The following is a 1,153,433-nucleotide window of genomic DNA, read 5'->3' on the forward strand; positions in this document are numbered from 1 at the left end:
TTTTATAGGCCTTACCTTCCCAGCAACCTCTCCTCCTCGCTTCTCTAAGCCTCCGACTCCCTCCCCTCCTGATTTAATCAACAGGTCCCTAGGTGAGTGCCTTTAAAAAGACTCCTTACTTTCCCTCCTCTTTATACTTTACTCCCTTCCTCTCCCGACTTTACTTTAGGTGGAGAATTAAATTCTCCACCACAGAATCTTGTTATTCTTGACTTATTATTAAACATATAAGCGACTGCATGATGGTCAGTCAGCAGGGTAATTCGTTTGCTGGCCAGGTAGTGCCTCCAGTGCCACACTGCCTCAACAATGGTCTAGGTCTGAACCATACATGGAACATAACAGAGAGAGCTTGCCTTGGATCTCCATCCCCTAAAATGATAAGAAGATAAAACAATTTGATTTAGTGTGTAAAAGTAGAACACACATTTTTCTTGCTTGTTTTTCCTTTGTGTGAAGCTATTGTTTTATGGTTTTATTGTATTGTATATGTTGAATATTTATTGGTTTTGGAGGGAAGGGGGAAGGGGGGGAAAAGGGGGAAAATGCCACTGTATATATTTAATAAGAAATGTTTGTACATATTTTGGTTGATATGGTTCACAGTGTGAAAAATAAAAAAATTATTAAAAAAACAATGGCCTGGGCCTCCTCCTCAATGGAGGACCATGGAAAATGCAGGAGAAAAACGCCATGGGTCAGCCCGCTTGAATAAGGGTGATGGCTAGGGTAAAGATGGAGGCATAACTTTCCACCTGGAACACTTTCCACCTGTACTGAAAGAACAAAGATTATAACCTACATTCATCCACGGCATGCATCGTGGCCTTGGTGATGTCTCCTTTGATGCAGGTGAAGGCCACTCAAGCCTCTGCTGACAGGTTTCACCAGGGGTCAAGCCTTGTCTGCGTAGTTGGGGACCCACTGAGTGTAATGCAAAAGAACCCCAGGCACCATTTCAGTGCCTTTAGGCTGTGGGGAAGTGGGAGTTCCAACAGGGGACGCATGAGGTTGGCATCAGGTTCAATGACTCCATGTTCCACAACACAGCTATGGATGGCGAGACGTGATGTATGGAACACACATTTATTTTTATTACAGGTGAGGTTGAGTGCCTTGGCCGTTTGGAGGAATTTTTCTAAGTTTGCGTCATGGTCTTGCAGGTCATGACCGCACATTGTCCAAATAGGGAAACGTGTTTTTGAGCTCATGCTGGTCTACCATTCGGTTCATTTCCCTCTGAAAAACAGAGACTCCATTGGTGACTCTGAAGAGGACCTGTAGGAAGTGGTAGAGGTGGCCGATCCCCTTGAATGCAGTGTACTGGCAGTCCTCTGGGTGGATAGGGAGCTGGTGGTATGCTGACTTTAGGTTGATGGTGGAGAATACTTAGTATTGAGCTATCTAGTTCACCATGTTGGCAATGCGGTGAAGTGGGTGTGCATGAAGCAGTTGATAGTTTCACTGTAGTCAGTCACTATGCAGAGTTTTCCCGTTTTTGACCACCACGACCTGGGCTCTCCAGGGGCTAGTACTAGGTTCAATGATCCCCTCAGCTAGAAGCTGTTTCACTTCTGATTTGATGAATGCCCTGTCTCCTGCTCTTAGTAGTGACAGCCTTACAGTTAGGGGTGAGATTGGCGAACAGAGGTGGGGGAGATAGCCAGAGGGTGGACAGCCCTCAGGTCGGGTGCGGTGGGTGGGTAGCGGTCTGCCGCTTGGGTACGTACAGAGGGGAGGGAGGGTGGTTTAAAAACTGGTTGTGAACCATGAGGGGAGGATGGGGCCTGTCGAACTCCATAGTGATGGTCTTGAGATGGTACTGGAAGTCCATCCCTAGTATCATGGGCATGTAGAGCTGTGGCATCACAAGCAGCTTAAAGTTTTTATACTTCGTGCCATGAATAGTCAGTGTCATCATACAGTAGCCGCAGATTTCTGCCGAGTGTGATTTGGAGGCCATAGATATCTTGCAGCTCACCAGGAGTGTATAAAACTCTCTGTACTCCTGTTATCAAACAGACACTTTGTTAAGTGACGATTTACATCCACGTCTATCATTGAATGGGCGAGCTGGTGAGGGCTATCCTGGTTGAGTGTGGTCAATGCCAGTACTAGGTCAGTGTCCAAGTTGCTGTCCAATCCGGACTGGTAAGGTGGCGACCACGATCCATTCTGGTAAGATGGCGGCCTCCATAGCACGCATGCTGTATTGTTGCTCGGGGGCGGAAGTGACACTGGCCAAGATGGCAGTTGTCCCACTGCCCACACGTAGCGTGGCTAGGGAAAGGAGAAGGTCTGGACTTACAAACTTTTGCATAGTGTCTCTTCTTTCCACATCCTGAGCATGACACTTCCTTGGCTGGGCAGTACTTCTGAGGGAGCTTCTGTTGGCCGCAGAAGTAGCACTTTGGGTGGTTGGTGGCAGCTGAAGTGAAATCCAGGGACCCCCATGTGGCAGCAGCTTGTGTGGGGGTGGCCTGGGACCTCGCGTCCCAAGATGGCGGCACCCGCGTCCCCCATGAGACAGCCACGTCGTCGGAGGAGAATGAGTGTTACAGAGGGCTACATCCAGCTTTATGGATATCTCAAAAGCCCTCTGCAAGGTCAGTTTGTCCTGTTCCAGCAGCCGCTGGCGAATATAGTCTGATTAGATGCCTGCTACACAAGCGTCCTGGATGAGCTTGTCTGTATAGAGATCTGCAATAACATCCCTGCAGCCGCAGGACCCGAAAGTATTCTTCGAGAGGCTCACCAGGTTGCTGGTTTGCTAGTGGCCAGGAGATGTCTCATGTAGACCTTCTTCGTCCTAGGCCTGTACTGGTTTTGGAGCTTGTTCATTGCTTCTTCATACGTAGTGCAGACCCTGATTATTGTGTAGGCGCAGTGGCCGACCTGCGATTGTAGTAGACGCAGCTTGTTGTCGTCTGATTCCAGGACCTGAGTGAAGGCTTTCAGAAAGTCATTGAAACAGTGTAGTCAGAGCTCAAATTAGTCAGAGGCTTTGGACGATTGCGGATCAATGTCCAGCTTGTCCGGCCTCAGCAACTTGTCCATTGCGATAAAAAGTTATGGGAATAAAATTGATACACTATTAATAACTTAAAAAGAGTGGTAGCTATTAGACAACAGGCTTTTTATTCCCATAAGACTGAACGTGTCCTGTTGCTGCCCCAATTCCAGGATTTGCACTGGGGAACAGATTTAGGTATAACCACCTTTATTAGGGAGTGCCAAGGGGAGGATTCACAGGTTTCGGAAGCGGGCCAGCCATACACACTGAGACAGTACAAATGGAACAAATAGCATTACCGTGGTATCACCACAGAGAGAGAGAGAGAGCAATTTGATGCACAGAGGGAGATTGGCATTGTCTGGAAAAACACTTGCGTCACAGCATTCAAGATTAACAGGGTGTGTGCAGACTGGGAAAACTGCATTTGTGTTTATTATTATTATAACTGGATAATGCAGGATACAAAGACTGTAATGCTAATAATGTTCATAAATAAATAAATAAATAAATACAAACCCAATGACAATGGGCAGATTAATGAAGTGCAATAATGGATGTGACAATGAACACAAAAGTGTTGTTATTGTTGGTTTGAAGAAAAACAAATTCATGCCTGATTTTATATTGGCAAGTTGCTGCACAGCATACCTTACTTTAAATTTAACAAAAGTCTCATTAGATAGAAAAAGAATTTTAAAAAACATTGTGCCTTCACCTTAATAATGAGTTAAATGTTAATATTTTGGAGCTTCCTGAAATAGATCTTACAAAAAAAATCATTGGGAACAATATTGACAGGTTAAAACTTAGGATTTTCACTCATGCATGTTTTTCTATGTGGATCTTTCTAGAAATAGATGGTCTTCTTGAATTGCTCTGATTGTCCATTCATAATTATATAGTATATGGGATGTACAATTCTCTCCCACCTTCACCTGGTCAGCCAAATTAACATTGAGTCCCTAGATGAACTATGTATCTCCTAATCCAAAGTGAGAGCCCGAAACTGGGCCTCCATAAATTGAGGCAAAGATGGGAGTCAGATATAGGAACAACAATTCCTGAATGATGCTGCTCTGACTTCTGACAAGACAGCATGACACCAGTTATTAAGGCCAAATATAGGCTGGTGCAATACAATTTCTTGTGCCAGCTATACCTTACACTGCAAAAATTGCATAAAGTTAAGCCATAAATCCCAGAATTATGTTTTAGATGCGACATAGAGACAGAACCTTTGAGCATTCAACCTGGCTAGGCGCCAAGGTAAGACCCTTCTGGGTAGAATTGGTGAACATTTTGGGAAAAAAATGACAGGGGTGGAGTGTCCACAGTATCCTGCACTGTTCCTTTTGGGGGATATTGTGGACATGAGTCTGATTCTGTCCAAACACCAGGAAATGCATAATGGTCTCTTGGATATCTGACTCTCAGCTAAGCACAACACAATAGGACATGGAGATGCAGAGCTGTGTTCCCCTGGAGAAAATTACCTATAACTTGAGAGGGAGACTCAACACGTTCTTTAAGGTGTGGCAGTTATAATTGTGATACATTGAGGCACGAGTGTGATTAACCTTCCCACTGCCTCTCTCACAAGGAAATAGTGGACAATATTGCCACACCATAGGCTCACACAAGTCCAGGAATGTCAAGAACGAGAAAATAATTCAGAGGCCTGGCCAGCACCCCTCCACCTCCCCCTTTATTGTGTATTTGCATTGTTATCTTTAGTAATTGATAATGTTAATATTTGGGTGCGAGGAGAGGGGGAAAAATAAGGACTTGATACAAAATGATCTGTAAAAGGAGAGGAGTGATCCTGTGATGTTTGTAAAATTTTACTTTATAAATAAAGTACAAATAAAATTTTCAAAAACTTTAAAATATAATTCTTATAAAATTAAAATTTTAGTCAGATCATTGAGCTTGATGGTCCTGCGCAGGTTTTTTTTGATGTCAGGCTCCAAATTGAATAGAGATAGTCAAAGGACATCTTCTTGTGATATCAAGTCTGTTCCTGGATTTTGTCAAAGAAACTACGTGCCTGAATCCACATTCAACTAATTATGTTGAGGGAAAGGCAATGACAATATTTCGGCCTTTTCATATAGTTTTCACAAGATAAAGGAACAGAAGCAGGCCACTAGGCCCATTGAGTCTGTTCCATGACTCTACACTTTGTTTCGATCATAGTTCTGTGCCCCCCCACCACTTAAATGTGCAGTGGGCCCCGGTGGAGGGGGGGGTCGCATTGCCTTCATTGACAATGGTTGAGGGAAGGGGTTGTATTGTCCTCATTGAGAATAATTGAGCAAGAGCATTGTAAAGAGCATTAAAAAAAAATGGAATTGGAAGTAGGGCCTTTGTGCCTGCTTTACCTCTAAATACCATTGTGGCTGATGAGTATTAGTTATTTCCTGTTTTCCAGCCTGATGCCCATAACACTTGATTAATCTGTTGTCCATTAATTAATCTATCTCAACCTTAAGCATGCTTAATGCCTTAATGACTTGACCAGTGCTGTGATGAAGTGTTTTGAAAAACTGGTGAATTAGAATTTAATGTCATGAACAATTCATGAAATTCATTGTTTTCCTGCAGCATTAACATTCAAACATTCACATAAACCACCTTACAACAATAAATGAAAAATGATATTCCATGAAAAGTAAGGCAGTCTTTGGTTCACCGATTATTCAGGAATCTGGTGGCAGCAGGCAAAGAGACATTGAGACATCTTTAGGCTCCTGTACCTTTTTCCTGATGGTAGCAGAGTGAAGAGGGAATAGCCTGGGTGGTGGGGGTCTTTGAGGATAAAGGCTGCTTTTTCAAGACACTACCTCATATAGACGTCTTTGATGGAGTGAAGTCTGATGCTTGCGATGTTGCAGGCCGAGTTAACAGCCCTCTGGAGTTTATTCTTGTCCTGAGTGTTGGCACCTCCATACCAGACAGTGATGCAAACATCCAGAATGCTCTCCATGGTACACCTGTAGAAGTTTGAGTCTTCGGTGACATACTGAATCACTTCAAACAGCTCAAAGTAAAGCCTTTGAAGGTGTTGAAGCATATCAGCTCCAGTCTGAGTGGCGACATAGATCTGTTCCAGTTTGCCTATTGCAGCAACAGGTCTACAGAAGATACCATCTCACTGGCTCTACACTAAGTCCTGGAACACCTGGACAGTAAAGATGCATTCATCAGGATACTCATTATTGACTACAGTTTGGCATTTAATGCCATCATCCCCTCAAAACTGATCAGCAAACTCCAAGACCTGGGACTCAACACCCCACTGTGTAATTGGATTATTGATTTCCTCATCTCCAATGTGGATTGGTAAGAACATCTCCTCCATAATCTCTATCAGTACTGGAGAACCACAGGGCTGCATTCTTATTAGCTCCCTGCTCTACTCACTTCATTGCATTCGGTTTACAATTCTTTATTAGTTTACATGCGTACATTGTGCAGTTTTTTTTTTGCACTCCCAATAAGTGTAATTCTGTGTCACTCTCAGGGAAAAGAATCTTAGGGTTGTATCTGATATCATGTATCTAACTTAATGACATTAATTGTTGAGAGCGTCACAGATTCACAATCTTTAATTCCCTTAAGGATCTTGCATATCTAATTCAGATACATAAAATAGTACAGAACAGGCTCATTGGCCTGATGTCTGCGCTGATTTAATTAAATCAAATCTGCCTGTAATTGATACATCTCTCTCCATTCCACACATACCCTTAACTGCTACTATTGTACACATCTCCACCTCAACTTTAGGCACCCATTTCATACACCTGTGTAAAACTCCTGACCCGGACATTCTTAAACTTTCTCCTGATGGAAGATAACCTTGCATTCTTCCAAATGCCAGCAATTCAATCTTTTCTCATGAGATAACTTCAGCATCTCTTGAATCAATTTAGTGAACCTATTCTGCATTAGTTTCAAGGCAACCTCTTTTGGAGATGCAACCTTTTCCAGCAATAGAGGTAATTTTGTTCAATTGAAACTTCCAAACTGGGCAACATGTCAAATGATCAGGGTGGATAGGGCAGTGACAAATAAATGAAAATCAAAAGAACTAAAGATGCTGGAAAATATTCATAGATCATACATGCTCTTCTCAATCAAATCTTCCTCGTGTATCAAAGGAAGTTTCCAAATTATCTTCATTAGTGAAAGAAGGATCTTTACAACAGTCTTTTGAATGTGTGGTATTAGTGGATTTGAATCACGTGAATGTACAAGCTTTTAAATGGCATTAAAGTGCTGTGGGCATTTATAGGAATTATGATGTAAAAAGTAAAAGCAATTGACTAGATTGGTCTAGTCATTCTGAAGAGTATCACATAGAGAAGAAAACAGAGTTGATATTACAGGTCTGAGGCCCTTTGTCGGAACTTAAGGTTAAGAGTATAATTATTTCATGGCAAGAATGGAGCCAGGGAAACGGGGAGAAAAGTGGAAGAAAAAAAGTGAACAAAATGATACAATAGTATAGGACTTTGGTGATTAAATGATTAAAAAAGTGTGTATGGCAAAATAGGATAAATTTAAAAGAGGAGTCTGAGGTGCTATAATTTACTATAGTTGAAATATTACTAATCTAAAAAATTGGAATGGTGATTATGATTTGAAGTTGTTGAATTTGGAATTTTTTAATATTAAATGTTAGACTCCACATCTAAAAAATAATAGAAGCAGGATATGGCTATGCCTCACCCTAGACCTGTGTGTTATGCACATCCTACTATTCCCAAAGTGACCAAAAATATATTGATTTCAGCTCAGGAATATATTCAATAGCTGAGCATCTATATCCTTCTGAGGTAGAGAGCTCCAATTTTACAATACACAATGAAAGTAACTTCATTCATCAGTGGAATGGTAGGAGTGAGAATCTAACCAAAAAAGTCAAACCATCAGAAGCCCAGGGTTAAACTTGCAGATAACATGGAGGTGTTCATTATACACATAATCTAGGGTAACATTTCACTGCAACGCTGAAAGAAGTCAAACCTTATTTTCTCTCAGGGAGATGTAATGCCTGAATTCTTCCTGTTTTTCACCTAAACTTCATCCATAAATCAACATCTCTGAAACAGATTACTTGTTTTATTTTAATCTTCCTGCTATTTATAAGATCTTTGTTTATTGCAAATTAATGTAAAATAGAATGAAATGTATAACAAACACCGAAACAGAAGTGAAAGTATTTTCATTATACTGCTACCTTGAGTTCATGGATTAAACAACTTTTTTTTACTGCAGACCAAACCTCCTATGAACTGAAATTTTCTCCAAGCACATGCTGTGAATGAGTTAAATATCTAAACGTTAATTTCCAATCTGTAAGTATAGTTTATTAATCTCTGGAGAATACAGAATGCCTATCAGATTATCTTGTTCCTTCCAGAGGAGCAAATAATGACCACAAGACCAATACCTAAAAGTGTTAGTTACAAATCAACAATATATTTTGTTTTAGTCTAGAGATTGTTAAAATCATTTCATCATGACCACACAGTCTTAGAGAGTCTATTAAATATACTCTTGGAAGTAATTATATGTTCTCTCTGGCAGACATTCAAGCCTCCATATTTGTATAGAATGTAACAATTTTGAATCAAAAGAAATTGAATCAATCTCCAGAACTAAGAACAACTGTAAGATCCCAAAGATTTAATTAAGACAAAATATCTGCGTGTAAGGCTAATAAACATTTTATCATACATCAGGGTTCCAGTCACCTGTTCATGCTCCAATTCCAGACAATTCATTTCTCATTTGGAATGATTCCACTATATTTTGACCAGTTTCCAAGTCTTCCTTATCTAGTTCATACATTCAGCTTGCTTCTTATACTTTAATTTGAAACTTAGTAGGAATAGAAATGTTTACATATCATTTCTCTTCAACATTCACTGAGAGTTTTCATCAAACATGAGTATGGTTCCAGGTTTTTAAAAACTCAAGGCTTAGACTATATATCTATCTACACGTTGCCTCTTAATTGGGCTTCTTCATTCTGTGATTTAAAAAAATACACTGGTTTCTAGTGAATTAATCTTCAAATTCACACTTATTTTGAGGCAAATAACTACACCAGCCAGCATATCAAGACTGCCATGAAGAACGCACACCACAGTGTGACAGAGTATATAGATATGTTTTTGGGAGATAAATTTGGAAAGGGTTGTTAGAGTAGGTTACATACAAATTCTTTAAAAGAGATCTTATTTGATATACTGTAGCTGTGCTAATGCTGGACATATTGGCTCCACAGCTTTTGCAAGAGCTTTGGAGAATGCTCAAGAGACTTCACTAATGGACTGTTTTTTACAAAAGGCAACAAAAGATATTGTTGGAGCCGCAAATTGTCTGGAGATGTTCTAAGAGGGTCATGTGGTTTTGCAAGCAGAGAGAGTCAAACAGGCTTTGTCTGTGAGAGAGAGAGAAAGAGAGAGAGAGAGAGAGAGAGAGAGAGAGAGAGAGAGAGATATCACTTCTACAGTGTTAAGTCAGTAGAAGCATCTGGGACTGGAACAGGACAAGTTGGCAAGCTTGTGGAAAGCCCCATTTGGAAGACAGCCTGGTCAAATTCCTTGTGGTTCATACAAAAGGAGAGGACTGGCTTTTAATGTTTCACTTGGAATAACAGAAACAAAAAAGAACTCTGTGGTCACCTGAAAGAAAGAGAACCCTGGAGAACCCTGAAGGGGCAAGTTTGTCAGCAAAACACTGAAGTGGCTGATTATAAAGGAATCACTTGTGGATGTCCTGGAACAACAAATCTCTTTCTGAAAACTGACAAGAACCTTCCTGAGCAGTAACTATTTGCCTTTCAAACACCAAAGCCTGGTGAACTTTAGAAATGTTAAATTCTACGCACAGTATAAGAATTGCCTGCAACCAGTGAACTTGGAGGAATGAGGTGAGATTGGACTGTGAACCAAAGAACTTTTCTGAACTTACATACACATACACTTAGAATTATAAGGGGGTTAAATTAAATAAGTCTATAGTGATAATTTAAAGTTTAATTCTATTTTCATGTTTCTTTGGCTTGGCTTCGCGGACGAAGATTTATGGAGGGGTTAAGATAATTAAAAGCAACTTTTGTTGAAGTAACCATTTGTCTTTGGAGAATATCTATTGCTGCTGGGTTTTGGGGTCCTTTGGGCTCATAACATCTTATGGGGGGTCATCTAGGATTGGAACCCAGGACCTCTAATTTAAGTCATCTGAGATTTGACAGGTCATTGAATACACTATTGAAATTGAACTTCTAAAGGACCACAGTGGAAAGTCCACTGACTTGCTGCATCACAGCCCAGTTTGGAATCTCAAGTTCTCAGGAATGCAGAGACAGCAGAAAGTGGCAAACCTTGCCAAATCCATCATGGGCACCAACCTCCCATTCATTAAAGACATATGAGGCACTGTCTCAAAATGGCAGCCAACATCCAAGTTCCCTGGTCACAGTCTCTTCTTGCTGGCTTCCTCAGGTAGAAGATGCCTGGTCTGGCACATCTAGGTTCAAGAACAGTTTTTTTTTCCCTGACAACCATTAGGCTCTTGAAACTCCCCATACTACCATAACCATAGACGACTCCAGGACAAAGATCTGCCTGCACAACAGAAACTGTACATTTTTTGCACTAACTGCATCTGTGAATATTTCTTTCTTTCCTTTTATATTTATCATCTCCCTTTTGTATCATGTTGCATTGTGGTAACTTAATTTTGTATTAATGATATTGGTGTATCTTTCGTATCTTTGTGCAGCAATAATTTCAGTGCATCCTGTATATTGTACTTAAGTATATGACATCACAAAAGCAGAAGAATTATAACAGAGGTAAACAATCCAAGAACCAAACTATAATAAAGTTAAATTTTTAAAAATTGGTTTAAGTTTAATAGAAGATGTTTGTACTGGGAAGTTAGCCTAGAACCTGTCATTGAAAATGGACTTGAGGGGGAGAAAGAATGCATAAAAAGCCCGAATTGTACATCTGGAAATAGGATCTAAAATGAATGCAGTATTAGTTTGAGGTAAAGTCGAGGAACAAGTTATAGAATTCAGATATTTAACGTTGGTCAATCATACCTTATAATGTTTTCTCTTTGGCTTGGCTTCACGGACAAAGATTTATGGAGGGGGTAAAAAGTCCACGTCAGCTGCAGGCTCGTTTGTGGCTGACCAGTCCGATGCGGGACAGGCAGACACGATTGCAGCGGTTGCAAGGGAAAATTGGTTGGTTGGGGTTGGGTGTTGGGTTTTTCCTCCTTTGCCTTTTGTCAGTGAGGTGGGCTCTGCGGTCTTCTTCAAAGGAGGCTGCTGCCCGCCAAACTGTGAGGCGCCAAGATGCACGGTTTGAGGCGTTATCAGCCCACTGGCGGTGGTCAATGTGGCAGGCACCAAGAGATTTCTTTAGGCAGTCCTTGTACCTTTTCTTTGGTGCACCTCTGTCACGGTGGCCAGTGGAGAGCTCGCCATATAATACGATCTTGGGAAGGCGATGGTCCTCCATTCTGGAGACGTGACCCATCCAGCGCAGCTGGATCTTCAGCAGCGTGGACTCGATGCTGTCGACCTCTGCCATCTCGAGTACCTCGACGTTAGGGGTGTGAGCGCTCCAATGGATGTTGAGGATGGAGCGGAGACAACGCTGGTGGAAGCGTTCTAGGAGCCGTAGGTGGTGCCGGTAGAGGACCCATGATTCGGAGCCGAACAGGAGTGTGGGTATGACAACGGCTCTGTATACGCTTATCTTTGTGAGGTTTTTCAGTTGGTTGTTTTCTAAGGCATTATTAATTCAGCAATGGTGATATTAATGCAATGTTCATTGCTTATAATAATTTTATGCTCAATGATAAAGGTAAAGGCTGCATTCTCTAAAGGATACTCAATACCTGGCTGTCAATTTAGAGCCCTTTCAAAGCCATAAAATTCCACTAAGTATTGCTTTGAGTTAGATCAGATAGAGAAGTTTACAAACTGAAATATACCTGCAGGTTTCAAATTACAGTAAAACCCCTGGTGTCCAGCACCTATGGGGATTGGTAGATGTCAGATAAGTGAATTTTTCAGTTGCTTGAGACTGTGCATGTGTGGATTGGCAAACTAATGGCAAAGCACACTAATTTTAAAGTTACATATTTTTTTAATCTACTTATTTTCCACTTTTTTTTGCCAGTTGCTTGAATTCTGATAACAGAGGCTTCACTGTTCATTACTGAAGTAGGAAGCATACTCTTTAGCTCCTAACCATTTGCTAGGGAAAAAACAGATAAATCTATTACTTTTAGAAAACAATTCTTTACAATTGATCTATTTTGGACATGGCTTTTTTTTAATGCAAAGCATGTTCATACACCTTTATTTAAGATTATTTACAAAAAAATTTAAACTGAAGAGCAATCAAATGGAGTTGCTCCTTTTTAATTAGAACGGGAAGAGGCAATATACCACTGTCAAACATAATAATGAACTTCTACACAAGATTGATATACATATCAATTACTTTACTGCATTTAGGACTATCCTGACCACCAGCATGTGTATTGATTAGGGGTGAATTAAAAATCAAATTGATTCTGAGGCCCTGAACCAGGTCCACGAAGGAAACCTATAGGAAATAAAAAGCATCAAATATGCAATGGGTCAACTGGTCTTTTGAAGGTGTCAGGAACCGAATCTGAATTTCCATCGAGCAATGGTAAATTACAAACTGAAAAGTGGTTAGCAACTTTCCCATTTAGCTGTACGTTCCAAACAAATCATCTCAGTAGCAGTATAATTTAATCTGTCTTCTCTATCCCTTGGCACCAGCTCTTCTAAAGCTCTTTCTTCATTCTATAAATTGCACTCTTCAATTTTCATCCAACCTTCAACATCTTTCTCACCAAGTTAACCTCCATTGTGCCAGGACATTTCTCATCTCCAACTTACCTTGCTGAATTCATAGTTCTGATTCTTTAACCACTCGCTCATATTAATACTGATTCATACTATCTTGGATATTGCAGACAGTTCTCTCTAGAAAACAAGGGACTTAAGTGGTGTTTATATATCCTAGCTCACACCAAGACACAAGAGAAACTTGTCCGTGAACTACTCTTTGCAGATGATGCCGCTTTAGTTGCCCATTCAGAGCCAGCTCTTCAGCGCTTGACGTCCTGCTTTGCGGAAACTGCCAAAATGTTTGGCCTGGAAGTCAGCCTGAAGAAAACTGAGGTCCTCCATCAGCCAGCTCCCCACCATGACTACCAGCCCCCCCACATCTCCATCGGGCACACAAAACTCAAAACGGTCAACCAGTTTACCTATCTCGGCTGCACCATTTCATCAGATGCAAGGATCGACAATGAGATAGACAACAGACTCGCCAAGGCAAATAGCGCCTTTGGAAGACTACACAAAAGAGTCTGGAAAAACAACCAACTGAAAAACCTCACAAAGATAAGCGTATACAGAGCCGTTGTCATACCCACACTCCTGTTCGGCTCCGAATCATGGGTCCTCTACCGGCACCACCTACGGCTCCTAGAACGCTTCCACCAGCGTTGTCTCCGCTCCATCCTCAACATCCATTGGAGCGCTTACACCCCTAACGTCGAAGTACTCGAGATGGCAGAGGTCGACAGCATCGAGTCCACGCTGCTGAAGATCCAGCTGCGCTGGATGGGTCACGTCTCCAGAATGGAGGACCATCGCCTTCCCAAGATCGTGTTATATGGCGAGCTCTCCACTGGCCACCGTGACAGAGGTGCACCAAAGAAAAGGTACAAGGACTGCCTAAAGAAATCTCTTGGTGCCTGCCACATTGACCATCGCCAGTGGGCTGATAACGCCTCAAACCGTGCATCTTGGCGCCTCACAGTTTGGCGGGCAGCAACCTCCTTTGAAGAAGACCGCAGAGCCCACCTCACTGACAAAAGGCAAAGGAGGAAAAACCCAACACCCAACCCCAACCAACCAATTTTCCCCTGCAACCGCTGCAATCGTGTCTGCCTGTCCCGCATCGGACTTGTCAGCCACAAACGAGCCTGCAGCTGACGTGGACTTTTTACCCCCTCCATAAATCTTCGTCCGCGAAGCCAAGCCAAAGAAGATATCCTAGCAAAAATAACCCTGCATCTATCACCATTCTTTGTCTCCATATTCCACTTAGAAGCTTTTAGCAGAGCCCAAGGTTGCTCGAAACTCAAATGAATCCCACGGCAGGTCATACCTCTTGAAGCATTTAAGAACCATTCCTTTTACCCAAGGGTCAAATCTGCTGTATATGACTTTAATATTTAGTGTTTAGCTTAACCCTCTTACATAAATTAAATGGACTTTAACACATCTAGAGGGCTTCAGATACCTAGGCATTATTATCACTCCCTCTCTTAAAACTGTATGAAGCCAATTATGGAAAGTTACTGAAGGAGATAAAGGCAGATATGCTCTCTATCATTAATTGGTAGAATTAAAACTGCTCAAATGCTGTTTTTATTCCGATCTTTGCCAGTAGGAGTTCCTATGAATTAATTTAAAACACTTGACAAATTGCGATGAAGATTTGTATAGCAAAATAAAAAAACCTAGAGTTAGTCTTAAGACTTTGTTATCAAAACAAAAGGGGGCCTTAATTTGCCCAACAGTAAATATTACTATTGGGAATCACAGCTGAGAACCCTGATAACATGGATAACAAATGATAATGGAAACAGGTTGGGTGAATATACAGCAAAATTCATGCCCCAGTATTTCTCTGGAAGCCCTCTCATTCCTAAGACAAGCAAATTGGAAGAAATTAAAAATAGATAATGAATGGATTAAATTCACAATGAAAACTTGGATGGCTATTAGAAAAACAACAAAAACAAAAACAACAACAAAAACAACTACTCCTACCCTGGGGGAAAAGGTGCTGGCTCTCTACCTTTTTTATGCCTCTCAATCTTGTAGATTTCTATTAAGTCTCCTCTTATCCTTCTTCACACCAGAGAAAAGCCCCAGCTCTGCCAACCTTGAGATACATTTTCCAATCCAGGCAAAATCCTGGCAAATCTCCTCTGGACCCTCTCCACTTGTACATCCTTCCTGTAATGAGGTGATCAGAACTGAACACAATATTCTAAGTGTGGTCTCACCAGAGATTTATAGAGCTGCAACATCACCTCACGACTCCAAGAACTCAATCCCTAATGAGGCCCAGCATACCACAGGCCTTCTCAACTATCCCATTAACCTGAATGGTTTAATTTTGAAATTTAGTTAAAGGATTATAGACTTGAGGTACTTTCGACATCAGAACACTGACCTACTTTCAAGAATCAGCATTGATCTCATTACACTGAGTAACCCTATAAATGACAAGTCAGGTAATATTTAGTGGTAGACGAAAATAATCTGTAGATGCTGGGATCTAGTGTAGTACACAAATGTTGGAGAAATTCTGCTGGTCACAGTGGAAGTAAAAGGCAGATGACATTTTCTGCCTGGGGCCTTTCTTCAGGGATCCCAAGAATCCGACATGGCCTGAATAAAAAAGTGGGGGTAGGAAAGACAGAATAAAAGCTAAAGGGGAGAGATAGAAGAGAAAGATGAAAAAAGTGATAGGGCAGAACAAAGGGTAGCTCTCTGATAGAAGGGAAGGAGGTTGGGGAGCTGGAGGAAGGGACACAGGGATTAGCACCTTTATTGTCTGCTTCAACAGCAAGGATCTCTGACTACTGTAATTTCACACTCCAATGCCACACGGATGTCTATTTTCAAACTTTTTCTTTCCATTCGTACCACTAAGTAGTCCCTATGCCATCGGTGATCTGTGATTAGTAAGGGATTGCTTAAGGTGGTATGTGAGTGGAGAAAAAGGTTGAGAACCACTGCTCTAGACCCAATTGTTACTGAAATATTTTGCTTGAGAAAGATAGTCATTGACATATTTCCTTTGGAATTATGAAACCATGCACATAACGAGTTAATTAGGTACAATTAAAACAGTGGTTTTAAAATTTTACTTTCCACTCGCATTCCACCTTAAGTAATCCCTTACCCAATCAGAGCACCTATGGCATTGGAATAACTTAAGGTGGTATGCAAATGGTAAGTGGTCTATAGTTTTCTGTACTCCTGTTGAGGCTACACACAAGTTGGAGGACCAGCATCAATATAACCCTCCAATCTTTCATCTATCTCCTTCCTTCTATCAGAGCCATCTTTCCATTAACCCTCTGCCCATTTCTTCTCAGCTTTTCACTTCTAGCCTCCTACTAGTACCCACCTTTTAACCATCACCTTGTGTTCCTTCCCCTTCTCTGCCCAACCACCTTTTTTATTAGACATCACGAGTCTAATATTTTCCATGGATGCTGTCTGATTTGCTGAGTTTCTCCAGTACTTGTGTACTGCAACTAGATTTGGTTCTGACTTAAGTAGCAGAGAATACAAGACAGCAGCATCATGGATAAGATTGGTTACCTATAATGTAATCAGGAAAGAGGTTTGCATCTAGAAACTAATTTAAAAACGTGTGAATTTGACAATTCCAATAAAGGAAATTCATCCGATAGCTGGGCAAGAACTGCATATATTACTCCATGTAGTCTCACCAACAACTTGTACAACTGCATCACAAGGTCAACCTTTGCACTTAATACCCCATTAATGAAGGCATGAGTGCCTACTTCACCACCCTGTTCACCCAAGTCACCTTCAGGGAATGATCCACATGTACTTGCCTCTAAGACTACCATTTAGTATGTAGTTAGCAGTACACTAAAAAGACAAATATTATTGCAGTGGATTTTATTTCAGATATCACAGGAATAGCTGTAAAAATTAGGCACAATGTGGAATTAAGCAAATGCTTCCACAGATTCCTGCAGACAAATTCACTAGGCAAAATACAATAGTCCAGCACTAATTCAAGCTTGTTCCAGTAACCTGCTGCAGTAACAAAGTGGATACTCAAAGATCACTTAAATACAATTACAAATATTGCCTGCAACCCACACTTCACAAGATATTGCCACTGTGCAGAATTATCCATTAAACTTTATTTATTTTTATTGTATCTATGTGTACAAAGGCTGCACTTGAAGTGCCTCAACATTCACAAGTGATTTAAGCCAAACATTTAAAGCTTAGTATAGCAATTTAAACTGCAGTGCTGTGCTCATTGTTCACTTCCCCAACCCACCATTCAAGACGCTTTGCAAAGAGCCACAGCAGTGAAGCGGACTTCTCCTTGGTCACGTTCCATAAATTGTCTGCATACTTTTGCTGAATCCTGCAATGATAGTTAATGGTATTAGAAAAGCAGAAACCCAGAACCATTTTGAATTTTTTAAAGTTACAACTTCCTCGCATGTTGACCATTCATTGAGGTTTACATTTGTTGAATTTCAAATACAAGCAACAGGTGTGAAAAAGGTTCTGACCAAGTTTAAGCACTTTTTAAGACAAATTTTTACTGAAATATCTTGTAATCAAAATCATTGTGGAATTTAGAATTGAAATTTTTTCCAAAACCCACCTGTAATAAATCATTTATTTCTCCATGGTCAATTGGGAATGGCATTCTTCCATCTTTTTTGCAGAAAAAGGAAAAAGGTTAAGCTATGCAAGATATTACAAAATTAATTATGCAACAAAACCATTTACATAGCACTTCAGAGGGAAAAGTCACAAAGCAAATTTTTTTGAAAATTTTATTTTTCTATTTTTCCTAAACAGTCTCATATCTAAAAAAAATTCTTTTTAATGTATTTACACTTCTTAGATACAAATACTATGTCAGCTTACTTATAATTTCCCTCCCTCCAAAACTTTGAAAATTAAACAACTAAAGCAATTAAAGTGACAAACAGAAAAATAGTAAAAAGAAAAATTTCAGTGCATCGCCAGTCTTTCTACTTCCACTCTGAGGTGCTTCACTGCTGTTGTCTTTATATATTTTGTTAGGTTTTTAGAACTGCAGCCATTGTTTTAGCTGCGCACCAAAGTGCTCAAGATAAGGTTGCCATACTTTGGCAAAAGTATCGTACTTATTTCTTAAATTATATGTTATTTTCTCCAAATTTATATCCAGAATATACTTAGTACTTCAAAGTGAGAGACCAAAACCAGGCCTGCAAAGATCGAGGGAGGGGTGAAAGTCAGACTTGGGAATAATGATCAATGAAGAGTGTTGGTCAAATTTATGTAGAAAAAGTGTAACTGGTGATCAAAGCCAGACTAAGATTGGAACCATACAATTTCTTACACCAATTATATTTTACACCACAAAAATTACAAAGGAAAAAAAAAAATCAGATAATGGAAATGTGTTTCAGATGTAGGTTAGAAATTGGTATCTTTAATACACTGCACATGGATCTGCGCGAAGGTGAAACCCTTTTTGTTGGAATTTTATATTAACTAGGATTATGGGAACAAACTTCTCGCTGGATTTGGAGATGTATTTATTGGGAAACTTGGAGGACATGGGCAGAATATTAACTAAATTCCAAATTAAATTTGTAGATATCGCCCTGTCAGTAACAAAAAAAGCACTGCAGTCACCTGGAAATCTGACTCCCACTGCTCATCATTCAATGAACCACGCAGATGCTTAACTGCGTGCCCATGGAGAAAATAACATCATAAAGCAACCTGATGCAAAGTTGACTTGTTTTACAATGGGAACTCCAGAATTTATAAAGAACATTAATGAATATCAGAACTACGACCACATCTCAGCTTAACTCAAGAAAAATCAACTGCAAATGTTCCGTTCCCTCAGCTACAAGGCTGCACAAGCTGTTCACGTCACTGCACACTAAATTTCAAGTATTAAACCTGACCATTACTTCAAGTCAACTCCTACCTAAAACAAAGGTTAGATAACAAAGGTACAAGGATCCAACTTTATATAAAAGTTAACTATAGTTTTATACTGAAGGTCAAATTTTCGTACAAGATTGTTACCTAATTCATAGAGATGTCCATCTACACCAACAAAAGTAATGAAGTGAAAGTTGATACCATCTTCATGTATCTACAGAGAATCAGAACTAGGATTTAAATATCATACAGTAATTCAAGAGAATCTTATTCAGACATTGACATTTGAAAATCCTGTTGCAAGTTCTGGAGCATTGATCTAGAGACTTGCTCAAATCCCACTTCACATCCAGGAAATTTTGGTTAATTTGGAACAGATAAAGGACTGTTTACGATTTATGTTGAGGCTCGAAGAGTCCAAGTGTGCTGCAATTAAATTTGCTGATGATACCAAGCAGATTAGAACTTTGCAAGACAGACCCAACTAGCAAGGCGGGAAAATCGCACTAATTTAAGCGGCCAGGCAAGTTGGCAGAGTACAAATTGGGAAAGCAAGAGCTTTGCTACTTGGGGTTGGGGGTGGAAGCAGCAAGACAATGTTATTGTGCAAGAGATCAGAGGATCCTGGTTTCGGGATTTGCTAGCAATTGAGGGAATTGAACAAATGGCCTTCGATGCAAGAATACAGGACAAAATTAAGGAAATTGCACCTGGCATGTTGCAGCTTCTCTCCATATACATGCATAGTAATGAAAGGCATACAAGATTCACCAAATTGATTCCCCTGATTAGGAGGAATCTTCTGATTGGAGTCTTTTGAACATTGGTGGAGGGGGTGGGGTGGGGAGGGGTGGTGACTGGTGGATGTATTCCCTAATGGGCATTTCATTTCAGAACTCCAGGAGTAATAAGGCTGCATTTCTCAGTATTGTGCATCTTTATACTCCAGGTAGTTTCATTCAATGTTTTTAAGGATCAGTTGATATTATAACTAGACAGGAGTTGAAGGGTTTGGAGAAAGTGAGAAAAGGGTTAGGCCAAGACTGGATCAGCCAGAAGACTCATGGTGGCGAAGACTCAACACTCAAGTGGTTTCCTCTTGGTGCTTCTGGTTCAAGTAAATCCACAGGTTTTTTTGTTTTTTTTACCCGCAACAATCCAATTCAGATCATATGGATTTATCCCACTTGTCAAAAAGTAACATCTAAATTTTACTGACAAGTAGCAGCCAAGAAGTTGGATGCAGTGTGGAAAGTATGGGCTCACAGTAGACCAGTGTTTCTCAACCAAGGTTCCCCGGAACCCTAGGGTTCTGCAAGAGGTCGCTAAGGGTTCCGCGAGAAACAGTGATAAATAGACTAATGCATTTTTGAGTAATTTTTGTTTAATTTTATATTCATAATTTTACTATACACAGATGGAATATTGTAGGAAAATCCTTGATTATAATAAAGGCTTCAACCTCTTATTTGAAATGAAAACCTCAGTGTGAGGTCTCATAAACGAGCAGTATGATTTTTTTTTGCATTGCCAATAAATTTGACAAAGGGGTCATTTTTTCCTTAAAAGTTATCAAAAAAAATGTTTACCACGTGAATGAAAAAAATATAAGTGATAGATATTAATAATGGTATATAATAATTTTTATGTAGGGGTTCCCTGAAACATGAAAACTATTTCAAGGGTTCCACAAGGGTAAAAAGGTTGAGAAACGCTGCAGTAGATTGATGCATAGAAAACTGCAGTAGTTTAACTTGATTTTAAGTTTTTCTTCCCCCACCCTACCCAAAAAGTGCAAATCCATTTCAGTTACTTGTGGTCTAGTCTTGATCAAGAATAAGTAGGGCAAAAATCTTGCAGCCACATTAGAATGTTGGCTAAGCAAACAGGAATGCCATGCTCAAAATGTCAACCATATCAACATCGGTTTGCTGTTAAAGTCCATTCAATAACTGAAGATGTGGCATTTTTATTACAGCAGTGGGGAAAAAGGAATAAAATAGCTGTTAGTATCATTCAATTATCAAAAAAGTTTTTCTCTCAAGCTACTTCATAGCACATCAAGTTTGTGAAGCAGCAAAAGGAAAAAACAGCTACTCTTGCTTCATGGTTGAAACTAATCCTGTCTCACGGGAAAGAATATGGCCAAGTTATCGTGACCAGATCCAGAAATACCAAATATCTATCCCAAGCTAAGGCAGAATTGTCTTACGATATCTCCATTGATGATGATATAATGCATCAACTTGTAGGAAAGAGGAATGGGGAAAACAAAACTCAAACCAGGGCACAGTTAAGTCAATGACAAATATCTGTCAAAGTTTGCAACTAAAGAGAATTAGAGTCAGGCCTATCTTGACAGTGCCACCAATACATGTAACCCTAGTCAACAAATCACAGAACTACAGAGCCATCCCATGTCTGTTAACAGAATTGCAACAGATGCCAATAGAAACCCATTTTCAATTTTAAAAGGAGCAAGGCCAAATCCATTCAAGTTAAAATGTTTAATTTATTCAGAAGCTATTACAGAAGAAACAACTTACCTGGCACTCTCCTTCTTCTGCAGTAGCATCATGAGCTGCATGTATCTCCTGTACAAAAAAAGTCAGGTGAGTAAGTTTGAAAATGAGCTTCACATTGCAAAGATAATTAGGTCTTAAATTTAGACATTACCTTATTTTGTTCCAAATGCTTAGCTCTTTCTTTTGCTGAGAGATTTGCTGTTTCATTGAAAAATTTCTTCAGTATTGATCCTTCCACTGTAATACAAAATAGTTATACTCTAAAGGTCTGCATTCAACCAATAGTGAAACCCCAAACCACTCTTTTTCACCATTACCCCAAGTTCATTAGAACCTCCTGTTTGGAAAAGAGGCAGAGGAAGTCATTGAGGAAACATCTTAAGACCAGTGACTACAATTTAAATAGTTTTGGAAAAAGACTGATTCTTAAAAACTAAATTGGGGGGTGGGAGAAGGAAGACACCTAATTGTCATGGCATTAACAGAAACTTGTAATGATTAATTGAGAGGATATTAACTGATAAGCAGAAGGCTTTTAAATGCAAGATAGCTAGTCAAAGCCAACACACTTCTGTTAAAGTGAAGGGCACAGAAACAATGATGATGGATTAATGATCTGGTCAGGAAGGTCAAATCAACCTGGATCAAGAAATGTAGAAGTGCGCTCGAGGGAAATGCAGTGGGCAAACTATAGATGGAAAAGGAAAATCCCACAATTTTAGAAGTACATGCAGGGCAAAAGATCAACTTTGAAAAGATTAATGTTTCAATCTATTGGCATGGGGCACAGGAGAAAGGAGAAGCCTTACATGGCTACTTCTCAATGGTGCTTGGAGGTGCAATGAAAGCTAGGAAATACAAGACAATAATGTCTTGAAACACATCCACATTACAAGAGGTGATTGTAGCTTTAAAGCACAAATGTAGATAAATCTCCAGGGCCTGACCAAGTAGATCTTGAAAGATTTTTGTAAGTAGAGTTATAGGGGATCTAGCAGAAGCTTGTATCATTGTTAACTGCCAGCAAGGTATCAGAAGAGTGGCTAATATTTTGCCTTCAAAGGCTGCAGGACATGCCAGGAAACTACTAGTTAGTCAATCCAACAGTGGTAGGAAAGTTACTGGAAGGGATTCGGAGAGAATGTGTATTTGGAAAGTCAGCATGGTTTTGTGCATCAGCAATTCATGCCTCACAAATTTGAGGTTTTTGGAAGAAACCACCAAAATGTTTGAAGAGATCAGACAGGGATTGATAAAATGTTACATGGACCAGAATGATAAATTACAAGGGACCCAGGACAAGCTAGGCAAGTGGATAAAGAAATTGGCTTGGTGGTAAGAGTTTGAGAGCAGAGATGGACTGTTGTTTCCCTCCCCCCACCCCCAGATTGGAGGTCTGTGACATATAGTAACTGCACTGCAGGTATCATTACTGGGTCCATTGTTCATCGATGTTAATAAAAATATAGATGTCATGGTATGGATAATACCAAAATTAGTGGTATAGTGGACAATGAAGATTTAAAATTACCAAAGAATTTAGAAGAGGTGGGGAAAGTGGACCAAGCAATGGCAATGTAATTTAACTGAGAACATGGTGTTGTTTTGCCAAACGCACAGAAAATGGAAGTGATCTGGAGAGTGCTGTTTAACAGAGACTATGGTACAAGTACATATAGGTAGTCCCCAACTTGCAACCATAATTGGGACCGAAGGATTGGTCATAACTCTGATTTGCCCTAATGCATATGGCTCAACAAGGTCTTTAAGCAATTTAAAAAAACCTTTTCAACTAATGAACCTTGAGAATGTCAACATATGCACAGTACCTTTAATAAAGGCACTCAAGACATGAATTTCTAGTAAGTAATAAAGCAATTGGCCTCAGGCGTGAGCATGCCTCGGGCTGTCGGTGTTAGATGGCTGGAGTGGGCGGGGGGGGGGGGGGGAAAGAGGGAATATGTGCAGGTGAAAACTTACATAGGTTGGAAATCGAAGGCTACCTGTAGTTAGAGTGAAGATTTTTGGCATACTAGCCTTCATTAGTCAGGGAATCAAACCAAGAGTTACCATTGTACAAGACATTGAGACTGGACTCGGAATATTGTGCACAATTCTGGTACTTAGCTACAAAAAGAATGTCATTTAGGTTGGAAGAGTGCAGAAAGATTCACAAGGTACAATGTGCTTGGAATGCTAGAGTTACAAGGAAATATAATTAGCCTATTCCGCCCCCCCCCCACAAAAAAAGCATAGGAGACCAAGAGGTGTAGACAGGCAAAGTCAAGAGACATTCCCAAGCTCATCACCTCATGCAATCTACATGTCTGTCCATGGTTTCATGCAACATCTCATTCTCACATAGGAATGATTGTTTATGGCCTCATGCAGCACCCCATTCCCACAATGATGTCTGCCCATAGCCTCATGCACTGCCAAACCGAGACTACCTGCAAATTTAAGGAACACCACCTGGGCACTCTCCAACCAAATGGCATCCATTTCCCCAGTTTTCATTTGGCCCCTCCATCTCCCCTTTCTTCTAGCTCCCTACTCCTTTCCGTTCTGAGCTCCCTCACCCCCCATCACTTCTTAGCATTTTCACCCCCCTCAGCCATAACCTCTTGTCTGTATGTCTGTGCTCTTCCACCCCCCCCCCCTCTTTTTTATTTGGGCATCTTCCTCCTTTGCACTCATACCTTGACAAATGGCTCTGGCCTGAAACATTGTTTACTCTTTGCCTTCTATTGATATGCTACATAACCTGCAGAATTTGTCCAGCACTTCTATACTGCATAGGCAAGGCAAATTGTTAGCTATTTACCCAGGGTTGGGAGTCTATAATACATTTAGATACATGATTGGAATTGTTGAGAAGGATATGGGCAATTGCAAACAAATGGAACCACTTCAAGCAAATAATTTGGCCCAAAGGACTCATTTCAGTGTTTTATAACTATAACCTAGAAAATGCAAGTAAAACAGTTATAAAAAAATCTTACATGAATTGGTTCTATTAGCAGAAATGTACAATGCCCATTTAATGTAGACCTTGGAAAACATAGGCAGCAAATTACTTGGCTGGTGAAGAAATATGGTTTCCTTTTACAAAAAGTTTCGATACTTATATAATTGTAAAAATGTTCTAGGCAAACTACTTACCAAATTCAAGTTTATTTTGATTGTTGGCCACTGTGTTAACAAGTGCAATAGTGCCACAGGAATTTGAAATTGACTGCACCACAAAGTAGACTTTAGAGTCAATACCCTTCCCACTTAGTTCTGATGTTTGACGGTTTCTGTGAGATTCATGCTGCGTGGTAGGAAGAACAACAGTATTAGCCATCTGCATTGTTATTAGGTGCTAGAGCAATACAAAACAATACAGTACAGGCCCTTTAGCCCACAATGTTATGATGGTCCATCATCCTTGCTGCCTACAGCCTTATTCACTTTGGGAAATCCCAAGCCAAGAACTTGGAAAGTCAAGCCCCAAGCTGTATGAAAGGGAACAATTGTTAAATTGTTGGTTTCAGAAAGGACAATTAATTGAGTGCACCTTTTTGTTGCAACATAGCCAAGATGATCATTCTGTACATAACCAGATCATTTGCCACATTATTCAAGTAGTCCACATTTTCAAATTTTAGACATTTGACATGCAAGTTATCACAATTTAAAATCCAACGCATCCAAGGGTAAATATGCAAATTGGCTTGCAAAAAATGTTACAATATCTTGTAATGAACTAGAATGAGCAGGAGAAGTTTTGTCAAGAGTAGACATCATGAATGTTGGAATTTGGGGCAAAAGACAACCTGCTGGAGGAATTTGAAGGATTCCTATTCAAAACATCAACCTTAAAACTTTCTCCCACTGGTGTTGCCTGCCCCACCAAGTTTCTCATGCAGAACTTTTTTTTTGTACTTATGGTCAAAAATTAAAATGACTAAGCATCCTTGAGAACGTCCCCTAGACCCAAAAGGGTCTCAAACAACAATTGAAAAATACAATTTAAAAATATGCAGTTGGCGAGACCCAAGCATAATGTATCAAAAATCCTTTCATGACCGGTTTAGACAACTGAACACAAGATTCTAGGACAATGATTTACTTAAAACACATTATTTAATTACATTGGGAGTTCTGGGCATTGCTACAAGCGCCAGCATTTATTACATTGTTGCAGTACGCTTGGAGGGAGTGGGCAGAACCAGTGCTAACAGCTCCCATCTTACAGCAGCTAAACACAACAGCCTCCTACCTACTGGCAACTAGCCACGACAGCCATGAGGCATAGTTATTCAGCAGTCCTTGTTGGTCTACTGAGAAGCCCTAGCCTATTGAACGTCGTTGTCATGAGGTCGTTGGCACTTCAGATTTCATGACATCAGGTCACATGTTGTGTGCCTGATAACACCAATAAATGCTTTTCTCTCCGCTGGCTGACAACTTCAGGTGTGATCTCGTTATTTCAACATGATGGTGTCTGAGCACTAACATCTTCCGCCACAAAATTACTCAAATTGCTCTTTTAGATGGCAACAGAACCCCACCTTCTTGATCAGCTACAGAAGGCAAGTCCACATTTGATGGCTAGCTTCAGAATTTCAAACTGCAATGAAATACATTTCCAGTCCAAATGGTGACTTGGAAAGCAACTTATAGGAGGTGTCCATATGCTTCAAAAGCCCTTTGCGTTTGTGGTTGCAGAGGTGATGTCAGAGTGGCTGCCAGCACATTCTGTAGATGGCACATGTTGCAGCCACCACACTGGCAAGAGGGGGAAAGGATGTTGGTCTTCCATCTCTTGAATGGGTCACGATTTATTGATTGCAGCTGATGTCAAAATGCAAGTTACTCACAAGAGTCCCTACCTTCAGCATACTCTTCAGAGCCACTATTTACATCTGGTGCATTTGAGTTTCTAGTCAGTGGCACAAACCAGAAAGAATGCAAGTGGAAACCCAGATTGTCATTGTCTGGGACTTGCGGCACTAATATTATTTGCCTCTTCTTTCTTTGGCTTGGCTTCGCGGACGAAGATTTATGGAGGGGGTAAAAAGTCCACGTCAGCTGCAGGCTCGCTTGTGGCTGACAAGTCCGATGCAGGACAGGCAGACACGATTGCAGCGGTTGCAGGGGAAAATTGGTTGGTTGGGGTTGGGTGTTGGATTTTTCCTCCTTTGCCTTTTGTCAGTGAGGTGGGCTCTGCGGTCTTCTTCAAAGGAGGTTGCTGCCCGCCAAACTGTGAGGCGCCAAGATGCACGGTTTGAGGCGTTATCAGCCCACTGGCGGTGGTCAATGTGGCAGGCACCAAGAGATTTCTTTAGGCAGTCCTTGTACCTTTTCACCTATCCAAATGCACACATGGAGTGATTCATTTGTCAAACTACAAATAGAAGTGAATATTGAGCCAGAATGGAAGTATCCCCACTGACCCTGGACGTATAGTTGCAAAAGATGGTTGGAACTCAACCAGTGCTGGTGAACTTGCGTTAGCATTGTTCTGAATGACTGAAATAATCATTGCAACGTCTAAAATGTGGAATTTCAGCCATTGAGGCATTTTCACCTTTATGCTCATTTGACAAGAGTTTTACCAAGGTTCCTTTATGTTCACATTGACAAACATTCCTCAATTCAAGAATGTGGCTCCACAGAGCATGGACCAAGGCCATACTAGTTCCTGCAAAACTCCAAATGGGTTAACCCAATAACCTGACCACTGATGCTAAACACTTGAACTGTGTGTAGACTAGATAGCAATTGGAATGTTCCTGCTTTTTATTAAACAGGACCTACCTGGGTACTTTATCCACATTTTCAGACAGATGGCTGCTTGGCTATAGGCATAATTAACTCTAGAACATGTCTTCAGTACTATAGGCAAAATATTGCGCATTATCACTTGAAGGGAATTAAATTGGTTGAAGACAAGCTGATATTAGGGAAATATTGTGGAAGATTACAGATAATCAGTACTACAAATTCCCATGTCTGAGTGATGACTGGATCAATTCCTGCAAACTGCATTAATAATCTCTCACTAAATGCAGTATTGGCATCCACTTTTTTAAAAATAACTGCAGAACCTCTGGTTTAGGATGCAGTTTTGAAAGCTCAACAATGCAATACAATGTGACAATCGAATACCAGAAGTAATGCAAAAGGGAGATAACATTGCTTGCTTTCAGGGAAATTCATAGCCTTATTAAAACAGTTCAAGATACACAAACTGCCAGTACAACAAGAGCTAAATCAAGGCTTCACTATTCACCACAATTCAGATGATCAGACAAATTCCAGTTGCACATTCATACTTATTGAATACCCATTTTGACATGAGAACTCACTTCCTACCATCAGCTTTGAGCCAGTTTGATGAAGGGAATTGGACAGCTGACCTTTCAGTTCAAAGTCCTGCTCTGGTTTTGACCAGAAACAGCTACTGCTCAATCTGCTTCATGAATGCTGCCTGACCAGTTGACTTCTTCCAACAATTTAATAGTATAAAAAGATTTTTTTTTTTTAAATCTTGTCCCTCAAAGGCAACTTTAATGTCTTTTGAAATCAGGTCTTACTGCAGTCCATTTTGTTGCAGCAAATCCAAAACCATGCCGACAGCTAACTAAATCCCAAAATTTGCAGGTGTCATCAAAATGTTAAAAAGGCCAAATTAGGTAATCTCGCTGGATGAATGCATTTGGAAGTGGTGGAAGATTTGGCCATGTATAATAATTGTGTCCACAATTATTAAAGGGCAGAGATGAGGTGAAAGTCAAAATCCCATACGTTATTTGGAAAACTCTCACGAAGACAATGATTTCAGAGCTGTTAAGTTGTGTAGAAAACCAAGTCAGCCCCCACCACCCCCCCCCACCCAAAATTGATGAAGCATAGTGAACTGCAGGAATTTTTTTTAAACCTCTCGTTGAGAAAATTGTGGTCAAGTAGAACTGCCTTTCATCAATGAAATACATTTCAATTAAAAGCTTTCACCTTTAAACACATTTACCTGTTGCTGTGAAATCTGAGTTGCATTTCAAAAAGTAGAACACTTCAGACTATTTGACATAGGACATCCTTAATTAAGGATCCAACTCTATTGGTTATAAATCTAGTTCACGAGCTCAACGGCTTTCTCTCCATCTTCTATCCATTTTGCCCTTGGAGTGAAGAATTCATCCTCAAGTGGTTCTCCAGGTTCCATTTGAGACTTAAAACCCTTCAGTTCTCCTCCCTGACGACAGAATAGAAAGCTGGCTTTTGGAAATAATGACCCCAATATTTTTTTTAAAATAGTGGACATGGGGTCTGACTCGAAGAAGAGATCCACTTCTTGAAATCTGAATGCTTCACTTACTAGTTAAGAGAACATCAATAAATCAATAGGAACATCAGAAGTAGGATCAGGAGTAGGCCAAAAATGGCCCATCGAGCCTGCTCCGCCATCCAATACGATCGTGGCTGATCTAATTTATGACCTAACTCCACCTACCTGCCTTCTCCCCATATCCCCTAATTCCTCTATCATGTAAAAATTTATCTAACCGAATTTTTAAATATGTTTCATGAGGCAGCGTTTAAATTGTTGGCACAAGGTTGTAAGGGATACAGGAATGTGAGGAGTCAAGCAAGTGCTAATTAAGAATGAAGTAAGGTGAAGGGATACTGGAATGTGAGGAGTCAAGCAAGTGCTCATTAGAAATGAAGTATTATGGGTTAAATCAAGGTGAAGGGATGCTGGAATGGGAGGAAGGGTTATAAAAGTATAATAAAATAAGGATCTTCAAAACAGGATAGCAAGTAAATAGCTTTAGCAAGTCTTGGGGATTGATTAATGAGCAAAGAACAAAGACATGATACTTCCTGGCTAACAAGTTTGCAGGAAGGCACATAAACTGATAAGAAGTTAGAATCCACGTGGGCGGAATTAGCTAATGCTAAACCAATCCAGGAGGCAGAAGAATGTTAGGGGGAAGGTATCTCTGTACTGAAATGAAATGTATAAAAGTTGGGTCAGCCTCAGTATCTGTGTGTATTCCCAGGGGAAGCACCCAACTTTGCATTGTTGTAATAGTAGAATAAAAGTTCTTTGTTCTCAGTTTTAGTCTCGAGCAAATTCTGTGAAGGTACTTCTGTTTCTCACAAGGTCACACTCAGAAGATACGAAAATATTTGTTTCATCCACATTATGAGTAGGCAATTCGAAGATTGCATCATTATAAATTACTGACATTGTTAGTATCATTCTAGAACCTTCCCACCCCTATCAAACTCTCTCTCCTCTGCACAAATATCAACTCTAAAACCCTGAATGATGTCCAGTGTAGATGCAATTCGTTTTAAACAGTTTTTTTTTTAAATCTCCATGTAAAGTACACCAAATTACAGCAGATTGATAGAGGCCATTTTCCTCTGCATCCATCCATCCATTGGGTTTCCAGAGCGTCCCATTCACCGCACCGGAGATGAACAGGGGGCTTATACCTGTTGGCTGAGGGGAAACAGCAGCAGCAGAGCACACACTGGCGTTGGGACCATGGAGAGGGATTCGTTTTCTAGACCCAAAACGTCGACGAACTTCCAGCTCGAAGCCACACCCAGACGAGAGAGGCACTACGCAGAAGGCAAGGTTTTAAATGATCAGACTGTGCAAATATCAAATGACACTTTTACATCGACATTTCTCATGTCATGGTCGTAATAGCCTAATGTCGTCAATGGCCTTTCAGCTCAGTCGAAGGGCAATGTGCATGCACTCAGTAGCCCTTACGGCCGCACCCTTTACTAATCCACTCAACATCAGGTAAAACATTCGCCAAGAGGGGGGAGAAAAGAACTTGTGCTTAACTTAAAAGGGCACCGAAGACCTGTCTCGACCACAAACGAGGGCGATGCCCCGATGTTGCGCACTTACTTGATTCAGCATCTGCAAAAGGGACAAATCACCGCGTTAGCCACAAAACCGTTCATCGCAACCCGGCTGCCGCCGCCGCCCTGCCGCGGTCCGCTCACCTCGGGGTTGATCTCCATCGGCTTCCAGTCCATCGTCGCAGTGTTCGGAACCGAGCTTCAGCGCACAGCTCCCGGCGGCGGCGGCTCCGTGGGCAAGGGTGGGTCGAGACGAGCAGCCGCACGCCCTGGGCGGGGCTTTAAGACCTCACCCGAGTGAAGCCACTGCGGAAAAAGGTGGGGGGGGCGAGATCGGAGCCAAGGGACCGCCGGCCACGTGTGCTCCCTTTCCCCACCTTTCAAGCTGGGGGAGGGGTTCCAAACGCTTTTCATCTCCACCGGCCCGGCATGCTGACCCCTCCCGATCTGTCTGGACAATCCGATCGATTAGAACACTTGCAATCGCGGGGCCGCGGTCTATCGTTCGAGGTTCGGGGGGTTGGAATCATCTGCGACGGACCTGAGGGGACGCAATGCGCATTTCCACGGCGAGCAACCGCTGACCCGTGGCACTGGCCTGGCAAACACTGCGGCGCAAAGGAAGGGGGCAGCTCTCGAACGACTCCCTGAGCTGGGATTCACCCTGGGTGCACCCACCTTCAGCGTGCCGATTATTTCCACCCCAGTCCCCGAGTGCATTGAATACTCGGTGTGCACGGTTCCGAAATGGCCCTTAAGCTAAATAGAAGTACCCAAAGCAACTTCCCAGCCCATCTTTCCAGTTGTAGTGGAAAATATGCTATGATTTGTCTGCGTGAGCCTGGCAATGGCTAGTCAACACACGGAGATCCGATCCCTATGTGGAGACTCGTGCAATGAAACCAAATTCGTGTCCTGTTTATTTCTTCGTAATTTGTTATTTTGATGACTGCATCGTACTGCAACATATCAGATCAGATACTATTTGTTTTCATGTAATTAAACAGAAATGCAATCCTACACAAAATTGCCTTGTCTGCCATAAAGCACACAAAAGACTGAAAAGTCGTTAGCATTGCCCAACGCCCTTTACCGTCAGAGAAAGAGCCAAAACAGCGTCCCCTCACAGTCACTCCCGCGGGCTCTAAAGCGCATAAGACTCCAGTTCAGTGCAAACCATCTGCAATCCGAGCCCAGATCCAATCTTCCTGCAGAAAGAGGAAGCCTTCAGCACCTTCGAGAGCCCATCTTGCCCTCAGCACCCTCTTGGATCCTAATCATAGGTGTATCTAGGCTAGGGCACGTGCCCTGGGTGCCACTGGCAGGGGTGTGCCACTGTCCTGCCCAATAACCGAGTCCCTAACCCAACAATGAATCTCCATCCCAGGGTGTAGTGGTGCCAGGGCTCACTTGAGCACCTCTGGGCTGCTTTGGGGATGCTCTGGCACCTCGCTCAATGCGGGATCAAGGGGCAAAATGGCTGTCTTCCTTCCCATAATCTGCCACGCAGCTGGAACTGTTCTACCAGCGGCAGGAAAACACAGAGCAAGGTATGCCACTGATCCAATACCTGATTTTCATGTGCCTTGTGCGAGTCTTTTGACCTCAAGTCACCAGCAACCCTCAGCCTGTGTGGATTCCTTTCCCGCATTGCCAACAATCTGCCACCTGTGTGTGGCCTTCAGCCGCAGAGCACCTCGCTGGTCTGCCATCGTGGTAACCACACCTTAGGCTCGTGTCCTCTGCTTCTCCTTCTCAATAGGGGTGTTTTCCCATTACAGGTGCCCTGCACCAGTGCACTGTTCCCACGGAGACTGCAACCCCCTCATCACCACTACTGAACACAGGCGCTACCATCTTAGGCCCAGACCTTGTAGGATTTAAAATAAAACTACATTGTTTCCTTTAATAGGCCATTTAAAGCCTGTACAGAGCTGGCGGCAGTAGGACCTGCTGAGTCTCCGCTCCCCACTCTCCCCGGGACCACACTAGCGGCACTGCTACCATTACAGCAGCTCTGGCGGCACCACCACTTTTTTGTACAATTTAAAAGCTAAAATCTAATTGTATTAGAATGTAGATACATCTTAAAGGATGCTATGTTCACAAATTAAACCTTGATTTTTCAGAATTAACCCTTTCTCCCCAAATTTTTGAAATACACTCATTATAAGTTTAAAAATGATTGTAATCACAACTGGTGATCCTTTCTGTGCTCATTGTTTGAAAGAAAAATCACTGACCTTGACTTTTCATTGATGCTGCTTTATTTATGATGGAGTAGAATTTGATCTGCAGATCAAAGTTCAATCATATTTGTAAAAATAATATACTCTTTGCAAAAATAATCAAAAAAATTATCATATTACATTTAATGTAATAGATCAGATGCTTGTATTTTTATCTCCAATATAATTTAAATGTCACTCCAGAACACATTACAACTGCTGAATGTCAAGATAATTCAACATTATCCATTTTTATAAAATTATCAGAATTTATATGGACCACAATTAACAACAATTAAATATGAAATTTAGCAGGTCAAAAGAAAATGTAAACTATAATGGGAAAAAATTATTATTTTACGCCTGATTGATATTAACCAGTCAGTGTGATTATGGGGAGAGGCAATATTGGAGTCGAACCCATCTTTGATCAATGTTCAGGAATGGGACATTCTCAGCTTGGAATTCTGTTGAGACTAAGCATTGTGCTTGAAATATCTATTCATTATGAAATAGTTATGAGAAGATTTTTAGTTACCACTGATCGAAATGTAATGGAACCTTAGAACATATTATATTTGGTCTTGACAAGATCTTCATAACTTGCACATGAAAATTCTCAATTATTTCAATTAAAATTTTTAATATCCAAAACATCAGAAGTAAAAAAAATTCCAGAATACTGATAAAAATTTTTGTTAAAATATTTAACTCGTTTCTATTACATATAAACCGAAACTGATAATCTTAATTATTATCAAATGGACACAAAAGAATTCATACTTTATTTTACAATATGTTTTGATCCCTCACCTGAATTAAATATTCAGCAACATTATGGTAGCAAACCTTGAGAACACAGTACTGTAATAAATGCTAACATCTATGGAATTAGCAAAAAAAAAGCAATTTGAAATCCCAAAAGGATTATTCCAGGTTATGACTGGATGATCGAAAGGAAATACAGTTGACAATTTTTCATTTATAAAAGTTAATTAGAACATTTAGTCCCTCCTTTGAAAGAGCTTCAATGGCATAAGACACTTGCTCTGAATGTACTGTGCTGTAAATATTTTTTGAGATATTTACTCTTCTGGTGATCTTTCCATCAGGAATAGCTAGATTTCTGAATACCCATCTGATAAGATTTGTTTCTTTGGATTTATCCCCTTATATTTCCCCACAAAATCTTTATCCTGGTTATATTTCAACACAATGATGGATTTGACTCCAGTGTTGCCTCTGCAATGTAATGAGCAAGGAATTATAAACTTCTCAGTCTAATATCTGTTTTAGGAATATTTCAAAGACTATAAATAATATTGGACACCCTGAAGACATTCAATCAGTCAAAAAGCCAGCATGAAACAGCAAAAAAATCTTGTCTTTTTTAATGAAGCTGTGAATTTTCAACTGCTCATTATTTTCTCATTAATATTAAGAAAATTTAGAATGTTTTTTTAAATTTGTGGGTGTAAGACAGTTACTGTTTTCTGCGTTATTCAGAATTTCAGAGAGCTAACATTGATACATCTTGGGTTTTGGAGAGCAGTCTGTGTTCCTGATCTCCCAAATGAACATAATCAAAATTATTGATCAGTTTGATTTTAAAAGAAGAAAGTAATCCATGTATCGGACTGAAATTTCCAGCCTGAGTGTAACAATCACAGTGTGTGATGCTTGGCTAAATCTCGATAATGCTGTGACGTGCATAGCACTGGTTTCATCAGCCTGTGCAGGAAGTCACATGACCTGTCAGCATGAAATGCACTTTAGTCACTGTTCCAGAAAATCTGATTTATTAATTCTGGAGGCATGACTGGCACCCAAATTCCCTTTATTAATAAGGAATGCAGAAATAAAATATATATATATATATATATATTAGGACTGAGTTAGATCACAGTTCATTTGGTTGATTTAGGATTTTGGAAACTTGGAAGCTACGTTGTAAAATATATTAAGGAATTTTAATATTAGTCTAATAAACAATGAACAATAGACAGATACTGTCTCTCTCAAGGACATGATCAATTACCACATTTCTGAATATTTCAACAAGATCTAACAGTTTTATCAAATCTTTCTCAGAGCTAGAGAGCAAGAGAGGAGTGCAGCACGTCAAATGACTCAAAGACTTGTTAACTCAAACCAAGGTTTTAATCAGCAAAAGACTGGGGTGTATTACAGCACGGTCGATCAGTCCAGACTGACCTGGGTCTGGTTATGAACAGCCCTTTATGACCCGCCAGTAGAGGTGGCTATGGCTCTCAGCCAATCGCAACAGCTATAAGCAAATATATACAAATATACATTGGTGATAGTATTCTGTACTATCACAAGGAGCAAAACTGGGGTGTGTAGGTAGGTGAGGTGGAGGAAAGGTACAGAACATGAGGGCAGATGTCAAGATGAAAGAGAGAGGAGTGTAGTTCCACAATGATATTTCTCTGCATTGGAACAAAATCTGTAGATTTATAAAATAACATGGGAATGCTAGGCAGAAAACATCAAGAACTCTAAAGCCACTTTTGATATTTTAAGTTCAATGCACAAAAGTGATGGAGAAACTCAGCAAGTCAAGCACCATTCCTTATGTTGCGAAGATAGTAAAGATCGGCTCAACATCAAGGGCTGAAGGGCATGTATTGTACTGTATCCAGTGATGTAACCAGTGTTTCGGCTCTGAGCCCTTTGTTAGCTGCATGTGTCCCAGATCATTAAAGAGATTGAAAATAATCTGAGTTCATTGTAGACTTATGATTGGTTTCAGGAAACTTGCATACACCATATTATTGAACATAAATAACAAGTTCTCCCATTATAACTACTTATGGAACTCTACGTCCTCCCTGAATCCTAGACTGAGTTTCTAATGCTGCCCCTCCATCATCTTTTCAAATATTGTCCCCAACAACCTGTCTGACCCCCTATATATCCTGTTCATCTGCCCAACCAATTCCTGATCCTCCCTCTGAAAAACCCACCATTTTGCAATGCTCTGAATAATCCCTTTTCCATCCTTGGTCTCATTGTCCCATAATTAATAAAAATATTCCCTCACTGTTAGATACAGATCCATAAAACGTTACGGCCCTTGTAATATATGCCGATCCATTTTTATGCCTAATCCCATTGACCTGTACCCAGTTCATAGGCCTCCATAATTCTCTCATCCATGTACCTGTCCAAATTCTTCTTAAATGTTAAAATTGAGCCTGCATTCACTACTTCAGCTGGCAGCTCATTCCATACTCCCACCACTCTCTCTGTGAAGAAGTTCCCCCTATATTCCCCTTTCACCCTTAATCCATGTCCTCTGGTTTATATCTCACCTACACTCAATGGAAAAAGCCTACCTACATTTACTCAGTCTACATCCCTCATAATTTTAAATACCTCTATCAAATCTCCCCTTTTTTCCACCTCACCCACCTACACACCCCTGGTTAATCTTTCCCTGTTACTCATTTTGTGAAGTCCGGGCAACATCCTAGTAAATTTTCTCTGCACTCTTTCTATCTTATTGATATCTTTCCTGTAGTTAGGTGACCAAAACTGCACACAATACTCAAAATTTGGCCTCACCAATGTCTTATACAACTTTACCATAACAGCCCAATTCCTTTACTCAATATTTTGATTTATGAAGGCCAATATGCTAATCCTATCTACTTGTGATGACTCTTACAGGGAATTATGTATCTGTATTCCCTCTGTTCTACCACACTCCTCAGTACCCTACCATTTACTGTGTACATCCTTTCTTCATTTGTCCTCCCAAAATACAACACCTCACATTCGTCTGAATCAAACTCCATATGCCAGTTTTTAGCACATTTTTCCAGCTGGTCTAGATCCCTCTGCAAGCTTTGAAAGCCTTCCTCACTGTCACAAAACCTCTTCATCTATAAACTTCCTAATCCAATTTACCACATTATCACCCAGATCTATCAACTAGATGACAAACAATAATGGTCCCAGCACCAATCTCTGAGGCACAACACTAGTCACAGGCTTTCAGTCTGAGAGGCAATCACTCTCCATCACTCTGACTTCTCCAGTCTAGCCAATGTTGAATCCAGTTTATCATAAATACTGAGCATCTGAACTTTCCTGATTAACCTCCTAAGTGGGATCTTGTCGAAAGTCCATGTTTACAACATCCATAGCCTTTCCTTCATCGCATTTCCTGGCAACCTTCTTGAAAAACTCTGTAAGATTGGTTAAATATGACCTACTATGCACAAAGCCATGTTGACTATCCCTAATCAGTCCCTGGCAATTCAAATACTTTTATATCCGATCTGTTAGAAAACTTGCCAATAATTTATCTACTACTGATGTCAGGTTCATCGGTCTGTAATTTCCAGGGTTAATTTTGGAGCTGTTTTTATACAATGGAACCACAAGAGCTCCCCTCCAATCCTCCAGCACCTCACTGGAGTCAAAGGACATTTTAAATATTTCTGCCAGAGCTCCTGACATTTCTACACTAGTCTCCCTCAAGGTCCAAGGGAATATCATGTCAAGCCCTGGGGATTTATCTGCCCATATTCACTTTAAGACAGCAAGAACTTCCTCCTCTTTAATCTGTCTAGGTTCCATGACCTCACTGCTAATTTTCCTTCTGTCCCTTAACTGCGCCAGTAAGTGAATACTGATGATATGCTTCAACTACTATGATAATCACGTTATTACAGAAACCAAGCTGGACAAGAGCAGCAGGAAGAAAGGAATATCACCATCTGGATGGAGGTTTCATCTCTAAATCGGGTCCTTCATTGTTCCTGGATCTAAAACATGGAACTTTCTACTCAACAGAACTATTGGGAATATCTTATCAAAAAGATATGAGGCTCAAGAATGTAACTGATTGCAACCTTCTCAAGGCTAATTAAGAATAGCCAAGAAATGCTGACCTTGCCAATCAAACAAATTAATTGTTCTGTACATGTATGCCACTTTTGGATGACCTTATGAACATCTTTTTCAATTTTTTCATCTCAAATAAAGGTAGGAATTTAGGGCAACCATCTTATTAGCAGGATCCTCCCTTTTTGATTTATCTCCAACTGATGCACCCAGTGAAAAAGTAGCCTTTGAAGTGACCAGGCCCAAAATCTGATTTACGCCTGCCTATCGTGTCTCTTTGGAGAGGTGCTATAAAAAAGATATGACCAAAGCCCTTTCTTCTGTTGAGAGTAATGTAATTCCAGGTTGGAGCTAATATAAATGTAATCCTCTATTTATTGTGAAAGTCAGAAGAAAGCAGCAAGCAACAACTGTTTTTATTTTCTATTTTAACATGGGTCATTTATGTGACATACTATTATCAGGATTTGCAAGATGAACTTCTTTCAACTTTAGTCTCAGACTAAGCCAGAGGCCACTTGTCATTCAGCAGTCCAGGTGTTACTGGAAATGTCAGCAGAGCCTGGATGGAAGTCGCCTTCTGTCTGGAGACCCTCAATCTCAGTGGTGTGGTGAAGGGTGGCTTAGCCAGGAAGTGGATAATTGGAAGGCAGCCAACATGGGAGCTGGCAAACAATTCAGTCAGTCTGGCGCCTTTTGATCTGTGCATCCATGATCAGACAATACTGTCCATCTTGTTTAGTTTTACTGTTTTCATGCATAGACTAATAATAGTTTAAACATTTCTTTAACTCTTTAAATTAGATATTTTTTGCTTCTTCCCCTGAAGAATTTAGCAAGTATTTACTTTTGGTAAGATAACTGTTATCATTATCAAGGATGTGGACAATACTAAAAATAATGCAATATTTAGGAACACTATTGATGCTATAGAACACTATTATTGATCTATATAAGAGTAAATAATTTGCATTTGTCTTTTCATTATTTATTATACAAAGAAACCATTAGAGATCACAGCATTCAGTGTGTTACAAAATGGCTGTGTGAGGCAGTGACTCAGCAATGCATTTAGTTCAATTAATATATTTATCAATTTCTGACCAAAAATGAGCAAGATGATAATATGAGTAAAATTATTTACCCTGTGAACACTGAGGTTGCACTTATATGTAAATAAAAATAAGAAATGATTTTTTTTGCTTTTTTTCTGTCATATGCTGTGATTAGGGAAACATTATATTTTGACTGTGTACAATTCAGAATTATGCATTTGTAAGATATTGCCCACTTAAAAAAGATCAACATACTGAAAACTTTATAATGTGTCTGGTTAATAGCAAATTTCCAAAGGCATATTATTGAAGTAAATGAACAAATCGGTCTACCCATTTATATATGACTTTTTATACCAATGAATTAAAAGTTAAGAAAAAGTCAAACTTATATTCCAACAACATGGAAGGAGAACATTTGGCCCATTTTGTCCAGGCTGGCTTTCAGAAAAGTAATTTAATTTGTCCCTTTTCTTCTCTGCTTATTTTGATGTGCCCCTGCAGCTTTCTCTCACTCTCTGATGACTGTCATCTATTCTTTGATTATTTTTGTTATTGACCTGTACTAACTACTATTAATCTACAGTAGTACCAACCTACCAGCACATCTTTGGGAAGAAGGAGGAGAACGTATCAGAATAAAAATTTATTGTCTTGAACAAGTCATGAAATTTGTTGTTTTGCTGCATCACATATAAACTACATTACCACAATAAATAAAAATAGTGCACAAAATGTCAAAGTAACGCAATGCAGCGGCTCACTGGAGGCTTAATCGAACCGGCTTGGGAGGTTCTGAGTGACCCTTACTGAACTTTGACTTGACTACGCCTGATCATTTTCTCGTTCTTCATTTTGCAGTGCTGAGGCAAATTGCTGGAGTTGCTACAGTGGTGACCCCGACAGGCCCAAACAGATTTTGGACCCAACACGGACAATGTAGTGATTTCGCTCAAACTGCCTGTCTTTTGGACACTCAACTTGAAGTTTGGTTTGGGAAGGCTAAGGCGCAGTTCCACATTCGCCAGATAGAAGTGGACACCACTGAGTACAATAATGTGATAAGCATTCTCAACCAGGACATGGATGGTTGAGTCGTGGATTCCCTTCGGGATCCACCAGCTCTCGGCAATTATGAAGCCCTAAAAGCTCTCCTTCAGATTTACAGTCTCTCATGATGCGAGCGAGCTGTACGGCTCCTCCATATTGATGACCTAGAGGACCACGCCCCTTCGAAGGAATCATACACAGGTCTGATAGCCTGTGGGCTTCCCTGCTACGTATGGTGCCCAAATCCACGGGAGGCTGGTGACCTTGCAGGGATTACAGGCGTCTCAATGATGCTACCACTGCAGTCTACTACCCTGTGCCCCATATATAGGACTTTACAGCTAATCTTCATGGGGTCAGGATATTTTCTAAAATTGATGGTGTGTGGGTACCACCAAATACCTATAAATCCAGAAGATGTGCCCAAGACCGCCATCATAACACCATTGGCCTCTTCAAATTTTTGAGAATGCCTTTTGGTCTCAAAAATGCTGCACAAACATTCCAGTGACTGATGGACGCAGTGGGCATGGCATGGATTTCCTTTTTGTATACTTGGACTCGTCACCAGCCACTCCCACAAAGAGGACCTGCAGCATCTGCGTTGACTCTGCTACCGCCTGCAAGAGTGCAGGCTAAGTGTGAACCCTGCCAAATGCAAATTCAGACAGTCCTCTATCAAGTTCTTGGGACATCAGATCAGTAGTTGGGATGTCTAGCCTAGCAAGGTGGAAGCCATCCTCTAATTCACAAGGCCTGATACCATCAAAGGGCACCAGGAATTTGTGGGGATGGTCAATTTAGATAATTGCTTTCTACCCTCTGTACCTCCTATCATGAAACCCTCTTCGACCTCATGTCCAGCGATGCCAAAGAATTCAAGTGGCAAAGAAGACGATGGTAGCATTCCAGCAGATCAAAGACGCCCTAGCGAAGGCAACATTGCTGATCCACCACAAATAGATGCATCAACTGCCTTGACGATAGTCACATCCGACATGGCAGAAGGTGGGGTCTTGGAACCATATACCAATGGACAATGGAAGCCTCTAGAATTTTTTTTAGTAGGCACCTCCACCGTCCAGAAACTAAATAGAGCATATTCAATAGGGAACTGCTGGTGCTGTACCTAGTGGTCAGACACTTCTGCTATTTTTTGGAAGGCAGGGACCTCATAAAGGCATCAGATCCCTGGTCAGCCCACCAGCAATGTTACCTATCTTACATATTGGAATTTCAACCAGGATTAAACATATCTCTGGTAAGAGTAATGTGGTGGATGATGCCTTGTCCCGCTCTTTCATTCAAGCAGTATGTGCCCTCTCTCCGCCAAAGCACAGCGCCAGAATGACAAACTCCCAGCTTATAGAACTTCTGTCATGAGCCTGCAACTCAAGGATGTAGCCTTTGGGCCACAAGGTACCACTCTCCTGTGCAACGTTTCCACAGGTCAGCCTCGCCCTATCATCCCTGCTGCATGGAGGCATTGCATTTTTGATGCCATTCATGGACTGTCCCACTCCTTCAGATTCACTAGGTGGTCAGAAGCAGTTCCTATGATGGACTCAACGACCGATTCATGTGCCAGAGCTTTTATTTCTGCCTGGGTATCTCAGTTCGGCCTACCCACACATGTCACCTCTGACAGAGCCCCACAGTTTACCTCTGCACTCTGGGACATTTTGTCACGACTGTTCAGAATGCAGTTCCACCACATGACAGCCTATCACCTGCAGTTCAATGGCCTGGTGGAGCAGTTCCATAGGCACATGAATGTCACTGATGGCCCACTTCCATGAACCTGATTGAGTGAACCAACTGCCCTTGATCCTCCTGAGATTAAGAACGGCACCCAAGGAGGATCACAACTCCTTATCAGCAGAGTTGGTTTATGGAGTCTTGCTCATAGTGCCTGGGGAGTTTGTGCCCACAACACGCGGACAGGAGGTGCCACCAACTGATGTCTTAGGGAGCGGCTTGGAAAATTGGTCCCAGTCCCCTCGTCAAGGCATGGAAAAATGGCAACCTTCATCGCAAAGGAACTCTGGGACTGTGAGTTTGAGTTTGTAAGTAGAGGTGCACATGGCCACCCTTAAAGAGGCCGTATGAGGGCCCCTTCAAAGTGCTATGAAACAATTGTACATCTTGTGTACTGGACCTTGATCGGCCCTTGCCATGACCCACAATGTGAAGGCGCAGACGACCGCCCAAGAATGGTGGACAATAATGGCATCATAGGTTCAGCCTTCTATAGTCAGTTCTGGGAGGGGTGTCATGTAGCGGCTCATCAGAGGCATAATTGAACCAGCTGGAGAGGTTCCAAGTGATGTCATGACGCCGCAATGCAATAACGTCATTTGGAAAATGCAGGGTTTTAAAAAGCTGTGCGTGACACTGTTTGAAAAAATGACTTTTACTGAACTTCAACTTGACTGCGTATGATCATTTTCTCGTTCTTCTTTTCGCACTACGACACAGTTGCTATAGGTTCATTTGTTCATTGATCATTCAGGAATCTAATAGCAGTAGGGAAGAAGCTGTCTTTGTGCTGCTTGTGTTTGTCTTTAGGCTCCTGTAACTTTTTCCAGATGGTAGTGGAATGGAGAGGCATGGCCTGGGTGGTGGAGATTCTAGAGGACACCGCTTCCTGTAGATGTTCTCGATGGAGTGAAGTCTGGTTCCCATAATGTCACATGTCCAGTTAAAAACCCTCTGGAGTTTTTTATTTGTCCTGAGAGTTGGCACCTCTGTACCAGAGAATGATGCAACCAGCCAGAATGTTGGTACACCTGTAGGAGTTTTCAGGAGTCTTTGGTGACATACCAATTCTCCTCAAACACCTCACAAAGAATAGATGCTGGTGAGTCTTCTTCATGATTGCATTGACGGAGACTCCAGGTCACATCCTTGGAGATGCTGACACCCAGGGATTTGAAGTTCTTGATCCTCTCCATTACTGAGCCCTTAATGAGGACTGGGTCGTGTTCTCCTGACTTCCTCCTGAAGATCACAATCATCTCCTTGGTTTTGCTAATGTTGAGTGCAAGGTTGTTGGTGTGACACCACTCAATGAGGTGATCTATCTCCCTCCTGTATGGTTCCTCATTGTCATTTGTGATTCTGCTGACAACAGTGGTGTCATATGCAAATTTGTAGATAACATTGGAATTGTGCCTGGCCATACAGTCATGGATGTATAGTGAGTAGAGCAGTGGGCTAAGCACACATTTTTGAGGTGCGCCTGTGTTGATAGTCAATAAGAAGGAGACATTGTTCCAATTCGTACTGACTGGTCTTCCGATGAGGAAGTCAAGCATCCAGTTGCAGAGGAGGGTGTAGAGGCCCAGGGTTTGAAGCTTATTGACCAGTACTGAGGGAATAATGGTGTTGAAGGCTAAGCTCTAGCCTATGAAGAGCAGCTGTATGTATGAGTTGCTGTTTTTGAGGTGATCCAGAGGTTAGTGGAGAGCCAGTGATATTGTGTCAGCTGTGGAGCGATTGTGACAACAGGCGAATTGCAGTGGGTCCTGTTAGGTCTGCTTTGTTCAAGAATGAGTGAGTCAGACACCAGACTGAGTCGAAATCAAGGTTCTTTATTACCGGATTGTAACACTTACAACTAACAGTGTTAGTTGGAGAAGGCGCATTCTCCTGATATCAGCAAGTGGTGTTTTTTTATACCTCAGGACACATACTTAGTAAATTATCATACCATTACACTGTCCAATGAATAAGCTGTTGCTACCCTTCACTGTTAGTCTGCTGCTCATCAGCTTGTTAGTGCCAAGCTTATCTTGAGTGTACAAGGTCACATCTGCATTCTGTTACTCCTTAGTATTGGGTGACTCCTTCTCCGGTCCCATCTCATGATGTTTTTACCTTACAGTCCCCAGACCAGACCAGTTGGCATATATCCACATATTCACAGAAAGAACATACAAACCCTGTGCAGACAGCAGTCAAGCAGCAACCCCAGGACCCTGGATGAGTTTGGTGGCAGCACTAACTTCTGTGCTTTTTTTTTGCACCAATTAAGTTAATCCACAACTTTCTGTATTATATAGGACAACAATGCAAAAAAGAATGCAGGTGAGTTTATATTCAAGATTGTTCCCAAAACATACAAATCAATGAGGCTTTGAAGCATAATTGATTCATATGTTTTGGGAATGCCCTAATTTAGAAAAATTTTGGAAAAACATTTTTCAGACTTTATCAAAGATTCTAAAGATCAAATTAGAACCATGCCCTCTCATTGCATTGTTTTTTTTTTCCCTGAGAAGAGGATATACTCTTGACTTCAACCCAATTTAAAATTTTAGCTGTTACCTCGTTCATAGCTAGATGAGCAATTTTAATGAAATGGGAGGATGAGTCCCCACCTACTTATGGCCAGTGGTTACATGATGTCATGTCCTGTTTAAGCTTGGAAAAAATTAGATACAACATTAAAGATAGAAAGTTTCAATTTGACATGATGTGGGGCCCACTCACAGAATACTATAATAATTGGAGGATTTACGAAGTCTGGATGCTCCAGAGATTCTCTGTTTGATATCTGAAGGTCGCTACTCGATCCATATTTTTACATTTCAGCAAGTTAGCCTTGTTTAGAGGGAGGGGTTAGATTAGTCAGAGTATTCTTGTTTTTTTTTTATTTTTGCTTTTTTATAGATTAATTAATCAAATATGGGTTTAAATATAGCTCTCATGGATCATATCATTAATTAAGATAAAATTTACCCTTTGTTTATATTTTTTCACAACTTTATTTATTCATTCAACAAGGTTATTACAGTAAAAAAAGTACATATTGTGAACAATAAAAAAAATTATATAAAAAAGAAGAGAGAAAAGAAAAGAACCCCCCCTCCCCCTCTCAGCCAGAGCCAAAGAGCCAAAGAGAAAAAAAAATGAAATATAAACTGAAATATATTTACTAAAATCTAATCAAAGTAAATTTAAATGTAAATATTCTGAATATAAAGACCACTTATTTAGAAAAAAAGAATAATTATCATGTAAAACATACGTGATTTTTTCCATTACCAAACAAGTTTTCATCTCATTATGCCATCTATTAATATCATTCACATTAGCATTTTTCCATGTACTTGCGAAACATTTTTTTTGCTACAGATAAAGCTAAATATACAAAAGCAATCTGAAATTTATCTAATCCCAAATCTTTCAAAGGCTTCAACTTACCCAACAAAACTATTGTCGAGTTTAAAAGTATTTTAATCTTATACAAATGTTCTAAAAATAATTGAATTGCTTTCCAAAAAGATTGTATATGTACACAAACCAAACAGCATGAAAAAAAGTTCCAACCGAATTACCACATCGAAAACAAGAGTCTGATTCATTAAAACCATTTTTTAAAAACTTTTCAGGTGTTAAATACAATTGATGTAAAAAATTGTAATTAACCATTGCATAACAAACATTTATCAATCTAGTAACACGATCATGACAGATATCTAACCAGTCATCCTCAGAAAAAATAAAATTAATATCCTTTTCCCATTTAATCTTCGATCTATCCCATCCCTTTTTTTCCACACTCTCCTGTAATATTTGGTACATCAATGAAATATATCCCTTCTTTGGTACATTCACAAGAAAAGATTCAAATTTAGTCAATTTAGGTAAAGTCATATCTCTACCAAATATTTGTTTTACTAAGGATCGAAGTTGATAATAAACAAATAAAGAATTCTCATTAATACCAAAATCTTCCCTCCTTTGATTAAAGGATAAAAATTTACCTTCTTTAAAACAATCCCCCAAGTTTTTTTATACCTTTAGATTTCCAATGTAATAAACATTGAAAAAGGAATAAGTTGATTATTATATAATGGTGTTAAAGTCAATAATTTACCCTTAGAACCTATCGTTCTATTTTTATTCATCCATAACTTCATTAAATGCTTTAGTATAGGCACATTATATTGTTGTAATAAATTTAAATTCCACCAAAACAAAAATTGATGTATTTCAAATTCAAAACTATTCACCATCTCAATTTTAGCCCAACTAGGGGGCCGTTCCAAATCCATTAAAGAACTAATAAATTTAAGTTGAGCTGCCTCATAATAATTTTGAAAATGTGGTAAATGTAATCCCCCTAATGCATATTTTCAAGTTAACTTATTCAAAGCTACTCTCGGAAATTTACCCTTCCATAAAAATTCCCTAATCATTTTATTTAAATCTTGGAAAAAATTCTTATTAAGTAAACACGGAATTGACTGAAACAAATATTGTATACGTGGAAAGATATTCATTTTAATTGTATTTATTTTTCCAATTAAATATATTGGAAGATCCTTCCACTTAATCAAATCAGCTTTGATCTTTTTCATTAATAGTACATAATTTAATTTATCTAAGGATTGATAATCAACATCCACATTTATACCCAAATATTTAATTCGATCAGTCCACTTCAAATTAATAATATACTTATAAACTGAATAATCTCCTTCACCTATCGGTAAAATTTCACGTTTTTCCCAGTTAACTTTATATCCAGACAAAGATCCATATTGTGTTAAACATTCCTTCAAGTGTAAAAGTGACTGAGCTGGGTTTGTTAAATACACCAGTACATCGTCAGCAAATAGATTAATTTTATACTCCTCATCTAAAACTCTCATACCTTGTATCTGTGTATTTTGTCATATCAGCTGTGCTAAAGGTTCAATTACTAACACAAACAAAGCTGGAGACAGAAGACAACCTTGTCGTGTTGAACGAGTTAATTTAAAAGGTTCTGAGATCTGACCATTTGTCAATACCCTGGCTATTGATTTATTATATAAAGCTTTAATCCAACCAATAAAAGAAGGACCAAACTTAAATTTCTCTAAAACTTTAAATAAAAAGTTCCACTCAACTCTATCAAAAGCCTTTTCTGCATCGAGAGATATCACCATCGGATGGTCAGGGCACTGTCACTATTTATTAATCAAACTAATCACTCGAAGAATATTATCTGAAGCATATCTATTCTTTATGAAACCTGTTTGATCAATATGTATCAACTTAGGTAAAAATTTAGCCAATCGATTTGCTAATACTTCAGCTATTATTTTATAGTCTACATTTTACAAAGAAATTGGTCTATATGAAGACACCTTCAAAAGGATCTCTATCCTTCTTAGGAATTACAGTAATTAAGGCACTAGAGCACACATGTCAAACTCTGGCCCGCGATATAATTATATTCGGCCCGCAAGATCATATCAAAAATGTATTAGAGGTGGCCCGCTGGCCGCCGCGCCAGTATAGCACATGCACAGTAACCGCTGTGTCCCAGGGTGAGAGAGAAAGAGAAAAATCCTGGTCCTTGAAAAGTAGTGGTGGGTGGTTTTATAAACACGCTGTCATGTCCCCCCGCCCACCTGCCCACCTGCCCACCCGCCCACCGCAGCGCGGCATGGCCGGTGTCAGGGGAAGCCAAGGCCGCTTCCCAGCGCCCGGAACCCCAGTGGCACAGCGTTTCTTGGAGCTGCAGATGGAGTCGGGACGCCGGAGGGAAGATTGGGGCTTCCCGCCGGGCAATGGGGGCGCCGGCCACCGGCCGCCCTGCGCCTTCCCACCGGACCAGCGGCAGGTGCCCGGAGTACACGTGGAGAGCGAGGCTGGTCGGGCAGGTAGGGTGGAACCTCCCGCCAATCTCGGGAGTGGCGTGGGCTAGATCGGGATTAGCCACGCTCATCTGCTCCTCCACCGCTGACCGGGATCCCAGCGCGGTCCTGAGCGCGGAGACTGCCCTGGAAAGGTCCTGGGACACCGGCATGGAAAGAAAAGGGGGTCCGGGAGAAACTCAGCAGGTCAAGGGAAGTCCGGGAGAAACTCAGCAGGTCAAGGGAGGTCCGGGAGAAACTCAGCAGGTCAAGGGGGGTCCGGGAGAAACTCAGCAGGTCAAAGTGGGATCCGGGAGAAACTCAGCAGGTCAAGGGGGGTCCGGGAGAAACTCAGCAGGTCAAAGGGAGATCCGGGAGAAACTCAGCAGGTCAAAGGGGGATCCAGGAGAAACTCAGCAGGTCAAAGGAGGGTCCGAGAGAAACTCAGCAGGTCAAGGGGGAGGGGTCCAGGAGAAACTCAGAAGGTCAAGAGGAGGGGGTCTGGGAGAAACTCAGCAGGTCAAAGGGGGTCTGGGAGAAACTCAGCAGGTCAAAGGGGGATCCAGGAGAAACTCAGCAGGTCAAAGGAGGGTCTGAGAGAAACTCAGCAGGTCAAGGGGGAGGGGTCCAGGAGAAACTCAGAAGGTCAAGAGGAGGGGGTCTGGGAGAAACTCAGCAGGTCAAAGGGGGTCTGGGAGAAACTCAGCAGGTCAAGGGAGGTCCGGGAGAAACTCAGCAGGTCAAGGGGGGTCCGGGAGAAACTCAGCAGGTCAAAGGGGTATCCAGGAGAAACTCAGCAGGTCAAGGGAGATCCAGGAGAAACTCAGTAGGTCAAGGGGGGTCCGGCAGAAACTCAGCAGGTCAAGGGGGGTCCGGGAGAAACTCAGCAAGTCAAGGGGGGTCCGGCAGAAACTCAGGGGGGGCCTGACCTCGCCAGGACCGTTGCCCACTCCCCCTCCCTGCCGCAGGCCGACCCACGACTCACGGTGACGGTGCCGCTGATCCGCCGAGATGCCGCCCTGCAGCGAGAGCCGATGCCCCCGCACTGTTGTTGTCCAACCCGATCGCCCGCAAACCCCGCCCTCCCGCACACAGGCCTGAGTAAGTATTATGAACTTTAATCTCAGGATAAAACGATCTTCCAATAGTTTCATGTCACAGTGATAAATATATTCCTGGTTAAAAATGGTCCTGCACCTGGATACAAGCTCATTAGGCATAAAACTTGAAAAGTGTGTAAATCAAAGGATATCTGTACCAATGGAAAAAGGGCATGGCAAATAACCCTGCTAGAGTTCATGCCCACAATCAGTCCCCCATTTGATTGTTTCAGGAATCATGTTATTCTCCCACATTCTCAATAGCCCTCAGATTTTACTATTCGACACTAGCAACATTCGACAAATCCTCTATAGAGAAATTATTTATTGAATATTTTATTTCTCATTTGTTAATGCTTCTGGAAAGAGTTTATCCAAAACTATTATTAAACATTTATTTTAATAAGAAAAAGTTTAACATTACATATGTTGAAAGAAGAGAAAACATGCAGATGTTGTTGAAAATTTTCGATAAACATTTAGTTTGGCCCTCGACTTAGTCCAAGTTTTTAATTTTGGCCCTCTGTGAATTTGAGTTTGACACCCCTGCACTAGAGCATGATTCAGGTAGATCATAATGTTCATTAATCTGTCATAGCACATCACCAAACACTGTAGATAAATCATCATAAAATACCTTATAAAATTCAACCGAAAACCCGTCATCACCAGGTGATTTTCCATTCGGCATTTCCAGCATAGCCAATCATTCTTTGTTGTATTTTACTTATGAGAGTTCTGAAAAAATTTGTGCAGCTTCTCGTTGGAGATTTAATACGATGTTGTTAAAAAAGTGAAATTTATTGAATTTTTTAAAAAAACATCAATTTCTTTTTGAAAGAAAATGTTAACTCTGTTCAAAGTAAATTTATATTGTGGGATGCTATGAAAGCTTACTTGAGAGGTGAAATAATTAGTTTTACCTCTAAGGTTAAAAAAAACTTTTTTGACCGAGAGCCTTGAATTAGAGAAACAGATTGATGAATTAGAAAAGAAATTTCAGAGAGATGTGACAGAAAATCAGAAGATAGAGTTGTCTATATTGAAATTGAAATACAATACGTTGCAATCTTATCAATTTGAATGCTTGATTAATAGATCTAAACAATGGTATTATGAATGGGGTGAGAAAGCGCAGTTAAAGAAAGAACAAGTATCAAGGGTTATTAATGCAGTCAGACGAAATTCGACTGTTACTTACAAACCTCGTGAGATTAATGTTGAGTTTTATTCATTTTATAGTAAATTATATACTTCTGAGGAAAAACAGGAGCAGATCGATTGACTCCTTTTTCTTCTTTGGCTTGGCTTCGCGGACGAAGATTTATGGAGGGGGTAAAAAAGTCCACGTCAGCTGCAGGCTCGTTTGTGGCTGACCAGTCCGATGCGGGACAGGCAGACACGATTGCAGCGGTTGCAAGGGAAAATTGGTTGGTTGGGGTTGGGTGTTGGGTTTTTCCTCCTTTGCCTTTTGTCAGTGAGGTGGGCTCTGCGGTCTTCTTCAAAGGAGGCTGCTGCCCGCCAAACTGTGAGGCGCCAAGATGCACGGTTTGAGGCATTATCAGCCCACTGGCGGTGGTCAATGTGGCAGGCACCAAGAGATTTCTTTAGGCAGTCCTTGTACCTTTTCTTTGGTGCACCTCTGTCACGGTGGCCAGTGGAGAGCTCGCCATATAATACGATCTTGGGAAGGCGATGGTCCTCCATTCTGGAGACGTGACCCATCCAGTTTCCTCTCGCTTCGTCTGACTGCAGTTTTCCAACATTGAACCTCTTTCTGGGGGCTTTATTGTTCCTGGGCTTTGGCTTGAAGTGAAGGTTGAGCTTGCAGCGAACCAGCCGGTGGTCAGTGTGGCATTCCGCGCTAGGCATGACCCTGGTGTGGAGCACATCTTGTTTGTCACTTTCTCGCACCAGGATGTAGTCCAGGAGGTGCCAGTGTTTGGATCGGGGATGCATCCAGGTGGTCTTAAGGCTGTCCCTCTGCTGAAAAAGGGTGTTTGTAATGACAAGCCGCTGTTCTGCGCAGAGCTCCAACAGGAGGCGCCCATTGTCGTTGCACTTGCCGACGCCATGCTTGCCCAGGATTCCTGGCCAGGTTTCTGAGTCTTTGCCGACACGAGCGTTGAAGTCGCCCAGGATGACAACCTTGTCGGCTGTAGGGGTACGTTGGATGAGGTTGCGCAGGTCGGTGTAGAACTTGTTCTTTTCTGCTGGTTCCGCCTGGAGGGTTGGAGCATAGACACTGATGAGGGTGATGTGACGCTTGTTTTGAAGTGGGATGTTGAAATTACCGGTATTAGAAGAAGATATATTGGAGCTGGAGGCTCCTTTTACTGATTGAGAAATTAAATTGGCTATGCTGGAAATGCTGAATGAAAAAATCAACTTTTTTATATCAATGGTTTGTTTAATATAACTATATAGCCATATAACAATTACAGCATGGAAAAAAGCCATCTCGGCCATTTTAGTCTGCACTGAACCAATTAATCTCCTCTAGTCCCACCTACCTGCACCCTGCCCTTAACCCTCCATTCACCTCCCATCCATAAACCTATCTAATTTTTCCTTAAATGACAAAATGGACCCTGCCGCCACTACTTCTCCCAGAAGGTCATTCCATACAGCCACCACTCTCTGAGTGAAGAAATTTCCCCTCATGTTACTACTAAACTTTTGCCCATTAACTCTAAACTCATGACCTCTTGTTTCAATTTCTCCTACCCTCAAGTGAAAAAGCCTACCACATCAACTCTATCTATCTCCCTCATAATCTTAAATATCTCTATCAAATCCCCCCTCAACCTACACTCCAAGGAATAAAGACCTAATCTGCTCAATCTTTGTAATCTAGATTCTGAAACCCAAAGTAACATTTTTGTGAATCTTCTCTGCACTCTTGTTGATATTCTTATTATAATTTGGTGACCAGATCTGCACACAGTATTCCAAATTTGGCCTCACCAATACCTTGAACAGTCACAACATCACCTCCCAAATGCTTTGATTTATAAAGGCCAGCATACTAAAAGCCTTCTTCACCACCCTATCCACATATGATTCTACTTTCAGGGAATGATGAACCGTTATTCCTAGATATTTTTGCTCCACTGCATTTTTCAATGTCCTCCCATTTACTACGTATGTCCTGTTTTGATTATTCCTTCCAAAATGAAGCACTTCGCACTTCACAGCATTAAACTCTATCTGCCTTCTTTCAGCCCACTCTTCTAAGCAGTCCAAATCCTTTTGCAATCTTTGAAAACCTTCTTCATTATCCACAATTCCACCTGTTTTAGTATCATCCGCATATTTACTAATCCAATTTACCACCCTATCATCCATAATGTAAATGACAAACAGCAATGGACCCAATACAGAACCCTGAGGCACACCGCTTGTTACTGGTCTCCAGCCTGACAAACAGTTCTCAACTATGACTCTCTGGCAGCTGCCTTCCAGCCACTGTTGAATCCATTTGTCTATCTCAAAGTTAATACCTAGTGCTTGAACCTTCCTAACTAACCTTCCATGTCGAACCTTATCGAAGGCCTTACTGAAGCCCATATAGACAACATCCACTGCTCTACCCTCATCAACATTCCTAGTCACCTCTTCAAAAAATTCAACAAGATTGATCAAATATAACCTTCCACACACAAACCCGTGTTGAATGTTCCTGATCAGACCCTGTCTTTCCAGATTCTTGGATATATTATCTCTAAGAATGCTTTCCATTAACTTTCCTAACACCGACGTCAAACTTGTAGGCCCATAATTGCTAGGCTTGCTCCTCGAACCCTTTTTAAACAAAGGAACCATATTAGCAATACGCCAATCCTCCAGCACCATACCCATCTCTAATGATGTTTGAAAAATCACTGACAGAGCCACTGCTATTTCTTCACTAACTCTCTCAAGGTCCTGGGGAAAATCCCACCTTTATATGATTCAAAAGCTCCAGTACTTCCTCTTTCTTAATCACTACATTTTCCATAATTACCCTCTTTGCTTCCTTTACCCCACACAATTCAATATCCTTCTCCTTAGTGAATACCGAAGAAAAGAACTTGTTCAAAATCTCCCCAATCTCATTTGGCTCCACACACAGTTGTCTGCTCTGATTCTCTAATGGACCAATTTTATCCCTCAATCTCCTTTTGCTATTAACATATTAAACTTTTTGGATTTATTTTCACCCTGTTTGCTAAAGCCACCTCGTACCTTCTTTTAGCTTTTCTTATTTCTTAAGATTCTTTTTACATTCAATGTATTCTCCACACATCTCCTTTATTCCTTGTTTCTTATATTTATTGTAGTCTCCCTTTTTTTTGAACCAAGTTTCCAATATCCCTTGAAAACCATGGCCCTCTCAAACTTTTGACCCTGCCTTTCAACCTAACAGGAACACAAATATTTTGTACCCTCAAAATCTCACCTTTAAAAGACCTCCATTTCTCTACTACATCCTTCCCATAAAACAAATTATCCCAATCCACTCATAAATCCTTTCTCATCTCCTCAAATCTAGATTTCCCCACTCCAAAACCTCAATCCTAGGCCCTGACCTATCCCTTTCCATAATTACATTGAAGCTAATGATACTATGATCACTGGATCCAAAGTGCTCCCCAACACATACCTCCATCACCTGACCTATCTCATTGTCCAACAGTATATCCAACACTGCCTCTTCTCTAGTCAGTATCTCTACACATTGCTCTTAAAAACTATCTTGCACACATTTTACAAATTCCAATCCATCCAGCCCTTTCACAGAATGGGTTTCCCATTCTATATTTGGAAAATTAATATCTCCCACTATGCTTATTACAAATATCTGCTATCTCCCTACAAATTTGCTCCTCTAGTTCTCACTCCCCATTAGGTGGTCTATAATACACCCCTATAAGAGTGACTACCCCTTTCCCATTCCTCAATTCCACTCATACAGCCTCCCTGGATGAGGCCTCTAATCGATCCTGCCTAAGCACCGGTGTAACATTTCCCCTGACAAGCAATGCAACACCACCCCCTCTTGTCCCTCCAATTCTATCACACCTAAAGCAACAAAATCCAGGAATATTTAGCTGTCAGTCACATCCCTCCTGCAACCATGTTTCACTAATCGCTACCATGTCATAATGCCAAGTGTCTATCCACACCTTCAGCTCATCCACCTTTCTTACAATGCTCCTAGCATTAAAGTAAATATATTTCAGAGATTTCCTACTACTTAGTCTCTGTTTACCCCTATCTTTACAAACAACTATATTATGTTCTTTTTCTATCATCTCCCCTCCATCTTCATACAGAGGATCTTCCTATCTTCCTATCCTATCCTGCCTATCCATCCCGAAATTTTGTGTACATGCCTTTCCTGTTTGAAATCTAACCTTCTCCTTCACTTGGTTCCCTCCCCCCAAATATTCTAGTTTAAAATCTCCTGAGCAGCCTTAGCAAATGTCTTCCCCAGGATCCTGGTCCCCCTGGAATTCAAGTGTAACCCGTCCATTCTCTCCAGGTCCCACCTCCCCTAAAAAGGGTTCCAGTGATCCAGAAACCTGAATCCCTGCCCCTTCTTCCATCCCTTCAGCCACGCATTCATCCTCCACCTCATTCTGCTTGTGCTCTCACTGTCGTATGGCAGAGGCAGTAATCCCAAGATTACTCCCTTCACAGTCCTTCTTTTCAGCTCTCTGCCCAACTCCCTGTATTCACTTCCTCCCTTCGTTATTGGTACCTACATGTATCATGACCTCTGGTTCATCTCCCTCCCACTTGAGGATATCTTGGACATGAGCAGCAGCATCCCAGACCTTGGCACCAGGGAGGCAACCACCATCCGGTTCTCCTTACTGTGTCCACAGAATCCCCTGACTATTGAGTCCCCTTTGACTATTGCCTTCCTCTTCCTTTAACTACCCTTCTGAGCCACAGGGACCAACCCTGTGCCAGAGGTACAGCCACTGTTGCTTTCCCCAGCTTGGCTGTCCACCCCCTCCCCCCAAAGAGGAGTACCTATTATTGAAGGTTATAGGCACAGGGTTCCTCTCTTCCCCTTCCCGCTCCTAACTGTGACCCACATCCTCCTCCCGAAGCCCTGGTGTGACCACCTGGCTGTAACTCTTATCCATGACTTCCTCATTTTCCCTGACCAGGGCAAGGTCATCAAGCTGTAGCTGCAGTTCCCTAACATGGTCCCTGAGAAGCCTCAGCTCAGCACACCTGACACAGACATTGGACGTCCGGGAGGCTAGAAGACTCCAAGAACTCCCACATTTGATACTGAGAACAGCAAACTGCTCTCACACTCATTCTTTCTCTCTCCCCTTCCTCAAGTGCAGAAGAAACAAATAAACCACCCTTACCTTAATGCAAACAAGCTCGACCTCTACCTCTACTTGCCGAAGCCTCTAAGTCCCACTCCTTCTCTGGGTCAAGCCCTGCGAGACAAAGCCTCTAAGTTCCACTCCTTCTCTAGGCCACTCACTTGCTGGGCTGCTCCTTTACCTTCCTTTTATTGGCCCTCTACCAATTAACCCTGGCACTCTCTCCTTGCCCCTCCTCCACTGAACTCCTCTATTTTGGATCCACAGCTACATTGGGATATATTATGAGAAAGGGATAAACAGTTAATTACCATATTCATAGAATTTGATGTCTTAAAGAAACAAGTCAAATAAACAATTATGGATAGGTTTTTGAATTACATGTTTAATTTGTGATATGTATACGATATGACCTGTTGTTTGTTTTATTCGAGGACTTTATATGTAGGATTTTTATGTTTAACTCAATAAAAATATCTTAAAAAGAAAAATAATCAAGACTGATATTAAATATCTTCTTCAAAGAGGTGAAAAAGATGATTGATGAAGGCAGTAGATGTTATGAACATGGACCTTAATAAAGTTTCCAGCAAAGTTGCTCATTGTAGGTTGATGCAATTGAGGGACATGGGATCCATGGAGATTTCTGAGGTTGGGTTCAAAATCGGGTTGGCTATGAAGACAGAGGGTGCTGGTGGAGGGTGTTATTCTGATTGGAGGCATGTAACTAGAGGAATTATTGCCGGTACCTCTGTTGATTGTGATCAGGTGCGTGATCCTTTATCCGGAACCCTTGGGGGAGAGTGTGTTCCGAATTTCAGATTTTTCCGGATTTTGGAAAGCCAGATTTAAGCCCACCCGAATTGTGCTGCCATATCCACCCCCACCCCCTTCAAGTCATGCTACCATTTCCACCCGCCTCACCCGCCCGACTCGCGCTGCCGGTCTCCCCCCCCCCCTTGCCCACCCGACTCACGCTGCTGGTCTTATCTCATCGCCCGCATGACTCACGCTGCCGGTGTCTCCCCCCGCCCACCCAAGTCACATTGCCAGTCTTTCCCCCACCCGCTCAAGTCGCGCTGGTGGTCCCCCCCCTTGCCAACCCAACTCGTGCTGCCAGTCTTCCCTGCCTCACCCACCCAACTCGCACTGCCGGTGTCTCCCCCTTGCCCAAGTCGCGCTGCCAGTCTCTCTTCCCCGCCCGCTCAAGTCGCACTGCTGGTCTCTCCCCCGCCCACTCGAGTCGTGCTGCCAGTCTCTCTCTCGCTCACCCGAGTCGCGCTGCCAGTCTCTCGCCTGCCTGCACCCCCCCCCCCCCACCCCGACTTGCGCTGACTTGCCAGATTTTGGAGCTTTCTGGATTTTAGATGTCCGGATAAATGATAGTGTACCTGTATATACATTATACGTGATTTAGAGAAAAATGCGAGTGGATTGATTAGCACAAAGATAACACAAACATTGATGGAGTTGTGGGTAGTGAAAAATGTTGTTAAAGGATTTAGCTGGAAAAAAAAAACAGATGGTAAAATGGTCAGAAATGACAGAGTTTAAATGAGTCGAAAATGAAGTGTTCAAATATAAAAGGAGAATATACAGTAATTGATAGATCCCTGAGAAGCACTGATGAATAGAGGGATCCTGAGTGTGGATAGGGATATGTAGATAAACAAGAAGACTGCTGGAATAGGTTTGTAAAGAAGTCGTACGGCATACTTATCTTCATCGGGCAATTATGTAATGATGAATCAGTAGGATGGAGATCAAGAATCTGGTTGAATGGTGCTAGAACAATCTTGCTCTCAATGTCAGCAACAAAGAGATGATCTTTGACTTTAGGAAGGAGAAGGCAAGAAATCAGATGGTTGTCTTCATTGACAGGATGGCAGTGGAGAGATTTAGTAGCTGCGGGTTCCTGGATATTCACATGTTAGAAAACCTCTCCTGACTTCTATGTGAAACACCTCTACTGTATAAGAAGATTCAGCATGTCATTGAATGTTACAAGTTTACTGTGGAAACTATACTGACTGGTTGCATCACATCCAGATTTGGTAACAAATGCTCAGGAACACAGAAGTCTGCAAAAATGGCAGACATAACCAAGTCCATGCACTGACATCCTGTTGATGGAAGACATTACTATGAGGAGCTGTCTCAAGATGACAAGCAACATCATAAAAAACCCCCATCTTCCTTGTCATGCAGTCTTCCCTCTGCTACATTCATGCAAAAGCTTGATATCTGGCACTTCTTGGTTCAAAACAGTTTTATTTTTCAGGCACTTGAACCTCTCTATACTATCCTACCTTAACATTGCTTCTGGATCACCTTAGATCTGTCTGAACTATTGTAATATCACATTTTTTGTACTGATATCAACTGCGAATTTTCTTTTCTTCCTTTTATATTCATAATCTTTTTTTTCTCCCCTTATATGATAATTATTTGTAAATTGTTGTTAGTGTGTTTTATGTACCTGGGAAACTGCAGAAAGTCAGTCTCTAATTGTATCTGTACCTTATACATGTATATGACGATAATCTTTTCATTCATGCATTCTAAATTCAGAATGTCATGTTGCAGTTGTAAAAAAGATTCACTGGCTTCACTAGGGGGGTGTGGGGGATGCGGACTGTACCAGGTGACACCAAAATGACCGTCTATAACACACATGTCAAACTCTGGCCCGCGGGCCAAATTTGGCCCGCGATATAATTATATTTGGCCCGCAAGATCATTTCAAAAATGTATTAGAGGTGGCCTGCCCTGCAGTGAGAGCCGATGCTGTTTTTTGGTAATGTCACCCCCACCATCCTCCCCCTTCATTGCACATCCTTCCCCATTGTAACACGAGAAATTGTAACACGAGAAGTCTGTTGATGTCATCAGCCGGCAAGCCAGTTGGAAGGCTCCCGCACAACCAGTCACTTCTCCCACCTGTTGAGCGGTGCGGCGGATTGGCGAGCGCCTGTGATTTCCTGTCGGCGCGACGGGCATGGCAGGCTGCGCATGGCCCCCGGGCAGCGCAAGCCCCGCGTGACTGGCACCGGACGACCCTTCCACAGCACGAGCGCACTTCTCCCGGTCGCCACGGCCTTCAGCGCTTGCACCCGCGCGGACCCCAGGGACGGCTGGTTCGGCCCTGCACGTGAAGAGAGAGATGGTGGCTGTCCGCAAAGGCTGATCGGCAGCGCGCTGGGCCTGAGTGGGTGGGTAAGCAGGGGTGGGCAGAAGGTGTAGGTGAGGAGTAATGGGCAGGGGAAGTTATGGTTGTGCGAGGGGCAGTTAGAGGGAGGGATGAGTAGAAGGAGGGGTGGATAGGGAAGAGGTAAAAGGGGTGGGGCAGGGTGAGTAGGGGAGGGGTGATTAGAGGGTGAGAGACGGGTAGAGGGAGGAACAGGTTGAGGGGAGAGGCAGTAGAGGGGCGTGTATAGGATGGGGTGGGTAGAGGCAGAGCGAGTGGAGTGAGGGGTGATTAGAGGTTGGGTAAAGGACTGGTCAGGTAGAGGGATGGTGGGTCGAGGGTGAATAGAGGCCTAGAGCCTGAGGAGTGAGCAGGAAATGCTGAGTCCTGATGCAGGCCAAAATGGACACAGCCTGTGAATGCTGACTACATCTCCACAGGGACCAAATAGGTTTCCCTCAGGTCAAGCAAAGGGTGAACTTGAGCTACTGACCTGTAATATTATCCTCCTAAAGTTATATTCTAAAGTTTAACATTACATATGTTGAAAAAAGAGAAAACATGCAGATGTTGTTGAAAATTTTCAATAAATATTTAGTTCGGCCCTCGACTTAGTCCGAGTTTTTAATTTTGGCCCTCCGTGAATTTGAGTTTGACACCCCTGGTCTCTAAAATTTTTGTGCAGTGTTTCCGCAGAAATTTTTTTTATATAGATATCCCTGTAATTAGTTATAACAACAAAAACATTTTCAAACGACTCTGAAACTTCCAAAGTCATCTGCCACTAGTGGCTTAGACCACACCTGGTCCATAGAGGGGGGGGGGGGGGGTACCAGTACGGTGGGGTTTTTTTATATTCAAAAAGAGTTTTTTAAATTTTTTTAATATATATTTAGTAGTTTTAAGGGTTTTTTTTTAGGAGCTTTTAATTTATGTAAGGGTTAGCTGTGTTGGGAGCCACAATAAGTAATTTGAATTTTGCGACATTTAATGTTAAAGACCTTAACCATCTAATAAAATGGAAACGAGTATTGGACTATATTAAAAAAATGAAGGTGGACATTGCAATTCTACAAGAGACTCATTTAACCGAGAAAGAACATTTGAAACTGAAACAGGATTGGGTAGATCATGTGATAGCATTATCTTTTAATTCCAAGGCTAGAGGGGTAGCAATTTTGATACACAAAAAAGTGCTTTTTATTTTGGAATCTTTTTCTGCCAATGCAGGTAGAGTGTTGAAGGTTAATTGTAAAATATTTTCAGAAGCTTGGACCCTGATGAATGTGTGTGCACCAAATGAAGATGAAGTAGAATTTGTTACCAATACATTTTTTAATCTGAATCAATCGAACGAGAATATTTTGGTAGGAGGGAATTTCAATTGCCGTTTGGATCCAATACTGGATAAATCTCCAAAAACTGTGAAAAAAAACTAAAATGGCTGAAAGAATAATTGAGTTGATGAAAGATGTAAATTTAGTGGAAATATGGAGATGGTTAAATCCGACTGAAAAAGATTCTTCATTCTATTCTGCCCGCCATGATTCATTTTCTAGAATTGACTTACTTTTTGTATCAGCACAATTACAGCGTAGAATTGCTGAATATAAGTGTAGGATTTTGTCTGATCATTTGTTACTATTAATTTCATGTACTAGTTCTGAGGTGGTAGAAATGTTGTTAAAGAAATCTGAATTTATTGAATATGTTGTCTTGGGTAAACTTATACCTCTCATTTTGTTCATTTTAGATTGGTCACAGTGTTTGAGCTACCGAAAGAAAATAGACACACACACCGAGAGCAGTTCAGTTTATACAAATGTTTATTACTAATTCAAAAGCTGATTTCACACTACAATATGCAAGCCCTTCCCAACTATACTTATCAACGCTTGGACTGGTCCCAACTGCCGAAGCGAGGCAACGACTGCACACTTGTAGTAGGTTGTCAGGGCGCTGGTAGCAGCTTCTCCACCTCCCCCGACCGGGACATTGCTTGGACTCTGGCTGTTCTTCCTTCTTGACAAGGGGTGTTCCCACCCCTCGGAGAGTCTAAACTTCAGCAGCAGGACCACAGGCTTATATACCCCAAAAACAATTAATCATGCGCCTACTCCTTCTAATATTTGTCAGTCAAAATCAAAATTGAACATTACATTCTACAATTTAGAAGATTAATTATTATGGAACCAGGATGTTATAATTTCCTGGTTTATCTCGTAGATACAAAGACTTATTAAAACTTCTCGAGCAAGACAGGTTGTGACCAATTCGTCAATTTCAGAGTGTTGCATTTGACAACTGCTTTCCCTGGGCCTCACAGTGGAATTCCATTTCAAAGTGTATCTTCAGATAAGTCCCCATGGCTGAGTTTAATTACATCTGCTAGTTCTGAAAGTAAGGTGACCTGCGTGTGGACCCAGTGTCGTCAGTTCCACATAAGCAAAAAGCATCTAGGTACATGGTTTTAATCCTCCATTACATATGTTAGAGATCAGATTAGCTTTTTCTTGCAAACAAATGAAGGCTCACTACAGAGTAAATTTATTTTATGGGATGCTTTAAAGCCATACTTAAGGGGTCAGATTATTAGTTATACATCAAGAATGAAGAAACAGTATTTGGCAGAAAGTCAAAATTTGGAGAAAGAGATAGCGGTGTTAGAGAAGAACTTTCAGAAGAGTTCAACTGAAGGTAATAAGGTACAATTATCTAAATTGAAAATACATTATAACACTTTGAAAACTTATAAGAAAATGATTCAACGATCGAAACAACATTATTATGAGTTAGGTGAGAGGGCCCATAAGGTCCTAGCCTGGCAGTTGAAGGCTGAACAAGTGTCTAGGATGATCAATGCAGTCAGGAGAAACTCAACGATAACAATGAAATTAACAATGAATTTTGTACATTTTATCAAGATTTATATACATCTGAGGGGACTCAAGATACTGAACAGATTGAATATTTTTGGCTAATTTAAATTTACCTTTGCTAAATTAAAAAGATATTAAGGAATTAGATGGTCCATTTACTGATTTAGAGCTTAAGGAGGCATTGCAATCTATGCCTAGTGGGAAATCCCCAGGAGAAGATGGATTTACAATGGAGTTCTATAAAGAATTTTATGATTTGTTACCTCCTGCATATATAGAACTACTTAAACAAGCGACAGAAACAGGTTTATTTCCAGAGTCATTCTCAAGGGCGTTAATAATAGTTAATCCAAAGAAGAATAGTGGCTTCATATAAAAGTGGCTTCATATAGACCAATATCTTTATTGAACGCAGATTATAATATTGTAGCAAAGGTATTAGCGAACAAATTGGCTAATTTTCAACCCAAATTAGTACATGTGGATCAAGCAGGTTTTATCAAGAATAGATATTCAGCTGATAATATTACTAAATTGATTACAATAATTAATGCATCAAGATGGCAGCTCAACCAACCAATGATAGTAATGTGAGACACGGTAAAAGCTTTTGATCATGTTGAGTGGAATTTTTGATTTAAAGTGTTAGAAAGATTTAAATTTGGACCACTCTTTATTGGTTGGGTGAAGGCATTATTTACCTATTCTTCTGTCCAGGTGGTGATGAATGGACAGGTTTCACCTGCATTTAATTTGTCTAGACTCAATACTGGCAGTTTGTACTTTTGCAAAAGAAAAGAATTCCATTTATATATAAAATGATGTACTTTAGTCTCAGATATCTGATCCAACTCCACCTTTGCTCATACTGGGCGTTGATCAATATCAATCGTCCTATTGATAATTTTTAGTTGTGCTACTTCATAATAATTCTGAAAATGTGGTAAATGAAGTCCACCTAAATCATACCTCCATGTCAACTTCTGCAGGTTGTCCATTATCACTAGCCTCATTTGCATTAGTTATAGAACAATTGGCTCAAGCGATAAGACAGGATGTTAATATTAAGGGAATTAAAATAGGTGAACAAGAGTATAAAATTAATTTGTTCACAGACGATGTGTTGATATATTTATCTTATCCTAGAAATTCTTTAAAGCCATTACAAAATTTGCTTGCTGAATCAATCTGGAATAATTTCGGGTTATAAAGTTAACTGGGATAAAAGCAAGATATTATCGATATCAGATGAAGGTTATTCAGACTGTAAACAGCTTATGAAGTTTAGATGATATAATAAAATTAAATATTTAAGGGTAATAGTAGATAGAGAATATCAAAAGCTGTATGGTTTAAATTATGTACCATTATTAAATAAGATTAAATTTGATTTAAATAGATGCAAAGATTTGTCTTTAACTTTGATTGGAAGAGTAAATTATATAAAAATGAATATATATCCTCATGTTCAATATCTTTTTCAGTCCATTCTGTATGCTATACCAAGGAATTTTTTTAAGGAGCTAAATAAAGTAACTTGATTTTATGGATAGGTAAGTTGTCAAGAGTTTCCCTGCAGAAGTTGACATGGAGGTATGATTTAGGTGGACTTCAATTACCACATTTTCAGAATTATTATGAAGTAGCACAACTAAAAATTATCAATAGGACGATTGATATTGATCAACGCCCAGTATGAGCAAAGGTGGAGTTGGATCAGATATCTGAGACTAAAGTACATCATTTTATATATAAATGGAATTATTTTCCTTTGCAAAAGTACAAACTGCCAGAATTGAGACATCTAATGGATATGGTATAAACGGGACCAAATTATAGGAACTAAAGGTAAAATTTCAGCCAAGACACCATTATATCAGAATAAAATAATTCATTTGTTGTTTAATAACCCCTATCTGAAAGATTGGGAAATGAAAGCTGTGAAGTTGATGGAAGATTGTTTTGAAGCAGGTAGGTTTATTTTACTAGACTTAGAGAGAAATTTGGGATATGATTGAATTCTTTATTTGCTTATTATCAAGTTTGAGATTTATTGTTAGAAAATCTTGGATGAAATTTGGTTTTACCTGGTCAAACTAAATTTGAGATATTAATTGCTGATAAAGGAAACAAAGGGTTTATTTCTGAGATGTATGTGTACTTACAAGAAAAGATGACTAAGGCTGATGTATTTAAAACGAAGGACAAAAGGGAGAAGGATTTATCTAGTACATTATCCTGGGAGGAATGGTCGAATATGTGTGTTGACAGTGTTATGAAATTAATTAAGGTGAGATATAGTTTGGTTATTTATAACTTTTTACATTAGTTGTATTCAACCCTGAGAAGTTTTTTAAAAAAATGGTTTTAGTTCTTCGGATTTGTGTTTTCGATGTGGAGAACAGACAGGTACTTTCTTACATTCAGTATGGGTATGTACAAAAGTTAGACCTTTTTGGGAAAAAATTATTAAGTCTTTGGGAGATTTATTTAAGATAGATTTGCAACTTGATCTGTTGGTGTGTTTAATGGGTTATATGAATACATTAACGACAGGTTTGCGATTGGACAAATCTCATATTGCATTTATATGTTTAGGGCTGGCAATAGCTAGAAAAGGTATAGCTGTTTTGTGGAAGAATGATGTTGAATTGAATATACAATGATGGCATAATGAATTACAATCGTGTCTTTATTTGAAGAAGATAACTTATAATTTGTGAAATAATTATCCTTTTTTTGTTAAAATGTGGAATTTATGTTTGAAATGTATGGATTTGGATATAAAGTAAATGTTTTTTGTGGTGGAAAGGGTTGGAACATCAAGCAGCAAATATTAAATACCCAATATAATTGTTTTTCATCTCTGATGGGGGGGAGGGTAGGTTGTAGGGGGTAGGGGGTGGTTGTAGGGATTTTTTTTGTTAGATTATTTTGTATGTATGTATTTTGCAAAACTTATAAATAATTTTTCATAAGCCCAGCTTACATGTATCAATATACCTACAAGGCTAAATCACTATGCTAATTTTTGAACCTTTTAATGCACTCCAGTCAGGGCTGTTATTATGACCCAATTATTTTACTTTGCATCACATGGTTTCATCTGCATGTGCTACTAGCACGTGCTGTTATTTTTGTTGCTGCCTGTGTTTTGCCACATTTTATGGTGTTTTAGTTACACTATTGTGATAATTAGTATTTGTGAACCTATATCAATAACATTTTTGAGAATGAAGTAGCAATTAAAGGAAAAGAAGGTGAAAAGTCAAGAAAGGATTTCTTTCAGTTACTAATAATGATTTCACAAAACAATTTTGTTGTCAGTATTCATATAATCTAAGAAATCTTACATTTAAGCAAGTTATTACTATGTTTATCACATTTTATTCTATAGTTTTACAAATATTGCTAATTTGTCTTTTTTGATTTAAAGGTGTAATTTTAATCTCACTACTGTTGCCATTACATTCAGTGATATGTGGGAATTGCAACCACCAGCGTTGTCTCCGCTCCATCCTCAACATCCATTGGAGCGCTTACATCCCTAACGTCGAAGTACTCGAGATGGCAGAGGTCGACAGCATCGAGTCCACGCTGCTGAAGATCCAGCTGCGCTGGATGGGTCACGTCTCCAGAATGGAGGACCATCGCCTTCCCAAGATCGTGTTATATGGCGAGCTCTCCACTGGCCACCGTGACAGAGGTGCACCAAAGAAAAGGTACAAGGACTGCCTAAAGAAATCTCTTGGTGCCTGCCACAATGACCACCGCCAGTGGGCTGATAACGCCTCAAACTGTGCATCTTGGCGCCTCACAGTGTGGCGGGCAGCAACCTCCTTTGAAGAAGACCGCAGAGCCCACCTCACTGACAAAAGGCAAAGGAGGAAAAACCCAACACCCAACCCCAACAAACCAATTTTCCCCTGCAACCGCTGCAACCGTGTCTGCCTGTCCCGCATCGGACTTGTCAGCCACAAACGAGCCTGCAGCTGACGTGGACTTTTTACCCCCTCCATAAATCTTCGTCCGCGAAGCCAAGCCAAAGAAAAGATGTGGGAATTGCAATTTATGAGTAGCATTTAGTACAATAAACATGACTCTATGTTGTCTGGTACGGGAGGAGGTCCATGGAGGTGTGTGGCGGGTGGGGGGGGGGGGGTGGAGGAGGTGGTGACACCATGAGTTACCACACTAGGTGACAACAACCGTAGTGAAACCACTGAAAACATTTGTTAGGTCACATCTGGTGTGTTGTGTGCAGTTCTGATCACTGCATTACAGAAAGGATGTGAAACCTTGGAGATAGAGCAGAAAAAGTTCAGCAGGATGTTGCCTGGATTAGAAAGTGTTAGCTGTAAGGAGGGGTTAGACAAAGTTGGAACATTGAAGGCTGAGGGGTGACCTGAGAGAAGTTTATAAAATTATGAGAGGCACAGACATGATAGAGATTTTTTTTAAAAGGTAAAAGTCTCAAATACTTGAGGCCCTAGCTTTAAGGTGAGAGAAGAAAATTTTAAAGTAGATATGTAAGACAATTTTTAACAGTGTGGTAGGTGACTAGAATGTGCTGCCAAGGGAAGTGATAGAAGCAAATATGACAGCAATGTTTAAGAAGCATTTAGACAGACACATGAGTAGGCAGGGAATATAAGAATGTAAACCAAATGCTTGTAGATATGTAGTTTAATTGGCATCCTGGTCAGCATGGATATTGTGAGCTGAAGGGCCTGCTCCTGAGCTGTACACTTTTGTGTTCAACGTTAAATGAATGGGAATAAAGAGACAACAGAAGACTTTTCAAACACTTGGGCATGTTTCACCATTCTTGACTCTGTATGTTGACTCTAATTACCCTACTTTGATCTACGTCGCTCATTTACCTTGCCGAGATATCTATTAGATTTTCTTTAAACATACCATGGATACATTTCAGGCTAGTAACTCAGAAGCCTGGACTAAGAAATGAGAGAAATGAGCTCAAATATGCTGCTGAAAAGCCAAAGCAAAAAAAGGACATGCTGGGGATCTGAAAAAAATACATACATCAAATGCAAGGGATGCTTGGCTGGTCAGGTAGTGCCTGTGGATAGAGCAACAGTTCAGGTTTTGAAATGATGATATATTGTGGCAGCTGTGGGATTTCAATTCAGTTAGCAATCTAAAATTAAAATCTAATCAAGTTGTTAAATACTGGGTCGCTGTAAAAATCCATCACTAATATCAATCAGGGGAAAATTCTAGCCTTGCATGACTTGATAAATAATTGTGTGCCCAATGAAATGAGCTAGTAAGTCATTTTTGGAAGATCTAATGATAAGAGTTTATTGTCATATACAGTACATATGTAGTAGCGAGCTTGGCGAGGTGAGGCCCGGAAGGAGCAGCGGACTTGGTGAGTTAAAGCCCAGCAGGAACAGTGGACTCAGCGAGGCGAGGCCCGGCAGGAGCAGCAGACTTGGCAAGGCAGGAGCAGCGGATTGGGTAAGGCTCGGCTTGGGGACAGCGGTGAACTTTGCGAAGTGAAGTTCAATTTTAATTTCAATTTTTAATCTTTTAGCAATTAGAATAAGAATTAGAATAGAGAGAGAGAGTTGGGGGGGCAGAAGAGAGAGTGTGTTGGGGAGAGAGAGAGAGAGAGAGAGAGAGAGAGAGAGAGAGAGAGTTGGGGTGAGTGTGGATATGGCAGCCAAAGCAGGGGAATGCTCCTCTTGCAGGATATAAGATGTTAGGGAAGCTAGCGGTATCCCTGGTGACTTCATCTGCAAGAAGTGAATCCAGCTGCAGCTCCTGGCAAACCAAGTTAAGGAATTGGAGCTAGTGTTGAATGAATTCTGGATCATTTGGAAGGCAAAGGGTGTGATTGACAGGAGTTACAAGGACACTATCACAGCTAGGAGACAGGTGGAGTGTAAATGGGTGATGGTTAGGAGAGGGAAAGGGAACAGGCAAGCAGTGCAGAGCACTCCAGTACCATTTTGGATTCTTTTGTGGGGGATGGCCTACCAGGCACAAGCCACAACGATCAGTTCTCTGGCATGGAGTATGGTCCTGTGGCTAAGAAGGGAAGGGAGGAGAAGAGGTGAGCTGTAGTGATAGGAGATTCCACAGTTGGGGGGAAGATAAGAGGTTTTGAGAAGGAGATTAACTCTTGTCAATCACACCCTCTGCCTTCCGAATGATCCAGAGTTCATCCAATGCCAGCTCCAATTCCTTAACTCAGTTTGTCAGGAGCTGCAGCTGGATGCACCTTGTAGATGAAGTCGCCAGGGATACTGCTGGCTTCCCTTACAGTCCACCTCCTGCAAGAGGAGCATTTCCCTGCTTTGGCTGCTATATCCCAGATGGTATGTTGCCGCCCCAGTGCCAGGGTCCAAGATATCTCAGATTGAGTTTGTGACATGCTCAGGAGGAAGGGTGAGCCCCTAGATGTTGAGGTCCATGTAGGGACCAACGATGTTGGTAGGAAGGGTGAAGAGATCCTGCAAGGAGAGTTCAGTGAATTAAGCACTAAGTTGAAGGAAAGGACCTCCAGGGTTATGATCTCGGATTGCTACCCGTACCATGTGCTGGTGAGGTTAGAAATAGGAGGTTAATGCAGTTTAACACATAGCTAATGACATGGTGCAGGAGGCAGGGCTTCAGGTTTCTAGATCATTGAGCTCTCTTCAAGGGAAGATGGGACCTGTTCCAACAGCACAGTTTGGATCTGAACTAGAGGAGGACAAATATCCTTGCAGGCAGGTTTGCTAGTGCTGCACTGGTGGATTTAAATTAGATTTTCAGGGGGAGGGGAACTAATGTGCCAGAACAGTTAGAGGAGAGAAAAGATTATGATAAAATTGCATGCACCATTAGAAGTCAACTGTTGAATGTGGTGGAAATGTTCTCAGGTTCATCTATTTCAATGCAAGGAGTATTGTATGAAAGGCAGATGAGTTTAGAGCATGGATTGGCACATGGAATTATGACATTGTGGCCATTAATGAAACTTGGTTTCAGGAGGGACAAGACTGGCATCTCAATGTTCCTGGCTCCCATTGCTTTAGAAGCGATAGAATAGGGAGGGGGGGGATCAAAAGTTGGAGGAGTGGCATTGCTCATCATGGAAAATATCACAGCAGTGCTCAGGAAGGATAGGCCAGAAGGCTCGTCTACTGAGGCTATATGAGGCTGAGGAAAGAGAAAGATATGACAACACTCATGGGGTTGAATTGTAGACCGCCCAATAGTCAGTGAGAATTGGAGGAGCAAATTTGTAGAGAAATGCAGACAGCTGCAGAAAACATAAAGTTGTGACATTAGGAGATTTTAATTTTCCTAATATTGACTGCGACTCCCATACTTTAAAAGGGCTGGATGGCTTGGAGTATGTCAGTTGTGTTCAGGAAAGTTTTTTAAATCAATATATAGAGGTACCAATTAGAGAGATTGCAATATTGGATCTCCAAGTGACACAAGTATGTGTAGGGAAACATTTTGGGTCCAATGATCATAATGCCATTAGTTTCATTAATTATGAAGAAGGATCGGTCTGGACCTCAGGTTGAAATTCCAAATTGGAGAAAGGCTAAATATGAGGAAATGGGAAAGGAATCTGAATACGTGGATTGGGATGTTGTTTTCAGGCAAGGTTGTGCGAGGTAAGTGGAGGACCTCCAAAGGCAAAATTTTGAAAGTACAGAATTTGTATGTTCCTGTCAGGATCAAAGGCAAGGTTAGAAGGTATAGGGAACCTTGACTTTTTTTTTTAATTTTTTATTTTTCACACCATAAATCACATTAGCCATGATACACACTTTTTCATTTTCACACATATACAGTGACATTTTCTCCCCCCCACTCCCTCCTCCCAACCCACCCCCCCCCCACCCCCCCCCTATCCATTTAAGGTATACAATCTAGGTTACATTAAACCAGTCAGACAATGTTGTCACTCAACAAAAATACACCAGAAATTCTACTGAGTCCATTCTTTTCTTTCCTTCTCCTTCCATCAACTTAGGTAATGATTGTCCCCGGTAGGTTTTCGCTATTGTATTTAATGTAAGGCTCCCATATTTGTTTGAATATTTCAATATTATTTCTTAAACTATATGTAATTTTTTCTAATGGAATACATTTATTCATTTCTATATACCATTGTTGTATTTTCAGATTATCTTCCAATTTCCAGGTTGACAAAATACATTTTTTTGCTACGGCTAGAGCTATCTTAACAAATCTTTTTTGTGCATCCTCCAAATCAATTCCAAATTCTTTGTTTTTTATGTTACTTAGGAGAAAGATCTCTGGATTCTTTGGTATATTGTTTTCTGTTATTTTATTTAATATCTGATTGAGATCTTCCCAAAATTTTTCTACTTTCTCACATGTCCAGATTGCATGAATTGTTGTTCCCATTTCTTTTTTACATCGAAAACATCTATCAGATACTGTTGGGTCCCATTTATTTAACTTTTGAGGTGTAATGTATAGTTTGTGTATCCAGTTATATTGTATCATACGTAGCCTCGTATTTATTGTATTTCTCATCGTTCCAGAACATAATTTCTCCCATGTTTCCTTTTTTATCTTTATATTTAAATCTTGTTCCCATTTTTGTTTAATTTTACCATTTGTTTCCTCATTCTCCTTTTCTTGCAGTTTAATATACATATTTGTTATAAATCTTTTGATTAACATTGTATCTGTAATCACATATTCAAGGTTACTTCCCTCTGGCAAACTCAAACTGCTTCCTAATTTATCCTTCAAGTAGGATCTCAATTGGTAATATGCCAGCGCTGTATCTCCAGTTATATTGTACTTATCTCTCATTTGTTCAAAGGATAAGAATCTACTTCCTGAAAAACAATTTTCTATTCTTTTAATCCCTTTTTTTTCCCATTCTCTAAAGGAAAGGTTATCTATTGTAAAAGGGAGTAACTTGTTTTGCGTCAATATTAGTTTTGGTAATTGATAATTTGTTTTATTTCTTTCTACATGAATCTTCTTCCAAATATTGAGGAGATGATGTAATACTGGAGAACTTCTATGTTGTACCAATTTTTCATCCCATTTATATAATATGTGTTCAGGTATCTTTTCCCCTATTTTATCTAATTCTAATCTCGTCCAGTCTGGTTTTTCCCTTGTTTGATAAAAATCTGATAGGTATCTTAATTGTGCGGCTCTATAATAATTTTTAAAGTTTGACAGTTGTAAGCCTCCTTGTTTATACCATTCTGTTAATTTATCTAGTGCTATCCTCGGTTTCCCCCCTCTCCATAAAAAATTCCTTATTATTTTCTTTAACTCCTTGAAGAATTTTTCTGTCAGCTGTATTGGCAATGCCTGAAATAAGTATAATATCCTTGGAAAAATGTTCATTTTAATACAGTTTATCCTTCCTATTAGTGTTAGTGGTAAATCTTTCCAATGCTCTAAATCGTCCTGTAATTTTTTCATTCGTGGATAATAATTGAGTTTATAAAGTTGGCCGAGATTTTTGTTTATTTGTACACCTAGGTATCTTATTGCCTGCATTTGCCATCTAAATGGAGATTCCTTCTTAAATTTTGAGAAATCCGCATTATTCATAGGCATTGCTTCACTTTTATTTACGTTTATCTTGTAACCTGACACTTTTCCATATTCCTTCAATTTCTTATATAATTCTTTTATTGATAGTTCTGGTTCTGTTAAGTACACTATAACATCATCCGCAAATAGACTGATTTTATATTCCTTGTCTTTTATTTTTATTCCTTTTATATTATTATCTATTCTTATCAATTCTGCTAGTGGTTCTATAGCTAACGCAAACAATAAAGGTGATAGTGGGCATCCCTGCCGCGTTGACCTGCTTAAGTTAAATTGCTTTGATACATGTCCATTTACTGTCACTTTCGCTAACGGTCCCTTATATAATGCTTTAATCCAATTAATATACTTCTCCGGTAAACTGAATTTTTGCAATACTTTGAACAAATAATTCCATTCTACTCTGTCAAAGGCCTTCTCTGCGTCTAAAGCAACTGCTACTGTAGGTGCTTTATTTCCTTCTACTGCATGAATTAAGTTAATAAATTTACAAATATTGTCTGTTGTGCGTCTTTTTTTGATAAATCCAGTTTGGTCTAAATTTACCATTTTCGGTACATGCTCTGCTAATCTGTTTGCTAATAGTTTAGCTATTATCTTATAATCTGTGTTTAGTAAAGATATTGGTCTATATGACGCTGGTGAGAGTGGATCTTTCCCTTGCTTTAGTATTACTGTAATTATTGCTGTTTTACATGAATCTGGTAAGCTTTGTGTTTCATCAATCTGGTTGATTACATCCAGGAGGGGCGGAATTAATAAGTCTTTAAATGTTTTGTAGAATTCTATTGGGAATCCATCCTCTCCTGGTGTCTTATTATTTGGTAATTTTTTTATTATCTCTTGTATTTCTACTATTCCAAATGGTTCTGTTAATTTATTTTGCTCCTCTATTTGTAGTTTTGGTAGTTCAATTTTAGTCAGAAATTCATCTATTTTCCCTTCTTTCCTTTCGTTTTCAGTTCGGTATAATTGTTCATAGAATTCTCTAAAGTTTTCCTTAATTTCTTTTGGATTATATGTAATTTGTTTGTCTTTTTTCCTTGATGCCAATACCATTTTCTTAGCTTGTTCTGTCTTAAGCTGCCATGCTAGGATTTTGTGCGTTTTTTCACCCAGTTCATAATATTTCTGTTTTGTCTTCATTATATTCTTCTCCACCTTATATGTTTGTAGTGTTTCATATTTTATTTTTTTATCCGCCAATTCTCTTCTTTTAGTTGTATCTTCCTTCATTGCTAATTTTTTTTCTATATTTACTATTTCCCTTTCCAACTGCTCTGTTTCCTGATTATAGTCCTTCTTCATCTTGGTTACATAACTTATTATTTGCCCTCTAATGAATGCTTTCATTGCATCCCATAGTATAAACTTATCTTCCACTGATTCCGTATTTATTTCAAAATACATTTTTATTTGTTTTTCAATAAATTCTCTAAAATCCTGCCTTTTAAGTAACATGGGGTTTAATCTCCATCTATACATTCTTGGAGGGATGTCCTCTAGCTTTACTGTCAATATTAAGGGTGAATGGTCCGATAGTATTCTAGCTTTATATTCTGTTTTTCTTACTCTATCTTGCATACTAGCTGATAACAAAAATAGGTCTATTCTTGAGTATGTTTTATGTCTAGCCGAGTAATATGAATATTCCTTTTCTTTTGGGTGTTGTTTCCTCCATATATCCAAAAGTTGCATTTCTTCCATTAATTTAATTATAAATTTGGTTACTTTGTTCTTTCTGTTAATTTTTTTCCCAGTTTTATCCATATTTGAATCCAAATTCAGGTTGAAATCCCCTCCTATTAATATGTTCCCTTGCGTATTAGCTACCTTCAAAAAGATATTTTGCATAAACTTTTGATCTTCTTCGTTAGGTGAATATACATTGAGTAGATTCCAAAACTCCGAATATATCTGACATTTTATCATTACATATCTCCCTGCTGGATCTATTATTTCCTCTTCTATTTTAAATGGCACATTTTTACTAATTAATATAGCCACTCCTCTTGCTTTTGAATTATACGATGCTGCTGTTACATGTCCTACCCAATCTCTCTTTAATTTCTTGTGCTCCAATTCAGTTAAGTGTGTTTCTTGCACAAATGCTATATCAATTTTTTCTTTTTTCAGTAAATTTAGCAGTTTCTTCCTTTTAATTTGGTTATGTATTCCATTAATATTTAAAGTCATATAGTTCAACGTAGCCATTTTATACTTTGTTTATCTTCCCTTTCCGTTTTTCCATCATTACCTTTCCTCCTTTTCCATTTCTGTTTTCTTATTTTAAACCCTTTATAAGACAACATTCCTAAAACAACAAACATTTTCCTTATTCTCCTATTTAAAACTTCTTTAGCCCAAATCTCCCCTTCCCCTCCTGAGTTGTCCTTTATCCCTTGTCGGACAACCACATCTCCCCTCTCCATTTGGGTTTGCGAATTCACTCGCAAGCGTCAACTGATTTTGCAGTGACCGCAACTCCTCCCCACCCAGCCCCCCCCAGAAAAGATTTCACTTTTCATATGTAACAAAGGTCACTCTTTTAGTTCCCTCCTTATTCCCTCTATTCCATTACCTTCCCTTATTAATTCTTGTCTATACTATCTATATTTTCCTCTAAATACAGATACATTCACGTATGCACATTATACATATACACTCTTATACCTCTTTACCCACATACATATCAATAGTGATCATTTTTACTCTCATTACACGTCTTCATCCCTCAGTCTATTTTGTAATTGTTCTGCAGATTTTCGTGCTTCTTCTGGATCCGAGAATAGTCTGTTTTGTTGTCCTGGAATAAATATTTTCAATACCGCTGGATGCTTTTGTATAAATTTATACCCTTTCTTCCATAAAATCGCCTTTGCTGTATTGAACTCCTTTCTCTTCTTTAGGAGTTCAAAACTTATATCTGGATAAATGAAGTTTTTTTGCCCTTTGTATTCCAGTGGCTTGTTGCCCTCTCTTACTTTTTCCATTGTCTTCTCCAGTACCTTTTCTCTTGTAGTATATCTTAGGAATTTTACTAAAATAGATCTTGGTTTTTGTTGTGGTTGTGGTTTAAAGGCCAATGCTCTATGTGCCCTTTCTATTTCCATTTCTTGCTGTAGTTCTGGACATCCTAGGATCCTAGGGATCCAATCTTTTATAAACTCTCTCATATTCTTGCCTTCTTCATCTTCCTTAAGGCCCACTATCTTTATGTTATTTCTTCTGTTATAGTTTTCCATTATATCTATTTTCTGAGCTAACAGTTCTTGTGTCTCTATAACTTTTTTTATTAGATTCCTCTAATTTCTTTTTTAAGTCCTCTACCTCCATTTCTACTGCTACTGCCCGCTCTTCCATCTTGTCCATTTTCTTTCCCATTTCTGTTAAGGTCATATCTATTTTATTCATTTTCTCTTCTGTGTTGTTTATTCTTCTTCTTAAATCATTAAATTCCTGTGTTTGCCATTCTTTAAATGACTCCATGTATCCTTTAATAAGAGAAAGTATATCCTTTATCTTGCCTTTCCCTTCTTCTATTTCACTGTACTCTTCCTCTTCCTCTTCTTCTTCCTCTGGGTTGGCCATCTGTTGTTTCTTTGTTGCCCTTTTCTTCTCTTCTTTCTTGTTTCCATTGTCTTCTGTGTTCTCTTCTTGCTGCAGATGTTCTGCAGCTGTCGTTGCCGGCTGTGGAGATCGACTCCCCAGCTGGTCACCCCTCCCGTCGGTGTGTTCTTTTTCATGCGCACCGCGCATGTGCGAGGAGTCGCGCTTGCGCGGTTGCGCACTTTTACTCGGCTCAGCGAACCATTTTTGTAGTCCAATTTCTACCGACCTGAGGGAGCGGGTTTCTCTCTCCATCGCGGGCCTCTTCGTACAGGTAAGGCCTTCTCCTTCTTCCTCCGTTGTCTTCTCTTCCTCTCTTCTTACCGTTGATTTCGATTTTTCTTTTTTTTTCGCCATCTTCTGTTCACCTTTATACTCACTTTTCTTTAACTTTTATTTCTGTGCCTTTCTGTTTTCCTTTGTTTTTTCTGACTTTTCTGGAGAGGGCTGGAGTTCACCGTCCGGCCACTACTCCATCACGTGACTCCCCCAACCTTGACTTTTTTTGACGGACATTGGGGATCTGGCTCAGAAAAAGAGAGAGGTGTATAACAGGTATAAGCAGCATGGAGAAAATAAGGTACTTGAGTATAAAAAATGCGAGAAAAATCTCAAGAAAGAAATCAGGAAGGCAAACAAAAGACTTGAGGTTGCTTTTTGACAATGTGAAGGAAAATCCAAAGGGATTCTATAGGTATATAAAAAGCAAAAGGATAGTAAGAGACAAAATTAGGCCCCTTGAAGATCAGAGTAGTTGGATTTGTAGGGAGCCACAAGAGATGGGGGAGGTATTAAATGTTTTTTTTTCCCCTCAGTATTAACTAAGGAAACAGGCATAGAGTCATGGGAAATAAGAAAAACAAGCAGTGAGGTCATGGATTAAAGAGGAGGAAGTGCTTGCTGTCTTACAGCAAATAGGCCTAACAAGATATTCCCTCGGATATTGAGGGAGGCAAGTGTAGAAATTGCAGGGCTCTGACAAAAATATTTAAAATGTCCTTCATCTCAGGTGTGATGCCAGAGGATTGGAGGGTAGCTCATATTGTTCAGCTATTTAAAAATGTCTCCAAAAGTAACCCTGGAAATTATAGGCCGGTGAGCCTGATGTCAGTAGAAACTACATTACTGGAAGATGCTCTAAGAGATTGGATATACAATTATTTGGATAGTCAGAAATTGATTATGGATAGTCAACATGGTTTTATGTGTGGTAGATCGTGTTTAACCAATCTTATAGAGTTGTATGAGGAGATTACGAGGAAAGTTGACGAAGGAAAGGCTATGGGTGTTGTCTACATGACTTTAGCAAGGCCTTTGACAAGGTCCTGCATGGGAGGTTAGTCAGGAAGGTTCAAACACTAAGTCTTCATGGTGAAGCAATGCAGTGAACTGGGATTCACTGGTGGTATGTTGAACTGATGGCTGGCTTTGCCTCCTGGCTCCACCCCCATCTGCTCACATATAATCCTGGTTTCCCACCTAAACACAGAAGTCTTCAAAAGACTATTGTGAGACCCTACTCTCAGTGATAAGCTAATAAAAGCATTTGTTCTCCCTCCAGTTGTGAGAGCTTTTATTCACTCTACAATTTTATTAGCTTAATCCTTAAACGATGGAAGCGCTACTCAAGTCTGGTTTGCTGCTGATAGACCCTCTGTCCCCCAATGCGGCTGAAGAGTTCATGTACTGGCTAGACTGCTTTCAGGCCTACCTGAACTCGACCAGAGACATCTTTCACATTGATAAACTCAGGAGGTCTGCGCTCGTTTCAAGGGTAGGAACAAAAGGGTATGCAGTCATCAGGGACTGCACTACATATGATGCTGCCATCGAGATATTGAAGGCATGGTACCTGAAGTTGCAAAATGAGGTCCTAGCGAGGCACCGTTGGCTTTATGTTGCCAACGGCCAGGAGAGACCATCAATGACTACCTGCTGAATCTGTGGATGCTTGCCAATAAGTGCAGGTACTAAGCGGCTACAGGCTATGTTCATTAGGAAAAACAGATCCGGGACACTCTAGTCGCGGGGGTTCACTCGAGGTACATGAGGCAGCGACTACTCAAGTCAGGTAAGAAGGACCTGGCTAGCCACATTCAACTGGCCAAATCACTGGAGCAGGCCAAGCTCAAGAATGACGACCTCGAAGCCAGCGAGCTCGCTCACTCAGGTGACCTCTTCCAAGGACCAGCTTCTCCCACTACCCCAGTCCTAACAGCTGCTGCTTCCCATTCTAAGGAGCTCTCCCATGCTAGGGAGTGCTTTTTCTACGGCAAGACCCAATCTTATTGCCCAGCTAAAGACTCAGTGTGTTCCAGTTGTGGCAAGAAAGGGCATTAGGTGAGGGTTTGCTGCGCAAGGGGAAGCCCGGGGAAGTCTGCTGCCTGCACCGCTCCTAGATCTGATTCCAAACCCAAGCTGTCTCCCTTGAGTTCACGCGAATCCACTTGCTGTGCTACACGCTGATGGAGGGTGGCAGTGGCAGTGAGGAAATGGCACGAAAAGGCTCAGTGGCCATCTTGCCATGACCCAAATTCAAATTCGGTGCCATCATCATCAGTGGAGGAAGGTGAGCGGCCATCTTGCTGCGCCACAAGATCGACTCTATCTTACCCACGCAGGGAAACCCAGAATGGTGGGGGCCACACGAGTGAGGAGTATGGTGTCCGAGCCTCAAGGGTCGTAGATCAGGACAGATCTCATCAGCTCAGCAACTCCATAGTGATTGTGAAGGTAAACGGACATTCCACTAAATGCCTAATTGACACAGGCTCTACTGAAAGCTTCATAGACACATGGACTGTGCAAGAATATAACCTAAAGATGTATCCTTCCAATTATCACATATTCCTTGCATCTCATTTGCATTCTATGCATATTCAACAACATTGTATGGGACATCTTTTATTTTAAGGGGAGAATTCTGTAAGATTTGCCTTTATGTACTTGATGAATTGTGTGCTCTGGTGTTGTTGGGTCTGGACTTCCTGTGTCACCTTAAAAGCATGACCTTGGAGTATTCTGGTCCGCTCCCCTTGTAACAGTTCAGAACGGAGGGCCCCTAAAATCAGAACCCATACTGAATATCGACCCCCCCCCCCACCTCTCTACCCGAATCTATCCTCGGACTGTAAACCTATTGCTTCCAGGACCAGGAAGTACGGCACAGCAGATTGAGATTTCATACAGTCTGAGACACAGCGTCTGCTCGATTACAGTATCATCGAACATAGCACCAGCTTGTGGAGAGCGCAAATGGTAGTGGTAAAAGGGGAAAACAAATCCAGGTTAGTAATTGACTATCTTCTTCTTTGGCTTGGCTTCGCGGACGAAGATTTATGGAGGGGGTAAATGTTCACGTCAGCTGCAGGCTCATTTGTGGCTGACAAGTCCGATGCGGGAGAGTAATTGACTATAACCAAACTATTAATAGGTACACATTCCTGGACACATACACCCTCCCTCGAATTTCAGACATGGTGAATGATATTGCGCAGTATCAGGTCTATTTGACCATTGACCTGAAAGCTGCTTATCACCAGCTGCCAATCCATTCTGAGGACTGCCCATATATGGCATTTGAGGCTAAAGGTTGCCTCTATTAATTCCAGAGGGTCCCTTTTGATATTACTAATGGGGTTTCTAGTTTCCAGAGGCAGATGGACAGAATGGTGGATGCGTATGGGTTGAACGCTACTTTCCCCTACTTCGATAACATCACCATCTGTGGCCATACCCTGGAAGACCATGATGCCAACCTCCAGAGTTTTCTCTACATGGCAAAAGCCCTGAACCTCACTTATATCTCTAACAAGTGTGTGTCCAGGACTAAACATCTGGCTACGTGGTGAAGAATGGCAACATTGGCCCTGATCTTGATAGGATGCATCCCTGTTCCCAGGACCACAAAGGCTTTGAGGAGATGCCTGGGATTTTTCTCATATTATGCTCAGATGGTCCCTCATGTGCTGATAAAGTTCACCATCTCTTAAAAGCCACTAATTTCCCCCCTCTTGGCTGAAGCCCAAATGGCTTTTAACTAACTCTGGAATCACATTGTGAAAGTCGCCATGCACATGATGGACGAGAATGTACCTTTCCAAGTAGAAAGCGATGCTTCGGACATAGCCATGGCAACTACCCTCATCCAGGAGGGTAGGCTGGTTGCATTTTTTCTCTGACATTACAAGGCCACGAGCTCCAGAACCCATCTATGGAAAAGGAGGCTCAAGCCATTGTAGAAGCTGTGAGACACTGGAGACCCTACCTGGCTGGTAGGAAATTTAAGCTCCTCACTGACCAGTGCTCTGTTACATTCATGCTTAATAATGTCAAAAAGGCCAAAATGACAAGATTGCTAGGTGGAGGATCGAGCTCTCCATTTACAATTATGACATCATCTATTGGCCAGGATCCCTTAAAGACCCTCCAGATGCCTTATCCAGAGGAAGCTGTGCCTCTGCACACACCAGCCAACTGCGGTCTCTACATAATGAACTCTGCCATCCAGAGGTTACCCACATGGCTCATTTTGTCAAGGCGTGCAATGTGCTCTACTCCATGGAAGATGCCAGGGAAATGACCAGGTCTTGCCAGGTCTGTGCGGAGTGTAGGCCACACTTCTACCGCCCCGGAAAGGTGCAGATGATCAAGTCATCCAGGCCCTTCGAACAACTCAGTATTGATTTTAAGGGACCACTCTCCTCCACAAATGAGAACACTTTAATCCTCTCTATCATTGATGAGTACTCCCACCTCCCGTTCACCATTCCATGTCCAGACACATCCACTTCATCAGTCATAAAGGCCCTAGATTCCATTTTTGCCCTGTTCGGGTATCCCAACTATTTTCATAGCAACTGGGGCTCATCCTTCACAAGTGGTGAGCTACGTCAGTACCTGCTGGTGAGGGGCATCACATCCAGCAGGACTACTAGCTACAACCCCCGGGGGAACAGACAGGTTGAAAAGGAGAACGCCATGGTCCGGAAGGCTGTCAAACTGGCCCTGAACACACGCTGGTAGGAAGTCCTTCCTATGGCGCTCCATTCCGTCCCATCACTACTATGTACCGCGACCAACGCTACTCCTCACGAGCTCCTATTCATTTTCAAAAGGAGGTCAGCATCGGGAACTACACTCCCAACCTGACTCACCACTCCTGGTCCTATCCTTCTCAGGAAGCATGTGAGGAGAAGCAAAATCGACCCCCTGGTGGAAAGGGTGAAACTACTCCATGCCAATCCTAACTATGTCTATGTGGAGTATCCGGATGGCAGAGACAACACCATCTCCTTCAGGGAACTGGCACCCACTGGAACAGAGGGTCCATTGCTTCATGTCCTGTGAGCCACGGAGCTCATTTTCACCACACCCAGTTAGGGCCTCAGAGGATCTGGTTCAGGAGAAAAGTGCATCCCCCTCCACCATTGAGCTGGAGACCCAGCCCGCCTCTCCTCCCTCACAAGGGGATCAGGAAACCCATGGAGCCCAAGACCTCCCCAATGCTAAGGCGCTCCACCAGGATCCCAGACCCCCAGACCGCTTAAATCTGTACATTTGTAAATAACTGTATATTTTTCAACTTTTTTTTCTGAATCCATGTTCTCTGTCTCATTCACAGACCCTAAATTCTACAGGAAGGGGTGAATGCAGTGAATTTGACAAGGTCCCTCATGGGAGGTTAGTCAGGAAGGTTAAAACACTAGTTCCTCATGGTGAAGCAGTGCAGTGAACTGGGATTCACTGGTAGTGTGTTATGCTGATGCCTGGCTCTCCCTCCTGGCTCCGCCCCCATCTGCTCACATATAACCCTGGTTTCCCACCTAAACCCAGAACCCTTCCAAAGACTATTGTGAGACCCTACCTTCAGTTATAAGCTAATAAAAGCATTTGTTCTCCCTCAAGTCGTGAGAGCTTTTATTCACGCTACAAGCAGTGAACTGGATTAGACAATGGCTTTATAGGAGGAGCCAAAGAGTAGTGGTGGAGTAGGAATGTCATGTTAAAGTTGTGTAAGACATTGGTGAGGCCAATTTTGGAGTATTGTGTGAAGTTTTGGTCACCTAACTATGGGAAGGATATCAATAAGGTAGAGTGCAGAGACAATTTACTAGGATGTTGCCTGGACTTCACAGACTAAATTACAGGGAAAGGGTAAACAGGTTAGGACTTTATTCCCTGGAGCATAGAATAATTTGATAAAGATATTTAAAATTATTAGGGGGATAGGAAGAGTAAATGAAGATGGGCTTTTTCCATTGAGGGTGGGTGAGATTCAAACAAGAGGACATAGGTTAAGGGTGAAAGGGGAAAAGTTTAGGGGGAACATGAAGGGGATCTTCTTCATTCAGAGAGTGGTGAGAGTATGGAACGAGCTTCCAGCTGAGGTGGTAGATGCTGGCTTGATTTTAATGTTTAAGGAAAATTTAGACAGGCATATGAATGGGAGAGGTATGGAGGGTTATGGACTGAGTGAAGGTCAGTGGGACTAGACAAGAAAAAGTGGTTCAGCACAGACTGGAGGGGCCGTTCCTGTGCTGTAATGTTTCTATGGTTCTACAGTTCTAAATGCATGAAAATTCTTACTAGCTGAAACCAAACAAATATGTAAGAAACACCAACTAAAATAGTATCCAGTATATTACCACAATATGCCAAGATAAAAGAAAGAGATAAGAAATATAAAGAGGATATATAGATAAATATCCACAGTTTGCAGTTAGTGCAAAAAAAAAACCAGAGGTGTTTCAATAGTGCGTGCAAATCTTTTTGGTGGTCCAGGACCAGTTTAAGGTGAGTGCTATGGTAGTCCAGGTAGGTTCAAGAGCCATTGGATAAAAACTGTTCTTGAACCTAAAGGTTGCTACTACCTGAAAGTAGCAGCAAGAAGAGGTTGTGACCAAGGAGATGGGGGCTGTTTAATATATTGGTTGCCTTTTTGAGGCGGCATCTCACATTGATATCTTCAATAGATGGGAGGTTGGAGCCCATGATGGACGTGGGTAGGGGTTTACCACTTTCTGCAGCTTTCTGGTTAATAATGAGTGCATTTAAACAGAAGGATGAAACTAGACCAACCACCCTACATTAACCAAGGCACCAAATTTGGAAAAAGCAAAAATTTTCTGCACAGTTGATCTGAAAGTCTTCCTCATAAAAGCAACTGAGAGACCTCACCACAGACATGTCAACCTTACTATATTTGTTTCAGATCCAGACCCTTTGGGAATTGATGATGCTCTTACAGAGTAAAGTCATAGAGTCTATACCATGGAAACTAGTCCTTTAGCCGATCTTGTCCATGCTGACCATTTAGTTCCATCTGCCTGCATTTGGCCTATATCCCTCTAAAACCTTTCCTATCCCTGTACCTGCCTAAATGCCTTTTAAACACTACCACTGTCCCCACTTCTACCATTTCCTCTTGCAGCTTGTTACATATTCCCACCACTCGCTGTGTGAAGAAGGTTCCTCGGAATTCTTTTAATTTTTTTTTCCATCTCACATTAAATCTATGCCCTCTAATTTTAGATTCCCCTTCATTGGGAATCAAAGACTTACAAACAGCATGCCAGATTTCTCCATCGAAGTTGCTGGGAATATCCAAAATGGATTATTGAGATGAGAAAAAAATTCTTTGCTCAGTGAGTGGGAATCATCAGAATTCACCTACCAAAAGGCAGTTCCTGAAAGCCTTCATAGCAGAGATTTATAGATTTTTATTGGATCGGCATGGTTAACGTAGTGGTTAGCGCAACGCTATTACAGTCTGAAAGATGCATTAGAGTCACACGCTATGACCACTCTGACACTCCTTCCCTAAACCAAAAATTCTACCACCAAGAAAGGCTAAGAGAGCAAGTGCATGTTCTGCCCCAAGTCACACACCACTCTGAGTTGTAAGTGTATCATAATCCTTTCGCTGTCAATGGGACTAAATCCTGGAACTCTCTAACCTACACCAATGTGAAACCACCTTCAGGAGAAGTACTGAAGCAATTTAAGAAGGCCGCTCACTAGCACCTTCTCAAGGTGATTAAGTATGGACGAAAAAAAAATGATGGTCTTTCCAGTAAGGTATACTCCTGAAAAATGGATTAAAAACTAGTGCCTGATAGGTTAAGAAGTAGATCACAAAAGTCTGTAGACACCATGGTTCCTCCAGATCTTTCAAAATGTCTGCCTTCTTCCACAAATGTGGCTTCCCCTCCACCACTATCAACTCAGCCCTCACCCGCATCTCCTCCATTTCCCGCCCATCTGCATCTCCTCCATTTCCCGCCCATCTGCCCTGGCCCTTTCTGCCCCCAGACACAACAAACATTGAATCTTCCTCATCCTCACCTACCACCCCACCAGCCTCCACATCCAATACATTATCCACCAGAATTTCCGGCACTCACTGCAAGATCCCACCACCAGACACATTTTTCCTTCTCCTCCCCCGCAGCCTTCCACATGGGCTGCTCTCACCATGATTCCCATGTGTACTCATCCCTCCCCACCTATCACCTGCTGGCACCTTCCTCTGTGGCTGCAAGAGGAGCAACACTTGCGCCCACGCTTCCTCCCCCCACCATGGTCCAGGGCCCCAAACAGGCCTTTCAAGTGAAGCAACACTTCACGTATAATCACAGGACTTATCTACTCCATCTGGTGCTCCCTTTGTGGCGTTCCCTACATTGGAGAGACCAGTCACAGGGTAGCGCTATCGATCAACCACATGAGACAGAGTTGTGATTAATAGGCTTTAATCACCTTAAGACATCAACACATCTCACATGTTGCTGGCCCAGTTCCAAGGCAGGTACTGAGGGAGGAGTTTGGGTGTAACAGCTTTTATAGGGATTTCCGCGAGGGGGGAGTCACAGGTTCAGGGGGCGGGCCAGCCCATACAATACATGCATATGTATACATACATATGTACAGTGGTTGCACTACACGCAGATTGGGATATCGCTTTGCTGAGCACCTTCTCTCCATCTGCAACAAAGGCGACCTCTCAGTAGCCAACCATTTCAATTCTGAGTTACACTCAGAGGTGCCCATGTTTGTCCATGGCCTTATATACTATCTCACCCTGACCACCTACAGATTGGAGGAACAACACCTTATTTTCTGTCTGGGCGCTCTCCAGCCAGAAGGCGTTAACATTGATTTCTCTGCTTTCTGCTAGACACTCACTTTTTCCTTCTCCTCCCCCTTTCCTGTCTTTCCAGTTCTCCCCTCCTTCCCCCTTACCCACCCAGCCATCCCTCCTCCCCCTCACTGCTGCTGTTCCCTTCTCCTTCCTTCACCTATTATCTCCTGCCTTTGCACCCCCCCCCCGCCACCTTTTTGTTCCGCTGCCAGCATTCTCTCATACCTTAATGAAGGGCTCAGGCCTGAAGCATGGGTTATGTATTTTTGCCTTTGCTACATAAAGGGCACTGTTTGACCTTCCTGATAGGTTAAGTCTGAGCCTTTATCCCACATGTTCCTGCTGAGTGTTTAAAGCATTTTCTGTTCATATTTCAGATATCCAGCCACCATTTTCTATTTGGGGGAGAGAGTTCCATATTTTCACTCCCCTGTGTGCAAACGCTGTCCAATTTCACTTATTAAATGCCTACTTCTGATATTTTAATCATGTCCACTTATTTTGGTCTCCTCCACTAAAGGAAATCATTCCTCAATATCTATGTATTTAATGAACTTTGCATTTGAATTTCCCTTAAGTAGTGAGTAACAACACTGTATTGGAAATTTGATTGGAGCAGGTTTCTTTTAAAAGATTACCCAGTTTAGCTTTGGTTGTCAGCTTTTTAATTGCTGTGTTGAATTTTGTCTAGACACTGAGCATGACATTTTTTTTTTGTGCACACATCCAATGCTAGTTTCAGAAGTGAAGTGGAAGTTGAAGGACATTGGCGTTAAAGGCAGGCTTTAATGTGGGTCATCTTCAGTCAAAATTAATTGTGCCTCAGCTTTAATACTGTTACAGTTAAATTGACTGTCTTGTTCATTTGTTTTACAACAGAAAATTGCAACAGCTCAGGAATGGCGTCAAGAGCTTATTTCTACCAATTGCACAGAGGTGCGTAAATATTTATTGGATTTGATCCAGCTTTGTGGGGCCAACCGCTTTATCAGAAAATATAGACACTGGCAAGCTGGAAACTGCAAGCTATCAGTTTGAACTGGTCCTGCAGAATTTTGCTTCCAATCAGCTAATGATTGAATTATTACTCTTGCAGCTAAACTGCTTCACAGAGCATCTTTCCCTTGAAGACTGATGAATCAACTATCAGTCACAAAACTGGAACATAACTTTGCATGATTCTATTCAGATGAACAATTATACAGTTCCTTTATACTTCAGTAAAGGCTGAAAACAAATTGGATCAAATCACAGAGAAGTTTAACAAAGAACATGGAACATTTCAGCCCATGATGTAAACTCCACAACAATCTAACCATTACCAACTTCTTTGCCCATATATCTCTATATTTCTTATAACCATACACCTATCTGATTCATAAATATCCCTATTGTACTAACTTTCACCACCATATCCAGGGATAATGCATTCTAGACACCCGCCACACTCTGCATAAATGTAACTTGCCTCAAAAGTCTCCCCTAAACTTTCCTCCACTCACCTTAAACCATAAATTCTCAAGGTGGGGCATGGGAATATTTTGGTGGGGTGTGGGGCTTAATAATATTTTAGTGAGGTATAGGAATATTTTGGGAAATAATTAAAAAGTTGGTTTGAAAAAATAAACTTATGTCCAATTCTATTGGTTGAATAAGTGTGAGGTAACTGATGTTGGTGACTGACTTCAATGATAGATTTTGTGATTTAAAGGCAATGGATTTTCCCTCTTGGTTAACTCAGCCATTGCTGGTGGACTTATCTGAAGTTCCAGTGCAATACCAAGAGGAGTTATCTGAGTTGCAACCTGATGAATCTGTGAAAACTCTGTTCAAAGTGAAAGGAATCATGATGTGGCTGTCTAATGAGATCGAAAAGAAATACCCAAACTCGACTACTTTAGTAAGGGAACTATTGAGACATTTTCCATCATCTTATTCAGAAGAATGTGGCTTCATTGCTGTTAGTAATTTGCTACAAGCTAAGAGAAACTGACTGGAAATGACAAAACATGGAGATTTGAGGTTGAAACTAACAAAATTAATCCCTCGAATCAAAAAAATCTGCAGCCAGCATCAGGGACAAGGTTCCCACTGAAGTGACGACAATTGTTGAATGTGTGTTTGAGAAGGTTGACATATTGAAGTAGTAATTGAATATGAAATATATGTTCCAGTGTATTCCCGACCTTAATTGCATTGAAATGCACTTGCAGTAAATTATTTAATTAAAACTTTTTTGAATATATAACCTTTTTCTGCTAATTGTGGAGCAAGTGTTTTGTTGAAAAATTAAAGTGGGGCCTAGGGCAAAAAAGGTTGAGAACCTCTGCCTTAAACAGATATTTTCTGGTATTGGCCATTGCCACTCTCGGAAAAAGGTGTTGGCTGTCCATCCTACCTTTGCCTCATAATATTAGACATCTCTATTAAATCACCTCTAATCCTTCATTGTGCTGAAGAAAAAAGTCCCAACTCGGTCATAAGATTGTTCTCCAATCCAGGAAACATACTGGTAAATGTCCCCTTTATCCTCTCTGAAGCTTCCACATCCTTCCTATAATGAGGCGACTAGAACTAAACACAATACTACAAGTGTGGTCTAACCAAGGTTTAATGGAGCTGGAATATTACCTCATGGCTCTTGAACTCAATCCAATTTAAGGGATAAATTAGCATAAAAATAGAAGATGTTTCAATTATTGAACCTGAGATAATATGATACTGAAAAAAGTAGTGTTCACAGGAGCTTTAAATAAAGCTATTTAAGCTAATCAATTTGGTGGATCTTTCCTGGACTGAACACATGAAGAAAGTACGTCTGCACCTATACTACCTCAGGAGATTGCAGAGGTTTGGTATGGCATTGGAAACCCAGGCAAATTTCTACAAAGGTGTGATGGCAAGTGTGCTGGCCAACTGCATCACGGTCTGGTATGGGGCACCAATGCCCTTGAGTGTAAAGCCCTGCAAAAGGTAGTGGGCACAGCCCAGAACATCACAGGCAAACCAATTTCCTACCATCAAGAACATCTACAGGGAACGCTACCATTGGAGAACAGCAGCAATCAAGGATCCATTCCATCCAGCACTTGCTCTGTTCTCATTGCTACCGTCAGGCAAGACGTACAGGTGCCACAAAACTTGCACCACCAGGTTCATAAACACCTGCTACCCCTCCACCATCAAACTCCTCAATGACAAACTCAATCAGGGACTCATTTAAGGACTCCTACTTTTGCACTTGTTTGTTTTTTTTCTGCTCTCTGTATTGCACAGTTATTTGTTTACATTTGCTTATTTGTTTACATGTGTACATTGTGTATAGTTTATTTTTGGCACCAAGTCTGGCTAGCCCGCCGGAAAAAAAATCTCAGGGTGTATGTGATGGCATGTATGCACTCTGACAATAAATTTGAAATATTTAAAAATAACAAAGTTCCTCTGCATAGAATTTACTTTATAAAATATATGGGTACCCTGGCATTGCTGTGCCCTCTGTATATCATATAAAAGTACTCAAGACTGTGGCACAGCTGGAGGAGCTGCTGCCTCATGACACTGGAAACCCAAGTTCAATGCTGACCTAAGTTCAAGTTCAAATTTATTTTCAAAGAACATACATGACATCACACACAACCCTGAGATTCTTCTTCCTGCAGGCCAGGCAGAATTCCTACTTATCCATAGTGTAAACTGTTCCCAAGAAAAAAGTTGGTATACAAAAGAGAGAAATGTAAACAAAGAAAAAAAATGTAACCCAACTAACTGTGCAAATACAGAAAAAAGGTATTTATTGGTCTTCAACAGCCCTTTATGAGCACCTGTTGTTAAGAATTGACACTATTGTACCTTTCAGGTTCCTAAAATGAATTTTCTTTATCTCAGGCACAAACAACACAACCTAACTGGGATAATGTCATTGGTTCCATTTTTAAATATTAAATGGATTTTTTTTCAATATGTTTAGTGAATCAATACTATTTTTAATACCTGTTTATGATTCATTTGTGACCTATTGGCAATTCACTGTGTGATGTTAATTAACTTGCATCCTTCACTGGTTAAATTATCTTGATTTCTCAAGATTCAATTTATTGTCACGTAATAAAACAGCGTCATATTACACAAAATCTTGTCGCTGAGGAGGACTTTGCCGACTGAGCTGCGCAGCGGGCTTTGGACTTGAGGTGAGGGGCTGTACACAGCTTTTGCTTGCTATAAGGCAGACAGATTGGCCATGGGCAGAAATTGCCTGAAGTGCCTCTTACAATCAGAAAAAGAGAAGCAAAAGAGAGTCCCCCAGAGCTATCAAGTGTCCATCGATTCGCCTCCAATGCTCCTGCAGCCATAAAGAGTCCAAAACATTGGCAACCCGAGCACTAGATCTGAACCTCCAACATGATCAGAAACCCTTCAGCATCCCCTCACATCCCGGTTCCAATACCTGGTACCCTTTCAGCCAGTAATACAAATTATATATGCTGATAATTGAGCAGTTACTAAATAATGATATAAACCTGAGATCTTTTGACTTTTGGATCTTGGGCTCTTTTTCATCACAAATTTAATTTCTCCACTATAGTCTTTTATAGGATTCTTATATGGCATTGAAACAAGCCATTTAGCTCAGAGTCAATGCAGGTGTTTACAGCTCCTCTTGAAGCTCCTTTTCATTTTTCCTCATTCAAATCTATGTGTTACTCTCTATCTCCTTATCCGTTAGCTTCCTCCATTCCCTTCTCCTGCAGTTGCCATTTTGTACCTCAAGAATTTCCTCCTTAGCCTTCTCTGTCTCTCCATTTCTCTTTCCCTCTTTAAAGCTTCCTCTTTAACCAAGCTTTCAGTCATTTGTCCAAATCCCTTGAGCTTCTGACTCAATGTCAAATTCTGGGAACCCAACCCCTCACACTTTTAATGTTTCCATCTCCCCTACATGTTACTCCAAACAGACACCAAGATTTTGCGAGTGGATCTTGATTTTGCTGTTAGCTCTGAGAGCCAAAGTGAAGTACAATACAGAGACCACTCCAATCATCAAGCTCTCATTTTAGACAGTTCCATGAACTCTCTCCCAGATTCTATCTCTCACTGCACACTAAGGGGTATTTATGGTGGCCAAATATTCTAACAACCTGCATATCTTTGGGGTTTGGAAGCAAATCGGAGCAGCCAGAGGAATCATTTGTAATCACAGGGAGAACATTTAAACTCCACAGACACACCACAGCAGGTCAGGATTGAATCCAGGTCACTGAAAATCAAGACCTACTCCGTCATATGGGAATCCTAAACATGGCATTGCTTCAGCAGGAAAACACTGGCAATTCTGTGGAAATCTTCCAGTATTCCCTCGCAAAATCTTGGTGTCTGTTTGGAGTAACATCTGGGGGAGATGGAAAAATTAAAAGTGTGAGGGGTTGGGTTTCCAGAATTTGACATTGAGTCAGAAGCTCAAGCGATTTGGACAAATGCTGTGGGGCATCAGGTCCTCTAATTATGGACCTTAACGGGTTGCACTACCTTATCAGCCTTTATAGAACTGCACTTTGAAATTGGAGTGGTCCAGAACTCCAATAAACCAGCAGAAACATTTAGCAAATCCAAAGCATTTATATTAGGAAGTTCAGCATGAGGAAATTGTGGTAGGTTGGATCTGATGTACTAATTTGAATAAAGCCATATGAGGCTGGAGGTCAGATATAATTGTGAAAAAATTCTCTCTGCTGAGACAGTGAGTGGTAATGAAGTCATATTTTTTGTGTTACCATGGCTCTCAGCTGGAAGCTAAATGATTAGTAGAGAAGCAGTCATAAGATGAGAGCTGATTCATTGTCAGCCTGGCATGCTAGTTCAGGTTTATTGTGTAAGATATAGCATTGATACAAGCACATATATCTGGAAACTCACTATCTAAACAAAATGACAAGATAAAAATCAATATCAGTAACGTTATTGTGAAGCTTCTTAACATGCCACATCATATTCTTGCAATTTGAGTTCAAGATGAGTAAATTAGAGAACACATTAAAAATTCAGGGGACAAATCCCCAACAGTCATTTTCATTTCTGCATTTTACTCATTGGATCCCCTAGAATTTCATGGAAAGGCCACGTTCATTTAAAAAAAAATTAAATTTAAATATTTAATTTTAAAAATTAGACATGTAGCACAGTAATAGCCCACTTCAGCCCACGAGTCCTTGCCACCCAATTTACATTCAATTAACCTGCACCCCTGGTATATTTCGAATGGTAGGAGGAAACCAGAGCCCCAGGGAACTGATCGCTGGTGCTGTAAAGGCGTTGTGCTAACAGCTACGCCCAGTGTGACAACCTGTGTGAGTGTGCCAGTCAGCCTGACTAATCATCATGCCTGATTGTTATTTCTATGATCTTCATTCTTCCAGTAGGGGTCACCAAGGAACAAACTAAAGATTTATCTGCACACACTGGGCAATGGGAAAAACAAAGTGCTGGAGACATTCATAAAGTATCTTTGCAATTAAACTCATGTTAATATTGCATATTAGCTTGCTTATGCTGTGCACAGATGATGCCTTATCGGTCACATGCTTTCTGTACTTTCACTTTGTGTTTGGATTGAATGGTTAATCTGACTTAAATTGTAAAATTTATTATTTGAAATAAAATTAGTGAGCAATTAGAAATTAATGAACTCATTATCAGGGACAGGCAGTAAGTCAAATTTAACAAATTGATTTTTGTTTAGCATGGGTGCCCATACATCTCAAGCAAGTGAAATAGGTGTGATGAATAAGACATGCAGACTGTTTCGTTAGGAGTCTGCAGCAAAGAAATTCAGGCATGCAGTAGAAGATAAAATACAGCATGGACAAAACGATTGCTTAACAAAAAGAAAACAGTTAGATTAATAGGTGTTGCACAGATTAATAAAAAAGTTCAAATTGTTTACCCCTGGTATAGAATTAAAATATATTTTTGTTCTGAAAATATATATGATTTGGGCTTAGTAATTGTAGTGTATGATATTAAATTTCCAACATGAAATCAGTCAGGTGGTTAAGTGAGTGATAGAAGACTCCTAAAGTCTTCAACAGGATGTAGATTGATATGTAATAGCTGGGGGGTAAAAAGAATTGTTGGATTCCTAAAAAAATAAATATTCATTTATGTCTCATATATCCATTTTACAAAGGTATTCGTTCCTAACTAAATTTTAACGTGGAACGTGCTTGTCATATTTGTATAGAGAATGTTTACATTGTGTGCTATAATACTTCCAGGTAGAAATGGAAGTGCTTTTAAATAATGCACATTGGCAGGAAAAACAAGGGATATAATAAGGCAAAGATTCAATGAATCCTGGATGGTCAAAAGCAGTGTTTCTCATCCTGTGGTCTGCAAACCACTGGTGGACTATGAATTTCTTATAGGTGGTCCATGACAACATAACAAACACAAATATTACTGATATAATAAACAAGTAATATGCAAGAGAAGGTTGTAAATTTTACAACAAAAAAAAAATATTCAAAAGGTTTTCCCAAGAAAACAAATTTTCCTACCAAAACAAAACAAAAGTCCTGTTGGACTGGGAAATGGATCGAGCTCGACAGATTCCTTCCCCCTCCCTCCACAACCGGTGTCCCATGGGTTTGTAACGTGGTTTGCAGTAAGTAAAAGGTGGTGTGTATGGGTGAAGAAACATTGACAACCACTGATCCAGAGAATTAAATACCTGCTTCCTTGAAAATTCAACTGCAGATAGATAAAGATACCAAAATAGTTTGATACAATTTTGAATGTTATAAATGGGGTTAGAGAATAGCAGAGGAGAAAGTAATGATAAATGTGTAAAAGGCAATGATCACAGGTGGGGACAGGGTAGAATATTTTGTAAAGTTCATAGAAAGCACATTTACTGCATAAAATGCATAAAGTATCTTATAAAATTATCAGAAATGTCACTAATTCTAGTGACACCAAAAAAGTTAAAAATAAACAACTATTTTCAAAATATTGATTGCTTTGATGTGGTGATTAAGGATATAGGTCAATTGATAAAGGATTGACAAATTAAATATGTCACTTACGGATTATGGAGTGGGATTAGGAGATTACTTTAAAGAAAGATGTTTCAGTGTTTACTACCATGCTTTATGGTTAAAAATGTTGAGATTAAAGCAGTAAGTTGATTTAGTGTTGGTTCAATACAGCAGAGAGCCTCAGGACAAATAACCATTGTCTATATTATTAAATAAGTCTCCTTTTCTTTTTCCCCCCCCAAATTTTGTGAAGAAAGTAATACTTTTTATGGAAAGCTTGAGAAGAATTTGCAGTGACCCTGGCAGAGATTTTTGCATTATTGAAGATCAAAGTTTCAAAGTTCAAATTTATTGTCAGAGTACATACGTGACATCACATACATCCATGAGATTCTTTTAATTGCAGGCCTGGCAGAATTTCTAATTACTGATATCTGTAACCTTTATTCAGGAAGAAATAAATATAAACAAAAGAAAGAAGTGTAAGAAAACTGTGCAAATAGAGAATTCAGAATCAACAATGAGCAAAGAATGAGTCCTTCAATGGATCTCTGAATGTGTCTGTTTCTTAGAAGTCTGATGGTTGAGCAGTTGCATCTATTCCTGAACCTGATCGCACCTGTACCTCCTTCTTGATGGCAGCAGTGAGAACAGAGCATGACTTGGGTGGTGTGGATCTTTGATAATTCCTGCTGCTCTCTGACGGCAGCATTTCATGTTTATATTCTCAATGGTGGGGAGAGTATGGCCTGTGATGTACTGGATTGTATCCATGATCTTTTGCAGGGCTTTTCATACCAGGTCAGCACACTTTCCACTACACATCTGAAGAAGTGTGCCAAGGTTTCTGATGACATATTGAAACTCTGGGAACTCCTGAGGAAGTAAAGGCGCTGATGTGCTTTCTTCATTATAGCATTAATATGAAGGATTTAGGAAAGGTCCTATGAGATGGTGACCCCCCCCCCCCCAGGAATCTAAAGTTGCTTACCCTTTCCACCACTAATCCCCCAATAATTATTGGATCGTACACCTCTGGGTTTGCTTTCCTAAAGTCTACCATCAGTTCTTAGTGACATTGTTTTTGTACACCATTCAGCCAAGTTATCGATCTCTCTCCTGTATTCTGACTCAACCCCCTGTTTATACAGCCCATGATGGTGGTATCATGAGCAAATATGTATATGGTGTTGTGGTTCTACTGAACTGAATAATCATAGGTGTAAAGCAAGGAGAGCTTGGGGCTATGTACACAACCCTATGGTGCTCCAATGTTGATGGAAGAGATGTCCTTGCCAATCCGCACTGACTGGGGTCTGGATGTAAGGAAATCCAAGATCCAGTTGCACAGTGAGTCCCAGTTCTTGGAGTTTGCTGATCTGTTTTGAGGGGATGATGGACAATGGCACCATGGTTAGTTCTGAGCCCAGAAGGGAAGAGAGGTCAGATACATCATAGTGAGCATAGCGGAAAGCCCAACCCTGTTAAATTGACAGTAATCAGGACCTGGGTTTCAATCCCATGCTGTCTGTAAAGAGTTTGTAAATTCTCCCTGTGCCTGTGTGGGTCTCCTCCGGGTGCTCCAGTTTCCTTCCACCATTCCAAATAGGGTTTTAGGTTAATTGAATGTAATTGGGTGGAACAGGCACATGGGCCGAAAGGGCCTGTTACAAACATCACGGTTACAGGCTCATGTGCCATATGTCTAACATTTTTTTTAAGTTAAAACTGACAAAAGACAAAGGAGGAAAAACCCAACACCCAACCCCAACCAACCAATTTTCCCTTGCAACCGCTGCAACCGTGCCTGCCTGTCCCGTATCGGACTCGTCAGTCACCAACGAGCCTGCAGCAGACGTGGACATACCCCTCCATAAATCTTTGTCCGCGAAGCCAAGCCAAAGAAAGAAGAATAGTCATGGGGATAGATTGCAATGCAACAGGAACACAGAGTTAATTGTTACAAATAAAGGGCTAAAGATTTTACATTTTGCATAAGAAATAAAGTGGATGACCTTGTAGTACAGCTACATATTGGTAGGTTTAATGTTGTGGCTATCATAGAGTTGTGGCTAAAGGATGGATGTCATTGAGAGCTAAATGTCCCAGGATACACAGTGTATCAATAGGTTAGGCAGATTTGTCAAGGGGGTGGTATAGCTCTGTTGGAAAAAAACATTAAATCATTAGAAAGAGGTTACATAGCATCAGGAGATATAGAATCAGTGTGGGTTGTTAAGAAATGGGAAGGGTAAAAAGACACTGTTGGTGTTATACACAGACCTCCAACAGTAGTTCAGTAGCTGGGATATGGTCAACAATTTGGAACAGCAGATGGATAAGGTGTGCCAGAAGAGCAATGTTATGTACTCATGGGAAATTTTAACATGCAAGTAGATTGGCAAAACTAGGTTAGGATTGGATCTCAAGAGGGAGATTTTGTAGAAAGACTAAGAGATGTTTTTTTAGAGCAACTTGTCAATGAGCCCACAAGGGGTTAGGCAGTACTGGAATGGGTAATGTGTAATGCACCTGAAGTGATTAGACAGCTAAGCGTAAAGGACCCATTAGAGGGCAGTGATCATAAATGATTGCATTTAAGATTTAACAAGGAGAAAATAAAGTAAGAAGTTAGTATTTCAGAGGTATTTCAGTAAAGTAAAGGAAAAGTAATGGTAGCATGGTTGGCATAGCGGTTAGCACAATGCTTTTACAGCGGCAGCAATCGGGACCAGACTGGGATTTGAATCCCTTGCTGTCTATAAGGAGTTTGTATGTTCTCCCCATGTTTGCATGGGGAGTTCCCTCCCACTGTTCAAAATATATCAGGGGTTTAGGTTAATGGGGTGTAAATTGGGCAGCATGGACTCATGGGCCAAAATGGCCTGTTACCATGCTGATTCTCTAAATTTAAAAAAAATTAAAAATACAGTGGCATGAGAGAGGAAACAGCCAAAGTAGATCAAAGTAAATTGGAAGAGGGGACTAGTAGGGAAGAAGGTAGCATTGCAATGGATGGAGTTTCTACAAAAATGGGGAAGGTGCAAGGTAAATACATACCAAAAAAGAGGAAATATTCAAATGGAAAAATGTTACAACTGTGACTGACAAGGGAAGTCAAAGCCAACATAAAAACAAAAGAGAGGACATACAAGGAACCAGAAATGATCTGGAAGATAAAAGATTGGGAAGTGTTTGAAAACTTACAGAAGGTGACTAAAAAACTCACAAGGAGGGAAAAGAAGTATAAAAATAATATCAAACAAGATACAAAAAGCTTCTTCAAGTCTATAAACAGTAAAAGAGGTAAGAGATGATATAGGACCACTAGAAAATGACGCCAGAGAAATAATAATGGGAGACAAGGAGATGGCAAAGAAATTAAATGTGTATTTTGCATTAGTCTTCACTGTGGAAGACACTAGCCTTGTGTGATGCACTGTAGTGACAGTAAGCAGACATAAGATTTCAAAGACTGAGCAACAGGCTTTATTCTACTTGAAGTCTCTGTTGTAGTTAGCTGCAATTCCATGTGACTGATCTCAAGGGGCCAGAGTGGCTGGCGTGGTGCTGCGTGGTAGAGTGGCCGGAGTGGCGGGAGTTGGAGCATGTGTGAGGCATTGGATGGGAGGGGGGTCATTCCCCATGGTTTGAGTGTGTCCGGAGTGGGGAAGGTGCGGCAGTCCTCCTGGCCCTTAAGTCCAAGGGCTAGTCTGTAGAGTACTGGCAGGACACCCACCCTGAAGCGCTCCATGCCATCAGGTCACTCCTGTGCACGGCTACCAACGAGATCCCCCACAAATGCCTGTTTTAATTCCCCAGGAAAATGGAGACTGGAATCTCACTCCCAGCATGGCTCATGACCCTGGGACCAGTCCTCCTGCGTAGACACTTATGGGCCCACAAGGCCAATCCCCTGGTCAAGCAGGTGTTCCTCCTACACGCCAACCACAATTACGCCTACATTAGGTACCCCAGCGGCAGGGAGGACACTGTCTCAACCAGGGACCTGGCACCAGCAGGAGCACCCACTGTAACACCACAGCCTCCATCGCCCTAGGACCATGCCAGCACGATGCACCTCCCCTGCCCCGGACATCTGTGGGGCACCCAGGACCATGTCGGGCTGCTGCGCCTTCCTGACTCTGGACACACTCAAACTGTGAGGAATGACCCCACCCCACACCCATCCAACGCCTCATACATGCTCCAACTCTGCCCACCATGGCCACCCCACTGCACTGCACCACGCCAGCCACTCCAACCTCTGGTGATCTTCCTGCAGGTACACAGGTCCACACCATGTGCCATATGTCCAAGGGTATCAGGGAAGGGAAGTGAATGCAGTTTCTATTTCAAGGAAGAAGATTCTCAGGAAGCTGAATAGTTTACGGGTGGATAAGTCTCCTGGTCCAAATGGATTGCATCCCCGGGTCTTGAAAGAGGTAGTGATAGAGATTGTGGAGGCATTGGTAATAATCTTTCAGGAATCAATAGATAATGGCACGGACCCAGAGGACTGGAAAAGTGAAAATGTCACTCCACTATTCAAGAAGGGAGGTAGGCAGCAGAAAGGAAATTATATGCTGCTTAACCTGACATCAGTGGTTAGGAAAATGTTAGAGTCAACCTTTTTTGACAAACCTATTGGAATTCTTTGAGGAAATGCAAGCAGGCTGGATAAGGAAGATACAGTGGATGTGTATCAAGGTTTTTCAGAAGGCATTTGACAAGGTGCTGCACATGAAACTACTTACCAAGATAAGAGCATATGGAATAACAGGAAATGTAGGAGTGTTTTATAGAGCATTGGCTGGTTGGTAGGAAGCAGAGAGTTGGAATAGAAGTATCATATTTCAATTGGCTGCCAGTTGCTAATGGTGCTCTACAGGGGTTGGTGTTGGGGCAGCTTTTTATGTTATCCATTATCTGGATTATGGAATGAATGGCTTTATGGCTAAGTTTGCAGACAATACAAAGGTGGGTGGAGGAGCAGGTAGTATGGAGGATACATAGAAGGTGTAGAAGGATTTAGGTAGATTAGGAGAATAAGCAGAGAAGTAGCAAATGAAATACAATGTCAGAAAGTGTATGGTCATGCACATTGACACATTGATAGAAAAAATAAACAGGTGGATTTTTTTTTTAATGGGGAGAAAATTGAAAATACCCAGATACAAAGGGACCTGGGAATCCTTGTGCAGGATAGCCTGAAGGTAAACTTACATATTGAGATGGTAGTGAAGAAGGCAAATGCAATGCTGGCATTCATTTCAAGAACAATATAATGTAAGAGGACATATGTGACATTGAGACTTTACAAAGCAGTGGTGAGATCTCACTTGGAGTATTATAGCAGTTTTTGGCTCTTCACTGAAGAAAAGATGTGCTGACATTTGAGAGGGTTCAAAGGATGTTCGCTAGGACGATTCCAGGAATGAAAGGGTTATCCTATGAGGAGCGTTTGACAGCTCTTAGCATGTATTTGTTAGAAATTAGGAGAATGAGGGGGATCTCATTAAAACATTTCAAAGGTTGAAAGGCATGGACTGAATACATGTAGAAAGTTTGTTTCTCATGCTGGGAGAGACTAAGACAAGAGGGCACAACTTCATGATTGAAGAGTGTCTGTTTAGAACAGAAATGCATAGGAATTCTTTCAGCCAGAGGGTGATAAATCTGTGGATATTTGTTGCTGCAGCCGGTTGTGGAGGCCAGGTCATTTGGTGTATTTAAGACAGATTGATAGGTTCTTGATTAGCCAGGGCATCAAAGGTTATGGGCAGTGTGGCTGAGTGGGAAAATGGATCAGCTCATGATTGAATGGGGAGGCAGACTTAATGGGCTGAATAGCCTATTTCTGTTCCTGTGTCTTATGGTCCTGTGGTGTTGAATGCTGAACTGCAGTCAATAAAGAGCATCCTAATGTCTGCTCCTTTGCTGTTCAGATGTTCCAGGGTTTTGTGTAGAACCAGTGAGATGGCATCTGCTGTAGACCTGTTGCTGCAGTTGGCAATTTGGAATGGATTCATGTCACCACTCAGACAGGAGCTGATAGGCTTCAATACCAGCCTCTCAAAACACTTCATTACTATGGAAGTGAACACTACTGGTCAAAAGTCACTTAGTCAGGTTACCAGCTCTTTGTGGGCACCTATATAATTGAAGTCTATTTGAAAAGATGGTTACCATGCCCTGGCAGAGTGAAAGGTTGAAGATATTTGTGAATACACTATTTATTCAGCACAGGCTTTCATTACTTGGCTGGGTACTCTGTCCAGACCAAGTGCTTTCCTTGGATTCAATCTCCTGAAGGCAGTCTGCAGATCATCTTTGGATACTGATCATCAGGGGAGATGGGTTGCTCAATGGTTCTTCTTTATTCTGGTGGTCAAATTGGGCATAGAAGGCATGAGTTCAACTGTGAGCAAAGCTTTGCAGTCTCTTATTGCACCAGATTTGGTTTTATAGCAGGTAATATCATCCTTAGCCATGGGTGGCAATTGCAGGGTGAACTGCGGCGGCCTCGGCCCCGGTCCGGGCAGTATGGACCGACCTAGGAGGGGAGGCAGGCCCCTCCAGCCCGGGTAAGAAACCTGCATAGGAGAAGGCCACTCCGATATAAAACCTACGACCCAAGGACCTCGCTGCCACGTCCCAGCTTGCTTGGCCACGGCACACGAACCATGGGTGTAAAGGGTGGGGCCAGTACTGCGCGCACTGCACTCCACCTAAAAGCTCCTTTGCGCAGGCCCGAGGACAGGTCCACGTCCTCCCCCTCCACGTCCTCCCCCTCCACGTCCTCCCCCTCAAAAGATGCTCACAAACTCAAGCTAGCATGCTGGAACATCAGAACCATGCTAGACAAGACTGACAGCCACCGACCTGAACGTCGGTCTGCCCTCATTGCACATGAACTCCTCAGACTTGACATCGACATAGCCGCTCTCAGTGAAGTCCGCCTGGCAGATGTAGGCAGCCTCCAAGAACGCGGCGCGGGCTACACACTCTACTGGTCTGGCAAGCCTTCGGATGAACGACGCCTATCTGGTGTAGGCTTCATGGTCAAGAGCTTCATTGCCTCCAAACTCGAAAACCTTCCAACAGGCCTCTCGGACCGAATCATGTCCATGCGACTCCCACTTCAAAACAAGCGTCACATCACCCTCATCAGTGTCTATGCTCCAACCCTCCAGGCGGAACCAGCAGAAAAGAACAAGTTCTACACCGACCTGCGCAACCTCATCCAACGTACCCCTACAGCCGACAAGGTTGTCATCCTGGGCGACTTCAACGCTCGTGTCGGCAAAGACTCAGAAACCTGGCCAGGAATCCTGGGCAAGCATGGCGTCGGCAAGTGCAACGACAATGGGCGCCTCCTGTTGGAGCTCTGCGCAGAACAGCGGCTTGTCATTACAAACACCCTTTTTCAGCAGAGGGACAGCCTTAAGACCACCTGGATGCATCCCCGATCCAAACACTGGCACCTCCTGGACTACATCCTGGTGCGAGAAAGTGACAAACAAGATGTGCTCCACACCAGGGTCATGCCTAGCGCGGAATGCCACACTGACCACCGGCTGGTTCGCTGCAAGCTCAACCTTCACTTCAAGCCAAAGCCCAGGAACAATAAAGCCCCCAGAAAGAGGTTCAATGTTGGAAAACTGCAGTCAGACGAAGCGAGAGGAAATTTCCAGGCAAACCTCAAAGCAAAGCTCGACGTTGCAACCCGCCTCACGGACCCGTCCCCTGAAACCCTCTGGGATCAGTTGAAGACTACCATACTGCAATCCACTGAAGAGGTACTGGGCTTCTCCTCCAGGAAAAACAAGGACTGGTTTGACGAAAACAGCCAGGAAATCCAGGAGCTGCTGGCAAAGAAGCGAGCTGCCCACCAGGCTCACCTTACAAAGCCGTCCTGTCCAGAGAAGAAACAAGCCTTCCGTCGCGCATGCAGCCATCTTCAGCGCAAACTCCGGGAGATCCAAAATGAGTGGTGGACTAGCCTCGCCAAACGAACACAGCTCAGCGCGGACATTGGCGACTTCAGGGGTTTCTACGAGGCTCTAAAGGCTGTGTACGGCCCCTCACCCCAAGTCCAAAGCCCGCTGCGCAGCTCAGACGGCAAAGTCCTCCTCAGCGACAAGATCTCCATCCTCAACCGATGGTCAGAACACTTCCAATCTCTTTTCAGTACCAACCGCTCAGTCCAAGATTCCGCCCTGCTCCAGCTCCCTCAACAGCCCCTAAGGCTAGAGCTGGATGAGATTCCCACCCTGGATGAGACATATAAGGCAATCGAACAACTGAAAAGTGGCAAAGCAGCAGGTATGGATGGAATCCCCCCAGAAGTCTGGAAGGCTGGCGGCAAAACTCTGCATGCCAAACTGCATGAGTTTTTCAAGCTTTGTTGGGACCAAGGTAAACTGCCTCAGGATCTTCGTGATGCCACCATCATCACCCTGTACAAAAACAAAGGCGAGAAATCAGACTGCTCAAACTACAGGGGAATCACGTTGCTCTCCATTGCAGGCAAAATCTTCGCTAGGATTCTACTAAATAGAATAATACCTAGTGTCGCTGAGAATATTCTCCCAGAATCACAGTGCGGCTTTCGCGCAAACAGAGGAACCACTGACATGGTCTTTGCCCTCAGACAGCTCCAAGAAAAGTGCAGAGAACAAAACAAAGGACTCTACATCACCTTTGTTGACCTCACCAAAGCCTTCGACACCGTGAGCAGGAAAGGGCTTTGGCAAATACTAGAGCGCATCGGATGTCCCCCAAAGTTCCTCAACATGATTATCCAACTGCACGAAAACCAACAAGGTCGGGTCAGTTACAGCAATGAGCTCTCTGAACCCTTCTCCATTAACAATGGCGTGAAGCAAGGCTGTGTTCTGGCACCAACCCTCTTTTCAATCTTCTTCAGCATGATGCTGAACCAAGCCATGAAAGACCCCAACAATGAAGACGCTGTTTACATCCGGTAGCGCACGGATGGCAGTCTCTTCAATCTGAGGCGCCTGCAAGCTCACACCAAGACACAAGAGAAACTTGTCCGTGAACCACTCTTTGCAGATGATGCCGCTTTAGTTGCCCATTCAGAGCCAGCTCTTCAGCGCTTGTCGTCCTGCTTTGCGGAAACTGCCAAAATGTTTGGCCTGGAAGTCAGCCTGAAGAAAACTGAGGTCCTCCATCAGCCAGCTCCCCACCATGACTACCAGCCCCCCTACATCTCCATCGGGCACACAAAACTCAAAACGGTCAACCAGTTTACCTATCTCGGCTGCACCATTTCATCAGATGCAAGGATCGACAATGAGATAGACAACAGACTCGCCAAGGCAAATAGCGCCTTTGGAAGACTACACAAAAGAGTCTGGAAAAACAACCAACTGAAAAACCTCACAAAGATAAGCGTATACAGAGCCGTTGTCATACCCACACTCCTGTTCGGCTCCGAATCATGGGTCCTCTACCGGCACCACCTACGGCTCCTAGAACGCTTCCACCAGCGTTGTCTCCGCTCCATCCTCAACATCCATTGGAGCGCTCACACCCCTAACGTCGAGGTACTCGAGATGGCAGAGGTCGACAGCATCGAGTCCACGCTGCTGAAGATCCAGCTGCGCTGGATGGGTCACGTCTCCAGAATGGAGGACCATCGCCTTCCCAAGATCGTATTATATGGCGAGCTCTCCACTGGCCACTGTGACAGAGGTGCACCAAAGAAAAGGTACAAGGACTGCCTAAAGAAATCTCTTGGTGCCTGCCACATTGACCACCGCCAGTGGGCTGATAACGCCTCAAACCGTGCATCTTGGCGCCTCACAGTTTGGCGGGCAGCAGCCTCCTTTGAAGAAGACCGCAGAGCCCACCTCACTGACAAAAGGCAAAGGAGGAAAAACCCAACACCCAACCCCAACCAACCAATTTTCCCTTGCAACCGCTGCAATCGTGTCTGCCTGTCCCGCATCGGACTGGTCAGCCACAAACGAGCCTGCAGCTGACGTGGACTTTTTACCCCCTCCATAAATCTTCGTCCGCGAAGCCAAGCCAAAGTAAGTAATTTAGAAAGGGCAAAAAAAAACAAGCTAGGAACTCGATAGACCTAGTGGCCTGCTTCTGTTCCTTTATCTTGTGATTTTGTAATATTGTAAACTACAAGCCATCATGCCACCATGCCGTGATGCCACCATCATCACCCTGTACAAAAACAAAGGCGAGAAATCAGACTGCTCAAACTACAGGGGAATCACGTTGCTCTCCATTGCAGGCAAAATCTTCGCTAGGATTCTACTAAATAGAATAATACCTAGTGTCGCCGAGAATATTCTCCCAGAATCACAATGCGGCTTTCGCGCAAACAGAGGAACTACTGACATGGTCTTTGCCCTCAGACAGCTCCAAGAAAAATGCAGAGAACAAAACAAAGGACTCTACATCACCTTTGTTGACCTCACCAAAGCCTTCGACACCGTGAGCAGGAAAGGGCTTTGGCAAATACTAGAGCGCATTGGATGTCCCCCAAAGTTCCTCAACATGATTATCCAACTGCACGAAAACCAACAAGGTCGGGTCAGTTACAGCAATGAGCTCTCTGAACCCTTCTCCATTAATAATGGCGTGAAGCAAGGCTGTGTTCTGGCACCAACCCTCTTTTCAATCTTCTTCAGCATGATGCTGAACCAAGCCATGAAAGACCCCAACAATGAAGACGCTGTTTACATCCGGTACCGCACGGATGGCAGTCTCTTCAATCTGAGGCGCCTGCAAGCTCACACCAAGACACAAGAGAAACTTGTCCGTGAACTACTCTTTGCAGACGATGCCGCTTTAGTTGCCCATTCAGAGCCAGCTCTTCAGCGCTTGACGTCCTGCTTTGCGGAAACTGCCAAAATGTTTGGCCTGGAAGTCAGCCTGAAGAAAACTGAGGTCCTCCATCAGCCAGCTCCCCACCATGATTACCAGCCCCCCCACATCTCCATCGGGCACACAAAACTCAAAACGGTCAACCAGTTTACCTATCTCGGCTGCACCATTTCATCAGATGCAAGGATCGACAATGAGATAGACAACAGACTCGCCAAGGCAAATAGCGCCTTTGGAAGACTACACAAAAGAGTCTGGAAAAACAACCAACTGAAAAACCTCACAAAGATAAGCGTATACAGAGCCGTTGTCATACCCACACTCCTGTTCGGCTCCGAATCATGGGTCCTCTACCGGCACCACCTACGGCTCCTAGAACGCTTCCACCAGCGTTGTCTCCGCTCCATCCTCAACATCCATTGGAGCGCTTACATCCCTAACGTCGAAGTACTCGAGATGGCAGAGGTCGACAGCATCGAGTCCACGCTGCTGAAGATCCAGCTGCGCTGGATGGGTCACGTCTCCAGAATGGAGGACCATCGCCTTCCCAAGATCGTGTTATATGGCGAGCTCTCCACTGGCCACCGTGACAGAGGTGCACCAAAGAAAAGGTACAAGGACTGCCTAAAGAAATCTCTTGGTGCCTGCCACATTGACCACCGCCAGTGGGCTGATATCGCCTCAAACCGTGCATCTTGGCGCCTCACAGTTTGGCGGGCAGCAACCTCCTTTGAAGAAGACCGCAGAGCCTACCTCACTGACAAAAGGCAGAGGAGGAAAAACCCAACACCCAACCCCAACCCACCAATTTTCCCCTGCAACCGCTGCAATCGTGTCTGCCTGTCCCGCATCGGACTTTTCAGCCACAAACGAGCCTGCAGCTGACGTGGACTTTTTACCCCCTCCATAAATCTTCGTCCGCGAAGCCAAGCCAAAGAAGAAACTACAAGCCAGTGAACGTAACATCAGTGGTGGGAAGACTGGAGAGGGGATCCTGAGGGATAAGATCTTCCAGCATTTGGAAAGGTAAGGGATGATTGGGAGTAATCAGCTTGACCTTGCATGTGGGAAATAGTGTCTCATAATTTGACTGAGTTTTTTGATGAGTTGATGAACAGGGCAGGGCAGTGGATGTTGTCTATATGCTCTTTAGATAAGACTTCAACAAAATCTGACATGGTAGACGAGTCCAGAACGTTAGATCACATGGGCTCCAGACAGTTTGATTCAAAATTGTCATGGTGGAAGGAGTCAGAGGGTAGTAGTGGAGGCCTCTGACCATTGTTGTTCCATAGGGATTGTTGCAGCATCCACATTTGTTTTCTCTATTAATGAAGGTACAAGGACTGCCTAAAGAAATCTCTTGGTGCCTGCCACATTGACCACCGCCAGTGGGCTGATATCGCCTCAAACCGTGCATCTTGGCACCTCACAGTTTGGCGGGCTGCAACCTCCTTTGAAGAAGACCGCAGAGCCCACCTCACTGACAAAAGGCAAAGGAGGAAAAACCCAACACCCAACCCCAACCAACCAATTTTCCCCTGCAACTGCTGCAACCGTGTCTGCCTGTCCCGCATCGGACTTGACAACCACAAACGAGCCTGCAGCTGACGTGGACATTTACCCCTCCATAAATCTTCGTCCGCGAAGCCAAGCCAAAGAAAGAAGAAAGTAACACAGTATGTTTGCAGATGGCACAAGGATTGTTGGTAGAGTGGACAGTGAAGAAGGTTTCAAAGATTACAAAAGGATCTAGTTCAACTGAGTCACTAGAAGGGGAATGGAGTTTAACTCAGACAAATGGAAGGTATTGCAGTTTGGTAGGTTAAACAAGGGCAGGACTTACATAGAATATAGTAGGGTGCAGCAGAGTGAGGTAGAGCAGAAAGGCAAGAGGCCTGGGTCCATTGTTCCCTGTATTAAGCTGGAAAAGACTGCAGAAATGATTCATGAGGATGGTTTGTTACAAAGTGAAGCAGGGTAGACTGGGATTCTTTTTGCTGGGTAATAGGATGCTGAGATGTAAACATCAAAATGTATAAAATTATGAGGGCCATAGATGAGATGAATGGTCACAATCTTTTTCACAGGTAGGCAAGTCCAAAACTAGAGGGTAGAGATTAAAAGTGAGAGGAAAAAGATTTAAAGAGAACCCAAGGGGCCACTTTTTAAACAGAGCAGGTTGTGGGTATATGGAATGAGCCGCCAGGAGAAACTGTAAGGGTGGGTATAATTTCAACATTTAAGACATTGAGACAGAAGCTTGGATTGGATAGGTTTGGAGGGACATGGGCCAAATGCAGGCAAATTGGACCAGCTGAGACAACTTGATTGGCATGGAAAAGATGGGCCAGAAAAGTCCTGTACAACTTCACATCATCTCAGGAGATAAAACAACTAATTTAGCAAAGGCAGAATTCAGATCTTTACGTGAACCATACAAGTATAAACTTAGTGGGTTATTGTGGAAGCAAAAATCAGAAGACATGTAAAGAGGGCTTCCAGTTCAGCACATCTATTTTACACTGACAATGTCACAATCTGATCTGCAGAGCTTCAATGTAAACAAGCAAAGATATAGGATGAACTCTGCTACCGACACAACTTTTTAAATTAGTTTGACTGAATTCTGCCATAGTATTTACATGCAGTGAGCCAAAAAGCTAAAGAAAATACAAGTTGATTATCTTTGAAGAAGAACTTAAACCAGTGGTTCTCAACTTTTTTTTTCCCACTCACATACCACCTTAAGTCATCACACAGAGCAACTATGGCACATAAGGGATTACAATGTGAGTGGGGGGAAAATGGTTGAGAACCACTGACCTTAATGTACATCCTCGTGGCAGAGATGATCAACTTTATTGACCTTTGATTCTAAGCAAGATCAAACTTCCTGCAGCTTGATTCTTTCCAAGATATCCAATTCTTGTTACTTTTCCCTTACATTCTGATATTTTTCCCATGGTAAGAAATTATTTGCATTCTAATTACTGGAGAACTTTGGTGCTTGGTAAATATTGTATCTTCGGCTAAAACAGAGCCACAGAAGTTTATTGTCAGACACAGAGGCATGTTGCATGGTAGGTGAATAAATATTTTGATCTTGGGATTGCTGCGTGAAAATTCATGAATGCCCAATTGACAATGGAGCAGGAGCAAGTAAATGGGCTTTTAATTAATTTCCTGTGCTGTTCCATTGTGGAGTACATCAAGGAATCTAGCAGCTAAGGACATGGAGATTATAAGGGAAAGTGGCCCACTGCCAGCCATTGGGAACCAGAACATTAGATCAGGATCTGGTGGGGGATGGAGGCTGGTTCCAAGAAGAGTCATGAGATGGTGGACTGTGCTGAGAGGAGTAATAAAATGGGGCCTATGAGAAAAAGGGGTAATTACAGTGGCTGTTGATTGATAGGTGTTGGATCTATGTTGGGAGTTGACCTAACAATAGCCACTCTCAAAATGAAGTGATCTAATATCCCAGGCAATGTTGTAGAGGAGAATGGCACAGCGAATGTTGTCACTGGGTGAGAATCGGACATGGAGTGATCTGTGGCACAGTGCGCTTGATCACCTACGTGGAATTGCTGCAAAGTCATCATAAATGCTTTTCCTTCAAGAAAAAAATCATTTTTGTGTGCATAGTGCTGGAAAATACACTTCTGCCCAAACAATTTTGTAGATTTGAGTTCTTCAAATAAACCAGGTAGGTTAAAGGATTTATATTTTTTGGGGTGAAATAACATTCATATTTATGCCATGACCAGGATGCATTTCATACAATGGGACCAAATAATTTTAACCTTTGTATTTAGTTATCTCATTAGCATCTATTCTTAACCCTTAATCTCTAACAAATGGATTTTTGTCACTTTGCTCAATTGAACAACTTTTAGTCTACATCGGGGATTGAAAAACAAGTATGCTTATCATAATTTTTCACTGCTGCCACTCAGAGAAAATTGTCCTACAATCACAAATTGTTGCCCTATTTTTTTTTTACAGTGATGACAGCCATTGCCTGGGATATTAGATCATTTTGAGAGTGGCTATTGTTAGGTCAACTCCCAACATAGATCCAACACCTATCAATCAACAGCCACTGTAATTACCCCTTTTTCTCATAGGCCCCATTTTATTACTCCTCTCAGCACAGTCCACCATCTCATGACTCTTCTTGGAACCAGCCTCCATCCCCCACCAGATCCTGATCTAATGTTCTGGTTCCCAATGGCTGTAAAAAGTGGGAGTACATTGGTGAGTGATACAAGGCTAGAGGTTACAGATGGGGAGGAGTTCTACTCAGAAACCTTGAAGTGCAGGTTTGCCCAAGTACTTTATTTTAAATGTAAGGCCATGTGTGATTTTATTTGTGTCTAAATATTAGCTCAGATGTCAGGCTTAGCAGCTTGTCCAACAACCAAAGAGCAGGTAGGTTTAGTTGTGCTATTGATTGCAGGTAAGTAAAAGTTTATGGGAGGGGGTGAGATCAGGAAAATTGTGAGTTGGTTCCAATGATAGCTTCTAAGTAACTTTTGATGTTTAAAATTACACTGTTGAGTTCACAACCCCCTTAATTACAAATGGCATTGCATGGATCAACACATTCCTGATTTCTGCACATCATAATACTGAAGTTAGGAATGCACAGGTCCTCCCATTCTATCACTGAACTAATTAGTGAGTCCAGCTGAGCTGAGGGATTGGATACCTTCATATCTAACTCTCAAGTTTTCCAGCAACTGCAACTAGCATATGAAGCATGATGAAGTTTGAAACAACGGGTAGGTTGACCTGCATCTTTTTTATTTTTTATTTTTTTTTTATTTTTTACACTATAAACCATACTGACCAAAATACATAGACATTTTTCTCTTGAATATATATAGTGTCATCTTCTCTCCTTTTCCCCCTCCCTTCCCTCCCTCCCTCTCCCCCCTTCCCATTTATTCAAAGTGCAATCTATAAGATACATTAAACCCGTTAAACAATGTCGTCACTTAATAAAAATAAACAAGAAATTTTTGTCTTTTACTTTTATATACTGAGTCAGTTCATTTCGTTCCTTGACACAAGTTCAAGTAAGTGGTTTGCTTTAAAAAAAATTAAGTTTGTTGTTTCTAATTTCCACAACATAAATGGGTTGCTATTTTTACTATTGCAAAATAATATTAATCTTTTGAGATGGGCTCAGAGGATCGTAAAACCCCAGAAGCAATAGAAATTCACCAAGACAAATAGTCACTTAAACAAAAGTTGCTTTTAATTATCTTTAAACATGAAAACAGGATCAAACTCTAACTTATTGCTATTAATTTAACTTAACCCCCCTTCTAATTCTAAGCACACGTGTATGTAATGCGTGTATAAGTTCAGAAAAGTTCTTTGATTCACAGTCCAATCTCACTTCTCACTCTTCCAAGTTCACTGGTATCAGGCAATTCTTATACTTGCACACAATTTAATATTTATGAATTTCACCAGGCTTTAGTGCTTGAAAGGTAAATAGTTACCACTCAGGAAGGTTCTTGTCAGTTTCCAGAGAGAGATTTGTTGCTCATTGGACACAAACTGATTCCTTCCAATCAGGCACTTCAGTGTCTTGCCAAAGAAACTTGCCCCATCAGGGTTTTCCAGATGATAACCTCTTTCTTTCAGATCACCACAGAGTTCCTTTTCTGCTTCCCTTATCTCAGGTGAAACATTATACTGCCAGCCATTTGCTCTTGTATGGACCACAATGAATTTGAACAGGCTGAACTAAGAACTCACAACCTGTCTTCAAAATGGGGTTTTTCCACCAACTTGCCAGCTTGTCATGTTCCAGTCCCAGCTGCTGCTGAACTGTAGAAATGAATTCTGAGAGAAAACCATATGACCCTCTTAGAACAGCAAACTGCATTCAAACTGCGCCCCGGGCCCAATCTTCTGAGTTCGTTCACCTGTTGCTTTCCAAAACAATAATCCATTACTCCATAGCATGCCCAATTAACACCTACTTGTGAACTCCTTATAGGCATTCTTCAAAGTTTGTGCAAAGGCACTCGGAGCCTGAATTGTCTGACTTGAGCAGAGCTCTGGCATTTTAAATAAGATCTGTGTTGTGAAGTGTTTGTGTCCAACATTAAGAAACCTGCCACAATTTATCTCCTTTAAAACATATCTATATACAATATAAAATATAACATAATCAGTCACACTTTTAACAAGTATTTAAGTCTGTTTCAATGCCTTTAAACATTAACTGTCAGCAATAGAAGCAGCTCATAATGCCTTTGATATCATAAGTTGTTAAAAGGCTTTCAGGGTGGTTCTGGTTCAGAAAATCAGGATCTGCTTGAGGCCAAGTTGCTACTTATTGTAGGACTCCAGCACTTGCAGGGCAGCCACAGCAGCATGACCTGGGGTTTGATTTGAAGCTATAAAATGCTAGTCTTGGCTTGGCTTTGTGGACGAAGATTTATGGAGGGGTAATGTCCTCGTCAGCTGCAGGCTTGTTTGTGGCTGACAAGTCCGATGCGGGACAGGCAGACACGGATGCAACGGTTGCAAGGGAAAATTGGTTGGTTGGGGTTGGGTGTTGGGTTTTTCCTCCTTTGTCTTTTGTCAGTGAGGTGGGCTCTGCGGTCTTCTCCAAAGGAGGTTGCTGCCCGCCAAACTGTGAGGCGCCAAGATGCACGGTTTGAGGTGAGATCAGCCCACTGGCGGTGGTCAATGTGGCAGGCACCAAGAGATTTCTTTAGGCAGTCCTTGTACCTCTTCTTTGGTGCACCTCTGTCACGGTGGCCAGTGGAGAGCTCGCCATATAACACGATCTTGGGAAGGCGATGGTCCTCCATTCTGGAGGCGTGACCTACCCAGCGCAGTTGGATCTTCAGCAGCGTGGATTCGATGCTGTCGGTCTCTGCCATCTCGAGTATACAGAGCCGTTGTCATCCCCACACTCCTGTTCGGCTCCGATTCATGGGTCCTCTACCGGCATCACCTACGGCTCCTAGAACGCTTCCACCAGCGTTGTCTCCGCTCCATCCTCAACATTCATTGGAGCGACTTCAAAAATGCTAGTACGGCTCTGGGAATAGCACAGGGATCCAATATGCTTTGGTTTTCTGTGTTCTGATGTGTCCTTTCACTCAGTGATGTTTTTTTGTTTTTGTTATAGCTTCTATAATCTCCCTAAATAAATTTTTAACAGGCTAAAGATTTTTCCAAAAAGTGGAGACTGCTTTTGTTATTGAATTTATTTAGCTCTGTTGGAAGCAACATGGTTAGAAGTGCTGGATTGGAATGCACAGATAAATCACAAGAGATTTCATTTAATGATGTAGCTGCTATTTTCTACAAATGTTGATGCTAAAAGGAAAATTAATCAACATTGCCTAAAATTGCTTGTTTGTTCACACTTCTGAAGTGCTCATGATTATGATTCATTTCATGTAACTGTGTTCCTGTTTCAACTATACAACTTAAAATAATTTCTAGACATTACATGAAGCAATTTCTTCATTGGAATAAACCCAATTTCTTGTTGCTTTCTAGGAATCTTTTACTTTCAGTGAGGAGCTTGGTGTAGAGTACTTGGCTCCTCATTGAAAGCTCAGTAAGTGGAGAGGGTCACGAACTTCAAATTCCTGGGTGTCAGCATCTCTGAGGATCAGTCCTGGAGCCTTCATGTTGATGCAATCACGAAGAAGGCTCACTAATGGCTAGGTGTTTAAGGAGGTTCGGTATGCCACTGAAGTCTTGTGAAAACTTCCACAGGTGTATCGTGGAGAGCATTTTGGCTGGTTGCATCGCTGTCTAGTATGGAGGTGCCAACGCTCAAGACAAGAAAAAACTTGGCCTGCGACATCACGGGCACCAGACCACTTCATCGAGGACATTTACTAGAAGCAGTATCTTAAGAAAGCAGCCTCTATTCTCAAGGACCCCCACCACCCAGTACATGCCCTCTTCACTCTGCTACTATCAGGTAAAAGGTACAAGAGTCTGAAGACAAGCACCCAGTGGTACAAGGACAGCATTTTGCCTGCTCTCTTCAGATGGCTGGATGATCAATGAACCAAAGACTCTGCCTTGCTTTGACTATTCATGCACTATTTTTATTTATTTTTGAAGGGTGGTTTATATAAATTTGCATGATGATTTGCTGCTGCAAAACCAACAAATATTGTGACTTGTTTATGACAATAAATTCTGATTCTGATTCAAGCATGGGGGCTAGAATCCTGCTGAACAGTGCCTCAGACCCCATTCTTATTCAGTGCAAATCATTATTTGGATCATAAGACTGTTGAATCTATTCCATAATGTAAGAGCAAACACAGTAACCTAATCTTTCATCTGATATTTGAAAACTAATATGTGGCATTACATAAGAATATGAACTGATCTGTAATTTTAGCAGTCTTGTAAGTAAATAGCTCGGGAATAATAAAATGTTAAATCTTTACGAGCATAAAACAGTGACCAGGATTAGTCTTCTCTCAAGAAATAAAACACGAAAGCCCATGGACACCATGGTTGCAGTAAAAACACAATGCTGAGAAGATGAGTTTCTCCAGCAGCGTTTTTACTTAGATCTCTCTCAAATCCTTCGAAGTACTTTTGAAATTTTGGCCAAAATGTTATCTATTTTAATTCCAGATTCCATTCCGAATTTGCAACTGAACAGTTTTTTTAATGATTTGTTTTATTTCCAAATATTGTGTCTTTTTAAAACCTGGATAGTAGGCCAGATAAAATTCTATTTTCTGAAAGGTCAGGTCATACAGTGTGGTACCAGACAAAAATATACATTAAGGATATAAGCAAGGAGGTTGGGGAATGCTGTATGGTGCTGAAGAGCTGTTGGTGCAGATTGAATAGATATAAGATTGAAGGTTATATTAATCTGGGACATATTGCATGAGAGCTATATTTATTACCATGTGCAATCATAAAGATGCAAATAGAATAGAAAGGCTGGGGGAGTGGGAGGCTGCTGTGAGGATGGTGAAGTTTGAGAGGCCATTTCCAATTAATGTTAAAGGCAGTTAAAAAAGCAACGCATGTTTAGAGAGAGGTCCTGGGTAAAGAGAAGCAGAGTGGAAAGATTAAAGGACTGGGAGTGGAATTAAGAAACACCAGCTGAAGGAAAATATAGTGGAGACCAATGCTAAGTCCATGAGATTCAAGGTATTTTTATTTTACTTTAGATCAGCTAGAGATCTTTATGAATGGAAGTGAGGAGGTGAATTACTTTAGGTGAAGGGTGTTTTTATTTCAGTATGATCTAGAATTATAATTAAAGCAGTTAATTCATATCACTTCAGATGACAACAGAAAATGGAGAAATAAGCACCTTTGCGACTTTACATATGAGTATTAAAAGGGAAAATCAAACCAGTTATAATGAAAAAAATGACCAAAAGATTCAGAAGAAGAATCATGGCACCAAAGAATAAAGTTTGTTGCTTGTTTTAGGAATCATCATACTTAACCTGGGCTGTTGGCTTCACTGTAGTTAAGATGAGATCACATTATTTAAATACATCGGCTGGGTGTTCTAGCAGGCATAATGAAGAGACTCAGTGTAGTCAGCTGAAGTTCTTTGAAACGAGACAGTTTATGTTTTGCTGCCTCAAGCTTCAGAAGTATTTTAGGTTGAGGCACAGGCCCTGAGATTCTTCTGAGCACCAGGATCCAGACCATTGGATAGGCCAAAGGTAGTGAATTGACATGTGATGCTACCCTAAATTACCTATCTTTTAAGCTTGAGACCTTTTTGTGTGCCTTCAGATTTACTCATCCAAAATTCTAATAATTTCAGCTTTGAATTTGATGTAAATTTCACATTTCCATTCTAGGTCCCTTTCAGAGCAAGCTCTGGGTTGATGTGTGCCTTCAGTACAAGAAAGGTTTGTTAAAATTCATAGGTTAATTTAAGAATTACTCATTGATAATTATTTTATGCAAAAATAGCATAAAAATCTATTGCAGTCAAATTATATTTTACAAATATTCTGCTTTCAAAAATCCATTCAGTCCATGAATTCTCAACAAAAGATTACAAATTCTTTCTCAGGCACATTTCCTTATGTTAATTACAAAAAATCCACTGTTCAAAGAATCTATGAAGTAAAAATGCCTTCAAGTCACTGTTTTACCACAGCAGATGAGATTTGAACTGATTTTAGAATTATCTATTCAAAACTGGATAATTAAAATGAAACCTCGTCCTGATTAGGTTGCTGGAGAAAGTACAATTCAAAATGTATTTAGCTGCAAGAGGCAAGGGTCACAGACAAGGATAAATGACTAAAAGTAAAATGTAACAACTTTAAAAGCATTATAATAAAAGGCACCTTGACAGCAACAAAACATTAAAAATGAAAATCAAGATGGAGAAATAGATTCTGCAGATGAAGAAATAAAGAGATAAATTGCTGAGCACTGCTTATCTTGCTGTAGACTTTATGGGCCAGTTTCACAGACAGGTGTGTCTGTAATTAGGTTATTATTTTTAGTTTTGCTGTTCACACCTTTAAATTCTCACTGATAAAGAGAAAAAAAAGGCTGATAAAGAGAGGCTGACATTTTTTTTTGCTAAGGCATGATTGTCCATTAGAAAAACAAACTTTCAATCAGAATCAGAATTTATTGTCATGAACAAGTCACAAAATTTGTTGTTTTGTGGCATCACAGTGCAACTACCTTACAAAAATAAATTCAAATAGTGTACGAAAAGTCAAAGTATTACTTGAAATATTAATTTCACTTCAGTAAGATTATGTATGAATCAGCAGATATTTATGTTTCCACCATCCAATAGAATACAGATTAATCTCTCCGATGACATGAAGTATACAACTGAGGCATTTTCTGTGTCAAGAATAGAGACCGTCATTGTCAAACCTTTAATGACTATTTATATTTCACTGATGAGGATAACTTTTTTAAAAAATCTTAGAGGCAACAGCTTTGAGTGTGATGTGTAAAGGATCCACAATAAATCATTAATAGATCTTGCATTTGCAGTGAACACTCTTCAATTTACAAACTGACTTGATAATTCTCACACAATTCACAGAGGAATATTATGGTTCTCAGATAGCAGAGATGGCTATCCCATTAATTGGTGCATTTTGCAGTACATTTTCTTGGTTGCATTGTTGGATTATCTGATTTATCTGCATCAAACCCAAGCAAGGATTTTTCAAGATTGTGCAAAATATGTGTAGTTCTTTGAGAATTTTGCCATGTGACCAACTTAACTTGGTATAAAAATATTTACGGTACAACGTTCCAGAGAGGGTTTGCCTCTGGGGAGATACTACCTGACATTGTGTTAGTAAACATACAGAAATGCTGAAGAAACTCAGCAAGTCTCGCAGTGACCATAAGAGGTAAAGATATATTACCGATGTTTCAAGGTAGGTTTGAAACATCGATAATATATCTTTACTTCCTATGGACACTGTGAGACCTTCTGAGTTCCACCAGCATTTCTGTGTCTTTACTATATCCCAGCATCGGTAGACGTGCGTGTTTTACTATTAGTAAACAATAAATTTCACAGTAGAAACGTTCTGCCCGTCTCCCTGTAATTTTGCTTAATAAAGCAATTTGTTAGGTTCTGCAACGTGTCACCCTTCAGTATCTTGTTGAATGAATGGGAGAAAGAGTCATGAGATATGGTGTCAGAAATACTAGTTAATTAAACTATTAAATGCGAACATAGTATCTGATTCAACACAAGTGATCAGGTTTGATCCCTCCCACTTGGGACATAATGCAGGCATGGGATAAACGGTATATGATTCAATTAAAATTATACACCAAAGCTGCAAAATATCTAGGCAAGTATTCTGAACATGAAATGTAGACATGGACTAGCTTACTTTGTGAATCACTGAATAGTAGAAAAAAAATTAGAAAGAAAGCAAATGTAGATGATGAATGTTGGGAGGACAAAAGATGGAAGTCCATGTCAAGAAGTGCAAAACAAAAAGGGGACTGTAGATCAAAGTTGAAGTACTATGGTGAGCAACATGAATGGATGAATAAAACATTCTGCACAGGGAAGAAAGTGTGCACGATGTGAAATGGACAATCAAAATGAAATGAAAATGACATTGAAAGTTTTTGGAATAGATGAGCTGTTTATGGACAGGGTCAGACTCAACCCAAGCATCACTTCATCTGTGTCACTCTCAAATGAATGGCAGGCTGATGAGATACCACAATAAAAATAATGCAGGAATGTAGGTGCCTACAAGAAGACAGGCACATTAGTACCACAGACCTGCCATCACAAATGGTTGGTGACACCATGAGGATGAAGCCAATAACAGACTGATGATGGATAGGGCAGTAAGCAGTGATTATACAAGGCACAAGACATTGCAAATTATACACATCAAAGGAGGTTGTCTCATACCAAAGGGAATAAAACTAGCCATCTTCCAGGACAGTGAGTGAAATGAAAGAAAGATTCTGAGAGAGGTTTTGTGACATCTTTGAATATTAGTCATCTGAATTGTTAATGTTTTTAATTTTGCTCTGTGTTGTGGAACAGATTGCAAATGCTCAGTTATATTTATTGTAGAATTTTTATTTGAACAATAAAGATGAAACCAATCTCTTCAACCAAAACTTAATTTAAAGGCAAATTTAAAGATACCAGGAGGGCGTAGTAGTAATTACATTGTGTTCTCCATTTTTAATTATTATCCAAGAGATCACCATTCATTCAATTCAAGGAACTCGTATACCTTTATGGAAGATGAAGTTCAGCAAAGTAAAATGGGGTGAAAAAAATCAGTAGGTTTGGCAAATAAATCCCATGTAATAATATCAATATTCATGCAATGCTTGTGTATATTTTTGTTAACAAAATGTGTCAGTGTAAATGTTTGATTAACATGAATATACCTTTATTAGGTTCATAGAAGGAAAAGAAATAATTGTATTCATTTTCAGGGGAAACCAAAGAATTAATTTCCTCCTGCAAAATTAGATGGAAAAATGTAGCTACTGCTGAAATAAATAGCTTAACTTGAAAGCTAACTTAAAACAAATTATTTGATTAATCAGTGTCAAAAATCAGCACCACAGCATTTCGAGTTTCTCGAAGGCCACTGAATCGACTCCTTCTGGTTCAAAAATCTTATGAAGGTAGTGATAAGCTCCATTAGTCTGTCTATACTTAATATTGTCTTACTGCTGTATAAATAGTAATTGCAGTCTAACCATTAAAATTAGAAGCAGCTGTTGGCCATCCTGCCTTTTGTGACCATGGCCCAATGTACAAGAATATCTATTAGCTTGAGTCTGCTCTCTGCAGAAAATGCGGCCTTTGTCTCATACACTTTCTGAGACGATAGCAGTGTTTTAGATTTTCCATCTTCTCCATCATTCTGTGTTTTTCAGTGTTTCAATGCTATCTTCCAAATGCTAATGAATGTAGACCAATCTTACTCAATCGCCCCTCAAAACGCTCATTCTCAAAATCAATCCAATTAAGCTATGCTCCACTGATTCTAAGCAAAGTATATTGTTTCTCAGAGTCTGAGACCAGATTGTACATAGTACACCAGGTGTTGTCTCACCAAAGCTCTGTAGAAAAGCAAAAAGAATTTCTTATTATAATGTCCCAGCTCCTTGCATAAGTCCAGCATTTAAATTGCCTTCTAAAATGCAAAATGTTTGCGATGGTGAATTGCTTGTTGCATCTGAATGATCAATGTTTGTTTTTTCCATTTTCACATGATAGACCATCTGCCACTTCCTTGTCTACTTTCTTTGTCCTCATCATGGCTTTCTTTCTCTCTTGTCTTTGTATCAGTACCCAAATTAGCAACATAACGTTCTAATATTTTATTTTGTCATTAATATGAACTGTGAATAGATGATCACCAAGAAACAATCCCTGAAGCACCCCATCAGTAACAGAATGGCTGGTATGAATAGGCTTGTTTAGACTATATGGTCTGTGCCTTTAAGTGGCCTCTATCTGTTCTTATGCCCCTCAACTCACAGACCCCTTATTTTGTAATAACAACTTTCAATGAAATATTTATGAAATAACTTTTGAAAATCCAGATGCAGGCAGTCCTTAGGTCAAGGTTAAGATTCTGTTCCCGCCAACCAACTTTTCTGTGAATCAGAAACTTTCATGTGAATTTTCTACAGCTACTCATGTTGTGTCATTCCACATACACTTGCTATATAATTCTTACATTTCATTGAATAATTTCACCAACCCTACCCATAATTATACCATAGTCAATCAGTAATGAATACCATGAATCATTTTATTATTCTTATGACTTGCTTAAAAATGCATGAAAAAATCTGCATAAATTCAGGGGTTTTTTTGTAGTCAGATTATTTGTTACCTTTCATTACTAAAATAGCGGTGTTGCTGGAGCTGCTGTTATGACAGTGATACCTGCTGATATGGTCACAGGAGAGTGGAGAGAGGATATACAGTGTTGGTCTGAAGGGTTCAATTGTCTGATGCCAATGCCGGCGGCCTGTTAAGAGGAGTAGACGGTGTTTTGGAACTAAAATCTCGCAAGTGCGGAGTCTGTGCCCACGATGGCAGCACCTGTGCTTGGCAGCGGCCACAAGAGATTGCAGACTCCAGAAGAGCAGCGGACCGGCGCAGGGGACCATAAATGGGGAGAACAACCCGCATTGAGAAGAAGCAGAGGAGATTACCCTACAGGTCGGTGACCACAGCAGGGGGCTCAGCGGCTAAAGGACCCACACAGGCTGTGGGCGACTTGCAGTCGAAGGACTGGCACAGGTTGCAAGTAGCTGGACATCGGCTCATGAGAACCAGTTATTGAAGCTGAGATTTGAGATGATGCTGGGAGCAACAAGGGCTCCCAAAGGGCCTCTGGCACTGAAGGCTTCCTAAGTGCTTCAGAGGTTTGGATCTGGAGCTCAAGTTGCTGATGAACCGAACAGGGGTCTGTGCAGCTGCAGAGGCTGCAGGAGCACTGGAGGTGAATCCATGGACACTCAGTGACTCTCTTTTGCTTCTCTTTCTCTCATACTGTAAGGTTACACTAATTGCAGGCAGAAGGCAATTTTGTGTGATATTACATGTTCTGCACCATTACATGTCAAAAAAAGAAATCTTGAATCTTGTAATCCAGGGAACTTGAGGTAGCCGCAGTTTTTTGATTTTATGTTCTGCAGAATCTCATCATGGTACATGATCTTTCCAATATTGTAGAAATCTGAAAAGCCTGAAGCTACATAAAATATTTGCCCTTGGCCTGCTCCTCCACCACCCCGCACCAATGCTTTAACTCCCCCTCATTTCAATCTGTTGTCCTTTCCCCATCACCATTGTGCACATGGTCTCCCACTCAACTCACTAAATGCTGCAATAGCCCTGCCATCTTGATTCCCTCTACCTTCTCACATTAGTTAACATCCTAAACCACTACCTAAAGTTGTTCTTTATTGACTACAGATCAGGTTTTAACATCCATCATTTCAGCAAAGCTCCAAGACCTGAGCCTCAATACCTCACTATGTAATTGGATCCTGGATTTCCTCACCTCACGACACTTTTCTGAATCCTTGTGGGAATAGATCTATTTTCCAATAATACATGAACATGAACATAGCCCCTGCCTTAAGTGTTTAATTGAGCAAGAAATTCATTTGCCAGTGATGTTCAAAGGAAAATAGCAAAACAGACTCCTGACATAGCTGGGCATCTAATCAATTTATTTGGATGAATTGACTATAGGAAAAAATTATCCACTATCTATCCTGCTAAAGTCTCTCTGAATTTTATATACAGGTAGTCCTCAACTTACGACTGTATTCTGTTCTGGGCGACTGGTCATATCTCGAAATGGAAGCAAGTCGGAAACTCACTGTATCCGTTTTATCCTTTGTCAAATACAACATGGCGGCTACCAAGGCCAGCTCTCATGAGAGGTTGGCTACCTCTGCCATAAGCACTATTTTCCATAGATAGGCTCCTACTTTCTCCCCAAAAATGTAATTTTTATATTTATTTATATTTTATTTAGTTTTTAAAATTTATACAGTATTTTTTTCGGTTGTATGTATGAATGATCGTAAGTCGCATAGGTCTTAAGTTGGGGACTACCTGTATGTCAATGTGCTTTCCACTCAGCCTTCATCACGTTAAATTGATCAATCAAATCTCAAGAAGCAAGTTCCACACAGATCGGGGAGAAGAGTTGAAAAAGGAGCACTCACAGGAGTCAGACCTTTAGCAGACCAATCAAATCGTAATTCATTACCAGCAATGAATAAAAGTAATGCAGGCACAAGTGGAGTGGCCATTCCATGAATGGCCCAGTGTAGAAGTAGTGAGTTAGAAGCTTTGGCAAGCAGAGGCTGAGAACTTTTTACAGGTACAGGTAAGATCTTTTCATAGTGACCCAGAGTAGGTAGTGGAGATGGTAGCTAGGGCAGTGGAATGCTCCTATTGCAGGATGTGGGAAATCTGGGACAGCACAAATGACAACAACTGCAAGAAGTTCTTCCAGCTCCAGCTCCTTAGGGAGTGTGTTTGGAAACTGGAGCTTGAGCTGGATGAACTCCAAATCATTCGGTGGGGGGTGGGGGGGGGGTGCAGAGGTAGAGATAGAAGCTATAAGGAGACAGACACACCCAAAAGGCAATAAACAGGTAGCTGGGTGGCTGTTAGGAGAGGAAAGGGGAATAGGGTGTCAGTCATTCCCCTCAACCCTAAGTATACTATTTTGGATACTGTTGAGGTGAATGATCTACCAGGGACAAGTTGTAGTGGTCAGGTCTCTAGCACAGTGTGGCCCTTCAGTTCAGAAGGGAAGGGGGAGTGGAGAAGAAGAGGAGAGCGATAGTTATTGGGGATTCAATAAGAGGCTCAAGCGGGAGGGTTAGCAGCCAGATGATGAGGTCCACACTGGTACCAATGACATAGACAGGAAAAAGGATGAGGCCTTAAAGAGGTAATATAAGGAGTTAGGAAGACAGTTAAAAAGCAGGACCTCAAGGGTAATAATCTCTGGATTGTTGCCTGTAGCATGCACCAGTTAGGGCAGGAGTAGGAAGCTATAGCAGATGGATGCATGACTGAAGAGTTGGTGCAGGAGGCAGGGGTTCAGGTTTGTAAATCATTAGACTTTCAGATATCCCGCTCAAGATTACATGCCTGCAGGCGTGGCTAGCAGAATCCATCTGGCATGTTTAGGTGGCCACAAAATGGATGGCTTTCTGGCACCTAAATGTGCCAGCTGACTGCTAGCCGTCTATCAGCGTTACCCAGCTACTCGGGACAGCAGTCTAGGCCCCGCCCACACTGCACTGATGTCATAGCAGCGCGTTGGGCTGATCCACCGAATCAGAAGCATGGAGGACAGAAGGGAAAGGCTTATGGGGATGTTGTCTGCCTGTTTTTGCATCCAGGATAAGACACGCAAAATACTGTGTAAGGTCATGAAATGTGTTGATGTTGTTATCAGCTCCACGCGATCTGAACAGCGCGTAAGTGAGATCAGAGTACAAATACTGCGCAGGTTGTTTGCAAGCACACAGCAGATGGAGCTGGAAAGGCTTGCGGCGCATAGGCATCGGAGACAGATGCGGATGCGAATGCTTCATCTCACTCAGCTGGCCATGATCACAAATCGGTCTCTGTGGAGTTTGAACAGATCCCAGAGGGCTGCATTCTGGAATAATGTCATCACCAAATTTGATGATAACGAGTGGAGGAGGCACTTCCGTATGACGCGGGGCACCTTCAACTTCATGCTGGAACTCATTAAACCTCACTTGCAGCCTCATAGACCAGATGGCCTGCATCCATTGGTCCCTGGAATTCGACTGGCTGTGACCCTGTGGTGGTATGCAACCCCTTGTGAGTATCGATCCATCAGTGCCATCTTCGGGATAGGCATCAGCACTGTGTGTAAAGTGGTTCATGAGGTGACAGCATCTTTGAAGGGTGTCCTTGGGAAGTGTTTCATCTCCCTGCCAAGTGGTGCACGGCTCCAGGAGACAATTGATGGCTTTGCAGAAAGGGGCTACCCCATAAGTGCTGGCGCCATAAATGGGTCACATATTCCCATTATCACTCCCCCGCGTAGATCCCTCGGCTTACTACAATCGCAAAGGATGGCACTCTGTGGTTCTGCAGGCGGTTGTTCACCACAATTTCTGGTGAGTTGAAGCCTCTCTTTTTTTTATGGCATCTTCCTTATCCATGTTCACTGGTCCAGCCAATCTCATTCGTTCTGTTGCAGCTTCTCAGATGTTTCTGTGGGTTGGTCTGGCCTCACGCATGACGCACACATCCTTGCCAACTCCCCTCTGTACAGGAAGGCGGAGGATCAGGATGGATACCTCTTTGAACGTGACGTGAGTGAATACCCTTTCACACGACTGGCGGTAATGTATTTAATTCCTTGTGGCTAAACAGGCAGGTCGGTGCACTAATGGCATCTCTGTATTTTTCTCCAAACAGGTGTCCAGGAATGTTGATGGAGTGGAGGTCCCAGCTCATCTTGTGGGCGATGCAGCATACCCCCTTAGAACTTGGCTGATGAAGGGCTTCACACAGCATCAAGTTCTGGATCCAGACCATTGAAGATTTAACAAGGCACTGAATTCTGCTCGGAAAGTGGTGGAGCATGCCTTTGGGAGTTTGAAAGGCCGCTGGTGCTGTCTTTCCAGGCGTCTTGATGTTTTCACTGCGTTTGTCCCAGATGTAGTGTTTGCCTGCTGTGTGCTGCATAATTTATGTGAACTCAACAAGGAGAACTTTTTGCCTGAGTGGCAGATGGTTCCAGCAGATATCCCAGCACCCTGTTACTGCCCTCTTAATCTGGCTCCCATTCCTCTGCCAAACTAGTTTAAACCCTTACCACCAGCTCCAATAAACCTGCCTGCCAGGATATTAAACCCCACCCCCCTCCTGTTCAGGTGCAACCCGTCCTTTTTATACAGGTCATACCTCATCCAGAAAATATCCCAATAGCCATTTTCAGGTGGCCACGAAGCCCGAATGTAAAGCCGCACAGAATACGCCTGTGCGGCTGTCGGGTGGCCATCTGAAAATGGAAAAGTCGGCCAGGGGGATTACTCACCAAACTCTTCTCTGAACAGGTCTCAAACTGGTCTGATACCGAGGTTAGGCTTCTGCTGCTCAGCTGAATCTATTAGCATTGTCAGGGCAATTGAGATCGCCTCCTCGCAGGATAGCTTCGCAGAGGCATCTCAAGCTGCCAGCACCATAGAAGATACACCAGAGATTCTGTCCCAGGAGGTGCAGGACTCCATTGAGGACGCAGCTGGCAGAGCCTGGAATGGCACCCAGGAAACCATATCACCACCCGCAGACTCAGCAAGTAGCAAGGCATCATTCCCACTGATGGACACAGCTCCAATAAACCTGCCTCACTTGATGCTGCAAATAGGCTAGTTACACCTCTCAGAGAAGGGTTTGGTGAGTAACCCCCCAGATGGTTTGGCATTGCTGGAAGAATTCCCAGTCCATTCTTCCCCTGCCACTCCTACGCTTGTGGTCTAGAACAGCATGAAATATTTTCCTTAGATTTTTCAACTTGGTGGCTACCTGAGTCTTGGTGCGTGCATGGCCACTGGCTGAGAGTGCAGTGGCCACTCTCTCATATGTGGCACCATCCCTCACAGTCCCCGTCAGCTCCTTCTCCTGTGCCTCCTGTGTTAAAATCTTCAGCAGAAGCCTAACCTTGGTATCAGACCAGTTTGAGACCATGGGTGCAAAAAACTGAACTGCACTGATCACCACGAGATTGCTAAATGAGTGTTGTATTTTCAAAAATCGCGCCCAGAGTCGATGGCTGATGACGTCATCACGAGGTCATCAGCCCGCCCCCCCGGCAGCCCGGCCACTTTCAGCTGCCACACTTGATGCTGCAAACAGACTAGTTACACCTCTCAGAGGAGGGTTTGGCGAGTAACCCCCCGGCCGACTTTTCAAATTTCAGATGGCCACCCGACAGCCGCACAGGCATATTCTGTGCGGCTTTACAGTCGGGCTTCGTGGCCTCCTGACAACGGCTATTGGGATATTTTCTGGGTGAGGTATGACCTGTTCAAAAAGGACGGGTTGCACCTGAACAGGAGGGGGTTGGGGTTTAATATCCTGGTAGGCAGGTTTATTGGAGCTGGTGGTAGGGGTTTAAACTAGTTTGGCAGAGGAATGGGAACCAGAGTAAGAGGGCAGTGACAGGGCAGAAGATGTACAAGAAGATACACTGTGTAGTGAGATCGTGAGGAAGGATAAGCAGCAAAGGGGGGAAAAATGCAAGCATTAAGGATTTAACTTGGAAACAAAATTGGAAAAGATGATAAATGCATCACTAAATGCCCACAGTATAAGAAATGAAACTGATGATCTAGCAGCATGGCTGGAAATTGGCAGGTATTGCATTGTGGCCATCACTGGGTCATGGCTTAAAGGAGATCACAGCTGGGAACGAAATATCTGTCGATACACAGTGTTTTGGAAGGACAGGAAGGTAGGCAGAGGGGGTTGGTTGGTTCTGCTGGTTAAAAATGGAATTAAATCTTTGGAGATGAAAACATTGGATTAGAAGATATAGAATCCTTGGCGTAGAATTAAGAAACTGTAACGATAAAAATACCCTAATGGGAGTTGCATACAGGTCTCTAAACAGTAGCCAGAATATAGTGTACAAACTATAGAGGGAGATAGAGAAAACATGTAAAAGGGCAATGTTACAATAATCATGGGGATTTCAATATGTATGTTGATTGAGAAAACTAGGTTTATACTAGATCTCAAGAGAAGGAATTTATCAAATGTCTTCAGGATGGTTTCTTAGAACAGCTTGTGGCTGAGACGACCAGGCAAATGACAATTCTGGATTGGGTATTGTGCAATGAACCAGAGTTGATCTGAAGGTAAGGGAACCCTTATGAGGGAGTGATCATAATACGAGAGAATTCGCTCTGCACTTTGTGAGTGTGAAACTATAATCAAAGATGTCAGTCTACCAATGGAATGAAGGGGACTACGGAGGTATGAGAGAGGAACTGGCCACAGTTGATTGGAAATGCACATTAGCAGTGAGGACAGCAGAGCAGCAATGGCTGGATATTCTGTGAGAGATAAGGGAGATACAGGACAGGTATATTCCAAAACAGAAGAAATATTTGAATACATCTGTGGCTTACAAGAGAAGTCAAAGTCCAAGTAAAAGTAGAAGAATGGGCAGACAAGGTAGCAAAAATTAATGGGAAGATAGAGGTCTGGGAACATTTTAAAAGCATACAGAAAGCAGCTAAGAAGATTTAAATAAATGGAAAGATTTACCGTTAACTCTATATGGTAGGGTGAATTGTATAAAAATGAATGTATTTCCTTGACTTCAGTATTTTTTTCAAACTATTCCTTGTAATATTCCTAAAAGGTTTTTTTTAAAAGATTTGAATACAGTTGTTAGGAAATTTTTATGGAAGTGTAAATTAGCAAGAATTTCTACACACAATTAACATGGAAATATGAATTAGGTGGATTACAACTTCCAAATTTCTTAAATGATCATAAAGCTGCTCAATTAAAATTTATTAATAGAATGTTTGATTTGGATAGTCCTTCGATTTGGGCAGATATAGAATTAAATAGAATTGATGAAGATAGAAGAAATCAATTTGTTTATAAATGGAATGTTAAATGATTAAGTTTATATAAATTGTCTATTTTATCTCATTTGATAGGTATTTGGGATGAGATAAATAAAGAAATTGATAATCAAGGTAAAATATACTCCTTTGTATCATAAATCCCCCCCCCCCCCCTTTTACGGTTAATAATTACCTTCTTAAGATTTGGGATCAGAAAGGAATTAAGATGATAAATAATTGTCGTGAATTAAGTCATTTTTATCATTTGAAAGAATGAAAGAAATATATCAAATACCAACTCAGACTCTTTTTTTGTTATTATCAAATTAAATCAATGTTACATGATTATTTTGGGAAGTATTTGTTTTTACCTACAGAGTCGTAATTTGAAATGTTGGTTCGTGATAGAGGGAAGAAAGGTTTTATTTCTGAAATTTATAAATTATTGCAACAGAAAATGTAAAATCGATTTGCATAAATCAAGACTTAAATGGGAGAAAGATTTGGGAGTTGATTTTGATAGAGATCATTGGAAGATTATTTGTAATTATAGTAAGACAAAAATTATAAATGTCCGGTATAGGCTTGGAACTTATCACTTTATACATCAATTATACTTGATTCCGGAGCATTTGAAAAGATATCATTTGAGTTTTTTTTATTTGTGTTTTCGATGTAATGGTCAGAAAGGTACATTTTTACATTCAGTATGGTTTTGTGACTCTTTTGGTCTCAGGTTAAGGATTGTTAACAGAATATTTTGAAAATAAAATTTTCTTTTGATCCAAAAAATTTTTTAATTGGGGATATTAGTTTGTTATATAAATTGGATAAATTTCAATTAGCTTTTTTTGAGATTGGCATTGGCAGTGGTGAGGAAATGCATAGCTATTTCATGGAAAGATCAGATGGAACTTAATTTACAAAGATGGCATTTGGAATTAATGTCTTGTGTCCCGTTGGAGAAGATAATGTATAATTTAAGGGATAAATATTTTGTTTTTAAAAAAGATTTAGAGCCCATATTTGGATTATTTCAACTGGAAAATTTGAAAGTGGGGATCTGGTTATAGTGGGGTTTCAATAAAAGAATTGGTATTCTCTTTTTTCTTTCTTTTTCCTTCTTTTTGTTTCTTTTTTTACTTTTAGGGGTAGGTGGGTATAGGGGTAAGATTGGAGGATGGGGTGTATTTGTAGGGGTAGGGAGGTGGAGAGGGTTTTGGGTTTTTTTCTTAGCATTTTTAGTTTATATATATATATATAAAATCCATGTTAGAATTAAGATATATTGTATTACTGTATTATTCTTGTAATAATGGTTGTTTTTCTTCTAGATAAAATATTCAAAAAAAAGGAAAGCAACTAAGAAGGTCAATAGGTAGGAAAGATGAATTTTGAAATGAAGCTATATTAAGTATATTAAAAGGGATACTAAAAGCCTTAACAGTATATTAAGTTAAAAAAAAGAGACAAGAGTAGATATAGAACTGATAAAAAATTATATTGGAGGAATTGTAATTGGAGACAAGGAGATATCTGAGGAAATTAATGAGAATTTTGCATCAGTCTTTGCTGTGGTAGAAATTTCTGACTTTCAAAAGTGTTAAAGGAAGAGGGTTGAGTGCAGTCACAATCACCAGATGGTATGAAAGAAGTAGCTATAAAGATTGTGGTGGCATTGGTAATCATCTTCCAAGAATTAATAGATTCTGGCATGCTTCTGGAAGACTGGGAAATTGCAAAAGTCACTCCACTATTTAAAAAGGAAGGGGAGCAGCAGAAAGGATATTACAGACCTGTTAGCCTAAAATTAGAACTTGGGAAGTTGTTAGAGTCAATTGTCAAGGATGAGGTTATGGAGTACCTGGAGGTGCATGATAAAAACGTCCAAAGTCAGCATAGTTTGCTTAAGGGAAAATCTTGCCTGACAAACCTACTGCAACTTTTTGAGGTGGCCACAAGCAGTCTTGACAAAGGAAATGCAGTGAATGTTTTCTATTTGGATTTTCAAAAGGCCTTTGACAAGGTGCCGCACATGAGGCTGCTTCACAAGATGAGAGCCCATGCAATTACAGGAAAGATACTAGCATGGGTAGAGCATTGGCTGATTGGCAGGAAACAGAGAGTGGGAATAAAGGGATCCTAATCTCATTGGCTACTGGTTACATGTGGTGTTCTGCTTGGGTCAGTGCTGAAGCCACTTCTTTTGTTAATGATATGGATTGAGGAATAAATGGCTTGGTGGCTAATTTTGCATATGATACAAAGATAGATAGACTGGCAGGTAGTGAAGAGGAAATGGAGAGTCTGCAGAAAGACAGAGAGAGAGAGAGAGAATGGGTGAAGAAATGACAAATGAAATGAAGAAAAGTGTATGGTTATGCACTCTGGTAGAAGGAATAAAAAGACAGACTATTATTTGGATGGGGAGAAAATTCAAAATTCAGAGGTGCAAAGGGGCTTGGGAGTCCTCATGTAGGATACCCTATAGGTTAACCTCCAGGTTGAGTCAGTGGTAAAGAAGGCAAATGTAATGTTGACATTCATGTCTCAAGAAATAGGATACAAGAGCAGGTATATGATGTTGAGACTTTATAAGCCACTGAAGTACGGAGTACAGTTTTGGGTTCCTTATTTAAGAAAGGATGTGTTAGCATTGGAGAGGGTTCAGAGAAGATACACAAGAATGAATCTGAGAAAGAAGGGATTAATATAAGAAGAATGTTTGAAAGCTCTTGGAATATACTCCTTGGAGTTAAGAAGAATGACCTCAGAATCATTTTGAATGTTGAATGGCTTGGACAACGTTGCAAAGTTGTTTCCTATCGAGGGGAGTCTCGGACAAAGGGGCACAGCTTCAGGATTAAAGGGTGCCCATTTTAAAACAGAGGCAGAAGAATTTCTTTAGCCAGAAAGTGATGAATCTCTGGAATTTGTGGTTGGGTGTATTTAAGGTAATAACCTTCTGGAGACAGGTCAGCCCATGCTGCATTCAAACTCCCTTTGAACTTGGCCACAAATGAAAATGCCACATGCAATATCAGCAAAGGAACTGGGATGGCAGAAGTTCTAATATGGCAAATGATTGTTTGGGATGAATGTACAATGTCTCACAAAGCAGCATTAAAAGCTCTGGACAGGACACTGCAAGCTATCTGTGGAAACAAAAGGACAATGGGAGGAGCCATTTTAGTTTTGGCTGGAGATTTCAGACAATCATTGCCTGTTATTCCAAGAGGCACGTGAGCAGATGAACTTAAGGCTTGCCTAGTCATCATATCTACGGAGAAACATTAGAAAATTCTACCTTTCTACCAATTTGAGAACCCATTTACATGGAGATCAGTTATCTGGGCAATTTACAAACAGCCTATTGCAACTAGGCAATGGCAAAATCAAATTAGATGCACAAGGAACAATTGACATGGGACCAATCAGTACAAAAGTATCATCTGTTGATAAACTGAAAGCAAAGGTCTTTCCAAAAACTACCAGAATCACAGGTGGTTGTGTGAAAGAGCAATATTAGCTCCAAAGAACAATGCTGTCAATGCCATCAACCACACAGTCTTTGCAGCAGCCACTTGATAATACTCACTGCTACAGGTCAGTTGACACAGTTATTGATCAGACTCAAGTGGTCATCTATCCCAAAGTGTTTCTAAATTCACTGGAACATCCAGGAATCCTACAACATTGTCTCAATGTTAATGAGTGAGTGTGCCATTTTGTATTGCTGCCTTCATGCATCCTTGAATATGTGTTCCAAAATCCCCCGTTTCCTCAATATTCCCTCGGGTGCAACCGATCATTGTGTATGTCCTAGCCTTATTAATTTTCCCAAAATGCATTTCCTCACATATATCATCTTCTCATGCTCTTCCATTATTTAACAATTCATTAGTCATTTTGTAGCCAGTTTAGCCTCCCTTTTCTTCCTTCAAGATGCTCATTCAAACCTACTTCTATAATCCTCATCTTCCTTTTTATTCCTTTAACCTAAACCATTTCACTCTAGCTTTAGAGTGTGACTATTTACATTACATTATGTTTTTTTTGTAAAACCCATCCTGTCCTGGTGAATCTTTTCTACAGCCTTTTTCAGTTTGACAACTTTCCCCCTTTAATTGGGTAACCAGAAACGTATGTACATAATTCTCCAAGAGCAGCCTCACCAAGGTCTGTTACATCTGTACATGACATCCTAACTCTTGTACTTAATGCTATGATTGATGAATGGTTAACAGCGTCTACCTCTGTTGCCACTTTAAGGGAATGTACGTGCAACCCCCATTCTTAATAATCTACTTGCCTCTCTTTGTTCTAAAACACTTACTACAGCCCTGCCATTTACGATGTATGCCTTTTGCCTTGGTTTAACTTCACAAAATGCATTATCACACATTTATTCGAGTTACATTCTATCCACCATTTCATGTCCCATTTTCTCAGTTGATCTAGAGCCTGTTGTAATCTGAAATAGCAATTTCTATTTAATATAGAGAAATTGTGAAGTATTTTGAAAAAAATTCCACTGTATTCAAGCTATTAAAGAGATGCAAGTTGTTGGGACAAACATAAGTCTAATAAGCTGCTCAACAGTCACCTATTGTGTGTAAACATTTGAATTTAAACAGACATATTGCTGTTAACTTGGGAAGATTGTAGCATCAACCAATCTTAAATGACAAAATCTCATAGCCCTCAGAGAAAAGAAATGTGCGTTGCTTTCACATTTCTCTTTCGTAGTTGCTTGTGATGCCCTACTTGTAAAGTAGGGACCATGTTATCAAGATTAACAAAAGAGCCAGAATTAACAAGTAATTTTATTTCCTGCCTTTTGTTTTGTAAGGTTGCTTGGCTGTGATTTTCTGCTCTTTATGAATAAGATTTTATCAAGCATGTTTATGGTATATTTGCAATACAGATATTTTACTGTCAGTCTTGTAAACAGATGCTGAATTTATTAGATCCATCTGCTTGAAAAGAATAGTGCCTCTGCCAACTAGTGCGGCACCACAGAGAGGGAGAGATAAGGCAAGAACAGGCAAGACCTTTCTATAGACTTGCCTCGAGCTTGGTCCTAATTAATGAGCAGGTCCAAGGAGAGATATAGCCTGCAGGTCTTACCATTACAATGTTCTCAGCAGTAAACTTATAATTGGCTTTGCAGTACTGACCACCAGTCTTTTCTATCTGAAGATAGCTTTAACAGCCTATTCTTGATTTACTCTTTGCCATTCATTCATCTGGAAATGAGACAGTTATAATTCATAAGAGTCTGCCAGAGAGCCATTGGTTTCTTCTAATAACCACATTTCCTTCATTTGGTCTCTTCCTTTTCAAGATATTTTGTTTATGTCATTAATTTTTCCCTACATTTTAGATTTTGAAAGAAAATACTAGATTTTTGGGCTTTGAAAATTAATTCGCAGAGGACCATTTAAAAGTAGGATAGCTCAGAGGCTGAAATGGGCACTTTGAAGGGTTACAAAACTATTGATATAAATGCAAAGGTGGGGAGAAGTGAAGCTCTGAAAGGATTTGAAAACCAGAATGATAATTTTAAATCAAGACGTTGCTTTTCCAGTGACATGTAAATGTCAACAGCCACAAAGAATATGTGAACTGGACATTGTAACTTGGACAGCAGAGTTTGGATTTTTACAGAGAACAGAAAGAGGGAGACAAGCCAGAGAGGCTTAAGTCTAGAGGATGAATTAACATTTAAGTTGCAGATGAGCTAAGGTAGAATTGGATTAAAGGAAGTCAGATAACATTGTGGTAGAGGGAATATTTTAATATTACACCAGGGAAGAATTCAGCCATTACTGCTAACTTGCTGATGAATTAAAAACATTCCGTTACATCGTGAAAAAGGTACCGGCGTCTGAAGATGAGCACTCAGTGGCACAAGGACAGCTTCTTCCCCTCTGTCATCAGATTCTGAATAAAAAATGTACCACAGACACTACTTCACTTTGTCTTTTCCTTCCATTATTTTTATTTATTTTGTAAGGTGGTTTATATAAATGTTTGTGACACGTTCATGACAATAAACTTTGATACTGATTCAGAATGCAAGAAGATGAATTTCAGCAAGTTTTGTACCTTGTTGTGTAAACTCAACGATAAGAGAAAAAGCCATGAAAACAGTAGCTTAAATCTTTCCAATATTTTGTTGGGAGAAAGTTTCTGCCGAAACATTATTTGATGTAAAAAAAAAAGTCTGAGAATTTAGAGACAATGGAAGGTCAAATGTTATCAAGCAACATAAAATGGTGCTTTACACAGAGACTTTCTCCCTTTTACTTGCAACTGAAGATATTTATTGCTAGGCCTGATTGTGTCTTTATTAGAGCCTACCAAGTAACTGGACAGATTCAGAGCAAGACACAAGGCCATCAATAATTAAATACTTGTATTGTTCGTAAAAAGGAAATGCAATAATGTATTATAACAGTAACGTAACATCAGTGCCTGTGGTTCTGAGTGATATGTCTGAGGAGTGGAACGTAGGTCCTTAAGGAGAGCTAAGAGGTAATATTGTGGAAATGGGAAGGGAAATCATTGCTAGTGATTATCAAGGTTCAAGCATCCATTATTGTTATGTACATAAATACACAGAATTTGTCTACTTATGTTTGTTTGTAAGGGCACACAAAGACAAAACTAGTCCAGCAACCCTATCAAGAAAAGAAAGGAAAGCAAGAGAGCCCCTCAGAGACAGAGTGTTGGTGGACAGCACGATCTCCTCCAATGCCACTGCCTCCAGCACTCCCATAACCGCCGTAGCCACACAGCCTCCTGTCTGTTTCAGAAATGAACCTGAGCTACAGGCATCTGTCACCTCACCCTCTGGTCACCACACCCCTGATATGATTAGGAAGCTGTCCATGCCTGAGGGTCTTCGAGAGAAGGCTGTAGGTTCAAGAGAAAAGGAGGTAAATAAAAAGAATTTAGAAAAGCATGAGTAGATAAAATCTGAAATAAAAGAAATGTTGTTAGCTTGAGTCCAGGAATGGATGAACATTTTACTTTCAGACAAAAGCCTAGGAGGTTTAAGACTTCTTATCAGAAAGTCTCAATCCAATAGACAATGAATTCTGCCTTACAATAAAAAGCATCTTTGGAAGTCCTTTTGTCATTTCGTGTTGGACATATATATATATATATATATATATATATCTATCATTAAAAAGTAATAATCAAAAGGCAGTTGAATGCGCTTGTGTCCTGGTCTTTCAAGTGACTATAACTAATTATATGACACTGATGAAAGCAAACTCTTGCTAAGTACATATTGGGTATAAAAATGACTAAATTGCAAAACAGCCAGCTATCTTGCTGGATCAAAAGACCAAGTCAGTGAAAAGTATTTTAATTGGCCAATGTAAATCTCGCCTCATTTTCCCCAAACAGTTTGAACTCTTGCAAGTTAGACGTGAACAATAAACATCCCACTGCATTTTATCATGCAAATGATTTACAAATAAAATTAACAATTTTCTTACAGTATTTTAACACAACTCATCTACTTTGTGCAAAGAAACATGTCTAATTCAGAGATTTAGAAATTAAAAGATGTGCCAATATTTCTAAATAGTTTATTTACCCAAGCCCACGCAGAAACAAATATAAACACATGTGCCAACATTTAACAGAAGAAATGTTTGATCCTTATATGCTTAAATTAAGATAAAGAAACCAGAAATGTAACGTTATTCTTTCCTTACATCTGCATTTCACTGTGGGGAGGGAAAAGGTTTGGTTGTAGCCTATGTCTGCAAATATGTAGTGTTCTCTTATAGCCACTAAATATTACATATGCTTATGTCTACATTATATATTGCTGAATAGTTACTAAAAGCTTCGTTATATTTGTCTTAATAAAAGCTGTCAGAAGCAATGAAAATTTAATGAAAAGATTGAGAAAGTCCTTTATATCTCATAATTAAAACATTAATGAAAGTACTAAGGCGTGACCATCAATGTTACCAGTGGGACTATGAATCTAGTGAAGAATTAGATTGCACATCGTGTCTCAAGTTAAGAAGGGAAAAATATATTACCATTTGTATTAACATCCTCCACAGCCAAAGAAAAAGTCTGGTCCCCGATGTACTTTTCTGAATAATTATACACCAGCGGCAATATATAACAGACAAAAGCACATGTAACATTCATTTAGTGACTCTGGTGGATAACTATGGTATTTGCCGATAGTGGGGAAGATTATAACTAAAGCTCTATCCTCCCCATGGACATGTGTGTATAGGGGGAGGAAATACTAGATTTCATCCATTTATCATCTTAATCTTTTTCCTTTTATAAATATTTTTATTGAGTTTAACATATAAACTTACATACAAAATTTTAAGGAAAATGCATGACAAGTCATCTCATATATATATATATATATATATATATACACACACACGCACAAGTACAAATAAAATGGATGGAACTACATTACAGTTCCTTAATCCACAGAAGAAACAAGTTATTGAATTAATCTGAGGTAATCATGTTAAACTCATATTTGCCAAATTAATCTAAATAAAAATTGATTAAAAAAAAACAAAAAAAAACTAAAAACTAAATGTAATCTATCCCCTACCTCTATTCAAGGTAACCTTTGTAAGAAAAAAGGGAATTTATGGAACAGATAGCAACCTCCAGACAACAGTTAGAGAATCTCCAGAACATTCAAAATTAATAATTCTTCCAATCATGGTAGTATTTTATGAATGGGCCCCACATCTTTACAAAATGACACTTGCTATCTTTAATGTTGTATCTAATTGTCTCCAAGCTTAAATAGGACATTACATCATATAATCACTGTGCACGAGTAGGTGAAGAGTCATCTTTCCATTTCAATAAAATTGCTCATCTGGCTATCAGCCTGGTAAAGGCTAAAACTTTCTCCTGAGTTGCAGACAGAAGTATATCTGGTTCACATGAAAAACCAAACAAAGCAATTAACAGACATGGTTCCATTTTGATCTTAAAAATTGCTGATAAAGTTTGGAAAATGGCTTTCCAAAATCTCTCTAAATTTGAGCATTTCCAAAATATATGGATCAGTGAAGCTTCAAAAATTTTACCAGGAATGCAGCAAGATTGCCCATTAAGACCTTTGGTTTTTGATATAGAACCTTTAGCTGTTGCTCTCTGTCAGTGTAGAGAATTCAAAGATATAACAAGATGTGGAATTGAACATAAAGTATCTCTTTATGCAGATGATTTATTGCTTTTTATTTCAAATCCTTAAGTTTCTACACCAAATATATTGACTTTGCTTGCCCAATTTATCCAGTTTTCCGGTTATAAATTAAATTTACATTAATGGTGAACTTTTACCCTTAAAAGATCTTTTGCAAACTATTCTAATTTCCCATTTAAAATAGTGAAAGATGAATTCCAATATGTAGGAATTACAATTACGAAAAGTTACAAAAATTTAGTGGAAGAGAACTTTTTGGTATTACTCAATAAGATTAAACTGCTATTATCAGGTTGGTCACCTTATCTATTACAATGATGGGTCATATTAATTTAATTAAAATGAACATTTTACCTACATTTCTGTATCTTTTCCAAGCTTTACCAATTTTTATTCCTAAATCCTTTCTTAGCTCATTAGATTCGGTTATTTCTACTTACATATGGGAGAGGGAGAAAAAAAACAAATAAATAAAGCCCATCTTCAAAAGACTAAAAGGAATATAGGATTATCACTTCTAGATTTTAGATTCTATTATTGGGCGATTAATATATGTAATTTACTTTAATTATTACATTTGGATAAGTTAGTTAATCACCCCTTCTGGGTAGAAATGGAACTGCAGTTGAAAAAAAAACTTCTAACTTGGCAATTTTAGGATTTTTTTTTCCATTTCCCTTTTCTAAATTGACACATAATCCATTAATGTGAATATGGGCTCGATTTAGATAATTCTTTAGGTTTATTAGTTTTTCTATGGCTAGTCCCATTGTAGATAATCATCTTTTTCAGGCACATCTGCTGGACTTAGGTTTTAAGGAATGGTATAGATTAGGAATCCAAAGTTATTTTTGTTTGAGATAACTGTCTTTTTTGAACAATTATGATCCTAATTTAATTTTTCTAACAGAATTCTTTTAGAGATTAACAAGTTAAACATTTTATTCAATCAAAACTTTCTGATATTTCTCAAATATTAATATTCTTGACTCATCTTTAACACTTTTTTTCCACAGTGGATTAATATCATATATTTATAATGATTTATTGGATTTAAGATCAGCCTCAATAGCTGGGATTAAAAACGATTAGGAATGAGATTTGAACATAACATTTACAGATGAAGATTGGTACTTTACTCTCAGTCTTCATTTTGTGCAGGGCTTTGCTTATTACAATTTAAAGTGGTACATAGAACACATATGTCCAAACTTAAATTATCTAATTTTTATGCAGATATTGATCCTCTATGTGAGAAGCATAAAATTCTTATCTTAATCTAAATGTGCCGATATTTCCCACCCAAAACAGGGGATCTATGCTATATGAAATCAATGCCACAATGTCATAAGTATTGGGCATAGTACCCTTTGGAAATTTCACTATAAGTATTAGTATCTAATTAGAATAATTATCACACATATTTTAATTCACAGATGTTTGCCTAAGATATTTCTTTGTTTGGTATGAAATAATAAGTTCATCATGTTGAAATATCATTTTAAAGAATGATAAAAAAATGTTTATTTGAAAGAGACATAAAATTTAAGATTAGGCTATGGCCCCTTCTCAATCATTCAATAATATCAAAGTTCATCTGAGTTTATCCTCAACTCTGCATTTCTGTCTATCCCTGTAAACTTTTACCTCTTGTTTATCAACAATACAATCTTGCCAGCCTTAAAAACATTCAGACTGCTTCCACCTTAAGGAAGAGATTTCTAAAAACTCTCATTATTCTGAGAGGTTTTTTTTCTTTATCTCTCTCTTAAATGGGTTGTGCTTATTTTTAAACAGTAGAGCTTTTTGTACATTCTTCCCCAAGTGAAAACATCCACTCCACTTCCATCCTATCAAGGCCCCCTACTTTTCAACCATTTTGGTTCAGCATCACACTATATTTTGCATGAAATGAATGGGTGGGAATAATTAATGGTTAAGAGACAGATAGAAAAATTTTCAGAGAATGTCACAGCTCTGGACTGCTTAAATGTAATATATTAGGACATCAGTCAGATGAGGATTCCATTTTAATTAATAGAATACATTTTTTAAGTACATTCAGTTTATCCTTGCTCTTTTTTCTGGAACTTGATGTTACTTCATATGAGTTTGAAGTGTTAATGTTTTTCTCTTCTCACATTTTTAGCATTCCTCTTTTAAAAATAACCAATCTCTCCGTCAATGCAGAGACCTAAACATTTGCTCTCCAATGTAATTGAATGATCTGTTGCCTCCAAAATCTATCTTAAAACTCTTTGCTTGGTCCTTTTAGCTTATGTCTCTTTCACATACCAATACAGCTCTAATCAAAATTACAGATTAACTTTTTTGTAACTGCAACAAGGGTAAACCACCTCTTTTCATCCTTCAGCCTTTGAAATCCTCTTTCAACAACCATCCACTATGTCCAACTTTTGGAATCACACATCTGGCTGACTCACTATATTCAGAAAATCACTTGTTCTTCCAGTTTCCAATCCAAACTCTAACTCTTCCTAATCAAGACTCTATCCATGGCTTCCTACATGCATTATCTTTGCAGCATTATCCAAAAATTCAGCATCCCGTGTTTTGCTTTGCCTTGAACTGTTTCAATTCTTTTCTCTCCCCAAATTTTAAAACTGCTTTTCTGACATTGCCATGGAGCAGAATGACTAGAAATTTCTTTAAACGAAATATTGAGAAAAGCCAAACAATTTGATTCAGGCTACAAGCTCTATTTTCTTGTCAACCGAGTTAATCCGTTGCAGACTATTTGGAATCATCGGCTGCGTTTTACTTCCGAGGAATCCTGCCTGATCTGCTGAGTTTCTCCAGCACTTTTTTTTGTGGTCGGCACAGATTTTGGTTCCCTTCGTCCAGAAGACTATTTGTAAGCCTGCAGTCACCTTTCATCCTGAAATTAACACCAAGCTGTGAAAGATTTCATATTATGAAACTATAAATTATTCTTTCATTAGATTACCACCAGATATCTAACTTTTTATACAATTTGATTCACTTTGATCCTCTCTTACACACGCATAAGAGATTATAACGTGCCGTCAAGACACTCATCCGTAAAGAATGATGGAATTTCATCGCATGAATGAAGCCGTTCGGTAATAACGTGCCGATGCTCTCTTTCGAGAGGAGGATCCTGCTCCATTTTCCATCTTTCACCATACTTTAGGCTTTGGTGATTCAAATATTTCTGTGCCTCCGATTAAGGAGACTGCATTTTAAAAAATGCAATAACATATTCCCTATCATTCATCCCTTTTAGGGAAAAAAAATCTTATTTCTTTTTAAAAGTATGGTTGCAACTACTCGTTCATGGTAGAAATACGACCTGAAACAGAAAAAAATAACATTTATTTTGCATAAGAGGTGCCATAAATGACCACGCCAAAGCCGAGTTGCGATTTCTAGATGTGCAACACACGCCCGTGACAAACTCTCCTCCAGCTCCAGCTCTGAACTCCCACGACGATCTTCACACGCTCCCCGATGCCAAATCCCCCTCAGGCATGATTTCCCCCTGTTTCCGCATTCCCGGGGAAAAGGGTCACTTCCGCCGGATTGCGCATTGCCTTGGAAGAAGGAGGGGGGTGGTGAATCTCTTCCGGGATTGCGGCTGAGTTTTGGAACCTGGAGTTGGGATGCTGTGCTCGGCGCGCGGAATGTGAAGAATTCTGTGCCGGCAGCGCGGGGACGTTCGGCGCGAGCCTCCGAGGGCGCGGACGGTACCGCCGAAACGGCGGTAAGTGGGGAGGTGTGGAGGGAGGGTCGCGGTGCTTCTGATAGCGGCGAGGGGAGGGGAGGGGAGATGGAGGGGAGGGGAGGGGAGATGGAGGGGAGGGGAGGGGAGATGGAGGGGAGGGGAGGGGAGATGGAGGGGAGGGGAGATGGAGGGGAGGGGAGGGGAGATGGAGGGGAGGGGAGGGGAGATGGAGGCGAGGGGAGGGGAGATGGAGGCGAGGGGGGAGATGGAGGGGGGGCGAGGGGAGAGGGAGATGGAGGGGGGGCGAGGGGAGAGGGAGATGGAGGGGAGGCGGAGGGGGGATGGAGGGGAGGCGAGGAGGGGGATGGAGGCGGAGGCGAGGAGGGGGATGGAGGCGGAGGGGGGGATGGAGGCGGAGGGGGGGATGGAGGCGGAGGGGGGGATGGAGGCGGAGGGGGGGATGGAGGCGGAGGGGGGGATGGAGGCGGAGGGAGGGATGGAGGCGGAGGGGGGGATGGAGGCGGAGGGGGGGATGGAGGCGGAGGGGGGGGGATGGAGGCGGAGGGGGGGGGATGGAGGCGGAGGGGGGGGATGGAGGCGGAGGGGGGTGGGATGGAGGCGGAGGGGGGTGGGATGGAGGCGGAGGGGGGGGGATGGAGGCGGAGGGGGGGGGATGGAGGCGGGGGGGGGGGATGGAGGCGGAGGGGGGGGATGGAGGCGGAGGGGGGGGATGGAGGCGGAGGGGGGGGATGGAGGCGGAGGGGGGGGGATGGAGGCGGAGGGGGGGATGGAGGGGAGGCGAGGAGGGGGATGGAGATTGCAGCAGGCGGTGTGAGAGGCGGACCCTGACTGCGGTTTAAACGGGGTGTCAGGTGGGAAGTCGACCCCGATTCGGCGTGAGTGAGAAATAGCCACGACAGCGGTGATTTGTTCAGAGGCGCGGAAGATGCGGGCAGCAGCGAACGTTTCTGCTGTGGAGAGACCAGTGCAGCGCTGGGTTAGCGCTGGCTGCGATGGGAAGGTGCTGAGTACAATTCCGAAGCCCTGCGCCACTTTAAACACACACCACACATTGCAGACACCGGAATCCAAATCATATCTATTTTTCAAAGCTGACTCGTGGAAGCGCTGAAGATGTCGGAGGGTTGAGTCCGGGGGGTGAGGCAGAATTGATCGTGTTCTGGAGAAACGGGTGGACGAGGGGGGAGAGAGAGAGAGAGTGTCGGACGTGGAGAGACGATCAGAGGGAGAGGAAGGGACAGCGGGGACTGAACCCTGGAGTGTGGCTGCAATTTGGTGAATTCGTCCTGTTCCACACGGGGCAATTTTGTTAAAAGTTAATTGTTGTGAGAGCTCGAGGCACCAGCGGAATCAGCAGGGAGAGAGAGAGAGAGAGAAATACCAGCTGCATTTCAAGGCGAGGGCGAGGTTAGTCTACTGTTTTGTTTCGGGCACAGATGATTGAGGAGAGCGGTCGGTGGTGTTACATCGTTCCTATTTTTATTGTCGAAAGATCTTATGGATACGTAATTATGAAGGGGGGGGGGTGGAAACCACTGGAGGAGGTTCCAAATATTAATCCATTTGGAGCAGTATTTCCAAAAAGGAGCATACATTCGGCTGTATGTTTCCGTGGAAGCGCTGAGCCTCCAGATCGTGCGTGTTTTGCTGGCTTCCATCTCGCTGTCTGCTCCGTTCCCCATCTGCTGCAACCTGATCATTTGTGTCTGCACCTTTTTGGTGCATCGCCCTGCGGGATCGATGGTTTTAAATCACATTGCAAATAACGGATCATCGGCTTTTGAGTCACTTAATTGGCTCTCACAATCTCCCCCCCCCCCCCCCCCCCAGGAAAGTAGGTAGTGATTAGCGCTATTCAATTGCACGTCTGGCTAGTGTTGGACGTTGTAGTGTTTAGTAGCCCTGCTCTTGATTTCAACCAGTTGAATTTATCCAGAGAAACGGCACACATTTATTCCTTCCTTGTAAAGCCACGTAATCACATACAAACCTTTGTGGCTTTATTGGTGAGGCAGGTAAATGGTTAAAGTGAAATATTTGACTTATTGAACGCTTTGACTCATTCTCGTATTTTAAACATTGTTGGCTGTTTCAATAGAAGGCGAGAATATTATTCACTATTTTAAAACTCGGTGAGTCATTTTTTAAAATATCTCGCGGATTAGTCCTGTACAGTAATAGAGTGTGTTCGAAAAAATTGTCAAATCTCTCTCAACTTTAAATGATCTAAACAGAATATTGAATTTTAGTCAACAAATGTTGTCTTCAAATGTAAAACATAAATTCTACAGCAAGTAATTGATGATAAAATTTTCACTTCATGTTAATTTTGTCTTCACAATGTGTTTAGACTTCAGGTGTAATCACCTGCAAATTACGTTTATGCTTGAAACCATTTCTGTTTATTTTTTTTAAAGAGAGATTCAGACAAATCAAAAAAAATTGTTTCCACTCCTGCTTCCTTTTGCCTTTTTGATTTACCAAACAACAATGGCTTATTCCTTTTGCTTCCTCACAGAGAGGTCCCACAACTTGGTAGCTGACCTAATCAAAACTGTCAATACAAAAATATTCAAGCATTAAATCACAAATCATTTGTGCATATCAGAAAGTGGCACGGTTGGCGGTTAGCGATCAGGACGGGGGTTCGAATTCTGTGCTGTCTGTAAGAAGTTTGTACGTTTACCCTGTGTCTGCATGGGTTTTCCACAGGAGCTCCAGTATTCACCCACCATTCAAATCATACTGGGGGTGTATGTTAATGGAATCTAAATTGGACTGCATGGACTTGTGGACCGAAATGGTCTGTTTCCATGCTGTATGTCTAAATTAAAATTAAATTAGAAATTAAGGGTTCTATTATGTGATGTACCCTGATTGTGAAATAAATGTTCTGCTGATGCTTCAGATCCTATTCTTGTCGTCCTTGGAATTGTAAGAACACAATAATTATCTGGATGAGCTTTTTGGTGCTTCCTGTACCTGTAATATAAAATGAACTAATTTGATCACTGTTTGCTTGTGTTTCCTTTCTTCCTTAATGGGTGGGTGGTTGAGGTTGTACACATCCTCCTGGTCTTTGTAAATCCTTTGTGCTTAAAAATGGCACTACTGGTTGTTATTGTCACATCTGCTATTCTTTTAAAGGAAATAACATTTACAGATGTATATTAAAAATGTTATGAGATCCTTAAGAGGGAATGAAGATATTTTGATAACATTCAACATTTTTTTATTTTTGAAAATCACATCTGTGGCCTGTACAGTGTGAATTAAAATTGCAGTGATTATGTAGAAATTTATAATACAAAGAAGTGGTGGTGTCCATTCCAGTTTAAAAAAAACAATAACTCGGCCTTCTTTGAAACTGCAGTAATGCCAGCAAGCTGGAAACCAAACCCATTTAATCAGATGACATGCATTTCCCCCTTGTTTCTTTAATGAATCAGTCAGAGCATTATTGGACTATGTGACAAGTGTAAATTAGGAATTGTATTTTTCATGTAAATTTCTATTTTTTTTTCTTACCAGCTCTCACCAAAACTATAGATTAGTATCAGAATCAGAAATAGATTTTAATTTTGAATTGTTTGACTAGAAGAAATCATTGCACTTGCTATTTCATCTTGTACATCTAGTGCAATTTGAAAGTTTGTGGATTTAGCAAATCAGCTATATCTGTCGGTCTTCAGGAATCAAGTGATGAATCATTTCAGTTTGGGGGTTGCATGCTCTAATGTTGGTAATGCAGGTTATTTAGTCCATCTAGCATTTCACCAGACCTTGTCTAGCAATTGTACATTTCCTCTGAGTTTGTTCATTCCTGATCATCAGACATTTAAGCATTATTTCAAGGCATTTTAAAATGCTGCACTTTTTATATCAGGATCATTTAATGTAATCTCATGTTAAATACTGTAGCTTCATCTACAATTTTACAGCTTTTGCTAAGTTAGAAGCTGAATTTAGCATTGGTTGTCTTCACTTTTTTAATCTGAAATGCACAGTAAAGTTTCTTTGTTTAATATTCTATTTTAGGATCACAGTTCAATTTGACTCTGTGATGAAGTATGAAGATAATGCAAAGATTGAGGGGGGAGGTTGTTAGGAGGAAATGGAGAGGGTCCAGAAAGACTTGGATGGATTTGGAGAATGGACAAAGAGTGGAAATGAATTTCCATGTTGGAAGGTACTGTATATAGTCAGGCATGTTGGCAGAATGAATAAGACTATTATTTAGATGGGGAGAAAATTCAAAGGTGCAAAGGGACTTGGGAGTCCTCATGCAGGATACCCTAAAGCAGGGGTTCCCAACCTTTTTGTTCCTCTATACCCCTTGGGCATTTTTATAGGTTCCTGTGTACCCCTAAAAATTAAGGATAAAAAAAAAGGATATTGAGCAATCTGACTGCAGATACCATGTATTGTACAGTAGTGGTTATTCTCTCAGACCCAATGTACCCCCTGAAAAGTGCAAATGTACCACTGGGGGTACATGTACCCCAGGTTGGGAACCCCTGCCCTAAAGGTTAACCTCCAAGTTGAGTTGGTAGTGAAGAAGGCAAATGATGATATTCATATCTAGAGAAATGGGATACAAGAGCAGGGAGGTGATGTTGGAGCTTCATAGACACTTGGAGTAAAGGGTACAGTTTTGGGTTTCTTATTTAAGAAAGGATATCCTGGCATTGGAGATAGTTCAGAGCAGATGCACAAGAATGATTCCCTGGAATAAAAGGATTAGCATATGGTTCAACGATGGCTAGAAGATAAATGCCAGAGAGTCATGGTGGATAACTGTCTGTCAGGATGGAGGCCGGTGACCTCAGGGCTCGGTGTTGGGTCCCTTGTTTTTCGTCATTTACATTAATGATTTGGATGATGGAGTGGTAAATTGGGTTAGTAAATATGTGGACGATACAAAAATAGGGGGAGTTGTGGATAGTGAAGATGGTTTTCATGGACTGCAGAAGGATTTGGACTGCTTAGAATAGTGGGCTGAAAGGTGGCAGATGGAGTTTAATATCGATCAGTGTGAAGTGCTTCATTTTGGGAGGAATAATCAAAACAGGACGTATCCAGTGAAGGGGAGGGGATTGAGGAATGCAGAGGAACAGAGAGATATAGGAATAATGGATCATCGTTCTTTGAAAGTGGATTCTCATGTAGATAGGGTGATAAAGAAGGCTTTTGGTATGCTGGCCTTTATAAATCAAAGCATAGAATATAGGAGCTGGGAGGTGATGTTGGGACTGTTCAAGGCATTGGTGAGGCCAAATTTGGAATACTGTGTGCAGTTCTGGTCTCCAAATTATAGGAAGGATATCAATAAGGTAGAGAGGGTACAGAGAAGATTTACTAAAATGTTGCCTGGATCTAGAATACAAAAAAAGATTGAGTGGACTGGGTCTTTGTTCATTGGAGCATAGAAGGTTGAGGGGAGATTTGATAGAGGTATTTAAAATTATGAAGGGGATAGACAGAGTAGGTGTGAATAGGCTCTTCCCCTTGAAGGTAGGTGAGATTGGAATGAGGGGTTATAAGTTGAGGGTTAGGGGGCAAAAGTTTAGAAGTAACATGAGACGAAACTTCTTCACAGAGATTGGTGGCTGAGTGGAATGACCTTCTGGAAGAGGTGATGGCAGCAGGGTCAATTTTGTCATTTAAGAGAAGGTTGGATGAGTGCATGGTTGAGCGGATTGAAGGGTTATGGACAGGGAGGGGGTAGGTGGAACTAGAGGAGTTCACTTAAATCGGTGCGGACTAGAGGGCCCAATATGGCCTGTTTCTGTACTGTAATTGTTTTATATATGGCATATGAGTAACATGTGAAGCTCTTAGAATGTACTCCTTGGAGTTCAGAAGAAGGGGGGCCTCATAGAATCATTGACAGGCTTGGACAGGGTGGCAAAGTTGTTTCCTATGGAGGGGAGTCTACGACAAAAGGGGCACAGGTTCAGGATTGAAGGATGCTCATTTAAAACAGACGCAGAGGAATTTCTTTGGCTTGAAAGTGGTGAACCTCTGGAATTTGTTACCGTGGGCATCTGTAAAGGCCAAGTAGTTGGGTATATTTAAGGCAGAGATTGATAAGTATCTGAATAGCCAGGGTATCAAAGGTTATGGTGAGAAGGCAAGGGTGTAGGGCTGAGTTGAAGAATGGATCATCTCAGGATGGAGTGGCAGAGCACACTTGATGAACTGAATGGCCTACTTCTGCTCCTATATCTTATGGTCTTATTGAAAAATATATGTAGACATGCACTGTCTGTTTGAATATGATATAGTAAAGTTTATTTGACCTTTTTATTTTGCAAAAATTGAAATAACTGTCCCATTCATTACCATTTTTAAAATTGGAATCCTCTATATTTAATACTTTGAGACCTTTTTGTGGCTTATATTTATTTGTATATGTTCTTATTGACCTACATTAAGATGCCCAAAGAGTGAATACTTGTTTGAAAATGATCTTGTACATTCTTATTCACGGACATATTACCAGTGATATTGAGGATCCATGACTAGTAATTCTGCATTGAATGATTTGTGAGTACATTAAAGTGTGGAAAAGGATAATGAAATCTGAAACTGCTGTTGGTGAAGGTCTGAGCCTCATTATGGCAGGATGACCTCCCTTATATGTTGCCTGCAGCAATAGAGATTGAAGGTCATGCAGACAGAAGGTGCCTTGAGGATTTGCAATTGCATGCTTTAAATCACGCTGGTATAGGGCTTTGGGCAAAATTGTTAATTGTTGTAAATGCTGAGAGACTACAATTTTCATGGCTGAGAAATGCAATTCATGCAAGAAATTCCATATTTGAGCATCATTAAACTTAATGTTGATCACCTGTATGAAGTTTATTTATTGATTTAAATGTAGAGCATTATTTAATTTCTTGGCTAGAAATAAAGCTTTTTTTAAATGTATGGAATCTGCCACTTGGTTAAACAAAAGGCTCTGGTGCACATTCTAGGTATGTTCTTTTCACCAGCAGGCTGCAGTTTAACAAGTTGAAGTTCCATTCCTCAATTTCCCCAAAGAATCATTTGGGGATTTGGATAGAAAGAAACTTTCAGATGCAAAGAATGCTTGGGTTTGCTTCATGGTTTCTTAGCTTTTGCTGAACCTCAGATCAATCCTTGGTTTTGTCATCTCCAGATTTGGCAAACCTGGAAAATCCTTAACCCTCTGCAAACCAGTTATACCAGAATTTATTTTGCCCATATTCCAATCCACAACAAATCTTGCACACTCTATTAACCTTGATCTTAATGGCTTTGGGTAGGTCTCTATGTTTGGGGACTTTATGATTTTATTTAATTCCACATCTAAAACTTGAATGAGTTCACTGTTCAATTCAATGTTCCTCTTGTCACTGTACACAGCATTCTGCAATTGAAACAGTGAACATCTTGAATTTTGAAAATGTTGTTATTATAGTAATGTGGCGGTACACCATTAGGCAGGAGAACCGACCCCGCTTGTCATGCACGTGGCGGGGCAGCTGGCCAAAATGGCGCCGTCGGGGGTTTCCAACCTCGGCACCGGGCTAAAGCCCACGTTTGGCGACCCACGTGACGTCCCGATGACGGCAGGGCCCCCCAGGGTAGTTCTCAGCCTGGTCTGGGCTGGGAGTATAAGACCAGACAGGCAGCCTGCAGTAAATCAGTTTTGCTCACTGAACTCAACCCGTCTGGTTGTGCGATCCTTCAGTTAGCAATGTAGCCGCCACTATAATTGGTGACCCCGACAGGTTCAAACGTCTTTGAACCCGACATGAACGATCCTTCGATCAACGCTATAGCCATCAAGCTTCCTGACTTCTGGGTTCAGGAGCCAGAGACCTGGTTCAGCCACGCAGAGACTCAGTTTCATCTCCGCCAGATTTCATCGGATTCGACCAAGTTTTACCATGTGGTCACCGCCCTGGACCAGGCCACTGTGAAACGAGTGCTGCACCGCATTCAGCACCCACCTGCGGAAGATAAATACGGGACCATCAAGCGGGTGCTCACCGGCTCCCTCGGACTCTCCAGGCGCCAGCGTGCCGCTCGGATGCTGCACCTCGACACCTTGGGGGACAGAACTCCAATCAAGTTGATGGATGAGATGCTCGCGCTCATGGGCGATCACACCAACTGCCCTCACTTCGAGCGCATCTTCCTTGACCATCTGCCTGAAGACATCTGGACGTTACTGTCCCAGGAGAGCGTCGTCGACCCTAGGAAGGTTGCTCAAAAGGCTCAGGAGCTAAGGCTCGAATGATTCCCGGAGAGCTCAGCAGTCCAGCAGGTTACGAGTCACGGGCATGACCACGCCAAGCCTTCCTCTAGCGCTGCGGTGGAACACCCAACCCCTGCAGGGGCCTCAAAGAGCATAGCTAGAAGCAAGCCATCCACTTCAGGTCTCTGCTTCTTCCACCAGCATTGGGGAGCCAAGGCTTGGAAGTGTCGTCAGCCCTGCTCGCTGTTAACGGCTGCAGCGGCTGGCCAAGAACACAGCCTTCTCAACCTGTGGGATTTATTCAGCAGCTGATACTTCCTCATCGACACTGGGGTCCAGATCAGCGTCATCCTGACCACAGCCATCGAGTCCTGGAACCAGCCTTGAGGACCACCCCTCCGTGCAGCCAATTCGACGGAGATCCGAACGTATGGAGACAAGACCGTCCACTTCCAGATCGGCCAGTGGAAGTTCTCGTAGAGGTTCACTGTTTCGTCCCTCCAAACCGCCATCCTGGGTGTCGACTTCCTCCACTCCCATGGACACCTGGTCGACATTCGAAGTAGGCGATTGGTAGATGCCCGTACCTTCCAATCTGTTCACCTCAACACCTCCCGCACAGAGCAGCTGCAGATGGCCATGGTCAGCACGGCCAAGGACGAGTTTCAGCGTACCCTGGATGAGTTCCCGTCCCTTCTCAAGCCACAGTTCTACGCTGGCTCACCACGCCACGGGGTGTTTCATTACATCCCCACCCAAGGCCCGCTGGTCCATGCCAAGGCATGCCAGCTCCCGCTGGATAAGTTCCAGATAGCGAAGGAAGAGTTCTCGTATCTGCAGGAGCTGGGGATCATTCGACGGTCCGACAGTCCTTGGGCCTCACCACTCCATCTGGTCCCGAAAGCCACTGGCGGCTGTGGGCCTGCGGAGATTATTGACAGCTTAACAATGCGACAGTACCTGACCATTACCCGATCTCTCACATCCAGGACTTTACGGCCAACCTGCAAAGCGCGAGGGTATTCTCCAAGGTCAACCTGGTGCGCGGGCATCATCAAATCCCGGTGCACCCCGAGGACATACCCAAAACGGCCATCGTCACACCCTTTGGCTTGTTTGAGTTCCTATGCATGCCGTTCGAGCTCAAGAACGTCGCCCAGACCTTCCAACACCTTATGGACACAGTGGGCAGGGATTTGAATTTTGTATTCATTTACCTGGATGACATCCTTATCGCCAGCAGAGACCAGGCACAACACAAGTCTCACCAGCGCACCCTCTTCTTTTGACTGGCCGACTTCGGCCTAATGATCAATCCAGCCAAATGCCAGTTCAGGAAAGAGTCCATGCAGTTCCTGGGCCATACCATCATGGCTGAAGGAGCCATACCTGCCGCTATGAAGGTCGCTGCAATCAGGGAGTTCCCACGCCCAGACAACCTCAAGGGGCTGCAGGAGTTCGCGGGTATGGTCAATTTCTATAACTGCTTCATTCCAGGCGCTGCGCGCATCATGCAGCCGCTCTTCGCCCTCATTGCGGCCAAAGACAAGACACTCCCCTGGACTCCAGAGGCTAGAGGGCATTCGAAGCCATGAAAGATACCCTCGCGAAGGCTACCCTGCTCGTCCACCCACGCACCGACCTGCATATGGCGCTCTCCATCGATGCCTTTGCCACAGCCATCGGTGCCGTCCTGGAGCAGCAGGTGAATGGACAGTGGAAACCACTGGTATTCTTTAGCCATCTTTTCGCATGCCAGAGCACAAGTATAGCGGTTTCAATCATGAGTTGCTGGGTGTGTTACAGGCACACCAGAGAGCCCGTACAAGATTTTGAACACGTCCGGGAACGGTTCAGTGGTGCGTCATTTCTGCTATTTCTTGGAGGGGAGGCCTTTCACCATTTTTACCGATCACAAACTCCCTCACTCAGGCGCTCACTATGGCAAGAGATCCCTGGTCGGCCTGCCAACAGCATCACCTGTCCTTTGAGTCGGAGTTCACCACCGACATTCGGCACAAGGTGGGGAAAGATAACGTGATCGCCGATGCACTCTCACAACAGGCCATTTGCGCACTGAAACCTGGCCTCTACTTCGACCAGCTCGCCTGGGACCAGGTCCAACAAGGAGACGCGGGCCTTCAGGACTGCCATCTAGGGTCTGCAGTTCCAGGACCTCCCTACTCCTCATGTTGAGGGCACCGTCCTGTGCGATGTTTCCATGGGCATCTCACGACCAGTGGTTCCCCAGCATTGACACAGGCAAGTCTTCCATCATATCCATGACCTTTCCCACCCTTCCATCAGGTCCACAGTCCGTATGGTGGCAGAACGTTTTATCTGGCACAGGCTTCGGAAGCAGATTGCGGACTTGGCCAGAACCTGAACCCATTGCCAGCTTTCCAAGGTACACAGGCACTCCAGAGAGCCCGTACAAGATTTTGAACACGTCCGGGAATGGTTCAGCCACATAAATGTGGACATCATCGGACCCCTACCTGTTTCCCGAGATAACCGATACTTTTTCACAGTGGTAGACCACACCACTCGTTGGCCTGAGGCAATCCAGATGCCTCTACGGACTCCTGCTCTCGAGCGCTTTTGAACGGTTGGGTTGCCCGGTTCGGCGTCCCAAACCATCTCACCAGTGATTGGGGCGCCCAGTTCACCTCTGCGCTCTGGGCACAGCTCACCAACAGGCTGGGGATCGAGCTACATCACACCATGGCCTATTACCCACAGGCCAATGGGCTAGTCGAGCGATTGCACCGCCACCTGAAGTCGGCACTTATGGCCTGCCTCACCGGCCCCATCTGGGTGGACAAGCTGCCTTGGGTGCTCCTGGCCATCTGCTCGACACCCAAAAATGACCTACAGGCGTCATCAGTCGAACTGGTCTATGGTGCACTGCTAGCTCTACCCGGTGAGTTCATCAACGCTCTTCACAACCCCCAGCATTCACCGCACGGTCTACATCCCTGCCTCTGGGCCCAGTTGGACTCTTTCACACCCCCACCGCTGCCCAGACATAGCGCATTGGCCTCTTACGTTCCCAGCAAGCTGTGCTCCGCAGATTACGTTTTTATCAGGCAGGGCCTATCCACAGCACCTCTACAAAGACCATACAAATGGCCGAAAAAGTCCTCCAGCATTCAGGATCCACTTTCACACTGGACATCGGTGGTAAGAGGGAACTGTTTGCGGTGGACGAGTTAAAGCCAGCCCATTTCGACCCCACCGAACCAGTAGTTGTGGCCCAACCCAAGAAGCGAGGCCGCCCTGCAAAAAAGGACACTGGCGCCAGTTCTGGGGAGGTGGGGCTGTGTGGTGGTACGCCATTAGGCAGGTGAACTGACCCCGCTTCTCACGCACGTGGCGGGGCAGCTGGCCAAAATGGTGCCATCGGGGGTTTCCTTTCAACCTCTGCACCATGCTCAGAAGCCCGCGCTTGGCGACCCACGTGACGCCCCGGTGACGTCGGGGCTCCCCAGCGCCGTTCTCAGCCAGGTCCGGGCTGGGAGTATAAGACCAGCCAGGCAGCCTGCAATAAATCGGTTTTGCTCACTAAACTCCACCCGTTTGGATGTGCGATCCTTCAGTTAGCAGTGTAGCTGCTGCTACAGTAACATATTTGAGGTGTTCTAGCAGGATCCTTGCTAAATGACATATGGGACAGTGATACATTGGCAAATGTTGGGATAAGACAATATTTTGGAGTTGCAAATAGGTGGTAGGTGCTAGTAAATAAAAGATTGAAAACTCAGTGGAATATTATGATTTAGAAAGCTTTACTTTGGATCTTGGGAGGGAAAGTATTAACGGCTGCTCAACAGAGTTTGTGGTGTGGCCTGATAGAAATATTAATTTTCCAACTATTTTCAAGGAAAAATATTTACTTATTTACTTAAAGGTGCTATATAACTGCAGATTATTGTTGTTAATGCGATGTTAACAATGAATGCGAGGGCAGCCTATGATGCAGTGTATAGGAAACTTGATTTGAACTGCTAATCTTAAAATTAGGATTAGTTCAATGGCAGAAAACTAGTATTAATTGCTCATTATCCCCTCTCCATTGTTCGTTTACTATAATGATGTCATTAACTCCACGGTAATTGGAAGTGTTGGCACAGATTTCATTTGAATTGCATCATGCTTTTTGACATTGCCATTGTGATATTGAATATATGGCATGTTGTATCGAACAGAGAAAATAGCAATCCAATTAGCATTTTCTTTTTTTTACACTCCTCTGACCCCTCTGCCCCCTTCATACAAAGTAAAACACTGTCAGGACTGAACAAGGTAATTAATTTCTGAAGATTCTTCTTCTGTCTCTCAGGATCAAGGATGATTTGCTTCTACTCTGGTTTTATCTGACAGCTAATGAGGCCAATGTGGGAACTGCAGACTTCCACAGATCGGGTAGAGGGGGCTAAAGTGTGGATGGTTTGTGAGATGGAACATCACTTTTTATGTGAACAGAAGACTCTGTGTACAAATTCCAGCAAATGGACAAATAAATAGTTAATGATAGAAGTTAATCCATGTTTGGAAAAAAGGAAACATGCTTTACTTGTACTGCTATAAAAAGTGGATTATTGGAGCAGATGTGGTGATGATGAAAACTAGCATTTTATAGGAAGCTTGGTGGGAGGAAGTGTAATCAGATGATAAAATAGAATGCCATAGGAAAACAAATCTAAAAGGACATCTGGTCTTGTACTCTTCAACTTAGTATGATGCATTGGTACTCATTTTAAAGTGATTTTGCCCTTGATAGTGCAATGTTTGGATGAGGTTTAATTTGGCAAATAAATTGCACATCACAAAGGTGTTTTCTAGGTTTCAACATTTTCCATGATTCTCACTGAGAAAATCATCCTCCTTTAAATGATTCAGTTTACTTGTAAGATGCATCTTGTGATCAAGACTTTTGACCTCTTTAAGTATAATTTCAACAGCTTGTTGGTCGTTTATTTACATACTGATTTACTTTTGAGTCATGTTTATCTAATCCCTCTGCCTATGTTTATTGGACCAGCTGCAAAGTTTTACATGAATCGTGTGTATGTTGTTCCAGATACTTAGTCATTTCCGCAGTACTCACTTCCCTTGAGCGATTCACTATGTAGGAATTTAACTTAATTACCACCTGTTGAACTCTGTGGACTGCTACGTAGGTGAAATTGAAAACCTTGCATATCTGCATTACTTGTATCGTACAGAATCCAAGACCAAGAAATCCTCCCTACAAAATTGAAAGAATTGCGCACTCTGGAGGACTTTCCGGAGTATGTAATTTTGCAGAAATGCTACATATTGGAATGCAGCTGTAATATTGTGTGCTCATGACATCTCAATGGCTTCAGTTCTGATGCAAGTGTCATGACCTCAGTGGTCCGCGAAAGATTCATTTTGATTTTGTCCTTTTCCTAACCTATGTGTTATCCTTTAACAATGCCCTCTATTTTTCATTATCTGTGCTGCTATCTTTAAAGATCTAAGTGCATAAGAAAACAAGAAATAGGAGCAGGAGTAGCCCATTGAGCTGATCTGGCAGTGGACTCCATTCCATCTACCTGCCCTTTCCCCATACTCTTAATTTTGCTACTTTGTAAAAATCTATCTGTGTCTTAAATATACTTAATGAGGCTGTCTCTACTACTTGCTTAAGCTGAGAATTCCACAGATTCACAACTCTGGGAAAAGTAAATCTCCTCATCTCTATTATAAATTATTCTCCTGAATCTTGAAACTATCCCCGAGATCTAGTCTCACCTACCAGTGAAAACCACTTTCCTGCCTCTATCTCTTTCATAATTTTGTTTCTATGAGATCCCAACTCATTCTTTGAATTCCATTGAGTATAGTTCCAGGCAACTCAATCTCTTCTGTTATGTTAACTGCTTCATCTGGAATCAATCTGGTGAATCTCCTCTAAAGTATGTGCATCTCTTCTCAAGTAAGGAGACCAGGTGCAACTCACCGATAACCTTCATGCAGTACTCCAGGTGCAACTCACCGATAACCTTCATGCAGTACTCCAGGTGCAACTCACCGATAACCTTCATGCAGTACTCCAGGTGCAACTCACCGATAACCTTCATGCAGTACTCCAGGTGCAACTCACCGATAACCTTCATGCAGTACTCCAGGTGCAACTCACCGATAACCTTCATGCAGTACTCCAGGTGCAACTCACCGATAACCTTCATGCAGTACTCCAGGTGCAACTCACCGATAACCTTCATGCAGTACTCCAGGTGCAACTCACCGATAACCTTCATGCAGTACTCCAGGTGCAACTCACCGATAACCTTCATGCAGTACTCCAGGTGCAACTCACCGATAACCTTCATGCAGTACTCCAGGTGCAACTCACCGATAACCTTCATGCAGTACTCCAGGTGCAACTCACCGATAACCTTCATGCAGTACTCCAGGTGCAACTCACCGATAACCTTCATGCAGTACTCCAGGTGCAACTCACCGATAACCTTCATGCAGTACTCCAGGTGCAACTCACCGATAACCTTCATGCAGTACTCCAGGTGCAACTCACCGATAACCTTCATGCAGTACTCCAGGTGCAACTCACCGATAACCTTCATGCAGTACTCCAGGTGCAACTCACCGATAACCTTCATGCAGTACTCCAGGTGCAACTCACCGATAACCTTCATGCAGTACTCCAGGTGCAACTCACCGATAACCTTCATGCAGTACTCCAGGTGCAACTCACCGATAACCTTCATGCAGTACTCCAGGTGCAACTCACCGATAACCTTCATGCAGTACTCCAGGTGCAACTCACCGATAACCTTCATGCAGTACTCCAGGTGCAACTCACCGATAACCTTCATGCAGTACTCCAGGTGCAACTCACCGATAACCTTCATGCAGTACTCCAGGTGCAACTCACCGATAACCTTCATGCAGTACTCCAGGTGCAACTCACCGATAACCTTCATGCAGTACTCCAGGTGCAACTCACCGATAACCTTCATGCAGTACTCCAGGTGCAACTCACCGATAACCTTCATGCAGTACTCCAGGTGCAACTCACCGATAACCTTCATGCAGTACTCCAGGTGCAACTCACCGATAACCTTCATGCAGTACTCCAGGTGCAACTCACCGATAACCTTCATGCAGTACTCCAGGTGCAACTCACCGATAACCTTCATGCAGTACTCCAGGTGCAACTCACCGATAACCTTCATGCAGTACTCCAGGTGCAACTCACCGATAACCTTCATGCAGTACTCCAGGTGCAACTCACCGATAACCTTCATGCAGTACTCCAGGTGCAACTCACCGATAACCTTCATGCAGTACTCCAGGTGCAACTCACCGATAACCTTCATGCAGTACTCCAGGTGCAACTCACCGATAACCTTCATGCAGTACTCCAGGTGCAACTCACCGATAACCTTCATGCAGTACTCCAGGTGCAACTCACCGATAACCTTCATGCAGTACTCCAGGTGCAACTCACCGATAACCTTCATGCAGTACTCCAGGTGCAACTCACCGATAACCTTCATGCAGTACTCCAGGTGCAACTCACCGATAACCTTCATGCAGTACTCCAGGTGCAACTCACCGATAACCTTCATGCAGTACTCCAGGTGCAACTCACCGATAACCTTCATGCAGTACTCCAGGTGCAACTCACCGATGACCTTCATGCAGTACTCCAGGTGCAACTCACCGATGACCTTCATGCAGTACTCCAGGTGCAACTCACCGATGACCTTCATGCAGTACTCCAGGTGCAACTCACCGATGACCTTCATGCAGTACTCCAGGTGCAACTCACCGATGACCTTCATGCAGTACTCCAGGTGCAACTCACCGATGACCTTCATGCAGTACTCCAGGTGCAACTCACCGATGACCTTCATGCAGTACTCCAGGTGCAACTCACCGATGACCTTCATGCAGTACTCCAGGTGCAACTCACCGATGACCTTCATGCAGTACTCCAGGTGCAACTCACCGATGACCTTCATGCAGTACTCCAGGTGCAACTCACCGATGACCTTCATGCAGTACTCCAGGTGCAACTCACCGATGACCTTCATGCAGTACTCCAGGTGCAACTCACCGATGACCTTCATGCAGTACTCCAGGTGCAACTCACCGATGACCTTCATGCAGTACTCCAGGTGCAACTCACCGATGACCTTCATGCAGTACTCCAGGTGCAACTCACCGATGACCTTCATGCAGTACTCCAGGTGCAACTCACCGATGACCTTCATGCAGTACTCCAGGTGCAACTCACCGATGACCTTCATGCAGTACTCCAGGTGCAACTCACCGATGACCTTCATGCAGTACTCCAGGTGCAACTCACCGATGACCTTCATGCAGTACTCCAGGTGCAACTCACCGATGACCTTCATGCTCTTAAATTCAATCCCTTTAGCAATAATGACAATAAACTATGATTTATTGTCAAGTTCAGCTCCAAGTCCGTCTATATGTTTGCTGACGACATCATCATTTCAGGCTGAATTATTGAAATGATAAATCAATGCACAGGATGGAGTTTGAGAACCTGATTGGGTGATGCCAGAGTGATATTACCAAGGACAAGGAATTTATAGCTGATTTTTAAGCAGGAGAAGCCAAGCAACCACTCATCTCTGCATTGATGGGGCAGAGGTGGAGAGGGTCAGAACGTTTAAGTTCTAGGGGGTCCATATTTCAGAAGACCATTCCTGGAACAACATCAACAAGGTAACTATGAAGAAGGCATACCAATGCCTCCAGTTTCTAAGGCATGACATCGGATATTTCTATCTAGCTTTTATAGGTGCACTGTGAATAGTATACTGAATGGTTGCATCACAGTCTGGTTTGGAAATTTGATAGCCTAGGAATGTAGAAGGCTGCAGAAGGAACAAACCTAGCCAGATCCATCACAGGCTCCAACTCCTATCCATTGCAGTCATAATAGATGAGGCACTGCTGCAAGAAGGCAGCCAACATCATAAAGAACCCCCACCACTCTCATCATAACCTCTTCTCAGTGGTATAGAAACCTGAAAACCAGTTTCTTGAGGTTCAAGAATTGTTTCTTTCCAACACCTATTGGACTCTTGAACCTCCCCTTGTTACACCAATCATGGACTGCTCCAACAGCACAAATGGACTGACTACACTATCACTGATAATGTATGTCATCTATCTATTTTGTCTTTTTTAATTCAATTAAGTTTACGATTATAGTTCTTTTACAAATACCTGTTTGACTGCAGCAAGTAAGAATTTCAATGCTTGTGATATTATTAAGGCACCCCTAGGTCCCTTTGCTCCATAAATGCTTTAGGGCACTGCTATCAACAGAGGAAGACCTGCCCAGGTTTAGTTTACCCAAATACAGCACTTTCTACTTCTCTGAGTTAAAATGCATCTGCTGTTCCTTAGCCCAGTTCCTTTGCCTGGATCCTGTTGTAAACCAAGTAACTTTCTTCATTGTCCACTGTAGTGCATACTTTCATCTCATTCTTCTTTGGCTTGGCTTCGCAGACGAAGATTAACACTTGCCAAAGCATCCTAGTCCAAATCATTTTTGAACCGTACAAAAAGCCAGGGTTCTACTTCTGAACCCTGAGGCAATCCAGTGCGCTAGTCTGAAACACTGCCCTCCACAACTACTCTGAATCCTATCACTGAATCAGATTTTAATTAGTCCCAATGAGGTCTTGTCACTCTTCATCTCTGGAATATCTTGAGTGTCTTAAAAGTCATCTAGCTTGAACATGCTGCACTATTTTATTCTGCTTGCTTATGTGTTGTTTGAACCATCATTGAACTGCCTCTCTAACCCTTCTAATACATACATTTCTTTTTTTTAAATAACATTTAAATCTGATTCTTTGATCAAATTTCTGGACAACAGTCCTGTTAGAAATTCCTTTTGGATCTTGTGCTGCTGAATGAACGTTGTCCAGAGTATTGTTTGCAAGATTCTTCTGAGCAGACTCATGAGGTCCTTTCCATAAAATCAATGCAGTAAACATGGGATTTCTTTCAATGATTAGTCGGCTCTAGCTCTCCAGCCACCACAGGCTTGACGGAATAACATCTTGGTGCACATGTAAGAAGGTCCAAGTCAGCTGTTATTTGAATGTAATAATTTCATTTGTGCTTTAATTGCACTTGTCCATTAACTTAAATTAGAATGAGCTAATCAAGTTATTTAATGCATGCTGAGACATCCTAACTATATTTTCTGTAATTTTGTGCAGCATGAATCCTGAATGAATGTGAAATTCTGAACAAATTGTGTAATTAAAATAGTTTTGCCAGGTGTTTTGATTCAACAAGCTAATACACCTTTCTTTATAGCAAAAGGATTGTGAACCTGATTTTTTTTTTCTTGCTCATTTTCTCCATTGCTTCCTCTGTCTCTCAGATGGTAGTTACGGAAAACTAATTTTGCAATCACCTCCTGCTCAGCAAGGCAGCTTTTCTCAGGAGGATGGATTATTAAGGAAGAACACATCTGAGGACTGATAAGACTCTTTCCATAAATGCAAGCTAATTTGTGCTGAAACCTGTGACTGGAGATGTGAACTAAAGCTTGCATTGCAAGACCAGTGCTATTAAACAACTGTCGTGTGTTTAGGGACACTGGGTTGTTTCTACATTTAAATTAAGGTCTTCTGTTTTGATGTATTGTGCTTTTGTTTATTATATTTTCTCTGATACAACACTTTCCTCTATTTCTCCAGACCCAAAAGCAATTGAATATATTTTGTTTCATATGTAGTTCAAAATAGCCATCTTCCGTTCAGTAATTTTTGTTAATGCATGCTGTGTTGTGATTGTATGCACCATATCTGGTAAAAGTATTGCTCTAATATGATCTATATACAGTGGTTGAGGTGGAAGCTATACAGGATAACTGTGACCTGATCTTTTCACAATCCCTTTCAAATCCATGACCATTTTACCATTGTTCTGGTTAGGCTGCACTGTAGAGTACATGTTAAGAATTGTGAAATTGGGTGCATTAGAAAGAGATTTGGATTTATTGTTAGAGAACGTACATGACATCACATACAGCCCTGATATTTTTTCCTGTGGGCTTGGCAGAATTACCATTAATGGGTAGTACAAAAATAATAGTGTAACTATATAAACAAATAAAAAACTATAAATAGATAATAAATGTAAACCAACTGTGCAATACAGAGAGAACAAAAAGAAAATCAATTATGTGCAGAAGTAAGAGTCCTTAAATGAGTCTCTGATTGAGTTTATCGTTGAAGGTTCCGATGGTGGAGGGGTAGCACCATTCCTGAACCTGGTGGTGTGAGTCTTGTGGCACTTATACCTCTCCTGATGTTAGCAGCGAGAGCAGAGCATGTGCTGGGTGGTGAGGGTCTTTGATGATTGCTGCTGCCCTCTGACAGCAGCCTTCTCTGTAGATGTACTCAATAGTGGGAAGGGTTTTGCCTGTTACGTCCTGGGCTGTGTCTCCTACCTTTTGGTCGGCTTTATGCTCAGGAGTATTGGTGTCCCCTTTCCAGATTGTGATGCAGCCGATCAGCACACTTTTCACTACACCTTTGTAGAAATTTGCCAGGATTTCTGGTGTCATACCAAACTTTCGCAAACTCCTGAGGAAGTAGAGACGCAGATGTGCTTTCTTCATGATGCCATTGGGTCCAGGAAAGATCCTCCTAGATAGTGACTCCTAAGAACATATATTTGCTTACCCTCTTCACCTCTGATCCACCAATGATCACTGGATTGTAAACCTCTGGCTTTCCTTTCCTGAAGTCAACAATTAGCTCCTTAGTATTGGTGGCATTGACTGCAAGGTTATTGTTGGTGCACCATTCATCCAAGTTTTCAATCCCCATCCTGTATGCTGACTTGTGCCCTTTATAGAACTCACTGCTGTGGTATCGTCGACAAATTTGTTGATGGTGTTATTGTTGTACCGAGCTACACAGTCCTGGGTGAAAAGTGAGTAGAGCAGGGGGCTAAGAACAAAGCCCTATGGTGCTCCGGTACCGTGGATGAGAAGTTCTTACCAATCTTCACTGATTGTGGTCTGGAGGTGAGGAAATCCATGATCCAATTACACAGAGAGATGTTAAGTCCAAGGTCTTGGAGTGTGGTGATCAGTTTTGAGGGGATTATGGTGTTAAATGCTGGACTGTAGTTAATGAAGAGCATCCTGATGACTGCATCTTTACTGTCCAGGTGATTCAGGGCTTTGTGTAGAGCCAGTGAGATGGCATCTACCACAGTCCTGTTACTACAATAGGCGAAATGGAATGTATCCATGTCACTGCTCAGACAGGAGCTGATATGCCTTTCAAAACACTTCATTACTGTTGATGTAAGTGCAACTCGTCGATGGTCATTAAGGCAGGTTACTGCACTTTTCTTGGGCATCGGTATGATTGATGCCTGTTTGAAACAGGTAGGTACCATGCCCTGCTGGAGAGAGATATGGAAAATATCCGTGAATACCTTGGGAAGTTGGTCAGCACATATGTTTAATACTTAGCCAGGTACTCCATCCAGGCTGGATAATTTCCTTGGTTTCATTCTGTTGAAGGCAGCACACACATCATCCTCAGATAGGAACAGTATGGGATCATCAGGGGAAGTGGGAATGCAGAGGGGTGGTTTTTCACTGTTACCATCATCAAATCGGGCGTAGAAGGCATTGACTTCCTCTGGGAGAGAAGCTTTGTCGTCTGCTGCTTTACCAAATTTGGTTTTATAACAGATTATGGCACTGAGGTCCTGCCACAGCTGTCGGGTCAGCCTTCAATCAAGGATGATGCTTCTACTCCATTTTTTTTGTAGTTAAGGCTAATGTGAAAATTGCAGTTTGGCACAGATGGTGCTTGGAGAGTGGTGTTCTCCTCCTTCTTAGGCCCTTGTGTTCCCAATACAGAACCTTGAGATTCTCAGTACCATCCCAATTACTCCTTTTCCACTTTCAGTGATAATGGGCAGATTACAGATTCACAGAGGGTTTTGTATCTTTTCTAGGGAAGCTTTGAATTTTCATCCATCCATTAAACTCTTTCCAAGATTTTGCTCCTCTCGAGTGTCAGGTCAACAGATATGACCAGTCCAACGGATGACCCTTTCATGTTTGCTTCATTATTCATTTGCTTTCAAATTCTTTTAACCAACAAGAGTCAATTTCAATGAAAGCTGGTATCAAATAAGACTTATAATTTTGCTAACATTCTTGTTGATCTTTATTTCTTGTTGCAATGCAGCACTTGCTTCCAACAAACTTCCCAAGGGAGTGGAGCTAATCTGAAGAATTTAAAAAAAAAAATCTAAAGTAGACTTAGTCACAAAAGGAAAACCGTTCAAAGTCTCTGCCCACCCTTAGTTTTGTATCCATACATTGTTATCACTATACATTGTTATATTTATTTCTATTTACACCAATGCCACCACTGTGGCATCTTATCATCACAGCCCCCCCCCCCACCCACCCTTTGTTTGAGGGGCTTCTAGTTCTTAGGCTCTCAGTGACTGGTAATGGAATAGCTCTAGATCGTGGTCCTTCTCTACTGTGCCCTCGCTATGGCTATACCAAATCTCAGTGTGTCCCTTTGCACATCGTCCTGCAGCCTGGAATAGGCCAGTCAACAGGATACCCGCACCAACATCTCCAGGTGATGAAAGACAATCCAGTTTCAGGCAGTCTTTACTGAATTGATGGTCTTCCAGCAGTTGTGCACGTCAGACTCTGTGTTGGACCCCAGGAATAGCCTAAAAATCAGAGCATCCTCTGACCTGTTGGTATTATTACCTATAATCCCCCTTTGTCATCGGCATAACTTCACTCTTGTCCAAATCTATTTTATACCCAGAGATATTCTGATAATCCTCTCGGGTGGTCCTCAGCCTGGCCAATGACCCACCCCAAAGTCTGTCAAATATACTAACTCATAATCAGCAAATTTTGTATTCCTCCTGACCCACCTTGAACCCCTTTATGTCTGGATTCTGCTGAATGGCTTCTGCCAGCGGCTCAATGGCCAGTATGAATTTTGGAGACAATGGAGAGCCCTGCCTACTGGACCTACTCGATGGAAACTCTCTAGACATTTGCCTGTTCATATTAACTTTAGCTTGGGGTTTATAGTGGTGTCCTAACCCAATTAATAAATGTTTGTCCCAGTCCAAATTTCTCCAGTACCTTGAACAAAAAAAATCCCACTCCAATCTGTTAAAGATTTTCTCTGCATCCAGAGCTATGGCCGCTGCTGGATCCACCCCTAACTATGCCAGATATACCATACAGGTGCTTAAAATTTTATCCGGAATTCTGAACACTTTCCAATAATGAAAACTCCCAACTGCCTCGCTCCTAGCACCTCACCCCGGCCGTCCGTCGGTTCCCCCCCACCCTGGTGGTCTGTCGGTTACCCCCCACTCCTGGCAGTCCGTTGGTCTCGCCCCCCCCCCCCCCAGCAGTCCTTCACTTACGCCTTCTCCCCCCATCTAACTCCAGACGCAGCGGCAGGGGTACAGTGCTGCCAAGCCTGGAGTTCACTTGCGGCGGCAATGGCGGTGGCTGGCAACGGCTCAGTGCGGGAGAAATGGCTGTCTTTGTTACCCATAATCCCCCATTCAGTTGGACCTGCTCTGCCAGTGACAGCAGTTCCAGTTGCATGGGCAATTATGGATAAGGAAGATGGCCATTGCTCCTGAATTGAGCCAGTCACCACCTGTTTCTCTCCCACTGGGTACTTGGGGCCAAGAGTCACCTTTCCACCGAAGGTAAGAGGCGGTGTGGGCAGGGGTTTGAGCCAGTTTTATTTTGGAAGTTTTACTTTAAAATTAAAAAAAAAATCATGCTGGTGATATTATGTTTTTTTTATCTAAATTCATTTAACGTCCCTTGCCCCTGTTTTGTGTGAATTTTTTTTTGTTTGAAGCATCACATTTGCTTAAAGAGACTGCCGTTTTAAAATGATTCTGAAATTGGGAAGATTCCAAACAACTGCAGGTGTTCAGTCCCAACAATCCCAGTTAAAAGGTTAGGCACCTGGACAAAGCAATCGAGCTATGTTGTTTGCTGATTGCCTCTTTTTTTGCAAATTTAGCTTGATCGGGATTTGTTAATTTCGGCAAATATACTGCCAACCTATTGGCCAATGCTTTTGCTACAATTTTGTAATCAGCATTCAATAACTAGATGGGCCTTTCAGAGGAGGGATGCAATGGGTACCTGTCTTTTTTTGGGATCACCGTAATGATTGCTGTTGAGAAAGACTCCGGAAGGGTATGTGTCTCCATTGGCTGATCCATCACCTTCATAAGAAGGGGCTTTAAGAGATCTTTGAACTCTTTTATAAAATTCCACAGGGATACCATCCTTCCTCGATGATATTTTAGCCTGCAATGAGCCCAAGGTTTTTTCAATCTCCTCCAGACAACTCTACTTGCATAAGTGCCCAATAGATTAGTGGGTGAATACTGTCTGCTTCCAAAATCCAAAGTGGCATTGATTTTAGAGGAGAAGAATTTTGGAAGCAGCATTAGCTATCAAGTGTGTTCTTTCCCTGGATCATCAATCAACATTTTATTTAATGTTCTCACTTCCAATAGCATTCCAATAATTGAAGAATGCTTTATTGAAGCATTTAGGAAAAGGAGTAGAATATGAAATGTGTGCAAGATATGATGCAGCAAAGGGCAATTGTTTGAAACGGAACAGTTAAAGTGATGCAACCTATATATCTGCAAATTGTAAGAGCATATTAATATGGTCTTACATGGCAGAAAGTGACGAAAAGGTAAAGGTTCCATTATTGTCACGTAATACTACATTTAGAATGTACCATGAAATTCTCTAACTTTTGTCTACCATAAGGCAGACAGAGTGTCGTCACTTCCAGAACCCCTCACAGAAACCTACAGCACCCGGTGTTCCTAGATGGTCTCCCTTCCAAGTACTGACCAGGTCTAAGCCTGCTAAGCTTCTGAAATCAGGCAATCTCAGAATAAATTATTTTTAAAAAATCTTACTTTCTCCACAATGCACATTTTTATTGAGCTGATTCTCACCGAGTAGAACAAACGCTTATTGTGAGAAACACGTGTTGGTCTTGTGCTGGTGTGGGACTGTGTGGGTCCTTTTTGTTAAAATTTTAATCTGAGCTTGGTACTATTGCCACTGTATTGTACCATGAAAGTACCCCAGTGACTTGAAATCTTATTTGTGTAATGGAAGGTGAATTATTAGTGAGTTCCTTGCTCATTAATGTAAATGCCTGCCTGTGGTGGTATTTTACAAGTAAGTTCCACACAGAAAGAGCATTTGAAAACAATCCATTGGCCTTTCTTTGTTTGCGCAGACCTTGTGCAGCATAACGGTCAAAAGAAAACTAACCATATATTTATTGATATGAGATGGCTAAGTTGCTCTAAAGTTCTGGAGGACCATCTTTAACATGTACTCTCTTTTTATTTTTCAATCTTTTTATTAATCATATAACTAATACATGAGGAGAATAGAGTACATAATCAGAAAGGTAAAAATATTACTGACATCATATAATGTATTACACCACAATTAACTTTTTCTGATTTCCTCACACTGAAATCTTCAAAAAATAATTCTTATTATACAAAACCCCACCTAATCAAATTTTAAAAAAAAAGAAAAAGACTGGGCAGCCTATCCTGAGAATTTTTAAATAAAATTTAATCATCTGGACTTCACCAACAAAGAAAAGAAATAAAATATTGTTTGGAAGGGAAAATAAGTCATGTGGAAGTAATTTATAAAAGGTCACCAAGACTCTTCAAATTTAACAGGAGGCTTGTGTATTCTTTCAAAGATCTAATTATAAAATTGCAGAATATGACATGGTAATTTTAACTGATTTCTCTTTGTAACTCTGCACTCTGTTTTACATGGTGCGTTTGTGTTTGGGTTGATCTGGATAGTGCACAAAATGAAGCATATTGCTGTACTTTGGTTCATGTGTGAATGTACTTGAACTGAACTGATTATCGAGGACAGTGATGCACATCTAAGTATGAATATTCTATGACTTGAATAGGATTTGGAGCTTTAAATGTTCCTGTAAAATTGATGCTTTTGTTGTTTAGGATCCTTGAGTTTGAAGGTGCTGTTGAAGTGAGCCTTTTGTTTCCTTCTCCAGAGATCTATTAAATTCAACTCTTTCATAAAGGCCAGGGTAGTTTTGGTTGCCCTGGCCTTCGTTACCGTCCTCGCTGACATATCCAAGATCAGATCCAGACAAAAGTTGAAATCCCCTCCAATCAAAACATCCCCAGACCCCTCTGTTACTTTCAAAAATATTTTTTTCATGGCTTATACATTCATGAGTGTCCATAATTCTGAGTATATCTGACAATGAATCATCACAAATCTCCTAGCCAGGTCAATGGACATGCCCCAGGCCACCACCGGAACACTTTTACCTATGAGGATGGCCACTCCCCTGGCTCTGGAGCTAAAGAAAGATGTCACTACCTGACCCACCCACCCCCCTTTTAACTTTATGTATTCTTGGTTTGTGACATCGGTCTACTGTAGAGACACTATATCCACTTGTATTTTTTTTAAGTGTGCCAAAACTCTTTTCCTCTTTATCCTCCATTCAGCCCATTTACATTGAAACTCACAAACTTGATTGTCTTATCCATTACCCTAGAGCCTCTCCATCATTTCCCTCCCCTTCCTTCTTTGATCATCATTCTTATTCTCCGTCCAATTTTTCCTCCACAGATCCCTGATGCAGACGACCATGCTCCAAATAAAACCTGGACAAACTAGAACCAACAAATCCATAAAATAAATAGCCAAAAGATATCCCCAAATAACCCCCTCCATTCTCCCATCCTTCTTGACTCCCCCCTGCTTCCCCTAATGGTACCAATATCCAAGGTACTGGTGCCATCTCCCCCATTATTTTTGAATGTGCCTATTGCACCCATCTAACTCCTTCACTATTTCCACCACCCCCCCCCCCAGAACTTCCCACATCAAATCTTTATTTAACTTCGACATTCATATTTTTAAACAATAAAACATTCCCATTTATATTCTTATGCTTTGCAATATATACAACCATTAATTTCCCCTTTTATATTATTCTTGAGAGGATATTATGGTGGGGGGTGGGGGGGAAAGATTCTTTATGTTATATACCATTGTTGAGAGAGATTGAATTGTTTGGATTTGTGTGATTCTCCGAAAATCAAAATAAAATATCCAAAAAAAAAGTGAGCCTTTTGAAGCAGCAAAATACATTACATCGAAATAAAACAATGGTAGATCATAAGTTCAATGTCAAGTTATAACAATGCAGAATTAGTTGTTTGGCTCTTTCAATGAGTAATCCAATTATTTGCTATTTTTCTCTTTCCCTCTTCTCCCCCCTCCCCCTCACTCACCCCCACAATACGCAGACAATGTAAACACTAGCCCTCAAAATTCTCACTTCAGTTTGCAGACTAAAAGCTTAAATCTTCCAAATATTTACTTTACTTTTAACACTTCTTTTATGAAAGTTTTCCTGGGCATTTTTTTTACCCAAGTCATTGGGAAGGTAGCTTCCAATATGGCATTGCTGACAACTATAGGTCAGATGAAGAGCATAAGCAGTGCAACAAGTTGGAAAGGACAAGACCTCTGTCAGTTTTGTTTTGTTTAGGTCAATTTTAGAGATGCATTCATTATCTAAACATCAGTAAATTGCATATGCACAAGTTGTAGTTTTTAGATATGACTTTAATCAAGTGGAAGATCGTGAAGAGCGAAACTGTTATTCCTATATGCTTGTTCATTGGTGCCAGATTTGTAAAGTTGGTCTTCTAAATATTTTCATTAAATACTGAAAACAGAAAAACACTTGGCTACAGCATAGTGTTTCTGCAAAATTTCTCATCCAAATTGAGCTCTATGAATTATGACTGAGCTTGGATTTATTTCAATGTTTGATTGGAACTTTTCAACCACTATAAAATTGTATATTTAATATTATCAAAATACAACTTGTTTGTATGCCTCTACATGCATGATGTATGTAATTATTTGGGGTAATATACTTCAGATATATTCAAGATTTTAGGTTCCTATTTTTAGTTCCTTGGCTGAGGGAATTTTGCACTGTTCAAAGCTGTCGACTTTTGGCGAGAAACTAAGGCCACCTGTCTTTTGCTGCTGTTTCAAGAGAGAAGAGAGGTTATGATTGTTGCTTTGGCCAATGTTTATCTCTCAATTAATATCACAAAATTAGATTGCTTTTTTGTTTGAAATTTGTTATCAAATTAGCTGTTGTCTTCTGACTGAACAATGATTACCTTCTATATTTAAAATATTTGGAATGACCTAAACCTCAGAAAGCTGCTGTATAATTTTATTTTCCTCAAATTCATAGTATTAAAAAAAATTCTCTGTAAATCTGAAATTGCTTTAATTTTGATTCTGAGGCACTGTCACCCAGGCAGTTTCTAGTCAGTGACACCCAGTTTTTGCAATTTCTTTACAGAATTCTACTGGGGTAAATAACAAAAGTAAATCACGCTGGCAGTGAGAATTGCTGGTTGACTGAAATCCAGACTGAAGCAAAACCAATATGAAACAGCTTTAAAAACATCATGCCCAGATCATGTTGATGACTAACTGGCAGTCAGTAGAGCATGTGGGAATTCTCGCTTGCCAATGAGTCTAGAAGCATTCTGTATGTTGTGAGCTAAGGGGCTGGATTGTATTGGCTGTCAGCTTTATGCCAGCCATAGCAGGCACTTCAAATGTGGCTTCGTTCATTTGTATTGGTGAATGCCATTTAAAATGCAAATTTCTTATTTATATTTCTGCTGAACAGTAGTTTTACATATTCTAAAATTGTTTTAGTAATTTTGTTTATTTGATCTATTTTTCCAACTGTTTCTAAATGTCTCTGATATCAGGAGAATTTGGAAATGCTGAAAAGACCCGATTACACAAAGTATGAGCATGGTTTTCCTTTCTGCTGTTATTGGGCTACTGTGATATGAGCAGTATGTTAAAGTTTGTGTGGCCACTGGGCTGCCTAGTCCATTCCTTTACTCCCATGAGCATCCCTCCTCACCCATCTCCTGTAATATTTATTTATAGAACGTGCAAGGTTTCTGTGAGGAAATAGAAATGCATGAAAGTAATCTCATGATGGTGAATGCAGACAAGAGGTCCATTCCTTCCTGAATTTCTCCTGTAATAGTAAAATTTATAGGTAGTATTTTTAAATAATAAGAAGCCCTAGTAGGGCTGATAATATTGACGCGTTCCTTCATAATCTGAACTGACTTGGATTTTCTTCCACTGAAGAATTAGGGCAGCATGGTTGGTGTAGCGGTCAGCCCAATACCTTTACAGTGCCAGCAATCTGGACCGGATTGGGGTTCGAATCCCGTGCTCTCTAAGGAGTTTGCACATTCTTCTCGTGTCTGTGTGGGTTTTCTCCTGAAAATTGGTTGATTGGGGTTGGGTGTTGGGTTTTTCCTCCTTTGTCTTTTGTCAGTGAGTTGGGCTCTGCGGTCTTCTTCAAAGGAGGTTGCTGCCCGCCGAACTGTGAGGCACGGTTGGAGGCGATATCAGCCCACTGGCAGTGGTCAATGTGGCAGGCACCAAGAGATTTCTTTAAGCAGTCCTTGTACCTCTTTGGTGCACCTCTGTCTCGGTGGCCAGTGGAGAGCTCGCCATAGAACACGATCTTGGGAAGGCGATGGTCCTCCATTCTGGAGACGTGACCTACCCAGCGCAGTTGGGTCTTCAGCAGCATGGATTCGATGCTTGCGGACTCTGCCAGCTCGAGTACTTCGATGTTGGTGATGAAGTCATTCCAATGAATGTTGAGGATGGAGTGGAGAGAGCGCTGATGGAACTGTTCTAGAAGTCGTAGGTGATGCTGGTAGAGGACCCATGATTCGAAGCCAAACAGGAGTGTGGGTATGACAACGGCTCTGTACACGCTTATCTTTGTGAGGTTTTTCAGGTGGTTGTTTTTCCAGACTATCTTGTGTAGTCTTCCAAAGGCGCTATTTGCCTTGGCGAGTCTGTTGTCTATCTCTTTGTCGATCCTTGCATCAGATGAAATGGTGCAGCCGAGGTAGGTAAACTGGTTGACCGTTTTGAGTTCTGTGTGTCCGATGGAGATATGTTTGAAGTAAAAACACAAGATGCTGAAGAGGGTCAGCAGCTCAAACAGTGTTCTTTATTTTTCAAAGGTACAGATACATAACTGACATTTTGGGTTTGAACCCTTCATCAAAGTATGAGAAAATGGCAAGAGGCATCCGAACAAAAGGGGTGGGGGGGGTGGCAAAGGGAGGAGATGATGCATGATGAAAGGAGGGAGGGGTCAGCAGCAAGGAGGGGGGGGGAGAGAAGGGATGGAAAGACTGGAAAGAGGAAAGGAAGAAAGGGCGAGCAGGTTTAGTGGAAAGCAGTAAAGTTAATGTTAATGCCATCTGGCTGGAGAGGGCCCAGATGGAAAGTAAGGTGTTGTTCCTCCAATTTGTGGGTGGTATAGTACACAAGGCCTTGGATAGTCATGTAAGTGTGGGATGTGACTCAGAATTGAAATTGTTGGCTACTGGGAAGTCAGTATTGTGGATGGAGAGGAAATGCTAATTGAAGCAAATTTTTTTTCCCTTCTGCAAAATCTGCTACTGGTCTCTCTGATGTAGAAAAGGCCACAAAGGGAGCACCAGATGCAGTAAATAAGTTCTCAGGATGTGCAAGTGAAGTGTTGCTTCTTTTGAAAGGCCTGTTTGGGACTGCAGATCATGGTGCGAGGAGGAAGTGTGGGCGCAAGTGTTGCACCTCCTCCTGCAGGCACAGGGGAATGTGCCGGTGGTGTGATGGGTGGGGAGGGATGAGTGCATGAGGGAATCACAGAGGGAGCGGCCCCTACACCAGGCCAAGAGGGGAGGAGATGGAAAAATGTGGTGGTGGGATCCTGTAGTAAGTGCCAGAAATTCCGGTGGATAATGTTTTGGTAATGGAGGATAATAGGGTGGTAGGTGAGGATGAGGGGATTCTAAGTTTGTTGTGTCTGGGGGAAGAGAGGGCCAGGGCAGATGTGCAGGAAGTGGAGGATATGCGGGTGAGGTCTGAGTTGATGGTGGTGGAGGGGAAGCCATGTTTGTGGAAGAAGACAGACATTTCTAAAGATCTGGACTGAAAGACCTCATCTTGGGAGCTAATGCGGTGGAGATGGAGAAATTGAGTGAAAGGGATGGAATCCTTGCATGGGCTAGGGTGTGAGGCGAGCTCCTCTAGCCAGCAATGTAGAAAAGGTTACAACCTGATATGTGGAAGTGGGAACTCGTCCCACTTCTGGAAATATCATTCCAAAAATAGCAGTTAATGGGTTAGGTTGCAAACTGATATCCAATATAGCTGACGAAGTCTTAAAAATATCTATCCAATACCTCTTCAACATAGGACATGACCAAAACATACGAGTTAGAGAAGCCACTTCTGACTTGCATCACAATTGGGTCTAATGTTAAAAAATACAGGCCAATTTGTCTTTTGACCTTTGAGCCCAATGTACCACTTTAAACTGAATCAAAGAATGGCAAGCGCATATAGAAGAGATATTAACCAATCCAAAGATTTTCTCCGAAGGAGTGGCAACACTGGCATATGATTTTCATGAACTACATGAAAATCATATGACTATGACTATGGGGACAAGATACTGAACAAGTACAGAACATAATTAGGCTGTGAGAGTTGCAATGTTTTTGAATACATAAAAGGAGGTGAAAAATTTGACTTAGAGATAGCTAAGTTGGACAGTTTATATGTGAAGACTCCCAATGAGGTTTTTGCCATTAGATGATTTCTTCAGAGAGTTGAAAAAGTTAAAGAGAAACTAATTTTACAAATCATAGTGTGGAGCAGTATGGAAACGAGGCAATGCGTGACGTGTTCATCATCGGCTTTGCCTCACCTGGAAAATCCCAGCGTCTCTTAGAAAACAAAACACTGGACTTAGTCTGCTTAAAACCAATCTACTGTGTTAGATGTAGCTCAACACAACGATAATGATGGATGCACTACCCTGGCAGCCCATACAGCTGCAATAGCGTATCCTGAACCATCGCAGGTACCGCAGGTATGTTTGAAGGATTCTTTAGCAGGACTGCCTGATAACCTTCCAGTTGCTCTTGAACAACCAGCTGTGGCTGTCACTTTATAACCATATAACCACTTACAGCACAGAACAGGCCAGTTCGGCCCTACTAGTCCATGCCGTAGCAAATCCCCACCCTCCTAGTCCCACTGACCAGCACCCGGACCATACCCCTCTAGTCCCCTCCTATCCATGTAACGATCCAGTCTTTCCTTATATGTAACCAATGATCCCGCCTCGACCACGTCTGCCGGAAGCTCATTCCACATCCCCACCACCCTCTGCGTAAAGAAATTTCCCCTCATGTTCCCCTTATAATTTTCCCCCTTCAATCTTAAACCATGTCCTCTAGTTTGAATCTCCCCCTTTCTTAATTGAAAAAGCCTATCCACATTTACTCTGTCTGTCCCTTTTAAAAATCTTAAACACCTCTATCAAGTCCCCTCTCAATCTTCTACGCTCCAGAGAAAAAAGCCCCAGTCTGCACAACCTTTCCCTGTAACTCAGACCCTGAAATCCTGTCAACATTCTCGTGAACCTTCTCTGCACTCTCTCTGCACTTATAATACAAAATGTTTTCCTTCTGTGGTTTCTCTTACTGTTCATGAGATAACTGTCCAGCACACAAGGTTACTTATAATAAATGTGCCAAGAAGAGACATTATGCCTGGGAATGCAAGTCTAAGGCTTCACCAAGCTCAGTGGCAACAGTGGTTAACTCTCAGGTGTGTCACAAGGACTCACTCAAGCCGCAACCTTGGTGTCTGTGAATGGTAAGAGGTTAAGTGCTCTGTTGGATTCATGCAACACGAATGGTTACATTAGCGAGAAAGTCACACAGGAACTAAAATTAAAGGTTCACCCATCCAGTAGAGTCATTACGCTATGACTCAGAAAATTTTAAACACTAGTTTCCAAGGATATGTTGATGTTGACGTAACTTTCAGTCTTCATAGCCAGTCATATGCTGGCACACGACTTGGTGCATTGAAGGACCTACACATTGATTTAATACTTGACCAGGATTTTCAGTGTCCGCGTCTGAGTGTGAAATTTAAATACAGAGGACCCTTGTCTGAGCTAACTGTGTATGCTGCCGATCATTAGTCCACTGACAGCAGCAGAAATAGAAGAGCCACCCCTTTTTCCAAACATCACCAAGCTGTAAACCGACTGCTGCCTAATCAAGATGCTTTAGCAAAGATGATCAGGACTTGATTGCAGAGGAAATTCACCAATTACTTACAGAAGGCATAATTGAGACGTGCATATCATCATGGTGAGGCCAAGTGGCAGTGGTGAAGGATCCTACCCACCGACACTAGAAGCGAATGTGTGTGGATTATTCAAAGACAATCAATCGATTAATACATGGAATTGGATGCTTACCCCTTGCCAAGAATTGACAAAATGGTGAACAAACTTGTAAAATAGTGTTCTCTACCATTGACCTGAGAATTGCCTACCACCAAGTGTCACTGAAGGAGTCGAATAAGATGGATGTTTATTCCAATTTTGTAGGATTCCATTTGGAGTCACAAATGGGGTAACTGCCTTCCAGTGAGCTATGGATAAGTTAGGGAAGAAAAACTGCAAGGTGCCTTTCCTTACTTTGAAAATATCGCTATTGCTGGACATAAACAAGAAGGACATGATCAAAATGTAAAGGAATTCTTAAAGGCCATTATTCAGAGGTACCAAACACTTTATGATTCAAAGACTGTGGAGTCTGTGAATTCCAGTAAGGTGCTTGGATATTGTGTGGGAAATGGTATAATTGAGCCAGATCCTGAGAAACTTTGCCCACTACCAGAGCTTACTCCACCAGAAAATTTGCAATCCTTTAAAAGGATGACGAGTTCCCACTTCCACATATCAGGTTGTAGCCGTTTCTACTCAAGATGTTTGCTTATTATGCCAAATGGATTCATGGGTTTTCTAACAAGATTCAAACTGGTGGTAAATATAGAGAAGTTTTCAATGGATGAAAAGGCCATGAATGCCTTTAACTTACTAAAGAGAGAGTTGGAGGAAGCCACTCTGCACTCGGTGGATGAAAACTTGCCCTTTTGATGCATCTGATGTGGCTATTTCTGCTGGATGGCCTGTTGCATTCATGTCAAAGATGCTACAGAAAGTGAATTGCAGTACCACATTGTAGAGAAAGAAGTGACTGCCATCATTGAGGCAGTGCTCAAATGGAACCACTACCTGGCACGGCACCACTTTATCTTGGTTACTGATCAGGGTCTTTATGTTTGATATTAAAAGGGTACAAAGATAAAGAATGCAAAGATTCAAGAAAGGAGGCTGAAACTTAGTTACACAAAGTACTGTCCTGGGAAAGAGAATGTGGTCCCTGATGCATTTAGTTGGAGGTACAGTTTTTCCAGCCTTTACCACCTCCACACTCGCTGACATTCACAACAGACTTTGTCATCTAGGAATAACTTGGCTGCTGTATTTTGTTAGAGCAAAGAATCTCCCCTTTTCTACAGAAGATGTCAAGAAGACTTGTGCTTCATGCAGGGTCTGTACTGAAGAAAGGTGACAGTTCTATCACCACCGAAGGATTCTTATCAAAGCACAAAACCTATGGAATGGCTTAGTATTGATTTCAAGGGACCCTTGCCTACACCTTCATGTAACCCATATCTACTTCTAGTAGTTGATGAATACTCGTGTTTTCCCCTTTGCCTTTCCATGTCCAAATATGCATGCTACAATAGTGATCAGATGCCTGAATCTGCTATTAAGCCATTGCGGAATGCCAAATTACATACATTCTGATCGAGGCACCACCTTCATGTCTAAGGATCTGAAAGATTCTCTCCCAGAAGGGGCTTACCACAAGTTATATGACCTCATACCACCCAATCAGGATTGGACAGGTAGAGACGTTCAACGGCATCATATGGAAGGCAGTCTGTTTGCTCTTAGATCATGTAACCTGCCCGAGAAGCATTGGGAACTAGTACTTCCTGAGGTACTACACTCCCAAAGATCGCTGTTGTGTACAGCAACAAATGCAGTTTCCCATGAACAGTTCTGTGCATTCCAATGCTGCTCATCCCATGGAAATTCACTGCCATCTTGGCTAATGACCCCTAGACCCATACTACAATGAAGGTTTGTGAGAAGTAAAACAAGAATGAACCACTTGTAGATCAGGTTCCGAATCAGAATTCAAATTCAGGTTTTATTGTCATGAACAAGTCGTGATTCCGTGTTTTGCAGCACTATGTTGTGAAGAGATATTGAGTCTACCTCACCTCCAACACCTTTAATCAAAGTTGTCTCCCCTATGCCAGCCTTCTGATCAAGAGTTAAAATATTTTCCAACAACGGTGACTGAGCAGCCCCAGTATCTCTAAGAATTTTAACTGAATCTGTGATTCTCTCTCCTTTATTGAAACTAAGCCCTCTGACACAAAAGGTTTGAAAACATCCATGACGTCCTTACCAGGTTTGGAACTTCTGCTCCCCTTAAATTCAACTGTCTGAATACATGCTTGTGGTAAAACCGCCTTTTCTCGTCTCTTTTTCAATACGAGACAATTCACAATAACATGATCAGGTTTCTTATAAAAATGACATACAAATCCAGAAGTTCTGTCCTTTCCCATGTTACCTTCAAATTTTCTCTTAACATTCTCCCCAGACATAATTTCAGGCTTACTCGTCTGTTCCACATTAACTCTCTGAAAATGCCCTACTGTTCTGAAATGTATGTTTGTGAATCAGGGCAAATTCATCCGCTAATCTCGCCGTTTGCCGCCACATCTCCATGTCTCTTTCATCCAGGTATAATTTAATCTTATTTGGAACACATCTTTTAATTTTCTCAATTAATATCAATTCTCTTAATCTGTCAAAATCATTATTTATTCCTTTTGAGGCGGACCAACGGTCAAAACATACAGATTTTCCCAGAGCAAAATCCATATAAGATTGATTCCATGTTTTCACCAAACTCCTAAATTTTTATCTATATGCTTCTGGAACCAAATCATAAGCTTTCAATCATAATTTTCTACTTGCTCTGTCGTCAAACTAGAGCAGGAGCCTGCAACCTTCAGCATTAAAAGAGCCATTTGGCCTGTTTCCCACCAAATAAATCCCATCTGGAGCCGCAAAACCAGTTTGATCCCTAAAATGAACAAATCACCACATATATAGTTTTATCACACTTATGCTATATATGGACTATAACTTGTTACATTTATGAAATAAAGGAACTACAAACAGAAAACGACTGACATTTTATTTCTGTTTGTAACAAAGCAAAACAACAAATTCTTTTGAACTCTTTTTTAAAAAAAAAAGACACTGGCACATAAATTTCAAATAAAATGCACAATGCGGGCCTGTTTGTGTCCATCCCTTACTTGTGGATTAAAAAAAAAGAAATATTCGCTTTAATTAAAAAGAGGAAACAAAAAAATGCCAGTTTGTATTTTATTCTGAAGACTGCCATCATCCATTATTTCCTCAGTCGCGTAGCTACAGCAGTCAACCACCAACCTAAATATAAAACATAACTACATCAGTTCGGGGTCCAATATAAAAATGTATATTTGCAAAATAGTAACTCATTAAATGATTTATTTCACCTGGTTAATGTGACTTCTGCTCCTGAACCTCACTGCACAGCTGATCAATATCAGGACTGTAAGACATCACTTTGATCTTCACGCAGGATTGCATGCTGTCCGATTTGGGGAGGTTTTCGATTTCACTCCATTTGTGCTTCTAAGCAAGATTGACCTTATGATGAGCAACATCTTCAAGATCAGCTGTCAAGCTTCTGAACTCAGACACCCATAAGTCTTTGTCAGCTATATCAGCCAGTTCGATCTCAGGATTGGGTTGACTTCCAACTGAACTCTCAGAATATTTCCCCAAATACAGTTTGCATTGCAATGATTGCACGCTGTAAATGCTCATAATTGATCTGATTGTGTGCTTCTTTGAACTCTCTCAAAGATGGGAAGTGAGACAGCGTACCTCTCTGTACACCTCTAGCAAACACTCATTTTGCGCTGTCATTTAACACCAAAACCTCCTCCAGCATCTGCAGGGCTGTGCCTCCTTTCCCCTGAAGACTTTTGTTCAGCATGTTAAGGGGCACTGTCATATCCACCACGAAGTGCAGCTTTTCCAGCCACTCTGGCTGTTTTCGCTCCGGAAAGATGAGCCCTTTGTTTTCAGGAAAGTTTTTACAAGCTTCCGACATGCAGCAAACCGCTTCAGCACCTCCCCTTTGGACAGCCACCGGACTTTGTTGTACAGCAGGAAATCAGAGTATGTACTTTCAACTTCTTCCAATAATGAACGGAACTATCGGTGATTTAATCCTTTTGCCATTATTTTGTTCACTATCTGTATGACAAGATTCATCACTTTTGTGCCTTCTGGAGGAAACGTTTGAGCGTACATTGCCTCTTGATGCAGAATGCAGTGAAACATCAGCAGTTTTCTATCTAGCGACTTCTGCAGTAAAGTGACAAATCCCTTCTGTGCTCCTGCCATACTCAGTGCCCCATCAGTTGCTACTGACACAAAAGTGGGTGGTGTTTATTTCTTTGGTCTTTAAACAATCTAACAGCCTCAAAGATGTGTTTTCACCCCCCACCATGTTTGGCCTTTAAGTGGTATCAACTTAATGATTTCTTCCTGTGGCCCAACAGAGTTCATATAGCTGCATAATAGTGCTATTTGCTGAATATCGCTTACATCTTTAGATTCTTCATAGGCAATTGAGTACGCAGGAGCCGAATTAATGTCCTTAATTAGTTGACTGGTGATATTTGCTGCCATTTTTATGGTCCTGTCCTTGACAGTCTTTGCAGAGAGTGTATATCTCTGATTTTCTGAACAATTTCACTCTTGTTTTTGAAGTCTGAGAATAGATATTCTGATATTTTGATAAACTATTCTTTTATATATTCTCCATCTGTGAACGGCTTGCCGTGCCTGGCTATCTCCCGAGCTGGCACAAAACTAGCCGAAGTACTTGAATTTGTAGATTTTATCTACTTCTTCAAAATATTTTTACTCTGATCAGCTTTCCGTAGCAGTTCTGAAACTGCTCTTTGTCTTTCATCTCCAGATGGGTATTTTTCAGCAAAAGCTGTCTATTTATTTTGGAAATGTCTTTCAACATTTGATTTTTTTTTGTTGTTTGCTAATTTCTCGCCATATTAAGCATACAGGTAAACCAGCTTTGTCAGCAGTGAAAGCAAATTAATCTGTCCATGAAGCAATAAATGCTCTATTTTCATCAGAAACTTCTGGTTTGGATTTATCCATGGTTAGCTTACCGGGGGTCGAAAGTTCAAAACAAGTCACTTGCCGGGCGGCAACAGGTGATGATACAGTGGTATCAATCACTTTTGATCGACAAAATATTACAACACATTTTATTTTAATGTTATAAGATCACCTTAATCTCTGAAATAATAATTATTACCTTGATAAAATTAACTAAATAAAAAAAAATTTAAATAAAATATCCATTTACCATATTCACATTATTTTTTCAAAGCCAGAGGGAGCCACGACAGAGGGATGAAAGCTGCAAGTGGCTCTGGAGCCATGGGTTGCAGACCCCTGAACAAGAGTATGCTGTTTGCGCTTTTCCATTCAATACACTTTGGAGCCTAAGAAGCCATTTTTCTTTTGGCCATCTTTGGCTCTCAAAAGCTGAAAATATGTATCTATATTTCCCTCATCAATAGGAGGAACTAGATATACCTCGACTAGTCAAAAACCTCTCCCCAGGATTTACAGCCTCCATTATCTTGCTTCCCTCCATCTCAATTTTTAAATTTTCTAATTGAAACTGTCTGTTCCTTTCAATTTCCTCCCTCCATTTTTCAGCTCCCTCTAACTCATATTTCCTCCATTTTTCAGTTTCCTCTGCCTCGTATTGTTGTCTCTGCAACTCAGAATTCTATTTCTCTCTTTTTTCTTTCACCCTCAATTTCTCCAATTCCAATTGCAACTCAAAAGATCTATCCTCTGGAAAATTATCTAAGTCTTTCTCAGCAGATTTTCCCTCACCTATATAATATTTCACTATAATCCTCTGTATTTGTATTTTCCTCATCCAATGCTTGACTTCAGTCAGCTTTAATGCCTTAGAAATAACCATCAGTTCCACTTTTCTCTTGCTCTGCAGTTCAGCAGGTGATGGTTGTGACAAAAATGTATCAACATCCATTGCTGCTGTTTTTCCACACTCAAGCTTTAAATTAGTTTAAAAAAACAATTAACTAATAAATCACAAAAACTCCAATTTTCAATCCAAACGGACGAGTCTCCAAAAATGTTACAAGCCCAGAGGACCCCATAACACAGGAGCAATAGATATTCACCAAAACAAATGATTACTTAAACAAAAGTTGCTTTTAATTATCTTTAAACATGAATTATCTTTAATCACACTTTAACTTACTACTATTAAATTAACTAACCTAACAACCCCCTTCTAATTCTAAGCGCATGTATATGTAAATTCAGAAAAGTTATTTGATTCACAGTCCAATTTCACTTCTCATTCCTCCAAGTTCACTGGTTACAGGCAATTCTTATATAATGCACAGAATTTAACATTTATAAAGTTCACCAGGCTTTGGTGCTTTGGTAAATTGTTACTGCTTAGGAAGATTATCATTTTAACAGCATTAAAACAAACTATTAGCGATAAAGCCAATGGAAACCATTTAGAAAGAGATTGTTTCACATAATCTATCAAAGGAAGAAAGTTACATTTATATAGATCTTTAAAGTTTTGGTAATTTTAACCCCAAGATAGGTAAAATGGTCTTTAACCACTCTAAAAGGCATGTGATTATAAACTGGTATATGCACGTTTATTGGGAATAATGCGCTCTTATAAAGGTTGAATTTATATGTGGAAAAGCTATCAAATTGAGAAAGCAAAGACAACATTGGAGGAATAAATGACTCAGTATCTGAAGTGAATTCCATCTCCTTTATTAATTCTTTGAATGTCATTGGAATCCTGAAGTGGCATTGCTAGGGGATCTCAAGCTACATTAAATAATAAAGTGGTATGAAGACTTCCTTGTCTAGTTCCTCAAAATAACCTAAAAAGTGAAGATTTTTGATTATTAATAATTACAGTAATGGCTGGATCTTGATAAATCAAATTAATGGGGGGCGAGGCAAGGTGGCGTAGAACAAAAACGTGGGATCTGCCTCTCCCTGACTGGATTAATTAATGCCCGAAATTTAAAGACTGTTAAAATATAAAAAGTCTACCAGATAGAGTATTGAGTGTTGGGGTTACAAGAAATGAAGAAAGGAAGAGGTCAGAAGTAAAAAAAAAACCGAGTTATTGAAAATGTGAAGAATCTGGGCTTACTGTTCAGAAGAAGCAACAAAGGTCGATTTATTATGGAGCCGAAGTCCCAGAGGACGTCTTCACGGGAATCTGAAGGTAGGTCGGCCTCTCTGAAGTTGTGACTGATTAAAGATGGCACCGACGCAAGGACCCTGGAGGTCAGCCAGGATGTCCACGGGCGCAATGCGACTAATGTGACTGAGGGTGGTGAGCTTAGTGGGGCCACCTCAGGCCATGAGCAGATGAGTGTGGTCGGCAGCGTGCTGATGTGCAGCAATGTGCCGACTGACACTACCGCACGACACGACAGACCCTCTGGGCATGCGCACAACGTCGTGTTTCAGCAAAGCCTTTGATCGATTTTGTGTTGCGGGACAACCCGCTCCACATCGTGCTAACGAGGTCAGCCTGACTTGGACTGGGGTCCAAACCCACAGCAGAGCAGCCAGTGAAGAAGTCTTGGTACTGGAAGAAGAAGAGGAGCAAGTTGAATATCTGGATGAAGATGATCAGGAGGTATTACTGATGGCAGCAGAAGCAATAGAAGGTAGGCCCAGAACTACAAAAATGGCTTCTCCATTTAAATCAGTCACCTCACCTACTTTAACAAATCCTTCACCTGGACCAGATGTGGTTACAATGTTTGAAGAGTTAACAAAGCAAAATGAAAATATTATGGCCTATATGTTAACTGGTTTTCACAATATAGATGAACAATTTATCGAAGTAAAAGGGAAAATGTCTTTTATGTGTGGAGATATTGCTGCTATGAAAGTGGACCTTAATAAGTGTCTAATTGCAGTGGATGAAGTACAAGTGAGATGTAAGAAAGTTGAAGATAGAATGAATGGATCAGGTTGAAGAATTGGTAACAGGATGGGATGTTCAGAAGAATATCTTTCTGCAAAAAATTGATTCATTGGAGAACCAAAGCCGACGAAACAATGTCAAAATAGTTGGACTTCCTGAAGATATTGAAGGACAGGACCGTACAAAATTTTTTTGTAAATGGATTCCAGAAATGTTGGGGGTGGAATCATTTCCAGAAGGATTGGAATTGGATGGAGCTCATCAAGCATTAAGAAGGAAGCTTTTTCCGGGGCAACCTCCATGAATAGTTTTAATTAGATGTTTAAGATATCAGGACCGGGAGACAATTTTACGTCTTGTGGTACAGAAAGCTTGTGTTGATCCGAACCCAATAGTGGCTTAGGGTAGCAGGGTTTTCTTTTATGCTGATTTAAGCCAGGAGATTATACAGAGATATAAAGAGTTTAATCAGGCTAAGATGGTGTTGTGGAAGATAGGTTATAAATCAGCATTTAGATATCCAGCAGTGTTGAAAGTGTTTTATGGGCAATATCAATATCAGTTTTTGAGAAAGCTCAGGATGCACTAACCTTTGCTAATTCTTTGCCAGATAACAAACTGAGCTATGATCTGTCAAGGAAACCATTAGTCAACATTGCCAAGGGTAAGAATGGAAATGGGATGAAGAAACTGGAAACAGCACAATTGGTTGAAGTGGTGGAAGACATTCAAAATCAGCTTGGAGAATAAAATGATGGATTTTTTTTTGATGGTCTGGTCGGGGAGGGGTAGATGACCCTACTGAATTCTAAGTCATCTGCCACTACTGGTATTGACCACACCCGGTCAACGAGGGAGGTCCTGCTTTGCACTTTTTTTTGGGGGGGAGGTTTTTATTGTGTTAATTTTAAGTTTTGTTTTTGTGGGGTCTTTTTTGTATTCAGGAGCCGTAACTTAGTTTGAGGGTTGACTGTGTTGGGTGCCACTCTATAGCGTATAATGAATAATTTAAATTTTGCGACATTTAATGTTAAAGGGCTAAATCATCCAATAAAACGGAAACGTATTTTGGACTATATTAGAAAGAAGGTAGATATTGGATTTTTACAAGAAACTCATTTAACAGAGAAAGAACATTTGAAATTGAAGCATAATTGGGTAGGTCATGTGATTGCCTCCTCCTTTAATTCGAAAGCCAGAGGGGTTGCAATTTTGATAAATAAAAAAGTACCTTTTGCTTTAGATTCTTTTTCCGCTAATGCTGGTAGAGTGTTGATGGTTAACTATAAAATATCTCCAGAAACTTGGACATTGAATATTTATGCACCAAGTGAAGATGATGAAGCATTTGTTACTGATGCTTTTTAAAATTTGAATCAATCGAATGAGAATATTTTGATAGGAGGGGATTTTAATTGCTGCTTAGATCCATTGTTAGATAAATCTCCAAAAACTGTGAAGAAAACTAAAATGGCCAAAAGAATAATTGAATTGATGAGAGATTTGAATTTGGTAGAAACTTCGAGGAGACTGAATCCAACTGAAAAAGGTTTTTCTTTTTATTCTGCTCAACACAATTTTTCTAGAATTGATTTATTTTTGGATTCAGCACAATTGCAGGGTAGATTTACTTCTGCTGAATAATAAGAATGGAATATTATCATTCATTGTCAGTTTCTTGTGTGGGTACTGAGGTGGTAGAGACTGTGTACCATTGGAGATTTAATGAAATATTGTTAAAAACATCCCGACTTTGTTAAGTATATAAAAGATCAAATTGTTTTTTATTTACAAATGAATGAAGGTTCAGTACAGTGTAAATTTGTTTTATGGGATGCTTTGCAATCATATTTAAGAGGTCAGATTATCAATTATGCAACAAAAGTGAAAAAACAGTATTTTGTTAGAGAGTCAAAATTTGGAAAAAGAAATTGCAATGTTAGAGAAAAAATTCAGAAGAATTCCACTAAAGATAATAAGATACAATTATCTAAATTAAAACTTCGTTATAATACTTAGCAATCTTGTAAATATGAAAAAAGATTCAGTGATCAAAACAACGTTATTATGAACTGGGAGAGAGAGCCCATAAAATTCTGGCTTGGCAGTTGAAAACTGAACAAGTATCAATAACGATTGATGCAATTAGGAAAATTTAAATTAATGATGAATTTCTTAAATTTTATCAAGGTTTGTATGCGTCTTAAAGTACTCAAGATATGGACCAGGTTGATTCTTTTTTATCTAATTTAAATTTACTGTTATTGAATGAGACAGATATTAGAGATTTATATAGTTTATTTACTGATTTGGAACTTAAAAGAAGCACTGCAATCAATGCCTGGAGGGAAATCTCCTGGAGAGGATGGGTTTACAATGGAGTTTTAAGAAGAATTTAATGATTTGTTATTTCCGGCATATATAGAAGTTCTGAAACAAGCAACCGAAACGGGTTCATTTCCAGAATCTTTTTCAAGGGCATTGATAACAGATATTCCAAAGAAAGTGGCTTCATATAGACCAATATCTTTATTAAATGTGGACTATAAAATTGTGGCAAAGGTATTAGCTAATACATTAGCTAATTTTTAACCAAAATTAGTACATGTCGACCAAGCTGGTTTTATTAAAGGTAAATATTCTGCTGATAATATTACTAAATTTATTTCAATAATTAATGCTTCAAGACAACAAATTAATCAACCGATGAAACATAGAAGATAGGAGCAGGAGTAGGTTATTCGACCCTTCGAGCCTGCTCCGCCATTCAACGAGATCATGGCTGATCTTAAAGTTCAATACCCCATCCCCGCCTTCTCTCCGTAACCTTTAATACCCTTATATTGAAGAAATATATCTAATTCCCTCTTAAATATATTTAATGAACCTGCCTCTACTGCCCTCTGTGGCAATGAATTCCACAGATTCACCACCCTCTGGGTAAAGAAATACCTCCTCATCTCGGTCCTAAATGGTTTGTCTATTATCCTCAAACCATGTCCCCGGGTTCTGGATTTTCCCATCATTGGAAACATCCCATCTGCATCCATTCTGTCCAGTCCTGCCAGAATTTTATATGTCTCTATGAGATCCCCTCTCAATCTTCTAAACTCCAGGGAGTACAATCCCAGTTTGCGCAATCTTTCCTCTTTAGTCATTCCTGCTATTCCAGGTATCAGCCTGGTGAATCGCCTCTGCCCTCCCTCCATTGCAAGAACATCCTTCCTTAGATAAGGTGACCAAAACTGCACACAATACTCCAGGTGGGGTCTCACCAAGGCCCTGTACAGCTGCAGTAAGGTATCCTTGTTCCTATACTCAAACCTTCTTGATATGAAGGCCAACATACCATTTGCCTTTTTAACTGCCTGCTGTACCTGCATGCTCGCCTTCAGAGACTGATGTACAAGTACCCCTAGGTCTCTCTGCACTTCCCCATCTCTTAATCTATTGCCATTCAAATAGTAATCTGCCCTCCGGTTTGTATTACCAAAGTGGATAACCTCACATTTATCCACATTGTAATGCATTTGCCATGTAGCTGCCCAGTCCCTCAATTTATCCAAATCACACTGGAGCTTCCTGACCCACTCTTCCGTGCACACAACCCCTCCTAGCTTAGTGTCATCTGCAAATTTGGAGATATTACATCCAATCCCCTCATCCAGATCATTAATGTAAATTGTGAACAGCTGGGGTCCCAGTACCCCACTGGTCACCGCCTGCCACTCAGAAAACGAGCCATTTATCCCAACTCTCTGTCTTCTACCTGCCAGCCAGTTCTCAATCCACATCAATACTTTGCCCCCAATCCCATGAGCCTTGATTTTGGAAGCCAGTAGTTTATGCGGGACCTTATGGAAGTCCCATCTATTTTACCTGTCACCATCTCAAAGAATTCCAATAGATTTGTCAAGCATGATTTACCTTTTGTAAATCCATGTTGACTCTGTCCGATCCCTTCTCTGCTAGTCATATGCTCTGCTATTACATCCTTAATAATGGATTCCATAATTTTGCCCACTACTGATGTAAGGCTCACCTGCCGATAATTCCCTGCTTTTTCTCTACCCCCCTTTGATATTAGCATTAGATGCAGAAAAAGCCTTTGGCTGGGTTGAGTGGAACTTTTTATTTAAAGTGTTAGAAATATTTAAATTTGGTCCACTTTTTACTGGCTGGGTTAAAGCTTTATATACTAGTCCCTCTGTAAGAGTGATGACAAATGAACAGATTTCTCCGGCATTTAATTTGTCTCTATCAACTAGACAGGGTTGCCCACTTTCGCCAGTTTTGTTTGCTTTGGTAATATAACCTCTGGCTCAAGCTATAAGGCAAAATTCTTATTTTAAAGGAGTTACAATAGGTGAACAAGAGTATAAAATCAATTTGTTTGCAGATGATGTGTTGATATATTTGTCATATCCTAAAGATTCTTTAGAATCTTTATAAAATTTGTTAAATCAAAATGGTATGTTTTCAGGTTATAAAGTTAATTGGGATAACAGTGAGATATTAACTATGTCTGATGAAGATTATACAGATTGTAGATGAATTACTAAGTTTAGATGGACTAACAAAATTAAATATTTAGGAGTTATAGTGAGTAAAGAATATCAAGATCTATTCTTCTTTCTTCTTTGGCTTGGCTTCGTGGACGAAGATTTATGGAGGGGTATGTCCACGTCTGCTGCAGGCACGTTGGTGACTGACAAGTCCGATGCGGGACAGGCAGGCACGGTTGCAGCGGTTGCAAGGGAAAATTGGTTGGTTGGGGTTGGGTGTTGGGTTTTTCCTCCTTTGTCTTTTGTCAGTGAGGTGGGCTCTGCGGTCTTCTTCAAAGGAGGTTGCAGCCCGCCGAACTGTGAGGCGCCAAGATGCACGGTTTGAGGCGATATTAGCCCACTGGCGGTGGTCAATGTGGCAGGCACCAAGAGATTTCTTTAAGCAGTCCTTGTACCTCTTCTTTGGTGCACCTCTGTCTCGGTGGCCAGTGGAGAGCTCGCCATAGAACACGATCTTGGGAAGGCGATGGTCCTCCATTCTGGAGACGTGACCCACCCAGCGTAGTTGGGTCTTCAGCAGCGTGGATTCGATGCTTGCGGACTCTGCCAGCTCGAGTACTTCGATGTTGGTGATGAAGTCATTCCAATGAATGTTGAGGATGGAGCGGAGACAGCGCTGATGGAAGCGTTCTAGGAGCCATAGGTGATGCCGGTAGAGGACCCATGATTCGGAGCTGAACAGGAGCGTGGGTATGACAACGGCTCTGTATACGCTGATCTTTGTGTGTTTCTTCAGGTGGTTGTTTTCCAGACTCTCTTGTGTAGTCTTCCAAAGGCGCTATTTGCCTTGGCGAGTCTGTTGTCTATCTCTTTGTTGATCCTTGCATCCGAGGTGAAATGGTGCAGCCGAGGTAGATAAACTGGTTGACCGTTTTGAGTTCTGTGTGCCCGATGGAGATGTGGGGGGGCTGGTAGTCATGGTGGGGAGCTGGCTGATGGAGGATCAGTTTTCTTCAGGCTGACTTCCAGGCCAAACATTTTGGCAGTTTCCGCAAAACAGGACGTCATGCGCTGGAGAGCTGGCTCTGAATGGGCAACTAAAGCGGCATCGTCTGCAAAGAGTTCACGGACAAGTTGCTCTTGTGTCTTGGTGTGAGCTTGCAGGTGCCTCAGATTGAAGAGACTACCATCCGTGTGGTACCGGATGTAAACAGTGTCTTCATTGTTGAGGTCTTTCATGGCTTCAGCATCATGCTGAAGAAGATAGTAAAGAGGGTTGGTGCGAGGACGCAGCCTTGCTTCACGCCGTTGTCAATGGAGAGCTCATTGCTGTATCTGATCCGACCTTGTTGGTTTTCGTGCAGTTGGATAACCATGTTGAGGAACTTGGGGGGGGGTCATCCGAGGCGCTCTAGAATTTGCCAAAGCCCTTTCCTGCTCACGGTGTCGAAGGCTTTGGTGAGGTCAACAAAGGTGATGTAGAGTCCTTTGTTTTGTTCTCTGCACTTTTCTTGGAGCTGTCTGAGGGCAAAAACCATGTCAGTAGTTCCTCTGTTAGCGCGAAAGCCACACTGTGATTCTGGGAGGACATTTACGGCGACACTAGGTATTAGTCTATTAAGGAGAATCCTAGCAAAGTTTTGCCTGCAATGGAGAGCAGCGTGTTTTTCATGCTCTGCTGGGACCAAGGAAAGCTGCCTCAGGACCTTTGTGATGCCATCATCATCACCCTGTACAAAAACAAAGGCGAGAAATCAGACTGCTCAAACTACAGGGGAATCATGCTGCTCCATCAATCATGCAGCCAGGTTAAAATGTTGATTGCTAAGTTGATGATCTGTCTTGCAGAAATTTCCATGTGTCATCAGGAGAAACAAACCAGTCAGGGGGATTATCCTTCAGAAAGATCTTCAGATGTGCTGGAGAGCGAAGAGAAGGTGGATATTGCTTACGATATAGCTCAGATATAACTTCTCTGTATTTAGCTCTCTCAGCAAGAACTTCTTGAGGGTAATCTTCCACAAAATAAATTTCAGTTTATTTGTAGAATAGTTTTCCACATTTACAAACTTCCTGAATAATTGCTTCTTTGGTTTGAAAGTTATGAAAACAAAAAAAAAAAATCACTGGACGAGGTCCAGCTTCAGTAGATGGTTTCCTTTTTAAAGCTGGGTGTACTCGATCCAGAGACAGGATTTTCTTATAAACACCCTGGATATCTCAGCCAGCATATTAGTCAAGAACTTTATGGAATCTTCAGTTTCTCTATCTTCAGTCAATCCAAAGATACGCAAATTCTGTCTTCAACTTCTAGATTGGAAGACCCTCATTTTGGGAACAGTTATGGCACTGATGGAGAAATTAAGAGAATGAGATGGAATCCTTGCAGGGGACAGGGTGTGAGGCAGTGTAGTCCAGGTAGTTTTGGGAGTTGGAGGGTTTGTAATTATGAAATTATATAGTTACATTTTGCTCAGGGTGCTCTATCAATGGACTGCAAGTTCTCCCAGTTGTTGGTGTTGTGTAATATGGAGATATCATCCTTCCAGACAGTTCTTAAAGAGACATGTAATCAATGTTATTATTGCTGTGGTTGATGTTGTCCCATGGTGGTACAATTAATAGAGTGACTACCTCACAACTCCAGCAACCTGGCTTCCGCCCTCAACTCTGGCACGATCTGGGTGCAGTTTGTACATTCTCCCTGTGACCACGTGAACTCCCTCTGGATGCTTCAATTTCCTTTTGAATCACAAAGATGTGGGCAGGTAGATTATTGACCGTTGCTCGGTATGTCATATTGTAGAATATGGGAGGAAATTCTAGAAATGTGGGAAAATTACAAAGGGAATAGCACAGATTTGTAAAAATAGTTACAGGAAAGTCAGAGCAAACTTGATGGACCATGGAGGCATTTTCAATCTGCATTATTCTTGGGGGGTGGGGGGGGGTGAATGGACACTAGAAGCTATATAGACTTAAAGGTGTATGAAGTAAAAGGTTTTAATGTTGTGTTGCCCTTGGCAGAGATGTGCATTCTACTGGGTGCCCTTTAGTTCAAGATGGTTTGTGTGCCAAAATATTTTCTTTTGTATTTGAGAAAGATAATCAAAGATTGAATTATTCCTGCAATTTAAAATACATTTAGCTGTTTCAAGTTTTGTGCTTTTAATTTTTTTTTAACAAAACATCTGTTTTTGAAAATTGAAGTTGGCAATTTTTTTTTGGGGGGCCGGTTTTGCAAATAGTCAGCCTTGCCCAGGGCACAAAATAGTCTGGCACCGGCCGTGCATGTATGACAATGAGCTTGTCATCATGCTTTTTTAAAATTTGTCTCTGCCACTGTAATAATTAATTTCTTCCTGAATGCAGTACGTTTCATCTACAAAATGAACTGCTGGACAACCTCTTTCGAGTCTGCATCCTCGATCCTCAAGAAGGATGAGGAGAGTAGGCAATTGGAACACCATGGACTATAGGATTGCTATATAAATACAAACTTGGAGATGATATTTTTGCTGCAGTAGAATAAATCATTAATAACTTTAGAGATCCTTAATAGGATGCAGAATACTGGGTATTAATTATGTAGTGTTAAGGAAGGTGGAAGGTAAATGGATTTAGCAGTTGATAAATTCCAAAAAAGCCATTTAATGCTTAACAACAAAAGAATGCCAACAAAATCCATATTGAAATGTAAATAGTTCAAGCATATTTATTACATAAATGTCTTGGTGTAGGCAATTTTTAGAGGCTAATGATTGTTCCTGGCAGGTTTTTTTTGTTTTCACTACTGCAAATATGCTAGATTTCTACAATTATGTTGAAAAGTATCAGAATATGGGCATTCAATACAGATTACAACAATTAATCCCTCTCAGTAAGTTGATTGCTTTTTACGTGTAGATCTGATCATTAATAAAGAATCATGATCGCATAACTGAAGGAAATTTATATTCGGTTACAAATTCATTTACTTTTGGCTTCTAGAGTCATTTAATTTTCTCTCCCCAGGATGAAATGCAATAATAACCGTTTCTTTTTTCTGGTAATTAGTCTGAGTATCATCTGGCATCCTTTGACTCTTTTACTTGCAGTTCATCAATGACTGCATTGTTGCTGCATCCAGCACCCCTGTAGAACTCAAATTCCATTACCCTTCCTGTCATTTTCCACACTGCTTCTCAGCATGTGGTCTATTTCTCTCTTTTCCCCTCCTTTTCCTTCTGTGGATTTCTCCATTTTGGGAAATGTGCTAGTCACAAACATGGATTACAAAATCTTGATCTTATTTGCTCGTACTCTGTCTCCTATAAGGTCTCTACTATTCTTCCAGTCCCAGAAATAAATATGAAATCTAAATCCGATGTCTGCTGCATATGTACTGATTAGACTTTGAACACTGGTACATCTGAAATGCCTTCTGTGCTGAATTGTGGCTTTCACTCCACTATATTGTCGTAGTGATAAATAATATAGTTCGGTTATCGACTATAATGCCTTGCAGGATAATATAGATTGATTATCAATTGTAATGGGTGGCATGTTGCGCAGAACTACAAGGGAGTAAAAACTAGTAATAGTCGAATAAAAATGAGCATATTTGAACTCAACCTAAGAGTGTTGACTTTATTTGACCTCAGGATTCGACACATATCTCCTCTATTTCATACACCTCTGCTCACATTCCCTATCCTGGACAGAGCAAAAACAGAGTTCCCTTGGTGCTCACTTCAACATCCTTTGAATTCTCTGACTTTAGGTAGCATATTCCTGCTACTCCTCTGTCTGTGATTTTTAGTTCAGTCTTTGCACGTGAGGTGAAATGCGCAGTATTGGAAGCATAAAGTGTGTTAACATTTGAGAATTGGAACAGTTGATTAAAGAAAGAATCAAGTCAGCAGGAGGAAGAGATTGAGTATAACTCCGTGTAAGGATATGCACCAGTGAGACTTGTTGAGTTGTCTGTTTCTCCATTGTTTATTTTAATGTGGCTTTCATTTTGCGAAAATTTTGTACTATCTTCTTTTGGCAAGGAAATCTTAGAAATATTTGGCAAGTCTGTGGATATTTACTGCATCACATGCTGATGGATTCAACATTTTCTTTGAGATCATATTTCTTCATTTACATTTGTCTGCCAGTTGTCTTAATTAACAGCAATGCACTTTTACCATTGTTACCCTTTAGAAAAATTGGAACAAGAGTGGACCATTAATTAGGCCTACATGCTCCCTCATTCAGTATGATTATGGCTGATCATCCAAATTCATTGACATGTTTCAGCTTTTTTTTCTCGTATCTCTTGAGCTATCTTGCCCTTAAACAAAAAAATGTGTTCATTTCCTTCTTGAATATATTTAATGATATAACAGCAGAGACTGTTACAGGTTCACCATCCTCTGGGCAATTAAATTTTTTCCCGACTCAGTCTTAAATGACTTATCCCTGTACCTTTTAATGTGTTATGGTGGTGCACATGTTTGATGGATAGGCCAACTGGCTCTGTGTGTCACATGCGCGTCTGTGGAGTAGCCTCATCAAGCATGGCGCTGTGCATTTGTTGTCTCCAGCAGAAGCTCCAGGCCAGCATACGCACGGACTGTGCAATGATGTCTCATGAACGCAGCTTCTGGCGTAGGGCAGAACTTCTAGTGACCTTAAAGTGCAGTGCACGAAAGTGAAATAAACTTTCGAGTGAAGACAAGCCCACCGAATGCTGGTCTCTTTTTTCCCACTCTGCTAGTGCTCGCTATGTTGGTGACCCTGAAGGGTTCAGATGTCTCTGAACCCCTCAGCACGGATGCTGCAGGAGTTAACACAGTAGCGCTAAAACGACCTACTTTCTGGACACTCTGCCCCCACACCTGGTTCGGACAGGCGGAGACACAGTACTAGATGAAGCAAATCATCTCCAACTCCACTAAATATGACCATGTCGTCAGCTCTTTGGACCAGGAAACTGTAGCCAACGTAGGCAACCTCGTACAAACCAACTGGAGGAAGGTAAATACAATGTGCTTAAGTCGATGCTCATCAGCACTTATGGGCTCTCCAGGCATGAGAGGGCACCCTGGCTCATGTACCTGGTCGGCCTGGGAGACAGATTGCCATCCGCCGTCATAGATAAAATGATTGCGCTGGCAGAGGGCCATAGACCATGCCTTATGTTCGAGGAGGCATTTTTAGAGCAGCTGCCAGATGACATCTAATTGCTGCTGGCCGACGTGGACTTCAGTGACACCAGAAAGGTAACGGCCAAAGTGGACATACTTTGGTGAACCAAGTGTGAAATAGTCCACCATCAGCCAGTTGATCCACTCACAACTGGAGCTGCAAATGAAATCCCCACCATCCCAGGTCCAACAATGTCCCTGCAGGTCACACAAGGGACCAGACACCAAATGATGTTTCTACCACCAGAGTGGAGGACTGATGCCCGAAAATGTCGGCAGCCATGTGTGTTTCTGGGAAATGCCCAGGCCAGCCACCGCTGATGGCTTTGGCAGCCAGCCACATAGACAGCCTCCTCCAAGTCACGGACAAGTCCACGGGTTGCGGGTTCCTGGTTGACACAGGCGCAAAAATCAGCATTACCTCACCGACAGCATTCAAGACCTGCACAAGACCCCGCGGCTGCAGGCTGCCAACAGCTTTTGGCTATCAAGACTTTTGGCAAACGGTGGATGGCAGTCCAACTGGAGATAATACCTTCTGCTGGGACTTCACGCTTACATCAGTACAAACACCACTCCTGGGCACAGACTTCCTGAGGGCACACGCCCTGCTAGTCGACGTAAAGGCTAAATAACTGGTGCATGTTCAAACTTTCCATATCTTCCTTCTTGAGGAGGCAGTAATGCAATCCCCATAACTTTTCTTGGTATCGAACCACTTCAACAAGTACAGCCGCATTTTGGCCGAGTTCTTGGCAATCCTCAAGCCTCAATTCACATGCACCATGCAAAAGCATGGCGTTTAACACTACTTCACCACCCAGGGACCACCCCTCCATGCACGCACCCGACGCTTGCCTCCAGATAAGCTGTAACTGGCAAAGGAAGAGTTCAAACACATGGAGAAATTGGGCATCATCCGTAGGTCTGCAGCCCATGGGACTCACTGTTACGTATAGTCCCTAAGGCCACTGGCGGCTGGCGACCGTGTGGGGACTACAGGCACCTCAGCGATGCTACCATCCCAGACCACTACCCGCACCCCCACATTCAGGACTTCACAGCCAATTTGCACGGCTCATTTTATCAAAGGTTGACCTAGTTCATGGCTATCATCAGATCCCCGTGCATCCTGACGACATCAAGAAGATGGCCATCATCATGCCTTTTGGCCTCTTTGATTTTCTGCACATGCCCTTTGCTGTTCTAAGAGGGTCGTGTGCTTTTGCAAGCAGAGAGAATCAAACAGGTTTTCTCTCAGAGAGAGACACACACACACACACACACACACACACACACACACACACACACACACACACACACACACACACACACACACACACACACACACACACACACACACACACACACACACACACAATTAGAAAAACAAAAAAGAACTCTGTGGTGACCTGAAATAAAGAGGTTATCATCTGGAAAACCCTGAGGGGGCAAGTTTCTTCGCCAAATCACTGAAGTGGCTGATTAAAAAGGAATTAGTTGTGGGTGTACAGCCGACAACAAATCACTCTCTGAAAACCATCAAGAACCTTCCTGAGTGGTAACCATTTATCTTTCAAGCACCAAAGCCTGGTGAACTCTATCAATGTCAAATTCTGTGCACTATATAAGAGTTGCCTGCAACCAGTGAACTTGGAGGAATGAAAAGTGAGATTGGACTGTGAACCAAAGAACTTTCCTGAACTTACACACACATTACATACATGTGCACTTAGAATTAGAAGGGGGAGGGGGGGTTTAAGTTAAGTTAATAGTGATAAGTTAAAGTGTGATTCTGTTTTAATGTTTAAAGATAATTAAAGGCAACTTTTGTTTAAGTAACCATTTGTCTTGGTGAATATCTACTACTGTTGGGTTTTGGGGTCATCTGGGCTCGTAACAATGCCAGAAAAAGAATTGGATATAAATGATATTACTGATGTCCTATTTCTTTTATCACCTCCCAAAAATATCTGAACTTTTCTTGATTTTCTTTTAATTTGGCACCAATTAAAATAGCAGTGGAGTTTGGAAATATAAAACAAAACCAGTTAATATTGGAAATACTCAGAGTCCAGGCAGCATTTGAGGCATTTGTCCATAGATGCTGCCTGACCTTCTCACCATCTTCAGTACTTTTTATTACGTTATTCTGAATTTCACATGACATTTGGTTATTATTAATCTATGCCTTTATTTCTTGGCTTGTTTATAACACCATTTTTTCATAACTTTAATCTCGAATCATGAACATGTCACAAAATTTCATTGTTTTGTGGCACCCTCACAATGCAAACATTTATGTAAACCACCTTTCAAAATAAATTTTTAAAGAAAGTACAAGAAAAAGTCAAAGTAAGGCAGTGTCTGCGGTTCATTGTTCACTCAGGATCTATTTATTACTATAGATAAAATACTACTGTATCAAAATATCCCTCTAAATTGTACAAAGTTGTAATAGTAACCGTCTGTCATGTTGACTTTGGTGGTTATTATTATTTGAAAATAAGTAAATTATATAGTTTCTGAAAAAAATGTAATTAAAGTTAGTGCCTTAAAAAATATCTGTTGTATTAATTAACAGTTGGATCCATTTGAGTGAATCAGACCTAAAAAAACAATTAATTTTGTTATTAATGGCACTTGCAGCTTCACGGTATTCTTCACTCTACTTTCTGTGCATGAGAATCGATTTTGTTTTTTCTTTTAAAACTGCTTTTCTGAAAAGGTTTTTGGATGGATAATGCTTATCTTGTTAGCAGCACCGACATATCAAGAGTCAAAAGTTCATAGATTCAAATTCTGTTCCAAAATATGAGTTCTTATATGAGAGGATTTTAAAAGTGCTACAAAAGGCACCTTTATCAACGTCAACATTTCCAGGCCTAAATGATTAACACTTCTGATTTCTATTTACAAAAATGGTAGACTTGTTGTGAAAATGGGTATGAATGATGACACAAATTTGGATTTTTAAAATAACATAAAGGTGCTAAATGGCCTTTTGTGGTGTGTAAGCTAGAGTCTTATTTAACGGTAGCTAATTGGTAATATGTTATTGGCTTGGGTTTGACTATTTTCTCGTAGCATCTAAACCATTTTCAGAGGAGTGGAGAAGTGATGTTTTGCTGCTCAGCATTTGTCATCGCTGAATAAAGCAGTATAATTTTAGCAAATTATCATAACATTCTCTACTGTTGTTAGTAAACAAATTCACTGACCGTAAGTTTACTCTTCCATGAGAAAGTTTACTGCAAAAATATTTTATTCTGGCAACTAGGGGTTATTCACTTTATTGTTAGGTGTGTTCACACAGCTGTGCTGTCTCTCGTGGAGAGCCATTCTTATTTCTTTAGGTAGTAGTTGGGTGTTGTTACCAGTTTACCTGTCTCTCGTGGAGAGCCATCCTTATTTCTTTAGGTAGTAGTTGGGTGTTGTTACCAGTTTACCTATCTCGGCTGCACCATTTCATCAGATGCAAGGATCGACAATGAGATAGACAACAGACTCGCCAAGGCAAATAGCGCCTTTGGAAGACTACACAAAAGAGTCTGGAAAAACAACCAACTGAAAAACCTCACAAAGATAAGCGTATACAGAGCCGTTGTCATACCCACACTCCTGTTCGGCTCCGAATCATGGGTCCTCTACCGGCACCACCTACGGCTCCTAGAACGCTTCCACCAGCGTTGTCTCCGCTCCATCCTCAACATCCATTGGAGCGCTTACACCCCTAACGTCGAAGTACTCGAGATGGCAGAGGTCGACAGCATCGAGTCCACGCTGCTGAAGATCCAGCTGCGCTGGATGGGTCACGTCTCCAGAATGGAGGACCATCGCCTTCCCAAGATCGTGTTATATGGCGAGCTCTCCACTGGCCACCAAGACAGAGGTGCACCAAAGAAAAGGTACAAGGACTGCCTAAAGAAATCTCTTGGTGCCTGCCACATTGACCACCGCCAGTGGGCTGATAACGCCTCAAACCGTGCATCTTGGCGCCTCACAGTTTGGCGGGCAGCAACCTCCTTTGAAGAAGACCGCAGAGCCCACCTCACTGACAAAAGGCAAAGGAGGAAAAACCCAACACCCAACCCCAACCAACCAATTTTCCCTTGCAACCGCTGCAATCGTGTCTGCCTGTCCCGCATCGGACTTGTCAGCCACAAACGAGCCTGCAGCTGACGTGGACTTTTTACCCCCTCCATAAATCTTCGTCCGCGAAGCCAAGCCAAAGAAAGAGTTGGGTGTTGTGTTGAGATTTGTTTGGGGTTCAGAAGGAAATGAGTCCAGACATAGGGATTGGATAACTAAGGATTTATTAACACAGAAACAAACAGGCTAGCTACCCCAGCAACAGTGCAGATCAGGGGCAATTAACAGCACAAAGCAAAATTAGCAATTTACAAGCAGTCAGAACCTAAACCCAGCAGCAGCATGCAATCAGAAGCAGTTCCAGGAGAGAGGAGTATTCCAACCCTGGAATATACCTGTAGGGAAAGGGGATCTTACACATGGGCTACCCACAGGGATATACATGCTCCCATACCCCTGATAATTGGGAGCATGGCTACAATATCAGTATCAGCTGTGTCTACAGATGATTAGCTTAAGGGGTTGCTAGTCCCTTACCTGCAACCACTTGGCAAAGAGAAAATAAAACGGAAGTGCTGCAATTTATAACTTCCCCTGCTCAGCAGGAGCTGTGAGGTACAGGGCTGGCCAATGGGAGTGCGTGCTCTGGCTGGTGGGCTCACACCTGATTGGCAGGCTGGAGAGGCTGGATGGTGTTGATGGACAGCTGGATGTGGCTTCAGACATTACAGGAGATGGTTACTGTATGTAACATTGGGTCTGTGTGTTTGTGTATTTCATAAAATTACCTTTTTATTTCTGTATAATTCAGCAAGTAGATTCAAGGGATAATTGAACCAAAAGATTAGAGGGCTCAGGGTTTTCTCAGATAAATTGTGTTTTCTGTAGAAGGCAGAACTTCCATTCTACTGTAAACAATTTTTATTTTTAGATTCAAAGCCCAAATGAATTGTGTTGCGTGTCACATTGACTCCAGAAGTGGGCAACTTGTTTTGTTCTTTGATTGAATGGCGTATATATCCAGTTCATATGATTATTTGGAAATATTTTTTTATTAAAGATGATCCCCAATATCTAACATCAAAAGATTCCTAATTACTACTCAAGGAGCTTTTGATAAAATGATGAAGGGGAGGGATGTTGTTGTCTTGGGTTTCACTCCTGTGCACATAAGCTAACAGCTCTCCACAAATTCAGTATTCAATGTAATCATCATTTTAAATTGGACAATGAGCAGTATATTTGCAACAAATCACACAAGTACCTTTGCAGGCACTTGGGAAATATAGTTGAGGTACATGCTAGATTGCTAAGAGATTGAAGCTAAGATCGCTAGTATGAAGTATGAACGCTACATACTTGTTATTTTTTTCTGAAATTGTATTTTTCTAGCAAGTTTCTACCCAAATGGTACTGAATGAATCAACACCGGATACCTGTAATTGAATGTGTAGACCTTTGTCGGATAGAACATGTAGTCCAGTGTGGTTTGGAGTGATGGGGATGGTTAATTCAGAATGATCTTTCCAGCAGTAATACAAATATAAAAAGCTTTCCAAGTAAGACTATCACTTTATGAAGGCAGATTCTTACTTTTGCCCTGCCTTGCTTCTCCCAACTCGCCAGTGAAGCTTTGGGGACCAACCTGGAATCAGTTGTATCCTAGCCTTTAGAAAAGATTTGTGCAACTGACATTAAGAACATGACTCATGTTTTAATGCTCTAGTGCTCTCATAAAAGCTTTTCAGCAATCTGATTAATCCCACTTATTTTTCTTTCCTGCATTCCCTTTCTCATAATGAACAAATCCACCTTATTTCCCCTTTCACCTACAGTAGACAATTAACCTACCAACCAGCATGCATTTGGGAGGATTTCTAAGGAATTACAGGAAGAATGTACAAACTTCACAAAGGCAACACTGGAGTTCAGGATGGAACCCAGGTGATGGGTGGTTTTACCTGCTGCATTACTGTGGCAGCCTATAAAAGTTTATTTATAATATTCATTATTCATAGTTAAAAGTACAATTACACAATTTTTAAAAACTATGTCTACAGGTAGTTTTTTGAGGCCATGTGTATGCATCACATTATTGACTTGTTCACCATCTGCAGTCAAATATGAGAAATACAACAAAGTTGGTCATTTTGTGTTTCAAATTCTTTCATGCCATAGATAAATTATTTTCCATTACACTACTGATTTGTCAGGCAAAACAAGGAGATTTTATTATTTTTTTTATCAATTAAGGTATTAATTAGAATTCTACAAAAGTTAGAGCTGATCAGTTTTTTCCCCCCTCTCATTTCCCATCTATGCATCCTGAAAATGTTGATGGTGGAGTTTCTTCAGAAATTATTGGAGACTTCGAACTGCTGGTATCTATTACATGAGCTAACAGTGAGGAGTCATTGGAAAGCTTGAACTTGATTTGACTCTAATGTGTATGTTCTACTGGCAGTCATTAATTGATTCTTACATTTATTTTAAAATTAAAAATGTTTACTGTGTCAATTTGCTTACAGTTTATATTTTCTCTTGGCTTAAGTTTTATTTATAATCTAATTTGAACAAACTTGAGCTTAATCTCCTGCTGACCATCCACCGATTGATGGAGATAAATTGGGCTTCTTTGAAATTTAGGACATCTCCAAGATGATGGCGATTCAGAAGCAATTCAACTTTCAGTGACATATTAAGTATTCCAATAGTAAATGAGGCAGGTCTGCAATGCTCCAGGGGATTTGTCATGCTTGGTCTGTCAGTATGTTTCACTCATGGCCTTAATTTTCAATAGGTTAACCCCAATTAGAAAATGAGCTTCTAAATTTCTCATCAGGTAGATTTTGTGAATGCTTAAATGTGATTTACTTTTCATGCATGTTGGATACCCTCAAGCTGAAATTAAATTTGTTTCCATGTGAATTGTGATTGGATACATGTTCAGATTCTGATTTCAGATTTTTTTTTGTCAGAGAAAATACATGACATTATATACAACCCTGAGATTCTTTTTACTGCAGGTCAGGCAGGATTACCACTTATTAGCAGTGCAAAAAAAAACTACAAAATGTACACATGCAAACAAATGTCCAATATAGAGAGGAGATAAAACAAACAATAGAGTGCAAAAGTAAGAGACCTTAAATGAGTCCCTGATTGATGTTCAGAAACCTGATAGTGGAGGGTTAACAGCTGTTGGTGAACCTTGTGGCATCCATGCCATCTTTCCTGATGGTAGCAGTGAGAACAGAGCATGTGCTGAGTGGTGTTCATCAATTTTTTTCCTTGCTGAACAAAAACTGTTGCTGAGCCAATGCAGACTGTGTGGTTATGGTGTCCATTTCATTTGATTTAATTGTAGAAATGATCCTATTGAGAAAAGCTTAATCTGACATTTTCTGCTATTTCTAATGTTGACTTCTAATTTAGACATTCAATGGTAATGTGAGTAATCTTGGATATGAAATCCAGAGGGAAGAAATAAATTGTTTCCATGATGGTTGTGTTATTGATTGTATTGTATTAAGTGCCCTTTGGAAATGCAAATAAATTGTTTCTTTTTTGTATTTTTCATAATACCAGTGTTGAACTGCATGCACTATGGTTTTTTTTATTTAATCAAAGAAAAATGTTAGTTATCCTCCATCCTTTGGTATGGCTTTTTCTAATTTTTTTCCCTCTATTATGTACTGTGTAAGGACATCTGCAGGGCAAGAAACATCTGAATTTTTTGCACTGCATTATTCCCCCCCATTGTGTTGTGAAGAATAACACAATTTATATTTTTCTTTTGTTTTGCAAGTTTGCAGAAAAACTACAAATCAGCTTGAAACATATGTGGAAGAGTCAGCTAATTCTGTCAATAACTTTGCTCTGTGATCATGGGCACAATTAGTTTCTTTGGTTATCAACAAAACAAGGCTATTTAACATTTCTAACAGTCCAAATAATTTTTAGTGCCGTGAACAAGGTGTGAAATTTACCAAAATGGCAACAATATTTTGCATAAATAATTTGCAATAGAAAAAACATTTACCAATTGCTTTGCCCACAAAATAAAGCAAAACTTCCAACTTTTTAATATTTGAAGAGGGCAATTTACTTATGGTTGTTTACAAGTTCTCAGGGTATTTTTAAATTTTTCTTAATTTTTAAAAAAAATTAAGGCAGGACTTAAAACACAGAATTTATAGTCTATTGCTGACCTTCTGACAAAAATATTGTTCAGGATTTCATAAAATCTTGCAGTCTTTTGGCTGATTTAAGAGATTCCAATATTTTGATCAGAAGTTGATGTATTACACATTACAGGTGTTATTGTGTATATGCCCCATGGTGCTTTTCTCTTTAGTTAAATTCCACATCTTGTCTACAATATCCAACTACCTATTGATGTATGAGTTTGTTAATTTCGACTATATGTGTGGACTATAAGTAAAATTATGTTTTATTGTAGGTTGATTTCATGAAGTGGTAATATTTAATGTATTTTTCTGATGGCAGACTTTTGGGAGAAGTAGCTCAATCTTGAAAATGCATTTTAACCCCTTCAATTTTCTACTCTGTGTCAGAGTGTCACCAAGCAGCTAGTTAAATTAAAAATGTTGACACATTGGAGAAACTCTCAGCAAGCTTTTTGACAGAGATTAGATGTATAGCTGTGGAATTCAGGGGAGGAGCAAAGGGCTCAATGGTTGTGAATCGTAGAATAATACAGCTCAGAAACGGGCTCTTTTGGCCCATCTCGTCTGTGCTGACATGATGCCTATCTATGTTAATCTGTATTATGATCATATCCCCTATACTTTTCCTATCCAAGTACTTGTCCAATCTTTTTAAGTGTTGTAATTATATCTGCTCAATCCAGATATTCACCACCCTCTTTGGGAAAAACTTACACCTCAGCATTCTAAATTTTACCTCTTCGTATTAAACTTGTCTCTTCTATTCCCAGAGGGGGGAGAAAAGGCAATTTTAAAACCTTTACAAGGTCACCCCTCAGGCTCTGACATTCCATTTAGAATAATCCCAACCTATACAATCTTTATTTATAACTACAGTCCACCAGTCCAGGCAACATCCTGGTGAATCTCTAACGTACTTTTTCATTGCTATCATATTCTTTGTGTAATGTGGCAACCGGAAATGTATACACCTCTCCACATGCTCTGACCAACCCCAAGTCCCTCTGTGTGTCAATGATCTTGTTTTAAATATTTTTTAAAATTTTTCACACTGTGAACCATATCAACCAAAATATGTACAAATGTTTCTCATTAAATTCACACAGTGGCATTTTCTCCCTTTTTTCCCCCTTTTCCTCCCTCCCCTCTTCCCACCCCCTCCAAAACCCATAAATATTTGACATATACAATACAATAAAACAATATCTTCACACAAAGGAAAATAAAAAAGAAAAATGCATCATCTATTTGTTACTGAATCTAGTCGTTTTGTCTTCTTATCATTTTCATTTTAGGTGATGGAGGTCCTAGGCAAGCTCTCTCTGTTATGTTCCATGTATGGTTCCCAAATTTCTTCAAACAATGTGACTTTATTTTTAAATTATATGTTATTTTTTCCAATGGATTTTCCATTTATTCATTTCCACGTATCATTGCTGTATTCTCATGCTCTCTTCCATTTTCCATGACATTATACATTTTTTTGCTACTGCTTAGGCTATCATAATGATTTTTTTTGTGCTTTATCCAATTTGAGGCCTAATTCTGTACTTCTTATGTTACTTAAAAGAAAGATCTCTGGATTTTTGGTATGTTATTTTTTGTAATTTTATTTAATATCTGATTTAGTTCTTCCCAAAACGTATTCACTTTCGTACATGCCCACATTGCATGTACTGTTGTTCCCATTTCCTTCTTACAGTGAAAACATCTCTCTGATAATGTTGAATCCCATTCTTTTAATATTTGAGGAGTGATATATACCCTGTGTAAACAATTATACTGTATCATGCGTAACCTTGTGTTTATTGTATTCTTCATAGTTCCAGAACATAACTTTTCCCATACTTCATTTTTTATCTTTATGTTTAAATCCTTTTCCCACTTCTGTTTAGGTTTATAGTTTATTTCATCATTTTCCTTATCTTGCAGCTTAATGTACAAGTTCATTCTTCTTTGGCTTGGCTTCGCGGACGAAGATTTATGGAGGGGGTAAAAAGTCCACGTCAGCTGCAGGCTCGTTTGTGGCTGACAAGTCCGATGCGGGACAGGCAGACACGGTTGCAGCGGTTGCAGGGGAAAATTGGTTGGTTGGGGTTGGGTGTTGGGTTTTTCCTCCTTTGCCTTTTGTCAGTGAGGTGGTATCATTGTGTCTGTAATCACATATTCAAAGCTGCTTCCTTCAGGTAATCACAAGCTATTTCCCAATTTATCCTTTAAATAAGCTTTCAACTGATGATATGCAAATATTGTACCATGAGTTATTCCATATTTGTGCTTGAACTGTTCAAATGTTAATAAATTATTTCCCAAAAAACAATTTTCTATTCTTTTGATTCCTTTTCTTTCCCATTCTCTAAAGGAAAAGTTATCTATTGTAAAAGGGATTAGTGGATTTTGCGTCAATAATAATTTTGGTATTTGGTAATTGTTTTTTTTTCTTTCTAAGTGGATCTTCTTCCATGCATTATGTAAATGATACAATACTGGTGAGCTTTTAAATTGCATCAACTTTTCATCCCACTTATAAAGTATATGTTCCGGTACCTTCTCCCCTATTTTACCTAGTTCTATCTTAGTCCAGTCTGGTTTTTCCCTTGTCTGGTAAAAATCTGATAAGTACCTAATTGTGTGGCTCTATAATAATTTCTAAAGTTTGGTAACTGCAAACCACCTTGGTTATACCTCTCTGTTAATTTATCTAACGCTACCCTCGGTTTCCTCCTTTTCCACAAGAATTTCCTTATAATTCTTTTTTTCTGTTAAAGGAATTGGTAATGTTTGAAATAAGTATTATATCCTTGGGAACATGTTCATTTTAATGCAGTTTACCCTCCCTATCAACGTTAGTGGTAATTCTTTCCAGTATTCTAAGTCTTCCTGCAATTTCTTTATTAGTAGCTGATTATGTAGAAGTGGCTTAAGTTGATACCTAGGTATCGGACTGTTTGTGCTTGCCATTTAAATGGTGATTCTTTTTTAAATTCTGTATAATCTGCGTTACTCATTGGAATCACCACTTTTTTTTTGTTGCATGGAGCTTGTACCCTGATATTTCTCCATATTCCTTCAATTTCTTATGTAATTCTTTTAACATAGAAACATAGAAACATAGAAGATAGGAGCAGGAGTAGGTCATTCAACCCTTCGAGCCTGCTTCGCCATTCAACGAGATCATGGCTGATCTTAAAGTTCAGTACCCCATCCCCGCCTTCTCTCCGTAACCTTTAATACCCTTATACTGAAGATATAGATCTAATTCCCTTTTAAATATATTTAATGAACCTGCCTCTACTGCCCTCTCTGGCAATGAATTCCACAGATTCACCACCCTCTGGGTAAAGAAATTCCTCCTCATCTCGGTCCTAAATGGTTTGCCTATTATCCTCAAACCATGGCCCCGGATTCTGGATTTTCCCATCATTGGAAACATCCCATCTGCATCCATTCTGTCCGGTCCTGCCAGAATTTTATATGTCTCTATGAGATCCCCTCTCAATCTTCTAAACTCCAGGGAGTACAATCCCAATTTGCGCAATGTTTCCTCATAAGTCATTCCTGCCATTCCAGGTATCAGCCTGGTGAATCGCCTCTGCACTCCCTCCATTGCAAGAACATCCTTCCTTAGATAAGGTGACCAAAACTGCACACAATACTCCAGGTGTGGTCTCACCAAGGCCCTGTACAGCTGCAGTAAGGTATCCTTGTTCCTATACTCAAACCCTCTTGATATGAAGGCCAACATACCATTTGCCTTTTTAACTGCCTGCTGTACCTACATGCTCGCCTTCAGAGACTGATGTACAAGTACCCCTAGGTCTCTCTGCACTTCCCCATCTCTTAATCTATTGCCATTCAAATAGTAATCTGCCCTCTGGTTTGTATTACCAAAGTGGATAACCTCACATTTATCCATATTGTAGTGCATTTGCCATGTATCTGCCCAGTCCTTCAATTTATCCAAATCACACTGGATCTTCCTGACCCCCTCTTCCGTGCACACAACCCCTCCTAGCTTAGTGTCATCTGCAAATTTGGAGATATTACATCCAATCCCCTCATCCAGATCATTAATGTAAATTGTGAACAGCTGGGGTCCCAGTACCCCACTGGTCACCGCCTGCCACTCAGAAAACGAGCCATTTATCCCAACTCTCTGTCTTCTACCTGCCAGCCAGTTCTCAATCCACATCAATACTTTGCCCTCAATCCCATGAGCCTTGATTTTGGAAGCCAGTCATTTATGCGGGACCTTATCGAAGGTCTTTTGGAAGTCCAGGTACACCACATCCTCTGGCTCTCCCCCATTTATTTTACCTGTCACCATCTCAAAGAATTCCAAAAGATTTGTCAAGCACGATTTACCTTTTGTAAATCCATGTTGACTCTGTTTGATCCCTTCTCTGCTAGTCATATGCTCCGCTATTTCATCCTTAATAATGGATTCCATAATTTTGCCCACTACTGATGTAAGGCTCACCAGCCTATAATTCCCCGCTTTTTCTCTAGCCCCCCTTTTTAAATAGTGGGGTAACATTAGCTACCCTCCAATCCATGGGTACTGATCTATCGAGTTCTGGAAAATAATTCTTAAAGCATCTGCTATCTGAATGGCCACTTCCTTAAGTACCCTAGGATGTAGGTTATCAGGCCCTTGGAATTTATCTCCCTTCAATCCCATCAATTTCCCCAAGACCATGTCCTTAGAGATACTGATTTCTTTCAGTTCCTCCCTTGCATTATTCTCTGTTTCCCAACATCCTTGGGAGGTTATTTGTATCCTCTCTTGTAAAAACAGAAATAAAGTAAGAATTTAATTGGTCTGCCATTTCCTCATTCCCCATTATATATTCTCCTGATTCCGACTGCAAAGGACCTACTCTGGATTTCAGCAACCTTTTCCTCTTGACATATTTATAAAACCTTTTGCAGTTGGTTTTTATATTTGCCGCAAGCTTACTTTCGTAATTTATTTTTGCTCTCTTGATTAATCCCTTTGTTCTCCTTTGGTGCATCTTGAACTGCTCCCAGTCTTCGGTTGTGGTATTTTTTTTGGCCAATTGATATGCTCGCTCTTTGGACCTAATGCTGTCTCTAATTTCCCTTGTTATCCACGGTTGAGTCACCTTTTTTGGTTTATTTTTATGCCAAACCGGTATAAACGATTTTTGCAATTTCTCCATTAGATCTGTGAACACTTTCCATTGTCTATCCACAGTCAACTCCCTCATAAACACCACCCAATCAATCTGATTCAACTCCCGTCTCATACCATCATAATTCCCTTTATTTAAATTCAGGACCTTAGTCTCGGTTTTAATTTCATCACTCTCCATGTCGAGTGAAAATTCGATCATATTGTGATCGCTCCTACCCAAAGGGCCTCGTACAACAAGATTGTTGATTAACCCCTTATCATTGCATAATACGCAATCTAAAATGGCCTGCTCCCGAGTTGGTTCCTCGACATATTGGTCTAGATAACCGTCCCGTAAACATTCAAGGAATTCCTCCTCCTCAGTATTATTGATATATCTGGTTCTGTTAGGTATACTATGATGTCATCTGCAAATAAGCTGATTTTATATTCCTTCTCCTTTATTTTTATCCCTTTTATTTTATTTTCTATTCTTAACAGTTCTGCCAAAGGTTCTATTGCTAAGACGAGCAATGAGGTGGATAATGGACATCTCTGTTTAGTTGACCTACTTAATTTAAATTGATTAGATACATATCTATTTACTGCTACCTTTTCCAATGGTCCATTATACAATGCTTTGATCCAATTTATGTATTTTTCTGGTAGATTGAACATTAATACTTGAAATAAGTAGTTCCACTCTACTCTGTCAAAGGCTTTTTCTACGTCTAAAGCAACAGCCACTGTTGGTTTCTTATTTCCTTGAACTGCATGAATTAGATTAATAAGTTTACAGACATTATCCGCTGTTCCTCTTTTCTTAATAAATCCATTTTGATCTTGTTTTACTATTTTTGCTACGCAATCACCAATCTGTTTGCTAATAATTTTGCTATTATCTTATAATCTGAGTTAAGTAGACATATTGGTCTCTATGATGCTGGTGTTAATGGATCCTTCCCCGTCTTTGGTATTACTGTAATTATTGCTGTCTTACATGAGTCTGGCAAGTTTTGTGTTTCTTCTACCTGATTCATTACTTCCAGGAGAGGAGGAATTAATAACTCTTTAAATGTTTTATAAAATTCTATTGGAAATCCATTCTCTCCTGGTGTTTTATTGTTCGGCAGCTTTTTTAATGTATCCTGTACTTCCTCTATTTCAAATGGTTTTATTAGTTTGTTTTCTTCCTCTTCTTGCAATTTCAGCAGTTCAATTTTAGCTAAAAATTCCTCTCTTTATCATCTTTCCCCTCGTTCTCTGTTTGGTATAATTGTTCATAAAATTCCTTAAAGTTTTCATTAATCCCTATTGGGTTATATGTAATTTGTTTGTCCTTTTTCCTTGATGGCAATACAGTTCTTTTAGCTTGTTCTGTTTTAAGTTGCCAGGCTAATATTTTATGTGTTTTTTCTCCCAGTTCGTAATACTTTTGCTTTGTTTTCATTATGTTCTTCTTCACCTTGTACGTTTGTAATGTCTCGTATTTTATTTTTTTGTCTGCCAATTCTCTCCTTTTCGCTATATCATCCCTTTTTACTAATTCCTTTTCTGTACTTACTATCTCCCTTTCCAAATGCCCTATTTCCCGATTGTAATCCTTTTTCATCTTAGTTACATGATCTTTGATGTAAAAAAATACATTACGTCGCATTTGTCTGGAGTAAATTACATTTGTTATCAATGCATTTAACTTCCGAACTGATCTGTATCACACTTGTATCCTTTGGCAACCGTCCTGTTATTTGCATCTGCAATTTTTAAGTTGTCTGTAAACTTAGTAATCAATATCCCTACATTCTCTTCCAAGTAATTCTACTAACAACAAAGGTCTTTGCAACAATCCCTGTGGTACATCACTAGCTACTGACCTCTAGTCAGAAAACACCCTCCCACCACTACTTTCTGCCTCTTCACCAAGCAAGATTTGGGGGGCGTGGCAAGATGACGTCGGGAACAGACGTGCCTTCCACACCTCTCCTGACTCTGATTTATTGTTTTGTCTTTAAGTGCCAGTTAAATTTCTTTTAAAAGTTTATAAATAATAAGAGGTGCTGGATTAATACCTAAAGGTTTATATGCAAAAAAAAAAGGTAAAAGAAAACATTAACAGACTGTTAAAAAACTACATTTTCCGAAATTATCTGAGCCGACTTGTTTACAAGAAGCCAGGACTCAACGTAGAATGGATCCAGAAGAAGACGTACAGAATTCGGCATTGAAACTCCGTTTTAAACCAGTAAGGCTCTCTGAAGGTCGCTTTCAGCAGCTTTCAGAACAAAGAGCTGGCCGGGTGCCAGTATTTCACACAATGTCCACTGTGAGTGCTGTTACTGAGACTTTGACAGTTGAATCAGCTGGGGCGCCACCAGCTGGAGAGTTAAAGAGCTGTCATTCAACTGCTACAGTGGTGGCGCTGCAAAATGCATCTTCAATTACAACGGTTTTTCCAGACATCGATTCAGTGAAGATGATTAAAGAGATTTGGTTTAAAGATAACCCTGATCTTCAGTCTCCTGGCATTACTGGGGGGACTTTGAGAGGGATTTTTATACGAAGTCAAACTGCTAGAAAAGATACTAAATTAAGGGAAGGGACAGAAGATTCTGTGGTGTCGAAGGAACAGCAAGACCCCATTATGCCTGAATCTACTTCTGTTGAAATGTCTGTTAAGGATCTTTAAGATAAGATATATTCTGTATCGAGTCACTTAGCTAATTTTGTGAACCCGTTTATTTCCAAGATTAATGCGATGGCGGAAGCCATTAATGGAGCTTTTAAGCTTGAAACCATTGAAAGATTTGAAATGTGTGATCAAGGTTTAGTCAATGCACAGGATCAACTGCAAGATGAAAATAGAATAATTGAAACATTGCAGATCCAAAATAAAAATTTAGCAAAAAAGGTTGATTATTTGGAGAATCAATCTAGATGGAACAATGTGAAAATTGTTGGTTTGCCAGAAGGCATAGAAGGACCAGATCCAAGAAAATTTTTTACTGAATGGATTCTACGAGTGTTAGGACAGGATAAATTCCCTGAAGGTTTAATATTGGAACTTGCTCATAGAGTTTTAAGAAGAAAATCTTTTTCAGGACAGAATCAAGACCTGTTCTGATCCGTTGTTTAAACTATTGTGACAGAGAGACAATTTTACGTACGGCTATTAGAAATGCCCAGCAAAATAGATCTCCTTTGATGGTTCAGAATAATCCTGTTTTCTTCTATCAAGATTTGAGTCAAGAAATTATGTTTCAACGACGCAAATTTAATTCTGTGAAAGAACGGTTGTGGGGAAAAAAGACATAAGGCAACATTCAGGCATCCTGTGGTACTGAAGATTTTTCAGGATGGAAATCAGCCAAAGTTCTTTGACAATCCTAAAGAGGCTATGGACTTTGCTCAGTCTCTACCAATCATGCAGTTTCAGGAACGATGTAGTCCTTCAAGGTCTCCAAAGAGAGTAGAGATGTAAGGTGGGATCCAGATTTTTAAAAGAAATGGAAGCAATGGTGACCGAAGTGGTAACGTTGATTTAAAAAAATAAATCTTTTATTTTTTTTTGAGAAAAGTTTAAATAGTTTAAATAATGATAGTTTAATGAAATGGGAGTTGGGAGAGGGAACTGGGTGGGCACTAGTTTCCAGAAGTCATCAGCTACCTGTGAGTTATTTCACACCCAATATTTTAGGGGAGTTACCGCTTTGGGCAGTTTAAACAGGAGGAGGTAGTCGTGACCTCCGACCTGTTTTTTTTTCTTTTTAATTTTCGGGTTAAGAAGTGAAGGTTTTTTTATTATTTTTTAAAAAATAAATAATTTTTTTTAAACTCTTTTTGTTTTCTGATTGTAATTGAGAGGGAATTAGGAGGTTTTTTTTTCTTTTTTTTCTCTCTTTTTTGGGGGGGGGGTTTTCTCTTTATTCTCTTTTTTAAGAGGATGATGTCACAGAAGATAATAAGTCAAAAATTGAGGATGTTGAATTAGATGAAGGGGAAGATGAGGGGAAAGGTGATAAGAAGAAAAAGAAGAAAACCAAGTACAAATACATTGAGGGAGAAGAGTTTAATAAAATTAAGTTAATTTCGATAGAGAATTTTGAAGATGTTATAAATGAAGAATATGGAGAATTTTATAAGAGTTTGAACTTTTTTTTCTTTTTTTTCCTTTTTTTATATAAGGCGAGGGGAAGGGAATAAAAAGTTTATCTGATTGTTTTTCTAAGGGATGTTTTTGTTCTCTCGATGAATTATAAAGGAAACTTGGTATTAATAGAAATTCTGTATTTATGTATTATTAATTATGATTTTTTGTATAATAGATATGTGGTTGATATATGATTTTAATATTTGAACTTAGTTTTAAAGTGGATTTCATGTGTTAAATACATGTATTATGTTTGATTTAAATATATGTTTAAGGGTATTATTTTAGTATTGATATTTTTTTGTTGTGAGTAATATTTTTTGTTGTTAAGTTTTATCCTTTTTTTGTAAGTGGGATTTTTTTCTATTTTATTTACAACATGGTTAATTAATTCTTCACTCTTTATTTTGGGGGGGAGGGTTGGACTAATTTTAAATTAGACGATTAATGTTGTGTTATAATTATTGGGGGGTTAATTTGTGTAGTTTAATGATATAGTATTCTAATTTTTATTATCTTATTTTTTATTATTTCTTTAAATATAATTTTTATTTTATTCATGTTATAAAATTTTAAATAAAGTTTTAAAAAAAACCAAGCAAGATTTGGATTATGTTTGCCAACACGGCTCTGATCCCATCTGCCTAAACCTACTGGATCAGCCCACCTCGTTAGATGAAAAAGATCTTTATTCAACACAGTCAGGCCTTCTGAAGAATCTATTTCTCCTCTCCTCATGACTGGCACTCTTATTAATCATCCAGTATACATCTTGCACCCCCTGTGCCATGCTATCATGTATTTCTTGGACATTTGACTTTAACTAACATGTATGCCTTTGGGGTGCATCTGGTGAATTTCAATTATTTCTAAACGTCACTAAAATTCTCTACTCCCTTCCGCTTTAACTCACGCCTACTATCTCCCTTGTGTGTGCCCTTGTTGAGGGATGGTTTCCTAAATATGCAACAGCTCGAGAGTTAATTGACAAAACAGATGTGTCTTGAACTTTGTGTCAGGGATATGTATTTGATATTGTGTTGATTTAGAAGATGGCCATTTAATGCCTTTCCTTTTCTCATATGTGGGTTTCAATGAGAGCCAGTTAACATAAACATTCATTTGTAGTTTTCTCTTGCTTAGTTACAGTGATACAGTATCAGAATATTCCAGACCCAGTGACTAGTTTCAATGGCTTTGAAGTATCAGTGTATGCAAAAATGTGAACAAGTTAATTTTTGAACAGGCATTCAGTTCAAGTCTGACTTGATCTGACTACATATACAACTAGAAGAAACAACATTTCTCTGGACCACTGTGCACATCTACATACACGATACACATCACATGATTATTACATGTGTAAGATATAAAAAAATAATTTTTTGGGGGGATAAATTACTCTGTTACAATGACTGTTACATTAATTCCACAGGATGTGAGAAGAAGCTATTTTCAAACCTGGCAGTTTTGATTTAATGCTCCTGTATCTGATGGATGTAAGTCAAAGATGCCGTTTGATGGATGGAAAGAGTCCTCAATAGTTTGTTTAGTCCTATTTAAGAAAAGCTGGTGAACATCATCAATCAAAGAAAAGGAAACCCCTGTGATCTTCTCAGCCATTTTGATGATCCTCTGTTTTGAGTTCTCATCTGGCGCTTTGCAGCTATCTTAACATTACCATGATACAGCCAGGACACTCTCAATTGTACTTCTATAAAATTTTGCAAGATGGTGGCTTGTAACCTTGCCCCCCTCAACCTTTGGAAGTGTAGGCGTTGCTGAACCTGCCTGAGTTGTGGGTCCGGGATCAGTCATGCATTATATGAATACCAAAGAACTTTGTGCCCTACGATCTCCATTTTGGAGCCACTAATGTGTAATTGAGAGCAATTGAACATCCTTCTCCTGAAGTCCACAATCATCTCTTTTGCTTTGTCCACATTGAGACTTGGGTTGCTGTTCTCGCACCATTTTATGTCTCCCAACTTCCTCTCTAAGCCAACTCATTGTTTCCATTGAATTGAACTGTTATATCATCCACAAACTTGTTGATTCTGTTTGAACTGAATCTTGCACTGTAGCCATGAGTCAGCAGGTCAACAGTAGTGGGGTGAGCACAGAGCCCTGAGATACACCAGTGCTCAACGTGATGGCACTTGAGATTTTGCTGCCAATCCCAACTAACTGTGGCTTTTAGGTCAAGAAATTCAAGATACAGTTGCAGAAAGCATCGTTGACTGAGGTATCATCATGTTGAATGCTGAGCTCCCTCATTCCATAACTTCTGAAAAGTATCCATGCTGAATAATCCTACCTTCACTTCCTTCATCAATGTTCTTTGTGAACTCCTCAAAAAAATTATTGGATTTGTGAAGCCTGATCTCTCTTGCAGAAACTCATGCTGTCTCTTTCCAGTCATGCCCTGTTCAAAGAACACAAACCCTGTCCCTCAGAATCCTTACCATTGTCTTTCTTATTGATGTCAGATTCACTGGTCTGCTTCTTCATGTCTTATATCTACTACCCTTTTTGAGGATTGGGACACCATTAGCTTTCCTCCAATCTTCTGGTACCTTGCCATGACTAAAGATGATGTAAAAGTCTCCATCTGAGACCCATCAATCCTCTCCTTTGCTTCCTTTAGCATCCTGGGATAAATCCACTCAAGCTCTATGGATTTATCCACCCTAATATAATCCAATATTGCTAACATTCCCCCCCCCCCATCCCTTCCTGATATATGCTTCAGAATGTTAGCCAATCACTCCCTTAACTCTCCAGCCTCCACATCCTTCTCCCTGATGAGAAGTATTCATTTGGGACCCAATAAAAAGAGGGAAAAAAAAACTGGAATCACTCAATATGCCAGGGAGAAGAAAACATTTTCATGCAAAAGATGCTCAATGTTTTGGGCTGATACCCTATATCACATTGTTCTCCAAAATGCTTTACTGTGCACTTATCAGCATGCAATCCGGCTCCCAAAATGGCGGACATACTGCTACAAATGTGGGAGAAAGCCTGCGCATAAGAGGATGTTTTTGTCCTATCTGATAACGTCACTTCTGGCCCAAGTGACGGGAACAGAAGTGTATAAAAGCATGAGTTAAAGGTCTGAATAAATCAGTTTTGAACTTAGCTCTACAACATCTACACATTGCTTTCTTTCATAGCTCAGTGAGTCGTACTTCACTACATTGGTGAGCCTGAAAGTCCCAACAACATTTGGACCTGAGGATAGAGAACTTTTCTTTGCTGCACACAGTTTCAGTGAAACTGCCAACGATTTGGACTATCGAGACTTATTACGTCCAACAGGGTTGCCCAGTTCACCTCAAGCCCAAGGACAATTTAAACGCCTCATCCGCAGAACTGGTCTACAGTGTGCTCCTTGTGGTACCAGGAAAATTTGTGCTAGCCCAATGGGGGCAGGAGGAGGCATCCGCAGATGTCCTAGGGAAACTCCCATGAAATACTCTGCACTTTGGCACCTGTATCAACATCATAACACGGTTAGACTAGGACCTACGTATCCAAGGGCCTGCGAGACTGCAAGTTTGTTTTCGTACAGAGGGGAGTGCTCCGGTCACCTTTGAAGTGGCCGTATGAGGGACCTTTCAAAGTAGTAAGGCACAATGGTTCCATGTGCATTTTAGACATAGGAGGGAGAGGGGAAACTTTTAGAATAGACCAACTCAAAGCAGCCCATCTGGATTTGGACCCAGCAGTTGAGGTTTATGCACCACAGCGCTGGGGCAGACCGCCCAAACAGAGACAGATACAGGCTTTGGACGGCTGGACCGTGTTTGCTGGTAATGGGAGGGGGTAGGGGAGGGGGTCATGTGGCAAACCACTTACCGGCAAGTGAACTGGGTCCCAACATGGCAGACGCACTACTACATGCTTGGGGAAAAAACCCGCGCAAGAAATGGATTTATGTCCTATCCAATAACGTCACTTCCTTCCCCTGCCAAGGGGATGGAAGTGTATTTTTTTTTTCTTTGGCTTGGCTTCGCAGACGAAGATTTATGGAGGGGGTAAATGTCCACGTCAGCTGCAGGCTCGTTTGTGGATGACAAGTCCAATGCGGGACAGGCAGACACGGTTGCAGCGGTTGCAATGGAAAATTGGTTGGTTGGGGTTGGGTGTTGGGTTTTTTCTCCTTTGCCTTTTGTCAGTGAGGTGGGCTCCGCGGTCTTCTTCAAAGGAGGTTGCTGCCCGCCAAACTGTGAGGCGCCAAGATGCACGGTTTGAGGCGATATCAGCCCACTGGCGGTGGTCAATGTGACAGGCACCAAGAGATTTCTTTAGGCAGTCCTTGTACCTCTTCTTTGGTGCACCTCTGTCATGGTGGCCAGTGGAGAGCTCGCCATATAACACGATCTTGGGAAGGCGATGGTCCTCCATTCTGGAGACGTGACCCACCCAGCGCAGCTGGATCTTCAGCAGTGTGGACTCGATGCTGTCGACCTCTGCCATCTCGAGTACTTCGACATTAGGGATGAAAGCGCTCCAATGAATGTTGAGGATGGAGCGGAGACAACGCTGGTGGAAGCGTTCTAGGAGCCGTAGGTGATGCCGGTAGAGGACCCATGATTCGGAGCCGAACAGGAGTGTGGGTATGACAACGGCTCCGTATACGCTTATCTTTGTGAGGTTTTTCAGTTGGTTGTTTTTCCAGACTCTTTTGTGTAGTCTTCCAAAGGCGCTATTTGCCTTGGCGAGTCTGTTGTCTATCTCATTGTCGATCCTTGCATCTGATGAAATGGTGCAGCCAAGATAAGTAAACTGGTTGACCGTTTTGAGTTTTGTGTGCCCGATGGAGATGTGAGGGGGCTGGTAGTCATGGTGGGGAGCTGGCTGATGGAGGACCTCAGTTTTCTTCAGGCTGACATCGTCTGCAAAGAGTAGTTCACGGACAAGTTTCTCTTGTGTCTTGGTGTGAGCTTGCAGGCGCCTCAGATTGAAGAGACTGCCATCCGTGCAGTACCGGATGTAAACAGCGTCTTCATTGTTTAGGTCTTTCATGGCTTGTTTCAGCATCATGCTGAAGAAGATTGAAAAGAGGGTTGGTGCGAGAACACAGCCTTGCTTCACGCCATTGTTAATGGAGAACGGTTCAGAGAGCTCATTGCTGTATCTGACCCGACCTTGCTGGTTTTCGTGCAGTTGGATAATCATGTTGAGGAACTTTGGGGGACATCCGATGCGCTCTAGTATTTGCCAAAGCCCTTTCCTGCTCACGGTGTCGAAGGCTTTGGTGAGGTCAACAAAGGTGATGTAGAGTCCTTTGTTTTGTTCTCTGCACTTTTCTTGGAGCTGTCTGAGGGCAAAGACCATGTCAGTAGTTCCTCTGTTTGCGCGAAAGCCGCACTGTGATTCTGGGAGAATATTCTCGGCGACACTAGGTATTATTCTATTTAGGAGAATCCTAGCGAAGATTTTGCCTGCAATGGAGAGCAGCGTGATTCCCCTGTAGTTTGAGCAGTCTGATTTCTCGCCTTTGTTTTTGTACAGGGTGATGATAGTGGCATCACGAAGGTCCTGAGGCAGTTTTCCTTGGTCCCAACAAAGCTTGAAAAACTCATGTAGTTTGGCATGCAGAGTTTTGCCGCCAGCCTTCCAGACCTCTGGGGGGGATTCCATCCATACCTGCTGCTTTGCCACTTTTCAGTTGTTCGGTTGCCTTATATGTCTCATCCTGGGTGAGGACCTCATCCAGCTCTAGCCTTAGGGGCTGTTGAGGGAGCTGGAGCAGGGCGGAATCTTGGACTGAGCGGTTGGCACTGAAAAGAGATTGGAAGTGTTCTGACCATCGGTTGAGCATGGAGATCTTGTCGCTGAGGAGGATTTTGCCGTCTGAGCTGCGCAGCGGGCTTTGGACTTGGGGTGAGGGGCCGTACACAGCCTTTAGAGCCTCGTAGAAACCCCTGAAGTTGCCAATGTCCGCGCTGAGCTGGGTTCGAGCTGAGCTGTGTATAAAGCACAGGATAAAGACCTAATAAATCAGTTTTGAACTCGGCTCTACAATGTGTACATCACTTTCTTTCATAGCTCAGTGAGTAGTACTTCGCTACAATATATTCATTTTTATAGTTTTGCTAAGGATACAATGGGAAATTATAATTTAGTTTATTGTATCTAGTCTCATTTGTTTTCTGTTTGAAAATGGTAAGATTGTGCATTTATAATGCAAATATTTTGATATGACATTTTGTGATGTGATCTACTTTGCACTTTGTTGTCCATTGTTTGAGAACTGTAGACTTGGACTTTACCTGACCATGTGTCTGCTACTACTGATCTCAAATGTAGGTTCCAAAATTATTCCCTGCCATTGAAGTTTCATATTTGCTGGTTGTGCAAGAAAGCTAAAGTTGGTTTGTGATTTTTCGATTGGTAATGTCATGCTCAGCATAAGGAATTAGTCTCACATTTTCTGTAATTGTTCTTTTTCATGACATTTAGTTCAGTGTATTTTTTATTCAAAGGACGAGGTTGTTAACCATCATTTAGTTGTCCATTTCTAAGCTCTCCCCACCCCCCCAACCAGCGACTGTTTGGGTGAGTGTTGAAGGAACAGCAAAAATATTTCAGAATGGAATGGTGCAGGGAGGTCCACATCCACTCGTTGATCAGTTTAATTCATTGGAAAGCCTGGATTATGTTCAGAATGTTTTTTTAATAGATGGCATCGCAGAAGTTTCTTTCAAACTATAGTTTTGAATTAGATGAACCATTTTCGAATGCAATGTGATCTTTTGATTTTGGCCGTCAAGTGACAAGTTGTAATAATGGGAAACATTTATTCTTAATTGTAGGTGTCGAACATCTGTCAAGTATAACGATAGACCAAAGAATTGAGTATGATTCTGCCTACCAATTATTGGAGCTAGCAGATCACATAAGAAATGTCCTGAATTTAAATAAAGGGAATTATGATTTTAAGCTTGCGGCAAATATAAAAACTGACTGCAAAAGCTTTTACAAATATGTCAAGAGGAAAAGGTTGGCGAAATCCAGAGTAGGTCCTTTGCAGTCGGAATCAGGGGAATATATAATGGGGAATAAGGAAATGGCAGACCAATTAAATTCTTAGTTTAGTTCTGTTTTTACAAGAGAGGATACAAATAACCTCCTAAGGATGTTGGGAAAAATAGAGACTAATACAAGGGAGGAACTGAAAGAAATCAGTATCTCTAAGGACATGGTCTTGGTGAAATTGATGGGATTGAAGGCAGATAAATCCCAAGGGCCTGATAATCTACATCCTAGGGTACTCAACGAAGTGGCCATTCAGATAGCAAATGCTTTAAGAATTATTTTCCAGAACTCGATAGACTCAGGATCAGTACCCATGGATTGGAGGGTAGCTAATGTTACCCCACTATTTAAAAAGGGGGGCTAGAGAAAAAGCGGGGAATTATAGGCTGGTAAGCCTTACATCAGTAGTGGGCAAAATTATGGAATCCATTATTAAGGATGAAATAGCGGAGCATATGACTAGCAGAGAAAGGATCAAACAGAGTCAACATGGATTTACAAAAGGTAAATCATGCTTGACAAATCTATTGGAATTCTTTGAGATGGTAAAATAGATGGGGGAGAGCCAGTGGATGTGGTGTACCTGGACTTCCAAAAGGCCTTCGATAAGGTCCCACATAAACTACTGGCTTCCAAAATCAAGGCTCATGGGATTGGGGGCAAAGTATTGATGTGGATTGATAACTGCCTGGCAGGTAGAAGACAGAGAGTTGGGATAAATGGCTCGTTTTCTGAGTGGCAGGCGGTGACCAGTGGGGTACTGGGACCCCTGCTGTTCACAATTTACATTAATGATCTGGATGAGGGAATTGGATGTAATATCTCCAAATTTGCAGATGACACTAAGCTAGGAGGGGTTGTGTGCACGGAAGAGGGGGTCAGGAAGCTCCAGTGTGATTTGGATAAATTGAGGGACTGGGCAGATACATGGCAAATGCACTACAATGTGGATAAATGTGAGGTTATCCACTTTGGTAATACAAACCGGAGGGCAGATTACTATTTGAATGGCAATAGATTAAGAGATGGGGAAGCGCAGAGAAACCTAGGGGTACTTATACATCAGTCTCTGAAGGTGAGTATGCCGGTACAGCAGGCAGTTAAAAAGGCAAATGGTATGTTGGCCTTCATATCAAGAGGGTTTGAGTATAGGAACAAGGATACCTTACTGCAGCTGTACAGGGCCTTGGTGAGACCACACCTGGAGTATTGTGTGCAGTTTTGGTCACCTTATCTAAGGAAGGATGTTCTTGCAATGGAGGGAGGGCAGAGGCGATTCACTAGGCTGATACCTGGAATAGCAGGAATGACTTATGAGGAAAGATTGCGCAAATTGGGATTGTACTCCCTGGAGTTTAGAAGATTGAGAGGGGATCTCATAGAGACATATAAAATTCTGGCAGGACTGGACAGAATGGATGCAGATGGGATGTTTCCAATGATGGGAAAATCCAGAACCCGGGGCCATGGTTTGAGGATAATAGACAAACCATTTAGGACCGAGATGTGGAGAAATTTCTTTACCCAGAGGGTGATGAATCTGTGTAATTTATTGCCACAGAGGGCAGTAGAGGCAGGTTCATTAAATATATTTAAGAGGGAATTAGATATATTTCTTCAATATAAGGGTATTAACGGTTACGGAGAGAAGGCGGGGATGGGGTACTGAACTTTAAGATCAGCCATGATCTTGTTGAATGGCGGAGCAGGCTCGAAGGGTCGAATGACCTACTCCTGCTCCTATCTTCTATGTTTCTATGTTTAGAAATGCTGTGTTTGAGTAGTATGAGGATTTTGTGTTTCTTGGAGCAAAGGAGACTGAAGAGAAAGTTAACTGAAGTCTACAAAAATATGAGAGATGGGTGAGCTATCTCTCTCAATGTCAATAACTAGGATAAATCAATTTAATGTTGGTAGAATAATTGAATGGGAGTTGAGGAGAAACATGTTTTGCAGGAAATTCTGCAGATGCTGTGGTTGAGTGCAATATACTAAAGTGCAGGAGAACCTCAGCAGGCCACGCAGATTTGAAAGGAAGCAAAAGGATATAATAACCATTTTGGTGAGCCCTTTGTCAAGGTGTGAGCAGAAAGCAGGCAGGTTCCTTAATAAAAAAGTAAGGGTAGGCAGGAAGGGGCAGGGTAAATAAAGAACACAGATTAATCATGTGTGTATTTAATGAGACTGCCTCAACAGCTTCCTTGGATAGAAAATTTCACAGATTTACTGCTCATTGGGAGGAGCAGTTCCTTCTCGTATATCTCTTAAATCTGCTTCCATGAATCTCAATGGTATGTTCCCTAGTTCTAGTCTCGCTTACCAGTACAAACAACTTTCCTGCTTCTATCTTGTCTATTCCCTTTCGTAATTTTACATTTTTATGAACCCTCTCATTCTTCTAAGCTCCAGCCAGTATAGTCCTGGTAAACCACCTCCAAGGCCAGAACATAATTTCTCAAGAAAGTTCGACGACAATTGCTGCAGAACCTCTCTGCATGTATAGTGGGCAACTTTTTAATGCAGTTCCACATTCAATTTTCCCACTCCCCTTCATGGTTAAACAGCACTACTGTCTGATCCAGTGCTTCTCAACCCTTTTTTTGCCCTCGGGCCCACTTTAATTTTTCAAAAAATTGTATGCCTCACAAATAGTGGGGGAAAAAAGTTATTCATGCTGAAGAAGTTTTGATTAAATAATTTACTGCAAGTGTATTTCAACGCAATTAAGGTCAGGAATACACTTGGACACATATTTCATATTCAACTATTACTCCAATATGTCAACCACCGCAAACATATATTGGACAATTGTCGTCACTTCAGTGGGAACCTGGCCCCTGACGCTGGCTGCAGATTTTTTTGATTCGAGGGACTAATTTTCTTAGTTTCTTTATTTAGATTTTCTTAAATCTCCATATTTTGTAATTTCCAATTGGTTTATCTTAGCTTGTAGCAAATCACTAACAGTACTGAAGCCACATTCTATTAAATCTTCTTCTTCTTCTTTGGCTTGGCTTCGCGGACGAAGATTTATGGAGGGGGGAAATGTCCACGTCAGCTGCAGGCTCGTTTGTGGCTGACAAGTCCGATGCGGGACAGGCAGACACGGTTGCAGCGGTTGCAGGGGAAAATTGGTGGGTTGGGGTTGGGTGTTGGGTTTTTCCTCCTTTGCCTTTTGTCAGTGAGGTGGGCTCTGCGGTCTTCTTCAAAGGAGGTTGCTGCCCGCCAAACTGTGAGGCGCCAAGATGCACGGTTTGAGGCGATATCAGCCCACTGGCGGTGGTCAATGTGGCAGGCACCAAGAGATTTCTTTAGGCAGTCCTTGTACCTTTTCTTTGGTGCACCTCTGTCACGGTGGCCAGTGGAGAGCTCGCCATATAACACGATCTTGGGAAGGCGATGGTCCTCCATTCTGGAGACGTGACCCACCCAGCGCAGCTGAATCTTCAGCAGCGTGGACTCGATGCTGTCGACTACTGCCATCTCGTGTACTTCGACGCTAGGGATGAAAGCGCTCCAATGAATGTTGAGGATGGAGCGGAGACAACGCTGGTGGAAGCGTTCTAGGAGCCGTAGGTGATGCCGGTAGAGGACCCATGATTCGGAGCCGAACAGGAGTGTGGGTATGACAACGGCTCTGTATATGCTTATCTTTGTGAGGTTTTTCAGTTGGTTGTTTTTCCAAACTCTTTTGTGTAGTCTTCCAAAGGCGCTATTTGCCTTGGCGAGTCTGTTGTCTATCTCGTTGTCGATCCTTGCATCTGATGAAATGGTGCAGCTGAGATAGGTAAACTGGTTGACCGTTTTGAGTTTTGTGTGCCCGATGGAGATGTGGGGGGGCTGGTAGTCATGGTGGGGAGCTGGCTGATGGAGGACCTCAGTTTTCTTCAGGCTGACTTCCAGGCCAAACATTTTGGCAGTTTCCGCAAAACAGGACGTCAAGAGCTGAAGAGCTGGCTCTGAATGGGCAACTAAAGCGGCATCGTCTGCAAAGAGTAGTTCACGGACAAGTTTCTCTTGTGTCTTGGTGTGAGCTTGCAGGCGCCTCAGATTGAAGAGACTGCCATCCGTGCGGTACCGGATGTAAACAGCGTCTTCATTGTTTAGGTCTTTCATGGCTTGGTTCAGCATCATGCTGAAGAAGATTGAAAAGAGGGTTGGTGCGAGAACACAGCCTTGCTTCACACCATTGTTAATGGAGAAGGGTTCAGAGAGCTCATTGCTGTATCTGACCCGACCTTGTTGGTTTTCGTGCAGTTGGATAATCATGTTGAGGAACTTTGGGGGACATCCGATGCGCTCTAGTATTTGCCAAAGCCCTTTCCTGCTCACGGTGTCGAAGGCTTTGGTGAGGTCAACAAAGGTGATGTAGAGTCCTTTGTTTTGTTCTCTGCACTTTTCTTGGAGCTGTCTGAGGGCAAAGACCATGTCAGTAGTTCCTCTGTTTGCGCGAAAGCCACACTGTGATTCTGGGAGAATATTCTCGGCGACACTGGGTATTATTCTATTTAGTAGAATCCTAGCGAAGATTTTGCCTGCAATGGAGAGCAGCGTGATTCCCCTGTAGTTTGAGCAGTCTGATTTCTCGCCTATGTTTTTGTACAGGGTGATGATGGTGGCATCACGAAGGTCCTGAGGCAGTTTTCCTTGGTCCCAACAAAGCTTGAAAAACTCATGCAGTTTGACATGCAGAGTTTTGCCGCCAGCCTTCCAGACCTCTGGGGGGGATTCCATCCATACCTGCTGCTTTGCCACTTTTCAGTTGTTCGATTGCCTTATATGTCTCATCCTGGGTGAGGACCTCATCCAGCTCTAGCCTTAGGGGCTGTTGAGGGAGCTGGAGCAGTGCGGAATCTTGGACTGAGCGGGTGGCACTGAAAAGACGATGGAAAATACATCAATAGTTCCCTTGGTAAAATGGTCATTTGGATTTTTCTTTTCAATCTCGATAGACAGCCACATCATGGTTCTTTTCACTTTGAACAGAGGTTTCACAGAATCATCATGTTGCAACTCATAACTCCTCTTGGTATTGCACTGGAACTTCAGATAAGTCCACCAGCAATGGCTGAGTTAACCAAGAGGGAAAATCAATTGCCTTTAAATCACAAAATCTATCATTGAAGTCAGTAACCAACATTTTCAAATGGTCAACATGACACTTGTAGCAGTGTTAGTTACCTCACACTTATTCAACCAACAGAATTGACTGAAATTTCTTGCAGAAATATTCCTTTGGCATCATTCTAGAAGTGTCATGAAACCAAATATCTTTGTTTTTGCATCAACGAGCGTCATATTTGCTACTTGGAGTTGCTTGTTCAATGTACTTAGTTTCTCAAAAATGTCCGTCAAATAACTCACATAAGCTTTGCCAGAGCTTCATTTCATTTCAGGTTTGTTCTTCAAAAGCTCGCTGAGGAGATCAAACAGTTGTAAAAACCTTTTGAAGCAGTTTCCCTTTGACAACCATCTTACCTCAGTGTGAACCAATAATCTCACATGTTCTGCATTTTTATTGACACAAAACTGCTTAAACAGATGTTCAAATTTGACATTAGCTTTGATGGTATTGATACACTGGATCACAGAATGCAGCATCTTGTGTAGAACAGGGGAAACTTTCTTGGCAACTAAGTTTTCTTGGTGGATAACACAATGCACAACCAATATATTTGGATTTTCATCCTTCATTAATTTTAAACATCTTGGTTTTTTTTACCCATCATTGCAGGTGCAACATTTGCAGCACAAGATACAATGTTTCCTTTTGGTATTTCATTTTCATCCAAATAATTTTTGAGCTTGCATTAGTGATTGTTTCTAATGATTCACAAAACAACAATTCTTCTTGAAACTTCTCCTGATCAAATATCTCTTGTATACCAATAACAGAGTTTCACTGTACTGTGGTAGATTCATCAAGTTGTATTGAGAACTTTTGTGATTTCAACTTCTCAAAAAGCTGTTTTTCAACATCTTGACCCACATCATATATTCTGTTACAGACAGTACTATTACTCAATGGCTTTGCTCAGACATCTTTGCAGAACTATTTTGAGAAACCATGGTATTGCAGGTTTAATCAGTTCCTCCCCAATCGTATGATTCTTCCCATGTTTTGCCAGAGAAATTTCATAACTAGCTTTAAGGGTGCAATTCAGGGCTGTAGTTTGTGCAGCGAATAATGAAGTAAGTTTTGATCTATTTTCAAACTTCTCTTTCAGTAATTAAAAATATTCCCATTTTGACTTGACATGGTTAGGATGTTTTACCCTCAAATGAGCTTCAAGATGGCCTGCTTTCATTGATTCATTTGTCAAAGTCTGTTGACATAAAAAGCAAAAAGGTGCACATTCATCGTGCACAGCAGGTATAAACCCAAACTTCACTGAAAATTGACGAGCCTTTTGCTTGCTTGGTCTGCTCATTTTGAACCTACAACAGCGTGAACTCCCAGAAACAGATTAATCAATATTTTATTATGTCTTAAAATTGAAAAATATGATAAAAGTAATGATCGAATCAAAGGAAGAATACTGACTTTGAAAAAAAAATACTAGTGCGTTTTCTGACATTTTTTTTCTCACAGAGCGTGCATTAAAACTGCACTAGCCTCATGCTTCACTTTCTGGGATCCCTATTATTTTCCCCGATTTTTGGCTTCCCTCTCAGGCTGCCTCCTGGGGCCGACCATCGCCCTCCCCCCCCCCCCCACCCCATCCATCCATACGCTAGTGCACAAAGATGCATACAGATACAGATCTTACTCAATACTGAACTTGAAAAGTAAAGGGGTATGGACGGAGATGTGATTGTTGAGATCATTTGGAATCCTCATCAGCAATGAGATAATTTGGAATGGATGATAATAAAACCGGTTAGAAAAAATATAATTATAATGTTAACCAAGGATAACAACAGTTAAAATAAAAGAAACAATGGAGAAACAACAGAAGAAATATCGGAAGAGCAAAAACACGTTATGAATATCAAAAGAACAAAGTGATTTTGGAAGTTACCACAATTGTGATGTACTGACAGTGTTTCCAAGTCACATCGTTCACACCAACATAACAAGTTTATTTTTTCAAACCAACTTTTTAATTATTTCCCAAAATATTCCTACAGCCTACTAAAATATTATTAAGCCCCACACCCCATTGTATGCCTCATCTTGAGAATCTATGGTCTGTCTGATCATTCCTTGCTATTAGATTCCTTCCCATTCCCACTGTTCATCCTACTTAAATTCTCATACCCATTGGAAGTGATTGCTCTAATCACATATCACTGAACTCAATATTGCCTTCATGTAAATTCTCAATTCGAGCTTGCATGATTAGAATGACTTTTGATAACACTAAAGCTCTTGTTGGACTTCTACTGAGAGTGGTTAGGCATAGTCCTCACTGATATTTTGCAGCAACAGTTGATAGAAAAATGTTAATACTTAACCCAGAAAATGCTGCATGCCTATATGAACAGCTGACATTCAACTCCAATTTATGGCTTTTTTTTTGGTGATTTTTTTTTTGCCTTGGCAAATTCTGGATATTTTATGTCGCAAATATGCCTCATTTATTTGCAATTGCTGAAAAGGTTTAATTTGGTATTATATGGCAGGCAAACAAATGGAATGTTATCTGATACCTCAATATGAGGTAGAGTTTAGACCTAGTAGCAGGAGGTGAATGGATTTTGGCTGTGCCTCTTGTAGAATTGGCTTACCTCTCCTCTAAGTGTGGTTTTCCCAAAAATATCTCTGCCTGGTTTCAAAATGATTCCTTCTTGTATCCTCCTGAGACTTGCAATTGTGCACTAATAGTTACGGACTCCTAATTAGGTTCTGTGGCATGAAGATGCGCTCCCTATGCTGCTCCATGATGCTGTTGCATTATTATATTTTTATTGTTTGTTTAGCAAGTTATAACTGGGTGAGAGTACAAGATCCACAAACTCATTCATTTTAAAATGTATTGAGTCCTTGCTGCCTGCAGTCATGTATTATTGTAAAAGGTAAAGGTTCCATTATTGTCATGTAAATACTACATTTAGAATGTAACATTTATGAAATTCTTTTAAATTTTGTCTACCATAAGCCAGACAGAGTTTCCACTTTGACCAGCGCCCCTCACAGCACCTGATGTTCTTAGGCTGTCTCCCCTCCAAGTACTGACTCGCCCTGTGCCTGATTAGCTTCTGAGATCAGACCATCCCGGGCATAGTTAGGCTATTAAGAGTACTAGGTTTGTTGTCACATTGTGTTTTTTATTGTCTGCTGTTAAAAGAAACAGCTTGTGTCACAAGTGTGAAGAATTGTCCCATTGTTGACAAGTCACTGCTATCTACAAAGTAAGTCTGTGGATGTATTTACAGTTCGTGTTGTGGGATTGCAGGTAGGAGGTACTTTATTTAAATAAAACTGCTTCAACTCCAGAATATTATTTTAACGCACTAGAATATTTTTGGAGCAACTGGATATAGTATTTTTACATCTCTTTCTCTTTCCGGGTAAAATCTATGTCAGTAGGTTAAAACTCTATTGCAATTTTGAATCACTTTTGCTCCTAAAAGGACTTGATCCTTTTAATCTCTCTTGTATATCTTTTTAATTCATATAACACAGTGCATCATTATTCTTTCTTTGGCTTGGCTTCGCGGACGAAGATTTATGGAGGGGGGAAATGTCCACGTCAGCTGCAGGCTCGTTGGTGGCTGACAAGTCCGATGCGGGACAGGCAGACACGGTTGCAGCGGTTGCAGGGGAAAATTGGTGGATTGGGGTTGGGTGTTGGGTTTTTCCTCCTTTGCCTTTTGTCAGTGAGGTGGGCTCTGCGGTCTTCTTCAAAGGAGGTTGCTGTCCGCCGAACTGTGAGGCGCCAAGATGCACGGTTTGAGGCGATATCAGCCCACTGGCGGTGGTCAATGTGGCAGGCACCAAGAGATTTCTTTAGGCAGTCCTTGTACCTTTTCTTTGGTGCACCTCTGTCTTGGTGGCCAGTGGAGAGCTCGCCATATAACACGATCTTGGGAAGGCGATGGTCCTCCATTCTGGAGACGTGACCCACCCAGCGCAGCTGGATCTTCAGCAGCGTGGACTTGATGCTGTCGGCCTCTGCCATCTCGAGTACTTCGACGTTAGGGATGAAAGCGCTCCAATGGATGTTGAGGATGGAGCGGAGACAACGCTGGTGGAAGCGTTCTAGGAGCCATAGGTGATGCCGGTAGAGGACCCATGATTCGGAGCCGAACAGGAGTGTGGGTATGACAACGGCTCTGTATACGCTTATCTTTGTGAGGTTTTTCAGTTGGTTGTTTTTCCAGACTCTTTTGTGTAGTCTTCCAAAGGCGCTATTTGCCTTGGCGAGTCTGTTGTCTATCTCGTTGTCGATCCTTGCATCCGATGAAATGGTGCAGCCGAGATAGGTAAACTGGTTGACCGTTTTGAGTTGTGTGTGTGCCAACTGTAAAAATGTAAAATATAAAATGAGAACTGACCTGAGGAAATTAACCGTCTGATCCCTTCCAGCATGCCTGGAAATCATGGTCATAATTTATTGAGTATTCACATAAAACATTTGCTTATCCTGAAAGCTGTAAGATCTAATGAGGTGGGTAGGTAATGCCTTTTGTTTCTTGACAAAAGTTAAAGACAGTTATGATCCATCACCCCCCCCCACCAATCACATCAACAATAAATCTTTTATGGTTAGCCCAATTTACTTGATGCTCTAACAAATAACAATTCTCAGAACTGATGCAATGCACAAAGGTGCTTGAAAAACTTAGTGGATCACACAGCATCTATAGGATGTAAAGGGTAACCAATGTTTCGAGTATGAGCCATTTGTCAAGGTCTGAGCCAAAAGCAGGCAGGTGCCTGAATAAAAAGGTGGGAGGTTGTAGGGGAAGGAGTAAAGGCCAACAAGTAAGAGGCCATGGGTGGAAGAGTAGGAGAGAAGAAAGCTAAGAAGTGATTGGGAAGGGGGGAGGGAAGGGAAGGAGGGGGGCAAGTTGGAGGAAAGAAGTCAGAGAGAGACTCTGGTCAGGGGTTACATGGAAAATAGAGGATGTCATCTAGTTGGAAAATGCCCAGATTGCATATTTGGTGTTGTTCCTCCAATTTACAGGTAGCCTTGATTTGGCCATGTATGAAGCCAAGGATAGACAGATCAGTGAAGGAATTATGTGTGGAATTAAAATGGTTGGCCACTAGAAGGTCATCTATTGCATCTGGTACTCCTGTTGTGGCCTCCATTACATCAGAGAGACTGGGAGATCATTTTATTGAGCGCCTTCACTCTGACCACGGCAATAATTGCTGAAAAAAAGTACATGGCTATTTTGGGGCTGTTGGACAAGTGGTCATTCCTACTTTTCCATTTTGTAATTTGTCCCATCCTCTTCTGATGGGTTTAACTTCCTGGGACACTGACAAGTACCTTTCCTTATGAGTCCATGAAACAACTTGTGCAGCAACTTCAATTAAGTTTGTGTTTTCCTTTATTGCGCTGGGTTAAGTGGCTGCAATGTCATCTCAGCATCAGGAAGATATAATTTGAATCCTCTATGAACTGTGATGAATCACTATCACAAAAGGCATCACTTGCACTTTTTAGTTGAGTAGAAAATTTTCAAATGTTACAGGGAAACTTGTTCTGGACACTAAAGCATGGAACTCAAGTAAACTGATTAAAAATTAGCTCTAAAGGGAAAATGCAACAGATCTGCTAATTTTAATTACTGGCATGAACTTGGAAGTTTGTAGAAATATGAAATGCTGGATTCTTTAGCCCATCATATCAGCTCCTTTTTTAGTAGGATTATCTAGCTATCATCACTCCTCTGCTTACTCGTGGCTTGTATTATTCTTCCTTCAACTTTAACCAACTCTGTTGAACCTGAGTCCAACAAATAGTCAGGCAATCTAATATGCTCAAGGTCGGAACAAGTCGGTTTTCAAAAGCAACATTCCTGTGATGACATGGATTCTTTTGCTGCTTGCTGTGTCCACTGGTTATCAACCTGTTGTGTGACTGCAACCGAACAAAATCATTCATAACTTTTGGAAGCCTCTATCAAGTCTTCTCCAGCATTCTCTGACTTAAGGAGAACAATTCTGACTTCTCCAGCTTTCTGTATATCTTGATCCTTATTCATATAAAGCTACACCCTCTCCAAGACCTTTGCCTTCTCAAAGCACATTACTGAGAATTTTCCAGCAAATGCTTAACCATTGTTTAACAAAGGTTTTGTATAATATTCAAAGATCTTGGAAGATTTTAAAAGCCTTCTCCACTTCTCCCACAACCTTCAGAATATTTGTAGACATTTACACTCATGTATTTATCAGGGTGACTGTGACTTCTGGTACTGCTTCCTGCTCTTGCAGCATACAAAAATTTTTCTTCAAGTTTGCTGTCAGCTTTAACTCTACTCTCACTGTTCTCAAACGCTTTGCATTCTTGAGTACCACAACTACAAACATGTGGACCTCCACTGCTACTTTGATTTCACTTCCACCCATGCTGCTTCTGGCAAGTCCGTTATTCCATTTTCAGTTTCGGTCTCAGTTGTATTTGTTCTATGTTGATTCCATACACATTTGTCTTTTTCTCTTGATCCTTTTTCCCTATTCTGCTCTTCTCTCCATTCCACTGCATTCGCCTTCCCCCTATAGTTGACAGGGCCATCAATCTTTTCTAGTATTTTGGTCCTTTTCCCCTTTCCTCCCACTGCCCCTCATATTCTCAGCCCATAATGGCAATACAGTTCCTGTTGTCCTTGTGTTCTATTGCAGTAACTTCCATGTTCCAGTTCAGCACTGTGAAAGAAAGAGTCACATTAGTTCATTCCTCCATCTCCTTCAATAGCCATATGTCTTCCCAAAGTACCATACCTTTTAATCAACATCCACTTTCTTACTTCCACCTTTGGCAGCATCCAGGGTCTTGGGCATACTTTTCAGATGAAGCATTGATATGTGAGCATATGTTGAATTTGGTCCTAATAATGTGATCTCCTTTATACTGCAAAAACCAAGTGCAGATTTGGAGATGACCTTTCACCCCTACTCAGTCTATATGCAACTTCCATTTACTGGTCATGTAAATTCTTATAGCCATTAATATTCAGTATAGTTTTAGGTCGTGTGGTAATTTAACATACTTATTCAGAGAATTTATTCTATGTACTGTGTAGCTGCTACATGCAGAAGAACTGCAGTGGTGTGGATGAGCATATCCCACCAAATAATTCAGGGTTTTCCCCAACCAGGGAACAATGAAATCTGTGAACAATGACATCCAGAGCCTGCTGTGAGTCAGATCACAGATACTTAAGTCCGCAGATCCAGATAGCTACAGAAGGAGCAGGTATGACGTATGGGAAGCCATCTCCTGGGTGAAGTGGAGTTTGTGGATGAAAATGGAAACAACGAAGAATACTTGTCAGCTGTGGCAGAGCCTAATGACATAACCTACTACAAAACCAAATCTGGTGCAATAGGAGACTGCAAAGCTTCACTCCCAAATGAGCTCAATGCCTTCTATACCTGATTTGACCACAAGAACAAGAAAGGACTACCACTCACACCCTATGTCCCCTGGTAATCCTCTTCTGTCCACATCGGAGGATGACGTGTGGGCTGCCCTTCAGGAAATCTGAGGAAAACATCTGGTCGGGATGGAGTATCCTTCTGAGTATTAAAAATCTGTGCTGACCAACTTGCCAATGTATTCATGGATATCTTTAACATCACACTCCGGCAAGATACGGTACCCACCTGTTTCAGACAGATGTCAATCGTACCGGTGCTCAGGATGAGTGTAGTAACTTGCTCAAGTGACTGTCAGTCAGTGGCACACACATCAACAGAAAAACATATCAGGTCCTGTCTGAGCGGCAATGTGGATCTGTTCCAATTCGCCTATCGACGGATGCCATCTCACTGGCTCTATACCAAGCCCTGGAACATCTGGACTACAGTTCGGCTTTTAACACCATCATCCTCTCAAAATTGATCAGCTAACTCCAAGACCTGGGACTTAACACCACATTGTGTAATTGGATCCTGGATTTCCTCACCTCGAGCCCACAATCGGAGAGGATTGATAAGAGAATCAGAAATAAATCTGAACATCTCCACAATCTCCATCAGTACTGAAGTACCACAGGGCTGCATTCTCACCCCCTCCTCTAATCACTTTACACCTATGACTGTGTGGCTCGGTAAATACCATCTACAACTTCTTTGACGATGCCACGGTAGTGGGTTGCATAAAAAGGGGAGATGAGTCAGCTTACAGGAGGGAGATGAGAACTTTGCTGAAAGGTGCACCAACAACAACCTCGCATTCAATATCACCAAAATCAAGGAGCTGATTGCTGACTTCAGGAAGAGAAAACCAGAAAAATAGTGCTCATTGGGGGTACATAGCATCCACTTGTTCCTCTCTATCTCCTTCTTCTTTCTTTGGCTTGGCTTCGCGGACGAAGATTTATGGAGGGGTAATGTCCACGTCAGCTGCAGGCTCGTTTGTGGCTGACCAGTCCGATGCGGGACAGGCAGACACGGTTGCAGTGGTTGCAAGGGAAAATTGGTTGGTTGGGGTTGGGTGTTGGGTTTTTCCTCCTTTGTCTTTTGTCAGTGAGGTGGGCTCTGCGGTCTTCTTCAAAGGAGGTTGCTGCCCGCCAAACTGTGAGGCGCCAAGATGCACGGTTTGAGGCGATATCATGGGACCTGCCCATCCTGAATCAGTGCTGTTTCCCAGAAGGAACCATTTCTATCCAGATATGCTGCTGTTTCTTCTTTCATGATGGCTTTGAGCATTTTCCTGACTACAAACATTTAGCTAATTGGCTTGAATTTGTACACCTTCTTCCTGCTCCTTTTTTAAACAGTGTTGTGATATTTTCTTCCTTTCAATCTGCCCACAGTCCAGAGAACTTGGGTAAATTATCACCAATGCCTCTACTGTAACCTCTGCCATTACCTTCAGTACCCAGGGCTGCATTCCATCACCACTTGGGGAATTGTCTATCTTTGATCCCACCACTAGACACATTCCCCTTTCTGGTTTCCACAAGGATTGTTCTCTCCATGACTCCAATGTCCACTCCTCCCTCCCCACCAATTGGCTCCTTGGGACTTAACCCTGTGACTGCAGGAGATGCTCCACTTGCACCCACACCTCCTTCCTCACCACAATTTGAGACCCCAAGTGAAGCAACATTTCACTTGTGAACCTGCAGGAGTCATCTACTGCATCCAGTGCTGCTGCTGTGGTATCCTCTACATCGGAGAGACTGGACACAGACTGGGAAATCGCTTTGTTGAGAACCTCCTTAGCTCTGTCTGCTGCAAAAGGATAGATCTCCCAATGGCCACCCATTTCAATTCCCCACCCCATTCCCTTGCTGACTTATCTGTCCATAGTCTCATGCACTACCAGGTTGAGTCCACCCACAAATTGAAGCCTGAGTCATTTGAGTCAGCACCCTCCAACCAGGTTACATTAAATCTACTTCTTCATTAAAGTCCCCTCCTCACTTTTCCCCCAGCTCTGTATCCTTTCCCTGTCTCCTTTCGCACAAACATGATAAATTCATATTTTGTCCCTTATCATATCCAATTAACACCTTTTGTTGGTCTGGATTCTGCCCCCAGCCAGCATTTTCTGACTTCTGAGAATTTCTGAGATTTCCTGCTTCTGGCTCATTCTGCTAATTCCTTGAAGAAGGGCTCAGCCTGAAACGCCAGCAATATATCTTTGTCCTCTGTAGACACTGAAAAGACCAGCTGAGTTCTTCCAGCTTTTTGGTGTGTTTTTACTATAATCACAGCATCTGAAGACTTTCGCATTTCACCCCCTCCCTTGTCTATCTTTGGGCCCACTAGTTTGGTCATCAATCCCTCTCCTGTGATAGCGATTGTGTAGTGGTCCTCACTTCCTATAGCATTTTGTCTGGGGCATATTAGAAGTGCCTTTCACCATGAAGACAGCCAAAAAGTAGTTGTTCTGCCATTTCCACATTATCCAATAAAAATTAATTCCCACTTTTTCACTTCCAAGGAACCTATGTGTCTTCTAGCCCAGTGGTTCTCAACCTTTTTCTTTCCACTGACATACCACTTTAAGTATTCCCTATGCCATAGGTATTCTGTGATTAGTAAGGGATCGCTTAAGATGGTATGTGGATGGAAAGAAAAAGTTTGAAAACCACTGTTTTAATTGTACCTATTTGACTCATAATGTGTGGTTTCATAACTCCAAAAGAAATGGGCCAGTGACAATTTTTCTCAAGCAAAATATTTCAGTAACAATTGGGTCTAGAGCTTCCCTTCCCACTCACATACCACCTTAAGCAATCCCTTACTAATCACAGAGCACCGATGGCATAGGGATTACTTAGTGAGTGGAAAGAAAAAGGTTGAGAACCATTGCTCTAGCCACTCCTTTCCTTTTTTATATAATTATTAAAAAAATTTCCACTATCTTTTTATATTTTGAGTTCATTTACTTTCGCAATCCATCCTCTCTTTATTGCTTACATAGTGGTTGACTTCCTTTTTAAAAATTTCCCAATCTTCAAGTTTCCCACTACTCTTGCCAACTTTGTATGCATGAGCTTTTAGTTTGACGTCTTCCATTATTTCCTTAGTTATTGAAGGCTGGCTCTCCACACCCTTAGTGTCCTTTCTCTTGACTGGAATATAGTTTAGCGAAGTACTGTAAATAATCTCTTTGAAAATCTTCCACTGATGTTCAACTATCCCACCATGTAACCTGTGTTTCCACTCTACACAAGCTAACTTTTCCCTCAACAATAGCATTATCCCACCTCCCTTATCTTGCTGTCTATCCGTCCATATTACCTGATAGCCTCCCAAATTTAATTCTTAATCATCTCCATGGAGTACTGCTATGGCCACTAAATCCTACACCTTTGTAATGATATGTGCCATAAGTTCATTGACCGTATGGCAATTCCCCAAGTGCTGATGGAATGCAGCCCAGGGTACTGATTGTACTACAGGCATTCAGATAATGTGCTCTTGTACTCATTGACTTTTTAGAATCTAGTAATTTTTGTGTCATGCACATGACTTTTCCATACTCTGCTCTTACTTTTTTCTAACTTTACTTTGGACTCTGCAGTGCTTCCCTCTATCTTACTGCCTGGATTCTCATTCTTTTGCCATGTTAGTTTAAACTCTTCCCCAAGAGCACTGGCAAAAATGACCCTCACGAACATTGATCCAATTGTAAATTGTCCTCCCCAGAATCAGTACCAATGTCCCAGGAATCTGAAACCCTCCCTCCTTCACTGCTCAAGCCATATCTTCATCCTAGCTATCCTGCTGTTACAACTCTGACTAGCATGTAGCACAGGTTATAATCTTATTTATCTCCTAGCACCCAAATTTAGCCTGTAGAACTTTATCCCACTTTTTTTCCTATATCTTTGGTACCTACATGCACCATGACAATTGGCTATCACCATCCCCCCCTCCCCCCCCCACCAATCCAACCCACCAGCCACATTCAGAATGCCTTGCAAAAGGTTTGAGATATCTGTGACCCTTGCACAAAGGATGAATACACCAACATGAAATCCCATTTGTGGCCACAGAAGCCCTTGTCTATTTCACTTACCACGGAATCCCAACCACTGGATTGCCCTCCTGTACAGCACCACATTCATTCATGGTGTCATGATCTTGGCTACTGCTGCCTTTCCCCAATGAGCCATTTCTCCTAACAGTATTCAAAGTGATATATCTGTTTTAGAAGAAAATTGCCTTCAGGAACTCCTGCATTACCTTCCTCCTACTGCCCTGTCTGTTGGTCACCCATTTCCCCTTTTTTCCTTAGGCCCTTAAACTACAGTGTGACCAACTCCCTAATCATGTTATCTACAATATTGTCAGCATCATGGAAACTCCAAACAGGCCTAAGATTCATAACTTTCTGGGGAAATAAATTTTTATCTCATCCTTATCCTGAAAGGCAGAAGATTTATTTTGAGATTCTGAACCTTATCTGGCTAAAATGTTAACTCTGTACTTATCTTGTCAAGTCATGTAAGTACTTGTATGTAGCTACAGGATGTAGTATGGTGTATAGGGAGATTGTATTTCTGAAATAGAACTTGTTATTGAAGATGGGGAAAATGTGATGTAAACCTAATCAGTATGCATCAAACCATAGTTATACATACTTGAATGATCATTTCTTATCAGAGTTTATTCCAGCATTTATTTTATCTTCCCATGGAGTAATTGGCTTCAATTTTTATTATTACTGCAATATAAATGAGATATCCTTCTTTCATGATCCTATTATAGACCCAATAGTGGGAAATACAAATAGCTTAAGATCTGTGGTCAGTTCAATTGAAGATCAGAAAATGGTTCCTCCATCTCTAGTCCACTGATGTTGAGGAGAATCTACATCTTGGATAGTCGTGAGTTTCTAAACAACTGTGTGCGGGCCTGTACAAGTAAGCTTATCTATAATTGATGCTGGTACAATGAAATCTGCCACCTTCACCCTGATCTCCTCCATTCTGATCCTCATTTTAGTGATGCAAATTTGTGTGGATTAGCTGGTCAATAGGTTTAGCCATGCACTTTTGTACTCTGTCTGATTTCCCTGAATACGATGAGTCTACCATGACTGATACTGGTATGTAAGATGACACTCTTGTAGTCTTTATTCCAATGCAAATTGTCTTCTTAAACACTTCTTCCTTGTTTCTTCCACTTTCATCTCTGACATCAAACAAATGTATGGGGGCATTAGCAATGAAATTGTCATCTATTCTGCCTCCTCTTTCCCCTCATGGCTACTCGATCTTCATTTAGCATCACCTATCTAGTCTTTCTCTGAACTCATCTTGACCATGCAGCTCATCTGCTATTCCTTTGACCCTGTTCCCAAAAAAAAATGATGACCCCCCTTTTGTTTGCTGATTTTGTTAAATCTCTGGTCTTGGCTACTCTTGACCTCCTTTCAAATTTGCATTATTTATTTCCTCAAAAATACACAATTTCTTCACTATTCCAGATACTGCCCTATCTGTGACTCCTTTTTTCCTCCATTGATGGGTTATAAATATTGCAACAATTTAAAAGTTACTATTAAAGTGACTGATGGCAAGAATAATCTATCCCTTCTTTGTCCTTTTCAACTTGTATGCAGACTTTGGTTAATTACATTATCCTCCAATACGTTTCCACCATTATCTTGCTGGTTGCGACTTGTGATATCAGTATCACTCTCGCCATTACTGGGAAATCAACTATGAGGCATTTTTCTTACTTTTGGTGTCCTTAAAATGTTATTCTGTGACCTTGTGTATTTCTCATATATCCACTGTCCCTCAGAAGCATTTGCTGAAACTCAGTGCCTCGATGTGTGCAATCAGCCTTCTCTTCTGTGATTCTTCAAGTACCTCCAAATTGAGCTAGTTAACCAAATTTCCTTCAATTTGATAATATGAGAACCAAAGCTATAGTTTTTGGTCCCTGACACAAGATCATTACCTTGCCACCCAATCTCCCTTTCATTTGTCTGAAACTAAACTAGTCTGTTCCTAACTTATGTTGCCTGAGATGGTTCAGACTTCACCATTGGTCTATTGCAAAGACTTCTTATTTCCATCTGAAAACATCACCTAACTCTCACATGCCTCAATTTACCATTGCTAAGACCTTCACCCATAGTATCTTTTGACCTGAATATGTATTCTGGGCTGGCCTCCTTTGCTTCTTGGCATTCATTCTCTGTAAAGATTGTTATCCAAAACTCTTACCCTTGTCTGAGCTTCCATTAAGTCAAATTCACCCATCACCTTGGGACTTTTAAGTTTTGGTTTTATGACCATCCCAAATTTTAGATGCCAAAATTTTGGGATTCCCTGCCTGTGGATTACCACCTGATTCCCTTTTTTCTTTAAGCCACTCTTTGTAACTTTTAAGGTTTCAGTTATTTCCTCTAATTTTCTTTTTATGCCATATTTACAATTGATTTATAACATTGCCATTAAATTCCTTCACAAACTTTATTGTGTTGTAAGTGTTACATAAAGATAAATTGCTGTTGGAGGAGGAGGATTACACCAATTTCAGTGAAGCCATGAGTTAAGCTCTGTGTGCATCTGATCTTACAGGTTACTTTGTGAATTTGCTTTTCATATTTTAGACCTAAAACTAAGCCTTAACTTTCCATTCAGTTGGATTATACAAAATCTATGGTCTGTGTTGGGAGTACACAATGTAAACAGTGGAAGGAATGTCCCAAACTGCCTCATCATCTATGTCAGAATGCAAAGAATTGGAGTAGAGATAATTCACCTTCGAATCTGAGAGACAGCCTAAGAATAAAGGAAGTATAGTATGTGGGGCTCTTAAAATCTGTGATCCAAGGTTCCTGCTGCATGACAATATCACCCACCTCCCAAGCTGTCGGCGGAACATGAGGTAATCGTTTTTTAATCTTGCGTGCTCCAAATTTCATGGAATGGTCTGAACCCTGAAAGTCATTGGTATAAAATCTATAATTCAGTAATGGCTCCAAGAAAATAAAAAATGAAGATGCATCCACAGAATATTATATTTTATATTATAATATTTGTCTGGTCAAGTTCTGTAAAATGCTTTGGGTCATTTTACTGCACCCAATGGACTAAATAAGTGCAAATTTCTTAATGAACACAGGTTGAGAATGCTCTTGTGCTTTGATCCTATTTATGAATAATTTTTGCTTAAGAATGGAATATTGTAAATCAAAAATATATCAAGAATATTTGAGTGCAATTTGAGGAAAATCTTGTAGCTTAGATTGGACAAAGTGTCTAACTTGCAAGTATCTAAAAAATATCTATTGGAAATCTTAAATTTAACTGACAATTATTCAAAAGGAGCAAAATTCTCAGGATTAAGTAAATCTTTGTAATTTTTAACACCTGATGTATACCATTCCTTAAAGCTTGCATCATTAAGAGAAGTGGTTTTCCACAATGGGCCTCTCCAGGGAAAAACCATTTCAACCAAAAAATTTTTGATTTGCAGTTTGTTCACAGTGGATTAATATCACATATTTACAATAAGTTACTGGGAACGGGATCTTAATATAACCATCTCAGATAAGGATTGGCGTTCCATTCTTAGTTTGAATAATGATTTGTTATTTTGTGCAAGGCATTGTTTATTACAATTTAAAGTGGTACACAGAATAAATAAATTATTTTGTTTTATGTAGATGTTAATCTATTGTGTGAAAGGTATAAAATTTTAGAGGCATCACTAATCCACATGCTTTTGGAATTTATCTGAGAAAATTCAGGGAGAACATTTTTAATATTTTATCATTGATTTTTAAGACTAAAGTAGGTCCATGCCCTTTAATTCCCTTGTTTGGCTTTATTCGCGATTAGACTATACCTTTTGTCGGTATCTCAAGAGAAGGTTTTAACTTTTAGTGTGCTGATAGCCAGTCGAGGAGTTTTAATTAAGTGGAAAGATGAACTTCCACTGACTCATGGGCAGTGGCTACATGGAAAAAATTAGATACAATATCAAAGATAAAAAGTTCCAGTTTCCAAAGATATGGGATCCATTCATAGATTTTTATCACATACATTACATACACGTGCGCTTAGAATTAGAAGGGGGTTAAGTTAGGTTAGTTAAGTTAATAGTAATAAGTTAAAGTTTGATCCTGTTTTCATGTTTAAAGATAATTAAAAATAACTTTTGTTTAAGTAAACATTTGTCTTGGTGAATATCTATTACTGCTGGGTTTTGGGGTCCTCTGGGCTCGTAACACATGGATATGAATATTGTTGCTTGGATATTTTAAATATAAAAGGTTTGCCTCAAATCCCAATACATTTTAACAAAGTACTGGTATGTATTTGAAATGAGTAATTTTAGTGGCTTAAATCCTGACACATGAAATGGTGGCGAACAATGTGTATGAATTCTTTGTTTTAATTTGCAACATCAATTAAAAGGAAATCCTGAGGAAAACCCAGCCTTGACTTCCTGTATGAGTATTATCTACCATCATGTTTTCTGCTCCACTCTATCAGAGAAACATGCCTACTTTCATCATTATTTTCACCACACATTAGGTTGGTGCCAATCTAGCTCATTGAGAATCACATGTCTCTTGAGGCATGTAATTGTCTTTTGCTGAAGGATAAACTATCTGCCAGCTGCAAATTGAAGATATTTTGTTTGCTTTGTAATTTTATTATTCAATTTTTTAAAAATTGTAATGCAAAATCAGTTTCTTGTCATTAGCATGCCAAAGAATATAATAGGATGTATTTTGTAGAGTTCCAAATCACTGTTAAAACTCAAACCCACAACCACTGAAAATAACCTAGCTGTGAATAATAATGTACTAAGAACGCTAGCAGATCTTGCTAGAATGGCAGACTCTGTTGGACTGCGGACCAGTTAAACACCGCGGGAGTTATGAGCAGTTGATGCTCAGGCCATAACCTATGGGACCTACAGGCCTCAAAAACACTGAAGTGGTGGGGGGGGGGGGGGGGTGCAATAGGTTAAACTATGCCGGGCCTTGATGCCTCCATTCCTTAGAATCTTTCTGGCCAATGTACAATCCTTGGAAAACAAACTATAAACTCAGAGCTAAATTACATCAGAGGGACATAAGTGCTGTGTGATATGGCTCACAGAAACATAGCTAAATGAAGTGATACTGAGCATGGCATTACAGCTTCACCTTTCTCTGTGCTTACCGGACACTGGTGTCAGGAAAAACCGGGGGAGGTGACGTTTATGTCATCGTTGATTCATCATGATGCACAAACATGACGGTTATGCCCCAGCTCTGCTCCCCTGACCTAGAACATCTGGCAGTCAAGTACCACCTATTCTATTCGCCAAGGGAGTTCTCTGCCATCATACTGGCTGCAGTGTACATTCCACCTCAGGTTAGCAATGGAGGGATCAGCAGCTACGAGACAGCACACCCTGATGCCTTTCCGATCATTGTAGCAGACTTTAATCAAGCCAACCTGAACTACCACCATTATGTCATCTGTGGGACCAGAGGAGCTAGCACACTTGATCACTGCTACACTACCTAGAGGGACAGCTACCAAGCCATCCTATTAAAAAATCTTTGGCAAGTCTGATCATTTTGCTATACTTCCACTCCTGGCATACAAGCAGAGACTAAGGACCACAGCACCAGTGGTGAAGACAGTGAAAGTATGGTTGAGGGAAGCAGAGGAGCGCCTGCAGGATTGATTTGAGTCAGCAGACTGGACCATACTCAAGGACTCCTCCTTAGACCTGAATAAACATGCAACGTGTTACCGACTTCATCAAGATCTACATGGATGAGTGGGTGCAAACACACACATTACAGGAGTTTCCCAACCAGAAGCATTGTATGAATCAGAAGATTTTCAACCAGCTGAGGGCAAGATCAAGGACATTTAAGACCAGTTATCCAGATCTCTGCAAGAAATCCAGGTACAACCTGTGGAAGGCTGTCTCAGCCACAAAGAAACAATTCTGGAGGAAGCTAGAGACAGAAACTCACCAGCAATAGCAGGGAATTCAGACCATTTCATTCTACAAAGCAAGGTCGAACACCGTAAATGGCTGTAATGTTTCACATCTGATGAGCTGAACACCTTCTATGCCCAATTTGAGAAGGAGAACTCGATTAGTCCAATTAGATAAACTAACAATAAATATGTTGTAATATTAGAATGAGGTGAAGTTTTCCGAGGGGAATTTCCATTTTATTCATGCATTGTGTATAAGACTATGAATAAATCATTTATGATTCATATTCTGGATTGCATTATCTAAGTTATATAACTAATATGTAGACAATATATAACATTAAATATTTCTCACTACCAAATGAATAAAAATATTTTAAAAAGAAAAGAGAAGAAGAACTAAACAGTGCCTATGAGGCTCCCTACAAAGGCTAAAAACCCTGTGATATTGGTCACTGAGGTCGATGTCAGAACCTTATTCAAGAGGGTGAGCATTCAAAAGGCATCAGGTCCTGATGGCGTACCTGACAGGGTACTAAAAATCTGTGCTAACCAATTAGCCTGAGTGTTACGGACAGTTTCAATCTCTCACTGCTGTGGTCAGAATTTTCCACCTGCTTCAATCATCCCAGAGCCCAAGAGGAGCAGAGTGAGCTGCCTCATTGACGATCGCTTAGTAGCACTAGCATCTATTGTGATGAAATACTTTAAGAAGTTGGTCGTGGCCAGAATTAAAACATACCTAAATAAAGGACTGGACCCACTGCAATTCACCTACCATCATAATCACTCCACAGCAGATGCAATATCACTGGCTCTCCACTCAGCTCTGTATCAACGGTACACCTGTAGATGTTTGATGACATACTGAACATCTTCAAACTTCAATCCGAGACAACAGCAACTCGTACATACAGTTGCTCTTCGTCGACTACAGCTCAGCCTTCAACAGAACTATTCCTCATTGCTGATCCACAAACTCCAAACCCTGGGCCTCTGAAACTGGATCCTTGACTTCCTCATCAGAAGACCATTATGAATCGGGGGAAAAAACTCTCCTTCTCACTGATGATTAATACAGGTGCACCAAATATGAGTGTTTGACCTCTGCTCTACTCACTCTCCACCCACGACTGTGTGGCTAGGCACAATTCAAATCCTATCTACAAATTTTCTAATGACATACAGTTGTCAGCAGAATTACAGACAGCAATGAGGAAGTGTACAGGAGGGAGAGAGATCAGCTTGTCGAGTGATGTCACCACAACAACCTTGCACTCAACATTAGTAAAACCAAGGAGATGATTGTGGATGATAGGAGGAAATCAGGAGAACACAAACCCGTCTTCATCAAGGGGTCAATGTTGGCGAGGGTCAAGATTCAAAATCTCTGAGGATCTGTCCTGGAGTCTCTAGGTTGATGCAGTCACAAAGAAGGCTCACCAGGGGCAATACTTGATGAGGAATTTGAAGATGTTCAGTATGTCATCAAAGACACTCAAACATCTACAGGTGTACCGTTGAAAGCATTCTGTCTTGTATCACTATCTGGTATGGAGGTGCCAATGCTCTAAATTTAAATTTAATTTTTAAATTTAGACATATACAGCACAGTAACAGGCCATTTCAGACCACAAGTCCGTGCTGCCCACTTTACACCACATTAACCTACACAGTGGGTGGAAACTGGAGCCCATGGAGAAAGCCACGCAGACACAGGGAAAACATACAAACTTTTTACAGACAGCGTAGGATTGGAACTGCGGTCCGATTTCAATCACTAGCTTTGTAAATGTGTTGGGCTGGCCGCTACGCTAACCATGTCACCCTGGACAAGAAAAAAACTCCAGTGGTTTGTTAACTCAGCCTGCAACATCATGCACACCAGTCTCCACTCCATTGAGGACATCACCAAGATGTGGTGTCTTAAGAAAGCATACTCTATCCTCAGGTACCCATATCACCTAGGCCATGCTCTGCTACCATCGGGTAAAAGTTACAGGAACCTGAAGATGAGCACTCAGTGGCACAAGAACAGTTTCTTCCCCTCTGCTATCAGATTTCTGCGTGAACAAAACTTTAACGAAGACTCTATCTTGATTTATCTTTTTCTTGTACTTTTTATTATTTATTTTGTAATATAATTTATATTAATGTTTGCACTGTGATACTGCCACAAAACTGGTTCTTTGACATGTTCATGACAATAAATTCTGATTCTGTCAAGTGCTAAAGATTCTTGATTTAACTAATAGTCTTTGTTTTCCCTCTTCCCCCACCCCCACTGTTTTGCCTCTTAGACCCTGACTGGACATGTTCAAAAGTCAAATAGTCAGGAACAGGGTGCAGTTGTTTCTGGTGCCCTGCTCTTGGGGCTGCCAGCAGAGGTTGTCCCGGCTCTGACCACCTCCCTCCCTGGTTGCCTGCCATGGTGCTGCTGCCCCCCCCCCCCCCCCCCCCCCCCCCGGGGCTGGACTCGACTCCTACCAAGTCGGAGCGGGTTGGTGCGGCAGGCTGGGCCAGTATGCTTTGTGGCTCCGGGCAAACTACACGGCTGCCGTGCATTCACAGAGTGAGCCCTCAGTGAGATAGGGAGTTGTGTTTCCCAACATGTGAAGACAGACTCTGGCAGACTGAACGGACAATACCAATGGAAGGACTTATGGTCAAGAAAGTGGTCTCTGCAAGTGTTGTGGAACGCGAAGAGCACAAGACACAGAAGACGTCCTGGTCATCCACTATGCCTAGTCCCATCTCCAGCCATCTCGGCTTTTGTCCTGCCACTGGATTCACATGAGATTTGGGAAGAGAGAGTGAGGCTGATGCAGCACAACTCTCCCTCACTTTTCATACCACCATGAGATCCTTTTTCTGCAGGCAAGGCAGAATTACCACTTATTGGTAGTGCAAAAAAATCTGCACACAGTGTATACATGTAAACGTAAAGAACTGTTAACAGATAACAAATGTAAATAAACCGATTGTGCAATACTGAGAGTTTTTTTTTAAATGCTCAAGAGTCCTTAAATGAGTTTGATTGAATTTGTGTTGAGAAGTCTGATGGTCGAGGAGTAGAATCTGTTCCTGAACCTGGTGGTACGAGTCTTGTGGCACCTATACCTCTTTCCTGATGGCAGCAGCGAGAACAAAGCATGTACTGTATGGTGTGGATCTTTGATCATTGCTTCTCCTCTCCGATAGCAGCATTCCCTGTAGATGTTCTCAATAGTGGGGAGGGTTTAGCCTGTGATGTTCTGGGTTGTGTCCACTTCTTTTTGGAGGGCTTGATGTTTGGCGCTCTTGGTGTCTCCATACCAGACTGTGAAGCACCCAGTCAGCACACTTTCCACTACACATCTAAAAATTTCCCAGGTAACTCCTGAGAAAGTAGAGATGCTGATATCCTTTCTTCTCAAAGCCATTAGTGTGTTTAGTCCAGGAAAGACTCTCTGAGATGGTGACTCCCAAGAACTTCAGACCAAACACTAGCCCCTGCCACCAACTCACCAGAGCTCCCAATGCCCAGGCCGCTGACCTGAACACTGCCCCCGGCCGCCAAATTCACGGAGCTCCCAATGCCACAGCCACAAACTCTAACCTGGGCCCCGACTATCTATTCACTGGAGCTCCCAACACTTCGACCACCAACTCCAGTGTTGACCCAATCCACCTAGCTGCAGGAGATTCCAACGCCATTGCTGCCTACTGAGCCTTGGCTGCCCTCGAGCCGGAGTTTCCCATGTTGACTCCATCCACGTGTCTCCCGACATAGACTCCTACTATAGTCCTGATCTCACTATTGGATCCCACTTACTCATCCCCCTCTCTGTTCCTTATCCTTCCCTACCCCCCCCACATCTCTCCTTTTTCCTCCTTCGTCTTCACCTCTCTGCTGCCTGCCTCTTCTCCCCAACTCCCTAACCCTCAGACCTCATCTCCCTCCTCTCTCTGGTTACCCACCTACCCCCTTCCTTCCCCCTTTAACCTCCCCCTCTACCCTCCCCTCCCCTTCTCACACCCCCAACCCCTCCTCCCCTTCAAATCCTCCTAACACCTCCACAATAACCGATTCCCATTCTGACCCCTGCTTGGTTTTTACTATCCCCTCTGACCTTCTCCTCTCTGAGACGGAACGCTCAGTCCACAGCAGAGGCCTCACCCTCGCCCCCCCCCCCCCCCCCCGCCCACACTACAATTAGGTCCATGCATAATTAGTTCCATGCATGCCACGATGCCGAACTCTTCTTCGATCGCCTCCGCCTTGGGGCTTACTTCCTTGACTGTGACTCCTTCCCCAACCCCCTCCCCCCACCCAAGACCCCTTTATTCTAATCCAGTGGTTTTCAACCTTTTTCTTTCCACTCACATACCACTTTAAGTATTCCCTATGCCATCAGTGCTCTGTGATTAGTAAGGGATTGCTTAAGGCGATATGTGAGTGGGAAAGGAAGATTGAGAATCACTGCTTTAGACCCAATCGTTACTGAAATTTTTTGCTTGAGAAAAATGATCATTGGCCCATTTCCTTTGGAGTTATGAAACCGTGCACATAACAAGTCAATTAGGTACGATTAAAACAGTGGTTTTCAAACTTTTTATTTCCACTCACATATCACCTTAAGCAATCCCTTACTAATCACAGAGCCCCTATGGAATAAGGAATACTTAGTGGCATGTGAGAGGAAAGAAAAAGGTTGAGAACCACTGATATATGAGGTGCAACACTTGTCCCTACACCTCCCACCCCCTCACCACGGTCTAGGGCCCAAACAGGCTTTTCAAGTGAAGCAACACTTGTATATCCACAGGATTTTACTGCATCCAGTACTCCCTTTGTGGCCTTCTGTACATTGGAGTGGCCAGTCACAGACTGGGAGATTGCTTTATGAGCATCTTCGTTCTGTCTGCAATCGTGACAGAGATCTCCCGTAGCCAATCATTTCAGTTCTGTGTACACTCCCATTCTCACATATTTGTCCATGGCTTTGTGTACTATCCCACCAAGACTGCTTGCAAGTTGGAGGAACAACACCTAATTTTCCGTCTGGGCACTCTCCAACCAGATGACATTAATGTTGACTTTTCCAGTTTCTGCTAACCTGCTCATTTCTTCCACCTCCTTCGTCCCCCTTTACCGAGCCATCCCTCCTCTCCTTGATCACTGCAGTCCCTCCCTCCCTTCTCCACCTATCACCTCCTGCCCTTGCGACCACACCACCCTCCTTGTTCAAGCCAAAAAGTCGGTTATGTAATTTTACCTTTGTATATAAAGGACACTATGACCTGCTGAGTTTCTCCAGCATTGTGTTTTTACTTCAACCACAGTATCTATAGAGTTTCGTGTTTTAACTTAAATTTGCTCACCCTTTCCACCTGTCCTATTTGTGTGGGTGTTTATTAGCTTTCCCTTTGCACATCGATGATGTAATGCAGGCAGAGTTTTCTCTAGCTTCCCACCATAAAATTTTATAAAATTGACAAAAGGCTATCAATTGTATTGGATTTTAAAATTACAACCTTAAAAACAGTGCTGCACTGGACACTTGCATTAGATTTGCGCAAGGTCAGGGAGCAGGTTCTCTTAATGTGAAGAGTACCTTGCAGCTTATAATCACAAATTCTGCCCATGCTGCGTGATTATGTGCAAATATGGAACTTTTGGTTTGCATGCCCTATAAAAACTTTGCAGTGCATCTTCTGCTGTGACTGGGCCTCTGAAGGAAATAATGCTTAACTACACTGGACAACCAAGATTTTGCTTCCTGTACACTTTTGGGTGTATTTATGGATTTTGGGCTGCTGATCATTAATTTTTTCCTCTCACGTACTGGGTTTTTTTTAAGATTATACTATATTTTTGTGATTTCCTGTCATTTTTTGCCAACATGCTTCAAGCATACAAAACAAAGAAGTGGAACATGGTGGCAAAATTCATTTTTTGGATTTGTCCTCCTTGCTGATCTTGGTGAAGTCAGTGACGAACATAGTGAAAGGTTTCACCAGGACATTGTATATGAAATAATGGTTTCAGGGCAACAAGGCTGGTCGACTATTGTTGGACACTGACATGAGATGCATCAGATGCTGAATACAAATGAAAATCAGTGGCAAAACACTTTTAGGTCAGTTGAACTAATGCGATGTGTCAGCATCATTATGCAATTAAACCTGCTAAATTCAATAAAAGTTAATTTCATGTTTCTTCAACTTCCTAACCTGAAATTGTCTTTTGTGTTCAGCTTGAAGTTGTCTATCATAGTTCTCATTTTTTTTCAAGAAAGCAAACCTTTTAAAATAGTTGTTGTTCATTGCTATTGGAGCTGGCTTGGGCTTGGACATGATGTGTACTCATGAATAGAGAGGAGCATTATGTAAAGGTTTCTGCAGCATGGATTGCTGTCATCATTCAAGATCCAAGATAGGAAGAAGACTTGCCTTGATGGGGAACAATGTTAAATTTTGCTCGAATGCTGGATTCCCTGGAAGCAACTCTTAAGGAATGAGCTCATCAATTTGCAGTCTGGTGGATCATTGCCCATCCTTTAAAGCCTGCACTAGCAGTCAAAATCCACATAATTTTTGAATTGTTTATTTGGTGGTGTTTTTTCCCCCCACATTCCATGCATCAATAAATATAAGGACATATAAATCTAGAGTCAGCTGAATACATTAGGATTTTAACTTACAGGGAAAATTTCTGGCTCTGTCTCAAAGGCTGCAGAGGCTTCCCAATTTAATATTTGCTTACACCAACCAATATAAATTTTGCTAAATTATCAAGCATTTGTGTATAAATTTTGCACCTTTGTAAATGATGTAAAAGGAATCCTGAAATTGTTGTTTTGGGGAAATCAATGGTGTTATATGGACATATTAAGATTGTCCATTTCTGAAATTTGCGACACAGTAATAAAGCATACTGCTTTAAAAATGATTTTACTAGCAAGTTTAATATTTTTGCACTTTTGTGTGTTAATACTTTGATGATGGGAATTTCAAACCACTTGCACTGCATTCCATTTCCATCCAGCAATAAGCCAAACTAGTCTAGAATTACAGCTGCCAATTTATGATAACATTTTTATTGAACAGTTGCCATTTTCATCAATGTTCAGAGTATCAGGAAGTAGAATTTAAGTTTTAAACTTAGACTAACATGAGTCATTGAGCAAACAAGGAATTGTGGAGGAACGCAGCAGGTCAGACAAAATCAATGAGTAGAAGTGGTCAGTCAACTTTTCACGTCTGAACCTTCACCACTTTTCTGCAATTTAATTGTATATCTGTTCCTCTAATTTGAGGCCTATGGTATGACCGAACAAAGTGTTTGCTCGTCTCTTATTTCTAATTTTTTCCCAAGTACTGTGACAGATTGTTATATTTTATATTGTATGTAGATATTGTTATGAGCCGAAAGGATCCCAATAGCCAGCAGCAATAGATATTCACCAAGACAAATGGTTACTTAAACAAAAGTTGCTTTTAATTATCTTTAAACATGAAAATAGAAACAAACTTTAACTTAACCTAACCAAACCCCCTTCTAATTTCAAGTGCACATGTGTGTAATGTGTGGTAAATTCAGAGAAGTTATTTGGTTCACAGTCCACTTCTCATTCCTCCAAGTTCACTGGTTGCACCAATTCTTATGCTGTGCACAGAAGTTCACCTGGCTTTGGTGCTCGAAAGGTAAATGGTTACCACTCAGGAAGGCTTTTGTAGGTTTTGTGGAGAGAGATGTGTTGTTTCAGGACATCCACAACTGAGGTACTTCCCTCAGTCACTCAGTGTCTTGCCAATGAAACTTGCCCCATTAAGGTTCTCCAGATGATAATCTCTTTCTTTCAAGTTAGCACATAGTTCCTTTCTGTTTCTCTTATTCCAAGTGAAACATTGTCCACTCTGGAGCTTCTATGTCAGTTCCAGCAAGCTTCTGCTGCTTGTCCCAGCTTTCTCACTCACACACACACACACACACACACACACACACACACACACACACACACACACACACACACACACCACTCTGAACCTCAGTCAGAGACTGCTTTCTCCCTCTGCTTGCTAAAACCACCTGACTTTCTCCATCAAACAATAGAAGTCATTCTTCTGGTTCATCTGTTTTTATGTAAACAAGAATCCATCAGTGTCCTCTCTGAGCACTCTTGTGAAAAGCCATCATGTCTCTGCTGTTGCTTTAAAGACTAGTCCATTCATTCCACAACTCAGTCCAATTAACACCTACTTGTGAAATCTCCATAGGCATTCTTCAACATTTCTGTAAAGTAACTCTGTGGACTTGAAATCTCCAGTATTTCAAATAAAATCTGTTTTAAAGTGTTTGTATGTAACCTACTTTAACTTTTCCCAATTTATCTACCAAAAATATTTCTATATATTCTGTCACAATATGTTTTAAAGGAGATAAATTATGCATTTTTTTTAGTTAGGTCACAAAAAATACAAACACTTCATAACACAGATCTCATTTAAAATGTCAGAGCTCTGCTCAAGCCCGACAGTTCAGGCTCTAAGTGCCTTTGCAAAAACTTGAAGAATGCCTATAGAGACTCCACAAGTAGGTGTTAATTGGACATGATGTGGAGTAAAGGATTATTGTTTTGGAAAGCAACAGATGAACAGACTCGGAATATTGGGTCTGGTGTGGCTGTCTGTCTGAATGCAGTTTGCTGTTCTAAGAGGGTCATGTGGTTTTCTCTGTGGGAGAGAGAGAGAATTCAGTTCTACAGTTCAGCAGCAGCTGGGACTGCAACATGATAAGCTGGTGGAAGAACCCCATTTTGAAGACGGGTTGTGAGTTCCTATTTCAGCCTGTTCAAAGCCCTTGTGGTCTATACAAGAGGAGATGGCTGGCTGTATAATGTTTCACCTGAGATGAGGGAAACAGAAAAGGAACTCTGTGGTGACCTGAAAGAAAGAAATCATCATCTGGAAAACTCTGATAGGGCAAGTTTCTTCGGCAAGACACTGAAGTGACTGATTGGAAGGAGTCAGATGTGTACAACGAGCAACAAATCTCCCTCTGAAAATCGACAAGAACCTTCCTGAGCAGAAACCATTTAGCTTTCAAGCATCAAAGCCTGGTGAAATTCATAAATGTTAAATTTATAAAAGAGATACCAGTGAACTTGGAGGAATGAGAAGTGAGATTGGACTGTAAATCAAAGAACTTTTTCTGAACTTACACACACATATGCTCTTAGAATTAGCAGAGGGTTAAGTTTAGTTAATAGAAGAAATAAGGTAAAGTTTGATCCTGTTTTCATGTTTAAAGATAATTAAGTAACCATTTATCTTGCTTAATTTCTATTGTGGCTGTGTTTTGGGATCCTCTGGGCCTGTAAGAATACTCTCATTAGATGGTTGCTCTAAAATGCCTTCTAAAGTCCTACTGTGGGGTTTGTTGTTCCTAATCAATTTCTTAACTTCCCCTTTCTATCACTTCTGAAACTTGTATATCACGAAAAATTAAGCTCCCAGTCCTGTGCTTCGCTCAGTTATATTTCTGTGACCATATTCAAAGGTTCCTTTTAATGTCACTAAATAGTACATTCTAAATGATAAAATGCACGCTTTACTTCAATTTTTGTCTGCTGTAAGGCAAAGAATCGCAATCAGCATTGCTTAGAGCTCCTAATATGAGAAAGAGAAGCAAAAGAGAGTCACATCAGAGATGTTGGATTAACCTCCATTGCTCCCTCAGCCTCTGCAGAGCACAGACTCCATTTGAAGCCATTGGCAACCTGTTGTGATACCTGGTTCCTGTGAGCTCATCTCCAACAGCCCGCAGGCTGCAAGTCACGAACAGTTCGCAGCCTCTGTGGGTTCTTCAGCCACTGAGCCTCTCCCTTGTCCACTGCCACATTCATCATCTTGTTTGGTCTTCACTTACACTTTTCTTTTTCAACAGAGACTTTTCTCCGTTTCTGGGGTCTGTGCTGGTTTGTTGCTCCCCTGGCGTCCATAACCCTTGTAGTGTGTGGCTCAGCACAGGCACAGCCATTTTGGGCATAGACCCCGTGGTTGCAGGATTTTTTTAAAAAGTCATCGTCAACTCCTTTAACAGTCTGTTTAAAGCCTGTGCAGAGCAATCAGACCATATCCAATTAACTGAAATTTTGTTCCATAATTGCTTACTTTTGGAATTGTGGTTATTGCTTTGCAATCATGTTGATATTGTGAATCTAAATTGTCCATAGTACATATACTGCAGGGAATATACCCAGAATATGTTGGTATCCAAAAGGTTCAAGTCATGTTCTTGTTTAATGAAATCATCTGTACAAATTGTTCAGCTCTATGCAAGTAATGGTGTTCTATATTTTATAATTAACTTATTGTTTTGTTTAATTGGAATGGACAATATTGTCATGCAAATTAAATTCTAATTAAAGAAGAATTGAAGTAGTTTTCATAAATAAGTGCAAGCAAAAATGCATCAATGAACAGAGATTTCTTTGTTTGATGGGACCAGGATTTCCTCCTGTTCCTTTATTCCCCTCAATACTACATTTTAACTTATAGTTAGAGTTCTATCTTAATGTCCTTGGCAGCATGAGAAATAAATTTTCTTTACCTTTACCTCAAATGCAAAAGCAAAATTATTTGAATGGTGAAATCTGAATTTTAAGTTTTAGGCTCCAGACTTGAGAGATTTTCTGTTTCTAATTTACCTTCTACTCAATGATTTATTTAGTATCAGAGGCTAAGAGGTGATCTTTTCTCAGGATAAATGATTATGGAATTAATGGGCGTAACTTTAAGATGAGAGGCAACTTTTTCACCCAGAGATAGTGTTTGGAATAAGCTCTCAGGAAGTAGTAGAAGTGGGAACAATTGGGACAGACAAACGACATTTCATTGATGGGTAGGACTGAAGAATATGGAACAAATGCAGAAAAATGTGCTTCAGAGGATGTTTCATTTTCTACAATTCTCACTCTATTAGTCATTTAAGCATTGGATAAACATTATTTACTTTGGTGAGATTAGAAAAATGGTTATCAGAAGGAGACAATTTCAACTGCAGGTTGGGCCAGATCATCCAAACATCTGGGAATAATTACTGGTGCTTGTCTTCAGTTCTATGAATTGAAAAATGAAGTGAATCGTTAGTTATTCTGATCACTGAAACAGTTGACCACCTAACATCCTGCCTATGGTGCATCAGGTTCCTTGCCATCCTGCTGGGAGCCAGGGATTTCTTCACCAGGGGGCAGGCACCTGGGTCAGTGATCAAGGATCTGCTGATTACTGAGTGGCGAGTGGCCACTATGTGAGTGGCCACTAACTTAGATTGCAACTTGCAGAGGGAGAGGTGGAACAAAGTCCAGAGGGAGCGTGAGGAGTATATTTAATGGTGACAAGATGTATGTGGTTTAAATGGTTAAGAGTCCTGAATTAATCTTATGTGAGTAAAATAATGGTGCCTTTGCTCCATTCTAACTGATCACACACTGTAATTGTGTAACTATGCTCTCCCTGTTTTATTGCTATACCATATGTGGGTTGAAAGGCTGAACTGCTCACAAAGTGAACTTTCTCACTGTACCTCAGCATGTGTCAATAAACATGAACTTTAACTTGGAGTTGTAGAAGGAGTATAGTGTATAGTGCTGATCTAATACTCTTGTTAATGGGAGCTCAGATAATCTTTATGCATTTTAAGAGGTAAAGTAGACTACATTCTTGTTTTATTATTAGATATGCCCTTCCTCCCAGCAGGTTGACATGGGAGGAAGGTATTTACTAATGAAGTCACTACTATCCACAAGGAAAAGGACACAACTAGAAAATGTCTCCAATGATTCTTTATTGACCACCTGGGAGGATTGAGCACTGAACAATATCATCACACAAGGTTTGCCTTGTCCAATAATGATCCACTGTCTCAGAGAATGTCAGGTATCTTGAAGGAGTTGCTTGTTTTGAATAGTGTTGGTGGTGAAAACCTTGTTCAGTTTGCTGTTGAGGTGTCAAGGATAGTGTGAATGGAATAGGTTCCTTGAAACCATGTGGCAAATTGGGGCTTTGGGGGAAGTTTTGTTTTATAGACAATATGTGCTGGATTAGGCCATTTGGTCCATCGAGCCAGCACCGCCATTCATTTAGATCATGGCTGATCTTCCACTATCAGTACCCTATCCCTGCCTTCTCCCCAGAAGACTTAATTCCCCTGTCGGCAAGAACTTATCCAGAGAGCCCACCTCTACCACCCTCTGCGGCAAAGCATTCCACAGACCAACAACTCTGGGTAAAAAAATTATTTCTCATCTCTGTCCTAAAGGGCCTTCCCTGTATTCTTAAACTATGGCCTCTAGTCCTAGTCTTCCCCAACCTTAGGAACATATAATCAGTTTCTATCATGTCCAATCCATTAATAATTTTATCTCCCCTCTTCCTTCTAAATTTCAATGTATACAACCCTAGTATATCCAACCTTTCAGTATATGTCAATCCCGCCATCCCAGGAACTAACCTTGTGAATCTATGCTGTACTCTCTCAATAGCGAGAATGTCTTTCCTTAAATTAGGATTCCAGAACTGGACACAATACACCAGGTGTGGTCTCACCAGGACCCTGTACAATTGCAGAAGGACATCTTTACTCCTATACTCTATTCCCCTTTTTTATGAAGGTCAACGTGCCATTTGCCTTTTTAACAGCTTGTTGAACCTGCATGCTAGCTTTTAGTGACTGATGTACAAGTACACTTAGATCATGTTGCACTTCCCCATTCCCTAACTTGACTCAATTTAAATAATAATCTACCTTCCTGTTCCTGCCACCAAAGTGGATAACCTCACATTTATCTGCATTAAACTGCATCTTCCATGCACACATAGCCTGTTCAAGTCCCCCTGCATTTTCCTTGCATCTTCCTCACACTTCACACTGCCACCCAGTTTCATGTCATTTGCAAATTTGCTAATATTATTTATAGCTCCCTTATCTAAATCATAAATATATATGATAAACAACTGAGGACCCAGCACCGGGCCCTGTCGCTCTGCCATCCTGAAAGTGACCCGTTAATCCCAACTCTTTGTCTTCTGTCTGTCAACTAATTTTTTATCTATGTCAGCATCCTACCCTCAATATCATGCTCTCTGATTTTGCCTACTAATCTCCTATGCGAAACTTTATTAAAAGCCTTCTGAAAGTCCAAGTACATCCATGTCCACCCTCCTCACCACATCCTCAAAAAATTTCAGAAGATTAGTCAAGCATGATTTTTCCCTTCAGAAATCCATGCTGACTTGTAATGATATTATTATTACTTTCTAAGTGTTCTGTTATTTCTTCTTTTATAATAGATTCTAATATCTTCCCCACTACTGACGTCAGGCTAACCAGTCTGAAATTGCCTGTTCTCTCCCTCCCTCCCTCCCTTCTTAAAAGCAGTACAACATTAGCCACCCTCCAATCCACAGGCACCTATTCAGAATCCATAGAACACTGGAAAATATCGACCGATTCGTCCACAATTTCAAGAGCAACCTCCCTAAGCACCCTGGGATGCAGTCCATCAGTCCCTGGGGACTTATCAGCCTTCAGTCCATTCAATTTACTCAAGACCACATGGTTCCGAATTTGGATTTCCATCAATTCCTCCATTACCATTGGAATTTCTATCAATTTCTTTGATACCGCAGGATCTCTACCCCTTATTTGACCTTTACTTGTATCTTCCCTGGTGAAGACAGATCCAAAGTATCTTTTAAACTCATCAGCCATTTCCTTGCTTCTCGTAATAATTTTGCCCGTTTGTTTTTAAGGGCCCAATTTTGGTCCTAACTAATTTTTTTCGTCTTTACATATCTAAAGAAGCTTTTACTATCCCCTTTAATATTATTGGCTAGTTTACTCTCATACCTCATTTTTTCCTCCTGTATAGCTTTCTTCTTTATCTTTTGTTTTTCTTTGAAGGTTTCCCAATCCTTTAGCTTCCCACTCCTCTTTGTTATTATACTTCCTCTCCTTGGTCTTGATACTGTTCTTGAATTCCTTTGTCAGTTACAATTGCCCTTTGCTCACCTTAAAACCTTTCTTCCTCTTTGGAATGAACTGGTCCTGTACCTTCTGAAAAATGCCCAGAAATACCTGCCATTTTTGTTCCACGGTTCTCCCAGCCAGAGTATCCTTCCATTGTATTTTGGCGAGCTCCTCTCTCATGGCTGCATATCCCCTTTATTCAACTGTAATATTGATACTTCTGACTTTCTTTCCTTCTCCCTTTAAAATTGCAAATTAAAACTTACCATATTATGGTCACTAACCTAATGGCTCCCCTATTTCAAGGTCCCTTATCAAATTCGCATTGTTACACCGAACACCAAATCCAGAATTGCCTTCCCCTCTGGTGGGGTCCATCATGAGCTGCTCTAAGAATGTATCCTGGAGACATTCTACAGACCCACTTTCTTGCAGTCCTGCACTAGCTAGATTTTCCCAGTCTACCTGCATGTTGAAATCCCCTATAACAACTGTACCATTACTATTCTGACATGCCAATCAATTCCTGATTTATTCGACCTATATCTGAGCTACTGTTTGGGGGCCTGTATATGACTCCAATTATGGTCCTCTTGCCCTTGCAATTCCTCAACTCTATACAAACAGACTCTACTCCATCTGCTTTTATGTCGCTCTTTTCAAGGGACTGAAAATCATTCCTCACCAGCAGAGCCACCCCACCCCATCTATCCACCTGTCTGTCCTTTTAATAGGGCGTATACCCTGGAATACTGATTTCCCAATCTTGGCCCTCCTGCAACCATGTCTCCGTTATTCCTAGAACATCATACCCTCCAATATGCAGTTGAGCCTCAAGCTCATCCATTTTATCTCTTATACTACATGTGTTCATGTGTAATTCCTTTAATCTGTTACTCCCCAAATCACCTTGTTACCTAACACACTTGGCTATACTCTCCGATCCCTTTGTGCTCCTTCTGCCCTTTTAATTTCACTGCCTATCTGAACTTTTCCTATTTTCTCTTTCCCATCCATTACCCTATCACTCCGGTTCCATTCACCCTGCCAAATTAGTTTAAACCATACCCAAAGCTCTATTAAATCTGCCCACCATGATATTGGCCCCTTTTGGGTTCAGATGTAACCTATTTTTCTTGTAGAGGTCATGGGCTGGTGTCACAGGAACCCTGGCTGAAGTGTCTGCGGTGATCAGGGGGAGAGAGGGGTCATTGTCAGGGCCCAGGGTGGAGAAGTTGGGGGGGGGGGGGGTGAGAGGTTGCTGCCATGGGGGAAGAGACTGATGTCACGGGGAGGGGAGCAGAGGGGTCGCTGCCACGGGTTGGGGGAGCACGATTGTTGGTGGGAGGGAGACTGACAGCTGGTGGGGGGTATGGGGGAAACTAGTTTGTGACGCATCACTTACTGCATCTTTGCGAGGGCGGGATACCCCTTAAATTGCCGGGTTGGCAATTTACTGGGGCTATCCCCCCCTCAACTTAAAAGGTGCCGGAGGCACCTTTGCCCCACTAATCGGACCTAGGTCCCAGGAGGGCTAGCCAGGTGCTGCAGTTTCAAAGCACCTAATGGAGTCCCCTATGACCACTTCCTTCCCTTCTGCACCACAGCTCCAGGTTCAGTGCTAGTGACCTGGTCACTGTGGCCATCCTCTCAGGTCATCTCCCTCAACAGCATCCAATACAATATACCTGTCGCTGAGAGGAATAAACATAGGGGTGCTCTCCACTATCCTGGTGTTTTTCTTCCCTCCCCTGACAGTTGCCCATTTACCCAACACCTCTAGTCTAGGGGTATCTACCTCCCTGTACGTTCTATCAATTACCTCTTCACTCTCCATAATGAGCCGCAGGTTATCAAGTTGCAACTCCAACCCCCTAATTTGGTCCTTAAGGAGCTACAACCCAGTGCAGGTGTGACCACTGGGGAGGGTGAAGGTTCTAACAACCACCTCCTCACTCTCCCTAACAAGCCACAGGTCTTCAAGCTGCAGTTCCAGTTCCTCAATTTGGTCTTTAAGGAACTGCATCTCCATGCACCTGGCACAGATGTTGCCATTGGGAAGGATGGAATTCACCCATGGTTCCTATATCTGACACCCAGAACAGAGCACTAACCCATTAGGCATGACACTGAATTCTATATTAAACTTATTAAGAAAGGCAAATAATACAGCTTACCTTTCTCTTCACCTGCTTTCACCAAAGCCTGGAAGACCCACTCCTTCATTGCGCCACTCACTCGCTGGGCCACTCCGTGTTCCTCCTTTCCTTTTTTTGGTCCCTTACCAATTAAACCTGACTGGTTTATGTACTTAACGTTCCATTGCTGAGCCAACACACCTCCTCCTTGACCTCCTCGTCACCCAACTAGGCCCCTGACCAGTAAGTTTACTTTATGTACTAACTGCCATTTACTGCCTGGTTCATTTGTATTCTTCTTGGCATGATTAGCAGAGTTGATTTAATATAGTCAGATTTCAGATTTTATTGTCAGGGCATATATATATCACATTGAAACCTGTGATTCTTTTCCTGCGGACGAGATAGAACTATCACTTATTGGTAGTGCAAAAAAAAACTGTATACAAAGTACATGTAAACAAATAAAGTAATGTAAACAACTGTGCAATACAAAGGGGAACAAACAAACAATAAAGTGCTATTAGTGTGTTGGATCCAAGAAAATCCCAAGAACTTAAATTTGCTCACCCTCTCCACCTCTGATTCCCCCAATAATCACTGGATCATACCCATCTGGTTCTCCTTTCCTGAAGTCAACAATTAACTCCTTGGTTTTGGTGACATTGAGTGTGAGGTTGTTGTTGGTGTACCATTCGACCAAGTTTTCGATCTCTCTCCTGAATGATAACTTATTGCACCTTTTTATACAACCCACTACTGTGGTATTGTCACCAAATTTGTGGATGGTGGTGTTGTACTACCTAGCCACGCAGTCATGGATGTAAAGCCTCTTTGTTGGGTACCTCTCTTCCATTTAGTTTTTCCAAGATCAATAAGGATCTATCTAATTCAATATTCAAAAGTGTATTGTGAATCTGGTTCCAATTTTGGAAATTTTTAAATTTAAATAAACTTTATGGGGCATGGCCATGCTAAGGACCTAGTCATGTATTGGTTGAGCTCACCATGAAGAGTACTAAATAAATGGTCAAAACTTGAAAATCAAGATTTTCTCTATTAAAAATGGATAAAACTAACATAAAGAAGCCAAGACAGCAGAGAACAAAGATTGAAAAAGCTCTTATTCAACCAGGATCATCAGGTGAAAGTCCGAAATGGAACGATACCCCCCAGAACCAGGTAAAACTGGAAAGTCAGGTCAGGAATTGAACATCATCCTGGAAAAAGCCTAGTTTTTCATGCTTTTTCATCAATTCAAACTCTGCATGACCCATTCTCTCCATCAGGTCTTCAACAATCTCTTTTATTTTGGTCATTTTCATCACTGGAAAAAAAAGCCAAAGAATGGGAGTTGAATAAACAAGGCCTGCTTGACCGTATGGAGAACTTTAGTCAACAAAATAATGTCAGAATTATTGGACTAAAGAAAAGAATTGAGGGAAGTGATCCCATTAATTTTTTCCATAAATGGATCCCACAAGTGTTGGGAAAAGACAAATATGGAGGAAAAACTGCATATCAAGAGAGCTCACTGAACACTTGGAACCAAAAGAGGTGGCGATCAGAGACCAAGACTAGTTCTGGTGAGACTTTTAAGTTACTGAGAACGGGAGATCATTCTGGGAGCAGCATATGATTACTCAAAGCAGAATAATGGCCCGCCTGAGGTTGATCATGAAAAGGTTATTTTTTTTTCAAGATTTTAGCCCAACTTTGATAAAACAAAGGAAAGAATTTGAAGATGTGAAAAGACAGCTACTTGTTTAAAAAAAACCTTGAAATACTCAATGATATATCCTGTGACTTTGATGGTCGAAGTAGCAAGGGGGATCTGGTGATTTTTCAAGACCAAGAACAAGGTAGAAGAATTTCTGCAAAGTTTGTATATTTAAAAAAAAGAATAAGGTTGCTGAGGGAGATGATTGTGAAAATATTTATAATGGAACTAAGTAAAAGATTTTTTTTATTTTTACTAAACCATCTTGTATTTATTATTTAAAAGTAAAGTGTATAGAAATGTTCACAGAGAGAGCTCAGTAAAAGAAATAAAATCTGGGAAAAGTGGTAGCAGAGTAGAGACTCCAGTCTAAGGGGGAGAAAGGCACCTGGAAAGGAGTAGCAAAAAAAAATGGCACTAAAGGGAGGGGTTCTTCTTCCTTCCTAGGCTTTTATCGTGGGCTTTCGGGGCTCTATACCATCAGGGCAGATTGTGTTTATCTTAATGGGACATGATCACTTTATTATTTAAAGAGTCAGAGATTTTTACTGTTTAAAATACTGTTTAAATATGGCTAGAACATTAAAATGTATTAGTTCTAATGTTAATGGAATTAACAGGAAGGTGAAGAGAAAATGGGTCTTCTTGGCATACCAAAAAAAAAATTAAAGGCAGATAGAGTCTTTTTACAAGAAACCCATCTTACCAAATTGGAGCATGCAAAATTAAAAAGAGGATGGGCAAGGCAGGTAATATCGTGTTCATTTGGATCAAAAGCAAGAGGTGTAGCAATTTTAATTCATAAAAATATAACCAATCAAGCTGGAAGATTTGTCATGACACACTGCAAAATTTGTGCAAAATCATGGATGTTTATGAATATTTATGCTCCACATTATGCTGATGAAGTCTTTATGAAGAATATTTTTTTTAAAACCGCAGGGGGAATAAAAAACATATTGATTGGAGGAGATTTCAATTTTTGTTTAGATCCAATATTGAACAAATTAGCAAGAACAATAAAAAGGTCAAAAGCTGCAAAAATGACCTTTTCATTCTTACTCTCTCCCACCTCCTTAGCGATTACTTCTGGGCATCAGTTTAAAAGACTGTTTCAATGGACTTTTAAGACAGAATTTTGGAATGAATTTCTAGAATTGTGCCTAAACTGTAATGATTTGGATATCCCACATACATAAGTATATTCCTGGATAGTTGGGGTTAAGTAGCTAAGTTGTTACATTATTAGTCATTATTAATAAATATATTGTTTGAAAAAAAACAGTAACAGTGAATTTCTATTGCTGCTGGTCTGTGTTGTACGAATGTATCATGAACATTAAATGAGGTACCAGACAATTAGAATTGATTCCCTTTTTAGATAACACCTTGATTGAGCTTGCTCCTATCTCATATTTTCTTTCAACTTTGAAGTCACGTTTATTTGTTTTTGTACCATAAACCTTGCAGTGTACAGTGAAAACAAAATGGTGTTTCTCTGGACCATGGAGTTGGTTATTTACATAGATAAATTACCTCAGAAACTTTCATAAATATCATTTATAAATATCATGTTACATATGCTAACCCCATGTCCCCGGAGTACAGAAGCCTCATGGCTTTGGGGAGGTGGTGGTGGGGGAAGCTGTCTCTTAATCTGGTTGTGAGGATCCGCTTCGTTACCCCTTCCCGAATGGCAGGATGGAGAACAGATTGTGGGAGAGTGTGTGTGGAGTCCTTCACGATGTTTATGTCTTTCTGCAAACAGCTGCCGTTTTAAATGTGCACCATGGCAGGGAGAGAGACCCCAATAATCCCCTCAAAAGTCTTTATTATCCACTGCAGGGACTTGTGTTCTGAGATGGTACTTTTCCTGAACCAGACAGTGATGCAGTTACATAGGTTGCTCTTAATACATCCCCTGTAGAATGTAGTGAGGGTGGAATCTGAACTTTCCTCAACCTCTGCAGAAAGTAGAGGCATTGTTGGGCCTTTTTGGCAATGGATCTGCTGTTGGGGGACCAGGAGATATTCTCCTCCAGGCGCACTCCAAGGAATTTGGTACTCTTGAGTACCTTGACGGTGGAACCATCGATGGTTAGTGGAGAGTGGTCCCGCTGGGTTCTCCTGAAGTTGATAACCATCTCCTTTGTTTGGTTGATGTTCAGGTGTAGGTTGTTGTCTCTGCACCAGTCCGTTAGTGATTGCACCTCCTTTCTGTAAGCTGGCTCATCATTCTTGCTGATGAGCCTCACCACAGATGTGTCGTCAGTGAACTTGATGATGTGATTAGAACTGTATTTCACTGCACAGTCGTGGGCCAGCAGGGTAAACAGCTGAGGGCTGAGCACGCAGCCCTGGGGCCCCTCCCATGCTCAGTGTGATAGTATTGGACATGCTGCTTCTGATCTGAACTGACTGAGGTCTTCCAGTCAGGAAGTTGAGGATACAGTTACAGAGAAAGGTGTTTAGGCCCAGCAGGTTCAACTTCCTAATCAGATCCTGCGGTATGATTGTATTGAATGCTGAGCTGAAGTCTATGAACAGCATTCGAATATACAAGTCTTTATATTCCAGGAGGTTGAGGGCTAGATAGAACATGGTGGTATTGGCGTTGACTGTAGATTGGTTGGGACGATACACAAACTGCAGAGGGTCAAGTGAGGGGGGCAGCTGAGCCTTGATGTGCTCCATGACTAGCCTCTCAAAGCACTTCATGATGGTGTATGTGAGTGCGACAGGACAGTGGTCATTGAGACAGCACAATGAGGGTTTCTTCAGCACAGGGATGATAGTGGCCACCTTGAAGCACGTTGGTACGATGGTGCTGCTCAGGGAGATGTTGAAGATGTCTGTGAGGATGTCGGCTAAGTTCCATCGAGTCTCTGTCAACTTACAACACATTTTTCCTTCATTTTCTGGTAATGTTCTTTATTTCATGCCCATCAATTCCATCCTGATTATCCTATCATCCAGCGACACTAGTTGGACTGCATAATAGCCAATTGACCTATAACCACATCTTTGGGATGTGGGAGGAAGCTCGAGCACCCAGAATAAACTTGTGTTCACATTGAGGAATATACAAACTCCTCACAGACTGGATCAGAGATCAGAATCAAACTGAGGTTGCTCCAACAGAAGCACTCACCATTATGCTCAATTTCTCACATTTGCTGAAATGTACAAGTTTACAATTAATTTTGAGATGCTACTGATGCAAAGTAGCTTTGTCCAATTTCTCTTTTGAGAGAAGTACCCAAGATCACACCATTCTATATTACTTAATTGATAGTTATTCTGCAATTTCAATGGACCCATTATTGTTTATTTATGTAGGACTTCTTCTTTCCACCTCACCTTCTTAATCTATGCTCTCCAATAAAAATAATGTGCTGGCGATGTAAAGTAATGTTAAAAACATTTTAAACAGAATTAAAACCTAGTTGATTACATAGTGTTTGAATATTTTCTCATGAGAATCGAATATATCAACTGGTCAGAGCATTATATTCAAGAAAATAGTCCTTTGATTCATTCATTGTGTAAGCCTAACGCACACGGGCACAGTAAGAAGGTCTCTCAACAAAAAAAAATTAGTTCCTTGAAGCACTTGTCGACTTGCAGTTTTTCTTATTACGTGTTAAATCCAAATTGCTGTGGCATGAACATCAGAGAGAAGGGGAAGGCATTAGACTGAAATTGCAGATGGTGTCCTATTGTCTCCTCATCCAGAGATGAGATGCATTGCAAAATATAATGCCTTCCTGCTCCCATTTGTTTTTAAATTCATGTAATTTTAATTTACTGAAGCTGGTGGCTTTTACAGAATGATTTTCTGTCACAGTGTTTGGTGATAATTGGACTGTTAGTAATTAAATAACTTGCCCACAGAGTGATGAATGACGTACTCTACTGTGATTAACTGTTCAGTGAAAATGCTTAGAATTGTTAATTAATGACACTTTTAAGAAGCCCTGCAAGGATGATGAGAGGAATGTAAGTAGAGTGCCAGTGTAGTTCTGAATTTAATGAGATATTTGTGCATCTTTCATATAATAGAATTGTAAGCAAAAAGTTAATGATTATAAACTAGGAGTACATGGAGGTAGGGAACTGTAATTAATTTGTCAGGCAATGTTTGTTGCCTATACAGTGCTGGGTTTACTTTTTGAGTTAGAAGTCACTCAGTAGTATTTTGACCTTAATGTTTCGATTAAGCTTAATTAAAAAAAAATATTTATTTCTACAAAACTTCATTTAATGGACGTGGAGCATAGATTACATAGAACACAACAGCATAGTACAGGCCCTTTGGCCCTCGATATTCTGCTGAGCTATCTCAACAACATTTTTTTCATACTGTTCTGTAACTTCTGCGTGGTTGCTTGCTGCTGCTGTGCATCTGTGGCACTTACCATTGCATGCATGCACACAAAAGCCGAGAGTTTTCAGGAAGACCGGATGCTTGGGTGGTTCGGTTGTCTAGCATCCTGATTTTTACTACGTTGATACAAATGGGTTGAAAAGCTTCCTTCTGTGTTTCCAAATTTTATGAAGTCATGAGATTTTTCTTTATAATATATTTTTATTAATTTGAAAGAAAGTAATATTACATGTTATATATAGAATAGGAAATAGTAATCAATCTTAATGCATTAACATAGAGAATATGAATCATAAGCTAATTATATAAACATTGATCATATTAATAAAAAACTAATTAGAGGAGCTTCGGTTCATATTCTATTTTTAGAATATGATTCTGATAAGATACCTATACAAGTAATCTCTTCTATGTATTAAGAAAAAGAAAGCAAAATGGAAAAACAAGAATGAAGAAGAAGAAAGAAAAAGGGAAAAAGGAACCCACCCCCCTAATACTGTCAACAGCAAAATAAAAGCTAGGGATCGAGTGAATAGTACCCAGAGCACTCAAGCCTGTGCAATCAAATTATGACAGTAATCCATGAATGGGCCCATAATTTGTCGAATTTAATAATAGTTTCTTTAACACTATATCTGATTTTCTCCAAGCTGAAACAATATATGATATCTTGTATCCAACGCATATGTGTCAGTGGTAGACTATCTTTCCATTTAATCAAAATTGCTCATCTGGCTATCAATAAAGTAAAAGCTACAACTCTTTGAGTTAGGTTCAACAAAATATTTTCCTGTTGAGAATAACCAAAACATATTAACCAGTGGCCGTTTTCACACTGCAAAGTGATCCTACTTTGTCTGGGTAAAATTCCCAGGAATTCAGGATCTCCCAGGCCTTTCACATCACAGTCTAAATTCTCAGGAATTTGGCTCCCTGGCAATCTGTGGGGTGGGGGGGGGGGGGGGTCCTGCCCCAATTGAAGATGTGTTATGCACTCACAGGAATAAAATAAAGTTCACCCCCCATCCATCTGTCGGTTGCCTGTTTGCTCACTAGCTCCCTTCTTCTGCTGGCCTGCACCCCCCCCCCTCCCCCAGGTATGTCGCGACGGTGGCACAATACTGAATGAATGTCCAACTTCATTTCCCATAATCTCTCGCAGCCTGAACCGGTCTGGGAAATCCAGCAGCGTGAGGCATTATGGTTAATGAGGCTGGCCTTTCATCCTAACTGTAACTTAGTTCCTGAAGTCTGGTCAACATCCTTGTAAATCTTCTCTGTACTCTTTCTATCTTATTGATATCTTTCCTGTAGTTAGGTGACCAAAATTGCACTCATTACTCCAAGCTTGTCTTCACCAATGTCTTATACAACTTTACCATAACATCCCAACTCCTATACTCAATACCTGTGTTTATGAAGGCCAATGTGCCAGAAGCTCCCTTTACAACCCTATTCACTTATGGCGCCACTTTCAGGGAATTATGTATCTGTGTTCCCAGATCCCTCTGTTCTACCACCCTCCTCAGTGCCCTACCATTTATTGTGCATGCCCTTTCTTGGTTTGTCCTTCAAAAATGCAACCCCTCACACTTGTCAGCATTAAATTCCATCTGCCATTTTTCAGCCCATTTCTCCAGCTCAACCAGATCCCTCTGCAAGCATTAAAAATCTTCTTCTCTCTCCACAACACCTCCAAACCTAGTGTCATCTGCAAACTTGCTGATCTAATTTACCATATTATGATCCAGATTATTGATATAGATGACAAACAACAATGATCCCTGAGGCACACCATTCGACATAGGCCTCCAGTCTGAGAAGTAATCATCCACCACTTCTCTCTGGGTTCTCCTGTCCAGCCATTGTCAAATCCAGTTCACTACTTCACCATGAATTCCGAGCATCTGAACCTTCCTGACTAACCTCCTATGTGGGTCCTTGTCAAAGGACTTACTAAAGTCCATGCAGACAACATCCACAGCTTTTCCTTCTCATTACTCAAAAAAACTCTATAAGATTGGTTAAACATGCCCTACCACGCACAAAGCCATGTTGACTATCCCTAATCAGTTTCTGGCTATCCAAATAATTGTATATCCGATCTCGCAGAACACCTTCCAAAAATCCATTTACTACTGATGTCAGGCTCACCAGTCTATAATTTTCAAGGTTACTTTTGGAGCCTTTTATTAAACAATAGAACAATATGAGCTCCCCTCCAGCACCACACCCGTGGCTAGGGACATCTTAAATATTTCTGTCAGAGCCCCTGCAATTTCAACACTAGCTTCTCTCAAGTCCGAAGGAATATCTTGTCAGACCCTTGGGATTCATCCATCCTTATTTGCTTTAAGACAGCAAGCACCTCCTCCTCTTTAATCTGTGTAGGTGCCATGATGTCACTGCTTATTTTCCTTACTTCCCTTGATTGTGCCAGTTTCCTGAGTGAATATTGATGCAAAAAAAAAAATTCTCCCCATCTCTTTTGGTTTCCATCTCTTAGCCATACATAGCTGACCACTCTTATTTTCAAGAAAACAAATTTTGTTCCTTTCTATCTTTTTGCTCTTAATATACCTGGAGAAATCCTTAGGATTTTCCTTCACATTGTCTGTCAAAGCAACCTCATGTCCTTTTTTAGACTTCGTGATTTCTTTCGTGAGGTTTTTCTTACATTTTTTGTATTCCTCAAATTCCTCATTTGTTCAATGTTGCCTATACCTGATACACACCTCTCTCTTCTTCCAAACTAGATCTCTAATATCCCTTGAAAACCAAGATTCCCTTTGCCAGCTAACTTTGCCTTTAATCTTGACAGGAACATACAAACTCTGTACTCTCAAAATTTCATCTTTTGAATGTCTTCCTCTTGCCTCCATATCCTTGCCTGAAAACAACTTATTCCAGTCCACACAATCTAGATCAGGGGTAGTTAACCATTTAATTTTTAAGCATACAGTATGGTAACAGCCCATTTCAGTCCACGGGTACCTATCGGGGATGTAGGTTAATTGGGCAGGATGGACTTGTGGGGTGAAATGGCCTGTTGCCATGCTGCATGTCTGAATTAAAAATTAAAAGGATGGCCACCCTGGTGTTGATCCTCTCTCATTTCCTCAAAATTGGCCTTTCTCCAATTTAGAATCACAACCCGATGCCCAGATCTATCCTTCTCCATAATTAATGTGAAACTAATATGATCACTGGACCCAAAATTTTCTCCTACACACACTTATCATTTGCCCTGTCTTGTTCCCTGATAGGAGATCCAGTATTGCACTCTCTTGAGTTGGTTTAGAAAATGTTCCTGGACACATTTGACAAACTCCATCCAACCCTTTTACAGAATGGGAGTCCCAGTCAATATTTTGAAAGTTAAAATCTTATGTTTTCTGCAGCTATCTGCTATCTCTTTGCAGATTTGCTCCTCCAAATTTTGTTGACTGTTGGGTGGTTTATAATACAACCCCATGAGTGTGGTCATATCTTTTCCATTCCTCAGCTCCACCCATTTAGCCTCAGTAAATCAGCTTCTGGTCTGTCCTGTCAGAGCACAGTTGTGATATTTTCCCTGATGAGCAATGTCATCTCCAACCCAGCCCCCACCCATTTAGCCTCAGTAAATCAGCTTCTGGTCTGTCCTGTCAGAGCACAGCTGTGATATTTTCCCTGATGAGCAATGTCATCCCCAACCCAGCCCGTTTTATCGCACCTGAAACAATGGAAACCCAGAACATTGAGCTGCTAAGACTGCCCCTCTTGAAACCAGAGTTTCACAAATGGCTACAATGTCACAATTCCACATGTGGATCCATGCTCTAAGTGTCTGACTTTCCTACTACACTCCTTGCATTGAAAGTGATGTACCTGAGAACATTTCCACTATATAAAAATGTATCGAACCCAGAGGACCCCAAAACCACAAGGGCTTTGACCAGGCTGAACGAAGCACTCACAATCCGTCTTCCAAATGGGGTTTTCCACAAACTTGCCAGCTTGTCCTGTTCCAGTACCAGCTGTTGCTGCTAACTGTAAAACTGTAGAACTGATCTCTCTCTCTCTCTCTCTCTCTCTCTCTCTCTCAGAAATGCCTGTTTGACTCCCTCTCTGCTTGCAAAAAAAAACACATGACCCTCTTAGAACAGCAAACAGCACTCCCAGATACCTGCGGCTCCGAACCTTCTCCTCCAAGTTCTTTCATCTGTTGCTTTTCAAAACAACAGTCCATTAGTGAAGTCTCTTGGGCATTCTCCAAAGTCTTTGCAAAGGCTTTTGACGCTGGCCTGTCTAGCTTGAGCAGAGCTCAAGTATTTTAAATAAGATCTTTTTGAAGTGTTTGTATGTGACCTACACTAAAAAAAAACTTGCCCCAATTTCTCTCCCAAAATCATATCTATAATCTCTCGCACAACCTGTTGACTTCTAAGGTAACGTGCAATTTTCACCATCTTTTCCTTCCTCCACTCTTCTATCTGCTCTTGGCACTCTGGTTCCAATCCCCCTCCAAATCTAGTTTAAACTCCCCAGAGTAGCACAAGCAAACCTTCCTGCAAGGATATTAGTCCCCCTGCAGTTCAGATGTAAACCATCCTGCTAGAACACATCCCATTTTCCCTGGAAGGGAGCCCAATGATTCAGAAACCTGAAGCCCTCCCTTCTGCGCCTTGTATTAAGCTGCATTATCCCCCATTTCTAAACTCTGGTAGGTGGCACAGGTAGCAATCCTGAAATCACAATTATGGAGGTCTTGTTGTTCAACTTGGTGTTTAACTTCCTGAAGTCTCCTTGCAAGACCTCCTCATTCTTTGTTCTGTACATGGACCATGTCATCAGGCTGCTCACCCTCCCTCTTGAGAATGCCATGAAATTGATCTGAGATATTTCAGACCCTGGCACCAGGGAGGAAACATACCATCTAGGATACTCAAGTTCTTCCACAGAACCTCTTATCTGTCCCCTGAACTATGGAATCCTCTATAACTGCAGCTTGCCTCTTCTCCCTTTCCTTCTTAGCCATTGGACCAGATTCCGTGCCAGAGACCTGATGGCTATGACTTGCCCCTGGTTAGTATTTTCTCCCCAATCCCTCCCCCCCCCAAACAGTATCTAAAATTATATGCTTTTTATCGAGGGGTACAGCCACAGGGTGCCCTGCACTGTCTGTCTGTCCCCTTTTCATCTCCTGACTGTCACCCATCTATCCTCTTCCTGTGACCCTGTAACTCCTGTCTATCACCCCCTCTGCATCAACTTCAGCTTCATTTCCTTAACTTAGTTTGTCAGGAGCTGCAGCTGGATGCACTTCTCACAGATGAAGTTGTCTGGGATACTACTGGTCTCCCTGATGACTCACATTCTGCAAGTGGAACATTCCTAGGCCTTAGCTGCCATTCCCATTGTCTATGACTTGAGGAAAACATATATAAACCTGCCCTAACTGGTGCCAACCTGCTGAATCCTTTTTCTTCCTTGAAATATGGTGGCCCTTACTCACTTCAACTCCTGAACCACCACATCAGCCCCTATTTGCTGAAGCCTCTTGAACCGAAGCCTTTCCAATCTGACTGATGATGACTGTCCCTTCAATGACGGCTCTGCTATGGAGTCCCTCACTTTTATAGTGATGTTTGGGTCACCTGACCTCTATTGCCTTCAACTGTTGAATTCAATTGCCCAAACTTGAGATGCTGATTTTCAGGTCTTTGTGTCTTCTACCTAAACATAGCAGTGAGAAGAGGTTGTGACCAGTGTGATGGGGTTCTTTTATTAAGGCACATACGACATGTAATGGCACAGCATATTTAATTTCTGTTTTTAATTCCATATTGGGTGGCTGGAAGGGCCTGTTACCGTGTTGTATGTCTAAATTTAAATGCAATGTCCTTAAGAATGAGGAATGTATTTTAGTTTGCCTATTTTTTAAAAAATGTGTGAAGTACAGTTCTTTGTGATCTGGTGTCTTTTGTTGCTGTTATTGTCAAGTAGGTTTCATCTGTTCAGGAGAGGAAGTTGACTTTGAAATCAAATTCGATTGCAACCTGTTATGAAAGTGCTTTTGGTTTATAACTCTTGCCATTTTTGCACACTAGCTCTTTGTTTGTAAAGATGTATAGAGCTTGTTCCTTCATGATTCAGTGACATGTCGAAGTATGCATGGTTTTATTTATCCTCTGTGGTACAGTTTGTAAATATTTCAATGGAAGACATTTAATGGTTTTTTTTACTCTAAATTTTAAATTATTTTTATTTTTCAGACATGAAATTCCCTTGAGCAGGGCTTACTTGATGCTATAATGTGTTGACCAATCACGATGGGCAGACGATACCCAGGAACTTATCATCGTCCAAATAGTGAATGTACGTATGGGTGCGGACAATCATTCCCTTTAGTTCTTTAACTTTGCTTCAAAAATATTGATAGAAATGTTTTGCTGTTTCTCCTGGAATATGAATTAGTACTATCATTTGGAATTTCTTTCAAGGTATGTTCGTTTCAATGATATGATATCCATAACTGATATCTGCTGTGAATTACTGTATTTGTAAGTAACTTTCCTATTAAATTGGAGGCAGATGGGAATGGAATAATTTTAATCGTGGTGATCTCCTGGGAATATAAATGATGCAATTGGAACAGTTATGTTCTGTGGGTTTGGGTTTAATTAAAAAATATCAGCATTTGTTTTACATTTGTTTCCAAAATCACTTGAAAATACAATTCAGACTTGACAAAGTACTTTTCGTTTATAGTATGGAAAAACCAACATTTTCTCATCGTTTTATCTGACCTTGAAGATGGTGACCTCTTGACTTACTTGGGTTCTTGTGGGGAAGATAGTCACGCAACTTTTTTTGTACACTGCTAGATTTGTGCTTCTCCTTATCACCCTCCAGCAACTGTCTCCACCTTCACCTTCTTCAACCTGGTTTCATCTGTCCCCTTTTTTCTCTCTTACACATTCTTACCTGCTTCAGTTGCCCAATTCCACACCTGCAACTCCCCCATCCTCCACCCCTCAATATGCCAGTCACATACTGCCCCCTATCTCATCTCTCCCCATATAATGGATATCTCCCTTCTGCATTTTCAGTCTTGGTGAAAGTGCTCTGACCAAAACATTGACTTTCCATTTCCCTCTACAGATGCTGCCTGTCCCACTGAATCCCTCCAACAAATCTACTCTCTGGCTAATGAAATTTCTCCACATCTGTTTTTAATGCTCCAGATGTCTGCATTCTCTTGTGTTTCTTTTCCCTATCTCTGTTATGCAGGATTTTGCAAGTTTCAGACCTAATGCCAATGTAGTAACTACAATATGTTTTGAAGTTGGGATGGTATGTAATTTGGGAGCAATATTTCCATTCACCTGCTGGTCTTCTCATCCTTGTAGGTACAGACCCAGGTTTGGGAGTTACTTTTGAAGTAGAGCAGGCAAGTAATTGAAGTGCATTTTCTAAATGATGCTCACAATGGATGGGGGAGTTGCAGGTGTGGAATTGGGCAACTGAAGCAGGTAAGAATGTGTAAGAGAGAAAAAAGGGGACAGATGAAACCAGGTTGAAGAAGGTGAAGGTGGAGACAGTTGCTGGAGGGTGATAAGGAGAAGCACAAATCTAGCAGTGTACAAAAAAAGTTGCGTGACTATCTTCCCCACAAGAACCCAAGTAAGTCAAGAGGTCACCATCTTCAAGGTCAGATAAAACGATGAGAAAATGTTGGTTTTTCCATACTATAAACGAAAAGTACTTTGTCAAGTCTGAATTGTATTTTCAAGTGATTTTGGAAACAAATGTAAAACAGATGTTGATATTTTTTAATTAAATCCAAACCCACAAGTGAACAGGGCAATGAATATTCAGGGAGTTTAATATGCTTGAAAGAGTAACAATGAGTAGTACTTGGTATTTGATTCTGAGTTTGTATTGCTGACAGTTCTTCATTTGCTGGTATGCAGTAATTAAAGTAGCATTAGATCTATAATTCTATGATGAGATCATGATGTCACATCAGAAACCCACTATTATTGGTATTTGGAGTGTTGTTAAAATAATTAATTCTGGTGGCATGATAGCTAGCGTAGCAGCAGAAGGGGGTGGGGCTTAAGACAGAATCGCCACCTGTCACAGCGGGTCTCTGGGGACATTTTAGACCAACTCAAAGATGGTGCTGGGCTACCTTCTTCTCCAAGAGAAAGCCCGCAAACTGTGGGGATCGTCGGGTGACGCGATGACGACACTTCTGGTTTCAGGCCAACCGAACTGAAAATGACTTTAAAAGCCTGTGTAACTCGAGATTAAATAGTTTGACAGTTACTTGATTAAGTGTCAGTCATCTTTCCTTAGCCCCACAACTGGCAGCGCTAAATTAGTGACCCCGACAGGGTGCTCAACGGTAATTGAGCCCCATCAACGGAGCACAGCTCCACATCCCCAGTATGAGTGAGGCAGCAGATCTATAGGCAGTAGCATTTAAGCTCCCCAGCTTCTGGGCACATAACCCACTCTCCTGGTTCCAGCAAGCTGAGGCTCAGTTCAACCTAAGGAACATTACCAACACAGCCACTAAATACTGGCATGTGATAGCCTCACTGGATGAGCACTCTGCTGCCAAGGTAGATGAGTTTATTAATAACCCGCCCGCAGATGGACAATACAATGCTTTCAAGGCACACATACTCGCTACTTTGAGTATGATGGAAGTAGAGCCTGCTCCACCTCGAAGAACTGGATGACAGGGCGCAGTCTTAGCTGATGAATGAGATGCCTGCTCTAGCAGACAGGCATTTCGATTGTTTAATGTTCAAGACAGCCTTTTTGGATCGCCTTGCCCACGATATTGCCCTGCACCTTTCTTCATCCCATTTTTCCAACCCGCGGGTAGTGGCAAGCAAGGCAGACATACTTTACCAGGTGCCACAGCCTCCGGTCTAGAAGTTCCAACAAGTTACCTTAGACATATGCAGTTTTGGCATGAGATCGGTGAGGCTGCTATTAGACATGCAATACCAGTGGCCCTTCACGCCAGTGGCTGTATGTCAACCTATCCTGGGTACAGATTTCACAAGGCCGCACAACTTCTTAGTTGACGTTAAAGGACATTGCTTAGCGCATGCCACTACTTTCCACATATGCCCACTCTCCTCTAGCCATCACCTGGCGGCATGCTGCATGTGCTGACACTGGCCACCAATGATTTTGCGAATGCTCTCGCCAGGTTTCCTGAGCTCCTTACCCCAGATTTCCATTTATATTTCCCCCCACCATGGGACCTCCCCTGCATTCCAAAACCCACAGACTACCTCCCGACCGCCTTCAGCAAGCTAAAGAGGTATTCCAGGCAATGGAGGAATTAGGAATTGTCAGGAAGTCAGATAGCCCCAGGCATCGCCTCTTCACGTGGTCCTGAAGACATCGGGTGGTTGGCGGCCTTGTGGCGATATTGTCTGCCTAAGACACCATCATCCATCTATTCAGTCTTAGGTAGACAATATCCTGTGGCTTCTCCTGCTGTCATACTGTTTATTGAAATTCTTATTTTGTTTCCCAAGTATTTGACCCTTGGCTATGTAATTTGATTCACTGTTTCCATGTGTTGTGTTGACTTCAAGCTTGACTTTTCCACCATTTTGCAGTCCTACTACCACAGATATTCAATTAAAAATGCAGATATATTTGCAATAATGTTAGGAAAGCCAAAGAGATGATTGTGGACTTCAGGAGGAAATCAGGAGAACACAATCCAGTCCTTATCGAAGGGTCAGCAAATTCCTGGGTGTAAACATCTGGGAGGATCTGTCCTGGAGCCTCCATGTTGATGTAAATAAGAAGGAGGCTCACCAGCGGCTATACTTTGTGAGGAGTTTATGCCACTGAGGACTCTCAAATTTCTACAGTGTACTGTGGAGAACATTCTAGCTGGTTGCATTTCAGTCTGGTACAGAAGAGCCAACGCTCAGGACAAGAAAGAAATTCCAGAGAGTTTTTAACTTGGCCTGCGACATCATGAGCAACACCCTTCACCCCATCGAGGACATTCCACAGGTGGTGGTGTCTTAAGAAACCAGCCTCTATTCTCATGGACCACCACCACCCAGGCCAAACCACTTTCACTCTGCTACTATCTGGAAAATGTTACAGGAGCCTGAAGTTGAGCACTCAGCAGCACAAGGGCAGCTTTATCCCCGCTGACTCTGCAATTATTAGTTTGAAAGGACTGCAGTGGCTTTGCTTTGTCTCCAATAAATCATGTACCTTAAAACTAATCTTGAATAAGAAGCAGACCAATCTCATTAACTTAATTTAATACCATAAATAATTTAAAATAACACTTTAAATTAAGTTGTTTCGAGATTCTAACAATTCAGAAGATAAAACTATAAGTTTGATGTCTTAAATGTAATTTCCGTTTAGATTGTATCTATGTTGCAGTCTTACATTAATTTTGGGCAAGATGTACTGGCTTTAGAGGTAGTGCAGAGAAGGTTCACTAACTTGATTCCAGGGTTACCCATTGAGGAGAGAATGAGTTGTCTGGGACTGTACTTGCTGGAATTTGGAAGAATGAGAGGGTATCATATAGAAACATATAAAATTCTGAAAGGTATAGATAAGATAGAGGTAGGTAAATTGTTTACTTTGCTAGGGGAGACTAGATCTAGGGGACATGGCCTCAAGATTCAGGGTGGTAGATTTAGGACAGAGATGAAGAGGAACTGCTTTTCCCAGAAGGTGGTGAATCTGTGGAATTCATTTTCCATTGACCTCAATAAATATATTTTAAAAAAGATTGGGATGGATTGTTACATAGTAAGGGAATTAAGGGATTTGGTGAAAGGGCAGATAGGAGGAGATGAGCCTATTATCAGATCAGCCATGATCTCATTGAATGGTGAAGCAGGCTTGATGGGCCAGATGGCCGACTCCTGCTCCTATTTCTTATGTCTGGATGCCCTTTTTTTTTTACCCAGTTAATATTAAATAAATATTCAGAGCAAAGTGCTAAAGGTGGCAGTGTTTTATTTGATACAGCAGATGCTCCATTAGTGCAGAAAACTGAGAGGAAATGTGGCCTTGACGTGATTAGCAGTATTCACTCCATTTTGGCCTTGAATCTTTCTTCAGATCACACAAGGCTGCAGGTGCTTCCCAGAAGAACTTGCTACAGGTTATTGGCACAATAGCAAGTGGGGCAATTTCTTTGGTCTCTGGCACGTTTGATTTGTTTTAACCTTTTGCTTTAGGTATTGAGATGGGAAGCTTGAAAAACTAGCTCACTGTTTTCCATTGGTGCAGCAGTGGTTAAAAAAATTGCTGAAGAATTAATTTTTTAGTGTGTAAGCCCTCTGTACTTTGAAAGGGGAGGTCGCAAAGAACCATACAGCCCTGTACATCAAGAAAGATTTGGTGCACCAGTACTTGTTCTATCTCTCTATCTGCAGTTCTAAAATTACTAGTATTGGTGAAGCTGTGGACAGTATAGACATATGAATGTGAAAGGGTTGGAGAGTTATCTATCAAAGAATACAACAGGATATAGGTCTGTTGCATATGTGGGTAGAGAAATGGCAGATGGTGTTCAGCCCAGACAAGTGTGAGGTGTACCTTGGGAGTTCAAATGCAAGGGAAAAGTATACAATCAATGGCAGAACTCTTTAAAGCAGTGGTTCTCAATCTTTTTCTTTCCACTTACATACCACTTTAAGTATTCCCTATGCCATAGGTGCTCTGTGATTAGTAAGGGATTGCTTAAGGTGGTATGTGGGTGGAAAGCAAAAGTTTGCAAACCACTGTTTTAATCGCATCTAATTGACTCGTTATGTGCATGGTTTCATAACTCCAAAGGAAATGGGCCAATGACAATTTTCCTCAGGCAAAATATTTCAGTAACAATTGGGTCTAAAGCAGTGATTCTCAACCTTCCATTCCCACTCACATACTACCTTAAGCAATCCCTTACTAATCATGGAACACTGATAGCATAGGGATTATTTAAAGTAATATGTGAGTGGAAAGAAACAGATTAAGAACCACAGCTTTAAAGCATTGATGTGTAGAAGGATTTGGACTCCAGGTCTGTAGAGCCTTGAAAGTGGCCATGCAAGTAGATAGGGTGACAAACAAGGCTTGCTTTCTTCGTTCAAAATGCAAGTACAAAAGTAAAAAGGTAACGTTGCAGCTATAGAAAACTTAGGCCGCCTTTGGAATATGTGTGTAATTCTGGTCTCCCCCTTTACAGAAAGATGTGGAGGCTTTGGAAAGAATTCATAAGAGGTTTACCAAGATGTTGTCTGGTTTGGAGGGTAAAAGTTATGTGGAGAGATTAGACAAACTTGGACTTGTTTACTCTGGATCCTCAAAGTCTGAGGGAGACCTGATAAAAGTTTTATTAAATTATGATAGCCTTTGATGTTTTAGACCAACCATTCCCAACAGCCTCCCCAAGGCCACAGCACATTTAAGTTTGGGGGTGGGGGGGGGGGCAGTCGCAGACTGAAATCATAAAATTTCTTTCATGAGTCCTTAGGGGGCCATAGTAAAAAATGTTTGAGAATGGCTAGGTAAGACTGTCAGATCTTTTCCCCAGTGTAAAAGTTTATGTTCTAGAGAACAAGTTTAAAGTGAGGTTTGGGGGCGGGGGGATGTTTAAAGGTGGACAAAATGATTTGGCACAGACTAGAAGGGCCAAAGGGACCTTTTTCTGTGCTGTAATGTTCTATGTTTGGAGCAAATATTTTACACAGAATGCTGGATTCCTGGAACGGGCTGCCAGGGATAGTGGTGGAAACAAATATATTTAAAAGGCTCTCAGATAGGCACATGAATATGAAAGGGTTAGAGAGATATCTGTCATGTACAAACTGCAGAGTTTTAGTTTGATTTCGACATCGTGTTTGGCACAGAAGTGGGCTAAAGGGCTTGTTCCTGTACTGTTCTATGAATAAACTGCACAGGTTTATTTTCATTTTATAATGAATTGCCATAAATAGGTTAAGTAAAGACATAACAAAGTCACATTTGTCCTGTTTGTCGGTGCTGTGTTGAAAGTTCATTTCTGAACACAGGCCATTTGGAAAACAGGCTATCTAATTTTTGCTGACAAGTTAATATTTGATTTGAACTAATTTTTGACATTTGCACTGCTGCAATGTCTCATCCTGTTTTTTTTTTCTCTTTGGTTTCTTGCTGCTTGCAGGAGATCTGTCTATTTAAATAGTTGTGGCTGGAAAAGTTCCTCACGCAAGGCAGTAATGAAAAGTTTCCTGTGGACTTGAGGTTTACTTTTAAATTTCAGCAGTGCTCTCAGCTCTTCGTGCAACACTGTTAAGCAAAATAATGTTATAAACAAAACATTTTGTGCAAAATAAATGTAATGTTTGTAATAGATGTGATATTTAAGGTCTCATTTGGGCTCTAGCAGTCTGAGAGTTTGTAATTTAACCAACTGACTCTTTCTCTTTTGGCCTATGGTCGTGGTCGACCATGGGTATTATGCTTCTGGTAGTCACAGTGGAGCGGTCTCTCCAAGGCGCAAGCCAGAGCAAGTTGATATGGAGATTCATCTGTTGCCCACACAGTAGGAACCCACCACCCCCCTGTTCATTCTAATGACAGGTCCAAAGGAACGATGAAGGTCTATACAGTTTGGTACCAGTAGCATTGCAGGAGTTGCTGAGCCGCCTTCAGAACTCTGGCTCCAGATTTTTCCTCCGGGTTTACTCCCAAAGCCTTTCCCATGAGTGGGCATAGCCACAAGGCAGCAGAGGTCTGAAATTGAAGTTTTCCATCTTCTAGATGAGTTACCATTCATGGTTAATGAGCCCCATCTGCAACTGGTTTCAAGGCATCAGTGGCCTGTCCTTGCCCTTTCTGTCAGTGAGAACAGCTCCACCGGGCATAAGAACTATGCCACACGTGAAGGCCAGGAGTTGTCGGAGACTGTTTGAGTAGCCTGCGATGAAGAGCATTTGTGAAGTAGTGGGAGCTTTTCCCCACTAATATCCTTTGGTTATGACAACCTTTAGAGCTGACTGACTAATCAGTTTAATTCCCATGTAGAAAGACTTCTCACTGTTTAGTGGTAAATTTGAAGTAGTACGTAGCGTGCTACGTAGGGAATTGCTGTACTCTGCATTAAATGTAATTATTTAACATTGCTGAGTTTGATTTGGCAGCATTACCATATAAAATTGGAAGCTCTGAATAAACTTTATTCAATGAAACATGAAAGTCTGCAGATTCTGTGATGGTAGTAAACACAAAAATCTTGGAGGAACTTAACAGGTCTTGCAGCGTCTATAGGAGGTAAAGATATACACTGTATAACCAAATTTTCAGGCCTGAGCCATTCTCCAAGGTATGAACAAAAAGCAGACAGGTATCTGAATTAAAAAGCTGGGCGAGAAGGAAAGAAAGGACTGGGAAATAGATAATTGGACATGAATAGGAGGGAGAGGAAAGATGAAAATTAATCAGAGGAGGGAGCATGCTTTCCACCACACATGTAGAAATTTGCTAAGGTGTCCGATGCCATACCAAACCTCCACAAAACTCTGAAGAAGTAGAGGCTCTGACATGCTTTCTTCATTAGTGTGTTGGGTCCAGGAAAGATCCTCCGAAATAGTGATGCCCAAGAACTTAAATTCCCCTCCCCTCCTCAGATCCCCCAATGATCACTAGACTGTACACATCTGGTTTTCCCTTTCTGACGTCAACAATCAGCTCCTTGGTTTTGGTGACCTTGAATGTGAGGTTAGGGTTAGGTGTCAGTGCATTGCTGACTTATTGAATCTTTTTATACAACCCACTATCATGGTACTGTTAGTGAATTTGTAGATGGTGATGTTGTCGTACTGAGCTACACAGTCGTAGGTGTAAAGTGAGTAGAGCAGGGGGATAAAAATGCAGCCTTGTGGTGCTCTGGTACTGATGGAAATTTTGGAGATGTTCTTACCAAATATCATTGTCTGGAGTAGAGGAAAACCATGATCCAATTACACAGTGGGGTGTTGAGTCCAAAGTCTTGGAGTTTGCTTATCAGTTTTGAGGGGGTAGTGGCGGTGTGAGCAGTGGAAGAAACACAGCCACCACGTTGAGGGTCGTTAACGACTATTTTTATTCAAATCCAGCACGCCCCAAAAAGGGCAGCATGAGCTCAGTCACCTGGTGCATTGTGACATCATAATCGCTGCCCAGGGTGTGCACTGGAAGGGATGTTGGAGTCAGAGAGAAACCTCTGAGGACGCCATTTCCCCATGGCTGCCCTGCCACATGGCAATACAAGCGGGGCCGGTTCGCCATGTGGATGTGCACCGCCACACAACCCCCCCCAGAACCGGCTATGTGTCCTGTCACTTTGACGGCCAGTCCCGGTGCTTGGGTGTGGCTGTCTGGACTGGCTGTGATGTCCAGATGGGCTGCCTTCAGGTGGTCCACCGTAAAAAGTTCCTCCCCCCCCCCCCCCCCCAACGTCCAGGGTGAAGGTTCCGCCGGACTGGTGCAAGACTTTGTATGGCACCTTGTATGGTTGCTGTAGCGATGCACCTTGTGGTCCCCTCCGCATGAAAACGAACTGGGCCAAGTTGAACTCTTTGGGGAGATGAAACGGCCAGGTGCCGTGGTGTGCCGGGAGTGGGGGAGCTAGGGAGGACAGTCGCCTGCGTAGGTCCGCCAGCAGGTTTTTGTCGGTGGCCGTGGTGTCAGTGTCTGGGCCGAAAAACTCACCCGGCAGGGAAAGCGGTGCGCCATAGATCATCTCTGCTGCTGAAGCCTGCAGGTCCTCCTTGGGTGCCGTCCTAATCCCGAGGAAGTCCCAGGGTAGTTCGTCCGCCCAGTCTGGTCCGGAGAGCCTGGACTGCGGGTGGCATGCTGTGGTGTGGTGGAGCTTGACCCCCAGGAGCTTCGCCATATGAGTCCCCAGCGCTGGTGATAGAAACACCAGGTTGACTGGCCCTCCTCTGGCTTGATCTTGGGAGTGGCCTGTGGTCAGCTGGCTCCTGGTTATGCCACCTGGTTGAGGGCTGCCTCGTTCTCCCTCATTGTGCGCCAGACGGCATCTGCATGGGCTGCTGCTCTCCTCGGGTTCGAGAAGCCTTCATCTGTTCCAGGAATATCTGGTCATGGTTTTCCGCCAGGGTCAACATTTCGTCCATCAGCGCCGATGGACTACGGTCCCCAAGCCCATCTAGGTGAAGGAGCCTGGAAGCCTGTTGCTGGGGAGTTAGCCTGAAGGTTCCAAGCAGCAGGTCTTTGAGGGCAGTGTACTTGCCTGTAGCCGGGGGGTGGTGGATGTTGTTGTCCACCCTCGCTGCTGTATCTTGGTCCAGAGCGCTCACGACATGATAGATCATTGTGGCGTCTGAGGAGATGATGTGGTGTTGAAATTGTGCTTCTGCCTTCCCGGTCGGTGGGTCCAAAAGGGGGGAAGCTTGATGGAGACAGCGTTAACCTCTGCTGAATCCTTGGTGTTTTGAGTCCTGAAAAATGTCTGGGCTCGTCAGGGTCTCCACTGTGGGAGTGTGAGCAATGGAAGAAACACAGCCACCACGTTAAGGGTTGTTAACGACTGTTTTTATTCAAATTTAGCATGCCCCTTTAAGGGCCGCATGAGCTCAGTCACCTGGTGCATTGTGACATCATAACGCTGCCCAGGGTGCGCGCTGGAAAGGATGCTGGAGTCAGAGAGAAACCCCTGACGACGCCATTCCCCCATGGCTGCCCCACCACGTGGCAATACAAGCAGGGCCGGTTTGCCATGAGGATTATCCACAGGATAATAGTTAAAAGCTGAACTGTATATATGCATCTTTGCTGTCCAGGTGTTCCAGTTCTTTGTGTAGAGCCAGTGAAATGATTTCCTCTATGGACCTGTTGTCTCAATAGGCAAATTGGAACAGATCTATGTCACTGCTCAGACAGGAGCTGTTAATGCTTTACTACCAGCCTTTCCAAGCTCTTCATCACTGTTGATGTGAGTGCCACTGGTCGATACCACACTTGGATCTCCATCCTAACGTACCTATTTTCAAAGTGCTAGAAACCTAAACCTGGGCCCCAAGAACTTACTGTACACTTCTACCTGCCCTCCACTTGCATTCTTGCAGCAAAAATACCCCCATATGCTTTGATGTGGGAAGGGAATTGATATGGGCTGGTGTGAAGAGTTCACTATTCAGTGCTCAGATGTGGGGCTCAGGGATGTACGCTGGCCTTGATTCTCATTTGCATTGATTTATTTTGTGATACGCTTCATGAAATGCATCCCAAGCATTAAAGGAGATACCGGACTATTGGAAATAACTCATTTTTTAGATAACACCTTGCGTATCTTCAGCAAATGTGGATATTGAAGTTGTTCCTATCTTGTATTTTCTTATAACTTTGAAGGAGGTCCCAGATGTACACAGGTGTAATTATACCCATTTTAGATAAAGTAAATGCAACAACCATGCCAGTAGTGGAATGCTTGAGATCAGTGAAGTAGGTCGTGGAGCAGGCGTCACGCTCTTGCATTTTGTTCCTTATTCTTTTAGTTTATGTTTCTTTTGGGCTCTTCTTAAGTTCTCTTAAGGGGTTTTGGCTTTAACGATATTTTGTTCCTTATATTTGTTTAGTTTATATAACTTGTTTGTTTTAGGGTACAGGAGGAAGGGAAGAGGGGTAGGGGATAAAATAGACTATATGATGTGCACTATGGTTGAAAAAGAATGTTGTTTAATTGGATTTATAGGAGTCTTTGAAAATAAAAAATAAAATGTTAAAAAAACATGCCTGGTTCATTCACATTTTAACTGTAATGTAATTGTAAATTGTAACTGTATATTACAAACAGCAAGGGCCCCTGCACAAATTTCTCTGGTAGATCAATAGCTACTGTTTTCTAATTACAGATACAATCTTCTACCAACGCTCTCTGCCTCCCATTACAAGTCAGTTTTGGATCCAATTTACCAATTTGCCGTGGATAATTTGGCCTCATTGAAATTCATGTAGTTTGCTGAAGGCAGAAAAACTTGTAACATTAGAGTGTACAGACAAGCAATTGAATTGCCATGGCTCTGAAGGGTACAGGCCAAGTGCTGGAAATGGGACTAGTATTGATGAAACTTGGTGGGCTGAATGACCTTTTACTCTGCTGCATGACTGTGTGACCATGACAGGATCCTGAGTTTTTTTTTAAGAATATCTGCACTCAACTACCACAAAAGTTTCAAAGGCCAGGCACCACTCAGAGCTAGAGATGCAGTGAGTTTAATGTGCACATTAAATGAACAGCAGATATAACAGGAGATGGTGATGGTTTAATCAGCACTACTACTAGAATGGTGGTGCAGCAAGGAGAGCTGCTGCCTCACCGTACCAGGGACATGGCTTCTCAGATGTTGCATTCTCCCTGTTGCTGTGTAGGTTTCCTCCAAAAGCTCTGGTTTTCTCACACATCCCAGTAATGCGCGAGTAGTTTAATAAGTAACTGTAAATTTTTGTACTGCACCTGCTTGACCATCACATTGGATTACTGGAAGGATGTATGTTTTACTATGGCACAAAGTCTTCCAGATATTTCTGTTGAACTTTCTTGTCAGGTCCAGAAAAGGCAATCCAACAACAGAAGTATCTGATGGATTTTGTATCACAGTAAAATGCACAGTGTTGGATAATTATTTGGAGATGTACTATTTATCCCCCTTGTTTTTCATTATCAAAGGGCCTTTAGCATGCGTCTTATGAAACTTTGTGTGAACACGTTTTAAGAAGTGCATTTTGTAATCAACTGATTTTTGGGAATATATTGTTTTGTCACAATGAGCTTGAACTAGTTGCCTGGGAGTAGGTGTGCAAAAAAAGGAATACTCTGTCCTCTCTTTTGCTTAGTAGAGCACTTTCTTACTTTAACTGAAAAGCTAGACTCCATAATCTTAAAGTGAAATTGATATAAGAACTCCCTCCTTTCAAGAGAAACCATGTTTTCTGGAGTTCAGAAGAATGCAAGGAGCTCTCATTGACATGCATAAAATTCTGTAGATGGCTTGACAAAGTAGATGCAGGGAGGTGGTTCCCCTGGCTGGTGTGTTTATCAATATATTTATCATTTCAAGTTTTAATGAGGTGAAATATTGCATAGTAACAGGTTATGAATAGTCTGAACTCTACAGCCCAGAGAGTTGTGAATAGTCAATGAATTCATTCATAACTAAGATTGATAGCTTTTGATGAACATGTTAAAACAGAGTGGAGAAAGAGTGGAATTGATCTAGAACAACGAACTTGATGCATTATTGGTTGCATCATGTTTTATGGAATTGTACAGCACAGAAAAAGGTCTTCTCGCCCCATTCATCCAAGTCAACCAAGATACCTATCCACGCTAATTCCATTGGTTTACATTCAGTCCATATTCCTCTATGCCTTTCCTATCCACGTGCTTGTCTAAATGTCTTTTAAATGTTGTTATTGTACCTGCCTCTAATTAATTCTCGCAGCACTTTCTAGGTAGCCACTTCTCCTTTTGTGAAAAAATAGCCCCTCACTTCCTTACTAATTTTTTTCCTCTCTTATCTTAAGCTGTACCTCAAAGATTTGGAACCCTCTAACCTAGGAATAAGATTGTGATGACCTTTCCTGTCTAGGCCTCCTATGGTTGTATAAATCTCTATAAGATCATCCTTCAGCCTCTAGAATTCTTCGGAAAACACTCCCAATCTATTATCTTTTTTGTTATAATTCAATCCAAGCAATATTCCAGTGAATCTTTGCTGAATCTTCTCCAATTTCGTCACATCCTTTCCATAGTGTGGTAACCAGGGCTATACTAGTTATTCCACGTGCAGCCTAACCAATGATTTGTGCAACTTGAGCGTAATATCCCAACTCTAGTACTCATTGCCTAGGGTGTTCAAGGCAAGCATACCCTAGCCTCCCTCACCATTCTGTGTACCTATGTCACCACTTTCAGGAAATTATGTACACTTACCCAAGGAATCTCTGTGAGACAACACTCCCCAAGGCTTTACCCTGGTTTAACTTCTCAAAATGCATCACTTCACATTGGTCTGAATTCAATTCCATCAGTCATTCCCTTACCCACTTTCCCATTAAAATCAATATCCAGTAACCTTAGACAACCTTTTCACTGTCCATTGTGCCACCAATTTGGGTACCTTTTCCCAATTAATTAATTTATACAATGAAGTATAAAGGACCCAACACCGATCTCTGCAGCACACTGCCGATTATGAGTCTCCAATCTAAAAAGCAACTTCCACTCTCTGCCACCTCCCACTGGCATGTGTCTCATGATTATATTCTGCATTTCATAGTGTTTCTATTGGCATTAAAATAGTTTCTGCTTGCATTAACTAAAAATATTCAAAGCATAGAGATTCAAGGCCATAACAAATACTATGAAAATTTAGTGAGAATGGGAAGACAAATCAGGAAGGGTCTGCATGTTATATTCAAGTCTTCAAGACACTATTTAAGATGAGAAATATTTTACAATGCTTGAAAGGAATGAATATTTAATGCCTTTTGAGTCTAAAATTCTATTTGGGTGAGCTACAGAAGATAAAGTCGCTGGAGAGATGAAATAAAATAATTCTTTTGCAGGATTTTTCTTGTGAATAAGTAGATTTAAATGAATCACAGGTAAAAGGTAATACATTTTAGGCCTTTCATTTATTACTTTGCACCCAAAATGGAAAAGAAATAATTGTAATTAAATTTAAGCGATCAATAACAGACCTTATGATCTTATCAACACTTTTAATAATATTTATAGTTCTATAGCACTTGATTTTTAAAAATTAGCACAGAATCTGTACTGTGCTTATAACCTTTTCTGTTTAGAATTTCCCCACTGCACCATCCTCTATTTTTCTCAGTTCCATGTACCTATTTCTTAAAAGATCCTATTGTTCCTGCCTCCACTACTCTGTGTGGATAAACTTACCTTAATAACAATAATTACCTTGCATACTCTGTATGCACCTTGAAATCCACTCAACATTCTTGTAATTTTCCTCTGCACCCTCTCTGTAGCATCCATATATGTCTTGTAATGAGTTGATCAGAACCGAACACAATATTCCAAGTGAGGTCCAATCAAGATCACGACTCTTGAACTTGATCTCACAGGTAATGAAGGCTAGCATACCATACACCTTAATAACACTGTCAACCTGTGCAGCAGCTGTGAGTGTCCGAAAGACACAGACCCCATTATCTCTCAGTTCATAAGAACATAAGAAATAGAAACAGGAATGGCCCATTCAGCCTGTTGATGCTACTCTGCCATTCAATAAGATCATAGCTGATCTCATTATAGCCTCATCTCCAGCTACCTGCCTTTTTCCCATATCCCTTAATTTCCCCTACTATGCAAAAATCTATTCAGTCTTGCCTTAAATATGTTTACTGAGGTAGCCTCCACTGCTTCCATGGGCAGAGAATTCCATAGATTCACCACTCTCTGGGACAAGCAGTTCCTCCTCATCTTCATCCAAAATCTACTTTACTGAATCTTGAGGCTATGCCCCCAAGTTCTCATCTTATCCTCCAGTGGAAACAAACATCCCTACCTCTATTCCTTTCATAATTTTATATATTTCTTTAAGATCCCCTCTCATTCTTCCAAATTCCAGCAAATATAGTCCCAGATGATTCAATCTCTCCATATAGGCTAACCCCCTCATCTCTCGAATCAATCTAGTGAGCCTCCAAGGCCAGTATATCCTTCCTCAAGTAAGGAGACTAGAACTGTATGCAGTACTCCAAATGTGGCCTTACCACTACCCTGTGCAATTGCAACATAACCTTCCTGATCCTAAACATAATCCCTCAAGCAATGAAGGGCAACATTCCATGTGCCTTCCTAATACCCCCCTGCACCTACAAACCGACCTTTTGTGATTCATGCACCAGCACTCCCAAGTCCTTCTGTACAGCAGCAGGCTGCAATTGCTTACCATTTAAGAAATAATCTGATTTTCCATTTTTCCTTCCAAAGTGAATAAACTCACATTTACCAATATTGTACTCCATTTGCCAAGCCATTGCCCATTGACTTAACCTATCTATGTCTCTTGGCAGACTCTCTGTATCATCTGCACAATTTGCTTTTCCACTCAGTTTTGCATCAGCAGCAAAATTAGATGCATTACACACGGTCCCTCTTCCAGATCATTAATATACATTGTAAACAGTATGGGCCCCTGCGACATACTGCTCACCATTGATTGCCAGCTAGAAAAACACCCGTGTATCCCAACTCATCATCCCCAACTCTATACATTTTTACCTTACAGAAAAGCCTTTTATGCTGCATCTTATCGAATGCTTCTGGAAACTCAAGTAAATAAATTCCACCTGTTCCTCTCCATCTACCGTGCTCGATATATCCTCAAAGATTTTCATTAAGTTTGTCAAACAAGACCTGCCTCTCTTGAATCCATGCTGCATCTAACCGATTGTTCCAATTCATTCCAGATGCCTCTCTATTTCTTTAATGATGGCTTCAAGCATTTTCCCCAACTTCAGATGTTTAATTAACTGTCCTATAGTTACCTGCCTTTTTCCTACATCATTTTTTGAATAGTGGTGTGACATTTGCCATCTTCCAATCTGCCAGGATCTGTCCAGAGAATTTTGGTAAATTATCACCAAAGTGTCATCTATAACCCATTTATTTCAATTCCCTGGGATGCATTCTGTCATGACCAGGGGACTTATCGATCTTTAGGCCCACATGTTTGCTCAGCACCCCTTCTTTCATGATCACTATTGCATCCAGGTCCTCACTTCCCATCGCACGCATAACCTATGATAGTCATTTAAAGCTTCTGCCATTTCCTCATTACCCATTATCAATTCTCCTTTTTCATTGAGCAGTGTTTGTTGACATTGCTCAGAGTCCTCCCATTAACATTGCATTCTACCTTCAAATTTGACGCTGCAATGAATTACTTCACACTTTTCTGTGTTAAACTCCATCTGCCACTTCTCACCCAGCTCTGCATCCTTTTGTAACCTCTAGGAACCCTCCAGACTACCCACAACACCAGCCACTTTCATGTCATCTGCAAACTTACTAACCTAACAGTCCACTTCCTCCTCCAGGTCACTAATAAGAATCAACAAGAGAGGGATCCCAGAACAGATCCCTGCAGGACACCACTGGCCACCTACCACTATGCAGAATATAAACCAACTACAACCACACTCTGCCTTCTCTGGGCATGCCAATTCCATATCCACAAAGCAAGGCATTCTTGGATTCCATGCCTCCTTGCTTTCTGAATGATTCTTGCGTGGCGGGGCCTCATCAAAAGTTTTTGGGAAATCCACCACTCTGCCTTTATCAGTGTACTTTGTTGTATTCTCAAAGAATTCATTCAGGCTCATGAGACACAACCTTCCCCAGATGAAGCCATGCTGACGATCCCTAATCAGATTATCCCTCTCTAAGTGGTTGTATATCCTGTATCTCAGGATCTTTTCCAACAGCTTGCCCATTACTGAAATAAGACGCACTGGTCAATAATATCGTGGGTTATTTCTACTCCCTTTCTTGAAAGGAGAACAACATTTGCAACCTTCCAATCCTCTGGTATTTCTCATGTCTTCAATGATGATCAAGGTTCCTTTTATTGTCATGTAATAATCCATAAAGCAAACAAAGAGTTGTCATGAGCATTGCCTGGCTCTGCTAACAAAAAAAAGAAAGAAAAGCAAAAGAGAGTCCCCTTAGATACACTGTGTCTGTGGATTCACCTCCAGTGCACCCATAGCTTCTGTGGCTGTACAATCTCTTGATCAAACCATTGGCAGCCCAAGCTCCAGGGTCAAACCATCTAGCCTTCCTTCAGTGCCTGAGGCCATTTGGGGGCCCTTCTTGCCCTCAGCACTATCTTGAATCCCAGTTCCGATACCTTGTTCCCATGAGCCAGTCTCCTGCAGCCTGTGTGAGTACTTCAACCATGAGTTGCCAGCAACTCTAAGCCTTTGTGAGTCCTTCGACCATGTCACCAACCTCTTGCAGCCTGCGTGTGTTCTTCAACTGCTGATTCCCTTGCTTGGTCTGCAGCTGTGGTCATGCTTCTTGTAGGGTTATTTCCCATGCTTATTCTTCTCATTGGGGGTGTTCTCCTGTTTCTGGTGCCCTGCAGCCTTTCATGGTGCACTGCTCAGCACAGACATCACCATCTTGGAGACCCATATCAGGCGTGGCAGGTCTTTTTAAAAAAAAACCCACCATCACCTCCTCTAACAGGTAGTTAGGCATCACCACTGGGCAATAGGACTCTGTGGAGCAGCGCTGTGACTCTGCTCCCCACTCTCCCAGTTCCAGATCAGCAACAGCATTGCTGTTACAACAGCTCCAGACTAACTGCCATTTTTAAAAAAATCACCACCAGTGGCTCAGCAATCTCCTCCCTTACTTCCCTCAGTGCATAAATCTCGCCTGGTCCTGACGTCTTGCCTAACTTCGTCCTTTTCAAAAGCTCCTGCACATCCTCTTTCTTAATGTCAACGTGCTCAAGCGTTTGTCCCCTTTAAGTCATCTTCACAATTGCCAAGGTCCTTTTCTCAGGTGAATACTGAAGCAAAGGACCTCCACTACCTCCTCTGACTCTATGGACAAGTTTCTACTAACACCCTTGATGGATCCTATCCTCATCCTCTTGTTCTTCACATATTTGTAGAATGCCTTGGGGTTTTCTTTAATCCCTGCTCACCAAGGCACCTTCTCACTCTCAGTTGTTCTCTAGAGCTCTATCAGTTCCTATCTTCTTAAATCACTTGTGAGCTTTTCATCCTTTCTCTGCCTCAATTGAATATACTTGTGCAGAGTGCCATGCAAATGTTTTCTACGCACTTGCCAGACTGTTAATAAATGTTTTAAATTTAAATTTTGAATTTTGGCATACAGCATGATGACAGGCCATTTCGGCCCATGAGTCCACGCCACCCAACTTACACCTAATTAACCCTATATCCTTGTTATATTTTGAATGGTGGGAGGAAACTGAACCTCCCGGGGAAAACCCATGCCTACACGGGAGAATGCACAAACTCCTTACAGACAGTGTGGGATTCGAACCCGCTCCAGATCACTGGCACTGTAAAGGCATTGTATTAACTGCTACACCAACCGTGCCACCCTAATCTTCCGTACCTTTCCCCCGAGTACAACTTCTCCCAAGTTCCAGGTGAACAGTATCATAGTTTCACCTACCCCAATTAAATGTTTTCCCAAATTGCCTGTTCTTGTCCTTCTCCAGCACTATGGAAAAGGAGCAAGAGTTATTATCACTTTATTGAAATGTTTGTCCACTGTAAGATCTGACACCTGACCTGCTTGGTTTCCCAATACCAGGTTGGGTGTAGCCTCTCCTCTAGATGGCGTGTCTACATATTGTGTTAGGAAAGCTTCACACCTTACAAATTCTATACCATCCCAACCCTTCACTCTAAGATGGTGCCAATCAATATGATGAAAGTTAAAATCATCCATCACTTTTCTAGAATCTGTTTTCCTATCTACTCCTTTATGTCACTGTTACTATTGGGGGACCCATGATATAAACCCAGTTGGGTTAATGATCCCTTCCTGTTCCATAATCTGTAGACAATCTCTCTACTACTTTCCCCCACTTTCTGCAGCTGTGATAGTATCCCTGATCAGCAATGCCACTCTCCCACCTCTTCTCCCTCCCTCCCTGTCCTTTAAGGATCTTAAACCGGGCACTCTAAGCAGGGAGCCATATCTCTGTAATTTGTGATTCCATCATTACATTTGATCAGTTATAAATTCTGAAACATAAAAAGCAGCCAGCATGTGATATGGCTTTACCTCAAAGTAAGTACAAGGCATCATATGTGACTATCTTTTGAAAATAGCTCATGTTAATTTGTCCCTTCACTGCATGAGCGATTGCTGTTTGTAGTAGAACATTTTACCTTTTCCACTTGGAATGTTGAGGCTTTTTTTCTTTGGATTAGAAACAGTCCCTGTTAATATCAATCTTGCTGTATAATTCCACTTTTGGTTTACCTGTGACTTGTGTAAATCTCTTCTAATCGCTCTCAAAAACTACTAAACAAAGAAGATTGCTTGTGGCTTAACTCTCTGGCCTCACTGATTTATAATAATTTTGAAGGCATGCAGAACTAAAATGCTGAAGAGTAACCGATGACTATTAAGTTTATTACTCTGCCTGTCATCATCCAGCCATTTCCGATCATGTAAAAGTGATGGGGGAGTAAAAGACTAATGCCCCTTTTTTGTGTGGAGTGCCTTGTCAAAGCTAAACCAAAGAGGAGGAAACTCAGAGTGATCTTAAATAAATAGGGGTAGTCAGAATCTCATAGAGGCTATCACCTTTTATAGCATTTGTTATCTCTCAAATGTCTTTGACTCCTAGGTATAATACAATAGTGTGATATCAATGGGTTCTTGCAACTGCACCACCATCACTTTACTGATCATTCAACACAAATTCTGGGACATTTACCTTCAGGTTTTATCCAATTACATTCACCTTGCTTTTGCTTTCTTTTCATTCTGGTTGGTGCTATATCTTGCCCTTTAGTCTTGACTTCACCTGAATCTTTCTAAACGAAACACCTCTTCCTATTCTATATCCCTTGTATTTCTTCGGATTTCACCTGAGCACATTTTGCTGCCCTGCACAAGTTCAAAATAGCACTTGACATAATAAGTTAACTTGAGAAAATAACGTGCAGCTGACATGATTTTTTAAAATTTTTTACTGCATGACATTAGGCTCTGAGGGTGGTGCACCTTTGAGGAGACCTTCCCAACATTCAGGTTGTAGAGATGATAGCTTGGCAATGGGGGAGAGTGGGAGGGAAATTCTCTATAGAAATACAAACCTCTCTGCTCATTGAGCCTGAAACTCTAATCATTGTGAAGTCCTGGAAGAATAACTTGAGGCCTTGATAAACAATACAGTTTGGATTCCAATTTCCACCATGAGAGCAATGAAATTCAACTTAATTTAGCTAACCAGGAATTAAAAGTAACAATGGCAATGAAACTAACAGGCTGTCACAAAAAAAGGCTGGCCCAGTAAAGAAGGAAATCTTGTACCAACACTGATTTACCCAGTTTACACACAATTAAAGAAAACACCCACTCATGTCTTTCAGCACAAAATGGAGTCGACTCTTTATTCCCTTCAGACAAAACACTGAATTCTTCATCTCACCAAACACCACCCAGCCTGTGACTTTTTCATTAGCTCTCTGCCCTATGGGTGTTCCTGATGCTCTTTCTCTCCTCCTGCAACTGAGATGTATCCTATGTATACAGCCATCTCAGGTAGCCTGCACATGTATGCTATTACTCCTGTAGATTGGCTCAGATGCATCATCGGCGACCGGAACGCTCCTGATGTAGGTAAATACATGACCACAACAATCGGAAGCCTTTTCTGGTTCAGTCAACATCTAACTCCAATCCCAGAACCGTCAAGAGTTATTTTCTCAAGCTAAAGTGTTACAACTTCATGTGCTATTTTGAACTTGAGGGCAGCCAAATTGAGAGAAACCTGGGCTCAGGACTCTGAGTCAACCGAGCAATAAAAAAAAAAATGGCTGACAATAAATGTTGACTTTGATAGTAATATTCTCATTGTGCAAATTAATTTTTAATAATTCAAACAGAGTTGTAGCTCTTCAAGAAAATATAAGCTAATATTCTCACTTAGTTGTAAATAAAATGGTTTAAAATTCTGTTGCATGCAATCTTCAAAGTTTAGATTTATAGACAGAGTACATATATGATATCATATACAACCCTGAGATTTTTTTTCTGCGGGCCAGACAGAAATCTTGAGAAGATTTTAATGTCAAACACAAATGTATCAAACAATGTCATGCTTGCACTAGAGAGATAATTAATCAAAATTAAAATCTTTGGGTGGCCTCACTAATTTATAATAATTTTGAGGGGCAAAGCTAATCAAATGCTATTTTTTGCTTATTGAAAGCTCAATATGTAAAATTGGATTCTTTAGTTCTCTTTTGTAATTAGTTACAGTTTGTTTAATCTTTCATAAAAGCACCCAAATATGGACTCTTGGCTTTTCAACTGGTGTTTTCTTTCAGACAAATCATTAAATGAACAATAATTCCAATATAAAACTTCATTTTCCCTCATTCATTGTGAGTTCTTTAATCATCTTAATTCAGAAAAGAACTACTTCCTCAGGAGTTTGCGGAGGAGCTAGTGGAGTTGTTCAAGTGAACCGGTACGGACTTGAAGGGCCGACATGGCCTGTTTCCGTGCTGTAAACGGTTAAATGGTTATATGTTGCATCTCTAAATTTTTAAGTTTAGACATACAGCACAGTAAACAAGTCATTTCAGCCCATGATTCCATGCTGCCGAATTTAAACTCAATTAAGCTACACCCCTGATAAGTTTCAAACAGTGGGAGGAAACCAGAGTTCCTGGAGAAAGCCCACGCAGACATGGGGAGAACGTACAGACAGCTTGGGATTTAAACCCCAGTCCAATTGCTGGTGCTGTAAAGGTATTGCGCTAACTGCTATTCTAACAGTGCCACTCTTCATCCTTCAGCCATCTCATGTGACTTTTCACATCTTTGGATGACTGGTTTACTAAGGAGGGCTGCATTTTAGATGGAGCTGGTAACTGGATGATGATAGTCTCATCTTGTCCTGGTTAGCTTGACATTTTTGGAAACATTCAAATTCAATGCTTTGGATGATTGATGTGTAGTTACTCTGTAAAATGTGCATTGAATTGTGAAGCAGAAATTGGGTATGTGCCTTGGATTTGAGACAGCTGCTGCTAAGGTTCTCAAAACAGCAGTTTACTCATCAGACTTAATTTAAACATTGACATTTCGACTTTTGGTATTTTGTAACAGGAAGAAATGTGCAAAAGCTCTGAGAAAAACCTTTTGAGGGGATTAAAATAATAAACATACCTCAGTAAGACCTACTATACTATAGTTGACATTTTCTTTAACTCTAGCAAGATATATGAATAGTTCATCTTAATTCTGGCTTACATTGCCATCTTACAAATGTAAGAAGTGATTCTGCATATTTAAATACTAACTTTGTTTAATGCTTTCCCTGAAAGTGAAGTGTCATGCACCATTGAGATGAATTATGATTCTCATGGAACTAATTATTTTGTTAACTTTATCTAGCTAAACCATCATGTAATTTCATGAGATAATACAATAGCATGAAGTAGTTTTAAAGATTACAAGTGAATCATGCAATAATTCTTAACTGGTATATTATATATAAATATGTCTTTAAAAGAGATTGTCGGGGTTTAGTATAGGTCACTTCACAAACAAACACTGCACAAAAGAGATCTTATTTAAAATGCAAGAGCTTTGCTGAAAGAGGGATGTCATGACCACCGTGTCTTTACAGAAACGTTGAAGAATGCCTATAGAGACTTCAAAAGTAAGTGTTAATTGGACTGATGCTGTAAAGTAAATGGACTATTGTCTTTAAAGCAAAAGATGGCCTGGGTGAAATTGATTCCAGTGCCAGCAATCTGTCTGGTTGCAGTTTGCTTTGCTAAGAGGTTTTGCAAGCAGAGAGAGAGAAAAGACCAAACAGGCTTTCTCTAAGAGAGAAAACTGAGTTTTGCAGTGGCTTTTGAAGGCTGTAACATGGCAAGCTGGCAGCCTGTTGAAATCCCATTTTGAAGAGAGGTTCTGAGTTCAGCCTGTTGAAAAACCCTTGTAGTCCTTACAAGAGTTAGAGTGTTTCTCTGAAATAAGGGAAACTAGAGGAACTCTGTGGTGAACTGGAAGGTTATCATTTGGAAAACCCATGATGGGGCAAGTTTCTTTGGCAAGACATGGAAATGGCTGATGGGAGGGATCAGTTTGTGTGTGTCTAACAAGTAACAAATCTCTCTCTGAAACCAACAAGAACCTTCTTGAGCGGTAACCAGTTACCTTTAAGCACCAGAACTTGGTGAAAATTCATAAATGTTAAATTCTGTGCACAGTATAAGAATTGCCTGATAATGGTGAACTTGGAGGAGCGAGAAATGAGATTGGACTGTGAATCAAAGAACTTTCCTGAACATAAACACTTTACATACACATGCACTTAGAATTAGAAGAGGGTTAAGTTGACTTAATAGTAATAAGTTAAAGTTTGATTCTGCTTTTATGTTTAAAGAAAATTAAAAGCGACTTTTGTTTTAGTAACCATTTGTCTTGGTGAATTTCTATAGCTGATGGGTTTTTGGGTCCTCTGGACTTGTAACACATTATTGTGACATTCACCCGAAATTTTAGTTTTCAACACATCAACAAACTGTTCACAGCACTGAGAAAGGAGTTACACCCAAGACTTGCGAGTTTTAACAACCTTATGAAATTTGGGTTTCAGTTCAATTCAAAGTGAACATTATTTGCTCAATCCTTCCATGTTAACTTGGGCATGGAAATATCAATCTTGACATTTTAGTGTTATATCATACTTGGTCTGTCTGCATGATAAATTTTTGTTACTCCCAGATGCTATAAAGTTTGTGATTTGATGCTTGCTTTGCTTCCTTTGTTTTGTTTTTTTTTGTGCAATGTTTTTGTTTAATTGAATGATCCCTTTTTCAGATTTCATATAACCTATACTCCAGTCTCCTCATTGTTGAAGCCCTGTGATCCCTATCAGAAGTGCTTCCAGGTCAAAGTAAGGTTCTTTCTTTTGAGATTTTAACTCGTGTTCCAGATAATGAATTGTTAAATGAACCTCTGGAAAAAAAAGAGCATGGTGTACAATAATTTCAGCTTGTGGAAATTGATTCGGGAGCACGGTATTTCCTATAAATTCAAACAAGTGGCTTTTTACATCGACCTCATGTTTTTTCCCCTCATTTTCCTTATTTATTGGTGTGCTTTTATGGTTGCTATTCCTTTCTGCATTTCTTTCACACCTCCTTGCAGCTTTCAAGATTGATGTCAGCTTTTTGAATTTATTTTATTTGTAAGTATTACTTGGCTTCCTCCCAGTCTATATACTCCTGTTATCTAAGAGCATTAATAGGTGATTTATTTATGGGTCTTTGCCAGCAATAATAGATGATTTAACCCTTCTATATGGGAAAACTGCTCTTAGCATCTTAATTCACATGTTGTTAAAGAAATTCAGCCTGTAGGGAATTGTGGGTGAAAATCCAAGGTGCTGCTTCATCCGAAATGTTCAACTCCATAATACTGTATACACTTGAAATGCGCGCTTGTAAAGTACTCCAGTTAAATAACATTCTTTTGAATTTTCAAGCTGAAATGGTCGAATTTATTAGCAGAATGGAACTTAAAAAATCATGGAAAGTTTTTAGTTTTAAATTAATCAGACTTTACTCATTGAATAATAAAGCCAAAATAATTGCATTCTGAATTATTTGTTCCACATGAGTAAATGAGTTAGCATATAAGTAGAATGGCATGTCTAAATTAACCCCCATGCAATGTAGCTGCCAGGAATTTCATAACTGGACATTTTATTTTTTTTTACATTTAATCATAACCATATAACCATTTGTTTGCTGTGTTTATTCTAATTCAATTCCTAACAAATTGCCACAATTATTACGCTTCTGCAATTGGGACATCAGTCGGATTGCAATGAAAGTACATCTTTTAGGAAATTTTCACAAGGCTGAAGGTAAATAATTTTAGTTTCAGTTCAATACAATCATAATTTTCAACAGAATTTCTAGCTTTATTAATAATGATGGAATTTAATGATGAATTTAATGATATCAAAGAAGAGTGCATTAAGACTTCTTAATTCAATCATTAAGAATCTTGTCAGATGTATTTAATTAATTTGAAATTATTGTGTAATTTTACATTTGAAATTCATCATCATAGAATTTCCAGTTGAGCCTTAAACAGGAATTGAGGCAAATGGGAAAAATACTGTGTGCTTGAAAAAAGTTCATATTAATGATCCCATTTTAATGCCCATATGTCAATCATTTAGTGTCATTAATGCTGAAAGCCTTAAAATAAGTTAATCATAGTTGATGTTCTGATGACATCGTCTACAGGATTTTAATAAAATACTTTTGGAGAAATAACTAGCTTTTTAAAAAAAAAAAAATTAACCCTTCTTCCTTGGCATGAGGTTATTTAGGAAAAGCATCCATAGATGTTTGTTGACTTCAAGAATGGTGTAACTGACTTTAGCTAACCCTAACCCAATCAACCTTCACTGAAACCAAATGATTATGTGATCTTGTAATATACTTCTGCAATTGTCAGAGATAGTAATAAATATGTTTGCATTTTGGTATTGACAATTACTATTTCTTCTTTTGCAGTTGAAGAGTCTTTGGGCACTATGTCAGTGTTTCTTGCCCCCGCCAACAGCCAAACTGATATAGTGAATCGCAACAGTTCAGCTACGCCACCAAATACACTTAATCTTCGCTCTTCCCACAACAAGTTGGTAAACTCTGAAATACAGAACACAGAAATCAAGAACAATACCCCAAAATGCAGGAAGAAATATGCCTTGACTAACATCCAGGCTGCAATGGGCCTGGGTGACACAACAGCAGTGTCATTTACAGCAAATAATACCAATTCCAAACTGGCGAAGAACGGAGAAAATCAGCTGCGTAAGGCAGCTGAGCAGGGCCAGCAAGACATGAACAAGAATATCAATACAAACAGTGTCAAAAATATAATTTCAGAAAAGTTGGAAGGTAAGGAACCAAGCTTACAAGACTCATCTTGCACTGAACCCTTGACGTCACAACCAAGGAAGAGCAAGAGCTTTCTGAATTACTATGCAGACCTGGAATCATCCACTCGTGGATCAGAGCAAAATTATACCATCGACTCAAGTGAGGAAAGTGCTGGCCTGTCTCATGATAAAACTATGACAAGCAATGATGTGGCCTCAGATGAAAGTGTATCTGCCAGTCCTGAAGATTGTCAAATGGCTACTATTTCCTCCAGTTCTGAAACAAAGAAGGCTCCATCCAGATTTGGAGGGAAAGCTGACTGTGCATTAAGTAAAATGCAGAACATGGGTCCCAGTGATGAAGATTCAAGTTGGACCACCCTGTCACAAGACAGTGCTTCATTGAGCTCACCTGAAGAAACAGGTATAGAAATACTTTTTTTTAATACATTCATATGTTGATTGTATTGTGATCAATAATTATATACAATGCTTTATAAATGCATGTTTCCCAGAAGTGAACAATTGCTTATATTTAATTATGTTGCATCTTAATAAATTCTAGAGCCACAGCAATGTGGTTAACTCCTAGCTACACTCTGAAATGGGCAAGTTAGCTACTGAGATCAAAAAAAGTAGCCTTGGACATATGAATGACAGTGATGCCTTCATCTCATGAATAACTAAAATAAGAGTTGCATAAACCCAATATCAAAGAGAAATTAATACTGAAACGCTTGTACACAATCTTACTTGAAATTGCAGCTGAATTTGTTTGAATGTTCTGCATTGTATTGCAATTTATGGTGTTGTAAATTAGAATTCATTCGGTTGCAGCACAAGGTCAACATCACTGAGGAAGCAATTACGCAGCATTGTTTCTGCTCGTGCATCTCAATACTTAGAGAAAACATGCAATGTGTCCAATGTGAAATTCTAGATTTGACACGAGTTTGCAACTCATACTGGAAAGCAGAAAATGCCACAAATGCGAGAAATGTTTTTTTTAAAAAAGGAAAATGCAAAATGCATTCAGCAGATCAGGCAGATTTAAGAAGAAAAACAGAATCAACGGTTCAGGTCAGTGACCTTTCATTGGACCTAGAAAAATGAAAAATTGAATATATTTTGAGTTGCAGATGAGAGGCACGAGTGTAGAGAAGAATGAAAGGCTGTGGTATGTTGGTGGTGATCAAGAGAGACAAGTGTAGAGACGAGTGTAGAGAAGAATGAAAGGATGTGGTATGTTGGTGGTGACCAAGAGAGACGAGCGTAGAGAAGACGAGCGTAGAGAAGACGAGCGTAGAGAAGACGAGCGTAGAGAAGACGAGCGTAGAGAAGACGAGCGTAGAGAAGACGAGCGTAGAGAAGACGAGCGTAGAGAAGACGAGCGTAGAGACGAGCGTAGAGAAGACGAGCGTAGAGAAGACGAGCGTAGAGAAGACGAGCGTAGAGAAGAATAAAAGGCTGTGGTATGTTGGTGGTGACCAAGAGAGACGTGTAGAGAAGACGAGTGTAGAGAAGACGAGTGTAGAGAAGACGAGTGTAGAGAAGACGAGTGTAGAGAAGACGAGTGTAGAGAAGACGAGTGTAGAGAAGACGAGTGTAGAGAAGACGAGTGTAGAGAAGACGAGTGTAGAGAAGACGAGTGTAGAGAAGACGAGTGTAGAGAAGACGAGTGTAGAGAAGACGAGTGTAGAGAAGACGAGTGTAGAGAAGACGAGTGTAGAGAAGACGAGTGTAGAGAAGACGAGTGTAGAGAAGACGAGTGTAGAGAAGACGAGTGTAGAGAAGACGAGTGTAGAGAAGACGAGTGTAGAGAAGACGAGTGTAGAGAAGACGAGTGTAGAGAAGACGAGTGTAGAGAAGACGAGTGTAGAGAAGACGAGTGTAGAGAAGACGAGTGTAGAGAAGACGAGTGTAGAGAAGACGAGTGTAGAGAAGACGAGTGTAGAGAAGACGAGTGTAGAGAAGACGAGTGTAGAGAAGACGAGTGTAGAGAAGACGAGTGTAGAGAAGACGAGTGTAGAGAAGACGAGTGTAGAGAAGACGAGTGTAGAGAAGACGAGTGTAGAGAAGACGAGTGTAGAGAAGACGAGTGTAGAGAAGACGAGTGTAGAGAAGACGAGTGTAGAGAAGACGAGTGTAGAGAAGACGAGTGTAGAGAAGACGAGTGTAGAGAAGACGAGTGTAGAGAAGAATGAAAGGCTGTGGTATGTTGGTGGTGACCAAGAGAGACAAGTGGTTTGTTAATGAGATGAAAATGGAGGAGAGAGAAAAAAGTTTTAAAATAATTATGCAAAATCATAGTCAAATGGCAAGAATAATAAAATATAACCAACAAAGTATCATATTTTTGTGTAACTCTAACTTTAATACTGTAGTATGTAAAAATCAAGCTATTTAGGTTTTCAAAATGCAATAGGATACAGGATTATAGAGGTAGATATTTCAATGGCACAATGCAATTTTTTAAACTTTGTCTTTCTCTTGCATGACTTATTTTTTCCAAATTATTGGAGCATAATTAGCAACTTATTTGTTACTTTACTGAACTAAAAAAGTTGCACTTTGCTTCCTTGTTGGTAATTCTCACATATATGGAATTTATTATGGTTACAGAACAGATGCAAATAATGCACATCAGTTAGATGAAAATTAGTGTCTTATTACATTTGATAGTAAACTTCACTTGATAAGCTTTACATTATGAACCTCAAGACTCATTGTGGGTTGTGGACTAATCCGGTGTTTGAATAAACCAAAATTGCGATGCTAGCATATAATTTAATGAAAGTGGTTTAAAATCTGAAACATAATCAAGTAAATCAAGGAATTGGGTGCATAATACAGTCTGGAGTACTTGGCGTGATGATACTTTGACTGTCAGCTGAATCAAGGATGAAAGCACGAGTCATGCTCTTGGAATAGGGGCAGAGCCATTGTAGTCCTGCTTGATTGGTGAGTCCTGTGACCATCTGCTCAATTTTTGGGTTTCTTTTGAACAACCTCCACCTTATCAGCCATTTTTCAGACTGAAGTCAATTAGCGTAATTCTGTAGTCAGATTACATCTTGTAAGAATTAAGTAAATTGTTTCTAGTTGTTTTGGACTCGTCTGCAGGTGTGGATCTTTGTTATGCCATGAAGGATAGGATTATCAATAATATTGTGCAAAATGTTCACTGACATTGTAATTAAATATTCTGCTCATTTATAGCTAGAATTTGGCTCATTTACAATGAGAATTGTGTGCAATGTAAAAAGAAAAAAAAAGGTTGTGCAATTAAAAAAGATGAAAAATTTGATTTGTGGCTTTGGAGAAAGAGAAACCATTTTCAAGCATGAATGTTTGGGTGGCATGGTTGTATGTGTTATAATTCATATCTCACAAATTCAACAGTTTTTTTGAAGAGGTAAGCAAAAGAATTAATGAAGACAGGGAAGTAGATGTTATCTTCTTAGACTTTTGATAGGCTCTTCCAGAAGTTTGGATCATGTGGATCCAGGAGAAGCTAGCCAATTGGATTCAAAATTGTCTTGGTGAAAGGACCCAGAAGGTGGTTTTTCAGATTGGAGGCTTGTGACCAGTGTTGTGCTGCAGGAATCTGAGCTGGTTCATTGTGGTTAATTATCAATATTCATGATTTGGATCAGAATATAGCTGGTTTGGTTAGGAAGTTTGCAAATATCACCAAAATTGATGGTATGGTGGTCAATGAAAGAAGGTTTTCTAAGATTACAACAGGATCTGCATCAGTTGGTAAAGTAAGCCAAGTAATGGCAGATAGAATTTAATTGAGATGTGCAAAATAATGAATTAAACCAGGGCAATACTTGCACAGTAAATGATAGGGCCCTGGTGGATGTTGTTCAACAGAAATACCTATAGGGGTACAGGTAGTTACATAGTTACCTGAAAGTATTGACAGTGATAAACGACGAGGTGAAGCTTGCCTTCGAAGATCAGGGTATGTTGTGAGTGATGGAACAGATTCCATGGGTTTCGAAAGCAAGGACTCTGAATGAAGTCTGACAGTAAATGACTTTATTTACAGCAGACGCACATGGTAAGATTGCAACAGGGATAAGACACACATGCTTACACACACAACAATGAATTAGAGTACACAGTGTTGTTATATACAATCAAGGAAAAGAAACAATATGACACCTGCCACCCCTTGAGTAAGTGCAGACATGGCTGTATGCTACTCGGGACACTAAGATGCTCCCAACTCTTTCCTAGTGCACATTTTACCAAACAATTTATCCTGCAACATTCCACGGTATTTGTCCTGGAGTGAAACAGGGTGGTCCCTCGGAGATGGCTAAAAGAGAGGCCAGCACATGTGGCATACTTAATAGTACTGGAGGTCTGGGGAGTCCATCCCAGGCAATCTACAGGAATGCAATGGCTCAGTGCCAGCAAGGTCTAATTGATTACAAAGGCCAATGGCCCAAGGCCAAATACAAAGGTACTTAAAGGGGCCAGTGGTCAGATGTGCACTGATGGGTGAGGTGGAGACAAATCTTGATTGACAGATGGTTTGTCTTCTGACCAGGTAATGAGCAGTGGTGTCACATGACAGCCATGACCCTCCATAATACAGGGTATTAAGTACAGGAATAGGAATGTCTGTACAAGATGTTAGTGAGACCACTTTTGGAGGAGTGTGTCTATTTTAAGAAAAGGTTCATGAGAATATTATCTGGATGAGATCTTGAGTTAAAGGAGAGGCTGGATAGAACATTACAGCACAGTACAGGCCATTCAGCCCACAATGTTGTACGACACACTGTAGGTAAACCTTCTCCACAATAATCAAATTTTTCCCAAACTCACACCTGTTTTTCTTGCATCCAAGTGCCTCACTGAGAGTATTTTGAATGTCTCCATTGTACCAGCCTCCACCATCATTGCAGGCACCCACGATTCTGAGTAAAAAAATACTTACCTCTGATTTGCCCCTAATCATTCCTCCACTTACCCTTTAACCAAAGACCTCTGTATTTGCTATTGTCACCCGAGGAAAAAGGTACTGGTTGTCCACCTATCTAAACCATTCATAATATTATATTCCTTTATTAAGTCACCTCTCATCCTTCATTGTCCCAAAGAGAAAAACCTTGGCTCTGTCAACTTTGCTTCATGTGACATCAAATACTATTTATTATTATGTATTAAAACATAAATGTCAAATTCTCCAGTCCAGGAAACATCCTGGTGAATCTCTTCTGCACTCTCCCCAAAGCTTCTTGTAATGAGGTGACCAAAACTGAAAGTCTAACCAGACATTACCTATTCAACTTGATAGGTTTAAACTTTTTTTCCCTGTATTAAAAAAGGCTTAGCAATGACCTTGTAGAGATATATAAAATCATAAGGAGCATCAGTAGGAAAAATGGTGACAGCCTTTTTCTCATAGTGTTGAAATCTGAAACTAGAGGGAGAAAGATCTGAGGGTTAACAGAGAGTGATTAGTATACGGTTATTTCTCTCTTTGTTTACATTTTTCTCTCTTGTATCTTTACGACAGTTTTTTGCATGACTGATGAATAGAAATTCTGCCTGGCCCATACGGAAAAGAATCTTAGGGTTGTATGTAATGTCGTGCATGTCGTGCATAAATCTGAACTTTGGAACGAGCTGTCAGAAGAAAGCTGCAGAGACTGGTATAATTCTGACATTTAGAAACCATTTAGACAGGTTCGTGGACAGGAAGGGTTCAGAGGGATATGGCCAAATGAGCTTGGACAGACAACTTATTTGGCATGGTTGAGTTGAGCCAAAGGGCCTGTATTCATGCTCCATAATTTTATGACTAGATCCACACAGATATTTTGGAATTTCACAACGTAGCTCCAGCAAGTTAGACTTTGAAATGGAAGCAAAGTTCTGAACTTGCTGGCTGCTCATCGGTGGTAATTTTCTGACCATCCTTTATTTGCATGGAATCCATTGGGAATTCCCCAGAAGATGAGGGGGAAATCTCCTGCCAAACAACATATCTATCCATTTGGATGGAGAATGGCTTTGAAATTCAATAAAGGTCATTTCCTTTTTTTTAATTAATTGGGTTTGCTTAAATACTTACTGATTGAATGAGCTTGTATAATTTTAATAATTCAATAGCTTTGGAATTCTTTCAGATGGATCTGGTTGCCAGGATCATTCTAAGTCCGAGGCAGGATTAACAGGTGGCTGATCCTGTATACTGTTTCATAGGTAGAATACAATTGGGTCTACCAACCTGTTAGCATCAGATCACTAACTGCACAGAAAATTGTAGTATGAGATCAGGATTAAATCAGATGGCGTTAATATTGACAGATTTAGAAAAAGCAAATGTATATTTATTTTGTAGATTAGTAATGAGTGCAGGTGACTTGCTGCTGGCCTCAAGTATTTGTCTGAGTTCTCTGTAAATCTTCCAGTATTAATTTGGAACAGCAACCTAAGGAACCAGTGTCTGTTAATCTTTTTCTGTACTCTGCATTGTTGTGTCTAGTGCTTTTAATAAAAAGAAAGTTGACATCATGATGTGCTGAACGAAACGAGTGTATTCTTTATTTATTTGTAAACTGTGGGAAATCAGTGTCATTACTGTCATTGTGAATTCACACACCTAATTTAAAATGGATGATGATGAGGATAAACTCCTTACAGGAGCAGATGGGGAGGTCAAACTAAAATCCCCTTCCCCCTTTTTTAATTTGAAATATACCAGCATGGTTCATGATCCTTGAAGCGCATTTCTCTGCCCCCAGTGTGACGAGCCAGAAGACGAAGTACTGTTTACTTATGGAGCATCTTCCAGAGCAGACTGCCTGTGAAGTGGAGGGTGTCTAAGTGGATCAGGATGGTGATCTCCCATACAATATGCTTAAGGAAGTAGAGCTAGTATGCTGCACTACGTTAACCTTGCCAGACGTGTTTGTGAATCCGAGTCCAAGCAAAACGCTTTATGATCTGGCTAGTTATGTTGATCGTCTTCAGGAAAACATGAGATTGACAAATAATGTACAATGCTGTACCCATGTGTTCCTCTGACACGATGCTGTTTGCAAACCACTTCAGTCCATTTGCGATGGTCTTTTTCAGGTCTTGTGATGCTACCTGAAGACTTTTGAGATTTGACAGGAATGGCAAAGCTGACGCGGTGTCCAACAACAGGTTGAGGCCGGCATATATCGACGGTCCATGTTCTGCATTGGAGCCAGAGTCAGAGGGCCAGTTGCACCCTTGCCATTCGGACGCTGCAGTGCTTGTCCTGCACTATCATATGAGGTTGGGCTGAACGGTGGACTATTAGGTAGCGGGACAGTTCCAATCAGTCCTCCTTGCATGGCTTGTGGGGTGGGGGTTGTCGCAGTCGCATACTCACCATTGTCAGAGGTGGTGCCGGCCACTGTTGATGATGTAAGCCATGCGAGGTGCAGGGGGGTAATAGTGAGCATGCGCATGTGTGTTAAGCGTCAGTATAGGAGTGATGAATCTCAGATGCAGGAGGAGAGTGAGAGTGGCAGGATCACCTGTGTGGCAGTGAGCCAATGAGAAGGACAGAGGAGTATAACTCGGTGGTGTTAGGGGAGTTGAAAAATGTAGCATTGTATCTAGTGAATAAGAAAAAGATTAACTTCATGGTATGCTGAAAGAAATGAGTGAGTGTGTTCTTTATTTATTTGTAAGCTGGGGTAAATCTATGCTGTTACAACTCCCAGGTTTCTCTACTTCTGAGAATATGAACTCAAGGTGTGTAGTTGTAAAAAAATTTACACCTTGTGTAACATCTAGTTATTTGAACACACAAGTTTCCTATGCTGCACGGATGTTTATTTTCCTACTGTTTCTTTATGAAGACTTAATATCGGGTAATGGAAGAGATAGAGATGTAATCCCTTTCTGTTGTAGCATGATACCAGATTCTACTGAGTTATAGCCAATCTTGTGATGATTCCATCTTTGTTGCAGACATGTTCATCTGAGAGATGAAAAATGCAGCATCATTTGCACTGAGCTCCATATTTAAACAAATGTAATCAAATTCTTTTTCTATAACGTGCATCAGAGTGTATCTAAAATGCTGGACGGCTGATCTATAAAAATAGTATATAGGTATGCACTGCTTAACGTCCACAATACATTCTGTGAAATTGGATGTTATGCGAAGTGGATGTTGTGCGAACACCATATTAAGTACTTAGCAAAGCTATATGGGATACTGTAGCGTTCCTGTAAACATTTTATTTCCAAGTAGGGATCAGTTTGGGGACCGACACAGGGCTGTGGGCAGAGAGCAGGGTAGAGGGATCAGTGTGGGGACCGACACGGGGCTGTGGGCAGAGAGCAGGGTAGAGGGATCAGTGTGGGAATCGACACGGGGCTGTAGGGAGAGAGCAGGGCAGTGGAATTAGTGTGGGTATACAGTATACAATTTCCCAGAGCTAGCAATTGCTTTTTCTAAATTGCTGTGGACTTGCTCGTGGTAACTGAATAATTATGGGATTACGGACACGTATGCGGTCAGACGTTGCCCAAAAGGATGTTAAGCAGCACATACCTGTACATCATATTTTATTTAAAGCCCTTTCACTTTATTTATAACCTTACAATTAATTGTTGGAGGATAATGCAAACAGGTGATTTGTTAGTTTGGACTGATTGACATTAGTATTGGGCTTAGTTTGAATTATTGATCAGAAAGTGGTGAAGGTCTTCTTGGTGAGAGCAGCACTCTAGCTAATAGAAATTTTTCTACTAAATCAATTTATAGTGTAGCTGAAATGCGTCTACAGCAAACTGAAGGTTAGAAACCCAAACAAGATTTCTATTTTGCAAGATTAGTGGTTAGCATTCTCAGAGAAGTTAAGCTGATTCATTGAATTTTATATTTAATGTAAGTGACTGAGAGAGAGAGCAGCAAGCATTCTGTACTTGTAGAGAACGCTCATTTACGTTGAAAAGCATTGCAGTGACTGATAATTGAATCCCACTAGTCAAAATGTACAATTTCAAAATGTCAACCCTTAAACAAAATCATTCAGTAAATACATCAGTCTTGCCACTCAGAGACTATTTTGTGATGAGTGCTTTGTATGAATATGCTGCTATAACTTTCCATGGCTGTTTTTCATTTTGTTGATTGAAGATGACTGGCATTAATGTTGGGAGCTGTGCTTTGTTTTAGTATTCAAAGCGGAAAGGTCTGGTGGAGAATAACGTTACATAGTTTACTGTGCTATAATTAAATCCTTATTGTGTTCATTTTGTTACTGTGTATGTTGATGGGTCACTAATGTTGCTTTTGGAGTATGGAATTAATGGGCATATGCAGACTTGAAGTAAAATGATGCTGGTAGTAGATCAGAAGCTAACCTGGAAAGAACCGAAGGATAATGGTAAGTACAGTACAGATCAATTCCATTTATGTTTGAGTGTGTCCAGGATCATGCCTTACTGGTGCTCGATAACAATAATACGAAACACGTTCTTGTTCTTGAGAAACTATTATTAGTTTTGCAAAAAATTGTTTTTTTAAAAGATTTATCAGTTTTTAAAAAAACTAAGTATTTTGTCAGGATATCACATTGAAATGAAGCACAGGTCAAAATAATATTTGAATTGTATTGAGAAATAAAGACAAAATTTATGCAAAAACTTCTATTTAGCAATGCAGTTTAAAGTCTATCAATTAAAAAAAAACTGCAAAATAAAAAAAAGATATTGAGGAATAATCATGTTTCTATCTGATGAGTAATTGGATTTTTTTAAAGAAACACATAGCTGGTTAACTAATTTTATTTACTTGGGCAACAAATTTTAATCTGAAAGCTTCCTCTTCTATTTTCTTTAGGTGCAGCATATTCTCTGAATTACGTCTGATTTTCAGATTATTCCAAACAACCATGTAAATTTGCAGCCTTTTGAAATAAAGTTAATGTTAACATGGGGAGCAGCATTCCTGCTTTCCCAAACCCACACTGGAGTTAACCAAGTATGCCTTTCTTGGCAGCAGTTGTTTGACCCTGATTACCCTGGAACATGACAGGATCATTAGCGAAGGGACCAATTAACTTCAAAGATTATTCTTCCTACTACTCAAAACTGGAAATAAGGCTATCTTAAGCTGTCATCGAAAACATTAAAAAACATTGCGTAAGGATTTTTTTGAAGAGAGCAGACCTGCTGGAAGTTCCTCAGAATAGTTTATTTACAAAATTTCATAAATAGAAATTTATAATTTGAATGAACACAGAATTAAAAATAGTTGAATGTTTAAATGTATACATAGTGTGATTATTCCCCTTTGACGTGGTAAATAATTATTTAGAGCAGTTATTCTCAACCTTTTTTTTGCCAATGGCTCCCTGACGACTCTGCTCAAAGTTTATGAGCCCACTTCCTGAGAAGCAGTCAAGTTTAGTTGGTTCCTTCCATACTTCTCTCCTACTGATTACTTAATAAATATTTTACGATGTCTGTCATGCACCCCCGTCCCCCAAATATGCTGTGGCTTCTAGAGGTGATTGAGGAGGGGAGCATGGGTGGGTGGGGTGTATGGCCCCCATTGAGAATTAGTGATCTTGAGATTGTACTCTGACTGCAGAATATGGAAATCACTAACTTAATATGGTTCCCTTGTTGTGAGATTTTCTGTATCAACAGAGTTGTCCTGTTTCCTCTCAAAGAAGGGTTTAAAATGAGGGGAGCTATATTCTTGTAACTGAAATGTACAGGAATTTCTTCTCGTAGGGAGTGGTGATTCTCAAATTGTCCACCCAGGAAGATTGTGGTGATTATGTCATAAGAAGTATTTAGAGATCTTTTTTTTTAAAGTTGGTGAATAGGAGGCTGTGTGAGCTACCATAGAAGATTTGAAGCATAAATCATTCTTAATCCTATTGAGCAACAAGGCAGGCTTGAGGGGCAACATGGTGTACACCTATTCATATTTTCGTATTTAAACTTGTCTTTCTTTCCTTCAGTGTAATGGGGTTATGCAGTGGGAGGCAGGGTGGAATTGAGTACAGAAAATAAGAGCTGGTTAAAACTAACACTGCTCACAAAGATATGATCACAAGATAAAGGAACAGAAGTAGCCCACTTGGCCCATCGTGTCTGTTCCATGACTCTACCCTAAGCTGAACTATACTCACATCTAGTTCCAAATGCCAGCTTTTTCCCTATATCCCCTGATGCTCAGACCAATTAGATACATCAATCTCCTGCTTAAACTCTCCCAGTGATTGGGCCTCCACCGCTGAACGCAGCAATGAGTTCCACAAATCCATGACCCTCTGACTAAAGAAGTTTTTTCTCATCTCTGTTTTAAATGGATAACTTTAATTTTAAGACTGTACCCTCTTGTCCTTGATTCACACACCAAGGGAAACATCCTATCTACATCCACTCTGTCAAAACCTTTCAAAATTCAAAATGTCTCTGAATCCCCTCTCATTCTTCTATACTCCAATGAATACAATCCAAGAGGTGCCAAATATTCCTCATACGTTAACCGTTATATTCCAGGAATCATCTTAATAAATCTCCTCTGCACTCTCTCCAACAACATTACATCCTTTCTAAGATAGGGGGCCCAAAACTGCACACAGTACTCTAATTGAGGTCTTACCAGTGCCCCATAGAGCCTCATCAACACCTTTTTACTCTTATACACTATTCCACTTGAAATGAATGCCAACATAACATTCGTTTTCTTTACTACCAATCCCACCTGGTCATTAACTTTTAGGTTTCCCATGAGGACGCCATTTGTACTTCTGAGGTTTGAATTTTCTCCACATCCAAAAAATACACTGCCAAAATGTATAACTATACATTTCTCAACATTTTTTTGCCAAGTCCTCTAAGCTGTCTATATCCTTCTGCAACTTTATGGTTTCTTCAAAACTTCCTGCTCCGCCACCTATCTTAGTGTCATCTGCAAATTTGACCACAAAACCATTAATTCCACAATCCAAATCATTAATATAAATTGTAAACAGTAGCAATCCCAAGACTGACCCCGGTGGAACACCGCTTGTTACAGGCAGCCAACCTGGACAGGATCCCTTTGTTTCCTGCCTATCAGCCAATTTTCTATCCAATCTAATATCATCCCTGTAATTCCATGGGCTCTCAACTTATTAAGCATCCTTGCAGCTTATTAAGCCTTCTGAAAATCCAAATATACAACATCACAGCCTCCCCTTTGTCCATCTGAGATTTCTTCAAAAAATTCTAGTAGGTTGATCAGGGATGATAAAAAAAACCATGGTTTAAAACCCATGCTGACTTGGACCTGTCTTGTCATGCATCTCTCGGTATTTCATAACCATGTCCTTGAGGATCGATTCTAATACCTTCCCAACCAGGCCTATAGTTTCCTTTTTTCTGTCTCCCAAATCAGTAGAACCACATTTGACACCTTGCAATGTTCCAATCCGATGGAACCAGGCCAGAGTCTATGGATTTCTGTAAAATCATCACCAATGGGTCCACAATCTCCAAAGCTGCCTCTTTTAGAACCCGTGGATGCAACTCATCTGGTCTGGGAGAGTTATCAATCTTTAATCCATTAATCTTTTTAACACTATTTCTCTAGTGATCCTAACTGCATCTCATTCTATTCCCTGAAACTTCTGTCTGTCAGATATATTGCTAATGTCTTCCACAGTGAAGAATGACATAAAATATCAATTAAGATCCTCTGCCATCTCTTTATTACCCATTATAATTTCCCCAGCATCGTTTTCAATTGGTCCTATATCTATGCATGTCTCTCTTTTACTCTTTATGTATTTTTTAAAAATTCTTATTATTTTATATATTGTTTGCCAATCTCCTTTCATAATTCATCTTTTCTTTCCTAATTTGTCTCTTTCTGTAAGTTTAAATCATTTAAAATCAATTTATCTATATATCTTTCTGTAATAGATCTATCCTAAATGAATTAATACTTTTCTTAATCACCTGCAGCCATTTTCTTCTATTGAAATCCATAGTGAAGCAAGTTGTTTGTTGGGATTCTCTATCATAGGTGGTGAGAATTGTGACAACATTTTGGTCAATTGTCAGCCTCCTGAAGAGTTTTGTATTAGAAGTTAGAAAACATCAATGGTCAACCATGAACCAGACATTTTGGACTTTCACCGAGGGATCCCAGAGTTGCTCAGTATCCAAAGGGGAATGAGATTTCTCATTAAAATTTTGGCTAATAGATTCCGATTTCTTGTCAGAATACATGCATGATATCAACTCTGAGTTTCTTTTTCCTGTGGGCAAGGCAGAACTACCACTATTTGCAATAGGAGATGTTATCCTACAAGATTATTCATGCCATTTAGGAATTGCTTCTTTATGTTAGTTATATGAGAAACATGGCTTGCAAATCACAGGTAGCAATTGATTAATAGTTAAGTCAATTATTTTGGTCAGTTGTAAACAGTCCTCTCAGTTTTCCTCAACTTCAGGGCTACGTATGTATGGCTGTCATTGTAATATCTGGGAAAATAAGATAGGTGAATAAGCCCTGTGGTAACTTGGTCCAGATATACAGCTGTCCATCATAAGAGAATGCAAAAAGATATTGACTGTCCAGATGCAGTGGGACTGCAAAGAGGGTATGTTGTAAATCTACTACTTTAAAGACAACGCCGTTCGCCAGAACCAGACTTAATGTCATGGCATGGTTTGGGGAAATCGGATGCATGGGTGCCACCATGCCATTCTGGACTCAGAGGAAAATGACAAATAGCAGCAGGCTATGGGAAGGGGAGCAGCGATAATCACAGACTTTCCCACCTTAGTTCGAACTTATAGCATTGAACAAACCCAAGTACGGAACATACTTGCCCAGTAGATATGAGTAAGGTGATTGAGTGCTGCACCCTCCAAAAGGAAATGGCACAGGATTTTTGGGAGATAGTTACAACTGCTTATCGGACATAAGCAGGTGTACAGATTTATAACAATGGGGGAACATCAGTGCCATTTAATGCCATATTGATGCAGTGTCTCCCTGGTAAAATGTCCACCTTAATAAAAAAATAATCTTGACTGGGCAAAAATGTAAGAGAACAACAATGGCGTGCAGTGCTGGCCATCTGATCTAATGGTAGGGAACAAGAATGAGTAGAAAAGCCAAAATTTAAGTTTGAATTTCCTTTCCGACTGTATGATCTGACTCTTGATGATGACGACTGAGTTATAACTATTGTCCCAATTGGTCAGACTCACGAGATGACAGAGAACCAGCCACAGGGAAACAAATCTTGTGGGTGCGCCTCATACATAGTCATGGATACCTACTTCACAAAACTCACAGGATCTTTAATTCTATAACTTTTTTGGGTTATAAATATTTCTTGCAGTTTCCAAGGACCATTTACTTCATGCTATCATGCTGGTTTGCCCACCTTGCCCTTGGGTTTGGAATGGTTCTGTTTGGGAATATCCTTTTTGTCTTTTTGTTTCCTCATTTGGGGCACATTCTCACTGCTTTAAGCTCTCTCCACTTACCAATGCTCCTCTCTTTTTTCTTCTTCTTCCTCCCCTTCGTCTGAGATGAACAGGGTGGTTGCAACGGAGATGTGTCTCTGTACTGGAGGTGACGCAATCGGTGATGGGGCTGGTGCATAGGAGGGAGGGCAAGCCCACTGAGGATCCAACGATTTCTTTTCATCATCCTCATGTACAAATATGATTGCTATGCCTGACAAGGGGTCCCCAGGGTTCCTTTCGCATTAATTTACTCACCATCTGGCACCCTTGTTGTCTCCTCCTTTGACTCTGTTCCCTTTCTTTTCTCACTTGTTGCTTATTGCGGCAGTCACACTCTGACTGCAATACCTGCCAGATTTTCTGGTTTCCGTCCAGAGTACATGCTTCTGTTCCCCCTGCTGCTTGCCTTTTCCCTCCAGCTTTTTTTTTGTCTCTTCCCACTTCTTGTGGGCCTCCTCTTTCCATTCTTTAATTCTTGTTTTCCCCACTTTTTTCCTGCAGCTTTTTCCCAAATATTCTGCCTCTGCTATAGTGCCCGTGTTCCACGTTCCCCTTTGGGCCTTGCCTCATTTCCTGATCTCTTTGTCAAAACTGCCGACACATGAAGGTACCCCTTACTATGATTCGGATGTGAGTAATACATTTGTTGTACCTGGGTGCCACCATCATTTTTGTCCATAGTCTATCCCATTTCCCTAGCCTGATTTCCAAAATGATTCTCACAATTAAAATTTAACCAGGTTAACAAATCTAAGCAACAATAGCAAATATTCTTCTTAACTTTTCTTCACTCTCGGATTCTTTTTGGGGATCTCGGCAGGGAACCAGATCAGCCTCAGATGAGGGACCACAGTGTTCCTGGGAGTCAGCTGTGGAGTCCGGGCTCGAGGGTCCTGGAGACATACTGTCAACTCTGTCCAAAGTCCCAGTTTCCTTGTGGCCTCTTAGTTCATCCCGGGCAATCATCTCAGCGAGAACCTGCCGCGCTGTAACAGAACAAACTGCAGAACACAACCAACTTTATAATATTACACCAGCGGGAGCAATGGGTAGAAAGAAGAGTAGATGGTATCACTCATTTCCTGCACTGAGCCTTACTCAAAGTATACAGCATTTTGGCATACCATATATGGTCCCTTTTGGTGGTGCATTTTTCACAAGTTTCTTACACTGGTTGTTTTGACGTGGATTGGTTCCTGTTTCTCATTAGCATATGCTTTTGTTTTTTCTCATTGGAATGTAAATTAATTACATCAAACAGTTAATCACGTTAATAATTAATCTCGTCAAACAGTTAATTTTAAGTTTCAGTCCTTGAATATTTAAGGTGATTTCTCGAGGTTTTGTTTTTAAGATATATCAGGCACCTTTATGTTTATGCAAGCAGCCTTGGTTTCGGTCTTAATATCTAATGCTAATTCTTTATCTGCAGGGCTAATCAAACCTTTATCACACAAAACAGAGGAACCTTCCCTTAGTGTTTGACATTGCTGTGTGATTTTTTTTCTGCATTCTTTACATTACTGGTCAATAGTGATTAATGCGGGATACTACTCTCTTGTTGGGAATGGGTATGATTGACAGCTGTTTGAAGTTTGTGGGTACCACGCCCTTCTGGAGTGAGACAATGAAGATATTCATGAATACATTGGTAAGTTAGTCTGCACAGATTTTTAATATTTGGGCAGGTACTCCTTCTGGGCCAGATGCTTTCTTCGGATTCACTCTCCTGAAGGCAGCATAATCCTCAGATGTGGACAGGAATGGGTCATCAGAGATGTGGGGATGGAGAGGAGTGGTTCTTCACTGATACTGCCATTAAGTTGGGCTCCTCTGGGAGCGAAGCTTTGCCATCTGCTACTTTACTGGATTTGATATTGTAGCAGGTTATAGCATTTAGAGTTAATGATTTCTTTCTTTACACAGAGAGTGTGGGTGCCTGGAATGCATTGCCAGTGATGGTGGTGGTTTAAGAGTCTTTTAGGCACATGGACGGAAGAAAAATAGAGAATTATGACATGGTTTAGTTTTTTTTTGGTAGGTATATATAGGAGGGCACCAGATCAGGGGCAGAAAGGTCTGTACTATGCTGTAATATCCTATGCTCTGAAAGATATCTTCTACCTGCATATGAAGAATTTATTTTTCTCTTGAAATGTTTGAATACTCTAATGTAAAGGGAAAACTTGTAATGGTCACTTTTATCGTATCCAATGATTGGACGTATCAATTTGATTAAAATGAACATTTTACCTAAATTTCTCTATCTTTTTCAAGCTTTACCAATATTCATTCCTAATTTTTTTTTAAATTCAGTAGACTTGTTCATTTTCTCGTATATATGACAAGGAAAACAGCCTCTCATAAATAGGCTCATCTTCAAAAGACTAAATGGAACAGGGGACTATCATTACATAATCTTAGATTTTATAATTGGCCAGTTAACATGCGTAATCTACTTTCATTGATACACTACTGAATCGCCCTTCTTGGGTAGAAATGGAATAGAATTTCTCTAAAAAATTCATCTATGTTAGCTATTTTAGGTTCTTTCTTACCCTTTCCTCTTCTAAATTGATACATAATCCTATAATGAGAAATAGGTTGAGAATATGGACAAAATTTAGCAAATTTTTGGCCATAAGAGTTTCTCTCTTGCCAATCCTATTATAGATGACCATCTTTTTCAACCTGTGTTAGATGCATGATTTAAGAAAAGGTTTAGATTAGGTATCAAAAATTATAGAGATCTTATTCAAAAGAGTTTTGCTTCTTTTGAACAAATGAAAGCCAAATTTCAACTTTCCAATAGATATTTTTTTTAGATATTTACAAGTTAGGCATTTTGTTCAGTCTAAGCTTTCTGAATTTCCTCAAATCTAGAGAAAAATTATTATTGATATACTTTTTGTTTTGCAGTTCTCCCAACATGGATCAATATCAATTATTTATAATAACTTATATATTTAAGAGCAACTTCAATGATTGGAATTAAGAGTGATTGCGAATGCAATTTGAACATATCTTTTTCAGATCAAGATTGGTTTTCCACTCTTAATTTGATTAATAAAATCCTCATTTTGTGCTTGACATTGTTTGCAACAATTTAAGATGGTGCATAGGATACATATATCCAAAGTCAAATGAGCTCGTTTTTACTTAGACGTTAATCCTCAAGGCGATAAGTGTAAAATCTTTGAAGTCTGTTTTGGGAATGCCCTAATTAAAAAAAAAATTTGGAAAGATATTTTTTCAGACTTTGTCAAAGATTTTAAAGATCAAATTCAGAACCATGCCCTCTCATTGTTTTGTTTGGCTTTCTCAAGAAGAGGATATTCTCTTGACTTCAGCCCAAGAGAAAATTCTAGCTTTTACCTTATTGATATCTGGAGGAGCAATTTTAATGAAATGGGAGGATGAGTCCCCACCTACTCTTCCCAGTGGTTACATGATGTTATGTCCAGTTTAAGCTTGGAGAAAAGTAGATACCACATTAAAGATGTAAACTTTCAATTTGACAATGTGTGGAGTCCATTCATAGAATACTATCATAATTAGAGAATTTAAGAAGTCTGGATGCTCCAGAGATTCTCTGTCTAATGTTTGAAGGTCGCTACTCGATCCATATCTTTACAATTCTACAAGTTAACCTTGTTGAGATGGAGGGGTTAGATTTGTTTTAGGTATTTTTTTTCTTTTAAAATTATTTTTATTGTTTAATCAGAAAAATAAACAAAAAAGCAGTAAATCAATTACAATGATATCTTTGCAGATTTACAAATAATAACATATGGTACAGTTGCAATGCTACTTAATTCTAAATCCAATAAATGGTAATACATAAAATGTTATAAGAGATAAGTAAGAAAAAATGAAAAGAAAAATAAATAAAACCCACAGCAATCAAGGTTAAAATTCATATTGTATGTAGTATTAAATCTAAACAAATGGCCGCAGGGAATCCAAGCAAGCACACACAGTGATATTCATCATCGCACATACTTAGTCCAATTATGGAAGGGAGCTATAAATGGGCCCCATCTTATCAAAATAAATCTTGATTTTTGTGACATTATGCCTAATTTTCTCCAGATTTAAAAAGGACATATTATCTAATTGGTCATGTGTAGGTGGGAACTCATCTTTCCATTTTAACAGAATTGCTCTTTTTGCTAATAAAATGGAGAATGCTATAACCTGTCTTTGATTAGAAGATAAAATAATATTTATATCTTTAGAAAAACCAAATAGTGCAATTACCAGACATGGATCTAAAGTGATCCTAAATATGGTTGAAAAAGTTCTAAAAATGTCAGCCCAATGTTTTTGCAAATTAGTGCAAGTCCAAAACCTATGTAACAAAGTGGCATCGAATATTTTACATTTGTCACAAAGTGAATTATATCAGAATAAATTTGAGCACATTTGACTTTGGAGAAATGTACACGATGGAGCACTTAGAATTGAATAAGACTATGTCCCACGCACAATGATGAATCATACATTTTTTTTAGATGAACTTGTTAAACATGGGCTTAAATATGGTTGTCATGGATCATATTATCAATTAAGACAGAATTTACTCTGTTTGGATAAAGGGATTATTTTCTATCCTGAACTATATTGGAATATATTATGAGAAAGGGATAAACAGTTAACTACCAAATTGATAGAATCTGATGCTTCAATGAAATATTGTTAGATAAACAATTATGGATAGATTTTTGATTTACATTTATATTTAATTTGTGATATCTATCTGATATGACCTGTTGTTTGTTATATTAGATGACTTTGTATGAAGGATTTATATGTTAAACTCAATAAAAATATTTTTAAGTGAAAAAGAAAACACCCTCTGACATTACTTTAATATTTTACAACTGTACACTTGACAAGAACCTTTTGTCCTTTGAGGTTTAATGTGCGCAATTTGTGAACTAACTCTTTCAGATGATCGATAGGAGGAAATCTCCTTGGATAGTCACGTGATTGCTTTTCTGAAAGACTGCAGGAAGGCTATCCAGTTGGTTACCATAGCTGCAAAGTGTGCTGAGCTGAACAGGCAGAATGCACCAAATGAGCACCCTCTGTTTCATCTTGTTTGCAATGAAAGTGTTTCGCCAGCCACAACCAGGAAGTCCGCTTTCCGTATGTTTTTGTCCAACCACTAAACATTTTGTGGGGTTTTCTTTTATTAATTAACCTGCAAGTGAGGGAATTTATTGTTGTGTTCGTAATGATGCTGGGGAAAGATTATATGCTGGCTATCATTATCGTGAATTATGAGGGTAGGTAAAACTTCAGACATCTTGTTCTGCATGTGGAATGATTTGGAGTTTAATTATTTAAAAAGTAGGCCTTATCTATAGCAATGCTGTAAATGATGAGCGCCATGGAGATTTGGGAATTTTACCTATTATCCATGACTAGGATTGCAAGGGACCAAATTGCAAAGCTGCCTCATCCAATTGGTTTTATAGCTCTATATTTTTTAGAATGTAATATGTGAAAACCAACTGCTGAACCAATGGGCAATAATTTTGTTTGCAATGTAACCTGATAAGGGGTAAAATAATTGCTTTGTCACTGATGAGATCAGGATATGGCCATTTGACACTTAGTTTTATTAGTACTTTGAATTTTTCTTTATTCACAAGTAATTTATAACGATATTAAAGCTGTTTCATTAACTCTTCAGTGTTGTGTTCTTTGGAGTGAACAGGAAGTAATTCTCTAATTTTGAATGGATAATTCAAGGACACTTTTGCAGAGAAGGGAGTTTGACTTGAGGATAATAACAGAAATTATAATGCCATGTTCATGTTTTATTTAGATGGAATTTAATAGCTAGGCACTACTGCTGTAGAATTAATGTAATATTGACCTTGAATATGATAAAGACTGCCATGTTCTTATGGAGTAATCTTATACACTTCTTTGGCTTATGTGGAATTTGTATCTAAAAGGGGCATCACCTAAACTGTGCAGGCCCAACTGCCAATAATTGAACTGTAAATTCTCAGTCTTATGCTTCTACCTCCGTTTATAGTTCAATTTTGTTTATGGAGGTTGTGTGAAGCAGTTTATTTTCCAGCGAGGGTATAATGAATCTGAGAATCAGGTATGCATTGGGTTTGTAAATGTGTATTGAATGAATACTTAATTGCAGGGCTAAAACTATTTCTGCTGCAAAGTTGTTTGAGTCCTCGAAGCCCACGATATGCAGTGGTTTTTGAATATGTGGTCACTGGTCATATCAAATGTTTGGACACCACCTCTGGAAGCGTTAAGGCCCTTTCATGCAAAGAAAAAGCTCAACTGTAAAGGCAGAGGTTGTCTGCCCTTACGTTGGGAGACTTGCCTTCTTGAATGTGCTGTAGCTGGCTCCAAGGTGTTGACTGCAATCCCTCTTGGGTAAAGATAATAGGCGGAGTGTTGCACTCCTCCACCTCACATGAAGTGGCTGGTTAGGGGCGGGCTGATGATGCCATCAACCTGCGACCCATCTATGACCCCCTCAAAGCAGGGGCAGTTGACAGGAGCAATCAGAGCAGGAGCAGCTGACTGGGAGCAGGAGGGGTCAGCGGGATCTGTCAGGCAATGGGAACCATTGGGGCAGGGTCAGTCATGCAGACTGTGACAGCCCTGCCAGCCACTCTGGCACCTCCCTGGGCCACTACGACCTTCAGGGCTGCTCTCTGCGGCTCAAAACGCGGCAGACCAATGGCCATCTACCCTACCCATAATCCCCCACTTAGCTGGAACTGTTCTAAGAACCACAGAGCAGCCAGAGCAGACTGTGACAACCCTGCCAACCACTCCGGCACCTCACTGGGCCTCTACGGCCTTCAGGGCTGCTCTCTGTGGCTCAAAATATGGCAAACCAATGGCTGTCTTCCCTACCCATAATGCCCCACTAAGCTGGTTCTAAGAACCACAGACCAGTTCTAGCTGCTTGGGGGGTTATAAGTAGGGAAGACTGCCATTGCTCTGCCGTGTATTTATGATGGGTGGCGCTACAGCACCAGTTGCCCCATCTCCATCAGCTCCAGAGGGTGCTACAAGGCGCTACTCAAAGTGAATGTGGCGTAGGAGCAGCCTTTTAGAGCTGCTGCTTGAAAGGTAAGTTTTATGTTTTCCCTCTACACTTGTAACCTTCATGAAAGGGCCTTTTGTCATACTTAAACATGAGTCGTTCATGCAGTATTAGGCTTCACAAAGCACATAAGACTTGATTTGATGAAATGAAATACAGAAGTCTCCAGTCACTATGTAACAACACAGAAATAATGGAGGAACTCAACAGATCTTGCAGCATCCATTGGAGGTAAAGATGTATAATTGACCTTTTGGGCCTCATACCTTGAAGAACGGCTCGGGCCCAGAAAGGTATGTTATGTATCTTTGCCTCATGTGGATATTGAGAAACTTGCTGAATTCCTCCAGCATTTCTGTGTTTTTGCTTTGATGAAGACCTGGGTGTGCTAGCCAAAACCTTGTGCTGTGGCTGTGATGCTGCTCTCAGGTCCCCAGCGCTGTATTCCAGCCTGATTACTGCCTTGGCTCCACCATGCCCCCCCAGCACAACATTGTTAGGTCTTGATTGATGGCCCATTCTCACACACAGACATACACATTCTCCTTGGCAATCCACAACTTTTGTTCTTTTTGACTTCTGCAGTGTTGGAATCAGAAGATGAAAGATCTTGTCCATATTATCTACAATGACCTGTTCCGTTGAACTCAATACATTGGCTTGTTCATGCAGTAGAAATTTGTACTAACATATCCTTGCACATTCTTTTCATTGGCCTGGTGTGCTGAGTATATTTTGCAATGTGTTAGAATTGATGAGTTGTTCACTTCTTTAATAGAAGTCAAGTTTCGGTTAAAAGGCAAGCTATTAATCTGTGATGAGTAGCCAACATAATAAATTTAATTTATAGGAGCAGAAATAGACTATTCAGCCCATCAAGTCTTCCCCTCCATTTAATCATGAGCTGATCCATTTTCCATCTGAGCCCTGGCCTTCTCTTCATAAACTGATGCTCTTGCTAATCAAGAACCTGTCGATCTGCCTTAAATACAACCAATGACCTGGCCTTTGCAACCACCTGTGGCCACAAATTCCACAGATTTACCACCCTCTTGCTAAAGAAATTCCTCCGCATCTCTGTTCTTACTGGATTCCCTTCAATCCTGAAATTGTGCTCTCTTGTCCTAGACTCTCCCACATGGGAAACAACTTCTTACATGTCTTAAATAATGTTTAAACTCTTGTCTGCAATAGGTAGATTTAGCTATTGAATTGGATGATATCCTTTGCTTTTAACAATGCTGGTAAATAATTTAATTTGGTGTATCTGGCTGTTCAATGTGCCCCTGATGGTATAGAATTCAATAAATGGATGTTGGGGAGGATGTGTGAAGCCCCATAAGCTTTCCCAGTAGTGGCAACTGCAAGCATGTAACTACAGTTGACTTCTGTGTCATAATCAATATGACTGAGGACAATGGCAATATGAGAAAATCAAATGATTTTAATGCCTTTAATGTACAAGGAACGGCCATTGTGTTGTTCTGCACTGCCTGTGCATATTTTATTACATATTCTATATCATTATGTAATCTTGACTGCATGGGATTTTGCTGGAGCATCCATGCTTTTAATTGATATGAAAGAAGTTTGATTTTACTTGTGATTTAATTTATACATGCACGTAGTTGAACATTTAGATGCATAAACAGAATGTTTGAATAACATGTCATTCCTCAGTGCATTTCCACCCACTTTGTTAATCTTCACTCAGTTCATTTACCAGATCCATCTGAGACTAATTTGAAATAGACAGTTATGACTGACAGGACAAAGCAATACAACAATTTGTACATTAAGAGTGGGTAAATAAACATTCCAGTATTTTGTGATTTGCTGCCTTATTTTAGAAATTCATGTATTTCAGTTCAAAAGTGTGCAATATAAAGGATGGTTTAAGATTAATAGTATTTGATTTACATGTTAAAATTTTTGCATAATGCATAATCATTTATTAGGATGAGAATGTGCCTTCTGGATGACAGGAGTGAGAAGCCAAATTGATGGTTGCTTTCAATCCTACAGACAACAGAAAAGTAATATTGTCTTGCTGCAACCTGGTGTCGGGGAAGAAGGTGAAAGGCCTGTTTCCTATACCTCACAGGAGACATGGATTACAAAGTGTAAAATTGGAGTACACAACAATTAAAAATAACTTCCACTAGTTCAGACCTTTCATGCAGCAACACGTGCTGGGTGGTTCTCAAAATCAATATTAAACAAAACAGTAGCACCAAGTCTTCAGGATGACCAATAGCTGTCAAAGAAATTGGTTTAAGGAACACATTTTAGGCCATCTTGTTGGAAGAAAGAAGTAGCAGGGTTGTTCTGGAGTGTTGGACATTAATAAAGAAACCAGGACCACTATTAGTGGCATGATTAAAGTTAGAGATAATCAAGAGGCCAAATTTATATTTACTATTTTAACTCAAAAGTCAAGAAATATTAATGTTGAGGCAGATTCACATTGTCACCTTATTGAGTAAAAATTTCTAGATGACCAAATATGGCAATTTTGTACAAAATATTAAAAAGAGGAAGATAGATTGTATCCAGTTATTTATTTCTCCTTTTATCTAGGAGAGATGGTGTGATTTGATGGTATTTAAAAACACAGATGAGAGCTAGTCAAACAATCTTGGCAAAGCTGTTCAATTTCTGATGAACCACAAAACAAATTGCTGGAAGAACTCGGGCCAACTCTTCAGGCTATGGCCTGCACTGAGAATTGAAATGTGAAGGGAAGATAACCAGTATAAAGATGTGAGAGGGAAAGATGAAACGGGGGTTAGTGGGTGATAGATTGTACTAGGTGAGGTGATAGATGAAGCCAGATGAGGGAAGAAAGAGGCAGTGGCTGGGAGGTGATAAGTAGGACCAAATAAGGGAGAACTGATGGGTAGATGGAACCAAATGTGGGAGGTGGTTTGGAGGGTAAGGTAGATGTGTGTGGGTGATGGGCCAATGGAAATGGGGAAGGTGAACAAAATGACTGGTTAATACACCTAAATTTATAACTAAGATGTACTATGCTCTCCAGAATGAAAGTGCAAAACCAGGTTTATAGTGATCAAGAGAGAGATGGGAGTCGGATCTAAGTGTTGCAATAATGGAAAGATATTGGTCTGATTGGTGTTTGGATAGCATGACATCAATTATAAATTCAAGATACGGATTAGTGCAATATAATTTCCTACACCAATTATATCTCAGACCACAGAAGTTGCGTAAATCAAAATCTGAAATATTGGAGGATGTGTTTTAGGTGTGGGACAGTAATAGGAAAGTTTTTACATGTTACATATTTGTGTATGAAGGTGAGACCTTCCTGGAAGGATATTACTGAAATATTAACAAGGATAAATAAGCAATAAGTTAACTAAGTTCCAAATTTCATTTGTTAAAATAGCCTTAGCAGTGACCAAGAAATGTATTGGAATTACTAGGAAATCAGACTCCTTAGCACGATGGACTGCTGAGATAAATAATTGTATACCTATGGAAAAAATTACATACGACTTAAAGAGGAAATATGACATATTTATCAGCCATATTTGGATCATATAGGGGACCAATTATAACTACAATAATAAAAAGGACAATAATAGATCCTATTATAGTATAAATGCAAGTCATTTCTCCATATTGAATTTTTTTATGAACAATATAAATGTGAGTCCTGACAGGGTATGGATTTATATTGAAAAAAAGGAGGGGAGAAGGGTTGTTTTGTTTTTCTTGTTTTTTTGTAAGAAAAAAGTTTAAAAAATACTTTGATATTGGAAAGGTTACTATGTGTATAGATATATATATATATATATATATATATATACATACATGGGGAAAACAAACAAAAATTAAATATTTTACAAAATATTGTCAGGGAACATTTCATGAATATGTAACAGTCTATTCCCTTCAAATATGAAGGTAGGTGGAAGAGCAAGTAGTATTGAGGAAACAGGGAGTCTGCAGAAGGTCAGAAGATTGGGAGAATGGACAGAAAAGTGGCAAATGAAATACAATGTCAGAACGTGTATGATCATGCACTTGGAAGAAAAAATAAACGGGCAGACTATTTTCTAAATGGGTGAAAATTGAAAATATCCAGATGCAAAGGGACTTGGGAGTCCTCATGTAGGATTGCCTGAAGTTGAACTTCCATGTTGAGTCAGGGGTGAAGAAGGCAAATGCAATGTTGCCATTCATTTCAGGAGGAATAAAATACAAGACCAGGGATGTGGTGTTGAGGCTTTATAAGGTCCATGTCATGGACATGGGCCCCCAGATTCCTCTGCATATCATTGCTGTTAAGACTCCTATCATTAACTTGATACTTTCCTTTGATATTTGACTTCCAAAGTGCAGCACCTCACACTGGTACAGACTGAATTCTATCTGCTTTTACTCTGCCCATATATCTGATACTGATCTATATTAAGATAAATTCCAAAAAAAAGGCTAACAAAATGCTTGCTTTTCTGACATCTGCTTCAAACCAGATAATCCTGTAAACATTTATTTCCTATTTGATCAAGTTATTGTGAAAGTAATTTTGAATAATCAGAATTAACATCATTCTGTAAAAATAATTGAAAATTAAAAACTTGACTTATCCTTATGAATTAATGACACAAAAATTGATAGGTTTGACAGTTTGAGTTTTATGGGTCTTTTGGGTCACTTCACAATTGCAATGAAGATTCCATCAATTGTTTATAGTTTGCTCTAAAGAAGTGGAAAGTATCAGTGGAACAACAAAGACGCTTGGGTTGATGAATGGAAACATCTATGACATGGAGAGGGTAATGATGATTTAGGACTGACAGTTCAAAGCAGGCAATGCTCTGGAATTTTCATGCGTGAATAATCAGTTGAACATTTCTAAAATGAGATGAATAATTTTTTTTGATTGTAAGGAAATTGATACAATGAATACACGGATAAAGAAGGAAAGTGGAGTTGATTTCAATCAGCCTTAATCTTACTTGAATAGTGGAACAAGAATAAGAGAATACTTGCCAAATTTCTTGGCTGAAATTTTTTATTGCTGAACATCTGCATGATGATATGCAAATTTTAATTTAACCATTGAGTCCACCACAAACTTAATGCCACTGATGCCAACTTTCTTAATCTTCTTTGCTGCAGTCTTGCACCTGAACTTATTCAATGATCAAATGGGGTTGCTTTGCAGGAGAAGTGAAGAACTATTTAGTCTTTGACATCGCTATACCAGATCCAAAGTCACCTCTAACTGAACAATGTCTGCGTATAATAAATCCATGATAACGGATACTCAGGCTGAGCTTCAAGCCATTATTAAATTCTTCATCAAAATGTTTGAGAAAATGGGCCTTGTACTAAATGTCTGGAAGGTAAAGGTTGTCCCAGTGCACAGTACAGCATCCCAACAAGCACGATCATTTTTATGTCTCAGCAGCCATCTCACTCAGCAAGGAAAGTATTGATGATAAAATTCACTACCACTACCCATACCCTCACGCGGACTTTGGCCAACTGAGCATTATTAATCAATGCTCTCTTATTCGAGAGTCAGCGGTCATGTATAATTGGCATCTCAAAGCACTGGTTATCCAAGCTGCAGTGGCAATCAGAATTGAACACAATACTCCAAATGCAACTTAACAAAATTTTCTATAGATGAATCTTAATCTTCGTTAGTCTTGTGGTCAGTGTGCTAACCAATGAGGGGAAACATCTTCTTTACTACCCTATCTATTTGCATGGTCATTTTCTAGGAGTCACAGACATGAGCCCCTAGATTCCTCTGCATATCACTGCTGTTAAGACTCCTGTCATCAACTTGATACTTTCCTTTGATATTTGACGTCCAAAGGGCAGCACTATTACTACTGCCAGTCTCTGAAATCATATGGATCCATTGACAAAATAGGCAAGTATTTTCACCTGGGTGAAGATCCTCAGCATGGCAGTTCTTATCATGCTTAACCAGCTTTGAGGACATTACAATCCTCAAACCAAACTCCCTACTCCAAACTTTGTTATATCAAGGTTAGGAAAAAAACAAATGAAAAATATTCTCAGACTCTTCAAAATGGCGTGGTTAGTGCAATGCTAAGCCAGCCAGTTTCAAATCTGATGCTGTCTGTAAGGAGTTTGTATGTTCTCCTGTTATGCTCATTCTTTCAAAAAGAACGGATTTACTTGGGTTTAAGACTTAACCGACTTTATTTTCCCTGTCCCATGTCACCTCTGGTTTCTGTTCAACCATGCACATTGCATGCTGGGAAATAGTTCTTATTTACACAACAATACATCTTTCCCCTTTTTTAAATTAAAAAAAAACACAAACACATTACTCTATCTACATAACAACAGTATCTACATTCCATGGTCAGTCTCTTTCTACCAGTTGCATCTGATGACTTCTGGCTTCACAAAATCGTTCACGTTCATTCAGGGCATCCGCAAGATTCAGCTGAAGTTGAGAAATCCATCCTGTTTATCAGCAACTTCACAAACAGATACCAATAGCTGTTGATTTTGCTGTTGCAGTTGCTCAACATTACTATACCACTAGATGCTGAGAAATCACTTCAGAGGAACCTCTTCTATCAGTACATAAAATGTGTTTCATCTTCACGTAAAATATGTTTTCTTCATGCATCTTCTAGTTCTGTCAAAAGCACTCTATTTTTCTGTGACAGATCTGACACTTGCATTGGTATCTCGGATTCTCCCTGTTGAGTAATGAAGCATTCTTATTCCCCTCCTCATCCTGGATATTGACATCAACAGCAAAGAGAAGAAAAGTCTTCACTATGTTCATCCAACCATGGCTCACTGCAAGCATGTGAGCTGTCTAGCCTGACTGGCTTTGGCATTCACATCTCCTTGGCTAAATAGTTCATCCACAATTTTCATATCTTTCTCATTTTCCACTGCAGTGAGCATGATGGGAGTGTAGCCTGCTTTGTTCTGCTGATTAATATAGTATACATTTGCATTAAGCAGCAGGTTCATAATTTCAAAATTTGAGTGAGACATGCTGTAATGAAGGGTAGTATTGCCATTTCCATCAGAACTTCTGGTAATGTTTCGGGTCGCTTCATTGTTTGCTGCAGTTTCTGTCCAACAAGTTCCATACAATGCTGTGACTCTATTTTTGTCTTCTCCCTGGTGTGAAAAATCATCCTTACTTGCCAACTCATTTTCCAGTTTTTCATTCATGTCATGCAATGAGGTTGATTCTCTCTGTACATTAAGGTATTGCTTCTCCAATGTAGTTATTATCCTTTCTTCCATGAGTGTTGTGTGCTTATCTTCGGTCTGTGAAGCCATTATGGAAACTCTTCACACGTCAAGCACTTCGCATGCACTCAGACCTATAATGGCTGTAATCTCCTTTCTACAATCAGTGGCTGTGACTTTAGATGCTGCCCTTTGTGTTTGAAGGTCACCATACAGCCCCCTTTTACTGGAACATTCCCTCCAGTGTAGCCTGTCACTTTTAAATCTTGCTCTTTACAGTGAAGATCTTGTAATTATACATAGATAACAGATTCACCTGGTCTCTGGTGTGGATCTTAAATGGAATTACTGTCTCATTTACAGTCACTGGAACAATCCATTCTTTTTTGCCAGCAGTAGTCTGTAGTGAATCCACAAATAATTCCTCCACTTCTTCATCCATTGTGTATACCTTTCTCATGGTATCCCCTGCTTTGCAGCACTTAGCAAAATGATTCTTCTTCCCACATCTATAGCAGGACTTTCCATAGGAAGGACACATATTTGGAATATGTCTACCTTTGCATCTGCTGCATTTGCTGTTTGTCCTTACCTCTGCTTTGTTGTTGCTTTGGGAAACTCCTGGTTCTCTGTTTTGCTATATCTATCTTGTGTAGCTCCTTAACTGTTGTGTCTATCTTGTGCAGCTCCTTAGCTTGTGCTCGTGTGGTCTCTCCTGTCCTACACAAATTCACAGCCTTTTCCAGAGACAAATCTTTTTCACGCAACAGTCTTTCTCTAAGTCCATTATCTAGGATTCAGCACACTGTTTTTAGTGAGCGAGTTTTTCAAATCTCTACATTCACAGAACTTACTCAGTGTGTGAAGCTTGACTAAGTATTGGTCAAAGCTCATACCTTGTTTTTGGTCACAGGAGAAAAGCTTGTATCTTGTAACAAAATATTCCTCAAATTATGTCATCAGTGTCCAACGTGAAAGCTGTCTGATCAATTTGAAAACTATTATAAATGTCCAAGGCATCTTCACCTATCGCGTGCAGAAACATAGATGTTTTCTGTTTTCCATCAGTCTCTCCCATTCCACCAGCTTCTAAATAAATGTTGTATCTCCGTTTGAGGCATTTACACTTATCTGCTAGATTGCGAGTAAACTGCATTGATGTGGGAGGATTTAACTTATCCATGCTTATGAACTATTGTCTTCTCTTACTCAGACAGATACTTCTGATACCATGTTATGCTTGTTCTTTCAAGAAGAATGACTTATGTGGGTTTAACACTTAACCGACTTTATTTTCCTTGAGGTACTTCAACTGATTTCCAACCAATTTTAACCGACAACCCCCGTTTCCGGGCAACTTCCGGGAAATGTAATTCTTATTTACACACTCCCTTTATTTATTCACTCCCTTTGTCTACATGGGTTTCCTCCCACATTCCAAAGATCTATGGGTTTTGTCAGTTGATTGGTGTATTTGGGTGGCATGGTTCAGAGGCTGGAAGGGTCTGTTATGCTGTATCTCTAAAATTTAAAAAAAATGCAAGACCCTCACAGATTCTTGTGAGTCAGAGCCCTGTAGCTGTTCAGGGGAGAAGAAGGATGTGGTAAACACTGAACATTTAGGCCAAGAGTACACCAAACTTGTTTGCAGACAGCAGAAGGAGAATGGAAAAGCCTAACAATTCTGTCAAACACACCCTTCCTCATTGCAGAGAATACGGTTTCAGACTGATTCAGCAGCCATCATAGAATTTACAGAACTGCAGTAGAAGTATGCCATTGTTAATCCTGAGGAGTGAAGCAGGCATAGTGGGCTAGGTAGCCTACTCTTGCTCCCATTTTTGTTAGAATTTCCATTTTCATGCCTCATTATGCAATCAGTTTTGTTGACGTTCTTTAATTCATTCTACTTCTTGTCCCTGACCCTGAACCTGTAATCCTGTCCATGTCTTCATTATTCCACAGTCCTTATAGAGTTTTATAAAGTGCAATTTCAGGACATGCTATTCAGTTGTTTATTTATTTTTCATGCAGAATGAAGTCATTCAGCCTATCAGAATATAGGCTGACAGTGCTATCCTTCCTTTTCTTTTACTGTAAGTCTTGAAACCCTGTTAATTATTTTGTGACAATTATACTGAGGTTTTCCACAGCAATTAGTTAACCTACCAGCAAGTCTTTGGGGTTTGGGAGGAAGTCTCCACAAAAACACAGAATCTGTAATATGGATATAATTAACCCATAATATAAAACTCCAGAATTTTTTTTATAGGAGTTTAATGTTGATGTTGACAAGTTTAAACTCAGTCTATTCAGTATATTGACCAAGTTATTTACTATAGATTACTACTGGTTACAAGTACAGCATGCTGCGGATGACTTAATTGGATGTAGGTTGGAATTGACCACAGCTGATTCATGTTGGGAATTAAATTAATGGTTAGAGGCAACAATAATAATTGCTTAGAGCAATTGTTTTCCTGGTATACCTGGGAAATATTTCTGTTTTCACAGATAATCATGTCATATGCTTTAAAAAAAAATTTTTTTTTAATTGTGTCCACTGCTTTAAAATTTGGTATAACGATTTAGTGTATAAGTGATTTGTAACAATATTTTTCCACATAAAAAGTTAAGAACAAAACATAAATAAAAAGGAGTTCATTGCACTATTCTCCTTTAAATCAGCTGTAGATTATACGGTAGTTTTTCAGATTCTTAAAACTCTTAAAAAGTTCCATTATGTTACTGAAAAAATGCATTTTGATGGGGTGTTTTTGATTTGAAATTCTAAGCAGTTTTTTTGTTTGAATTGGAATATAATAATTTTCAAAACAATGAGAATCCAAGAATTAACCATCTGAAATAACAGACTTCTTGAAATACTGCAAAGCAGCATATCATGTAAAACCAAACCATATGTCTACATCCAGTGACATGATCTGACCCTAGAGTTTTTTTTTTAAATCGTTTACAACATTTTAAAGACATAATTTGTAATTTAATATAACCTGTTGGAGTCTACATTTCCATTCAATGTTTCTGTATACATTTCTAAATGCTGGGGAAGAATTTTTAACCAAATAGCAAGAAATTCCCCTTGCAGCAAGCAGGTCATGTAATGGATGTGGCACAAAGAAGAGCATCTTATCAACACCAGATGGAAACGTACACAGTGTTGAATCTGTTGAATAAATTAAAATCTGAATAGTCTTGAAAACAGTGTTATCAGTGAAGGAAGAAATATTTTTTTGGCAGCAGTGAGTGAGGTAGCCTTTTCAATTGTAGTCCCAGTGTGATGTGGGAGAAAAATCACTAAGCTTGTGCACAGCAAACTCCCATAGGAATAAGTATTGTTGACACAGTGTAACATAGAACATTGCTGCATAGTACAGGCACTTTGGCCCACGAGGTTGTGCTGACCAATGGAAACCTACTCAACAAACTAAATTTTCTCCACTTTGCTCCCATAACCCTCTTTTTCTTGTATTCATGTAGCAGTGAAGATTATAACTTTTGGGTGTTTCATTGCTATAGGTGACTGCATTTCAAGGAATTTAAGAATCATTCAAAGGAATAATTACATTGTTTACATGGTGTGTACAGATAGAATAGGTACAGTGCCCTCCATAATGCTTAGGACAGACATGACTACTTTAATATACATACTATTGCTATGTCTCAAACATTATCATGCTCTGAAACAAGGAAACTAAAAAAAGTGCTGTAGTAACTACAGTCAAAACCAAAATGTGTACAAATAACTTTGAATAAAATCTGGAACATGGACTTTAATCACGTGAATTGTTTGGCTACAAATGTAAAACTGTCGAGCACAGGGGCAAATAAAGGAAAAGAGTCTATTTGTCCCAAACATTATGGAGGGCACTGTCATTTGTATATATGGTCAAGCCACATATGTGACTTGAATGCTGCCTGCTGCAGCCTGCTGACTAAATGAAGTAGTCTATGTTCTGAGCCTCCAAAGCTTGACTCGTTTACTTCCTGCCTAGGCCAATGTCATGGATCCACAAAATGTGATTTCAAATACTGAGTATTAGGGATGAAGTCAACATACTGGGGCAAACCTTCCTCCAAGATCCACCCAATCTGCTGGCATTTAAAAATCCTTAGCTGGCCTTACCAGTTGCAGTCATTCCCCTCAGGGACATCTCTGCCTGGCTGGTCAATTTCTCATGAAGTCCAAGGGGGCAATGCCATGCAAATTTCCCTGCTCTCAGCCAGTGAAATCTGATGCAAGCAGCGCTGGGTTAGAATGGAGAAAGGTTAAGTGAAATATGTCAAATTATATTAATTATTAAATTACTAATTAAATTTGATATTGAAATTTGATTACTTTTAATTGTCTTTTTTATTTGCATAGTTTTACTTTAATTAAAAATTTGCAATGTTGAGTCATGTTGACTTAGCTGGTTGGGCTTGGATATGTGTATTGTCAACTGTTAAAACCTTTTGTGAGTGAAGTCATCAGAGACGGCTCCTGCACTTCTTCACCCAACGTAGATCTGTTGGGTACCAGGCTCCTGCAAGATCTATGACACGTTGAAGGAAGTATAATTTATTCTTCTGTTAAAGCACCTGGCAAATGGGGACAAAAATGAGTCTTTAAAATTCAAAATGGAAGGGCTAACTGATTCACTGCAGTAGAGCGAAAAGAGATTTGATGGATGATTGTTGCATATATGAGGGACCAGTGGCAAGCTTGAAATGGCAATATTTCACTGAGAAGAGACTGCCCTGTGAAATTGAGGTTGCATTCACCTCTTGTCTGAACTTTCCTGAGGGCCTTCCTCCTGAAGACTAATGACGAGCTTTTGTGGAGGAGCAGCACCTCGTAAATTTCCTTTAAAACTCAAAGCCTTGTCTCCAGGTTTGTCATTTGTCAATGCTGTCAAGGTTTTTAAATGGCATTGAGTGAAACATTTTAAAATATTTAAAATTAAATAAAGATTTATATTTTTGAAAAATGTCGGAACATGTGAAAAAATATATCCAATTAATACACTTATTAATTTAAAATAATTAAAAATTTAACAAACAATTTTTTAAAAATGCCCTGCATTAGTTATGTTCAATAGCATAGAAGGGAAAGAATGCAAGTTACTTGCATATATCTGGACAGTGGAGGAAGTTGATGTGGTCATCATCAGTGAAAAAAAGAAGGGATTTAACAAACAAGTGCCTCAACAAATGTTGTGCTGGAACATGCATGTCATTTTGTTTAGTTGTCCCTCCCATTTCCAAAGGCAGTGGAAAGATATTGAAAACTCTTGGGTTCCATAGTTCTTTGGACAATTTGAACTTGGTGAGTTACCTGAGCAATAAATAAAAAATGAGGTTCCCAAGACTTCAACAACATTCTCACCACTGCTTTCACAAATATTTTAAGATCATTTTAACTTTGTTTTAAAATTGGGTGTATTTAAAATTGGGTGTATTTAAAAGCTGTTGAAGATCCAACTGCGCTGGGTAGGTCACGTCTCCAGAATGGAGGACCATCGCCTTCCCAAGATCGTGTTATATGGCGAGCTCTCCACTGGCCATCGTGTCAGAGGTGCACCAAAGAAGAGGTACAAGGACTGCCTAAAGAAATCTCTTGGTGCCTGCCACATTGACCACCGCCAGTGGGCTGATATCGCCTCAAACCGTGCATCTTGGCGCCTCACAGTTCGGCGGGCAGCAACCTCCTTTGAAGAAGACCGCAGAGCCCACCTCACTGACAAAAGGCAAAGGAGGAAAAACCCAACACCCAACCCCAACCAACAAATTTTTCCCTGCAACCGCTGCAACCGTGTCTGCCTGTCCCACATCGGACTTGTCAGCCACAAACGAGCCTGCAGCTGACGTGGACATTTACCCCTCCATAAATCTTCGTCCGCGAAGCCAAGCCAAAGAACATAGCCAAGGTAAAAATAGCCATGGTAAAATTCCTTTAAATATATATTCTACATGCATTCCTTTCTAAAATCACAGATAAGATGGAGGAAAACTTATAACAAAGATGGAGAAAGGTAATGAACTCTTGTGCTGTCTGTTAATGAAAGATTAATAATTCAGAAATCTTTTCCTGCCCTTTTGGGGATGAAATATCAAACAGAACACAGTGTTTGTATTATTTATATCTGTATGCTTTTTGCATCTTGTACTTGGCATTCTAGATGGTTGAGGGGCAGTAGACGAAGATGACAAGCAAAACTCCAAATATACAGGGTTAACTGGCTCAGGCCTCCTGATTTGGCAGTTGGGGGACTGGAATATGTGTTGCTGGAGATCTTGAGGCTGTGGAAAGTAGGATATTGGTTGAAAAATTTAATCTGTTTCTTGTGCCCCCAGCAGTAATAAGTTGATTTCTCTCAACTAATTTTTTGAAATCGTTAAGTCAGTTCTGTAGTTCATCCTAAGCCTTAGCCATAATGGAAATCAAAACTCCAAAGGAATCGTTTGCCATTCACTTGCAAATGAAGTTTGAAGCAATTATGTTTAACTGCTTATTTTGGGTGTATTCTAGTGTTTCAAAGATTTTCACATGTTCCCTGTAACCTCGTGGGTTACTCTTTCTCCATGCCACCTGGACCTGCAAATTCTTTCCATATCTATACTGCTTGATTGATTAATTGTCTACTGCAAATTAACATGGGTTCGTAGCTAGTAGGAGTTAGGAGAGAGTTGATAGATGTGGAAGAGAACAGGTAACAGAAAATAAATGGGATTAAGAGAGAGGATATTGTTCTTCCATTTCCTCCAATATATACTTCCATTCTCACAGGTCCTTCTCATCTAATTTTAGGGGCTGCAATGTCTGTCCTTTTACCTTGTCCCTTCCCATCATCCAGGACCAAAATATTCTTCCCAGATGAAGCAGTAGTTCACTTGCACTTCATGCAATTCATTGTACTGCGTGGTGCTCACAATGTGATTTTCCTGCTGCTTTTTGAAGAAACTAAATCTGGATAGGGGGACAGCTTTGCAGAACATGAGTGTCAGTTGCCTGACACTTAAGTTCTCCATCCCACTTCCACTCAGACTCCAAGTTTTGGCCTTTTGCACTTTTCCAGAAAAAAGAAACTCCAGGAACAACATCTGATACCCTGACTGGGCCCACTACATCCCTCGACTTAGTGGATTCAGCAGGTTCATGTTATTTGCTTCTATAGTTTGTGTCAGAACATTTCAAACTGTAGTGCAACTCTATTTTATGTTCTTCACCGATGCTGCCTGAAATTTTCAACACCTTTTGATTTACAACAATGTCATTTTGTATCTCACAGTTGCAGAACTCTATTTCCTCTTTTCTGCCTTCATTTATCATCTATTTACATCTCATGTAGATAGAACAGCAGCAATTTAAACATCTTAATCACAGGATATCAGCTGGCACACCGCCACTTGTGGAACTTGGTCTCTCTTGTTCACTCGATGAAGGTTTTCCCTTGGTTCTTTTCACCCCTCTTTTGTAACTTAAAACATATTTGATATATGATACAAGGTAATTTATACAGGTTTTCACAGATGATGTCTGACCTTCCAGAAATGTTGTGCATTCTCTGTTTTTAGTTCTGATTTCTAGCATCTGTGGGTTTTAGATTTTCATTTACAGGTGAACTTGGTCTTGACTCCAGTACTGTACATTTTCTAGCAAGATTAAGCAGGACCATAAACAAAAATTCCAGTCCATTGCCACACAGTACAGTACCCCATAATCCGAAACGCTTGGGACCAGACGTTGTTCAGTTTTTATGGGTTTTTTTTTTCAGTTTTCAGAACAAAACCAAAACAACCACAAAAACAGCACAGTAGCATCAGTAGAATATTTGAATCAGTGGTGAAACAACAACATCAAACAATGACATGAAAATTCACATGAAATAATGTTTAATGCTGTCTTGGGTAAACGTGTACCTCTCACTTTGTTCGTTTGAGATTGGTCACAGTGTTTGAACTACCGAAAGAAAATAGACACATACACCGAGAGCAGTTCAGATTATACAAATGTTTATTACAAATTCAAAAGCTGATTTCACACTACAATATGCAAGCCCTTCCCAACTATACTTATCAATGCTTGGACTGGTCCCAACTGCCGAAGCGAGGCAACGACTGCACACTTGTAGTAGGTTGTCAGAGCGCCGGTAGCAGCTTCTCCACCTCCCCTGACCGGGACGTTGGCTGGACTTCAGAAGTTCTTCTTCTTCTTGCTGAGAGATGTTGCCACCTCTCGGAGAGTCTCTCCCTTCAGCAGCGGGACCTTGCCTTTTATTACCCAAAAACTGCTTACCCAAGCACCTATTCCCAGCACAGCATGAAAGTTAAGCAAGCAAGCTAGCATGCTAGGTTAATTAACGAATAACATAATTTTCAGCTTATCATTTTTAATACAATGGTTTATTCTACATCAAGGCTAGGCTCTGACAGTCTGTGACCAAAACAAGCAGGAAGATTAAATGTTTTCGGTACACAGATGTCCTTTCTTCAGATAACAGCATCTCTGGCTCCTCGGTGGAATTTTGCTTATGTCTGCTGAGTCTAAAAACAATTAGGTTCTCAGCCTTGCAGAACCCAAAGCTGCAAGTTTTAAAAAAAAGGTTCTCAGCTCTGCAGAACCAAGAGCTGGAAATTAAGAAAAAACAGGTTAACTAAAATAGGTTAGAATCTTCCATTACAAATGCATATAAAAAAAATCTCTGCCGCCAGTCCCTGACACCTCCCAAACACTGCTGCTGGTCTCTGCTCCTGCCCAGAGCCCAAGGTCCCCGCTCCTGCTCGGGAGCCCAAGGCAACTTCTTCGATACTTATGGCACCGCACCCGATGTAGAGAGTGGAGTCACTGTCGTTGACTCCGGCTGCAGCCAGTGGTGAAGACTCGGATCCAGCTCCGTTTGGCACCGTCTCGGCCAGAAGGAAAGATTTGGGTTTTTTTTTTGTTCATCAAACTGGCGCCCACAGAGTGTCAGAGCCCCACATGGGCAAGTCAAGTGCTGAATTTTTTTTCCCAGTTGTGACATCATGTCAGCACTATTAAAAAAAAGTTTGATTTTTGGATCTTTTTGGTTTTTGGAACTTCAGATACTGGCTTCTCGACCTGTAATGTATTCTGAAAATTAAAAGATTCTATTTTCATCTTGTGGGATGAGGATTAATTTTTAAAAGATGCTAAATTTATGGTGAGTTGTGCCTTTTGTTATGCTTTGGATTTGAATCAAACCATCCTGGATTCACAGGAACTTTTGCATCCGTTTGAGGAAACGTATCGGTCCAAAAATCAGGAAAAAGACGAATGAGCTAAAATATAGTAGCTAAACTAACTTGGCAACAACACTCCTGCAATCCACAAAAGTTTAAGTTGGAATAAATTTTCAATTGGGTTAATGCCTTCTCAATTCCACTTTCCACAGACATATGGAGTGATCAGTCATTTCCGACTGACCCGGATCTCCCACCAGGGTGGAAGAAGATCACTGATGTTGCTGGTATCTATTATTGGCATATACCAACAGGCACTACCCAGTGGGAGCGACCAGTGACAACATCTGCAGAGGTCCCAGACATACGAAAAGGGTCATTGAGTTCAATAACCCCTTCTCCCACTCCAGAAAATGAGGTAAAAAAAACCTCTTTTGATACTTTAAGATCGTTGGAAGATTTTATTTTCTAGTTTTCATAATATTGACAGTTTTTTTATGTTTCAAACTAAGAGGAAAAACTTAATTCTCTTAATTTTTATTTCTTTTCCCTGTATTGTGTGTTTTCCCTCTATATCCACTCTTCTCCCTGCATCATCTCCATGTCTATATTGTCTGTATAGTGAATAGGTAAATCTGTTCACTTCTTTCTTGACACCTGCCATTGAAGCCCTTGAACTGAACTGTAAATGGCATTATAGGTGTTTATATAAAATATTAAAATAAAACAAGAAAAATATTTTATGCAATATAACATTATTTGGTTATATCTGTATGCTTTCAAAATGTTATTTAATAGGTTTTTTTTTTAATTGGTGGTGCCAATAGTCAAGTTTTGATTGTCACCAGCAAGACAGTAGATGCTTATCAATGTCACTCTGCTATTCCTTCACTCACCATCCAGGTGATGTATTTTCGGAGAGGAACTGACAGCAGACACAAGACCGTTAAATCTGCAGCAAAGCATTTTGCCACTTCACTGTGTCAACTTGTTTGGTTTTAATTTGAACAGCAAAGTGTAAATTCCTGGACTCCAGGTGTTTGCCAAAATCCCCCACTGGACTCTGATTTACTCCTTTGCCCTCAGTACCAGAGCCAGAATGAACCTTTAGTGGTCTTGCTGGTCTATCTAGTGCCAGCCTTTGCAGCTATCCCTCCACATAAATGTCCACAGGCAACAGTGGCTGATGCTGTGGCCCTGTCCTCCCACACCTCCATGATCAATCTCACCAATCTTCTCTGCTCTTTATAAATTTTTGTGATATGAAATATATTTAGAACACTGAAATGATTTAACTAAAATGATTTAAAATGCTTTTAACTAGTTACATTTAATATAAATTAAAATTTAAAAAATCCACTTGCCTTCACAATTTTTCCAAATAGATCTGTGATCCCATTCAAATGAATGGAACTCTTCCTCATGTGTTGCTCATAGTTGACGTAAAGGAGAAGGGGCCACCTTTGAAACATGTCCAGCCTTTCATTTCTGTGCATGTGACCTTGATCCCTATTCAAACATCAAGCCTAGGGACAGTTTGTCAGATTCACTCGTGTCTGATCTCCATCATCTTCCCAGCTTCCACAGTGCATTATACAATTGTGTAAGTCAAGAACAGACTAATCTATAGTGGGGATCTTGCCGATATTCCTTTTCCAAGATGCCAGGCATAGGGAATATACTTTTCAGACCTTCTGATCTGCTATTTAACATGTATCTTTACTAAGAATGAACTGAAATGAACAAAATGTAATTTTATTCTACTTGGTATGTGTTTACTTGAGTGAACAGATTTCTTTATGCTTTCTAAATGTTCCCTTATCTTAGTTCATAAGTGTTCTATCATTTAGCACTGTGATTTTTATTTGCCGCAACTATTAGATTTTTACACTGTTTCAATATAAAAATATTGTCCATAAGAGCTGCAGAAGATTATTCATAGCTGCTTTATTTATTGGTTCCTTGCATACAAACACTCAAGTAATTTTATCAGTGCATGTTATATAATTGGCCCCACTATAAGTTGATCGTTTGAATTGCATTTACTTGTTACTATTCCCAAACACCTGCTTTTTCAATTCTTAAATGTTTCTGCATTACAAAACACAATGTAAAAAGATGTTTCTGTTGCCATCTGTTTTAAATCATGTTTGTTCTTGAGCTTGTTCATTTTGATGCTTCCAACATGAGACAATGCCTTCAAGATAGGACATAACATTTAAGGAAGTAAAATGTTTTGTTGTAAATTTGCTTTTTGTTTGAATGAAAAACATTCAAGTTAATTTGCCTAAAATAATGTCATTTTTGCCTATTCAGTAACAGTGGCACAGTCTATACAGTTCTTTCTTATAAAGAATGTAAAAGTTGACCAACCATATTTTTAACTTTTATCCACTTGTCCTATCTGGGAAGGAATAGTGGAGTTCCATCTCCAAGGTAGAAGTATTGCAGTATTACCTTCTGTCCTAAAGACAAATTATCACATAGTATTGGATCTACAAAAGAGTTGCTGTTTCATCTTGATGGGATGCAAAGATGTTGCACCTGTGTTATTGACCAGTAATTCATTAGAAACCCATAGTATCGTGATCTGTAACTGAAGCGTTGAGAGTATCTCTCTTCAGGATGACAACCACAGCTTGCTTATATTCCTTTAACAAATTTAAAAAGTTGCACGAGTACTTCACAGAAATTTATCATGATTTGACATTAAGACATGATTTTAGGATAGAAGACCGTGGTCAAGGGAAGGATCGCCAAAAGGAAAGAACAAGAGACAGAGAAATTTGGAACAAATTAAATAATCAGCTGGGAAATTTCAGTGTGTCTGTGGAGGTGCAGAGATGGTTTGGGAATTGAGATCCAAAGCTTAAACACTGGGCCTGTACCTTTCATTGTGTGCAGTACTTTGAGATGTTCAAGGTGTTTATAAAAAAAAAAGTTGGTTTATTTTCCTTCTCAATTTGTTGTATTTTTAATTGTTGTATAATTAGAGTTGATTAAAAATTATATATCACACAAACTTTTAAAAACAAAACCTCCAGTAGTTTTAGTTGAAATAGTTTTGAAGCATTTGGAAGTTGTATCCCTAATTGCTTTAGTGTGCTAACCGTGCTTGTATTCTGTTTACATGCAAATGTACATCTTCCTCTGTGATTAATTGTCCATCTAGAAACCATGGACTGACTTTGCTGTACTGAATGGTGGAAAGATTAATAGTGATATTTGGAAGGCAAGTATTTTATGAAATATTTTTAATTTTTTTTTATTTTAACTGTTTTGTTACAATTTAACATCTGAATTCATTTGGGTGTAGAGGATAAAGTGCAGGTTCATGTCACACTCAGGGCCAGCACTACCATTAGGTGAACCAGACAGCTACCTAGGGCACAGACCTTGGGGTGAGGTGGGGGGGGGGGGGGGGGTGCCGTTGGGAGATTCCAACAGCTCTGGCACCTCTCCGTCAGTGGCATAGCTAGGGGTGCAGGGGGTGTAAAATGTGAGTAAGATGTTTGTTTTATTTTGAATTGATTTGCAAATTGTGCCCTACAGTTTATGCAGGCCGAGGGGAGGGCTTGGAGCCAGGCACCGGGAGCTTCCAACACCTGACTCCAAACCCTCCATTGTCCCCGCGGCCTACCTGCAGGTGTGTGTGTGTGCGTGTGCGTGCGCCAGTAGGCCAAAGGGAGGGTTCAGAGTTGGCGTCAGGAGTTGTGCGCCCGTAGGCCGACTGCCAAGGGCAGAATTCTGAGTCAGGCGCTGGAAACTCCAGTCACCGGGAGTCCTGACTCCAAATCCTCCCCTCAGACCTCACGAGTCGCTTAGGCTACTTTAACATGTCAACAGCAGGGATTCACTGAAGTGGTTGGCTCCCTTGTTAACAGGAGTTGCTCAACAAAAGATGAATTAGCCATCAGGGGTAGTTTATGTTGCAGCAAGGTGACTCCACAAAACGGGGACGGTCCAGACCAGGATGAGATAGCCAGAGATGAGTGTAAAGATCAGTGTCACCTTTGTGGTCAGAGATGGTTGGAGTAGAAATGGAACCTTTGGGTAACTCTTTGTGATCTCCTTCTCTACAGACTGCGCAGACATTATGCCAACAAGCTGTCCCTTTAATTTAATAGCCCATTCATATCCACATAATAGGAGCCCCCTACATTGTGTGTGTGTGTGTGTGTGTGTGTGTGTGTAAGAGAGTGGGTGTGTGTTGAGAGAGAGGGTGTGGGTGAGGAGGTGGGTGAGAGGAGTTCAGTGTGTGGGTAAGAGGGGGTGTTGGTCCAAATTTTAGCATTTACAGTCTCAAGTATGCCTCCAGTTGACTTGAGATTCTCTGACTTTCAATTTATTTGGTGATCCTGTCCATTTCTAATTGTTAAAATATGATGAGTCAGAGCCTTTCATTCTAAGCTGGCAAGTTTTCCGAAATTCGAGTAAAATTTGCAGCATTTAATAGTTCAGTGCTTATTCTCCATTGCAGAGGGTTATAATTTAGCTGGAGCTTTTGCTCCAATTGTATTTCTTGATTGTGCAGGTTCCTGAAGTTGTATGAAATGTTTGTATTTGCCAGTAGCTATGAATCTGTTGTACAAAGCAAAGGATTATTTCACGCTATGTTAGCAAATCTATTCAGCTAAAAAAATAAGATTAGCTTACGTGGTTGTGCGTGAAAGTGAGGCCATTTTGGCAAGAAATCTCAGAAAAATTAACCAGGATAACAGGAGTGTCCTTCACAGGTAACCCAGAGCTCTATCTATTAAGTAATTTTATTGAAATAAGTGACAAATTGACCAAATATCAAATCTCATTTAGAAAAATAGCATTGGCGGTAGCAAAAAGTGTATCACGATCACTTGGAAGTCTGACGCCCCTCTACTTATAGCACAATAGACTGTGGAAATGAACAGCTGTATAACTATGGGGAAAAAAAATCACATATAATTTAAAGAATAAATATGATACTTTTGTAAAGGTCTGACAGCCATACTTGGACCACATGGGGGGGCCCCAGATACAGTAACAAAATGGAACAAAAAAAGATATTAAAGTAACTATTTAAATATATATATATATACAAAAATGTAGTTTCCCCAACTGTACTTTATATAGTTAAGCTCAGATGATAAGTGGATCTGTATGTATGGAAAGGAGGGAGGGACTGTTTTGTTTATTATTGTGTTTATGAGAAAAAGTTTAATATATTGTATATTTAAAATTTATTATGATTCATTTATGAAAAAAATACAATATTAGTCGATCTGGAAGGCAGAAATATTTGCTTGATTGTGACATGCACCAGCTTAATCTGAGTATTTATTAATGATGCTAAATAGCACAAGTGTTTCAGGGCTAATAATCTTGTAACTAACCTCATGAAGTACTCCATATTTTGAAGATGAACAAGAATTTCTTTTGTCACAGGATCTCCATGCTGCCACTGTACATCCAGATCCAAGTCTGAAAGAGTTTGAGGGAGCAACATTGCGCTATGCCTCTCTGAAACTGAGGTAAAGCATAATTGTTTTACAGAAGTATTGCTCTGGATTTTATGTACAATCAGTTTTGTTCGTTATTTTGAGTTTACATATTGACGTTTCTAATGTTTCTGTAGAACAGTACCACAGTCAGAAGAGGACGGTTCCTGTACTATCAACAGTGACCCAGAAGCAAAGGTATTTTTTTTTCACTGCTATTTTCATATTTCAAACTTCAGGCCTGTAAATTATATCACACGGGATTTAAAACAATTGTTGGCAGACCAATGCTGCTCTTTCCTTTATTTATTTGTTTTCTTTTTAACGAAAGAGCAATTGTGTCCGTCAGTTATGATACACTTCCTGGAGTCGCTAGTCAAGTAACTTTACTTACTGTTCATGTTCGCACGGTAGGACGAGATAGCGTTTTTCCAGGATCATGGAGCTTACTTACATAGATGTAAGTTAGGAAAGTAGTTAACACGTTAAAATATCAAGGTACACTATCCACATTGTTTCCCACTCTGGCACAAGGGCCTGAGTGCTTCAGTACCTCCTGCCAGATGGCAGAAGGGAGAACAGTATATATGCAGGAAGTGTGGAGTCTTACCCAATGTTTATTTCCGCCTGCATCAAGTGTAGTAGGTGTCCTCATGCTAGGAAGAGGTTCCCCAATGGTCTTTTCCACTGACTTTACTATCCTCTGCAGGATCTTGCGGTCCAAGATTTCCAAACCAGACAATAATACAGTGGCACAGGATGCTCTCGATACATCCTCTAGAATGTAGTGAGTATGGAGGATGGGAGATGGACTTTCCTCAGCCTTCGCAGGAAGTAGCGGCGCTGCTGGACTTTCTTGGCTATGGAGTTTGGGTTAAGGGACCAGGAGAGATTCTCTGCCAGTGGTGCTCTGAGGAACGTGATACTCTTGACAACCTCAATGGTAGAGCCATTAATGGTCAGAGGAGCATGATCTCCCCAGGTTCTCCTGAAGTCAACAACCATCTCTTTTGTTTTTTTTAACGTTCAAATAGAGGTTGTTGACTCTGCATCAGTGCGTTAGTATCTGCACTTCGTCTCTGTATGCTGCCTCCTCATTCTTACTGATAAGGCCCACCACTTTTGCGTGTGATGATGTGGTTCGAGCTGTGTTTGGCTGCACAGTCATGGGTCAGCAGATTGAAACAGCAGTGGACTGAGCACCCAGCCCCGGGGAACCCCTATGTTCAGTTTTGGAGGTGCTGTTTCCGATCCAGACTACCTGAGATCTCCCTGTCAGGAAGTTTAGAATCCAATTGCAGAGGGAGGTGTTTAGACCCAGCAGGCCCAACTGGGCGCAGTGATGTTTTCAGCTAGTTGACCAGACAGTAGTTGATCAGGTTTGCACCTCACGCCTCACGATTAACTCTTATTGGATGCCTGACATTGTACTTTCACTGCCAGGATGACACAGGGAGCATAGTAGCCTTATTACTGTGGTCATTCACACAACACAGACATCTCTGACAGTTATCATAAAACTCAAACCTTGTCCATAAACTACTGTGATAGCTTTCAGATAGCCCATACTGCCAGAATGCCATATCTATTGTTCTAAATATCTCTGATTTTACCAGGAAGCTAGAAACTGTCAAAACTCATTTAAAATGGTTAAAAAAAATTTTGTATAGGAGGTGCTCAATATAGAATAAGAAATCAGTCACTTGCATGGCACAAACATAGTAATACAGAAGATGCTGATGCAATACCACTAGCTGTTATTTTTCTGTGGAAATACTGATTAGCCTTTAGTGTAATTGTTCCATTATTTTCTGTTAACATGAGCTACCGGTGTCGATTCTTCTGTATTTGTAACCTACTGGGAATGTTAACATTTTTGGCAATGAGATGACCATATTGAATGTCAACAGTCATCACAAGATACAAGAATAGAATTAGGCCATTCGGCCCATTGTGTCTGCTCTGCCGTTTAATCATGAGCTGATCCTTATCACAGCCCCACTCCCTGGCCTTCTCCCCATAACCCATGATGCCCTGGCTAATCAAATAACTGTCAATTTCTGCCTTAAATACACTCAATGACCATGCTTCCACTGCTGCCTTTGGCAACAAGCTCCACCGACTCACAATCCTCTGGCTAAAGAAATTTATCTGTATTTCTATTGTAAATTGACACCCTTTTATCCTGAAATTGTGTCCTCTTCCCTACCACGGGAAACAACTTTGTCACATCTATCCTGTCCAGGCCTTTCATCATTCGAAATGTCTCTATGAGGTCCCCCCTCATCCATCTGTACTCCATCGAGTACAGTCCAAGAGCCGACAGACTTCCTCATGTACTAACCCTTTTACCTCATACCTCCTGCCACTGAGCCATGGCCTTCCTTTCCTTTTGGAATCTCTCCCTACATGAAAATGTTCCTTCCCATATTTACTTTTTTATATTTTATTTAATATAAAACCACTTAGCAAACTTATCACAATATTTCAAACTGAATGCAAATACATGTGGCATTTTATATATATAAAAAAAGAAAGTTTTTAAAATGGCCAACCTCTGCTCCTATATATTGTGGTCTTATGATCTAAAGGTGAATCATCTCGAATCTGTGCCCTATTATAGAACTAGCCCCTCTTTGCAATTGTATTTGGAAATGAAGCTTTACTTTTGACCAAAAATTGTTATTGTGGCCTTCATTCTCTAGTTAGTGAGCCATATGATTTTAAGAACTTGAGATATTCCGTTAAGGTATGGTGTAGGACCATGTTCATAGATGTGTTCTGATGAATATCTATATAGAAATGTGATATGGAAAGATTAACCGATTTAGCAATGTGCAGATAAATTACTGAAGAACTTTGAATTAAAACATATACAGCAGTAAACATAAAGGCACATTGGAATTGCATGAAAATTGTTCATTGCTATCTTGGGGGGAGAAAAACTCATGTTTTTTTTTAATCCATTGTCTCTTGTTTTTTGAAAATCTCCACGAGTTTGATTGAGCCCAACTATTTTGCTGTATTATGGTTTGTACAATCTTGAATAATAATAATAATAATAATAATAACAATTACAGCACGGAAACAGGCCATTAGGCCCTTCTAGTCCGCACCGAACCAAACACAGGAATTCATCCTGTATTTTTCTGCATTTATTTTATTTGACATGGTGATGTACACTTGCTAGTGCATTCATTTGTTTATTTTAAGCCCAAATAATGTCAGTTACAATTTCCTTTGAAACAATAAACTTTGCTGTTTTTGTACAATCTTAAATTACATTTTCAATGCAAATCCTCTTATGAAATAAGGACCAGTGTAGTTGGAAATTCTTTAACTTGTTCACCTTTTCTCAACAAACTTGATTTCATCTGTTGGTAGCCAAACACACAATTCTTATTGCTAATATGGCTGAGATGCTTTAAATATTCTTCATTGCCATTTGATTTTAATCCCCTTTTCTCTCCTTTGTCTTGACTTCTCATCTTAGTTATTCCTATTAACATCTTAACTGCCCATACCTCCTGCCACTGAGTCATGGCCTTCCTTTCCTTTTGGAATCTCTCCCTACATGAAAATGTTCCTTCCCATATTCACTTTTTTATATTTTATTTAATATAAAACCACTTAGCAAACTTATCACAATATTTCAAACTGAATGCAAATACATGTGGCATTTTATATATATAAAAAAAGAAAGTTTTTAAAAAAAGACAAGAAAACCACAACAGGAGGACTTCACTTTCTGATACTTTTAAATATATATTCATTGAGACCTATAGGAGAAAGGGAATGTTCGAGATTCATTTAAAATTTAATACCAAGAATTTATAAATATGGGCTCCTTTTTTCACAGAAAATGTGATATTTATCATTTAAATTGTAAGTAATTTTCTTGTGGATAACAACTCCAAACTTCTACATGCCTTCTATCCATTCCCAAATCAGTATCCGACTTCCAAGATATAACAATACATTTTCTAGCTATTGCCAAAGCAATTCAAACAAATTTTACTTGATATATATTCAACTTTAATTTAGGTTTAATTCCTCTAACATCTCTCAGTAAAAATAACATTGGATCCTGTGTGAATCTTACTCCAGTTATTCATTCTAATAAATTACCAAAATCAAGCCAAAAAGGTTTAATTGTGGAATACTGCCAAGTCGAATGCTAAAAAGTACCAACTTCTTGTCTACATTTAAAGCATAAATCTGAATAAATGTAATTCATATTATATAACTTTTGCAGTGTTAAATATAACTGGAATAAAATTATATTGAACTAACTGATATCTCACATTTATTATACTTTTCATCTTCTCTCTACATATCTGAATCCATCTACATTCATCTATTTGCTTATTTAAATCTTCCTCCCATTTTTGTCTTGATTTATGAACTCCTTCTTATCAAGCCTTCTGTTGTAATAATTTATACATCTCTGAAATAAATTTCTTTACATCCCTATAATGTAATAATAATAATTCTACTATCTCTGCTGGCAATACTAAATCTTGGCCAAATATTTCACACAAAAAATCTCTTGATCATAACAAAATTTTGTATTCTCCAATATCAATTTTTCTTTCATTCTACTAAAAGTAATACATTTCCTCACTTCAAAACAATCTTTAATTTTCCTAATACCATAATCTTGCCAGATTTCTAGAAATTTATTTTCTATAGAAAATGGAATGTCTATTTTTAAATAGAGGTGTTCTTCCAGACATTCAACCTCTTCCTCCAATCTCTTTATTAATTTTATTCCCAAGTTCAATTAAATGCTTCTTTATTTGCTATTAACAATCTTGCATTCCATTTATAAATAAAATATTGTGGATCAGTTTCTCTTATTTTATCAAGTTCTATATTTACCCATGCTGGAACATTATTTAACTCATGCATTATGTTAATAAATCTCAAATATGCTGTTTTATAATAATTCGTAAAATTAGGAAGCTGTAAACCTACTAACTTGTATTTCCATGTCATATTCACTGTTGCCAGTGTTGCTTTTCCATCTGAAATGGTCTCTTGTGAGTCAGTGATAGGTAAGGCAATAAGTAATGCTTGTATTGTTGTCCCCCACCTATTCCCTATCTCCACTTTCAATGAATTTCTTGATTTCCACCCTTATGATTAAAAAAAAATCCAATCCCACAACACTCACAATTGTTTGAGATCATATTTTCAACTGGTTAGGCTTTACCCTTCATTAACCAGTTATGCTCTTCACAAACCGGCTTTACACTCCATTAACTGGCTTTATCCTTCATTAAAATATACAATGCTGATTTAATCTGTGAAATCCTAACTTTTTGTATTTTTTTTATGGAATGTGTTTTGATTTTTATTGTTCATGTGTTCTCTATTCTTGTGTACCTTTCAATTTATTTTGGAAAAGTATTTCATTGTTTTTTTTGCTGTCAATTTCTTTTCTACCTTTCTTTATTTAATCTTGTTTTATTTAATAAAATTATAATTAACATAATTATATTCTGGTCTAAAATAAATTAATTGACAGTGGAAATAATGCAGAAAATTCTTCCTCAATACAAGCATATGATTGACAATAAAAATAAGCGTATTCCTTTCCCAAGCCCATATCCTCTACAGGGAATCAAAGTTCTCCTAAAATGGAACTTAGTTATGCCAGCCCTTAAAACAACAAATCAAATCAAAAGTCCCATGTAGAGCAAATTAAGAATGGTGAAGGAAATTAAACAAACAGGGCGGATTAATTACCTCCTGTGTCCCTAAGCTGAGCTTTTTAAGGTCACCCCTCACCTTTCATTGAATAAAGTGAAATTGTACAATACCCTCACATATTCTGTTTATCCGCTGGATATGTCCTGGAAATATACAAGTTGGTGTTGGTTGCAGAATCGGACATTTTGGCACAGGCTCTTGCATTTGGTGACGGACATGGAATGTAATTGATTATAATTTTCATTAAATATAATAAATATTAAGCATTGATTAAAATTGTTTCTTGTTGCTAACAGGCTACAATAATTTATTCAATTATATTTATTATGAAACAAGGAGTTGTGCTTTGGCCTGTCGTGTGGGACCCTGCACTCAGGACAGCGGCCATTGCTCTATCATGTCAAGCTGACCAACAAGGCATTATGGGCACTGAAGAATTTGCATTGAGTCAACAGGATGGGGGGCCAAATGGGTGGAGGGGGCCGAATGGGTGGAGGGGACCAGGTGGCAGAGGGGCACTGGGAGCAGAGAGCGATTAAGGACCATAAGGGTATCAGTGTCCAGTCCCAGGCCCCGGGACAACCTGCCTCCGCTACCCCAAAAGGGCTTGACGACAGGTTTCCCCCCCACTGTCCACCATCGCCGCTTACTCACTGCCAAGCACTGGTAAGCTCCAGCGCCCACAGAAATATAGTGATAGTTAAGAGTCTTTACTTCCTGTGGATGCTGCAAGAGCTGCTGAGTTCCTCCAGCATTTCTGTATTTTTACTTTGCAAAAGAAGTATAATCCCCCTCCCCCTCGGGGTGCCCAGTGTGCAGATGCAATGGAGCATGATTGACAGTTTTCATTGCCGAATACATCGTGGAGAATGGGACATGTGGTGGCGATTGACCTGGAGGTGGTTTCCAAAGTCGAGCATTGGTGGAAGATGGGGAGCGGGCATGAGTGGGCTGTGCTGTGTGTGATGATGTCATTAAGGGAGATCACATGGTTTAGTTGCAGTTCGTGTACTTTTAAGGCAGGCAAGATGGAATAGTTTCTGTACAGCTTTGCATTGTGGGTAAAAACACTGACATCTCTCTTGCTGTGTTAAGAATTCTGCTCTGACAACACTGTACCCTGTCGGTTTTGACGGGTCCCCTTATCTTCTGGGCCCCTAGGCTTCAACCTACTCAGCCTAATGGTTAATCTGCTACTGAGGAGATTCTAAGCACATCTCTGACCTCATTGATGGTGGGGCCCTGCATGTGACTGCTACAGAAAAGGGTGAAGTTTCCTTAGCATGGTTCAACCAAAGTGACCAAAGAATGATCATCTTGAGACACCCACTATCATTGGAGCCATTTTCACTTAATTCAATTCACCCCATGTGATATTTTAATCCTGTACCTATGTTGGCAGGTGACCATTACTGTTGTAAACTGAATCTCAAATGGTGACGAGGCAAAGTGTATGAAGGTGACAGAAAGCTTGATGTTTAAGCCAGGGTAACAACCTCTCAATATCTCCAATATGAAGGAGCTGGTAATTAATTTCAAGAATTGGAGGGGTAGCATATCCCTGCATATATAAGTTCTGCTGAGGTGGAGAGCTTCAAGTTCTTAGGAGTAAGTGTCACCAACAAACTGACTTGATTCAACCACAGTAACACTAGACCAAAAAAACGCACCAAAAGTTCTACCAGCAATTCCAACGCACCAGGTTTAATAATTCAATTGCCCAGGAATGCAGAAGGCAGCAAACCTAGCCAAGTCCATCAAAGACTCTGACTTACCATCCATTGAAGACATCTATGTAAGGTGATGTTGCCTCAAGAAACAGTCAACATCATATAGGACCCCCATCACCTTGGTCACAACCTCTTCTCAATGCTATAGAACCATAGAACACTACAGCATAGAAACAGGCCCCTGCAGCCCTTCTTGTCTGTGCCGAATCATTTTTTTACCTAGTCCCACTGACCTGCGCCCAGTCCATAGCCCTCAATAGCTCTTCCATCCATGTACCTGTCCAAATTGTTAAAATTGAGCCCACATTCACCACTTCAGCTGGCAGCTCATTCCACCCTCTATCCATTCTGTGAAGACGTTCCCCAAAACCTTTCCCTTTCACTCTTAACATATGTCCTCCTATTTGCATCTTACCTACCCTCAGTGGAAAAAGCCTAACTACATTTACTCTTAATATCCCCTTCATAATTTTAAATACAGGTAGTCCCTGGGTTAAAACTGTCCAATTTACGAACAACCTGTAGTTACGAACCAACAAGCCAACCAGAAGTAGAATGGCGTCAACTTCCGATTTGAATGTGGTTGAGTCATAATTCTGATAATGATCAAAAATTATTAAATTTTATTAGTACTGCTTCACCAGCAGTCCCCACACTGATCCCACTGCCACACATCACCCTCTACAGCCTTCCACCAGACCCCACACAGATACCATTCTCCCACCAGCCCCCACACCGATCTCAGGGAGGGAACTGGAGGGGAGAAGAAGCAGCGGCGTACACTATCGCAATACCACTGTTAGGCTACGTCACACGCGGCCTGGGCAAAGAAGCGGGCGGGTGAGGCGTCACTGAGGAGGTGGGGGGGAGCAAGGAGCCGGGTGCGAACAGAAGGAGTGAAGATACGGGAGGGCCATGGGGTATCTGTACTGTAGCCATCTCTCCATCATCTTCTCCTGTATGTGTTAGCTTTATGTAGTTACTTTAATTATTGTGTACAGTACCATTATTACCTGTATTATTTACTGCATTATTATATACTGCTATTATGTTTAAGATGTTTTAGTGTATTGATGCTAAATAAGGACCGTATGTACCTGTTCCGACTTGCATACAAACTTGAGTAAAAGACAGACCTAGGTAATGGAATTCAATTTTAACCCGGGGACTGCCTGTACTTCCATCAAATCTCCCCTCATTCTTCTAAGCTCCAGGAAATAAAGTTCTAACTTTCCTTGTAACTCAATTCCTGAAGTCCAGGCAACATCCTAGTAAATCTTCTCTACACTCTTTTCTATCTTATTGATATCTTTCCTGCAGTTAGGTGTCCAAAAATGCACACAGTACTCCAAATTTGGCCTCACAAATGTCTTGTACAACTTTACCATAATATTCCAACTCTTATACTCAATACTTTGTTTTATGAAGGCCAATATAACAAAAGCTCTCTTTACAAGCCACTTTCAGGGAATTATGTATCTATATTCCCAGATACCTCTGTTCTATTGCACTCCTCTGTGCCCTACCATTTACTGTGTGTGTCCTTTCTTGTGTTACACCTCACCGGCAGCAATTGAGATACACCTAAACAGAAAGGTTAAGTTTAAAACAAATTTTATTAACAAATTAGCGATAATAGAATTATATCAATAAACTTAACCCCCGAACATAAGCCTTTATGGCAACTCTACATTAACCACAGATATTTACAAGGTGTATGTGGAAAAAAACCCAGACCATTACAGTCCAAGCTCAAATTGCCCCCCAAAAAAAACTCCCAAAACAAAACCTCAAGTCAGTTACGTCAAGTCCGTCAGTCAAAAAGGAACAGCTCACAGAGTTTGGTCTCCAGGCTTGGGATTCTTAGTTTGGTCGCATACTGGTCTTTTAGTTAGACCTGGAGACACATGGCCATGATCACTGTAGACTTAACGACTTTCCTGAGTTTCGAATGTGGCAACAGCCTCCTTTGATTCTTCACACAGGAATTTACACCCAATGACATCCTAGTCACGAAATTCACCTCTCCGAAGCCCACTTTAGGGTAACCAATTAACGTAGTCAAGTGATTCCTGTTTCATGAAGTCCTCCTTTTGGTAAGAGACTGGGGAAGCCCAGGTCGGACGGACACACACACACACACACACACACACACACACACACACACACACACACACACACCCCTCTGTCAGGAGAATAGTGCTGGCACCTGTAGTTACAGTGACTCAAGCATCATTCTCCCACTTAAACTATTGGGTGAGCACACTGACAGTCTGACTGACTGCCCTCCAACCAACTGACAACCTGTTCAAAACTCAGCACACTGGGCTCTTCAACTGCCACAGTGCGTGCCTTCAGCTCCCCCTATTGGTGGAGAGAGGTTGACAGCAGCGGGCGTGATCTCCGTGAGCCCACCAGCTTCCAGCGCATGACTCTCACACTTTTAACAGCTGCCAGCTTTCCTAGCGCTACATCAGCGCTACAGCAGCATATTTCTGTCTTTGTGATTACTGAAACTAATACAAATTAACAGTTTAAAAACTGCATGCATGAATAAATATTATTGCATTTAATATGCATTTCTTAAAATATATATAATTTTTTTTGTTACAAAATGTGTATGTAACAATAAAAATGTATGTGTGAATTTTGTTCTTGTCCTGTGTCACTCAAGCATATGAGCTTTATCGTTTGTGGCTCTTACATTAAGCAAGTTTGGCCACCCCTGCTTTGTCGATGCTATGATTTATGAAGGCCAGCATACCAAATACCTTCTTAACCACTCTGTCAACACGAGAATCCACCTTCAAGGAACCCTGTACTGTAACTCCAAGATCTCTTTGTACGTGTGCTCCCCTTTACTACATATGTCCTCCCCTTTACTACATATGTCCTATTTCGATTATTTTTACTGAAATGAAGCACCTCACACTTCTCTACATTAAATTCCATCTGCCATCTTTCAGCCCAACCCTCCAGACAAACCAAATCCCTCTGTAATCCTTGAAAACCTTCCTCGTTCTCCACCACTCCCCCTATTTTCGTATCATCTGCATATTTACTTACCCAGTTAACCACCCCATCATCCAAATCATTAATATAAATTATGAACAACAGGGACCTAGCACCAATCCTTGAGGTAGGCCGCTCGTCACAGGCTTCCATCCTGACAGACAGTTATCCACCATGACCCTCTGCTGTCCCTCCTCCAGTCACCTCTGGACCCATCTTACTATTTCTCTATTAATCCCTAGTGACTGAACTTTCCTTACCAACCTTTCACGTGGAACTTTATCAAAAGCTTTGCTAAAATTCAGATAGACTACATCAACTGCCCTACCTTTATCCACCTTGTCACTTTTTCAAAAAACTCAACAAGGTTCATCAAACATGACTTCCCCTTCACAAACCCTCCTGATCAATCCCTGCCTATCCAGATATTCATACATATCATCTCTAATACCCTCCATAACTTTCCCTACCACTGAAGTCAAGGATGGAATGGAATGTAGAATGTGAGTTCTTATTCTGCTTTCTTCACTTGCTGATAATATTCTTAATAAAATTACTGCAACTATCAGAGGAATAACAGCTGCAAACTTCGTTTTTGTCATCTCGGTTCCCGTTCAAATGCTCCCATTCAAAGAATAGGTATGCAGAGAATTCCTATCAGACCCATTGGATTTCAAATGTTTTGTGAGCTTGCAAATTCTTAATTATTCCCATTGACCTCAAACAGACTTAAAATAAATTATCCAGTAAATAATGAGTTATTAGAAGGACCATCGTCTTCCCAAGATCGTGTTCTATGGCGAGCTCTCCACTGGCCACCGAGACAGTGGTGCACCAAAGAAGAGGTACAAGGACTGCTTAAAGAAATCTCTTGGTGCCTGCCACATTGACCACCGCCAGTGGGCTGATCTCGCCTCCAACCGTGCATCTTGGCGCCTCACAGTTCGGCGGGCAGCAACCTCCTTTGAAGAAGACCGCAGAGCCCACCTCACTGACAAAAGACAAAGGAGGAAAAACCCAACACCCAACCCCAACCCACCAATTTTCCTTTGCAACCGCTGCAACCGTGCCTGCCTGTCCCGCATCGGACTTGTCAGTCACCAACGAGCCTGCAGCTGACGTGGACATACCCCTCCATAAATCTTCGTCCGCGAAGCCAAGCCAAAGAAGAATTACATTGCATATGATGTTGAACTCAGTAAAATGAAAATGATCACTTACGTTTTGTTGAATATATTTATTTTGTGTTTAAATAAAATTGCACTGCATCTTGAACTAATAATTTTTCATCCCACTTTTCGTCTCTCCATTAATCCAATGAAATTTATTTTCCCACCAGATTTTTATTCCCCTGACTTTCCTTAATATTAATGGCTTAATTACCTTAAACTCACATTCCAGAATCAAAATCAAGAGTAATTGACGTGAACAAGTCCTGAAATTCGATGTTTTGCTGCAGCATCATAGAGCAGACAGACATATTATAACTATCTTACAACATTACTATAAATAAAACAATTAAAAATAGTAGTGCTCCAAGAGGAAGGTGGTGTTTTTGTTGCATTGATTATTTAGGTATCTGCCAGCAGGGAAGAATCTGTTCTTGTGCCACCGAGTGCTCCTCTTTAAGCTCCTGTACCTTTTTTCTCAATGGTAGACGAGTGAAGATGGCGTGGTGTGAGTGGTAGGGATCTTTGAGGATAGAGGCTGCTTTTTTAAGACACCACCTCATGTAGATGTCCTCGATAGAGTGAAGTCTGTTATGTCACAGGCCGAGCTTTTTTTTTCATCCTGAGATTTGGCGCCCCTGTACCAGACAATGATTCAACCAGCCAGAATACTCTCCATGGTACACCTTTAGAACTTTTCGGTGACGTACCAAATCTCCTCAGACACCTCACAAAGTATAGCTGCTGGCAAGCCTTCTTTGTGATTGCATCAATGTGGAGGCTCCAGGACAGATCCTTGGAGATGTGGACACCCAAGAATTTGAAGTTGCTGACACCCTGTAATTTCCTCTAGAATGGATGTCTGGGTGCTGATGGAGATAGCATTGAGAATGGTATGTTTTTCAGGATTAGTGCCCAGTATAAATACAGAATGAATTGGACACCTGGTATTGACAGAGTTTTATCTTCCTCCAGATACTTGGGCCATTGGCCAGAATTTTGTATTCTCCTCTAAATCTCATCTTTATTTAGCTATTCACTAATTTTTGGCTTATGGAAAGTGCTTTTTATTTTAATCTTTAACTTATTAAATATACAATTTTCTGAATGGTATTTTAATTGCAATTAGCATGTCTGCATTTTATAAGAAGACACGACTATGTTAATAGCAGAGAAAATAGCAAAGCAAATAGCACAGCAAGCCACAGCAGTGTGGAGGAAAACGGTAAACATTTAATGCAGAGGTTCTTAACCTTTTTCTTTCTACTCACATACCACTTTAATTAGTCCCTATGCCTTCGGTGCTCTGTGATAGGTAAGGGATTGCTTAAGGTGGTATGTGGGTGGAAAGGGAAGGTTGAGAATCACTGTTCTAGACCCAATTGTTACTGAAATATTTTGCTTGAGAAAAATTGTCATTGGCCAATCTCCTTTGGAGTTATGAAACTGTGCACATAACGAGTCAATTAGGTACAATTAAACAGTGGTTTTCAACCTTTTTCTTTCCACCCACAATACCACCTTAAGCAATCCCTTACTAATCACAGAGCACCTATGGCATAGGGAATACTTACTATGTGAGTGGAAAGGAAAAAGGTTGAGAACCACTGTTTAATTGTACCTTTTATTCAGAATATTAGTTGGACCTTTCTCAACTCAAAGATGATCATCCTGAAGTGTAATTTCTCTCACCCCAGATGCTGGCTGTTTTGCAGTGCATTTTAAGCAATTTTTATTTTTATTTCTGACTTCTAACTTCAACTTTTGCCATTTTATGGTACAAAGGTGCTCTAACTTGCCAAGGACTGTCAGCAATTTCTGTACCAGACTGGCTGCGATCTCTGGACTTGTAAAACAATTGAAATACTACTAAGGCAATCTTAAGTATTTGCCACTGGTAATAAGTTTTGAAGGACTGGTATTGTTTTCCAGTGAACTGGTTTATGTAAAGGAAACTGGTTGAAATCAGTGGAAGTGCTCTAGCAAAGGACAAAAATTGGTCAAGATTTCTACAATTGATTATGTGCACAAATTTTCTTTAGTAAATCAGGAGTTCAATCTAAACTACTTCTGAGCTCCACAGATGTCTTGGACATACTATGCGCTCTCATTTTGATTGCACCAGAATACTTGTTTCTTCATGGTATGTTGCAGCAGGACACCTTTAGTTGCACTGCATTTCTCAAGGAAAACTGGGTGTTTAGCCTGCACTAGTTTGGATCTTGTTTGGGTTCAGTGCTTTTATTCATTTTAATAAACAGGAGTAGCTCTATGAAAGAAATATATATCATTTTTTTAAAACTGAGCTAACAGATATTTAATTGTTTTTAAGTTTTCACTTTTAATTCATTTTCTAAATTATAGAACAGCATTTCATGATTTTTCTGTGGAGAGGGACATAGCTTAACTCACTGTCAGTGACATTGTTAGGTGCTGGCTTTGGAGATTCAGCTGGTGTGTAAAAGTTGGTCTTTTTCTGCTGTAAAGATCGCTGACAGCCACAGTGGGACCTTACCTATCCAAAAGATGGTTATAGGAACAGCAAGTATGAATGGCTCATTGCTTGGCTGTGTGGTCAGATGTGCACCATGGTTAAACAATGACTCAAAGGAAAATTCATGGTCACAAAGTAGTGTAGGGGTCTAAATTGACTGTGAAGTCTCATCACCTGCTTTGGCTTATAGGGGAGAATGCCTCCTATTGCAGGGATCTACTAACCTACTACCTATGCAGGGTATATTACAAACTATTGCAGGGATCCCAGCATGTAATGCAGTTTATCATTTATAAATGATAAAGCTCAAAATAAGATGCATGAATTTTCTGAGATATCCTTGATTGTTTGTGGTGGCAATGGAAGAAAAAAGAGCATGGCTACATACCATTTCTCCAGGGATTAATTTGAATTGGCGGTGTATAACCAGGGGAGCTCTGCCCAAGTTCCTTCCGATGTGGCTGTGCACAGTCTGCAAATGCAGGAGATTGGCTCCATCTGCTGGTTCTTCAACATAATGCATTATTTAGCTGAACACAACCTGCTGGAGAACCGGAGTCGAGCAGCATCAGTGGGAGAAAAAAGAATGGTCAAAGTTGTCGGCTGGAACCCTTCATCAAATCTATTATGTTTAAATGTTTTATATATATATGGGAGACAACAATCCATCTATCAGTTTCAGTTAATTAGGCTTGCCCTTACATGTTTAATTTCAGAATATGTGGGCTGAGAAAATTGTGGAATGGAAACTAAGGTAGTTCAATGTCAGTTAAGGCACATATGAAAAGAAAGAGAATTTGGATCAAGGGAGAGAGAACTAGAGTCAAGAACAGTTTTTATTGTGTTTCTTTAAATATCTAAGAAAAAAATCCAAAACTGTTGTTCCATAGTTTTGATTTCTCATTTCCAATGCCAAAGTATTTGATAGTATTTACCACATTGCATTAATTGTACTTGATTCATGACGACAACATAATTTAACAAGTCTATTTCATAAATTCTATGCAAGTACAGCAACTTCATCACATTCAGTAAACCAAAGAGTAACATAGTAAAACTTTCACAAAACTAACAACAAAGGGTGCAGGGGAGCTTCTTGGAGATTGCCACAGTATCTCTTCTTTGACTTTGAAGTAATTCTCTGGTAAGCAGCCTTTCGCTCTGTTAACTCTTTCCAGTCTGATCTTTGATGAGTTTTTTTTTAAATGAGCTTGCAGAGGAATCTGGACCAGCTGGAAAAATGTGCTGTAAATGGCAGATGGAATTTAATGCAGACAAATGTGAGGTGTTGCATTTGGAAGGACAAACCAAGGAAGGATAAACACGGTAAATGGTAGGGCACTGAGGAGTGTGGTAGAACAGAGGGATCTGGAAGTACAGATGCATAATTCCCTGAAAGTGGTGTCACAGGGTTGCAAAGAGAGCTTTTGGCATATTGGCCTTCATAGATCAAAGTATTAAGTTCAGGAGTTGGGATGTCATGTTAAAGTTGTATAAGACATTGGTGGGGCCAATTTTGGAGTATTGCATGCAGTTTTGGTCACTACAGGGAAGATATCAGTATGTTAGAAATAGTGCAGAGAAGATTTAGTAGGATGTTGCCTGGACTTCAGGAACTGAGTTACAGGGAAAGGTTAAACAGTTAGGACTTTATTCCCTGGAGTGTAGAAGAATGAGGAGAAATTTGATAGATATATTTAAAATTATGAGGGGAATAGACAGAGTAAATGTAGATTGGCTTTTTCCACTGAGGGTAGGTGAGATACAAACCAGAGGACATGGGTTAAGAATTGAAGAGGAAAAATTTAGGGGGGACATGAGGAGGAACTTCTTCACACAGAGAGTAATGGGAGTGTGGAATGAGCACCTAGCTGAAGTGGTGAATGTGGGCTCAATTTTAATATGTAAGAGGAATTTGGACAGGTACATGGATGAAAGGGCTATGGACTGGGTGCAGGTCAGTGGGACTTGGCAAAAAAAATGGTTAGGCATGGAGTAGCAGGATCGAAAAGGCCTGTTTTTGTGCTGTAATGTTCTGTGGCTCTACAGCATAGTAACAAATCCTTCCAGCCCACAAGTCTGTGCCATTCAAATACTCCAATAACCTATAACCCCTGTATGATTAATTTTAAAAGGTGGGAGGAAACCCCCACAGACACGGGAAGAAAGTACAAATTCCAGATTTGAACCCGGGTCACTGGAGCTGTATTAATGGTGATCCTAACCGTCCTGCTGACATTGACCATGACTCACTTCCACGATCACATTTCTTTCCTTAGCCAATGTCTCAGACTACTGGAGCACCACGGTTGGCGTAGCAATTAGCGCCACATCTTTATAGTGTCAATGATCGAGACCGGAGTTTGTCTGTAAGGAGTTTGTACGTTCTCCCCATGTCTATGTGGGTTTTCCCTGGGTCTCCCAGTTTCCTCCCACCAGGGGTATAAGGTTAATTAGGTGTAAATTGGGCAGCACAGATTCATGGGCTGAAATGGCCTGTTACTGTGCTCTTTGTCCAAAAAATTTTTAATTAATAAAAAATTTCCCTGCACTGAGATGTAACACAAGCCTGTGGAACAATATCTGCAGTCTTCTTGATATAATGAAGAGCTATCTGCCAACTTTTTTTTTCTTTTGCAGTAAGCATAAGGTCTCGTCTAATTGGACCTGCCTCATTTCTTCAATCTATCACTGAATTTCCCTTGGTTTCACCCATACTTCACTGCTACTCTAGACTGACATTTCTTTCTCTCAGGTCTGATGAAGGGTGTCTTATTAGAAATGTTAGCTGTTTCTATATTGACAGGTGCCTGCCTGACCTGCTTCGTTTATTTGTCATGCTCTGTTTTTGTATCCTATTGGCTTTGTTTTTTTTTAAATCTTGACTCACATATGTCTGGCCTCCTGGACAAGTTCTACCATTTTACCAACATCTCGTTATACAAACTAAGAAGCTTAATGTGGTGAGAAGTACTGTCATTAACTCATTTCAACGCATCCCAGACAACCTCCCACACTCACCTTTTTCTTCCACGTGTTCCTAATTTCTGTCTTAGCATCTTTCCCTTTTGCAGTTCTAATAAAGTATCAGAGAATGGAAGGTTTGGTTCTATTTCCACAGATAATGTCTGACCTAACTTTTTTTTACCAATATTTTCCAGTTTTGTTTCAAATGTGCTATTAGCAACATTGTTATTTTGACAGAGATTCTTAGTGATTATTCCAATAATGGATGTCTGTGCTAATTATTACCAGTATTATTTATTCTATAGTGTATTTAAAGAAAGACAAAATTACAAAATTAATTTAGTATTCTTCAAAATATTCATTGTGCAAATGAAAGAATTGGAAAATGTAGTAAAATCTTAATAATTTAACATTAATTTCTAAATTGACTGACAAAAAATTGGACATTTAGCTATTTTATGAAATAAAAAATATTCTATTACAGAATCATATGGATTTCATTTTGTTTAAACACGTAGGTTTAAAATAACTTATTCTTCAGATCTAGTTTTTGAGACTGCATGTATGACTTTAGGTAAATCTGAACAGAGAGAGCAGGAGAGCTTCTTTGAGATTACCAAAGAATCTTTTCTTTGAATTTGATTCTATGCTCTCTGGAGGCAGTTCTTTCACCCTGTTAACCCTCAGTGGTTTCTCATTCCAGTCTGTTCTTCGATGAAATTTTTTTAAAAATTAAATATACAGATCTAAATCAGATTTAGTCATGTTAATATCATAATTCAGCAAATCTAATATCTGTATTCAAAATCTAAATGAAACTAGCTTCTAATTGTTTTTCAAATAATATATTTATTTCATTGTTATTAGGCTCACCATTATAACCAATGTTCTGGTTAGTTTTCCCCTATTAGTTCAATGAGTTTGTTCAATTCCTCCTTTATCTCTTGTGGTCTATACTGCATTCTTTATGCTGGTATATGCTGCATTTTCTGGACCTGCCCATTCTCAACAGCACATTTAAATGAAAGCTTTGTTTTCTTTCACTTCACACACGCAACATAATTTTTAAAAATGTTTTTACGTAGCTGGTAGGAGAGAAGTATGGAAGAAACCAAAACTTGACTGCTTCACAGGGAAGGGAGCCCAAGGGGGTCATATCCAAAAAAAGGTTGAGAATGGCTTGTTTGGACAAAGCCACAGCTGAACACAGTGGATGGTTTCATCCCTCTTCAAAATCAGAATTTGAGCTACAATTGTCCATGGATTAATTAATAGGCCTGAAATGCTTTCAATAAATTGAAGATCTTTGAATAACTAATAATAATTTCTCAAATTTAGACCCTCTCCTAAATTTATATGTCACATTGTGATGAAAGCTATTCCTCAATAAAAAGGCTGCTCATAGCTTTTCATTTCATTCCTCTTGTTCTTTAAAGTTACTACATTACATTTATTTGTTCTAATTTAGCTAATTTTGTACAACTTTTTTTTCCACTGCTTTCGGATGTACAAATTTTCTCATGTTTTTGCACATTACATAGCATAAGTTGCTGCAACTACCATATTTTCACTAAGATTTTACGTGCATTATATGCATGTGTGCATTATATCAAACGATATTAAAATATTCTCATATACAGGTAGCATGCAAACGTATATACCGCATGGGTGTAGTATTCTAAATTCCAACTTAAGAGATTTGCATTTACTTGGAACAGGAGACAATACACATTCCAAGGTCCCAGGATCTGCCACAGTTAATCTCCCACAATTTACAACCCATTCAACTTGCACCAGACGTGTCAATCATGTCCTTCTGCAAGGTCCATCTGTAAGACCATTGTCTCAGAGGCACTTGATATGTTAATATCCTCCCTCAGGGGATGGGTCTGAGCATTTAACCTTGATAAGAGGCAGTGCCCTAAGCAGAAATATCCTTTTTTTCAGCACTCAGGCCAAAGAGATATTCCAAAGACAACTGTCGGACTCTGGCTTTACCTTACTCTTAATTTAGTCTATGTGTAGTCTGAGTCCAGCGTGTTCTTTGAATGACGTGATAGGAGAAGGTATTCGGTTCAACAATCAGTTTATTACACAGCACAAGAATAAAGCTTAACAGAGCTCTGGTTCAGTTGTTAGTTCATAGGTCACCTGCACAGTGAGCTATTCCCCAAGACTGACCCCTATTGTCCAGTTGGCTCAGTTTATATAGATCAACCTTATCATACAGAACAAAAGTTGGCTTCCTTTGCTAGATTTTTTTTGCATAAGGGTTATCACAAGTCATTTCCTGTTTTGCAGATATCTGGGGTGTAGCACTCCCATCTTAATCCTCCAGGCCAGACTATCCTGTTGATTTGATCAGAAATTAATTCATCCCCAGATATTTCTAATCACCATTCTGTTCCTGTCTGGCCAATTTCTGCTGTTCTCTTTAACACCTCCTCATGCCTTAATCTTCCTCCTAGACTGGTTTTCCATTCCCTTTGTTTCTTGCAGGCCATTCTTTGTTCTGGTCTGGCCTGTGTCTCCTGTGCTACTCACCACCTCCTTCAGTTTGAGCATTCCTCCTAAATCGTTTTATGCAATTCCTCTCCCTGTATTTTGGAGCAGACAATTTTGCTCAGCCAACTTTGCTCCATGCTGTGATTGCCACTTAATCACATTCCTTTTTCCCTGAACCATGCAGTAAATATACACTTATTAATTAATCATTTATTTCATACTGTTTTAACCCCTAGATTCCAACAGTCCCCCTTTTGGTCTCATGAAAATGAGACCAACCACCTGTTACCTTATTAGACCGAGACCTCAGGAGTTATTGCAAGGGCCGGCATCTCTGACCTCTTGTAGTCACTATACTCTTGGGAGGGCAGTAGTGACAAATACATGCCTTGGGGTCTGGGGATGTCTCTCTGTGACAACGCTCGTTGAATCAGGCACTGGAGGCAGGGAAGGATGCACGGGATCAGGACCAACGCCAACACCACAACTCCAGCAACTAGCATTGCAGTCTGTATCCATCCCCAGGCTCCAGAGAACAAGTTTCCCAGCCATGAGCTGCCCCAGGGTCGCCAGGTCTGAACCGGGACATGAGCTAATTTGCGAATGCCAGATGAAATCTCTTTTACTGCTTACCCATTGTCATCGATTTTTAAACAACAATTAGTGAGATTCAATTTCCCACACACTCCCCCTTCAGTGGCTAACAAGTAGTCTAAAGCTAAGCGGTTCTGAAACACCGTGGCCCTAATCTGTTGCTGCTCTTCTGCCAACAGATCAAGGGCTGCGGCGGTGTCATTGGTGATAATTTCCAAAATAGCTTGTAAACGAATCAGACGGTTTAACATGTAAATTGGGGTTCGATATCCCCAGGACCCATCCTGGGCCCAAGTGGCAGGTCCATAATAAGAAATAATGCACTCTGGAGGCCAGTCCTCTCCCCACTCACCGATCTTTAAATCCTTCTGGCGGAGCCCCTGATATACACGCGCTGCTAACTGATGGGAGTCGTTCTGTGGTAACAGCACAAATTGTGGTTGAATGATACCTATACAGCACGTTCCCCTCCAGTCTGGCTCCAAAAAAGTGTAAGCCGTATTCCCACAAATCCAATATAAACCCTCTGGGGCAAATCCGTGTGGATAGGGATGAGCCCAAAATTGTCTGAGTGAGGGAACCCCTTCATATGGATTAACGCCCGTGCAATTCCATACCCCTTTCCCACGGGAGTTATCTGTTATAGGTCTGCAATGTGTTACCTTCTGTGGGGATAGGAACCACCGGGGTCGCTGAGGATGCCATCGAGGGAACTTCCCCAAGATCTTAACCCTTGTGCACCTCGAATCTCCTTTATAATGCTTGCCTTGCTCCTTCCTGATACATTCCTCTCCTAATGGGTGATTAGCTAGATGCCATGTCTGGCGGGGGCGCGTTTCATCTGCCGATCCGTGAAAACTCATCAACTCCCACACTTCCAGGGGCTCCCCGCTCCATGGCCATGATCCATCTCTTGTGGGTCCCCCACATACCCAACAGTTTTTAACCCCCAAGAGTTCTGCCGTAGTTTGGCAAAGGTCTACCCATCTATTGTCCCCTACTCTGTGAGTGGCAGCCTGGCGTTTAGCGTTGGCATAGATATCCCCCTTATCTCTGTCCCATACGTATGGTTGTTTTCTCTTTTGCCACATGGGGTCCCACTGTATCCTCTGAATGGGAATTGAGCCCCCTTTCTCCTTATCTTGGTCTCCCTCCGGGGCACAAAACCATGTTACTCCTTGGGGACAGCGGTCTTGATTTGGCGTGAACTGTAAAGAGCCCTTATTGAATTTAACATCATACACTTGTCCATTATGCACACACTTACGTCCCGTGTGAGTCCCCACACAGTGTTCAGGAAAGTTAGTCCAATCAGCAAAGTACTGTTCTTTTTCGTTGTGCGACCCCCAGGCCGAGTGCACACACTTTATACAGTGGTTTTCTACTCCAGCCCCTTCAAGGGCTCGGAATACCAGTACCCATAGTCCCCACATAGTATTCATCCCAGCTCCTTTCATTGTTTTGATGCCAAAAAATTGATTATGTCGTCAACCACTGATACACAGTCACCATAGTCCAATAGTCTCTTTAAAAAAGGGACATTAAGTGTTCTTAATCCGTGGTTGCTTCACAGGTTCTCAGTCACCTCCGTTCGAATCTGTTCCAGTGTCCGTGTCGGTGGGTCCGTTGCTGCACACTGACTCCAATGATACCACGTCTCGCCTTTTCCTTGTAGTCGAACCGCGTGGTACGTCCTCTCCACCACTCTGTAGGGTCCTGTCCACCTGGGCTCCGACCACTTTCTTTTGATGACCTTTAGCAGAACCCACTCCGTGACTGAAGGTATCGGTGTTTCCCCTTCTCTGTTGGGACTTGTGACCTGTTGTGAAAAATCTGACACCAGAGCCGTTAGTTTTTCATAATAAAGCTTGCATCCCATTGAGCTTACCTCATTCTTCGTAGTCTGAATTCCGGCTCCCGGTCCTGGAAACTGGTGCCCTATTTGTAGTTCATATGGAGTAAATCCTGTCACAGAACTTACCGAGCTCCTTATTGACATTAATGCCAGGGGCAACGCATCCACCCAATTTAGTTTGGTCCGTGCCTGTACTTTCCCGATCTTACCTTTTATTGTTTGGTTCATCCTCTCCACTTTCCCTTGGGATTGCGGATGGTACACCGTTCCAAAGGCATGTTTCAATCCCAACATTGCTTCTACCTCCTGTAGATCATTATTCTTAAAATGACTTCCATTATCAGACCTAATTTTTCTAGGAAATCCGTGTCTCGGAATATACTGGTTGATTAGGAATTTACATACCGTCCTTGCATCTTCTCTTTTGGCAGGGATTGCCTCCGGCCACCCTGTGAACACATCTACTGCTACTAAGAGGTATCGATAGCCACTTACCCTCTCAATCATGTCCGTATAATCAAGTACGATTTCCTGCCCTGGTAACTTAGGTAGCGGGAACTGACCTTCATGTGGCTTTACAGTCGCCTTGACATTGAAGGTTATACATACCTCACACTCTCTAATATGATTCTCCACCATCGCCGGCAGGAAGGGGTGCCACCAATGTATCAAGTACCTTATCATCTGCTTCTTTCCACAGTGTGTTAGCCCATGCGCCTCCTCGAGGAGGGGTTTCATGAGTCCAGATAGTAAAACTGGCCTCCTGTCTATCGATCTCCATAGTCCTTGATCCTCGGTTGCCCCCCTTTCCTCCCATACCATCCTTTCCTGAGGTGATGCCTTTGCTTGTTCCTGTATTATTACTTCTACCCTACATGGTGGTAATAAGTCATGTGCTGTTCTGTCTGCCTGTATCATAATAAACTGAGGGCCGTATCCTGCTGCCCTTTTAGCGGCCATGTCCGCTTCCTGATTTCCCCGAGCCACCATCGTATCTGTTCTATCATGTCCTTTACATTTAAGAACTGCTAATGCCCTTGGTTTCAGGAGGGCCTTAGCCAGTTTCCTAACATCCTTCTCGTGTTTAATTGGGGTCATTGCTGCTGTTAAAAACCCACTTCTAATCCATTGACTAAGTTCAACCTGTATTGTCCCTACCACATATGCCAAGTCTGTATATATATTGACCTCCTTCCCTTCTGCCCATTCTAATGCTGCTATCATTCCCTGTAGTTCTGCGAGTTGTGCTGACTCCTTTCCTCTCACTGTCCCTGTAATGATTTCTTCAAATCCTCCTGTAGTTTTTCATACCACCGCATAGGCAGCTTTCAATCCATCTGTGGGGTGTCTGTAACAGCACCCATCTGTAAACAAGGTTTCATCTGGTTCTCTTAAGGGAGTAGCCTGTAAGTCAGGTCTTATTTTAATATCCTTTACTACCCTCTTCTCACAACAGTGTGGTTCTCCCTCTCCCATATTGTCTGCCATGTTAATGCCTTCATGGGTAAATGTAACATTTGAAGCATTCAGGATCTTTTCTAGTCTCGTCTGCCTTAGCGAAGTCATTGTAAATGCTGTCGAGCTCACAAATGCTACAATACTATGTGTTAATACCGTCAGGCCATGTCCCATTACTATGTGTGCCACCTTTTGTAGAATCTTTGCTACTCCCGCTGCATGTCTCGTACATGGTGGGTGTCTGTCTTCCATCGGGTCTAGTGTGATACTCACATACATGAGCACACATCTTCCACCCCCTTTTTTCTGAAAAAGAACACCATCAATTGTGTGTGCTTTTTCAGAAACATCCAAAAAGAAAGGTAGTTTATAATTTGGAATCGCCAAATCTGTAGCTGTTGTAAGAGCTTGCTTCAATAGAATAAAACTCATCTCAGCCTGCGCAGTCCAATCAAGTGTAGTTCCCAGATTCCTCCTCCCATGCTCATTCACCAAAGTTCGCAGTGGATGTGTCAACTCACCATACGATGGGATAAACTGCCTACTATAACCTGACAAACCCAAAAACAAAAGCATCTCCTTTACTGTCTTTGGTTTTGGATGATGTAGTATCGCTGTTCGATGTGCAGGGGAAGTCCCTGTGCCTTTCGCTGAGACCATTCTCCCTAAAAAGGTGACCACCTGCCTGCAGCATTGCAGCTTTGAGCGAGAGACTTTAAAGCCTGCCTTGAACAGCTGCACTAGCAGGAGACAGGTGGCCTCCAAACAGGAAGTATGATCAGGTGCTGCTAATAGGATGTCATCTACATACTGGATCAGAACTACCCCACCTGGCAGTGCTAGCCCCCCCAGCTGTTCTTTCAACACCTGATTGAAAATCCCTGGAGATAAAATAAAGCCCTGCGGAAGCCTAGTATACCGCAACTTTCTACCTCTATACGTGAACGAAAACACATCTCTTAATGGTTCTGCCAGCGGAAAGCAAAAGAAAGCATTCGCTAAATCTATGCAAGAGAACCACTTGTGGTTAGGGGTTAAAGCAGTCATGGCAGTATATGGGTTTGGTACTGAAACTGTGGGTGTTCTCACAATACCATTGATGCGCCTTAAGTCATGGGCCATCCGATATTTGCCCGTGTCTTGTTTAGGAACAGGTAAGATGGGTGTATTCCAACTAGAACACGAATGTTCCAACACCCCTGAATACATAAGGCCATCAATGGTCTCTCCCAAACCTTCCTCAGCTTCAGGTTTGTGGGGATACTGCATCTGCCAAATAGGGGTGTAATCTGACAGTTCGAAGGTTATGGGATCAACCTGCTGACAAAAACCCACATCTGCTGGTCCCATTGACCACAGGTTCTCAGGGAGAGAATCTAGCATAGGGGCCAAGTCGGGGTGATCCATCTTCTCTCTACCATGAAAGCGTTCAATCTGTCTATGCTCAAGGAGGACTCGATCATATGTCGGAGACAAAATTCTGTATGCCTGACCAGATGAGGAGAACTGCACTGTCGGTATTTGGGTGTCAGACCAGTCACTAAGGGACATCAAGTTCCGACACATCGGTCCCAAATCTTTTGCCTGGTGAGTAGTGCCAATTGCAAGGGTGACATGAGGAATGGCCTCACCTGCCATCTCATACCATTCCAGCTGTTCAGATGTCAGTGCCACCGTAGCGGCCACTCCCTCCTTTCCTACCACTATGTAGTCCGAATTAATCTCCCATTGCATGCCCTCTACCTCTCCATAAAAGGCATGCTGATACATTTCATCCCCATCCCTATCGTAAAAGAGAGTCATATGGGGGGGGGGTCCGAGGGAGGGGTATACGGGTGTAACGTCTGGATCCACGGCTTCCATTGATTATAAAACTTTAGCAGCCCTCCCTTCTGTGGGTCCTCTGGTTGCAACAGCCCCCAGTAAATGTCAGCCCATTGTCCCTCACACACGGATCCTCCAGCTGCCGCCAACAACATCTGAGAACTGGAATACAGTGTAGTTAATGAACAGTTCATAGAATATCCATTTGGAAAGGTGACCTCTATTCCGCTGGGTCCACAAAGGATCGATGCTCCGCACTTGACCAACAGGTCTCTGCCCAAGAGATTGGTAGGGCACCTGGCTGACAAAATGTATTGATGTGTAAAAGTCTGTTCCGCCACAGAAGTGACTAGTGGTGTAGAAAACGGCAGATTTTCTGGTGTACCCGAGAACCCTATCAGCTGGACGCTAGAGGATGATGTTTTATCTTGAAATTCAGTGCCAGTGAGTGTTGAAAATCTGGCTCCCGTATCCACTAAAAAGGATACTTCCATGTCCATTACTTTAATCTGCAGGAAAGGGTCTGCCAACCTAGCCTGCTCGTGGGTGCTCGGGCTCCGTCACTGTGGGCAATATTGCTCCTCCTCTGTCAGCAAAGGGAATTGTCTCTTCGGAGCTAGAGCCGCATAGGGTGCCTGATGTACTGGGGGTGGCACTGACGATCTCTGGGGCTGGACCCAATGCTCATTTTGTGGAGGTCCATATCCCCTTCTCCCAGTGTCCCGAGGATCCCAAGCTAGGGGGCAGTCTCTCTTTCAGTGTCCTGGCTGACTGCATACAAAACATATGGCTGATTGCATTCGTGGAGCACCCCGACCTCTCCCTCTTACTCAGAATCCCCCCATTGGACCTCCCATTCTGGCCACATAGGTGGGACCCGGTGCCCAATATGGGGCCGGGTGCCAACTCATATTATTCCCTTGTGGTGGCTGCGGTGGCTGCTGAATCATCTGGTTCGCACCCTTTGAGGAAATCTTTTTTGCCTCATTCGCCTTTTTCCTAGCCTCTTCCAATTGAAGCTTAAGGAGTTGCACTTGTGCCAACTCCATAGTATGTTTGTCCTCCTTTTGCTTAGCCCTGTAACGCTTCATGTGATGGGTCAAATGTTTTTCCCATTGCTCACTCGAGCAGCCAGGAATATCAGGGTTATTCTCTAATGCCTCCCTAACTACAGCTGGCAGTCCACTCATTACTGCAGCCCTAAAGAGTGTAGTCTGCAAGGGATCTGTGGCTGGGTGTACTCCTGCTTTATCCGTCCAACTCTCCTTACACTGACTCAAAAAGGTCAAGATCTCCTCATCCTCTGACTCCTAGACTGGTTTTCCATTCCCTTTGTTTCTTGCAGGCCATTCTTTGTTCTGGTCTGGCCTGTGTCTCCTGTGCTACTCACCACCTCCTTCAGTTTGAGCATTCCTCCTAAATCGTTTTATGCATTTCCTCTCCCTGTATTTTGGAGCAGACAATTTTGCTCAGCCAACTTTGCTCCATGCTGTGATTGCCACTTAATCACATTCCTTTTTCCCTGAACCATGCAGTAAATATACACTTATTAATTAATCATTTATTTCATACTGTTTTAACCCCTAGATTCCAACACAACCAAGATCAAAATTTTGAATTTTGTCACTTTTAATATACCCAATTCCCAATTTGTCTGTAAATTGTACACGTGTTTCAATGCTGCTATTATGTTTCCACACTCACTATAAATTGTGCACATTGTTTATTGCTGCTACTACTTTCCCGTGCCTGCTATAAATTGTGTGCATTGTTTATTGCCAGTACGACTTTCCCTCACCTGCTAAAAATTGTGCACGCTGTTTCAACATGTTTTTAAAAAATCTTGTACAGCATGCACATGTACATAACGCACAGTGGGTTACCCGAATAAAAACGCATATAATGCGCACGCGTTATACGTATACTTTGGCTTGGCTTCGCGGCCGAAGATTTATGGAGGGGGTAAAAGTCCACGTCAGCTGCAGGCTCGTTTGTGGCTGACAAGTCCGATGCGGGACAGGCAGACACGGTTGCAGCGGCTGCAGGGGAAAATTGGTTGGTTGGGATTGGGTGTTGGGTTTTTCCTCCTTTGTCTTTTGACAGTGAGGTGGGCTCTGCGGTCTTCTTCAAAGGAGGTTGCTGCCCGCCAAACTGTGAGGCGCCAAGATGCACGGTTTGAGGCGATATCAGCCCACTGGCGGTGGTCAATGTGGCAGGCACCAAGAGATTTCTTTAGGCAGTCCTTGTACCTTTTCTTTGGTGCACCTCTGTCACGGTGGCCAGTGGAGAGCTCGCCATATAACACGATCTTGGGAAGGCGATGGTCCTCCATTCTGGAGACGTGACCCACCCAGTGCAGCTGGATCTTCAGCAGCGTGGACTTGATGATGTCGACCTCTGCCATCTCGAGTACTTCGACGTTAGGGATGAAAGCGCTCCAGTGGATGTTGAGGATGGAGCGGAGACAACGCTGGTGGAAGCGTTCTAGGAGCCGTAGGTGATGCCGGTAGAGGACCCATGATTCGGAGCCGAACAGGAGTGTGGGTATGACAACGGCTCTGTATACGCTTATCTTTGTGAGGTTTTTCAGTTGGTTGTTTTTCCAGACTCTTTTGTGTAGTCTTCCAAAGGCGCTATTTGCCTTGGCGAGTCTGTTGTCTATCTCATTGTCGATCCTTGCATCTGATGAAATGGTGCAGCCGAGTAGGTAAACTGGTTGACCGTTTTGAGTTATGTGTGCCCGATGGAGATGTGGGGGGGCTGGTAGTCATGGTGGGGAGCTGGCTGATGGAGGACCTCAGTTTTCTTCAGGCTGACTTCCAGGCCAAACATTTTGGCAGTTTCCGCAAAGCAGGATGTCAAGCGCTGAAGAGCTGGCTCTGAATGGGCAACTAAAGCGGCATCGTCTGCAAAGAGTAGTTTACGGACAAGTTTCTCTTGTGTCTTGGTGTGAGCTTGCAGGCGCCTCAGATTGAAGAGACTGCCATCCGTGCGGTACCGGATGTAAACAGCGTCTTCATTGTTGGGGTCTTTCATGGCTTGGTTCAGCATCATGCTGAAGGAGATTGAAAAGAGGTTTGGTGCGAGAACACAGCCTTGCTTCACGCCATTGTTAATTGAGAAGGGTTCAGAGAGCTCATTGCTGTATCTGACCCGACCTTGTTGGTTTTCGTGCAGTTGGATAATCATGTTGAGGAAGTTTGGGGGACATCCGATGCGCTCTAGTATTTGCCAAAGCCCTTTCCTGCTCACGGTGTCGAAGGCTTTGGTGAGGTCAACAAAGGTGATGTAGAGTCCTTTGTTTTGTTCTCTGCACTTTTCTTGGAGCTGTCTGAGGGCAAAGACCATGTCAGTAGTTCCTCTGTTTGCGCGAAAGCCGCACTGTGATTCTGGGAGAATATTCTCGACGACACTAGGTATTATTCTATTTAGTAGAATCCTTGCGAAGATTTTGCCTGCAATGGAGAGCAGCGTGATTCCCCTGTAGTTTGAGCAGTCTGATTTCTCGCCTTTGTTTTTGTACAGGGTGATGATGGTGGCATCACGAAGGTCCTGAGGCAGTTTTCCTTGGTCGCAACAAAGCTTGAAAAACTCATGCAGTTTGGCATGCAGAGTTTTGCCGCCAGCCTTCCAGACCTCTGGGGGGATTCCATCCATACCTGCTGCTTTGCCACTTTTCAGTTGTTCGATTGCCTTATATGTCTCATCCAGGGTGAGGACCTCATGCAGCTCTAGCCTTAGGGGCTGTTGAGGGAGCTGGAGCAGGGCGGAATCTTGGACTGAGCGGTTGGCACTGAAAAGAGATTGGAAGTGTTCTGACCATCGGTTGAGCATGGAGATCTTGTCGCTGAGGAGGACTTTGCCGTCTGAGCTGCGCAGCGGGCTTTGGACTTTGGGTGAGGGGCCGTACACAGCCTTTAGAGCCTCGTAGAAACCCCTGAAGTCGCCAATGTCCGCGCTGAGCTGGGTTCGTTTGGCGAGGCTAGTCCACCACTCATTTTGGATCTCCCGGAGTTTGCGCTGAAGATGGCTGCATGCGCGACGGAAGGCTTGTTTCTTCTCTGGACAGGACGGCTTTGTGAGCCTGGTGGGCAGCTCGCTTCTTTGCCAGCAGCTCCTGGATTTCCTGGCTGTTTTCGTCGAACCAGTCCTTGTTTTTCCTGGAGGAGAAGCCCAGGAATTGAATCACAGCACTCACTGTGACTATGTTGGCTCTTTGAAAGCTAGTTAATTTAGTTCCATGCCTCAGCTGTTTTCCATGACTTTTTAGATTAGTGCTGCAAAAGATAGTGGACACAGCCCAGGACATCACAGCAAAACCCTCCCCACCATCAAGAGCATCCATGGGAAACACTGCCGTTGGAGTGCTGCAGAAATCATCAAGGATCTACACCACCCAGCACACGCTCTGTTCTCATTGCTACCACCAGGAAATAGGTCTAGGTGCCACAAGACTTGCACCACCAGGTTCAGGAATAGCTGCTACCCCTCCACCACCAGACTCCTCAACTATAAACTCAATCAGGGACTCATTACAGGACTCTTAACTTTTGCACTTTATTGATTGTTTTTTCCCTCCTCTCTGTATACCACTCTCAATTATTTACATTCCTTTATTTGTACGTACACAGTTTTTTTGCATTACCAATAGGTGGTAATTCTGCTTCGCCTACAGGAAAAAGAAATGTATGTACTCTGAAAATAAATCTGAAATATGTTGCTTTTGAGGAATCTGATATATTGTCTTTCTCAGTTGTGTCTTCCAAATGATTTGTCAAATACTTGGGGAATAATTTTGGTGCTTTTCTAAGGTAAAGATTCTGTTAACTCAGATCACAAGTATAGATATTCTAGGGAGTCAAAAGAATATCTGCTGTAAATGTTAGCAGGTACTGAAGGGCATTGCATATTTTCATAGTCAGATTCTAATTATTGTCAAGTTTGAAACCTGAAGGACTGCAGAAATCAAATTAGCTGGTGGTGATCAGGTAGGAGTATAGTCCTTAGAGGAGGCTGTAGGGCTACAGTAGAGATTGGTGTGTTCAGTATGGCTCATGATGCTGGGATAGGAGCAGGTTGAATCTTGGGTCGAGGGTGTGAGATTGGGAGTTGGGAAGGGAAGTTGATTCTGTGGACAGAAGGTAAGGAAGCCTCAAAGATTTATATGAATTGAATATACGTGATCCTGATACATTGCTGCATGATGGGCTCTCCAGGTACAAGGCCTAATGTCCCTGCTACACTTCTGGAAGAAATAGGATTAACATAGGTTATGTCAGAAGGATAAAGGTTATACCTGAAAGTACATAGTTGAATTTCTAGAGTGGTCCAAATGACCCTAGAATTTCAGGAAATATTAATTTTATTTTTAAATCACTTCTTGCTGAAAACTCATCTGTGCAATTGAATTTCCAGATCTAAAGCACCAGCTATTCCCCCAGCTTTATTTAAGTAAAAAGGTCAGAATTAATCTGCTTTATTGTGAAGCAGTTCCTATGATTGCTGCCTCAATTCACTTGACTAATTTGGTCGTCTTCAGTTCTTTTGCACATTTTATTTTAAACAAAGCTCAATGAACAGAAGCAACATGGGTAGGTTAGGGTTAGGCTTCCACTTGGATATGTTCAGTCCATGAAAAACAGGAGAAATTGAGTGTGGAGTTACACTACAGATGCTGGGCCAGATGCTAAACACAAATGTGCTGGAGAAACTCAGCAGGTTACAGCATCTATCAGAAAGTTTCATTTTTTTCCCAGATTCAGTTTTGATCATTACTGTGCTACCATTTGCCTTCATTCATCATTGATGAGGTGGAAGGATTCAGTCCTAGTGTTGCTAAATGCCACTAACCCAGATGGTATCTGATTACCAATGCTTATTTGCATTTGCTCCACACTTCATTCTCTTGTTCAAATAGGGTCAAAAGATTCATTTTAATTCTGACATGTATCATAGTGTTGCGTTAAGGACCAAGAATAAAAGTCGCTAGGAAACAAGGGGAAATCTCCTTTGTTAGTCATAGCTGAGACAGAGGAAGACAGTTGCGGCTGGTGGAGGTAAATCACCTCAACATTGAAACATTATTATAAAAGTTGTTCCATGTTGTTAACTAAGTAAACTGTTTCATTGAGGGCTTATGTGTGAAGGTTGTAAATGTTTGATTAAAATATCGTTAACTTTCTCTTATTGAATACATAAACATTGGAGGTTACAAAGTTAAACTGAGATTATTTGAGGTCTAGGTTTAACACTGAGTGAGAATGTAGCTACTAGACCCATGTAGTTATGTATTGTATAACTGAGGTCTAAAACTGTGAGTATAGCCACAAATATAGAAGGATGGACATCAACATATGAATGTAAATGAAAATATGGTGAGACCTGGATCACACAGTATTAGCAATTTCTCTTGTTATCCAGAGTTATATAATGATAACCTGTAAGATGAGGACAAAAGTCACGCTGAAAAGATGAGCCATGTTTGGTGAATGCCACTGATGGTCGAGGGTGGATGTTTGTTCTTTATAATTTGGGTCAAAGTGCTGCTGTTGACGACTATTGTGGCTGACACAAGTATCAAGATTCCAGCACCAAGATTAGACTGAGTGCCAAACATAGCATTAAAATGTATTTGCTGTCGTGGAAATGGACTACAGTTAAATAATGTAGCACTTCTTTATCAATTCTGCTAGATTGCCTTTTATTTCAAAAGAAAATGTCAGATTTGATTTTATTTTAGTGTGCATATGGTTGTTAATATTTTATATTCTTTGTATATATACATTTATGATTTACACTAAAATTTACAAAATAACAGCTATATTTTAATTGTTCCAAATGTTGCTCTGCAATAAATAAGATTAAATGTTAGTTTTATTAAATGCTATTAAGTGTTATGATTCATTGCTATACATGGTAGTCACTGAGCATTTAGTAGGTCAAGTGTTCTGTCTTTATAATTTCCAATTAATCACAGAAGAAATCACATTCTTTTCATGTTTATCTATGTTATCCATCAGTACTCTAATATTGACATACAACTATAATTTTAAATTATTTTTCAGATAGTCGCAAAAAAATTCTTTATAATTTAAAACTGGTAACTACTAAAGCTGCATAAAACATAAGAACATGAAGCCCGTTGAGCCTACTTCACCAATCAATAAGATCGTGGCTGATCTGGCCATAGACAGCTCCTTTTCCCCTTCACCCTTAATTCCCTGACAATGCAAAAATCTATCTAACTGTCTTAAATTTAATGAGGCAGCCTTTACTTTTTCCTTGGGCAGAGAATTCCACAGATTAACTACTCTAGGAAAAGCATTTCCTCATTATTGCCATCCTAATTCTATTGCCCAAACCTTGAGACTATGAACTCCTCCAGTGCTACTCTCACCTATCAGTATGAACAGCTTTCCTGCCCTATCTTGTCTACCCCTTTCATAATTTTACCTATTGCTATAAGGTCCCCTCTCATTCATTTGAATTCTAACTTATCCCAGAAAACTCGATCTCTCCTCATAAGATAGCCCCTCACCTCTAGAATCAACCTGCTGAACCTCCTCTGCACCACCTCCAAATCAAATATATCATTCCTCAGTAAGGAGACCAGAACTGCACGCACTTTATATTTACATTATCGCTCTCATGTTAGTATGTAATTTGTGTGTTATTTTGAAAAATATCAGCTTTTTATACCAGACACATCACCACCCTGGCACAATCAGTTTTTGCTGCTCCCTTTAGGCAGAAGATAGAAAAGCCTAATATCCAGCACTTCCAGGTTCAAGAATAGATTTCTCTGTCAGTGATCAGGCCTTGAACCTCCCAGTACTATGCTAATTTTAATCATAAATTAGACCATGACCTCCAAAAGGTCTGAAACATCACTTCCTGCAACTGCAAATATTAATTTCTATTTATTATCTTTTTCTGTATCGTGGCATATTGTGGTAATTTCGTTCTTGGTGTATCTTGCGTACCTGTGTAGCGACTGCAAGTAAGAATTTTGGCACTTCTATACATTGAGCCAGTCGATTATTGTATGAATATAATAACTTGCATTCTCATGTTGACAGAAGAATCCTGTAAAAAATGTTTTAAATAAATCTTATTTTCGTTGTTCCCATCAAATTGGGGCACGGGAACCTCCTTCCCTTTGTCCTCCCCTCCTGCATCTCAGCTCTACTCACCTAATTTATCCTCTGTATCAATGCAGGGAGCACATAATGTGGCCATGTTGCCCATTCAGCACAAGTAATCACTGTCAAACTTTTATTCCCAGATTTTTGGCCCAAAAGAGGTCTGCCAGGTGCATTCTTAGGATAAGTTAAAAACACATTGCTGAAGAAACTCAGCAGATCATATAGAGTACTTTATATAGCAAAGATAAAGATACATCAAGGTATGAAGAGAGGCACCTGAATAAAATGGTGGGGGGAGGGGTAGTGGGAGGAGCTCAGGCTCACCACCAAGAAGTCCTGGGTGAATAACGGAGGGAGGGCTCATCAGCAAATAAGAGCAGAGGAGTTGGCTCTATGAATGGAGATAGAGGTGAAGGAGAACGGGGAGTGGTCCAGCAGAAACCAGAGAAATCAATAATTAATGCCATCCAGTGCCCAGAATGAATATTAGATGTTGCTCCTCCAATTTATGGGTGGCTTTGGTTTGGCAGTGCATGAGGCCATGGACAGACATTCTTGGGATGAGAGTTGACCTATCAAAAGAAGGCCAACAGCTTAGATGGTATTTCTTGGAGTTTAGAAAAAGTAAATGGGTTCAACAAGGTGGATTTTGAGATGTCTTCACTAGTGGGAGAGATTTAAGGTGCTGAACATTTAAAACAGAATAGAAATTTCTTCATAATTCTTTTTAAATTTAGACATACAGCATGGTAACAGGCCCTTTCAGCCCATGAGTCTATGCAACCCAATTGACCTATATCCCCGCTATATTTTTAATGGTGGGATGAAACGGAGTATCCAGATGAAACTCATTGTAATCAGTGCTGTGGCAGATTTGAATCCCAGTCACTGACATTGTAATAGCATTGCACTAACTGCTGTGCCAACCACATCGCCCTAATCATGTAGTGAATCTCTGGAATTTCCTTGAGGGTGGTAGAGGCCGGTCATTAAAAACACTTAAAGGTAGGGATAGATAAACTTTGAAAGGTTGAATTGAAGACAATGGGGCATGGCACAGATGGGAAGCAGGCAAAAGAATGCCTGGGAGGGAATGAAGACACTAATGATAACATAAAAGGGAAATTAATAAACACAAATAGATCGTGTTATATGGCGAGCTCTCCACTGGCCACCGTGACAGAGGTGCACCAAAGAAAAGGTACAAGGACTGCCTAAAGAAATCTCTTGGTGCCTGCCACATTGACCACCGCCAGTGGGCTGATATCGCCTCAAACCGTGCATCTTGGCGCCTCACAGTTTGGCAGGCAGCAACCTCCTTTGAAGAAGACCGCAGAGCCCACCTCACTGACAAAAGGCAAAGGAGAAAAAACCCAACACCCAACCCCAACCAACCAATTTTCCCCTGCAGCCGCTGCAACCGTGTCTGCCTGTCCCACATCGGACTTGTCAGCCACAAACGAGCCTGCAGCTGACGTGGACTTTTACCCCCTCCAAAAATCTTCGTCCGCAAAGCCAAGCCAAAGAAGTAAACAGCAACATGCAACAGAACTAATCAAAGTGGATGGTGAAATTTTTAGGAATTGTTAAGATCCTAAAAGAGGGCTTTGGTTTTACAGAATCATGAAATTAAAGTGAAAGCAAACAGAGCTAGAGTGTAGCATTTAAAGTGATAAAAATATAAAGCAAAGGGAGTAAATAACTATTAAACTGGTACCTTCAAAGCATTCATTTAAAATCCTGCCAAAAGAATGCGATAGGAGAATAATTTCAGCACAAGAACGTGTCAGATCTTGCTGTACAACAAACATTGGTGTATGTAGGATTTATAATGGATTTTAGTAATCATAGAAAATAAATATTTGAAAAGGGAAAGATTAAAAAGGTGTGGAAAATGGCTGAGATAGGATGAAATAAATATTCCTTTCAAAGCAATGTTATACATGAGTCTAGCTTCTTTTTATGCTGCAGTGGACAACTTAATGAATTTGGATCGTCTCCCATTCTCTCTCATAATCTTAACCTTTTGTTGAATCTTAGCTGCAGTGCAAGTTTATGTGAATCATTATCAAGACTTGAGCAAAATTAATTTTCAAGAATATAAGTAAAGATTACTTCAGATACCAGACTGAGGTTGTTTTGAACTGTCACGTATGGGGGTTTGAATTTAAAAATGTTTTAGTTGGGGGTTTAAACTTTCTTCTCTCTGATTTACAGCCGAAAGTTACGATGACTTTTGATCTTAAATTCATTCCCAGTCAGCTGAATAGAAAATGTTCCCTCATCCTGCACAATTGATAATTTGGGTCTGAGGTGCCATTGGAATAATGCTGGGAGAAATGGCTTTGCTGTGAATGTATTAAAGTTAAGGAGCATTGACCTTGTGAAAAGAAAATTTATTCTGCATTCATCTGCACCTGACCTGGAAATTTTTGACACTGACACAAAGTGCCCAAAATCTTGACTACAAAAAAAACTGAATGCAAATAAAGTATTTATACCTTGGAATACAAGAGCTGCCAATGCTTGAGTGTTTCACTCTAAGCAGCTCTTGAAATCATTTTAAGAGGCAGTGGTGTTCATGAAGGTAGATTATAGAAGTGTAATCTGGCAAAATCTGTCTTTCAATATCTGCCTTGCTAAAGTATTCTGTGTTTGAATCTTTGCTGCAGTGATTGATTTAAGTAGTTTAAATTTGCTTCCAAACTTTTTTTTTCCACCACAGAATAGTCACAGCATCATGTTATTCCTATAAATCTGTTTGGTAAATTTATCAGATTATTTAAAGTCATTGAGGATTGTTTATTATCCATATTTGTCACTTCCAGGTATCTCTTCTCTATGTGAGCTGATTTATGTAAAGAGAATAAATTTTGGCTGGCTTACAGGCAAATGTGTCTGATAATGTTTTGAATTTTTATAAAAATGCATCCTATAAATGAAGAACTGGCTTTAGACTCTGCTCTAAAGGTTCAAGGAGTCTTAAATCAGAATCAAATTTATTGTCTTGAATAAGTCACAAAATTCGGTGTTTTGCAGCAGCAGCATTTATTCATTCATGGCCCATTCCTTCGCAAGCGAAGATGAACACGGTGCCTTGTAGCTCTTCTGTCCTCACAGAACTTTTGATCTGGTTTTCCATGGAGCTTGAGGCACCATGTGGCGGGGCAAGGACTTGGAGGCGAGTACTTGCCCAGGACGAACACCTCCCTCTGTGTCCCACACCACTGGGCCTGGCAGAGTGCGAGGCATGACAGGCAGAGTGACACGGGATTGCCCCGCAGTGGTCTGTTTCAAGACCGTGCTCGCTGGCTGTTGTCCTTACGGATCCGCCCACCGAGTTTGCTGCTGCAGACCGCTAGGGAAACTGTTTCCCGCGCTCTGTCATAGCTGCCAACCCCTGTTGCCAGACTGACATGTGCTATTTGCCCACAGCTGGGGCTCTTTCCAGGTACTGACGAGCCCGGGGATTTGTCAGAGTTACCTTCTAGCCTTTGCCTGAAGAGGCAAAACCTGCAAGGCACCAGGTGACAGCATCATAGTCCAAACATTCATATAAACCACTCTTACAATGTTTAAAAAAAAAACAAAATAGTGCACAAAAGTAAGGAAGTATCTTTGGTTGATTGATTATTCAGGAATCAGGTGGCAGCGGGTGAAAAGAATTTGTATAGTGTTATTACAGCTCTTATTGAATGCCATTGTATGGTCCATGATTTAGTGTTAAATTGGATTCACAAATTAGAGAGCATCTTTTGTAAGATAAATTCTTCCTTGATCGAATCCAGAATTTTAATTCTGAACAGTGAAACCTGAGACATACCTCCAACTGTTGCCAATTTATTCTGACAGTGAATTTGAATGTGCTCTGTTTGGTAACATACTTCAAAGCATGACTAGATAATCAAACTTAAGCCTTAGATTATAGTATTTCAAGCATGCTACTGAACGTCTAATTTATTCTAAGTCAGCTGGGTCCAAACCTGTATTTATACTGGCAGGTTTTAACAGAGCCTTCTATATCATCAAGAAAGAGTTATTCCTTTGACATTGTTGCTAACTCCCCCATTTTGTAGAGGTCAGTAATCTATTGAATACCAGAATGATTGTGCTGTCTCAGCTAATGCATTGAAGGGAAGTGAGTAAGGTCAGTGTTGAGTTCAAGAGCTTGAAAGTGACTTTGTCTCTCATAATTCTGCAATGCCAGTGAAAACATTATATAGCCTGTAAAAAGGAACTGACGGGGTGTTTAAACTAAAATCCTCCAATTGCGGAGGTCTGTGCCCAAGATGGCGACTTCTTTGCTTGGCAGCAGACTCCCAGGAGCAGTGGACCGGCTCAGAGCACCAGAAATGAGAGGACCATAGTGGCGTCCAGCAAGAGGCTCAGCACCTGAGTGACCCAAACAGGCTTCAGGCAATATAAGGCCAGGGGACCTGCACAGGCTGCGGGCTGCTGGAGACTGGCTCATGGGAGCCAGATATTGGAGACAGGCTTCAAGAGTTTTCTGAGGGCAAAAAGGACTCCCGACAGATAGTGGACTCTAGCTTCCTGATTGTGTCGGAGGTTTAGATCTGCATCCCTGGTTGCTGATGAAGCGAATAGGAATCTGTGCAGCTGCAGAGGTTATGTGAGCGCTGGAGGCGAATCCACAGACACTCAGTGACTCTGAAGGGACTCTCTTTTGCTTACATTTCTCTCGAACTGTAAGGGACTCCGGGCATCACTAATGGCAACTCTTTCTCTGCATTTTGGCAGGCAGAAGGGAATTTCATGCATTATTACATATTCTGTGCTTTTACATGACAATATAGGAATCTTGAGTACCAGGCCAGGCAAGTATAAACAAAAGGCAGATGTTGTTTGAAGTTCTGTTGTAGTAGATTCTGTCCACGTGATGGCAGTATTGTATAACAACAAGATTGGCTTTCATACTCTTACCATATAAAATTATAGCATACAAACAGGCCCTTCAGCCTTTCTGGTCTGTGCTGAACTATTTTTCTGCCTGGGCACACTGACCCCTTCCATCTGTGTACCTGTCCAAATTCTTCTGAAATGTTAAAATTGAGCACATGTTTGTAACGGGTTTGCATAGAGCATAGAAAAAGAGACGACTCACGGAATTGTCATCCAGCATTTATTTGTTGCCTGCAGAAGACAATATAACATATCAATTGCCTTCTCGGTTTTCTTCATCTCTGCACCTTTGCTCTCTCATCAGTGCAACTAACTGACTGTGTCACCGTTTTCATTCTTCTTCTCAAACTACACACAGATTCTTGAACTTAACTTTTCAATATGTACTCAACAGTATATACAATTTTAGTCAAGAGCTATTAAGATTGACAGGAAAACATTTCAACTAAGTTACAAAATCTTCTCAAACCATGAAAAACTGTACAAAAGTGGAAACAGTGACACCTGGTGGGTGAGTTAAAAAACTGCATAGGGTTAAATGACTGACCAGGATTATAACAAGGAAAATCCATACCTGCAGAAGAGTTTATAACACATCAATTGGCTTCTGGTTTTCCTTCCTTTCTGCACCTTTGCTCCAAAGCATGCAAAATAACAGAACTTTCACTATGAAATCTCAGGAACACTACATTGGTCACCTTACCAGTTGCATGGCAATGGCTCCAAAAACAAGTTAAATAAAAATGTTCTTAAAACTTACATTAACACTCAAAACTAGCTGTAAAATGTAATAATATTAGCAATAAACAATATACATTAAGACTGACAACATAAAAAATTTAATTTCCAAAGAAACAAATAAAATAGCCCGGCAGCATTTTTCCCACACATAGCCTCATCACAACTGACAGTGTGAGAAACAGGAGGGGAGGGGCTTAGGAAGTGCAGAAGAGGTGTTGTTGAACCACAACAATCGTTCCCACTGGAAACATTATTAAAATAGCAGTAATTACAAATAACTCTTTGAGATAAAATTCCTAAATGTTGAATTGGGAATAAAAATTATTAAAATGTATTTTTAACTCTGTAACACATTTACCTCTTCAGCTGGCAGCTCGTTCCACATGCCCAGAACTACTCTTCTATGATGTAATTTGGTTTTGTGTTGGAAGATTTCAGATTTATTATCAGTGTACATACATGTCATCACATACAAGATTCTTTTTCCTGTGGGCGAGGCAGAATTACCACTTATTGATAGTTTTTTTTTAAAAACTGTACTCAACGTACACATGAATACAAATAAAGAAATAGAAACAAACTGCAATACAGAGGGGGTAAAATCAATAAAGTGCAAAAGTCTTTACAAAGAAAGAAATAGAGATATGTCTAGGTACTTTACAAGCTAATAAGCACCTGTGGGAAGATGGGTTCTATAGACAATTCAAAGATTTGTTGATCCACTTTTGATGGATGTGTTAGACCAGGTGGTGGAGACCCAAACCCTCCAGAAACTTTTTCCACTGCTATAATTACAGTGCTACCAAAGAAAGGTAGAGAGACCCATTAAAAGTCTCATCATACAGACCAATATCACTCCTGAATGCAGACTATTAAATTCTAGCAAATATTGGAACATTTTGTAAATTTATAAATTGGATAAAAACTCTACATCTTAGGCCACAAGCTAAAATTATAACTAATAACCAAATGTCATCTATTTTTTTCCCTTGAGTGGTCAGGGGTGTCCTCTATTTCCAGCAATATTCTCCTGCATTATTGAACCTCTGGCAGAGATTATAAGAAGAGATCCGGATATTAAGGGCTTCCGAGTTGGATGGGAAGAACATAAAATTAGTTTATTTGCTGATGATGTGCAAAATACGTCTGACCCAGCTGAATCACTGATCAGATTACAAACAATATTAGAAAAATATGGCGGATATTGGTTTTATTTTTTCCGAGGATGATTGGTTAGATATCTGTTATGATAGTGTAACTAGATTGATAAATGCACATTATTCAATGATTAACTATAATTTTCTACATCAATTATACTTAACAACTGAAAAATTAAAAAAGTATGGTTTTCATGAATCAGATTTGTGTTTTAGATGTGGTAATTCTGTTGGAACCTTTTTTATGCTGTTTGGTCATGTGTCATCTTTTTGGAAGAAAATTCAATTGTTTTTAGAATACCTGTATAAGATTAAAATACCTTTAGATCCGACAGTATTTTTATTGGGTAGTTTGAAACCTCTGAAAGGTTTGGGATTAGATAAATTCCAACTTGCTTTTGTATATTTAGCTTTATCTGTGGCAAAAAAAAGTATTGCTAGTACGTGATTGATATTAATAGATGGCATAACAGGATGATATATTGTTTAATAATGGAAAAAATTACATTTTTCGCATGATAATTATAGTTTTTTATTAATAAGTGGTTGTTATACTCAGAATATTTACATTTCAATTTATGTTGATTAGATCTTAATATGTATGTTTAATTTTTCCTTAATATTTTTTATTTTTTCTTTCTTTATGGCTCTCCTTAGGAGAGTTGGCTGAAGGGGGGGTTCTTTTCATTTTTTTTTCTATATATATAAAAGATAACTTTCATGTTTATGGTTAATTGTTGTGTGTTATGTACTATTTGTTTTTTTAACGAATAAATAAAGCTTTAAAAAATGGAAGAATATTGGGTTACATAATAAATATAGACAAAAGTGAGATACTGCCATTGCAAATTTTTGATTATGAAAGATATCAAAAAGTTAGTAGATTTAAATGAAAGAAATATGAACTAAATATGTAGAAATATTGACAGACGATTTACAGAATTTATATAGGCTTAATTATATCCCTCTATTAGAAAAAATAGAAAAAGCTTTACAGAATAGGAAAGATCTGCCGATCACATTAATAGGAAAGGTAAATTGTATAAAAATGAAGATAATGCCAAGACTACGATATCTCTTTCAATCAATGCCTATTTTAATAACTAAAAATTTCTTTAAATTATTACATAATTGTATAAGACAATTCCTATGGAATTACAAAGTACCAAGAATTACACTGGAAAAGTTAACATGCAACTATAAATTGGGAAGACTTAGACTCCAGGATTTTAAGAAGTATTATCTATCAGCACAAGCAAGATTTCTATCATTTTTCTTAGAAGAAAACAGTCCCCTTTGTGGATTTGAATGGGACTGAAGGAGGAGACAATGAAGGACTTTATTTTTAAGTGGAATGTTAAGTCAATAACAACAAAAAAAATCCTATATACATGATTAGAATATGGCAAGAAATAAATTAATGTATCAGGAAAAATGCAGGTATATCACTGAGGATATGTAAAAATGTACTACTGCCTATGAATCTGGGTATCAAAATATTGAATTCATGGTATGAAAAAGGAACAAGATCCATTGATGATTGCTCTATGGAAGGATCTCTTATGTCTTTTGAACAATTAAGAAATAAGTATGGAGTAGCTAATGGGGCATTCTTTTGCTTTCTCCAGTTAAGATCATTCTTAAGAGAAAGATGGGGACCAAACTTGGCCCCACCTGAAATTAGTGAGATGGAACGAATGATTTGGCTGGGGAACACCCCAAATTTATATGTAAAATGTACTTTGGTTCTCCAAAATGAAAGTGCAAAACCAGGTTTATAGAGATAGGAGTCGGATTTAGGATTTGCAATAATGTAAAGATGTTTATCTTATTGGTGTTTGGATAATATGGTGTCAATTTTAAATGCAAGATAAGGATTAGTGCAATATAATGTTCTACACCAATTATATCTCACACCACAGAAATTACATAAATCAAAATTGGAAATATCGGAGATGTGTTTTAGATTTGGAATAGAAATACGAACATGTGTATGTGCTACGTGGTCGTATATGAAGGTGAGACCTTTCTAGCAGGATATTACTGAAATACTAACAAGGATATCACGGGTAGCCTTCGCAGACGACCCAGAGCTTTATCTTTTGGGCAATTTTATTGAAATAAGTAATAAGCTAACTAAATTCCAAATTTCATTTGTTAAAATAGCCTTAGCTGTGGATAAGAAATGTATTGCGATTACTTGAAAATTCGACCTACTTTAGCACGATGGAGGACAGAGATGAACAATTGTATACCTATGGGAAAAAAAATGTATAATCTAATGATCAAATATAATGTATTTATAAAAGTATGGTGACTATATAGGGTTCTAAATATTTTTTTTAAAAAGTGCTGCTATTTATATATTTAAAAAAAGTAACTTTCCCAAGGAAGATTTTCTTTTTTTTAAAGACCCAACTTGTAAGCCCTGACAATGTACGGAATTATACTGTTAAAGGGGTGGGTGGAAAGGTGTTGTTGTGTTTTGTTTTGTAAGAAAAAGTTTATATATCTTGAAAATTGAAATTTTTGATATGCATATTTATGAAAAAACCCAAAAATTAAATATTTTTTAAAATGGGGTTGTCTGTTCTGCTGGCTATAATTCTGAAATTCCACTTATACATGAAATCATTCTACACCTTCACTTTCAGAGAGTGCATTCCAATTTGTACCCAGGAGGGGGTATCATCCCTCTCAAAAAATAAATCTCATTTCAAATTAGGCAACCTGATTGATGCCTCCTAACTTGTAATCTCATGCTAACTTTTCCATGCATAGTGATGTGGATCCTTGATGATTGCTGCTGCTCTCTGATGGCAGCATTCCCCATAGATGTTCTTGATAGTGGGGAGGGTTTTGCCTGTGATGTCTTGGGCTGTGTCCACTGCTTTTTGCAGGGTTTTCCATTCAGGGCTATTGGTGTCCCCATACCAGATCATGATGCAGTTGGTCAGCACACTTTCCACCACACATCTGTAGAAATTTGCCAGGGTTTCCGATGTCATTCCAACCTCCGCAAAATCCTGAGAAAGTAGAGGTGCTGACGTACTTTCTTCACAATGCTATTAGTATGTTGGATCCATGAAAGATCCTCTGAGATAGTGACTCCCAAGAACTTAAATATGCTCACCCTCTTCACCTCTGATCCCTCAATGATCACAGAATTGTACATCTCTGATTTTCCTTTTCTAAAGTCAATGATCAGCTTCTTGATTTTGGCGACATTGAGTGCGAGGTTGTTGTTGGTGCACCATTCTGCTAAATTTTCAATCTCCCTTCTGTATGCTGACTCATTGTCCCTTTTTATACAACCCACTTACTGTGGTATTATCAGCAAATTTGTAGTTGGTGCTGTTGTTGTACGAGTTACACAGTCATGCATGTTCAGCGAGTCGAGCAGGGAGCTAAGAACGCAGCCCTGTGAATGCTCTGGTACTGATGGAGATTGTGGAGGAGATGTTCTCACCAATCCTCACTGATTCTGGTCTAGAGGTGAGGAAATTCAGGATCCTATTACATAGTGGGGTGTTGAGTCCCAGGCTTCAAAACTTTGAGGTGATGATGGTGTTGAAAGCTGAACTGTAGTTGATAAAAAGCATGCTGATATATGCATCTTGGCTGTACAGGTGTTCCATGGCTTTGTGTAGAGGCAGTGAGTTGGCATCCACCATAGACCAGTTGATACAGTAGGCAAATTGGAACAGATCTGCTCAGATAGGGACTGATGGCTTCAAAACTAACCGTTGATGTGATGAGTGCTTCTGGTCGATAGACATTTAGACAGATTACCACACTCTTCTTGGGCACTGATATGCTTGACATCTGTTTGAAACAGGTGGGTACCATGCCCTGCTGGAGTGAAATGTTGAAGATATCCATGAATACAATGACAAGTTGGTCAGCTCAGGTTTTCTATCCTCTGCCGGGTTCTCCATCAGGACCAGATGCTTTTCTCGGGTTCACTCTCCTGAAGGCAATCCACTTGTTATCCTTGGATATGGACAGGAGATGATCATCACGGGACATGGGGGTGTGCAGTGGTGGTTCTTCTTTAGAAGGCAGTGAGTTCATCTGGGAGTGGAGCTTTGCTAACTCCAACTGCACCAATTAAGTTTTATAGTTATAATAATTGCAGTTTATTTCTTTAGTTCTTTAATACTGAAATTAGAATGCATTCACCTTTAGAGATTTTAGTAGCAAATTTTAATGTGACACTAAAAGCGAATTATTAATGCAAAATCAAATAGTTGAATTCATCCTTTATAAAGCAATGCTGGAACCCTGATCAGTTTGAATCTTTGAATCTAAAACATGCATCCTTCAAAATAAATGAGAATAATGGAAGTCCTTGTTTCAAAACTGTATTTTCCTTTCTTCACAGGACCTAATTAAACCTGTGGGATTAGACAGTATTATAGCTGTGTAATTGACAACTTGTGCGCCAAGGCTAGGATGGCCCCTTCTGTCAGTCTTCACCAGGACAGCCAATGACTGTGTATAATTGCTCTTAATCCAAATTAGACACTATCAGACTGGCCTTCTCAGTGGTCGTCTGGTCATTTCTACCCATTTGGATTGAAGAAATCATTAGTTGTGACATCTGCTCACCAATGTTCAGTTTTACCTCAACCAGACTGAGATTTTGAGGATAATCCTTTCACTGAAAGGGAAACATTTTAGAGCTGTTATCCTCAAAATACAAATCTGCCTTTTATGGACGAACCCAATGTGAATTTGTAGAATTTTATACTGTTGATGACATCAAACTTGATAGCTATCAAAACTAACTGAGAAAAAAATAAAACTTGGCCTATTATTGAAGTACTTTGCCTTGGTTCTGATTAATGTATCATCTATAAAGTATGATGAGACAGGAGGTTATTATCTGCATAAATGCTGCAAAATGTTTGGAATTTCTGTGTGAGCCCACAAGTCCTGAAATAGCTGGGCACAGTTTATTGGTAGTTTCATGACCACAGATGTTCATGGTGTTTTACGGTGGAGTACAACATTGTGGCAATTGTCTTACATTTACATTAGAGAATCTGCTTGCTAAATCCGCACCAATTGAGTAGAATTGGCTATGAGGGATCAAGACTTCAGGAGTTGGTTTTTAAAAAAAAAAATATTTATTTAAATGTTGTTTGCCTAAGAATTTCTTTTAATCAGAAATGCTTGAAAACATTCAGAGATGTTGACAGGTTTGATAGCCAGTTTAGCAAGTGAGCATGACATAGCCAGGTTTCTGGGTGGCACTTGCTCTGATTCTCTTAAGTTTCTTCTGCTGCAATGTTAAGGATGTCCTATTTTTGAATACAAACTGGTAGTGTGAGTTTTCAATATGTAAGAGTGAACTTCCCACATGGGTCAGATGCAAGTAAAACCCAGGAAATGATATTGAATAGAGGGCTACTAAGCTTGGGAACATTTTGTCCTTCATTTTAAATAGAGAACCATAGATTACATTTAAAATCTGTGTTGTGCAATTTTGATTGAATTTGTTGAGATGTACAATTAGTTCATGAACTCCAAGTCATTAACAAGAGGTTATACGAATACTACTAAGGAATGTTCTGTTCTCAAAATCTCCTCATCCATAAAATTAGAAATTTATATATCTGCCATCAGATATATAATCATAATTTTGCTTTATTATGGAAGAAATTGTTTTGTGAGAACTAAAGGATTTGGTATGTTTACAGATATCAAATTGCCTTTATTGGCAGTCAGTTTCCCGATCTGAATTCAAACATTGACCATCTTTGCATCAAAGTTAATGAGGAGAACTGTTTAAACAAAATCTGTTTAATTAAAAAATATATTTGTTTCTTTAAAAAATTGGAGCTGAAACCAAGACCATGATGATTGTGCACTGGACGTTTATGATGTTACTTTAATTAATTCCCGATTGTTTTGAACTGCAGTGTTTCGCTGTGCGTTCCCTGGGTTGGGTGGAAATGGCAGAGGAAGATTTGGCGCCTGGCAAGAGTAGCGTTGCTGTGAACAACTGCATTCGGCAACTCTCCTACTGCAAAAATGACATCAGGGACACAGTTGGGATTTGGGGAGAGGTAAGGGAGAGCAACTAATTATCATTCTTAATTATTGTAGGTTTAAGGAATGCATATTGGTTCAGCTACATTTGGAGTATTTTCTGCTGTCCAGGTCACTGTTGTAGGAAGGATGTGGAAGCTTTCAAAAGAGTACAAAAGCAGTTCACCAAGATGCTGCTTGTATAGAGTAATGGATATAAGGTTGTTTGCCATATTTGGATGGTTTTCTTAAGAGTGTTGAAAGATGAGGAGCGACCTGATAGAGCTATCTAACATTACCAGAGCTGTAGATAGTCAGAGACTATTTTCTTGGGTGAAAATGTCTGATACTAGAGAGCATAAGTTTGAGGTGAGGGGAAGGGAAGTTTAGAGGTGATGAATGAGCCTTTTTTTAAAAATTGAGAATAATAGGTGCCTGTATCGTGCTACTTGGGTTTTGGTGGAAACAGATGTAATGGTAACATTTAAAGGGTTTTGAACAGGCAGGGTATGGAGCAATGTGGGTTAGATTTAATTTGTCATTTATAGAATATATAATTTAAAAATCTATAATCTGATGGCCTTCCTTCACTGACCTGCAAGACGACCTTAAATGCATGCTGAGTGTAAAAGAAATGACTGGGAGAGATGATACAAAACTTGATTGTGGTGATATAATTTTAGGAGTAACTTAAAGGAAGAGGGACAATAGGTGTAGTTGGGTTAGTTTATGGAGAAAATGCATGAGCATGGGCCACATCTGGCTGTGGATGGCATTACAGAGGCTGTTGTCAGAGAAAGGAATGTTAAACAAAGAAGAAATGTTGCAGGCAAATTGAAGTGCGAGATACTTCAAGCCCAATCCAATATTTTCTTTGTTACCTGAGCCAATACTTTCCAGGTCTATGATCTCTGCCAGCTAAAACAGATGAGGGTCACTATTTTCCTTTAAATTCACTTGGACAGCATGCAAACATTGTTTTTAGCTCATTAAATAAATAGTCATTTCTAAAGTAGCCCTGAATGTTTTACTGTTTATATGAATTTTATGTGATGAGAACTATTAAGACAATTAAAATATATTTCAAACAGTTAGTAAAATGGACAATAAAATATTAATACATTCAAAGGAACAGCAGAAGAAATTATCCAGACCGTCTTAATTTTGTTCTAGTTCTGCACAGTAAAAAAGCAAATTCAAAAATTAAATTTTTATTTCAAAGATGCAGAGAAAGATCTTGGCTTAACGGCTGTTACCATGAAATTCGTAAACATTATTCTAGCTGCTTGCAACTTACAATTCATTTTAAACCTTACAAGACTGGACCCTAATTATTATATGTAAAAATAATATTACCATTACAAAGAAAAAAAATCAAACATATTAATACATCGGGTAAATATTCAAAAGAAAGTTAAAGTTAATCATTAAAGCTTTCTGCTTCTTGTAAAATTAGTAATGGTCTGTTCATAAAACCATTTTTAGTTTTAATCTGCTTTGCCTGGCCATATCCGGTACTTGAAAATTACTTGGTAATTTTCAAGGTATTCACTTTACTGAGGGCACAAGATGGGTCTTCTTTCTCTTTCTCTTTTTTTTCTTTGTCTTCTGCGGTTGGTTATAGAAAAGGTAGGGCTCAAATGACATTGGATTCTCAAACTCATCAAAAGCCACTCTGGCTTCTATTGTCTTTTCCTGTAATTCCTGATCCAATTTTGCAGCTTCCAATTCAGTCTTGACAATTTTCTGACAAGTTATCTTGAAGTCTTTTATTAGGTTCTCTCTCTGCATTTAATTCCTTCAAAAGGAGAGTAATTTTCCCATTATCTTCTGAGAAGTTAGTAACTTGATTTGGAGTGAAAAGGTTATTTGATGCATTGCTCCCTCTGCTTTCAGGCCTTCTACAGCATACGCGAGATGTTTGAATTTTTTTCACCTTGCTTCTTGCATTGCTGGAATGTAATATTCCTTTAATTGTGTATTGCTATTAACTGGGTTCATTCTTGATTGTTTAACATAGTTGTCTTATGTCATTTTTTCTCTTTCAAAAAAATTAATCTCCTCTTTCAACTGTATGCATCTTGATAAGGCTAAATCCTTTTCTTCAGTAACTGCATTCATTTCTTTAGCACTTGTTCTTTTCTTCCTCATGGTTTTACGAATCCTATTTACAATTAATTCTTCTTTCTTGTCAACTGCTGTCTGATCTTCTCTCTGGGTTACTTTCAAAGCTGAAGAACCATCAGGTTCAGTTTTGTTTCCAAGTACAAAGTTCTTTTGGTCACTGGAATATCCAATATTTCTAAGTCCTTTTTTAATATTTTTTTTACTCTGAAGGCAGATGCACCATATTGTCAATGTTTGCTCCTTTATACCATCAGTGCAATTTTCTGTGTTTGCCCGTTTTAAAACATACTGCAATATTTCTTCATTGATCTTGTTTCCTAGTGTATATGGGCTACAAAAGCTACTTTCAGATTTGTTCCCAGACATTTGTCTCATTCCTGCCCCAAATTTAGCTTTCCAGAAATAATCCCCAACAGTATTTGCAGCATCTTCTAATACTTCATTTACATCCATTTTTTGACGAAAACAATTTCTTCTTTACTGTTGGTATTCTTTTGAAGATTTTTGGTTGTTATCGAAGTATTCAGGAAAGTCTGTTTTGAATGGTTGTTTCAATGATTTATTGAGTTTCACAACAGATATATTAACAATGGTTGTCGACTGATTCTGAGTCATATCATTCTTGCTCTCTAATGGTCCATTAATTGTCCTTCCAAGCATAGTTTTGATAGTGTAAGGTCTATTTCTCACACTCAATATTGCTTCTATTGGTTCCAGAGCCTTTGGTACATCAAAACCAATTAGCATCTCTATCTCAGAGCTATCTTCCAGTATATAAACCTTCCACAAATATGACCATTGATCCACCTCACTTTGATGTGGGATGTTTCCATTGTTCACAGGCATAGTCTTCTGTGTGTATGTGCCTGGAAGATCACAAAAATCATTACTGTGTATCAGCAACCTCTAATCCTGAAACCATGTTAGTTTCAATAACCTTTTCTTGTCCCATGGTTTTCAATGGAATCCTTGACTTTTTACTTCAAGATTAAGCTTTTTCATAAGCCCTACAGTGCCAAATGATGCAGTGCTTCCTGGGTCAGGAAATGCACATGTACGTACCATTGCATTCCTTTTCTTGGCATTAACTTGTATAGGTACTATTAAGAGTTTGCAGTTATCTGTACTGGGCCCAGAAAGACCATTGTCAATACTGAAGCTTCAGTACTGTTTTCGTCTGCTTCTTTCCTTGACATTTGTTCCTTTTCCATATTCATTTCCTTGAAGATATGTAGTATCTTAGGATGTTTTTGACTACATTATATCGCAACTGAGTCACTTTTTGCAGTTTTTGCTGATATCTTTTACACAGACAGCCAAAACACTTTCTTTTCCTTCAAGAAAGTGTTTTTTTCATTGTATCTTCTTTTCAATCTGTGCACTTTTCCAAATCATGCTTATCATTACATAACATTTCTTCTCAATAGGCAAACCATAATTTTGCTTAATTTCTTTGTCCACCACTGTCAGAGAGGTGGCAAATGTACTTTTTTTTTTCAATTTTGGTTGAGAATATGATTTGGACCTCAACTTCTTTACTCACTGTTTGAGTAGCTTTAATTCCATCTTTGATAATGTCCACTTGTCTTTCAATGATTTTGACCACGTCCTTAAAAGTAGATGTCACCTAGTTTCTTCTTTGGTAGTCACCAAATTGACTTCTCCATAATTCTCTCATCTGGTTGGGTAATTTACCTACAATGTTTGCCATATTCTGAGGTAGGTTAAGTTCTTGAAGATGGCCAATGTCAGTCATGACGTTGCAAAATCCTGTTAGAAAGAAGGTGTAAGTTTGTAAACCCTTCATGCCCTGTGATATCATTGACAACCCAAAAGAGCTTTCTGTAAATAATCTCTAGAAATTCTATACTTGTCGCCAAAATGTTTCTCCAGTATCCACTTAGCCTGATTGATTCTACATTAGGATGCATATGTTGGCAACTCTTTACAAGTTCTTGTGGTGGTCCTCTCGTGAAATGCTTTATAAAAATATATATATATATATATATATATATACACATAAAATCAATCCTCCTGCCTTTGACACTTAATTTCAATACTTAATTCAAAGTTTTTCATAAACTAATGGGGGTCACCATTTAAAAAAAAAGAAATCTGTAACTGCATTAATGATGCAGCTATCTCATGTTGTCTTGTCATGTCTAGGTATACATTATTTTTTTCACCCAATTTCTAATACTTTTGGAAGTGCCTTGTATGACACTCCAATGTATGCCATTTGGCTCTCATCTCTCTCCAATATGGCCATCTTTGGGGTTTGAGATCTGGCTCCTTGCATCAACCTGAATAATTCAGGATTTTGCACACCTCACATCCATGGCATTGGCTCATCTCCGAGTCTTAATCTGCTTAGACCATGACCAGGCATGTCCTGCGGTTCTAGCACTGGCTCAGCTCTTTGCCTAGAATTGTCTATTTCAAGACTAAGCCCATATTGTGAAATGTTGCACTGGCTACAGACCAGTACTTTTGATGTTCTTTGATACATCCAGAAGGACAAAAATATCTACAGTCCCTTCAAAAGATGGAATAGGTGCCGTACTACTTTAGGCTGTGGTAGAAGATTGGAGGCCAGTCGCATACACATCAAGATCTGAATGTCAATATGTTCAGATAGAGAATGAATGTCTAGGTCTGGTCTGTGGACTTGAATAATCCCACAGTTATGTGTATGGTCTACAGAGACAGACCATAAGCCATTAATAGCCATCATCAAGAAAAATCTCAATGAGATGTCACTGCAAATCCAGACGATGAAGAAGCTACAATATTATTGACTTTGAATTGGTGTTCATACCAGGGAAACTTATTGTATTGGCTGATGTGTTGTCCAGGGCAATGACTTAGAGTGAAGCACACAACAAGAGTTCCACAGAGACAGATGTGAATCTCCACATGAACCTGATCACCGAATCTCTTCTCGTTTCTGACATGAAATCCAAGCAGACCTCAGCTGAAAAAGAAAAGGACACAGTTCTACAGAAGGACATCAAGAATCTGAATGAACAATGGCTGAGAGGTGAATGTCAGCCATAGTACATCTGAACAGAGCTGAGTGTTGTCAATGGTCTTCTACTCAGACAGATTAGAATTATCATTTCTCAATCACTGCAACAAGATATGCTGAAAAGGTTGCATGAGGGACATCATGGAATAGAAAAATGCAAGAGGAGGGCCTGAACTGCTGTTTATTGGCCAGGGATAAATGCTGACATTGACAGGATGGTTTCAACTTGTGAGACCTGTCTGAAACATCATGCAAAGCAGACAAAAGAACCCATGATCATAACTGACTTACCAGTGGAACCATGGGAGAAAGTTGGGACTGATCTGTTCCACATGGATGGAAAGAATTACTGGTTATTGACTATCTATTGAACTATCTTCAGATAGTGCTGCATTCTAATATCTGCTGCCTGTGTGATCAAATATATGAAATCTATCTTTTCAAGACATGGAATTCTTCAAATTGTCTACAGTGACAATGGACCATGCTATAGTTGTAGAGAATTCCAGAACTTTGCAGAAGAGTATGATTTTTGACATGTGATTTCAAGTCCTCTGCGTCCACAAATGGTAAAGCAGAGAAAGGAGTTCACATAGTTTAATAGCTGTTCAGGAAAGCACAAGGCAGTGGCTCAGATCCTTTTTTAGCTCTGTTGAGTTACTGAGCTTCTCTACTTGAACATGGCATGTGACCCACTAAGCTTCTGATGAGACGTAGACCATGCAGCACACTTCTCTACTCTGCAGACCCAAACAAGAATAGAGATGTCAAACAGAAACAAAAGCATCTGCAAAGGAGACAAAAGACAAACTATGACATCAGCTAAGAGCTTAGGGGCACTGGCACAACATGACACAGTGAGACCCAGACATTCCAACACCTAGGACAAGAAGGCCACATTCTAGAGGAAGTAAAGCCAAGATCCTACACTGTCAGAACAGAAGAGGGTCAAATACTGAGGAAAAATCAAAAAAGCCTGCTGAAAACACAAATGATACTGCAAGAACAGACAAATGCAGAAGATCCAGCCTGCACAGTAACAGAGGAAATACCACCAGTGCTAGACAACCGTGGACCTGTGTTGAGATCCACACGTGTTATCAAAGCACCTAACAGACTGAATCTCTAAAAGAAAAAGAATTGCATGCTTAAAATGTTTGTGTAGCTGATGTGTTTACGTGGAACTTTAAATTGAAATGAATACTGTTTGTGTGTAATGTTGCTAGATTGAACATCTTAAGGGAAGGGGATGTGGTGATAGAGTGCTAGTGATATTTCTGACCACCAGAGGGAGTCAAGAATGAGTGTTGCACCTCGGATTAGATACAAAAAATGGCTGCACCATGAGGTCTTGAGTTACAATAAAATATTGTTAATATAAAAGAACCCATATTTCTTTATTACTTAAAAAAAATCAATAGAAACACTGCAAAAATTGGAAGTAAACAGAAGGTTCTAGAAACATAGTCAGCAGATCAGGCAGCATCTGTGGAATGGAAAGGAAAACCTAGTTCACTTTTCAGGTCAGAACTCTGCTTCTCTTTCCACAAGTTCTGTTTGATCTGCTGGGTGCTCCGAGGTTTGGGAGAAATGGCTGATTTTTAAACCTGAAACATGATAAGGCTAATCTACAGTTTTAAAGTTGATACTCACATTCATTTTATTATTGAATTGCAGGGTAAGGATATGTATCTCATCCTGGAAAATAACATGCTGGACCTAATTGACCCCATGGATCATTCCATTCTGCATTCTCAGCCAATTGTGAGCATTCGGGTGTGGGGTGTTGGTCGTGACAATGGGCGGTGAGTGATCTGTTTTAGAGATTTTCATGTTGCCATCTTGTGGTTGGCGTGCAGCAGTTAGACTAATAAAGAGGAAAAAGGTTTAAACCCTTTCTCTGGGGTATTCTAGTTTAGAAAGTTAGGTTCAAATCCTTCCAAATGTTTGAATGTCGAACGTTTAAATGTAAATAGATGGCTGGCTGGTTTTGTTCAGAAAGCAGCATCATCAGGAAATATAGTTTTGCACATTTTGTAGTTGTGAAATTGACAGTTTACAAAACTGTCTCATTTTACTGCCAGGCTTTGTACATTTTTATGTTGCTCATTTTGTTCATGTTATTAGCACTGAAAAAGCTGAAAATAATGCACATTTTGTTGCATTTCCATGAATGTGAATTGTTTACAGTGGTATGAATGAGGAGAAGTAAACTCCATGAGCCGTCAAATTTGCTTCACCGTTTGAAAGAGATCATGGCTGATCTGATTATATCTGTATGTCCATGTTGCTGTGTACCTGTGATAACCTTTTACCCTCCCTCCCCCTTACCTGTGGATGTATGGTAACACTTTAAATCCCCCTTAACCTGTGTACCTGTGGTAACCTTTTACCTTGCCCTTGCCCACCAAGTATTTATCTTCCTCTGTATTAAAGATTTGAGGACTTGCTTTCTCAAATTCACTGGAAGGAGAATTCTAAAGATTCATAACCCTGAGAGTAAAACATTATGCTTCCTCGTCTCAAATGAGCAGCCACTTATTTTGAAAGAGTGATTCCTAGTTCTACATTCTTCCACCAGAGGAAGCATTCGCTCTACATCCACTCTGTTGATGGATCTTAAATGCTTCAATCAAGACACACTTCTAAATTCTAGTAAAAAGAGCCAAGCATACCTAAAGTTTCTTCCTAAGACAGCCAGCCCATTCCCATTCCCGTACTAATTTAGTAAACTTCCTCTGAACTGCTTTCAACATATTTTCTTGCCTTAAACAAGAATTGTACATAGTGTTCTAGATATGTCTCACCAATGCCTTACATAAATGAAGCCCAGCCTCCTAACTTTTGCATTCAAATCCTCTAAAAATAAACCTCTGTTCGTTTTCCTAATTGCATGCAGTACCTGTACCTGAGGCTTTTGCAAATCCTGCACTAGGGCATGTAAGCAACTCTGAATCTCCGAACTCTGACAATCATCCACCATTTAAAAAAAAGCTTTTATGATGTACCTGCCAAACAGCAATTTCACATTTTTCCTACTCATTTCATCACATGGATTCCTTTGCAGCTGCTTTATGTTTGGCTTGCAAAGTTTAGCAATAAGATCAGTAACTATTTCTTTGGTGCCATCACCCAAATCAGTATACAACACACTATCAAATGCCTGTGGCAGAGTGAGCAGTGGAAGAAACACAGCCATTACCTTGAGGGTCGTTAACGACTATTTTTATTCAAATCCAGCACGCCCCTATAAGGGCAGGATGAGTTCAGTCACCTGATGCATTGTGACATCATAATTCGCTGCCCAGGGTGTGCGCTGGAAGGGATGCTGGAGTTAGAGAGAAACCTCTGACAATGCCATTTCCCCATGGCTGCCCCACCATGTGGCGATATAAGCGGGACCGGTTCGCCATGAGGCTGTGCGCCGCCACACAACCCCTCCCAGAACCGGCTATGCATCCTGTTGCTTCGGCAGCTGGCCCCAGCACTTGGGCGCAGCCATCTGCACCAGCTGTGATAAGTCCAGATGGCCTGCCCTCAGGCGGTCCACCGTAAAATGTTCCTCTCTCCCCCCAACGTCCAGGGTGAAGGTTCCACAGGACTGGTGCAAGTCATTGTATAGCCCCTCGTATGGTTGCTGTAGCCAGTGCACCTTGAGGTCCCTTCTGCACGAAAACGAACTGGGCCGAGTCAAGCTCTTTGTGGAGATGAAACAGCCGGGTGCCGTGGTGTGCTGGTGATGGGGGAGCTAGGGAGGTCAGTCGCCTGCGTAGGTCTGCCAGCAAGTTTTTGTCGATGGCCGTGGTGTTAGGGTCTGGCCCAAAAAACTCACCTGGCAGGGAAGGTGGTGCGCCATAGACCATTTCCGCTGCTGAAGCCTGCAGGTCCTCCTTGGGTGCCGTCCTAATTCCAAGGAGGACCCAGGGTAGTTTGCCCACCCAGTCTGGTCTGAGAGCCTGGACTGCGGGTGGGATGCTGTGGTGTGGTGGAGCTTGACCCGCCAGGAGCTTCGCCATATGAGTCCACAGGGCATACGTGAACTCCGCCCCTCTGTCGCTAGTGATGGACTCCAAAACGGGTGATCCATTGGATGACCAGAGTCCTGGCGCACGTCTCCACAGAGGCCTCCTTAATCAGGATGGCCTCCGGCCACCTTGGGGCCCAATCCACCACTGTGAAGAGGTAACAAGCCTCCTTGGATGCCGACATGGGCTTGATAACATCAATGTGGATGTGTTGGAATCTGCGAACTGTCGGGTCGAAGTTCTGGATGGGGGCTCGTGTGTGTCACTGGACCTTGGAGGTCTGGCACCTGGTACAGTTCCTGGTCAGTTCTGCCACCTCCTTATTCAGCCCGTGCCACACAAACCGCTCCGTGACCAGCTGCACGCTTGTCTTTATCGCTGGGTGAGCGAGATGGTGGATCAAACTGAAGACCTTCGCCCTCCAGTGCTGCGGGACTACCAGGCACGGCGTGCCTGTTGAGACGTTGCAGGAGCTCCTGGTCGAAGACGCTGTATTTGAGCTCCGGCGGGCGCAACTGCTTGCTGAAAAAGGCCAGCGGGAGCAGTGGTGCATCGAGCCACTTTTCCAGAACCCCCCCCCCCACACTGCCATAGCTGAGTCGTCCACGGAGAGCACCGTGTGCGCCTCCGGCCGTGCGTGTACCAGCAGTCTGGCGCTGGCTAGAGCCTTCTTTGTCACAATGAAAGCCCTGTCCGCCTCCTCTGACCACGATAAAGTCTTTTCTTTGGTGGCCTTGAGCGCGAACAATGGGCACATGGTATGCGGGGCTCCGGGGATGAAACTATGGTAAAAGTTCACCATCTCTGCGAACTCTTGGAGGCCTTTCAGGGTGGAGGGTTTGGGGAATCATTGAACAGATGCTACCTTCTCCGGCGCTGGCGCAGCCCCAGCCGCCGAAAAGGTGTGCCCCAGGAACTGGAGGGACTCCTTGCCTAACTGGTATTTGGCCACGTTGAACATGAGGCCAAAGTCCGCCAGCCGGGCAAAGAGTATGTAGAGGTGGGCTTTGTGTTTGTCACGGTTGTGACTGGCAATGGGAATATCGTCCAGGTAAATGAACACAAAGTCCAGGTATTTTCCAACTGCGTCCATGAGGCGCTGGAACATTTGGGCCATGTTCTTTAGACCAAAGGGCATACGTAGGAATTCGAAGAGGCCAAAAGGGGTGATAATGGCCGTCTTATCCACGTCATCTAGATGCACCGGGATCTGATGGTATCCCCGCATGAGGTGCACTTTGGAGAAGACCCATGCGCCGTGGAGGTTGGCGGAGAAGTCCTGTATGTGGGTCACCAGATACCTGTTGGGGGTGGTTGCATCATTCAACTGACAGTAGTCCCCGCGTGGTCTCCAGCCCCCGGACAATTTCGGGACCATATGGAGTGGCACTTCTGGAAAAAAATTTGTCGATCGGCTGTTTCTTAATTGCTTTGGTATTTCCAGTGTTCAGTTGGGGGAAATACACAAAATTGCTGGGAAAACTCAGCAGGTCCTGCAGCATCCATAGGAGACAAATATAGCCAACATTAGAGCAAATTTCTGCATTGCATATCCATTTGTAAATAAACTACAGTTAATTTAAGGAATAAAAAGTTTTCTTCTTTCTATAAAGTTTTGAAAAGATAAATTATGCAATATATGCTTGCACTGTATTCCCAGGAAATGTGTGGCAATTTAACATGACACATTGAAGTGTAGCTATCAGAGAATGCAATACACAATGTCCGTGGCTTATGAATGCATTAAAAAGTACAGCAAAAAAATTTTATCAGTTCTTATCCTGGGGTATAGTGTCAAGGTAATGGAAGACTATTTCAGATTTGGATGAAAAATTATTTTAGCTGTGGATCTGATTCTCTGAAATTCAATGTACAAGATTGTGCTTCATTTAACTAAATTTAAGGCTGAAGCTGATAAATTCTTTGGAAATTGTTAAGAATAGAAAATCATCCATGATCTTAAATAATGGAAGAATGAGCTTTAATGTTATTATGAGCTACTCCTGTATTATGATTACATCATATATTTTCACAAATGATACAAGGTTACAGTTAATACTTTTATTGCAAACCAGGGCACATATTCTTCTATAAAAAGTTGAAATGTGACATTTATTTTTAAGTTAACCTATCAGGCTTACAGATTATTATTCTTTTCATTGGCTTGGCTTCGCAGACGAAGATTTATGGAGGGGTAAAGTCCACGTCAGCTGCAGGCTCGTTTGTGGCTGACAAGTCCAATGCAGGACAGGCAGACACGGTTGCAGCGGTTGCAAGGGAAAATTGGTTGGTTGGGATTGGGTGTTGGGTTTTTCCTCCTTTGTCTTTTGACAGTGAGGTGGACTCTGCGGTCTTCTTCAAAGGAGGTTGCTGCCCGCCGAACTGTGAGGCGCCAAGATGCACGGTTTGATGCGATATCAGCCCACTGGCAGTGGTCAATTTGGCAGGCACCAAGAGCTTTCTTTAGGCAGTCCTTGTACCTCTTTGGTGCACCTCTGTCTCGGTGGCCAGTGGAGAGCTCGCCATAGAACACAATCTTGGGAAGGCGATGGTCCTCCATTCTGGAGACGTGACCTACCCAGCGCAGTTTGATCTTCAGCAGCGTGGATTCGATGCTGTCGGCCTCTGCCATCTCGAGTACTTCGATGTTGGTGATGAAGTCACTCCAATGAATGTTGAGGATGGAGCGGAGACAACGCTGGTGGAAGCATTCTAGGAGCCGTAGGTGCTGCCGGTAAAGGACCCATGATTCAGAGCCGAACCAGAGTGTGGGTATGACAAAGGCTCTGTATACGCTAATCTTTGTGAGGTTTTTCAGTTGGTTGTTTTTCCAGACTCTTTTGTGTAGTCTTCCAAAGGCGCTATTTGCCTTGGCGAGTCTGTTGTCTATCTCGTTGTCGATCCTTGCATCCGATGAAATGGTGCAGCCGAGATAGGTAAACTGGTTAATGTTTTGAGTTTTGTGTGCCTGATGGAGATGTGGGGGGGCTGGTAGTCATGGTGGGGAGCTGGCTGATGGAGGACTAATTATCCATCACTTTGTATTCAGCTTCCCCGTGTATTAATGATGCTTAAAAAAACTTGGCTTCATTTTGCACCTCTGTACTCCCTGCTGCCCTCAAGCTCTACGACTTTACTACAATCACAGCGACTGCAAACTTTCATGTTTCTCTTGATTCCATTTTCCCTGGATGATTGAAACAATGTGTTATACCTGCAACAGGATCAAGGGATGTGAGCGAGTTTTGAACATTAATTTGTATTTGACTGAGTCACAGAGTATGGAAATTATAAAATATAAGACCTGTTGTTACTGGTTTGCTGTCATATGATGTTAGCTAGGAGAGAATGAGGATCATAATGACAGTTAATATACTATTTGATATTTGCTTTTTCTTTGCAATTGGATATGTATTAATGGCCTAATGTTTATTTGTTTTTTTTTAAATTTAGACTAATTTCAGCCTAAAATTTATATGCATTGCTGAGACAGCAGTTCATGCCACTGAACTGTGAGTGAGTCCCAGGTAGAACAGTTTATGTTGGATTATTTATCCACATATTCCAGTTTGAAGATATTAATGTGTGGATAAAATTGTCAAATTGTCTCAAGCATATGCTAGTCCCTTGGCTGCTGAAGAAGACAAAATATTCAAGGCTGTAAAATCACGTTATGCTTCAATAACCTATCCAGGATCAAAGGTAAAACTTTGGAAATGCTGGCAGTATGATTGACATGGAATATATGGAGTTCATTCATTAAGGCCTTTAATAAGATCTGAATGGTCCAAAAAATTGACCCCATGTGATCCAGGGCTATTTGGATCCAAAATTGGCTGAGTAATTGGAGACAGAATTGATGGACATTTTTTTGGTAATTCAAAGCCTATGACCTTTGGTATATTTGTTGTATGCATTAACAATTTTCATATGAATGCAAGAGATGAGATTGGCAAGTACAGAAATGACACAAAACTGTTGGTGGTGTTGATGGTGAGGAGAGTAATCTTAAGCTACAAGATGATATTGATGAGTTGGTAAGATGAACAGAGCAATGGCAACCAGAATTTAATCTTGATGAATGTGAGGTGGACTAACAAGGCCAGGTTGTATGTAATAAATTGTATAGACCTACTAAGTATTGAGCAAGAGAGGGACCTTGGCGTACAAGTCCAAGGATTTCCAAAAGTCACAGCACAGGTCAATAAGATGTTTAAGAAAGCAAATGGGACATAAATTCCATACCTTGACAAATGAAAGCAAGAGCAGAGAAGTCAAGATGCAACTTTGTGAACTATTTGTTTGGCCATAGCTGGAGTGCTATATGAGTTTCTGGTTGTCACACTTGGAAGTAATTGGACTGGAGAGAATGTCAAGAAAATTCACTGCTATGTTGTCTGGGATGAAACCTGGGACAACCTATGTTGTCTGGGGAGAGATGGGATAGATTGGAATGTTTCCCTTAGAATGCAGGGGGCTCAGGGGGGATTTCATTGAAATTATGATGAGCATAAATAGGATAGATACTGAAATGTTTCTGCATAACAGAGGATATAGTTTTAAGGGATTTGGGTAAGAAGTTTAGAGGAGATCTTACCCAGAGGATGATTGGAATCTGGATACACTGACTAAGGAGGTAGAGATTCACAATATTTAGGAAATATCTGGATCTCTACTTGAGTTGCCACAGATTTGAAGGTTTTAGACTAAATGCTGGAAAGTGGGATTAGTATTGATGGATAAAGAAATACAGAAGCTGCAGAAGCTAGAATCTTGAGTAGATGGAGAATTGCTGGAACCACTCAGCAGGTCAGACAGCATCCATGGATAGAAATGATCAGTCAACGTTTCAGGTCTGAACGATTTATTGAGTCCTGATAATGGGTCTAGTCTTGAAATGTTGTCTGACCATTTCAACTCATGGATGCTGTCTGACCTGCTGAGTGGTTCCAGCAATTCTTAAGACAATGAATATATTGTCATATACATTGTGCAATATACATATGCACCAAAATTTTTACTTGCTGCAGCCAAACAGGTAAAGATTAAAAAGCCGTGGAAGCAGTTCTTTTTGAGGCATTGGACAATCCATGATTCGTGTAACTAGGGGTAGTGTTCGAGGGCCTGCTAATTGTTGGAAAGAAACTGTTCTTGAATCTGGAGGTACTAATCATGAGGCGCCGTAACTTCTACCTGAAGGTAGCAGTGAAAAGAGGTTGTGATGAGGATGATGGGTTCCTTTCTGGTGTTAGCTGCTTTTTTGAGGACTCACCTCACAAAGATATCTTCATTCAATGCGAGGTTGGAGCCACTGATGGACCTGGTGCAGCCATCTACATTTCTGGACACTAAACCTGCCAGTATACCTTACACATTGCAAAGTATTCAATGCCAAATCTCCTTACAAAATGTGACTTCTTCACAGTTGTGTTGGCTCTAGGAGAGATCTTTTGATATGTGGGCTCACAGGAACTTGAAGGTACTAATCTTCTTCTCCTCCATTCCATCAATGTGGATATTTCTAAAATCAGCAGTAAGCTCCTTGGTCTTGGTGACATTGAGAGCAAGTTTGTCAGTTGGCACCAACCAGATTTTCCATTTCCATCCTCATTTCTGATTTGTCACTTTCAGTTATTCTGCCAACAATGGTGGTATCATCAGTAAATAGATTCTTTGCATATGAATATTTGGGGGGTGACATGGGCATTAAAATAGGTACTTCGATCCTCTATGTCCGATTGTTCAATGTCTCTGATGAGTAAATGAGGTTGGATAAAAATCCACAGTAAAGAGTTGTGCATGATTATTTCCAAGCAGAATCACATTTCTTGTTCCATATATTTTTGTGCCTGGTGTTAATCTGACTGATGACTAATATTCTCAGAGTAGTGGGTACTTGACAAGTGCTTCATTGCTAGTCAAACGCTGTCACGATGACATTTAGCACAATACGCTGGATCAGTACCAGTCTGAGCAGGTCCCAGATCTTTTGTGTGTTGGAAAAGGTGGCTCCTTTCCAACTAGTGCTCATTCAAATGTTGTTGACTTTATTCCCTGCCCTGCAATGTTCCATATTGGAATAATCAATCCTGCTTTCAGCCAGTTCACCAACCCTGGTACAAGAGTGTAATCAAAACAAGTGTTAACTGAAAATACATTATTATTGATGAACAAGGCCAAAAAAAATTCTATTACATTACTTTAGTTTATTTCCAAGACATCTGCACCTGCGTTATCAAGCCCAAAGGTTGTCTGAAGGTGATGTGGTTTAAAATTAGAGGCATGTATGGACCAAGAGAAACAGATTGCATTCTGTCTCAATTTATACCCATGCATTTTCTTTTGTGTATAAAATTTAAATTTGGCAGCATTGTTAGTGAATAAAAGTTTAAGTTCATTTGAGAAAATAAAATTAGTTGTATCGTTGGCTGGCAAAGCTGTAGGCTTGTAGGTATGTTGGCACTTCTGATTGGATGATGTAATTACTGTGTGACTAGTTACTTTTCAATCTTCTTCAGCATGATGCTGAACCAAGCCATGAAAGACCCCAACAACGAAGACGCTGTTTACATCCGGTACCGCACGGATGGCAGTCTCTTCAATCTGAGGCGCCTGCAAGCTCACACCAAGACACAAGAGAAACTTGTCCGTGAACTACTCTTTGCAGACGATGCCACTTTAGTTGCCCATTCAGAGCCAGCTCTTCAGCGCTTGACGTCCTGCTTTGCGGAAACTGCCAAAATGTTTGGCCTGGAAGTCAGCCTGAAGAAAACTGAGGTCCTCCATCAGCCAGCTCCCCACCATGACTACCAGCCCCCCCCACATCTCCATCGGGCACACAAAACTCAAAACGGTCAACCAGTTTACCTATCTCGGCTGTACCATTTCATCAGATGCAAGGATCGACAATGAGATAGACAACAGACTCGCCAAGGCAAATAGCGCCTTTGGAAGACTACACCAAAGAGTCTGGAAAAACAACCAACTGAAAAACCTCACAAAGATAAGCGTATACAGAGCCGTTGTCATACCCACACTCCTGTTCGGCTCCGAATCATGGGTCCTCTACCGGCACCACCTACGGCTCCTAGAACGCTTCCACCAGCGTTGTCTCCGCTCCATCCTCAACATCCATTGGAGCGCTTTCATCCCTAACGTCGAAGTACTCGAGATGGCAGAGGTCGACAGCATCGAGTCCACGCTGCTGAAGATCCAGCTGCGCTGGATGGGTCACGTCTCCAGAATGGAGGACCATCGCCTTCCCAAGATCGTGTTATATGGCGAGCTCTCCACTGGCCACCGTGACAGAGGTGCACCAAAGAAAAGGTACAAGGACTGCCTAAAGAAATCTCTTGGTGCCTGCCACATTGACCACCGCCAGTGGGCTGATAACGCCTCAAACCGTGCATCTTGGCGCCTCACAGTTTGGCGGGCAGCAACCTCCTTTGAAGAAGACCGCAGAGCCCACCTCACTGACAAAAGGCAAAGGAGGAAAAACCCAACACCCAACCCCAACCAACCAATTTTCCCCTGCAACCGCTGCAATCGTGTCTGCCTGTCCCGCATCGGACTTGTCAGCCACAAACGAGCCTGCAGCTGACGTGGACTTTTTACCCCCTCCATAAATCTTCGTCCGCGAAGCCAAGCCAAAGAGTTACTTGGCAGCTTTGTTAAAAAAGCTTCTAGGCTGTAGGTATGTTGGTACTTCTGATTGGATGATGTAATTACTGTGTGACTAGTTACTTGCAGGCTTTGTTATAAAAGCTTCTAGGCTGTAGGTATGTTGGCACTTCTGATTGGATGATGTAATTACTGTGTGACTAGTTACTTGGCAGCTTTATTATAAAAGCTTCTAGGCTGTAGGTATGTTGGCACTTCTGATTGGATGATGTAATTACTGTGTGACTAGTTACTTGCAGGCTTTGTTATAAAAGCTTCTAGGCTGTAGGTATGTTGGTACTTCTGATTGGATGATGTCATTACTGTGTGACTAGTTACTTGGCAGCTTTGTTATAAAAGCTTCTAGGCTGTAGGTATGTTGGCACCTGATTGGATGATGTCATTACTGTGTGACTAGTTACTTGGCAGCTTTGTTATAAAAGCTTCTTGGCTGTAGGTATGTTGGTACTTCTGATTGGATGATGTCGTTACTGTGTGACTAGTTACTTGGCAGCTTTGTTATAAAAGCTTCTAGGCTGTAGGTATGTTGGTACTTCTGATTGGATGATGTAATTACTGTGTGACTAGTTACTTGCAGGCTTTGTTATAAAAGCTTCTAGGCTGTAGGTATGTTGGCACCTGATTGGATGATGTCATTACTGTGTGACTAGTTACTTGGCAGCTTTGTTATAAAAGCTTCTAGGCTGTAGGTAGGTTGGCACTTCTGATTGGATGATGTCATTACTGTGTGACTAGTTACTTGGCAGCTTTGTTATAAAAGCTTCTAGGCTGTAGGTAGGTTGGCACTTCTGATTGGATGATGTAATTACTGTGTGACTAGTTACTTGCAGGCTTTGTTATAAAAGCTTCTAGGCTGTAGGTATGTTGGTACTTCTGACTGGATGATGTAATTACTGTGTGACTAGTTACTTGGCAGCTTTGTTATAAAAGCTTCTAGGCTGTAGGTATGTTGGCACTTCTGATTGGATGGTGTAATTACTGTGTGACTAGTTACTTGGCAGCTTTGTTATAAAAGCTTCTAGGTTGTAGGTATGTTGGTACTTCTGATTGGATGATGTAATTACTGTGTGACTAGTTACTTGCAGGCTTTGTTATAAAAGTGGTGAACATTTAAAATCAAATATTGTTGCAAAAGTCTGCAATAAATGATCGAAAATTCTTCAAAATAAAGAATGAGATTAAATGAATGAGAATTTTTTTTTAAATTTTCCAAAACCATTGGAAAAATGAATGTGGGTTAAGAAAAAGTGCAAGTGATAAATTAGAGTGTAGAATGAAGAAATCCAAAGATTTTAAACTTGTATGTTCAATCTGCCTTCACTGAAGTAGACACAATAAATGTCAAATAAAATTTGGAGAACCAAGGGTTTAATGACTGTAAGGACATTGTGGTCAGTAATATAATTAAAGAGAAAGTACTAGAGATGTCTCCGCTCCATCCTCAACATCCATTGGAGCGCTTACATCCCTAACGTCGAAGTACTCGAGATGGCAGAGGTCGACAGCATCGAGTCCACGCTGCTGAAGATCCAGCTGCGCTGGATGGGTCACGTCTCCAGAATGGAGGACCATCACCTTCCCAAGATCGTGTTATATGGCGAGCTCTCCACTGGCCACCGTGACAGAGGTGCACCAAAGAAAAGGTACAAGGACTGCCTAAAGAAATCTCTTGGTGCCTGCCACATTGACCACCGCCAGTGGGCTGATATCGCCTCAAACCGTGCATCTTGGCGCCTCACAGTTTGGCGGGCAGCAAACCTCCTTTGAAGAAGACCGCAGAGCCTACCTCACTGACAAAAGGCAAAGGAGGAAAAACCCAACACCCAACCCCAACCAACCAATTTTCCCCTGCAACCGCTGCAATCGTGTCTGCCTGTCCCGCATCGGACTTGTCAGCCACAAACGAGCCTGCAGCTGACGTGGACTTTTTACCCCCTCCATAAATCTTCGTCCGCGAAGCCAAGCCAAAGAAAGAAAGACTAGAGATGTTAAGGAATTCAACCCAGACATATATCCTGTTAGCCTGCATTCCAGAATTCTAAATAAGTAGCTGCAGAGAACAGGTGCATTACTGATGACTTTCCAACATTTAGATTCCGGAACAGTCCCAGCAGGTTTGAAAGTAGCAAAGGCAGCAGTGTTGCTGTGAAAGGAGGGAGGAAAAAAAAAGACCATTAGGTTGACATCTGTTGTTGGCAAAATTATTGAATCCTTCATTAAGGACATTGAATTGCTCTGTGTACCCTGTTACAATTAGAAAGAACAAACATGCCCCTAGGAGAAAAAAAAATACTTTTTTTTGGAATGTAATGCAAAAACCTGAATTTTCAAAAGCTACTTGGTAAGGTACCAATCATAAAAAAGGGACTACTGACTTAGAAATCTGTTTTAAGTATAAAATTAAAATATAGTCAACACAAATGTGACTCAAGCCCAAATAAATATTTTTCCCAAAAAAGCATTGACATTAATATAACAGTTGTAAATATGCTGGCAACTGTCCAGCAAATCACATTGACCTCGAGCAATTGCTGAGCCAGTTCTGCATGGCATGGTCCTCACTGACCCAACCACAAATGATTCATAAGAGTCTACATCTGTCCTAATTAGGGACCAGCACATATAATCAGATTGTGTCATGTTTGGCAAACCAGGACTTCTAGTAGTGTCTTAGCGTAAGTCTCTATCACTTAAACAGAGAGCAAGAACAAAATATTTTCAGATTCAAGTGGGACTGTTCACAGTTTATAATGACTTAGCTGAAAAAGATTGAGTAAATGTGAGTTTGCTAATGCAATAAAGCTGGATATGAAAGTTAGCTGTAGGGATGATGCAAAGTTTCTGCAAAGATTTGGGTATCAATTAATGTTATAAAAAGTGAAATTACCATATATTGTGGCGTATAAGTCGAGTCGTGAAAGCCAAAAAATTGCTCAAAGGGAAGGGTCAACGTGTATGCTGGATATACTTCTGAGACCTTAAAATAGAAAATCGCCGATTCGGCGTACAAGTCAACCCCTGCCAAAACAAAAAGAAACCCGACTGTGACAGATTTTAAATGAAATGTTTATTGAAAACAAAACACAATTAGAACTCTTCAAGATCACTATCATCATCTCCAAAAAAACTTTTGAAATCACTCTCGCTATTACTGTCTGAGGAAAAGATGGCAGCAAGCACATCCATACTCTCACTCTTTAAACAGTCATGATATGGGTTCCAATCTGTATCTGATGACGCAGTTTCAGCTTCATCATCAGTGTCCTATAAGGCATCATCTTCTGTGCCATCAATTGCACAAGAGATCCTGCATTTTTTGAACAATTTTATCACAGTCTGTACTTTGTCCCATGCCTTGAGTACAAAGCCACACAGCACATCGAGTGATGCAGCATGCATTGCCCCGCCTTTTGTAAATGACTTTTCTGCACTCAACATTCATGTATTCCGTTCGTCATGCACATGGTCTTTGAATGGCTGGTACAAGCAGCTATCGAGAGGTTGCAACATAGACGTCAAACCACTCAGGATAACCGCCATGTAAATGTTACGTAGTGCTAATCTATTTTTAGTTTTCTCTGTTAACTGGTTACAAAACATATCCCAGGCCAGCAAACATAATCCGCCTGGCCACTTGCTCCATAATTATCCATCCACAGTTTAACTCCATTTTCATCCATGCAGCCTTTCTCACGAAAATGTACAAAAATACCTGAAGGGAATTTTATTTTTGGTTTACTTTTGCATTTTAAAATTACCATGGGTCTTAACTTTATCCTGTTGGTCATGCATGATAACACCACGGTAAACATGGTCCTTTCATGGCCTGTACTTCTGAAATGCACAGTTGTAACACCTTTCCATTCCACGGTTCTATTGCCTATCATGTCGAAATTCATAGGCATTTCATCCATTTTGCCAATGCAAACTGGTGTTTCTGCCGGTTACGAATAATAAACTGGTGAAAATGTACAACTTTATGATCAAGATCTTTTGGTAGTTTCTGAATGATTTTTGTATTTTTATGTAATACCAGATTTTTCCTGTTCATGAAACAGTTTCACCAGCCTACTGCAGCTTTAAAGTCTTTACTGAGGTCTGGGGGGTGCGATTTTGCCCACTGCCGTGCAAATGTTCTTATTTTATTTCAGGTGACTATGTAGCAAACTTGCCTCTGTTCATGTACCCAGTCTGCAACGTGATTTCCCAACTCTGGCCAACAAGTGATTCCACTTCTCATGGAACAATGCCATTTTGATATTTTTATTAAAGTCTCCTCTTCATCCCTCCAATCTCTTACTAACTTCTCATATCCATCAAATTTTCTTGCAGCAGTACAATGTTTTGTTTTCTTGGCCATTTCAATCACTTTCAATTTGAAACTCGCTTCAAACTTGCGTCATGTATTGTGTGGTTTCAATGTGCCCTCTATGGTATCGATACTGGGGTCAACTTATATGCCATAAAACCCTTAAAATCAGGCTGAAAAAGGGGAGGTCGACTTGTGCTTCAGCAGAAAGAGTAGTAAACGTTATTTATTTTTAAACAGTGAGGAGCTAATAAGTGTTGGTGTTCAGAAGTGTGTTCAGTCATGAAATGCAAAAAGAAAATGTATACATAAAACAATTTTGGCCTTTATTGCAAGATTATTGGAATACAAATTTAATAAAGTCTAGTTAAGAATTTCTAGAGATTCAAGGAGACATCATTTAGACTGTTGTGTGCGACTTTGATCTTCATAAAAGAAGAATTTACCTGGAGACAGTGAAACGTAGATTCACTCAATTGATTCCTGAGTGGAAAGTTTGTCCTTTGACTAATCTTTGGCTTGGACGCGCGGACGAAGATTTATGGAGGGGGTAAAAAGTCCACGTCAGCTGCAGGCTCGTTTGTGGCTGACAAGTCCGATGCGGGACAGGCAGACACGGTTGCAGCGGTTGCAGGGGAAAATTGGTTGGTTGGGGTTGGGTGTTGGGTTTTTCCTCCTTTGCCTTTTGTCAGTGAGGTGGGCTCTGCGGTCTTCTTCAAAGGAGGTTGCTGCCCGCCAAACTGTGAGGCGCCAAGATGCACGGTTTGAGGCGTTATCAGCCCACTGGCGGTGGTAAATGGCCTAAACGCTTTGAAGTTTAGAAGAAAGCAAATTATCTCAGCAAGGCTAATACAGGGAATGACAGGATGAATGCTAAGAGGTTGCTTCCTCAAAAAATGTGTTTGCCACCCTAAGTTATGTGTCTGACATTTGGCATTGAGATGAGGAGGCATTTATTTTCAGATGGTTTTGAAAATTTAGAAATTTCTTGGGCTGCGGATGTTCAGATGTTGAGGTTGGTAGATTTTGGACACTAAGTGAATTGGAACACATGGGGATTGGCCAAAAAAAATCAACCTTTCGGAACAGGAGTAGCCTTGATCTAATTGTGTTGCAGAGGGCACATGGTTGGTCCAAGTTTACATTACTGTTTACTTATGGACAGAAAATAAATGCAGATAGCTCAGAAAAATAGATATACCTATTTTTGAAATACTGTATGGTGTTAGATTATTGAATTGATTATTTTACTTACCTATTATCTGAGATCATTAATTAATTAAATTTCAGCTAAGATTTTTGTTAAAATAATTAATTGGCTAAATCTATATTGGGATATAGTACTATGGTATAATGTCATCACTGTGCTAAAATTGAGATATGTCGAGCTATTCCCAGCAATGGTTTGTTGATATGTATTTTTTAACCCAGAATTTATGTTTTTTCATTCATACACCAACAACCAAAACTTGAAATCTCCAGTCCCTTACGCAATTTTACACTGACTACCGGAAGTGCGGTAAGTAAAGAGGCGGGACTTGCAAATACATGCTATTCATTAACCCATTGTTGCGGACTGCCTGCAGTTCAGTGCCTGCAGTTCAGTTTAGACTGCCTAGGGGTGCCACAGGAAAATGTTCAGAACAGGAATGAGTCACTCATTTCTGTTCTGAACTTTTTACACAGCCTGCGTTGCAGGAATTTTGCGATAATTTCCCATTTTGCAGCGGCTGTGTAAAAACTATATTCATTTCTTTGAACCAAAGCTCAATCATATTTTATCTTTGTCAATGGGTTTTTTTGTTGCTTTTTTTTTGCAGGGATCTGTCTAGTTATTCTTCAAATTCTTTTGCACTTGCAGTGGTGTAAACTGCTTACTTTAAAGCATCTTAGTCAGCAGAAACTTTGCATTGTCATCAGGAAAAAAGTTGGGTTGAAGATAAGAAGTCATTGTGTCTCTTTGTTCATGCTCTTTTACTGAGTGCTGGCAACAGACAAAATACCTATGCATGTCAGCCAGTTTTTACAATCATTTCAAAGGTTTAATTTTGTAGTTAACCAGACATACCCTCGAGACTCATTTGATATAACTTCTTACATAGTTTACTAATGAAAGTATGATCCAAGAAAATATTGGCAGCTCAAATTGTATCTTACAGTAATTTAGTCTTATTCTGATATATGGTCTGTGGAATGTATTGAATGTGTTAGTAAAGTTACCAGTGATGATTCCTTCCTAACTATGGAGCAAATTTTTCAATTTATGTGCCAATTTCTTTCAGCAAGCAAGATCAATTTAGTTTTTTATTTTAATCCTCCTTTTGTGCAATTAAGATTTTTTCTAAATTCATCATTTACCTATTTATCAATGTTCAAAATTGGCCTCAAAGGTAAATATATACAAAGTGGGATCACAACAGTTTTGGTTGAGTCTCATTTTCCCTCCACTCATCTTGAGATGCAGTGTAGCTGTATAAAAAATGAAGACTGAAATAAAATTTGGAATGCAATGTTTTGGCTTTTACTTAGGCTATTATCAATCATATTTTGCAATTGCCCATCAAATTTCTTTGACAGTAGTTCTATACTAAGTCATCAAATTTCTAATATTCAAATTTCTTTGGTTGTCTGGTGTATCATTAGGAAATAATCACCTGCACCAAATCTTCTGATTTGTATTTGTTTTGAGGGTGAACATTTAAAGGGAATATGTTGTTCTGGCACAGATATTCTGTTTAATAACAGCCACACAGGTACATAAAGATAAATCAACAAGTGTAGTACAAATTAAATTACCACAATATGCCAAGAACCAGACAAAAAGCTAAAAATAGATATTCTCAGCTGCAATTTGTGCAAAAAAAAAGTGCAGACAAATCTTTTGATGGTCTTAGAATAGTTTAATGTTAGGGTTAGGATAACGTGGCAAATTCAAGACCCTGATTACTGGTGTTGGGTGGTTGGGGGAGTGGGGGGGGGGGTGGGGGGGGGGGAGTGTGGAAGCGTTTCTTGAACCTAGAAGTGCTGTTTGTAGCTTTTGTGCCATTCACTCTTCCCAGCCTTTCAACCTCTATTTTCTTCCAAAGATGTTACGTTTATCTTCTGTTTTTCTCTTCTATTTAGTTGAGCTAGGAACCTTTTTTTGAAGAAATCATTGTTGGCAACAGGTAACAAAGGTAATCAGTGATAAGTGAAAGTGAAGTTGAGCTGTAGATTCCCATAGTCTGCAAGAAGAGGATATATTACAGAATAGCACTTGTCAGAAGAAGGTAATAACATGAATAAGCTAACCTGAACTGAGAATTCAGTTGCTTTAAAGCCAGTACGTAGTCAGGTTGTCATTAGATTTTGAAAGCAAGCAATTGTCTTCCTCTTAAATTAGATTAAAATATTTGAGCAAGATTGTGGTTCAACAGTGACTATGAATTTTAAATGGCATTTTTATTGCAAGGATCCATTGAAATATATGAATATTTGAAAAATTAAATTTCATGAATCTGCCATTAAATTACTGAATAATTATTCCAATTTCTTATGGGGATAATGACTCCATTATATTGCAGATAAACAAGAAAGTCTGCAGATGTAGTTTAATACATAAAAGTGCTGAAGAAACTCAGCAGGTTATGCAGCATTCTTTATGGCAAAGAAATATATCCCGTGCTTTGGGTGTGACCCTTTGTCAAGGAATAATCAAAAAGGCAGGCAAGTCTCTGAATAAAATGGTGGGAGGAGTGGCAGGGGGAGGAGTACAGGCCCAAAGGCAAGAGGTTGATATGGGTGGGAGGGGAAAGTGATAGAGGAGGGGACAACTGAATGGAGATGGAAGGGGGTAGGGAACTGGAGGAAAGGAAACAGAGGAATAGGGAAAGAAAGTGTGACAGGTGAGAGGCCTAACAGAAACTGGAGAAGTCAGTGTTAATTCATACAGAATGCTAGGTGTTCCTCCAATTTGCAGGTGGTCTTGTTTGGCAGTGCATGAGGCCATGGACAGACATTATATGGCAACTTTTTAAAGTACGATAAACATCCCAAGCCACATTATAGAAGTGCTGTCAAACTAAAATGTTGAGGCAGTGATACCTAGGGAGACTTTGGAGAAAATAGTCAAAAACTTGATCAATGTGAGAGAGATGGGAAAGAGAAGAAATTCAAGAAAAGGGTTCCAAAGTTTAGAGTCTTGGCAGCTAAATATGCAGCCTTCAAGGGTAAGCAATGAAAGGAATAAGCAAGAGTCTAAATTAATGAAGCACGGATATCAGGGCAAGTATTAAGGCTGGAAGAGCATAAATAGTTCAGAAAACAATAGGACTGGATACAGAAGGTGAGTAGATGGAAAGACGATGGAAAGATTTGTAAACAAGGTTGAGAACCAAAATGGGCACCTGAGATGATACAGTGAAGATATGGGAGCAGGATTTATCTGTTTTGAGTGTGGAAAAAGAGAGGGTGTTACAGAGATGTTATAGAATAATTAGACTTAAAGGTCATAAAGGTGTGAATGAAGATTTCACAGGCAGAAATTCTGGGATGGGCTTAAAATCCATTGTTGCTGTAGGGGTATGGATTGCAATCTTTGGGTACAATTTTGTTGCATTCCAACTGATTTATTTTGTAAGTTAAGATTTGATTTATTTCTGAATGGCTTCCACTGAGGAATTTAGTTTCCCCTAAGACCCCTTCCCCCAACCCTGTATTATTTATATTCTTTGAGTAAGATACTGAAGTTAGACTTTGAATGGCAGAACTGAGACCTTGAACCTAAAGGGATAAGGAAAAAGAGTTCACAACTCCTCAGCAAATCAAGATAATTTAAGTGAAATTAACATGTTTAATTTAACACTTGATAATTTGCCATACCTTCTTGTTATAGAACAGAATACAAATGAACTGCAGTCATTTTAGCAGCTACCTATTTGCTGGAAGATTTTATAACTTGGTGAGTTGATTTAATTCCTATACATTGCTTTTTAAGGTCAAGAATCTCCTTAAACCTATCCAGTAAATCACTGATCATCTTTTCAAGGTATGACATGTGTTGCTTTGAACAGATCTCTTGATTACAAAGCTAATCTGACATCAGTACTGGGGGGGGGGGGGGGAAATACAAATTTTGTTGTACTTAGAAAATATCAGCTATTCCCAAAGCTTTTGATATTTTTATGAAATAGAAATCATCTTGTTTACTTTAAGGAGGCCATTTTGTCCATCAGGACTATATAAGGAATTGATGGATATGTTGGTGCAGGAAAGGGTCAGTGAAGTGAAAGATCAACCATAATCTCATGAAATGGTGCAGCAGGTGAGAGGGCCTGCTGTTTATATTCTAATACTTCAACCAAGGTGACGGGTCAATATAGTTTTGTGCTGCATTAATAAACTAATTTGTTATGGACAGGTGAAGAGGTTGGAGAAGGGGGTATGTGAGAATGGAGGGATCATGTTTAGTAATTTGGGCCATTGGAAGGGTTGTCATCGTGCTTAATTAACAAATATTAGAGCATCAGTAGTGCGTTGCAGATGTTGGGACTAAATACTGAAAAACTGAACACACTGTCTGATTGTCTGATCTCAGAAGCTAAGCAGGCTCAGGTCTGGTCAGTACTTGAAGGGGAGACTGCCCTAGGAACACCAGGTGCTGTAGGTTTCTGTGAGGGGCACTGGACAAAGTGGCGACTCTCTGTCTGTCTCACCATAGTCCAGTGGTTTTCAACCTTCAGTAACAATTGGGTCTCGAGCAATGATTCTCAACCTTCCCTTTCCACTCACATCCCACCTTAAGCAATCCCTTACTAATCACAGAGCACCGAGGGCATAGGGATTACTTACAGTGGTATGTGAGTGGAAAGAAAAAGGTTGAGAACCACTGCAGTAGACAAAAGTTAAAGAATTTCTGTACTGGTATGTTACATTCTAAATGTATTACATAACAATAATGGAATTTTTACCTTTACCCTTTTGAACTAGAGTACTTTGGGGGTAACTTTGCAAAACAGACTTAGCATTAAGATGGTATATTCCCAAATTCTCTGACATTTACAGATGGGCACTAATTTATGGCTTGTTGCAATCCCCATTCCTATAAAGTGTTTTTTTTTAAAGATGAAGGCAGTATTGGGTTACAATAGCAGAGAGCTATATGTTACTTTGAAGAAAAAAGGTTAATTTGCAACTGTAGATGCCACTGGACAGAATCTAATTGAAGTATAGTAAAACATCATTAATTCAGCAGACTTGGAAAGTTATTGCTGGACTGGCAGACTTTCTGGATATTAAATATCCCATCACAAATTTAATTCACTTTTTTTAATATGAAACAGTATAATTATGATTTTTCTGATGAACCTGGTCATTTTAAAGAGCCCCTGTCAATGTAAAAACTCACCTGGTGAGTTAATTTTACTGTTTTAAATTAATTTACCGACACGTTGTAGCAGCGGCTACTCTGTTACTGAATGATCTCACAACCAGACGGGTTGAGTTCAGTGAGCAAAAACTCATTTATTGAGGTCTTCCTGGCTGGCAGACCCCAACCTCTTCACCTGTCCATAATGAATTAGTTTATTAATGCAGCACAAAACTATATTGACCTGGCTGAGAACCACATCGGAAGCCCTGATGTCGCCGTGGTGTCACGTAGGCCACAGAGAGCGGGCTTCTAAGCCTGGTGCCGAGGTCGGGGAGAAACCCCCGATGCGTGACCGATTTGCCTGCCTAATGGCGTGCCGCCACACAACCCCCCTCCCCCCCACCCCCAGAACCGGCGCCAATGTCCTTTTTTGCCGGGAAGCCTAGCTTCTTGGGTTGAGCTGTGACCACTGGCTCGTTAGGGTCGAGGTGTGCTGGCTTTAATCTGTCCACAGTAAGCAGTTCCCTCTTACCACCGATGTCCAGTGTGAAGGTGGTTTCTGAACGCTGGATGACTCTGTACGGCCCTTCGTACGATCTTTGAAGGGGTGCTATGGAAGGGCCTTGCCTGATAAAAACATACTCTGTGGAATACAGCTCGCTGGAGATGCAAGGGGCCCGTGTGCCGTGTCGGGGTGGTGGTGGGGGTGTGAAGGAGTCCAACTGGGCCCAGAGGCGGGGAAGTAAACCATGCGGTGACTGTTGCGGGTTGTGAGGTACATTGATAAACTCACCAGGCAGGGCTAGCTGTGCACCATAGACCAGCTCAGCCGATGATGCCTGCAGGTCTTCTTTGGGTGTCGAGCGGATGCCCAGGAGTACCCAAGGCAGCTCATTCAGCCAGTCGGGGCCGGTGAGGCAGGCCATAAGTGCCGACTTAAGGAGGTGGCGCAATCGCTCGACCAGTCCATTGGCCTGTGGGTGATAGGCCGTTGTGTGATGCAGCTCTATTCCCAATTTGTTGGTGAGCTGTGCCCAGAGCACGGAGGTGAACTGCGCGCCACGGTCTCTGATGAGGTGGGTCGGGACGCCAAACCGCGCAACTCAACCGATCAAAAGTGCTCAGGAGCAGGAGGCCTCGGGAAATGGGTAAGGTGCCGACAATGTCCACATGTATGTGGCTGAACTGTTCTCGGATGTGTTCGAAGTCCTTCACAGGTGCTCTGGGGTGCCTGTGTACCTTGGAAAGCTGGCAATGGGTGCAAGTTCTGGCCCAGTCCGCAATCTGCTTTTGAAGTCCGTGCCAGAAGCAGCGTTCTACCACCATGCGGACCATGGACCTGATGGAAGGGTGGGAAAGGTTGTGGATATGGTGGACGACTTGCCTGCACCACTGCTGGGGAGCCACTGGTCGCGGGGTGCTCATGGAGACATTGCACAAGATGGTATCATCACCGAGAGGAGTTGGGAGGTCCTGGAACCGCAGCCCCGTGATGGTAGTCCTGAAGGCCTGCGTCTCCTCGTCGGACTTCTGATTTGGGGCAAGCTGGTTGTAGTCTAGGCCGGATATCAGCAAGCAAATGGCCGGTCGGGAAAGCGCGTCGGCTACCACGTTATCTTTCCCTGCCTTGTGCCGAATGTCGGTGGTGAACTCTGACACAAAGGACAGGTGACGCCGTTGGCGGGCTGACCAGGGATCTATTGCCATAGCAAGCGCCTGAGTGAGGGGTTTGTGGTCGGTAAAAATGGTGAAAGGCCTCCCCACCAAGAAATAGCAAAAATGACGCACAGTAAGGTACATGCCCAGCAACTCACAGTCAAAAGCGCTATACTTGTGCTCTGGTGGGCGAAGAAGACAGCTAAAGAATGCCAGTGGTTTCCACTGTCTGTTAACCTGCTGCTCCAGGAAGGCACTGATGGCGGTGGCAGAGGCATCGATGGAGAGCGCCATATGCGCCAAGTGCATGAGTGGACGAGCAAGGTAGCTTTCGCGAGGGCAACTTTCGTGGCTTCGAATGCCCTGTTGGCCTTTGGAGTGTCTTGTCCTTAACCGCGATGAGGGCGAAGAGCGGCTGCATGATGCGTGCAGTGCCTGGAATGAATCGGTTATAGAAGTTGACCATATTCGCGAACTCTTGTAGCCCCTTGAGGTTGTCCGGGTGTGGAAACTCTCTGATTGCAGCGACCTTCGTAGCAGATGGTATGGCCTAGGAACTGCATGGACTCTTTCCTGAACTGGCATTTGGCCGGGTTGATCATTAGGCCAAATTTGGCCAGTCGGGAGAAGAGGGTGTGCAGGTGAGACTTGTGTTGTGCCCATTCTCTGCTGGCGACAAGAATGTCGTCCAGATAAATGAACACGAAATTCAAATCCATGCCCACTGTATCCATGAGGCGCTGGAAGCTCTGGGCGGCATTCTTGAGCCCGAAAGGCATGCATAGAAATTCAAACAAGCCGAAGGAAGTGATGATGGCCGTTTCGGAATTTGATGATACCCGCGCACCAGGTCGATCTTGGAGAACACATTCGCGCCATGCAGGTTGGCCATAAAGTCCTGAATGTGAGGGATGGGGTAACGGTCAAGTACTGTCACGTTGTTAAGCCATTGGTAATCTCACAGGGGCGCCAGCCACTGGAGGCTTTTGGGACCAGGTGGAGCGGCGATGCCCAAGGACTGTCGGAGTGTCGAATGATCCCCAGTTCCTACAGATGTGAGTACTCCTCTTTCGCTATCTGGAGCTTAACTGGCAGGAGCTGGCGTGCCTTGGCATGGACTGGCAGGCCTTGGGTGGGGATATAATGAAACACTCCTTGGCGTGGTGAGGCAGCAGAGAACTCCACCTTGAGGAGAGACGGGAACTCGTCCAGGAAGCGCTGAAACTCGTCCTTGGCCATCAGCGGCTGCTCTGTGCGGGAGGTGTGGAGGCGAACGGATTGGAAGGTACAGGCATCGACAAGTCGCCTGCCTCGGGGGTCGATCAGGAGTCCATGGGTGAGGAAGATGTCGACACCCAGAATGGAGGTTGGAAGGGACGAAACAGTGAACCTCCATGAGAACTTCCACTGACTGATCTGGAAGTGGACGGTCTTGTTACCATACGTTTGGATCTCCGTCGAATTGGCTGCACGGAGTGGGGGGTCCTCGAGGCCGGTTATGGTACTCAATGGCTGTGGCCGGGATGACGCTGATCTGGGCCCCGGTGTCGACGAGGAAGCGTTGGTCGCTGATTGCATCCCACAGATAGAAGGCTGTGTTCTTGGCCAGCCATTAACAGCAGCCGCCCTAATCGTTTCCCTGGAACGAGCAGGGCTGACAACACTTCCGAGCCTTGGCTCCCCAGCACTGGTGGAAGAAGTAGAGACCTGAAGTGGATGGCTTGCTTCTAGCTATGCTCTTTGAGGCCCCTGCAGGGGCCGAGTGTTCCTCCGCAGTGCTAGAGGAAGGCTTGGCGTGGTCATGGCCGGGACTCATAACTTGCTGGACTGCTGAGCCCTCTGGGAATCGTTCAAGCCATAGCTCCTGACCCTTTTGAGGGACCTTCCTAGGGTCGTCGAAGCTCTCCTGGGACAGTAACAGCCAGATGTCTTCAGACATGTGGTCAAGAAAGATGCGCTCGAAGACTGGGCAGTTGGTGTGATTGCCCATGAGCGCGAGCATCTCATCCATCAACGCGATTAGAGATCTGTCTCCCAAGGCGTCAAGGTGCAGCATCCGAGTGGCACGCTGGCACCTGGAAAGGCCAAAGGATCCAGTGAGCACCCGCTTGATGGTCCCTTACTTATCTTCCGCGGGTGGGTGCTGAACGAGGTGCAGCACTCGTTTCGTGGTGGCCTGTTCCAGGGCAGTGACCACATGATAAAACTTGGTCGAATCTGATTAAATCTGGCAGAGGTGAAACTGAGCCTCTGCGTGGCTGAATCCAGGAGTCAGGAAGCTTGATGGCTATAGCGTTGATCGAAGTGTCATTCATATCAGGTTCAAAGGCGGGGGGCGTGGCATGAAGGCGTAGAGTCTAGACGTGTAATCTCAACCTCTCTGGCCAGACTTTTAAGAACCCGTTTTTTACTCCTTGTTTTCAAGTTTAAATTTTTTTTTAAACTTAGTTTAAACTATCAAGGAACTGTTATGGCCATTAATGGTAAAAAGATTAAACCTCAAGTGCAGAAGAAACTACATTTTCGGAGTGCTGAAGATTTAGGGCCTAAACAGCCTGCTACAACTTCAGCTTTAATTTCTTCCGTGTTTAAACCACAAAGATTGCCTGTGGGAGTTGAAAAATGACTACTACTCACCTGGAGAAGGACATTGCTGGAATTACCCGTTCTCAGGAGGAAGGTGCGTGTGCCCCCGAAGTGGATCCCGACTCTGGCAGCCTGCCAACTTTAACAGAGGGAGCACGCAAGAAGACGACTCCATTGCTTGAAATGCCTCAGGAAGTACTCCAACCTGAATATCTTGATCTTTTCCGTGAGTTTTTGCAACAACGGGTTGCTGGGGGAGCCCAGCATCGACCCCCTGAGGAAGTCAGGGTGCTGCGCTGGGAGTCCAGACCCGTAGTAAAACTGTTAAACTACCTGTTGTTGAGATGCAGCAGGAGCTGCAGTTACCTGGTTCTGCTACTACACAAGAGAAAGCAGGGCTGAGCTTTTCTGAATTACAATGTAAACAGCTAAACGGTATCATCCAGCCTATGTTGAATGAAATGACTCAAAGGCTCAGTTTAGACCTGAATACAGTTAAAATACGTGTGGAAGCATCTTGTCAAGATTTTTTAAAAATTCAGGCTGCTTGAGTGGTGGAGGTGGAAAAATCCGTTAAAGAATTGCGAGAACATGAGCGGGAGTTAGAGAAGAAAGTAGATTATTTGGAGAATCAAAGTAGAAGGTAAAGATTGTTGGTTTGCCAGAAGGTATGGAAGAACAAGATCCTCTTCGTTTTTTTACCGAATGGATTCCACAAATACTGGAGCAGGAATTTTTCTCTGGAGGTCTGGTATTGGAAAGAGCTCATAGAGCCTTAAGAAGAAGACCTCTGCCTGGTCAACCACCAAGACCCGTGATAATCCGATGTTTGAATTATTTGGACAGAGAAACAATACTTCGTCTAGCAGTGCAAAATGTGAGACAACGACAAGCTCCGTTAATGATTCAGAATAGTAGAGTTTTTTTTCTATCCTGATTTGAGTCAAGAGGTTATTCAGCGTCGGCGTCAATTTAATCCAGTTAAAGAGGTTTTGTGGTGTAAAGGCTATAAGTCTACTTTTCGCTATCCGGCAGTGTTGAAGGTGTTTTGTGGAGACTTTCAACCTCGGTTTTTTGAGAATGAGTGTGAAGCAATGATTTTTGTTGATTTGTTGCCAGATGTAAGAGGACAAAGACGTAGTCCACCATTGTCTCCTAAAAAAACTGGTTGTCCTGGAAATGGAAGAAATGGGAGAAATGGGAATGGAAAGAGTCCAATTCCTCTTGAAATTGGGTCACTGAGTTTGGAATCTCTTTGATGAATAGAAGAACTTTCTTATTCTTACTTTATTTTTATGTCATTATGAAATTTTGTTGTCATTCTTTGTTTGGCTGGGGAGGGAGAGATTTGCTCTATGTTCTATTAGTCATCAGCCACTGGTGGGTGATCCACACCCAAGTTTTGTTTGGGGATTACTACCTCTTGGTAGTTTTCTTTTGGGGTTTTTTTTTTTTACTTTATTTTTTTAATTTTTTAAAAATTTTATTTTATTTAGTTTTTAGTTTGTGGTTTCTTTTTCTCCTATTGGAGGGCCTATTTATTTTGATTTGAATCTTTATATATCGATATTGTTAGTTTTTAGTAATATTAGTGGATTTGTCAAAGTTGAAGTTTGCTACTTTTAATGTTCGGGGTTTAAACAGTACAATTAAGTGTATTTAGGCGTATATTAAGAAAATGAAAATTGATGTCGCTTTTTTACAAGAAACACATCTGAATGTCAAAGAAAGTATGAAATTGAAGAGGGATTGGGTAGGACATGTATATTATTCTTCATTTCTTTGGCTTGGCTTCGCGGACGAAGATTTATGGAGGGGGTAAAAGTCCACGTCAGCTGCAGGCTCGTTTGTGGCTGACAAGTCCGATGCGGGACAGGCAGACACGGTTGCAGCGGCTGCAGGGGAAAATTGGTTGGTTGGGGTTGGGTGTTGGGTTTTTTCTCCTTTGCCTTTTGTCAGTGAGGTAGGCTCTGCGGTCTTCTTCAAAGGAGGTTGCTGCCCGCCAAACTGTGAGGCGCCAAGATGCACAGTTTGAGGTGATATCAGCCCACTGGCGGTGGTCAATGTGGCAGGCACCAAGAGATTTCTTTAGGCAGTCCTTGTACCTTTTCTTTGGTGCACCTCTGTCACGGTGGCCAGTGGAGAGCTCGCCATATAACACGATCTTGGGAAGGCGATGGTCCTCCATTCTGGAGACGTGACCCACCCAGCGCAGCTGGATCTTCAGCAGCGTGGACTCGATGCTGTCAACCTCTGCCATCTCGAGTACTTCGACGTTAGGGATGAAAGCGCTCCAATGGATGTTGAGGATGGAGCGGAGACAACGCTGGTGGAAGCGTTAAGAATTTATCTTTTGAATTACAATCAATGGAGGAAAAGGCAGGATGTATTCTTAAATTAAATTGTAAGATTTTTAATGAACTTTGGACTTAATATTTATGCCCCAAATGAAGATGATGAAACATTTATTTTGGATGCATTTCTATATCTGGGTCAGGCTAATGAGAATGTTTTAGTTGGTGGTGATTTTAATTGTGTATTGGAACCTTTATTGGATAAATCTCCGAAGAAAATTAAGAAATCTAAAATGGCAGTTCAGGTTCAAGCATTGATGAAAGTTCTCAATTTAGTGGATATTTGGAGACATCTTAACCCGACAGAGAAGGATTTCTCCTTTTATTCAGCTCGACATGAATCGTTTTCAAGGATTGACTTTTTTTTAGTATCAGGAACATCTACAGGGGAAAATACAACAAGCGGAATATAAAAGTAGGGTGATTTTGGATCATTCTTTGTTATACTTTACATATATAACTTCTGAAAAAGTTCAAGTGGCTTATCGTTGGAGGTTTAATATACTGTTGTTAAAAAATGTAGAATTTATTGATTTTTTGAAAGAACAAATTAATTTTTTTCAAAGAAAATTCTAATTCTGTTCAAAGTAAAAATTTTTGAGAGGACAAATAATTAGTTATACTTCTAAAATAAAAAAGAATCGATTAAATCAGAGTCTTGAGTTAGAGAAATGGATTAGTGAGTTAGAAAAGGAATTTCAGAGAGATGTTACAGAAGATCAGAAAATAGAATTGTCCAGGTTGAAATTGGAATATAATACTTTGCAATCTTATCAATTTGAGTGTATGATTAATAGGACTAAACAACGATATTATGAATGAGGAGAGAAAGCACATAAGGTATTGGCATGGCATTTAAAGAAAGAACAGGTTTCGAGAACTATTAATGCTGTTAGACGGAATTCATTTATTACGTATAAACCTCGCGAGATTAATGATGAATTTTGTTCATTTTATAAAAAATTATATACATCTGATGGAAACAAGAAAACGGATCGATTGATCTTTTTCTATCACAATTGAACTTACTGACATTAGAGGATGTAGATATACAGGAGTTGGAGGCACCATTTACTGACTCGGAAATTAAAATGGCTATGATGGAAATGCCGAACGGTAAATCGCCTGGTGATGATGGATTCTCGGTCGAATTTTATAAAGTATTTTATGATTACCTCTCTACAGTGTTTGGAGATGTACTACGCCAGGTCGGAGAATATTATGAATTGCCTGAGTCTTGTTCTAGTGCTTTAATTACGGTAATTCAAAAGAAAGATAGAGATCCTTTGAAAGTATCTTCATGTAGACCGATTTCGTTGTTGAATGTAGATTATAAAATTATAGCTAAAATTTTGATGAATAGATTAGCTAAGTTTTTACCTACGTTGATCCATATGGATCAAACAGGTTTCATAAAGAATAGATATGCCTCGGATAATATTTTACGTGTGATTAGTTTGATTAATAGATTTCAACAATCTTCAGATCACCTGATGGTGATATCTTTAGATGCCGAAAAAGCGTTTGATAGAGTTGAGTGGAATTTTTTGTTCAAAGTTTTGGAGAAATTTAAGTTTGGTCCTTTTTTTACTGGTTGGGTTAAGGCTTTATATAGTAAACCGGTAGCCAGAGTACTGACAAATGGTTTGATTTCGGAACCGTTTAAACTGACCCGATCTATTTGTCAAAGTTGTCCTTTATCACCAGCTTTGTTTGCGTTAGTGATCGAACCTTTAGCACAGTTGATAAGAGAGAATACACAGATACAGGGTATGAAAGTTTTAGCTGAGGAATATAAAATTAATTTATTTGCTGATGATGTATTGGTGTACCTAACAAATCCAGCTCAATCACTTTTGCATTTGAAGGAGTGTTTGATGCAATATGGACATCTTTCTGGATATAAAGTTAATTGGGGGAAAAAGCGAAATATTACTGGTGAGTGAAGGAGATTATTCAGCTTATAAAAACATTCTTAAATTGAAATGGACGGATCAAATTAAGTATTTGGGTATAATTCTGGATGTCAATTATCAATCTTTATATAAATTAAATTATGTTCCATTAATTTAAAAAATTAAAACTGATTTGATTAAATGGAAAGATTTACCTATTAATTTATTGGGTAGAATAAATACAATTAAGATGATTTTTTTTTTGAGATTTGAATAAAATGGTTAGGGAGTTTTTAATGGAGAGGTAACTTTTCAAGAGGAGCTTTGAATAAATTAACTTGGAAATATGAACTAAGGGGATTACGTTTACCACATTTTCAAAATTATTATGAAGCAGCCCAACTTAAATTTATTAGTTCATTGATGGATCTGGAACTGCCGCCTAGTTGGCCAAAATTGAGATGGCAAATATTTTTGAATTTGAAATACATCAATTTTTGTTTAGATGGAATGTAAATTTGTTACAGCAACATAATGTGCCTATACTAAAACATTTAATGAAGTTATGGACAAAGAAAAAGAAAATGATAGGTTCTAGTGGTGAATTGTTGGCCTTGACTCCGTTGTATAATAATCAACTTATTTCTTTTTCAATACATAATCGAAGTTTATTACATTGGAGATTTAAAGGTGTGGAAAATTTGGGAGATTGTTTTAAAGAAGGTAAATTTTTATCTTTTGATCAGATGAGGGATAGTTATGGTATTGATAAGAATTCTTTCTTTATTATAATTCGATCTTTGGTAAAGCATGTATTTGGTAGAGATATGACTTTACCTGAAATAACTAAATTTGAGATTTTTCTTATGAAGGTACCAGAGAAGGGTTATATTTCAGTTATGTATCAAATATTACAGGATGGTATGAATAAAAAAGGTTGGGATAAATCTAAAGGTAAATGGGAAGCAGAGATTGGTTTTACTTTTTCCAAGGATGATTGGTCAGATATTTGTTATGATAGTGTAACTAGACTGATAAATGCACGTTATGCAATGATTAATTATAATTTTTTACATCAATTACATTTAACCCCTGAAAAGCTAAAAAAAATATGGTTTTCATGAATCAGATTTGTGTTTTAGATGTGGTAACGCTGTTGGAACTTTTTTTCATGAGGTTTGGTCATGTATACATATACAATCTTTTTGGAAGAAAGAACAATTGTTTCTGGAATACCTGTATAAGATTAAAATACCTTTAGATCTGACAATATTTTTATTGGGTAGTTTGCAACCTCTGAAAGGTCTGGGATTAGATAAATTTCAACTTGCTTTTGTCTATTTAGCATTATCTGTAGCAAAAAAATGTATTGCTAGTACGTGGAAAGATACAAATATGATTGATATTAATACATGGCATAATGAGATGAAATATTGTTTAATAATGGAAAAAATCACATATGTTTCACGTGATAACTATAGTTTTTTTATTAATAAGTGGTTGTTATATTCAGAATATTTACATTTTGATTTACATTGATTAGATCTTAATACGTATACTTTCTCGTTATGGCTCTCCTTAGGAGAGTTGGCTGAAAGGGGGGAGGGGGGTTTCCTTTTTTTTCTTTTATATATAAAATATATCATTCATGCTTTGTTTATTGTTATATATGTTACTTATTATCTGTATTCTGAACGAATAAATAATGTTTAAAAATATATATATATATCAGGTTCAAAGGCGTTTGAACCTGTCGGGGTCACCAAATGTAGCGGCAGCTACTCTGTTACTGAATGATCTCACAACCAGACGGGTTGAGTTCAGTGAGCAAAAACTCGTTTATTGAGGTCTGCCTGGCTTGTCTTATGCTCATAGCCCGGACCTGGCTGAGAACCACGCCGGGGGCCCTGACATCACCGGGGCATCATATGGGCCGCAGAGCACGGGCTTCTGAGCCTATGCCGAGGTCGGCGAGAAACCCATGACAACACCATTTTGGCCGGCTGCCCCGCTGCGTGTATGACATGCGGGGCCGGTTCGCCTGCCTAATGGTGTGCTGCCACAGCATTATGGTAACAAGCCCTACTGGCCTATGGGCAAGTGCTACTCAAATACGCCAATTTGCCTACAAACCCTGTATGTTTTTAGAGCATAGGAGGAAACCCACACAGACATGGGGAGAACATATAAACTCCTTACACACAGTGCTGGATTCAGCTGGCATTCAATTAGCATTGCACTAACTGCATAAAGTCCATAGTCTTCTAGTCCTCAGTGATTCAAGTGTTTGTTTTCCCCACCACACTTCAGAATAAATCTAGTAACCTTGGAAGCATCAAGAGAAAAGAGAGAAAACCATGAACATGTTTTTGGCTGTATTCTGACTTAAAACAATGTTTAAGAAACAATTGAAAAAAATTCTTTATTTATACATCCATTAAAGATAAAATACACTGATAAATTGGCTGCAGTTAACAGATAGGAAAGTGCCTTCATGTATACAAAAATGTAATCGTCAAAGCACAGAGAAGCTCACATTATATACAATGTTAGAATTTAAGCTACTGGTGCTCCAAATGATTCATCACTTATAGTACAGCTTTGCTGCATGAGTCAAGGCTGCTCATAAATATAATTCCCAGGAGCTGCTGTAACCTGGTAGATAACCATCAAGCAGGTCTGCATTAAATTTTGAACAATTTCTATTCTTTTTAATTCTTATATGTGAGGATACTGAAATGTTTGTCAAAGAATATCAGGTATTAAGGAGAATACTTTACAGATGCAGACATGTTATTGTCCAATGTCTTTTGTTTCCTTTTTTGGGCAACAAAATTATGTTTTGTAGAATACCATATGAAATAATCCATTATACCACTCCATAGTTTGGTATGAGAAGTGTTTATATAATATCAAAGGGAGTTTTTTTTTAAGTCTAATTGGCAAAGATTTCTGTATTTGCATAAATTCCTTTAATTCAATATATTTTCTGAGTTAGAAAATCAGCAAATGAAAAAATTGAATTTGTCTTTAGGTGTTCTTGGTTCCATAATGTGAGGTTATTTTCCAGAAAAAGTGTAGTGTCATTTTTAAAATAGCAAATAAGGTACATTTTCTCCTTTCTCTCACATCAGCTCACATTTTGAAAAGCAAGTAATCAATTTAAGCTCTCAGTGCATTCTATGTGGAAGTCATGTTGTGCTCTTGTTAATGCATTTGCTGTTCTGTAATCTTTAGCATTATTTTGGTTACAGATCTGTTGTGCAAGAGCAGAACTTATTGAATGTTGAGTCTTGAAACTGCAATATAATTTTGCATACAATTTCTGAGAATGGGTCAAGTAGACATTCAGCAAAAATACTGTTGGACAACCTCCTGTTTACATTTTTTTCTCTATTCAATTAGGAGTTATCAATTCCTGGTCTGTATTTGCAGTACAACTCCAATTATCCAAAATCAGGATCTCAGAAATCCTCATTTATCCAAAATTTTTTCAGAGATGAACTGACTTCACAGGTTGGAAAATAAAATTCACTCAACATGAAATTAGACCGATGATTGTCCTCGTTTCAGGTAACTCCCTCCCCTCTCTATTTCCATTTCTTCTTTACCTTCCCCTATTGACTTTTCTCTCCAACTCTCCCTCTCAAACTGCATGCTGGTGTCTCCCAGCTGCAAGTGGCCAGAAGAATCCCTTGTCCTGGCGTCATCAAGGAGAGCGGCCTCCCTGGCAGGAGTGGGACCTTGGGCTTAGTGACATTCCCTCCCCTCCCCTCCTATCCTCTTCCCCCCTCCATCAGCACACTGTAGCTCCCGATGCCAATCCTGAACCCTCCACTCACACTACTACTGAATACGCACATCATACTCCCCAGTGGGCATGTGCGGTAGGTCTAGGGGAAGATTCAGAGTCGGGACAGGTGTTGGGAGCTCAAATAGCCAGGGAAACAGGAGCTCGCCAATGAGTGTTCACGGCCCGGGAAGTCTCCCTGGGGATCAGCGGCTGCAGTGGAGATGTCAGGGATCAGCAGCAGTGGTTGGGAGGTTTCATTGATTGGCGGCGGCGTTGCGGCCAGTTTTATTTTGATGAGAATTAAACATTATTTTAATGCTTAAGTTTCCCCTTGTTGTTTGTTGCCATTTAAGTGATTTGCTGTTGCTACTGGGCTGTTTTTTAAAAATAACCAGTTACCTGGGGAAAAAAAAACGTTTATTTGACATAGGCCCGGTCCCAATGGTTTTGGATAATCGGAGTTGTACTGCATTTCTCCAGATAATTTACATTACTATTGTGTATGTACTAATTCTTATTGCCTGTCCTAATAATGATGATTGCGTTAGCTTAATAATCTATTTAATAGAAGTTAGTATGCTTAGATATGATTCTACTCTCATGGTACATTTACCTTTTGGGAATAGGTATAGCAGGTGGCAAAGGAATGATACTTGGCTGATGTGCTCCTTTGAAGGTCATGCAACCAATTTTTCTGTTGCTGAATGAAAGATTGTAATGAATAATTTTGCACCAATGATTGAAGGATTGAACAGTTTCAGTTCATTACAAAGATTAATTACCATATATTTTGGCATACAAGTTGACCACATATAAGTCAACCCCATTTTTCAGCCTCATTTTAAAGGATTTATGGTTTATTCGGTGTATAAGGAGACCCCAATTTTCTGGATACCTGAGTTGGCTTGTTGTCCGGTGTATAAGTCGGCCCCCAAAGATCGTGATGCCTGAGATGGGCCGCTGACTGGATTGCATAGATTGACCTGCAGGGCATTGGCTGGAGGTGATTGCTATCATAAAGGGGCCATCAAAACAACGCAACTCAAGACAAAAGTATAAAGCGAGTTTTAAATTGAAAATTATAGAAATGGCCAAGAAAACCAACAACTGCGCTGCTGCAAGAAATTTGATGAGCATGAGAAGTTGGTAAGAGATTGGAGGAAGAAAGAAGAGACTTTAAGAAAAATACCAAAAAGGCCATGTTCTTTGAGAAAAGGAATCACTCGTTGGCTAGAGTTGGAAAATCACATTGCAGACTGGGTACATGAACCTAGGCAGGATTGCTACATAGTCACCCGAAATAAAATAAGAATATTTACACTGCAGTGAGAAAAGTCGCACCCAGAGCTCAGTAAAGATTTTGAAGCTTCATTAGGCTGGTGCAACTGTTTCATGAACAGAAAAAATCTGGTATTACGACAAAAAACAAAAATTGGACAGAAACTAGCAAAAGATGTTGATCATAAAGTTATGTTTTCATCAGTTTATTTTACGTAACCAGCAAAAACACCAGTTTGCATTGGCAAATATTGGCAACATGGATGAATTGACTATGAATTTTGACATAATAGGCAATAGAACCGAGGAATAGAAAGGAGTTAAAACTGTGCAAGTCAGAAGTATAGTCCATGAAAGGACCAGGTTTACCAAGGTGCTATCATGCATGACCAACAGGACGAAGTTAAAATCCATGGTAATCTTCAAACGCAAAGTTAAACCTAAAATAAAATTCCCTCCAGATATTTTTGTACATTTTTATGAAAAAGGATGGATGGATGAAAATGGTGTAAAACTATGTATAGGCAATGCGTGGAACAGGCAGTTTACACAAAGAACAGAGTTTGATGGTCTGGGATATGTTTCGTAGCCACTTAACTGACAAAACTAAAACGAGATTACCACTATATAATATTTACATATCGGTTATCCCAGGTGGTGTGACATCTATATTGCAACCTCTTGAAATCTGCTTGAACAAGCCATGTGCGCGAGGAATAGAATACATGGAAGTCGTGTCCAGAAAAGTCATTTACAAAAGGCGGGGCAAGGCATGGGACAAAGTTAAAGTAGAGGATATGATTTTTAAAAAATCATTCAAAAAGTGCGGTATTTCTTGTGCAATTGATAGCACGGAAGATTATTTATTGAGGGACATTTACGTCGAAGCTGAAACTGTCTCATCAGGTACAGACTGGGAGCCATATGATGACTGTTTAAGCAGTGAGAGTATGGATGTGCTTGCCACCATCTTTGCCTCAGATGATGATACTGAGAGTGATTTTGAAGGGTTCTAATTGTGTTGTTTTCAATAAAAAATCTCAATGAAAATCTGTTGCAGTTGTGGGTTTTTTTTGTTCTTCATGCGTCAACTTATACGCCGAATATGCTTTTCATGGGTTGACTTCTACACAGAATTAGTTTTTCATAGGCCGACTTGTACACCGGATCGGCGTGGATTAGATTTCGAGTTGAATTTAAGGTCTCAAAAAATTATATCCAAGGTATAAGTCAACCCCATCTTTTGAGAGTTTTTTTTGTTTCACGACTCGACTTGTAATGGGTAATTAAATCTGTTTACAATTTAACTCTTGAGGTTAGCAGGTTTCCCCCTTTGTCATACATTGCATTCCAACGCTTCCATTCTTCCTTCATAAAGTATTTCATTCCTGTTGATAAGAAATTTTGACTCTTTTTATTTCTCGTCACCATGGTAATTAAAGCCTACTCTTTGTAAGGTATGCTGTGGTACAATTACTTTATCGGCTTTTCCCATCATTTCTATCCTAAGTGACTTTAATGGTAATTATTTGAAAAAGTGAGGGCCCATCCAATAAATCATGCCACGGAACACACTGAAAGGGTTCAGCAATCATTTGCTCCATTCTTCAGCACCAGGTCTGCTGGGTTCTCTTGGAAAGATATTTGTGTGAAACCAGCTGATGGATGTTAATGTTCTGATGATGGTAATTCAGATACTGAAGCTGAAGTGAAACCTTCCTAAACGATCACTAGTACCAAGATGAGCTTGATTTTATTAGAATATGGAACACTTTGTCACCTTCAATCTGAAGAACATAGGTTTGTGTCATTACTGCACAATGGAGTGCAACAAAGTATCTAGAGTGGCAGAAAAATTGTCTGATTTATCAAAATGACATGGACCATTTGAATCTCGTTTCCTGTATCTACATTATAGATTCCATGTAATCCAGTTTATAATGTAATTATCAATGAGCCAAGTCCTACCAAGTAATAGAACATAGGTCAGAGCAACACCATATGAGATCATGATGTTGTACCGACCTCCATAAACTTACTCCACATCAAACAACCCTTCCTTCCCTCAAAGTCTATGACAATCTAATTTTCCTATATTCACATACCTATCTTAGATCCTTTTTAAATATTCCTTTTGTACTCTACTCCACCACCACCACCCCAGCAATGTATTCTAGGCACCAACTGCACAATGTGAATATTTTTAAAAAACTACCTCTGACATCTCCACTCACCTTATCCTCTGGTACTGGCCATTGGTGCCCTGGGGAAAAGATGCTTGCTGTCCACCCTGTCCATGCCTCTCATCAGCTTATACACCACTATGTCACTCCATAGAGAAAAGCCATAGCTTGCTCAGCCTTTCTTCCCATTTTGGGAATCACTGGTCTAACCAGAGTTTTATTGAACTGCAGCATTGCTTCACAGCTGTTGAACTTAATCCCCTGACTAATGAAGGCCAGCACACCAAATATTTTATTAACCACCCTACTAACTTGTGCAGCAACATTTGAAGGGTCAATTGACTTGGAACCCAAGATCCCACTGTTCCTCCAAACTGCTAAGAATCCTACCATTAACCTTGTACTTCATTGTCAAGTTCAATCTTCCAAAGAACCACTTCACACTTCCATATTGAACTCCATCTGTCATTTCTCCACCCAATCTGCATCCTGTCTATATCCTGTTGTAACCTCCAACAAACTTCTACACTATACACAACACCTCCAAGTTTTGTGTCATCTGTGTCATCATAAATTGCTGACCCATTGCTCCATTTCTTCATCCAAGTTATTTACAAAAATCACAGAGCAGGAGTCGCAGAGTATATCCCTATGGAATACCACCAGTCATTGAAGTTCAGGCAGAATATGTTCCATCTGCTATCACCCTCTACCTTCTGTGGGCAAGCCCATTCTAAATCCATGCTACCAAATTTTAATGGATCCCATTCCTCATTACTTTCTGGATGAGTTTAACATGGACAACTTTGTCCCCTGCTTTACTAAAATCCTTATACACAACTTTAATTGATTTCTTTTGTCACTTCCTTGAAAAACTGTTAGGCTCATGAAGCACGACCTCAAAACCATGTTGAGTATCCCTAATAAGACTATGGTTCTTCAAATGTTTGTAAATCATGTTCCAAAGAATATTCTTCAATAGTTTGCCTGCTACTGATGCAAGACTCACTGGGCTATAATTCCTGAGATTCTCCCTATTACCTTGCCAGAACAAGGAAACTACATTTGCAATCCTCCAAAATCATTCCTGTGCCAGGGAGAATATCATGATAATCATCAATGGCCAAGCAATCTTTTTCCATATTAACCTGAGGTGTATCCCATCTGGTCTGGGGATGCCTCTGAATGATTTTCTGAAGCTCCAATACTCCCTCTTTCTGAATCTCAACATGCTCCAGCATTTTTGTCTGTCCTGTGCTGACCTCACATTCATCAGGTTTTCTCTGTTTGGTGAACACTGAAGAAAACTATTCATTGAGGACCTCCGAAACCTTCTCCACATTAGGCAAATTTGCCCACCTTTATCCTTTAGTGGTCCAATGCTCTCTCTCGTTGTCTTCCTATTCTTCATGTGCATGTAAAATACCTTGTGGTTTTCCTTAATCCTACTTGTCAAGACCTATATTTCCTTCTCGCTCTCCTCTGTCGCTTCTTAAGTTCCTTCACGGCCATCTTATAATTCTCAAGGGCCCTGCCTGATTTTGCTTCCTAAACCTTGTATATCCTCCATTCTTCCTTTTGACTAACTGTTCCGCCTTTCTTCACACACAGGGTTCTTTAACCCTGTCATCTTTTCAGTGTCTCAGTGGGACAAACCTAACCAGAACACTACAAGTAGTTCCTAAACATCCTCTGCATTCCCTTGTATGTTTCCTGAGAATATCCATTCCTAATTTAGCAATGAATCCATTCTCAGAAGGTAAAACCTGAACCCACCTCTCAAATACCTGTTTAAACACTTTTTAGTGTTCTGATTTTTTTGAAAGACACAATCAAATGGAGAACCCCAGTTCTACCTGCCTGCTAGAGCTGTAGTCACCTCTGCAGGTCTTGCAGTGTCCATAAGAAGTAAAGATATATATAACCAATGGTTTGGGTCTGAGTCCTTCTGCAAGGTATAAGTGAAAAACAGGCAGGTGTATGAAATAAGTGAAACACGAAAGTCTGCGTTTGCGGATGCTGTGAATGTAGTAAAAACACACTGAAATGCTGGAGGAGCTCAGGCGGGGAGCAGGAAAGAATATATACAATATTATAGTAATACAACTCCTGTTGAAGAGCTCTGGTCCCTTATTTTTTTCAAGAGAGGGTTAGTATGGGATGTGGGGGGAGGGTTTCTGGGTAGATCTATATTTCTAACTTTTTTTTCTTTTTCTTTTTTTTTATTCCACTTGTATTGGGATTTGAATTATATATTTGTGATGAACAAATTTATTGTGGCTTTAAATCTATAAATAAAATATTTTAAAAAAGTAAAGATCTATAACCAGTGGTTTGGGACTGAGCTCTTCGGCAAGGTATGAGTAAAAAAACAGGCAGATGCATGAAATAAGTGAAACACGAAAGTAAAAACACACTGAAATGCTGGAAGAACTCAGCTGGGGAGCAGACAAAGGCTGATAATTCACCCTTGAAAGGAGGACAGGGAGAGGGAAGGTAAGAATTGATCAGGGGAGGGGGGCTCTGTGAATTCAGAGCTGGGAGAAAGGAGACATACGGAAAAGAAAGAGATCAGCAGTTTATTGTCATGGAATGTCACAAAATATGTTGCTTTGCAGCAGCATTATTGTGCATTATGTGCAAAAATTGCTATAAATTACATTTCCTTAAAGACACTATTTTAAAAAAATAAAAGAAGTGAAAAAAGTGAGGTAGTGTCAGTGATTCATTGTCCATTCAGAAATCTGATGGTGGAGGGGAACAGACTGGATGGGCCTAGTGGCCTGCTTCTGTCCTTTATCCTATCTTGTGATCTTGTAACGTTGGGTGTTCAACTTTTTAACTTCCGTAACCCGTTCTAAAAATGCTCCTAGTTCCATCCAAAATGGTCTTAATTTTGAAAATGACTATGTGGAGTGTATATAAAAAAAAAATACCTGTCTCTTGATTCACCTAAAACACTTATCTGATAAATCTGATTTCAGTCTATGTAATTTCTGTAGGGTAAGATACAATCGATGTAAAAAATTATACTGTACTAATCTATATCTAACATTTATTGTATTTTTCATACTATCATTATAGAGTTCTAACCAATTTTTCTCCCCAATACTAATATTTAAATCCTTTTCCCATTTCTGCCTAGATCATAGATTCTCAAGGTGGGGTGTGATCTTAAGAATATTTTAGTGGGGCATAGGAATATTTTGGGAAATAATTAAAAGTTGGTTTGAAAAAATAAACTCGTTATGTTGGTGTGAAAGATGTGTTTTGGCAACACTGTCGGTACAACACAATTGTGGTAATTTCCAAGTAAATTCACTTTGTTCTTTTTATTTTCAAAATGTAAGTTTTTGCTCTTCCGATGTTTCTCTGTTGTTTCTCTTAATTTAACTGTTGTTATCCTTGGTTAACATTATAATTATATTTTTTTCTGACTGGACTTATTATCATCCATTCTAAATTATCTGAAGAATCATGTCTCCATCCATACCCGTTTATTTTTCCAGTTCAGTAGTGAGTGATGGGGGGGGGGGGGGCGTAGGTCTGCCCCAGGCACCAGCCTGTAGGGGACACCAAAATCGGAAAAAAAAGAGACCCCCAGAAAGTAAAGCACGAGGCTAGTGCAGTTTTGTTGCACTCTCTGTGAGGAAAAATGTCAGAAACCGAGCTAGTGTTTTTTTTTCGTTTTTTTTTAGGGTCAGTATTTTCCTGTGATTCGATCATTACTTTTATTACATTTTTCAATTCTAAGATATAATAAAATATTGATTAATCTGTTTCAGGGAGCTTGCACTGTTGTATTCTTCTTCTTCTTCTCTCTTCTTCTTCTTTGGCTTGGCTTCGCAGACGAAGATTTATGGAGGGGGTAAAAAGCCCACGTCAGCTGCAGGCTCGTTTGTGGCTGACAAGTCCGATGCGGGACAGGCAGACACGATTGCAGCGGTTGCAAGGGAAAATTGGTTGGTTGGGGTTGGGTGTTGGGTTTTTCCTCCTTTGCCTTTTGTCAGTGAGGTGGGCTCTGCGGTCTTCTTCAAAGGAGGTTGCTGCCCGCCAAACTGTGAGGCGCCAAGATGCACGGTTTGAGGCATTATCAGCCCACTGGCGGTGGTCAATGTGGCAGGCACCAAGAGATTTCTTTAGGCAGTCCTTGTACCTTTTCTTTGGTGCACCTCTGTCACGGTGGCCAGTGGAGAGCTCGCCATATAACACGATCTTGGGAAGGCGATGGTCCTCCATTCTGGAGATGTGACCCATCCAGCGCAGCTGGATCTTCAGCAGCGTGGACTCGATGCTGTCGACCTCTGCCATCTCGAGTACTTCGACGTTAGGGGTGTAAGCGCTCCAATGGATGTTGAGGATGGAGCGGAGACAACGCTGGTGGAAGCGTTCTAGGAGCCGTAGGTGGTGCCGGTAGAGGACCCATGATTCGGAGCCGAACAGGAGTGTGGGTATGACAACGGCTCTGTATACGCTTATCTTTGTGAGGTTTTTCAGTTGGTTGTTTTTCCAGACTCTTTTGTGTAGTCTTCCAAAGGCGCTATTTGCCTTGGCGAGTCTGTTGTCTATCTCATTGTCGATCCTTGCATCTGATGAAATGGTGCAGCCGAGATAGGTAAACTGGTTGACCGTTTTGAGTTTTGTGTGCCTGATGGAGATGTGGGGGGGCTGGTAGTCATGGTGGGGAGCTGGATGATGGAGGACCTCAGTTTTCTTCAGGCTGACTTCCAGGCCAAACATTTTGGCAGTTTCCGCAAAGCAGGACGTCAAGCGCTGAAGAGCTGGCTCTGAATGGGCAACTAAAGCGGCATCATCTGCAAAGAGTAGTTCACGGACAAGTTTCTCTTGTGTCTTGGTGTGAGCTTGCAGGCGCCTCAGATTGAAGAGACTGCCATCCGTGCGGTACCGGATGTAAACAGCGTCTTCATTGTTGGGGTCTTTCATGGCTTGGTTCAGCATCATGCTGAAGAAGATTGAAAAGAGGGTTGGTGCGAGAACACAGCCTTGCTTCACGCCATTGTTAATGGAGAAGGGTTCAGAGAGCTCATTGCTGTATCTGACCCGACCTTGTTGGTTTTCGTGCAGTTGGATAATCATGTTGTATTAATATATTTCAGGGAAATCGCACTGCTGTAGATTCAAAATGAGCAGTCCAAACAAGCAAAAGGTTCGTCGATATTTAGTGGAGTTCTTAAGTTTGGGTTTATACCTGCAGTGCACCATTTTGCCTATTATACCAAAATACTTTGACAAAATGTCTGAACAACCCAGCTAGTTGGCACAGATTTTCAGTGCCCTTCCATGTATGCCATCAGGGCATGGCGCCTTGCAAGGGTTCACATTCTTATAAAAGATGCTCTGACTTTGGCCCAAGAGACAGATATCACTGGGTCGCCAGCTTCGCCAGATTATCATTGGTAATGTTGAATTCTCCTTTTCGAAGTGAGTATAAAAGGTGTTCAGCTCATTGGGAAGTGAAACATTAGAGCCATATATGATGTTAGGCTTCACCTTGTTGGATGTAATGGCCTGCAAACCCTGCTATAGCTGGAAAGTATCTGATTTTGATTATAGCTTCACTCCTAATTGCCTCTGTTGTTAAGATAGCCTTCTTTAAGTCATCTCCTATAGAGATCTGGATTGGCGGTCTAAAACACTATCGATTTTGACCTCAGAACATTGTGAATCCTTTGATTCACCCATGGCTTTCGGTTGGGGTGCTCACGGTATCAGAGTGTGGGTACACACTCGTCCATGCAGATCCTGATGAAACTGCCTTGGCAAATTCATTCAAGTTTGAAGATGGGTCCTTGAATATGGTTCAGTCCACCTATTCAAGGCAGTCCCGCAGGCACTCCTCTGCCTCCATCGATCATACTTTCACTGTCTTCACCACTTGTGCTGTAATCCTTAGTCTCTGCATGTATGCTGGACAGAGAAAGGCAGAGGGAGAGGAAAGGAGAAATAAGGATAGAAGTGGGGGGGGGGGTGCTGTGGGGGTGCTAACAGAAACCAGAAAAGTCATTGTTAATGCCATCCATTTGGAGGATGCCCAGATAGAATATAAGGTGCTGGTCCTCCAATTTGTGAGCTGTCTCAATCCAGCAGTGCATGAGACTGTGGACAGATATAAATTTTAATTTAGCATACAGCACAGTAACAGGAGATTTCAGCCTATGAGTCTGTGCCATTCAATTTACACCCCATTAACCTACACCACCAGTATGTTTTCAATGGTGGGAGGAAACCAGAGCCCCAGGAGAAAACCCATGTAGACACAGGGAGAACGTACAAACTCCTTACAGACAGAATGGGAGTTGAACCCTGGTCCGGTCCCGATTGCTGGCACTGTAAAGGCGTAGCACTAATCACTACGCCAAATGAGCTGTCAAGATGTCGGCATGGGAATGAGGTGGGGAATTGAAATAATTGTCACAGCTGTGGCACTGGATGCAGTAGATAACCCCTGCAGATTCACAAGTGAAACATTGCTTCACTTGAAATAATTATTTGAGCCCTGAATGCTGGTGAGGGAAGAGGTGTGGTGCAAGTATAACATTTCCTGCAGTTACAGGGCTAGGTGCCATGGGGGGAGTTTGGTGAGAAGGGATGAGTGAACACTATGGGAGGCAATGAGGGGAAGATGTGTCTGATGGTGAGATCACACAGTAGATAGTGGAAATGGTGAAGGAAGGTATATTGGATGTAGAAGCTAATAGGATGGTTGGTGAGGACCAGGGGAATCCTGTCCTTGGGTCAGAGGGGGGCCAGGTCAGATGTGTGAGTAATGGAGGATATACTGGTGAGTGCCGAGTTGATATAGTAGAGGGAAAGTCATGTTTTTTTGAAGAAGGAGGACTTGTCTTATGATCTGGCATGGAATACCTTTGTCCTGGGGGCAGATGTGATGGAGATGGAGGAATTGTGAAAAAGAAATTGAATCATTATAGGGCAGAGGGTGTGGTGTTGTCAAAGTAGCTGTGGAAATTGGTGGGTTTGTATAAAACATCTGTCGAGTTTATTCCCTTGAGATGAAGACCGAGATTGAGAGAGGGGAGAGTGTTGCTAGAGATAGACCAAGTGAATCTGAGTTTGAGATGGAAGTTGGCAGGAAAGTGGATAAAGTCGATGTGCTCATTATGCATGCAAGCATGAAGTAGCACCAAAGTAATTGTCAATAAAGTGGAGGAAGAGTTGAGGAGCTTTGCCTGTGTAGGATTGTAGAATGGATTGCACCACATAGCAAACAAAAAGGCAGGCAAAGGCGGAGCCCATGTAGGTACCCATGGCTCCCCTGTTGATTTAGAGAAAGTGGGAAAGTCAAAGAAGAAGTTAGTGGCAGTGAGGACAAGTTCTGCTAACCGGAGAAGGGTGGTGATGGAGGGGGACTTGTTGAGTCTGTTGTCCTAAAAGAAATGAAAGGCTTTGAGACCTTTGGTATGGGGATGGAAAATGATTGGATGTCCATAGTGAAGATGAAGTGGTTGAGTTCAAGTTATTGGAAGTTGGTGAAGTGATGTGAAGTATTGTGGATATAGATGGGAGGGATTTGGCCAGGGGGACAAAACAGAATTGAGGTAAGCAGATACCTGTTCAGTGGGGCAGGAGCACTCGGCAATTTGGGTTTATGGATCTTGGGTAGAAGGCAATGTAGGGCTGAGTGAGTGAGGGGCTTGAGATAGTTGAAGTCTCGACGGCATTTAGAAATATAACAATCCAGAGCAGGCAGATAGCTGGAATAAGGTTTTCAGGAGGATCAATACAGTTTAAGGGGGAGAAGGGGTCTGTTGTGAGGGGTGGAGAATTCTGGTTCTAGAAGTGGGCACAGAGGCAAGCCAGCAGGAGAAGAGTTTGGCATCATGGTTAGCATTGAACATTGAGGTGTGGGCGAAGGTAATGCCCTTACTGAGGACAGAGTATTCCTTCTCTGAGGAGAAGATTGGATGAGATAGTAAAGACCAGGCAGGGGTAAGAGTTGGTGGTCAGTGCGGGGGAAGAGCAGGATGGGTGGATCAGGAGGTGGAGGGTTCAAAGGATCCAGACTAAGGGAAGAAAGGGACTGTTGAGGAAATTAGAAGGGGAAAGGAGAGGGTGAGAGGGGCCAAGTTGAGAGTTTGCACCAGTGGTTTAGTCCTATAGACCACTGGGGCCTTTATTAACATTATCCTTTGCCTTTCTTCTGCTTTTGAGAGAAATAAGTTTCCACTTCTTGACAGCCTGAATGAGGAACCAGTGAAGCATGAAAAAGCTGGTGTACTGCTAATGCACATTATATTAATATTTATTTCTCCTTGTCAGAAGTCAAATTTTGTGCTTTAAATGGAGCACTCAGTTATAATTAAAATGTCTGTACACATTTTCAGCAGGTACATTTTTCAGCATGTCTTTTTCTTTCCATTATGTTTTAATTGATGTCATTGTCAACATTCTATTGCCTCTGGTTTTCTTCCTGTGTTCCTCTTAGACATTTGTTTAGCCTCCTATTTTTCATCTCCATGTTTACTCATAGAATTAACATGTGAAGACTCCACGTTTCCATAGATGCACTGACAACATCGGCTTTACCTTGCAATTACTTTTATCAAGTGTTCAGCTGTTTCTATAGTTACCAGCCTTTCTATCCATCATCTAGTGTACATTGGGAAGCCAAGTCTATAGACTCTACCACAAACTTAATTGTCTAGCTTTTGATCCCATCCACATCTCTGGCAAATATTTGGACCAAACCAGGCTGATTAACATTGATGACACATAGGAGACTGCAGAGGTTGGAATCTGGAGCAACAATTTGCTGAAGGAACTTCACATGTCAAACAGTATCGGTGGGAGAACATTGGTGTTCAGCTATATGCCCTTACCAACATTAGTATCGCCCATTCCACCTTTGTAACCTCATCTTATCTGCCACTGAAACTCTTATTCATGTCTTCATTACCTTTCTGCTTAACTATTCCAAAACCCTCTTATCCAGCCATCTATTTTCTGTCCACTGTAAGCCCAAGGCCATTCAAAACTCTGCAATCCACTCACCAATTACCCCTGGTCTACATCAGCAGTCAATTAAACAGTGTTTTAGTTTTAAAATTCTCAGTCTTGATTTTATATTGTTGCAATTTTTGGAATGATCTGGAACCCTAAATATATTTGCACTCCATCAGTTCTGGCTTCTTGTGTCCCCAGTTTTAGTTTTTCAACTATTATTGCAATATTTTGCCAACCCAATTATTTCCCTAAACATTAATTTTTACCTCTCTTTCTCTAATCCTCTGATTATTGCCTACAATAATCTATGACTCCACTGTTCTGGCTGAATAATGGAGATCGAATCTGGTTGTGTGCTTTCAGAACAATCTTGCTCTCAGCATCAGCTGGACAACGGAGCTTATTTTGGACTTTAGGAAAGGAAGGCCAAGGGAACCATGTGCCTGGTCCTTCAAGTTCTTGGAAATCCACATATTGGAGGACTTTTCTTGGAGCCACCTCATTTAAACAACTATGAAGAAGGAGCATCATTGCCCCTACTTTCCAAGAAGTCTGAGAAGATTTGGCATGTCATTGAATACTCTCAACAAACTTCCACAGGTATACTGTGGAATGTACACTGACTGGTTTGGAAACTTAAGTGTCTAGGATTGCAGATGGCTCCAGAAAGTAGCAGACCTAGCCAAGGTCATCATGAACACTTGTATATTAAAGACATCTATGTGGGACACTTCCTCAAGAAGACACCCAACATAATAAGGGACCCATCACCCTGATCACAACCTCTTCTCACTGCTATATTCATGCAGAAACACATAAAAATGAAAACATGCACCTCTAGATTTAAAAATTTTTTAAATATCCCAGCTTATATATTAGATCTATATGTGTGTATTTTTTATTAAACTCTATTAAGATATTTTGAAAAAATATTCATTATTTCTTTTGATGTCTTAACATGTTTGTGGTAATTTAGTGTGCACAATTATATCCTGTTTGGCAGCTGTAAGAAAGAAGTTTGGTGCATCTGTACATTGTACTTGTTTATATAACAATAAACTCCTTACTACTTTTAACATGCTTCTTTAAAGGTTACTTTCTTGACCATCTACCTTAATGTCTGGCTCAATATGATTTTTTTTATGTACAGCTCAACTCCGATTATCCGAAATGGTCGGGACCAGGCCTATTTTGATATTTTCGGATAGCTGATCATTTTTTAAAAACAGCCCAATAGCAACATCAAATCGCTTGTAACAGTGTTTAAACGTCAGTAAAAACAACAAGGGGAGGCTTTTAAAGCATAAAATAATGGTTAATTCTCACCAATTTTCACCCTGTGACGTCAGTTCGGCTCCAAAAAAAATTTGGATAACTGAGAATTTCTGATTGTTTTGGATATCCTCATTTATCCAAAATTTTTTGGAGGCGAAATGACGTCACTTTCAGGTCCAAAGAAATTTTGGATAACTGAGGATTTTAGATAATCGGAGTTGTACTGTAGTCTCCTTGGTAGTGTGCCTTGAGGTTCCTTGATGGTAAAGAGAGCTTTTGGCACGTTGGCCTTCATAAATCAAAGTATTGAGTATAGGAAATGGGATGTTATGGTAAAGTTGTTAAGACATTGGTGAGGCCATATTTGGAGTATTGTGTGCAGTTTTCATCACCTACCTACAGATAAGATTGAAAGCGTGCAGAGGAAATTTACAAGTGTATTGCTGGGTCTTGAGGAGCTGAGTTACAGGAAAAGGTTGAATGGATTAGGACTTTATTCCCTGTAGTGCCAGAGAATGAGGGCAGATTTGAGGGTATAGATAGGGTAAATGCAGCGTGCTTTTTGTTTCATTGAGGTTGGGTGAGACGTGAAGGAAAGGACATAGTTAAGGGTGAAAGATGAAATGTTTAAGCAGAACCTTAGGCAGAACTTCACTCAGTGGGTGGTAGGAGTGTGAAAAAAGCTGTCCGCAGAAGTGGTGGCTGCATTTAAGAGAAATTTGGATAGGTACGGTACATGGATGGGAGGTTATGGAGGGCTTTGGTCCAGGAGCAGGTCAATGGGAATAGGTGGAAAAATAGTTTGGCACATACTAGATGGGTTAAAGGGCCTGTTTCTTTCCTGTAGTGATCTATGGTTGTATATTTTACTTAATTAAAAATGTTATACAAATGCCAGTTTTTATTGTTGGCGTAATCAGAAAAAAATCAGTTCTGATGTGTTTTATTGTTGCAGAAAGCTTCATCATAAAATAATTGTAGCAAAGACTGTCTTATCAAAATGTGTAATGTTCATAGTGATTTATATTTCAATACCCCCTATTGCACTTTGATGAAAATATTGCTAACAATTTCTGACCAAATTTTTTTTTGAGAAAATGTAATGAAAGATTGATGAATTATAGTTAGCTACTGATAAAAATTTAATCCTGCAGACTGCATGCTACTTTGCCCCTGACAGGAATGTCTTCAGTCATAATTCATGTGCACATTTCTTTCATCCAGAGACTTTATATTTGACATTGTGAAATCTGAAGTTAGGAACAAAAATTATGGAGCTTTTATGAAATCTGTTTATAATTTCATCAAAACCTTTAGACCATTTATACATATAGTCGAAACCAATTTGAGCAGTGAATTTTCCAATTTCAGGTAACCCTTGCACCACTCCCTCCTGTCCCTGTAATCCATTTTCTTCCTCCCCTCTCCTCTTGGTTCCATTCATCTATTACCTACACTTTTCAACCACTGGATTTCCTCCCCCATCTGATTTCATCTGCCCTTCACTCTCCTTTAATCGTTTCCACTATCACTTTCCCTGCTTATCAAATTCCAGCAACTGTCTCTATCTTCACCTTCCCTACCCCCTTCCCACTTGTTTCCGTCAGTCTATTTTTCCTTGTCTGCCTCCACCTCTCATCTTCATGCTTGTATATCTCTCCCACTCCCCCACAGCTTCTGACCATCATCCTTCATCCCTGCTTGATCCACCAATCACCTTCTGGTCCCTATCTCACCACTTCCCCCCCCCCCCCCCCCCCCCCCACGTTCTCCTCTGCATATCACCCATCTACCCTCTCAATTCTCGGCCCTGATACAGGATCTCATCCCAAAACATAGTCAATTTGTCTGTGCGGTTTGTTTTTTGCTCCAGATTCTACCAAGGGTGCAGTGCTGCTGGAGCTCACAGGAACACCACTCCGGCACCTCAGGGGGTAGCTCTGCTCCAGGCACTTCATGGGGCCGGACCAGGCACCTCCTTGTTGCTGTTTTTGGACAGCTCAGGCACCTAAAAAATTAGCACTGCGCCTCTGAATTCCACCATCTGCAGTCTTCTATGTCTTGATTTATTGAAGTTGTCTTTAATTTCACATAATTGAGATGTATCATTAATGATATAACAGTAGTTTGGTTGAAAATAATTTGAGGAATTATTCAAGAAATTAGACCATGTGTTTTCTTCAACAACCAGTCCTTGAAGGAATGTCATAGGAAAAAATTGACAAAACAAGTCTTTACTTTAAAATTTTTCAGTTTGGAAGAGCACATAGCCAATGACTGATGAAGTATTTTTAAACGGTTAAATCATTAAACTTGCGAAAACATTTTAATTACATTGATTAGGAATGATCTTGTTTATTTATATAAGGATTTAATTAGGCATGATTTTTTTTTATTCAGAAGGTGAATGAACATGGGAACAGAATGCAAGAAGCAAAAGCAAGAGTAGGTCATTTATCCCTTGTGCCGACTCTAATAGGTCATGTCTAATTACTTGAGTACCACCTTCCTGCACTATCCTTGTGTCCTTCATTTCCATTAATAGCAAAGAAAAATTAATTTCTGTCATGAATATACTCAGCAACTAAGTCTCTACAGCCCGGTTGAGTACAAAATTCCAAATTTCTTCTCATGTTAGTCCTGCATAGCTGAGCTCTTATCTTGAGACGGTTCCAGCCAAGGGAAACAATAATAGATCCAAAGTCTCAACCCAAAATGTCCACAATTCCTCCTTCCCCCACCCCCAACCCCCATCTCCACAGGTGCCACCCAATCTGCTGTTCTTCTAACTGTTTCTTTTGTGCTCCAGATTCCAGCTATTGTGTCTTCAAAAACAACATTCCTATTGAGCTGGATTAGAATTTGATGCCTTTCAGTGGGATCACTTCTCAATCTTCTGAACTCTGGAAAGGATAGGCCAAGTCCTCTTAATCATTCACTATCGAATGCTCTCCATCACCAATCCCAGGAAACAATTTGATGAACTTTCAAGGCACTTTTTCCATCCCATGGATATCCTTTATTAAGTAGGAGGACCAGATCTGTACTCCAAATGAAGCCTCACTAGTACTCTATTCAAATTCACTAAGCTTACATTCTCTTGCGATTAAAGCTGATATAGTACTTCCTCATTGCTTGCACTATCTGCGTATTAATTTTCAGTGATTAGTGTAAAAGGATGCACTGATCCATTTTAAACATCCTTTTAAACATTTTATACATCTTTCAGACACTCCATTTTTAATACTTGCCTTTTTATTTTTTTTCTATACCGAGGCTGATGACCTCATATTTTCTGCAATTCATCAGATGTGCATAATCAAGTGATCATTGGGGGATCGAAGGTAGAGAGGATGAGTAAATTTAAGTTCTTAGGAGTCACTATTTCGGAGGATGTTTCCTGGATAAACACACTAATGGTACTCAACATGTGAATATTTCTGAATCTTCATTCCACATTACCTCCCAGGTTTCTGTTATTCCCAAACTTGAATGTGTAGAACTTCATTCCATTTTTCAAATCGTTTATGTAGACTATGAATGGGTGAGGCTCCAGCTCCAATCATTGTGGAATCCAGTCATTGCCTCCCAATCAAAATTCATTTGTACTCTTATTTTTCATTCCTAATCTGTTTGCTGTCCATTAACCAATCTTCAGTCAGCATTAGTATTTTGTCCCCAATCCCCATGTTCAAATTTTGTTCAAGACCCTATTATGTTAGCAATGTAAACTAACAAATTTGTCAAACACTATTTTCCTTTTGTAAATCAATGACGATTCCAATTAACATGCCCATAATGATGGATTCGAACCCTTTTCCTTGTCACTGATATATCATAGAAACAGGTGGATGCCATCTCACTGGCTCCAAAGCCCTGGAACACCTGGACAGCAAAGATGCATATATCAGGATGCTCTTTATTGACTACAGACCAGCATTTAACACCATTATCCCCTCAAAACTGATCAGCAAACTCCAAGACCTGGGTCTCAGCACCCCACTGTGTAATTGGATCCTTGATTTGCTCACCTACACATCACAATCAGTGACGATTTGTAAGAACATCTCCACTACAATCTCCATCAGCACCGGAGCACCATAGGGCTGCGTTCATAGCCCCCTGCACTATTCACTTTACACCAGTAATTTTCAAACTTTTTCTTCCCACTCACATACCACCTTAAGTGATCCTTACCGATCACAGAGCATTTATGGCATAGGAAGTACTTAAGGTGGTATGTGAGTAGAAAGAAAAAGTTTAAAAATCACTGCTTTACCTACGACTGTGTAGCTCGGTATGACAACAACACAATCTACAAATTCGCTGTCAATACCATGGTAGTGAATGAGTCAGCCTACAGGAGGGGAATTGAAAACTTGGCTGAATGGTGCACCAACAATAACCTTGCACTCAAAATCAAGGAGCTGACTGTAGACTTCAGGAAGAGAAACCCAGATGTGCATAATCAAGTGATCATTGGGGGATCGAAGGTAGAGAGGATGAGTAAATTTAAGTTCTTAGGAGTCACTATTTCGGAGGATGTTTCCTGGATAAACACACTAATGGTATTGTGAAGAAAGCACATCAGCACCTCTTCTTCCTCAGGAGTTGCGGAAGTTTGGTATGTCATCGGAAATCCTGGAAAATTTCTACAGATGTATGGTGGAAAGTGTGCTGACCGGCTGCATCACGTTCTGGTATGGGGACACCAATACCCCTGAGCGTAAACTCCTGCAAAAGGTAGTTGGCACAGCCCAGAACATCTATTGGGAATGCTGCCTTCAGAGAGCAGCTGCAATCACCAAGGATCGACATCACCCAGTACATGCTCTGTTCATGCTACCATCAAGAAAGAGATACAGATGCCACAAGACTTGCACCATCTGGTTCAAAAACAGCTGCTACCCCTTCACCATCAGACTCCTCAACAATAAACTCAATCAGGGACTCATTGAAGGACTCTGACTTTTGCACTTGATCATTTTTTTTCTCCTCTCTGTATTGCACAGTCAGTTGTTTACATTTCTTTATTTGTTTACATGTGTACATTTTTTTAAATTTGCACTACCTTGCCCACAGAAAAAAGAATCTCATAGTTGTATGTGATGTCATGTATGTAGTCTGACAATAAATCTGAAATCTGAAATGCTGATGTGGCTTGAATCGTATTACATGGAACAGAATTCTTTGACCAATCAAGCGTATGCTGAGCATCAAACATCTATTGACGCTGAACCTACAGTATTACCATCAACTGCTCCCAGATTCTGCCATTTGCCTACACATTTGTGACCATTGCCTGCTTTGGAATATGGAAGGAAGCCAGACCAAGAGGAAACCCACATTGTCACAAACATCCCATGATTTATTTTAACATTTCAATCCATGTATTTTTTCTGGGTTTTTTTAACAAAGCAGGTCACTAAACTATATAAGAACACAAGAAAGACAGCAGGGGTAGGGTATCTGGCCTGACGAACCTACTTCACTATTCAGTAAATTCATGGCTGATCTGGCAATAGGCTCAAATCCACCTCTCTCCCTTTTCCTCATAACTCTTAATTCCCCTATTTTGCAAAAAATTATCTCTGTCTTCAATATATTTAATAGGCAGCTTCTTTTGGTTCCTTGGGCAAAGAATTCCACAGATTCACTACTCTACTTCATGTCCATCCTCTATCTATCCTCTGAACCTTGTGCCTATGTTCCATAGTTCTAGATCTCCTACCAATGGAAGCAACTTTCCTGCCTCTATTTTGTGTAACCCTTTCATAATTTTATATAAGACCCCAACTCAATCTTCTGAATTGCAGCGAGTTTCTTCTGATGCAACTTGATCTCTCCTCATAGGCTAATTCCCTCATCTCTGGAATCATGAACCTCCTCTGCACTGCCTCAAAGGCTGGTATATAATTTCTCAAGTAAGGAGACTAGACCTAAACACAGTACTCCAGGTGCTGCCTCACCAATACCCTGTACATTTACAGCACAACCTCTCCGCTCAAATTCAATTCCTGTCACATTGAAGAATTAATATAGAGGATTTTACAAATAAGGAAATAAAATTGAAATATCATTAGTATTTTGAAAGAGTAACAGAATGTTTTTCTTTCTCATTGAATCTGTTAATTTCAAGATTATCTTGCAAATTTGAAAGCGACTTTCTGTTTATAGTAACAGATTGGGGGAAATCATGACTGTAATGTATGCACAACATTGAGTAGAGGTTTTTGTATGCTTGCAGTGCCTGTTTGTAATCGAGGAGACATCAGAGGATGTAACAAGGTGGCTGTCTGATATGGAAGTGCAGAGAGACTGAAAGAAATTGGATCAGCATATTAATAAATGAATAAGATGTCATTTTCAGGAGGTTCTCCTCAGTTCATTGAAGTACATGGTTATATCAGGAGCACTCAACATCACCTGATGCATACCAAAGCCTGTGGGAATAATTCGAGTCAGCGTGTTGTCTGTAGTGTGAAGGCATTTGACGTGCTCGGCAATTTAATTTCTTTCTGCTGCAGTAATTGAAGCGGGTAAGAGAGGAAAATTAATAGCAGCATGCTACAAAGAGCAGTTTATTTGTTCTTTAGACTTTCTTGAAGATACCATGTGCAAGCCTGAAATGATGATTGCATTTTCTAGCGTGATAAATACATTTAACATTCCCTAGGCTGGCAATTTTCTAACATTGAGAGATATATCTGCAGCATTGTAAGTACTTGGAGCATGCTATTTTCCACAGTTTTGTATTGGTGATTACAAAAGTGCATGATGTAACTCAAATGTATTACTACCATTCCAAATAATAACTTTCTGGCTTTACTGTATTATAGTGGTGAGCGTGTATAAATGATGCTTTCAATGAGTGCTATTTGATATGAAAATGCATTGGGGAAAATGTCCATGGTTATGTCAAAAGTTAAATTGAACAATTACAATAAACCACCTGAAACCCAATTAAGGTAGCTACTGGTAGTGTGCACCTGTGTTCCATTTGTTTGTGCAAGAATGTGATTTGCCAAGAATATTATTTGAAAACTATAACTGTAATGGATTTGTGAAGCAGGAATATTGTGTTCAAAACGTGACGTTCCAGGATATAGTTCACTGGACTGTAAAGCAACAAAAGGTCAAATCTTTGCGAAAAGGAAAATAAAATCCTTGACAGTAATTGCAGTCACCTCATTATGAGTCTGACATAATATATCAGTAAATAATGAGGGCTAAGACAGCAGCATTTTTATCTGAAAACTATATAATTTCCAGATAGGTGGTTCAGTGTTAAATCTTACTTAGTATTGATAAAGGATTTTAATCTACTTTAAATTTGTCCAACAGCACATGTTCTGATGGTTCTGCAATTAGAATGAAGGAAACTTTGCAGAATGATTCTTTTTTATTAAATGTGAGCGATGTGGCCTTGAGAAAATATGAAGAGAATAACCTTGAGTTTTTGAATGTTTCTACTCTGCTTTTATTGGTAACTATATCTTTGATTACTATTAAGCACTGGCATCGCTCAGTCTGTACATGACATTTCAGAATGATGAATTTGAAAACTAGTACCAGCACTTCTCTTTTGTTTGTGGTTTACATCTGGATAATTATTTTTCTTTGGACCTATTTTTTAAATGCTTTCTATTTACCTTTTATTGAAGTGCTCCGATCAAGACTTTTTATAGTTTGGTGCTTAGAGAATTAGATTATTTAGAAAATCTAACCAATATTGGAAATTAAAGCATTTTAATCAGTACTGGTTTTATTAGGCTTGGTACTTTTAGAATTCGATTTTAGAGATTTCAGAATTTTGTTACCAAATGCATTTTATAAAGCTTCTTCCTCCAAGTGGCAGATGGAATTCAATCCGGATAAGTGTGAGGTGATGCATTTTCAAAAGACAAACTAGAAGGCTGAGTACAGGGTTAATGGTCGGTTACTTAAGATTGTGGATGAGCAGAGGGACCTTGGGGTTCGAATCCACACATCCCCCAAGGTCGCCACACAGGTTGATAGAATAGTTAAGAAGGCCTGTGTGATGCTTGAGTTCATTAATTGGGGGACTGAGTTCAGGGGTAGACAGGCTCTGTTGCAACTCTATTATATGGAGAGGGTGCAGAGGAGATTTACCAGGATGTTACCTGGATTGGAAAACGAGTCTTATGCAGCAAGTTAGCAGAACTGGGACTTTTCTCTTTGGAGAAAAGAAGGATGAGAGGAGGCTTAATAGAGGCCTACAAGATTCTGAGAGGCATAGATCGCTGGCTCTCCACTCAGCTCTGGAACATCTCAAAAACAGCAACTCATGCATATGGCTGCTCTTCATCGACTCCAGCTCAGCCTTCAATACCATTATTCCCTCAGTGCTGGTCAAGAAGCTACAAACACTAGGCCTCTTTTGACTTCTCATCAGAAAACCAGTCAGTACAAATCAAAGCAACGTTCTTCTCCTCATTGCTCTACTCATTATACACCCATTACCGTGTGACCAAGCACAATTCCAATGCTATCTACAAGTTTGCTGATGACACCATAGTTGTTGGGAGAATCACAAACAGTAATGAGGAAGTGAACAGGAGGGAGAGAGATCAGCTCTTTGAGTGATGTCACATCAACAATCATGCACTCAACATTAGCAAAACCAAGGAGATGATTGTGGACTTTAGGAGGGAGTCAGGAACACGACCCAGTCTTCATTGAGGTCTCAGTAGTGAAGAGGGTTATGAACTTCAAATTCCTGCATGTCAACATCTCCGAGGATCCGTCCTGGATCCTCCATGTTGATGCAATCACGAAGAAGACTCACCAGTTACTACTCCTTGTGAGGTGCTTGAGGAGATTCAGTATGTCACTGAAGAGTCTTAAAAACTCCTACGGGTGTACTGTGCAGAGCATTCTGGCTGGTTGCATCACTGCCTGGTATGGAAGCGCCAAATCTCAGGACAAGAATAAACTCCAGAGGGTTGTTAACTTGGCCTGCAACAACACAAGCACCAGATTTCACTCCATTGAGAACATCTACATGAGGCGGTGTCTTAAAAAGCAGCCTCTATCCCACCACTCAGGCTAAGCCCTCTTCACTCTGCTACCATCGGGAAGGAAGTACAGGAGCCTAAAGACAAGCATTCTGCGGCAAAGGGACAGCTTCTTCCCCGCTGCCATCAGATTCCTGAATGATTAATGAACCAAAGACACTGCCTTACTTTTCATGCACTACCATTTCAATTTTCATTTTTTTATATATATTATTGTTGTCAGATGGTTATAATATAAATGTTTGCTCGATGATGCTGCCACAAAACACCGAATTTCGTGACTTGTTCATGACAATAAATTCTGATTCTGATGGGGTGGACAAATGTACAAAATGAAGGGAGGAAAGTTTAAGGGAGACATCAGTAGTAAGTCTTTTTATTCAGAGTGTTGTGGGTGCCTGGAAAGTGTTGCCAGGGGTGATGGTGGATGCAGAAACATCTGCGGCATTTAAGAGACTTTTAGCTTCATGGATGGAGGAAAAGTGGAATGTTACAGGGCAATGATGGTTCAGTACTTTTTTTTAGGAATATATGGATTGGCACAACATCGAGGGCTGAAGGGCCTGTATTGTGTTGTAGTGTATCTATGTTATTTTTGTTTTTTTTTTAAGTTTGTAGAGTGTATATTAGTTTTCCCACAATTTATAATTTACAATTTATCCTATGTATAGGTATGACAAATTTCAGAATTATTCTTTCCCCCCCCGCCCCGACCCTGCCCTGTACAAGTTTTCTTGATACCCACTCTGAATATCTTGACATGTGAGGGATGTATTGCTCATTCTCATTACATGTTTTGTTGGAGGATTTGATGAATAATGTTCTGACCATGTGATGTGAAATAATGTGTTATCGGTTTATTTGACTTGTATGAATATTGTTGTATTAACTTCTAATTTCTGAATCCCCTGTAGTTAAGACTGTTGGTTTTGTAGAGCAGCTGTTAGCACAGGGAACCGTCAGTGAGTGCACTGAGGGGAGAGATGAAGCAATTAAACCATAGAAGGAAGTGTGTGGATCCTGTATTCAAAAGAATGTACCATTTGAGGCCTTATCCAAAATTCTTAGGTCTTTTTTAAAAGATTTTATTAATGTTAAATGCTGTGAAATCAATTTGAAGTCTGGTTGTTATTGGTAATTATCTTGAGATGTTAAGTGGCAAACCCAATGTTGTAAACGTCCCACTTTTCAATGGAGTAGTGGTCAAAAGCCATGAATCATTTTCCATTTTAATCCATAACAGCAATAATTTTTGGATAAGCACAGAATGAGACCCTTGTGCATGCTAGCTAACGAAGTGCTGTTCAGACTAATCCCCTTTCTCGTTTCATGGTCCTCAGATGTGTGGGTTACAATGTATCAAGTGTTCATTTCAGTACTTTGTCAATGAAATAAAGGTTTTTGCCTCCACCATTTTTTCATGCAGTGAGCTTTGTATACCTGCCCCACCCATGAAGCAACTTCCCTCAATTCTTCTTTAATTCTTAAATCTATGCTCCTCAGTGATTTGCCTCTGCTCAAGATATTAGTTTAGTCTTTTTAATTTGCTCTCTCTAGAACTCTTTTAAAATTATGTACCTCAATTAAATCTCTCCTCAGACATCTCTGTTCTGAAGGGGACAGTTGACCCATTCTTTCCCGATATTTCAACTTCTTCAGTCCAGGCACTGCCCTTGTAAATCTTCTCTGCACTTTGTCCGCTGCTAACACGTTCTCTATGATGTGGTAACTAGAACTCTTACTGTGGCCTCACTACTCTTTTTTTTTGGAGAATTTCAACATTACCTTCATGCTTTTATTTTCTGCGCTTCTGCAAATGAAGAAAATAATTCTATATCCCTCCCTATCGAACTGTCCACCTGCACAGCTACCTTGATCATGTGTGGTAATGACTGTTCATTTCATGATACCTTACCATTTGTTCTATATTCCATTACCTTTATTTCACTTCAAATAAATTACCTCCACTTTTCTATATTATATTCTGTTTCTCCTCTTTTATACCTTACCATTTGTTCTATATTCCATTACCTTTATTTCACTTCAAATAAATTACCTCCTCTTTTCTATATTATATTCTGTTTCTCCTCTTTTCTCTTCACCTGACTTTTTTTAATAATTTAGGGCCAAATTTTAGATCACTTAGAAATCTGTTTATGACTCTTTTCCATTTTAGTCTAAATAGCATGTAAAGCATCTAGCTCTAAGTGATTAAAAAATAGATATAGGCCATGTGATCCTTTGAGCCTGCTCCATCAATCAATATGATCGTGGATGATCTGCCCACGGTTTCAGCTGCACTTGCCCTTCTGTTCTCCATACTCCTTAATTGGCCTATTATTCAGAAATCTATCCATCTATATCTTAAATATATTTAATGAGGCAGTCTCTCCTGCTTCATTGAGCAGAGAATTCCAGTGATTAGTGACGCTGGGTGAAGCAGTTCCTCATCTCTGTCTTAAATCTACTTCTCTGAATCTTGAAGCCATGTTCCCTTGTTCTAGTCTCATCATTTTATGTTTCTGTAAGATTCTCCCCTCATCCTTCTATAGTCCCTTGACTATAGTCCCAGGCTACTCAATTGTCCCTCAAAAGCTAACCCCCTCATTTCCAGAATCATCTTGGTGAACCTCCTCTGCTCTATCACCAAAGCTAATATATACCTTTTTACATAAAGAGACCAGAATGCAGTTCTCCATTCTGGTGCGGCCTCACCAGTACCCCATGCAGTTGCAGTAGAACCAACCTGTTCTTAAATTTCCTCTCTCTCTATACCATCGAAGGCCAACATTCCATTTTCCTCCTTGATTGTTTTATTCCTTGTCCCAAACCCTTGCCTGTTCATGACCTATTTATATCTCTCTGCAGACTCTGTGTCCTCTAGTTAATTTGATTTTTCATTCAATTTAGTGTAATCAGCAAACTTTGATATTTCTCTCCTCCTCCAAAATCTCTTATCTATACAATTATGGTCACAGCAATGATTCTTGCAGCACATCACAAACCACTGATTACCAACCAGAAAAAAAGCACACATATACCCCAACCCTATGCTTTCTACTAACTCTGTGTATCCTCCTTCTATACAGAAGTATTTTGTACACCCTGTCATACCTTCTGGATATATAAGTATATCACATCCACCTGTTCCCCATATCCACTTTGTGATTTTTTTAAATTGTAATAAAGAAACTTGGGTTCTTTTAAAACAGCTACACTTTATTAGAGTGTTGTGCATAGTCTACATCCCATCAGAAGCTCAGCAGGTGATATGCCATGTTCAAGTGGTGAAGCTCTGTAACTTAATAGAGCTAGATAGGATCTGAGGCACTGTCTAATGCTTTCTTGAGCAACTGTTTAACTATGTGAACTCCTTTCTGTGCTTTACCATTTGACTATGGATGGAGAGGACTTGAAGTCACATGTCAAAAATCATACTATTCTGCAAAGTTCTGGAATTCTCTACAGCTGTAGCATAGTCCATTGTTACTGTAAACAATTTGAGGAATTCCATGACTTGCAAAGATTGATTTCATATCTTGGATCACACAAGCAGCAGACATGCTAGGAATCAGTCCTGACTTTCTCCCATGGTTCTGCTGGTACATCAGTTATTATCATGGGTTCCTTTGCCTGCATTGCATGATGTTTCAAACAGGTCTCAGCTTGAAACCATTCTGTCAATGTTATTGTTTATCCCAGGCCAATAAACAATAGTCTGGTCCTCCTCTTGCATTTTTCCATTCCAAGATGCCCCTCATGTACCTTTTTCAGCATCTTTTGTTGCAGTGGTTGAAGAATGACAATTCTGCTCTGTCAGAGTAGAAGCCCATTGACAACACTAAACTCTGCCTTGATGTTGAATGCTGACATTCACCTCTTGGACATCCTTCATTCAGATTCTTGATGACCTTCTGCAGAACTGTGTCCTTTTCTGTTTCAGCTGTGATCTGCTTGGATTTCATGTCAGATATGGGAAGAGATTCAGTGATCAGATTCACAACTGTCTCTGTGGAACTCTCATTTTGTGTGCTTCACTCTGGGTGACACATCAGCTAACACAATAAGTTTCACTGATGTGTAAACCAATTCAAAGTCATAATGTTGAAGCTTCATCATCAATGTTTGGATTCTTGGCGACATCTCACTGAGATTTTTCTTGATTATCACTATTAATGGCTTGTGGTATGTCTCTGCCACGAATGTTGGTAGACCATACACATAACTGTGGAATTTCTCAAATCCATAGACCAGACCTACACACTCTTTCTTGATCTGTGCATATCAACATTCATAGGTCGTCATTGTCTTTGATGCATATGCTACTGGCTTCCAATCCTTTCCCCAGCTTGAAGTAGTACGGTGCCTATTCCATCTTTTGAAGCATCTGTAGATATTTTTGTCCATCTGGATGCATCAAAAAATGACAAAAGTACTGGTTCTGTAGTTAGAATGGACTTCAGTTGTCCCCATTCTTGGTAGTCTGTCCACTTGAACTCACATTTGTTTTATAACTATTTCCTTAGGTACATTGTTGTGGAAGATAGGTTTGGTATAAATTTACCAATGAAATTAATCATTTCCAGAACTCTCAATATGCCTTTTTTGTCAGTGGGTTTGGGCATCTCTAGAATTGCTTTCACCTTGCTCTTGTCTGGCTCCACACCTGCCTCTGACAGTTATCTCACAGAAAGGTGATTTCCTTCACACCAAACTGACAGTTTTCTCCGTTTAACTATAGATCATACTTCTGGATGTATTGTAGCACTTTGATGAGCCTCTTTTTGTGTTGTCCTTGTATTGGATCCCAATAAGATCATGTCATCCATGTATATGCATACCCCATTTATGCCTTCTATGATGTGCTCCATTGTCCTGTGGAACATTTCTGGAACTGAGGAAAATCCAAAAGGTATTCTCTGACAGGATTATTGGCCAAACGGTTTTTTAAATGTTCAGTATTTTGTGCTATCTTCATGCACTTTTATTTGCCAGAAGCCCTGGGGTGCTTCCAATTTAGTGAAAAACTTTGCACCGGCCATCTCACTTATAATTTCATCCCTGGTTGGAATCTAATAATGTTCCCTCTTTATATTGGCATTCAAGTCTTTTGGTTCTATGCACATGCCTAGGTCAATTTTCTTCTTTTTGACACATGCCATTGAATTCACCCATTCTGTGGGCTCCTCCACTTTCTTTATGACTCTTAGTGATGCCATTCGGTTGAGTGTCTACTTGAGCTTTTCTTTTAGTGGTGCTGGAACCCACTTTGGGCATGCACTACTGGCTGTGTATCCTCCTTTAACTGTATCTTATAGGTGTATGGTAAAACTCCAAACCCCTTGAAGATGTCTGGAAATTGATCCAGTATTTCCTCTATGCTGATTCGTGCATTGATGCTGTTAATGTGGTACATCCTCTTGACTAAGCTTAAGTTTTTGCATACTTTGTCACCAAGCAGTGATTCATGTCCATCTGGGACTACTTTGAACCTGAGGTGGTGCTCTTTATCTATAACTTTCACCTTGAGTTTACATGTACCTTTCATGTCAATGCCCTGTCCATTGTAGGTTTTGAGCTGAACAGGATTTATATGGATGTATGGTTTTATCTTCATTGCCCTGATGTCACATTCTCAGATCAAATTGATCTTTGCCCCTGTGAAAGAAATATTTGCTCTATTTGTATGCAATGACACAGTCCTCTTGTCCTGCTCAACTCTGTTCACACTTATCTGTTCAGTATCTGTCCGTTTATAGTCTTTCTGCACTACCATGCCAACAAAAAGTATATCACTGAGAGCAGTTTCTTCCGTAGTGTGTAGAGTGTACATGCTTTAACTTCTGTTTTGTTTCCCTTTGGAAAAACATTGCTTTGCATAGTGATTATGCCCTTTGCACTTATTACAGACTTTTCCATAGGCTTGGCATCATTCTGGTGCATGTTGAGTGCCGCATTGTTTGCAATTGAATGCTTCTCCATTTTTTTGTGGTTTCCTAGATCTCATTTTGTGTTTATATATGAGGCCACACACTGTGGCTATGGTTATGCCTTTGTTGTCACTGGCGTTTGCACTCTAACTGAACTTTTTTGCGAGCTGCAGAGCTAATTCATTGGCATGGCATATCTTCACAGTTCCAGCTAAGGTAAGCTCTGTCTCTCGCAGCAACCTGTCTCTCACTTTATCTTATCAATAATCATGACCACAATTTGATCACGGATCATTGAATCTTGCAGCAATCCAAAATTGCGTGTTCTTGCTTTTAATTTCAAGTTCATTTAAAAAAAAGTATCAAAGCTCTCTCCCTGTAGCTGCATGCATGAGCAAAAGACATACAACTCAAATGTTTCATTTTTCTTTGGTGAACATCAAACATCTCAATAACCTTGTCGAACTTGCCCCGGTCTTCTACCTCGGCAAAAACAAATGTATTGAAAACTTCTAGTGCTCAAGTTCCCAGCATAGTATATAGCAGTGCAATTTTCCATGCATCAGGTTTGCCATTGAATTCAATGGCTTGCAGGTACAGTGTGAATCTTTGTTTGAACAACCTCCACTTGTGGGTGACATTTCCAGTCCAACTTACACCATCATAGAACTTTATACTCTCTATATCTGCTGATAATGATTGATACACATGCAGCACACTCCTAATGCTTCTTCCTCTCCTGGTATTATGTGATGTTTCTTTTATTGTAATTAAGAAACTTGGATTATTTTAAAACAACTATACTTTATTAGCTGAAGTACACAAGACTGTGTGGAGGCATCTATTTTGAATCCAACAGAACTGCAACAAACTAGTCTCCAACTCCCTCTAGTGGTTAGGAGGATCACTAGCACTCTATTACCACTCACTTAATGCGTTGTTTCCTTTAAAAAAATCTCCAGTGAGTTAAATATAATCTGCCATGCCTGAATCCATGCTGTGTCTGATTGATGGAACAATTTTTATCCAGATGTCTCACTTAAGCTTCCTTAATGATAACTTCAAGCATTTTCCATCATTGGACATTAAGCTAACTGGCTAATAGTTAGATTTTTGCCTATCCTTCTTAGGAATGACAGTAATCAATGCTCTTGAAAAAGACTCCAGGAATTCACCCATTTCTTTAGCTTGCTTTAATATTTTCATAAATACCGGAAGTAATAAATCATGGAATTCTTGATAAAACTCTAAAGTAAACCCATCCTCTCCTGGAGATTTCCAACCGGCATAGTTTGTAAAACTTCCTTAACCTCCAAATCAGTTTTTTAAAAAAACACATCTAACTCCTGTACTTCTTTATCCTTTACAAGTATTAAATCTAAATTAGTAAAAAAAATACCTCAATCTGATTATCATCTCAAACCTCTCCAGAAGTGTATAATTCTTGATAAAAAAAGACGAAACTCTTCATTGATTTCTTGAGGTTTATGTGTAACTGCTGATTTTTTTCCTTATCACATTTATTGTCCTAGATGCCTGGTCTGTCTTCAATTGCCAAGCTAATACCTAATGTGCAAGTTCCCCCAGTTCATAATAGCATTGGTTAGACCTCTGTATTAACTTCTCATATTAATATGTTTATAAAGCATTATATCGCAATTTCAATTTCATTAATTGAGTTTTTTTAAATCTTCAGTCGAGTTTCATTGTAACCTCTTTTCTAAAATACCAATCTCCTTTTACAAATTAAAAGTTTCTGTAGTACATATTTTTTTAACTTTAGTAGAATAACGAATAATCTGCCCTCTTAAATAAGCCTTTAAAGCGTCCCCACAAAGTAAATTTACTTTGTACTGATTTTTCATTTATTTGTAAAAATGTCTTTATATGTTCCCTAACATGTTCAATAAACTCCTCCTGTTTTTATAACATCATGTTAAATCTCCAACTATAAGCTGTTTGAACCATTTCAGGACTAAGACAAGAAATTAATAGTAAAGAATGGTCAGACAAAATCTTACTTTTGTAATCAGCCTGAGTAATCCTACCTTGTAATTGTGCCGATATTAAAAATAAATCAGTTCTAGAATAAAAATCATGTCTTGCTGAGTAAAACAAAAAATCTTCTCCAAATCTCAACTAAATTTAAGTCCGTCATCATTTCTGACAAACGTTTTGCCATTTTAGTTTTCTTCAGAGTTTTTGGAGATTTATCCAACAAAGGGTCTAAACAAGTTGAAAACATAGCCACATCACCAAACATGCATATTTGTGAGTATTCAAGCGATTGCACAGAAGGCATTTGTTCTGTGTGGTTGGAGCCTTGTAACTGATTTATCAACTCTGAAAAGAATCACTGTTGTCATATTACTGCCTTCCCAAAGGAATAGGTTGGAGCTTGTGGAAGAGGCACAAAATTAAAATGCCACAGTAAGAGCATGTGCAGAATGATAACATCAAAATATCCACAAGCCAGAAAAGCCATTACCACTGTTGAGCATGGGGATTAGATCTGCTGCAGTCATGCAGGTTATCCTTAAGTTGTACTTTATAAGTACTTTACATATTTTAAGTTTATGCTTGAGATTTATTCCACTCCAGATCTGACCCTTTGTTCATCCTCAGTTTTGATCACTTCATTTTTGGTGTAAAAGACATGAGGTATCAGAAATTCCCTCTCTAATCTTTTACATCTTTCTGTCTTCTTGCTCAAAGTGCAAATTAAAACTGACTAATGTCCTAGTACTTTAACCAGTTAAATATTATTTATTTTGAGCACATTCTGTGATGTGCCGAAGAACTCAATGTATAGATTTTAGATTTCAGATTTATTTTCAGAGTACATACATGACATCACATACAACTGAGATTCTTTTTTTCCTGCAGGCGATGCAGAATTACCACAATTGGTTGTGCAAAAATCTGTACACAACATATACATGTAAACAAATAAAGAACTGTAAACAGATAATAAATGTAAACAAACTGCAATATCCATCATTTCTGTAGAAATTTACCAGGGTTTCTGGTGTCATACCAAAACTCCACAAACTCCTGAGGAAGTAGAGGTGTTGACGTGCTTTCTTCATGATGCCATTGGTGTGTTGGGTCCAGGAAAGATCCTCCGAGATAGTGACTCCAAAGAACTTAAATTTACTCACCCTCTCCACCTTTGATCCCCCAATGATAACTGGATTGTCCACCTTTGGTTTTCTTTCCTGAGGTCAACAATCAGCTCCTTAGTTTTGGTGAAATTGAGTGCAAGTTTGTTGTTGGTGCACCATTCAGCCAAGTTTTCAACCTCCCTCCTGTATGCTGATTCATCCCTTCCCTTTATAAAACCCACTATCGTGGTATCATCGGCAAATTTGTTGATGGTGTTATTGTGTCGTACTGAGCCCCACAGTCGTAGGTGTAATGTGAGTAGTCCCCTGTGGTGAGTAGTCCCGTGCGGTGCTCCAGTACTGAAGGAGATTGTGGAGGAGATGTTCTTACCAATCTTCACTGATTGTGGACTGGAGGTGAGGAAATCTATGATCTAATTACACAGAGGTGTGTTGAGTCCCAGGTCTTGGAGTTCGCTGATCTGGTTTGATGGGATGATGGTGTTAAATGCTGAACTGTAGTTGATAAAGAGCATCCTGATGTATGCACCTTTGCTGACCAGGTGTTCCAGGGCTTTATGTAGAGCCAATGAGATGATATCTGCCATAGACCTGTTCTACGATAGGTGAACTTTAATGTATCCATGTCACTTCTCAGACAGAAGCTGATCTGCTTCATCACCAGCCTTTCAAAATGCTTCATCACTATTAATGTAAGTGTTATTGGTCGATAGTCATTAAGGCTGGTTACTACACTCTTCATGGGCACTGATATGATTAATACCTGTTTGAAACAGGTGGGTACCACACCTTACTGGAGTGAGATATTGCAGATATCCGTGAATACCTTGGTAAGTTGGTCAGCACAGATTTTTACTATTACATTCGGGCCAGATGCTTTCCTCAGACTCACTCTTCTGAAGGCAACTCGCATGCCATCATGGCATGGATAGGATAGGATCATCAGGGGACATGGGGGTGTGGAGGAGTGGTTCTTTGCTTCTACTGATCAAATTGGCCATAGAAGGCATTGAGTTCCTCTGGGAGCAAAGTTTTGCCATCTGCTACTTCACTGGATTTGTTTTTGTAATGGGTTATGACATTTAGACCCTGCCACAACTGTTGGGTATCCCATGTTTTTTCCATTTTCATCTGAATGTTATTGTTGTTACGATGTAATAAAGGGCAAAGAAGTTCTCATATCTTTAATATCTAAAGTGTGCTGAATTAATGGGCTTCAGAAAGGGTGGTAATGTAGTAGTTACAATTGGCCTCTATAATGGTGCTTCACACTTGAAGGAGTAACAAGTGATGGAGGAGGCCTTCCTAGAACATTGAGCAAGAGCTGGATGTGTTTCACTTCTGATGTCCCAAATAACCTGTCAGCCTCTGGCATGTATAATAGTCACACAGGTAAGGGACAGAAAGGCATCTGGAGGCCAAGAAACTTTAAAACAAATACCTTTTGTGAGGGGGAAAAAATGCTCTCCAAAAGGACGAAAATCTCTGAAAGACGTATTTCATTGAAAGATAGCTTACATTGATCACAAGATAAAGGAACAGAAGTAGGCCATTCAGCCCATTGAATTTGCTCCACAACTCCACCCTGAGAAACCATTCTCATATCCAGTTCCAAGTTCTGGCCTTTTCCCCATATCCCTTGATACCCTGTCTAATTAGATATCTATAAATCTCCTCCTTAAACTCCCCCAATGATAGAGCCTCCACAGCTGTGTGTGGCAACAAATTCCATAAATCCAAAACCCTTTGTCTAAATAAATTTCTCCTCATCTCTGTTTTAAATGGGTACCTTCTTATTCTAAGACTGTGCCCTCTTGTCCTGGATTCATCCACTAAGGGAAACTTCTTATTCACATCTACTGTGTCCAATCCTTTTAGTATTAAAAATGTTTCTATGAGATCCCCTCTCATTCTTATATAATCCAATGAATACAGTCCAAGAGCCGATAAATGTTCCTCATATGTTAGCCCTTGCATCCCAGGAATCATCCTGGTAAATCTTCTCTGTACTCCTCCAAAATCATTATACTTGTATTCCTTTTAAGATAAGGGGCTCAAAACTGCACACAATTCTCCAAATGAGGTCTCACCAGTGCCCTATAGGGCCTCATCAACACCTCTTTACTCTTATGCACTATTCCTCTTGAAATCAATGCCAAAATAGCATTTGTTTTCTTTACTGCTGATCCAACCTGGTGGTTAACATTTAGGTTATCCTGCACGAGGACCCCAAAGTCCCTTTGCGCTTCCGTATTTTGAATTTTCTTCCCATCCAAATAATAATCTGCTTGTTTATTTCCTCTTCCAAAATGTACAACTGTACATTTCTCAATACTGTATCTCATCTGCCATTTCTTTGCCCGCTCTCCTAAGCTGACCAAGTCTCTCTGCATCCTTTCGATTTCTTTAACACTTCCTACTCCACCAACTATCTTGGTGTTATCTGCAAGCGTAGCCACAAAACCATTTAATCCATAATCTAAATCATCAATATACATTGTAAAAAGAAACAGCCCCAACACCGATCCCTGTGGAACACCACTAGTAACCGGCAACCAACCAGAACAGGATCCCTTTCTTCCCACCTTTTGCTTTCTGCCTATCAGCCAATACTCCACCCAATCTAATATCTTTCCTGTAATTCCATGCGCTCTCATCTTATTAAGCAGCTTATTATGCGGCACCTTATCAAAGGCCTTTTGTAGTCATTTTATGACGTAACTAACTTTTATCTGTAGAATATTAATGTATATAACCTTTGCCATGATTCAGGGCTGAATAGTCATTGAAGTTTCATTTCAAAAAAAGAATCCAAAACTGACCCTTGGGTATCATGTCACCACATTAGTGACTTTGTACACATTTTATTTACAAAAATAAGAACCTGCAATTCCTTCAACTGTGAAAATAGTTAGAAAATGTTCCTATCTATCCATGCATGCAATAGCATTTTAAAGATCAGAATTAAATTGAATGTAAAATTAACATTTATTTGCTTTAACAAAATAACAAAGTTGTGGCTTCTAACCTATTAGTTAATACTGGATCAGAGAACCATGTAAAAGCACATTTTACACTTAGCTATATGTATTCAACTTAAATTATTTTGTTTGTCCACAAGATTAAAGACAAAGGTAGTTACAATCCCATTACATGCTACAAGATATTAAATGCTATGTAATTGCACTTCAGAATAAGGTGTAGCAAATTTGCTGTTGAGCTAATCTTTGAGTTATAATTATACATGGCATGCAAAACTGTCTGCAGTTGTGATATGGAGACTACAACAGGTTATACTGATTATCAAAGCAATTTTCATCAGTTCTCTTTTGAACTCCAATTAGAAGTTAGATTTTTAATAGAGTTTTGCAGAAATGTGAATAACACGATTTTTTTTTAAACTTCATAAGCAAGGTAGTTCAGTATGCTTAAAACAATGATCTTAAGAAGTTTGGTATCTTATTTTGATCAAAGAGCCTTGCTTTCACTGTATTAGAATGTATTGGATTGTAATTAAAGAGGGGTTCTTCAGGGGTTGGTGTTGGGACCGTTTCTTTTAATGTTGGATTTTGAAATAAATGGCTTTGTGGCTAAATTTACAGATATAACTAAAATAGCATATCTATATACAATATAAAACACAACATATTCTGTCACACAGTATCAACCCTCATTCAAAGATCACAGTGATTTGGTACAGTATTTATGGTATATTTTGGCAGCATGTTTCTAACAAATTGTTAAACAAATATCTCTGAAGTTGTTTGAGGTAAATTGTTCCAGTTCCATGTTAACATTTATCATTGTGGTTCTTTCTTAAGAAATGTAAACTACTGACGTCAAACAGTTACACACATTAACAGTTAATCCTGTTTAGTTTCAGGTCTTTACACATTTGAGGTAACATCTCGAGGGTTTGTCTCCAATATATATCAAACATGCATGTACTGTATACTTTTGGGTTTCATTTTATTAAGAGAAAACATTTTAGTGCTTAATCTCTAACTTCGTCCCACCATTTTCTTCTTGACTTCTTGGTTGGAGTAATATATAAACAGCATGCAAAATGTGGACTTCAGGAGGAAGTCAGGGGAACACAACCCAGTCCTCATCGAGGGCTCAGTAGTGGAGAGGGTCAAAAACTTCAAATTTCTGGATGTCATCATCTCCGAGGATCTGTCCTGGAGCCTCCATGTTGATGCAATCATAAAGAAGGCTCACCAGTGGCTATACTCTGTGTGGTTTCTGACGATTCTCGTAAACTTCTACAGGTGTACTATGGAGAGCATTCTGGCTGGTTGCATCACTGCCTGGTATGGAGGCACCAACTTTCAGGACAAGAATAAACTCCAGAGGATTGTTAACTCGGCCTGCAACATCACAGGCACCAGATTTCACTCCATTGGGGACATCTATATGAGGTGGTATCTTAAAAAAACAGCCTCTATCCTCAAAAACCCCCACCACCCAGGCCATTCCCTCTTATTCACAGGAGGTGCAGGAGCCTAAAGATGATTATTTTTATTTTTTATAGTAATGTGAGATGGTTACAATATAAATGTTTGCTCTACGACGCTGCTGCAAAAACATCGAATTTCATGACTTGTTCATGACAATAAATTCTGTTTCTGAAAAAGTAAAGAAATTGAATGGGTGAGTACACAGGAACTATTTATTCCATCATCCAAAAGTTGGTGGTAGGTAAATTAATGGAAAGTGTTCTTCAGGATGGAATATACCATTATTTAGATAACCAGGGATTGATTAGGAGTAGTCAACATGGTTTTGTGTGTAGTGATCGTGTTTAACAAATCTTACGAATTTTTCGAGGAGGTTACGATAAAGGTTGACAAAGGGAAGGCTATGGATGTTGTCTATATAGATTTTTGAAAGGCCTTTTAGAAGTTTGCGCATAAGAAGTTAGTTAGGAAGGTTCAATTATTAGGTATTAACGTTGAAGTAGTGAAATGAATTCAACAATGGTTGGATGGGAGATGCCAGAGAGTAGTGGTGGAAAATTGTTTGTCATCTTGGAGGCTGTTGACGAGTGGAATGCCTCAGGGATCATTACTGGGTCCATTGTTGTTCGTCATATATATTAATGATCTGGATGATAGTGTGGTAAATTGGATTAATAAGTATGCAGATGATTCTAAGATTGGTGGTCTTGTGGACAGTGAGGAAGGTTTTCAAAGCTTATAATTATCCGGTTTACTTTTTGAGCCCTTTTTAAACAGTAAAACATGAACTACCTTCCAATCCTCTGGCACTCCCACCATGGCTAATGACATTTTAAATATTTCTGTCAGAGCCCCTGCTATTTCTACATTGATCTCCCTCAAGGTCGTAGGGAATATCCTGTGAGATTTATCCACCTTGATTCTCTTTAAAATAGCCAGTACTACCTCCTCATTAATCTGTATATTTTCCATGACCTCACTACTAACTTTTCTTACTTCTCCTGACTCAATATTCCTTTCCTTAGTGAATACTGAAGAAATCATTTAAAATTTCCCCATTATTCTTTTAGTTTTAACATGCCTGTAGAAACCCTTTGGGGTTTTTTTTTACCTTGCCTGCCAAAGCAGCCTCATATCCCCTTTTAGCCTTTCTAATTTCTTAAGATTTTTTTTTACAGTCCTTATATTCCTCAAGTACCTCATCTATTCCCTTCTGTCTTTACCCATTGTACACATCGCTTTTCCTCCAAACCAAACTCCCAATATCCTTTGACAACCAATGCTCCCTATATTTTCTATCTTTTCCTTTAATCCTCTCAGGGACATACCAACTCAGTACTCTCAAAATTTCCCCTTTGAATATCCTCCATTTATCTGTTGCATCCTTCCCAGAAAATAAATTATCCCAATCCTCACCTAAATTCTTCTGCATCTCCTCAAAATTAGCCTTGTTCCAATTAAGAATTTCAACCTTAGGCCCAGCCCTATCCTTCTCCTTAATTAACAGAAAACTAATAGTATTATGATCATTAGACCCAGTGTTCCCCAACACAAACCTCTGTCACCTGACCTATCTCATTCCCTAATAGGAGATCCAATACTGCCCCCCTCTCTGGTCAGTTCTCCTATATATTGATTTAGAAAACTTTCCTGAACACATTTGACAAACTCAACGCATCCAGCCCTTTTACAGTATGGGTGCCCCAGTCAATGTGTGGAAAGTTAAAATCTCCTACAATCACCACCTTATGTTTACTGCATAAATGCTATCTCCTTACAAATTTGCTCATATAATTCTCTCTATCCATTAGATGGTCTATAATATATCCTCAAAAGTGTTTTCAGGCCTTTCCCATTCCTCACTTCCACCCAAATAGCCTCACTGGATGACCCCTCCAATCTATCCTGCCATAGCACCACTGTAATGTTTTCTCTAACAAGCAATGCGACTCCTCCACCTTTTATCCCCCCGTTCTATCACGCCTAAAGTAACGGAATCCTGGAACATTTAGTTGCCAATTATGCCCCTCCTGCAACCAAGTTTCACTGATGGCTACAATATCACATTTCCATGTGTCAATCCATGCTCTAAGTTCAACCACCTTACTTACAATGCTCCTTGCATTGAAATATACACTCTTGAGAGAATGACCCCCACATTCATTCCTTTGATTACAATCTACTTTTACTACTCCCTCTCCTTCATTAATTTTAACAATCTCATTCTTCTCTCCCTTCAAATCCAGTTGTCCCTCTACCCTAATCTCCACACTCTCATTGTGCTTCCCACCCTCCTGCCAAACTAGTTTAAATCTTTCCCAACAAATCTAGCAAACCTGCCTGCCAGGATATTACCCCCCCCCCCCCCACCCCCCTCCAGTTTAGGTGCAGCCCGCCCTTTTTGTAGAGGTCAGATCTTACCCAGAAGAGTTCTCAATGATCCACAAATCTAAACCCCTGCCCCCTGCACCAACTCTTTAGCCACACATTCATCTGCCACATCTTCCTATTTCTACCCGCTCTAGCACGTGGCACAGGTAGTAATCCTGAGATTACCATTCTTGAAGTCCTGCTTTTTAACTTCTTCCCTAACTCCCTATATTCTTCCTTCAGGACCTCATCCCTACTTCTATCCATGTCATTGGACCCCATGTGGACCATGATATCTGGATGCTCGCCTTCCCCCTCCAGAATGCTGTGTACTCAATCAGAGACTTTCCTGACCCTAGCACCTGGGAAGCAACATACCATCTAGGAGCCTCGATCTTGTCCAGCAAAACTCCTATCCACTCGCCTAACCAACGTCCCCAATCACTATCGCTCTCCTCTTCTCCCCTCTTTCCTTCCGAGCCAGGGGAGGTGGGGGGCAGCCTCTGCACCGGAGACATTACCATCTCAACTTCTCCCTTGTTGGTCTCCACCAACAGTATCCAAAACGGTATACCTGTTGTTCATAGGGACAACCACGGAAGTATTCTGCACTGTCTGCATCTTTCCCTTCCCTCTCCTGACAGTCAACCAGCTACCTGTCTGAATTATAGGGGAGGCCACTTCCCTGACACTCTTATCTGCCACGATCTCTGCCTCCCTCAAGATCCACAATTCATCCAACTTCTGCTCCAGTTCCCTAACATGAGCTGTAAGGAGCTGCAGCTGAATGCATCTTTTGCAGGTGTAATTGTCAAGGACAAGTACACTGTCCCACATTTCCCACATCCTGCAACCGGAGTGGGCCAATGAGGGTCTTGGCAGCTGAAGCACTCACAACAGGCTGCGGGATGTTGGAGACTGGTTCAAGGAAACTAGGTATTGGGACTGGATTTGTGAAGGTGCCGGTGGCAAGAAGTGCTCCCAAAGCCCCTTGGGTGTTCACAGCTTCCTGATCATATCGGAGTTTCGGATATGGGAGCTCAGGTTCACTGCTAGAATGACCAAGAGGCCATGAGCTGCAGAGGTTGCAGGAACACAGGAGGTAGATCTATGGCCACTTCAGTGTCTCTGAAGGGACTCTCGTTTGCTTTTTTTTCTCCTATTGGTGGGGTTGCTGAGTGAGTAGTGTCCTTTGTAGGCTTCTATGGCAAGCAAAACTTGATAAATTTAGTATATTTATGTACGTGACATGCTGAACAATTATTTCTGATTTGTAAACCATTTGTTGAGTTTCATAATGCCCATGTGGCATTTTCTGATACCAGATACTGTGTAGACAGAAAAATAGAGAGCTACAGTGGAAAATCCATGGTCTACAAATATCGATAGAATATATTAGGTATTCATTTCCCTAACTCTCATTATCACAATGAACTGTATAAGGTCCACATTATATTCATTACTCCACATTTTCTGAAAATATTTCTGTTACACAAAATTTATAATTAACGAAGGCTGTAAAGAAATCCCCAGGCCACTATTAAATAGGTAATTATTAATGGTTTGTTACCCAGAAAATGATTTATCCTTGCAGCCATCTGATTAATGAATTGTCTATATTTAGAGTCTCACCTGTAGCTGTCTTTCTTGGTTATTAAAAAAAATTCAAGCAACGTTATTGCTTATTTAACTACTAATAATTTAGGTTGAACCTATCTTAGAAGACTTGCATTTATAAAAGCCCAGAATATTTATGATATTTAAAATACTATTGTTTCTCATCTCAGAAATAACAAATATGAAAATATTAACCTGAGTGGATCAGTGACTATTACTCTTTGGTTTACTTTTGCACATTGTCTCTTCTACATCATCTAAATGGGTGTGATTACTGTGGCTTGAATTAATTCCTGGCCATTCACCCATGGCTCCAGGTGTCTGCCCTGTCTGTGACACCATCCATTGGACATTGAAGCTCTGTACTCGCGTGCTGGTCCTTGGTGGCCTTGACATTTCACTCTGCTGACCTTCAATGCTCACCATTGTTTGTGAGGTACAGCACCTAGTATAAAATGAGCAGAAAAGAGATCAAAGTGGTCACCTCCAATCATCCCCCAACTAATGACTTTTCTTGGCAATTTGTCAGGCCTGAACCAGAATGTTCTTTTGCACCCTGGATGCTGTGTTTGATTATCTGTTGTGCTTTTAAGCACACATTGGTTCCCACCGCGATTGCTGATCTCCTTCTTAACAACACCTGACTGCACTCTTATGTCTGCTTATGTGCTGTTGAAACCTCATCTGTATCTAACTTATCATTCGACTTAATGGTTCTAATCTATTTTAGCTCACATCTACATTCTATTTCCTGTATCCAACATGATCAGCAGGTGCCAATAGTCAACCCTCCTTTGTCTTCTGATTAATATTAGTGCCTAGTTCGAAAATGTCTTCATTTTAAAATTTGCACCCTTATTTTCAAGTCCTGCCAAGGACTGTAAACGCCCTCAGCCCTTGACAGCCCCCATGTCAGCATTGTTACAGACTTTATTGAAAGTCAAATTATGTCATTTTGACTTTTGCACTCTTGCCTTTTGCATATTATCTAATTTTGATTACCATATTTTCACTCATAATGCACATATGCATATAAGGCATGAAAAATATTAAATTATGTCATGATATGTACACATATGCCATGTGGGTGTAGTATTCTACATTCCAACTCACAAGAGAAATTTGCATTTACTTGGGATGAGAGACAAAACACATTCTATAGTCCCACTGTCTGCCCCAGTTAATCTCCCATGATTTACAGCCCATTCAACTCCCCCCAGAGGTGTCAACCACCCATTATACAGATGATATCCTCCTGCAACACATTAACAAGCTTGGGAGATCGGAATGAGATGCATTGGTGATTTGCAAGGATAGAAGGAATCAATTTAATAGATCAAAGATACCCAGACTTCAAAGTTAAACAGGATTTTAATTCTGTTGTGATTTTAAAATAAACCTTGTTAAAAATAGTTTGATTTGATGTAATGAGGATGATTAAACTGATGCCATAGGGCAGAATCATCCTAATGTTTTCTCAGAGGCACTTGATATGTTAATCTTCCTCAGGGGATGGACATTATGCCCTTTCATGTCAAGCCTTCGGTTGGAGGCTGACTATAAGCGCGGAGGGAAAAATATAAACTTACCTTATATGAAACAGCCCTAAAAGGCTGCTCTTGCATCACAATCATGTTGAGTGATGCCTCATAATGCCATCTGGAGCCGATGGAGGTGGGGCAACTGGTGCTGTAGTGCCACCCATCATAAATACATGGCAGAGCAATGGCTGTCTTCCCTACCCTTAATCCCCCAAACAGCTGGAACTGTTCTGCCCTGACAGTCCCCACCCTGGCAGATCTCACTGGCCACCCTGCCCTGATGCTCCCTGACTTGACGGACCCTGCCGGCCGCCCCTGCCTTGAGGGGGTCATGGAGGGAGAGGGGAGATGGGTCACTGGCTGATGGCATCATCATGATGTCATCAGCCTGCTCCGAGACAGCCACTTGCAGAGGCATTACATTCATGTGAGGTGGCGGAGTGCAGCGCTCTGCAGATGATCCTTCCCCGGGAGGGGCTCAGTCAGCACTTTGGAGTTCAGCCACGATACATTCATAGAGGTAAGTCTCCCGACATAAGGGCGGAAAATCTCCGTCTTTACGCTTGGGATTTTTCACTGCATGAAAAAGCCTATTGATAAGGTGCAATGCCCTAGCTGGACTATCCTGTTTCTCAGAATATCATGGCACCCAGGTAGAAGAGATATTCCCGAGACTGCCAAATTCAAAATTTTGAATTTTGCCATTTTGTATGTACCCAATTCCCATGTTTGTCTTTAAATTGTACGCATGAGTTTCATTGCCACGACTACTTTCCCACGCTCACTATAAATCGTGCGTTTGTTTCATTGTCGCTATTATTTCCCACACCTACTATAAAATATTACTGTATAGTGTTATATATGTAAAAGTACGGTGCTTCAGCACTCCTCCCTCCAAACCTGAAATCTCATTTACCTCTTTTAAATTGGTTGTTAAAATCTACTACTTGGAAAGAGAATGTTGGTCACCAAACCTAACATTGCACTGTGGTCAGCATCATACTTTGTTTAGAGTGTAGTGTGTTCAGAATTGTATAAAATTGTGCAGTTTTATTCATCCAATAAATGAACCAGTTTTATGTAACATTATATTGTTGGGTTAGCTTTTTCAATGCCAAGTAAATTGGCATCAAGCCACCATAAATTGGGAAATGGAGTGTCAAGTTCTTTCTTTTTATTATACATTGCATTGAAATTGTGGTTAATCAATTGTTAAGTTTTTTGAAACAACTTGATATTTTGCATTAAAAATGTCTGGCTTTGTTTTAGAGTAAAACTACCTGACAGTGCTGGATCTCATTCAACTTTTCAAATCCCAACCCCAACTCCCACCCTTCTCCCTCCAATGCAACTGACATCTGTTTAATATAAATGTCAGAGTTTGATCGTTAACATTTAGTTTCAATATAGTTTGCAGCATTTATTGTGGTCCTGCATGTTGCCAGATGTTAGACTTGCACTGCAGATCAATCATTATTTAAAGAAGAAAATTGTTAAGAGTATGAATAGTGATGGCTGCTTTCGTATGTACTGTTTTGAGCAGTTTCCCAAGGTCACCCTGAATCTCAATTTACAAGCATTGTGGTTTACTGTGTTTGTTCAGAATTAATCATAATTGTATAAAAATAGGTGAAGCATCACAATAGATAGTGTCTGTCCCCGATTTGATACATACAAGGGATGTAGTTTGTATCATCTACAAACTACATTGCATTTGCTCTTCTAAGTAACTTCATTATCCTCCAAAGCCAGTAATCTCTATTGGACCGGGGAATCACCTGGAGATCAGGTACATGAGAGTACCACCAACAACACAGCAAGGTTAGAGTAGTGCCAGTAACATGGGTTCTAATTGGCATTGTGTGTTCGTTCTCCCCATATCTGTGTGGGTTTCCTCCAATTACTCCAGTTTCCTCCCACCTATCAAAAAACATACAGGGTTATAGGCAATTTGGATGTAATTGTGCACAACTGGCTTCTCCCATCTTGGTAGTTTCCCTACAAATCATACAATCCCAATTTAGAAATGCATCACTTTTTCTTAATTGTGTCTGGATCTGGATCCCAGAACCCAGAACCAATTGGATTGTGAGAGAATCTTTCCCAGAAGGGCTGCAACAACTCAAGGTAGCTAACCACCATATTTTAAAGGCAATGAATCTTGACCTTCTCAGTAGTGTTCACATCTGAAAAAAAATGAGAGTGCATAATTTGCACTATAATTCATTTATCTGGTTGATCTTATCATCTGCTTTAAACCAGCAGAATCACCATGATGTTTATAAACACAACTTTTATAAATTGTTTTAAAAGGTGTTCATTAATATGTTTAATTGTATCCCTTTATATGTTTAGTTTTATTAAAGGAGCTAAATGGCAGTTCATCACAAATTTTCATACTTAATCACAAAATTTTGTTCATCAACTGTGGAAAAACTTGTCATTTTCAAAAAATGTAAAAAAAAACTTTTGTCAGTTTTAAAAGTTAATCTCTTCATATTCTTTTGGTCAAAATCATTTTGAAAATAACATTTAAAATAAAAATAAACTAATGGGCATTTCATTTGTAAAGGTTTGTTTAAAATTCACAAATGAATTCAGTTAGTGAATATTTGCAAGTTGAAATTAATTCAGAATCACATTAAGCCATTTTGCTGCCTTATCATTTGAATTTGATTCATGCTGGATTCATACCATGTTTTGATTCAGGCAAATTGTGCTGAAAGAAAAGCCAACAAGTGACTGAGCAATGAGGTGGATCTCGAACTGTTTACAAGTGAAATTTGCTGAGCATTCTCACATCGTACATTCCATTTATGCTACAGAAAACTTATAAGTAAAAATATGTAAGATTCATTGTCATATTCTATTCATATTTTTCTTAAACTATTATTCTAACACTATTGTTTGAAAAGTATCTCACTGATGAATGAGTTTATTGTGATTTACAATCAATATTTAGGTTTATAGATCCTTCTGTTGTTCATTGCATTCTTTCTGATTTTTCCCCTGCCTTGCTGGACCCAGAGAGAGGTAATTTTTTTTTAAATAGCTAATGTTTCCACATAGTGGTGGGGTGGGGTGGTTACTATACTTTGTTGTGAAAGTGTGAATAAATGAGTTTTAAATCTACTAGAGTGGGAAAATGCCAATCCAGCTTGTCTTAATTCACCACTTTGTTCTGGTTTTTATAGTATTGTTGCAGAGTCAATTTTTAGAACCAGTTGTGTCTTAAAAGTTCTTTCTTTTCACAATATATTTTATGGGGAACAAGGAGCACAAATAATTTATTAGGGAAATAGCTAACTTTGAAATTTTATAAAATATATATTTTATATATATCAATAGCCAATGTCATTTGCCAATGAACCCAATTGGATGACTTTTAAGAAGATAGTTAACTTAATTCTGAACATACAACTTTGTTCTTTTTATTCGCATTTCTCTCCTATGTTATTGAAGTCATTGAGTCTCAGTAGGTGTCTGAGATTTGTCCTCTGATAAGTCACAGCCGCTGCCTTTTCTGTACTTTGCCAATATCCTCCCTTTTCCTCATGGATCATTGAATAATGCTTGCTTTGGAGCACATGATTAGTTTATTTTTGCTTGCCTTCATATTACTTGCAACTAACTTGAGTCAGCTTTAAAGCAATCCTTCTGTGCTTATTTTATCTTGGAGTTCATTGTTATTAATGAAAAAAATAACATTCAAATAGTGATAATTATGAATTCAAACAAATTTCATTATGTATGAAACAGCGATTTGGGGGAAAAGGGTGTCATTTCACCAAATTAAATAACTGAAAGCTAGAAAATTTGCATTACAATTTATCTGAAGAATTTTTAAATTGTTTTGAATGATGTTACATAAATTCAGCACTTTTTCTGAGCAATTCTGTCCATATGAAGACCTAGTGTTTAAATTTACACTTTTCTGGTCTAATTATAGTTCTGTGTGTTGCACCACTTTCATCTCTCTAATTCTGAAATTGCAAATCATGGCATAATTAGGAATTAATTTGTTCCTTAAAACTTATGACATCTGTCAAAAAATTAGTTTTGAGATTGCCTTTGTAGACTTTGAGAGAAAATCCTAAACTATAAAATCAGAAAGATCAGAAAGAAGTATTAGAACCATTAAACCCTCTGGATGTTGTGCATGACTGTGGCATCTCTTTGTTTCACTGACCCGGGCTGGGCACAATGGAACATTACCCCACCCCCAAAAATTCCCAACAGCCTTAGGAAACATCTTCATTGTATTTACCCTGTCAACCACTTAAAGATCACATTTCATTCTTCTACGCTATATAGAATGTAGAACTAACCCACTGCCTTTCTCCTGATATGATAAACCTCATAAGTCAGTATGGAATGCTCATTGCACTCCTGTAAAGACAGGGTTGTTTAAAATCTTAGTGCACCTATTGGGTGAAGTACAACGGCACAATGACTGTTTTTCATTGTAGCTCTACTGTATGAAGCTTCCATTTTGCCAGAGGCCTTGGGCAAATATAAACATGCTCAAGTGAAAATGTGTCAGTCAGTAACTCCTCCCCTCAGGCCAGACTCAGGAAGTCCACTACTAGCTAGTGTAGAAGGAGAAACCAGGATCATGCACATCATCCAGAAGGGCAAGCAGACCAAAGAAAACACAGCATTTAAAGAGATGTCACAATTAGTGCACTACACATAGCTGGAACGCAGCAACAACAACTTGCATTTAAAGAATTACAAATGGATGGTGCTGAATGCCCTGACCTACAAATACCATATGTAATTTTATATTTTGGATAGGGTAAATATTCTAGAAAACCAGATGTAATGTTAATTGTAGAGTGGCTGCAAATAACTGGTAGAGTTGCACAAGGGTCTATTTTGGGACCCCAGCTCTTTGTGATCTTTATAAATGACCTGGATGAAAAAGTGGAAGGATGGGTCAGTAAGTTTGCAGATAGTGCAAAGGTTGGACGAGTTGTGAATGATGCGAAGGCTACAAAAATATATAGGCAGGATGCAGAGTTGGGCGGAAAAGTGGCAGATGGAGTTCAGTATGACTAAGTGTGAGGTGATGCATTATGGAAGATAAACTAGAAGGCTGAGAATAGGGTTAATAATTGGATACTTTACAGTGTGGAGGAACAGAGGGACCTAGGGATACAAATCCATACCTTTCAATGCTGCCACGCAGGTTGATAGGATAGTTAAGAAGGCCCATGGGATGCTGGACTTAATTAGTCAGAGGATTGAGTTCAAGAGTCATGGTCATCAAGGATTGCAAGCTCGCCTCCCTAGAATTTGGCCCCCACAACAATCTGAGTTACTTGCACAGCATTGGCTGCTGCTCTTTCCACTTATCCTGACTTCTACGTACCACCCTCACCTTGATGCAGAGATATCAGCGGCAACTCATCATTTCATTGCCACAGTTCCACCCTTCGCTAGCCATGACCTGTAATGGACCCTTCCTCTTCCTTATCTGATGTTGCATCCACACACTCAACCACCTACTCTACCCTTACCTGGCATCCATCAAGGATCACAAGTTTGCTTCCCTGGAGACTGAATCCTCTGCTACCCTCAACGTGGCTTCCCATCACTGCCCCGGCTGCCTGCCCTACTGAGTTGCTTATGCCTCGGCCACTGACTCTAGCCTGTGCCCTGGTCACCCACCTGTCAGACCTCTTGCAGCTTCAGTCGCCAACTCCAGCCCCAGCTCCAGTTGCCCGCCCTCCAGAGCTCCCAATGCATCAGCCACCGACTCCCTCTTAGGCCCAACTGCCCGCTCACTGGAACTTCCAACACCTCAGCCACCGACTCCAGCCTGAGCCATGGTCACCTGTCCTCTAGAGCTCCTGCAGCCTCGACTGCGACCTCCTGCTTGGATCCTGGCCGTCCAACTACCAGAGCTCTTGACACCTCAGCCACTGTCTCCAGCCTGTCTTCCAGAACTCCAACTCTCACCTGGGCCCCAGCTGCCCTTGGGCTGAGCTTCCAACGTCAACTCTCACCATGTAGCTCCTGACAATGTGGACGGTTACCATGGTCCCAACCTTGCTGCTGGATCCCACTGGCTCATCCCCACCCTACCACAACTCCTTACCCTCCCATATCCCCTTCACCTCTCCCTACTCTACCCTTGTTTCCCTCTCTGAGCTCCACAATTCTTCCCAACCCCCAACCTTCTGACTTCCCCTCCCCTTCTCTCCAGTGACTCTCCTACCCTCCACTTCTTCCCTCCTTGACCCCCCCAACCCTCTCACCTCATTCTTCTGACCTCCCTACCCTCCTCCTCTCCCTTCTGACCTCCCCTTTCTTGATCCCTCTTTCTCCATCTCGGGAGTCAGGCTTACCACAGACATATTTTACAAGCCCACTAACTCCCACAACTTTCTCAACTACAATTCCTCACATCCAGTCCCCTGCAAGGATTCTATTCCCTTCTCTCAGTTTCTCTGTCTCTGCCACATCTGTTCCCAAGATGAGATCTTCCAGTCCAGATCAACTGAAATGTTTGTCTTCTTCCACAAACGTGGCTTCTCCTCCACCACCATCACTCAACTCACCTTTTATCCGCATCTCCTCTATTTCCTGTTCATCTGCTCTGGTTCACTCTGCCCCCAGACGTAATAAACATAGTAGGAATCCCATTGTAGTACCAGCCTCCACATCAAACACATGATCCTCAGTAATTTCTGCCACCTGCAACATGATCCCACTACTAGACACATCTTCTCTCCTGCCCTCTCTGCCTTCTCTGGGTCTGCTCCTTCCTTGACTCCCTTGTCCACTCATCCCTCCCCACAATTGTGCCGCCCCCGGAACCTTACCCTGTGCCACACTTGCGCCCACACCTCCTCCCTCACCACCATTTGGGGCTCCAAACAGCCCTTTCGAGTGAAGCAACACTTCACTTGTGCATCTGCGGGAGTGATCTACTGCATCCGGTGCTCCCTTTGCAGCTTTCTCTAAATTAGAGAGACTGGGTGCAACCTGGGAGATTGCTTCACTGAGCACTTTCGCTCTGTCCACATCAGTGACAAGGATCTCCCAATGGCCAACCATTTCAATTCCACGCCCCACTCCCATGCTCACATGTCTGTTCATGACTTTGTGTACTATCCCACCAAGGACACCCGTAAATTGTAGGAACAACATTTGATTTTCCATCTGGCCACTCTCCAACTGGATGGCATTAACATCATCTTCTCCTGTTTCTGCTAATGTACTCTCCATTCTTCCATCCTTCCTTCCCATTTGTCTTCCTTTCCCTAGCTCTCCACCCCCTACTTGTTGCTGTGCCTTTCCTCCCTTATCAACCTATTACCTTTTGCCTTTGGGACCATGCTCTTCCCCTTACCCCTCCCTCCTACCATTTTGTTTGGGTGCTTACTGACATTTTTCCATACCTTGATAAAGGGCTCAAGCCTGAAACGTTGGTTATGTACCTTCATCTTTGCTTCATAAAGTACATTTTGACCTGCTGAGTTTCTCCAGCATTGTGTTTTTATTTCTGCAGACTATTGTGTTTTACAGTCAAGAGGTCATGTTGCAACTCTACAAATCTCTGCCAAGACCACACGGAGAGTATTGTGTTCAATTCTGGTCACATCATTATACGATGCTTGTGAAAGCTATGAAGAGGGCACAGAGGAGATTTACCAGGATGTTGCCTTATGAGGCAAAGTTAGCAGAGATTGGACTTTTCTTGTTGGAGCAAAGAAGGATGAGAGAAGACTTATTAGAGGTCTACAAGATTCTGAGGCATAGATGAGGTGGACAGCCAGGGTCTTTATTCCAGGGTAGGAAAAGCAAATACCAGAGGTCATCTGTGCAAAGTGAAGGGAGGAACATTTAGGGAAGACATCAGGGGTAAGTTTTTAAAGAGAGTTGTGGATGCCAAGGGTGGTGGTGCAGGATGAAATATTAGAGACCTTGAAGAGACTCTTAGACAGGCACATGATGAAAGAAAAATAGAGGGTTGCAAGGGAGAAATGGTTTAATATTTTTGGTAGGAATATAAAGGTTTGCACAGCATCGAGGGCCAATGGGCCTGTACTGGGCTGTAATGTTCTATTAGAACCACAGAACACTACAGCACAAAAAAAACATTCGGCCCTTCTAGTCTGTGCCAAAATATTATTGACCTGCACGCAGTCCATAACACTCCAGACTTCTCCCATCCATGTGTCGATCCAATTTATTCTTAAAACTTAAGAGTGAGTCCACATTTACCACTTCAGCTAGCAGCTCATTTTACACTCCACCACTCTCTGAGTGAATAAGTTCCCCCTAAATCGTTCCCCATTCACCCTAAAGCCATATGCTCTCGTATTTATTTCTCCTAATCTAAGTGGAAAGAGCCTACTCACATTTACTCTGTCTATACCCCTCAGAATTTTGTAAACCTCTATCAACTCTCCCCTCATTCTTCTACACTCCAAGGAATAAAGTCCTAACCTGTTTAATCTTTCCCTGTAACTCAACTCCTGAAAACCCAACAACATCCTAGTAATCTTCTCTGTACTCTTTCAATCTTACTAATATCCTTCCTGTAGTTAAGCGACCAGAACTGCACAAAATACTCCAAATTTGGCCGCACCAATGTCTTATAATCCCTACCGTAACATCCCAATTCATATACTCAATACTTTGATTTATGAAATCTAAGGTGCCAAAAGCTTTCTTTACAACCCTGTTTACCTGTGACACCACTTTCAGGGAATTATCTGATGTATTCTCAGATCCCTTTGTTCCTTCACAATCCTCAGTGCCCTACCATTTACTGTGTATGTCCTACCTTGGTTTGTCCTTCCAAAATGCAACACACCTCACACTTGTCTGCATTAAATTCCATCTGCTATTTTCTGGCCCATTTTTTCACTTGGTCCAGATTCCGCTGCAAGCTATAAAAGCCTTCCTCGCTGTCCACAACGCCTCCAATCTTAGTGTCATTAACAAACTTGCTAATCTAATTTACCACAGAATCATCTAGATCACTGATATAGACAACAAACAACAATGATCCCAGCACCGATCCCTGAGGCACACCACTAATCATAGGCCTCCAGTCTCCATTCAGCCAAATTAGAATCCAGTTTAACCTCTCCATGGACACCTTGTGTTTGAACTTTCTGAACTAACCTCCCATGTGGGATCTTGTCAAAGGCCTTACTAAAGCCTGTGTAGGCAACATCCACAGCCTTTCCTTCTACTGTCTTGGTAACCTCCTCGAAAAACTATAGGATTTGTTAAACACGACCTACCAATCACAAATCCATGCTGACTATCCTTAATCAGCCCTTGGCTGTCCAAATACTTGTATATCTAATCTCTCAGAATACCCTCCAATAGTTTATCTACTACCAACGTTAGGCTCACCAGCCTGTAATTTCCTGGTTTACATTTGGAGCCTTTTTTGAACAATGGAACAACATGAGCTAACCTCCAATCCTCTGGCACCTCACCTGTGGCTAAGGACATTTTAAATATTTTGCCAGGGCCCATGCAATTTCTACAATAATCTCCCTCAAGGTCCAAAGGAATGTCACATCAGGCCTGGGGAATTTATCTGCTTTATTCACTGTAAGGCAGAAAGCTCCTCTCTATAGGTTCCATGCCACTACTGCTTGTTTCCCTTCCTTCCTTCCTTATATATTATGCCAGTTACCTGAGTAAATATTGATGAAAAAAATGTTTAAGATCTCCGCCATTTCATGAGGCTCCACTCATAGACAACCACTCAAATGTTATCCCTTACTATCCTTTTACTTGTAGAAACCCTTTGGATTTACCTTCTCATTATCTGCAAAGCCACCTCATGTCTTCTTTTTGCCCTCCTGATTTCCTTCTTAAGTATTTTCTTACATTTTCTATACTCTTCTAGAATCTCATTAGTTCCTTGATGCCTATACCTGCTATACACCTCTTTCTTCTTCTTATCCAGATCGCCAATATCCCTTGAAAACCAAGGTTCTTTATGCCTGTTAACCTTTTCTTCAATCCTGAATAGAACCTGCAAACTCTGCACTCTCAAAATTTCGCCTTTCAAGGCCTTCCACTTACTGAATACACCCTTGCCAGAAAACAACTTAACCAAATCCACTTTTCCTAGATCCTTTCTCATTTCCACAAAATTTGCCTTTCAATTTGGAGCCTCAATTCAAGGACCAGACCTATCCTTATCCATAATTAATGAAATTAATGACATTATGGTCACTGGACCCAAAATGTTCACCTACACATACTTCTGTCACCTGACCTGTCTGGTTCCCTAATAGGAGATCAAGTATTGAATCCTCTCTTGTTGTACCTCTGTATATTGATTTAGAAAACTTTCCTGAACACATTTGACAAACTCTAAGCCATCCAACTCTTTTACAGTGTTGGAGTCCCAGTCAATATGTCAAAGTTAAAATCTTCTATCACAACTTTCTGTTTCTTACATCGATCTGCTATCTCGCTACAGATTTGCTCCTCCAATTCTCTCTAACTATTGGGTGGTCTATAATACAACCCTATCACTGTGGTTGTACCTTACCTTTCCCATTCCTCAGCTCCATCCATATGGCCTCTGTAGACAAGCCCTCTGTCCTGTTTAAGCGCAGCTGTGATATTTTCCCTGACTAGCAATGCAACTCCTCCCCCTTTCATCCCTTCCCCTCTATCACGACTGAAACAACGGAACCTTGGAATATTGAGCTTCCAGACCTGCCCCTCCTGCAACCAAGTCTCTCATAGCAATAATGTAATCCCACATCCCTATCCATGCCCTAAGTTTGTCTGACTTTCGACAATAGTCCTTGCATTGAAATAAATATACCTGAGAACATTTCTATCATGTGCAAACCATTGATTTCTGTCTATACATGCAGTCCTCACAAGAATAAATTGGATAGATACATGTATGGGAGAGGTCTGGAGGGTTATAGAATGGGTGCAGCTTAATGGGACTATCGGAATGATGTTTTGGCACAGACCAAAAGGGCCGCATTACCTCTTTTCTGTGCTGTAGTTTTCTATGGTTCTATGACCTTTATCCTCCTCCACCTCACTATCTGCTCTAACATTCTGTTTCCCATGCCCCCCTCCGCAAATCTAATTTAAACCACCCTGGAGAAGCACTTGCAAACCTACCTACAAGGATGTTAGTCCCCTCCAGATCAGGTGCAAACCTTCCCATCAGAACAGGTCTGACCTTCCCTGGAACAGAGTCCAATTGACCAGAAACATGAAGTCCTCCCTCTTGCACCATTTCTTTAACCACGTATTTAGCTGGATTAACGTCCTATTTCTCGCCTCACTAGCACGTGGCACGAGTAGCAGTCCTGAGATGGCAAACCTGGAGGTCCCGTCCTTCAACTTTACACCTAACTCCATAAACTCTCTTTGCAGGATCTCCTCATCCTTCCTACCCACATCATTGGTCCCAACATGGACCGTGACATCTGGCTGCTCATCCTCCCTCCTGAGTATACTGAGAACTCAATTCGAGATTGCACGAACCCTGACACCAGAACTCTTAATCTCTTTCACTGAACCTCTTTTTTTTAATATTTTATTTTAATTTTTCCAAGAATCATATAGAACATTATTACATACATCATATAAATAGTATTTTAAAATTACAGTCTCATATGATTGTCCAAATCTCACCCCCACCCCCAACTGCTAACATTAAAAAGCAATTGTCCAAAAAAAGGAGTGTTTGAGCATGCCTTCATTAATTAATCTATATCTTGATCTTCAGGAATTCAACGCTATTGACCTAACTATATTATTTAAACCTTTTTGGGAATGTTAATTAAATCTTTAAGCCAGTATGATTCAAATAAGGTTGCCATATTTTAATAAACATGTCATATTTTTACTAAAATTATGTTATCTTTTCCAGGGGGCACACAACTTTGCATTTCCATAGCCACAGCTATACATTTCCTTGCTACAGCTAGTGCAATCCTCACTATCAAATATCAAATATTTGATATTTTAACAGTTCTGGTTCCAATGGAAAATCCTCTACTATAATTTCTGTAAAATTTTTGCCAAGTCTTACTTTCACTCATAGCCAAGTTGAATGTATAAAAGTTCCAATCTGTATACCACACCTAACACAAGAGTCTGGAATTTCAGATTTTAAACCATGTCATTTTTGCAGTGTAAGGTATAATTGGTGCATAAAATTGTATTGTACCAATCTATATCTGCCATTAATAAATGATATATTATCAGAGCATAATTTTGACCAATATTGTTATTGAATCCTTTTGCCCAAGTCCGGCTCCCATCTTTCCCACTGAACCTCTTATCTGTCCCCCTATCGAATCCCCTATCACTACTGCTTTCCTCTTTTCCCTCCTTCCTTTCTGAGCTGAGTCCAGTCTCAGTGCCAGAGATGAGACCATGACAATTTTTCCCTGGTAGGTCATCCCCACCAATAGTATCCAAAACAGTATACTTATTGTTGATGGGAACGGCCAGAGAGGTGCTCTGCTCTCTCTGTCTATTCCCCTTCCCTCTACTGACAGTTACCCAGCTACCTGCCTCCTGACAGTCAGGTGACTGTTTCCATGGAGCTCCTGTCTATTACTGCCTCACAAATGATCTAAAATGACAGAAGGAGAGGAAGACGAAATGAACTGACCCAGTATGTAAAAGTAGAAGACACAAATTTCTTGTTTATTTTCATTGTGTGATGACATTGTTTAATGGGTTTAATGTATCATATATGTTGAACATTGAGTGGGTGGGGGGGGTGAAGGAGGGAGGGAAGGGAAGGGGGGAAAAGGGGAGAAAATGACAGTGTATATTCAAGAGGGAAATGTTTGTGTGTATTTTGGTCAGTATGGTTCATAGTGTGAAAAATAAAAAAAATTTTAAAAAAACCAAATGATCCAAAGTTCATCCAGGGGAAAACAACAGTGGCTGTGCCTCGGGCACAGAGTCAGGCCCTGGTGTCAGGGAAAAGAAGAGGAAGACAGTAGTGATAAGGAACTCTATAGTTAGGAGGTCAGACTGGCGATTCTGTGGACGCAGGAAAGAAACTCAGATGGTAGTTTTCCTCCCAGTTTACGGTGTCCGGGATATTTCAGATCATGTCCAAGATATCCTGCAGTGAGAGGGTACATATTGGTACCAGTGACATTGGTAGGAAACGGGAAGAGGTCCTGAAAAAAGACCACAGTGAATTAGGAAGGAAGTTGAGAAACAGGTCTGCAAAGTTAGTAATCTCGCAATTACTGCCTGTGCCAAGTGACAGTGAACATGGGAATAGAATGAAGTGGTGGATAAATACGTAGCTGAGGGATTGGAGCAGGGCCAGAGATTCAGATTTCTGGATCATTGGGCTGTCTGTTGGGCCAGGTGTGACCTGTACAGAAAGGACAGGTTCTTTTTGAATCCTAGGAGGACCAATATCCTGGCAGGGAGGTTTACTGAGGCTACTGTGGAGAGTTTAAACTAGAAATATTGGGAGATGGGAACTGAACTGAAGAGACTGAGGAAAAGGAGGTTGGCTCACAAACAGAAACAGTGTTTGAGGGAGGATAGGCAGGTGATAGGGAGGGGACATGCTCAGACAGATGGTTTGAGATGTGTCTATTTTAATGCAAGGTGTATTGTGAACAAAGTAAATCAGCTTAGAGGGTGGATCAGTAGTTGGAGCTATAATGTGGTGGCCATTACTCGGGAACAGGAATGGTTACTTCAAATTCTGGCTTTCAGAAAGGGCAGGGAGAGAGGCAAAAGAGGTGGGGGGATGGCACTGTTGATCAGAGATAGAGTCACAGCTGCAGAAAAGGTGGATGTCATGGAAGGATTGTCTACGGAATTTCTGTGAGTGAAGATTAGGAATAGGAAAGGGTCAGTAACTTTATTGGGTGATTTTTATAGGCTGCCCAATAGGATCAGGGATATCAAGGAACAGATAGAAAAACAGATCCTGGAAAGGAGTAATAATGGAGTTGTGATGGGAGATTTTAATTTCCCAAATTATCGATTGACATCTCTCTAGTGCAAAGGGTTTAGATGGGGTGGAGTTTGTGGAAGGTTTCTTGATGCAATATGTAGATAAGCCTACAAGAGGAGAGACTGTATTTGATTTGGTATTGGGAAATAAACCTGGTCAGGTGACAGATCTCTCAGTAGGAGAGCATTTTGGAATTCTACCTTCTTTACAATAGCATTGGAACAGATGAGTTAGAAAAGTGTTTAATTGAAGTGAAGGGAATTATGAGAAAATCGGGCAGGAAATTGGAAACTTAAATTGGGAACAGATGTTCTCAGGGAAAAGTGTGGAAGAAATGTGGTGAATGTTTAGGGGATGTTTGCGTGGAGTTCTGTATAAATACATTCCAATGAGATAGGGAGGTTATGGTAGGGTATAGGAACTATGGTGTACAAAGGCTGTAAAAAAAACTAGTCAAGAAGAAAAGAAAAACTTAAAAAAAGTTCAGAGAACTAGGTAATGTTAGTGATCTTGAAGATTACAAGGCTAATAGGAAGGAGTTTAAAAAGAAAATTAGGAGAGCCAGAAGGGATCATGAGAAGGCCTTGGCGGGCAAGATTTTATAAGTATGTGATGAGCAAGAGGGTAAAATGTGAAATAGAATCTATCAAGTGTGGCAATGGTAAAGTGTGTATGGAACCAGAGGAAATAGCAGAGGTACCGGTATTTAATGAATACTTTACTTCAGTAGTCACTATGGAAAAGGATCTTGGTGATTGTAGTGATGACTTGCAGCAGACCGAAAAGCTTGAGCATGTAGATATTAAAAGAGAGGATATGCTGGAGCTTTTGGAAAGCATCAAGTTAGATAAGTTGCTGGGACCAGATGAGATGTACCCCATGCTACTTTGAGAGGTGAGGGAAGTAATTTCTCTGGTGATGATCTTTGAATCATCAGTGGGCACAGGAGAGGTTTTGGAGGATTGCGGATGTTGTTCTTTTATTCAAGAAAGAAAGTAGAGAGAGCCCAGGAAATTATAGACCAGTGCATCTCACTTCAGTGGTTGGTAAGTTGATGAAAAGATCCTGAGGGGCAGAATTTATAAATATTTGGAGAGGTATATTATGATTAGGAATAGTCAACATGACTTTGTCAAGGACAGGTAGTGCCTTACAAGCCTATTGAATTTTTGGAGGATGTGACTAAACACATAGATGAAGGAAGAACAGTAGATGTAGTGTATATGATTTTCAGCAAGGCATTTGATAAGGTTCCCCATGCAAGGCTTATTGAGAAAGTAAGGAGGCATGAGATCCAAGGAGACATTGTTTTGTGGATCTGGGACTGGCTTGCCCAGAGATGGTGATGAGTGGTTGTAGAGAAGTTATATTCTGCATGGTGGTCAGTGACCAGTGGTGTGCCTCAGCGATCTGTTCTGGGATCCTTACTCTTCGTGATTTTTATAAATGACCTGGATGAGGAAGTGGAGGATGGGTTAGTAAGTTTCCTGATGACAAACAGGTTGGGGATGTTGTGGGTTGTGTGGAGGGTCGTTAGAGGTTACAGCGAGACATTGATAAGTTGCAAAACTGGGCTGAGTAGGAGTTCAACCCAGATAAGTGTGAAGTGATTCATTTTGATAGGTCAAATATGATGGCAGAATATAGTATTAATGGTAATATTCTTGGCAGTGTGGAGGATCAGAGGGATCTTGGGGTCTGAGTCCATAGGGTGCTCAAAGCAGCTGCGCAGATTGACTCTGTAGTTAAGAAGGCATACGGTGTATTGACCTTCTTTAATCGTGGAACTTAATTTAAGAGCCGAGAGGTAATGTTGCAGCTATATAAGATCCTGGTCAGACCCCACTGTGCACAGTTCTAGTCACCTCACTACCGGAAGGATGTGAAACCCATAGAAAGGGTGCAGAGAAAATTTATGAAGATGTTGCCTAGATTACGGAGCATGCCTTATGAAAACAGGTTGAGTGAACTCGGCCTTTTCTCCTTGGAACAGCAGAGGATGAGAGGTGTCATGATAGAGGTGTATAAGATGATGAAAACCATTGATTGTGTAGATAAAGGCTTTTTCCCAGGATTGAAATGGCTGCCACAAGAGGACACAGGTTTAAGGAGCTGGGGAGGAAATGTCAGAGGTATGTTTATTCACAGAGAGTGGTGACTGTGTGGAATGGGCTGCCGGTAATGGTGGTGGAGGCGGATGCGATTGGGTCTTTTAAGAGACTTTTTAGAAACTCAGAAAAATAGAGGTCTATGGATAAGCCTAGTAAATGGCACAACTTTGTGGGTTAAAGGGCATTTATTGTGCTGTAGGGCTTCGATGACTAAAATATCTGTTTGAAATCCAAACTGAAAATTAAGTGAAACAAAATGCAAAAGGTATGAGGGTTCTGTGCTTTTTTTCTTCAAACTCTGTACCAGATTCATTTGACATTTGAACACCAACTAAAAGAATATACAAGGTGCCAGCAACACAGCCAAGGGAGTATTAATCTTGTCAAAAATTTCACATAGGTTAGATCATCATATTATTTAATAATAATAAAACTATCTTAGAAAAATGTTTAGATTATCAGGGTTCTGATTTTGATTTCCTACACAAAGAAGGGATTTATAAATGTTCATAATGTACGTGACCTTCATCACTAATAGCATGTTCCACATTAGCTGTATTTCCTGTTACTGCCTCCTGGTATTAGCTAAGCAATCTATCATTTTATGCACGTTGAATGTCTAGCATCAGAAGTTGTCTTGTGAAATTAAATTAGCAAGTTGTAGGAAGGGTGGACCATTGGCTGTTCTCTCTATTAAAGAAATATTGCTGAAAATTGATATCCTTCTGTCCTACGGTTCACCGATATTTTATGAGTCAACTAATTCCTGAGTACATTTTGTTTAAAAAAAATTAATGCTCAACATAAAGTGTTAACTTATTTTAAATGTTATTAGTTTTAATCCAGAGGCTTCAATATCAAGAACATGTAAAGAGTTTCAATGTGGATCTCATATTCTTTTTCCCATTAAAACTCTGTCACAGTGGTACCCTATGGGTATTTCCACTGTTCAGTAATGGGATGAAGAGGTTAAATGAAGCTTCTAACAAATAGCCTCTTATTGTAATTATGGGATTTTTCAGTGTTTTTATTTGGGAGGATTGGACGGTGCACTTTAAGACCTGCCATTTCTTCAGAATCATTTTTTTTGTATCATTCAACATGGTTGTAAAATTTACTGCCCAGCTTGCATTAATTGTGACAAATTCTGTGAATACAGCACAATCTTCTGCAAAATCCACTTTTACTTCAAACAGCTCTTCACTTGTGAGCAAATTTAAATGGCTTGCAGTAATAAATCACATGGCAGAGCAGTGTTTCAGTGCAATGGTTCAGAGAACAAAAACTGCAGATTATTTATGCTCACTCTGTTGTGCATTAGTGTGGGATGAGACAATTGTTCAAGGCTTTATATATGACTGCAATTATTACTCCAGGGTTTCTTTTGTCACTTTAAGAAGACATTTGTTATAGAATTACTGTTTAGCAAAAGTTAAAAAAAAAATCAAACTTGTTTATATGAAATAATTAAATAAATTGAACTTTAAACTACAATCTGTCTGGTTTACAGTTTGTTTCCTGTGGGTGGTAAATTTCCAATGGTAATGTTGGCAAAAGAAATAGAAAATACATTCTGATAATGGTCTCTCCCAGCTGCTTTGGCAGTTTCATGCCACAGCCAAATAGCAGAGGGATATGGTGTGAACAGATTAAGCATTGCTCATCAATATTGTTCCTCTATGTTTCTACTCTTCTAGTTCACCTGAAAACTCTTTCATGGATTATATGTTGACAGAAGATTGTTAAAAATTATTGTTTTTAGGATGATGTGTTATTGCATCAGGACTCTGTCCTAGCATTGAAAATGATGCATGCATCTTCTCCTTTTGTAAATGAAAACGTGTAAGCAAAATATTTAATTCATGCTTAATGGTACAAAAGACAGTTAAATAATTGTTGCAGCAATGTTGGAGACAATTTGTCCAATCAGTTCATATCAATTCTTTGTAAAGCCAATCCAGGTGACCCCACTACCCAGTCCCCTTTCCATTGCTTTATAATTTCTTTTTGTCAGATACTCATCCATTTTTTTTTTTTTTGCAAATGATGGAATCACGCTGACCACTCTTTAAAACAGGGCACTTCAGATCAAAATTCTGTTGTCAGAATCTTTCTTCACATACAGTGGTGTAGCAGTTAGTGCAACACCTTTACAGTGCCAGCAATTGGGACTGGGGTTAAAATCCCGCGCTGTCTATAAAGAGTTTGTCTGTGTGGGTTTTGTCTAGGGGCTCCGGTTTCTTCCCGCTGTTTGAAATGTCCCGGGGGTGTAGGTTATTTGGATGTAAATTGGGGGCACAGACTCATGACTAAAATGGCCTGTTACAATGTTGTATATCTATATTTTTTTAAAATTGAAAATAACTAATTGGCTGTTTTTTTTTTAATCTATCATTTGGTTCTGCCAATGTATTTAATTTCTTTCATTTTAACTGATCTAGGGATGTGCATACTTGGTCCAAAGAGCCAAATTTCACTATCAAGGAGTACAATCAGAAATGACAGAAAATTAAAGACACCCCTTGGGAAAGTTAACAACGTACTCTGACCTGAACCCAGCACTCAAAGTTTGAGCAACCCTTACCCTTTTGTTGTTTATTAATATTTTATTTAATATATAACCACTAGCAAACATATCCCAATATTTCAAACTTAATCCAAATACATGTGTTATCTTATAAAAAAGAAAGTAAAGAAATGCAAAAGAAAGAAAAACATCCTATAAATTCCCCACCCTTCCCCCTACCCCCTACAAACTAAAAAAAGAGGGACAAGAAAATCACAACAGGAGCACTTCGCTTTCCTTATTCTTTTGTGAGTTCAAATAATAACATCAAATAATTGCATCTAATGATTCATCTTTTTTTTATTTGTGCAGAGATTTTGCTTACGTGGCAAGAGATAAAGATACACGAATTCTAAAATGTCATGTGTTCCGTTGTGATACACCAGCAAAAGCCATCGCAACTAGTCTTCACGAAATCTGTTCAAAGGTGAGAGAATTCCCATCTGCACAAAATTCTCCAGGGGAATAACAAATGCTCATTGTTTGCATCTTAAAGCTTCCTGCATTTTCATGATTTTGTAAGTAGCCATAAAGGTAAAAATCATCTGTTTTTGCTGAAAATGGGCAATGGGTACTTATATTTTATTTTCTCGTGTGTAGAAGGGAAACTTGTCTATTTCACCAAAATTAAGGTAACGGTGAGAATAGAGGTGAAATGTTAGGGTTGCAATTTTATATGAATGACATTACAGATTTAGGCTGTGACTATATAAGAAGAGTTGATAATCATGTCCTGAGAATTAGCTTTAGTTTACTTATTTTCCCTGTATTTAAAATATGAACAGAGCTCTCTTTGACTTCAGGCTGACAGATAAAAAAATAAAAAGGATCGGAATAATCAATAATGGTCTATTTTGCAATTCTCAATATTGCAGATTATGGCAGAGCGGAGGAATGCCAAAGCTGTGGCTTGCAGTGTCTCTCAGGAACGAGTCAATGTGAACCTTGATGTTCCTCTGCAAGGTAATATTTTTTTCAGGAAAAACAAATCTTAAGAGTATTATCATCTTTTTTTTCATTGGGTGCTTGCTATTGGCAGTCTTGCCTTTGAAAAGATTGTGGAATCAACTCCCATTCCAGAGACAGAAAATAACTGATCTAAATTTTACTCATAATATATATTGTAGACTGTCAGCAGATGTCCTTTGCAATATTCAGTGTATCATTGATACGTTCTTGTACAATGATTCAACCCATTCATGTATCCTCCCTAAACAATGCACCGATAAAACATTTGACAGGTTATTACCCAGTTCCCAGCCATTAAATGTCCACTGGTGGTAAGATTCTACAAATGAATAGTCCTTTCTACAGGTACTTTGTAGTGGCTGCGTGAGGTTCAGTAAGTACCTCACAAACTTCTGCACCTTTGAATGTTCAGATCAGTTTCATTTGCTAAACCATTTTTTTCAAAAATAAACTTTATTGATAAAAATGACATATAAAAGAACAACACAGGTGCAAAGCTCTTTGCATTCTTAGTGTAGATCAGTCACTTTGGCTTGGCTTCGCGGACGAAGATTTATGGAGGGGTAATGTCCACGTCAGCTGCAGGTTCATTTGTGGCTGACAAGTCCGATGCGGGACAGGCAGACACGGTTGCAAGGGAAAATTGGTTGGTTGGGGTTGGGTGTTGGGTTTTTCCTCCTTTGTCTTTTGACAGTGAGGTGGGCTCTGCATTCTTCTTCAAAGGAGGTTGCTGCCCGCCGAACTGTGAGGCGCCAAGATGCACGGTTTGAGGCAATATCAGCCCACTGGCAATGGTCAATGTGGCAGGCACCAAGAGCTTTCTTTAGGCAGTCCTTGTACCTCTTCTTTGGTGCACCTCTGTCTCGGTGGCCAGTGGAGAGCTCACCATATAACACGATCTTGGGAAGGCGATGGTCCTCCATTCTGGAGACATGACCTACCCAGCGCAGTTTGATCTTCAGCAGCGTGGATTCGATGCTGTCGGCCTCTGCCATCTCAAGTACTTCTATGTTGGAGATGAAGTCGCTCCAATGAATGTTGAGCATGGAGTGGAGACAACGCTGGTGGAAGCATTCTTGGAGCCATAGGTGATGCCGGTAAAGGACCCATGATTCGGAGCCGAACAGGAGTGTGGGTATGACAACAGCTCTGTATACGCTAATCTTTGTGAGGTTTTTCAGTTGGTTGTTTTTCCAGACTCTTTTGTGTAGTCTTCCAAAGGCGCTATTTGCCTTGGCGAGTCTGTTGTCTATCTCGTTGTCGATCCTTGCATCCGATGAAATGGTGCAGCTGAGATAGGTAAACTGGTTGACCGTTTTGAGTTTTGTGTGCCCGATGGAAATGTGGGGGGGCTGGTAGTCATGGTGGGGAGCTGGCTGATGGAGGACCTCAGTTTTCTTCAGATTGACTTCAGGCCAAACATTTTGGCAGTTTCCACAAAACAGGACGTCAAGCTCTGAAGAGCTGGCTCTGAATGGGCAAATAAAGCGGCATCGTCTGCAAAGAGTAGTTCACGGACAAGTTGCTCTTGTGTCTTGGTGTGAGCTTGCAGGCGCCTCAGATTGAAGAGACTGCCATCCGTGTGGTACCGGATGTAAACAGCATCTTCATTGTTGTGGTCTTTCATGGCTTGTTTCAGCATCATGCTGAAGAAGATTGAAAAGAGGGTTGGTGCTAGAACGCAGCCTTGCTTCACACCATTGTTAATGGAGAAAGGTTCAGAGAGCTCATTGCTGTATCTGACCCGACCTTGTTGGTTTTCGTGCAGTTGGATAACCACGTTGAGGAACTTTAGGGGGCATCCGAGGCACTCTAGTATTTGCCAAAGCCCTTTCCTACTCACGGTGTCGAAGGCTTTGGTGAGGTCAACAAAGGTGATGTAGAGTCCTTTGTTTTGTTCTCTGCACTTTTCTTGGAGCTGTCTGAGGGCAAAGACCATGGCAGTAGTTCCTCTGTTTGTTCGAAAGCCGCACTGTGATTCTGGGAGAACATTTTCAGCGACACTAGGTATTATTCTATTTAGGAGAATCCTAGCGAAGATTTTGCTTGCAATGGAGAGCAGCGTGATTCCCCTGTAGTTTGAGCAATCTGATTTCTTGCCTTTGTTTTTGTACAGGGTGATGATGATGGCATCACGAAGGTCCTGAGGCAGCTTTCCTTGGTCCCAGCAGAGCTTGAAAAACTCATGCAGTTTGGCATGCAGAATTTTGCCGCCAGTCTTCCAGACCTCTGGGGGGATTCCATCCATACCTGCTGCTTTGTCACTTTTCAGTTGTTCAATTGCCTTATATGTCTCTTCCCAGGTGAGGACCTCATCTAGCTCTAGCCTTAAGGGCTGTTGAGGGAGCTGGAGCAGGGCGGATTCTTGGATTGAGCGGTTGGCACTGAAAAGAGATTGGAAGTGTTCTGACCATCGGTTGAGGATGAACAATCAGTAGAAATGAGAGGAAACTTCCAGGCAAACCTCAAAGCAAAGCTCGAGGATGCAATCCGCCTCACGGACTCGTCCCCTGAAACCCTCTGGGATCAGCTGAAGACTGCCATACTGCAATCCACTGAAGAGGTACTGGGCTTCTCCTCCAGGAAAAACAAGGACTGGTTCAACGAAAACAACCAGGAAATGCAGGAGCTGCTGGCAAAGAAGCGAGCTGCCCACCAGGCTCACCTTGCAAAGCCGCCCTGGCCAGAGAAGAAACGAGCCTTCCGTCGCGCATGCAGCCATCTTCAGCGCAAACTCCGGGAGATCCAAAATGAGTGGTGGACTAGCCTCGCCAAACGAACCCAGCTCAGCGCGGACATTGGCGACTTCAGGGGTTTTTACGAGGCTCTAAAGGCTGTGTACACCCCCTCACCCCAAGTCCAAAGCCCGCTGCGCAGCTCAGACGGCAAAGTCCTCCTCAGCGACAAGATCTCCATCCTCAACCAGATCAGTCACTACATTCAGTGTTACTGAATATGTTCATAGTAGTCTTTGCACATATTGTTTGGCACATAGCACCACTGGCATTTGTGATCCCTCCATGGTGGCACTCTCTTCATTTGTTTGAAAGAATTTGCTAACCATTGCTGCTCTACTTTAGTACCAAGTGAGTTCTGGACTTTAGTAGGTGCCACCATTCCAGGAGGTTACTTCTTAAATAGACCCAGGAATTTATTTTTAGGGGTCTTGGCTGATATTTATCTTTCTTCAATATCACTAAAATTTGATTGTGGTTATTTTGCACACAATTCCTACATATTACAGGATGTTCTTAGATCCAAGAAAGCACAGTGCAAAATCAAAATCTTTCGATGTACAGGTAGAGTACAACTCCGATTATGCAAAATGGTTGGGATAAACGTTTTTTCAGATAACTGGTCATCTTTTAAAAACAGCCCAGTAGCAACAGCAAATCACTTACATCAATCTTTAAACATCAAGGGAAGGCTTTTTAAGCATTAAAATAATGTTTAATTCTCACCAAACTGGCTGTGACGCCACCGCCGATCACCGAGACCTCCCAACACCGCCACCGATCCCTGACACATCCCCACTGCTACCTCTGGTCCTTAGGGAGGCTTCTCAGGCCAGTGGAACACTCACTGACAAGTTGGTGGGATCCTTTCTCTCCAGTCACTGGAGCTCCCAACAGCCGAGTTCCGACTCCAAATCCTCCCCAAGGCTTACCACATGTGCACACCAGGGAGTCTGGTGTGCATGTGCGTAAGTAGGCCGAGGGTAAAGTTTGGAGTTGGCATCGGGAGCTCCGGTGTGCCAAGGAGGGAGGGGAGGAAACACCACTGAGCCCAAGTTCGACCACTCTCCTTGATGTTGCCAAACAAAGGATTCTTCCGACTGCTTGTGGCTGGGAGACAGTGGCACACAGTTTGAGAGGAAGAGTTAAAGAGAAAAGTCAATGGAGAAGGTAAAGAAGAAATGGAAAGAGAGAGAGGAGTGAGTTACCTGAAACAAAGACAATCATTCTAATTTAATGTCGAGTGAAATTTTTTTTTAACCCTGTGAGATCAGTTCAGCTCTGAAAAACATTCGGATAGATAAGGATTTCCAATTTGTTTTGGATATCCTCATTTATCCAATTTTTTTAAAGAATTTCAGATAATCAGAGTTATACTGAATATAAAAACTTAATTCCATTGATTACAAGAACAAAAGTTCCCATTTTCTCTGAAAATTAGTATAATAAAAGAAAGTGCAACACATTTTGACATGGTGTGATTATACCAATCCTTTAAAAATTGCATTAAATCAAGTTTATTTTACAGATGAAACAAGTATGTAACTTAATTCACTTCCCTCATGGTGGCAACTCTATTCATGTGTTTTTGCAATTTTTATATATTTCAGCCAGTCAGAAAAATTATCATGGTTTGAAAATTTTATCAGTTGAACTTTCTACTTGCACATGAATGCCTTTGGTATTTATAATTTGATATTGCTAACTAAAGTAACTGAGGAAAATGTAATTTGATGTGTCTAAATTTGCTTGTGCTCTGTAGTAGATTTCCCAACTCCAAAGACGGAACTGGTACAGAAATTTCACGTTCAATATCTCGGAGCCTTACCTGTGGCCAAACCATTAGGTAAATTTTAATGGATTACAAATAGTGGGCAGATATTTACTTTTTGTGTTTGAAAGACTACTGTCATAAAGGTCCACAGATAAGCATGTTCCTGAATTCTGTGCCTCCTCAACAGAGCATTAGATTCAGAAACTCACTGAAGGTCAAATGCCTGGGTCTGGGCCAGAGTTTCCTTCCTCCCATCCATTTCATAACAGACATAAGAAGAGTGCACCCATTCAATTGAAGAAGGTTGCTGACTTGGGTGGACAGTTTGTGAATTTTCTGGTTGCTTGAGATTGCATGTTGCGTGGATTGGCAAACTAATGGTGAGGCACACCAATTTTAAACTTCAGTATTTTTCACCTATTTATTTTCTGCAATTTTTTTGCCAGTTTATTGAGGCTGCCAGTTGCTTGAATTCAGGATTTCAGAGCTTATACTACACTTTTTTTCTCTAATTAATATTACTGTTTCAATCAAAATCACTAAAAATTGTTAACTTTTGATAAGTTGAATTCTTTAAACTACTTGTTCTACTTGTTTCTGATGTGACATTTTGAGCAGTTGTTAAAAGCTATTGAGTACATGAACTTTCAAAAGCTCATTAGAGTTGGGCCTGAGGCCTAGTCATCACTTGTAGACTATTCCATTTGGACAACAGCGAGGCTTGGCCCTGATTAGACCCACAAGATGACAAAATGTGGCTGCATTGGGAGCAAGTGCATGGGAAATTGTGAAAAAAGTCCAATCTGGCTTGTTTAAGTTCTGAATAAAATTGCCCCCATGATTGCCCCCTGATTAAATTCAGTTAGCACTTTCAATTACAGAAAAAAGGACCTAGATCAAGGTGAGGTTAGAATGGAACAAGCTTGTGTGCTGGACAATGTTGAGATTAGGAAAGAGAAAGTGCTAGATCTTCATACAAACAGAAAATGGATAAGTCAGGTTAAGTCATGCCAGTTTGCTATGGGAAGGGAGGGAAGAGATGGCTGTGGCATTGGCTATGATCTTTGCATCTTCCTTGGCCACGGGGAGGTGCTGGAGGATTGGAGAATGGCAAATGTAGTCCCCTTGATTAAAAAAAGGTACTAGGGAGAATTATGGGAATTATAGACCGGTTAGTGTTACGTCAGTGGTGTGCAAACTATTAGAGAGGATTCTTAAGGATAGGATCTGTGAGCATTTGGAGAAGTAGAGTGTACTCAAGGATAGTCAGATTGGCTTTGTGAGGGGGAGGTAGTGCCTCATGAGCCTAATTGAGATTTTTAAAGAGGTAACAAAAGAAATTAATTAAGGTAGGGTGGTATATGTGGTATAGATGGATTTTAGTTCAGAAAGTCATGAGGCACGGGATCCGTGGAACCTTGGCCAAAAATTGGCTTGTCAAAAGCAGAGTCATAGTAGAGTGGAAATATTCTGTCTGGCGGTCAGTGACCAGCGTAGTTCCACAGGGGTGTTTTCTGGGACCCCTGCTCTTTGTGATCTTTATAAATAACCTAGATGAAGAAGTGGAAGGATGGTCAGTAAGTTTGCAAATGATGTGAAGGTTGAAGGGGTTGTGGATAGTGTTGAAGGTTGTCGTAAGTTACAAAAGGATATAGACAGGATGCAGAGTTGGGTGGAATAGTGGCAGATGGAGTTCAATCTGGATAAGTATGAGGTGATGCATTTTGGAAGGTCAGATCTGAAGGCTGAGTACAGGGTTAATGATCAGAGGAACAAAGTGACCTTGGGGTCCAAATCCATAGGTCTCTCTTGGTTGTCTGGAATAGGGTAGGATAGTTAGCAAGATCTATGGGGAATTGGACTTCATTAGTCAGGGGATTAAGTTCAAGATTCAAGAAATCATATTGCAACTCTACAAATCTTTGGTGAGTATTGTGTTCATTTCTGGTCAACTCATTTTAGGAAGGATGTGGAAGCTGCGGAGAGGGTGAAGAGGAGATTTATCAGGATGTTGCCTGAATTGGAAAATAAGTCTTATGAGGCAAGGTTAGTAAAACTGGGAGTTTTCTCTTTGGAGCATAGAAGGATGAAAGAAGACTTAATAGAGGTCTTCAAGATTCCAAGAGGCATAGATAAGGTAGATAACCAGTGCCTTTTTCCCAGGGCAGGAATGGCAAACACCAGAGCACATCTCTACAAAGTGAAGGGAGGAAAGTTTAGGGAGATAGAGAATTGTGGGTGCCTGGAATGAATTGCCAGGGGTGGTGGTGGTGGAGGCTGAAACATTAGGGACATTTAAGAAACTTTTAGGCAGGCACATAGATGAAAGAAAAAGAGGGTTATGGGATAGAGAGGGTTTGATACTTTTATGGTAGGAATAGATGGGTTGGCATATATCGAGGGCTGAAGGGACTGCACTGTGCTGTTATGCTCCATGTTCTATTTGCTGCACTCTTGAAGAACAAGAAATATGTTTTATTTATTCTTTTGTATATTGGATGTTCAACTAAATATGAGATACAATACTACTGGAGCACACTATTCTTAAAAATAAGCTTAGAGAATCAAAACAAAATTATATTTTGACTGAAGGACAGAGGAGTGGGAAGGTAAATATGTAAAAGCTTTCCACACAACCCCAAGCTTCCAACTTCCACTTAGAATGAAAACAAGGGCGAGTGACCAATCAAAACTTCTGACATTTTTCATGAAATTTGCATGCCTCCCATTTACAATTTAATTTTTAATGTTTGGAGTGGCTTTCACTCAAAATTCATACCCTGCCCTGAAATCAACCAACCTTTCTCATGTGTTCTTAACTTTTACCAGAACAAGAAACTGAACCAATGTCCTCGCTCTCTGGGTTTCCAGCCAGCAGCCACTGTCGATTTATTAGATAAGCAACCAGTAAAAAAGATGCTAAATCCTGCTGTCAAATTTAGGGGGGCCTGTAGGTTATTTCCAGGTTTCCAATCCAAAAATCCAATTCCCCTGCCGTTGGCTCTGAGTAAATATTGGGCCCATTGTTTTGGAACGATACAAACTAATGAACCTTGCATTTTGCTGTTGTGATGGCAAGGAATCGAAATACTGAATGGAGCAATTGAGAGCTTAATGGTCACAACGAACAAGGAAGACTGGATATCTGTGATTATGAATGTTGCTGATGCCACTGTTACCGTGATACGGCAGAAGGTAAGAACATAATAAATAGGAGCAGGTGTATTTCATCTGATTCATTAGGATAATGGCTGATCTGATCTTTACCACTTACCCACCAGACCCCCATAATTCTCAATTCCCCTATTCTTTCATAATCTATCTAATTCCTGCAACCAACATCATTAGGATATTTCTTCATTATTTGTATGGCTAAAATTTGCGTTAAATATACCAATAAGATAAAGCATCTATCACATTTTTATTACAATTTTGTAAGCTGGTTGCTTCTCTAGCACCAGATATTAGATATCCTAAGGGTATTGTTTGATAAATGTGCAGGAACTTGTAGTCATTAACAAAGTTCCCATTTAAATGTATCTTCATCATGATCGGTTTAATTCTTGATTTTAATTATGCTTTATTCTGTAATGTGGCATTGCAAAGATACTGTCCAAATTTTAACTTAATGCATTGTTAAAAAGTTACCATTGTAGTGCCCGTCGAAAGAACCAAAGACTTGTTGATCCAAACCAAGGCTTTTATTAACTAAAAGATTGGAGCATATCACAAGTAGGTCGACCAGTCCAGAATGACCTGGTTTACCTAGGAGCAATACTGTTAAGACTTGCCAGTAGGCGTGGCTACACTCTCAGCCAATTACAGTCATCCTACACCTGTACTATCACATTCATCCCTTCTTTGAGAACCGACCCCAAGGTGGATGGAAGTTAGGGGCTGTACCGGTCAGGGGGCCTGACCATCCGGCGTAACCGCCATGGTGCCGGGATTGGGGTTGCCGGAGTCGTGTCGCTGGCAGCCCCGAAGGGTGTGGCCACTGCTTCGCTCAATTCCCCAACGGCATTGTTGACAGTCTGGTCTGAGCTGGTGGGGTGGTGCTGGTCCCTCTGTTCAAGCACACGACCTGGGGGAGAAGGAATAGGGGGAGGTTGAGTTAAAGGCACTGCTGTGCCTGAACCAGCTTGGGCTAGGTCCCTTACCGAGACTGTATCCTCCCACCCGTCCGGGTACTCAACCTAGGTATAATGCGGGTTCGTATGGAGTAGAGTCACTCGGTCAACCAAGGGGTCGTTCTATGAGTATCATACATGGCGTCATAAAACGACTGGACCGGGAACCGTGAGCCACACCGGTATGGTCGTACTCGACTCAGATTTCCTTGAGAAAGAGAACATCCTTTCATGGGGTGTGGCATCGGTCGCATTGCATAGGAGGGAGCAGATGGAGTGTAGTGCACTAGTGAGCACATCCTGCCAGCGAGAAGTAGGGAGACCTTTGGACCGGAGGGCAAGCGTAACCGCTTTCCAGATGGTGGCGTCCTCTCTTTTGACCTGCCCATTACCGCATGGGTTATAGCTGGTGGTTCTAGTTGAAGCAATATCACGCTCCAGAAGGTACTGCCGCAGCTCTGGGTTCTTAAACGAGGACCCCCTGTCACTGTGGATGTAACTGGGGTACCCGAAGATGGCGAAGATGCTGTGCAGGGCCTCTATAATTGAGGAGGTAATCATGTCTGAGCAGGGCACAGCAAACGGGAAGCGGGAGTACTCGTCAATGACCGTAATGATGTAGGTGTTATGGTTGGTCGACGGTAGAAGCCCCTTGAAGTCTACACTGAGACGCTCAAAGGGGTGGGTGGCTTCGATGACATGGGTGTTCTCCGGACAGAAGAACTGGGGCTTGCACTCAGCGCACACCGGGCAGGCTCGGGTCATGGAGCGAATCTCCTCGACCGTGTAAGGCAGGTTGCGAGCTTTGACTAAGTGCACGAAACTCGTGACCCCTGGATTACAGAGCTCCTCATGGAGTCTCTGCAGCCTGTCCAGTTGTATGTTGGCACAAGTCCCCCTGGAGAGCACATCTGGCGGGTTGTTGAGTTTACCTGGCCGATACAGTATGTCATAATTAAAGGTGGAGAGCTCGATTCTCCACCTGGCGATTTTGTTATTCTTGATATTACCTCGCTGGGTATTGCTAAACATAAAGAAGACGTGCGTTGGTCGGTCAGTAGCATAAAGCGCCTGCCAGTGAGGTAGTGTCTCCAATGACGTACTGCTTCGACTATGGCCTGGGCCTCCTTCTCAACAGTGGAGTGCCGGCTCTCAGGACCCTGGCAGGTCGGGCTGCCTGGTTCAATTTGGCTGCCAGTGCAAAGTCAGACGCATCGCTCTCGACTTGGAACAGAATGGACTCGTCGATGGCGTGCAGCGATGTCCGATTTGATGCGGTCGAAGGCCACTCTGGCTTCGGTTGTCAGGGGGAAGAAGGTGGTCTTGATGAGTGGCCGTGCTTTGTCGGCATAGTGTGGAATCCATTGGGCATAGTAAGAGAAAAAACCCAGGCAGCGTCTGAGTGCCTTCTGGGTGTAGGGAGGGGGGCAAGTCCATGAGGGGACGCATGCGGTCGGGGTCCGGCATGACCACCCCGTTCTCCACCACACAACCCAGAATTGCGAGCCAAGTGGTCCGGAAGACACACTTGTCGAAATTGTAGGTCAAATTCAGCTGAATTGCAGTCTGAAAAAATTTCTCAAGGTTGGCGTCTTTATCATCCGTGTCATGGCCTCAGATGGTGACATTGTCCAGATACGGGAAAGTAGTAGTCAGCCCGTTCTGGTCCACCATCCGGTCCATTGCCCGCTGGAAGACCGCGACGCTATTTGTGACCCCAAAGGGTACCCTGAGGAATTGATACAGCCGTCCATTCGCTTCGAAGGCCGTGAAAGGTCAGTCTTCTCGGCGGATTGGGAGCTGATGATAGGCCGAACATAAGTCAATGGTGGAAAATACACGGAATTGGGTGATCTGATTCACCACATCCGTGATCCATGGAAAGGGGTATGCATCCTGAAAAGTGAAGCGGTTGATTGTCTGGCTGTAGTCAACCACCATCCGTGGCTTCTCCCCGTTTTTAACAACCACTACCTGGGCCCTCCATGGACTTGAGCTAGGTTCGATAATTTCCTCATCCAGCAGCCTGCGCACCTCGCTTGTGATAAATTTCCTGTGTTCATAACTATATTGCCAGCTTTTGGTGGCCACGGGCTTCCAGCCAGGGGTGAGATTTGCGAAAAGCACTGGCAGAGCAACTCGGAGAGTGGAGAGACTACAGGTGAGGCCCCGGGGCACGGGGGCAGGTGGCTCGGGCTGCCACTGGCAGGAAGTTTCCGGGTGGAGTGGTTGCAGACAGAGATCGGAGCGTGAGGCCCCCCAAAGTGCAGGGAAACGGTTTGAAACTGGCACTGAAAATCCAATCCCAGCAGTGCAGGGGCACACAATTGGGGAAGGACTAACAGTTTAAAGTCTGTGAACGTGATGCCCTGGACTTTCAGGCTCACCACGCAGTACCCCTTTACCCTAGTCGAGTGCGATCTGGTCGCCAATGAAATTCTCTGTGCAGTGGGGAGAATAGCCAGTCTGCAACGGTGGGCCAAGTCTGGGAGTATAAAACTGTCAGTTGACCCTGAGTCAAATAAGCAATTGGTATAGTGTCCTTGCACTTTAATCAGTTCCATTGTTTTTGTGAGGGTATGGGGGAAGTCCTGGTCTAGGGTTACTGATACAGAGACTTGTAATGGGGACAGTGGAGTCCTGTGTGATGACGTCACACCACTGTGAGTGATGACGTCATGCAAACAGTTGGGCCTGAAAATAGTGTCGAGGAGTTGGTGTTGCTGCCTGCAGCGAATGGCAAGTATTGGGGGTCATTGCTTGCCGTCAGCGGTGGGGCGGTCAGCTGTGGGGCGGTCAGTGGTTGCAGGTCCCTGGTCGGCAGCGTCGGTGGCGGTGACGTGTCCCCGGTCGGCAGCGTCCATTGAGGTCGTGGCTGGGGCCTGGTCGGACGTTGGTTTATGAGGTAGGATGAACATCATTGCGCCAAGGATGGGTTATACCTTGTGCACTCCTGTGACGTCAGGCGCTGCCGCGCGGTGGAGTCCTCGCTCTCATTGGACGAAAGCTCTGATGAAGAAGTGTTTGAAATGGAGAGTGGTGATTGGGATTCACACGAGGCACTGGTTTGACAGTGATCATTTTGGAGTGATGAAGTACAGCAAAGTGGCCATTTTTAAGGCACTTCTGGCACTTGGCTTTTCTCGCCGGGTACTGGGACCTGCTGTGCTTGTTCCTCCCACAGAAATAACACTTTGGGGTTGCATCGGGCAGCGTAGTGGCAGTAGTAGGGTAGAGGGAGGGCATCCTACTCACATCAGAGTATGGGGTCCAGCCCCGAGGGTACATGTCCATATTTAAGACCACAGCCTCCATTGTCTCTGCGATCCAGATCACGTCCTCTAGGTTTTCTCCCCCATGCTCTAGCAGGTGTTGCCTCACCTTATTCGATCGGACCCCAGCCACGTAGGCATCCCAAATCAGATCGTCTGTGGTCTCCTCAGCAGTTCTGTCTGTGCAGGCACAGTCCCTGCCCATTGCCCTTAGTGCCTGAATATAAGCTCTACAGGACTCACCGGGCTGTTTCCTCCTTATAGCAAGTTTGTACCGAGCATAGACCCTGTTCACCAGTCGCTCGTAGAGCCCTTTCAGCACCTTCATGGCTGCGGCGTAAGTGGTTGCGTCCTGGACACTCTGGTAGACTCTCGGGGACACCATAGTCATCAATATTAGTAGTCGATGGTTGTCCTCTATCACAGCAGGGTCAGAGAGCTGTAAGTATGTTTCGAAGCATCTCACCCTGTGCTTAAAGTCATTCGAGGCTGTAGCTAACTGGATCGATGTCGAGGCATTCCAGCCATAGCATATGCTCCATCCCTTCAAAAATTTTTTTTTTAGTTAATAAAATTGTAGTGCGCGTCAAAAGAACCAAAGACTTATTGATCCAAACCAAGGCTTTTATTAACTAAAAGACTGGAGCATATCACAAGTAGGTCGACCAGTCCAGAATGACCTGGTTTGGCCAGGAGCAATCCTTTAAGACCTGCCAGTAGGTGTGGCTACGCTCTCTGCCAATCACAGTCATCCTACACTACATATGTACATATACACATTGGTGATAGAATCTGTACTATCACACCCATTTAATGAAGAGAAAAAATGTGACAACTGATTTTATTCCTAACATCTGGAGCAGGATGAAGATGAGGTTTTGTTGGAGTGCCGTGTTCGTTTCCTGTCCTTCATAGGAGTGGGGAAGGATATCCATACATTTGCCTTTATTATGGACACAGGAAATCAACGTTTTGAATGTCATGTCTTCTGGTGTGAGCCGAATGCAGGAAACGTTTCTGAGGCCGTGCAGGCTGCATGTATGGTGTGTACCCTTGGAATAATTTTTGTAAACTTTCTTAAACTGGGCTGACCAAAAAAATAACTATTGCCATTTGCCATAAATCTACTGACATTATTGTGGGAAATCAAAACAAAGTATTGTCTAGAAAATCAGACCCTTCCCAGCCTATTTAAGAAAAAAATTGTGCACTAAACTTTTTGCTTCCTGTTGGAGTTCCACCCACAGGGAAATTTGACAGAGTACCTCCTGAAGAAAGTGGCATTTCCCTCCTTGTGCCACCCTAATGACATTATCAACATGTACAAATTTAATTAGTTACGTTTTGACGGACATTGGACCAAAAAATGACATCCTAAGTCCTTATTCTATTAAAACTTTTAAATGTATATCATACAAAGTAGTGATTCATATGTTTCTGTCTCAACCTCCTCTATTTAATGCATTAAAATTGTCACCACCACCAGCCCAGAGCACAGATCGAGATAACCTTGTACCGATATCTTCAGTTTACTGATGTCTCCACTTGCATTCCAGGCTGTGGTACACCACAGGTCACAGGCTTTCAAACAAGGTAACAATCCTATTATGACCATCCTCCGCTTCGTGTATTACCATGCCACTGTCGGATCCAAATTGCTTTGGGTAGCATGGGCTGAAACCATTTGGACTTGTCTCCCATGTAGGTCTTTTACAACAGCCTTATTGAAGCCATAGATTTGCGGGTCTTTGACAAAGGCTTTACTGAAGTCCATGGAATCTACATTGACGACACTGCCCTTATCAATAAATTTTGATACCTCTTCAAAATATTTGATCGAATTGGGTAAACAGGATCTCCCTCTAACAAAACAATGTAACCACCTTTAGTCTTTTTTTTAACCTTCCCAAATGTAGATTAATCCTGCCCTCAATTTTTTTTCCAATAAATTCCTTACCATTGACATTAGACACGTGCCTACAGTGCCCTCCATAATGTTTGGGACAGAGACATTTTTTTCCTTTATTTGTCCCTGTGCTCCACAGTTTTAAATTTGTAATCAAACAATTCACATGTGATTAAAGTGCACATTCCATATTTTATTCAAGGTTAGTTGTATAAATTTTAGTTTGACCATGTAGAAATTGCAGCATTTTTTATACTGAATCTCCACATTTCAAAGCTCCATAATATTTGGGACATTTGGCTTCACAGATGTTTGTGATTACTTGGGTATATTTAATTGCATCATTGGTGTCGATATGAGAGAGCTCATCTTTGCTCATCTTTGCCATTTTTCAACAAGACGGCCAGAGTTGTGCCAATGAAAGTCAAAGAAGCCATTATGAAGCTGAAAAGCAAAAATAAAACAGTAAGAGACATCATTCAAACATTAGGATTACTAAAATCAACTGTTGGGAACATCATTAAGAAGAAAGAACATATTGGTGAACTTGGTATTCAAAAATGAACTGAGGCCAAGGAAAACTTCCACTGATGATGACAAAATTCTCATCATAAAGGAGAAGAATCCCCAGACGCCTGTCCGACAGATCAGAAACACTCTTCAGGTGGCAGGTGTGGATGTATCAATGACTACTGCCCGCAGAAGACTTCTTTTTTTTTGAAGACTTTATTTAAAATTTTATAACATGAATACAATAAAGAATTACATTTAAAGAAAAATAGAAAAAAATTTTTAAAAAGATATGATTACAATATTACATCAGAAAACTACACAAAATACCCCCCCCATTAATTGTAACACAATATTAATAGTCTAACTTAAAATTAGTCCAACCCTCCCCCCAAAAAAAGAGTGAAGAGTTAATAAAATTGACAATATTATATATGAAAAAAAAACCCACTTACAAAAAAAAAGATAAAACTTAACCTAAAAAAATTCTAACAACAACAACAAAAAATTGTCAATACTAAAATATCACACTTAAACATATATTTAAATCACCGCAGAAGACTTCTTGAACAGAAATAGAGACTACACTGCAAGATGCAAACCACTAGTTAGGCACAGAAAGAGGATGGCGAGATAAAAGTTTGTCAAGTATTTAAAAAGAGCTTGCATCATTCTGGAAAAGAGTCTTATGGTCAGATGAGACCAAAATGAACCTTTGATGGGAAGAGCAAAGTGTGGAGGTGTAAAGGAATTGCTCAAGATCCAAAGCATACCACTTTATCATGGTGGTGGGGTGTCATAGCCTGGGCATGTATAACTGTCACAGATACTGGTGCACTTATGATCTTTATTGATGATGTAACTGCTGATGAAAGTGCCATGAAAGACCCCAACAATGAAGACGTTGTTTACATTCGGTACCGCACGGATGGCAGTCTCTTCAATCTGAGGCGCCTGCAAGCTCACACCAAGACACAAGAGCAACTTGTCCGTGAACTACTCTTTGCAGACGATGCCGCTTTAGTTGCCCATTCAGAGCCAGCTCTTCAGCGCTTGACGTCCTGCTTTGCGGAAACTGCCAAAATGTTTGGCCTGGAAGTCAGCCTGAAGAAAACGGAGGTCCTCCATCAGCCAGCTCCCCACCATGACTACCAGCCCCCCCACATCTCCATCGGGCACACAAAACTCAAAACGGTCAACCAGTTTACCTATCTCGGCTGCACCATTTCATCAAATACAAGGATCGACAATGAGATAGACAACAGACTCGCCAAGGCAAATAGCGCCTTTGGAAGACTACACAAAAGAGTCTGGAAAAACAACCAACTGAAAAACCTCACAAAGATAAGCGTATACAGAGCCGTTGTCATACCCACACTCCTGTTCGGCTCCGAATCATGGGTCCTCTACCGGCACCACCTACGGCTCCTAGAACGCTTCCACCAGCGTTGTCTCCGCTCCATCCTCAACATCCATTGGAGCGCTTTCATCCCTAACGTCGAAGTACTCAAGATGGCAGAGGTCGACAGCATCGAGTCCACGCTGCTGAAGATCCAGCTGCACTGGATGGGTCACGTCTCCAGAATGGAGGACCATCGCCTTCCCAAGATCGTGTTATATGGCGAGCTCTCCACTGGCCACCGTGACAGAGATGCACCAAAGAAAAGGTACAAGGACTGCCTAAAGAAATCTCTTGGTGCCTGCCACATTGACCACCGCCAGTGGGCTGATAACGCCTCAAACCGTGCATCTTGGCGCCTCACAGTTTGGCGGGCAGCAACCTCCTTTGAAGAAGACCGCAGAGCCCACCTCACTGACAAAAGGCAAAGGAGGAAAAACCCAACACCCAACCCCAACCAACCAATTTTCCCCTGCAACCGCTGCAATCGTGTCTGCCTGTCCCGCATCGGACTTGTCAGCCACAAACGAGCCTGCAGCTGACGTGGACTTTTACCCCCTGCATAAATCTTCGTCCGCGAAGCCAAGCCAAAGAAAGAACTCCTGATGGCAGTAGCAAAATTAATTCTGAGCTGTATAGAAACATATACCTCATGGGTTTGACTCAAGTTCTGGCCATGTTCAAAACTAGATAATTTTAGAAAGGTGTCTTTGAAACCTTAACAAAAGTTCTAGGATTAGAATTACAACCAAATCTATTAACAGCTATTTTTGGAATCATGCCAGCAGAGACTGGGCATATGCCTATTTCCGCACAGAGAATAATTGCCTTTTCGACATTATTGGCTAGAAAAGCCATATTACTACTTTAATGGAAGGATCCCAACCCACCTACTCTACTTCAATGGGCTCTCTGCTGTCATGTCATGTTTAAGTTTGGAGAAAATTAGGAGTCAGATATTTGATATTTAAATTTGAAGAAGTTTGGCAACTGTTTATTCAATATTTCCAGATAGTTTAAGAATCATCATGTTATACTGGATTCTCTACTAGTTCCTTATGGTAAATTTGTTTTTAACCAGGAAACCCTTTGTTTTCCTACTTTACTCTCAGAATGGACTCCCCAGTCCCTTTTCCTTGTGTTTTTAGATTAGTTAGAGGGGATTTTGTAATAATTTTTTTCTCTCTTTTTCTTTTGGTTTTACAAGAGGAGAAAAAATTGTGGTTAATATATTTTGTTAACTATTAATATATGTTCACACCAAGACACAAGAGAAACTTGTCTGAGAACTACTCTTTGCAGATGATGCCGCTTTAGTTGCCCATTCAGAGCCAGCTCTTCAGCGCTTGACGTCCTGCTTTGCGGAAACTGCCAAAATGTTTGGCCTGGAAGTCAGCCTGAAGAAAACTGAGGTCCTCCATCAGCCAGCTCCCCACCATGACTACCAGCCCCCCCACATCTCCATCGGGCACACAAAACTCAAAACGGTCAACCAGTTTACCTATCTCGGCTGCACCATTTCATCAGATGCAAGGATCGACAATGAGATAGACAACAGACTTGCCAAGGCAAATAGTGCCTTTGGAAGACTACACAAAAGAGTCTGGAAAAACAACCAACTGAAAAACCTCACAAAGATAAGTGACTTGTCAGCCACAAACGAGCCTGCAGCTGACGTGGACTTTTTACCCCCCTCCATAAATCTTCGTCCGCGAAGCCAAGCCAAAGAGAATATATGTTCTTTTTCTTACACACTTGTAAATACATGATTGTAATGCAAGTCTTGTATACATGTTCAATATAACTCAATAAACAGATTGGAAAAAGAAAGAAGAGAAGCACCTTATCTGCTCAAGTTCCAGCAAATGCCTCCAAAGTCAATAGACAGTGCTTCATCCTATAGCAAGAGAATGATCCCAAACATTCTGTTAAAGCAGTGGTTCTCAACCTTTTTTCTTTCCACTCACATACCACTGTAAGTAATCCCTATGCCATCAGTGCTCTGTGATTAGTAAGGGATTGCTTAAGATGGGATATGAGTGGGAAGGGAAGATTGAGAATCACTGCTCTCGACCCAATTGTTACTAAAATATTTTGCTTGAGAAAAATTGTCATTGGCCCATTTCCTTTGGTGTTATGAAACCGTGCACATAATGAGTCAATTAGGTACAATTAAAACAGTGGTTTTCAAACATTTTCTTTCCACCCACATACCACCTCACTAATCACAGAGCATCTATGTACTTAAAATGGCATGTGAGTGGAAAGAAAAAGGTTGAGAACCTCTGTGTTAAAGCAACAAAGGAATTTTTCAAAGCTAAAAACTGGAAAATTCTTGAATGGCTAAGTCAGTCACCTGATCTAAATCCAATTGAGCATGTCTTCCATATGCTGAAGAGAAAATTTCAGAGGACAAGCCTCCCAGATTAGCAGGAGTAGAGGCCTGGCAAAGCATCACCAGTTAAGATACTCAGCACCTGGTGATGTGTATGCATCAGATTTCAAGCAGTCATTGCAAGCAAGGGATAATGCAACTAAATACTAAACATGACTACTTTAAAATCCCAAATATTATGGTGTCCTGAAATGAGGGGACTATGTGTAAAAGTGCTGAAATTTCTGCATGATCAAACCTGGAACATATACTTTAATCACATGGAAATTGATTGATTACAAATTTAAAACTGTGGAGGACAGGGGCAAATAAAGAAAAAAATGTCTTTGTCCAAAATATTATGGAAGACACTCTATATTACCTGGCTCATCCCTGCTGTCTTTCTTGAATAAGGGCACTCTATTTGCTCTCCTTCAGATGGTATATTGATATCTGAAGCCGCTGAAAATCTAAAAGATGTGTCAGGCCCCCGGCCCTCCTTCATCTTGCCTCCAATAACAGTCTGGAGTACATTTCACCTGGTCCTGAAGAATTATCTGCCTTTAACCCCATTAAAACATCTAATCACTCCTTTCTAATATCTGCATAAATGCACACAAATTATGAATATGGTATGTTTCTTAAAACCATTTTACTATATGTTTAAAGTTAAACATTCAATTGAACATTTGAGGACAAGTAAGTCTGTTCAAAAATTATTGAATATTTGTAAAGCTGTTTACAATGTAATCTTTATTTTGTGTGGTGGTCTTAAAAAGTTAACAGCAACCAATTATGTCTGACTTGCAGCTTCGATACCAGAAGTGCTTAGTAGCCAGACCCCCTCCTCCAAGGATGTGCCCTACAGGTCCTCCAACAGACTCTGTGACAAGACGTGTCACAACCAGTGTAAAACGAGGAGTTTTATCTCTCATTGACACTTTGAAACAAAAGCGACCAGTATCTGAATGAGGATCTGGACAGACACCAGAGTCTTGTCACAACTGAATTAACACATGACCAATGCAGATGTTGGGCCTTCAAGTTAAATATGCTGATCGTCTTCAACATATATTGTTTATTGTCAGAATTAATGTAAGCATGTTATTTCATTCCTTATCATGACATCGTATTGGGAGGCGCATGAATAACGTTCTGCTAACAGCATTTGAGTTCATTAATTGATGGAAGGTGTCTGGAATTTCTGGAAGCTTGGACTAACTGGTGCCCATTTTGTCTCACTGACGACTCAAGCTGGAATTCTCACAATCAACATTACACCAAAATTATTTACTAGTGTACTTTTTTCGTCACTGTCACTGGTGTAACAAAGTGGTGTATAGACTATAATAGAACACTGTTTCCTTTCAGTCGGTAGAAGACTGTTGGCCATTGCAATTGTGCTATGTGTGCCGAGTAAGATGATTGAGAGTTATCACCTGTGATTTTTCATTTTGTGAAAGAAGTATTCACTAAATCAAATTTGACCAATGTTGAAACATTGGGATGTGCTGTTTACCAGTTTTGTCAGCATTGAAAAGCTCATTTCATAATCATTTTGCCTTGATATAAATTTTTCTTGTCAGCTAGAGGAAAAATAAGCCAGAAACTTATCAAGTCTTTTTTTTACTATTATGTTCTAATGTTTATTTTAGTTAGTATTAGCTTTATTTTAAAAAGTATATTTTTGCTCACACTTTGTCTAGTGGGATATATAAATTGGTGGATGGGCCATTCATTGATTTACTTTACATTATTGCCTTATGTAATATCCCATTTAGAAATATGCCAATAATACCTGGGAGAATTCCAACCCATCTTGGAATAGAATTTTGGATGTTTATTAATCCCATATCTATATAACCGAGCTGTGCTGTGGAGATAAGACACATATAGTTTTCTCCTGTAGCAGAATGGGAAGAATATCAGGGAAAGTGTGGAGAGGAGATATTCTATTGAAGATTCTTTGATAAAATAATGAATTAGTCACCACATTTCACAACACAGAACAGGGAAACTTGGAACAATCCTGCTTTAATTGTATTGAATGGGGTAAACTGACTTAAAATACTAATTTTTAAACAAAATCATAATGAACATTTGAAGGTTCTTTTTGCTGAAGATGAATTGAGTTGAATTCTTTTCCCAAGTTTCCATTGTAAAGCAGTTGTTACAAAAATACCAATTGGGCTGTCTCATTTTATATCATCCTTCAGCTATGGAAGTTGTGTTTGAATGCAAGACTGAATGAATAACAGAATTACAAAATACGAAATAACAAATTTATGTAATTTACCTGGTGAATAGGAGGATCAGGGCAAATAGGTTTCAGCTGAGATGACAACAGCTAAAAATCCAGCATCTAACTTTGAGTGGAGCTAATGTAGAAATTAGCAGCTGGAGCAATTGTGAGGGATGGATTTCTTACCTGACTGTGAGCACATACATAATTTGTGAGTGATCAATAAACCCAAAGAGCTAATAAACAAATGTCAATGTCAGATCAGTTTACCTCACAGAATGGTGGTGGGTATTAGTAATGTATTACCTGTAGCTATGCTTTTTAAGAAATCCCAGTCTTACTTCCTATTTTTGACTGTATCAAAAAGTTTTGCTCGCTTCAAAATCAGTTAACACTGATGTTTGCCTTTCTGATTTCCTGCTTTATTGGACAAAATGTAAACTTTTTTTGCTCGTCTCCAGTTGTTCAGAAAAACAAATGCAAAATTGTAAGGTCCCATTTAAAATCCAGTTTGCATTGTTGTTGAGAGGATGGAAATGGCGCAAGTACAGTTGTAATTTGCTTTCATCAAAATGTGTGCAAACTGCTAATCCACAAAAGGAAGCTGCAGATTGGAGAAGAATGTTGTATGTTACATCAGAGATCACAAAATAGTAGATAAAATAGATACTGCAGTAAAGAGAAATCTGTGTTAAAGAATGCAGATTGGACTTGACCAAATGTTCTGTATTTGGAAGTAATCTTTCTGTCGATTTGGTAAAAGCCATTTCTTGTTTCTTTAGTTGCTATATAAGGTCAAACTTGTAGAATAATAGTACTTATTTTTTATTTTTTTAACAAGTAGAAAAGCTGTTGTAACTAGATTATAGGTATTATCTATGCATCCATTATAAAGCAGTGACTTTCTAGAAAAATTGCTGTGTCACTGCTTTGCATGCTATGTAGCTACTGTAAGCAAAACAGCAGGTGAACTTAAAAAATGTTACTGAAAATATTTTTATTTTATTTATTGTATTTTATATTGAACTTTGCTAATTATGTTGTAGGTTTTCACAGTGTAGCTAGCACTTAGTTAATCTCTAAACACTGTAGATGAACATAAAGTAATTAAAATTAGTTTTTGTATTCATTCATTACTGTGAGCCAAAGTACTGTTGTGATACAGGAACAAAGCCAGCTTAAACATAATTTGGCGTCTTGAAGTTGATCAGATTAGCAGTGATTATTGACCCTTCTACCTGTTTTAATTATGTGTGAGCAGGCATTTCTTTCATTTTTAGTGTCGTATATTGGCAGCCTCGGAAATTATTTTGGTAATCCCAATGTATATCAACTGATGATTATTACTTGGATATTTATGTCTGTTACACCACCTTTAAGCTTTCTCATTGAAACCAGGTAAATGTGGACTGAAATGTAATCATGGATTCTGTGCACGTTGTGCAGGAGATGTGATGAGCAGCTTGAAATTATCCAAATCGCCCTTTCACTTTATCATTTTACTCTGAAAAGCTGCAAATTAAATGTAAGCCATGCAAGGACAAATCTATGTTACAAGTTCACTAATCAGAAAATCAAGACTCTACAGTTTTCTTTTTGCGTCTCCAAATTTCTCTCCTACAAGTATGTATTGCTAAGTTAAAGATGCAGAATGTTTAACCATTGTGTTTCAAAGATAACATAGGTAAAACTGTGACCCCCCCCCCCCCCAACATACACACACTGCATTGGAAGAAAAGGGTACTATAGTAAAAACAGAAATTGCTCAGAAGGCCAGGCAGCTATTGTATTAAAGAGAATAGCTGCTCTCAGAATTCAGGGCTTAGTTTTCAAACCATAACTGGTTGGATTTCATTTCCTGTTGTACTTTAACTGACGAGTAAAATGCATAGCATGGCAGAACAACTTGACTGTCAGGCAATCAGAGAACGGACTGCTGTTACAAATTCAGACATCATTGAAGATGAGTTAGATTGACGTGGCTCCAAGACCACCTTTATGGAACAATGTTGATACACAATGCAGGACAAGTGCAAATATAATGGTGGTCTTTCTCCTCTTTTAGAAGCGTTTGTTGGAGTGACTTGCGTTCCACATTCCTACCCCTGCTGGAATTGCGGTTTTAGCTTTTCACCAGCCCTCCAAATTGTTTGATCTTCTTACATGTAACATTGCGTTAAGTCTAAGCTAGACAGCTCTGAAGCATAATATTTTAATTCTCATAACTGTGTACATTTATTCTTATGGAACACTTAGAGCTGTATATTGGGTCATTAAGCAGCTAATAGCTGTTCTCTTCTGCATCCCATAGTTTTACACCTGTAAATGTAATCCATTGTGAGAATAAACTGCATATACGGAATATTAACTTTGCCTCTCATTTTGCAACTACTCATGTTACCAAAAAAATTACTCTTCATGTTAACAGATGTTTTATTAGCTCAGGTCTTGTATTTCTGCATCTAAAAATAGATGCAGAATTTCAAAGCCAAATAATTTGTTGAAAAAATTAAATAACCATTTAAGCATTCATTTTAAAATACTCATGTAATTTTGCATTATTGTATGTGCTGTTAACCTAACAAGAAATACATAAAGCATATTTCATTCCAAAACCAAAAATCTTAGAATTCTGAACTTTTCAACAAAAAATATCTACTGATATTTCCATGGCTGAGGATTACTTTGATCACAAAGTCTGTGAGATGATGGACTTAAATATCACAGGAATATTTCCAGCTTGCCATCTGAAATTTTCACACACATTCTCTTAGTAGGGTTTTTGTGTTGTGTGTAAAAGGTTATCTATCCTATGAGACAGAGATTTCAGTTTTCTTTATTTTCACTTGACCAGTATAAAGATGGTGATTTGTGAAGTTGAACTTTTAAGTCCAGCAGTTTAAATAAAAATGGGTGAATGGCAGAAGAACAAGTGCAAGTCTAATGATCCATTATCTGATTGGAAATCTAACTCTTTTAGCATCTGGCTCACAACCTTTTTCTTTCCACTCACATACCACTTTAAGTATTCCCTATGCCATCGGTGCTCTGATTAGTAGGGGATTGCTTAAGGTGGTATGAGGGTGGAAAGAAAAAGTTTGAAAATCCAGTTTTAATCATACCTAATTGACTTGTTATGTTCATGATTTCATAACTCCACAGGAAATGAGCCAATGACAATTTTTCTCAAGCAAAATATTCCAGTAAAAATTGGGTCTACAGCAGTGATTCTGAATCTTCCCTTTCCACCCCATACCACTTTAAGCAATCCCTTACTAATCACAGAGCACCAATGGCATAGTGATTACTTAAAGTGGAATGTAAGTGGAAAGAAAAGGTTGAGAACCACTGCTTTAAAGACCATTGGTTCCCACTTACTGGATTAATTGGAAAATATAATACTGCAAAAGTTTTTTTTTTCAAAAATGAATTAAAGCTGTGTTTGGGACTTTATAAGATAATATCTGATAGCTGGGTAACATCTGTAAGTCTGGCACCATCAAAGTATGGCATATTGTCAGTTTTACTGTGCAGCCCCATGAGAAGGGGAAAGCAAATGCTGCAGCAAGAGCTAGTGACCAAGACATACAAAATGATGGAAATATTCAGATCAGGTAGTATCTGCAAATGCAGAAATTGTTAATGCTTCAGGGGGTATTTTTCATCAGAATAGATTGTATCTGAGGGTCAAAGAATTTACAACAGCTGTGATGTTTTGCTTTGGGGTATCTGCAGAGGATTGCTATGAAATCATGTCAAAATTAACATTTTCTCCTATCCTTCCCTCTCTGCCTTCCACAGGGATGGACTGCTCCCTGTGTGACTCCCTCATCCACTTCTTCTTTGACACAAATTTTCCATGCCTATGGTCTTGTGCACTGCCAGACGAGACCACCCAAGGAGGAACCAGACCTCATATCCTTATGGGGCACCCTCCATTTGGATGGCATTAGCATCTATTTCTCCAGTTTCCATTAGCCACCCCCTTCCCCTATCTCTCTCCTGTCCTCTAACTCTGTCACTCTCTTCCTTTTCCCTTCGTCTCCAGCTCTGATCAATTATCACCTTTCCTCTCTTGTCCATATCCAATTATTGCCTTTTACCTGTGCTCCTCACTACCCCTTCTATCCCAGCCACTGCTCGTTTTCCTTTCTTCACTTGACTCTGTACCAGTTTCCTGAGTGAATACTGATGCAAAAAAAAATTTAAGATCTCCATTTCCTCTGGGTTCATACATAGCTCACATCTTCATACATCCCTCATATCTTCAAGACCAATTTTGTCCCTTACTATCCTTTTGCTCTCAATATAACTGTAGAAACCCTAAGGATTTTCCTTCACATTATTTCTTAAGTTTTCTGTTGCTTTTTTTTTATTCTCGAGTACCTCATTTCCTCTGTGTTGCCTATGCCTGCTAACACCTCTCTCTTCTTCTGAACTAGATCCACAATATCCCTTGAAAACCAAGGCTCCTGATGCCTATTTACTCTGCCTATAATCCTAACAGGAACATACAAAATCTGTACACTTAATATTTCACCTTTGAAGGTCTTCCACTCCTAGCACATCCTTTCCAGAAAAGAACAAATCCCAAACTATGCATTCTAGGTCCTTTCTTCAATTTAGAATCTCAACCCAAGGCCAAGACCTATCCTTCTCCATAATTAACTTGCAATTAATGGCATTACAATCACTGGACCCTGCCCTGCCTCTTTCCCTAATAGATGATCAGTATATATTGATAAAGGAATCAACTAGAGAGTCCAATCCAAGACATCCAGCCCTTTTACAGTATGGAGTCTTAGTCAATATGTGGAAAGTTAAAATCACTATCACAACTTTGTTTCCTGTAACTGTCTGATATCTCCCTGCATATTTGCTTCCCCCAATTCAAGACAATGGAAGCCCAAAACATTGAACTGCCAGTCCTGTCCTTCCTGCAATGAAGTTTCACTGATGGCCACAAGTCATAATTCCACACTCTAAGCTTGTCTGACTTTTCTTCAATTATTTTTGCATTGAAATAGATGCGCCTGAGAAAATTGCCATGACGTGCAACCCTTGGGCTTCTGACCTTACCTGCAACCTTCATCTTTTTCCCTATCTACTCTGGTACTATGCTTCCCATCCCCCTGCAAATCCAGTTTAAACCCCCTGGAGCAGAACTAACAAACTTTCCTGCAAGGATATTAGCCCCCCTCCAGTTCAGGTCCAAGCTGTCCCATCTGAACTGTTCCCACCTTCCCTGGAAGAGAGCCCAATGATCCAGAAATCTGAAGCTCTCCCTCCTGCACCATCTCTTCAGCCCATGTGTTAAGCTGCATTATCCTCCTATTTCTAACCTCACTAGCACGTGTAGCAATCATGAGATCGCAGCCCTGGAGGTCCTGTCCTTCAACCTATGAACAGTCACTTACCCCGATTTCCTGAGAGATGCTTCTGTTGACTCACCTTAGACCATTGCAGTCCTCTCTGGTTGCTCTTCAGAAGGAAGCTTGAGGATTTAGATTTGACAACTACGAAGGGATAGTGGCATTTCCAAGTTGTGAAGGTACAAGCAATAGGTGAGCTAATGCACCAGCTGCCCTTGTTTGTAACCGCTTTCATCAAAGCCATAAGAAGTGTTGCTGAAGAAGGTTGGATGAGTAACAGCAATGCACTCGTGGTGGAGGCGATGAATGTTCAGGGAATTCAATGGGGTTCCAGTGGCAGATGGTATTAAAAACACCCAATAGGTCAGGCATCATCTGCCAAGAGAAACAGTAATGTTTCAATTGGGATGTTTAATTAGATTTTCATTATTTTGGATGGAGCAAAGTGCTCCTTGACACTACACATTCATCCAGACAAATAGACAATATTCCCCAAAAAAACTCATATTTTGTGCCTTCTAGAAGGTGGAAAGCTTTCGGGATGTTGGGAAGCTAGTGCCTCACTGTGAGATACACAGCCTCTCACCTCCACCCATGATCACAGCATTTAGGTGATTCATAGAACATAGAAATTATAGCCAAGGCCATTTGGCCCACAGTATAGTGCCAATCTAGTAACCTAGCTGCCCAGATTTTTTTCTACTGCTTAACCCTCTTTTTCTCTGTTCCATGTTCTTATCGAATATTCTTAAATATCCTATTGTCTCTGCCTCCATGACCATTGCCAGCAGCCATTCCATGCACCCACTGCTACCTATGTGAAAACTTCACATCCAACCTATGATCCCTCATATTACCCATTTCAGCCCTGGGAAAAACCTCTGGCCATCCGCATGATCAGTGCCTCTCATCATCTTGTACACCTCTGTCAGGTCCCCCCCCCCTCATCCTCTATTGCTCCAAGAAGAAAAGACCAAGTTCACTCAACCTTTCCTCATAAGGTATGTTCTCCAATCAAGGCAACATCCTTGTCAATCTCCACTGCACCCTCTCTAAGGCATCCACATCTTTCTTGTACAGAGTTGTCCAGAACTAAATACAATATTCCAAATGGGGTCCAACCAAGGTTTGTGCAGATGTAACATTACCTCATAGCTCTTGAACACAATCCTACAATTAATGAAGACCATCTCACCATACACCTCCTTAACACTATCAATCTGTGCAGCAACTTTGAATGACCTATGGACATGAACCCCAAGATCTCTTGTCCTTCCATTAACATTGCATCTTGCCTTCAAATTTGACCTACCAAAATGAACCACTTCATACTTAATCTGGGGTTAAATTCCATCTGCAACTTTCAGCCCAGCTCTATATCCTATCCTTTATCCCTTTGTAACCTCTGGCAACCCTCCAGACTATTCACACTGACTGTTGTGTCATCCGCAAATTTACTAACCCACTCTTCTACTTCCTCATCCAAGTCTTTTATAAAATTCATCAAAAGGAGGAATCCGAAAACATCCCAGAGGAACACCATTGGTCACTGACCTACATGCAGAATATAAACCTGTGACCACTGGAATCACAGTGGACATGACAAAATAACCACACAAGACATTTTTAGAGTGAATCAAACGCATTCACTCTTCTTCACCTGCGCAACCTTTTAAAAGCCAGAATCACGTGCTCAACACACACTGACATCATCTCACACTGACTGGTTTGATGCCTTCTAGTTGTTGTAGTGCTGCCATAGCGCTGCTACATGCTACCCTCCACCCCCAGAACTGGCAGAAAGGTTTTGTCTATATGTCTTTTAGGTTGTCAACCTCTGTGATGGACTGTTGGCTGCTGCAGTAGGGAAGACTTGTTCACATGAGCTTTCAATAGTGAAAGACTGTGGCTTCCCTCCAATGTCCAAAATACGACCTAGTTTGTCTGAGTATCCTATAAGATCCTTTACAGGGTGTCTGTAAAGGTTGACCAAGTGTTCCCTTTGAGACAAAGACATATTTGCAGTTTTTTTAAGGTCTTCAGGCACAAAGGAAGAATATTCTCCATGTGACAATGTTGATATATGTTGTGCAGACTTGTCTTTCCTTGCTGTGCTTTTTAGCCAGCCATAGAATGTCTGGTTCTGCTACTACAGCCCTTGGGTTTTCAAATGAACACTTGGATAATAAGAGCCTAATATCATCTGGCATTCACTCTGAAAAGAGCTGCTGGAATAACCTATTGGCCTTTCGCCAGCTGCAGGAACAGCATTTCATCCATTAGTTCTCAAGGGGTGCGGTCTCCCCATTTCATCAAGATGTTGTAGTTTGACTGCCCTTTCTCTACAGGACATACCATCCCTTCTTTGGCTTGGCTTCGCGGACGAAGATTTATGGAGGGGGTAAAAAGTCCACGTCAGCTGCAGGCTCGTTTGTGGCTGACCAGTCCGATGCGGGACAGGCAGACACGATTGCAGCGGTTGCAAGGGAAAATTGGTTGGTTGGGGTTGGGTGTTGGGTTTTTCCTCCTTTGCCTTTTGTCAGTGAGGTGGGCTCTGCGGTCTTCTTCAAAGGAAGCTGCTGCCCACCAAACTGTGAGGCGCCAAGATGCACGGTTTGAGGCATTATCAGCCCACTGGCGGTGGTCAATGTGGCAGGCACCAAGAGATTTCTTTAGGCAGTCCTTGTACCTTTTCTTTGGTGCACCTCTGTCACGGTGGCCAGTGGAGAGCTCGCCATATAATACGATCTTGGGAAGGCGATGATCCTCCATTCTGGAGACGTGACCCATCCAGCGCAGCTGGATCTTCAGCAGCGTGGACTCGATGCTGTCGACCTCTGCCATCTCGAGTACCTCGACGTTAGGGGTGTGAGCGCTCCAATGGATGTTGAGGATGGAGCGGAGACAACGCTGGTGGAAGCGTTCTAGGAGCCGTAGGTGGTGCCGGTAGAGGACCCATGATTCGGAGCCGAACAGGAGTGTGGGTATGACAACGGCTCTGTATACGCTTATCTTTGTGAGGTTTTTCAGTTGGTTGTTTTTCCAGACTCTTTTGTGTAGTCTTCCAAAGGCGCTATTTGCCTTGGCGAGTCTGTACACGTAATAAAAGTACTTTTAAACCATCATACTTGCTGGTACATAGTGGATCCCATAGGAAGTCGCCGATCCTCTTAGCACTGATGAGATGGTAATAACAAGTGGTGTCCAGTTCGACTTTGCGAAGATGAAATTGTGCTTCAGCCTGATGGATCCACCGTTCAGGCTCAGCTGTCCAGAAAGGTGGTAGCTTCACAGCAACGGCTACAGAGTCCATGTTTGTCCAAAAATACATTTTTAGACTCTTTCGGGTCACCAACTGTGACCACTGGAATTGCAGTAGACATGACAAGATAAGCACACAAAGCGTTTTTAGAGTGAATCAAACAGATTTACTCTTCATCACCTGCACAAAAGCTAGAATCACACTCTAAACATGCTGACATCATCACACACTGATATCACATGGCCTGTTTGAAGCCTCCTGGGAGTTGTAGTACCGCCATAGCACTGCTATAAACCACTCTCTGCCATCTCTGGGTAAGCCAATTCTATATCATCTTTACTTTCTGAATGAGCCTTACTTGGGAACCTGTTCAAATGCCTCATTGAAATCCATGTAGACTACATCCACTGCTCTACATCATCATTGTTCCTTGTTAGGAATTCGATCAGGCTTGTGAAACATGACCTTTCTCTGATGAAACCGTGCTGGTGACTTCTAATCAGATCATGCCTCTCTAAATGCCTGTGAATCCTGTCTCTCAGGATTTTCTCCAACAGCTTGCTCACCACTGAAGTAAGAGCCATTGGTCGATCATTTTTGGGATACCTTTACTCCCTTTCTTGAACATGGGCACAACATTTGCAATGTGGCTCAGAAATCTCCTTCCTTGCTTTCTACAGTAGCCTTGGGTAAATTTCATCTGGTCCTTTTCACATCCTTTTTCTTAATGTCAACATGCTCAAGAGTTTCAATCTGCTTTAAGTCATCCTCACAATACTGAAACAAAGTATTCATTAAGGACTTACAACTCTTATGCACACATTTCCACTATCTGCCCTGATGAGTCCTATCCTCTTGCTCTTCACATGCCTTGGTGTCTATCTACTCACCATGGTTTTCTCATGGTCCCTTCTGGCTCTCCAAAGTCCTTCCTTAAGCTCTTTTCTGCCAATCATGTAATTTTCTGCAGCTCTATCCGTTCCTACCGTAAATATTTTGTAAGCTTGTCTTTTCTTAACTAGATACCCTTGCATTGTGACAGGGTATTTAGAGGTGGCTTGGGAGAAATTGTTAGAGCAGGTTGCACACAAACATTTTAGAACACAGAATTTGCAGGACTCTTGCAGAATGCTTTTTTCAAAAGAGCAACAAAGTATAGACATACAGCTTGCTTGGGAGAGCATGTGATTTTTGCGGGCAGAGACAAAACAGTTTGGCTTTCAGAGAGGGAGGGTGTGAAAACAGAGAGAGAGGAGGCTGAAATCAGTTCCAGAAGGACAAAGCTGGCAAACGTTTGGAAGACTGTCTGGTCAAAGGAGAAGGCTGTCTGTCTGAAAGGTTACCTGAAAGAAGGAGGATCATCGGCAGAACCCTGAAGGGGGCAAGTTACGTCAGCAAGACTGATTGAGAAGGAATCAGTTGCGTATGTCCTGGAAGAGGAATCTCTCTGAAAAGCAACAAGAACCCTCCTGAGTGGTAACCATTTGCCTGTTAAGCACCAAAGACTGGTGAACTTTGTTAATGCCAACTTCTGTGCACAGTACAAGAATTGCCTGCAACAGTGAGATTGGGCTGTGATCCAAAGAACTTTTCTAATCTTAAATATACATTACACACACCTGTGCTTAATATTAGAGGGGGGATTAAGTAGGTTAGGTAGGTTAAGTAATAAGTTAAAGTTTAATTCTGTTTTCTTGTTCAATTATAATTAAAAACTACTTTTGTTTAAGTAACCCTGTGTTGTGGAGCAAATCTATTACTACTGGTTTTTGGGGTCATCTGGACTCCGTAACAGCATACCCTTGGTTCTTTTTCACTTTACCATCCTTCCCCTGCCTCAATGGAATACTTGTGCAGGGTACCATGTAAATGTTCTCTGAACATTAACTAGGTTTCTTCTGAACTTTTCCCCCCAAGTACATCTACTCTCTATTTATATTCCCAATCTCCTGCCTAATAGCATCATATTTTCCCCTACTCAAATTAAATGATTACCCCAATAGTCTATTCTTCTCCTTCTTGGTAAAGGAGATGTCGTTGTAATCACCTTGACCAGTTTCGTCCACTTTAGATTCTGATCAATGGTGACTTCAATGAAGACATGGAGCTCAGTGCTGAAAATCCAATGCTTTGTGCCACTTTTCAGCCTATGCCTGAATGGTGTTTAAGCTAAGCTATAGGTGATATGAAGAATCACAAATTTAGTGACCATCTTGTTTCATATTAAGATGTTTGGAACATGGCTGAGTAACCCCTGCAGTGACATTCATGGCTGAGATGATTTAACCTCTAACAACCATACTTTGTGCAAGGTATAACTATTTGTGGTCAATCACCACATACTTTCCCATTGCCCAGGAAAATTTAATGTGTTGCACCTGAATTATTGCAGCAACTTACTAATAAATGGACTTCTATCACCCATTGAAGATAGTCCATTCTAGATCCGAATTCACTTTTTTATTTACTTTCTCATCCCTGGTTTATTTGTCATTAACATACTTGAAATCCATGTCTTTTAGTTATTGACCCTATGGTTACTCAGTTTATACTGTAGCGGGGTCACTACGGTTATAGCTCAAGGTATAATAGGGTTATAGCTTGAGGATGAAGAAAGAAGACTCTCACATAAAGGGAGTGTAATCAACACTGCCTTTATTGAGCTGCAGCTCCGCCTTTTATAGGCAGCCAGCCGCGTTACTTGCTGGCCATGGCTTGAGCGGGGCTGACTGCTGATTGGCTGTCCCAGATGTGCAGGCCCAGATTGGACCCCCTGCAATCCACTGGCGGTGATTGGTCGATTTGACCGCTATTCCTGTGACCTACAGGAGCGGGTGTCTCATCCCGCGTGCTGTTCGTTCGACTGCCATTTCCTGTGTCAGCCCTCAGGCCACTACAATACTTCTAAAAACATTTACAAATTTCAGTAGCAGCCAAATCTCTGTTCAACATTTTCCTTCTAGTTCCTCCCCATTACTGAAATCTTTCATCCATCATAAAGCCATGACAAACTTTCAAAATATGGACTCCAGCATTTACCATAAATCTTGAGACATACAACATTCTGAAAGATTATGCAAAAACTTCAATTGCTGCTATTTCTAAACCTAACAATCCTATATGGCTTGTTTTGCCCCTTTCAAGGATCAGTGTAGATGTATATTGCATCTCTCTCTCTCCCTATGTCATCCTCATGCACCCACTCAGAATGCAACATTCTCGTTATTAGTGAGACATGGTTGCAGGAGGGATGTGATTGGCAACTGAATATCCCTGGGTTTCGTTGTTTTAGGTGTGATAGAGTCGGAGGGGCAAGAGGAGGTGGGGTTGCATTGCTTGTCAGGGAAAATATTACAGCGGTGCCTAGGAAGGATAGATTAGAGGGCACATCCACGGAGGCTATTTGGGTGGAACTGAGGAGTAGGAAAGGAGAGGTTACACTTGTAGGGGTGTATTATAGACCACCCAGAGGGGACCGAGACCTAGAGGAGCAAATCTGTAGAGAGATAGTAGATATTTGTGATAAGCACAGGGTTGTAATTATGGGAGATTTTAATTTTCCACATATAGATTGGGAAACACATTCTGTGAAAGGACTGGATGGGTTAGAGTTTGTGAAATGTGTGCAAGATAGTTTTTTACAACAATATGTAGAGGTGCCGACCAGAGAAGGAGCAGTGTTAGATCTACTGTTGGCAAATGGGATGGGTCAAGTGACGGAGGTTAGTGTTGGCGAGCACTTCAGGTCCAGTGATCATAATGCCATCAGCTTCAATGTCATTATGGAAAGAGAGAAGTTAGGGCCAAGGGTTGAGGTTTTTGATTGGGGAAAAGCTAGATTTGAGGAGATGCGAAAGGACTTGCAGGGTGTGCATTGGGACAATTTGTTTTATGGGCAGGATGTAGTAGAGAGATGGAAGTCTTTTAAAGATCAGATTTTGAGAGTGCAAAAGCTTTATGTTCCTGTTAGGTTAAAAGGAGGGGCAAAAGGTTTGAGAGAGCCGTGGTTTTCAAGGAATATTGGAAACTTGGTTCGAAGAAAAAGGGAGGCGTACATTAGATATAGGAAGCATGGAGTTAAGGAGATGTTTGAAAGATACATTGAATGTAAGAGGAATCTTAAGAGAGGAATTAGGAAAGCTAAAAGAAGGTACGAGGAAACTATGGCAAGCAGGGTGAAAACTAATCCAAAAGAGTTCTACAAATATGTTAATGATAAGAGGAAAGCTAGAGACAAAATTGGTCCCTTAGAAAATCAGAGCGGAAAACTGTGTGTGGAGCCTAGAGAAATGGGGGAGATATTGAACAGTTTCTTTTCTTTGGTATTCACTAAGGAGAAGGATATTGGGAGATGTGAGATTAAAAAAAGCAAATTGGGTAAATATGGGGAATATAGAGATTACAAAAGGTGTAGTTTTAAGGCTTTTGAAGAATATAAAGGTGGATAAGTCTCCGGGACCAGACGGGATCTTCCCCAGGACATTGAGAGAAGTGAAGGAGGAAATAGCAGAGGCTCTGGCGGTAATTTTCCAAATGTCATTAGATATGGGAATAGTGCCGGAGGATTGGCTTATTGCACATGTGGTTCCGTTATTTAAAAAGGGTTCAAGGAGGAAGCCTGGCAACTATCGGCCTGTAAGTTTGACGTCTGTGGTAGGTAAATTAATGGAGAAAATTCTTAGAGATAGTACTTATAAACATCTGGATAGACAGGGTCTGATCAGGAGCACTCAACATGGATTTGTGAGAGGAAGGGCATGTTTGACCAATCTGATTGAATTTTTTGAAGAGGTGACTAGGAATGTGGATGAGGGTAGCGCAGTGGATGTTGTCTATATGGACTTCAGTAAGGCCTTCGATAAGGTACCACATGGAAGGTTAGTTAGGAAGGTGCAGTCTTTAGGTATAAATTATGAGATAGTCAAATGGATTGAACATTGGCTGAAAGGGAGAGGCCAGAGAGTGGTAGTGGATAATTGTCTGTCAGGTTGGAGGCCGGTGACCAGTGGTGTGCCTCAAGGATCTGTATTGGGCCCATTGTTGTTCGTTATATACATTAATGATCTAGATGATGGGGTGGTGAATTGGATTAGTAAATATGCAGACGATACGAAGATAGGTGGAATAGTGGATAATGAAGAAGGTTTTCAAGGATTGCAGAGGGATTTGGGCTGCTTAGAAAAGTGGGCTGAAAAATGGCAGATGGAATTTAATGCTGATAAGTGTGAGGTGCTTCATTTTGGTAAGAAGAATCAGAATAGGACATACGTGGTAAATGGGAGAGCATTGATGAATACAGAAGAGCAGAAAGATTTAGGAGTAATGGTACATCGTTCCCTGAAGGTAGAAACTCACATGAATAGGGTGGTGAAGAAGGCTTTTAGTATGCTGGCCTTTATCTGGCCTGCATGGAATATAGGAGTTGGGAGGTGATGTTGAGATTGTATAAGACGTTGGTGCGGCCTAATTTGGAGTTCTGTGTGCAGTTCTGGTCGCCTAATTATAGGAAGAATATAAACAGAGTGGAGAGAGTGCAGAGAAGGTTTACCAGAATGTTACCTGGGTTTAAGCATCTAGAGTATAGGGAGAGATTGGACAGATTAGGTCTTTATTCTTTGGAGCGTAGAAGGTTGAGAGGGGATTTGATAGAAGTATTTAAGATTATGAAAGGGAAAGACAGAGTGGATGTGGATAGACTATTTCCGTTAAGAGGAGGAAAGATTAAAACAAGAGGACATGAGTTAAGAATTAAGGGGCAGAGGTTTAGAGGTAACATGAGGGGGAACTTCTTTAGTCAGAGAGTGGTAGCCATGTGGAATGAGCTTCCGGGAGAAATAGTGGCGGCGGAGTCAATTGTATTATTTAAGAAAAGGTTGGACAGGTATATGGATGAGAAGAAGATGGAGGGTTATGGGCATTGTGCAGGGAGGTGGGACTAGAAAGGGGTGTTTGGTTCGGTGCGGACTAGAAGGGCCTAATGGCCTGTTTCCGTGCTGTAATTGTTATGTTACGTTATATGTTATATTGTTCTTTAATCTTCCTACTAAAATAAATCATATAATTTTGCTGACTTCACCTGTCCATGCTATCTAGCTCTGCTTCTTACATTTCCAAATTTTCCATCATCTAAAAAAAAAATTAATTACCTCGTACATCAATGTCCAGAAATTCAAAATCTGTGATTCATCTTGCAAAGAAATTTGAAGGTGAACTTGTTTGGTCAGTCTTTACTATTTTCTATGGCACCAAAAGAGCAAATGAAATGTCTTAAATTACAAAAGTATAATCAGATGACCTATGCCAAAATAAAGATGTACTTAAAATGTTACAAAAGACCTTGAAGGAGAAAAGTGGAAGAATTCCAAGGCTTGGTTTAACTAGCAGAAAAGATGAATAGCAATTTTGGAGAGAGGGAAATCCCTTGATGCATGAAATCAGAATTAGAGAGTCGTGGGTCTGAATATTAGTGGATTTGTCACTGAGAATAAGGATTCTTAAATTGGATGAATGGTATTTAGGTCATCAGAGGACGAGGGCGAATGTTTATTGGAAAAATGAAGGATATACAGTGTTAGGAGGGATGGGCGAAGACTACATTAGAAAATTTATTGGGGAACTGATCTTTGAGGGGAGAGATGATGGAGAAGTGAGGTTAGAATATAGATGGATGATGATATGGAAGAGGATACAGATGTACCTTTTTGATGGAAAGGATCTTGGGTCAGAAATAAAATTAAAAGCCATTATTGCTTCATGGTGGAGTTGAAACATACTCCTTGTAGCAATGCAGCATTTTGGAGATAACTGGGGATTTGCTGGGTTCCACAGTCTGGATTGAGAGTTAGACAAACCTTACACCCATTTTCTTTGTGCCTCCAAGCTCCATTACCTGGAATCCAGGCTCCAGTACTGTAACATTGTCCAGATGCTTACCACTTTTGTTCAAAAGATGCAGCCATTGGATTTAGGATATGGTCAGCACATGATCATGGGGTGAGTTAGATTGGTATGTGACCTCCATTTTTATTTACAGTAACTTTGGTTTTATAGTAGATTACAGATCAGTAAATTACAGGGCTTAGTTATGCTTTGTTTCAAATATTCAGTTCACAAATGTTCACAATTCCATTATATTAACTTGCTGCTAGCAGTAGACATTCTGATAGAAAAAATGTATTACATGACAGTAAAATGGAGCTTTTGGATTAGTTGACAGAGCTTGAGCAATTCACAAGATCTGTGCAAACTTGATAGTTCAATCCTGATTGAAAAAAATCTCCAAAGGTACTTAATGTATCCTTTGGGGAAAACAGTGATTTAAAAATATTTTGGTAGTGCCAATTTTTTTTAAAAATCTCTTACAATACAGAGTATAGATAATTTGCAAGAAATTAAATTTTGGAAGTCTGACCTTAATCAATAAACAGGAAAAAATCATGCATTGCAAGTGCATGAAAGTGACTTTCAAGTGAACCCTCTCTTGCAAGATCTAGTAGCTAGTTGTCTATGTTGTTGTAATTTCTTAAACATACTCGGGTCTTTACATCTCCTATATATACATTTAGACCATTAATGAAAATTGATATCTCTTGAAATTTTGTAATACATTTTCTTGAAATTCCCATGAACTTCAGCATGGACATGTATGAAAAGACAAATCAGCCTCCTTAAATTATTCTCTATTGACATTATTTACAGGCTGTGCTAAAATATTTGATGATCATAGAGAAAATTCTCCCTTTAAATCTTTTAATTTGTACAGAACGTCCATCCTTCAACTCTTTTTTCTGCAAACACTCAGAACATTCTGTCTTGAAGCCATGCCGCTTCATGCTTCCAGGAACACTTCTGATATCTAGAAGTCATAAATTTCACTTTCAATTAGAAGTCAAAGTACACCACAAAATACAGAATAAATGTTATGAGACAGAATTCAGTTGTTCCATTAAAATTATTTTTAAAAAGGTATATAGAAATAATACAAAAGTGTACAATTTTAATTGCAAATGCAATGTTGTATATAAAGAAAATAAATGCAAACCTCAATAAAGCAAAAGATTTTAAGAGAATATAGAAAGAATTCAATTTATTGAGTGGACTCTGGATAGCACAAGTACCTTATATTTTCCACATAGTGAAAATAATTTCTTAGATCATTGGCAAAAGCTTGGAATTTTCATCAGAACCTTACATCACATTGGCATTTCAAGGTGAAGTATACAGACAAGATTGTTTGGGGCTTGCCTTGTGAACAACAGCATGAGAATCTTCCACACTCTCAATTGTTTTTAAAAGAATTGACTGAAAGAACATTTGCTGCAATAGAACATCAATCTTAAAATTAATCTGAATATTATTCAAATGCATATATCAAATATCTGGGTTTAGGAAGGCTATGGGGGCTATTTTAAATAAAGTGAAAATATGATTTTGCCAGATGAACATTCCAATTTTTGTAGGTGCAGTTGCTTCAAATTGGAGCAGCTAAACCATGATACTGTAGAGTGAAACAAAAATAACCCAAATCCCAATACATGAAAAGTTATTGGGATATCAAACAAGAAAGTGTTTGTTTCTCTATGAATCTTTGTTAATGCATTTTGAAAATGAGAATTGCCAAGTTTAATTTTAATGACATTTCACAGGTACTGTATTTAGATCGTAAAAATAAAGTGGCATTTTATCTGCAAATATGCACTGAAATGGCAAAGGCTCCTGCCTAGATCTGTTTCCTTGTACCCTCTTACAAGATCCTCTGATCTCAGTTGTTCAGGATAAAACTACTTATCTTAACCTTATAGTAATTAGATTATGAAAAGTTTTAACAGAAATATGTGTTAAAATAAGTGTCAACCTGCAATAATTTGAAAGTATCTAAATAGACAAGAATTTAACAAACTTTTACAATATTTTTGATTAGGTTTATTCTTCATAATGTGGCAGGTTAACCAGTCCAGCTAACAAAATGTGATGTGTGATCAAACACAATCCTAAATCACACAAGATGTGGGACCATATATTACATTATATTTAATTAACCTTCTGCTGAAGCCAGTTAAAGGTTTAATGCCTTTGAAAGTTTTAATTTCTTTCAAGTTTTTTTTTTAAAGGTTAAATACTACTAGGGTTTCATTATTTGAAATACAGTTTAAATGTTTTCTGTTGCATAAAGAGTTTATGAATATAAAATACAAATAGGTTAAAAACAATAAAGGATACAAATGAATGTTCATCAAAAGGCCAGTGATCAGTGGTTACATTTAAGGAAAGACTGGATCGTTACATGGATAGGAGGGGACTAGAGGGGTATGGACCGGGTGCTGGTCAGTGGGACTAGGAGGGTGGGGATTTGCTACGGCATGGACTAGTAGGGCCGAACTGACCTGTTCTGTGCTGTACGTGGCTATATGGTTATATGGTTAAGTAGTGGAGGTAAAGAGTGCTTGTAAACTAATGATCAATGCCAAATGAATTGGAAGATTCCACATCTAAATTCACATGCAATACAGACATAAAATTTGAACATTTCTAAGATGTAGAACCGAACATTATTGGTTCACTGACTAAATAAGAAATTGCACAAATTAACCTGGTAAGCCTCAAACCTTAACAGTTTGTCAAATACCTAAATGACAACTAACCCAGCAAAAAAAAAGGCAAAGAAGGATAAGAGGAAATTAAGTGAATGTACAGGGGAAATAACAACTTTAGTTCTTCGTAGAGACCACAGTATTTACCCTAAATACAATAGGGTTTACCTGATATTGTTTAAAAAAGATGTCAGGATGAGGTCTGGTCTGAATCTTAAATGGGCCGAGTATAAAACCAGAAAATACTAGATGCACTCACAGAACAGCTACCATTTTTAATGGAGAAACAAAGTTATGAATGTCATCTATCTTTACAGATGTTACTTTAATTGCTGTATATGACTGGGACTTACTGCTTTCATTTTATTTTTCTAATATTTTGCTTTTATATGAAAATAAGTTATTTCATATTATATTGTAACACTAGTTTTGAAAGGGTATGCTGTATTTAATATCACATTTGAGACATAATCCAACAGCATCCAGGCCAATTCCAAGTACTATATTTGAACTAAATTGCAATGTAGCAATGCTCAATTATTAATAATAATAAACAAAAATAGTGAATATTCATACAAAATTTAAATTTTGATTGCTTATTCACTATTTTTGTTTATTATTATCAGTGAACCCATAAATTGCTATTTGCCCACTATTGAAATCAACGGTAGTACATTGTTCAAATTTGTACAGTACAATCAATAAATCATTTTAAGATTATTTACATTATATTTCCAAAGCAATATGCATTAAAGATGCAATTCAAATTTTAAAAGAATTTTGCTATAGTTCATCTTTTACCTTAGTGCCAAGGGCGTGGCTGTCTGTGAGAGATGAACATACCTTGATCTTGCTGCTTTTTCACACCAATTGAAGTCACAAATGTGTTGCGTGAATATAGCAATGGCGGGCGACTTGTTAGTCCATGGTACTGGAAGAAGTAAGGCCGATTGTAACCATTGTTTGGAACCCTAGATGAACTGAGATATCGTATTGTGACTGGAGGAAGTAACATCTCAACAGGCTTTATCACCATCTTCAGCTCTTGTTTTGATCCTGTTGAGCTTGTTTTTCTATTTGTCAACCTTCCTATTGAAGATGCATTACTAATATTTCTTTTTACTTTGTTAGATAATACAGGAATGGATATTCTTTGTGGTAACTTGGTATTCGATTCAGTTCCACTGGTCGCAGATTTGGATAATTTTTGGGTTGCTGGGGAGTTTGCATCATCAACAACTGGTTTCTGTTCATTTAAGAATTCAGTGATCTTTGCCTGGGTTCCACTAAAATATCCAATTTTTGGTGCAAAGATTTTGCTTTTCTTTCGCTTTTCTTCCTTTTTTCGGCTTTTGACTGTCTCAACTCCTTCCAGTAATCCCTTTGCTGCTGCTCGAGCCAAAACATCCCTTACAGACACTGCTCCTGGTGGATCTCGCTTTAAATTTAAAAAATGGTACATGTTAGAATCTTGATTGTTATTAGGTTCTGGTAAACAGTTTCATAAATGATAGCAAATGGCATAGGAAACAAAATCAGCTGCGTGACTTTTTAAATGACACACATACTTGGTTATTGTTCACTCATCGCTTAGTCAAAAGCATGGAATTTCCTACAAAGCACTAGTTTCCCCAAATTTTTTTTTTAAACTAAACAGTAAAACACACAAACAGAAGATTGCAGGTAACATCGTCTGCTTCTCTAATTTTGTAGGTTGCAGTTTCCCCCTTGTTGCCTGTTTATCTACTGAGGTAGCTATTCCTGCAATAAATTTACAAGCAAAAAAATGTGGAAAATGCAGGGATGTTCAGCAGAGCCCCAGCATCTGTCAGATTAACTCTTAATTGGAATTTGGAGAGAGAGAAAAAAAAATTACATTGGGTGGAGAGGATGTTTGGAGCATGTTTGGGAATGGATGTGACAGGGTAAAAGCCATGGGTCCAGGTGATGAGATTCTTTTACTTCCATATCAGAGAAAGGAATGAACACCTATTAATTATATCTGATCTGAGAAGAGCACTTGGAAAAAATAAATGCCAAAACTTTGAGGTGCAGAACAGAGTAACTGTTGGGAGTTGGATGCAAAAAACATATTGCAAATGCTCAGACCAGGCAGCATCTACAGTAAGAGAAAAACTGAGTTAATGTTACATGACCTTACTGACTACTTCTGAGACACACAGAAAAAAATTATCTATCAATTGTAGACAAAGTGTTGAGGTGAGAGATGGCACATTCTTACAAAAGGCTGAAAATGAGTTCACCGAGAGTGTATTAATGGCATAATGCTGTATTGAACTCTAACTCGAGAATTATGCTCAGATCTTTGGAGTGGAAATAAATCAGAAATATTCTCACTTGTAGCAGTTTCTTAGCAATACAGCTAGATAGGGTGGTGAAGGAGTTGTTTGGCACCCTTGTCAGGGCACTAGGGGAGCTGGGATGTCATGTTACAACTGTAAAAGATATTGTGAGACCACCATTGGAGTGTTATGTGTAGCTCTGGTTACCAGCTATAGGAAAAGATTCACAAGAGTGTTACTGCAGCTTGAAATAAGAATCTAGATACACTTGGTCCTTTCTCCCCAGAGTGCAGAACGCAAAGGTAGATAAAATCTTGAGTTTAATGGACAAGGTGAATGGTGATGGTCTTTCCCCCCCGCCCCCACCCCCACCCCCACCGGAGTAGGGGAGTCTAAAACAAAAGCTCACAGATTGAAGGTGTGAGGGGAAAGATTTGAAAGGGATCGGAGTGGCAACTTTTTGTGATGGGGATAGTGTGTTAATGGAATGAGAAAAAAAAAGTAAGCTGTAGAGGTGGGTACAATTACCATGTTTAAAATAAACCTTTAGAAAGGTATATGGATAGGAAAGATTTAGAGGGATAAAAACCAAATGTGGCCAGGTCTATTTGGTCAGTCTGGAGGAGTTGGGCCAACGGGCTGTTTCCATGCTCGTTCACTCTAATTGTAAACCAAAAGTAATAAAACAGAAAATACTGTAAATTCACAGCTGGGCAGGATTAATTGGAGAGAAATATAACTCCTATTTCAGACTGCAGATCTTTCATCTGAAGAACTTGTTTTCTCTCTCGTCTTTGCTGCTAAATCTGTTGAGTATTTCCTTGATTTTCTTTCACCTTCTACAGACTACAAATAGTTGAGAAATTCCTCTGCTCAATCCCTGAACTATTTGACATGTATATTTGTTGCAAAATATTATCATATGTAATGAGATAATTTAGGCTATATCTTGGCCTGGTCAAACAAAATGATGTGACAGAAATGACCATCTTTTATCTTGATTCCTACAGCAACAAAAGATCAACAGCTACTTAGCTCTGATTCCTGAACCCAGAAAATTCCACAGGGTTGTCTGAAATTCTCATGAAAACTGTAGTTCATTTGCTGAAAATTGTACTGTATGTATGCCATGGCAAGATACTATACTAAGACACAGAGACTCAGAATGTCAGCCTGACTATCCAGCTTCAAGTGTTGGCTGAGGTTGCAGAATAAAAGCCATCTGTTGTCTTACTAGGATCATGAAAGGTGCTCCCAAAAGTTGTTAGTGTAATAATAATTTATAAATGTTTGTAAAACAACGTCAGCACTGACAACTTGGAACAAAGGGGCCTATGTCTGTGCCACAACATTATATGACTATAAACAGAATCAAAAATAGGCCATATATTTTCTCAGATTTGCTCTATCATTCAGTAAGATCATGGCTGACCTTTGTACTACTTTCCTGTACTAACCCAATTTCCCTTAATATCTAAAAATATCAGTCTCTATCTTCAATAAACAACATGTGACAACTTCATTAAAAAAAATCATTAAATGTGGATGAAGAAATTTCTTCTCATCCTGAATGCTTGATCTCTTATTTTGAGATGATAACACAGGTTCTAGCCCCTTGGCACCTCAATGGAGTCCAAGAGGGATTGAAATATTTATGGAAAGCACTTCTACAATCTCCAATTAGGCCCGATAATCCGCTTACTAAAAGTAGGATCAGCTCTTGTAAAATCTCATCTATTACCCCACACTCAGCATCATTCTACTGCAACCTTAACCAATAATTTGCGAAGGTTCACCATGATTTTCTTGTTGGTGCTACTTAATTCCTTAACAGTTCTTGCTGTTGACATTATTAAACTGCTGCATTTTACCGGAAATGGAACTGCAATATAGATAAGCATGCCAGATCATAAAAAATTTAACCCACCTCTCGAGTTAATACAGCAATAAAGCAACCATTGACTTGTTCTGATGGTTCAATCTTCAAAAATTTATCTGAAGCACAAGTTACTTCTGCTGGACAGCACAAAGGAATAACAGGAGCACTTAATCTACAAGAAACAAAATTAAGTAAAGTGAGTGGGTTATTGTAGCAAATTCATACTGAATACTTGAAAATATCAAAAGAAAATCAATGTACCAAACAGATTGGCTTCGAATGAAATGAGTAAGCATTGGTTCTCCTCCTTCAAAGTAGATGCAATGTGATATTTTTCGCCACATCAGTGGCATCCTGTAGAGCACGTCGAAAGAATCAAAGGCTTATTGATCCAAACCAAGGCTAGAAATGCAAATTAACTAGAAGACTGGTCCATATCACATGTAGGTCAACCAATCCAGAATGATCTGGTCTAGCTAGGAGCAACCCTTTAAGACCTGCCAGTAGTCGTGGCTACGCTCTCAGCCAATCACAATCATCCTACACTACAGTCTATACATATAAACACATTGGTGATAGAATCTGTACTATCACATTCACCCCTTCTTTGAGAACTGACCCCGGGGTGGATGGAGGGCTTTAAAAAATAAACAAAAGGGCCCGGTGGAGGTCAGGGGGCATGACCGCCGTGGTGCCAGAATTGGGGTTGCTGGAGTCGTGTTGTCAGCAGGCTCATTGGGTGCAGCCACTGCTTCACTTAATTCCCCAATGGAGTTGTCGACAGTCTGTCCTGAACTGGTGGGGTGGTGCTGGTCACTCTGTTTGAGCACATGACCTGGGGGGGAAGGATTTGGGGGAGGTTGGGCTGGAAGCACTGTTGGGCCTGATCTGGCTTGGGCTAGGTCCCTTACCAAGACTGTGTCCTCCCACCCCTCCAGGTACTCAATGTAGGCGTAATGCGGGTTCACATGGAGCAGAGTTACTCGGTTAACCAAGGGATCATTCTCTGAGTACCAAACGTGACATCGCAGGAGGACCGGCCCGGGAACTGTGAGCCACGCTGTTATGGTTGTTCCCGATTCAGATTTCCTCAGGAAAGAGAACATCCTTTCATGGGGGGTGGCATTGGTCGCGGTGCACAAGTGGTCACGTCCTGGATGCTCTGGTAGATTCTCAGGGACACCATAGTCATCCATATTAGTAGTCGATGGCTGTCCTCTATCCCGGCAGGGTCAGGGAGTTGTAAGTATGTTTCGAAGCACCTCACCCAGTGCTTAAAGTCATTCGAGGCTGTAGCCGACTGTGGGTCGATGTTGAGACATTCCAGTCGTAGCACACGCTCCATCCCTTTAAAACTTTCTAGTTAATAAAATTGTAGAGCACATCGAAAGAATCAAAGGCTTGTTGATCCAAACCAAGGCTTTTATTAACTAGAAGACTGGAGCATATCACATATAGGTCGACAAGTCCAGAATGACCTGGTCTGGCTAGGTGCAACCCTTTAAGACCTGCCAGTAGGCATGGCTACGCTCTGAGCCAATCACAATCATCCTACACTACAATCTATACATATACACATTGGTGATAGAATCTGTTCTATCACACATCCTACAGATGAAAATCGTTAGGTTTCACATCATGGCAGTGCAAATAATTATCAGAAGCAAGAGCTGATTTTTAAAAAAAAAAACCATTTATTGTGACTACTTCCCATATATCCCTAAGCAATTCGTAGCAACTTTGGGATTTTCATGGAAATATGAAACTAAGTTACAAGCTGTGTTTGGAGTACTTTTTAAAACCCAAATCCAGCTACCATAATTCCAAACTATTCAAATATCATTCCATGTCTGTCTTCAGCCTCATCCACTGCCAGAATGAGGTCAAACGTAATCTTGAGGAGCCACACATCATGTTCCTACTGGGGAGCCTTGAACCTGAACATTGAATTTTCTAATTTTAGATAATCCTCACCCTGATCCAGTTCTGCCATTTCCATCCCTATTTGCTCTTTGTGATAGTATGGGATCCTATCGCCACTGTATATCTGCATATAGTGATAATGATTGGCTGAGAGCCGTAGCCACACCTACTGGCCAGGTCATAAAGGGCTGCACCTAACCAGATCCAGGTCAGTCTGGACTGGTCGACCTCGATGTACTACGCTCCAGTTTTTTTGTTAATAAAAGCCTTGGTTTGAGTCAACAAGTCTTTGAGTCATTCGACACGCTACAATTTTATTAACAAAATTTTCAACGGATGGAGTGAATGCTGCAACCAGAACGACTCGGCATTGACCCGCAGTCAGCTACTGCTCAGAGCGATTTTAGGCACTGGGTGAGGTGTTTTGAGGCATACCTGCAGCACTTGGACCTCACCGTGGAGGAAGATGCCGATAAACTCTTGGTTCTAATGTCCATGGTGTCCATAAGGGTCTACGAAAACATCCAGGATGCGACCTCCATGCCATGAATGTGCTGAAAGGACTCTACGAGCGACCTGTGAATAAGGTATATGCCAGGCATATGCTGGCGACCAGGAGACAGCAGCCGGGTGAGTCCTACCGAGCCTATCTCCAGGCACTAAAGTTACTGGGCCAAGCATGTGCATGCACCGATAAAACTGCAGCCGGGATCACTGATGACCTCATATGGAACACTTATGTGGGTGGGATTCCATCTAATTAAGTGAGGCAATGACTGTTGGAGCATGGGGGGGGAGACAGTCTCGTGGAGACTTTTCAGATCACTGAAATGATGGCGGCTGCAACCTTAAGCATGGATATCTACACACAGGGCTGGGCCCACCATTACGACGTGAGTAGAATGCCTGCTTTAATTCGGCCTCCCCACACCTCGTCGATGGCATTGCCGCTGCCACGTAACCTGACGCGGCCCCAAAGTGTTACTTATGTAGGATGGAGAAACACAGTCGATCCCTGTGTCCTGTGAGGAAGGCCTGGTGCCAGAAGTGCAAAAAGAATGGTCACTTTGCAAAAGCCTGAAGGTCTAAAATGGCCGCCACAAAGCACAATGCCTCGTGTGAAGCCCAACCACCTTCCCCAAATTCAAACTACTCAACCTTGGAACTCTCATCCAATGAGAGTGAGGAACCAATCACGTAGCAACGGTTGATGTCACAACGCTGTGGTGACACTGCTCTCTGACTCGGCTCCTCTGCCCAATGGAACCTTTGCACTAGCAGGCCCTGACGGACCGCTTGCACCACGAGTCCCACCGCCTCTGCAGCTCGCCACCGACTCCAACCGGGTCTCTGGGTCAGCAGACCATGACAGCCCGCCCACTCTGATGATGTCACCGCGCAAGCGTAGTGCACAACAGGCCGAGACACCATAACCCTCCACCCAGCCACACGTGATGTCATCACGCCAGCCTCCAGAGACACTAACACAGGCAGCTCTGCTCCCTGCATCGTTCGCTGCATTTGTGACATTGAATCAAAGCCAACCACATCCCTTAGCTAAGGCCATGGAAACCGTCAAGGTGAACAATCAATGTGCTAACTGTCATTTTGATTCAGGATTGATGGAGAGCTTAATTGACCCAGACCTGGTCCAACAATGTGCGCTTGCAGTCTACCCAACTGACCAAAAGATTTCACTGGCCACAAGAGCCCACTCAACGGGCATCAAGGGGTATTGTGTGGTGCCTTTGAAAGTTCAAGGTATCAAATTTACGGATTTTAAGTTACTAGTCCTGTCTCAACTGTGTGCTCCTGTATTGTTGGGGTTGGATTTTCAATGCCATTTTAAATTGGTGTCACTGCATTACGGGGGTCCCCACTCCCTGCTCTCTGTCTGCCACCACTCCACTCCAGAGACCTCCTGCCAGTGACAGCCTACGACAGTCTCCGCACCCCAGTGCTCCACTTGTAGCCTCTCCACTCTCCGAGTCGATCCTCCAGCACTCTTTGCTAACCTCACTCCTGGCTGGAAAATGATTGCCACCAAAAGCCGGCAGTACAGCTTTGGGGACAGGAAATTCATTAAAAGTGAGGTGCGCAGACTGTTGGATGAAGGCATCATTGAGCCCAGCGCAAGTCCCTGGAGGGCACAGGTAGTAGTCATGAAGAATGAGGAGAAGCTACGGATGGTGGTTAACTACAGCCAAATGGTCAACCACTTCACGCTCTTGGACACTTACCCTCTTCCGTGAATCACAAACGTAGTGAATCAGATCATCCAAAACCATGCGTTTTCCACCATCAACCTTCGATCAGCCTACCACCAGCTCCCGATTCATGGCCTTCGAAGTGATCGGGTGTTTGTACCAATTCCTCAGGATACCCTTTGGGTCACTAATGGTGTCGCAGTCTTCCAGTGGAAAATGGATTGGATGGTAGACCAGAACGGCCTAACAGCTACATTCCCGTACCTGGACAATGTCACCATCTATGGCCATGACCCGCAAGACCACGACGCCAACCTTGAGAAATTCTTCCATACCGCGAAACGGCTGAATCTAACCTATAACTTCGAGAAGTATGTCTTCCGGACCACACACCTTGCAATTCTAGGTTGCGTGGTAGAAAATGAGGTGGTAAAGCCAGGTCCCGACTGCATGCACCCTCTCATGAACCTTCCACTGCCCCAAACCCAGAAGGCACTCAAACACTTGCTGTGGTTTTTCCCTATTACGCCCAATGGGTCCCACAGTACGCTGACAAAACACGGCCACTCATTAAGTCCACCTCCTTCCCCTTGTCAGCGGAAGCCAGAGCGGCCTTTGACCACATTAAGTCAGACATCGCCACAGCCACCCTGCATGCTGTAGGCAAATCGATACCCTTCCAGGTAGAGAGCAATGCTTCTGACTTTGCACTGGCAGCCACTTTAAACCAAGCCGGTAGGCCTGTTGCCTTCTTTTCCAGGACCCTGCAGGGCCCAGAAAGCCAACACTCCTCTGTCGAGAAGGAGGCCTAGGCCATTGTGGAGGCCGTACATCATTGGAGACACTACCTCGCTGGCATGCGGTTTACACTGCTGACCGACCAACGCGTGGTCTCATTCATGTTTACCAACAACCGGCAGAGTAACATCAAAAACAACAAGATTGCCAGGTGGAGAATCGAACTCTCTACTTTCAACTACGACATTCTGTACCGGCCTGGCAAACTCGATGACCCGCCCGTGGGACATGCGCCAGTGTACAACTGGACAGATTGCAGAGACTCCATGAGGAGCTCATGGAGGGCCACCAAGTTTGCACACTTCATAAAGGCCCGCTACCTGCCCCATACGGTTGAGGAGATCCTCTCCATGATCCGAGCCTGTCTCATATTCGCTGAGTTCCAGCCCGAGAAGACCCATGTCATAAAAGCCACCTGGCCCTTCGAACGTTTCAGTGTGGACTTCAAGGGGCCCTTACCTTCGATAAACCATAACACTGTAACATCACAGTGGTCGATGAGTATTCCCGCTTCCTGTTTGCTATTCCCTGCCCGGACATGACCGCCTCCACAATCATAAATGCACTGCACAGCATCTTTGCCATTTTCAGGCACCCCAGTTATATCCACAGTGGCTGGGGGTCCTCATTTATGAGTGATAAGCTGAGGCACTATCTTTTGGAGTGTGGTATTGCTTCGAGCAGGACCACTAGCTACAATTCGCGTGGTAACGGGCAGGTCGAAAGGGAGAATGCCACCATCTGGAAAGCGATTGCGCTTTCCCTCTGGTCTAAAGGCCTCCCCACCACTTGCTGGCAGGACGTACTTCCAAATGCCCTACAATCTATCAGGTCTCTGTTATGCACTGCCACCAACGCTACCCCACATGAACGCATGTTCTCGGTCCCACGGAAGTCGGAATCGGGGATGACCACACTGGCTGATGGTCCCTGGGCCTGTCCTGCTGAGTCGTCATGTCTGGTACTCAAAAAACGTCCCTCTAGTAATGCTGCTACACGCGAACCCACACTATGCGTATATCGAGTACCCAGAGGGGTGGGAGGACACTGTCTCAGTAAGGGACCTAGCCCAAGCCAGATCTAACATTGCAACATTTGTCCCCCAACCTTCCTCCATTCCTCCCCCAGGTAACATCACGAATGACAACGGCAGTAGACTGAACCAGTATGCAGACAACGACGACTGCGGACTAGGCAAAACTGCACCCACACTCAGGGACTCCAATGACGATCATGCACTGCTCCCACCAGCTACTCCAATCCCAATGCCACGGCGATCATGTCGGACAATCAGGCCATCGACCGTTACAGCCTGTAACCCTTGCATGCAACCCCCCTCCCCATGTATGAAAAACCCAGAAGAACCACCACTCTGTAACCCCTCCCCCTTTTTTTTAGCCACCTTGGGGTCAGTTCTTAAAGAAAGGGTGAATATGATAGTATGAGATCCTATCACCACTGTATATATTTGCATATAGTGATAATGATTGGCTGAGAGCTGTAGCCACACCTACTGGCCAGGTCATAAAGGGCTGCACCTAACTAGATCCAGGTCAGTCTGGACTAGTCGACCTCGATGCCTTGGTTTGAGTCAACAAGTCTTTGAGTCATTCAATGTGCTATACTCTTGTTCTCATTTTACTCTCAAAATGTTCTTTCCTCCTGCACCCCCCCTCCCCCCCTCACACACACACACACACACACACACACACACACACACACACACACACACACACACAGTGGTCTCCAACGTGGCTCTGCCTTTCCTACCTTCTTTTGTCCAGTATCCAATCACTCTCTCCTTTTATGCTCAGTACCTCCTCCTTTCCACTTCAGTCTTGATCAAGGACCCTAACCTGAAACGTCGACTGACCATTTCTCTCTATGAATGCTGTATGACCTGCTGAGTCTCTCAGCTCTTATTGTTAAATCAAATATCCTACTTTTCAATGAATCAAAGGAGATTGTCTCTCAAAAATCTGAACAATTTCCAGTTATTATAATCAACACTTGATAACCTCAGTTCTGTTTGTGGGGCTTTGTGTGCCACTCAGTCACACCCAGTTGACCTACAATCTCCAGTACATTTTGAACAGTTGGAGAAAACTGGAGCCCCCAGGGAAAACCCACACAGACTCAGGAAGAACGTACAAACTCCTTACAGAGAGCAGAGAATTTGAACCCGGTCCTCATCGCTGGCACTGTAACAACATTGTGCAAACCATTATGCTAAATGTCCCACCCACGTTATGCTAACCGTTCTTAAGATTAAACTATTGATAACCTATAAATGCCACTTGGAATCCAATGATAATAAAATACACCACTGACAAACAGATGAATATTATTTGTGTCATTTTATGTGTGCATATCAAGTGATATTTCATGTTTAAAATACCTGTAAGGTTGTACTTTGCTTCCTTCTAGTTTCTTTCCCAATACTGGATTTACTACTTCTTCATTTTCCTCTGGGTAAATTGAGCATGTGGAATACACAATGGCCTGGGCCTTAGGAACTATTGAAAGATACACATGCTTGGTTTCAATTTGTATTACTTTGCCAAAATGATTACCAATTTTACCCGACACTTTTATTGGCATCTTGCAGGACACTCCATATCCATCAAAGTAATTGCTACATTTTTGTAATTTGTCATTCATGCCATGCACCATCCATTTTAATGTTAATATGGAGAGGGGAATATCCAAAACAGGTTTAGAAAGGTAAATCAATACTTTGTTTCCTTAATGTAGCAAAGTAGATAATCACAAGGTAGATCATCTAAAAGAAAACATCACACTTAGAAACAACTATGGAGTGATATAAAGAATACACCAGTGTTGTATCAAGAAAGATTCTAAAATCTGAATTAGTTCCAAAGCAAGTTCTCGCCTTTACAAACAGCATAATTTTTCCACTACAGGCACCTGTACATTCTGAGGAGATATTTTCTAACCAGCAAAGATAATGACTGGAGTTTTTAAATAATAGAATATTAGAGCTCAGCTCTCAGAATACAGAAAGAGTTTTTGACCCAACTTTTCCTTCCCAAATACAGTCAATATTATCAATTGGTTTTTTTTTTAATTGTACAAATGACTGCTTTTCACATCTTTTCTGTTAAATTCATCATAAGGAATATGCCTACAGGCTGTAACGGTCTCTAAAAATAGCAACATTGCCAACATTTTTCACATTTTTAACTACACAGAACAGCATCTGTGAAAGATCCAAAAGCCACATGCAGGCAGAGATTATCAAACATTAATTCCACAAAAGATATCCAGAATTCACAGTCATGACATACAGGAGTATATCAGTTGCTTAAACAGTAGAAGTGATGTCAATGCATAACTCATAACAAAATCGAGTACTGCAAGATACTTATCAAGCTAAAGCAACAATGTTTTCTTTTCTCTTGGAGATGTTTGTGTTATTTGTGCTTATAACAAGGATATAAAATACATGACATAAATTTTTCCTTTCAAAACAGAAAACAAATTCCTGTTTTTCTTCAAGCAGACTATACAAATCACCAATAACTGCCATCCATCAAGAACTGACACAAGATAAAGTGGAACACAAAAAAAAACAAATTTAGAATTGGATTCAAAGCATCCTGAAGTGGGCAGTTTGACATTTATCATACCTCTGTGTGCTTTATCACAAATTCCAGCCACAAACATGGGCACATTCAAAATGGTGCACAATTTTTAAAAATGGCATAATAGATATAAGAAATTGATTTTACTAAATAAATATCTTAAACATTTGAACAAATTAAGATTTAAATATTAGTGAAGAAATCACATTTTGCCAAACAGGCATAACTTTCAATTCCTGTTTAAAAAAAGAAAGTAATACAAGCATAGAAAAACTGAATTGCTTTCTATATATCAAACTAGTATTTAAAAATAACATTTTAAATTGCTATTTTTAAAATTTACATTAATAAAAGTTTTATTTTTGAATTGTTATCAAACAAGTAGACAAAGTTCAATTCCACTTACAATATGGCAATCTTTTGATCCCTGCAAAGGACCAGCATTTAAATCCCAAAGCTGTGAAACTGAATACATTTTATTTAGTTATTTATTGCCTGGCTCCATGTCGAATTAATTTTACAAGAAAACCAATGTCCTGCAGACAACCATTGCTCAATTCTTGTCATATGTACTGACATATTATTTTTTAAACTTCATTTTGCGTGTTTAATGCACGTCGAAAGAACCAAAGACTTGTGATCCAAACCAAGGCTTTTATTAACTAAAAGACTGGAGCATATCACAAGTAGATCGCCCAGTCCAGAATGACCTGTTCTGGCTAGGAGCAATCCTTTAAGACCTGCCAGTAGGTGTGGCTACACTCTCAGCCAATCACAGTCATCCTACACTACATATGTACATATTCACATTGGTGATAGAATCTGTACTATCACAGCGTGCAAGCCAGGCAAGTTGACCATATTTGAGTACAACAAGAATGCTAAAAAAAAAGTTTAAGAGAGTAGAACTTCTACAATGAATGCAAGGAGAGAATCTGCTAGGAGAACTTGGAAATTTTCCAAGTAATCATATTCTGGTACCATTTTCCACTGTTTTTCAAATACAATTTGTTGAGAATAAAGAAAGAATTCACGATAAAGAAGCAGAAGGATTCCATTTAGTTTTTTGGGTGTGTTTTGTCATTCATTATTATGGTTGAACCACTTCAATTCCCTTTCCCTGCACTATCACTATATCCCTCAATTTACTGGACTTGATTAACTAAACATCCAGTGAAAGAAGAAATTAATAGTACAGAATAGCACAAGGACCTGCAAGGTTTTGTAAGGGGGGGGGAGGGGGAAAACGGGGGACTATGTAGAAAGTGAATACATCATTATCTTTCAAAATTCCCAATCCTAGAATAGTTCCTTCAGTTTGGAAAGTAGCCATTAGAACTCCTTTATTTAAGTCAAGCATTTGAGGATTCAGAAGACATTCAGGCCTGCCATACAAGAGGTTGTGAAGTCTAATTAGAGTACATGGAATTAGGATAATATACTAATTTGGATTGAGAATTGGTCAAATGACAAAAAAAAAGACTTGGGAAAAACAAATTATTTTCAGGTTGGGAGGCGGTGACGATATGAGGGCACGATCTATACAATGTTTTGGATGCAGACATACTTCAAGGAAATACATATAGGTGGTGATATGGGAGCGGACATAACAGATAAAATATAACATGGAAAAATGTAGAAAATAAACAGAAAGGCTCAGAATTTTAAAATGATAAATGCTTGAAAAATGTCACTGTTCATGGAGACCTAGGCATTTTTATACCCTCATTAATAGCTAACAATTGAGATGGTAAAGGTATGTTGCCTTAATTGCAAGAGAAATTGAATTCAAGAGCAAAGACAGTTTACTGAAATTACATAGTGCCCTAGTAGAGGGACACAACAATGGTTCATCAAATTCATTCCTGGAATGCCATAACACCATTCATTCCTGGAGTGGGAGATTAAGCATACCGGACCAATTAAGAAAACATGAGAGAAGTTCTCATCGAATTATGCATAATTTTTGCAGGGCTTGACAGAATTGATCTAGAAATTATGCTTTCACTGAAAGGTGTACCAAACTACGGGCTACAATCCCAAAGAGTTGGCCACTCATAGTAGCGAAGATGATGGAATTTATTCACCCACAGAATAGTAAGTCTTTGCAATTCTCTATCCAAAAGAATTATAGAAGCTCAGTTGTTAAGTATAACCACAACGGATCCTGGTAGACAACTGGATATTAATGCAATCAAGGAATATGGGATTAGTTGAGGAAAGTGGGACTGAAGCATCACCCATGATCTAATTGAACAGCAGAAGATCATCCAGCACAAGTGTGGTTTTATTAGATTTAATTAAGTTATATATTTTTTTGTTTCTGCTAGTCATGAGTGATTTTGAATATCTGTCATGATCAAAAACAAACTTCCAATTCAGCATAAGATGTCACCCTAGGCTATGATCAGTCCATGTGCCAGGACAGATACACAAATGAAAATTGGACCATTATCAACAAATATTATTCAGAGGAATTTTTAAACTTCCTATACCCTTCAGTATATTTTTATACTCTTTTTTTCAGCTTACATCTAATTGCATGCATCAGCTCTTCAGCTTGTTTTTGAGCCAGTGATTTGAGTTTATGTTCTGATACTTTTGCTTGAGAAAGTTCCTGTAGTAGTGTTGTATCTAGAAAATAAAAGGGACAAGGAAGATATTCTTAAAAAAAAAATGAATAGGTAATAATCATGTATAAAATCCAAATACCTATACAGAGACTGTTTCTCTGCCTTAAAATCACATCCTGGAACAAATCTAGAAAGCAGTCACTACATCCCAAATGAACTTTATAACAGCATTAAAACACATAATCCCTCTATAATTATTTTGCTAAATAATCCAGAACCTTGGCTGTAACAGCATCACATGCACAGACCATTAGCCTGACAACAAATTGGCCAAAAAAAATTTTTGACAGCAAGCAAAGCCACCCTCCCACTAGTGTATCTGTGAGTCATCTGAGGGTTTAGTTGGTATTCCTTTTAGTGCATTGTTGTAACATTTGACAAGCACAGTTGTCCTCTAAGTTAGATGACAGGCCTTCCACAGTTCTCACAAAATGTTGCAATTCTTCATGGGTAGGTATGACATCCCCCAGATGATTTGTAGACAATTACCTCTGAAACTATTTAGTTACTTTATTCACATTGATGCATCCATAGAGAGAAGCTTCTCCACAGTTATTAGACTTTTATAGGATCAGATTAAATTTGGGCATGGCTCTAGCATTTCTCACTTGCAAATTGATCTCTGGATGTCATCTTCTTCCTCAGCATTTGCTGTTAAATGGCATGTTCAACATTTTGCACAAAACCAGATTGGTTACTGGGGTCAGCCCAATGTTCTTCCCGATGTCACTGTTGTCATATTCCAAAGGTGCATTGTAAAAACTTATTGTTCACCATGCTTAATCTGTAATCTGTACATGCTATATTCAAAGCTAAATGAGATGGCGTCACTGTTATTTATACACTCAATATAAAGGTCAGGTTCAGCAAAAACTGTTGAACTATACTGTTATTATTTATGAATCAACTCATACACTTCAATGATCAGGCAGGAACTGTCAGATCCTATGCTTCTCCTGTAAACAATATTATACTGCCCTACCAGGACATCAATTTTAGTATGAGAGTATCCTTCAAAGTTAATTGAAAGGACCGACAACATTGACGTCGATAAGAGGCCTTATTTATGAGGCTGACTGCATATATTTCAGGTAGAGATATTCGTGGAGGTTTGGCATTTGGAATGGTTAATAGATTTGGCCTTCTCCCAGGAGTTACCCAGGATGCACCAAGTGACGGCATCTATTATATATTCCAGATTCAGAATAAAGTGATGAAACCACTCTGTCCCTGGGACAGCCAAAATAATTTGTATTCTAAACAGATCCTTATTTAAGACTTTGTTTTTCTGTTAAAATAGAATGCCTAGAAATTTCCACAAAGCTGCTTTCAATAATGTAATTGAAAACCAAACATAATTTATGGACCCAAAAGGAGAGGAAGGGTTAAGTTAGAGGCTGAGAGGAAATTCTTGGCTATTAGAAAACTATCAATTATGGTTTTAGACTGCAGCCATGTACCAGCACAATCAAGGAATTTTGCTGCTACATGGGCAGTCTAAAAAGGAACGTGCAGGAATTTTGAGTCAATTCCTGCACCACAATTTATCCTGCAGGACACCGACAACTTTTTTGGAGGAAGCCTGAAGTGTAAATCGCACCGGAAAAATTAACTGACGGTCATCCATTCTACTGCACATCCAACCACCGTGACTGTTGCACTCAGGTACTTGCAGTCTAAAATGGCTCCCAGTGTGAACAACCACCCATAACTGTCAACATACAGCCATTTCCATCTGCCATTATATTTTCTTTCTGCCCAGGTTTGCACTGTTCCCAACACCTGGATGCGAAGGGCACCCAAGTTAGACTACTGTTCACAAAATGTAGCTCTACCTTTAGGGTTAGGGTTAGTCACATTGACCCCAGCAAACAGATTTCCAAACTTCAGGATCTAGGCCTCAGCGCTCCCAACCCATCACTGCAACTTGGTACTTGACTTCCTGTCCACAGACTGCAATTGGAGAAGATGGGAAACAACATCTCCTTCACAATCACACTCGATAGCAGTGGTCCTCAAGGATGCATACTCAGACCATAAGACCATTCAGCCCACAAATCTGTCCTGCTATTCAATCATGAGCTGATTCATTTTCTCACTCAGCCCCACTCTCTGGCCTTTTCCCCATTACCCTTGATCCCCTAGCTAAGCAAGGACCTATCAATCTCTGCCTGGCCTGGCCTCCACAACCATTTGTGGCAACAAATTCCATGGATTTACCAACTTCTGGCTGAAGAAATTCCTACCCATCTCTGTGATGACCCCTGTGCCCTCAGTCCCCTAGATCCACTAGATACTGCTCCAATTCCATCTTAAAATTTGCTGCTTACATGACAAATCAAGATAAAACAACATACAGGAAAGAGATTCAAAGTCCAGGGAAAGATCCATCACACTTCTCTTCCATCAAGGAAAAAGCTCAAAGCTAAGAAGGCACACACCAACAGGTTAGAGACAGCTTCTTCCCTGCAACCATCAAGCTCCTGAATAAAACACTGTATGCAACAGTGCCTTCATTCTGCCCTTGCTTGGTACTCATTTATCTTTTTTTTCATTGTAATTCTAAACTCTGTAAAATTGTGTTCTTTACATGTTTGTATGTAATGTTAGCAATGACATTTTGTTTGCAGAAGAATCCTTCTCACTCTACAAGTAATTGTGTGTCAAATAAACTGAAATAAACATCAGTTGTATGTTTGTATGCAAAAGTGATGCAAGGGGAATATTTCATTCAGCATCCTTCGGCCTACTTCTTCAGGAAGATTGGAACTGGGAATTCAGTTACATGAGTCATCCTAATTATTCCCTATAATCTTTTGAACTGAATACTTGTTTCTAATGCACAATACCATCCTTTTGTTAACAATATAGAATATATACAACTCAACTTTACCTCCACGTTCATTCAAGATAAACTCCACTGGATTGCTGACACCTGATGCTGAACACAAAGGCACAAGCAGAATAACTTTAACCTTTTGTAAACGAGGATCTAAAGGCTCAATATCAACGAATCTCTGGGGTATCAGCTTTATGTCTGTAACACATTCAGACAAAACATAATTCAACTTTCTCTTGACCAAAGAAATTACATCATCTTTTTTCATGCAATATTCTGCTAATTATCTTTTAAATTAAATATTTTATCAGTTTTGAAATTTTCACTCAAAATAGGTGAGTACTGAAGCTGAGTACTAGAAGGGTTCCTTTTACAGTCACCCAGCAATAGCACCAAGCTTTTCTAGAAATAAATCTGGTTAAACATGACCCCATTTATGACAGTGTGATTCTGTTTTACCACTTCTATACAACTAACAAGTTCTAAACTGTAGAACCTATTTTAAAAGTGAATTCATTGTCACAGACCAGTTATTTCATGTATTGTTTTTACAGCAATAGAGAATTTCCTGCTTACAAATTTAAACTGGTTTGAACCAAGGTTGCACTGGTCAAAGCCTGCATCCAACTGACTAAACATATCCAAAATTGTACTCTTAGAATACCTAATTTGATAGCAAATTTACAAGCATCATCTGTACATCTGTTTTATATTACAAAATAAAAAATGACTAAAGAGAAATAAATATTGTCAGAAACAATGTAATATTGTACTAGATTTGGGAAGTACAGGCTAGTCACATGGCTAAAAAAGCTGGTTGAAACACAATGCAGAGTGCAATATAAAATGTGATCATTTTCAGATTATTGAGCTGTTACTAATAGCATGCCACACAGATCTGTATTAGGCCTCATTTTTTGCACCATATTAATAACCAATCAGATGAAATGTCAGAGTGTGACCCATACAGGTTTGCTGACAATCAAAAGGCAAATGACAATTATGTGGAGGACACAAAGAATTTTAAACAGGTTGATTAGATAGGAAGGGAGCAGATGGGGCATAATATGTGAAATGTAAGGTTATTCAATTTAATTAGATGAATAAAAAAATGTTTTTTGAACTAGAATGTGATGGCAGGTGAGGACCTAGATGCACTAAAGAAGTAGTACTGAGTAAATGTGGGTCTTAAGACAGACAAATCCCCTGGCCCTGATGGAATGCATCCCAGGGTTCTGAAAGAAATGGCAGAAGCTATAGTCGAGCTTTGGTGATTATTTACCAAAATTCTCTGGGCAGGTTCGGGTAGATTGGAAGACAGCGAATGTCACATCACTATTTAAAAAAGGATGTAGACAAAAGCCAGGGAACTACAGGCAAGTTAGTTTAACATCTATAGCTTGAAGCTATCATAAAAGAAGAAATAGTGAGGCATCTGGAGTGAAATGGATCCATCAGGCAGATGCAGCATGGATTTAGCAAAGGCAGGTCCTGTTTGACAAACTTAATGGAGTTCTTTGAGAATATAATGAGCGTGGCAGATAGAAGGGTGCAAATGGGCATTGTTTACTTAGATTTCCAGAAGGTGTACAATAAGGTGCTACATAAAATATTTGTACACAAGATAAAGAAGCATAGAGTTGAAGGAGATGTAGTAGCATGGATAGAAGTCACAAAATTCTGTAGACACTGTGACTGAAGTAAAAACACAAAATGCTGGCAAAGCCTATGTAGCAAAGGCAAAGACATATAACTTGTGTTTCGGGCTTGAGTTCTTCAAAGTACGAGAGAATGCCAGCAAGCGTCCGAATAAAAGAGTGGGGGGGGGGGGGTAAAGAAGGGGGTGGCAAGGCAGAAGATGATAGGTGGAGAAAGGAGGGAGGTGACAGCAGCAATGAGGGGGAGCACCCACTGTGTGGGTGAAAGAAATAGAAGGACAGGAAAAGAGGGAAAGAAAAGGCAAGCAGGTTTAATGGAAAGCAGTAAAGTCAATGTTCATTCTGGAGGGTGCCCAGATGGAAACAAGGTGTTGTTCCTGAGCATGGATAGAGGATTTGTTAATAGAAAAGAGAGTTGGAATACAGAGGTCGAGTTTATTGTTAAATGATTACACAAGTTCAAAACACACACACACACAAACCAGACACAACACACATGCAGACAAACAACACATATGCAGGACAATTATTCATAATATACAAGTAAATAAGTATTGTTTCATGAATGCGAGACTCAGGTATTTTTCTGGTTGGCAATCAGTGGTGAGTGGTGTGCCACAGGGGTTAGAGCTGGACCAGCAACATACTTTAATGATCTGAAAGAGGGGATGAGTGTAGTGTATCTAGGTTTGTTGATGACACCAAATTGAATGGAAAAGTAAATTGTGCACAGAATACAGAGTGTCTGCAGAGAGATATAGATTGGTTAAGTAAGTGGGTAAAGGTCTGGCAGATGGAGTATAATGTTGGTAAATGTGAAGTTATCCACTTTGGAAGGAAAAATGGAAAATCAGATTGTTATTTAAATGGAAAATGACTGCAGCATGCTACCATGCAGGACTTGGGAGTGCTTGTGCATGAATCACAAACAATTGGTTTTCAGGTGCAGCAGGCTATTAAGAATGCCTTCATTTTTAAAGCGATTAAATTTAGGATAAGGGAAATTATGCTGCAGCTGTGCAAGGTACTGGCTATCTTGAGTACTGACATCGGGAGTACTGCATGCAGTTCTGGTCTCCTTATTGAGGAAGGATGTACTGGCTTTGGAGGTGATCCAGAGGAGATTCACCAGGTTGATTCCAGAGATGGGGGTTTAACCCATGAGGAGAGAACAAGTCGTCTGGAGCTGTACTTGCTTGAATTTAGAAGAATGAGAAGGGATCTTATAGAAATGTATAAAATTATGGAAGATATAGAAAAGGTAGAAGTGAGCAACGTTCCCATTGGTGAGGGAGACTAGAACTAGGGGACATGCCCTCAAGAACTAGGGTAGTAATTTTAGGGTAGAGATGAGGAGGAAGTGCTTTTCCCAGGGGGTGGTGAATCTATGGATTTTGCTGCCTAGTAAAGCAGTGGAGACAACCTCAAAATATATTTAAGACATGGTTGGATAGATTTTTACAAAGGAGGAGAATTAAGGGACATGGGGAAAAAGTAGGTAGGTGGAGAAAATCAGCTGTGATTTCATTGAATGGTGGAGCAGCTCGACAGGCCAGATAGCTTACTCTTGCTCTCATTTATGTTCTTCTAGAAAACATTAGTGAGCTGGTTTACAAATTGCAGAAAATTAATATTTCAATGTAACGGGCACTTAGAAAGATAACTTGTTTGGCCTTTATTGCAGAAGAGTTAGAATACAAGCTCAAGTCTTGATGAAGCCTGGAGGTCTGCGTTTACTTTTGGTTTTTGTGTCCAAGAAAGGGCATTCTGCCTTGGAGGAAGTGCCATATGGTTATAGCATTTGATTCCTGGAAAGAAGGGGTTATTGCACATGGACAGAATGAATAAAACTGTTTATAATTCATGGGATTTCATTGAAATGTGCTAGATTTGGCAGGCTGGTAATAAGTTGTTTCCACAAAGTGAGATGGCATGAATTTGGATTAAGTGGCTATAAAAGAAGAAATTGATTGAATAGGTCACATGGACCTTTGAACCTGCTCCACCATTCAATATGATCTTGGCCTCAATTTACTTTCCTGCCTTGACCCTTGCCTTCTTTATGGGGAGTTAGATGATGGTCATAAATTTCAGAGCAGATGTGAGGGGCTGAGGCTTCAACTCCTCACCTTTCTAAAGCTAAAATTGAACAGTTAATAATTTTTGTAATTAAAACTTTTCACCCTATTAAAATTTCATATTTTTGTTGTCACCATTATTACACATCCATAAATCATTAAATTAAAAAGTTATTTTTCCCCAAACCTTAAAAAAAATTAATGCTTGAATATCTGCTACAATTAAACTGAAAGTTCACAAGGTCAAATACAAATTCTTAAAATCTGAAAACTTAACCTGAATTTAACACTCCCTTTGACATTCATCACATCAACACTTGAATTCAACTTCTGGGATCTAATTACTACTAAAATATAGTTTGATTCAAAGAAGCATAAATTGTAATTTTGCCTTGGCACACTGATGGTTCTGAGCTTGCCCCACTGCCTGAAGTCCAAAGACTCCCTACTACTAAAATATAGTTTGATTCAAAGAAGCATAAATTGTAATTTTGCCTTGGCACACTGATGGTTCTGAGCTTGACCCACTGCCTGAAGTCCAAAGACTCCCTGCATGTTGGAAAAGCTCCTTATTCTGCTGCTTGCCAACAATGGGGAGAATGCAATTGAATTTTTCATGCTTACATCTAATGACCATTTATATCGATCTCAATTAAAAGAGGATGTGAAAAATAAATAGTTAATCAATTAAACACATACTTATACAGCCCAGTTTTGAAAAGAGGTCCTTTAGTTCATTATGTTCCGATTCGGTCTTCACCCCACAAACATAGATTTTGGAGGAGTTCTGATTAATAAGGGTAGACACATGAGCAATAGTCAGCCGCGAGACTGCATTCGTAATAATAATATCATCATCCATGTTCATTAAGACCTTTACAGAATGTGGTGCAAGACTTCGACCTTTATCCTGGAGGATAAAAATAGAAACGGGCCCTTACCATCATTTACTCTGAAGAACAACAAAAGAAAATTTAAATTTCCACAGTGCAGGAAAATTAGTCATTTTTAAAAGCAGATTTTTAATTACTTTCAGATGATTCTTCAAATCTTCCTCTTACCTGGATAATAATCTTGAAGCTGGTAACAAGTTCCATGTTATGAAGCTTAGATGATAGTTGAGTTGGAAAAAGAAGCACATCTTGACAATGTTGATCCTTACAAAATGACAGTCCCTCAAGATCGCAAGCACATTTCACCTTTGTAAAGCCTTTACTCTCCAATAGAGTGGTAACATCTTCAACACTGTCCAGTTAATCAGAATCAAACGCTTACATAGAAGAATGGAATATAATGAGAGTCTAGAGCTACGATTTTAAATCTGCACATATTCAGAGGTCAGACTAGCCTTGTGCTTGGTTTGCACTAGAAAATGATCTGTTATTTTCCATTCAGTAGTTATCTAAAGATTAATCAGCTAATAGCACTAACACTTTTTGGTGGTTAGTAGAAGATTTACTAATTTACCATTAATAAAATAAATTATGCATCATTACAAGGAAATTATGTAAATCGTAATTATAATTCATTACCTGATCTTTAATACATTTACCCAGGCATACAGTGGCAAAGAAGAAGCTCTTTTTTCTTGATTTCTCACAGATTCAGGAAGAATCAAGTCTATGGAGATGGCATCATTTTTAATCCGACACCGAGCAAGTGCAGCAGCCAGTTTTGTTTTAAAACTATACCAAAAAAAATCAAGCTTTTTTTAAAACAAGGAAAATAGTTTCTTTTAACTAAGCATTAAATTACAGACATACACAGGTTTTTCAGGCACACATTAAGGATTGTTCACCTGTAACCTTCCCAATCTTAAATATAATTACTTCAAATTCCATTCAATCAGATTTATTTTCTCCTTAGTAAAAGGACCCTCCTCCTTCCGCAACATTTCTATTCCCTTTACTTTATGCTTAGAGCCTTTGTTGCAATACTCCAAGCACTTCAGATCAGTTTTTTGCCAATGCCATTTGAAAATACATTCACCCCTCCCTTCCCTTGATAGAATTCTGAAAGGACATTTTCTTCCCTAACATTCTAGTTCATTTGTAGATTATCTCCAATGCCCACCCTCTCCCTGCCCCTTACAAGAACAGGACTGAAAAAATATCTCTGCTTTTGCTTTTCCCATCCTTACTAACAAGCGCTTCAAACCATTTTCAAAGGGAGTCCCCTGCATTTGTTGCTAATAATGCAACTGAAGTTTCCAGTTGCCCAAACCTGAACAGAAATATCTGTCCCTTTACCAAAAAAAATCATCTGCTAGTCTTTAACAACAAGTAGAAGAAACAGCATCTCAAATTTCAAGGTGGCATGTATAAACCTTCAAGACTAAAGAATTTAACAGCCTTAGATACAATTCAACACTTCCCAATTACCCCACCTAATTCCTCACTTATCTGAATACTCTTCCATTTTACATAGCACCCAAGCCTTCAACATTTTGCTTTTGGTTTCATCAATTCTTCCACATCCGCATTAAATTCTATTTCTGTAATGTATTCATCTCATTTTCTTCATTATTTTAATCTAGCAATTTCTTTGCTCCTGTGCTCACACATCATTGATGCTCTAATCTTTCCTACCTCGCTCTTGTTCTTTGGAATCACCTTCACACAATGTTTAAATAGGTTTAAAGAATACACTTTTTTTATTTTTGTTAAATCAATGGATTCAATATTCTCCATGTTAAGCAAGGGGAATGAGGATCCAAAGAATTCTTTGTTAAATTTGTAACTTTCATTTCAGCTTTCATTTTTGGATATTACATGGGATTCTATTTTAAAATGAGTAAATTCTTATTTTATTGCTTGTCACTGACTTTGACAATTTAAGGTAGTACATCAAGCCTACTTTTCTCAAGTTCAATTGACTAAATTTCACTCCTACGTTTCTTCGCAATGTGACAGGTGCAGGACTGAAGAAGGTACTCTGTTACACGTTCTGGTCTTGTACTTCTCTTTCCCTTTTTGGAAAGATATTTTTCATACTTTATCATTAGTCCTTAAAGTTAATTTGAGACCAAATCCCTTAATTTCCCTATTTGGATTAACTAAAATAACTGACTTGAATGTAACAGTCTCTCAATCCCGTGTAATCTCCTTTGCTTCCCTTATTGCTATATGTTCAATACTGATGGAATGGAAAGATGCTGTCCCTCCTACTCATATTCAATGGCTATCTAATATGATGGCATGTTTAGCTTGAGAGAAAAAAAAAATCAGATGCTCTACCAATGTAATAGGTTTGATTTTTTTTAATTTATGGGGTCCTTTTATCAACTACATTTCATAATTTATAAGATTATTCAGATATTGTATTGATTGTAGTCTTCTTTATATGATACAATTATATGCAACTACCAATAACTTCAGTAGGGAAGGGGGTAGATTCTGTAGAATAGTAATATCTTTCTTTTGGTCTTTTTCAGTTAGCCATTTTATATTTCTTTAAGTCTGTAATATACTTTTTTGTCTTTCTTTTAGTCTATTTTCTTGTGCTTTGCTTATATATAGTTTTTTTCTGCATAACAGTTATTATGGATGTATTTTCCTTTTTATGTGCTTATTCTGTTTAATGGCTTTTACTTGTTTATTACTATTGAAAACTGATAAAAATATTGAAAGAAAAATATGTAACTTCTGTTAACAGTCATTGTGGATGGAGAAAAAAATCAAAAGCTAAACAATCTCCTTGTAAGGATGCAATAAATTAGAAACTAACCTATGTCATTCATCAAATGGCTGGTCTTATTAGACAGAAGAGCAAGATGCTCAAGTGAGTTTTTTAAAAACCATTTAAATCAAAAACACCATTCATTTTACAAACGTGTATGAAAGACAGTCTCCAAATGCAACTTTTAACTTGCAAGAAATTTTCTATTAGGCAATTTGGATATGCAATAGCATGACAGCTCCAGCAACCTGGGTTCGAATCCAGTGTAGTCTAGAAGGAGTTTGTATGATCCCCTAGTGTCTAAGCAAATTTCCTTCAGGTGCTCCCATTTCCTCCCACCCTGCAAAACATACTGGGGTTGTACATTAATTAGGGTATTTGGGTGGCAAGGGTTCATGAATGGGAAAGTCCTGTTACCATGATGCATGTCTGAATGAAATTAAATTCTCTCAAGTTGACTAATGAGGCAAATAAAATATTGATTAGGTTATAGCGGCCCGCACATGGAGATGCAGACTGGCCCACAAAATGGCCAACGAACACACCGACCGCATGGGCCTGGTGGGGACACCAGCCATCAACCCAAGTGACCTCCTGCACAGTGGGAAGACAGTGAACTGTCGTGGGAACGCCAGCCAATCCCAGGCCGGCACTCCGATGACGCATGGCCATGATGTCAGTGACTGGGGCCCATGTAAGCAGAACTGCCAGTGCAATAGACCACCAAAGCTTTGGTGTGCGTATCATCCTTCTCTAAGCCCACGTAATGTAAAGGTTACATTGGTGATCTCCCACAGGTCTAACCAGCAGTTTCCCCTCAAAGACACCCAGCACTCCACCTGGACTCTGTACAGAGATTAGACAATGAGTACACCAGGGTCCTGGCCAAGTTCCCTGCTCACCCCCCAATTCAACATAGTGATGCACTGACATGGACTACTGCAACACTTCCTGACCCAAGGCCCGCTGCTTCACACAAGGACAAGACATCTTCCTCTGGAGAAGCTACAGCTAGCGAAGGAGAAGTTCGGCATCATAAGGCAGTCAGACAGCCCATGGGCTTCCCCCTGCACATGGTACCCAAAGCAACTGGGGACTGGTGACCATGTGGCCACAACACTGGATTGGTACCCTGTGCCGCATATCCAGGACTTTGTGGCTAACCTGAACAGGGCAAGAATCTTCTCCAAGGTGGACCCCGTGTGGGGATATCATCAGATTCCGGTACACCCCGATGATATCCCCAAGACCGCCATCATCACCCTTTTCGGCCTCTTTGAATTCCTCCGAATGCTGTTTGGGCTAAAGAACGCCACACAGACCTTCGAGCAACTTATGGGCACAGTGGGCCAAGACCTGGACGGCACCTTTGCGTACCTGGACGACATCCTGGTGCCGAGCAGGAACCAACAGGAGCATATGGTGCAACTCTGTAACCTTCACACCTGACTGTGCGAGTTCGGCCTGACAATCAACCCAGCTAAATGCCAGTTCGGGATTGGAGGCCATCAACTTCCTGGGCAACAGGTTAACTATGGAAGGAGCCACACTGCTACACAGTAAAGTGGAAGCCATCCGGAAATTACCCAGACCAAACATGACCAAGGGACTGCAGGAGTTCATGGGGATGATCAATTTCTATAACAGGTTTATCTCCTCCGCTGCCTGGATCATGCGGCCCTTGTTTACCTGGATGGCAGGCAAGGCAAAGGACATTACCTGGGATGAGGAGACAGTGGAAGCCTCCCTGGTGGATGCTGCTCTCCTGGCACATCCCAGGTCAGACTCTCCAACGGCCCTGATGGTGGATATCTCAGGAATGGTGATCAGCGGAGTTCTGTAGCAGCAGATTGAAGGAAGTCAGTGGCCATTGAGTTTCTTCAGCAAACATCTGCGGGTTCCAGAAATGAAGTACAATGCTTTCAACAGAGAGCTACTGGCGCTGTACTTAGCCATCTGCCACTTCAGGTACTTCCTTGAGGCCAGGTCCTTCAAGGCTTTCACAAATCACAAGCCCCTGACTTTCACCTTTGCTAAGATCTCAAACTCCCAGTTGGCCCACCAACAGTGACATCTGTCTTACATCTCAAAGTACACCACAGATGCAAGGTACATCTCCAGCAAAGACAATGTGGTGACCGACACACTGTCCAGGCAAAGTATCTACTTGCTATCAAGGAGACTGGACTTCATGGGACCGGCAGAGGTGCAGCAGAAAGACGAGGAGATGCCCCAATACAGGACTGCTGTATCGGGATTGCAGCTCCAGGACATCCCAGTCGGCACAGGTAACATCACCCTCCTGTGCGACATAGCCACCGGTCAGGTCAGACCCATCGTCCCAGCGGCTTAGAGGTGACAGGTTTTCAATTCTATCCACGGATTGGCTCACCCATCCATCAGGACCATGGTCCGGCTGGTGGCCAGCAAATATGTGTGGCATGGAGTGCGGAAACAAGTCAGTGGGTGATCAAAGGCGTACATGCAGTGCCAAACAACCAAGGTACTGCAGCACACCAAGACCTCACCTCAGCACTTTGAGCCTGCAGAATGAAGGTCCGACCACATCCAAGTGGACATAGTAGGACCCTTGCAGGTATCCCAGGGTTTCTGCTATCTGTTCACGATAGTTGACTGCTTCACCAGGGGACTGAAAGCAGTCCTGCTGGCAGACATGTCTTCACCACAGACAGGCTGAAGCTGGCATACGTGGACCCACCACACCCGTTCAAGACACCAGCACCACTTCGAAGAGACAGGCTACCAAAGGCTGCAGAGCCTTTGCCTCCAGGCACCAGAGAATAACAAGGACAATACCATTAGTTCTGGGGGGCGGGGGTCATGTAGCAGCCCACCGCAGCGGTGATCAAGCCAGCACTCCAGGCAGCGAGCGCAACCAAAGGCCAGCAGCCCGCAGCGGCACTGGCCCCAACAAGTGAACAGACGGGTGAACGGCAAGGGCAGCTTAAAGGCCAGCAACTTCAAAATGGGTCCTCATCTCGTCCTGAGTGGTTCTGGTTACCGTCCCACATCACATTAGTCTGTGGTCCGACCTCGCCATCCTGTGAGGTGTCCAGCTGCATCACATAACAGCTTACCACCCACAGTCCAATGCGAGTAAGCACCACAAGAAAAATCCAGAGTCAGAATCCCAAAGGCAGCTGACTGCTGTACCCAGCACCTCCTGCCTTGCTGCTGACACCAAACTGTATTGACTTTTGTCGTTCTTTTGGACCGGTCATTAGCATTGGTGGGGGGGGAGGCGGAGGGGGTGTTCCTACTGCATGGGCAACAGATGGATCTTCATATGAACTCTGCCCTGGCTTGTACCCTGGAGAGGCCACTCCAACTACTACTAGAGGTGCAGTACCCATGGTCGACCACAACTGACGGAGGCCACATCCTGTAGTTAAGGATGGGTTGATCTGCCTGGGCAAACGCAAAACAAGGCTTTTCACTGTATCTCAATAGATACAACAAATCATACATAAAGTATTAAGTAAGCCCATCTGTTGTAGCCATTAGGATCATATTTACAAATTGCAAATGTAAAAATTCTGACAAGTTAAATGTTCGAATAGTAGTTCCATATTCTGGAATTTATGACCATTTTTCAACAAAATGGATCTGGAAAGATTATTGGATTTTTAAACAAAATGAATACAGACTTCTTAGGAAATGTTATTAGTTGCATCATTGGGAGAAAATCTGGTATCAGAACAGAGATAAAACATTGATATAGCAAGATAATAGGATCTCAAACACAGACAGTAGGATCTAAATTTAATTTGTGCTGAAATTCATCTGTCACTCTTTGCTCACAAATAACAAAACAGTGATGATTGAGGGCAAAATTGTGACAAGTCAATTCCAACACAGATCAAAGTGACAGTCTATTTTGAACCAGGTAGTGATACACATTTTGTTAGGGCTATATAAAGGGCTTGGAATACTCCAAATTGATCTGACACTCCTTATAATGGACATGTTGGCTGAGAAGTATAGCAGCTCAGATTCACCAGGGTATTTTATGAATTTGTTGCATTGAACTATAACATCGAAAATTAAGGGAAGAACTGATTAAAATGTCAGAATTTTTGGCTCAGTCAACATATTCAAAAGCAAAAATTGGATAGATGTTTGAGATAAAAAAGATGGGGAATAGGATTGACTAGATTTCCAGCACAAACTTGAAGGACCAAATGGTTTATTTTGGTTCTACAATGATTCCATGTTACATTAATGGGAGAATCAAAAGCAAGGGGAAAACAAATCAGAGCAAATCTATTTTGTAACTTCATTTAACTGCTTCATTCCATATTACATTAATCTTCTTTGGCTTGGCTTCGCGGACGAAGATTTATGGAGGGGGTAAAAAGTCCACGTCAGCTGCAGGCTCGTTTGTGGCTGACAAGTCCGATGCGGGACAGGCAGACACGATTGCAGCGTTTGCAGGGGAAAATTGGTTGGTTGGGGTTGGGTGTTGGGTTTTTCCTCCTTTGCCTTTTGTCAGGGCTCTGCGGTCTTCTTCAAAGGAGGTTGCTGCCCGCCAAACTGTGAGGCGCCAAGATGCACGGTTTGAGGCGTTATCAGCCCACTGGCGGTGGTCAATGTGGCAGGCACCAAGAGATTTCTTTAGGCAGTCCTTGTACCTTTTCTTTGGTGCACCTCTGTCACGGTGGCCAGTGGAGAGCTCGCCATATAACACGATCTTGGGAAGGCGATGGTCCTCCATTCTGGAGACGTGACCCATCCAGCGCAGCTGGATCTTCAGCAGCGTGTATTACATTAATACAGTTGCCAAAAGTATATTAATCTCAGATTTAGCATCAATAAAGTTGAATAAATATGGAATGCATTAGCATTGGTCTAATTTTTTTTAAAATTTAGATGTACATACAGACCCTTCTGGCCCACAAGCTCTTGCCTCCCAAATACACCAATTAAACTACAACCCCCATGCATTTTAAAGGCTGAGAGGAAACCAGATCACTGGGTGGAATTCCACTCAGACATGGGGAGAACATACAGGCTCCTCACACAATGCACTGGATTTGAATCTAGGTCACTGGAGTTGCAATAGAGTTGAGCTAATCACTAATGTAACAGTGCTGCCCAATGGACTCAAGATAATTAGATGTAGATTCCTACCCTGCCCATTTCCATTTCACCCTGGAATATGAAAATTGTTTCAAGTTAAATATTATTCCACAAATCTAGAATTTTTCCATATATTTATGTACTCTCAACTAACATTAAGAACCATTAGCTATATAAGTAGCATTTGCCCCATTTAGATATTTTTCCCATTGCTAAATGTAAAACAAGGTTATTCCACAGAATTGAAAACCTATTGAATAATTATTTTTTCTTGAATATCAATTAAAAGCTACCTGCCTTTGCAGATCATCAATATATTATTTATGTATTCATGTTATCTGCCAATATGGTCAACTCCAAACAAATTAGATTACAATTGGCATTTTCAGAAAAGTACAATATTCACAAGATGGTTATTCAGATTTTTGACTTTCCCAGTACATCCCTAGCCCTAAATTTCCTAAAAACTCATACATTGCAAGAAGAAAGCTACCAACAAGTTTGTAACTCTGTGGACTGCTCTTCTGTAGATTGTGGTTTTAGGTTTTATAGTAAAAATCTACATTGCATTTAACCCAGCTAAAACCCTGCTCAGTTTGCTGGTTACCTCAATGAGTAAATACCAACTAAAAAGAGGAATTGAAAAGTTATAAAGGAATTTCTTTTATAACAGTCACATGAACCAGTTTTTAAAAGTTATAAACACTGAATGGAATTGAAAGAATATTCATTGATATTTTTGTTTTATTTTTAATCAATGTCATTCCTATTGGGCAGTATAGTGACACAGAGGGTCGACCAGCTCCCTCACAGGTCCAGCCACCAGGGTTCAATCTTGACTTCCAATGCTACCTATTTGTACATGATGTTTACACATTTTCTCCATGACTGTGTAGGTTTGGACCGGTTGTTTTGTTGGTAGATTGGTCCATGAATGTTGGGGAGTGATGATTGGAGAGAGAGAGACTTGATTGGAATATGGGGAAAATAAAATAGTTCATTGTTGTACTAAGTGCAAATTGTGCTTGGTTGTTGTCATAGAATTAGTAGGCTAAGGGGCTTTCTTTTATCCTTTACCACTATACTAACTTGTGGAAATTTAAAGACTGCAACATTGGCTTGTAATTTGCAAGGGAAATATTTTTAAAATACCTTCTTGATACAATTTAAAGAAAAAAGTGAATATTTATAAATGCAGCGAGAGATAATAAAATTACAGACTTAACCATTGAATCTCTTATAGGATTAGTCTCCCATATTGAAAACAGAACTTTTTTTGTAAGCAGATTACCAATTCTGCTGATTTTCTTTTCCAATTTACATACTTCAAAAGGCTCTTTTCAACTTCTCTAACTTCAGGTATTAAGGCCTCTGCTTCAGATATGCTTCGTGGCTGGAATTTACGATTTTGATAATCGTATAACATAATAACCACCAAACTTGTCGAATCAACAGACTAGGGGGAAAAAAGAGCAAAACAAATGGTGAAAACAAAAGACTAAACAGTAATTATATGTATTTTAGATGATTATCTTGTAGCCAATTCATGTCAACAAATAATATTCATCTATTGCTATGTTCACAGTCTACATAAAATAATGTACATTGCTTACATGTTGTCATTTTTGATGCATGTGATTGCTTTTCCCAATATCCTTTTGCCAGAAAATTTACTGACATTTTGGCAAAATAACTAATTAGAAGACACAACATTTTCATTTGGTTGTTAACATATAGGCCTGCCTATGTACTACCATATTAACATCTAAAGTGGAATAAAATCAAAATGTCAATGACAAAAGCAATGAACTTAGTTCCATGATCTAATTTCAAACACTCTGCTAAATATTCATTTTTCTACAAATGACAACCTCCAGTCCAATGCACATTGCCAGCTTTTAAACTACAAATAGTTCTGAAACTAGTTATTCATGATTAGCATCTACTGTCCTTATTCAGTCTATTTGAGCAACCCATGTCATGAGAATAAATTAAATACTAGATATATAAACATATAAAAAATATCAGAGAATTTAAACTAGTTTTGCAAAGCTAGCACACTATCTAAAGCATCAATCTAAATTTCTGTTGACATGAGAAAAAATAAATAAATAAAGAGGCAACAAAAATCTCAAATATCTATGGATAGGGAACAGTTAAAATTTCAGGTCCTTTGTCAGCATGGATAGGATATAAGCTTTTTTAAAATTTTCTGTAGATTAGCAGGATGATTAATGCTTGTGAGTTTGGCAAAATTAGGTATTTTCCATCAATAAAAAAAATGGTGTTATGACTTTGTATCTCTACACAGAGAAAATATCTTGAAACCTGATACTAGCATGTACTTTCTTGTTATCAATGGCCATGAGAGCAGCAACATCATGCTAACAAACTAATTGAATTAGTTTGAAGGTCATCGAACCATTTTGAGTACTACAAGTAGAAATTCTATTTTTTTGACAATTATTAGATGATATATTGAAAAGATAATACAAATGTGTAGCGGCTTCTACGGTAGAGCTACTAAAGTAGTACAAACACACACGCCAGATTAGTCAACTCAAGACTGATTTATTCAGACTTTATAAGCTTCTTTTATATACCACATGTCCTGGGTTCCACGGGATAAGGTGGGACATCACTATGAGTTTGCTGCCGATCCACAGGACCGACAGGTTTAAATTAAGCCTTGAGTGTCCCACGCCTTCCGGCAGGAGACTCAAGCAGATCAACATGCTGTTCCTCAGCACTCCATATCTCTCGCGTGCAGTCCATTAGGTGAGTATTCAGCTGTCCGTATTATGGTTCCGCACGCCCGCAGAACTGTGCCAGCGACAGTTCGCGATGCCACACTGTGCACCCGCTCAGCCTGCTACACGGCCGCTACAAATGTGGTATATATGTATAAAATAACTTAATCCCTTCCTCCATCTCTCCCTCCCCCCACACACGCAACCCTACATTTAAAAAAAAAGGAAATTAAGGAGAATGCCAAAAAAATAAAAAAACATCTCGTTACACATAATATTGGAGCTAAGGGATGGATATCAGTGCATCGAGCTTTCTGAGAGTCCTTCAAAGTTTCAAACCAACACATTGTAAGTATGGGCTCCATATTTTCAAATATAAATGATATTTATTATGTAAATTAGAAGTTAGCTTCTCAAGTGGAATATAAGAACGCAATTCAGCATGTCATCTTTTTATTCCCAAATCTGCATTTGATTTCCAAGTAATGGAAACTGGAAACTTTCTAGAAACTGCTAAAGCTAATTTTAAAAATTCAATTTGATACATAGTTAATTTTAATCTAAGACTAATCATTTTAATATCACCTAACAAAAATAACATAAGATCTAGTGGGAGTTTTACCTTTAATATTGTCTCCAAAATTTTTTTTTGCCTCTAACCAAAAAGGTTTTACTCTAGGACACTTCCAAGCAGAATGAAAAAAAAAGAACAATTTCTTGATCACATCTAAAACATAAATCTGATATTATTAAATTCAACTTTTTTAATTTTTGGAGAGTTAAATATAATTGATGTAAATAAGTAGAAATTCTTGCAGAAAAATTACTAATGATGAAAATTCTACATGAATGGCATTTTTGCCAACACAAATTTGAATGGTGAAACCAAAACCTTTTCCAAGAGATTGGCCAAGTATTTTTTTTTCAGTTTTCAATTAGTTAAAAATCAAACAATTAAGCTCACAAATGAAATCTCACAGATTCACAATTTTTTCATTTTTGAATCCACCTTTCCAGATTTATCAACTCCCTGCCCTCTCCAACCAACCTGTTCTCTAACTTTAATTTTAAACGGCAATTGCTTTTATTTAACAACGTTAACTAATCTTAGGTCCCACATCTTCCACTGATTATTAACATGAAATAATGCACATTTTCAATGTTCAATTTATTTCATTTAAAATAACTGTGCTGATAAACCTCACTCTTGCCCTCTCCCAGCTGTCATCATATTTGAACAAATGACAAGAATCACTTAACTCTTTTCGCAATCAACATTTCTCAAACTTAGCAATTCATATATTAGCCAGCACTTGAACTCTACCATAAGATAACAAGATATAGGAACAGAAGTAGGCCCCTTGAGTCTGTTCTCTGCTCTGCCATTCTAATCATGAGCTGATCCATCCTCTTACTCAATCACACGCCCTGCTTTCTCCTTGAAGCCCTAATACCTGTCAATCTCTTTCTAAAATACACCCAATGACCTCACTTCCACAACCACTTGTGGCAACAAGTTCCACAGACTCACAACCCACAATTTTTCCATTTCTTTATTTGATTTTGATGGTCTTTTATCCTGAAGTTGTGCCCTCTTTTCCTAATCTCCCCTACCATGGGAAACATCTTTGATCTATCCACTCTGTCTAGGCCCTTCAGCATTTGAAATGCCTCTATGAGGCACTGGGTAGGTCACGTCTCCAGAATGGAGGACCATTGCCTTCCCAAGATCGTGTTATATGGCAAGCTCTCCACTGGCCACCGTGACAGAGGTGCACCAAAGAAGAGGTACAAGGACTGCCTAAAGAAATCTCTTGGTGCCTGCCACATTGACCACTGCCAGTGGGCTGATATCGCCTCAAACCGTGCATCTTGGCGCCTCACAGTTCGGCGGGCAGCAACCTCCTTTGAAGAAGACTGCAGAGCCCACCTCACTGACAAAAGACAAAGGAGGAAAAATCCAACACCCAACCCCAACCCACCAATTTTCCCTTGCAACCGCTGCAACCGTGTCTGCCTGTCCCGCATCAGACTTGTCAGCCACAAACGAGCCTGCAGCTGACGTGGACATTACCCCTCCATAAATCTTCGTCCGCAAAGCCAAGCCAAAGAAAGATGAGGTCCCACCCATAATCCTTCTGTACTCCAGCAAGTACAGTCCAAGAGCTGATAAACATTCCTCATATGCTAACTTTTTTATTCCTGATATTCTAATAAATCTTTGAATCTTCACCAATGCCAGTGTGGTGATATGTAATTACACCACTAGGTCACCAGGGGTCATCCAGTGACCTTGAATATAAAGCAGTCCAGAGCTACAGTCTAGCCTTCCAGGTTCGTCTTGCAGAGAGACAAGACCTCTTAGTGTACATATTAGTTTATTAAAGCTGTCATACTCGCACTGCTGGTGTGGTTATTGTCAGTACAGCCAGCACACCTTTTCTCAAATAAGGCACCCAAAACTGTACACACTACTCTGTGAGGTCTCATTAATGCTTCATAGTCAAAACCAGTGGTTCTCAACCTTTTTCTTTCCACTCACATACCATTTTAAGAATTCCCTATGCCATTGGTGCTCTGTGATTAGTAAGGGATTGCTTAAGGTGGTATGTTGGTTGAAAGAAAAAGGTCGAAAACCACTGTTTTAATCATAATTGACTCGTTATGTGCACGGTTTCGTAACTCCGAAGGAAATGAGCCAATGACAATTTTTCTCAAGCAAAATATTTCAGTAACAATCGAGTCTGGAGCAGTGATTCTCAACCTTCCCTTCCCATTCACATACCACCTTAAGCAATCTCTTACTAATTACAAACCATTGATGGCATAGGGATTACTTAAAGTGGTATGTGAGTGGAAAGAAGGTGGTTGAGAACCACTGGTCTAAACATTACAGCCCTGCTCTTGTATGCTATTTCTCTAGAAATGAATGCCAACATAGCATTTGCTTTCTTCACCACTGACTCAACCTGGAGATTATATTTGCATCTCTGAATTTTGAATTTTCTCCCCATCTAAATAATAGTCTGCCCATCTACTTCTACCATCATTCATAGACTGAATTGGAACTCGGATTCTGGAAAAGGAAGAGAGGGTAATGTGTGCTTTTTCATCAATGCTAGGTGGTGCACAGATGTTGGGGTTATGTCGACCTCCTGCTCTACTGCCTTAGACAAAATTGTGATTAAATGCAGAATCTTCTATCTCCCCCAAGAGTTCTCATCATTGATTCTCATTGGTGTTTATATCCCTCCCAATGCCAATTACAAATAGACATTTGCAGAGCTGCATGTGGTGGTCAGCAAACAAGAGATAGCCCAGCCCGACACACTACAAATCTTAGTCGGCGACTTTAGCAAGGCCTGCATTAAGAAAACACTGCCCAACTATCACCAGAGGTCCCAGCACACTCGAACACTGCTACATCAAGATAAGGAAGACTTAACATTCTTTCCATGAGACTGCATTTTGGAAAACTGGATCACCTGGCTGTGCTCCTTCAGCATGCATACAGACAGAGACTGAAAAAGAGAAGCTCTGGAGATCAGAACAGCTACAAGGTGGTCACAGGTGGTTGAGGAATGGTTACAGGACTTCCTTGAATCTCAGCAGATTGGGTGGTATTCAAGGACTCAGCTGAGGATCTGAGCACCCACTAAATAGTTCAGAGTTTTCCCCAACCAGAAGCCCTAGATGAACAACCAAAGCCAGAACCCACTGAGAGGTGGATCACAGGCACTTTAAGTCCAGAGGTCCAGATCAATACAGAAGGAGCAGGTATGACCTGCAAAAAAAAAACCCATCTCCTGAGTGACGTGGAGATCCTGGATGAAAATGGAAAACACAAGGGACACCCAACAACTGTGGCAAGGCCTAAATGCCATAACCTACTACAAAACCAAATCCAGTGAAGTAACCGACGACAAAGCTTCGCTCCCAGAGGAACTCAATGCCTACTAGGCCCAATTTGATGAGAGTAACAGCAAAGAACCACCCTCCTTTGATGATCCTATTCTATCCATATCTGGAGATAACGTGCATGCTGTTTTCAGGAGGGTGTTTCAGGAAAGCCCAGATAGAGTACGACCAATTATTAAAAATCTGTGCTGACCAACTTATCAATGTATTCATAGATATCTTCATTATCTCACTCCAGCAGGGTGTGGTACCCATTTGTTTCAAACAGCCATCAATCATACCAGTGCCCAAGAAGAGTGTAGTAACCTGCATTAATAGGTCTTTTCAATTTGCCTTGTAAAATAGAGTTAACTGGGCAATTTACAGGGCTATTTGAAAGGGCTGAACCAGGCAAGCCTGGTTAAAATCTACCCGGGTCTCAGAACTACCTTGGAGGTGGTCAGGGAACCAGTAAAACTTATCCAGGTGACTTCCTCAGCCTATTTGAAAGGGGAAATGGCTCACCTGGTTATTTTGGAACTTTAAACAGAAAGGGTACAAAAAGAACACAAGGAACAAGAGATTCCCTAAGGCTGCATGACGCATCACTCAGCACATCATCGCAGGGGCAGGATCTCCCTTAAATTGCTGGGTTGGCGATTTAACAGGAAGGTTAGGCTGCTATTTGAAAGGTGCAGGAGGCACACACGACCCAGTAATCTCACCTGGGTCCCAGAAGGGCTACCCAGATGCTGCAATTTGAAAGTGCCTAATAAATATTGACCAGTAGCACTTAGATCAATAGTGATAAAGTCATTTGAAAGAGTAATATTGAAGCATATCAGCTCCTGTCTGAGCAGTGACATGGATACTTTCCAGTTTGCCTACTGTAACAACAGGTCTACAGCAGATGCCATCTCACATGCTCTACACAAAGCCCTGGAACACTTGGACAGTAAAGATGCATTCATCAGGATATTCTTTATCAACTACAGTTCGGCATTTAACACCATCATCCCCTCAAAGCTGATCAGCAAACTCCAAGACATGGGAGTTAACACCCCACTGTGTAATTGGATCATGGATTTCCTCACCTCCAGACCACAATCAAAGTTTAGTAAGAATATCTTCTCCACAATCTCCATCAGAACCAGAGCACCACAGGGCTGTGCTCTTAGCCCCCTGCTCTACTCACTTTACACCTAGAATTCTGTGGCTTGTTTGACAATAACAAATGACCATCTACAAATTTGCCAATGATATCACGGTAGTGGGTTGTATAAAGAAAGGTGATGAGTTGTCATACAGGAGAGGGAGTGAAAACTTGGCTGAAGCCAGAGGTATACACTCCAGTGATCATTGGGGAAATCGGAGGTGGAGAGGGTGAGCAAATTTAAGTTCTTGGGAGTCACTAACTCAGAGGATCTTTCCTGGACCCAACACACTAATAACATAGTGAAGAAAGCATGCTAGCACCTCTACTCCCTCAGAACTTTGCAGAGGTTTGGCATGACACCAGAAACCCTGGCAAATGTCTACAGATGTACGGAGGAAAGTGTGCATACCAAATGCATCATGGTCTGGTATAGGGACACCAATATCCCTGAGCATAAATCCTTCCAAAAGGTAGTGGACACAGCCATCAACAGGCAAAACCGTCCCCGGTATTGAGAACATTTACAGGGAGTGCTGCCATCAGAGAGAAGCAACAATCATTAAGGATCCACCCAACCCACCACACACTGTTCTCGCTGTTGCCATCAGGAAAGAGGAATAGGTGCCACAAAACTCACAGCTGCTACCCCTCCACTATCAGACTCCTCAACAACAAACACAATCAGGGACTCATTTAAGGTCCCTTGCTTGTGCACTTCATTTTTTTTTAAATTCTCTTTGTATTGCAAATTGTTTACTTTTATTATTGGTTAATAGTTCTTTATTTGTTTACATACTCTATATACACTGAGTACAGTATTTTTTCAACTATCAATAAGTGATAATTCTGCCTCGCCTGCAGAAAATAGAATCTCAGGTTGTATGTGATGTCATGTATGTACTCTTTGACAATAAATCTGAACTCTGATGAGAGTCCAGGATGCTACTAATGTCTTCCACATTTGTCATTCTCTTGTCTCCCATTACAATTTCTCTGGCATAGTTTTCTATCGGTCCTGTGTCGATTTTGGTCACCATTTTACTCTTTGTATATTTAAAAAGTTTTTAGTATCTATCCTCTTAGATATTATTTGCTAACCTCCTTTAGGTAGGAATTTAATGCTGATAAGTGTGAGGTGCTTCATTTTGGTAAGAAGAATCAGAATAGGATATACGTGGTAAATGGGAGAGCATTGAGGAATACAGAAGAGCAGAAAGATTTAGGAGTAACGGTACATCGTTCCCTGAAGGTAGAAACTCACATGAATAGGGTGGTGAAGAAGGCTTTTAGTATGCTGGCCTTTATCAATCATTGCATGGAATATAGGAGTTGGGAGGTGATGTTGAGATTGTATAAGACGTTGGTGCGGCCTAATTTGGAGTTCTGTGTGCAGTTCTGGTCGCCTAATTATAGGAAGGATATAAACAGAGTGGAGAGAGTGCAGAGAAGGTTTACCAGAATGTTACCTGGGTTTAAGCATCTAGAGTATAGGGAGAGATTGGACAGATTAGGTCTTTATTCTTTGGAGCGTAGAAGGTTGAGAGGGGATTTGATAGAAGTATTTAAGATTATGAAAGGGATAGACAGAGTGGATGTGGATAGACTATTTCCGTTAAGAGGAGGAAAGATTAAAACAAGAGGACATGAGTTAAGAATTAAGGGGCAGAGGTTTAGAGGTAACATGAGGGGGAACTTCTTTACTCAGAGAGTGGTAGCTGTGTGGAATCATCTTCCGGGAGAAATAGTGGCGGCGGAGTCAATTGTATTATTTAAGAAAAGGTTGGACAGGTATATGGATGAGAAGAAGATGGAGGGTTATGGGCATTGTGCAGGGAGGTGGGACTAGAAAGGGGTGTTTGGTTCGGTGCGGACTAGAAGGGCCTAATGGCCTGTTTCCGTGCTGTAATTGTTATGTTATGTTATAATTCATCTTTTACTTCCTTATGCCCTTGGTTTTAGCAGAATGCAGAGTCCTCTGATTTGCCAATAAATTGATAGCCAAATCCTACCTTTAAGGGTGCAGAAATACTTAATGTCATAGGGGATGTCATTAAGTCAATTATTACCATCCGATACGATTATGACATATCTGTAGCTTAACTCAGCATATTCATCTCTTCCTAAATACCTTTCGGTTATCCTCTACAGCTTTCTGCTGCCTTTGCCTTTGAAAGTCAGCAGATGATACTAAAATAGGGGGAATTGTGGATGATGAAGATTTAAACTGCTTAGAGGAGTGGGCAGAAAGATGGCAGATGGAGTTTAATGCTGATAAGTGTGAGGTGCTTCATTTTGGAAAGAATAATCAAAGCAAAACGGGAGGGCATTGAAGAATGCAGTGGAGCAGAAAGATCTAGGAATAATGGTGCATTGTTCCCTGAAGGTAGGAGTGCATGTGGATAGGGTGGTGAAGAAGGCCTTTAGTATGCTTGCCTATATAGGAGTTGGGAAGTAATGATGAAACTGTACAAGGCATTGGTGAGGCCAAATTTAGAGTACTTTGTGCAGTTCTGGCCACCGATTTATAGGAAGGATATTAACAAGATAGAGAGAGTGCTGAGAAGATTTACAAAAACGTTGCCTGGGTTTCAGCATCTGGAATACAAGGAGAGATTGAGCAAATTAGGTCTTTATTCCTTGGAACATAAAAGGCCGAGAGGGGATTTGACAGAGGTGTTTAAAATAATGAGAGGGATAGATAGAGTTGATGTGCAAAGGTTTTTCCCATTGAGAGTAGGAGAGATGGATACAAGAGGTCATGGGTTGAAGGTTTAGGAGTAACTTGAGGGGGAACTTCTTTACTCAGAGAGTAGTTACTGTGTGGAATGGGCTTCCGGGAAAGGTGGTGGAGGCGGGTCAATTATGTCATTTAAGAAAGAGTTGGATAAGTATATGGATGGGAGGAGGATGGAGGGATATGGGCAGAGTGTTTGTAAGTGGGATTAAAGGAGGGTACTTGGATCAGTGCGGTCTAGAAGGGCCAAATTGGCCTGTTTCCGTGCTGTAATTGTTAGATGGTTATATGGTTTTTGTACCCAAGTTTCAGCCACTGGAATGGGCGTGCGCAAGTTTACCAGGAGCAAAAGGGGAACCTAAGGATAGGGACTCGGGAGATGCACAAGGATGACTAAAATTTATAGACAATTTGGAGTTGCACATTTTTTGTTTGGGATTTATTTCAGCATGGTGTTTAGGAAGACATTTGTGATCATCAGAAGCAAGACAAGATACAGGACTTTTAGTCAATGAGAAACCATAGATTTTTATTAGCATGGCTATCAGATTCCCCTCACTGGGCAGCCAGAAAGGGGCTGTCCTGTTTGATATCTCCATTTCTTTCTTTTCCTGTCCAACATATTGCCTCATGAGAGCAAAGCCATACAGCACAGAGCAGACAACTACAGATTCTATTTAGTGATGCATAGGTAATAAGAATGATCCAGCAAGAGAATAACTGTCCTCTCCACTGCATTTTGTGTGTCACCTCATTCGTTGCGAATTATAAGCGTGCTTGTACATCGCACAATAGTGACATCTGCAATTATTGCTTGCCACCCAGAAAACGTCCTCTTTTTTTTCAAGGTAGCACAACTGAAAATGACTCCCATAAAGACTGTTACCATGATAATAGCCTTCTTGATGTCATGTGCAAGGCTACATTAGTTGGACACCAAGGAAGTGGATATAGCATATTTTCAAGATGACACACAAACCTTCCAAAGGGGACATGAATAAATGAAAGGCACTTTTATAATAGAAGGCTGTCAAAGCCACATGTAGATCTTTCTGCAGCTTTGGCAGGGCATAAACCAGAAATTCAGAACATGGTGAAAATGCCAGTTGCTAGCAACATGTTTTGGCCCATTAACTTTGTTTCTCTTTCCATCTTATCTTACTGAGTACTTTCAGATTTTTAGAATACTTATCTTTGATAGAAACTGACCTATCCCTGGAGTATTTCCTGCTCAGTAAATTATTGCCCTTTTCTTTTATGGTAATGTTAGTGCTAAAACAAGGTTGTTTTAAGAAAACAAAGAGCTATATATTCAAACAATTGTCAAATGAGCTGAAATGAGATCAGTTGGGCATTTGAAGTTTAATGCTTGTTCACTGTGAAAAGGTCAGAGTACTCCCATAATTATTTGTTCCCACTTTGGTTTGAACCTGATTGCTAAATTTTCCCTATGACATTTCACTGTTCTGAGAATTAGAAATGGCCAACTAATGATTTTAAAATTTAGGTAGTAATTCCATAAGTTTAAAGATTCTAGCTTTGAGGGAGAAAAATAACATTTCTAGAATTTTTTCAATAATGTATCGATTTTGGAGTTTTCATCCAAGTATATTGTTTGGAACAGACCTCAAGGTCCATCTGCTTGGAAGAAAAAAATTAAATTTGGTAAGTATATCTTAATATCATACATCAGCAGCATTGCAAAATTTTAAAAATGCTTTTATATTAGCTTTGGATGCATCTTATTTGCAATTTACATGCATGAATATCATCGTAATTCAGCAAAATATTTGTATAAACAATTAGAACATTTCCAAAAAATTTAACAGGTACTTGTGATGACATTAAGAAATGTATGAAAGAAACTTTTGTGATTAACTTTAAAAACCTTGTATACGTCTTATCTTTGTTCAAAGTTAATTTGCCTTTGCCACACCTACAAGAAGCCCAAACTTGTTCTTGTTTCTGTCTATAAACAAATGTTTTGGTTAAAATAAACAAACAATTGAACATCTCAAAAATTTACAATTCAAAACCTTTAATGTAATATTGATACAACTAGCTGATCATTCAAGAAATTGCAGTGATCCAGTCTAGAACCTATTTGGATTCCCATATAGTTTTACCCTGGATTTGGAATAGGAACAGATTGGGGGAGGAAAAAAAATGAGGATGGGGATGTTGGATTAAAGGGTTGGAATGTAGAAATTCTAAAAATGATTTTTTTTTTTTAGACAATTAATTAAAAGCCTTGAAAGGAAAAAATACCACATAATACATAACACTGGTTAATGATTAAAATAGGAAGGATAAGAGCTATGAATGAATGAATAAATATCATTTTGGAAAACCAAAGCATTCAGTGATGATAGAGGAGATAAGTGATATGTGCCAAAAAAATTCCACTACTTTTCATTCAGCACAATTATAAGTGAACATTTCCAAGTCATTTTGCATAGTTCTATAAATGCAATAAGGCATTGTTGAAATTGGACCATTCTGATCCTACATGCAACCCTCTTAGTAGAGCTTCTCCAGAACAGTTCGACTTTATTGGAACTGCACTGGGCATAGACTGGCTTTAAGCAAACCCTATTACTTGTGTTCCATCTTCAGGCCATCGCCTTTACATGTTACCAAACTGCAACCATCTCTTCTAGCCATCCCATCTTAAATCCACCTTCCCTCTCCATTAAAACTCAATGGTATTTCATTCATTCAGGACTACAATACTAATCCTCCTGCCATTCCTCTGCCCACAAGAGTCAATAACTACTCTACAGCACATTCCTGAACATTGAACATATGCATTTTCAGAAAGAAAAAAAATTATAATAAACCAAAACTGTTGTTGTAATACCAGAGAAATATCTGAAATTTAGAAGCAGAGAAATGTCTGAAAGGTAGACAGCAAATGTTGCTTCATGTATTCACTGATCTGTTTAATCAAGAATTTATGCAGCATTATGGGATCTCCACAAAATGCATACAAGTCTAGTACAATCCATCTACGAATAATTACTGAAAGACACAATGCTCAAAAAAGGCAATGAATTTAAAAAGTATAACAATGAAAGAGGCAATTCTGCAACGTGTTAATTCCAGTCCAAATAAGTGACAGATTAATCCTACTTCACAGCTATACATCATTAATCTTCAGTATTCATAAAAGACCCAGCATGAATATACCAGTGTAAGTACTCTAAGTGCTTATCCAGGTGCTTTTTAAGTGGGTGAGGGGTGCAGTGAACTGGAATTCACTGTCTGTGTGTGGTTCAGATGGCTGGTTCCTCCCTTGACTCCACCCTCATTTACCCCAATATAAACTCTGGTTTTCCTCAGATTCACCTGAGGACTATTGCATCTCCCGGCCATTGACTGTAAGCTATTAAAAGGAGGTTTGTGCTCCTCTCTTGTCAGAGTGTAATCATTACAATTTTAATAGCTTACTTTGAAGCAGGATGGAAGCCCCTGTTGAAGCCAAGCATGAGGCCCCAGAGGAATTCGCCTACTGGCCAGAGTGCTTCCAGTCTTACATGACGGCCACGCAAGATGCCTTCAAGACTTTCTCTCTTGAGTCGGCCCCAAGGAGTTCGCTGTCATCAGGGACTGTGCAACTTACGAGTCTGCCATAGGAAGCTTGAAGGCCCGCTACATGAGACCTCAGAACACATGCTGGCAAGACACTGGCTTTTTCAACGTCAGCAATGCCCAGGTGAGTCGCTGGTGAACTGAAGGCCTTGACTAGGAGAAGCCACTATGAAGCAATCACAGCCCAGGTGAGAGAGGAGGAACAAATAAGGGACACCCTCATGGCAGGAGTGAGGTTGAGGTATGTGAAATTGGCTCTCCAGTCCAAAGGCCTTCCAGGCTCACACTGGCAAAAAGTCCTAGCACAGCGCTTCACTCCATAAGGTCACTTCCCTGCACCGCAACCAACACAATTCCTCATGAGCTAATGTTCAGAGGATATCCACGTCCAGGACCACCCTCCTGGCTTGGCTAAGGGCACCAGGGCTGGCCCTGCTGAGAAAGCACATGAGGAGGAGCAAACAGACCCAGTGATCAAGAAAGTGCACCTGCTGCACGCCAACCCAATGTACACCTACATGGCATACCCTGATGGCAGAGATGACACTATCTCGATCAGAGACCTAGCACCTGCTGGAACCGAGGATCCAATGCCTCAAACAAGTACCCCACCCAGGGATCCAGACGACACTGCTCAGGAAGTGGGTCAATCCACTCCGCGACCAGAGCCGGAGCCCTTGAGACCCAGTAACTCTGCACCACAGAAGTTCCAGGAAGTTCATGAAGCCCAAAGCCCAGTACTGCAGCATTCAACCAGAATAACAAGACCCCCTGACAGACTCAATTTGTAAATATTTGAAAAATATTAAGTTTTTTTTGAATGTATGGTCCCTGTTTTTCACCTGCAGGTTCTCTTCCGAAGGAAAGGGTGAATGCAGTGAACAGGAACTCACTGTGTGTAGCTTAAATGGCTGTCCCCTCCCTTGGCTCCATCCTCACCTACCTCAAAATAAACCCTGGTTTTCCCGCCTTACCTCTGATTCACCTGAGGACTATTGTATCTACTGGCCATTGACTGTAAGCTATTAAAAACGTATTGTGGTCCTCTCTAGACTTGAGTGAAATCAGTCGCGTTACAAGGGGTTTCTGGCTCCACCTTTCTACAGACTGGAAATGCCAGACTACATCATACTTTAGATGGAAACTTGAGAAAGTCCTTCTCAACTCCTTATCACCCTCCCTGCAAAGTGAAATGGGTCTTAGTTGTTCACACCATTTAGGCTTCTCAATTTTACAAGCCCAAAAGAATTTTCCCTCGGGCTCTCCCTTAATCTACATAAAATAAACAGCCTACCCAATTATTTTTTTCCTCACAACTAAAATGTTCCATTCATAACAATCCACTCTGAAGCTTCTCAGTGTTATCACCAAAGTTTTATACAGTTGTCTACCTATAGCCTCATGTTTTATATAGATTTCTTATGTGTGTGGCCAACTTTTCAACCCGGCTTGGACATAGGCTCCAAAATCCTTCTTTATAATTCTTTCATCCTACAAGATATTGTGTACACCCTTGGCTTGCGTATGCTACTTAAATACATCATCTTGTGATTTTCCAGTTAAATTCTATTTTCTACTCTTTTGCTCACCCAACCAACTTTATTTTTCTCACTATTGATTTTAGTATAATCTGCAAACATTATTAATACAATAAAAAGCAATGGAACCTAGCAAACCTAATTCAAGTCCTGCAGAGACTCTCTACAAGACCTTCTATTTACTAAAACTACACATACTCTTTGCTTTCTTCTGCTGTATTAATTCTGGACCCAACTTTTCATTTTCTCTTGGAATGTTTTGGTTTTTACTCATATGACTTGACTGCTACTTGTCAAGCTGCTATCATTTAACTTCTCAATGATGAATGGACCATTCATTATTTACCATTCAGTAGGATGCTGAATTTATAAGATGTACACAATGGAAAGCAAGCAGCAGATAAAATTTTTTTTAAAAGATCACATGCAACTTCAACAATACCCATTCAAACAATGTTTGGTAACACTCATAACTTTTACAACTGCTCTCAATATTCATATTGGATACAGAACATCAGAGCCCACTTGGCCATCATTCTGGCAGTTGAAAGAACCAACAAATCATGGCTCTGCAGTCTGCTTATGCCCTACGATTCCTCACTTCCAGATCCCAAGTGGCTGAGCTGGCGACTGTGTTTAAGTGATGCACTGCATTCATTTTGAATTCTTCTCAACACTTGCACCACTGACCCACTTAGCTGTGGTACTTGGCTATACAAAATATTAAAAAATCATAGGAAGGGGTTATAGGAAGAAAAATCAGTAGAAGACTGGTGCTAGAGATTAAGGTAGTAGTTGTTGGAAAAAGAATAATCCTAATACCAAATGCTGCTCACAAATCTGAAATACATTCTGAGGGGGAAAGTGGAAGGCAAGAAGGTTTTGAGGAGCCATCCTATGGGCCACAGCATATTTAAACAATAGCCTTGCTTTCTTTTCACATCATGCAACTTTTTTTCTATGTAGTCAATAGGAGAGATGTATGAAAGAAACAAAAACTTGTCTGTTTCTAAGGGAAGGGAGCCCATAAACTTTGAGCAGGGTCCTAGTTTGGGGGGGGGGGGGGGGGCATAGCATAAAAATTATTGAGAATGTACTGTATTGAAAGTACCACCATCTGCAATGCTTTCTGCCCTACTTTTGACCGGAGACATTTGAATCACAGCATGCAATGCCTCCTTCTCATAGAGACGAAGAGATGCAAGTTCATTTAGCAAATCTTAGTACCTAATGCTGCTAGAGATTATTTTATAACTAATCGAGCTGGGGTAGAAGAACACAGATTTCAAAGTACAAATATACCGATCACTAAAAGTTATTGCCATAAATTGCCAAACCCATAAAGAAAGAAAATCAAATACTGAGGTGCAGCGATCTGAGCAACCATGTGGTTAGATGGGCCGAATCGCCACCCAAGTCGTCCGACACAAGACGGCACAAGAACCGACATGGGGGACAGCGCCACTTTCGTGTTGTGTGCCATCAGATGGGGATTGACACTGTGACGTGCTGACATCACTTCTTAAGGTCAGCACACCCCTCACAGGAAGTGGGCGGTCTCCTCAAGAAGCGCGATGAATTAAAAATAAAATTCAGTTACTGGTTCACCTCGTGCTGTGTGGATGTCACTTATTTCGGTAGCGTTGCCATTAGCAGATGCTACAGTGGTGACCCCAATGGTTCTATCATCTTTGGAACCCATTCGAATGTGATAAAATGCAGGATGCTACTACCGCTACAGTCACAACAGCTGCGACCAACGCCGTGGGTGTTCATTTGTGAGTGTTCATTTGCTGCTTTTCTGGACAAATCAGCCAAGGAATTTGTTACAACTGGCTGAGTCCCAGTCCCAGTTCAGAGGCATTGTCTCGGAGGATACCAAGTTCTAGCACGTCGTCAGCGCCCTGGACGCTGCTACCACAACAAAGTAAGTTCCTTCATGGAAGATCCTCCTTTGGAGCGCAAGTATGAACAATTCCAGCGTTTCCTCCTCGATTCCCTGAAACTCAGCCAACAAGAGCACGCCGACATCCTGAATATGCAAGGCCCTGGTGATAGGAACCCCTCCGAGTTCATGCATGAAATGGTGGTCTTAGCAGACAAACACGCAAACTATTTCTTGTTTAAGACCCTGTTCCTCTCCAAGCTACCAGTGCACGTTTCCTTGGCCATATCTGACATGGATTTCAGCACCCCACACCCTGGTAGCCAAAGAAGCAGACAGACTTTTCTGCAGCCCACAAAAGAGCTCAATACATGTGCAACCGATCTATGTAGTTGGCGTTGCTGGTTCAGCCCCCCCCATCCAGGCTCCCCAGCAGTAGCCATTATTGTTTCTACCACCGCAGATGGGGTCGTAATGCCAGACGGTGCTTCCCTCCATGCTTGTACCCCAACACCTAGTCAAGCGCGGTGGCAGGAAATGGACATGACGGCTGCTGATAGTGGCCTCGGCAGTTGGTACACATAAAGGCCTACTCTACCTCAGGGACCAGTGAACAAAGAGGGATTTCCTAGTCTACACGGGCACAGAGATAAGCCTCATTCAGCCAATGTATTTCAAACTCAAACACAATCCCAAAGGCCATTCCGATTTTGGGCACCCATCTGGTCAGAAGCCATGCCACAGACACGGTTTTCCCTGGAAGTGTACGATTGCGTCCGTAGAACAAGCCTTACTCAGAGCAGATTTCGTCCAAGCACACAAGCTCCAGGTGGACATGAACAAATGCTGTTCGGTCAACACTACCATGTTTCAGTCATACCCCCTCACTCTACAGCAACGCTCCTTTCTGCCGTTAGGAATTCACGTTCTGGACCGTAACAAATACGTTCTCCAACTAGCCAAGTATCCGTCACTGTTGGTGCCCAACTTCCATGACGCTAAACCAGCAGATGGTGCAGAGCACAACATCGAGACTACCGAGACCCCACTGTACACATGGGTATGGTGCCTCCTGCAGGACAAACTCCTTCAAGCCAAGACTGAGTTCGCTGCCATGGAGGAGTTGAGTTTCATCTGCCACTCAAACAGCCCCTGGCCGTCCCCGCTGCACATGGTCCAGAAGAACTCTAGCGGTTGATGCCAGTGTGGAGACTACAGGCAACTCAACGATGCCATGTTCCAGATAGATACCCCATCCCACACGTCCAGGATTTTGCCACAAAGCTCCAGGGCTGCCGGATCTTTTCTAAGGTGGACTTCGTCAAAGGGTACCATCAGATTCTGGTGCATCTTTACGACATCCCAAGAATGGCCATTATTACACCTTTCGGCCTTGGAGTTCCTTCGGATGGTTTTCAGTCTAAAGAATGCAGTCCAGACGTTTCAGTGTCTTATAGTTGTGGTTGGCAGGGACCTCAATTTAATTTTCATCTACCTGGATGACATTCTCATCGCCATCCCTGATGCCAGCATGCACAGGTCACACCTGACTCACTTTTCGACAGGTTTCAGGAGTTGGGACTCATGGTGAGCCTGGCTAAGTGCCAGTTCGGCCTGGAAACTATCAATTTCATGGGTCACTGTATCACCTGAGAGGGTGTCACACTACTGCCAGATAAGGTGCAAGCCATCCAACTTTTTCCCATGTCGAGCACAATCAAAAGCCAACAAGAATTCCTAGGGATGGTGAACTTCTGTCATCGTTTCCTCCTGGGAGCAGCTACCCCTATTCGACCTCATCAAACTCGACAACAAGGTGCTCCAGTGGACACACGAAACCATTGAAGCATTCTAGACAACCAAAGCACCACTGGTGGAGGCTACATCTTTGGCCCACCCCCCTTGCCCTTACAACTGACGCATCAGACAGAGCAGTTGGCGTGGTGCTGGAGCAGTGGGTCGATGAACAGTGGCACCCCCGGCTTTCTTCAGCAAACACCTCAGGACACCAGAACTCAACAACAGCACGTTTAACTGCGAACTGTTGGCCCTGTACCTGGCAATACAACATTTCAGGTACACATTAGAAGGAAAGGTTTTCATCGCCTACGCAGCCCACAAACCACTCACCCATGCACTCAGCAAGGTTTCAGACCTGTAGTCGGCAAAGCAGCAATGACACCTCTCCTACATTTCCGAGTATACAACGGACATTCGCCATGTTGCAAGCAAATTCAATGTGGTGGCTGGCACGCTGTCCAGTCCAGCCATTGCTGCTACCTCAGGAGGAGTCGATGTTGCTCAGCTAGCCAAAGACCAAGCAGAGGATACGGATGTCCAGGCCTACTAGACCGTCATCACCAGCTTGAAGGTTAGCAATTTCTGTCCTTCACCGGGGAGCCAGACTTTACTGAGCGACATGTCCACAGGCATCCCCAGACGCATCCTACCTGTGACCTGGTGACAGTGGACGTTCAACCAAATAAACAGTCTTTCACATCCTTCCATAAGGTCCACGGTCCACCTGCTGTCTGACAAGTTCGTGTGGCATGGCCTTTGCCGTGATGGGCTAAGACTTGTTTGGACTGCCAATGCACCAAAGTGCAGACACACCAAGGCCCCGCTCCAGAATTTTGACCATGTGCATGTGGACATCTTTAGCCTGCTCCTTGTGAGACAAGGTACATGGTATCTATTCACAGTAATCGATCATTTTACCCGTTGGCCAGAAGTGATACCCCTTCCACATGCAACACTGTGCCAGAGCTTTCTTGACCACTTGGGTACCGACCCACATCACCTCAGACCGAGGGGCCCAGTTGACAACCTTGCACTGGACAAACCCTAGCCAAGTTCTGCAGCAGCCAGTCACACCACGGCCTACCATCCTCAGGCAAGCGGCCTCGTCGAAAGTCTCCACTGACACCTGAAAGCAGCTCTGAAAGCTCAATTACAAGGCCCTAAATGGATGGACAAACTCCCATGGGTGCTGTTAGGAATTCGCACAGCATCAAAAGAAGACCTATCATCATTGTCAGCCGAGATGGTGTACAGCTCCCCACTTACCATCCCAGGGGATATTCACTTCATCCCTTCCGGCCTGGAGGAGTCACGTGATGGAGTAGTGGCCGGTCGGGAAAACCAGCCCTCTCCAGGAAAATAGGAAAAAAGTTAGGAAAAAGAAAAGCATAACAAAAATAAAATATAAGAAATAGAAGATAAAGATACAGAGAAGAGAAAGAAGATGGCTTCCAAGAAGGAGAAAGTAAAAAACTGGAAAAAAAGTAGAAAAGTCACCAAAGAAAGAAGAAGGCCTTACCTGCATGAAGGAACAGGACACTGTGGTGGCGAGGAGCGCCCGACCCTCAAGGTCAGTGGCTGCCCTGTGGAGTCACGACCTACCAGCCGACGCAATCCAAAAATGGCTCTTGGAGCCAAACAAAAGTGCGCAATCAAAGGAGAAAGAGGACACCGGCGGGAGGGGTGCTCAACAGAGGAGCGGGTTGCCACAGAGCGAACACCTGAGGGACGCCCGACACCAGGGCTCTCAGCTGGAGGATGAGGAAGACAGCAGAAGAGGGAGCGATGAAACAGACATGGGAGATAGATGGAGGGATGACCGATAAGAAGACCAACGTCAGGAAGCACAACAGACGAGCAGCACAGGAGGGGAGGACCAGCAACAAGAGGCCCAGCAAGAAGAGGCCTGACAATGAGATACAAACAGCTCATCAGGAAAAACAGAAGAGACACAGACACAAAGAAGAATACAAACACAGATACAGACACAGAAGAAGAGGAAGAAGAAGACCAAGATCTTCACAGAGAAAGAAGATAAAACTGATGCACAAAGAGAAATAAAAGGTAAAACTGATAAACAGAATATATATATAAAGTCTTTTTTGAAGAACAAATGAGATCAGTAAAAGAATGGTCATCATTAGAATTTAATGCAATTAAAAGAAAAATGAAAAGAACAGAAGATAAAATGCAAAGGTTAGAACTGGTAATGATATAAATAGGGAAAAGATAGAGAATGTGGAAGAGCAGGAAACAGCTAGAAATGGAAGTAAAAGACGAGAAAAATTGGAAGAAAGTGATAAAAAAATTAAACAGATACAAAAGTTGTTATTTCAGAAAATTGATATGTTGGAAAATTATAGTAGGCGAAATAACATAAAAATAGTGGATCTGAAGGAGGGTGAAGAAGGCACAGATATGAAGGAATTTATAAAAGGATGGATCCCGAAGGTCCTGGGAATGACAGAAATGGAAATAGAAAGGGCACACAGAGCATTAGCTCCGAAACCACAGGCACATCAAAAACCAAGATCCATCTTAGTAAAATTTTTGAGATACACGACAAGAGAAAATATACTGGAATGGGCAAGGAATTACAGAAGATAATAAATCATTGGAATACAAGGGTCAAAAAATATTTTTTTTTACTCAGACATAAGTTTTGAACTCTTAAAGAGGAGGAAGGAGTTTAATACAGCAAAATCGACTTTATGGAAAAAAGGTTACAAATTCATATTAAGACATCCAGCCACGCTTAAAATATTTATACCCGGGGACCAAAACAGACTGTTCTTGGATCCAGAGAAACTGCAAGAATTTGCAGAACGTTTGCAGGACGGCAAGATCAAGGAGCATGGTATTGGAGGCAAGGTGCTGACATGGAAAGGAAATTGGTTAAGAAATAGGAAACAAAGGGTTGGGGTAAGCAGGTCTTTTTCAGGATGGCAGGATGTGATGAGTGGAGTGCCGCAGGGATCGGTATTGGGTCCTCAGTTGTTTGTAATTTATGTAAATGATTTGGATGAGGGGATTATTAATAACTTGAGCAAATTTGCAGATGACACGAAACTGGGTGGCGGTTTGGGGTGTGAGGAGGATGCCAGGAAAATGCAGAGGGACTTGGACAGGTTGGGGGAGTGGGCTGCTGAATGGAAGATGACGTTCAATGTAAGCAAATGTGAGGTTATCCATTTTGGGGGCAATAATAGGAAAGCTGAGTATTATTTAAATGGAGACAAGCTAAGGAGTGGGGAGGAGCAAATGGATCTGGGAGTACTTGTTCACCGGTCACTGAAGACTAGCATGCAGATTCAGAAGAAGGCTAATGGCATGTTGGCTTTCATAAAGAGGGGATTGGAGTATAGGAACAGAGACGCCCTTCTGCAGTTGTACAGGGCCCTGGTGAGACCCCACCTGGAGTATTGAGTCCAGTTCTGGTCTCCAATTTTGAGGAAGGACATACTAGCTACAGAGGGTGTGCAGCGCAGATTTACAAGGTTTGTTCCAGGGATGGCGGGGTTGACATATGCTGAAAGGCTAGAAAAACTGGACTTGTATCCGATGGAGTTTAGAAGGATGAGGGGGGACATGATTGAGGTATACAAAATTATCAGGGGGATAGACAGGGTGAAGTCGGATTACTTGTTCCCAATGATGGGGAGACGAGGACTAGAGGGCATAGCTTAAGAATACAGGGTAGGCCCTTCAGGACGGAGATGAGAAAACATTTTTTTACCCAGAGAAGTGTGAATCTGTGGAATGCTCTGCCACAGAGGGTGGTAGAGGCAGATTCGCTGATTATGTTCAAAAGAGAGTTAGATAAGACTCTAGTGGGCAAAGGAGTTAAGGGTTATGGGGATAAGGCTGGAAAGGGGTACTGATGGTAGTGATCAGCCATGATCTGTAAAATGGCGGTGCTGGCTGGATGGGCCGAAGGGCCTACTCCAGCTCCTATTGTCTATTGAAGAATGACGATAAAGTATATATAGATGTAAAAACAATGTATATGTAAAGAACTAAAGAGGGAAAAGAGAAGGGAAGGGAGTAAGGGGAGAAAAAAGAGAGAGAGCTTTGTTATATGTGTTAAAAAAGTGTTTCCTGGAGAGGGCTGGGTAGAGGGGGAATAACCGTCACTGCAAAATCAGTTGACGCTGCAAACAAGATCACAATCCAAATGAAAAGGGGAGTTGTGGTTGCCCGGCAAAGAATATGGGGCAACTCAGAGAGGGGGGGAACTTTTGGGGTCAAGGTATTAGTGGATGTGGGAACTGTGGGGGTACTTTATGTCTTAAATGTGTTGTCATACATTAAGTGTAATAAGAGAAAACTAAGAGGGGAAATGGGGAATGGAAGTGATGAAGAGGTGGAAAAGAGGTGTACACAAGAAATAAGATGGCCATGTTGAACTATATGACTATAAATATTAATGGAATACATAACCAAATTAAAAGTAAGAGACTACTAAATTTATTGAAAAAGGAAAAAAAAATAGATATAGCATTTGTGCAGGAAATGCATCTAAATGAAGTGGAACATAACAAACTAAAGAGAGACTGGGTAGGACACATAATGGCAGCATCCTATAATTCAAAAGCTAGAGGTGTAATCATACTAGTTAACAAAAATGTACCAATCAAAATAGAGGAGGAAATAATAGATCCGGCAGGGAGGTATACAATGATAAAGTGTCAGATATATTCAGAATTTTGGAATTTGTTCAATATATATATATATATATATATATACACCTAATGAGGAGGATCAAAAGTTTATGCAGGATATTTTTTGGAAGATTGCAGACACACAAGGAATATATTGATAGGAGGGGATTTTAACCTTAATTTGGACTCAATGTTGGATAAAACTGGACAAAAGACAAGTAAAAAGAATAAAGTAGCCAAATTTATGGTTAAATCAATGCAGGAAATGAAACTTATGGATATATGGAGGAGGCAACACCCAAGAGAGAAGGAATTTTCATATTATTCGAGTCGGCACAAAACTTACTCAAGGATTGATATGTTTTTGTTGTCAGCCCATATTCAAGGGAGAGTTAGGAAAACTGAGTATAAAGCTAGACTACTATCAGATCATTCACCCCTATTATTAGTAATAGAACTCTAGGACATCCCACCAAGAACATATAGATGGAGCTTAAACTCCATGCTACTTAAAAGACAGGAATTTAAGGAGTTTATTGAACGCCAATTTAAAACATTTTGAAATAAACACAGGATCAGTGAAAGACAAATTTATATTATGGGACGCAATGAAAGCCTTCATTAGAGGGCAGATAATAAGTTATGTGACTTAGATGAAAAAGGATGACAATTGGGAAATAGAACAGTTGCAAAGGGAGATAGTAAATACAGAAAAGAAATTAGTAAAAAAGGGATGATATAACGAAAAGGAGAGAATTGGCGAACAAAAAAATTAAATACGAAACATTATAAACGTACAAGGTGGAGAAGAACATCATGAAAACAAAGCAAAAGTATTACAAGCTGGGAGAAAAAACACAAAATATTAGCCTGGCAACTTAAAACAGAACAAGCTAAAAGAATGATACTGACATCAAGGAAAAAGGACAAACAAATTACATATAATCCAACAGAGATTAATGAAAATTTTAAGGAATTTTATGAACAATTGTATCAAACTGAGAAATAGGGAAAAGATGATAAAATAGAGGAATTTTTAGCTAAAATTGAACTGCCGAAATTGCAAGAAGAGGAACAAAACAAACTAATAAAACCATTTGAAATAGAGGAAGAACAGAATATATTAAAAAAGCTGAACAATAAAACACCAGGAGAGAATGGATTTCCAATAGAATTTTATAAAACATTTAAAGAATTATTAATTCCTCCTCTCCTGGAAGTAATGAACCAGACAGAAGAAACAAAACTTGCCAGATTCATGTAAGACAGCAATAATTGCAGTAATACCAAAAATGGGGAAGGATGCATTAACACCAGCATCATAGAGACCAATATCTCTACTTAACTCAGACTATAAGATAATAGAGAAATTATTAGCAAACAGATTGGCCGATTGTGTACCTAAAATAGTAAAACAAGATCAAACTGGATTTATTAAGAAAAGACGAACAGCAGACAATGTCTGCAAACTTCTTAATCTAATCCATGCAGTTCAAGGAAATAAGAAACCAACAGTGGCTGTTGCTCTAGATGCAGAAAAAGCCTTTGACAGAGTAGAGTGGAATTACTTATTTAAAGTATTACAGAAGTTCAATCTACCAGAAAAATATATAAATTGGATTAAAGCACTGTACATTGGACCATTGGCAAAGGTAACAGTAAATGGATATGTATCGAGTCACTTTAAATTAAGTAGGTCAACTTGACAGGGATGTCCACTATTCCCCCTCATTGTTTGCCTTAGCAACAGAACCTTTGGCAGAACTAATAAGAATAGAAAATAAAATAAAAGGGATAAAAATAAAGGAGTATAAAATCAGCATATTTGCAGACAACATCATAGTATACCTATCAGAACCAGAGGTATCAGTAAAAGAATTACATAAGAAATTGAAGGAATATGGAGAAATATTGGGGTACAAGATCAAAGCAAAGAAAAATGAAGTGATACCAATGAGTATCACAGACTATACAGAATTTTTTTTTTTTTTTTTTTTAAATCACCATTTAAATGGCAAGCAGAAGCAATCCAATACCTAGGGATCAGGTTAGATAATAACTTAAGCCACTTGTACAAACTTAATTATCAGCCACTAATAAAGAAATTGCAGGAAGACTTAGAACATTGGAAAGAATTACCGCTAACGTTGATAGGGAGGGTAAACTGCATTAAAATTAAAGTGTTCCCAATGATACAATACTTATTTCAAATGTTACCAATTGCTTTAACAGAAAAATTCTTTAAGGAACTAAAGAGAATAATAAGGAAATTCTTGTGGAAAAGGAGGAATCCAAGGGTAGCATTAGATAAATTAGCAGAGAGGTATAATCAAGAAGGTTCGCAGTTACCAAATTTTAGAAATTATTATAGAGCCTCAAAATTAAGGTATTTATCAGATTTTTACCAGACAAGGGAAAAACCAGACTGGACTAAGATAGAACTAGATAAAATAGTGGAAAAGGTACCGCAATATATACTTTATAAGTGGGATGAAAAGCTGGTGCAATAGAAAAACTCACGAGTATTGCATCATTTACTTAATACATGGAAAAAAATCCACTTAGAAAGGAAAAAATGAATTATCAAATACCAAAATTACTATTGACGCAAAATCCGCTTATCCCTTTTACAATAGACAATCTTTCCTTTAGAGAATGGGAGAGAAAAGGAATCAAAAGAATATAAAATTGTTTTTTTGGGAAATAATTTATTAACATTTGAACAGTTGAAGTACAAATATGGAATAACTCATGGTACAATGCTTGCATATCATCAATTGAAAGCTTATTTAAAGGATAAATTGGGAAACAGGTTGAGATTACCTGAAGGAGGCCACTTTGAATACGTGATTACAGACACAATGATAATTAAAAGATTTATAACCAACACGTACATTAAGCTGCAAGATAAGGAAAATGAAATAAATGATAAACCTAAGCAGAAGTGGGAAAAGGATCTAAACATAAAGATAAAAAATGAAGTATGGGAAAAGTTATGTTCTGGAACTATGAAGAATACAATAAACACAAGGTTAAGCATGATACAATATAATTGGTTACACAGGTTATATATCACGCCTCAAAAGTTAAAAGAATGGGATCCAACATTATCGGATAGATGTTTTCACTGTAAGAAGGAAATGGGATCAACATCACATGCAACTTGAGCATGTACGAAAGTAAATACGTTTTGGGAAGAATTAAATCAGATACTAAATAAAATAACATACCAAAAAAAGAGATATTTCTTTTAAGTAACGCAAGAACTAGAGAATTAGGCCTCAAATTGGATAAAATGCAAAAAAAATTCATTATGATAGCCTTAGCGATAGCAAAAAAATGTATAATGTCAACTTGGAAAATGGAAGAGAACATGAGTTCTCTGGTACATGGAAATGAATAAATGTATTCCATTGGAAAAAATAACATATAATTTAAAAAATAAAGTCACATTGTTTGAACAAATTTGGGAACCATACATGGAACATATCAGAGAGAGCTTGCCTACGATATCCATCTCCTAAAATGAAAATGAAAATTATAAGATAAAACAAATGGATTCAGTGTGTAATAAATAGATGACGCATTTTTCTTGTTTATTTTTCTTTGTGTGAAGATATTGTTTTATGGTTTTACTGTATTGTATATGTCGAATATTTATGGGTTTTGGATGCGGGTGGGTCGAGGGGAGAGAAAAAGAGGAGAAAATACCACCGTGTAAATTTAGTGATAAACATTTGTACATATTTTGGTTGATATGATTCATAGTGTGAAAAATAAAAAATTATATTAAAAACCCTCCCAGCCCACAACCTAGCACTCGAGACATCCTCCAGCGATTGAGGAAACAAACAGGTAGACAGAAACCTCCGCCACCTTCCCGACATGGCTCTCCATCCTGCCACATCCCCGCGGACCTGTAGTCCACTAAAATTATTTTTGTGTGGATAGGACAGCAAGGGACACCCCGACAAGGTCCCTACAAAGGTCCATTCAAGGTGTTGCAGCATGACAATGTCGTTTTAACCTTGGACATTGGCAGGTGGCAGGACAAGTTTACCATTGACTGCCTCAAGGCAGCGCATCAGGACTCAAACCAGACTGCCCCAGATGAAACACAGAGGCCGCCCGCCCCAAGACAGTTCGATAACTTGCTTAAAGTGTGGCAGTGATTCAGGAGGGTTGGTGTAGTGGGCCGAGTAACCACAAGGTTAGGCCAAATTGCTGCCCCAGTTGTCCAACACAAGATGAAGCAGGCCCCTCTTCCATTCCCAGAAGCCTGTGGTTGTCGACGTGTTGCTTGGAGACAACGCTGCTTCCGTGCCGAGTGCTGCTGGATGGGGAATAACGCCATGATGCACTGATGTCACTTCCCAAGACCAGCCTCGTGCTGTGTAGATGTCTCTTACTTAGGTAGCGCTGCCATTAGCAGGTGCTACAGGAGAGTATTTCCAAAGCAAAAGAATTGATCTAATGTCATAATGATAATACATGTCAACTTTCCTTTGGACTCGATATCAATAAAGTATTATTTAAATTAGGCACTGTTGTCACATAAGGCATGCAGTGCATTAAAGAATCATGCAAAATCGAAAGTGAGTTGAACCCACTGATTTTTATAGAACTTTCGTGTGCGTTTAAATCCCTTGGAACCCAATGATGCTTGCATTTACTGGGACCTTTATGCCATCAGCCACCAGGCTGTGGGCTTGCTCCGCACCCTGAGCTCTCACAGTCAGATCTGCCTTGGACTTGTCCATGACTCCATGAGCCAGTTCGCCTGTTGCATGGGCAAGCCACCACAGCACTCTATTTACAGTAAAAAAATTAAAATGCATGCAAAAATATTTATTACAAAATAATAACTAGGCTATTGAGTACTTCCATAGAACATAGAACACTAGAGTAAAGAAACAGGCCCCTTCGTTTCTTCCATTTTTTTTCTGCCTAGTCCCACTGACCTGTACCCAGTCCATAGCTCTCCATACTTCTCCCAACCATGTACATGTCCAAATTCTTCTTAAATGTTAAAATTGAGCTTGCATTCACCATCTCAGCTAGGAGCTTGTTCCACACTCCCACCACTCTCTGTGCGAAGAAATTCCCCTTAAACCTTTCCCCTTAACCCATGTTCTCTGGTTTGTATTCAGTGGAAAAAGCCAACCTATTTTACTCTATCTCCCTCGTAATTTTAAAATCAAATCTACCCTCATTCTATGTTCCAGGGAATAAAGTCCTAACCTGTTTAACCTTTCCCTATAACTCAGTTCCATTGAAAAGCAAAACCTAAATCCAATAGCAGATAGTAAATATCTAAATAAAGTTCAAAAATATTCAGCAGATCAGGCAGCATGTCTGGAGAGAGAAAGCGAGTTAAAATTTCAGGCCAATGATCCTTCAAATTAACTGGAAAAAGTAATAAATATTTTGATTCTTAAAGCTTTTCAGGTTGTTGGTGTATTAATGAGAGAAAATAACATAGTTGAGAGCCGATGCAATAAATCAAATCTGCATGACATTTTATGGAGAATAAGATGTTTGCTAATTCATTCTCCTTCCTCCCCAGCAAGAATAGCTTAATTTCTAACTATATCTTGATCAAGCAGCTGTTCTTCATGGATGAGAAGGATTCATGGGGGAATAAGTAAAGTTGGAGTCCTCAAGCAGGGTTTCTGGCAGTTTATCCCAGAAATTAATGGGGAATTAACCAGTTAAGTGTCCAGTGGAAAAGGACAACAGTCAGCATGCTGGGGTCAAATGGCATCAACCCCTACTCATATACTCGGAATCAGCTGACACCAGCATGCTGATTAAACAAGTGGAAAAAAAAACACAACTTCCATCAATTCCATTCTAAGGTAAATTCTCTGATCCCTGGGGATGAGTTGTGTTCAGTGGAAAAATAGTCAGTGTTAAAGATGGCCCAGTGAAAACAGCACAAATGGCTTTCTACCCCAGGACATTATATGCCCAATTAACTGAGATGCCAGCGGCTATTGATCCTCCATGCAAGCTGTCCGACCTGCTGAGTCTTGCAGTGGTTTGTTTTTGCTCTAGATTCCACCATCTTTTTTTTCTCCAGTTATTTTTCATGAGTAAATCCAAGGTCTGGTCTCCACAAATGATTGACTGACCATGTTGATCCATACCTAGTTACAATGCAATTTAATACGAAGCTCAGTTCAAATTACAGTAACAAAGTTGTTGCCCCACCAATTCAATACTGAATTGGTGCATGTCTTAAGAGTTACACAAATATCCTTTAGCAACCAAGTCATCAGAAAAGGTAGAAATACTTTCACAAGTTTAAAGACCTCTGATTTTGAATACATTTCAAACATTCACATTACAAATGTAGTAAAAGTCTAAGTCTTCATTTTGAACAAAGTTTACTTACAACTGACTGAGTTGGATAAAAAGAACTGTTAATCAATATTTCTTCCAAGATATCTTGGTCTGTAAAAGGGAAACAATGACAAACAGATTAATTATGCTGATGTTAACACATTTCTCAAATCCAAACTAACTCACAGTTCTGAAATTATGATTTAATAGAATATATGGAAAGTTAAATCTTGGAGCTATAATTGAAATTTTAAAAAAAAAACACAAAACTGACATTTTTTGGTTTTCTTGTTGCAAAGTATTCAATTGCATTTCAATTTCTAACAAATATAAATGGAAATTATATTAACATATCTATTTTCTCATTCTAACTGCTATTGCATATTGAATGTAGTAGAGATATTTATATCACAGACAGATTCAAGGTTAATATGCTGATTACAAACCTTTGGAGACAAATTAATAGAAAGATTTATACGTCAATCAACTATCCATAACAACTCTAATAACATAGAATATTGCAGCACAGAAAACAGGCAATTAGGCCCTTCTGGTCTGTGCCGAATTCTTATTCTGCCTAGTCCCATTGGCCTGCAACCATTCCATATCCCCTCCCATCCATGTAGCTGCCCAAATTATTCTTAAATGTTAAAATTAAGCCTTGTTGGCTTATTTTTCATTACCTCATTTATACAATTCAACCTTCCTTCCATTGACTTCATCAATACCTCTTGCTATCTCAAGACAGCTGCCAACTATTAAATGATGCATCCCACTCTAGTCATAGTCCCTTTTCTCTCGGGGAACAAATGCACTAGCTTGAAAATTCAAATCTCCAAAATTAACAGCTGTTTCTTTCCTGCTGTAGTCAGACTCTTAAAATGGATCTCTCACTGGTAAAAGGTTCAAGATTCCTTTATTGTCAAGTAATAGTGCAGAACATGTAATATTACACAAAAATGTCTTCTGTCTGCTGTAAGACAGAGTTGCTATTAGTGTCACCCAGTGACCCTTACAGTAGAGTCGCTTTCAGATGGAATCGCCAGGATAATGCGGCTCCGGAGCCTGTGGCGGGTGTCTGCAAAGGGTCATTCAGGTGGCAGTGCTGAAGGCGGTGTTCTGCCACCTGAAAGGTCCGCAGCAGGGAGAGGTGCTGCAGAGCAAATGTTGGCTCCTGAGTCAGGGGCAGCTGCCTGACAGGCCCCCTCCCTGGTGCCAACAGCCCCCCAGCGAGGGACTACGGGGCTGGAGCCACACTGAACTGTTTTTAAAAATCACTAACAAGTTAACAATACACATGTTATAATACAGTAATTCAATTTTGAAAGTATTTTTATACACAATTTTAACATCTTGACAAATAATCAGCAATCACACCTCTGATATGGTTAATTTGCAGATCATATTCTTGTAACATCAATTATGGAAGCAGGGTCATTAAATATGTTCAAGAATAACTTGGCACTCTAGAAGACATGGGTTCTGGGGATCAGGTAGAAAGTGGTGTACGTGGTCAGATCATCAAGAATCCCAGTGAAGAATGGGGAAAATCCTCAAAATTATATTAACAAAAAAAAAACAGAAATGCTGGGGGAATTCAGGAGGTCTTGCAGCGTCCATAGTAGGCAAAGATATATAACTGACATTTCAGGCCTGAGCCCTTCTCCAAGGTACAAATAAAAAGCAGGCAGGGATCCGAATTAAAAACCTGAGGCAAATTAAAGGAAGAGCAGAGGGAGGAGTACAGACCAACAGACAAAATGTGTTAATTGGATAGGACAGGAGATAGAAAAGGTGAGAATATGCTCCTATTTCATATATTACAAAATACATATTTAATATGTTAATGTCTGCATTAACTATTGGTCATTGCAAATATGAAACTCCTCAGACAGGAAGAACACAGTTTAAATATTTCACAAGTACTGGACAAGGAATATTCTCGAGATACTATTGAGAGATTTTTAAAAGAATGAATGCCTAATGTTACTAATCGCTGTGAAGTAGCAAACAATATTAGAATGTTAAATCTTGTACTGAATCTCAACTACTTGCATTCTATTGTGATTAATAGAACAGAGCTTTAGTGACCACCTCATGTGTAATAAAAGCTGTTGCTGAGAAACAAGAAAAACATTCAAAATGTCAAACAAAGAAAGTACAGAGAGGACTCATAGTATCAGATCACTGGATAATCAGGAGAATCTTTTAAGCCTTTCTACTTTGAAAGGTAGTGGAAAAGAAAACTTTTGAAAGTGCTCATTAAAATAGCAGAATTGGAGGAAAATGGCTTAAATGTTAAAGAAAAATGCTATGGAAAATTACCTTTCTATCTGGTACCTCTTTCAAGACCACATCACCTAAAGAAAGACTAAACGAAACCAAAGCATGATCCACACCATTTTCTATCATACAGGAGAAAGGAAGGAAATTTATTTTTTTTTAATTTAAATCCTAATTCAAGTTTCCTAACAGAGTACCTACTATATCTAGGCCTCAACTACGATGTGGGTTTTGTTAGGATTAGTTTTTAAATTGAATAGTAAAAATGTTTTAAAATTGATCTAATTACAAATTAAACAAAACATACATTAATAATCGCATGTAGGTGTCTGGTGTAACATATCAAAAAGATGCAAATTATATAAAAATTTGAAATGTACCCATTACTCATTCTTCCACATTTTCTAATCCTTTCCCTATATCTGTTATGACCAGCTCTATTCTACTCACTTTTTCGGTACTTTTCATTTTTCTTTTCACTTCACTTGAAGCTCTCCATCTCAATGTTCTTGAGAATGAGCTTGCAACAAATAGGCTTCAGGATAAGGTGGTGGAGAGGAGGTTTTTTTGACAATATTTATTGAAATGGAAAGTTCATGGTTCAAGATGAATAAATTTTGGAAACTGGTCTTCCTTACCTGGAATGCTTTCAAGTCATTGTCACCAAAAAATCTATTAAATGGAGAAAGTCCATATGAAACCCAAGCATGATCCACAACACTTCCTTTGTGGAGGGAAAGACCAAGTGAAAAGGAAAATGTAACAAAAATTCCAAACATGTCCAAACATGTCGATGTTACATTCAAGAAATCTCACCAAAGTCTACTTTCTCAGATGCCTGAGAAAATTCACCATGGCCCCAATTTTTACAATGCATCACAGAAGTATCCTGTTATCTTGAGCTTTGCTCAAGACTGTAAATGCAGCTCAGGCCATCACACAAACCAACCTCTCCATTAATCCCACTTATACCTCTCACTGTTTTGGGAAGTCTGCTAATAAAGGTCCCATTCCACCCTGATCATGCTCTTTTTGTCCCCTTTTCCTTCAAGAAGAAGATACAGATTGGGGAGGAGTCACGTGATGGAGTAGTGGCCAGTAGGAGAATACCAGCCCTCTCCAGAAAAAAAGAAAAAAGTGAGGGAAAAGCAAAACACCAGATACACAAAACATAACAAATAAAAGATAAAGGAGTGGAGAAAAGAAAGGCAATGGCACCGAAGAAAGAAAAACCGTAAACAAGGGGAAAAAAAGGAAAGACACCAGAAGAGAAAGGAGAAGGCCTTACCTGCACGAAAAAGCAGGGACCCGGGGACTTTGACCTTAATTTGGACTCAAAAATGGATAAAACTAGAAAAAAGACTAGCAGAAAGAACAAACTAAACAAATTTATGGTTAAATCGATGCAGGAAATGCAACTTTTGGATATATGGAGGAGACAACACCCAAAGTAGAAGGAATAATCATATTATTCGAATAGACATAAAACATACTCAAGGATAGACCTGTTCCTGTTGTCAGCCCAAATCCAAGGGAGAGTTAGAAAAATGGAATATAAAGCTAGATTGTTATCAGATCACTCACCCCTGTTATTAGCAATAGAGCTGGAGGACATCCCACCGAGAATGTACAGATGGAGATTAAACTCCATGCTACTTAAAAAGACAGGATTTTAGAGAATTCATTGAGCGCCAAATTAAAATGTACTTTGAAATAAATACGGAATCAGTGAAAGATAAATTTATACTATGGGATGCAATGAAAGCTTTCATCAGAGGGCAGATAATAAGTTATGTAACTAAGATGAAGAAGGACAACAATCGGGAAATAGAACAGCTGGAAAGGGAAATAGCAAGTACAGAAAAAGAATTAGCAACAAGGGAGGATACAATAAAAAGAGAATTGGCGGACAAAAAAATAAAGTGCGAAACACTACAAACAATCAAGGTAGAAGAAGAACATAATGAAGACAAAGCAGAAGTATTATGAGCTAGGAGAAAAAATGTACAAAATACTAGCTTGGCAGCTTAAGACAGAACAAACTAAAAGAACAGTATTGGCATCAAGGAAAAAGGACAAACAAATTACATATAACCCAACGGAGATCAATTAAAACTTCAAGGAATTCTACGAGCAATTATATCGAACTGAGAATGAAGGGAAAGAAGACAAAATAGATGAGTTTCTAGCTAAAATTGAACTACCAAAATTGCAAGAAGAGGAGCAAAACAAATTAATAAAATCATTTGAAATAGAGGAAATACAGGATATATAAAAAAAAACTACTGAACAATAAAACGCGGGGAGAGGACGGGCTACCAATAGAATTCTATAAAACATTTAAAGACTTAAATTCCTCCTCTCCTGGAAGTAATGAACCAGAATGAAGAAGCACAAAACATGCCAGATTCATGCAAAACAGCAATAATTACAGTAATACCAAAGATGGGGAAAGATCCACTAACACCAGCATCATATAGACCAACATCTCTACTCAACTCAGATTATAAAATAATAGCTAAACAGATTGGCCGACTGTGTACCAAAAATATTAAAACTAGATCAAACTGGATTTATAAAGAAAAGACGAACAACGGACAATATCTGTAACAAGACGCCAACAGTGGTGGTTGCCTTAGACCACACATGTCAAACTTTGGCCTGCAAGATCATATTAAATATATATTAGAGTTGGCCTGCTGGCCGCCGCGCCAGTATAGCGCATGCACACTGAAGGTGAAAATGAAGACGCCGGAGGTGTGGAAGGATCTCAGAGTCCCGAATCCCGGGGATCGGAGCACTGCACTCAGCCCGCCCGGCTCCCGGACACACAAACGCGGCTGGAGTTGGGGACAATCCTCGCTGGGTCTGCGCTTCAGCGGCGACGCCGGACCGAACATCTCGTTGGCGATGCCTTCCCCCTCGCTCCGTGCGCGGCGGACCCTGCCTCCCCCTCCTTTTGTTGGAGGCGAGCCCGGCGCCGTGAGATCGCAGTTTAATCCCTCTCCAACCATGGGAGGGGGGGTGGGAGCAACGCGCTCTTCTCAGCCAATTCTTCCACTGCCCCGGACGCCGGCGTTTCAATGGGGGGTTTCAATCAGGCGACCGACCTGTTGGTCCAAGACAAGGGGAGAGCATACAAACTCCACACAGACAGCACCTGAACTCGGGTGAACATGGAGCTGCGACCCCACATTCCACATCAGGACTGTGTGTAAGATTGGGAGCAGTGAGACGGAAACTTATTTTGTTCCTGTGATTTAAGCCTTTCTTGGGGTGGGGGGGGTCCTTCTCTGACCACTTGCCTAACAATTAACCTAATCAGATGTGGAGTTACCACAATACAACAGTTCTCAACCTTTTTCTTTCCACTTGCGTCCCTGTGCCATTGGTGCTCTGTGATTAGTAAGGGATTGCTTAAGGTGGTCTGTGGGTGGAAAGAAAAAGTTTGAAGACCACTGCTTTAATCATCCCTCATTGACTCGTCATGTGCACGGTTTCAGAACGCTAAAGGAAATGGGCCAATGACAATGAAAGAGTTTATCCAAAACTATTATTAAACATTTATTTTAATAAGAAAAAGTTTAACATTACATATGTTGAAAGAAGAGAAAACATGCAGATGTTGTTGAAAATTTTCAATAAATATTTAGTTCGGCCCTCGACTTAGTCCAAGTTTTTAATTTTGGTCCTCCGTGAATTTGAGTTTGAGACCCCTGCCTTAGACGCAGAGAAAGCCTTTGACAGAGTAGAATGGAATTATTTATTCAAAGTACTACAGAGGTTCAACCTACCAGAGAAATATATTAATTGGATTAAAGCATTATATAAGGGACCATTGGCGAAGGTGACAGTAAATGGATATATAGCAAACCAATTTAAATTAAGCAGGTCAACTAGGCAGGGACGTCCACTATCTCCCTCACTGTTCATGTTAGCTATAGAACCCTTGCAGAACTGATAAGAACAGAAAATAACATAAGAGGGATAAAAATAGAAGAGAAGGAATATAAAATGTCTATTTGCAGATGACATCATAGTATATTTAACAGAACCAAAAATATCAATAAAAGAATTACATAAGAAATTGAAGAAATATGGAGAAGTATCCTGGTACAAGATCAACGCAAATAAAAGTGAAGTGATGCCAATGAATAATGCGGATTACACAAAGTTTAAGAAAGATTCACCATTTAAATGGCAAACACAAGCAATCCGATACCTAGGTATTTGATTAGATAATAATTTAGGCCATCTATACAAATTAAATTATCAGCCATTAATGAAGAAATTACAAGATGACTTAGAACATTGGAAAGAATTACCACTAACACTAATAGGAAGGGTAAATTGCATTAAAATGATTATCTTCCCAAGGATACAATACCTATTTCAATTGTTACCAATTCACCTAACAGAGAAATTCTTCAAGGAGCTAAAGAAAATAATAAGGAAATTCTTATGGAAAGGGGAGAAAACCGAGGATAGCGCTAGATAAATTAACAGAATGGTACAAACAAGGGGGCTTACAGCTACCAAATTTTAAGAATTATTATAGAGCAGCACAATTAAGATACCTATCAGATTTTTATCAAACAAGGGAAAAACCAGATTAGAGCTAGATAAAATAGGGGAAAAGGTACCTGAACATATACTATATAGGTGGGATGAAAAGCTGGTGCAACATAGGAATACACCAGTACGGCACCATTTGCTCAACATTTGGAAGAAGATTCACGTAGAAAGGAAAAAACAAATGATCAACTACCAAAATTAATATTTCCGCAAAATCAACTAATCCCTTTCACAATAGATAACTTTTCCTTTAGAGAATGGGAGAGAAAAGAGAATAAAAGAATAGAAAATTGTTTTTCGGGAAATAAATTATTATCTTTTGAACAAATGAAGTACAATGTTTACATACCACCAACTGAAAACCTACTTGAAGGACAAATTGGGAAGCATGCTGAGATTACCAGAAGGAAGCAGTTTTGAATATGTGATTACAGACACAATGATAATTAAAAGATTTATAACAAACATGTACATCAAACTGCAAGAGAAAGAGAATGATGAAATAAGCTGTAAACCCAAAAAGTGGGAACAAGATCTAAACATAAAGATAAAAAATGAAAAATGGGAAAAGCTATGTTCATGAACTACGAGAAATACAATAAACATGAGGTTACACATGATACAATATAATTGGTTACACAGGCTATACACCACGCCCCAAAAGTTAAATAAATGGGACCCAACAGTATCAGATAGATGTTTTCACTGTAAGAAGGAAATGGGAACAATAATACATGCAATTTGGGCATGAGAGAAAGTGGAAAAGTTTTGGGAAGATCTAAATCAGGTATTAAATAAAACCACAAAAAGCAACATCCCAAAAAATCCAGAGATCTTTCTTCTAAGTAATATAAGAAGTAAAGAACTTGGCCTTGATTTGGGGGAAGCACAAAAAAGATTTATGATGATAGCCTTAGTTGTAGCAAAAAAATGTATAATGTCAACCTTGAAATCAGAAGATAGCTTGAGAATACAGCAATGGTACATAGAAATGAATAAATGTATTCCATTGGAAAAAAATAACAATTTAAGAAATAACATCACAGTATTCGAACAAATTTGTGAACCGTACATGGAACAGAACAGAGAGGTCCTACCGCGGACCTCCACCACCTAAAATGACAGAATGAGAAGACGACGAAATGAACTGACCCAGTGTGTAAAAGTAGATGACACAATTTTCTTGTTTACTTTCATTGTGTGATGACATTGTTTAATGTATTGTATATGTTGAACATTTAGTGGGTGGTGAGGGGGGTGGGAAGGAGGGAGGGAAGGGAGGGGGAAAAAAATGACACTGTATATTCGAGAGGGAAATGTTTGTGAGTATTTTGGTTAATATGTTTCATAGTGTGTAAAAATATTTTTTTTTTTTTTTTAAAAGTAGGGTCCCGCCGTGGACAGAGGAGCCCGCTCCCCGAGGTTAGTGGAGACCCCGCAGGGTTGCGACGTCCCGACCGCAGGACTGCAAAAATGACTCACTGAGCCAAACAGAGGTGCGCAACTGCGCACACCAAGGAAAAGGAAAACACCGACAGGAGGGGAGCCCAGCTGTGGAGTGAACCTACGCAACGCGACCAGCTGAGAGATACCCGACAGCAGGGCCCTCAGCTGGAAGAAGAGGAAAGCAACGGGAAAGGGAGTGATAAGAAAGAAAAACAGCAACAGGAAGCCCAACAGTTAACTAGCCCAGAAAAGGACCAACAAGAAGAAGCCATGAAAAAAAAACACCCAACAAACTGCGACAAGCAGCTCAACAAGAAAGAAGAGACACAGATACAAGGAAGAGAAGTAGAAGACACAAACCCAAGAGCAAACACAGAAGAAGAACACCTCTGCACAGAGGAATAGAAGGTAAAATTAATGGACAATATATAGATTTAAAAAATTTCAAGAACAAATGAAAGGATTAAAAGAATGGTGACACTAGAATTTAGTGAAATGAAAAGAAAAATGAAAAGTACAGAAGAAAAAGTGAGTAGAATAGTGCTGGAAAGGATTAGAAAATGTGGAATAACGAGTAATGGCTGTAGAAATGGAAGTGAACAACTTAAAAAGAAAATTGGAAGAAAGTGACAAAAAAGTTAAAGAATCACAAGAGTTGTTAGCTCAGAAGGTGGATATAATGGAAAACTATAGTAGGCGAAAGAATATAAAGATAGTGGGCCTAAAGGAAGATGAAGAAGGCAAAGATATGAAAGAATTTATAAAAGAATGGATCCCAAAAGTCCTGGGAATGCCAGAAATGCAGGAAGGAATGGAAATAGAAAGGGCACACAGAACACTAGCCCCGAAACCACAGTCACAACAAAAACCAAGATCCATTTTAGTAAAGTTTCTGAGACACACGACAAGAGAAAATATATTGGAGAAGGCAATGAATAAAATTAGAGAGACAAAAAAAACCATTGGAGTACAAGGGTCAAAAAAAAAAATTTTTTAACCCAGACATAAGTATTGAACTCCGAAAGAAGAGGAAGGAGTTTAACACAGCAAAATCGATCCTATGGAAAAAAGGCTATAAATTTATGTTAAGATATCCAGCAGTGCTTAAACTAGTTATCTAAAGGGACCAAAACAGACTGTTCTCGGATCCGGAGAAAGCACGAAAATTTGCAGAACGCCTGCAGGACAGAAAGAGAGGTGAAGAGATGTAACAAGAACAAAGAACGATGACAAACTACATATAAAGATGTAAAAATAATGTATAAGGAAGAACTAAAGAAAGAAAGAAAAAGGAAGTAACGGAGAAGGGGGAAAAACAAAAGAGGAGGGGAAATGAAAAGAAACGAGGGGGAGCTCTGTTGTAATGTGAAGATAAAAGTCTTTTCTGGAGGGGGTTGGGTGGGAGAGAATAATAGTCACTGCGAAATCAGTTGACACTTATGAACGGGTTCGTAATCCAAATGGAGAGGGGAGTTGTGGTTGCCCGGCAAGGGACAAGGGGAAACTCAGAGAGGCGGGGAGACACTTGGGGTTAAGGGAATTTTAGATGTGGGAGTGGTTGAAGTATTTTATATTTTAGAAGTGTTGTCATAGATTGAGTTCAAAAAGGGAAAACTGAGAGATAAAAATGGGGAAAAAGGGAAAGGTGGTGGTGAGGAAGCGGAAATGAGGTGTAAACAGAGTATGAGATGGCCATGTTGAACTATATGACTATAAATATTAATGGAATACATAACCAAATCAAAAGGAAGAGGCTGTTAAATTTACTGAAAAACAACAAAAAATAGATAAAGCATTCATGCAGGAAATGCATCTAACTGAAGTGGAACATAATTAATTAAGGAGAGTCTGGGTAGGGCACATAACGGCAGCATCATACAATTCAAAAGGCAGAGGTGTAGCTATATTAATAAATAAAAATGTACCAATCAAAATAGAGGAGGAAATAATCGATCCAGCAGGGAGGTATGCAATGATAAAGAGTCAGATATATTCAGAATTCAGGAATTTGGTCAATATATATGCACGTTTGTTGACCTCACCAAAACCTTCGACACCGTGAGCAGGAAAGGGCTTTGGCAAATACTAGAGCGCCTGAGATGCCCCCCAAAGTTCCTCAACATGGTTATCCAACTGCACGAAAACCAACAAGGTCGGGTCAGATACAGCAATGAGCTCTCTGAACCCTTCTCCATTAACAATGGCGTGAAGCAAGGCTGCGTTCTTGCACCAACCCTCTTTTCAATCTTCTTCAGCATGATGCTGAAAGAAGCCATGAAAGACCTCAATAATGAAGACGCTGTTTACATCCGGTACCACACGGATGGCAGTCTCTTCAATCTGAGGCACCTGCAAGCTCACACCAAGACACAAGAGCAACTTGTCCGTGAACTACTCTTTGCAGACGATGCCGCTTTAGTTGCCCATTCAGAGCCAGCTCTTCAGCGCTTGACGTACTGTTTTGTGGAAACTGCCAAAATGTTTGGCCTGGAAGTCAGCCTGAAGAAAACTGAGGTCCTCCATCAGCCAGCTCCCCACCATGACTACCAGCCCCCCCCACATCTCCATTGGGCACACAAAACTCGAAACGGTCAACCAGTTTACCTATCTCGGCTGCACCATTTCATCGGATGCAAGGTTGACAACGAGATACACAACAGACTCACCAAAGCAAATAGCACCTTTGGAAGACTACACAAAAGAGTCTGGAAAAACAACCAACTGAAAAACCTGACAAAGATTAGCGTATACAGAGCCGTTGTCATACCTCACAGTTCAGTGGCCAGCAACCTCCTTTGAAGAAGACTGCAGAGCCCACCTCACTGACAAAAGACAAAGGAGGAAAAACCCAACCCCAACCAACCAATTTTCCCTTGCAACCGCTGCAACCGTGTCTGCCTGTCCCGCATCAGACTTGTCAGCCACAAACGAGCCCGCAGCTGACGTGGACATTACCCCTCCATAAATCTTTGTCTGCAAAGCCAAGCCAAAGAAGAAGAAAGAAAGAAGAATGAAGAGGATCAAAAGTTTATGCAAAATATATTTTTTTAAGATTGTAGATACACAGGGGAATATATTGATAGGAGGGGATTTTAACCTTAATTTGGACTCAAAGGTGGATAAAACTGGACAAAAGACTTGTAAAAAGAACAAAGTAGCCATATTTATGGTTATATCAATGCAGGAAATGCAACTTTTGGATATATGGAGGAGACAACACCCAAAGGAGAAGGAATACTCATATTATTCGAGTAGACATAAAACATACTCAAGGATAGACCTGTTCCTGTTGTCAGCTCATATCCAAGGGAGAGTTAGGAAAATGGAATATAAAGCTAGATTGTTATCTGATCACTCACCCCTGTTATTAGCAATAGAACTGGAGGACATCCCACCAAGAACATATAGATGGAGATTAAACTCCATGCTACTTAAAAGACAGGAATTTAGAGAATTTATTGAACGCCAAATTACAATGTACTTTGAAATAAATACGGAATTAGTGAAAGACAAATTTATATTATGGGATGCAATGAAAGCCTTCATCAGAGGGCAGATATTAAGTTATGTAACTAAGATGAAAAAGGACTACACTCGGGAAATAGAACAGCTGGAAAGAGAAATAACAAGTACAGAAAAAGAATTAGCAACAAGGGAAGATACAACACCTGGAAAGGACGGACTCCCAATAGAATTCCATAAAACATTTAAAGACTTGTTAATTCCTCCTCTCCTGGAAGTAATGATCCAGATAGAAGAAACACAAAACTTGCCAGATTCATGTAAAACAGCAATAATTGCAGTAATACCAAAGATGGGGAAAGGACCACTAACACCAGCATCATATAGACCAATATCTCTACTCAACTCAGATTATAAGATAATAGCAAAACTATTAGCAAACAGATTGGCTGACTGCATACCAAAAATATTAAAATTAGATCAAACTGGATTTATTAAGAAAAGAAGAACAGACAATATCTGTAAGTTAATTAACTTATTCCATGCAGTACAAGGAAACAAGACGCCAACAGTGGCTGTTGCTTTAGACGCAGAGAAAGCCTTTGACAGGGTAGAATGGAATTATTTATTCAAAGTATTACAGAGGTTCAACCTACAAAGAAATATATTAACTGGATTAAAGAATTATATAAGGGACCCATTAGCGAAGGTGACAGTAAATGGATATATAGCAAACCAATTTAAATTAAGCAGGTCAACTAGGCAGAGATGTTCTCTATCTCCCTCACTGTTCGATTTAGCAATAGAACCATTGGCAGAACTGATAAGAACAGAAAATAAAAAAGGGATAAAAATAAAAGAGAAGGAATATAAAATGTTTATTTGCAGATGACATCATAGAAAACTTAACAGAACCAGAAATATCAATAAAAGAATTACATAAGAAATTGAAGGAAAATGGAGAAATATTGGGGTACAAAATCAACACAAATAAAAGTGAAGCGATGCCAATGAATAATGTGGATTACACAGAGTTTAGAAAAGAATCACCATTTAAATGGCAAACACAAGCAATCTGATACCTAGGTATTTGATTAGATAATAATTTAGGCCATCTATACAAATTAAATAATCAGCCATTAATGAAGAAATTGCAGAATGACTTAGAACATTGGAAAGAATTGCCACTAACACTGATAGGAAGGGTAAATTGCATTAAAATGAATATCTTCCCAAGGATACAATACCTATTTCAATCATTACCAATTCCTTTAACAGAGAAATTCTTCAATGAACTAAAGAGAATAATAAGGAAATTCTTGTGGAAAGGGGGAAAACCGAGGATAGCGCTAGATAAATTAACAGAATGGTACAAACAAGGTGGTTTGCAGCTACCAAACTTTAAAAATTATTATAGAGCAGCACAATTAAGATATCTATCAGATTTTTATTAAACAAGGGAAAAACTAAATTGGACCAAGATAGAGCTAGATAAAATAGGGGAGAAGGTACCAGAACATATACTTTATAAGTGGGATGAAAAACTGGTGCAATATAGAAGTTCACCAGTACTGCACCATTTACTCAACATTTGGAAGAAGATTCACGTAGAAAGGGAAAAAAAACAAATTACCAACTACCAAAATTATTATTGACGCAAAATCAACTAATCCCTTTCACAATAGATAACCTTTCCTTTAGAGAATGGTAGAGAAACGGGATCAAAAGAATAGAAATTTTATTTTTGGAAATAATTTATTATCATTTGAACAAACGAAGTACAAATATGGAATAACTCATGGTACAATGTTTGCATACCACCAACTAAAAACCTACTTAAAGGACAAATTTGGAAGCATGCTGAGGTTACCAGAAGGAAGCAGCTTTGAATATGTGATTACAGACACAATGATAATTAAAAGATTTAAAACAAACATGTACATCAAACTGGAAGAGAAAGAGAACGAGGAAACAAGCTGTAAACCCAAACAAAAGTGGGAACAAGATCGAAACATAAAGATAAAAAATGAAATATGGGAAAAGTTTTGCTCCGGAACTATGAGAAATATAATAAATACGAGGTTGTACATGATACAATATAATTGGTTACACAAGCTATATATCATGCCCCAAATATTAAATAAATGGGATCCAACATTATCAGATAGATGTTTTCGCTGTAAGAAGGAAACAGGAACAACAGTACATGCAATTTGGGCATGTGAGAAAGTGAAAAAGTTTTGGGAAGATCTAAACCAGGTATTAAATAAAAATCACAAAAAGCAACATACCAAAAAATCCAGAGATCTTTCTTCTGAGTAATATAAGAAGTAAAGAATTAGGCCTCAAACTGGATGAAGCGCAAAAAAGATTTATTATGATAGCCTTAGCTGTAGCAAAAAAATGTAGACCGTCAACTTGGAAATCAGAAGAGAGCCTGAGAGTATAGCAATGGTACATGGAAATGAATAAATGCATTCCATTGGAAAAAATAACATATAATTTAAAAAATAAAGTCACATTATTTGAACGAATTTTAGAACCGTACATGGAACACAACAGAGAGGGCCTACCGCGGACCTCCACCCCCTAAAATGACAGAATGAGAAGAAGATGAAATGAACTGACCCAGTGTGTAAAAGTAGACGACACAATTTTCTTGTTTACTTTCATTGTGTGATGACATTGTTTAATGCGTTTATTGTATTGTACATGTTGAACGTTTAATGGGGTTGGAGGGGAAGGGAAGGGGGAAAAAAGGAGAGAAATGTTTGTGTGTATTTTGATTAATATGGTTCATAGTGTGAAAAATTTTTTAAAAGATACAGATTCAAGACAGTGTTTCCTGCTGCTATCAGACTCTGAATTAGATTTCTCAGTGGAAATAGATGATGGGTGACCTTGCATTGTTTTTAAACTATTAAAGATTGCAGACACTAGTGATTGTGGTTTAATACATGAAATATTCAGCAGGTCACACAACATCCACAGAAAGCAAAGATATATAACCTACGTTGCAGGCCACATCCCTTTGTCAAGGTATGAGTTAAAAGCGGGCACCTGAATAAAAAGACAGAGGGAGGAGGGGCACTGGCCAATAAAGGCAAGAGGTCATAGGAGGATATGGGTGGGAGGGCAGAAGAGAAAAAAAACTGAGGTGAGGGGAGAAGAGGTGGGTAGCTCTTCAAATGGAGAGGAAAGTTGGTGAGGAGAGAGAACAAGTTTGTTTGGCATGAGGCCCTGACAGACATGTCAGTATGGGAATTAGGTGTTTTTAAACTGTATTTTTCTTTGTATGCTGCATTATGTATTCGCACTTTTCTCTCTTCCCTGCACTACTTGACTTATTGTAACATTATTATTTACAATGTTGTTTGTTTGGTTTCTGTTGCACTATCTGCTTGCTTGGATAGCACATAATACTTTTTTGAGCAAAACTTTGTAAATCTAACATTAATATTGACTCAATTTCTCTACATGTCTTTGAACATGGAAGGAAACATTGAGAGAACAATTAGAAATATAAATCAAGGAGACCTTTCGAACCTCTATAAAACTATGGTTACATAGCAACTATAATATCACACTCACTCCTGGCAATTGCATTTTAAGAATGGTGCGAAGCTCCTAAAGAGTGTGCAGAGAATAAAAGAATACTGGAATGATTCAAGTGATAATTGATTTTAGCTTAAGATTACTTTGACAAAGTTAGTTTTCTTCCCAAACCAAAGAAGGATGAGTAAAAATTTGTAAAAAGGTTTATAAGATCATTGTGCTTTTAGATGAAACAAAAAAGATCCCAATAACAAATGACAGTCCACAGCTACATGCAAGATCCTGAAAATGTTCGGGTAAGGAAGATGAGTAGCATTTGTACCCCAGAAAGTCAGACAGGAGTCATTTCCAACAAAGGAGTCTAACTACCTTACATTGATATTCAATGACATTAAAATTTTGGGGTCCTCAACTATTATTGTCCTTTGTTGTTGTTCACCAGAAACTCTAGCCCAGTGGTTCTCAACCTTTTTCTTTCCACTCACATACCACTTTAAGTATTCCCTGTGCCATAGGTGCTCTGTGATTAGTAAGGGATTGCTTAAGATGGTACGTGGGTGGAAAGAAAAAGTTTGAAAACCACTGTTTAATTGTACCTAATTGACTCATTATGTGCACCGTTTCATAACTCCAAAGGAAATGGGCCAATGACAATTTTTCTTAAGCAAAATATTTCAGTAACAATTTCACAACAGTGATTCTCAACCTTCCCTTTCTACTCACATACTACCTTAAGTAATCCTTTACTAATCACAGAGCAACGATGGCATAGGGATTACTTAAAGTGGTATGCGAGTGGGAAGAAAAAGGTTGAGACCACTGCTCTAGCCACATGTGATTTCATTGAATTTCCTCTTCATTTTGATGATTTATTGACTACAAGCAGCCAACTGTGGCTACATATTAGATTTATGAAACATCTATATTTAAAAAAAAAATCCCCTTGTGCTTCAGGTGTGTTATGGTGCTCATGTCATGTTGTCAGCAATGAAAATAACATTTTCTATCTTTGCATCTCAAGCTTCTGAATTTTAAAAACATTGATTAATTCTTGGCCTCTGCTTCTCCAATAATCACACCATACTTTTTTTTTGTTTCAAGAAACACTCTTATCATAATAATTTAACCTTATCCATTACATTCTGTATTATGACAACAGTATTTTCTTTCAATAACAGGAGCTCCAAAACTGTCTGATTTACTTGAAGGTTAAACACAGACTTAACGTGTTTCACTCTAACTGCACCTATTTTCAACCAACATCCTTTTGGTGCCTTAGACTGCATTTTAAAAAAATCAACCCAATTGTTCTACTTACACTTCAGAGCATTGAAGGCTAGGTCATACACTGAGCGTTGGAGTTTGTCATCTTTGAGTTCTGGAATGGGTGATTTGGCATCATTATCATAGTGTACAAGCCTCTTAGAAAGAGGTTTCTCAATATGTATGTTTTGAAATACATTAGCTGAAATCATGTAAACAGCATCAGGGTAGCCATCATTTTCACCAGGTTGTGTCCTACGTGTGACGGTCATTGCATCAAGATACAAAATCTCTGACGATGCTTCAGGTGAAGAGTCTGCTTCATCTTTTGTATGCAACATTTCTGAACTCTTATATTTGAATATTTCCAATCGGTCACACAAATAAGTTCCAGTTATCCTGAAAAGATCAGAATGCAAATTTATCCAAGTTAACAAATTACCTTAAATGATCTTAAACAAAACAATCATACTAAAGAGAATGATTCACAAACCAAAAGAAAAAGTTTATATAACAGTTTACTTTTGTATTTCAACTTTAAATGTTTATTTTAAATTTCTATTCTTTTCAATTTCATCATTTAATTCCACTAGCATTGACTATTCACCTCAAACAAGTAAAAATTATTCACTTAAAGCACTTTGGAAGTACCAACAATATTTCCATTGCATTGTTTCCCAATATCCATCCATAGATTCCAAGGATAGCAATCACAAGATGACCATCAGAACTGGATCAATGGCCAATGATTCCATCCTTAATGCAAAAATAATGGAGCGAAACTGTAATGACAACATCTCAGATTATTTACACAACATAAATTGAGCAGAGAGTTTATTGTGTGTTAACAATGGTGGCATTATCATGCAGTTACAGGCTCAAGTTTCACTTAAAAGTTAAGCACATACTGCAGATCAACACTTTGGTGCAGAATGAAGGGAATGTAGTGTCAGGGGTGATGTCTTTCAGACAAACCAGTACATTGTGCTCACCTCTTTTCAAAAGAAATGTTGAAGATCTGATTTTGGAAAGAGCAGGGGGACCTCTCCTGGTTATCCTTGCCAGCATGGTACAGCACAGTAGAGGACTGTATAAACAGTGGTAGCGAGTCAGCACAGGAGGGACATTGAAAATTTGGCTGAATGGTGCACTGACAACAACCTCTCATTCAATGACACCAAAACCAAGGACCTGATTCAGGGTCAGTCTCAGAACAAATCTAATGGGGGGGGGGGGGGGGGCATTAGGGTAATCGCTGGGAGGTTGGGGAAAGAAACACAGTCTAACATTCCAAAACATGCTCAGCTGGGGAGTTGGGGGGGGGGTAGATGGTGCCTACCTGCCATGAACCTCCTCCGTGAGCCATCATTGCACTTCCCCATCCCTCTGATGTAACAGACAAACACGCTGCTTATAATCACATGGAGACTAATGACGCTAGTGATGTTAGTGCTGCAGGTGGGGGTGGCACAGTTACTCCTGGGGGGTGGGCAATGCCGGCAAATATCACCCCCTCTTGACGCTGGCTGTGAGCTGATTGTACATTTTAGGAAGGGAAAAACAGTGGTGTACAATCCAGTGATCATTAGGGGATCAGAGAGGGTGAGCAAATTTAAATTCCTGCAAGCCACTATCTCAGAGGACCTTTCCTGGACCCAACGTAGTAATTTCATCTTGCTAAAGCATGTCAGCGCCTCTACTTCCTTAGCTGTTTGTGGAGGTTCAGTAATAACATCAGAAACCTTGGCAAACTTCTTCTACAGATGTGTAGTGGAAAGTGTGCTGATCAGCTGCCTCACAGCCTGGTATAGGGGCACCAATACCTTGGAATGGAAAGACCTGCAAAGGATCGTACATCACAGGCAAAACTCTCCCCACCATCAGGAAAATCTATGTGGAACACTGCTATTGGAGAGCAGCAGCAATCAAGGATCTTCACCACCCAGGGCATGCTCTGCTCTCACTTCTCCTATTGGGAAATACAAGTAACCACAAGACTCATACCACCACATTCAGGAACTGTTGCTACCCCTCCACCATCGGACTCATTTAAGGACTCTTACTTTGCACGTTATTTATTACTGAATTTTTTTTTCTGTATTTGCAGTTTGTCTACATTTCTTTCCTTGTTTACATTTCTCTCTTTTGTATATTTAATGGGTAATAATGGGTTTCCTACCTTGTTTGAACTGCCACTCAAATAATCAACTTGCACCAAAATTTAAAGTTATATTAAAAGTCATACATCTTTTCCCAAACCTACCATTAAAAATGAAAAAAACACTCCAAATCTCTTTCATTTGATTCACTGCACCCCAGCTCATACTTCTTACATTTTCATCAGTTCACTATATTCATTGCAGGCAAGCTTTTAAATTGTTTTGTAAATTGGCTACTTGAAACATTATTTCCCATGAAACACCACTTTGTCTATGATCTCACAATAAACTCAACTGAATTTGTTTTGCTTTATATCAACAAATTACTGACCAGCATTTCACTGTTTCTGGACATGTAAAAGTTAAATAGGCGAAATGATAGCATTGGAGGATGTCAGGGAAAGAAAGAAGACTATGGAGAGACATAAAATTATGGAAATTACAGGTACTGTCAGAAAATTCCCAAAATGATTGGAGAGAATGTACTTCAGCAGAGATCAATAATGGCAAAAGTGATAAACAAGCAATACAATGTATGGAAAAAAAAATATGTAGGAAATAGAGATTGGGGTGATATGAAATATAGAAGCATAGAGTATGTAGGATTGAAGAAATGACAAAAGAAAATTTGGATGCAGTTGGAAACTACGAATGAATGCAGAGGGTAGCTGGCACCAGATTGAAATTGTAGTAGAGAAGGACAATGTTTCAGAGAGAATAATGTGATTGAACATTCAGTTTAGGTTTTCCTAAGACTATGAAGTCATAAATAATTTTTTAAAATTCTAAACCAGTGGTTGGGAATGGAGGGAAATGAAATGTAATTTGTGGTGAATTGGTGTCCCATCTATGATCGGATGACAAAAAGGCTGTCTGACAGCACTAAGGTGATCAAAACCACACTCTAGACCTTTACCTTGTCAGCCAAGGATAAGGGTACCAAGACAGCAGGAACACCTCCAGCTACAAATTCTTCTCCAATTCACATGCCTTCTTGATAATACAGTAAAACATAATGGATGCTGAAAATTAAAAAAAAGGTGAAAATGTTTGTATTAGCAATATCTGAAGAGAGGAAAAGACAGTTAATATTTTAGATCTATTATCTTTCACTGGAAAAGCTAACTGTTTACCACTGGACAGATGCTGGTCAATTTGATGACTATTTAAAGTATTTTCTATTTTTTATTTCACATAACCCACAATATATTATCACATCTCCGCCATCTTTGAATCAAAAACAATACATCTCACCACGAGTGTGCCTCCATCATAGACAGCACCTGTTTCCTCAAAAGCAAAGACCTTAAGTATGGGCCATAATACCCATTTCAATTAATGACTAAAAATGATGGTAGACTATAGTAGAGTGGATCTACATGATCAGCCACCTGAGACAAGAGGGCGAGTCACGGGTAATCTGAGTAGTAAGGGAAGCCATAGTTGGAAATCTTAAAGTTGTGATCTATAAGTAAACTTTCAAAAATATTTTGGCAACAGGGTATTTAATTGGGTTAAAATGGTGGTTAATATGTCAAAGGACACATCAAGGACAAGGATGGACAGCAAACTTCTCAAGTATGAGCACTCCTGTTCTTCATTCCAGCCAAATTAAGCTGAGGCGAGAAACCTGAATGAAAAGGTTTAAAAACAAGTTACGAAACAGAATAGGCGAGATTTCGAAGGCAACAAGCATGCAAGGATCTTACAAATGAAGGCAAAATCAGATCTAAATTACGTGAAATCACGACTTTACAAGACTGAGAATTGTTATTTTGCTAACGATGAAGCAGAAATAGAATTCAGCAGAAGTTCCACCAGGTAAAGCAGAGGTCTTAGCTAACGTCTTGAAATTATTCTCTCTTCACCGGTGCCACTTCACCTGAGCGCTTCCAGCACTCTTGGTTTTAATTGCTCATCGTTTTGCTGCCTGTGTCCTCATTTCACAGATTTTAAGATTATTTGTCCATATTATCTCTAACTGTCTTCATTGGTTCACCAACAACTTATCACCAAGTCAACCCTATTAGAAATATTATCTTATCCATCTCTCCCTCCCGCAACTTAAAATGAACTTATTCGGTCTGTCTAACTAAAGTTCATTTTGTTTCTCTATCCACAGATACTGCCTTGACCTGTTGACGTTTTTATGTCAGACTTGTAGATTTAAAAAAAATGTTTAAAGTTAGTATCCAGACTGTTAATTCAACAGTCTCTCACTGCGCTGATTTCACACTGTTGTTCTATTGTTATTCTATTGTACCCTGTTACTTTGCACAATTAGTTAACTTAATAATAAAACTAAAAACACGTCGAAATGCTGGAGGAACTCAGCCGGTCTAAGTTCCTTCAGCATTTCGGTGTGTTTTTACAATCGGAACGTCTACAGATATTCGTGTTTCACCAAACTTTAACAGAGAGGGGACAAAAAAATCCAATTCATCCCCGGCTCCAACTACAATCCCCTCCTTACTCTACCGAAGTTCTAATATCATCTGGGCACCTTTAATTTCCACTTCAGCGGCCGAAATTCCTACCGTGGTTTAAACTCCACTGGGTACCCAAGACTTGCTGTGAAGAAGTCGAGGCAATCACTTGCCCTGCTTCACTGTCCCTGGACCTGCCCCACGCTCGTCGCTCCTCCCCTGTTGGGCGGTGCAATGACCTCATCACCCGGGGTGGCGTCATTCAAATATGGGTTGTACCACTGCAGAAGGTATAAGCTACTGTAATATAGATGTTCCTCTTTTTCTTAAAAGACATCGAAAATGTAAATTATAGTCTTTTCAAGTTATTTTTTTATATTGTTTTAGGTCATTGAAAGTGAATCATGATGTTCAATAGTTTAGAAAATAACCCCCAACTTGTTTGGCACCGCCGGAGCAATGGTTTCCATGGTAACGCGGCCTGCAGGTGGAACGCGGTGTCAGGCCAGGCGCCAGCTTGCTCTCGGTGGTGAGCGTGTATTCCTAATGTGAGTGGGGGCGTCGTATTTATGGTGGATGTTAAAACGTGGCTTCAGTGAAGAGGACAAATGTATACTATGAAATGAAAGACACTCTTTGACAGGCACATGGATGAAATAAAAATAGAGGATTTCGGGGTGGGTTTAGTACTTTTTAAAGGGTCAGCACAACATTAAGGGCTGAAGGGCATGTACTGGGCTGTAGTGTTCCATGTAAAGCTAGAGGCATTCAGCCAGTCTTTCAACGTCCTTAGGAAACAAAGATATATTGGAGATGTTTTGGGCCTCAGAATAATTCTTCGTGGAATAATCAGAATGAGCAAAAGACAAGAAATCTCAGAATACAGACAGTGCTGGCTGGGGGAGGAGTCCAGACCAACAAAAGGTGCTAATTGGATTTGATAAGGGGAGAGGTGAGAATTGATTATGTGTGAAAGGAGATGTAAAAGGGAGAGAGACAGCTGGGGAGGAAAGGGGGGGGGGGGTGTTTTTTTATAATGGAAGCCATAGAAATCAATATTAATGTCATCCTGTTGGAGGGTGTCCAGTCGAAAGACGAGGTGTTGTCCCTCCAATTTGCAGGTGGTCTCAGTTTGGCAATGCATGAGACGATAGACAGATGTCAGCAAGGGATTGGGATGGGGAACTGGAATGGGTGGCCACTGGGAGATCCTCGAGATTGAAGCAGACAAAGCTGAGGTGCTCAACAATGTGATCTCCCAGTCTGTGCCTAGTCTCTCCAATGTAGAGGAGACCACAACATTGTTTCACTTGGAAGGACTGTTTTGGGTCCCGAATGGTGGTGAGGAAGGAGGTCTGGGTGCAAGTTGAGCATCTCCTGTGGTCTTGGGTAGGTACCAAGGGGACGATTGAGGGGAGGGAGTCACAGAGGAAGGCAGAGGGGGGAATATGTGTCTAGTGGAGGGATTACATAGTAGTCCTTGTCTTGGGTGCAGATATGACAGAGGAATAGAGAGAATGAATGAAATCCTTACAGGGGACAGTGTGAAGAGGTGTAGTCAAGGTAGCTGTGGGAGTTGGTGGGTTTGTTGAAGATGTCTGTTGCGAGTTTGTCTCCTGAAATGGAGACAGAGGGATTGAGGAAAGGGAGAATGTTGCTAGAGATGGACCAAGTGAAATTGAGGATAAGATGAAAGATGGCAGCAAAGTGGATGATGTCAACGAGCTCATCATGGGTGCATGAGGCAACACCAAAGTAGTTGTCGGTGTAACTGAGGTGGTTGGGTCTTTTTTTAATGCTGAATTATTCTGAGAAGACTATATCCCATTACATTCAATCTATTTTTATGACAAAATTGGACCGATAAAAAGTAAATTCATCTGGAGGTACACACAAGGAATAAACCTTGTATGGGAACCACCACCTACCACTTCGGCATCCCCAAAGATCTCTATAAGTGGAACACAACAAGATTTATACTTTTGAATGCTTTCAAATTGAAGACAAATACTGCCAACTGTAGTTGGCACTTCAAAACATTCGATATTGGTTGGGATCTCTCAGTGGGAAGGTAGACACCAATAGCCCTGAGTGTAAAAACCCTCCAAAAGGTAGTGGACGCATCCCAGGACATCGCAGGCAAAACTCTTCCCACCATTGAGGACATCTACATGGAATGCTGCCGTCAGAGAGCAGCAGCAAATCTTCAAGAATCCACGCCACCCACCCAAGGTCTGTTCTCACTGCTGCCATCTGGAATGAGGTATGGGTGCCACAAGATTCCCAACACCAGGTTCAGGAACAGCTACTACACCTCCACCATCAGACTCCTCAACAACAAACTCAATCAGGGACTCATTTATGGACTCTTGTGCACTTTATTGATTTTTTAAAAATCTCTCTGTATTTCAGTCAGTTTGTTTACATTTGTTATTCGTTTTCATTTCTTTATTTATTTAATGTATAAACTGTGTACAGTTTTTTTTGCACTACCTATAAATGGTAATTTTCCTTTGCCTGCAGAACAAAGAATCTCAGGGTTATATGTGATATGTTGATAATAAATCTGAATAAGGCAGAGAATACATAATAAACAGAAAGTTAGTGAGGATCGTGTGTCCATAGATCTTTAAAAGTTGCAAGGTAGACCAATAGGTTATTTGGATAGTTAATTAACTAAACCATGGCATTTAAGGTAAATTAACTTTATCTCCACACAGAATACTTCTTGTGGAGAATTTCTGCATTTATTGTTTTTTTTAAATAATTTTTTTTATTTTTCACACTGAACCATATCAACCAAAATACATACAAACATTTCCCTTTTAACATTTATTGTTTTATAGAAGATTTCCAGAACCTGCTCTTTCTTATATTTTCAGTAAGAGTGAGGTTAGGTACTTTCTTCTTTGGCTTGGCTTCGCGGACGAAGATTTATGGAGGGGTATGTCCACGTCTGCTGCAGGGTCGTTGGTGACTGACAAGTCCGATGCAGGACAGGCAGGCACAGTTGCAGCGGTTGCAAGGGAAAATTGGTTGGTTGGGGTTGGGTGTTGGGTTTTTCCTCCTTTGTCTTTTGTCAGTGAGGTGGGCTCTGCGGTCTTCTTCAAAGGAGGTTGCTGCTTGCCGAACTGTGAGGCGCCAAAATAGTTCTCACTACTTTATAGGAAAAATGTGATTTCCCTGGAGAGAGTTTAGGGAAGAAGTTTGAAAAGTAAGAATGAAAGATTGTTCTTCTGATTGGATAAGCAAGGTTTATTTGGCAAAATGATCATCACATTCAAATGTACTGTACTTGAATGTGTACTTGAAGGTTACCTACAGGGCCATGGACATAGTGCTGGAAGGTAGATATGAAGTTGGGTTGCTCTTTCTTGATCAGCATAGTTGGCATTGACTGGCTAGCTGCTGACTTGATTGTAAATGTCACCAAAATCTGATTTTGAATTTTAACAGTAATCAACTAAGTGTAGAAAGAAAATACTGAGTTGGCCTGAACTAGATGGGAGAAACCAATGGAGTCAAAGGTGTATCTTGTGCTCAATAAAAAGTCACTGGTGGAAACTTCTTGATGCCAAACTAAAACATTTAGTATTTAAGGCACTTTTACATAGCCGCTGAGAAGCAGAACATTTTTGCAAATGTTCTGCTCCGCCAGAAGTGTAAAAATATCGAGATGGAAGTTATTATGTAAATTCCATCCTGTAATTTTTCCACCAGGACTCCTACACATCTTTACGGAGCAGCTGCAGTTTAAATTGACTGCAGGCACTCCGTAAGAACCGAGACTAATGAATACAACATCCCCTCTCCGACAAACTCTATTACACAGGAAAGCTGTGTAAAAGTGCTCCTGTGGAAATGACCACACCAGAGCTAAGTATGCTATTTTTTATAAATAATTCAGCTGTTTCAGTGTAAAAATCACTATAGAAGCAGCCCATCGAGTCTGCCCTGTCATTTGATCATGAGCTGATCCATTTCCCTACTCAGCTGGACTCCCTGGCCTTCTCTCCATTATCTTTGATTCTCTGACTAATCAAGAACCTATCAATCTCTGCCTTTAATACACCTGTAATAATCATGCTGTTTCTGAGGGTACAAAAATATACAGCTGAAGCACAAAATACAAGGCACAGATTTTATTCAAGTTACGCCAGCGGGAATGAGTGGTTTGAAGGATAGGTAGACAGTCACCTGTCTAATACGAGTGAATCTCAATTGAATTTTACAGTGGAAAGGGACAAAATTTAAGGGAATTTTTATCAGTCAATCCCTTACAAATTGATAAACATCTCTTTGAATTTGTGTGAGGTACATTGTTTCATGTCTTAACACATCTCAGGGTGTACTTTCTTAAGAAATGGTTGTCGTCATATAAGTATTCACATGAACAAGTCAACTCGAATAGAGTTAATTTCTTACATACAAATGAGTTGCTGTCTGGGAATATCCACGTTTTGTATACCTGAGAGTTAGACTTTAATTATCACATGTAAATTTATCAGTCGGGGGAAATATTTGAATATTTAAGAAACATAAAGAAAACATTTGCTTAATTTCAAAGACAGTAGGCCGTTTCATGCCAAGCCTCCGCCTGGAGACCAGCTATAAGTGCGGAGGGAAAAATATAAACTCACTTTTCATAGAGCAGCCCTAAAAGGCTGCTCGCATCGCATTCATGTTGAGAGCCATCTTGTAGCGCACTCCGGACCTGATAGAGGCGGGGCGACTGTTGCTGTGGCGCCACCAGTCAAGTACGCGGCAGAGCAATGGTCGTCTTCCCTACTCATAATCTTCCATGCAGCTGGAAGCGCTCTGTGTTTCCCAGAATGGTTCCAGCTGCATGGGGGATTATGGTTAGGGAAGATGGCCATTGCTCTGCCATATTTAGAGCTGCTGATGAGTGGCCTGGTGAGGTGCCGGAACGGCCTGGAGCAGTGTCACAGCCTGAACTGGCTGCCCCTGATGGTCCTCTCTGCCCTGACGGCCCCTTCTGGCTGCCCCTGCCCTGACAGCTCCCGCTGACCAGCAATTGCCCTGACGGCTCCTGCTGGACCACCCCCCTGCACTGACCTGATGACTCCCGATGGCCACCCCTGACCTGACATGTCTCGCTGGCCACTCCTGTCCTGAGGGGATCATTGAGGGAGAGGGGTGAGAGGGTCACTAGCTCATGGTGTCGTTGCGATATCATCAGACCACCTGTAGCCAGATGCTTGCAGTGGCATTACATTCATGTTAAGCGGTGGAGCGCAGCACTTCGCCGATGATCCTTCACTGAAAGGGATTGCATTTGGCACCTTAGAGCCGGCCATGGTGCATTCATAGAGGTAAGTCCCCCAACATAAGGGTAGAGAATCTACACCTTCAGAGTCAGGCTTTTTCACTGCCTAGAGCTTATCCGTAATCTTGATAGATAGTTATCAGTCATTAATCAAATGGGAACTGGTTCTTTCAGATTGCTCTAAACCAGTGGTTGACCTTTTTCTTTCCACTCACATACCTCTTTAAGTATTTCCTATGTCATAGGTGCTCTGTGATTACTTAAGGAATTGCTTAAGGTGGTATGTGGGTGGAAAGAAAAAGCTTGAAAACCACTGTTTTAATTGTACCTGATTGATTCGTTATGCGCACAGCTTCAAAACTCAAAAGGAAATGGGCAATGACAATTTTTCTCAAGCAAAATATTTCAGTAACAATTGGGTCTTGAGTAGTGATTCTCAATCTTCCCTTCCTACTCATATACCACCTTAAGCAATCCCTTACTAATCAGAGAGCACTGATGGCATAGGGATTACTTAAAATGATATGTGAGTGGAAAGAAAAAGGTTGAGAACCACTGCTCTAAACTCTTGTGAGCTTTTTGAACAATTCATTAGGGAAGTGGCTTTGATTAGTTAATTTAAATGCTAATTTAGCTTGTCTGGAAAAATTAGTGAACATACAGTTTTACTAAACACTTGTTTTAGCTGGGTAATTTTATATTTAAAAAAACAAAATTAGTTATGTTTTTTTCTCAAAACTGTAATGTCTGGACATCATAAAAATGCAAACTTTAACCCACCAATGATCTGGCCTGTGGCAAAAAAATTCACAAATTTGCCACCCTCTGGCTGAAAAGATTCCTCCACATCTCTGTTCTAAATGGACTCCCTGTAATCATGAATTTGTGCCTCAAATCTGAAGTTGTGCCTTCATTCACCTACTATACTTAATCTACATCCACCACTGTACAGCTAAGTACCATTTTACTACATTGTATTTCATTTTCCACATCTCTGATCATTCTCTTAATCTTTCTAAATCCTTCTGCAGCCTCTCTATTTCCTCAACAATCTTTATGTGTCATCTGCATACGGCCACAAATTCATTCAATAATCCAAATCATTAATATAGAACATAAAATGAAGCAGACCCAACACCAAACCCTATTAGCAACTTAGAATATGATCCCTGTGTTCTGACTCTTTCTTCCTGCCAATCAGCCAATATTGTACCCACGCTAGTGTTTCTTGTTATACCATGGGCTCTTCTGTTGTTAAGTAGCCTCGTGCGGCACCTTGTCAAAGGCTTTCATAAAAATACAAAAGATCCTTTATCTAGCTTGCTTGTCACTTTTTCAAAGAATTCCAATAGATTTTCCCTTAAGGAAACAATGCTTGATTTGGCTTAACTTGTCATGCACCTCGAAGTTCTTTTAAGAATAGACTCCAACATCTGGCCAACCAATCACTAATGTCAGGCTAACCAGTTGATAATTTACTTTCTGCTGGCTCTCTCCCTTCTTGAATAATTGGGTGATGTTTGTTATTATCCAATCCTCGAGGACCATAATAAAATTGATTGATTCCTGAAAGATCATCACGAATGCCTCCATAATTTCTACTGCTACTTGAGCTTTGACTTCCCTTGTCATCCACTGTTGTGACACTTTTCCTCTTTGAATATTTCCTATTCTGCACCTTCCTCATTTCTTGCTGAAACTCCAACTATTTCTGCTGTGTTCCCTTCCAATGTACTTTGGCAATTTCCTCTCTCATGCTAGTGAAATTCCAACACATTTGAACTGTGATGAAGTCCAGAGGACCCCAAAAACCAGTAGCAATAGATATGCACCACAACACAACACAGGGTTAGTTAAACAAAAGTAGTTTTTAATTATAATTGAACAAGAAAACAGAATTAAACTTTAACTTATTACTTAACATACTTACTTAACCTACCTAACCTACTTAATCCCCCCGCTAGTACTAAGCGCAGGTGTGTGTAATGTATATTTAAGATTAGAAAAGTTCTTTGGATCACAGTCCAATTTCACTGATTGCAGGCAATTCTTGTATTGTGTACAGAAGTTAGCATTAACAAAGTTCACCAGGCTTTCATGTTTAACAGCCAAATGGTTACCACTCAGGAGGGTTCTTGCTGGCTTTCAGAGAGAGATTCTTTTTCCAGGACATCCACAACTGATTCCTTCTCAATCAGTCTTGCTGATGAAACTTGCCTCCTTCAGAGTTCTCCAGATGATCCTCTTTCTTTCAGGACACCTTTCAGATCGCCAGTCTTCTCATTTGACCAGACAGCCTTCCAAAGTTTGCCAGCTTGTCCCTCTGGAAATGATTTCTGTGACTTATTTCTCTGTTTCACACCCTCCCTCTCTGAGAGCAAAACTGTTCTGGCCTGCCTGTAAAGATCATATGCTCTCCCAGGCAAGCTGCTGAATGTTGCTATTTTGTTGCTCCTCTGCAAAAATTCTATTTTAAAATGTGTGTGTGTGTGCAAGCCGCTCTAAAAATTCCTCCCAAACCACCTCTAGAAACGCTGTCACAGAACTCAATTTGTGATTGTGATCATTGCCCCGAATGGTTCATTTAAGCTTTCAAAGCACCCAATTCAGTACAGCTGATCTTAGTGGGCTCTTTTCAAGCTCCACTAAAAAAAGGTTTTCTACAAATTCTTGTTCTTGTGATCCATTCCCATCCTGGTTTTTCCAATCTACTTGCATGTAAAAACCCCCATAACTACCATAAATTTTCCCTTCTGACATGCCTTTTTTTTTGCTGTTACAATTCATTGTCCATATCCCAGTTACTATTTAGAGGTCTGTATATAATTGCCATCAGTTTTTTTTTAAACCTTGCCTTTTCTTAGCTCAATTCACAATGATTTTATAATCTTCTGATCCTTTGCCACCTCTTTCAAATGATTTAATGTTATTCCTTACCAACAGAGCCACATCATCCCCTCAACTTACCTGTCTATCCATTCAATACACTGTTTCCTTGGATGTTCAGCTCCCAGTGTCATCCATCCTTTAGCCCTTATTTCGTGATGGCCCTGACTATCCACACTCTACAAGAGGAGTATGTCCCTGCCCTGGCTACCATTCCCACTACCTATTAGACAGGGAAAAGTTAGAAAAACCTGTCCTTCCCTCAATTCTTACACATCCATTTCAGCCTCTGCTCACTAAAACTTCTCGAACTAAAGCCTTACATTTCCTCTTTTACACTAGGCCTCTGACACACTGGCCAATCTGCTTGCGCTGCCCTTCCTTTTATTGGTTATAATTATTTTGCCTATGGAGAAATTTAAACAAGCATCTACCTCTCCCACTGCTTTTTAAATGCTTCTCCTCCCATTCATAATCCCACTCTCATTGTCCCTGACAAGACCCGTAAAATGCTCCCTGACCTGGGTGTAGCTCTCTCACTCTGCAAATTGATTCATCCACCACTGATGTGCCGAAACCTGCAAAAAGCTTTTATAACTCTTCTTCACCACATGAGTGTAGCTCTCTCATTCTGTCTCTAATTATAAAATGTTAATGTACTTACCTACACACCAACAAATTCTTTAAATTTCAGTTCAGGTTTGTTACCATATGTACTGAGAAATTTCATTTTGCAAGCAGTCCCATCTAGTCACCCTATATGTAATTCATCAATAAAAACACAAAGACAAACACAAAGAAAGAATAAAGAAATAATATGACACCTTGGATTGCATAGAACAGGGCATTCCAACACATTGGAATTAAACAGATATTATATAGTCCTTTCATGTTAGGGAAGAACGTTAACACAGGACTCAAGAAGTTGGAAGAAACATTTCTACATATTTATACCTAATATTTGCATATAAGGACTCCAAATTCACAAAAAAAATAAAATATTTATTTCTCAAATTATATGTAATTTTCTCCAAAGGGCTACAATTGTGTATTTCTGCATTCCATCTTCCCATTCCTAAATGTGAATCTGATTTCCAAGTCACTGCAATACATTTCCTTTCTACTGCTAAAGCTATTTTAACAAATTTAATTTTATACATTGATAATTTTAACTTAGATCTTGTTCTTTTTATATTCCCCAATAAGAATAAATCTGGGTTTAATGGGAATACTATACCTGTAACTCATTCTAAAAATTTCCTTAAGTCCATCTAAAAGGGTCTTAGACCATGATCAAGTTGAATATGCAAAAAATGTACCCATCTCTTCACCACACCTAAAACATTGATCTGATAAATCTGATATAATTATCTTCAATTGTTGTGTTAAATATAATTGATGTAAGAAATTATATTGAACCAATCTATACCTTACATTAATAGTATTTGTCATACTGTCTTGACAGAGATCAGACCATCTTTGCTCATCGAATGTAATATTCAAGTCCATCTCCCATTTCTGACTAGATTTATGTAGTCCTTTTTGCAGCAAAAGATATATTGCTGATGTAATTTTTTTTAAATGTTTCCTCTCCTAATAAGAGTTTCCAATTTGCTACAAATAGGTAACTGCATCTCTAAAGCTAATGTTTCCCTTAAGAATACTCTCAGTTGGAAATAACAAAATAAAGTATTATTGGGTATTCCATATTTGTTCTTCAATTGTTCAAATGACATCAAAATGTTATTTTGAGGGATGTTGTTCTGCTTATTCATGCTCAATGGCTACAAGATTATGTCATGTTTAAATTTAGAGAAGATTAGATGCTCAATGTCAGATTTGAATTCAAATTTTCAAACACTGTGGGGACCCTTTTTGAATTACTTTCATTATCTTTGATTTGTTATGAAGGTAGAACTGTTGACTAATGAGATAATTTATTACTCTGATAAGAGTTCAGTCTTTTTTTTTGGCCAAACAGCTTCTTTCTTGTGTAATGGAGGATTTAAACCATGGTTTTGCTTATGCAAGGCTGAGTATTAGTAACCTACTTTGAGAATAATATAAGAATCAACAGACATAAGCTTAATTCCACCATGGGGCCCAGAGATGCAGTTATCTGACAAAAAGACATCTGGTACCAAGAATGTTTAATCTTCCTGCTTGTTAGCCAGTTGCTGTTTGAGATTGATGGGATTTTGTTGGTCGCAGACTGTCAAGCGAGACCTTGCAGCTAAGTAAATCATTGTATTCAAAGTGATAAGCTAGAAAGATGTGGTATTTGATAGAAGTCTAGGCTGCTCGGTTATCTTTTTTTTGTGCTGGGAATAGGTGCTTGGATAAGTAGTTTTTGGGTAATATAAGCCATGGTCCTGCTGCTGAAGTTAGAGACTCCCCTGAGGGGTGGCAACATCTCTCAACAAGAAGAAGAACTTCTAGAGTCTAACCAACGTCCCGGTTAGGGGAGGTGGAGAAGCTGCTACCGGCGGCCTGGCAACCTATTACAAGTCTGCGGTCGTTGCCTTGCTTCGGCAGTTGGGACCAGTCCAGGCGTTGATAAATATAATTGGGAAGGGCTTGCATATTGTAGTTTGAAATCGGCTTTAGATTTAGTAATAAAGATTTGTATAAACTGAAGTGCTCTCGGTGTGTGTGTCCATTTTCTTTCGGTAGCTCAAACACTGTGACCAATCTAAAATGAACAAAGAGAGGTACAAGTTTACCCAGGACAACATCATATGTATTTCTCAGATTACAGGTAATCTTCTCAAGAGAAACCCAGCTATGCATTTTTGCGTTCCATCGCTCCGTACCTAAATGGGTGTCCGATTTCCATGTTACTGCTACATTTTCTTGCTGCTGCCAGGGCAAATATATATATTTATATATATATATATATATATATATATAGATAATTTCAGTTTTGGTATTATCACTTCATTATTACCTAATCCTAATAACATAGCACTGGGTTTTGTGGGAATTTAATTCCTGTAACCTGTTCTAAAAAAAATTTGCCAAATTTACACAAAAGGGTCTCACTTTAGAGCAGGACCAAGTAGAATGTAAAAAAAGTACCTATCTCCTGGCCACATCTTCCTCCATTTTTGAATGGGGTGTTGAATGTTAAACTTGCTAATCCACTGACTTTTCTAAAATCTTGGGTACTGGATCTACTGTTGGGGAATGAGATAGGGCAGGTGACTGACCTGTGTGTTGGGAGCACTACGAATCCAGTGATCATAGTACCATTAGTTTCAATATAATTATGGAAAGGGATAGATCTGGTATGAAAATTAAGGTTTTCCAGTGGGGGAAAACCAGATTTGATGAAATGTGAATGGAGTGGTTTGGGCTGATTTGTTTTATGGGAAGGAGGTAGAGGAGAATTAGAGGGCATTTAAAGGTGAGATTTTGAGGGTGCAGAATACAACAAGCAAGGTATAGATGAGATGCTTGGAAAATACATGGATTGTAAAAAGAAGCTTAAGAAAGAAATTAGGATAGCGAAATGAAGGTATGAGGTCGTTATAGCAAATAGGGTGAAAGTAAATCCAAATGGTTTTTACAAATATGTGAATAGCAAAAGGAGAGTGAAGGATAAAATTGGTCCATTAGAGAATCAGAGTGCACAAATGTGTATGGAGGCAAATGAAATGGGGGAGATATTGAATGAGTTCACTAGGGAAAAGGATATGGAATTGTGTAGGATAAGAGAAGCAAAAGGGGTAATTATGAAAAATGTAGGGATTATGAAAAAGGGGGTATTGGAACTTTTGAAGCATATAACGGTAGATAAGTCTCTGGGTCCCAATGGGAATTTCCCCAGGACCTTGAGGGAATTCAGGAAGGAAATAGCGGAAGCTCTGACAGTGATTTTTCAACAGTCACTGGAGGGGGAGGCATGGTGTCGCAGGATTGGTGAGTCACAAACGTGCTTCCTCTGTTTAAAAAGGGCTCCAGGTGTAGGCCCAGCAATTATAAGCCAGTAAGTTTGATGTCAGTGGTTGGTAAACTAATGGAAAGTATTCTTAGAGATCATATGTATAAGTATCTTGAGGGGCAGGGACACCCACATGGGTTTGTGCGGGGAAGGTAATGTTTGACAAATCTTGTTGAATGTTTTGAGCAGGTTCCACATGGAAGGTTGGTAAGGAAGGTTCAGGTGCTAGGTATTAATATTGAGATAGTCAGATGGGTTCAACAGTGGCTAGAAGGTAGATGCCAGAGAGTCATGGTAGATAACTGTCTGTCAGGATGGAGGCCGGTGACGAGCAGTGGGCCTCAGCTCGGTGTTTGCTCCCTTGTTGTTTGTCATTTACAGTAATGATTTGGATGATAGAGTGGTAAATTGGGTTAGTAAATATGCGGATGATTCAAAAATAGGGGGATTTGTGGATAGTGAAGATGGTTTTCAGGGACTGCAGAAGGATTTGAACTGCTTAGAAGAATGGGGTGAAAGATGGTAGATGGAGTTTAATATCAATCAGTGTGAAGTGCTTCATTTTGGGGGGAATAATCAAAACAGGACGTATGCAGTGAAGGTAATGGCATTGAGGAATGTAAAGGAACAGAGAGATCTTGGAATAACAGTTCATCATTCTTTGAAAGTGGTTTCTCATGTGGATAGAATGGTAAAGAAGGCTTTTGGTATGCTGGCATTTATAAATCAAAGCATAGAATATAGGATAGGAGCAATCCTTTAAGACCTGCCAGTAGGTGTGGTTACACTCTCAGCCAATCACAGTCATCCTACACTACCATATGTACATATACACATTGGTGATAGAATCTGCACTATCACACAGGACATATGCAGTGAAAGGGAGGGAATTGAGGAATGCTGAGGAACAAAGAGATCTTGAGATCAAAGAGTTCATTGTTCTTTGAAAGTGGATTCTCATGTAGATAGGGTGGAAAAGAAGACTTTTGGTATGCTGGCATTTATAAATCAAAGCATAGAATATAGGAGCTGGGAGGTGATGTTGAAACTGTTCAAGACATTGGTGATGCCAAATTTGAAATACTGGGTGCAGCTCTAGTCCTCAATTTATAAGGATATCAATAATGTAGAGAGGGTGCAGAAAAGATTTACTAAAATGTTGCCTGGATTGCAGTATCTGAAATACAAAGAAAGATTGAGTAGACTAGGTCTTTATTCATTGGAGCAAAGAAGGTTGAGGGGGTATTTGAAAGAGGTATTTAAAATTATGAGGGAGATAGATAGAGTAGATGAAAATAGGCTCTTCCCCTTGAGGGTAGGTGAGATTGGAATGAGGGGTTCATAGGTTAAAGATTAGGGGACAAAAGTTTAGAAGTAACATGAGAGGAAGCTTCACTCAGAGAGTGGAGGCTGAGTGGAATGACCTTCCGGAAGAAATGGTTGCAACAGGGTTAATTTTGTCATTTGTTGGATAGGTGCATGGATGTGAGGGGATTGGTGGGTTTTGAACAGAGGGCAGGTAGGTGGGACTAGAGAATATCACTTGTGCGGACGAGAGGGGTCGAGATGGCCTGTTTCTGTACTATGTGTGTGTATATTTTTTTTTCTCTTCTTTAGCTTGGCTTCGCGGACGAAGATTTATGGAGGGGTAAATGTCCACGTCAGCTGCAGGCTCGTTTGTGGCTGACAAGTCCGATACGGGACAGGCAGACGCGGTTGCAGGGGAAAATTTGTTGGTTGGGGTTGGGTGTTGGGTTTTTCCTCCTTTGTCTTTTGTCAGTAAGGTGGGCTCTGCGGTCTTCTTCAAAGGAGGTTGCTGCCCACCGAACTGTGAGGCGCCAAGATGCACGGTTTGAGGTGATATCAGCCCACTGGCGGTGGTCAATGTGGCAGGCACCAAGAGATTTCTTTAGGCAGTCCTTGTACCTCTTCTTTGGTGCACCTCTGACACGATGGCCAGTGGAGAGCTTGCCATATAACATGATCTTTGGAAGGCGATGGACCTCCATTCTGGAGACGTGACCTACCCAGTGCAGTTGGATCTTCAACAGCGTGGATTCGATGCTGTCGTCCTCTGCCATCTCGAGTACTTCGATGTTAGGGATGAAGTCACTCCAATGAATGTTGAGGATGGAGCGGAGACAACGCTGGTGGAAGCGTTCTCGGAGCCGTAGGTGATGCCGGTAGAGAACCCATGATTCGGAGCCGAACAGGAGTGTGGGTATGACAACAGCTCCGTATACGCTTATCTTTGTGAGGTTTTTCAGTTGGTTGTTTTTCCAGACTCTTTTGTGTAGGCGCTATTTGCCTTGGCGAGTCTGTTGTCTATCTCGTTGTCGATCCTTGCATCTGATGAAATGGTGCAGCCGAGATAGGTAAACTGGTTGACCGTTTTGAGTTTTGTGTGCCCGATGGAGATGTGGGGGGAGCTGGTAGTCATGGTAGGGAGCTGGCTGATGGAGGACCTCAGTTTTCTTCAGGCTGACTTCCAGGCCAAACATTTTGGCAGTTTCCGCAAAACAGGACATCAAGCGCTGAAGAGCTGGCTCTGAATGGGCAACTAAAGTTGCATCGTCTGCAAAGAGTAGTTCACGGACAAGTTGCTCTTGTGTCTTGGTGTGAGCTTGCAGGCATTATCTCTGCTCCCATTTCTTTTAAGACATCATGATACGGGCGCTTGTCAGCCTTTAGCCCAGATAATTTGTTTAGTACTTCTTCTCTAGCAATTTTAAAAATTCTTCCTTGTCTTTTGTCCCGATTCTTTATTATTGAGATGCTTTTGTGCCTCCTTCTGTTGACAACTATGTGATTGTGAAGAAAGCTCCTCAGCAGCTATGTTGCGTTAGGAGTTTGAGAAGATTTGGTATGTCATCAAAAACTTGCAAATGTCTACTGGTGTACTGTGGAGAGCATTCCAACTGGTGGCATCACTGTCTGGTGCCAATGCACAAGACAGGAAAAGGGTACAGGGTGTTGTAAACTTGGCCAGCGCCATCATGGGCATTAGTCTTCATTAAGGATATCTTTAAGAGCCAGTGTCTCAAGAAAGCAGCCTCTGTCATCAAGGGTCCTTTCCATCCAGGCCATACTCACTGCTACCATCAGGAAGAAAGTACAGGAGCCAAAAGACGAACACCCAATGTTACAAAAGCAGCTTCTTCCCCTCCACCATCAGATTTCCGAATGGACAATGGACTCTACCTCACTTTTTTTTTCTTTTGCACTAATTATTTATTTTTAGTATACTGAAGGAAATGTAAATTATAGGAATTTTTGCATCTGTAATGCCTAATACTATTGTTGCAAAACAACAAATTTTGTGACATGTTCATGACATTAAATCTGATTCTGATCAGTGGTGACCTCCAGATCAATTATGGTAGAAATATTGCTTGTCAAAAATGTTGGAATTTATCCTGTTGGAGTTGAACATGAGAATAGTTTTTTCCCCCCATTGCTCTCAGGCTCTTAAACCTCACTCTAGATTACAGCACTACTCTTGGATCACCAAAGATCTATCTGCATTATTGAAGCAGCACTTTTTTTTGCACTACTGCAACTGATCATTTATCTTTTATACTTTGGACTTGTTTCCTCTCATGGTACATTGTGCTAATGTAATCTTTTCTTATTGTTTGTTATTTTATTTTATATGCCTGTGTAGCTGCAGTAAGCAAGAATCTCATTGCATTTGTACATTTGTATGTGACAATAAACACTCATCATCGTCATTAAATGATAGAATAGTACATTTCATTAATTTTTCTCATGACTGTGTGGAGACTAATTAGACTGTAATTCGCAGGATTCAATTTGTGCTGCTTTATGTTCAGTGATATTCTTGGGCAATTTTGATCAAATGGGAAATTGCTTCCCTAACCTTTTCACTGTCCAAAGCTCTCTTATATATCTTAATATTAAGTAAATGTTTCATTTTGTTTACTAAAGTCAACTACAGTTCTTTACAACTTCTCAGATCTAAGATGGTAGTCCCATCCATATTTGCGATGCAGAATGTAATGTTAACTTTCTTATTATCATCAATTTAACTTAATTGTCAATTCATTGTGGTGCACAATCCTAATGGTCATGTTCCAGTCCTGCTCCCTGACCTAGAGCATCTGGTGATCAAGTGTTGTGCATTCTTTCTTTCAATATAATTATCCACCTTCATTCTGGTGGCTGTGTACATCCTGCCCCTGGCTGACATCAGGCTAGCACTGGAGGGGACAAGCACTGTAATCAGCAGTCCTGATACTTTCCCAATCATTGTAGGAGACTTCAATGAGACCAACCTGAAGAAGTCTCTAACAAACTATCACCAACATATTGTCTGTGCAACCAGAGGAGCCAACGTACCCAACCACTGTTATACCACCATCAAAAATGCCTATTGAGCCATCCCACAATCGCTCATCCCATGCCCCAAGTCTGATCATTTGGTTGTACTTCTACTCCCGGCATACAAGCAGAGACTGAGGACTATAGCAACCAGTGGTGAAGACAGCAAAAGTATGGTCGAGGGAGGCAGAGGAGTGCCTGAAAGACTGAATCAATGGACTGGACCATATTCAAGGATCCATCTTCAAACTTGAATGAATATGCCACTGCTGTCACCAATGTCAGGACTTTTGTGGATGAGTGTGTGCACATACTGTGAGTACCTCAACCAAAAACCGTGGATGAAACACAGGATTTCAAACCTACTGAGGGCTTGGTCAATAGCATTTGAAACCAGTGATCCAAATCTCTACAGGAAGTCCAACTATGACCTATGGAAGGCTATCTTAACAGTAGAGGCAATTCTTAGTGAAACTAGAAACAGAATCAGATACTCACCTGCTGTGGCAGGACTTGGAGGCCATTGCATTCTACAAGGCAAAACCTAACATCATAAATGGCTGTGATCCTCACTTTAAAAAGGAGAATTCAACTGCACTAATGAAAATCCCTGCAGAAATCGGCAACTCTTTGACATCTGTCTCAGAGGCCAACCTGAGAACATCCTTCAAGAGGGTGATTCTTCACAAAGCATCAGGCTCTAATAGTGTGCCTAGTAATGTATTGAAAATCTTTACTGACCAACTAGCTGAAGTGTTCATGGCCATTTTCCATCTCTGGTGCAATTGGAGGTTTCTACCTGTTTCAAAAGGTCATCAATTATACCGGTGCCCAAGAAGAGCAGAGTGAGGGGCCTCAATGACTACAACCCAGTAGCTCTCACATTTACTGTAATGAAATGCTTTGAGAGGTTAGTCATAACCAGATTTTAATTTGTATTCAGTAAAGGCCTATACCACTTCAATTTGCCTATTGCCATAACCATTCCACAGCAGATGCAATTTCACTGACTCTCCACTCAGCCCTGGATCACCTGGACACAGCAATACACACACACACACACACACACACACACACACACACACACACATCAGGCTGTTTTTCATTAATTGCAGCTCAGCTTTCAACACCATCATCACCTCAATACTGGTCAGCAAGCTTCAAAACCTGGGCCTCTGCACCTCATTAACTTCCTCATTGGAAGATCACAGTCAGTGCGGATTGGTAACAACATTTCCACCTCACTCTCAGTCCACACAGGTGCAACTCAGGGATGTTTGCTTAGTCCACTGCTCTTCACTCTGTACACCTATGACTGTGTGGCTAGGCACAATTCAAATGCCATCTACAAATTTGCCGATGACACCATGGTTGTCAACAGAATCACAGATGGCAATGAGGAAGCGTACATTCAAGTCAAGTTGAATGTCATCGGATTGTACAACACAATAAAACAGTGTTCTCTGGTCCTCATTACAAAACATAGACACATATCTGGATATAACACACAAATGGACAAGCAATACATATGCAGGACAAGTATTCTTATATACAAATAAATAATATTATTTTGTGAATATGAGAGTCTCAGATGGTTAATGTTAGCAGTTCCTTTGATCATTCAGCATTTTCACTGCTGTTCTCACAGGAGTGATAGGTCAACTAGTTGAATAGTGTCAACCTTCCATTCAACATTAGCAAAGCTAATGGTTGTGGACTTCAAGAAGGGGAAACTGAGAAAACACAAACCAAGGGTCAGCAGTGGAGAGGGTAAAGAACTTCAAATTCCTGAGGGTCAACATCTCTTTAGATCTACCGTGGATCCACCATGTCGATGTAATCGTGAAGAAGGCTTGCCGGCAGCTATATTTCATTGGGAGTTTGAGGAGATTTGGTATGCCACCAAAGATGTACTGCGGAGAGTATTCTAACTAGTTGCATCACTGTCGGGTATGGAGTTGGCAATGCACAGCCAAGAAAAGAGGGATGTAAGTTCAGCTAGTGCCATAATTCTTCACTCCATTAAGGACATCTACAAGAGGCAGTATTTTAAAAAAGCAGCCGACATCATCAAGGACCCCTCACCACCCAGGCCACCATCCCGGCCATGCCCTCTTCACTCTGCTACCATCGGGAAAAAGGTACAGGAGCCTAAAGACAAGCACTCAAGAACACAAGGGCAGCTTCTTCCCCACTGCCATCAGATTCCTGAATAATCAATGAACCAAAGACACTGCCTTACTTTACGTGCACTATTATTTTTATATAGTAATGTTGTAAGATGGTTATAATATGAATGTTTGCCTTATAATACTGCCGCAAAACACCAAATTTCATGACTCGTTTGTGACAATAAATTCTGATTCTGATACCCTCTTCTCAATTTTTACACCTGTAATGCTCAATACTGCCTCTGCAAAGCAACAAATTTTGTGACGTGTTCATGACAATAAACCTGATTCTGATTCTCTTTGTGCATTCCAGATTGCCAAATCTTTGTTTCCCAGAAGTTTCTAGAGTTTGGGCAGTATGGTTAGTGAGGTAATTAGTACAAAGCTGTTACAGCACCAGCGATCGGACTGGGGTTCGATTCCTGCAATGTCAGTAAGGAGTTTGTACATTCTCCCTGTGTCTGCTTGGGTATTCCCGTGATCTTAGTTAGGGTGTCACAGAGGTCATATCAGAAGGGCCTCACCTGCATGCAATGCCAGGTAGAATGTAAAAAGGAACCAACCTCTACACCACACCTAAAACACACCTTTGATAATTCAAGTTTATATTGGTGTAATTTCTGTGGGCTGAGGTACGGTTGATGAAGAAAATTATAATGGACCAATCTATATCTGGCATTGATAGTAGCCAACAAATTTATTTTTAAATTTAGTTAGTACAGTAACAGGCCCTTTTGGCCCACGAGTCCATTACACCCAATTAACCTCCATCACCCAGTACATTTTGAATGGTGGTAAGAAATGGGAACACCTGGAGGAAACCCAAACCGACACAGGGAGAATGTACAAAGTCTTTCAAACAGCGTGGAATTCAAGCCCCGATCCCAATCACTGGTGCCATAGTAGCGTTGCACTAACCGTTACACAAACCATGCCACCCTGCATTGGTATGAACAGATCAGTGAGTCATGGAGGGAGTGCTGGTTGCAGATGATGGAAAGGGGAGAAGAAAGGAAGATGCAGCTGGTGATGGTATCTCATTTCATCTGGCAGAAATTATAACAAAGGATGATATACTAGATGTGGCAGCTAGTATGCAAAAGTTGAAGGTTAGGTAATTCTCTCTCTGCTCTGTTTGAAGGGAGAGGTCGATAACAACAGTTTGAGAAATATAAGAAATGTTTGAGATTCTTAAGATTTGTTGGATTTGCTTTCAGTCAAGCAAGTGTAGAGGATTCCATTATACTCTTGACATATACCTTTTAAGAATTGTAGTGTCAAAAGATGAATCACTCATTATTTATGTTGCTGGTCAAATAGAGTTTCTGGTCACTCTAAGATTGTTGATCAGAGGGGACATGGTGATAAAAATGCCTTTGAATATCATCGGTTGGTGGTTCGACTCTCTTATTTGAAATAATCATTGTCTGATGCATCTGTGATTGAAATCCTATTTGCTGCTTATTGTTCCATATGTGAATGTTATGTAGGTTCTTGCTGCATAGAGACATGGACTGTTTCATTTACTGAAGAAATGTGAGTGGGATTAAACATTATGCAATCATTATAAAACCATTTAAAGGGGGTGAAGTAGCTGAAGATGGCTGGGTCTAAGATACTGCTCTAAGGAACTACAGCAGGTGATGATAAGCTACCTTCTTAAATCACAGCAGTTATTTTGATGAAAATATTCCATTGCTGTTGAATAAGCCTACAGTAGATGTATATCTCAGTTGCATTTTGTAGAGGGAATAAATGTTTAGGATGTTGGACGAGGTACCAATCAACTGGGATGCTTTTTCCTGGATGGCTAAGATCCTTTTAGGTGTTGGGAGTATCATTCATTCAGGCAAGAAGGAAGTCATTCATCATTCTTCTTACTTGTGGTGGAGTATCAGAATGTGCCTGAATCACCACAGGATACCTAGCCTCTAATCTCCCCTCCACGGAACCACTCAAAAGACAAACAAAAACGTTATAGATAATTACCCCCCCCCCCCCCCACCCTTTCCCCAGGTTTACAGATAAAGCCTCTGACTGGTGCGACTCTTAATAAGACACTTTAAGAGAATCACCCCAATGGCCAGCAGAATCAACCAGCTCTTCATCCTGAGTGACACCATTGCTGTTTCACACAACTTTATTCAAACAGCTGCTACAAGCAAAGAAGACCAAGGCACTCCGCTGGCTGAATACTTGCTCCCATCTTCACTAAAGGTTTATATGTTACTTAAGAGACATTTACTTTACAATTTTAAATATGCATTTTTATCTATTCTTATTTATTTTCATTTTAAAAAATGTTTTTCCTCAGTTTTTTTTTCCATTGCTTGAGGCTACCAGTTTGAATTCAGAATACAATACAATTCTGATTATCCAAAATGGCCAGGACTGGGCCCATTTCGGATAAACTTTTTTTTCAGAGAACTGGTAATTTTTAAAAAACAGCCCAGTATCAACAGCAAATCACTTGTAACAGTGTTTTAACAACAAGATAAAGGTTTTTAAGCATTAAAATAATACTTAATTCTCACCCAAAAAATTCTGGCTACCGCCAATCACTAACACTTCCCCACCAAGGCCCGCTCCTGCCTGGGAGCTTGAGGTCCCTGCTGCTGCTCGGAGCCTGAGATCCCCAGTTAGTTCGGCTCATTTTTTTTTTCCGGATAACAGGATTTCGGAGGATCCAATTTCGGATAATCAGAATTATACTGTACAAGGAGTTTTTATTGTATTTGAGTAACTCATTGGCAGTTACAATTTGTATATGCATATTCACTTCTCCAAAAAATAGTATATTGTCACATGTTGCTGGATCACATCTATTTAAATGCATGGTCAATATTTAATAAAATCTGAATACTTATCTTAAATGCAACAACCCCACACTCCTTTGTCTATAGAAAACAATTGGTAAAAATGCAGATTTACTGAATTTGAATATTAGTTATTAGATAATGGTGCCTAATTCATAGGAGGAGGCTGTAATTTGGAAATCAATGTGAAGGTAATTAAGCCTTATACACATCTACATGCAACCTGTTAATGACCTAATAGCAGAACTAAATATTTATTTAAAGCCAATATTTTTGCAAATTACTCTCATATTTTGACAGTTGTTTTAATAATTTTCAAACACGTTGTCAGATAATTTAGATGCAAATATATGTAAAGTCCATTACTTGTGGATCTTGAAATAGCATTAATGCTTCATGCAAGTAACAATTTATAAACAATACGCTTATACACACATAATAACACATCTTCTCCATTAAAAAAAAAATGAATAAAAAAAAAAACAAGCTCAATACTATGTCTGCATAACAAGTGTATCTACATTCTATGCCAGTCTCTTTTCACAGCAGCTTTCAATCAGTCTCTGAGGTGGATTAACATTCTTTTTTTGGTCTGGTATGTGTTTCCACCGGTGTATTGCTTGCATTTGCTGCATTAGTATTTGTATCTTTTTGTGAACTCTGAACATGTTCCTTTTCTACATGTGCTGACCCCTTTTGTGTACTGACAGGTGACTGGTCACAACGGGTTGGAGCTTGTGGTTGTAGATTCATGCGATTCCTTCTCAGGTGTCTCTCCCTCTGTCTGGATCTGGTAGGAATGTGGATCTATTTCTTCTTGCATATATCCTTGCATGGACCATGTGCCAGAATTGTGATTTTGGATTCGCACTGTACTTCAGGCTTCAGGACAGATGGGGTTTTTGCAAACTTATCATGATACCGTTTCTATTTTACTTTCCCTTCCACTTTAGCACATTATTTGTATGGTCCTTTGGGGGTCAACAGATTTTCATGAATTGGCAGGTTGGTACGTATGTGTCGATCCATCAGCATTTGGGCAGGAGAAAGACCATTCTATGTGGCACACTTCTGTAAATCATTAGACTTCTGTGGAAATCCTCTCATCCATCATGCACTTTCTTCATGAGGCTCTTCACCACTTTGACAGAACTGTCTGCTAGGCCATTAGACTTTGGGTGATGTGGACTTGAAGTTGTATGTCAAAAGCCCCAAGTTTTGGCAAAGGGCTCAAATACACTGCTCAAAAATTGTGGACCATTGTCTGATACTACACATTTTTCATGAAAGTGATAACTGCTTTGCTGGATGTTGACTGCAGTGTTGCTACCACTGGGTAATTGGAAAAATAGTTTGTTACTACTAAATGACTCTTCCCATTACAGTCAAACAAATCTACTCCAACTTTGAAATACGGCCTATCTGGTACAGGGTGTGGTGTAAGTGGTTCTGCTTGCTGTTTTGTCTATAGGTAAGGCATATTTCGCATGAAGCAGTGGTCTGACTTGTGTCTTGGTTCATTCTTGGCCAGTATATCACCTCTTGGCCTCTGTGTTTGCATTTTTCCTCACCAAAATGTCTTTTGTATATCTTTTGGAGCATTTCCTTACATAGCAACACTGGAATTACAAACCTGTTCCCTTTGAAGACCATATCTATCACAACTGACAGTTCATCTTTGCATGCCCAATAATCCCGAATACACATTTGACAGTCATTCTTAGCTATTGGCCATCCTTTCTACATTATATCTTTGTGCTCTTTCATTGTTTCATCTATCTCTGTTGCTTTCCAGATCTTCTCTGTTCTATCCTGGGATAGGACACCGCAGAGACTGATTGAAAGCTGTTAAGTGAAAAGACACTGGCCACGGAATGTAGACATAGTATTGTGTTTTTTTTTTAAAAACACTTAAACAACTTTATTTCTCAAGCTGCTTGAACCAACAACGCAACCAACTTCTGTTGTGGTCTTTTTGTTCCCATGCACACTACGCGCATTGCCTACTGTGAAATGTAATTCTTTATTATACACGCAGAATAATAGACATCTTGCTGGCTCTTGTCTTTTATGGGTTCTGCTTCCCTGCAGAAGGATCGCATATCATCTAAAAAAATATGATTCACTTAGAGACAATTTGGTAAGATTAAGAATAAGATTTGGATTTTCACCTGATCTTCAGTCCCCTGAGAAAAAAATAGCAATAGGAACTTCTTACATCATGCTTTACATACATTTTAACATCAATCCTGTCTTCTGCCATTATTTCCAGAAAATAGTGAAAATACCAACTCAAACTGGAAGAGTTTTAAATAAGTTAGAAACTGTGATGCCTTCAATATTAAAATTTGTTCAACTGATATGGGTAGTAGCTGTCAGAGCTGGATTTATTACCTATCCATTCATCCTCTGAGAAAGATGATGAAAATGTGTCTTCCTGAGTTGCTAAAGCTAAGAAATAGGAGGAGGAGTACGCCATTTTCCTATTAGGCCTGCTTCGTCATTTGTCAAAATCAATCTGACCTTCTACTTCAGAACGTACTCCTGAACAAATCTCACATATCTTAATTTCCTAAAGATAAAAAAAAAACTCTCCATTTCAACTAGCTTACTTTCTCAGCCCTTGGTAGTGCAGAATTTTAAAGGTCCACCATCTTTTTCATGAATAACTTTATCAGTCCTAAACAACTGATACCTTATTCTGAGTGCGACCCCTAACCCTGGACTTCTTGGCATCCTACCTGTTGAGCCTTGTAAGAAATGTTAAAAGTTTTCCAATTTTCTAAACTTCAGAGAATGCAGAAAAATCAACATTCCTGAAACCAAGCCAGTTAATTTTTGCTGCTCCGCACTAATGATATTCTTTATACATATATTCTTTACTAAACATAATCCATCTGAACTCTCACCAAGCCCATGTATTCTTGCTTTTCTCCTATATTGAAAACCTCTCATGATTATGGCCAGCACATTATTTGCTTTCCTGATCACTTGCAACACCTGAAGATTGGCTTTCAGTAACTTGAATCTAGGTGTTGTGGAGTCCAGAGGACCTCAAAAACCAGGAGCAATAGATATGCACCACAACACAGGGTTACTTAAACAAAAGTTGTTTTAATTATATTTGAACAACAAAACAGAATTAACTTTAACTTATTACTTAACCTACCTAACTACTTAATCCCCCTGCTAATACTAAGCGCAGGTGTGTGTAATGTATATTTAAGATTATAAAAGTTCTTTGGATCACAATCCAATTTCACTGGTTGCAGGCAACTCTTGTACTGTGCACAGAAGTTAGCATTAACAAAGTTCACCCATCTTTGGTGCTTAACAGGCAAATGGTTACCACTCAGGAGGATTCTTGCTGACTTTCAGAGAGAGATTCCTTTTCCAGGACATCCGCAACTGATTCCTTCTCAATCAGTCTTGCTCATGAAACTTGCCCCCTTCAGGTTTCTCCAGATGATCCTCTTTCTTTCAGGTCACCTTTCAGATCGCCAGTCTTCTCCTTTGACCAGACAGCCTTCTAAAGTTTGCCAGCTTGTCCCTCTGGAACTGATTTCTGTGACTCCTTCTCTCTCTGTTTCACACCCTCTCTCTCTGAGAGCAAAACTCTTCTCCTCTTCCTGCAAAGATCACATGCTCTCCCAAGCAAGCTGCTGTCAATGCTTTGTTGCCTCCTGCAAAAAGCATTCTGCAAAAGTCCTGCAAATATTCTGTTTTAAAATGTGTGTGTGCAAGCTGCTCTAACAATTCCTTCCAAACCACCTCTAAATACTGTTACATATGACACCAACTTCTATTGAACGTCCACATCAGTCAATTTCTTACAATTTTAAAAACCACCAAGTTTTTCTGTTGTGTAATTCAAAGCAGAAAACTTCACATTGTTCCACATGATATTGCATCTGACCTGCACTTCCTCACCCACTCAGCTTATTTATATCCTCTTGAAATCTCGTCAAGTCACCTTGCTCACACAGTAAAGTCGAGACCACAGAGCATATTTACATAAATATACGTTAGAATAGAAGTTAAACACATTGAAATATTAAAATATTATGACATATCTGTGGTACACTATCCACATATGTTCTGGAAATTTTGGAGCCTGAAGGCTTGGGGAAAAAACTGTTGCCCAATCTGGATGTAACAACCTGAGTGCTATGGTACCTCCTACCAGATGGCAGAAGAGAAAGCATTCATACTAGCAGACATTTTGCTAGTACTTGTGAATAAAACTTCTTCAAGCAAATGTGAGCAGTGAATAATTTGGACAACTTATGCAAAAATGGGACACCCTCCCCCCCATTGAATACAATGTATGGTTCAGCATAACTCAGGAAGCTCCTGACCAGGTCTAAGGCAAATAGGTCTGCTTTATGATTTCGACTGATAAAGCCCCCATCCTTGGGGGCTTCCCACCATTGGAACCAGCCATTATTTTGACCCTGATACCAATGACTAGAAAATTGCAGCCTCCCACAGCCAAGACCCACATTTTGTTTTCCATAGAACCCATTTCACCTGCAGGACTCTACTCCATCCCTTCACCCCGTCCCTTGCAGGGCTCCCTTCTCCCCTCCTGTCCCCTTGCAGGTCTCGTCTCCCCTCCCCTCTTCTCACCTCACCTTACCTCACCTCACCTCTGAATTTTGGCCTTTTTCTCTGTCCTCTCTAATCTTTCCTCTTCATTGCAACCCCCTGTAAATCATTAATCCATTTACATACAAATCTACAAATTAGGAGGTGACAGGCCCTTAAGCCTATCCCAACATTCAACAGATGATCACTGATCACATTACAACATCAATTGTGTACATTCCCACTGATCGCTTGTTATCTTTCACTCCCCTGCTTATCAGAATCTAAGTACCTCTGCTTTAAGTATATTTAAGAACTCTGCTTCCAATACTTTTTAAAAAAGTCAATTTCAAAGACTCATGACCCTTTAAGAGAAGATAATTCATCTCCACTCCATCTCTTAAATGAATGACCCCTTATTTTAAACAGACATAATTTCTAAATTCTCATGTGAACACATCTCTATATCAGTGCTATCAGACCCCCCCCCCCAACCCCACCCCTTCTGTGTTTCAATGAAATCACTCCTCATTCTGACCTGCAACTCACTATTTCACTGATTTACTCCATTAGGTCAAAAACTTTAAATTTACTTAAAAACACAATGTTGGAGAAACTCAGCAGGTCAAAAAGCATACTTCATATGGAAAAGATAAAGATAACTAACGTTTCAGACTTGAGCCCTTCATCATCAAGGTATAAACAAAATGTGGGTAGGTTGTCACAAGCACAGAGGACCCCAAAATCCAGCAGCAATAGATATTCACTAAGACAAATGGTTATTAAACAAAGGTTCCTTTTAATTATCTTTAAACATGAAAACAGGATCAAACGTTATCTTATCACTATTAATTTAACTAACCTAACTTAACCCCCTTCTAATTCTAAGATCACGTGTATGTAATCACTATTAATTTAACTAACCTAACTTAACCCCCTTCTAATTCTAAGCTCACATGTATGTAATGTGTATGTGAGTTCAGAAAAGTTCTTTGATTCACAGTCCAATCTCACTTATCATTCCTCCGAGTTCAATGGTTGCAGGCAGTTCTTATACTGTGCACAGAATTTAACATTTATGAAGTTCACCAGGCTTTGGTGCTTGAAAGGTAAATGGTTATCACTCAGGAAGTTACCCATCAGTTTTCAGAGAGAGATTTGTTGTTCACTGGACACCCACATCTGATTCTTTGTAACCAGCCACTTCAGTGTCTTTCTGAAGAAACTTGCCCCATCAGGGTTTTCCCGATGATAACCTCCTACTTTCAGCTCATCACAGAGTTTCTTCTTGTTTCTCTTATCTTTCTCTCCTGCTGCATGAACTACAAGGGCTTTGAACAGGCTGAACTAAGCACTCAACCCATCTTCCAAATGGGGGTTTTCCATAAGCTTGCCAGCTTTTTCTGTTCAAGACCCAGCTGCTGCTGCTGCTGTCTGTAAAATTGCAGAACTGAATTCTCTCTCTCTCTCAGAGAAGAAAACCTGTTTTACTTTCTCTACTTGCAAAACCACATGACCCTCTTAGAACAGAAGACAGCCTGCATCTCCGACAAGTTCTTTCATCTGTTGCCTTTTTGTAAACAACAATCCGTTAGTGAAGTCTCGGGCACTCTCCAATGCTTTTGCAAAGGCTCTTGGTGCTGGCCTGTCTAGCATGAGCAGAGCTTCAGTATTTTAAATAAAATCTGTTTTAAAGGGTTTGTATGTAACCTACACGAAAAAAAAACCTGCCCCAATTTATCTCCCAAAAACATATCTATAATCTGTCATAGGTACCTAAATAAAATGGCTGGGGGAGGCCCTCAAGCAAGAAATAATAGGTGGTTCAAGGAGGGAAGGCACATGAGAAAACAAGGGAAGGGGTGATAGCTATGTGAATGGAGAGGGAAAGGAGTAGAAAGCTGTTGGAAAGGAGACAGAGGAATAGAGAAAAGAGGGAGAATGGGCAGTGCTCACAGAAACTGGAGGTCGATGTTAATGCCATCCGGTTTTCAAGATTGGCCAAAATTGAAGGCAGGCACCTGAACAAAATGATGGGTGGAGGTTTTCAAGGTATGAGCTTAATAAAGGGCTCACATACAAAATGTTGGCTATGTATCTTTTTTGTTGCTATATAAAGTACGCTGTTGACCTGCTGGGTTTCTCTTGCATTGTGTTTTTACTTCAATCCCTGCATAAGCAGACTTTTGTGTTCCACTTTATGTATGCTTAGTTGTTTAAGACTTGATCCGTTCAGTGTGTTTTTGGGTTTGTACGTGATGGAATATTTTGGTAGGGGCCCACACACAAAATGTGCTGGTCTCCTGGCTTTGCAAACTTAGAACTCCTTTCCCAAACATTGTATATATATAAAAAAGTATATATCAAAGAAAGATCAGAAAAGTCAAGAGGACATAGAATTATTGGTGGAATGGGAGAGCACATGACAGATGAAATTCAGAAAGCTTTTGACAAAAGGAATAAAAGTGGGCAACAATTGCAAATTCTGGACCCTCATGGAAAATGGACACAAAGTTTGGCCAGCCATCTATGTCCAGTTATGGGAAAAGAAATATGGTTTTTTTGTCATTTAGGTTGTCATTATGAATGGTCAATGATACTTTATTGAACAAGCTCAAGAATTCAGTGCTTGAATGTTGGTGCTTGAATGGTCAGGATAATATTTCCATCATAAAGTTCTTTTTGGCAGTATGTCCAATTTATCTCTTTAATCCTCCTTCTCCATCTATTTTTCCAAATGGATCTCTCATCCTACAGTTAGAGTGGTAGATCAGGCAGCAGATCAAGATGATCTTGGACATCTCTTCTGAATTTGAATTTCTTTCAACTCAGAAAAGCATACAATAGACAATATTTTATGTTAAACAATGTCTGATGTATTTTGTTTTCATTTGCCATGCTTATTTCATAATTTGATAGAAATGTAAAATACTGGGCTAAATCTATAGCTGATAAATTTTGACCATTACAACAACAAAAAAAGATTGAATAGACGCGAAAATCCATAAAAAATTAACATTTTAATTATTATTCTGAATTAGTGTAGCATGGTTGTTATTTAAAATTATCTTATTTTTGTTGCACGCTCCCATTCTACATAATAAAAATGTCCTTTTCAACACCCTTGTTGCTCCTTTAAAGAGGCTTTGAAAAATGCCCACAGTGGAGCTGTGTCCATTTGTGCCAGGTGGCTGAAATTAAATTTGATCCATGATAGAATATTACTCATTTGTAAAGCTTGAAATTAATTCCATAAATCTCATTAACCCTGGATTGCACATGAACCCACTATAAAATGGATTTTAAAATGGAAGCAATAGTGAATTTTTAATAAGTCGTACCTGGAGGATTCAGCAGGATTTATATAACATGACATGTAAACACAAAGAACTACTTAAAGTCAGATAAAATAGAAAAGCAGAGTTTTTTTTAAAAAAAACCATGAACCTACATTTATTTGCACATGGCTCACTAAATTTAATGTACGGTAAGCATTTCGGAAGACAATCTTTATTGCAACAGCATTTGAATATAAGAGTAAGGATATTTCACTGAAATGATTTTGAGCCCAAATGAAGCTGCTGGAATATTGTGTGCAAATCCTAAGGAATAAAATACAGGTGCTCCTCAACTTATGATGGGATGGTGTTCCGGCAAACCTATTTTAAGTCAAAAAACAGTACAGTACCTACCACTTTATATAATTAAATTTTGCATGCCTTTATTCCACACTGAAAAAAAAACATTAACGTACACAGCTGAAAGCACACTGGGCATGAAGAATGTTTGAGTTGACTCAGCATCATGAGAGTGAATGCTGTGTGATACTCTCACGTGATGCTGCCATCACCCAGTATCGTGAGACAGTAGTGTACTGCATATTGCAAGCGTGGGAACAGATTGGAATTCAAAATTGAAAGTGTGGATTCAAACCATCGTAACTTTGAAAAATTGAATGTCAGAACATCGTAAGTAGGGGATTTAAATAAAGTTTTTAAAAAAAGTAGGGGAGCACCTGTAGTTGAGACTATGCAATTATGGTTCATCAGATTGATTCCTGATATGGTATGATTGTACCATGAGCAAAGAATAAGCAGACTAGGTCTATATTGTTGAGATGAGGACTCATTGAAACATGCAAATATATTATAGGGCCTGACAGTGTAGATGTAGGGATGATGTCCAGAACTAGGGGGACAGAGTCCTAAAATACAGGGTTAACTATTCAGAATGGAGATGAGAAGATGATCAATAAATTTTAAAATATTAAAAGAATAAAAGGATATAGGTCTAGTACAGGAACCATTGTATAAGTTGGTGGAGATGCAAGGAGATGCAAGATGCAGAATGACTTGCTTTTGCTTTCATTTATGTTCTCTCAAATCACTATATATCATGAGAATATGACCTTGTTATATTTCTAGGTAGATAAACAAAATAGGAAATGAGTGAAGATATTCAGCATCTGAAACAATACAGAATAATTATCAAAGAAGATATCGCCTGTGAACAATGCAAAAATATCTTGATGAACATTTCTCCCTGCCCTTCCTTTGTTTTAAGAGCAATAAAATATTAGGCCTGGAAAGTAAATGCATGCACCATTTTTTCTCCACTATGTGATCTAATTATAATTTTGCTGGAGAAGATTGTGAGACCTAACCTCTCCAGGTAAAATAATGCCATTTGTAAAATTGAACAGATAATTTCTGCACCTGATCTTTTCCTAGCATTCAATGATATCACTAGTCCTACAACAGTTGTTTCTGCCTGAAATCTCTACGTTAAAACCACCATGGACTTGTAACTCATAGAAGCAAAACTCTAATATATGTAACTCCTCTCAGGAGGCCATCGCTTTTACTTAATTTGGTGAAGAAGTGGAAGAACATTAAATATTCTAATTTCAATTAATACACATTTCCAGTTTTCTTCTCCCACTCACATTCACCTTTTGACCATGGTTTCTTCAAGTTCAAATTTATTATTGTCTATCTTTGGCTTGGCTTCGCGGACGAAGATTTATGGAGGGGGTAAAAAGTCCACGTCAGCTGCAGGCTCGTTTGTGGCTGACCAGTCCGATGCGGGACAGGCAGACACGATTGCAGCGGTTGCAAGGGAAAATTGGTTGGTTGGGGTTGGGTGTTGGGTTTTTCCTCCTTTGCCTTTTGTCAGTGAGGTGGGCTATGCGGTCTTCTTCAAAGGAGGCTGCTGCCCGCCAAACTGTGAGGCGCCAAGATGCACGGTTTGAGGCGTTATCAGCCCACTGGCGGTGGTCAATGTGGCAGGCACCAAGAGATTTCTTTAGGCAGTCCTTGTACCTTTTCTTTGGTGCACCTCTGTCATGGTGGCCAGTGGAGAGCTCGCCATATAATACGATCTTGGGAAGGCGATGGTCCTCCATTCTGGAGACGTGACCCATCCAGCGCAGCTGGATCTTCAGCAGCGTGGACTCGATGCTGTCGACCTCTGCCATCTCGAGTACCTCGACATTAGGGGTGTGAGCGCTCCAATGGATGTTGAGGATGGAGCGGAGACAACGCTGGTGGAAGCGTTCTAGGAGCCGTAGGTGGTGCCGGTAGAGGACCCATGATTCGGAGCCGAACAGGAGTGTGGGTATGACAACGGCTCTGTATACGCTTATCTTTGTGAGGTTTTTCAGTTGGTTGTTTTTCCAGACTCTTTTGTGTAGTCTTCCAAAGGCGCTATTTGCCTTGGCGAGTCTGTTGTCTATCTCATTGTCGATCCTTGCATCTGATGAAATGGTGCAGCCGAGATAGGTAAACTGGTTGACCGTTTTGAGTTTTGTGTGCCCGATGGAGATGTGGGGGGGCTGGTAGTCATGGTGGGGAGCTGGCTGATGGAGGACCTCAGTTTTCTTCAGGCTGACTTCCAGGCCAAACATTTTGGCAGTTTCCGCAAAGCAGGACGTCAAGCGCTGAAGAGCTGGCTCTGAATGGGCAACTAAAGCGGCATCATCTGCAAAGAGTAGTTCACGGACAAGTTTCTCTTGTGTCTTGGTGTGAGCTTGCAGGCGCCTCAGATTGAAGAGACTGCCATCCGTGCGGTACCGGATGTAAACAGCGTCTTCATTGTTGGGGTCTTTCATGGCTTGGTTCAGCATCATGCTGAAGAAGATTGAAAAGAGGGTTGGTGCCAGAACACAGCCTTGCTTCACGCCATTGTTAATGGAGAAGGGTTCAGAGAGCTCATTGCTGTATCTGACCCGACCTTGTTGGTTTTCGTGCAGTTGGATAATCATGTTGAGGAACTTTGGGGGACATCCGATGCGCTCTAGTATTTGCCAAAGCCCTTTCCTGCTCACGGTGTCGAAGGCTTTGGTGAGGTCAACAAAGGTGATGTAGAGTCCTTTGTTTTGTTCTCTGCACTTTTCTTGGAGCTGTCTGAGGGCAAAGACCATGTCAGTGGTTCCTCTGTTTGCGCGAAAGCCGCACTGTGATTCTGGGAGAATATTCTCGGCGACACTAGGTATTATTCTATTTAGTAGAATCCTAGCGAAGATTTTGCCTGCAATGGAGAGCAACGTGATTCCCCTGTAGTTTGAGCAGTCTGATTTCTCGCCTTTGTTTTTGTACAGGGTGATGATGGTGGCATCACGAAGATCCTGAGGCAGTTTACCTTGGTCCCAACAAAGCTTGAAAAACTCATGCAGTTTGGCATGCAGAGTTTTGCCGCCAGCCTTCCAGACTTCTGGGGGGATTCCATCCATACCTGCTGCTTTGCCACTTTTCAGTTGTTCGATTGCCTTATATGTCTCATCCAGGGTGGGAACCTCATCCAGCTCTAGCCTTAGGGGCTGTTGAGGGAGCTGGAGCAGGGCGGAATCTTGGACTGAGCGGTTGGTACTGAAAAGAGATTGGAAGTGTTCCAATTGGAAGTTGACAAAATAACATTTCTCTGGACTGTAGTGGACACACAAACATACACACTATATATCAGATAATAGTCACATATATACATAAAGATATAATTTAAAATTAAAAAATATATAAATATTTTGGAATAATTTACTTGGTTACAGGATACTGTTCAGCAATCTCAAAGCCTGCGGGAAGAATCTATTTCCCAGCCTGGCAGTCCTGATTTTGATCCTTCCGTACTTCCTTCTTGATGGTAGTGGGTCAAAGATACTGTATGCTAGACAGAAAGGATCCTCTATAAATCTTTGAGCTCTATTTAAGCAACCCTCCCAGTAAATGTAGTCAATGCAGAAAAGAGAGATCCCAATGATCTTCTCAGATGTTTTGATCCTCTATATTGACTTCTGGTCCAAAGCTTTGGAGCTATCATACCACACAATAATGCAGCCAGACAGAACACTCTCATTTGTGTTCCTGTAAAATGTGGTCAAAGATTGGAGCCAGTAACTTCCTTAAGAAGTTTAGGCGCTGCTGAACCTTCCTGACTAATGAGGAAGTGTGGGTTCAGGATAGGTCATCCCTTTGTGCTCTCCAATCTTTCCACGATGGATCCATTGTTGTGTAATGGAGAGTGGTCAACCTTCATCCTCCTGAAGTCTACCATCATCGAGACACAGGTTATTGTTCTCACACTATTTTACGAGCCACCCAACCTCCTCTCTGTAAACCGACTCAACACTGTTGGCGATGAGGCCAACCTATGTTGTATTATCCGCAAACTTGATGATTCTGTTTGAACTGAATTGAACTCCTTCATTTGTTCTCCTTTCCCATCTCCTCCTCCCATATGCTCCATCTGACCATCATCACCTTTCCATTTGATTCAACACCACCTACCAGCCTCTTTCTCACTCCATTCTTCCCCCTTTCACCATTGTGCAGCTGTTCACCTGGATCTTGATTTGGAATGTAAATTTACAGGTTTTCTTTGCCTACACATGTGATAATTGACCCACTGAGTTCTTCCAGTATTCAGTTTTTTTGTATCAGATTCTAGCATCCAGAATCTCTTTTGTCTTTGTCTCCGACAAATGTTTATTTAGCATGTCGATCAAACTTGACAAGTTCAACTGAGATGAGCAATTCTTCTTCTTTGGCTTGGCTTCGCGGACGAAGATTTATGGAGGGGGTAAATGTCCACATCAGCTGCAGGCTCCTTTGTGGCTGACAAGTCCGATGCAGGACAGGCAGACACGGTTGCAGCGGTTGCAGGGGAAAATTGGTTGGTTGGGGTTGGGTGTTGGGTTTTTCCTCCTTTGCCTTTTGTCAGTGAGGTGGGCTCTGCGGTCTTCTTCAAAGGAGGTTGCTGCCCACCGAACTGTGAGGCGCCAAGATGCACGGTTTGAGGTGATATCAGCCCACTGGCGGTGGTCAATGTGGCAGGCACCAAGAGATTTCTTTAGGCAGTCCTTGTACCTTTTCTTTGGTGCACCTCTGTCACGGTGGCCAGTGGAGAGCTCGCCATATAACACGATCTTGGGAAGGCGATGGTCCTCCATTCTGGAGACGTGACCCACCCAGCGCAGCTGGATCTTCAGCAGCGTGGACTCGATGCTGTCGACCTCTGCCATCTCGAGTACTTCGACGTTAGGGATGAAAGCGCTCCAATGAATGTTGAGGATGGAGCGGAGACAACGCTGGTGGAAGCGTTCTAGGAGCCGTAGGTGATGCTGGTAGAGGACCCATGATTCGGAGCCGAACAGGAGTGTGGGTATGACAACGGCTCTGTATACACTTATCTTTGTGAGGTTTTTCAGTTGGTTGTTTTTCCAGACACTTTTGTGTAGTCTTCCAAAGGTGCTATTTGCCTTGGCGAGTCTGTTGTGTATCTCGTTGTCGATCCTTGCATCTGATGAAATGGTGCAGCCGAGATAGGTAAACTGGTTGACCGTTTTGAGTTTTGTGTGCCCGATGGAGATGTGGGGGGGCTGGTAGTCATGGTGGGGAGCTGGCTGATGGAGGACCTCAGTTTTCTTCTGGCTGACTTACAGGCCAAACATTTTGGCAGTTTCCGCAAATAAGAATCTGAAAAAAAGAATCTTAAAATCATACATTTCAATTACACCAGATTGGATTGACTCCAGAATAATTTAATCTGAAAAAAAATCTTAAAATCATACATTTCAATTACATCAGATTGGATTGACTCCAGAATAATTTTATCTGTTTATTGAAGCATACAGAACAAATGTGATCAGTTCACTTAAAAATATGTTCAGTCGTTCTGTGAGATCTCGTCCAAATAATATTTATTCACTAGCAACCTTTGCATTTAAAAAGCTGCTGGATGACCTCAGTGGATCAGGCAGCATCCATGGGCTCAAATGATCTGAAAATGTTTCAGGTTAGGCCCCTTTCTCAAAATTAAAGTAAAAAGGGAGTGATATTACATTGGTCTCACTGACGTAGAGGAGGCCAGCCTGAATGCAGTAGATTAGGTTAGGTGAGCACTTTGATTAGCAAAGAGTGATGTCTGAGTAGGAATGGATCAGGGACTGTTCCACATACCTGATGAGGCTGATAGGTGTGCCCATTGGCAACATTCTTGATGCAGAAGAAATGGAAGGAGTCAAAGGGTAAGGGATTTATTGTCATAAACAAGTCATGGAATTCATTGTTTTGTGGCAGCATCACAATACAAACATTCACATAAACCACCTTACAAAAAATAAATAAAATTAGTGCATGAAAAGTCAAAGTAAGGCAGTGTCTTTGGTTCATTGATCATTCAGGAATCTGATGACTGTGGGGAAGAAGCTGTCTTTGTACTGCTGAGTGTTCATTTTTAGGTTCCTGTACCTTTTTCCCGATGATAGCAGAGTGAAGAAGGCATGGCCTGGGTGGTGGAGGTCCTTGAGGATTGATGTTGCTTTATTAAGACACCGCCTCTTGTCCTTAATGAGTGAAGTCTGGTGCCTGTGATGTCACAGGCTAAGTTAACAACCTGCTGGAGTTTTTTCTTGACCTGAGTGTTGGGACCTCCATACCAATCAGTGATGCAATCAGCCAGAATGCTTTTCATGGTACAGCAGTAGAAGTTTTTGAGAGTCTTTGGTAACATATGGTGGAAAGGCAGAGTAATTGTGCTTGTGAATTTGTGCAGAAGATAGAAGCAGGTGATGCAGGGTGGGGGAAACTATCAGGATAGAGGCAGAGACGGGAGATCTGTGATGGTCTGGGAGATGAAATCCTGACGACAGTTAGTGTGGTCTTGGTCTAGGGGCAGATATAAGGAAGTGTCTGAGAGCTGACAACAACAACTTCTTTGCCTGTGGATTTAGTAGTGAGATTGAGGTGGTGCAGAGTGAATAGAGGGCAGTGTATTTGTAAGGGCTGAGGTTAGAGTGAGTTAGTGAAGTGGAGAAATTCAAGTGGTTAGTTTTATCAGCAATTGGAGAGGTAAAGGTCAAGAGCCAAAAACTTGGAGGCTTGCATTATGTACCAGATTTAAAATTATTTCATGACCTTGCATAGAACAACCAGCGGAGGTCACTGTGTCACAATCAGTTGTAGGAACCCAGCCAATCAATTCGGTTTGTTGACATGCACATAAGTACAAAGTACAGATGCACACAAAGTTTTACTTGCTGCAGCTAAACATGTATATAAGATACATCAGCTTCAATAATAAAAATTTAAATGACCACAAATACATGTCAGAAAAAGAGATAATAAAGATCAAAGGATAAATAATATTCACAGTTGCAGTTAATGCAAGAAAAAAGGTGACATTTCAGTTGTGCAGACTAATCTTTTGGTGAACCTGAGTAGTTCATAGTTTGAGTTTGAGTAGCACGGGTGGGGGGTTCAAGAGCCTATTAGCTACTTTTGAACCCTGGAGGTGCTGTATTTCAGAATTGTGTACATTTAGCCTAAAGGAAGCAATGAAATGCGATTGTGACCAGGGTCATTTATGATGTTGGTTGCCTTCTTGAGGATATTAAAGATATATATGAGAGACACGTTTCCATTAGATGGTAGGTCAGATTGATTTGGTTAGGTTTGGCCAGCCCCTTTCTGCATTTCTGGGACTCATGTTACCAAACTAGCTAAGTTAGGTGAGTGGGAGGGGTATTAGACCAAATGAAAGAGGTACATGTCCGACCAGAATCTTTTAAAACAGCGATAATAACAGTAATTCTGAAGAAAGGGAAGGATTGTTTACAACATTCTTCTTATAGTCCTGTATCATTATTGAATACAGATTATAAAATTGCATCAAAATTATTAGCTAATCGGTTAGTTAAATTTTTACCAAAATTAATAAATATGGATCAAAATGGTTTTATTAAAAATAGAAGAGTGGGAGATAATATAGTTAAATTTTTAAGTTTGATAAATATAGCACAAAATAGAAAGATACCAGCAGTAGCGGTTGCATTAGATGCAAAGAAAGCATTTGATAGATTGGAATGGGATTTTTTGTTTAAAGCACTTAATGCATTTGGGATTCCAAATACTTTTGTAAATTGGATAAAAGTGTTGTATGATCAGCCAAAAGCAAAAGTGGTTATGAATAGACAAATATCAAAACCTTTTTTGTTAGAAAGGTCACCTTTTTTATTTGCATTAACAATTGAGCCATTAGAAGAAATAATTAGAAGTGATAGAGAAAGTAAGATATTTGAGATAGGTAATAAAGAGCATAAATTTAATTTGTTTGCAGATGATGTTTTAGTATATTTAACAAGACCAGAAATATTATTGAATAATTTGAATATGAGATTAATAGAAAATGAATTAGTATCGGGTTAAAAAGTTAATGTTGATAAAAGAGAGGTGATGCCCATGGTTGATATGGATTATTCACAATGTAAGAGATTAATGAAATTTAAGTGACAAAATGAAGCAATTAAATAGTTGGGAATAAAAATTGATAGAAATATAAATAATTTATTTAATTTAAATTATTCACCGCTATTAAAAAGATAGAAGATCTGAGAAGATGGAAAGGTTTACTAATAATGTTAATAGGATGGGTGAATTGTATTAAGATAAATATTTTTCCAAGAATACAATATTTATTTCAATCATTACCCATTCGTGTACCAGAAATATTTTTTTTCAGAATTTGAATAAAACTATATGAGAATTTATTTGGAAAGGTAAAATGTCAAGAATTGGTCTTGAAAAATTAACGTGGAAATTTGATCAAGGAGGACTAAGATTACCGAATTTTAAAAATTATGATAAAGCAGCTCAATTGAGATTTTGTCCTCATGTTATCAAGTGGGTGAGAAAGCAGCTTGGGTTCAGATTTAAATTAATAAAATTGGAGAAATTATCCCAAAACAAACTTTGTATAAATGGAATAGTGAATTGTTTAAACAAAAAATAGAAGTACCAATTTAAAAATATATATTGAAAATATGGAATGGGATTCATATGGAGAGAGGGATTAAAAATTATCAACTACCTAAAATGTTGTTAAAACAAAATCAACTTATTCCTTTCACTTTGAATAATTATTTATTTGATAATTGGTATAGTAAAGGTCTTCTTTTCTTTCTTCTTTGGTAAAGGTATTTAGAGGATAAAAGGTTGTTTTGGGGATTTTTAAAAACTGTTAAGCAATAAAAGATAAATATAATATACAAAATAATAATTTTTGCATATTACCAATTAAAATTATTTTAAAAAGAAATTTGGAACAAATTTGAGACTCTCAGAACAAAGTAAATTTGAAAGTATAATAACAGATACTTTTATTATTATGAAATTTATTACTAATATGTATATAAAATTACAAGAAACTGAAAGGAAAATAGATTTGTAATAAATCAGAATTATGATGGGAGAAAGATTTAAATATACAAAGTCAGGAGGAAATATGATCAAAATTGTGTCAAGAGAGTTTTACAAATACAGTTAATGCTAGATATAAAATTGTTCAATATAATTTTCTTCATCAATTACATTATACTCCACATAAATTGAATAGGCTTAATTCTAAGTATCCAGATAAGCATGTTCAATGTAACAAGGAAATAGGGACTTTTTTTTACATTCGGTATGGCCTTGTGAGAAAGTGTAATGATTTTGGAATGATTTGAGTGTATTGTTAGGACAAATTATGAAGATAAAGATACAAAAAGATCCAAGAATATTTTTACTTGGGAATATATATGAAAAAGATATAACATTGAAATTGGATAAATGCCAAGAAATTTAAAAAAATTATACTAGTAACGACTGCAAAGAAATGTATAGTGGCAATGTGGAAAACTGAGAGTGTGGTACAATTAGACAGATGGCATATTGAAATGAAAAATTGTATACCTTTAGAAAAAATTACATATAGTTTAAGGAATCGAATTGAAAACTTTTATAAAATTTGGGAACCATATATGGATTTTATGAATAAAATTCCATCCACATCCTCCACCTTACCCACCCCTCTCAATTAAAAATGATAAAAAATAGTCAATGAATATTATATATGTTAATAATATATGTGTAGAAGTAGGTGTTCTTTTTCCTTTTTTCTATATTTTGGGGGAGAGGGGTTGGGGAAAAAAAAATATTTTGTACAATTTGGATGACCTATTATACTTACTGTATTATTGAATTTATATTTTGTATTGATGCAAATTATAAATAGAATTTTCAAAAAAAACGTTTGGTGAGTGGACCTCATCTGGCAGATGGCGTACAATGTTAGTAAATGCCAGGTCATCCATTTTGGTAGGGAAAATAGAAGAGTAGATTATTATTTAAATGGTGAAAAACTACAGCATGCTGTAGTGCAAAAGGACTTGGGAGTGCTGGTGCATGAATTGCAAAAGGTTGGGTTGCTTATAAGAAGGCAAATGGAATGTTGGCCTTCATCGCTAGAGGAACTTAATTCAAGAGCAGAGAGGACATGCTGCAACTGTACAAGGTATTGGTGAGGCCGCACCTGGAGTACTGCATGCAGTTCTGATCTCCATACTTGAGGAAGGATATACTGGCCTTGGAGGCAGTCCAGAGAGGGTTCACCAGGTTGATTCCAGAGGTGAGGGGGTTGACCTACGAGGAGAGATTAAATTGTCTGGGATTATACTCACTTGAATTCAGAAGAATGAGAGGAGATATTATAGAAACAAATAAAAATATGAAAGGAATAGATAAGATAGAGGCAAGAAAATTGTTTTCACTGGTTGGTGAGACCAGAACTAGCCTCAAGATTTAGGGGAGTAGATTTAATGTGCAGATGAGGTAAAACTGTTTTTCCTAGAGAGTAGTGAATCTGTAGAGTTCTCTACCCAGCGAAGTGGTTGAGGCTACTTCATAAACATATGTAAGATTCAGTTAGATAGATTTTTACATTTAAAAAAAATTAAGGAATATGGGGAAAAGGTAGATAGTTGGAGTTGAGTCAATGATCAGATCAGCCATGATCTTATTAAATGGTAGAGCAGGCTCTATTGGTCATAAGCCTACTCCTCCTCCTATTTCTTATGTTTTTATGATGCAACCAGACTGTACTTTCCACAGTACACCTATAGAAATCCAAAGGGTATTCGACAATGTGCCAAATCCCCTCAGATTTCTTTAAAAATCAAGTCTTTGGTGTTCCTCCTTATGATTGCCTCAATGTGCTGGATCCAGGAGAGATCCTCCAATATGTGGCGTTCCAAGAAATTGAAGATATTAACCCTCTCTGCCCCTCTCCCTTGATGAAGAAACGTGCATGGTCCCTTGGTCTCTCCTTCCTAAAGTCCACAATAGCTCTTTAATCTTAGAGACATTGAAAGCAAGATTGTTCTGGCACTAAACAACCAAATTTTCAATTTCTATTCTATATTCTGACACATTGCTTCCCATTATTTGGCCAACAACTCCCCTGTGTACACTGAACCTCCCTGTACTACTCTTAACAATTGTTATTCCTTTCCATAGACTGAAACTATGGGTGAATTGCACTGTCATTATTAATGTCTCAGCTAATAAGGTGACAATCTTCTTTCCCACGGGACATTACTTTGCACCTTGGTGGAGAGCTTCATGTGGAGTTTTTGAATCTCCTTCATTTTGTTAATGCTCCATAGCAAAACCCCTGTGTCTAGTAATGGGTGCAAGCCTGGGTGGAATTTATTTGCAGATGTAGAATTATTGCAAGTAGAAGTATTGCCAGTCTTTGTTTGCCAGGTCCTCATTTTAATGAAATGTTGCCTTCCTTCAATTTAAGACCTTTATTCTTGGTCCATCTCTATTTTTCCATTACAACTTTGAAATACCTTATATGAATGTTTAGTTGCTACCTACAAAATGCTCCTTCATTTACACTCCCTTCACTCAAATAGCTACATTCCCCAAGATAAAGAACTGTAATGCCTTTTCCTTCATTGGTCTATCTACATACTATGTCAAAAATTCTTCCTGGACACACCTTGAGAATTCTGCCCCCTCTGAGCCATGTGATAATGCCCTTTTTCTTCCTAATCTCTACCCATGTGTCTTTGCTTGAGGAGCCTTCCAAAATAAAACATTGCTAAAGTAACAGTGCACTGTCACTTCTTTACATCCTCCTCTATCTTGCTTTAAACTTCTGTACCACGGGATACTGAGTTGCCAGTCCTGTCTGTCATTCAACAGTGTCTCATGATGGCAACAGCATTGTTGTCCTGCAAGCATTCAGTTCATTTACTTTACATCTTGTACTGACAATAACCACAGCAGAAGTACGAGTATAAGACAGCTTTAATAAGCTAATATGTACACTAAGAGGTCTTGTCTCTCTGGAAGGCTTGACTGTAGCTCTGGACTGCTTTATATACATGGTCACCAGGATGACCCCTGGTGACCTAGTGGTGTAATTACATAACACCACACATCTGACTTACACTTCTATTCCTATACTGATTAAACTTAGCACCAGAAGCAATCCACAGATTAAAATCTTTGAATCATATATTGAGGTAAAATTTACAAAAATACAGAAAAGGGGTAGGAGTTGGAACTAATGTATTGCTCTGATCTAGTGCAGACACCATGGAGTGAATGCACTCCTTCTGCATTATTACCATTCTGTATTTTAATGATTGCATAGGTACCATATTGGGCATTGATGACATGTATGGGAATAGCTGAATGTAGGAGGCTTTTCTTTTCTCTTCTTTGGCAATTACAATTTTAATCAAAACTGCTACAATATTAGAATCAAATATAGAAACATTAATAACAAATTATGGCAATTGCACAGTTTTTTGTGACATTTCTCAAGAATATAATTGAAAGAATCTATGGAATATAAAAAGAACCTTGTAAGTTTAATATTTTATTTTTAAATATCTTATTGTCATATACTTCATATGTTCCAGTGGCTTATTGTGTTTTCGCAATGATTAATCTGGCAAGGGAATACGAACAGCCTGAACTGCTTGATCTTTGCCCCTTTCCAAATGAATGTTAAACAACTCAACTAAAGTTGAACCATTGAGTTAAGCCATAAAAAAGATGCAGTGCAAGTGATTTTTTTGATCTTTTGCTCTGGCAATTACTTGCCACATATTAACTTTTGTTGTTTAATTGCTTAGTATATTGTCCTGTGAGGGAAAGAAATATTTAACCCTTATAATCACATCCCAATTTTAATGGAAAATGGTAGGAACCATTTGATTTAATGTTAGTCTTTGCTAACAATGGTGACAATATTACTGCAGTCCTCATCGAGACCGTCAATAATCTTCACAAATTCATGTCAATGGGGCTACAGACAGACTGGTATAAAATGAAACTGCATTTTTTGAAGAATCTCTTTAGATGTTTGAAATCTATTCAGTGGAATTCAAGCAAATGATTTCTATGCTACACACAGTGAGGAAAATACAAATGGCTTCACCCTTTTTATTTTTGGACAGCAATACAATCAAGTCATGAGGCATTTTACTTTCATTCAAATGCCTCTAAAGTGCTCTGAAGTACCTTGATGACTTGTGGCTCCATGCCACTTTTCAGCTTTCCTGTAATTTTTTTCTTGTTGAATATTTTTCAAGGTTCCTTTGTCTGATGAAATGTTTGGTTTCCAACTGAAGGATGAAGGTTGAGATCCTGTTTTGGTTACTTACAAGGTTGATCAAGTGAACATTGGTTGACTGGAGATGGTTTGCTGTATGCACAGTTTAGTGAAGGTCAGCATAATTTTTTCCTTGTGTTTTTGTAAGGACTTTGCCGTGTTGAATTTAAGGGAGCTGTGCCGATTTGAGTAGTCCAGCTTCCTTGAGAGAGGAGGTACTCATGCTGTGCTGCACTCCTGCAATTTCCTTCTCTCTCACGTCTCCTGATTTTTTTTTTCAAATTAGAGTCATGGTTATTACAGGCTGATCTGCCCATGATAGCATGGACCATCGCACAGTTCTTTCAGAGCAAAGTCATCTTTATTGCTGAGTCATTCATCATCAATATTTTAAGAGATACCATTAATCAGAAACCCAACTGGATCAGCTCCATAAAAAGGATGGTTGCAAGAACAGGTCAAAAGCTAAGTCTCCTTAGACAGATGACTAGCTCCCTGACATTTCAAGTCTTTTCTGCTATCTATTAGGCATGTCAGAGAAATAATGACATACTGTCCACCTGCATGGGTGAATGCAACACCAATAACAATAAACCTGGCACCATCCAGGGCAAAACTGCCTACTTAATTGGCACCCCATTCGTCATCCTGAATATTTATTCTGTCCACTAAGGGGGCACAGTTACTGCAGTGTGCACCATCTACTGAATACATTGTAATCTATCCACAGTAATAATTCACCCCTTTGCTGTTCAAGAACCTAACTCCCCCTCCCTTATCCTCTGTAAAAGAATTCCAAGGACTCACAAGGTGAGAGAAAAAATACAATAATCTCTGTAAATAATGGAGAAATCTTATTTTTGAAAAGTATCCCCTGGTTTTAGACTCTCACACAAAAGGACATAACATTTTCAAGATCCTGTAGGATTTTGTATTTCAATTGTCTCTCTCTGTCTTCTATACTCTGATATATACTAGCCTGTCCTGTCTTTCCTCATAAAACAACCCACTTGCCTCAGATATTAGTCTAGTAAAACTTATCTAAACTGGTTTCAACACACATACATTCTTCTTTAAGCAAAAAGACCAATACTCTACATGTGGTCTCACCAGTCCTCTACATCAGCCATTCTCAACCTTTTTTTTCGCTATGGCCCCCTTAGGACTCTGTTTAAAATTTATGTGCCCTATTCCCTGTGAAGTAGTCAAGTTTAGTTGGTTTCCTCTGTACTTCTCTCTTGCCAGCTACATAAAGACATAAAATATTTTATGATTTCAATCCATGACCCCCCTTAAATATGCTGTTGCTCCCAGGGTGTCTGTATGGCTGCTGCTGAGAATTGCTGCTCTACTTAATCAAAGATTAACCTCCCTGCTTTTCTATTCAGTTTCTCTCGTAATAAATTATTGTTTTACTTCCTAATTACTTGAATGTTACCCTTTTGCAATCTGACCCCTCCATGTCTCAGGGTTTGGCAATCTCTCATTATTTAGATACTGTTTCTTTTATCATTTTACATTTTCCCACATTGTGTTTCATTTGCCAGATATTTACCCACATATTTAATCTATCTATATTCCTTGTAGTCTCTGAATGCTCTCTTTGCAACTTCTTTTAACCACATTTGTGTCATCATCACATTTTGCAACTATACTTATCTTCAGTGTGTTTTCATACATTTACGCAAGCTATAAAAGGTTACGTCTTCAGTAACAATCCCTGTGGCATACCATTCATTATGTCTATCCAAGCTGGAACATCATTATGCCTACTCCATTTCTTGTTAGTGAGTCAATTTTATATCCATGCCAATATGTTTCCTCTTGTACCATAAACTTCTTTTTTTCTGGATATCTGAGTATGATTTTGTCACTTGTTTCCCTTTATTCACAACACCTAAATTCTTCAAAGAATTAGAGTAGAATGGGCAAAATCACATTGACTTTACCTGATTTCTTTTAAAATTTCTATATGTACTGCTACAAGTTGCGTTGAGGTAGCAGCAGGCAAGCACAAACTCAAAAGACTGTACAACAGGCTTTATACAATGCCAGTTCAAGCCTTGGCGGCTCCCTATGTGATTGCTCAGGAGGGTCCGGCTCAGGTTTATATTCAGGTCAGATGATTGACAGCCCTGTCAGCCGCACAATAGTGCCTGCTCTTGGCAGCTATGTGCTTGCAGTCTGATGCAAGGTAGTTGAAGAGGATGGGGGGGGGGGAGTTACCCATAGTGTGGAGAGACCGCAGGTGGACTGGGGGCAGTCGCTGGGCTGTGTGCTGTGGAGTATGAGCTGGGGAGGGGGTCGCCAAAGGCGGGGGTGAGGCTTTGGAGGTGGCATTGGAAGACCAGCCCTAAGATGATGGGGGCACAGAACTGGGGCATGATCAGGAGCCTGAACCCTTGGTATGTTCCCACCCACTGTCAATTCCGCTGAGCAGCACCCAAGGGCCGTGATGGAGTGGTCCTGGGTAGCGAAAGCGATGGAAAAGATTGTGGGATAGATTTTGAATTTTAGTGTCCAGGCCACGTTCGGGTGCACGAAGCTTTCAGTACTACTGCTATCGAACAGACATTTTGTTACCTTCCCATCAAGTCCATCATTGAGCACCCGAGTCCATGGGGAATGTCTCTTTTTAAGATGGTGGATGCTAGGATGATCTCAGAGTCCAAGTCGCTGTTCCCCAATGGATGAGGCGTCCTTCCAGGGTGTGGGGTGCATTGGGTGGGCAATCGGGTATGCGCACATGTTGACCACGTTGTCCCGTCGATTTGGTGCGCATGTTGCGGTTGTCGGGGACCAGCTGGCTTAAGATGGCAGTGCCCAGTGGACGGACGTGGCGTCAGTGCATTCGGGCGACCTGATCGGCAGTAAAGCAAGAGATGACATCATCCGTGCGGGCGAGAGTGATGTCTTGGGTGTGGGCAGAAGTCATCCGGAGGAAAATGGCAGCACCCAGGGTGAGCACACTACAGCAGTGTAGGCCGGTGGCTGAGCTGAGAGTGGAAGTGGTGGGACAAGTAATGGCATCGCCCGGTCCTTGCACGTGGCGGCATTTGGGATGGCTCCCAGGTGGTCGTGGAGGACTGCAGCACTCCCAAAGGGTCTGGAAAGGCACACCTTGGTGAAGTTGCCTTTCTTCCCACATTGGGAGCAATGCGAGTTCCTCACTGGGCAGCCTTTGTGGGATCACCTGTCTGACCCACACCGGGACCCACAGTACTTACAGGGGTGAGCTACACAGCAGCTGCGATCGTCTCCTCCACATAGGGCCCTTCAGCGACAGCGGTCATTTGCACCTGCCAGGCCAGAGGTTGGGGGTTGTCGGGCATTGAAGACCTCTGCATGATGAGCTGCAGCCTCCAGGGAGCAGACTACCTCCATTGTCCTGGTAAGTGAGGCAATGTTTTCCTCCAGCAGCTTCTGTCGAGCACTCCTTGAGTGCAGCCCTCGCAAGCAGGCATCCTGGATCAGCTGCTCCACTTTTCCTTCAGTCACCCCGGTCTCGGTTTGGCATGGGCGGGCTAGCTCACACAGGGCCCCCAGACAGGCATCTGCCATCTCACCTAGCTGCTGGACCCTGATGCTGAGCAAGTATCGGGTGTAGACCACGTTTGTCAGCATGTAAAGTACATGCTCTCCAGGACAGCCATCGCAGGTTCATAGTCCATGTAGACCTTGATGGCCTGGAAAGCTTGTGGGCCCAGCTTGGTGAGGAGCACCATGAGCCATTTCTGGTTGGTGTTGATCATTTCAGCCTGTGTTAGGATGATCGCCTCAATCTCGTGCTTCCAGATCTTGAAGCGTGCCTGGGCATTCGGGTGTTGGGGGTTGATCTCCAGGCTCCCAATCATCATAAACTTCTTCATGGTCTCTCTTTAAATTTTTACTGGAATAATTTGTGATGTGCTAAGGTAGCAGCAGGCAAGCACAAACTCAAAAGACTGTACAACGGGCTCTATTCCAGTAAAAGTCTGAACACCAGTTAAAGCCTTGGTGACTCCCCATGTGGCTGGTTCAGGAGGGGCTGGCTCAGGTTTATATTCAGGTTGGCTGATTGACAGCTGGCCAGGTGGAGTCAGCCCTTTAGGTGGTCTTCCTGCAGGTACAGAGATCACCCCTGCAGTAGGTTGGTGGTTGTACCACCACACAAGTTCTTTAATAAAAGAGTTTTGAGTTACACAATGAAAAAACCTATCCTTTGGCCTACTATGTCCATGTCAACTATCAAGTACCCATCTATAGCAGCTCCAGTTAATAACACTTGATCCAGAGCTTTCCATGCCTTGACAATTCAAGTACTTGTCCAAATTAATGTTACCAGAGTCTCTGATCCACCATCCCTACAGGCAATCTGTTCAAAATTGCAACCCTTCCCTGGTTCGGCAATCTTCCACTGGCACCTTCCCAACACCTCCCACTGTGTTCTCATGATACTGGTTATCTAAACTCTACACTCTCCATCTTGAAGGGTTTGAACCTTTATGATGTTAGGTGTGTCATTGAATACATTACTCCAAATGGCTTGCATTTGAAAATTTGGCTGTAATTTCAAATATGATCCAAGAAGAAATTAAATGCCCTAACCTCATTGGGTTGATTTGATATTTATATTGCTCTGATGTAAATATTCACTGTGAGTCTTGAAAAGTTAAAGATAATCTGCATAGAATAATGTTTGCAGATGAATAATGATGGATGGGCTTTCAATTAAACTCTGCTTCTCAGAGAATAGTTTGTGGCTGAGTTAAATAAGAAAATCTTCAGATGCTGCGGTCAAGTGCAATACACAAATATGCTGGAGAAACTCAGAAGGTCACACAACAATCATAGGAGGTAAAGGGTAACCAATGTTTTGGGCCTGAGCCCTTCGTCAGGAATAAGAAAATAACAGGCATACACTTGAATTAAAAGGTAGAAGAGGGGGAAAGAAGGAGGGAAAATCAGGAATAAGATAAAACAGGCCTCTCCTCTTCTCCTCCCCCCAGATTTTTATTCAAACATCTGCCTGTTTTTTTTTCCTTTTTGCTATCTCATAACATGCCCAGAAAGTGTTTTTTTTAAGGACAATCATGGCACCCATCATCAGCCGGGACACAGCAGCAAGAATGAACTTCCAAGTGAGCTTATTGTCGCTGAATTTCAGGGGTATATGTGCGAATTGAACTGTTATTCACTGCACTCCTGGTACAGGTGTCAAAACCTGAAGGAGGAAGGACACTAACCTCCACTCCCATGTCAACTAGAAATTCCAAACATTTCTTCCTTTCAACAAATCCCACTATAACTTCATTCTTCAATTTTCCAACTTTCTTCTGTAGATTTTCAATCTTTGCTTCCACTTTTTTTTAACCTTATGATTTATTTTACCCATATCTTGAATCATTCCCATATCAGCTGTCAACTTGATGATCTTTATATTCATACATTTTACTTCAGACCTTAGATATACTATTTCTTTTGCCAGTACCATCATTCATTGCAACATTTTTTTAACAAGTTTCTTCTGTCAAGTCTCTTTAAATTCTGTTCCTTGCAAGAAATTTCATTCAGATAAATCTTTCATCAAAGTTAATACTTCCTCAAATGGTCTGTGCATGCTCGCTGATTCAGACATGCACAGTGACACACTTCCTTCTTGTCCAAAGCCATTTTCCCCAATGTTCGGGAGGGATGCGTCTACAAGTGTCCCCTCCATCTCAATCTTCCATTGGGACCTCATCACAACTCCAGGACCTTCTGCAATGGAGGCCTCCCTTCAAATTCCTTGGTGACACCAATAGATTATCCAATGATGACAATTTTCTTATTTGGATACATCTTAAAAAGTAAATATAGTATTCTTGCAATGTTTCTTCCTATTTAACTTAGCATGTTTCATTTAAATTTTCTTTTTTCTTGCTTCCCGGAGGTGGGGGGGGGGTGGGGTCAGTATCTCATGTCCTATGTCTTCCTAATCATGTGACTTTCCCCCTCAAACTTCATATCTTGAAAGGCAATCAGCAATTACATTATCATTGCCTTTAATATCAATTATCATTAAATCATATTCCTGTAGAAGTAGACTCCAGTTTAACAATCATCTATTTTTTTTTTCATTTTATTCCAGAACATTAAGGGATTATAGTCAGAATACACAATAAATGGTTCTTGAGCTGTGCAGATGTAAACATCAAAATACTGCAAAGCCGGTACAAAGACCAATAATTCTTTCTTTATAGTAAAAAATTTCATTTGATGTTTATTGAATTTCTTGAATAAGAAAGCCACTGGATGGTCAACACCACCTTTCTTTTGTAATAACACTTCTCGTGTAGCTTCATCACTGGTATCTACTGCTAAAGAATATGGCTTATCAAAGTCAGGTGACTTAAGCATGGTCCGGTGACATAAAATGGTTTTTAGTTTGTCAAATGCTTCTTGACAAAGTTCTGTTTAAACAAACTTTTCACTATTCTTCAGAAGGTTAGTTAAGGGAAGGGCAATATCAGCAAATTTTTTACAGAACTTCCTATAATGCACTACCATTCCCAAAAATCTCCTAACAGCTTTCTTACCCATAGGAAAGGGAAACTCAAAAATTGTCTGAACTTTCACCTGATCAGGCGCCAACTTGCCTTGACCAACAACATAACCAAGAAAAGTCGCAGTAGCATGGCCAAATTCACTTTTGGCTAAATTAACAGTAAGGTTTGCTTTTGAAAGTTTGTCAAATAATTTCTCTAACTCAGAGATATGCGCTTCCCATGTGTCATTCCATGTAACCAATATAAGTATCCATAAGCTACAAACCAGGAGTTACAAAATTAATGTCCCTGGAGCATTTTTCATTCCAAATGGAAAAACACTATATTCATATAACCCTGACAAGATCACAAATGCAGAAATGTCCCTACCTCTCTCTGTTAAGGGAACACACCAGTAACCTTTTAATAAGTCTATCTTCATAAGAAACCTCTCCTTTCCAACCTTGTCGACATAATCATCCACCCAAGGAATAAGATTACACATCTGTTTTTGTAACTGCATTAACTTTTCAATAATCAGTGCAAAATCTAACCATCCCATCTGATTTAGGCACCAGGACACAAGGTGAACTACAATCTGAGGTGCAGCGTAATGTCTAATTATATAATTCTTTAACATATATTCAATCTCTTGATCTACCAGTTTATACTTTTCAACATTCATTCGATATGGATATTGTTTGATAGGTTTGGCATACTCCAACATCCACTTCATGACCAGTTATTGGGGTTCTCTTAGGCACATCTAGAAACAGGTTCCTAAATTTTAAAAATAGATGTTTCATTTGTTCCTTTTTCTGAAGCTGGTGATGAGCCAACAACATCCAAATTCTGCAAAATACTCGAATTAGACAGACCAACTGGGACAATACTTTGTTTGAAGTAACCCTCACAAGAGTTGGCTTGTGCTATCTTATGGTCCCTAGACTCCTCAATTTTATCAACAACCACCACCTCTGGTGGAGGCTGTTCCTTGCTATGAGCCAAGTTCTCAAAATAAGGTTTTATCATATTGACATGGCAATTCTGCGTTTTACGTCTCTGCTCAGGTGTTTTAATTATATAGTTAACTTCATTCACCTTTGACTCTATCGCATAAGGACCTGAAAATTTTGCCCCAAGGGGATTAGAATTTGTTGGGAAAAGGATTAACACTTTATCCCCTGGTTTAAAAGTTCTCATCCTAGCCTTTTTTTATCATACCAGACCTTCATTTTGCTTTGAGCCGTTTTCAAATTCTCTTCAGCTAGTTGACAGACTTTCTGCAAATTATCTTTAAATTTTGACACTGTTGGGTGTTATCGGAAGCCCAATAATGATGCAGACTGAAGACTGAGGGTAACGATAGTCTTTATTAGCAAGAGACTGCTGGCCCAGGTCGAGGCTAGGAAAATGAGTGGGAAGGAGAGGGGACTCTACCTTTCTGGCCAGGGGTCACATGGGAAGGATCAAGGGAGGAGCTAAGGTAGGGAAACCCCCCCGGAGGGTGGGCCAGCCAGTACATGGAGCCATATCTCCATAGACACATATTCTAACAAATTCAACTGCAGCCCTCATTAAACCAATTTTCTTTCAACAACACTAAAGGTCCTCTAACTTGGTGTCCAAACACCAGTTCTAAAGGGCTAAAGCCTAATGATTCTTGCACAGACTCTCTTACTGCAAACACTTTCATCCCAGTCCTTTTTATTCTCAAGACAATTGGTCCTTCATCATGGTTTTTTAGGGTTGAATGGAACCTCTCCAAGGCCCCTTGAGATTCCAATGATATGCAGATGATGTGATTTGGGTAGCCCCAATTTATAAATTAACTGCTGAAACAGTCCCAACATAAAATTACTTCTTTGGTCTGATTGGATCACTTTAGTCAAACCAACGTGAAAAATTTTACAAGAACTCTTGACACAATTTTAGCTTTGATGTTTCTAAGTGGTATTGCTTCTGGAAACCAGGAGGCTGTACACATGATAGTTAACAATTACTGATTCCCAACGTTTATCTTGAGCAATGGGCCAATGCAATCCACAATAATATTAGAAAAGGGTTCATCAAAATCAGGAATACGTTGTAAAGGAGCCACTGGGGAATCCTGATTGGGTTTACCCACAATGTTACAAATGTGACAAGTCCAGCAAAATGTCATAATGTGGTGGCGGACACCTCCATGAACGAACTGGCCCCATTTGTACCACCGCGCTGGCAGGGCAGCTGCAAAAGATGGCATCATCAGGGCTTGCTCATTGCCTCATGGCTTAGGCCACAGCTTGTGCCCTGGGCCACATGACGATGTCACCACTACTTGGGGTGGAACTCCAGTTTGGCCTTAAAGGGGCGTGCGCAAAATTCAAATAAACAATTCTACTGGAAAACCCACCTAGTCTAGTGGTGTTTTCTGTGTGTAGCAGCTGCTACACTGGTGGCCCCGACGAGCCCAGATGATATCTGGTCTCCAAACATGGACTCATCAGCAATTAGCGCTGTCTCAGTGAAGCTCCCTCCCTTCTGGACCCAGCGGCCCTGCACATGGTTTGGGCAGACGGAGGCTCAGTTTTGACTCTGGCAAATCACCTTGGACTCCACCATGTTCTACCACGTGGTGAGTGTCTTCGATGAAGAAACGGCAGCCAAACTGGACAACCTGATCCATGATCCTCACGAGGAGGGCAAGTACATCACCCTCAAAACCCTCCTCCTCAGCACCTTTGTGCTCTCCCGCTGACAGAGCACGGCCAGGCTGATGCACCTTGATGGAGTGGGGGACTGAGCCCCATCTGTTTTGATGGATGAGATGCTCACACTGGCAGAAGGTCACAAACCCTGCCTAATGTTTGAGCAAACCTTTCTCGAACAAATGCCAGAGGACATCCAGCTCCTGCTAGCGGACGAGGACTTCTCAGACTCCAGGAAGGTTGCAGCCTCCACAGACGTGCTGTGGCAAAGAGAGAGAATGAAACCACCATGAACCAGGTCACCCGCCCTGCATCCAGCTGACCATAGCCTGCCCCTAGGCAAAAGACGGAAGAGCACCAATCGACCTGGTGCTTCTATCACCAACACTGGGAAGAACAAGCCCTCAAGTGCCACCAACCCTGCTCGTACCAGGGAAACGACCGGGCCAGCGCCGCTGATGGCTGCGTCAGCTGGCCACACGAACAGCCTCCTACATGTGGTGGAAAAGACCAGCGGCCGGCGTTTCCTGGTAGACACTGGAGCAGAGTTGAGCATGCTGCCCCCGACCGCCCTTGAGACCAGCATGAGAGCACGAGGCCCAACCCTGCGGGCAGCGAACAGCACTGATATTAAGACATTCGGCACATGGACTGTTCAAGTACACCTCCAGCAGGAGAAATACCGTTGGAAGTTCCTACTGGCCACCATGCTGCTGGTGCACAGCCTGCTGATCGACTTGAATGGCAAAAGGCTCGTACACACCTGTACCTTCCAGACCCTACGTCTCAAGCCATCCAACGTGGACAGGCCAGGGATAGTAACCATCTGCATGCCCAAGGACGAGTACTCCCATATCCTCGACGAGTTCCCTACCATCTTACGGCCACATTTCACTGCCACCATGCCACAACATGGCATCCATAGCCACACAGAGCCCTCCGCTCCACGCCAAGGCCAGGCAATTGTCAGTGGAGAAGCTGGAGTTGGTGAAAGAGGAGTTCTCCCGTCTCCAGGAGCTTGGCATAGTCTGCAGGCCAGATGGCCCATGGGCATCTCCCCTGCACATAGTCCCCAAGATCTCTGGGAGCTGGTGCCCATGTGGGACTACTGCCTGTTCAATGACGCGACTACGCCTGATTGCTACCCCATCCCCCATATCCAGGACTTCACGGCCAACTTGCATGGCGCCAAGGAGTTCTCCAAGGTCGATTTAGTCAGGGACTACCACCAGATCCCTGTACAACCCGATGGCATTGGCAAGACCACCATTGTCACCCCATTCAGCCTTTTTGAGTTCCTTCAGATGCCTTTTGGCCTGAAGAACACAGCCCAAACCTTCCAGCAGCTCATGGATGCAGTGGGCAGAGACTTGGACTTCGTGTTCATCTATCTCGACGACATCCTCATCGCCAGTCGAGATCACAACGAGCACAAGACCCACCTCCGCACACCTCACCTGCCTGGCTGAATTCGGCCTCACCATCAACGTGGCCAAATGTCAGTTCGGGAGTCACTACAGTTACACCCTCAAAGGCCTGCAGGAGTTCACCAGGATTGTTAACTTCTATCACCGTTTCATCCCGGGGGCCACACGTATAATGCGCCCACTGTTCGCCCTGATCGCCTCTAAACAAAAGACACTTGAGTGGTTGAAAGAGGCCGAGACAACCTTTACCCAGACCAAGGCCACCCTCACAAGCGCCACCCTACTGGCCCACCCCCGACCTGATGCCCACACAGTGTTCTCCGTGGATGTGTCCGCCACAGCCATCAGGGGCATCCTGGAGCAAGAGGTCAACAAACAGTGGCGCCCCTTGGCGTTCTTCAGCCGGCACCTCTGACCACCCAAGTTGAAGCACAGCGCGTTCAACCGAGAACTCCTGGCCTTGTACCTCGCAATCAGGCACTTCTGCTACTTCCTGGATGGCAGTCAATTCACCACCTTCGTGGACCACAAGCCGCTCGCTCAGGCCCTCACCACGGCTAAAGACCCCTGGTAAGCATGCCAGCAATGACACCTTTCCTATATCTCGGAGCTCATCACCGCCAACCGGCACTGGGTGGGAAAGGACAATGTCGTTGCTGACATGCTTTCCAGATTGACCATCCACAGCTATCTCCCTGGACTAAACTACGCCCAATTAGTTCAGGCCCAGAGAGACGACAAAGAAATGCAGGCCCTCCGAACTGCCATCACCGGCCTGCACCTTGAGGACCTGAAGCTGCTGGGCAACCACGACACGATTCTGTGCGGTCTCAACAGGCTTGCTGCAACCGATAGTCCCCCCACAGTGGAGGCAGGAGGCATTCTGGGCGATCCACGACCTGGCTCACCCCTCAGTCAAGACGATGGTGTGTATGGTGACGGAACGCTTCATCTGGCACGGGTTAAAGAAACAAGTGGCCAAGATGGTGAGGAACTGCACACATTGCCAAGCATCCAAAGTTCAGCACCATGTCAGAGCCCCGGTACAGCACTTCGACCCGCCGGTAGGAGGTTTAACCATATCCACGTCAACATAATGGGCCCTCTACAGGGACACCCGCTACCTCCTGACCGTGGTCGACCGGATGACAAGATTCCCCTCAAGGACACTTCTGCTGAGTCCTGCACCAGAGCCCTGCTCGCGAACTGGGTCGCACGTTTCGGTGTCCCAACCCACATGACCAGCGACAGGGGTGCCCAGTTCACCTCCCACCTTTGGGCAGATCTGGCAAACTGCTTGGGGATCCAGCTCCACCACACAATGGCCTATCATCCCCAAGTGAATGGACTTATGGAACATTTCTACCGACACCTCAAGGCGGCTCTCATAGCATGACTGAGCAGACCCAACTGGGCAGACCAGCTGCCGTGGGTTCTGCTTGGCATTCAAACAGCTCCAAAGGAAGACCTCCAAGTCTCGTCTATGGTGCACTGCTGTCGCTACAAGGGGAGTTTCTCGGAGCAGATGCCGAGCCGGCAGGTGAGACCCCGACGCTACTTGCGGACTTCCACAGCAAGCTCACTTCGTTAACACCCCCACCACACGACCCACCACGGCAAGCACCCGGCGAACATCCCCAAAGAGCTGGACTCAGCGGAGTTCGTGTTTTTCTGGTGTGGCCCACACCCGGCCCCACTGCAACACCCAAATGAGGACCCATACAAAGCCCTCCAGCGATCAGAAAAAGACTTTACTCTGGACATTGGGGGCAGGGAGGAACTTTTCACAGTTAATGGCTAAAGCAGGCATATGTGAACTTAAGCCAGCCCGTGCAGACGGCACAACCCAAACAGAGGGGCCAACCGCCCAAACAGCAGGACACGTAAGCCAGTTCTGGTGGGGGGGGGGGGGGTTGTGTGGCAACATACATCTCTGTGAACAAACCGTCCCCATTTGTACCGCCGTGCTGGCGGGGCAGCTGCAAAAGATGGCACCATCAGGGCTTGCTCATTGCCTCATGGCTTAGGCCACAGCTCGTGCCCTGGGCCACGTGATGGCATCACCACTGCGCGGGGCAGAATTCCCATTGGCCTTAAAGTGGCACGCGCGAAATTCAAATAAACAGTTCAACTGGAAACCCCATCGAGTCTAGTGGTATTTTCTGTGTGTAACAGCCGCTACAATAATGTCTTTTCTTAGGCTAGGCCAATAAAATTGATTCATAATCTTATATATAATTTTCCTTATACTAAGATGACCACCCAAGGGCATGCTATGGGCCAAGTTTAAAATTTTGTCCCTATAAGCTTTGGGAACCACAACCTTGTGAGAAACAGAAGTACCTTCACAGAAGTTGCTCGAGACAAAAATTGAGAACAAAGAACATTTATTATACAACAATGCAAAGTTGGGTGCTTCCCCTTACCCTGGGAATACACACATACACTGGGGCTCACCCAACTTCTATACAGTTTATTTCAGTATAGAAATACCCTCCCCCTTACATTCTTCTGCCTCCTGGATGAGTTTGGCATTAGGGAATCCTGTCTGCCTACATGCTGTTTCTGTGAACTTGGAGGACCAGGGTGTATCCTGTCAGTGTCCCATCATGTCATTGTCCTTATTCACACCTTCCTGACTCTCAGGGCTGACTAATTTCTTACATGCAGAACTTGCTAATTCTGTCTAAGGCTAGAAGACCCTTATCTTATTCAGACTAACTTTACTTCCTACATTCTATTATCTATTATCTATCCTTATCTTATTCATACTGGTGAACTTGCTGATTCTGTCTAAAAGGCTAGAAGACCCTTAACTTATTCAGACTAACTTTACTTCCTACATTCTAATATCTACTCTTATCCTGTTCATACTGGCTTTATTCATTACACATATATCTATACTAGTTTCCTCATCTTCATATTTTTATATCAGTTTTCCTCATCTCTCACAATCCTCACTTTTCTTTTAGATCAGTGTTACTCATCTCTCACAATCCTCACTTTTCTTTTAGATCAGTGTTACTCATCTCTCACAATCCTCACTTTTCTTTTAGCTACGCTTCGTGACTTCTCAACTGGAATGTATTACTTGCAAACTTGGTCTTTTTCCCAGCTGGTCAGTAAACAAACTGCAGTTTCAGCATCATTAGACAGAATTAGGGAAACATGCATCCTTTGGGTTATAGTGTTCTGACGAGGGGTTCGATGAATTAAATACTGCACACAAGTCTTTAGGCAGGGGAGCACCATAATGGCCAGAATAGCGAGTCCAGCTGCTATAAGGGCTGTGGGTATCAGACTCCAGTTACCAATAAAAACCTGGGCATGGGAAGGTTTTCGAACTCCTGAAGAAGTGTCTTTAACCGCCTGACCATTGTGAGCATTGTCATTAACCAGTCTTTCACAAACGCTGCCTTCAGCAGCCAACGAGTAATCGAGAGCCAGGCGGTTTTGTTGAACTGTGGCTCGTATCTGTCGTCTTTCTTCAGCCCATAAATTCAGGGCCATCACTGTCTGTTCGGTGTTGATCTCCAAGGCTGGAGTCTGATTAAACAATTTAAATGCCAAACAGCTGTGGTGTTCTGGAGCAGTTTACGTCATTTACAACTGGAACTCCCCTTACAGTGGTGGTTCTTAACATTCCGAATGTCTGTGTGACCCAAAGGATGATTTACAGGAGACCAAGTTGGGGAGGGGTGTTTCTTGTCACTTAACCTGCGAGTTGCAGCTTGTCTGCGAACATTAGCATAAGTATCACTGAACCAGTGAGTTGCAGCCTGTCTGTGAACATTAGCATATGTATTCACTCTATCTCTTCTTTGTCCCACCATCTTCTTTGTGCTATCCCTTTAAAACTCCTCTTTTTAATACCTGTAGAGGTCAAAATACAAATCAAATCTACTCCTCTAGAGGCATTCTGTTCCCCTGGTCCATGTTGGGATCCTATATTAACCCATACCCCACTATGACTATACTTTATATCTATGCCCTGACTACATTCTAAAGGTAAATAATTGTCACCTCTGCTGCCCCTATTCCAGGAGGACTTAATACATTGTGAGTAATTTAGTGATGTCCCAAAAATTGGGAACCAACAAGTAAACAATACAGTAAATGGTAAAAACAACATTACAGCACTTTTTCCCGGCATAGTGTAACTTTCAGATCAGAAGGATGAAGGACTGCACGCCAGGTGGAGGGTAGATTATCAATGTCGTTAGTCTGTGGTTCAGCAGCTCGTTTAATTCGTTGGATGTGGCTCCATCCCTTTTCTTTCATTCGCACGGCAGTGTCTGTAATCAAAAGTACACAATAGGGGCCATCCCAGACAGGTTTTAGTTGGTGATCTTACCATGCTTTCACATATACCCAATCACCAGGTTTAATAGAATGAATAGGATACTCCAGGGGTGGGTAGTAACAGCTGCATGTCTATTTTCTCCTTGAGCGCAGCCTGTTTGGCAGCTGCATCTGCCTGTCTGTTCTCCTGTGCTTCAGGACTGTCACCACTTTGATGGCTTCGTACATGAACTACAGCTATTTCCTCAGGTAATGTAAGAGCATCTAGAGATTGGACAATTAAGTTTGCGTGGATCAACTTTTGTCCTTTTCCAGTTATCATTCCCCGCTCTTTCCAGATCTTCCCAAAGGTGTGCACTACACCAAAAGCGTACTTTGAGTCTGTGTAGATCGTGCCCACCTTGTTCTCTAGACCCTGGAGAGCTCTACAGAGGGCATACAATTCACAAGATTGTGCTGACCAATGACCGGCTTCAATTGCCACTCCTTCTTTCCCATCCACTACACTATACCCGCTATAGCGAGTGCAATCAATGCAACGGGAAGATCTATCAATAAACCACCTTTCACCCTCCTGTAAAGGCTCATCGCTTAAATCCTCTCTAACTTTGGTCTGTAAATCTATTACCTCTAAACATACATGCTCTAACTCATTTATGGTATTGTCAGAATTTGGAGAAACCAAGAAAGCTGCTGGATTGTGTTTTTTATTCGTAATCAGGGTCAAATCATCCCTATCCATTAGAATCGCTTCATATTTTAAAATTCTAGAGTCTGTGAGCCACCTTCCAGCACGTTGTAAGAGAGTATTGCGGACTGTGTGAGGGGTGTGAACTATCATCGGGGCACCAAACGTAATCTTTCGTCCTTCCTCAACTAAAATAGCAGTGACTGCAATGGCTTGCACACATTCTGGCCAACCACGACAAACAGGGCCTAAAACTTTTGACAGAAAAGCAACTGGCTGTCTACAGCCTGCCCTCTCTTGTGTTAGTACTCCGGTGGCTACACCTCCTTTCGCATTGGTATATAGGTCAAATGGCTTATTTAGGTTGGGTAAAGCCAACACTGGGGCACTAATAAGGTGCTGTTTCACCAAGTTAAAATCTTTAATCTCTTCCTCTGTCCAGACAACAGCTTTGCCCCCTAGAATCGTGAGTTTATCATAGAGAAATCTGACTAGGCTAGAATAATTTTCAATCCAGATTCTACAGTATCCCACTAAACCAAGGAATTTCCTAAGTTCTTGGGCATTCTTGGGAGGTGGGATCTGTAGAATACCACATATCCTCTCTGGACTTATTTTCCTAGTTCCCTGACTGACCAGATGACCTAAGTATTTAACTTATGATTGAACAAATTGTAATTTGGATTCGCTCACCCTGAGACCCTTATTCTCCAGAAAATTCAAAAGTTCAACAGTATACTGTTTAACTAATTCGTACGTCTTTTCCGTAATTAACAAATCATCAACATATTGTATCAACTGACAATTCTCTCTCCGAGGAGCCTCATCTAATATTTGTTCTAAGACCTGGCCGAATAAATTTGGTGATTCTGTAAAGCCCTGGGGAAGGACCGTTCACCGGTATTGATTCTTGCGTCCAGTAAAAGGATTTTCCCATTCAAAGGCAAACATGTCTCTGCTCTCTGTTGCTAACGGACAGGTCCAGAAAGCATCTTTGAGGTCAATCACACTAAACCATTTTCTATGGGGATTGATTTTACTCATTATTGTATAGGGATTAGGTACAACCGGGTGACGGGTGAGAATAATTTTGTTCAGCTCCCTCAAGTTCTCCACTAATCGATAGGTACCATCTGGTTTTTGGACAGGTAAAATTGGGGTATTAAAAGGTGAGATACAAGGTTCGAGTATACCATCTTTCACAAATTGGTCAATTACTGGCTGCAGCCCCTTTCAGCCAGCCATCGGAATTGGATACTGCTTTTGTCTAATTACTTGCTCAGGATCTTTTAGAGTAACTTGCAGGGAAGGAATATCTAACACTCCTCTATTGCATCTTTCTGCCCATACTCCAGGATTTATTAGTTCTCGATCTTCCTCACTTAATACATACAATTGAACCCCGATACCCGATTCCTGTGGTCTGATGCCGATAGCCAATTGGTCCTGTAAATCTCGTCCTAACAAACAAACTCCAGCTTGGGGAATTAGTAAAATATCTTCTGTTATTATCTTTTCTCCCATTTGTATTCTTACATCCCTTAATACAGGGACCGTAAAATCTCTTCCTCCTACTCCCGAAATCATCACGGTCCCCTCTATCTTAACACCCTCGGGTGGTTGTAAAGTACTAGGCCGGGCTGCCCCAGAATCTACTAAAAATACCATCTTGTCACTGTGGGGTCCTATGCTTAAATTTACCAATGGTTCTCTGTGCAGCCCCACGGTGTGTATTGACTGAGAACCGTGACCCCCCATTCATAATCTGCTTCCATCTGTCGGACTCTGGCTTTACCCTACCCTTTATTTAGTCTATGTGTCGTCTGAGTCCAGCGTGTTCGTTAAATGAAGTGATAGGAGAATCAGTTTATTACACAGCATAAGAATAAAGCTTAACAGAGCTATGGTTCAGTTGTTAGTTCATAGGTCACCTGCACAGTGAGCTATTCCCCAAGACTGACCTCTACTGTCCAGTCTCTACAGTTTATCTAGCCCAACCTTATGCAGAACAAAAGTTGGTTTCCATTGCTAGATTTCATTATCATACAGAACAAAAGTTGGCTTTCTTTGCTAGATTTCTTGCATAAGATTTATCACGTAATTTCCTGCTCTGCAGTTATCTGGGGTGTCAGCCTGAAGAAAACTGAGGTCCTCCATCAGCCAGCTCCCCACCATGACTACCAGCCCCCCCACATCTTCATCGGGCACACAAAACTCAAAACGGTCAACCAGTTTACCTATCTCGGCTGCACCATTTCATCAGATGCAAGGATCGACAACGAGATAGACAAAAGACTCGCCAAGGCAAATAGCGCCTTTGGAAGACTACACAAAAGAGTCTGGAAAAACAACCAACTGAAAAACCTCACAAAGATAAGCGTATACAGAGCCGTTGTCATACCCACACTCCTGTTCGGCTCCGAATCATGGGTCCTCTACCGGCATCACCTATGGCTCCTAGAACGCTTCCACCAGTGTTGTCTCCGCTCCATCCTCAACATTCATTGGAGCGCCTTCATCCCTAACGTCGAAGTACTCGAGATGGCAGAGGCCGACAGCATCGAGTCCACACTGCTGAAGATCCAGCTGCGCTGGGTGGGTCACGTCTCCAGAATGGAGGACCATCGCCTTCCCAAGATCGTGTTATATGGCGAGCTCTCCACTGGCCACCGTGACAGAGATGCACCAAAGAAGAGGTACAAGGACAGCCTAAAGAAATCTCTTGGTGGGAGTCACGTGATGGAGTAGTGGCCGGACGGTGAACTCCAGCCCTCTCCAGAAAAGTCGGGAAAAACAAATGAAAACACAAAGGCACAGAAATAAAAGTTACAGAAAAGTGAGTATAAAGGTGGAAAGAAGATGGCGACAAAAAAAGAAAAATCGAAGGCAACGGTAAGAAGAGAGGAAGAGAAGACAAAGGAGGAAAAAGGTGAAGGCCTTACCTGTCCGAAGAGGCCCGCTGCGGAGAGAGAAACCCGCTCCCTCAGGTCGGTAAATAATGGACTACAAAAATGGCTCGCAGAGCCGAGTAAAAGTACGCAACCGCGCATGCGCGATACTTCGCGCATGCGCGATGCGAATGGAAAAAAAACACACCGACGGGAGGGGGGACCAGCTGGGGAGTCGATCTCCACAGCCGGCAACGACAGCTGCAGAACACCTGCAGTAAGAAGAGACCACAGAAGACAATAGAAACAAGAAAGAAGAGGAAGAAAGGGCACCAAAGAAACAACAGATGGTCAACCCAGAGGAAGAAGAAGAGGAAGAGGAAGAGTACAGGGAAATAGAAGAAGAAAAGAAAGGCAAGGTAAAGGATATACTTGCTCTTATTAAAGGATACATGGAGTCATTTAAAGAATGGCAAACACAGGAATTTAAGGATTTAAGAAAAAGAATAAACAACACAGAAGAGAAAATAAATAAAATGGAGATGACCTTAACAGAAATGGGAAAGAAAATGGACAAGATGGAAGAGCGGGCAGTAGCAGCAGAAATGGAGGTAGAAGACTTAAAAAAGAAATTGGAGAAATCTAATAAAAAAATAAAGAGACACAAGAACTACTAGCTCAAAAAATAGATACAATGGAAAACCATAACAGAAGAAATAACATAAAGATAGTGGGCCTTAAGGAAGATGAAGAAGGCAAGAATATGAGGGAGTTTATAAAAGAGTGGATCCCTAAGACCCTAGGATGTCCAGAACTACAGCAAGAAATGGAAATAGAAAGGGCACATAGAGTATTGGCCTCTAAACCACAACCACAACAAAAACCAAGATCTATTGTAGTAAAATTCCTAAGATATACTACAAGAGAAAAGGTACTGGAGAAGACAATGGAAAAAGTAAGAGAGGGCAACAAACCACTGGAGTATAAAGGGCAAAAAATCTTCATTTATCCAGATATAAGTTTTGAACTCCTAAAGAAGAGAAAAGAGTTCAATACAGCAAAGGCGATTTTATGGAAGAAAGGGTATAAATTTATACTAAAGCATCCAGCGGTATTGAAAATATTTATTCCAGGACAACAAAACAGACTATTCTCGGATCCAGAAGAAGCTCGAAAATTTGCAGAACAATTACAAAAATAGACTGAGGGAGGAAGACGGGTAATGAGAGTAAAAATTATCACGATTGATATGTATGTGGGTAAAGACAAAAATAGACTGAGGGATGAAGACGGGTAATGAGAGTAAAAATGATCACGATTGATATGTATGCGGGTAAAGAGGTATAAGAGTGAATAGAGACAATGAGCATACATGAATGTATCTGTACTTAGAGGAAAATATAGATAGTATAGACAAGAATTAATAAGGGAAGGTAATGGAATAGAGAGAATAAGGAGGGAATTAAAAGAGTGACCTTTGTGACATATGAAAAGTGAAATCTTTTCTGGGGGAGGCGGGGTGGGGGGAAATAGCGGTCACTGCAAAATCAGTTGACGCTTGCGAGTGGATTCGCAAATCCAAATGGAGAGGGGAGATGTGGTTGTCCGACAAGGGATAAAGGACAACTCAGGAGGTGAAGGGGAGATTGGGGATAAATAAGATAGAAATAGGAGAATAAGGAAAATGTTGGATGTTGTAGAAATGTTGTCTTATAAAGAGTTGAAAATAAGAAAACAGAAATGGAAAAGGAGGAAAGGTAATGATGGAAAAACAGAAAGAGAAGATAAACAAAATATAAAAGGGCTACGCTGAACTATATGTCTTTAAATATTAATGGAATACATAACCAAATTAAAAAGGAAGAAACTACTAAATTTAAATGAATAAATGTATTCCATTAGAAAAAATAACATATAGGTTAAGAAATAATATTGAAATATTCGAACAAGTATAGGAGCCTTACATTAAATACAATAGCGAAAACCTACCGGGGACAAACATTACCTAAGTTGATGGAAGGAGAAGGAAAGAAAAGAATGGACTCAGTAGAATTTCTGGTGTAATTTTGTTGAATGACAACATTGTCTGACTGGCTTAATGCAACCTAGATTGTATACCTAAAATGGATGAGAGGGTGGGGTGGGGGGGTGGCTTGGGAGGAGGGGGGGAGAAAAAGTCACTGTATATGTGTGAAAAAGAAATAGTGTATACACATTGGCTAATGTGATTTATGGTGTGAAAAATAAAAAAATTTAAAAAAAAAAGAAAAGTTACAGGTCTGCCTCGAGTTGGTGAATTGGGGGGTGTTCAAGAACTCAGCTGAGGATTTGAATGATTACACCAGGGCTGTTACTGACTTTATCAAAACAGCTGTGGATGAGTGTGTTCCCACCAATCATATAGGGATTACCCAACCGGAAGCCCTGGATGTACAATGAAATCCAGAAGCTGCTGAGAGCCACATCACAGACTTTTAAGTCTGAAGATCCAGATAAATACAGAAGGAGCAGGTACAACCTACGAAAAGCCATCTCCGAGGTGAAGTGGAGATTCCCGACATGAATAGAAACAACGAAGGATACCCAACTGTGATAATACAGATTCTATCACCAATGTGTATATGTACAGATTGTAGTGTGGAATGACTGTGATTGGCTGAGAGTGTAGCCACACCTACTGGCAGGTCTTAAAGGATTGCTCCTAGCCAGACCAGGTCATTCTGGACTGGTCGACCTACTTGGAATGTGCTCCAGTCTTTTAGTTAATTAAAGCCTTGGTTTGGATCAACAAGTCTTTGATTCTTTCGACGTGCTCTACACCTACAACTATGGCAGGGCCCAAATAACATAACCTGCTACAAAACCAAATCCCATGCAGTAGGAGACAGCAAAGCTTTGCTCCCAGATGATGCTCCAGTCCAGAAGGAATACTCAGCTGAGTACTGAAAACCTGTGGTGACCTACTTGCGAATGTATTCATTGGATATCTTCAACATCTCACTCCGCAAGGTGCGTTAACCATATGTTTCAAATAGGCCTCAATTATAACAGTGCCAAAGAAGAGTGTGGTAGCCTGCCTAAATTACTTTCAATCAGTGGCACTCACATCCACAGTGATTCAAGAGGCTGGCTTTGAAGCATATCAACTCGTATCTGACTAGTGACATGGATCTGTTCCAAATTGCCTATCACAGCAACACATTTATGGCAGATGCCATGTCACAGGCACTAGACAAAACCTTGGAAAACCTGGACAGCAAAGACTCATATATCCGGATGCTCTTTGTCGACTAGTTTGGCATTCAGCACATCATCTCCTCAAAGCTGATCAGAAAACTCCAAGACTTGGCTAGGCCTCAATACCACATTTTGTAATTAGATCCAGACCACAATCAGTGAGGATTGGTAAGAACATCTCCACAATCTCCATCAGTACCGGAGCACCACAGGGCTCGTTCTTAGTCCCCTGTTCTACTTGCTTTACACTTATGACTGTGTGGTTCAGTTCAACAACACCACCACTTAAAACTGGCTAAATATACCACAGTTGTGGGGTGCTTATAAAGGGGTGATGAGTCAGTATACAGGGGGGAGATCGAAAACTTGGCTCAATAGTGTTCTAACAACAACCTTGTGCTCAATGTCATCAAAGCCAAGGAGCTAATTGTGGACTTTAAAAGGGAAAAAAATCAGAGCTAAATCCAGTGATCATTGAGCGATCAGAGATGGAGAGGGTGAGCAAGTCAAAATTCCTGGGAGTAATGATCTTGGAGGACATTTCCTGGACCTAACAGTCTAATGTCATCAGGAAGAAAACACGTTAGTGCCTTTACTTGCTCAGGGGTTTGCAGAGGTTTGGTGTGACATTGGAAACCCTGGCAAACTTCTACAGATGGGTGGTGAAAAGTGTGCTGACTGGCTGTATCATGGCCAATTTCTCTGACCAGAAAGCCCTGCAAAAGGTAATGGACACAGCCTAGTGCATCACAGACAAACTCTCCACACCAGTGAGAAAATTTACATGGAATGCTGCCGTCGGAAAGCAACAGCAGTCATCAAGGATTCACACCACCCAGAACATGCTCCGTTCACACTGCTTCCATCAAGAAAGAGGTATAGGTGCCACAAGTCTCGCACCACCAGGTTCAAGAACAGTTGTTACCATCCATCATCAGACTCCTCAACAACAAACTCATTGAGAGACTAATTTAAGGACTCTTACTTTGGACATTATTTATTACTGAATATTTTTCTGTGTTGCACAGTCAGTTTGTTTTACATTTCTCTCTTTTTAATTCATATCTTTTCTTGAGTATAGTTTTTTTTTTGCATTACCAATAAGCAGAAATTCTGCCTTGCCTGCAGAAAAAAGAAATCTCAGGGTTGTATGTGTTTCATGTATGCACTCTGACAAAAAATTCTGAACTTTGAACTTCATGTAAAGATTGAAATCTACATTTTTTTTTAATGTGATGATGCTTTCAAATGAAGCAGAAAATAAATATGGCTAAAAAGTCAAAAAAAAAAAGAACTCTCTTGGTGCCTGCCACATTGACCACTGCCAGTGGGCTGATATCGCCTCAAATCGTGCATCTTGGTGCCTCACAGTTCGGCGGACAGCAACCTCCTTTGAAGAAGACCGCAGAGCCCACCTCACTGACAAAAGACAAAGGAGGAAAAACCCAACACCCAACCCCAACCAACCAATTTTCCCTTGCAACCGTGTCTGCCTGTCCCGCATCGGACTTGTCAGCCACAAACGAGCCTGCAGCTGACGTGGACATTTACCCCCTCCATAAATCTTCGTCCGCGAAGCCAAGCCAAAGAAGAAGAAGAAGAGCTCCCATCTTAATCCTCAAGGTCAGAATATCCTGTTGTTTTGATCAGAAATCAATTCATACCCCAGATATTTCTAATTATTTCTTTGTTCTCATCTGGCCATATTCTTCTGTTCTACTCAACACCTCCTTCTGTCTTAGCTTCTTACTGATTCCATTCTCTTTGTTTCTGACAGTCTCTGTCAGATTCTTTTTGTTTGTGCTAATCAACACCTCCTTTGCCTTAACATTCCTACTAAATTCTTTCATACATATCCTCTCTTTTGTATTTTGTGAGCAGGCAATTCTAAACCTACTGTAATCAGCCAACTTTGCTACATATTGTGGCTGCCCCTTACTTACATTACTCTTTCCCTTCACCATGAGGTAAATATTAAATTGTTACATAGTACAGCCCCCCCACATCTCCATCGGGCACACAAAACTCAAAACGGTCAACCAGTTTACCTATCTCGGCTGCACCATTTCATCAGATGCAAGGATCGACAATGAGATAGACAACAGACTCGCCAAGGCAAATAGCGCCTTTGGAAGACTACACAAAAGAGTCTGGAAAAACAACCAACTGAAAAACCTCACAAAGATAAGCGTATACAGAGCCGTTGTCATACCCACACTCCTGTTCGGCTCCGAATCATGGGTCCTCTACCGGCACCACCTACGGCTCCTAGAACGCTTCCACCAGCGTTGTCTCCGCTCCATCCTCAACATCCATTGGAGCGCTCACACCCCTAACGTCGAGGTACTCGAGATGGCAGAGGTCGACAGCATCGAGTCCACGCTGCTGAAGATCCAGCTGCGCTGGATGGGTCACGTCTCCAGAATGGAGGACCATCGCCTTCCCAAGATCGTATTATATGGCGAGCTCTCCACTGGCCACCGTGACAGAGGTGCACCAAAGAAAAGGTACAAGGACTGCCTAAAGAAATCTCTTGGTGCCTGCCACATTGACCACCGCCAGTGGGCTGATAACGCCTCAAACCGTGCATCTTGGCGCCTCACAGTTTGGCGGGCAGCAGCCTCCTTTGAAGAAGACCGCAGAGCCCACCTCACTGACAAAAGGCAAAGGAGGAAAAACCCAACACCCAACCCCAACCAACCAATTTTCCCTTGCAACCGCTGCAATCGTGTCTGCCTGTCCCGCATCGGACTGGTCAGCCACAAACGAGCCTGCAGCTGACGTGGACTTTTTACCCCCTCCATAAATCTTCGTCCGCGAAGCCAAGCCAAAGAAGAAGACATAGTACTGGATTCATGTATACAAACTGAATAGTACATAACCATATATTCTACATATTTTCTATGATTAATTAATCCCTATATTCCAACACATCAGTGCGTAAGGTCGCGTCTCCCTGGCTTGCATTGGGCATTCTCTCTTAAAATGTCCCTCCTTTTACAATGGTAGCAAACTAATGCTCCTGTTTCCCAATTCCTACCGGGATTACCATGAGGTCCCGGGAACAGTCGTCGTCCCCGGAATTCCCCTCTACCCTTACTCCTGCTCTGGTCTCTACTCTCCCACTCCCGGAGCTCCTCCCAATATCCAGGAGCTGGCACACAGCCCCTACCCTTTTCTTGCTGTCCCTCCACGACTTCCTTGACTGCCTCCATCAAAATCTTAGCCTTTCCTTTCTGTTTATTGGGCATTCTCTCTTAAAATTACGCACCTCCGTACTAGTCAGGGGCACATTTACAAAACCGAGACCCCCTCCCATGGGAACTTCCCGTAAAGGTCTCATCTAGTTAATTTCTGGCTTATCCTCTCCTTTATAATGTCTAGATTCCTGCTCTTCGGGAAATGAATCAAAGGGTTCTGCCCTTCCCTCCCGGAGGGTCTCACACTGTTTTGAATCAAAGTCTCCTCCCACTCTTGTCAATTGAGGTGGTAATCTAGTACTTTGTGAACAGGTCATCTTACCACCCCTACTTTCTTCTCCTTTCTTTAGCTGAGGGGGAGGAGGGGAAGGTGCAGAAGGGTAGAGCATAGGAGAGAGGGGAAAGATAGGAGCCGGCATAAGAGGAACATAAGTTGGAGGAAGGGAATGTAACACATCCCATCCTTGTGTTTCAGGGACAAAAGGTTCCTCATCCTTCTTGTCCTTACATTCCTTTTCATTCAAAACCAGTTGATCAACCGATCCACTAAGCCAGCAGGCTGCATATTCCCTGCTCTCAATATTATCTCTTTGGTTTTGATAGAGCCAGATGTTCAATGCCTGACACATCCAGTCATCCTCAGATCCGAGCTTTGGCCAATATACCGAACTCCCTTTTATCGGACTTTTAACCCATTCCAGACAGCAATACCTGACCATGGTCAGTTTGTCTTTCCCACGGGTTCTCCGCGCACCCCAATCAGATAGCATTAATCCTAACGGATTAATTATCTGATCTTCCCATCCTTCCTTAGGACTCTCTTCCTTACTACTCACACCTCCCATACTAACAGGTAAGTAAAATTTCTCTTACCAGGATCCAATAGCTATTTCTAGCGCGCTTCCTTAACGTCCTCTCGTTGTTTGTTCTCAATGCCTCTTCTCGAATATCACTCGCTTCATCCACTGACCAGTCACCCTTCGTCCGTGAGTCCAGCTAAATCAGCTGGGGTGCACCTACCCCCGTCGTCGGGCACTCTGTCAGTGGAGGGAGTGGGATCCCGGGTGAGTCCCCATTTGTGAGAAACAGAAGTACCTTCACAGAAATTGCTCGAGACAAAAATTGAGAACAAAGAACATTTATTATACAACAATGCAAAGTTGGGTGCTTCCCCTTACCCTGGGAATACACACATACACTGGGGCTCACCCAACTTTATACAGTTTATTTCAGTATAGAAGTACCCTCCCCCTTACATTCTTCTGCCTCCTGGATGAGTTTGGCATTAGGGAATCCTGTCTGCCTACGTGCTGTTTCTGTGAACTTGGAGGACCAGGGTGTATCCTGTCAGTGTCCCATCATGTCATTGTCCTTATTCACACCTTCCTGACTCTCAGGGCTGACTAACTTCTTACATGCAGAACTTGCTAATTCTGTCTAAGGCTAGAAGACCCTTATCTTATTCAGACTAACTTTACTTCCTACATTCTATTATCTATTATCTATCCTTATCTTATTCATACTGGTGAACTTGCTGATTCTGTCTAAAAGGCTAGAAGACCCTTAACTTATTCAGACTAACTTTACTTCCTACATTCTAATATCTACTCTTATCCTGTTCATACTGGCTTTATTCATTACACATATATCTATACTAGTTTCCTCATCTTCATATTTTTATATCAGTTTTCCTCATCTCTCACAGTCCTCACTTTTCTTTTAGATCAGTGGTACTCATCTCTCACAACCTGGTGAACAACTGCCCATTCTTCATTGGTAGGGATATCAGGTGGTCTCCACTTCCTCATTAACACCTTCCTTAAAATAATATCCAACTGACTATTTTCTCCTCAGAGAGAGCTTTATCTCTCTCTTCAATTAGATCAGGACCTCTGTCCCACTGTCCTGGTAAACTTGTACCTCTCACTTTGTTTTAGATTGGTCACAGTGTTTGAGCTACCGAAAGAAAACAGAGACACACACCGAGAGCACTTCAGTTTATACAAATCTTTATTACTAAATCTAAAGCTGATTTCAAACTACAATATGCAAGTCCTTCCCAATTATACTTATCAATGCTTGGACTGGTCCCAACTGCCGAAGTGAGGCTACAACTGCACACTTGTGGTAGGTTGTCGGGGTGCCGATAGCAGCTTCCCCAACTCCCCCGACTGGGACGTATGTTGGACTCTAGAAGTTCTTCTTGCTGAGAGATGTTGCCACCCTTCAGGGAGTCTCGACAGTCTGCGACCAACAAAAGACAACTGCATCTCTGGGCCTCATGCTGGAATTTAGATTATGTCTTCTGATTCATATGCATCTCTGGGCCCCATGGTGGAATTTAGATTATGTCATCTGATTCACATGCATACATTCTCCATTACACCCACCCAGCTATAAATTCTTTATGGGACAACAAATCATCCTTACTCTCAGGTTCAACACCCAGAACTCTGGTCCAATAGAGAAGATGTAAAGCCTTTGGCAGGTTGTTACAGCCTGAGTGCTGTTTACTGGCTAGCTTCTTAGCCATAGCTTAAGTCACTACACAGGCTGGATAGATATCTAAATCTGCCTTTGTCTCAGCAGTCAACCTCATTACAGGGATAACTTTACCCTCTGCAAGAACATTTCCCAATAATAATGAGACCCCCTCCACTGGCAAACTTGATTGGATCCCGATGGTAACAGGTCCATTAATTAATTCTGATTTCAACATTATCCTGTGCAGAGGTGTTAACCCTAGATCACCCCCCAAACTCAAATCAAATTTATGTCACCCATGGCAGTCTCTTCACCAAACTTCAAAACTCCACCCCAGTATCTCGAAGGATTTTCAATGTTACTTGTGGTGACCCTTCCTTCAATGAAGCAAAACCCTCTAACACTAAATATTTGAACACCTCCTTAATGTTACCAGCAGGTCTGGATCTCTTTTGGTTTCCATGTTTTTCATCTGGCACTGCCTCCTTTTCTCTCTTTTTCCTCAGCACAGAACAATTTGCTATCACATGACCAAATTTCTTACAATAGTGGCAAAGGGGACCCAAAGGTTTTTCCTTTTCTTGCTTCCCTTCTTCTTTACCCCTAGCACTACTTTCCAATTTGTTTTCTAACTTACATGGATATTCCACATTACCCATATGGAAGGTTTTTCTTGGCATGAATTTAACTCTCTAGAAGGCTCAACTTGGCACAAACCTAATCCTGTGGGTTAAAGCATACACATCTGCTAATTTAGAAGATTCCTGCTAAATTTCCATTTCTTCCTCAAACTCTCTTTGCTTCTCCCTTGTAATTTTTTCTAATTCTTTCTCAAACTGCTTTTGTTTCTCAGCTTCCTCCACGTCAAATCTCCTTTGCTCCTCTGCATTTCTAAGTTTCTCTCTCTCAAACTCCAATCTAAGTTTTTCCAACTCAAATTGGTGCACTGTTGACTGCTCCTCATGGGATTCAATCTGAAGAAATTGTTTTACCTCCTCCTCTTCAAACTTCCCTTTTTAATATTCACCTATAGCTTTCTGGACAAAGTAGGTGGGAGAGACTGGGTGACAGACTATTGTAAACTCACAAAATCCTCATTGAGATGCCTCCAGAGAAAATATCTTTTCAGACAAGTAATAGTCAAAACTCCCCTTTTCTTTGCAAAGGGGAAACAGAGCAAGTGGCTTTCACAAAGCTTCAAGAATCTTTTCATGGGTCTGCCAAATTGACCATCGCAATGGTTTTGATCCAAATGCAGTATTTTCTCTGCTTCCAGAATACTTTTGTGGGTCAGGTGAAATGATGATTACAATGACTACAGTGTGCTACACTAATCGATTTCTCATCGATTGTTTTACCACCGCAAGTTCCAACTTTTGTGCGATAGTCAACAACTCACTCCTTTTCAACCCTGCAAATCTACAAAGCTGGGCAATCTCAAAAACTTCTCAATGTCCATCGCTGCTGTGGTTTCATACACATGCCTTTTAATTGGCTCAAAAAAATTCTAATCACTCAAATTGAAAATTTGAACACCTAATTTGGTGTGATCTCAGATGAGCCCCCAATTTTGTTATGTACTCAGACAGCAGCAATAGAAATGTGCCAAGACAGTGTTATATTCAAAATAATATTTTTATTATTAGTTACTAGTAATATAACAATCTATCTAATTTATCTAAATTTAACTCCCAATTATGTGCAAATATACTTATGTGGGTGTGGTTTTGTGTGTGTGTGTGTGTGTGTGTGTGTGGCATACCCGAAATCATTGCAGCTTAGGCCAAATTCTGGACGTCCTTTCAAAGTTCAGTCTCAGAAATTCAATGTTGACACTCAGCTTTAAACTGATGCAAAGCAGTGACGACAAAGTAGGTGGGAGAGACTGGGTGACAGACTATTGTAAACTCACAAAATCCTCATTGAGATGCCTCCAGAGAAAATATCTTTTCAGACAAGTAATAGTCAAAACTCCCCTTTTCTTTGCCGAGGGGAAACAGAGCAAGTGGCTTTCACAAAGCTTCAAGAACCTTTTCATGGGTCTGCCAAATTGACCATCGCAATGGTTTCGATCCAAATGCAGTATTTTCTCTGCTTCCAGAATACTTTTGTGGGTCAGGTGAAATGATGATGACAATGACTACAGTGTGCTACACTAATTCTCCTTACGGGGGAAAAAGCAAACGAATTGTCCATTACCACATAAGGCCACTTCAGCACAGTCTATCTCCAAAGAGCTGCTGCTCCAAGTTCTTCTTCCTTAAAAATGGCTTCTGATCAAAGGAAAAACTGTTTCTTTAATATGTTGATCACATGTCTCTGTACTTGTGTCCCTGGAACACATCCTCTCTCTTCAAAAGTAGTGAAATTAGTACATGCTGTCCCAGTCTGCTTGCAGCTTGATTAGTTAGCTCTTAAAGTGGCAGTCCCACTAAAATTGAAAGGAAAATGAGAGCATGTAATATGTTAAATAAATAGTAGGGTCACAGAGGGTTTGTATGAGCAGTTCATCAGTCATTCGGCAGTCTCACTGCCTGTGAGAAGAAGCTATTTCTCAGCCTGGTGGTTCTGGCTCTGATACTCCTGTATCTTTACCGATGAAAGTAGTCAGGAGATGGGGTGGTAGGGGTCCTCACTGATTTTGTGAGCCCTTTTCAGACAAGGATCCCAGTAAATCCCATCAATGGGGGAAGGGAGGCCCTATTGATCTTCTTGTCACTCTTATGGTCCTGTGGATTGATCTCTGATCTGATGCTCTACAGCAACTGTACCACACTGATGTAGCTGTCCAGGACACTATCAATCAAGTTCATATAGAAGGTTGACATGAAGATGGCCAATAACCTTGACCCCTTCAGTCTTCTCAGGAAGTGCGCTTGTGCCTTCCTGACATGTGAAGGAATGTGTGTTCAGGATAGTTTACTTCTTAAATGGATTCCAAAGAACTTGGGACTCTCTAATCTCTCCACTACCGAGCTATTGAATGTGTAGTGGAGGGTGGTCAACACTGGTCCTCCTGAAGTCTTTCATCTTATCCATGTTGAGACTCAAGCTGTTATTCTCGCACCATTTCACGAGAATGTTCACCTCTTTTCTGTAGTGCGACTCGTCATTGTGATGGTGAGGCCGACAACTGTCATGTTATCTGCAAACTTGATGACTCTGCTGGAGATGGATCTGGGGTTACAGATGTGGTTCAGTAGCTTGACCAAGAACAGGCTGAGCATACAGCCCTGAGGTGAGTCAGTACTCAGCATGATGGTGCTCAATGTTCTGCTGCCAACCCAGACAGACTGTGGTCTTTCCGTTAGGAAGTCCAGAATCCTGTTACAGAATGAGGTGTTGAGTCCCAGCAAGTCAACTTTTCCACCAGCCTCTGAGGTATGATCATATTAAATGCCAATCAATGAACAGTAGCCTGTCGTTCTCCAAATGGAACAGGATGGAGTGGAGGGACAAAGCTATAGCATCATCAGGGTAACAGTTCCATCTGTAGGCAAATTGAAATCAGTCCAGTGTCTCTCAGAGGTACGCTTTGATGCATTGCATCACCAGATGCTCGAAGCATTTCATAATGGTCAGTACCACTAGGCGATAGTCATTGAGGCCTGTTACTGTCGCCATTTTTGGTGGCTGCCTTGAAACCTACGAGGTCAATGGACTTTTGCAGTGACATTTTGAAGATGTCTATAACAGCTCTGTCAGTTGGTCTGCACAGTCCTTCAGTGCCCGACCAGGTATGTTGACTGGTCCCATTGCCCTGTGTAGATTCACCTTGGATAGGGTTTTCCTCACCTTGGCCACACTATACAAGGGGCCTGTTCATCAGGGGTAGTCAGAACTTTCTTTGGTGTAAGTGTGTTCTTCTTGTTGAACCATGCATAGAAGTTGTTCATTCTGTCCAGAAGAGAGGTATTGTTGTCTTTGACTTGCAAGGTTGTCTTGTGCCTTGCATCAACGGTGTCGTATAGCTCACTATGGATCTTCTGTGCATACCAACACTTTGCCTTCCCAATTGCATGGGAGAATTCAGCCATGGCTGAACATAATGCCAACTTAATTCGTGATCTGAAGACTGCATCATGAGCTCTGCATCCAACTATGGTTTCTGGTTTGCTCTGGTTGTTTAGCATTTGATCTCCCTGACATCCTTGATGCACTTGCTAATGTAGCCAATCAGTGAGTTTTTGTATTCCTCACTGTTAACAAGGCCATTGTAAGTGGCCACCTCCCTGAAACAGTTCCAGTCTGTGGTCTCAAAGCAGTCTTGTAGTGCTGCTGTGCACCCCCCAAACCCCCCCACCCCCATCCATGTTCTGATCTCCCTGCAAACTGGCTTTGTTTTGCCAGCGATCTGTATGCTGGGGTTAGTAGGACAGATATATGATCCAAATAACCAAGGTGGGGGAAAGGGGCAGCCTTGTATGCACCAGGGACATTGGTGCACACCTAATCTAGGGTGTTCTCTTCTCTGGTGGTGAAGCTAACATGCCACTGAAACCATAGTAGGACAGGTTTTGGGTTGGTGGGGTTGAAGTCGCCAGCTTTAATCATGGCACCATCACAGTGGGACGTAGGTGCTTCACAAATGGCTCCATAAGGTTCCTTTATTGCTTTACCATCATTTGTCAAAGGTGGAAAGTAAACTGCTGCAATCAGTTTAGGATTCCCTGGGTAGGTAAAAGGGTCTGCATTTCCCCAACAGCTACTCTATCTCTGCTGAGCAGAATGTCTTTACAACAGTAATATTACAGAATCAGAATTTATTGTCATGAGCATTTCATGAAATTTGTTGATTTTGCGGCAAATTTACAGTGCAAAATACAATAAATAAAAATAGTGCAAGAAAACGTCAAAGTAAGACCGTGTCTGTGGTTCGATGTTCATTCAGGAATCTGAAGGCAGATGGAAAGAAGCCGTTCTTGTACCACTGAGTGCTCATCTTCAGGCTCATGTAACTTTTTCCAGATGGTAGCAGAGTGAAGCGAGCATGGCATGAGTGGTGGGGGTCCTTAAGGCAGTATCATTCTGAAGATACTGCCTCTTGTAGATGTCCTCGATGGAGTGATGACAGTGATGTCGCAGGCCGAGTTAACAAAACTCTGGAGTTTTTTCTTGTCCTGAGAGATGGCACCTCCTGTAGTGTGAATAAAAGCTCTCAGGACTAGAAGGAGAATATACACTTTTATTAGCTTATAACTGAGGGTAGGGTCTTACAGTGGTCTTCAGAAGGGCTCAGGGTTTAGGCAGGACTCTCGGGTTATATATGGGTAGATGGGGGTGGAACTGGGAGGCAGAGCCAGCAATCAGTATAACACACCACCAGTGAATCTCAGTATACTGCATTCACCCCTTCCTGCAGAATTTAGAGTCTGTGGATGAAGACAGATAACATCGATTAGAAAAAAAATTGAAAAATATAGTTATTTACAAATTTAAGTGATCTGGGGGTCTGGAGCTCCTGGTGGAGTGCCCAACCATTGGAGGGCCTTGGGCTCCTTGGGTCTCCTGGACCCCTTGTGAGCGAGAAGTGGTGGGTGGGGTCTCCGGGTCTTTAGTGGAGGGGATGCACTTTCCTCCTGAACCGGATTCCGAGGAGTGCATGGGAATGGCGAGAATGATCTCCACAGCTTGTAGGGCATTTGAGGCAATGAACCCTCTGTTCCGGAGGGTACCAGGTCCCTGATGGAGATGGTGTCCTCCCTGCCATCCAGGTACTCCACATAGATGTATGTGGGATTGCGCAGTTTCACCATTTCCACCGGGGTGTTGGTCTTGCTTCTCCTCACGTTCTTCCTGAGAAGGACTGGACCAGGAGTGGTGAGCCAGATTGGGAGTGTAGTTCCTGATGCCGACCTTCTCTCAAAATTGAATAGGAGCTCGTGAGGAGTAGCATTGGTCACTGTACATAGTAGCAACTGGATGGAATGCAGCGCCATAGGAAGAACTTCCTGCCAGTGTGAGTCTGGAAGGCCTCTTGACTTGAGAGCCAATTTGACAGCCTTCCACACTGTGGCGTTCTCCTTTTCAACCTACCTGTTCCTCAGGTTGTAGCTAGTAGTCCTGCTAGATGCGATTCCCCTTGCCAGCAGGTACTGACGTAGCTCTTAGCTCATAAAAGATAACCTCCAGTCGCTATGTATATAGCCGGGATACCCGAACAGGGCAAAAATGGAATCCAGGGGCTTTACGACTGATGAAGTGGATGTGTCTGGACATGGAATGGTGAACAGGAAACAGGAATACTCATTAATAATAGAGAGGAAGAAAGTGTTCCCGTTAGTGGAGGGGAGAGGTCCCTTAAAATCAATAATGAGCCTTACGAAGGACCTGGATGACTTGATCAGGTGCACCTATGCGGGATGGTAAAAGTGCAGCTTTCACTCCGCGCAGACCTGGTAAGTCCTGATCATTTCCTTGACGTCTTCCATGGAGTAGGGCAGATGGCGCGCCTTGACAAAATGAGCGATGCGGGTAACCCTGGATGGCAGAGCTCTTTATGTAGACATCGCAGTTGACTGGTGTGTGCAGAGGCACAGCTTCCACTGGATAAGGCATATCTGGAAGGTTATTAAGGGCTCCTGGCTGATAGATGATGTCATAATTGTTGGTGGAGAGCTCAATCCTCCACCGAGCAATCTTGTTATTTTTGATTTTGCCCTTGATGTTATTAAACATAAATGCGGAAACTGCCAAAATGTTTGGCCTGGAAGTCAGCCTGAAGAAAACTGAGGTCCTCCATCAGCCAGCTCCCCACCATGACTACCAGCCCCCCCACATCTCCATCGGGCACACAAAACTCAAAACGGTCAACCAGTTTACCTATCTCGGCTGCACCATTTCATCAGATGCAAGGATCGACAATGAGATAGACAACAGACTCGCCAAGGCAAATAGCGCCTTTGGAAGACTACACAAAAGAGTCTGGAAAAACACCCAACTGAAAAACCTCACAAAGATAAGCATATACAGAGCCGTTGTCATACCCACACTCCTGTTCGGCTCCGAATCATGGGTCCTCTACCGGCATCACCTACGGCTCCTAGAACACTTCCACCAGCGTTGACTCCGCTCCATCCTCAACATCCATTGGAGCGCTTTCATCCCTAACGTCGAAGTACTCGAGATGGCAGAGGTCGACAGCATCGAGTCCACGCTGCTGAAGATCCAGCTGCGCTGGGTGGGTCACGTCTCCAGACGTGTTATATGGCGAGCTCTCCACTGGCCACCGTGACAGAGGTGCACCAAAGAAAAGGTACAAGGACTGCCTAAAGAAATCTCTTGGTGCCTGCCACATTGACCACCGCCAGTGGGCTGATATCGCCTCAAACCGTGCATCTTGGCGCCTCACAATTTGGCGGGCAGCAACCTCCTTTGAAGAAGACTGCAGAGCCCACCTCACTGACAAAAGGCAAAGGAGGAAAAACCCAACACCCAACCCCAACCAACCAATTTTCCCCTGCAGCCGCTGCAACCGTGTCTGCCTGTCCCGCATCGGACTGGTCAGCCACAAACGAGCCTGCAGCTGACGTGGACTTTTACCCCCTCCATAAATCTTCGTCCGCGAAGCCAAGCCAAAGAAAGAAAAGAAAGACAGAGCGCTGGTCAGTGAGGAGTGTAAATTTCCTACCAGCCAGGTGGTGCCTCCAGTGCCTCATGGCTTCTACAATGGCTTGAGCTTCCTTTTCCACAGAAGGACCACATGGCCTTGCAATGTCCATTAAAAAAATGCAACCAACCTGCCTGCCTAGTTGAGGGTAGCGGCCAGGGCTATGTCCGAAGTGTCGCTTTCCACTTGGAAAGGTACATTCTCATCCACTACATGCTTGGCAGCTTTTGCAATATGGTTTCGGAGGTAGTTAAAAGCCATTTGGGCTTCAGCCTAGAGGAGAAAAGAAGTGGCTTTTAAGAGAAGTCAAACCTTATCAGCGTATTGAGGGATCCACTAGGCGTAATATGAGAAAACCCCCAGGCATCTTCTCAAAGCCTTCATGGTTCTGGTAATGGGGAGCTCTAACAGGGGGTGCATCCTATTGGGGTTGGGTCCAATGATGCCATTCTCTACCATGTAGCCAAGGATAGCCAGACGTTTAGTCCTGAACACACAGTTGCTAGTTATAAGTGAGGTTTAGGGCTTTTGCCATGTGGAGAAATATCTGAAGGTTGGCGTCATGGTCTTCCAAGGTATGGCAACAGATCGTGACATTGTCGAGGTAGTGGAAGTTAGCCTTCAACCCATACTCATCCACCATTCTGTCCATCTGGAAGATAGAAACCCCATCAGTGATACTGAAAAGGACCCTCTGGAATTGATAGAGATGACTGTCAACCTCAAATGCCGTACATGAATGGTCCTCAGAATGGATTGGCAGTTGGTGATATGCAGCTTTCAGGTTGATGGTTGAATAGGCCCGATACTGCACAATATCATTCACCATGTCCAAAATTTGAGGGAGGGAGTATGCATCCAGGAATGAGTACCAATTAATAGTTGGTCTGTAGTCAATTACTAGCCTGGTCTTGTTTTCCCCTTTTACCACCACCACTTATACTCTCCACAGGCTGATGCTAGGTTCGATGATACGTTTGTCAAGCAAATGTTGTGTGTCAGACTTTATGAAATCTCAGTCTGCTGTGCTGCACCTCCTGCTCTTGGTAGCAGTAGGTTTGCAGTCCGAGGACAGATTCAGGAAGAGAGGTAGGGGGGTCAGTATTCAGTGTGGAGAGGCTGCACGTGGATTCTGATTTTAGGAGCCCTCCATTCCAAACCGTTACAGCGGGGAGGGGACCAGAATACTCCAAGGTCATGCTTTTAAGGTGACACAGGAAGTCCAGACCCAACAACACCAGAGCACACAATTCATCAAGTATGTACAGTCGAAATTTACAGAACTCCCCCCCTCAAATGACAGATGTACTATACAATGTTGTTGAATATGCATAGAATTCGAATGAGACACAAGTAATATGTAATAATTGGAAGGATACATCTTTATGTTGTACTCTTGCACAGTTCTTGAGACTGTGAAGCTTTCAGTAGAGCCTGTGTCGATTATGGATTTAGTGGAATGTCCATTTACCTTAACAGTCACCATGGAGTTGCTAAACTGTTGAGGTCTGTCCTGATCTAGGACCATCGAGGCTAGGACCACAGAGACTCCATACTCCTCACTCGAGTGACCCCCACCATCCTGAGCTAACCTGCCTGGGCAAGATGGTGTCAACCTCGTGGCGCGGCAAGATGGCTGCCTTCCTTCCTCCTCTGACAATGATGGTACTGAGTTTGAATTTGGATCATGGCTAGATGTCCGCCAAGCCTTTTTGCACCATTTCCTCACTGCCACTGCCACCCTCCATCAGCATGTAGGGCAACAAGTGGATTCGGGTGAATTTGGGGCAGACGCCTTGGGGCTGGAATTGGATCCAGGAGTGGTGCAGGCCGCGGGCTTCCCCTCACATGGCAAACCTTTGCCCAATGCCCTTTCTTGCTACAGCTGGAACACACTGAATCTTTAGCCAGGCAACAAGATTGGGGATGCTGGCTCATGCCACAGAAAAAGCACCCCCAGCACAGGAAGCAGCAACCGGTAGGGCTAGGGTAGCGGGAGCAGCCGGTCTGTGGAAGGAGTCACTTGGGTGAGTGGGTTCGCTGGGTTCGAGGTCATCTTTCTTGAGCTTGGCCTGTTCCAATGATTTGGCCAGTTCAATGTGGCCAGCCAGGTCCTTCATACCTGACTCAAGTCGTCGCTGCCTCATGTACCTCGAGTGGACCCCCGCAACTAGAGTGTCTCGAATCTGTTCTTCCTCATGAACGTAGCCCATAGCCACTTCATACCTGCACTTCTTGGCCAGCGGCCACAGATACAACAGGTAGTCATCAATGGTCTCTCCTGGCCATTGGTGACGTAGAGTTGCTTCATTTTGCGACTTCGGGTACTGAGCCTTCAACGCCTCGATGACGGCATCATATGTAGTGCAGTTCCTTTCGTTCCTACCCTCAAAACGAGTGCAGACCTCCTGAGTTCATTGGTCACGTTCAGGTAGGCCTGGAAGCAGTCTAGTCAGTATGTGAACTCCTCAGCCACGTCAGGGGACAGAAGGTCTGTCAGCAACATACCAGGCTTGAGTAGCGCTTCCATCGTTTAGAGAATAAGCTAATAAAATTGTAGCGTGAATAAAACTCTCACAACTAGAGGGAGAACAAACACTTTTATTAGCTTATAACTATGGGTAGGATCTCACAGTAGTCTTCGGAAGGGTTCTGGGTTAGGCGGGAAACCAGGGTTATATGTGAGCAAATGGGGGCAGTGTGTTAATGCCAAGTCTAAATGCAGCATGCAAAGTACATTTGTGTGTCGAGATCTCGGCCCAATAAAATCAGCCATAGAGTACTGAGAAAATTGTGTGGCAAGAAATGAGATTGCAGATATATGAAAGTCATTATCGACAGAAACATAATTCCAAACTTTTTATTTGGCAAAAATAGTAACATTCAATTTTGTAAAACAGGTAAACTTCACATTGACTGCAGTTCCCTTGACACAAATTCACCATTATGAAATTCCCAAACCATACTAAAAAAAATTGAGATACAAAATAAAATTTGCTCCTGTACTTTCATAACTTATGTCGGCAAAATGAACAAAATTCGAAAGAACCAACACATTTCTTTAATTTTTAGTCACTCATTCCTGTGGGTCAACAAGGTGTCACCGCGTATACTGGGTTGGCAGCCTCCTTGACCACGGCCTCTCCGGATGTGTTGCGCTCTTCATCAGGCAAGGCATTTTCTCTAGCGTGCTGCATTGTGGGAACACGCAGAAGCCATCGCCAACCTTTGACGTCATCCCTTGGTTATTACTCCACTTCCAGCGTCCTTACACTTAAATTCATTATCCCGGAACTCCTTCTATACCACTTTTCTCACATCAACTGATCGTGGAAACCCATTCCTTTTCCCTGATATCCGCCATTCCCATACTACTTAATCCACGTGGCTTGCTGATGAAGAGTGCAGCGATTGAGATGTGTCCTTCTGTCTCCTCGAACTGAAGAGGGCGCGGCAAAGGAGGGATTCGGCTGTGACTGCCGACCCAGTGAGGCGGCGACGTCTTTTGAGTGATAAACAATTTTTTTTAGTGGAAATCTTGACTGCTCTCTTAATCTAATATCGGTGTCATCTGTTAAATATCGGCAGTGGGTTACTTTGTCACCCCTCCCGAAATGCAGAAAACATGCTGGAGGAAGGCATCTCCGTGTCCATCATAGGAATCAATGGGGGAAAGGATGTTCGCGTTACTGAAACTAAATTCATGGACGTACTGTCTCGAAACGCGGTTATCTCCTGAACAGGATAGGATAATACGTTTATTCCAGGTTCAATAAAGCGTTTAATTGTCGCGTTAAACAGGAAAGTCTGCAAACGCTGTGCAATACACAAACGAGCTGGAGGAACTTTATGGCGATTACTTAATTGGATTGTGTGATCCATCTTTTTCAATGTCGGCACCAATGTTCAAACCCTTTAAACGACACAAGCCTGTCCTTCCTGTGTCGAACGCGCACACACACACAAGTGGGATCAAAACCCCAAAAAATAAACCTCTCAGATTGTGTGTGGACGGACCTGTTGAAGTTTCCAGGTTTATTGTGTAACAGGAGAATTTGTGAGCGATTGACTTCCGGATAAGAAGTTTCTGCTTTTGGGCGGGACTAAGGGCCAGGGGCTTGTTTCATCTCGTTCGGACTGTTTGGAGAATGTGACCCGTCTCTTGCACAAGCGACTGAAGTTGAAATCCTTCAGTTTCGCCAGTTCTCGTCGTATTACGTCCTTCGCTAATGGCGGTTTTACAAGTTCAGAAAGCACACTTAGGGAAGTGCAGCGTTTTATCCTGCACGTTTATGTCACTGGTGCAGAACAGCATTTCTTTTTAACAAAAAGATCCACACTTAGTTATTCGAACCACCCGATTTTAGTGGAAGGATTCTTTAAATGGCCACTTTCGAAACTTATCTGGACTTTATTGGAATGGTGAAAGGGTGTGATGGGATTTATAGTCTTTGCAAATATAGTAGTATTTGGACTTAATAAAACAATGCTAAAATTAATTTAGTTGAATATTGTATTTATTGTCATTGGCGCTTCCTGATTCACTGAGATTCCGATTTACTTCCTCCTTCCCGGGATCGGCATTAACCAAGGGCAATATTGATATTTGCACCTTATCTTTTTTAAGTAATCTACGACTTGTCTGCAAAGAAACGCCATCACCGAGGCAGCGACGGGAACCTGCTAGTCACACAGGTACAGGACTTAAACCTTATTGAACCGACTAATGTTAGAACTTTACAAGTAACAACATGATAATTAAATAGCCTTGAGTCAAACAAGAAAGCCCAGGCGCCTGTTATCGTAGTAAAACGATGCTGGAGAAATTCAGCAGGTCACGCAGCGTCCACAGTGGTTTCAGATATAGAACCAACGTTTCGGGTCTCAGCCCTTCTTCAATGTATTTGAAGCTATAATGGGCCCTTATATAGAGTATTGTTGAGTTTAGAACTAACAATAGATTTTTTTCAATCGAAGCTAAATTTTATTAACGTTGGACTGGTGATAAATTACTGAAACGTGAAAACTCAATTGTACCAATTGTTTGGCAATAATCATGTCAATTGTACCTTAAAAAGTGAAGCATAGTATAGTTTTTTTTTCGCTCACTGTTTTCATTAAAATAAATGAAAGGTTGGTAATTGATGGGTATTGGTGACAAAATTATTATCTCCATGGCACTGGTAGTCAAACACAAATGTTACCGCTTATGAGTACAGGACTATTCACAATGTATTTTGTTTTTATCCAGAATAAAATCAAAGCCACTAGAAATAGTACTTAAATATTATTCATTAGAGGAGGAGTTAATAGGGTTGTGAGAGAGAGAATAGATTACTGGTGGGGGAATGAGGTTATAAATCAAAATAAACTGTAAATGCTGGAAATTTAAAAAAAAAGAAAATGCCCGCAGTCCCAGATCAGGACACTTGGTGAGTTGACTTGGGAGCAGATGCTCTTACTCAGGGAAATGTACTGAAGAATGTGGCAAATGTATATTTAATTGAGTCAGGGAAGGGATGGTAGGGTGTACAAAGGATGTAGAAAATCTAATTAAGACGAAAAGCTTACAAGAGGTTTTAAATTGTAGGAATTTAGGGGAGCTAGAATAGACCAGGGGAAGGTCTTGGCAAGTAGGATCAAGGAATCCCCTAAGGCATAAGAAGAATAAGAGGCTGAGTCGTGTGAGGATAACACCAATCAGGGATGATGACAGAAATGTGTGCGTGGATTCCAAGGAGGTAGCAGAAGTCTAAATGAATACTTTGCTTCAGTATTTGTTAGAGAAAAGGACCTTGGCATTTGAGAGAATGATTTGGAAGCAGATATGACATGAGCATATTGACATTAAGAAAGAGGATGTGTTGAAGTTTTTAGACAACATGATAGAACCCCAGGACTAGATAAGATTTACCCAAGCCTACTGTGGGGAGTGAGGGAGAAGACTGCTGATCCATTCTCAATAGTCTTTGCATCATCACTAAAGATAGGAGGGTGACAAATGTTGTTTCACTGCCAAAAAGGTGCGTAGAGATAACCCAGGAAATTATTGACCAATGAGTCATTATTATTTTAATAGTGGGTAAGATATTGGAGAAGATCCTAAGGGAAAGGATTTACAAGCATTTAGAGAGGTCAAAACTGTATCAGGAATAGTCAGCATGGCTTTGTCAGGGAAGGTCAAGCCTGATTGAATTCTTTGAAGATGTAACAAAGCAGATCGTTGAAGGTAGAGCAAGGGATGTAATGTATATGGATTTCAGTGAGCCATTTGATGAGATTTTCCACAGAAGGCTCATTCACAAAGTAAGGAGGCTTGGAATCCAAGGAGGCCTTGCTTTGTGGATATAGAATTTGCTTGCCCAGAGAAGGCAGAGGGTGATTGTAGATGGTTAGTATTCTGCATGGAGGTCGGTCCCAGTGGTGTTCCACAGGGATCTGTTCTGGGATCCCTCCTCTTTGTGATTTTTATGTGACATGGATAAAATGGGTTAATAAATCTGCAGATGACAGAAAGATTGATGGTGTTGATGGAGGCTTTCCAAAGGTTACAGAGCTGGGTAAGAAGTGGCACATGGAGTTTAACCCAGAGAAGTGCAGTGGTTTATTTTGATAGGTCAAATTTGAAAGCAGAATACAATGTTAATGGGAGGAAACTGAGCAGCGTGGACAAGCTAAATGATCTTGGCATCCATGTCCATAGGACACTCAAATCTGCTGTACAGATTGATAATGTTGTTAAGAAGGCGTATGGTGTGTTAAACCATGGGATCAAATTCAAGAGCTGTGAAATAATGTTGTGCTGTAATGTTAGTCCCCACTAGAATACTGATTAACTCAGTACAAGAGGATGTGAATACTACAGAGAGGGTGCAGAGAAGATTTACAAGGTGCTGCCTGGATTGGAGAGCATGTCTTTTGAGGATAGGTTGAGCAAACTTGGCCTTTTCTGCTTGAACCGAGGGAGGATCACGGGTTAACTGCTAGAGGTGTACAAAGTGATGAGAGGCATTGATCATGTGGATGGCCAGAGGGTTTTACCCAGGGTTAAGTATAGGAAGGGTGTAAGAAAATTTTTTCATACAGAGAGTGGGTCCCTCAGCTGTCTCCCCCAACTGCGGTCCCTTGGCCACCCAGCCATCTCCCCCCAACCGCTGGTCCCTCGGCTGCCTCCCCCAAATGCGGTCCTTCGGCCACACAGCAGTCTCCCCCAACCGCCGGTCCCTCAGCCTCCCAGCCACCTCCCCCAACAACTGGCCCCTCGGCTGCCTCCCCCAACCGCCTGTCGCCACTTGGTGGATTTTGGAGCTTTCCGGATTTTAGGTGTCCGGATAAAGGATCATATACCTGTATTATGTAAGAAGAAAAATCCAATTTTCAAAAATTAATCTTAATCCAAACTTTTCTCAAACCTTAAACAAAAAACTCTAATTTATCTAACAGCTTATCTGCATCTAAAGCCACCACAACACTCAAATCATCTCTTTTTGCGCTAGATGAATTATACTAAGCAGTCTAGCTACATTTTCTGAAGATTTTCTTTTTTTTAACAAACCCTGTCTGATCCATATTAATTAATTTAGGTAACCAGTTATCATTCTACTTGCCAAAACTTCAGCTACTATTTTATAATCCACATTTAGTCATGAGATAGGTATATAAAATAAAGGTTTTAGAGGGTCTTTTGCAGGAATCACAGTAATTATTGCCATCAAAAATTATTCTGGAAGAGTAGAAGTTTGTGAAGCCTGATCTAGTACTTGCATAAATGTCGGAATTTGTAAATCCTTAAATTCTTTATAAAATTCAGATGGAAAACCATCTTCAAATGTTAAGTCTGGTAATATGATTATAAAAAAATTCTAATTTTTAAATGTATAACTCATAAGCAAGAATATGAGGCAGCTTTCAGAGAGGAGGTGCAAACTCTAATGGACTGGTGCTGAGACAACAACCTACACCTGAACAGAACAAAGGAGATGGTGGTTGACTTCAGGAGAGCCCAGGGGAATCACACTCCGCTGACCATCGATATAGCCAAGAGCTCCAAATTCTTTGACGTTCACCTTGTGGAGAATCTCTCCTGGTCCCCCAAACACCAGATCCATTGCCAAGAAGGTCCAACAATGCCTTTTTTTTTCCTGTGGAGGTTGAGGAAAGCCAAGTTTTCACCCTCCACCCTCATTACATTCTACAGGAGATGTATTGAGAGCATTCTATGTAACTGCATCACTGCCTGGTTCAGGAACTCCACCATCCCAGAATGCAAGTCCTTGCAGCAGATAGTAAAGACTGCTGAGGGGATTATTGGGGTCTCTCTCTGTGCCATGATAGACATTTATAATGGCCATTGTTTGCGAAAAGCCATAAACATTGTGAAGGACTCCACACATCCCTCCTGCTATCTATTCTCCCTCCTGCTATCCGGGAAGAGATACCAACATGTTGGGGCCCTCACGACCAGATTGCGAAACAATATTTTTCCCCCAAGCCATGAGGCTTCTGAACTCCGCGGACACAAGGCTAGCATTTGTAGCATGATATTTAAAAGTGATGATATTTATAAAAAAAGTTTCTGATGTAATTTAGCTATGTAAATAACTAGATCCATGGTCTGGAGCAGGGGTGTCAAACTCAAATTCACAGAGGACCAAAATTAAAAACTTGGACTAAGTCAAGGTCCGAACTAAATATTTATTGAAAATTTTCAATAAACATCTGCATGTTTTCTCTTCTTTCAACATATGTAATGTTAAACTTTAGGATATAACTTTAGGAGGATAATGTTACAGGTCAGGAGTAGGTAGCTCAAGTTCACCCTTTGCTTGACCTGAGGGAAACCTATTTGGTCCCTGTGGAGATGTAGTCAGCATTCACAGGCTGTGTCCATTTTGGCCTGCATCAGGACTCAGCATTTCCTGCTCACTCCTCAGGCACTAAGCCTCTATTCACCCTCGACCCACCATCCCTCTACCTGACCAGTCCTTTACCCAACCTCTACTCACCCCTCACTCCACTCGCTCTGCCTCTACCCACCCCATCCTATACACGCCCCTCTACTGCCTCTCCCCTCAACCTGTTCCTCCCTCTACCCGTCTCTCACTCTCTAATCACCCCTCCCCTACTCGCCCTGCCCCTCCCCTTTTACCTCTTCCCTATCCACCCCTCCTTCTACTCATCCCTCCTTCTAACTGCCCCTCGCACCACCAAAACTTCCCCTGCCCATTACTCCTCACCTACACCCTCTGCCCACCCCTGCTTACCCACCCACTCAGGCCCAGCGCGCTGCCGATCAGCCTTTGCGGACAGCCACCATCTCTCTCTTCACGTGCAGGGCCGAACCAGCCGTCCCTGGGGTCCGCGCGGGTGCAAGCGCTGAAGGCCGTGGCGACCGGGAGAAGTGCGCTCGCGCTGTGGAAGGGCCGTCCGCTGCCAGCCGCGCGGGGCTTGCACTGCCCGGGGGCCGTGCGCAGCCTGCCGTGCCCGTTGCGCCGTCAGGAAATCACAGGCGCTCGCCCATCCGCCGCACCGCTTGACAGGTGGGAGAAGTGACTGGTTGTGCGGGGAGCCTTCCAACTGGCTTGCCGGCTGATGACAGACTTCTTGTGTTACAATTTCTCGTGTTACAATGGGGAAGGATGTGCAATGAAGGGGGAGGATGGTGGGGGTGACATTACCAAAAAAACAGCATCGGCTCTCGCTGCAGGGCGGGCCACCTCTAATACATTTTTGAAATGATCTTGCGGGCCAAATATAATTATATCGCGGGCCAAGTTCGGCCCGCGGGCCAGAGTTTGACATGTGTGGTCTGGAGAAACACGATCTCGGTTTCACTGTACTCTGCAATGGTTATGGTATAAACAACAAATTAACGTGACTTGACTTGAAATGAATATTTGGTAAGTCATATTTACTTGCTAGCTGTTCTATGTGAGGTGTTGCCTCAAGAAGGCAATCGGCACCATTAAGGATCCCCATCATCCCAGTTGCAATCAGGAAGAAGATGCAGAAGCCTGGTATAGCATTTCTAGGTTCCAGCTTTTTTTAATGGCTATCAAGTTGTTGACTCTCCCCTTATGACTTCAATCATAAAGTATCCTGGTATTGGAAAAAGCCCTGTCTCCACTATTTGAACACCATTGTTTTTTCATGGCACTCACTGTAACTCTGAATATTTCAAATTCAATTTCAAGTTTATTATCAGCTAACTGTACATGTAGAACCATATGAACCTGCATTTCTCTGGATCACGGTGAATACACATGCACATAATAATCACATATTTTTCATCTATCTCTTTTATATTCATTATCTCTTTCTGTACGATAATTTAAGGTATAAAATTGGAGGTTTCCTTTTACATGGTACCAGTTTGGCTACAGCAAGTAAAATTTCAGACCATGTCTACATTCGTATTTGATAACAAACTCCTGATCATTGTGAGTATGTTAACTGTCAGCATTACCTATTTTTTTTATTTTACTCTGAGCTATCTATGAAAATCATAAGCTGAAATCTTTGATCTAGTTTCACTTTCTCACAATACATCAGGGAAATGAAACCTATGCTCAGATAAATCAGAAGTGCCCAGTCCTGTTTTCCAATGGGCGTGACATGACTTAAAAAGAAATGAACACAAACGCCTCAAAACTGGTTCAAATGGCTACAACTCTGAGGCCTACATGTCTGATTTGTAAACTTTATGCAGAAAAAAAATCTTCACCTAGCATAAATATTTGGCAGTTTGTGGCCTTAATGCTGCATCATTTGATTGGGGGCAACATGGAATGTCTCTTTGCATACAAAGAGGATTATATCTTTCAGAGGCCCTGAAACAAAGTTCAAATTTATTGTCAAGGACATACATGACATTACATATAACCCTGAGATTCTTTTTCCTGTGGGCCAGGGAGAATTTCTAGTTATCAGTAGTGCAAAACAATTGTGCTCAAGAAAAGATGTGTATACAAAAGAAGGAAAAAATATTCAATAATAAATAATGTGCAAAGTAAAAGTCCTTAAACGAGTCTCTAATTGAGTTTGTTGTCTGATGGTGGTGGGGTAGCAACTGTTCCTGAACATGATAGTAGAAGTCTTGTGGCACTTGCACCTCTTTCCCGATGGCAGCAGCAAGAACAGAGCATGTCCTGGATGATGTGGATCCTTGACTGTTGCTGTTGCCCTCTGATGGCAGTGTTCCATATAGATTTTCTTGATGGTAGGGAGAGTTTTGTCTGTGATGTTCTGGGCTGTATCCACTACCTTTTCCAGGGCTTTCCACTTAGAGGTATTGGTTCCCACAAACTAGGCCATGGTGCAGCTGGTCAGAACACTTTCCACTATACATCTGTAGAAGTTTTCCAAGGTTTTTAATGCCCTACCAAACCTCCACAAACTTTCTTCACAATGACATTGGGTCTAGGAAAAGTCCTTCGAGATCGTGACTCCCAGGAATTTAAATTTGCTCTCTCTCTCTCTCCACCTCAGAACCCCAATAATCTCTGGATCATATACCTCTGGTTTTCCCTTCCTAAAGTCACTAATCAACACCTTGGTTTTGGTGGCATTGAGTGCGAAGTTGTTTGTACACCTTTCAGCCAAGTTTTCAGTTTCCCTCTTGTATGTTGACTCATCAACCTTTTTTAGGCAACCCACTATCGTGGCATAGTCATCAAATTTATGATGTTGTTGTTGTCAAATTGTGCCACATAGTCATAGGTGTAAAGTGAGTAGAACAGGCAGCTAAGAACGCAGCCCTGTGGTGCTCCAGTACTGATGGAGATTGTGGAGGAGATGTTCTTACCAAACAGCCTCAGGAGATATTTTATTAATTGGGAATACTATAAATCCAAGTTTTATCACGTGTTCTTAAGATTTTGTGATTTTACAATAGCATTCTTACTGCTCTAAGATCCTTTGTTTCTTTTGGATAATTCCCAATGACAACCAGATTTTTTAAAATGTAACTTTTTAAGCAACAGCTAGTTGGCATCTGAATTTAAAAACTGCTGAAGATTTTTTTCCAGGTCCTTGTGCATTACTTAGGCAATATTCAGTATTGAGTTTTTCTTGATCTGAAAACATTGCAAAACATCTCTAAGATATATAATTATGTTTGGTGTGGACAATTGTTTTATTTTCTAATAATTTACACAATATGCACTCAAAACATAATATTTTTGTAAATGAAAACAATAATGAAACTTGAAAATTTTGACTTAATTCATTCCATAAACTTATTTGTAGGGTTATTGAAGATCAATAATTTCCATTGTTCAGTAAATACTATTTTTTTAATATAATGGGCTGATCTTCAGTCCTAATGTGTGCTTTTTGTAAAACAATACTATGAAGCAACATCATGCTGAAGGTCTTTCAATCACTTTTTTCACCCTCCATTTCTCACAACTTGCCAATTGGCTGACTTAGTTGCTAATTTCATGGATGCAGTTAAATCTTTGACAGATTGTAATGTTACTAATGGAATAATATGATGGGGGAATGAGGCCATTCTGTCCATCACTCTTTTGTTGGCATTTTGTAAGAGGTGTCCAATGAGTCTTACTACTTTCCTCTTACTGGTGGCACAGTTGGCATAGCAGTTAGTGCAATGCTTTTACAGAGACTCTCCTGGTGGAACTTCAATGATGCTATGGCCAAGATGGTTCATCAACAACTCTACTTCCTTAGAAGCCTAAAGAAATTCAGCATATCCCTAATGTCTCTCACCAAATTTTGTAAATGCACCATTGAAATGATACTGCAACACAGCTTGATATGGGAATTGTTCAAACTAAGACTGCAAGAAATTGGGCAGAGTTTTGAATGCAGCTCAGTCCAATATGCTCCATTGATTCCATCTACTCTTCCCACTGCCTTGGGTATATAGCCAACATACTCAAAGTCACATCCTACCTGTGCCGCACTCTCTTCTCTCCCCCCACCACCTCCCTCCACCACCGACACATCAGGCAGAAAATACGTGAATATGAAATCATACACCACCAGTTTCAAGGACATTTTCTTTCTAATTGCTATTGGATTATTGAATGGACCTCTCATTAGTAAAATGATGCTGCCCTTCTACTGTTTTAAAGGATTTAAAAAAAAATCTGTAACACTATACTCTGCACCATTGTTTTAATTTGCAATATTTGTCATACTCAAGGATGGGTTAACTTGACTGGATAGCATGCAAAATAAAGTTTTTCACTGTATCTCAGTACATGTGACAATTAACAAATTAATTCACTGCTGGTTTCTATATAACTTCTATAATGATGTACAACTTTTGAGTTAGTTTTGCTTTCCATGATAAGAATAGTTGCTTTGAGTTGGTTTCTTCTGTTGTCCACTACTAGAGTCATTAATGTATGACAAACACATAATTAATACACATTTTCATCAAGATTTTCAAATTATTGAACTATGTTCTGCTGGAATATGGTGCATGTTTAATGTTGAGATCCTTTCTTATCCTGCTTACAATGGTATATTGGAAAATATTTGACGTATTTGCAATTTTTACTGTCTCTGCAAAAGGCTGCAGTAGGGGAAGATATGGTTATAACATTATTGACATTATTTTACAGTAAAACAACTATTGCTTGAGTTGATGAAGTTTGAACAATCTCAGTTAATTTTTTTCTTTCCCAGGTGTCAAGAAGGAAAATGGCTAATAGTAGTGAATCAAAACAAGCTCGCTGTTCAAAGGCTGATATCGTGTAACTCTGAACTATTGATTTGATAAAAATAGTTTGGTCTCTTCATTCCCCCAATAAGAATTCAAAATATTCAAAACAAAAGCAATTTATCACCAAAATCATCAGTCAATTGACATGGCTCATTTCTGATTTGAGTCATTTCTGGCCCAGGATCTGTAATAAAAATGCGAACGAATATCTTTAGAGGAGTAATTGTATATCACTAAACTGACATGGAGAGGCCTGTTGATTTGTATAGACACTTTAATTTGATCCAGAAGCACTAAGAATAAATTATTCTGTGAGTCACTGTGGAGTTCCTTTGAATACCAATCAGTGTCCCAATAGCAGAATGACTTTTATAGCAATCTGACAAGAAGTTTCTGGAGGGAGTGTCGCATAGGGAAAGCCAAGAAGTCAAGTGAAAGAAAGAAATGAAATAGAAATTTGAAAAGATGTGTGGGTGTGTGCCCAGTTTTTAGGCTGTACATCATCAATTGCACAATACTATGAAGCAATATCATGCTGAAGGTCTTTCAATCACTTTTTTCACCCTCCATTTCTCACAACTTGCCAATTGGCTGACTTAGTTGCTAATTTCATGGATGCAGTTAAATCTTTGACAGATTGTAATGTTACTAATGGAATAATATGATGGGGGAATGAGGCCATTCTGTCCATCGCTCTTTTGTTGGCATTTTGTAAGAGGTGTCCAATGAGTCTTACTACTTTCCTCTTACGGGTGGCACAGTTGGCATAGCAGTTAGTGCAATGCTTTTATAGTACCAGCAATTGGGACTGGGTCTGGGTTCGAATCCTGCACTGTCTTTAAGGAGTTTGTACGTAATTATTAGGGGTTCTGGTTTCCTCCCACCATTCAAAAACATACTGGGGTGTAGGATAACGGGGTGTAAATTGGGCGGCACGGACTTGTAGGGCTGAATTGACCTGTTGTAGTGCTGTATGTCTAATTGTTTTTTTACCAGTATTCACATCTTGTAATTTTTGGATGTTCATAATGTTAAGAAAATTATTATAGAGTCTAGATCATAGAACATAGAACCTTGAACACTAGAGCACAGTGAAGGCCTTTTGGCCCTCAAGGTTGTGCCGATCTATACAGTATATTCCTTTTTAAAAAAATACTTAAACCTCCCTACCCCGTAACCCTCTATTTTTCATCCATCCATTTGCCTGTCTCTCTTTAATGTCCCTAATTTTTCAGCTTCCACCACCATCACTGACAAGGCATTCCAGGCACCCACAACTCTGTGTATATATATAAAAAAAAATTACCCTGATGTCTCCCCTAAACTTCTCTTTCTTCACTTTGTACATATGTCCTCTGGTGTTTGCTATTCCTGCCCTGGGAAACAGATGCTGGCTGTCCACCCTATCTATACCTTTCATAATCTTGTAGACCTCTATTAAGTCTCCTCCCATTCTTTTATGCTCCAAAGAGAAAAGTCCCAGCTCAGCTAACCTTGCCTCATAACATATTATCCAATCCCGGCAACATCCTGGTAAATCTCTTCTGCATGATTGAGACCAGAGATTTGTAGAGTTGTCACATGACCTCTACTACTGAAGTCAATCCCCCTATTAATGAAGCCCAGCTTCCCATGAGCCTTCTTAACTATCCTATCAACCTGCATGGTGACCTTGAGGGGTGTATGGATTTGGACCCCAATGTCCCACTGTTCATCCACATTCTTAAGTAACCAACCATTAACCCTGTACTCAGCCTTCTGGTTAGTCTTTCCAAAATGCATCACCTCACACTTATCCAGATTGAAATCAGTCTCTTTTCCACCCAACTCTGCACCCTAACTCCTCCACTCCTTCCCCCTATTCATCTAGGTCATTTATAAAGATCTCAAAGACCAGGGATCCCAGAACAGATCCTTACTCTAGTCACTGACTTCTAGGCAGAATACTTTCCTTCCATTACTACTCTCTGCTTTCTACATACAAGCCATTTTTTAATTCACACAGCCAAGGTTCCACTGATTCCATGCCTCATGACTTTCTGAACTAGTCTCTCACGGGGGACCTTGTCAAATGCCTTACTAAAATCCATATAGGCCACATCTACTGCCCTACCCTCCTCAATTTCTTTGTTACCTCCTGAAAACACTCAGTTAAGCTCATGAGGTATGACCTTCCCTTCATAAAGCCATGCTGACTATCCTTGAGTCGACTATACTTCTCCAAATGCTCATAGATGGTATTCTTAAGAATCTTCTCCAATAGTTTGCACACCACTAACATAAGACTCACCAGTCTATAATTCCCATGATTCTCCCTATTACCATTATTAAACTACACTTGCCATTCACCAATCCTCCAGCACCTCCCATGTGGCCAAAGAGGACACGAAAATCATAGCCACTGCCCCAGCTATCATTTCCTTCACTTCCTATAGTAACCTGGGGCATATCATGTCCTGCCCCAGGTCTTATCAATCTTAATGATTTTAAGCAGACCCAACACTTCCTCTTCCTTAATCTCAACACGTCCAGCACACAACCCTGTTCTATTCTGGCCTCACCCTAATCAAGGACTTTTTCTCTTGTGAATACTGAAGCAAAGTATTAATGTAGGACCTCCCCAAACTCCTCCGCCTCCATGCACATGTTGCTTCTTTTATCCTTTAGCAGCCCACCTTCATTTTCTTAATCTTTCTATTCTTCACATACACATAAAACACCTTGGTGTTCTCTCTAATCCTACATGCCAAGACCTTTTAATGCCCCCTTCAAGCTCTCCTAAATCCTTTCTTAAACTCCTTCCTGGCTAACATATACTTCTCATGAGCCCTTCTTGTTTCTTGCTTCCTATATCTAATTTATGCTTCCTTTTCCTTTTTGACATTGCCTGACCTGTTTCATCAACCACAGTTCCCTCTTCCTACCATATTTTCCAGTCCCAATGGGATAAACCTATCCTGAACCCAGCACAAGTGGTCCCTTAAACATTTTTCTAATCATCCCTTAAAAATTTTCTCCCTTAAACATTTGTTTCCAATTTACTATCGCTAGTTCCTGCCTCATACCATCGTAATTTTCCCTTCTCCAATTAAACACTTTCCCATTTTGTCTGCTTTTAGCTTTATCCATAGCTATAAGTCTACTTCCACCACTTTCAGATAAAGAATTCCAAATTAGAACATTTAGCTGCTCGAAAAGTATCTGTTTATCTACACCTTAGCACTTTGCTGTTTAGCCTAAATTTACATATCCTGTTACGGACAAGTTTCTCTTGTGTCTTGGTGTGAGCTTGCAGGCGCCTCAGATTGAAGAGACTGCCATCCGTGCGGTACCGGATGTAAACAGCGTCTTCATTGTTGGGGTCTTTCATGGCTTGGTTCAGCATCATGCTGAAGAAGATTGAAAAGAGGGTTGGTGCGAGAACACAGCCTTGCTTCACGCCAGAGAGCTCATTGCTGTATCTGACCCGACCTTGTTGGTTTTCGTGCAGTTGGATAATCATGTTGAGGAACTTTGGGGAACTTTGCAGACGATGCCGCTTTAGTTACCCATTCAGAGCCAGCTCTTCAGCGCTTGACGTCCTGCTTTGCGGAAACTGCCAAAGTGTTTGGCCTGGAAGTCAGCCTGAAGAAAACTGAGGTCCTCCATCAGCCAGCTCCCCACCATGACTACCAGCCCCCCCACATCTCCATCGGGCACACAAAACTCAAAACGGTCAACCAGTTTACCTATCTCGGCTGCACCATTTCATCAGATGCAAGGATCGACAATGAGATAGACAACAGACTCGCCAAGGCAAATAGCGCCTTTGGAAGACTACACAAAAGAGTCTGGAAAAACAACCAACTGAAAAACCTCACAAAGATAAGCGAATACAGAGCCGTTGTCATACCCACACTCCTGTTCGGCTCCAAATCATGGGTCCTCTACCGGCATCACCTACGGCTCCTAGAACGCTTCCACCAGCGATGTCTCCGCTCCATCCTCAACATCCATTGGAGCGCTTTCATCCCTAACGTCGAAGTACTCGAGATGGCAGAGGTCGACAGCATCGAGTCCACGCTGCTGAAGATCCAGCTGCGCTGGGTGGGTCACGTCTCCAGAATGGAGGACCATCGCCTTCCCAAGATCGTGTTATATGGCGAGCTCTCCACTGGCCACCGTGACAGAGGTGCACCAAAGAAAAGGTACAAGGACTGCCTAAAGAAATCTCTTGGTGCCTGCCACATTGACCACCGCCAGTGGGCTGATATCGCCTCAAACCGTGCATCTTGGCGCCTCACAGTTTGGCGGGCAGCAACCTCCTTTGAAGAAGACCGCAGAGCCCACCTCACTGACAAAAGGCAAAGGAAGAAAAACCCAACACCCAACCCCAACCAACCATTTTTCCCCTGCAGCCGCTGCAACCGTGTCTGCCTGTCCCGCATCGGACTTGTCAGCCACAAACGAGCCTGCAGCTGACGTGGACTTTTACCCCCTCCATAAATCTTTGTCCGCGAAGCCAAGCCAAAGAAAAAAAAGAACATATCCTGTTACTGTTCCTCCTGTCAGTTGAAACAATTCCTCATTATACACTTAATCTAAAGCTTCATAAATGTCATTTATAAAATATTCCTAAATTTTATCCACTCGCAGATCAATCTCAGGATGCTGGACAAAATGACGACTCTCTGTCTGCCTTATGGCGGACAAAAGTCAAAGAATTTCATGTCTGTTACATTCCAAATGTAGTATTATGTGACAATAATGAACTTCTACCTTTACCTTTATCTTTTGTAGCCTGTACATAATTAGACTTTCTCAATCTTGGTACTATCCTAATCGATCTATTTCCACTCTCTCAGTCACAGCCTAGTCCTTGACCTTGCATTTCAGAAATAAAAGGAAAGAAGCCTTCTTACGTCATGGAGGGCATAAAAAAGGTAAGATTGAGGTTCATAGGAATTACTTCTTGCAGACAGCAGTGAATCTCTGGAAATCTCTACCCCAAAGGGTTGTGAAAGCTAGAATTTGATATATTTAAAAAGTTAGATTAAAATTTGAAAGAGCAAGTTCAGGGTTATGGAGAACTGGCACAGACAAAAAGATGATGCTTAGGACCAATCAGCCTTAGTCATGTGAATGGTGGGTCAGGTTTGAAGGCCTAAGTGGACTACTTCTGCTCTATTTTATTGTGTTCAATTCTTTCTCACTCTTCTCCCCACCCTACTAGACCCCTTTGTATTTGAGTATCTGCCAATTCTAGAACAATACCTAGAACATATTAAATGGCGCAGTCACCACAGCTATTTAGGATACAGAATCTTAAAGATTCATGATCACCTGAGAGAAGAAACTCTTCTTCATGTCTTTCATAAGTGGAAAACCCCTTATTTGGAAATTATCTGTCACAATGGGGAACTATTCTCAGCATCCAACCAGTCAATCCTCCTCAGAATCTGATATGTCCAATGAGTACAGGCTCAATAAATATCTTGGCAGTGTTTAACTGGGGCAAGGTTTGTGGAGAATGAGGAAGTAGAGCCTGTCAAAACTTCATAATAGTTTATAAATATACCTGATTGTGAAGGACCAACTTATCTGGGAGTGACTGAATGTCACCAGTTACCTTTGGAACTGTTTGCTACAGCTACTTGTTAATTAGCCCATAATGTAAATTATACCTATTTCTTACTGGAAGGGTCGTGGCTGAATTCTAAACTCAATGACTTTGGGGGGTTCTCTTTTGCTTCTCTTTCACTGACTGTAAGAGCCACAGGGCAATTTCTGCTGATAGCAAATCCTTGTCTGCCTCACAGCAGACTAAATGCAATTTTGTGTAATGTTACACCTGTTTTATTACATGACAATAAAGAAATGTTCTTGAATCTTGAATCTTAATACAAGGGCCATTTTTATGACTAAATCTACTTAAAATATGTAGATTATGGAAAGCTGTTTCATCATGATCAGGACCACAGAACCAATTGATATGGCAAAATATATGTGTTTATTGAGAACACTACTAACCCACATCTCCATCGGGCACACAAAACTCAAAACGGTCAACCAGTTTACCTATCTCGGCTGCACCATTTCATCAGATGCAAGGATCGACAATGAGATAGACAACAGACTCGCCAAGGCAAATAGCGCCTTTGGAAGACTACACAAAAGAGTCTGGAAAAACAACCAACTGAAAAACCTCACAAAGATAAGCGTATACAGAGCCGTTGTCATACCCACACTCCTGTTCGGCTCCGAATCATGGGTCCTCTACCGGCACCACCTACGGCTCCTAGAACGCTTCCACCAGCGTTGTCTCCGCTCCATCCTCAACATCCATTGGAGCGCTCACACCCCTAACGTCGAGGTACTCGAGATGGCAGAGGTCGACAGCATCGAGTCCACGCTGCTGAAGATCCAGCTGCGCTGGATGGGTCACGTCTCCAGAATGGAGGACCATCGCCTTCCCAAGATCGTATTATATGGCGAGCTCTCCACTGGCCACCGTGACAGAGGTGCACCAAAGAAAAGGTACAAGGACTGCCTAAAGAAATCTCTTGGTGCCTGCCACATTGACCACCGCCAGTGGGCTGATAACGCCTCAAACCGTGCATCTTGGCGCCTCACAGTTTGGCGGGCAGCAGCCTCCTTTGAAGAAGACCGCAGAGCCCACCTCACTGACAAAAGGCAAAGGAGGAAAAACCCAACACCCAACCCCAACCCACCAATTTTCCCTTGCAACCGCTGCAATCGTGTCTGCCTGTCCCGCATCGGACTGGTCAGCCACAAACGAGCCTGCAGCTGACGTGGACTTTTTTACCCCCTCCATAAATCTTCGTCCGCGAAGCCAAGCCAAAGATAAAGAAAGAAAGACTAACCAATGAGTTGGAGGTAGAGCTCAGGCAAACAATTATTGGGCTAAAGTCATTTCACTCAGAAACTTGTTAATTTGAAGACTAGGTGAAACAAAAATGATGTAAGTTTCCAATAAAAGTAAAATAATTTCTCCAGAAATTATCCAGTCAGGAAAGAATAGTTACTTGGAAATCGTGCAACACAGTTGGTAACAGCAGTGACATCACCAAAATTGATTGATGTGGAATGCTCAGTTAATTCCACTCTGGCTGGTTTCTGTGTTTCGCTATATATACAGCTATTGAAAACAATTTTTGGAAACAATGGACCCAGTCCGATTGCTTGGTGACACTATTTTATATGCTTCTTCAACTCCCTTCCAACAGCATGGTAGTAGGACAGATCAAGGATAACCCTTCAGAAAGTAGCATTTTGGATATAGTGTACATGTGATTTAAAACATGACGTACCATGCTTAAGAAAGTCTTTACATGTATAAACCTTGATATGTTTGTTGATTGGTGAGGCACTGATGGGATGGGAGTAGATGAGGGTGAGGGATGGATGGTGATACTGCATAGGAAATCTGGAAATGCAGATCATGTGGTGAGCCTACAAAATTTAATGGCAGGATACACTAAATGATCTGGTAGATCTTGACCCTTATTGACTCCCTTAAGATGACAGATTTACTTAGAACTGAGAAATTTTCCTCGTAGGCTCTAATCCAGCAGCCTGCTAACATTCGAAGCATTCAGCCCTATTAACATTTAAATAAATAAATCACTTCTCAAGACAAGGTAAATCACTGCTATTATTACATAAAAAAAAACTTTTAGACTTTTTCTCTGGATTGAGGCTGACTTGTTCCCATTCCATTTCTGTGGGTTCTGAGGTATTTGATGTTACCAATGTGGCATTCATAGACTCTGCAATGGAAGGAGCTGGAGGTACTTATCAGGGTAATTTGGGAAATGAATCTGGGCTTCTGTTTGCTCCCAAAGGATAAACTCAAGGTTCTATGTGCCAAACCAAATGTTCTTCTTCATTATAAGTGATTAGTAGGTTGTTATAATTTCTCAAGTATACTTTCACAATGTCCTCTGTTCACCTGGTAATCTCTTGCTGTGAATTTGATGTAGTCTGTGTTGTGAGTCTGGCTTTGGGTGTGTGAGTGATATGATCTAGTGGTTAGCCACTGGAGTTGACTGAAAATGATAGAGATGAAAAGTGATTCACATATCCTGACAGTGGATATGATGGATTTTAGCATTAGTTTTTTTTCCTGGTGTTTAAAATGTCTTCTGTGGGTAATCTGTGTCTCAGAAACACACAGATCTTTGCTGTCACTGTATGAGTAGACCATGAACTTTATCCCAAGTTTAAGGCCTTGATCTTCGCACACTTTCATTAGACAAGAAATGGTTGTGCTTGCGCACTGAATGTGATAGTGGATTTCATCATCAATATCTTCCTTTGTTAAGAGATGTTTCCCAATATATGGGAAATAGTCCACATTTTTTTAAGCCCTTTATTGCCAAATGGGCACAGGTTGGCAGAGGTCCTCTGTTTAGTAGATATGGATAGGAAGGGCTTAGAAGGATATGAGCTAAATGAGTCTAGCCCAGAATGTGAGCCTGGTCAGCATAGATGAGTTTGGCCTTTTCTATGGTGTATGACTCTGTGCCCATCTTCCCATCTGCTTCACTGGGCAAATCAAAGGTAATCTAGAGCTCAGTCACCAAACATTTGCATCTTAAAACTTCCTTTGGATGCTCCAACTCTATCATTTTAGAAGCTGGTTGGAGATACATTTCATATTACTTTTAAATTTGCTTACTTCACCTCCACCTGCCTTAGCTGTTTAATAGTTTCATGCTTCTCGAAGCTAATTTGGATTGTTTTATTTCTTGTCTTACTGGATGTTGTATGGATGAATTGATAAAGATAACTGACAATGAATCATTCTTAGTAAGCACCCCCCCCCCCCCCATCATCTTCAAAGAGATTCCACTACAAGACATATCTTCCTCCCCTCCTCTCAGCATTTCACAGGGATCATTTGCTTTGGAACTCCCTGGTTCACTCCTCTATTCTCACTAACTACCCACCTTCCGACGGCAAAATGGCTTGCTATACATGTTCTTCTACATCTTCCCTTCTCCACCATTCTGGGGCCAATATATTCTTTTCAGGAGGGTCTATGATTTATTTGCACTTCTTTAAATATAGTCTACTGTATTCAGTGTTGACAGAATGATCTTGTCTGCATTGGAGAACCAACAAGCAAATTGTTTTGTGAAGCACCTACATGAAGACTGAAGGAACATCCTTGAGCCATCCGTTGCCTGCCATTTTAATTTTCCATCTCAACCCAACTCTCACCTGTTGGTCTGTAGTCTTCCATTCTATTACAATGAGGCCCAATGCAAGTTTGAGAGCAGCACCTCATCTTCTAACTGGGCATGTTGTTAACTGTTTTGCTTGTTTTACAACTCAGGTGATGAACAATAAAGTCTGCAGATGCTGGAGTGGAGTGCAATACAACTTCAGTATTATTGTCTTTGACAATAGTTCAGCGTATCTTATTTCTCTCTGGTGGTGGAGGACATGTTGGGCATGAATTCCTACTCTGCACTTCATAACTCCTCCATTCCTTTGTCTATGTGTTACTCTCCAGCTATTACCATGCACTTATTGAGCAGATTACCTTGTTTACAGTTTATCCCCATGGAAACAACACACCCCCACCCCACCCCCACACCTCTCACTCCTCTTGCAACCTTACCAGCTTGTTTTCTCTCAGATCCAGTTCCGAAGACAGGTCTTCAACCTGAAACATTTTAACTCTGTGTCTGTTCTCACCAATGCTGTTTTTACAGCATTTTCCATTTTTAAGATAAAGATTCATTGTTATGACAAATTGACTATGAGACTATCAGGATGTAAAGTGAACTTCTAATAAAGTTCAGTCACTTCTCATCTGATAATTCTTATCTTGTTTTGTTGACATTAGATGTGGCAGTCATCCCTGATGGCAGTTTTTTTACGTGAAGAAAATTTGACGCTTATTCACTTCTGATACACACTATCAATGACTCTAAAGACTGATTGAGGAACAATAGGGCTTTAATACACATTAGATCTGAGCAAGTAAGCTAATGGTACCTGTGATCTAGAATTAAAACAACATATGGTCTTGATTAAGGGTTCACACCACAAACATTATCTATTCCATGGAGACTGTCTGATCTGCTAAATTCCTCCAGTAATTCCTTCTGAAGATTCCAGCATTTGTAGCTTCCGTCTTTCTCTGTGATCCTCTGTTACCTTCATAGGTAAACTTTGATCATTTCATCTCCTCTTTGAGTTTATGTGTTCAAGGTATGTATGATTCCATTGTAAAGCAAATCAATATCACTGTATTTGAATGTCGTAAGATTTACTGAACTGAAATGTTTTTAAAAGAACAATGCTTTGGTCTCTCTATGTGCTTCTGCTTGATGCTGTGGAGTAATCAAATATGCTTTGCACAGCCACTTCATTTCAGGATATGATTCCCTTTTTTACAGAATGTGAGCTATGTAAAAAGGATGGAACAAAAATAGGGAATGCCATTCCAGTCCCATCTTTTTCTCTCCGAGGCCTCCAGTACTTTTTGTTAACCACCTGCAGTGTAAACTGCACTGCAGGCGTTCCATGACCAACTCGGGTCATGATGTGTATTAATTTTCTTAGTATATCATGCTGCCTGTTGTTCTGCTCTGTCCTAACAGTCTGTTGTCTGCTCTCTGTGGCTGTGGGCCAATAAGCCTAACCCTAACCCCAACCCCATGCCTAATCCTAACTAGAACCCCAACCTTAACCCTAACCCTATCCTTATCCCAAATCCCACACATAACCCTAACCCTAAGTATGAATATAAGGTCACCCACTGTGCAGACAATCACCCAGAACATATCAAATTGCACAAGTACCAGAAAGGAAATACAGCACTGATCCCACTAAGAGCCAGAAACAGGTACAGGATAATGAAAGCATGGGCCAACCAAAAGTGGCATTTTATAGTGGCTCTCTGAGAGAGGAGACCAGTGAACACAAGAGGGATGATATGATTATCCTGCTGCCCACATATTGACTCTATGAGTACAATGTGGGACCTACTGACAATCAGATAAATGTGTAGTTTGGGAGGTTCTGCACTTATTCGGCTGTTTTTTGCTGGGGTTTTGTATGCTCTGATGTAGAAACATGTGGTTCTCAATGCTATCCCACATGTTTGTCTTCAAGTGATCACAGGACCAGGGATTTTTTTTCTTGAAAGTTTTGAAACCATCCTTGTTCCTTGTTCCTCTGGCTTCATGAAATGGGAACAACCAGATGGCATCAATATCAACTTCTCCAATTTCTGGTAGTCCCCTTCCCCTCTTTTTCATACTCCCACCCAACCTGGCTTTCCCTTATATCTCTGGCCCCATTCCTCCTTCTTTTCCCTCCCCACTCTCCATACCTGCCTGTCAGCTGCATTTTACTTTCTCCATCCCCTCAGCCCCTTCTCTCCCTGGAAAGGGGGATATTTTTAAAGGTGAAATAACAAGAGTTCAGGCACTACATGTTCCTGTTAGAGTGAAAAGAAAGGCTGGTAAGAGGCTCCAGTTAGGAAAAATAAAGAAGCTAACATCAGATTTTGAAAGTCCAGATCAAACAGATGAGTACAAGAAATGTAGGAGTGTGCTTAAGAGGGAAATCAGGTGGCAAAAATTGGAAATGAGGGAGTTGGCAGACAGGATAAAGAAGAATCACAAGAGACTCTACGAATACATTAAGTATAAGGATGGCTGGGAAGAGAATAGATCCCATTAAAAATCAATAGGACCCTCTTTGTCTGGAACCACAGATGGGTGGAATTTTGAATGAATAGTTTTCATCAGTCTTTACTGTGGAATAGATCAAAGATTTGGAGCAACAAGTGGCAAGGCGTTAACTATATTAGAATTACCAGGGAGGTGTATCCCCTCCAAATTCCCAGGGCCTGATGAGCTGCATCCTCACATCTTGTGGGAAGCTGGGGAAGAAATTGCAGAGGGCCCTGCTGAGATTTTTTCATGATCTTTGACCTCTGGTGAAGTGCCAGAATACTGGAGGGTGGCTCCTGCTTTGCTATTATTTTAAAAGGGCAGCAAGGACAAGCCAGGCAACAACAGACAATGAGCCTGACATCAATATTTAGAAAATTGCTCGCGATGATTCTGAGGGACTGGATCTACCAGCATTTAGATAGTCAGGCAGTCAGCATGGATTTGTGCATGGCAGACCGTGCTTCATGAATCGGACAGTTTTTAAAGAGGTGACCGAAAGGGTTGTGATGATGGGGCAGTGGATGTTATATGTGTGGACTTTAGCCAGGCCTTTGACAAGGTCCCATGTGGAAAGTTAGTCTGGAAGGTTAAATCACATGGAATTTCAGGTGAGTTGACTCAAAGGATTTAAAACTGGCTTAGTTGAAAAGTGCTGATTGTAGAAGTGGATATATGCATTTTTTTATTGGAGGCCCATGTCTATTGGAATGCTATAGGGGTCAGTATTGAGTCCACTGCTGTTTATCATCCATATTAATTATTTGGATGTCAATGTTGTTTACTTGATTAGTAAATTTGTGAATGACACCAAAATTAGTGGTGTTGGGGAAAGGATATTTAAGTTTACAAGAGGGCCTATCTTGGACAGGGTACTGAGGAAAAAAGTTGAGAACTTCTAATTCCGTTGTGCAAAGTATTGGTGAGACCATACTTAGAATTCTTCTCATCAAGGAAATTGATAATCTGGAAGGGGTGCAGAGTAGATTCATTAAGATGTTGCTGTGACTGGAAAGTTGAGTTATAGGGAGAGGTTGGATCAGCTGGGTCTTTATTCTCAAGAACGAAGTATGCTGAAGGGTGATCTTATAGATTTTACAAAATCATAATGAGCATGGATAGTGAATGCTCAGTCTCTTTCTCAGGGTAGATGATTCTAGAACTGGAGGGCATAGGTTTAAGGTGCGATGGGAAAGATTTAGGAGAGACCTGAGACATTTTTTCTCTTGGAGGATAGTCCATGTCTGAAATGAACTGCCAGAGGAAACTGTAGAAGTAATATTCAAAAGGCATTTAGACAGACATATGGAAATGAGGGCTTAGAGGGATTTGGATCAAGGAATTAACCCAGAAAACCATATTGGTTGGTATGGACTAGTTGGGCCACAGGGCCTGTTCAATGCTGTCTGACTATGAGTGTAACCAATGACTGTGTCTTCATTGCCTCTGAGATAGAGAATTCCAAAAATTCATGAGTTTATGAATGAAGAAATTTCTCCTCATCTTTGTCCTAAATGAAGTGATCCTTACTTTGAATCTTCAATATTTGATTCTGGACTTAGCTGAGAAAAATAATCCTATCTCTCTGTCAAGACACCTAAGATTTTTGTATGTTTCATTAAAGTCACCTCCCATTGTTCTTACATCTAAAAGCCAACTCAATCAGAACTGCCATGGACAGAACCAGTCTAGTGAATCTTCATTCCATTCCCTCTGTAGCAAGTTTTCAAACAATACTGTTAGTGTGCTCCAAGGCCTAATTTTTTGTAATGAGACAGCTTTACTCTTGTAGTCTTCCAATAAAGCCCATCACACTTTCTAATTCCCATCTTTCACTGTCTTTTCAGGACACCCGATTTCCTTTGAACATCTACATTTACCAATGTCTCTGACTAAAAAAAAAAGTAGCATTTTTGTTTTTTTCTATTGGTGGATAATCTTTTATTTTCTACATTGTGCTTCATGATATTTTGTTGCCCACTCACTTAGCCTCTCGATATCCACTTAAAGCTTCTTTGCAATCTCATCATTCTTCATATTCACATGTTTCATGTCATCAACAAACTTGAAAATTTTATATTTGTTTCCCTTAGCCACATTGTTGATATAAATTCAAATACCCAATATTCTCTGGTTTCTTCTCATCCATTTCAGATATTCTTTGATAATTCAAACGTGATTTCATGAATTTACTGTATATTAACTCTGCCCAATCCCATTATTATTTTCTGTAGCTTGATATAATGCTCTTTATTATAGGTTTCAGCATTTTCCCAACTATATACATTAGGGTAACTGGCCAGTAGTTCTCTGTTTAATCTCTCTCCATTTCTTAATGAGTGAGGTGTGCAGACTCGAAAGGCTGACATGGCCTGTTTCCGCTCCGTAAATGGTTATATGGTTACCTTCCAACCTGCATTTTGGAATCGGTAACATTTTGGAAGATGATAACCAGATCATCCACCATCTCCAAAGCCACTTCTTTTAAAATCTTTGGATAGGACTAAAGTCCTTTGGATTTATCAGTTTTCAGGTTCATTTTCTCTTTGCTTTTTTTAAAATCAATATTAATTTATCTCACTTTCTTATTTCCTTTGGGCCCTCAGTTCTCTAGTATTTCTGGGATTTATTTTTTTGCCACAGACAGACACAGAGCACATTCTAATTCCTCTTTCATTTTCTTATTCCCCTTCTCAGTGGAACCCTGTCATATTGACACCCTTATTTTGGGTGTCACGGTTAGTGTAGTGGTTAGCGCAATGCCTTTACAGTGCCAGCAATCTGAAGCGGGGTTCGAATCCCACGCTCTTTAAGGAATCTGTATGTTCTCCCCATGTCTGCGTGTTTTCCCCAGGGGGTCCGGTTTCATCCCACCTTTCGAAATGCACTGGTTGTGGAGGTTAATTGGGTGTATATTGGGCAGCACGGACTCGTGGGCTGAATGGACCTGTTACTGTGCTGTATGTAAAAAAAAAAATGAATAAATTATCCTGCCTTTATCTGTAAGGGACCCACATTTACTCTCACTTCTCTGACAGTCTGTTTTAATGATTTTCTCTGGTTTATTCCCATATTCTATTTCCTATTTCTTTATCAATTCCTTGGACAATTTTTGCTAAATTCTAAATTACTTCCAATCTGCAGGCCAGCACTTTTTCCATCATCTTTATAGGCTTCTTATTTAGATTTAATATTGTCTTAATTTCTCACTTCATTTTTGTTTGGATCACTTCTTTTATTGGATTTTTTTACCTTGAAAGAATGCATAGTTGTTGTAAGTCCTATATTATTGGGTTAAATGTCGCCATTGCCTGTTGTCTCAGTTGGAAACAAGAGGAAAATGATCATTGTTGCCTATTAGACCATGAGCTTTGTCCTGCATATTGATTCCTCAAACCCCTTTCATAGAAGAGAAAAATTCTTGTTTGCTAAGTTGCAGCAGGAAATAAGTACAGTAAAACTTCATTAATCCAGCAGGCTCTTGACATTGGTAGTGCCAGACTAGCATATTTTCCAGACTATCAAATGTTATTCTTATTGATGCTCTAATACACATATAATTCTCCTTTAATTTTTCAATGTTATGCCCTGGATTAATATTTTTTATAGAGTACCAAGATAGCTAAAGCAAGCAAGGGAAACAATACCCATAGGTTTCAAGAGAATGTGAGAAACTGAATCAGATAAGCTTTAGTGCAGTTCAGTGTACTGATCCAAGTAAGTATAAAAGAACCAGGCCCCAATGAGTGAAAAGGAAACAGAGCAACGAGGAATCTTGCAGAAAATACCTGCTGGAGGAACTCGGCAGGAGGAGCGAAGCATTGACCACTCATTGTTTCGACTGATGCCACTCTACCTGCTGAATTTCTCCAACAAATTGTTTTTTGCTCCAGATTCCATTATCTGCTATGTGTTGTGTGTCATTCAGGATTGGTGAGCAGAAGGGAGCATGGAACTTGGTATCTGTCCGATGATGTGCCATTGGGACTTCTGGATAGCTGGACAGAGGATTATCAGAGTTGTACTGGATGCTGCCTTGTGATGACTGCAGTCTTGTCATGCATGCATCTGAATTTGTGGGTGCCACAGTCTTAGATGTGCCAGTTCCATTTCATCAAAGTCCAGTGGTTGTGTGATCCTAGATGGAGAATGATATAGCTCAATATTCAAATGTCTTTATCATAGTAATGTAATGTTTCCATTTGCATTTGGGCCAACCAGAGGGTGCCTATTGGATGACAAGAACTATCTTCTGGTTGTACAGCTTATAACTCTGCTGTGGAATCTTTGCATATGTAGACACTATGCATATATGAAAGCCAATACATACCCACATGATGGAGAAGCTTATTGTTGTTAGAGTACGTCATTACCTGTATGGGAAGTGGAGGAGGAGAGAGAGAAAATCCTTTATAGGAGATTGCTGGTGAACAATTAATTTGCCAGTAGGTGAACTTAATTGCCCATTCAGGTACTGTACTTCAGCTTATCTTTCCTATTTCATCTAATATCACACTATTTAGCTTGCCAAAATTCATCAAACAAAATAAATTTTGCAAACCAAATTTCACAGGAGTGCTACCCAATCACATCTGCGTGGCACGTTGGTGTCTGTCTTACACGTTTTGTTGTTTATCAAACTATTTAGTGGTGTTATACAATTGGCAGAGCGATCTGAATAATGAAGGTAGACTTGAAGGATAACTTGAATGACATTTTAGAAAAGGCCACAGCAGTCTTACCTGCTTAGCTAACAGGTAAGAACAAGGACATTAATGTGTAGCTGTAGTGTAATTCTGTTATTTTGAGAGAAATAAACCAGTCTCTAGATGCCACAGCCTCATGCTGGGGTAATGCCTCAACATTGCTCATAATCTATAAAATAAAGGTTTCTGATCGACTGAGGCATCAGGCATTAAATGCTCTAAAAATTACATTCTATGCCCCTTTGAACAAAGGCATTCTTAATGTTTTCAGTAATGTTTTTTAGACTGCAATGTTGGGAAAATCACTGAAAAAAATAACTTAATTACTGCTCATGTGATTGTTCATACTGGGCACCATTTTAGATTGCAAGTACCTGAGTGCAACAGTACCAGTGGTTGGATGTGCAGTAGAATAGATGTCCATCAACAAATTTTTCTGGTACAATTTACACTGCAGGCTTCCTCCAAAATGTTGTAGGTGTCCTGCAGGATAAATCGTGGTGCAGGAATTGACTCAAAATTCCTGCACATTCCTTTTTAGACTGCCCATGTAGTGGCAAAATTTCTTGATTGTGCTATTACATGTCTGCAGTCTAAAAACCTTTTTCACTGTAACACCAATTGGACGCTTTCTGTTTGTGTTGCAAAGGCAAATGATATATCAGCCATCACAGTTGGGTCCACAAGTATGCTAATCAAGTTGGCTAACAGCTGCAAAATGAAATCGGTGGATTCCAAACTTCATTCACAGCTCTGTACAAAATTAGTGCCAAAGATGTTGCCTGAGGCTTTGCAACAAATATTTTATGATGCATAATTGTCCTTGCAGACAAGTCCATGCACAATATTCTGTTATTCAGGCAAGCTGGCAACTGGAGTACCCTTGGTGTGTGTCCCTTGCCCTCTCTCCTGCTGGATATGAGTGCAGTATATATGAGTCCGTCAAAAAGCTGATAGTTTCAATTATGACATTAAATTTCAATGTTTCATAATTTCTTCCACATGCTGCTTTCCAACCTGCATCGCTCTGAGGCCTCATGTAGCAGGCCTTCAAGCCTTCTATGGTAGCATAGTCTCTGTTGACAGCGATCCCCTTGGGACTGACTCAAGAGAGAAGTGCAGATCTCCGGAGACTATCGGAGTTGAAGACATGTTGTGTGGCTATCAGGTAAGACTGGAAGCACTCCGGGGCCTCTGGTGACAGAGGGTCGATCTGGAGCATGCCTGGCTTCAACAGGGCTTCTATCCTGATTCAAAGTTAAGCCATTAAAATAGTAACATGACTGATTGCACTCAGAGACAAGTGATAAGTACAAACAGGCTTTTAATAGCTTACAATCAATGGCCAATAGACACAATAGGCCTCAGGTGAATCTGAGTTAAAGCGGGAAAACCAAGGTTTATATTGGGTGGAGCCAAGGGAGGAGCCAGCCATCTGAACAATACACAGACAGTGAATTACAGTTCACTGCACTATCCAGACATTTGGCACATGTAGAATCCCGCTTCAGTTTGGTGATACTAAGTTCACGTGGATGTTAATATTGCTATGTTCGCACAACTGCTACTGGGAGCTGATTTTCAAAGAGCACACAGCCTGCTGGTTGATCTAGAGGAACGAAGGTTCATTCATACAAAACTTTCCAGACCTTTGCCCAAGGTGAGGCAAAACTGCCAGGCCTGCATTTAGACTCCATTAGTCTTTTGGAGAATGAATTTGCCAGGTTATTGGTGGCATTTCCACAATAATTACATAGTAATTTACCTTGGTAATGCCAAAACATGGGGTGCAGCACCATATACCAACCAAAAAGCTACCACTGCATGCCCAAGCTCACAGGCTCCCTCCTTCATCTGGCCAATGAGGAGTTTGAAAGGATGGAGGACATTGGTATTGTACAATGGTCCAAAAGCTCTTGGGCCTCCCCACTCCACATGGTTCCCAAGACTGTAGGTGGATGGAGATCCTGCAGTGATTACCACAGGTTGAACAAGGTTACCACACTGGATCGCTACCCAGTACTGCATTTACAGGACTTCGTGTCCAACCTGCAGGGAGGCTGCATCTTTTCCAAGGTGGACCTGGTCCGGGGGTATCATCAGATCCTGGCCCACCCAGATGACATTCCAAAAATGACTATTATTACACCTTTTGGCCTCTTTCAATTCAGAAGAATGCCTTTTGGGCTCAAGAATGCCATGCAGACTTTTAATCATTTAATGGCATAGTGGGATGTGATCTCAACTTTACCTTCATATACATATACCTATATGACATATTTATCACTAGCCACAGTCTTCAGGAACATCTGTCCAATCTGTGCCAGCTTTTTTCTCATTTGAATGAGTTTGGGCTGACCATCAACCCATCCAAACGTCAATTCACGCTAGCGACCATCAACTTTCTGGGCCATAGAATCAACAAGCACAGAAAAGTGGAGGTGATCCTGGCATTTGCTTAGCCCAGCACAGTTAAAGGCCTCCAGGTGAAAGTTTATCGCCGGTTTCTACCTTCAGCGGCTCACATGATGTGTTCCCTCTTCCCCCTGGTGTCAGGCAAGGCAAGGGATGTCACTTGGGATGAAGAATCGTTGGTAGCATTCAAGAATGCCAAGGAGGCACTGGCTAATACTGCATTGCTGGTCCACCCAAGATAGAAGTCCCAACAGTCCAGTGCAGCAGTAGGAGGGATGCTTGAACAGTACATCGATGGGCATTGGAAACCATTGCCTTTCTTTAGCAAGCACCTAAGACCACCAGAAATCAAGTTCAGTGCTTTTGATCAAGAATTATTGACACTGAACCAAGCTATCAGACATTTCAGGTACTTTCTAGAAGGCATGCATTTCACAGCTTTTACAGACCACAAGCCGCTTACATTTGCCTTCACTAAGGTATCAGATCCATGATGGCTTGTCAACAGAGACATTCATCATATATTTCTGAAATCACAATGTCTATCAAATACCACTCAGGAAAGGCCAACTTAGTGGCAGATGTGCTGTCTCACCTGGCCATACAATCCATGCAGACCTTAGCCCAAGGGGTGGACTATGTTGCGCAACAGGTAGATGAAGAAATTCCGAGTTACAGAACATGAGACTTGAACCTGCAGCTGGAATAAATTCCATTAGGCCCAGGGAAGCTCAAACCCCTGTGTGATGTATCTCTTTGCCCAATCGTTCCGGTGGCATGGAGGCGACAGGTATTTGACGCGGTGCACAGGTTGGCACATTCATCAATCAGAATGACTGGATGGTAGCCAACAGATTTGTGTGGCATGGCCTTTGAAAACAGGTCAGCAATTGGGTGAAGACATGAATTATTACCAAACATCCATAGTTCTGCAATACACGAAAGCCCCACTACAATCTTTTGAGCCGACATATTGGAGGTTTGACCACGTACCTTTGGACATTGCAGGCCTCCTGTCGGTATCACAAGATTCCCATTTTCTTCTCACTATAGTGGATTGGGCCACATGGTGGCCAGAGGCTGTTCCACTGGCAGACATGACTACCAACACCTGCGCCAGGGCCCTCATTTCTGCCTGGAGAGCACATTTTGGTTTGCCAGCACACATCATGTCTGAAGGGGTGCCCAATTCACATCAAGTTTGTGGTCAGCAATGGCCACCCTGCTTAGAATCAGGCTGCACCACACAACTGCGTATCACCCACTATCCAATAGACTAGTAGAAAGGTTCCACAGGCATTGGAAATCAGTCCTTATGGTGCATCTGCAGGGACCTAACTGGTTTGACGAATTGCTGTGGGTACTCTTAGGCATATGAACGGCACCTAAGGATGATATAGGTGCCTCATCGGCAGAGCTGGTCTGCGGCAGGCCCCTGATGATTCCAGGAGAATTTATATCAGACTCACGAGGACGGGAGGAGATGCTCATAGCACTCCTAAGCAAGCTCTGCGAGAAGCTCAGTTCTTTAGTGCTCATGCTGACATCTCAACATGGTCAAGCCAGATCTTATATACCCCAGAACTTGCATGACTTCAAGTACATTTCGAACAGAAAGGAGCATACTGAGCACCATTCCAGCGATATATGAAGGTCCCTTTGAGGTACTAAGACACAATGATTCGACATACATTTTGGACATGGGAGGTAAAGAGGAAGCTTTTGCAATTGACTGCCTCAAATCTACCCATCTGGATCTGGATGAACCAGTCATGGTTCAGTCACCTCAATGGAAGGGAAGGCCACCCAAACAAAAAAAATATACAGACTTTGGGGGTCTGTAGCAGGATTTCCAGTTCTGGTGGGCGGTGGGGGGGGGGGGGGGAGGTGTTATGTGGCAATCCAATTACCAGCAAGCAAACCAGCTCCCAAAATGACAGACATGCTGTGGAAAACTTGGGAAATTGACCTGCATCCAACATAGGTTTTTACATGGGCTGATGCTGTTACTTCCTGTCCATGTAACAGAAACATTGATGTATATAAGCCCAGCATGCATACCTGGAGGTGTCAGTCTTGCTCTAGACACCACAGCGTATACATCGAATTCTCAGCGTCTACATCAACTTGACATCGATTGCACAATGTGTACACTGACATTGTTATCCATAGTAGCTCAGTATAGAATGCTTCACCACACCATTTGCATTACTGACATCTAATGATGAGAACATCCACCCAACAGAATGATTATAGCTTTGGGTGCAACACAGCTCAAAATCCTGCCTGTTGGTTAATCCTCTGCATCCCTGCATCTGTTTCTGATATAGTGCTTTGAAGATTCAACCAAGTTGTTAACATTGGGTTGCTTGTTTGTGCCATTGCAAGTAAGTGGCACAAACCAGGCGAACCAATTGTCCTCCAGTGTCATATATTTTTATTGTACAGATGTGATTTTGCCTGATTATCATCAGATTCAAATTGTGCACTGTTCCACCAAGAGAGGAGGATGATACAAATTGATGCATACAGGAAATATGATTTCTTCATCAGTTCTAATTTTAAACTGAACTTCCCATTTGTTATTTCGTTTGCTTATGAGAGATCAATTCTGTTGGATGTATTAAAGTAAAAAAACCTTGTGGAAAATCATACCTCACTTGTCCTTATGACACACGGACTACCAATTATTTTCTTGGCAGTTGAGGCATGGGTTCAAAATGTATACAAGAACATATGCTGTGAAGAAATTCTGTATTCATCTTTTTTAGTTTTTCTTAATGATTTCACTTCCTCTTACTTTCTATGTATTTGAATTCTTTTGATGGATTTCCCTCTAGCAAAAGGAAATCTGCTGGAAGATCACAGCAGCTCAGACAACATCTGTGGTTAGAAAAAAGTTAAATCGATGTTTCAGGTTGAGTCCCTGCATCAGGACTGAAAGAGTAAAGGGGCAATAGCCAATATTAAAAGGCAAGGGAGAGGTGAAAGACAGGAGCAGGTAAGCGATCCAAGTTAGGAGAACTTGATGCGAACTAGAGAAACAGTGTCTCATATTTTGCCTGGGTAATCTGTCACCCAAAGGCTTGAACATTGAATTCTTCAATTTAGTTAGCCAATACCCCCTCAGTTCTTTTCTCTCTTTCTAACCCACCCTATTCCTCTCACGCACATCCTTCTTTTCCAAAGCCTGTTACCTAGCTTGTTTCCACTCCCCCTCCTGGACCTATCTGCTAATCAGTCACACACTCCTCCTACTGGTTCCCCTATCACTTCCTCCATCTGTTCCTATCTGCCTCAAAAGCTATCGGCCAAGTGGTACTTATATCTACCATGATAAAATACTTTGAGAGGTCTGTTATGGAGCAAATCAGCTTCTCTCTCAAGAAGGAACTGGACTGACTTCAATTCACCAATCATCACAGCAGATGCCATCTCACTGGCTGTCCTCTTTGTGATCGAACACCTATGGCCTCAACCAGTGAAGATGAGTAAGAACATCTCCTCCATGATCACACCAACAGTGGCTCTACTCAAGAATGTGTACTCATTTCCCTACCATGCTCCCTCCACACCCATGAATGCACAGCAAAATACTCTTCCAACTTCATCTTCAAATTCACTATCCAAAGTATTAGGATAGGAATCAAATAACAATGGGACTATAAGAAATAGATTGGAAGTCTTGTGGCATAGTGCCAAGATACCTCTCTCTCAACATCAATAAGACAAGAGAGATGATCATAGATTGGAGGAGAGGGAGTGGAGCCTATATTAATAGAGCTGAAGTTGAAAGAGTAGATAGCTTCAAGTTTTTATAAATAAATATCTCCAATGACTTGATCTGGAACAACATATCAAGAAATTATACCGACACCTCTACTTTTTTAGAAGACTAAGGAAGCATGGAAAGTCCTCCCTGTCCTTCAGCAACAACTATGGGTGCACCATTGAAACCAGTCTTACTGGACACATCATTGTCATGTGAGAGCTGTTCACTTAAGATCAGAAGAAACTGCTGAAGGTAATGAATGTTGCTTAGAACATAACAAAAATTTTCCTCATCTCCATGGACTCCACCTACATCTCCTACTGCCGAGGAAATGCAGCCAACATGCTGAAAGACCTATCACATCCTGGACACACTCTCTTCTCATTCCTCCCATCGGGGAGAAAGATTAAGAGTGTGAAAAAAGGCACCAAAAGCTTAAACTCCATTTCTTTCCTGGAGTCATCAGGCTCCTGAATGAACTCCTTATCAGTGCTCTATGCTGCCCTTATTTGATGCTAACTAACCTTTCTTTTCATTGTAATCCTATACTCTATAAACTGTGCACCTTACATGGCTGTATGTAATGCTCGAGATAATCTGTTGGTCTGTTCCCAAAAAACTCTTCTTACTATACTAGGTATTTTGTGACAAATGAACAAACTTAAACATCAGGTTGTTTTTCATTGTCTACAATTCCAGGTTAACACCATTATACCTGGGATTCTGTTCATCCCTTTGCAACTGGATCATTGATTTCATCAATGGCAAACCTCAATCAGTGTGGATTAGCATTATCACCTTCTCCTCACTGTCAACACAGGAGCACTTAAAGGCTGCACACGTAGTCCTGCTGTTGTTTTCTGAATAACAGGAAATTATGAGTCAGAATATAGAGTAGAGATCAATATTTGGTTGTGTGGTGCCAGAACAACAATCTTGCTCTCAATGCCAGTAAGATCAAGAAGCTTATTGTGGACTTTTGGAAAAGGAGGCCGAGGGGGGGGGGGGGGGGGGGACTGTGCGCCTGCCCTTATTGGTGGGGATGGTGGTGGAGAGGGTTAGTTGTTTAAATTCCTGGGCCTCCATGTATCAGAGGACATCTACTAGAGCTAGCACATTGAGGCAACTATGAAGAAGGCACACTAGCACCTATACTTTCTAAGAAGTCTAAAGAAATTTGGCATGTCGTCGAACGCTCTATCAAACTTCCTTGGGTATACTGTTTCAAAGTATGGTGATGGGTTCAAGTTCTGATATGGAACCTTGCGTACGCATGAACACCAAAATCTCCAGAAGATGGTAAATCTAGACATCAACATGTGACAATGCCTCAAGAAATCAGACAGTATCATAAAGGATCCCCATCACCCTGATCTCAACCTCTTCTTGCTGCTCCCTTCAGGCAGAAGGTCTTCTTTGGCTTGGCTTCGCGGACGAAGATTTATGGAGGGGGTAAAAGTCCACGTCAGCTGCAGGCTCGTTTGTGGCTGACCAGTCCGATGCGGGACAGGCAGACACGGTTGCAGCGGCTGCAGGGGAAAATTGGTGGGTTGGGGTTGGGTGTTGGGTTTTTCCTCCTTTGCCTTTTGTCAGTGAGGTGGGCTCTGCGGTCTTCTTCAAAGGAGGTTGCTGCCCGCCAAACTGTGAGGCGCCAAGATGCACGGTTTGAGGCGAGATCAGCCCACTGGCGGTGGTCAATGTGGCAGGCACCAAGAGATTTCTTTAGGCAGTCCTTGTACCTTTTCTTTGGTGCACCTCTGTCACGGTGGTCAGTGGAGAGCTCGCCATATAACACAATCTTGGGAAGGCGATGGTCCTCCATTCTGGAGACGTGACCCATCCAGTGCATCTGGGTCTTCAGCAGCAGAAGGTACAGAAAGGTTAAAGAACAACAACAAAAAAAAATGGCAGCACCACCAGAGCTGCTGTAATGGCAGCACTGTTGCTGATGTGGATTGGGCAGAGCAGGGAGTGAAGACACAGTGCTGCTCTGCAGGGTCCTACCACCCAGTTGTTAATCCGACTGTTAAATGGCCTGTTTGTTTTATTTTAAAATCCTGCAATTACTGAGGACTGTGGCCAAAGTGGTGGCACCTATGCTGGGCAGCGTATCATGAGGGGTGCAGACTTCAGGGGAACAGCGGACCAGTGCAGGGTTCCAAATACAGGGAGAACACCCTCCGTTGAGGAGAAGCATGGGAGATGTCCCTAGAGAAAGGTGACCACAGTAGTAGACCAACAAGGGGCTCAGTAGCCGAAGGACTCACACAGGCTGGGAGCTGCTCGAGACTATCTCTTGGGAACCAGGAATCAGAACTGAGAATCGAAAGTTTATTGAGGGCAAGAAGGGATCCCGAAGGACCTCAGACACTGAAGCCTTTCTGATCGTATAGGAGGTTCGGACTCGGAGCTCTGGCTGCCAATAGATTGAACAGGAGTCTGTGTGGCTGCAGATGTTGTGGTAGCACTGGAGGGGAATCCACGGACACTCAGTACCTCTCTTTTACTTGTCTTTATCTTATTGTTAGGGGCACTAGACAATGTTCAAGGCAACTCTTTGCCTTATGGCAGACAAATGTTGAAGTATATCATTATATTGCATTTTTACATATTATTTAGTAATAAAAGGAACCTTGAACCTTGAGTTTTTATCCAACAAATATCAGGCTAACTGCCCCTAATCCTGATCATAAACTACTCCAGGACCACCAAATGATCTGTTGGAATGTCACTTCTTTTCACACTAACTGTAGCTGTGAATGTTTATCAATCTCTCCTTTTATATTTATTATATTTTTTAGTCTTTGCATATTTGTGGCAATTTAATGTACATTGTTGTAGTTGATGTATCTTAGATACTTGCTTGTTTGCAGCAAGTATTTTGACATAAACTCTCATTATTCATCTGTTATTTACACTCTCAATCTTGATGCAGTATCTCAACACAAAATGTAGACTATTTCTACCTGACCTGGTACCTGACCAGCTGAGTTCCTCCTACAATTTGGTTTATGCTCCAAATCCCAGTATCTGCAGTCTCCTAAGTAGGTTTCCCCCAGTACTTTTTTCAGGGGTCATTAATCAACCATAAACATGAATAATGAGGTCAATCAAGCTATTTGACTTCTGTAAATATCAAAGTAAAGCATTTAACAGTCCTCTACCGGCACCACCTACGGCTCCTAGAACGCTTCCACCAGCGTTGTCTCCGCTCCATCCTCAACATCCATTGGAGCGCTTTCATCCCTAACGTCGAAGTACTTGAGATGGCAGAGGTCGACAGCATCGAGTCCATGCTGCTGAAGATCCAACTGCGCTGGGTAGGTCACTTCTCCAGAATGGAGGACCATCGCCTTCCCAAGATCGTGTTATATGACGAGCTCTCCACTGGCCACCGTGACAGAGGTGCACCAAAGAAAAGGTACAAGGACTGCCTAAAGAAATCTCTTGGTACCTGCCACATTGACCACCGCCAGTGGGCTGATAACGCCTCAAACCGTGCATCTTGGCGCCTCACAGTTTGGCGGGCAGCAACCTCCTTTGAAGAAGACCGCAGAGCCCACCTCACTGACAAAAGGCAAAGGAGGAAAAACCCAACACCCAACCCCAACCCACCAATTTTCCCCTGCAACCGCTGCAACCGTGTCTGCCTGTCCCGCATCGGACTTGTCAGCCACAAACGAGCCTGCAGCTGACGTGGACTTTTTACCCCCTCCATAAATCTTCGTCCGCGAAGCCAAGCCAAAGAAGAAGACAGACACTTCCAGCAGGGTACACTGCAAAGTGATCAGGAACAGGAATTCTGGTTAATATTGCAATCTGTAACATAATTTTAACAACTGGATCATTACTCCTGCTAACAGCTGAAGCTCATCTGGTTTAGCCCCTCTGTCACTGTAACTAACAGAAGAAGATTAAGCTCTATTGAGCACCAGCAGAAGTCACCCAACTATTGGATGCTGTAGTGGAAGATATCACACAAGGTCATTCTGCTGCCATGCAAGCTCAGATACAAAAGGCCAAATGTATTCAAAGGAGTTTACAGGGTGTCATAGAAGCAGTAGATTACTAAAGTTATTTACGTGCCATACCCAAGATTGACAGTGGCTGATTGCAGCAGAAATCTATTAATCTCTCTGATAATTGATCATTGTTACTCCATTTGTGCCTGACGTTTGCCAGCCAACCAAGAATACTTCACCTCCCCAAGATAAGCAATTTTAAGCCATTCCCTCTAAACCCAAACTATCAATGATTACCTCCTCCACTGCAATTTTCTCCTGACCTTTTTTGCCTCCATCTCTACCAAGTTCAGGAAGTAAAGAGGTTGTTTTATCATAGAATCACATTCCATCTTGTTCATTGCTCTCTGAATTTAAATTGTTGGGAGTCACTATCTCAGAGGACTTTTCCTGGACCCAACATACTCAGCATCATGAAGGAAGCACATCAGCACCTCAAGAGGTTGTGGAAGTTCACTGTGACATTGGAAATCTCAACAAACTTTTGTCTGCATCATGGCCTGGTATGGGGGCACCAGTCCTTTGAGTGGAAAGCTCTGGCAAAGGTAGTGAACTCAGTTCAGAATATCACAGGTAAAAAAACTCTGCCACCAGAGAGCAGCAGCAATTATCAAGGATCCACACCACCCAGGACATTCTCTGTTCTCGCTGCTGCCATCAGAAAAAAGGTATAGGTGCCACAAGACTTGGACTACACCTCCACCATCAGAGATTCCCTTCCCTCATATAAACAACAGACTGAGAGACTCAATGAAAGTCTTACTCAGCACATTATTTATTACTGAATATTTATTTTCTTTCTGTATTGCACAGTCAGTTTGATTACATTTCTTTTTCTGTTTACATTTCTCTGTTTTGTATATGTATTTTTTTGAGTACAGCTTACAGTTACTGATAAGTAGAAATTCTACACAGGAAAAAGAATGTCAGGATTGTATGTGATGTCATTTATGTATCCGACAATAAATTTGAACTTCGAATGAGCTATCCATAGCTCCACTATCTCATCCTTTCTTCCTAGAGGGAGTTCATTCATTCTTTGCCCTTTCAAGGAACCATCCATGCTACTTCATCATTCTTTCTTCTCAGCTTTGAAAAGAGCTTGAAAAATTGTTTATCTCCTGGCCAAGTAGTTATGGGGTTGAAATCCATGAGTCCTCATCCTCACTCTCTTCCTTCTCTGTTTTCATATCCTGGGCTGATTATGTTCCTTTGCTATCTGAAAGGATGAATGTTCAAGGGTACAGTTTGTGGAGGGAATGTAAAGGTACATGCTTAGACATCCGGAGCATAATCAGCCCTTCAGTTTAATGCCTTTTGGAGGCTTTTGCATCCAGCATGAGCCCACTCACTACAATGTGTGCCACCAACTCTCACTAAAGAGGATAAGTGAAGATATGTGTGTCAACCAGTCAGGAGTGACATTTATTCAAGGCTAGTACATCTGCCCACTTAGGACCAAGTGGCTTCTGGAAGGGCAGGGAGTGAATGAATCTGCTGTGTCTACTATATTAAAGTAGTAGAATTCCAGTTTGTCATTCTCATCATTAATATTGTTACTTTGCTTTTACCATGTGATTTTCCAAGAAATTCAAAATGGTGCCAGAGGTGGGAACTTTTTTTTGCAATGCTTGGCTATATGCAAAACTAAAATTTTCACCATACCTTGGTGTGTGTGACAACTAAATTCTATCCATTTAAATTCAAAGATGTTCCTGGGTAAGGGGTCAATAGGAGGTGAGAATGAATATTATGTATAAGATGCTTCTACATCAATAATAGTAATTACCAAGTAAGGTGATGTAGCTGTAGTTATGAGGCAGCTTATCCTGCAAGAGAAAGGCAGTTAATAATGAATTTTGTCACATTAAGCAGGTCATCCTCAATTCCAAGGATCTGTCTATGAAGAAGAATGTTAGATTTGAATCTTGACTGAAACTTTAAGTTACTGAATGTTGGAAGTACGATCATTCAGCAGTTCTTGAGGATTGCATGCAATTAGTGGGAAGAGGAATTGGAGCATTGAAATGACTGATCTCAACCTATATGTTAGATCATTGAGACTCCTATGTGACTGCAATCAGATGCTCAGTGTTTGACCATAGCACTCTAAAATCATCTTCTTCCATTAGAGGCAGAAAACAATCTGCCAGAAGAATGGTCATGATGAGGGGGGAGTCTGATCCAAAGCCCCGACCTTTCTTTTTCTCCCACTGATCCTTCTCAATCAGTTCCTCCAGCAGATTTGTCCATGTGTCACTATTTGAGATATCCAGTTTGGACCTTGGTAGCTGGTCTCTCTGCTGATGCTAATGAAGATAAAAGCCAACATTAATTAATTTCAAACCTTACCCATTTCTTCCATTTTCTTCAGAACAGTGAATATTTAATAGGATGTCAGGTTTGAGACAGAAGCTCTTGATCAGTACAGAGAGTGGGAAGTCTGATTTGAGCCCATGGTATGATTGACAGTGCTTGAATTTTCAGCTTTATTTGATATCTGGTAAATCTACAGGTTTTGTCTTTATCCTTTTATTTGCACTTTGATGTAGCTCTTGTGATTTTTCAAAGTCATCAAAGTTTACATTTTTATAACTCCCGTCTACTGTCATGAAGTGCTTTGAGCAGCTTGTCATGGGGCACATCAAGTTCCTCCTGCCCCCATTATTGGGCCCCTGCAGTTTGCATATAGATCCAAATGCTCTACGGATGATGCCCTCAAAATAAGGACATGTGTTTGAAAGCTTTTTATTGTTGGGGAGACCTCAGGCAGTCCAGATTGGAAACAACACTTCCAAGACCAACACACTGAACACAGGGTCCTTCAGGGCCGCGTGCTTAGTCCACTGCTATTCACTTTGCTGACTCATGACTGTGCAGCAAAACACGGCTTGAACCACATCATCAAGTTTTCTAACGACACAATTGTGCTGGGCCTTATTAGTAATAATGATGAGTTAGCATACAGAGATGAGGTGCAGTCACTAATGGACTGGGGCAGAGCGAACAACCTATATCTGAATGTTAATAAAACAAAAGAGATGGTTGTCAACTTCAGGAGGTCTGGGGGGGAATCACTCTTCACTGACCATTGATGGCTCTACCACTGAGGTTGTCAAGAGTATTAAGTTTCTTGTTGTGTACTTGGTGGAGAATGTCACCTGGTCCCTTAACACCAACTCCATAGCCAAGAAAGCCCACCAGCACCTCTACTTCCTGCGAAGGCGGAGGAAAGTTCATCTCCCTCCCTTCATCCTCACTGCATTCTACAGAGGATGTATTAAGAGCATTTTGAGTAATAACATCATTGCCTGGTTTGGAAGCTGAACCACCTCAGACCCTGCAGAGGATAGTGAAGTCAATGGAAAAAATCATTGGGTGTTCTCTTCCTACCATGACAGACTTCTACAACACATGCTGCACGTGGAAAGCAATAAACATTGTGAAAGACTTCACACATCTCTCATGTAAACTTTTCTCCCTTCTATCATCTGGTAGGAGGTACTAACACAAGGGGCCTTATGTCCAGAGAGGGAAACAGTTTTTTCCCCCAAACCATCAGGCTCCTGAATTCCCAAAACATATGTGGATAATGTACTGTGGACATTTATTGTATATATCTTAATATTTTAACTTCTATTTATATAAATCTGCTCCATGGTCCTGAAGAAACATTATCTCCTCTTTACTATGCAGTGCTTGGTATTATGACAAATAAAGGTGACTTGACTTGATTTCTACAAGTTTTTCCTGATTTTTATAGATTTACTTCAAAATGACGGGATAGAAACTGATGATTTGACTTACCCTAATGTTGGTGATCTTTTATATCTCAGCAAGAATACTACCCTGCTCTGTTGCTTTATTTGAATGCATCTACAAGATTGCTTTATTGATCTCATCAGTAGAAGGTGACAGGTCTAGGTCATCCAGGACTGGCTGCTGAGGGATGTGCTGGAAGACATCAGGATCAACTGTGGACGGCCTATTTTGTAGGTTGGAAAAGTATTCAGCCCAGCGGTTTTTCAGTCCTTCCTGGTCTTTGATCAGGCTCGACCCATCTGATGATAGCAAGGGGGAGTATCCTGATTTAGAAGAACCATAAGTTGACTTTCTTTGGCTTGGCTTCGCGGACGAAGATTTATGGAGAGGGTAAAAAGTCCACGTCAGCTGCAGGCTCGTTTGTGGCTGACAAGTCCGATGCGGGACAGGCAGACACGATTGCAGCGGTTGCAGGGGAAAATTGGTTGGTTGGGGTTGGGTGTTGGGTTTTTCCTCCTTTGCCTTTTGTCAGTGAGGTGGGCTCTGCGGTCTTCTTCAAAGGAGGTTGCTGCCCGCCGAACTGTGAGGCGCCAAGATGCACGGATTGAGGCGATATCAGCCCACTGGCGGCGGTCTATGTGGCAGGCACCAAGAGATTTCTTTAGGCAGTCCTTGTACCTCTTCTTTGGTGCACCTCTGTCACGGTGGTCAGTGGAGAGCTCGCCATATAACACGATCTTGGGAAGGCGATGGTCCTCCATTCTGGAGACGTGACCCATCCAGCGCAGCTGGATCTTCAGCAGCGTGGACTCGACTTTATGGCACTGAAAAACGGTCTAGTGGCATCCATGTCTGCATAGTGTTCCACCTGCTCAGCCTTTCTCTGCCACCACTTGTCCCTCATTTCTCGCAATTCTGCCTGTACTTTGGGCTGAAGATGTTTAAATTTGTCTTTTTTTACAACATGATCACATTTTGCCAGTCTTGTTTTTGGCTCCTAATGGCTGCTGAAATGGTCTTGTGGTTTTCATCAAACCAATCTTTTTTTAAAAATTTTTTATTTTTCACACTATGAACCTTTTCTTTGGCTTGGCTTCGCGGACGAAGATTTATGGAGGGGGTAAAAGTCCACGTCTGCTGCAGGTCGTTGGTGACTGACAAGTCCGATGCGGGACAGGCAGACACGGTTGCAGCGGTTGCAAGGGAAAATTGGTTGGTTGGGGTTGGGTGTTGGGTTTTTCCTCCTTTGCCTTTTGTCAGTGAGGTGGGCTCTGCGGTCTTCTTCAAAGGAGGTTGCTGCCCACCGAACTGTGAGGCGCCAAGATGCACGGTTTGAGGCGATATCAGCCCACTGGCGGTGGTCAATGTGGCAGGCACCAAGAGATTTCTTTAGGCAGTCCTTGTACCTCTTCTTTGGTGCACCTCTGTCACGGTGGCCAGTGGAGAGCTCGCCATATAACACGAGAATGGAGGACAATCGCCTTCCCAAGATCGACACTATGAACCATACTGACCAAAATACACACAAACATTTCCCTCTTGAATATACACAGTGTCATTTTCTCCCCTTTTCCCCCTCCCTTCCCTCCCTCCTTCACCCCCCCCTCCCCACCCACTCAACGTTCAACCTTACATTAAACCCATTAAACAATGTCATCACACGATGAAAATAAACAAGAAATTTGTACTTCTACTTTTACACACTGGGTCAGTTCATTTCGTCTTTTTCTCCTGTCATTTTAGGGGGTGGAGGTCCGCGGTAGGACTTCTCTGTTGTGTTTCATGTATGGTTCCCAAATTTGTTCGAATACTGTGATATTATTTCTTAAATTATATGTTATTTTTTCCAGTGGAATACATTTATTCATTTCTATATACCATTGCTGTATTCTCAGACTATCTTTTAATTTCCAGGTTGACATAATACATTTTTTTGCTACAGCTAAAGCTATCATAATAAATCTTTTTAGTGCTCCATCCAAATCGAGTCCAAGTTCTTTACTTCTTAAACCAATCTTGATGCATTCAGGTTTTCATTTCAAGTATAGTTGTTGCAGTTTGCATGACAACATCTTTGAGCTGCTTCCACTTTTCTGATCAGGTTCCCGCAAGTGATGAATTGCTGGAGAATTTTTCATTAAAGTACATCTTTAAGATGTTGGACTTGACCTGGATCTTGCAGTCTGCTGATGTTGAATGACACTTAGACCGTCTTTGATTGTTTACGATGCAAATGGGCTACATGCAGGCTGAGGACTGATTGAACCAGCCTGAGATCTGTCCAACACTCAGCACCTCTCACAACCTGGGTGATGGTGATATCTCAAAGGTCACGCTGGTGTACTATGGCATAGTCAATTAGGTGCTAGTGTTTGGACCTATGTATATGTATCCAAGTTGTTTTGTACTTGTCCTCAGCACACTTACTATGAAGCTGCAGGCCGTTATTTTTTGGTTTTTCCATTCCATGTCTCCTAAGGACTCCAACCCAGTTGTTGCTATCTATCCCCACTCTTGCGGTGAAGTCACCCAAGATGATAAGTTTGTCACTGGCAGAGTTGTCTGAATAGTCTGGGCCAAGTCCTCGTAGAAACTTTCCTTATCTTCAACTGAAATCACAAGAGTTGGTGCATAAACACTGACAATGGTGATATGCCGGGACTTAATAAGAGGGAAGTGGAACTTCATGATACGTTCATTGATTCCAGTGGGTAGGGTAGGGATGTTCTTCAGCAGAACAGTTTTGATTGTAAAATCTACCTGTTGTCAGTCTGTGATGTTTATTTCCAAAAGAACGTATATTCACTTGCTGCTTCCTTTAATAAACCCTCGTCTGCCAGCCTGGTCTCACTAAGTGCAGCAATGTCAATGAGATTACAGCAAAGTTCAGCCACTATGAGTAGTGTTCATCTTTCAGGCCTTGCCACTTTGTCTCTATCCAGCAAGGTGCGGACATTCCAGGCTTCAAAAATGGGTTTTCTTTGATTTATTTTTCTTGTATGTCGACCGCTAAAGGAAATGATCTGCCAGATCATTTAGCTAGACAGATGCTGTTCTGAGGCAGGCAATGTTTGGGGTACCTTTTCTAACCCCCCCCCCCCCTCCTCATGTGAGGATGGACAATGCTGTCTTAAAAAGGGCTGCCCAGTCGCCCTTGATGCTGCCAGTCATCTCTGCTGCCTTGGGTATAGAGACGAACGACTCCTGGTCCAAAGGCCACCTACGTGCAGATTTGTGACTACATCTGCCAGGGGTCATCTCCACCTGTTGATTCACCACATCCCCATCGCTGCAGGACTTGATGAGTTGGGTTAACTGAGATGGGTTGACTGAGATGAATCACACAACGGAAACTTGTGTGTGATGGAGTTTTAAGTGCCATTGAACAAGGATGATCCCACTCACTCGGCTGAAGAGACCTTGATCCATTACGGCTGGAGATCTCTTTTGCTGCATTGGATGACCAGGATGCCTCAGTGTCTTGTCATGCTCTTAGCACTCCACAATACTTGCTCTGCCTGCCTTCTTGACCATTGGACCATTGATTGGTCTCTTCTGCACAATCTGCCAGGACCAGACTTCACACGCTGGGATAGACAGATTCCACTACCTCACCGAGGGTTAAAGACCCATCAGCTACCCTCACCTGGTTCAGCCCATCTACCGAGACAGTTTACTAGGGTGTGGCTGCTGCGTGTGCTACAGCTATTTAGAGCCACAGGTGACAGCTGAGCATCAGATGGGGACCAAAGGTGGACGAGCTGCCCGAAAATATCTCCTGCTGAGATCTACAAAGCTCTAAGCCCAAACGCATTACAGGCATTCCACGACATCCTTGAAGACATCTAGGACATAGAGGAAATGCCTGAAGTCTTCCGCTATGCCCTCATCGTGACTCTCTACAAAAATAAAGGAATCAAATCAAACTGCAGAAACTACAGGGGTATCTCACTTTTGTTCAACACAGGCAAGATTTTCATCTGCATCCTCCTGAACAGCCTTGTCACTGTATCAGAAAGGAATTTACCGGAAGTGTAGTGCGGCTTTCGGCCAGAACAGTGAACGTGATATTTGCCATGAGACAAGTTCAGGAGAAGTGCATCGAGCAGAACAAGCCTCTTTACTCTGTCTTCATTGACCTGATAAAGGCATTGACACTGTAAACAAGGAGGCTCTCTGGATCATCCTGAGATGTTACGGATGCCCAGGGAAATTTAGAAAAATTATTCAGCTGCTCCATGACAGAATAACAGGACAGATCCTCTGCAGTGGTGATGCATCAGCTGCATTTGTCATTTCTAATGAGGTGAAGCAGGGTTGTGTACTAGCTCCAGTCTTGTTCAATCTGTTCATCACTTGCATGTTGTCACATGCTGTCCAAGGTCTGGAGGAGGGAGTGTGCAACTGGATGGTTCTCTCTTTGACCTTCGCTGCTTGAGCGCATGGGCGAAGTGTCTCTACACGGTCATTCAAGAAACACTTTTTGCTGATGACTGTGCACTTTTGGCACACAAAGATAGTGATCTACAGTTAATGCTGAACAAATTTTCAGATGGTGCTACGTTCTTTGGCCTGAACATCAATCTGAACAAGAATGAAGTACACCATCAGTGCCAAACACCAACACCATAGAATCAAAAATTACTGTTGATGACACCCAACTGACAAATACTTTTGGGAGCCTCATCTTGAATGATGGATTTTGGACAAAGAAATTGACTCCAGGATCAGCAAGGCCAGCCAGGTTCTGGGGAGGCTGCATACCAGAATGCTGAATCAAGCTGAAAGTCTACAGAGCTGTGGGCATCCCTTCTTTCCTATATGGATGTGAGACCTGGACTCTGTGCTGATGTCATATCAAACAACTGGAGAAATTTCACATGTGCACCATCCGTTCCATCTTTGACATCCATTGGCAAGATCATGTCTCCAACTGGAGGTCTTGGGTTGTACCAAGTCCACCAGCATTGAGTCCCTGATCATCAGAGCCCAGATGTGGTGGGTGAGACACGTCATCAGAACAGACAACCACAATATGCCAATCAGTTGTTCTATAGTTGACTAAAGACCAGAAGGAGACCTCAAGGTCATCCACACAAGCACTCTAAAAACACTGTGAAGGAAACCCTATGCTACTGTGGCATAGTATGATATAACTGAGGATTTCAGATAGTCAGGGTTGTAAAGTATTAGTTTTTTTTAAATTCAAAGCAATGAACTTAATTTGAAATGGAGAACAGAATATTTGTGATGTCCTTTTGGTGAGCCCTGTGCTATGAAGCCTACACCAGTTTTGAAGACAGGCGCTACCAAAAACTGATGGAAAACCATGAACGTGTCTCCAGATGAACTGTGCAACAATGGGTCTTCTTCTAATTGAAGGATGACTAATAATAATAATAATAATATCACTCATCTTTTATTTATTAACCTATTGGTGTAATTTTATTTACTCTACTTGATATATATTTTGGTTCTCTTTCTACATTTGACTTCAAAACCATTGAGTTTATCCTCCATTGAATAGAAATATCCAAGGAACACAGGAAGATGTATATGAATGCAATTTCTTTGTCACCCTTTAATTCCATGTTGTTATTTTCAATATACACAATATATTCTTGTTCTAATTAAACACAAAATGAAAATCCTTACATAGAAACTATTGCAATCAAACATAACATTTATAATTGAAGTGCATAACCCTAACACTAACCCTGACCCTAACCCTAAATTACTTCTATTGCCATATAAGAGAAAAATAAAATAATCTTTGGAAACCACTGCCACATAGACAAATTATTGTCTTCTGTGCTCTATGAGTTTACGATCCCATAATTATTTCAGAGGACAATTCTTTTTGATTTCCAATTGCAAATTTACCTTATCAAACTTGGTAAATAAATGAGCAGCCTCAAGCATAAAGGTATTTGTCAACTTAAGATTATTTGCAATAGCACTTATTGATTTCTTCAGAAGCATCTCTTCATTTCAAGTCTATTTTTCTCTACAATGAATAGTAGAGTGTCTCTCTCATAGCAATATATTAGACCAAATTACCCAAATTGCATTTTATCTTTGATTTAGAAACGATTGCAGAATGAAATATTTCATAGCTATGCTTCTGTTTTGTAAATCGTGGCTATATCCTACTGCGGGGGCAGCAGGATAACATCCTGAAAACTATTTAATATCTTCACATTAAGGTCTTCATTGGCCACAACAAATTGAGGATGTAAATATTTGCTGTGTTTATGGATGGAACAATTATAATTTTTAAGTTTTGATATGTATTTGTGATATCAAAGAACACTCTCATTAATTTTGCAATTTGTTTTCTTAAATTAAATAATCTTTGGTGAAAATATGTGTTAGTGTTATTCAAACCACATTTTGATTTACTTTAAAGAAAATAAATGATCATACTGAGTAAATGATATTCATGATTCTATGCCACATAATATAGAATCTGATGTATGAAAATGGAAATTGCATAATATAGTGACAGTGCCTCACTTCTCTTAGTGCTTAGTAGATAAAAGGAATTTATCCAGAGACTAAGTAACTTTATGAAAGTTCCCAGATGTTATGAAAATATTATCTTTCATCTATTTAATTTTTAAAATATTTTATTTGATCAACATATATAAGACCAAATAATTGACGACAATATACTAAAATACTATAATGGAATGTTAAAAAATATATGTTGAAACTATATATTTGAAAAAAATAAAATCTAAAATCTAAAAACTTAAAAAAAACTACCTACTACAAAAAAAACTAAAACCCCTATGACCCACTCTCCCCCCCTAAAACTAATAACGATTACAATTGATTAATTCGGATTGCATCACTTGACACTCAGAGACCTCAAAGACATCATAAATTTATTATACATTCAGGGAAAACTTCACTGATAAGGAAAAATAAAGAAAAATTTTATAATTTTAATTTCATTATTCTAGCATAACATTATTCTTGCAAAAATTTCTATGTAATTTTTTCTAATGGAATACAACTTTGAATCTCAGCATGCCATCTATCTAATGTTAATGAAACATCAGATTTCCTTGTTACAGCAACACATTTCCTTGCTATTACTGAAACCAACTCAATAAATTTTAATTGAGAATCTGACAGCAATAATTTAGGAGTGGCACTTCCAAATTTCCTAACAAAAGTAATTCAGGGTTTAAAGGAAAATTCACCCCCATTACCCATTGCAAAAAATTACTATTAGAAACCCAGAAAGAGTTGACCTTTAAACAAAGCCACGTAGAATGAAAAAAAGTTCCAATTTTCTGTTCCACATCTAAAAGATTGATCCGATAAATTTGATCTCCATCTACTCAATTTCTGAGGAGTAATTTATAATTGGTGTAGAAAATTATAATAAAGTAATCTATATCTTACATTAATAGTATTTGTAATAGATAAGGAAGTTCCAATATTAAAATATTTGTTATATATTTGGAATAAAGTTTTAAATATATGGCATTATAAAGGAATTTCTAAATTGGGGGATTGCTATGATAATAATAGACTGATGTCTTTTGATCAATTATTGATTAAATATGATATACCTCAAAATACATTATTTTGTTATATTCAATTGAGGGCTTATTTAAGAGAGAAATTAGGATCAGAAATGATTTTAAAAGATCTTTCAAATTTGGAACAAATTATGGTTGATGGAATGACTAAGAAGCTTATTTCATTTGCATATATATTACAAGAACAAATACCTAAAGTAGGTTGTTTAATTCAAAAGAAAGATGAGAACAATATTGAGATACAATTATAGATCAACAAGATTGACAAAATTTGTGAAAAGAAGTTATGACAAATATCTTTTATCTATTTAGTTTGAAATATACTGGTTATATTCACAGATGGCTCGAATTATTAGAGTAAATATTATTAAAGTGCAGGATTCAAGGTTTGTGCAACATGGTTGACGTAGTAGCTCGTGCAATGACTTTACAGCTTGAATCCTGCATTATCTGTAAGGAATTTGCACGTTCTCCTTGTGTCTGCTTGGGTTTTCCCCACGGTTTCCTCCCACCCTTCGAATCATACCAGGGTTATAGGTTAATTGGGTGTAAATTGGGCAGCACGGACTCATGGGCCAAAATGGCCTGTTATTGTGTTCTATGTCTAAATTTGAAGTTTCATTTATTTTCATGTACTATTACATAAAAATATAATATACATGATCAACTTCAAATTTTGACTGCCTTAAGGCAAACAAAAAGTCGCCATGAGCGTTGTCCAGTGCCCTTAACAATTGGAGAAAGAGAGGCAAAACAGAATCCCTTCAGAGGCCTCAAGTGTCAGTGGATTCGCCTACAGCACTGTAGGAATGGAACAATTGAGCCATATATATGCAGCCTCTGGAGCCACACAGACTCCTGTTCAAACTATTGCAAGCCCAAGTTCCAGGTCCAAATCTCCGATAAGATCAGGTCCCTTTCTTACCTTTGAGAGCTCTTTCTTGCCATCAGCACCTTCTCAAATCCCAGTTCCAATACCTGATTCCCATGAACCAGTCTCCAGCAGCCTGCAGTCTGTGTGGGCCCTTCAGCTGCTGAGCCCCTTGCTGTGGTCTCCAAAACTTCTCAACAATTGTGGAGGGGGGGTGGGGCTGGTCTCCCCATATCTGGTGCCCTGTGCTGATCCACTACTCCCTCAGATTCTGCAATCCCTCATGGTATGCTGCCCATCACAGGAGCCACCATCTTGGACACATTCAGGTAGGGCCAATATGCATCTAATTGCTAGTCTAATTGCTATTCCATATTGCAAAAATCGTCAACCTACTTCAAAAGCATAAAACCAAGTTTAGAACGTAACTTCAGCAAAGTAAGTAATAAATATTTATCTGAAGATAACTGAGGATTTGAAGGTTAAATTTCATGCAGCTCATAGGGAGATGCTGTGAAAAAAAATCCTGCGTAAAAAGTACACGGAATACACAGGATTTTCTCTTGTAGCTCTTAGTTGCATATATACAGGGGTGCTCACTCATGATAGTCTCGTAATTAACAAAGGATTTCCTTGTACATGTTTGATTTAATGTCCTGAGACCTCAATATTGTCAACATTGATCATTCCCTGCCCTTCTCTGTCTTGACAGGATACCACTTTTCTTCAACATTTGATGCATGAATCTTGCCAGTGGATGGTGATAGATGAGTCTGGGACATTGAAAGGTATGAGGTTCTGCCATTATTAATGTTGGTGACAATGTTATGCTAACCTGCTGCCATATGATTTACTTTGGGAATAACCATATTGGAGTTGCATCAGGCTATTTCACAAAAAAAAGAAGAAAAAAAGGCAAAGTTGATCATGAAAGAGGACCTTGATTGATATTTCAACTCTGTCCTGAGGCACTGAAACCATTTGCAACATTTCCATTGTTGGCCTGTCCATGATCTGCCATTTTCACATTATCATATCTTTGGTATGTAGTTTCATGTCATACTATTTTCTCTAGGAATCTTCAATTATTTTGAATTTATTAGGCATTTTTCATAGCACAGGGGCTATAACTTAATAAACCTATTGTCATTTAATTATTTAACATTGATTCCTTTGTAATGCACCAAAATATTATGGGGTTTTCAGACAGTCTTGGCAGTGCACTCAACAACTAAATGTATTTATATAAAATTTTCAACATTGTTAATGCTCATATCATCACTAAATGTGATAGCAAGTCACACTGGCAACTGGTGAAAAGATAGGTCAAAGAGATGAATTATTGAGCAGGTAAAAGAGACAGAGGGGTTGAGGGAAGGAACTCTAGAGTTTCTGAAATCATGGCTGCTGGAAGCAGAGGAATTAAATTATTATTAGGGATGATGAATAACTTCAGAGTTGGATAATACAAAAGTCATAAGCCTTGTCAAGCAAAGATTCCATATATGGAGAGATCGGGCCATGGAGGGATATGAATACAAGAAAATATTTTAAAATCATTACGTTGTGGCGGTACGCCATTAGGCAGACGAACCGGTCCCGCTTGTCACGCACATGGCGGGGCAGCCAGCCAAAATGACGCCGTCGGGGGTTTCCTCCCGAACTTGGCACCGGGCTCAGAAGCCCACGCTTGGGGACCCACGTGACGCCCCGGTGATGTCGGGGCCCCCAGCACAGTTCTCAGCCAGGTCCGGGCTGGGAGTATAAGACCAGCCAGGCAGCCTGCAATATATCAGTTTTGCTCACTGAACTCAACCCGTCTGGTTGTGCGATCCTTCAGTGAGCAGTGTAGCCGCCGCTACAACGTTGCACAAGCCAAAACTATTGCTGTATTTGAACTTGAAAATGTGTGTTAGGATAATGTCAGCTTGGTTTGAGATAGCTTCAGGTTTAGGGAACCTGATCTGTTGAGTATTTGTGGCATGTCCTTTCATACTTCCAGCATCTGCAGAGTTTTGCATTTTGTCGAGTGAGGTGTTGTTGATGGAGCTATATAAAGAGGTTACAAAGGGATAAATGAGAGTTTTTAATTATCAGTTAAGTTGAGGCAGTGACAACATAGATGGTGAAGAAGGTTATCAGGGATTACAATAGGATCAACTGAGAAAGTTGGCCAAGGGATGGCAGGTGCAATTTAACTCATACAAGTATGTACATTAAACCAAGGTAATACTTACACAGTAAGTGATAATGACCTGGAGAGTGCTGTAGATCCGGAAGACTTCAGGATGCAGGTACTTCCTTCTTTGAAAGTGTAACACAGAGAGACAAGGTACTGAAGTATGTATTTGGACCACTTGTTTTCGTCGGTCAGGATACTGAGTACAGGAACTGGGACATCATTAGAACTTCACAAGATATTGGTGAGACTGCACTTGGAGTATTCTGGTCATGCAGCTATGGGAAAGATATCATTAAACTGAAAGCAGTGGAAAAAAAAAAAAAAAAAAACAAAAAACTGAAAGCAGTGCAGAAAAGATTCACAAGAATGCTAGCAGGACGGTGAGCTTTAATTAAAGTATATGGAGAGGCTGAATAGGCTAGGAATTTTTTCCCTGGAATGTAAGAGGCTAAGGGGGTGGGGGAGTCTTTTTGATGTGCATAAAATAATGAGGGGTATAGAGAGGGTAAATAATCAACATCTTTTTCCAGGATAGGAAATCTATAACTAGAGGGAAAAGATCAGAATCAGAATTAGGTTTATTATCAAGAACATGTGTCATGATGTTTGTTTTGTGGCAGCATTACAGGTGCAAAAATTGCTATAAATTTAAAAGGGACCTGAGGGGACTTTCTTGTACAGAGGCTGGTGGGTATATGAAACAAACTGCCAGAGGAAGTAATAGAGGTGGGAATAACTGTAACATTTAAAAGACATTTAAACATGCTCATGGATAGGAAAAATTTAGGGAAATAGGATGAATGCGGGCAAATGGGACCAGCTTTGGTAAACACCATGGTTGGATGGATAAGTTGAGCTGAGGGCTTGTTTGTATAGGTGGTGTTTCAATATCTTAGTTGTGACAGGGTTATGTGTTACAAAGCTCATCTTTAGGTCCAATTCAACACCAAAAGTCAATAAGATGAATGAAGACTGGAATCTTGACTCAAAGTTGATGGCATCTCAATAGCAAAGTAATTTTCTCCTCATCTACTGCTGTATATTAGACACATAAGTGACTGTTAAGACATAATGGCAGGATAATTCACAGGAGAAGAGATAACATTGTAATTTGGAAACTGACACTGTTTTTGAATGATGTTGTTAAGGGGCAGTAGAATCTTAAGATATATCTCTAGGGTTCACCAAAGATATGACAATGAGGTTGTGGAAAAATAAACCATTTGATTCCCCAGTTACCATGAATAGAAAAGAATGATATCAAAAGCAGCACTCAGTGGACCTACCAATGACTTTCTATAGTGTCATTAGTTTTGTATCATAAGATTAGCATCCACCTCAGATACACACCATGGTTCTTCAAGCGTGAAGCTATGCTGGTTAAAACTTGCTTATTAATTTACATGCATACCTAAGAGAACCTAATACTTAACAGTCCTTACTGAATTGGTGGGGGCACATTGGGGTCACTGCTGCCTACGTGGGACTGGTGCTGTCAGAGGTGGAGATGTCTTGTATAAAGTTCAAGGAGTATGAGGATATACTGCAGCAGAAGGTTAAATATTCGTGATGGGTGAATTCACTGATGGTGATTGGGATGTTCGTCAATTGTTGCATAGTTTTAACATAAGGGAGTGTCATTAAAGGAAGCAGATTTTAAAAACTAACCTTGTTGCAACATTCCTTTTATGGGCCAACTGTTGGACCACCTATAAAAATGGTTTTGCCTCTGATGCACCATCAATTACTCAAAAGACTGTTGTTGAAAAACCAAAAGGCTTTTATTCACTTAAGAATAATGGCACATCCATACTGTTCGACTGTCCTGCACTGAGGAAGGGGCTGTGGAATAGCCACTTTTATACAGGAGCCTGTGGAAAGGGGCCACAGGTACAATTGGCCAATAAATGTGCCTGACCAGCCAATTATACACAACAGTGTACATTTACCCCTTATTTTTATTTAAAAGAGTTCAGCGGGGTGAAGTAAAACTTACAAAGTTACAAATTCAAAAGTCACAGATTCAGTCTTTCAGGTGGTCTGGTCATTTGTTGGGACTGTCGTAGTACTGATTGCGGTTGCGGTGCAGCGGTAGGGTCCTGGATGGCCTTGGGCTCCTGTACATACTCATCAGTACTGTGCTGGTGGTTAGACGCCACTAAGTCCGGTGTATTCTCCCTTGGGGCAGAGATAGGGTACAAGGGTCAGGTGTATCATGTGTGTTCAATGGTGAGGGGTGTGTGGGGTGATCAGCAGTGGTCCCCAGTGCCAAGTCCCTGACAGAGATGGTGTCCTTGTGTCCTTCAGAGTATATCACATAGTCATATTGGGGGTTGGCATGGAGGAGATGGACCCTTTCGACCAGGGGGTCAGACTTATGACTCCTCACATGCTTCCAGAGTAGGACTAGCCCTGGGGATGTCAGCCACACCAGTAGCATGGTTCCTATCACAGATTTCCTGGAAAAGGAAAACATATGTTCATGCGGTGTGCATTTGTGGCAGTACATAGCAGGGACCCGATAGAGTACAGTGCCTACAGTGGGTGATTGTGAGGCCCTTTGACTGCAAGGCCAGGAGGACTGCCTTCCAAACTGTAGCATTCTTCCTCTCCACTTGCCCATTACCCTGGGGGTTGTAGCTAGTGGTCCTGCTTGTGGCAATGCCCCAGGCCAACAAGTACTGGTGCATCTCATCACTCATAAAGGAGAGCCTCCAGTAACTGTTGATGTAACTGGGGAAGCCAAACAGAGTGAAGAGGCTGAACAGGGCCTTGATGATTGTGGCAGCAGTCATAACTGAACAGGGCATGACAAATGGGAAAGGGGAGTATTCATCAATGATACTGAGGAAATACACATTGCGGTCAGTGGAGAGCAGGGATCCTTTAAAATTGACACTAAATTGGTCAAAGGGGCGGGCGGCTTTAATTAATTGCGCCCTGTCTGTCCGATAAAAGTGCGGCTTGCCCTTAGCGCAGTCCTGACAGTTCTTTGTTGTGGACCTGATCTCGTCGATGGAGTATGGCAGGTTGCGTGCTTTGACAAAATGAAAAAAAATCTGGTAACTCCAAGGAGACAGAGATCATTGTGGACGTTTTGTGGTTGGTTGATCTGCGCACTGGCACAGGTCCCGCGAGACAAGGCATCTAGCGGCTCATTAAATTTCCCCAGTTAGTACAAGATATCGTAATTATAGGTGAACAGTTGAATCCTCCACCTCAGTATTTTGCTATTTTTGATTTTACCCCACTGCTGATGTTAAACATGAACACAACTGCGCATTTATCAGTCAGCAGGATGTACTGCATCAGCAATGGCTTGGGCCTCTTTCTCGACCAAGGAGTGTTGAATTATGGGGCCCTGCAGGGTACCGGAAAAAAATGTGACTGGCCTGCCTGCCTGGTTAGGGGTGATTGGCAGGGCAAAGTCTGACGCATTGCTTTCCACCTGAAACAGGGTAGATTCATCCACAGAATGCATTGAGGCCTTGGCAATATCTGCCTTGATGCAATTGAAGGCTATATGAGCCTCCGCCATCAGGGGGAAGGATGTGGATTTGATGAGGGAGTGGGCCTTGTCTGCATAATTGGGGATCCATTGAGCATAATAGGAGAAAAACCCAAGATACCTCTTCAGGACCTTGAGGCTGTGTGAAAAGGGAAGCTCCAGGAGCAGCCGCATGCTGCAAAGGTTCAGGCCAATGTCTCCATTCTCCACAACACAGCCAAGAATGGCTAGACGGGTTGTGCAAAACATGCAATTGGCCATATTATATGTAAGGTTCAAGAGCTTGGCTGTTTCAAGAAATTTCTGGAGATTGGTGTCAAGGTCCTGCAAGTCATGGCTGCAGATGATAACATTGTCGAGGTATGGGAAAGTAGCTCGCAACTTGTACTGATCCACCATGCAGTCCATCTCCCATTGGAAGACTGAGCACTATTTGTGACTCCAAAGGGGACCCGCATGAAGTGGTAAAGGCAGCCATCCGCCTTGAACCCCATATACTGGTGGTCCTCTGGGTTAATAGGGAGCTGATGATATCCCAGCTTCTCCTTTATACATTTACCCTTTTCATAAAACTTCATAATATTCTGATTTTCCTCATTCTGTTCTTCTTGTATTTCCATCATATTTGTTGATAACTGCTCATTTTTTCATTCATATCGTTAACATCAGATCTTAAATAATCTATTTCTTTCCACATCATTTTGATATAGTGCCACATTTCCCATACCATCTGTTGCAATTCACCATCAGTGTTCTCTTTATCTTTTTGTATAGCCTTAGTTTTATATTTAACTTGTTTAACATCTTCATACACTGAAGCAACCTCTCCAAATCTTGTCTGTCCTTGTTCTACAACACTTGCTAATTCACCTCTGAAATCAATCATCTCACTCGAACTCAACCTTCTGACCTTGCTTAAAGAATCTGTTTTCTTTGGCCCAAAGCCATCTTCACCAGCTGAAAGGCTGGTCATACTCGCTGCTGCTCCCAGCAACTCAGCTTTCTGATGGGCCTTAGTTTCACTCCAGATCTGGGATTTCTCTGTATCAGAGGCCTTTTTTCATATCCAGGATCAATTCCTTCATCAGCTCCGGCAACATCAATTCCTTTCTTCAAAGGCATTTTAAAAAGTAAATGGACTACTCTTACCTTCTTCCTTCATATTTTAATCTGTTTATTTTTAGCTAAATAATCATTTTCTTCTATTTTCCCTGGAGTTTTAGGATCCCATGTCCTACATCCTCCATGTCACATGACTCCCCCCACTATTATCTGTTGATGGTCTGATTGGAGTAGATGACCATCCTGTTCTTTTCCCCATTCCACACTATCACTACATGCACTTGCCAAGAGCTGGAGCTGGCTTCAATAATCCCCTCCCTCACTAAGCGCTGTACCTCTGCCTGGATGAAGGCCCTGTCCCCGGCACTGTACCGTTTAATTTTAGTGGTGATGGGTTTACAGTCGGAGGTGAGGTTGGCAAATAACAACAGGGGTTAATTTTAAGTGTGGGGGAGTCCGCAGGTCATGTGTGGTGAATGGTTGGGTTATTGGCCATTTACGATGGGGGTTGTGGAGGATAGGTGGCATGCAGTGGTCATTTTGAAAATTTCTGGTTACATACAGCGAGGGGTGGATGGGTCTCATCGAACTCTATCATCACACTTTTAAGATGATACTGAAAATCAAGTCCCAGTAGCACAGCAACGCAGAGCTGCAACATTATCATCAGTTTAAAGTCTTTATATTCAGTACCCTGCACTGTGAGAGTCATTACACATAAGCCCGGACATCTGCAGTGTGCTACTTGGATGCCAAAGAGACCTCTGGTTCACCGGCAATACTGTAAGGGAAAGGTGCTGCACTATGTCCAGGTTTATGAAGCTCTCTGTGCTCCCACTATTGAATAAGCAACTTGTCACCTGGCTGTTTACCTGAATATCCATCATCGACCTGGCAAGTTGATGTGGACTGTCCTGGTTGAGTGTGATGGAGGCCATTGTTTGGTCACTACTCATCGCTGTTGTGGAAGATGGCGGTGTCCAAGATGGCGGCCCTCTGGTCTACACTTGGGACTCAGGGGCTGCATGCAACACTACTGGATCCCGAAGATGGCGCTCAAGATGGCAGCCTCCACGGCCCACTGGGTCCTGAAGATGGCACACTTGATGGTGGCTCCATAGATCGCACATGGCAATGGTGGCCCTGGGTGATGATGATGTCCAGGATGGCACCCCCCCCCCCCACCCCTCCACAATCTGCACTCAGCGCTGGAGCAAGTTGAATCCTTCGCTGGGCAGTGTTTTCTTTGATGCTTGTCCAGGCTGCAGAAGTAGCAGTGTGGGTGCTCCTGTATCGCTGTGGCTGTAGTCAGGTTTCCGCTGGAGCCTGACAAAAGTGACAGGAGGTGATTGTGGAGCACTGCTGCTGTGGTCGAGTCGTTAGTGGAATGAAGGGGTGGTGGCACATCCCAAGATGGGGGTGCCTGGGGTAACCATGAGGCGGACACATTATCTGTCTAGTCAGCCTCTATGTTCTGGAGAGCTACCTCCAGCCATACCTGCCAGCTTGACTGCTCTCCACAGACTAAGCTTCCCTTGCTCTAAGAGTCTATGTCAGATGTAATTTGATCTGGTTCCCAGAATGTAGGAGTCCTGGATCAAGTCCTCTGTGTACTCAGTGGTGGACATGACCTTGAATTCACAGGCCCTACCGAGGGCTCACAGGGCCCAAAGATATTTGGTGTTGGGGGTGACTAGAAGTTGTCTGGCATAGACAACATTGATCTTATGCAGATACTGTCCTTTGAGTATGTCCATTGCTTCCTGATATAATGTAGCATCCCTGATCATGGAATATACCAGGATGCCGACCTGGGAGTGCAGCACTTGTAGTTTATCAATCTCTGATCACACAGTGGTAGAGGAAGCCTGAAGGAATGCAGCCAGAGCTCAAAATTAGTGGATGCCTCAGGCGATTGAGGATCAATGTCCAGCTTTTCTGGCTTCAGGATCTGCTCCGTTTAAAAAAAACTTTAAGTGGGAATAAAATTAATGCATCATCAATTACTCAAAAGACCGTTGTTGAGAAATCAGTAGGCTTTTATTCAATTAAGAACAACGGCACATCCATACTGTTCGACTGTCCTGAGGGGAGGGGCCACAGGTACAATCACCCAAAAGGTGTGCCTGACCAGACAATTATACACAACAGTGGTTTACTACAGGCTCAGCACAAAAAATTCTTGCTGAGGGTAACAAAAATTCCTAGGTGCCAATGCTAGTATGGATGGTGATGCTCTTGCAATTTAGAATTAAGCATGAGTTTTCCAGTAGGTCAACTGGAGGCTGTGTATTCAAAATGTAAATACAGAATGAACACACCTGATTTCTGGACTTTAGAAGAATCGAACATTAAATCATTGAAATGTTCAAAATTATTCCCGGCAATGAAGCGTTTTGGAGTTGATATTTCCCCTGGCTGAGGTTATCAAAATAAGAGCCAGCCTTCAGGACAGGGATGAAGTGAAATTTCTTCACTTGTCAGTTGGTGAATCTTCTAAATTCTCTTCCCGAAGCTCAATCACTGAGTGCATTCCAGTAGATTTTTGTATATTAAGAGAATCAAATGATATGTAGTTAGTGCAAGAAAGTGGCACTGAGGTAAAATGTCACAAATGATATTATTGAACAATGCAGTCAGATTGAGGGCGTACTCCTGCTTCAATTTCTTGCTGCAAATTTATAACCCATCATCTGTCAACTTATTATAACAATGCTTGTAGGATCATACTGAGTAAGAAATGGAAACAGTATTTATCCGTTTTGTAAGGAAGACATTTCCCATGGAGTTTTTTGACTGTAATTGCATTGTTTTGAAAAGTGATTTACAATTGGAAATTGTTTTCATTCAGTAACTGAAAGCTTTGTAACTAATTCTGGTTGCATGAAAGAAAATATTAGCAAGAGGGAGCCAGCAAAAAATTATTGGGGCAGTGTTACAGGTGGGAAAGAAAAGACCTAGAAGGACAAAAAAAATCTAAATCAATTTGTTAGGGAGATGCAGAGACAATTGTAAGCAATATTTAGTTGGATATGTTGGATACAGAGATCAGAATTCTGGGTGAGTCTAAAAGCTCTTTATTTGGCAGAAATTAAATGCTTATCCAAGTTGGGGTGTGACTGGGACAGAGGTTATATAACCAATAAGAATATTCTGTTCAAAAGCAGTGTATCCTTCCCCTCCCATTTGACATGCTCCCAAAAGTGCATGAAATCTAAGCCTGCTCATGTATTACAGTGCAAATAGGGATTTTTACAGATGCCTCCTCTTTACTTGTATTATAAAATTTCTGTTCCAGTTTATCAGAAGCAATACACTGGATTCTGATTGGATAATGCAAGTTTACTATAAACTTTAATTCAATTTGAATTGAATTCAATTGTGCTCCTACCTCAAATGGAATGCTAGTTCATAACCTTTTTTAAGGTAGCTTCCGTGAAACTGAAGGTGGGAACAGCCTGTTCCTGGTTTTTCTAGTTTGGTTACGTAAACAGGTCAAAACCAAGGAAGGTACTGGTAAAGTTTTTTTTTAATATTTTGCGATTTCAAATTTTTAAGTCCCAGTAAATTTCTCAGCACAATTAAAAAGGGGAAAGAATTTCTACCACCTGTTTCTGTCACCTGTTCGCAACCTGTGTGATGTTATGAATACATCAGAAAGGTCATTGGTCTCTCCTAGCGACGTACCTCTCATGTTTTAATGTTTTGCCCCAGGTAAGTGAGCTCAGCAATTCTCTCTTGAAAATTCTTGTCTGTCAAGTTAAGGTAACACGTCATCTTGCTCTTTTAAAAATTTAGTTAAAGTGAGTTCCAACAGTATTCAAGGTAAGATGTGACTAAATTTTATATATAATTATGTTAACTAGATCTTAAATTATTGGCTGGAACTATATGATTCTTTCTAGAATAATCAGTATGTTAATGCCAGCAGGTGCATTTTTCTTTGCACTGTCGTGAAGTCTGCCTGCATTCTCCCTTGCAGCACACCATTGTCACTCCTGATTTCTCTCATAGTGACAGGTTGTCTTTGCCTTTCTGTGCTATCATAATTATTAAATTCTGAATGTCCACAGTTTCTTGTTCAACTGACCTTTTTAAATCTATCTTAGCATGAGAAAAGGTAGATATCTGTGCTCCTACCTCAAATGGAATGTTAGACTGGCTTAGGGCCAATAAGGGCTCAGTGAACAGGATAAAATTACAATTTAGATTTACGGGAAGTTGCCAGTGTTGCAGCAAAATTCTGGTTTGGTTACTTTAGGGGCAGGGCATTGCAGCACAAAAACTTAAGTTGTTTGAGAAGAAAGGAAACTAGAAGAACTAAAGGGAGAGACTAAACAAATTACGAGTTAAAGCTCACAATCTTAGTTTGGGCTACAAAAAGCTGGCAGGTTTTTGCTGAACAACTGCAAGAGAGCTGAAAACAAGCTTTAAGAGAATAATGCCTTATACTCTAAGACAGGCTAGGAATTTTTCCTCGGAGTACAGGAGCTTCTGAGCTGGTATTTAGCCCCCGTGGAATGTTCAGCTTAGGTCAGTGAGAGTCAGGTATTTTAGATTAACTGGGTCTAATTGCAAGTTTCTCAAAGCTTGGTAAACTGTTGATGGTCTCAGAGCTGTTTCAAAAAAGCTTACACATATGAAGAAGGAAGGCAGAAAGATTTAACTGCAGTAAATAGCAATAGAGGAAAGATTCTGGGCACTCCTTTGAGGAGATAAAGCAAGAAAATGTGGATATTCTGCCAGGCCATTTCCACCTCTCACTATGTGGCAACGAAAAAGCAAACAATTGCAATCTGAGGTCCTAAATCTAAAAAGAGGTAGGTAAAGATTTTTGTTTATTATTTCTCCTGTTTTAAGTACGGTATTTTTCCAGTAATCAATGTCTCAATTTTTTTCCCCACAAATAAATTTGTTGAAGTATCTGCTATTTAGAATTCACTCTAAAAAAAATTATTTGTAAGTATGGGATCCTTCATTGGAGGCTTCACCTAAATGGGAAACTATTTTCAAAGTTTACTTTTGGCTTAAAAAAGACAATGTACGAAATAGCAAGCAACTGCTATGTTTCGTAGAGATTTATATGTCATTAAACTCGTTTATAGTGTGCAGATACCAAGTAAGCAGGGGAAAGGTTAGATCAAACCAAGCCTGGTTGGAGACAACAATGAAAATATTGAGAGTAAGGGTCTTGGTGATAATAATAATTATGATCCTAAAATTTAAAAATAGATCATGGTGAGCAATCGAGAAGTCAAATACCCAAGTATAATTAATCTCAGGATGGCAAAGTTTAAACACATAAGCTAATAAGCAAATAAATATGCAAAGTTCCTTAAAAATATCCTGAAAGATAACCTTTGATATTATATGGTTTGTTAAAAGAACATAAAAGACATTTTGGGGCTATCTGCCTCAATAATCTGTGGAGTCACCATAATACTTTACATTTTATCACAATAAAATATCAGGGCATACTGAGTAAATAATGGTGTGAGTAAATAGTTTGACAAACAAATCTCCTACTAAATCCCTCAATTCAATCTTATTTTATCTGAGCAGTAAAGTTTAGCAATAGAACTAAAAAAAATTGGAAAATTCAAACTAAACAGAAAAGGTTGAACATGAGAAGCATTAAACACATTAAACAAAATATTATCAACACTGAGATCTCACCGAGAATGTTATCATTTCAAGTGGGACAATCCAGTTTTGAGCAAAATATTTATTTTCTGCAGAATCTAAATAATTAACTTTCAACATGTTTCTCTGCAAAGGTGCAAACTGATTTTTACATTTCATTTTAAACTATTAATTTTTGCCACCATTGCCTAGTTTTGTACCTAAGTAATTTAATTGGGGTGACATTGTAATGTTGTTCCACTGGTCCTCAAGGTCCAAGCCAAGCGGTGCAACTTAAATGAATATTGCTTTGTTAAAACTCTATATTCCATGGGGATAAATACTTAGCTTTTGTGAAAATAATTGCCATTAATGTAATTGAAGGAACACAAACTGAAACTAAAAGAATTATTGGGAATATTGTGTTATAATGATAAGAAAAAATGTTTACGCCATCACAGCACACTAAAGTAATGGTCCATGATTGGAAAAAGGGAAGCCAAATCTTTTTCTTAAAGGCCCGTTCTGCTTTTTCTGCCTCACAAGGGACACTGCTGAATCTTGTAGAGCTGTCACTTCCTATCACTGGCAGATTTCACAATTCTGCAAAACTAGAATAACAAGTTAGTCTCCCATTTGTATTCAAATATCTGAAAGTCACATCCAGCCTCACACAACACAACAACTTCAGAACTTCAATATCCACAAAAAAGACAGATTGCTTATGGATATACTGTACTGGGAAATAATTTCTTGTTTGTAATCTCTCAACAACCCCTAACATCTTTGAAATCTCTCTTCCCTGCTAATGAGGTTAATAATTCTTTAATTTTCTCATTCAATGTAAAAAAAAGTGTAAAATTCCCAAATCTTCCCCAATCAAAAAATAGGTTAATGTAGCAGAAAATAGACACCCAGTAACAGAGAAAATTCAGGTGTCTCCTCAAAATACTGAAGGATCACTTTCTGAGTCATCAATTTTTGTATGAACATTGTAAGCAACAGTGTTAGTTGGCGAATATACACCAGGGTCGGAATTGGAAGTCTTTACCCTCCTCCTCAAGAATGCTTCAAAACACAGTGCAGAAAAGAAGCTGTCAATGTCTTGTTTATTGTTTCCAATACAAATCACAATTTAGAACCTCAATGTACATATTGAGGAAAGTCTGACATTAGCTAATTAGAGTGGTATGTTAAAAAAAACTTTAAAAATTTCCTACAGTTTAGATTTCAATTTATTGTCAGTGTACATACGTGATAACACATACAACCCTGAGATTCTTTTCCCTGTGGGGGAGGCAGAATTATCACTTATTGGTAGTGCGAAAAAAAAACAGTACACAATGTACACATGTGAACAAATAATGTAAATATAGTATCTTTAGAACTATAAATACTCTATTTATCAAATGAATTCACTCTCATTTGGAGCAAACTGCTTTTGCCTAATATATAGGGCATCAAAATGTGGAATCAGTCATCAAAGAAGTAAAGATTAGAAGGATGACCTTTTACAAATATAGTTCAGAAATATCTTTGTTTCTAGACTTTTTCTTACTATGAATTAAGAAGAAAAATCCTTCCAAATGTAAGCAAGTTATTGCAGAATCATTAAAACCTTGGAGTTTCATGAGGTAACGGTACAATATTATTGGAAGATTATAATTTTACTGATAAATCTCGAACTGCTGCCTGGGAGCAGTCTGAGAAGGAAATGGCAGTTCAATGGGACACATTTATCACCTGTGCATATTGTGCATAATCTTGTCCAGACCACGAAGACCTGTCTGCCCTGTTGAAAAGCTATTTAATTTTCTTGCACTAACTGCAACTGTGAATATTTATAATGTATCTGTTATATAATAATAATAGATTCGAAGTGATTTTGTCATTTATGATTCTCACTGTGAGAGAGAAGGAACTTGACATTCAGTCATGGACGTGATGGCATTTTTGCTAAAATTTGTCTTTTTTTCAGAGATTCAATTTTGACCGAACAAATTACTCCAAATTCTTTGTTGCAATGTTCCTGTCAACAATGTTTGCTCTGTGATTGGTTGTTGCCGTGAGCCAAACATTGAAATTTTAGTACACTTTGGTAAATTATACCTGCTTCATCAACTGCTTTTCTCTTCTTTTTTCTTTGGCTTGGCTTCGCAGACGAAGATTTATGGAGGGGGTAAATGTCCACGTCAACTGCAGGCTCGTTTGTGGCTGACAAGTCCGATGCGGGACAGGCAGACATGGTTGCAGCGGTTGCAGGGGAAAATTGGTTGGTTGGGGTTGGGTTTTTCCTCCTTTGCCTTTTGTCAGTGAGGTGGGCTCTGCGGTCTTCTTCAAAGGAGGTTGCTGCCCGCCGAACTGTGAGGCGCCAAGATGCACGGTTTGAGGCGATATCAGCCCACTGGCGGTGGTCAATATGGCAGTGTGAACAGTCAGAGTTTTTTTTATCATCCTCTATACCATTTTTCTTATCCTGAAATTACAACAGAACTGAGATGAATTCGGAGGAGTCACGCGATGGAGTAGTGGCCGGACGGTGAACTCCAGCCCTCTCCAGAAAAGTCGGGAAAAACAAGAGAAAACACAAAGGCACAGAAATAAAAGTTACAGAAAAGTGAGTATAAAGGTGGAAAGAAGATGGCGACAAAAAAAGAAAAGTCGAAAGCAACGGTAAGAAGAGAGGAAGAGAAGACAAAGGAGGAAAAAGGTGAAGGCCTTACCTGTCCGAAGAGGCCCGCTGCGGAGAGAGAAACCCGCTCCCTCAGGTCGGTAAATAATGGACTACAAAAATGGCTCGCAGAGCCGAGCAAAAGTGCGCAACCGCGCATGCGCGAAGTTTCGCGCATGCGCGATGCGAATGAAAAAAAACACACCGACGGGAGGGGGAACCAGCTGGGGAGTCGATCTCCACAGCCGGCAACGACAGCTGCAGAACACCTGCAGCAAGAAGAGACCACAGAAGACAATAGAAACAAGATAGAAGAGGAGGAAAGGGCAACAAAGAAACAACAGATGGTCAACCCAGAGGAAGAAGAAGAGGAAGAGTATGGTGAAATAGAAGAAGAAAAGATAGGCAAGGTAAAGGATATACTTGCTCTTATTAAAGGATACATGGAGTCATTTAAAGAATGGCAAACACAGGAATTTAAGGATTTAAGAAAAAGAATAAACAACACAGAGGAGAAAATAATTAAAATGGAGATGACCTTAACAGAAATGGGAAAAAAAATGGACAAGATGGAAGAGCGGGCAGTAGCAGCAGAAATGGAGGTAGAAGACTTAAAAAAGAAATTGGAGAAATCTAATAAAAAAACTAAAGAGACACAAGAACTACTAGCTCAAAAAATAGATACAATGGAAAACCATAACAGAAGAAATAACATAAAGATAGTGGGCCTTAAGGAAGATGAAGAAGGCAAGAATATGAGGGAGTTTATAAAAGAGTGGATCCCTAAGACCCTAGGATATCCAGAACTACAGCATGAAATGGAAATAGAAAGGGCACATAGAGTATTGGCCTCTAAACCACAACCACAACAAAAACCAAGATCTATTGTAGTAAAATTCCTAAGATATACTACAAGAGAAAAGGTACTGGAGAAGACAATGGAAAAAGTAAGAGAGGGCAACAAACCACTGGAGTATAAAGGGCAAAAAATCTTCATTTATCCAGATATAAGTTTTGAACTCCTAAAGAAGAGAAAAGAGTTCAATACAGCAAAGGCGATTTTATGGAAGAAAGGGTATAAATTTATACTAAAGCATCCAGCGGTATTGAAAATATTTATTCCAGGACAACAAAACAGACTATTCTCGGATCCAGAAGAAGCACGAAAATTTGCAGAACAATTACAAAAATAGACTGAGGGATGAAGACGGGTAATGAGAGTAAAAATGATCACGATTGATATGTATGCAGGTAAAGAGGTATAAGAGTGAATAGAGACAATGAGCATACATGAATGTATCTGTACTTAGAGGAAAATATAGATAGTATAGACAAGAATTAATAAGGGAAGGTAATGGAATAGAGAGAATAAGGAGGGAATTAAAAGAGGGACCTTTGTGACATATGAAAAGTGAAATCTTTTCTGGGGGAGGCGGGGTGGGGGGAAATAGCGGTCACTGCAAAATCAGTTGACGCTTGCGAGTGGATTCGCAAATCCAAATGGAGAGGGGAGATGTGGTTGTCCGACAAGGGATAAAGGACAACTCAGGAGGTGAAGGGGAGATTGGGGATAAATAAGATAGAAATAGGAGAATAAGGAAAATGTTAGATGTTGTAGGAATGTTGTCTTATAAAGAGTTGAAAATAAGAAAACAGAAATGGAAAAGGAGGAAAGGTAATGATGGAAAAACGGAAAGAGAAGATAAACAAAATATAAAAGGGCTACGCTGAACTATATGTCTTTAAATATTAATGGAACACATAAACAAATTAAAAGGAAGAAACTACCAAATTTAAATGAATAAATGTATTCCATTAGAAAAAATAACATATTGGTTAAGAAATAATATTGAAATATTCGAACAAGTATAGGAGCCTTACATTAAATACAATAGCGAAAACCTACCGGGGACAAACATTACCTAAGTTGATGGAAGGAGAAGGAAAGAAAAGAATGGACTCAGTAGAATTTCTGGTGTAATTTTGTTGAATGACAACATTGTCTGACTGGCTTAATGCAACCTAGATTGTATACCTAAAATGGATGAGAGGGGGGGGTGGGGGGATGGTTTGGGAGGAAAGGGGGGGGGGGGGAGAAAAAGTCACTGTATATGTGTGAAAAGAAATAGTGTATATCATGGCTAATGTGATTTATGGTGTGAAAAATAAAAAAATTAAAAAAAAAAAAAAAAAAAAAGAACTGAGATGAATTCCACACCTGGACTCCTACTGAAGGATATGTGTGTTAATTTCTACTGAAAATTAGCAAAAATATTTCCATGGTTAGTTAATATTTTCAGGCATTCTGTACGGTGCCCCTTTAACAATATTGAAGTGTAACTCCCTTCAAATATTAATTCCTTCACTCAACTTCAGTGAGTTAACAAGGAAGTAAAATTATAATGACCTTCTCAAGTTTCTATGAAACTGTAATTTGTTTTTATACAAGAACAGTTCTTGGTGTACCTATACCTTGCTGAGGCCAGACACATCTTCTATGTGGGCCCCTGAAGACAACATCGCCTTTGTAAGGCTGACAAATGGGAGGATTTGGTAGCACAAGGAAGTTGAATACGCAAAATCTTTTCGTAATTGCTGCTCCAAGACGCCTAAAGCTTTGACTTTTTATCTACTGGAATCAGTATTGAATTCTTTGTTTCCTTTTGTCAGTAAACACAAGGCTTTGTATTATTACATTCACAACAAGACATGCAGTGCTTTCGTTTCATATGTGAATTTTTTCAGAGACAAGGCAATATTAATTACTGGATCAAAAATGGATATGCAGGAATTTTTCAAAGTTACAGGTTCCCTTTATTATCATGTAATAGTACAAAAAATGTAATATACACGAAGTACTTCAGGTTTTTCCTGCCATAAAGGCAAGCAAAGAGACACCATTAGCATTAATTGGTGAAACACATTTCTGGTATAGAGAATAAGGATTTGGTTAAAAGAAAAAAATTCATTTCAAAATAAATGTGATCCAATAAAGATATCCTCCACTATCATTTGTTCCTTCCCCATCCCACATATTTTCTGTCCCACGCTGAAGTACAGTTTTATAGGTCAACCTCCTGACACCTTGATTAAATCTTTCTGTCTTGGTCCCATGGAGGAATCGCTCAAGTGTCACGAATCAGTTATTCATTCGGTTTATTCCAACAAATGGTTCTCAGCACAATATATCCACCTGCTACTTTTTCTATTCTTTGGGAACAGTGTCAAATGAGAAAGTCCTTACCTCTGTAGGTAGGGAAAAACTAGCATAGTTCCTGCTTTAGATTGCTTTCCATGGATCTCGGTGGACAGTGTATATGTGAATATAAAGTGAGCAATAATTGTGATTGTCCCTCATCCTCAAAGGAAACAAGCAGTACTGTGGGTTAGAAATTAGTCTCTTAACTTTTAGAAAATATCATTTACTCAACACAAAAGATTATGTAGAGAAATGATATAGAAGCAAAATATGAAGAAAAAGTAGAAAATGATAGAAACAATCATTAGGCAGGTAGAGAAAGACAAAGGTAATGTTTCAAGTCAATGATCTCTCAATGTTTTAAGGCATGACCTTTCATCAGAAGTTATGAAACATCATGGCTTAAAATATTAATTCAATTTCTCTCTGTACAGGCGCTGTCTGACTTGATGGATATTTCTGCCATTTTCTACATGTAATTGAATTTGACCAGTAATGAATCCACACCACCTGACTATTCAACGTGCTGCAGAATTTAGACACCATTATTAGATTACATTTTGATCAAAGAAATTGACTGATGTTGGACATGGAAAGTTTGTATCAGAAGACATGTTCAGAGTTCAATGGAAAGAAGATTCAGTTAAAAATATGAATTTTATTTAAAAGGGTATTCACCAATTAACTTTGGGCCCACTAATAAATACATTGTTAGCATCAAACAACTGTGCTAAACAAGTTGGATACTTGCTTAATTATTTGACAAAAGTAGAACAATTGCATAATCATTAAAGAAAGGGAAATGTCTCTATTGCTTATCGAGGTATTTAGTTGTCAGCATAATATAATATGGCATTTTATTACTGCAAACAGCTTCCTTTATGCTTGGTTTAAATTTAATCTGCAAAGCTCTGTGAATAAGGTTCAACACCAACAATTGTTTTTTTTTGTATATTTAAGTGGATCTTGTACTGGACATTTTCAGCTCTTTTTGACCGCATTCAAACTTGTGCTTCAACATTTTTTGCCTTTAAAAGTAATCACTAACCAAAGGGTGGTGAATCTGTGGAATTTGTGGCCACAGGAAGTTTTGGAAGCCAAGTCTTTGGGTGTATTTAAAGCAGCGATTAATAAGTTTTTGATAAGGCAGGGCATCAAAGGTTATGGGGAGAAAGCCGAGTGGGAAAATCGATCAGCTCATGATTCAAGTTAAGTTTATTGTCATCTGATTATACAAGTCTTCTTTGGCTTGGCTTCGCGGACAAAGATTTATGGAGGGGTAATGTCCACGTCAGCTGCAGGCTCGTTTGTGGCTGCCAAGTCCGATACGGGACAGGCAGACACGGTTGCAGCGGTTGCAGGGGAAAATTGGTTGGTTGGGGTTGGGTGTTGGGTTTTTTCTCCTTTGTCTTTCGTCAGTGAGGTGGGCTCTGCGGTCTTCTTCAAAGGAGGTTGCTGCCTGCCGAACTGTGAGGCGCCAAGATGCACGGTTTGAGGCATTATCAGCCCACTGGCGGTGGTCAATGTGGCAGGCACCAAGAGATTTCTTTAGGCAGTCCTTGTACCTCTTCTTTGGTGCACCTCTGTCACGGTGGCCAGTGGAGACCTCGCCATATAACATGATCTTGGGAAGGCGATGGACCTCCATTCTGGAGACGTGACCTGCCCAGCGCAGTTTGATCTTCAGCACCGTGGATTCGAGTACTTCGATGAAACCGCATTCTCTAATCCTGGGTGCAAAAACATGCAGACACACCACCAAACATAACACACATATAGACAAATAATACATATGCAGAACAAATATTATAGCTATAAAAATAAATAAATAAATATTGCTTTGTACAAATGAGAGTCTCAGATGTTCAGTGTGAGCAGTTCCTTTGGGCATTCAACATTCTACCTGTTCTTCAAACAGGTGGTGCTGGCTCTGATACTCCTGTACCTCTTCCCTGATAGGAGCAGCTGAAATATACTGTGTACATGGTGGAAGGGATCCTCAGTTATTTTGCGTGCCCTCTTCAGACAATGATCCCAGAAGATCACATCAATGAATGGGGGAGGGCTACTCCAGTGATCCTCTCTGCCACTCTTATGTCCTGTGGATTGACCTCCAATCCATTTCTCTGCAGCTGGCCAGGATGTTCTCGATAGACCTTCTATTGAAGGTTAACATTATGATGGCCAGTAGCCTTGCCTGTTTCAGACTTCTCAGCAAGTGCAGTCACTGTTGTGCCTTCCTGACAAGTGAGGAGATGTTACGTGTTCACGATAGGCCTCTAGTTAAGTGAACTCCAAGGATCTTGGTACTCTCCACCCTCTCTTCTATGGAGTTGTTGATGTGTAGTAGAGTTTGGTCGTTCCTTGTTCTCCTGAAGTCCACGATCATCTCCTTTGTCTTGTCCACATTGAGACTCAGGTTGTTACTCTCGCACCATTTCACGAGATTTTCCACATATATAAAAAAAGTTTGATCTCTTGCCATGTGCGCCTCATGTTGCCGATGAACTCTGAGAAGGGCCCAGATCTCTGCATCCAACCATGGTTTCTGTTTAACCCTGTTTGTGAAGCATTTGATCTTGGTGACATCCTCAATGAACTTGCTGACGTAGCCAGTCAGTGAGCTTGTGTACACCTCTAGATTTACATAGCCATTGTAGGTGGCTGCATCCCTGAAACAGCTCCAATCCATGGTCTCAAAGCAATCTTGCAGGGTTACTATGCCCCCATTCCCCCCTCCCCGACCACATCCTGATCTCCCTGTGAACTGACCTAGTTTGCTTTGCCAGTGGTCTATATGCCCGGGTTAGCAGGACAGATATGTGATCCGAGGTGAGGGCAAGTCACAGCTTTGTACACACCAGGAACATTGGTATATATACCTGATCCAGGTGGTGAAGTTCACATGCTGTTGAAATCGTAGTAAGACCATTTTCAGGTTAGTGTGATTGAAGTCGGCAGCAGCAATCATAGCACCATCAGGGTGGGAAGTCTGGGCTTCACAAAAGGTACCATAAAGCTCCTTCATAGCTTCACCCTCATTAGCCGAAGGTGGAACGTAGACTGAGTCAGAATTCTCTGGGCAGGTAGAAGGGTCTGTATTTCACTAGGAGGTACTCTCTATCTGCTGAGTAGAAGATTTTCACAACAGAGACATTGGTGCACCAGTTCTCATTGATATAAATGTGCAGAGACCCTCTCCTCGAGTCTTGCCAGAAGCAGCAGTGTCTCTGTAAGGCCATCCAGCTGGATTGCTGAGTCTGGAATGGAGTCCTGGAGCTACGAGTCTATAATCAACAGAGCACAGCAGCCCTGTAGTTTTCTCTGGTTCAGAAAGAGTCTTGGGTAATCCATTTTGTTCTCTAGCAATCTTATATTTGAGAGTAAGATTATCAGGAGGCCGAGTCTGAAGAGGTTAACTCTCAGTCTAACCCTGATGTCTGCCCGTTTTCCACACTTCTGCCTTCTCCAACTGTGCTTCTGATGGCCTCCCATGCATCTCCCGTGATCTACTTCGCACTTTGCAGCAGTCTGTGTTCCTGCTTTAGTAGGTTTAAACAGCACAGAATCTTATTGATCCGATCCACTAATTTGAATGTCTGGTTCACATTTTGTACTTTGTCAAGTGTTTCCTGATTGTTGATACAACATAGCAGGTTGGGGATTTCATGGATTTCATGTGAGGGCTGAAGTGGCTGCTGCAATTCATGTGCTGCCATCTCAGAGATTAAATAGTGGGGCAGATTCAATGGGCTGAATAGCCTATTTTTTGCTCCTTTGTGGGATACACCACTGTATACTGTTATTTGGTTACTGGCAGTGTATATGTATGGCTGTCCTACCTTCCCTCAGTGACTCCACCCCTTGGAATCCCCTAATAAAGGCAGTAAGCCAAGTCCCTCCCTCAATACAAGACCTGGGATCGGGCCAGAACAGGAGCATGGTCCAAGTCTTAAGGTATTAAAAACCTGTTGTCCAGCAACTTCAGCCTTTTGGTACTATTGATAATGTATTAGTCTTATGGTCTGATATTTAGATAAGCTTTCAGTAATTTGCCTCCAATATCATTGCTTCTTGCTTTTGGAATTTCCATAAAGTTCCATAAATTCCATCTCGCATACTTAACAAACAATAGAGCATCAGACAACTTTATACAATTAAATTGCTATTACATAGGATAAATAACACAGGAACATACTATGCAGTCCAATCAGTCCATTGCCTGAATTAATGGACGATTTGAACTTTTTCTCATCTTTCCTCTCTTAACCTATTAGCATAAGCATGAATTCAAGTCTTCCCTCAAATGTATCAATTCTATTTGCTTCAACCACTGCCTAGTTACCCAAGCAAATTCAAGTATCTGAGATCAATGATATCCCCACAGCTGGAAACATTCTCTTTGTACCCACTGTGAAAAGCCTTCATAATTTAAAAACCTCTATAAGACAACCTTTTTTCTTAAGAGAAAAGTCCCCCTAAGTGTTAATCTTTTCCTTATGCATGTATTTTCACACTTCTTGTATTATCCTAATGAATTTTCTGAATACCTCTTGCAGTGCCTTGATATCTATTGTATAAAATTATGAAGAGAATTGCATGCTGTACTTTAATTGTGATGTAAAAAAATTTTTATACTGGTTTAATAAAACTACACTAATTTGCAATGTTATCCTTTTTAAAATGAACCCTGCAGCTCAGTTTGCTTATTTTATGCCTTGCAAATCTGTGGCAAAGCCTTTAATAATTGGTGTATTTTTGCTCCAGAGTCCCTTTGTTCCCCTCGCTCCACTGATGTAATCCTGTATAATCCATTATGAAGGCATAGTACCAGTGGTAGTGATAGAATCCCAATCTTATCAATTTACCTTGCATGTTTATCAGCCTAGAAACTAGATCCTGTATTGCTGATTATTTCATTTCTGCACAATTGAGAAAACATTTTACCCAGAGTGAAACATGATAACAACCATTTTTGGAATGTTTTGTCTCCCTCCAGAAATTTGATCAGCAGTTCCTATCTAATACGACATTTGAATCAAGTGTTGTTTATCACAAGTTCAAGAAAAGTTGTCAAGGAAATTGTTCCACGTTATCCTGAGCAATGATTGTTGTCTGTCACATTCAGAATAGTCATGTTCCATGTACCATTGAAATAAGATCACCTATATCCTATATAGGATGGCACAGTTGGTGTAGCGGTTAGCGCAATGTTTTTACAGCTCCAGTAATCAGGACCGGAGCTGGGTTCAAATCACACGCTGTCTGTAAGGAGTTTGTACGTTCTCCCTGTGTTTGCATGGGTTTTCTCTGGGGGCTTCGGTTTTTCTCCCTTCCTTCAAAAATGGACCAAGAGTGTATGTTAATGGGGTGTAAATTGGGTGGCATGGACTCATGGGCTGAAATGGCCTGTTACCATGCTAAATTTTAAAAATGTAAAAAAATAAATAGCCCACAAGGAATCAGTCAGCCTAACATTCTCCTCTAAATCACTAAAGTCATCTCTTTATTTTACCCTGATCAATCCTGATCATTTCTGGCTTGTCATATCCAAATGTCCAAGTTCTCAGCAGCTGACCCCCTAAAGTTTTTTTAAAATCTCCCAAACCTTTGAACTTGCCATCACTGACTTCCCAATCCTCCAGAATCAAAATGCACTGCAACCCTCTGGTCATTGACCCCGATAGTACTTCTTCCTGATCCCCTGAATTCCCCAGTCATGTCCAGATGTCCAACCTCACCAGAGCAAGACACCAATCTCTGAGCAGCCAAACCAAGCACTCTGACTTGGCATTAATTGCAGCAACCTCATGCTGCCCGATCAGACCCAAAACAATGTCTAACTAGGGACAACTTCCCATCCTCAGTATCATCGGCAGCACTTGGGCCGAAGTCCATTAGTTTCAATTTTACCAGCTATGTGCCAGTGAGTAGTGCTGGCAGCTGAAACTTTCACTTCCATTTAACTGAAACTAAAGTTGTAGTTCTCCACCTCCCTCCACAACTTCATCACAGCAAATTGTTTTACTCTATCAAAAAGTGAAATATTAAGATCTCATGGAGTCTGCTGTATAGATCTTTTGATAGTGTTTAGTTTTACTTTTAATGTTAAATTGCCATGTCACAACCTATGTTTGACTGCACACTCCTTCTGAAATCCAAAAACATTTACTTAACTTCCAATCAACACATTATAATGAGAGTATTATTTTCAGCCCCAACAATGCTATAGTACAAGAGATCTCCTGCATACAATTTAACAGTTTTCCTTTGTAAATGTGAGAACTGTGAATGGGAGTGAACGGAAAAAAAATATCAGATTACAATCTGAAAAGCCTTACTTTCTAGGCTGGTGATTTAAGCAGCATTATGGCATGATAAGATATTTATGGTGTATAAATAAACAATATAGAGATCCGCTATAATAGTTCAGTAACTATGGGCAATTTAAAGACAAATCCTTTACTGTGATATCTGTCCACACACCATTGAAATAAATATTTGTATTCAATAGTCTTCAATCACATAGCTGTCATCCACTTTGATAACAGGAAACTGTATGTTTCCTACATTTTACAAGAGATGAGCATGCCTAATTAGTGGGTTAACAGCAATCAATATATTTTTAGTGTCCATGGTTACTAGAAATTGTTACCACCAAGGCAGGAATATTCTTCATTGCAGCTACATCTAAATCCTGAAACTCTGGTGCTTCTTCATTGTGGTTCAAAAAGGCAGCTTACCACCAAATTTTCTTTTTTTTTCAAAACTTTATTTAAAAGAGAACAGAAACATAGCATACAATATAAAAATAGTCAAAGAAAATTTTTCATTATTACCCATACCCCCCCCCACCCTTACGCCAGCTCCCTTAAAGGGAGCGACAAAAAAGTAGAAAACATTAATTATATATATATAAAGATTTTTAAATGTTAACAACATTTCAAAGTATATCTAAATGCATTTATTTCAAATACGGAGACCACTTACTAACAAAAGAAGAATAATTATCATGTAAAGTATATGTCTTTTTTTCAATTACAACACATACTTTCAATTCATTATATCAACGTGCTATATTAATCTCAGTATCATCTTTCCAAGTACTAGCAACACATTTACGTGCTACTGATAATACCAAACGTACAAAAGCAATTTGAATTTTATCGAATCCCATTCCTCTTAACAAATATAAATTTCCCAACAAAAAAAATCGTTGGATCTAACGGTAGTATAAAATTATATAATTTCTCCAAAACTACTTTAATTCCTGCCCAAATGATTGAACTTTAGCACAATTCCATACAGCATGTAAAAAAAAGTTCCAATACATGATCCGCATCTAAAATAAGAATCCGAATTACTAAATCCATATTTTTTTTTAACTTTTCTGGGGTCAAATATAATTGATGTAAAAAATTATAATTAACCATTCCATATTGCACATTGGTCAATTTAATTACATTGTCTTGACACATACTTGCCCAATCTTCTTCAGGAAAAATAAATACTAAATCACTCTCCCATTTAAGTTTACATTTCTCCCAATCTGGCTTATCCATACTATCTTGTAACAAAGTATACATAACCAAAATATAACCCTTTTTCAGTATAGAGGAAATCAAAGATTCAAATCTCAACAAAGTAGGTAAACTCATCTCTCTACCTTAATTATCTTTTATCAAAGCTCTAAGTTGATAATACGCAAAGAATTAACAGGTATAACCATATAACCATTTATGGAGCGGAAATATCAAATTTTTCTCTCAATTGATTAAAATAAAGAAATTGCCCCTCTGCAAAACAATCTTTTATTGTCTTTATACCTTTAAAATCCCAATCTTTAAATTATTGTTAAACATTGAAAAAGAAATAAGCTAATTATGATACAGTGTTAAAATGGATAATTTATCTTTCGACCTAACACCCTATTTTTTTTAGCCAAATCTTTAATAAATGTTTCAATATCGGTATATCATATTGCTGTAACAAATTCTAATTCCAACAAAATATAAATTCATGTATTTCAACCCTAGGAATACACACCATCTCCACTTTAGCCCAACTAGGAGGCTGATCTAAATCCATCAATCTACTGGAACTTCAACTGGGCCGCTTCATAATAATTTTGAAAATGTGGTAGTTATAATCCATCCAATGTATACTTCCATGTAAGTCTATGCAATGCCATTCTAGCTAATTTATTTTTCCATAAAAACTCTCTCACTGCTTTATTCAAATCTTGAAAAAAACCCTTAGAAAGTAAACAAGGTAGTGACTGGAATAAATATTGAATTCATGGAAAAATATTCATTTTAATACAATTAACTTGACCAATCAAAGTTAATGGAAGATCTTCCCACTTAATCAAATCTGCTTTAATCCATCTTAATATAGGTACAAAATTTAGTTGATATAATGATTGATAATTCGTATAATTCGTATTGTGCATGTGATTTTATTTAATACCTGATTTAGATCTTCCCAAAACTTTTCCACTTTCTCACATGCACAAATTGCATGTACTGTTGTTCCCATTTCCTTCTTACAGCGAAAACATCTATCTGATAATGTTGGGTCCCATTTATTTAACTTTTGGATTGTTTCAAAGGAAGTAGTGATGGAGAAACTAATGGGACTAAAGCCAGACAAATCACCTGGTCCTGATGATATGCATCCAAGGGGTTCTGAAGGAAATGGCAGAAGTTATAGTTGATGCATTGGTTGTCATATACCAAAATTCCTTGGATTCTGGGCAGGTCCCGGCAGACTGGAAGACAGCAAATGTCACGCCACTTTTTAAGAAGGGATGTAGGCAGAAGACTGGAAATTATCGGCCAACGTCTGTAGTTGGAAAAATGCTTGAAGCCGTCATTAAAGATGAAATAGTGAAACTTTTGGAACGTAAGGGTTCAATTAGGTTTTAGAAAGGGAAGATCTTGTTTGACAAACTTGTTAGGATTCTTTGAGGATATAATGGGTGCGGTGGATAGAGGGGAACAGGTTGATGTTGTATTTTTGGATTTGCAGAAAGCGTTTGATAAGGTGCCGCACAAGAGACTTATCAGTAAGTTACAGGAAAGTGGAGTCCGGGGAAGTATATTGGCCTGGATTGAAAATTGGTTATCTGACAGGAGGCAGAGAGTCGGGATAAATGGGCGTTTTTCAGGTTGGCAGAGAGTGGAAAGTGGGGTGCCGCAGGGATCAGTGTTAGGCCCACAACTGTTCATCATTTACATTGATGACTTGGAGGAGGAGACAAAATGTGGTGTAGCCAAGTTTGCGGATGACACCAAATTGAGTGGAAGAGCAAATTGTAATGAGGATGTGGAGAGTCTGCAGAGGGATATAGTTAAGCTGGATGAGTGGGCAAAGGTCTGGCAGATGGAGTACAATGTTAGTAAGTGTGAGGTTATCCAGTTTGGCAAGAAAAATAAAAGAGCTGAATATTATTTAAAGGGTGAAAAACTACAGAGGGACTTGGGAGTACTTGTGCATGAATCGCAAAAGGTTAGGTTGCAGGTGCAGCAGGTTATTAAGAAGGCAAATGGAATGTTGGCCTTCATCGCTAGAGGAATTGAATTCAGGAGTAGGGAGGTAATGCTGCAACTGTATAAGGTACTGGTGAGACCGCACCTGGAGTACTGTGTCCAGTTCTGGTCTCCATATTTGAGGAAGGATATACTGGCTTTGGAGACGAACCTGAGGAGGTTTACTAGGTTGATCCCTGGGATGAAGGGGTTGACTTATGATGAAAGATTAAATTGTCTAGGATTGTATTCACTCGAGTTCAGAAGGAGATCTTATAGAAACATATAGGATTATGAAGGGTATGGATAGGATAGATGTAAGAAGGTTTTTTGAGCTGACTGGGGAAACTAAAATGAGAGGACACAGTCTCAAGATTCAGGGGAGTAGATTTAGGACAGAGATGAGGAAAAATAGTTTTTCCCAGAGAGTAGTGAATGTTTGGAATTCTCTAACCAGGGAAGTGGTTGAGGCTGCCTCATTAAACATATTTAAAATTCGGTTAGATAAATTTTTACATGATAGAGGAATTAGGGGATATGGGGAGAAGGCAGGTAGGTGGAGTTAGGTCATAAATGAAATCAGCCATGATCGTATTGAATGGCGGAGCAGGCTCGATGGGCCATTTTTGGCCTACTCCTGTTCCTTCTTCCTATGTTCCTATGTTCCTATGTTCCTGTGTAACCAATTATATTGTATCATGCGTAAAGTCATGTTTATTGTATTTCTCATAGTTCTGGAGCATAGCTTTTCCCATTTTTAATTTTTTATCTTTATGTTTTGATCTTTTTCCCACTTTTGTTTGGGTTCACAGCTTATTACATCGTTCTCTTTCTCTTACAGCTTGATGTACATGTTTGTTATAAATCTTTTAATTATCATTGTGTATGTAATCACATATTCAAAGCTGCTTCCTTCTGGTAACCTCAGCCTGCCTCCCAATTTGTCCTTTAAGTAGGTTTCCAGTTGGTGGTATGCAAACATTGTACCATGAGTTATACCATATTTGTACTTCATTTGTTCAAAAGATAATAAATAATTTCCCCAAAAAACAATTTTCTATTCTTTTGATCCCTTTTCTTTCCCATTCTCTGAAGGAAAGCTTATCTATTGTGAAAGGGATTAGTTGATTATGCATCAATAATAATTTTGGTAGTTGGTAATTTGTTTTTTTCATTTCTACATGAATCTTCTTCCAAATGCTGAGCAGATGGTGCAGTACTGGTGAACTTCTATGTTGCACCAGTTTTTCATCCCACTTATATGTTCTGGTACCTTCTCTCTTATTTTATCTAGCTCTAACCTGGTCCAATCTGGTTTTTCCCTTGTTTGATAAAAATCCAATAGATATCTTAATTGTGCTGCTGTATAATAATTCTTAAAGTTTGGTAGCTGTATGCCCCCTTGTTTGTACCATTCTATTAATTTATCTAGCGCTATCCTTGGTTTCCTCCCCTTTCCATAAGAATTTCCATATTATTTTCTTTAGCTCATTGAAGAATTTCTCTGTTAAGGGAATTGGTAACAATTGAAATAGGCATTGTATCCTTGGGAAGATATTCATTTTAATGCAATTTACCCTTCCTATCAGTGTTAGTGGTAAATCTTTCTAATGTTCTAAGTCATCTTGTAATTTCTTCATTAATGGCTGATAATTTAATTTGTATGAATGGCCTAGATTATTATCTAGTCTAATACCTAGGTATCGAATTGCTTGTGTTTGCCATTTAAATGCTGATTCTTTCTTAAACTTTGTGAAATCCGCATTATTCATTGGCATCGCTTCACTTTTATTTACGTTGATCTTGTACCCTGATATTTCTGCATATTCTTTCAATTTCTTATGTAATTCTTTTATTGATAATTCTGGTTCTGTTAGGTATACTATGATGTCATCTGCAAATAGACTGATTTTATATTCCTTCTCTTTTATTTTTATCCCTTTTATTTTATTTTCTGTTCTTATCAGTTCTGCCAAGGGTTCTATAGCTAAAGCGAACCGTGAGGGAGATAGTGGACATCCCTGCCTAGTTGACCTGCTTAATTTAAATTGGTTCGATACATACCCATTTACTGTCACCTTCACCAATGGTCCCTTATATAATGCTTTAATCCAATTAACTGGTTGACCGTTTTGAGTTCAGTGTGCCCGATGGAGATGTGGGGGGGCTGGTGGTGCTGGTGGGGAGCTGGCTGATGGAGTTTTCTTCAGGCTGACTTCCAGGCCAAACATTTTGGCAGTTTCTGCAAAACAGGACGTCATGCGCTGGAGAGCTGGCTCTGAATGGGCAACTAAAGCGGCATCGTCTGTAGTTCACGGACAAGTTGCTCTTGTGTCTTGGTGTGAGCTTGCAGGCACCTCAGATTGAAGAGACTGCCATCCGTGCGGTACCGGATGTAACGTCTTCATTGTTGAGGACTTTCATGGCTTGTTTTAGCATCATGCTGAAGAAGATAGTAAAGAGGGTTGGTGCGAGGACGCAGCCTTGCTTCACGCCGTTGTCAATGGAGAAGGATTCGGAGAGCTCATTGCTGTATCTGACCCGACCTTGTTGGTTTTCGTGCAGTTGGATAACCATGTTGAGGAACTTGGGGGGGCATCCAAGGCGCTCTAGTATTTGCCAAAGCCCTTTCCTGCTCACGGTGTCAAAGGCTTTGGTGAGGTCAACAAAAGTGATGTAGAGTCCTTTGTTTTGTTCTCTGCACTTTTCTTGGAGCTGTCTGAGGGCAAAGACCATGTCAGTAGTTCCTCTGTTTGCGCGAAAGCCACACTGTAATTACCTACCTCGGCTGCACCATTTCATCGGATGCAAGGATCGACAACGAGATAGACAACAGACTCGCCAAGGCAAATAGCGCCTTTGGAAGACTACACAAAAGAGTCTGGAAAAACAACCACCTGAAGAAATGCACAAAGATCAGCGTGTACAGAGCCATTGTCATACCCACGCTCCTGTTTGGCTCTGAATCATGGGTCCTCTACCGGCATCACCTATGGCTCCTAGAATGCTTCCATCAGTGCTGTCTCCGCTCCATCCTCAACATTCATGGGAATGACTTCATCACCAACATCGAAGTACTCGAGCTGGCAGAGTCCGCAAGCATCGAATCCATGCTGCTGAAGACCCAACTGCGCTGGATGGGTCACGTCTCCAGAATGGAGGACCATCATCTTCCCAAGATTGTGTTATATGGTGAGCTCTCCACTGGCCACCGAGACAGAGGTGCACCAAAGAAGAGGTACAAAGACTGCTTAAAGAAATCTCTTGGTGCCTGCCACATTGACCACCGCCAGTGGGCTGATATCGCCTCCAACCGTGCATCTTGGCACCTCACAGTTCGGCGGGCAGCAACGTCCTTTGAAGAAGACCACAGAGCCCACCTCACTGACAAAAGACAAAAGAGGAAAAACCCACCACCCAACCCCAACCAACCAATTTTCCCTTGCAACCGCTGCAACCGTGCCTGCCTGTCCCGCATCGGACTTGTCAATCACCAACGAGCCTGCAGCAGACGTGGACATACCACTCCATAAATCTTCATCCACGAAGCCAAGCCAAAGAATCCAATTAATATATTTCTCTGGTAGGTTGAACCTCTGTAGTCCTTTGAATAAATAATTCCATTCTGTCAAAGGCTTTTGCTGTGTCTAAAGTAACCACCACTGTTGGCATCTTATTTCCTTGTACTGCATGGATTAAGTTAATGAACTTACAGATATTGTCCGTGGTTCGCCTTTTCTTAATAAATTCAGTTTTTACTATTTTTGGTATACCGTTGGCCAATCTGTTTGCTAATAGTTTTGTTATTATCTTGGTGACGTGGACATTTACCCCTCCATAAATCTTCATCCGCGAAGCCAAGCCAAAGAATAAGAATAATCTGAGTTAAGTAGAGATATTGGTCTATACGATGCTGGTGTTAATGGATCTTTCCCCGTCTTTGGTATTACTGTAATTATTGCTGTTTTACATGAATCTGGCATGTTTTGTGCTTCTTCAATCTGGTTCATTACTTCCAGGAGAGGAGGAATTAATAAGTCTTTAAATGTTTTATAGAATTCTATTGGGAGTCCATCCTCTCCAGGTGTTTTATTGTTCAGTAGCTTTTTTAATATATCCTGTATTTCCTCTATTTCAAATGGTTTTATCAATTTGTTTTGCTCCTCTTCTTGCTATTTCGGTAGTTCAATTTTAGCTAGAAACTCATCTATTTTGTCTTCTTTCCCTTTATTCTCAGTTTGTTATGATTGCTCGTAGAATTCCTTGAAGTTTTCATTGATCTCTGTTGGGTTATATGTAATTTGTTTGTCCTTTTTCCTTGATGCCAATAACGTTCTTTTAGCTTGTTTTGTTTTAAGCTGCCAAGCAAGTATTTTGTGTGTTTTTTCTCCAAGCTCATAATATTTCTGCTTTATCTTCATTATGTTTTTCTCCACCTTATACGTTTGTAGTGTTTCGTATTTTATTTTTTGTCTGCCAATTCCCTTCTTTTTGTTGAATCTTCCCTTGTTGCTAGTTCTTTTTTCTGTACTTACTATTTCCCTTTCCAGCTGTTCTATTTCTCAATTGTAGTCCTTCATTTTAGTTACATAACTTATTATCTGCCCTCTGATGAAGGCTTTCATTGCATCCCATAAATATAAATTAATCTTTCACTGAATCCATATTTATTTCAAAGTACATTTTAATTTGGTGCTCAATTAATTCTCTAAAATCCTGTCTTTTAAGTGGCATGGAGTTTAATCTCCATCTATATGTTCTTGGTGGGATGTCCTCCAGCTCTATTGCTAATAACAGGGGTGAGTGATCCGATAACAATCTAGCTTTATATTCCATTTTCCTAACTCCCCCTTGGATGTGGGCTGACAACAGTATCAGGTCAATCCTTGAGAATGTTTTATGTCTACTCGAATAATATGAGTATTTCTTCTCCTTTGGGTGTTGTCTCCTCCAAATATCCAAAAGTTGCATTTCCTGCATTGATTTAACCATAAATTTGGCTACTTTGTTCTTTCTGCTAGTCTTTTGTCCAGTTTTATCCATCTTTGAAGCCAAATTAAGGTTAAAATCCCCTCCTATCAAGATCTACAATCTTCAAAAAGATATCTTGCATAAATTCTTAATCCTCTTCATTAGGTACACATATATATATTGAGCAAATTCCAAAATTCTGAATCTATCTGACACTTTATCATTACATACCTCCCTGCTGGATCTATTATTTCCTCCTCTATTTTGATTGGTACATTTTTATTGATTAATATAGCTACCCCTCTGGCTTTTGAGTTATGTAATGCTGCCGTTACTTTCCCTACCCAGTATCTCCTTAATTTCTTGTGTTCCACTTCAGTCAGATGTGTTTCCTGCACGAATGCTATATCAATTTTTTCTTTTTTCAGTAAATTTAATAGCCTCTTCCTTTTGATTTGGTTATGTATTCCATTAATATTTATAGTCATATCATTCAGCATGGTCATATTTTGTTTACATCTCATTTCCACTTCCTCACCACCACCTTTCCCCTTTTTCCCATTTCCATTTCTCAGTTTTCGTTTTTTGAACACACTGTATGACAACACTTCTAAAACATAAAATATTTCAAGCATTCCCACATCTAAAATTCCCTTAACCCCAAGTCTCCCCCTCCCATCTGAGTCACCCCTTGTCCCTTGCCAGGCAACCACAACTCCCCTCTCCATTCAGACTGCGAACCCGTTCGCAAGTGTCAACTGATTTTGCAGTGACTGTTATTCTCTCCCACCCAACCCCCTCCAGAAAAGACTTTTATCTTCACATTACAACAAAGCTCCCCCTCTTTTCTTCTTTTTCTTTTTATGTTTTATTTATTTATTATTAATTTTTAAAAAATTTCTTAACCCCCCTCTTTTTCCCCCCTTCTCCCTTACTTCCCTTTTCTTCCCTTCTTTAGTTCTTACTTATACATTATTTTTACTTCTTTATATGTAGTTTGTCATTGTACTTTGTTCTTGTTACATCTCTTCATTTCTCTTTCTGTCTTGCAGGTATTCTGCAAATCCTCGTGCTTTCTCTGGATCCAAGAACAGTCTGTTTTGCTGCCCCAGGATTATTATTTTAAGCACCACTGGATACCTTAACATAAATTTACAGCCTTTCTTCCATAGCATTGATCTTGTTGCGTTAAACTCCTTCCTCTTTTTCAGGAGCTCAAAACTTATGTCTAGGTAGAAATTTTTTTTTTGACCTTTGTATTCCAGTGGTTTTTTTGTCTTCTCTCATTTTATTCATTGCCTTCTCCAACATATTTTCTCTTGTCGTATATCTCAGGAATTTTACTAAAACAAATCTTGGTTTTTGTTGTGACTATGGTTTAGGGGTTAATGTTCTGTGTGCTTTTTGTATTTCCATTCCTTCCTGCATTTCTGGCATTCCCAGGACTTTTGGGATCCATTCTTTTATAAATTTTTTCATATCTTTGCCTTCTTCATCTTCCTTAAGGCCCACTATCTTTATATTGTTTTGCCTACTATAGTTTTCCATTATAACCATCTTCTGAGCTAACAACTCCTGTGTTTCTTTAACTTTTTTGTCACTTTCTTCCAATTTTCTTTTTAAATCTTTCACTTCCATATCTTCCGCCATTACACGTTCCTCCACATTTTCTAATGTTTTCCCTACATCTTTTATGACCAGCTCTATTCCACTCACTTTTTCTTCCGTACTTTTCATTTTTCTTTTCATTTCACTAAATTCTAGTTTCAGCAATTCTTTTAATGCTTTCATTTGTTTGTTGAAAAGTTTTTTTTTGTCTATGTACTGTCCATTCATTTTACCTCCTATTCCTCTGTGCAGAGCTTGGTGTTCTTCTTCTTCTTCTGTGTCTGCTCTTTTGTTTGTGTCTTCTATTTCTCTTCCTTGTATCTGTGTCTCTTATGACTTTCTTGTTGAGCTGTTTGTCTCAGTTTGTTGGGTATTTTTTTCCATGTTGTCTTGATGTTGGTCCTCTTCTTCTGAGTTGGTTATCTGTTGTGTCTCTAGTTTCCTTTTTTCTTTTTCACCCCTCCTGTTCCCGTTGTTTTCTTTATCTTCTAGCTGGGAGCCCTGCTGTTGGGTCTCTCTCAGCTGTTTGTGCTGTGGAGTGAAACTCCACAGCTGGTCCCCCCTCCCATCGGTGTTGTCCTTGTCATGGGCATCGTGCACCTCTGTTTGGCTCCATGAGCCCTTTTTCCCATCCAGTTTTGCAGTCCTGCGGTTATTGGGTCGCGACCCTGCGGGGTCTCCACTAACCTCAGGGAGTGGGCTCCTCTTTCCACGGCGGGTCCTTGCTTTTTCGTGCAGATAAGGCCTTCACCTTTATTTTTTATTTGTTGTGATTTGTGTGTCTGGGGCTTTGCTTTTTCTTCACCTTTTTCCTTCTTTTCTGGAGAGGGCTGGTATTCTCCTACCGGCCACTACTCCATCATGTGACTCCTCTCTTATTAAATTCTTCTTAACAGCATTAATAGTCTGAGACGTCTGTTCAGCTTTCAATTGGCAAGCAAGTACCTTATGAGCTCTTTCCCCCAACTCATAATAACGTTGTTTAGATCGATCAATTAAGCGCTCAAACTGATAAGTTTGTAAAGTATTATAATGCAGCTTCAACTTCTCCAATGCAATCTTTTTATTTTCTGTTACCCCTTTCTGAAAGTCTTTCTCTAACTCAGCAATCTTATTTTTTAACTCCATTGTTTCTTAACTTTCGTAGAAAAACTAATGATCTGCTCTCTCAAATAAGCTTTTAAAGCATCCCATATTACAAAATGACTATCCACAGAATTAACATTTTCAGTCAGAAATAAAGAAATGTGTTCTTTAACAAAAGTAACAAACTCTGGTTTTTTCAATAACATTTCATTAAACCTCCATCTAAACGACGAATGCACTACCTCCAAACTTTCACAAGAAAAAAGTAATAATGAATGATCTGATATAACTCTACTTTTATATTCAGCTCGTAATACTCTACCTTGTAAATGCGCTGATACCAAAAATAAATCAATTCTAGAAAACTAATCATGTCATGAAGAATAAAAAGAAAAATCTTTCTCTGTAGGGTTAACTTTTCTCCAAATATCCACCAAATTTAAATCTTTCATTAAACTCATTAATTTGCATTGCCATCTTTGATTTCCTTATACTTTTTTGATTTCTATCCAATAAAGGGTAAAGAACACAATTAAAATCACCACCAACTAAAACATTTTCATTAGCTTGAGTTAACAATAAAAAAGCTTCTGAAATAAACCACTCATCATTTATATTAGGGGCATAAAGATTCAACAAAGTCCATGATTCAGCAAAAAATTTACAATTCACTCTTAATACTCTAAAGATTCCAATTCAAAAGGTAAATTTTTATCAATCAAAATCGCTACTCCTCTTGCCTTAGAATTAAAAGACGAAGAGAAAACATGACCAACCCAATCCCTTTTCAATTTCAAATGTTCCTTCTCAGTCAAATGTGTTTCTTGCAAAAAAAGCAATATCAATTTTCATTATTTTTATATAGGCCAATATTCTCTTTCTCTTGATTGGATTATTAAACCCCTGAACATTAAAAGTTGCAAAGTTCAATTGAGACATCTTTTTTTAAACTACTAATATAATTATACACTATAAAATAATGCTCCCCTCTACAATTCTTCCAAAAAAGAAAAACTTCCTAAAAAAAAGTAAAAATAACAAAACAACAACAACAAAAAAAAACAAAAAAAAAAAACACCCGAAGGTAGTAATACCCTAAAAAACTTGGTGTGGTAAACCCATTAGTGGTAGATGACTGTCAAAGTTTTCAGTGTCATGTACCCCCCCCCCTCCCAGCCAGATACATATGGTTATTTAATCAAACACAATCAAATACAGTCCATATATTCAACCCAATGATTCCAAGCCCAGTGATTGCTCCAGATCTTCAACATCAAGAAGACTCTGTCATCTCTTCTTTCCTTCCATTCTTTCCATACTTTCCATTCTTTCCATTCCCATGTCCATTTTCATTTCCTTTCACTCTCCTCTTAGGAGATAACGGAGGAGAAGATCCATTTCTTCGCAATTCCGGCAGAGTTGGCAAAAACCAAAGCATCATGATCATTCTCAAAAAATTGAGATTGAAAATTTCAAAAGAAAACCTTCAAAATTGCAGGATAACGAAAAGCAAACTTGTAGCCTTTTCGCCACAAAATAACTTTAGCCATATTAAATTCTCATTGTCTTCTAATAACCTCTTGACTCAAATCAACATAAAAAAAACACCCTATTACGTTGAACCATTAATGGAGATCGATTCTGTCTTGCGTTCTGCACTGCCATACGTAAAATTATTTCTTGATCTTGATATTTTAAACAACTAATCGAGACCGCTCTCAGTGCTTGTCCTGGAAGTGGTCTTCTTCTCAAAGCTCTATGAGTCCTATCCAATTCCAAAACTTCAGGGAAAACTCTTTTCCCAGCACCTCTGGGATCCAGTGCTTAAAATTTTTTATAAGGTCAGCACCTTACATATCCTCTGGAAGACCCACTATTTTCACATTATTCCTCTGACTTTGATTTTCCAATGAATCAATCTTCTTCATTAAATCTCTTTCTGAATCCCCAATCTACAAAAGAGCCTTCCACATTTTCCATTTTTTCTCTATTACATTCTATCTGAGTTTGACACTCAGAGAAAGCTGTTTCAATATTCTTAAAATTATCTTGCACAGTGTCTACTGATTGTATACATTTATTAATATTACTTTTAACTCATTTCCTGTTTCACAGTTGACATTTCATCACACAAAGTATTCATTTTTATTTTCATCTCCATAAATCCTTGAGTCATTTGAGTTGATATTTGTTTTGACATATGCATTTGTTATATTTGACTAGCAATCCCTTCCAAAACAATAAACACTGAATCCAGTCCAGATTCCACTTCCACTTTTTGGCAAATTAACCTATCAACTAATACATTTTTTTAAAATTTGTGATTTCCAAAAAGAGAGCACTGGAGGTCAGGATTGAACCTGGGTTGATGCTGCTCTGAGAATGTAGTGATACTTGCTGCACCATTTCAATTTACACCAGTAGTTTTCAAACTTTTTCTTTCCACTCACATATCACCTTAAGTAATCCTTATGCCATAGGAACTCTGTGATTAGTAAGAGATTATTTAAGGTGGTAAGAGTGTGGGAAAAAAGGTTGAGAACCACTGCTCTAGACCCAATTGTTACTGAAATATTTTGCTTGAGAAAAGTTGTCATTGGCTCATTTCCTTTGGAGTTAAGAAACCATGCACATAATGAGTCAATTAGGTATGATTAAAACAGTAGTTTTCAAACTTTTTCTTTCCACTCACATCCCACCTTAAGTAATCCTTTACTAATCACAGAGCACGTATGGCATAGGGATTACTTGAGGATGGACATCAGGATGAGGGCCCCCATCGTCTGGTGACATGTACATGGTGACCCTTCTGATCATTTCCATGGATATCCAAGAGCCATATGTAACTCAACTGTAAGCCATCACTTCTGGAAGTTTCACTCGACACAAAGGAACAGAAGCTCCCCAGGATAATTGGCTGGTCCAAATACTCCTGCTTGCTGTCAACTAAGACTTCCATACTAGAGGGCAAGAGGTTTTTGGAAGCTATAGTGTTGTACAGTTTGGTATAAAAGCAGCTGCTGATCTTCTGTATGCCTGTCTGCGAGGATGTGATTGAGCAATCCTCTTCCTTAAGGCTGTGGATCATAAAGCTCCCTGTGCACATCTCCTCCTGCTTCACTATGCAGACTCTGGATTGGAAGATGATCTTGGAAGTCTCTGAGTTAAATAGCACAACTTGCCGGCTCTTCTCCTCTTGGAGTTCCTCGCTCGCATTCACCCCTCTCAACTGCAAAAGGAGGAATTGCTACAGGTCAGTCTGGAGTTGGCTTAGTTTCCTCTGCTTCTGTCTTTCTCTCCAAATACACTTGAGGATAAACAATCTCTTAATGTTCTCCTTGTTCACTTTCCACCAGTTCACTGGGGATTCAAAGAGGGGTTTCACAATTCTTCAACCTGCAAACTCCTTTTTTAGTTCTTCTATGTTCCCTGGGGTCAGCAACTTCATGGTTCAGCTTCTATGCTCCTCTGCATACCTTCTTGTCCTCCTGGAGGTGACAGGAGGTGCAGAGGAGGCAGTGGTCAGAGAAGAACACCAACGTGACGTCAGTGTTTCAGATTGTGAAAGCCTTCAATGCAAAGATGAAATCTATTGGAGACCGAATTGAGCTGTTCGATCTCAACCAGGTGGGCTGCGACTGTGTTTCACCTGTAGGATTGTCGAAGGCTCTGGCGTCTCTAGGGACTGTTGGGGGGGGGGGGGGGGTGGAGGTGTAGACCGCACTGGGTGAGACCATCAGAGGGGGTGACACGAAAATGACTGTCTATAAATTTTTTATGCAGTCTTTCACCAGAATTTTTTCATTTTTATAAAAATATCCCTGTAGTTAATTATAACAATAAAAACATTTTTCATAATCTCATCTTGCATGCATCAATATACTTACAAAGCTAAAACTCAAAGCTAATTTACTTTTTGAACCTTCTAATGCGCTGTCATTACCCATTTACAATGACGCTTCAAATCACATAGTTTTGTCTGCACACACTACAAGCATGAGCTGTTGTTTTCATTGCTGCTGGTGTTTTCATAGTTGCACTTTTGTCAAATGTTATGGTGTTTTTGCGACAGTATTGTGGTAATTAGTATATATCAATAACTTTTTTGAGAATGAAGTAATATGATATTGTAATTTAAAGGTGTAATTTTAATTTTGCTAGTTGTTTATCTCACTACTATTGCCATTACATTCAGTGATAAATGGGAATTATGATTTACAATTAACATTCGCACAAAAAATATTAAGGATTTTGTATGGTCTGGTATGAGAAGAAGTCCATGGTGGGGGGGAGGGGGGGGTTACTCCACCAACCCAAGTGATGCCCCTGGTTGAAGACATCACATAGCTGTGTGACCTTTATCAACTCCAGATTGTCCAGCCACGTCAAAGATGCAGTTGAAGTTACAAGCTAGAACAAATGGCTTGAACATCACCTGCATTAGTGGGAGTTGCTGGAAGGTTGGTGCAGTGTGGATTACAGGGGTTCATGTGACCCTCACTGGCTGTAACCTGGTGGGAATGTGGATTGCAGAGGGCTATGTGACTTCTCTATTTGCCACCTAGTCAGAAGTCACCTTACCTGCCAAGCAAGGTCAAGCCTTTCCCACAGGTCTGCGCACACCTGGTCATTGGCCTCTTTAATTGCCTTGTTAATACCTGGGCCAGACTCTCCAGCTGATGGTACTATAAAGCCTACCATGTGTGAACCATCTGCCTCTTTTTCTTCGGGATGAATTCTAGCTTCACTCTAGGTTGGGAACTGTGGTAAGGTGTGCACAGACAAAGGGTTGGGAACTGTAGTATTGTGTGTCCAGAAATAAGAGATGTTAGAGATATCAAGGGGTGGCGGGTATCATATACTGCAACTTGATTGTATAGCTTTCTATGTGCAAATGGTTGCAAGCATGTCATTTAATCTGACAAGAGTGTGTATGTTTGTGTGACTCCCTATGCATGTTTAAAAAAAACTATTGTTCTACAACCTTTGCTTAGATTTGTTGCCCTTGGGACCCATTGACTGGTTTCACACACACAACAGATTGTCAGTCTCTCACTCCGCATGGATGAGGCATACACATTGATCAGCCAGAGCAGGGTGTCACAGTACCTTTAGAATAGGTACACCACAAGGAAATTCTCCCCAACCAACTCCTTAACCTCAGTGATTACAAAGTTTCCTCCCTGCAGACCAGATGCACGACAATTGTTCCCCCACTGACCATATAGACAACCTATGAGATCACCACCATGACCACCTCTGGCAAATTCATTTAAACATTCCAATAGTGACTTGACCTCAAATGTACTTCTTTGGCTTTGAAGCATATCTGAAAGTCTGAGGTTGTGAAAAGCTTTTTACAATTGTTATTTTCCTCTTTGTTTGAGGGCCTTGTAAAATAAGCATGATTGAATATTGAGTGAGGGCTGCATTAAGCTAAGCTTTGAAGATTTCAAACTCAAAATTGACACATGCAAAATACGAAGGGGAATATGGATCTGCATAGGAATGTGAGCAGTGCATGCAATAAAGCAGATAATAAAGCTTTCAAACTTTGTATATTTTCAAAATTGTATAAGTAAGCATTAATTGTTGTAGAGCACTAGATTTAGAAAGTAATGTTTATTTAAAAAATATTATTAAAAAAATAATGTTTCACTTTGATCAGACAGAACTGCCCACAATGAGTGGTATTCGTGTACTGGTGCATTATTGTCTCCAGTTGTATTTTGTGAACAGGCCGCAGTTGGTGCCACGAGGATGCATATTACAAAAATGAATGCATTTTTAAATAGGTCATAAATCATTTTGTGATCATTTCTGGTTATGATAGATGCCATAAAAATGCATTTCAATTTTTTCCATCAAAACTCATTGGTGAATGCTTTCAACAAGCAGAGTAAATACCTTATTTGGAAGGATGAGCCAAGTCATTCATGAAAAGTGAATTTTTCATTTTGGAGCAGTAAGCTTTGCAGTTATTACAGGTTCACTTCCAGGCAAGAAATAATTAACTGCATACACCATCAACAGGTTACATGCCTTTGATACCCTGCAACCTTCCTGAATAGGAAGGGCTTCCTTTTCTTAGTGAAAACCATTCATGTGCGCATGTAATCCAAAATGGTGGAAAGATGCTGCAGAATGAGATAGACATTGACAGTTACAAGCTATCCTCACTGCTCATGACCCCTCATGTTCCATGCTACTGAAGTCAGTTTGTGGTGTGAAAGGCCTGAGAGCAAGCAAGCGTTTAACAATTCCAATGAAACTCCCCTTTTAATCTATATCCTCCTAGTCTACCCAAATCAGTTAAATCAATACATGAAATCTATAAGGAAACATTGAAAACCTTGCATCTTCAATGAATCACGTGAACAAAATTAGAGTTATAAGAGATGTGTTTTCTTTATTAAGTTAACAAGTTTACCAAAATATGTATTCACTGTTGCTATCTTATAAATTATGTTCCAAATTTTAGTGCCATTTTACTGCTGTATTTTCAGCATTGCTGGTGACCACTTGCAGTTTGGGAAAGGACCACTGGAGATATGTCATGTTGATGACCTTGAGCAGTCCAATCCTCTTTTTTTGCTTTTTGAAACAATTGCTTAGGGATGAAGTTGACACTGTCTTTATAAAGTGTAGTGGTTTTCCTGAGGATTGATGTTGAAATTGATCTCATAGTGCTGCAAAAGATGCCCTGCTTGATATCCCATTTCCCCCTTCTTGGTCAGCTGCCCATTACCATTGGTGAAAGGTCATTTTACAGCTCCTCTTTAACAGGATTATTCTGCTCCACCATCAAAGTGTTTCAAACATCACAAATGGCATCAATTAAGAGCCCAAAACAAAATTTAACCAGAAAAGATTTCACCAACATCTTGTTGTGAAAGGAAATCCACTTTGACATCCTTGGATTGAAAATCCATGCCTATAACTTCACTTAATTGGGTATTTTTGTATGGTCTTGAAATTGCCAAAATTCTCCTGTTGATTCACAGTTTTATTATCAATCTTCCCCCTTGCTACCACAACTATCTGGCACAAGTACAAGCAAATCTTTGTGCCAGCCTTAGTGCTTGTGGAATTTTGCAAGTCCTGGCAAGTAACAATATTACAAAAATAAGGCTACTGCTGTGCATGACTAAAGGTGTGAGGACACAGGCCATTATGGATAGTCTGAGAACAACCCTTCCCTTTATATTCTTCATTAAACATTATAACAGGTATTATGTTGCAACACAATATAATTGATAGGGTAATCTTTCTGCAATTATTCAGTAAAATAGTTGTTTTTCAATTTTCCACAAATAGATGTTTATGGAATTATATTTTAAGCTCCTTTCTAACTACACCCTTACTTTTTAAAAATAACATATTTAAATAAATTAAGTTTCTAATCAGAAGTCAATTTTGGAATTTGTAATGGTCATAAAAAGATAATGTTTAATATTTTATAATAGTAATAATAGCATAATGTGCTCTGCTTTAACTCAGTGGGAACAGCATTTTCAGGAAGGGTATTAACTTTTAATTGGTGCAAAAAGTGAACAAGCAAATGCTGTCCCATTCATAATGCATAGCAAAGGTGCAATTCAGTGAAATTATAGCTAATCTTTTGATCCTTGTCACGCCATAAAACTATGCAGTAATACAGTGTGGAATTGTTTAATTCAGACAGAACTGGTACTCTAGTTGGAGTATGAGCTATGATTATATAAATCTCTATGTTGGACAGATTTGATTAATTTCAGAAAGAGAGATAGATTTCCATCAGTGAATGGAACCTGCTATTCATTGATCTGTGTATCTGAACTTGTTCTTTTAGCTGACTTTTGGATTCTTTGATGGCATGACTGTTCTTTTAATGATACATTCCAAACCAGATGATTATTGTCACATGACTTGTCTTTATCAAAAAGTGATAATGGTGATTTTACGATAAACTATCATTGGATTGTCCTGCCAGCTTGTTCCAGAGGAAAACCTACTTTAAGGCAAACTCCAATGAACAAAATTCATCACAGGATCAGAATATCCAATATTCTACATGATGGCAGTGGTGTATAAAATTGGGATAAAAGTCGGGCATAAATGAATTTAACTAGTTGCTGCACAGAGTAGTGATGTAAATTCTCTCCTCCATCATCAAATACTGTATGAGTGATGTCACAGTGACCCATAAAAAAAATCTGAGGATCCAAACTTCATTGAGTGACATACTATAAATCCTCTCAGCATCAATCAGATGTGTAATGTGAATAGAGCACTCAGGATGCATTGAGAGAAGCAATGTATCTAGATCAGGATAGCAGAAACCAATTTAATTCCATTGGAATTCTACTTTAGCACCATGGAAAAAAATAAGATTGATATTGCAGGATTTTCCATTGTTTAAGGCCCCATTTGCTTCATAAAAGAAGAAAAAAATAACGAATTTAATTAGGAATCTTCCATGTCAATTGACCATTTGAAACTATTTCACATTAAATGATTCAAACAATTTTGTAGCCAATCACAACAATCAATATACACACACCCCAGACCCACTAACAAATCTAAGTTTGTGAAACACTAAGGTCTGCAGATGCTGGGATTGTAGAAAAAACACAAAAATGCTGGAGGACCTCAGTAGATCTTGTAGTGTCCATAGGAGGTAAAGATATATAACCAAGACTTTGTTCCTGAGCCTTTCTTCAAGGTATGAGCAAAACCTGAATAAAAAGGCTGTGGGAGAAAGGAAGAAATAGCAGGGCTAACAGACCATGGAAGTCAGTTTGTGGTGTGAAAGGCCTGAGAGCAAGCAAGGAGAGGAAAGGAGAGGAAAGATGAAAATTGATCAGGGGAGGAGGTGGCTCTAATATTACCCAGCAGCAGTGTGACAAATCTATGGGCTGTAACTGGGGATGCACACAGTGTCAGATATCCAGAACTGCTGGAAGATGCACTTTGGTCTGCCCAAAACCCAAAGTTTATTTTTAATTTAGACTTACAGCATAATAACAGGCCATTTCAGCTCATAAACCTCTGCTGCCCAATTATACCTAATTGACCAACAATCCCTGGTACATTTTGAATGGTAGGAGGAAACTGGAGCCTCTGGGGAAAACCCACACAGATACATCGAGAATGTACAGACAACGCAGTATTCCAACCAAGGTCCCAATCACTGCCACTGTAACAGCTTTGCACTAACCACGTCGATGTGGGAATGCTGCCAAATGGCACATTCTAGGCTGCAGGAATATGTGCTGAGGGATGTATTGAAGCTGGGCTCAGCCAATATGATGGCACTGTGGGGAAGGGCCACAGTCTAGACTCCTTCCATTAGCAGGCATTGAGAGGCTGAGACTGATGGGGAGCACCATGGCCAATGGGGTGAGGGAGAGGGGGGAGAAATGACAAGATGCCACAGTGGTGATAATGGTGTAAATATAAATGAATTTAACAATGTACAGTGATGGAAATATATGGATACAAAACTAAGGGTGAGAAGAGACTTTCAAAGATTTTCCTTTTATAAATAATTTATGATGAATGAAATCTCTTTTTGGTAAAAAAAATCTTTATTTCCTATCGACACTGAAAGTCCTGCTGAGTTTCTCCAGTATTTTTGTGTTTTTTGCTCTAAGATTAAGAGTCAATTCATTATTTGAGACATTTATTGAGGAACGAAAATTGATCAGCTACTTAAATAATTTCTGTCATTATAAAATTGTAGAATTCTTTCGTGCCCACTTGAATAAATAGATGGAATACCAAGTTAGGATTTGAGAATGCTTTCCTAATTTTGACCATCTAGGATTGTATGCCAGGTTGGGAATTAAATTTTTAACTTTCTAATTCAAGGAATGCAAAATACAGATATCAGATAGCAGTTTTTCTCTGTGAACTGTACTCAGTAACCTCACGAAAGTATTTTGGTACTTTATGCAATGGTCATTGGTCATATCATACAGGATCAAAAATCTCAAAAGTTTCCTTGGTTAACAATAAATGAATGCATTTTACTTGACTTAAAAAACTGTCCAAAAATAAGGAAAATGTACAGGGATCTTGAATTTTCTTTTTTCTTTTTAAATTATTTTTATTGATTTTAATAAAAAACATACAAATAAAAAAGATACAATTCAATAAGATGATATGGACAGTTACATAAACTAAATAAAACATTCTGTATAACACTAGCGTACATAAATTGTAAATCATATCCATATTGCATATTCAAAATAGTACATACCTTTTTTAGAAAAAACTAATGCAAAAAAAGAAAGAAGAAAATAGTAGAAGAGAAAAACTCAAACCCCTTACCTAACCACATTGCCAGATCCTATATATGATTAGTATTAAAAGAAAAATGAAGATAAAAATAAATTAATGTAAAGAATGTGGAAAAGTAGATGATGAAAAATTTATTAGTGAATCTTTTATGTACTTTGCTGAAGCACATGAAAATGTTCTAATTGGAGGAGACTTTAATTGTTGTTTAGATCCAATTTGGATAGGTCACAAAAATCAGTTACTAGGATTAAAACTGCTAAAAGAATTTTGACTTCGATGAAGGATTTGAATTTGGTTGATATTTAGCAAAGGTTAAATCCAAAAGAAAAAGATTATTCCTTTTATTCTTATTGCCATGACACCTTTTCAAGAATAGATACATTTTTAATGTCAGCAAATTTACAAGTAAGAGCTTTGCAAGCAGAATATAAAGCTAGGATTTTATCAGATCATTCACCCCTTTGAATCTGTAGATAATATTGATAGACTGATTAGTTTAATGCATTCATCTCAAAAGAAAGGTGAATTGGCAGTGGTGTTAGCTTTAGATGCTGAGAAGGTTTTCAATAGGCTAGAATTGAATTATTTATTTAAGGTGTTAGAAAATTTTGGCTTTTGATCTTCGTTTATTAATTGAATTTAAAAAGTATATAAAAATCCTTCTGCCAAGGTTGTAGCAAGTGGACAAATTTCTTCAGCTTTTTTATTGTCTAGGTCAAGTAGACAAAGATGTCCTCTATCTCTGGCTTTGTTTAACCATATATAACCATATAACATTACAGTACAGAAACAGGCCATATTGGCCCCTCTAGTCTGCACCGATTTAAATGAACTCCTCTAGTACCATCTACCTGCTCCCTGCCCATAACCCTTCAACTCCCTCACATCATGTACTCATCCAACCTCCTTCTAAATGACAAAATTGACCCTGCTGCAACCAACTTTTCCGGAAGGTCATTCCACTCAGCCACCACTCTCTGAGTGAAGAAGCTTCCTCTTACTTTACTTCTAAAGTGTTGCCCCGTAACCCTTAACATGACCCCTCATTCCAATCTCTCCTACCCTCAAGGGGAAGAGCCTATTAGTTTTAACAATTGAACTATTAGCAGAATTAATAAGACTGGATATTGGTATTAAGGCTATTAAAGTTAGTACGGAGGAATATAAGATTAATTTATTTGCTGACGACATTTTCATTTATATGACTGATCCTATAAATATGCGGTGTTCTTGATATACAAGATTGAAAGTATATGGTGAAATATCAGGTTATAAAATTAATTGGGATAAAAATTAAATTATGCCATTGGTAAAATTTTAATGGTCAGAAAATGAAATTAAATACTTGGGGTTAAGAATTTATAATGATTTAAATAATTTATATGGATTAAATTATTTATCCTTATTTAATAAAATTAAGGATAATTTAAATAAATGGAATGATTTACCTATAACTTTAATGGGTAGAGTAAATTGTATTAAAATGAATATTTTTCCATGGGTTCATTATCTTTTTCAGTCAATTCCTTGTGGTATACCTCAATTTTTTAAAGGATTTACATTTTAAATATTTTTTATGGAAAGGAAAGATGCCTAGAGTTTGTTTAGAGAAATTAACTTGGAAGTTTGAATTAGGAGGATAACAACTTCCTCATTTTAAGAATTATATAGTAGCCCAATTGAAATTTATTAATGGAATGTTTGATTTATAGAAATCTTTAACTTGGGTTAAAATAGAATTGAGTAAAATAGGTGAAGATCATATGCAGGATTTTATTTATAAATGGAATTTTAAATTATTAACAGGAATTAGAGATACACCTATTTTGAAACATTTGATTGAATTATGGAATAGATTATGAGATGGGTGGAAAAGGTTTAATTTCCTGAAGAACACCTTTATATCAAAATAGACTTCTTCCTTTTTCTATTAATAATCAATTTTTGAGTACTTGGAGTCAAATGGGGATAAAAAGTATAGATTGTTTTGAAGCAGGTAAATTTATTACTTTTCAATGAATGAAGGAAAAATTTAATATCCAAAATAATACTTTTTTTTCCGTTATTATCAAGTTAAAGCTTTTTTGAATGATAAGTTATGTCATAATTTGAGATTACCTAGATAAAATGAATTAGAATTATCAATAATTAAGGGTGGTATGAATAAATTTATTTAAGAGATGTATAAATTACTTCAAAAAACTGCTCCTAGAATAGGAATTCATAAATCAAGATTGAAATGGGAGGTTGCCTTAGGGAGACAAATAGATGAAAATGATTGGAAGCAACTTTGTAAGGATAGTATGATATATATATCAATGTAATATATAGATCAGTTCAATGTAATTTTTAAATATCAATTATATTTAACTCACCAAAAATTTAAAAAAGTTGAATTTAGCAGCATCAGATTTATTTTTTAGATGTGATCAATAAATTGGTTCATTTTATCATTCTGCATAGGAGTGTCCTAGATCTACATCTTTTTGGTTAGAGGTTAAAAAAAATATTTGGAGAAAATATTAAAGGAAAATCTCCCACTAGATCCAATGTTATTTTTTTGGGGTGGTATTAAAGTGATTAGTTTTAGGTTAAAATTAACTATATATCAAATTGATTTTTTACAATTAGTTTCAGCAGTTTCTAAAAAGTGCATTGCCATTACTTGGAAATCAAATACAGATTTCAGGATGGAGAGATGGCATGCAAAATTGTGTTTTTGTATTCCACTTGAGAAAATAACTTCTAATTTACATAATAAATATAATTTTTTTTTGAAAATATGGAACTCATATTTACAAGGTATTGGTTGGAAAATTTGAAGGACTCTCTGAAAACTCACCACATTGGTAACCCTTGGCTCCAGTATTATATGTAATGAGATGTGTTTTTTGTTCCTTTTTTGGCATTTTCCTTACTTTTTCTTTCTGTTTTTTCTTATGTAAGGTTGGGTAGGTGGGTGGGGGCTGAGAAGGGATGAAGGGAGGGAAGGAGGGATTAGGGTACATTTACATACACACACCACATATGTATTATTTTTTTCAGTTCATTCATTTAATAATTGTAGATGTGGTTTTAAAATTCTTAAATAAAATATTCTTAAAAAAAGAATATGGAAAGATGCAATTCTGACAATTTAACTACATTGGAGTAAAATTATAAAGTAAGTTAGTCATAAATTACCTCCTACAATTTCTGAATCATTAACTGAATAACATGTAGCAGCCTGCGCCTTAGGCCGACACAGAAAATGGCTGTCAAATGCGACGATCGGCAAAGCATTCTGCGGGCTGAAATGCCTGGTTCCATAGGCCGCTGGCAGAGTAGTGAAACTGGGTAATCACTGCTGGTGGTTTCCAGAAGGCCCAGTCAGGGCCCAGGCATCCAAAGTAACCAATTGGCAATATGCCTTCTCAAGCCAAGGTGCTCAAGGTGGTGATGTGGCCTAGCTATCTATAAAAGGTAGAGCTGCCACTGAATAAACTCAGCGACCAATACACTCTACTGGTGTGTGTGTGTCTTTCTTCTCCAGCAGATTCGAACTACAGCCTTAGGGCTAAAACCAAGAACTATAACCCAGCTGTAGCTGTAGTGACCTTGCTACAAATGAATCTTTTCCATGTTCAAACAGAACATGATGTCAGACAACCATTGATCATGAGTAGGTGGGGCAATATTCTTCCATTTAAATAAAATTTAAGTGTTTAAAAATGTATTTTATTTCTGCTATTCTGGAGTACCTTCTCTTAGAAGATCAATGCAATGTTACATTCTCTGTGTCTTGTCCTCAAAGTATAACTGTTATATTTATAATACAGATATTCAAATGTACAATATTATATACAGTATCTGCATGATTGGCAGTGACATACTGACTGTGGAGTTCATTTAATAAGTTATTGTGGATTATTCCTTCAACCTGTTCTTACTATTGTTGAACATGAAAGCACTTGGACATCATCACTGTGAAGTCAACATAAACAACACTGTAACTTATAGATCACAGAAATAGAGACTTTTTACAGACTAGTTCAATGTAATTTTTAAATTACAAGTTCGTCAAAATGAAAAAAAATTTTTAAAAGTTATTTTGAGAAAAATTTTCAACCAAACCTACCTGGGAACTCAGTGAATCAAATGGGGCTAAATTGGCAGTTTATGAAACAATGGTCCACAATGCTGAAGTACAATTTTTCCCCATTTTTATATTTGTTTTATTTTTTCTGAAATTGAGAAATCAAATCTGATTTCTATTGTGTCAAAATAATTTGAAATGTATTTGTTCTTCTCTGAGGACCTAAGACCATGGTAGGTAACACCAACTTCTGAATTTCATATGTTACATTGTGCAAGAACTGAGCCAACGCTAAATATTTCATTCCTATGAGAGAAAGATCTAGGAAGATATGGTTACAAAATCATTCTCTCATAATTTATTTTTGAAGAAATGCAGTATGTTTATTCGAGAGCTAGCAAGGAGATGATTGACCAAGTGGTCTCCTGAGCTACATCATTCTGACCCTTGAATAATGCCTTCAGTCATACTGAATTATTCTGGTATGCCAATCTACAAGTTTTTCTTACTAAATTATAGATATATTTGCTTCCCCTCTACTGCCATAACTCAGCTCTCACCTGCATCTCTTCTATTTCCTGTACATCTGCCCTGGCCCCTTCCCCCAATCCCCAAGCAACAAGGACAGGGTTCCCCTCATCCTCACCTATCACCCCATCAGCCTCTAAATTCAACATACAATGGAACCCCGTAATATGGCGATAGCTCAGGTCCAAAAATTCAGATTGCAGAAACAGCAGGGTCATGCTAAGTCAGGGTCACAAAAACACCGTTTTCAAAAAAATAAAGAAAGTACAATACCTGTATTTGTAATCATCTTTTTAATTTCTTACAATCAACATTTTATTTCTTAAAAAAGCAACCAAGTGTCTGTTGCCTGAACGCAGCAGGTCACTGGTGGTGAGTGAAATCCAAAATGCTTCTGAGCTGGAGGAGTTTTCTGTGGTCCACATCCAGGGTCTCTAGCCAATGTAGAGACCAGCCTCGAGGTACTCAATGGCTTCAGACACTTTCAGGGATGGGGCTGGAGACTCCTCATTGTCATCCTCCTGTGGTTTGGAAACCAGGGCTTTAGTAACATTACGAACGATCGCAAAGTCCATTAGATGCTCATATGTCGGGCATTCATCATCGGCAGAGAACCACTGGTGAAAATCCTCTTTGCTAATTTGAAAAAGCCTCTGCTCCTCACCCACCTCTTCATTTGTGAAGCCGCAGAATTCTTCCTCATTATCATCATCTTCATCTTCCTTGGTGGATTTTCATGATGAAAAGGCTGGACCCAGACCCTTGTCCCAGCACTTTTCCACACACGAGGAGCTGACTGCTACCCAGACCTTCCTACCTAAGTGGCAAACTTCTTTAATGCTCATGCTTTTCAGATAGCCTTCCACCATTGTTGATTTGTCTACAATTCAAAGAATTAATTCATGCCTGTAATTGTGCTTGAACATGGAGATGATCCCCTGATCTAGGGGCTGGATTTTAGATTTAGTGTTCTTTGAGAGGTAAGAAACTTGGATCTTTCCGTCGTGACTTAACAGGTTGGCAGCTGGCGGGTGGGCGGGACAGCTGTCAAAGAAAAGAAGAGCTTTGTGTTCTAGCTTTTTACACAAATGAGCGCAGGCAGCAGAGACAAAAGTTATGTAAAACCAATCCTCAAAGATGACACTGATCATCCAAGCATTGCTGCTAAGTGTGTACTCGAACAGTAATGACTTCATGTTGACATGGTGGAAGCACCAGGGTGAGAGAAATTTGCCAATCATGAGTTCTTTTAACTTATGAGTTCCAGTCTTGTTAACATAAAACCACAATGTCTTGCAATATTTGCATTGTTTGAACCCCTCCTGTCGATGGGTGTCATCTTTGCTAGTCAGTGTGTAGTCTGGGATCATTTGTAGCAGAAGGCTATTTCATAACAGTTGTACACTTGTAGCCACCTTCTTCTAAGAGAGTTTTTAGTTCTGCTGAGTATTCACTGTAGCAGAACTGTCAGCTGAGTGAATTTCTCCAGACAGTAACACTTGAGAAATCCCGTGACAGTGTTTAAACTGGTCTAGACATTCATTGCTAGCTTTGAACTGTTAGATTCAACTGTTGATTAGCTGGTCAAACTTCTCAGCTTGAGCTTTGAGAATAGGCCCAGAAATGGGAGGGCCTTTGAGCACACTTGAATGAACCACTCGTATGGTGAATCATCAAGGCTGACATCTTTGGCTGTCTTCATGCATTTGTCCTTTAGTCCCACCTCTTCCTCAACTTTCCAAAGCGACTCACGTAACTTTCCTTCCTGAGATTCAGGTATGCTGAGGTCGTGTGCAACTTAAGTGTTTGATTTTTATTCTTGAATGCGTCAGATTTTCATCTTCTAATGGTGCTTTCCATTTTGATCTGAAAACAATTTCATTTCCAGGAAGATGAAAAAAGGGGTCCGCTGGCTGATCATGTTATATCCAGGTTCACTTTAAATAGGGTCGCATTAAATTGGGGTTCCACTGTACAATGTGCCTATGCACCAAAATTCATTTTTACTGCAGCCAAACAAGTACATTCGTTTTTTTTTAAAAAAAGTATCCATTAAATTGTCTCAGTATAGAAAGAGATGATGAATATTCAGTTTCAGTTGATGCAAGAAAAGTTTCAGTTAAGCTTTCAGTGGAGCAGACAGGGTTTTTGGGGCACCTGGGAAGTTTATGGTTAGAATTGTAAAGAAAAGTATTGTGGAAATAGATTTCAAAAATGTGTGGGAACCAATACTCATCATGTTGTTTCCCATTTCTGAATTATGCAATATGTTGCAAAAGTCACTCAATGTGCTAAACAGCTCAGTTCATGGATAATTCTCTCTCTAAGTTTACAAGGTGAGACACAAAGGATGGGTGAGTTGTGTATGAGGTGTGAGCTCCTCCTGCCATTTATACAAAATTTATGAGGTTCTCAATTATGTTTTTTTACATATAAATGACGGTTTTTCTCCATTGGCATTTATCAAACCAACCTTCCAGAGTAGACCTGTGGCTGAACATAGATCAACGTCACAATGTCACTTATCCCATTGTTGCCGACCATCTGCAGTTCAGTTTAGACTACAGGCAGTCTGCAATAATGTAAAATTTCAGAACAGGAATGAGTCACTCATTTCCATTCCAATCTTTTGGATTGCAGCAGCTGTGAAAAAAAACCTATAAATACTATCCTGAATGCTCGTTGAAAGACAACTGTATAGAAGGCACACTAATGTCTCTACTTTCTCAGGAGTCTGAGGAGATTTGGCATGATGTCAAATACTCTATCAAACCTTTACAGATACACTGTGCAAATTATACTGACTGGTTGCATCTGAGCCTGGTTTGGTAATTCAAGTGCTCAAGAACACAAACAGCTGCAGAAGGTGGCAAACATAACCAGGTCCATCACTAGCTCTGATCTCCCATCCATTAAAGATATCTATGTGAGGTACTGCATGGTGAGGCAGCCAACATCATAAAGGGACACACCCCGCCCCACCCCATCACCCTGGTCACAACCACTTCTCACTATTACCATCAAGCAGAAGGTACAGAAGCCTGAAAACCAGCATCTCTAGATTTGAGAAAAGTTTCTTTCCAACAGACTCTTGTATCCCATGGTACACATATCATGGATTGTTCCAACACCACAAAAGGGCAGTCTGCACTGTTGCAAGTCACCTTTTTTACTCTAGGTTTTATCTATCTACGTATTTATTGTCTTTTTTAATTCAATTAAATTTACTATTGTAGTTTTTTTTAAACAAGGACCTGTTCAACGGCAGCAAGTAAGTATTTCAATGGATATGTACAATGTATATGACAATAAATGCAGTATCATTATCATGGGCACCAGTGCTCATTGGAGATGTTGCATTGTGATGGTGACCGAAACATGCACATAAGGCAATAACTCATCATCATAATATATGCCCTTAACTCTTTAAGAACTTTGCAAATAGCCAGATACATGTATTTTTTTAATGATCTTGGAAGATGCAAAATGGAAAATGTATCTAAACCTTGATCACCTGATCTGATGAACAAAAAAAGTCAGTGTGGCAATCAATTTCACAACTGACATGAAAACTTTAAACCAGTATTTCCTGTCAAGCTTGTTTGCTGATCCCCTGAAATGGGAAACTGCATCTCTTGAGGCCTGTAGAGAGCACTACTGTAAGGTAGGCTATTGTGAGCACTAGATTAAAACAAGTACATAAGATGCTCAAATTAGCAATGAATCTTTAAACTATAGCTAGGTCATTTTTTGTTCTAGTACTTGGCAGCTTTATTTCAACTGGTAACCTGACACATGTTCTTCCTGTTAGGCATAGGATAGAGATTCATTGAATGTACCGCAAAAGTCTACTTCATGGAAACAGTGGCATGTTGTAATGTGAGATCATGACCATGGATGAGATTGAATTCATTGTGACAGGAATCTGTTTCAGTACTTTGCAGGATGTGGAAACCAGTTTCACTATTTTGCAATTATACAGATGAAATGCAAAATGAAACTGCTTGAATTGTGCTTTCTGATTTTCAGCTGCATATATTTAGAACAAAGGTCTGCTTACTTTCAAATTCATTAAGTGATAATGAAGATCTGTGTTGAGTGGGTGAGAATGGACAGATGGAACTCATTGAACAGTAGTTTCTACCAAATATCCTATTTAATCTTCAATCAGCTACACTTTTTTATAATCTGTTGGTATTCTGTTTGTCAAGAATTAGGCCAGTTTCATCCAAACAGTTTGGTCACTCAATTAGCTTTCTTCAGTTTGCTGCCAATAGACGAGCCTAGTGATATTAGGTAGTTGGGTGGCATTAGGCTTTTCAACTTTGTGAGCATCACAGAATGGCTGATTTTGCTGTTTTGAAATTTACATTAATGCACTGAAAATTTGGTTCCCTAACTCAAGGTCACTAAATCCAAATGTCGTAAAGTCCTTTCTCTCATTGGAAAAAGAACCCAATTTGATCATGGCTATGGATTAGACCAGAGTCCACCTTGCTCTCTATACGTCATTACCATCAGCCCCACCATTTAATTCAGCACTCATTGACTCTTAGAAGATGTTAATCCTATAAATTCTTTAGTCCAGTCTGTTCCTATGATCATGATAATTTATGGCACAAAACAGGAAGGTTTGGCCAAAATAATGGTGCTATTTAATTGGTCCATTGTCTTCATTTTATGGTTCTTCAAGTGCTCATTAAAGCGCATTTAAAAATGGTGAGAATTTTGTTTTCAGCTCTTTTTGAAGCACACATTTTATGTTTAACTGAAATGGCAAGGTATGGATAATTCAAAGTCAATAAAATAATCAAAATACTCCAGATATTAAAAAAAGAACTAATTATTTAGCAATGTTGATTGACAGTTTTTGTTATTTTCTAATGTTAGTTTAAAATAATTCTCAAGACAAAAGATTAAATCCAATGAAGTAAGAATCTATATATAATTAAATTGTAGCAGCCCAAAATGTGGTATTTAGGTTGCTGTATTTTATTGATATGATTGGGTTTCTATCTGTTACAATGTTCAAATAACAGCTGGGTTATCCACTATGCATTATTATTAACTGTAAATTTCTGCCAATCCATCTAACCCTAAAGTACAGTTTGCTTTCACTGCTTATTCCTGGTAAACACACCCTGCACCCCTATTGTTCTGATAATTTGGCATCCAAGGCTTGAAAATGGTACATTATCACAGGAACAATTTATGAAACCATTTTTGTTAACAACATAAAAGAGAGGACAGTGGAAACATGTCAAGCTGTAAAGTATTTGATTTAATTTAGAATTATAGCATGTTAACAGGCCTTTGCAGCCCCTGAGCCTGTGCTGCCCATATACACAAATTAATGCACTTTTTGGAGGGTGGTAGGAAACAGGAGCACCCTGAGGAAACCCACACAGGTCACAGAGGGATCGTACAAACTCCTTACACACAGTGCCGGTTTTGGACCAGGGTCGCTAGTGGTGTAATGGCATTATACTCGCCTCTATGTTAACTGTGCTGCCCCACATAATATTGTATGTTCACAATGTCATATTTCTGCATTATTTATGGTAATATTATAGTAAAGGAGCAAAGAATTAAAACATAATTTCCACTTCTTAAAAGGTCTTGCCTCATCCTTGTTTTAAACAAGTATGTGGCCAGTGTTATCATTATAGAGTACAGATCCTTTATCTGAATCAGTGTAACACTGTAGAGCTCGTCAAAAGAATCAAAGACTTGTTGATCCAAATCAAGGCTTTTATTAGCAAAAGACAGGAGCTCTTCACAGGTGGCCGACCAGTCCGGAATGATCCGACCTGGCTAGGGACACAACCCTTTAAGGCCCAGACAGATGGCGTGGCTAAGCTATCAGCCAATCGCTGTAAGCACAGTCTAGATACTGTAACTATATACATTATATACATTGGTGATAGATCTGTACTACCACAAACACCTCTTTGAACCAAATTCTACTACTCTTGTCCTACATGATGTTGCTAACAAAAAATCTTTTCTAAAAGGGCGCTATCTTCATGAAAAAAGTGTTTGGCAAACTATTTTTTGTTTGTTAGCAAACACACACTGTGATGACATAAATATGTTGAAATGTACCATCATGTGATTTGCACAGGACACCACGGTGGGAAAAAAAACCCTTTTCTTTCTCCAAAAGTAAACTGGCCCTGGCAGTTTTCATAAAGCTGTCGTACCATGCAACTTATAGTAAGCTGTTTTAGGGTTTATATCAATAAATTTAATCTTGCCTCCAACCCAGCCAAAGAATAAATTCCAAAATTTCACTTCATCTTATAGAATTTTAGATCAAAGTTGCCTTTAAACAAACCACACAGTTGCAGAAATTAATACTGTACCTTCATAACTCATTGCATTTCTGATCATTGAATCACTTCACTTAACCCTTAAGTTGTTTGCTTTTTTGACTCTGTTATTCCTCTACTATTGATTATACATTCATTTTGCTGGAAAATCTAAAGCATTCAACAGACACATGCATTTGTGATATCTATTGTAAATAGTATTTGATCCTTCTCAGGTGCAAGAAGTGCGTCAATTTTGTAACCTCCTGTTGACTATCCATTGTTCCCACTTCCACCCAAGGAAGCCGTCAACAAGTGGTTTTGCTGATAATATCTGCCATATTATTTAATAGTATCTCTCAGCTGCAGCATCAGTCTAGGTGGGTACCAATGTGACTGCATTTTAACATGTGCAAAATAACATATACAGAAGAAATCCAAGAATCCGGACTTTTCAAAAACTCTCAAACTTTTTCAACTTAGCAGGCTTTTGTGTGCGTAAGGGCCACAGCTGCACAACAGGAACAAGTGCCACACTTATTAAAGTTATTTTTCTTTAAAACTGCTCATTTTGATAAATGAAGCATGCTGTATTTGCTTATGGATAAACTATCAAAATGTAACTGTTCATTTCTTCTTTGTTCTTCCTTAAATTTGAATTTTAAAAGCATTGCCCGAGAATCCAGAAAATTAAAAAATCTGGACTGACCCAATCCCCAAAAGTTCAGATTTTAAGACTTCTTCTGTAATATGAGTCTGAACTGGTTAGATATGATGTATGTTAGAGGATTACCGTATATTTCAGCATATAAGTCAACTGGCACAAAAGTCAACCCCCCCTCCTTTTTCAGCCTTATTTCAAGGGTTTTATCATATATCGTGTATGTCTACCTCCAAAAATCGTGATGCCTGAGACGTTGGTGATTTGTCAGCATAAAAGTCGACCCACAAAAATTGCGATGATTGATCTGCTGGTTGAAAGTGATTTTTATCATGGAGGGTCCATCAAAACAACTAATGTACAAAGAGAGTTTTAAAGTAAAAGTGATAGAAATGACCAAGAAAACCAACAACTGTGCTGCAGTAAGAAAATTGTATATATATGAGAAGCTGGTAAGAGATTCCAGGACGAAAGAAGAGACTTTAAGAAAAATACCAATGAGAAGAGGAATCACGCATTGGCCAGAGTTGGAAAATCACATTGCAGAATGGGTACATGAACAGAGGCAAGATCACTTGAAATAAAATAAGAGCATTTGCACTGAAGTGGGCAAAGTTGCACCCAGATCTCAGTAAAGATTTGAAGTTACAGTAGGCTGGCACAACCATTTTATGAACAGGATATACCTGGTATTACAACAAAAAAACAAAAGCTGCTCAGAAACTACCAAAAGGTCTTAATCATAAAGTTGAAGTTTTCACTAGTTTATTATACGGAACCATCAAAAACACAAGTTTGCATTGCAAATATTGGAAAAATGGACAAAACCCTCATGAATTTCAACATGATAGGCAATAGAACAGTGGAATGTAAAGGTGTGAAAACCATGCAAACCAGAATTATAGGCCTTGAAAGGATGAGGTTTACCGTGGTGTTATCGTGCAAGGCCAATGGGATGAAGTTAAGACCCATGGTAATCTTCAAACATAAAATTAAACCTAAAATAAAATTCTCAGCTGGTATTTTTGTACATTTTCATGAAAAAAGGATGGATGGATGAAAATAGTCCAAAACTATGATTAGACAATGTGTGGAGCAGGTGGCCAGGCGGTTTACGCTAAGAACACAGTTTGCTGGTCTGGGACATGCTTCGTAGCCACTTAACAAGACTAAAAGTAGATTAGTACAAAATAATGTTAACATGGCGGTTATCCTGGGTGGTTTGACGTCTTTATTGCAACCTCTCGATGTCTGCCTGAACAAGCCATTCAAAGACCATGTGTACGAGGAATGGAATACATGGATGACGAGTGCAGAAAAGTCATTTACAATAGGTGGGGCAATGTGTGCTGCATCACTTGATAGGCTATGCGACTTAGTGCTCAAAGCATGGGATAAAGCAAAATTAGAGACTGTAATAAAATTGTTTAAAAAAGTGTGGTATCTCTTGTCAACTGATGGCACGTAAGATGATTTAATGTGGGACACTGAAGATGAAACTGAAGCCACCTCATTAGATATAATCTGGGACCCGTATCATGACTGTTTAAACAGTGATGGTATGGATGTGCTTGCCACGATCTTTGCTTCAGACGATGATAATGATGGTGATTTTGAAGTATTTTAAATGTGTTTTTGTTAAATAAAAATTTTGTTAATAAAATTTTCAATGAAAATTTGTTGAAAAGTTTCTCTTTTGGGTTTTCAAGAGTCGACTTGTACGCCAAATCGGCATCCAGTGTTTTTTTCCCCCATTTTTTTTTAGAGATTTTTGAGAGTTTCAAGACACAACTTGTATGCCAAAATATATTGTAATTAAAAATTGAAAGTGGTAACCTTAACGTTTTTCATATCTCAAATAGTCCTACTGTTCAATTCAATTGAATGAAACACAAAAGTCTGCAGATGCTGTGATTGTAGTAAAAGTACAGAAATACTGGAGGAACTCAGCCAGTTCCTCAGCATTTTGGTGTGTTTTTGTTCGATTCAGTTCCCTTATTTGAAATAATTAACATCATTTTTCCTGTACAAAAAGCAGCTTGTGTTTGTTGCTATATTGATGATATTTACTTCAAGGTCAACAATTTTTTTTCCCCAAAAAGTAACATGATTTCTGCAAATGACATTTCACCATTTCTAGTTTCTCTTTCTGTTCTCCAGCCAGTCAATTAATTATCTGGCATCAAAGACAGAATCAGTTGCATCGTCCTTAAACAAAGGTTATTTCCCATTTCACTGGTTTTAGAGTTCAATGAGGAGAACAAAAGGGCTAGACAGAGGAAGGTTGAAATTGTCACCTGGAGGTCAAAGGGAAGGAATTGACCAATGTTCCACAAATTAAAATATGTGGCCCTAGTGACAGTATGGACATTGTTTCAATATTTTTCTTCAAATAAATACGAAGAGTGATTAAGTTAGTGGATGTGGAGCAAAATTTGCTGCAAGAATTGAAGGGAGTAGATTTAAAATTAAGTGGATCTAAGGTAGAGTTGGCTGTCATCAATTTATAATGAAATTGACAAGGTGTTCTGAGCTTTTGCCAAGAAATAGAATGCAGATGAGAAATTGTAGAGGTTTAAGAACAGGTTCTTGGGGAATCCCAAAAGTATGTATGAGGATATTTAAAAAAAATTATCCATGGCAGGAAGCAAATTTAAAATATAGAATAAAAGCATTTCATCAAAAGTGAATCTACAATGGTCCTTAAACTATCAATTTGCAGAGAATTAAATTAGTTCGATGGAGATTTATTTCATGTCCCCCATTGTAGACTTTTATACATGCTAAATTAGCAAGTGAGGAGAAAGGATGCTGGGATTATGTGCCTTGTGAGTCTTCCAATATGAGAATAAAAAAGTCATATATTAAACCTCTAAACATATTTTCCTGTTTAATTTTAATTTTATTTTTAATTATAATTTAGAGACACAGCATGATAACAGGCCCTTCCAGCCCATAAGCTGGCATCACCCATTTCACCTACAAAACCCTGTATTTCTTTGGAACATGGGAAGAAACCAGAGTACCCATGGAAAAACCATGTATAAATAGGGAGAAGGTGCAAACTCCTTACAGACAGCACTTGTTTTGAACCTGGGTCACTGGCATTGCGCTAACCACAATGTTTATATTATCCTTTCTAAAATGGAACCTTTGATGCAATTGAAAACACAATATAGAGATACAAATTCAGAAAGATTAGATTATTTGCTATTTAATTGTTTAAGTGTTATGGAACTTAGAAGGAACAAAGTTTTAGTAGATGGCTGGGAGTGCCTCTGCAACATTTTTCCATTCCCAATTTCAGCAATAAATCTCAAGATTTTATTACCTTGAAACCTTGAACATTGCTGCATTAGATAAAGGTTAAACTAAGTCTCGCTTTACTCCAGTTCTGATGACCCTTTTACAACATACTAAATATAGCAATGAATTTTGTGGCATTTGTGTGCTCTCTCAAGATATGTTGTCTAGTTACAATATCATAAAGTTTTACATAGCTGATATAATTCTCTGATTTAAGACATGCAATCATCCCGAAACTGATAAAAATTTCCCAAGAGAAATATGTGAGGATTAGGAAGAGACTTTCACTGTTTTTGTATGTGTTCGCATTTTTAAAAACTATGCAATAGAAATTATTTTAGTGGGGGTTTATGGTGAAATTGGCATATTAGATTTTAGAGTATTACATTAATACATCAAATATATCTGCTTTTAAATAATGATTTTGCACATATTATTTTATTTTAGTGAATGTAAGGAAGGTCCTTGAAAAACCTGTAATTGTGCATTTACTGTTTTCAAATAATCCTATTCAGTGCATTTACAATATGAGTCTATCACAATCCAATGCCATTATCATTTTAGAAGATGAAATTACAAACAGAAACTTGTGGGCGAATTTTCTAGTCAACAATGTGTAGAGTGCAGTAGTGAGATTCTGAAGAAAGCATACTTGTAACCCTTTGCAAATTGTCCTTGATTTAGAAACATCAACTACTAGAAACATCACATACCCAAATGCATTTAGGGCTGGAGACAATTTTGAACTGCGTGAACTATTTCTCACTGAAGTCCTGCTTCATAAGGAAGTATGTGAGTGCTTCACTTAAATTGTTCCTCCTGCCACAGGCCCATCACTAAAGGATCACTTCTCTCACGATTCCATTGATGTCTCTTCCCTGCTGGACTTTTAAAAGTTGTTTAATAACTGCACTAAGTACCATTCCCCTAACTCCTACTAGTAAGCCTTCAATTTATCATTGGTGTCAATTCAAATTTGTTTAAGGAAGGCACATTCATCAAAATTAATAAGACCTCTTACTAGCAAGTGAAAGAGGGCAGAGAAATCCTCTGGATATAAGCCTGGAATAAACAAAATCTCCTTTGTGAATAGACCTCTGAGTAACTTATTTAAGTGGCTAATAGAGATGCTGATAGGCTAATGCACATTTCAGACTCCTAATGGATCAAAAACAGCAATTTTTTCTAGATGTCATTAATCCCATGTTAAAGAATGGCTCTTTGCTCCTCACAGGGTGGTTAAAATGAGAAAATATCCATTTCAAAACCACAAAGAGATTTGACCAGATTTTCTGCTGCCATGTCCATAGCAGTGATTAACAAATGAACAAATGTACTATTATTGAAGTATACAATTTAAATTTCATGAAGTATTGAATTTAACAAAATTTTTAATTCAGAAGTTCAAAAAATATTGTTGTTTTCTCTCATTCAGTTTTAAGCTATCAACATCTTTTTAAATATATTTTAAAAAAAACTAAAAGTAAATCTAATCAATCCCCTCTCTCTAATCAAAGTTACCTTATAAAATTAATTTGAAAAATCAATAATGTGGAACCACTGGCGATCCCCGGAGAACAGGCAATAAAACCGCCGGAACATATAATAATTATAAAAAATTCTAAGAATGGGCCCCACAATTTCATAAATTGAAACTTTCTATCTTTATTATTATATTGTAGTGAGTCGCTACAGTTATAGCTCGAAATTATAGAAAGAAGTCTCTCACGTGAAGGGAGTGTGGTTGACACTGACTTTATTGAGATGCAGCTCTGCCTTTTATAGGCAGCCAGCCGTGTCACCACTGGGACGTAGCTTAAGTGGAGTTGGCTGCTGATTGGCTGCCTTGGATCCGCAGGTCCGGATTGAACCCCCTGCGATCTGCTGACAGTGATTGGTTGATTCAACCGCTATTACTGCAGCCAATGGGAGTGGGTCTCTCATCCCACGTGCTGCTTGCTCGATTGCAGCATTTGAAGGCCATTTTCTGTGTTGACCCGCGGAGAGGCCCTGGGCTGCTACAATATCTAATTTTATCTAAACTTAAATAGGATGTTACATCATCTTTCCTTTTCAATAAAATTGCTCATCTGGCTATCAATATGGTAAAAGCTAAAACTGTGTCCTGAGATGCTGATATAAGTTTACCTGAATCACAAGAAAAACGAAACAAAACAATTAATGGGCAAGGTTCCAAATTAATTTTAAGAATCATTGATAAAGTATGGAAAATGTCTTTCCAGAAACTCTCTAAATTTGGGCAATCACAAAAAATAGAGAAGCTTCAAAAATTTTACATTTCTTACATAATGGATCAATATCTGCATAAAAATTAGATAATTTAATTTTGAACATATGAGTTCTGTGCACCACCTTAAATTGTAATAAGCAGTGTCTTGCATAAAATGAGGAATCATTAATTAAGCTGAGAGTAGAATACCAATCTACATCTAAAAATGTTAAGTTCAAATACTAACAACATTCTACAAGAGTGCAAAAGTGTATTCTGGCTGGCTGGATCATAATGTGGTATGGTAGCTGCAAATCATCAGATTGAAGGTCAGTACAGAGGGTGATTAAAACTGCTGAGAAGATTACTGGGATCTCCTTTCCCTCTACAGATGATATCTACATGATATCTTAAAGAAGGCTCAGAAAATAATTGGGGACCCTTATCATCCAGCTCACAGTATCTTTGAGACACTCTTTGGCTTGGCTTCGCAGACGAAGATTTATGGAGGGGTAATGTCCACGTCAGCTGCAGGCTCGTTTGTGGCTGACAAGTCCGATGCGGGACAGGCAGACACGGTTGCAGCGGTTGCAAGGGAAAGTTGGTTGGTTGGGGTTGGGTGTTGGGTTTTTCCTCGTTTGTCTTTTGTCAGTGAGGTGGGCTCTGCGGTCTTCTTCAAAGGAAGTTGCTGCCCGCCGAACTGTGAGGCGCCAAGATGCATGGTTTGAGGCGAGATCAGCCCACTGGCGGTGGTCAATGTGGCAGGCACCAAGAGATTTCTTTAGGCAGTCCTTGTACCTCTTCTTTGGTGCACCTCTGTCTCGGTGGCCAGTGGAGAGCTCGCCATAGAACACGATCTTGGGAAGGCGATGGTCCTCCATTCTGGAGACGTGACCTACCCAGCGCAGTTGGATCTTCAGCAGCGTGGATTCGATGCTTTGAGACACTACCTTCAAGGAAAAGGTACAGGAGCTTAAAAACCAGGACTGTCAGCTTGGGAAACAGTTTTTTCCTGCAGGCGTTGAGACTGTTGATCAATTATTGAAACCTGTAAATTATTTTTATGTATTTAAATTTTTTAAATTTAGACCTACAGCACAGTAACAGGCCATTTTGGCCCATGAACCTATGCCGCCCAATTAACCTACACCCCCAGTATGTTTTGAAGGGTGGGAGGAAACTGGAGCCCCAGGGGAAAACCAATGGGTTTTAAACTCCTTACAGACAGTGCAGGATTTGAACCCCAGTCCTGATCGTTGGTGCTGTAAAGACGTTGCGCTAACTGCTACGCCAACCATGCCGCCAATCCAATTTATTTTGGATTGCTGTGTGTATATATGTCATTTGTGAATAGGGTGCATTGTATGTCTGTGTATGTACATTGTTGTCCAGATTTGCGCTGTTTCATCAGGTTGTTTATGTATATGTTCAATCAGATGGCAATAAACTTGAATATGTGCCTTTTGTTTTAGGTTCCCCAACACTGTGGGGAAACATTGTTATTAGTAAACTTATATAGCTCCCTTGTGATTTTATATATCTCCGTAAGGTCACCCCACAACTTCCAATTCTAGAGAGAAAAAAAACCCAGCATATCCTGCATCTTCTTATAACTCTCGTCATAGTAATATCCTCATGGATTATTTTTGCACCCTTTCCAGCATAATGATATCTTTCCTATAGTAAGGCGGCTAGAACTGCACACAATAATGGCTTGTACATCTGTATCATGGCATCCCAACACCAGATGAAGCCAAGCTTGCCAAATACCTTTGTCTCCATTTTGTTCTATCTGTGTCATCACTTTCAGGAAATTATGTGCTACATTGCTAGATCTCTACTTTAGCACACTCTCCAGGGCCATACCATTTATTGTGCAAGTTCTGCCCTGGTTTAGTATCCCAAAGAGCAACACCTTGCACTTGTTCAAATTAAATTCCATCTCCCCTTCCTTGATCCGTTAACCTAGTTCTACAGCCCTCCTCAATAGATTTTGTGACTGTTAAAATTCATTTGAATTCTTCAGACTGTATCTTCTCTTAACCATGCTAACCATTTTTAATTAATCACTACCTTTTCAAATGGAGACTATTTATGTTCCTCAGAATTTTTACAATAATTTCCCTGCCACTGAGATTAGACTTTCAGGCCTCTGGTTACCCGGCCTGTCTCTGCAGACCATATTTGCTGTGCTCCAGTCATCCAATACATCACCTATAGCCCCAAAATGTTAACAAACTTCTGTCAAGAGCTTTGCAATTTCCTCACTTACATCCCTTGGTTTTGATCATGACAGGATAACATGGAACAGGTTTTTAGAGTTTATCAATGGTGTTTTGTCTTCAAGATTTAATTTTTTTTTCCCTGAGCATTGGCAAGGTCACCTTTTATAAGTATGTTAAACAATGGCTTATATTTAAATTGTGCTGGAATATATTTATTCTCAGAAAGGAACTGTGCGATTGGGATACAAAATGTGCCATGCTGAAAAATTCTGTTGTTTCAGGTCAAGATAGTAATATGAGAAGAGGCAAACATTAATTAACCAGTTAAAATAAAAGCTCCCAACTAATTGCAAGGTAACTGTTGTCTTCATACGATATCTTTGAAATTTTAATACAAAGTCCAGAGTGAGAAAGGTAGTTATCTTTGTATCTATGCTGGCAGGCCAATTGTGGTGAATGATGGATGAATAAAAATCATTTTTTGTGTAATTGACTAAAATACTTTCCTCTAACTGAATGCCATGGCAGGTGCACTGTAAGTACATTTTATACTGTAAATCTCTAGCTTTACCAGCATCATATTTCAAATGGATTTTGTGTAATTGTCTCAACCATTTCAAGTAACATTCTTTCTAATTTTGGAGTGGTGTAAAGATAGATTCCACATCCATAATGTGATTTTAACCAAATGACATCTGCATCATTCATATTTTAAAAACATGTTTTCTTTGTTGGTGTCATCATCATTAAGTGATGAAGATTCAAATATATAAAACCATTATAATCTTCTATGTGGTTATATTCATGTCAAGTGGCATTAAAATGCTTAAAAGGTTCTGGGTTCAAACAATGCTGTTCCAGGCACAGCACATTATGTTCTGTGAACCTTTATAATTTAGCTGTACATTATTAACTTTCTGCATCTGTGAATTCAATGCCCCTGCATGTTTCAAAAATGGATAATTTGGTAAACTTGTATTACAAACAGTACACTTTTTACAACAATCATCAAAATATGGACCTGGTTGTTTATTTTAGCAGGCTATTACTTTACACCAGGAGTGAATTGAATGAATTGATACTTCAATTTAATGTGAAAAGTATAATATTCATCATTAACAGTAACAACTTTAGCAACTTTAAACTGCTGAAATACCCCAAACACTTTGCAGGAATATTATCAGACAAAGTTTGGCAATGACCTATAAAGAAATTCAAGGGTAAAAATGTGACACAATCTGCCAGAGCTGCTGGCAGGGAACCAAGTTATTCCCAAATCTTCAGAACTCCAGTCTCAGGATGCCTCACAGAATCCAAAATGGTGGTGCAACTTCTGCAGAATTTCCACTCAGGCTAGGAAATCAAACTACTAAGCCTCCACTGGGATAAAAGTAGAATGGTCTCATGAAAATAATTGGGAGAAACCAGTTGCTAAATGAAACATTAACAGTTTTTTGAAAATTAATTTAGTTTAAATAGTATTAAATGTTCCAAATGTTTGCATGTGTTTAAATGTTATGTTTTAGTAAGCCCCTTTCATTCTGGTACTTGAACCCAGTAATTAATCGCCAATTTCGCCTACCAGTGAGAATGCTGCTGAATCAACCACCAAGGGAGGTAGTATCAATTGCCGATTTGTTTTGAATCGGCATATTGGGTCGCCCAATGTGAATGGGGCACCCGTTTATATTCTTCATCAGTATTCATTAGAGACAGCTGATGAACCTGGATGCTGGACCCTCACAGGCTGTGAATGTAGCTGCCTCCCTGCACTGAGAAGTCACCCTGCACAAAAATGCAAGGCACAAGAGGAAGCAGTCAAATATGACTGACAAAGTATGCCACGAAAATACAGTCCAGAATTTTTTTTTGTATTGTGAAACATTTTGGGATGAAATGCAAAAAATTCAGTCAATTGTTCATATGCTATGTTGTCAGACAATTGCTGCTTGATTCTTATGGAATGGTAAATTTATTCATCCATATAATTTGCTAACTCATACATGTGAGTGTCAAATAACACTGCATGAGCAAGATTCATTTGGCATCCTTGGACAAGCAGGACAATACAAGACAAACACGGGCTGCTTATATATCACTTAAAGGGAAGAAGTCTTGTGTGATCTATGGCTGTAGAAATTCAAAGCATGGATGCTCCAACATGAAGGTCCCATCTTACTGTCTTCTCATTTGAGTCCCCATATCAGTGGTCATCTACTACCAGTTGAACAATCATGTCTCTATAACCCCCCTCTCCACAGAAATTTTTTTTCAAAACCACCACTACAGCTTGCTCAACCCCAAACTAAGCATGCTTCAACTTATTTTACATTATAATCCCCCTTTACCAATCCCTTAATGATCTCTGATCTTTCCTTCCTCTTCTGATCTAACTTAACCAAAGCTTTCAATCCTTAGAAGGGGCATTGACAATGATCCCTGGCTGCAGGAGTGGTACCAGAGGATTGGAGGATGGCAAACATTGTTCTGTTATTCATGAAAGGTAATAGGGAGAATCCTGAGAATTATAGACTAACGAATCTTAAATCAATGATGGGCAATCTATTGGAGAAGTAAAAAGTAAAAACTCTTGGAGAAGATTCTTAAGCACAGGTATAGTCTTGTTCATGTTAGTTAACATGTCATTGTGAGGGACAGATCATTCCTCATGAGCCCAATTGATTTTTTCAGGGAGATGACATAGCAAATGATCGTAGAGCAGTCGATGTGGTGTATATGGATTTCACTGAGGTGTTTGACAAGGTTTCAAATGGTAGGGTCATCCAGAAAGTCATGGTATCCATGGAGATTGCTGAATGGTTTGGAAATTTTCTTGCTCAACCAAGGCAGAGGGTGATAATAGAAGGAATATATTCTGGCTGGAGGTCAGTGACGAGCAGTGTTCCTGTAGTGAACTGGGAATTCACTACTGGTGTGATGTTCTAAGGACTGGCTCCTCCTCTGACTCTATCCCCACTTATCCTGATATAAACCCTGGATCCCCACCAAAACCCCAGTTCAGTACAAAGACCATGTGTGTTATTCTTACTGAATAAAAGCATGTTGTACTCTCTCTGGTCTTGAGTGCTGTCTGTCACGCTACAATTTTATTCAGTAAAGAAAAGGATGGAAGCTCTGTTGAAGCCGCAATGCTCCTAATCGACCCTCTGTCGATGTACCTGATGGCCACACGAACAGTCTACTCAATGGATAAGCTCAAGATGTCGGCGCTCCTTTCCCGTGTCGGACCTAAAGGATTCCCGATTGTAAGGGACTGTACAACTTATGCGTTGGCAGTCGAAAGGCTGAAGGCTCACTACATGAAGCCTCAGAATGTCATGCTAGCGAGGCATCAACTTTAACAACGGAAGCAGCAGCCTAGTGAATCCATTGAAGATTTTGTCCTCATTTTACAAGCACTCACAAGGAACTGTGGGTACGAGAATGGCACTGCCCGAGAATGGGGAGAAGAGCAGATCCAGGATGCTCTTGTCGCTGGTGTGCGGTCCAAGTACGTAAGGAAGCAGTTGCTGGGGGGGGGTATCACATGACGCGGAGGACATAGGATGTGGGATCCTAAAACTTCTGGGAAAATAGAAGAAAATAATCATTTAATTGAAGTAAACAGTTTAAAATACAAAGAAAGAATATAACAATAGTCCATTTACTTTTTAAAATGCCTTCGAAGAAAGGAATTGTTGTTGCTGGAGTGGATGAAGATGTTGTTCCTGGTTGTGAAGAGAGGCTTTTGAGGCAGAGAAATGCCGGATCTGGAGTGATAACCAAGGCCCGTCAGACAGTTGAGTTGCTGGGAGCAGCAGCGAGTGTGACCAGCCTCTCAGCTGGTGAAAATGGCGTCGGTCCAAGGAAAACAGATTCTTTAAGTAAGGTCAGAATGCTGAGTTCAAGTGAGATGATTGATTTCAGTGATGAATTAGCAAGTGTTGTAGATCAAGGACAGACAAGATTTGGAGAGGTTACTTCAGTCTATGAAGATGTTAAACAAGTTAAATATAAAACTAAGGCTATACAAAAGATAAAGAGAACACTGATAGTGAATTGCAACAGATGGTATGGGAAATGTGGGATTATATCAAAATGATGTGGAAAGAAATAGATTATTTAAGATCTGAGATTAACTATATGAATGAAAAAATGAGCAGTTATAAACAAATATGATGGAAGTACAAGAATATCAGAATGAGGAAAATCAGAATATTATGAAGGTTTATGAAAAGAGTAAACGTATAAAAGAAAAGCTGAAAAATTTGGTCTGAAGAAATTGTTGAGTTGAAGATAAATTCAGAAAAAATTGATAAGTAGGAGAAACAGCATTAAGATTGTTGGTTTGGAGGAAGGAGAAAAAAAGCATGACATGATTCTTTTTCTCTAAGAATGGATACCTAAGGTTCTGGGGGTAAATCAGTTTGAAGGTCCAATTGAAATTGAAAAAGCATATGGAGCCCTCAGACCACGAGAGCAATCAAATGAGAAACCTCACCCTATAGTAATTAAGTTTTCAAAATATCTAGACAAAGAAAATATTCTAGCTTTAGTAGCAAAAAAAGTAGGAATAAAGAAGAGTCCAATTGAATATCATGGTTCAAAGGTTTTCTTTTATCCGGATATTACTACACAGCTGTTGGCTAAGAGGAAGACAGTTTAATGAAGTCAAGGGAAGTCTTTGGGAAAAGGGATACAAGTTTACATTACGTTATCCAGCGATGATGAAGATTGTATTACCGGATGGCAAAAATACACTTTTTTGTGGATTACAAACAGACATCAGATTTTGTGGAAACTTTGCTTTCTAATAGGAATTATTTGGAATGAGACAATGTTCTAGTAAATTAGAGACTTTGTTCTGATATAATACCTGGAAGGTGAAGGGTGCTGGAGTCCGTCAGCCGCTGTTTAAAGGCTCGTTTGTGGCCATGAGCCACATTTTGTATGATAGAGGGGGGTGGTGCTGTATTTCTTTGTGCCTTAGAGGGAGTTCTATTATTGAATATATGTTTATGAATGGAGTTATTTGATTACATTGATGTTTTATTTTACTTTAAATAATTGAATTAACAGAGAATTTAAATTGGATGATGGAAGAGCTATGAGATTCTTAATAGATATATGATTAATTAGGATTAATATTTAAAATATAAGATTTACATATTTAGATATGTTATAATGTGTTGGTTTATGTAATCTATAATTCTTTTTAATATCCACTCCATTTTGTTTCTTTCATTTCAAATTTTCCCCCTCAGATTTTTTAAGGAGGAAGGGCTTAGGTCTTTTTTTTCTTAGTATCTTTGGGGGGATTGGGTGGGTTGGGGGGCTTTTCCTTCTCTTTTTTTTCTATTTTCTTTTCAAGTTGAAAAAGCCATGTATGACAAATTGTGAATGAAATGTATGTAATTTATTGATTGTATGTAATTTATTGATTGTATGGCATCTATAAATAAAAGAAAAAGAAAGGCAGTGGTTGCTGGAGTAGGGCAGCATGGTGTTGTCTGACAACTCACTGCTGGCCAAGTCACTGGAGATGGTCCAACTGGGAGCTGATAACTTGGAAGGCAGTGGCAGCAGCACTCTCCAGGAGAATCTGGTTCCCAGAGTGGCTCCACATGCTGAATCAGCCCTGACGGCGGCACCCTCTGCCGCTAAGGGATGCTTCTTCTGCGGTCAGCAGCAGCACCCAAAAACTCAATGTCCTGCAAAAGATTCCATCTGCTCCGCTTGTGCTAAGAATGGGCACTAGGTGAAGGTCTGGAGGGCGAGGAGGAGCACTGAGAAGTCCAACACGTGCATGACAACTGACAGGCCAACAGAGGCAACCTCATAACCCAAACCCACGGCCTCCCGGTGCCAATGTTGTACGCCATGGTCTTCCTGCGGGGCTGTGTAGTGAGAGCAGTGATGCTGGAAACCCCAGCGGCCATCCTGCCGCATTTTGAAACTGGCCTCTTCTTCATCAGATGAGGAGGGAGAGGGGGGCCATCTTACTGCACTGCATGGTCCCTGCCATTTTGCCTGCACTAGAATCTGAAAGGGGGGAGCAACTCCAACAAGGGAAACAACAGCGTCTCCAGAGTTCTGGTAGTGATGGTGTTGGACCAGGAGATACCACACCAACTGAACAATTCCATGTTGAAGGTGTGGATTAATGGGCATAAACTGAAGTGTTTAATTGACTCTGGCTTGACTGAGCGCTTTGTAATTGCAGAGACAGTCCAAAAACTCAATTTTTAAATGTATTCCTCTAATTATCATATTTTTTTAGCATCCTATACGCAGTCTGTAAATATTCAAGAACATTGTATGGTTCATTTATCTTTTTAGGAGGGGGAATACTGTAGGTTCAGAATGTATGTACTTGAGAATTTGTGTGCACCAGTCTGTTCAGGCTTGACTTCTTGTGTCACTTTATAAATATGTCCTTGGAGTATTCTGGTCCTCTCCCTCCCATTATGGTTCGGAACAGAAAGTCCCAAAACTCTGATGCCATTTGCTGTCTCTCGCCACTGAATATTGATCCACTCCCTCTGTTCCCCAATCTGAGCACTGATTGCAGACCAATTGCTTCCAAAAGCAACCGCTACAATGCAGAGACCGGGCATTCATCAAGGCTGAGACACAGCAACTGTTCGATGAGAACATTATCGAGCACATTATCAGCCCATAGAGAGCACAGGTGGTTGTTGTAAAGGGGGAAGAAAAGTCCAGGCTAGTAATTGACTATAGCCAAATTATTAATCATTTTACATTCCTGGACGCATACCCCCTCCCTCGTATTTTGGACATGGTGAACTAAATTGTGCAGTATAAGGTTTATTCGACTATCGACCTTAAAGCTGCTTGCCTCCAGTTGCCAATCCGTTCTGAGGACCGTCCCTACAATGCTTTTGAGGCTAACGGGAGACTATCAGTTCCAGAGGGTTCCTTTTAGTATAACAAATGGGGTCTCAGTGTTCCAGAGAAACATGCACCAAATGGTGGATGAATTTAAGTTGAAAGCCACCTTCCCCCATCTTGACAATGTTACCATTTGTGGCCACTCTCTGGAGGACCATGACACCAAACTCCAGAATTTCCTCCATGCAGCTAAGGTCTGGAATCTCACTTACAACACTGATGCCATGTGTTCAGGGCTAAACACTTAACCATCTTGGGCTACGTGATGGAAAATGGCATCATCATCAGCCCTGAGCCCAACAGGATGTACCCCCTGTTAGAACTCCCAAACCTGAGGACCATTCAGGCTTTGAGGAGGTGCATGTGCTTCTTTTCATATTATGCCTAGTGGGTCCCTCAATATGCAGACAAGGTTTATCCCTTCTTAAAGACCATTTCCTTCCCACTGACAGCTGAAGCTCAAACGGCTTTCAACTATGTCCGAAGCCACATTGTGAAGGCCACCATGCATGCGGTGGACGAGAATGTACCTTTCAGGTGGAAAGTTACGCTTCAAATGTAACCTTGGCTGCAATCCTTAATCAGGCAGGCAGGCTAGTTGCATTTTTTTTTCCAGGACCTTACAAGGTCACTAGCTTCAGAATCCATCAGCAGAGAAAGAGGCCCAAGCCATTGTGGAGGACATCAGGCACTGGAGGCACTACCTGCTGGGCAGGAAATTCACACTCCTCACAGTCCAGCAATCAGTGGCATTTTTGTTCAACAGTACAAAACGAGATAAAATTAAAAGTAATAAAATCGCTCGGTGGAGGATCGAACTCTCCACGTACAACTACAATATAGTCTACTGACCTGGTTCCCTCAATGAGCCTCCAGATGCCCTCTCCAGAGGAAGCTGTGCCTCTGCATACACTGGCCAGTTGTGGTCATTGAACAATGAGCTCTGCCACCCAGGCATCAGTCCAATGGCTCATTTTGTCAAAGCACACAATTTACCCTACTCAATTGAGGATGTTAGTGAAATGACCAGGTCCTGCCAAGCCTGCACTGAGTGCAAGCCGCACTTCTACCGCCCAAGCAAAGCATACCTGATAAAGGCATCCTGGCCCCCGATTTCAAGGGACCTTTCCCCGCCACGAACAGGAACATGTTTTTTCTCACAGTTATTGACAAGTACTCTCATTTCCTGTTCACCATTCCCTGCCCGGACATGTCCATGCCATCCATCATTAGGGCCCTAAACTCCATTTCACCCTGTTCAGGTATCCCAGTTATATCCATAGCCACTGGGGCTCATCATTTATGAGCGAGAAGCTACATCAATTTCTGCTGGTAAGTGGCATTGCATCCAACAGGACGACAGCTGCAACCCCCATGGGAACAGATAGGTTGAGAAAGAGAATACTATGGTTTAGAAGACTGTAAAATCAGCTCTCTGGTCCAAAGGACTTCCAGACTGATGCCGGCAGGATATCCTACCCATGGCACACCAATCCATTAGGTTGATACTCTGCACTACGACCAATGCGACTCCTCACGAGCTGATGTTTTCTTTTGAGAGAAAGTCAACGTCAGGGACCACCCTCCCACCTTGGCTTACAGCGCCAGGACCAGTGCTGCTTTGAAAGCACATGAGGAGGAGCAAAACTGACCCCCTAGTCGAGAAAGTGCACCTACTCCATGCCAACTCCACTTATGTGGCATACCCAGATGGCAGGGAGGACACTGTCTCGAAGAGGGACCTGGCACCTGCCAGAACTGAGGGTCCATCAATCCAAGGGAGCCAGGACCTACCCAGGGTTCTCCGAGGAACACCAAAGGGCTCTGGTGAGACATCTCAGGAAGTGGCTCCAGCCACACCTCAACCAGACCTGGATCACCTACACCCCAAGGTCCTGGAACCACAAGAGGATCAGGAAGTCCTGTGCCCACCTACACTAGGGCACTCTGCCCACATCTCCAGACCTGACAGGTTGAATTTGAAATATTGTAATTTTTTTTGACAATTCTATGTTCTCTGTTTCACCTGTAGGCTTCATTCTAAAGGAAGGGTGAATGTAGTGATCTGGGAATTCACTACTGGTGTGATGTTCTGAGGACTGGCTCCTCCCCTGACTCTGCCCCCACATAATCACAATATAAACCCTGGATCCCCGCCAAAACCCCAGTTCAGTCCAAATACCATTGTGTGTTATTCTCTCTCTGGTCTTGAGTGCTCTCAGTCACGCTACAATTCCACAGGAATCTGTGGTGAGTCCCCTGCACTTTGTGATTTTTGTAAATGACTAGGATGATGAAGGTTGAGTCAGTAAGTTTTCAGATGACACAAAAATTGGAGGTGTTACGGAGAGTGTAAAAAGTTGTTGTGGATTACAACAGGATATAGGCAAGGTGGAGAGTTGGGCAGAGAAGGAGGCAGATGGAGTTCAATCTAGAAATGTGTGAAGTGTTACAAGGTCTAACTTGAAGGTGGAGTATAAGGTTAATGACAGAATTCATAGCAGCGGAGGAACAGTGGGATCTTTGGGTCTAAGTCCACGCATCCCTCAAAGTGGCCACAAAAGTTGATAGGATGCTTAAGAAGGTGTATGGTGTGGTGGACATCATTAGTCAAGGATTTGAGTTCAAAACTATGAGGTAATGTTACAGCTCTATAAAACTTTTAGGAAGGATGTGGAAGCTTTGGAGAGGGAGCAGAGGAGATTTATCAGGATCCTGCTTGGATTAGAGAGTCTTTATGAAGAGGTGTTGAGTGAGCTGGGGCTTTTCTTTTGGAGGGACAGAATCAGAATCTGAATTTATTGACATGAGCAAGTCACAAAATTTGTTGTTTTGTGGCAGCATCACAGTGCAAGCATTCATATAAACCACCTTACAAAAGTAAATTAAAATAGTGCACGAAAAGTCAACGTAAGGCAGTGTCTTTGATTCATTGATCATTCAGGAATCTGATGGCAGCAGGGAAGAAGCTGTCCTTATGCCGCTATGTGCTTATCTTTATCTTTTTCCTGATGGTAGCAGAGTGAAGAGGCCCCTTGAGGATAGACACCGCCTCTTGTAGATGTCCTTGATGAAGTGAAGTCTGATGCTCGCAATGTCTCAGGCTGAGTTAACAAATCTCTGGAAATTTTCCTTGTCCTGAGCATTGGCTCCTTCATACCATGCAAAGGTTTTCGAGTCTCTTCTGTGACATACCAAATCTTCTCATACACCTCACGAAGTATAGCCTCTGGCATGCCATCTTCGTGAATCCATCGAGGAGTCTTAATAGCAGGGTATAACATTTTTAGAGACATAATGGACAACTGGCATCTTTTTACCAGGGTGGTAATAGCCAATACTAGAGGACATCCATTTAAGCTGAGCAGAGAAATATTTAGTGGAGACATTAGTTGTAGGTTCTTTACACAAAGGTTGGTGAGTACCTTAAATGCACTGCTAAGGTGATGGTGGATGCTGCTTGAATAGAGATATTTAAAACACTCTTGGATAGGCACATGGCTGTAAAAAAAAACCTGAAGTGTTGTGGAGAGTTATGGGCTATGAGGGGGGGAAGGGTTAGATTGATTGTGAAGTAGGTTTATATAGGTTGGCATCACATCATGGCCAAAGGGTCTATATTGTTCTATGTTCTCTGTTCTTATCCCTCTCCTCAACTTGAAGTGACAGGCAACCCATGATCTGTGGTCTGAGATCCTTTGTTAGTTCCACAATTACTGAGCTGATGGATGAAAGACCTTTATGTTTGTTTTCAGTTTAAGTGCTAATCTGATGTGGCTGTCACATTGGACCTCTTGCATATTCTTCTTTTCTTTCTTCTTCTTCTTTGGCTTGGCTTCGCGGACGAAGATTTATGGAGGGGTAATGTCCACGTCAGCTGCAGGCTCATTTGTGGCTGACAAGTACGATGCGGGACAGGCAGACACGGTTGCAGCAGTTGCAAGGGAAAATTGGTTATTAGTACATTGCCAATTCACATTGTGGTTTAATATACCCTTGGAGTTGTGAAACAATTTGTATGCCACATACAAATGTATGTGGTCCAATGGTGTGTCTTAATTACAGAGTGGAGAGAATTTTTAGGTAAACCAGATATAAAGGAGGTGATGACAAGACAACATACAGTATTAATTTGTCAACTTAATTTCCAGACTGTAAAATTATTAGTTTCAAAACTTCATACGCCTTTAATTTCCTGAACACAAGATATTTTAGAGCAATTGTGCATAGATCAATCAGAACTAGCCAATGGCACCAATATGGCACCAATCAGGCCAGATCTCTGATAGTTTGAAAGGCTATTCATCTCAACATTTTTGGAATTTGGGAAAATGGGTAGACACCTGAATAAAAAGGTGGATTGATGGGGAGGAGGAGAGGTGAGAAGAGAAGAGAGGAGAGGAAAGGGGAGCAACACAGGCAATCAGGTAAGAGATAATAGGTGGATACAGGTGGGAGGGCAGCAGCTGAGGTGATGGGGAGAGGGCAGAAGAAGGAAGGGAAGAGGGTAGGGAGCTGGAAGACTGGAGTCAAGAGGGATAGGGAAAGAGAGACTGGAGAAGAGAGTTATAGAAATTGGAGGTCAATACTGATGCCATCTGGTTGGAGACTCCTGATGTTGTGTCTCCATTCTATTTTCTTCACTGAACATATTTCAAAATGCAGAGCATTTATTTCAGCATTAATGAATATACTTTAAAGCCTGTGGTATTTTTAACAATGAGCTTTGATAAATATTTCTGGTTATAAAGCATAACAGCAACAGAGAATAGAGGTCAATGGATATTTTTCAGACTGAAGGATGCAAACTGCGATATCCTCCAATGTCAGTTTTTGGCCCTATTCCTCTGCTGTCTAGATGAATACAGGGATAAAAATCAGTATTTGGTGAATATGCAAAAATAGGAATACAATTAACTATGAAAGGGATTCTTAAGTATGTAGCTCTGGGAGAATATAGAGGCTTGTAGATTTGAAAAAAGACTACATGAAATTAAGATGTACTTAACCTTTTATTCATTGCTTCTGTTTTGTCGCTTGCCTCCACATGTTCTTTCTTTAAGTTAAACACAATCTACTAGAGGAATTCGGCGGATCAGGCAGTATCAAAGGGTGAAAAAAAATTATTGACATTTTGAGTGACAGCTCTTCATAAAGTCTGGAGAAATTTAGTGGAAGAAAGTGTAAAGAGGACAGGGTAGGAGAGTGGACCAAATCCTGGGAGGTGTAGATGGGGTTGATGAAGATGATCAGAATCAGAATTTATTGTCATGTACAAGTCATGAAATTCGGTGTTTTGCGGGAGCATTATAGTGCAAACATTCATATTATAACCATCCTACAAAATTACTATTAAAAAATAAAAATAATAGTGTGTGACGACATGTCATTAGGCAGGCAAACCGGCCCCACGTGTCACGCACGCGGCAGGGCAGCCAGCCAAAATGGCGCCGTCGGGGGTTCCTTCCTGACCTCGGCACCAAGCTTAGAAGCAAATGCAATGTGGCCCACGTGACACCCTGATGACGTCTGCACCCATGTCGCGGTTCTCAGCCAGGTCCGGGCTGGGAGAATAAGAACAGCCAGGCAGAGCTCAATAAATCAGTTTTGCTCATTGATCTCAACCCATTTGGTTGTGGAGTTATTCAGAGTAGCCGTTGCTACATTGGTGACCCCGACAGGTTCAAACACCTTTGAACCCGATATGAACTACTCCTCGATCAACGCTATAGCCATCAAGCTTCCTGACTTCTGGGTACAGGAGCCTGAGGCCTGGTTCAGCCACGCAGAGGCTCAGTTTCACCTCCACCAGATTTAATCAGATATGACCAAGTTTTATCATGTGGTCACCACCCTGGACCAGGCCACTGCCAAACGAGTGCTGCACCTCGTCCAGCACCCTCCCGCAGAAGACAAGTACGGGACCATCAAGCGGGTGCTCACCGGCTCCTTTGGCCTTTCCAGGCGCCAGCGTGGCGCTCGGATGCTTCACCTCGATGCCTTGGGAGACAGAACTCCTATCGCGTTGATGGATGAGATGCTCACATTCATAGATAATCACACCGACTGCCCACTCTTCAAGCACATCTTCCTTGACCATATGCCCAAAGACATCCGGCTGTTACTGTCCCAGGAGAGCTTTGATGATCCCAGGAAGGTCGCTCAAAAAGCTCAGGAGCTATGGCTTGAATGATTCCCGGAGGGCTCAGCAGTCCAACTGGTTACAAATCGCAGGCATGACCACACCAAGCCTTCCTCTAACGTTGCAGAGGAACACTCAGCCCCTGCAGGGGCCTCAAAGAGCATAGCCAGAAGCAAACCATCCACTTTAGGCCTCTGCTTCTTCCACCAGCGCTGGGGAGCCAAGGCTCGGAAGTGTCGTCAGCCCTGGTTGTTCCAGGGAAACGACCAGGCTGGCCACTGTTAATGGCTGCGACGTCTGGCCAAGAACACAGCCTTCTCTACCTGCGAGATGCAATCAGCGGCCGATGCTTCCTTGTCATCCCGGCCACAGCCATTGAGTCCTGGATCCGGCCTCAAGGGCCTCCACTCCGTGCAGCCAACTCAATGGAGATCCGAACGTATGGTACCAAGACCATCCACTTCCAGCTCGGCTAGCAGAAGTTCTCGTGGAGGTTCACCATTTCGTCTCTCCGAACCTCCATCTTGGGTGTCGACTTCCTCCTTGCCCATGAGCTCCTGGGTCGACCCCTGAGGTAGGTGACTTGTCAATGCCCGTACCTTCCAATCATTCATCTCAACGCCTCCTGCATAAAGCAGCCACAAATGGCCATGGTCAGCACACCCAAGGACGAGTTCCAGCACATCCTGGACAAGTTCCCGTCCTTCCTCAAGCCGCAGTTCTCCCCTGCCTCACCACGCCACAGGGTGTTTCATCATATACCCACCAAAGGCCCACCAGTCCATACCAAGGCACGCCGGCTCCTGCTGGATAAGCTCCAGATAGTGAAAGAGGAGTTCTCGCATCTGCAGGAGCTAGGGATTATTCGACGCTCTGACAGTCCTTGGGCCTCGCTGCTCCACTTGGTCCCGAAAGCTTCTGATGGGTGGTGCCCCAGCGGAGATTATCGACGGCTTAATGACACGACAGTACCTGACTGTTACCCAATCCCTCATATTCAGGACTTTATGGCCAACCTGCATGGCGTGAGGGTGTTCTCCAAGGTTGACGTGGTGCGCGGATATCATCAAATCCCAGTGCACCCCGAGGACTTCCCCAAAACGGCCATCATCACCCCCTTTGGCCTGTTCAAATTTCTATGAATGCTTTTCGGGCTCAAGAACACAGCCCAGACCTTCCAGCGCCTCATGGATATGGTGGGCAGAGATTTGAACTTTGTGTTCATTTATCTGGACGATATACTTGTCACCAGCAGAGACCGAGCACAGCACAAGTCTCACCTGTGCACCCTCTTCTCCCGGCTGGCCAACTTCGGCCTAACCATCAACCCAGCCAAATGCTGGTTCGGAAAGAGTCCATGCAGTTCCTGGGCCATACCATCACAGCCGAAGGAGCTACACCAGCTGCTACAAAGATCGCCGCAATCAGGGAATTCCTGTGCCCGGTCAACCTCAAGGGGCTACAAGAGTTCGCGGGTATGGTCAACTTCTACAACCGATTTATTCCAGGCGCTGCATGTATCATGCAGCCACTCTTCGCCCTCATCGTGGGCCAAGGACAAGATGCTCGCCTGGACTCCAGAGGCCAGTAGGGCATTCAAAGCCACGAAAGATGCTCTCACGAAGGTTACCCAGCTCATCCACCCGCACACCGACCTTCATATGGCGCTCTCCGTCGATGCCTCCGCCACTGCCATTGGTGCTGTCCTGGAGCAACAGATTAACGGACAGTGAAAACAACTGGCATTCTTCAGCCGACTTCTTCATCCATCAGAGTGCAAATATAGCGCTTTCGACCACGAGTTGCTGGGCATGTACCTCCCTGTGCGTCATTTTCGCTATTTCTTGGAGGGGAGGCCTTTCACCATTTTTACCGACCACAAACCCCTCACTCAGGCACTCACTATGGCTAGAGATCCCTGGTCGGCCCACCAACAGCGTTACCTGTCCTTTGTGTCGGGGCACAAAGATGGGGAAAGGCAACGTGGTCACCGACGCACTCTCCTGACTGGCCATTTGCTCGCTGACACCTGGGTTAGACTACGACCAGCTTGCCCGGGACCAGAAATCCGACAAAGAGACACAGACCTTCAAGACAGCCATCACAGGCCTGCGGTTCCAAGACCTCCCGACTCCTCTCAGTGATGATACCGTCATGTGCGATGTCTCCATGGGCACACCGCAACCAGTCGTTCGCCAGCAGTGATGTAGGCAAGTATTCCACCATATCCACGACCTTTCCCAACCTTCCATCAGGCCCACAGTCCATATGGTGGCAGAATGCTTCGTCTGACACAGGATTCAAAAACAGATTGCAGACTGGGCCAGGACCTCCACCCATTGCCAGTTTTCCAAGGTACACAAGCACACCAGAGCGCCTGTGCAGGACTTCAAACACTTCCAAGAACGGTTCAGCCACATACATGTGGAATTGTTTTACCCTTACCCATTTCCTGAGGTAACCGCTACCTTTTCACGCATCACACCACACCACTCGCTGGCTCGAGGCAATTTCGATGCCAGATGCCTCCGCGGACTCCTGCTCCTAAGCACTTTTGACCGGTTGGGTTGCCCGGTTTGGAGTCCCGACCCACCTCACCAGTGACTGAGGCGTGTAGTTCACCTCCGCGCTCTGGGCACAGCTCACCAAAAGATTGGGAATCGAGTTGCATCACACAATGGGCTATCACCCACAGGCCAATGAACTGGTTGAGCGATTGTACCGCCACCTTAAGTCAGCACTTATGGCACCCTCACTGGCCCCAACAGGGTGAATGAGCTGCCTTGGGTACTCCTGGGCATGCGCTCAACACCCAAAGAAGAGCTGCATGCGTCTTCGGCTGAGCTAGTCTACAGTGCACCGCCAGCCCTTCCTGGTGAGTTTATCAATGCACCTCACAGCCCTCAACAGTCACTGCACAGTTTACTTCCCTGCCTCTGGGCCCAGTTGGACTCCTTCACAATCCCAGACATGGCACACGGGCCTCCTACGTCCCCAGCGAGCTGTATTCTGCAGAATATGTCTTTGTCAGGCGAGGCCTGTCCACAGCACCCCTTCAAAGACCGTACGAAGGACCGTACAGAGTCATCCAGCGTTCAGGATCCACCTTCACACTGGATATTGGTGGTAAGAGGGAACTGTTTACTGTGGACAGATTAAAGTCAGCACGCCTCGACCCCAACAAGCCAGTGGTTGCGGCCCAACCCAAGAAGCAAGGCCGCTCGGCAAAGAAGGACATTGGCGTCAGTCCTGGCGGGGGCTGTGTTGCGGCACGCCATTAGGCAGGCGAACCGGCCCCACGTGTCACGCACGCAGTGGGGCAGCCAGCCAAAATGGGGTTTCTTCCCAACCTCAGCACCAGGCTTAGGACGCCCTCATGACATCCGGACCCATGGTGCGGTTCTCAGCCAGGTCCGGGTTGGGAGAATAAGAACAGCCAGACAGACCTCAATAAATCAGTTTTGCTCACTGAACTCAACCATTTGGTTGTGGAGTTATTCAGTAAGCAGAGTGGCCGTCGCTGCAAGTGCACAAAAAGTAAGGTAGCAGAGTGAAAAGGGCATGGCCAAGGTGGTGGAGATCTTTGAGTATAGAGGCTGCTTTTTTAAGACACTGCCTCATGTAGATATCCTTGAAGGAGTAACGTCTGGTGCTTATTGTGATGTTTCTTTTATTACAATAAAGAAACTTGGGTGTGGAGCAGGCCTGGTCAACCCGGCACACAACAGGCTGAATCACCGGAGCAAACAGGCAGGACGCAGGGGCTTTCCACCACCGCGCAGAATTTCCAGGCTGCAGGAGTTCATTGCCAGGGGAACGGCCAGGCCTCACAGCAGCATTATGACATCACTCCCGTGAGACTATTGCCTCTCCTAAAAGGAACGCCCGTGGTTTGAATAAACGGCAGTTACTGGTTTACTTGCTTGGTGTGGACAGCATTTCAGCAGCTCTGCCTTTATCAGTGCTACAGTGGTGACCCCAAAAAGGTTCTAATGTTTTTAGAACCCACAACTCGCAGCAAGATGAATCCTGTCAAACTATCCACAGCCCAAGTGGCTGCCACCAACTGATCTCCTGCGGTAATTTATGCCGTAAGCATCCACTTGCCGCCATTCTGGGCAAACCAGCCATGCAGCTGGCTACAACTTACAGAATCACATTTCACCCTGCGAGGAATAACAGCCGAGGACATGAAGTTCTGGCATGTGGTGAGCACCCTGGACCCGTCACACCAGCGAAAGTCACCCCATTTGCCAACAACCCACCCGTGGACGGCAAATGCACGATATTTAACTGGTTTTTGCTAGAGTCATTTGAACTTAGCTGGCACGAATGGGCCCTTCACGTGCTTAACACGATCACAACCCCTCAGAACTGATGGGGAGCTAGTGGCCCTTGCAGATGGACACACAAAGTGTTTCCTGTTTGAGTCCCTGTTCCTTTCCAAGTCTCCAACATGGACTTTGCTGAACCACACCTCATGGCAAGAGAAGCAGACCAGCTCTTCCATACACCACAACACGACTCCATCCACGTGCAGCCCATTTGTGCAATGGGAGCAACAGCACAACTTCGGCCACCTCTTGTGCCCCCATAGCAGCCATCGCAGCAGTCTGGCCACAACGCGGTGAATACATCAACAAAGCAGCAGGGTACTGCTACTATCACTGGGCAAACGAACTCCTGGTTGACCTCAACTGATGCCGGCTGGTTAATGCCACCACCTTCCAAGTTTTCCCCCTCACACTGCGCCAACACACTTTCTGACCTTTTGGAGTCCATGCTCTTGAACAAAGCGAGTACACCGCACTGCTCATCAACTTCCCTGCTCTACTAGCCCCCAACATCCATGATCCAGAACAAGCACATTGAGACCACCGGACTACCCGTGTATACACAGGCGTGGCAACTGCCCCAGGATAAGCTCCTCTAAGCCAAGGCCAAGTTTGCCACGATGGAGGAATTGAGGATCGTCTGCCGTTCCAACAGCCCATGGGCTTTGCCAAAGAACTCTGGTGGCTAGTGCCCCTGCAGAGATGACCACAGGCTCAATGATGCAACAGTACCAGACAGGTACCCCATCCTCCACAAACAGGACTTTGCTGCATGACTCAAATGTGCCCAGATGTTTTCCAAAGTCGATCTTCCACCAGCTCCCAGTACACCAGGGTGACGTGCAGAAGACAACCGTAATCACCCTGTTTGACCTCATCGAGTTCCTGAAAATGCCATTCGGGCTGAAAAACAAAGCCCAACATTCCAACTCCTCACGGACGTAGTGACAAGAGAACTGGAGGGGATTTTTGTGTACCTGGACGACATCCTCATTGCCAGCCCAGATGCCAGGACCCACAAAGAATATTTAAAATCCCCGTTTGCCTGGCTGCAGACTTTCAGGCTAACCATCAACCCATCCAAGTGCCACTTCAGTTTGTTCACCATCAACTTCCTTGGGCACTGCTTCTCCAGCGAAGGAGCAACATTTTTGCCTGACAAGGTCGAGGCCAATCGGAACTTTCCCAGGCCCAAAATGCTCAAAAGCCTGCAGGAATTCCTTAGGATAATGAATATCTTTCATTGCTTCCTCCCAGGAGCAAGCAGCAGCCACCATGTGGCCTCTCTTCGACCTCATTAAAGCAGGTAACAAGGAGCCTAGCTGGTCTGCAGAGGAGGCACTCCAAGCATTCGAGGAGACCAAACCAGCATTTTCCAAAGCCATGTTCCTGGCACACCTGGATCCAGACTTACCCCTGTCATTAATGACAGAAGCCTCAGATTGGGCAGTGGGCGCAGTGCTGCAACACTGGGTGGATGACCAGTGGTGGCCATTTGCTTTCTTCAGCAAACACCACTGACCACCCAAGCTGAATTATAGTGCTTTTGATCATGAACTGCTGGCAATGTACCTGGCTCTGTGCCATTTCTGGTACATCCTCGAAGGCTGAGTGTTCACAGCCTACATAGCCATTGGTGCAGGCACTGGGCAAAGTCTCAAACCTCTGGTCAGCAAAGCAACAATGGCACCTTTTGAACATTTCTGAATATATACTACGGACATCCACCACATACCAGGGAAGTCCAACATAGTAATTGACGCACTGTCAAGTCAAATGATCTCTGAGGTGACTGGTGTCGGCATCTTCAGCCTGGTCACTGGTGACCAGGCTGAAGACGCTGACCCACAGACATACTGCACCACCATCACCAGCCTACATTGAGGAATTTGTGCCAGACCCAGGAGGCCCAACACTCCTGTGCGATATGTCTACAGGCCACCCCAGGCCAATCCTGCCCACAACCTAGAGATGGGGGAGTATTCAATCAAATGCATGGACTCTCTCATCTGTCCATCCAGTCAACAGCCCACCTCACTTCGGACAGATTCGTATGGCACAGGCTTCAGCGTGAAGTTTCACTTTGGGCAAAGCCAAAGTCCCATCAGCACACTAAAGGCCCAGTGCAATGTTTCCCACCTGCAGTGGATAGGTTCGGACATGTGCATGTGGACATTGTAGTGCCCATTCCCATCAGCCTAGGAATAAGGCATCTTATCATCATGGTCGACCGCTTTACACGCTGGCCAGAGGTGGAGCCCATGCTGGCCTGTGACACAGGGACCTGTGCGAGAGCCTTTACCTCACAGTGGGTCACCCATTTTGGTGTCCTTTCCCACATAACATCGGACTTGCGAGCCCAGTTTACTTCTTTCCTCTGGGTGACCATGGCCAAATTCTGTAGCAGTCAGCAATACCACGCAACTGCCTACCACCCCCAATCCAATGGGCTGGTAGAGTGCTTTCACCGTCATCTAAAAGCAGCCCTCAAATTACAGCTGCATGGACCCAACTGGATGGTTAACATTTCCAGTCCATTTTACAGCATTAGGAGTTTTTAAACTCTCCATATTTTCACTGCTGATATCGACTGTTACTCACTATGCACAGTGTGTTTCTTTTTTTTTCCACTCCTGTGCACAGCATAACTTGGCTGTTTTTTAGACTCCTGGTACCATGTGATTTTTATTTTATTACAATAATGAAACTTGGGTTCCTTTTAAAACAACGAGATTTATTAACTAAGGCTAAGCAAACAACAATAAGGACAGAACATATACATGCCAGACCTCATGAGGAGGCATCCGTCTTGAATCTACCCAAGATGCAACAGCATTCCCAAGATGCAACATTTCCCAGATCCTACACACACTGTCTCTGACTCCTCCAGGTTGTAGACTCTACACTACACCTATGATGTTACAGGCCAAGTTAACAACATTCTGGAGTTTATTCTTGTCCTGAGAGTTGGCACCTCTTTACCAGGCAGGGATGCCACCAGCCAGAATACTCTCCATGGTACGCCTGTAGAAGTTTATGAGAGTCTTTGGTGACATACCGAATCTCCTCAGCACCTCACAATATATAGCCACTGGCGAGCCTTCTTTGTGATTGCATCAATCCGGGGGCTCCAGAACAGATCTGTAGAGATGTTGATACCCAGGAATTTGAGGTTCTTGACCCTCTCCACTACTGAGCCCTCAATGAGGACAGGGCCATATTCCCCTGACTTCCTCCTGAAGTCCACAATCATCTTTTTGCTGACATTGAGGGGAAGGTTGTTCTCGTTTCCCCATTCTATCTCCCTCCTGTACACTTCCTCATTGTTGTTTGTGATTCTGACAACAACTGTGGTGTCATCAGCAAATGTAGATGGCATTGGAATTGTGCCTGGCCACACAATTGTAGAACTGTGGGCTAAGCCCGCATCTTTGGGTTGGGATGGAGATTTGTGTGATGTTCTAAGCTGAATTCACCATCTTCTGCAGCTCCTTTTAATCTAGGGCAGAGCAGGTGCCATGCCACATGGTGATGCATCCACAGTGGTGCATCTGTAAAAGTTGTTGAGGGGTACAGGGGGCACATTGAACTTCATTAGCCTTCTCAGAACATAGAAGCATTAGTGCACTTTTTTGGTCAAGTCAGGTCACTGAAACTGTTTATTTGCAAGAATTTGAAGCTCTCTTTCCATTTCAGCATTATTGATGTGGACAAAGGTGTGGACTCTATCCCCACCCACCCACCCCCTCCCCTTACACTTCCCCACCACATCCCGTCCAAAGTCTATGATCAACTCTTTGTCTTACTGACATTGAGAGAGGGGTTGATGTCTTGGCACCAAGTCATGAGACTCTCAATCTCCTTCCTCTATTTGGTCTCAACATAATTTGATCTTTGGCCTACACTGTAGTGTCATCAGCCCACTTAAAGGTGGAATTAGAATGGTATTTGGCTGGACAATCGAGGGTGTAAAGGTAGGGCTGAGTACACATTCTTGTGCTGAGTGTAATGTTGCAGGAGAAAATGTTACCTACCTTCACGGATGATGATCTGTTAGGCAGGAACTAAAGATTCAAGATGTGGGGATTGGTATGGGGACGGGGGGCGGGGGGGGGGGGGTGGTGGGGGGTGCTGAGGACAAGAACCTGGTTTGAAGATGTGTTTGATGGGGAATTAAATGTAGGGCATCTAACTTTAGTGGACGTGAATGTGAGAAGCTTTGGTTCCCAATAAGAGTAGGAAAGGATAAGAGATCTGCTAAAGACTCTCAAATTCAGGGAAGACTTTTTATTAGGTCAATTGTTGAAAAATATTTTCACTACTGATAAGTTGATAATGGTCATAAATTTAAGCTCAATCCCAGTAGAACCAATATCATTCAAGAACAGTACTTACTTGCTGGATCTATCAGACAATAATATTTAATTTATATATTTTTAATGTTGCAAAATATTTAAAGGTGCTTAACTAGAGAGACTAAACAAAATTTATTTTTGATAAGATATCGATAAAGGGCCCTGACTCAAAACAAAATTCTATGATGCATTATCTGTTGAGTCCCTCCAGCCTCTCTTTGTTCAAACATAGATTACTCTTAAGTTCTGTGGGGAGATATTAGGGTATACTATTACCTGAAATGGGTTTTCAAAGCACTCACTCCTCCCAATCTCTCGCTCCTCCCAATCTCTCGCATTCCTACATCTCACCTGTGGCTGCGCTTCCTTTCATTCTGGTCTCTTGATAATCCACAGACAATTTCACAAACTTGCCTTTAACTGGCAAGATTTTAATGAAGAATTTTTGCAACTCTGAACTTCTTGGTCTCTCTGTTTTTATTTATGGGCGGCACGGTTGGTGTAGCAGTTAGTGCAATGCCTTTACAACACCAACGAACAGGTCCAGGGTTCAAATCCTGTGCTATCTGTAAAGAGTTTGTACGTTCTCCCCATGTCTGCATGGGTTTTCCCGGGGCTCTGATTTCCTCCCACCGCTCAAAATGTATCAGGGGTGTAGGTTAATTGGGTGTAAATTGGGTGGTACAGACTTGTGGGACGAAATGACCTATTACCGAGCTGTGTGTCAAAATGTAAATTTAAAATTTCCTCAAAACTTACCTATTTCAATGTGTTTGTCATGGTTCCTAACATTAACCCTTTTTCTGATATTTATCACTATGATACATCCGACATCTATTATTAAAAGTAATACATAAACACATGATACAAGCTACCCTTGATCATGGTACTTCGCTCAATGGCCAATGATTATGAAATGTAGTAATCTTTACTGAATTGTACAAAGTTTCCTCAGTCACTGTGAAGATACAATCTGTAGCTACATTGTCACAAACTGTGACCTTAAAACAACTGTGCATGTGAAAACTTATTGTTTCAAAACAGAACTGTCTGCAGAAATCTCCCTGCAATTTCTACAAAAAATTGAATTTGTGGTTGTTATTGTGGAACTGCTTCCTGAATTGGTCAAACTACAAAATTGATCACCAGACATGTTTACAAAGGAAAATATAGCAAGATAGACATGGAAGCAGAGCAAACAAGAGACTGGTTGAAACCTAGCAGAGCAGGGCAGGAGGCTAGAGCTGCCAGCAATTTCTTAATTTGCCAACTAATGGAATAAATGGTGAGACATTGCTTCTTGTGACTATGGAAGGATTAAACATCATGACTTGAATAACACTTCTGATTTTGTACCTACATGTGTAAAGGACAATGTGCAGAGGTAATACTTTTTTTGTGTGGGAACTTTAAAAGAATATCGTGGTTGTAAACAATGGAATAACTTTAAGAGAGTTTATGCTATCTGTGAAATAGAGAATATTCAAGCTGCTTTCAAGTCAAAAGGAAATGAGGGAAGATCAATTTTGTCAATAATTGTATCCAAAATATCAAAGTAACATCTTTTGAAGTATTTACAAGAAAGTTTATGTAAAAAAATTATCATACAGATTCATTTCACTACCAGTGAAAATTCTTGCAGAGAATCCTTTGAATATATCAATGGTTGCTGGTTATACATTGAAAAATTGTTCAAAAATAGTTGTGTTGATGAAAGGTGAGCTTTGCTTGTTAACAGCTATATTTACCAAGTAGAGCCACCTTACAGGAAACTGTGCTAATATGTCAGACAAAACCAGGGTAAACACTTTCAGTGAAGAAGGAAGATGATAATCAAAATTAGAAGAATTTTCACCTTTGGTCTTTCACCAGTTTTCTCTATTTCTTAGTGTCCTGCACTACGTCAAATCTCCTTAACGGGGTCTATTTCCATGATTTGATTTGTCTTTGGATACATTTCAAATGACATCAAGATAGAGAAATAAAAAAATCACTCAGAAAGCCTGTCAGGTAGGTCAACATTTATATGGACAAGTGAATGGAGTTTTATCAGAAAATATTCATACCTATTGATGAATCTACATCAAGGTCCTTCATATGTTTGACATGGACTTTTCTGGACATGCATTCAAACTCATCCTGAAGCAGGAGTAAACCAAAATAATTATGAATCCTGTTTTAGAAACTTTTAAAGTAGATCTGCTTGAGCAAGCTCCAACCAAAGGAATTCAGCATTGGGAACAGGCTGCTGATAGAAACCCTTTAAATCTAAAATAACTCACAACAAATCTATCCTGGGCCTTGGCACCCTCTCTGACCTCTCCTCAGCACCCTCTCCACTCTGACCTCACCTCAGCACCATCTTTACTCCGATCTCACTTCAGCACCCTCTCCACTCTGACCTCACCTCAGTACCATCTTTACTCTGATCTCACTTCAGCACCCTCTCCACTCTGACCTCACCTCAGCAGTCGACACCTTGGCATCGTCTTTACTTTGACCCTATGGTCTAGCTGAGAATTAACCCTACAACCAACAGCCATTTGTGACTCTTCCCCACTTTAATACTCTGACATAACTGTTGAATGCCAAATCATCCTCCAATTGTGACTGGGCCCTCCTCCATTCCAAGGCATTCACTATTGTGAAGCCTCACCATTTTTGTGACCCATATATTTTGGTCTAGAGGCACCACCATTCCAAGTGATTGGAATTTCCGAATGATAGTTATTTGCACAAGATGTACATGGGACAACAGCACAACACAAACTGAACATGTTATTCCCTCTGCATTAGAATTTCCAGATTATTTTACCATGTGTTCACATTTTTTAGGCATGTTAGCAGATAAAAAGTGGCCCTGTTTAAGAGACCAACTTCCTGCAGTGCAAAGGTTCAGTCGTAAAATGTTGGTGGATGATTTTCAGGCATTACTCTCCAGCATATATACAATTGTTGCTCCAAATCATAATCTGGAATCTCCACCATGACATATTAACTATAATCCACAATGTTACCTGCGATATCCTCCAAAGATCAGTTACACTTGGACCTTCTCAATTTCTCTTTTCTTTTTCAATCTTTTTTTATTGGTTTTTATAGGAAATACAATATAATAAAGGGAATGAAGCTGAAAATACAGTATCACATATGTAGCTATTAATATAAAGCTTCAACAGTATAAATTCAATCCCCCCTCCTCTGCAATGGGTGAAAAAAATTCAAAAGTATTGTATAAAAAAAACACCTAACCTACTCTAATAATTTAAAAAAACTAACAAAAAGCAGCTGAGCAGTTTATCCTGAGGATTAGATATATTTTGTAGTTTTTGGTTCCAACTGTCAATCAAAACTATATCTCATCTAAAAGAGTAAATACATCTAATCACATTAGAAACATTTACATCATATGAAAATAAGATATAAAAGGTTGTCATGTATCTTCAAATTTCACTGATAAATCAAATACATATCTTTTTTTTCTGAATTTAAACAGGACATAATATGAGAAATCCATTGAAACACCGTCAGAGGTCTAGAGTCTTTCCATTTTAATAGGGAACCCTCTTAGTTTCTCAACCATATGTTAGTCCTTGACAAATTTGAGCTTGGTTGAACTATCACAACATCTCTCATATACTTTTTAATAGGCTAATGATACTTTGTAGACAAGAAACTGTCTAGCCTAACTCTGACTTTGAAATGATTCAAATTGTTGGGTGTTCTGGTGTCAAACTGCCAGAAAACTATAGTGGTTTTCATTATTCTTATTTTCCACCAGGGCATTCGAGGATGAGTGATAGCTTTAACATCAAATTGACACCTTTAGGTCATTCAGATGCCAACAATAGACTCACTTTCATTATGAAAATGTTTTCCTAATTTTTCTGGCTGTGGCATGTCCTCTTTTTTTCCATGTGTTAGGAATATTTGGAGCATTTTGATGTGACAGTTAGTAATTTCATTGGAGAAATAAAATAATGCATTAGAAATCTGATACAAAAACTAAGGAGGTTAGCAATATTCAGCTGGTCAAGCCTGATGAGGAAAAAGGTTATATTATTACTTCAGATGCAAAATCTTCAACACAATCAACATGGTCTGGACATGAAATCTTTTAAAAAATATTTTATTTAACAATCGCATCCCATCTCTCCATCCCTAAATCTGTATCCCATTTCCAAGTAACAGCTATGCATTTCCTAGAAAATGCTAAAGCAATTTGTACAAATTCAATTTTAAATATAGTTCATTTCAATTTAGGTCTTTTAGTCCTAATATTACTCAACAGAAATAGCATCAGATCTTGTAGGAACTTAACCCACATTATTTGTTCCAAAAAATGTTTAACTTCCAACCAAAAATGTTTAACTTTAGGACACTTCCAAGTAAAATGCAAAAATGATCCAATCTCTAGACCACATCTAAAATATAAATTTGATGATGTGGGGTTGAATTTTTAAAATTTTTTGAGGAGTTAAATATAACTGATACAAAAAATCATATTGAACCAACCTATATCTAACATTAATAATTTTTGTCATATTATCTCTATATAATTGCTTCCAATCTTTCTCATCTATTTGTCTTTTGAAATCCACTTCCCATCTTGATCTCGATTTAGGCACCCCTATTTTAATTAGGGTCTTTCTTTTGAAGTAAATTATACATGACAGAGATGAATTTACTTACATTACTATTACGAATCATTAATTCCAATTCACTCTGACCTATTTTATCAGTCAAAAAAAGCTTTAACTTGATAATAAGAGAAAAAAGTATTATTTGGCACATTAAATGTATTCTTCATTTGTTCAAATATTATACATTTTCCAGTTTCAAAACAATCCTCTATCTTCTCAATATTTATCTGCATCCAAGTCCTCAAAAATTGATTATCCATAGAAAATGGAATGTCTTAAACCTTTTGCACCTATTTTATTATCAATTTTATTCCATAATTCCATCAGATATTTCAAAGCTGGTGTATCTCTACTTCCCACCAACTATTTTGAATTCAACTTGTAAATAAAATCCTGTATATTAATTTCTCCTATTTTACTAAATTCTATATTAACCCAAGCAATTTTATTTACACCCAAACAGTACATTAATAAATCTCAATTGACCTCCCAATTCAAACTTCCAAATCAATTTTTCCGAAGAAACCCTCACCATTCCCTTTCAATAAAAACTTTTTTGAGGAATTGAGATAGGGATCGACTGAAAAAGATTGAACTCTAGGGAAAATATTCAACTTAATACAATTTACTCTACATACTAACGTTATAGGTAAGTTATTCCACCTATTCAAATCTTTCTTAATTTTATTGACTAATGGCAAATAGATCAATTTATATAAATTATTTAAATCATTATTGACCCTAATACCTAAGTATTTAATTCCAGCATCTGGCCACCTAAATTGAGTCATCTTTCTACATTGAATATACTCACCTTTAACTAAGGGCAAAATTTCACTTTTGTTCAATTAATCTTATAACCAGATACTTCGCCATATTCTTCCAATCTTGTATGTAATTGACACAACAAATTCATAGGGTCTGTCAAGTAAACCAAAACATTATCAGCAAACACATTTATTTTATATTCTTCTTGATTAACCTTTATACCCTTAATCTTAAAATCCTGTCTTATTAACTCTGCTAAAGGCACTATTGCCAAAATAAATAGAGGTGGTGATATCTACTAGATCTAGTTAATTGAAAAGAAGTAGAAATTTCTCCATTAGTCACCACTTTTGCAAATAAATTTTTATATAATGTTTTAACCCAATTTATAAATGTAGGTCCAAAACCAAACTTTTCCAATACTTTAAACAAAAAATCCCATTCTCACCTATCAAAAGCCTTCTTTGCATCTAAAGCTATTGCCACAGTTAAATCACCCCTTTTCTGAACTAAATGAATTAAACTAATCAATATAGCAACATTATCAGCAGATTGTCACTTTAAAAAAAAACCCATTTGATCTATATGAATTAAATTTGGTAAATATTTAGCTAATCTATTCGCTAACATTTTGGCAATAATTTTATAATCTGCATTCAATAATGATATCGGTCTATAAGATGCGGGCTTTAAAGAATCTCTATCTTTCTTTAGTGTAACTGTAATAATTGCATTTGAAAAATATTCCAGTAGAGAATGAGATTCTGCTGCTTGGTCTAACACCTCCATAAAGATATTAAAAGATCTTTAAATTTCTTTAAAAATTCAGGCGGAAAACAATCCTCCCCCAGTGACTTCCCACTCTGCAAAGAACTCAATACCTCACTAACTTCTCTTGGTATAAAGGGAGCATCTATATCTCTTTGATCCTGATAATTCAAACTAGGTAAACTTATTTGAGATTTTTTTTTAATTCTCAATTTTAGTTTCCTCAAAACTAGACTCAAATTGATATAAATTAAAATAAAGATCTTTAAATAAATAACTAATTTCTTGAAGTTCATAAGTAATCTTCTTAGAATTCTTTTTAATAGCATTAATTGTTCTAGAAGCTTGTCCCAACTTCAACTGCCAGGCAAGAACTTCGAGAGCACTTTTTCAAAATTCATAATACCTTTGTTTTGTTCTCTCAATTAATTTTTATATTCTATAGGTCTGAATCATATTGTAATGAATTTATTTTGTTATTAGTTTCTTCTTTTTTCATCAGAAGCCTTTCTTTGTAAATCCTTCTCCAAACCTTCTATTTTCTTTCCAATTGATCAACCTTTTTATTATAATCTTTCTTAACCTTTGCTGTATAACTTATTATCTGACTTAATAAATACACCTTAAAAGCATCCCAAAGAACAAATTTATCATCCACTGAGTTAGAATTTATTTCTAAAAAATCTTGAATCTGTTTCTTTAAGTCACAAAAATTCACCCTCCGGGACCAAACATGTCATCAGAAGTGGTGAGTGATCAGATAGAATTCTAGCCTTATACTCTGCATGCATAATTCTTCCTTGCAATTGCGCTGATATTAAAATGTCTATTTTCGAATAAGAATCATGCCTATATGAATACAAAGGATAATCCCTTTCCTTCGGATTTAACCTTCACCAAATATGTATCAAATTTAAGTCTTTCATGAAACTCAGAATCATCTTTGCTCTTAACAACTGATCTTGCTGACTTATTCAACACTAAATCGAGACAGTAGTTAAAATTCCCCTCCTATCAAAACTTTCTCATGAGCTTCAGCTAAATACATAAAAGTATCACAAATAAATCCTTCATTATCTACAAACGGTGCATAAATACTCATGTGTCCACATTTCAGAATAAATTTGACAATGAATCAAAGCAAATCTCCCACCAGGATCCATAGCCACCCTTTGAATTTTAACATGTAAAGTCTTCTTAATCAATAGTGCAACTCCTGTTGCTTTAGAATTAAATGTTGAGGCTACCACTTGGCCTACCTGATCTCTTTTTAGTTTTTTGTATTCCTTCTCTGTTAAATGAGTCTCTTATAAAAAAGCAATATCAACTTTAATTTTTTAATATAACACCCTTTTTTCCTCTTAATCCTATTGTTAAGTATATTTATGTTAAAACTTACTAAGTTTATACCCTACTAACAGCCATTTCTCTACCATCAAAAAATTCAGAACTCCCCTTGCCTCATCCCTTGGTCCCCAGCATCTTAAGACTTTCAATCACACTTGACATCTCTGTCAAAAAGAAGAAAATAGGAAAAAAAGGAAAGAAAGAAGAAAAAGAAAAAGCTAGAAAAATAAAGAAAAGTTACTACCAAAAAGAGGCCAAACTACCCCTCTATTGTACGGGAAGTGACTCTCGCCACAAGATGGCACATAGTTATGGAAGGAGAAGGAAAAACCTTTCACACGCCCCCACCCATAAGAACATAAATTCAGTAAAAAACAGTTAATTTGTAGGTGTAGATAGCCTCTTCAAAATCTCTATTCTCTTGTTCGTTGTTGAGTTCTTCAGTTTCTTTTTTTTTAAAATTTTTTATTTTTCACACCATAAATCACAATAGCCATGATATACACTTTTTCTTTTTCACACATTTACAGTGACTTTTTCTCCCCCCTCCCTCCCTCCTCCCAAGCCACCCCCCCCACCCCCCCCCTCATCCATTTTAGGTATACAATCTAGGTTGCATTAATTCAGTCAGACAATGTTGTCATTCAACAAAAATACACCAGAAATTCTACTGAGTCCATTCTTTTCTTTCCTTCTCCTTCCATCAACTTAGGTAATGTTTGTCCCCGGTAGGTTTTCGCTATTGTATTTAATATAAGGCTCCCATACTTGTTCGAATATTTCAATATTATTTCTTAAACTATATGTTATTTTTTCTAATGGAATACATTTATTCATTTCTATATACCATTGTTGTATTTTCAAATTATCTTCCAATTTCCAGGTTGACATAATACATTTTTTTGCTACGGCTAGGGCTATCTTAACAAATCTTTTTTGTGCATCTTCCAAGTCAATTCCAAATTCTTTATTTTTTATGTTACTTAGGAGAAAGATCTCTGGATTCTTTGGTATATTGTTTTCTGTTATTTTATTTAATATCTGATTGAGATCATCCCAAAATTTTTCTACTCTCTCACATGTCCAGATTGCATGAATTGTTGTTCCCCTTTCTTTTTTACATCGAAAACATCTATCAGATACTGTTGGGTCCCATTTATTTAACTTTTGCGGTGTAATGTATAGTCTGTGTAACCAATTATATTGTATCATACGCAGCCTCGTATTTATTGTATTTCTCATCGTTCCAAAACATAATTTCTCCCATGTTTCCTTTTTTATCTTTATATTTAAATCTTGTTCCCATTTTTGTTTAGTTTTACCATTTGTTTCCTCATTCTCCTTTTCTTGCAGTTTAATATACATATTTGTTATAAATCTTTTGATTAACATTGTATCTGTAATCACATATTCAAGGTTACTTCCCTCTGGTAAACTCAAATTGCTTCCTAATTTATCTTTCAAGTAGGATCTCAGTTGGTAATATGCCAGCGCTGTATCTCCAGTTATATTGTACTTATCTCTCATTTGCTCAAAGGATAAGAATCTACTTCCTGAAAAACAATTTTCTATTCTTTTAATCCCTTTTTTTTCCCATTTTCTAAAGGAAAGGTTGTCTATTGTAAAAGGGAGTAGCTTATTTTGCGTCAATATTAGTTTTGGTAATTGATAATTTGTTTTATTTCTTTCTACATGAATCTTCTTCCATATATTGAGGAGATGGTGTAATACTGGAGAAGTTCTATGTTGTACCAATTTTTCGTCCCATTTATATAATATGTGTTCAGGTATCTTTTCCCCTATTTTATCTAATTCTAATCTCGTCCAGTCTGGTTTGTCCCTTGTTTGATAAAAATCTGATAGGTACCTTAATTGTGCGGCTCTATAATAATTTTTGAAGTTTGGCAATTGTAAACCTCCTTGTTTATACCATTCTGTTAATTTATCTAGTGCTATCCTCGGTTTCCCCCCTCTCCATAAAAAATTCCTTATTATTTTCTTTAACTCTTTGAAGAATTTTTCTGTCAGTTGTATTGGCAATGCCTGAAATAAGTATAGTATCCTTGGAAAAATGTTCATTTTAATACAGTTTATCCTTCCTATCAGTGTTAGTGGTAGCTCTTTCCAATGCTCTAAATCGTCCTGTAATTTTTTCATTAGTGGATTGTAATTGAGTTTATATAATTGGCCTAGATTTTTGTTTATTTGTACACCTAGGTATCTTATTGCCTGCATTTGCCATCTGAATGGGGATTCCTTCTTAAATTTTGAGAAATCCGCGTTATTCATAGGCATTGCTTCACTTTTATTTACGTTTATCTTGTATCCCGACACTTCTCCATATTCCTTCAATTTCTTATATAGTTCTTTTATTGATAGTTCTGGTTCTGTTAAGTACACTATCACATCATCCGCAAATAGACTGATTTTATATTCCCTGTCTTTTATTTTTATTCCTTTTATATTATTATCTATTCTTATCGATTCTGCTAGTGGTTCTATAGCTAGCGCAAACAATAATGGTGATAGTGGGCATCCCTGCCGCGTTGACCTGCTTAAGTTAAATTGCTTTGATACATGTCCATTTACTGTCACTTTCGCTAACGGTCCCTTATATAATGCTTTAATCCAATTAATATACTTCTCCGGTAAACTGAATTTTTGCAATACTTTGAACAAGTAATTCCATTCTACTCTGTCGAAGGCCTTCTCTGCGTCTAAAGCAACTGCTACTGCAGGTGCTTTATTTCCTTCTACTGCATGAATTAAGTTAATAAATTTACAAATATTGTCTGTTGTGCGTCTTTTTTTGATAAATCCAGTTTGGTCTAAATTTACCATTTTCGGTACCTGTTCTGCTAATCTGTTTGCTAATAGTTTAGCTATTATCTTATAATCTGTGTTTAGCAGAGATATTGGTCTATATGACGCTGGTGAGAGTGGATCTTTCCCTTGTTTTAGTATCACTGTAATTATTGCTGTTTTACATGAATCTGGTAAGTTTTGTGTCTCATCAATCTGGTTGATTACATCCAGGAGGGGCGGTATTAATAGATCTTTAAATGTTTTGTAGAATTCTATTGGGGGTCCATCCTCTCCTGGTGTCTTATTATTTGGTAATTTTTTTATTATCTCTTGTATTTCTACTGTTCCAAATGGTTCTGTTAATTTATTTTGTTCCTCTATTTGTAGTTTTGGTAGTTCAATTTTAGTCAAAAATTCATCTATTTTCCCTTCTTTCCCTTCGTTTTCAGTTTGGTATAATTGTTCATAGAATTCTCTGAAGTTTTCCTTAATTTCTTTTGGATTATATGTAATTTGTTTGTCTTTTTTCCTTGTTGCCAATACCATTTTCTTAGTTTGCTCTGTCTTAAGCTGCCATGCTAAGATTTTGTGTGTTTTTTCACCTAGTTCATAATATTTCTGTTTTGTCTTCATTATATTCTTCTCCACCTTATATGTTTGTAATGTTTCATATTTTATTTTTTTATCCGCCAATTCTCTTCTTTTGGTTGTATCTTCCTTTATTGCTAATTTTTTTTCTATGTTTACTATTTCCCTTTCCAACTGCTCTGTTTCCTGATTATAGTCCTTCTTCATCTTGGTTGCATAACTTATTATTTGTCCTCTAATGAATGCTTTCATTGCGTCCCATAGTATAAACTTATCTTCCACTGATTCCGTATTTACTTCAAAGTACATTTTTAATTGTTTTTCAATAAATTCTCTAAAATCCTGTCTTTTAAGTAGCATGGGGTTTAATCTCCATCTATACATTCTTGGAGGGATGTCCTCTAGCTTTACTGTCAGTATTAAGGGTGAATGGTCCGATAGCATTCTCGCTTTATATTCTGTTTTTCTTACTCTATCCTGCATACTAGCTGATAACAAAAATAGGTCTATTCTTGAGTATGTTTTATGTCTAGTCGAGTAGTATGAGTATTCCTTTTCTTTTGGGTTTTGTTTCCTCCATATGTCCACAAGTTTCATTTCTTGCATTGATTTAATTATAAATTTGGTTACTTTGTTCTTCCTGTTAATTTTTTTCCCCGTTTTATCCATATTTGGATCCAAATTCAGATCGAAATCCCCTCCTATTAGTATGTTCCCTTGCGTATTAGCTACCTTCAAAAAGATATCTTGCATAAACTTTTGATCTTCTTCGTTAGGTGAATATATATTAAGTAGATTCCAAAGCTCCGAATATATCTGACATTTTATCATAACATATCTCCCTGCTGGATCTATTATTTCCTCTTCTATTTTAAATGGCACATTTTTGCTAATTAATATAGCCACTCCTCTTGCTTTTGAATTATACGATGCTGCTGTTACATGTCCTACCCAATCTCTCTTTAATTTCTTGTGCTCCAATTCAGTTAAGTGTGTTTCTTCGACAAATGCTATATCTATTTTTTCCTTTTTCAGTAAATTTAGTAGTTTCTTCCTTTTAATTTGGTTATGTATTCCATTAATATTTAAAGTCATATAGTTCAGCGTAGCCATTTTATATTTTGTTTATCTTCTCTTTCCGTTTTTCCATCATTACCTTTCCTCCTTTTCCATTTCTGTTTTCTTATTTTCAACTCTTTACCAGACAACATTCCTACAACATCCAACATTTTCCTTATTCTCCTATTTATATCTTCTTTATCCCCAATCTAGCCTTCCCCTCCTGAGTTGTCCTTTATCCCTTGTCGGACAACCACATCTCCCCTCTCCATTTGGATTTGCGAATCCACTCGCAAGCGTCAACTGATTTTGCAGTGACCGCTCTTTTCCCCCACCCAGCCCCCCCCAGAAAAGATTTCACTTTACATATGTCACAAAGGTCACTCTTTTAATTCCCTCCTTATTCGCTCTATTCCATTACCTTCCCTTATTAATTCTTGTCTATACTATCTATGTTTTCCTCTAATTACAGATACTTTCACGTATGCCCATTGTCTCTATTCACTCTTATACCTCTTTACCCGCATACATATCAATCGTGGTCATTTTTACCCTCATTACCCGTCTTCATCCCTCAGTCTATTTTTGTCTTTACCCACATACATATCAATCGTGATCATTTTTACTCTCATTACCCGTCTTCATCCCTCAGTCTATTTTTGTAATTGTTCTGCAAATTTTCGTGCTTCTTCTGGATCCGAGCACAGTCTGTTTTGTTGTCCTGGAATAAATATTTTCAATACCGCAGGATGCTTCAATGTAAATTTATACCCTTTCTTCCATAAAATCGCCTTTGCTGTATTGAACTCTTTTCTCTTCTTTAGGAGTTCAAAACTTATATCTGGATAAATGAAGATTTTTTGCCCTTTATACTCCAGTGGTTTGTTGCCCTCTCTTACTTTTTCCATTGTCTTCTCCAGTACCTTTTCTCTTCTAGTATATCTTAGGAATTTTACTACAATAGATCTTGGTTTTTGTTGTGGTTGTGGTTTAGAGGCCAATGCTCTATGTGCCCTTTCTATTTCCATTTCATGCTGTAGTTCTGGACATCCTAGGGTCTTAGGGATCCACTCTTTTATAAACTCCCTCATATTCTTGCCTTCTTCATCTTCCTTAAGGCCCACTATCTTTATGTTATTTCTTCTGTTATAATTTTCCATTATATCTATTTTTTGAGCTAGTAGTTCTTGTGTCTCTTTAGTTTTTTTATTAGATTCCTCCAATTTCTTTCTTAAGTCTTCTACCTCCATTTCTGCTGCTACTGCCCGTTCTTCCATCTTGTCCATTTTTTTCCCCATTTCTGTTAAGGTCATATCTATTTTATTCACTTTCTCTTCTGTGTTGTTTATTCTTCTTCTTAAATCATTGAATTCCTGTGTTTGCCATTCTTTAAATGACTCCATGTATCCTCTAACAAGAGCAAGTATATCCTTTACCTTGCCTTTCCCTTTATCTATTTCACTGTATTCTTCCTCTTCTTCTTCCTCTGGGTTGGCCATCTGTTGTTTCTTTGGTGCCCTTTCCTCCTCTTCTTTCTTGTTTCTATTGTCTTCTGTGGTCTCTTCTTGCTGCAGGTGTTCTGCAGCTGTCGTTGCCGGCTGTGGAGATCGACTCCCCAGCTGGTCCCCCCTCCCGTCGGTGTGTTTTTTTTCATGCGCGGTTGCGCACTTTTACTCGGCTCTGTCAGCCATTGTTGTAGTTCTTTTTCTACCGACCTGAGGTAGCGGGCTCCTCTCTCCACAGCGGGCCTCTTCGGACAGGTAAGGCCTTCACCTTTTTCCTCCGTTGTCTTCTCTTCCTCTCTTCTTACCGTTGATTTTGATTTTTCTTCTTTTGTCTCCATCTTCTTTCCACCTTTATACTCACTTTTCTTTAACTTGTATTTCTGTGCCTTTGTATTTTCTCTTGTTTTTCCCGACTTTTCTGGAGAGGGCTGGAGTTCACCGTCCGGCCACTACTCCATCACGTGACTCCTCGAGTTCTTCAGTTTCTTGTTGCATCAATACTTTTTTTGCAGCTTATATCACCTCAGGTTGATCTGATAAATCTTGTTGAATGCCCAGGTTCTGTACTTCCATTTGTTGATCCTGTTTAATACTTGGAAGAAAATTTGGAAACTCCAAAGCTTCCATCTCATTCGCAAAGAATCATGCCCGATTTCCCCCCCAAAACACTTGAAGTTTAGCTGGATGTCAAAAAGAGAACTTGTATCCTTTTTTCCACAAAACTGATTTACCAGGATTAAATTATTTTCTTTTTTTCACAACTGTCATACTTAAACCTGTATGAAAAAACATACTCTCTTTAGAGTCACTATTAGTGGGCCCTGATATTTTCAGGCATTCTGGACAGCCACTCGCAGTATCATCTCTTTATCCTGATAATGTAAGCATCTAATCAAAACAGACTGTGGGGCTTGTCCCGGTAATGGCTTCTTTCTATTAGCACTATGTGCTCTATCTAATTCAATTCCATTCTGAAAGTTCTCAGAACCCAAAATTTCTGGGATCTATTTTTGAAAAAATTGTACAGGACTAGAGTCTTCAAAATCTTCACATTATTTCTTCGGCTATGATTTTCCAGTATTTTTTTTTTAACTCTTGCATATTTTCTTCAATTTTCTGAACTTGAATTTTGACTTTGTTAACCACTTTAGTATATTTTTTTCATTTCCTCCTTAGTATTTCTCATTTCCCTTTAACATGTTCAAATTGTGTATTAACATCACATCTTAAGGATACAAATTCCATATCAATCTTCTTTCTCATTAACTGTAATTGATTCATTAATACAAAAGTTTGCTCTTGTCTGCCCTTACCTTGACTTCTAGCCTCAGGAATCTTAATCTGAATGGCCTCAATACCCTGTACTATTTGGGCTTCTTCATCTTCATGTTCTACTTCTTCTTCTTCCTCCTCCTCTCTGTCTTGGTCTTCTTCTTGTCCTCCCCTGAACTTCAGTCTCTGCCTCCAATTCCATGGAAGGCTGAGCCTGCAAGGCAATGCTGCTGACAGGGAAACAGCTTGTTCAATTCTGCACATGTGAAAACTTTCGCGCAAGGAGCTGCAAATCGATGGTTCTCTTCTGGACTCCAGTGCCATCTTCTCCGGCAGGCGGGCCACTCCAGCTCGGGTCAATTGAGGAGGAATTGGAACTTGAATCTGAGGCTCCAATGTCAAGATAGGCCTAACTTCTTCCAATTTTCTGACTTTTTTCCAACAGTTTTCTTGCTTGTCTGTATCTTCCCCTTCCTTGAAGCCATAATGAAAACTTTGCAGGTAAATTTCTAAAGCTTTGTTAATCTTTTAAAATTTCCAAAAAATTTTAAAAAGTCCATTATTAATTAATTTTCCTGGGAGAAGCGTATCTTCACGTCTCCCACTTATGCCATCATGCCATGCCCCACTTGAAATTATCTTAATGCTATTGTTTTCTGCACAGATTGTGCATAAAACTGCTGAATAATGAGAGTGTTTTATGTTTTTGTTTTGTACCAGTGGTTCTCAACCTTTTTGTTTCCACTCACATCCCACTTTAAGTAATCCCTATGCCATTGGTGCACTGTGATTAGTAAGAGATTGCTTAAGGTGGGATGTGAGTGGGAAGGGAAGGTTGAGAACCACTCCTCAAGACCCAATTGTTACTGAAGCATTTTGCTTGAGAAAAATTGTCACTGACCCATTTCCTTTGGAGTTATGAAACTGTGCACATAACGAGTCAATGAGGACCATTAAAACAGTGGTTTTCAACCTTTTTCTTTCCACCACATACCTTAAGCAATCCCTTATTAATCACAGAGCACCTACAGCATAGGGAATTCTTAAAGTGGTAGGTGAGTGGAAAGGAAAAGGTTGAGAACCACTGTTTTATACTTTGATGAGCTGTGCTAAAATATTTTCATATCACAAATCATAGAATGATTAAAAAAAAAGAAGACCATTGGGCCCTTTGCATCAACACTTGTTCTTTGAAAGAACTTTCAGAATTTGCACTTCTTTACCCTTTTCTCTAATTCATTAAATTTTTATTAATTGCTATTTGAATATCATCTTCAACCTGCCTCTTTCAACTTTTTAGAGATTTGGTTATGAATTCTGTCATTGGCTCTTTGTCAAGCCTTTCCTGGTTCTTTTGCTAATTACTGAGTAAAACAATGACAGTTCATTCATGTGTCTGTCTAAGAGTCTCTTAAATGCCCGCAATGTTTCAGCCTCCACCACCATCCAGGCAAGGTATTTCAGGCACCCACAACTCTCTGCATAAAAATTTCCCTCCATTAACTTTCTGATATTTTCTGATCCTGCCCTGGGAAATAGGCATTGGCTGTCCACCTCTCATTATCTTGTAGACCTCTATCAAGTTTCCTCTCATGAATGCTCCAGCATTCAATGCTCCAGCTCTCTGCTAACCTTGCCTCATAAGACTTGTTTTCCAATCCAGTCAACATACTGGTAAATTTCCTCTGCACCCTCTCCATAGCTTCTACATCCTATAATGAGGTGACCAGAATGGGACACAATACTCCAAATGTGGTTTTACCAAAAATGTATAGAGTTGTAACATGACCTCTCTACTCCTGAATTCAATCCCCCTTATTAATGAATCCCAGTATCCAATAGGCTTTCTTAACTATCCTATCAAACTGTGCGGCATCTTTGAAGGATGTATGGATTTGCACCCCAAGTTCCCTCTGTTCATCCACATTCTTAAGTATCAACTATTAACCCTATTCTCAGGCTTCTGGTTCGTCCTTCCAAAATCCATAATCCCACACTTATCCAGATTGAAATCCATCTGCCACTTTTCTGCTCAACTCTACATCTTGTCGATATCATCTTGTAACCTTCGACAACCTTCAGCTCCATCCACAACTCCTCCAACCTTTGTGTTCTCTGCAAATTTACTAACCCATCCTTCCGCCTCTTCATCCACCTCATATATAAAAATCACATAGAGCAGGGGTCACAGAACAGATCTTGCAGCACTCCACAAATCACCAACCTCTAGGCAGAATACTTTCTTTCCACTACTACGCTCTGCTTTCTTCCTACAAACCATTTTTAAAATCCATACAGCTAATTTTCCATTGATCCTGTGACTCATGTCTTCCTGGATGAGTCTCTCATGAGAGACTTTGTCAAATGCCTTGCTAAAATTCATGTAGATCACATCTACTGCCCTACCCTCATTAATTTATTTTGTTACCTCCTCAAAAAACTCAATTAGACTTGTGAGACACAAACATCCCTTCACAAAGTCATTCTGACTATCTTTGAGTAGACTACTTCTCCAAATGCTCATATAGATCCAACAATTTGCACACCACTGATGTAAGACTCACTGGTCTTTAATCCCCAGTATACTTACTATTACCCTTTTTAAATAAGGGGACTACATTTGATATTCTCTAATTCTCCAGCAACTCTCCTGTGGCCAAAGAGGATTCAAAGATTATGGCTACTGTCCCAGCTATCTCTTCTCTCACTTCCCACAACAGCCTGGGGTATATCGTGTCTGGCCCCAGGGACTTATTAATCTTGATGTTTTTAAGAAAATCCAGCACTTCTGCTTCCTTAATCTCCACATTGTCTAGTACATAGGCCTGTTCAATTTCAACCTCACCACGATCAAGGCCCTTTTCGCTTTGATTCAAAGTATTCATTTAGAATCTCCCAAACCTCCTCCACCTCCAGGCACATGTTGGCTCTTTTATCCTTTTGCAGCCCCACCTTCACTTTCGTTATTCTTCAGTTTTTCACATATGCATAGGATGCCTTGGGTTCTCCTTAATCCTAAATGCCAAGGCCTTCTCATGCCCCCTTCGAGCTCTCCTAAGTCCTTTCTTAAGCTCCTTCCTGGCTACCATATACTTCTCATGAGTCCTTCCTGTTTCCTGCTTCATTCTTCCTTTTGACTTGTTGCCTGACTTGTTTCGTCAGCTACGGTTACCTTTCTCTACCATCTTTTCCTTGTCCCAGTGGGACAAACCAATCTTGAACCCTGCTCAAGTGGTTCCAAAACACCCTTAAACGTCTGTTGCTAGTACCTGCCTCATCCCTTCACAATTAGGCCTTTCCCAGTTAAACACTTTCCCAGTTTGACTGTTTATATCCTTTTCCTTAGCTACGTTGAAGCTAAGGGAGTTGTGGTGATTCTCATCAAAATGCTGTCCCCACTAAGAGGTCTGCCATCTGACCAGGTTCATTCCCCAGAGCCAGATCCAGGATGGCTTCACCCCTAGTCAGCGGGTCCGCATACTGTTTCAGGAATCTTTCTTGTACACACCTGACAAATTCAGCCCCATCTATACCTCTTGGAGTCAGTCATCAATTTTAGGGAAGTTGAAATCATCTATAACTGCACTCTGTATTTCCTGCACCATTCCAAATTCTGCCTGCTTATCTGCTACTCGATGTCCCGAGGGCTATATGGGGGCCTATAAAATATTCTCAGCACAGTGATAACTCCCTTCCTTATTGCTGATTTCCACCCACACCAACTCAGTGGACACTCCCTCTGCACCAACCTCCCTTTCTATAGCTGTGATGCTATCCCTGACCAGTAATGCTACACCACCCCCCTCTTCTACCTCCCATCCTATTCTTATATAATGAATTCACAAAATGAATCCAGTGACTTATTGTTCTGCAGCAAAAGATCCATTTAATGCCTCAAAGCTAATGCACCACCTGCAACTTAGAGTGGAAAAGAATTGTCTCCAATGGCCTGGATGGATGAAATTCCAAGAACACAAAGGAAACTCAGGAGCTGTACCAGCTACAAAGACAAGAACTATGCACAGGGAGCATCATGGTCTTCAAATGTCCTTTCAAGGACCTATGGAAGGTATATTGTCATTCCTTCATGTCACTGGGCAAAAATCTGGAACTTTCTACCCAACATCTTCACCATAAGTACTGAAGCAGTTTAAGAAGAAGGATTATGGCCATCTTCTCAAATACCCTTCCCAAAACAAATAAGGGATATGGCCTGGATATGGAGATTGGGCAGGAAAATAACAGTGAGGTCGAAGATCAGCAATACTTCTGATGTCACACCTGCTTATAATTCTTTTGTTCTTTAATACCAAACTTTATCCTGTCATGATAATTTTAAAAATGACTTTTCTGCATCACAGGTTCTCAAAATGTAGTTTCCTTTTTTTCCTCACCTGAGGATTACCTTTGTCTTTCATTATCAGCCTGCATTTTCTGTATTTGAGATGTTTCATTTTTAAAAAAAAAATACAAAAATGATTGGAATTTTCTGAGCACTGATGTTACTGCATTAAACTGAAGTATTTGGAAAGCTTTTAAATAAGTTTATCTAGCACAAAAAGCAGGTGGGAAATTATTTTAGCGCATTCCTTCCTCCACTATTTTAATTAACTTCAAAATAGGTGTAAGGAGCCACCAACCCCGTTATAGAGCATGAGAGAAACACAGTTCATTGTCTGACCTGATATAGAGCAGATGATCTGAAATAATGGCAGAACCACAAATAACAGAGAGGTGGAAATCCCCACATTTACACACCCAGAAGAAACTGAGTCTTCATGTTTTTTGTTATTTTATATTTCACACTATGAACCATATTGACCAAAATACACATAAACATTTCCCTCTTGAGTATCTCTTCAGCGCTTGACGTCCTGCTTTGCGGAAACTGCCAAAATGTTTGGCCTGGAAGTCAGCCTGAAGAAAACTGAGGTCCTCCATCAGCCAGCTCCCCACCATGACTACCAGCCCCCCCACATCTCCATCGGGCACACAAAACTCAAAACGGTCAACCAGTTTACCTATCTCGGCTGCACCATTTCATCAGATGCAAGGATCGACAATGAGATAGACAACAGACTCGCCAAGGCAAATAGCGCCTTTGGAAGACTACACAAAAGAGTCTGGAAAAACAACCAACTGAAAAACCTCACAAAGATAAGCGTATACAGAGCCGTTGTCATACCCACACTCCTGTTCGGCTCCGAATCATGGGTCCTCTACCGGCACCACCTACGGCTCCTAGAACGCTTCCACCAGCGTTGTCTCCGCTCCATCCTCAACATCCATTGGAGCGCTCACACCCCTAACGTCGAGGTACTCGAGATGGCAGAGGTCGACAGCATCGAGTCCACGCTGCTGAAGATCCAGCTGCGCTGGATGGGTCACGTCTCCAGAATGGAGGACCATCGCCTTCCCAAGATCGTATTATATGGCGAGCTCTCCACTGGCCACCGTGACAGAGGTGCACCAAAGAAAAGGTACAAGGACTGCCTAAAGAAATCTCTTGGTGCCTGCCACATTGACCACCGCCAGTGGGCTGATAACGCCTCAAACCGTGCATCTTGGCGCCTCACAGTTTGGCGGGCAGCAGCCTCCTTTGAAGAAGACCGCAGAGCCCACCTCACTGACAAAAGGCAAAGGAGGAAAAACCCAACACCCAACCCCAACCAACCAATTTTCCCTTGCAACCGCTGCAATCGTGTCTGCCTGTCCCGCATCGGACTGGTCAGCCACAAACGAGCCTGCAGCTGACGTGGACTTTTTACCCCCTCCATAAATCTTCGTCCGCGAAGCCAAGCCAAAGAAAAAGATACACAGTGTCATTTTGAGTCTTCATGTTGATGTGATGAAAACATTATAACTTTCAATCAGAAGTTGTTATTTAGTGTTTTGAAAATTTTACATGTTGTTGGGATAAAAAGTGATCACATAGGGAGGCTGAAATTTCCCCAAACTTCTGCTGATATCCACCCATGCCTAACCAAAAATTAGCAGAAGCCATGAAGAAACAATTGTTTATAAAAAGTTTCCTGTCAAATTTATTGCTCCATGTATATTCTTCTCAGCATTGGGAATAAAGTATTTTCCCATACTTTGACCTCCACCATTAGGAAATGCTTCTTGCGTCTGGTGATGGAACACATCAAAGCACGCCTCCCAGAGACACTGGATCCTTTTCAATTTCCCACAGTCAGAACTGTTCCACAGATGATGCTATAGCCTTGTCCTTCCACTCTGTTGTGTTCCACCTGGAGAACAACAACACATATGCCAGGCTGCTATTCATTGACTTCATTGTGGCATTTATTATGATCAAACTCCAGAGGCTGGTGAAGAAGCTGTCCTCACTGAAACTCAGCTCACTTCTCTGTAACTGGATTCTGGACTTCCTAACAGAAAGTCCACAGTTTGTCTGGGTCGGTAGCAAAACATCATGCACCATCACACTGACCACTTCTGTTCATGCTACTGACCCACAACTGCAGCACCGGATTCAGACCTAACAATGTATTAAGTTTACAGATGACACAACTGTAGTCAGCCTCATCAGCATCAAGGATGAGTCACACTACAGAGGAGGTGGAAAATCTCGAGAAATGGCATGAGAATAACAACCTGAGTCTCAACATGAACAAGTTGAAGGAGATGATTGTGGACTCCAGGACTTCAGGAAGACCAGGCAACCACCTTCCACTATACATTAATAGCTTGTGGAGAGAGTAGAGAGCACAAAGTTCCTCAGTGTCCACTTAAGCAGTGACCTATCCTGGATACAAAACATCTCCTCGCTTGTCAGAAAGGTGAAACAGTGACTGCACTTCCTGAAAAGACTGAGGCTGGCAAGGCTACCAACCACCATTCTGTCAACTTTCTAAAGAGCTCCATTGAGAGTATTCCTGGCCAGTTGCATCACAATGTGGTATGATTACTGTAGAATATCAGATTGGAGGTCAATCCACAGGTTCATAAGAGCAGCAGGGAGGATCACAGGGGTCTGTCTTGCCCCCATCAGTCTGAGTTACTGGGATCGTTGTCTAAAGAGGGTTCATAAAAGAAGTGAGGACCTACTACCTTGCATACAACTTCCTTCAGCAAAGAGATACAGGAATATTAGAGTCAGAACCTCTAGTCTGAAAAACAGCTTACTTGCATGGACAATGAGATTGCTGAATGATTGAATAATCAGAATCAGAATTTATTGTCATGAACAGGTCACGAAATTTGGTGTCCATAAACTGCTTATACCAACCCTCCGAGAGGCTACAACTTATTAAATAATATTTTTTTTATATCTGTATCTACGCATGTACTGTATATGTATTGCTTGTGTTATGTCTGGTTGTGTGTTTGCATGTTTTTATACTGAGGACCAGGTTGCATTTGTACAATGGGATGATAATAAACCTTGACTTGACCATTCCCCCCAAACGTAGCAAGTTAGTGCAACATTATTACACCACCGTAGGTGATACCGGAGCCGAACAGGAGTGTGGGTATGAATCTACGCTGCTGAAGATCCAACTGCGCTGGGTAGGTCACGTCTCCAGAATGGAGGTCCATCGCCTTCCCAAGATCGTGTTATATGGTGAGCTCTCCACTGGCCACCGTGACAGAGGTGCACCAAAGAAGAGGTACAAGGACTGCCTAAAGAAATCTCTTGGTGCCTGCCACATTGACCACCGCCAGTGGGCTGATATTGCCTCAAACCGTGCATCTTGGCGCTTCACAGTTCGGCAGGCAGCAACCTCCTTTGAAGAAGACCGCAGAGCCCACCTCACTGACAAAAGACAAAGGAGGAAAAACCCAACACCCAACCCCAACCCACCAATTTTCCCTTGCAACCGCTGCAACCGGGTCTGCCTGTCCCACATCGGACTTGTCAGCCACAAACGAGCCTGCAGCTGACGTGGACATTACCCCTCCATAAATCTTCGTCCGTGAAGCCAAGCCAAAGAATTACAACACCAGCAACCTGGGCTAGAATCTGGCATTGTGTGTATGTTCTCCCCATGACTTGCATGGGTTTTCTCTGGGGACTCCGGTTTCCTCCCACCCTCTAAAAGGTATAACATGAGGAGGTTAATTGAGTGAAATTGGATAGCACAGGTTTTAATGGCCAGAATGGCCTTTTATGTGCTGTATGGTTAAAAAATAAATTTGAATTTTTTTAAATTTGTGCAGAAAAAAATTCCCAACTTCCATTCTTAACTACCAATGGGTCAGGGCATAAACTTAAAATTCTAAGTAAATATAGTCAAACAATACTGACAAAATGGATATCCATGATGCTCTGATTATTGATATGTCTATTATGTTATGGATTGGAAACTTTTAGAAATTACAAAATGTTCCTAGTAATTTACAACTATAAAATAATTCTTCTGACTACATCTTTAATCTCCATATACTTTTTCAGACTATTGCCAACATTGTTAGCTGTTCGGGTGCATCTCAAGGGCATCTAATCATAAATTAAATCAGATTATTTCGACTTTGTTCAAACTTGTTAGAGAGACCATTGTGTAAATGGATGTATATCTTGATAAATCCACTTTGATGTCATTGAACAATTAGAAGTGGTCAGAAGATCGAAACACTAATCCTGAAATGTCAAACTGTATTCAGAAGAGTTGTTGACAAAACTTTTTTTTATTGAGATGAAATATATTTTAAAGTATAACTGGCACTGTTACTTGAAGTTCTGAATGGAAGCAATAATGTGATAGTTAAAAAGTATTCTGTTAAGGCCCAATGGAACACAAGACTACAGATGGATGCATTTAATTTCCCATTGAATATTAAATATCTATGTTAAATTCCCCACAGAACAAGTAATGAATTAACCCTTTTGAAAAGGAGCTGGTGGTGTTCTTATGTTGGCTCAGCTGTTTAATAATTTCAGAAAAAAACTTCTGTAGATGGGTGTTCGACTTGAAACATTATCCCTGTTTCTCTTTTCACAGATGCTGTCTGACCTGCACAGTACTTCTAGTTTTAAATTTACATTTCAAGCATCTGCAAGAAATTACTTGCTTTGATTTTAGACCATAGGACCATTAGATCATCAGAATTATGAGCAGAACTATGCCATTCGGTCCATCGAGTCTGCTCTGCCATTCCATCATGAGCTAATTCATTCTCCCACTCAACTCCACTCCCCATAACCTTTAATACCTTGACTATGCAGATAACTACCAATTTTTACCTTAAATATACCAAACGACTCGCCTTCACAGCCACCCATGGTAGCAAATTCCAGAGGTTCACTACTCATGGCTAAAGAAATTCCTCTGCATCTCTGTTTTAAATGTGTGCCCTTCAATCCTGAAATGGTTGCCTCTTGACATAGACTCCCATACCATGGAAACAACTTTACCACATCTACACTGTCTAGGCTTTTCAACATTCCAAATGCTTCTATGAGGTCCCCCTTCATTTTTCTAAACTCCAAAGTACAGTCCAAGAGCTGTCAAACGTTCCTCATATGCTAATCCCTTCATTCCAGGTATCATACTTGTGAATCTTCTTGGAACCCTCTCCCATGCCAGCACATTCTTTCTAAAATAAGGAGCTCAAACTTGTACCCCATACTCCAAGTGAGGTCTCACTAGTACCTTATAAAGCCTCAACATCATAAATCTGTTCTTGTATCTTATTCCTTTAGATATGAATGCCAACATTGTATTCCTTCTACTATAGTACCTGATCATACACTTTCCAACATTTCAATTTATTTTTCACTTCTTTGCCCATTCTCTGAATCCAATGGTTCAGTCCAATCTTTTTCAGTCTAAACCCCATCTGGCTTCCAGCCTAACATGCCATGGCACACCAGTGGCAATGACTGAGCAATATTTTTAAATCATGGACAGCTGTGTAAGAAATAATCTTTATCTAATGTAAAGTATTTTATTTAACATTTTTTAATTCTTCTTTGGCTTGGCTTCGCGGTCGAAGATTTATGGAGGGGTAATGTCCACGTCAGCTGCAGGCTCTTTTGTGGCTGACAAGACCGATGCGGGACAGGCAGACACAGTTGCAGTGGTTGCAAGGGAAAATTGGTTGGTTGGGGTTGGGTGTTGGGTTTTTTCTCCTTTGTCTTTTGTCAGTGAGGTGGGCTCTGCGGTCTTCTTCAAAGGAGGTTGCTGCCCGCCGAACTGTGAGGCGCCAAGATGCACGGTTTGAGGCGATATCAGCCCACTGGGTACCTCTTCTTTGGTGCACCTCTGTCACGGTGGCCAGTGGAGAGCTCGCCATATAACACAATCTTGGGAAGGCGATGGCACCAGCCCTCTTTTCAATCTTCTTCAGCATGATGCTGAAACAAGCCATGAAAGACCTCAACAATGAAGACGCTCTTTACATCCGGTACCGCACGGATGGCAGTCTCTTCAATCTGAGGCGCCTGCAAGCTCACACCAAGACATTTTTAAATACCCACGTGGAAACACACTGTAGCTCACCTGTGGGCCTTGACCAAATGCTTGAGGGCGATTGTTAATCTATATCTCTCTCTGCAGCCTCTCCATTTCCTCTTCACTTCCTGCCCATCTACCTATCTTTGTATCATCTGCAAACTTAGCCACAAAGCCATTTATTCCACATTCTAGATCATTACCTTGCAACGTAAAAAGAAGTGACCGCAACACCAACCCATGCAGAATACCACATATAACCAGGAGCCATCCAGATTAGGTTCCCTTTATTCCCACTCTTTATTTCCTGCTGATCAGCCAAAGCCCTACCCATGCAAGTATCTCTCTTGTAATTTCATGGGCTCTCATCTTGTTAAGCAACTTCATGTGTGGGACCTTGTTGAAGGCCTTCTGAAAATCCAAATAGACAATATCCATTGCATCTCTTGTCTCGCCTGCTTGCGGTTTCCTCAAAAATTTGCAGTAAGTTTGTCAGCAAGATTTTCCCTTAAGGAATTAAAATGATGCAATCACAATGAAGGCTCGCCAGCAGCTATACTTTGTGAGGTGTCTGAGGAGATTTGGTATGCCACTGAAAACTCTTGGATACTTTTAGAGATGTACCGTGGGGAGCATTCTGGCTGGTTACATCACTGCCTATATGGAGGCACCAACTCTCAGGACAAGAATAAACACCAGAGGGTTGTTAACTTGGCCTACAACATCACAGGCACCAGACTCTCAAGGACTCCCACCACCCAGACCATGCCCTCTTCACTCTGCTGCCATTGAGAAAAAAGTATAGGAACCTAAAGATGGCACAAGAATAGCTTCTTCCTGATGCCATCAGATTCCTGAATAATCAATGAACCAAAGACACTGCCTTACTTTTTATGCACTAGTATTTTTTATTTTTATTTATAGTAATATTGTAAGATGGCTATAATATAAATGTTTGCACTGTGATGGTAGCGCAAAACACTGAATTTCATGATTTGTTCTGATTCTGAAGGAAACCATACTGTCTTTGGACTGTCTTGTCATGCACCTCCAGACACTCCATAACCTCATCCTTGACAATCAACTCCAACAACTTTCCAACCACTGATGTTAAGCTAACAGGTCTATAATTTCCTTTCTGCTGCCTCACTTCCTTTTTAAATAGCAGAGTGACCATGCAATTTTCCAGTCCTCTGGAGATTCCTTTCAAAGTTCATAATTTCCTACCTATTGACCTTCTATATGCTTTTAAAAGCTTCCCAGTCCTGTCTCTTGCCATTAATTTTTGCTACCTTGTCTGCCCTTTCTTTTGCTTTGATTTTGGCTTTGACTTCTCTTGTCAGCCAATCCAAATAGATTGGTTAGTTGCCCAGCCATGTCAGGAGTCTGTTGTGCTATTTCTGTCTGAACATTAAGGCCAGTCTATGTGTAACACAATATTTATGATTGGATTCTGGATCCATCCCTAAAAGGATTCAGAAAGGTGTTGTGAATATTGTGTGAAATAAAAATGAGCACATATTCAAGTTCAAGTTTATTTATCATCTGAATGTACAAGTTACAACCTGACAAAACAGTTTTCTCATGTCCTTGTGTAAAACACTGCAAATGCACAGACAACACACATGCAAGCAAATGATACACATGCGTAGTACAAATATTAAAACAAATAAATATTATTGTTAAATAAATGGTAAAGTCATGGAGGGTTTGTATGAGCAGTTCATCAGTCACTCAGCAGTCTTACTGCCTGTGGGAAGAAGCTGTTTCTCAGCATGGTGGTTCCAGCTTTGGTACTCTTATTTCCCGATGGGAGTAGTTAGAAGCTTCTGCATGTGGGGTGGTAGGGCTCCCTATTGATTTTCCAAGCTCTCTTCAGACGATTCCAATAGATCACATCAATGAGGGGAAGGAGACTCCAGTGATCCTCTCCCGCTCTTATGGTCTTGTAAATTGACCTGTGATCTGATGTTCCACAAAAAACATATCTCATTGTGATAGAGCTCCTGTGGAAAGTTGACAGGGTGGTGGCCGCTAGTCTTGTCTGCCTCAGTCTTCTCAGTAAGTGCAGTTGTTTTACGCCTTCCTGACAAGTGAGGAGATATTGTGTGTCTGCGATAGGTCACTTCTTAAGTGGACGCTGGAACATGGTGCTCTCTACTCTATCCACTACTGAGCTATTAATGTTAGCAGAGAGTGGGCATCCATGGTCCTCCTGAAGTCCACAATCAGCTCCTTTGACTTGTCCACGTTGAGACTCAGGTTTTATTCTTACATGATTTTCCATCTCTTCACTATTGTGCGACTAATCATTGATGATGTTCTGAAAACTTGGATCTGGCATTGCAGTCATGAATCAGTAGCATGAAGAGGAATGGGCTGAAAAAACTGCCCTGAGGTGAGCCAGTGCTCTGCATGACAGTGCTCGATGTTCTGCTACCAACCCAGACAAACTGTGGTCTTTCGTTTAGGAAGTCCAGAATCCAGTTACAGAGAGGGGTGTTGAGTCCCAGCAAGGACAGCTTCTCCACAAGCTTCTGGGCTATTATCATATTATATGCCAAGCTGAAGTCAATGAACAGCAGTCTGGCTTATGAGGTGTTGTTCTCCAGGTGGAACAGGACAGAATGAAGGATCAAGGCTACAGCGTCATCAGTGGAAAGATTTTGTCTGTAGGTGTCTCTGGCAGGTGTTCCATCACTAGACAGTTGAAGCATTTCGTAATGATAGAGGTTAATGCCACTGGGCAATAGTCATTGAGGCCTGTTAATGTCGAAAGTGGTGGCTGTCTTGAAACCCACGAGAATGATGGAATGCTGCAATGACGAGTTGAAGATGTCCATAAGGACCTCCATCATTTGGTCCGCATGTTCCTTCAGTACCTGGCTGGGTATGCTATCTAGTCCTACTGCCTTCTGTGGGTTCACCTTGGTTAGGGTTCTCCTCATCTTGGCCATGGTTTTGCAACGGTCTCATTCATCAGGGGAAGTCCAGGTCGGTCCTCAACAAATTGTGCATAGAAGATGTTCAGTCTATTCGGAAGGGGGATGTCATTGTCTTTGACTCACAAGGTTGTCTTGTAGACTGATATAGTTTTGACCCTTTGCCACGTGTTTCTTGTGTCGCCAATGTTGCACACTTGCCTATGGACCTTCTGTGCACTTTGCCATCTGGATTGATCAGCCCTGGCTGATCTTAGTGCCATTCTGTCTCTTGTCCAAAAAGCAGCACAAAATGCTCTGTGATTCAACCATGGTTTCTGGTTAGCCCTGGTTGTGTAGCATTTGTTCTCTGATGCACTTCTAATAAACTTCTGATGCACTTCTCAATGTTAACAGTTTCATGGGAAAAGATGAGTATATGTTTTACACTGACAGCTTTTAAAATAGTTAATTTACATCTCCATATCTTATTTCAATTTGCAAGGAAGCTTTTCATCATCTTCCACATTTTGCAGCAAAACCTACATATGGCATTGATATGGAGCAACTGAGAATGGTTTGCATATTTTTACATGCATCAAAATATACTTGCAACTGAGACACTAGGTGCTTTTAAGCTGCAGCACCCAGGTAGATCTCCTGGGACCCAGGTGCGATTAGTGGAACAAAGGTGCCTCCAGCACATTTTAAGCTGAGGAGAGATAGCCCCAGTAAATTGCCAACCTGGTGATTTAAGGGGGATCCTGCCCATGCGATGACGTGGTAAGAGACGCATCACTCAAACTAGTCTTCCTATCCCCCCCACCAGCTGTCAATCTCCCTCCCACCATTAATCATGCTCCCCTCCCCCCCAACCCGTGGCAGCTGATTCCCCCTGCCCCTACGGCAGTCGACCCCTCACCTCTCTCCCCTGAAGCAGCCGATCCCTCACCCCTCTCCCTCACAGCAGCTGACCCTCTCCCACTGATCGTGGCACCCCCCCCCCCCACGACATCGACCTCTCCCCCGGTCACCGCAGGGATTTTTCACCTCCTCTCTCCCCCCGGTCACCGCAGACACTTCAGCCATTTTGCCGTTCAAGCCACCAGTTGACACATCCTGGGTAAGTTTAACTGGGTTCCCTGACTACGTCTGAGGTAGGATGGGGACCCGGTTGATTTTGGATGACGCTGACCGGGTTGGACCTTTTCAAGCTGCCTTGTGGCAGTTTGAAAGCACCTACTGCTTGTATTCAGCTGGACATGTTTGTATGCAGAAAAATGCTCTCCCAACTAACCTCTCCTCATGGCATTTGGAGGTCTGATTACTGGCATCACTAAGGGGATGCGGGGGAGTACGGACCTCACCTGGTGACACCATCAGACATCAGAATGACTGCCTATAAATTTTTTGTGTAGTGTTTCAGCAGAAATGTATTATTTTTTTATAAAAATATCCTTGCAGTTAGTTATAATAACAAAATCATTTTTCGTAAGCTCAGCTTACATGTATCAATATATCGACAAGGCTAAAACTCTATGCTAATTTACTTTCTCAAACTTCTAATGCATCCCAGTCAGAGCTCTCTTTGTTACCCAATTACAATGACGCTTTGAATCACGTGGTTTTGTCTGCACACACTGTTGTTTTTATAGTCGCTGCTTTTGTCAATTTTTCTGGTGTTTTATCTCACTTCCATTGCCATTTTACATTCAGTGATAGACGGGAATTGCGATTTAAGAGTAACATTTAGTACAAAAAACATTACAAAGGATTCTGTATGTTCTGGTATGGGAGGAGTTCCATGGCGGGGGGTGGGCGGGTGACACCATGAGTGACTGCACTGGGTATCACCAACCCTAGTGATGCTGCTGGGCCTGATTGAGCCTATGGTAAGGGAATGGTGTGCTTTGGAGTTTAACTTTTTTGGTCAGAGGCACTTCTAGACTCTGCAGTTGAGGTTGAGAGGAGAGGGAAGCAGGTGAGATCAGGAAAGTTCAAATTTCACCTGGTTACCAGCCATTTTAATCCTCCTTCCCATTTCCACATGGTCATCCCTGTCCTCGGCCTTATCTATTGCTAAGTTGAGGTCAAACACAAGCTTGAAGAACAACTTATCGTATACTGCCTGATAGCCAACAAGCCAGTACATTGAATTTTTCAATTTCAGGTCATCTTTACCTAATATAGACCCAGTATTTCCATCTCCCTTTCACCTGTTCCCATTCCCATACTTCTTTTCACTCAACTCCACCCTCTCCCCATTGCAGCCCTCTCCACCCTACTCCATCTCCTATCTGCCAACTCCACCTCTTCCAACTTCATCTGTCCGGTATCCTTTTTACATCTTGGTCCTTCCCCGGTCTTTCCCACACTCCTTTTTATGTTTGCCATCTCCCCTTGCCCCTTAGTCTCACAAAAAAGTCCCAAATGGAAATGTTGACTGTCTATTTCTCTACATGGGTACTGCCTGACCCGCTGAGTGAGATGCTGCCTGTGACCTTCTGGCTCAACATTGTTCAAATTTGCACATGGCTGATGCTGGAAAAAAAATTAGGTGAAGAAAAAAAGGAAAAGAATTGATAGAAAATTAGAAATGAGAACATCAAGTTTTCGAAACACTGACTATTGATGAACCGAGGCTTCCATTCAGAATGGAGTGAAATACGTGACCTGCTGAGTTCCTCCAGCATTTTTGTGTATTCAGAATGACCATTTGTAGTTTTCCACATTCATGCCAATTTGGTCAAGTTGCAGAGAGCCAAACTTAATGAGCTGAACAGAGTCAGAGCAGAAACAGATATCCACTAACAAAGCAGGATGCCTCGCCTCTAAAACACACTAACAGCCTATGATTGCAGGCAAAGCTGTAAAAGCTGAGAGTAATATTTAATGGCTTTAAATGCATCTGACTTCAGAGGCATTTAAAAATAATTGAAGTGAATTAAAAATTAAGATGAACGAAGGAATTGTTTTTGAAAATAAGAAATAAAGTTAACTCAAAGCACCCAAAACGTTTAACTAAAGCATTAAACTGAATCAAAATAATTTTTAAATAACCTATCTTCCAGGGTGCCTCCTAATCTAAAGTCAAACAACTTCCATTGAAATCAATGAGGCCTCAGATTCTGCAAAGTCAGGATCTGGTAATTAATTCGCTAGCATATGCCTGTCCCGCATCGGACTTGTCAGCCACAATCGAGCCTGCAGCTGACGTGGACATTTACCCCCTCCATAAATCTTCGTCCGCGAAGCCAAGCCAAAGAAGAAGAAGAAGAATATGCTGGGGACTCTAGGCAAGATTGAGCAGCACCATTGGATTCTGTGTGACAAAAGTAGGGGAGCACACTGGCAGATTCAGTAAATTCTCATTTCTACAATTGGCAAAGAATGGCTAAACTCCAGGATTTACTGCTGAATATTAGGAATTAGGAAATTGCCAGTCAAAGGCCCAGGCCATGATAAAAATTGGATAACATAAATGCTAATTGTGTTTAAGTAACATTTTGTGATACAGAAACTCCCCTGCTATCCAGCACATATGGGGATTAGTAGATGCTGGACAAGTGAATTTTCTGGTTGCTTGAGACTGTGTGTTGTGAACTAACCTCACTAACTAATTAAGGCATGGAAATTTTAAACTTCAGTACTTTTTACCTATTTATTTTCCATGATTTTTTTTGCCAGTTGCTTTGTAATCAATACTGTATATGAATTAGGAGCAAGAGTAAATCACTTGTCACTTCAAGCCTATTCTGTGATTTCATAATTCTGTGACTACAAATCTCTAAAAGACTGAGTCTACAGGCTTTGCAACTTGCTGCTTTGCAATCAGGTAGAATTTTGAGCAACAGCGTAGAGGTGACCTATCACATTAAAACTTACATCTAGCCTGTTCCGGCAACATGTTTTTTTTTATCAAGCCACCAAACCACTATCTTATCTGTCTTGTGCATGATTTCATAATTCATAGCATCATAGCAGAAGCATTCACATTTTACCAAGGATACACTGAAACAGGATTTGTTTTTGCATAGCAAATTGCGGTAGCCTTCTGTCTTTCTTTAGAGTTACAGAGTAGAATGAAAGTGCATCATGCACCCTAATACAAATGCATCCAAAGAATCATGTCTATGAATAATGAGTAAATTCTTCATGTAAGATCTTGAGTTCCAAGTCATCCACTGCAGTAACTGAAACACCTCAAGCTAAAGTATGAATGTATTTAAGGTAAGAGTTGTATTTGTTAATGGCCATATTTTATATTACTCCCCGATATAGCTGTTTTCAGTCATTGATTTTCTTCAGTTCATACAAAAGGAACCCAATCAGTATGCCTACCAAAAATTAGCAAGAAGACATGAACTTGGATTTGAATTCAACACATGAATCTGACTTGGAGGATCTAAAGTGAACATAAAACCAGTTGAGTCTCCTTACCATAATCTTGATTCTGGTACCTGTTTACCATGTTAACCAAGCTTTGCTGGGATGGATTAGAATTGGATCTCTGGTCTCACATTGGAAAAGCTGGCCTTTGCTAAGATGCTTTTTTTAGTTATATTGTTATGGAGTTAAAAATGGCTCTGTGTGCTTACTGTCATGGTGTTCATGTGATAAAACAAGGAATCAGTTACTGTTTTTCTGTGCTGTAGTGTTCTATGGTTCTATTTTTAAGAGTTAATTGGATAGATACATGGATGGGAGAGGTCTGGAGGGTTATGAAATGGGTGCAGGTCAGTGGGACTAGTGGAATGATGTTTCATCACAGACTAGAAGAGCCAAATGGCCTTTTTTGTGTTGTAATATTCTATGGTTCTATGATGGAAATCTAAAGCTAACAGAAACTATTGGACACATCTACTAGGCCAGGCAGCAAATGAAGACAGAACTTGCAAGCTAACATTTTGGTTGTTGATAAAGCTAAACAGAAACTATGGACAAATCTACTAGGCCAGGCAGCAATTGAAGACAGAACTTGCAAGCTAACATTTTGGTTGTTGATACCTTCAAACTTTAAAATATTTAAAAGGAATCAGAACAAAGGAAAAGGGGATAAGAACAAGTGCGTACAATTCCACTTTATTTTCTGTTTTTTTTTCCTTAACCTATAACCCTTCCTGTCACCTCTTCTTTCACTCTTTTTCATTTTACTTTTGCATTCTGCATTCCCTGGCTTTTTATCCATTTTCACTTTCTGTCCCTTTATAAGAGTTCCTTTCTTCACAACCTGGCTGACTGCCCATGTAAATGTTGTTACCAAGTTACCTTTTTGCATTTCCTCTTGCTGTGAGAGAAATGGACAATAGTTTGCTTGCTATTAGTCCTCAGGTCATCTGATATATTTTTGGGACAAGTTTTAATGAAGATTCTGGGTATAATCTAATCACAAGTTATCTTATCGACTTACTATGTAGGTTGTGAGATGCAGAAGGGTTTGGGTTGGTTAATTAGCTTTGTTTCAAATGTAAATAAATGTAGCCTACAAAAGTCTACCATGGAGATATACAACTTTAATATAACGGAACTTTGTAAGTTGCTGTGAAAGTAATTGGACTCTGTATTGCACATGAATTGAGATAGAGATAGGGAGGTTTGTGGTTGTAGGCTATGTCATATCTCCATATTATGGTAATAAAGCAGTTCAGAATGTACTGACAATAACCACACCAGCAGTGCGAATATAAGACAGCTTTAATAAACTAATATGTACACTAAGAGGTCTTGTCTCTCTGCAAGACGAACCTGGAAGGCTAGACTGTAGCTCTGGACTGCTTTATGTACAAGGTCACCGGGATGACCCCTGGTGACCTAGTGGTGTAATTACATATCACCACACAGAAGTCCCAAATTTGCTGAGCACTGGAGGTAAATGTTCCAGAAGATGTCAGCAGTGTAGTATCTCATTGACTGTAAACTCACCTGATACACTGTAATCCTTGGGGCACCACAGTGACACTGACAGTGTAGCTGTCTCAGAGATCCAGTGATTCTGACCTCGAGTGAAATTTGCATATTCTCCCTGTTTTGGTTTCCTGCTGGATGCTTTCGTTTCCTCCTGCATCTGGTTGTTAACTGGCTGCAACAAAACAAACTGCTGAAAGTACTCAGTTGGTAAGGCAACATTTTGTTTTAGACACACAGCATAGTGACAGGCCCTTGCAGCCCGAAAGCCCGTGCCACCCAAATGCGCCTATTGACCAACAAACCCCATGCATTTTTGAAAGGGTGGGAGGAAACCGGTGCAACTAGAGGAAACCCACACAGAGATGGGAAGAAAGTACAAACTCCTTACAGACAGCAGGAAACTCCAGACTTTACTTCAAAAACCCAATGCTGGAGAAACTTAGCACTTCAATCAATGTACTTCCTATAGTAAAGATAAAGAAACATAACCAACATTTTGGGCTTGATCCCTTCATCAAGATATGAAAAAATGTTGGTAGGCATCTGAACATAATGGTGGGGGGAGGGGCAAGGGGAGGAGCACTGTCCCAAAGGCAGGAGGTAATAGGTAGATTAGGGAGGGAGGGCACAGGAACAAGCAGGAGGAGAAAGATTGGCTTTGTGAATGGAGAGGTCAGGAGGTGGAGAGTCAGAGGATAGAAGACATGGGGAAGGGGAGGGAGGGAGTAGATTAGCAGAAACTGGAGAATTCGATGTTAATACCATCCAGTTGAAAAGTGCCCTGATGTAAATCAAGTGTCTTGGTTGGTGGTCTTGATGGGATAGTACATGAGGCTATGGAAAGACATGTGACCATGGGAGTTAACCACGGAATTGAAGTGGTTGGTCACTGGGAAATCACTGTCACTGATGTGGACAGAGTGTATATGTTCAGCGAAGCAATCTCCCAGTCTGTGCCCAGTCTCTCCAGATCACAAAGGGGGCACCAGAGGCAGTAGATAACTCCCGTGGACACATGTGAAGTGTTGCTTCACTTAAAAAGACTGGGGCCCCAAATGGTGGAGAGGGAGGCTTAAGCGCAATGTGGTACTTCCTGAGGCCATAGAGGAAGGTGCCAGAGGGGCAATTGGTGGAAAGGGATGAGTAGATGAGGGCGTCATGCAGGGACTAGTCCCTAAAGAAGGTGGGGAGGGGAGAAGAGGGGAAGAAGCATCTGTGGTGGGATCCTGTTATAGGTGGCAGAAATTGCGGAGGGTAATGTGGTTGGATGTGGAGGCTGATGGGATGGTAGGTAAGGTCAAGGGGAATCCTCTCTTTGTTATGTCTAGGGCAAGGGCAGATGAGCGGGAAATAGAGGAGATGTGAGTAAGCGTAGATTTGATGGTAGTGGAGAGAAGCCTCATTTGTGGAAGAAAGTGGATGTTTCAGATGATCTGGACTGGAAGACCTTATTTTGGGAAGAGATGAGACAGAGATGGAGAAATTGCAAGAAGGGAACAGAATCCTTGCAGGGGACTGGGTGTGAAGAAGTGTAGTTGAGGTAATTGTGGGGGTTGGTGGGTTTGTAAAATATGTTTGGGGAAAGCTTGTCTCCCAAGATGGATCAGAGAGATCAAGAAAGGGGACACTGTTGCAGGAGATGGACTAGGTGAGTTTGAGATCAGGGTGAAAGTTGGCAGCGAAGTGAATGAAGTTGATGAACTCATTGTGGGTGTATGAGGCAGCCCTGATGTAGTTGTCAATATAGTGGAGGAAGAGTTGAGAGGCCTTGCCTATATAGCCTTGCAGCATAGATTGACCAACAAAGCCTATAAACAGACAGACATAGCTAGGACCCACACAAATTCCTGTGACTTTGATTTGAAAAAAGTGCAATGAGTCAAAGGAGGTTATTAAGAGTAGAACAAGTTCTGCCAGGTGGAAGAGGGTGGTCATGGAGGGTGACTGGTTAGGTCTCATCAAGAAAGAAATGAAGGGTTTTGAGTCCTTCTGTATGGGGGATGGAGGTATAAAATGATTGAACATCAGTAGTATCTTTTTACCTCCAGTTCTCCACCCCCTTCCCTCTCCATTCACAGAGCCATCCCTCCTCCCCCTGCTTGCTGGTATGCCCTCCCTCCCTTATCCACCTCTTGCCTTTGGGCCATGCTCCTCACCCACTACCATTCTGTTCAGATACCTGCCGACATTTTTTCATACCTTGATGAAGGGCTCAAGTTTGAAATGTTGGTTATGTATCTTTATCTTTGTTACATTGTTAAACTATTACAGCACTGGATATGAACCCAGGTCACTGGCACTGTAAAATAGTGTTGCACTAACTGCTACACAATCGGTGCTGCCCAATCTGTAGAGGAAAAAGGGATAGTTGCCATTTTGGATGAAGACCCTCCATCAAGACTGAGTGTATAGGAGGGAGATGGCCAATATAAAGTGGGGCGAGAAAGAAGTGAGGCAGGAGCCAGTTGAGGAAGGAAATGATCGGCAAATGGAAATCAGTGGAGACTGAGGGGGCAGAATGAAGCTGGGGGACAATAGCAGAGACATATCAGGAGAGAAGAAAAAAAGGGGCCGATGGATCCAGGTGGGAGGAGGGTGAGAGGGTGGAGGTAGAGGCAGGCAGTGAGGTGATAAGTAGAAACACAAGCTGGTGATGCTGAAATTTGATATGTAAAATAAGGAAGAGATGATAAGCAGATGGAAGCAAATAGAGAAGGGGGAAGTTGAAACTGAGTGACTGTGAAACATTAGGGGAGAGAAAGAAATGTAAGTAGAGTGGGTTCCCTGATATTGGAAAATTCATTGTCAATATCTTTGGGTTGTAGGCTACTCAGGCAGAATATGAGGTGTTGTTCTTCTCGTTATTATTTGGCCTAACCGTGGCAACGAAGAAGGCCGAGGGATGGGGAGTTGAAATAGCATCCAACCAGGGTATTAGGATGGTCCTCGCACATGGAAGTAAGTGTTCTTCAAGATGGTTCCCCAGTCTTCAACTAGATAATAATCTAGGCCATTAATGAAGAAATTACAAGATGACTTAGAACATTGGAAGGATTTACCACTAACACTGATAGGAAGGGTAAACTGCATTAAAATGAATATCTTCCCAAGGATACAATACCTATTTCTATCGTTACCAATTCACCTAACAGAGAAATTCTTCAAGGAGCTAAAGAAAATAATAAGGAAATTCCTGTGGAAAGGGGGGAATCCGAGGATAGCGCTAGATAAATTAACAGAATGGTACAAACAAGGGGGCTTACAGCTACCAAACTTTAAGAATTATCAAAGAGCAGCACAATTAAGATTCCTATCAGATTTTTATCAAACAAGGCTAAAACCAGATTGGACCAGAATAGAGCTAGATAAAATAGGGGAGAAGGTACCTGAACATATACTATATAAGTGGGATGAAAAGCTGGTGCAACAGGGGAATTCACCAGTACTGCACCATCTGCTCAACATTTGGAAGAAGATTCACATAGAAAGGAAAAAAAAACAAATTATCAACTACCAAAATTAATATTGACGCAAAATCAACTAATCCCTTTCACAATAGATAACCTTTCCTTTAGAGAATGGGAGAGAAAAGGGATCAAAAGAATAGAAAATTGTTTTTCGGGAAATAAATTATTATCTTTTGAACAAATGAAGTACAAATATGGTATAACTCATGGTACAATGTTTGCATACCACCAACTGAAAACCTACTTGAAGGACAAATTGGGAAGCAGACTGAGGTTACCAGAAGGAAGCAGTTTTGAATATGTGATTACAGACATAATGATAATTAAAAGATTTATAACAAACATGTACATCAAACTACAAGAGAAAGAGAACGATGAAATAAGCTGTAAATCCAAACAAAAGTGGGAACAAGATCTAAACATAAAGATAAAGAATGAAACATGGGAAAAGCTATGCTCCGGAACTATGGGAAATACAATAAACACGAGGTTACGCATGATACAATATAATTGGTTACACAGGCTATACACCATGCCCCAAAAGTTAAAAGAATGGGACCCAACAGTATCAGATAGATTTTTTGCTGTAAGAAGGAAACAGGAACAACAGTACATGCAATTTGGGCATGTGAGAAAGTGGAAAAGTTTTGGGAAGATCTAAACAAGGTATTAAATAAAATCACAAAAAGCAACATCCCAAAAAATCCAGAGATCTTTCTTCTAAGTAATATAAGAAGTAAAGAACTTGGACTCGATTTGGATGGAGCACAAAAAAGATTTATTATGATAGCCTTAGCTGTAGCAAAAAAATGTATTGTATCAACCTGGAAATCAGAAGATAGCCTGAGAATACAGCAATGGTACAGAGAAATGAATAAATGTATTCCATTGGAAAAAAATAACATATAATTTAAGAAATAATATCACAATATTCGAACAAATTTGGGAACCGTACATGGAACACAACAAAGAAGTCCTACCGCGGACCTCCACCCCCTAAAATGACAGAAGGAGAAGAAGACGAAATGAACTGATCCAGTGTGTAAAAGTAGATGACACAATTTTCTTGTTTATTTTCATTGTGTGATGACATTGTTTAATGGGTTTAATGTATCATATATGTTGAACGTTGAGTGGGTGGGGAGGGGGATGGGAAGGAGGGAGGGAAGGGAGGGGGAAAAGGGGAGAAAATGACACTGTGAATATTCATGAAGGAAAGGTTTATGTGTATTTTGGTCAATATGGTTCATAGTGTGAAAAATAAATTTTTTTAAAAAAAGATGGTTCCCCAATCTGTACTAGAGAAAGCCACCATGTAATTGAGGCTGGAGGAAGCTACTTAATTGGCTACTGTGTAGGTGACCCATGGTAGAATCGAGGGCTGGAGGGCATTAACAGGAATGTGAAGAAAATAGATTACAGTGGGGATTTGGAGTGATGGGATTGCTCTTTAAATCTCCAAAGATCAAATGGCTGTGTGGCTTCCTGAATAGTAAATAAATATGGAATAAAACTGACTAGTAACATGCAATGATTCTCTAATATACACTGGAACAGGGAGAATAACAAGTCACTGATACAAATTTGGAACATTTGTGCTCAGCTATCAAATCAGTTGCAGGCAATTTACCAGAACTTAATAATGGATGAGATTTAAAAAATCTGATGCATTTTAATTTTGCTTTGTTTTGAAACACTGTGACCTAGAAACTCAATCACATCATGCAATGTTTTGTGCACAAAGCAACTGAATGGAGGTGTAAAAATTGATCACAAAATATAATCAGTGCTTCTGAGTACACAACATTCCAAATGTGAAGCAGGTTGACTGTCCTCTGTGTGCATGATGTGCTTTTGTGGAGAGGCCGATGGGCAAAGCGTAGTGAAATTAATCGGCATGGAATGCAAGCTGATATCATTATCACGGCAGTGGACCACAATGAAAAACGTGTGTGGGTCTCAGCTATGAAACTATGCCTGAACAGAAGGGCATATGATTGCTCAAATGTGAATTTAACAGCTAGTCCTTTCTTGAGCTGCTGTCAGTGTATCCAGTCAAAGACCTTCTCCAGTGGATCATATGATTCCAGGTCCACCATGCTCCTGAGTAGTCCTCTACTGGTTACTGCTGGCTTACATGACCCTTTTCACCAATATGATTCCTGGTGTGCCATCAGAGACAGGGGTAGTTCACTTTAGTTTATTGACCTTCTGCTCTTCACTTGATTCACTGTTCAAGGCTTAGTACCTGAAGCAACTACTGTATTCCCATTGAGCATCCCCATTTGAAGACATTTTAGAATGACAGGGACCTGCCACCTGACAATAGCGCTACCACCTTTCCCACACTGTATACATTATACACAATAGTGCTACCAACTTTCAAACGCTGTATAAATTGTGTGCTATAGCACTACCAACTTTCCCACGCTGTTTAAAAATGATCCGCTATTGCTATTTATTCCTAGCACTTTCCCACGGTCCCTTTTAAAGGTTTATATAGGTTGGCACAACAACAACAACAGGGGGTGAAGGGCTCATATTGTGCTGTACATAAAACTTAATTGTGTTATAATTATGCATGATTAATTTTGTTCAAATATATGACCATAATACATTCATCAGGATTTAGAACTGGTTCACCATTGCTTGATGCATCATGTCATCAGTGGTAGAAGGTAGAATAGTCCTAACCCTGGGGATGACTCCTTCCAAATGTGAAAGCATTTGGTGTCTCAGTTAGGGGTGGTCAAGAGTGCCGTACCCCCATTCCTATCCGGGGGCACTGAACGGCCAATTTACTGGGACACAAGTGTGAAAGAGGCCAGTGATTGATGGGCGAAGGCTAATAAGGTTGCACCTCTCCTATTTTTCATTTAGATAAACAGACTAGACTTGCCAGTGCTGACTGATAAACACTTCACTGTGTTGACTTGAGAAGGGTTATCCAGCTTGAACAGATTTCTCAGCGTGCAAGTCCAGCTTTCACAGGTATGAACTTTACCATTACCATATTTTCATGTGATACTTTCATTGGTATCACCACTGGAGTTTCACAAGCCTTATAGTTTGGTAGTTCTGCATTTAAGGCCATCGATTTGAAGAAGGGCGTTTCATTTTTTGTTATTAATTAACTTTGCTCCTTATAATGAATAAGATCTATAATGAGAGCAAACAAATAGTATGCTTGTGAAAATGGTATTTTAAACACTGTTTTATTGCTGAAGAAAGAGATTCCATTAATTGAATTGATTCAACATCCTTCCATGGAATATGACGTTTATATACCTGTAAAATATGTTTTCTGTATAGATTGTTGGATTGTAACTCTATTTTCATGTGGTACAGGGGTTAAAATATTCAAGTTGTTGGCAAGCTTGAGGTCAACAAACCTTATTTTGGGGAACTAAAAACTAAAATGTCTTACTAATTTGTGAATAATATCACGATATTTTCTCTTCCATTTTCCATGCACCACTTCACGAACAACTATTGTTATTTTGTTCCTTTCCCCATGAAATCCTTCTCTTTGGCAGTTAGTTTTGTTGATTTCTCAAATGATTTCTTTACTCCTGATTAATTTGTAAACAGTTACTTTGCCAAGTAAAATTTAATAATGAAAACTGTTTTGGTTTTTATTCACCAATAGCTGAGAAGAGAATCATTTTCAAAATCATATTTTAGTACCTATGTTGTAACTTGGTAATATCTGGCTAAAAAAAAGATGATGTCCAATATGCATATCCTGTTTATGAAATGCAGTACTTATGTATTCATGGCACCATATGTTTCGCTATCTGTATATATTAATTATGGGTCTTCAATTCTGTTCTGTTTCTGAGTTTGTACAGTCCTTTTTCTTGTAAGCCACATTTAATGATAAAATCTGGCATATTCCAATGTTGATTAGCATATTTACACAGCTATTTTTAGGCTGATTTTTTGGGTTTAATTTCCAATAAATATTTTGACAAAATGTTCTTCAATTGTGCTGAGCTTGACAGTGCCCTGTCAGCAGACAGCAAGTCCAATTTTTCCCTTTCCCCTCTGAGTGTCTCTCTTTGTGCACCTTGCACTCTGAGCTGTTTGCTCTGAGGGTGGGACAAGAGAGTTGTTTTGTGTCTGGTGAAACATTAACTAAAGGCAACCAGCCATGAGTCTGAAGGGCATTCCATTGCCGTGCTGGGTTCTGAGAGGAGAAAACACCTTGTTGAAGGTAAAGATTTTACTTTATTGCCCGTGTATGTTTCCTTCATGCATTTCTTTCAAAAATTAGCAACTTTTAAAATGAGCTTCCACAAAAAGTGAAGAAGAATAAAAATGAAGTAGATAATGTAAAATTATGTATGTGGTTAGAATTAAATTGATTGTATTCTTTAATGTAATCATTAGCAGGGTTAACATCCTTCCCGATGGAAATCACCAAATCGCTCACTATTCCTTCTGCGCAGCCAAAGTTTGAAAGATTCTTCCTGTAAAGTATTGTTCGCAGACCAAAAGCAATTTTCATGATTTTTGGTTATGATTAGGAGTAATCCAATGGAGCTCTGCTGACAGTATATGAATCTGAGGTTCTTTCCAGATCAACCAGCTTTTTTTTGTTTCAGGCCCGAAACATTGGTTACGTATTTTTGTCTTTGCTACATGAAAAGCACTGCTTGATTTGTTGAGTTTCTCCAGCAGTTTTGTATAAACTACAATTACCGCATCTACAAATTTCCTTTGTTTTTCTTTTGCTGCCCTCACTTGAAGGTGCAGGTTATAATAAAGTGATATTCCAAAGCTTTCATCTCTCAAATATCCAACAATTGGCATTTTTACACAGAAACTTTAGAATTATTCTGAAAAAAATTAGCATACTTACTTCCAATGTGTCCCGATGTGGTCGTTTACACCGGGGCACATTTAGGGCACTTTTACACAGCCTTCCTGTGTAGTGGAGGTGGTTGGAGGGAGAACGTTGTATTCATTAGGCCTGTTTCTTACGGAGTGGCTGCAGTCATTTTGCACTGCAGCTACTCTGTAAAAATGTGTAGGGGTGCCAGTGGAAAATTTACAGGATGGAATAATTCCATCTCAACAATTTTACACTGCCACCAGAGCAAAAATTTTCTGCTGTTCAGCAGCTGTGTAAAAGTGCCTAATCTCTAAACCTCTAGAATATGTCATCAGACCATTTAAGTGTGAGGTATTGTGTCTTAGCCTAACCCATTCTCACTCAATTGTCCTCATTTGTTTTGTGAATTCTCCAGGGTGGAGTAGAGCTGAGGAGGAGTACATTGAAGACAAAGCCAGATTTTTTTCATTGATTTTTTTTCTCACTGTTTTAACAGTGCTAATTGCATATTGTTTCCCTGGCTGATCAGTCAGCTAATTTAGCATAGGGGAAGATTGCACTGGGATGTTTCTGGTCAAGGGAGGGGGGAGGGTTGTACTTCATTGGGTTATGCTCTCCCAAATCATGCATTGGGGAGAATTTGCTGAATGTTTTCTTGTTAAATAATTGTGATACACAATGAGGTAATATTGTGAGAAAGATAGTCAGCAAAAGCTAGATATAATGCCAGAAAGAGAAAAGGGCAGCCTGATTAGTGTAGTGGTTAGTGCAATGTGATTAGTGTGCCAACAACCCGGTTTCGAATGCGACGTTGTCTGCAAGGAATTTGTACGTCCTTCCCATGATCTGCGTGGGATTCCCTGGTTTCCTCCCACCCTCCAAAATGTACACAGGTGATAGATTAATTGGATGTAACTGGGCAGCACAGGCTTAAGAAAATCAGTTGCAGTGAACACGTTCAATGCTTTCCTGTGGATATTTGACTTCATCAAATATCCAATGAGGCTTGGTTCTCAAACCATCAAAAAAATATATAAAGGAGGTGAAAAATCAATGAAATTGAGATATTAAATCTTAGAGCAGAATTAAAGAATTGTTGCAATGGAGCAGGAACCCATCGCACTTTGTAGAAAAATCCATTCAGTTCCATTCTCCACAAAATTTATGCCTGCATATACCATAATATGTATTTTTGTAAGAAATACAAAGGGCAGTATAATAGTGTCTATTAAGTAAACTCTTGGTCAAGTAAAAACACAATGCTGGAGAAACTCAGCAGGTCAAACAATGTACTCTATCTTCTCTTTGACTTGGCTTCGCGGACGAAGATTTATGGAGGGGGTAAATGTCCACGTCAGCTGCAGGCTCGTTTGTGGCTGACAAGTCCGATGCGGGACAGGCAGACATGGTTGCAGCAGTTGCAGGGGAAAATTGGTGGGTTGGGGTTGGGTGTTGGGTTTTTCCTCCTTTGCCTTTTGTCAGTGAGGTGGGCTCTGCGGTCTTCTTCAAAGGAGGTTGCTGCCCTCCGGACTGTGAGGCGCCAAGATGCACGGTTTGAGGCGATATCAGGCCACTGGCGGTGGTCAATGTGGCAGGCACCAAGAGATTTCTTTAGGCAGTCCTTGTACCTTTTCTTTGGTGCTCCTCTGTCACGGTGGCCAGTGGAGAGCTCGCCATATAACACGATCTTGGGAAGGCGATGGTCCTCCATTCTGGAGACGTGACCCACCCAGCGCAGTTGGATCTTCAGCAGCGTGGACTCGATGCTGTCAACCTCTGCCATCTCGAGTACTTCGACGTTAGGGATGAAAGCGCTCCAATGAATGTTGAGGATGGAGCGGAGACAACGCTGGTGGAAGCGTTCTAGGAGCCGTAGGTGATGCTGGTAGAGGACCCATGATTCGGAGCCGAACAGGAGTGTGGGTATGACAACGGCTCTGTATACACTTATCTTTTTCAGTTGGTTGTTTTTCCAGACTCTTTTGTGTAGTCTTCCAAAGGCGCCATTTGCCTTGGCGAGTCTGTTGTCTATCTCGTTGTCGATCTTTGCATCTGATGAAATGGTGCAGCCGAGATGGGTAAACTGGTTGACCGTTTTGAGTTCTGTGTGCCCGATGGAGATGTGGGGGGGCTGGTATTCATGGTGGGGAGCTGGCTGATGGAGGACCTCAGTTTTCTTCAGGCTGACTTCCAGGCCAAACATTTTGGCAGTTTCCGCAAAACAGGACGTCAAGCGCTGAAGAGCTGGCCATGAAAGACCTCAACAATGAAGACGCTGTTTACATCCGGTACCGCACAGATGGCAGTCTCTTCAATCTGAGGCGCCTGCAAGCTCACACCAAGACACAAGAGAAACTTGTCCGTGAACTACTCTTTGCAGACGATGCCGCTTTAGTTGCCCAATGTACTTTATATTGCAAAGATAAAGATACATAACCAACATTTCAGGCTTGAGCCCTTCATTAAGGTATAGAAAAATATTGCCCAGCTTTCGAACAAAAGTGTAAGGGTGGAACAGTTGAGGGAAGGAGCATGGTCCCAAAGGCAGGTGGTAATAGGTGGAGAAGGGAGGGGGGGACACAGCAGCAAGCAGGGGGAGGGGGGAATGGCCAGGTGAAATGAGAGAGAAGGGGGTGGAGAACTGAGGGAAAGAAGTCAGGGAGAGAGGGAGAAAAAAGGGTAGGTTAGCAGAAATAGGAGAGGTTGATGTTAATGCCATTCAGCAGGAGAGTACCCAGACGGAAAATCAGGTGTTTCTCCAATTTCAGGGTGATCTTGGTGGGATAGTACATGAGACCACAGACAGACATGTGAGAATGGGGGTAGGACGCAGAACTGAAATTGTTGGCCACTGATGCTGACAGAGCGAAGGTGCTCAGTGAAGCGATCTCTTAGTCTATGCTCAGTCTCTCCAAAGTAGAGAAGGCCACAAAGGGAGCACCGGATGCAGTAAATCAGTCCTGCAGATACACAAGTGAAGAGCTGCTTCACTTGAAAGGCCTGTTTGGGGCCTGAACTGTGGTGAGGGAGGAGGTGTGGGCGCAAGTGTGGCACATCCTGCAGCCATAGTAGAATGTTTACACCCCACCCCTCACCGCTGTTTTGAGACCTTCTCTATGGTGGATGGAGGTGTAAAGTGATTGGATGTCCATAGTATCTTCTTTCCCCCAACTCTCCACCCCCTCCCCTCTCATTCCACCTAGCCATCCCTTATCCCCCCACTTGCTGCTGTTCCCTCCCTCCCTTCTCCACCAATTATCTCCTGTCTTTGGGACTATGCCCCTCCTGCCCTTACCTTTTTATTCGGATACCTTCCGACATTTTTCCATGTTGGTTATGTATAGTGAAGATGAAGTACACTGTTTGACCAGCTGAGTTTCTCCAACATGGTATCTTTACTTCAATCATGGTGTCTGCGGACTTTTGTGTTGGTCAAGGGTCACAAAATAATTGTAAACCATGTGAACTTTGTTCTCAAAATTATCTAAAATCCTCAGTGAGATTACTACCAAATAATCACTTCAAATAACTATAGAATTTTTCCTTTACTTTGAATTGGGTTTTAACTATATTCACCTTGTTATAGGTCTACTAAGATGTGAAAGGGATAATTTACACAATAATGCCTAAGGTGAAAATTTCTCATTTGAGTGAGGGGGAAGAAAACCTTGTCAAGCAAACTACAGCTGTAACTGTGTCCCAATGTTGGCTATAAGATCTCCTCATCGATGTCTTTCAGGATATTTTGATAGCAAACATATATCATTGATGAAACTGCATAGTTCTGTGCACTATTTTACAATGACTTATTTAAAAGTTCAGTTTCTTGCATGTGTGGCTGGACACTGACTAAAATTATTTTCTAGGCTTTTGCATGAACATATAAGGTGCCATGTGCCTTTTGGTACGAATTGAATCAATTATCACATTGCGAATGTGTAAAGCCTGCAGCAGAAGCGCATAGGTTAGAAATTAATTCCAATAAAACACTACTATGCTGTGGAAAATCAAGTTTCAATAGTAGTCAATTTTGCAGACACTACTGACTGATATTAATTTCCTCATTCATTAGAAGGATTTTCATTTTTCATGCACTATTTTCAGAATTAAAACTCCTCTGGAGGAAGCCAACTGTAGTGCAATGTTCCAAATTCAACTTCATTGGACTGAACATCATAGAATGAGCATATTTCATTAGCCTAATTTTTGCCCTATGTACTAGTTTTAATTTGTTTATTTCTCACAAAAAAAACCTCATACAGTAAGAAGAGTTCTTCTGCAAATGGACCAATAGGTTATCTCCAACATTACATACAGCCATGTATGGATCACAGTTTACATAGAGGATTACAATTATAACCAAGCAAGGGCAGTATGATAACATTGTTATGGAATTTATTCAGGAGCCTGATGACTGCAGGGAAGAAACTGCCTTTCAGCTTGTTGGTGCATTTTTCGCACTCTGAAGCCTTCTCTCTGATGGGAGGTGGGAAAAGGGAGTGTGTTCAAGATGTGATGTATCTTTCAGAATGTTCCCTATCTTTGCTAGGCAGTGGAGATAGAGATGGGAGAGGGAAGGGAATATTTTATAATGTTCTGAGATGCATTCACTAACTTCTGCAGCCTCTTCCAACCTTGAGCAGGGCTGCACTCATACCACACTGTGAAGCATCCAGCAAGTATACTTTCACTGGAGCACCTGTATAAGTTGGTAAGGAAAGGGAGGGCATCTCAAACTTCTTTAGTCTTTTAAGAAAGTTGAGGCATTGGTGAACTTCCTTGATCATTACATTGATGTGCTTGTCCCTGGTTTGTTCTGAAGAACTTGAAGCTATCTACTTTTTCAACTTTAGTGGTGTTAATGCGGACCCAGTGTGGACTTTTCTCCCTTTCTCAAACTCAATGATCATCTCCTTCATCTTATTGGCATTGAAAGAGTGGCTATTGGCACCAGGGCACAAGATTTTCAATCTTATTTCAGTATTCCAACTCATCATTATTTGTGACGTCACTGGGAAATTTGAAGTTGCAGTTGAAATGGTATTTAGCTGTACAGTCATGGGTCTAGAGCACACATGTCAAACTCTGGCCCGCAGGCCAAATTTGGCCCGCGATATAATTATATTTGGCCCGCAAGATCATTTCAAAAATGTATTAGAGGTGGCCCGCCCTGCAGCGAGAGCCGATGCTGTTTTTTGGTAATGTCACCCCCACCATCCTCCCCCTTCATTGCACCCCCTAACTATCCCCTCCCCACGAAAACCACCCCCCTTAAAAGATGGCCAGAATATTCTCAAAAAGGAATCCAGAATGGTAAAGTTCCACAAACCTTCTGCTGGGAATCCTAACAACACCCGGGCATCAGATCCACGGGACGCGGAGGGAGCAAGAGTGTTGCAGGTTGACCGTGCAAACTTTGAGAACAGGGAAAACAAAATTGTAACACGAGAAGTCTGTCGATGTCATCAGCCGGCAAGCCAGTTGGAAGGCTCCCCGCACAACCAGTCACTTCTCCCACCTGTCGAGCGGTGCGGTGGATTGGCGAGCGCCTGTGATTTCCTGTCGGCGCAACGGACATGGCAGGCTGTGCATGGCCCCCGCTGTTCCGCAAAGGCTGATCGGCAGCGCGCTGGGCCTGAGTGGGTGGGTAAGCAGGGGTGGGCAGAGGGTGTAGGTGAGGAGTAATGGGCAGGGGAAGTTATGGTGGTGCGAGGGGCAGTTAGAGGGAGGGATGAGTAGAAGGAGGGGTGGATAGGGAAGAGGTAAAAGGGGAAGGGCAGGGCGAGTAGGGGAGGGGTGATTAGAGGGTGAGAGACGGGTAGAGGGAGGAACAGGTTGAGGGGAGAGGCAGTAGAGGAGCGTGTATAGGATGGGGTGGGTAGAGGCAGAGCGAGTGGAGAGAGGGGTGAATAGAGGTTGGGTAAAGGACTGGTCAGGTAGAGGGATGGTGGGTCGAGGGTGAATAGAGGCCTAGAGCCTGAGGAGTGAGCAGGAAATGCTGAGTCCTGATGCAGGCCAAAATGGACACAGCCTGTGAATGCTGACTACATCTCCACAGGGACCAAATAGGTTTCCCTCAGGTCAAGCAAAGGGTGAACTTGAGCTACCTACTCCTGACCTGTAACATTATCCTCCTAAAGTTATAGCCTAAAGTTTAACATTACATATGTTGAAAGAAGAGAAAACATGCAGATGTTGTTGAAAATTTTCAATAAATATTTAGTTCGGCCCTCGACTTAGTCCAAGTTTTTAATTTTGGCCCTCCATGAATTTGAGTTTGACACCCCTGGTCTAGAGGAAGTATAGTAGGGGACTAAGTACACAGCCATGAGAATGCTGGTGTTGAGTGTGACCATGGAGGAAATGTTGTTTCCCATCTTCACTGATTGAAGACTGTTAGACAGGAAGTCAAGGATCCAATGGCAGGGCCAACAGTGACATCTTTTTCCTCACTGCTCAAATGCTCCAAGGGCATTTGGACACAGAATCAGAACCGGAATTTATTGTCACGAAGGTGTCACAAAATTGTTTTCCTGCAGCATTACAGTGCTATAAGATTACACTTAAAAAATAAATTAGAGCAAAAGTAAGAGAAAGAGGTGATGTCTGTGGTTCATTGTTCATTCAAAAATCTGATTGCAGAGGGTAATAAGCTGTCCTTGTTCCTTTGGGTGCGTGTGTCCTCAAGCTCCTGTACCTCCTTCCTGATAGTAACAGTGTGAAGAGGTTTTGGCCTGGGTTGTGGGGGCCCTTGAAAATAGAGGTGACTTTGTTAAGACACCACCTCTTGTAGATGTCCTTAATATAGTGAAGACATGCCCATGACGGCAATGGCCGAATTCACAACTCTGTCGATTTTTTCTTGTCCTGTGCATTGGCACCTCCATACCAGACAATTATGCAACCAGTCAGACTGTTCTCCACAGTACACCTGTAGAGGTTTGCAAGAGTCTTTGGTGATGGCAAATCTTCTTTGAGATTGCTGCAATGTGGAGGTCCCATGAACTTGAAAACATTTTCCATTGCTGACCCTTTGATGAAGACTGGTTTGTGTTTTCCTGAATTCCCCTTCCTGAAGTCCACAATCAATACCTTCATTTTGCTAACGTTGAGTGCAAGGTTCTTGTTATGACACCACTTAACTAGCTGACCTTTCTCCCTCCTGTACACTTCCTCATTGCCATCTGTGATTCTCCTGACAACTGTGGTGTCATTGGCAAATTTGTAGACAGCATTTGAATTGTGCCTGGCATCTTTGAGTTGCACCAGTGTTGATTATCAATGAGGAGGGGCTATTGTTTCCAGTTTGTACTGACTGGTCTTCCAATGAGAAAGTCAAGTATCCAGTTGGAACAAGGGGTGCAGAGGCCCAGATTTTGGAGCTTGCTGACTAGCATTGAGGGTATAATGGTGTTGAAAGCAGAGCTTTAGTTGGTAAAAGTAGCCTGATGTACATACACATTGCTGTAGTCAAGGTGATCTGGAGCTGAGTGGAGAGCCAATGATATTGCATCTGCTATAGGGCAATTGTGACAGTAGGGGAATTTCAGTGTATCCAACTATTTACTTAGGTGCGAGTTAATTTTGGCCACGATCAACCACTCAAAGCATTTCATCACAGTAGATGTATGTGCTACTGAGCAATTATCATTGAGGCACCTCGCCCTGCTCTTGGGCACCAGGATGATCCATGCTCTTTTGAAGCAGGTGGAAACTCCAAATGCAGCAGTGAAAGATTGAAAATGTCTGTGAAAACTCTGGCTAGTTGGGTGGCACTGATTTTCAATACCCTGCCACCTGACACCTTCCAATGGTTCGCCCTCTTGAAGGATGTTCTGACATTGGCCTCAAGGACAGATGTTACAGGGTCATCAGCTTCTGCATGAATTCTCATGACAATAGACAATAGACAATAGACAATAGGAGCTGGAGTAGGCCCTTTGGCCCGTCGAGCCAGCACCACCATTTTACAGATCATGGCTGATCACTACCATCAGTACCCCTTTCCAGCCTTATCCCCATAACCCTTAACTCCTTTGCCCACTAGAGTCTTATCTAATTCTCTTTTGAACATAATCAGCGAATCTGCCTCTACCACCCTCTGTGGCAGAGCATTCCACAGATTCACATAGATATTGTTGAGCTCTCCTTCTCAAAGCAAGCATAAATGGTTTCAGTTCATTGAGTAGTAAGCATCACACCCATTTATGGTGTTCAGCCTCGCCTTGTAGGATGTAATCCCTGCCAAAGCTGGCGAGTATCTGACTCTGTTTCTAGTTTCCCTCAGAATTGCTTCTGCTGCTGTGATAGCCTTCTGTAGGTTGTACCTGGACTTCCTGTGGAGATCTAGATCACCAGCCTTAAACAGCATCAACCTCGCCCTCAGCAGGTTACGAATCTTTTGATTCGTCCACGGCTTCTGATTAGGATACTCCCAGTATGTATGCATGGGCATACACTCATCCATGCAGGTCTTGATGAAATTGGGGACAACCGTTGCACATTCATTCAAATTTGATGATGACACAGGATCACATGTGTGCCTTAACTCCTTTATCTTTGGAGAATAGAGAGGTGCTCAGCTTTCTAACCTAAGAATCATTCCAGGCTATTGCTACTCCTAATGTCTTAAAATCCAATAGTCATACAGCATTTAAAAACAGGGCATTCTGCACACCCATGTCTAGGCTGACCTATGGGCACCCATCCATATTAATCCCATCTTCCAGCACTTGACCTATAGCCTTCAATGCCTATGGGTCTGTTTTCATCTGTACACTTCTTAAATGAAATTAGCAACTCAACTTCCACCACTCTCTCCAGCAGTGCATTGCAGGTATGCTTCACTCTCTAGGAGGAAAAGGTCACTGCTAAATAACCCTTTTAAATCTCTTATGGCTTACCTTAAATCTATGTCCTCTAGTTTAATTCACTTTAAGAAAGGGCAAATAATTCCTGCAGCCTGGATCATGTATACCCTTCATAATTTTATATAACCCAATCAGGTCCCCTTTTTACTTACTCCACTTTCAGGATAACAGACTTAGCCTCTCCAATTTTTCGTCATTACTGAAAGACTCCATCCCAGACAGCAACGTAGAGAATCTCCTATGCATCCTCTTCAGCACTTTCATATCCTTCCTATGGTGTGGCGACTAGAAATGCACACAGTTCTCTGGCTGATGTTTGACCAATGTTTGAAAAGTTGGAGCTTAACCTCCCTGACCTTGTGTTCGAACTAATGAAGGCCAGCATTCCATGAACCTACTTAACCAGATTATCTACCTGCACTGCCATCTTCTACAGGTTTACAAACCAGGGTCCCCCAGTTCTTCATTACTCCCTCAGATATTATGCTTCATGATGTATGTCTTAGCTCATTACTATTGTGCCTCATCTCACTGGTGCATTGAGCATGTCACCCAAACTCTGGAATCATCTACTTTCCTTTTCCACAGTACATGGAATCAGAGATCACACTTATCAACACAGATTTCTCTGGTCTCTTTTTCACCTTCACAAGCAGCTTTTGGATCACCTCCCAAAAAAATTTGTTTTAATATCCCCAAAGTGGCATGCACCAATTTCCAGATACGTGGCTGTTATATCCTCATGTGAATAGAATCGAGCAGACATTTTGTTTTATTTCTTCATTTAAAGTTTTGCAAAGATTTTCCTAGCCTTACAAATATTTAGCTACAAACCTACAGTCCTTCCATAATTTGTCCTTGACCAGTTCTTGGCTTTGACTTGTTAATTTTATACTTCCTGATGTAACTTGAACCAGTGTACTCACAAGATTACCTAAAGTTCCTGCTGGTGAAGTTGTGACGAATGGAATGTATTTTGCAATTATGTGGACATAACTTGCAGCTACCAGCAGGCACTCTTTGTTGTCTGATTCTCAAGCAACAAGTTAATTATTTTATTTCCATTGAAATAAATTCATGAGACATTAAACTTTTATATTAAGCACTTTTTATATAACAATAAAAAGGTTACAGTGATAGAATATGAATTCATTTGGAATGTCTTCAGTGCTTTAACAGAATAGGAATGGCACCTGTTGAAAAAAAAAATCTGTAATTAACAATTGTGCAGAGTCATTGTTTCAAATCTAAGCAAGAATTGGTGAGATGATTCATCTATTTCATAAAAACAGCATTTAATATAATTGTATCTTTAACAGAAAAATGCCCCCAAATCTTTTGAGCAAGACCTGGACCATTGAAATTTTATTGTTTCCTTATTGAGACAGTTCTGCATATGTTTCTCCTAGAGTTATAAAATATAACTTGTTCATGTTCAAGTGTAACTTTTTTAAATGGACTTTAATTGAAGAAGCTAACATTTGTAAATAATTTTGAATTTGGTAGTTTATATTTCCATCAAATACAAAGGGTGCAAAATGGAACTTTGGCTTATTTTCCATCAATGTCCAATTTTAATTGCTAAAACAAATTTTTCAAAAGATTTGGTCCCTGAAAAGAATTGGTGATTATGATAGACAACTTCAAGCTGAACATAATGATATTTCAGATTTGCTATATCTCGTAAAAAAAATTGGAGAAACATTATATGAACTTTTATTGAATTTAGTATGTTTACTCACATAAGGATGTTGTCACATTGCATTTGTTCATCTTAAATAAAAATGTTTTGCCACTTTGATTTTCACTTGTACTCTGCATCTGATGCCTCTCATATCAGTGTCCAATAATAGTCAGCAGCATTAATGGATTCCAATTGCCCTGATACCATTTTTCCATGGCCACAATGTCCTTGTGAAACCTTTCACCATGTTCATCAGAAACTGAACCAAGATCAGCAGGGAAGAAGTCCAAGTACAAATGCAGAAAATTAGTTTTCAATAGTTATATGTGAGCTACTTTTATAGCCTGCCTGCATCTATCTTGACTAAGCATGCCCATGTCTCAGACACATTTGCATAGCACCTGTACTGAGCATGCCCAGGCATGCTTGGATTAACCAAAACTGTTTTTTTTTGTGGGGCATACATTAGAAGGCTTAAAATATGACAGGAAATCACAAAAATAGGTTATATTTAAAATACGGTATGTGATAGGAAATTTTTTTAGGTGATTTTCTTGATCCTTAAAATAGACTCAAAATTATTCAGGAAGGAAAAACTTCATTGTCCAGTGTAATACAACCTTCAGATGGATCAATTGAGATATTTTGGATGTAGCGGCCCTGAATTCCTTAGGCATGATGTCAATGAGTTCAATAGAGAAAGATACAAAAGCATAATTTCACTGAGACGTCTACCAAACCAATAGATATTCTTAAATCTAACTCTTTATTCTGATCCTTATTCCAATGACAGACCCATAATCCAAGATAAGAAACTATGTGAAATGAAAGGTCTTACCAGAGAAATGTAACCAAAGCTGTATTATATCTTAATGATCTCAGCAAATTTTGCTCTACATTATACTTCTGGCTATCTTTTGGTGATTATCTCATAGTTTTAGTAATAGTACAAAGTTTTAGTAGATTATCATTTGTTGGAAAAGCCTGCGAATAATCTATGGTAATTTATATATTCTAAAGTGGAAGAGAACAACTCTGCTGTATTTGTATATGTAATGCATCAATACAGCTGATAATGGGTTTTTTTCTCATCACTACCCTCCTGGATAGTTTGCAAAAAGCTATGACCATCATTGTACTTTGCTTTTGAAATTTGTAAATTCCATGCTAAAATATTAAAATAGAAAACTGTAGATAAACAAGAGTTTGCATTTGGTAAAATGCAAAGCTTCTTCCCTGTACATTCTTTTTCAAACATAACAAATCTAATTTGTAAGCAGAAGATGCTGGACATAATTGCAATTGTGGGAAGAGAAACATAGCGAACATTTTAGGTCTCTTCCCACAGATGCATCCTGGTTTGCTCAGAATGACCAATATTTTCTGTTTTTATTCAAGTACAGTACCTTTATTTCTATATTTCTTCATTTTTCATTTGTTTTGAATTGAATAATATCAAGACTTTTCAATCTCAATAAAGGGCTTCATCTCAAAATGTTGACCATTATTTTCCTCCCAGTGATGCTGCGTGACCCCTTTGAGTTTTTCCTGCAGATTGTATTCACCTTCAGATTCCAGCCTCCTGTGTATCCCTAGATTAGACTAACTGTTGATTGCAATTTGGGCCAGCAATAGACTTGTAGCATTGGTTGTAGGTGTGAACCATTGCCTAACATGGAAGTCATTCCCTGAACTTTACACTGACCACTGACTTTGCTGTTACATGCATTGTGATAGCTCGAGGGCCAGCGCTACAACTAGGTGAACTGTGCAGCCGCCTAGGGCACAGACTTCAGTCAGGATGGCCAGATGTCTGGTGCATAAGGCCTAAATGTGAAAAGCTACTATGTACTTACTTTATTAGTTGGCATCCTGTGAACTATTGGGCGCAGCCATCTTTATTATTTTGTGCATGTGCGATGGATTTGAGTACCAGGTCCGGCAGTCTCATGCACGGTGGGCCTGCAGACAAGGATGTTTAGCACAATTATGCACAGATGTGTTGTTCTGGCGTAGACAGCAGCACCGAAATGCTTCAGTCGACGTCAAGTGGCGGGGTTTGAAAGTAGGCCAGAAAAGAGGGGAAGGATGGGGGAGACCAGAACAGAGGGAAGGGAGGGGAGAGACCAGAATAAAAGGGAGGGAAGAGGGGGAGGCCAGAACAGAAGGGAGTGAAGGGTATGGGGAAGGCCAGAATGGGGGTGGGGGGTGGGGTGGGTGCAGAATACTGGAGGGTGAGGCCAGAACAGGGGGGTGAAGCCAGAACAGAGGGGGAGGCCAGAACAGAGGGGAGAGGAGGCCAGAACAGAGAGAGTGGACACCAGAACAAGAGGGAGGGAGGAGAGAGCAGAACAGAGGAGAGGGGGAGGAGGCCAGAACAGAGGGGAGGAGAAAGGGGCCAGAATACAGGGGAAGGACAGAACAGGGAGGAGAGGCCAGAACAGGGAAGAGTGGGGGGAAGAGGCCATAACAGAGGAGAGGGGGAGAGGCCAGAACAGAGGGAAGAGAGGCCAGAACAGAGTGGGGGAGGACAGAACAGAGGGTGGGGGGGGGGGAGGTGGGCCAGTTGGCATGGGGCTACAATTTTGAGGGGGCCTACTCCCCCACATAGAGGCAAAGGGGAGGGGAAGAACCATTTGCAATATCAATATTTTTTGGTAAAGAATATTGATATTGTTAAGAGAGTCAGCAAAGGGAGACCCTTTGGCACAACATATTAATATTTTAAAGAAGATTTATAAAATATTAATATATAGATAAATAAATGCAGGTAACTGAAACCAACTTATATTTGATTTATTATATATATCTTGTTGTGATGGCCATACACACAAATAAAAATATACAGTATCTTTTCCCACTCTTCTCATGACTGCCACAGCATTCGCCATGGACATGCATTGTGTGGGAGTAAGGGATCATGTCTGCCTTGCTATCGAACAGTAGCTCAAAGGAGACTGTCTTCCTCCAACAGTTTCTTCATGCTCATATATTTGTGGTATTGTGTAATTGGTTTATAAATAGATATCTGCGTTGATCTTGTGTAGCACCCACACACACTCATGATACAACATCTTTCTTTATTAAATTTCAGGAAACTTGGCTTTGACAGCAAATAAATGCTATCACTTTGAATAGTCAGGCCTGTGAGTAGTTTCAATGCTTGTTGATAAAAGATACATTATTATGTTTTAAATTAATTGTTTCTTTATTAGCTTTGTTGTTTAGTTCTGTCTTTTGGATTGTATACACTCTTGTTTTTATCTTTTGTTAACTGTTAATATAAAATACTTTTAATGCTAATATATTTTATATTTTGTTTAATATAGAGCTGCAAAGTTTGTGAAAATATTCTAGGTCAGTAATTTTGTCTTATTCTTTCTTACAACTAAAAATAAATTTAGCATTTTCAAGTTTTGTGCTTTTCAATTTTTCAACAAAACATCTGTTTTTGAAAATCAAAGTTGGCAATTATTTTGCTGGCGAGGGCATGGTGTGCAAGTAGTTGGCCTTGCCTAGGAAGCAAAATAGTCTGGCACCAGCCCTCAATAGCTCCATACAACTTTGGAATAATTCCTGATACTTGATAGTAAATAACATTGGAAGTTTTCTTTGGAAGAGTTAATTGGAACCAATAATATTGCTTTTGATGATTTTGTCCTCACTGTTTACTCCCTATTCTCAGTGAGCTGGTTTGGCAAACCTCTGATGGCATCTCTATTTTAACATTTTCATAATTGTTTGGCATCTTGTTCCTTATCTTTGCCTCTCCCTGTTTCTCAGCAGCCACACCTTTAGCTGCTTTGCCTGAGGTCTGCAGCTCCTTTCCTAAATCCTCCCATTTACTTTTTTCTCAAAATTAGCCTCATTAACTACGTTCTTGTATAATATCTACTTAGTGCCTTGGTGTCAAATGTGATTATTGTACCTTGGACCATTTTACTACATTAAAGTAGCAAATAAAATGCATGTTAAAGTTGTTATAGTGAACACGTAAACAGGTTTTTTTTAATTTCACTGTGCCTTGCACACTTAGGAAATCTTTATCCACTCTATTTTTATAGCAGTGTAAGTGTACTTTGAAATGAAGTTTGGAAAAGGTCTTGTGATTCAAGCTGGTCAGTGATAACTCACTTTTATCTTCACTGCAGTTAGTTTTTACCATACCAATCATTGAAACGTTCACCATCTTCAATGAGTGAGTGTGTGTGTGTGTGTGTGTGTGTGTGTGTGTGTGTGTGTGTGTAAGTGTTGAAAATCCTTCCTTTACAACTTAATGGGTTACATTAGCAATGGAAACTTTGCCAACATTCAGCATGCTTTTAGTTTAAGGACTTGTCCCATTTGCAGTCTCTCTCCTAATATTGTCACTGAAATGAGGTTCACTACTGCCCAGAAATCAAAAGTCAACAAAACATTGTTATTAACTATGAAGACACTTTATACACATCAGGCTTAAAAATTAATTCAGGATAATTTAATATTAAATATGAAACAGTATAGATTAGTTGGGTGTAGTGTTTATATCCAAATCATGAGACAATGGCAGTATTAATTGTTTGCCACCATTTGGGCATTTATGACTCCATCTCTTCAAATGGCAATTAAAATGTGCAATGTAATCAGATTCATCATTTGTCTTCAATGCCTTACAGAATACTCTAAAAGACAAATTGAATTGTCTTTTCTAATTTTAAGTTATTTTTCTTAAATGCAGAATTAAAAGTAATATAAGCTCCTACTAATTTACAGATGGTGATTCATCCCTTGATAAATTAGTTAATATGTGAACTTTTATAATAAAAAAACAGATTTCACTCAGCAGTTAGCCATACTGAAAGAGCTTAGCTGGACTACTGTTATCACCTCCAGTATGCTCTCCATTCCTTTTTTGATTCTTACTCAGATTAAATCAATCCATATGGATCCTTGGCATCCTTTATGTCCCAGAACAGAACTTGAAACTGTGCTTAAGTCTTCTTAAATTAACCATAACCCATCTCTACTTCCATTCACTTCAACTGCAGCTGAAGGTTTTATTCAAATTACATCATCTATACATTTCAAATTGATGGAACATCTAATCGACCTGGCCTGCGACATTAACTAAATTCAGATCTAATTCTAAATTTGTAAGAACATGACATAAAACATATGATTTAGAAGCAAGATCTCCCCCTTATAATCTACTTCACCATTCATTCCCAGATGATGGAGAAGTTGTCCTCACTGGGACTCAACACCCCTCCCTGTAACTGGAACCTGGACTTCCTAAAGGAAAGATCACAATCTGTCCAGGTTGGTAGCAGAACGTCGAGCACCATAACGTTATGCACTGGTGCACATCAGGCCTGTGTGCTCAGCCCACACCTAATCATGCTACCAACCCACGATCACATTGCTAGATCTAGCTCCAACAGTGTCATCAAGTTTGCAGATGACACAACAGTAGTTGGCCTTATCAGCAACAATGATGAGTCCCACTACAGAGAAGAGGTGGAAAATCTCATGAAATGGTGCGAGAGTAACAACCTGAGCCTCAACATGGACAAGATGAAGGAAATGACCATGGACTTCAAGAGGACCAGGAATTACCACCCTCCACTGCACATCAACAACTCTGTAGTAGAGAGAGCAGAGAGCACAAAGTTCCTTGGAGTTCACTTAACTAGTGACCTATCATGAACACTGAACATCTCCTCACTTGTTAGGAAGATGTAATAGTGACTGAACTTCCTGAGTAGTCTGAAGCAAGCAAAGCTACCAGCCACACCATTATATCAACCTTCTATAGGAACTCTGGCTGGCTGCATCATATTGTGGTACAGATGCTGGAGAGAAATGGATCAGAGGTTAATCCACAGGCCTATAGAGTGGCAGAGAGGATCAATGGAGTCTCCCTTCCCCCATTGACATGATCTACCAGAATCATTGACTGAAGAGGGCACACAAAACTATTGAAGACCCCTTCAACCTTGCACACAGTATCTTACAGCTGCTCCTGTTGGGGAAGAGATACAAGAGTATCAAAGTCTGCACCATCTGTCTGAGGAACAGCTTTTCCCCATGGGCATTTAGAATGGAGAATGACCAAAGGAACTGTACACACCAAGCATCCATAAATATTGAAACAATATTTATTTATTTGTTGGTATAGATGAAATACTTGTCCTGCATATGTATTGTTTGTCTGTTTGTGTGTTGTGACTAGATGTGTCTCTGTATATTTTGTACCGAGGACTGGAGAACGCTTTTTTGTTGGGTTGTACTTATACAATCAGTTGACAATAAACTTGACTTGATTCAGATCATGGCCATTTTCTGCTTCAGTCAATTTTCTGAATAATGCCCATATTCTCTTAATATTTATCTTGTCCTCTTTTGAATTAACTGAATAAAATTCAACCCTTCCAAGTAAATAATTTTTTTTCATCTCAATCCTAAATTATGTGCCCCTTTTCTTAAGACAGTGACCCAGATCTTGATACCATCCTGTTGAGCGCTGGAAGAATGTTGTAATTTTCAATGAGATTTCCTCTCATTCCCTTGCATCGGTAGGCTGCACGTCTTGAAATGGTTGTCTGACTGCAGATTATCAGCTGTGCAAGGGCAGGAGGTTCGCCAGGATGATCAATTTGGGGGTCTGGCAATGAGAGGTCAAGACCATTGTTACTTATTTTCCTTATCCCTTGGAAAAAAGCCCACAATCCCATGGAAGGTTGTGGTGTATTTCCCAATTTTATCTCAGAAACACAGATGATTACACTTAAATCCCAGGGGGACCAGAATCCTGGCAGAGGTATTTGCTAGGGCTACTCAGGATCCTTTAAACTAGAATGGTTGGGGGGAGGGAACAAAATAGTACAGAGCAGTAAGGAGAAGGTTAGAATGAAAACAATGAAAGTTTGTAGTAAGTATTTGAATATGGATGGGCAGGTGATAGAGAAGGGAAATGCTCTGGAAGAAGATGAAGGGCAATTGTCAGAAAAAGTAAATAATGTTGTTCTTAAAGATGAGGGAAAACAGGGATTAAAAAATGGGAAATCCCTGAAATTCATATATTTTAATGCCAGGAGTATTGTAAAAAAGGTGGATGAGCTGAAGGTGTGGATTGATACTTGGAAGTATGATGTGGTAGCGATTAGTGAGACATGGTTGCAGGAGGGATGTGATTGGCAACTGAATATCCCTGGGTTTCATTGTTTTAGGTGTGATAGAGTCGGAGGGGCAAGAGGAGGTGGGGTTGCATTGCTTGTCAGGGAAAATATTACAGCGGTGCCTAGGAAGGATAGATTAGAGGGCACATCCACGGAGGCTATTTGGGTGGAACTGAGGAGTAGGAAAGGAGAGGTTACACTTGTAGGGGTGTATTATAGACCACCCGGAGGGGACCGAGACCTAGAGGAGCAAATCTGTAGGGAGATAGTAGATATTTGTGATAAGCACAGGGTTGTAATTATGGGAGATTTTAATTTTCCACATATAGATTGGGAAACACATTCTGTGAAAGGACTGGATGGGTTAGAGTTTGTGAAATGTGTGCAAGATAGTTTTTTACAACAATATGTAGAGGTGCCGACCAGAGAAGGAGCAGTGTTAGATCTACTGTTGGCAAATGGGATGGGTCAAGTGACGGAGGTTAGTGTTGGCGAGCACTTCGGGTCCAGTGATCATAATGCCATCAGCTTCAATGTCATTATGGAAAGAGAGAAATCAGGGCCAAGGATTGAGGTTTTTGATTGGGGAAAAGCTAGATTTGAGGAGATGCGAAAGGACTTGCAGGGTGTGCATTGGGACAATTTGTTTTATGGGCAGGATGTAGTAGAGAGATGGAAGTCTTTTAAAGATCAGATTTTGAGAGTGCAAAAGCTTTATGTTCCTGTTAGGTTAAAAGGAGGGGCAAAAGGTTTGAGAGAGCCGTGGTTTTCAAGGAATATTGGAAACTTGGTTCGAAGAAAAAGGGAGGCGTACATTAGATATAAGAAGCATGGAGTTAAGGAGATGTTTGAAAGATACATTGAATGTAAGAGGAATCTTAAGAGAGGAATTAGGAAAGCTAAAAGAAGGTACGAGAAAACTATGGCAAGCAGGGTGAAAACTAATCCAAAAGAGTTCTACAAATATGTTAATGGTAAGAGGAAAGCTAGAGACAAAATTGGTCCCTTAGAAAATCAGAGTGGAAAACTGTGTGTGGAACCTAGAGAAATGGGGGAGATATTGAACAGTTTCTTTTCTTCGGTATTCACTAAGGAGAAGGATATTGGGAGATGTGGGATAAAAAAAGCAAATTGGGTAAATATGGGGAATATAGAGATTACAAAAGGTGTAGTTTTAAGGCTTTTGAAGAATATAAAGGTGGATAAGTCTCCGGGACCAGACGGGATCTTCCCCAGGACATTGAGAGAAGTGAAGGAGGAAATAGCAGAGGCTCTGGTGGTAATTTTTCAAATGTCATTAGATATGGGGATAGTGCCAGAGGATTGGCGCATTGCGCATGTGGTTCCATTATTTAAAAAGGGTTCAAGGAGGAAGCCTGGCAACTATCGGCCTGTAAGTTTGACGTCTGTGGTAGGTAAATTAATGGAGAAAATTCTTAGAGATAGTACTTATAAACATCTGGATAGACAGGGTCTGATCAGGAGCACTCAACATGGATTTGTGGGAGAAAGGTCATGTTTGACCAATCTGATTGAATTTTTTGAAGAGGTGACTAGGAATGTGGATGAGGGTAGCGCAGTGGATGTTGTCTATATGGACTTCAGTAAGGCCTTCGATAAGGTACCACATGGAAGGTTAGTTAGGAAGGTGCAGTCTTTAGGTATAAATTTTGAGATAGTCAAATGGATTGAACATTGGCTGAAAGGGAGAGGCCAGAGAGTGGTAGTGGATAATTGTCTGTCAGGTTGGAGGCCGGTGACCAGTGGTGTGCCTCAAGGATCTGTATTGGGCCCAATGTTGTTCGTTATATACATTAATGATCTAGATGATGGGGTGGTGAATTGGATTAGTAAATATGCAGACGATACTAAGATAGGTGGAATAGTGGATAATGAAGAAGGTTTTCAAGGATTGCAGAGGGATTTGGGCTGCTTAGAAAAGTGTGCTGAAAAATGGCAGATGGAATTTAATGCTGATAAGTGTGAGGTGCTTCATTTTGGTAAGAAGAATCAGAATAGGACATATGTGGTAAATGGGAGAGCATTGAGGAATACAGAAGAGCAGAAAGATTTAGGAGTGACGGTACATCGTTCCCTGAAGGTAGAAACTCACGTGAATAGGGTGGTGAAGGCTTTTAGTATGCTGGCCTTTATCAATCATTGCATGGAATATAGGAGTTGGGAGGTGATGTTGAGATTGTATAAGACGTTGGTGCGGCCTAATTTGGAGTTCTGTGTGCAGTTCTGGTCGCCTAATTATAGGAAGGATATAAACAGAGTGGAGAGAGTGCAGAGAAGGTTTACCAGAATGATGCCTGGGTTTAAGCATCTGGAGTATGGGGAGAGATTGGACAGATTGGGTCTTTATTCTTTGGAGCGTAGAAGGTTGAGAGGGGATTTGATAGAAGTATTTAAGATTATGAAAGGGATAGACAGAGTGGATGTGGATAGACTATTTCCGTTAAGAGGAGGAAAGATTAAAACAAGAGGACATGAGTTAAGAATTAAGGGGCAGAGGTTTAGAGGTAACATGAGGGGGAACTTCTTTACTCAGAGAGTGGTAGCTGTGTGGAATGATCTTCCGGGAGAAATAGTGGCGGCGGAGTCAATTGTATTATTTAAGAAAAGGTTGGACAGGTATATGGATGAGAGGAAGATGGAGGGTTATGGGCATTGTGCAGGGAGGTGGGATTAGAAAGGGGTGTTTGGTTCGGTGCGGACTAGAAGGGCCTAATGGCCTGTTTCCGTGCTGTAATTGTTATGTTATGTTATGTTATGATTCATAAAATAAACATGAGAAACTGGAGCAGATGCAGACAATCAGCATCTTGAGCCTATTCTGCTATTCAGCTATCTTATGGGTGATCCAGTCTTGATCTCAACATTATGTTCCTGCCCTCTCCATAATCTTAAATCCCTTGCAGATCACCCTTCAGCTGACTGTCTCCATGGGGAGCATTCCAAAGATTTATGACCCTCTAAGAGAAGCAATTTGTCCTGTCTTCCTTAAACAGAAACTCAATCCTCTGGCTCTGGATACCTCCATGAGGGAAACATTGCTTCAGCATGTACTTGTCAATGCCTTTTTGCATTTTCTTTTAATAAGATCATCTCTCATTCTTCTAAACTCCAATAATTTTAGCCCCAATCTACCTAATTTTTCTTCATATGTCAACTGCTTCATCACAAGAAGCCAGCTTGTGAACCTTTCCTAAATTTCCCCCAATTTCAAGAATTTTTGGCTTCAATTAAGGAAGTCAAAAATCATACCAAATACACAAGATGCAATCTTACCAATACTCTGCAAAGTTGTGTCAGAGACTTCCCTACCTTTACTTTCCAAACCCTGTTAATAAAGGCTAATACTCCATTTACCTTCCTAATTACTTCTGTACCTGCAATCTAACTTTTTGTTTTTGATCTACAGAAAACTCCAAATCCCTTCAAATCACATTTTGCAGTTTCACTTCTTGAATATTAATTTGCTCTTCCTTGCATCTTTCCAAACTGATTCACAGTTTATACTCTTAAAAAGAAGACAAGAAAAGTTTCAGGTATAGAATCTTTTTTTAATTATTATTCTCAAAAAGTCCTCAATGCAGGCTCAGTAGTGGAGATGGTCAAGAACTTCAAATTCCTGGGTGTCAACATCTCCGATGGTCTATCCTGGAGCTTCCATGTTAATAAAATCACGAAGAAGACTCGGCAGCAGCTATACTTCGTGAGGTGTTTTGAGGAGGTTCGGTGTGTCACTGAAGACTCTCGTAAACTTTTACAGGTGTACCATGGAGGTAGAGTGCATGGATACTTAACAATGTGAAAGAACAGAGGGATCTTGGGGTCCAAATCCTTTGATTTCTCAAGGTGGCTGTGCAGGTAGATAGGACAGTTTAGAAGGCCTATAGTATGCTAGACTTCGTTAATCAGGGATTGAGTTCAGGAATTGTGAGGTAATGTTGTAGCTCTATAAATCTCCTGTTAAGATCATACTTAAGATCCTCATTGCAGGAAAGATGTGGAAGCTATGTAGAGGGTTCAGAGGAGATTTACCAAGATGTTGCCTGGATTAGAAAAGTGTCTTATGATGCAAGGTTAGCAGAGGTAAGGCTTTTCTCTTTGGAAGGAAAAAAAATGAGAGGTGACTTAATAGAGATCTAAAAGATTATGAGAGACATAGATAAGATAGACACTCAGTACCTTTTCCCCAGGGCAGGTGTACAAATACCAGAGGACATCTGTGCAAAGTGAAGGGAAGAAAGTATAGGGGAGACATCAGAGGTAAATTTATTACACCAACAGTTGTGGGTGCCTGGAATGCGTTGCCAGGGGTGATGCTAGAACAATAGGGACATTTAAGAGACTCTTAGACAGGCACATGGATGAAAGAAAAATAGAGGGTTATGAGGTAGGAAGGGTTTTGGGATTTTTTTGGTAGGTATATATTGTGGGCAGAAGGGCCTCTACTGTATTGAAGTGTTTTATTTGCTATGCTTATTCAGCCTTCTTTTTTCTCATACCTTGACAAAGGACTCTGGATCAAAATGTTGGTGCAATATGACCTGTTGAATTTCTCCAACTTTTGTATTACACTATAATACCAGTATCTACAGACTTTCCTGTTTAACTCCATGCTTAATTGGTTGCAAGCAATAAAAGGTTAACCTACCGAAACTCCTGGTATTTATATTCACTGATTGCCCCACCCAATTGCTGACACGTTTCACTGAGTCACACATTCTTTACAAAAAACTAACTTCATCCATTTCTTCGTCTTAATCCAGTTCTGGAATTTTCTCAGCAGTCCTTTTCTCAGATGACCTTCCTCTGAAATTTTAACCTAGAAACAAGCTGGAGATATTTTGCTAAACCTGGAAATGTCAGAAAGGTCAGGTTATTTCCTCCAAGATACCAAAGGGAAATTTAGCTCTTCCTTTCCTTGGGCATCCCCTTCCAACCTCTTGATCACTGACCTCCATTTCTTTGGGCCATGGTGTTAACCTCCTATCCTCCACAAACAATGCTGTGGTCCATCATCAGAGCCTTCCTTCCAGAGTGATCCCAGCATGAGCCATGCTGAAAAGAATTCCCTGGCCTTGCACTATTGAAATGATACTTACCTCACACATTTGTGAGTTGCTGTCCATTCCTATCAAGGTTTCTCATGTTAATTAAAGAATTTCTTTATAACCACCAACAGATAAATAAGCATCATATATTCCTACGTGGCTAAGTCATAATGACCAGGATGTCTGTTTGATCTCTGGTCAGTGTTAACTGGGCTGATTTCCCTCGTGTCAGCTGTAGACATGTTTCAAGACTTCAAAGTTTGGAAATAAATATCAAACTGAATTGCAATGCTAGATCCCTTCTGTAGGAACATTTAGAAGTTGGCTGAGAATATGATCAAGTTTCTTCTTGATATTTCCACTTTTATTGATTGAGATCGCAGACAAACAGGTAAGAAGTACAGTTAACAGTACCATAGAATCGAGGAGGCATCCATGAAGGAAAATGACAGAACATGGGAGGAACACACAATATTTATATATCAAACAAATCAAGTGTTTTAGCAACAACAAGAAACTATAACACACCTCATATTACACTATCTTGGAATGCAAAAAAAATATAAAAACTGGCCACATGGGTGAATAGAAGAATGCTAGTTCTGGGAACCAGAATGCAGTTGCATTGAAGAGGTTTTAAAAGCTTGGTTAAAATGAAATTAGCTGAATAAGATGGAACTCTAAAGGCAAGAAGATTGTTGGTTAAATGACAAATCATCATTGATAGTGTGAGTGGAATAGTTGGGAGCAGTTATGGATATAAAGTAGGATAACGTGAACTGAAGAATAGAAATGATGGGATCATTGGGTTTAGAGGAGGCATGTGTGAACACAGACATTTTGCAGGGTTGAAAATGTTGAGTCCAAACTAGGGAGCAATGGACTGGGGGTTCAGATAAAAACACAATATCTCAGTGTTAGAATGACCAGATAAGGAGAACAGAACTGTTATTCAGGTCAAGCAGATCCCTTGTGTTTCTGTTTCCTGATTTAACCTAATACGGCAGCTACAACAATAAGAGCAACTGATGATGTTGTTATAAATCAAAAAAAACATGAAATTAACTTTGTTGCTATTCGTCAAGAGGAGGCTTGACCACATCCAATTTTTGATTTCTATAACAGAATTTGACTGTGACCGCAGCTGTCTTTTTGTCTAATTCCTTGGTTTGAATGTGAATTCTAAATCCTTTTCTTTCTTCATGTTTATTTTTGGTGTTGCAATACTATCAAAGTTTTCTTTGCCACATAATTTCACATTTTGTTTACATAGAACTGATAACTTCCATATATCGTGAGAGAAATGCAAGCATACAAAGAGCCTTTCAATAAGGGATTCTGCTGAAGAAGAAACAGTGAGATTTATTAGTCCTGTAGGTTCTTTTTTCAAGTTCGTATAATGGTCATCACTTAATCCAAATAACGCGCCAATTTTAAAACTGGACTTCCTTCTAAAATATGCAAGAAATGAATTCTGATCCAAACAGGTAGATTTCTAATTGACTTTGGGTAGTTCATTTAAGTGATTTCAATTTGACCTGTAAACATTGATGATCCACGGCCAAGCACCACTATTGGCAATTGCAAATGCTTACACTAGATCACCAGTCAGGTTCATGATGCATGAACTCTGGTGCGCAAAATGACTGAAAATATTGAGTCAAGAGATTATCTTCCTCTTCTAAACCCAGATTAAACCTGCATTTTGGAATTGTTTGCTTATGCATGAAAGATATTAAGATTTTGAGTTTAAAATATCTGTGTTTTTAGAACATATGTTTGTCAGAGTTTCAATTTTCATGACATAGTAAGTGTGTGATGCTTGTGACTACTTTTGCTGGAAACAATCAATTCACCATGTATTATGTGAGCGTATTTGTATAACCAAATATACAATACATAATAATTTTCAAAAAAATCCAGATCAATTCAAAAGGAGCAGGTATGACCTGCAAAAAGCTATCTCTGGGGAGAAGATGGGCCAGATTCAATGGGCTGAATAGCCTATTTCTGCTCCTATGTCTTATGGTCTTGCATGCATCTCCCGGGAAGAATGGAGATTCTGGATGAAAATGGAAACAACAAGGGGCACCCAACAGTTGTGGAAGGGCCTAAATGTTACAAAACAAAATCTGGTGAAATAGCAGACAGCAAAGCTTCACTCCCAGAGGAACTCAATGCCTTCTATGCCTGATTTGATGACAGTAACAGCGAAGAACCACCCCTCTGAACCCCCTTGTCCCTGATAATCCTATCCTGTCAGTATCTGAGGATGACGTGCGTGCTGCCTTCAGGAGAGTGAATCTTAGGAAAGCATCCAGCCCTGATGGAGTACCCGGTCGAGTATTAAATATCTGTGCTGACCAACTTACTAATGTATTCAAGATATCTTCTCCATGTCGCTATAATCAAATTTATATTTGTTTTTTAATTCTTATCCTTGTCTCTTTTCATTATTTGTTGAAGATCACCTTTCCAGTGAAACTATTGATTCAAGTTCATTGTCAAAAATGTAGTGAGAGAGGTTGTTTTGCAAGCAGACCAATAGACATCTTGTACAATAAGCATGATTTGTCCTTTTCGGGACTCAACACATCAGTGCCTCTACTCTCTTAGGAGTTTGCTGAGGTTTGTATGAAATCCAAAACCTTGGAAAACCTCCTACAGATGTGCTGTGGAAAGTGTGCTGACCAGCTGAATCATGGCTTGGTATGGGTTCACCAATACATCTGAGCAAAAAGACCTGCAGAAAGTAGTGGACACAGCCTAGTATATCACAGGCAGAATGCCCCACCATCAAGAAAATCTGCAGGGAACGCGACCATCAGAGAGTAGCAGCAATCATCAATGATCCACACCACCGAGGACAGCTCCATTTTCGCTGCTGCCATCAGGAAAGAGGCGTAGGTGCCACAAAACTCATACATTCAGATTCAGGAACAGATGTTCCCTGTCCACTGTCAGACTCCTAAGCAACAAACTCAATCAGAGATTCATTTAAGGCCTCTTACTTTGCATATTATTTATTATTGAAGATTTATTTTCTGTAATGCACAGTCAGTTCATTTGCACTCCCTCCTTTGTTTATATTTCTCTCTTTTGTATAGGTATCTTTTCTTAAGTACCATTTTTTGCACAACTGTTAATTCTGCCTGGCCTGCAGGAAAATAGAATCTCAGGGCTGTATGTTATGTCATGTATATCATGTCATGACTTGGCTTCGCGAACAAAGATTTAGGAAGGGAGCTGTCTATGTCTGTTGCAGGCTCGCTGGTGACTGATAAGGTGAATGCGGGACAGACATGTATGTACTCGGAGAATAAATCTGAACATAGAACTTTGATACAGTGCAGGAGTAAGATGTGCAAATTTAGGAGACTGATATTGGCAGGAAAGAAACTGTCCTTGAACCTGCTGGTATGTGATCTCACACTTGTGGATCTTCTTCCTGACAGGAGCATGATGAAGAGAGTGTGGCCTGGGTGGGATGAGTCTTTTGTATGTTGCCTGGTTTTCCAAGAGAGCGGAAATTATAGATGGAGTTGATGGAAGGACTGAGCCACATTCAAAACCCTCTGCAGTTTATTACTGTCTTGGGTAGAGCAGTTCCTATACCATGCAGTGATGCATCCTCAGCATCTTTCAGTGCTGCACCTGTACAAATTGTTAAAGGATGCTGGTGACATCAAATTTCCTCATGTTTCTGAGCAAGTAGCAGCACTGGTGTGCTTTCTTGGCTATTACATTGACATAGGTGAATCAAGAGAAGTCACTGAAGATGTTTACCCTTTGGAACATAGCTGTCTACTAACTCCACCTCAGTACTGCTGATGTGAACCAGGGAGTGAGCTTATTCCTCCTCTGGAAGTCTGTAACCAGCTCTTTAGTCTTGTTGAGATTGAGGGAGAATTGTTGGTATCATGTCACCAGTCCATCTATCTCTTCTGTACTCTGTTTCATCTTTGTTCGAACTCCTGCCTATGACTGTCTCTCTCTGACCATCTCTCTCAACATCTCCAATGTCTCTAACTTGTCAGAACACTTTTGCATTGTAGAGCAGAAATCTCTTCCAACTAAAATTGAGATCACCAAGGAAAATGACTTGCTGCCCAATAAACTTCATGCCACAACCCATAACTCCATCCTCATCTGGGAAATAAATGTATTTATTTACTTTTACATATGCACTGCATATGTATCATTTATCTATATGTATATTATGTCTGGTTGTGTGTTTGCATCTTTTTGCACTGAGGACCATAGAACGCTGTTTTGTCAGGTTGTTCTTGTACAATCGGATGATAATAAATGAACGAACTTGAAGCTGAACAGATCCCATTCCATAACCGGATGTTGCATTTGACCTTCAAATGTCCTTTGGACTACAAATTAGGGCATGACTAAGACTTCTTATTTCCGGTTCTGTTGCAATGGCTTTAGCTGATCTGCTGCTGAAATTATCATCGCTTCCTTTGATATCTCTAGACCAGATGAGTTGAATACATTATGATGGACTGGACTTCCCTAGTGTAAACCTAAAATCATCTAATCTGCTGCCTGCACCCTAACTTGCACCAAATCCAGTTTATAAATGTTTTTGGGGACCTTTGGTGCAACACCTTTGTTCAGCTCTCTCACTATTTCAATTGTCCATAGCCTGGAATCTCCTGATATTTGTATATATCTACTTTAGGCCTCATTCACTGTTAATTAGTGGCTATCCCTCCAGCTGCCATGACCCTGAGGTATGATATTCTATCCCTAAATATCTCTGCCTCATTATATCTTTCCTGCACAAAAATAAATCTCTTTTTAGGTTTGAATCCACTTTGGATCATCTGCCTGAACAGATTTGTTTATTTTTTTTATGATAACTATCCCATAATGCATCATGTCACATTTTGTAATGTTAGGGATGCCATATCGCTACAAGTTGTTATTGTTGTTGTGGAACATTTTCAGACATGGTTTTGATCAGCAAATTAGAACAGAAAAGTTTGTTCAAATAAAATTTAAATGAAATTACAAAAATTAAATTGATGTTCCATTGAGTGATAAAAAAAATCTGGAAGTCTTTAGAATGCTTAGGACAATAACTGTTCCTATTTTCAGGCAGTTAAAAGAAATCAGGAAAAGTATCAGCAAATGTCACTATCAGGTGACAATGCAATTGATCTCCCGACTCCTTGTTTCATGGCAACTGAACTGATGCTGCAAGAGGTGGATGCCCTCTCCATGGTTCCTGCCCCAAACCTCTGCAATATAATGTTTGAGTTAGGAGATGCGGCCATATTTAAGACCGCAAATAAAAATGACCTTGTTGCCTCTCTGGGAGATCTGGTAATAAAATGATGAGAATTATGTACCTTTGTTAAGTTTGACCACTAAAAGCACATGCTCCTCCTTTTCCAAACATATTGTACTACATTGAAGGGATTGCCATTGGGACACTCATTGGTGTCCATTTTACTGCTTGGGCCAAGATAATTCCCCTGTTTCACCTGTTCCATCACGACTTCCAACAAAAGCCGTGACCTGTAGAATGACTTTCATCATTTGTTCCAACCATATATTACCTCCAATTTCAGAATAACAAAAAAAAACTGTAGATTCTGGAACCTTGAGTGATCAAAGAGAAGCTGAAAGGACTCAACGGAGCAGGCAGCATCCATTGAGAGAAATGGTAAGAGTCGATGTTTTGGGTTGGGACCCTTTGTCAAGGATAAAATGGGAAGGACAGAAAGCAAGTATAAAAAGGGAGGAAGAATAAAGGCTGGAGGGGGGCCAGGAAATGATGGAATACTGGACAAATTAATATGGGAAAGGTGAAGGTATTAGTAGAGAAAGGGATCATATGTGTTTTGTGGAGTGGTGGGTTGAGAAAAGTGGAACAAGTCTCATGAAAGACAGATAGAAACAATGGAACAGGGTTGGGGTGGGGAGGTATCATTGTCTGAGTTGCCTTCACTCAAACTGATAGTGAAAAAATAGGCTTGGTGATGATCTCAAAGTCTGAAACAGCATGATTAGTGCTAGCTGAATTCATGGTAAGATTGTATGCTTGGCTAGGTCAAACCTGCATAGGTTAATTCTCCATCATTTTCTAGCACTATCTTACACAGCACAGACTGAGAACTAGCAGCTTAAATTGAATTTGAATCTTGGATAGCTTCACACATTTTCAGAGTAAGATCCAAAGGAGCTACATTGCTCTCTCCAGTTTGGAAATCCTGCTTGTACCAGGGTTTTTCTCAATGTCAAAATAGTAGCATGTAGAGGAAATTAGTTTTTATGTTGTGCTATTTTTATGAATTGTCAAGATAACAATCCATAGAGAGCACAATTAAAAAGATATTCAAATATTCCCTTGACCTTCTGAAACCATAAGAAGAACTTACACAGTTAAGCATCACATTTAATCCAGCAGTCATCACTACACATATTGCAGAATGATTTGTCATTGCTCACACTCACAGCTTGGACAGAAACATCCAACTGTTCCTTTATAGGCAGTAAAAGTTTGCAAGTTACTCCTGCAAATTGGTTTGCAGAAGCAAATTATTTTTAAGAACTTCTGCTCTATTTTGATCTGCAAATGGTACAACAGGGAGATGTTGAAGGCTGACTCATTGGATCTATTGTCCTTTAAATGTTTCATCAAAATACCTGCATGGATTGTTTAGCTTTCATAAGATAATCATAAGTGGGTTTACAAAGAAAACATTTAAATCTGCAAGAGACTTGGGTATACCTTTGTTTCTTTTAACCAAGTTATATAATCTCAAATTATTTGCATATATAACAACATGTGCAAAGAATAAAAATCATCTTCTTTTGCACCTTCTCCTATACATACCTTGCCTTCCATCGCACTACTTGTTTTCACTTAGAAATAAATCATCAGCTTCAGCTAACAGCAGACAAAATAACTGATTTATTAATGTGCCAATCAAGTTACCCAATTCATAAGAGGTGGTTACAGTGGGGTTTTACAATGTTTGTTCTTCCATAATATCACCTGTTGCATTTCTACTTCTTAATTAACCCACTTTCTGCTGGAAATTTTGTTGAAACATTAAGATTACTCTTCCCCCTTTCCCAATTGACTTTTAAAGACAAATCTCCAGAGCATTGTTGTTGCTTGTTATTAAAAAGAAATGGATGCCTACACCAGATTATTCAAATCACTGAAAAGGCACCATCAGTGCTTCATTAAATCTTCCAAATCTATTGCAGGAAAAGCAAAACAAATCGCAGAATCCTAATGGGCAAAAAGCACCCCATTGAGGATCTAATTATGCTCAGCCAACCACAATAGGCAGGCCAAGTGGTCCAAATGCCTGACACCAGACTTCTGAAGTTTACATTCTACTCTAAGCTCTGTTATGGCAATAGATTACAAGAATGACATGGAAAACACTTCAAGGATGTTCTCCAAGCCCCCTTCAAATAAATTAAAGGGAACTCCTGGCTCACAATTCTTCAAAACAGAGGAGCTTTCAGAAAAGCATTGAGTGCCACATGTCACTTCATTGAGAGTACCAGCAGGCCAAGAGAACCCGATGAAAGGAGTGCACCAGCTCCCAAGCTACCCACCATGAACCCCGTCAAGAACCTCCTGCTCAATTAGTGCAGTCTGCAAATCCCACGTTGACATCATGAGGAAATGAAGAACCCACTAAACTAGAATTATAGCAAAACATGTTTGACTCCTAGCAACTGCCTAAGAAAGAATAGTTCAAATAGTATATTTGGTATCGTGGGATTACCACTGTTTGAGACCTTTAAAAATCTTTTATGCCCTCCTTAGATGTGAAGCACTCTTTGTTATTTCAAACAATTAGTTTGGGCTGAAAGATCAACAGGACTGAAAACCCCAGGTCATCGGTTCCCATACCATCAAACCAGAAAGACAGGCTGGGAAGATTTCATACTCTTCTGAACTTTGCACAATATTAAATGTTTCACTGTTGTGCAGTATTGTTTCCTTTCAATCCTTTTTTTGTATAAGCAAATTGTGGCTCTTCCAAATTGGGATGGCCTTTACAGTTTTATTAATGTCCTTTACAGGGGAGGTTATTAAAAAACATCATCTTCAAATAAGGATCCCATTTCAATAACAGGACCTGCAGTGACAGTGCGCCTCACATTGCTTTTAATTGTTTTCAAATTATGTGCAACAATGTACCTTTCCCAATGGTACCTGTGGAGTATTCACTAATGAATGCCAAGTTTTTAAAAATCAATTATTTTTTCATACAAGGCAGAACTGAAGGAACAAGTAAAGGTTGTGTGTGGGGATTGAGAACAGTGAAGCAACATTAAAAAAAGATGATAAGAAAACAGAATCGAATGATTTACATAATTCAGCAGGTTAAAACAAGTTTTGTCAGTGCATTACCAACTAAGTGCCCACATCAATTTATTTTATAAATCTTTCTTTGTTGTATCCATAAGTCAGGTTTGTATTAACTTAATGATACTGTGTGAACTCTTTACCACTGTGGTTCTTATTGACATCTGCAATGCCTCTTTCAAATCTCATGTTCAATTAATCACAGAACCATTAAAGACTGCAATAGGTTAACATAAATTCCAAACAAAAACTACTTTTGAATTAAATCCAATCTTGGCCAAATCAACTTTGCATCTATTTCTGAGCCAGGTGGGAACACCCTCTTAACTTTTAGAGGCAAATTTCTTTAGTCAGCAGTAAGCACTGCCCCTTCTTCATGGAATGGAACATGAAAGTCAAAATCTCCTTTTCTGAAATGTGTGGAATTGCCCATTGATACACTATCAATAACTTCAAAAGACTGGAAGTTACCAGGAGACAGGCTTTTATTCCCATAAGATTGATCGTGCACCCATGTTGCTGGCCCGATTCCAGGATTCATAGTGAAGGACGGACTTAGCCGTAACTGCCTTTATTAGGGAATTCCAAAGGGAGGAGTCACAAGGTTAGCAGGGAGGTGGGCCAACTATACACACAGAGACAGTACAAATGGAACAAATAGCATTACTGTGGTATCACCACATTCACCCCCTCTTTTGAAAGAAAGTCCAGCAGGGTGGAGTAGGTTCGGTGTCCATCACGTTCAGCTGGCCCGGTGGTCTTTCCTGTCCCTGGGACTGCCGTAGTGCCAGCTGTAGCTCAGCTGCCAGTTCCTGGGCAATGTGATGCGTGTCGGCAGTTTGCGTGTCCGGTGATTGGGGTGGAGCAGCTAGGGGTAGGGTACTTGGGTATGTGGTGGTTGGTCATGGTGGTAGGGGCAGCTGGGACAGGGTTCATTTAGGGTATCATGATCAGTGATTGATCATGATGCTCACTGGGTGGTCACTGGCACTCTTGGGATCTCCCGCATGCGCCAGATCCCAGACAGAGACAGTGTCCTCGAGCCTATTGGGGGCTGGTGTGGAGGAGATGGACATTCTCAATTAGTGGGTCAGTCTTACGGTATCACCCATGCCTCCAGAGCAGGGCTGGCCCTGGGGATGTCAACCAGAATGGCAGCTTGATCCCTGACGTGGAATTCCTGGGGAAGAAAAACATTCATTCATGTGGTGTGGTGTTGATGGCTGTGCACAGGAGGATCTAATTGTGTGGAGTGCCTTAGAGAGAACCTCTTGCCTATGTGAAATGGGCAAGCTTTTCAATTTCAAGGCTTGGCGGACTACCTTCAAAACAGTGGCGTTCTCCCTTTCCACCTGGCCATTCCCCTCGGGATTGTAACTGGTGGTTCTACAAGTGGAGATACCCTGTGCCAACAGGTATTGACGCAACTCATCGCACATGAAGGAGGACTCCCGGTTGCTGTGGATGTAGTTCATATACCCAAATAGGGTATGCGGTGCCTTTATGATTGTGGCCATGGCAAAATGGGAACTGGGAGTACTCATCAACGACATTGAGAAAGTACATATTTCAGTTCGAGGAGGCCAGGGGCCCCTTGAAATTCATGCTCAGGTATTCAAAGGGGAGGGAAGCCTTGATCAGGTGTGATTTGTTGGGCTAGTAGAAGTGTGGTTTGCAATCAGCACAACCCAGCAGTTTCTGGTCAGCATCATGACATTGTCAATGGAGTAGGGAAGGTTTGAAAAAATGAAAAAGTCTGGTGACCCCAGGGTGGCAGAGGTCATCGTGGAGAGCTAGGAGTCAGTTGGACTGCGCGCTGGTGCATGTTCCCAGTGATAGGGCATCTGGAGGCTTATTGAGCTTCACAGGCTGGTACAAGATGTCATATTTATAGGTGGAGAGTTTGATTCTCCACCACAGAATCTTGTCATTCTTAATTTTACTCCTACTTATTATTAAACATAAAAGTGACTGTATGTTGGTCAGTTAGCAGGGTCAATTGTTTGCCAGCCAGGTAGTGCCTCCAGTGCCACACTGCCTCAACAATGGCCTGGGCCTCCTTCCCGATGGAGGAGTGCCGGATCTTGGGGCCATGGAGGGTGTGGGAAAAAAATGCCACAGGTCTGCCCACTTGGTTAAGGATGATGGCTAGGGCAAAGTCAGAGGCATCGTGGTCTTGGCACTGTCTCCTTTAATGCGGATGAAGGCTGCCTGAGCCTCTGCTGACAGAGGGAAGGAGGTGGCTTTCACCAGGGGTCGAGCCTTGTCCGCATAGTTGGGGATCCACTGAGCGTAATATGAAAAGAGCCCCAGGCACCTTTTCAGGGCCTTTAGGCTGTGGGGAAGTGGGAATTCCAACAGCGATGCATGCAGTTGGGGTAGGGACCAATGACTCCATGGTCCACGATACAACCAAGGATCGCGAGACGTGATGTGTGGAACACACTTTTGTTTTTATGCACGCAATACTGTTGTTCTGGAAATTATGCTGGAAGTGAACTGGCCAAGATGAGGGCTGCCCATATGCGGAGCTGCTAGGGAAAGGAGAAGGTCTGGACTTACAAACTTTTGTGTTGTTTTCCTTCTTTCCACATCCTGAACATATCATTTCCTTAGTTGGTCAGTGCTTCTGGGGATGTTTCTATTGGTCACAGAAGTAGCACTTCGGGTGCTCGGCAGTGGCGGCAGCTCAAGTAAAGTTGTGGTGCCCCTGCATGGTGGCAGCTTGGGACCCTGCGTCCCGCGATGGCGGTGCCAGCATCCCCCATGAGGCAGCCGCATTGTTGCAGGAGAATGAGTCCATGTTTCGGACGACTACATCTAACACTTTGGATATCTTGAAGGCCCTCTGCAAGGTCAATTCATCCTATTTCAGTAGCCGTTGATGAGCTTGTCTGTATAGAGATCTGCAGTAATGTCCCTGCAACCGTAGGACCCGAAAGTATTCTTCGAGAGGCTCACCAGGTTGCTGCTTGCAAGTGGCCAGGAGATGTCTCATGTAGATCTCGATCGTCCTAGGCCTGTGCTGGTTTTGGAGCTTGTTCATTGCCTCTTCATACGTAGTTCAGCTCCTGATCATTGTGTAGGCGCGAAGGCTGACCTGCATTTGTAGTAGAGGCAGCTTGTTGTCATCGACGCAGCTTGTTGTCATTTCATCACAGAACTTGAGTGGAGGCTTTCAGAAAGTCATTGAAACAGTGTAGCCAGAGTTCGAAACGGCCGGGAGCTTCAGGCAATTGCAGATCAACGTCTAGCTTGTCCGGCGTCAGCAACTTGTCCATTGCGATTAAAAAAATTATGGGAACAATATTGATATATTATCAATAACTTCAAAAGACTGGAAGTTACCAGTCGACAGGCTTTTATTTCCATAAGACTACGTGCACTCATGTTGCTGACTCATTTCCAGGGTTCGTACTGGAGGATGGATTTGGATATAACTGCTTTTATTAGGGAATTCCAAGGGAAGGAATCACAGAGGGAGTCAGCAAGGAGGTGGGCCAGCCAAACAAACAGAGACTGTTCAATTGGAACAAATAGCATTACCGTAGTATCACCACACCCATGCCCACCTTTTGGATGTTATTTGCCTTGCAGAGTTTAAGCTTGATGTCATCCATGGCTGCAACTTAATTTGTCCATTTTCTCATTTAATTATTTGAACTCTGAGCTCAGGCACTTAATTTGATTTAGAATGTACAAATACAAGTCATCAAATGGTTCAAAGAGAATACAATGCACAAAAGTGCTGGAGAAACTCAGCAGGTCACACTGCATGTTGGTGTATTGCACTACAACCCCAGAATCTGCAAACTGTTCTGTTTAACTCTGTTCAAAGATAATGATATTTTAGATATTCACCCATTAGGCCACATTGGCCACCATTTATTTCAACACATGCTTGATTGCTAAGAGCACCACAACCAGTGAAGTCTTTCAAATTTACATCAACCATCAACAGGGCTTCTTAAGTCTGAATTGTGTGCTTTTTTAATCACTTTACTCAATTTAACATGTCACATTCAGTGCACAATGCATATATATTCCCAGATTTCTCTTCTTATCCCACTCCCTGGTTTATATTGCCTCTTCTCATATGACCCATCAAAATTTTAAACCTCTCATTTCCAAACAGTAACATTCATTGCAACCTAAATGCTCATCCCAGTGCAATGTATGTTATCTATGTGGTCTAAAATATTCCTCATGGTTCCCTATGTCTCCAGTTTTAATGCAATCCATAAGTTTGGAAATAAGATATAAAGTATTAAGAAAAGCAATGATCCTAGCACTGGAGCCTGGGAAATCAGTGCAAGAAATGGCCTTTCACTGCCACTGTTTCCTGAATACGTTCCTATGACCTTTACATCATGTGAATAGGTATACATTTTTTTTCTCATTGCTTATCAAAAGAGTTTCTGTTCAGTTACTTTTGATGTACTGTATACAAAATTATGAGGAATAGAGAAAGGGTAAATGCAAGCATGCTTTTTCCACTGAGGTTGGGTGAATCAAGAAAAAGAGGACATGGGTTAAATGTGAAAGATGTAATGTTTAGGGGGAATATTGGGGGAACTTCTTCACACAGAGAGTGGTGAGAGTATGGAACAAGCTAAGCTTCCAGCTGAAGAGGTGAATACTGGCTCAATTTTGGCATTTAAAATATACAGTATTTGGATAGGTACATGGATGGGAAAGATATGGAGGGCTATGGCTGGATGCAGACCATGGGACTAGACAGAATAATAATTCAGCACAGACCAAATTTAAATTTAAATTTAGACATACAGCACGATCCCCTGCTGCCCAATTGTACTAAATTGACCTGCAACTCACGTACGTTTTGAACGGTGGGAGGAAACTGGAGCACCCGGAATAAATCTACGAAGCCACATAGAGAATGTACAAACTCATTACAGACAATGCCAGATTCAAACCCCAGTCTCTGGCACGATGATGGATTGTGCAACACTAACTGTGCTGCCCAGATGGGCTGAAGGACCTGTTTCTACACTAGAGTGTTCTATGGTTCTATAATGGCCCTTAATGTTTTTGTTCAGATTTTAACCGAGATGTCTAATGAGACACACCCTTGGTTCAAGCAAGAAGCAGCACTTATTGGGAGCATGGCAGCAGAGATCAGGGCTGCAGAGCAAATGAATGTTTCTGCCATTGAAAGAGTAGGTCAGAATCTTGTTCAAAGTTCCCAGCAATGTTTTCTTTCCAAATGTCACTACATAGTGAGAGAACAGGATTATCAAATGAACAACTGTGGTTATATATCACTTAAAAGTTCAGCATATCGAGTTAGATCTAATTACATGGTTCACTAACATTTTCCAAGCTTTATGTGGGAGCCTCAGGATGTGGAAGGTTATTGGACAAATTAAAAGGTTCTGCTATTTTGTCACATTGTTTAATAAGAAGTATGTATCAATATCATTATGAGGTGTGTAAACTAAAGAAAAATGGGTAAATTTGGGAAAGTGACATCTTTACCACACGATGCCACAAAGTGTTGAATTGCTCAGAGCAGGAATATCACCCAGAAAAATTGCCATGTCTAGTGGAATTATTGCTTTCTGAAGGAGAGAAGATAAATTGGAGAGGGCATCTATAAAGCTGCAGGCAAACCCATTTGGCTATTATTTAGAATTCACATTAGTTCTGAGCTTGTGAGCATTAAAAGAACGGCTTCAAGAGATATGATTAATATGTAAGGACCAAATAATAGCAGAGTACTAATGCTGATTTAAGTTGTAACTTTACATTAATTATTGATTTTCAGTTCTCTAATATTTACTGCTGTGGTTCCAGTTTCACATATTCTCAGCAGCCTATGAGTTTGCTTTGAATGTTGCATTCTCCAAATTGCACAGATATATGGGAGTTTTTAGCATGCAATGTATCAGATATCTTTATTGTGAGTGTCTTCTAGTACTTGAGCAGGGATAAGAATGTACCTTTTGCTTTGGAAATCTTCTTTGGCTTGGCTTCGCGGACGAAGATTTATGGAGGGGGTAAAAAGTCCACGTCAGCTGCAGGCTCGTTTGTGGCTGACAAGTCCGATGCGGGACAGGCAGACACGATTGCAGCGGTTGCAAGGGAAAATTGGTTGGTTGGGGTTGGGTGTTGGGTTTTTCCTCCTTTGCCTTTTGTCAGTGAGGTGGGCTCTGCGGTCTTCTTCAAAGGAGGTTGCTGCCCGCCAAACTGTGAGGCGCCAAGATGCACGGTTTGAGGCGATATCAGCCCACTGGCGGTGGTCAATGTGGCAGGCACATTGACCTTTAGATTAATCTTTATTAATCTTTAGATTAATATATTTGGAAAAATTGACATTGCTGTAATTCCCAAGAAGGTATTATTTTATTATAAATCAGTAATGGTGACTTGTAACTTTTTCACACAATACGCCAAAGTGTTGAATTTCTCAAAGCAGGAATGTCACCCAGAAAAACTGCCAAGTCCAATGGAGTTATTGCTTTCTGAGGGAGGGAAGAAAAAATGGAGAGTGCATCGACTCACTACATTCCCAAACACAATTCGTCAATGGAAAGACAATGATGGGATTGCATCTTCAAAAATTATAAGAAAAAATAAACTGCCATATGAACAACATTTGGCATCTGAGTTAAAGTGTTTGTGAGTTTGCCTAAGATTATATATTTCATGAAAAGGGAAAATTAGATATACCAAAATCTACAAAATTTGTTAAAAATCAGCCAGAATACCTTGTAGCTGAAATGTGCACATTGAGTTTTGTTTTGTGCTGATTTATGGATTTTAGTCTGAGCAGTTTTGCCTAAATATCTGTGGCTCAGCAATGAAAGAGGTTGTCACTAATTGTGTACCTAATCACTGCCAGAAAGTGAATGTCAGTTTGTTTTCGCTGTGACAGTTTCTATGGTCAATGATGCCTGTGTACTCCATAGGTCTACATACCTGTATGAACAGAACATTTTTATGTGATTTTCTTGACATTTATTGATGCCCATGAAATGATACGCCTGCACGTTCAGAATTGGTTTTTCTTTCATTCTCCTATTTCTCTTGTTATTAGTTTCAGAAGTACATCGTTTCATAAGTGACAGCTGAATTGTGACCTAAGGACAAGAACTGGAAAAGTCTTAACTAAAAATAAACTTAATGTTTCTCTCCTCTTCCCAAATATGTTTCTCATCACGATGTTATGTTCATGTAACTTAATAATCAATTCAGTGTTCATAAAGTTTGTCAAATGCTTATTCACAAATAACTTCCATTTAAATTCATTAACAAAATAATTAAATGCAATGGATTTTATTAGTTGCTATTCATCCAGCTTCTCCCAGTGCTCAGTCAGTACTTTCCTATAAGCCAATTCTCCTGCTGTCAATTATTAATACAAAAATTAAATTATCAGAAGTTGACAGAACTCACCAAAAGTTTTACAGTTATTTGGTTCATGTTTCATTCTTAAAATATCATAGATAGGTAAGCTTCCACAAATATCATAGATAAGTAAGCTTCCACAAATATCATAGATAGGTAAGCTTCCACAGATATCATAGATAAGTAAGCTTCCACAAATATCATAGATAGGTAAGCTTCCACAAATATCATTGATAGGTAATCTTCCACAAATATCATAGATAGATAATCTTCCACAAATATCATTGATAGGTAAGCTTCCACAAATATCATTGATAGGTAATCTTCCACAAATATCATAGATAGGTAAGCTTCCACAAATATCATAGATAGGTAAGCTTCCACAAATATCATAAATAGATAATCTTCCACAAATATCATAGATAGATAATCTTCCACAAATATCATAGATAGGTAAGCTTCCACAAATATCATTGATAGGTAATCTTCCACAAATATCATAGATAGATAATCTTCCACAAATATCATAGATAGGTAAGCTTCCACAAATATCATAGATAGGTAAGCTTCCACAAATATCATTGATAGGTAAGCTTCCACATTTTGCAAGTGCAGGATGAGTTACCCTCAGTTGTATTTGTTTCTCCTTGGCTTTAGTGGTCTCTTCCCTAAGTTGTGCTTGTCAAAGTATGGGCATTAAGGTTGTATATAGTGTTACAACTATGCTGAAAGAGCCCCATTTGTCATAAAAAACCAGACTCCTCCACAGGGATCCAAGACACTATTTCCAGCAATTCAGAAAGATCACTTTAACATCAAAAAAATTTTTCCTTGATTATGAAATTGGTCTGTGATCAACTTGCCAAAAATCTGCCAATGATCAGGGTTGTCCTGGCAGTATGGGTAGTTGGAGCTAACTTATTCCATGTTGATCACTAACTGGTCATCCTGCTCAGTTACTGATTACATCAGTGCAAATAAAACTAATATCTTCGCCATTCTGCTACTGACTTTGAAAGTTATGCTGGCCCTGATCTGTTTGCCTACTTTCCACAAAGTTTAATTCTCTGAGCATCACCTTTGTGGCTGGAGAAGGAGGGGAAGCTCCAAAGAAGACATCAGTGAGAAGAAGAAGCTGAAGCTGACATGAGAAGCAGAAGGAGGACTCTGCAATTGGTACTGCCAGAGTTCACTTCATCTTTCTGTTCCATTCCCACTCTTTAAAACTGAAAAGGCCATTGACCAGAAGTTTCTAATTTAGTTTCTATCTGAACAGATGCTGCCTGAGCTGCAGTCAATTTTCAAATTGTTACACAAGCAAATGTGAGGAATTTCTTCTTCAATAGAAAAAAACTTTATTGGAGCTCTGACAATGTTCAACATTATGGAATTTTTTTTTTTCTTGCTACCATTTACCATCCTGCACTATAAATATATAATTCAAACTCATGGACAGCTGATAAAAAAAAATGCCCCTGATTGCCTTTTAGATCAATTTGCTAATGTTGACAGTCAGTTGGGACAATGGGAAAACCCTTTACATCACAGTTCCAGGATACAACTGGTAATATGAGTGGAACTTCATAATTGGCTGTTAAGCAGCACTTCTTGAGGACCAGCAACACCCTAGATCCTACATTTCCTTCACATGGACCACATGATGCAAGAGGAAAGAGCACAGACTTTCTTTGCATTGTAACTTTCCCCAGGTTGCAGTGAAAGCCACGCACTCTGTCAGCTCACTCATCAAGTAGACGATCAGCCATCTAGGATAACAATTTTACTTTCTGGTGGAGGTCTACAATTTGCCCTCAGAAATGCCTCCAAATGTGTTGTGCCTAGCATGCTATAAATCTTGCCCTACAAAGGATGAGCTCATGAGTTGGGCAGGGTGTTGTGGAAGAAGAAATGCAGGAAGAAATAGTACAAGAGAGGAATTGATCACTGATCCATCTTGGTGCCATAGCTTTTAGAGAATGATTTGAATGTACGTACATTTCATCTGAGTCACCCCTCCCCTACCTTCCCCAATAAAACTTTTGTCTTCACCATCAGCTTCTGATAACTAGACTAACAGTTTGACAACAATTAATAAGACCAAAGAAAAGGGTATTATTAGGGTAACAGAAAATATGAAAATTTGGGGATAGTGTGGCAGTTATGTGAGGCTTGTGCTTGCAATTCTTGGAAACTAAGGGCAGGAAAATTGGTTCAGTGGGTTTGGGTAAGGTAATCAGTCTCAGGAGATGACATGAGGTATAACAAATATTGTCTCCATATCGAGAGAAACTATATTTCTAATTATGACTTTCTATTTTGCTGAAGTTGGATACAAATTAAAAATGGCACAGCTAGCTTCAGGCCCCTGTTAATATTTATTATACAGAAACTCCCACATAATTGTTCTGAGTAGGTTAGATGATATTCAGTTTTGTAAGAAAGGATAATAATAGCATTAGATCATGTAATCCACTGTGCATTATTCTGCTGCAGAGATACAGTCCTCTAAACCTTAAAAAAAACGCAACCTTGGGTCACCTATTGTTTTCCAATGGACTGTTACATTGTAATTGTAAGTTTTAGTTAGTAGAGCAATTGACACTTTTTTCTAAAATAAGAATCAAAGTTGTCTTACATCAAAATGCTCAGTGTATATCTTAAAGTTTAAGGTGAGAAAGTCCATTTGTTGTTAAGTAAATAACACTCAGATTAGCTACCACTTGCAATATGCTTCTCAGATTTTGGTGACATTGTCAATGCATCCATCCATATAAATTAATTTGTATCTTTGTCCTCTGTGCATGCTAGCAATAGAAGTTTCAAATATTTCTAAAAGATACTTTACAGGAGAAGTTGGATTCACGCAATGACATGTTCTCATTTTCCAAGGATATGATACTTTCTTGGATCAAATGGGTGTTCTCAGTATTTACAGTGAAATTGACATACCCATAGTTAGAATGAATTTGAATACAATGTAATGCTGACCAAAGTCCTTTGAATGAGAAATGTCACTTCTTTAAATTGGTACACTTAAGGAGGAGAGAACCCCATGTGCATGAGAGCTGAACAGGAATTAACTAAAATAGTAAGTCAGACTGTTATTTAAATAGTGAAAAATTGCTGCATGCCGTTGTGCAGAGACCACAGAATGCTTGTACGTGAATCACAAAAAAATAGTTTGCCGGTAATGCAAACTAATTTTATTTGCAATAAAAAGTGCAACTGGAATGTTGACCTGCATTGCTGGAGGGATTGCATTTAAAAGCACAGAGGTTCTGCTCTAACATATTGGTAAGACCACACCTGAAGCATTGTGACCCGTTCTGGACTCCTTACTTGATAAAGGATATTCTGTACTGGCTTTGGACACAAAGAGACTTTCCAGGTTGATTTCAGAAATAAGGAGGTTAGTTTATGAGGAGAGATTGAGTCACTTGGGACTCAATGGAGTTTAGAAGGATGAGGAGGCATCTCATAAAAACATATAAAATGATGAAAGGAATAGATAAGATATGAAAGGAATATAAGATCTATATATATAAGATATATATATTCTATAGGGTTCAGAGAGCCCTTCTCCATTAACAATGGCGTGAAGCAAGGCTGTGTTCTCGCACCAACCCTCTTTTCAATCTTCTTCAGCATGATGCTGAACCAAGCCATGAAAGACCCCAACAATGAAGACGCTGTTTACATCCGGTACCGCACGGATGGCAGTCTCTTCAATCTGAGGCGCCTGCAAGCTCACACCAAGACACAAGAGAAACTTGTCCGTGAACTACTCTTTGCAGATGATGCCGCTTTAGTTGCCCATTCAGAGCCAGCTCTTCAGCGCTTGACGTCCTGCTTTGCGGAAACTGCCAAAATGTTTGGCCTGGAAGTCAGCCTGAAGAAAACTGAGGTCCTCCATCAGCCAGCTCCCCACCATGACTACCAGCCCCCCCACATCTCCATCGGGCACACAAAACTCAAAACGGTCAACCAGTTTACCTATCTCGGCTGCACCATTTCATCAGATGCAAGGATCGACAATGAGATAGACAACAGACTCGCCAAGGCAAATAGCGCCTTTGGAAGACTACACAAAAGAGTCTGGAAAAACAACCAACTGAAAAACCTCACAAAGATAAGCGTATACAGAGCCGTTGTCATACCCACACTCCTGTTCGGCTCCGAATCATGGGTCCTCTACCGGCACCACCTACGGCTCCTAGAACGCTTCCACCAGCGTTGTCTCCGCTCCATCCTCAACATCCATTGGAGCGCTCACACCCCTAACGTCGAGGTACTCGAGATGGCAGAGGTCGACAGCATCGAGTCCACGCTGCTGAAGATCCAGCTGCGCTGGATGGGTCACGTCTCCAGAATGGAGGACCATCGCCTTCCCAAGATCGTATTATATGGCGAGCTCTCCACTGGCCACCGTGACAGAGGTGCACCAAAGAAAAGGTACAAGGACTGCCTAAAGAAATCTCTTGGTGCCTGCCACATTGACCACCGCCAGTGGGCTGATAACGCCTCAAACCGTGCATCTTGGCGCCTCACAGTTTGGCGGGCAGCAGCCTCCTTTGAAGAAGACCGCAGAGCCCACCTCACTGACAAAAGGCAAAGGAGGAAAAACCCAACACCCAACCCCAACCAACCAATTTTCCCTTGCAACCGCTGCAATCGTGTCTGCCTGTCCTGCATCGGACTGGTCAGCCACAAACGAGCCTGCAGCTGACGTGGACTTTTTACCCCCTCCATAAATCTTCGTCCGCGAAGCCAAGCCAAAGAAGATATATTCTATATAAGATAGAAACACCTAGGTTGTTTCGACTGGCAGGTGAGAGTAGAACTAGGAGACACCCTCAAGATTCAGGTTAATATAGTTAAGAAAGAAAGAGATGAGGAGGAACTGCTTTCCCAAGAGTGGTGAATCTGAAGTTCTCTGTCTAATGAAGCAATAGAAGATGCCTCATTAAAGTATTTAAGACACAGGTAAACTTTTGAATAGAAGGGGAATTAAAGGTAATTTGGAACATGGGGGTAAATGGAGCTGAGTTCACGCCCAGATGAGCCATTATCTGATTGCATGGTGGAGCAGGTTCATCAGGCCAGATGGCCACTCCTGCTCCCATATCTTATGTTCTTGACTCCCACAGGCAACTTGCCCTCCATTTGAATTCCACTTGCCACCATTTCCCTTACATTTTCTTTGTTAAGTATTGTGTATTAGATTATTTATTGTCCTTATTTAAGGATTACTAATCCTTAGAGCACTTACAGTAATTGTGATCCCTGCCCCCACATCCCACTGCCCCCACATCCCACCCCCCCCACACCAGCACCTAACCCTGTCTCCTCTCCTCTTGCTCTTTCTCCTTCCCCAACTCTCCTTTTCCCCAGCTTTGCATTCACAAAGCCAGTGCCCACTCCTCCACTCCCCCCCCCCCATCTTTGAATCAATTCTTACCTTTTCTCTCTTCTATCCTCCTATCCATATCCAATTAGCACAATTTGATTGTTGGTATGTAATCCTCCCCTGTCTTTCTTTATATCTCACAGCCTTTTAATTCAGGCGCTTGCTTGATTTTTACTCATTCTTTGAAGAAGGGCTCAGGCCCAAAACATCAGTCATACAGCTTTACCTCCTGTGGATGCTGTGAAACCTGCTGAGCTCCTCCAGCATTTCTGTTATTACAACAATCACACAGCGTCTGGAGATTTTTGTGTTTCACTCCTTCCTCGTGAGCTTCTGCCCAGCATTATAGCAAATTCCCCCCACTTTACATGAAGTTTACACTCAGTTCTGTAAAAAAAAATTCTCAACTGGAAAAGGTAAATCATTTATTGGATTTAGATCTTTCATCATAAGTCAACCCCTTCATCCCAGGGATCAACCTAGTAAACCTCCTCTGGACTGTCTCCAAAGCCAGTATATCCTTCCACAAATATGGAGACCAGAACTGGACACAGTACTCCAGGTGTGGTCTCACCAGTGCCTTATACAGTTGCAACATTACCTCCCTACTCCTGAATTCAATTCCTCTAGCGATGAAGGCCAACATTCCATTTGCCTTCTTAATAACCTGCTGCACCTGCAACCTAACTTTTTGCAATTCATGCACAAGTACTCCTAAGTCCCTCTGCACTACAGTATGCTGTAGTTTTTCTCCCTTTAAATAATATTCAGCTCTTTTATTTTTCTTGCCAAAGTGGATAACCTCACACTTACTAACATTGTACTCCATCTGCCAGACCTTTGCCCACTCATCCAGCTTAACTATATCCCTCTGCATACACTCCACATCCTCATTACAATTTGCTCTTCCACTCAACTTGGTGTCATCTGCAAACTTGGCTACACCACATTTTGTCCCCTTCTCCATTCAGATCTCCACTATTGTGGTGGACGGAACCAAAGTGGTCAACAAAACGATGTCCCAGTCTGTGACTAGACTCTCCAATGTAAAGGAGACCAGAACAGGAGCACCCTGAATGCAGAAGATGGCCCCTGCAGATTCACAAGCGAAGTGTTGCTTCATTTGGAAGGACAGTTTGGGGCCCTGAATAGTGGTGAGGGAGGAGATGTGGGGACAAGTGTAGCACCTACTGTGATCACTTCACTGCGAATCTGTGGGGATCATCTGCTGTAACCAGTGCTCCCATTGTGGCCATCTCTACATTGGAGAGACTGGATGCAGATGGGGAGATTGCTTCATTAAGCACCTCAGCTCTGTGTGCATCAATGATGGGGAACTTCCAGTGGCCAACCATTTCAATTCTGTGCCCCATTCCCATGCCAACATGTCTGTCCATTGCCTCTTGCACTGCTAAACCAGAGCCACCCATTAATTGGAGGAGCAACTCCTAATATTCCATCTGCTAACTCTCCAACTGGTTGGCCTTAACATAATCTTCTCTGGTTCTGTAAGACCATTCCCCATTCTTCCTCTCTTCCCTATCCCCCTGTATCCTTTCTTCAGCTCTCCATCTCCTTTCTCCATTCAGAGAGCTGTTCCTCCCTCCCGTTTGCTCTTGTGCCCTCCCTGACCTCTTGCTTCTGGGCCTGTGCTCTTCCCCCTACACCTTCCCCCCCCCCCACCATTTTATTCAGATGCCTGCCTATATTTTGTTTTTACCTTGAATGGCTCAGGGCTGAAATGTTGGTTATGTATTTTTACGTTTGCTATTGTGTGTCTTGCTGAGTTTCTCCAGCATTGTGTTTTTAATATAATTGATATGAATGGCTCTACTAATAAAATCTGCTCATGCCAATGAAATGGTCATTACCATGAATCATTATCATTAATAGGTGTTTGATCATATTTTGTGTGTAATTTTTCTTTCACGATAACTTGAAAGTTAGTTTTTCTAGTGCTATTGCCAATTTACGTCAGTTAATGATTCCTATTGGCGGTCATCACTGTGTATATCATTCTCATTGTATCTCAGATCATTTAAAATTGTTTGATAAGATTGCCTGATTCACTCTCTTCAAGGCTTAGTCCTTAACAGCTTTCATTTCAAGTTTGTCTTTATTGTTACATGTGCCATGGTACAGTGTAAAGGGTTGTTTTGTCTGGTATCCAGAAAGACTATTCATAAATATGTACAAGAGAATAAAGCACAGAAGAGAGGAGGGTTACAGTGAGATCAGAAACACTGTGAACTAGTCTGACGCTAGCGGGAAAGAAACTCTCCCTGAATCTGGTCGTGCATGATTTCACATTCTTTGATCTTCTTCCTGAGGGGAGGTGAGAGAAGAGAGTGTAGTGTGGGTGAGCTGAGTCCTTTAATATGTTGGCTGCTTTTCTATGGCATCAGGAGATGCAGAAGGGTTTGATGATGGGAAGGCAGGTTTGTGTAATGGTCTGAGCTGCGTTCATAATCTTCAGCACTTTCTTCCGTTTTGGGGCAGAATGGCTCCTGTACCACTTAGTGATGTATCTGGAAGGGATATTCTCAATGGAGGAGCAGTAGGTTGTTGAGGGATGCCAGGAAAATATCAAATTTCCTCAGGCTCCTTTTATTTTGGATGATAAAATTATTTGAATTATGAATGACTTTGACAGAGAATATTTTTACATGGGGAAAAATCATAACTAGGGTGTATCATTTAAAAAAGGCCAAGGAGATACAAATGTAAATTCAGAATACACTTTTCTCTCTAAGAATAGTGAAAACCTATTACATTGCCATAGGGAGAGGTTGAAGTGAATATATCACAGGTTCATTAAAGGAGATGCTAAACAAGCTTTCGAGTAGGGGATATGCTGACAAGAGGAGCCTTGAGGAGAGCATTAATACACTGACTGGGCTAAATAGTCATCTGTTCTTAGTTAGCTCCTCAAAATCTTGTTAGTGAGGTAGGATATCCCCCACACAAAGCCACACTGGCTTCCTGATCAGCCCTTACCTTTTCAAATGTACATAAATACTTTACCTTTGGATTTTCTCCAATAATTTCCTTACCACTGATACATGGCTCACTGGCTTATAGTTACCTGATGCCAGGCTCATTGATCTGTAGTTACCTGTGTCAGGCACACTGGCCTGCAGCTAATGGACATCAACCTCACTAGCCTGTAGTTACTTGGTGTTAGGCTTACTGGACTTCAGTACTTTTTTCATACATTGTAGGGGGCCAGAATCAGACATTTTGGGACTGGAAATTTTGGCACTTGCATTTTGGTGAGGGACATTTTTGTTGCTGGACATTTTGATGAAAATAAATGAGTTTTGTTACCCTTCAGACATTTTGGCACCCACAGTTTGGCACTGGTCTGGAAACCCCTGGCGTTTTGGCATTTCAGAAACATTTTAGGATTTATTGTTATACTTAGGTTCATGTTTGGTGCTGGCCCGGCTCCCCATGGTGTTTCATAAACCACTGTCTGAGCCCACTGCGTTGCAGAAACTCCCTCCCACCCACCCCTCAACCCCACCCCCACCCAGGAAACCACTTCCCCTGGCAAACATTTTGTATTTATAGTTATATTTTTTTACGTAATCAAACAAATAAACGCATGGGTTCAGGCAGTGGTGCAACACCAGGGCTTCAGGCAGTGTGGTGGGATGGAGTTGGCCAGCAGGCAGTGAGTGGGGCAGCTGGCCAAAACATCCAGCGCCAAAATGTCCACTGCAAAACTATGGGAACCAACATGTCTGGTGTCAAATTGTGGGCTCCAAAATGTCCTAGACCCACAGTGGGCAGATTTGTATCAGTTTAAATTCTCACTCAAATGACCCTTTGAATGTTTCACTGAAATGTTGCTAAGCTTCCTGAGGGTGAGGCCGAAACTGTGAGTGTCATTGATGCATCAAACAAAGCACAGTTCAGTTTACAATGAATATTAAATGGATATGGAGTGTTTAAACTAGATTTGCAGGGGGATGGGAACCAGGGTGCCAGAGCTGATAGTGGAGTGGGGGCTAGAAAAAGATTATGTTCAGATTACATGCAAAGACAGAAATCAAAAGGTTATATAAAGTGGGAATAATGTTGTGAGGTATGTCCATTTCAAGCAAGAAATATTATAGGAAAAACAGAAAAGCTTTGAGTGTACATTGAATTATGAAACTATGGCCATTAGTGAAACTTGGTTGTAGGAGGGGCAGAACTGGCAGCTAAATGTGTCCCAGTCCTGATGTTTCAGATAGAGGGGGAGGGATGAAAGGGGGAGGAGTGGCATTGCTAGTCATGGAAAATATCACTGCAGTGCTCAGACACAACAGTCTATAGGGCTTGTCTGCTGTGACTATACAAGTGGAACTGAGGAATAGGAAAGTTATATCCACATTAAAGATTGCATTAAAGACAACCCAATACTGTAGTTACCTTTTTAGAACTTTGATCTGACAGTGTGCTATTATATATCATCTATTCAGATCCGCTACTCTCTCCATCACCACTACTAGAACATTTTTCTTTATTAAAATGGCTACCCCCTTGCCTTGGAATTATACGAAGATGATATTACTTGTCCCACACAATATCTTTTTAGTTTGGTATGTTCATACTTTGTGAGATGTGTTTCCTGTACGAACGCTATATCTGTCCATAATTTTTTGAAATGTGCCAAAGCTCGCTTTTTTTTGACATGGCCATTAAATCCATTTGTATTAATACTCATGAATTTTAATGTCTTATTCATTGATATCTGTGTATGTGCTTATCTGTCTCTGTAAGCTCAAATACGTTCTTCTACAGCTGTATGCATGCCTCATTTCAAGTATTTCTTTCCTTTGCACTGGCAGTCCTGCCTAAACACAAAACAGAAAAAAACAATAAATTCCCTCTTTATACATACAAAAATTCTCCCTTTTATTTTGGTGCTAATAGCTAACTCCTTGGCACGATTGTTCCCCCCCTTTTTTAAATTTTTTTATTTTTCACACCATAAACCACATTGACCAAGATACATACATTTTCCTTTTCAAATATATACAGTGTCATTTTCTCCCCCCCTCCATCCTACCATCCCACCCTCCCTACCTCCCCCCCCATTCATTTAAAGTACAAAATCTAAGATACATTAAACCAGTCAAACAATGTTGTCATTCTATAAAAATAAACAAGAAATTCCACTAAGTCAATTCTTTTCATTTTCTTCTCCTTTCGTTATTTTAGGTGGTAGATGTATCCGGTAGGTTTTCTCTATTGTGTTTCATGTATGGCTCCCATATTTGTTCAAATATTTCAATATTATTTCTTAAATTATATGTTATTTTTTCTAATGGAATACATTTATTCATTTCTATATACCATTGTTGTATTCTCAAGTTATCTTCTAATTTCCAGGCTGACATAATACATTTTTTTGCTACGGCTAGAGCTGTCATAACAAATCTTTTTTGTGCACCATCCAAATCAAGTCCAAATTGTTTGTTTTTTATGTTACTTAGGAGGAAGATCTCTGGGTTTTTTGGTATATTGTTTTCTGTAATTTAATTTAATATCTGGTTTAGATCTTCCCAAAATTTTTCTACTTTCTCACATGTCCAGATTGCATGAATTGTTGTTCCCATTTCTTTTTTACAACGAAAACATCTGTCAGATACTATTGGGTCCCATTTATTTAACTTTTGAGGTGTAATGTATAGCCTGTGTATCCAGTTATATTGTATCATACGTAACCTCGTGTTTATTGTATTTCTCATAGTTCCAGAGCATAACTTCTCCCATGTTTCCTTCTTTATCTTTAAATCTTGTTCCCATTTTTGTTTAGTTTTACCATTTGTTTCCTCATTCTCCTTTTCTTGCAGTTTAATATACATATTTGTTATAAATTTTTTGATTATTATTGTATCTGTAATCACATATTCAAAGTTACTTCCCTCTGGTAACCTCAGACTGCTTCCTAATTTGTCCTTCAAGTAGGATCTCAGTTGGTAATATGCCAACACTGTATCTTGAGTTATATTATATTTATCCTTCATTTGTTCAAAGGATAATAATCTATTTCCTGAAAAACAATTTTCTATTCTTTTGATCCTTTTTTCTCCCATTCTCTAAAGGAAAGATTATCTATTGTAAAAGGGAGTAACTTATTTTGTGTCAGTATTAATTTTGGTAATTGGTAATTTGTTTTATTCCTTTCTACATGAATCTTCTTCCAAATATTGACCAGATGATATAATACTGGAGAACTCCTACGTTGTACCAATTTTTCATCCCATTTATATAATATGTGTTCAGGTATCTTTTCCCCTATTTTATCTAGTTCTAATCTAGTCCAATCTGGCTTTTCCCTTGTTTGATAAAAATCTGATAGGTATCTTAATTGTGCGGCTCTATAATAATTTTTAAAGTTTGGCAGTTGTAAGCCTCCTTGTTTATACCATTCTGTTAATTTATCTTGGTTTCCCCCCTTTCCATAAAAATTTCCTTATTATTTTCTTTATCTCCTTGAAGAATTTCTCCGTCAAGTGTATTGGCAATGCCTGAAATAGGTATTGTATCCTTGGGAAAATGTTCATTTTAATACAGTTTATCCTTCCTATTAGTGTTAGTGGTAAGTCTTTCCAATGCTCTAAGTCGTCCTGTAATTTTTTCATTAGTGGATAATAATTGAGTTTATATAGATGGCCGAGGTTTTTATTTATTTGTATACCTAGGTATCGTATTGCTTGCATTTGCCATCTAAATGGTGATTCTTTCTTAAATTTTGATAAATCCGCATTATTCATTGGCATTGCTTCACTTTTATTTACGTTAATCTTGTAACCCGACACTTCTCTATATTCCTTCAATTTCTTATATAATTATTTTATTGATAGTTCTGGTTCTGTTAAGTATACTATAACATCATCTGCAAATAAACTGATTTTATATTCCTTATCTTTTATTTTTATCCCTTTTATTTTATTTTTTGTTCTTACCAATTCTGCTAGTGGTTCTATAGCTAACGCGAACAATAAGGGTGATAGTGGGCATCCCTGTCTTGTTGATCTGCTTAAATTAAATTGCTTTGATATGTATCCATTTACTGTCACTTTCGCCAATGGCCCCTTATATAATGCTTTAATCCAATTAATATACTTCTCTGGTAAACTGAATTTTTGCAATACTTTGAATAAATAATTCCATTCTACTCTGTCAAAGGCCTTCTCTGCGTCTAAAGCAACTGCTACTGTTGGCGCTTTACTCCCTTCTACTGCATGAATTAAGTTAATAAATTTACAAATATTGTCTGTTGTCCGTCTTTTTTTAATAAATCCAGTTTGGTCTAGATTTACCATTTTAGGTACATAATCTGCTAATCTGTTTGCTAATAGTTTAGCTATTATTTTATAATCTGTGTTAAGTAATGATATTGGTCTATATGATGCTGGTGCAAGTGGATCTTTCCCTTGCTTTGGTATTACTGTAATTATTGCTGTTTTACATGAATCTGGTAAGCTTTGTGTTTTGTCAATCTGGTTGATTACTTCCAGGAGGAGAGGAATTAATAAATCTTTAAATGTTTCATAGAATTTTATGGGGAATCCATCCTCTCCTGGTGTTTTATTATTTGGTAGTTTTTTTATTATCTCTTGTATTTCTACTATTTCAAATGGTTCTGTTAATTTATTTTGTTCCTCTATTTGTAATTTTGGTAGTTCAATTTTAGTTAAAAATTCGTCTATTTTGTCTTCTTTCCCTTCGTTTTCAGTTTGGTATAATTGTTCATAGAATTCTCTAAAGTTTTCATTAATCTCCGTTGGATTATATGTGATTTGTTTGTCTTTTTTCCTTGATGCCAATACCATTTTCTTAGCTTGTTCTGTCTTAAGATGCCATGCTAGAATTTTGTGCGTTTTTTCCCCTAGTTCATAATATTTCTGTTTTGTCTTCATTATGTTCTTCTCCACCTTATATGTTTGTAGTGTTTCATATTTTATTTTTTTTATCTGCCAATTCTCTTCTTTTAGTTGTGTCTTCCTTCATTGCTAATTCTTTTTCTATATTTACTATTTCCCTTTCCATCTGCTCTGTTTCCTTCTTCATCTTGGTTACATAACTTATTATTTGCCCTCTGATGAACGCTTTCATTGCATCCCGTAGTATAAACTTATCTTTCATTGATTCCGTATTTATTTCAAAGTACATTTTTATTTGTCTTTCAATAAATTCTCTAAAATCCTGCCTTTTAAGTAGCATGGAGTTTAATCTCCATCTATACATTCTTGGAAGGATGTCCTCTAACTCTATTGTCAATAACAAGGGTGAATGGTCCGATAATATTCTCGCTTTATATTCTGTTTTTCTTACTCTATCTTGCATATGAGCTGATAACAGAAATAGGTCTATTCTTGAGTATGTTTTATGTCTACCCGAATAATATGAATATTCCTTTTCCTTTGGGTGTTGTTTCCTCCATATATCCAAAAGTTGCATTTCTTGCATCGATTTAATTATAAATTTGGTTACTTTGTTCTTTCTGTTAATTTTTTTCCCAGTTTTATCCATATTTGAATCCAAATTAAGGTTGAAATCCCCTCCTATTAATATGTTCCCTTGCGTGTCTGCTATCTTCAAAAAAATATCTTGCATAAACTTTTGATCTTCTTCGTTAGGTGAATATACATTGAGTAGATTCCAAAACTCCGAATATATCTGACATTTTATCATTACATATCTCCCTGCTGGATCTATTATTTCCTCTTCTCTTTTAATTGGTACATTTTTACTGATTAATATAGCTACTCCTCTAGCTTTTGAATTATATGACGCTGCTGTTACATGTCCTACCCAATCTCTCTTTAATTTCTTGTGCTCCATTTCAGTTAAATGTGTTTCTTGCATGAAAGCTATATCAATTTTTTCTTTTTTCAGTAAATTTAGCAGTTTCTTCCTTTTGATTTGGTTATGTATTCCGTTAATATTATAGTCATATAGTTCAACATAGCCATTTCATACTTTGTTTATCTTCCCTTTCTGTTTCCTCATCATCACCTTTCCTTCTTATCCATTTCTGCTTTCTTGTTTTGAACACTTTATAAGACAACATTTCTAAAATATCAAACATTTTTCTTATTCTCCTATTTAAAACTTCTTTAACCCCATTCTCCCCTCCCCTTCCTGAGTTGCCCTTTATCCCTTGTCGGGCAACCACATCTCCCCTCTCCATTTGGATTTGCGAATTCACTTGCAAACGTCAACTGATTTTGCAGTGACCGTAACTCCTCCCCACCCAGCCACCCCCGGAAAAGATTTCAATTTTCATATATAACAAAGGTCACTCTTTTAATTCCCTCCTTATTTCCTCTATTCCCTTTCATTCCCTTATTAATTCTTATCTATACTCTATATATTTTCCTCTAAATACGGATACACTCATGCATACACATATATACATACACATCTATATATATATATATATATATATATATATATACCCATATACACACATACATATAGTTCGTGGTCATTTTTACTCTCATTACATCACAGGCTGCACCATTTCATCAGATGCAAGGATCGACAATGAGATAGACAACAGACTCGCCAAGGCAAATAGCGCCTTTGGAAGACTACACAAAAGAGTCTGGAAGAACAACCAACTGAAAAACCTCACAAAGATAAGCGTATACAGAGCCGTTGTCATACCCACACTCCTGTTCGGCTCCGAATCATGGGTCCTCTACCGGCACCACCTACGGCTCCTAGAACGCTTCCACCAGCGTTGTCTCCGCTCCATCCTCAACATCCATTGGAGCGCTCACACCCCTAACGTCGAGGTACTCGAGATGGCAGAGGTCGACAGCATCGAGTCCACGCTGCTGAAGATCCAGCTGCGCTGGATGGGTCACGTCTCCAGAATGGAGGACCATCGCCTTCCCAAGATCGTATTATATGGCGAGCTCTCCACTGGCCACCGTGACAGAGGTGCACCAAAGAAAAGGTACAAGGACTGCCTAAAGAAATCTCTTGGTGCCTGCCACATTGACCACCGCCAGTGGGCTGATAACGCCTCAAACCGTGCATCTTGGCGCCTCACAGTTTGGCGGGCAGCAGCCTCCTTTGAAGAAGACCGCAGAGCCCACCTCACTGACAAAAGGCAAAGGAGGAAAAACACAACACCCAACCCCAACCAACCAATTTTCCCTTGCAACCGCTGCAATCGTGTCTGCCTGTCCCGCATCGGACTGGTCAGCCACAAACGAGCCTGCAGCTGACGTGGACTTTTTACCCCCTCCATAAATCTTCGTCCGCGAAGCCAAGCCAAAGAAAAAGACATGTCTTCATCTCTCTGCCTGTTTTGTAGTTGTTCTGCAAATTTTCGTGCTTCCTCTGGATCCGAGAATAGTCTGTTTTGTTGCCCTGGAATAACTATTTTAAGTACCGCTGGGTACTTTAACATAAATTTATATCCTTTTTTCCATAGGATTGTTTTTGCTGTATTGAACTCCTTCCTCTTCTTCAGGAGTTCAAAACTTATGTCTGGATAGAAAAAAAATTTTTGACCTTTGTATTCCAGTGGCTTTTTGTCTTCTCTTATTTTCTTCATTGCTTTCTCCAATATATTTACTCTTGTTGTATATCTTAAGAAATTTTACTAAAATGGATCTTGGTTTTTGCTGCGGTTGTGGTTTCGGGGCTAGTGTTCTATATGCCCTCTCTATTTCCATTTCTTCCTATAATTCTGGTCTTCCTAGGACCCTGGGGATCCAATCTTTTATAAATTCTCTCATATTCTAGCCTTCTTCATCTTCCTTAAGGCCCACTATCTTTATATTATTTCTTATATTATAGTTTTCCATTATATCTATCTTCTGAGCTAACAGCAAATGTACCTCTTTAACTTTTTTATTAGATTCTTCTAATTTATCTTTTAAGTCCTCTACTTCCATTTCTACGATTATTTCTCATTCTTCCACATTATCCACTCTTTTTCCTATCTCTAAACACATTCATTTTTTTCTTCTGCACTCTTAATTCTTCTTTTTATCTCATTAAATTCTTATAATTGCCATTCTTTCATTGATTCCATATATTCTTTAAAAAAAGATATATCCATTGTCCTGCCTTTCCCTTCTTCTTCCATTTCTCTACGTTCTTCTTCTTTTTCTTCCTCTGGGTTGGCCATCTTTTGTTTCCTTGTTTTCTTTTTGCTCTCTTCTTTATTGTTCTCGTTGTTTTCTATGTTCTCCTCCTGTTGCTGTGTTGCAGCTGCCACTCTCAGCTGTGGAGATCGACTCCGCAGCTGTTCCCCCCTCCCGTCAGTGTGTTTTTTTTCATGCGCATCGGAGTCGCGTATGCGCGGTTGCGCACTTTTACTCGGCTCCGCAAGCCATTTTTGTAGTCCCAAATTCGGGACTTCCACCGACCTTAGGGAGCGTGCTTCTCTCTCCGCGGCAGGCCTCCTCGAACAGGTAAGGCCTTCACCTTCTTCTTCCAACGTTCTTTTATCTTCTCTTCTTCCCGTTGCTTTCGACTTTTCTCTCTTCGCTGCCATTTTCTTCTCACCTTTACTTTTACTTTGTTTTAATTTTTATTCTTGTACCTTTGTGTTTTGTGCGTTTTTTTTCAACTTTTCCGGAGAGGGCTGGAATTCCCTGACCGGCCACTACTCCATCACATGACTCCTCCGATTGTTCCCCTTCAAGCTGGATCCTCTTGCTGCACTCATTATAGCTTTTACTCTTCTATTCAGTTCTCTTTCCCACTCCTCATTTACATTGTTTACATTGACTGTCCTTGTCTCCTCCTATTGTTATTACATCTCTTAACTTTTTTGCTATATTGCTTTGTTGTCCTTCTTTGCATTATACAAAAACTCAAGAAAAAGGATATTTTATTATTTTCCTTATCCCTTATGCCCTTTATACCTTTGTCTATTTTCCTTGCTCCTCCATCTCCCACTCGAGTCTTCCTTTCATTTTCTGTGCCAGCTCCATTGCCCCTTGGGGATCTTTTAAATATTTTCTTTCACCTCTTAGCATGTCAATTTGTAATGTCACTGGGTACAATAAGCCATATCCAATATTTTTTGTGCCTAGAATTCTTTTAATGGCGTTGAATTCTTTCCTCTTTGTGACCAATGCTGCACTCAAATCAAGGAAAAAGCTGATCCTCGCCCCTTCATCTATCAATGGCCCACATGCTCCCTGGCCATGTGGAGTATCATCTTCCTGTCTTGATATTTGTGCTGTCTTATCAGTATCAGATGTGGGCATTTGTACAGCCCTGGTTGGGGACCAGAGGTTTGGTGGCTCAATTACAATGGGCTCATCATGCCCATTTATTTCCAGGATCTTCTGGATCCATCTCCTGAAAACAAAACACCAATTGTTGTCCTTCCACCTCTTCCCTTATCCCCTCAATCCTTACATTCTATCTCCTGTTATAATTTTCTAATAAATCCAGTTTCTTCAGCAGTCTCTCTCTTTCAACTTTCCAGGCAACTGTATTGTTTTAAAATTTCTCCAGCCTGTCCTCCATGTTCTCCATTTTGTCTTTAGCGGCTGCCATGTGATTGGTTAGAGTGGCAAATGCAGTCTTCACTTCGCTCACACCTTCTATTATCTTTTGGACCTTTTCATCTAGAGTCTCAATTTTATTAGATAGCGATTGTACGACACCCAATTGTCTGCACTGGACTTCTGCTTGCCAGCCCCATGCTCTCCACCATCATGTCAGGCTCTTCCTACATCCCGTCTCTCTCATGCAATGGCTCCGACAGCATTTGTCTCTGCCCGTCAGTCTCCTCCATTTCCAGAGGGCTACTCTGTTCTTCTTACCCATGCAGTAATAATTTTTGGGCTTTGTCGTTGTTTTCTCTCTTTCTAGCATTTTTCCATTGATTTACAGGATTGTATTGAGGAGCTCTTGTGGGGTCCGTCCATTCAACTCTTCTGCATCATGTGACCTCCGCTTTGAAAATCTTCTTTGTTCTCCTCAAGGCCTCCAGTCTTAGTGTCATCTACAAACTTGCTGATCTAATTTACCATGCTCTAAAACAGAATGAGATATTTTCACAAATATCAATGATCACGAGCATTTTAAAAGGATAAAAGTCAAAGGTTCCATCTCTGAAAAGATTACCTGTGTCTTACCGAATAGAATGATTAGCATTTACCAATTTAATTAGAAGCAAATTTATGACTTTCATGTATTTGTTGTCAAAAACTGGACTGTGAAATAATTGAACACTGAATCTGTCAGTTTGTTCATTACTCAGAATTTCCATGATGTAAGGAAAGAAAAATGTCACTCAAATTCTGAGCCTGGTTGGACTTCATCAGCCCCATTACACTGGACAATTTTTTTTTCTAAAGATTTGCTTCCTAAAAAGAAATTGGGGATTATGATAGACAATTTCAAGCTGAACACAAAGATAATTTCAAATTTGCTGTATTATGTAGGAAGTTTGAGAAACATTAAATTAACTTTTATCATATTTAGCATGTTTGATTGCATAATGATGCTGACACATTGGATTAGTTCAATTAACCTATCAATGTTTTGCCACTGATTTTTGTTTGTACTCAACATCTAATGCCTCTTGCATCAGTGTCCAACAATAGTTGGCCAGCATTGATAGATTCCAGTTGCCCTGCAAACTACCAATCAACCACAATCAGACAGATAATCATGATTAATAGGCTTTAATCACTTTAAAGTGTCAGCACAGCTTGCATGTTGCTGGCCTGGTTCCAAGGCAGGTACTGAGGGAGGGGTTTAGGCATAACAGCCTTTTATGGGGATATCTGAGAGGAAGGAGTCACAGGTTCAAGGGGCGGGCCAGTCCATAATTGAAGTTACACATTGAAAAATAGAGTACATAAGAATAATATTAAAAGTTTTAAAAAAATACATTACACTTAGATCATACCAATTCATCCAAGATACCCTGCATTCTCAATTAAACAAATTATATTACAGTAATATTTCATTATTGCATTATAAAAAGATCCAAACCCACTACCAAAAACAAAGTTGTTTGGCAAGGAGAGGAAAAAAGGATTCCTTATCAAAGTGATAAATGATGTTATTAGTCAACACTTTCATATCAAATCAGAGATTCTGAAAATAATTCATAAAAGGTCCCCACAGTGTTTGAAAATTTAAATTCAAATTTGAAATTGAGCATCTAATCTTCTCTAAATTTAAACATGACATGATGTCATGTAGCCATTGAGAATGAGTAGGTGGAGCAACGTCCTTCCATCTGAGCAACATTGCCCACCTAGCCATAGAAGAAGTAAAAGCTAATATATGCAAATTAGATGCTATTAGAATTATGCCACTCTCTCCAATATTACCAAACAAGGAAGTTAGTCTTAAAATTAACTTTAAAACATACAGAAAAAGTTTGAATTACTTCATTCCAGTATTTCTCAAGGCTCTGGCATGTTCAAAACAGGAATTAATGAAGCATCTCCATTGTTGCATCTATCACAATGAGGAGATACATCCGCATAAAAATACAATAACTTGATCCTCACTTCCTAGATCTTTAAATAAATTAACTGATAACCCAGTGGTTAAACATACTTTAAGGATTTGGTACACTTTAGAAAACATTTTGGCTCATTGAGATTTTCTCTTGCTAGACCTATTTTTTCTAATTATTTTTTTAAATCTTCCATGATTGATGTAGCTTTTAAAGAATGGTATAGATTAGGCATTAAATGTTTTAAAGATTTATTTATTGAAGAAGTCTTGCTTCTTTTTGAACAACTGCCAATTAAATATAGATTACCAAATACTCATTTTTTTCATTATTTATAGATTAGAGATTTTTTGCGATCTCAATTATATACATTTCTTATGACCACTTAAATAGATGTAATTTTTAATTTGCAACCTTTTTATAGTGGTTCAATATCGAACATTTATGGCATGTGGTTGTGAATAAGAGAGATGCCAAAGATAAAAATTTTTAAATCCTGAGAACGGGACATACAGGTTTTTATCTCTGAAGAAACTTGGAATGTAATTTTCATACTGGTTAATATCTCATCTTTATGTGCTTGTCACTCCCTCCTACAATTTAAAGTAGTCCATAGAGCTCACATGTCCAAAATTAAAATTATTTTTAAAAATTGTTTGCATTGAAACACAATTAAATGTATTCAGCTGACTGAATTAAATAATATAAAAATGTCAACACCGAAAAAGTGATTGGGGACTTCATGTTAATTTAAATGTGACCCTGTCCTTGCATCAGGTTAATCTGGCATTTCTGATATTTAATCTTTTTTTTAAAACTGCTACAGTCCTCAAAGTGTTTGCTATCACATTCATTGATAAATCAAAACAAAACACTTCATGACTTACAGAAAAAAATTATAAAAGTCAAGGATATTTTTTAAAGCTATTCATTATTTAATCTTAGAGGAGAAATATTTCCCATGCTCCTGGAAACCTGGAAGCCATCCGCCCTCATTCACCTATGCCTTTACTGTATCAGCTTAATCTGGGAACCTCTTGAGTTCATACGTATGACCCTTTCTCCAACTCCAGTGAGAGGGAAACCAGGGCAAGGATAGGATCTCAAAGAATCTTACAACCCAATATATCCGTATCAACTGTTTAAAAGAGTCCTGAAATGTCAGTTAGTGCCAGCAGAAGATATGAACTCACCAGATGTAATCTAAAGTGATAGTGACAGATGTATGCTCAACATTTCCCAGGGTAGGCAGCTGGAAATGGACCTGGATATGAACTCAGGTCCAAAAGGAAAGTCTTGGCTTGACTGGAGCTCTAGTGCCAGTCTGTTTCCTCCCCACACTGCATTGTTGTCCCTGGACCTGATGTTGAATTGGTCCCATGTGTCTGAATCAATGCTAGTGAGGCCTTGACGACCTGATCTGGCATCAGCTATGCCCAAGGATCCAGACTCAAACTTGAGTGTGCTGCAAAGGGCCTGACAGGCAGGAGGAAGATTCATTCTTATCTCAAATCTTCAACTGCAACCTCCATCCACTCCTTCCAGTCAGTATACATCAGAGAGCTTCTGTGCCAACTGGATAGCGGTGTCAGCTGCTAATGGGTTTAAGGAGTTGTAGCTGACTCAGGAATTCATTGAATTTATGGAAGAAATGGTCTCATGTACCCTCATCAGATGGGCCAACCAATGTTTTTCATTAATTGGAAATATTATGTCATCCAGGACTGTTGGCAGCATTGCTGTTGCCACTCAGACCTTCCCTGTGGGATTCCAGGATGATTAGGGCTAACAGGATAAGGCCCTCTCAGAATCCAGACCTGGTTTGGAAAATTCTACTTGTGCTCCCCTTCAAATCAATTTACCACTGCCCCACTCTGTTCTTTTTTGCACAGTTTGCACTATTGATTTATTATTAATTGTTACAATACGACTATAAATGAAAGCTTATTTCAGTATGTTAATCAATTCTTATTCCATATGACAGTACAAAGTTCCCCAAACCAGTCTAAATAGTAACCAACCTGGTTTATAAGTACCATGTTTATTTAAGCTTGCAAGCAATAACAGGGAATGGGTTTCTAGCTTACTTAATTCTTTGAAACCCATTGAACTGTGGGGACATTGTGAATTGTATTCCAAACAATATGAAGCACATCTTAGACTGATTCAGCTCTCGTTTTCAAAATAGGTCTGCTATTTGCTCTATCTAAGTGCACCTGTAGTCTAGTTTGCTGTCACTATGTACAGACTGCTTCGACTGCCATAAATCGTTCCTTTGCCATCCCTACCCACTACTGAATTCAGTTTACAAAAGGGAACCATTTGTTGTCCCACTAACTTTTGTTAGTGGAACCATACACAAATAAGCCCATTGATACACTGGAAGAGTTTTTTGCTACAGCATTTTAGTCAATCAAGTTGAAACAACACAGGCATTATGTTCATTTCACAGCAGCATGCATGCATTGATGCAGAAATGAGGGTAGAAAAGCAAATTGTAAGTAAATGAGGGAAGCAAAAACATTCTAAGAATCACATTTTAAATAATCTTTCTTATTGGATTCTACAAAATGTTACCTTGCATTGTGTACATTAGGGAAAGGTTGTTTACACGTGATTAACTCTCTCCTTTATCATTTGCAAAAGTGATCCTTATGTAATTATATTGTGCTTAAAATCTTCTTTCTAATTCGACAAGGTTTGACTCAGTGCATTCTGATTTCCATGAATTATAGTTTTGGGTTACCACTAACTTTCCAATGAATCTAGGCAGCAGTTAGTTTGAAGCCTGCCCCATTCACCAATATTTTTTTCCGGTTGCCCTCAGCAAATGATCCCAGGACCTTACTAACTGGGGACAATAAATAAACACAGTACAGTATAAGGGAATTTAATAACTCTTGTGATCTGGAGAAAAAGGCTGCTCTCTTTGGCTTAGGCAATAGTGGTATCCCTATATAAGGGAGAGGAAAAGTTAAGGTAAAGCAGACATTGTCTTTACCATTTTATTTTTTTGAGGTAAATTAAATGAAAGCTTTGTCATTAATTTAGTTATTAGTCATTTTCCTTCAATATCATTGTGTTACAAGGTTAATGATAAATGAAATTATTCATTTTTTTCTGTAAAGAACCTCTTTAATTCAGTTGAAGAGTATGGCTGTTCTCTGATCAGCACTGAAAATCGCCAGAGATTTACCCACGTATTTTATTTTTTTTTAAATTAATTTGCCTTTGTTAAAAGCTAAGTGGTTTAAAGTGTTTAACCAAAATGACTGGCATCCATAAATATTGTATATCAGGTGATACAATAATTAATTTTATATGGGAGTAAGTGAATGATACAATTCTAGTCTTTCAAAGGTAATTGATGATCTATGTCAATAAGTTTATCTAACTTTTTTTTAGTTAAGTTTCAGTTCTGAGAAAATTAAGATCTTACTCATTTTCAGCATATTGTAATTTTTCAAAACAGCATCTGAGAATATGTAAGCAGATGTTTCTATGAAGCGTTTGTGGTAGATATTATTCATAATATTATTAAAGTGTTTATGTGATATTGTTCTTTAATAAAGTTAGGTTCTCACAACCATTTTGTTCATTGTTTTCCCTTTAAATTATTAACTCTATTAAGACGTCAATGAGCATTTTTACCCAGCGGTAAATCAGATTGCCTAATTTCTCATTTACTTCCAAAGTTCCAAAGGGCCAGGCCTGCTCCAAAGATCAGTACAAGTTGTTTTACTTTGTATCTCTACCATTCCAGATTTAACAATGTTTATGGATATGACTGTTGCATCAGTTTCTCCAGATTGGGGCTTTCAGGCAATAGAAGACTTTGATTTGTGCAAGTCAAACTGTGGTACCACTGGTTAATCAGTAACGTAATGTTGCCTTAGGTTTCCTTGGTGCTAGGTACTCATTAGACAGGTCGACAGTCTCTAAAAAGAGTTACTAGCTTGTATAGGTGTGTTTGACAGTTAACTTTAAAAGCTTAATAAGTGTTCAATATTATCAAAATATAATCAGAATTTGTTTTCATGAAATTAATTGGTTTTCAGCAGCGTTACAGTGCAAATATTGCTATAAAATTACATTTAAAAATAAATAAATTAGTGCAAAAATAAGAGAATGTGAGGTAGTATCTATGGTTCATTGTCCATTCAGAAATCAGATGGCAGAGGGAAAGAAGCTGTCTTTGTGCCACTGAGTGCTCATCTTTAGGCTCCTGTACCTTTAACCCAATGGTAGCAGAGTGAAGAGAGCATGGCCTGGGTGGTGAGGGTCCTTGAGGATAGAGGTAACACCGTTTTTGTAGATGTCCTCGATGGAGTGAAGACTGATGCTCATGATGGTGCTGGCTGAGTTCACAGCTCTCTGTAGTTTTTTTTTCCTGTACATTGGTACCTCCATACCTGACAGTGATGCAACCAGTCAGAATGCTCTCCATCGTACATCTGTAGAAGTTTTCAAGAGTCTCAGGTGACATACCAAATCTCAAATTCTTAACAATGTATAGCTACTGGTGAGCCTTCTTCATGATTGAATCAACATGGATGCCCTAGGACATTCAAAGATGTTAAAGTTCTTAACCTTTTCCACTGCTGACCCCTCAATGAGGACTGGTTCGTATTCCCATGATCTCCCCCTCCTGAAGTCCACAATCAACTCCTTGATTTTGCTCACAGTGAGTGCAAGGTTGTTGTTGTGACACTATTCAACTTGCTGATGCATCTCCATTCTGTTCGCTTCCTCTTTGCCATCTGTGATTCTGCCGATGACTGTTGGTTCATTGACAAATATGTTGACAGTATTTGAATTGTGCCTGGCCACAATCATGGATGGAAACTTTTGGTCGAAACAGTTTCACCCAATCTCTTAAGACATTTCTCCATTTTGAACCCTTCATTAAATTGCCCCTTAATTTTTTCTGCTGTAAGGAGAACTACTCCAGTTTCTCTAGTCTCTCCATATTTCCTTTATCTTCTGGTCAGCACAGTTGACATTGTGGTTAGCACAACACTATTACAAAACCAGCAATCTAGATTGGAATCCGGCACTGTCTATAAGAAGTTTGTGCATTCTTCCGTAAAAATACACTGTTGGAGAAACTCAGCATGTCATACAATGTACTTTATATAACAAAGATAAAGGTGCACAAGCAATTCTTTGGGCTTGAGCCTTTCATCAAGGTGTGAGGAAAATGTAGGCAGGCACCCAAACAAATTAAAGGAGGGGAGGGATACGTTCTTGCCTTTGTCAGCATAGGTTTTCCCCAGGTGCTTCGGTTTCCTCCCATCTTCCAAAAATGTAGGTTAATTGGTGCAATTGGGTGGCACGGGTCTTAGTGTCCAGAATCAGCTTCTCCCATGTTGTAATTGTTTTAAAATTAAAATGTATGCCTGGTGCATTGCAGTAAATCTATTTGGCAGCCTCCCTGAATCCTTAACATTATTACTAAGTGTTATATCATGACAATACCATAAGAATTGTAATGTAAGGGTCCATTAAATAATGTTGCCCCTCTGTTGTTGAAATTATTCCTGGACATGACTATTTTTGGTCTGTAGGCCTTTTCTCAGTGACATCCTCAAAATTTAAGTCATTAAGTTCTACTCTATGCTCATGATATCCTTCTTGATCACCTTCCTCAAATCTCAGTCATCACCATGTTGTCAGTAATTTTTTTCAACATTCAGTATATCTGTTCCCTTCCTTTTCTCTAAATCGGACTGTTTGCAAACTTATCTTTTCACATGACCCAAAATTTGGCTTCAGCCCATATCTACTTCATGATATAGTTCATTGACTTCAACATTTAATATAGTGACTGCCTCAACCTCTGATCAAGCCATTTGTTCTGAAAACCCATTAATGATTTTATCGCTTTTTGATGTGATTATTCCAGGGTTCTGGCATCTTGTCCTCCATTCTACATGTGGGTGGACATTCAAATCTTTGTATCCTCTATCCTAATACATATCAAAACATGCATACCTCTACTAACTGACCTGAACTCATACCCAATCAGTGAAAAACCTTTATCTTCACTCTGTCTGCTGCAATAGCGGAGATCTTCCAGTGACAACCCATTTCATTTCCCCATCCCATTCCCCTGCCAGCATGTCTTACTATGATCTCATGCACTGCGAGATTAAGACCACTTGCAAATTGGAGGAAGAACATATATTCTTCCTGGGCCCCCTCCAATCAGCTAGCATTAACATTGACCTCCAGTTTCCTTTTGCCCCCCCCCCCCCCATCTCTCCCCTTCCCCATTCCTGTTTCTCCCATCCTCTAGCTCTGTTTCTCTCTCATTTTCCCTTTTCCTCTGTCTCCTTTCTCCAGATCTGGATTCACAGTGCCACCCCCTCCTCCAATCAATGTCCTCCTATCGTCTTTTATCTATTGGCCTTTGCTCCTCCATGCACGCCCCCCCCCCCCCCAACCACTTTTCAGCCTTCTCCCTCAAGTGCCTTCTGCTCATACCTTGAAGAAGAGCTCAGGCCCAAGACATCATATATATATAAATATATATATGTGTGTGTGTGTATATATATATATATATATATGTGTGTGTGTGTGTGTGTGTGTGTGTATATATATATATATGTGTGTGTGTATATATATATATATATATATGTGTGTGTATATATGTGTGTATATATATATATCTGTGGACGTTACGAGACCTGCTGAGATTCTCCAGTATTTTTTTGTTTTTATTAATAATTCTCATGTTCATCTTCAAATTATTTTATGTCCTAGCCCTACCTTTTTTGCACAAATCCTCAACAAACAGACATTTAAAGCACTGTTATCCCCAAATGGTGCACTCCCTGGTAAGGCAGGAAGGACCTACTCTGAAACCTCAGTTTGATGACTGCTATTAGCCTTTTGAAGTCATTATGAGATACATAGTATCCTTTGGTGATAGACAGCTGCTAGCATTGCAAAGACCACTTGGGTATATCTGACATACTGTGTTACCACTTTCATCTAAGGGTCCAGTATCTTAGGATACCAAATCTAATGCTCAAAGATTTCAGATTTATTGTCAGAGTACATATATGACATTACATATGACCCTGAGGTTCTTTTTCTGTGGGCAAGGCAGAATTACCACTTATTGGCAGTGCAAAAAAAACTGAACATGGTATATACATGTAAACAAAGAACTATAAACAGATAACAAATGTAATCAAACCAACTGTGCAGTACAGAGAGAATTTTTAAAAAATCAATAAACTGCACAAGTAAGAGTCCATAAATGGGCCCCTGATTGAGATTGTTGTTGAGGAGTCTGATGATTGAGGGGTAAGCAGCTATTCCTGAACTGGTGGTGCAAATCTTGTGGCACCTATACCCCTTTCCTAATGGCAGCAGTGAGAACAGATCCTTGATGATTGCTGCTGCTCTCCGATGGTAGCATTCCCTGTAGATTTACTCGATGGTGGGGAGGGTTTTGCCTGTGATGTCCTGAGCTGTGTCCACTACCTTTTAGAGGGCTTTGCACTCAGGGGTATTGGTGTCCCAATACCAGACCATGATACAGCCAGACAATACACTTAATCATCTAGTCTTGAGCATTAGTCCTATGCCAAATCTATTATTTCCTTTATACTTGCTCTCTTTTACACACAGAGCAAGGGAGCTGGGGTAATTAATCTCTTCAGAACAATGCAAAACCTTTAATTGAGTGGGATTATGAACAGGTGTGTATCCACCACAGTACTATTAGGATTGGATACTCATAGGCAGAACCAAAAAATCTCCTCAACATGGCATTATAAAAAATTAAATATTATTCTTATTAACATCAGAATAATTTGATGACTAAAGCTTGTGGGATTTTAACTATCAACCAGGAACTGTGAATTTTTGATTTTGTTAATGTAGCAAATACCATTTACTTAAGAAATCAATCATCACTTAAATGTAGCAATTCTGCCAAAATGTGACATTTGTAACATTTCCTGTACTTTGATTTGTGACATTAAAGGCACAATGAATAATCTTCCTACAGAAATAGGAACAATGCAGTTTATGGGGATATAGAGTATGTTCCATTCTTCACTTCAGGTGTTATAATCTTGAAACTTAATGCAAATATTATTTGAACTTTCCTGTAAAAGAGAAGGACTAATTTGATAGTGAATTCTGTTTATTGCAAATGGAAAATCCATGTCCTATGTTACTTGCATATAGTGAATTCTTACATAACGTATTTACATTAAAGAATTAAATTTTTTATCCTTGCCAACTTTGTACCTTTTTTTTTGCCAAATCTGAAGATGCTGTTTCTATTGCTGTGGCCTTCTCATATCATGCCTATTAAAAGAACAGTCACTATTCCCAAGTGAGCCATGATGATGCTTGGTCTGTTTGGACACAAACTGCTGCAACAATTTTCAGTAAGCAACTTGAAACAAAATCCATAGCTGACTGATTTAATCAAGGATATTGAGTCACAGAAGATCATGTGGAACAGAAACAGTCCATTTGGCTCAATTAACTCATGTTGTTGTGGCTTCCTCTGCCCTTTCCTCCAGTTCTGGTCACTTGAACATCCCTGCTTTTAATCACAGTACAATTGGAAGCCAGCCATTCCTCATTTGCCAAGGCCCTCAACTCTGAAATTTCCTCCCAGAACCTCAAAACACTTACCACTTCACTTTAAATCTGCTTCTTAAAAGCTTTTGACTCAACTTTTGACTAGTAAATGGTATTTGCTACATTAACAAAATCAAAAATTCACAGTTCCTGGCTAAGGATGAAATTATGTTTGTGGACAGTCCTGAACTTTTTTCTATGTTGAAAGTGTTGTAAAACTACAGTTTCTTATTGTTGACTTTGCATAGATCAAAAAGTTTAAGATTTTTCTCGTGTTTCTTAAGTGTCTGAATGAATAAACAGATCATTTTAAACATACTCAGATCTTTCAAAATGCATGCCATGTATTCCTGATAAGAGAAAATACCAGAGTACAAGCGATGTAGGATATAAGTATGTGAGGAATAATTAAGTGAGGTAGCACAATGAATTTGGAGTTCAAGTTCATTTATCTTGTGGTTGTACAAGTACAATCCAATGAAAGAGCATTCTCTGGACCTCAGTATAAAACACTGCAAATGCACATACAGACATAACACACATACAGACAAACAATGTAGATGCACAGTACACAGATATACAAAATATTAAAATAAATAAATATTATTGTTAAAAAAAATAGTAGAGTCACGGAGGGTTTGTAAGAGCAGTTCATCAGCCATTTAGCAATCTCATTGACCATGGGAAGAAGCTGTTTCTCAGCCTGCTGGTTTTGGCTCTGATTCTCCTATATCTCTTTTCCAACGGGAGTAGCTGGAAGATGCTGCATGCAAGGTAACAGTAGTCCTCACTGACTTTACAAGCCATTTTTAGACAATGATTCCGGTAAATCATGTTGATGGAGGGGAGGGAGACCCCAGTGCTCCTCTCTGCCGCTTTTATGGTCCTGTGGATTGACCTCCGATCTGATGCTCTACAGCAACCATGATGCAGCCAACCAGGATGCTCTCGATAGAGCTCCTGTAGAAGGTTTGCCAGCCTTAATCTTCTCAGCAAGTGCAGTCACTGTTGCATCTTCCTGATAAGTAAGGAGATATGTGTCAGGGTAGGTCTCTCCACTACCGAGTTATTAATGTGTAATGGAGGTTGGTCGTTACTGGTCCTTCTGAAGACCACAATCATTTCCTTTGTCTTATCCATGTTGAGACTCAAGTTGTTATTCTCACACCATTACACGAGATTTTCCACCTCCTCTCTGGGGTATGATTCATTGGTGTTGCTGATAAGACCAACAACTGTCGTGTCATCTGCAAATTTGATACGCTAAATCTAAATCTGGCATTGTAGTCGCGGGTCAGTAGCATGAACAAGAGAAGGCTGAGCACACACCCTGAGGTGCACCAGTATTCAGCATAATGGTGCCAACCCAGACAGACTGTGCTCTTTTTGTTAGGAAGTCCAGAATCCAGTTACAGAGAGGCATGTTGAGTCCCAGTGAGGATAGCTTCTCCACAAGCTTCTGGGTTATTATCGTATTAAATGCTGAGCTGAACAGCAGCCAGGTGTATGAGGTATCATTCTCAAGGAGGGACAGGATAGAGTGGATGGAAAAGCCATAGCATCATCATTCTCTTTGTAGGCAAATTGAAACAGGTCCAATGTCTGTGGGAGGAGCACTTTAATGTATACTATCATCAGATGCTCAAAGCATTTCATAATGGTGGAGATCAGTGGCACTGGGCGGTGGTCATCGAGACCTGTTACTGTCTTCCTCTTTGGTACCAGGATAATGATGGCTGTCTTGAAACCCATGGGCAATGGACTTCTGCAATGACATGTTGAAGATGTACACAAGAATTTCTGTTAGTTGGTCTTCAGAGTCCTTTAGTAACCGACCAGGTATATTGTCTGGTCATGCTGCCTTTTCTGGGTTCACCTTGGATAGGGTTTTCTTCATCTTGGTCAAGGCTATGTAGGGGGCCTATTCATCTGGGGGACACAGAGCTTTCTTTGGTGTCAGCATGTTCTTCTCATCGAACCATGCATAGAAGATGTTCAGTCTGTCCAGAGGGAGGCATTGTTGCCTTTGACTTGCAAGGTTGCCTTGTAGACTGTTACATATTAGATAGTTGGAGAGCTATATGAAAAGCATTCTTGAATACAAACTCTAGTGCACTTATTTTGGAGGGGAATGCACAGGTGTCCCTTACTATAAGGGGATGAAGGTGAGAGTGCAACTTCTTAACTTCACTTAATTAAATTATTTTTTTTAAATTAAATACATTTTAAATTTAAATTTCTACATTTAGATATACAGCACGGTAACAGGCCCTTTTGGCCCATGAGCCTGTGCCACCCACTTACACCCAATTAACCTACAATCCTCAGTTCATTTTGAATGGTGGGAGGAAACCGGAGCCCCCAGGAAAAACACATGCAGACATGGGGAGAAAGTACAAACTCCTTACAGACAGCACAGGATTCGAGCTCCTGTTCCGATTGCTGGTACTGTAACAGCGTTGCACTAACTGCTTTGCCAACCATGCCACCAACCATGCAAGTAGTTTTGAGATTATTTTACTGGAGAGTCCCATTTTCTCTCATTTTGATCACCAACCTCAACAGGCCTCAAATCTATAAACTCCACCCCTCCGTGTATGGAGAGAGTACAGTACTTTATTTCCTGAGCCCATTATAAGCAGTTTCTTTCCAACTGCTATCAGGCACTTGAATCTGATAGACTGTTACACTTATCATGGACTGCTCCAACACCACAAGAAGACTGTCTTCTCTACTGTAACATCATCTTTTTCCTTGCACAATGGCAACGGTGAATATTTATTATCTATCTTTTGTATTCAATATCCCATCTATTTTAATATAATGTATACTATTGTTTTTTAATGAAATACCTATTTAGCTGCAGGAAGTCAGAATTTTGGTGCTTTTGTAATTATATATGACATTAATTGATTATCATTAATATCAATGTGGTTCAGCAAACAGTAAAAAATGGGGCTGTTAAATGTTTTAAGTAGATAGTGTACCACCTCAATATCTGGCACTTGGAATCATGGGCAATGATTGAATTACAATTAAAAATATTTTAATATCAATTTCCTTTTTGGAACAGGCACACACTGACTATTGTTTGAATTTTCTTGGCTTTAATGTGATATTTATAAAGTTGATCTTCCAACAGTGACCTTTGTAATAATGTTTAACTCCCTGCTTTATGTATAAATTAATGACCCTGCAATTCTGAGGTTTTCCCAACCTTCATGTTGTAATTTTAGTGAGAATCAGCAAATCCACATATTTGCATAAAATGGGTGCATAAAATGTATCTCGACCCTCCATTAAAATCTACTGGAGGAACAGCAGGAAACTGAGAAAATCTCATTGGAAATACAGAGACTTTTTTTGCATCTTAACCTGTATTAATTTTAATGGAGATATAATGAAGGGGGTTTAAATATATTGGTAAAATCCTGCAAACAAGTTACTTCAAAGATTTTGTTTCCATCTGCAGGTTAATCTCCATAGGTTTTCTAGATTTAAAAACCTCACACTGGTATTTAACAGATAATCTGTCCCTTTCAACCACCCTAAAGTAAGATGTACCTTGTCAATTAAGGAGCACATGTTGTGAAACAGAAAATGTGTATAGAATAGGTTTGATGGATTCAAAGAGAATCAAGGCTGAACATAAGATAGTAACAAATGGTGATCTTTATTTATTTATGCACAGGGGAATGCACAAAAGGGCACACGCTCACATACACAATCTTTGGCTTGGCTTCGCGGACGAAGATTTATGGAGGGGTATGTCCAAGTCTGCTGCAGGCTCGTGGGTAACTGACAAGTCCGATGTGGGACAGGCAGGCTCGGTTGCAGCGGTTGCAAGGGAAAATTGGTGGGTTGGGGTTGGGTGTTAGGTTTTTCCTCCTTTGTCTTTTGTCAGTGAGGTGGCTCTGCAGTCTTCTTCAAAGGGGGTTGCTGCCCGTCGAACTGTGAGGCGCCAAGATGCACGGTTGGAGGCGATATCAGCCCACTGGCGGTGGTCAATGTGGCAGGCACCAAGAGATTTCTTTAAGCAGTCCTTGTACCTCTTCTTTGGTGCACCTCTGTCTCGGTGGCCAGTGGAGAGGTCACCATAGAACACGATCTTGGGAAGGCGATGGTCCTCCATTCTGGAGACGTGACCCACCCAGCGCAGTTGGGTCTTCAGCAGCATGGATTCGATGCTTGCGGACTCTGGCAGCTGGAGTACTTTGATGTTGGTGATGAAGTCATTCCAATGAATGTTGAGGATGGAGTGGAGACAGTGCTGACGGAAGCGTTCTAGGAGCCGTAGACACACAATACTACACAAATAACTACACCTACACATTGGGTGGAAGTCTAAGTCTAGTTTATTGTCATCTGATTTTACAAGTAGAACCTGATGAAACAGCATTCTCTAGTCCTCAGTGCAAAATATGTGGACACACAACCAGACATAACACACATCCAGACAAACAATACATATGCAGGGAAAGTATTTCATCTATACAAACTAATAAATATTGTTTCATGAATAGGAGAGTCTTGGAGGGTTAGTATGAGCAATTCCTTTGGTTGTTCAGCATTCTCACCGCTCATGGGAAGAAGCTGTTCCTCAGCCTGGAGGTGCTGGTTCTGATACTCATGTATCTCTTCCCCGATGGGAGCAGCTGGAAGATGCTGTGTGTAGAGTGGAAGGGCTTCTCAATGATTTTGCATGTCCTCCAGACAACAATCCTGGTAGATCATATTGATAAGTGGAGGAAGACTCCAGTGATCCTCTCTGCCATTCATATGGTCCTGTGGATTGACCTCCAAGCTATTTCTCCGAAGCCACCATACCAAGTAAATAACTGCTATGCAATCACAATGCCCATTCGTGAAAGAGGATTAAACCTACAGGGCCTACCACCCACAGGCACGATATACAAGTACACAAATAAACGAGGGTTAAACCTACAGGGCCTACCACCCACAGGCACGATATACAAGTACACAAATAAACGAGGGTTAAACCTACAGGGCCTACCACCCACAGGCACGATATACAAGTACACAAATAAACGAGGGTTAAACCTACAGGGCCTACCACCCACAGGCACGATATACAAGTACACAAATAAACGAGGGTTAAACCTACAGGGCCTACCACCCACAGGCACGATATACAAGTACACAAATTTTTCTTTGGCTTGGCTTCGCGGACGAAGATTTATGGAGGGGGTAAAAAGTCCACGTCAGCTGCTGGCTCGTTTGTGGCTGACCAGTCCGATGCGGGACAGGCAGACACGATTGCAGCGGTTGCAAGGGAAAATTGGTTGGTTGGGGTTGGGTGTTGGGTTTTTCCTCCTTTGCCTTTTGTCAGTGAGGTGGGCTCTGCGGTCTTCTTCAAAGGAGGCTGCTGCCCGCCAAACTGTGAGGCGCCAAGATGCACGGTTTGAGGCGTTATCAGCCCACTGGCGGTGGTCAATGTGGCAGGCACCAAGAGATTTCTTTAGGCAGTCCTTGTACCTTTTCTTTGGTGCACCTCTGTCACGGTGGCCAGTGGAGAGCTCGCCATATAATATGATCTTGGGAAGGCGATGGTCCTCCATTCTGGAGACGTGACCCATCCAGCGCAGCTGGATCTTCAGCAGCGTGGACTCGATGCTGTCGACCTCTGCCATCTCGAGTACCTCGACGTTAGGGGTGTGAGCGCTCCAATGGATGTTGAGGATGGAGCGGAGACAACGCTGGTGGAAGCGTTCTAGGAGCCGTAGGTGGTGCCGGTAGAGGACCCATGATTCGGAGCCGAACAGGAGTGTGGGTATGACAACGGCTCTGTATACGCTTATCTTTGTGAGGTTTTTCAGTTGGTTGTTTTTCCAGACTCTTTTGTGTAGTCTTCCAAAGGCTACACAAATAAACGAGGGTTAAACCTACGGGGCCTACCACCCACAGGCACGATATACAAGTACACAAATAAACGAGGGTTAAACCTACAGGGCCTACCACCCACAGGCACGATATACAAGTACACAAATAAACGAGGGTTAAACCTACAGGGCCTACCACCCACAGGCACGATATACAAGTACACAAATAAACGAGGGTTAAACCTACAGGGCCTACCACCCACAGGCACGATATACAAGTACACAAATAAACAAGGGTTAAACCTACAGGGCCTACCACCCACAGGCACGATATACAAGTACACAAATAAACAAGGGTTAAACCTACAGGGCCTACCACCCACAGGCACGATATACAAGTACACAAATAAACGAGGGTTAAACCTACAGGGCCTACCACCCACAGGCACGATATACAAGTACACAAATAAACGAGGGTTAAACCTACAGGGCCTACCACCCACAGGCACGATATACAAGTACACAAATAAACGAGGGTTAAACCTACAGGGCCTACCACCCACAGGCACGATGTACAAGTACACAAATAAACGAGGGTTAAACCTACAGGGCCTACCACCCACAGGCACGATATACAAGTACACAAATAAACAAGGGTTAAACCTTCAGGGCCTACCACCCACAGGCACGATATACAAGTACACAAATAAACGAGGGTTAAACCTACAGGGCCTACCACCCACAGGCACGATATACAAGTACACAAATAAACGAGGGTTAAACCTACAGGGCCTACCACCCACAGGCACGATATACAAGTACACAAATAAACGAGGGTTAAACCTACAGGGCCTACCTCCCACAGACACAGTATACTGTGTAACTAAAAGAGTACATGCACATGGACCTGGTCTCCAGTGTCACCGCTGGTCAGGTTTTGGGATAGGCCCATTGTAGACAGCCCTCCAGGGCTGCCCATCGCTCACAGCTTAGAACCCAGCAATGGTCACAGGGACAGAGAGAGAGAAAAAAAAGAAAGACTTAATAGACTTAATGTGCTGAGATTTTTCAAAGCAGGACCTGTCCATGTGACCTTCAAGGGCCAATCATACATCAGCCTCACAGATGGGCAGATCTAACCCTTGATTGGCAGGTAAGTTCACTTCCGATTTCTTGCCTGTTAGAGAGGTCATATGACCCTCCCAGAACATCTCCCCCCCCCAATCCCAAATTAAAGGATAGACTGAGTAAATCAAACATATTAGAAACAGTGAGGTTTGTTGTCATCCTTTATCATTAGATTTTTCACTACATGAATTGTGATGGCTGACATTTTTGTTTGTTGAACAAAAGACACATAGATGTGGCAACATTGAAGATGTGTCTTTTTGGGCATGTGACTTGCCTTTAGTACTGCTTGCAAATGTGTCCTTTTTCACTCTTTTGACAGTTAAACACATCTGCTAAAGATGTAAAAATAACTGTGATCAAACCTTTTCACTCCAACTATCAAGAATACTGATTTTGATGAATATGGATGACATATAAATCAATATTGAATGAGGGAAAACCTGACTGAGCCCAGACATAGTATCATAACAAACAAAACCACAGGTTAAAGTCAGAAGTAAATGTGAGGCAGTAATTTTTAATTTAAAAAAATGTAGACATACAGTACCGTAACAGGCCATTTTGGCCCACGAGTCCATGCCGCCAAATTTACATCCAATTAACCTACACCCCCGGTACATTTCAAATGGTGGGATGAAACTGGAGGCTCCAGGGAAAACCCACGCAGACATGGGAGAATGTATAAACTTCTTACAGACAACGTGGGATTCGAACCCTCGTCCCGATCACAGATGCTGTAAAGGTATTTCGCCACACTTGGAATTTGCACAGAAACCTCAAAAATGTACACATGAGGAATTATAAATAGAAATCTAAATGATGCAGTCAGTTTTTATTTTGTTCCAGTATACATACTATTTTGCAAATTTCTCCAGGGTAATCTATAAAAACCAATGTAGACAAGGTGACTGCAGATGCTGGAACCTAGTACAAAAAGCAAGTGACTGGAGGAACTCAAGGTGCCAGACTGCATCTATGGAGAAATCTGTGAACTGTAGGGAACTTTAGTGGTTGACTGAAACCACTAAAAATCGATTTTTAATTTTGGCCTAAAACAACAGTCACTGTTCACCAACTTTTTCAGCCCAAAATATTTAATGGTAAAATTATTTCAAAATTCCATAACTTTAAACATAATTAATATTTAAAATTTAGAATATTTTAATCCTTTTTGTACATTTCTATCATTTTGACCTAGTAAAACATTTTTTAAATGAGCTCAGCTTGCTTAATGACTGTCCCGCTGCTGGTGATATCCAAGAATTAGCATAGGACACCAAACAACATCACAAATTTGAAATCCGTACCACAGAAATCTTTAAATCCTTGAGCATCTTTTTTTACGATCAGCACCAAATGCCATCATTTCCCAGCATAGTTGGGACTGTTACGCTTTCTATGTTGCAATAATGATTACTCTTCAAAAATATTGTAAGATTTTATGGAAGACTCTTAGGTTACAGGAGATGCAACATAAATCCATTTTTAGCACTTTTGTTTCTCTTGCAGAATGATATTTTATTACAGAATGTTGCACATCATCTCTTTTGTCCATTTAGTAATTGTTCTCGATGTTGGTGCTAATCTAAATGGACTATCCAAAATCCCAAAATTAAATGGTAGATTGCATTGGGTTCACTGGCCTCTTAAAATAATAGAAATGGACTCAGGCTGCATTGAGCTAAAGAGTTTGGCCTAGTATCCTGAATGCTATCTAGAGATTTTAGATGTAGAACACATATGGGTTGTGAATTAGTGGAGATTTCAGTGGTCAAAGCACCCATCAATGTTCACAGCTTGGTCCGATGTTTATGGAATACTTCATACATTAGTCAATGTAACCTGTTGCATCAAAAGAAGCTACAATTTAAAAGTCAATCCACAATATCAGAATAACCTGCAATTTGATTTGCTCTCCCAGACTGTGTACCAGATTCCCACTTAAAAGAAGCAATGCCAAAATAAAGAATGCTATGAGGTCAACATAGTTTCAATAAAAAAAACTATGTGAGATGCTGAATCTTTAATTATAGAGAATATTCTCACCATTATTTTGTTATTTTAAATTTTAAAAAAATAAGAGACAACTTTATTCGAGCCCACCCAGTCTATCCTCAGCTGGATTTTTTTGGGTGACTCATACACTGTACATAGTATTATGGTAACACACTGTAGGGAATGAGGCCATTTAGACTATCTTGTCAATCCTGACAAACTGATGACTTCATCTTTTCCTTTGAAAGCACGCACCTCCATGTTTGAGGACACTTTTTTTCCTGCTACTTTCAGACTCTTCAATGGATCTATTAGTATAATGTCTTGCACTATTTAACTGTAGTTTTTCTATTTAATACTATACCATGTACTTTTAATTTATTGTTACAATTGTTTTATTATTTTATTTTTATTCTTGCACAACCTGCTGTTCTATATCGAGGTTAACTTGTCTGGATAGCATGCAAAATTATGTTCTTCACTGTATCTCAGTATACATGACAATTACCTATTCTGGGGTTTAAAATAATCCCATTACTTCCTGTAATTTAATTAATTTGACAGTACAGTAAAACCATCGGTATCCGGCTCCTATGGCAATTGTTAGATGCTGGATAAGTGAATTTTCTGGTTGCCTGAAACTATGTGTTGTGTGATTGCTGAACAAACCACTCGGGGGTGCTAATTTAAAACTTTTGTATTTTTTACTGATTGATTTTCCACAGTTTTTTGATGGTTGCTTGAGGCTGCCAATTGCTTGAATTCTGGATAATGGGGATTTTACTGTACAAGCTTTTGTGAAATGGAAATAAGTTCAGGCATCAAATTGTATGCTTTCCAGCTTTGAGAATTACAATCAATAAGAAGCTTACACTATTTATGTAGCTAAAAAGACAGAAAAATATACAGTGATGCATTAATGGTATACAATATTGAACCAAAAGACTTATTGCAATTTCACTCAACATTTGCTAACTTGATTGGAGGAATTCCTGAAAGGTTGATCATGTGATATTCCCATCAAATGACATCTAATCAAACCACCTGGCATCAATGAATGAGAGTCTAATTACAATATAGATGTTGGGTCCGCTGAGGTTGAATTTTCACTTTTGTGACCTTGTACCAGGAGTTATTGAGTGGAAATACTGAGAACTGGAAGACCACTTTTGAGCAGATGAAAGGTTGATGGATAATTGGTAGGATAGGGAACTGAGAGCAAATTTTTAATTGCATTGGGTTTCTTTTCTCTTTGGCTTGGCTTCGCGGACGAAGATTTATGGAGGGGGTAAAAAGTCCACGTCAGCTGCAGGCTCGTTTGTGGCTGACAAGTCCGATGCGGGACAGGCAGACACGGTTGCAGTGGAAAATTGGTTGGTTGGGGTTGGGTGTTGGGTTTTTCCTCCTTTGCCTTTTGTCAGTGAGTTGCCCGCCAAACTGTGAGGCGCCAAGATGCACGGTTTGAGGCGTTATCAGCCCACTGGCGGTGGTCAATGTGGCAGGCACCAAGAGATTTCTTTAGGCAATCCTTGTACCTTTTCTTTGGTGCACCTCTGTCACGGTGTCCAGTGGAGAGCTCGCCATATAACACGATCTTGGGAAGGCGATGGTCCTCCATTCTGGAGACGTGACCCATCCAGCGCAGCTGGATCTTCAGCAGCGTGGACTCGATGCTGTCGACCTCTGCCATCTCGAGTACTTCGACGTTAGGGATGAAAGCGCTCCAATGGATGTTGAGGATGGAGCGGAGACAACGCTGGTGGAAGCGTTTAACATTTGTGATTCTACATAACCAACAGTTTTGTAAAGGTTCATTGATAGTACTTTTGTGTCTATGTAAATAACTACTGGAGGTTTAAGATCACAATATCCTATCAACACTATCTAAACTTTTTGATCCTAAAACAAAAATTATTCTTTCTTCTTCTTTGGCTTGGCTTCGCGGACGAAGATTTATGGAGGGGGTAAAAAAGTCCACGTCAGCTGCAGGCTCGTTTGTGGCTGACCAGTCCGATGCGGGACAGGCAGACACGATTGCAGCGGTTGCAAGGGAAAATTGGTTGGTTGGGGTTGGGTGTTGGGTTTTTCCTCCTTTGCCTTTTGTCAGTGAGGTGGGCTCTGCGGTCTTCTTCAAAGGAGGCTGCTGCCCGCCAAACTGTGAGGCGCCAAGATGCACGGTTTGAGGCATTATCAGCCCACTGGCGGTGGTCAATGTGGCAGGCACCAAGAGATTTCTTTAGGCAGTCCTTGTACCTTTTCTTTGGTGCACCTCTGTCACGGTGGCCAGTGGAGAGCTCGCCATATAATACGATCTTGGGAAGGCGATGGTCCTCCATTCTGGAGACGTGACCCATCCAGCGCAGCTGGATCTTCAGCAGCGTGGACTCGATGCTGTCGACCTCTGCCATCTCGAGTACCTCGACGTTAGGGGTGTGAACGCTCCAATGGATGTTGAGGATGGAGCGGAGACAACGCTGGTGGAAGCGTTCTAGGAGCCGTAGGTGGTGCCGGTAGAGGACCCATGATTCGGAGCCGAACAGGAGTGTGGGTACGACAACGGCTCTGTATACGCTTATCTTTGTGAGGTTTTTCAGTTGGTTGTTTTTCCAGACTCTTTTGTGTAGTCTTCCAAAGGCGCTATTTGCCTTGGCGAGTCTGTTGTCTATCTCATTGTCGATCCTTGCATCTGATGAAATGGTGCAGCCGAGATAGGTAAACTGGTTGACCGTTTTGAGTTTTGTGTGCCCGATGGAGATGTGGGGGGGCTGGTAGTCATGGTGGGGAGCTGGCTGATGGAGGACCTCAGTTTTCTTCAGGCTGACTTCCAGGCCAAACATTTTGGCAGTTTCCGCAAAGCAGGACGTCAAGCGCTGAAGAGCTGGCTCTGAATGGGCAACTAAAGCGGCATCATCTGCAAAGAGTAGTTCACGGACAAGTTGCATAAAGTCCATTCAGTTACTCCAACCGATGACACTTTTTGATAGGCAGTGTGAACTTTAAAGTTAATCAAAGTAAATCAGCTGTGCTTAATGAGCTCACAGCCTGCTGCCTCAGTTTTTTTCGCTTTGCTCACACACAATCCACTACAGTATTTCCATTTGTTTATCCAATGCCTTCAAAGTTTTTTAAAACTAATCTGAAGATGCATCTCCTGTAGTGTAAAAATAATTGTCATACCAAGCCAATACTGTCTTCACCCAACATGGAAATTAACATAGCTGAATAAATATATAACTGTCCATGCCATCTGTTGTTACTTACTACCAGTTTAACCAAGTAGTTTACTGAACTGCCACAAATGATTTAACCTTAGACTTTGTTAGTCCATGTAGGTAACTCAACAGGGATCTTATTTATTATGGTTCATCTGTCTTTCTCCATATGAAATTTAGTATGAAATGTAGAATAGATTTGGGACTATATTACTGACCTCTGTTGGTTAGCTATAAATGTGACCTGAAAAAGTTAAAAATATTAAAACTGGCCTTCTCTACAATTCATTTCATAAACTATTGTGTGTACCCAAAGAACACAGGGTTACCCCTGTACAACTTGATATGAGAACAAACAGTTTAGGATTTAGAAAGTATGTGATTTATATTAAGTATTGTAGAAGACAGATACTGATCTTAAAAATGTATATGAAAATCATTGCCCACAATGGCTTTAATTGCCTGTACTTTAAACTTTTTAAAATCTTTTGACACTATTGCACTAGTGAAACAAAATGAAGTTAACATGAAATTTTGTGTTATTCAATCTCCTGAGTTTCATTCCAGGCAGATCGCTCAGCATACAAAAACTATTCAGATTTTCTGTTAGTTTCTAGTTTTGCTAACATAATTTTGTACTACGTGGTCTTCAGTAGTTAAAAGTAATTGATAAAAAGGTTATCATCTTTAGTGCATTGACCCAATTATAAAGATCAATATCGATAACCAACAAGGTCGGGTCAGATACAGCAATGAGCTCTCTGAACCCTTCTCCATTAACAATGGCGTGAAGCAAGGCTGTGTTCTCGCACCAACCCTCTTTTCAATCTTCTTCAGCATGATGCTGAACCAAGCCATGAAAGACCCCAACAATGAAGACGCTGTTTACATCCGGTACCGCACGGATGGCAGTCTCTTCAATCTGAGGCGCCTGCAAGCTCACACCAAGACACAAGAGAAACTTGTCCGTGAACTACTCTTTGCAGACGATGCCGCTTTAGTTGCCCATTCAGAGCCAGCTCTTCAGCGCTTGACGTCCTGCTTTGCGGAAACTGCCAAAATGTTTGGCCTGGAAGTCAGCCTGAAGAAAACTGAGGTCCTCCATCAGCCAGCTCCCCACCATGACTACCAGCCCCCCCACATCTCCATCGGGCACACAAAACTCAAAACGGTCAACCAGTTTACCTATCTCGGCTGCACCATTTCATCAGATGCAAGGATCGACAATGAGATAGACAACAGACTCGCCAAGGCAAATAGCGCCTTTGGAAGACTACACAAAAGAGTCTGGAAAAACAACCAACTGAAAAACCTCACAAAGATAAGCGTATACAGAACCGTTGTCATACCCACACTCCAGTTCGGCTCCGAATCATGGGTCCTCTACCGGCACCACCTACGGCTCCTAGAACGCTTCCACCAGCGTTGTCTCCGCTCCATCCTCAACATCCATTGGAGCGCTTTCATCCCTAACGTCGAAGTACTCGAGATGGCAGAGGTCGACAGCATCGAGTCCACGCTGCTGAAGATCCAGCTGCGCTGGATGGGTCACGTCTCCAGAATGGAGGACCATCGCCTTCCCAAGATCGTGTTATATGGCGAGCTCTCCACTGGACACCGTGACAGAGGTGCACCAAAGAAAAGGTACAAGGACTGCCTAAAGAAATCTCTTGGTGCCTGCCACATTGACCACCGCCAGTGGGCTGATAACGCCTCAAACCGTGCATCTTGGCGCCTCACAGTTTGGCGGGCAGCAACCTCCTTTGAAGAAGACCGCAGAGCCCACCTCACTGACAAAAGGCAAAGGAGGAAAAACCCAACACCCAACCCCAACCAACCAATTTTCCCCTGCAACCGCTGCAACCGTGTCTGCCTGTCCCGCATCGGACTTGTCAGCCACAAACGAGCCTGCAGCTGACGTGGACTTTTTACCCCCTCCATAAATCTTCGTCCGCGAAGCCAAGCCAAAGGAAAAAAAGATCAATATATGCACAGTTAAAGTATTTTCATTAAAGTAGCTTATTTGATTTGGGTAATTGAAGACAAATGTGTTGAAATCTGAACCATGTAATGTTTTGGATAATCACTTTTAACACTGTATTTTCAGGGGTTTTTTTAAATGGCGCATTTCTTTTTTATAATGGCGCATTTCTTTTTTATAATGGCGCATTTCTTTTTTATAATGGCGCATTTCTTTTTTTTAATGGCGCATTTCTTTTTTATAATGGCGCATTTCTTTTTTATAATGGCTCATTTCTCTTTTATAATGGTGCCTTTCTCTTTTATAATGGCGCATTTCTTTTTTATCATGGCACATTTCTTTTTTATAATGGCGCATTTCTTTTTTATAATGGCGCATTTCTTTTTTATAATGGCGCATTTCTCTTTTATAATGGCGCCTTTCTCTTTTATAATGGTGCGTTTCTCTTTTATATGGTGCATTTCTTTTTTATAATGGTGCATTTCTTTTTTATAATGATGCATTTCTCTTTTATAATGGTGCCTTTCTCTTTTATAATGGTGCCTTTCTCTTTTATAATGGTGCCTTTCTCTTTTATAATGGTGCCTTTCTCTTTTATAATGGTCCCTTTCTCTTTTATAATGGTGCATTTCTTTTTTATAATGGTGCATTTCTTTTTTATAATGATGCATTTCTCTTTTATAATGGTGCCTTTCTCTTTTATAATGGTGCCTTTCTCTTTTATAATGGTGCCTTTCTCTTTTATAATGGTGCCTTTCTCTTTTATAATGGTCCCTTTCTCTTTTATAATGGTGCATTTCTTTTTTATAATGGTGCATTTCTTTTTTATAATGATGCATTTCTCTTTTATAATGGTGCCTTTCTCTTTTATAATGGTGCCTTTCTCTTTTATAATGGTGCCTTTCTCTTTTATAATGGTGCCTTTCTCTTTTATAATGGTGTATTTCTCTTTAGTATTGGTATTCCCCCTAAACATCTTGGCCTATTGTTGCAATGAGGGCAGAACTAACAGCATTTGTCCTCTGAGTAAAAGTGGTATCCACTCCATGTGCCATCATTTGTAATTCACCACAGAAATCCCAGAATTTGCTGTCATTAATCACCTGCACATTCATAAGCTGTTCCTATCTTCACAGGGACTGTTAGAAATTTTTCAACTTGTTAGATGTTATTCTTTTCATAAAATAATCAAAAGTATTTGGCATTATTGAATGAACTGTAACTGAATCATTCACAGTGCTATTAAGTCACAATTCCTTCTGAACAACTGTGTGTTAATTCCTTCACTTGTTTAAAAAAAAATCTACAATTTTTAAAGCAGCCTAATTTTGCTGAGGAGTGGTGGTTCCACATCAAATTGCTAGCATTTCTCAGTGTAGTTTCTGGGTTTTGGAGCTTCATTTAACAACCAAGAATAATTCCCTGTGGAATCTGTTCTCGGATCCTGTGGTAAATTAGCCCAGGACATATGGGTGCATTGATTTCGATTGAAATTTTAAGACTATTGGAAAGAAAAGTGCTTTTTTAATACTGCTTTGCTTAAAAAATTGAATGATTTGTGTATTTTGGTTTATATTTGTTTATTTAAAATGTTAACCACTGGCAAATGTTAGAGAAAAGGGGTTTGCTTTCTGTAAAAGACAGGGGAATATTATAGGCAGGGCATGTTCTGCCCATCCACATTTCCCCAGTACATTCCTGTTGCCTCTCAGTACTTTGTTGCTGGATTTCAGGATCCTCTAGATTAGCACAATCAGCCTTTTGGGTTTGGCAGAGATAAATTCAGATGAACCAAAATTGTGGAGAACAGGCCCATGGCAGTTGGTGTCTGAGCTGCTGTTTGATTTCTTGTATATATCTTTAATGTTTAAAATGAATTATAATTTGCACTTTCGCTTTCTGTTTGGTTGTCTGTGAGAATTAATCTGATTGGTGGGATCAGCCCAATTTCACTTGCTGCCATGCCACTGATCCCACATAGATTGTCAGATTCCATTGAATACATTGACTCTTTGGGACAGCTTTTACTTGCACTCAGCAGCAAGGCATCTTGTATTTTCAATGAAATTGATCTTTGGTCAGAATATCAGTATAATCATTTGATTATACCCAAAACTCGATGTAAAGTATTGAGGTGTGTTTTCACATCACCATGCAATATATTGGCCATACAATTCTATCTTGCCTTTTTTAATATCCATTGAAATGATCATAAATGTATACCTGGCAGTGAAAAATAGGAAGCCAAATCCTCTGCCTAATGGTTAAATTAAAATTTCTCCTCTGCCCAGATTTAATCAAAATTATACTTTGTCCCACATTATGTTCCACAAACATTATGCATCACTACACTTGATCCCTTAGCAGAGCACAATGCAAAGCAATTGTCATCTTCCTATTACATTTGCTTATTGGCTAAGGGCCCAGGGGCTAGTGTTGTATTGGGCCACTTAAAAATTCATTAGAAGACAAATAGAACAACTCCCATCTTTTGTTGAGGATATTTCTTTTGCTGACAAGAATGTATCTGTCCGATTTTGCTACCAAATATTTTTTTTGCCAGTGAGGCAAATCAATAAAGCAAATTGGCATGTTTGTAGAACATTTTTATATAAAACTTTATCTCTGACTAATTCATTTTCAAGATGCAATAGTTGCTTTATGAGAACCATTTTTCTTTAATTGTCCCCAATCCAACTGATGTTTTCTCTCCTGTCTTTTCAGGTCTGAGCACAATTTGAATGGTTTGGACAGAATGACAGCTGAAGACTCCAACACCATGATGAGCACAGATCCCTGCAACATGTCTTCAACTAAAACCATTGAAGGAGTTGCTGGTGCCCCCAATGAATCAACCCTGCTTGCACTAATGGAACGTACAGGCTACTCAATGATCCAAGAAAATGGCCAACGAAAATATGGTGGTCCTCCTCCTGGGTGGGAAGGTCACCCGCCTCCCCGTGGTTGCGAGGTTTTTATTGGGAAGATTCCTCGTGATGTTTATGAAGATGAGCTGGTTCCTATTTTTGAGTCTGTGGGACGAATGTATGAAATGCGCTTGATGATGGACTTCGATGGTAAAAACCGCGGCTACGCCTTCGTCATGTTCACAGCCAAGCATGAAGCCAAAAGAGCAGTCCGAGAGCTGAACAATTATGAGATTCGTCCGGGGAGGTTGCTGGGTGTTTGCAGCAGTGTGGATAACTGCAGACTTTTCATTGGGGGGATTCCAAAGATGAAAAAAAGAGAAGAGATTTTAGAAGAGATTTCTAAAGTCACTGAAGGAGTATTAGATGTGATCGTGTACGCCAGTGCAGCTGACAAGATGAAGAACCGAGGGTTTGCATTTGTCGAATATGAAAGCCACCGGGCAGCTGCCATGGCACGGAGGAAGCTGATGCCTGGAAGAATTCAGCTGTGGGGTCATCAAATTGCGGTTGACTGGGCTGAGCCAGAGATTGACGTTGATGAAGATGTAATGGAAACAGTTAAAATTCTATATGTGAGAAATCTGATGATTGAAACCATGGAGGACACAATAAAAAAGGTCTTTAGCCAGTTCAACCCTGGATGTGTGGAACGAGTAAAGAAAATCCGTGATTATGCTTTCGTTCACTTCAGTACAAGAGATGATGCAGTCCTTGCCATGGAGAAATTAAATGGAACTGACCTCGAAGGCTCCTACATTGAGGTAACCCTGGCCAAGCCTGTAGACAAAGAGCAATACAGTCGTTACCAGAAGGCTGCAAAAGGTGGACCAACAGAAACACCACAAGCAAACATCGTATACTCCTGTGACCCCTATGCACTAGCTTATTATGGTTATCCCTACAACACATTGATTGGTCCCAACAGAGAGTATTTTGCTAAAGGTCAGTAAAATGCTTAAATTGAATATTTTGAGATGAAAGTTGTTTATGATTCTCTCTTGGGGGAATTGCCATCAAAACCAGTATTTTATGCTCTTGAGAAGGTAATGGTGGAAAACTGCATTTTGAACCACTGCTGTATGTGATTTAAAAACAGTCATTTTTCAGGAAGGAGTTCCAGAATTTTGTCCAGCAAAGGTGAAAAATTCATGATATATGGCGGCTAAAAAGGCAGTTACTTGGAAGATATAGGGTTCCCTTGGTGCTTGCTGTCCTTGTCCTTTGAGCTGTTCATGGTCATATGTTTGGAAGATACTTTGACAATTTTGTTTATTTTGTTGCTCAATTCACAGCCCCCATTTAGCAGCTTAAAAATTTCCTCTGTCAATCAAGACTGCCAAAAGCAAGATGGAACTGTACACCAGTGGTGGAGAATGTTTCCAATGGTTGGGTAGATTGTCAATCCAACAGGCTGCTTTTTCCTGATTGATATTCAGTTTCTTAAATGTTTTTAGCCCTATGCTCATCCACAATTCTAACTTGCATACGGTGGAGAGGCTTGAAGGAAGTTGCAGAATGAGTTGCTTGCCACAGTATATTCAGCCTGTGACCTTGCAGTCTCAGTCAGTTTTTAATCAGTCATATTCAATTTCTAGTTATTGTGACAGCCAAGACAGGAGATTTAACAAATGTGATGCTGTTAAATGCCAAGTCTAAGTAGTTTGAGCCTCTATTGTTTAAACTTTGTGGATTGTCAGAAAGCAAACAATGATGCATTGCAACCCATTTTGCAACTTTCCCAATTTTAAAATGTTTGTGGCATAAATCTCAACAGGGCAATTCAGTGAGGGAATATATAAACAGAAAATACTGGGGAAAATCAGCAAGTTTTTTTTACTTCACATTTCCACCTTCTCCATTTTTTAATGCTTTTCAGTTACTGGAGAATGAAGAACTGTTTCTGTTGGAAGGGGTTGTTCCCGATCCCTGGGAACTAATTAAAATGTTCTTCTGTTTTCCCAAATATATTTTAGAATATGAATGTAATTTCTAAAGGGCACAATGCAACTTTTTATTATTAGTTTTGACTGCTCGAAGATTATTTTCATACTATTGTTTTGTATCTCTCGGTACTTGCTTATTGCTTATTGCTTCAGAATCAGGTTTCATGAACAAATCATGAAATTTGATGTTTTGCTGCAGCATCATAGTGTAAACGTACATATTATAACCATCTTAAGACATTACTATAAATAAAATAATAACATTAATAGAGCATGAAAAGTGAGGCAATGTCTTTGGCTCACTGGTTATTCAGGAATCTGATGGCAGCGGGGAGAAGCTGTCCTTGTGCTGTTGAGGGCTAATCTTTCGGTTCTTGTACCTTTTCCCCAGTGTTGGCAGAATGAAGAGGGCATGGCCTGGGTGGTGGGGGTCTTTGAGGATAGAAGCTGCTTTTTTAAGACACCAGCTCATGTGGATGTTTATGTTTATAATCATAGACAGCAGGAATTTGTTTTTCCTTGCAATTTTCAAGCCTTTTTAGCTTGAAGCTATTTATTTATTGGCAGTGGTTGCTCAATTACACAAATCAAACTTTTATCATTTACATGTCTTGAATTGTTACGGTAGTTTAGTATACCATTAGTGCAATGCTATTACAGCGCCAGCAACTTTGGTTTGAATCATGTACTGTCTGCAAGGAATTTGAATGTTTTCCCTGTGTTCACGTGGATTTCTTATGGGGTCTCTGGTTTTCCCCTACATTCCAAAGACTTATGGGTTATGAAGTTAATTAGTCACACTGGTGTATTTGGGTGACACCTGGTGCAGGCCTGAAGAATCTGTTACCCTGCTGTATCTCTAAAAAAAAATTTAAATCCTGCTTTTTGGTTCTGGTAACAATGCTGTCCAATTTATGTTGTTGTCCACTTGAAGTTTACCTTTTAAATTTTTAAACCTTGGTTTATGACTTACCCTTCACCTTTCAAGGTCAACTGGGTACTGTTTGTAAAATATTTCATTTCAAACAGATTGTTTAATAACTCCTGTTCAGCATATCGCCAGGAAAAATTATGATACTTCTACAAAAGTTCTCTTTTCATCTTGATTGATTTGGTTTGTTTTTTATTAATATCTAGATTTTACTCTGTGATTCTCTGATTCCTATGTTTATAATCTACCACAATATATTTTTCCTCTATTGTATTTGCTACTTGGTTACCATTATTGAAATCCCTTTCATGTGTACTCCACTAATTGTGTTTTATCATATTTTGCTGCCTTTCATGGTTTTCCTATCCTTTTTATTATCTCTGAATATTTGACACTCAGTCATTACATATATTGCAGTTAAGTTTTAAGCTGAAATTGTCTTGCAAGTAATTTGTTTCATGATGAAGAATTAGTGACTTTGTATTACTGGAAACTGGGATAACTGTTCTTGTCCTTCCCAAATGCATTGAAGCCCTTGTTGTGCTGTTTTATGTATCAACCATTTTTATTACTGAAGATCTGTATATTTGAATGCCAATGGTTTAAAACCAGGTGTTTTTTTCATTTGCATAGGGTTTTTAGTGAGATTTTTTCTAAAATCTATGAAATTGGTGAAAAGGTGTGTGGAATTTTATGTTGCATTCTCTTTAGTGCAACCCAGTGAATGGCAATCCCCTTGAGAAGGTTGAGAGACTGAAAGGTATATGTGCATCGTTCCCTGAAATTGGCAATGCAGGCAGACAAGGTGGTGAAGAAGGGGTTCAGCATGCTTGAGAACAGGGTTGGGATCTCATATTACAGTTGTGCAAGGCATTGATAATGCAACATTTAAAATAATTGTGCACAGTTCTGGTTGCTCTATAGTGGGAAGGGTCAAGTTGGAAAGGATCCAAAAAAATTATTGAAATGTTACAGGGACTGGTGGACTTGAGTTGTAAAGAGAGATGAAATAGGATGGGACTCTTCCCTGAAGTATGGGAGCTGAGGGGTGACTTTGCAGAGATGTGTAAAATCCTGAGGGGAGTTGGTAAAGTGAACGGTTTTAGAATTTTAGGGGAGTGTAAAAGCAGAGAGCACAAGTTTAAGATGAAAGGAAACCAGAGGGTTTTTTCCACACCGATGGTGGTGCATAAATGGGACAAGCTGCCAGAGGAAGCTGTAGAGGAGGGCGCTCCACATTTTTGATATTTAAGATATGTGGATGGGTACATATATAATAATGGTTTAGCGAGACATGAGTCAAACGGTAGTAAATAGGATTAGCTCAGGCAGGCATCCTGATCAGTTGGGCCATGTTATATAGCTCTGTGACTATATGCAGTAGTTTAAATATACTATTTATTTTTTATTAAAAAAAACATAAAATATATGATTCTTTGCAAGTCATTGAATTATGAGTGCATTGAATTGAACAACTTTCAAGATAGTTCACTGCAATCTTGGAGGGAATATTAGAAATACCTTCAACTGCTGTGCTTCTCTGTTGAAGTTACTCCCACAATTCTAATAGATAAAGTCCAGGGTTTGGACTGAGCACCCAATTTCCATGCATTAGATGTTAGAAATCATTATATTTCCCTGAGTTATTTCTCCTTGAGATAGTGGTCTTTGGTTTGGAGGGCGTTGTTGAGGAAACCTTGTGGTGTTGCAGCTGTGCATCCTGGAGGTGATCCATTGTGGGCATGGTATGTCTGTGGCAAGAGAGTGAATGTTTGAAGTGGTGAGATGCTATGCTGCACTTCTTTTTCATGGAGGGGTAAATTACCTTGAGTATTTTCTGAGTTTGAATCAGCAAACAATTGGTGAACATTTCATCACATTTCTGAAATTTGGGAATTGGGAAATAAATTCCACATGAGGAAAGAAGGTTTCCAACTACTCTTGTTCCCTGCTGATATTTGAAATCTAAAACAAAGACGGAAAATGTTGGAAATGTGCAGGTCACACAGTAACTATGGGGAGACAGACAGAGTTTGTGTAGTTAAAAAACCTCCCACAATGCTGGAGAAACACAGCAGACCAAACAATGTATTTTATATAGCAAAGATGGATACATGGCCAATGTCTTTGGCTTGAGGTCTTCATCAAGGTATGAGCAAAATGTAGACAGCTGCCCAATCAGAATGGGGGGGGGGAGGGGAGCACACAGTCCCGCAGGTTGGAGCTAATAGGGGGTTAAGGGAGTGAGGGCACAACACCAGTAAACAAGGGGAGGGGGGATGGCTCTATGAATGCAGAGGCAAGGGGAGGAGATTTGGAGGAAAGAAGACAGAAGGATGGGGAACGGGGAATCGGCTAGCAGAAGCCAGCAAAGTCTATGTTCATCCTGTCTGATTGAAGGATGCCCAGACAGAATAAGATGGGCAGAGTGATTGTTCCAGACCGAACAATCCTTTTTGCATTCTAACCTGCCGAATTTTCAATATTTTTATTTATAGGCCTAATCTTTTAAAGTCGCTGGTCAAAGGTAACTCCTAGGATATTGAGGGGAGGGGATCTGTCATAATAAAGTTACTAAATGTCAAAGGCAGGTAAATGGATTTGCTCTTGTCTTATCCCTTTTCACCATTGGGAATCTACAACTTAATTATGTTCCAAAGTTTCAACTGGAACTTTTGAAGCAAAAGGAACCACTAGGAATGTTTTCAAAGACGGGGTAGTTTTATTTTAAAATCAAACCACCAACCACTGTGTCCCAAGGTAACACAATAGTTTTGGATATTTTGAAAACAATTTTCATAAATTTAAATTGCACTGTGGGACTACCTTCACCAGAAAGACTCTGATGGTATTTCGCCTTCTCGTTGAGCAGTAAATGCTGGGCCTGATATAAGGGAAAATGTACTGTGTTAATGCTCTTAGTTGAGGCATTTTTTAAAAAAATTACCCCATTTTTCACATTGCATTGCCAAAAATTGTACTAACTGATAGCTGGCAGTTCCCTTTGGAACCAATGATTTAACTTTATTTTATTTTAGTAAATAATTAAAAAGATGAAAATAGTGTTTAATGCACTTTTGATTTTAAATAATTTACTTGAATTTTTTTTTAAATACCTCATTCAGAGAGAAATTCTGGTAGTGGAGTTTCAGGATACACCCAAGATCTACTTGCTGCTCACAGCAGAGTCCACCTCACTGGTGATTGGCAGGTGAGGTGGATGGGAGGCGTGGCTGATGATGGTAAGATTGTCTGGTCTTCCCCATCCAGAGGAAAGAAATCCAAGTACCAAGGGTGGTGTGCTGGAATAACAAATCAAGTCTATGACAGCACAGCTCTTGAAACTTTTCTTCAAGATCTTTTTTTGTTGAATGAAAATTTTTAAGATCCAGTTGCACTTGTTCATGGCAGATTCTAAGCCCAGTAAGATGCAAATGAGTTTTGATGAAAGAATTGTGGACAAGTGGATGTAAATTGCGCTGGAACTGGTGATTTTTGCCAAAAAAAAACTAACCTCTATCTTACTTTTCACAATGCTTGTTTTATTTTAGTTAATATTTTATACTTCCAGGTTCTTTCCAGTATCTTGAGTTCTTGCTTTATACACTGATCTCCTTCAATTCTTGATTTGCTGCCTCTTCTTGTATATGATTCCTACTCTTGTTTTCTTTCCTTGAGAATTGATTTGTAGAAAAGCATAAGGGAATTTGTCCCAATTCATATTTTTCAGGACGAATGTAATATTGCCACTGTCCTTTCTACACCCCCTTGCTGATTTCAAAGCCCTTGATCTTGCCTGATGAAGTGTAACTTATGTCCACTTTCCACCAGCCTGGGTTACATTTTCCCATGAAGTTTCCCACACAAATCTTACTAGCGTTTTCTTTCTTGATCTGTTTATCAACATAAATGTTAGCATGTGGCTTAATAAATAATCTGGAGCTATCTAAAGTCTTTTCAATTTTGGCTACTTGTTCCTGCTCCTAACATGACTTCTTTTCTATTTCATTGATTCTGATCTGAATTAAGTAGTTAGTTCCACTATCCCTTCTAGACCCTTTTACAGCAGTTTCCTTATCTCTGTTATTCCCCCTTCTCCTTTTTTCCTCCCTAATTTTTCACCAACCACACAACGTCAATATGGCTCCTATCCTATTTCTTATCAGTTGCAAATTATGGGCAGAATTGTTCATTACCACAAAGGACTGGTTGTTCATTGACACAGTTATGCAAACAATGTCCAGTGGTCCTAAGTCTGACCCTTGGGTGGGATGTCTGGTTTGAGACTCCTGTTCAGAGCAGGTGTCAGAAAATCTGAAATGATTAAGGCATTCCATAAGATGGATTCAAGAATCTGGAGAATGATATTTGGGAGTGGGTGAGGAACTTTTATGCAAAGTTTGGTTTGAGAAATATGCAAGGAGGAGATGTCATCAAGAAAAGTTCTCTGTTCAGTGACATGAGCATTAATTAGACCAAAAATTATTTGTTTTCCCTCAGATTAGGTCAGTAAAGCAATAGATAGATGTCAGAATATTAAAATGAGGAAAGAAAGTTAATACAGTAAAATCCCTGGTATCTGGCACATATGGGGATTGTGGTTGCTGGTTATGTGGATAATACTCCTGCATTAAGAATAAAGTTTTTTATAATAAAATAATATATCAATACAATATACTAGTTGATTAAAATGTTGAGTACTTTGGATGATATGATTTAAGTGTGATGTATCTTTTTGAATTTTAACATGTATCCATATGTATTTTTGGATGTGAAATTTCAGTGTTAATGAAAATATTGAAAAAGAATAAACAGTTTAAAAGAGTGCAAAATGTAAAATAATTTGGGGGGGAGAACAGTATTGTAGTCCTTAATTATGTAAAGTTCACTTTAATCAGGTAATTCCTGTAACTTACAAAATTTAAATTGGAACCCCGGTCACTGGCGCTGTTACAGCATTATGATAACCACTACACTAACCATGTTGCCATCATAATTGAACCCCTCCATCAAGTTTACAGATAAAGCCTACTAATAAAGATAAAAACTCTTTCTAGGCAGGAATAGGGAGACACTTTGGAAGAGTCGCCCCAGCGGTGAGCAGCATCAGCTGGCTCTTCATCCTGGATATTGCCATTTTATTCAAACAACTTTATTCAAACTTTGTTCAAACAGCTACCGTGGGTGGGGCACGACTGGGGCACTCCACTGGCTGAATGTTTGCTCCTGTCTTCACCAATGGGTTATATGTTGCTTTGGAAAACATTTACTTTCATAATTTTAAAATTTTATTTAATTTTTTATTCTTATGAAGTAAAACAAATCTATTTATTTATTTATTTATGCAGGTTGTTTGAATTCTGGATATTGGGATTTTACTGTATTTAAATCAGAATGAAAATTGCCAAGTACAAATAACATCTAATTGCCCTGAAAATAATTGAATACTTGATCTTAAAGTCAGTACGAATGCTTCAGATTCCAGACTTCTCATGAGCATTGAAACAGAAAATCTTAGTAAAACAGTGAAAGAAAACTTCAGGTTTTTGTATGAACTGGATGTGAAATATTCAAAATGCCAATGGCAAGGACAACTTGAGCAGAAATTTTACAATGTAATCTATCAAGGCCAATAAGAGCAAACAAAACTGCCTGTTGTAGTTGTCATTGACACACTAAATGTTATACTTTGGGGGATTGATACTCATTACCTTCCCAAATCAATCCTCAAGCACAGAACATTATCTATTGGGGATCTGGTTAAGAAGAACAAGGAGAAAATTAGGTACATGTGGAGTATATTAAAAAAGTGCAAGAAAAAAATCTTGAGGATATCAGGAGAGCTAAAAGAAGGCATGGGGTTGCTTTGACGGACAATATGAAGGAAAATCCTAGGGGTTTCTAAGGTATAAGAGCAAAAGGATAGTAAGGGACAAAATTGGTCACCTTAAAGATCAGAGTGTTTGGCTATGTATGGAGCCCAAAGAGATGGGAGAAATTTTTTGCATCAGTATTTACTCAGGAAACTGACATAGAGAAATGGGAAAACAAACAGAGATGTCATGGAACCTAAACATATTAAATAAGATGTGCTTGCTGTCTTAAAGCAAATAAGGGTAGATAAATCCTCAGATTCTGATAAAATATTCCCCCTGATCTTGAGAAAGGTTAGTGTCAAAATTGCAGGGGCCCTGGAAGAAATATTTACAATGACCTTAGCCACATTACTGGAGGATTGGTGAGCTGATTGAAAAGTGTCCTAAGAGATCAGACAAACAAGTATTTGGAGAGACAGTGACTGATTAAGGATAAGTCAACATGGTACTCTGTGTAGTAGGTAGTGTTTAACCAATCTTAGAATTTTTCGAGTAGGTTATCAGGAAAGTTGATGAAGGAAAGGCTACATGTTGCCTACATGGAATTTAGTGAGGCCTTTATGAAGGTTCTACATGGGAGGTTAGTCAGGAAGGTTGAGATGCTCAGTATTCAAGGTGAGGTAGTAAACGGGATTCGAGAAGCCAGAGAGTGGTAGTGGATGATTGATTCTCAGACTGGAGGCCTGTGACTAGTGGTGTGTGCCTCAGGGATCTAAGTTGTCATCTATATCTGATGATAATGTGGTAAATTGGATCAGCAAGAAGATGATACGAAGATTAGAAGTTTTGTGGACAGTGAGAAAGGATTTCAAAACTTGCAGAGGGATCTGGACCAGCTGGAAAAATGGAATGAAAAATGGCAGATGGAATTTAATGCAGACAAGTGTGAGGGGTTGCATTTTGGAAGGACAAACCAAGGTATGACATACATGGTAAATGGTAGGGCACGGAGGAGTGCTGTGCAACAGAGGGATCTGGGAATACCAACACATAATTCCTTAAATGTGGCGATCCAGGTAGATAGGGTTGTAAAGAGAGTTTTTGGCACATTGGCTTAATTAAATCAAAATATTTTTGGCAGCACGGTTAGTTGGTGCAATGCTGTTATGCCAGTGCAATGTTATGCAATGCCAGTGATTGGGTCTGGGGCTTGAATCCCACAGTCTATAAGGAATTCTCCCTGTGTCTGTGTGAGTTTCCTCTGGAAGCTCCAGTTTACTCCCACCTTTCGAAACATTCCGGGGTTGTAAGTTGATTGGATGTAATGGGATGGCACAGGCTTGTGGGCCGAAATGGCCTGTTACTGTGCTGCAAGTCTATTGAGTCTTGGAGTTAAGATATCATAGTAACATTTCATAAGACATCAGTGAGGCCAGATGTGGAGAATTATGTGCAGTTTTTGTCACCAAACTACAGGAAGTACATCAATAAGAATGGTAAAATTTCTCTGCACTTTTTCAATGTATTGCTGAGGTTCAGGAATGAAGTTACAGAGAAAGGTTAAACAGGTTAGGACTTTATTCCCTGGAGCATAGAAGAATGAGGGGCTATTTAATTGAGATATTTAAAATTAAGAAGGGTATATATAGAGTAAGTGCAACAAGACTTTTTCCACTGAAGTTAGTTGGGAATACAAACCAGAGGAAATGGGTTAAGGGTGAAAGGGGAAAAGTTTAGGGGGAACATTTCGGGGAAGTTCTTCACACAGTAGTAGGAGTGTGGAATGAGCTGCCAGCTGAAGTGGTTAATGCAGGCTCAATTTTAACATTTAACAAAGGTTTGGACAGATCCATGATTGGGAGAGGTATGGAGGTGCTATGGACTGGATGCAGGTCAGTGGGACTAGGCAAAATAATAGTTTGGCATAGACTAGAAGGCCCTATTTTCCGTGCTGTAATGTTCTATGGTTCTAAAACTAATGTTAATTCAAAATATTTTTGTCACAGCAATGTTTTCAATGTTTTGCTTTGAAAACTATTGTCAATAAATTTGCAAAATATTGCAGCCATTTTCAAAAAGCATCTTTACGTATTCCATATTCTTGTCATTGCCAAAGACTGCATGTGAATGTAGGAACTGCCATATTTGTCATGTTGACATGATAAACAAAAGCATGATTTCCTTAAGAGAAAATCTTGTGTAACAAACTGATTGGACTTCTTTGAAGAAGTGACAAGTAGGCTAGATAAAGGATATGCAGTAGATGTTGTATATTTGGATTTTCAGAAAGCTTTTGACAAGGTGCCACATTAAGATAAGAGCCTAGGGTAGAACAGGAAACAATACTAGCATGGGGAGAGCATTGACTAATTGGCAGGAAAAAGTAAGTCTGAATACAGGGATCATAGTTCTGGTCACCGAGTTATAGGAAGGATATTAACAAGATAGAGAGAGTACAGAGAAGATTTACAAAAATGTTTCCTGGGTTTCAGCATCTGGAATACAAAGAGAGATTTAGCAAATTAGGTCTTTTTTCCTTGGAACGTAGAAGGCTGAGAGGGGATTTGATAGAGGTGTTTAAGATAATGAGAGGGATAGATAGAGTTGATGTGGAAAGGCTTTTCCCATTGAGAGTAGGAGAGATGGATACAAGAGGTCATGGGTTGAGAGTTAATGGGCAAAGGAGTAACATGAGGGGGAACTTCTTTACTCAGAGAGTGATTACTGTGTGGAATGGGCTTCCGGGAAAGATGGTGGAGGCAGGATCAATTTTGTCATTTAAGAAAGAGTTGGATAAGTATATGGATGGGAGGGGGGTGGAAGGATATGGGCAGAGAGCTGGTTAGTGGGATTAGAGGAGGGAACTTGGATCAGTGCAGACTGGAAGGGCCAAATTGGCCTGTTTCTGTGCTGTAATTGTTATATGGTTGTTATATGGTTATATTCTGGTTGGCTGCCAGTTGCTAACTGTGTTACACAGGAGTCTGTGTTGGGGCCACTTCTTTTTGTGTTGTATATCAGTGATTTAGATTATGGAATGAATGACTTTGTGCCCAAGTTTGCAGATGATATAAAGACAGGTGGAGGAACAGATAGTGTTGAGGAAACAGGGTGACTGCAGAAGGACTTGCCCAATGTAGAAAAATGGGCACCAAAATGATAAATTAAATACAATGCCAGAAAGTGTACTATCGTGCACTTTGGTAGAAGAAATAAATGGGAAGACTCTTTTCAAAATGGGGAGAAAATTGAAAATTCCCAAATGCGAAGGGACCTCTGAGACCTTGTGCAGAATATCCTGAAGGTTAGATTGCAGGTTAGTTCAGTGGTGAAGAAGATTAATGCAATGCTGGCATTAAGAGGAATAGATTAAAAGAGCAGGGGTCTGATATTGGGGGTAAAACACAGGATTCTGTTGACACTGTGGTTTCATTTTTTTTAAAACAACATACAAATACTGGAGAAACTCGGCAGATCAAACAGTCCCTTTATGTACCAAAGGTAAAGATACAACACCAACATTTCAGGCTTGAGCCCTTCATCAAGGTGGGAGGGAACGTGAGAGATGTCCTAACAAAAGGGGGAGGGGTTGGTGAGGGTGGAAGATGATAGGTGGAGAGGGGGAAGGACTGCAGGAAGAGGGGGGAGGAGTCTAGGCTAGATGGAGAGAGGAAGGAAGTTGGAACTGGAATGACTAGTTAAAGGAGGTGGAGAAGGGGGAAAAGGCAAGCTGATTAGTGGAATGCAGTGAACTCAGTGTTCAAGCCCTAGGTGGGAGAGTGCCCAGATGAAAAGTGAGGTGTTGTTCCTCCAGTCTGTGAGTGGTCAAGGAGGGGTAGTGTAAAAGGCCATCATGTGAGTTTGAGAGTATGACTCAGAATTAAAATAGTTGGCTATGGAGAGGTCGCTTTTGTTCCAGATGGAGAGGAGGTGATATTGAGGCTTTATATTGGGAGCAGTTTTGGGCTTCTCATTTAAGAAAGGATGTTCAGAGGCAGTTCACAAGGATGATTCCGGAAATGAAAGGGTTACATATGAGGAGCATTTGACAGCTCTTGGCCCATACTCATTGGAATTTAGGAGAATAAGGCAGGATCTCATTGAAACATTTTGAAAGGAGTGGAGAGAATAGAAGTAGAAAGGTTGTTTCCCATTGAAGGAGAGGGCACAACTTCAGGATTGAAGGGCATCCATTTAGAACAGAAATGCAAAGAAATTTCTACAGCCAGAGTTTGGTAAGTCTGTGGAATGTATTGCCACAGGTGATTGGGGAGCCAGGTCATTAGGTGTACTTAAGGCAGAGATTGATAGGCTCTTGATAGCCAGGGCATCAAAGGTTATGGGGAGAAGGCAGGGGAATGGGGCTGTGAGAAAATGGGTCAGATGATGGATTGACTAGCCTATTTTTGCTCTTATGTCTTGTAGTCTTATGATCTGAATACTAACTTGCATGTTTTCCGCATAATTTTTTAAGACTGCTCATTTACACTTCTATAACAGACTCCAACTTAATTGCTGTGCCTAATTCTGGTGGGCAGTATCTGTTCATCTGTAAATTTGAAAGTTCTGATTTGTTTCCCTCGTTCTACTCTCTTTTAACTTAAGATCAACCAAAGTACAAAATTGCACAAGCCTTGTTCGCATATCATTCTTCCCTTTCTGATCTTTACTACCTCTGTGTATTATCCTCCAGTCCTATATTCTACTAAAAGAACCTTTCCAGATCTGAACCTCCTTCATCCTCAGACTTGATCTTCTCTGATTAGTAACTATGCTTTCGGCATTCCTTACTCTAAGCTCCGGAGTGGGTGAAAGTCTGAAGATGCTGTGATTGTACTAAAAACACAGGATGCAACTGCATCCAACATATTATCTGGTGACATTCGGCCACCTACTATGTGATCCCACCACTAGACACTTATTCCCCACTCCTTCCTGGGGTCTCCATCTTACACAGGGACTGCTCCCTTATCCACCCCTCCTTCCTCACCAATCACCCCCTTGGCACCTACTTCTGTGACAATAAGAAATACAAAACAAGTGCCAATACCTCCTCCCTCACTACCATTTGGGGCCCTGAAAAATCCTTCCAAGTGAATTCAGTTGTTGATCTGCAGAGCTCACCTACTGCATCCGGTGTTCCTGCTGGCTCATCTACATCGAAGATACTAGACATAGACTGGGAGATTGCTTCATTGAGTACCTCATCTCTGTCTTCCACGGCAGAGGGGATCTCCCAGTGGCCACCAATTTCAATTCCCTGCCCCATTCCCTTGATGACATGTCTGTCCATGGTCTCATGCACTGCCAGACAGAGACCACTCATAATTGGAGTAACAACACCTTGTATTCTGTCTGAGCACCCTCCAACCAGATGGCATTAACTCTCTCTTCCCTTTCGCTCTCCCTTCACTGAGCCAAAATCAATTCTCACCTTTCCTCTGTCCTGTTCTCTATCATATCTAATTAACACCTTTTGACTATTGGACTGCACTCCTTCCCTCCCATTCTCCCCTTTTTCCCCCAGCCTTTGAATACAGACACCTGTCTCTTTTTGTTCAGGCCTGAAATGTTGCTAATATATCTGTACCTCTGGACGCTGCAAGACTGGCTGAGTTCCTCCAGCATCTGTTTTTATTCTAAGGTCTGGAGATCTGTCCTGAAAACACTGCCTCTATATTCCTATTTTTAATCATATTGGCCAAGCTTTTGGGGTATCTTGCTAATATCTTTCGTGGCTGAGCATCAAACATTGTTTACTAATCTTCTGTGAAATTTGCTATTTTGCTACGTTAACGTTAAAGTTGCCATACAAATCTGGGTTGTTGGTGTTCAAAATGTGTTGGTAATCAAAAGACCAATCATGACTTTCACAAATAATCACTCATGTTTGTGTTATGGAATCTGGTGTTTAAATGCAATCTTTGAATGTGTCTACCTTCTTTAAAATTGAATCTTTTTTTTAAAGCAGGCACAGTGCGTGGGCGAGGTAGAGGGGCAGCTGGCAACAGAGCAGCAGGACCTCGGGGATCATATCTCGGTGGATATTCTGCAGGCAGAGGTATTTACAGCAGATATCATGAAGGGAAGGCCAAGCAACAGGACAAAGCGTATGAACTGATACCCAGCTTAGATTTGGCTACAGTCAGTCCAGTCGCTATGAAACCTGGTGCAGGTTAGTAAAGGAAATGTTTTGCTAAACATTTACCTTAACAATTGGAGAGGGAAAATAGTGGAAATGTGTAAAGCTAATGTTTCAAAATTATACCTATAGGATAATGTATAATCGAAATTAACAGTGAAAACCTAGAAATTGTCACCATTGAAGTCCCATGGGATTTCATATCATTAATTTTACCAAGGAAGCACGTGGTCACCCTGGTGGGGAATGGGCGGAGAAGATCTGCATTACCTATGGTTATGAATAGATTACAGCAGGCCATTAATTGTTTTATGTACACACAACTGAGATTTGGGTTGCAAACTTGTAATGTTACTGAAGTTTTAATGTTGTCTCAGCTTGAAGCTGCCCATTGGATTGTTGATTCTGCATAAATTGCAGCATAGCCAAGAAGTATCATATTAGCTCTTTTTATCAATGACAGAGCAGTGTGTAGAAATCAAAACAGATAAGAACAATTTGGTATATATTGACTGTGCTCCTCAATAAAAATACACACTGTTTAGCCCTTTATTAGATATTATATCCAGTGGTTTAAATGTACATTAATTAATATTTTGTCTGATTTCAGTGGCCATCCCTTCCATTGGAACCCAATATCAAGTGTTCCAGGCAGCTCCAGGCACTAAGCTAATGGAAGAAAACAAAATGCACCCAATGGAACATGTTCTTAATCCTATTGCTGTTCAAACTGATCCAAATGGAGCACCGATCATTCCTTCAGTTTCCACTCCTCCACCTTTTCAGGTCAAATAAAAATCACTTTTTATTTGAAGGGTGAAATTGTAGAATATTTTTCCTCTCTATTGGAATTGTGGCTATGCTCCCCTTGTAACTTGGTTGATGGGTAGACCTGTCAATATGCTCTAATTAGAGATGTCTCTAATCATTGCAGTTAAAAGTGGGAAATTGTCCAACAGCAAAACCTGAGGTGACTAGAACTAGCTCACAGATATTGACTATTTGGGATAAGGTGCTTAGGTCAACATTCTTGGAACAGTCCTTCAGAATAAGTCACGGCAGAAGAAAATTGGATTGGAAAAATGTAAATGCATAGAGCAGTAGCTTGCACTTTGAACACAATAAATATTAGAATTCAATATGCATATTATGTATAAAAAGATGGAAAAACTGGACAATGCAGCATTTATCTATTAGCTGAATACTTTGAGTATTTCCTTTTTGTTTCAGATTTGCAGCTTCTATGGTATTTTATTTAGAATAAGAATCTGGATACAGTACACAGAAATGCTAAAAGTTTAGCCAAGCCACATTCAAGTTGTTATCAGTAAGTTATAAGTTGTTATGGACTTTATAATTGTTCCAAAGCCATAAAATCTTGTTTCTTTGCAGACTCGCCCGATAACTCCAGTCTATGCAATGGCTTCCAATGTTCAGCGAATTCCTGCAGCTGGGTTCTATGGAGCAAGTTATGTTCCGATTGCAGCTCCTGCTGCCACCATGGCAACGCTGCAAAAGAACGCAGCCACTGCTGCAGCAGTAGCTGCTTACGGAGGATATACTAGTTATGTACCACAGGCATTCCCTGCAGCCACCTTTCAAGTTCCTTTGCATGATTTCTACCAAACCTATTAGGATTTTATTACCAAGACTTTATAATTGTGAAGGAACACAATGGTATTTATGAAGAAAAAAAGCCAACATAGTCAGTTGTGAAAAAATCCTTTTTAGGACGAGCAAACCACACCAAAAACTATGTGAAAGCGCAAATTTTAAAAAATGCTATTGTTACTAAATTTTGAAAAATGTTTTGAAATTTTTGGGGGTTAAGAACCTTTCAGTAAAAAAAAACATTCTATGCATTTATATTTTAAAAATTGCCTTGCCTTTAGCAAATATTATGAAATGTTTTGTCCATAAGGTTTGAACACTTTGAATGTGGACAACTAGAAACTAGAAGGTTAGTACATATAGGTATGGGTTTTTACACGGGTTTTTATGAAGTTTTGTGTGATATGCTCACTCCAGTTATTTATCCTATTGGCGTCTTCAAGAAGAGCTTTGTCTTAACTGGATCACATTTCTTGAATATATCCTGATATAAAGCGATCCTTAGAAATGAGCATTTAAATACTAGTCAACACACAAAATGTAACTGAACATAGGATCATTGCCAAAATTGTGCACGATGCAAGTTTAAAAACTTGAGTTGCTCTCTAGCTGAGCAACAATCTTTTTTGCTATTTCTTATTACATCGGGTCCAAATAATCTGAAGTCTAAAATATTAAAATTTTGGATTGTAGAATACAATGCCAATTTTCATAATCTAGGCTCAATCAACAGCTGAATTTCACCAGCTTCAGTATGACTATTTGTAGTATTGAATTTGACAGGATTAAGTATTCAGATTTAGATTTGGACGACTGAAGAAGAAAGTATAATTATGCTTGTCTCTTGAAGTTGGGTGTGCATTCTTTTAAAAGAGAAAGAAAAGCAAGGAAAATAAATATCCATAATGGTAGGATAAGATTTCTTGATGTTGGATTGTCACTTAAAAAAAAATACAAGGGTCCTGAAATTCACAGGACATCAAGTAGAAGATGACCATTCGGATGAATGCTCGATCTAGTGAAAGTGAGGCTAGCTCTTTTTTTTTGCAATGCTCATTATTTTCTGTTCTAAATTCAGTTGTAATGCTAAGTTTTTGTTAGGACAAAGACTGAAATGGGTCTTGTCAACATGAAGTTCTATTACAATAACTTTTTATCATGTTAAAGAAAATTCCTAGCTGATCTGAGGTGATAAAGTAGTATGGGTTCTAATATTGTATTTTGGTTATGTAACAAATTAGATTTGTGTGTGAGTGTGTACATATTGTGTTTTAATATGTTTATGAAAAAATGTCTTTTATGGTGGAACAGCACATGATATGTTGGTTTGCCACAGTTTTACCACTTTCTTTCAATGCTGTTGAAAAAGCAAAAAGAAATCTTATTATTATAGTAGGAACTAAATATATTTTTGCAGTGTTTCAGTGGCCTGTATAGAAGAAAAATCCATGTTATAATGTGCTGTGCTACTCAGTAAAACCTGCATAATGTGACCATGCTCTTTGGGCTGACCAAAGGAAACTGCTGATGAACGCCTGATATCCAGCTGATCGACATTCATTGTTTTAATCTGCAAAAAGTGAGTTGGTGAAAGTATTGCAGATTGGTGTGTTTTTTTTTTAACAGCAACAAGTTTAGCCATTTGCCTCTTCACAGCTGCTATGTTTTTACTACCTTAGCAGCTCACATGCACTGAAAGTATGTCATGATATTCTCCCAGAAACACTAACTATTGAGAGGGGCCATTTTGAAGACCTTCCATAATCAATGGGTTTTAATGTTTCACATTTTACATTACCTTCTCTCTAAAGAGTATATCACTTCAACTGAAATTAAAGTCATTTGTTGCTTGGGTCAGTGTTACCTCATTGTTTAATCCAAAGAGCTAATGAAACAAACCTTTACCTCTTCACTTAAAAACAAATGAGGTACTGTCACTCTTTTGAAAAATGTATGTTCAGGAGTCACATTATATTTTTCATTTTTTTTCATGTCACAGTTCTTTCCACTCTTGGAATCTCACAAGAAAAGTCATTTATAATTTGAATGATTGTGCACTGGAGTATTCAGCCCATGTCACAGCATTGTTGTTCATTTGATGGATTATCTTTTAAAGTCATGTGCAATTCACCATTTCCTAAATTCTGATTTCTAGCAATGTGCTGCTATATTCATATTGGCATGTTAGATCTGACAAGAACCAAGCAAAGTGGCACATGGGCAATGCCCTATTATGATAAACACTAATAGAATATTAACATATTTGATTAGACATGAAATGTAACACGAATTCCAATAACGTAGGAAGAGGAAACTTCCAAGCAACACTCCCAAACTGAGCACAACACTCCCCTTTTTTTTAAGATGTTATATCCAGGGAATCAACATGATCTGAGCAAATGTTCCCTTTTGGTTGAACCTCTTGCCCCAAACTTGAATGATTTTACATGGGGACCTTGCCCAAACATACTGTAAAGGCATTGGTTAGTAAAGTTTTAAAACCACTCTTAACGGGCTAATATTTTCCATCTTTTGCTCAACCTACCATTACTGTTTTAAAATCTCATATTGTTCAGTTACATTTTCTGCAAGCTTTTAGTTATAGATGTTTTAAAAAAAAAAGTTGTAAAGAATATAGATACTGTTAGAAAATGCCTTGCTTTAGTTGAAACACCTTGGTTTCTTCAGAGAAATTTTAATTTTCCAGGGTGTCCACTGTGCCTTAGCATATCTTGAAACACTTTTTATGAAGTATGCAGAGTTCATAGTAACAACATTGATAAGAGTATAAAGAAAGTTGTTCAATTTTTAAAAAATATATATTGTCTTGTAAAGAGAGGTTATGGTCAGATTTTGAGATTCCTTTTATTCCAAAATACTTTTATTTGACTGAATAGTTTATCATAGCCCATTTAAATAAAAAGAATGTAGATGTATTTAAAAAAATATATATTTAACTTACAAGATGCATTCAAGACCAATTAGTGGGGGAGTACTTTGGAAGAAAAATGAAGGGTTTCAAGTAACAGTGTCTGGTAACAAAAATGATGTATTTTTTATTTGCTCGGTTTCCCTGCACAAAGGAGGACCTTAACCACCAAGGCTAATGTGTTGTCTGCTTTGGCAGGGGCCTGCAAAAGGTCCAGCAGCCTAACAGTTAGGATCCAGACTTGTGCCACTTTCTTTTCGCCTTTTTATTCAAACTGCATTTCTTGGTTGTTAAGTTTAAAATGTTGGTCTGGTACATATGAAAGAAGGCATACATAGACAAGTCTTATTAAACAAATGTGCCTTATTAGCAAACAAATGCATTATGATTAGGTGTTTTCTATTTTCCTATTGTTTTAAAAGCTTAAATTTATTCTTGCATTTATATTCTAAAGCAGTAGTCAATAAAGCATTATGAAACCTGTTGACTTGTTTGTTTTGTCATATAAATTTTGGCAATTAAATAGATTTCTCTTTTGATTTCAGAGATCTCCTAAGCACTTCAGCCAATAGTTTTCAAACTTTTTATTTCCTCTCACATACCACTTTAAGTAATCCCTATTGCTATAGGTGCTCTGATTAGTAAGGGATTACTCAAAGTGGTATGTGAATGGGGGAAGTGGGGGGGGGGGGGGGTGAGGTTAAGAACCACTGCTCTAGGCCCAATTGTTACTGAAACATTTTGTTTGAGGAAAATTGTCATTGGCCCATTTCCTTTGGAGTTATGAAACCATGCACATAAACAAGTCAATTATCATTTATATTAATGATTTGGAGGAGGGGGTGGTTAACTGGGTAAGCAAATATGCAACGATACGAAAATAGGGGGAGTGGTGGATAGTGTTAGGTCTGTTTTGTTCATGAATGAGTGAGACAAACACCAGGCTGAGTCGAAATCAGGGTTCTTTGTTCTTTATTACCGGATTGTAACACTTGCGACTAAACATGTTAGTCGGAGAATGCATTCTGCCGTTATCAGCAAAATGGTGATTTTTTATACCCTTGGATATGTGCTTAGAACATCATCATATCATTACTTGTCCAATGACTAAAACTGTTGCTATCCTTTCCCTGCTAGCTTCCTGCCTCTCAATCCATCAATGTCTCTCTTATCTTGTAAGTACAAGGATGCATTTACATCTTGTTACAGCCCTGTACATTTCCCATCTCATGATGTTTTACCTAACAGGAGTACAAGGACACCTCCCCTTCTTGTTACTGCCCTGTACAGGGTAACTCCCTACACATTCCCATCTCATGATGTTTTACCTTACAATAGTGAGGAAGGTTTTCTTGGATTACAGAAGTATTTGGTTTGTTTGGAAAAGTGGGCTGAAAGATGGTAGATGGAATTTAATGTAGACAAGTGTGAGGTGATGCATTTTGGAAAAAATAACCAAAATAGGACATATGCAGTTAAGGGGAGGGCATTGAGGAATGCAGAGGAACAGAAGGATCTTGGAGTTATAGTACAGAGTTCCTTGAAGGTGGATTCCCATGTAGACAGGGTGGTTAAGAAGGCATATGATATGCTGGCCTTCATAAATCATAATATAGAGTATAGGAGCTGGGAAGTGATTCTGTGACTGTTTAAGGCATTGGTGAGGCCAGGATTGGAGTATTGTGTTCAGTTCTGGTCTCTAAATTATAGAAAGGATATAGATAAAGTGGAGAGAGTGCAGAGAAGATTTACAAAAATGTTGCCTGGCTTACAACATCTAGAGTACAGAGAAAGATTAAGGAGACTGGGACTTTATTCATTGGAACATAGACAGTTGAGAGGGGATTTGATAGAGGTATTTAAAATTATGAAGGAAATAGACTAGTCATGAGTAGTCTCTTTCCCTGAGGGCAGGCGAGGTTGGAACAAGAGGGCACAAGGGTAAGGGGGCAAAACTTTTGGAGAAATGTTAGAGGATGCTTCTTCACTCAGTAGTGGCAGAATGGAATGATCTTCCAGAGGAGATAGTTGCGGCAGGGTCCTTTCTGTCATTTAAGAGTAGGTTGGATGTGTACATGGATATAAGGGGGTTGGAGGGTTATGAGCAGAGAGAGGGAGGGGGAAACAAGTGGAGTTGTTCAAGTGAACCGGCGTGGACCCGAAGGGCCGATTTGGCCTGTTTCCGTGCTATAAACTGTATGATTAAAACAGTAGCTTCCACCCACATACCACTTTAAGTAACCCCTTACTAATCATAGAGCACCTATGGCATAGGGAATACTTAAGATGGTATGTGAGTGGAGAGAAAATGTTTGAAAACCAATGATTTAGGCACAACAAGGAGATGGAGAGTTGGAATACTGGTAAAAGAGATTAAAATATTTAAACTGTTACCACAAAATAATATTGCTTTTGTTAAATCAAAAGATTGCAGTGATTTCCTCCAGTTATTCAGACCATAAAATCATTTGTATTAAATTTTTCTGCCAAGCTTGCCTTTTGGATAATTGAGGTACTGAGTGTGTAGGTTCTTGCAGTTTTCACAGTGAATATGCAGTGATCCAAGAAAATTAGCTTGCACAGCATCCCATGACTTTTAGGATCAGTGTTCCAAGAAATTCTCCTTTCTATTGGAGATGCTGGGACTGTCTGATTTCTTGGGTGTTGATTATACAAGTATTCTCGCACAAATTCTTGGGGCTCAGAGACTCTGAGCCAACAATAATCATTGTTTAAGCTACCCTGTCTGCTTTTACTGCTAGTGCCAATTCTCATTAAATCCTACAAAGCTTCTAAATGAGTGGGGACATGGAAATGGCAACTTGGGAGCCCTGTCCCTGATTTGGGATAAGAAAATCTTGGATGTTGTTAGTACCTGCCAAGGAACCTGAGCAACTTTAGGGCCTCTGTAAACAGGAAACAAATACTCAGTTTTCACTTATCTCAACATCCCAAGACACAAGATTACATTTTGAATCCAGTCACATTTGAATGGTTATAATGTAGACAATAAGGGAGTAAATTGCATGCAGGAAGGTCCCATAAAATAAGATCTTTACTGATGATGTGGACTAGTTAGTCAAAAGGGCATTGGTGGGAAGAGTACTCTTCTATGGAATCTATTTGCAGCTGCGCTTTTAGTACAACATCTTGGGATAACAGAAGTTGGGACTTGAACCCATCAACTTCTACCTGAGGCAAAGGTTTTGCAACTGGGTCACAGGGAAAGCACATCATTGTGGACAGATCTGACCTTGGATCTGAAACATTTATTATCAATGCAAACTTCAGATTTAGTTTTGGTTTTGTTTTAACTTCATGGTGATCTTCATCTGATCAAAGAATAAATGTTGCTCTGAACTGGAATAATTTCATGCAGCCTACAACAGAGAAGCAAACCCTTCCGCCCATGTTCATGCTGAACTCTGACCATCAAGTGCCCATTTATCCAATCCCATTAGCAGCATTTGATCCACAGACATCCATATTTTGGCAAATCAAAGTTTGTCCAGGTTTTTTTTTAAAAATACGGTGTGATTACTTGCTTCCATAGGCATCTTTCTTAGGCAGTGCATTGTAAATTATAACCATGTTCTTGGAGGGAAAAAGATCTTCAGATCTTTGCCTTAATTGAGATTTAAGGATTAACCCTCGGCTTTTAAATTTTCTCATGGTATGCCCAATTCATCCCCCTAAAACTTTTGCATAATTCTATTGTGTCACCTCCACTCCAAGGGAAGCAAACCAAGCCCATTCAGGATCTTTTAATGATATGTTCCATTGTGCAGGGTTCTGAATAGGTTTGTCCCACTGAAGCAGGGAAAAGATGGTAGGAAATTGACAAAACATGTGAGATAGCTAATTAAGAGCATACATTAGATTTGGGGGAACCAAAAAAAGGATGGGCTTGTGTGAATTAAATGGTAGTCAGGAAGGAACTTGAGGAAAGATGGGTGAGCTAGAAGGAGGTATGAGAAGGCCTTCTTGGCAAGTAGGATTAAGGAAAACCCTGAGGCATTCTATGCATATGTGCCTGGAGGTGGAGGAGGATGGGGAGGCCCTAAATGAATACTCTGCTTCAGTATTCACCAGAGAAAAGGACCTTGCTCAAGATCAGGTCAGCATAGACAAGCTTATATGCTGGAGCATATTGAAATTAAGAAAGAATAAATGCTGGAACTTCTTAAATATATTAGTATTGTTAAGTCCCTGGGACCAAGGTTGCTAGAGAAAGAGAGGGAAGAGATTGTAAGGGCATTGGCCACAGGGGAGGTGCTGGAGGATTGAGAATGGCAAGTGGTCCCCTTTTTTTTAAAGTAACACAGAAAATCCTGGACATTATAGTGCAATGGGTCTTGCAACAGTGGTGGGCAAAATATTGGAAAGGATTCTAAAGGACAGGATTTATGAGCATTTGGGGAAGTACAGTCTTTTTTTAAATTTTTTTTTATTTTTCACACTATGAACCATATCAACCAAAATATGTACAAACGTTTCTCATTAAATTTACACAGTGGCATTTTCTCCTTTCCCCCCCCCCCCACCCACCTTTCCCTCCCTCCCCCCTTCCCCCCCCTCCAAAACCCATAAATATTCAACATATACAATACAATAAAACCATAAAACAATATCTTCACACAAAGGAAAATAAACAAGAAAAATGCACCATCTATTTGTTACACACTGAATCTAGTCGTTTTGTCTTTGTATCATTTTCATTTTAGGTGATGGAAGTCCTAGGCATGCTCTCTGTTATGTTCCATGTATGGTTCCCAAATTTGTTCAAACAATGTGACTTTATTTTTTTAATTATATGTTATTTTTTCCAATGGAATACATTTATTCATTTCCATGTTCCATTGATGTATTCTCAGGCTCTCTTCCATTTTCCAAGTTGACATTATATATTTTTTTGCTACTGCTAAGGCTATCATAATGAATTTTTTTGTGCTTTATCCAATTTGAGGCCTAATTCTTTACTTCTTATTTACTTAAAAGAAAGATCTCCGGATTTTTTGGTATGTTATTTTTTGTAATTTTATTTAATATTTGATTTAGTTCTTCTCAAAACATATTCACTTTCGTACATGCCCAAATTGCATGTACTGTTGTTCCCATTTCCTTCTTACAGCAAAAACATCTATCCGATAATGTTGAATCCCATTCTTTTAAATTTTGAGGCATGATATATAGCCTGTGTAAACAATTATACTGTATCATGCGTATCCTTGTGTTTATTGTATTCTTCATAGTTCCAGAACATAACTTTTCCCATGCTTCATTTTTTATCTTTATGTTTAAATCCTTTTCCCACTTCTGTTTAGGTTTATAGTTTATTTCATCATTTTCCTTATCTTGCAGCTTAATGTACATGTTTGTTATAAATCTCTTAATTATCATTGTGTCTGTAATCACATATTCAAAGATGCTTCCTTCAGGTAATCTCAAGCTATTTCCCAATTTATCCTTTAAATAAGCTTTCAGTTGATGATATGCAAACATTGTACCATGAGTTATTCCATATTTGTACTTCAACTGTTCAAATGTTAATAAATTATTTCCCAAAAATCAATTTTCTATTCTTTTGATTCCTTTTCTCTCCCATTCTCTAAAGGGAAGGTTATCTATTGTAAAAGGGATTCGTAGGTTTTGTGTCAATAACAATTTTGGTATTTGGTAATTCTTTTTTTTTCCTTTCCAAGTGGGTCTTCTATGCATTAAGTAAATTATGCAATACTAGTGAGCTTTTATATTGCACCAACTTTTCATCCCACTTATACAGTATATGTTCCGGTACCTTCTCCCCTATTTTATCTAGTTCTATCTTAGTCCATTCTGGTTTTTCCCTTGTCTGGCAAAAATCTGATAAATACCTTAATTGTGTGGCTCTATAATAATTTCTAAAGTTTGGTAACTGCAAACCACCTTGGTTATACTTTTGTTAATTTATCTAACGCTACCCTCTGTTTCCCCCCTTTCCACAAGAATTTCCTTATTATTCTCTTTAGTTCATTAAAAAAATTCTGTTAAGGGAATTGATAACGTTTGAAATAAGTATTGTATCCTTGGGAACACATTCATTTTAATGCAGTTTACCCTTATCAACGTTAGCGGTAATTCTTTTCAACGTTCTAAGTCTTCCTGTAATTAGTGGCTGATAATTTAGTTTGTACAAGTTATTATCTAACCTGATCCCTAGGTATTGGATTGCTTGTGCTTGCCATTTAAATGGTGCTTGCCATTTAAATGGTGATTCTTTTTTAAATTCTGTATATTCTGCGTTACTCATTGGCATCACTTCACTTTGCATTGATCTTGTACCCTGAAATTTCTCCATATTCCTTCAATTTCTTATGAAATTCTTTTATTGATATCTCTGGTTCTCTTAGGTATACCATGATGTCATCTGCAAATAAGCTGATTTATACTCCTTCTCCTTTATTTTTATCCCTTTTATTTTATTTTATTTTCTATTCTTATCAGTTCTGCCAAAGGTTCTATTGCTAAGGCGAACAATAAGGGGGATAATGGACATCCCTGTTTAGTTGACCTACTTAATTTAAATTGATTCAATACATATCCATTTACTGCTACCTTCGCCAATGGTCCATTATACAATGCTTTAAACCAATTTATGTATTTTTCTGGTAGATTGAACTTCTGTAATACTTTAAATAAGTAGTTCCACTCTACTCTGTCAAAGGCTTTTTCTGCATCTAAAGCAACAGCCACTGTTGGTTTTTTATTTCCTTGAACTGCATGAATTAGATTAATAGGTTTACAGACATTATCCACTGTTTGTCTTTTCTTAATGAATCCAGTTTGATCTTGTTTTACTATTTTTGGTACACAATCGGCCAATCTGTTTGCTAATAATTTTGCTATTATAATCTGAGTTAAGTAGAGATATTGGTCTATATGATGCTGGTGTTAATGGATCCTTCCCCGTCTTTGGTATTACTGTAATTATTGCATCTTACATGAATCTGGCAAGTTTTGTGTTTCTTCTCCCTGGTTCATTACTTCTAAGAGAGGAGGAATTAATAACTCTTAATGTTTTATAAAATTCTATTGGAAATCCATCCTCTCCTGCTGTTTTATTGTTCGGCAGCCTTTTTAATATACCCTGTACTTCCTCTATTTCAAATGGTTTTAGTAGTTTGTTTTGTTCCTCTTTTTGCAATTTCAGCAGTTGAATTTTAGCTAAAAATTCCTCTATTTTATCATCTTTCCCTTCATTCTCAGTTTGGTATAATTCTTCAAAATTCCTTAAAGTTTTCATTAATCTCTGTTGAGTTATATGTAATTTGTTTGTCCTTATTCATTGATGCCAGTACAGTTCTTTTAGCTTGTTCTGTTTTAAGTTGTCAGGCTAATATTTTATGTGTTTTTTTCTCCCAGTTCGTAATACATTTGCTTTGTTTTCATTATGTCCTTCTTCACCTTGTACATTTGTAATGTTTCGTATTTTATTTTTTTGTCTGCCAATTCTATCCTTTTCATTATATCATCCCTTTTTACTAATTCCTTTTCTGTACTTACTATCTCCCTTTCCAACTGCTCAATTTTCCAATTGTAACTTTTTTATCTTAATTACATAGCCTCTAATGGAGGCTTTCATTACGTCCCATAATATAAATTTGTCTTTCACTGATTCTGTGTTTATTTCAAAATATATTTTAATTTGGCATTCAATAACTCTCTAAATTACTGCCTTTTAAGTAGCATGGAGTTTAACCTCCATCTATAAGTTCTTGGTGGGATGCCTTCCAGTTCTATTGCTAATAACAGGGGTGAATGATCTGATAGTAGTCTAGCTTTATACTCAGTTTTCTTAACTCTCCCTTGAATATGGGCTGACAACAAAAACATATCAATCCTTGAGTATGTTTTGTGCCTACTTGAATAATATGAATATTCCTTCTCTCTTGGGTGTTGCCTCCTCCATATATCCATAAGTTGCATTTCCTGCATTGATTTAACCATAAATTTGGCTACTTTATTCTTTTTGCTTGTCTTTTGTCCAGTTTTATTCAACATTGGATCCAAATTAAGGTTATTATTCCTTCCTATCAATATATTTAATTGTGTGTCTGCAATCTTCAAAAAAATATCCTGCATAAACTTTTGATCCTCCTCATTAGGCACATATATATTGAGCAAATTCCAAAATTCTGAGTATATCTGACACTTTATCATTACATTGTAATGTAGATCCCTGCTGGATCTATTATTTCCTCCTCTATTTTAATTGGTACTTTTTTGTTAACTAATATGGCTACACTTCTACCTTTTGAATTATAGGATGCTGCCGCTACATGTCCTACCCAGTCTCTCTTTAATTTGTTATGTTCCACTTCAGTTAGATGCATTTCCTCCACAAATGCTATATCTATTTTTTCCTTCTTCAATAAATTTAGTAGTCTCTTCCTTTTAATTTGGTTGTGTATTCCATTAATGTTTATAGTCATATAGTTCAACGTGGCCATCTTATATCTTGCTTACACCTATTTTCCACCTCCTCACCACCTCCATCCCCCTTTTTCCCATTTTCATCTCTTAGTTTTTCCTTATTAAACTCAATGTATGACAACACATTTAAAACATAAGATACCCCAATAGTTCCCACACCCAATAATACCTTAACCCCAAATGCTCCTCCCTCTGAGTTGCCCCTTGTCCTTTGCCAGGCAACCATAACTCCTCTTTCCATTTGGATTGTGATCTTGCTCGCAAGCATCAACTGATTTTGCAGTGACGGTTATTCCCTTTCCTCCCAGCCCTCCCCAGAAAATGTTTTTTTCACACATATAACAAAGCTCTCTTTTTTTCCCCCTTCCTTCCTTCCCTTTTCTTTTCCCTCTTTAGTTCTTTACATCTACATTGTTTTTACATCTTTATATATACTTCATCACCATTCTTCATTCTTGTTACATCTCTTCTTCAGTCCTGCAAATGTTCTGCGAATTCTTGTGCTTCCTCTGGATCCGAGAATGGTCTGTTTTGCTCCCTGAGTATAAATACTTTAAGTACGGCTGGATGTTTTAACATGAATTTGTAACCTTTTGTCCATAAAATAATTTTCGCTGTATGAAACGCCTTCCTCCTCTTTAAGAGTTCAAAACTCATGTCTGGGTAAAAAAAATATTTTTTTGGCCCTTGTATTCCAATGGCTTATTATCTTCTCTAACATTATTCCAGTATATTTTCTCTTGTCGTATATCTTGGTTTTTGGTTGGTTTCAACAGGCAAGCCAATTCAGAATCCACACAGCCAAGGTTCTTGCATGAGTCTCCCATGGGGGAATACACACACTAAACACACACACACACACACACACACACACATACACCCACCCCCACCCCCACCCCCACCCCCACCCCCACCCCCACCCCCACCCCCACCCCCACCCCCACCCCCACATTTCTATGCCCTTTCTATTTCCATTTCTTCCTGCATTTCTGTCATTCCCAGGACCTTCGGGATCCATCCTTTTATAAATTCCTTCACGTCTGTGCCTTCTTCACCCTCCATCAGGCCCACTATTTTTATGTGGTTTTGCCTACTATAATTTTCCAACATATCAATTTTCTGAGATAACAACTCTTGTGTCTCTTTAATTTTTTGTCACTTTCTTCCAATTTTTCTCCTGAGTCATTTACTTCCATTTCTACAGCTGTTTTCCACTCTTCCACATTCTCTACTCTTTTCCCTATTTCTGTCATGACTAGTTCTAATCTTTGCATTTTATCTTCTGTTCTTTTCATTTTCCTTTTAATTGCACTAAATTCTAATGATAACCATTATTTTAATGATCTCATTTATTCTTCAAAAAAAGCTTTATCTATATTCTGTCCATCAGTTTTACCTTCTATTTCTCTGTCAATATCTTGGTCTTCCTCTTCTTCAGTGTCTGTACCTGTGTTTGTGTCTTCTTTTCTTCTTTGTGTCTGTGCCTCTTCTGCTTTTCCTGATGAGCTGCTCGCATCTCTTTCTCAGGCCTCCACTTGCTGGGCCTCTTGCTGTTGGTCCTCCCCTCCTGGGCTGCTCATCTGACGGGCCTCCTGTCATTGATCCTCGTGTTGGTCACCTCTTCGTCTTTCTCCCTTGTCTGTTTCCTCGCTCCCTTCTCTGCCACCTTTCTCATCCTCCAGCTGAGTGCCCTGGTGTTGGGCGTCCCTCAGCTGTTCGTGCTGTGGCTGCCCACTCCTCTGCTGAGCCCCCCTCCCGTTGGTGTCTTCTTTTTCTTTTGCGCACTTTTGTTTGGCTCCGAGAGCCATTTTTGAAGTCCACCGGCCGGGAGGTCATGACTCCGCAGGGCCAGCACTAACCTCAGGGATCGGGTTGATCCTCGCCACCACAGCTCTCTGTTCCTTCATACAGGTAAGGCCTTCTTCTCCAGCGACTTTTCTACTTTTTTTTTGGTTGTTTTTACTTTCTCCTTCTTGGGTGCCATCTTCTTTCTCTTCTCTGTAACTTTATCTTCTATTTCTTATATTTTATTTTTGTTGTGCTTTGTCTTATCCTATCTTTTTTTCCTATTTTTCTGGAGTGGGCTGGTTTTCCCGACTGGCCACTACTCCATCACATGACTCCTCGGGAAGTACAGTCTTGAGGATAGTCAGCATAGCTGTGTAAGGGGAAGTTTGTGCCTGATGAGCCAAAATTAGTATTTTGAGGAGGCACCAAAAGAAATCGATGATTGTGTGTGTGTGTGTGCGTGTGCGTGTGCGTGTGTGTGCGTGCGTGCGCGTGTGCGTGTGTGTGCGTGCGTGCGCGTGTGCGTGTGTGTATTCCCCCATGGGAGACTCATGCAAAAACCTTGGCTGTGTGAATTCTGAATTGGCTTGCCTGTTGAAAGCAAAGTAGTAGTGGAAGGAAAGTATTCAGTCTGGAGGTTGGGGTTGAGTGGAGTACCACAGGGATCTGTTCTGGGACCCCTGCTCTTTGTGATTTTTATAAATAACCTGGATGAAGAAGTAGAGGATGGGTCAGCAAGTTTTTAGATGAATCAAAGTTTGGAGGTGTTGTAGATATTGTTAAAGGTTGTCATAGTTTACAACAGGGTATAGACAGGATGCAGAGTTGGACAAAAAAGTGGCAGAGGGAGTTCAATCTAGATAAGTGTGAGGCAATGCATTTTGGAAGGTCAAACCTGAAGGCAGCGTACATGGTTAATGGTAGGATACTGAATAAAAGGACCTTGGGGGTCCAAATCCATTGATCTCTCCAGGTTACCACATAGGTTGATAAGATGGGGAATTGAGTTCAGAAGTTATGAGGTAATGTTGCAGCTCTATAAATCTATGGTGAGACCACACTTAGAAAAGTGTGTTCATTTCTGATCACTCACTTACAGGAAGGAAGTAGAAGCTATGGGGAAGGTGCAGAGCAGATTTACCAGAATGTTGCCTGGATTAAAAAATATGTCTCATGGGGCAAGGTTATAAGAGCTGGGACTTTTCTCTGGAGCAAAGAAAGATGTATGAGTTAATAGATTGAGGGATAAACAGCCAACACCATTTTCCCAGGGTGGAAGTAGCAAACACTAGAGGACATGTGGACAAAGTGAAGGGAGGAAAGTTTAGGGTAGACATGAGGTCTTTTTTTTGAGTTGTGGGTGCCTGGAATGCACTGTCAGGGGGGTGGGTGATGGTGGAGTCTGTAACAACAGTGGTATTTAAGAGACTCTTTGGCCATATGGATGAACAAAAAATGAGGTAGGGAGCATTTTTCGGTAGATAGATCTGTGTAGATAGATATAAAATGTCAGTGCAATATCATGGGCTGAAGGACCTACTTATATTCTATGTCTGGCAGCATCCTGATCTATCTCTGCATCCTCCAGAATAACCACTGGCAGTAACACTCTGAAATGTTGAGATGGGAGATCTTTTTGCTCATGAGGTTTTGGTATAACATTTATGAATGATGTTATCTCGATTTCCTCTGAAAACCGCAAAGTTCATCCATTGCTGAAGATAATCTTTCTAATACTCTAAAGGTAAATAGCAGCCCCAGAAATGACAGTCTCAGAAATAGAGAACAGTTCAAGAGGGAGAAGTGTGGATAACTGACTGTACTGACGGTACATAGAAAACTGACTGTACTGACGGTACATAGAAAACTGTTGGCTCCTACAGAAAATGTTAGTGTTTTAGTGCTGTGCATGGAGTGATAGTTTCATGGACAGATTAGTTAGGAATTGTTTGAGGAAGGATGGACATTACAGTTGGCAAGTTCAAGAATCTTGGAGAAGAAAGGAAGATTGAATTTATTTTTGATGTTGGTATCATCAGGTTCACGAGTACTATTTCTAAGAAGTGGATGATGTTTTGAAAGACAGTTAATGGGAATTATCAATTTATAATTTTGTCCAAAATAGTTTAGGAAGAGAATTTGATGAGTTTAAATGATGCTCTGGAGAAGGATATTCTCCAAGAGGAGAAAAAGTTTACAAGAGCCTGGGACTATAGTGAGGAAATAGTATGTTCATGTCACTGATTGGAAGAAAGATACTGGCAATGCTCTGCCTTGGAAAAATGAATAGTTGTATGTGTAAGCAGGGAGACCATTTTAAAATGTAATATTTTATCAGAGTTGAGAAATTTTAGGGGTCACCTGCCTGGAAAGGCAAGAGTTTATGATAATTATTGATGTATTCCCACACTTATCTGAAATAAAGCCTGATGAAAGGGTTCCCATTTCAATTGACAGCCACTTCTAATAATGGATATGATTATCTTAAAAGGATTGATGTACCCCAATTTAATTACCAGTCTTTTCCTTAAGGAAAATCCAAAACTGTAGATGGTGAAGATCTGAAATCAGAACAGAAAATGCTGGTATTGCTCAACAAATTCTTGCAAAATTATCCATTGAATGCATCTATGTGAGGTGCTGTATCAAGAAAGCAGCTAACATTAAAAAGGGTCCCAATCAACCTAATCACAACAACTTCTCACTGTGATCTTCGGGAAGAAGATTCAGAAGTCTAGCACCTCTACGTTCCCTTGATACACTAACAACGAAGCAGTAGACCTATTTAAGCTAGTGAAATGCCACATTTTTTCTTGCACCTCTGTAACTATCGATCATATATATTAACTTTCGGTAATTTATTATTCTATTAGAATTTTTTATGAAGTACCTCACTAAGCAAGAATTTCAGTGCATTGTACTTGTGACAATAAACATAATTATCAAGATAAAATCTCTGTATACCTTGAACAATAAATTTGAACTCAAGCAGCATCTGTGGAAAGGGAAGCAATTATTTTTAACCTGAAAAGTTAACTCTGCTTTTCTTTCCTAACCTGCTGAATGTTTTCAAATATTATCTGTGTTTATTTTGTCTTGTTTCGAGCCCATAGGACCCCAAAACCCAGCAGCAATAGATATTCACCAAGACAAATGATTACTTAAACAAAAGTTGCTTTTAATTATGTTTAAATATGAAAACTGAATCACACTTTAACTTAACATCATTGACTTAACTAACCTAACTCCCTTTTAATTCTAAGCGCACATGTCTGTAATGTGTGTGTAAGTTCAGAAAAGTTCTTTGATTCACAGTCCAATCTCACTTCTCATTCCTCCAAGTTCACTGGTTGCAGGAAATTCTTATACTGTGCACAGAATTTAATATTTATAAAGTTCACCAGGCTTTGGTGCTTGAAAGCTAAATGGAAGGTTCTTGTTGGTTTTCAGAGAGAGATTTGTTGTTCCAGGACATCCACAACTGATTTACTTCCATCAGCCACTTTGGTGTCTTGCTGAAGAAACCTGCCCCTTCAGGGTTCTCCGGAAGATAACCTTTTTCTTTCAGATCACCATATAGTGCCTTTTTGTTTTTCTCATTCCAAGTGAAACATTAGACAGCCAGTTGTCTCCTCTTGTATGAACCACAAGGGCTTTGACCAGGCTGAATAAAGCACTTACAACCCATCTTTCAAATGGGGTTTTCCACAAGCTTGCCAGCTTGTCCTGTTCTAGTCCCAGCTGCTGCAGTTGCTGACTGTAACACTGTAGAAGTGAACACACACACACACAGACAGAAATCCTGTTTTACTCTCTCTGCTTGCAAAACCACATGACCCTCTTAGAACAGCAAGTTCCCCTTCAGGTTGTCTGAGGCTCTGACAAGCTCTTTCATCTGCTGCCTTTTTGTAAACAACAATCCATTAGTGAAGTCTCTTGGGCACACTCCAATGCTTTTGCAAAGGCTCTGAGGCCCCAACATATCTAGCATTAGCAGCACTCCAGTATTTTAAATAAGATCTGTTTTAAAGTGTTTGTATGTCACCTACAAACCTTTCCCAATTTATCTCCCAAAAACCTATCTATATACACTGTCACAGTCCTTGGAGAAAAAATACAAAGCAAAATTAGGTGGGTCCATTTGTCAAATGTCCTTGTTCTACTCTTAAGACTTTCTGGGTTCTTACATATACAAGTGCCATCTTAACCAAAGAAAATATTTTGACAAATTAAGAGAAGCATTGAACTAATGGTTCACTTTGTTTTGATCAAATTAAATTTTATTATCATCTAACTGTACTAGATGAAATAGTGTTTCTCTGGACCATGATACACACACATGTACAGCATATAATCTCATGTATACATAAAGATATAAAATAAATATGTATAAATATTTGTGAATAATTTACTTGTTTCATTTAGAGAGATATAAAGTTACAGGTACCGTTCATCAATCTCACAACCTGCAGGAAGAAGCTATTTCCCATCCTGATTTTCAATGCTCCTGTACCTTTCCTGATAGTAGCAGGTCAAAGATGGATGGGTTGGCCTTTCCTTGTAGTTTTTCAATTTGCTTTGTGCTTATGAAGAAGAGATGCTGTAGGTGAGGCAAATTGAACAAGACAGAGACCAGGAAAGGAGAAGACTAGTCCTTGGGTTGAGAATCTAAACTGGAGAAAGGCCAGTGTTGAGGAAATGAGGATGGATCTAGAAAGCATGATAGGGGCAGAATGTTTTCCGGCAAAGATAGGCTTGGTAAGTGGGAGGCATTGAAAGGTGAAATTTTGAGAGATCAAAGTCTGCATGTCCCTGCCAGGATTAGAGGCAACATTTACAGACATAGGTAACCTTGGTGTTTGAGGGATATTGAGGATCTTATTGAAGAAGAAGAGAAAGGGGGAGGGGGGGGGTGTTGCCATGCAGAGGATCTGAGCAGACTTGTTTTGAAAGAGCTCTCCATAAAAAGTATTCAAAAGATGGTTTGAAAGCTCAAAATTAGAATTCCATTGTCAAAAATGGATAAAACTAGTACTAAATGACCAAGGCAACCAAAAACAAAAGCTGAAGAATCAATAGCTCACCCAGAAACATGGGGTGAAAGCCTGATGAGGAGTGGTACAGGAGAGTCCTTGGGACCAACTAAACCCAGCAAAGCTGTGGGGGGGGGGGGGGAGTCAGCCCAAGATATAGCCAACATCTTGAACAAGATGGAAACTTATGATTCAACACTCAAAATGGAAATTAAAGAAATTGTGGAAGATTTAATGGAACGAATGACTCAAGTGGAGGCTGAGCTGGACAAAACAAAAGACAGGCTAAAGGCTCTAGAAGAAAAAGCAAAAACATGGGACACAGATGGAAAATGAATAATGGACAAGATTGATCATAAGGAAAATTTCAGCTGGCACAACAATGTAAGAATCATCGTACTGATAGAAAGAATTGAGGGGAAAGACCTGGTGAGCTTCTTTGAAACGGATCCTACAAAACAGGTTAAACGTAAAGCAGTAAATTGAAAAGTCTCACCAGACCCTTGGACCCAGAAGAACCGGTGAACAGTAACCACGACCAGTCCTGGTAAGAGAGACAACTGTGATCCAAAAACTTAAAATATTCATGATTTACCCAGCAATGCTGAAGGTTGATATCCCAGAAGATAATTAACAAATTTTCAAGAATAAAGAAGAAATGGAAGAATTTTTATCAAAGTTGTGAAGAGATTTGAGCTGACAGATAAAAAGATTGAAAAGACCATTTTGGAATGGGACTAACTGAAGGATGTATCTTTTTTCTATTTTGTTGTACTGAACTATCTTGTTTTTGCTGCTAAAAGAAAAATAATTGTAATAATGCACAGAGAGCTCTGGAAAGAAAGAAAAGTGGTGAGGAAAGTGGCAGGTTTGGGCCCCCGATTTAAGGGGGAAAATTCCGGTTTTAAAAGATAATGCTAAAGCGAGGGATTCTTCTTCTTTGGAAGATTCCATGGGCTTTTTTCATGGGTTTCCAGGTTCTATTGTTTACGTCACCATCAGAGCTAGGGATGTGTGCATGTTTCTTAAAGGGGAAATGTTACAGTATTATTTTTTTTAATTGGAAAGATTTTATTGTTATACAATATTTGTTTGAAAATGGTGTGAATAAAACACTAAAGTTTATTAGTTTTAATATTAATAGGTTAAACAAGCTGGTGAAAATGGAAAGCGTCTTGGCAAACCTAAAGAAATGAAAAGTAGATATAATCTTTCTGCCAGAAACACATCTTACCAAGTTGGAGTATGATAAATTAAAAAGATGATAGGTAGGACACATAATATCATCTTCCTTTGGTTCAAAGGCAAGAGAGGTAGCAATTCTAATTAATAAAAATACACCAGTGTTCGATTGATGAAGCCGGAAGGTATGTAGTGGCACATTGTAAAATTTATGGAGAAGCATGGACATTTATTTATGCCCCCAATTATTATGATGAAGCCTTTATGAAGCACATCTTCTTAAAAGCAACAGAGGGAAGACAAAATATATTGGTCAGAGGAGATTTTAATTTTTTCTTGGACCCAATACTAGATAAATCTACAAGAACAGTAATGAGAGCAGAAGCAGCAAAAGCCACAATTTCATATATGAAGGATCAAAATCCTATCGACATATGGAGGAAATTAAATCCCACAGAGAGAGATTACTCCTTTTATTCAAAGGTGCCTAATTCACATGCAAGGATTGATTTATTTTTAATGTCTACCCAGTTAAAAAGTAGAGGGATTAAAAACAGAATACTTAGCAAGGCTTTGATTAGATCACTCAGCACTAACATTAACTATTTCAATTATGGAAAAGAAAATATATACAGATGGTGTCTTAATACCACGCTACTTAAAAGAACAGAGTTCTGTGAGTTTATAAAGAGACAGATAGAAATATTTTGTGAAACAAATCTGCTGTCTACTAATAATTGTTTTTTTGATATGGGATATGCTCAAAGCAAAGTTGAGGGGACAAATTAAATCCTATACAAAGAATATTAAGAGAGAATTATATGGCAGAAGTAAACAGGTTGGAGAAAGATATAGAATTAGAAAAAAAAATCAGGACTACAAGAAGAGTATACACTACTGGAGAATAAAATCTCTAAGATATAATATAATAGGAACATATAGAAGCTGGTCAGGTTGATGCAAGGACAGCATGACATCAATTATAAATGCAAAATATGAACTGGTTCAATATAATTTTTTTTACACCAATTATATCTTACCCCACAGAAATTACATAGATCAAAGCATAAATATCAGAGTTATGTTTCCGTTGTGGGACTGAGTCAGGAACGTTTTTTACATGCTACGTGGTCATGCATGAAGGTGAGGCCATTTTGGCAAGACATCACAGAAAAATTAACCAGGTGTGGCCTTCACGGGAGACATAGAACTATATCTACTAGGTAATTTCATGGAAATAAAATTGATAAATATAAAATCTCCTTTATAAAAATAGAACTGGCTGTAGCAGAAAAAGTATATTACGATCACTTGGAAGTCTACTTCCCTTCTACCTATAGCACAATGGACTGCAGAAATGAACAACTGTATAACTATGGAAAAAAATCACATATAACTTAAAGAATAAATATGACACTTTTGTAAAGATCTGGCAGCCATACCTGTACCACATAGGGGCCGAAATACAGTAATAAAAAAAACTATAAATGTTACTATTATACATTACAAACTCAAGCATGATTTCCCCAATTATCGTCTATATATTTAAAAGATTTGTCAGCTCTGATGGTGTGCAGATTTGTATGTATGGAAAGGGGGAGGGAGGGTGGGACTGTTTTGTTTTTGTTGTTTGTCATTGTAAGAAAAAGTTTAATATAATGTGATATTGAAGATTTTATTATGTATATATTTGAAAAAAGATTAAATATTCATTTAAAAAGTTTAGCAAGGAGCAAATGAGGTACTTGAGGAACTTATAAAATGCAAAAAAAAATGATGAGGAATAAAAGATGACGAGTTTGCTTGGCGGACAAAGAGGGAGAATCTGAAGGGCTTCTACAGGTATATTCTGAGCAAAAGGATAGCAAGAGACAAAATTGATCCTCTTGAAGATCAGAGTGGTCAGCAATGTATGGAGCCAAAAGAGATAGGGTAATTGTTTTTTTTTTGCATCTGCATTTATTGCAGGAACTGGCACAGATTCCAGAGGAGTAAGGCAAACAAGCAGTGAGGTTATGGGACCTATACAGATTAAAGAAGAGGAGAAGTTTGTTGTCTTAAGGCAAATGAGGTATTCTCTTGGACCTTGAGGGAGGCTGCTATGCAAATTACCTTGGCAGATATGGGCTTAAAGACTCCTTTATTGTCACATAATAGTTAATTAAAAATGGTAATATGCATGATATACTTTAACCTTTCCCTGCCTTAAGGAAAACAAAGAATTGCCATGAGCATTGCCTGGTGCCCTTAACAATAGGAGAAAGAGAAACAAAAGAGAGTGACTTCTGATGCACTCTGAATGTCTGTGGATTTGGCTCCAGCACTCCCACACCTTTCACAGCTACACGGGCTCCAGTTCAAACTTGAGCTCCAGATCCAAAGCTCCAATATGATCAGGAAGCCTTCAGTGACTTAAATTATTTGGGAGACCTAGCCCTTCGCACTTCTTGAATCCCATTTCCCATGAGCCAGTCAGCAGCAGCCCACAGCCTCTATGTGGCCTTCAACTATAGCACTCCCCCAGCCTGTGTCAATCCTTTGACCACAAGTTGCCAACACCCTACAGCCTATGTGGGTCCTTCAGCTACTGAGCCCCTTGCCGGTCTGCTGCCATGAGGAAAAATTGAAGATTTTAAATGGCAAGTGATCGCCACATGATGCCGTGCAGAAGGACTTGGGAGTGCTTGTGCATGAATGGCAAAAGGTTGGTTTGCAGGTCCAGCAGATTATCAGGAAAGGGAATGGATGTTGGCTTCATTGCTAGAGATTTTGAATTTAAGAGCAGAGAGGTTATGCTGCAACTGTACAAAATACAGGTGAGACCGCATCTGGAGGACTGCATGTAGTTCTGGTCTCCTTGTGTGAAGAAGGTTGTACTGGCTTTGGAGGTGATGCAAAGGAAGGGTTCACCAGGTTAATTCCAGGGATGAAGGGGTTAGTCTATGAGGAGAGATTAAGTCGTCTGGGACTGTACTCGCAGGTATTTAGAAAAATGATGGAAGGCATAGATAAGATTGAGGTGGGTAAGTTATTTACATTGGTAGGGGAGACCAGAACTAGGGGACATAGCCTTAAGATTCAGGGTAGAAGATTTAGATGAAGAGAAAATGCTTTTCCCAGAAGGTGGTGAATCTGTGGAATTTGCTGCCCATTGAAGCAATGGAGGTGACCTCAGTAAATCTACTTAACAGAAGGTTGGATAGATTTTTACCTCGTAAGGAAATTAAGGGATATGGGGAAAAAGCAGATAGATGGAGATGAACCTATCATCAGTTCAGCCATGATCACCTTGAATGATGGAGCAGGCTCGATAGGCTGGATGGCATACTCCTGCTCCTATTTCTTATGTTCTAGTATTGTTATCTCACCGCCCTGTAGGTTGTCTCTTATGCTTCTCCTCAATAGGGAGTGCTCTCCTCATTTTTTGTGCCCTGCACCAATCCTCTGCTCCTCTGGAATCTGCATCATCTCCATGTCTAGTATAGACAGATGAAGGTTTTAAAAAAAATCACCATTGGCTCCTTTAACAAGCCCTTTAAATCTAATGCGAACCCATTGAAATTAGGATCAGGCGGTTGGACCCTGATCTAAGAGATCAGCTATACAAGTATTTGAACAGGGATGTATTAGGGATAGTCAAGATAGCTATGATAAAAAAATGTCGGCGCTGGTGGAGAAACAGCGCTGCTCCAAAGGGTTCAACTGGCCAGTCCTAAGTGCAGCGGTAAAGGCTTTTAATGACCCGTCAAAGGAGCTGACGGTGTTTGTAAGTAAAATCCTGCCACTATGGAAATCTGTGCCAAAGAAGGAAGTGCCTATATTCAGCAGCAGCCATGAGGGGATGCGGACTTCAGGGCACAGTGGACTTGGGTGGGGCACTGGAAACAAGAACCACACCTCCCCCCCACTTCAATTTCTGCCCCCCCCCCCCCCCCCCCCCCCCCCCCCCCCCCCCCCCCCCCCCCCCAGAGATGAAGAAACAGAGAGATGATCCAACAGGGAAGGTGTCCTCAGCCATGGACCAGTGAGGGGCTCAGCAGCTGAGGGACCCTACAGGACAAGGATCATGCCAATGAACCAATAAGTGGTTCAATGGCTGAAGGACCTGCACAGGCTGGCTCATGGGAACCAAGTATTGGAGATGGTACTGGCCTTCATAAATCAAAGTATAGGAGTTGGGATGTTATGGTAAAGTTGTCTAAGACCTTGGTGAAGCCAAATTTGGAGTATTGTGTGCAGTTTTCATCACCTAACTACAGGAAAGATACGAATAAGATAAAAAGAGTACAGAGAAGATTTACTACGACATTGCCCAGACTTCAGGGACTGAGTTACAGGGAAAGGTTGAACAGGTTAGGACATTATTCCTTGGAGAATAGAAAAATGAGGGGATACTCGACAGAAATATTTAAAATTATGAGGGTCAAGGCAGAGTAAATATAGGTAGGCTTTTTCCACTAAGGGTAGGTGAGATACAAACCTGAGGACATGGGTTAAGGATGAAAGGGGAAACATTTAGGGGGAAGATTGTGGGGGGGGCGGGATCTTTTTCACAGAGTGGTGGGAGTATGGAATGAGCTGCCAGCTGAAGTGGTGAATGCAGGCTCAATTTTAACATTTAAGAGAAATTTGGACAGGTACATGGATGGGAGGGATATGGAAGGCTATGGACTGGTGCAGATCAATGGAACTAGGCAGAAAAGTAGTTCAGCATGGACTAGAAGGGATAAGGGGGCCTGTTTCTGTGCTGTCATGCTCTATAGTTCTAGGGGATTCGAGGGCCTGTTGAGGGCAAGAGGCTTGGATCTGGATCTCGCATTGCTGAAGGATTGCACTGGAGTCTGTGCAGCTGAAGAGACTTCGGGAGCACGAGAGGCAAATCCACAGACATTCAGTAACTGAAGGGTTTCCCTTTTCCTCTTTCTTTCTTACTGTAAAGGGGACTAGGTGACACTTATGGTGGCTCTCTAACTGCTTTATACACGCAGAAGCCAGTTTGTGCAATATTACATGTTCTGTACTATTACAGGACAATAAAGGAATTTTGAATCTATGTGTGTGTTAGGTCATATTTAACCAATTTTATAAAGTTTTCAAGGAGGTAACGAGGGAAGTTGATGAAAGAAAAGCTGTGGATGTTATCAATGTGGGCTTTAGTCGGGCCTTTGACTGCTCATGGTGAGGTAGTAAATTGGATTAGACATTGGCTTTATGGGAGAAGCCATAGAATGACCTTTGGTGGTGTGCCTCCAGGATCAGCGCTGGGTCCATTGTTGTTTGTCATCTATATTAATGATCTGGATGATAATGTGGTAAATTAGATCTGCAAGTTGCAGATGACACAAAGAATGGTGGTATAATGGTCAGTGAGGAAGACTTTCAAAGCTTGTAGAGGGAGGGATCTGGACCAGATAAACCAAGGTAGGTCGTACACAGTTAATGGCAGGGCACTGAAGAGTGTGGTAGGACAGAGTGTGGTAGGTAGAATATAGATATATAATTCCCTGAAAGTTCATGAACAGAACTTTTGGCACATTGGCTTTAATAAATCAAAGCACTGAGTACAGGAATTGGGATGTTATGATAAAGTTATACAAGACATTGGTGAGGCCAAATTTGGAATATTACATGCAGTTTTGGTCTCCTAAATACAGGAAATATATCAATGAGATTAAAAGAGGGCAGAGAAGATCTACTGTTTTTTTTTTGATTATTTTATTTTTGATTTTCCAAGACTTATACAAATCCAGAATAACAATAATCTTTTTCAACAATGATGTACACTATTAAATTCAGAACCCTTTCCCCTCCCTCACCACCCACCCCCCACCCCTCTCCTTTCCCTCCCATACCTTAATACAACAAGAAAAGATTCTTTAAATTAAATAAACATTTAAAAAATCTATAGAGCCACAGACCCTTAAAGGAAACAAATATAAACCCAAAGTAACAAAGTAAAATGAAAAAGACACAAAACAAGAGCATATCATCTGCACCATGACCCACTTCATTTATCTCAGTCATTTAAAATTTGCTACAATGTTGCCCGGATTTCAGGAACTGAGTTACAGGGAAAGGTTAGACAGGTTAGGACTTCATTCCCTGGAGCAGAGAAGAATGAGGGGAGATTTGATAGAGGTGTTTAAATTGTGATGGGTATAGATGGAATGAATACAAGCAGGCTTTTTTCACTGAGGTTAGGAGAGATAAGAACTAAGGGCATGGGTTGAGGGTGAAACAGGATATGTTCAAAGGGAAAATTAAGGGGATCTTCTTCATGCAGAGAATGGTGTGAGTGTGGAAAGAGCTGCCAGCTGATTGGTAAATGAAGGCTCAATTTTGACATTTAAGAAAAATTTGGGGAGGTACATGGATGGGAGGGGTATGGAGCAATATGGACTGGGCGTAAGTCAGTGGGACTTGGCAGAATAATTGTTTGGCACAGACTAGAAGAGCTGAAGGGCCTCTTTCTGTGCAGAACAGACAAATACAAACAAGCTGCTGACAGATGAGGCCTGCGTTCAGGTAAAAAACATTGCTGGAGAAACTCAGCAAGTTAAACAGTGTACTTCATGTAGCAAAAATAAAGATACATAACCGATGTTTTGGGTATGAACAAAATGTGGGCAGGTGCCCAACTATATTATTCAGATTCAAGATGGAGGCAATTATTTTCAGACCACAGAAACATCAATATGATTGTACTGTGAAATGCACAAAAATAGCATGTGAGGTATCGTAGATGGAGGTGTGGAGGGATTAGACCAGAGGAGAAAAGATGGAGTTAAGGTAAGACAATACTAGTTCAGAGAGGTAGGAGTAAGTAGAAACTTGGGTCTACCAAGATAATTGGATTTGTGTATCTTGGGTAAGAAGTAAAACCAAGAATTGTGGAGGTGTGAAGCAATGAGGTTGGAGGCCTTGGGAGGGAGGTGACCTAAGGTGATGAGGATGGAGATCATGTTGGAGACAGTAGCTTAAATGTGCTGTGGTGGGGTCTGTGGAATGGGTAAGTAGGAGGAGGTGTCTGAGAGCTATCTTCTGGCCTCGGCTAGGGTGAGGTCAGAGCACCAGACCACAACAGTACCACCCTTGTCTGTGGATTTGATCGTGAGGTTGGGATTGTTGCAGAGAGAGTGGAGGGCAGAGCATTCAGAGGAGGCACGATTGAAGTGAGAGAGGGGAGTGGTGAACCTGAGATGGTTGATGTCTCGGCCGCAGTTGGAAATAAAAGGATCCAGAGCAGGCAAATAGACAGGACAAGGTGTCCAAGAAGAGAAAAAAGGTTTAAAGCTGGAGAAAGGATCTTGAGTAAGGGTGGAGAGTCATGCTTGTGGAAATGGGCAAGGAGATGGAGGCATCGTGATGTGTTCGGAACTCATTAAGGTGTGAGCAGAAGGGGATGAAGGTAAGGTCTCTACTGAGGACTGAGCACTCCATCTTAGAGAGGGGAAGGTCAGAGGGGATGGTAAATGCCTAGCAGGGGTAAGAGTTGGAATCGGTGTGGTGGAGGGTGTTGGAGGGAGTTGGAAAATTTGGAAGGTCAGAGGGTGGAGATGCAGGGTCAGCTCCAAGGGCAGTATCCGTGGGATTTCCCCCCACCCCCCAGCGAGGGGCTGTGCCCCCCCGATATGGTCGCAAGCATCGCACCCCATCAGACCCGCTCCCACCCCTTCTCACATCACTAGCATCTAGCCTGATGCATGATAGCTACTCTCCACCCACCCTTGGCTGGGTCACTAGCGTGCATCAAGCATCAGTAGTGTTTAGTGACACTTGACGCAATAAAGCAGCGCCTTCATCTCCTATGTCAGAGGGGCAGATGATGTTAATGTTCGTCAGCAGGTAGATCCTATCATCCAATCCCCCCCCCCCCCCAAACCCTCATTGACAGGTAGGTCCCAGTATCCAAAAGCACCCCCACAGCTGAGCAATTTTATAAGCATTCCACTGCACCCCCCTCTAACACGCAAATGCCCCTCTCTAACATTCATTCTGTTGCTGACCCTGTGGAAATGGAAGGGAGGGGAAGTTAGAGGGGGAGGTAGGGGATTGGGAAGGTGAGAGAGTGGAGGTGGTGGGTTAGGGAAGTCAAAGTGGGGAGTGGGGCTAAGTGAGGTCAGAGGGGGAGGTGGAAGGTTGGGAAGGTCACATGGAGGTGGGGCACTGGAGGGGTCAGGGGAGAGGTGGGGGGTTGGAGGGGTCAGGGGAGAGGTGGGGGAGGTTGGAGGGGTAGGGGAGAGGTGGGGGGTTGGAGGGGTCAGGGGAGAGGTGGGGGGTTGGAGGGGTCAGGGGAGAGGTGGGGGGTTGGAGGGGTCAGGGGAGAGGTGGGGGGTTGGAGGGGTCAGGGGAGAGGTGGGGGGCATGAGGGGTCAGGGGAGAGGTGGGGGGCATGAGGGGTCAGGGGAGAGGTGGGGGGTTGGAGGGATCAGGGGAGAGGTGGGGGGATGGAGGGGTCAGGGGAGAGGTAGGGGGATGGAGGGGTCAGGGGAGAGGTGGGGGGATGGAGGGGTCAGGGGAGAGGTGGGGGGATGGAGGGGTCAGGGGAGAGGTGGGGGGATGGAGGGGTCAGGGGAGAGGTGGGGGGATGGAGGGGTCAGGGGAGAGGTGGGGGGATGGAGGGGTCAGGGGAGAGGTGGGGGGATGGAGGGGTCAGGGGAGAGGTGGGGGGATGGAGGGGTCAGGGGAGAGGTGGGGGGATGGAGGGGTCAGGGGAGAGGTGGGGGGATGGAGGGGTCAGGGGAGAGGTGGGGGGATGGAGGGGTCAGGGGAGAGGTGGGGGGATGGAGGGGTCAGGGGAGAGGTGGGGGGATGGAGGGGTCAGGGGAGAGGTGGGGGGATGGAGGGGTCAGGGGAGAGGTGGGGGGATGGAGGGGTCAGGGGAGAGGTGGGGGGATGGAGGGGTCAGGGGAGAGGTGGGAGAGGTGGGGGGATGGAGGGGTCAGGGGAGAGGTGGGAGGGTTGGGGGGTTGGAGGGGTCAGGGGAGAGGTGGGAGGGTTGGGGGGTTGGAGGGGTCAGGGGAGAGGTGGGGGGATGGAGGGGTCAGGGGAGAGGTGGGGGGATGGAGGGGTCAGGGGAGAGGTGGGGGTTGGAGGGGTCAGGGGAGAGGTGGGGGGTTGGAGGGGTCAGGGGAGAGGTGGGGGGATGGAGGGGTCAGGGGAGAGGTGGGGGGATGGAGGGGTCAGGGGAGAGGTGGGAGAGGTGGGGGGATGGAGGGGTCAGGGGAGAGGTGGGAGGGTTGGGGGGTTGGAGGGGTCAGGGGAGAGGTGGGAGGGTTGGGGGGTTGGAGGGGTCAGGGGAGAGGTGGGGGGTTGGAGGGGTCAGGGGAGAGGTGGGGGTTGGAGGGGTCAGGGGAGAGGTGGGGGTTGGAGGGGTCAGGGGAGAGGTGGGGGTTGGAGGGGTCAGGGGAGAGGTGGGGGTTGGAGGGGTCAGGGGAGAGGTGGGGGGTTGGAGGGGACAGGGGAGAGGTGGGGGGGTTGGAGGGGTCAGGGGAGAGGTGGGGGTTTGGGGTCAGGGGAGAAGTGAGGGGTTGGAGGGGTCAGGGGAGAGGTGGGGGGCTGGAGGGGTCAGATGGTGGAGCTGGAGGGTGGAGATGCTGATCTAATTTGTGAAAGTCTTGGTTGCTACTCTACCTTTGCATCTGAAACTGACCATCAATGAATTTCTACTTCTTTCTAAAGCAAGGTTTAGATAAGTGAAACATGAAGATTACAGATGCTAATATCTTGACCAAAGAATGAGCAGCTGAAGTGACCCATTGAATCAGGCAGCACCCAAGGGTACAAGTGGCCAGTGGACAATTTGGGTCAGCACCCTTTATTGATGGGGTCCTGACCTGAAATATTGACTGACCATTTCTCTTCATGGATTCTATCTGACCCAGGGTCCCTCCAGCTGTTCATTGTTTGCTCAAGGTTTAGGTTTAATTTTAATTTAGAGACATAGCAACAGGCCCTTCCAGCCCATGAGTACATGCCACTCCAACATCCCCCACCTCTCCCAATTAACCTACACTGTGCGGTCTTTTCGAAGGGTGGGAGGAAACCAGAGCGGCCAGAGGAAGCCTAAGCAGACACTGGGAGAATGTACAAACTCCTTACTTACAGCGCTGCATTTGAACCTAGGTCACTGGCGTTGTAATAGCATGCGGTTATCGTTATGCTAACGATGGCGTGAAGCAAGGCTGTGTTCTCGCACCAACCCTCTTTTCAATCTTCTTCAGCATGATGCTGAACCAAGCCATGAAAGACCCCAACAACTTGTCCGTGAACTACTCTTTGCAGATGATGCCGCTTTAGTTGCCCATTCAGAGCCAGCTCTTCAGCGCTTGACGTCCTGCTTTGCGGAAACTGCCAAAATGTTTGGCCTGGAAGTCAGCCTGAAGAAAACTGAGGTCTTCCATCAGCCAGCTCCCCACCATGACTACCAGCCCCCCCACATCTCCATCGGGCACACAAAACTCAAAACGGTCAACCAGTTTACCTATCTCGGCTGCACCATTTCATCAGATGCAAGGATCGACAATGAGATAGACAACAGACTCGCCAAGGCAAATAGCGCCTTTGGAAGACTACACAAAAGAGTCTGGAAAAACAACCAACTGAAAAACCTCACAAAGATAAGCGTATACAGAGCCGTTGTCATACCCACACTCCTGTTCGGCTCCGAATCATGGGTCCTCTACCGGCACCACCTACGGCTCCTAGAACGCTTCCACCAGCGTTGTCTCCGCTCCATCCTCAACATCCATTGGAGCGCTTACACCCCTAACGTCGAAGTACTCGAGATGGCAGAGGTCGACAGCATCGAGTCCACGCTGCTGAAGATCCAGCTGCGCTGGATGGGTCACGTCTCCAGAATGGAGGACCATCGCCTTCCCAAGATCGTGTTATATGGCGAGCTCTCCACTGGCCACCGTGACAGAGGTGCACCAAAGAAAAGGTACAAGGACTGCCTAAAGAAATCTCTTGGTGCCTGCCACATTGACCACCGCCAGTGGGCTGATAACGCCTCAAACCGTGCATCTTGGCGCCTCACAGTTTGGCGGGCAGCAACCTCCTTTGAAGAAGACCGCAGAGCCCACCTCACTGACAAAAGGCAAAGGAGGAAAAACCCAACACCCAACCCCAACCAACCAATTTTCCCTTGCAACCGCTGCAATCGTGTCTGCCTGTCCCGCATCGGACTTGTCAGCCACAAACGAGCCTGCAGCTGACGTGGACTTTTTACCCCCTCCATAAATCTTCGTCCGCGAAGCCAAGCCAAAGAATCGTTATGCTAACTGTGCTGCCAGATTAGTCCAGGACATTCACAGTGAACGCTGCATGGAAAAACCTTGCTCAAGTGAACAAACATTTTTTTTAAATGTTGAGATGACAGAAACAAACTTCAGATTAAAATTAAAGATGACAAGAACATTCATATTTACGTCATTAATAAGAACAAGGTTTTTCTATTTCAAGATTACTCAAATTTTCCAGATATCTAACCAATGAGTTACAAAGTTTCTTGGAATCTAACCAATGGCCTTGCTGTTATTAAACTGATTTGTTAAGATGTTAGAATTTGGTACATTTTCAATGGAGTTAATCACTTGCATAAATTGCAACATTTGCAAAAGGGAGGCAATGCTTATAAAAGATAGAAAGGCATAATAGTCTCAATGATTAAATAATAAATTGCAAATCGTTCTTTTTTTAAGTAATTATAGAATTAATGTCTGTGGCCTGCGCGTAAATTGTCATAAAAAACAGCTCACTGAAGGAAGTGGTAAAACTTAAAATTGTAATTTAAAATCAAACTTCAAACCTTTAGAAAATAATTTGTATTTGTATACAAGATGCAGGTATCACAAGAAGGCCACTATGTCTCATCCTGAATTGCCCTTGAAAAACTGTTGGAGAGTTGCTTTATCTTTGTGCAACAATACTCCCAAAGAGCTGTTGACTGCGGTTTCCGTGATTCAGAGGGTGATCATGAAGAAGTACCCAACCCGGGAATGTGTAGGAGAATTTAAAGATATTCCCCTACTTCCTATCCCACTAGATTATAGTAGGGATGGATTTGCGAGGTGTCATCCAAGCAGTTTGGAAAATTGTTGTGAGACAGTAAATACTGCAGTCACTTTGCATCTGTGGTGGAGAATGTGAATGAGTAAAAGTGATGTACAAGATGTCAATCTTTGGAAACTGCACATCCAAGCTGGTGGAAAGTTTTCCAACACCTGTCCTATGCCTTTCGAAAGCTCTGGAAAGTCAGCATGTGAGCCATTAAGTGACACTATTGAAAATCCATCATCCTCTCAAAAGCATCGTGTTTCTACAAGTCTCACACCATGGAAACTGATCAAGTCTGTGCCAACCATCCAACACCTAATGACACTCAGCTGATCTTGTTCTCCTGCACTTATTCTCTTCAACTATCCCACAGATTTTACCACTGACCTACACACGTAGCAGTCAATTAACCTATCAGCCAGCACCTCTTTGGGATGTGTGAGGAAACTGAAGCATTTGGAGGAAGTATATGCAGGCACAGGAAGAGCATGCAAGCTGCAAACTGAACCTGTGTCACAGTGGCTGTGAGGCAGCAGCTTGACAAACTCCAGTTAAACTCTTGGTTATTTGCTTAACCCACCTCCACATCTCTAACCGGGGTTTTGCTGGAGGAGTATTTGGCAATGACAATGCTATCAACTGTCCATGAAAATAGTTATAGCCTTGCTCAACGTGGTCATTACTCACACTTGAATAGCATGAATGTTACTTGATAAGTACCATTTTGTCTACCTCTTGCTGCATGTCACGAGGTGGGGGGAGGGAAGGGGAGAGGGGACAAGACTAGTTCTTTAGAGTTTTGAGGTTAAAATTGATCACTCGGAAATCTTGGTCTGAAGCCAGTTAGAATTAGGAAACAGCATAGTCTTGCAGTTGTGTCCTGGAACATAGAATCTATCATCATCTTTTATTTCATTTGTTCAGTTACTCACTTAATACAATGTAGGAGTCCATTCTGGCTCTCAGCAGAGCAAATGCATCAGTTCCATCCCCCTCCTTATTTCCCTCTAGTGCTACATCTTATTCTCCCCATTGATCCTTTATCTCATTTACTTACTCCAGAGGGGAATGTAAATAAGCCAATGAATCAACCAACATGTCTTTGGGGTGTGTGAGGAAACATGGCACCTGAAATAAAACACACACACATTTTCATGGAGAACATACAAATTGCACACAGCCCCTACAGTCTGGAGGAGACCCAGGTCCCAGGAGCTGTCAGGCAGCAGCATTAACTATTGCATTACCACATTACCAATGCTGTGGGTCTGACTCCAGAGACTGGAAAGTTTTACACATGATTCTCATCTGCTGCTTTCAAATTGCATTAAGGGGGATTCTGCCCCCGCGATGACGCGGTGAGTGACGCATCATACACTCATGGGAAATATTGACCGTCAGACTCCCCTCCCCCATTGGCCGTCAGTCGCCACCCCCCCATCAGTCACCATCCACCATCAAACACCACCCCCATCAGTCAACCTCCCCATCAGTTGTCACCCCCATTAGTGGCCAACCCCCTCAGTGATGTGTCGCTGCCACGAATGGGGCGGAAGTGGTTGCTACCATGGCGTGCTGCTCTGGTTGACAACAATGGCTCAGTCCATGAGTGCAGGAACAATGGCCGTCTTCCTTACTCATAATCCCCCATATTGTTGGAACTGCTCTGTCTGCACCAGAGCGGTTCCAGCTGCATGGGGGATTATGGGTAAGGAAGACGGCCATTGTTCCTGCACTCCCACATTGAGCCATCGCTGCAATTCGGAGTGGCATTTGCAGCAGTGGCACATTGCGGCCCCCCCAGTCTCCCCCCAGTTGGAGCAGCCCCCCACTCTCCCACTCCATTGCGGCAGTGACCACTCTCTCCCCGATCACAACCCCCCCCCCCCCAATCTCCCCTCATGGCAGCAACCACTCTCCCCCCCAATCGTGGCACTGACCTTTCTTCCCCCCCACTCCCGATTATGGCCTACCACTCTCCCCCCCAATCGCGGCACTGACCTTTCTTCCCCCCCCCCGATTATGGCCTACCACTCTTCCCCCCAAACGTGGCACTGACCTTTCTTCCCCCCCTCCTGATCATGGCCTACCACTCTCCCCCCCAATCGCGGCACTGACCTTTCTTTCCCCCCCCGATCATGGCCTACTACTCTCCCCCCCAGTCGCAGCACTGACCTTTCTTTCCCCCCCCGATCATGGCCTACCACTCTCCCCCCCAGTCGCAGCACTGACCTTTCTTTCCCTCTCCCGATCATGGCCTACCACTCTCCCCCCCCAATCGCGGCACTGACCTTTCTTTCCCCCCCCCTCCTGATTATGGCCTACCACTCTCCCCCCCAATCGCGGCACTGTCCTTTCTTCCCCCCCCCGATCATGGCCTACCACTCTCCCCCCCAATCGTGGCACTGTCCTTTCTTTCCCCCCCCCCGATCATGGCCTACCACTCTCCCCTCCAATCGCGGCACTGTCCTTTCTCCCCCCCGCCACCCCCCCCCGATCATGGCCTACCACTCTCCCCTGATTGCGGCAGCGGCACCTCATCCATGGGTTTCCCTGTGTCGTAAGCGCATAAGCACTGATGTCACCTGAGTAACCAGGGTTTCTCTTTTCAAACTGCCGGAGGAGGACACGCAGATAAGTTTTACTGGGTTCCCTGACCACTTCTGAGGTAGGACATGGACATGATTTGGTTCTGACCAAGTTGACCCAGTTGGACCCTTTTAAATCGCCATGTAATTGGGTCGCTAACCGGTTAGAGCCCCATTTTACATGGCAGTTTGAAAGGGCCTATTAACTCAATGCTCCTCGACGTCAGAGTCAAACATGACTGTGGTCAAGTGTAATCACATTCACTTCACCTCTGGTATTCACTTACTTTGTCTACATTTGGAGTTGAATAGCCTCAAATTAAGCATCTGTAAACAGGATCAAGTGTAACTTGATAACACCTTAACCACTTCAAGGAAAAACACAAAAATGCTGGAGGAACTCAGCAGATCTCGCAGTGTCCATAGGAAATAAAAATATACAACATATCGTAGCGGGTGCACAGCACAATATTGCAAAATGCCACAGTCAGTTCACAGGCTTACCTGACACATCGTGGGCTAGCAGTGTTGGGCACCAAAGTACAGTGAGTGGATCAAATGAAGCCCCTGCCTAAAGGTGTGGGGCGCTAATGGCTCATAGTTTTAACCTGCTGGTCCTGTGGACCAGCAGCTGTTCACTAATGAGCTCATTAACAGGCTCGTTAACATAGGTCTGTGTATGTCTGCAATAAGCCAGTCCTGAGTTGACTACCTTTGTGTGTGTTTGCCTTTATTTAGTAGCATCTTCCATAATGACCCTGAGGTTAAGATTTGAATCCTTATGTAAAAGGAGGAAGTTCACGGCAGTTAACGCAGTTGGGCTTCATTTACCTCCTTTCTGGACACATCAGCCTTGAATTTGGTTTCTTCAAGCTGAAACCCAGTTTTGTCTTTGGGGTATAATGGTGGAATGTTGGTAGTTGTGAGTAAATTGGACGCAGCCACTGCATTGCGAGTAAGCGAATTTATTGCTCATCCTCCTCATACAGGCCTATTATATCTTCAGGACGATGTGGGTAAGTGCAAATTCCTTGTAGACACAGGTCCTGAACTTAGTTTGCTCCCGCCGATCTATTTTGAAAGGACGCATAAAAATTGCCACTTGACCCTGCGAGTGGCGAATGGAACTTCCATTCCAAGATTTGGCATTATTCTAGTCTCAATTGGAGTCTCAACCATGTTCCATTGGAATTGTGTCCTCGCTTCTGTCGTTTAACCCATTTTAGGTGCGGATATTTTTACGTTCTCCCAACTTTTTGGTAGATGTAAAACACAAAATTAGTTCACGCCACCACCTTTCAGATGTATCCACTAGCGTGCATCAAGGGGAGAGTCTCACAGCTCAGAGTACATACGTTACACAAGGACGCAGATACTGCTCTACTCAATGAATTTCCCCATATTTTCACCCCTAACTCCAATGCCTCAAGAGCAGCCCATGGTGTGTCTCATTACATAGACACAACAGGGCCATTGGTCAATGCCAGGGCTTGTTGTCTGGCACCTGATAGATTGTGGCAAGGCAGAATTTTAAAAATGGAAGAATTGGGTATCATCCGATGCTCAAACAGCCCTTGGGCTTCACCTTTGCATATGATACCCAAGAAGACAGGTGGATGGAGACCCTGCAGTGACTACCATAGGCTTAATGATGTCACAACACCTGACAGATACCCAATTCCACACATACAGCATTTCACCACCCATCTGCATCATTGCCGCATATTTTCAAAGATTGATTTGGTTAAGGATATCATCGGATACCGATTCATGAGAATGATATTCCCAAGACAGCAATTATTATGCCGTTTGGTCTTTTTGAATTCCTCAATGCCATTTGGCTTAAAGAATGCCGCGCAAACTTTTCAGCAGCTTATGGATGCTCTAGGCAGAGATTTAGACTTTGTATATATTTACTTGGATGACATCCTTGTAGCAAGTCAAAATGTGCAAGATCACTGCCTGCATTTGCGGCACCTTTTCCAACGGCTCCAAGACTTTGGTCTGACAATTAACCTTGACAAGTGTCAATTTGGCAAGTCAACCATAGAATTCTTAGGGCATAAAATTACTCTGTTATCAGGCAAGGTAGACAACATCCGTACATTCTCCAGACCTGTCCCCGTCAAAGGGCTACAGAAGTTTTTGGGAACAATAAATTTTTATCACAGATTTATTCCCGGGATTGCTGACATCTGTAAGGTAAAACATCATGAGATGGGAATGTGTAAGGAGTTACCCTGTACAGGGCTGTAACAAGATGTGAATGCATCCTTGTACTTACAAGATAAGAGAGACATTGATGGATTGAGAGGCAGGAAGCTAGCAGGGAAAGGATAGCAACAGTTTTAGTCATTGAACAAGTAATGATATGATGATGTTCTAAGCATGTATCCAAGGGTATAAAAAATCACCATTTTGCTGATAACGGCAGAATGCATTCTCCGACTAACATGGTTAGTTGCAAGTGTTACAATCCGGTAATAAAGAACAAAGAACCCTGATTTCGACTCAGCCTGGTGTTTGTCTCACTCATTCATGAACAAAGCAGACCTAACACATCGTGACCCCTGTTTGACATCATCTCTGCTCCAAACAAAAACATTACCTGGACCACAGAGGAAGAATTTATGTACACCAAAGAGGCATTGGTCAAAGCAGCAATGCTTGCGCATTCAAATCCTGAAGCTACTTTGATGCTTAGCACAGATGCCTCGGGAACAGTGGTGCATTTCTGGAACAATACGTCAATGGCCATTATCAGCCCCTTGCCTTCTTTAGTCGTCATCTAAGACCAGCGGAAATGAAGTACAGCACCTTTGATCGAGAACTATTACCACTTTATCTGGCTATAAGGCACTTACATTATATCTTGGAAGGTCAACATTTCACCATATTCACAGACCATAAACTGTTCATTTTTGGCTTTAACAAAGTCACAGATCCTTGGTCGGCAAGACAACAATGACATTTGTCCTACATTTCGGAGTTTACTATGGACATGCGTCATATTTTGGGAAAGGACAATCTGGTCTCAGATGTGCTCTCTTGATCAATTGTGTGCCATATTCAAGGTGGAGTCAACATTGCTGAACTGGCTACGGCACAATCCATGGATCCGGATATACCGGCATACAGTACAGCTATTACTGGACTCGACATTCAACAGGTGGCACCACAACAAGGTAGTCCAGAACTCCTTTGTGATGTATCATTGGGCTATCCTCAACCATTGGTCCCATTATCTTGGAGACTGTGTCTTTATGATGACATTCACAATCTATCACACCCATCCATCAGGACTTCAGTCAAAATAATGTCAAACAAGTACATGTGGCATGGGCTGAAAAACGACGTCACGCAATGGGCATGAACGTGTATATCCTGCCAATCAGTGAAAATTCAATACCACACCAAGGCATCCCTGCAGCCTTTCCCGACAATACACAGAAGATTTGAGCATGTGCACATGGATCTCGTTGGACCATTACCAGTATCACAGGACATGAGGTATATTCTCACGGTAGTAGACCGCTTCACACACTGGCCAGAGGCCATTCTATTACCAGTCAGTGATACTGAGGCATGTGCTAGAGCGTTCATCTTAAATTGGATTGCTAGATTTGGAGTGCCTACACACATAACTTCAGACCGTGGACTACCATTCACTTTGGCATTATAGGCTTCCTTGGCTTGTTTTTGTGGTACACAGTTCCAAACACTACTGCGTACCATCCGCAGTCCAACGGCCTGGTGGAACATTTCCATCGACACCTTAAATCTTCACTGAAGGTCCGACTCACCAGCCCCAACTGGGTCGATGAACTACCTTGGGTTCTACTAGGAGTACGAACAGCTCCAAAAGAAGATCTGTCAGCAGAATTGATGTATGTTACGGCCCTTATGGTTCCAGGAGATATTCACTTCACAAGCAATTCTGACATGGACAACCTGCAACAACTCCGCAAGGGTATTGCTAATAGCAAACCATCCTCTACCAACTAGCATGGCAAACCTAGGTAACAAGTGCTCCAATCACTATGAAACACCAAATTTGTATTCGTACGAAGAGAGGTTCCAGGGACACCATTACTAAAACCATGTGAAGGACCATTTCGTGCGATTAAGAGAGATGGAGTAGCATATACATTAGACGTCAGAGGGTATCTGCAGCTATTCAGCGTGGACAGACTTAAACCCGCCCATATGGACCCTACTTCACCATTTCAGTGCCCTCAACCCAGGGGTATCTGGCATCTTGCATTACGGTAACGATTCTGAGGGGGGGGGGGTGGGTGATGTAGCAGACACACAGCATGGTATTGCAAATCGACACCGTCAGTTCACAGACTTACCTGACACATCGCCAAAGTACAGCGAGTGGATCAGATGAAGCCCCTGCCTAAAGGCATGGGGCACTAATGGCTCATAGCTTTAACCTGCTGTTCACTAACGAGCTCATTAACAGGCAGGGAATAAAAGGTCTGTGTATGTCTGCAATAAACCAGTCTTGAGTTGACTACCTTTGTGTGTGTTTGCCTTTGTTTAGTACCATCTAGTACATCGAGTCCACGCTGCTGAAGATCCAGCTGCGCTGGATGGGTCACGTCTCCAGAATGGAGGACCATCGCCTTCCCAAGATCGTATTATATGGCGAGCTCTCCACTGGCCACCGTGACAGAGGTGCACCAAAGAAAAGGTACAAGGACTGCCTAAAGAAATCTCTTGGTGCCTGCCACATTGACCACCGCCAGTGGGCTGATAACGCCTCAAACCGTGCATCTTGGCGCCTCACAGTTTGGCGGGCAGCAGCCTCCTTTGAAGAAGACAGCAGAGCCCACCTCACTGACAAAAGGCAAAGGAGGAAAAACCTAACACCCAACCCCAACCAACCAATTTTCCCTTGCAACCGCTGCAATCGTGTCTGCCTGTCCCGCATCGGACTGGTCAGCCACAAACGAGCCTGCAGCTGACGTGGACTTTTTTACCCCCTCCATAAATCTTCGTCCGCGAAGCCAAGCCAAAGAAGAGTACCATCTACTGTAGTAGCCACTACAATATGCTTTGGGCCTGAGCCCTTTTTCAAGATATGAGTGAAACTCCGTTCCCACCAATCACCCACTTGGCACCTACCCCTCAGACTGCAGTAGAAGCCCACACCTCCTCCCTCACCATCATTCAGAGCCCCAAATAGTCCTTCCAAATGAAACAACACTTAGTTTCAGTCTCTGCAGGGGTCATCTACTGCATCTCATTGTGGTCTCCTCTACTTTGCAGAGATTGGACACAGACTAGTGGATTGCTTCAATCAGCACCTGGCACAAGAGCGGGGAACTGCCAGCAGAACCCATTTCAATTTCCCACCCTATTCCCTCACCGACATGTCTGTTCATGGTATCATGCACTGCCAGACTGTGACCACCTGTACATTGGAGGAATACCACATATTCTGTCTGGGCACCCTCCAATCAGATAACATTAACATTGACCTCCAGATTCCATTATTGCCCTCCTCCCCTTCCCTATCCCTATTTCTCCTGCCACTAGCTCTGTCTCTCTTTCTTTCCCTTTCCTTCTGTCACTTTCCTCCAGCTCTGCATTCAAAGCACCTCCCTTCCCTGATGAATTCTCACCTTTCCTCTCCTTTGCTCTCAACCATGTCCAATTATCACCTTTTCTCTGTTGGCCTGTGATCCTCCCCCTCCCCTTCTCTTTGTTATGGGTCCAGAGGACCCCAAAACCCAGCAGCAATAGAAATTCACCAAAACAAATGGTTACTTAAACAAAAGTTGCTTTTAATTATCTTTAAACATGATGAAAACATGATCAACTTTATCTGATCACTACTAACTAACCTAACTTAACCCCCTTCTAATTCTAAGTGCAAGTGTATATAATGTGTGTGTAAGTTCAGAAAAGTTCTTTGATTCACAGTCCAATCACACTTCTCACTCCTCCAAGTTCACTGGTATCAGGCAATTTTTATACTGTGTACAGAATTTAACATTTATGAATTTCACCAGGCTTTGGTGCTTGAAAGGTAACACAAGGTTATTGTCAGTTTTCAGAGAGAGAGACTTGTTGTTCGTTGGGACACAAAATGATTCCTTCTGATCAGCATCTTCAGTGTCTTGCCAAAGAAACTTGCCCCATCAAGGTTTTCCAGATGATAACCTCTTTCTTTCAGGTCACCACAGAGTTCCTTTTTGTTTCCCTTATTCCAAGTGAAATATTAAACAGCCAATCCTCTCCTCTTGCACAACTACAAGAGCTGACTAGGCCATCTTCCAAACTGGAGCTTCTATTTCAGTTCCAGCAACTTCTGCTGCTTGACACTGCTCTCTCTCTCTCTCTCTCTCTCTCTCTCTCTCTCTCTCTCTCTCTCTCTCTCTCTCTCTCTCTCGCTCTCTCTCTCTCTCTCTTTCCCTCAGACAAAACCACATGACCCTCTTAGAACACCAAACTGAATTCAGACAGACTGTGGCACCGACCCAATCTTCTGAGTCTGTTCAACTGTTGCTTTCCAAAACAATAATCCATTACTCCACAGGCATGTCCAATTAACACCTACTTGTGAAGTCCTTATTGGTATTCTTCAAAGTTTTTGCAAAGGCACCCAGAGCCTGGACTGTCTGGCTTGAGCAGAGTTCTGGCATTTAAAATGAGATCTGTTTTGAAGTGTTTTTATCTGTGTGTGACCTAACTAAAAATCCCCAATCTATCTTCCAAAAATATATCTATACATAATATAAAATATAACATAATTTGTCACAGCTTCTCTTCCTGCCTTTTCATTCAGGTTCCTACCTGCTTTTTGCTCATTCTTTGAAGGGCTCAGGCCCAAAATATTGGTTATAGATACTTACCTCCGATGGAGGCTGGGAGACCGACTGGACTCCTCCAGCACATCTGTGTTTTTACTACAATCACAGCATCTGCAGACTTTAATGTTTCACTCTAACCACTTTAGGATTACTTTGGTAGTGTAACAACTAACCTGTTTTTTAAAAATTATTTTTATGGACTAAATCTAGCTTCGTAAACTTACACTTTATCCTGTAGGTCCCATAGTTCTGGATCCAGATGCTGAAATGCAATGAACCTTTTCGGCTGCCAATTGGGTAATGGATGTGTCTTAACATTTGTACAGTGACTTACTGGAAATTTGCAGTGGCCACATAGCCTCACTGCCTTGATTTCCATTGGGAGGATACACTGGCATCACTAGCGGGGTGCGGTGGTGGGGGTGTGATACTAACACCAAAATGATTGTATAAAATTTTTGTACAGTATTATTGATGCCTCATAAATGTATTATTATACATATTATACATAACAAATGTATTATTTGTTATAAAAATATTTATGTTGCTATCAACGTTATAACAAAAAAAATTTCATAAGCCCATCTTGCATGTATCAATATACCTAAAAGGCTAAAACTCTATGCTAATTTACTTTTTTAAACTTCAAATGTGCTCCAGTTAGAGCTGTCATTATTACTAAATTACAATGACACTTCAAATTGCGCGGTTTTGTCTGCACGTGATACAAGCAAGCGCTGTTGTTTTCGTTGCTGCTGATGTTTTTATAGTCACTGCTTTTGTCAAATTTTATGGTGTTTTACCTACAATAATTTGTACAAATACAATAATAAATGGTAATTTGTATTTGTGAACCTATATAAATAACTAAGAATGAAGTAGTAATCAAAGGAAACGGAGAGAAATCAAAAGAGTTCCACTCAGTTATTCAGTTACAGAGGAGGTCCATGGTGGTGGGGGGTTGACACCATGAATTACTGCACTGAGTGACACCAACCCTAGTGATGCCACTGGTAGGACAACAACAGGAGCTGCCCACTCATTCCTCTGTATGATGTCAGCTTTATGCAAACAATCTCATTCATTTCCTATCACTTCCTGTGACCTGCAGAGCACAGAAAAGACTTCAAATTCTATATGGATCTTCAGACTGAAAGCCTTTGGAGAGTTTGATTGCACCAAAGTACAATGAAAATAATAATGATAGTAAGTTTATTGTCGTATATGATTGTACAATGTTTCTTTGGCTTGGCTTCGCGGACGAAGATTTATGGAGGGGGTAAAAAGTCCACGTCAGCTGCAGGCTCGTTTGTGGCTGACCAGTCCGATGCGGGACAGGCAGACACGATTGCAGCGGTTGCAAGGGAAAATTGGTTGGTTGGGGTTGGGTGTTGGGTTTTTCCTCCTTTGCCTTTTGTCAGTGAGGTGGGCTCTGCGGTCTTCTTCAAAGGAGGCTGCTGCCCGCCAAACTGTGAGGCGCCAAGATGCACGGTTTGAGGCGATATCAGCCCACTGGCGGTGGTCAATGTGGCAGGCACCAAGAGATTTTTTTAGGCAGTCCTTGTACCTTTTCTTTGGTGCACCTCTGTCACGGTGGCCAGTGGAGAGCTCGCCATATAATACGATCTTGGGAAGGCGATGGTCCTCCATTCTGGAGACGTGACCCATCCAGCGCAGCTGGATCTTCAGCAGCGTGGACTCGATGCTGTCGACCTCTGCCATCTCGAGTACCTCGACGTTAGGGGTGTGAGCGCTCCAATGGATGTTGAGGATGGAGCGGAGACAACGCTGGTGGAAGCGTTCTAGGAGCCGTAGGTGGTGCCGGTAGAGGACCCATGATTCGGAGCCGAACAGGAGTGTGGGTATGACAACGGCTCTGTATACGCTTATCTTTGTGAGGTTTTTCAGTTGGTTGTTTTTCCAGACTCTTTTGTGTAGTCTTCCAAAGGCGCTATTTGCCTTGGCGAGTCTGTTGTCTATCTCATTGTCGATCCTTGCATCTGATGAAATGGTGCAGCCGAGATAGGTAAACTGGTAGACCGTTTTGAGTTTTGTGTGCCCGATGGAGATGTGGGGGGGCTGGTAGTCATGGTGGGGAGCTGGCTGATGGAGGACCTCAGTTTTCTTCAGGCTGACTTCCAGGCCAAACATTTTGGCAGTTTCCGCAAAGCAGGACGTCAAGCGCTGAAGAGCTGGCTCTGAATGGGCAACTAAAGCGGCATCATCTGCAAAGAGTAGTTCACGGACAAGTTTCTCTTGTGTCTTGGTGTGAGCTTGAAGGCGCCTCAGATTGAAGAGACTGCCATCCGTGCGGTACCGGATGTACATATGCACCAAAATTCCTACTAACTGCAGCCGGACAGATACTTTGTTTTAAAAAAACTGTTCTATCCTGCCATCACAAAAATGTTACCAGTCTTTACTCCTTCTTAAAGATAGACACATTTTGTTACCAACTAACAATCATCTCAATTTTTTTAGGGACTAAAGAGACTTGGTTGGCACTAACAAAGGAACAGCAATGGAAATTTCACTAGACAAGGGTAAATTCAAAATAATAGTTAATATTAAACTATGAATAACTTATCTCTAACTTAAACTCTAAATTTAACCCCCACTATGTGCAAGTGTGTGTGTGTGTGTGTGTGTGTGTGTGTGTGTGTGTGTGTGTGTGTGTGTGTGTGTGTGTGTGTGTGTGTGTGTGTGTGTGTGTGTGTTTTAAAGTCCCAAACTCTGAAAAGTCCATTTTTAAAACTTCAGCATCATTTTGGTCTTGCTTAAATTTTCAGTTCAGAAATTATTATAAAGCACTTTTAAACATCCTTATCTTCAGATCTCTTTCAACTCACAATTCTCTTGAGATTTGCTTTTAACAGGAATGACCATTTTCCGGGCACAAATGTGAAGTGGTCTTACTTACTTAAAATCCGCTTGTGTTGTATCTCCTGTGAATAGGATAATACAAGTCCTGTCTTTCCAGGAAGTCAAATTTTCTGTCTTCTTCAGTTTTCTTCTTAAGAGTCATGGAGTTTCCTTCCACAATGATGCTGCACCCTTTATTTTCAAAAAACCAATTGGAAAGTGGTTTCCCTTTTGAAATCCACTTATTTTTTGAATTCATTTTTATTAGGAGTAACACAAAACAGCACCTATTCTGGTTACTGTAATTCAACCCTGTCTTTCACAAGGTTCCAACTCCTGTGTGTGTCACAGGGTCTTGACTTCTGAACTAATCCAAAAATGTCTGAATTTGATATATTTTTCACAAATCTCTAATGTCACATGGTATGTGACATCATTTCTGTCTTTGAAGCTTATAATGTCTCTTGACACTTGTGCGCTAAACTATCTCTGTCCACTTACTTACAGAATCAAAGTAAGTAACTTTCTTTGATGGTTCTCTCCTAGTTTTGGGCTGTCTGGAATTTACTAACAATGACTTTTTGTATATGCAAGTAAACAATCCACTGTCCCACTTATCTCAAGAACCATCATAAAAAATATTTCATCTCTTTTCTTTGCAATGCAACATCAGACTCTTTGGCTTTCAAACTGGCTTCTGTGGTCAATAGTGTTTAAAATGCAAATGCATTTGTTAATGGTGAAGCCAGCTACCAGCTGCAAAGAACCATATACATTTAAAATCTTAATGAGTTGTCTTTGTGCCCCTCTAACCATCCAAAACTAATTTTATAAACCATATCTAGATGAAATATACTTTTAACATTAAACTAAGGATTAATATAAATATAGATCTGTAACGATATCCAGTCAACACGTACATGTTGCAGTACATGTTGTGGAATACTTTGCTTTGTGATGCATGATCAATTGCACAAAGACTGAAGTAATCAAAACTGAAGGCCTCCAATTTTCCTTCTCCATGTTCTCTCATTTTTCCCCATCTGTCTGGTTCCCTTCCTCCAATTCCTGATGCCCCCCATGCCTTCCCTTTTCCTATCAAAGGGAACCCTTCTAAACCTTTTGCCACCTACCCTATCACCTCTCATTTCCTTTCTCTTCTGCTGCTTCACTCTCTACTGCTTTCTGGATGCTGCATGACCTGCTGAGTTCCTCCAGCACTTTTGTGTACTGCACTAGGTGAATGTGTGATGGCTTCAAGGGGCATCTTATGAGCTTTCCCTTATATAGGTGATGTGGCACAAATAAGAGATGATCTGGTATCCAGCCCATGTTCACTGATATGCTGCCATGTTTATTTGGAGGTAAATTTCATCTCCACTCTCTTGAGTGTTGTAAACATTTAAAAAAGCAAATTGCTGTTCCTCTGGTTTAGTGTCCTCTACTGTATTAATCACATGCACTTCTACACACTACAAGTGATCTATTTTTCTACAGAGTTGGTGGTTCCCGACACAACCCATGTGTTTGGGTGATGTGTCATATGGCAATTAAATCAGGAGTGTGCTTCTGAGGATCCAGTGTTTGCTGACAAAATGGAGGAGGTCCACTTCACATTTCGACACTTGCGTTGGCTCCTGGTATTGCACAGATTCTGGGAACAGCACCCCCAATTGGGTCAGAATGCCACATTGATCCCATCATATCCTTACAAGCACAATTCAATGCTGGTACAATGTCACACACTGACTTAGAAATCAAATCTTGTGATGATAACTATCTGTGATATTCGCCTTGGTGATCACGGACGATCTTGATGTCAAAGGCATCATCAAAAAATGCACTGTAGTCACTGTAGTTTTCCATTTGCTTCAATGCAACAATGTAGATGGAAGGAGCTTCTCCTTCCGCATGGTGCCAATTATAAGATCTGGAAGCTCAACTGTGGCTTGCCCTTGAAATGGTAGAGTGTTAGGAAGTCCCGTGTAAGCCAATCCACCAATTGCTTTGATGCAACCAGAATATGTAGGGCCCAAACTAGTGAGAATAGATAGTGTCATTTCAGTATCTGCGATATCATTTGCCCATATCCAAATAAAGCAAAATCTTCTTTTGATCACCCCAAGGACCCTTTTAAATCTTTTCCTTCTCACCTGAAATCATTGCTCTTTTCAATTCTCCTTCCCTGGGAAAGAATCTACAAATATTTACCTTATTTAAGACCCTCATGATTTTATAAACCTATATAAGTTCACCTCACAGCCTCCAGCACTTCAGGGAGAAAAGTCCCAGCCAATCCAGCCTTTCATAATTTGAGCCCATCAGTCCCAGTAACATTCTCATTGATCCTTTCTTTACCTTTTTCATCTAAATAAAACCTTTCCTACAACAAGGTGACCATAGCTGTGCACAATACTCCAAGTGCAGGCTCACCAACATCATATGCTGTTGTATGATATGCCTACTCCTATATGGAATTCCCAGCTCATTGAACACAAGGCTTTGGAAATTTTTTGCACAGTTTTTGGATTACTTAGAGATCCAGAGTGATCAAGGAAGTAATTTCATGTCTGGGTTGTTTCAGCAGTTGATTTATGAGATGGGAATTAAACAGATCACTTCATCTGCAAACCATCTCAGGGAGCTTTGGAAAGATTTCATTCTACTCTTAAAAATATGATGAGGATTTATTGTCTGGAGATTGAGACAAAGGTATTCATTTACTGTTATTTGCAGCAAGGGAGGTTGTGCGGGATTCATTAGGTTTCAGCCCTTTTAAAATTGTGTTTGGACATCAGGTTAGAGGACCTTTAATGTTGATAAAAGAACAGTGGGTTAATGAGAATGTAAAGATGGACTTGCTGGATTATGTTTCTAAATTTAAAGATCGGTTACAAAGAGTGTGGACTTTAGATCAAGAGAATTTAGAAATGGTTCAGGATAAAATAAAGTGATTATTTGACAGAAAAGCTCAAGTGAGGAATTTTAAGACAGGAAATAAAGTGTTAATTTTGTTACCAACACGTGACAATCCTTTTAGAGCAAAATTTTCTGGACCATTTGAAGTGAGATCAAAACTGAATAATGTTAATTATGTGATAAATACTCCAGATCATAGGAATAAAACTCAGGTTTGTCATATTAATATGTGTTGAAATCTTGTTTTGAAGAAAAAGTAGTGGTGTTAGTTGTTGACAGAGTTGAGGAAGTTATGGATCATAAGATCATGGAAACAGAATCTTGTGAGGGTAACCTTAAAGAAACCATGGTTCCTGTGTGCCTATATAACTCAACAATTTTGGAAAATCTGAAGGAAAAGTTAGGCCATCTTAAATCACAAGAACAGAAGCAGTTGAAGCAATTGCTTTTGAATTCTACAAATGTGTTTCGTGATGTGCCAAAAAGGATGCCAGTGATTTATCATGATGTGGATGTCAGAGAAGCAAGTCCCATAAAACAACACCCATATAGAATATACATTTAGAAGAGTAAAATTATGGATCAGGAGGTGGAATATATGTTGAAAAATGATATTATTAGACCTTCGAACTCAGATTGGAGTTCTCCTTGTGTTCTAGTACCTAAAACAGATGGAACTGTTAGATTCTGTACAGATTACAGGAAAGTTAATTCAGTAACTAAAATGGATGTTTATCCTATTCCGAGAATAGATGACTGTATTGATAAAATTGGGAAAGATAAATTTCTTATTAAGGTGGATTTGTTGAAGGGTTATTGGTATATGCCACTAACAGAGAGAGAAAGGGTTATTTCTGCATTTGTGACACCATCTGATTTATACAAATATGATGTGCTACCTTTTGGCATGAAAAATGCCCCTGCAACATTCCAAAGGATGATTAATTTGGTAATCTGAGGTTTAACACATACAGATGCTTATATTGATGACTTGGTCACAAAAAGTGGCACATAGGAAGAACAACTGAGGGAATTGGACAAATTGTTTGCAACATTATCCAAAGCAAACTTAACTGTCAATTTAGCTAAAAGTGAATTTGGACATGCTCCTGTGACATTCCTAGTTGGTCATGGCAAAGTTGCACCTATTCAAGCTAAAGTGCATGCAATTTCTGAATTTCCTATTACCAATGGCAAGAAAACAGAGAGAAGGTTTTTGGGAATGGCAGGATATTATAGGAAATTTTGCAGAAATTTTGCAGAAGTTGCTCTTCCTTAAACCAATCTTTTGAAGGAGGGGGAGAAATTTGTGTGAACAAAAGTTTGTCAGAGAGATTTAGAAGTTTTAAAGATGCTATGCCATTACCCTGTTTTAAATTCTCATGATTTTGACAGACCATTTTCTTTAGCAGTGGATGCCAGTGAGGGGGGCAGCAGGTGCAGTTTTGTTACAAAGACATGATGAAATCGACCATCCAGTTGCCTATATTTCACTATTGATAAGGAAATATTGTCTATAATACTTGTTCTGCAGAATTTTGATGTGTATCATGAACCAGTTGTGATATTTACTGAACCTCTGGTGTTTTTGAATAAAATGAAGAATAAAAACAGAAGATTGTTAAACTGGAGTTTAATATTTCAAGAATATAATCTGCAAATTAATCATATCAGAAATAACATCAAAATCGAACATGTTAAGAAATACAAACTCTCAAGATTGGGATACATTGTTATAACATGTCATATATTGTTATCAGTGTAGTGATTGTAAAGTCAGTTCAGTTATAACAGAATTTTAACTCGAGAGTTAAAATTTCTTTGTAGGGGAGAGTGTTATGGGTTATCTTCTTTGGCTTGGCTTTGCGGATGAAGATTTATGGAGGGGGTAAATGTCCACGTCAGCTGCATGCTCGTTTGTGCTGACAAGTCCGATGCGGGACAGGCAGACACGGTTGCAGCGGTTGCAGGGGAAAATTTGTTGGTTGGGGTTGGGTGTTGGGTTTTTCCTCCTTTGTCTTTTGTCAGTGAGGTGGGCTCTGCGGTCTTCTTCAAAGGAGGTTGCTGCCCGCCGAACTGTGAGTCGCCAAGATGCACGGTTTAAGGCGATATCAGCCCACTGGCAGTGGTCAATGTGGCAGGCACCAAGAGATTTCTTTAGGCAGTCCTTGTACCTCTTCTTTGGTGTACCTCTGACACGATGGCCAGTGGATTATATTAGTATGGTTATTGATAAATATGTCTTTAAAAGAGATAGATTGTGGGGGTTTAGTGCAGGTCACTTTGTAGAAGCAATGAAGAATGCTGATCTATTGTGTATGGGTAATAAAGTCAAGCCTCAAAATTACTGATAAAATCTTTCAAAGATTGGGTTTTGAGCCTTGGGAGAGGTTTTTGGTTTTTTACAAGCAGAAAGAGGAACAAACAAACAGGATTCTTCTCTGAGAGAGAGAGAGAGAGAGTGAGAGAGAGAGAGAGAGAGAGAGATAAAAGACAGTTTGACATTAGCAGTTGAGGCTGCAAAATGTCTTGTTGAAAAATCCCATATTGAAGAAGGGTTGCAACTCCCTTGTAGTCCTTACAAGAGGAAATGGCTGGCTAGACAGTTTCCCTGAAATAAGGGAAACAAGAGGAACTCTGTGGTGACCTGGAAGAAGAGGTTATCATTTGGAAAACCCATGATGTGGCAAGTTTCTTTGGCAAGACACTGAAGTGACAGATTGGAGGAAATCAGTTTGTGTGTGTCCAACAAGCAACAAATATCTCTCTGAAACCAAACAGAACCTTCCTGAGCAGTAACCACTTAACTTCAAGTACCAAAGCATGGTGAAGATTCATAAATGTTAAATTCTGTGCACAGTATAAGAATTTGGTGAAGTGAGAAGTGAATGATTGGACTGTGAAACAAAGAACTTTCCTGAATATATACACGTTACATACATGTGGTTAAGTTAAATTAAAGTTTAATCTTGTTATTATGTTTAAAGAAAATTAAAAGCAATTTTTAAGTAACCATTGTCTTGGTGAATTTCTATCACTGCTGGGTTTTGGGGTCCACTGGGCTCGTAACAAAGGTAAAAAGAGATAATACATACAAAAGATAGATAGATAATGAATATACAGAGAGCAAGGCAAAAGTGGCATCACAATAGTGCAGACAGACCTTTTGTCATGGTGCATTTCTCCAATTCAATTACATTAAATTACTTCCATCTCAGCAGATATTCATGTCAATAAACAATGACATTTATAACCATATAACCATTTATGGAGTGGAAACAGGCCATGTCGGCCTTTCGAGTCACTAGGACAACTCCACTAGCTCAAATATCCTGCTCACTGCCAATAACCCTCCAACCCCCTCACTTCCATGTACACATCCAACCTTCTCTTAAATGACAGAAGGGACCCTGACGCAACTATCTCATTCGGAAGATCATTTTATTCTGCCACCACTCACTGAGTGAAAAAGCCATCTCTAATATTTCTCCTAAAGTGTTGGCCCCCTTACCCTTAACTCATGGCCTCTTGTTGCAACCTCCCCTGCCCTCAGGGTAAAGAGTCTGTTTATGTCTAGTCTATCTTCATAATTTTAAATACCTCTATCAGGTCCCCTCTCAGTCGTCTACATTCAAATGAATAAAGTCCCAGTCTCCTTAATCTCTCCCTGTAATCCAGATGCTGTAAACCTTTTAAACCTTCTCTGCAACCTCTCCATCTTATCTATATCCTTTCTAAAATTTGGAGACCAGAACTGAGCACAGTACTCCAAACCTGGCCTCACCAATGCCTTAAACAGCTGTAGCATCACCTCCCAGCTCCTGTACTCTATACTATGATTTATGAAGGTCAGCATACCATAATCCTTCTTAAGCACCCTGTCTACATGGGAATCCACCTTCAGTGAATGGTGTATTTTTAACCCCCAGGTCCCTTTGCTCCTCTGCGTGCCTCAATGCCCTCCCCTTAACTGTATATTTTTACTGAAATGCAACACCTCACACTTGTCTACATTGCATTCCATCTGCCATCTTTCACCCCACTCTTCCAAGCAAACCAAATCCTTCTGTAATCCAAGAAAATCTACCTCACTATCCACCACTTCCCCTATTTTCATATCATCCGCATATTTGCTTACCCAGTTAACCAACCCTCCTCTAAATCATTAATATAAATGATAAACAACAAGGGACCAAGCACCAATCCCTGAGGCTCCCACCCCCTGCTTTTCACAGGCTTCCAACCTGACATACAGTTGTCCACCATGACTCTCTGCTATCTATCTCCCAGCCACCTCTGAACCCATGTCACAATCTCTCTACTAATTCCTAGTGACTGAACATTCCTTATTAACCTTCCATGCGGAACCTTATCAAAAGCTTTACTAAATCCAAATAGATCACATCCACCACTCTACCTTCATCCACCTTTTTTGTCACTTCCTCAAAAAACTCAACAAGGTTCGTCAAACATGACTTTCCTTTTACCACCCCATGCTGGGTGCCTCTAATCAATCCCTGCCTATCCAGATATGCGTATATACTATCTCGAAGAATACCCTCCATAATCTTCCCCACCACCGAAATCAAACATACTGGCCGGTAATTACTTGGCCTCACCTACTGCCTTTTTTAAACAATGGAACAACATTTGCAATTCTCCAATCGTGTGGTACCACCCCCTCCTCCAGTGATCTTTGAAAAATCACTGTCAGTGCCCCCACTATTTGTTCCCTGACCTCCCTTAAAGTCCTGGGAAAAATCCCATCAGGACCAGGAGACTTATCTACCTTAATTGACCCTAGAAGCTCCAAAACTCTCACTTTACTAATCCCTATCCTTTCTATAACTAAGCCCTTTGCATCTCTTATCTCATATAGCCCAATGTCCCTTTCTCTCATGAATACAGACGAGAAAAAATTGTTCAATATTTCTCCCATCTCATATGGTTCCTGAAATAGTTCACCAGTCCAGTTCATCCAGTGGACCTATTGTATCCTTAACCCTCTTTTACATATCTGTAAAAACCCTTAGGATTCACCTTCGCCTTATTAGCTATGGACTCCTCATACCTTCTTTTTGCCTTTCTAATTTCCCTCTTAAGGTTCTTCCTGCAATCTAAGTAATGACCATACATCTCCTCAATCCCTTATTTTTTATATTTGGAATAGGCATCCCTCTTGTCCCGAACCAACTTCTTAATTTCACCAGAAAACCACGTCTCCCTCGAACCTTTAGTCTTCCCCATCGGGCTGACTGGAACATAAAGATCCTGTACTCTCAAAATCTCACCCCCAAATGCTCCCCAAATTTCCTCTACATCCTTTCCAGCAAAAAGATCAGCCCACACAACTCTCTACAACTCACTTTTCATTTCTCCAAATCTAGCCTTCCCCCACTCGAAGACCTTCAACCTCGGAGCCGACCTATCCCTTTCAATCATTAAGCTAAAGCTAATGGATCACTGGATCCAAAGTTCTCTCCAACCCTTACCTCCGTCACCTGCCCCATTCCATTCCCAAGCAACAGATCTAAATCCGCTCCCCCTCTAGTTGGCGCCTCAACATATTGCTGCAAAAAGCAATCCTGAACACAATGCATAAATACTAAGCCATCCTGCACCTTTTACTGACTGTGTTTAACAATCTATGTTTGGAAAATTGAAATCCCCAACCAACACCACCCTATTTCTCTTGCTCATCTCACCTATTTCCTTGCACATTTGCTCTTCTAGTTTCCTTTCCTCATTTGGAGGCCTTTAATATACCCCCATAATAGTAACCTCACCCTTCTTATTTTTCAGCTCTATCCACACTGCCTCCCTCGACGAGCCCTCCAGTCTACCTTGCCTCAGTGCTGTAATATCCTTCCTGACAAGTAATGCCACACCTCCCCCTCTTAATCCACCAACTCTGTCACATCTAAAGCAGCAAAATCCTGGAACATTCAATTGCTAGTCACAGGCTTTCTTCAACCACGTCTCGCTAATGGCCACAACATCAAAATGCCACATGTCAATCCACACCTTCAGCTCATCCAGCTTCCTTACTACGCTCCTCGCATTAAAATAAATATATCTCAGGGATCTCCTACATCCTTTTTTTTTTCTTTTCTTTGGCTTGGCTTCGCGGACGAAGATTTATGGAGGGGTAATGTCCACGTCAGCTGCAGGCTCGTTTGTGGCTGACAAGTCCGATGCGGGACAGGCAGATACGGTTGCAGCAGTTGCAAGGGAAAATTGGTTGGTTGGGGTTGGGTGTTGGGTTTTTCCTCCTTTGCCTTTTGTCAGTGAGGTGGGCTCTGCGGTCTTCTTCAAAGGAGGTTGCTGCCCGCCGAACTGTGAGGCGCCAAGATGCACAGTTTGAGGCAATATCAGCCTACTGGCGGTGGTCAATATGGCAGGCACCAAGAGATTTCTTTAGGCAGTCCTTGTACCTCTTCTTTGGTGCACCTCTGTCTCGATGGCCAGTGGAGAGCTCGCCATATAACATGATCTTGGGAAGGCAATGGTCCTCCATTCTGGAGACGTGACCTACTCAGCGCAGTTGGATCTTCAGCAGCATGAATTCGATGCTGTTGGCCTCTACCATCTCGAGTACTTCGATGTTGGAGATGAAGTCGCTCCAATGAATGTTGAAGATGGAGCGGAGACAATGCTGGTGAAAGCGTTCTAGGAGCCGTAGGTGATGCCGGTAGAGGACCCATGATTCAGAGCCGAACAGGAGTGTGGGTATGACAACGGCTCTGTATACGCTAATCATTGTGAGGTTTTTCAGTTGGTTGTTTTTCCAGACTCTTTTGTGTAGTTTTCAAAGGCGCTATTTGACTTGGCAAGTCTGTTGTCTATCTCGTTGTCGATCCTTGCATCCGATGAAATGGTGCAGCCAAGATAGGTAAACTGGTTGACCGTTTTGAGTTTTGTGTGCCCGATGGAGATGTGGGGGGGCTGGTAGTCATATGGGGAGCTGGCTGATGGAGGACCTCAGTTTTCTTCAGGCTGACTTCCAGGCCAAACATTTTGGCAGTTTCCGCAAAACAGGACATCAAGCGCTGAAGAGCTGGCTCTGAATGGGCAACTAAAGCGGCATCGTCTGCAAAGAGTAGTTCACGGACAAGTTGCTCTTGTGTCTTGGTGTGAGCTTGCAGGCGCCTCAGATTGAAGAGACTGCCATCCGTGCAGTACCGGATGTAAACAGCGTCTTCATTGTTGAGGTCTTTCATGGCTTATTTCAGCATCATGCTGAAGAAGATTGAAAAGAGGGTTGGTGCAAGAACGCAGCCTTGCTTCACGCCATTGTTAATGGAGAAGGGTTCAGAGAGCTCATTGCTGTATCTGACCCGACCTTGTTCGTTTTCATGCAGTTGGATAACCATGTTGAGGAACTTTGGGGGCATCCGAGGCACTCTAGTATTTGCCAAAGCCCTTTCCTGCTCACAGTGTCGAAGGCTTTGGTGAGGTCAACAAAGGTGATGTAGAGTCCTTTGTTTTGTTCTCTGCACTTTTCTTGGAACTGTCTGAGGGCAAAGACCATGTCAGTAGTTACTCTGTTTGCGCGAAAGCCGCACTGTGATTCTGGGAGAACGTTCTCGGCGACACTAGGTATTATTCTATTTAGGAGAATCCTAGCGAAGATTTTGCCTGCAATGGAGAGCAGCGTGATTCCCCTGTAGTTTGAGCAGTCTGATTTCTCGCCTTTGTTTTTGTATAGGATGATGATGATGGCATCACGAAGATCCTGAGGCAGCTTTCCTTGGTCCCAGCAGAGCTTGAAAAACTCATGCAGTTTGGCATGCAGAGTTTTGCCGCCAGCCTTCCAGACCTCTGGGGGGATTCCATCCATACTTGCTGCTTTGCCACCTTTCAGTTGTTTAATTGCCTTATATGTCTCTTCCCGGGTGAGGACCTCATCCAGCTCTAGCCTTAAGGGCTGTTGAGGGAGCTGGAGCAGGGCGGATTCTTGGACTAAGCGGTTGGCACTGAAAAGTGATTGGAAGTGTTCTGACCATCGGTTGAGGATGGAGATCTTGTCGCTGAGGAGGACTTTTCCGTCTGAGCTGCGCAGCGTGCTTTGGACGGGGTGAGGGGCCGTACACAGCCTTTAGAGCCTCGTAAAAACCCCTGAAGTCGCCAATGTCCGCGCTGAGCTGGGTTCGTTTGGCGAGGCTAGTCCACCACTCATTTTGGATCTCCCGGAGTTTGCGCTGAAGATGGCTGCATGCGCGACCATCTACATTCTACCTTCTGCATATCCTCCTCTCTTCCATTCTCACAATTTTCACTACAACATCTTTTTACTACTTCCTGCTTTTCCTCCCTCAAATTATTCAAACTTGTCTCTTTGCTTAGCCTACTAACCCTCACCCTGCTATCCTGCCTAACTTGAAACCCTGTCCCCATCCATAGTAGTTTAAACCCCCACCCCTGACAGCCCTAGCAAATTCCCCCGCCAGGAGACTGCTCCCTCTGGGATTAAGGTATAACCCATCATTATGGTATAGGTCCCATCTTCCCCAAAAAAGGTCCCTGTGGTCCAATAACTTGAAACCCTGTCTCTAACTCCACCCCTTTATCCACGCGTTTAATCTCCACCTAATTCTATTTTTGCCTTCACTGTCACGTGGCACAGGAAGCAAACCAGAGATTTCCCCCTGAGTAGTCTTCCTTTTAAGTTCCCGACCCAACTCCCTATACTCATTCTGCAGGACGACTTCCTTCTTCCTTCCAACATCATTGGTACCAACATGTACCACAACCTCAGGCTCATGACCCTCCCCTTTTAGGATGTTCTGAACATGCATAGTCACATCCCGGACCCTGGCACCAGGGAGGCAAACCACCATCCGGTTTTCCTTATAGCGTCCGCAAAATCCTCTGTCTGTCCTCTTAACCATTGAATCCCCTATAACTATCACCCTTTTCCTTTTATCCCTACCTTTCTGGGTCACAGAGGTTGACATCACACTTCTGCCCACAATCGTCTGACTATCCCCCTCCTCAGTACTCAAGGTGGAGTATCGATTTCTGAAGATTACAGACTCGAGTGCTTGCACATGAACCTGACCCCTCCCTTTCCTCCTCCTAACGGAAACTCACTGCCCCTCCTCCTGTGGCCCCAGTGAGACCACCTGTCTGTAGCTCTTGTCAATGACAGCCTCATTCTCCCTAACCAGAGAGAGGTCATCGAGCTGCAGCTCAAGTTCCTTGACCCGGTCGTTCAGGCCACACTCCTTGTCCGTGATGGCCTCACTCTCCCTAACCAGAGAGAGGTCATCGAGCTGCAGCTCAAGTTCCTTGACCCGGTCCTTCAGGCCACACTCCTTGTCTGTGATGGCCTCATTCTCCCTAACCAGAGATAAATCATTGAGCTGCAGCTCAAGTTCCTTGACCCGGTCCTTCAGGCCACATTCCTTGTCCATGATAGCCTCATTCTCCCTAACCAGAGAGAGGTCATCAAGCTGCAGCTCAAGTTCCCTAACTCGGTCCCTTAGATGCTGCAGCTCAGCCCACTTTGTGCACATGTGGAATCCGGGAGACGTGAAGACTCCATGATTTCCCACATGTGACACAGAGCAGAAAACTGCCCTCACACTCATCCTTCCTCCTTCTCCTCACACCTTACTAAGTAAAAAATAAACAGATATATATTAAATTAACTGTGAATGTCTTACCTTGCGCCCAGCACGCTCGTCCTCAGCTTCTGCTCACCAAAGCCTCAAAGACCCACTCCTTCACCATGCCACTCACTCACTGGGCTGCTCCTCACTGGCCACTCCCTTATACTTACCCTCCTTTATTGGCCCCTTGGCCAATTAAATCCCTCACTCTCTCCAAGCTCCTCCTCCTCCAGATAGTTGCCCGAACTCCAGTTGCCACCACCTCCGACTCACAGCCTGAACCAAGTAGGCCCAAGCCCCGGTAAGCCCTGGAATTTAACGGCTTACCTATCCGTCACTCTCTCCAAGCTCCTCCTCCTCCAGATAGTCGCCCGAACTCCAGTCATGGCCTCCTCCAACTCACACCCCGAACCAAGTAGGCCCAAGCCCCGGTAAGCCCTGGAATTTAACGGCTTACCTGTCCGTCACTCTCTCCAAGCTCCTCCTCCTCTAGATAGTCGCCCGAACTCCAGTTGCCGCCTCCTCCGACTCACAGCCTGAACCAAACTTATTGCAGCCCAGTTCGAAATGTTGGCTACCCTTTACTTCCCATTGATGCTGCATGACTTGCTGAGTTTCTTCAGCATTTTGTGTGATTATTTATTATTTTAGATGTGGCACCATAGAAACAAATGGCACAATTGGATTTTTTATAAATCTACATCTTCCTCATTTAACAAAAAGCCACTGCACTCTTTTCAGACCTGTGTGTAAAGTACCTCACTTTCATCAGTCATCACTAGGAAGATCAATTTCTCCCAACAATAAATGGTCAAAAGCTGTCTTTTTGGTTTAAGTTGAGTTGGGGCTCCTATCACTCCCACAGCAGAGGGAGTACTCTCCTCTGCAATAGTACTACAGGTCTGCAGTAGCTCCGTATACCATCACTATATGGTACTGTAATTGCTGATGGTCCATTGCAAATTCTTGACCCTAGATTAGAAACAGTTCTAATCAGCATTTACATTAAAGCCTAATCCTTTACTATTGTTCTTAACATGATATATAACTAATAAAGAAACACTAGCTATCCTCCCTGCAAAACTAAAATTATAAAGCAACACCTCTTATTTGAACAAAAATACATCCCCTTTGTACACATAGCTGTTCTTTCCTTTTAGATATAGGGTTCAAAGGTTATACATGACTTTATTAATGATTAACTTGTCATGGGGTTTAAAATATGCCTGAGTCATTCTGCAACTGTTAGCATGAATAGTGCAATTAAAGCAAAACTGTTCTCCAGATGACCTTGCTGAATCTGGATTGGTGAAGAAATAGCTAAAGTCAGAGGTTGTTATGACTACAAAGTTTCATGCCAAAGTAATCTTGTTTTCTCAAGTATTTCCTTGATACTGAACAACGTCCACATCAGATTCTTTGCCATCATCAAGTTTCAGTCACAAATGGTTGTTTATTTTTCAGATCCACTGCCAACAACAATGCAATCTTGTCATTCTACCTGAACTGCTAAAACCCAGCTTCCACGTGTTTTATACAAACATACTTGCCATTCAGACAACTTCTACAATGCAATGACATTGCTGTTTTTTGAAATTAATGTGAACAGATGGACCTAAAATGCTTGTAACTGAGCAACAAAAATCATTGCCTTTAGTTAGACTTGCCCATGTTTGCTATTTATTTTCTCTGGATGCTGCTGGGAAATGCATATGAAAACTGGGTGGTGTCCTCCACGGGCACCTGGGATCCAGAAATTATACTCCCTAAGCAATCCGATTTAACGATTCTAAAATGAAAGATTACATGAACAAGTAAGTGTAATTTAGAATGGGCAAATTTAGTGTCAAGTCAGATACAGAAAAAGGAGTAAAGAAAGAGAGTAAAAGAACATAGAACACAAAGCACAGTACTGGCCCTTCGGCCCTCAATATTGAGCCAACCCATATGTTCCTTAAAAAAAAATCAAATCCTCCCTACCCCGTAACTTTCTATTTTCCTTCCATCTACATGTGTGTCTAAGATTCTCTTAAATGCCTCTAATGTTTCAGCTTCCACCACCATCCCTGGCAAGGCATTCCAGGCACCCACAACTCTCTGCATAAAAATCTTTCCCCTGATGTCTCCCCTAAACTTCCCTCTGTTCACATTGTACACATCTCCTCTGGTGTTTGCTATTCCTGCCCTGGGAAACAGGTGCTGGCTGTCCACCCTATCTGTGCCTCTCATAATCTTGTAGACCTCTATTAAGGATCCTCTCATCATTCTATGCTCCAAAGAGAAAAGTCCCAGCTCTGCTAACCTTGCCTCATAGACTTATTTTCCAATTGAGGCAACATCTGGTAAATCTCCTCTGCATCCTCTTCATAGCTTCCACATCCTTCCTATAACGAGGTGACCAGAACTGAACTCAATACTCTGAGTGTGGTCTCAATAGAGATTTATAGAGTTGCAACATGACCCCTCTACTCTTGAACTCATGAAACCTACAACCTGCCCCCTCAACATTATCTCTACTCCCCTCCTTAAGGAGGTTCTTGACATGGCTGGTCCTAGCATCTTCCCTGTTATTAACAGTTCCTTAGCCACTGGTACTGTTAAATTTGTTTCAAGCGTGCTGTGGTCCAGCCCCTCCTGAAAACTCCCAACTTAGACCCCTCCACACCCAAAAATTGCAGATCTGTTTCTAAACTTCCATTCCTGTCAAAGTCCTTGAAAAAGTTGTTCTTAGCCAATTGTTGCCCCACCTACATCAAAACAACATATTGAAAAGATTTCAGTGAGGTTATAAGGCCCACCAAAGCACAGTCGGCCTTACTAAAAGTGTATAATGACCTGCTCCTTTCTACTGACTCAGGTGGCTCCACCATTCTAATTCTCCTGGACCTTACTGCAGCATTCGATACTGTGGATCACGCTATTTTAATAAAATGTCTCCAGTGTGAGGTTGGTGCCTTGAACTAGTTTAAATCATATCTTAATAATAGGACTTTCTCAGTTAATATGGGTAAATTTTCATCTTCTTCAGCTACCCTTTCCTGCGAGGTCCCACAGGGTCTGTTCTAGGCCCCTTTCTCTTTTCTTTATGCATGCTTCCCATTGGTCATATCATTCAAAATCAAAGCATCTCTTTTCACAGCTATGCCAATGAGACTCAGCTCTATCTCCCCTTGAAACCTAAAGACCAATCAAAGATAGCCATCCTCACTAACTATCTAGAGGACAAAGTGATGGATTGTTCAAAACTTCTTACAGTTAAATGAAGGCAAATTTGAGGTTATCCTGTTTGGTTCCCCTAATTCTACCAAAATTATCTCCAATAGTCTTGGTAACTTATCCAGCTTCATTAAACCCCACATCAAAACCCTTGGTGTGATATTTGATTCCACCTTCAAGTTCGACAAACAGGTTAATGCAGTAGTAAATGCTAGCTTTCTCCAGCTTCACACTATAGCTAGAATCAAATTATTCCTTTCATTTAAAAATCTTGAAAAGTTATCCATCTCCTTATATTCTCCCATTTAGACTATTTTAACTCTCTCTATATTGGGATTAGTCAGCCTTCATCATCCTGTCTGCACCTGGTTCGGAATACTGCAGCCAGATTCCTGACAGGTGCCAAGAAGAGGGACCCTATCACCCCTATTCTGGCCTCCCTCCATAGGGTGTCAGTACAGCTCAGAATTGATTTTAAAGTTCTCCTGTTGTCTATAAATCCCTTAATGGCTACACCGCATCTCCCAACACCTTATTCCACTAACTTGAGGCGCTTGGAAATTCAGCGCTCAAATCGTAAACTCAGAGGAGATTGCGCCTTCACTATTTCAGCCCCCAAACTGTGGAACAACATTCCTCCTTCTAAAAAATCGGCCCCTTCCATCAATTCTTTTATTTCCAGATTGAAGATGTACTTTTATTCACAAGCGTTTTGACTCCTCCTCATACACTTGATTGTTACCTTGTGTTCTAACCTCTCATATTCGTTTTATTCTGTACTTTAAATAGTTTGGTCAACGTGAGTTATTTTAAATGTGCTGTATAAATAAATAAACTAAACTGAACTATTAGTAAAGCCCAGCATCCCAAAGGCCTTCCAGTTCGGAAGCAGGTAAAAGCCTGGCCCGGGGGTCATTCCTGCACTTCAAGACTGCTTTGACCGCACTGACTGGAACATGTTCAAAGAAGCAGCAACCAATGGCGACTGCATCAGTCTGGAGGAGTATACGGCATCAGTGACCAGCTGCATCAATAAGTGTTCTGACAACATCACTGTGCCCAAGACCACCATAACTCGTTCTAATCCAATGGTTCTCAACCTTTTTCTTTCCACTCACATCACACTTTAAGTAATCCTTATGCCTTTGGTGGTCTGTGATTAGTAAGGTATTGCTTAAGGTGGTATGTGAGTGTGAAGGGAAGGTTGAGAATCACTGCTCTAGATCCAATTGTTACTGAAATATTTTGCTTGAGAAAAATTCTCATTGGCCCATTTCCTTTTGAGTTATGAAACCATGCACATAACAAGTCAATTAGGTACGATTAAAACAGTGGTTTTCAAATTTTTTCTTTCCACCCACATACCACCTTAAGCAATCCCTTACTAATCACAGAGCACCTATTACATGGTGGTATGTGTGTGAAAAGAAAAAGATTGAGAACCACTGCTCTAATCAGAAGCCATGGATAACAGCGAAGGTGCACCTGCTGCTCACAAACCAAGACTCTGTCTTCAGAGTGGACGACAAGGTAGCCCCAGCAATTGCAAGAGCCAAGCTATCTAAGGCCATCAGGGAAGCAAAGTGTACGCCCAGTACATCTACAGTCACTTCCTGGACAACATCGCATGTGGAAGGGGATCTAAGGCATCACCAACCACAGGACTACTCCATATGCCTGAGCTGGTGATTCCTCCCTCCCAGATGCACTGAACAACTTCTATGTGCGCTTTGAGGTGAAAAACAACGTTGCAGCAAAGAAGACCACCTCTCTTCCAAATAACCAGGTGCTGTGTCTTGCAGTGGCTGACGTGAAGAGAAAGCTAAGCAAAGTAAATCCATGGAAAGCTGCTGGACCAGATAGCATTCCTGGCAGAGTGCTCAGAGGCTGAAGTCCTAATGTGCCTCAAATCCGCCACCATTGTCCCTGTGACGAAGAAGTCAACTGTGTCCTGCCTCAATGACTACCGCTTTGTCGCACTTGCGCCCATCGTCATGAAGTGCTTTGAGAGGATCGTCATGGGGCACATCAAGCTCCTGATGCCCCCATCACAAGACCCCCTGTAGTTCGCATACAAACCCAACCGCTCTATGGATGATGCCATCATCACTGCCCTCACCCACCTGGAAAACAAGGACTCAAATGTTTAAATGCTGTTTATTAAATTCAGCTCAGCATTCAACACAATCATACTACAGTTCCTAATAAGGAAGTTGAGTCTGCTGGTCTAAACACCTCCCTCTGTAATTGGATTCTTGACTTCCCGTCGGGGAGACCTCAGGCAGTCTAGATTGATAACAGCATCTCCAAGATCATCACATTGAGCACAGGGCCACCCCCCCAGGGCTGTGTGCTGAGACCACTGCTGTTCTCTCTGCTGACTCATGACTGTGCAGTTAATCACAGCTCAAACCACATCATCAAGTTCACTGAGGACATGACTGTGGTGGGCCTGATCAATAAGGGTAATGAGTCAGTGAACAGAGATGAGATGCAGTCGTGAATGGACTGGTGCAGAGCCAACAATCTGTATCTGATCATTAAAAAAAACAAAAGAGATGGTTGTCAATTTCAAGATGGCCCGAGGAGACCACACTCTGCTGACCATTGACAGCTCCACTGTTGAGGTTGTCAAGAGTATCAAGTTCCTTGGTCTGTACTTGGCGGAGAATCTCACCTGGTCGCTTAACACCAGCTCCATAGGCAAGAAAGCCCAGCAGCACATCTACTTCCTGCGAAGGCTGAGGAAAGTCCATCTCCCATCCTCCATCCTCACTAAATTCTACAGGGGATGTATTGAGAGCATCCTGTACAACTGCATCACCGCCTGGTTTGGAAGCTGTACCATCTCGGACCGCAAGACCCTCAGAGGGTAGTGAAGTTAACGGAAAGGATCATTGGAGACTTTCTTCCTACCATGAAGGACATTTACAACACTCGATACAGGCAAAAGGCAAAAACATTCTGAAGGACTCCACACACACCTCATGTAAACTGTTCTCTCTTGTGCCATCTGGGAGGAGGTACTGCAGCACTCGAGCCCTTACGTCCAGATTGAGGAAGAACATTTTCCCTCAAGCCATCAGACTCCTGAACTTCCAGAACATTTGAGGATAAGGTACCATGGACTGTTAATGTATAAGTCTTAATATTTTAAACGTGTTGAACTTTTATTCTAACCTATACTGTCAGTTCACTCATCTGAGTACTACTGGTACCATGTAACCCAGTACTACCTGCCGCAAGGTAGGCAACTGGTGAGGGAGGCTAGCACTTTGTAGGATGAAAAGCAAGACCTGTCAAAGGGCAGACAAAGCCTCTCATAGGGTCAACGGCCATTTAGCAATTATGTGCTGTGAACCACAGAAAGGGCATCCCTTGTATCGAAGCTTGGTCTAGCCATTTACTGCAACAGAACGTCTCCCAATTGTCTTGGACCTTATCATGCCAATGGATCCAGGAGGGGATATTGAGAGGGTGGGACTGGACCTGTGCAACCCCCTGCTCACCTAAAATCCATTCACACACATGCTGTTCTTCTTCCTTTTGTAAATATGCTCCGTAGTCCTGGAGAAATGCTATCTCACCTTTACCGTGCAAGCATGGTATAAACGATAAATAAAGGTGACTTGACTTGACTTGACTATCAACCTGTGCGGTGACCTTGAGGGATGCATGGTTTTGGATCCCAAAGTCCTCTGTTCATCCCAACCATTAGTCCTATACTCAGCCTTCTGGTTTGTCCTTCCAAAACGCATCCCCTCACACTTATCTGATTGAACACTAGCTGCCACTTTTCTGCCCAACTCTGCACCCTGTCTATATCCTCTTAACCTTTAACAACTTTCAGCTCCATCCACAAGTCCTCCAACCTTCGGATAATCTGCAAACTTGCTGACCCATCCTTCCACCTCTTCATCCAGGTCATTTATAAAAATCACAAAGAGCAGAGGTCCTAGAACAGATCCTTGAGGCACTCCATTAGTCACTGACGTCCAGACAGAATACTTTCCTTCCACTGCTACTCTTTGCTTTCTACCTGCAAGCCTATTTTTTTAATCAACACAGCCAATGTTCCACTGATCCCATGCCTCATGACTTTCTGAACAAGTCTCTCATGGAGAACTTTGTCAGGATTGGCATATCGCAAGCATGGTTCCTCTGTTTAAAAAGGGCTCCAGGTGTAGGCCTAGCAATTATAAGTCTGTAAGTTTGACGTCGGTGGTTGGTAAGCTAATGGAAAGTAATCTTAGAGATAATATGTATAAGTATCTAGAGAGGCAGAGACTAATCAGGAACAGTCAGCATGGGTTTGTGAGGGGAAGATCATGTTTGGCAAATCTTGTTGAATTTTTTGAGCAGGTGACTAGGAAGGTTGATAAAGGAAAAGAGCCTCTATATGGATTTCAGTCAGGCCTTCGATAAGGTTCCACATGGAAGGTTGGTAAGGAAGGTTCAGGCGCTAGGTATTAATGTTGAGATAGTCAAATGCGTTCAACAGTGGCTAGAAGGTAGATGCCAGAGAGTCATGGTAGATAACTGTCTGTCAGGATGGAGGCCATGGTGAGCGGTGTATCTCAGGGATTGGTGTTGGGTCCCTTGTTTGTCATTTATATTAATGATTTGGATGATGGAGTGATAAATTGGGTTAGTAAATATGTGGATGATACAAAAATAGGGGGAGTTGCGGATAGTGAAGATGGTTTTCAAAGACTGCGGAAGGATTTGGACTGCTTAGAAGAGTGGGCTGAAAGATGGCAGATGGAGTTTAATACTGATATGTGTGAAGTGCTCCATTTTGGGAAGAATAATCAAAACAGGACATATGCAGTGAAGGGGAGGGAATTGAGGAATGCAGAGGAACAGAGAGATCAAGGAATAATAGTTCATTGTTCTTTGAAAGTGGAATCTCATGTGGATAGAGTGGTGAAGAAGGCTTTTGGTATGCTGGCCTTTATAAATCAAAGTATAGAATATAGGAGTTGGGAAGTGTTGTTGAGACTATTCAAGGCATTGGTGAGGCCAAATTTGGAACATTGTGTGCAGTTCTGGTCCCCAATTATAGGAAGGATATCAATAAGGTAGAGAGGGTGCAGAGAAGATTTACTAAAATGTTGCCTGGATTGCAGTATCTAGAATACAAAAAAAATTGAGTAGACTGGATCTTTATTTTTTGGAGCGTAGAAAGTTGAGGGAGGATTTGAGAGAGGTGTTTAAAATTATGAGGGGGATAGATAGAGTAGATATGAATAGGCTCTTCCCCTTGAGGGTAGGTGAGATTGAAATGAGGGGTCATGAGTTAAGGGTTAGGGGGAATAAGTTTAGAAGTAACATGAGAGGGAATTTCTTCACTTAGAGAGTGGTAGCTGAATGGAATGATCTTCCAGAAGAAGTGGTTGGAAGCAAGGTCAATTTTGTAATTTAAGGAAAATTTGAATAAGTGCATGGGTGGAGGGTTATCGGCAGAGTGCAGGTAAGTGGGACTAGAGGAAATCACTTAAATTGGTAAGGACTAGAGGGGCTGAGATGGCCTGTTGCTGTATTGTAATTGTTATATGGTTATAAGGATATTCACACCTCCCCCTCCTGGCCCTCCATTTAAGATGCTAACCATCCCACTGGTACAGGCCCTGGTGGAGAACCCAATGGTCCAGAAATCTGATACCCTCCTTCCTGCCCCATGTGTAAAGCTGCGTCATCCTCATATTTTGTAACCTCACTAGTACATGGCATAGTTGCAATCCTGAGATCACAACCCTGGAGGTCCTATCCTTTAACTTCACACCTAACTCCCTGAACTCTTTTTGTAAGTCCTCATTTCCCTTCCTAACCACATCTTTGGTCCCTATATAGATCACAACATTTGGCTCCACATCCTCCTTCTTAAGAATGCCATGAACTCGATCTGAGATATTGATGCACCATCAATAACTCCAAAAGTCTGGAAGTTATGTAAAACTGATAGGCTTTTATTAGCAATAGAATGGAACCACGTCCATGCTGGTCGACTGTCCTGAACTGGGGAGGGGGCTGTAGGACAGTCACCTTTATTCAGGAATCTGTGGGAGGAGCCACAGGTACAGTCAGTCAAGGGATGTGTCCAGACAGTTAAATATACGTACAGTGGTTTACCACATTCACCCCTTGTTTTAGAAATAGTCCAGCGGAGTGAAGTAGATAAGATGTTATTACAAATTAAGTCTTTCAGTGATCTGGTCTGCCACTAGTACTGGCTGCAGCTGCGGAGCAGCTGTTGAGTCTTGGACAGTCTGGAATACCTGTATGTAGTCATCATCGTTGTCTTGGTGGATGCTTGGTGACAAGTCTGGCATGCCATCCGCTAGGGCTGAGGTAACACACCATGGCCCTGCAGCATCATGGGTAACGATATGTGAAAGGGGTGTAGTGATCAGAATTTATCTCAGGAACCCCTGAGAGCACTAGTCCCTAACAGAGACCATGTCCTCATGCCCATCAGGGTATGCCACATAGGCCTATTGGGGTTTGGCATGGAGGAGATGGACCCTTTCACCAGTGGGCCAGTCTTATGGCTCCTCATGTGCTTACAGAGTAGAACTGGCCCTGGGGATGTCAGCCAGGATGGCAGCATGATACCAAAACAGGGTGAAGAGATTGTGTAGGGCTTTGATGACAGTAGCAGCTGTCTTGTCCAGACAGGGGATGGCAAATAGGAAACATGAATACTTATCGATAATGTTGAGTAAGTACACGTTGCAGTCAGAGGAGGGGAGGGGTCCTTTGAAATCAATGCTCAGGCGTTCAAAGGGGTGGGTGCCTTTATCAGATGTGCTCTCTCTGGTCGATGGAAGCGCAGTTTGCACTCTACATAGACTTGGCAGTTTCTGGTCATAGTCCTGATCTCCTCAATGGAGTAAGGAAGATTGTGGGCTTTGATAAAGTGGAAGAATCTGGTGACCCCACAGTGGCAGAGGTCGTTGTGGAGGGTCTGCAATCAGTCTGTTTGTGCACTGGCACATGTTCTATGGGATAGAGCATCTGAGGGATCATTGAGTTTCCCGGATATCATAATGTTAGGTGGAAAGTTCAATTCTCCACCTCAATATCTTGTCATTTTCGATTTTACTTCATTGCTGATTGTTGAACATAAAAGCAACTGCATATTGGTCAGTCAGCAAGGTAAATCATACGCCGGTGAGGTAGTGTCTTCAGTGCCATTCTGCCTCGACAATGGCTTGGGCCTCCTTCTCAACAGAGGAGTGCCAAATTTCAGGGCCCTCGAGGGTGCGGGAAAAGAAGGCTACTGGTCTGCCAGCCTGGTTAAGGGTGGCAGCCAGAGCAAAGTTGGACACATCACTCTCGGCCTGGAATGAGGTGGATTCATCCACTGCGTGCCTCATGGCCTTGGCAATATCTGCCTTGATGTGGCTGAAGGTCGCACGGGCCTCTGAAATCAGGGTGGATTTAACAAGGGGTCGGGCCTTGTCTGCATAATTGGGGACCCACTGGCCATAGTAGGAGAAGAAACCCAGGTACCTTTTCAGGGCTTTGAGGCTGTGGGGGAGTTCCAAAAGCAGGTGAATACAGCTGGGGTTGGGGCCAATGACTCAGTCCTCTACGATGCAGCCAAGGATGGCAAGGCGGTTGTGCAAAATACACATTCAGCCTTATTGTATGTAAGGTTAAGGAGTTTGGTGGTCTGGAGGAATTCTGGAGGTTGGCGTCATGGTCCTGAAGGTCGTGGTCACAGATGGTGATGTTGTCCAGATATGGGAATGTGGCCCACAGCTCATACTGGTCTATCTTCCTAAAAATCCTGATAATTTCCCCTCTCCCTGCAGCTTCTTCTCCTATGTGAATCATAATGTTTATAACTACCTAGCTGGCATGGACTTGTGCTTTTAAATTCAAAAATACTTATTTCTCTGCTGTGTGGCCTTTGAACTTAATTTAGTGTGGTCCAGTATACACCAGAAAAGTAATGTTGTAATGGTAGTTCTGTAGATCAGAAATTCTAATGGTGTTGCTCTCTTGCTTTTGAGTCATGCAGCCCTTCGAAAGGACTTGATTTGGCAAGTAAATGCCACAGTGTTCCAGTGCATCGAAAGTAGGTGCAATCCAATTTCCAGGTATTACCATGTAACGATGCACTCTTTGTATGTTATTCCAACCCCAGTAGAGGGTGCTATCTGGTTATAATCATATTTCTCGACCAGAAATATCATGAAAAGAAATAGGTTTTCATGACCTAGATGTCATTTATTTTATTTTGTTGAATAATGAAGCCCATTTTGAGAAACAACATTTTGCTGATTGTGCAGTAAAGCAACTTGCTGAGTAAATCATGCACTTCAAAGTGCCACAGCTGGCAAAGCCACAGCTCCAGCAACTTGGGCTCATCTGGCACTGACTATGTGTTTATATGTTCTCCCTGTGACTGCTCAGGTTTCCTCAGACAAGACAAAGATAGGTGATTTTGCAGTTAATTGGCCATTTGAAATTGCCCATAAGGGTAGGTAATTAGTTCAATTGATTGGGAATTTAGGGAGGAAATGTGGATTGTGGATTATTGAATTCTCACAATGCAATTTCAGGATCCTTGGCAAAATAACGGCAATCGTAGCAAGCAATGTTAAGGGAAAACCGAATGCTCAACAGGTCAAATAGTGTACTCTATGTAGCAAAGGTAGATACATAACTAATGTTTCAGGTATGAACAAAATGTGCGTCCAACTAAATTATTCAGATTCATGATGGAGTCAATTATTTTCAGACCACAATGTGATGGTACTGTGTGAAATAACACAAGAAAAGCACAAAAATGGTTTAACTAGTTCATTTTAGTGTTAATCCTCAGTTTTAATCCTAATCCCACATTTATTAGACCATAAAACATTGGAGCTGAGTTAAGCCATTTAACCCATAGAGAATGCTCCACCATTCAAATCATGGCTCTCATCCCCACTTTCCTGCCTTCTCCTCATATCTTTTGACATCCCTACAAACCAAGAACCTATCAAACACTGCTTTAAATTTATGTTTCATTTCCCATATCCCTCCTTCAGCCATTCATCTAATTTGTTCTTCAACACTGACATGATCTCAGCTTCAGTCTTTACATCCAGTGGGTGGAGATCTGATAATGAATATGCTTCTTGGAGGTGAGTTGAAGAGCAAGCATCCAGGGTTGAGGGGCCTCTTCAAACAGTTCAATAACAACAGCTATGGCTTTACACAGAAAGATTAAAATGTACTCAATATTTAGGGTAACAGATAGGAGATTCTGCAGCCGCAGAAGTGACTCCAGGATAATGTGTTGCCTCCTGAGTGCTTGAGTCCAGGATGCCTCTGAGTGATCACGGAATATTCATAAGGAAGGGATGAGCAGCTAGAGGTCATGGTACTTATTGGTACCAATAACATAAACAGAAGTGGGATAGAGGTCCTGCAAAGTAAGTTTAGGGAGTTAGGAAAGAGGATGAAGAGCAGGAGCTCCAAGGTGGTCATCTCTGGAATACTCCCAATGCCCCAGCTGGGGAAGGTCAGAACAGGAAGATAGTGCAGAAAAATGATGAGATAGTTCAAGAGACAGAGTTTCAAGTTCTTGGATCATTGGAACATTTTCTGGGGAAGGTGTGACCTGTACAAATGGGACAGGTGGCACCTGAACTGGAGGGGAAACAATATCCTGGCAGAGAAGTTTTCTAATGGAGATGAGTGGGGAAGGGGGTGTGGGGTGCGAGGTTGGGGGTGTGTTTAAACTAGATTTGCAAGGGTGTGGGAACCAAAGTGAAGAGGTAAAAGAAAAGGCAGTTGGTGCATAAGAAGAGAGAGCTGGTAGGGAGTTTGTGTGGAAGGTCAGGAAGATAGACCATAATTACAGCCATGGCATGAGTTGCAATGCCACGGGGACACAGAGACAAAAAAAATGACAAACACAGGGCTAAAGGTTTTATATTTAAATGCACACAGCGTAAGAAATAAAGTAGATGACTGGGTAGTACAGCTACAGATTGGCAGGTATAATGTTATGGCTGTCATAGAGTTGTGGCTAAAGGCTGTCATTGGGAGCTGAATGTCCAAGGAGACACAGTGCATTGAAAGGATAGGCAGGTAAGGAGAAAAGGGGGGTGGTGTGGCTCTGTTGATATGGAATAAAGCTACATAGGATCAGAAGATATAGAATCATTGTGAGTTGAGTTAAGAAATGAAAGGGTAAAAAGACACTATTGGCAGTTATATACAGACCTCCAAACAGTAGCTGGGATGAGGACAACAAATTTCAAAAGCAAATAGAAAAGGCGTGTTAGAAGGACAATATTATGGTCGTCATGGGGGATTTTAACATGCTAGTTGAATGGGAAAATCAGGTTGGGACCGGACCTCAAGAGAGAGGATTTGTAGAATGCCTATGAGATGGCTTCTTAGAACAGCATGTGGCTGAGCTGACCAGGGAAATGGTAATTCTGGATTGGGTATTGTGTAATTAACCAGAGATGGTAAGGGAACCCTTAGGAGCCAGTGCTCGTAATATGATAGACTTCACCCTGCAGCTTGAAAGGGTGGAATTAAAATCAGAGGTGTCAGTATACAAATGGATAAAGGGAACTACAGAGATATCAGAGAGGAACTGGCAAAAATTCATTGGAAAGGAAGGGAGGAAGGAGGAGTAGTAATGGCTGGAGTTTCTATGGGAAATAAGGAAAGTGAAAGACAGGTTTATTCCAAAAAAGAAGAAATATTTGAATAGAAAAATTGCACAACAGTCAAAGCCACAGTCATGGCTTGGCTTTGCAAATGAAGATTTAGGAAGGGGGCCATCCACGTCTGCTGCAGGCTTGCTGGTGGCTGACAAGGCCGATGTGGGACAAACATACATGGCCGCAGCAGCTGCAAAGGAAATTCCGTTCCGGATTTGGTGCTACTGTGTCACAGTTCTTCCTCCATCTCCTTTTGTCCTCAAGGCTAACCCTATGTATTGTGGAGGGTCATGGTGGAAGACACACCAACTGCCAATCAAGGTTTGGCCCCGCCCTATCCATTAGTGCACACCTTGCCGATGACCAATTTAAATTCCTTTGTACTTGGCCTTGGGCCATTGGCTATTGTAATCAGCTTAAACTTGCTGGCACCGAGCCATTTGTTCCTGTAAATGACCCGACTGGACCCCCTAGCTCTTCAGCATTAAAAAGAGCACCATGTGCTCGTCTCGGTCCCTTTGCCATCTTGGGACCACCCTTTTTTTACTCCAGGGCTAGAACCAATAAATTGTTGGTAATGTGTACATTCTTATAGGTTTGGGAGCATGTTTGATTAGTATCCTTAGTAATGTAGAGCCATACCTGCACTGAGTTAAGGGGTGGTGGCTATTATATTGTTATGTGTGTGTGTGTGTGTGTGTGTGTGTGTGTGTGTGTGTGTGTGTGTGTGTGTGTGTGTGTGTGTGTGTGTGTGTGTGGGTATTTTATCCATGTTGTGACTTTCTCATGTTCGTCTATAAATTATTAATTTTCATGTTTTCCCAATGCGACTTTCCCACATTCATATATAAATTGTATGCATGTTTCATTGCCCATGTGACTTTCCCATGCTCGCTATAAACTGCATGTGTGTGTTATCCCCATTACCATTTTCTAATGCCCATCTTTTGTTCAGAGTCCTTGCTTTTAAGCCCCATCAAATCTGCTTTTTCACTTTTAACACCCTGTGTGCATTCTCGAAGGAGGAGACAGGCTGGTAAATGGTGTGTCACCAGGCCACGTGATCGGAAGCTAGGGCAGATCACTGGACAATCTTGGGCAGGCATGATCCTCCATCCTAGAGATATGTCCTGCCCGGTATAGCTGAGTCTTCAACAGCGTGGTCTCAATGCTGGTAACCTCCGCCTGTTCGAGGACTTCAGTGTTGGTGACAAAATCACTCCAGTGGATATTGAGGATGGTGTGGAGGCAGCGTGGTGGAAGGGCTCAAGGAATTGTAGGTGATGACGGTAGGTGACCACGACTCGAAGCCATACAGGAGGGTGGTCAGTATAATGGCTCTGTACACACTGATCTTTGTGCTTTTCTTCAGATGCTTGATATTCCAGACTCTTTTGTACAGCCTGCAGAATGCACTGTTTGCCGTTGCCAGTCTGTTGTCAACCTCTTTATCGATCTTGGTATCAGCCAAACCAAAGCAAAGGCAATAGAAAGGGCAGGCAGTACAAGGAAGATGTAGATTATAGTTGGAACATAGAGGACTGGGAAGCTTTTAAAAGCATACAAGATGCAACTCAGAAGATCATTAGGAAGGAAAAGAGGCTAGCAAGTAATATCAAAAAGGATACTAAAAGTTTTTGTAAATATATTTAAGACTGTAGCAGCCCACTAACTGGGATGCCACCCAGTACACATGTTGGCCGATGTACGTGGTGACTGTGTACACCCCGTGGGGGCTAACGACCTTCGCCCCAGGTTACCACTTGCACAGCAGGAAAGAACGAGCAACAGTGGTAATACCGCCCAATCTGAGGCCGGCGCTGCTGTGATGTCACTCCTGTCATCAGCAGCAGGGAGAGAATATAAACAGAGCTGCCAGTGCAATAAATCAGTCTCCAACTTCGACTTCTTGGGTGTGTGTCTTCTTTCCACAGTTCGCGGTAGCACGCACATGCTTCATTGGTGACCCTGGCAGGTCGAACCGGCAGTTGGACATGAAGATGACGGACTAAGTGGCTCTTCATGTGGTATCAGTGGTAAAGAAGAGACTTTCACTATCAATTGGCACAAACCAGCAGATCTGCTCATTAGCCAACCATTCAGTCCCTGTGACACAGAGGTAGGCCACCAAGAGTGGTGAATAGTGCTCTGATTGCCAGTTCTGGGAAGAGGTTGTGCAGCAGCCTGCTAACTGCGATGTAACCCGGTACACAAGATGGCTGATGAATGCAGCGACTGCACAGACCCCGCGGGGGCCAACGACCTCCATCCCAGGTTACCACCTGCACAGTGGGAAACGAGCAACAGCAGGAATGCCTCCCAATTCGAGGCCAGCTCTGTCGTGACATCACTCCTGTCATCAGCAGTGGGGAGAGAAAATAAGCAGAGCTGCCAAGCAATAAATCAGTCTTCGACTTCTTAGGTGTGTGTCATTTCCACACTACACAGTAGCACGCATGCTACAAGAGTAAAATGAGGCAAGAGTAGATATATGACCAATAGAAAATGACACTAGAGAAATTATAATGGGAGACAAGGAGATGGCAGAGGAACTGAATGAGTATTTTGTACAAGTCTTCACTGGGAAGACATTAACAGTACAGGCTCTTTTCTTTGGCTTGGCTTCGCGGACGAAGATTTATGGAGGGGGTAAAAAGTCCACGTCAGCTGCAGGCTCGTTTGTGGCTGACAAGTCCGATGCGGGACAGGCAGACACGATTGCAGCGGTTGCAAGGGAAAATTGGTTGGTTGGGGTTGGGTGTTGGGTTTTTCCTCCTTTGCCTTTTGTCAGTGAGGTGGGCTCTGCGGTCTTCTTCAAAGGAGGTTGCTGCCCGCCAAACTGTGAGGCGCCAAGATGCACGGTTTGAGGCGTTATCAGCCCACTGGCGGTGGTCAATGTGGCAGGCACCAAGAGATTTCTTTAGGCAGTCCTTGTACCTTTTCTTTGGTGCACCTCTGTCACGGTGGCCAGTGGAGAGCTCGCCATATAACACGATCTTGGGAAGGTGATGGTCCTCCATTCTGGAGACGTGACCCACCCAGCGCAGCTGGATCTTCAGCAGCGTGGACTCGATGCTGTCGACCTCTGCCATCTCGAGTACTTCGACGTTAGGGATGAAAGCGCTCCAATGGATGTTGAGGATGGAGCGGAGACAACGCTGGTGGAAGCGTTCTAGGAGCCGTAGGTGGTGCCGGTAGAGGACCCATGATTCGGAGCCGAACAGGAGTGTGGGTATGACAACGGCTCTGTATACGCTTATCTTTGTGAGGTTTTTCAGTTGGTTGTTTTTCCAGACTCTTTTGTGTAGTCTTCCAAAGGCGCTATTTGCCTTGGCGAGTCTGTTGTCTATCTCATTGTCGATCCTTGCATCTGATGAAATGGTGCAGCCGAGATAGGTAAACTGGTTGACCGTTTTGAGTTTTGTGTGCCCGATGGAGATGTGGGGGGGCTGGTAGTCATGGTGGGGAGCTGGCTGATGGAGGACCTCAGTTTTCTTCAGGCTGACTTCCAGGCCAAACATTTTGGCAGTTTCCGCAAAGCAGGACGTCAAGTACAGGCTATCCCTGGGTTAAAAACGCCAAATTTATGAACAACCTGTAATTACGAACTGATAAGCCAACTGGAAGTAGAATGGTGTCAACTTCTGGTTTGAGTATAATTTTCATAATTGTAACAACCAAAAATTGTTAAATTTTATTTGTATTGTGTCACCAACAGTCCCTGCACTGGTCCCACTGTCCCACACTCCCCCGACAACCTGCCACCAGCCCCCACACCGATACCACCTCCCACTCCCTCCCAACAGCCTACCACCAGACTCCCACACCAATCTCAGGGGGGGAGGGGGGAAAAAGAAGAAGGAGCAGCGTGCACAATTGCAACACCTCTGTCAGGCTACACCGAGCACGGCCTGAGCAAAGCAGCGGGTGGGCGAGGGGATGAGCAGCCCAGTGGAGGGGAGAGAGGGAGGGGGGGAGGGGGGGAGAAGAAGCAGCGGTGTGCACGATTGTGAAGCTGCAGTCAGGCTACGCCGCACATGACCTGAGCAAAGCAGTGGGCGGGTGAGGGGTGAGGGGAACAATTAGCCCAACGGAGGGCAGTGAAGAAATTCATGATGACCCACAAAATGGATCATAAAGTGTCAGCCATAAAGTGTGATGAAAAGTATTATTACCTGTATTTTTATTATGTACTGCATTATTATGTTTGTATTAGGAAGTGTTTTATATGCATATAAAGGTAATATATATACTATATACTTAGATAAAAATTTGACTAACTGATGCTAAATAAGGACCATATTTATTGGTTCTGACATAAATACAAATTAAGGTTAAAAACTGACCTAGGTAACGGAACTTGTATTTAACCCAGGGATTGTCTGTATACCAGACTTTCAGGGATGTCAGACAAGAGAGGTGAGTTCATTCACGATAACGTAAGTCTTTGGACCAGATAGATGTATCTTCAGGTTCTGAAAGAAGTAGCAATAGAGAGTGTAAGGTCACTAGTAATGATTTTCAAAGATCAATGGTTCTAAAGGACTGGAATATTTGCAAAGGTCACTCCACTATTTCAAAAGGGGTGGGGGGGCAGCAGAAAGGAAATTATAGACCTGCTAGCCTAATGTGGGGTTAGGAAGTTGTTAAAGTTGATTAGCAAGGATGAGGTTATGGAGTACCTGGAGGTGCATGACAAGATAGGCCAAAATCAGCATGATTTCCTTAAGAGAAAATCTTGAATGGCAAATCTACTGCACATTTTTGAGGAAACTGTGACAGATTTCGTATCTTTTATATAATGTATAGATATGTTTTTGGAAGAGGTAGATTGTGGGGTTTTTAGTTCAGTCATACACAGATACAAACATTTCTAAACAGATCTCATTTAAAATGTCAGAGCTCTGCTCAATCCAGACAGTTCAGGCTCCGAGTGCCTTTGCAAAAACTTTGAAGAATGCCTATAGAGACTTCACAAGTAGGTATTAATTGGACATGCTGTGGAGTTATGGATTATTGTTTTGGAAAGCAACAGATGAACGAACTCAGAAGTTTAGGTCCGGTGCCACAGTCTGTCTGAATGCAGTTTTCTGTTCTAAAAGGTCATAGAGAGCCAGGGTTTTTTTCTCCAAGTGTGTGTGAGAGAGAGAAAGAGAGATTGCTGGTTTTCTGCAGTTGCTTTTGGAAGCTTGTTTGAAACCCCATTTTGAAAATGGGTTGTGAGTTCTTAGTTCAGCCTGTTCAACGTCCTTGTGGTCCACACAAGAGGAGATGGCTGGCTGTATAATGTTTCACCTGAGATAAGGGAAACAGAAAAGGAAATCTGTGCTGACCTGTAAGAAAGAGATTATCATCTGGAAAACTCTGATAGCGTAAGTTTCTTTGGCAAAAGACTGAAGTGGCTGATCGGAAGGAATCAGTTTGTGTGTGTGTGCAACAAGCAAGAAATCTCTCTGAAAACCAACAAGAACCTTCCTGAGCAGTAACCATTTACCTTTCAAGGACCAAAGTCTGGTGAACTTCATAAATGTTAAATTCTGTGCACAGTATAAGAATTGGCTGATACCAGTGAACTTGGAGGAGTGAGAAATGAGATTGGACTGTGAATCAAAGAACTTTTCTGAACTTACATACATGTGCGCTTAGAAGGGGGTTAAGTTTGGTTAAGTTGTTAATAGTAATAAGTTAAAGTTTGATCCTGTTTTTATGTTTAAAGAAAATTAAAAGTAACTTTTGTTTCAGAAACCCTTTGTCTGCTAGGTTTTGGGGTCCTCTGGGCCTCTCACAATACCAACGAGAGGTTTAGATAAAGAGATGGAAAGAGAGGAATCAGATGTGGGGGGGGGGGGCGGGAGCTAGGGATTACCTAAAATTAGGTAACTGAGCTGCTCACAAAACAAACTTTCTTACAAGACCTTGGTACATGTAATAATAAACTTGAACTGGAATTCAAAAGAAATGTATAAAAAGTGCCTCACAGGATGAATAGGTGACATCTCCAGAGAATAAATTTTGCAGAAGAAGATACTCAGAGAAGCTACTTGGAGAAGAACCCTGGCCAGGTTCATCAAGAGTTTAAGAAGCGAGTTTTGGAAGTAGTGAAAGTAAAGAGTTTACTTCTGTTTCTTCTGTACTCAGGTACAGTGGGATCATTGTCAGAGGTTGAACAATGTCTCAGCTAATATTCCCACAGATGACCCAATATAAAGAACTGACTCAGGAAAGTCTTCATCTTGAAATGAACCAAGTATCTAAACCATAACCCCGCTCAGCTCTGGATCATATATACGGCTGCTCTTCTTCGACAACAGCTCAGCCTTCAATACCATTATTCCCCCAGTGCTGGTCAATAAGCTACAAATTCTAGGCCTCTGTACCCACTCTGCAACTTCATCACCCGAAGACCACTGTCAGTATGAATTGGAAACAACATCTCCTCCTCACTGATCATCTACACAGGCGCACCCCAAAGATGCGTGCTTAGCCCACTGCTCTCCTCATTATACAACCATGACTGCGTGGCAGCCACAATTCCAATGCTATCTACAAGCTTGCCAATGACACCACAGCTGTCGGCAGAATCACAAATGGCAATGAGGAATTGTACAGGACGAATATAAATCAGCTCGTTGAATAGTGTAACGGAAACAACCTAGTGCTCAATGTCAGCAAAACTAAGGAGATGATTGTGGACTTCAGGAGGAAGTCGGGGGAACACCACCCAATCCTAATTGAGGGCTCAGTAGTGAAGAGGATCAAGAATTTCAAATTCCTGGGTGTCAACATCTCCGAGGATCTGTCCTGGAACCTCCACATTGATGCAATCACAAAGAAGGCTCGCCAGCAGCTATACTTTGTGAGGTGTCTGAGAAGATTTGGTATGTCACCAAAGACTCTTGTAAACTTCTACGGGTGTACCTTAGAGCGCAATCTGGCTGGTTGCATACCTGCCTGATATGGAGGCACCAACTTTCAGGTCAAGAATAAACTCCAGAGGGTTGTTAACTCAGCCTGTGACATCACATGCACCAGATCACTCCATCTAGGACATCTATATGAGGCAGTGTCTTAAAAAAGCAGCCTCTATCCACCATCCAGGCCATGCTCTCTTCACTCTGCTACCATTGGGAAAAAGGTACAGGAGCCTAAAGATGAGGACTCAGTGGCATAAGGGCAGCTTCTTCCCCGCTGTCATCAGATTCCTGAATAACCAATAAACCCAAGACACTGCCTTACTTTTCATGCTCTACTATTTGTACTTTTTAATAGTAATGTTGTAAGGTAGTTAAATATAAATTTTTGCTGCCCAAAACACTGTTAATGACAATAAATTCTGATTCTGGTTCTAAGTTGTGTAACTACATAATAGTAATGTAACTAAAAAGTTAATGAGTCATGTTTGAAACTATATTATGAGTCTTTGATTTGTTTGTACTTATCACGATTAATCAAAAAGTGTGGTTATTAGGCAAAGTCACTGCCAGGTGTAGTTTATCAGATGCTGATCTTAATTGGAAACTATAAGAAACATGCATCTGCACAAAGTAAAACTCAGAGGTGCACGCTATCCAGTGGAAAGCACCTTAATGCATCAGTTCATAATGTTATGTTTACTATTTGGTGATTGGTAGTGAGATGACACATAAGAGTACAAATTTTGACATCACATCATCAAGTTCCACATTTTAAAAACCATATTTCCACGGTCTGAGAAAATTTACAAGAGGAATGAGAGTGACAGATGAGGAAGTGTGAGATCTTGTCATTTAATGGAACGAGAAGTTGAGGAAGAATCTGAATCTCAAATATGACTGCTGCAGTGAAATATTTGTGATGGAACACTCAGTAGGTCAGACCGTTTAATGCTTCAGGTTAAAGATCCTTACAGAGCAATGATATTTGTGATAATTCTGATTTGTAAATGACTTTTTTTAGAATATTTTATTTTTGGTTATTTAAAAAAATAAACATAGTAAAATATAAAATATACAATATAACCATATAACCATATAACAATTACAGCACGGAAACAGGCCATCTTGGCCCTTCTAGTCCATACCGAACCAAGTACTCTCCTCTAGTCCCACCTACCTTTTTCTCACAAACACAACAAAAACAAAATCAAAACAGTTCCTCCTTCCTATATATACAGATCACCATTAGAGTCTACATATTTTTTAAGTATATAGAGTCCACTGATAGTCGCGCTGATAGCACAATGTGCTTGAAGCTCAAAGGATTGGTTTCAGATTTTGCAATACAAGTCTTGGTCCTCTGCTCTAATAGATAGCTAGCCTGGGGGAATAATTCCCACAGAGTTGGCCCATATATTACAAAGGGATGTAAACATGACAAAACACGACTTTTGAAGGATGGCAACTTGCCAGTAATGGGGAAGTTGCAAGGTCAGTCACACAGCTGAGATATATGGCCATCACATCTTGAAATGCCAAATACATCCTCTGGAACCAGGACACATGAGGGGTCAACAGTGGAAAGGGTAAAGAACTTCAAATTCCTAGGTGTTAACATCTCTGAAGATCTGTCCTGAGGGCTTTATCTCAATGTAATCATGAAGAAGGCTCGCCAGTGGCTATACTTCGATAGGATTTTGAAGAGATTGGGTATGCCACCAAAGAATCTTGCAAACTTTTATAGGTGTACTGTGGAGACCATTCTAACTGGTTGTTCACTGTCTGGTGTGAAGGGGGCATTGCACAGGATAGGAAACTCAATCACTGCCATCATGGGCATTACTATTCGCTCCATTAAGGACATCTTCAAGAGGTGGTACCTTAAGAAAGCAGCTTCTACCCTCAAGGATCCTCACCACCCAGGTCATGCCATCTTCTCATTGCTACCATCAGGAAGGAGGTACAGGAGCCTGATGATGAACACCCAATGATGCAAAAACAGCTTCTTCCTCTCTGCTACTGGATTTTTGAATGGACAACAAACCATAGACACCACCTATTCTTTTCTCTTTTTTTGCATTCGTTAATTTTTAAATGTAATTTATAGCCATTTTTTCACCTGTTAACACTGCAGCAAAACATTGAACTATGTGACATAACCATATAACCATATAACCACTTAGAGCACAGAACAGGCCAGTTCGGCCCTACTAGTCCATGCCGTAGCAAATCCCCACCCTCCTAGTCCCACTGACAAGCACCCGGTCCATACCCCTCTAGTCCCCTCCTATCCATGTAACGATCCAGTCTTTCCTTAAATGTAACCAATGATCCCGCCTCGACCACATCTGCCGGAAGCTCATTCCACATCCCTACCACCCTCTGCGTAAAGAAATTTCCCCTCATGTTCCCCTTATAATTTTCCCCCTTCAATCTTAAACCATGTCCTCTAGTTTGAATCTCCCCCTTTCTTAATTGAAAAAGCCTATCCACATTTACTCTGTCTGTCCCTTTTAAAATCTTAAACACCTCTATATAACCATAATACAGAGTAACACATGCACCAAATGTTTCTCATCATCCTTTTATATGCTCACAGATCAAATTGCAAGTCTTGGATTTTCCTAACAATCATTGCAAAATATTAAAGCCTTAAATTATGGCAGCAATATTTTGAACACTTAAAAGGCTTAGCTTTAAAAGAATTATAAGTTAAACATTCTATTAATAAAACTTTGAAGAATTACAGAAGAAATAAAGATCAAATCTTCGATCTCGGGCATCAAGTACAAAGATACTTCAAGAATGTAGAAAAATAACTTTTGGTATGTGACATTCTATCCATATGTTCACGATAATAAATTCTGATTCTGAATTCTGGAAGCAATGGATCAAATAGAGCAGCTCTGGCTCCAGTATATATTTTTAGGCCATGGAAACTGTTTGCTACTTTTTCAATTTACACTAGCGATACTCAATGTCACTGAGGGAACTGCTACATTGGTGAACTTTCAAGTCGATCATTTGTTTCCTGCGTGGAATGGGCTGGAGTCCTTGTGGCTCTCAACTATTCCTGTTCTTTTATGAAATCGTGGATTTTTTTTCTCCATGAATGATTATTTTCCAAAAGAAATGAATGATTTGGCTGACTTTGACTGAAAATATTACTCAGTGGTTTGAAGGCAGTGTATTGAGGTTAGCAAATGAGGCAAAAGATCATTTCAAAAAATTAAGTAGCCCAATCTGTGAATGTAAGGAGATGTTACTAGACTCGCAATCCAGAGATTTGAGTTCAAATCACATCAGGGAAACTGTATAATTTAAATTCAATTTAGGAAAACAACAACCAGTCATGAGAAATTATAATTAAAATAATTGTCCTCCCTTCACTGCCTCCTCTGGCAGCTCTACCACCCTCTGAGTGAAAAACATGCCCCACAAGACTCCTTTAATTCTTTCTTCTCTCATGTTTAATACATTCCCTAGTCTTAAGATTCCCTTCTCCTTGGAAAAATACTGTGACTGTCCACCCTATGTGTGCTCCTCATAATTTTATAAACCTCATGTAAATGGCTAAGGCCATCCTTTAGCCTCTTTTGCTCCTATCCCATCTTGCCTTATAACTTAGCCCTCCAGTCGAAACATATATCCTTGTGAATCTTCACTGCACCATTTTTAGCTTAATCACATCTTTCCTACAGCATAGCCATCAGAACTGCACACAATATTCCAACTGCAATCTAATAAACTTTCTATCCAACCATAACATGACTTCCCAACTCTGGCACTCAATGCCACAACCAATAAAGACAAACTGATATGTATCTTCTAAACTATTGTCCCTTTCTGTGTCGCTACATCCAGGGAACTATGTACTTTTACCCCTGTGTTCTCTGTAGTCCCTTCGGACTTGCCGTTTATTTGGTACATCCTGCCCTGATTTAATTTCTATGAAATAGAAACCTGAAATTTGAAAAAACAGGAATGGTGAATGAAATCATCTCTTAACATTGTCAGAAGATTGTCTGGCTATCAGGAAATAGAAACTAGATATCAGTGGATATTTTTCTGGTTGGAAAGATGCAATTGATAAGCAGTAAATAACTCAAGAGGCTGAAACTGAGTCACTGACCTAGAGGCTTTTATTCACAATGTTCATGGACCTCATCCTGTGCCATGATCCAGGCTTTCTGGGGAAACTTCAAGGCGTTAGAGATTTTATACAATGTCAAGGAAGGAGGGGCCACAAATAGAGTCACAGAATGGGGTGGAGCCAGGTAATCAGGAATACAGCAGTTCACTACATTCACCCCTTTTTTTATTATTGTGCAGCAGGGTGAGTTGGGGGACAAAGTCTTAGAGGTTAAGCTTGATCTTAACTTCTAAGACTTAAATGGCTTGATCTTAAATGGCTTGATCTTCCATTCTGACTGGCGAAGCACTGGTTGTTGGGAAGCAGCCAGGGCCGCTGTCTCATCCCAGACTTCCAGCACTGCATCGACCTGCTGGGGTTAGGGTTCTTGGATGGCTTGGCTGGAGTGACTGGGGTGGGGGGAGGGTTCAACGGTATGTATTGTGTATCCATGGAAGGAGGGTGGATGCTGCTTGGTGGGTATACTCCTCGGGGGCCCCTGCATGCGCGAGGTCCCAGATGGAGACCATTTCCTTGCGCCCATCTGGGTAGGCCACATACACATATTGGGGTTTGCAAGGTGGAGCTGAACCCTTTCAACCGGAGGGTTGGTTTTATAGCCCTCATGTGTTTTCATAGCAGGACCGCCCTGGAGACATCAGCCAGAAGAATAGGGTGGTTCTTGACATGGACCTCCTGGGAAAGGAGAAAATTCTTTTGTGAGGGGTAGCGTTAGTGGCCGTACATAGCAGAGATTGAATGGAGTGGAGCGTCCCTGGAAGGACCTCCTGCCAGTGAGAGGCAGACAGTCCCCTGATCTTTAGGTCAAGGAGAATGGGCTTCCACGTGGTGCCATTCTCTCTCTCTACCTGACTGTTCCCCAGGGTGGTTATAACTCATGGTCCTGATAGCCCTGGCCAGCTCATTGCTCATAAATGAGGATCCCCAGTCACCGTGGATGTACGTTGGGTACCTGAAAAGGGTGAATAGGTTGTGCAGGGCCCCAATGACTGTGATAGTGGTCATGTTAGGGCAGGGGTGGCAAAGGGAAACCACAAACACACATCAATAATCATGAGATATTATGTATTGCGGTTGGTGGAGGGAAGGGGGCCCTTGAAGTCAATGCTCAGGCACTTCAAGGGGCGCGTGGCTTTTATCAGGTGCACCCTGTTCAGTTGGTAGAAGTGTGCATGGCACTCCACACAGACCTTGCAGTACCTGGTCATACCTCTGACATCCCCAATGGAGTATAGCAGATTCCGAGATTTAATAAAGTGAAAAAAATCTTGTGACACTGGGGTGGCAGAAGTCGTTGTGGAAGGCTTTGAGGCAATCCACCTGTGCTCTGACACATGTCCCTCATGACAGGGCAACTGAGGGCTCGTTGAGCTTCCCCGGCTAGTTCAGGATGTCGTAGGTGGAGAGCTTGATCCTCCACCTCAAAATGTTATTGTTCTTTATCTTACCCCACTGTTTATTGTTGAACATGAATGCCTTGGCCCATTGGTCCGAGAGCAGAGTAAAACATCTGCCGGCCTTTATGTGTCAGAAGGCTGCCCATGCTTCATTTGTAAGGGAGAAGGAAGTGGACCTGATAAGGGGGTGGGCTTTATCTACATAATTTGGAACCTACTGGGCGTAATAAGAAAGGAACCAAAGGTACCTTTTCAGGGCCTTGAGGCTGTGGGGAAGGGGGAGGCCTATCAGAGGCTGGGGTGGGGTGGGGTGGGGACCAGTGATGATCACGAGTGAGGAAGTGCGATAAACACACTTATCCTCATTGGAGGTCAGGTTCAGGTGCTTGGTGGTGGTGAGGAATTCCTGGAGTATCGCGTCATGGTCTTGCAGGTGGTGGCTGCAGATTGTGATGCTATCCAGATATGGTAAAGTGGCGGGCAGGTTGTTTTGGCCTACCATCCAGTCCATCTACCATTGGAAGATGGAAACGCCATTGGTGACACCAAAGAGTACCCTAAGGAGGTGGTAGAGGTGACCGTCCACCTCAAAAGCTGAGCACTGGAGATCCTCAGGTTGGATGGGGAGTTGATAATAGGTGGAGAACAGCCGATACTAGGCAATTTGGTTGACCATATTGCATCCAGCTGGTTAATGGTTTGATATAGTTGATCATCATTCTGAGTTTACCTCCACCCTTGACCATCACTACCTGAACTCTCCAGGGACTGGCCTCAATAATCCCCTTGCCCTGGAGTTGTCGGACCTCTGCTTTTCTAAACACCCTGTCCACACTGCGTTTTGTGGCAACTGGCTTACAGTTGGGGGTGAGGTTAGTGAATGCAATGCAAAGGGTAGAGAAACCATGCATCAATTGGGATAGCAGGGGAAGGAGGTGGTGGGTGGGGTCAGAGCGGCCAGTTAAGGAACTGCGGGTTGCCTACCATGAGGGTGGGAGAGGGCCGTCATATTGCATAGTGACACTCTTTAAGTGGTTAACTTAGCCATTGCTGATGGACTTATCTGGAGTTCCAGTGCAATACTAAGAAGAGTTATCTGGCTTTCAGCAAGATGAATCTGTGAAAACTCTCTTCAAAGTGAAAGGAACCATGATATGGCTGTCTAACGAGATTGAAAAGAAATATCCAAACTCGACTATTTTAGCAAGGGAACGATTGATATATTTTCAATCGTCTTATTCAGTGCTGTTAGTGATTTTCTACAAGCTAAGAGAAACCAACTGGAAATTAGAAAACTTGGAGATTTAAGGTTGAAATTAACAAAATTAGTCCCTCAAACCAAAAAAATCTGCAGCCAACGTCAGGGGCCAGGTTCCCACTGAAGTGGCAACAATTGTTGGGATGGTTGGTATATTGAAGTGGTAGATGATTATGAAATATGTGTTCCAGTGTATTCCCGACACTGAAATACACTTGCAGTAAATGATTTAATTAAAATTTCCTTTGAATATATAACTTTTTTCTGCTAATAGTGGGGCGTACGTTTGTTTGAAAAATTAAAGTTAGGGCCTGGGCAAAAAAAGGTTGAGAACCACTGCTGCAGAGGGATTCATATCCAGTTGATGGTAGTAGGTGAGTGAGTAGGCAAAGAATAGACAAATAGAATTTAATGTAAAAAGAAATTATATTTTGGCAGAAAAAGTATCTGGTTGGGAAAAGATTGCAGAGTTATGGGATTGAGAGGGAGTTGAGTGTCCTTGGAGCATAATTCACAGAAGGCAGGTATGAAAAAAGACTGACTGATTAATAAAGATAACAGAATGTTGTTGTTTATTGTCAGGAAAGTTGATTGAAAACGTAGGGAGTTTATGTTTCAGTTGTATGGTGCATTGGTAAGACTGGATCTGAAATACTGTGTACAATATTGATCTTCTTTAAGGAAGGATGTAAATGCATTAAAAAACAGGAGGAGTTTTGTTAGACTGAATGGACATGTTAATTTGAGAACATAAGAAATGGGAATAGGAGTAGACCATATGACTCATCAAACCTGCTCCACCATTTAATAAGATCATGGCTGATCTGACTCCAACTACTTGCCTTTTCTCAATTCTCCTATCATGCAAAAATCTAACTGTGTCTCAAATGTATTTCTATTATGCTCTACTGTTTCTTTATAGAATTCTACAGTTTCACTACCCTTTGGGAAAAGCAGTTCCTTCTTATCTCAGATTTCAAAGTACATACATGACATCACATACAACCTTGAGATTTTCTGCAGGCGAGGCAGAATTATCATTCATTGGTAATGCAAAAAAAAAATCTGTAACACAGTTGGGGGGGACAGCCAAGCTGGGGAAAACATCAGTGGCTGTACCTCTGGCACAAAGTCGGTCTCTGTAGCTCAGAAGGGTGGGGAAAGGAAGAGGAGGGCAGTAGTTACAGATGATTCAATAGTTAGGAGGACAAATAGGGGATTCTGTGGACACGCTAAGAGGAACGAAATGGTGGTTTGCCTCCCTGGTGCCAAGGTCCGGGATGTAGCTTCCCGTATCCAAGACATCCTAAGGTAAGAGGGAAATGAGCCAGAGGTCGTGTACATGTTGGTACCAATGACATAGAGAGGAAAAGTGAAATGGTCCTACAAAATGAATATAGGGAGTTAAGTAAGGAGCACAAAGGGAGTAATCTCTGGATTACTACCTGTACCAAGTGACAGTGAGGTCAGGAATAGTATAAGGTGGAGGATGAATGTGTGGCTGAAAGGGTGGAGCAAGGGGCAGAGGTTCAAGTTTTTGGATCACTGGGACCTTTTTGGAGGGAGGTGGGACCTGTAATGAACGGACGGGTTGCATCTGAATCCCAGAGGGACCAGAAACCTGGCAAGGGTATTTGCTAGGGCTGCTCAGGAGGCTTCAAACTAGAATGGTTGGAGGAAGGGAACTAAATAAAGGAGAACAGCAAGGAGAGGGTTTGTAGACAAAGTTTGGGGGTGGATAGACAGGTGATTGAGAAGGAAAATAGTCAGTGCAGTGATGGAAGCGAAATAAGAGTTGACTGTAAAAATAGGGACAAACAGAAAGATGTGAGAAATCTCTGAAATGCCTTTACTTTAATGCTAGGAGTATGACCTGGTAGCGATTAGTGAAACGTGGTTGCAGGTGGGTTGTGACTGGCAGCTAAATGTTCCTGGATTTTGATGTTTTAGGTGTGATAGAATTGGAAGGGGTAGAAGGGGTGCATTCCTTGTTAGGGAAAATATTACAGCGGTGCTTAGATGAGATAGATTGGAGGGCTCATCAAGGGAGGTGTTCTGGATGGAACTGAGAAATGGGAAAGGAGAAGTTACACTTATATTGAAAAGGGGCATATTATAGACCACCTATAACAAATGTGTAAGGAAATAACAGAGATTTGTAATAAGCCCAGGGTTGTGTTAGTGGGGGATTTTAATTTTCCTGATATAGATTGGGAAACACATTCTATGAAAGGGCTGGATTAATTAGAATTTGTAAAATGTATGCAGGATAGTTTTTTGCAGCAAAACATTGAGGTACTGACTGGAGAAGGGTTGGATCTACTGCTGGGGAATGAGATAGGTCAGGTGACTGAGGTGTGTGTTGAGGAGCACTTCGGATCCAGTGATCATAGTACCATTGGTTTCAATATAATATGGAAAGGGATAGGTCTGGTACAAAGATTTTTGAGTGGAGAAAAGCCAGATTTGAAGAGATGAGAAAGGACTTGCAAGTAGTGGATTGAGATGATTTGTTTTATGGGAAGGAGGTTGAGGAGAATTGGAGGTCTTTTAAAGGTGAGATTTTGAGGATACAGCATCTTAATGTTCCTGTTAAGATAAAAAGCAGAACCAAAAGTTCGAGAGAGCCATGGTTTTCAAGGCATATTAGAAATTTGGTTCGAATGAAAAAGGAGGCCTACATTAAATATAAGAAACAAGGTGTAAACGAGATGCTTGGAAAATACATTGATTGTAAAAAGAATCTTAAGAAAGAAATTAGAAAAGTGAAAAGAAGGTACAAGGTGGCTATAATGAACAGGGTGAAAATAAATCTGAAGGGATTTTACAAATATGTAACTAGCAAAAGGAGAGTGAAGGATAAAATTGGTCCCTTAGACAATCAGAACGGACAAATGTGTGCGGAGCCAAATGAAATGGGGGAGATATTGAACAAGTTCTTTTCTTTGGTATTCACTAGGGAGAAGGATATTGAATTGTACAGGATAAGGGAAGCAAAAGGAGTAATTATGGAAAATTTAGGGATCAGGAAAGAAGGGGCATTGGAGCTTTTGAAGCACATAAAGGTGGATAAGTCTCCAGGTCCCGATGGGATTTTCCCCAGAGCTTGAGGGAAGTCAGGGAAGAAATAGTGGTGGTTTTGACAGTGATTTTTCAAAAGTCATTAGAGAGGGGCATAGTGCCAGAGGATTGGCATATCGCACATATGGTTCCTTTGTTTAAAAAGGGTTAGAGGAGTAAGCCTAACAATTATAGGCCTGTAAGTTTGACATTGGTGGTCAGTAAGCATTCTTAGAGATAATATATTTAAGTATCTAGAGAGACTGGGTCTGATCAGGAAAAGAATCCCAGGCACCGTTTCAGCGCCTTGAGGTTGTGAGGTATTGGGAGCTCCATAATGGGATGCATGCGGTAAGGTCAGGGTCAATGACACCATACGCCATGACGCATCCAAGGAGGGCCAGGCAAGTGGTACTAATCACACACTTCTCCTTGTTATAAGTCAGGATTAAGAGACTTGGGTGTGCGGAGAAATTTCTCCAGGTTTGCGTCGTGGTCTTATTGATTATGGCCTCAGATGGTGGCATTGTTAAAGTAGGGGAATGTCGCTGTCAGTTTATGTCTGTCTATCATCTGATCCATCTCCCTGACTCTGAAAGGTTGAGGAAGTGATAAAGCCTGCCATCTGCTTCGAAGGCAGTGTATTTGCAGGCGAAGAGGGAGTTGGTGGAACGCTGACTTCAGGTCAAACGTAGACTACACTTTGTACTGGGTTATTTTATTGACCATATCGGCTATCCAGGGGAAGGGGTAAGCATCTAGCTCAGTGAAGCGGTTGACTCTCTGGGTGTAATCAATCACCATACAGAGTTTGCTCCCGCCCCTGACCAGCATGACTTGGGCTCGCTATGGGCTCGAACTTTATAAATCTCGGACTTTATAAATGGCCTGTCCTCGGCGCTATAGTGCCTGCTTTTCGTAGCGATAGGTCTGCAGTCCAGGGTCAGGATGGAGGGGATATAAAGAGGGTAAAGAGGCCACAGGCGGAGGCCGGCTGCTGGGGGAAGGGGGCTGTGAGTCGAGGGTTGTGTACTGTTATGGGTGGTTGTAGTCCTCCGAACGCCATTGTCATGCCCCTAAACTGGCTCTGGAAGTCAAGGCCCAGGAGATTCATTGCATAGAGCTGTGACATCACAAGTAAATGAAAGTAATCATAACATTCACCCACTGCCCCACCGTTAACGACGCTATACAGTACCCCTGGATCTCAGCGGATTGGTCCTTCACGGCCATAGACATGGTCCTATTCGTGGATCTGAGAGAGAGTTTCTAGGCAGTGTCCGGATGAATAAAGATCTCTGTGCTCCCACTGTCAAATAGGCAGTTTGTTCTTTTCCTGTTTACCTCAATCTCCATCATCGAGTGGGCGATCAGATGAGGACTGCCCAGTTCAGAGTCACGGAGGCCAAGATCAGGTCATCATTGTTGCTGCCAGAGGGGATGCCCGAACGGTAAGATGGCGGGCTCCATGTTGACCACACTGTTGCCTCAGTGGAAGAAGGAGGAAGTGACATCATCTAGGCAGTGGGAGGCAGAGATAACACCATCCAGAAGGGCAGAGGAGATGCTAGGTAAGATGGCAACTCTTTAGTCGTACACATGGTCAAGCCATTTGGGGCTGGACGTGATGTCAGTGCCACGCTGCTCACTCGGGAGGGTTTAGACTTACAGACATGCTGGTAATGTCCCTTCTTCCCGCATCCCAAACAGGTTGCTTCCTTAGCCAGGCAAAATCATCAGGGGTGCTTCTGCTGGCTGTAGGTGGCACCCCCGAGGTCCGATTGTGATGTTGGCGGCAGTGGGGTCGTGGCTTGCTATCATGGAGGCAGTCAGTGATGCCAGGTCCAAACATGGTGGCGCCCGCAGTCTGCATGTAGAGGCCCCATTCTTACTGGCATTCTTATTAGCATTGCGTGAGCTGAGTCAAGGCTCCTGGCAAGCTAGAAGGCTCTCTTCTGGGGCAGCTTGTCCTCCTCGAGCAGTCGCTGACAAATGTAGTGAGACCTCACTCCAGCCACACGGGTGTCTCGCACCAGCTCCTCCACACACTGGGCTACGGGGACGAAGGCTGTAGCAGTGCATCAGCAGTCTCTCCCCCGGTCGTACAGGGCTCAGAGGAACTTATCCACGGACTCTCTGGGTTGCTGTCTTCTCGAGGCCAGCTAGTACCGTGAGTTCACTTCATTCACCCGGGGTCGGTAGAGGTTGCGGATCTCAGCTGGGTAGGTCACGCAGTTCCGGATCGCCAGGTATCTCTAGCTTGCAGGACCTTGAGTTTCTTCTCGTCAGTCCACCAGGGCCGCTACGACTTTGAGGAAGTTTGTGAAGCTCATACCATTCAGCATCTCCTGGCATCTGTGGATCGATTTCGAGGCAGTCAGGTCTCAGCAGCTTGTACATCCCATGGGTAAAGTTAATGTGCATTAAATTGATATGCACTACCAATGACTCCAAAGGCTGAGTGAGGAACTAGGAATGTTGATGAGGGTAGAGCAGTAGATGTTGTCTATAGGGATTTCAGTAAGGCCTTCGATAAGGTTCCACATGGAAGGTTGATAAGGAAGATTCAGGTGCTAGGTATTAATTTTGAGATAGTTAAATGGGTTCAACAGTGGCTAGAAGGTAGCTTCCAGAGAGTCATGGTGGATAACAATCTGTCAGGATGGAGGTCGGTAACAAGCGGTATGTCTCAGCGATCGGTATTGGATCCCTTGTTATTTGTCAATAACATTAATGATTTGGATGATGGAGTGGTAAACTGGATTTGTAAATGTGTGGATGATGCTAAAATATGTGGGGCGCTGCCCGGGCTCTGCCGATAAGAGTAAGCATGTGGACCTTACTAAGGGGTAGGCCTTATTGGCATAATTGGGCACCCATTGGGCATAGTAGGAAAAGAATCCAGGCACCGTTCCCAGGCTTTAATACACATTAGATTTCAACTGGCCCAACTTCATGTGCTCGAACGAATGGAAGGGGGCAGGGAGGTCAACCTTTATGGCCAGGTCACAGGGGGAGGGGTTACATGGGGTCGAGTTATCAGTGGGTGGGCCAGTCACTTATACACAGGACAGCACAGAAGAGTATAATAATATCACCACTCATCCACAGTGAAACGGACTGGTAGAGCGCTTGCACAGCCACTTCAAGGCTGTGCACATGGCCAGACTCCACGGACCCAACTGGGCAGACGAGCTACCATGGGTACTACTGGGGATACGCACTGCACCCAAGGAGGACCTCAACACCTCATCAGCCGAACTCATTTACGGAGCTCCACTGGTTGTCCCAGGAGAATTCGCACCATCCCCCGGCAGACAACAAGACGATGCACCAGCCCTTCTCCGCAAACTGAGTGAAAGAGTCGGCAACCTAGCCCCAACTCAAACATCCCGTCATGGCACCACGAGGACCAATGTACCCAAGTAGCTACGGGACTGTGAGTATGTCTTTATTTGCAGGGTCCCGCATCACTCTCCGCTACAAAAACCGTACAAAGGTCCTTTCTGGGTCGTGCGCAACATGGGGCCACATTCGAGTTGGAGGTCAGAGACAAAACCGAGGTCTTCACCACAGACAGGTTGAAGCCAGCACACCTGGTCCCGGCGGACCCGATGGAGACACCAGTGCCATGCAAAAGAGGCAGGCCGCCGAAACCCACAAAGATTCTGCCTCCGGGCACCACAAACAAATCGCTGGTTCTGGGGGCAGGATCATGTAGCAGTCTGCCGCCACAGCAAGCAAGCCAGCGCTCCGGGCGGTGAGCCCAACATGAAGCCAGTAGATCCTGCAGAGGCACTGGCCCAAGCAGGCAAACCAGCAGATGAACAGCTAATGCAGCCTAAAGGGCCAGCGACCCTAAAATGGCACTGGCCCTGCTGTACAGCCAACAGACTGTACAGAAGGTATTGTCATGCAAGAGTGTACCCACGCGCGGGAAAACCCAGCTTTGTCATGCAGAATGCGACATCAGTAATAGGGGCAAACGGTAGGAACTTGAACAATATATAAGTCGGGCTTCAGTCCTAATAAAACAGAGCTTAACCTGACCACATTTGTGAGTGTCGTTCTTTCCTGTAGCGCGTGGCTACAAGGGTTTATTCTTTGGCTTGGCTTCGCAGACGAAGATTTATGGAGGGGTATGTCCACATCTGCTGCAGGCTCGTTGATGACTGACAAGTCCGATGCAGGACAGGCAGGCACGGTTGCAGTGGTTGCAAGGGAAAATTGGTTGGTTGGGATTGGGTGTTGGGTTTTTCCTCCTTTATAAACAAGGGTTTATTATTTTAAAATGAATAGCAGATGATTTTATTTTCTCTCAGTCATAAATCTTATAACCCTCTCCTTCAAAGAGCTGTGGAACCTGCATGTGTCTATTTTTTTAAGATTGGGTTGATAGATTCTTGATAAGCATGATGGTTGAACATAACTGGGAGTGGGAAGAAATGCAAATTTTAGGTTCATCAGGTCAATCAGACATGAGTAAGCAACTTCTGCTTCTAATTTGCATGTCTGTAGTCAGTATGATGATCAAAGCATTTATTTAGACTATGGCATTAAACTAGAAGCAGATTTCCTGGAGCAAAACAAGTTGCTAAATATACAAGAAGCCTAAAAATAAATTATGAACTCAAAAGAAGCAAATTAAGGGGAGTCATGATTAACAGATAGAACAAAAGAGAGGTCGACATATTAAAGATGTTGAACCAAATTTTATTTACCACTTATTACAAGTCAATTAATATGAGGGTCATATTCAAAGAATAGTTTAGTTTGTGGGAGAGCAAAGGAATAGTTAAATCTCCAGATGAAGAAATAGCAATGGTAATAAATAAAGCATGTCTTATATTTTTTAATGACCACAGGTAGACTAATTCAGGATATTGTCACTTGGCATTAGAGATTTAAAAAAACAAGAAGTCAGAATGAATGCATCCGGGATCAATAGAACTTACAGTCAATAGGACAGAGAAGGAGAAGAGATTGTGCTATAGGAGTTCTGAGGGAAAGGCCCTGAAGTTCCCAGGAATGTACCGTGGCTGTCATCTTTGTTAAATCATATTTTATGCAATGAATGCTAATTGCTTAATAACTTTGTTCAGCTTGTTCCATTGTGATTTATTGTAATCATGAAGAAGACTATTGGATTAGTTTGAATTAAATCTTGAAAATTAAAGGAATTGGCAAATATAATTTCAGATCAATGGCCTTCCATCAGTATATTATAAAGGGGACATTATCCTACTCATGAACCATTTAAAATGTAACTACTAGATACAATGCTTAAACCAGAACCTCAACAATACACTAATGGTGAAATTAATTTTTAACAGGTTCAACTTGGTTGATGTAAATGTGGCTGTAAAACACAGCAGGTTAAGCTGGGTATAATGACTTCAAGATGGGTACTGTGCCTCCAATTACTGACATGCACTTCTTGGGCAGTCAATAGCTTCAGCCAAAGTAAATAGAATCATAGTCATAGATTATGACAGGCCATGCCAACCACGTCATCTGAATACGTTAGTCTATTAGCCTGTATTTGGCCCATATCCCTCTAAATCTATAAATATTAGATTTTATGACTATCCATAAAGAAGCTTCTGCATATTATGAACCTTTATTAAAAAAATACCATATGTGCCGTCATATATTGGACAATCCAAAGCTTTTAAAATTCATCTTAAAATCTGGGTTGTCTTATATGCTGGGTCTAAAATTTTTGACAGACTAGTCTCAACATTGTCTTCCCACCAGCTTCAATGCAATCTCGTGCATGCCCTGTTAGTTATTTGCGAAGTCTCAGCCCTACTCCACAGTATGAATGCTGTTGGTTCTGTACAGGCTTTACAGGAGCCAACAGTAATTATTTTAAAATTGAAACTTTTATAATTCGTTATTAAAATATTGTGATCTGCTTTTAATAGCATCCACAGATCACCAGTAAGTGCCAGATTGGGTGTTGTCTTAAACACTCAAAAACAAAATTTTAGGTGGAAATTCCAGGTCGTCCTTTATAGGAGTCATCCTATACAACAGCGTAGACAGTAATGTTAAATATTCATGTAGTAACCTTCAGTAAGTTTGCATCTCAAGCTTTCTTCAAAGTATTCAGCGTGTTAATTCCCAATTTCTTGTAAACTGTCACATCATTTCCATCATGCAATAATCCATCCTGATGTAATGAGATAATTCACGCTGTCATCTTTTCTCCTGTCATTAACATTTTACAGATGCCAATGGATATGTTAGATCCTTAGCATGTTAGAAAATGCTTGAGAAGAGGCTATAGGAATTGGAAAACCAGGAGCAGGAATCAAACTGACAACATGATTATCAATGGCCTTTCACGCTCCTGGACCAATGCCCATAATGCTTGATTATTCTTTTTTTTTATTTTAAATTTTTTATTTTTCACACCATAAATCACAATAGCCATGATATACACTTTTTCTTTTTCACACATTAGAAAAAGTCACTGTAAATGCTTGATTATTCTTGAGAGCAAACATCCCTCAGGTTAAGAATAAACTCCAGAGGGTTGTTAACTCGGCCTGTGACGTTACAGGCACCAGACTGAGGATATCCATCGAGGATATCTACATGAGGCGGTGTCTTAAAAAATCAGCCTCTATCCTCAAAGACCTCCACCACCCAGGCCAAGGCCTCTTCACTCTGCTGCCATTGGAAAAAAGTATAGGAGCCAAAAAATGACCACTCAACGGCACAAGGACAGCTTCTTCCCCGCTGCCATCAGATTCTTGAATAATCAATGAACCATAGACACTACCTTATTTTTCATGCACCATTATTTTTAATTTTTATAATAATGTCATAAGATGAATTTTTGCTCTATGACGCTGCCACAAAACACTGAATTTTATGACTTGTTCATGACAATAAATTCTGATTCTTTTGTATATTGCTTAATTATGGAGTTGTTCAGCATGGATTGAAACTCATCATATTTCATTCAATCCACATTCTCAGATTTTAGCATCTATACACCAGGTACAATTTACAATGGGCCCATTATTTTTCCACATAGCACCTATTTGGGGCATGGTAGGAAGAAGGCATACCTGGAGGAAATTCTTGTAAAGACAGGGAAAGTACAAACTTCAAACAGCCAACACCCAAGCTCAAGGTTGTGCCTGGGTTAGCCTGCCAACTGCATCACTGGGCTACCTACAAATGCAGCGATGCAATGGCTGACCAGGCTGATGTAAAAAAGAAAAGTACATCATTTGCAGAACACCGATAATGAACTAATAGCACAAGGCTTGACATTTGGACAGATACATGGATAGGATAGGTTTAGAATGATATGGGCCAAACACAGGTAGGTCTAGTGTTGGTGAGTCCTTTTGGTTGGCATGGGTAAGTTGGACAGAAGGGCCTATTTCTACATGGTGTTAGGTCTGCTTTGTTCATGAATGAGTGAGACAAACACCAGGCTGAGTCGAAATCAGGGTTCTTTGTTCTTTATTACCGGATTGTAACACTTGCGACCAACCATGTTAGTCGGAGAATGCATTCTGCCGTTATCAGCAAAATGGTGATTTTTTATACCCTTGGATATGTGCTTAGAACATCATCATATCATTACTTGTCCAATGACTAAAACTGTTGCTATCCTTTCCCTGCTAGCTTCCTGCCTCTCAATCCATCAATGTCTCTCTTATCTTGTAAGTACAAGGATGCATTCACATCTTGTTACAGCCCTGTACATTCCCATCTCATGATGTTTTACCTAACAGGAGTACAAGGACACCTCCCCTTCTTGTTACTGCCCTGTACAGGGTAACTCCCTACACATTCCCATCTCATGATGTTTTACCTTACAATGGTCAGACATCGTCAACGTCAAATGTGATGTAGAAGTGGAAAAAGGAAATGCTGGAAACACTCACCATGTCAGGAAATCATCCAGTTCTAAAATAGATCAAGAAAGATCATTAAAATCTATTGTTAAACTTTTTTTAAATACTAGAAATTCAGGAATTTGCTTGATTTCATGCATGTTCACATTTTGTAAATCCCATTTCCTAATTTCCACCACATAATTCACAAGTTACAATTTGAAACATATTGCAAATTTGTGACTTGCGGTCGAATGATTCACACAGGCTGTGGGAAGTTGGTAACTTGTGGTCAATGGACTGATGCCAGTCTGTGAGGTTCTGGAGACTGACTCATGAGAAGCAGGATTTGAGAGGTTGCCAAGGTCAAGGACTCCTGATGGGACTTGAACGCTAAAGCTTCCTGATTGTGTTGGAGCTTGGATCGCCAATTGTTTGAACTGGAGTCTGTGTGGCTGCGGATACTCCAGGAGTGCGAGAGGTGAATCCATGGACACTCAGCATCTCTGAAGGGACTCTCTTTTCCTTCTATTTATTATTGGCTGTTTAATATTGGCAGAGACGTGCAAAGCTCATGGCAACTTTTTGTGTGCCTTACAGCAGACAAATGTTGACATATATCATGTACATTATATTTTTTGTATTATTACATAAAGGAACCTGGAATTTCATCATGAAAGAACTTGGAAAATGGGAGTCATACAAGGGACTAAAAATGCTGAAATATGGAGCAACAATCTGCTGGAGGAACTCTAAGGGTCAACAGAGATGATTGGGAACATTTCAGGCTGGAACCCTTCATAAAGACTGAGAATGCAGAGGGGAGAGATGTTGGTACAATAATGACAGGATGGGAGGAACTGTGAGGATTTGTGAACCAGGGATGGGGTGAAGGGTGACAGAAAGAGGCAGAGATTGGCAGGTGAAAGGGAGAGAATGACAAGAGGAAAAAAGAAAGCAGGTGGAAGATGAATCATAGAAGGTAGAGTGGAGTGATATTGATACACTATCAATAACTTCAAAAGACTGGAAGTTACTCGACGACACTTTTATTCCCATAAAGCTGAATGTGCATTTATGTTGGCCTGATTCCAGGGTTCATAATGGGGTGACAGCCTTTATTAGGGAATTCTAAGGGGAGGAATTGTAAAGATTAAAACCTTGTGTTTATAATTTGTGGTTAATTTATGACTTTCCCTTTAAGAAAGATGGTTGTTTTGTAAAGTTACCATAGTTACTATGATATCATACATTCTCATTCTTGGAATAATCATTGAAGAGACGTGAGTACTTGAGAAACTTTTCTTTGAATTTATTATTATTATTTATTTTAATTTGGTTTTTTTAGTTGAGTATCATCATCATTTACAATTTGTTTAACTCATCATTATGAAGTGCAAAGCTATGAAAATGTTTATTCAGTTTTATCAACAAAAAATTAAAGCTATTTACAACTGCAATAACGAAGTTTGATTTATTTGGATGAATAAGATGTAATTCGGAATAATGAGGGTTACGTTTCTTGGAAGATGACATGTTTTGAGATTGGGAATTATTAGAAGCTGGGAAGTGTCGTCCACATCTTTTATTCAAAGAAAAATGTTTAACAAAATTGTGAATTTTGGAAGAAAGAATTGGAGAAATTTGTCAGAGAGAATTTACAACCAGATTTAAAATCAAAAAGCAGTTTTCTGTGAGAAAATGTCTACCAGCCATTTATTGCTCAGTTTGAAACTAACTGAAGCCTTGAAGAACACCTGTAACCTTGGAATGGCAAATTGGCAGGAAGTCCAGATTCTGTGTTCTATAAACCTAGATAATCCAGCCAATTTGTATGAATATTACAGAACACAGAACAAAGAAATACTCTTAAAGGGACCATGCAAAATAAAAATTTGTTTACAGTTCCAAGAAGAAGCCAGAAGAAGATAGGGTGCAGTGTGAAGAATTGAAGATGGAGAAAAAGTCTCACTGGGCTAACTCCAACAGGCAGCTCCTCTCAAAGAGCTGTCTGATCATGAGTTGAGCCAGCAAGGCGGACTGACAATGCTTGGCAGGAGATTGGAGCCAGCCACCACTGATAAAGCGGCTTCAAATATCAAGAAAGAAGGAGACTCCGTTAAGGCACTGCAGACCTCATTCGCTGACGTAGAGGTTAGTGGAACTGGAACAGATGAATATACTTTGCAAAATCCCACTGGTGCTGTATCGAGTGAAATGCTGAAAAGGGCAATATCTGAATGTTCAGATCTGAAACCTGAAGATAGTATTTCCACGGTTATGAACACTGGAAGCTCTTCAAAGTCTTCAAAGGCATCTAGAGAAAGTTCAGCTTCACATGCTTCAAGCATATTGGCTATGCATGCTGTGACAGAGTATATAGAGGTGTTTGGGTGATAAATTGGGAGGTTTGTTAGAGCAGGTCACACACAAACACTTTAAAACAGAAATTTTGCAGGAGTTTTGCAGAGTTTTGATGCACTGCTATTTGCAAAAGGCAACAATGTAGCCTTACATACAGCAGTATGTTTGCTGTCTGGAAGAGCATGTGATCTTTGCAGGCAGAGGCAGAACAGCTTTGCTCTCAGAGTGGGATGGAGTGAGAGAGAGGGGAGACACAGACTTCGATTTTAGAGGGACAAGCTGGCAAACTCTGGAAGATGGCCTGGTCAAAGGAGAGGACTGGCTGTCTGATGTTTCCCTTGGAATAGGAGAAACAGAAAGGAACTCTGTGATGACCTGAAAGAAAGAGGTTATCATCTGGAGAACCCTGAAAGGAGGAAAGTTTCGTCAGCAAGACACTGGAGTGATTGTCCTGGAATGCGAAAACTCTCTGAAAACCAACAAGAACCCTCCTGAGTGGTAACCATTTACCTGTTAAGCACCAAAGCCTGGTGAACATTATTAATGATAACTTCTATGCACAGTACAAGAATTGCCTGCAATCAGTGAGAACCAAATAACTTTTCTAAACTTATATACACATTACACACGTACGCTTAGAATTAGAGTGGGGTTAAGTAGGTTAAGTAAGTCAATAGAGATAAGTTAAAGTTTGATTCTATTTTCATGTTCAAAGATAATTAAAAGTAACTTTTGTTTAAGTGACCATTTGTATTGCTACATATCTATTGCTGCTGGGTTTTGGGGTCCTCTGGACTCGTAACAATGCTAAGGCGCAAGCAGACTTGGCTACTATCTGTGAACAACGTGAGTTGTTTGTGAAAAAACATGCTTTAGAAGATATGGAAGCTGAAATGAAGAACCAGCAACTAATGAAAGAAGCTGAAATGAAGATTCAGCAAGAAGAATGAAAAAGATTATTGAATAGAGAGAAGAAAAGACTAGAGCTTGAGGAACAACATGTTCTGGAGATGGCCAGAGAAAAAGCATTAGCTCAGGTTTCTGCAAGGTCTATCACTCAAAGAGAAGTACCCAAGGAGCCACCGCAGCCACAAGAATCGAGTCTACTCGAGCAAGAAGCCACGGGTGGCGCTGGTAGTGCTCGAATATTAATGACCAACCTGGTGGAAAGGGCTAGCGACATTCTATCTTTTCTGAGTGCGCAATTAATGAATCTCCCAGAAAGAAGAGCACTTCAGCCAGGTTCAACCATGTGAGTTGATCATACTCAACAATTGATGTCTCTTTGTATTGCTGAAGAACCAGCAACAAGTCAAGGATCTCCACCAATGCCATCATTTACATATCAAGGTCCAACACCAATAGCACCAGTTCAAGTTCAGCCAGCTCCATTGACAACGAGACAACCAGTCCCAAACCATGGTGGGCAAGACAATATATTATCATACATGAAAAAAACAAAATGAAATTTCTGCTATGTTAGCGCAGCAGCAAGGTTCATATGGTTTACCTAAGAAGGAAATTCCAGTTTGTAATGGAATATCTGATATTCATGAATTCCTTTGAACATCACATTGAAAGTAATACTAAAAACACCAAAGATTGTCTGTATTACCTGGAGAAGTATACTGGAGCACAGGTGAAGAAATTAGTCAAAAGTTGCCAATATATGGATCCAGTGTAAGGTTTCAAAAGGGCAAAAGATTTATTGCATTGTCATTATGGCGATGAACATAAAATTGCAAGGGCCCATATAGACAAGATTCTTTCTTGGCCAGCAATAAAATCAGAGGATGCTAAAGCTTTACAAGCATATGCACTCTTTCTGAGAGGATTTTGTAACACAATGGGAAGTAGTGTGCATTTGCGAGAGCTGATTATTGTCAATAAATTACCTTATAAGTTGAAGGACTTATAGAGAACCAAAGTTGCAGAGCTTAAGATGCTTTCAGCAAAGGACACCACTTTTGAGATGTTGTACAATTTTTGGAATGGAACGTGCATGTTAACACTGTACCAGTATTTGGAAAAATTAAGGATACTTCAATAGTTCCTAAAGATGTAAAGAATCATCGTCTCCACGGAAACCAAAGGGAAGTACTTTTGTAACTGCTGTGTCAGATACAAGCACAAGAAAGAACAAGGAAACAATGGAAAAAGATCAGAATGTTCAGGAAAGCTGTTTGTATTACAAATATAAGCATGCTTTAGAAACATGTTCATGATTGGATTTAAAAAATTGTATTGTGAAATATAAAGTGTTCACAATCACTACTCTGGAGACAAAGTCTTGGAGAATAGGTTTAGCTTTATTTCGAGTCTACAGAGTTGGGTGCCTCTGGTCTGGAGACACACCGGAGGTTCAGAATCATCACTCTTTTGTACTGACCCGGGCTCAATATCACCCCACCTTCATTTACCTTCTTCCAATCAGAATCTTAGTACATTACAATATTCTTCTTCTCCCTTCCATCAATCCAAGTATCACTCAGTTCCTCCTTCTTCATACATCGCATGTTATGTTAATTAGTTCATTCCCTCCTTAGGGGCGCCTGTTATTATTCATGTCTCTATTAAGCAAGCACAGTACTAGCTATAAACTACCTTAGGTCACTGTACCAGCCTGAACCAGATCCTTGCATCCTTGGTGCTCCTGATAAGAAGGGGCCCACTAGCCAGTACTGTCTACTCTCAAGCTTTTATCTACATACTTTGCATTCAATTACTTTTCACAGAATGGTGCGAGTTTAATCATTTTCATCCATATTTCACAATTCCCCTTTTTTTTCTTTACCATGTATTTCTGATTAAACTTCATCAAACCCTGCTGCTATCTGATTGCGTGCCTAAAATTCATTAGGTACTCCCCCGATACCTCAATTGAATCAATATAAATGTGGTTATTGAAAAATGTCCCAAGGAACTCCTTCTTACATTTCTTTATCCCTATTACATTCTCCCATTCAAATGCCAAGGTGAAGGGTATGGCCAATTGAATGATTGCACAGGTGCCCTTCCAGTTGGGAGGAAGAATCGATCTAAACATCCTGCCTCCGCAGAACCACCATAGATCCGCTCGAGGTACATTCAAGGCTGAGTGGTTCCCTCCCCTCTCCTCTGTCATGTCTTGTACTCTTGTGCATAGTTGTAGCTTTCCTTGGTCCTTTGTGAACTGTCTTCCTTGTCTTGAAATGCAGGCTGTGTGATTCCCTGACACAGCCCAGAATGCCGGCGAAATCCAGACATTATTCCTCTTCAGAGGAGGGAACGTCAAGGACAGAGATTTATAGGACTGGTTACCCCAGGCCTCTCTATCCTGATTCAAAGCCATCATGCACCTCATTTCTTGTCTGTTTTTACCCCACCCCAACAGAGGTAGAACCACCTGTGCTATCAGACGTCCATAAGCGCATGTATAGCAATTGCTCTCGTTTAAACTCTTCACCGTATATTTTACCCATTCTTCCCAGGCATTTGTATCCCCATATCCTGTCACACTCTCAATCATCTGTCTAAGATCCTCTACCTCTACTATCTGTACTATTTTCGGATTAGTCTTTGATCCTTCTATGATTATTAAACTACAAGCATCGAACCATATCACCTGAGGTTTAGAATTCTCAGGAATGGTATTGGTGAACTTTACTGGCCCTGAGGGCTTGATAATGGATTCCAATCCTCTCCTTACTGGGGTATGAATCCCATCAGCCCAACCCTGGTTCCCATTTACCAACTCTATTCAGCATATCCATCACCATCTCATGTTTCTTTCTACCGAAGGAGGAGGGTTGTACATAGATATTTAACTTATGTTTCACAAACTATTCAATGTCCTGTTCTAATGACCTCAACGTCTTTTCAACTGGATCTTGAGCGGGTTTTCGATGGGATATATGTGCAAAGTTGGCGGCTCAGCAGGGGTCCTCACTGGTCCTTTCACTCTGGTGTGGTGCGTCCATCTTTTTCTGCAGTCTCAGTGGTCAGGAGGGTTAGAAATTACCCCTCCCATCTTGGATGAAGCTTGGCGTCCTTCCACGTCTTTTGTGAACAGCAATTTCGAGCGAGGTGTCTGGACCAACAGACCCTTTTTCCTAAGAACAAATAAATAAGAAGCGAGCGCCAATACATAGTTCCTTAGAAATTTGTCAGTGACTTCAACAGTAGGCAATTCCCCTTCTCTTCCAAAAAATGGCAGTCCGAATTGCATCTCATAAGGGGAAAATCTGACATTCCTTCGAGGTGCTGTTCAGATTTGCAGTAATGCTATAGTTAGGCATTTAGTCCAAGGTAACTTTGTTTCTAGCACCAATTTGGACAATGTCTAATTCATTCGTTCTACCCATCCTGAGGAAGGGGGATGCCATGGGGTTTGAAAATCCCATGTTATTTCTAACTTTTGCATTGTTTCTTGAAGTATCCTAGAGGTGAAGTATAAGTTTCTAGTCTTTTGTGCATATGAATCTATCCACAGTCCACAATAACTCATCAGTCCCTTCTTTGTTTTCGGGAGAACCAGTTCCAATATCCCCTTAATCGTTTTGGGACTCATTTTCCTTTTTCCCTTACTTGTTAAATATCCCAAATATTTTACCCTCTTTTCTAAATGCAGTTGTAACCCAGGAGGTTACTCCCAATATCCAGAATGTATAATAATTGCCACATCACTTCCTCATGATCTGATCCGATCATAATGAGCTCCAAAATAGGTACAGAAAACTCTTCCCCTTTTACCCCTGATACCTTTAATTGTGGCCTAGTGTTTCTAACTCCCTCCAGTATAACATAGAAACATAGAAGATAGGAGCAGGAGTAGGTCATTCGGCCCTTCGAGCCTGCTCCGCCATTCAATGAGATCATGGCTGATCTTACCCCGTCCCCACCTTCTCTCCGTAATCCCTAATTCCCTTATACTGAAGAAATATATCTAATTCCCTCTTAAATATATTCAATGGACCTGCCTCTACTGCTCTCTGTGGCAATGAATTCCACAGATTCACCACCCTCTGGGTAAAGAAATTCCTCCTCATCTCGGTTCTAAATGGACCATTATCCTCAAACCATGGCCCTGGGTTCTGGACTCCCCCACCATTGGAAATATCCCTTCCGCATCCATTCTGTCCAGTCCTGCCAGAATTTTATATGTCTCTATGAGATCCCCTCTCAATCTTCTAAACTCAAGCGAGTACGATCCCAAATCGCACAATCTTTCCTCATAAGTCATCCCTGCCATTCCAGGTATCAGCCTGGTGAATCGCCTCTGCACTCCCTCTATTGCAAGAACATCCTTCCTCAGATACGGCGACGAAAACTGCACACAATACTCCAGGTGGGGTCTCACCAAGGCCCTGTACAGCTGCAGTAAGGTATCCTTATTCCTATACTCAAACCCTCTTGATATGAAGGCCAACATACCATTTGCCTTTTTAACTGCCTGCTGTACCTGCATGCTTGCCTTCAGAGACTGATGTACAAGTACCCCTAGGTCTCTCTGCACTTCCCCATCTCCCAATCTAATGATGATCTAGTGGCCTCAATGCCCACCAGAAAAACGGCATCCTTTTTGTTGGGTCCCACCTGGAAGAAACCCTTGATCCCACTAATCCTCCCCAAAAGTCTTCAGAGGGATAGCATCCCTTTTCCTCTTTAATTCGGGACATTCCTGTTTGAAATGTCCCACTTTCCCACAATAGTAACACCCTGCCTGCTGGGGTTACCCAAAACTCAAGTACATCAACATAATAACAACCAGAACATTTCCATCGCTCAATTTCTCTATCAGAGACGTCCCTCTGGTGAAGTCTAATCTCCTGGATGGAAGGTATAAGGCTTGTTGAGGAGGACTCATGTTGAACTAAATCTTTGGTGTCCCAATCCTGATAACCCTTTAGATACTTTAGCTACTTTATCTGCTGCCTCATTAAGTTAAGAAATCACATCTTTATCATGGGTATGTGCTCAACTTTAAACTGCAAACAAATTGCTCTCTTGCGTGGCCCCTTTAAGGCTGTCTTCGTTCTCTGCTCTGTAGTATTCTGTACAAACTGGCAGCATTATCTCTTCTTCTGGGCTTCCTGCCAATTTACCTGGCTGGTATCTTATGTTTTTCTGCTGAGTTCTCTCTGTCCTTAATGAGAACAGCTTAATTTTTAAACTGTGCAAATGCAGACAAACGTGTTTTAACAAAAGCTTCTAGAATTTAACACAGACTTACTTTAAATCTTCACTTCTTTGTTATAGTGATTTATCATGGCTGTGGGTTTGAGCATTAACAGGATCTGAAAATACTTTGGGTATTGCTGGCTAGGGGTTTAGATACAAGCAGATGATATGCTAGTGGTGATCCTTAGGGGGTCCAGGATGAGTACTCGGGGTCACTCGTCTCTCCCTCCTCCATCAGCCTTAGGACTTCCATTTAACTACGTAGTCTTTGTTTATCCTCCTATGCAGAAGGCTTCTCCTGCCTACCCTTTGCTTTTTTCCTTTTCTGATATTTCCTGTCCTGCTCCTTTCTATGTGCCCATTCTTTCTGGAGGACATCCATAGGTTTACTGTCCCCCCTTCTGCCAGTTTTACAGTATTAGTTTGGCAACCTGCAAGCCTATCTCTTTTCTTTCTTGTGCTAACAGGCACCACTTTCCAATGGGCTCTTTAATGAATTCATCATCCCAAGTACCCGCCCAACGGCCAGCCTTCTCTAATTCCTTTTATTATTAGATCTCTTAAATCCCGCATATTCCTCCTTCCCTCCTCCTGCTGCTTGTCCCAGTCTGGCTGAACAATTGGAAATGTAGCTTCTGCGGCAGCTCCCTGGGGAGGGGTGGGTGGCGGTGCTCTCTCTCCTAAATTCTCATTCCTGCCTGCCGGACCATTTGTCTTTCTTCTGCAGTGAATAAAGTTCCTAATATCAATTGCATTTCACCCCAGGTATAAATGTTAAGTCCCAAGAATTGACCAAACTGTTCAGCCAAGCCTAGGGGGTCTTCTAAGAGACTTTTCATCTCCTTTTTAAAGTTTCTCACTTCTGTACTGGTTAAAGGAACGTTGACGAATCCCAACGCCCCTTCTCCTATCGGAACCTCCCTCAAAGGGAACATTTGCCAATCGGCTTGATCTTTCTGTTCCTTTCACTCCAACGGAAAGGATTTTATATCATCCTGTAGTATTTCCACCTCACCCCTTCTCTTTTTCTTGGGTTTTTTCTGGCCCGTCTGTGCCCCTCTGTCCTGCCTCCTCCAGCTCTGGGGCACAGGCCTCTACCCCTCCATCGGACTCTCTCACCCGTTGGTGTTCCCCGGGAGGGAATATCACCAGCATCCTGGTGATCCTCCCCTCCCATCTGACTACCATAAGGCAGGGCAGGTGCTTCAAAGGATCCCAGGGAGGTACGTCTTCCTCCTCATTCCTCACGGTGACCTTAAACAATTCGGTCACTCGGATCCAACAACTGCATAATCTGACTCCTCCGGGTCTGGAGGACTTCTTTCATTTACAAATAAATTTAATTTCTGACATATCCAATCTTCATCTGACCCCAGTTGGGGCCACCAAACCGAAGACCCCAGAATTGGAGTCTGAGGCCATTTGTAATCACAAAACTTTATCATAGTTTCCTTAGTCTTTCCCTGGGTCCTTCCCTGACCTGTTGGAATCTAGGGGTTAAAACAGTATGAAATAAATGATTAATCAATAAGTTTATTTGGACTGCATGAGTCAGGGAAAGAGGAATGTGGCTAAGTGGCTGTCACAGCATGGAGCAAAGTTGGCTGAACAAAATTGGCTGCTCCCAAGATACAGGGAGAGGATATGCATAAAACGATTTAGGAGGAATGCTCAACTGAAGGAGGTGGGAAGTAGCACAGGAGACACAGGCCAGATCAGAACAAAGAATGGCCCGCAAGAATCAAAGGGAATGGAAAACCAGTCTAGGAGGAAGATTAAGGCACGAGGAGGTGTTAAAGAGAACAGCAGAAATTGGCCAGACAGGGACCGAATGGTGATTAGAAATATCTGGGGATGAATTAATTTCAGATCTAAACAACAGGATAGTCTGGCCTGGAGGATTAACATGGGAATGCTACACCCCAGAAATCTGCAAAACAGGAGATGACTTGTGATAACCCTTATGCAAAAAGATCTAGCAGGGAAACTTTTGTTCTGTGTGATAAGATTGACCTATATAAACTGTGCCAACTGGACAATAGGGGTCAGTCTCGGGGAGTAGCTCACTGGCAGGTGACCTATGAACTAACAGACTGACCCAGAGCTCTGTTAAGTTTTATTCTTGTGCTGTGTAATAAATTGACTGTTGAACCGAATACCTTCTCCTATCACTTCATTCAAAGAACGCGCTGGACTCAGACTACACATAGACTAAATTAAGAGTAAGTTAAAGCCAGAGTCCAACAGACCCCAGTTTCCTAACATCTGCCCCAATGGACTATCGGGTGGAATGTCAATCCCGGGACCCCCACTCTGGAGTCCCTTCTTCTCTCGGGTACTCTAATTACCCATATCCCTGTCAGATCACTCACTCCTGACAGAATCCCGGTCGCCCGAAAAGCATTTAATAGTCAATTTTTCTTACCCGGGACTCGTGCACGAGAGTTGCCCTGACCAAACTACTCCTTCTACCGGAGTCCCTTCATTCTGTTCCACTCCCTCTACCAGAGCTTTCCTAGGTCTTATTCTCCAGAGTCTCCTATCCGGATATCACTCGCTCAAACCGCTGACGGCAGAGACCACTGAAATCAGTGGGGTGCACCTTCTCGTTCTTCGATCACCAGTCACCAAGCGGTGGGAGTTGAGGATCCCAGATGAGCCCCCAAGCTTGTGAAATATAAAGTGTTCACAATCACTACTCTGGAGACAAAGTCTTGGAGAATAGGTTCAGCTTTATTTCAAGTCTGCAGAGTCAGGTGCCCCTGGTCTGGAGACACACTGGAGGTTCAGAATCATCACTTTTTTGTACAGTCCCGGGCTCAATATCACCCCACCTTCATTTGCCTTCTTCCAATCAGAATCTTAGTACATTACAATATTCTTCTTCTCCCTTCCATCAATCCAAGTATCACTCAGTTCCTCCTTCTTCATACATCGCATGTTATGTTAATTAGTTCATTCCCTCCTTAGGGTGTCTAAGTTAATATTCATGTCTCTATTAAGCAAGCGCAGTACTAGCTATAAACTACCTTAGGTCACTGTACCAGCCTGAACCAGATCCTTGCATCCTTGGTGCTCCTGATAAGAAGGGGCCCACTAGCCAGTATTGTCTACTCTCAAGCTTTTATCTACATACTTTGCATTCCATTACTTTTCACAGAATGGTGCAAGTTTAATCATTTTCATCCATATTTCACATGACAAGAAATTAACCTTTTTAAAGAAGTATGGAATATATTGTGGTTGTTTGTGTAAAGGACACATCAGCAAAGCTCGTAATAAGCGACTCAGTTGTGATATATGCAATTTAAAACATCCAAAGTTACTGCATCCTCAACAAAGTAAAGTTGAGAAGGATGTCAAACAATCTGAATCCAAGACTAAAAACACAGTCAGAGAGGATCCTTCTGCTTTGGTTCAGACAATCTTACTGGGGCCAGTGACAAAGCTCTCTTAATAGTTCCTGTACAGGTTAAAGCTGAAAAAGGATCTTCATACTGAAGACTTATGCATTTCTTGATTCAGGAAGTGCCGCATCATTCTGTACTGTTGAATTGATGAATAAACTTAATCTTTATTGTAGAAGATCACAAATCTCATTGAAGACAATGAATGATGAAAGGAACATTGAAACTAATATAGTTTCAGATTTACAAATGGCTGAATTGGATAGCAATGAATTTTGCGATCTTCTAAGTGTATATACTCAGAAGACTATGCCTGTGAATAGGGAGAATATTCCATCTCAGGATGATATCAAACAGTGGGATCATCTAAAAGACCTTTGCTTACCCAAGATTGATGCTAAAATCAAGATGTTAATCAGATTAGGTGTATCAAAAGCTCTTGAACCACTAGAAGTAAAAAGGAGTCAAAATGACGGACCTTATTCTGGGACAATGTTGCTCGGATGGACAATTAACAGACTATTAGGAGGAAAATGATCAGGAGTTGTCAAATGTTAATGTCAACAAAATTTCAGTTAGTACATTACAATATTCTTCTTCTCCCTTCCATCAATCCAAGTATCACCGGTAGAGGACCCATGATTCGGATCCAAACAGGAGTGTGGGTATGACAACGGCTCTGTATACGCTTATCTTTGTGCGATTTTTCAGTTGGTTGTTTTTCCAGACTCTTTTGTGTAGTCTTCCAAAGGCGTTATTTGCCTTGACGAGTCTGTTGTCTATCTTGTTGTCGATCCTTGCATCTGATGAAATGGTGCAGCCAAGATAGGTAACTGGTTGACCGTTTTGAGTTTTGTGTGCCCGATGGAGATGTGGGGCAGCTGGTAGTCATGGTGGGGAGCTGGCTGATGGAGGACCTCAGTTTTCTTCAGGCTGACTTCCAGGCCAAACATTTTGGCAGTTTCCGCAAAACAGGACGTCAAGCGCTGAAGAGCTGGCTCTGAATGGGCAACTAAAGCGGCATCGTCTGCAAAGAGTAGTTCACAGACAAGTTGCTCTTGTGTCTTGGTGTGAGCTTTAAATCTTGGAATGTAAAGATGGTAAAAACTGGTATTTACCTCATCATGGAGTTATACATCCACAAAAGGAGAAACTACATGTTGTATTTGATTGTGGAGCATCATTTCAAGGCGTTTCATTGAATTCTCAACTTCTACAAGGTTCAGACTTAACCAATACTTTAATAGGTGTTCTGATAAGATTTTGTTAAGAGCCTATTGTAATTGCTGCAGATATTGAAGCCATGTTTCATCCAGTGAAAGTACGATCAGAAGACTGTGATTTTCTACGATTGTTATGGTGGCCTAATGCCGATTACACAAAAACATGATTGAATACAGAATGACAGTTCATTTATTTGGACCAACTTCGTCACCGAGTTGTGTAAATTTTACGCTCAGGAAATGTGCTGAAAATAATGAAAAACAATTTAGTTCTCAGGCTATAAGCATCATTAGAAATAATTTCTACATTGGTGATTGTCTTACTTCAGTGGTTTCATAAAAAGCAATAGATCTTTATCACAAATTAAAAGAAATCTGTAATAAAGCAGGTTTCTTCCTTATGAAATGGATTAGCAACATTTGAGATGTGTTGGCTGTTATTCCTGAGGTAGAAAGAGCAAAGGAAATAAAACATTTTGATATGGATTGAGACATTCTACCTGTCGAAATGGGGTGCAATGGTGTGTTCAATCTGATGTTTACAAATTCAAAATTGTTTTAAAAAAGCGGACTTTAACAAGAAGAGGTATTCTGTCGATTGTAAGTTCAATATATGATCCTTTGGGAATATTGACGCTGGTAATATTAATAGCCAAGAAAATTTTGCAAGAATTGTGCAGAAGAAAATTTGGATGGGATGAAATTATACCAGATTCCATCGCACAAGATTGGATAAAGTGGATTGAGAGTCTTAAAATGTTAGAAAGTTTTGAAGTCGACAGATGTTTTAAACTGACAGACTTTGGAATTCCCACTTTTGCTCAGTTACACCATTTTGCTGAATGCAAGCGAAGGTGGTTTTGGTCCTGTCAATTATTTACTACTGTGAAATAATCAAGAGCAAATACATTGTGGAGTTGTAATGGGAAAGGCCAGAGTGGCTCCATTAAAACCAGTCACCATACCTCGTATGGAATTGACTGCCGCTACTATGGTGAGTAGTTTTAGTTTTAGTTTTAGTTGCCCATTCAGAGCCAGCTCTTCAGCGCTTGACGTCCTGCTTTGCGGAAACTGCCAAAATGTTTGGCCTGGAAGTCAGCCTGAAGAAAACTGAGGTCCTCCATCAGCCAACTCCCCACCATGACTACCAGCCCCCCCACATCTCCATCGGGCACACAAAACTCAAAACGGTCAACCAGTTTACCTATCTCGGCTGCACCATTTCATCAGATGCAAGGATCGACAATGAGATAGACAACAGACTCGCCAAGGCAAATAGCGCCTTTGGAAGACTACACAAAAGAGTCTGGAAAAACAACCAACTGAAAAACCTCACAAAGATAAGCGTATACAGAGCCGTTGTCATACCCACACTCCTGTTCGGCTCCGAATCATGGGTCCTCTACTGGCACCACCTACGGCTCCTAGAACGCTTCCACCAGCGTTGTCTCCGCTCCATCCTCAACATCCATTGGAGCGCTTTCATCCCTAACGTCGAAGTACTCGAGATGGCAGAGGTCGACAGCATCGAGTCCACGCTGCTGAAGATCCAGCTGCGCTGGATGGGTCACGTCTCCAGAATGGAGGACCATCGCCTTCCCAAGATTGTGTTATATGGCGAGCTCTCCACTGGCCACCGTGACAGAGGTGCACCAAAGAAAAGGTACAAGGACTGCCTAAAGAAATCTCTTGGTGCCTGCCACATTGACCACCGCCAGTGGGCTGATAACGCCTCAAACCGTGCATCTTGGCGCCTCACAGTTTGGCGGGCAGCAACCTCCTTTGAAGAAGACCGCAGAGCCCACCTCACTGACAAAAGGCAAAGGAGGAAAAACCCAACACCCAACCCCAACCAACCAATTTTCCCTTGCAACCGCTGCAATCGTGTCTGCCTGTCCCGCATCGGACTTGTCAGCCACAAACGAGCCTGCAGCTGACGTGGACTTTTTACCCCCTCCATAAATCTTCGTCCGCGAAGCCAAGCCAAAGAAGACTATGGTGAGCAAAATGGACACTGTGTTAAGAAGAGAATTACAGATGGAGTTAGCAGACTCTGTGTTTTGGTCAGTGCTTAAATACATTCATAACAAAACTATTGTACTTTTGTGACTAACAATTAATGAGATCAAGAAGGTTTTGCAAGTTAATCAATGGAGATATGTTAAAACAGTGGATAATCCATCTGACATGCTTCACGAGGATCAAAAGTTTAATCATTTCTGAAAAGAGCCAACACTTGAATGTTCAGTCCTCAATTTCTTTCACAATCTCAAGAAGATTGGCTTCAAAATCCAGAAGAGTTAAAAGAATTGTCAATGGAGGATCCAGAAAACCAAAACACTAATGGATCTAATTTTACAGGAGCTCAACTAGAATTATGAAAAGCAGTTAAAAATTGGAATCAACATCAAATTCACAATTCATTACTTCAAAAAGAGATTAATTCGATATTTAACCTGCCTACAGGATCACATCATGGTAGTGTGTGGGAAAGAATGATGAGATCAATCAAATGCTGAATGAGGACAATCTTCAGACAGTATTGTGTGAGATTGAAACTATTTTAACTAGTTGCCCAATAACTATATTTTCTATTGATTAAAATGATTTTGAAGCACTTACACTGAATCATCTTTTATTTCTTAAATCTAAACCTTTAATGCCTCTGGGTCAATTTCAAAAAGAAGGTACCTATGCAAGATGCAGATGGAGACAAGTGCAGTTTATTGTGGATTTATTCTGGAAAAGATGGGTTAAAGAATATCTTTCATTATTACAATAAAGACAAAAATGGTCTAAAGCTAAACACTATTTTGTATGTGGAGACATTAAAATTATCATGGACGATTCTGCACCAAGAAATTCTTGGTTGCTGGGGAAAATCATAGATACATAGACAAGGAAGGTTTCGTTTGGCATGTGCGGATTAAAACCAAGAGTGGTTACTTAAATCTATCTATTACTAAAATCTGTCTTTTACAAACCTAAAGTTTTGATTTATAATTTTACATTTACCATATTTACTTTTGTATCTGTAATAGCAATTGTTATGTATTAGTCATTAATGTCTATAATAATAATTAGGGGCCAGAATGTAAAGTTTAAAACCTTATGTTTATGATTTGTAGTTATTTTATGACTTTTCTCTTTAAGAAAGCTATTCGTTTGACCATTTACCTCTTATTTCACCTTTGGTTCATTATACCCACTATCTCTGGAGCTTTCCTTTTTTGAGCTACATTTATCAAACTTAAAAATCTCATTCTGTTATCTGCTGCCTTTCTTTTGTTAATAAATCAAGTCTGGTCCAAATTAATCAATTTTGGAAGAATCTTAACTAAATGATTAGCCCACAATTTGGATACAATTTTATAATCTACATTTAACAAAGATATAGGACTATATTAAGCTTTTTGTGGTGAGGATCTTTCCCCATTTTTTGTATTACCATTATCAATGCCATCTTAAAGGATTATGGTACATCATTTACTTCTCTTATTTGATCTAATATCTCTTAAAGAATTGGCACCAACAGTTCCTTAAATTCCTTATAAACTTCTGATGCTGTATTATTTTGCAATGTTCCAGAACCTCATATATTTCGGCTTCTGCAAAGTAATTAGATAATACTTTCCACACAAATTTTGTAATTGAATTTGTTGCAAATATTGCTCTATTTTAATTTCATCTTGTTTTAACTCAGACTTATACAACTTCTCATAAAACTCTAAAATTTTGATTTATTTCCTTCAACATAAACCATCTGACCATTCTTGTCTCTCATTGCTACTATAGTCTTTAACTGCAATGCCAGTACCTTATGAGCTCTTTCTCCCAGTTCATATATCTTTGTTTAGATCACAAAAAGTCTCTTTCAACTCTATATGTTGGCATCATATTAAGCTTGACCTTTTTTGTTTCCATTAATTTCTTCCTTTCCTCATTTGGACTAATTTGTATTGTCTTCTCTAAATCAGTTATTTTCTTTTCTAATTAGACAATAGACAATAGACAATAGGAGCTGGAGTAGGCCCTTCGGCCTGTCGAGCCAGCACCGCCATTTTACAGATCATGGCTGATCACTACCATCAGTACCCCTTTCCAGCCTTATCCCCAAAACCCTTAACTCCTTTAAATAGTCCTTTTTTTTAAAAAATTTTGCCATATAGCTAATTATTTGTCCTTTTAAATATGCCTTTAAAGTGTCCCATATAATTAATGTATTCTTTACTGAATCTTTATTATTTTCCATAAAAAATTTAATTTTTTGATTAGGAAGGTCTTCCAGGCATGGTTGCCCATTTTCCTCATTCTTATTTGTATTGGCAATAGAACTGTTAGCTGAAGTGTTTCGAGGGGATAAGGAAATTGCATGTTTTGAGATAGGAGACAAATTTCATAAAATTAGTCTTTTGGCAGATGATGTTATAGTATACTTGACTAAACCTGAAACTTCACTGAATGGACTAAATGAAAGATTAACAGAATATGGATTAGTTTCAGGATACAAGGTTAATGTGGATAAAAGTGAAATGATGCCGATGGTTAATGCAGATTATACAGAATGTAATAAGTTAATAACATTTAAATGGCAAAGTGAGGAGGGTTAAATATTTGGGGATAATAAGCAATTGAATAATTTGTATAAATTGAATTATTTAGCACTTTTAAAAAGATTGGAGGAAGATTTTAAAAGATGGAAGGAATTACCAATAATGCTAATAGGATGGTTGAATTGTGTTAAAATGAATATTTTTCATAGAATTCAACACTTATTTCAAACATTACTAATTCAGGAATCTGAAATGTTTTCAGATGATTAAATAAGAATATTAGTGAGTTTTTATGGAGAGGAAAATTGGCAAGAATAAGGATGGAAAATTTGTCATGGAAAAAAGATTAAGGAAATTTGAGATGAGCAAATTTTAAACATTATTATAAGGCAGCTCAATTGAGATTTTTCTCTTCTTGGTATCAAAAGGAAGAAAAAAAATCTTGGGTAGATATTGAGATGAATGATATAGATGAAGAAAGTACAGACCAAATATTGTATAAATGGAACTATGAAAATTTTAAGGGTAAAAGTTCCAATTTTAAAACATTTCTGCTGACTATGGAATGGGATATATGTAGAACGAGGTATAAGGAATTATCAGTTGAGATTTTTTTTCAAACTTTATTTAAAAGATAACAAAGACATAACATACAGTGTAGAAATAATCAAAGAAAATTTTACATTAACACCCATCCCACCCTCCCACCCCTACAGCCAACTCCCTTAAGGGGGGCAAAAAAAAGGAAAAAAATATAGCTTATATATATATAAAAAATATTGAAAATATTAATAACATTGAAAAGTATATCTAAATGCATATATTTCAAATATGGAAACCACTTACTAACAAAGAATAATTATCCTGTAAATTATAAGTAATTTTTTCCATAACAATACATACTTTCAATTCATTGTACCAAGGTGCTATATTAATCTCAGTATCATCATTCCAAGTACTAGCAACACATCTACGCGCTACTGAAACTCCAAATGTACAAAAGCAATTTGAATTTTATCCAATCCCATTCACTTTAAAGAATACAAATTTCCCAACAAGAAAATCGTTGGATCTAATGGTAATATAAAATTATATAATTTCTCCAAAACTGCTTTAATTCCTTGTCAAAATGATTGAACTTCAACACAATTCCAAACAGCATGTAGAAAAGTTCCAATATATGAGCCACATCTAAAACAAGAATCCGAATTAGTAAACCCATTTTTTTTAAACTTTTCCGGGGTCAAATGTAATTGATGTAAAAAAATTATAATTAACCATTCCATATCGTACATTAGTCAATTTAATTACATTGTCCTGACACATATTTGCCCAATCATCTTCGGGAAAAATAAATACTAAATCATTCTCCCATTTAAGTTTAGATTTCTCCCAATCTGATTTATCCATACTATCTTGTAACAAATTATACATAACTGAAATATAACCCTTTTTCGGTATAGAGGAAATCAAAGATTCAAATCTCGACAAAGTAGGTAAAATCATCTCTCTACCATAATTATCTTTTATCAAAGCTCTAAGTTGATAATATGCAAACAAAGAATTGACAGGTATATCAAATCTTTCTCTCAATTGATTAAAAGAAAGAAATTTGCCCTCTACAAAACAATCTTGTATTGTCTTTATACCTTTAGAATCCCAAATCTTTAAATGATTATTAAACATTGAAAAAGGAATGAGCTGATTGTTATACAATGGAGTTAAAATTAATAATTTATCTTTTGACCCTAACACCCTGTTTTTTTAATCCAGATCTTTAACAAATGTTTCAATATTGGCATATCATATTGCTGTAACAAAATCAAGTTCCAACGAAATATAAATTAATGTATTTCAACCCTAGATATACACACCATTTCCACTTAAGCCCAGCTGGGAGGCTGATCCAAATCCATCAATTTACTAATAAACTTCAACTGGGCCACTTCATAATAATTTTGAAAATGTGGTAATTGTAGTCTGCCCAATGTATACTTCCATGTAAGTCTATGGAACGCCATTCAGGCTAATTTACCTTGCAATAAAAACTCTCACACTGCTTTATTCAAATCTTGGAAAAAAAGCCCTTAGAAAGTAAACAAGGTAGGGACTGAAATAAATATTGAATTCGAGGAAAAATATTTATTTTAATACAATTAACCTGACCAATCAAAGTTAATGGAAGATCTTTCCACTTAATCAAATCTGCTTTAATCCATCTTAATATAGGTACATAATTTAATTGACGTAATGATTGATAATTCATATCTATAAACACACCTAAATATTTAATTTTACTTGTCCACCTTAATTTTGTAATTGTTTTAAATTCAGAATAATCTCCCACTCTGACTGGTAAAATTTCACTTTTATCCCAATTAACTTTATATCCCAATAATTCTCCAAATTTCAACACACTTGCAATTGTTTCAATGACTGTTCCAGTTCCATCAAATATACCAACACATCGTCTGCAAATAAATTAATTTTATATTCTTCATTCTTAATCCTCATCCCTCTAATTTCTTCATTTTGTCTAATAGCCTGAGCTAACGGTACAATAATCAATGCAAATAAGGCTGGTGATAATGGGCAGCCCTGTCGAGTTGAACGAGTCAAATTAAATGGTGAAGAAATCTGTCCATTTGTCACCACCCTAGCAATCGGGTTCGTATATAAAGCCTTAACCCAACCAATAAAAAAAGGGCCAAATTTAAATTTCTCTAACACTTTAAATAAAAGATCCCACTCAACCCTATCAAAAGCTTTTTCTGCATCTAATGCAGATAGGGTCACTTTAAATAAAAGATCCCACTCAACCCTATCAAAAGCTTTTTCTGCATCTAATGCAGATAGGGTGGTTAGGTTGCTTTTGATATGCGTTGACCAAAGTAATTAATCGAAATATATTGTCTCATGCATTTCTATTCTTAATAAAACCTGTTTGATGAATGTGTACCAATTTGGGTAAATATTTAGCAAATCTATTGGCTAATAATTTCACTATAATTTTATAATCTACATTTAATAAAAAGATAGAGATCCATTAAAAGAGTCTTCATATCGACCTATCTTTTTTTGGAATGACAGTTATTAAAGCACTTGAACATGATTCTGGTAACTTCTGATCTTCAGTAACTTGATTCAACGCCCCCAAATTCATTAGAAAAATCATCATAAAAGAGTTTATAAAATTCCACAGGAAATCCATCATCCCCTGGGGACTTTCCATTAGGCATTTCCTGAATAGCTTCCTTAATTTCAAAATCCGTAAATGGAGATTCCAATTCCTGAACATCATTTCCATCTAATACCGCTAACTTTAATTTAGATAAGTAAGAATCAATAGAACCATTGTCCTGTTTCCCCTCAGAAGTATATAATTTCAAATAAAATGAATAAAACTGATTTCCTGAGGTTTGAAAGTAGCTTTTGAATTCTTCTTAACAGCATTAATAGTCCGAGATGTCTGTTCAGCTTTCAATTGCCAGCAAGTACCTTATGAGCTCTTTCCCCTAACTCATAATGTTGTTTAGATCGATTAATTAAGTGCTCAAACTGATAAGTTTGTAAAGTATTATAATGTAATTTCAATCTCGCTAATGAAACTATTTTTATCTTCTGAAAATCTTTCTCTATCTCAGCAATCTGATTTTCTAACTCTAAACTTTCTGCCATATATTGTTTCTTTACTTTCGTAGAATAACTAATGATCTGCCCTCTCAAATAAGCTTTAAAAGCATCCCATATTACAAAATGACTATCCACAGAATTAACATTTTCAGTCAAAAATAAAGAAATCTGCTCTTTTACAGAAGTAACAAATTCTGATTTTTCCAATAACATTGCATTAAACCTCCATCTAAATGACAGATGTACTACCTCTGAACTTTAACAGGAAAAAAGTAATAATGAATGATCAGATATAACTCTACTTTTATATTCAGCTCATAATACTCTACCTTGTAAATGTGCTGATACCAAAAATAAATCAATTCTAGAAAATGAATAATGTCTTGAAGAATAAAAAGAGAAATCTTTCTCTGTTGGATTAACTTTTCTCCAAATATCCACCAAATTTAAATCTTTCATTAATGCATTAATTTGTGTTGCACCTTTGATTTCCTTATACTTTTTAGATTTCTGTCCAATAAAGGGACGAGAACACAGTTAAAATCACCACCAACTAAAACATTTTCATTAGTTTGAGTTAACAATAAAAAAGCTTCTGAAATAAACTGCTCATCATCTATATTAGGGGCATAAAGATTCAGCAAAGTCCAGGATTCAGCAAAAATTTTACAGTTCACTCTTAATACACTGCCAGCATACCCCTCTGAAGATTCCAATTCAAATGGTATTTTTTTATGAATCAAAATCACTACTCCTCTTAAATTAAAAGAAGAAAAAACATGACCAACCCATTCTCTTTTCAATTTCAAATGTTCTTTCTCGCTCAAATGTGTTTCTTGTAAAAAAGCAATATCAATTTTCATTTTTTAATATAAGCCAATATTCTCTTTCTCTTAATTGGATTATTTAACCCCTGAATATTAAAAGTTGCAAAATTCAATTGAGACATCTTTTTTTTCCAACTACTAATATACTTATGCACTATAAAATAATGCTTCCCTCTACAATCCTTCCAAAAAAGAAAAACTCCCTCAAAAAAGAGAAAAAAAAATAAAGTAAATACAAAAAAAACCCCACCCAAAGGTCGTAATACCCTAAAAAACTGGGTGTGGTAAACCCACTAGTGGTAGATGACTATCAAAGTTTTCAGTATTATCCACCAAACCCCTAGCCAGATACATATTGATTATTTAATCAAACACAACCAAATATAGTCCATACATTCAACCCAATGATTCCAAGCTCAATGACTGCTCCGGATCTTCAACATCAAGAAGACTCTGTGTCATCACTTCTTTCCATTTCCATTCCCATTCACTCTCCTCTTAGGAGATAACGGAGGAGAAAATCCATTCCTTCGCAATTCCAGCAGAGAGTTAGCAAAAACCAAAGCATCATGATCATTCTCAAAAAATTGAGATTGAAAATTTCCCTAGAAAACCTTCAAAATTGCAGGATAATGAAAAGCAAACGCAGCCTTTTCGCCATAAAACATCTTCAGCTGTACTGATTCTAAAACCTTCAGGGAAAAGCTCTTTACCCAGCACCTCTGGGATCCAGTGCTTAAATTTTTTTTATAGGGTCAGCACTTTCAATGTCCTCTGGGAGACCAACTATTTTCACATTATTCCTCTGACTTTGATTTTCCAATGAATCAATCTTCTTCATTAAATCTCTTTCTGAATCCCCAATCTACAAAATAATCTTCCACTTTTTCAATTTTTTCCCTATTACGTTCTACCTGAGTTTGACACTCAGAGAAGGCTATTTCAATTTTCTTAAAAATTATCTTGCACAGTATCAACTGATTTTATACATCTATTAATATCACTTTTAACTATAGTCATTTCCTGCTTTACAGATGACATTTCATCACACAAGGTATTCATTTTTATTTTCATCTCCATAAATCCTTGATTCACTTGAGTTGATATTTGTTTTGACATATTGTGCATTTGACAAGCAATCCCTTCCAAAACAGTAAACACTAAATCCAATCCAGATTCCACTTCCAATTTTTGAGATTCACCTTCTTTGACTGCAAGCTCCTCCTCCTGGATGAATTCCAATAAGGTAAGTTCCTCTTCTTCCTCAGTCATCGTAGGTCCCTTGGCTGAACTGCTGCGGGTCTGGACACCCAACGCTGGCACCCCGATCTCTTTGGGACGCCAGCGTTTGGGCTCCCCCACAGCCTACACTTTCTCCAGCAGTTCTCAGACCCGCAATGCCCCACGCAGGCCAGGCAAAGCTGTCAGATGCGCAGAAGCGTCTTCTGACACTACACTGCGCGCCACTGGGCTGCCCAGTGAGGTCATGAGTTCATGATTCCCCTTATCAGCCATGCCGCCCGCACGCATGACTTCGCGTGAATGTGGGTCGGCAACGGCCGAACTCACCAATGTGCCGGTGCCATCTTGCGGAGGCAGGATCAGCACCGGAGTCAGACTCAAATGGGCTGGAGTCCTCTGAGGCTTGGAAACTCCCCGCGACGACTTCGTGGATTCAGTTATACAGGTAGGCCTCAATTCTTCCATACTTTTATATGGTAGTTTTTTTCTGAAGCTAGGTTTCAATTTTTTCACATTGGATGCCATCATAAATTTAAATAACTGTAAATCTTATTTTTAACTACTTTTATGCTTTTTAAAAACCGGGTATTCAATGATCTACTGGGGAAAGGTGGAATACGTGTCTTTCTTCTACACCGTCTTGCCACGCACCCCATCAGATGACTTTAAAATAAAATCAAAATCTTCCATTTACAATGGATAATTATTTGACAATTGGTATGAAAAAGGTATACAGAAAATACAAGATTGTTTTAGCGTTTCAATTTTTATTACATTTGATCAAATAAAGGAGAAATATGGGAATATTATAAAATACAATATTTGTATATTATCAATAACTATCATATTTGAAGAAGAAAATAGGAATAGACTTGAGACTTCTGGAGCATAGTCAATTTGAATATGTTATAACAGAAACCTTTATTATTCAAAGATTTATAACTACTATGTATAATAAATTACAAGAAATAAAAGAAAAGAAAGATTTGTATAAAACCAAAATGAAGTGGGAACAGGATTTAAATATACAAATTCAAGAAAAAATATGGATGAAACTGTGTAGAGATAGTGTAACTAATACAATCAATGCTAGCTATCAAATGGTTCAATATAATTTTTTATATAAGTTGAATAAATTTAACTTAAATTTTTATACTCAATGTTTTAGGTGTAAAAAAGAGGTTGGTAATTTCTTGCTTTCAGTATGTTTGTGTGAAAAGGTAAAAAGATTTCTAGAAAAAAATCATGTGTTATGTTAGAGAAGATATTAGAAGTAAAGGTTAAATTAGATCCAAGAATTTTTTTTGTTGGGTCCTCTACCGGCATCACCTACGGCTCCTAGAACGCTTCCACCAGCGTTGTCTCCGCTCCATCCTCAACATCCATTGGAGCGCTTTCATCCCTAACGTCGAAGTACTCGAGATGGCAGAGGTCGACAGCATCGAGTCCACGCTGCTGAAGATCCAGCTGCGCTGGATGGGTCACGTCTCCAGAATGGAGGACCATCGCCTTCCCAAGATCGTGTTATATGGCGAGCTCTCCACTGGCCACCGTGACAGAGGTGCACCAAAGAAAAGGTACAAGGACTGCCTAAAGAAATATCTTGGTGCCTGCCACATTGACCACCGCCAGTGGGCTGATATCGCCTCAAACCGTGCATCTTGGCGCCTCACAGTTTGGCGGGCAGCAAACTCCTTTGAAGAAGACCGCAGAGCCCACCTCACTGACAAAAGGCAAAGGAGGAAAAACCCAACACCCAACCCCAACCAACCAATTTTCCCCTGCAGCCGCTGCAACCGTGTCTGCCTGTCCCGCATCGGACTTGTCAGCCACAAACGAGCCTGCAGCTGACGTGGACTTTTACCCCCTCCATAAATCTTCGTCCGCGAAGGCAAGCCAAAGAAATATATATGGTGAAGACATTAAATTGGAACTAGATAAATATAACAAGAGATTTTTGAGTCTAGAAACAGCAATAGCGAGAAAGTATGTAGTAGCTAAAACGTGGAAATTGGAAAGTAATGTAAAAATAGAGGAATGGTTTAATGAAATAAAATATTGTCTCCCATTAGAAAAAAAATACTTATGAGAGATAATTATGATAAACTTTTGTCAAATTTTGGAGCCATATATGAGATTTATGAATATAGACTAATCCAGACCTTCTAATCCAATTCCAACCCCCCCCCCCCCCAAATTATGGTACTTTCATCAAGAAATGTATTATGGCATTATTAATGTGGGTATAATTATTACGATGTATATGTACTTTTTCTTTTTTTCTATCTGCAGAGGTTAGGGATGATGGGAGATTGGGGGTGAAAATTGAAAATTATTCAGTGTCTATTATGTAATGATATTGCAAGTTAATTTGAAATGTACGAAAGATACTAATAAATAAAATTTTCATAAAAATTATGGCTGTTTTGTAGAGTTACCATAGTTATTTTGACGCCATATGTCATTATATCCAAGCAGACGAGGAGCTCGTTCTCACTCTTGGAATAATCACAGAAGAGACGTGAGCACTCGAGAAACTTTTCTTCGAATTCATCATTATTTATTATTCTAATTCGTTTATATTTTTTGAAGTTGAGTATCATTATCATTTATAATATGCTTTGTTTTACTCTGTTATAAATTGCAAAGCTATGAAAGCGTTTATTTGCTTTTATCAATGAAAAATTAAAGCTATTTACAGCTGCAATTACGAAGTTTGGTTTATTTGGATGAATAAGATGCAATTCAGAATATCGAGGCTTACGTTTCTTGGAAGGTGACATGTTTTGAGATAGGGAAATATTAGAAGCTGGGAAATGTCATCTACAGGAGTCACAGGGTAGTCAGCAAGGAGGTGGGTCTACCATACACACAGAGACAGTACAAATGGAACAAATAGTATTACACTTTCACCACATTCAATCCTTCTTTTAAAAGAAAGTCTAGCAGGGTGGAGTGACTTCAGTGTCCCTCACAAGTTCAGCCAGTCTATTGTTCTTTTCTGTCTCTGGGACAGCCATAGTGCCAACTGTGGCACACCTGCCAGTTCTTAGGCAATGTGATGCATGTCTGTAGCTTGCATGTCTGGTGACTGGAGTGGGGCAGCTGGGGTGGGGATCGGGGCAGGGTACTTGGTTATATGGTGGTTGGTTATGGTGCTAGGGCTCACTGGGTGGTCAGTGGCAGTCTTGGGATCTCCCGTGTATGCCAGTGTATGACAGTGTCCTCATGGCCATCTTGGTATGGCACGTAGGCATATTGAGGTTGGCATGTAGGAGATGGACCTTCTCATTCAGTACGGTACTTTAGACCTATGGCTTTGCCCATGACTCCACAGCAGGACTGGTCCTGGGAATATCAACCAGGATGGCAGCATGGTTCCCGACATGGACTTCCTGGGGAAGAAGAACATTCATTCATGTGGCATGGTGTTGGTAGCCATACACAGGAGGGTTCTAATCACGAGGAGAGCCTCAGGAAGGATCGCTTGCCAATGGGAAATGGGCAGGCCTTTTGATTTCAGGGCTAGGAGGAATACCTTCCAAACAGTTGCATTCTCCCTTTCCACCTGGCCATTCCCCCGGGGGTTTTAACTGGTGGCTCTATTAGTGGTAAGGCCCTATGCCAACAGGTACAGAAGCAACTCATCACTCATGAAGGAGGACCCCCCAATTGCTGTGGATGTAGCTCGGGTACCCGAATAGGGGAAAGATGTTGTGCAGTGCCTTTATGACTGTAGTCACGTCCAGGCAGGGGATGGCAAATGGGAACTAGGAGTACTCATCAACAATGTTGGGAAAGTACACATTTCAGTTCGAGGAGGGCAGAGGCCCCTTGAAATTCATGCTCAGGTGTTCAAAGGGGCAGGAAGCCTTGATCAGGTGTCACTTGTGGTTTGCATTCAGCACAGATCTGGCAGTTTCTGGGTCTGCATCCTGACCTTATCAATGCAGAGGGAATGTTTCGGGCCTTGACGAAGTAAAAAAGTCTGGTGACCCTGGCGTGACAGAGATCATCATGGAGGGCTTGGAGTCAGTTGGACTGTGTGCTGGTGCATGTCCTCGGGACAGGGCATCTGGAGGATTATTGAGCTTCCCAGGCTGGTACAAGATGTCATAGTTATAGGTGAAGAGTTAAATTCTCCACCACAGAATCTTGTCATTCTTAAATTTATCCTGCTGCTTATTATTAAACATAAAAGTGACTGCACGTTGGTCAGTCAGCAGGGTAATTAGTTTGCCAGCCAGGTAGTGCCTCCAGAGCTGCACTGCCTCAAAAATGGCCTGGGTTTCATTCTCAATGGAGGAGTGCCAGATCTCAAGGCAATGGATGGTGTGGGAGAAAAATGCCACGGGTCTATCTGCTTGGTTAAGGGTGATGGCTAGGGAAAGGTCAGAGGCATCACTCTCCACCTGGAACGGGGTGGATTCTTCCTCGGCATGCATTATTTATTATCCAAGGCCAACCGAGCCTCTGCCAACAGATGAAAGGAGGTGGCTTTCAACAGGGGTTTGGCCTTGTCTGCGTAGTTGGGGACCCACTGAGCGTAATGCGAAAGAACCCCAGGCTCTATTTCGGGGCCTTTAGGCTGTGGGGAAGTGGGAGTTCCAACAGGGGATGCATGCGGTTGGGGTCAGGACCAATGACTCCATGTTCCATGACACAGCAGAGGATGATGAGACATGATGTGTGGAACACACATTTGTTTTTATTATAGATGAGGTTGAGTGCCTTGGCTGGTTGGGAGAATTTTTCTAAGTTTGCATCGTGGTCCTGTAGGTCATGGCCACAGATTGTCCAAATAAGGAAATGTGGCCTTGAGCCCATGCTAGACCACCATTCGGTCTATTTCCCTATGAAAAACATAGACTCCGTGGGTGTCTCTGAAGGAAACCCATAGGAAGTGGTAGAGGTGCCCGACCCCCTCGAATGCGGTGTACTGACAGTCCTCTGGGCAGATAGGGTGCCGGTAGTATGCCGACTTTAGGTCGATGGTGGAGAATACTCGGTATTGAGCTATTTGATTCACCATGTCGGCAATGCAGTGAAGAGGGTGTGCAGGAAGCAGTTGATAGTTCGACTGTAGTCAATCACTATGCAGATTTTCCCCCATTTTTGACCACCACAACCTGGGCTCTCCAGGGGCTAGTATTAGGTTCAATGATCCCCTCAGCCAAGTAAGGGAGAAGGGGGGAAAAAAATGAGGAGGGGTTAAAAAATAATAATAAATAAATAAAACATAAAAAGAAAAAGAAGAAACAAAGGGGAGCTTTGTTGTAATGTGAAGATAAAAGTCTTTTCTGGAGGGAGTTGGGTGGGATAGAGTAACAGTCACTGCAAAATCAGTTGACACTTGCGAACGGGTTAGCAGTCCAAATGGAGAGAGGAGTTGTGGTTTCCTGGCAAGGGACAAGGGGCGACTCGGGGAGGGGGGGGGGAACAATTGGGGTTAAGGGAATTTTAGATGTGGGAATGGTTGAAATATTTTATATTTTAGAAGTGTCATACTGTGCGTTCAAAAAAAGAAAACTGAGAAATGGAAAAGGGGAAAGGTGGTGGTGAGGAAGTGGAAATGAGATGTAAACAAAGTATGAAATGGCCATGTTGAACTATATGACTATAAATATTAATGAAATGCATACCAAATCAAAAGGAAGAGGCTATTACATTTACTGAAAAAAGAAAAAAATTGATATAGCATTCGTGCAGGAAACACATCTAACTGAAGGTGAACACAATAAATTAAGGAGAGACTGGGTAGGGCACGTAATGGCAGCATCGTATAATTCAAAAGCCAGAGGAGTAGCTATATTAATCAATAAAAATGTACCTATCAAAATAGAGGAGGAAATAATAGATCCAGCAAGGAGGTATGTAATGATAAAGTGTCATATATATTCAGAATTTTGGAATTTGCTCAATATATATGTACCTAATGAAGAGGATCAAAAATTTATGCAAGATATCTTTTTGAAGATTGTAGATACGCAGGGGAATATATTGAAAGGAGGGGACTTTAACCTTAATTTGGATTCAAAGATGGATAAAACTGGACAAAAGACTAGCAGAAAGAACAAAGTAGCCAAATTTATGGTTAAAGTCCCCTCAGGACAGTTGCAGGAAATGCAACTTTTGGATATTTGGAGGAGACAACACCCAAAGGAGAAAGAATACTCATATTATTTGAGTGGACATAAAACATACTCAAGGATTGACCTGTTCCTGTTGTCAGCCCATATCCAAGGGAGAGTTAGGAAAACGGAATATAAAGCTAGATTGCTATTGGATCACTCACCCCTGTTATTAGCAATAGAGCTGGAGGACATCCCACCAAGAATGTATAGATGGAGATTAAACTCCATGCTACTTAAAAGACAGGATTTTAGAGAATTCATTGAACACCAAATTAAAATGTACTTTGAAATAAATACGGAATCAGAGAAAGACAAATTTATATTATGGGATGCAATGAAAGCATTCATCAGAGGGCAGATAATAAGTTATGTAACTAAGATGAAGAAGGACTACAATTGGGAAATAAAACAGCTGGAAAGGGAAATAATAAGTACAGAAAAAGAACTAGCACAAGGGAAGATACAACAAAAAGAAAAGAATTAGTGGTCAAAAAAAATAAAATATGAAACACTACAAACGTATAAGGTGAGAAGAACATAATGAAGATAAAGCAGAAGTATTATGAGCTAGGAGAAAAAACGCACAAAATACTAGCTTGGCAAAACAGAACAAGCTAAAAGAACAGTTTTGGCATCAAGGAAAAAGGACGAACAAATTACATATAACTCAACAGAGATCAATGAAAACTTCAAAGAATTCTACAAGCAATTATATCGAACTGAGAACGAAGGGAAAGAAGACAAAATAGATGAGTTTCTAGCTAAAATTGAACTACCGAAATTGCAAAAAGAGGAGCAAAACAAATTGATAAAACCATTTTAAATAGAGGAAATGCAGGATATATTAAAAAAAACCCCTGGAGAAGACAGACTCCCAATAGAATTCTATAAAACATTTAAAGACTTATTAATTCCTCCTCTCCTGGAAGTAATGAACCAGATTGAATAAATACAAAACATGCCAGATTCATATAAAACAGCAATAATTACAGTAATACCAAAGACGGGGAAAGATCCACTAACACCAGCATTGTATAGACCAATACCTCTACTTAACACAGATTATAAGATAATAGCAAAACTATTAGCAAACAGATTGGCCGACTGTGTACCAAAAATAGTAAAACTAGATCAAACTGGATTTATTAAGAAAAGACGAACAACGGACAATATCTGTAAGTTCATTAACTTAATCCATGCAGTACAAGGAAATAAGACGCCAACAGTGGCGGTTGCTTTAGACGCAGAGAAAGCCTTTGACAGGGTAGAATGGAATTATTTATCCAAAGTACTACAGAGGTTCAACCTACCAGAGAAATATATTAATTGGATTAAAGCATTATATAAGGGACCATTGGCGAAGGTGACAGTAAATGGATATATATTGAACCAATTTAAATTAAGCAGGTCAACTAGGCAGGGATGTCCACTATCTCCCTCACTGTTCGCTTTAGCTATAGAACCATTGGCAGAACTGATAAGAACAGAAAATAAAATAAAAGGGATAAAAATAAAAGAGAAGGAATATATAATCAGTCTATTTGCAGATGACATCATAGTATACTTAACAGAACCAGAATTATCAATAAAAGAATTACATAAGAAATTGAAGGAGTATGGAGAAATATCGGGGTACAAGATCAACGCAAATAAAAGTGAAGCGATGCCAATGAATAATGCGGATTTCCCAAAGTTTAAGAAAGAATTACCATTTAAATGGCAAATACAAGCAATCCGGAACTATGAGAAATACAATAAACACGAGGTTACGCATGATACAATATAATTGGTTACACAGGCTATGTATCACGCCCCAAAAGTTAAATAAATGGGACCCAACAGTATCAGATAGATGTTTTCGCTGTAAGGAGGAAACGGGAACAATAATACATGCAATTTGGGCATGTGAGAAAGTGGAAAAGTTTTGGGAAGATCTAAATCAGGTATTTAATAAAATCATAAAAAGAAACATACCAAAAAATCCAGAGATCTTTCTTCTAAGTAATATAAGAAGTAAAGAATTAGGCCTCAAATTGGATGAAGCACAAAAAAGATTTATTATGATATCCTTAGCTGTAGCAAAAAAATGTATAATGTCAACCTGGAAATCAGAAGAGAGCCTGAGAGAACAGCAATAGTACATAGAAATGAATAAATGTATTCCATTTGAAAAAATAACATATAATTTAAAAAATAAAATCACAGTATTCGAATAAATTTGGGAACTGTACATGGAACACAACAGAGAGGGCCTACCGTAGTCCTTCACCCCCTAAAATGATAGAATGAGAAAGACGAAATGAACTGACCCAGTGTGTAAAAGTAAATGACACAATTTTCTTGTTTTTTTTTTCTTTGTGTGATGACATTGTTTAATGGGTTTATTGTATTGTATATAACCATATAACCATTTACGGAGCGGAAACAGGCCATGTTGGCCTTTCGAGTCCGCACCTGTTCACTGATTTTGTGCGCCCTCTTCAAGCATTGGTCCCGGTAGATCTTCATTCAATAACGATGGGCGAATTCAATGCAGGTGGAATCAGATAATAGCAAAACTATGAGCAAACAGATTGGCTGTCTGTGTACCAAAAATAGTAAAACTTGACGAAACTGGATTTATTAAGAAAAGACAAACAATGGACATTAACTTCATGGACATTAACTTAATGGACATTAAGTTCATTAACTTAATCCATGCAGTACAAGGAAGTTGAACATTTAGTGGGTAGGGAGGGGGTGGGAAGGAGGGAGGGAAGGGAGCGGGGTAAAGGGGAGAAAATGACACTGTGCATATTCAAGAGGGAAATGTTTGTGTGTATTTTGGTTAATATGGTTCATAGTTTGAAAAATTTTTAAAAAAAATAAAAAAAATGATCCCCTCAGGCAGAAGCCATTTCACCTCTGACTTGACGAATGCCCTATTACCCATGCTGTATCACCTGCTCTTAGCAGCGACAGGCTTACAGTCAGGGGTGAGAATGGTGAACAGGGGTCAGGGAGATAGCAAGAGGGTGGACAGCCCGCAGGTCAAATGCAGAGGGTGGATTGCAGTCTGCCACTTGGATACATGTAGAGGGGAGGGTGAGCAGATTAAAAACTGCTGGTGGCAAACCATGAGGGGAGGATAGGATCTGTCAAACTCCATAGTGACTGTCTTGAGATGGCACTGGAAGTCCATCCCCAGTATCATGTGCATGCAGATCTGTGCCAGAAGTGATGCTGGCCAAGATGGCGGCCTCCATGCACACACGCTGTATTGTTGCTTGGGGGTGGAAGTGACGCTGGCCAAGATGGTGGTTGCCCCACTGCCCACACACGGCGCTGCTAGGGAAAGGAGAAGCTCTGGACTTACAAACCTTTGCGCAGTGTCCCATCTTTTCACAACCTGAGCATGCCACTTCCTTGGCTGGGCAGCACTTACAGGGATGTTTCTGTTGGCCACAGAAGTAGCACTTCAGGTGCTTGGTGGCAGTGGGTATTTGCTGAAATCAGGACACCCCTTTATGGTGATGGCCTGCATGGCAGCAGCCTAGGACCCCGCATCCCCCACGGGGCAGCTGCGTTTTCGGAGAAGAATGAGTTCATGTAATGGAGGGCTACATCCAGCATTTTATATCAAAGGCCCACTGCAAGGTCAGTTTATCCTGTTCCAGCAGCTGCTGGTAAATATAGTCTGAATGGATGCCTGCTACACAGGCGTTCCAGAAGAACTCATCTGTATAGACATTTGCAGTAACGTCCCTGCATTTGCAGGCTTGGCCAAGTTTGCGCAGGACCCAAAAATATTCTTCGAGGTGCTCACAATGTGGCTGCTTGCAAGTGGCTAGGAGATACCTTGCATAGACCTCGTTCGTCCTAGGCCTGTACCGGTTTTGGAGCTTGTTCGTTGCCTCTTTGTACATAGTGCAACCCCTGATCACTGTGTAGGTGTGGTGGCTGACTTGCGATCGTAGTAGACGCAGCTTGTTGTTGTCTGATCCCATGATTTGCAGAAAGTCGTTGAAACAGTGTAGCCAGAGCTTGAATCAGTCTGGAGCTTTGGGCGATTGTGGATCAATGTCCAGCTTGTCCAGCCTCAGCAACTTGTCCTTTGCGATAAAAAATTATGGGAATATAATTGATACACTATCAATAACTTTAAAAGATAGGAAGTTATTAGACAATAGGCTTTTATTAGACTTTGCTGGCCCAATTCCAGGGTTCATACTGGAGGACAGACTTGGACGTAACTGCCTTTATTATGGAATTCCAAGGGGAGGAGTCACACGGTTAGTTAGCAAGGTGGCGGGCCAGCCATACACACAGGGACAGTACAAATGGAATAGCATTACCGTGGTATCACCACAGATATGCCGAGACAAAGGCTGCCAATGGTGGAATCTGATAAGAGGTGAGCATAGTCCTATGGAAGAGCTGTTAGGGAAGAACAGATGATACCAAATGGACCCAAAGAGGGGAAGGATGTTGGGAAGGTGGTGGAATGGTATTTCTTGCAGAAGTTTGGGCAAGCAACATAGCCTGCCCCCTATACCCCTGGGTATAGCCAAGCCTCAGAACTGGAAAGAGGACACTAAGATTGGTTTATTTTTCCTTTCAGAGAATGGGTGAGTTTTGAGGAGACAACCTCAAGGTTCCTACTGCAGGCAATCCATGCCTTAGGGATGTATAGAAAGGCAGAGATCACTATTTCCCTAAAGATCACAAGTTTACTGCCTGGATTGAGGCGTTGAAAATACATGCTCAAAATCTCCTTGAATGAATGTAACATCACTACCAAGCCCTGGGAAAGTTTGGGATCTTTCAAAGTGGAGAAGGAATATTGAAAACATCAAGGCTATGCATCAAGAGCACACAGAAGCCTTGCTTATGTAGCAGAAGGAATGCATCGTCTCTAAGTTCCTCATGCCCACCCCATCAGATACCTCCTGTACCATCTGCTGAAGAGACTGCTGTTTCCACCTTGGCTTCATTAGCCATGAAATCTGAATAGGAACAAATCTCAAGTGACTTCTGAAGGAAGAGGATTTCCACCTATCCCAGTGTCACTGCTGGCAGGAAACCTGTATAAATAGGTTGATCCTGTCCTGATCCCAGATGCTTCAATAACAGCAGCAATGGGAGAAGGGTGAACCAGGAACATACTCTTCCCTCAAACTTCAACTATGCAGCACCAAGCATCAGAAAAATTGCATCACATTTTTGAACAATTTAACAAGGGAAGATTGGTTTGGTTTGAGTAAGAATAGTTTTAAATTCAATGATCCCAGCAAGCATGTTTGACACAGCATGAGATGCAGCAATGGGCAGCTCTGTATTTCTCTCATGTCACGGCAGTGTTAGAATATTTTAGCAAAGTTCATACAAATAAACACCAGGCTAATTGTGCTCAATAAGCACATGTAGAGTCCCAATGAAATTCCAAGCCTTCAGCTATTGGCAAGAATTGGGTTGATGGACTGTATTGTTGGAGATGGTGCACAGTTAAAATTATCAACATTTCAGCTGAGAAAAGTATCGAAATGGAAATCTATGACTCATTTTAGTTTTATCTACACAGACCAGTTTGATAATTTATAAGTCTTGTTGACACAAGCAGATAGGCTTACAGCTCTGACCTATGCAAACAATACAGAACATTAGAGATGCAATGTATTATTTAACAGTGAAGGCTTTGACTGCATCATTTTACTCTCCCGTTAATTTTTTTTATGCATTATATATAGCACTGCAAGAAATAGTTAATTCTAAATGTAAAGACAATGTAAAATGCAATTTACCCCAAGGACAGAAAAAACCTCGGTCTATGACCCTCTCCAGTACTGAGCCCCGAATGAAGACTGAGACATGTCCACAATCATCTCCTTGGTTTTTCCAACGTTGAGCACAAAGTTGTAGTCGTTACACCATTCAACAAGCTGATATATCTCCCTCCTGTATGCTTCCTCAATGCCATTTGAAATTCTTCAGACTTTGCATTATTTAAAATTAGTCAACAGATTGAAGAGGGAATTTGAGAAGGGTTTTACTGTTCACAGTTTTCAGAGGTTTTTTTCTGGGATTCCTGCTGGGCAATTCCATGGGTCAACTGAAAGTTTTGCTCACAAGAAGTTCAGATAACGTGTTGTTGAGCTGCTTGCATTAAAATTTACACTTTACCAAAAGATTGGAAGCAGAAATGTCTGTTGTCTTCAGTGCTTGGTTGTAGTTCTTCAAGTTATGAAACAGTCCATGTCTATCTGTCACTGGTCCAAGACCACACCCAGACATGGGCTGCCAGCTGACAGTCATGCAGATGAGTGCCAGGCAATGACCATCTACACATTATGTTCAACCGCAGTACAATTAGCAAATGCCAAAAGCAAAGCATCCCCAGGGACATCATCCTTCTAGCACCAGGCCTAAATTTATATTAATTTTTATTATTCATTTTCTGGATGCAAGCATCACTGCCAAAGCCAGCATTTTTTCACCATTCCTAATCATCCATAAGGTGATGGAGGTGAGTAGCCTGTTTGATCAACTTCAGTTCTTTAGGGAAGTTTACTCACAGAACAGGGGAGTGAGTTGCAAGACTTACGCCCAGTATTGGCAAAGTTCCAGTGATATATTTCCAAGGCAGGATGTTGTGCAACTTAGAGGGGAATCCTGTAGTGGTGGTGTTCGTGCTAACTGTTCCTTCCTTGAAGGAAGTCATGGGGTGCTATCACATGGAATTAATCATATTGGCTAAAAATTGCGTTCTGTGGTTGATACACTATTAATCACAGGACGACAGGCTTTTAATACCACAAGACTTGGTCGATGCTCCTGTTCTGGCCCAATCCCAGGACCCTTTATTAGGGGATTCCAGGGGGTGAAATCATCGAGGGCATGCAGGCCAGCCATACATATGATGCATACATATACACTGAACCAGTAACCAAGCAGCAGTAAACAGTGGTGTGTCACCACAATGGTGACAACAGTGACAGGAGGAATTCCACGACAAAAGCTTCTTGACCCAGATGGTGGCAGTGGCAGTAGTAGAAGACAGGATGGGAGTTGGTAAATAGAGGGTGGCATAGTTGAGTAGCAGTTGACCTTGATTTCTCTTAGCTTGGACTTAAGTTCGATTCTGACCTTGGGTGCTGTGTGGAGTTTGCTCACACTATGACACACATGGATTACTGCTAGGGGTCCAGTTTTCTCCCACACCACAAGAATGTCCCAATACTTTGGCAACTATAAATAATCCCTTAGAGCAGGAAAGTGGCTGAAGAATTAAAGGAGAGTTGATGGACATGTGCATGGGAATAAGTTGCAGGTCTATAGGAAAATAAAGGGGTAGGGAACAGAACTAACCAGTTGGAAGCTGGTAATGGACACAACAGTCTGAATTGTCTTCCTCTGTGTGGTAGTAAAAATGTTTAAGTCATCCTGACACTTTACAATCCAGTATGACTCTACTTGGATGATTGTCACAAATAAAAAGGGAAGTTGGAAGGCCATTAAAATGAATCACCAGAACTTTCCACGATGACCTGCACCATAAAAACTTAATACTTCCTCAGCATAAATAAAAGTTGAAATGCAAATGACACTTAATGCTTCTGGTATTCTTCACAAGTCAAATAATGTCGGTAATGAAAATCCATTTTAACTTGTCCTGAAACATGAAATAAGAACAAAGAAGAGGATAGGTGATCAAAACAATTTGGGAGTAGCAATGGGCATAATTTTAACATCCAGGGGTGCACAGTTTGGGAAATATGGAGATTAGCTGCAGTAAAATTGACAATGAGTTGGAAAGTCAGGACCAAGTCGACAACTTCTGCATTTTGCTTTCTGTCAAGCTCATTTCCAGCTATGCCAAGCTAAATGTAAGTCACAGGTTTCCTGATACTTCTCATCAGATGAAGCAAAGCTGATAACTGCAATGTAGAGCACTGATCATTATAAAGGAGTTTTTGATCAATAATCAGTGCGATTTCACAGCTGCTTTCTTCACTGCCTCAGTGGAAAGTTTTGTTAATGCTACTTTACCCACTAACTTCATTAGTTTACCACATTGAATTACTGATCTGGGTCTTGGGTCCATCATTGCGGAATTGGTGCCACTTATCCTTTGTCACCTGGAAAGGAGATAAAGGGTGGCATGAAGTGCAGCAGGGGGAAAGGACTAGCAGCAATAGGAACAGAGACAGCCTATCTCTCACAGACCTGCAGCCCAACACGCATCAGTAGAGAGGTACAGGCTACAACTATACTTGCCACAATGGGTGCAGAGGCAGAAGACAAGCTTCCTCCATGTGTTGGAAACTCAGTGGCTGGAGAACCCAAAGTCCAAACTGGGTGATGACAGACATGCAAACTGCTCAGTTCTAATATGTCAGTCATATGGTGAAATTCAAGCCCTCTCTCTTACAGCACCTAATGGATTGTCTGATCTCGGAATCAGTCCTTGGAGGGGACACCAGCTAGGAACACCAGGTGCTGTAGGTTTCTGTGAGGGGCGCTGGACAAAGTGGCGACTCTCTGTCCGCAAAAAGTAAAAAAAATTCATGTATATTCTAAATGTAGTATTTGAAACCTTTATCTTTACCAGACCCAGCTAAGAGTGATTTCCTAAGTATATTACAAGGGCCCAGAGATGCTGCACCTCAAAGAGGTCTCTGGAGAGGATTCATTCATCAACATATACTCATAACACTTATTGTGGGACAGATGAAGCTTGTGGAACATTAAATCAACAAATTAAACCATCAAGCTGAGTGTTTTAAGATATTATCATTCAGTTAATTAGAGGTAACATGAGGGGGAACTTCTTTACTCAGAGAGTGGTAGCTGTGTGGAATGATCTTCCGGGAGAAATAGTGGCGGCGGAGTCAATTGTATTATTTAAGAAAAGGTTGGACAGGTATATGGATGAGAGGAAGATGGAGGGTTATGGGCATTGTGCAGGGAGGTGGGATTAGAAAGGGGTGTTTGGTTCGGTGCGGACTAGAAGGGCCTAATGGCCTGTTTCCGTGCTGTAATTGTTATGTTATGTTATGTTATGTTATGTTATTTGCACCTACCCTCAGATCAACATGAGTCAGTGCTGTATCCCATCTGGATGGAGGAGATTTCAACATGTGGAGCTAGTAAAATGATAGAGGTTTGGGGTGGGGGGAGAGGTGTTGACTGTACACATACCAGCCCAGAGGCCCAACACTGATGAAGGTAAAAAGAAATGCAAATCAAGTACCACAACCTACTGTATCTAAGAACAGAAAGAAAATACTGACTTACATTTAGTACACATTATCCAATGCAGAGAATCAACATCTCAGAATTAAAGGTCAACAAGTGGAACTGTGGTAGCCCAGCTACCAGTAAATCACAGAACAGGTCTCTTTTTCACTGAATACACAAGAACCATAAAAGACAAATTTCTCCCTTTTTAACAGATTGATGTCTATGATATGCATCTTCCTTCAATTTGACCCCACTTCAGATTCCCTTGCTAAGCAACAACTCTATTCTTTTTGGGAAAAGCGTATCTGCGCCGCATATGAAAAAGTGCAAAAAAAATCATGAAAATCTAGTCCATCGTGGGGTAAAAAAATTATAATTCCAATCTAATGAAAATAGTGGATTTGCAGCAAAAAGCTAACCAATACTTTGAAGATGTTGAACTGTACTGAGTGAAGCAGAGCTAGGTGTTTAGAAGTTATAGCGAGCTTTTAGCAGTAGGTCTGGGTCTCTGGATATAAACCAGGGAAAGGTTTTGGAACTGTCAAAGCTTTTGCTGAAACACATCTCTGTCCTGGGCCTGATTTTCAATAATTCTAATTGTGTGTTATTGCAAATTTTAAGTTTGATATTACCAGAGTGAACAGATTTCTATGCAGGTATGTGACCATAACTGGCCAAATGCTGAAGGCTTCACAAAATTTGAGAGACAGCAAACAATAGAACTGAGGCATCTATTTGCTCAGAAGGAAATTCAGTTTCAAGTTAACCATGGTTGGCAAAGGATACTTTATTGAGCACCTTGGCTCTGTCCACTGCAATAGTGTGGATCTCCCAGTGGCTAACCATTTCAATTCTTCATCCCATTCCCTTGCCGACATGTCTGCCCATGGTCTCATGTACCCAGACTGAGATCACCCACAAATTGAAGGAACAACACCTCAACTTCCGACTGAGCACCATCCAACCGGATGGCATTAATATCAACTTCTCTTGCTTTCATTAAAACCACCCCCCCCCCCCACCATTTCTTCCCAAATCGCCTTCCCCTAGCTCTGTCTCCTTCTATCTACTTTCGCACAAACTTGATAAATTCTTACTTCATCCCTTATCATATCCAATTAATACCTTTTGTTGGTCTGGATTCCTCCTTAGCCAACATAGTCACTTGCTGAGATTTCCTGTTTCTGCCTTATTCTATTTATTCCTTTAAGAAGGGCCTCAGGCACAAAACATCAGCAATATATCTTTGGTCCATAAAGATGGACCAGCTTGAACTGAGATTTGATGCCTCCATACCTGGAAGTGATGCAGCCAGCCAAAATGCTCTCCACGGTACAGCTGTAGAAGTTTACGAGAGTCTTCGGTGACATCAGACACTTCACAAAGTATAGCCGCTGGCGAGCTTTCTTTGTGATTACATCCATATGGAGGCTCCAGGACAGATCCTTGGAGATGTTGACACCCAGGAATTTGAAGTTCTTGACTCTCTCCACCACTGAGCCTTCAATGAGAACTGGGTCATGTTCCCCTGAATTCCACCTGAAGTCCACAATCATCTCCTTGGATTTGCTAATGTTGAGCACAAGGTTGTTATTGTTACACCATTCAACGGGCTGATCTATCGCCTTTCTGTTTGCTTCCTCATTGTTGTGTGATTCTGCCGACAATTGTGGTGTCATCAGCAAACTTATAGATAGCATTGGAATTGTGTCTGGCCTCAATTCATGGGTGTATAACGAGTAGAGCAGTGGGTGAAACAGGCATCCTTGGAATGCACCTGTGCTGATGATCAGTGAGGAGGAAATGTTGTTTCCAATTCGCACTGACTGTGGTCTTCTGATGAGAAAGTCAAGGATCCAGTTGCAGAGGGGAGTACAGAGGCCAAGCTATAGTCCATAAAGAGCAGCTATATGTATTAATTGCTGTTTACCGTGATCCAAAGCTGAGTGCAGAGCCAATGATATTGCATCTGCTTTAGAACAACTGTGACAATAAGCAAATTGCTGTGGATCCAGAATTTTACTTAGGGACATGTTAATTCTGGCAATGACCAGCCTCTCAAAGCATTTCATCGCAGTAGTCGTTGAGGCAGCCCACACTACTCTTCTTGGGTTTTGGATTGATTGATATCCTTTTGAAGCTGGTGGGAATCTCTGACTGCCACAATGAGAGGTTGAAAATGTCCATGAACACTTCGGCTAGTTGGTTGGTGCAGATTTTCATTGCCCTTCCAGGTACACCATCAGGGCCTGATGCCTTGCGAGGGTTCACCCTCTTGAATGATGTTCTGACTTCGCCCTCAGTGACAGATATCACAGGGGGTTAAGTTAGGTTAAGTTAATAGTAATAAGTTAAAATTTACATGTTTAAAGATAATTAAAAGCAACTTTTGTTTAAGTAACCATTTGTCTTGGTGAATATCTATTGCTGCTGGGTTTTAGGGTCTTCTGGGCTCGTAACAATACATCACACAGGCGTTTGAGCTCTCCCGGTCCTACTGGAATTTCTTCCAGCTGCAGGTTTGAGCCTCCTGTTCTGTAACACGGAATTTCTTTGTCTGCCTGTTGTGTTTTCACAAGTGCAACATAGTTCATCTCTTGGGCTAAGGTCTGCATGGATTGTATGGCTGGGCAATACAGCACATCTGCCAGTACATTAGCCTTTCCTGAGAAGTGTTTAATGGATATTGAGATCTCAGAAATATATGATAAATGTCTCTGTTGATGAACCGACCATGGATCTGATAACTCAGTGAAGGCAAATGTAAGCAGCTTGTGGTCCATTACAGAAAGTACCTGAAATGCCTGATAGCTAGGTTCAGTGCCAAAAAGCACTGTACTTGAGTTCTGATGGTTTTAGGTACTTGCTAAGGAAAACCAATGGTTTCCAATGCCCATCGATGTACTGTTCAAGCACTTCTCCTACTGCTGTACTGTTAGGGCTGTCAGGACATCCATCTTGGGTGGACCAGCAATGCAATGCCAGTGCTTCCTTGGCATTCTTGAATGCTGCCGACGATTCTTCACCCCAAGTCACATCCTTTGCCTTGCCTAACACCATGGCATAGTATGATGCAATCCACAAGTTCACCATTCCAACAAACTCCTGGAGGCCTTTAGCTGTGCTGGACGAAGCGAATGCTCCACTTTTGCCGGTAGTGACTTTGCTCCGTGTTTGATGATTCTGTGGCCCAGAAAATCGATGGTCACTTACCCAAATTGACAATTGGCTGGGTTGATAGTCAACCTAAACTCATTCAAATGAGTGAAAATCTGGCCCAGGTGGGACAGATGTTCCTGACGACAGTGGCTTGCAATAACCATGTCATCTAGGCATATGAAGGTAAAGTCAAGATCACACCCCTTCTCTCAAAGTTGTGAGCACAGCGCCAACCCCTGAGGCACCCTTCTTACTACTGATTGCCAACCAGAGAAATGGATCGATCCCAACTCTTGGCCTTGTATCTATTAATTAATGTCAATACATTACTGTAATTGACCGTAATTTTAACATTTAATTTTTTTATGAGAGGGAATGGCTTTATCTGGAAGGAACATTTATGTGCCAGGGGTTATTCCTTAACATGCCTTTCCTGCTCTCATTGTGTTATTAAACTGCTTCGACATGAAACTTTTCTGCTAAACCCAGTGGCAGCTGCCAGCCAAGCCCTTATTGCATTTGCAGAATCAGTATCACTCGCCTAAATAATTCAAAGTGAAATCACTTACAAACATATGCAAGTATTGTATTTTCACTCATCTTACATGCACGTGCATACAATACATATACACATATAACGCACAGAAAATCATAAATTGTGTAAAAATATTTTTGTATAACGTGCACAAGCATATAACACATAATCTAAATTCCGACTGGCAATAGCAATTTGCATTTAAATAGGACATAAGACAAATCACAAACCAGGATCTGCCACAGTTAATCTCCTGCAACTAACACCCAATCAATATCCCCAGAGGCATCAATCGCCCATTATAGTGATGATATCCTGCTACCACATATTAACAAGCTTTGGAGGGGAATCAAATAGATCGAAGACAGGCTTCAAAGTTAAACTGGATTTTAATTCTAATGTTATCTCAAATCAGAGGCACTTGATATGTTAATATCCTCCCTCAAGGACAGGTCTGGGCAATTAACATTGATAAGGTGCAGTACCCGAGCCAGAATGTCCTATTTATAGGAAGTCCATGGCATTCAGTACAAAGATATATTCCCAAAATCAAAATTGTGTCCATTCTTTCATTGACGCTATTATATTTTAATGCTCAATACAAATTACCACGCTTGCTATAACTTGCTGGCACATCTTTCCCACGGCCACTATTAATTGTATGTGTTCTTTCAATGCTGCTATTATATTCCCACGCCCACTATAAATTGCTGGTTTGACTTTCCTACACCCGCTATTAACTGCACGTTCTTTCAACATGTTAAAAATATTCATGTATAGCGTGCACAATCATATAATGCACGGGAGGGGGGGGGTAGGTACCTGGTTTGTGAAATATGCATATAATGCGCACATTATATGTGTGGTTATATGTAATTACACCTCTAGGTCGCCAGGGGTAATCCTGGTGACCTTGTATATAAAGCATCCCAGAGCTACAGTCTAGCCTTCTAGGTTCAACTTGCAGAGAGACAAGACCTCTTAGTGTACATATTAATTTATTAAAGCTGTCTTATACTCACACTGCTGGTGTGGTTATTGTCAGTACAATATGTGTAAAAATACGGTAACCATATAAAGATGCCAATAAACAAAGAAATGCAACAAATACAATGGACTAAAAATTCTCCTGCAGGTAAGTTACTGTGCAGTTTTGAATGAGACATCCATTAGTGAATTGGTCTGGCAGACCTAGAGCCCAAGTTCATAATTTCATGCAAGGTTCTTTCCTCTGATGTATCCAACCATAGAACTCACAGACAGCACAAGGAAGGGGTGGAGAGTGATTAAGAGCTCTGGAAGCTGAAAGGAATTAAGGAGCTGTTGTCAGATACTCAGTCAGCTGAGGAGGTTGAACTCTATATTTTCACATTATATTTGAATGATTTGGAACTTGAACAGATACAAAAATAGGAGGAGGGGCAGGTAGTGTTGAGGAAGCACTGAGCCTGCAGTAGGATTAGACAGATCACAAAATTAGGCAAGAAAATGGGAGTTGGAATACAGTGTAGAGTAATGTATGGTCATGCATTTTGATGGAAGGAATAAAGGTGTAAATTATTTTCTAAAAGGGCAAAGAGTTCAGAAATTAGAGGTGCAGAGGGACTTGGGGGTCCTTGCTTAAGATTCCTGAAAGGTTAACTTGCAGGTAGAGTTGGTGACAAGGAAGGCAAATGCAATGCTAGCATTCATTTCAAGAGGGATAAGTATATAAAAGCAGAGCTGCAATGTTGAAGTTTCATGAGACATGAGTCAGACTGCACTTGAAGTGTTGTGAGTAGTTTTGAGCTCCTTATCTAAGGAAGGATGTGTTAACATTGGAGAGGGTCCAGAAGAGGTTCACAAGAATGGTCCCTGGAATGAATGTGTTATCATATGAGGAGCATATGATGGCTCTTGGACTATACTCGCTGGAGTTTCACAAGAATGAGGAGGATCTCATTAAAACCTATCAGATACTGAAAGGCCTGAAAAGAGTGGACATAAAAATGTTTTCTGTGGAGGGGGTCTGGGACCAGAGGGAACAGTCTCCCAAAACGATAATGTCCCTTTAGAACAGGGATGAGGAAGGATTTATTTGCCCAGAGGGTAGAGAATCATGAACTTTTGTGGATATATTTAAGATAGATGTTCTTTATTAGGAAGGGAATCAAGGGTTACTGGGAGAAAGCAAGAGAATGGGGTTGAAAAGGATATTAAATCATCCATGATAGAATGGCAGGGCACACTCCACGGGATGAATCACCTATTTCCACCCCTCCACCTTATGGCTTTTCATGTGGTAGACAGAGCTGTCTAAATCTCCTAGTACATTTCATGATTGAATAATCTGGTCGGAGGGTGCAAACTGTAAACCCTAACAGCCAAAGAGATTGTTTATCCATGGATACTTTGTGCCTTAATTTCAGAGTCAAGGAAAAATCTAAAAATTCATGGACCTATTTTATTTAAGAGACCTAAAAGATTATTCCATTTCCAAATTTCATTACCAACCACCTACAATACTACCAGAATTATAATTAATATTACAATTAAACAATAGACATTGTATGTCAAAATAAAGTTATGTTGCCTTTCCTACAATTAAAATGCTCATAAAGAACACCATTACAAAGAAAATCCACATGAAGAATCTATCCATTACTTTAGCCACTTTTTTCCATTCAGCAGTCTTTGTATTGGTTGCTTTTTGCTCTCTGAAACAATTGGCGATAAATTCAATGTTTCTTGCCACCCTGCCTCTGTGTAAATAACAGAAACAAGACGATGTGTTAAGATCTTCTTCACTGACACAGCTATTCCCTGTGCTTCCATTAGTTTCTTTGTGGTTGCACACTGGACAAGGGTGCACTGGTATCACAGACAGTGCCGAATTTTCTTTTAGCATTGTGTGGTTACATTGGTAATTTTTAGAAAGCTGTTCCTTTATTGTTAATTCTTTCTTTTTTCTCAATTTTACATTTGCTTTGGAATGATCCGTCTGCAGTTTACAGTTCTTTTTCTCGTCCTTCTTTTGCATCATTGCGCAGGTTTCACCAATGTCATATACAAAAAAGATCTTTGACATGTACTGCAAAATTATCACCTTTGCCCACTTTGGAACTGGCTTGGCTTCTGGCCCACAATGGTGAATATTCATGATGAAAATGGTCAGCGCAGTGGAGGCAGTGATCATGGTCATGGTTGCAATGTAGTATTTACCTGAGAGCAAACAGAAACAAATACCAGCATAATGTAAACACGCAAGTTCCTTCAAAACTGTGCACCAAAATTAAGAAGAACCCAGTTTTCTCATTGGACCTGTTGCCTCCAGTGGTAAGGTGTCAGAAGGCCTTTTCAGATAGGGAAAAAATCCAAATGTAAAGGCGGAGAACTTCTGCCAAAACGCATAATGACCTACCTCTCTGAATGTGCAGCAGGCCACCCCCGAGCCACATAATCCAACCTCTCCCAGAGAGGGATAATCAGCGGAGCGCTGCGCTTCGCTGATTGATCTGCATGTACAGCCACGCTAAGTGGCTGTTTAGGGGGTGGGCTAATGACTCCATCAGCCCGCAACCCAACTCCCCACTGCCTGATAGCCCCCACGCCGCCCACTACCTGATAGCTCCCTGTCCCGCTAGACAGGGGTGGTTGGCAGGGCAGAGGCGGGGGACATCAGGGGCAGGGGTGGCTGTTGGGGGGGTGGCCTGTGCAGGCTGCGACAGTCTTGCTGGCCGCTCCGGCACCTCAGTGGGTGCTTTGGTCTTCGGGGCCACACTCTGCGGCCCAAAACGCGGCAGAGCAATGGCAGTCTTCCCTACCCATAATCCCCCACACAGCTGAAATTGTTTTGGGAAACCCAGAGCAGAATCATCTGTGTGGGAGAATTATGGGTAGGGAAGACGGCCATTGCTATGTCACATATTTATGATGGGTGGCGCTGTGGCACCAGTCACCCTGCCTCCATCGGATCCGGAGCGCCCTACAAGGTGCCTCTGGGTATGAATGGGAGGCTCGAACAGCCTTTTAGGGCTGCTGTCTGAAAGTCAAGTTCTTAGTTTTCGATCTGCTCCTGTTGCCGGCCTCAAGATGGAGGCCTGACATGAAATGGCCTAAAGGCACTTCATCGTGCATTCTACCCAAGTACCAAAATAAAACTGAATTCATTCAATTAATTTCCCCCCAATAATTATGTGCACATTTTCTCTTATACTGTCACACAATCCACTCATGGCTCCCCTTCACTGAAAAACCAATGAAGTGTACTTGGTATTTTCTTTACTTTTACTTATCCAGTTTTCTCCTTCCTCTCTCACATAGACATTAATTTTGTCTTAGATTTCTCTGTAAAGCTACCAGTTTTTTTTTAATTACCCAACAATCAGGCCCTTGTTTCCTTATATCTGGGTCTTGCCAGAATATCAGCAAAAATTGCTCATCTAATACCAACAGGTGCTACTGGATAGTAACTGGTTATCAACAGATTAAATCATTTTTGCAACATAACCTGAATGTACTTGGATATAAAAGCCTGTAATATTCCCTAAGCCAACATCTAATACATCTCAGACGTATGAAACATTTTGGTCTTATAGTGATCATTCATGATATAAACTCTGTGTTTGCAATTCCATATCCCAACAAAAACAGAATGTTGGTAGAACTCAGCGGGTCAAGCAACATCTGTTCAGGCAGAAGGTGCAAGTTAACATTTCAGGTCAAGCCCCTGAATATACATTCTACTTTATATTGGACATATTATCATCACAATACTTTAAAATTATTTAAGGGCTTCTAACAAAATACTCACACTTGCTACAAAAAACACAGCATCAAATTTATATTGATTTTTATGGACAGGTTAAATTAAAATAAACACTTTTGTTTAGTTTCCTCCCTCCACTTTTTATTGGATGGTGCTTCACTTATTCAAACTGAATTCCTGAATTACTGCAAAACGATAATTTAGATTAAGCTAAATAAAACTTGTGTCACAGCAACAGTTTAAAAATACTACGTGTGCTAAAATTATAGTCGTAGAATTAAACTGTGGCATTCAAGATGGGGAAAGTTAAAATGACTTATGACTCGTGATGAAGAATTGGCAGCTTATGTATGATATAAAGGAACTATCTTTGTTAGATGGCTACTTAGTGTTTGGCTCTCTATTACAGTGGTATCTATAAATTATTTATGTATAATGAGCAAAAATTGTGTTCAAATCAAAGGGATAACAGTCAAATTACAATAATGCTCAAGTCAAAGACATAATAAGCTTGCAATAAAACAATTTTAAACTCTCAATCAAAATCATTAAAATGTTTCATCATTACCACATTGCATCATAAGGGAACTTACTGCATACAAACTTGTTAAAATGTGCTTCATGTTGCAACAGCGAATGCACTAAAAGTGCTTCAATGATGAGAAAAAAACTGACATTTTATATCCACTTTAATGCTGGTTTCATTCCAGTTCCAGAGTGAAATTATAATCTGGTTGTATATGAATGCTTTTGTGTATGTTGAGGTCTTGTGATCAAGAAAGCACTGCCAACTATTGAGAGGATGTGATCAATTTTCAAGCAAAGTCATTGATTTTTGAACAAATGTTATAAGCAGCTAAAACAAATTGCTTCAATTAAACCTCCTCTATGATACAACTCCAATAAACATAAAATGCCAAGAATGATCCCGTTTTACATTGTGTTGGAAATCAATGTTAATTCATGGTTTTGTTCTAAATAATTATCACTGACAGCAACAATAACGGTTCCGTTGGCTTGGCTTCGCGGGCGAAGATTTATGGAGGGGTAAATATCCACGTCAGCTGCAGGCTCGTAGGTGGCTGACAGGTCTGATGCGGGACAGGCAGACACGGTTGCTATGGAAAATTGGTTGGTTTGGGTCGGGTGTTGGGTTTTTCCTCCTTTGTCTTCTGTCAGTTCTGCGGTCTTCTTCAAAGGAGATTGCTGCCTGCCGAACTGTGAGGCGCCAAGATGCACGGTTTGAGGCGATATCAGCCCACTGGCGGTGGTCAATGTGGCAGGCACCAAGAGATTTCTTTACAATAATGGTTAGTGCCTCAGGATATCCCAAAGACCATGCAATACTTATTATCGCCAAGAACAAATAAAGATTTAAATATATTGGGTCATTCGATGGTAATGTGGAGCTCCCACAGTACTAACAATTTCATAAAAGGTCTAATACAACTTTTATTGCGAGGTATATTTCACTCATAATCTCAAAGTGTCTCACCAACACATCAGCCTAAAAATTCACTCATTTAACAGCCTTTTTTCCCCCAACTCCATACATTTGAAAACAGTTTTATTTTCTCCAGCAAAGCAGAATATGAAGAGAAACGTCGGATTGGAAATCAGCTGTCAATTAAAACTTAGGAATGCTGAGAAAACTTACCTCAGAGGGGAGTTAATCTCTAGAATTCTCTGCCCCTAAGGGTGATAGAGGTCAGATTATTAGAAATATTTAGAGTGGAATAAATAAATATTTGAATGATTGAGGAACTGAGGGTTGTAGACAACTGGTACAGAAAAGGGGTTGAGGTTAATGTGGATCACCCATGATCATACTGAATGGTGGGTCAGGCCTGTAACTCCTGCTCCTATTTTCTGGTCTTATTGTGTGTTCATTTCCAAATTGAATTACACCCCCTCCCCCCCTCCCATCAGGAGTTGACAAAGCACTCCTTGCAGTTTTCACATCAGAGACACATCAAATGATTCCAATAGCCAGTGAAAAGCGGCCAAGGAAATGAGTGCACCTTGTCCTGAGAGGGCTTGTTGTTGACCACTCCAAGAGCCACCAGGTAGCTCTGAGTTGGATAACCTGCTCCAAGTAAATCCTTCACTTATCTCTACTTCAGTTCAACCCTCTGTACATCCACCATAGAAATTATACAACCAACTAGCACTTACAACAGGCCTTGATCAAGCCCCGAATACCATCAAAAGTCTTTCCCCACTAATCTGGCCCTGGTCCCAGACTCATTTTAATTACACACTGTGCAACATAGGGATAAATGTGAAATAGGCATGATAGAACTCTGTAGCCCATAGCCAAGATAAATCATCAATGTTGACAAAGAATTGCTGGAGGTACTCAGCAGGTCAGGCAACAACCATGGATAGGAACGGTTGGGTCTGGATCCTTTGTCAAAATGAGAAAGAGCAGGGTGATATTACATTTAAAAAAAAAGAGAAATGAAGCTGGGGAAGAGGCCCAGAGCTGATAGGATAGAAGGTGTGAGAGGTGGAGAGAAAGGTGGAGGGAGAGATGACTCCCTAGGAAGGGAAGGGAGTAATAAAAGTTGAAGAGAGAAAAAATAAGTAGAAAAAGGTTAAAAAAAAGACATGAAAACAGTGGCATCAGATAAGTTTTTCTAAAAATCTCCAGGGTAGTAATCTCAGGATTACTGGCACAGCCAGTAAGGGCAAAAATAGCAAGATAAGGCAGAGAAGTGGAAGGGGCAGGCCTTCAGATTCTTGGATCATTGGGAGCTCTTTTGGGGAAGGTAAACCACTGTAATGTATAATTATCTGGTCAAGCATACCTACTGGCCGGTTGTACCTGTGGCCCCTTCCCACAGGCTCCTGTATAAAGGTGACTGCCCTTTGCAACTCAGTGCAGGACAACTGAATAGTAAGGATATGCTATGTTCTCAAGTGAATTAAAGCCTATTGGTTTCTCCACAATAGTCTCCTGAGTGATTGATGGTCCCGCAATTGAATTCAATTGAAGTCTTCTACAATGGAGCAGATCTTCAAACCAGAAAAACTGGAAATAGACCCTCAATCGCCCGAGACATCTACCAGCTTTGAACTCTGGCTGTGCTCTTTTGAGGCATTCCTGCAGGCCTCCTCTATTGTGTGATCAGAGAGCAACAAACTGCAAGTACACGTGCACAATCCTTTATCCAGACATCTAAAATCCGGAAAGCTCCAAAATCCAACAAATGGGGAGAGAGACAGCAAAGTGAGTCGGGCGGGTGAGGGGGAAGAGACCGGCAGCGCAGGTCAGGAGGGTGAGCGGGAGAGACCAGCAGCGCGAGTCAGGCGGGCGAGGGGGTGTGGATACGGCAGCACATTTTGGGTGGTCTTAAATCTGGCTTTCCGAAATATAAAAAAATCCGAAAATTGGAACACACTCTCCCCCAAGGGTTCCAGATAAAGGATTGTGTGCCTGTAATGCACTCCCAGGTCAGCACCCTGGTGTACTCCATGATCGGAGACGCCACAACATACCAGAAGGCCATGAATATCCTCAAAGTGTAAAATCAACACTGTCTATGCTAGACACCTTCTAGTGACTTAAAAACAACAACCTTGTGAGTCAAATGCTGAATATCTTCGGACCCTCTGAACACTCTGCTGCAGAGTATATAGAAGATCTGATCCGGTTCACCTGCATTGTGGGGATCAGGTTGAATTACATATAGCAAAGATTTCTGGTGCAAGGGGAACTCAGCCTACGGAAAGCAGTCGAGCTGGCACGTATGCTGGAAGTGGCTCTCCAGAACATGGAGGCCTACTCAACCGACAACGCAGCTACCTCATGGTGACCCTGGTCATAGCCATCATGGGACACGTCACTACTACCTCCCCCCTCTGCTCCACTAACAACCAGACTAAAGCAGCAGTGCTCCGCAAAAACCTCCCGATGCTCTCAACTGGCTCTGGTAATGACCTGACCACAGCCCAGGAACCCCCCAAAGTGCTACTTCTGCGGCCTGGGCAAGCCCAGCAAAGATTCAACTTGCTCCAGCTGTTGAAAGAAGGGCCACTATGCCAAAGTGTTCAAGTTCAAACCCCTTCTTAGCAATGCCACGTGCGTATCGTGGGGACCGTCTTCTGCCACACTGCCATCACCCGGGGCCAGCAGCGCCATGTGCGATCCGTGGGAGCCGCCATTTTGGAGACCATTTCAGGTCCCAGCTGTGCTTCATGTTGGCTACAGAGGCTGCCATCTTGGGTGCCATCTTCCGGATCTGGCAATATCATCTGCAGCCCCTGGGGGCCGCATCTTGGACACCACCATCTTATACTGTAGTGATGTGCAACAACCTGACTCTAGCCTCCATCACTCTCAACCAGGACGGTCCGCACCAACTCACCAGGTCGATGATCGACATCAAGGTAAAAGACCACGTGACGAGTTGCTTGTTCGATAGCGGGAGCATGGAGAGTTTTATACATCTGGACACAATGCGCAACCTCTCACTCACACTACTGCCGGTGAACCAGAAAGTCCCCTTGGCATCCAAGTCATAAACAGCGGACGTTCGGGGTTTCTGTATTGTGACTTTACCGGTGTGGGGTACTGTATATGACAACTTTAGACTGATGGTAATGTCACAGCTCTGCACTACTGTATTGTTGGGAAATGATTTTCAATGTCACCTTAAAAGTATGATGATGGCATTTGATGGGCCCCATCCACCCCTCACCGTGCACAATGAGGAAAAGAATAGAATAGTCATCGACAACCAGTCAGACCATCAATAGATACACTCAATTGGACACATACCCCCCTTCCATGAATCACTGATATGGTCATCCAAGTTGCCCAGTATCGGGTCTTTTTGGCCATCGACCTAAAGACATCATATCATCAGCTGCCCATCTGCCCAGAGAACTGCCAGTTTACATTATTCTATCACTTCCTGCGGCTCCCCTTTGGCGTCACGAATGGTATCTCAGTCTTCCAACAGGAGATGGACCATTTGGTGGATCAGTACAAGTTGGGGCCACTTTCCCGTTTGTCAGTAACATCACCATCTACGGCCACAACCTGAAGCCAACCTTCAGAGATTTCTCAAGACAGCCAAGCTCCTTAATCTGACGTACAATAAGGCTAATTGTGTGTTCTGCACAACCTTCCTGGCCATCCTTGGCTGTGTCATGGAGAATGGCATCATTGGCCTGGGCCCAGACTGCATGTGACCACTCATGGAGCTTCCCCTCCCACAAAGCCTCAAGGCCCTGAAGAGGTGCCTTGGATTTTTCTCCTATTATGCCTAGTGAGTTCCCAATTATGTGGACAAGGACCGCCCTCTTATCAAATTCACACTCTTCCTTCTGGCAGAGGAGGCTTGTGCAGCCTTCAACCGTATCAAGTCTGACATCACCAAGGCCACAATGCATGCTGTGAACAAATCCACCCCTTTTCAGGTGGAAAGCAATGCATCAGACTTCACCCTAGCAGCCACCTTTAATCAGGCTGGCAGGCCCATCGCATTTTTTTTCATACACCCTGCAGGGCCCCGTGATTCAACAGTCGAAAGAAGAGCCCAAGCCATTGTTGAAGCAGTGAAGTACTGCCACCATTACCAGGCTGGTAAGCGATTCACCTTGCTGACCAATCAACGTGCTGTCACGTTCATATTCAACAATCATCAGTGGGGAAAAATCAAAAACGATAAAATACTGCGGTGAAGAACAGAATTATCCACCTATAACTATGATATCCTGTATCAGCCAGAGAAACTTAACAAGCCACTAGATATCACTGCCCAGACTGAATGACTGCAAAACCTCCATAATTATCTTTGTCGCCTCGGAGTCACCAGTTTCTTTCACTTCATCAAAGTATGCAACCTGGTGTACTCCATCAACGAGATCAGGACCATGACAAAGAACTGCCAGGTCTGTGCTGAGTGCAAGCTGCACTTCTGCCGGCCAAACAGGGCGCAACTCATTAAAGTCACTTGTCCCTTTGAGCGACTCAATGTCGACTTTAAAGGACCCCTGCCCTCCACCGACCACAATATATACTTCCTTACATCATTGATGAATACTCCTGTTTTCCATTTGCATCCCCTGCTCGGACATGACTGCTGCCACAGTCATCAGGCTTTGCAGCCTCTTCACTTTATTTGGCTTCCTCAATTATATCCACAGTGACCGGGGGACTTCCTTTATGAGTGATGAGATGCACCAGTACTTGTTGGCCTGAGGCATTGCCACGAGCAGGACCACTAGCTACAACCCCCGGGGAAATGGGCAAGTGGAGAGGGAGAATGCTATGGTCTGGAAGGCAGACCTCCTAGCCTTTTGGTCAAAGGGCCTCCCAGACTCCTGCTGGCAGGATGTTCTCCCATCAGCCCTCCACTCTACCAGGTACTTGCTATGTACCACCACTAACGCTATACCACATGAAAGGGTCTTCCTTCCCCAGGAAATCTGCAACAGGGACCACACTACTAGCATGGCTGATGATCCCAGGGCCTGTCCTGCTCCAGAGGAATGAGAGGAACCATAAGTCTGACCCATTGACCCATCTCCTCCATGCTAACCCCCAATATGCCTACATGGCATATTTTGGAGGACACAAGGACACCGTTTCCATCAGGGACTTGGCTCCCTCAGGGGCCCTGGAGACTGCTGCTAATCACCCCACACCTTCCTTACTGTTGAACACACATGATGCACTCTGATGTCCTGCCTCTGCCAGAAGGAGGATACACCAGGCAAGGTGCCCACCCACCAGCACAATACTGATGGATATGAAGAGGCACCCAAGACCATCCAGGACTCCACTACTGCACTGCAGCAATGTTTAATTATCTGGTCGAACACATCTATTGACCGTTTGTACCTGTGGGCCCTCCCCACAGGCTCCTGTATAAAGGTAACTGTTCCACAGTGCCCATAACTCAGTGCAGGACAACCAAACAATAAGGATATGCTATGTTCTCAAGTGAATTAAAGTCTTATGGAAAAGTAAATTATCTAGAGTATCATTACAAAAATTGACATGGAAATATCCATTAGGTTTACTCCAATTACCAAATTTTCTGAATTATTATGAAGCTGCTCAATTAAAATTTATTAATAGGATGTTTGATATTGATCAACCTCCTATATGGGCTAAAGGTGAATTAGTACAGATTTCTGAACCTAACATACATCAATTTATATATAAATGGAATCCCCATCTTCTACAAAATTATGTTACGAGTATTGAGACATCTGATTGAGATTTTGTATAAAAGAGAACAAATTATAGGAACTAAAGGTAAAATTTCAGTTAAGACTCCATTATATCAGAACAAAATAATTCCTTTTTCAGTGAATAATTATTATTTGAAAATTTGTGATTTGAAGGGTATTAAACTAGTGGAGGATTGTTTTGAGGCAGATATGTTTTTTTCTTTTACTAGACTTAAGGAAAAATTTGGGATATTGCCAAATTCTTTATTTGCATATTATCAAATGTGTGCTTTACTAATGGATAATTTTGGACGTGATTTGATATTACCTAGACAAACTCAATTTGAAATTTTAATTGTTGATGGTGGAAAAAAAGGGTTTATTTCAGGAATGTATGCTTTGTCACAAGAGAAGATTTATATAAAATGAAGAGTAAGTGGGAGAAGGATTTATCTATTTTATTATCTCAGGAAGAATGGATGACTATGTCTGAAGATAGTGTAACTAAATTGATTAATGTGAAATATAGTTTAGTCAATTATAATTTCTTGCATCAGTTGTATTTAACTCCTGAGAAGTGTAAGGTAAAACATCATGAGATGGGAATGTGTAAGGAGTTACCCTGTGCAGGGCTGTAACAAGATGTGAATGCATCCTTGTACTTACAAGATAAGAGAGACATTGATGGATTGAGAGGCAGGAAGCTAGCAGGGAAAGGATAGCAACAGTTTTAGTCATTGGACAAGTAATGATATGATGATGTTCTAAGCACGTATCCAAGGGTATAAAAAATCACCATTTTGCTGATAACGGCAGAATGCATTCTCCGACTAACATTGTTAGTCGCAAGTGTTACAATCCGGTAATAAAGAACAAAGAACCCTGATTTCGACTCAGTCTGGTGTTTGTCTCACTCATTCATGAACAAAGCAGACCTAACAATTTGGTGACCCCGACGTGATGGGTGAGTGAACACTGGACGACTGAACAATATGGCTTTAGTTCTTCTGATTTGTGCTTTCGTTGTGGGGCACAGACTGGTACTTTTCTACATTCAGTATGGACTTGTGAAAAAGTTAAACCCTTTTGGGAAAGAATTATGAAGTTTTTGGAAGACTTATTCAAGTTTGAATTAACACTTGATCCATTACTTTTTTTAATGGGTTATACTACAACCTTAACAACGGGTTTAAGATTGGACAAATTTCAAATTGCATTTATTTGTCTGGCTTTGGCTGTAGCCAGGAAATGTATTGCAATTACATGGAAGAATGATATTGAATTGAATGTACATAATGAGTTGAGATCTTATACTTATTTAGAAAAGATAAAACAATTTACATAATAATTATTCTTTTTTAATTAAAATGTGGACTCCACGTTTGAAATGTATGGGTTTGGATATATCTGAAATGGTTTTTTTTGAAGACGTTAAGGGTTTGGCACACTCCACAGCAACGGATAATTAACCGATATATGTTTTTGGCTCTTTTTGTAGGGATAGTTTGGGGTAGGATGTAGGGGGGGAAGGTGGGAGGGGAGTGAGTAGTAGGTGAAGTATTATGTATCTTGTAAGGTTTTAGTTTTTTTAATCTGTATTTTATATCTTATAAATAAAGTTTTTTTTTAAAGTGAATTAAAGTCTATAGGTTTCTCCACAATCATCTCCTGAGTGATTGATAGTGCATCAGATGTGTCCTATACAAAAAGGATGGGTTACCCCTGAACCCAAAGGGGACCAATATCCTAGCGGGCAGGTTAAATATAGCTCTTCTAGAGGGCTGAAACTAATTTGGCAGGGGGATAGGAACCAGAGGGCTAGAGGTGAAGAAGGGGGAACAGCAGTAAAGTTGACAGCCAGGTGACAAGACATAGCCGGAGGGATGACAGATATGCAGCACATTCAAAAACTGGTCTAAAGGTATTATACTTAAATGCACACAGCATTAGAAACAAGGTGGATGATCTTGCTGTGCAGCTACATGTTTCCAGGATGCAATGCTGTGGCCATTGCTGAGTTGTGGCTAAAGGATCAATGTCACTGGGACCTGAACGTCCACCCATACACGGTGTATTGCAAGCATAGGCAGGGACGTAGAGGGGGCAGCATGGCTCTGCTGGAAAGCAACAATATTAAATTATTGGAAAGAAGGGACATAGGTGTGGTGAATGTCTACTAAGCTGCCTGTGTCCCCTCTGGCAAGCCTTGCTGTACTCACATTGGCTGTGCATTATTTCTACTGTGCATGCACCTATTGTCTTTCATTATTGTACCAAGAGTTTCTGCTAATAAAAGCCATGATTATTGTTTGACCACATCGTCTTTGTCTACTTCATCAACTGGCACTTCAAAAGGATCAGAAGAGGTAGAGTCCTTATGAGTTAAGAAATGGTAAAGGTAAAAGGACACTAATGGCAGTTATATACAGGCCCCAAAATAGCAGTTAGGATGTGGATTACAAATTACAACTGGAAATAGATAAGGCATGTCAGGACAGATTTACAATAATTATGGGGGATTTTAACATGAAAGTAGATTGGGAAAGTCAGGTCAATATAGGACCTCAGGAGAGAGAGTTTATGGAATGCCTATGGATGCCTTTTTGGAGCAGCTTATTGATGAGCCCACCAGAGGAGCAGGTGTTCTGGACTGAGTGCTGGATAATAAACCAGAAGTGATTAGAGAGTGTACGGTAAAGGAACCCTTAGGAGACAGTGATCACAATATGATTGAGTTCACTTTGAAATTTGAAAAGGAGAGGCTAGAGTCCGATGTGTTGTGTTGGTATTTCAATAGATAAAAGAAATTACAGTCACGTGAGAGAGGAACTGGCCAAACTCGACTGGACAAATACACACTAGTAGAAAAGACAGCAGATCAGCAATGGCTAAAATGAGGAAAGTGCAGGACAGGCACATATCAAAAAGAAAGAAAATTGTGAATGGAAAAATGAGATAATATTGGCTGAAGAGATGTTGAGTGTGGAGGAAACATGGCCTCCCTGCCTGTTTTGAATGTGTGTATTGCGTTTGGTTACATGTCCTCCCCTGTCTGAAACTTATTCGGAAGTCACATCACCTGTCAATCAAGGTTAGACTCTGGCTACCCATCAGTGCACACCTTGCCGTTGGCCAATTTAAATCACCCAGGGTCATTATTGGCTGGAAGCACAGACCAGGACTGTATAAAACATTGATGCACAGCACATTTCTTTCTCTATGCCTCATGGTCCAAGCCCCAGACGCTACTCCACGCCAGGTTGCTACTGTGGACATCACTGGAATTGTCCTAGGTAAGGTGTGCACTACACTGAAACTGAACCACAGTCTTGCGATAGAAAAATATTTGCAGACAGCCACACCCCCATTGGTATGGGGATCTGAGTGAAAGAGTCCCTGTTTGTAGTGTGTGTTTACTCAAGAGTGTGAACATGTCAAGTATAAGTTCACTATTGTCAGAGTCTAAACTATTGTTGCTTAAGTGAAATAGTACTCAAGTACCATTCAACGTTCTCCCGTTTGTCTCCCGTGTGTTAAGTTATATGCGATTGTAACAGCTGTGTCCAGTCTCATCTCTCTGTGAGCCCACCAAACCTGATACTCTTCCCAACACAACACGAGGGAAGTTAAAGCAAAAGAGAGGGCATACAAGGAAGCAAAAATAAGTGGGAAGGTGAAGGACTGAGAAACTTTTGAAAACATGGAGAAGGCAACGATGATGAGGAAGGAAAAGATGAATTATTAAAGGAGATTAACAAGTAATATCAAAGAGAATACTAAAAGATTTTTAAAAATATATAAAGAGCTAAAGAGTGACCAAAGTAGACATAAGATCAATAGATGACAAGTAGGATAGACAGGGGAGATACAGTGGATGTTTTGTATTTGGGCTTTCAAAAGGCCTTCGACAAGGTGCCACACACAAGGCTGCCTAAAAAGAAGAGAGCCCTTGGAATTACAGGAAGGATAAAGCATTGGTTGCTTGGCAGGAAACCGAGAGTGAAAATAAAGGAATCCTATCCTGATTGGCTACTAGTTACTAGTGGTGTTCCACAGGGGTCGCTGTTGGGGCCGCTTCTTTTTATGTTGTATATAAATGATTTGGATTAAGGAATAGATGGCTGTGTGTCTAAATTTGAAGATGATACTCGAACTGCAAGTTGGTGAGGTGGTGCTGAGGATACCGAAAGGCTACAAAGAGACTTGTACAGATTAGGAGATTGGGCAAAGAGGTGGCAGATGAAATACAAATGTTGGAAAGTATACGGTCATGCACATTGGTAGAAGAAATAGATTGGAAGACTATTATTTAGATGGGGAGAAAATACAAAATTCAGAGGTGCAAAGGGACTTGAGAGACCTCATGCAGGATACCCTAAAGGTTGACCTCCAGGTTGAGTCAGTGGTGAAGAAAGCGAATGTAATGTTAGCATTCATTTCTAAAGAGATAACAAGGATGTGATGTTGAGACTCTATAAAGCATTGGTGAGACATCACTTGGAGTACTGAGTACAGTTTTGTGCATTGTACTTGAGAAAAGGCATGCTGGCATTAGAGAAGGTTCAGAAATTTACTGGAAAGAAAGGGATAAAATATGAGAAACAAATGTTGACTTTTGGACTGTACTCATTAGAGTACAGAGGCCTTTTGAATGCTGAAAGGTCTGGACAGAGTAGATGTGGCAAGAATGTTTACCATAGTAGGGGATTCTAGGACAAAAGGCCATAATTTCAGGATAAAAGGGTGTCAATTTAAAACAGAGTTGTGGAAACATTTCTGTAATCAGAAGGTCTTGAGTCTGTGGAACTTGTCACAGGTAGCTGTGGAAGTGAGGTCTTTGGGTGTATTGAAGGGAGAGATCAACAGGTATTTAATTAGTCAGGGCAACAAGGGATATGGGGAGAAAGCCAGGGAGTGGGGCTAAGTGGGTGGATGGATCAGCTCATGATTAGAATGGCAGCGCAGACTTAATAGGCAAATGAGCCTACTTTTAATTTTTTTAATTTAAACATACAGCATGATAACAGGCCATTTTGGCCCACGAGTCCATGCTGATCAATTTACACCCAATTAACCTACACCCCCAATATGTTTCAAAATGTGGGAGGAAACTGGAACCCCAGGGAAAACCCATGCAGACATGGGGAGAAAGTACAAACTCCTTACAGACAGAGCAGGATTTGAATCCTGGTCCCGATCAGTGGCGCTGGCACTGTAGCACTAACCGCTACACCTGCCGTGCTACCCTGTACTTCTGCTCCTATATCTTGTAATGACGAGGTGAAAATGCTATTAAAATGCATATAATATGCTTAGCTTTATACACATAGACAGGGATTACTAAAGTTGTAACACTAACTGGTTATGAAACAGTGATTTAGACCACTGCTGAAATATTGTGCCCCATTGTGAACACCACAACATGGGAAAGATGTGGACATAAGACAGCAGTACTCCAGTACTCCACTTACCAATCAATAGAACACTTTCAGATGCTTTCTGCAGCCATCAGCTAAACACAGTCAGTGTTTAGTAGTATCGTCACACTAAGTAATCAAGTCAAGTTTAGGCCAAATGACCCTTGAAACTTGTTTGATCATTCACCAAGAACATAATTGATTCTTCACCTGTATTTCAAGTACAACCTTACACCCAATTATCATAGGCCTCAATCATTTCAAGCACTCAAAACTCCCTTCAGTCATGCCTTTACCAAGTGGGCGAGCATATACAGCCCTTTCAGATAGAGAAAATTACAAACACTTACAACTCTTCTATTCAAAGCCTTGAGAGGAAGCAGCAGAGGATGTCAACCAGAATGACGCCAGGAATGAAAACTTTTGCCTTTTGTAGAGATAAGGATTTGGAGTGGTTCTCCTCAGAGCTGAGAAAGATAAAGAGAAATTTGAAAGAGATGTTTTGTGTAGATGTAGGAATTTTGGGTGGGGGGGAGGGAATCTTTTATTTCATTAGATAAATGTGAATGTAACCATTAAAGTAAAAGCAATCCATTGCACGAAAAGTAGTGTAAAATAAGAATATTAATGTTAACATTTTGGAATTCATTATGGTTTAGCCTTTTCCATCGCTGTAACTTTGGCTGAGATTCCACTTATGTTCAGAGATAATATTTCTGACAAAGATCAGTACAGAAAGTGCAAAAAGCAGAACCAACTATAAACAGGGATAAGTGTAAACGGTAAGCTATGGATTCTGCAAGATTGATCTGAAAGCACATGTAATAATTCTACATAAATAATCTTTGCTTGAAAGGTTAATTCCAAAACTGGCATAATTTTCTTTCAAGACTCGTTTGGTCTGAAAGATTCTATATTCATGGTAACTACAAATTACAGTATGTATGTAGAGATTACTTTTGAGTGGATAATTCTTGGCTGTACATTTTACTGAGAATGTTATCAGTCCTCCAGGATAGCCACTTACCAATCAATGGAACACTTTCAGAAGGAGGCATGCTTTCTGCAACCATCAGCTGAAACACAGTTAGTGCTAGCAGTACAGTCACACCAAGTGACACCTTCTCTCCAGAGTCAGCTGGTAGGTAAAATCCCAATGGAGCCAGGAACGAGATCATTACACATGGGATCAGCAAGTTAAAAATGTAAAAGGAAGACCTCCTTTTGAGAATTAACGTGTACGTGACATCTGGATATGGATCTGAACAACATCCATAAGTTATCACATTTTTTGTTGCTGGCATTCCGTGGACTTCCCATTCTACATTCTCCACAAAATCAGTCAAGTCTCCACTATCAAGTCCATTTGTGATGTCAACCTGATTCCCATTGTAGGTCCATGAGCCAAAGGTAAGGTTACATCTCTGGTCATCAAATGGAAAGTATGCCACATCTACAACACACGAGCTCTTGGTAATTGCCGGTGAATCCCATGTAATCTGTCCGTCATATCTTAAAACCACATTAGTCTCCATGGATCCAGTAGATTCATCATCCGCTCTAAAGTAAGTTACCAAGATTTACAGTTGGTTACATATAAAGGCCTTCACAAAAAAATTCAATAATGCCATTATTGAATGGTTTAAAATCAAACATAAAAGGCATAGAAACAATTATAATTATTTCATGATACAGAATTAGTAAATGGAGTAAAATATCTAGCTTTTCACTTGGCTGGAACTGTAAAATATATTGACATTACTTTTTAAGAGACAACATTGAAATGTGGAGGAATGGTGGCATTGGTGAACGGAAGAATTGTTTTAGATATTAATAATGTGTTTGTTGACCCAGAGGGAATGACCCTTCTAATATTGAGTACAAAACTCCATGAAATAGAATGGCTTCACATCAAGAGGCAGTCCTAGATCTTCAGAATCAAAATATATTGTCATGAACATGTCACAAAATACATTGTATTGTGTAGAGAACAATAAAATTGACAGGTTGGTGAGTTAAATGTGAGCATGCTACTCAAGAGTCTTGATGATGAGAAGGTAAGATTTAAAAATTCAACTAGAAAGTGGAGAGCAGACTGGACTAAAGAAGGCGTTTTAAGAAGGTTGGAGTTCAGTGAAATGATAAACAGAACTATGGATCAACAAAATGGTCACATCAGATAAAAATGCAATGGTAACAAAACAAATTTCAAGTACAAGTCTTTTATTTCAAATTTCCACCATCTGCATTTTATATGATTTCCAGCTAAATATTGGTATGGATTAAAAACTTACCGCAATTAAAAAGAATGTCACATGGGTTCAGAAAGATGATACAGATAAGAATAAATGGAACAATATTAAAGGATAAAACATCTGAGGAAGGACTATAAAAATCAGAACCACGAGAAAGTATTAAGCATGAATCAAATAGCAAACGTGAATAAATGTGAGTTGTTGTATCTAAAGTGGGACTCCTAAGAGAAATGTTCAGTGATTCAATGAAGGATAAAACAAAAAAAGTCAAGATATTTAAAAAAATTTTATGACACACACCTGACAAATTTGAAATATTACCCATATTTTGCATAATCTGTTTTTTTTTAAATCACACTATACGATTGAAGCATATTAGGAAGTTTTATGAATCATTCCCCATACATACAGTAATCCCATATGGAATTACCCCATCAGACACCACTGTTTTTCTGAATGTAATGTACTGGGCCATTCCACCTAAGCCAAACACAGACAAGCTTCAGAATGATTACTGAAAAACCAGAAACCCAGAGGAGTTTCTCAGTAAGACAGCAGCAACTTTAACAGAGATGAAAGAGGACTCTGCCATAATTAGGTGAACCCTTTAACCAAAGTCAATAATCTGCAAAAAAAATGGACACAAGGTTAACTCCCTACATTCAAACCTCAAATTTCTAATTTTACATAAAGTTTAGTACCAAGAAAATCACAGTTATGGGAAGAACTGAAGTTCTTGAAGTTTTCTGCAACAGTTTCGTTTACATGAAACCAGAATCAGTAAACAAATTATCACCTACACATGTGAGTGAAAATGTAAATTACTCATCTGCATTTTAACAAAATTATTTCTTTAAACATAAAATGAAGTATAATATCAGGAAGCTGTTGTATTAATTTTCTAATGAACTATCATTTGAAAAATGAAATATGTTCAGCAATTTACTGTAAAACAAGGGCATTTCACATACTTGTTATACAGAACAATATCAGGTCTCCATACAGAACTACTAGGTATTCGGATAGCATCAAGTCCATCATATTTGTCTCGATCCCACTTGAGGAAAGCATCAAACCAGATTTGTCGAATCCAAAGGTAAGCTGTTAGAATTTGATTCCTTTCATCCTACAAGTCCAAGAAATATAATGCCATAAGTTATAGTAATGAATTTCAATTAAATACCACTACAAAACATATTTTTAAATTTCAACACACTTCAAAGTTCAGATTTATTGTCAGTGTACATACATGGCATCACACACAACCCTGAGATTCTTTTTCCTACAGGCCAGGCAGAATTTCTGCTTCGTCAATAGTGCATCAAACTGTACTCAAGAAAAAATATAAAGGTTCAAAAAAAGAAAAAGAAAACTAACTGACTGTGCAATACATAAAAATTAAACACTGAATACTTCGGCATACAAGTCGACTTCTAGATAAGACACTTCACTCCACATTTTCAGCCTTATTTTCATGGTTTTATCATATCTCGGGCATATAAGACAAACCCCACCCCCAAATTTTCTGCAAGGAATGTGCAGGAGACTGGTGTCTGGGCCTCCCAGCAACAATTCAAACCTTGTTACAACTCCCCAATCACCAAATAACAAGTAAATTAAGCAAGCAAATAATAATAAAAAAACATTTTTAAAAAACCTTTGTTTCTGGCCAGGAAGATGCCAAATGGTGCCAGGTCCAAGTCTTCAGCATAGGTTGCAGCCAGAATTGGGGACAGCAACTCCATTTTCAACATCGGGTGTGGTTCCGTCCGCTGCCCATGAGTGCTCAGTGCAGGAACCATGGCTATGTGATTACTATTTGAATGGCAATAGATTAAGAGATGGGGAAGTGCAGAGAGACCTAGGGGTACTTCTACACCAGTCTCTGAAGGCGAGCATGCAGGTACAGCAGGCGGTTAAAAAGGCAAATGGTATGTTGGCCTTCATATCAAGAGGGTTTGAGTAGAGGAACAAGGATTCCTTACTGCAGCTGTACAGGGCCTTGGTGAGACCCCACCTGGAGTATTGTGTGCAGTTTTGGTCACCTTATCTAAGGAAGGATGTTCTTGCCATGGAGAGAGTGCAGAGGCGATTCACCAGGCTGATACCTGGAATGGCAGGAATGACTTATGAGGAAAGATTGCACAAATTGGGATTGTATTCGCTGGAGTTTAGAAGATTGAGAGGGGATCTCATAGAGACATATAAAATTCTGGCAGGACTGGACAGAATGGATGCAGATGGGATGTTTCCAATGATGGGAAAATCCAGAACCCGGGGCCATGGTTTGAGGATAATAGGCAAACCATTTAGGACCGAGATGAGGAGGAATTTCTTGACCCAGAGGGTGGTGAATCTGTGGAATTCATTGCCACAGAGGGCAGTAGAGGCAGGTTCATTAAATATATTTAAGAGGGAATTAGATCTATTTCTTCAGTATAAGGGTATTAAAGGTTACGGAGAGAAGGCGGGGACGGGGTACTGAACTTTAAGATCAGCCATGATCTCGTTGAATGGCGGAGCAGGCTCGAAGGGTCGAATGACATACTCCTGCTCCTATCTTCTATGTTTCTATGTGTTGGCCTTGGGGACCTCAGGCTCCCGGGCAGGAGTGGGGACTTTGAGCTCCCGAGGACCTTGGGCTCTACAACTGTAAAATGTCTGTGTGGGTTATGACAGCGGTGGGGAGGTGTCAGTGAGCAGTGGCACCGACAGTGGGGAGGTGCTTCAGGGTTGTCTTATACACAATCTATGTTGAGCATCAACAGTAGGGAGGTGCTTCAGGTAGTCTTATATGCTGAATCTATGTTGAGCATTTTTTTTAATTGAATTTAATGTTTCATTTTTGTATCTGGCGTATAAGGCGACCCTGATTTTTGGGTGCTTTTTGAGAGTTTCAAGGGTCATTATACATCAAAATATATAAAATAAGTAAAAGTCCTTAAATTAGTTCCTGATTGAGTTTGTTAAGGACTCTGATGGTGAAGGGGCAGCAACTGTTCCTGAACTTGATGGTGTGAGTCTTGTGGCACGAATTCTTCTTTCCTGATGGCAGCAGTGAGAACAGATCGTGTCCTGGGTGGTGGGGATCCTTGTTGATTACTGCTGCTCTCTGAAAGCAGCGTTCCATCTAGATTCTCTTGATGATGGGGAGTGATTTGCCAGTGATGTACTGGGCTGTGTCCTCTACCTTTCTGCTCCATAATTATCATTATTTCTAAATCCATGATCAACATTGCATATCATACTTTCTGATAGCCAATATCAATATCAATAAGGCATGATTTCTTCAATCACTCCAATTAACAGGCAGTTAGTTCACCAATCATGCAACATTCAACCATGAACAAACAAAAAATTCAATTATCCGGCATCTACCAATCCCCTTAGGTGCCAGATACCAGGGGTTTTAGTTTAATAAAGCACGCATAAGCAAATTTATTAGCAAAGCCCTAAACTGTCAGTATTCACCATCATTAGTAGATTAATTAGCAAATATAAATTAAGTAATTTTGGATTTTTACATACATCTAGAAACACAGAAATCACTCTTTGGTTCACGGTAACCTAGAAAGGTTGCTTCAGGGAGCACGACACATCTCCTGTACCTGGGGGTTCACCCGAGTGCCACTAGGGAGTCCTGGGTGGTCAAATGGCTGAACCTAGAGGCAAAGGTTTCTTACTGGTTGGGGTGCTGGTCATCAACCAGCTGGTGGCCCCAATGTTGTGGTACCAGCTGGTTACACTGTCCCGCCCACAGCTTTTGCTACTATGACCCAGAGGATGTTGGTGATCTTCTTCTGGGGCAACAGGAGACACTGGGTCAATCGAGGAGGGCAGTCAGTTACTGGCATGTGTCCATACCCAGCTGTTTCAGGGCCCTGCAGAAATACATATACACCAAGTACCATCCATGATGGCGCATGCTGGCTACCTATTTCCTTTGCCAGGGATGCTTCCTTTGAGAGAGCATGTGCCTCACAGTGGCGAATATCAACCAGGCAGCTATGCAGGAACTGTTAGCAATTTATCATGAGCTGTTGCAAATCTGGAGAGTCTCTTCCAGAGGGGCTGGTCCCTGTCCTGTGGCAATCGATGTCATGGGCGTGGAGTGATCCCGGCTGTGCTGACCCCTAATAAGCTGGACGTGCTTTTGGACCTAAAGCTGGACACTTCTTTTTGGAGCTGATCTGGCACAACGTGAACCGCTTCGCGGTGATTCATGCCATGCTGTTCTGAGACGCACCAAAGAAATTTCAGTATGGACTCTACTTAATCACCCTTGTCAGCCATCCGGACACACCGTGGTGATTCATTTTACCACCCGGCAGAGATGGGGGACTGCAGTGGGGGTCGCTGTACGCTAGAGTGCTCTGCCTTTGCATAAGGGACCTGCGGTGAAGAGTGTGGCACTGAGTAGTGCCATCCAACCACTTCCTGAGTCTCTTCATGGACACCCCAGTCATTTGTCATTTCTATGGTCAGAAGGAGATGGTAATACCATGTATACATAGAGTGTGAGAGGTTGAAGCCCATTTTCACCTACCTGAAAGAGCTGCTCACCAAGTTCTGGCTGCACTTCAGCCCCACACTGCTGATTTATAGATCCCCAGTGAAGAGGGGGGAGGGGGAGTGTCAAGGTGGTGAGCATTCAAGGGTTCAGGGTGAGCTGACTCTCTGATCCTCTTTCAGGGTTACACCTAGTGCAGTGTGAGTGCAGGAGTAAGATAGTGGGTGAGTTCCATGAACAGTGGGCTCTCTAGGGGATTGAATTGTGTTGTCGAGAGTGGAAAAACAGATTTTAATCTGAAGCTGTAATTAAAATGTAACAGAAGGGTGCTCATTGCAAATGTTTTACAATGTAAGTAGTATATTTAGATGTCGTTCTATGTATAGATTGTCTAGTTCTGCCATATTACTGTTATTGAATTAACTTTTGTTTTAAAAAAAAGGAGGGTTGCTGCACTGTTAGGTCTTTAGGGCTAGAGCTGCCATTCTCAACGAGGACCACAGCACTTTTTTTTTCACCTCAGGTTAACATAAATATTTTTATATTAATCATGTAGTCGGTAGGTCGGTAGAAGAGAAGTACAGAATAAATCAAAACTTAACTGCTTCACAGGTAAGGGGGACCATAAACTTTGAACAGAGTCCCAGGAGATATAGCTGAAAAGGTTGACATTGGCTCTGCTAGAGAATGGAAAATCCTGCATCCAACTGGATCAAGTGATACTGTGACAGTATATAGATATGTTTTTGGGAGATAAATTGGGGAAAGTTTGTTAGTGTAGGTCACATACAAATACTTTAAAACAGATCTTATTTAAAATACTCGAGCTCTGCTCATGCTAGACTTGTCGGCCCCAGAGCCTTTGCAAAAGCTTTGGAGAATCCCCAAGAGACTTCACTAATGGATTATTGTTTACAAAAAGGCAACAGATGAAAGAAATTATTGGGGCTACAGACTATCTGCAGTGGAACTTTCTGTTCTAGGAGGATCATGTGGTTTTGCAAACAGAGAGAATCAACAGGCTTTCTCTCTGAGAGAGACAGAGAGACACACAGTTTTACAGTCAGCAGCCGCAACTGGGACTGGAACAGGACAAGCTGGCAAGCTTATGTAAAACCCCACTTGGAAGATGGATTGTGAGTTCTTAGTTCAGCCTGGTCAACGCCTGTGTGGTTCTTGCAAGAGGAGAAGACTGGCTGTCTAATGTTTCACTTGAAATAAGAGAAACAAAAAGGAACTCTGTGGTGACCTGAAAGAAAGAGATTATTATCTGGAGAACCGGGGGGGGGGGGCAAGTTTCTCCAGCTGTGCACTGAAGTAGCTGATTAAAAAGAAATCAGTGTGGGTGTCCAACATACAACAAATCTCTCTCTGACAACTGTCAGGAACCCTCCTGAGCAGTAACCATTTACCTTCCAAGCACCAAAGCCTGGTGAACTTAATAAAGGTTAAATTCTGTGGACAGTATAAGAATTGCCTGCAACCAGTGAACTTCGAGGAATGAGAAGTGAAATTGGACTGTGAACTAAAGAACTTTTCTGAACTTACACATACACATCACATACATGTGCGCTTAGAATTAGAAGGGGGTTAAGTTAGGTTAGTTAAGTCAATAGTGATAAGTTAAAGTGTGATTCTGTTTTCATGTGTAAAGATAATTAAAAGCAACTTTTGTTTAAGTAACCATTTGTCTTGGTGAATATCTATTGCTGCTGGGTTTTGGGGTCCTCTGGGCTCGTAACAATACTATTTGAAAAATACTATCTGATAAATAAACAATAATAGATGAACAATGATCATTTTGGTGGTAAAACACAGGGTCAAATAATCCTGTAGAAAAAGATGAAAATACTTTTCAAAGAGTTTATAAAAGAGCTATCCAAGCAAATCTTACCATATCTTTAATCTGTGAGAGGGTGACTTTCAGAGTGACATTTAGTGCTAGATCTGTATCTTCTACAGGCCTGAGCGCATCTGTATAATCTTCAAATAAGTTCTTAAACAGCATTTGAGCATATCTTCCATCTGCTGATTCAGTACCTGCTCAAAGACGAATCAAGATTTTCTGTTTAGTCAACCACATTGGCTTATGTGGAGTTATATAATGTTCAAACTTTATTTGGATAGCAGAGTTCCTTCCTTGAAGAATAAGAGTGAATGATTTTTTTAACAACAAAGCATTAGTTTCATAATTTTTTATCTTTCAATTAATTAAATTTAAAATTCCAAGCTTCTCTTGCGGGATTCAAATTCATTCCTACATCTTCAGTTAATATGCTTGGCTCCTTTTCAACAAGACAAACTTAAAAGCAGTCAAATTAGGAACAGGAGTACGCTATTCAGCCCTCGAGCCTATTTACAACTCAATAAGATTATGATTGAAATGATTGTAACCTTAATTTTGGATTTCACCCTTTGGTTTATTAAGTATCTATCCATCTATCTTTCCCTTAAAATGTAATTAAAGGATTCTGCTCCTACTTTCCTTTGAGGAAGAAAACTCCAAAGACACACAACCCTCAAAGGTTAAAAAAAAATCCCTGTCTTAAATTTCAAACACCGACCCCGAATTCCAGATTCTCCCTCAAGAGAAAATATGTTGTCCACGTCCATAGGAACAAACATAGGAACATAGGAAGTTGGAACAGGAGTAGGCCAAAAATGGCCCATCGACCCTGCTCCACCATTCAATACGATCATGGCTGATCTCATTTATGACCTAACTCCACCTACCTGCCTTCTCCCCATATCCCCTAATTCCTCTATCATGTAAAAATTTATCTAACCGTATTTTAAATATGTTTAATGAGGCAGCCTCAACCACTTCCCTGGTTAGAGAATTCCAAACATTCAGTACTCTCTGGGAAAAACTATTTTTCCTCATCTCTGTCCTAAATCTACTCCCCTGAATCTTGAGACTGTGTCCTCTCGTTTTAGTTTTCCCGGCCAGCTCAAAAAACCTTCCTACATCTATCCTATCCATACCCTTCATAATCCTATATGTTTCTATAAGATCTCCTCTCATTCTTCTGAACTCGAGCGAATACAATCCTAGACGATTTAATCTTTCACCATAAGTCAACCCCTTCATCCCAGGGATCAACCTAGTAAACCTCCTCTGGACCGTCTCCAAAGCCAATATATCCTTCCTCAAATATGGAGACCAGAACTGGACACAGTACTCCAGGTGCAGTCTCACCAGTACCTTATACAGTTGCAACATTACCTCCCTACTCCTGAATTCAATTCCTCTAGCGATGAAGGCCAACATTCCATTTGCCTTCTTAATAACCTGCTGCACCTGCAACCTAACTTTTTGCGATTCATGCACAAGCACTCCCAAGTCCCTCTGCACAACAGCATGCTGTAGTTTTTCACCCTTTAAATAATATTCAGCTCTTTTATTTTTCTTGCCAAACTGGATAACCTCACACTTACTAACATTGTACTCCATCTGCCAGACCTTTGCCCACTCATCCAGCTTAACTATATCCCTCTGCAGACTCTCCACATCCTCATTACAATTTGCTCTTCCACTCAATTTGGTGTCATCCGCAAACTTGGCTACATCACATTTTGTCCCCTCCTCCAAGTCATCAATGTAAATGATGAACAGTTGTGGGCCTAGCACCGACCTCTGCAGCACCCCACTTACCACTCTCTGCCAACCTGAAAAACTCTCATTTATCCTGACTCTCTGCCTCCTGTCAGACAACCAATTTTCAATCCAGGCCAATAGACTTCCCCGGACTCCACTTTCCTGTAACTTACTGATAAATCTCTTGTGCGGCACCTTATCAAACGCTTTCTGGAAATCCAAATATACAACATCAACCTGTTCCCCTCTATCCACCGCACCCATTATATCCTCAAAGAATCCTAACAAGTTTGTCAAACAAGATCTTCCCTTACTAAAACCTTGCTGCGTCTGCCTGACTGAACCCTTACGTTCCAAAAGTTTCACTATTTAATCTTTAATGACGGCTTCAAGCATTTTTCCAACTACAGACGTCAAGCTAATTGGCCGATAATTTCCAGTCTTCTGCCTACATCCCTTCTTAAAAAGTGGCGTGACATTTGCTGTCTTCCAGTTTGCCGGGACCTACCCAGAATCCAAGGAATTTTGGCATATGACCACCAATGCATCAACTATAACTTCTGCCATTTCCTTCAGAACCCTTGGATGCTTATCATCAGGACCAGGTGATTTATCTGGCTTTAGTCCCATTAGTTTCTCCATCACTACTTCCTTTGTAACAACTATTTTATCAAGGCCCTCCCCAACATTCGCATCCTTAACTCCACACTTGGGCATGCTGGACGTGTCTTCCACCGTGAAGACTGACACAAAATATTTGTTTAATGCCTCGGCCATTTCCTCATTTTTTGCTACCAGTTTTCCTTTCTCATCCTCCAAGGGTCTTATGTTAACTCTGGCCACCCTCTTCTGTTTTATATATTTATAAAATTTTTTGCTTTCTGTTTTTATATTTTGTGCCAATTTACTTTCATAATCCTTTTTCCCATTTCTTATTACCCACTTTGTAACCCCTTGTTGTCTCAGGACTTTATTTTTTTTTACACTATACCATACTCAACTCAAATCTAGAAGTACAGTAGTTAGAATGAGAAGGCAGAGCAGGAAAATGTCATTCAATCTACTACAGTGAGGTAATGTTTACACTTTACTCTTGATGATGAGGAGGCTTGGTAGCCAGTTTAACCAAGGGAGAATTTAAATACATCCATCATTCTGTATATCCTTACTGTTATCAGTAAGCATTCCGCCTTGCCATACTAAAGTTTTAGACCACCTTCAGAAGGATTGAAGAAGTGCAAACATGAGGCTACTCTTATCTTAGATAGCAGGCCAACCTATGCAATCTTTGCAAGAGACTGATGAGGTACATTAAAGCCCAGCAAAACTATACATCCACCCAATACTTTCAGTGATTTACAATAAGAGCAATTTCTATTTTAAATACAATTCATTTATTGCTTTGCAAGTGATCACTATAAACATTATAATTTTATGATGGCAATTCTGATTATTAAATGTGGTTTTGTCTTTTTTCCCAGTGGAATGCCATTTTTTTCTGAGATCTGGATATTACTGGCAAGGCTGGCTTTAATTTCCCACACTTAATTATCTTTAAGTGGTGAGCTTATGTTGCTGAAGGTCGGGAGTTACATGATTTAAACCCATTAAAATTAAGGTCTGGTAACATATTTACAAATCAGGATGGTGAGCAACCTAAAGGGAACTTGCAGGCAGAGATGCATCTGCTGCCTTTCTCCTTTTGGTAGCAGAGGCCGAGAGTTTGAGAGGACCTGTCAGAATAGCCTGAGCAAGTAAATGCAGTGGATCTTGTTGATGGCACCCGCTGCATGTTGGTGGTGGGAATTAATGCTTAGGCTGATGGATAGGATGCCCATCAAGAAGGTTGTTTTGATTGAGATGGCGTCAACCTTTGTGAAAGTGCACGTGCTGTGACAGTTAACATCTCCTGTCCAATGTCTGATGCACCTGTACTACTTGATGTAGATGGGATAGATTATCCTGTCAAACAACAATCTTCCACATTTCTGCTTGGTGCTTCCACTGCCTTGGCTGGCACCATGAGAGCAGAAGAAGCAAGGACTACAATGAAAACTTATTCTCAAGATCTGATTCCCAACACGAAGGCAAGACTGATTTTTGACTAAAGTCCATATTGTATTGAGTTTATACAAGAGTTGGGCTTAGGATCTCTATCTTTTTCATCTATCAGGAAGGGCAAGTGAAGGGTTATGGTCTGTATCATTGACAGTATGTATTTTAAAAATTTTTTTAAACATGCAGCATGGTAACAGCTCCTTCTGTCCCATGAGCCTGTGCTGCCAAAATACCCCAATTAACCTACTGTATGTTTTGAACGGTGGGAGGAAACCAGAGCACTCAGAGGAAACCCATGAAGACACAAGAAGGACGTAAAGACTCCTTACAGACAGAGCCAGATTCGAACCCAGATTGCTGGCGCTGTAATAACCTTGCACTAATGTGGTGCGTTGAGGTAGCAGCAGGCAAGCACAAATTCAAAAGACTGTACAACACTCTTTATTCCAGTAGAAGTCTGAGCACCAGATCAATCCTTGGTGGCTCCCTGTATGACTGGCTCAAGAGGGACAACTCAGGCTTATATTCAGGTCGGCTGATTGACAGCCGGCCAGGTGGAGTCAGCCCCTTAGGTGATCTTCCTGCAGGTACAGAGATCGCCCCCTGCAGTAGGCTGGTGGTCGTATCACTATATTCACCCCCTTCTTAAAATTAAGTCCTATGGAGCGCGTGTAAAAATGGTGCCATGTGGTATTTACAAATTCAGGCGGCCCGGCGACTGTCGGAGTCTCTGGGATCATCCCAAGGTTGGCTCCTGGTCAAAGGTCACCGAGGGCATGGTTGCCTGAGGGTTGGCTAGGTCCAGCATTGCCTTGGTGGGTGTCAGTGTGGGCAGAGTGGTGCCCATCTATACGTCTGTCCACAGGGTGGTGGCTGAGTGGGTGTGGTCCACTAGGAATGGAGCTCCCTGGAGGGGCAGAGGTCGACCCCCAAATCCTGGGTAGGCCAAGGGTACCCATGGTGGGGAGATTGGGCCGGGTAGTCGTGATGCTGGGCAGTGGTGGGCGGGGGGTGGGGGGGGCCTGCTGGTACCAGGTCGCTGGTCACAACGATGTCCTCATGACCATTGAGGTACCTGACGTAGGCGTAGTTCTGGTTGGTGTGAAGCAGGAGCACCTGCTCGACCACCGAGTCGGACTTGTGGGCCCACATGTATTTGCAGAGGAGTACTTTTCCTGGTGATGTAAGCCAAGTTGGGAGGGAGATCCCAGTCGCTGATTTCCTTGCTTATGAGCGGTCTAATTAGTAACCATGCACAAGAGTGACCTAATGACATGGAGTGCCTCGGGGAGGGCCTTTTGCCAGTAGTCAACAGACCAGCCTTTGGATCTCAGGGCCAGGAGGACTCCCTTTGAGATCACCCAGTTTTAGCGCTCCACCTGCCTATTGCCCCTCGGGTTGTCGCTAGTCATGTGACTAGCTGCAATGCCTCATGCTACCAGGTACTGGCGCAGTTCCTCACTCATGAAGCCAGACCCCCGGTCACTGTGGATGAGTGTCAGATATCTGAACATGGTGAAGATCTGCGTCAGTGCCCTGATAACGGTGGCAGTGGAAGTGTCAGGGCAAGGGATGGTAAAGGGAAAACGGGTGTTTTCATCTATGACCGCGAGGAAGTAGACGTTCTTGTCGTGGAAGGCAGGGGGCCCTTGATGTCGATGCTAAATCGTTCAAAGGACCGACCGAGTGGCCTTGACGATGTGGGCCTGTGGCGGGCAGAAGAAACGCAGTTTGTACTCTGCACAGACCCTGAATGATTCCGTCATGGTCCAGACTTCTTGGATGGTAAAAGGGAGGTTCCAAGACTTGATGAAATGGTACAGGCGGATGACAGCCAGGTGACAAAGAGAATCATGCAGCGCCTGCAGTTGGTCGGACTACACAGAGACGCAGATCCAGGACAGGACGTCGGGGGAGTTATTAAACTTCCCCGGTCTGTACTGGATGTTGTAACTGAATGTGGCCAGCTCGACTTTCCAGTGCAAGATCTTATCACTCTTGATCTTGCCCTTATGAGTGGTGCTGAACATGAATGCCACTGCGCGTTGGTCACTACTGCTAGGTAGTGGCGCCAGTGGTGGACTACTTCCACAATCACCTGGGCCTCCTTTTCAATGGCGGAGTGTCTGAGCTCAGAACCATGGAGGTTCTTGGAGAAGGCCGCCATGGGTCGGCCCCCTTGGTTGAAAGTGGCCATGAAGGCAACATCAGAGGTATTGCACTCCACCTGGAATAGGGTGTCCTCATCCACGGCATGCATCGTGACATCAGCGATGTCCTGCCTGATTTGAGCGAAATCTGCTTGTGCCTTGGCGTTGGGAGGGGAAAGGTGATGGTTTGGACCAGTTGGAGGACCTTGTTCGAGAAACGGGGGACCCACTGGGAGTAATCGGAGAAAAGCCCCAGGCAGCTGCAGAGGGCCTTGAGCATGTTGGGAAGGGGCAGTTCCATTAGTGGACATGTATTCTGGGACAGGACCAATGACACCATGGCCCACGATGTACCCTAGGATGGCGAGGCGGGTGGTGCTGAACATGTACTTCTCTTTGTTGTAAGTGAGGTTTAGCTTCTCAGCCGCCTGGAGATACCTCTCCAGGTTGTCATCGTAATCCTGCTGGTTGTGGCCGCAGATGGTGACATTGTCCAAGTATGGGAAGGTTGCTCCTATGTTGTGCCAGTATACCATGCAGTCCATCTCCCACTGAAAAACAGAGACCCCCATTAGTAACCCCAAACAGGACCCGGCAGAACTGGTAGCAGCACCCATCTGCCTCGAAGGCAGTATATGATTTATCCCAGGCGTAGATAGGTAGCTGGTGGTAGGCTGACTTTAGGTCATTTCTCAAGAAGACCTTATAGTGGGCTATCTCATTGACCATGTCGGGTAGTCGGGGTAGGAGGTAGGCATCCATTTGGTTGTACCGGTTAATGGTCTGGCTATAATCGATCCTTGGTTTGCTATCCCCTTTTACCACTAGGACTTGGACTGGTGGTGGGCTCTATGATACATTCAGCCAGAAGCTGCCTCACATCTGCCTTAATAAAGGCCCTGTCGGCCGCGCAATAGCACTTGCTCTTGGCAGCTATGAGCTTGCAGTCTGATGTAAGGTAGTTGAAGAAGGCAGGAGAGGTTAATCATAGCGTGGAGAGGCCGCAGGTGGACTGGGGGCAGTCACTGGGCTGTGCCATAGAGGGACCTTCCAAAGGTGAGGGTTAGGCTTTGGAGGTGGCACTGGAAGTCCAGCCCTAGGAGAACTGGGGCACAGAGCTGGGGCATGACCAGGAGCCTGAACCCTTGATATGTTCCCCCCCCCCCCCCACTGTCAAATCCATTGAACAGTGCCCGAGGGCCATAATGGAGTGGTCATGGGCAGCAAAGGTGATGGAAAAGTTCATGGGATAGATTTTTGAGCTTTAGTGTCCAGGCCACATTCGGGTGCACGAAGCTCTCAGTACTACCGCTATTGAACAGGCATTTTGTTACCTTCACATCGACAGCGATGACCATCATTGAGTGCCAGAGTCCATGGGGAATATCCCTTTTTAAGGTGATGGATACTAGGACCATCTCGGGGCCTGAGTCACTGCTCCCTGATGGATGAGGTGAATTGCGGCCAGCAGCTTCCTTCTGGGGTGAGGGGTGCACTGGGTGGGTGATCGGGTATTCACCCATGTTGACCATGTCGTCCCATCTATGTAGTGCGTGCGTTGTGGCAGTCGGGGCCTGGTTGGCCCAAGATGGCAGTGCCCAGTGGATGCATGTGGCGTTGGTATGGTCGGGCAACCTAACCGGCAGTAAAGCTAGAGGTGACATCATCCAAGCCAGCAGAAGTGACGTCTTCAGTGAGAGCAGAAGTCATCTGGAGAAAGATGGCAGCACCCGAGGTGAGCACACTGTAGCGGTGCGGGTCAGTGGCTAAGCTGGAAGTGACGTCGGTGGTGAGACCAGAAATGACGGGGCGAGTAATGACATCGCCTGATCCTCGCACGTGGCGGTGTTCAGGAGAGCTCCCAACTGGTCGTGAAGAGTCACAGCGCTCCCAACTGACCTGGAAAGGCACACCTTAGTGGCCTTTCTTCCTGCAATGCGAGTTCCTCACTGGACAGCCTTTGTGAGATTGCCTGTCTGACCCACACAGGGACCAGCAGGGGCGAGCTGTGCCAGCAGCTGTGATCATCTCCTCCACGCAGGGCCATTTGTCAATGGTGGTAGTTTGCATCTGCCAGGCCAGAGGTTGGGGGAGTCGGGCATCGAAGACCTCTGCATTATGAGCTGCAGCCTCCAGGGAGCGGACTACCTCCATTGTCCTGGTAAGTGAGGCAATGTTTTCCTCCAGCAGCTTCTGTCAGATGCTCCTTGAGTGTAGCCCTCGCATGCAGGCATCCCGGATCAATCGCTCCACTTCCCCATTCAGCCACCCAAGTCTCGGTCAGGCACGGGCGGGCTAGCTCACGCAGTGCCCCCAGATAGGCATCTGCCATCTCACCTGGCTGTTTGGCGTTGATCACCTCAGCCTGTGTTTGGATGATCGCCTCAATCAAGTGCTTCCAGATCTCGAAGCATGCTGGGCATCCGGGTGTTGCGGGTTGATCTCCAGGCTCCCAATCATCAGAAACTTCTCCATGGTCTCTCTTTAAATTTTTACTGTAATAAATTGTGGTGCGCTGAGGAAGCAGCAGGCAAGCACAAACTCAGAAGATTACAAGAAGCTTTATTCCAGTAAAAAAAAAGTCAGAATACCAGTTCAAGTCTTGGTGGCCCCCCATGTGACTGGCTCAGGAGGGGCTGGCTCAAGTTTATATTCAGGTCAGCTGATTGTCAGCCCTTAGGTGGTCTTCCTGCAGGGACAGAGATCATCCCCTTCAGTAGGCTGGTGGTCGTATCACCACAGCTAACCACTACACTATCCTCGCAGCCCACTATTTGAGGTAGATATTTCTGAAAGATCAGGAATTGAAGCCTTTAGGGAAGAGAGGGCAGGGTAGTTCAGCCAAGTTCATCTAGAATGGTGGGGTGAATTTAAAGGGCTGAGTGGTCTATTTCTTCTACTAGCATGTTCTTGTGTTCATATTTCAGGCAATGTTGCAGATGGCTGGAGTTGCCGCATAATTTGCAATGCATTACAGCATGTGCAAGACAGGCCCATTCCTCCACCATCAATGCCACATTTTGAAGGTTTCCACAAGTTATAATGTAAGACAACATAAATTAACCATATTTTTAATTTGTAATTCTGCAGATGCTATGAGATTTTCATCCTCGATTCATTTTGTACCTGCAAATTTTTTTATTTGAAGCTCATACATCTTCCTCACAAGTAAAATTAAATCACATTAATGCAATGTCCCATGGTCAATATAAAAAAAAACACATTTTAATTATTTCAGTTCTGAGAAGATAAAAATTAGCTCGGAAAATTCACCAATGATAAGGTTCCTTGAAAAAAATCAGAAATTATTTCCATTTCGAAAGCATTCTTTGAGGAATTACGTCTGCAATTTAAAGAACATTTTGTCCCTTTTATTTATAAATATTTTGTAAGAGGTAATAATATTCTCTGCTGGAAAGCTGAAAATGCCTTATGTGTGATGTGCAGAAATATGGACTCCCAGGAACTTTAGGGTGCCAACCTTCTCCACCACCGTCCACCCATCATGGACAGATGCATGGTTCCCTGCCCTCCATTCTGAGTAAGGAAAATAGATCATGTAAAAGGAATTCAGGGACTAATTTTTAACTCTCTCACAACACACACAATCATCAAGAAAAGTACACATGGGCCACTTTCCTAAATTTTAAGACCAGCTGATCTGTCGAAGTTACAGAAATACAATTTGATATTTCTGTTTACATACTGTAAAAAAATTGCACATATATTAACAACCAAGCCGAGAATGGAACATAGTCTTACCCATTATGAAAAGTACATTAAAGAAGAAAATAATTTCGAAAGTCAAGAGAAAGGCGGACAACTTCTTCCTTCGATTCATATTCTTCAAATTGACTAAAGTGTATCTTTGCAAAAAATAAAACACTATAAAAATAACGACTTTTTATAGTATCCAAAAGTCCCCCAGCTGATGGGCATAATCTCCGAGGCAGGAAGAATCCGCTGCCGCTCGCCGCGGTGCTGCAGGTGAAAGCTGGCTTCTACAAGACGCGATGCAACGGCGGCGCGCGACCAGGTGAGCGGTGAGTGACAGGCGGCTGCGCCCAAGGCTCCACCCGGTAAATGACAGGCGGTGGGCGGCAGGAAGCCAATTGCATCCAGCGAAAACAATGCTGATCAATGTTGCAAATTTGCCCTTCCTGATCAATTATTCTTCCACGAAAACCAAGAGTGGATGAGAGACACTTGTTTGCAGTGTTGCTGTTATACAGCATGTAGTTCAAAAAGTAGGCCATAATTTAAAATATATATTATATATATATATATATATATATATTTGAGTATCCACGCGGTAAATCACTGTTGTATTCAAATTTAAATAGGCCAACAGATGAAAAAATATTCGCCCTTAGCGCAAGAGGGAGAAGAGCAGCAGAGAAACATTTAACCAGTAAAATATTCTGGAGCCAATGAATTATGCAAGTGAATGCAAAGACGGGTTGGTGCCTTGTCGGGATTAAGGGGTCACTGGTGTACATTTTCAGTGTCTATTTACTCTACTGGGCCACCACCACTGGAAATGCTTCAGTAACCAATGTTTGGTGCTGAGTACCATGAAATAACCAGCAAGGCACACAGCAAACTTTGTATTTAGCAGAGAATCTAAGTTATTGGTAGAATCTGTTCAAATCACTTACTTCAGCTAAACTAAAATAAAAATGTGAAAATCTGAAATAGAAACATAAAATGTTGGTAAAACCTATCAGGTCAAAGAACAGGAGAAAACAAACAATTTATTCTAATGAATATCAGGAAATGGAGTATTTGATTAAAATTCCAGCCATGATTGTTAATTAAGAACAGGTTGATTTCTCAAAATTAATAGATCAATTATAGCAAAGAGACTTGCAAACAATGGTGTTACCTTGGGGAAAAAGACCTCATGATTTTTACATACCTCGAAAAGCAGGGTTGGTGCCAGAACGAATATCAGAGGGGGCGTTAATGTGTTAGAGGGGGCACAGTGGTTGGATGCTGGGACCTACCTGCCAACGAACGTCAACACTATCTGTCCCTCTGTCGTAGGAGTCGGGGCACTGATTTTATTGCGTCAAGCATCACTAAATGCTACTGATGCTTCATGCACGTTAGGAACGCGGAAGGGAATGGAGGCAGTGAGCAATGGCCGCGACCCTATGCGGGGCACAGCACCTTTCTTGGGGGCAATGCCCACGGATGCTCCTCTGGCACTGACCCTGTCCATAAGAACATCTCACAGCTTCTTAAGCTCCAGGAAATAAAGAACCAGCCTATCTAACTTCTATCTCTAATTCTGCCCTCCAACCCCAGCAACATCCTGGTGAATCCGCTCTATAGTCTTTCCAATTTATTGCTATCCTTCCTATAGTGGGGCAAACAAGTATTGTCTTGCCATTGCTTTGTACACTATGTCATGAGGTCCCAATCTTTGCACTCAATACCCCATCCAATGAAGGCCAGTGTGTCAAAGGCCTTTGTAGTGATTACTTTCCTTTTTTGTTTCAAATTCATACTAAAGTTAAGCTGAATTTTCCAAAGTTTATTAAACGATATTAAACATTGTTAAATGATTATGTTTCTAATACATTGTTAGATGTGGTTCAACGATGGTTAAATGGTCAATAGTAATTATTGGACCATCTCCGTCTATTCTATTTCGCTGAATGAAATCTAAAAACTAGACTGCTTATCTCTCTCCAGCAAGCATTCTATGACCTTCGGAATGGCTGTTGCCAGGAGACACCATGAAATATGTTAAACAAAACTACTGTTACAAGCCCAAACGACCCCAAACCACAGCAGCAATAGATATTCACCAAGACAAATGGTTACTTAAACAAAGTTGCTTTTAATTATCTTTAAACATGAAAATAGAAACAAACTTTAACTTACTTTACCTAACAACCCCTTTCTAATTCTAAGCGCACGTGTGTGTAAGTCCATAAAAGTTCTTTGGTTCGCAATCCAATCTCACTTCTCATTCCTCGAAGTTCACTGGTTACAGGCATTTCTTACACTGTGCACAGAATTTAATGTCTATAAAGTTCTCCAGGCTTTGGTACTTGAAAGGTAAATGGTTACTGCTCAGGAAGGTTCTTGTTGGTTTTCAGAGAGAGATATGTGTTGTTCCAGGACATCCACAACTGATGTACTTCCATCAGTCACCTCAGTGTCTTGCTGACGAAACTTGCCCCATCAGGGTTCTCTGGATGATAACCTCTTTCTTTCAGGTCACCACAGAGTTCCTTTTTGTTTCCCTTATTCCAAGTGAAACATGAAACAGCCAATCTTCTCCTCTTGCACAACTACAAGAGCTGACTAGGCCATCTTCCAAACTGGAGCTTCTATTTCAGTTCCAACAACTTCTGCTGCTTGACACTGTCTGTCTGTCTGTCTGTCTGTCTGTCTCTCTCTCTCACACACACACACACACACTCTGAGACTGAAACAGCCTGTTTGACTCTCTCTACTTGCAAAACCACATGACCGTCTCCAGCAAACAATAGGAGCCAGCCTTCTAGTTCATCTGTTGCTTTTAGGTAAACAAGAACCCATCAGTGACTTCTCTGAGCACTCTTCAAAGCTATTATGTCTCCTCTGTTGCTTTAAAGACAAAAAGAAGAGTCCATTTATTCCACAACATCATTCCAATTAACACCTACTTGTGAAGTCTCCATAGGCATTCTTCAAAGTTTCTGTAAAGTCATTGTGAACATGGAGTCTCCAGTATTTCAAATAAAATCTGTTTTAAAGAGTTTGTATGTAACCTTCTCTAACCTTTCCCAATTTATCTTCCAAATATATTTCTATATACATTACACATAGACAAATGCAAGCATAAAACACATTTAACCTTTACAATAGCAGCCCATAATTATTATGGTTAAAAATAATAAAGACAATCAAACATAGTAGTATATAACCGATAAAAATTTCAAAAGAAAATGAAAGTCAATTACCAAAACTTTCTGCCTCTTGTCAAAGATAGTTTTTGGTAATCGGTCCAGTCAGAAAGCCCTTTTTAGTCTTAATTTGAACCTGATGTACAAGTCCCCCTTTGTCCTGAATGGATTTAACAATCTTCCCCATCAACCAAGAATTTCGAGATGCTGAATCGTCCACAATGATCACAACATCCCCAAGTATGAAATTGCTCTTGATCTTAGACCACTTCTGTCGCTCCTGTAACAATGGAAGATATTCCTTCACCCATCTTTTTCCAGAATAAATCAGATATAAATTGCACTTGCTTCCACCTGCGCTGAGCATATATATCTTCCTTCTGAAACTGCCCTGGTGGCAACTAAGGTTTACCTTTAAGAAGCAAAAGGTGGTTCGGGTGAAGTGCCTCAAGATCATTCAGATCTATAGAAGCCTTAGTGATTGGATGACTGTTGAGAATAGCTTCAACATCACATAAAACTGTTTGAAGACCCTCCTTGTCAAGATTCTGACCATTTAGGATTGAATTAAGAACTTTTCACATTGACCTAATCAATCTTTCCCATTCACTTTCCATGGTGTGAGCCAGCAGGGGGATTGAAAATCCAATTAATTTCTTTTTGGACTCATTCATCATGGATTCGAGCCTGATTCCAATTTATGATTACTTCTCTTAACTCGTGCTGAGTTCCCACAAAATTAGTGCCATTGTCAGATCGTAGTTCCTTCACTTGCCCACGTCGAATGCAAAAGGGCATTGATGAAAGAGTCTGTATCAAGTGATGATGCCACTTCGATGTGAATTGCTCTTATGGCTAAACATGAAAATAACACAGTAGGGCCTCACAACATTCCTTGCACACTTCACTTTAAAGGTTCAAAACCAATCAACTCCAACATATGTAAATGCAGGTTCATCTGGAGAGACTCTGTCCAGAGGCAAATCTGCCATCAGTTGTTGTCCAGAAGAAGTATTTACAAGCTGACAAAGAATGTATTTCGTTACAATCTTTCTGCTTAATCTAGTGGCACCACAAATCCAATATTTTTGTCGTAGCCTGGATAACATTTGGTTGCAACCTCCATGACCTACCTCTTCATGAATATGTCAAAGAATTAGATTTGAAATGTGAAAATCTTTGGCCAGTATGACAGGATGCTTAATCTCTTCTGGCATTGCTTCCCTACTAAGGCGCTCACCAACTCTTAAATAGGGTTGAGTTTACAAATGTGTCTTGTCCTTTTGATGTTTATTCCCTTCTTAAAACTTGAAATTTCTGACAAAAGTCGATTATTTCATCTCAGCATCTGCCGGTTCTTCAACTGTGAGACCTCCTTTTTCTTGTGTCTCAAGATCTCATCTCTTTTCGTGGTAGATCTCTTTGATGGATGTTATCCAATTGAAATTGAGCAAGAACATCACTTGTTTGTTTGTTCTATCTGCTATGATTCAGAACCCATCTTTTAAATCTGAGCATCCATGCTGTTGCCCTTTTCAAGTGATTCCAGGATGAGAAGTAATGGATTAAGTGGATAACTGGATCCATTTGTTCAGACATTATCTGAACAGCATTTGATTACCCATGAAAGTTCAAGAGCTTGTGGTTTTGAGCTCAGAGGTGCTATAAGTCCAAAATATGGAATTTGCTAGATCCATCTGTAATTCTTTTCTCAACATTGTGTCCATTCTGCTTGCCATGGTTGCAGCCGTCAACTCCATTCGAGGAATAGTGACTGACTTAAATGGAGCCACTCTGAACTTACCCATAGTAAAACCACAATGTACCTGATCCTTTTTTAAAAAAATTATTTAATTGTTTGCATCATTACAGAAAAAATGAATAAAACATTAATCAAATATCCATATCCAATGATACAAAAAAAATACTTTTATATTTTTCTCCCCATCCCTCCTCTCACCCAAAATTAAGAAAAGGAAAGAAAGAAACACCTACCATTTAATATACAATAATATTAGCATGTGACAGCCCTTCACAGCTCCCCCACGGGGCCTCACAAAATGAAGGAAGAACATGATGATCCAGCACGCTGCACGAGGCCCGCAGCGTTGCCCTCCAATTGGCCACAACCAAAAGAGTTTAACTGGCCTATCAGGGAAAGTGGATCACAAACAAACCAATCAGTGCCAAGAGGGCTTTGACCACGCCCCTCATCTTGAGAATAAAAGCTGGGCTGTGAGCCCAATAAAGCTCAGTGTTAACTCAACTGGGTTTTTGTCGTTCTTTCTGGGAACCATGTGTTCTTTCTGAGCTAACCTGCATGCAGCTGTAACTTCTCCTGAGCTGCAGAGCCATAGCTTGTAGCAGCTAGCTACAAGCATATGCAATCATTAATTGATATTAAAAATTACTAATTAAGAGGATGGATAAGAGAGAAGAGGTGGGTGGAAAATTATCCATAAAATCTGTATATGGTTTCCAAATATTATAAAAATTTTCAACTCAATTCCTTAAACTATATGTAAGTTTTTTCCAAATGTATATATTTTCACATCTCACTATACCATCTACCTAATAACACTTCTCTCTCATCTTTCCATGATGTCGCTATACATTTCTTTGCAGTTGCTATTGTAGTACTTTAAAAATTTTCTTGGTATTTGTCCAATTTCAATTTTATATCCTTTTCATAGATAGTTCCAAGTAAAAATAGTTTTGGATCCTTTGGTATTTATCTTCATAATTTGCCCTAATAATAAACTCAGTTAATTCCAAAACCTTTCCACTTTTTCACAATGCAAAAAAGTCCCTATTTCTTTCACAAATCAAAAACACTTATTTGAATAATTAGAATTAAGTCCATTTAACTTATGTGGAGCATAATACAATTGATGAAGAAAATTATATTGAACCATTTGGTATCTAACATTTACTGTATTCGTAACACTTTCGTAACATAATTTTGATGAAATCTCCTCCTGAATTTGTATATTTAAATCTTTCTCCCATCACATTTTTTATTTCTATAAATCTTTTTTTCTTTGCACTCTCTTGTAATTTTATATACATATTAGTAATAAATTACTTAACAACAAATGGATCTGTTATTATATCTTCAAATTGAATTTATTTAGGAAGTCGCAAATCTGCTTCCAATCTCTTTTTGAAATAAATTTTTAATTGATAATATGCAAAAATTATATTATTATGTATAATAATAATTGTTCAAAAGTTAAGAAAAAAGATCCTAAGAAGCAATCCTTTATCCTCTGTAAACCTCTACTAAACCAATTATCAAATAAAGAATTACTCAAAGTAAAAGGTAGAAATTGATTTTGTTTTAACAACATTTTCAGTAATTGATCATTTTAATTCCTCTCTCAATATGAATTCTGTTCCATATTTTAATATATATTTCAATACGGAATAATCTTTAGTTCCTTTAAATTACTCACTATTCCATTTACACAAAATTAACTCTGGAATAATGTCACCAATTTCATTCATTTCTATTTGAATCCAAGCTGGATTTTCACCCCGTTGATAACAGAAAGACAAAAACCTCAATTGCGCTTGTTACAAGTCTAGAGGACCCCAAAACCCAGCAGCAATAAATATGCACCACGACAAAAGGTACTTAAACAAAAGTTGCTTTTAATTATCTTTGAGCATGAAAATGGAATCAAACTTTAACTTATCTCTATTGACTCACTTAATCTACTTAACCCCCTTCTAATGCTAAGCACACGTGTATGTAATGTGTGTAAGTTCACCAAGGTTCTTTGGTTCACAGTCCAATCTCGGTGGTTGCAGGCAATGCTTATACTGTGCACAGAAGTTAACATTAATAAAGTTCACCAGGCTTTGGTGCTTAACAGATAAATGGTTACCACTCAGGAGGGTTCTTGTTGGTTCTCAGAGACAGTGTTTTTCTTGTTCCAGGACATCCACAACTTATTCCTTTTTAATCAGCCACTCCAGTGTCCTGCTGATGAAATTTTCCATCTTCAGGGTTCTCCAGATGATCACCTCTTTCTTTCAGGACACCACAGAGTTCCTTTCTGTTTCCCCTATTCCAAGGGAAATGCCGGATAGCCAGTCCTCTCCTTTGACCAGGCCATCTTCCCAAGTTTGCCATCTTGTCCCTGTGGAACTGATGTCTGTGTCTCTATCCTCTCTTTCTCACTCCCTCCTCTCTAAGAGCAAAGCCTGCTTTTTTCTCTGCTCTCTGCCTGCAAAGATCACATGACCTTCCAGACAGCAAGTTCTGTTTTCCAGGCAAAGCTGCCATGCATGTTGTTACATTTGTTGTCCTTTTTGAAAATGACAGTCCATCATGAGTCTGAGCACTCTTGCAAAAGCTCCTGCAAAAAGTCTGTGTTTTAAAGTGTTTGTGTGTGACCTGCTCTAACAAACCTTGCCCAATTTATCTCCCAAAAACCTCTATATACTCTGTCACAAGCTGCTTTAAAATAATTCTTAAAATTTGGTAGTCTTAGTCCACCCTGATCAAATTTCCACATTAATTTTTCTAAACCAATTCTTGACATCTTACCTTTCCAAAGAAATTCACGCATTATTTTATTCAAGTTTCAAAAGAAAAATTCTGGTACTTGAATGGGCAATGATTGAAACAAATATTGTATTCTTGGAAAAAATGTTCATTTTAATACAATTCACTCATCCTATTAACGTTATTTGTAAATCTTTCCATCTTTTCAAATCCTCTTCCAATTTTTTTTAACAATGGCAAATAATTTAGCTTTAACAAATTACTTATATTTCTACTAATTTTAATTCTTAAATATTTAATTGCTTTATTTTGCTATTTAAATTTTGTCAATCTTTTACATTGAGAGTAATCCATATCCACCATAGACATTACCTCACTTCTATCAACATTCACTTTATAACCCGATACTAACCCATACTCCGTTAATCTCTCATTCAACTTATTTAAAATATTTTTGGTCCTGTTAAATATACTACAACATCATCTGCAAATAAACTAATTTTATTACTTACTTCAAAACCTTTAATTTCATTATCAGTTCTAATGACTTCTGCCAATGATACATTAGAGTCTCGTAAACTTTTTCTGAAAAATTCTCAGACAGTCTTAATTTTTCATCCTCCTTTAACACCGTAATTTAACTTGTCTTGAATAATCTCTTATTTTATTATCATCCCTCATAGATTATGAACAATAAAGTTTAAAATTATCATTTATTTCTTGAATTTTATGTTAACTGTCCTGATAATTTCTTTGCAGCAATTATTGTTCTAGAAATCTGTTCTGTTTTTAATTGCCATGCTAAAACTTTAGGAGCACTTTCACCCAACTCCATATTTTTTGTCATGTTCTCATTATGTCTCTCTCCACTCTATAAGTCTGCACAGCATAAGGTCTTAATTTCTTCAACTCTAATAATTTTCTCTTCTCCTCATCTTTATGTACTTGAATTTCCTTCTCCAATTTCATTATTTCTTTATCTAATTGAGTTACTTCTTTCATATATTCTTTCTTTATTTTTGAAGTATAACTAATTATTTGACCTCTCAAATATGCCTCTATTGAATCCCATAAAATGAACTTACTCACAACTGAACCTTTATTAGTATCTAGAAAAAAATGTTATCTTTTGCCTCATAAAATCACAAAATTCCCTTTTCTTCAACAAAATAATATTTAACCTCCATCTATAACCTACCTTTTATTCTTCTTCCAATGAAATAGAAAAAATTAAAGGTGAATGATCTGATAAAACCCATGCTTGATATTCCACTCTTTGTACTCTATATTGAAGCTGTGCAGAAATTAAAAACATACCTACCCGTGAATATGTTTTAAATCGAAAAGAATAAAAAGAATAATCTCTTTCATTTGGTTGGATTTTTCTCCATATATCCACTAAATCCATACCTTTCATCAAATCTGTTACCATTTTTACTACCTTATTTTTCACCATTCTATCTCCTGATCTATCTAATTTAGGGTCTAAAGCAAAATTAAAATTCCCTCCCAATATAACTTTTCCCTTGGCATTTGATAAATTCATGAAGACATCTTGCATAAATTAGCCATCATCTACATTTGGTGCATATACATTCATTAAGGTCCAAATAAATCTAACAATACACCATAATGTATCTCTCCACTACATCTATATTAATATCCAATATTTCAACTGGTAAATTTTTATTAATTAATATTACTGTACCTCTAGCCTTAGAATTAAAAAATGATGCTACCCAATCTCCTTTTAATTTTTGATGTTCTTTTTCCATCAAATATGTTTCCTGTTAAAAAAAAGCTATGTCTGTTTTAATTTTTTTCTGCTTTATTTGCTTCTGAATCCCATTAATGTTAATACTAATAAAATTCAATTTATCAGCCACCAAAACTCTCATAAAATCCAATAACCATCCAACTTCCCATCTCCACTCCTCCCACATCCAAAATACTAACTAAATATTTCAAAATACATTTATTAAATTTAAGTGTATTAAAGAGAAAAAAGAAAAGAACAGAAACCCTACCCCCCCCCCCCCCCACCCACAAAGGTGGAATTATTAACAGTGCACCTTTACACCCCTGATCTAAAGGAGCTGTGATTGAAAACCAAACCTGCCCATTAGATTCCGCAGAGGCCAGGCTAATACTCCCACCTAACTCCCTTAAAATTATCCTATCTCTTATACCTCAAATCTACTCAAACTTACAATGATCAATTCATTTTTTACACCGATATAATCGAGTAAAAACTGTCCTCTCTAATATTCTCTCTCCTCCTCAAACTTGCATCATTTCATTATACATCCCCAACTGCAATCTTTTCACTTCCTCTCTCTCTTCAAATATCTCCCAGTTCTCGTCTCATTTTCTGAGGCAACGAATCTGTAAACAATTTCGCTTCATTGGATTCAATAAAAAATCTATTTTTACCCTCAGGAACAAAAACTTTTAACACTGCTGAGGTCCTTAAAACAAAAGTGTAACCTTTTCTCCATAGCACATTTTTAACAGCATTAAATTATTTTATTTTTTTCAACAAATCAAAACATATCAGGGTAAAAGAAAATTTTATTATCATTATAAATCAATGGCAATTGTCTCTCCTTTGCTTGCTTTGCAGCCAGCTCCAAGATCTTCTCCCTCACTTCATAATGAAGCAACTTGAGCAGATTCGAACGTGGCTTCTGATCCGGCTGTGGCTTAGGTCGTAATACTCAATGAGCTCTTTCAATCTCAATACCTCCTTGAAATTCAGTTACCCTTAAAGTTTGCGGAATCCAACCTTGTATAAATCTCTTCATATCTTGTCTTTCATTGTCTTCCTTAAGACCAATAATTTTGATATTATTTCTTCTACTAAAATTTTCTAATGGATCCATTTTTTGAATTGATTGTTCTTTAGTTGCAACTGCCTCAGCTTGAACCTTCATTTGCTTTTTAATGTGCTGAATTTCAAATTCATTACCTTTAACTTTTTGCATCCATCACTTCAAACGTTTGTTCCATTTGTGACAGGATTCTCTCCACCTTCTTCGTAGAACCCTTATTTTCAATTATGCCCTCAGTACATGTTTAACTTCCATTGTTAACTGTAACAAAGTTTACTGGAAAGATATATAAGACTCTTTTATTTTCTCCTATTTTTTGCCAAAACTCTGTTCAACGTACATTTCTTCTTCTTCCTGCTCTTCTTGATCGCTGGAGCTGGAGGCTTCTTCTTTTATTTATTTTTCAATATAAGGCATAAAATCAAAGATAAAAATACAAATATACATAATGTTTTCACCCCTATAATCCCCTCCCCACACCCCACTAACTAACCAAAAGAGGAAAGAGGAGAGGAGTTCAACACATATAACAATCAACCAGTCGCCATGTTTGGTGCATCCCCAACAAGGGAGAAAAAAAACCACTACTACATATTTAAGCACATATGTTTCATATATGGACTACACACCTTGACAAAAAAGGAATAACTATTACGTAAATTATATATTATCTTTTCCAGTGGAATACAGAACCTCATTTCCATGTGCCATCTTTGAATACTTAGCTCAGTTTTATTTTTCCAAGTAATAGTTAAACGTTTTCTTGCCACAGCCAATGCTAATCTTACAAAAGCAATTTGAAATTTATCAAACTTTAATTCCAAACTCAGTTTTTTTCAAAAATATAACCCAATAGAAATACCACAGGATCAAATAGAAATTTAAATGTAAATAAACCTTCCAAAAATTCCATAATTCTACTCCAAAAAGATTTCACTATCTCACACAAACATACTGAATGTAAAAAAGAACCAACTTGTTTACCATATCGAAAACATAAATCAGAAGAGATAAATTAATATTTCTTTAAGTTCTCAGGAGTTAAATAAATCTGATGTATGAAATTATAATGAACTAATCTGTATCTTACATTCACTAATTTAGTCATATTATCTTCACATATAGTCATTCAATCATCCTGAGTAATTGAAATAGACAAGTCCTTTTCCCACTTAATTCTCACTTTATAAAATCCGGCTTAGACATCTTATGCTGCAATAAAGCATACATCTCTGAAATAAACCCCTTTTTAACTCCTTCAATAAGTAAACTTTCAAATCTAGATCGTCTAGGTAACCTTAATGTACGTCCAAAATTATCTAACAGCAAAGCTCGAATCTGATAATAAGTAAATAACATATTTGAAGAAATTCCATATTTTTCCTTTATTCTTTGAAATGAAATAAAATACCCAGCTTCATAACAATCCTCCACCAGTCTAATGCCTCTCTGTTCCCAAAGTTTCAAAAGTTGATTATTCATCAAAAAAGAAAAAAGCTTATTCTGATACAAAGGAGTTTTGGCCAAAATTTAACCTCCAGTCCCTATAATATTATTTTTCTTATACCATAACTCCATTAAATGCTTCAACATTGGTGAATTATTGACTCTGCAGAAACCAAAGATTCCATTTATAAATAAACTGCTGCATTCTTTGTCCGTTGATCTGAGCCATCTCAATTTTAGCCCAAACCAAAGATTTATCCACTTCAAACATTCTATTAATAAATTTTAGTTGTGCCACTTCATAATAATGTTGAAAGTGAGGAAGTTGCAATTCTCCTAAAGCATATTTCCAAGTCAATTTTTGTGACGACACCCTTGCCATTTTACACTTCCATAAAAAAGTCCTCACTAAAGCATTCAAATCTTTAAAAAACTTTCTTGGAATTCTACATGGAATCAATTTAAAAAGATTTTGTATATGGGGGAAAATATTCATTTTTACAAAATTTACTCGCCCTATCAAAGTTATTGGCAAATCTTTCCACTGACTTAAATCATATTTAATTTTAGTCAATAATGGCAAATTATTCAAATCATATAAATGATTATAATTACCATCTACAATTATTCCCAGGTATTTAATTTTATCAGACCACCTAAATTTTGCAACCTGTTTACAAGCTGAATAATCTACCACCACTAAAGGCATTATTTCACTCTTATCCCAATTAACCTTATAACCTGACAATGGACCATATTGTTCCAGTCTCGTATGAAGACAGCCCAACGATTGCATAGGTTGTGCTAATGTAATGGAGGATTAAAACCATATGCCCAGATGCTTTTTTTGCTTTGTGGAACTGACGACACTGGGGCCACATTCAGGTCACCTTACTGTCAGAACTAGCAGATGTAATTAAACTCAGCCATGGGGATTTATCTGAAGATACACTTTGAAATGGAATTCCACTGTGAGGCCCAGGGAAAGCAGTTGTCAAATGCGACACTCTGAAATTGATGAATTGGTCACAACCTGTCTTGCTCGAGAAGTTTTAATAAGTCTTTGTATCTACGAGATAAACCAGGAAATCATAGCATCCTGGTTCCATAATAATTAATCTTCTAAATTATAGAATGGTATGTTCAGCTTTGATTTTGACTGACAAATGTTAGAAGGAGTAGGCGCATGATTAATTGTTCTTTCCTAAATGTAGGATAGCATGGCATTGCAAAGCCTGAGAAGTTTTAATAAGTCTTTGTATCTACGAGATAAACTAGGAAATCATAGCATCCTGGTTCCATGATAATTAATCTTCTAAATTGTAGAATGGTATGTTCAGTTTTGATTTTGACTGACAAATGTTAGAAGGGATAAGCGCTTCCACCAGCGTTGTCTCCGCTCCATCCTCAACATCCATTGGAGCGCTTTCATCCCTAACGTCGAAGTACTCGAGATGGCAGAGGTCGACAGCATCAAGTCCACGCTGCTGAAGATCCAGCTGCGCTGGATGGGTCACGTCTCCAGAATGGAGGACCATCGCCTTCCCAAGATCGTGTTATATGGCGAGCTCTCCACTGGCCACCGTGACAGAGGTGCACCAAAGAAAAGGTACAAGGACTGCCTAAAGAAATCTCTTGGTGCCTGCCACATTGACCACCGCCAGTGGGCTGATAACGCCTCAAACCGTGCATCTTGGCGCCTCACAGTTTGGCGGGCAGCAACCTCCTTTGAAGAAGACCGCAGAGCCCACCTCACTGACAAAAGGCAAAGGAGGAAAAACCCAACACCCAACCCCAACCAACCAATTTTCCCCTGCAACCGCTGCAACCGTGTCTGCCTGTCCCGCATCGGACTTGTTAGCCACAAACGAGCCTGCAGCTGACGTGGACTTTTTACCCCCACCATAAATCTTCGTCCGCGAAGCCAAGCCAAAGAAAGAAGAATTGTTTTTGGGGTATATAAGCCTGTGGTCCTGCTGCTGAAGTTTAGACTCTCCAAGGGGTGGGAATACCCCTTGTCAAGAAGGAAGAACAGCCAGAGTCCGAGCAACGTTCCGATCAGGGGAGGTGAAGAAGCTGCTACTGGCTCCCTGGCAACCTACTACAAGTGTGCCGTCCTTGCCTCGCTTTGGCAGTTGGGACCAGTCCAGGCGTTGTTAAGTATGATTAGCGAGGGCTTGCATATTGTAGTTTGAAATCTGCTTAAAACTTTGTAATAAAGATTTGTGTAAACTGAAGTGCTCTCGGTTTGTATCTCTGTTTTCTTTTGGTAGCTCAAACACTGTGACCAATCTAAAACGAACAAAGTGAGAGGTACAAGTTTACCCAGAACAATTGGCGCTGCGAGCAGGGTTGGTCTCAAGATGTTTCGCCGAAATAAAGAAGTGAGCCCTGAGCAGTTTTTGATTCTGGGATGGACTTCCAAAGATGATAGGTTTGGCATGCTGGCTAATACCCTGTCTTTGTTGGGACCACCCATCAGTTGGGATGAAAGGTTAGATCCCTTAAGTGTGCCTCTGGGAGAGCGGGTTGCCACTCTTCTTCAAGAAAGTAAGTTTCCAAAAAAAAGGGGGACGCTGACGGACGGTTTTTGGCTGCTGGTCACAGCCTTACGCTGCACCGTTCAGCGTGAAGTAGAATTAGTTCAGCAGCAAGTGGAGTCTGAACACAAGAAAAAACAACTAGAGGAGGAAGTAGAGACTATGCAACAACGCTGCTTGATGATGAGCGAAATTGTTATCACCATTCAGGACCGAGCCAAAGAATGGGAGGATAAGCATATTCAAACGATCTGCCATAATATTAAACTCTGGCAGCAGCTTTGTGCGAATAAGGAAAAGCAAGGGATAGAACCTGATCCACATTGTATTCGTGCCATGATAAGGAATGGCGACGATCCTGATTGGGATGATTGGGACAGGAATATCTGGTATGATGATAATGTAGTAATGCAGACACCCCTCGGCATGTGCCTGACATACTCCCCCCTTCCTCCACTGTTCAAGCCCGCCCCGTAAGGCAGCGGACTTCCCAAGCAGATGAAGGCGAAAGGGGGGATGATGTAATTGTAGAAATTGAAGGAACAGGTGCCCCAACCTCCCAAGTGCACCCAGGGGAAGGCTCCCGAACCCCTGCTTATGCTCAGTGGGCTCCCCCCTCAACGGGATGGCCTCAGCAGCCTTCCACCCATTGGGTAGAGGGCCCTATGGGCCAGAGTGGGAACAGGGGTCGGGAACCGTTAACAACAATACGTGACTTCACTATAAAAGAGCTGGCCGCCATTGGAGATTGATTTTAGCAAAAGACAGGAGAAACTTTGGCGGCCTTGCTTCTGCGTGTTTGGGAGCAAGGAGGAGGTAGCATATACCTGACCCCTGAGGAATTGTTGGGATTAGGATCATTAACTGCTGATATTCGAGTCACTGCCGAATTACGTGGCAGAAGGAGAGGTGTAGACTATTTGCTTGCTACCCTAAGAGAAGCCCTGTTATGGGTGTATCCATCACCAGTAGATTGGGATTTGCATTTGCAGAACAATTGGGGCACAACAGAGGAGGGTATAGCAGTGATTCGCCAACAGGGCCTCTGCTTTGTATGCGGGGTGCCTGAGGCTGTGGATACATGGGGGGAGCCCCGATGAAGAATTATTCACAGCTGGAATGCGTACCCAATTGGTTCGTTCAGCCCAACCTACTGTACGGGAACTGGTCCTGTCTGTAACTAGTCCGCTAATAGGGCACCTTGTGCATGCCCTATCTGGACTCTAAGAATTGGAGTTGGGAGGTAAAATCCACTCACGAACAACCCAGATTAACTCAGACAGACAGGATGAAAGGAGAGGGCCTGCTGCTAATAACGGACTGACCAGAAAGGACCTTTTTCTAACTTTGTTAAAGTTAGACGTACCTAAAAGTGATATTGATGGAACCTACTGCAGTCCTGTATGCCCTTTATAAGAGGAAGGCAGGGGAACATCATCCCCAGCTGCTGGGTCCTCCTGGCCCAGCTGTGCCTTCTGCTTCCACCGCTGCTCCTATCGAGCCAGCTTCTCCTGCCCCAGTTACCCTTGATGAGGTACAACAATGGGTTAAACAGGCTCTTAAGGATAACAATAGCATGTGGTCCTGGAAGCCCCCGAACCCTTCTGAAGCCTGAAGGTGTGGGCAGGATTCCAGTGTCTACTCCATCGAGACACGGCGCACACACGGGGATCCGCGGCCCTACATAACGTTAACAATCCACTGGGGTGGGGGCAATGATCGCCAATACTTGACTTTGGTCGACACCGGTGCAGAGCACTCGGTGATTCCTGGTAACCCCGACCTCTGGAACGGACCCACATTTCGAATAGAAGGGATGGGAGGGGCGATCACCCTGGCGAAGGAAATAAAAGTCCGCGCCATGGTGGGTGATGGCCCTTCCCCCATATGGTTACATGCCCTGGTGGCTGCCACTGACGAGTGTATCCTGGGTATTAATATGTTGGCCGGTACAGCCCTTAATACTAGCCAAGGGGGGGGTTTGCATTCGGAATTCGGACTATTACAAAAAGATTAGTGGTGGGTCAGGCCAAGTGGGATCCCGTGGTGGTGCCATCCCCCTCAAAACCTGTATGAATTCCACAATATCGCCTCCCTGGAGGGCAGGAGGAGATTACTGCCACCATTGATGTTTTGAAAGAAGGGCTAGTGAGGCCTGCAACCTTGCCCTTTAATAGCCCTGTTTGGCCTGTCCTTAAGCCGAACGGCTCCTGGAGAATGACAGTTGATTATCGTTTTTTAAATAAACATGCCCCACCACTTGCTTTGGCAGTCCCGGACATTGTTACCCTTATTGAAAAAATTGCTACTGGAAACTCGGGAACATGGTATGCCGTCATTGATCTCACTAACGCCTTCTTCAGTATTCTTATAGCTGAGGTCTCACAGGATCAGTTCGCCTTTACCTGGAAGGGGCGCCAATATACCTTCACTCATCTCCCTCAGGGCTATGTACACTCTCCCACTATTTGCCACAGCCTAATTGCCCATGATTTGGAGGCAGTACCAGTGTTGCCCTCCCTCTCGATTCACCAGTACATTGATGATGTGATGATCCAAGGCGCCACGGAAGAGATGGTACGAGAAGGTATGGAGAATGTCCAAGGTGCCCTGATGCAGAGGGGGTGGGCCATTAACCCCGACAAGATACAGGGCCCGTCCCAGACGGTTATTTTCCTTGGGATTCCGTGGCATGCTGGAGAACAGGTGGTTCCTGATAAGGTTCGCAATAAGATCGCAGTCCTAGCCAGGCCTGCTAATAAAAAGGAGACCTAGCGTTTCCTGGGGTTATTGGGATACTGGCGATGTCATATTCCACATTTGGCATTGCTTTTACGTCCTCTGTATAAGGTTACTCGAAAGAAAACAGATTTTTCATGGGGTGTCAATCAGGAGAGGGCATTTCAATCCGCCAAGCAGGCTATTCTCCAGGCCCTGCCCATCTCTCCCCGCATCCCAAACACCCCCTCCGAATTACAGATTTCCTTCATTGATCGGGTGGTATCCTGGAGCCTCTGGCAGAAACAAGAGGGTCGCCGAGTCCCGCTGGGATTCTGGTCACGAACTATGCCCAAGGCTGCCACTCGTTATTCTGCTTTTGAACAACAGTTACTAGCCTTTTACTGGGCCCTGCTGGAGACGGAAAGAATGACGGGCAATGCAGGTATTCAGTTGCGACCTGCACTGCCCATAATGAACTGGCTCCTGGCTAATGATGCTAATTTAAAGATTGGACGGGCTCAGCAGTCTTCTATTGTTAAATGGAAGTGGTACATTCAGAGTCGCGCCACCAGCGGGCCTGAAGGGGTGAGCCGCATACACGAACAGGTGGCTCAACTTCCGTCTCTTCATGAGGATGTTGAACCCACCTTGCCCCCTCCTTTACCAGTTCAGTGGGGTAAACCAGATGATTCACTCACTCCAGCTGAACAAGAGGACGCCTGGTTCACTGATGGTAGTAGCCGATAGGTGCAAGGAAAGCAGAAGTGAAAGGCAGTAGCATACCACCCCAAGTCAGGAACTCACTTATCAGAGGAGGGGGATGGTGGCTCTAGCCAGTATGCTGAGTTGAAGGCGGTCACCTTACCACTAGATCCCCATGATTACCCTCTCCGCCTGTATACTGATTCCTGGGCTGTGGCTAATGGATTTGTGGTATGGATGTCTGATTGGCAGCAGAATGACTGGCTGATACATGACCGTCCTGTATGGGGCAAACAATTGTGGCAGCTGTTGTGGGATGCCTCCCATCATCAGGAGATAACTGAATACCATGTTGACGCCCATATTACTGCAATGACAAACATGGCCCAACATAATGTGGTGGCATTATAATGTTGACGGATTCCGGTTCAGATATTCCCATGATCCCCATCCCTTTCACCAGGAAAGAGGTTGCTACATGGAAATATTTTGATTCCTCCACAGGCAGGGTTCAAATTGATGAAACTGAGCCTGAGCCTGAGGAGGCCCAGTTTTTTAATATACGTGACATTTTGGGTATTTTTCAAGGATGGCATATTCCGACCCCACCTTATAATATGGTACCCCCCCCCCCCCATTTTACCGTTTTTCGACGTGAAGGGTTCTGTCTGCTTTTGTAAGTTCCCTAACAGGTCTGCTGATACTTTGGGATACAGTGATTGTCCAGCATATTCCTCTTTTATTTCCAAGCACCCAATGAATGGAA

At 40.7% G+C, this 1,153,433-nt stretch overlaps 5 protein-coding genes and 3 long non-coding RNA genes across 73 annotated transcripts; 3 read left to right on the top strand and 5 right to left on the bottom strand.

Annotated features, from left to right (window-relative positions):
* Positions 1-17,063: 17,063 nt before the first annotated feature.
* Positions 17,064-30,852, bottom strand: uchl1 (ubiquitin carboxyl-terminal esterase L1 (ubiquitin thiolesterase)). Of its 2 annotated transcripts, XM_069922811.1 has the most exons (9): positions 30,398-30,852; positions 30,300-30,311; positions 29,870-29,998; positions 24,539-24,689; positions 21,528-21,613; positions 21,398-21,445; positions 18,996-19,065; positions 17,563-17,615; positions 17,064-17,316 (listed from the first exon to the last, which is right to left on the bottom strand). In XM_069922811.1, the coding sequence occupies exons 1-9, from the start codon at positions 30,428-30,430 to the stop codon at positions 17,230-17,232; spliced, it is 669 nt and encodes a 222-aa protein (XP_069778912.1). In that variant the 5' UTR covers positions 30,431-30,852; the 3' UTR covers positions 17,064-17,229. The 2 variants fall into 2 exon arrangements, with proteins under 2 accessions (XP_069778912.1, XP_069778913.1); XM_069922812.1 differs by lacking the exon at positions 30,300-30,311 and having other exon boundaries at positions 30,398-30,851.
* Positions 30,853-136,304: 105,452 nt separating this feature from the next.
* LOC138757472 (amyloid beta precursor protein binding family B member 2-like) lies at positions 136,305-503,624 on the top strand. Of its 5 annotated transcripts, none has more exons than XM_069924831.1 (15): positions 263,424-263,511; positions 287,792-287,867; positions 289,504-290,295; positions 328,125-328,330; positions 331,085-331,144; positions 333,334-333,419; positions 333,524-333,584; positions 379,599-379,745; positions 386,540-386,667; positions 480,264-480,378; positions 480,827-480,914; positions 485,418-485,501; positions 488,509-488,624; positions 493,695-493,874; positions 499,831-503,624. In XM_069924831.1, exons 3-15 carry the CDS (start codon positions 289,524-289,526, stop codon positions 499,990-499,992), a joined length of 2,205 nt encoding a protein of 734 aa, XP_069780932.1. In that variant the 5' UTR covers positions 263,424-263,511; positions 287,792-287,867; positions 289,504-289,523; the 3' UTR covers positions 499,993-503,624. The 5 variants fall into 5 exon arrangements, with proteins under 5 accessions (XP_069780936.1, XP_069780932.1, XP_069780933.1 ...); XM_069924832.1 differs by having other exon boundaries at positions 485,421-485,501; XM_069924835.1 differs by lacking the exons at positions 287,792-287,867; positions 289,504-290,295 and adding an exon at positions 136,305-136,465 and having other exon boundaries at positions 263,409-263,511.
* On the bottom strand, positions 380,903-384,804 carry LOC138756192 (uncharacterized). The gene is made up of 2 exons (XR_011352841.1): positions 384,653-384,804; positions 380,903-383,604 (listed from the first exon to the last, which is right to left on the bottom strand). It is a non-coding gene; the product is annotated as an uncharacterized lncRNA (long non-coding RNA).
* On the top strand, positions 397,471-439,872 carry LOC138757476 (uncharacterized). Its single transcript, XR_011353624.1, has 4 exons — positions 397,471-397,511; positions 405,750-405,815; positions 435,628-435,672; positions 439,475-439,872. It is a non-coding gene; the product is annotated as an uncharacterized lncRNA (long non-coding RNA).
* LOC138757470 (putative methyltransferase NSUN7) lies at positions 459,974-601,933 on the bottom strand. 22 transcript variants are annotated; one of them, XM_069924823.1, is made up of 17 exons: positions 599,392-599,532; positions 598,121-598,215; positions 597,184-597,527; positions 580,597-580,655; positions 551,513-551,643; positions 542,942-543,094; positions 542,471-542,654; positions 542,109-542,319; positions 537,728-537,871; positions 534,734-534,835; positions 530,995-531,112; positions 523,717-523,840; positions 520,330-520,924; positions 516,043-516,133; positions 511,240-511,343; positions 506,714-507,009; positions 494,910-495,181 (listed from the first exon to the last, which is right to left on the bottom strand). In XM_069924823.1, the coding sequence occupies exons 1-14, from the start codon at positions 599,392-599,394 to the stop codon at positions 516,117-516,119; spliced, it is 2,280 nt and encodes a 759-aa protein (XP_069780924.1). In that variant the 5' UTR covers positions 599,395-599,532; the 3' UTR covers positions 494,910-495,181; positions 506,714-507,009; positions 511,240-511,343; positions 516,043-516,116. The 22 variants fall into 22 exon arrangements, with proteins under 22 accessions (XP_069780921.1, XP_069780924.1, XP_069780926.1 ...); XM_069924824.1 differs by lacking the exon at positions 494,910-495,181 and adding an exon at positions 501,694-501,866; XM_069924825.1 differs by lacking the exon at positions 511,240-511,343.
* On the top strand, positions 599,592-965,239 carry rbm47 (RNA binding motif protein 47). Of its 40 annotated transcripts, XM_069924856.1 has the most exons (14): positions 599,592-599,732; positions 600,894-601,108; positions 675,205-675,342; positions 684,341-684,408; positions 732,919-732,994; positions 859,357-859,467; positions 874,962-875,013; positions 875,197-875,224; positions 889,679-889,773; positions 945,179-946,326; positions 951,384-951,500; positions 960,043-960,249; positions 960,827-961,002; positions 961,609-965,239. In XM_069924856.1, exons 10-14 carry the CDS (start codon positions 945,210-945,212, stop codon positions 961,849-961,851), a joined length of 1,860 nt encoding a protein of 619 aa, XP_069780957.1. In that variant the 5' UTR covers positions 599,592-599,732; positions 600,894-601,108; positions 675,205-675,342; positions 684,341-684,408; positions 732,919-732,994; positions 859,357-859,467; positions 874,962-875,013; positions 875,197-875,224; positions 889,679-889,773; positions 945,179-945,209; the 3' UTR covers positions 961,852-965,239. The 40 variants fall into 40 exon arrangements, with proteins under 40 accessions (XP_069780957.1, XP_069780942.1, XP_069780952.1 ...); XM_069924841.1 differs by lacking the exons at positions 874,962-875,013; positions 875,197-875,224; positions 889,679-889,773 and adding exons at positions 797,547-797,619; positions 820,898-821,018; XM_069924851.1 differs by lacking the exon at positions 889,679-889,773.
* On the bottom strand, positions 799,219-801,103 carry LOC138756193 (uncharacterized). The gene is made up of 2 exons (XR_011352842.1): positions 800,934-801,103; positions 799,219-800,850 (listed from the first exon to the last, which is right to left on the bottom strand). It is a non-coding gene; the product is annotated as an uncharacterized lncRNA (long non-coding RNA).
* A 133,971-nt stretch (positions 965,240-1,099,210) lies between the features above and the next one.
* Positions 1,099,211-1,135,054, bottom strand: chrna9a (cholinergic receptor, nicotinic, alpha 9a). The gene is made up of 5 exons (XM_069924881.1): positions 1,134,775-1,135,054; positions 1,125,101-1,125,246; positions 1,119,668-1,119,822; positions 1,117,469-1,118,001; positions 1,099,211-1,102,290 (listed from the first exon to the last, which is right to left on the bottom strand). The coding sequence occupies exons 1-5, from the start codon at positions 1,134,851-1,134,853 to the stop codon at positions 1,101,653-1,101,655; spliced, it is 1,551 nt and encodes a 516-aa protein (XP_069780982.1). The 5' UTR covers positions 1,134,854-1,135,054; the 3' UTR covers positions 1,099,211-1,101,652.
* Between the last annotated feature and the right edge of the window lie 18,379 nt (positions 1,135,055-1,153,433).

Source organism: Narcine bancroftii, chromosome 3 (genome assembly GCF_036971445.1).
Source record: "Narcine bancroftii isolate sNarBan1 chromosome 3, sNarBan1.hap1, whole genome shotgun sequence".
NCBI classification, from domain to species: Eukaryota; Metazoa; Chordata; class Chondrichthyes; order Torpediniformes; family Narcinidae; genus Narcine; species Narcine bancroftii.

Bases quoted from the DNA above. Each gene is read 5' to 3' on its own strand.
- rbm47 (XM_069924838.1), top strand. From the start codon at position 945,210: ATGACAGCTGAAGACTCCAACACCATGATGAGCACAGATCCCTGCAAC. The intron at 960,250-960,826 runs GTTAGTAAAGGA...GTCTGATTTCAG, and splicing joins CGCTATGAAACCTGGTGCAG to TGGCCATCCCTTCCATTGGA. The intron at 961,003-961,608 runs GTCAAATAAAAA...GTTTCTTTGCAG, and splicing joins CCACTCCTCCACCTTTTCAG to ACTCGCCCGATAACTCCAGT.
- uchl1 (XM_069922811.1), bottom strand. From the start codon at position 30,430: ATGGACTGGAAGCCGATGGAGATCAACCCCGAG. The intron at 19,066-21,397 runs GTAAGTTGTTTC...GATTCTCTGTAG, and splicing joins CAGAAGAAGGAGAGTGCCAG to ATACATGAAGATGGTATCAA. The intron at 17,317-17,562 runs GTGGGTTTTGGA...CTATCATTGCAG, and splicing joins AAATAAATGATTTATTACAG to GATTCAGCAAAAGTATGCAG.
- LOC138757470 (XM_069924807.1), bottom strand. The intron at 597,528-598,120 runs GTGAGCACAATG...TGATCTTTTCAG, and splicing joins AACATTTCTTTTGAAAAGAG to GATAACTGGAACTTATTTGT. The intron at 542,320-542,470 runs GTAAGAGGAAGA...TTTATCCTCCAG, and splicing joins GCTTCAAGATTATTATCCAG to GATAAAGGTCGAAGTCTTGC.
- chrna9a (XM_069924881.1), bottom strand. From the start codon at position 1,134,853: ATGAATCGAAGGAAGAAGTTGTCCGCCTTTCTCTTGACTTTCGAAATT. The intron at 1,119,823-1,125,100 runs GTAAGATTTGCT...TTGGACTTGTAG, and splicing joins TCTCACAGATTAAAGATATG to GATGAAAGGAATCAAATTCT. The intron at 1,118,002-1,119,667 runs GTATGTGAAATG...AACTTACTTTAG, and splicing joins GATATTGTTCTGTATAACAA to AGCGGATGATGAATCTACTG.
- LOC138757472 (XM_069924831.1), top strand. From the start codon at position 289,524: ATGTCAGTGTTTCTTGCCCCCGCCAACAGCCAAACTGATATAGTGAAT. The intron at 331,145-333,333 runs GCAAGTATTTTA...CTTTTGTCACAG, and splicing joins TTAATAGTGATATTTGGAAG to GATCTCCATGCTGCCACTGT. The intron at 485,502-488,508 runs GTAAATTTTAAT...TGTGATGGCAAG, and splicing joins ACCTGTGGCCAAACCATTAG to GAATCGAAATACTGAATGGA.